The sequence below is a fragment of the Nipponia nippon genome, unplaced genomic scaffold (genome assembly GCF_047370975.1).
Source record: "Nipponia nippon isolate SJK-2023a ecotype South Korea unplaced genomic scaffold, ASM4737097v1 scaffold_9, whole genome shotgun sequence".
NCBI classification, from domain to species: Eukaryota; Metazoa; Chordata; class Aves; order Pelecaniformes; family Threskiornithidae; genus Nipponia; species Nipponia nippon.
In genome coordinates this window covers 641,789-1,766,628 of record NW_028262413.1, presented here as the reverse complement: position 1 = coordinate 1,766,628, position 1,124,840 = coordinate 641,789, and the positions used below count along the sequence as shown (strand labels likewise).

At 38.8% G+C, this 1,124,840-nt stretch overlaps 10 protein-coding genes across 37 annotated transcripts; 8 read left to right on the top strand and 2 right to left on the bottom strand.

The window, feature by feature from the left end:
- The first annotated feature begins 1,039 nt into the window (after window positions 1-1,039).
- Window positions 1,040-73,535, top strand: DNAH12 (dynein axonemal heavy chain 12). Its single transcript, XM_087744360.1, has 74 exons — window positions 1,040-1,171; window positions 3,124-3,287; window positions 4,966-5,056; window positions 5,344-5,370; window positions 6,312-6,501; window positions 7,826-7,901; window positions 8,753-8,911; window positions 9,614-9,809; window positions 11,001-11,189; window positions 12,265-12,415; window positions 12,519-12,610; window positions 12,876-13,054; window positions 13,849-13,984; window positions 14,857-14,982; window positions 16,689-16,823; window positions 17,832-18,025; window positions 18,945-19,185; window positions 19,769-19,954; window positions 20,322-20,522; window positions 21,619-21,813; window positions 22,024-22,145; window positions 22,287-22,569; window positions 23,199-23,318; window positions 23,718-23,874; window positions 24,111-24,283; window positions 25,702-25,854; window positions 26,265-26,504; window positions 27,655-27,900; window positions 28,207-28,326; window positions 29,651-29,760; window positions 30,635-30,818; window positions 31,954-32,094; window positions 33,031-33,114; window positions 33,198-33,386; window positions 34,061-34,180; window positions 34,976-35,164; window positions 35,855-36,006; window positions 36,751-36,889; window positions 36,977-37,143; window positions 38,214-38,469; window positions 40,610-40,909; window positions 42,082-42,260; window positions 43,869-44,061; window positions 44,152-44,313; window positions 46,246-46,440; window positions 47,247-47,380; window positions 47,722-47,884; window positions 48,340-48,420; window positions 49,642-49,818; window positions 50,622-50,753; window positions 51,188-51,277; window positions 52,848-52,988; window positions 53,124-53,365; window positions 53,680-53,827; window positions 54,685-54,830; window positions 55,998-56,212; window positions 57,112-57,304; window positions 58,171-58,363; window positions 59,347-59,519; window positions 60,027-60,167; window positions 61,655-61,813; window positions 62,840-62,984; window positions 63,839-63,989; window positions 64,320-64,573; window positions 65,128-65,268; window positions 66,072-66,209; window positions 67,128-67,361; window positions 67,789-67,974; window positions 68,508-68,611; window positions 69,743-69,947; window positions 70,873-71,010; window positions 71,475-71,566; window positions 71,822-71,889; window positions 73,021-73,535. The coding sequence occupies exons 2-74, from the start codon at window positions 3,124-3,126 to the stop codon at window positions 73,209-73,211; spliced, it is 11,877 nt and encodes a 3,958-aa protein (XP_087600486.1). The 5' UTR covers window positions 1,040-1,171; the 3' UTR covers window positions 73,212-73,535.
- Window positions 73,536-76,410: 2,875 nt separating this feature from the next.
- On the top strand, window positions 76,411-87,554 carry ASB14 (ankyrin repeat and SOCS box containing 14). The gene is made up of 9 exons (XM_009476437.2): window positions 76,411-76,538; window positions 77,068-77,118; window positions 78,501-78,637; window positions 78,734-78,892; window positions 80,883-81,128; window positions 82,756-82,927; window positions 83,888-84,431; window positions 84,971-85,124; window positions 85,852-87,554. The coding sequence occupies exons 1-9, from the start codon at window positions 76,411-76,413 to the stop codon at window positions 86,043-86,045; spliced, it is 1,785 nt and encodes a 594-aa protein (XP_009474712.1). The 3' UTR covers window positions 86,046-87,554.
- A 2,613-nt stretch (window positions 87,555-90,167) lies between these two features.
- On the bottom strand, window positions 90,168-117,918 carry APPL1 (adaptor protein, phosphotyrosine interacting with PH domain and leucine zipper 1). Of its 2 annotated transcripts, XM_009476411.2 has the most exons (22): window positions 117,771-117,918; window positions 113,104-113,202; window positions 111,950-112,009; window positions 109,964-110,035; window positions 108,951-109,038; window positions 107,322-107,363; window positions 106,387-106,445; window positions 105,756-105,902; window positions 104,284-104,366; window positions 104,021-104,179; window positions 102,533-102,721; window positions 101,997-102,039; window positions 100,967-101,023; window positions 99,106-99,197; window positions 98,345-98,527; window positions 96,012-96,061; window positions 95,466-95,640; window positions 95,326-95,362; window positions 93,629-93,775; window positions 93,325-93,375; window positions 92,887-92,976; window positions 90,168-92,323 (listed from the first exon to the last, which is right to left on the bottom strand). In XM_009476411.2, the coding sequence occupies exons 1-22, from the start codon at window positions 117,822-117,824 to the stop codon at window positions 92,174-92,176; spliced, it is 2,127 nt and encodes a 708-aa protein (XP_009474686.2). In that variant the 5' UTR covers window positions 117,825-117,918; the 3' UTR covers window positions 90,168-92,173. The 2 variants fall into 2 exon arrangements, with proteins under 2 accessions (XP_009474686.2, XP_087601114.1); XM_087744988.1 differs by lacking the exon at window positions 107,322-107,363.
- A 62-nt stretch (window positions 117,919-117,980) lies between these two features.
- HESX1 (HESX homeobox 1) lies at window positions 117,981-127,531 on the top strand. 2 transcript variants are annotated; one of them, XM_087744998.1, is made up of 6 exons: window positions 117,981-118,299; window positions 120,641-120,742; window positions 125,278-125,553; window positions 125,672-125,877; window positions 126,189-126,290; window positions 127,278-127,531. In XM_087744998.1, the coding sequence occupies exons 3-6, from the start codon at window positions 125,340-125,342 to the stop codon at window positions 127,374-127,376; spliced, it is 621 nt and encodes a 206-aa protein (XP_087601124.1). In that variant the 5' UTR covers window positions 117,981-118,299; window positions 120,641-120,742; window positions 125,278-125,339; the 3' UTR covers window positions 127,377-127,531. The 2 variants fall into 2 exon arrangements, with proteins under 2 accessions (XP_087601124.1, XP_087601126.1); XM_087745000.1 differs by having other exon boundaries at window positions 117,981-118,368.
- Window positions 120,681-191,440, top strand: IL17RD (interleukin 17 receptor D). Of its 2 annotated transcripts, none has more exons than XM_087744987.1 (13): window positions 120,681-120,742; window positions 169,740-169,797; window positions 173,155-173,280; window positions 177,913-178,031; window positions 178,485-178,605; window positions 179,637-179,681; window positions 179,780-179,931; window positions 180,733-180,798; window positions 181,346-181,400; window positions 182,338-182,448; window positions 184,131-184,315; window positions 187,539-188,478; window positions 190,774-191,440. In XM_087744987.1, the coding sequence occupies exons 4-13, from the start codon at window positions 177,984-177,986 to the stop codon at window positions 190,887-190,889; spliced, it is 1,839 nt and encodes a 612-aa protein (XP_087601113.1). In that variant the 5' UTR covers window positions 120,681-120,742; window positions 169,740-169,797; window positions 173,155-173,280; window positions 177,913-177,983; the 3' UTR covers window positions 190,890-191,440. The 2 variants fall into 2 exon arrangements, with proteins under 2 accessions (XP_087601113.1, XP_087601112.1); XM_087744986.1 differs by lacking the exon at window positions 120,681-120,742 and adding an exon at window positions 141,033-141,237.
- On the top strand, window positions 190,992-333,256 carry ARHGEF3 (Rho guanine nucleotide exchange factor 3). 8 transcript variants are annotated; one of them, XM_087744993.1, is made up of 14 exons: window positions 190,992-192,046; window positions 194,358-194,550; window positions 213,529-213,624; window positions 244,743-244,809; window positions 270,138-270,200; window positions 313,647-313,754; window positions 320,487-320,657; window positions 322,436-322,498; window positions 322,827-322,923; window positions 323,025-323,101; window positions 324,624-324,881; window positions 327,167-327,337; window positions 329,877-330,063; window positions 331,025-333,255. In XM_087744993.1, exons 3-14 carry the CDS (start codon window positions 213,536-213,538, stop codon window positions 331,369-331,371), a joined length of 1,698 nt encoding a protein of 565 aa, XP_087601119.1. In that variant the 5' UTR covers window positions 190,992-192,046; window positions 194,358-194,550; window positions 213,529-213,535; the 3' UTR covers window positions 331,372-333,255. The 8 variants fall into 8 exon arrangements, with proteins under 8 accessions (XP_087601119.1, XP_087601120.1, XP_087601116.1 ...); XM_087744990.1 differs by lacking the exons at window positions 190,992-192,046; window positions 194,358-194,550 and adding exons at window positions 200,314-200,521; window positions 212,016-212,048; XM_087744992.1 differs by lacking the exons at window positions 190,992-192,046; window positions 194,358-194,550 and adding exons at window positions 200,315-200,521; window positions 202,150-202,384.
- Window positions 333,257-341,727: 8,471 nt separating this feature from the next.
- TASOR (transcription activation suppressor) lies at window positions 341,728-375,928 on the top strand. Of its 7 annotated transcripts, XM_087745259.1 has the most exons (24): window positions 341,728-342,224; window positions 349,669-349,814; window positions 351,005-351,097; window positions 352,041-352,113; window positions 353,521-353,612; window positions 353,967-354,125; window positions 355,453-355,580; window positions 356,256-356,287; window positions 357,000-357,105; window positions 357,507-357,610; window positions 357,722-357,825; window positions 358,063-358,135; window positions 358,290-358,364; window positions 359,906-360,622; window positions 362,358-362,800; window positions 365,267-365,411; window positions 370,155-371,098; window positions 371,795-371,917; window positions 372,463-372,622; window positions 373,277-373,385; window positions 373,558-373,736; window positions 373,823-373,981; window positions 374,640-375,200; window positions 375,803-375,928. In XM_087745259.1, the coding sequence occupies exons 1-23, from the start codon at window positions 341,828-341,830 to the stop codon at window positions 375,194-375,196; spliced, it is 5,118 nt and encodes a 1,705-aa protein (XP_087601385.1). In that variant the 5' UTR covers window positions 341,728-341,827; the 3' UTR covers window positions 375,197-375,200; window positions 375,803-375,928. The 7 variants fall into 7 exon arrangements, with proteins under 7 accessions (XP_087601385.1, XP_087601386.1, XP_087601388.1 ...); XM_087745260.1 differs by lacking the exon at window positions 375,803-375,928 and having other exon boundaries at window positions 358,290-358,349; window positions 374,640-375,768; XM_087745262.1 differs by lacking the exon at window positions 375,803-375,928 and having other exon boundaries at window positions 362,622-362,800; window positions 374,640-375,768.
- Window positions 375,929-376,505: 577 nt separating this feature from the next.
- On the bottom strand, window positions 376,506-401,919 carry CCDC66 (coiled-coil domain containing 66). 5 transcript variants are annotated; one of them, XM_087745268.1, is made up of 21 exons: window positions 400,853-400,985; window positions 399,573-399,637; window positions 397,196-397,218; window positions 395,944-396,361; window positions 394,918-395,053; window positions 394,656-394,759; window positions 393,525-393,649; window positions 392,589-392,765; window positions 391,602-391,733; window positions 390,161-390,347; window positions 388,926-389,010; window positions 388,465-388,549; window positions 387,435-387,596; window positions 385,890-386,037; window positions 385,312-385,434; window positions 383,542-384,020; window positions 382,136-382,173; window positions 381,574-381,857; window positions 380,977-381,104; window positions 377,579-377,665; window positions 376,506-376,907 (listed from the first exon to the last, which is right to left on the bottom strand). In XM_087745268.1, exons 1-20 carry the CDS (start codon window positions 400,861-400,863, stop codon window positions 377,582-377,584), a joined length of 2,994 nt encoding a protein of 997 aa, XP_087601394.1. In that variant the 5' UTR covers window positions 400,864-400,985; the 3' UTR covers window positions 376,506-376,907; window positions 377,579-377,581. The 5 variants fall into 5 exon arrangements, with proteins under 5 accessions (XP_087601394.1, XP_087601395.1, XP_087601396.1 ...); XM_087745269.1 differs by lacking the exon at window positions 390,161-390,347 and having other exon boundaries at window positions 388,926-389,179; XM_087745270.1 differs by lacking the exon at window positions 397,196-397,218 and having other exon boundaries at window positions 400,853-400,928.
- A 26,551-nt stretch (window positions 401,920-428,470) lies between these two features.
- ERC2 (ELKS/RAB6-interacting/CAST family member 2) lies at window positions 428,471-959,610 on the top strand. Of its 4 annotated transcripts, none has more exons than XM_087745271.1 (20): window positions 428,471-428,826; window positions 449,834-450,636; window positions 505,680-505,703; window positions 506,330-506,746; window positions 549,408-549,482; window positions 562,018-562,173; window positions 568,758-568,925; window positions 612,723-612,890; window positions 640,378-640,515; window positions 649,504-649,644; window positions 650,198-650,338; window positions 653,762-653,797; window positions 659,694-659,723; window positions 660,602-660,795; window positions 681,166-681,301; window positions 725,036-725,196; window positions 801,066-801,213; window positions 818,892-819,026; window positions 896,080-896,270; window positions 956,660-956,789. In XM_087745271.1, the coding sequence occupies exons 2-19, from the start codon at window positions 449,980-449,982 to the stop codon at window positions 896,158-896,160; spliced, it is 3,006 nt and encodes a 1,001-aa protein (XP_087601397.1). In that variant the 5' UTR covers window positions 428,471-428,826; window positions 449,834-449,979; the 3' UTR covers window positions 896,161-896,270; window positions 956,660-956,789. The 4 variants fall into 4 exon arrangements, with proteins under 4 accessions (XP_087601397.1, XP_087601400.1, XP_087601399.1 ...); XM_087745274.1 differs by lacking the exon at window positions 896,080-896,270 and adding an exon at window positions 835,456-835,521 and having other exon boundaries at window positions 428,472-428,826; window positions 956,660-956,794; XM_087745273.1 differs by lacking the exon at window positions 956,660-956,789 and adding an exon at window positions 835,456-835,521 and having other exon boundaries at window positions 428,473-428,826; window positions 896,080-896,218.
- A 14,771-nt stretch (window positions 959,611-974,381) lies between these two features.
- On the top strand, window positions 974,382-988,900 carry WNT5A (Wnt family member 5A). 5 transcript variants are annotated; one of them, XM_087744441.1, is made up of 5 exons: window positions 974,382-974,653; window positions 977,774-977,907; window positions 979,058-979,323; window positions 984,166-984,458; window positions 986,046-988,900. In XM_087744441.1, exons 1-5 carry the CDS (start codon window positions 974,648-974,650, stop codon window positions 986,502-986,504), a joined length of 1,158 nt encoding a protein of 385 aa, XP_087600567.1. In that variant the 5' UTR covers window positions 974,382-974,647; the 3' UTR covers window positions 986,505-988,900. The 5 variants fall into 5 exon arrangements, with proteins under 5 accessions (XP_087600567.1, XP_087600571.1, XP_087600566.1 ...); XM_087744445.1 differs by lacking the exon at window positions 974,382-974,653 and adding an exon at window positions 976,626-976,716; XM_087744440.1 differs by lacking the exon at window positions 974,382-974,653 and adding an exon at window positions 976,902-977,047.
- The last annotated feature ends 135,940 nt before the right edge of the window (window positions 988,901-1,124,840 follow it).

Sequence of the window (1,124,840 nt, the reverse complement as noted above, 5' to 3'; positions counted from 1 at the left end):
TTCCCTCAGCAGCGAAATCCCGTCTCCTCAGGAAAACTTCCACATCCACCTGGCAAACGGCTGTCGGGAAAGGGGGTTGATCTCCCACGTAGATGGGTGCCAACTGCTTACGGATAAATATCTTGATATCAAGGGTCTGGGCTTGTTTTCTGTGAGAAAACACTTCATGTCTGGATTAAAACTTCAAACTGAATAGTCCTGGGCTGCTAAAATGTGTTAGGAAGGTGCCTGGGACTTTCAAAACCAGGTCTAAAATTCTCCCCAGCTGTTGTTCATGCAGTCTCTGCTCATGGGGCCCTGCCCACACAGGTGTAAAATTAGGACTTAAAAGTCTCTTTGTCAAATGTTGGCAAGTGGGTAGTAAATATCTGGAATTTCTTAAAATTTCCATTTATAGTATTACAGAATGTAGAAGCTTAGCAACAGCTCTCTGATGCGTGAGGGTATTGTAGTTTCTTAAGCGTTCTTGCTGTGTTCTGGAACAAGAAGGTTTTTGCCTGCTTTGTGCAGGCGGAACACCGCAGCAGAGACCCACTGACTCGCTTAGCCTACATTAAGCCCTGTGGCAGAATAGGAAATTTAAGGTAAGATTTTTCCAAGATTTTTCTTTTTTCTTTCACAGGAGCATATTAGTAGCCTGGTACCGTACCAAGTGCAACAAACCCCCTTTCTGTGAACAAACGGGCCTCGAATGAGCTTTTCATTGTGGACAGGTGAACCTTGTTAACGGTGGGGATCTAGGCAGGCACGACCCCCTTTCCAGCGCTGCGTGCTGCTTTATTTTCAAGGGAGAAGTCTCCTCGGAAAGCTGAGGGCAGGCGGTTGAAGGTCTGGCCGTGCAATTAGTGGTTTCATAGGGGAGCCCTGGGGGAGCTGCGCAGGGCGCCGGTTGGCCACGCGTGGGGCTGGGGCGGCCTGGCACCGCCCTGCGTCCCTGCCGCTTGAAATGGCGGCGGGGCGGTGGGTGGGCAGCGCCCTCCCGGGGGAGCCACCGAGCAGCCCCGCTCTCCCCCGGTCAGAGACCCGGGCGGCGCCGGGCCCCGCTGGCCGCGCCTCAGCCCTGCCGCCGGCAGCCGCCCGCCCTCGGCTCCGTGGCAACGGCGGTGTTGTCCCCAGTCGCCTCCGCGCCGCCGTCCTGCCCGGCGCCCCCGGGACCGAGGCGGCGGGAGAGGTGAGGGCGGCGGGGCGGCTCTCCGTGGGGCTGGGGCGGTCGCAGGGGCTGACGCTGCTCTCCCCTCCACACCGACAGGGCTCTGTCTCCGGGCCCCGCTGGGCTGAGAGGGGGCCAGGAAAACGTAATACCGGCTCGGCTCTCTTTAGCTCAGCTTTATTTCTTTTGATGCCTGCACCACCATCCGTTTTAATTCGTTTCTAGGACATAGCACTAATTTAGGAGGTAGCTTTGGCTGTCTGCTCCCCTGTGAGAACCTGTTGAAATGCAGTTATGGGTTTGTGCATCGTGTTTCCAGGGGAACCCTACCGTGAGTCTTTTGGGATAGCCATACTCAGCCACAAGCAAGACTTAAGCTGCTGTAGAAGGATAGTCTTTTAGTGAACCAGAGCCCCGTCACATGGCTGGGTTTGGTTTTGTTTTTTTTTTTTTCTTTCTTTTCCTTCTTTTTTTTCTATTTTTCTGTCTTTGTATGAAGTGATTATCAAACTTTGGTTGCCAAGTATCTTTAACCGTGGTTACCCAAGTATCTGTCTAGAGAACAAGTCATATGAGGAGCAGCTGAGGGAGCTGGGGATGCTCAGCCTGGAGAAGAGGAGGCTGAGGGGAGCCCTCATCGCTCTCTGCAACTGCCTGAAAGGAGGCTGGAGCCGGGGGGGTCGGTCTCTTCTCCCCAGGAACAAGCGATGGGACGAGAGGGAACGGCCTCAAGCTGCGCCAGGGCAGGTTTGGGTTGGATACTGGGAAAAACTTCTTCCCCGAAAGGGCTGTGAGGCCCTGGCCCAGGCTGCCCTGGGCAGGGGCTGAGTCCCCATCCCTGGAGGGATTTAAAAGCCGGGGAGATGTGGTGCTGAGGGACATGGTTTGGTGTTGGGCTTGGCAGTGCTGCGTTAACGGTTGGACTCGATGATCTTAAGGGTCCAATTTTGCACTGCTTTTTACAAGATGATCATGCAGTTTCTTAACCTTTCCATGTATGGAATAGAACCTTTAATGACTACTTTGCACGCAGAAAATGAGCTTAATTCTTTTTCTCCTTGAGAAATGTGAAAAGAAGAATAGGATGCTGTTTTTATAGAAATGCTTTCTTGATAACTTCCTGCACTTTTTCTGTCTCTCTTTAACTGTGGTATAGTGTCTAAAGAATAACTTTCTCATAACTTTGCTCCTATTTGTGTGACATTGTGGTGAAGCTATAAGTCTGTATTGATGTCGTTATGATTTTGTTTCTTTTCCTTTAAAGACTGCCTCTCACTTCAGTAGAATTCTAGGATCTCGTATCTGAAAATTTGCTGCAGCTTTATCTTTGCAGTAATACCAAATATCAAGGATGCCTCTGGGCATTTTTTTTCCTCAGAACTTTAGAGGCCACCCTTGTCTGAATTTGTTCCATGTTATTTAGCATGGGTGGACTTAATGAGGCAGTGATTTTTTTTTTTTTTAGTGGCCAGACAAGAAAGAAGTAGGTAGTCACCTGCTGAAGCCACAGCAACGAACAGCAATGCTGTCTCAGGCCCCATCGGTACAGGAACTGTACCTACATCAGGGCGGGTCTGGCGCAGCCTGCCAGGGCGGTTAATAGGCTGCTCTTCTGGTGTCTTCTGTGCTGTGTACAGCTGATAGATTAGCACTTCAAGAGATTTGTAATAGAACTTTACTTTTATGCAATATGCTAATCTTGAGTTAATAGAACCGTACCACTGTTTTTTACTATTGCAGACATTGCACGTATGCACTTTCCGTTGAACTTTGCCATTTTAGCATATGTGGTATTTTCCTGTTTTCTGAAAGCTAAGCTTTCATACCTAGATTGTGGAAATCCCTGAGGCTACCTCATTTTACATTTTATGTACATTCAACTTAATACATGCATCTGTTAAACTGCATCTGTTTAACTGCTTTCTGGACAGGATTAATGGTATTCTAGAATCTTGGTTTTCTTATGGTTTTAGATGCCACGCTCAGATGGAGCACCTTCCAATAAAAAGACTTTGAGAACTTCGTTTCTTCCCACTGTTTTACCTTCATCAGTCATATCTGATATGTCACCATTGCAGAATAAACTATTGACATACCGAAGATGCAACGAACAGCAAAAGATGCTTAACCAGTTACTGTGAGTTTCATGTCATTCAAGAAATGTTGAAATTCAAATGAAAGACACATTGCACATTTGACATCTGAGAAATAACAATGGTGTTAATTTTAGAGGCTTTTGATGTCACTATTGCAGTGCTGAACACTTTCCATCTAAAATCATTAATAATAGAAGACCATTTGATGGAATCTCTGATGTTTTTTCTTTTACAGCACCCAAAGTCTGCTTGAGGTATGTTTGTTGGGGTGAGTTGGGAGGAGAAAGTGACCTTCACATTTTGAAAGTTGTTTATGATAGACTGAAAAAAATCCTTTCTCTTTATGAAGAACTTTTTCAAAGAGAATGAAAGTCTGGATTACTTCCTTGCTTTTGTATGAATGATCCAAATGTGGGTCTACTTCAAACAGGCTTCTTTGTCACTATCTTAGCGCGTTTGCTGCTGAGCTTAGTGATCTGTGTCGCTGCCAGAGGAGCACAGCTGCCAAGATGATTGGTAAATTCACATAAAATTGCCTTTCAAGATTTTCATTTGCAGAGGAAGAAAGAGAATAGGAAAAGGCTCCTTTCCTATAATCGTTGTAGATCTAACAGAAAATTAAGTTATTTTTAAAAATTATTTTATTATTTTGATATAAATTTATTCCTGAAATACCTACATTATTTTCAGGAACTTACTGAAGAATCCCTAGATATGTTGATTATCTTGGTATAAACATTGAGAGGATTCTGTGGGCTAAGGTTGCGTTGTTTATAGTAGTATTATGAAATATATAGCAACTTGTGTTTTCGTGTAAAAGGTGAAAAAGGTAAGGAAATCTAAAGGTATTTGATAGGATTAAAAAGTGCAGAAAAAAATATTTTGGCCTTCAGAAGAAGAAATGGAAATGAAAGACCTACATACAGTCTTAATTTAACCCATTTTAAATATTGTCACTGATATAAATAATGTTATTTTTGTTGGTGTGGCTTTTTAGTGATTCCATTTGCTGTGACTAGATTTGGTGATGGTAACCAGTTCTATAACTGTTATTAATATATACATACATAGCAGCATTATATTCTGCTGCAACATCGATTCAGTTACATTTTTGAGCAAAGTGAACCGCCTTCCCATGAAGTAATGATTTGAGTGGCAGTCTAACTTCCACTTGGGAGTTTTTAGCTGAGTTATATTGAGATAAGGATGAAATACTCTTTGCAAGATATGTAAAGAGCGTATCCCAAAAGGATGCACTGAAATGTTTTAATGCGTAAGGTCAGCAGGACATGCCAACATTAACTATTTAAAGTTTTCTGATAGTTATTTAGCGATTTATAACCACGGGCAGTAAAAAAGAGCTGGTCTTAAACAGCTTTACGAGTTTTGTTCTGCACTTTTTTCTTTTTTTTTTTTTTTTTCCATAATACAGTTGGACAAGATCTGTTGTAGTTGTGTGAGGAGAAGTAAGATATAATCCTAACAGGAGCACTGGGCAATTGGATGAGGTGAATCAAGGCATGTATATATTGTGATTGTGGCCAAGATGAATGTGCTTCTTTATATAAGAGAGGACAGAGTATGCAAAGGCAGCCTTACCTTTTAGTGATCAAAGAGTGGGTAAACATGAAAATGAGGTTGCGTCAATTAAAAGGATAGCGTTATTTTTTAATATATTATTTGTAGTTTTTCCGCACTTCTGATTCTGTTTTACTTCAGAATTGATCGAGCTTTAAAAGTCTATCACGTATCCATGGAAGAAAAATATCACAGAGATCCTGTACCTCCTATCCCGGAACTGCCTTCCACTGTGAGAAAGTATTTCTTTAATATTTTAGCTGTTGCCTGTTTTGTTCTTTGTTATTGGGGCATTTATACCTCTTACTTATTATTATTTACTTAAAGATACTTATGTCAATCCTTAGTAATTCATAAATGTATTTATATGCTCAAGTAGTCCCACTGAAATTGATACCTGTATATCTGCAGAATAAAGTCTTTATTTAGGAATAGTATTTATTAAATTTTATGTTTCTGATGTGTTTGTTTGTTTATATGTTCTTAATACATTACAATTTTCTGTTCCTTTTTATACAGATGAACAGTAAGCAAAAACAACAAAGAGTGAGTTAAATTCTTTATTCTGCTTTTTTAGAGTAGAAGAGTGAATGGTCTCTATTCAGAGAGGTTGAGCATGTTATATGGAATTCATGGTGGTTAAACAGGAAAAGCTTTTTCAGTAGTCTTGTTGGGGAAAATGGAATAGGAAGCAAAACAGGAATCTTTTCTTGTGGTCCAATAGAAGGAAAGTGTTTTTCTATTACAGAAAGTATGTCCATCAGTAATTTAAGTTTTGATCTATACCTTAGTTACAGATCATTACTTGGAAAAAATTCTAACAGGCTTCAGGATTTTTTCAGTTGAGGTCATAGTTCATACTCCAGCCTGTACAAAAAGTAGTCTGACGTTTTTCACCTGATTTGAAGAACACGTCAAAATCCTGGAATTTGTGTATAGCTTTTAAAATAAGACTTTATCTCCGAGAGCCACTTGAAACTCAAATTAGCATTGAAATATTTATATTAAGTAGCTTAAGGGAACATCTATTTTTCCTAGCCAATGTTAGGTAAACTCATTCTGAAGACTATCAAGATTCAGATCCCTTTTTGTTTTATAACAAAGCCAGCACTTGAAAGCATAAATACCTATTTCTTTGTCCAAAAAACATCCCTATTTGTGCATACTTTTTGACAGATAAATGTTTGTCCAAGAAACAACAGGAGCCTTGAACTGTTCTATTGTCAGTCATAAACAGCAGAGAGCCAAGGAGAACGCCATACTCAAAAGTACCATAGTTTGTATTTAAGCATTGAGATAGGGAGACCGTTTTACCAACCATAGAGTAGCTTTTAGTGTACTGGTCAGTTGAATACAGAAAAGATTAGATTATGTCACCTGCCCTTAAGCGTAAGAAATGGTAAATAAAAAGAGACTTCATTGTCAAGCCTAACACAAAACTATTTACATAGCCACTTATTAGACCTCTGGCAATATTGTCCTTTCAGACAAACTATCTCTTTATGAAGAAGTGCGTGCAAAGTAATCCGGTGGTTCCCATTCAGCAGCAGTGGCTCATGTCCGTGCTCACATTGGTGCCACGGTCGCTTATGGAAGGCAACGATAGAAAACTGTTAGCTGAAAAGCTTTTAGGGGAGATAATAAGGGATTATGAAATGAGCATGAGAAGATTTGTGGGTAAGTACCAGAAACTACGCAGTACTAATATTAATATATTAATGTCTGTGTATGTATATATATATATATATTTTATGAGCTGTTCCATGTCCTCCCACTGAAAATAATTTTTGTGGATTGATCTTTGTAATTAACCACTGATTTCTCCTTTTCTGCCGCAACAAATGTGTATTGGCCATAATGTTTAAGGCAAGTCTTGCTGATTTTATTTGGACTAGTAAAAAGTTAACCAGCCGAAGGTATAGCTCAAGCAAAGACAAAGGCCACTGTAGACTTCATGAGAAAAAGGTTGATTGCTGATGACCTTATTTCATTAAGTCTTTAACCTGTTTAGTTAATTTGATGCAAGAATGTATCGCTGTTTTGTACGAAAGAAAGTAGAAACTTTTAATGTACTAGTTATTCTTTTTTTTTTCCCTCTTCAGGAACAGCAGCTTTTTTTAAGCTGGTGATCCACAAGCACATCCATAAGTTTTCTGATGCTGCTTTCTATGCATGAGGAAGCTCGCAATAAAAATCTGCAAAGATAATTACCTGTTTTCAGATATCACTCATGCAACTCACGTCGATTTTTAAAATTTTAAGAGAGAGTCATGAACTGGAATTTTTAAAGTGTATTCCCTTGAAATCATGTATTAATGTATTTTATATTTACATTTATAGTATCTGAAATCTGAAATTGAGCCAAATTTTGTCAATATTTTGGTGGATGGTTGATCTTTTTAAAAATGCAGATTAAAAAAATACACAATTTAGCATGGGACTAACTTCTTTGTAATGTCATCAGTGGAATAATTATAGTATTGCACTATAATTATATTAAACAAAATTGCCATAAATACTTAGAATCATAGAATATCTCAAGTTGAAAGGGAACCCATAAGGATCATCGAGTCCAAATCCCTGCTCCTCGCAGGCCTGCCTAAAACTAAGCCATGTGACTAAGAGCATTATCCAGACGCTCCTTGAACTCTCACGGTTTTGGTGCCGTGACCGCTTCCCTGGGGAGCCTGTTCCAGTGACTGCCCATCCTCTCAGTGCAGAAATCACTTAAAGTACTTCGTTATTTAAACACTAGTCTATCTGAAAACCTTCGTGAATAGGGGACAGAATTGGAATTAAGCCACCTGAATCTGTATAGGTATTTGACAGAAGCTGTGATTTGGCGTTACCTTTGGGCGAATGTGTTTTGAAGACTCTGATGATGCAGTTACCTTTCCATCCTACTGTGTGCTTGGTTCAATCTGGAGAAAGACTGAGGAAGTACAGTGCCTATTGAATATGGCTTCATTTTCTTCTAATGTTTATTTTTTTTTTTTCCTAGTGCGAAGTGTTCTTATTAAACCAGACGTAAAAGGACTTGAAGATGAAGAGGAGGCACCTTTGCCTTTATCACCTCTGTGAGCAGATTAAGTTAGCAAATAGCTCGCTGGCAAAACACACTCAGCTGCAAGCGTGAAATTCTCGTTGAGCTGCGTGAACAGAGTTATGGGACAATATTAATTCTGGGGTCTCTTAATGAGAAATTATTTTCTCTCTGTAGAGGATCTGACATTTGAACATCTTCTATCTGAATGCTTTACAAAGTTTTAGCACTGGCAGTGTTTTATTACTGTTGTTACAGTTACATGGAGTAGCACTAATGACTGCAAATGAGACTTCTGGCTCTGAGTGCCCAGACACTGAAGTCATATTGCAGCCGGCTCTGGAATGAAGTGTGTGCGTGCGGGGCAGTTCACTGGCAGACAGCAGCATTGTACAGTACTTTAACATGCTAAAACTGCATCTAATGCCAAGGTTTCCTGTGACTTTGGTGTTATGAGGTGAAACCTTGAGACCGAAGGAGAGGCTGTTATGCTCTGTCAAAATAGAGAATAGGAATTCAGGTAGACAGAACATAATTATCTGAATTGCATGATTTGCTGAAGCATCAGAATGTGTGCCATCTAAATATTGATGAGAAATACTGCCTGTTAGCAGTTGGTGAAGTTAGAAGTTTACATTGAAAGAGCTTCAGGAAGAGCAGGCGATCTGAAAATAGTCTGGAGTATAAAACATGGTTGATCAGACAGAGTATGATCAACTGGCTCCCACTGCATCATATTGAGGATATGTGTATGGCACTTAACCATTCATGTTAGGAAATAAGCTTTTTAATAGTAATTTGTATAGGTAAGAATGTTTTATCCAAGTATTGCTTGAGCTCTTTTGTATGTTTGTTTTGGTTGGTTTTGTTTGGTTTTTTTTCCAGAGGCCTGGATTTTTCTAGACCATGGCATAACAGGTTTATCCAAGCAAAAAATCAAATCCTTTCCAACTTGCACATTGTCCACCCCACAATGAAAACTCTGCTGGATTTTGGTTATGCAGCATTCTCTACACCTCTTACAGTGGACTTCTCAAGTTTCAGGTAAAGTCTATTTTGATTAATTATTAACCCGTATAGGTTTTTGAAGCTGGTAAAGAAGAGTTTGTTCAATTCTGTTATTCATCCTAGGGTTTTTTATATAACAAATTGAATTGTTTCAATGTGTCATTTAATGTTCTTTGAGTACGTTACTTTGTGTTATGACACATTTAACTTTTCTTCTCTCTGTTACATATAGATATTTTATTGGTGCTTAAATTGCTGGTAGTATCAGCCCTTTTGATTTATGTTTTGCCTTTAATTCTGTAAAGGTCTCCTCATTATTTACTTAATCTTAATGCTATGATCCCCATAGAAATCTGGTTGAAGTAGCATTTGAAAAATTGACTTCTAGTAGTATTACTATCTGTAGGGAATTCTACGCTAACCCTAAAGATCAGATTTTTTGCTGGTTTTCATCAGTTGAATTTTATTTTTAATCTCGGAACTTTTCATTTTCATAATTTTCAAAAAGATAATTTTCGATACCCTTTTCCTCATTATTTTTTCTGGTAGCTGTTCTTTATTTCCTGGGGTTTGGGGTATTTTTTTCTTCATTTAAGTCTACAGAAGTGATGCTTCGGGTTCCCACTGTGCTTTCTGCTAAAAAAGAATGGGTTTGTAATACAGTACAGATTACTGTTACTTCACTTCATGGGTTTTAAAATTTTTTTTTATAAAGTTGCCTGTAACTTTCTCTTCTAGATTGAAAGGGCCAATTGAATGTGAATCTTTAAAGACTGATGTCTCTCTAAGCTGCTCTAAAGCAGAAGAGAAGATATTGAATACGTGGTATCAAAGAGCTATCAGTCTCTTTACTCAGAAGGAGTCATTGAATGGTGTAAAGTTGGATCAGGTTGACTCTTTTTATAACTGTGTGGCTACGCTTATGTCTAATCAGGTAAAATCTTTACTCTCTGTGATAAACTTAAGGAGAAATTTAGATATTTTAAATGAGTCAGCACATTATATAATATGGGGCCTGTTTAATTAGTCATTGTTAGCCATCTGTTGCATATAATCCAGTAAATATTCCAAGTGTTTAAATATTTTTAAATTCCCTCATTTAAAAGAAATACGTGGCCTTGTCTGCTTCTTTTTATTCTAGTTTTTTAGATGCAGAAAATTTATTTATTCTACCAAGTAGAATGTAATTAGCTTAAAGAAGGAAATATCTCAGTGTTCTCAGGACCCTTCCTATCACTGATCTTGGCACTACAATTACACGTCGTATATTAGCAAAATGAACAAAACCTGGTCTCTCTCTCGAAAGCAAACATAGCTACACAAATAGACTGTAAATCCAGCTCTGCCAACGTGTACGCAAGTGACTGTAGTTCTGCAAAATTTCCAAACACGATTTTTTTCTGTGGAAAATGATACCACAATACTTTGCCAGTTAATTTTTTTTTTCCTCCCTGATTATATCAAGATGGAAGTTATAGGAAGTGTTTCTCGGTTAATTTTTTTTGTTTTAGCAATTTCAAATTGTTTTATTTCCTAATAATAATAAGGCAAGAACATTCAAATGAAATCGCTGATTTCAGACCGAGACAATTATTTTTCAAAGTTTTTAGTTTACTGAAAATTAAAAATACTTTAACTTCCAAATAATTTAAAGTATCTGTTGTTTACATTGTTCTATTTAAGAATACAATAATCAGTGGGAATATATTCAGCAGTTTGAGAAGGCAATCATTGTTAGGATTAAACCTTTATTTACTTTGTAGAAAAATAATGGAACGATAGTCTAATCAAATCATTGTCATGTTAAAAAAAAAAAAAAAAGTCAGAGGAAAACGCGTTCCAGATATTTCATTTATACTTAAAGCAGGTATTCGTAATAGAGTCAACTTTTGTAGCAAAAATAAGTGCATGGGCTGTACTGAAATGTTTATTTGTTCATTAGTTTACATCCTTTAAGGGTTGAGACTAATGCCCACTGAAGTCATTAGAAAAATTCACACTACTTCACTTATCCATGAATCAGGCCAAAAGTACTAAAATGCATGGAAATCCTGGCTTATTGAATGAAGGGGAAGTGGGATGGGGCTTTCTGTTCTTTCAGCTAACAGGTGGTATTATTGCCTAGCTGAAAGAATTCTTGAGAAGAACGGTTGAAGCTTTTGTGGAACTTTTTGATCCTGAAGACAGAAATTGTCTACCTTTATTTAAGATGGAATTGACTCTTGATGAACAGAAAATGGAGTTTTATCCAAGCTTCCAAGACCTAGAAGAAGCGATTCTGTTTATAGTAAATCGTATAGGACAGACTCTCCAGGTGTGCTTTTATTTAATTATGTAACTGCTAAGTTGCTCCATATGTGAAAATATTAGTAATTTAGGACTCTGACTACCGTGGTAATGGGAAGCAGAATGCAACTTGAGGTATTTCTTTTCCATGAGCATTCTGCAGGTCACGTCATGAATCTTGATGCCCAGCGGAACTCCAGGCTCTGAAACTCATTTTGTTATTCCTTGTTCATAAAAAAATTGGTACCCCTGCTACTGATTGTTTTAGTCTGCTATTTTAATCTGCAAATCTGTGTGTGCCTACAAATTAATTGTCTGCTTGTTCATTAAATAGAAGTCAGGCTGAAAACTTACTCAGGAAAGAAAACTAGCTAGAAGATAACCCTTTTGTTTTCTTCTTTGGTATGTTTAGAAAACCTGAAGAGTGCTTTAAGTATAGGTAACCACGTGTTCTAATTTATTTATATATTTATTTTTAACATTGAAAATCAAGTAGTTTTGCAGTGTATATGTTCTGTGAACTAACATTTTGCGTAGGAAAATAATTGGGACGTTAGTTATATGTGTGATGATTTACAATAAGCTTGCATGAATAATTAAGATCCCCAGAAAAAGAAAAGGAAAATTAGAGTTGATATTCCTTTTCTTTCTAAGAAAAAGAAAAACCTCAGATCCCTAAGTACTAATGTATACAGTATCTAAAGATTTATGGCTCAGGACCCAATCTGTAACTCCAGGGCCGACAGCCTTTCTGGGGGCTTTAGATGTATCCCTATGGACTTAGTATTGGCCTTTAATCATACGTGCTGGTACTTTCAGAGAAGTGTTTGGGGTTTAGTTTTGTGTGTTTGCACATAGGATAGAATTTAATTTTATGTGAGACTGGATAATTATTTTTTGTCCATTTTACATGTTTCCTGTTAAACTTTCTGAATCAGGAGGAGTCATTCTAGGTGTGTATGAAGCACCTGGCCTTGGTCATGGTCAGGGTCTCATACTTTTCTGATACAGTGTCTTCTGCAGATTGCAACTTACTTTTAAAATATATGTATCCCTGCACTGCTTTTTTAAATTTAAATAACCAGAATTTGCACTTCTATTAGAACATCCAGACAGTACGTTCTTGGCTAATGGGAGGCACTACAACTCTGGATGCTGAGCTCCCTAATCATGTCATAATATGGGCCACATCTACACTGAAAAAATGCATCAGAGACAACTTAGAAGGTCCAAAGGAATATTTTGAAAACTATGGTGAGTGATAGAGGAGTGTTTAAATAACTGTGTTACTACTTTGAAATAAATAACTTACTGGACAGTGTATGCGTTATAATAATATAATGTTATTGACTTGTAGTTGAAAGGTATGGCTGGCTTGTAGATGGAACTGCACAGGCCCGGATAGAAAGATTTGAAGCAGAAGAACACAGTTTTGATGAATATACTGCTGTAAGTTTTAATTCTACATTTTATATATAATTTTTACTATACATACAGCAATAATAAAAAGGAAACAGAGGATAACACGTGCTTAGCCTTTAGCTAAAAAGTATGTTGACTACCTACAAATCTACAACATAAGTGTGTTTTTCCCTAAAAGTCTGTGGTAAATAGAAAAAAAAAAAAAAGATTTTCTTCAATGTGTAATACTTACTCATGTAGCCAAGTATTTAAATAACAGTTCTGAAGTTTAAAATCTAATGTTTTTCTGAAGTTCATAGATGAATTCTTCACCCTCAAGAAGGAAATCTTGAGTTTACCAGAGGTGGCTCATTTCCCTATGATCCGTTTGAACTGTGAGGATTTAAAGCAAGGTTTGGCTAGGAACGCAAACGCCTTTGCAAAAATGCTAATGGACAGAATAGTTGCGAATTACAGAGAGGAAAATGAAAAGTAAGTAGAATTTTTCTGCTTGTGAATGCTATGTGTGCTAAATGCATAGTAGAAATGTGTAGAAGAAATGCAAATGTACCATACTCCTGCTCAATGAAGACTTGGCTAACTAATGATCTCAATGCAAGTTGCACCAGCTAATGTATTTTTCATATGCTTTAGACTCAAAAACTAGTAGGGAAACTTACTAACAGACTTAAATAACGGAGCTGAAAGATCAAAGGGCTTCTATTACCGTTCTGTCTTTTTAAGTGTGAAATACAGTACTGCACTGTCAAAGGAAAGGCTAGCTAGATTCTCTTATTACATGACAGATACCTCTAGGTTTTAGTAGATAATGACAGATAATAACACTGGCCAATTCTAAAGGTTAATTTGCAGGTATGGATTAAATCGTGAGTGCGGTCATATTAAATTGTTTGGTTAAAATGAACAACTATAGTCAAGTTTTATAGTTATTCCACATAACCAAAATGACAAAATATTTACTAGGAAAGTGTGTGCGTGCTAATGGTACTGTACATAAATTCATGTACTTACCAAAAGTAATTGAAGTGTTTATTGCAAAAGAATAACCCCAAATCTGAACAAGTCAATTATTGAAAATTAATGAACAGTATTTTTTCTAGGCTGACTTGGTCATATTCCCGATGTAGTTTTATAAAGTAATGGAGTTTGTGTAGGGGTAATACTTAAAGAAGTAATTTGAACTTTTAATTCCGTTAAAGCTGAGCTTGAAGCCAGTCAAACTAAAATCTTAAAATGTTGATATTTTATGTTAAATAAATTTATAGGATATGCAGGGAATTCGAAGCAATTAAGGAACGTGCATTAAAAGTTCCTGAGACAACAGAGGAAATGGTGGAAACAATAGCTCACATAAAGAAGGTCAAAACCAAAGGTATTCAGGACCTGTTGTTAAGGATCAAGGTAAATGACTATCCTTTCATTCTTAATCTTTTACCAAACATGCTGGCCTATACAAATACAGAATTCATTCTGGAGGGCAGAGACTTTCGTCTGACCGTGCTGCATGTACTCAGTGTTATTTCAGAGAGAAGTGGGAAGTCCAGCTCGTTCTTTGCCGTATGCCTTTCTTTCTTATTCCCCGTTCCCATGTGGTCTGCGTGTCAGTGAGGAAAAGCAGCTTGTAATACATCATAGCAGATTGTAAGACACTCAGTTTATTGTTTGTACCTAGAGACTTACTTCAGGGCTGCTTAAAAAGCTATTTGTGAAAATGTAACACACAAGTGTAAAGAGAATTTTATGTGTAAAAACAGTCATGGCTTTGAGCACGCAAGAAGCAATTTACTATTTGAGCAGAATATAGATGATGCTGCATTAACAGTGGTACTTCGTGTGTGCTCAGAGAACAAAACTGAAAAATTGTGTAAGGTGTGGGTCAGCCAAAAACGTTACTGGATAAGAAGTTCTTTGTTATATGTTATGATGATAGGTATCAGATTTTCTGTTAACGGTAATAGGTCTGTAAATATAACATGTTTATTCTACAGAATTTGTATTTTTCATATTTTTTTAATAATATTAGGATTTTTGCATGTAGATTTACAGGCCACAGGAGCCATATTTGTAGAAATAAGCTCACGAACGGGACAGGGATTTGAATAACTTTTTATATGTATTTTGAATATTAGTATTCAGTTGGCTGAAGTAGCTCTGAATTCTGAAAAGTCCATGAAATGTAGACTTCTGTTTTATCTTTGTAGGTAATGTTGTCCTACCCGATGTTTTTAAACAGACCTATGATAACTAAAGTTTTGTGAAATCTCTTTGTATAGGAGTGCTGTCGGCAAATGAATTACTACTTAGACGTTTTTACATTTGCTCCTGAAGACATTGCACTGAATGCAGCAGTTCTATTATGGCCAAAGAAGATTAACCCTATTTTCGATGAGCATGATGATGTAAGAGCATTTACTTAGTTTATGGTGTATTTTGGCTTGTTAGACTTTTCACTTTACTTGAGCTGTTTATTTCCTCAACAGGCTAAATGTATCTACACATTTAACGTGAACCATACTAATTTAGACATGCATAAATAACATATTTCCAGATTTTTATATCAACAGAGGGCTTTTTGTGGAGTAATTTAAAAATTGTCACTGTAACTTCAAACCTTCAGCAAGTCTTATTGTCTCAGTTTGTTTGGGGTCACTATTAGGTAATAATTCATACGAAGGTGAAAATTCACAACACTGCAGCTGACTAGTGCTGAAAACGTAACTGCCGGGCCCTAAATTAGTGCTCTGGAACGGACGTCATTTAGTTAAAGTGATCTTTTGTTCTGTCAATAAAAGAACAGTGGGAATTGTGTTTTTTAGGTAGCAATCATTAATAGAAAATATACAACATCTAATTTTCTCTGTGTGATTGTAGATTACTTTCTTTTCTTCCGCTTGTCTATACTCATCTCGCTAGCATTCATTCTCTCTGGCTGTAATACAGTAAGTCAAGCCTTTTGGTGTTCTCCTGCCTCTCTGTAGTAATTTAGCATAGATTTAATAATTTCTTCTAAAAATGTTTAAGAATTAACAATTAACATTTTCAAAATGAACTTATTAATATCTTTGAAGTATCACAATTGAGGATTTCTCTTTCTCTAAGTCTTATTTAGATACTAAGGAGTACGTCCAAGGGTAGTAAATATGCCTCTGACTTAAAACATACCCAGCTTGGGAGACTGCTGTGTCTGTAAAATATTTCTTTTGCATGGTTACCATTCTTTTAATCCCGAAAAATAAGTGAGTGAAAATAATTTTATACTTGTACACAGAGAGTCCATGATGCTTGTTCAGATTCTTTTTAATGAAAATGGCAGTACAGAGTGTATCTGACTTAATGAGAGTCCCTCAGGAGTATACCTCTCTGCAGCTGACTGTCTAGCCACTTGCATTGTGCTGGAGCTTGAGGACAAGAATAGTTTTACATCAGGTTTTAGAGTCTGCATGCTTGCATTTTATACTCTCATCTGAGAGTCCATTTTTATTCTAATGCAGTAGGAAAAGACTGGTTCTTCCTTTGGAGAAGCTCTGTTGGTCTGCTTCACAATTTTTGCATGGCAGTAGGTGTCCTTGTCACAGATCTCCTCTGCCTCGGTTGATTTCTTGTTTGGTACCTTAAAAATAACCCTTCTGTGCGCAGACCTTGTGCTGTAGAGCGATCTTATGTGGTAGAATTTCTGCCTTTTATAGCAGTAGATACATGTGGGATAGCATTAGCTTTCAACACCTGTAGATGTCTCCTCTTTTGGCAATAAAACATTGAATCCCAGAGATGAGAATCTCTCTGTTTCTTTCTGTAGTACGTTCCTATCTTTTGTCTGATTGCTGAAGGAGGCCTTTGAGGCAATTGTAACTGCTATGATGATCGAGGTAAGGGTTTCATGTTAAAATATAGAGGTTGCACACACTTAAATGGGACATACAAAAAGCAGCTCCTGAAGAAATTTCAATTATTGCAAGGATAATAACTTATCTGTATTGTTTATTTTCTGTCTGTTTGTGCTAAATGTTTAATTTAGATGGTACTATGTATGTTAATCATTGAAAGGACTTACAACCACTTCCCTGTTGCTTTTTTACCATTAAAAAAAAATAAATTTGTTTTGTAGCTGATTGAACAGTCTAAACGTAAAGGAGAGCAAGAACTAATGCATAAATGTGAGAAACTGGTGGTGGAATTGGAGAAGCTGACACGTTCTGTGACAGAGTTCGAAGAATACTCAGAACTGGATTGCATGCAACAGGTCTGATTGAACATTTGGTATAAAATGGGTAGAAATGTTTTGTATGTTTAATACGCAGGGGTCATGGAAAAAACTTAGAATTAAAAGTAATCAGTTATTTTAACAAATGTGAACTAAAACGTTTATTATTCTCTTGCTACAATGAACAAATGCATAAAATGGCCCCTGCCCCCTCCCCCCTTTTTGTATTGCATTGGCAATAACATTTGACTTAAAGGAAAGTTTACTATAAAGTTGTGCATAAATTAGCTGAAAGGTAATCCCAGCAAGGACTGAGATATTACAGATGTATAAAGTGAATGATTTTTTAACTCTGGTTTATATAAAGCATGGAATTCTGGCCCCAGTGACATTATCTGCAAATAATTTCAGTGGGAGCAGGATTTCCTTCCCTGTTTTTGATATGTTGAGGAACTGAAGGAAAAAATAGCAGGTTAGAAAGAGTGATTGGTAGCAATTTGATTTTTATTTTATTTTATTTTTTTTTCTGTGAACCTCAAAACTTCATTTTTCTGCTACTGAAGAGCAGACCACTGGCTCCAAAACTTCTCAAATTTCTAGAGGTATTTTATAATTGCCAGAGCACGTCTTGCGCTTTAATTGGAGGATATCACAATTGTGCTTAGTAATTTGTTTTTTTAAAAACAAAGCACTTCAAAGCACCAAACAGAAATCCTAAGCTAATAAATCCCAGTTGCCCTTATGATGTGTCAGGTACATAAAAACGTGTATGCCTGCCTCCTGGAACAGTGAATTTTAAAGCCCAAACATTTTGAAAATAGTTTTATACTCTTAAATTCAGCAATGATAAAAGCAACTTTATTTTTCTCAGTGTTAATCTGGGTTCTTCATAGTTTATTTACTCAAGGATAAGACGATGAGTTTTTAACTCATGTTTTCTAAAATTTTAATAAATACCAAGGCTTATTGTATTTTGATGTCTTATTTCGATAGCTGTTAAAAGCATATCTTAGTTATCTCTCAAGACATACAATTATTTGATTACAGTATGTGGCTGACCTGAGGGCGTTACAGAAACGCATACAGGAGGCTGATGAAACAATAGCTCTTATTAATAAAGAAGAGACTCTGCTCGAATGGACACCGAGTGACTTCCCACTCCTCAACAACTTAAAAGTTGAGATTGAACCATATCAGAAACTCTTTAATCTTATACTGAAATGGCAACGATCAGAAAAAAGGTAATTCAGCTCTTGAAGCTAAATGAGGGAGAGCGGGGAAAAATGCTCATGCTGTTTTTGTTCATGTCAGATGTAGAATATGGATTTGTTTTCTTATAAACACTTATTTTTTATCAGCAATCCAAGTGTAATAGTAACATAACTTACATATCAGGATTGTTATTTTGAATTCAGCTAGAAAAAATGTCGGGGGTTTTGTTTGGGTTTTTTTGTTGGGGTTTTTTTTTAATGTAATGCAAAGGAGTCTATCGCATACTGGATTCTATTTGTATTGGTCATGCTGGTGAAGCCTGTAATAAGGCAAAGTCTGTGAAAGAAGTGCATTAGGAAGAAAATATTTGGTTAGTTATGAGCCATTTTGTATACTAGAAAATTACAAAGTTAAATTAGAAAGCTCACAATCTGTATGTAATGAACCTACCGGCTGTCCAAAGTACCATGTAGATGTGCTCAAATGGCGACACTGCTATCTGGTGGCTAGATCCTGTCACAAAAACTGTAGTATGTGTGAGTCTAAATTAAGTGAGATTGTTTACCAGTTCCTGTGCTCTCGGGAAGTTATAACGTGATATGGCTAGAAAGTATGCATTTTTTTGAAGTACAAAGGCCTAGTATATTTTGATGTCCTATGTTGATCTCTCTCCAGAGCTTAACTTAAATTTCTCAATCCATGCAGTTACTTAGTTTCAGTATGTGACCGACTTGAGAGAATTACACAAATACACAGAGGAGTGTGATCAAGCCGCCTTTAGTTGTGCATTAGAATTTTGCATAGAATGACAATAATTGGAAATAAGAGCTTATCTTTAATTTAAATAACTATTAATCTACATCTCATTTCTGTTGCAACACAAAGTGTTAATTATTTGTGGACTATTTGTTTATTATTCTGTTTTCTAACTTTGGGTTTTTTTCTCAGATGGATGGATGGTACCTTTTTGGAACTAAATGGGGAAAGCATGGAGGCTGAGGTTGATGAGTTTTTGAGAGAGATAAACAAAGCATCAAGACTGTTCCAACAGAAGCACAAGAAAATTCAACAGGAGTGGAAAAAGACGTCACAATGCAGAACTGTAGAAGAGAAGACAGAAGAAGAAACAAAGGGAAATCCAACTCTTACAATGTGTTCTTCAGTTCTGGAGCAGATTAAAGACTTTAAGGTAAGAAAAGGTGAGGGATATTAGTATTTGATGCTGAGGGACAAATGCTAAATTCAGCACTCAGTATAGATAGATGATGCAGTGTCAGAGACTCCTATTGTTACAGAGGGAGAGAGCACACTCTGACTCGTTTCCAGATTGAGCTGTCCCATTGATTTTAATAAAATTGGATTTTGGACATCTTTGTAGTTTTAGGAGTGTGAATTGTTAAAGAGTGGACACATACAGGAGAAGAGTGATTTTTGGATGCAGAGAAACAATTACGGATGTAGTTGGGAATTTTGAAATGGGACTATGTTATGTTGATGAAAGCCCAATTTAACATAAAATAGCTGAAAAATTGTTCCTTTTCTCTTTTCTGCTAAGACTGTGCTTAATAGTTTTATATTTCTTCTTCAGTAATTTACTACAATTATTTGGAAAGGGAATGGATAACTGAATGGATCCATCTGCGCTTTTCAGAAAAGATTTTCATGTCATCAGCTACTGCAGCAGAATTTTAAGTGCAAATCAAAGATGTTTAAAAACTTAAGAAATAATGCACATCACAGTTTTTACCTTATAAATGTTTTTCCTCAATTAGGAGAATATTCCCACTGTGATTATCTTTTGTAACCCTGGCATGAGAACTCGTCATTGGCAGCAGATGTCAAATATAGTAGGATATGATTTAACACCAGACTCTGGAACTACCCTGAGAAAAGTTTTAAAGCAGAATCTAGCCCCTTATTTGGAAGAATTTGAAGCGATAAGCGTAGGTGCGAGCAAGGTAAGCATAGAGATTTGATAGTGACAAAGACAACATCAAGTGTCTCGGTGATGGCTTTCATGGCTTACTAGAATTTTTTGTCTTTGCCCTTATGCAACAAAAGAGATTTGGTGAGACTTTGGCCCATTAGATGATAGCAGTGAGTGTGCAGACACTTGTATCTCATGTTACATCGTTAGTATTTCCCAAGTGTACTGCTTTCTGTGCACTAGAAAATTATATACTAAGAAAAATAATAACAAGAAGTTAATTTATGCTGTTAGAGCAAAACAGCTTATTCAGCTAGATGAGTTTATATATGGAATTAGTGAGCTGGAAAAAAAATAATGCAGTGACTAAAAGAAACCGTTTTCTTGTCAAACTGTAGGAATTTTCCTTAGAGAAAGCAATGCATGGCATGATGGAAACCTGGGGTTCAATTTCCTTTGGTACGAGTGTGTATCATGAGAGCGGTGTTCATATTCTGTCTGCAGTGGATGAGATTCAAGCTGTTCTCGATGATCAGATTATGAAAACTCAGACAATGAGAGGATCACCTTTCATTAAACCGTTTGACAAAGAAATCAGGGTACGATGACTACTTTCAATTTTTTACCATTTTTATTTGCAGGATAACTAATGTAAGAGTATGCCAACTGTATTACAGCTTTATTGTTTGACTTGTTAATGAAATGCTTTCATTGACTTTTCAGCAAAATTCTTTTGAGTTCATATAAGTCCCACTTACATTATTTTTGTGTTGGAATTCTCTCTTCCATTCAGAGTCAAGTGCAACCAAGAGAATGTGATTATTTTTCTGCATATTTTGCAAAATCACTATTTCCATTAGTGTCTTTAACCTTGCTGCTTAATAACTGGAAATTATGGTTTTATTATCGTTAATGCAAACAGTTAGTGATTTAATCCTTGAGTTTTGGACTCAAATGTTGAACTAGAGTGTTTTCATCTGGGCAAGGAAACTTCTTGAGGGCGGGAGAAGATTTTTTTTAATCAAGCCTCAGAACAATGATGAGATTGCTCTACACCTGCTTTTGTATTTTCAGGGCTAGAGTAGTCTTTGGTGCTAACACCATGAGTATTGACGGGAGAGCAGCTGGTGAAATTGCTTTGCAGTTCCCCTCCTTAGTTCTTTGTTGGTTTATGTAGGAAATCTTCAGGTTCAAGAAGGCTCAGTGAACAGAGGCAGTATTTACCCTCTACAGGTAGCCTCTTGCAGAGGTATCTGCTGTTGTTCCCTTTAGGGACGGGATACTGGGCTGGCTGGATCTCTCCTGGGATCTAGCGTGGCCTTTTTGGTATTTTTGTGTCCCTGCTGTAATTCAGCTGCAAACCAAGAGCTCCTTGCTGTGGGGAGATGAAACAGAATTTGTCACTGGTAGCCTCCTGGGTATTACTTAACCATTAAGTTATTAAAAGATCGTAGCACTGAACTGATAACCACATTTTGGGAAATTCATTTGCATGTAAGTTAAACTTTCTGAACTCCTTTGGTATATGCGGAAGAACCTACATACTCCTAAATATTTTTATTTTGTTTACTGCTAGACGTTTTTATTTTCTCCTTGGGAACTAGAGTACCACAGTGTCTACCTTTCCTGTATTTATTCTCTCTAATGTTATTTGTTTGGAAATATTAAGGTAACATTCTTTAAATATTTATTAAGGAATGGGAAAGTCGCTTAATTCAAATTCAGGAGATTATTGATGAATGGCTGAAAGTGCAAGCACAGTGGCTTTATCTGGAACCCATTTTTTCTTCTGAGGATATTATGCAACAGATGCCAGAAGAGGGGCGTCTCTTTCAGACTGTGGATAGATACTGGAAGGATATTATGAAGTGTTGTGCCAAAGACCCAAAGGTAAGGAAAATCTACAGTACTGAAAGGAAACAGTAGCTTCTCTCTCTTTTTGTGTCAATGCTTTTGTTTTCAAGAATATGTACAATGAACTACTACATCAGTTGCCTGGGCTTTCTAGGAACAAAGCCATGTTGTATGTTATTTGAATACCTTCTGCTGTTTGAAGTGTCTTATTTATAACTTAGAGTTTGCATGTGTTTGTTGTTACAGGTTCTTGTTGCTACTTCCTTGGTAGGGTTATTAGAGAAGCTTCAGAATTGCAATGAGCTTCTTGACAAAATCATGAAAGGGCTTAATGCTTATCTTGAGAAAAAACGCCTCTTCTTTCCCCGGTATGATGAGTTTTGGCTATTTAAAAAACAAAGAGTCTGAATGTTTGTTTTGTTGTGAGTAAGGTCAGCCTTTAAAGTAGCCTGATAATACAGTTGGTTTTTTTCTTTTTTTTTTTTTCTTTTTTCTAAATGTTTTTTTAGCTTCTTTTTCTTGTCTAATGATGAAATGTTGGAGATCCTGTCGGAGACTAAGGATCCTCTCAGAGTTCAGCCTCACTTGAAGAAGTGTTTTGAAGGCATTGCTAAGCTACATTTCCTTCCCAATTTGGATATTAAAGCAATGTATAGTTCTGAAGGCGAGCGTGTAGAACTGATTTCAACCATTTCTACTTCTGAAGCTCGAGGTGCAGTGGAGAAGTGGTTAATTCAAGTAGAAGATATTATGCTGAAGAGTATACATGATGTTATTGCTAGATCAAGAATGGTATGGATTTTGTAATAATTTAATAACTGTGGCACAAATAGACCTTTCTTCACTTTGAGGCTGTCTCTTGGCTTGCTAAAAGTCTTCCCGAACACAAGAGTTGATGAAGTTATGGGGCCAGGACTGAGTTAACATGACTTGTATTTATAAGCCGGTGGGATAAGTAAGAGTTTAGTTTGAATAAGAATGAAGTCATTTTTCTGTAACACTGGATATAAATTCTTTTAAAAGCTTGGCAGCAATACTGTGTTCATAGGATATATCACCTGATGTAAATAAATTACTCAGTTTTTTTTATTTAATTACAAGTTAGAAATACAACACTTGTAATATGTTTGCTCCCTCCTAAAAGAAAATCATTAGCCAGAAAATGTTTCTTTGTCTGAAGTTAGCAAGCTGTGAATATTTACATAATATGGAAAGATAATTGCAAGAATCTTTAAAATTATTTGATAACAACTTGCAAATTTAAGGGGAAAAGAGCATTTAAAAGTTTGTTTGGACTTTGAAAATAGGAAAATATTTTTTTTAGCAAAGAATATTAATAGGATCACATTATATGCTTCTGTATTACATTATGATATACATGCACTGACACTGTATTTGTATACTGTATTTAACTCTTTCAGGCATATCTAGAGACTGAGAGAAAAAGATGGGTTCTGGAGTGGCCTGGGCAAGTAGTATTGTGTGTGTCTCAAATGTTCTGGACAAGTGAGGTACATGAGGTTCTTTGCAATGGACCAGAGGTACTTCGTAATGCATACTCTTTTTTTTTTTTTTTAGAAATCTTTATTAATTTTTCATTTCAGCTTATGTATTTTGCTTAATCAAATATTTTTCTACAATCAAAATGAAATTTGAAAAAGGATCAGCATATGAGTTTGATATACATGAATTTATGTACAGTGGCTTATACCTTTGATCCAGGGACTTGAATATTCTTGTTCAGAGCAAGCGCAGGTTAAAATGTAGCTTTGCAACATAAATGCGTAACTGTGAATGAGAGAGAAGCTGATGCAAAAACATGACTGTAAAAGAATGGCTTAATAAGCAATCTCCATTAAGATATTTAGTCAACATGAAAAAGTCTGGAACACCTGAAACTGTCATATAATCAGTTTCATAATTACCTTTTTTTCTCCTAGGGTTTAAAGGGTTATTATGATACACTTCAGCTTCAACTTAATGATATTGTAGAGCTGGTAAGAGGAAAACTGTCGAAGCAAACAAGGACTACGCTGAGTGCCTTGGTTACTATTGATGTTCATGCTAGAGACGTCCTCATGGAAATGATTGAAAGTGGTAATTACCTTTTAAAACATTTTTCTTCACATGTGTCTTAATACATAGTTAATGAAAAATAGTTAACCAATCTGATTTTGCTGCCTAAAACACAACAGTATCAAGATATGTATGCGAGTATTTGGATGTGAGCGTCAACATTAATAATTTCAAGGCTGTTTTAAACTTAAACCTGATAGAAAAATCCAGTTATCCAAAACATCTTTTATGATCGCTTTTAATTCTATGTTTATCAGGCGTGCAGAGTGAAACAGACTTTCAGTGGCTTGCACAACTACGATATTATTGGGAATTTGAGAATGTTCGTGTCTGCATCATTAATTGCAATGTAAAATATGCCTATGAATACCTTGGAAACTCGCCACGCCTTGTCATTACTCCTCTTACAGACCGATGTTACCGCACCTTGGTATGATCTTCCACCAGTGCTACTTAATACTGTATTTACTGTAGTATAGTATTTCTTACACTGTTGATTACACCATACTTTCAGGGCTTGCAGTTTTTGTCAGACTTTGGTATTTCTGTTAAAAGCAGTTTTCAAATATTGTAATTTCTATAGAACATGAAACTGACTTGAAACAAATCTGGACAGCCCACCAATGTGACTGAAACAGTAGTGGATTGTTCTGTTGTGGACGTGTTTTAAAAAACAAACAGAAAAAATGCCTAATATCTTTATTGCTGCCTAGATTATGAGAACACAAAATCCTTTTCTGATGTTCTGTAGTTGCTAAATAAAATGGAGAAGGATCCATTTGTGATCATATTGTTCCTAAGACTAGTTAAAACAGTTTGGCAACTTTTTGGTATCCCTGCTCTTGTTAGAGGTGTTTATCATTGTACTGGTCTATCCTCAACTAACCTGACAACTGAAAGTTACCCAGGTCATCTCAGATATGACTTTTCTGACGATCGTTTACTGCAGTTTGTTTGGCTGGAGTATGGTTTCAAGTTTTACTAGGCACCCATCCTCCTCCTGTTGTAAGATGGTAATTTTCATGCTGTGGAGACCTAATTGCGAACTCCGAAGGGTTTAAGAAAGAAAGGTTCTACCTGATGCTTGGTAGCTATCTGTCAAAACATCAAGGTACATTGGTGGTGGTGCAAGGCAATGCAGCTGGTAGGCTGTTTCTTTCTTAAGCTCACGGACCTTGAATCTTGGAGCAAAGCAGTTGGAATCCTGGTACCCTGGCAAATGGAAGTCTCGTCCTTTGCATGCAAAGGTCTTAATACAGTATTCCCAGTGGTTGTCAATATAGGTGTGGCCCGTTAACTGTGGATTGGGAGCCAAGTACGTCTGAGTTTTTGTTTAGAGTCTGCAACTTTTTTTCTGTCAGCTTTTCCTCCTACTTCAATGGAATATAGGAGAGAATATGGAACAGTCAATGGAATACACATGCAACAAAGGGGGACAGTGTGGGAAACAAAAAGGGAGGAGGAAAAAAGTATATTAAAGGAGAAACAGAGATAGGAAAAAGTAGCAGCCGAGTAATTGCATCAAATTTAATTTGACAGATGTATCTAAGCAAGAACTGAAAGACTGAGTCCCATAAAGTTTGAGTAACTGATCATGGTCATGATGATGATAACACTAAACTCTCTGTTAGGGTCAAAATTCAATTCTCTTGTATATAGTTCTGAGCTGTAAGTAAATTTCAGTTTGTTTTGTTGTTTGTTTTTTTTTATTAGTATAACCATACTTTTTATGTTAGTTTCATACAGTCATTGCATCTATCTAGTGCAATTTAATTTAACATTTTCATTCAGAATAATTTCATATGAATGAAGTAGTAAAAATTTCTGTAAACTACTTCTGTTTCTTAGATTGGAGCCTTTTATTTGAACCTTGGTGGTGCCCCAGAGGGTCCAGCAGGGACAGGTAAAACAGAGACCACCAAAGATTTGGCTAAAGCTCTTGCTGTTCAGTGTGTTGTCTTCAACTGCTCTGATGGCCTCGATTACCTGGCAATGGGAAAGGTAAACAGAGAATAAATGTTATTTTTTAGGATGAAAATCGTAGGGTGCCTACTTTGCAGAGACACTTAAATAAATGTGTCATCTGTGGTCTGCTACTCTTGGATGCTATATACTGGTCTCTACATATGTTTAATTTTCTGTGCTTTACAAAAATCCTATTAAGTCACTAATTAAAACATGTAAAGAAAAAAGAGATTGCAGGATCAGGATCTTCTGATTTAGCTTTCTTTAGAACCGAGAAAAGACTTCGTTCTTCAGTACATCACTGATCTTTGCTTTAAACAGGCTTAGATAGTATTATCATAATTGTGTCTTTCATGTAATTAAACTTCCAACATGATACTCCTAGTTTCTTTCGAATCTTCTAAGATTCTGTTAGCGATATTATTGCTATCTTTCTTCATTTGCAGTTTTTCAAGGGTTTGGCTTCATCAGGTGCATGGGCGTGTTTTGATGAATTCAATCGCATTGAACTGGAAGTGCTGTCTGTTGTGGCACAGCAGATCCTTTGCATCCAGAGAGCCATACAGATAAAGCTAGAAACATTTATTTTTGAAGGAACTGAACTGAAGCTTAACCCCAACTGTTTTGTAGCTATTACTATGAATCCAGGTTACGCAGGACGTTCTGAACTTCCAGATAATCTGAAGGTAAAATAATAAAATGCATGCTTCTGCTTAAGAATGAATTTTTCAAAAAAATAGAGGGATACGTGTATTGCTGGTGTTAATTCAGACTGTATCACCTGGAATATAAACATATACTTGTTATGCGATTTACACATACTAAGCCTCCCCGCCCCCCCCCCCCCCAAGTAATCTGTTCTTTTTGAAGGAATTTGAAATATTTTTTATTTCCTTGTGTTTGTTAGTGTTTCTCATGATTATTTTTCCAGGCCAAAGGCTGCAATGCTGTAGCAAGTAAACTGGCAAGTGTCAGGCTGTAGGTAGATTATAAGATTTGGATGCTAACTTTAAGATGGAGGGGTATGTTGGAAAAAATGCTTTAAGAAAGTATTTTTACATTGCGTTTATTGTTGTCTTATTTAAAAGAAGTGTTAGCAAAATACACTTCATACATGTAATGAATTTACTTAGATTACCTGATTAAATCTTTGAGATGATTGTTTTGGCTAGATTAGCTGTTTCATTGAGGAGGCTTGGCTTTTGCATAATTTGGAGCCTTTTGGAACAGCATCTGTTCCTTACGACTCAACGTGGCGCAGAGCTGCTGGGCCAGAGCAAGTTGCCTCGGTGGGAACTACACAGTGAACGCTAACTTAAAGCAGAGTTGATGCAGCATGAAGAGTATATCGACTGCAGATGACTTAAAGAAAGGAAGTGCATTCTCTCACCTGCCATGTACAACACCTTCCTTTGCTTGCTGCTGTGTTGGATGTGTCAGTGTAAGGGGCAAAGTGTGTTCTTGAGACAGTGATGAGGGAAAAGATCTGGGGGAGACAGTGCCTCTCCTGCACTGGACTGTATGTTGAGATGGATCTTGATGGCAGTTTACTTAACGTTAGCTTCCTAGTGAGTCATAAGCTGCAAACATTGCTAAGTCTTCTATTTCATTGGCTCCCAAACGTTCTGCTGGCCACTGCTTTCCAGTGTCACTGTTTCAAATGATCCACAGCTTACCTAATAATATTAAGCAGTACCTCATTTAAAGTGCCGTTACTATTTTCAGTTAGAAATGCTGTGATGGGATGAATACTGATCCCTCACCTGCAAAAGTTCTGAATTGCTTTCCATTCCCCAATTGATTATTTAAAGATATTTCTTTGGGTATGTATTTCAGGTTCTTTTCCGAACAGTAGCCATGATGGTTCCTAACTATGCTCTGATAGCAGAAATTTCACTCTATTCTTATGGATTTTTGAATGCTAAGTCACTGTCGGTGAAGATAGTAATGACCTACAGGCTTTGCTCAGAACAGCTTTCCTCTCAGTATCACTATGACTATGGCATGCGAGCCGTTAAAGCTGTGTTGGTGGCTGCTGGGAATCTGAAATTGAAATTTCCCACAGAAGATGAAGATATATTGGTGAGTTCCTGAGGGAATAACTCTTAAGGAATTTTAGATGCACGCAGTTCTGAGTTCTGAAGGCAGTTCCACCACGTCTTGGCACGTCGCTGATCCCCATTTCTTAGTTTCCCTATTTATGAAACAAAGTTAATGAAATGCTGTGCTTTCCAGTGCTAGGCTGATGATTGCACAGTTTTGCTTAACTGCTTCTCAAGGGCACCATTTAATTAATTAATATTTATTACATATTAGATTATTTTAATTAATGAACAGTTTATTCTGTGTTTTAATAAGAACAGTAAAATGTATATTTCTTTCCTCTAGCTTCTTAGATCAATTAAGGATGTGAACGAGCCCAAATTTTTGGCTCATGATATACCTCTGTTCACGGGTATAACTAGTGATTTATTTCCTGGAATCAAGCTTCCCAATGCAGACTACAATGTAAGTAGGCTTGTAACTTTTCCTTGGTCGTAATCCCTGTGGGTTGTTTTGTGGGTTTTTTTTTTTGGTTGGTTGGTTGTTTTTCCAAGTGTAATTAATACAGTAATTTCATAGAGTCATAGAATACCAGGTTGGAAGGGACCTCAGGGATCATCTGGTCCAACCTTTCTAGCACAGTCTAGACGAGATGGCCCAGCACCATGTCCAGCTGAGTCTTAAACACATTCAGCGTAGCGGAGTCAACCCCTTCCCTGGGGAGATTATTCCAATGCTTGACTGTTCTTATTGTGAAAAATTTCTCTCTTGTGTCCAATCGGAATCTCCCTGGGAGTAACTTGTGCCCGTTACCCCTTGTCCTCACCATGGGATTCCTTGTAAAAAGGGAGTCTCCGTCTTTGTAGCGCCCCTTTAAGTACTGGTACATGGTGATGACATCACCTCTAAGCCTCCTTTTCTCAAGGCTGACCAAGCCCAGCTCTCTCAGCCTGTCCTCATAGGGCAGGCTGCCCAGAGCCTGGATCATCTTGATGGCCCTTCTCTGGACCCCTCCAGCCTGACCACATCTTTTTTGTATAACGGGGACCAGGACTGTACACCGTATTCCAGGTGTGGCCTGACAAGCGCCGAGTAGAGAGGGATAATGACTTCTTTATCTCTGCTGGTGAATAACTTGTGAATTATTGCAAGATGAGGAAAATTACTGAATGTTTGCAATGAAACTTAGTACCAAAGAAAATTCCTGTATCTGTTCCGAGTATAATCCACATCTGAGTTCCCTTACATCCAGAAAAGTTGTGTAAGGCATCCGACAGATTGGAAATTGATCTGCAAATTTACCAAATTTTAGGGTCATTTGCTGTTTCTTCCCTAATTTTTGGACATAATTAAGTGAGATTAAACTTTGTGTTTCTTTTGCTTATAGCAAGAATTCAAGCATAGTTCGTTTGTAGGAGGATGGTTGGCAAGAAGATGAGCATAGCAGAAAAGACAGAAAGGATTAATTTTTAAAAAACTTCCAGTAAACACTAGAGTCTTGTTTAAAAGTGTATTGTTCCAAAGCACACTGTTGGTTTCCTGATGGTGATATGCCTTCTCCTCAAGATAAAATTGTAGTTAACTCCTATTATAGCATATGAAGTACAGAAGTGATTTTTTTTTTTTTTTTTTTTTTGTTCTTCCCCCAGGGATGTTTGCTATATTCTGATTAATAGTCTTTCAGTTATTACTTAATTTGAAACCCTTATTGGTGAGCATAAGCTGTTCTACTGTAGTCCAAGAGAGTAAAATGTAGCAATGATAAGATTATGACCTGTTCTGATTTTAGGATTTTCTGGAATGTGCCAGCGAATGTTGCATTCGACATAATGTCCAACCTGTAAAAGCTTTTATAGAGAAAATGATACAGACATATGAAATGATGATTGTTAGACATGGGTAAGATTCTCATTACTGTTTCACAAGCAGTATGTGTTGTAGTTTTGGCTTATACCGTAGTGGTTATTTATATCAAATATAAAAGGTCTTAAGGGTGCAAAATGATTCTATTTGTATTGGTCACCAATACTGCTTTTATGTCTGCGGAATTGTACTGCTCTTGATATCAGCAGTAGCCTCACCTGTGTAGGGAGTTTAGGTGCGGCTATCAGTATGGTGAAGGCTTAGGACTGTAGGAGTTTGTCTATATTGAAATGCTAGTTATCAGATCTCTGCCATTTTATTCCTAGCTTTTATTACTGAATGGCAATTGTGTGGAGAAAATATATACAATATGACATTAGTCATGTGATTGTTAATATTCAGCTCATTAATGCTTTCAATGTGACATTGTTACAGTTGCATCTCTCTGCTGGGTGACTAAAAAAGTTATTTTTAGTGGGTGAAGATAGTTTGATTTTTTTTATTTATTTATTTATTTTTTTTGTGTGTGTGTGTGTGTGTGTGTAGTACATGTTCCTACTGTTTGTGTTCTTCCAGAACTTTGTTATAAACTCTGTCTAGACTGAAGAGAAACTAGAAAGTAATCTTTGATTCAGCAAATAAATGAACTAGCGTGGTAAATCTGGTGAATCTGTGTTTTAGAGGACAACTTAAGTACAGTGGCTGTGCAACCAGATTTGCGTGTGCAAATAAACTGTTTTTGCCTAAATGGTGTTTCCTATATACAAACCAGATTTACTTGCTCTGCTTTTTGAAAATTAGGTGGAAATGAGCTTTAAGCATATGAATGATGCTGTTGGCCTTCATGTGGTCTGTAAAAGTCTAAATCGCAAGACAAATTTATTAATAGCATTTTTTTTCCATCTAACAGCTTTATGCTGGTAGGAGAATCTTTTTCTGGGAAGACCAAAGTTCTGCATGTGTTGGCAGATACGCTGTCTCTTATGAAAGAACGTGGGTATGGTGAAGAAGAAAAAATAATTTTTAGAACTGTGAATCCCAAATCAATCACTATGGGTCAGCTTTTTGGGCAGTTTGATACAGTATCCCATGAGGTAATGTATGTTTTAAAAATAGTGTATAGTAATTGCCCACCTTTATCTGTTTCTTCCTCTCGCCTGCTGTGGCTTTCATGGGGTTTGTATGAGTGCACTTGTGTAAGTCTGGGCTAATTTTAGGTTGACTCATGGTGTCATTCTGCACTTGTTTTCAGGGGCAGGAAGGGCCGTTTACAAGGCTCCTGCTTCTGGTTTTTAAGTCCCAGTTCCAGACAGCACTTCATCATCTGTTCCCTGGGCTCCAGACAGTGTTTATAGGGCTGTGCTATAAATTAAATTACTGGTTTGGTTTTAAGAAAAAAGAAGTAAACGTACCAGTATGGGTTCAAGACTAGGAGCTAACAGTCCTGTCTGTTTTTTCTGCTTTGTAGTATTTCTAGTGCCTTTTTTTTTTTTTTCCCTGTGTATGTCAGACCTCTGTTATTCTGGGTTGTAAACCATTGAATTCATAATTTTGTGATTTTAAACACAGATGAGAACACAATTGTAATTTTTATTCTAACTTTTATGGCTTGTTTTAAATCAGTGCATTAAAAAAAAATGCAGTACCAAGTGTGTATGCAGTTATGTAGGTTTAAATATGCAAAAAAAAAAAAAAAAAAGCAATACCATTCCGAGGGTCATTGTCCTAATATAGTTGCATCCATGCTAGGAAATCATACCAAACTTAACTGTATTCATTTCCCTGTCTGTTCCTAACCAATATAATCAAAGTAATGCAAAAATTATCTAGAAAACCTTATGAACTCATGGGTCTCCAAGTGTGAAACTTAGGTTTGGAGAAGAAACAATATGAAGAAGCAAATGTGAAATAGTGAAACTTAGGGTGACTCTGGGGAGAAACAGATGCAAGACAGAGCAGAAGCACTTCTAAGTTTCTATAAATTGAATTGCTGGTCTTCTGTTTGTTACAATATTTTTCAAAGTGAAAAAAACACTATTTTAAGATTTGCTGATGTTGCATGACCCTCAGTGAAACTGCAAAGTTATGTTCTGCTCTCTGCAGAGCAAGAGAACAATAATTAAAAGAGAAGAATAACAAAAAGGAAATGGAAGGTTTTTGGTACTTGCAGTTTAAATTGAACTATGTATACTGTGTCTTACTTTTCATTCCTACGTTCTCCTCCTCTAGTGGACAGATGGTATAATTGCTAATACTTTCAGAGAATTTGCATTATCTGAGACTCCTGAACGCAAATGGGTTATCTTTGATGGCCCAATTGATACCCTGTGGATAGAAAGCATGAACACAGTTCTGGATGACAACAAAAAGGTATCAGTCAGTGGAAATAAATGCCTAAATAAACTCATGTGACATTTTGAAAATACTCTTCTACATATAAAATCACAAATGCAAACAGCAGTGCCTGGCAGAGCAGGTGCCAGGTGGCTTTGGTTCTTTGTTTTTGTTGGGGTTTTTTTGTTTTATTTTGGGTTTGTGTTTTTTTTTTTTTTACTTTACTGTATTGGAGTCATAATCACAGAGCCTACTCAATGCTGTAAGACATTAAATGTATAGCACTTCCTTAATGTTATATTGTAAGTTTGTAACATAAATAATTGAAATTTAAATTAAAAAAAAATACATTTAATTATAGTTAATGTAAATCCCACAGTTTCAAAACTTGCACAAACTCAGGCACTTAGGATTGTCTTTAAACCTAAGACACAAAGGGTTATATTTTCAAAATGAATGACGTCTGAGGTCAAAGTTGTAACCATACAGCACTTTTGAAAATGGGCCTTAGGAATCTCAAAGTGAATATAAAAATTAGAGACGATATGTTAAGATTATGTTCTGGTGGTAGTGTGTCAAAACACTCAAACTGGACTTCTGTTTTGATAAGTAGGAATGGTGGGTCTCCAGCTGGAACGCTTCAGTGTTAGCAACAATAGCAGCAGATGCCCTTTCTCCTTTCTGCTTGCTGTCTTTTCCGTATCCTGTCCTACGCAAGATTGATAGTTACCTGTAATGAACCTACTGGTAGGAAAATGTAGAGTACTATGGTTTAAGTGAAGAATTTAGCTAAAGCTTGAAAAAAATAATTATTGCTCCAAGTGATTAAACATTTTGTGTGTTGACCTTGCCTTTGTTTATACTTGGTTTTGCTGATTTTCATATATAACTCTGCTGTGATAGGAAGTGTAATTTACAACTGAATTTTTTTTTTTCTAATCTTGCTTGTGGATTTTTTTTTAATTATTAAAGCTTTGTTTGATGAGTGGAGAAATCATCCAAATGTCCCTTCAGATGAATCTTATTTTTGAAACAATGGATCTTTCCCAGGCATCAGTAAGTTTTGTATTTAATGAAAATATAAAGCAAAGTTCAATATATTAAATGTATAATAAAATGAGTTTACAATTTTTCCTTAGCCTGCTACAGTCAGTCGTTGTGGCATGATTTATTTGGAACCTTCTCAGCTGGGCTGGAGGCCTCTTGTTACCTCTTGGTTGAGTAAACTGCCTGAACCTCTTAACTTAAAGGGACATCAAGATCTTCTGCAGGGACTTTTTGATTGGTTAATACCACCAGCATTAAGACTCCGTCAGAAACAGTGCAAGGTATTTTTTGCCTTTTTTTCCTGCAGTAGCTAGGTGGCCATTTTCCTTCTGTTACCCTTGGGAGGGACTAGTCTCTCAAGACAAGCACAATTAGGATGACTATGCAGCAGCCTCCTGTTGTTTTGAGAAGGGCAACTTTTGGGTCCAGTTTGGAAAGTTAAAATGAGAATGTTAGGTAAGGCTTGTATTGTAAGTTGATCACAGTTTTCACCTTGTTCTTTTCAAAAGTAAAGTAAGTATTTAAAGCACCGAACGGAAAGTCTTCCCAAGAGAATTTTGTGCATGTATTTTTTTCTTTAAAGCTGTCATGTTGAATAGGGAAGTACTTTAAGTGTTAGGGGAAACGTGCATGTAGTTCCTTGCAAACTCTGTGTGATATAGCGCTTAGGCTTTTGCTCACATGTTGCTGTAGCTACTTCCATGGAGGCTTTTGTTTTAAGGTCTATGATTGTAGTGGTCGCACGGTAGCTGTGAACATGGTTAACAAGCTGAATGCCTTGATGTTTCAAGGACAGAGGAGGGCAAATGATCTTTTGAATAAAAGTCAGTGTAAACCTTGCCTTCAAATATTTGTTCAGAATTAGCTAATTGTCTAATTATTTTAGTGTTTTAGCTCCAAAAAATAAACTAACTGAACACATAAAGTATAATACCCGTCCTTTCGTATCTCTTAGGAACTGGTACCTACAAGCAATACCAATGTTGTAGTAGCTCTTACATGGCTTTTTGAAATGTTGATTTGTGAAACTGTGCAAGAAGATCCCACCAACAGAAACATCCGTGCATGGATTATGGTTGGTTTTTTTAACCTGTAGAAAAATGTGTATCTGTTTCTGCATATGCCGGTCTTCAAAAATAATTGAACTAATCAGAACGACTTTAATTTGGGATAAGAGATGTGAAACAATTTCACTACCTCCTTGCTCCATCCCCCCAAACTTTGGAGATGCCCAGATGAGACACAAGTCTTAGAAGTAACAAATATGATTAAATATTTTACTATTTTTCCATCTAACTGGGATAAATAGTGTTTTTGTTAAATGTGCTTTTCAACTAACCAAGGAATTAGCTCAAGCAAAGTGTCTTGTTTACCTTAAAGGAAATAAGTGTTCATGTAATACTGATTGGCTTGTTTGAGCAAAATTTCCTTGGGAAGAGTCTTTTCTGAGAGTTACATTAGTTGGATGCTCTGTCTGACCTTATATGACTGTTCTTATGAGAAACTGAAGAAAACAGAATGTAAAAGTATTTACTTAAAATAGAATTAGAGAATTCCTAGATCCTGGTTTGCAATTAGAAAATCCCGAGGCCACATGATTGAACTCTTCTCAGGCTTTGTCATGTGACATAATGCTTTAGTCATTGGCCTTTATTTTTTTGTCATAAATATGTATTTATCTCCTTGAATAAGGTTTTTTGTTTGCTCTGTCTTTAATCAGATTTCAAAATCTCTTTAGACCAGGTCTATTCAAGGGTAACTTGTAACACCTATCTGTTTAACAGTATTTTTATGTTTGTTAATCGGACTGTACAAGGTTCATATAATATGTGAACTTTTTAGGCAGTTGCTCGTCTTTTTGCCCTTGCAGGGTTGCTTTGCTTTTGCCACAGTCTGGTCCATTGGTGGAACTTGTGATGGTGACAGCAGGATAATTTTTGATAATTTCTTGAGGGAAGCTTTGGCTGGGAAATCTGGAATAAATCCTGTACCAGCGAGTGTGGGAAAATGGGAGTGTCCCTTTGAAGAGAAAGGCTTGGTCTATGACTACATGTATGAGGTATGATTGATTGCTTCTGTGTTGACTGAAGGAGATTCTTACAGTCTGAATGGAAGGAAAATAGAGCTAGACAGATATTTTAACTTTGTGAAGCTTGTTGGATGTTGTAGAGTGTTGGTATTGGATTAAATCCCACCATGCATTTTTTTTTTCTTTTTTGAGTCCTAATGTGCTGACCGAATTTTTTTAGAAAATACCAAGATATACACATCAGTTATACTTAGTGTTGCCACATTATAGTTATTCTGTAGCTGAAGCTAAGCTGACGGACTCAAATCTGGTTTTGCATAGAAGGAAAGATGTGGACTGTCTAGAAGGAAAGCAGGATATTGAGCCCCCAGGCAGTTTGCTTGTATTAAAATTTTGTTTATACTGTCTATTAGAAATGTTAGATTATAATTATACTACTTAACTTTTGCATATGTTCTTCTATTGGGTTTTTGTACGTTTTTATGTTTGTTTTGGCTGAACAAAATCTTTAAGAAAAGAAAGGAGTCTAAGCTTAGGTATATACTTTAACACTTTATTAGTGAGATAAAGCAAACTAAATATATGGACTTCTGAAACATTTAATATTCATTAATTTATTAAAAATCATTATTTTCATTTTTCAAAAGTGAAGTAATGGAGAAAATTTTCCGTATGTATAGAAGTAACACCATTCTACTTTACATCTGTATTTCTTCCTAGCTGAAAGGCAGAGGATGTTGGGTTCATTGGAATGGATTTATTAAAAATATTAATTACAGTGATAAAAATGTGAAGATTCAAGATATTATAGTCCCAACTATGGATACAGTCCGATATACCTATTTGATAGAGCTATTCATTACCCATGGAAAGTAAGTTACTTCACTTCAGTGCAAATTTCTGAAATACTGGTCATAGGTAGAAATCTCTCTTATTCTTTCCATTGACTTCATTGTTTACATCAAGCCCTCAAAGTTTATTTGGCTTGTTAAAAATAAACATTTACTACAAACAATACAATTTGTTGCCTTAAAGTGTGTTTTTATGAAGCCTTATTATAATCCAGTTTTAGTGTGCCCATTCTGATGATGCTGTTATGAGAGCCCAAAGAGTTTTTGTTACCCTCTCTCTTCTTTGGTAGTGAAATATATGTTGGTGGTTTTTTTTTTTTTTTTTTTTTTTTTTTTTTCTTCTTTGATTAGTCATATCAAAATCAGTTATTTTAGCTATGGTCAGATCATATAAGAGAATGAAATATAAAACAGCCTCAGGTTAAACTTCAAGGCTGAAAAGTTTTATGAAGTTTAAACTACTGCAAGACCTATCGGAGGAAATTTAACTCCCATGTATGTTCATACATACTCCAAAGCCAGTAGAACAAGGCAACGAGAAACGTCTCTTTCTCTGTGTCCCCTTTGTCTTGTTGGTGGCAGCAAACTAAAATTATGAGAGGGTTATATGAATATGTTAAAACATTTTAGTTTCTTAAGGCATGTAATGTTTTGAGAGGTAGAACAAGCAGGGCAAGTTAGTAAAACCTTTGACTTCTAATTGCAATTAGTTTATATTTTGTTAGATTTCCGCAGCCTGTATGCTTTCTTTCTTTCTTTGTGAAGACCACTGCTTTTAGTGGGACCAACAGGTACTGGGAAATCTGTGTATGTCAAGGACAAGTTAATGAACAACTTGGAAAAGGAACGCTACTTTCCCTTCTTCATTAATTTCTCAGCTCGAACCAGTGCCAATCAGACCCAGGTTAGTGGAACAGATAACTTATGTTTCGAAAAGATAACATATATGAATATTTAATTTCTCTTTTGAATATTCCTGTCTGCATTATAGAACATTATTATGGCCAGGCTGGACAAGAGGCGCAAAGGAGTCTTTGGCCCTCCAATGGGAAAAAAGTGCGTTATTTTTGTAGATGATATGAATATGCCTGCTTTGGAGAAGTATGGTGCACAGCCTCCTATAGAACTTTTAAGACAGTTCTGTGACCATGGATTTTGGTAATTATTTGAAATACAATTGAAACTTTTTTGTTGCTGCATTTCCTGTTATAATTATTTATTCACTTGAATTTTATTTTCAAAACTTTTTTCAAGTGCTTTGTAAATGTTAAGATAGCTTTGGTTTATACAGAAATATATTATTTAAAGTTGAAACAACTCTTGTTTAAGTGACTTTTCAATTTAGGAAATTGATCATCAGATTCATTTTGGGTTTCTTGGAAAGTTTTATTGCTGAACTTCAGCAGTACTTGTATATATAAATAAAATCATTCCTTTACACCTGGATTTTTTTGTCTCTTTTTCATTGTTTTTATTTTTCCAGTGCAGTTCCTTGTTTCTTTCCTTTCTCTTCTTCCTCAGAGTAAATTGGCAGATATAGAGAGATATGAATAGAGATATAGATATATAAAATTATATATTTTACTCATTGCATTGTTTTTTACTGTCACCCAAGATAATTTTTTTTTTTTTAACAACATTTCAAAATAATTTTTTAAAATAACAATGAAATCAGATCTGGTAATAGCCATGAAGAAAAATAAGCTAAAGGTCTTCCCTGCTTTTGAGGTTTTTAGCTCTGCTTAGATAGGAAGAATGGAACAGGTGGTCTCCTGCGGTCCCTTCCAGCCTGAATTATTCTGTGATTCCAGGCACTTCTCAAATGCTGTTCCTTTTGTGATTCCAGGCTCAAATATCTGTTGCTTTTGAATAGAGACAATATATCTTACCACATTACAGTTTTAAATACTTGTCTCAAAATATCATGTTAGGTTTTATGTAACCCAGTTTAAACAAATAATCTTTCTTTCAGGCCAGCATGATGTGTTGAGATTAACTGGGTCATAGTTATAAGGCTAGTTGTTCTTGGGGTTTTTTTTGTGGTTTTTTTGTTTTGTTTGTTTTAAAAAATATAAAATATATATTAAAAATATAGTATGTAATATATAATATTTTAAGCACGGATGTTATGCATGCAGAGAGTACGCTGTAATATAAATGCATCTAAGCTGTAACAAATGTGTTGTATCTGTAACTATCTAAACGTTACATCACATTTTATTTTGAAGGTATGATTTAAAGGACACATCTAAAATTACACTTGTTGATGTACAGTTACTTGCTGCTATGGGGCCTCCAGGCGGTGGGAGGAATCCTGTTACTCCTCGATTTTTGCGACACTTCAGCATTTGCACTATTAATTCTTTTAGCGATGAAACAATGGTCCGCATCTTCTCTACCGTAGTAGCTTTCTACCTACGGACCAGTGAATTTTCTTCTGAGTTCTTCACAACTGGAAATCAAATTGTTACTGCCACTTTAGAGGTAAGAGGCAAATACCTTAATGGAAGTTTCCCTTAGTTTGTTCAGTAAAGCTCCACTGGCTCTATAACTTAGTTGGTGGGGTAGAGATTTTAGATATTTTGTTTCTTAGTATTTTTAACATACAGCCTCATCTGCTTTGACAAAACGTCCTAGTTTTATTGTTGCAGTAACCTTCTTATTCTAGGAAAATTGTCTTTGAATTTGTGTTAGTGTCGGCTCAGTGGTACCTGTCCACATAATGTCAAGTAGATGAGTGTGGAATCTCTTTGGGGTCAGACAGGAAGCTGTCACACGCAAAGACAAAATGAAAATATGAATTGCAACCCTTCCAGAATTCCTTCTTGGAGAGACTAAGAATGAAGAAATCACTTTCTCCACTTTCCTCCTTCCTATCCCAGTCTTTATGCTAATTATGGGCACATCACAGCAGACTAAGGAAGCCAATGTGAATATGCAGCTCTGTCGAATCTGACTCCAGTATGACAAAAGACATCACAGAAATGTTGTGAAACTGAAAGCCATTAGGCCCAGCCGTATGGAATTTCTAAACGTTTTGTGAAGTTCCACGTTACAAATTTTAGCAAGTGTCACATTTGCAATGTACCATACACATAAAAAAAGGAATGGTGATTTGTGACATTTTTGCAAAGAAGCATTGAATTACAGACATAATATCAAGGTGTAGCTTTGCTGGCTTATTATGTAGCAGAAATCATTAGCAGTGTGAATGAGTCTATTGCCTACCATAAGTGTTCAGTGGAAATGCATTAGGTAGCTAATATTTGACTAATGAAAAATTCTGACAGAAAATCTGATCAGCTTCAAAGGCAAAATCAAATGGCTGAAGTTTCACAGGGATGTGACTTCCTTCTGCTGCAGAACTGAGGCCTTTCTCAGACTTTTCCTGCTTATACCCAAAGACATATTCAAGACCGAATCCATCTCATCCCAAGGACTTGCAGAGCTGGTATTTCGGAACTTCTGTTGGGTAATACGTTCAGTGTATGAATCACAAGGCTGACTGACTACTGCCACTAGAAATCTTTTTGTAGGTTCAATTAATCCTTCCAAAACAAACAAACAAACAAAAAAGTAGTTTACAAGAAATTGGCAAGTTTTGCTTCTCTAAACAGAAAATAATAGTAGCAGCTACTAGTGATATGAATGCACTTGACTACATATTTAAAACGTTCAGTTTTGTCAGGCTACATCTTGGACCAATTTCAGACTGTTGTCTTTTAATACAGTCATGCAGGTATTTCTCATCAGACTGCATCAAATTTTGTTTATACTATTAGGCTCTTACACATTTGACTGCTAGAGAATTTGTTCTAACATGAATTTTCATCCTGGTAAGCAATACCCTCCAACTCCTAGGATTAAAGTGTAATGGAAGAACTGGGCTTTGGAATTGGCTTTAGACATAGGACAACAGACGAAATGTGTACTCAGTACCATGGATATAGTCAAGCCTGTAACACTTGCTTTTGCTGTACCCTTTTTTTTCTAGCAGGTTGATGTTTGATAATTGCCTTTGAGTATACAGAGACAGATTAAAAGTTTCCTCTGTCAGCATTCACTTCATGTTATTTATGCTCAGTGTAATGAGAAATGGCACTATTTCTGTCATAACAGCATGAGCTAACAACAGCTGATGCATTCCAGATTAGAGCAAAACACAGTCAAAAGACACTTTTCTTGATCTACCTGTTCCTTCAGCATTTTTTATTGACTTTTTGAGTAATTTGTAGATATGCAAATAAATAGATTTAAACAACTGAAATCTAGGAAATCACCATTACATATCATTCAGTCCTTCACTTGAAGGAGGATATTGTATAATTAAAGGAAGTCAAGAGATCTGAGTGGCATTCCTGGTCCTACAACAGGTTTCTTCACACTTGCTACAATTACTTTTCCCATCTGCAATTAGGTTAGTAGTACATGTATGTTCCAGGACTGCATGAGATGCATCTAATATATTCAGAGGACTTCGAGATCTTTAAACATTATCAGGATTTATTAAGTGTGAAATGTTTCTCTTGGAGAAATACAATTTTAGAAGACATTTAAGATTTATTATAATAATATAGTCGGTGTTACTGTTTTGTTGATTTTGTTCTGTTGTTGTTGTCTTAAGGTGTATAAGAAAGCCATCAAAAATCTTTTGCCCACACCAGCCAAATCTCATTACACATTCAACCTGCGTGACTTTTCACGTGTTATCCATGGCTGCTTGCTCATTAAGAGAAGATCAGTTGAAAGCAAACATGTAATGATTCGGCTGTTTGTACATGAGGTATTTCGTGTCTTCTATGACCGTCTAGTGGAAGACAGTGATAGAGCCTGGTTGTTCAATTTAATGAAAGATATTGTGAAAGAACATTTCAAAGAACCATTTGATTCAGTTTTTGCACACCTGAAGCAAGGAAACACACCTGTGAGTATCATGTTTAACCTGTAGTTAACAGTTTAACCTGCTTTCCTTATAAAGTTAGGACTAAAAAGTTTCTTAATCACAGGTGAAATTTTGGATCAAATGTACTTGAAAATTTGAATTGATTTTGGCAAAATGCCTTCTTTGGAAAAAAAATGTAAAAATGTTTGGAAGGATTTAACTGTTATACATAAACATCCTTTTCAAAAAGTATTTAATGTAAAATGTGAGTAAACTTATTACTTTGCCATAAAAGAATCTTGTGTATCTGATAGTGAAACAAAAACTTGTTTCTTATTCAATTTAAAAACCAGTGCAACATTTTTGCAGATTTACCCCAAACCCCCTGGATATTTACATCTTAGAAATTTAATTTATCAAGCCTAACATTTTATTAAGCTCCTAGATGTCTGCACATAGAAATAAAGCATCCATTTAATCAGTAGGTCAGCAGAGCAACTTTTCAAAAAAATTCTGTTATGTCTTTTCTTGGAGACGTAGCAGCATGTACTGAATCTTTGGGCAATGGGAGATAAGATAACAGAAACAACCAGAGTAATTTATAAATCACTGCCACAAAAGTAGCTGGGATCTGCAGATAGCACTGTGCCTGCAAGGAGAAATACAAGTATGAATACTCTTAAATGGAATTCCAGAGATCTGATTTACAGGATAAATTCCCTTTTAAATTTAGCCTGTGACTGAGATACTGTGTGGTAAACAGCATTCTGTAATTGTTATGAAATTTTAGTATTTAAAATGTTGTATAATCATGTTATACTGTATGTCTTGTTTTCCTTTTTTCTGTTTTTTTTTTTTTCTTCATTGATATGTAGAAGAAATAACTTCGTGGTCTTCGTTATCCATTTGATAATATATTGAAAATTGCTACAGGTACATCATTATAAATTTGGTGCAATCTGAAGGTCATGATTATGTGACTGTTAATGGCTATTTGAGCCAGTTGTGTTCCAAGAACAAATTAAGAATAAGTATATTGTTTAATATGGGAAATAGACAATTTTGAGGTGGATGTTGTCTGAGAGTCAAAATATTTGAGTGCTTGTTCTCACGTCTTGAGTATTTGTCTAAATTCTTCTTTGTTTTCTAAAATTCCAATGAGGAGTATATTCATTAAATATTAAACTTTATAATTTGTTGAATATTTACCATAGATAACGGAAGAAAACATGAGAAGCTTGTTTTTCGGTGACTACATGGTTCCAGAACTTGAGGGAGATGAAAGGCTTTATGTTGAAATTCCAAGCATTCAGCTGTTCGGTGATGTTGTGGAGCAGTGTCTGGATGAATATAACCAAACCCACAAAACAAGAATGAACCTTGTAGTTTTCAGGTGCATATGATCTGTATTATTAAGAGCTTTAAACAGTAGATAATTCAGTGTATCTAATTTTGTGGGCTGTGTTTTTTGTATGTCTTCTCCCCTTTATGCATCCACAAAAGTGTGGTGTGACACCTTTCTGGATGGAAGTGAACTGATTTTTCTCTTCTACCCCTGCTTTTTTCTACCCAAAAGTAAATAATGGGAAGTTTTTCTCCTAAGGTGCTTTGAATATATTCTTTGGTTGTTAAAGAAACACTGTGCCCCAAATCAGGTGGGTGCTCTACTTCTGCTAGGCCTCTGTTACTGGTGAAGATGGATGTCAGTTTTGCCTGCAGCCACTGGACTTTCGTTTCATCAAGGACCAAGATTGTAAGGTGGTGAGGTGCAGAGTGAGATACAGCACAATCATAGCCGTCTGCTCTGTTACTGTGCAGCACAGCCGTGCCCCACTTTGGGGCATGCACCCAGCCTGGTGCTGCAACTAATCCTGTGAAATTTTAGACTCTGCAGGCTGCTATTGTTACCTTAATGTGTGATCAGGCAGAGCTACAACTGAGACAGATTAGGAGGTCCCAACTCCTTCCTCCTCCCTATTGCTAGGGATTGCTCCCTCTCCATTTTTGCCAGTGTGACTTGACATGTAGATGCTTTGTGAAGGCGATTAGGGTTAGTTTAAACACTTCTAATAGTAGTTTGTTTCAGTCTGGGACATTTTGACAAGCTGGATTTGTGAGTACCTGTATATACAGCTATTCTGGGAGTTTGAAGAGCTGTCAGCCTCTGATCAGAGGCCACTTCTGAGTGCAAAAGCAATATGCCAGTTACCTCACTGAACAGCAGCCAGGAGAGCATGTCTCACTGTAGCCTTAGAGTCCAATCTCGTAGGTAACATCTGGATTTGACTGCTTTATTTTTCTAGTCAGTCAAAATAAACAAGAATTTATTTTCTTTGAAATGCTTTAACCTTTCTTTGAGACCACTTTTAACTGCTGCTCAGCTTACTTTAACTACCTCATGCCCTGTGCTTAAACAGGCCATCTCCTGTAGACCTTGCTGCATATTCCAAGATGAACTATGCTTATGCTTTCACAATAGATAGGACTCTCGGTAATGTGCAGATACTGTTTTCTGAAGATGTTGTGCCAATATCTGTTTCACATGTAAGTTATAAAACACTGTCAGAGGCAGAGGGAAGGAAGAGGTTTGTTGATATAACCCTTTTTCCCCCAGTTGTTCCTTTAAAAAGTATTTAAACTATATACTTCAAGAAAGTTAAAACTGATAATACTGTTATGATTTAGAAGTAGAGAATTTCTGTTGGTTTTCTTTCTTCGACACCTTTATTCATATAGTGCTCCTGTTCTCACCACCACCCATTCCCTTCAGTAATTTGTAGTCATTTGTAATTTAGCTAAATACTGGTATTTGTACAATAGAGGAGTTGTGAGTTTCATTTTATTTCGTGGTGTATACCCATTCCCTTTCTTCCTCTCCCCCCACCCTGCCTTCAGAATTTTGTTTTGGAGATGCTACTTCTATACTTGTTTCCCAGATTTATAGGTGCACAAATGTATACGTGTTTCTGCCATTCTGGTAATCGGCACATTTCAAATACAGGTATGTGTTGGAACATTTGTCTCGTATAAGCCGTATTCTGAAGCAGCCAGGGGGTAATGCTTTGTTGGTTGGAATGGGAGGAAGCGGACGTCAGTCTTTGACTCGTCTAGCAGCATTCATGGCAAAAGTGTGTATTTTTCAACCGGAGATTTCAAAGACCTATGGTACAAATGAGTGGAGAGAAGATCTGAAAGTGAGTATTAATAACCTGTCTGCATTTTGACTTAATTTTGGGGAAGGATGTTTTAGAATGTACAATATTTTAACTGTCTTGCATTTTTAGAGTCTTCTGAAGAATGCAGGTGTAAAAGGCTTGAAAACTGTATTTATAATCACAGATGCACAAATTAAAGAAGAAAGCTTTTTAGAAGATGTTGACAGTGTCCTCAACACTGGGGAAGTACCCAATCTTTTTGCAGCAGATGAAAAACAAGAAATTATAGAGGTACCTTGAGAAATTCTCTTTAATGTCACCTGCCTTTTAAGCTATTTTGTCAGTTCAGTGCGAAGTGTGGCTTTTGGATATATGCACTTAATTCGGTGACTTTTTTGGAGACCTTAGATAAATCAGCCAGTTATTAGTAAACTTATGGGGAGTCACTTATGCCTACTACTAGCTTTAATTCTGACCTGGCATTCTGTTCCACAAGCACATTAAGTTGTGCGCGTAGGGAACTTTGATTGCTCACAAATACCCCGTGGCCATAGTTATTTTTTGCAGTCTGTTGGCAGAAGAAGAATGTACATCATAACTTTTTCATTGATCAGTTAAGGACAAAGACTTTTTTTGAAGAAAACAGCCTGCCTTTGTCAATGGACTCTTGCTGTCTAGGGCATTAGACAGAATTTCAGTCTTGACATTTCTACTCAGAGAGAAGTTGGGGAAGGGTGCTCCATGAATTCAGGCTCAGAAGTCAAGATGCAATGTACTCAGGCAGTTTTTTAAAAAATTCTAACTAAAATCAGGCTTGGATTTTCAAAATAGCAGTCACCAGTTGGGAGGGAGGGTCATCAATCTTTGTGTACATCAGGTTGGAAACTTCATGTTAGCTAACAATATTTGGAACTGTATGCTGTGCTGTCTTCATAGCTCTGTGGTATATTTACTAATAAATTACCTAGGTGTGCTTCTAGTTGACATTCAAAGTGGTTCTTAGTACATATGCAGATGTCCTTTATTGAAATAGCTATATCACTTGATAAATGTTACTGTATTTTTTCTTCTTGCACTTATGTAGCATGTTGATACCTGGATTCCATGTATTTTGCACAGAAGTTAGATTATAATTCTAATCATCTTTCTCTATTACTGTTTCATTCTTTCCAGGTATATAACAACATTAAGATAATGGGGCTCTTTTACAATTTTGTTTTACGAACATATTCAATTGGTGCATGCTAGAACTTGGTAGCTATCCGTAATATGCCAACTGGAGCAAAGTTGGTTTCTACTCATTTAAATCTGCTCCATCAAAATATTTCCACTTTTGATCTATTGCTACTAAACTAATTTTTGTCATTTAATTTAATTGCAGGATTATGTAATGTATACATGCTTTTGTGGAAGAACAATTTGAGTTTTAGGGGTTTATAGTCAGTGATTCATGGATTGTTAATTAATTGAGGATAATACTTTCATAAGTAGTCTTTAGTTTCAAATCTAGAGACTTCTTATTTTGAAAGATTATTATTTCTGGTAAATGAACAAATGGAATATGTTTTGATGTTTGAAACTTAAATCTTCCTCTCCGATTAGGTAAATACAGCGTATTTATATTAAAGCTAAAACAGTTCTTAGTAAATTAATGTCTTGAAATGTTGCTTAGGGGACTTACATGGCACTGAAAGCGTAGATGATGAGAAAAATGTTTGCTTTTGTGTAATGACAGTAGTAATTTGCCTCATCTGTTTGTATCTCCTAAATCTTTGAGTGACTAAAGATTGATTGTAATTAAGCCTGATAGTGGTATTTATCATTAGAAGGCTTTGGTTCTTTATTTCTTGAGGGAGCTGATTATGAATTCTGATTTTTTTCAGAATGTGTCTTAACCCTCTGTCTCATCTTAATGTGTCTCATCCATCTGGAACTCATCTTGGGATGGATTTTTAGTTTCTGTTCTGATGTACTTGCAGTTGCTCAAAGCAGCAGATGGTAATTTCTGGAATGAGTTGTCAGGGTCACAGACAAATATCGTAGTCTTATTCTCAAACAGTATTTACTACTTGTTCTGTTTTTCTAGTTTATTCTACTTGTTTCATATATCGAGAAAAAATTTTATTTCATGGTGATGCTATCATTAGCAGGATTGCTATAGGACTTCGGAAGTGCTTAATGAGAAATTATATAACAGTTTTTACCTTATGTATTATTCCTCAGGGTGTTCGTGCGATAGTTCAGGCTGGCAATAAACATGAAGAACTCAGTCCCTTGGCCTTGTTTGCATTTTTTGTGAACAGCTGCAAAGAAAATCTCCATATTGTGGTAGCATTCAGCCCGATTGGAGATGCTTTCCGCAATCGTCTGAGGCAGTTTCCCTCACTCATCAACTGCTGTACTATTGATTGGTTCCAGGTATGCAAAAATACTTATATTGTTTCTTCAACAAACTACTTCAGTTTTCTAACAATCTATATTTTCACGTCCCATTAGGTTTTTCTCTTACCTTCTGTATAGTAGTACTCCACATTTTTCAAAATTTTACAATAGCATAGGCATTTTTTGTAATATTTTGGGAGCTCTTTGGTGCACAATCTCAGTATTTCTACACAAACTTAAATTTGTTGCTACAAATTTTACATTTCTGAAGTAGTGAATAGTCTCAGTTTGATGGTAATTTGTCATTTTATCACTTAATGTGTATCTTTTAGAGGGCTAGAGAAACCATTTCAATGTGATTGTAAAATGATCATAATTGATCATAATTGCTGCTGCCTGTTAAGCAGATCATGCATCATGGGAATGACCAGCAAATACAAGTCCTGTTGTTTATCAGTAGATCTTTTATAGCAGAATAAAACTTGGAAAATTACTGTAGTTAGCAGCGCTAAATATAAGCAGTGTTACTCTCAATACAGTCCAGTTAGCTCTATAGCTTGGCCTGGTGCTGACGTCAATTAATTTTTCTGCCAAAGGATGACATAGACACAGAAATGTTTGGATAGAATGGCAACATGTAGCTTTTAACTAGAAGATCAGCCAGAAGTTGCCAGAAAAGATTGCTGCCTGATCTGACCCTTATATCAGTTCGTTGTTCTTGAGACATAGTTGGGACTAGCGTGTCTCATTCTGGTGTTTTGAATGGTGAAAATTGTGTTTAAAGTATGAAGGCTACTAACAGCTGAATTGTACAAATGCATCTCTCCTCACTTCTGCCTCAGCCGTGGCCTGAAGATGCCCTTGAACGTGTGGCTGATAAGTTCTTAGAAACACTTCAGCTCACAGACAGTGAGCGTCAGGAAGTTGTGCCCATCTGTAAATACTTCCATACTTCAGTTTTGTCACTCTCTGTAAGGTCAGTCTGTTTCTTTTGAAAACAACTCGTTAATTTATAGAAATAGTAAGAAGGAAAAGATTATGCTGTTGAAAGTAGTAAATTGATCAACAGAGAACTCAAAAGTTAAATTTTTAGAAGTAAGAAACAACAAAATAGGTGATTGAGTTTCATTACTACTAATTTCTGTCTTAAAAGTTAAGGTATACTATCTGCCTACATAAAAAATATTATATAAAACTGTCGAAATTGTTTACTCCTATTATTTGTCAAACAGGTAAGTTTGCTAAGAATAGTTAAATAAGAAAAAGACTTAAATAAGAAAAAACAAAACTTAAAGGTACTTTTTTTTTTTTTAATAGGTTCTTGCAAAATCTGGGACGCCGTAATTATGTTACTGCTACTTCTTATCTTGAACTTATTGCTGCGTTTCGGAAACTTCTTACTCAGAAACGAGAAACTGTAATGAAAGCCAAGAAGAAATATGTGAATGGACTAGATAAGCTAGCTTTTGCTGAATCACAAGTGAGTGAGGATGAAAATGGAACTGAAAATACAAGATGTTTGGCAAAAGCAGGTCTTTTCCTGGAGAAGTCAGTCAAAAGCATTACTTCATATTTTGTTTAGCTTGATCTTCAACAGTAAAACTGTAAGAAATACATTTTGCCTTTTCTTTCCTACAGTCATAGCAGTTGTGCTAGAGGCCAGAGACCTCTAAGCATGTGTTGCTAAGCAGTATATGAACAGACCTTCCCTTTCCTAAATGATTAAGAGGCGACTATGAGTGAACGTAGCTCTTAAAATTAGAGATTGTACATATGAGATAAAAATAAGTCTCGGAAGTGTTCTGGTTTGAAACTGAATGTTATTTCCTTCTATCCATAAATTTAGTCATTAGGTAAAATCTAAGTCTTATAGAAATTGTTGGAAATTGTACTTGGCACTTCTTAATCCTACCTGATTCTTTTACATGTGTATAGGTTGGCGAGATGAAACAAGAACTAGTTCAGCTGCAGCCCAAACTGGAAGAGGCTAAATTGGATAATGCAAACATGATGAAGGTAGAGTTCTACACACACAACTTTGTGGGTTTTAATGTAAGCATGTGTATACCTGGGATCCGTAATTTCACTTTTATAATAATTAGCTTTGAATGAGGAATCTTAATCGTTCAATGTACTTCTACTTCAGTATCTCAGCTGATTCTAGCCAGGTTTGAAAGAATATGCCTGTATAAGGTTGCTGACCTGTGACTTTCAGAAAATAAGAGTTGAGTTCAGGTTTTCGAGCTCACTTGTTTACTGAGGTTTGCAGTATTGTGAAACTTCCCACTATGTATGCTTATATCCCTGGAACTGGAAGAAAATGGTGTTCTTTACGTAAGATACAGACTCTGGATATACAGTCCTTGCCTAAGCTCTGTGCTGAAGGATGTTAGAGGAACTTTTGTGCTAACAGCGTTTAGATTGGATTTCCCAAGATCATTCACAAACATTGCAAAAACCACAAATAGTTCTTCAGTGTATAAAATAAACAAGAACAGTTCTGCACAGTCTGCCTTTGCATGCACAGGGATTATACGCTTGATTTTTAAAAGGATCCTAAAAAGGATTAGCTTCATAGATATTTAGTGGGATGTAGGAACCAATCTCTTAGGTGTTTTTGAAAGTTGTGACTTGCAAAAATACGCTTATCTAATATGTTACCGTTGCATCACAAAAAAGCAGGATTTGGTTGACGTTTTTATGCACTTGCTTCTGATTTGTAAGTGTTTTTACAGATACAGTGATATCTCTTCTATCTACTCTTACCAATCTCTAAGAAAACCAGATGTCACTTATGTAGAACTGAAAAGGGAGTGCTTGGATGGAGGCTTGACTCCTCACTGGAGGAAAAAAAAAAAAAAAAAATTCAGTAGTCAATGTTATAGCCTATGAAGCTGTGAAAACTCACTATAAAAGCTAGTCATTTTTTAGGTACAGCCTGATGCACAAATATGAGGAGTTTCTTGTCTCCTGAACTTCAAACATACTTAAAATAACTTTTATTGACAGTAATCTGATTTCATGCAGTTTACCTACTGTTAAAGCTCCATGATGATGTTGCATTATGCTAAGAAACAAATTATTCCCTTAACATAAATTGAAAATATATGAAAATATTGAAATACTTCAATTTTCTCTTTATATTTTACAGTATTCCGAAAGTGCTATACTAGGTAATTTCAGTTTATTTGATCGTTTGCTGCTCAATAGGAAGCTCACCCATGTGTTTTTCTTTAGACTATAGAAATAGAATCTGCAGAAGTAGAACAAAAAAGAAAAACTGTAAAAGTAGATGAAGAAATTGCTACAGAAAAAGCTGAAGAAGCTCAGACGTTGAAAGATGAGTGTGAGAGTGACCTGGCAGAGGCGATTCCAGCCCTGGAGGCCGCACTTGATGCTCTGGACACCTTGAAGGCAAGCTGATCTAAACTTCAGCATTTGAAAGAGTTATTTAACATGATGAAACTCCATCCATTTATTTGGGAAAGAATGCACTAAGATGAAAAGAACTTGAACAGTGTTACATTTCCTCGGTTTTGGCAAAGGAAAGGCCCTGTACAGTCATCGTTCAGTATATTTCCTCTTCATGTATTCAGAATACAAAGGGGGCCAGTGCATTTAAAAAATTATTTATTTGCAAGAAAGCCCACTTGTGGGAAAAGTAACCAAAACCTGAAGTTACCAGCAGTGGTATCAGCTGAATTTCCTCTTTCGGCTAAGTTAATGTTGACCCCCAGTGTGTAACATGGCATTTGTTTATGGCTAAGAATTATCTGGATCTTTGGTTTAAAAGTTTTGTCCTTGTCATGACTTAACACGCGATCTGAAAGCAGTATTGTTGAGAAAGTCCTGCCGGAATTTAGTATAGTAGGAGGTAGTTTAGTAGGAGTTATGAAGTGTATGAGATGTCTTAGATGACGCTTATGGAAGTGTATCAAAAAATATTCTGACCTGGACTTTTTAAAACATAATTTTAATTATTAGTTTACAATTACTAGCATTTATTTCATTTTTATTTCCCCTGCATAGGATACATTGATGGATATTGTTAATTGTCTTGCTAACACTGTATGATCCCTTCTAAAAGTCCTCTGTAATTATGTTCATTGGTAATGGTGTTGTAATTCGCCTTTTTTTTTTCTGTTAGTTAATTTATCTTAGTGGTAAGAAAGGGATAACGTTTGTCATGATTTTTTTAAATGTGATTTTTATTTTAGCCTTCTGATATATCAATTGTCAAATCAATGAAAAATCCTCCGTCTGGTGTCAAACTTGTCATGGCTGCTGTCTGTGTCATGAAAGACATAAAACCTGAAAAAATTGCAGATCCTTCAGGGACCGGAGGCAAGGTAAAATGGCAGACAATTGTTTCACATAAAAGTGTAATTCATGTTCTTCTCAACACAGAGAACTTGTTCAATAAACAAGATCGCCCAAGGTCACTAAAGTAGGCAAATACTTACAGCCTCCGTCCGTTATTTTACTGAAAGCTTCCAGAACTCCAAATTTTTTAAGTTTCATAATGTGCAAAGAACACATTCAATTTGCTTGACTTGTATATAGATAATATGTAACTCTTCCCTGAGACACTGTTCAGGTTTTGGCTTTAGGTATGGTTTGGGGGAAATGTTTGATCTGATAGACTTTCTCCTTTATTGACGTCTCAGGGAGATGCAATGTCGTCGGTATTAAATATGCATGAGTTTTAATTAAGAGATTTGTCATGTATTGTTTATGTGTTTGTTTTAAAGCTTGAAAAGATATTTCCTATTGTGTTTTGTAGATTTTGGATTACTGGGCTCCAAGCAAGAAACTGCTTGGTGACATGAATTTCTTAAAGGATTTGAAAGAGTATGACAAGGACAATATTCCAGTAAGAATTCTGACTAATTTTTCAGTGATTTTTACCAAGTAGATACTTTCTGGCGGGGGGGACCAGAAAATACTATATTAGAGGCCCCATTTGTCCCAAGTTAGTCAACATCTGTTATGACCAAAGATCTTTATAATATGATAGGGTATCTCTATAGGATGAGTATGGTCATGGCAAGTAAGTCAAAATTCCTCAGGGTGAGCCTTCTAAGTGGCGTTTCAGAAGGCTTTAGAATTCCCTTTAGGAATTCCTAAGGCTTCTATACAGCCTGTCTTCTATTTGAATGAAATGTCCTTCTGTGCACAGTTGTTTCTAACTTTGCAGTAGTATCTCATCAAAAGGTAAGAATAACACACAAAAAACCATATCAGAGTCAACAGTCTGTCCTGTTCATTGTCCTGTGTCCAAAAATGGCCATAAGCAGGTAGGTGCCTTGGAAGGGGCAGGAACAGTATATATGATAATCTCTCCAAATATTCTCCCAGCCTCCGGCACTCTAAATAAAGGACTTCCAAAGCTAGATGTAGTTTTTGTGTGTTTAGTAGCTTTCAGTGGATCTCTCTTCTGTAATTTCTTGGGTCCCCTTAAGCCCATGTAAATTTTCTCTATCTACAAGATCTTTTTAGAAAGTGTTCCAGAAGTCTGCTTTAAGTGGTATGAAGAGCTAGCTCCTTCTGGTTCTTCTGAACCTGGGTCCTTTTAGCCTCATTTCACGTATTCTGTTTTATGTTTTGGTTGGGGTTTGGTGTGTTGTTTTTTTTTTTTTTTTTTTTTTTTTTGTGGAACCAGGGAACATTTGATCCCTGTCCAACTTTTCTATGCCTTTTTTTGTACTAGTTTTTCTAAATCAATTACTCGGGCATTATAAACTTCTTTCTATTTTTAAATAACCGTCCACATTGGTGCTGCTCTTAATGGCTGTTTCTAGTTGTATTATTTTGACTGAATGAATGCTAACAAAACAGGTAATATTTTGTTAAGTATACTAGAAAATATACAATAAATGCAGAAAGGTACTAGCTATATGACTTTATTTAAAATATTGCCATCTCCCCCAAAGATCTTACTATCCAAGCGTGTGATTCTTGCCATTTGCCGAATTCAGTGGAAATTAAATACGCTTTGCCCTTTATAAGACTGGTCCCCAAAAGCTGGCACAGCAGTGTAATTCATTTAGATTTTGCCGTATGTTGGTAGAAATACATTTTTATAATGATACCCAACAGCTGTGTCTTGTGAAAAGATAGCAAATAATGAAATTAGCATGTTTTGCACAAGGGACAGCATAAAGTAAGGCTTCTGTGTCACTGTAATGCTCTTAGCACTTAGGTAGCTGCCACATGGAAGACATATTATTATAAAGCATAAGGATAGGATTAGGATGAAAACAGGAAAAGACCACAAAGAGTGATAGGAAAATGAAAAGAAACAAATGAGCAGTGGTTTCTACTGTAATTAATACGAGGTAGTTCTTCCCTGTTTCATTGTGTAGAGAAATGGCAATCAGTCAGTGTAATTTTAAAGTGTCAGCCACAAGACTTTGATGAGATGTAATTCTTTTGCTATCCAGGCAGCTGTCATGCAGAAGATTCGGGCTGAATACTTGACTAATCCTGAGTTTGATCCCCAAAAGGTGGCTAAAGCTTCCTCGGCAGCAGAGGGTTTATGCAAATGGATTATGGCAATGGAGGTATATGACAGGGTTGCAAAGGTGCGTTTTTGATCCTAGTCCCTCAGTGCTATGAAATCTTTCCTTTCCTTGGTATATTCACCCTAAGCATTGTATTAAATAATAAAGTTATAAAAATGTGCTTTAAGCATTTGTGTATTGGTTGTATTTGAATAGGTGGTTGCACCCAAGAAAGAGCGTTTAAGAGAGGCACAGCAGTCCTTAGCAGAGACACTGACACTCTTGAATCAGAAGAGAGAAGAACTTGCAGCAGTTGAAAATCGTTTGGCTGCTTTGGAACGAACATTCACTGAGAAGACTGAAGAAAAGGCTCGATTAGAATTCCAGGTTGATCTGTGTGCTAAAAAACTAGAACGAGCAGAGAAGTTGATTGGAGGCCTTGGTGGAGAGAAATCAAGGTCAGGTTAAAGTTCAAATGTCGGATATAACAGCCAATGTAGAAATAGAGTTTGAACTTCAGTTCTCTGAGCTGTGTCTCTGTCTGAGGGCTGTACTGCTGAAGAGTGTAACAGTCTGGGCCCTTGAAATTCCTAATGGTTTGTAATGTAAAAATATGGGCAGCAACATTGGGAGAACTGTAGAGAAAGTCTTCACAGTGTCCTTATTCTCTACCTGAAGTTAAGATAAACAACAAAGGTGGATTTTTATTGTCAATATCATTAATGTGGAGATTTCAGCACCATTTTTTTCCTGTATTTTCTGCTTGTCATAGATGGAATAATGCTGCAAATGATCTTCAAGACACGTACGATAATTTGACAGGAGATGTTCTGATATCAGCTGGTGTGATAGCATATCTGGGAGCTTTTACTGCTGGATTTCGACAAGAATGTACCAAAGACTGGAGCAAACTGTGCAAGGTCAGAAGGTTATCTTAGATTTAAATAAGTGTTTGCTTTTTTCCGGACTACTGCAAAAGGCTTCAAAAATCCCATGTCATTTCTTTAATTTAGCCTAGTAAAACGCAATAAGATCAATGGGATAAATTTTGCTGATCCAATATTCTGTAAATTTGAATTTAATTAAATCAGTGAATTTACTCTAGACTTAAAGTAGCATAGCAGAAACGAGAGCACATCATTGACTTTTTAAGGCTTGATTATTACTTAAATAAAATCTCAGAATTTTCTCTATTTTGCCTTTAAATGAAATAATTAACTTTAAAATGCCATTGTGTAATGTAAAAAAAAAAATCTCTAATAACTTAGTCACGTATTTATATGTTAATTAAATGATTGATTATGCTGTTTGCAAAGGGACAGTTCCAACATACTTCTACTAATGCCATAATTCATAAATCAAGTGATTTGAAGTCACTGATTGTGACTGACATTAAACAGTAACAAATCAGCATTGGATTACTGTACTGAGTTAATGGAAGATATAGTCATTAGATGATTTCCAACTGTGTGAGTTTCTTAAGGTAATGCATTGTCATAACTTTAACAAAACGCCCCACATTTAGAATGTACAAAAAAATGGAAAAATCCTACAAAATTTGGAGAGAGAAAGAGTAAATATTCAGTGGGGAAGTACAGCTAGCTATTGAAGCTATGATTTTATTTTTCCCAGAATTTTTACTTATACTTGACCTATTTGAAACTCTTGAAAGGAAATGCACATTGTCACTTTGGATTGAAGTGGCATTTAATAAAAGATGTAAAGAAACACGGAATAAAGATAAATGGGGTTTTATTTTCTTTTTTTTTTTTCCCAGGAGAAAAATATCCCTTGTTCTGAACATTTCTCTTTGAGTAAGACTCTTGGTGACCCAATAAAAATAAGAGCCTGGAATATTGCTGGTTTGCCAACTGACATGTTTTCTGTAGACAATGGGGTCATTGTTGACAATTCAAGACGTTGGTAGGTGACAAAAAGGTTTGATTTTCAAATCCCAACAAGTTTTCACTTTTTTTTAAAAAAAGCAAACTAAATATCTAGAGGCAATGTAGCTTCTGTAGAGACAATGTAATTGAAAGCAGGAGTAGAATCTTTATATCCAGCTCAGGTTGTGTAAATTGCAGGGACCAGATACCACAGTCCCCTTCAGGTTCTTAGAGTTATAAGGCTATCAGATGACATTTTTATGTTTTATAGACATTTATTGTGTGTGAAATTCACATTTATAGGAAGGATTCTTTTAGGACCTTTAACTTTTTTTTTTTTTTTTATTCCAACTGAAATTTTATTTCAAGGATGATATCTATTACATTATATGAAAACTTGTGATAGCTGCAAGTCATCTCCACTCAGTAGAAATATAAGATTATAAAACTTTCTAGTGATGCTCTTGTGATCTGTGTTCTGTTAAGAATTAGTCTTCATGATAGATTCAGATTACATTCAGATTACAGTGTGTAATTCCATTTTTAGAATGTTGCTTAGTTCTCTGAGGGTGCAGTTAGAGGAGATGTTTGATATCATTCATGCCTGTCTTATTAAAATACACACGCATAGATGAAATCAGCAAGTGCAAAGGAGGACAAATCTGTTGAACAAAATTAAAATATTGTCACCTTTCCCTGCCCTGCTTACGTTTCCAGTCTTATACTAGCTGATATACCAACATCTCCGATTTAAATTGCAACTAATTGTTGATTTTTATTTTTTAAGTGAAACAATGATATATATAAATATATTTATATATTATTTATATATATTTATATGAGATTTAATATATTTAAATATATTTATTTATCTAATTTTACAAAATTTGTAAAAATAAATAAATTCTAAATATTGAGAATTCCAGGGGAGAAGGAGAACAAGATTTTACAAGAATTCTGCATTCTGGTGTATTTTATGAAAAATGTTATGAACACTTTTTTGCAACTCTTAAAATTGTTTTTGGTATTACTTTTCAAATTATCATAAAACACCTATGCATTCATTTTTCACTGATCTCTTAGAGTAACAGAATCAATATTGTATCACTTTTTCCTTGACAGCCTGGCACAGAAACATTTTAAAATAGTTTAAAATTTTCAAAAACTCCTGCAAGCACTGAGTAAACTTTCTTGTATATTCTAGGCCATTAATGATTGATCCTCAAGGTCAAGCAAATAAATGGATCAAGAATTTTGAGAAGGAAAACCACCTGAATGTTATCAAGGTCAGCGACACAGATTATATGAGAACTGTGGAGAACTGCATTCAGTTTGGAACTCCACTTCTGCTAGAAAATGTTGGAGAAGAACTAGACCCATCACTTGAACCTCTGCTACTTAAACAGACTTTTAAACAAGGTACAGCAAAATTAATTCTGAACCCTGAAGTAGTTTACATTAATGTTCATCTTACAATCTATGGTACTGTCTGATATTTTTCTTACTACCCTCTGATTTACTGCTGCCTGTGGTAAGAGGAGTGTAATCTCACAACAGCCTGAAGTTTTATTTTATTTTTTAATAAACAGCATTCATATATCACATGATAGTGGTCTTATGTGAAAACCTTCACCATGTCACTATAGGAGACTAAAAAGACACTGGACTCTGCAAGGGAAAACTAGTCAGTGAAATTATGTTTTGCTTGTTCATTTTCGTATGTTTCAGTCTAATACTAATATTTACTAAATTTTGCACAAATCAAGAAAAGCTATGAGGGCATTTTGCTCAAGGCACAATTTTCCTGTGTTTCTCTGAAACTTGCTAAGTAGCTATGAATTTGGTTATCAACTTTCCTGTCTTCTCCTCCTGGAAAAAGACAGAAAAATGCAGACATGCACAAGTATGTTTTACTTTCTTCTTATGTAGTTTATCTTTACTGGTTTTCACATTCATACTTACTTCCTAAATAGATTCCTATTTCAGACAGGTAACTCAAGGAAATAGTCTGTAAGAATATCATATTTGAGAATATTTCCACAGCTCTCTGTTACCATCTCCAGTATTGCATATGCACGTTGAAAGTAATTGGATTGATTCAATTTCATCTGCTAAGAGTAAAATGTGGCCTCGCTGAAGTCTGTGAGAGTTTTTCAGAGTATCAGATCTATTTATTTATTTATTTATACTTTTCAGGAAATTTGTCATTGACAAGAAATTTGCTTCTATTTAATCACACAAGTAACTTTTTTTTTTTTTTTCTGGTAAGGAATTGAAGTAGGTAACTGTTTTCTTAACATTTCTCATCTTAACTTTAGGAGGCATGGATTGTATCAGGCTTGGTGAGACCATTATTGAGTATTCCAGTGATTTCAAGTTTTTTATTACCACAAAACTGAGAAATCCACGTTATATGCCTGAACTTGCTACAAAAGTTTCTCTGCTCAATTTTATGATAACACCAGAGGGACTTGAAGATCAATTGCTAGGTATTGTCGTAGCAAAAGAGAGGTAAGTCTCTCGTTATGGCAAATAGCCATTAAAATTTTTTATGGCGTAATTCCAGGGAAATGAGATGAATTTATTGTAAAGCAAAATGAATGTTACATGGTGTAAATATTGATCAGTAGCAGCTTTAAAAAAAAAAAAAGTTGTTTTTCTAGTTTTCATATCTAAAAAGTTTGTTAGGGAAACAGATTGTCATGTTTACTATGAGGTAAGTGTCCACAAGTTAATTAAAATAGCAGATGTAAAATCATTGTTTTTTCATGGCAATTTTCTCCTAAAATATTCCTTGAATGTTAGAAAACTATGTAAATATTATTTGAAGTTTAAATCTGTATTGTGATTCTTGCAGTGTGACTGAGCTGCCAGACAAGGATGCAGAATTATGAGGATTTAATTTTAATTTTGCATGAAACAAATGCACAGTACCTCTAAAACTGAATATGGGTCTTACCTGAACCCTCACAGAGATACAGAGAAGTAGTATCTGGGATGTACGGAAATGTCTACGCAATTGGTCTAAACTCTGTTTGCTAAAAAAGTGTTTCCAGCAGTAAACTTATTCCGCATATCACATGGTGGTTTTTTAGGCAGCAGGGATATAGTATAGGAAAAGTAGGATGCGCTGACATTTGCAAAATGCGAAGATGTTAAAGCTTAGACCATTGTTTCCAAATACTGAACTGAAGTTATGCAAAGAAATCTATACTCAGAATTATAAATATATGCTGAACAGTGGCAACCTATTTAAAGCAAAGAGAATATTCACAAATATTTATTGTAGGAAGAGGGAGTCATCTTCATGGGCTTCCTTTACAGTCAATGGAAGGTGAGAATCAACTGGTTTTGTTTCATGTGTTTTCCTTCATTAGACCAGAATTAGAAGAGGAAAGAAATGCTCTCATCCTTCAATCTGCAGCCAATAAAAAGCATCTAAAAGAAATTGAGAAGAAAATTTTAGAAACCTTACATTCATCTGAAGGGAATATTCTGGAAGACGAGACTGCTATCAAGGTCTTGGATTCTGCTAAAATAATGGCTAATGAGATCACAAAAAAACAGCAGGTAAGGAACATGCGGGTGTGCTTTCCTTAACAATACAGAGAAATTAAAAGTTAAAATTTGCAGCTAGCAGAAGGGCTGTGAATTAGATGCAAAGCATAAGGAGGAAATTCTGTGCTTGTGAAATGTGAAGAGAAATAAAATTGGATCCATTCTAGAATCTTTACTGTTAGTTTTTTCAAATGTTTTAAAGGATGTGTATCTATCTATAAGGACTGAGTGAAAAGTAATAAATTCTGAAGTTAAGGTAACATGTTAAGATAAAGGAAGGAATGAATTTTTTTAAACAACAAAAATATTCAGGGAGACATTAATAATCTGGGTAACTAATATAAGTACGCAAGCGCAGAGTCTTTTGTTACACTTAATGCATAAAATATCAGCTGAAGTCAATGAGAGCTAAATAACATTGCTAAGAGAATAAATATTTTTTACATTCTTTTTAGTTACTATAGACTTCACAGAAATCAAATATTAGTGTTTTTTTTTAAGCTGATGTTGGCCTTACTGCTATTTGTTAATGCCTACCAAATGTAATCTCAGAATTTGTCTGATGGTCAAATTTTGAAAGACCTTTTAATAGTCAAGTATTGTTTTGCATAAAGCTGATTTACAGTAGAATAAGTAGAGCTTAAATACATAACCAGTCTGCAATTAGTCATATTTTTGAATATTGCAGAGATAGACAGATACTTTTGATGCTAAATGATGCAGCGAAACTGTTGTGCCTCCTTTGTCCTTTGTTTTGACTATTGCATCCTGTAGTATAGGTAAATAGATCGGGCAGTACCGTGTTAGGGGCAAGTACTTGTTTTACCTAGCGTAGTCATTACCTGCTGTGATTGTGCCTTCTGGAACATCAAAGTTGTCTTACTCTGGCGTTACAAAGAGCTGTATAGAACTATTCTAATAATGTTATTAAGTAGTAATATTTCTGTACAGAGAATATTGAAACCTTTTCTTTCTCCACTACTATTGATATTTAGATTGCAGAGAAAACAGAACTTAAAATAGCTGAATCTCGAGAAGGCTATCGACCTATTGCAAAGCATTCATCGGTGCTGTTCTTTAGTATTGCAGACCTGGCAAACATCGATCCCATGTACCAGTACTCCCTTAGTTGGTTTGTTAATCTCTTCATCAACTCTGTTCATGATAGGTAAATACAGTCCTTCTGATGTAAAATAAGGTGTTTTCATTCTCTTCTTATGAACAGTTCCCTCCATTTTGAAACCATTTACCTCTTATCCCTCCTTAAATGCAGGCTTTTGAAACAAAATATGATTTGTTAATGAAGTAAATGCTCTTTTTAGTTAATGTTTGAGCAAATCATGAGCTGTAAGCATGTGCTTTATTTAAGTATTTTTAAGAATGTGATTTAGAAAGGGTGAAGTCTTGTTCTGAACTAGGCTCCATTATGAACACTGAGTGCCACCACCTAACTGTGGCAAATTAGATTTCAGCTCATTATTTTGCTTGGGACTTCTAAAAGAGCAGTAAAACATTGAGTGTAATTGAAATTCTGGGGAAATGAGCATCTAAGTCCCTTATGGAGCATGTGCGTCTAATATAATTCTTCCACAACCTTAAATAGATTTAGATTTCTTAACTGATTGCCTAAGTTATTCAATTTGAAGTCTCAGTTTCTCACTTCTTTTCTTTTTAGTAACAAATCCAAAATTTTGGAGAAGCGACTTCGATATCTAAATGACCACTTCACATACAATTTGTATTGCAATGTGTGTCGTTCACTGTTTGAAAAGGACAAGCTGCTCTTCTCGTTTTTGCTATGTTGTAATCTTCTCATGTAAGCTCATTTTTGTGCAGTCTCTTAATAACAGAAACTAATGATTTTATTATCATGGAAAAAGGTATTGATGAGATAGCATGTTCTTATGCATATTGATAACAATGCCTTTGGAGTAAGCCATGAATATTTTGGGTTTTCTAATACTGGTAATATTTACAAGTGAAAGAGTATGTGAGCGCATGTATCACTACTACTGGACACGTTATGAAAAGAATGTTCCTATGCTCATTTAAATCAGTGGTTTTGTCAATGATACATCTCTGACTCCCTTTAAAGGACCTAGGTAGTGCTACATAGCATCCTTATGTCAAGAACAATTGCTATTATTTAAGAAAATGTTTGTCCTGGTTTTGGCTGGGATAGAGTTGATTTTCTTCCTAGTAGCTGGTATAGTGCTGTGGTTTGGATTTAGGACGAGAATAACGTTGGCAACACACTGATGGTTTAGTTGTTGCTACGCAGGGCTCATACTAAGTCAAGGGCCTTTCAGCTCCCCATGCTCCATCCGCTGCACAAGGAGCCGGGAGGGGGCACAGCCAGGGGGGCTGACCCCGACGGGCCCAAGGGCTGTCCCATACCCTATGGCGTCGTGCCCAGTGTAGAAACTGGGGGAGTTGGCCGGGGGGCAGCGATCGCTGCTCAGGGATGGGCTGGGCATCAGTCAGCAGGTGGTGAGCAATCGTATTGTGCATCACTTGTTTTGTATATTCTCTTATAATTTTTTTTTTCTTCCTCTGCTGTCCTATTAAATTGTTTTTATCTCAACCCATGGGTTTTGCCCCCCCCCCAATTCTCTCCCGCATCCCACTGGGGCAGGGGAGGGTGAGTGAGCAGCTGGGTGGTGCTTAGTTGCTGACTGGGATTAAACCACGACACATATTAGAAAAAAAAAAATCTAAGACAGAAACGTGCCATCGCAACAACTTCTAGGCTTTTATCTTTGTTTTTCATTTTCTCTCTTCTTTCTTTTTTTATCCTTTTGCATACATGAGATGTCAGTTGCAGTCTTCTCTCTTCCACTGGCTTTTTAGTTTCGTCTTCCTGGTTTTTTTGTAATTTTGTGTGAATGCGTTATGAAAGGAAAGATAAGTTCAAAATTGCACAATCATGACCGTAACGTGCATACTTACTTAATTGCAATGGGTACACATCTGTATATGGACCATTCTTCCTGGGCCAATTTGTAAGTCTACTGTATTCTCAGAACCAATTATTTTCTATAAAGCCTTTAAAAATCAGGAATAATTGCGCTTTTTAAAAACAAATAAGCATATATATCATTAACCTCTTGAAACCCTTGCTATAGCCTTAATCAGTCATTTTTACCATACAGCTTTTTAGCTATATAGAATACTGAGATCTGATCTCAGCTGTTACTGTAGTAGAAGTATTACTAAATAGCAGTGAAGTGTAATTAAAGAACTCTTTATATTATGTAAAACTGTGTCTTAATAACTGAATATTATCCATCTTTTTTAATATAGGGCTAAAAATGAAATAGAACATCAAGAGTTTATGTTCTTACTAACTGGGGGTGTGGGTCTCAAGAATAAGTACAAGAATCCAGATCCGTCCTGGCTGCCAGAGAAGAGCTGGGATGAATTATGTCGTGCAAGCGAAATCCCAGCTTTGAAAGGACTGAGGTATAGCAAAACATTGTTGTGAATTAGCCTTAATCGTTTTTGACCAAAGCACATATAGCACGCTAAAAGAAGTATTTCCTATACATTTTTCCAAACCAGTGCCAGAACGCCAACATGGTAAAACAGCCCCTTTTTTTGTCATTATGTTTGCTTCACTTACAGTCAGATCGCTAATTGCAATATTATTTAATGAAACTATTTTCCTAGATTATTTGAGGCATTCCCTAAAGAAACTTTTCTTTTGGAATGTCTCCATGGTAGAGAAACAAGTGTTTCAAAGGGGTCAGTGGAGGCCAAAGGAAGTATATGTAGCAAAATTCCACTGCAGAGCTGGGGGAGGAATTTTTCTGGTAAAATCTTATCTCCTGAAATCAGGAAAATTCCACCCTGGATTTAAATAGAATTTAACCCTAAATTCTGGAGCCAGCATGGCTGTACAAGTCTTGCATATAAATAGCTGACAGAGCCTGAATATTTGGAGGATTTGGATCTGACTGCAGAAACACTGCTCTGTTAGAATCAACTGTTCGGGGCTGTTTTGTGTTTCTCCCCCTTAGGAGTTTTAGTAGCAATGTGGATCATGATCCAGCCTTTAAATAGTCTGAGAGTTGTCCCATTGCAGAGGATGTACTCTGCATGTTGCGTGAAGGAAAATAATTTTTTTTTTTTTCCCTGGTTGAGTTTCCTGGTAATTTTCTTCAGTTAGAGTGGAGTTTTCCTGCAATATGAGAGGCGCAAAATTCACCTAGGCCTACGAAGGTCCAAGCAGTGCTGGTTGGAGGAATAGGCAGAACTTACTGTCAACTCGGAACGTTTCAGGTGGAGTCTTGTATGTCTGCAACAGCATGGTGCGAAAAGATTTTTCACTCTTCAGCATGGAGAATCTCTACTGTAGGATTATTTGCTTATGTAGATGTGGAGTGGCTTGTATGACAACACAATATTGGCTTCTGATGATAAACGTCAGAAAACAGACTCCAGGTATTTACAGCAATTGTAAGTGCCTTTTTTTTTTTTTTTCTCTAGGAGTCATGTCTCTGAAAATATATGCAAATGGCAAAAAATTTACGACAGCAAAGAGCCACAAAGCTTCCCGTTGCCAGAACAATTCAATAATACATTAAATGAATTACAAAAGATGATAATTCTTCGGTGCTTAAGACCTGACAAGGTAAAATGATCTGTTATCATGTGTTTGTAGGCTGTTTCATGTCTTGTAGCATAGTTTGCACTGGTTGTTAAAATAACTAATCTGCTCTTCATCATATTTTATTAAGAAAATAAATTATTGCTCAGTTGAAAAATAAGAATATACAAACACCACAAGCATCAGCTGAGATCTTTTGTCTGACGTGATTTAACGCCTCTTTTAGAGTATGCTCATTGTTCTAGTTTTCTTCAAGTGCTTGTCTGTGTTTAGTCTGTTGTATACTCAAGAGCAGTCTATATTAGCCTGAACAAATACACAGAGTATCCAGTACCATCTGCTTTCATACAAACAGTTCCAAGGCAAAGAGATCAAATGTGTTTATTTGAACAGACAAGGCAAACTTGTAACACATTCTGCCTTTGGTGCACTCAGCAAATTGTATTGTATGTACTTTAGGAACAATCAATGTTAGGATTTAAAGTACATATTGCAATTGCTCCTTAGAATTAATTAAAAATAATTACATTAATAGTTACTAAGGGGGAATGCAATGGTTCTCCACATCAGGTAAAGCCTGAATTAGAGTCTTAATGTCATTTAATATTGTTTATATGAGGTATGTTATTTTTTACTTTCTAAAAACATTATTATTCCTCTTGTAAGGGGAAAAAAAAAAAAAAAGAAAAGGGGGGGGTGTCAACAAGGTGACACCTTTGCTTCTGAAGCATTCTGCAAGACCCATCTCAAATCCATGCAAAGCAGAGAGGTGTCTGTAGGCTCAGGAATTTAACTAATACATGGTATGTAAAAGATGCTGTCAAATATGCAGTTATGTTTAATTTATGTTAATGATTTGTATTTACTTTTTTTACCAGATTGGTCCAGCTATAACAACATTTGTAACTGATAAACTGGGGAAGAAATTTGTAGAGCCACCACCATTTGATCTAACGAAAAGTTACTTAGATTCAAATTCTACTACCCCTTTAATATTTGTGCTATCTCCAGGAGCAGATCCCATGTCTAGTAAGTATACACAGAAAGAGGAAACAAAAGCATAGTACAGCTTTTCAGATGAGGGATCGGAATTTCCCCTTCAATACACAATGAGGATTATCTTGCACTTTGTCCAAGTAGATTTGAGTATATCATGTCACACTGGTAAAATTCTGTGCTCCCTAAAAACGGGAATGGTATTTTAAACTAAATAAATTTTACACTCTGCATCAAAGCTATACCATCTTATTGTGCGTACATTTTAACAAAACAGTAATAAACGTTTTGAAACGTTTTTGTTTTTCTGACGTAACTTCTTTTTAATGGAGAAATGCTAAAATCTTATGCTTTCTGTTCAAGGCCTCCTGAAATTTGCAAATGACAGAGAGATGGTTGGCGATAAGTTTCAGTCCATCTCATTAGGACAAGGACAAGGACCTATAGCTACAAAAATGATTCAAAAAGGAATGGAAGAAGGAACCTGGGTTTGTTTACAAAATTGTCATTTAGCTGTCTCCTGGATGCCGATGCTGGAGAAAATATGTGAAGAGTTTAAAAGCGAAAAATGTCACCCAGTCTTCAGACTTTGGCTTACTAGTTACCCTTCACCAAAGGTACGTGCATTGCCAAATATTCTGTATTTGGGGAAGGGAAAAATTGATGACATTTTTAGGAAATATTCGTATCCCTGAATGAGCTGATAATATGGAACTTCCCTGAAATACAGTGAGGCTGTTGAAGAGATAATTTAATTAAGAAAGGACATTTAAAAAAAAAAAATTATAAACATAGTAATGCCAAGCTTCCATTGTAATGTTTTTGATTGTGTACTAGTGAATGGAACTGCATTTTCCAGCATATATAATTAAGAAGTTTTTATGCTGTCACCGAGGTTTTGTTTCACATAAATTCAAAAATTTAATTTTGCATTTTATTTTTAAGGTGTTGAATACCAAGAAAACATTTTAAAATATAGGTTTGTTGTTTACAGTAAGGTCTTGCTTTCTTGATGCCTTTGAGAATTTTTTTTAAAAGCTGTTGATGTTTAAAATGTAATTTCTTACAGATAATTGTTTATCTAACAAACACAGAGTAATAATATATTGTTATAACAAGATAGCATCTATTCCACACTTTCTGAATGCAGTTTTGCTATTTTTATTTCTAGTTTCCAGTAACCATTCTGCAGAGCGGAGTGAAGGTGACAAATGAACCTCCTACTGGTCTCCGGTTAAACCTACTGCAGTCATTTCTTTCTGATCCCATTTCTGATCCTGCATTCTTCTCTGGATGCCCTGAAAAGGAGCTGGTAATGTGCCTGTCTCTTGACAGTTTTATTCTTTCTTTTTTTTCTATTACTGATTTCTGTCCATTGAATATTATAAGCTAAAATTTTTACTGTGGTTTAAGTTTAGGTTTTGCAATGATAAAGATGATGAGTTGAGAATTGCTCTGCCAGGTAATTTCACGTGGCAAAATTTAAAATGGTTTCTTAGACTTTATTAAATTACATACATATTACACGCACATTACACAATGTGTGTAAACTCTGAACGTTCATTAGTAGGGCATACCTATCATTATTGAGATGGTAAGCACTGAGAAGATCTTTTCGTGCTGCCAGGGACCAGTACTGCAGTGCCCATATGTCTTACTGGTGAGTGATGAACCACTTAGCTAATCATTACCTGTGAAGGAAGTGAAAAAATCGTGGGATTACTCAGACATGAGTATGGTAATCAGTATACATAGGTATAAGTGGGTGCATCTGAGGACTTATGTTAAACAATACATCTGTATTTTATGTTTGTCTAATGAGCCTTAAAAATAAATATCTGGTGCTATTTGAATTCTTACGAAGTCAGCTGCCCTTTACATGGAAGAAGAGAAAAATCTTGTGTACTTGAGGAACTAGCTAAATGTGCTTGCATATATGGCAACTCTGTGGGTGTTTGTTCCCAAGTCAAATAACCACAGCATACTTAATAGCTGCCTGTGTTTGAACCCTAGATGGAGAGTGGTAATCAAATGGTGTGTTCTCCGTATAAATTACAGACTAGCATGAGCATACAGGCTAGTTAATAGTAATTTTTTGGTTTGTTTTTCTCAAAGGCATGGGAGAAACTGCTCTTTGGAGTTTGTTTTTTCCATGCTCTTGTTCAGGAGAGAAGAAAATTTGGGCCTCTTGGTTGGAATATACCCTATGGATTTAATGAATCGGACTTGCGAATCAGTATCAGACAGCTGCAGGTAAAATCATGTATTGCTACCTTTAACTCTGATCTTGTGAAGCATAGAAATGAGCTGATAGTCAAAAAGGAGCAATACACTTAAGTTACGTCAAATGTTCATAGATTTTCATTACTTCAGTTCAGCTACAAAGGCAAGGGATATCAATCATATTCTAAATATTTTCAAAACTACAGATGAAATGAAATTAAAAATTGTTCGTCATGAGATTTAGATTCATACAAACATGTGGAATATAATGAGTATACATGAGTGTAATAAGAGTTAAAATTGTCATATATAAGAGCTCACTGTGCTTTAAGTAGCACCATGTCAGTGACAGTCACCTATTGTGGTAGTTTTTGTGGTTAGGAGGAGGAATTTTTTTTTTTTTTTTTTTTACAGTTAAACAGAGCCTCAAACTGTACTCCTACCCTAAAATGAAATGCTGAACACTACTTGACCTTGAGGCTTCTGCAGGTCCTGTGTAGAAAAGTCAGGAGAGCTAAGACTGTTAATTACAGAAGTTGAGGCTGAACAGTTGGAAAAGTTATCAAGAAGTTAATGAAAGAGATCAGAGGGTTCTGAAGATTGGAAGAAAAATTATGTGAAATGCACATTTCTTTATGACACAGAAAAGTGTCCATCTAGAAAGTTTAGGCTGGAAAAACTATCCACTTGTAAAGAATTCAAGAATGACTTGGGTGACTTACTAGTTTGGATATTCATAAGAGGCTTTTACTACTAACTCCTCTTTATTTTGAACAGTAATTTTACCTGAAAAAAGATTTCAGAATTTGAATTTCCAACACTTATGGAGAAAACTCCATAAACTGCAGTTTTGCATGCGCTATAGCTTCCAACCTTTTCGTGTGTAGGTCACACCGTTGTTCTGCAGATATTTCAAGTCTCTAGAATTACTCATGTCTTCTGTTTCAGTTATTCATAAATGAATATAGTCACGTTCCTTTTGAAGCTATATCTTACCTAACTGGTGAGTGCAACTATGGAGGTCGAGTGACAGATGACTGGGACAGACGCTTACTGCTGACAATGCTGGATGACTTCTATAATCCAGACATAATTGAAAATCCTCGTTACACTTTTTCTCCCAGTGGCAACTATTATGCTCCACCCAAAGGCACGTATGAGGACTACATTGAGTTTATTAAGGTAAAAAGTAGCAACAAGATTTTGAACTGTTATAATGATGATGCAGTAAAAAGCAATCCTTAAAGGCTTCTCTGTGTTAAAAAGAGAGTTTTCCAGCACATTAAACTGTGTGCTTGGCTTCTTGCCTAACATCCATGCATGATCCTTGCTATGATCTAGAATGTTTCTGAGAGGGAGAGGGAATCAGTAAGCAGACAGGAGGACCTAGCATAGATAATGAAGAATTCCTTGGAAATGGCTTTCTGTAAGTGAGGTGATGGCTCTATCACCAGTAATACTGTCTGCAAATACCTACCATTAAGGTTCTTATCCACCTTCAGTTGAAGTCAGTGGTAGTTTTTCACTCAGCTTCTTAAAGAAGACTTGGATCTAATTCCTAGCATGCTGCTTTATCTCATGCAGATGTTTATTGTTTATTTTGTCTTAGAGTCTTCCCTTTAGTCAGCAACCAGAAGTATTTGGTTTGCATGAAAATGTGGATATTTCAAAAGATCTTCAGCAAACTAAGATCCTCTTTGACTCTCTGCTTTTAACACAAGGAGGAGGCGCTCAGGGGGCTTCTGGAGGTGGTGACAGCACTCTCTATGAAATTGCAGATGATATTCTCAGCAAGGTATTGTATTATACCAATGACTCCAGTTTATCTTTTTACAAAGCAGAAATTCTTTAACTAGAATCTTCAGTGTCAACCTGATTTTGCGTTAGAGGAAGAACCTACTGGGAGGAATTTAGTGCATTATGAAAGTAAGAACGTGAGTGGCTGTAACAGACCACAGCTATATTTTGGTTGAAAGCAATTTTAAGTAGGTAGGAAATGGGAAACAGAGAGAGAAAACAGAGCAAACACAGCTTGGAAGAACAGTTGATTGATTCATGTGAACAAGTTTAAAATTAATAAAATTGAAACATATTCATAACTTTTCATGGTATGAAAAATTGTAGGGTTTTTTTAAAGGTAAACATCACTTTAAAAAAACCCCATAATTTTTATTTGGATAAAACTACTAAATACTGTCTTGATGAGGTACTCATCAGAAAGTTTAACAGTATCTATTACTCTGCAATTTTTCACACCTGCGTACTTTTAAAATAATACCGATGCATAATGATATATGGAATGATTTCCAAATATGTTGTCATTTACAGCTTCCCAATGATTTTGACATTGAAGGTTGCCTAAATAAGTATCCTGTGAGATATGAAGAAAGTATGAACACTGTGTTGGTGCAAGAAATGGAAAGATTTAACAAGTAAGAGTGTTATACTTTTATTAAATGTAACCCAAGTCATTCCATTTGCAGAAGTTTTCATGTGAATCATACACTGTAAACTCTATGTTCTGTGAAATATTTTATTTATTTTGTTCCCTTCTAACTGACTGCAGTGATATCTGCAGTCCAAGCACCATTACTCCTTGTGGAAAGTCAGAATGTAGGACAGATGTCAGGAAAAATGATCTAGTGGCAAAATGCAATGAAAGAGGAAAATACATGATAGAAGAAGGGAGTCTGAGAAGGCACTTCAAAAAGAGAATGTGAACAATGTCTTTATTTTCCCTTTTTTTTTTTTTCTTCTCCTTCTTTATCTCAGGTTGTATTTTATTTTCTTTGTATTTCTGACCCGTAGGGTAAAGGGGTTAGAAACTGTAATACATGCACAGTTATCGTTTACAAAACATTTTCCTAGATAGTTGGAAATATTTCTGCTTATTCCTTTATTGTCTCATATGCTTCTGTTCTATATTTTTCCTTTTTTTTTTTTTTTCCCCTTTCTTGATGTCCTTCTTCCTATACCTCACTTTCACATTTATTCTCCTAGGATTACAAATCTATAATAACTTTTATCTTTCTCTTTGGGTCCCCAGTCCTTCTTTTGGCTTTGCTTCCTAATTTTCTTTCTTATCTTCGCCTGCTCCTCCAGTCTTTCTTCCCTGTTTTTCTCTGTCCTTCTTCTTTTCTGTTTGTCTCCTCCCATCTCCCACTTCATTCTCTCCCAAACTTTCAATAATCATCTCTGGCCTTCAGTCTCCAAGTTGTCCTTTGTTGTAGATCCCACCTCTTCTTTTGTAATCTAAACCTTTTTCCTTCATCTAGTATATGGTGTATACGTTTGGAGTTCCAAATTTATCCTCTTACCAAACAATACAGAGTATATCAGAGATAACAAAATAATTTATTAAACTGTTCCTAGTCTTAAATAAATCAGCACAAATGCATAAATCCATGACTTTACAGATGTAGCTAATTATGCAGTTATGTAGCAGCTATATGAGTTCTATAGATGGTTCCATAATCCTGTTTTTTCTTTTTTTCCAGTGAGGATGTCATGTTTTACAAATTATGCAAAACATGTGAAAATTCTGTTTTATATTTTAATTCTAGTTTAATCCGAACTATTCGTATTACACTAATTAACCTGAAGAAAGCCATTAAAGGACTGGTTGTTATGGATGCTGAACTGGAGGCTGTGTGTGGCAGTCTGCTTATTGGAAAAGTTCCTGAGAATTGGGCTAAACATTCATACCCAAGTCTAAAACCACTAGGGAGCTATATTCTAGATTTTCTAGAAAGGCTGAAATTTTTACAGGTAATGTACAAGAGGCAGTACTACCAATTATTTAATCTACTTCTTTATGTAATTTGTCATAGAATCATTTAGGCTGGAAAAGACCTTTAAGGTCACGGAGTCCAACTGTTAACCCAGCACTGCCAAGCCCAACACCAAACCATGTCCTCAAGCACCACATCTCCCCGGCTTTTAAATACCCGCAGGGATGGGGACTCAGCCCCTGCCCTGGGCAGCCTGGGCCAGGGCCTCACAGCCCTTTCGGGGAAGAAGTTTTTCCCAATATCCAACCTAAACCTGCCCTGGCGCAGCTTGAGGCCGTTCCCTCTTGTCCCATCGCTTGTTCCTGGGGAGAAGAGACCGACCCCCCCCGGCTCCAGCCTCCTTTCAGGCAGTTGCAGAGAGCGATGAGGGCTCCCCTCAGCTTCCTCTTCTCCAGGCTGAGCCCCCCCAGCTCCCCCAGCCGCTCCTCCCCAGCCTTGGGCTCCAGCCCCTGCCCCAGCCTCGCTGCCCTGCTCTGGCCACGCTCCAGCCCCTCCATGGCCGCCTTGGGGTGCGGGGCCCAGCGCTGAGCACAGCATTCGAGGGGCGGCCTCCCCAGTGCCCAGCACAGGGGGACCATCCCTGCCCTGCTCCTGCTGGCCACACTATTCCTGATGCAAGCCAGGATATATTGGCCTTCTTGGCCACCTGGACACACTGCTGGCTCATATTCAGCCAGCTGTCGACCAGCACCCCCAGGTCCTTTTCCACCAGACAGGTTTCCATCCACTCTTCCCCAAGCCTATAGTGTTGCCTGGGGGTTCTTGTCCTTTACATTAAAGGAGTATTGGGAAAGGAGTGATAGGCTTCACTTAGATTTTCTGAGTACAGTTATGTAGGAAATGGTCAAACAATATGGGATTTGTCTTTCTGATTGTTAAATGTGTCATTTTCCTCTTTCCAGGATTGGTATGATTTAGGGAAGCCCACGGTATTTTGGCTGTCGGGATTCTATTTTACTCAAGCTTTCTTAACTGGAGCAATGCAAAACTATGCTAGGAAGCACAGGATCCCTATTGACCTTCTGGGATATGAATTTCAGGTAGAGATAAATTATAAATGCATATTTTATTAAACTGAGTTCTGATGTTGCAGTGAGATGTAGTAAGTAAATCCTGACTGGAAGGTTCGTTTTGCAACTAACTCACTGCAATTTGAAGACACACGTTTAATTCTTTGGTAAGCTAGGCATGTTAAATAACATACGTGAAAGAGAGATATTAAAAGCTGTTGTATCATTGGACCTGGACCTCCGCTCAAGAAAACAGCCTATAGAGTACATATTTGTCTGTGTGATCCTTATTTTATAACCTACAATAAAGGCAATTAACAAACCTATAGAAATCTGCTATCTTTATAGTTTTGTATAAAAGTAGTACTAAAAGGAAGGTATTGCTATATTATTCTCATTTTGGATTGGTCTTCTGAAAATTGGCTATTGGCCTAATACCTCAAAAAGCAAACAGCTATGAAAGTTTAATAACATAGAACACTTACTTCTTGTAGGTTATTCCTCAGGATACTGCTGATACTGCACCAGAAGATGGTGTTTATATCCATGGATTATTTTTAGACGGAGCTCGCTGGGACAGGACCAAGTCAGTAACAGTGTGTTTTACTATGGTTCTGGAAAGCTTTCTTAGGTGCTCAAACAAGATTTGTTTCAATATTTTAAGTGATACTTTTCATATTATTGAAATAACACATCAAATGAAATACTCTTTCATGCATGGAAAATGGCAAGAAAAAACCCTAAACTAAACAAACAAGCAACCACCAAAACTCACACATCAAAACCCGCTTTCGTTTAACACCAAGCGACAAACGATTACTTTGTTGCTTTCTCTCACCAGGGGAATGTTAGCTGAGCAGTATCCCAAATTGCTCTTCGATATGATGCCGATCATTTGGATAAAGCCAAGTGAGTATAATTTCACTAAAGTGTGAGCTATTCAACAAGAAATTGCAACAGTGGATTCCATTTTTACAGAAGATCAATGCTCCTGCCCTCGCAGAAGTACCCAAATGTGCACAGAATTAGTGTACATCTGACCTATGACTTTTACATTAAAAATTGGGCCTGCTAGCTTGACTCAGTCTCATCTCATCTGAGCAATAGGCCTGTCCCTCTCCCCACAGGTGTTTATAATTAGGGATTAGATGAAAGGACTAGTTAAATGAATTTTTATAAATACATTTAGGTGCTGCCCAATCTGTTTTTCAACCAAAAAGTACATTTGAGTAGGAAAGCACATGGTGCTTGAATTCCTGGCTCTACTCAAGTTGAGGAGAACTTTTAATGGACTTACAGAGGCTCAGTGTTTTACCTCACATGATTTAGCAAGGGTTGCTCAGGTTATTTTTAGCTGCTATGCTAGTAGTCTGTCATACTAGTAAGATATTTTTCCATAACTCTTGTTTTCTTTGATCAGGAGCAGTAAACCCCTGGTTTTATTTATTCACTTAAGCAGGACTTTCTACTGCAAGTGTTGCAACTTAGCTGTTATTAGCTAATTGGCGGTCTTACAAAGTTTCCACTTTTTCTGCCTGTGCTTTCTCTTGAGGTTGGATGAATCTGTTCAGACGTGCATGACTTTAGACTTTGCACAAGTTGCACGTAAGCAGTCTAGGCATACAAAGAGTTCCTGCAGAGTCGTGTTGTTGGATCTCAGGTGACTTGAATTGCGGTTAGGTTCTGTGGCTGCTGGACCAGAATTCTTGTGGAGCTGTTAAAAGGTCGTGTATAACCTATGCTTTAACTATGTACCTATTCAGATTTTTAATATGTCTTTGATTACAAAGTTGGTAGAATCACAGAAAGGCATCAAGTCCTGAAAGCGAATTAGTTAAATTAGTTGGGTTTAAAAACAAAACAAACCACACAAGGAAACACGAGGAAAAGCCAGATGATTTTATGATGTTACTCCCAAAACAATTTTGCATTTTTATTTAGCTTTAAGGATGTTACTGTAAATACATAATATTTGTATGTAGATTATGTTTCTATCAATATATCTGATTAATGTAATATTATTTGGGGATTTTTTTGAAGCTATGAAATTGGACATAAAGAAATCTAATGCATATGTTTGCCCACTCTACAAGACAAGCGAGCGCAAAGGAATCTTATCTACTACTGGACATTCTACTAACTTCGTCATAGCTTTGACGCTTAACACAGATAAACCAGTTCAACACTGGATCAAGCGAGGTGTTGCGTTGCTCTGCCAGCTGGATGACTAATTTTGGACAGTTCAGATACAGACGTCACAAGATCCCATTCTTTTTGTTGGCTTACAGAGGAAGAGGAACATCCTGTGTAAAAGAAACATCTGGACTTTTTTATATTAAAAGAGGGCATGCAAATATTTTCTGATCCTCGATATTTTTGTCTTAAATAAGTATGTTTTATTATTAGTGTCTTTACAATCTAAAAGATACGGCTAGGATTTTAGCCTTTGGTAATATTATTAATGTGTAAACGTCAATTTTATGCATTACTTGAATATCACAAAATATATCTTAATGGAAAATGAAAACAGTCTGCACTTTCTGAGAGAAACATTACAGTTAATGAACTTGAAGCATTAAGAGTGCTGAATCATGTGAATGGAAAGCTAGTAGGTAGTAAGTTGGGGATTTCAGTCTGGGTTTATGTATAGCCTATGTTCTGTCATAGCAACAGCGAAGATTACGGTATGAAAAATCATTTAACTATCTACAGCAGGTACTTCTGATGCCTTCCTTCCTCAGCAAATTCATCTTTTCAGGATTTAATTCACATATTCTGATTTTTGTAAGAGGTTTTTTCCAAATAGTTTCCATGAAGAGTAAATTATAAAATCTCCCTTATGGCCGCCTGCCATAAAATGTTATCTGTTTCCCTGTTGCTCCAGAGAGGCAGTCCAGTTCACTTCCTTCACTGATTCTGCACTTTGGTTTTCTTTAAAAAAAAAAAAAAAAAAAAAAAATTCCTCAAGTATTCTTCCTAGATCTCCTCTAGCAAAGAACTATTTCCTCCTTGCGTTCAGACACGGCCATCATCATTTCTTTGTAAGGATCCTTCCGTAAAATACAGTAGGAATACATTAAGCCTATGAAAGTCTCACTCCATCCTACCTTCACTATTGTAAGTAAGCATCTACGTTCTTCATTTCCCCACTTATTGTGTGTTACCCCAGCGTGAGTTTTCAGCATAGATCTTTCTGAAACTGTGCTTTTCCCTCTAAGGACTCTATATGTTTATCTTTTGTTGGCTTTTCTATTTATATCAATATGTGAATTGTGAGTAAGCAATCAGAAACACATAGTAATTTTAATAGAGTTCTTGCTTGATTTTATTTGCTTATTTGTGTTTACTTCTATTGTTGGTTTTAGTTTTTCTTTTTACACTGTCTTACCCTTTTAAAAGTAAGTTCATAACAGTATCTTCAGTTTACTCTTAGGAAAGCACTAAAGAATTTTCTTTCCATAATGTAATAGTTACTACTTAGAGTTTTCAAATTCTCATTCCAAAAACTTTTAACAAGAGTATTTTTACAAAGCAACTGGACTTTTAATTCCTTCTTTTGCTGACACCATTTGTCAGGTCAGATTATTAGACATAACTAACCTGTATGAAAGAAACATGGAGAAAGTCCCAGAGTATCTTATGATCGGGTATTTATAGTGAGCTATTAATGGACATAGGCTCTACTGAGATCATTTTCAATCCTGAAAATATCACTTTCAACTTAATAATCACTTCTTCAAAGTGCGAAGGTCTTCCCTCTTTCAGAAGGTGAGGAAAAACAGTCTATTTTCTCAATTCATAGGAAAATGAGTAGTCTTTTTAGAAAAAAGAAATAGTCTGGATTTAAAATGTTTATGTACTCATGGTACTATAGGTATAATCGAATACTAACAGTTACTTGTCTGTATATTTTGTTAATAGATTTCTCTTTTTTGCTACATGTGCAATTACAGAGCAAGGCCTTGCAATCACACATTAGGGGGATCAGGTAACAAATGATGCAGGTTTGCTATGAATTACTGCTGCTCAACTTAAGATGTTTCTAGAATTATTCCAAACTTTGTAAGTGGGATGTTGACAACTTCCTTCATTTTGCTGTCCTCATTCGTTTTGCTAATTTATTCATTTGCTTTCAGTTTTACTTATTCATTTTATCTTCCTTTACCCTGTATTTTTGGTTGTTTTTTTCAGGCCAACTTTCTTGAAAGACAAAAGTGGAAGCTTTGATAAGGTAAAACAGATGAGAGATTTGAGCCTAACAGAACATCTGTCATTTTTATCTATAATAGCATGTAGCTGAATATACACAAGAACAGTGTGACTGCTTATGCATATAACAGTGTACGTCTATACCATTTAATGATTGTTTTGATTTTTAGTAATTTTTTATGATTTCTTCTTAAATTTTAATATTTAGACTTAACAAATAGTATCAATGGGATTCATTTCTATGCTCCACAATCTTAAAAGGGTAAAAATGTTTTTAATTGAACCCTTTCCATTTGGCGAACTTTTTTTTTTTAAGCTAAAGCAATTCTTAAGCTTTTTTTTTTTTTTTTAAATTAACTCCATTGTGGTTACACCAGTGTCTTTTATTTCTGCCTGTATTTGGATATATATTTTTGCAGTATTTTATATATATCCCTTACGAGTATTAGAAAAAACCAGGCATGCATTGATGAAGACTGCAGAATTGTAAGTTCATCCATTCTAAGTGGCTGTAGCTTATGTACATAAGGTGGTAAAGTTGTTGGTCTTTTTTCAAGCATGGAGTTTGTTGTTTCAGTTGGAAGGCTGATGCACATAATGGCACAAATCTACAATACTTTCCTGAGTACAAGATACAGCCCTAACAATATCTTTGCTGAAACAGTTTGAACAAAAGCTATTATTAAAAAATGTCACGTCCTTCACTTGCCCTTCACTTCCAGGCCCTCTGTGAACAAACTGAAAAAACCTCCCAAGTCTTATTGCACATCTGTGTTTCTGCTAAGGAAACATCAGATCACAATTGTGATGATATTTGAGTGTCTAAAAGACTTAAGAGGGAATGACTATTTATCTGAAAACTTAAGTTTTACTTATTTTTGTTGCTTTCTGATAAGTAACGCCAGAACAAGTAGCTATTCTGTATGTTCAGTCTGAGGAACAGAGATAAAAGCTAGCACATGCTATTGGTATAGAAAACCTTTACTCTGTTCTAAATTGAATAACTCTTTGCAGCACAAGCTTAAGTACTTGGGAGAAGGCTGGAGCTTGAGATGGAGAAGTTCCGATTCATTTAATTTAAACTGTGTTTCATTTCTCTTGATACTTAAACAGCAATTGTTGTTTCTGTTACTCCAGATTTAACCTGAAGATTTACCATCTGCTTCCAATTAAAAAGCAGTGTTTCCCTACAGAAAGTGATCCAGGTTGTGGTGATTTGCCATGTATAATTCTATATCTAATTTTGATGATGATTCTGATGATGAACTCCCTACCCAACAAGCCATTCAGGAAAGCTTACAAGATAGGCATAAAATTGAAACAAGTGGCAGTGCAACAGAGGATGAAAGGTAATAAGGTATTGCTTCTATTCTGCGTGTTTTCTTGGCATTATTATAAGCATGTAGTAACCTTGTTTTCCTTTGTGACTCCATATGTTGTATTGCTCTGACCTTGTCTTGCGGATACTGGAAACCAAGGGTAGATCACTTGAAAAAGTGATCTCCCTGAAAAAGTATGCCCATTTCCTCAAAAATACAGAATGTGTGAAACTTTCAGGTGACGTTTTACATCAATATCTAAATGAGTACAAGGCTGTATGGAGAAGAGAAGTATGTGATGTAAAAATAGATTGGTATGGTAGCTTTCCCTCATTTTAGTATTTAATTGTTGGCCTTTGTGTGAAAAATCCAATATTTATAGTGGCAGGGGAAGACCAACAAAAAAAGTGTTTTAATGTGTTAAACCCTGACAAAACCTACGTAACTTACAGAAATCTAACGTGTAGTCTAGACTAAAGTATTTAAATTAAGGTATAATTATATCCTGAACTTCACATTAATTTTTATTTCTCACTTTATTTTTGTTCTGTTCATGCAGTTTCCAGTGTATTGCAAGTAAAGAACATGGAAAGATAATTGAAGCAATTCGGACAGTTAAGTACAAATACACCACACTAAGCCTACACGCCTAGGAATCGCTTGGGTATCGCATTGCTGAGCAATGCCTACATTTTAGGTGTTTGATCGCCTGATTTAAGTGCAGTTTTTCTTTATATAGTTTTGGGAGAAGTAAGGCAACTAAAAATGGGACACCCGAAAGCTAACTTCTGAGATAGGGACATGGTAATGGGATGGGTTCAAATGTCACTCCTCTCGGATTCCAGTGCTTCATCTCCTGGAATTAGGGGACAATGCCAGGCCTTTCTTGTAAAATAAACAACAGGATGGCAAGGCCCCCAGCCAATTAATGCTGCCTAAAGGCATTTCACTTTGTGAGATACCCAGATTAAAATCCCTTCTCTACCTGAAGAGTGTTACAGAATTGTTCTTTAACTGCCAAAATTTAGTGTATTCCTATATGAGATACTCTTAGTCTGCTTTTCTGAAACTTCTACTTTCTGTGCTGTGATCAATTTATATACTGAGTCACAGAGATAAGGAAACAATGAGCATAGGTAGTACAGTTGTTAGGACAGTTGTCTGGCAGTGGGAAACCTTCAGTGCAGTCTTTATACATGTCATAGTAAGCAGTTAGATCTTTAGTGGAGTAGGAATCAAGAAACCAAGTCTTTTCTGGAAAGGCAGAGGCTATATATGTTCCATACACTATGAAGGACGTGCCTAAACTCTAGTTACACTTGCTTTCTGGCCTGGTGAATATGTAATTCTTCCATATGCAGGAGAACTTCAGCAGCAGAGATTGAGAGTGGTCTGTCCCTTCACCCTAGAGTTGTAGGTAACAGGAGGGCAGACTGCCTTCTCCCAGGAATGGTGGGATAAAAAACATGAGCAGAAACCAGGCCTCTACTTAGACAGGCTCTGCAGCCAAGAAAGTTTTGCTGTTTCTTGGTGAGATATGAAATTGAAAACATAATCGTCTGTGTTGATTAAAGTTCCAGTAAGATTGTTAGTAAAAGCAGGAATAATGAGATAGGTCTCGTCCTGTTAAATCAGCTTCATTTTACTTTTGCCAGCCTAAGTATTTTTCCTACAGTTTCACTAGGACACCCGTTTTTGTTTTATACATTAAGCTTAGATGCACTATTGCTTATAAGAGAGGATTGTATTTGAAATATTTTAGTCATATTGAGTTATAAGTAAGTTTTTTCAATGTATAATTCAAAATACTTTGTGAGTCAATATCAACCATTGATTGTTCCATTCATGTAAACCACCCTGTGAGAAAACATTGCTTTGACAAAGCAAGTTGTTTATTCTAGATACACTGATGGGATAAATGGCACTCAGTATATTAGTTGCCTGAATTTTATTTTATGATGAGTAATGGGATATGTGTCTGTCTTAAAATATCACAGGCCAAGAAGAGGCCTTGATGAAGTTGGTGAAGCACAGTTCTGCTTTTGAAGAAGCAGATCAGCAAGGCTGGCTTCCTGTGCATGAAGCTGCAGCACAGCTAAATAAGAACATCCTTGAAATAACTTTGAAAGGTACAGAGTCCTTGTGGTTTTCCACCAAAGAGTTTTGCCAAGTCAGGTTTGATGAATGATCCAGCTTCAAATGTGTTCTGCTTTTCTGTATTTCAGCCTCCCGTGCTGTGACGTGGGAACAGACAACTCTAAAAGGGGAAACACCTCTCTTGGTGGCAGTAAGGAATTGCTTTGTAGACAATGTCCGCTTTCTCCTGCTCAATGGCTGCAATCCCAATGTTAAGAATGAAGAGGGAGATTCTCCTTTAGTTATAGGTGAATACCTTATTTAGGGGTGGAGAGGTGAGGGAATGAGGTGAGGTTACAGTTACACATTTTAGGTTTCAATTTGACATATTTGACTTCAAATCAATATCTAAAATATTTTGCCATAAGGAGCAAAAAATGTTAATCTCAGTATTGAATGTGTCTGTCCCTGTCTGTTTTTCTTAGATGATATCAAGGCTTTAAATGAGCTGACAATTCTGAGTTAGGGACTGTCACCACGAAGTTCTTAGTATTACTTGTTAATTAAAGTATTATTCTTACTGGTCTACTGAAATATGGGAAACAGAACTAGGAGAAGCTAAAAATCTTTCCCCAAAGTCTGTTCCAAAACAGGGAGCTCCAGATGCCTGCCATTTTCTATCTCTCAGTTGCAAAGAGTTCGAGGTTCAGGTTGAACATACATCTTTTTCCTGAAAGAACCAAATAGCTTTCTCCATGATGTGCCAGACTGTCTTCCTCTGCTGACCTTGGCACCGTTTATGCAGTAGTACCAGATAACCAGGTGGTCCTGCTTCTTCATGCTGTCACTGTTCTTCGTCTCTGCAGGCAGAAAACATCCGTAATCTCTGCTTACATGGTATCTTTTTCATTGCATTGGCTTCTCTTTCTCTGAAACCCATGGTAATTGGTTTGATTTTCAAAAATTATAGCAAACCAGCCTGATTTATCTGCATTACGTAAAGTATAAAACGGTGTTTGTCCCTATTCAGACGTTGTTGGAATTAATCCAAGTGTGACAAGTGAAGAAGCTAGCCAGGCCTAAATTCTCAGTTCGCTTCTCTTTGAATTTTTTTGATTGAAGAAGAAGGTCCCATACCTAGTATCACTCCTAGTGTGAATGCCATTTTAATTTGATCATGCACAAGAACTGTAATTCTTGATTTCTAAAGAACTAGTCCTAACATTTTTGCCAAGATGTATTGCACAATTGTTCTATGTTCATTTCGTTTGCTTCCCCCAATTTGGGCTATGAGGCTATTCTTCTTACGGAGTCCTAGCCAAAATAAAGGAAAGCGTGTTCTCGTTATCTGAGTTCTAAAGGAGCACCGTAAGTTTCTTGGATGAACCTGTAAGTTTTTCCATATTGGAAGGGTGTTTTTTTCAAAACGGTTGTTAAAGGAAGAGGACAAAGCCTACCTATCTGTAGGCTCCCCAGTCCATCCTTTTGAAATGACTAAAGCTGCTTTTTGGTCAGGGCCGCCTGCTTAGAAAAGATGCAGAGAATTCCTAGATACTTTTGAAGTGCACTACATTACAACGCACCATTCCCCAAGAAGGGGATGTGTGGGATTTATCTGAAGCAGCCGTGTAGGTTACAGATAATGGGACGTTACAGGCTACGGTATGCTGTCAATGGTATTTCAAGCAGCTGTGGCACATGAAGCTTCTCTGCCTAATCTGTCTGGGTGAAGGGCACGCGCTGTTCTGCCCCGCAGAGCCTGGAAGATCAAAGAGAGGAGGAGGGAAAGGTGTTGCCTATTCATTCCATTCACTGGAGCCCATGCAAATTACTCTCTTAAGATCCTTACTGACTTAACAGATCAGGCTTATTAAGCTAAGAAGGCCTATGACACAGTCATTTTAAACTTTGGTTCCTATTATGGTGACTGCTTATGAAGATGAAAGAGCAGGCCAGCTCCTGACTGCAGCAACTCCCTATCTATGATCTCCACCTAGTGGCAAGGAAAGTCACATTCTGTTGCATCAGCAAACGCAACAGAGAATTACAGAGAGAGAGAAAAAAAAAAAAAAGAGATTACCATAAAATTATTCATTTGTATAGTTAATGTTATCCTGGAAACAAAGAAGAGACTTGTTGACAAGTTAAACCTTTCAGTGCAGTGTGACATTTCTCAGTGTATAAATAGCGCTGCCAGGGACAGCTCAAGCTTTCCTGGGCTGACACATAACAGAAGCCATAGTGCCTAGAATAGTGTTGAGTAACATTCGGGCTGATACTTCACTTATTGTCTTGCAGCAATTAAACATGATTCGTATGAGGTTGCCTCCTTGTTGATAAGTTTTGGTGCAAAAGTGAATCTGCAGTGTGTCCACGAGAGGACTGCTTTACATGAGGCGGCCAGACTAGGCAGGAAGGATCTGGTGAAGCTTCTCCTTCGTTCTGGAGCAGATCCTGACCCTCGCAGTGGATATGGGCTCACACCTCTAGCACTGGCTGCACAGATCGGACATACAGAAATTATGGAGCTCTTATTGCAAAAAGGTGAGACTTTATTATATAGGATGTTACAGGAAGAGAAGGCTCAGGGTGGGGGTCTATCCTGCCAGTGTTATAAATACCTGATGGGATGGTGCAAAGACGACAGCCAGATGCTTCTCAGTGGTGCCCAGTAACGGGATGAGAGGCAATGGGCGCCAATTGAAACCTAGCAAATTCTGTCTGAACATAAGAAAACACTTGTTTCTGTGAGGGTGGTTGAACACTGGAACAGGTCACTCAGAGTTGTGGAGTCTCCCTCCTTGGAGAGACTAAAAACCGGACTGGACGCTGTCCTGGGCAAGCTGCTGTAGCGAGCCCTGCTGAAGCCCAGGGTTGGGCTGGATGATCTCCAGAGGTCCTTTCCAACCTCAGCTATTCTGTGCTTCTGTCTGACGACTTAGTAGATTGAGTTAGTGACATGTAGGTTCAGTGGCGGTGTTCACGTGAGTAGAACTGTAAGCCACGTGTGCTAGTACTGAAGTGTTTGAAACCCAAGTGGGACAAAGTGAATCCTCTTTCCAACAGAGAAAATTTATTCCTAAATGCAGAGGCAAAAAATTGTTGTTAGCTCAGTAGTCAATAAAACTTTGCATTACTGAAGTGAAAGGGAATGAAGTATTACCACGTTACTGAGTATACAGCCTGTAGGGTTAATAGAGCCAAACACACACAAATGTATTTTTAGAGATTACTTGTGGCAAACTGTAGTAGTCATCAGTGAGTGCTTTGCAAAACTGCAAGTAAGTCTGACACATTGCAGGAGATACTTTGTTTGCATTTTTGGATGGCATCTTAATTTATTTGAAGAATGTGACTCCCAAATCATGTGAGTTGTGGTCTGTCTAAAGAATTGCTAGTATCTAAATTTCATGTATGAGAGATATGTACGCGCACACACCCATATATATTCCCTCTAAAGCAGTTAGTCTATTTACACACGCTTTTATTAGTCTTCTGAAAGTTCTGTGATTGGATTAAAACTAGTTATTGTAAGATACGTCTTCAGAAATAGCAGCACAAGTAACTTTCCTTACCTAAAGAAAATGAAATGCTGTCTGCACCAAGAGGATTGTTGTGATGTAGTTAAGTAAAGGCCTAATAAGGACTACATTTTCATAATAGTCAAATAATGTATCAATATTTTGGTGAGTAGTTGTAATTGATTTTAAATGCAATATTGTTTTCTCATGTAGACAGGTCACCTTAGGGAAGGCCTGACGACACTTATGGTGGGGAATTTTATATGATAGCTCAGCAGTGCTGCAACTGGATTGGATGAACTGTTTTGATACTGGGTTCTCCCATATTTACAGTTATATCTGTCTGGTCTTTGTAAAGTAGAAGAACTGAAATACATTGTATGTAAGCCAAAACCCAGTTTGTATGAATAAGAACCAAACCCCTTGCTTGCCCAGTTCTAGCATCAAGTCTTACTGTGCGATTGTGTCCAAAGCAGTTTGGAGCGTCTTGTTCCCAGGATCAAGGATCCAACATGAAGGTTTATGCCCGTAGTGGTTTTATTTGGTGAGGAATAGTATCCACAGTACCGTGTCACTGGAGGGTTGGAGATACTAATTACTGCTGGATATTTACAGTGACTACTGTGAAAATCCTTGATGCTTTTTTCCAGGTGCGGATGTTCTTTCACAGGCAATGGATTGTGCTTCTGTATTGTTCGAAGCAGCAGGAGGAGGGAATCCAGATTCTCTGAGTCTTTTACTAGAATATGGGGCTGATGCCAATGTACCAAAGCACTCGGGTCATTTGCCAATCCACAGAGCTGCATATAGAGGACACTTCCTGTGAGTTAATATGCTTAAAAATCAAGTAATGGTGACACCAGAAATATTAATTTTGCTAATTCTACCTTATTCCAAGCAGGCAGCAAATCTGTCGTTTTGCAGAAGGAATTCTTTTTGACTGTGTAAATATGAGTTTTCTGTGTCTGAATGTAAGAGACCAGTCAGGATAAAATCTGCATCATTTTAGGGTGAACATACCAATTCCTACAGCATTTCCCCACTTGTCACAAATAGTAACACTGTCCAGTCTGATGTTGAGGTTCTTGGGACATCCTTACCCTCTTTGGGTATGCCTCATCTCCAGCCACCACAGGAGGGTAAACGTACTAAATAATCAAATAGGCTTAGGGGTTAAGGGTTATCCCTACTTTAAAGGCAGGAGGGTCACTGGAAGATATTTATGCTAAAATCACAACCAGTAAGTGAGAACCAGCTCTTCAATGCTAGGAATGCTGCATTGTGGTTAAGAATCTGAGAATTCTTAATTCCTATGTTACTATTTTTTTAAAAATATATGTATATAAAATTATATTTTAATGTATTGTATATATTAAATTGTATATTCTATGCATTCATATTTTAATATATTCTATTAATTCCCTAATTCCTATAGGTTAAGCAATAACACTGTGCTCTTGACATTCAGGAAAAGCTTCTGTTGAGAAGGAATCATTATTCCTCTAGCAAGGAATGGGGTTGTTCACGAATAATAGTATCATAGAATAATGTTTCATGTGTAGTAGGTGTAAAGTCAGTATCCCTTGCTGGCTAACAATTTAATTGTGAGCAGTTAAATCAATGCAGAGGTATAGCGTGCCATGGTGCTGATTTGGTAGATTAAGACAATTGTATACAGTCATGATGAGTTCTGAAGCCCAGCAACACAGAGAAAGTCAAAGATTGAGCAAGGTGAACCAATATGTTTAAGATTCTGAGATTCTTCTTTTTTTATTTCTTCAGAGCCCTAAAAAATTTAGTTCCCGTTACTGATTTTGATGCCATTAAAGAAAGTGGGATAAGTCCAGTTCACTCAGCAGCAGCAGGAGCGCATCCTCAGTGCCTTGAGTTTCTCCTCAAATCGGGGTTTGATGCCAATTTCATGCTGGCTCAAAGAGTTCGCAAAGGCTACGATGACCACCGGAAATCAGCACTGTACTTCGCTGTCTCCAACGGGGATATCTGTTCCACAGAGTTGCTGTTGAATGCAGGAGCCCTGCCAAACCAAGATCCTATCAACTGTCTCCAGATAGCCTTGAGAATGGGCAACTATGAGTTAATGAATCTCCTGCTCCGACATGGGGCTAACGTCAATTACTTCTGCCGAGTGAATACAACGCATTTTCCGTCAGCTCTACAGTACGCTCTGAAAGATGAAGTCATGTTACGAATGCTGATGAACTATGGGTATGATGTGCACCGCTGCTTTGATTGCCCTCGGGGAAACAGCTCGCATTCCCAGTACGTGACCGATGGGTGGACTTCTACTGTTATCAAAGATACAATGGTAAGTACATCAGATGGCTTCTTACGTTGTTCTGCTGCCAGTATCCTTCCTAAAACTAACTGACAACGTACTTAATGCAGTGCCAGAAAAGGAAGTTTTGAAACCATAAGACAGGAATAGACAAGGCTTTAAAAATAAATAGATGTTGCCATGAGGCCTGATTCATGACAGCAAATTATCATAAACGATATTTTTGAATTGTGAAAATATAGCTAATGGTATGCTAATGTCATTATATATGCTAATGATCAGTACAGAATTGGCTAAATTCCACTTAGGGAGTGGTAGCACTTAGTTACCAAATACACAGCTGCTTAAGTTCATTTTTGGATCTAGTACAAAATAACTGTCTCTCAGATTTTCAGATTCTACTAGCAAGGCTTAATGCAAGCTGTGACAACCTCTAAAGCTCCCCTGACTGACAGGGCACTCCTTCCTGGCCCTCAGCTGAAGTTATTTATTGCTTTTGTCCTGCAGAGGCGGAAGTCGGTGACAGGAGCAGTGAATATTAATCCTATTAAACATTTTGTTTCTGTCAGTTCTGTGAAGTAATAACCTTGTCATGGTTGAAGCATCTGTCGGGGAAAGTAGTGCGAGTAATGTTGGATTACGTCGATCACGTCAATATCTGCTGGAAGCTGGAGGCAGTTCTCAAAGAGCAGGAACTCTGGCCAGACATCAATTCGATTCTGAGTAAGTAGCTGATGGTTCCGTTTGAAGTGACAAACAAGCTGGTTTGGGACTGGGGCCTTTTCTGTTGGTGGTATTTTAGTTTTCATTTTCTTTACCTCAGACCGGTGCTTTTCTTGACCCTTGTTAGGCCAAAAGTTATGCTCTGACAGTAAGAGACCTCTCAAAAATCAGTCTATGTAGGATTTAAACGAAGTTTCTCCCAGAAGTCTGAAAGACAGTAACTGCACATGTTATGTAGAGCACTTGGGAACTTCAATTACAATGCAACACAATCCTCTTCAAGGGGAGAAAGGCTTTTCCCCCACCGCAAGTTGACAGAACAAATCTAATAAATTACTATTTTCAATCGAGTGATTTAATTCTAGTCTAGATCAATTCTATGTCCTTTTTGTTTGTACACAGATTAAGAAGTAGTGACTCATAATTCTACTTTTAGTAGCTTCTTCAGACTGACGGAAAACTGACACCAATTATTTGGGGTTAAAGTACATTCCCCAAACTTTACTACTTAAACTTGCATTAATCAACTTTTAGCCAACTTGACAGAAACAAAATCCGTTGGTTTAGCTGCCAGTGATTATGAATATAACCGAGAGATGTATGGGCTGAGGTAAAAAGGCGAGATTCTGACAGGTCCGGTTTTCCAGGTAGCAGAGTATTGAATAAATAAATTGAACAAAATTTAACAAATTACTTACTAATGTCAGTCTCGCCTTCTCATTTCTAGCAAATCCTCGTGCTCTGAAGCACCTTTGTCGTCTCAAGATACGGGAGTGCATGGGCCGGTTGCGTCTCCGTTGTCCTGTCTTCATGACCTTCCTTCCACTGCCAAACTGCCTGAAAGACTACGTACTATACAAGGAATACGATCTTTACGGACAGGAAAACTTCACAGGAACCTACGGCCTCAACTGTGCATAATTCTTAGTTCTGTGTTTAGAAGGGCATGTTGACGTGGGTACGACTGTCTTATGCAGCTGCTTTGTTCTTTTGGGCTTTTCTCTCCTATGTGTATTAAGGAATACCAGCATCCCCCCCTCGCTCCCCAGAGAAAGCAGGGAGAACCCCAGAATGTGAGTATCGGTGAGCCCCTTCTACATGTCTGCGGGAATATAAACTATCTGAAAGACACGGCAGCGGTATTTTAAATACTTAGTGTGAAAAGGAACTGTAAAATGCAGGGTTAAACCTTGTGTTGTTGCTAAGTTAAAGCCTGGCATAACAGATAACGCTGCCCCACTGCAGGGTTAAACTCGGGGTTTAGTTAAAGGGATTTAACTAACACCAGGAAGGGACATGGTTCTTTTTGTCTCCTGTACCTCCCCTTCTCCTGCCGAGAAGGGGAGATTTTGGTTCTGAAGTTCTGAAGAGCAGCCTAAGCAGACTTATTTTTTTTCACCCAATTCAGCAGTCCCACATTCTAAGCAGTGAAACGGGATTAACAGCTACAGAAGCCTCTGCTTCTCACAGCAGCTAGTGTGAAATACCGATGCTTCAACAAGGCGGCGCTATTTCTGGAAGGCGTGTTAGTTCTGCTTCTCATTCTCAGGTATTGATGTGTCTCATCCATTCTGTATTTTGATTGCTCTCTCTAGATCTGGGCTTTCCTTTCCCGGTGCTGTCTAAAGGCGTGCTTGCCGTTTTGGGGGTTTCTCTTCATAGAGTTGGAGCTTAAGCTTTTGGAGCACGATCTGTCAGCAGTCACAGTTGTCTTAGGAAGCCTTACCCGGTACGCGCAGGCCCGCAGCATGCCTGTTCTTTCCAAAAATACACAGTCCGTATCGTAGAAAAAAAAAAGTTCATCAACACATTTGGCATTAGTAGTATTTATTCCTTCATTATCAAGTAAGCATAGATTTTTTTTTTTCTAGTTATACATGCATCTTTCTCACGCAAGTTACATAATTCAAAAGTCCGCTTTTCCCCAGAAAAAATCTACAAACCTTATAAAATACAAATTTAACCATAATGTAGCTATGACCCATTGCTTTTTACACGGTGTTTATCATATAATAAACTAATGAAGCCCACGAAGACATGGATCAGTACCCAGGTTAACGGTTGTGCTGGTACGGCCTCTGCCCATGTGAATGCTGACCCTTAGCATAACCCCCGCTCTGCGCAGCGCCGCCCGTTGGCACGGGACCCCAGCGACGTGCACTGAACGGCCAGCTCCTTACCGAGGGGAAGGATTTTCTTCTTCTACCGGTCAGTCTTTGATTGTTGCAGAAATAAGTTACCAGCGTTCCCAAGCACAATGACTTCCTCTGAGGTGATCTGGCTAATATCATTAAAATTAAGAGAACTGAGAGAGACTTTGCTAACAGGGCTCTAACTGCACGTTAAAGCTTTGTTGAATGGAAGGGAACGCATCCTGTCACCGATAACGGTACTTCCTGGAAGTCAGTATTATGAAAAACGCGGGTTTTTGCATCAGTACAAATCCCACCCAGAAAGTTACGACAGTTAAGCTTTTATTTAATCCACAAAATGCTGGCTGAAGCCCCGGCATGATATGTTTACTATCCATGTTTCCAAGATTAAGACACAACAATCAAAGCTGATGGAAGGATGCCACTGGAGGTTTTTAATACAGCTATGCAGGGAAAATGTGCCAGTCGGTCTCAAACGTTGCAAAAATCACGTACGCTTCACTAGAACAGGACCAATCCAGAACATCATCATAGGAATTTGACCACTCCACTCTATTATAAAAACGACCTGAAAGATTGTACAAAGCCCTTGGCTTGCAATAGGGACTTTGTTAGGAACACAAGTGCACTCACAATGACGCTGACTTACGCTTGTCATCACAACTTCGATACCACTGTGGCAGGGGGGAAAAAAAACAACTTACTGCTTGGTTGAAAAGCAAAGCCTTGGAGACTAATTGCCTTGCAGGAAATTTTGTAAAATAGAGCAACAGAAAGAATACAGAAGATGAGCTCTTGCTGTTAGACTAGACAATCTCTCTACTAAATTCACTAAGCAGAGGCAGGTTTGCTTTCTCTGTGAGTCATTTCTGAAATAATAAGAGACTGTATCAGAACTTAATTTTCTCCACTGGCTTCTCCTAAATTCTGTGCAACTAATTAATCAGAATTAAACATGCGCAGTCAAATTTACTTCTTTATATCGAAGTACGTACATTGTATCTTCATAAACAGCTTCAGGATTTTCAGCCCTGGGTTTACATCCATATAAAGATGAACTCTGACAGCATTGTAGAGGGGGAACGTTCCTTAACTCTTAGCATTACTTTACTGTTAGACAGCAAAGCGTCTTGATGCCATTTCAAACCTCAGCAGGTTCAGGGAGTAACAGACTATCAAATACAAATCCCTTCACGCTTACCCGCTCATAACCAGTTCTCTATGGCGAAGTGGTTTTTGACTCTTAATTTGTCCTCTGATTTAGACTTGGAGAAATCTGTAATGGCCAGAGAGGAGTGCTGGGCGTTATCCAGAATGCAATAAAATGCATATGCATAAGCACACTTTATATATTTTGATATTCATGCCATTACATACATAAAGCATGGTGCAGCTTGAAGCAACGGACGCAAGGCTTGGTCTGCAAACTCTGTAAATCTACACAGCGTAGCAAACTTAATATCCCCTGCCGAGGGGAAAAATGTGAACGTAACTGGGAGGCTGCAATTAGCAAGGTAGAGAGTTAGTCCTCAGCAAGGCGGCTGAGTCGGTACCTATGCAAAGGCACTTTAAAATCATGTACTTGAACGAATATTTTCAGGAGTGTCTGAAGCAAACTACAGCTTCAGCTGGAAGTGCGTGAAAGATCAGTCTGTAAGGAAGAGGCAATAGGAAATACTAAATTACAGGGGAGGAAACCAACCTGTAATTTACTTAGAATAATAAAATGCTCAGGTGGTGAAATCCTACCGCAGTAGTTCCCAGGAGAACACGAGGTGTTTATATTAAAGTCATACTCTCAAGGAAAATACTGAGCACTCTAATTGTTTCATAATTAACAAAAATGTTTTCCAATGAAGTAGTTCTAAACCTCATAGGAAAAAGGGTACCAAAGAGTTGTTTATTCTGGGGAGGAGGGCATGGATAAAACCTCAGCCATTGTTTTTTTGCCTTGAGGTGGCTCTGACTACAGAGCCGGGTGCTCGTCCCTGTAAGCAGAAGGCGGCAATCCTGCCCCCGCTAACTCGCTGCACCGTTCCGGTCTGCCTGCCTCCTCTCCCCTGCCTGCCACTTGCTCGTGCAGCTTCCCTTGCTCTCCCAGCTGCTTCTACATCTTTCTTTGCTCATTTTACACCAGTGAAACTCCCCTAAACAGGCAAAAAACCCCCCCGTTTCATTCACGCGTGGCAATCTGTTTTCTTTAACCATTCTCTTCATTCATTTCCCCTTTTTTTAGTGGTTCCAACACAAAAGAAATGCACTTCACTCCCATGCTGTCCGTTTTAGAAAACTACATTTAATGGCATAGATGGCCTGAAAAGCACATGGAATAATTCCAATCAGCTGTTCTTAACTCTGAGAACTCCCATCTGACAGGAAAGTCATCTGCCAACTTTTTCTCCTGTTTTCTTCCTCATCTTTGCAGAGTTATGTCTAAAACAGTAATGGTAGGTTTCAAGGAAAAAAATAGGGTAGTTCAATTTTCTGCCCTTTTTTCAGTAAGGCTAATGCAGAACAGGTACTGTTCAGCACTGCTTTTTGCTGAGGTGGCTGATCCACTCACTGTTCCCTAGGGAGCCAGGGCCAGTGCAGCTGGCGTGGCTAACGTGGTCATCGGCCCCCCTCTGAGGGGCTGGGGGAGGAGATGCTAGGAACTGGAGACCACTGATTGCATCTTCTTCCTGTGCTGTTTCAAAATGACTTCATCTTCAGCACGTACTTGAGGAAGACACAGTAGCCTTAAGCTATGCTGTCATATTACTTGACAGAAAACAGAAGTATCAGTAAGTAAAAACAGAAAACCAAGAGAAAGAAACATGAACTGGAACGACTTGCAGAGACAAACTGGCTGCTGTGCAACTATCTGTGAGCCTAGATTTAGGCACAAAAAGGTAAAAAAAAAAAAAACGGATTTGCTGCCTCTCTGTACATTTTTGTTGGCAAGAATAAAACAGTCTCTTGTGGATGAGAGATGAGAATAGAAGCCTATCCATGAAATAAAAATGCCACCCTCTTTTAGAAAAAAGCCTTGGATTTGCGTGGTCCATGTGACAGCGTGCTAGCCAGATCTGGCCACAGGGCAATGCCATTTGGCCTGACTGGGCAACAGCAAAAGCAGGTATTTCTGCAAGTGTCTGGCTGCTCTGGGGATGAGTAGTGTCCTGGAAGAGGAGCTGCTACCTCAGGAAGGGCACGCGAGGGCTCTCTGCTGCTCAGCCTCCCCCTCACCTCCACTCCAACGGCAGGAGCTGCCGCCCCTCCCCAGGCCGGTGCCAGTACCACCAGCTCCCAGGGCTGCTCCAGCCCCTGTGGCAGCCGGCGCAGCGGGCGCTGTTGGTCCTGCCTGGGCGCTGGGGGGCTCGCGCTGCTCCCCCTTCTCTGCTGGGGCAGGAGCCAGGCGCCCCCGGCCTGAGGGGCAGGAGCAGCCAGCGCCGGGGAGCGCTACGCTGCTCCTCCTCCCAGCAGCCACCCGCGCCTCCGCACTGAGCAGCTCCAGCTATGGAGGGCTGGGCCATCACCAGCTGAGGGGGAGATGCTCTGAGAATTGCTTCCATTCCTGACCACCAGAAATGCCCTGCAGTGATATAAAACACTCCTACCTGTTACGCTATAACGCGGAGTACAAGCACGTTCTCCTCTTTCTACATTTCCTGTTATGTTCATGCCACTGTTAGAGAGATGATAGCTTCTGTTCCACTGGATTTTACTATTTATAGTAATTAGTGCAAAAATAAATATTTCTCTTCAAACAAGTTTTCTCTTCTCGATCAAAAGGTGAATGCGTATTTAGTACTATACAAAATAAATATTACACAGGGTACAGAACATGGAGTTCAGGTTACAAGCTGTAAACAGACACTGCTTTGAAAAACGCTTTACGGGACTGACTCTAGGATGTAGGATTAGCGTAGTCCCCTATTTCAGAGCTAGTAACTTCTGCTTGCAAAATTAACTTCTATAAAAAGACTTAAAGAGCCTCAACTCATTTTCAGTAAATGTAGCGTACTGGTGGCAAGCCATTTACGTATTCCAAAGATTTTTCCAGTGACGGAATTCAAGATGTTCCTGCAACTCTAAGCATGTTTTATAAAGAGTGAACTCTAGGGCTTACAGCTTTTTATTACACGTACTGGGGAAAAACCAAGAACGTGGCACTTGTGCTACCAGAATACATACGTCATTCTTATCACTCGATAAGGAATGCTTTATACATTCCTCATGCAGCAAAGCGCAACTGCGGCTCATCAGCTCTTACCTAGGTCCGACAGTATTTTTTTTCTCCTGTTGAAAGAAGTCTTTCAGCGTTACATTCACCAAAAAAATCGAGACAGTATCATACAGTGCAATATGAAACAAACCCGACCTTTCTGCCCAGAACTATTGCACATCTCACTGATGGTAATGAGGATTTTTCTTTCTAAATCTAAGAACAGCTGTGTGCAACAAATCCGGTAAAGCTTAGCACCGCCTTACTTGGACATCCACTTTTATTTCCAGCAAGGTGCTCTCCATACTGCAGTGTAGAACAGATTTCAGTGTACTGCTGAAGTCCAACGAGAGTTTTCAGTTTTGCTTCAAGAGCAGTCAATTGCACAGAGAAGTAGGGGAGGAAAAAAACCCCAGTTTTTTTCCATACTGCAGAGAAGCCTTGAGAAAACACGATTTTGTACTAAACATGGTAGCATCACCATGCTTCATCTGGCATACAGAAGAGAAACTATACTGACATGAAAATGGAAATCGCTTAATAAGAAAAATCAAGGCTTAATAGGGTCTACATATCGTGAAGCCTTTTATAGAATACAAGAGACCCTCCACCTCCATTTCACTTCTTGCAGAACTTGTGCCATTTCACCAGATACAGACATGATTCCAAGTTTAATAAAGTAGGCAACCTTAGGCTTCAGATTCTCTCTTCTTCTTCCCATCGTCTCCTAAATCACTGTCTTCCGACTGGCTGCTGCTCAGGACGACAAACTGTCCTTCTCCACTGCTCTGGTTCGATCTGCTGGAAGCAGCTATCAATCGGCTTTGCTCCTCTAAGTCCTAATTTGAGAAGGGGGAGTTGGGAAAGCAGAAAAAGGATGGTAACTTTAAAGCCGCCTACAATTGAAACAGAGCACTATTAGGATGATTTATAAACCATCTGTCTTCCAGTGCTATCCCCGGACAGCTTTCTGTACAGAGGGAAGCAAAAGACAGACTAGGAAACCCAAACGCTTCCATTTCAGTAGCTGGCGTTACCAGAACAGCCACCGCGTTCACACGCTTGTACCTGTAACCCACCGACGCGGCAGGGCAGAGCGCACGCCTGCAGCCCCCTCCCCGCAGCCACCTCCCCGCTGTGGCACTGGCCCCTCCGCAGCAAATGTGCTGCTCTTAACTACTCCTGCAAAGAGGCTGTGTGGTTTCGCACCTCCTGGGAAGAGCTCTTTTTAAAAACTACTATACAAAATTATACAAAATCTGCACAGGAAATACTTGTAATAATTAACTTAATTCCATTATGGTCTATGAACTGGTACTAAAGAATGCGATGGTGGAGCTTGGAGTACAGAAGTAAGTAGAAAGAAAAAAAAAGAACATTGAGGAATAATGATGAAATGTACCTTTTCGATTTGTTTTTGTTTATTCAGTTCTTTTTGTTGTTTCTCTTTGACTCTATCTATTTCTTTTTGCTTTTCTGATGCTTTTCGATCCTAAAGGGCAAAAATGTAAATAAGGTAAGTAACAACAGCCTGAGATGTTTGATACGCTACCCATTTATGTGAGTTTGCTCAAAACTGTTAGACCGCTGTTTTGATGATTCTTCTTTTAAAGGACTGGCCTGTTCGGTAAAGGTAGCAAGCCAAATCCTATCCTGAATACTGTTCCACAGTAGGCGTTGGTCAAAGTCTTTTTATCTCAGGTTTAAATTCTAGAAAACAAATCCCTTACGCGGTATTACTGCATCTATAGGCATTGTGCAGAATATCTTCTGTTACACATGTGGAAAATACTCTCTCCCTTCCGTTCACAAGTATCCCTTGCCCCAAAAAGATTCTTACCAGTTCTGCATGGAAAGCTATCTGTTTTGCCAGTCCCACAGAGTCACAAATCTAAACACAAAACAGATTGGAAATAATCAAGACGACTCTCATAAAAACGCCTTCTTAGTTAAGCCAGATTCCCAAATTAGATACGAGAGCGTATTAAAGCACTTGCAGGCACTTAAGACTGTCAGGTTTAACTGTTTTGCGATACACGAACAAAATACTCTCCCATAGAAACCCCTTAGGCAGCTTCAATGGATCTAATATCTCGGAATCCACGTCAGTTCAGAACTGGTACAAGTATAGCCATCACCGATACCTTTTCCCCTTCATTATTTGATTCAAATATATAGCAGACGGAAGTTTGGCGGCTCTCAACTCTCCCTCCGGAAGTTCTAAGCACAAATCCAAAGAGGCGCTTATTCTCCTGGTGCGTGGCGTACAAGACTACATTGGGCAAAGGAAACTGCCAAAAAGGATCAGATAGGGAGAGATTAAAACTGGTTCCAAGTAGTTGCTATATGCGGTTTCAATATACGGCACATTAATTACTTCACTGTCGTAAATGCACCACCACCCCAGAAGAAGTTACAACCTGGCCAAACATGTAATTACGAACCACAACCAGGAGGTTAGAAGGCAAGGGTTACATTATTCAAAAGATAGGAAAACCTCTAAAAACATGCTCCACGTAAGAAAAGGGGACCACGTTTGCAATGCGGTTCAGTCGTCTTTCTAAATGTGAATATGCTCCTTTTTTATTTTCTTTAAAGAGACATCACTCATACAATGACATTTGTGACTGACAGTTCAGTATTTGGTCCCAGGTAAAGGCACTACTTCTCCAAAATCTTTGCTGCAGTAAGTTCAGCTCTCCTGAATTACATAAGCAAGGAAAAAAGAAAAAAAAAAACCAAACAAAACCCAAACCAAACCGAACAAACCACACACCCTCATTATTTTGTTACAATAAAGCTATTTTGCATTCTCATTCCTAAAAGAGGGTGGACTTAGAAACCTCCAATGTACCTTTTTAAGACTCGCCAAAGGGTAAGTTTTTAAAGGCTGAAGGCCCGACTGCAACTGTTACAAACGGACAGGACGAGTTTTCCCTGCCCTCGCGTGCGCACGCTTGGCATACTGGCCAGGCGCGCAGCTGACAAGCGTCCCTGTAAAAGCTCACAGCCTTGGGGCCGTTTTCAACTTAATGCCACGAAGGTAAAGAAAGAAAAAAGCACTACTTGAAATATCAAGACATTTTTACAGGCTTAGGATTTCCTTGTATGGAAAAGAAAGCATTTGAGAGCCCCTGAAAAACAGAATGGTTTTAAAGGACGACCCACAGAAATTAAATGACAGACCATAAATTGTGCATAAAGAAAAGGGCGAGGGGGGACACAGTTTTGAAATATGAAAAACAAAGACTGCTATTACTGAAGAATTAAGCTGGCCTTATTGGATATCCAAAGAAGAATTCCACTTATTTCTTTCAAGTGCATTTTTTGTAAAGAATTTGAAAAAAAATAACCAACCAAAACAAACACCACCACCACCACCAAAACGAAACCAGGAACTGCACAACACTCTCAATGCGATTATGCATTAAAAACCAAAAACCCAAACAAAACAGAAAAACCCCAAACCCCAAGCAAACCCTTTGGGACTTCAGAACTAATTTGACTCCAACCTTAATGTTACCTCTCTGCTAACAATACAAATGCTCATAATCGAACATGTTAAAATGCAATATTCTGTTTTCCTGAGATTTTACCCTGTCGGCTTGGTGGTGGTGGGAGTTTCAAAAGCCTGTCCGACCTACTGAAATCACTCCCCTTACGCCTGCTTCCCTAGCGTTTGTCTGCCTGATTTTAAATGTATGCATTGGTCTCCTAATTCCAGTGGAAATTTGTCTGGAAATCTCATGCCATCAGTGATTTTTGCTGACATCTAATAATTATTTTTAAAGCAGAAGAATTACATTGCTGGGTAGTTAACTTAAGATGTAAAGTTACTTACTCGTAGTCTTGTAACTTGTGTCTGTGGATCAATTAACCTAAAAATTTGTTTTTAAAAACAAACCAGAAAGTAAATTTTACCAAAATGAAAGAAGATCATTCTGTAAATTACCATCAGTAGAAGTCAGGAAGCAAACTTACTTTAAACAGTCACAAGTGACCAATAAATGTGATTCTGTCATCCTGAAAATGTTATGGATGGCGCGAGCCGCTAGTATTTGACGCATCGTTTCATAAACGACATCTGGACTTTCATCAGACTTCACCTCCATAGAGCCAAGAAATCGTACAATAAATAACTGATGAAGAATCGAATCTAAGACAAAGAAAAGTATTGAAAAAAGTGAACTCCGTTTTGGGTTTTCGTTCAAAACCAAAGATGGACTGCAGTCAGGAAACCTCCAAACTTCTAGAAACTTGGAATGAGAAAGCTCGTCCTTATGAATTAGAGGTAAATTACTAACAGCAAGTCACACATCGTTTGCTTTCATGAATACAAAAGATGGAATGAATTATTTTTAAGACTTTCAGGCAGCAGCCCGATTGAACTCTTCTTACACATTGCTAATGTGACTAAGCATTCTAAAACCGGTGTTAAATTAGAAGAGAGAAGCTACAGATGAGAATAGGAAAATCATTTTCGAATTCTATTTTTTATTTTGCATTGAAATAAAATTTTTGCTTTACCTTCTGTTTCAGATTTTGAGCCTCCAGATTCACCAAAAGGATTTGTGCGTCTATTAAAAAATGAAAACATTAAACCAGGAGTCAGATTAGAAGAACCACTAATGAGTAATGTAGTAGTCTCATGCTGCATCAAATAAGAACACGTCATGATTTCACAGACCTGTAATCCGGAGGATCATAAGGACAAGCAATTTAATCAGGAGTTAGACATAAACTGCTATACTTGAGGACTCAAATGATGGGAAAAATACTATTGCTGCCCAAGAGTTTTGCTCACGCAGTATTTTTTTATATCTGAATTAAGCCCGAGACAAGACCTTGTTACTACTGGAAAAGGTGTAGTTGTAGGGGATGAACTTTCACAGACCAGCTTCAGGAAGTACGGCCAAAAGCTAGGCCTTTCAGTACTCCGCAGGAGCACCACACTTCTCATCGCTGTCTCAAGTCGTTGAATTACTTACTGAAGAGAAGTCACTGGTTTTGTTTCAAAGGCAGCTTTCTGAAAACATCACTGGGGTTTTACTCCTAGAGGGTCAAGAGAAATGTGGCTATTTCTGGCTCTCAAAGACAGAATTGCTATCGGTTACAATGAAAAGTGAAAATACTCTAGGCTTCCAAGTCTACGTTTTTCAAAAGCAGTAAAGCACTGCTGAAAAGAGTATGGGAAATGGGAAAATTTGATTTAAAACTTCTGAAGAGGAAAAAAACCCTTTCTCTTTGGCTAACTGGTAGCTGAGAAACTATTGTCAAGGGTTCAGTAAACTTCAAATTAGGGTTTATAGGGGAGTAATGAAGGTGGCACCTCTCAGTAGTGCTCTGAAAGCAAATTTCAGAACTAAGAGAAAAAAAAGTCAATCTCTTGTTCAGTTCGATGTGATACTGACTGCCTGTTTCCTTGTATCAGTGAAATCTTTTAACTAAGAGATGTCTAGTTTGAAGGGATAAAACTGTTCTAGAGTGAACTCGGAAGTCAAGGCTGCCTTGCTACCATGTTTGTATAACGTGGGCTCCATCCACAATCGTCCCATTACACGGTGACCTGCGTAAATACGCTAAAGGGAAGTTCTTTCCATTAGCATCCTTTATTGCTCCAACTTTTCTTGTCATTTAAGATTAGACGGGAACGGTAAATGCAAAATCTCACAGGATCTCTCAAAAAGCAAAAATTAAATATATGTCATCAGATTCAGAAACTAAGGAAAGTCTTTTTTTTAAGTAATTAATCCTTCTAAAGTAGCATGTTGCCTCTCTGCACAAACACTGCAGTTCTTTATTGACAGGGATGGTTTCCTGAAAATACTGAGCACAACTCTGTATCATTTCTGCTATGAAAAAAATGATTTTCTAGAATGGAATTATAACTGATGACATGAATTTAGCTGAAGTATTAACCCTTCCACTTCCTGGAATACAGTTCAAGTCTGTTTTAAATCAGTATGTTCTTAAGGATCTAGTTAGCCAACTGATTCTCCTGCTATACCAAACAACAACAAAACAACCTGTCCAAAATAGTTGAATATATATATATAATTTTAACTCTTACCTATCTGTGAGGTGCAACTGAAAGTTCAAATACTTTTCTACAGGGCAGGGGGATACAACACATTGTTGTGACTAGAGGCGCGTACATTAGTGTTCAGCTTTCGGGGGTTTTTTGTTGTTGTTAAGAGCAGCTGGATCTGCAAATACGTTCTCTTAATATCTGAATTCTGTACATGTAGTTCCAGAAATGCAGTGCAGATTTACAGGTTTTTATTATTCTTTTTGAATGGGAAGTTTACGAAAAAAACAGTAGGAGAAAATGTTTTTAGCTTTTGGGAAGAGCTCTTAGACAATTTGAACTTGTCTGTCTATGAGATCACTCTAGAAGCCTAGATCATTTTCACTCACCTTTCAGGTTAAGAAGAGTGTCATCGTATGCCATCATCACCTGGAGGCAGGGCTACCAAATTTCTCTTGAGTTTCCAAGAGGAAATAACCCAAGCTGCTGGGTGAGCAAGCAATAGGAAAGGAAAATACTTTGTGAAACCAAAGGATTAAAATAAATCAAGAAATAAAAGCATTAGCCGTTAAAGCAAGAAAAGCTCCTGCTAAATAGAAAACTACACCCTGAATCTAGTGCATGTAATTGAGCCATTTTTTCACAACTCTATTTAACAATTAAAAATATTGTTTTGCTTTGCTGGCCACTGCAAATTTTGTGACATGAGTCAGGGCAAAGGCAGTGTGTATTTGGAGCTGCAGCCTAAGCATGGTTTTCTCGTTTGGTTGGTTGGTTTTAAATTAATAACATTAACTTCAGGGATTTTTTTCCTTCTCTCTACATTTCCTACCTGCCTGACTGCCCGGAAGATTTTGCTTGACCAGGCAGATCTTCGCTAACTGGAGAGATTATGTCAAATTGTATAGGAGTGTCCGGGGCAACAAGTGAATCCAAGGAAAGTGCCGATAAAGCTGCTGATTCAGATCCCAGCGACCCTGTGCTGCTAGTACGAGCTGCAGGAGGACGAGATTGTCTAAAACAAAAAATAAAAATGAAGATACCTTAGGTTCAGGTTTGTTGATAATAAATGAACGTGGGAGACCAATACAATATTCCAAAACTTGGACATAAAACAAAACAAAAACTAACAACCTGAGGAAGATCAAGGTATAGTAAACAAAAATGGAGTCTACGTTCCCAGTCAAATTTAAATAAGTTAAAGTTACTACCTGCATTAATAATTGCATCAGATTGTATCGTATTTCACATGTGATTATATATTGATGTTAAAACAATCCGAGGTTTGCTTCCAGGAGCTGGACGCATTAAGAAAAATCTCATTTTGAATTCATACAACAAACCAGACATATGATGCAACCAACAAAGCTGTCTAGTCAGCTGAAACCTGGATTACTCGTAACAATGGAAGCTAAACAACGCTAAAAAGGTGAGTTCAAGAAATTTCCCTCCAGCCTATCAAAGATTTAGTTCTGAACATAGAAAGTTTTGTTGTTTGGGTTTTTTTTGTTGTTTGGTTTTTTTTCCTGGAACTTTATCCAGGATTCCCTCTATAGATGTGCTCTTCAAATGACCTACAGTTTATTAACTTACACAGCTGGCCGCATGCTCTCATGCCTCTGCTGAAAGGAAGGAGACGGAGTAACAGCCTCCAGAGCTGACTGATTTACACGTGCAGCAATTTCCTGCAACAGAGAGATGGGGAAAAAAAACTGAAAGCCTTTTCCTCAAAATAAGCTTTAAGATTTTAGTTTGATTTATATGCAATTGACAGAAGCTATAAACTCAACCCTTTGTGACAATCTTACATTACTAAGTTTTCACTAACATAGCTGCAGTATTGTCTTCTAACGTGTAGCACATTTCCTGCTGTTCACTTTCTTAATTCAAATGAATGCACTTGCTTTGTAATACTGCAAATGCTAATAAAAGCCAGCGATAGAGCAAAGTCCCAATGATAAGTCTGACAAAATAAGCAAATGTAGCCAGGAAGAAAAAGAAAAATCTCATTTGAGAAATGCAGTCCTCAACGACTAAAAACCAGGAAGATTCAAAAGTCTGCACCTGAGATTTGGGAACACTTAAATGTTTCTGAAAAACCAAGACGTGAACAACTACCATGTAAGGGCTGTGTAACAATGTTATTCCAGCAAATAACGGCCCAGTTGCAGTTGAAGAATTCCATTTTAATCTTTTGTTGAAATCACCGATTCTGACGTATCAGTATTTAATGCTGATGGCTTCACTTCATGGCGTAAAGCCAATAGTGAAAGTCCTTGAGGAAAGAGCATTTTTGGAGATGGAAGGTGCAGCAGACAAAACATTTTGTGTGAGCGTGTGACTCAGAAAACGCGAATGACTGTACAGCCATTGGGAAGTGAGGAGAAGGCCCTAAGCTCCAGGCATAAATGCACACCCCTTCACTGCTGTAAAGGAGCTGCACCTGTTTATGCCAGGATTGAACAGCAGCTCAGCTGTACCTCCATCAGAGCACGTGCTTTAGGTAACTCAGCTTGCACTAAACCCGCTTGGTTTCCCATCTGTACAGCTAACTTAGACAGTCAGCCAGGTACTTGTAGTCTCTCCAAAGTTATATTTAGTTCCTAAACCAAAAACTGCCATGACACACTTTCCATTTCACCTTGATCTTCCAGATCGTTTGTCAAGAGCCTTGTGTGACAAAGCTGAATGCTGGATTCCCGTGTTATTCAACGGGCCGCCTGTTGATGGCTGTATCTACAGTTCTCAGCTCTGGTGGTCACTGGAAAGTTTCCTTTCCAATAACCTGTTTCGGGCCTCAGCGGGGACATCAAGGAGTACAGTTTCACTTTCAACACACATTATATATAGATAAATGCTCTGTTATAAAACAACAGGTTTTGTTGGACCAATTCCCCTAATTTAGCAAGTAAAAATCACTATGCCAGTCTCTATCAATATGCATTTACTATATAAATATAAATGAAAACCATATAACTGACATTAATTTACTTACCCAAATTCTTTACGTGAAACAAACAATCAATTTCTAACTCTTCAAAGGGCAAGTAACTTCAATGAAGTGAAAATAGCTCTCTCCTACAAAATTGCTATGCTCATCTAATTCCTAAGATTGTCAGTTCCCTCTAGGAGAAATTAAATGCATCCATCCAAATATTTGTCCTATTAATTTGTAACAAAGTATCATGTACAAAGTACAAATACAGGGTCTTGAAGATGTCAAAGTTATGCCAAATACAGAAGTCACATATTTGGCATGCTTTCTCTATAAGCACTTAGACGAAGGAGACACTGGCCTGTATGCTTTCATAGCATGAAAAGCTTATCACTGGACATGCGGGCAGCACTCAGCTTAATTCTGTGCTATCCAAGTAGATCCAGTTCATCTCTTTTTCATTTTGTGCATATCTACATCTTAAGATATTACTGATACTATAAATTTTAGTAAAGTTACCTCAGGATTTTCACTTAGATATATCTGTTTAGATATGTTGTTTATGGTGCATATCCACTGAAAAAGAGAGAGAAAAAAAGGAAAAAGTTAATTTTTCATAGTTTTTTAACAAACTTGATTAAATACCCGAGTTGGCTGGCTTCAGCACTTTTTCCACTTCCTCTGTAACTTCAGGACGCCAAGCCAGTATTCTGCACACCCAGCTTGTCTTTAAATTCACTATTATCTGCATACTGCACCTTACAACATCAGGTTTTTACTTGAAAAAGTTATTTTAGTCACACTGAAGATGAAAAGTAAAGCAAGCTGACATCACGACTATAAGGAATTAAAAAAAAAAAAAATCAGGATTCTCTGTACTCCGTTATTCTGTGACTGCAGATGACATTGTTTCCTCAAGATCTTATAAAGATTCCATCTGCATTTTATGGAATTTGCCCATTTCTTGCATCTGTAAGCCAGAATCTATTTTCTCCCTCTGCGATGGAAAACCATCTGCTCCTGCTCCATGCTTTTTAACTTCTCTCTGAAGGCGAAAACTAACTGAATTATATGCAAACTATCGCTGCTGTCCTGCTGAACCCCAGCTTGTTGTTAGGGCTGTCACCTGAGCTGTCTAAGAGACAGCACAGCAGCTGCAGCCTGGAAAATCACAAATCTGAGCTGCTAAAGCTGACTATAAACTCCCTTCCTCCGGCGAGGCATCGGAGGGCAAATGTGTCAGAGTTAGCCTACTGGACAATCTCAACCGAGCAAATGACCCAGGGCCGACTGGACACAGCCCAGCTAAAAACCTTAGAAATAGCACAAAAGGTCTTTGTAAATCAATGTAACATTGAAGATTGCAGAGGAATTTGAATCCAGGCTGACAGTACCGTATTTTCTATATGTCCTTATCTTAGAATGAGTTAAAAGTTCACTGCTTACCACCTAGAGAACATAAAATGAGCATTCCAGCTATTGTTACCAATGAGTTCCTTCTGTGCAACAGAAAATCACTGGACTTCATGCAAACCTCCTATAAGCTTACCTCTTCATAATCTTTTTTACTCTCTGCCTGTAAGATTGAAGACCTGAAAGAGGAGAACGGAAAAGACAATTTTGTCTATTTAAAATGCCTCACAAGTACATTCAGACAGGAAACTCCATTTTCATGTTTGTACATTGCACAACGAATTAAGAAAGGCTGAAGAATCCGTGTACGTGCCAAGTGCAGCCAACATTTAATTGAGGGGAAAAAAACTATGTTTTCATTTCGACTGAAAATAGAAAAGGAACAAAATTCTAATTGTGCCCATGTAATACTTAAGCACTCACAAAATGTAATAATACACCACTGTAAGCTGATTATGGTAATTTTATTCTGAAATACCACTCAGCTACATTATAGAGCTGATAAACTAAAAAACCTCAGACATTACGACGTTAAAAAGACATCCCAGATTTTGCTTCTGAATACCCCCAAAATCTATCGAGCTATCATCTGGCCAAAGGCAGACCATCTTTCTTTTCTTAATTAGTGAGTCCAGTATTACTTACAGGTAACAGTAGTATAAGAATACTTACTTTTTACCATCAAAAGATGTGATCTGAAAACAGTACCGTCTGTCTTCGCAGTCCACAGCCATTACAGAACAATTGTCTATATCCATGACGAGTCCCCCAGCTACGTCGCCTCTTGCCTGGCTCATCAAATTTCCACCTTGAGTGAAGTAAAACTGTCGGTCCCAACTGGAAGATACCAGCCCTGTCTTACTAGAAGATAAAAAGAGGTTCTTAGCTAGTAGATTAGGAGTCTAGCTGTGCTGTATGAATTAGAAAAAAAAAACAAAACTACTTGGAACAAACCATCTGGGCGCTAAGAAAACTTTTTTCCCCATTTAATGTTTTCGGTTAGCTTTACAGCTAAATTAGTCTCTTTCCATCTGCTGGTCTTTTCATTCTAAACCCATTGTTGGGCAAAGAATACATAAAATAGTTGCCTTCTTAGATTATGTGAAACTTAATTTAGAATAAAAAGGCATAAGTACTTCAGTTTTGATGATCAGCTTTTACAGTATTGCTTTACACAATATGCATATTCCAATTATATGTATTAGCAATGTAACTGGTAAGACCTCTGAACTCTGCACTTACATTGTTTAAGACTAAGTTTTGAAGAACTTTGTGTTAAGCATTAGCTTAGGCACGTAAGATACCTCAATTTTCCAAGTATTTTGTACCAAAATTTTCCTTAGAGCATGTTGTTGGGGTTTTGTTGTTGTTCCCCGCCCCCAGAATAACAGAAGAGGAACAATCTGAGACCAAAAGGTCAGCAGCACTTGCAGTTCAGCCTCCCTTTTTGTTCCGATACTTTCTTCGGTATTAATTGCTGCAATTGTGTTCTACTACAGAAATTCATGCCTCATTCAGTATGTTACTCTAACTGTTGTTGTAATCTACATTTAAAAAAAAATTCCTTGGAGCTTATGATATAAATTACAGAAAAAAAATCTGAGTGTTTTAACTTATTTTTAGTAACTATAAAAATCAGCTGCTAGACTTCAATAACTACAGGAACAGCTCCCTCCAGCGGACAGAAGACTATGAAATTGAGAAGGCTGTTGAAAGTGCATTTTGGGTACAGAGAACATTTTGCCTTGTATCTCTCAAGCTTGCCATATTTTATTAGTAACTTGAACCCCAAAGCTTTAGTGGACACTCATATAACCATCCTGATAGCTGCAATCTTGTTGTTTTCCAGTTACGATCCAGTGAAATTACACTCTCCTAAACTTTAATTTTTCTTTTTGATGTGAAAATTCAGGCAAAAAGAGAATAAGATCAGGATAACTATGCTTTGCACCTGAATGACACTGTGTCAGTGTAACAATGAAATGAATACCAATTAAGTGACGGAGTCCAAAGAAAGAAAGAGAATAGCTCCTATGTGACTTACTCAACTAAGTACATAAAATCAGCACAGCTAACTTCAAAAAAACATTGCATACTTTTTTAGTTTTCCTTTCTCAAAATGAAATATGCTGGAATTTTTAAGTAACAAGTTAGTCTTACTTTCTTGCATTGAGATAGCCAGCCTTCCGTGTCAGATTTCTATGAACAGGAAATTTCATGGTATCAGGATCAGGCAAATACAGTGGATCACTAGCTACTTCCAGGTCCTCTATCGTTTGTTGCATGTTTTCTACTTCACACTCCATTTCCCTGCGAACACTAAGGTAAATAATGTGTTATGAACAAGGGTAATTTATTAATAAGTAGAAACAGAAAAAATAATTGCCTTGATAATAGTTCAAAATTCAATAAAAACAACTTACTTCTGTACACTTGTGCCAATATTGGTCAAAAAATCTTCCAATTGCTCAGTAAGATTTTCTGAACCCATTTTAAAAAAACTTATCTTTAAAAGAAAAAAGAGGAGGAAAAGGGAGAATTTAGTCATTAATAAAACGACAGTAACAATTAACAGAGTAAACCATAGGAGGTTAAAGTTTCTCAGAGAAATCTGGTTTTGTCCCTCATTCCCACCAAAGGAGCAGAATGCGTGGTTTTGTCTGCGAGTGAAGGTGATGCTGACACTGCAGTGGGGTTTCACTGCGACAAGAGGAAGCGCAGTCGCCTGGAGGAAACACAGAAACGCGCAGAAAAGAAACGAGGTTTCGCCTTGGTGATGCCAAGGCCTCCCTGTACTTTTTCAAGCCCACCACTTCGGTAACTGCTGTGTTACGGGCGGAGGCATTTGGGGGCACAGGAGAGGGGAAACCTGTGAGAACCTGTCTGGGGCCATCCCCTCACTGCGAACCCTGCCGAGGGGAACCGACAACGTGTATCTTAAAGACAGCGCACTCCATGTCGGTCCAGAAAAACTGTCACACCTAAACTGAGTTTAGCCATATGAAATCTCAGAACAGGAAGCCACGGGGCACGGCCCTGCCCTTCCCATTCTTAGATGCAACAAAAACCTGCACCCAAACAACAGGCTGCACTACCTACTTTCTTACAGACGATATTTAGAGCTTAGTTCTTAAATACAAGCTGCAAAGTTTCAAAAAGAAGCAAGATGCCAGATGCTGGAAAGTTTGGGTTTGTTTTTTTTTTTTTTTTAAAAACCATACTGACAACATACTTCTGAAAATACAAATTAAGTCTCTTCAAAGAACTTTTTTTATAGTTGCATTTCCTATTGCACCCATCCTCAAATAAACCAATCATGAACTCATTTATATTAAACAAACATAAGCCAGAATGATTTTTAGCATTCCAGTTCTTCCACACCCTTGATTGAAAACAGGAGTGATGTGAATTTGATGATAATCTCACCTCAGAATAGCTGCCACAGGAAAGAGTTTAACAGTCTCCAAGTTACCTTCTAAGAAGGTACACTTCCATGTGGACTCGCACGCGTGCAAGTTTTAATCAGCTATTCCCATCAGCGATGCAGTGGAAAAAAGTACGCGGCAATGAAAATTCAGGCAGCGCATTAAATTTAGCCATCTGGGCTTTGGGGTAGAATTAGACCTTTACATTTGTAACCCAGACTTTCCTAAAAGATTCCCCGATGGGAGTGAGAGCATGTCATGATGAGATTCATATACCGAGTGGGAAATGCCTAGTTGTAGCTACTGACAGTGCTGATGGCAGCAGCTACGACAGCTGAGGGGATGAGGATGGGTTACGTCTTTTCCTCCGTTTGCTTCCTCGGATTGCAGAAGAGGTCTTGCTACATCAACCTTCATGAAGTACTTTTACATCTTCTTTCAGACCTACAGCTTTCAGAATCTGAAATTACCTGAGCTTGCATGTATCCTAGCAAGGGTTCTAGCATAGCAATTTTCTTTTTGTACTGAAGAGTGTTTAGTGCACAGAAATAATGCATCATAGTCTGATGCTGTTTTTTCCTGGAAGTATATACATCTTCTGTAACTTCAGCCTTGATCTAAAGAGACACAGACAGGGGGAGGGGAAAAAGGAATGTTTGAGACTTGGTATTCATCACACGCCTTCTGGACAGCTTCACAGTCAGCATGGAAAAAAACCACAGTAATGTTCTACCCTCTATCATCAGCAATTGCGTATTTTACCCTACAATTCCGCTTCTCTAACTTATACATGAGACACATTAACAACAACTACAGCATTCTTTTCTCCCTGGAAAGCGTGGTTATTTCTTTACAAAAATAAATTGAATATAGCATCACAACCTTCATCTTAGAGCATTTTCAGTGTTACAAGACAGGCATGTGTTGGGGAAACGTGCTTTTCTGTTCTGAAGCAAACTGTCTAGACTGCTAAAACATAAACTATCAGCCTTCAGGTGGAACCTGCCATACATTGTCTTCCATCATAAATACATATATTAGATGAAAATTATTTCTTATCTCCTTTAAAAATCTTGATATTAAGTATTTTCGTTTACGAACCTTTTCATTTTCCCTTCTTTTTGACAACCGACTGTATCTGGTAATGGCAGCATCATGGTCTAAGCAATCAAGAGAGAATTTATGATCATTTTGATAAATTAGTGACTTATGAAACAGAGCAGAAAACTGTTATATCACTGTGTGTTGCGCAGCCAGCTGAATGCAGAGGTCTGCCCTATCAAAAACTTTAAGAATTGTTCTTGTCTGTTTATAATTACTTCACTGCCACAAATACTTGGGCTGAAGAAAAATTCTAACCAGACACAAACATGGCCAATTTGTTACAAATTTCCCTAAATATCTAATATTCTTCAAAGACAGAAACTTTCTATAAGTAGAGACAACTTTCCATTATCACAGAATCATGGAATCATTTAGGTTGGAAAAGATCTTCAAGATCACAGAGTCCAACTGTTATGAAAACCTCTATCTAATCTTTCTTGCTTCTAAAGTAATCAAACAATTTACATTAAGAGAAGCAGGATCCTTACTTAACCCTTACGTAAAGAATACGTTCTCTACAAGGATCTAGTAGAGCTAGCTAAAAAAGTAACTTCTGACAATAAGGAAGAGAACTATCAAACTAATTTTAGGGAGGTAAAATTTGTTTATTAATCCAGTCCTGACTTTAAGAAGTGAGCTTACCATTTTTAATAATTTTGGTAGCATAATCCTAAATTATTTAATAATTATATATATATTTAAAGTATCATAAAAAAAGACTAATACTGTCAATTTGCCTTAACGCTTCGGTACACAAAGCAGGGATTTACAAGTGAACCAAGGAAAGCTGGGTGCCTAAGTATCACTGAAAAACTTACACCTTAATTAGTCACTTTAAGCTGCGCAAATACCTTCACTAGTTTTCTGAGTAAATAATCTACAATAATACTATCGTCTTCTAATATCTATAACATTAAGTGTTTTACACTTACCATTGCTTGCAATTTGGAAAACTTCTTTTAGAGTTAATATCTCTACAAAACAACATATCACAATTTAAGCAAGTTGTTATTGACATAACATTTAGATATTAGGGTTTCTCATGCAACCTTTCACTACTGAACAGTTGTAGTTCACACCTTGCACCGTACTGAATTACCAGCACAGGCACTATGAGGCCCGGAAAATCTGCTTACGGCCTGAGTATCATTTATGTGGCTCTCCGGCTTCCCAAAAAAGATACTGTACTGTAATAAGGTAAGGAGGAACTTCTTTTCAAGACTTTGAAACAGATCGTCAATACAAATGCGTCACCTATGTTTCTGGTCAGAGTTCTGGTCTGAGTTGGGGAAGTGGAAGCACAGGAGACAGGGAACTGCCACCGGATCGAAGGAAAGCCCCAAACGCATTGTGATTCCTCCTACCTAAAATTAGTCGTGGTCTAGAAGGTTATTTAGTCTCACTGTGTCAGGGAACAGAAAACAGTACAACACTTAGCACTCGTTCTGATCTTGATTGTGGTTGTGTGTCATATTGCAACATAAACAGGCAGAGCGCTATGTTCAACTCTATGGTGAAGCAAAGACAAAAAACCATGGAAAAGCTTTGCAGAAAGTGCCTATGAAGTCCATAAAGAAGTACGGTGTCATTACATACTACATCAGCTGGTGGTTAAAAACTTCCAGTGGGAAAATGTAATCGCAAATTACTGCCTCAGGGATGCTTCTTCAGTAAATATTAACAGGAGATTTTTCCAGGTTCTGAGAAGTAATATAAGCCTTGAGATACTCATGTTCCCTTGCTTAAAAAGCATGATCTATTTAATCCATAATTTTGCAACAAACTAGTGCCAAAGAAGTATTTTCCAAGATTTGTAAAGAGCTAGAAGACTTATGGTAGAGTTGTGATTTTTATTTCAATTTAGACTTAAAATGTTCATGTTAGGTATACCCACTCTAGGATGTTCACATTAGGGATTTATTTTGGTTTTAACTCTTATCATTTCTATTTGAGGCCCATTTGCCACACCAGTCTATTCACTGTAGCATCTCGAGTAAAATCTGTCGTAATCAGACACATTACATATTATTTTAGACCAGACAGAATAAGATACAACTGTTACAAAAGTAAGAAGTTGGAAGCATCTTACACCTGCACCTAAGGAGCCACCTATGTTACCAGCAGGGGAGAAGAACCACCTTACTAAATCTCAATCACTACGACAACTTCGGCACTTTGCCTTTGGAGTTTAGTCCAGCCTTTATATTGATGTCATGGTATTACAATATATACAAATATTTCCTGAACATGCAAATTATCTGAAAATATTCTTTCCTAGTGTTTACAGTAACTGCAAAATTTTAATCTTGAATAGAAGATAAGTGCTTCCATAATATAAGTAATATTTTTGTTGAAACAGTAATAGCGTTAAGTTCTTCAACGGTAATACTCTCACGAAGAGAAATAACTTACATTTTTTTAAAAATTGGGAGGTGCATACTTTTGAGAGCTGAAAAACAAGTGGCGTATTCTATTTAGTGAAACAAGAGCTATGGAGATTAAATGCTACGTTTTTGTTATTGCTGCTGTTGATAAAAACAGTATTTGTTTGAGCACTCTACCTTTTAGATCCCTTTCTTTAAACTGGGTAATAGGAAACATCATTGCATCCGCGAGCTGAGTTGAAAGTACTGCATGGCAAGAGCTGAGCTGTAAAAGACAAGAGAAAGAATGAAATTTTAGGAAAACAGTGCCAAGACAAATAAAGTAAAGTAAAAGTAAAGTAAAAGTAAAGTAAAAGTAAAGTAAAAGTAAAGTAAAAGTAAAGTAAAAGTAAAGTAAAAGTAAAGTAAAAGTAAAGTAAAAGTAAAGATAGATTGACATCAATTTCACTCAAAGATGACACGTACAACTCAAACATAATTTTGCACATTCATTTTTTTGCAGCTGTTCTTTCCTAGGTTCCTGATCTCATCACTAGCTTTTTATAGAAGACCTTTAGAGTTTAGTGTTTGTCCCTGCTTTTCTAACTTATTCCAAGTCACTGAATCATGTCAGGAGATGGCCTCATACAATCTGAAGACAGGTCAATTTATTTCTCCAGTTCCCCTCCAGCTACATGACAGCCCATCTTTCCCAGGTTACAGAGGTAGAACAAATGCGTTCTTTCTCCCAAAAGACTGTTCAAGTAGTGTTAGAAGTGAGGAGCAGGATCACAGAAACAATCCTGGTGCAGACCTTAGTGGCGCTAAGCTGTCTTTCAGACGAGCCTCCGCCTCTCATGCAGACAGCAGGAGGCGCCTTTGTCAGTCAGGTACCCGAAACCAGGCAATACAAATACTCTCATGACAAAACAGTGTCTAGCGGCCATTCGGCAACGGTTTTGGGCTGTAGCTACAGGAAGTTAAACTACCTTCTTTCTCAACACCGTATCCTCATTCTGCTGAACTGATTCCTTATCTTCAGGTTATATAACTTTTAATACATGCTGCAACACACAACTAAGTGTTACCTTATTGACAAATGAAAGCCATTTCTGTACCTTCTATCTTAAAAAAGGCTGGAATAATTAAGCAAGTTCAAGTCTATACGTGACAACATCAGCAAAGCAAGTGAAACAAAGACAAGTACTTGCCTCATCTATCACTTTTGCGAATTGCTGTAAAGTGGAAGTCATGACTTCATCATCTCCCCCTAGTGGAAAACGCTAGAATAAAATAAAAGGAGGCACGTTGTTTGCAGTGTCTTCTGCCATTCAGAAAATTATATTAATCCTACCTATGACTGGGTATTCCATTGTTTTAAAACATTATACAGTTAAGATACACTGAAGCACTTCTTTATTGTCCTGTGAGGAAGGAATATTGGGGTGGGGGGGAGTAATAAACAATTCTCATTTAAAAAAAAACCAAACAAAAAAACCTATTTTTAAAATAGATTAATTGATCTAATTAATAGATTTTATAAGTTAATTCATAGATTTTACTGAAAAAAATCAGGAAAGATGCAGACTTGACATCTATGAAGAATTTTATCCAGCTTTGCAAATTATTTTAAAATTATCAAAAATTAAGCAATATTTAGTGTTCATCTTAAACTTCCGATGATGTGAAATTTTTAAACCATCCAAAAGAGTTTTCTTCTATAATGCCTTGATGGAGACAAAAGTATGACCAAAATGGTCACAAGCGAAAAAAGAAATAATCCAGTTAAAACATTATTTGTGTATTTTTAAGCTAATCTCCTGACTGGGGAAAAAAGCAGTCCAAAGGAGATAAATCAGAAAAATAAGTTAAAAGACCAATGCTAATTTAATTCTTCTTTTAATTCACAGCAGCTATACATAAAACACTCGGAAATATAAAAAACCCCAACTTTTTTGTTAAAAATTTTGAGCACCCCCTTCCATCTTGTTAGGTTCCCCCCTCCTTCTTCTCAATGAATGTAACAAACTAACTGAAATAAGGATATTTGGTGTATATTTTGATATCCATAACTGCTAACAAATAAGAATATCATGCCCTAATTGGTTCTTCTGATCTGAAGCTAGTTCTTTTCATTTTGATTTTGCAAAAAACATGGTTTTGCTAGAAAATGGCAGAAACAGTGCAATTCATTACATAGCTGTGTCACTAAAGTCAATTTGGTACTGCATCAGCAAAGTTTAAACAATTCAAATGACAGTACTGCAGCTACTTCTTAAAAAAAAAAAAGCAGAAATAACTTAATTCCTGCTACAATTCGGACTGTGCACAGACACCTTAAGCAGCATTTCCAGTCTGTCATTAGGAATTCAGACTGTTTTTTTCTAAAACGACACTCTAAATCTGTTTCTCCATCTCTTCCTAGTGGGACTACTGTAGGTACGAATACTCACTATTCTTCTGGATCAGCACCACTGTGGTTTTGATCCTATCTGCTTTACACCTATTTGTTAGTAACAATTACTGAAGGAACAATAACGTGTCATCTCACCCCTCCAGAAAGACTCACCAAACCAAAATAATTCATAAATAGTACTTTTTCCAGTTCACCTCATTAGGTGAAGAATGAGGACAGGGAGCGCCAGCCTCCTTGAAAGGAGTGACTTTTTGCTTTTAACGTGCATCTCAGAAAAGGGGTCGCAGCAGCATAGCTACAAGTAGGAAACCCTTCACGGTACAGGCTACAGTGGGGACAGTTACGGATTCCACAATCTGCGCTTTCAGAGATGGAATTATTCTCACAATAAGAGTAAATTATGGTTGTTAAATGGAGACTGCTATGCAATCTCTTCTCTTTGTGACTAGTAAAATTAAAGCACTTAACAGTAAGCAGGTTTATAAAACAAAAACAAAACCCCACCACCACCCTAAGCAAACCCCAAAACACTGATCCAAAAGTAAAATATTCCAGAACTTACTAATATTCATCATGGTAAGAGGAACTTCATTCTGTTTTAGTTGGAAGAACTAATAACGAAGACAGTAGATTGTTTTGGCAAAGATTCGAGCCACCCACTAGAGCAGTTCATTTTATCTGGGCCAAATGTAAATACATTCTACCTTGTGCCCTGGGAGATAAAAGACTACAAAAATACACAGTCCTGACCACACAAAGACAACACTGATTTACACAGTACCTGCTTCTCATATTCTTTCAGAAGCTTTGAAGTCAGATGAGTTGCTGCACTTAATTCATTCTGATTTAAAAAACAAACAAACAAAGAAATCCCAAGCTTGTTATTTTGATTTAAATTAATATTAAAAAAAAAAAATCACATATTTGAAGAGGAAACTATTACAGACATGGAACTTAAAATCTGACTACAGATTTCCAGAAAACCTAAGCATCCTGCCCTTCCATTTCTCTAACATTATTGAGAGTTACAGGTGATCAGTGCTTACAAATACCTAGTTCACAGCCTGTACTATGTATACCGATTTCTGTATTTTTCATGTTACGGAGTGCATGTTTGCATTTAATTATTTCAAATTAGCTGCCCTAGTTAGTGAGTATTAGGAATTTGTTATCTGTAAAGGAAAGAAAAGATTAAAATGGCTCCCAGTACTACCTGGTTACAAACTGCTTTGTACTTGCACACAGACAGGACCTAATTAGCAGCTTCATGGTATAGAAATTCATCTTTCATGAGGCAGTTGAAGGAGAAAGTACAGAAATTAAAAGCTAAATAGAGAGGCAGTAAAATAAAACTACAAGGCAGCAAACCTACAATAAATACACTAGTCATTGAAGTAAAAACCACAGCAAAATAAAAATATAAAAAGCAAGAGTAACAAATCAGTAAAAAAGCCAAACAGTTCAAGTGTATACAAATTAAAAATACAGCCATAAACTCAATTGTTCAGAAAAACACGCAAAATAGATTCTGCCTTTGGCATAAAAGTGCAGTTGCTTATAGATGATGACTGAAACATGAATATATTGTGGGCAAAAAATAATCTCCCACTTGGTATGTACTATTATACACACTAAGATCACGATGGGAAATATTTTAGAAACACTTGGGAAATACCATAAAACTACTAGAAGGCCAGAAAATCTTTTTACTTGTCATAAGAAATTCTGTTGCAAAAGAAATCACAAGAATTCAGTTTTTTCCACTCCCTAACATACACAAAAACAATCATTTAATTCTTCTTTTATTTCACTTCCACATTTAAAAAATGTGGAAGTTTAAAAAAAATACTGCTTATAATAATTTCAAAAAAAGCAAGAGACGTGAAATGTGGTTCAAAAGCTTTATAATGCATTCAAGAATTTCATTAACACTACCTGTGCATCATATATTCTGTGCATGGCTTGAAATAACTGATTGATGTAATTGGAAATTGCAGCAGCATCTTCTTCAAATACTCCCAGCAAAGAGCGGGTCTGCAAAAATGAAACAGCCAAAACACTAACATGTCAAGTTAGCAAAGTAGTATTTAGATGTAACAGATTTTCAAAGTTAAATAGCACTGCTTCAGGTTTCATTACCGAGAAGTTTATACACCCTCCAACACTGTTTACAGGAATGATACCCGATGCATGCCAGAGAATCTTAAAGATATCCAAGCTCAGCCTGATGCCTGCTCTCAGCCTCTCTCCAGGCTAATACAAGTACATTGTCAGAAAGGAAAGGACCAAGGGAGATGGATAAGTGTATAATAAAGTTGGAACTGTGGGCAACTACTGGACTCGCTATAGTACCTAGGAAAAGGGTAAAGATGACGGGTATTAAATAGCAAAATAGCATGCCAGGTGTACACATTTCTTCTGCAGTGAGATCAAAATAAAGGCTGTGGCATGCTGACACTATCCATCCCGCACAAAGACAGTTGCTGGCTGTGCTTGGACCTATAATTCAGCTGTGCAATCACAGTCAATTCTGTGATCAAAAGGCTGAGGAACTAAAAGCCAAACCAAATCAAAACAGCACAACCTACACCTTGTCACTCCTAAGACAGGTGTTTCTCCTCCTCACCACTCCACGGTGAAAGGGAGTGAGAAGATCTGTCCTTTTGTCCTTACCCCAGCTTGTCAGTCAGTCTGTTCCTTAGCTGGGGTCACCCACAAGCTCGCTGACTATGCATCCTATTGCACTGCACACATCACCGATGACGGTGCTTAACAGCATCCACCTCAAAATCAACCTCCTTATCACTGTCCACCTATTAGACTTCAAAACACCGATCACTACTCTTCAAGCACAGCTATCCAGCCAGTTTTTCCACCCAGGTTGCCGTCCATACCTCTCCATTTTGGCCAGAAGGATGTTACCAGAGACCGTGTCAGAATGCTTGCTTAAGCCAAGGTAAATGACATCCACTGCTATTCCCTGTGAGGAAATGACTGACGCTGGATGAGAAGGCAATCAGGTTGCTCAGGCATAATTTGCCCTTAAGCTTAAATGAGATGCTGACTCAGTGTTCTTGCATCCTTTTTGCACGGGGAAGCAACGTTACTCCTCACTACGAGGATACTGAATGGCTTCCTTCCACCAAGAGAAAAACCCAAAAGGGGGAAAAGCAGAAAATGTACCTAGAACTGTGCACAGGCTACATTTGCTTTTCCTAATCTAAAATATTGGTTGGGGTGCTTGGAAACAGGAGTCTCGCTTGCAAGACCCACAAAATAAACCCTTTAACTCTAGTAACGTTTTAGCAAGAAGACTATGCTTTGTTTTCAGGTTTACACTAACATTTACGTCCAGACAGAAAATGGAAAGAATTGTAAGTATATAACTGTTTTTTTCCCCCAAAATTATGGTTGTTAAACACCTGAAATTGGAAATTCTCTTTCTTTGTCCTCCCTAGGCTAAATAATTGTAGTTTTCTCAAAGAGGAACAGAAGGAACTTATGGGACCTGGAAACTTACTAAACCTGTATAAATTCTATTATTTGACCATTCTTTTGACATGAAGTTCTTTTATTTAACTTGAATTAGACGCCTGGTTGTCTCACAAATATGATCATACCATATAATGCCTACAAGATACTTAAATAAAAAAAAATATTATCAAACAGCATCATCAACACAATAAATCACTTTAATGGTGGTTCTAGTTTATAAAACAAGTGGAAAAGGGGGGTGGAGGAGGAAAGAGTTGGAGGGGAACTCAAAGGTTTGCCAAGTGTGGCAACATGTGTCATCCTAATAGCTGTGACTCTCCCATTAAAGGAGACATACCTGAAAGAATGCAAAAGAAAAAATTACATAGTACCATAACCACTGAATTATATATTCATGACCTTTAAATCTGAACATTAATAAACCTGAACATAAATAAGCCTGAACATAAATAAGCCTGAACATAAATAAGCCTGAACATGTAATTTTAAAGGAGTATCATGTAAGATTTCTGGACTGTGCTTACTCTTTAAAACTGAATGCTGTAGAATAAAAGCATTTCTAGGTTTTATTGTAAGAATATCAGTTATTGATGTCCAGACTTCAAACTGTCATTGTATGATATCGATGGAAAGAAAATAACCTGAAACTGTAAACAAGTTATGGCAGACCACTGCTTAGCAAAAAATTGGAGGAATTGTTTACTCATGTTTCTAGTAAAACTCTGCATCATTTTGCATGTTCTTTAAGATGCTTTCATCCCCTATAGATGAGCAGGTACACTAGAAACTACCAGTGATAAGGTGCACAATGAAACCACCTAGTTAGAAGTCGCTGAATTGTTAAGCATTTCATGTCATCACATGTACGGCAGCGTAAGTGACACGAGATAGAGCCTGTACTATCAAGTCTCTTGGCTTTTTTATTGTGCAACGCTTCAGGAATGCAAGTAAGTCTGAGCACAAACTGCCTCTAAACACACATATATAAACACTGAGTACGTGCGCAATACATGTCCTAAGTTAGTATTTAAATTGCACTGTTTTGCACAGCAAAAGACAACGTAAACTTGGCATTTGGTTTACATCTAAAAACACAGTGGTTAGATTTTTATCCTGCGACAAGAGGAAATGAATGGGTTTTGCCATTTTAGAAAAGCCTTTCCTTCGCTCACATGCAGAATAAGTTTGATATCATGTTTATACACCTACAGTTAGTGTCTGAAACACGTCTAAAGGTGCAAAACTCCAGTCCATAGTTCAGCACTAACCAACAACCTAGGCTGATGATCTTTTTCAATATTACAGCATGAACACATCAATCAGAAAGTCATGGCAACTCCTAAAGAAAGCAAGGTTTCTTCTTTCTTCAAGCGACATTTCCTGCCATTTTCATTGCACTGTTTTCAAAATAACAGAAATGAACTGATGTAATAGAAAACTACAGAGTCCTAGTTATGTTATTCTAAGAGGTGGTTAGCCAGATTTCACTGGAAATACTAGGTTGACTGAAAGACGTAAAATTTTGTACCTAAACCAGAAGAAGATATCGGCAAATCTAATAGTTCAAGCACATCAAGCTCATTGGGCTGAGTTAGGCTTTGCTAGTCTGTATCACAAATAATGTCAAATGAAAGACTCTAGAATTTATAAGTATTTTCCAATACGTAACTTTTTTGCATGTGCTTCCCAAATGACATTCCAGTCTTAAGTGCTTGGGGAAAAACCCCTACATCCCACGTTTTAGGGATCCTAAGTTTCTCTCACATTTGACATTTCCTATAAATATGAATAGTTATGACCTCCATATACTGAGAACAGACCTTCAAGAGATAATTTTGTTAAATTACTGTTATTATAACACTTCCAAAAATTTTTCCTCTTCATGAGAGTACATCAGGTTTAGCCTGTGGGCCAGAGACCATACTACAGGCTAGATCTCATCTAACATCTGGTATTTGAGCTATACGGGGCACTGTCCTTTGGCAAGCAATGACACACTTTCTGCATGGCCGCCTTCTGTTGCTTTTCCTAAGCTGTTCCTCCACTTCACGTAATTTGTTAAAATGGCTGTCATTTTAGGGGTTAAAATTCCCTATTAAGCAAGTGAAAGCTTATCTTCCTATGGTTGAAGAATCAAAACTACCAATACCTATGCTATCACAATATAGAAAGTCTTGCTCACCTACATAAACAATGCAGCAAAACAAGGATCTTAATTCAAAAGGCTGCAATAAAGGAAAATATATTGTAAACTTTTTTTCCATGTCTAGGAAGAGCAGTACAAAGTACTTGCTGTTGTTGCTGCCAGCAAAAGAAGCCAGTGCAACTGAATAAAGCATTTCCTGGTTAATAGCAGTATGAAAGAAACGCCAATGCGATATATGGCATCACTGACAAAGGTCAGGCAGCAGAAATGGAAGTGAAGACATCAGAGTCATTAAAGGCCTCTCAGCACCACGCGTTTCCCACCTACTCACCGCATTAACAACCGCCGCGATAACCGCATCCAATAACGGCTTTTCCTAACTATCTATTACACCTTAATGCCTTTTAGTAAAACACAAAGATAAGAAAAATCGTCTTGAGAAGCGAAGACGGGTTTTGTCAACACGAAGTCTCCAAAGTAAGTCACGAACGCAAAGGCGGGGGCGGGGAAGGAAGGGAGTCGATGCAAGCCACCACCCCGACGCCGAAGCACAGGACCTCTGGAAAACCGTCACCGAGCTCGCTGCTTCCCGAACGGCTCCCCAGCGCGCAGGACGCGGGGAGGCGGTGCCGCGGGCGGGAAGGCGCCGCCGAGAGCGGGGCGGCTCCTGGCAGCGCGCGCTGCCGAAGCGGACAGCGCGAGCGCCGCGACTCCTGGCCCCAAGCCCTTGCCACGCCACGCGGGCGAGGAGGCCGGGAAGGCCCCTGGCCACGCACGCAGCGTCCCTGCCCCGCTGCCGGGGAGGGTCTTCCCCTGCCTCCCGGCCGCCGCCGAGGCGCTCCACCGCCCCCCCGAGGGAACACGGCGGGAGGGAGCGAGAGGGGGTCAGCGCTAGGCCCGGCGCCCCGCGGCTGGGCCCGGCCTGCCCTCCACCCAGCGGGCTGCGTCTCGCCTCTCTCACCTGGGGGCTGTCTTCCAGCGTCTCCTCGATGGGGAGCTTGTCGATGCCGGGCATGGCGGCCGCCGGGGCTGACTCTGCGCCGCTGCAGCTCCCGCTCCCCGCAGCGCGCCCAGCTGACTGGGCCCCTCCCCCCCTCCAGTCACAACACGGCCGCCCCCGCCCCGCTTCGCGCCGGATGTCCCGCCCACGCTGCCCGCTTGGCCTTCCTATTGGTTCGCCCACCCCGGCTGGCCAGCTTGTTATTGGCGAGCGGGTCCATCTGTCTGCCTACAGGCGCGCGTGGGGCCGTTGGCGCCCTGAGGTGGCGTCGCGCCTCTGCGCCGCTGTTCCCGCCGCTCGCCCGGGCGGCTGCCCGCCGCGGGGCAGAGCGAAGGGCGACTCGCCGGGGCAGCGGCAGCCTCCTCCTCCTCCTCCTGCCCCGCCAGTGAGATGAGGAGCGGAGAGGGGCCTCTTGGCGGTCGGAGCGGGTCCCGCTTCTCGGGAGAGCGGCCCCTCGCCCGCTGCGTCGGGCCGCCCCCAGCCCGGGGAGGTGAGTGGGGGCGGAGGCAGCCAGGGGCGTTTCCACGCTGAGGTGGCTGTCCGGCGGTGCCGCCGGCAGGTGAGGGTTGCGGAGCGAAGTTACTGAGAAAAAGCAAGAAAACTTTTTTTCTTTTCTTTTCGCGTTTGCAGAAACATATGCTCCGTGTTACAGATCAGCGTGTCTTCCTAGCCCTGTTTGTTCTGGCTGTTGCTGACTTCTCAGAACAGACCGACAGTGCTCTTGGGGGCAAAACCACAGTGGGACTAACGCTGTCGTGACCCTGTTGTGATGGAAGCATCTCTTGTGCTCTCTTGATGTTACCTGGAGCATCCCTTTTGAGCAGTCTCCCTTTATCCCTGTCATGTCCGTCTCCACCATCCACTGGGGCTTTTATCAAGAAAGTATTTCTATCCCTAACTACCTAGTGTTTTTTGTTATCAAGTGATAGCTTCAGCTGAGGACCTGGTGTTCCTGCTTGTGGCTTAAAACCAAAAACTTTGCTGACCACAGTTTTTTCCCCTTCAGAAGCAAGAGTATGATCAGTCCTAATGGACCCCCTGCTTTCTTAGACTGGATAAGCTTGGTGCTATAGATTGGTGACCAATTTTAAATGCTTAAAACTACTGTGAGGGCTCGCTGGAATTGAACCAGATCATTGTGCACTGTTTAAAAAAGAGCATATTCTTGACTTGCCCTCTGTGTTTAGTATGTTTTGACCAAAGTTATCATACTTGGAACTATTCCTGCAGGTTAAGCAATTCATATTTTAAGAGTAGGCCTCTTAGGAGGCGTACAGTATGTACAAATGGGTAATCAAGAACGTCCATCTAAATTTCCATTCCTTTAAAAACAGATTAAAATGTACCATGTGTCAAACAAGAGGCTGCATAAAATTCTCACTCTTAAAACTAACAAAAGCAAAACCAAATTGTACAGTGTATTTGAATTTCCAAACTGGTTCAACTCTGAAATTACTTCATGATATTTCATTTCTGCATTTTAATAGATGATCGGTAACTTTTTAGGTACATTTATTGTTACAGCTAAAAAAAAAAAAAAAAAAAAAAAGTCTGTTCCCTTGCTGGTTTTGCCTTTTTGGGGCCAGGTGAACTTAGTATAAAACCAGATTAGAAAGTACACGAAGTCACCCAGCAGAGCAAATGATTAACTATTGTGCAGTCTTGCTATGGAGACCTTTCTTTACGTTGGATCAGATCATGTTTTACCTTTAAAAGGAGATAAAGGAAAAGGCTGGTGTTAAAGTACAAACAATGAAAGATTTTTGAGGTGTGTGGGGAGTTGTTTGGTTTGGGGTTTTTTGTAGGGAGCAGTGAGGAAATTTCAAAGTTGCAGCTCGGTTCAGTCAGTACGTCCAGCTCAGCTGGTGACTCACCTGTCACACCACTGCTCTCTTGCCCTGTCATATGATGGTAATAATATAGAGTTGTCTTACGAGGGATTTTAAAGACTAAGTCTTGCATCTGTAACTATTATTTGACAGAACACTAGCATTGGTTCATGACCTATATATATGTGCATAGTTTTCTGGTTTTGAAATCAGTTAACTTGTGACTTGAGTTTTACAGCAGTCTTCTGTATGAAATGCTCTCTGTTTTGTACTATAAGATGCATTTCCCTAGCAAAATTCAGGAAGGTAGTAACTTTAAACGGAATTGGTTTTAGCTTTGTATATTTACAGCTGTAAGTGGCAGAGGAAAAAAAACAGTTCTTGAGCTGTTATGAACAGAGAACAGCTCTTTGAGAATTACATGTTTTCTAGAAGAAAAACCAAAACACTAACAAATATATCTTTAATATGTAGAAATGTGCTTTGGGATTTCAGCTGGCCTGTACCATAAAAATGTGTCTTGTTTCTGTTGATCTTAGCAATTCAGTTTAATGATTCAGTTTGCTTTTGTAGCAAGAGGAGGGCCTTTCTAATAATTTTGTAGTATACCAGGGCTTCTTTGAATTAGTAGTCAGCTTTTAAAATAGATGCCTTATGTTGAAGCATTCTGTAAGATCTTGCTAGTCTTGTTCTTACCTTTTGTGTACATTTTTTACAAATGTTAGAAGGCATCCAAAAGTTTTGAGATACGAATTTGACAGCAACAGATGAGATTCAATAATAATGAACTGAAGAATCCCTCTGAACCCTTTAATAAGTGTGTTTTTAGTGTTACACTTTTTTCAGCATTGTAGGCTTTTTGTTAGTGTGTGATTTATTTCTTTGCTTGTTTGGGGTTTTGGATTTGTGTTTTTGTGTTTTTTCTTTTTTTTTCTTTCTGCAAAATTCTTACTAAGAGGCCTTAAAAATGTGGGGAACTAACACTTCGCACTATGTAAACAGGGAGAAGAGCAGCCAACAGGTCTTTAGAGGATTCCAGATGTGTCCCCTAATGGAGAGAACGTTTTGCCTCTGCTGGAGGGTGAAAGCGGCTGTCTGGATGAGGTAGGCTTTATTAGCATGTTACGCACTGTTTAACACACTGTTTCTCAGACTTTTCCTAGTGCCACCCTTGGATTTACCTTGAATTTATCTGTGTTCACTTAATCTCCCTGGGTCAAAATAGCTTTTACTTCAGCCAGGAAATAGCTAACTGCTTTTAGTCATGTTTTGAAAAAATTGGAGTTAACAGTTTTGAGGTATTCTTGCCTAAAAAAAAAACAAAAACCAAAACCTTCTGCGTTTTGAAGTTGACTTTGAATATAATCTTTGTTATTCGTGTTCAAAACATTTTTGAAAGGGAGCTACATGCAGCAGAATATCTGAGGTGGTGAAATACTGGTGCAGCTGGGTAAAGAAGCTGTGGTAAAGGTGAGATGAAAGGCAATTTTTGTGAGTGTGATAAGTAATCAAGAAAGATTACATATACCGTTTCTGCCATTTTGAAAAGCTGAAAATATTGCCTAGGCTATTGTGAAAGGTGACCTGGCAGTGGAGTAGCAATGGGTGACAATGGCAAAAGGTAGCAACCGTAAGCGTTGGGGTTTCACACCAAATCACCAAGAACTCTTGGTGTGGTCTCGTCAGCTGGTATAAACAGGGTCCTTAGAGGCTTCACATCTCTAAAGAACAAGAGCTTCATCTACTAAACAGATGAACTCTACTGGCCCTGGGCAAAAAACAGTGGTGCAAAATCTGAAAGGGAGATTAGTTTGCTGCCTCATCAAGTATGTGATGCTTTAAGAGGATTGGATTTGCATATCCAAGGAGCACTGATTTCTGCTATTATTGATTACTTAGGATTTTCAACTTAATGTTTGTTGTGTTGCTCTAATTACCCCTACAACAGTATTAAGCTGAAACTCTATAGGTAATTTCATATGGGTTGCAAGGGAAGTATGGATCATTTCTAAGGGCCAAAATAATCAAATATAGTTTTTGAGCGAAGGCTCAAGGTCTAATTACACTTTCAGTGGGAATTCCTGGAAACTTAATCTGGTTCTTTACTATCGGGTATTCTTGAATCTAAAACTTTGTGTTCTGCCTTGTGGAAAATACATTTTCGGCCTCATTTCTTACGGAAAGGTTTGTTGACTGTTTACCTTGATAAACAAATAGCTTTCTTCTACAACTAAGCAAGCTTCTGTTCAAAGAAATCTAGTAACATTTGAATGCTAGACCTTCAGCCAAACTTTCCAGAAGATTTATCTCTACGTATATGTTGTTTTAGAATCGTGGTTTGGGTTGGAAGGGCCCTTTAAAGATCATCTAGTTCCAATGCCCCTTTGGGACATCTTTCACTGGATGAGATTGCTCAAAGCCCATCCAACCTGACCTTGAATACATCCAGGGATAGAATGGAATTTTGGTATAATGCAGGCTTCTTATCTTTAGAATAAGTTCTCTTTTCTTGTGAAAATTTTATAAACAGTTATATGGAGCTGCATTAGCATTATAAAGGTCTCTTAGATATATGGTGTTTCAATTTCACTGAATTTCTCGGAAATTAGAGAGCATAGTGTGAGCATCTACCTTGTGAACTTCTGAATTGGTGCTTCCTGGTCCTATACGCAGTTGCAGCCATGAACTGTTTAAAAACAAGCATGTTGATATGTTTCAGTGACCGCATTGCAGTCTCCAGGTCCGAGTCAATTCAACATTGAGCAAATGAATGTAATATGATTATTTTAATAATAACACAGTTTCTTACTCGGATAACATTGTTGAACGAACTTAACAGCTGGGCAAGCCTCAACACCAGATGGCAGTATTTGATGAGCTTCTGACCTGTGCCTAGCAAATGTGTTGACTGGTTTTGGCCTATTTTATGAAAATTCTTTTTGAGAGCTACCAAAATCTCTCTTCCCTGAAAAGTCATTAAAAAACCCTGAAAGAATGAGTGTTTCCAACTGGGAGTTAAAAGCAGACTACCCTGAAAAAGTTTTTTTCCATCTTCCACAATCTCAGAGAGACCAGAAATAAGTTATTAATTACTTGGTTAACAGAATGGTTAGCTTTGGGAAAAGACATGCCTCTTATAAATGTCTCTCTTACCACCACATATGCCTGACTTTATTGATAGTTCTTGATAGCTTCCTGAAGAGAACACCTAGGAAGGTATTTACCCCTTTGGGACTTGAAGCATGTGGTAATCTGTCTCTCAGCTGTGTGCCTCAGGTTAATTGAATTCATATTCATCCAGGAGAAATAAGTATTTTCTGAAATGTGTTTTGTATCAGTGCTTGTGTTGGTATTTTTAAGTTCTTTAAAAAAAACATAGTGGGCTGTATTTGGACACTAGCACATTATAATCATTAAGAGTTTTTTTGTATTATTAAAGTCAGCATTAGTTTCTGGATTCAAGAGGCTGTCTCTCTATCAGTGCTTGTGCTTTTAACCTCTTTGGGATAGAGAAATCAGTAAGCAGCTCCAAGTTCAGTACTGAAGGAGATGTATTGTTTTCTTTTTGACTTAATGTGTTCTGTGGGAATTTTTATTTTTTTTTTTTAAACTGGTGTTCTGTGTAGAGACTGTAGAGGCAGAAAGCTGACCTACCGATCACTGCTATATAAGAGGCTTTGCATTATCTCTTTAGTAACCTCTGGACCTGGTGTGCAGTTTGAATATGCAAAATAACTGCCTGCAGTCAAGAAAAGGAGTCCTGTTGCTTTGATAAGGTCACAGGTTGCCTTGTTGGGAACAGCTGTACTGAAACAAAGGGCTGTAAGGCCCTTGCTTAACACTGCTTCCCACTGACCTCTAGTTCACCAAATATCCCAGCCAGCAGTGGTTTCATACATAGGTCCTTATGGCTTTTTTGTGTGTCTACACGTCGTGGTTGCTGAGGCTGTTAAATGGTGGTTGGAGCTTAGCTTGCAGGCGGTCATTGCAGTTATATTGATGCCACTTCAGGATCCATTGATACGTGCTGATAAGGTGTCCTTGGTAAGATCACGTCTTGAACTGTCACTCTTTTTGATAGTTTGGTTTGACAGCAATCTCATTGCACAACACAAAGCCAGTCCAGTAAGTCAACATTCTTCAGCTGAACGTCTTTCTGATATAAAGCCACATATGGATTGCCTTTTTCTCTGTAGAACCTCCCTCACACAGTATTGTCAATTCTAGGCTGTGCCATTTCCTTAGCAGTTTTCCTGCTTATGTCTATTCCAAAAGATTAGTCTTGGGTTGTTTACAAATGTAGAGAAAATCGAAGTGGAGGTACTGTTTATTTCCTTAGTATGAGTTGTTAGCCATGTGAATGGGATTGATTACACAGAATAAACTACTCTGAGAAAAAATGGTAAAACAAGAAAAAATAGAGGGCCGGATTTTTCCTCTAAAGGCACATAGTCCTACGTGCGCATGTGCTCCTACGTTATGTCTCCAAATCAAAGGTTTTATTTAAGAGGGGTAACTTTTGCATCCGGAAATTAAAATGCTGTTCTCATTTTTTGCATGTTCTAAAATAAAGCTTTGTCCAAAATAAGAAAAGGAGGGATCTCTGTAGAGAGGTTATCCTGAACCAAAGGCTGGTTTTGAACATGACATGTAAACTGCTATGTGGCTGACAGATGATCTTGAATATAACAATATTATAGTTGGTACTTTCTTTATAATGCATGAAATCAGAATTATCTTTTCAAACTTTGAACTTCATTACAAAACCTTTACCTCCTTTCTCCCCATTACTCTTGATAGTTGGTCATTTTAAGTGTTTGCTCCGTAGGATTTAAATAAATTTCTATTGGTTATAAACTACAAGAAGGGAGGAATATCTAGCAGTAAAAGGATGTTTTTAAACCAGTAAATTTGAGTGTACTGCATCTATTACTTTAAGTTTTGTTTTTATGTTGTCCAGAATGATGAGGGAATTTCACATATGGTATGTTTCAAAAAAGCTGCAACAAAGTTATTTTAATAAGAAAAATGAATGCATGAATTATTTAAAATAGTTGGTGCAACTGTTCCTGTTAACTAATCCAGGCACTTGGAAGGCAATTACACTGAGCTTTGACAACGTTGCCAACCCACTGCACAGCACCTTATGCCAAAAGCTATTGTTGTTTTATTGACCACGTTCACCATTACATATGCATATGAAAAAACAGAGGCATTTTCATCGGGATTACCCTAATAGCATTAAGAGATTATTTTTTAAATTTCCTTGGAAGGAAATTCACTTAAATGAGATTACTTATTACTTGACTGGTTTCCTATCATGCTGCTATGTTTAGGTAAGTGGAGTCCATTAGAGTATAAAGTTTTTAAAAAACCTGATTTTATACATTAATGATTTCAAATAAAAGAGAAGTACTATATTTGTGCACAGCTTCTTTTGAGAAAGTTAAGTCGATGTTCTGGTTAGGAGAGATAACACTTTTTGTCCCTCTTGGTGGCCCCCCTAGTGTCACCATTAGTTGCTAATTACTTGCAAACAAATAAACAATTAACTCCTCGTACCTCTTGGTGGGAGAGTTTTCATTGACATGCTAAAACTTTCTAATAAAAGATTTTAATTAATGACGTTGCAAATCCAGCCCCCTTGTCAACATAGCTATAAGGAGGACTTGTGGAGAAATGCAATTACAGTATAGATGCTATGCTGGCTGAAGGTGAAAGCATGGCAAGTACATCGCTATGTGCTGCTAATTCATCAGCGTCTCAGAATCTTCAGAAAATGTCTGGTTTTGTAGAAAATAAGACGACACAGTGCTCGTTTTCCATTGAAAGTATTTTGGGACTGGAGCAGAAAAAAGATGTCGTTCCAGCTGTGAAACCTCACAGACCGTGGACTGATGCATGCACCAACTTGGGTAAGTCAGCAGTCTGCTTTGTAACCTTTCAAGCTTTTACTCCTTTAAAAATGTATATATTTTCATGTTTCTATTGAAAACCAGTAAACTGAAGCTCTCGTTTGCTTGCTTTTTCTAGTTTTAGGTGATGACAGTAATACTCATCTGCAAATCCCTGTTGTTTGCTATGAAAATCAATTATTTCATGCTAACAGTAATCCAGTGCAAGAGGAAAGAGTTTTGAAATGTGAAAAATATTTTTCAGTCACTGAAAGGCTATCTTTCAAACGGGAATTGAGCTGGTACAGGGGTAGAAGACCAAGAACTGCATTCACTAGAAACCAGGTAGGGATTTTCTTAATATTCAATAAATTAATAACAACGTAGTTTAGTAAAATGTTGGTAGAAGCCTACAACAGCTGACTAATTCAGTATGATGTACCTCTGCAGAGAGAAATGTAATCAGGAACTAGTGTAAATTAATGGTAATGTTGCTAATTTCAGCAGACCTGTGTTTCTGCATGGAATCAGAATTGTGCAAACACTGCTGGGAAGTCTCCTGTTGAACAAACTAAACTGTTCTTTGTATTTATTTTCTTTCTTACTTCTTTGAAGGTAGTGATAACTATTCAACAACTGTGTTTTAATCTCCTCAGATTGATGTCTTGGAAAATGTTTTTAAAATGAACTCCTACCCTGGCATTGATATTAGAGAAGAGCTAGCTCGCAAATTAGATTTAGATGAAGACAGGATCCAGGTAATTAAAAATTTATTTGAACTTTTCTGTAATTCCATCTCTATGTACTCTGTGGTTATATAAATGAGTAGTTTCACAGCAGTAGCAGTAATTTTATTAATCTCAGTTTAAACCAATGTACATTTGTACATGTGGTATGCCTTCAGTGATTTGTGAAATAGAAGCCATTGAATTCCTTCTGAAATCTTAAACCTTCTTCCATAGTGTTGATGAGGTATTCATCACTATAATATTTCCATGATATCTGCTCTGTTAATCTCTAGTTAGCATGTGCAGAAATCGATCATTTGCTTCCACATTTTAAAATCATGTTTATAGGCTTGTCACCACATTTGAAACACAAATTTGAAACAAATATTGAAATAATTTGTATGAATGTCTAGGTATTTTGTGAGACTGTCAGTAGAGCATACGTGTGTGAAACCAGTGTTTGAGCCTATGTCTTCATCTGGCCAAAAGCAAAATCTACTTGGGGATTTTAGTTATTGATTTCCCAGTAGTCTAATGTGATAAGAAGCATACCATAAACATTCGAATTTGGGCCTCACCTTGATGTTTATTAAGCTTTTGATGCAAGTCTCATATTGGGGTTGATGGGAAGGTTGATGCTGAGATTAATTAAGCAGCTGAAGAAATAACACCTTAAGACTCATGTGGGAATTCCAGATGCTCAGCATCTTCCAGGATCTGATTCAGCATCACTGAAGTTCATATTAGTTTTTATATTCATTACAGTGAAGCTGGTCCTCGTTTTCCAGTTAAGCTGGGGGTATTATTTTCTTCGTCTGTGGTATTAAAATTATTGCAGGTAGCAATAATCTGCAATAAAAAATGCCATCACCTGCAGATCTTAAATTTGTATTGAACTTCCAAACTACTGTGAGTATACAAAATACCGTGAAGTTGTGTGAATATTTTTAAGTTTCAAAGCTTATTCTGCTTACAGTGCTATATTTCTGAAAAGCATGCCTTTTCTTTCAATTTTAGATCTGGTTCCAGAACCGTCGTGCAAAGCTGAAAAGATCACACCGAGAATCTCAGTTTCTAATGGTGAAAAATACTTTCACCTCCAGCCTGCTAGAGTAGAAAGAAGGATGGTTTACTGTTACGGTACTACAGTAGAACACGAATTACTGGAATTTTCATAACTTGTATTAAGTAATGATATATTAATTATGGTTTTATCCCCAGATTTGAAAGATTATGGTAATCTTCATTCAAATAAACTGTAAATACTTGAAGTATTATTATAATCTACTTTTTGTGGGAAAAGTGAACTTTTCATATATATTAACAAGTATTTTCAGAAAAGCTTACATATTTTTGCAGTTAAAAAAAATCCAGACCCTAGGTTGCACAAGATTTTCAGCTAGTACGAATTACTGCAGCTTAACTGAAGGCGACTTAACAAAGCTTCATGGTTTTAAAAAAAAGTCTGTTTAAAGTCTGGAATATGCAAAATAGATTTTGCTACCTGAAACAGGTTGTGCGTTACATTGGAATTTAAATTTATAAAGAGTAGGATAGTTTTCATAAAGAACATAATTTTTAGAAAAAGGTATCTCAAATGGAAGGGCTAGTACTCAACTGACTGTTCAGTTTGAACAATTGTTTGGTGAAAAGAAGCTGCAAACTATAATCTCTTTTTATATCGTATTTTAATTAATTTAGGATATTTGCCTATTTAATGCTTCACCTTGGATATCTCCTCTCTTGTCAGTATAAGTGTTCCAGTTATGGAAGTTACCCTCATTATCTTTTAATGACAGAATGCAGTATTTCACAGGATCAAATCAGTTGGGACCAGACCAGATCTCCAGATCATTGCCATTAATTTTAGGGTGTTGAATTCATTTTTATCAGACAGTACATGAAAGTTAATTATCTTCGTATTTGATACTCAGCCTGAAGTCAATATGCATAAGGAGAGCCTTATACAAAAAAAACAACTCTTCACAACCATGATGTAGGAAAACATTCTAAGTATGGGTTTACGCTGTTCCTTGTTCAGCAGAGCTTTAAGCACTTGCTTGAAGTGCTGGTGTCCTTCACTGAGACTTCAGGCTGTGTTACTTACTATATATATATATATCTGTATATCCTACATGGGCCCAGCTGCACATACAAAAGATCATTTTGTGTTGGGCTCATGCTTCAGCTGAAGCACTGACTTTAAATGATATTTCAATCTATAAATCTGAAAGAACCAGTAAATCCCAAAGAATTTAGACACAGAGCTTTGTTAATTGGTTTTTCCCGCTTGGGTGACTTGAAAAATAAGTTTTATTTTGAACCAAAACTATATTTACAGTGGTCAAAAAATTGAACTGAATCATTTTATCTGATGTAAAAAAAAAGAACATAGGGAAAAATTCTGAAAACTAGGGAGAAGAAATGATGTGAGTGCTTATGACATTCAAATTGATTTTATTTAATTCAGAGTCTAGATCTCAGACTAACTATCCCACACTGAAGGAATGCCTAGCCACTGAGCTATTACGTGTTATGATGTCGGTTTCCAGATTTCTTGTGGAAACAGTTTTGCTTTATACAATGTACTTTGATATTCACTGGAGGAAGAATTGGAGCCAAAGTCTTCAATCTACACACCTTAGCCACCAGGCCGAGTCATTCACAGTCTGACACTTGGCTTCTCTGAAGTCAGGACACTGAGGACACAGAAGTCAGCGTGTCGTTGTTAATATAGGCTAAATGTAAATTGCAAAAAAGGGGGAAAAATCCAGAGATCCTTGTAGTATTTATTAGTGCAGTTACAGTTAGATTGTTCTTCACTTGCGCTTTCTTGCTTAATAATAATAAAATGACAACGGATTTTTTTTTTCTGGCATGTTACTTTCAATGTAGTATAGTTTCTAGAAGAGGTAGGTGTTAAAATTGTAAAGCCCTCTCTGCTTCCAGACAGTTTTTGATTCCTATATCTTTTCTAACATGCTCTGCTTTTCCTTCAGTTTGTGTTCTTTCTTACGACATCTCTATACATTTCAGCTGTTATAATGGATGATTTACGGTAGCTTTGCTGAATGTTTGCAAGGTATCACGAAACGCCATTAGTTTAGGATTTTACGAGATAACATTGTACCTGTTATCATGAACAAACCAAGTATTGCTCTTCCTTTCTTGATGCTTGTATCCATGATATCTGCTGTCCTATAGAATGAAAGGTAAGCTTGAGAAAGGGGATGACAGAAAAAACTTAATTTTATGTAGTCTCATATTAGGAAAAGGTAAAGGGAAGGATGATCTGACTTCAGTCCTTAGCTGATATTTTGGATGATAGGTTGAGATATAAGAGTTTAAATAAAAACCATTTCTATATTTTTCTGAAAAACATTACTGAAAAGCTGCATTACTTTAGAACCAGACTACAGGTATTCGCCATTTTGTGTCTAACTTCATGGGCTCATTGCCATCATTTTTATAGAATCTCTAAAATCTTGAATTATTTCACTTTTCTCCTGGACATCCTATTTTAGTGTGAAAATAACAAACTTTTATCCAATACTGAAATGTTAATTATTCATGCTTTGTTGGATTTAGGAAATAATATTACTAACTGAACTTCTGTTGTGTCCTGCATTCAAAAATACTTAAGAGAACATTCACAAATAAAGCAATTTAAATGGAGCCAAATCCATTAGCAATAGTTTTTAGAGAAATTGGAATCTCAATTCAGATACCTACCTGATCTGGTAAAGGTAAAGACAAAATTGGGAATGCATGAGTTCTATTTTGTTTTTCTTCTCACCTCAAAACATATATTGCCCGTAGCTTAACCTTATTGCAGGTAATTTGAAACTATTGTCTACTTTACTGCTGGAAACAAGGTTTCCAGCAGCAACAGATTAGACTAATCTGTACAGATTGATGCCTAAGAACCTTGCTCTATTATCTGGCAAATACCTAAATACACCTAATGTCTCTTATAATGGAACTTGTCTCAAGTGACGGAAGTCTGACAAAGCAATTTGAGAGAAGGAGTAGAATAATAGCGGAATAATAATAGCATCAGCCCTGGTAGCCAGCTCTCAATTAGCGAATGTTACCAGAAGGATGATTGGGGTAACGTACCGAGTGTCCCACATAGTGCTGAGGGGCAAAAAGTTTAATAGCATAATTGCATTATTTGCTTCATCTTGGCTTAGCTTGTTCTTCCCAAAGTAAGTGCATCGACAAGTTAAAGGAGAACCTCTAACGTTACACTTACACCTACTTTGACCAGCATGGGTTTAAGTTGTGGCCATTGCTTTCTCAAATACAGCTGATTTTTTTTTTTCTATCTTTTAAAAAATATTATCCTGGACTTCACAGGATTTTCTAGTCTTGTACTTCCTGATAATATGCAGCTTTCTGGGCTGGTCTGGTAATCCATGCAATACACTGTGTTATCTGTCTAGGCACAGCCAGTCTAAATAATGATAGTGGATGAGACTGTCAGAAGAGGCCACCATGCATGCTGCAAAGCAAAACTGGAGCGGGACCAGATTTCATACTTTGCCTTGCGGTGTTTCTGTTTTTTATCAACCCTTCAGAACTATGACCAGAAAAGTCTCAATCTGCTTGCTTCCCATTCTGACTTAAGCTTTGTGAAGCTACAACCTCCTTTACTTCCAGCCATGTTGCCTTGCCTTGGCTCCAGTGATCATTTGACCCAGCGATAAGCTGATAAATTTGCTAGGATAGTGGAAAAACTGTTCTAGAAAAAAACTGGCTAGTTGTAAGAGTTCTCACTCTTAATATTGGCAAGCTGTTAGGTCAAGATCCATCAACAGCTACAATTTAGGCTAGGGCCAGGTTGATAATGGACTTCTGTCGTTGACTGTAATGGCACTTACACGCTCTAGTAGTGCTTTCCTGAAATAGGTCCAGTGCCTGTGACCCTAATCACGATGCTGGGCTGCATAATGATTCGTTTTAAATTGACATTCTGTACTTAATTAGGGTCTCTATCTTAAAAGTTTTTTTCTAACCACAAACTTCAGCAATGCCCAGTGCTGTCCAAAAGAGATGAACTATGCTCATGGTCTAAAAGCAGATTCAAATTAACTTATACCAAAGAACCAATGCTTCCAAAGTTCCACTGTAATACTATTACTTGCAGCATATATAAAAGCACAGTTTGAAACTTACTCTTTAAATTACCAATGTTAGCATTGAAAGCCCAGATTTAGAACACCATTCACTAAATTGTCATTTAAAACTTTGAATTTGCAATTATTTAGTTTATCGAGTCTATGCTTACAAATAGCAAGCTAGCACACCAGCAAACTGTATGTTATAATTTTCCTGCTGTGCGTGGGTACATCTACATTTTTCTAGTTGTTCAAAGTTTTGCATTGAAGATACTTCTAAAGCAACGAAGCCCAGGACTTTTATAGTTGTATGTAAGATGATTAACACTGTGTTCATAACATTATTAAAAGGAAATGTGGCTTGAAAAATCACCCAGCATTTATATGACTGGATTTAACAAAAGACTTGCACAAAAATAGCGAAAAATCATTTGCAAACACCTTCAGTTTGCCTAACATGAAATTAAACTAATTTTAAACAGTTGAGGTTAACTCTCAGGGTTAACTAGTAATCACAAAACCAAAGCTTTTTAGAAATTGGTTGTAAAATAACTTTTGTTTTGATTCCTTGGATTGACTTAGTTTCCCTATCAGTTGTTAGGCTGATGCTCTTTGTCCCTTAATTTTGAAGGATGGACATAATTGGATGGGAAATACAAGGTATTTTATTTTCAAAAATACTTTTGAACAATGGTGATTGACCTAAACTATTATTTCATGTCCTGCTATTCATGTCATGGATGCATCTTGACTCGAAATCGTATTCTGTTACTTTTATGAGAGCTATGTAGAGTATCTCATATACTTATTTGATAATGGAACAGTAAAAAGACAAAGTAGTGATGATCATTATGTGAGGGGGAGCTGGGGTTGTTCAGTATCTTGGGGGGGGGGGGGGAGGATCCCATCTGATTGCATCACAAAGGAAGTTCATGTGGTCATAAGGGGCAAGCGGGATTGTTAGTGGGGAGAGGAGTCTAGGGCTGTTGAAGAGCCATCAGTTCTAGAATCCTTTCTGGGGGAATAGTCCCTTGCATGACACGAGGGAAGGGCTAGACAGAAAATGTGGAAGAACAGTCTTTCTGTTTTGGGCACTCAAAGCCGATATTGGCATGGGCCAGCAGTATTTTCTTTGACCAAATCAGGAGAATCTCAGAAAATAGGAAGTGCTGTGTTAGCATGGCACAGTTTTGCTTTTTTAGATTGACTAGCAAAATAGAAAACTAGTCATATATTTGTTGAGTTTAGAAGAGGCAATAAACTGAATTGCTTCTAATCGCTGTTTTTGCAGGATGCTGAGGAGGCAAGAACATGATCAAAAATGCTTAGGGATATGCAGGGTTTGGTGTAGTTGTGGTGTAATTGCCGATGACTTTCATACCACCATGTATGTTTTATATTTGATCACATGAACGTGGTATGGTGCTAGTATTAGAGTGATAGAACAAGTGGTGCATTGCCTGTGCCTTAATTAAAAACAAAAGCAAAGTAGAACAAAAGAGCAGTGAAATGATAAATTTTTCAAGTGTGTTTTAATCCACGTTGTGAATCAGTTGGTGGAAAGTCTAGTGCCTTTAGCAAACAGAATATCCGTCTGTTGATGCGAACAGGGCACAAGTAATGCTTTTGATACAAATTTTCAAGCATGGTCATCTGGCTTGGGATGTTGTAAGGCTCTGTATGTGTGGCCTGTAAACATGATGCCGTACCTGGATTGGGAGAAAATACATATTCCTTCTTTTTGGATTTACAGTCCAATGTTTTCTTTTTCCTAGCTCCTAAACCAGGTTTCCCTCTGCCACTGTGATGGCTGGAGAACCCAACGAGTATAGCCTATCACTATTTTCCTTACTCCTGTGCAATTTGGAGCAAAATGGACAAAAGTCAGCTGGTGGTATAAGATAGTCCCCTTCATTAAAAGTTATCTATGTTATTAGTCTTGTTCTTAATCACTATAAAATTTGGGGAATTTGCCGTTTTAAATTGCATGTGTAAGCATATGTTTCAAACTCATTCTCTCATTGTGACCTTTTAAAAAAAATCATCTGTAACCTTGCACCAACTTAATTATTCTACTGTATTTTTCTCTAATCCTTTCTTGCACTTTTAACACCAAATTTTTATTTTACCAGTCCATCTCATTTTACTACTTCTAAGGGGGTAAGTGCCTGTCCACAATTTCTAGATTCTGGGGCAGTCTTTTATCTATGTATAACCAAATTATGCTCTATATATTAAATGAAAATTAATATATATCTTTTAATGATAGATTTTACACTCAATATTTAGAATTGTATTGCATCAATTGTAGTTATACTCCAAAATATCTTGGGATTCAGTTTCTATGAATGATGCCATCGTAAGGAAATTAAGAAGACAGCAGATCAAATATTCTGCATTAAAGATTGTTGGCTATATATTAGCTGCATCTTAAACACTTTGCTTTTTCATATTAAATCAGACTTTAAATTCATAAATCCTGTACAGTGCTAACAGTCTGTATTTGAAATGCCTATAAAAATGCTGGGCTGCTTTTGCCCTCTTGTGGCTTGATATTATAATTACAGTCCTACATGTTAAATTAACTTTGAGTAAAACCTGCAGTCATGAGTTAGGCTGTGGGTAGACTGAATGCCAGCAGGTGACGACCTGTTTTAATTGTGCAAAATTTGTGACCAAATTTATATTGTATGTGCATACAAATGCTTGACGTCGGGCCTGATTTTCAAAAGTTCTGAATGGTCAATATTGAACTGAACCTAGTGAAAATTGGTGGGTGCTTAATATTTTTGATAGTCTGAACATTTATTAATAATTAGCTATTACCTTAAGAATTCAGTTTTGGGTAGCCAGCCTTTTAAAATCTTGCCTCTAAATTTAGGCTGCTTTCATGAGTACGTGTTTATACGACTGCCCAACATGGTCAGTTTATAATAGCAGAATCTTTTTGCATTCCAGAAAGCAGTTGACAAAGTGGCCAGGAATTCTAAAAAAACCCATCCCTTAGAGTGTAAAACTCAGAATGACTTCTGGTACAATATCTACTAATAGAATTCTTCTGTGATAATAAATACAACGTTGGCAATGCAAAGGTTTGCCGTGCAGAAACACTTATTACCACCAGACTTTTCATTTATCATTGTTTTATCACATCGGGGGGATAAGAAGTGACTTTGTGCTGTTTAAATCACGTGCATTTCTTAACACTGTCTTGCATTTCAAAATGTTCAGTCAGGGTAAAATATTAAAAAATGTGATAGTATCCACCTTAATTTCTTTCTTGATTCAAATATTTGTAAGTTGCCAGATAGATACTTGGATACGAGGCATGCAGTGAAGTGCAATTCTCTCACTTCAGAGTCGGAACAGCATCTTATTCTATGCCACAGGATGTGGCTATCTGACAATATGATTGCAAATTGCTCTAATTCATGTTGACAGAGAAGGGAAGTCATAGGGAAGCATTCTAATGAGGTGTCGGCATTGCCCTTAGAATGCAGTTGGCTATGGCTAGGTATTTTTGTGAAACGTAAGTTATCTGGAAAACTCCTTTTCTTGTAGACGTTCTTGTTTAAATGAGAAAACCGATCCAGTGTTTCCTTTTTAAACCTATGGTCCTGGGCAATAAGTTTGATCAAAATTACAACTTAGTAGGAGTGGTGTTTTCAGTGATTGTTACTATTATAATAAAATTAGAAACAAATAATAATCATCTATTGTAACTTATATTAACATGCATTAACTTTCTGTGTAAGTAATAACAAATCTTGCTCGTTGTGTTTGATCAGTCTATTATTATCTGCATATTTATCTTACTCTTTCAAAAAATCAGCAGCTAACTCAATCCTGATACCCAACTGCTTCAAGTTTTTGTTTTAAAAGAATGTGCCACGCTGTAGATAAAAAGGACCTTGCGTTTGTTGGTTTGAGAGGCAGGGCTGCTGGCAGCAATTGTTGTTCCGAACAGGGCCCTTCCTCTCTTTATTTTTAGCCCAGTCTTGTAGAATCGCTGTGGATTCTTTTGTAAATTTGCTATAAAATGTTTTAAAATTCTTCTCTGAAATACTGTTATGTATCTATCGCATAAACAAGGATTGCGATTTCCATATGCTTCCAGCCTTGGTATTTTATTTGTATGTTCCCCTTAGTGGGAGTAGAATGAGGTGCTATTGACAAAGTGCTTTCCAGTCGTCTTCCATAATGGTTACACAATGGTAAGATGATTTTTTTTTTTTTAAGTCTTCCGGCCATGTTCTTATTGTTCTGAAACGGTATCTGTTACTAGTGTCTCTATGCATTTTAATTACAAAAATCTTCAAAACGTTTTCTTTAGCCTTAATTACCCTTAGCTTTTGGCCTCAAATAACAAATGATGTCATCCTGAAGTGCTTGAGCAAATAGCTCTCCCTCAGTTAAATGGGAAAGGGTTTAAGGCAGGTTATGCTCAGTGAGGGGTCCCTTAGTGTGCTAGGATTAATTTTGCAGACATTGCCACAGGATGCTGTTGAATTTCAGAATAGACTGTTAAATCAGGCTAGGGTTGTTCCCCCCCGTGTTTCCCTGCAGAAGGAAAATGACAAGCTGTCTGGATGGGAAGTATTGTGCTGTAACAAGAAAGGGTTGAGATTAGAAGTAAAACTGAGAAACTTTTGTAAAAATGTTACTTTATTAACACTTCTAGCATTTATTCAAACTGCATTGTGGGGATCTTGATTTGCATTTTTAATAGTTGATTGAGATGAAATGCCTATATGCAGAAAAATACTATTTTAAAATCAAACATTAATAATTATTGAATTACTGCTAAAGAATAAAACATACATAACTTTGGGGGTACAGTTGTTGGTTTGGAATATTTCTAGTTCAACAGAATTTTTATTGAAAAATGACTCTTCCGTGCAATTTATAATTTTCTTTGCATCACAAATCTACTTTTCTCTAAAAGTGCAGTTTCATATTACACCTAATCCAGTGTAACAGAAGACTGCTGCTGAAAGATGTGGTCCTGCCCTGCTCCCTCTTTTCTCAGAGGCGACATGTGGCCACAGAGTGAGTCAATTCAGCATGCTTTTGGAGCAGGGAGGAGGGTATTTGGTGGCACCTCAGTAAGTTGAATCATCTCCGAGAACTGAGCTGTGTGTTCCTTTATTATATTCATATGAATAAACAGATGAAAAACTGAACAGAAATACAGAGACTTGGCATTTGGCTGCAAACGTTCTCTGCCAGCGGAACAAGCCGGCCTCTGTACAATACAGAGAACTGTGAGGTCTGGGGAATGGTGATATTATACGAAGATTCGCATCCATGGATCATTGATAAATTGTTAATTTGATGCTAATCAGAGGTAATTTTCATATAATGACTGTTTGGTTTATTTCAGTCAGTTCCTTTTCACCAGAACTTAGTCTTGCATCTGATGCTGACTTGGGCCTTTAGGAATATGGGACTGAAACTTCCTTGGTCATTAAGTGCAATTTCCTGTAGAAGACATTAAGCCATCCAGAAAGGCCTCAAGACCATTCACTCCCTACTCTCTGAACTCTACAAGCCTCAAAACACCCCCAAATACCTTGAGATTTTTAAGAAAAAAAGCTCAAACATGACAGTGTGACATAAAAAGTGAGCAGGAAAGAAAGATCACTGCCTGTGCACTACAAGGGATTCGGTAAGGTCTAGCTTATTCAGCATTAAGGACTGGATGCTTCATTTCAAGGATTTGTTGCAAAGCATCTGGATACAGAAGTGGTGGCTGCCAGTGTCAAAGCAGAATTCATGCATCTAATTCCACTTTCAAGTCCCATCTGGACACAGCAGCAGCTAATCTAGGAGTGCCAATAAATGTTTGGACACGGCAGGAGGCAGCTGGCTGCCAGGACAGCACGCTGTGCTCTGTGCCACTCGCGAGACACAAGCAGCCAGTTGGATGGGATTGTTCGGAGGCTGGATCTGGGCTCCGTGGCCCGCACTATTTTAAGCACCCACTGGTAGTGTCTGGATGACCTTAGGAAGTAGAGTGTGTCTCTACAGAAAGAAGCAAATTAAAAACAAAAAACGCTACCCCCAGGACTCTCTTCCTGTCTTACTAGGGGGCAGAGTCTTTCCTGACTCCACATCTAATTACTGGTTTAGCCTTGAGCATGTGTGCAAGACATAAAAGCACGCGTCTTTATGACCCCATGCTTAAGTTTCCCCATCTATAAAACGGGAATAGCGATACAGATTTTCCTTTCAGAACTCAGTGTTTTGCATGAATTCTTCACACATTTCTCAAGGCCTAGTGATTTAAAAGTTGCCTTGAACAAGGTAAGTATTCGTAACAATTGATAGATTTGATTCAAATTTCAATTCAATTTTATGGCCTGGGGTCACAGTCTTATCAGTTGATAATCTTTCACTTGAGCTTAGCCAGATCTTTTGAAACTATGGCATGTAGTAATATGGAAGATTCAGTTTTTAGACACTGGTGGGAATGTTCATGCCCTTGCTGAGAGTGTCCACATTGATTTCACACTTTCTTTCTAATTTTGTTCTTAAGGTGTGATACTGGAAGATCTTCCTCCTTTTTGTGCTAGATGCTCATTCCATAGGTAAACCATTCCCGTGTAAGCGGGACACTTCAGTGTAAGTGGTTATTATCAAAAGATCTGGTTTTTTGCTTTCCAGTATCTGCCAAATGAAGTTCCAGAAGATCCTTGCATTCTGGATTTTCTGTTCCGGCATCATATTTGTGCTTTTATGGAGAGTGAGATGATACTTTGTGATTCCAGACCTGTAAGAGCTTTCCGAGATGCTGCTGATCTTTTAGTATACTGGCTGCTTGGTTCACCGTAGCTCCTCCTCATTTTTTAAGAGTGGGTGGTGTTTATCTATAACAGAAGTGTGATATTGCAATAGTCACGATTGTCTGACTCAGCTGAATACTTCTACAAGCATGATACACGCTTTCTGGCCCCAAAGTGAGCTGTTTTTATATCTCCTTTTGCAAGCAAGGTCAGTCTCTCTTGGGAGAGATTTCAGCGCTAGAAATACAAAGTACGGATGGAGCATACAACTTCCAAGTCTAAAGGAATTTTTGCTGAGCGATAGAAAAATTCGGTAGGGAACTTTTAACCATATTATCAGAACTTTTTACTACATGAGTTTTCATGTTTTTATAGGAACGTCTGAGTTCTCACTGTCCCCTCCATCTGGGAACAGCTGCTCAGAAAGGAGAAGGGAAAAAAAAATGTTTTTAGCTTGAAGCAAGAAGGTAGAGTGGCAACCAAAACCAGCTGTAGAATGCATGATATGGATACCCATGACTCTTGGATATTATGCGTTCTACACTATTTGGAAACAAGAGACTGCTGTAAAAAGGACAAAAGAGCCTACAGAACAGGAGAGTCCCCACAGCCACTTTTGCCCTTACATTAGCTAGCAGCGTTTAGAGAATCGAGCTAAAAATGTTAGCTGCTGTCACTTGATTCCCAACTCTCCCCTACCCTTTTCCACAGAAGATTTCAGGGGAAGTTACTCTAAGTGCATACAAAGCCATGAAGTACTTCTGTATTCAGTCAGTTCGTTCACGTTCGTAAGCTGGGCGTGGTGGCGGTATGGAGATAATTTTTTTCAGATGTGTCATTTTGTTATTAGCTTAAGCTGAGCTCTTGGGAAGGGGGCATCAACGCTGATTTTGTCAGATGGCATCTCTGCTTTGTGATAACAAGTTTGAGGTCTTAGTAAATCAGACCGATCATTTTGCTGCTTTCTGGGTACTGCCAGCGTAGTCAGTGGTAGCTGAGAGTTCTTCAGTTATTCTGCTGCCTAGGAAATGTCACTATTCGTTTGGTATCTTCGTTTATATTAAAATTATTGTAGGCTAATGCATCAATAGCACAGGTAGTGCTAATTTTCCTCTTAGTTTTCACTTAAAAATTTCAGCTTCTCCAGCAGTCTAGCAGCCTGTTAACAGAAAATGCCGAACAGATTTCCCCGTAGTTCGGAGGAGGTCTGTTTGCAGACCAGCGGAGATGTGTTCAGCAGGGAGCCATTGCTTGTCGTAGGTGGTTAGATGGGCAGCAGAGGCATTATCGTCCTGTAAATAAATTGTACGTATGTCATCTTCCTTTCTTCAGCCAGGATGCTGTGTTGCTTTATGTCCTCTGTAATGCATGAAAACATGAAAGGACTAGTTATTTACAGTTTTTATACAGCCTGACTTGATTTTTTTAAAAAAAAAAAAAAAAAAAAAAAAGCTTATATAGTTTTCAAGCCTGTTTGGTCACTTCTGAGTAACACAAGGAGAAAGTAAAGCGAGAATACCCAGATAGAAGTGTATGATGTGCAGTGAAAAAAACATGTGCTAAACTTTAGTTCTGGTCTGGGATATACTTGACCTTAGAAAACATCTCATCATAAAATCAGTGAAAATCCAGCTATAGAATGAGTAGTCTTAATATTCCCTTTTTCAGAATTCTGGCCTGCAGGGGAAATGGAGATCACAAGTAAGCATCGTTTGTTCCCGGAGCCCTCAAAGGACTCTGGCCTGATCTCCAGTCTGGGGTAGAAAATGTTTACTGGCAAGAATCTCATTTCTGTTCACCTCACAGCAAGGGGCTGTACCATCCTGAAGTCACAAACCTGCTGTCAAAGGTGACTGTGAGCGCAAGAACTGCAATGTTGCCAGTAGTCACGAAGGATGGAAAACCCAACGATAGGTGTAAGACCTGTGCTAGTTTAAAAATTACCAACTGGTCATGTTTCCTTTCAACTGATTGGCTTAGTGGTGGTTTTGCATACTATTTTAATCCAAACCATAATCTCCTTTATCATACTGATGGGTTTGTCTGTTCCATTAGGATTATATTTTTGTCCGATATTAATCATAGCGACAGAACGTACTAAAATCAAAATTTTCAAAAATAAATGGAGTTCTACGATGTGTAAATGTGAGGTATGACGAGGCCCTGAGCTACCTGGTCTAAAAATGAGGTTAGGCCTACCTTGAGCAGACAGTTAGACCTAACGACCCCGAGGTCCCTCCTAAGCTAAATCACACTGCGATGCTGTGCTTTGGAGGAGCCCTGGGCTTCTGTGTCTCGTACGGGATTTTGAGATTTTCAGGCAAGGGGTTTGTATTGATATAATTCACTGATAGGTCAGAGCAGCTTGCATTTGAAATTTATTAGAAATGTGATTACTTTTAGAGAGAACTGTTTTGGTGAAAGCATGCAATACCAAAATGAACTGTAGAGAGTCCGGTTGAAAAAGCTGAACTCTTATTGCTGCGTACAACTTCTATTGCATTTCTGCAGCTGAAATGCCCTGACAGTGCATTCCTCCAGCTCCTCGTAGTAGTTCACGCATTGCTCTCGTTGCTGAAGGGCTGTGATTGGGTTTTGACCGGTGGCCCTCATCTTGCAAAGCACCGCCGGGGCGGCGCGAGGCGGATCCCGCGCGCCGGGGAAGGGGGGGGCGGTGCGCGGGCGGAGAGCGGCCCCGGGCGGCGGCTGGGGCGGGGCGGGGCGGGGGAGCCCCCGCGCGGCGGAGGCGCGGGCCGGCGAGGAGGAGCCCCCCCCCCCCCCCCGCCCCGGGCCGCCGCGCATGCACACAGCCAGAGCCATCCGCGCGCACTCACACACACAGCCGCGCGCACATACAGCCAGCCGCGCACACGCGCACAGCCCGCCGCACAGCCATCCGGACGGCGGCGGGAGCAGCCCCAGCCCTGCGCCCCGGGCTTGCTGCAGACCATGGCACCTGGGCTCGGCTCCTTCCTCTTGGCCCTCGTCGCCTGTGTCGGTGCTCGCCAGCTCGCGGGGGCGGCCGGCGGGGGCGGCCGGCGGGGGCCGGCGGCCGATGCTTGCGGAGGGAGGGTGAGTACCGCGGGGCGCCGCCGCTCCGCTCGCCTCGCTGGCAGCGTCTGCCCGGCGCGGGGCTTCTCGCAAGCCGCGGTGTTGGGGGGCGGTGGGGGACTTTGCCCGCCTCGGGACGGGGGCCCTGCCAGCGGTGCAGGTGCGAGGGGCGCTTCCCCGGCGCTGCGAGGCGGGGAGCGGGCTGCCGTGGAGGGGAGCGGAGCGGCCTCTCCTGCAGCTCATAAAGCTGCCCCAGGGCTCCGCGTCTGGTAGTTAATTTGCGGCCGGGAGAGAGGGCGGCATTTCCCGGGGAGGGGTACTATTTATCGCTCTCTCGCCCGGGGCAGGGAGGCATCTTGTCAGCAGCGGGTGTGCAGAAGCGACTCTACAGGTCGCGCACCGCCAGCGCTCTCCCCTCCTGCGCCCGACCTGCGCGGCCAGGGGGGTGAAGGCGATCGCTTGGGCTTTGTTATTGTAATGGCCCGAGGCCGGCTCGGGGCTTGGCCCCCGGCCTGGCCATTGCACGGGGTGCGGGAGGCTCACGGGAGGGGGCAGGGGGAGGAAGGTGATAAGCACGGTGTTACTGCTCTTTGCCTTTTGTGCCTCTTCCGCTGTGTTTTGCTGTCAGACTTTTCTTCATTGCTGTTCCTTCTTTTTTTATATATATTTTTAAATAACTTCTGAGTTCTGTGGTTTTTTTGGGGTTGGTTTTTTTTCCCCTTTCTCCTGACGTCTGGTTACAAATGTCGTTGAAGCGTGGTGATCGGGGAACACCGGAGGGAACACAACTGACTTTCATTGCTTTTCCTTTTTGTTAGACTGTCGCTAAGGGTTGTCTTGGTTTCAGATCAGGTCCTTTGAGAACGTTACTGCAACGCACAGTTCAGAAGTTTGTAGGGCATGGTTTAGAAAGGCGAAAGCATTGGAAAATGTGTAAAAGAAGAGCGTGGAAAAACAAACTTCAAACCCTGATAAAGCTTAAGACCTAAATCTTTGTGCTGGATGGAACTGTTGAAGGTTTAGACTCCCCTATTAGGTCTTTTTAACTGAGCGTTAGGAATACAGTGTTTTGGCTCACTGTGTCTGTCGTATGTTCCACCAGACGTAGGCAGGGTACTCCGCATGCTCCTAACGACCCCTGCCTGTATTTCTGTCAAGTTGTGCATCAGCTATTAAGTAAATTATCACTACTGAAAGTCATAACACTTGATTAGTGTAGTGTGACATTTATAGAAAAATGCAGATGCGCTTTGGATTGGATTTGTTTGTCCTTACGTAATTAATGTCATTGTGGGTATTAAACCTGAATGTACCACAATATAATTCTTTCAATGTAATTATTTTGATTGGCTTTCAGATCAGTAAAAATTATACTCTTTCCAATTAGCATAAAACTCCCTTTGTCTTTATTGCTCACAACAAATGTAACATTTTAGCTTATTAAATATTTGAACTAATTTCTGGTTTTGTTATATTTCCAGCTTCAAGTGCAGACTTCCCTAGCCAATTTATTAGATATCTTGTCTGATTGTTTAGTTATAATTTCATAGTCTGATTTTGTAGTACCAGTCTTGCCTACGATTGCCTGCATAATCCAGGCAGGGCAGCATTTATTAGAGTAATGACTGCAGGATGGTACCCATTGTCTCAGTTATGTGGTATTTATCTTGGTCTGCATGTAAGTTTTGAGTAGACTTGACACACTATTAAATGAGCGATGGCCCCTCTAACACATTGTCCGCTCTGGAGCGGGGTTGCCTTTGAAGTAGTACCCTGTAGGAAGTAAAGAGACTATTTGCTCTATTAAAATTCCTTGGTATTTCCTCTGTTTAACCACAGGCCACTTCCCCTCTGCCACTCTGAACACTGCAGGGACACTGACTGATTGAAAAGACACAAGCCCTGAAGTAATTGTATCCTATTCAAATAGATATTCTTATTGCAGGTTATTTATAAGTAGTGTCTAATTAATGTATGCTAAGGGCACGAATAAATCTTAGCATTCTATATAGAGAAAGTAAAAATGCATTAAATGAAGCTGTTGAATTGAGGTAATTCTCAGTGGCATAAGTAAACAATCTAGAAAAATATCAGTTAACTTTTAATAGTTGTTTAAGGAGAAATAGAATGTAGATAGCTGGTTGGTTGTATGTACATTTAGATACATGGTGGATATTTTCCTCTGCTAAACTGTGAATGTGTGGTGCACTTCCCACCCCGATGAATCTTTTTTTATTGTTTGAGTGTTGTTTCTGAAAATCTGTGTTCTGTCTCATTACGTTTGTACAAGTAATGCTCATTTTCCTTTCACTCTACAAAATACAGTTTTAAGTTTCCTCAATATTTTGTGGCTGTAAAAGCGTGACTTGATGAGAGCATATTACTGGACTATGGTTAAAAGAATGTGATGAGGAAGTATTTGATGGTTGGGTTTTTTTGTTGTTTTTTTTTTTTTTTTACAACTTCCATTGCAAAAGATATGCCTGTATTAATCGCCTTATCTAGTAATACTTCAGCATTTGCCTTGCAAGCTCAACATGGGTGTGCAGCAGGAAAGCAGTTAACATCAGGATGAGTAACTTAACATTGCTGTTGCTAAGAATTATCAGTGATTTCAGTGGATCCAGGATTTTAGAATGTGGATTGACTTTGCTAAGTCTAGGATTTCTTTCATTGACATTTAACAGAAATTTTAATGTATTCCTACATTAATGTTATTTCAGATTAAGGTAGAATGTTTGCTTAAAGGAGAATAGTATTGTAAAGTAGCTTTCCATATGGATGGTCTTTCCATATGGATGGTCTTACTGCATCATAGGCGTGCCTTTATCCAGAAAAAATAAATCAGGGAAGGGCCTCTTTTAATCTAGAATAAGTATGTCCACATGGGGAGCTATTCTGGAAAAGTAGTCTGAATTTTTTTTCATCCTATAAACAAGCCATGAGGTGTACAGAGAAGACAGACTTGGGCTCTGATGGTGATTTGAATATATTTCAGATTCATTTATTCGGTGTTAAACACATGAGCAACTTTAGTCTCAAGTTGTTTTGTAGATTCTAATGGGACTACACACATGAGTAATTTTTTTCATATGTTTAAATCCTCTGAAGTTCCTGGCACAGAACCGTGTGGAGTATAAAGCTTGAATTTAAGGAGACCGTATGATGAGAAAGAATAAATAATACAGCGTTTCAGCAAACCTTCCCCCCGCTCCTTGTTAGCAGAGTTGTACCTTCCTTTGCTCTGCTACGCAAGGTTTGTCAGGCGTACTCGGGGTCTCTGTTCCCGTGCATTCTCCCCTGAAACTCTCCCTCTGTCATCTTCTATGCTCTTTATTTAAGGAGCTTTCTATTTCCTCTCCTCTTTCATAGCAGAGACTCTCAGGATCCCCGTTTCCTACTGTTCCGCTCTCAGGAACTCTGCCTGTCTCATTGTTCTCCGGCTCACGCTGCTGTGTCCCTACATTCATCTCCTCAAGCATCCCTCCCAACACGCGCTCATTCTTCTCTACAGCTAGGATTTTTCTAAGCAGAGAGCTAAGCCATACTGAAATAATTTTCCCATCTAAATATATGTTTCGGGAACTTTATTTGGGAGGAAGAATACCTTGTAAAATGGTAAGAAATAATTTACTGGAGTTTGAATTCCTCCCTTTATTTCTTATTTTTTTTCTAACAGTTAAAAAATCAGATTTTCTCTTGCAGGGTGTTTAAAAAATTTTAAGGGTATTGGGCAGATGGCAGACCCGAGATGAAGCATGCTGGGAGGTGTTAATGTTTGCCATCAGGGGGTTCTTTAATCTGTAGACAGTTCCAGAGCAGTTGAAAGCTGTGCAGATCAGATGCCAGCAGTTCTGTATCCTCCGTTTTTTCTGAATTTTTAGAATCGATAGATTTCTCTCCACTGGCATATAGAACAACGCTAGCATTTTAGAATTATTAGATGTGTCATTTAAAGCTTAGCGCGTTTCTCTGGTTAGATACAGTGCAACATGTTGAGTGCAAGGCTTTGCAAGCATGGTCAGTCATGCAGGCAGGCATCTGTATTACTTCTGTTGAGGTCAGAATTTGGCTGCAAGATCACTCCAGGGTTGGGTTTTTTTGAGTTTCATGTAGCAAGTAATGTGACCCCGTTTTTACTCTAGTGTCAAAAAGTGTTGGTGACAGTCTGCCTATTTAAGTTAATTTAAAAATGCACGCAGTAGCCTAAATATGTTAATGTTTAAACAGGCAGAGGGATGTTTCTTCAGGAACTATGAGGCTATACTGTTTAAATGCTGTGTTTTCAGAATGAGCATTCAAACACACAACCTAGAGAACAAAATTATGGAGACATAAGCCTGCTTAGGTAATGGAAGCTGACTCTATTAATAAACAACAAAAGTGTATATCTCCTTGTATGTTGGTGTGAAATTAGGAAATTTGAATACGATGCTAATTCATAAGCTGTTGACCTAACAAGATTTCTGCAGCTGAAGTCGCTTAGGACTGTTACAGATCTAATTAATTTCCTCTCCAACTCATGTCCCTTAGTTTACCTGTTGAACTCCACTCCCTGCCTTACTTCCCCCGAAAATCTGCTTTTGGATAAGCAGAAGTCTCGTAACTACTTTATCAGACTTGTTAATTTAAAATCTTGAGACACTTATTTAAGAACAAGTTCTGCTTTAATAGATTAATACTTTATAGTCCACTGGTGGAAAGATGTTAAGCAGTCATGATTAGACGATACTAGCTTTTCTTTAGTTAATTATTTGGTAATGTTAATATAACATGGATGTTACTTAATTAAAGCTGCAACATTTAAAGGGTGTTTAATAAGGACCAGCTGTCTTTTCCAACAGATCAGTCTAAAGATGGTGAAACAAAGCTTTGATGTGAACTTGCCTGCTTAATTCTGCTCAAAGGCTGAATTTTACCCATAGATTTAGCATGTTTTTTGGAAACAAACAAGATAAGAGGAGTGTGAAGTATTACTGGAGAACTGTTAAGCTTGTGTACCATTTTTAATTTTCAAAAGTAAAAATATTTTTTATTTTTCAAGTATATGGCTTTGGTTTTATGTATACTGCTACCAGTGTAATGAATGTGTTCGAAATACGTTTTTTTTTCCCTGAAACTTTAGGTTAATGCTGATGTTTCTACACCATGTGTTGTTTTTACGTTTAAAAATGAACATTATGCATAAGTACATCACACCTAGAAAAACACACCAAAGTTATATCAAATACATGGATGTTTATTTGTTATATCCTTCTCCCTATATTAATTTTGAAAAAATATTTTATGGAAGTGCAAGTTACAGTAACTTAAAATAAGGAACTATGGCTAGAATACAGTACATATTAAGTACTTAATTTTAGGTTATGGTAATGTAAGACTTTATTTAAGGATCAAAATTTAAGCGCAAACTTCAAGAAGGATTTTATCCTTTTATGCATATAGTATTTTACAGTGGTTACATTGTCCAGCTGTTTGTCTTTTCCAGCTCTCCTCAATGGGAGTCATCCATCTTCACACCCAGAGCTTCCACATGGTTTTCTCAGGGACTTGAACCAGATGGATACTTACTGAAGTAGTGAATACAGGCTTATGCCAGTAACGGATAGACTCATTTCTGTAGTTTTACTGTGATATTTATTTGCCAGAAACATACCTATTGTGACTTTGATTATCCAAAATTCTGCCAGCCAAGCCAGGGTATAAATGTGTATTTTAACATGCTTAAACCTGTTTTACTTAATAAATTGTACTTTCAAGATCATATCTAAGACATCATTTCTGGATTTATAAAAAAGCATTGGTGACCTCAGTGGATCAGGGAAGATGTCCCTTATCAAATGGGTGTGCTGGTATAAAACAAGTAGGTGTAAGTTTTGGAAGTGAGTCAAACTGCGTAGACAATAAATATTAAGGAACAGAGGAAAGTACAGTTAAGAAATGTTTCTTAATAAACTGCAGCGGATGTCCAGTTTTCTCTGGGTCTACATACATCAAGTGTTCTCTCTTACTAATTACTTTTGTTTCCCACCAAAACTCAAAACTATCAGTAAAGCTATTTCTTTTAAATACATAAATTCTTAATGTTGTATTTTCTAAATACATTATAATCGTCAATACTTTATAACTGCAGGTTCTTAACTGGTTTTGGTTTTAGCCTGTCAGCAATGTTTTTACACCTGGCTCAAAACCACTGTGAACACAGACTTTCTTGGTTGCCCCTGTGTGTAGACAACGGCCTGAGTTTTGTTTTTGAAAAGGGCTTGGAGTAACCTTCTTCACAGTGAAGGGGCATCTGATGACTCTGTATCGGTGTTTGAGGTTTTCCTAAGTCTTCTTAGTAACACCAGCTTTCAGCGGGTCTCTGCTCGCCAAGCTTTCTGTCTTACAAATTGCTTTGCTTGCCGCCAAGACTCAGAAGGCTAGCTGATACCTGGTGCGTTAGCCCCTCTGTTCATGGGGCCTGCGCCGCTTGGCTGTGTCAGTGAAATACCCCGAGGAGATACTGCCCAAATGCACTGTTTCTTGACTGAAGAATAGCAGTGGGCTTCTGGTTATTTTACGGTGTGACGGCAGTGAAGAACAGGATTCTGAGGAAACAAACTTAGGGCGATTTAACTGTACCTCAGAGGAATTGTTGGAAGTCAGTTAAGCTAGAGCCTGTGTAGTAGAAAGAGCCCTAAAAAGTGAAATACTTAGGACAAGGTGAGTTAGAGCAGCTGCCGGCCCGGCAGTAACCACCAGTCATACCTGACAGTTTGACTAAATGCTCATCCCTGCCCGAAGTACAGTCTTCAGACTTCCAAAGAGAGCAGAGTCGGGGGCAGAAGGGATGGAAGCAGCACCGGAGGAGCCTGTCGTTGTAAAAACAGAATAAGGTGAGGCAGCTGATGATTCTGGAATAAGTTCTAGAACAAGTCACCTGGACAGGTCAACTAGGGGATGTTCTAAGAACAAATTTCAGATATTTTAAAGAACAAAACAAACAAACAAACCCCAAACCAACAAATTTCAGGAACCCACTGAGGAAGCCTTACAGAAGCAGATTCGGATATGTTAATGACAACGTTTTAAAAGGTAGTATAAGCAACAGTACCTGAAGCCACATGTACAAGTCACATCGTTGCTCTAGTCCTCCTGTCACCTCACCTCTCACCGCTGTATGGATGGATTCCAAGAGCGTGAGGCAAATTAAATGTGCCGGTAGGGATTTGTTCTCTCAAAGTTTGAACTGATTATTAAAAATAATTAAAGCTTGGATTAGAGGTGTAGCAAGCATCAGCACAAGTTTCAGGATATATTGTGGTGTTTGGAATTCTGTCTCGCTTGAAGGCTGTTACAGTGTTGTATCACTATTGGCTTTGAAGAATTGTTCCAGACATCCTGTTTTATTATTCCTTGTGCTGATACTGGTGCAAAAGTCCCCTGGGTATGCCAGAACACTGCCTCTTGGTACTCTGTTCTTGGCGCATCATTCGGGGAGTAAGGGGGTAGCAAAAGGACGGTAATTCTGTGGCTAGGAAGTGTCTGCATCTTAATTTGGTATCCTGTTCAATGGTCACCCGCATTTTTCCTCATCTCTTGGCTGTTGATGAGGGTTTTTCCCACGTTTGAAACTCAAAATGCTCTGTTAGGTTCTAGTAAAGGACACGTGGTGAGTGGCTGTTTCTGTACTTTTTAAGCCCCCTCCATTCCTTGGTAGGCTCTTTGGGCAGTAGGTGATGAATATCTTCAAACAGGTGGATGAATTCCTGCTGTTGGCTTAGAAAAGTAGTTGTCTGCTCCTGCCAGAGATATCCGGTACATTCAACTCCTCTGTTCCTCCTTCAACCCAAGTTAAACAATCCATTACTGACCCTAGATGAGTTCCTTAGTCTGTAATGACCAGGTTAGAAGAATTAAGGACGAAATCCTTTTTGTAGTATGTTTTCAGTAATTAGGGCTGGAATCGTGGCTAGCAAAAACGTTTTGAATAGGCCTATGTAGAGATGAAATAAGGAGTACAACAATTAATTTTAGATGACCAAAGAATCCTTGTTCTTTCATTTCACTGGTAGGACACTGTACCGCTGAATAGCCATCCAGACTGTTTGGGAGAGGGCCGTGCACTTCTAGGGCAGGTAGGAAGAAGACGACTGATAGCTCACCTACTGCATGGAAAACACATTGGTGCTGGCTGTGAGACAAGCAAGCAACGTTTTCAATAAAGTGTCAATCTATCAGTAGTACATAAATGGATATTGAACATACGGAATATATGTCCTAGCAACCTGTTAAATGCACGTTATGGTCTTTCTTCATTTTGCCTCTTGAGTTTGAAGTTGTAGGTGCATGAGCACCCTTTATTCTTCTTACTCTTATGGATCTGGTCTTGGGGTGTTATTCAGCAAGACAGTAAATCTGGTTTGGGGGCACATCGCTCATGCTGCTTATTCTAATGTGCCCAAATAAGTGGGAGAGGTCCTAGCAGACTTCATGCTAGATCAGGCACCGTATCTCTTCTTGCAGTCCTGAAAGCATAAACTCCGAAATGTATGTTCTGGTTAATTCAGCAGAACGAGAGTTGTGTGTCCGTGACTGATCTGAATCAAATTTGCGCCACTTGGTGATCTGAGTACAGGGGTGACTGTGAAATGATCTCTGTGTTGACAGATGCACCTTCTTGGTGGCAGCATGGAGTCTGCAAGCCAGCAGTCTTTGAGCCTTTTCCTTTTCTTTTTCCTTTTCTGCACAGAGCATAACGTGTCACAGCGATGCAGAGGTCCTTGTAATGTCTTCAAGGGAAGCGCTGCTGAAACGTGTTCTTCTGTTTTCTGTAACCGTTGTATTCTGATGATCTAACATTGAAAGTACAGGCTCCTTCGGTGCTGGAACCCTGGGCTGGCAGAAATATGAGGGACAAATGAGGAGCATGCGGAGTTCAAAGGGCTCCAGCTAAGTGTGGGTATCAGGTCATGAGTTGCTATAAGTGGTCGGTTTTGCACTAACAACTAGGCAACATCAATCTTAAGTCTTGAGGCTGCTCTGTGGAGGAGGTGGTGGGCACGCAGTTCCGCTTGGGACTGCACGTTCGGTGCTTAGAGGTTTCCGAATAACTGATTTCTATTGATCTATCTATATGATTCCCTTACCTCACAAAATTGTATGTCATAACCACTTCTATGCCCACTGTAATATGGCAAGGCTGGATTTTCCTCGTGGTTGGTGGGCAGACTTGGATTTTAATTTCTGACCTTCCCTATGTTCTTCGCTCCTCTATCAGTGGGAGGGACTAGATATTTCTGATCTTACTTCTGACTACATTCAAATCCAACCAAGCAATCAGTGACTTCTCTGACTTTTTTTGTATACGGCTGTGGGAAAATTCCTGGTTGGCTGGCTATGAATTAATGAAAATCCTTAGAATGCTTCACTAATGATAGCTCCTGTGGCTTTAAAAATGCTATTCCCTTTTTTAATTTGAGGGAGGTCACAGAGGTTTACAGAAACTAAGAAAAGAAAACTTAACATCTGGTTGTGCTCTGTTGATGACTGCTTTTGTGTGAAGAAAAGTTATGGCGTCTCCTCAGCATCAAACACATTCAAGGTGATCCTTTCTAAGAACTCTTTGCAAGAATACTTTTCACTCAAACTGTGTTTTCTAATTAATTTTGCTTTGTATTTTCAAATGGAGGGTTTTAGTCCTCCATGGGAATCCCAAACTCATAATATTGTCACTTAAAATACACCCTGCCTTTATAAAATAAACTTATTTTCTCGAGTTTTGTATTTATAACATAAAAATATTTATGTATGTTTCTAATACTTTCCTTTAAAGTTGTAGAACTCCAAGATTAAAACACACTGTTGGGTTGGATTCTGGGATTCCTGAAAGGAAATTTTTTTTGTGTTTGCGTATCGCGTATCCATAGTGAAGTTCAGTTTCGTCTATTTGCAAAGAATAATCTGATTTGTATAAAAACTCCCCTTTTTATAATTTCAATTTTACAGGCTAAAAGAGAATAATTTTATTTTTTTTTAATAATGCAGGTTAAAATTATGTGTGAATTTAGTTTAGCTAGTAGGAAGGCATAACGTGAGAATGTTTAGGTCCAAACACTGAATCTTCTAAATCGTTAAAACTAAAGCTATCAGCTGCTCAGTTAAACATATGTATTCCAGGTGTGACTGGCCTGGAATCAGAAAGCATTAAAAATACAACTTTAGAGACTTTTAATAGTCACACTATCTTTTTATTTTATACAATGATTTAAACAAAATATATGCAGGCCTCTCTCTGTCATCTGCTTGTGGAAACAACACCCCAATCTGTTTTCCTTTTAAACATAGAATACTAAGGGTTTTGTTTCTGTTGCTTGTTGGGTTTTTTGTTTTGTTTAAACAGCTGACATCGTACCCGTTAAAATCAGTGGCAAAATGCTGACTTCCGTTTCGATGGGATTTTGTCTTCTCTACCCGAAGCGGGTTGATGCTTTGTGATCGCCCAGCCCTGGAGAGCTGCGACTGACTCCCGTGCGAAAGCCGGGTGCTTTGCACACCTGGAAAGCAAGCCGCTTACCTGGCTGCTGCTTTGCGCATACGGGAACGTTACTGCCCGCTGAACCAGGGTGCAAGTTCAGACCGCGTTCGCTCCGCAGCCGTGGGGCGTTCCTGGGCGCCTCGCCTCAGCGCGGGGCGGTGCACCGACAGCCGGAGCAGCTCGGAGCCAGGGACCCGCGCGGCAGGAGCAGGACAGCGGTGTTAGCAGGGCGTCCTGCTCGTGTTCGCGGCGGACCCAAAGCAGAGTGGCATGCTAGCATGGCAGTTTCTGATGCTTAGGCTTTCTTGATAACAGCTATCTTCAACCTCAGTGTTGCAGGAGTGTGTCCTGGCACCACCCACATAGCGTGTTGTCATAGCGTAGGTAGTGCACTGTAAAGTTACACCTTAGTTTATCACATAGGAATAACTTCCTTTACAAACAGGCCCTTAGGGATAGTTGGTTTTTTGTTTGTTTTTTGGTTTGTTTTTTTTTTAATGTGCCAGAGTGACTTTGGGTACAGCTGCCCAGGCAAGGAAGAATTCCATCTCTTTCCCCTGTCTGAGCTGCTCAGGTGCCAGTCTGTATCTCGTCTCAAAGCCCTCGTAAAGCCTGCGTGCGCTGCTTCCTCTTCCTCCAGTTTCTGTGGGGATCAGTGTTATCTCCCTGTCTGGGCTTGCCCCTAATTACAGGCAGTAGCAACAAAAAGAGGATGGAAGTTGGAACCGGTAAGTTGGGCAATTTACTCTGCGCATAAAGACTGCTCTGTCTGGATGAGCTTTAAATACAGCGTGGGAAGGGCGCGTTGCTGAATCACAAGCATTTTTAGCAAAGTTTTCAAGGTTGTGCTGGGCTTCCCCTTCAAGGCTTAGAGATATGGGGTATAAATGGGTGATTTAGGCTTCACCCTGTAAGTGTGAGCAGATCCTTAGAAGCTTGGAGTGGGATTCTGAAAAAGAATGGAGTGCCCTAACTCCTATTAACTTTCAATGGGATTTGTTCTCTTTTGTGGCCTGGGGTGTAGTTACATCTCCTATTGACTCAGCAGCGAGGCTGGTTAGTGGAATTTTCACTCCCATCTGCTTCCTCCCATGCTGGTGTTGCTGCTTGCCCTTCCCTCCCCACCTGTTTTAATGCACCTGTTTGTGAGCTGCATTGTAAATCACGTTATTAAAACAGTCTGAATTGAAAGTGTCCCTCGTTGGGTTTTTTTTGGTTTTGTGTGTTTGTTTTTTTTTTTTCTCCTTTCACAGCTGGGGTCATTTCAATGACATGCATAAAATGAGGTCCCCATGCAGTTATGTGAAGTATATGTTCAGAAGTGGTGAACTATGGGATGAAGGAAGAGCCAAGGACTGGACAGGGGAGTCCGGAAATCCCTAAGCTAATTTTGTGATTAAGTCAACGTTCCGTGTAACTATTCAGGTACTTTTAAAATTCTCACCCTTGAGGTGTGCTAATTTAGATACTTTTTTTTAAAGGTATCTCATCAAAAGAGTTTGAGGGTAGTATACTGAGCATATGTGAAACTTTAAGTTATACACAATCCTTCATGTGAATGTTTTCTAAGTGGTGAATTTTTCACAAGCAAGAAGATGATAACGTTTCAGAAATCACTTCAGCGTCTGTTGAAACGCAGCCAGCTCTGCGGAGGAATAGCGAGAGCAGGGTAAGGCTGTGCAGCCCTTCCTGCCAGGGAATGAGGAGTAGCGCTTTCATTTGTAACCCGAGGGGCGACTGCACTATCCAGCCTCTCGTTCGTGAGTGGAATTCGGGCAGATTACCACTAAAATTACAGAATGACCCACTAGGTCTCATATAAATCTCTCTATTCCTTATCTTGCTCTGAAGACGGCATCTCCTATTAGTACAGTATCTATGAGTACATTTGTGTCGTTACGGAGTGCAGTTAAGCATTACTCCCCATTATAAAGAGCTTTGATTTTATTTACTGCATCAGAATTTTGTCTGAGGCCTCCTGATACTGCTTTGCAAGGCATGTGTTAACAGCCCCAAAAGAAGACAGGGCCAGATGTATAGCCTGATAACTTTTGTTATAAAATAATATCTAATGTTTTGCTTTTTCTGTTGTATCATACAAAATATTTAGCTCAGATACTTTTCAAAGAATCAGGAACATGATCTATTCCAAAATAGTTACAGCTTTGCTTTGTTTACATTTTTTCAGCAAATTATGTTGGTGGTGTTTAATAATTATCTTTACCTTAGTTTACCTTCTGACAGGACTAATAGGTTAACCACAAAAAAGTTAAAATAAAAATCAAAAAGACAAAACAAACACCTAACTCAGCCTGACTCGTAACAGGTGAAAAGTTATTTTTCCATGCTTCTTCAGAACATCAGTGGAAACAAAATCTTTATCTTTTATTCATTAGGTAGGAATAATGCGAGCTGGGATAGCTTAGGTTTCTCCATATAGTTGCATTTGTAAGAATAATTCACTAATCATGCCATTCACTTTTGGGGTTCTCTTTCAATAAGGACCACTAGCCGTGAAATGTCATGCAGAGGTTTGAAAATGGGACATTCAGCTCCCTAAAGAATGAGCTGCAAGGACAGAAGTTTCTTTTTATTTCATTCTGGCAGTAAATGTAGGAATCAAAGCCACAAAATAAGTGATAGAATAGTGCCTGGTATCATCTAACAATGCTGATGGATATGGATGACTATTGTTCCGTGTAGCCACGTTACGTTTGGTATATACGTTTTAGTTATTGTTTATTATATTCCATTCAACCGCAGAAGTTAGCAATATGTAAACTCCAGTAGTCTGTTTGCGTGCTTGTATGTGGAAAGTTGATTTGTAGTTATAGGTGTGATTTCCCCCTCTCCCCCCAGTATGGTTAGGTTTTGTTGCAACAGAGAAAATAATTGTTTCCGTGTTTATATTTTACAGTCACATCCAAGTGGTATCCCTGTTGTAAGTTGTCATTTATATTGGAAGTGAAGCTTGCTGGTCTTTGGATCTACTTCTCAATTTACTACAATAATGTAATTTTATTTTAACAGAGGTGAAGGTTTAAACTGAAAGGGTTTTATATTCTGTATTGTATTTATCTTCCTGTTCAATGTTTTAGGATTAGCTGTTTATATACTCAGTTTAGCTTTGATAAAAGGAAATCAAGTAAAAGTTTGAGAGAAATAGAGGTTCAATTTAACTTTTTAATCTGTGTATTTAAATGCTTAAGCTCTTAAAACTTACGTTGCAGTTCTGGCTTCTTAAATAGGATGACTGCCAGAAGGAAATTTGTCCATGGAATTGACTTTCTGTATAGAGACTTTTTTGTTAGAAGTAATTGTTTCCTACAGAAAAAGATCAGTTAGTCTGCATGGCTTTTCAAAAATAAGAGGTTAAAAAATTATTGGAAATGCTTTTTCAAGTATTTTTCAATTCAAAAGAATTTTTTTCATAATTTGATCAAAGTCGCATAACCTGTGGCTCTGTTTTTGTTACACATGCTGATGGTCTGTGGATAACATTACATTTTTTTCAGCATGAAACTGAACACTTCAAATCCCTAAAGCAGTCTCAAATTTATGGTTAATAAAAGAATTTATTGTACTGGATGTCATCTGTTATATCACTCTGGGAACAGAAACTGGCAGTGAGTGGACAGGAAATATTTCCATTTCAAATCGCTTCAATCTTATGGTCTAGGGTGAAAGTGTCTGATTTCAGAAAAGTCACTGTGACTATCGAGGTAGTAGAAGTATTTTATTCAAGAAGAGCATAATCTTTTTCAAATATTTCTTTTTGCTTTGTAGTATTTTATGTAAAGATACTACTCATATTATTAATGTCTCATACTCTCTGTATTTCAGTATTGATCCCTTAGCCTTTTCAAGGCAGAAGGAATAGTAGTAACGTATTTTCAGGTAAATATCTATACATGCCAAGTCAACAGCAATTTCATGAGTTGCTGTGCAGTGGCCAGACGGCTTCAAGGTCTCAGACCTTTGTATTTGTAATTGGTTGGTTGTTTCAAGAGTGTGAACTCCTATGTGATGATTAGGTTCTTCCAGCTTTATGGATTTCTTCAAGTTGTCTCCTTTTCAAATGTGTTATAAAGTGTGAGATCCATGGATCGTAGCTTTATTAATGGGAACTTCAAGCAGTCAGAGTGACGTTTCTGTGTATTTTTCATGTGTTAAGTAGTATCTGAACAGCTCTACATTTTAAATTATTTAAAGCATTTCAAATTAGTATACATTTTAAATGGATATGCTTGTCAAGGGGACATTATAACCAGGGGGAAAAAAGTTTTACATTTTTATCTTCAGCATGTATTAACATCCTGAAATACTCAATTTTCCATTTTCACACTGTTGTGCATTAATATGTGGTTATAAAAGTTTGGAACCAAATGTGTATTTCCTTCTTTAAAAGGTATGTAGCAGAGGCAGAAGTGTTCATTTTTTGACAGATGCTGTATGAGACTGATTAAAATTCATTTATTGAAAGATGGGTGTCAGTTTAACTTTTTCACTGCAAACCAGCTTCTCTGGCGTTATTTTGAGAAAATTATGTGAGAAGAGCATATGAGAAGAAAACAGTACCATGTAGTGGCCATGTGAACACTAAATCCGATGGATAATTTTCATCTGAGTCCTTTCTCTTTCAACTAATTAATTATATTTTATTTTATGCTTTGCCTGAGTTAGAGGTGGAAGGACAAAGGAATTCATGGTAGTGTTCAAAAGGAAATAGTAAAAGTCTAGTATGATTGCTTTCCTTCTGGGAGTGTGTGTACCTTGATGTGACATGGGTGTTTTTGTAAATAAATAAATCAGTTCTGAAGCTTTTTATTCATTGTTTTACAGAACATGGGTAAGCAGTGAATTTGGTGTCTCTCATGCCTTGGAGGATCTGGGCTGGAATAATGAAGATCATCAGATTAGACAGCGATTAAATAGGGTTCAGATCATACTTGCTGTATTTGCTTGATTGGTTTTTGTCCAATCATGCTAAAACTGTTACACAAAGCTAACTCTTTACTTAAAAGTCAAGAGAAAAGTTAATATACCCTGTCACTAAAATCAGAGCGGATGATTATTTTACCTGACTTGACTCCCCCTTTCTGCTAGATCGTAATTCAGTGTCTTGAACATCACCTTGTGGAAAGCTCAGCATATTGCCGCTATAAATGTGACCTTTGTTCATCCTTAAATGTTTCATATATTAACTTTGTAAGTTGTTTTTTTTTTTTTCTTAAACCTCAGTAGATTATCATTTAGGTTTCAAATCGTTCGTGTCAAATTTGTATCAGCACTTATTACCAGTTACCCTGATTGTACTATTATAATAACTTAACCTCACACCTTATTACTAATCAAAACAACTCAAGCAAATAATCCACAAATTATAATGTGGAAAACTGTGCGTCTGTTTTCTTTTATAGTCAAGCCTTAGCTTCTGTATATCAGCTCTGCATCACGTAAATTATTTGGGTGTATGGGATTCTTTCTGTTTTGCATTCCTGCAGAGCTGAAAACCAAACCTTAATAGGGTCAAGATTTATTATTTTACTTGGGCAGTTCGGAAAAGTTTTATTATCTGAGGTGTAGACTAAAAAAATAATTAAGTCTGTAGGTAAAAACAAAGCACTCCCCTTTTAAAGAGAGGAGAAGTTTAAACTATGGATTTCTTGTAAAACTTACTGGTTACTATGAATATCACCAAAGGACATGAACTGAAATCTGCATCTCGTTATGCTGAGTGTGTGGTGTGTATACGTACACAGCATAAATGGAAGCCCTTGCTCCGAGTGCTTTGCTAGCTGAAATTATTTCACAGACAACTGGAGGAAAGGAAATTCTCTGTTCTCCCATTTTACAGGTGAGAGGCTGAGGCACAAAAGGTATTAAATGACTTCCTCAAAGCGTCAGTATAGGGTATGGATAAAGCAGGAAAAGAATCCGTGCTTCCCGAGTCTCTGAGCAGGGAGAAATGACAAGGTGATTCTTCTGTTCAAAATACAGTGCAAAAGGTGTTTGTGTATTTTCTGTTTGTTTTTTAATGGTCAGTGCTTCATGTCTAAGGCGTTTCAGAGAGAATGACGTGAGAAGGAAAGTGAGATTGAGAATCTTTTTTTCAGTCTTAAGGCCTTAGGATTGTTACCATCTTCCTTACGTGTTTGTGCAACACCGCAGGAACATGCTGGGCCGTGGCTGGACATTATAAAATATGCCATGGTCATAATCAGTTCCAGGCTCTTGCATGCTGGCACCTAGCCTAGCTTGACCTTTTAGGTGTTACCACCATAGAAATGCTGTGTAAGAAAATACATCTTGGCTGAATTTTTTTTTTTCACTTGAACAGCTTGTGTTCGATATAGTATTCTAAAATGATTTTTTATTTCTGGCAATTTTAGTGAGGTAGGTGACATTACAGTTTAGGATACCCTCTCTTCCAGTTCCTTTCGCTTGGAAGGGACTTAGTGTGGAATGAGTCTGGATCTTATTGGTGCTGCTTGTGTGGAAACCAGAGGAATTTCTTTAGAGCAGCACAGCAATGGTATTTTTCCTGGGGCTAAATGCACTTTGTACCATTCCTGCATCTTGTCAGAGTAGGCCGTGAGAGAGTAGACCCATATGCCAAGCCTGCATTTGTACATCAGGCGTTTGATTTTAGGGTTCCTGTTACTTTTCCCAAGGTGTGATTTCCTATTATTATTTATTAGTGAGCATGGAAGTTTATCATTTAAAAGAAAGCTGCTTTGACTGAAAAATTAAATGTTATCAAGATGTAGATTTTGTTCACCATAGTTTTTTTAATTGGGTAATCCAATTTTTGCCAATAATACAGGAACAAAAAGTGCTCCAAGGTTCTAGGAACTGGGTAAGAACAGTCCTTCACAAAAAAGATTTAGACTGAAAATACTGCAAGAGCTTAAAGAGTAGTTAAGCAAACGGCACCAATGAAATAGTTTGAAGCCGAAGCAGGTTGTGATGCAGGTTGTGTCAGTGTTTTAGCAGATATCACATTTCATGTCAAGTAGTGTATTAATTAGTATGAAAATGGCAGTTATGAACTAGCCATGTACTGCACGGATAGAGCGTGTAACCTTTGCTTTGGCCCGCTTTCAAAAGCACTTAACATGAAATACGTAGGAAAAATGCATCTCTCAAACTGCTTTACTTGTTCAAGTGTATTATAAAGTGTGATATCCATAGGGTGTGACTTTTATTAGTGGAAACTGAGTGCAGTCAGACTGGAGTTTCGATACTATTGCAAACATTAAATCTCTGTTTAAAAAATTGTATTTAGGTTCCCTTTTTTAGTAGTTAAAAACCTCATGGGACCTGATAGCACATAATGCCTAAAGAGTTTGCCAGTACAGATATACTTAAAACACACACATTTCCTCTTTTTTTTCCTACCAGTAAGATTTAGCAATATTTAACGCTTTTCAAATGCAAGTCCTGAAGAGAGGTGAGCACGCAGGAATATTTGAATGTGTTCTGTCTTCTCTTCATCCTTTTTTTACATTGTGAAAAGCCTCAACAATCTTGATGGCAGAAGCTGTTCTCTGTAAAGAGATGGCTGAATAGCACAATTAGGGACAAAATACATGGATTTGCAGAGTGTGAAAATCAAAACTCTAGAAGAGAGTCAGCCTTAATGATCAGGTGAATTCTGAGGTAAACTTTATTCAAGACTGGCGGTACTCAGAAACATTCTGAAGAATGTCTACTCAGAAAGCTGTATGTTGGATGGTTTTATTGTGTTGTGTTCAAATTCCTGGCGTTGATCATCATTCGGCAGAGCTTTTCCTCCTTAAATGGCTGTAAGTGGGGAAGCTCCAGTTTGCTTGCAGAGAGGGCCCAGTATAGTTGGAATATTTGACTGCTGTTTCTTCCAAGTATCCTTCAGGTGGACCAGAAGTGTTCGTGCAGCTTTGTGTATATTTCTGACACGTTCCAAATGGAGTTTTTTTGGCTGCAAATATGATGGCTGTGCTCCATAGAGGGTAACCAGGAGTGTATGAATTCCCTGGCAGCTGAAGCTTTAAATCTGCAGCCACCAAATGTATCTGCCTGTGTCTCTCAAGTTCAACCATGTGGATCATCAGTACATGGTAAGCACTGGACCTTCTAATCCTCACTGCTGATTGTATTACTGCTTAAGCTGTGGGAGTAATTTTCATCTTCTCTGTGGACTGGGACTAGACGGAGGCTCCAAGAAGAAATTTATTTGCTAAAAGCGCATAGTTCAGCAGTACGAATCTCTGTTTGCGTGTTGTCTCGGGGAGGTGGGAGTAGCAACGCGTAGCAGTGCAGGAACCAAAGCCCATACCTTTAAGAGGGTTAGAAGGGAGGGCAGCATAACTGAGGCTTGTTTCTGACTCTGCAGGAAGCCAGCTTATCCAGCTTGTCCATTCGCTTTGTGAAAGGAAGAAAGGGGGGGATACTTGATTGCTTCCTAGGGGCGGGTTTATAGGGAAAGGTATTAGCATAGTTGATGTACAAGAACTTCTAACCAAAAAGTGGTTTTAGTCATTGTGTTTGACATAATGGTCCCTCCGTTTTTGCTGTTTTCTTTTTTTCCCCATCCAGATTAGAACAGTCTGATGGAGTCATCGTGCCAGTCTGTTCTGAAACTATAGCAATCTGCCCCTCACTTTTGATGAGGGGATTGTATGACATGGCTGTATATGGAATAAATGTGGTGCTTCTTGGTATGTTGTTATCCTTCTTACGTCCCTCATGATATCGAACTTAATGCCAGGGGTACATTTGCATTGCTACCGAGTAGATGCCTATCACATTTAAAGTCCTAGCTTCTCAGTGCCTGAGCCTTTTTAAGTTATGTAGCTCACAAGGATGGTAGCTTTGGGAAGTGTTGCTTGTATCATTTTAAAGAAAGTTGGTTTTTTTTTTACTTTATCTCCTGCAAAAACAAGTTTCATGTGAGGTATTAAAAATACTGTTGGGGGAATGGTGAAAGATTCTTTAAAGCTGGAGCATGGGATTTTGGCAAGCAAATAATTGATTGTTCCTGGAATTGAACCATACTGCTTATGAATTCTCAGTTTTAAAATCTTATGGATGAGTACAGTTGTGTGCTTCTAAATCCCTAAGAATGGGTTTTTATGTCCAAAATAATTGAATTACTTCAAAGGGAGGGATTAAGATGGAACAATCCCAAATCCTATCTACTTTAAAAGTTCTATGAGTTCTGTGGCACTCTAATCAGTAAAGTGAAGTTATTGCTAAATTACCTTGCCTCCGCATCCTCCAGAACCAAAACTTTGGTCTATTTACGTGTTGGTCTTCCAAAACCAACGTGCATTAGTTTTCTTTACAGTCACGAGTTCCTGTGAATATGTAATACTTTCCTTAGTTGTGCCTGTGTGTTTCATTCGTGTAAGTAAGAATTAAAATTAAGTTTCTAAAAATAGGCATTTCCTATTTTCTGACTGCAAATTTCTTAAAGAATTTCAGTGACTTTCAGATGATACAGGAGAAGGATTAGGACTGGGGAAAGACATTGTGTGAACACACACAACACAAAATAGATGCGCTATGTCAAATTTTTCACATTCCAGCCTTTATGTGATGTTCTGCTTTGAAGATTTCCTTGCAAGCAGCTGTTCTTATCATTTTCAAATTTATCAGTCAGATAAACTCACCCTGTACTGCAAATGGAGTACGTCCCGTCTGCTCGCTCCAAGTTTGTTTGCAATGAAAATCTCCAACAATGCAGTAAATTTCAGATTAGGATTTTTTAGGTAGAACGGTTATGAATAAAGCAGTTAATCCACATTTGATGACAGTTTTCCTCAGAAACCCTCAGGGGTTTTGGTGTGCACTTTGGCATTAGATTGAGAAGCAAAGAGCAAAAAAAGCCACCCTGAAATAGTCATAATTGTGAATTTTGTTCTGGCTGAAGCTTAAAACTGTACCTACGAAGTCAATCCTAGTTACTTTCCCAGATTTTCTGTTTCTTGGGATGAAAGGTGGGATCAAACAAAGAGCTCGTGCTAGGAGTTCCAATTTGAAAGGTAGGAATCTGGCAGCAGAATATTATTAGTGAACCATTTATGATTTTCGAAATAAGTTCCTTTTAGTCGTTCTCCAGGTGCCATTGCATATGCTCAGCTTTAAAAGAAAAAACTTTCCTTTTGGATCTGGCTGGCTTGGAAGGACTTACTGCTTTAGGAGAAGCAGGAAACCTTTATGTGCTTAAAATCTTGAAAGACACAATTTGTAGCTCTGAAGTATTGTTCTTCTTTGCTTTTCTTTTTCCCTGATGGTCTCTCCTCTGAAAGCCACATCATTTCTTAATGTGGTAAGCAAAATGAATGAATGAAGATATCCATATATATTATATGCGTATTAATATAAATAATATATATCCGTTGTTCTCATGCTTCAGTCACCTCTTGAAACCTTTTCTTGATTGTCTTCTAACTCTTTGAACCTCTTTGAGAGAGAGAGACTGTCCCTCTCAGCTTATGGCTCTGCATGTTTGCATATTAAGTGGACAGTCAATTAAATGAATGAAAATATATTGTTTAATTGTTTCCTAGGTACGTTAGTTTAGAAGTGCTTGGGCATAAGGTAAAATTCAGCGCGTATGTAATTGTCTCTCTAAGTGTGAGGGACCCTGTAGGCTTATTGAAGTCGTGGATGACTTCCCATCGTAAGAAGAAATATATTCTTTAATTTGAGTGAAATAATTAGCCGGCTCGTTCAGTTTTTAGTATGCTGTGTTGTATGTTAAGCAGTAAGCGTGCATAACAGGCTTCGTTAATTCTTCCTCCTCCATTATTTCAGATATGAGTTATTCTGTTTATTTGTTGTTTATAGCACAAGTCCGTTTCTCAAACTAATTTGACTTGGGTCCCGCTAAAAACAACTTTGCCATTTGCACCCCCCTTCCTTCCCAGTCGCAGTCACCGTTCCCGCACCTGCCCTGGCATTGCTGCTTCTCCCCCTCCCTTCCCAAACACCTCTCTCCTCTCCCAGCTCTCCTGCCAGGGGTGGTGTCCCACAGTTCAGGGAACGCTGGTTTAACTACAGACCTCTGGCTTTTGTCCAAATATCCTTAGACCAGCACATTTCAGTAATGTTTGTGGGAAATGTGCATTGTTTGAAAATATTTATTCTGTTGATTTGGAGCGGGGTGTGTGTGTGTGTGTGTGTTTTTTTTAGAAGGCTTTTAATTTACCAAACATTATTCACACAAGAAAGTTGGAAAAAATTAAGTGTGACAGGGCAAACTATAGAAGACTTCTTAGGCAGACTTGCAAATTGCATGAGAGAAATAAGAGCTGGTACCCTTTTTCTGCCATGCTTTGCTGCATTGAATTCCTGGGCTTGACTCAGAGATTTAAGATTTTCACGGTAGGCGGCAAGCAGTATAGATTAAACTTGCTTCTATTGTTGTTAAATTGTGGCTTTAAGAATTGTCTGTTTCTTAAACTAAACCAGTTGGCATCCGTTCAGAGAACAGCTGCCTGGAGCCATGTTGCATACTGAAGAGTCATGCTGTAAATACTTTTTGTAGTATTTCTTCCTTACAATGATTTCTTACCTCTCGGGCAGACTGACTGATGTGCAAGGTAACCTTCCACATGGCCTTTGGAAAATAGAAGCTAAAATAGCCAGGAATCAGGCATAATGAAAAGGCATTTCTACTGTTTTTTTTGGTTTGGTTTTTTGTTCTTTTGTTTTTTGGTTTTGTTTGTTTTGTTAGGATACGCTGCAATTCATGATCTTCAATCAGCATGTTTCACCCCAAAAATCCTAAAAGACCCCCATGAAGCAAGCTGGCAAACGAGTATACATGCGTACGTGTAGGGACCACCTCATTCTCTGACAGGGCTTAAGTCAGCAGCTGTTAAATTCAATATCCTTTCGTGACGGGAGGAACTTGAGAAAACCGTATCTCGTTGAAATGGCAGAAGAATTTGTTCAGACAAAATGTAATTACCTATGTGGGAAGTCGGCCATAAAACCATGGATAATGTCATCATTTGGTGAAAAATGAGATATTTAATGATCACAAAAGGTCAGGACAATTCTTATACAAGTGGAATATGAGTTCCTTATGTTTGGTTTAGGAAAACAAGTATTACATGTTACTCTTAAGAAGGTTTCATCTCCCAGATTCTTAAGTAAAGTAGCTTTTTTATTGGTTATTCCTGGATTATAACTCATGCGGTCTGGGCCATCTGTACAGTCCTGGTTTTGAATTTTTTACTTCTTAGAGGATTTTGACTGTTGGGTAAGTTAGTTAGCACGTTTTTTAAAAAAGGCTAGTATGGATACTTCATAATGTTTTTCCCAGTCACAGGGCTTAAATTGGGGTAAAAAGCTGTATTCTGGGAGATGGAGAAGGAATGTGCTAAACGTGAACACGCCTGAGAGTTTTAAGCAAAGGAAAGTGTATTACGCCTGCCTCGGGTCACCAGGCATCTACTCCCTGGAAGGCTGAGCTGTGCTGAGAAAGCCCAAGCATTAAGTATGTTCACATGAAACAAGAGTTCTTCCAGTTCAGAGGAAGGGCCTAATTGATCTACCAGACAACCTAATACTCTGTCTGAAAGGGACAATTGTGTAAAAGTAATGTGCTAACACCTGGAGATCGACCACTGAATTTTCACAAGTAACATGGAAGGAAAACGGGGATCCTCGAGCATGACAGGCTGTCCCTGACAGGGATGTGTTAGGGAAGAACCAGCTAACCAGCGTGCATGGCAAGAGGGTAATCAGGGGTTGGATGGATGATGAAGTTCCTTCACGCTCAGAAATGATGGTTTACTCCCCCCCCAGTACATAGTTTATAACGAAGTAAAACCAGTCCTCTACCTTTCATATCTCGGGCCCCATTCAAGATGCCGTGCTGTGCAGACACGCTCAGCTCCTCTGTGGCCGGACTTGTGTGCAGCGGCTCTCAAGATGAAGCAGTGAAACAGTAAATAACTAACAACAAAGAACCAACCAAAATCTGGTAGTTTCTTGTAAATCATTATCTTGCATGTATAAGAAGAAACACAAAAGATGCCAACTTATCAAAAGAAGTTTAAATAAAAAAAATGTTTTGAAGAATCTAAGTCCCTGTTTCAAATAGGCACTGAGAAGCCTGTTGCTCTTTGAATTTGCTTTTATTAAAACTTACTTCTCCAGTGTCACTCAGATGGGTTTTTTTTAAATGTTATTCCCATAATTTGTGCATTCAACGCAGGAACATATATATATATATATATATAAATAAAAGGCAAATCTGAACAAGATTTACGGTTGGAATTGTCAGTTGCACCAAGGATATAGTAATCACAGCGCAGAGCCACCCACCCGGTGTTTAGAAGTCATTCTGCAGTCAATGGAGTACACACAAGTTACACAGCAAACATTAGCATGAATTATGTATCTTGTTGTATTCTGTTGGAAGCCATCCAAGATGCAGGCGTATAAATAGTACAGATAATTCATCTTTTTACTGATGACTGTAGAAATAGAAAATATTTTAACTTGGTTGAAAGCATCAAGAAAGCTCTAAAATGAAAAGAGCAGATGTCAAACACAAAGCTTTTAGTTTACTGAGCAATGAGTATGATAAACATTGATTATTCATCTTGATGTTAGAGTTCAAAAACAATTGTCCCCTTCAGTTTGCCTCATGGGAGCATGAAATTAGGACCATGTGTGCGTTGATTAACAACATATGAAGGATGAATCGTGATTACTGTTTTGGTCTGGTGCACAAGGCTATGCTTGAGGGGAAGTGATTTCCTACCTCCTTTACCAGATCTCTCTAATTAGTGCTAGCATCTATCTCTGTTTCCTAGGCTTGATGTTAAAGTGGCTGCCTGACAGTGCCTATTCACACGCATACATTGCCTTTATTGAATGAAAGAGTGTTTGCTCAACAAAAGTTGAATGTTGGAGTGTATTTCGATATTATTTGTAAAAATGGTTATTCATAGGACAATTCTGAAATCGCCAGTGCCATCTCTGGCAGGAATTGTCAAATATAAAAAATAGGTGTTACTTTCAAATATGAAACGCTATAAGTTCTAGATTAAAAGGAAGAGGGAAAAGTTCAACAATAAAAATTAAGCAGATTTTTTTTTTATTTCTTTCCGTTGTATTTAATTTATGCCTCTGATGGCAGACATTAGTTAAATTTAACTTTTCTTGGAGGCACGATTAGTTCCTGTGGTTAAAATTTCATTTAAGCTTTATTTCTGGAAATGTAATCCTAACTTTGTCCCTCTGTGCATAGTAATGGGTAGAGAGAGTTGTCGTAAGTGCATTTCATTAATAAGTTGTTACCATAAATGAAGGGTAGGTATTAGAAAAATATAAACAAACAAAAATACAGGTTAGCTTCATGTAATAGTCTTTGACTCTTTAATACTCGTGCTTTTTCATGTTGAAAGATAAATAAAATGGAATGCCTGCACATGCCTTGAACATCCAAATGAGTTATCCATTCCTCGGGGGATGATGTCTATTAGTGTTACTCAGAACTGTGCTGATTTAAGAGATCTTAGGATCTTAACCTTAACTGTCCGAGTTGTTCACGTGGGTCGAGGAACAGATCCAGTGTTGATCTCTGTGATTTGAGGTATGTGACATGGGATGGGAATTCTTTCTGGCTTGCTTGCCCAATACAGATGCAGGATTTGGACCTTAGTTTATCATGTTTTCTGTGGAGTTCCGTGCTTTGAGCTCACATAATGTGAGATTTAATCTTCTTGTGGATAACACCCCCGCCCCTGCTTTTTGACAAACAAGATTATCTGTAATTTAATCTGTGTGCATTTCAACTTTGATTATCTGTTTAAAGATCAGTGGTCTACAGTTTTTCATAAAAGATGCTTTGGCTGTTTTCCTTCCTATGTGTTCCTTCTGCCAGTGTGTATAAAAATAGGTGGACCAAAGAGATTTGATAGACAAAGCTCCAGGCAATGGAGACTTGCTTTCTAGTAAAGTTCAGAATAAATTAAAAGCTGCATGTAAATTCAACAAATGTTAGTGGTTAATTAACTAAGAATGTAGAGCCCTAAGGCCATAGCATTAGTATTTATAGTTTTAAAGTAAGATGTTCTAAACAAGTTGTCTTAGCTGTAAGCCATTTAAATAGCACAGTTGCTTTATGGCTTAAATACAAGGGAATGCTTCCTGGAAGAACAGATTCTTAGAGCAGTAAGTACTTGGAGGATTAATACCAAAGTTCATCACAATCAAATTGTCTGACTAGCTTACCTGTTTTCACTTACAGCTCATATGACAGTTACCTCGTTCGGCACTTTAAGGGGTGACCCTAATTCTCCCCCAAATTACTGCAGCCTTTTTGCACCTTCTGTGCACTTGGGAGCAAAGTCTTACAACCAGTGAAGTTCAGCAGAGTTTGGCTTATGTTATATTTACTTTTTGCATCTACTTTATTAATGATTGTGGTATACTGATTTATACTTCTACTGTTACATGTTTTCTGATGTCACCATAATTCCAGTAGAAATGCAATTAAAGGTGCAGTAAAAAACATTGCTATATTATATTTTTTAAAAAATATAGGATATCTGAAGAATGAAAATACTTGTGCTAATTTTCTGTGGGTGTTGGTGAAATTTATGTCTGAAAACTTGAGCTCTAGCACACAAAAGGAAGACGGGTAACAATTAATTTGATGGTTTATCTGCCTTTATTTACAAATGTAAAAAGTCAAGAGTTTCTTTTGGGTTTTTTTTTTCGTATTTTTTATCAAACACACAATGCCTTTGTTTTGCTGTAGTGGTAAGTTAAATGAGATTTTATATAGCTGAAGAGAAAATGAGTCAGAAAGGAACAGGTATTAATAGAAAAGTTAAGAGTGAAAAAAAAATTGGCGCCTTCCTGTTTCAGGAAACCTTTTTGTGTAACAGCTTGTTTAATGCCAAACTAAATCAAAGTTAAACAAATGAAAAGCCACCTAAGAAGAGAGTGAGATTACAAATTTAACTTCTAACAGTACTATCAAGATCTGCTTTGCTTTCATTCTTTAGGTAGTATTTTACAGGGGGGGTTTTAAAGGTAACTTAACTCATACTTGTCTTTCTTTCTAAACACCTGTCTGACTGTTAAGTGAGATGCCGTCAAAGTTTACACGTGATCCCGACAACATCTGATTACTGTTGGAGTCCTTTTATACTATTAACATCTGTCCTTTATATTGTAGCTGTAAACCCAGATATAATTCCATGTAAAAGGGGAGTATTTTTTTAAAGATAACGGTAACTGTGATGTTACTTGCCTTTCAGGGAATGATATTACTCCCTAAGAGTCAGTGTTACAGTTTTCAACTTTGTGTCTGGTAAGGGTGCGAGTGATGCTACGTTTTGTGTTCCAAAGCCAATTTCGGTGCTTTCTGAAGGGTAAGGTACTGCTGTCTCTGAAGTCCAAAGTTCTTTTGTATAGGTATAGAAGAGACACCAGACTGATAAGCTTGTGTATGTGTCTGGATTCCTCCCTGGGAGAGCGATGGAATGGTTCTCCAGTTAATCCTCAGTTTCTGTGACACTCAGCAAGGATGGCAGTATCTATTTTAATAGTATTTGAGAATAGAAGAGGGTGCCTGATGCAGCATAATGGATTTCTACAGTATCTACTTCTACTGGGAACGTTATGGGATATAATTATCTGAATTATTGCAGTTGGAAGTCCACTGTTTGATTTGTTCTCCTTTAACTATTTGCTGATTTTAGCCAATAATCAATGGCAAGATTGAAATTTAAATTCTCCATCTGTGTTTTTTTTGTCTAACTAAGCTCTTCTCAGCAAGAATTTCTTTAAAATATTTACAATACATGGTAAAATGAGTGAGGCCTCTCACTCAAATAAATAGAACAGAAAAGTAATCCAGTGCATAAACCACGTGAGACTCAAAGCACATGGAAATACAAATTCCGCAAGAATGATATCAGGCACAGAAACATAAAGTACATATAAATATATCTGTATAAAATAATTTAATGAAGGGTAGTTGTGGGCACATATCTGGACACCGGGCATTGATGCTCTCTCTGTAGTAAGAGTTTCTCCCATCTACAATTCAGGCGCACTGGTGAACCAAGCCATGGGGTTTTTGTCCTGGCTTATCGTACCTCAGCTTATGTTAAGCTTTGAGTTCTGTGTAGTTCTTGTGAGCATTGAATAATATTGGACTTATGAAAGAAAAGATGACTTGATTATAGATGAATTCTGAGTGTGCTGAAAATTTGGTTAGTTTGCCAAATAGATGAGAGAGTCTTTCAGGCACCTGTTCTGAGGTCGGTAGTGAGATGGGGACTGTCTGGGATGTGATGGGGGCTCTTTGATCAGTTCTTCTACTCTTTTGCTCCTACCTTTAATTTCTTTCCTGAAAATCACCGAGAAAATAGAGCTAAAGTGCTATGACTGTAGCGCTTGGCAGTGACATTCCTTCTCTCTGTTTGAACTGCTGATACTCTTGTTCGTGACTGTGGAATTGAGATCAGCTTCTTCAGGCTGGCACTCTCTCTTCTCTTCTCTTGCCTTGTGTTTGCCCTGGAGAATGTAATTTGATTTGTCATTAAACCTTGATTAAAGGTGTGGTTTTTGCATGGGCGGGATTAACCTAGATGGTGCAAGTTGAGAACATCATGTAACTTTCAAAAATAAGCTTCTGTGATTCACAGATGTGATTCTTCTGTGATTGTACTGGGCAAGTCATACTACTTAAGTCACAATTTCATGTTTTCGTGCAAATATTACATTCAGACTTTCATTTTTCTTTTTTTTCCCCACTTCTTTGAGTATTACATTTAGAAAGTTGATGACAGGTGAGCACATGCAGGCGTATGCAATCTGTTCTGTTATTGCCTGCGTTCAGGTTGATGGATGGTGTGCCCAAACAGAAGGAAAAAAATCATGAGTTCTATCATCCTCCAACAAACTATTTACAAAATAAAAATCTACGTAAGTTCAAAGTAGCTTGCTTTATTCAAATTATTTTCTTGACATTTCTCTACAGGGGCTGTCATCAGTCACCAAGAACAGTGGACTACTCAATATCACCTTTAAATATGACAGTAAGTTGAAATTTTGCACTGTATTCACAAAAATCAAGGACTCCATCACAGTTGTCAATATATAGCAAGATGTCTCTTAAAAATGGCTCTAAGAATAGCATGAGCTCTTTAGTATTGACATAATTTTAAAATCTAGATTTCTTTCTGCTGGGTCTGGTGGATCTTCTCTTTCCTGTGTTTCACTGATAATAAAACAATCTAATAATTTGTAGTAGTTTCGCTTCCAGATTGGCCTACATAATCTGCCCAGTATTTGGCTGGAAAATCGTAGAGAATGATTTTATTCTGAAAGGTTCACTACACAAAGTCATAGGAAAGGATTATTTCAAGCTTTATACATCTTTTCTCTGATGTGTGATTTTGGGGGAAAGTAGTGTAAAGTGTGTCTCAAAGTAGGAAACGTGTAGTTTGTATACAGGGAATATATTAAAAATCTGTCTTTGCAAGGATTAATATTGAATATGAATATTGAAGATGAATAGTGTCTCTTCATCTAGTGGAAGTAGTTGGAACTTTTCATTAGCTACAGTGTGAAAGGACCAGGTTAGTGGAAAACTGCTGTCTACATTTTCGGTGGAGACGGATGGTTTTAGTGCTGTAGCAGATGTGGTCTGTTTTGCAGCTAAACTAAGAAGAAAGTAATCTTTGGCATAACAACAGTAATAAGCAGGTTGCAGCAATAATACTTCAGACCTCTTCAAATGTCTGCTGAATGGCCGTATGTTATTGTTTTCATTTTTTTTAAAGGTTTTTGTTGTCTGTGTTTAGTCAGTAAAGTATGACTATGGACTACGTTGGGAATTTATCCTTATTTGGGCAGTTAGTGGCTATCATCGATATAAACTCAGTGTACAGTCAAGAGAAGGTCCTAATTTACAGCAGTAACGTTGGTAGTAATGCCAGTGCAAGTCACAGGTTGGTTTTCTTGCCTCCCCAAAGAAATTACCTCAGATGCTGATGGTGGGTAAAATTCCATCATTGAGAGCGTGTATCAGCAAACCTAACAATAGTGCTTTTATTTCATTCTCATCATCCTTTTGTTCCTCTATTTTTAGGGTAACTTCTGAATTTGCAGTCCTTCACTGTGAATTTTTTTAATCTAATTTGATGTTAATATTTAAAATGAGCAAAATTGAAGTATGTCAGGTTGTACAAGAGGTAAATGGTCGCTGCAAAAGAGTTACGATTTTTTTTATCTACATAAAGGAAAACAGGAACTAATATCAGTCAGAACAGAGATCCCCACGTTTAGCTGGCACAGTGGAGCCTGTTTAAGTCCCAGTATCTGTCATGGTTTTTGCATTAATTCTGACAGCAGGAACTGTGTTTAACCAATGACAAGTGTTAATTCAAAATTCTGCTGGCACTGCATGCCTCCTGGACAAAGGAGTTACTGGAGTTCTGCAGTACTAGCAAAAGAGTTCCCCGATATCAAGGCTAAAGAGTTCATGTAATATGGAGATACATACTTACTGTGAATAAGTGAGCACAAATGCGAATTTGCCTTGCTGGCTCTGATTTAAAGGCTTTTATTTTGCCACGCAGCAGCTCTAGCGAGCTGTATTTTATGTTGTTGAATTAGTTGGTTAGATTATTTATTCGGGTGAAAACCAAATGTTTGTATGTTTTAGTATTTCACTTGTATTCAACTAAAAGAAGTGGTTTCCTGAAAAGTGCTATTTTTCTCTGCTGTTTTCTTCCTAAAGCTGTTGTTCTTTAAAAATGTAAATCAGTGACTCACAGTCAAACTTAAGACATTTGTGCTATATTCCATTTTGGCAAATTGTCATTTGACCATAAAATTTTAGTAACCAGGATCCAAAATCTTGGGCTTGCTATTAATTAGATCCAGACCTAGCAAAAAACCGTTACTTCAAACTTTCCATTGAAAGAGATACTCTATTCTCCTAAGAGGAAGTTCATGCTGTCATGGAGTTCACTCGTAGCAACAGAATTCCGCAAACAGCAGAGTAAGTACCAACTGCCCAGCTTTTGTAAAAGGCAATGTTGTACAAACAGTTCTGTTCTTATTTGCCTGGCAGTTACATAAAAGACCCCTTACCATTGTTACTCGTATTAAAAAGCCATTTTCTAAAACCGCTTTTCAGTTAATCATTTTACATTCCTTGCCTTTAAGATCACACCTCTGAAATAAATTTGAATTTCCTGCATTGGCTTATCATAACACTTGATTTTTCATGTTTCATTTCTACAAACTCAGTATAGACAAATATGTAGCATATAGATTATCTTATTTTTTTAGACCTAATCATCGGTCAGTCATACATGGTCTACCGGTCAACTTTTTCTGGATTTTGTTAGCTGTACTAGTTCAAAAGCAGAATGTTTGTGCGTACACGCCTTCACGCATACCGTGCTCCACAACTATTGAATTCTCTGGCCGCTACTTCTCTTCCTGCCACAAAACACGAGCCTAAACATTGTGAGGCTTTAAAAGTAATAAAATTTGGGGTTATTTGTTTTCATGTTTTGAATGCATAAAGACAAGGTCAAGTTCAACAACAAAGTCAAGAATGTTTCTCGTACATTTTATTTTCTTAATGAAAGCTGAGGTTTTCTGTAATCACGTTTGCGGAGCTGTAACTTTAGGGAATACACTGTATTTTGTGAGGATAACAAGACAAAACCAATTCTGACTGAATCCAGTGGCAGGAAAATGGTCTACGGGGATGTGGCTACTGAACAGATGACAGAGATGGGATGGATTTAGGCAGTAGGTTCTTTGTGGTCGGGATCAAGCAGTATCGTGGTTAAAAAGCCCTTCTTGAGCACCAGTCCTAAAGCTTCACATTGTTCATTGTTCTCATCCGTGCCTGATCAGTGACCAACATCCTCTTGCTCTAAGCACTGTACATGCACAAAATTAATGTCAGTCCTCATATGCTTTTGAGTAATCGGTGAGGAAAAGTTGTTCTCTTTTGGGAGTCCCAACATGTGTCGTTTTTGCTCTGTGTGGTACAGGCTACACTGGTATTATAAACTGGTAATTTCCTTTGGGGTCTTGTGAACTAGGGTTTTGCAGCTGGTGAAAGTGGTTGTGCTCAATGTTTTTTTTCAGTGTCCTGAGACACAAGCTTCCTCTAGATTTACTATACGGTACATATTTTTTATAGAATAAATAGTGCACATGTACTTTTACTTTGCACAATCTTTATGAAATGTTAGGAAATTACCATAATTCTTTACGTGGAAAGATGCGGGTCACGTTGGAAACTGGTTGCTTGAATAGATCTTTAAGATGAGGTGCTGCTGGTAGATGATTTCCTTGCTCTGGTATGGCGCAAGAATGCCAGCTAGAATGTTTTTCTTAAAGCGTTTATTTCTCCATATTTTTAGACTGCACGCCTTATCTGAATTCAGTGGGAAGACACGTCATTGGAGATGTGCAGAATATAACTATCAGTCAGTATGCATGTTATGAACAGGTTGCAGTGACGATACTTTGGACAGCAAATGCCATCGGTAAGTAGTCGAGGGAAATGGACTAGTTCATCGTGTCTTCGGTAATAACTTCTTGCTGATTGGTATTAAGTAAAATAACTACATTATGCTTGGAATCTTTGAAGCAAACTGCCTAAGAAGAAAGAAAATCTTAACAGCTTGGCAAAGCTGCTATTTTTGCTAGCTCACTTGAAATACCCTTAAAACTAGGATGCTCTCTGCAGCCATATGCTGCTGTTTACTATTCCAGTTCGTTGCATTTTTCCTGCTCTTCAGAACTGCGTAATAGCCCTGATCTCATTGTCTGCCCCAAGGCATTGGTGCATTTCGGTGGCATTGATTGAGTTGAATTGCCAATACACTTAAATATTCTTTAGGATGCAGATCGTCTTACAGGTGGACAACATTATTTAATCATAGCTACAAACTTTAACATGTTTCCTTGTCAGGTCTGGTCACTAGGAATACTCCTCAATCACTTAAATGTCACTGGAAGTACCTCGTTGCCCACTGGAGCAGGAGTCCCTGAAGTGGGGGGTGCGCAAGATGACCCACTGGGGCACGCGAAGAAAATTTTAGAACTTCTATTTACATATGTTTTAAATCTTGAAAAGAAAAACTAAGCTTTACTAATATTTAGTATAGGGATTGACACTGGCACCCTTGCTCGGGCTGTATGTCAGGTGTTCGTGTTTCACATGTGGTACGTGAGGTATGCGGAAGGAAGAGTGGGTGTTGTCCAGCGTGGAGGGGTTCACAGCGGCACCCTCGCTTCCGTTTGCTTTCAGCGTATTGTGGCGTATTGCAGTGTGTGTGCGTGCCAGGTTAGGTGGATTTACTGATTATATTCTCTCATTTTAACTAAACTAACCATCATGATGAAATGGACAAGTGGCTTAAGGTAGTTGAAGGTAATACTAATAATGCGAGGACACGCGAACAACAAGAAAATAGTAGAGCTGACAGTTCCCCTGTTCCTAGTACAGGCTCTTCACCAGCCATGTTAGAAGGTAAAAACATTCACTATCTCATCAGTTCTGATAAAAAGTTGGCCAAAATTATCGAGAGTATTTGAAATACGGATTTACACCTGCCATTGTTAATGGTGAACCTTGCCCGAAGCGTATCGTGTGCCTTGAGATACTAGTTGATCCTGTGAAGCCATCATGATTAGCAAGACATTTGAAAACTAAGCATCTGGAACATGAAGTCAAACCTCTGCAATTTTTTCAGCAATGCTTGAAGCCATGCAATACTAAATAAAGTACAAAATTTCACTGAACCTAGTGATAAATCTTTAGAAGCCTCTTTTTGTGAAATCTCCTTCGAGATTTCTTACTCAATGGTGAAAGACAAAAAGCCACGTACTGCTGGGGAAACTAAATGTTTGTTCTTCCTGCCACAGTAAAACTGGCTGAAATAATACAGGGAAAAACTGGAATGAAAAAAAGGATTCTGGCATAAAGTTCCAGAGATAGCACCACCAGTGAAATTCAGTCATTGCACCGTTCATAGGGAAACTATTGCAGCAACGAAGTTGGAGCCAGAAGCGCACAGGATGTCATCAGTGTGGTTAGTTTTATAGAAACAAGACATCTAAATAGTAGAATCTTAACAATACTTTGTAATGAAATGGGGAATGACCATGAAAATCTTTTGTGCCAGAGAGAGGTTCACTGGTTATCTCGTGGCGAAGTGCTTAAGAGCTGTCAAACTCAAGTCTTTGAGTTAAGCGTTCTGCTTTCACCACCAGACAAGTGTTCCACATTTGCTGACCTTTTCTGGGATGGCAGGTGGCTCTCAGTAGTATGCGACCTAGCAGACATTTAACAAAACCAAACTAAACCACACTTCATGTGTCTCTTCAAGGTAAAGGTGACATTTTGGCTATGACTGAGAGAGTAACTGCTTTTCAAAAGAAACTCATGCTATGGAAAGAGGGTTTTGAAAATGGGTGTTTGGAAATGTTTGTTATTTGATTTTGTTGCTGAAAACAATGCCAGCTTCTCACCTATAAAAGCTCTCGTATTTTTTACACTTAAAAAATCAGGAAACAGAATTTCCTAGCCTGTTTAAAAATCTTCTGAATGCAGAGTTTCAGTGGGTTTTGAACCCATTTGTTAAAAATATAAAAATGCAACACATCCTGATTTGTTTGCAAGAACAACTGACATCAGGCAAGACAGAAGTTTACTAGCCAAATTTCAAGAAAAACCTTTGCATAATTAGAGGATGGAAGTGAAAAACGAGTGTCATGGTTTAGTAAATGCAGCCAGTGATGCAGGTGCTCCATTTGGATCCATGTAGCTTTGTGAGGTTGTTTTTTCAGCTATGACAGCCATTAAAACCAAGTAACGAAATAAACTGAGCTTAGAACCAGACCTTCGAATTGCCATATCACAAAGTATTAAACCAAGATTTAAAAAAACAATGAAGCCTATTCAATCACATAACTCTCACTCAAAAATATTATTAATATTTTAAAGTGGGAACAAAAAAGTTTTTTGTATCACTAATAGAATAAAAATTATTTTAAAAATAGTTTTTAATCTTCATCTCGTGCTTTTTTAAATTTGTTTTTTGTGTATATTTTATAATGTAAATATAAATACATATATATTAGCACAGTAGTACATATGTATATTTTATAAATATACTGGGGGTTGGTGCTCAAAATTTTTTTGTTGATAGGAGTGCATGATCAACAAAATCTGGAGACCAGTGCACTATAGTGCACTCTCTCTGTAGCAACACCTGCTCATAATTTCTCTTTCTTCACGCTAACTAAGGTCCTAAATAAAGTAACTTAATATAAATTCATTTTTTTTAGTCACTGGTGTTTAGCAAACGAAAGAGGGGGAGTTTCCTTCTTGAACATTTTTAACACTTCATTAAAGAATTTTAACTGCAAAGGTGCTTTTCCATATCAATGAAATAATTAGAGTTAAGCACAATACAGTTTTCAAAATTAAAACAGAAATTAGTATGTTTTTTTTTTTTCATGTTCTTTTACTCATACAGCAGAGTCTCAACTTGATATTTCATGGTTCATACTCCCTGAAAAAGCTTTTAAATCAGGTTTTTCTTATGAGTTAGTAAGAGCTGGAAGTTCCCACTTATGTGGTAGGATTGCATCCTAAATGATGAGATATGGCTAATAATGCAAATGTGTCTTTATTAAACTTGATATAAACTTTTTAGCCTAGACCTGCATTTATTAAATCAAACACTTTTAGATAAGAAAAACTGTCAAGTTTTTGTTGCCTCCCAATTTCATAATTTTTTTTTTTTTTTAATTGAAGAAATAATGCATTTCTGGGGTTTAAAAGACTATATGAAAATTACACTTACTTCTGCAAAACTGTGCAGTTGAAAGCGTTTGGTAATCTTCAGCTGCAGCCTGGATGAATCAAATCTCTACGGGAAACAAAGCTTGGTGTTCTGTCTTGCAATGATCAGAGGTTAATCCTTTGGAAAGCGTGAGGACAGAACTGCCGCCGAAGCATCTCGGGTAACGTGGAGGCTGGACACTTTCTCTTTCATGGTCTTCATGTAAGCACAAGTAGGGCTTTTGTTCCATGGAATATTAAGAACACATTGGGCAACTCATGGTCTTTATCTTCTACAGGATTATAAAACATTAAAAAAACCCCACAAAACCATGGAGACTAGTGAAACAGAGGAGGTCCATGGAAAATCATACATTTGGCTTTTTTTTTTTTTTTTTAATTTGACAAGCATAGCATAAACTCAAATTAATCCCTTTGGATTTATGTAGCATTTACCTTACAAAGGCTGTGCCTGTGTCTTTGATAAATACGTATTCTGCTGTATGTAATGCTGTTGAAAATCTGTAATTGGATGGAGTAGTGGTAGTTAGTCTTGAAGACCTGTGCAGTGACTTCGGTACCTGAGCCACAGAACGATCCCGGGGTAATGCTCTGCCCCTGTCCTGTGACATTCGCATCACCGGGACTCAGTTTAGTCGTGTAGCGAAGTAATTCCACGATGACAAAATTGCAAAGAAATGTAAGACACTGTGCTGAGAGTTAGTTGTGTTAGAGTAACCTGAAAAAAATGGGTGTAGTTCTGGCAGCAGTCAGAAATAACTGGAAGTGTTCACTCACTGGAACAAATTCCATTCCATTTAAGTCAAGTTTTCTGTTATCCCGTACTATACTAGAATTAAAGAAGTTGTAACAACCGCTATCACTTTAATCTGGTAGTCTCAGAAGTGCTAGGAAGATGTTATAAAGGGGTATTTCTATGATTTGCTAGCAGAATGTTGTATTTCATTGCTAATAATGGAAATGTGAAGTTACTATAAAGTATTCCTGAGGGTGATGAAGGTAATGATAACGTAGAGTGCAGTGATAATTTGGAAGCCCCAGCTGCGACGTGGGCCCCTCTGCTCCAAGCGTTACACAAGTATGTAGTAATTGCAGCTTTTGCCAAAGACTAAATTCTAAATAGGCAAGACAGAAAATGCGGGAAGAACTGACATGCAACAACAGGTATTGAAACACAAACATATTTCATATGAATGGTAAGTTTTATTTTTAAAGACAAATGAAATATATTCAAATTATATAAAATACCACATTATTCATTTTGAAGTATTAGTCTTCTATTTAAATGCCCTACTGTTTGCAGGGATTGAATACCTGAAAGGATTTCGAGTAATACTTGAGGAGTTAAAATCAGAGGGAAGACAATGCCAGCAGATGGGTTTAAAAGATCCAAAGCAGCTCAGCCCCAGTTTTAAACGAACAGTAAGTGCTTTGTTTCAAGAAAAGTTTCCTTGTTGCTTGATTGTATGAGTAGTCTTGAAAGTGTCTATATGCTGCATATAAATGAAATGTATCTCTGTCTAAATATATATACAGTGTGCTGTTTACTAGGATGCAGGTTGCTTCCTAAAAGTAGTATTCTTCAAACTAAGGGTCATCGTTGAGCTAGAGACAGATCTATTCGCCTTCTGCAGAAGCTTTCCTGAAGCTGGAAGCTCTCATTGGGTGACTCGGGAGTACGGGTGCACATCTGTAATAGCCCCCATCCAGCTCTGTACTGAGATTCCTCACGTCAGTGTGTCATGGAGGGGCAGATAAAGGATTCTTAATGTATTAATTTCTGCTTACGTGCACAAAACTGGGGGCCTGTTTTGAAAGATACTTTCAGTTATAGTAGTTGATCTTAAAATATGTTGCAATCTTGTCTTTTTGTAGGGAATGGAATCCCAGCCCTTTGTAAATTTGAAGTTTGAAACAGATTACTTTGTAAAGATTGTTCCTTTTCCTTCCATTAAAAACGAAAGTAATTATCACCCATTTTTCTTCCGAACTAGACGTAAGTATTGCATACAGTGTAGTACTGCATATCATCTCTTCACCAATGGGCGCCACCCCCCGGCTTTGTAGTTTTCCCAACAAAGGAATGTAGTAGATGATGATGTTAGATGAGTCTGGGTTAAGATAGTTACTGGCATAATCTTTGAAGGAAGTTCGGGATGTTAAGTGGAAAGAATTTGGACGCCACAGATAAATCTGTGGTGTATGATACTACGTGTTAGGCAACAACCAGAAGAAAAGTCTCAGGTAGGCCTGAGATTATCCCCGGTTTGCCTATAGCAGGATTACTGCCATGGTTCTCAGGAACATTTGACTCAGGAAGATGGTTTGCTCCTTCTCCTCTCTGGACATTGTGAAGAAGCTCAGGTTGGTTTTGTTTTTGAGATCACAGTTTCAAAAACAGATATCTAGAGAGAGAGATAGATGAGTGCATATAAAATTAGGTAGCAACAAATCGAGTTGAATTTCTCAAAACTACATAGCAGTTCTCATTGGAGTCACAGAGGAGAAACTTGAATAAGCTCCTCAGTGCTTAAATGGTATGATGAGAAACTGCAAGTACCCTTTGGGATGAAATGTTGATATTTGTCCTGCTTAGGTTTTTTTGCCCTATGAAACTTTTCTTAAAATATTTCCAAGTCTGTCTGTTGCTGCAAACTACAGTAACATTTGTCTTTGTAATAGTTCTCGGCATACTTATTTACTCTGAGTAAATGTCTTTAAGGCTAGTTTCAGCTTCCTCTCCTGCTGTGCTGTGCCTGATGCTATCCCTTTTGTCTCCCTAAGGAATGCTATTTTCAAATTAATGAACCTGTGTTTCTCATGTAGAGATGAGAAGGGACTTGAAATCATAACAAAGAAGCTAAGTTTGCAAAATATAGTTACTCCAGGCATATTAGAGACTGGGAAAGAAATGGGGGTATTGTCTTCAAAATGATGAGCTCCCTTCTTTTGCCCTTGTTCTTTTTCTATTTAAATAGCATAGCATTTTGATACTGTATCATTAATAATTTTTGTGTGTATTTGCAGCATGCGAATTGTTGCTACAGCCGGAAAACCTTGTCTGCAAACCCTGTAAGTAAAATGTAGTACTTTCTGCATATTCCTCTTACAAAAAGTTACTGTACTTGAAGAGTCACTTTTTTCCAATTCATGAATATCTCCTCTGACAGACTGGAAGCCAAGGAATCTGAACGTTACCCAGCAGGGTTTTAACATGCAAGTGTCCTTTGACCATGCACCTCACAACTTTGGGTTCAGATATTACTTTCTTCACTACAAACTTAAGCACGAAGGGCCATTTAAGCAAAAGACCTGCAAACAGGTACGTCGCTGAGTTTGCAACTCTTAAAAGCACAAAACCTATTAATATTAGATGTTCTAAGGCTTTATAGAAACTTTATAAACTTAATATAATATAGAATACTATCAATTTTAAAATTTTTAAACTATTTGGTACTCTTTATGTAAATGATAATTGTATTGTGATAGCACTCATCAGCCAAAACCAGGCACGAGGGCTCCATTGGAGCTGGATAGTATAAGCAAATGGGAAGAGACTGTTGTCTCTCTTGAAGACCCTACAACTAATGAGCACTTCAAACTGTAGTTTTATTATGTTTGTTATACATATTATTTCCTACTTTTTTTGTTTCACCTTTGCACCAAATTTGACCGCTTTATAGATGACCCATCTGAGATGGTACCACAAGGTAGCTCTCATTTTAGTACGTGCATGGAATTGGGTTGTCTGTGATTTTGTACAGCTGTGTGCCTAAGTCTTATTTATGGGAGCTGCCATTTGCTGTAGTATTGTCCTTAACTGTGGTTAGTATTCAGTAGCAAGTTTGTTCTCGCTGGGAGCTAGGGAGCTTCAGGGCACAATGCAGAGTTTATGTATTAGACCGAACTGTTAAGATTTTTTTGGATAATTAATCCTATTTTAATTCTGCAGGCAGAGGATTATAGTCCTTGCATATTTGAATGGAGAGACTTAGTTTTGCTGGTTTAAGGTGTCTTAATACAGGAGGGCACTGTATATTTCTAAATCAATGCAAATGTATTTTTTTATTAGGTTTTAAAAGTATGTGAATGGCTTGCAAAGTATTCTCTTTCTTTGATGTAGGAGCAAAACACAGATACTACAAGCTGTATTCTTCAGAATGTATCTCCAGGGGATTATATAATTGAGGTAATATTGATAAATAGTCATATGTACAACAGCTAAATGAGTATGTTAATGGAGGAATTAACTGTCATTAAAGTATTTCCAGTCACTTTTTGGTAAAATTGGACTTCAGGCATCCCTACTGAATTACCTTGGGCAAGAAAAATTTTTTAAACAGATTGTTCTTCACCTTTCCATAGCTTTGCTTCCCCGAGTGCATGGCATTTTCATCTGTGCCTTCAAGTAAAGTTGTGGGTCTGCATAATTCTTGGACTTTTTTTTGATTGGAATTCTGTAGTTTGGTCAATTTTTACTATACTTGAAAAGTGGGTATTTCTTTTGGTGATGACAGTATGTGAACTCTGAAAGTTAATGTTACAACATCAAACTATGTACTAACAAAGATGAATGATTCCACTAATTACGAGATTGTGGTGCTCTGTAATTTTAAATTTTGAACAGTAAGTTTCTTCACATTTGGTCATGAAAGCTGTTATAGTTGTTTACATATTGCAGAAAATAAGTAAAATTAAATTTCCACAAAATAAAATTCAACTTTTACTTTTCAAAGCTGGTTGATGACACTAATACAACAAGGAAAACAATGCACTATGCGCTAAAACCAGGTAAGAACTTTGCTTTTTAAACAGTATACAGTATTTACCTTATTAATTTTAATTAGGTTTTAATTCTGTTGGAAATAAATCTTGATTTGACCTGTGTCTGTTTGCCGTAATCAAGACTACTGAGGCAATTGTGCTGTGATCTTTTGACCTAATGAAAAAAGAGTAGACATGCACACTCGTACATACACATCTGCATCTCTGTACATTTATATTTAGTACAGTTTAGATCAATATATCATTGGAAATCTTTGTGGGAAAGTGACTTTTGTTGTATATATGGATATGAAGAATCATAGCCTGTGTCTTAATTGCGTGCAACTGATGCATGCAGTAGTGTGGAAACAACGTGATGAAACTGTGAGAGCTGCCTGTGTACTTCAGCCCTGAAATGAAATTAAGCAGTCTGGAAAACCTGTCAGGTGAATGCTTAGCACGTCTATGTTTCAGACCGGTCACTGAGAAGCTAAATAGGGATTGCAGAATGTAACTGCAAACACAAAACATAGCTGCAGATGAAGGCAACGGGTGAAACGGACTGAATCCTAATGCACGTTGCTAAAGGTAATCTGTGCGGGAAGACAGTTCTTTCTAAGTGGCTAGTTCAGCACCCTGGAATAAAAATCTGACAGGTCCAAATGACTACTGCATATCTTATCAAAACTACACTTTGTGTAGAGTTGTTCTCACAGGGGGAGGTATGAGTTGGCATACAGCACTTGGTACTTATGTTAGTTGCTCTAATGCTGTGGTGATGGGGGCAATCAGCATAAAACCTATTTAAAATGGAGCAGAACATGATGTTTGATTCTACTGTATATTTGAGAATTACCTGATAATAGTGTATTGCAGCAGTTTTACATTCCCAGCGTGAAGATTTGGTTAGATAATTATAGTATAGCTTATTTGCATATGACTAATTCTGCTTTATTTTTCAAAGTACATTCTCCGTGGGCTGGACCGATAAGAGCTATTGCCATTACAGTCCCTTTAGTTGTCATTTCAGCATTTGCAACGCTTTTCACAGTGATGTGCCGCAAGAAACAGCAAGGTAAGAGGGTTTATTCAATACAGAGTTCCATTTAAAGATGCACTTTTGCAACCAAAAAAGTCTTAACTGGTAGGTTTATTCCAGAAATACTTTTTATCTGAAGAGCTTTCTTTTCTTTTCTACCTCTCTCTCCTTCCTCCCCAGAGCTTTTTTGTGTGTTGAAACTTGTAGCAAATTCCTAATCAGTGCTTGATGGGAATTTGTTGCCATAGAAAGTATTGTATCACAAATCAAGACTTCACTGTAGAAAGGAGAGAACAAAAGACCTGTTGGGAAATATTTTTGGTTTTGAGTTTCTTTTTATTTGTGAAAGTACTGCGTGACCATGTAGAATACAAACGGATCTGTAAATGGATATATTTTAAACATTCCCTTCTTTCATTCAGAAATGTCTAAGTCATATTTATTTTAAACCAGAAGGAAAGTAAAGGCATGCGATTCCAATGCAATTCTCAGCGCTGTCTGGAATACTACCTGTATCTATTATTCCAGATTTGCTCACTTTCCTGGAAGTTGCCTTTATACTTCATCCGAAGCCATCTTCCTAAATTTACTCTTTCGAAGACGTACTTGCAGATGTTTCTCTAAATTAGATTCCATCCCTCTTTGCTGACTTCTCTCTCCTCTGTGTCCAGGAGCTGGCAAGACACACTTGTTACATTGAGATATTAAAAATCAATTGGCATTTTTTGTAGTATCTAGGGAATCGTGGTTTCATGAATATGGAAAAAGAGATTACCTCCCCAAACCTCACATATCTGTGTTATCCATCTGAATTTTGGCATTGAGGTACACTGCAAGTGCTATATGGTATCTGGGCTAAATCCTTTTACCTTCTGGACTTCTGTGGCTATCCCTTTGCTCACAGCTAGCACAGTTCCAACAAAAAACCCAGACAAATCACTAAGGATTTGTCTACAGAGAGAGTTGTTCCAGAATAGTTATTCCTGATGAATTGTTCTAAATTAAATCCCTAGATGGATATTTGTATTTTGAAATACTCATGCTTTATTCCAAATTAGCTTAATCAACTGTGGAACTAGATTGAATTAGTCTGGCGTAAGACCAGACTTTTATGTTCCAGCATAAAAGCATCTATGCAAGGAAAGAAACGCTAATAGCTATTTTGAAATAAATTAATCATATCTTAATTCAAATTAATGTCAAATTAATGTCCAAACGTGTGTGTGTGTATATATATATATATATACCAGAGAGATACTGTATGATATTCTGAAGGGATTTGTGTTCCTGAAGTTTAACATTCTTACCTGGCTTGTGTCGTGTTTTTTTAAAAACAAGAGGCACTGTTACACAGGAAACTCTTGATGATGATACATTTTTAAGGTTTACAATATTCGAACAGAGAGGTAAAGACTTTTGGAGCTGGATAGAGGTGAAACAACCTCATTCTATTTATAAAATAAACCTTTCTTGAGTTTACTGAGTTGTACAGTAATAACTGCACATTTCACTTTCAAAGTGTGTTCCACATATGTAGCAAGTCATAAGCTGGATAAATAGAGCACGTGCAACTTTCGTATTCAGGCTGGAAAGGAAAAAGTCTTTTGAAAAAAGTCATTACTGTATGCATTGGTAATGAGCCTGCAAAAGTTTAAAAAAAAAAATCCCAAAACAACCAAGCTTTGTAGTGTGAACTCTCTTTCTCTCTTCCAATTTAGAAAATATATATTCCCATCTTGATGAGGAGAGCTCAGAATCTTCAGCATATGCTGCAGGTCTCCATGTGGAAAGACTTCGTCCCCGGCCAAAAGTGTTCATCTGCTATTCCAGTAAAGATTGCCAGAAACACGTTAACGTCATCCAATGCTTTGCTTATTTTCTTCAGGACTTTTGTGGCTGTGAGGTAAACTCAACATTTCTTCTGTAAACACAGTTTCCCTAATTGAAACAGCACCCCCAAAACTCATAATAATATGTGCTCGAAAATGGAATATTTCGGGCTCTCCTTTCCAAAGAGATAACTTCTGTTATTTTTCTAAATATGGGCTATATAGATTTTCCTTCTTTAGGGAAAGGAACAGATCATAGCCCGTGTGAAAAAACAGCGTAGTGGAAAATGTGTACTGCATTGATTCAGGGGCTTTCGTTCAGCTGGTTTTAGCTTGTTTCATATTAACTGCTTTTTCTGTTTAGTAGGGCTTGCATCTTTATGGTTGGCAGCCATAAAGAGGTATTAGTGTCTACATGATATACGTCACTATTCCTAAAGTACATTTTATATTGTAACTTTAAAGTAGTTGAATTTATCAAAACTCCTACTCATAGAGCAAAGTCTGTGTAATTACGATTAATTGTTGACATTATGTATTAATTTTTATTGTTTTTTATTTCTTCTGTTCCATTAACACTGTAAAATGGGCATGTCTTTTCCTTGGTTTTGATTTAAAGTTATGAGAAAGCTTCGTTACTTTGAACGACTAGGCTTAGAATCTCAGGCTACTTTCTAAAATATAATCAATACGTGGCCAGTCTTTCATTTTTCAACTGTAAAAAGGCAAGATAATTGTTAGTCTATTTTTGCTGCATTTTAATATTGCTGCTGTGACTTTACATGTATGAACTGGAGCTGTTTTTTCAACTGTACAGCAAGTCTGGCCTCCAGTGGCCAAACACAGTAACACAACCGATGCCTCTCATATTTGGGGATGTTCACAACTTACTCATATGTTTACAATAGTTCAGGTAAGGTGTTTTATAAGAACTTAATTGATTCCCCTTTTCAGAGATGTACTTTAGCCCTGCTACACCATACGTCTTTGGCACAGCGTTACGGTGAGCTGCTACCGCTATAACTATGTACCATGTCTTGTGGTTTAATCCCAGACAGCAGCTGAGCACCAGACAGCCGCTCGCTCACCCTGCCTCCCCCGCGGTGGGATGGGGCGAGAAGCAGGGAAAAAAGTAAAATGCGCGGGTTGAGATAAAGACCTTTTAATAGGACAGCAGAGGAATTAATAATAATGATGACGATAAAAGAATATACAAAACAAGTGATGCACAATACAATTGCTCAGCACCCGTTGACTGATGCCCAGCCCATCCCCGAGCAGTGATCGCTGCCCCCCGGCCAGTTCCCCCAGTTCCTATACTGGGCACGACGCCATAGGGTATGGGACAGCCCTTGGGCCCGTCGGGGTCAGCCCCCCTGGCTGTGCCCCCTCCCGGCTCCTTGTGCACCGGACGGAGCATGGGAAGCTGAAAGGCCCTTGACTGGTGTAAGCCCTGCTTAGCAACAACTAAACCATCAGTGTGTTGCCAACATTATTCTCATCCTAAATCCAAACCACAGCGCTGTACCAGCGCTAGGAAGAAAATTAACCCTATCCCAGCTGAAGCCAGGACACCATGGAACATACGGTATCAGGCATCATTTAAGATTTATATAACAAAATATTGATAGCATCTACATACAGAAATAATATATGTTGTTGTGAAAAGTCTGGAGTTTAATATAAAAATAGATGCTCAGTGCATAATGGAACAGTCGCACAAGTATTTTTCATATGGAATTGGAATGTTTTCTCAGAAAGGACAAAACCGTTTTGGTTGAAATGGCATTTAATAACTTGACCATACTAAAAATCCTTTCTCACAGATAGGAGATCAGACGGTATTTTGAAGAACAGAAACAAAAACAGGCAGAAAAGAAAAACTACCTGCATCGTACCTTTATCAGAGTATCTCCCAAGCAGCTGTAAAATGACTTCTCTTCCCCATGCATAGAATAGACGAGTTCAGTTGGAAGGGACCCGCAGTGAGGATGGAGTCCAGCGGCCTGGCCGCTTCAGGCACGATCACGTTCTTCCTGTAGCTGGCCGGGTGGTAACAGTTTTCATGAGTCCTTGTGTCCTAGGCATCCCACCTACTCCCTGCCTTCTGACAGGGCCAAGTTTTTCACTCTGTTATGGTTGATACAGCACAGCAAAAATACTTTGCTCTCTGGAAAAATGCTTGAGAGAAGATTATAAATGGTTTTGATTTGTGTCTATTATGCAAGTTTTTTTGCATCTGTTTTTTTCTGTTATTCTAATGCTCATTCTTTCTTTCATGAGATAAAGCATCGTGTCCTTCATCTTGGTGTACACAGGCATTTCAGACCATGTAGAATGTTCAGAAAATTTGACAAAGTAGAAAATAAAACAACTTGTATGATAAAATTGTCAGAGCTTTCTTATCAGAGATAAGCTGCTGCTGTTTTGCGTCTTAACTGAAAGGACTCGATGTTATAGGCACTAACTATGTTCCTGTCTAGATATGAAAATTCTTGGCATTGGACTTCATTAATATGCAAAAGATGATAAATGGATTTCCATTACATTCAGCAGATTAAGGACCCAAATATACAACAGTTAAATTGTCTGAGGCAGGCACAATACATTTTTTATTGTGGATTGATGATATCTAGTTTGATCAGATAAGTAAATAGCAGTTTACTTGGTCCAGCCACATTTTCTATGTTCTTTTTATTCCCTGAGAAATATTGCTATGTACCAAATTCATAGTGGTTTTATTTTTTAAGGAACTACCCAGTTTACATTCAGCTACTTGGCTTTGCACTGTTACTTGTTGATTCCATAAATTTATACGTAACGCAGGTATAATTAGGTATGTTTTTCTTTAAGTAATAAAGAAGCAGCAAAATGGATTCATACAGTAACTAGCATTCTTGTTTTTTTAAAAAAAAAAAAAAAAAAAAAAAGCCTGGAAGGTTTTCCTCTTTACCGTAGCAACTCACCCACGTCCTCCGCCCAGTGAAATATTCAGCCCACGAGCAAAGTTTAGAAGGAACGTGAGGCCTTGCTTATTTTGGTGAATAGCTACTGACATAGTTTGTATTGCTGATTCCAGTTTGTCCGCTATCAAGGCTATGCTAATTATTACTTGTTTGTCTTTTAAAACAGCTTGTATTTGCATCAGGGACAAGGTATAGTTAAACTCATCATTAATTCTCAGTTGTTGGATAAATACAAGCCGACTCACTGAGTATAACTCGTTTAAATTTTATTAGCAAATATGTCTAATAATCTAATAATGAATATCAACCAGAATGTTCTGTTCTTTTCCAGGTGGCTCTAGATTTGTGGGAAGACCTAAGAATTTGTAAAGAAGGTCAGAAAGAGTGGCTTATTAAAAAAATAAACGAGTCCCAGTTTATCATCATTGTGTGTTCCAAGGGAATGAAATACTTCATTGAAAAAAAGAACTGGAAACACAGAGGGGTGACAAAAGATGCAGGAAAAGGAGAACTCTTTCTGTTTGCTGTGCTGACGGTTGCAGAGAAGCTTCGTCAAGCAAAGCAGAATTCAAATGACCTCTGCAAGTTCATTGCGGTCTACTTTGATTACTCCTGTGAAGGAGACATCCCTGGTATTCTGGATCTAAGTACAAAATACAAACTCATGGACAACCTCCCTCAGCTGTATTCACATTTACACTCCAGAGATCCCAGTGTACAGGATTCAGAGGTGCTTCCTGTTAACATTAGTAAAAGGAATTATTTCAGGAGCAAATCTGGGAGGTCCCTTTATGTTGCCATTTGCAATATGCATCAGTTTATTGATCAGGAACCAGACTGGTTTGAGAAACAATTTATTCCCTTCCCTCCACCTTCTTTACGTTACTCAGAGCCTGTCATGGAAAAATTTGATTCGGGCTTGGTTTTAAATGACTTAGTGAGCAAACAGGTGATGGATGGCGATTTTTACCTGAAAACAGATGTAAATATTACCTCAGCGGGGAATTCAGACTCTCACTGTATAATTCAGCACTTAAACCTTGGAGAAGATATAGAAACTCAGGACATTCAAGGCGGTGGCAGCTCTGTTCTTCAGCCATTGCTACATGTTGTTAAAGCTTCAAATCTTAAAGATATGCCTCGAGATTCTGGAATCTATGATTCATCTGTTCCTTCATCTGAATTATCTTTACCTTTAATGGAAGGACTATTGACAGACCAAATTGAAACATCTTCCATTACAGAAAGTGTTTCTTCATCATCAGGTTTAGGTAAGATACAGCAGTGTTTCAAAAATTATATTCAGGTATTGTGAGCCCATTTCTGCCATCTCAAAATATTTAAGATAATACGTGAGGAGTCATATAGAAGGCTGCAGAGAAAGATAAGCATTGTATAAAGATGGTAAAAAAGATAGGTTTCAGTAACTTTAGAAAAATGAATCTTTTCCTTAACTTATTGCAGGGGGGATTCTTAGCTAAGTAAGATTTCACTAAAATTCTATTAAGTCACATCTCATTAATTGACCTGTTATTGGAGAGACTGCTTCTTTCTTCCAGGGACTCCTTGGCAGCTGGGATACTCCGCGGACAGCTGTGTGGTTTAATCAAGAGGGTGATACGGTGAAGCATTCTTACAGAAGGGCCATAAATCTAAACCTGACCTCCTGTTTTGCTCCAGCACACACTAGAACCTTTAGGGATATAGCCTGTGCTGTGGTTAACTCAAGTTTCAGAATGACATTAGGCTTCTCATCGGATACGGGGCTGGGGGGAATGAACAAACGGGTTTCAGTGGAGGAATTTAAATGCTCGGAAGACACTCTCCAAAACAGATACCCAGCTTAGATGCCTACAGTTAGGAAGTGTAAATATTGCCTCAGGCTATATAAAAAGCTGATCTGACCTTACTAGTTACAGTACATTGAACTGGCATCACAACTACATCCGTGTGGAATGTTCCAGCAATTGTATTCGTAGGATAAAATTGCTGTTTGGGATTTTCCTTAAGCAGCTACAACAGGTGAATATTGCATTTTGATAGTGGTATGCTGTTCCGCTTTCTTGAATGAGTGTTGACAGTGAGCTAGTTTGTTAGACTTTTTTCTTGGCTACATGGATTTTTTTTTATTATTATTATTCAGATAATTCATAACTAAGGTTTGATGCCAGAATTATCTTGGGGGAGGGAGAATATAGATGTTGATTTGCAGACACACCACCGGTATCTATAGGCTAGATAGACTATAGGACAAAATAACTAAAACCTGAAAACTTTTCAGGTGGAAAAAATACAGATTTACTGATTTAATTACATAAGCCACAAATACTGTTATTGTTTCAGAATTAATATTATATTCTTTAATTTCCTGCCATCTTCTAACATAGCCTTGTCTCACATTTGTGGGAAGAATTACAGATGATGCCTGTAACGGTTCTAGCGCTGGATGAAAGTAGGATGCTAGTTTAAAATTCATGGCCTCTCTGTAAGAATGCTGTACCAGTATTCCCCTCCTGATTCAATCGCAGAACTGCCAGCTGGGTATCCCAGCTGCCGCGGAGGCGCCGGAAGAAAGAGGCAGTCTTTCCAGTAATTAATTTTCAAGTCACATACCTACTTGTTAACATGTGTCAGCTGTAGAGGTTAAACATTAGAGCCCTAGCTGCTAGGGTTGGATCTTAGCACCGGTGTCCCAACACCTTAAGAAGCCACAATAACTTCTGCCATTTTCCCGTTCGCTGTCCCTGCCCAAAGGCACCACCCTGACCGAGTCTCGCTCACACCTCCCCTGACCCAAGCCGCGGTCCTGCTGAGGTACGGGGTACAAAGGAGACGGTGCCTGGAACTGAGCATCACCTGCCTATTAGAGAGCAACCCATTACATCTTTTTGCTGTCCCAGACATACAGAATACTTATAGCCCTAATATTTATATGCCTAATAATGAGAGGAATAGATAGAATTTTTTAGCTTTTATTCTTGTTCTAAGAGTTGGACATGTCCAAATTATCACTCTGAATTCACAGTACCGTTTCTGTTCTGGCTACCTGTTTTTTTATCCATTAATTGGTCAGAACAGAAGTGAATAGTGCTGACACTTAACATCTCAAGGTAGATCTCTCCTTTCTTCTTTAAAGGACAGTTTGATTTAATCTTGTGAATTAAAATCATAAGTCACATAACTTGTAATACTTTCTATCTTTCAGTGCAGTTCATGTGCAGACTACTGATCTGCAAAGAAAAGATTCTCAAAGAGATCATATTGGGCATCATCAACTGAAGTTCAAACCAGTTTAATTTTAAGGAAGTACCAACAACCAAACCTTTACTAGGTCCATTCGCCAATATGTCTTCTCTAAGAAGCCCTGCCTGGGGAGAAAATTCACATTAATTCTTTAGATAAGGGGTTGCTGAGCATGGTAGTTCAGCCTCATTATGTATGGCATTATGAGGCAGAGGGTTTTTATAGGTTTTTATAGGTTTTCTTTGCATTGTTTCTAAAATGTTGACCAAATACAAAATCAATGTTTCAATTAATGAACCTCATTTTTTTTTTTCCTTTTATAGGGGAAGAAGAACCTCCTGTAATCACTGCCACGAAATTCTTAGTGCCTGGAATATGTAAAGCAGAACTTCATTGCCATATCCATACTGACGAACTGCAGGCAATTGCTCCTTTATAATACGTTACAACATTGTTATGCATTGCCACTTTATCAACAGCCTCTGTTTGTGCTTTAACTACCACGCGGTCTCAGCACTACATCTACTTGAAGGAACAAATACTCCCTGAAGAAAATCTGTTATTCCTAAGGGATTTTTTTATGGCCAGTAAAGTTGAATCTGTTGGTCTTCATATGAAGTCTTCCATGAGTTGAAAAAAATGCAGCATGGAAAAACAGATGAGAATACATTTCAGAATTGTTCCTATTGCTAATGTAAATGTCATGATATTACACTGTTTACAGATGCCATAATCAAAATTGACCTTTTTTTTGCTAGAAATAATCTTGCAACTGGACATAAAATAGCTTGGAACATTAAGTCTTAGTAAATTTCGTAGTCCAGCCTCTAGTTTTAAGTGCTGACATACTTGACGGCAGGAGCGTTCTAGTGAATGAGAGCAGGATTTTTTTCAGAAGCAAGATAAAATGCTGAAGGTGAGATCAAGAAATTCTCCATCAGAAGAAATAATTTTCTTTTAGACATGTTTGAGCTCCTTTCCTCACAGTCTTCTCTCTTTCCCGAATGTTAATGTGTCTCAGTATTTAATTTCAGATAAGCACGTCTCCCTCTTCTGTATGATTCTCCTATCTCTTCTGCACAACCTGGCTCTGATGACTCACAAATAGTACCATACTGAGTCTGAAGTATCATTTTTATAACAGACAAAAATACAGATCCTGGATACGCCGAGTGATACCATGGAAACAAAGTTTCCTCTTTTCTTCCTGGAAGGGCTAATATAAGGAATGCTGTAAAGAGCTATGGGGGAAGGAAGACCAAATTTTGTATTTAAGACATCATTCTGGATTTGTTCAGCCATGAGATGAGTATGCTTTATGGGGGATTTCATATTATCCTTCAAGGACATGCTGCTACAAAATCACCTGGGGTAGAACAGGTTAAGACAAGCGGTTAACAGGCATGAATATTTTGCTTTGTTTTGAGCCAACCAGTAAACAGAAGTTATTTTGCAGTTCACACTACTTGTCATTACTTAGTGATTAGGATAGTCTAATATTACTACTGTTATATTAACAAAAAATGCTACGACTACAACTGGACGCGTTTATCTGAAGACACAGAGCATGCATCTCCTTTCTTCTGCGGTGACCAGGTAGGTATACCATCATCCACAATATCCCTGCTGTTTCCAAAGAGCAACTTTCCATAAGTAAAACCCACCCATCTTTGTAACTGCAATTCTAGGCACTGTGTAATAAGGATGGTAACAGCAAACAGTAAAGGACAGCTTTATCAATGTGCCTTTGCTAATTTTGCTCATGGAGTCAGATTCTGTCTTGTTTAACCTGTCTTCGCATTCCACTAACAGGAGGTTACTTCAGGAGTACATCAAGGGAGAGCTCAAACACCTCAGTTATTCTCTCAATTTTGATAGATGAGAATTAGGCATTGCTAACTGTTACATTGTATTACCCATTTTAATAGCATGAGATAGAACTATTAAACAAGTGATGGTTTTGGCTGAGTAGCTTTAAAGCTCTTTTTTTTGTGTGTGTGTGTTGGTTTATATTTAATAATTTGAATGTCCAGATAAAAGACTCTTGAAATTGTTGTCACAGATGGAGTAAGAAAGTGCTGTAACAATTACTTGAACATAACCATTGATGGAGGAACTCCAGCGTGCTTTGCAGTTGTAATATGGAATTCTGTGATCAACTAGATGTATGTGTCAGATTTGGAGGGCCCTGTCCATTACTGTAATGTTCCTTACTCCTCCTGTTTTCTGAATTTGAAAGAACACTAACTGGAAAACCTCAAACTCACAATACCTAAGCAAGTGTAGGTAGTTTTATGTACACCGTGATTCATCTGCACCTTCAAGGATATATATATATTTTTTTTTTAATGCTGTGCCTTGGGCTGTACTGAAAGCAAAATTCTTTGTGTTTTCCTGTTCTTTGAAGTTGAAAAATACCTGGGTCAAACTAGGCAGAATAATGTCGAGGTGAATGCTCCTCCACTAAATCCAGCTATGAAGGATCTTGATTCAGTGCAATTCTTGCCATTTTGCTAGAGAAAGAGTTTGGCTTGATAAGACACAGGCAGAAAGGTTACGAAATTTGTGTGCTGAAGAGCTGCCGTGCATAGAAATGCCAAAGCTGCAAAACAGGAGGAGGAGGCAATTTCTTAGCAATTAGCTGGTGCAGGTAATGCTGCTTTCCCCCATGGACAGTGCCAGCTCTCATACTGTTACCTGCGCTAGACTAAAGATTGGGGAGATCTCCTGGTTCTGTTCAATTCACTAGCAGAATTGGTGCTACTTAATGGAGTTAGGTTTTCATTGTGAGCTCTAAGGCGGCTCAGTTTCGAAAACGGATGAAGGCAGTTGCACAAAGAATCACTTGTCATTAATGTTTTTATTTTTATTTCTTCAAAATTTGCTGTACAATCCTGCAATCTTATTTTATCAAGTATAAGGTCTATGCAGATGCCAGTTAAAGGGGGGGGGGGGGGGGGAGAAGAATTCCTTCTTAGCATAAGGTGGAAACAGCATATTATATGTCCTTAGAAGAAAGAGAATATAATTAATTGAAAATTTAGAGTAGGACAGACCACACTTAAAATACACAAAACTGAGAGAAGTAATACTTAATCTGAATTAGCATAGTTTTTTTACAAAGCCACAGTGCTTTAAAAAATTAGAAAAATACTGTGTATCTTGAGATGCTGGAAGGACATAGTACTGAATTCTGTATTTTCCCTCCAATGAGAATAAGAGCAAAAATCCTCGTAAAAAAAATTTTTTTAAAACAAATATGTTAACACACATATTAGAGGTTAGCTTACTACTACTATTTCAAGCATTAGTAAACTCTAAACAGAATGTTAATGGTGAAAGGATCCCTTGAATTTCTACTAGACTCACGTGTGTGGACATTGTTTGGATGTTTTAAAATGTGTTTTCTGGGAGGGTGGAAGAAACATTGGAAAGCTGAAGGTTCAAGATACGGAAGTGTGTTCAACATTTTGAATGATAAGTATAGTTGTTGCCATCATTTGTACCTGTACATAAACACATCAACTGTTGAAAATAGAACGCAGCTGACATTTGCAGAAAAAAAATTTTTATGATACTATAATTTAGAAGTTAAATACCAAAATAAACCATTTTTGTTCAGTTTCTTTCATGGGGCTTTTCTTAGTATAAGATGACTTGGCTTAAGAGTGCAGTTGTTTTATCCAGAACACTTCTAATGCAGTTAGGCACACACCACAAATAAGCAGACTCTCTAACTACATCTGGAAGGGAAACAGATATTTTGATGGGTGTTTAATATAGTCAAGCAACTGTAAGAAACTTCAATTCTCTAAAAATTCTGTATTGGACAGACTGGGTCTTTTTTTTTAATAAAACTGCTTTAATATGATTTTATGTAATTATTTTTCCTATATCCTCCTTGAAGGTCTCCTAGCAGTACATGGTTCTGCATGTCAAGTGAAACCTATCCACACCAACTACAAAACTATAATAACCTGGATTAATTCTGTCAAAGAAGATGTGATAATTACCTAAGATTTATATGCTTTTTGTTTTCATCCAAGTGGATTTCAAAGTCCTGTTCCAGTCAATGAACCCTGCAAACTCTAATTTCAGGGGTAAGCCTTGAAACCACTCGTATTCCTTATGTTGCTCAGGTAAATGAAGGTTTTTATAATGGACTTTCGGTCTGGCACAATCAAAGTTAGAATGCTGCAGAAAAATCTGTAACGAGTCTGTAAAACTTGTTATCATTGAAGACTTGAACTGCTTACTTAATACCAGGTAGTTTGCGTACACATTAGCTATGTTGAATTTACAGGATGATGTTTATAATGTTTATACCTGGTGTCTTCCTTGGGCCTGTCCCATAGTTCCTAATTCTGCTTCTATCACCAGGTAAATCAGAGACATTGAAGGGTCACTAAGCATGTGAACAGTTGCATTAGTAATTCGAAAGAGAATTTGATAAGGTACTCCTCTGTATCTGAACTGGACTTCTTTGAGATGTGTTATCCATATGTGTATCCTGCAGTCCTAATCTCTGTATCCTCTGCCTTGGAGCTCTGTACACAAGGGACTTTGTAGTTGAAAGAAAATGGAAAGGTGTTGCTTTAGTTTTTACACCTTCCGTTTAAAACGTGAGAACCCTCAGGATGCTTTCCTGACATTTGGGAACTGTTGGCCAAAGTTCTTACACCCTGAGGATGTGGAAAGATATGCCTCGATATGAGGATGTGCACATAGGTGATATATCTTGAAAAACTTCAGGAAGTAAGCTCGCATTTTTCTTTTTTTATCTTGCATTTAAATATTGTGGTGACTTGATACTGAAATCCCCCACAAGAAAAAAAACCCACACAACAACAAACACTCTTTGAGTTACAGTGAAAAACGTGTGCTGCACACAATACGTGCATTCAAACTATAACTGGTCAGACCCGTATTATTTCTGAAAGGTCAGAAATTAATGGCTGCGCTATGGATCAGCTGAAGGAATTTTTCTTTCTATCTGCTATAAATTATTTTCTTTTACTTGCTATCATCTGTTGCTGTTTCTCAGTCATAAAAAACAGAACAGTGGTCAATTTATATTTTATAACAGGATACAATTTCCTTCTTTATTCTGCTAGAACTGATTTAATAAAGTCTGATTTACCTATGATGTTCATTTTTATGGGCAGCTCCACTGTTGACAATGATTTCATATTTATAGCAGTCCATGGCAAAAGTAGAGATTGGTCATATTGTCCTGTCCACAAAAAGCAGAGGAAAAGGACATCTTCTTTCCTCGGTGTCAGATGTCCCCTGGATGACCAGAAACTGGAGTGCCTGCCCATACCTACCTCAATGCTAAAAGCTCAGTGCTTAGTGGATTTGGTATTGTACTCCAGTGCAGATACTTTGGGAAGGCTGGGAGTTTGAAAATAATGTGAAAGATGCTGGGGGGGGGGGGGGGCGGGGAATTTAGTTATATATAGTTAGATATAATAGTTTATAATAAATAGTCATAATAGTTATAATAGTAAACATCAGTGCAAGAAGAAATTAACATCTGGAGAATTTTCTTCATCAATTAATAAGCAGACTTCATTTTTAGTGGACAGGGAGCAGTAACATTTAAGGCTGATTTACCACAGAAATCACCCTACCTTTTTCCCGGACTCTGCTGGTAGGTTCACAGGCCTTGACACTAGATGGGAGGCTGAAGTGGCATGAGCGCGCGTATGGAATGCGTCCTGTTGGGCTGCTGAGGTAGCTGGAATTCTAACTATTCAGTTGCTACTGGTGTGCAAAAAGATCTACTTGGAGAGAGGCAGTCTTGTTGATTCTGCGAGTCAGGTAAATTTATTTCATAATAGTCTATAGAATTGGTATTTTTTCTCCACAGGGAAAGTATGCATCTCTGGTTTCATGTAATTGTAAATGCTATAACGCACGTATGCTCCCTGTGCAAATTCTCTGTTAACCCTTTGACTGTAAATAGACGTCACTTTGTTCACAGAACTTGCTCAGAATTTCTGTAATGGCCAGCCACGTTTATGATGAGATTTTACTCAGCCAAAAATACTTGGCTATTGATAATCATAATACAATTTCCTAGGGAATATAACATTTCTTATTAGTAAGACATGGAACCCGAGATCATACAAAGGGCCTGGGAGACTGACGCAGTATTTTTCCCATGTCAGAGTAAAGCAATCTTTGGAGGCTACGCTCTGCCTTCTGTTGGAATATTGACTATTGCCAACAACCGCAGACCAAGAGTTCTGTGTTACCTTTGACAGTACGCTAAAAAGACAGATCAAAACTAAAAATAGAAGTCACCTCTTCCATGGCTGAGAAAATTTTATTTCTAACCCACTTACAGAGGATTAAACCTGTCAAAAGACTGGATGCCTAGCATAGCAAAAGGAAAAATTAAAACACTTCGGGAACGGACATGTTTTATTTAGTTTTTGCATAGTTACCAAACTAAACTATGTTTCAAAGAAAAAAGTTCCCAGAAGGATTTTACATCGAGGAAATGAATGCCAAGAATATTTCAATGCAGCTAGCTCTACTGCCTGGTGAAAGTAATCTGCAGTGCAAGTTGCAGAACAATAATCACAAAAGAAGTCTTTTTCACTAACATTTTCTAAGCCTTTTATGAATGCTGTGGCCACACCCTTTTTAGTAATGCTTTAGTTCTCAGATGATTCAACCAATTTCAGCCGCTCTGGTTATGAAATCAGATGCTAACAATGTGAGTGGGACATACACCAGAGGAGTTGTTTGGTGTGTCGCGAGTCAGATTTTTTGTCCCCACGAGTGCACAGCTGGGGATACGAAGGCCGTAAGCCAGTGTTGCTGTCCTCATTTTACCTGGGAAACGGATAGGCACTAGATAGGGAATAGATCCCCTTCGGAACAGAGGTGAGGCTGGTGTCAGCTGAAGACAGAATGCAGGGGTTCATGTCTTAGCCTTGAGCCATAATGGTGGTGCTTTCAACAGTCTGTAACCAGTCAGCGTGTTTGGGTAGAGGTACTATTCTTGCAGCTTTTGCTGTTTTGCAATAGCCTGCGCAACAGAACAATCAACAGGCGCTGTTTGTGCTCCAGAGTTCTGTGGCACCACCGCAACAAGTCCTCTGCTGATGGAGCAAGGTGGGAAGCAGAGGGCGGCACTGCAGGAACCGCAGGAGAAGGAAGAGGCAGATTGGGGGCAGATGTTAAGCAATGTGTCTTACCTCCTCCGCGCCATCCCACGGAGGCCCCTGCAGCGCGAGGCGCTTTCGGCGGGCCCTGCAGCGGCCTGCTTCAGCCCCACAGCACTCCCTGGTACCGCTCGCTCGGCGGGCGTTGCTTGATGTGACCCTGGTTTGCAGGAGTGACTCCTCTATAATTTTGATGAAAATCAGGAGTGATTTCATTGCTGTCAGTTACACCATACTTATTTCAAAATAATTAAAAGCGAGAATAGAACTAGACCTGCTTGTCTTTAGCAGTGTCTAATACAGGGGATGTACCCGTAAGTCATTAGTCATCGTCGGAAAGGAAACTCTCTGCTCTTTATTGTAGCTTTTGCAAACGTGCCAAGGTGCGATTTAGGTGTTAGGAAGGAAACCACCATCTCTCTGCAGAATAGTTGGACAATGCTCGGCTGCTGAGGGTGGAGTGAGAATAATAGTTACAGTGAATCAGGAAAGCAGGGCAGGGTGCTTATTTCTACATTTTACCCCCTTTGCTTAGACTGCCTTTAGACCTGAGAAATACAGGTATATTTATTTGAATATTCCTGCTCTTACCTTTAAATTGGCTTGTTAAAAACAAACTTTTTTTTTAAGTATAACTGTCAAATATCACTATTTTAAGATAATGTTTGGAACTGAAGTAATAACACTTGCATTCTATATTTTGCATACTAAAGAAAATTTCATGCTTGTTAAGCTTTAAAAATGCTGAACAAAAAACAATTGCAAGTTGCGTTAATATAGTTTATCATCTTAAAAACCAGGAATTACAAACTAGTAATTACTAAAAAGTGTTAAATCTCCCTGGACAACATTTTTAGTTGATGTGGTTGAGCAGATTCCAGTAGGTTATAGAATTATAGAATTTACATCAGCTAATTCTTCATTCCCTGTGTACATAAGTAAGTGGAAATTTTGAGGACACATAAAATAGACTAAAAGCTAAAGGTCTCTAAACAGAGCATCTCTTCCCATTTCTGGATAATGAATACCAAGTTAAGCTCTAAAACAGGGGTCTAAAACTGTCACTTTTCCTTTACAGGCATGGGAAGTCCTGAATAAAACATGGCCAGGCACTTGCTGCCTGTTGCAGCCCTGCTGTTGTAATGGGCTCCGCTCCAGTGGCGCTGCCAAAGCAGGGGTGGGACCTCTCTTTCCTAGTTTTCGTGGCAGCAGCCATGATGAAGGCTCCGTGTTTCAGGAATCCGTCAGAAATAAGAAGACCTGAGCAGCCCCAGAGGTTTCTCTGTTCTGCTAATTACATGGACACTGCTGGCAGCCTAGGTTTTGCCCATAACATAGTGTTGATTACAACATATAAATCCCTGTGCAGCTAACTTTGCCATAGGGCTAGAAAAGCGCCAGGTCCCCATGTATCTGTCTAATTTATGTGAATTGCTGCTTTAGGAGCAGGAAAAAAGCAGTTGTAAAGCTATTACGGCATCTTGATGGCCATTTTCCAGTTGAATTGTCCTGAGTTTAAAAAGAATATTTCACCTTAAGGACCAGTTTCTTTAGATGTGACTTTAATTCCAGAGTGTTTTCATACTGTGTAAAGTGGAGTTCGGAGATTAATTTAGTATCCCAAGCTGAAGAAATTAAATGGGAATTTAAGACATTTACTTAAAAAGAAGCAAGGTCTGGTGTCTATACCACATTTCTAGCCTCAGCAATTTGAAACAACTGAAAGATTAGATCTCACTGCAAGATGTTAGGCTTGAAATGGGAAGCCTAACCATGGCTGAGAAACACAATTCATTATTCTATTTTAAAATAGTTCTGGTGTCTGTGGTACAAAACGTGGTGGGCTGCTTTTCCTCTTGTATTATCGTTTTTCCATTGGCTGCTTTATGTTGGCAATACTACTACTGAAACCAGACCTACCACCTGCATTTCATTTGAATTTGCATTTGCGTTAAGGGATGCGATTGTTAGTATTCATGATTATACCAAACTAGTGCCCATAGACTTTGGTCACACAAAAGCTTATCTTTACCAGGCACAGTACGAACGCATACCAGGATAGTCCCTCGCCTAAAGAGCTCATAATCCACTTGCTTCCATCTTCACAGCCCTGCTTTTTTTTCTGATCAATAGGGCTTCCTAGTCTACCTCCATACTACTTCTTCCAAACAGACACGCCTGTTGCCACCTGTAAGTTATTTGTGACTACTTTCCCCAGGTTGCTGACCTAATGGTCGCTTGCTGTTAACCTCGTGTGATTCCCAGCGCGGAACTGGTGCCATTTGCCCTTTTTTGGCCAGTTTTCCTCCCCAGCGGTTCCGGGCGCCGGGACGGGAGCTGCCGGGGCGGCACAGGCCGCGCAGGGCCCGGTCGGCGGGGACAGCGGCCTGCTGCTGCCGGTGCCCCTTCCCGCCTTTCACGGGGCCCGGCTTCCCCAGCCGGGGCGCGGAGGGCGCGGGGGGAGGCCGGGGAAGCGAAGCCCGGAGCGCTGGGAAGAGGCAGGGGCCGCTCGGGCCACGGCTGCGGCGGCACCCGGCCGAGGCGGGACTCAGACGGAGGCGCGGCAGCCGAGGAGCGGAGCCGGGGAAGGCGGAGAGCCGGGCGGGCGAGGCGGAGGGGAGGCCGGCGGGGCGGGGCGCGGAGCCGCGGGGCGGGCCTCGGCCGGGGAGAGGGGCGGGCGGCGGGGGCCGCACAGACACAGGCGGGCAGACGCGCACGAACGTCTCCTCCCTCCGCCGCCCCTGACAGCCGCCGGGCCGCCCCTGCAGCCCCCGCGTCCTCTCCGCTCCCGCCGCCCGCGGCTCTCCCCGCCCGGCGCCCCTTCTCGCCCTCGCCGGGGCGGCAGCTCTGCGAGCCGCATGCCGGGGGCCGAGGAGGAGCAGGAGGGGGCAAGGTAAGGCGCTGTCCCGCGCCTCGGGGCTCTGCTTGGGGCTGGGCGGGAGGCAGCTGCCTGTCAGAGCTGGAGGGGCTCGGCTCCTGCGGGGCGCCCGGAGGCGGCCGTGGCGGGGCTGACCGCAGAGGTTGCGTCGTGCCTCCCGGGGCACCCGCCGCCCCTTACGGGGCTCCGCACGGAGCGGCAGCGGGGGCTGCCCCGGCGGTGCGGGAAAGGACTCCCGCCCCGCTCCATCTCCTCACGCCGCCGCCGCCCTGCGCGCCCGGCTCTGGCGGCGCCCCGGGGAGGGGGAGGCACGGGGCGCACGGCCAGGGCCGGCCTGAGGCGAGCCGGAGGGCGGGAGCCGCCGCCCCGGGGACCCCCGGGCGCGCTCGCGGCCGGCGGCCCTGTGAGGGGCCCTGAGGGGGCGCGGGCCGGCGGCGCGGCGGGCGCTCGACCCGCTCCCTCTCGGGGCTCGGCTGCCGCTTCGTTTGTTTTATTTACTCTTTTAAAGAACTCTCTACAGTTATTTAGGGACCAATCTCACACGAGTGTCGGTTTAGGAGGAGAACCCCGCGCAGGAAGGGCCGAAGTCCCAGGTGCCTGTTGCCTCCTCTGAATATCGTAATTGTTATTACAAATAAGTTATTCCCCCAGCGGCTTGTTTGGCTCGGCGAGTGGGAGCGCGGCTCTGCCGGTCTCTGGTTTTCAGCCCTTCCCTCCACCTTGGCGGGAGGAGGCGGTGGAGGGTTGTAGGCGAAAGGAAAGTGGGAAAAAACAAACACCGGGCGTAATTACTTACACTTGTGAAGTCAGTCGCCGCCGACTCTGAATAGGCTGCAAAAGAGAGGCCACGTTAATCGTCGTGGCGCGGAGCGTTGCCGGAGTGGAAGCAGTGCGTGCTGGCGGGGCCCGTGTGGTGAGGGGCTGCGGGTTGTCCCTGGCTGGCTCGGGGCGGCGTGGCGGTGGCGGGGTTTCACCGGTTGTCTCGGTGCTCTGCTTGGCGGTGGCCAGAGTTCGTGATTTACGAAGGAACCGTTTACATTAGTGCCAGAAATCCAGCTTTGGTAGGCGATGTCTTTATTTTTATATGTAGTTCTTAAATCTTGCAAATATATAAATGTTCGTGTATGCCTTTTCCATATGTGCACACATACATTAATATAATTTATAGTTAAATGTTATCCTTTAGTACCTTGTGTGCTACATTTTCATAGTGAAAGGGCAGAGAAAATTCTTTCATCCTCCAGCACTTGTTATAGAATTAATTTGGTTACCTACTCTCTTGCGTGGCACGTACAGAGGTCTGCTAAGTGCAATGGGACGGGTGCTGTATCTATACAGAGTTTGAGTTCAAAATAGAAGAAGCCATGGGATTTGGAACCAAATGGAGTCAAAATATTTATTGCAGAAGAATAGGTCTTGCAGCATGTAGGCGGGGAGGGTGTGAAACGGAGCTGCCCCAGTGTGTGTGAAGTAAGGGAATGCACAGGAATATCTTTGGCTTGTCATTTGGTGGATTTAGCCCTTCCATTTAAAATTTTATACGTGTGACTTGCTACCTGTTCTCAGTAATTACTTATTATCCAGTTTTAGTAAACAAAATACCGTATTGTTTTGAACAGCAATGCCTTTTAATTTTCCATCAGAATCGTGCATATGGGTTAGCAATGTGACAAGGCCTCGTGACCCGTGAAGACGCTGTAACATTCGGTATCATTCCCCGCGCGTTTTCTCAGACCGCCGCTCTGTTTGGAATAGCGCGCTTCTTCTCAGGACCGCTTTTGTGCAGACAGTTGTTCTGGCGTGATGCCAGGTTGTGGGAGCCTTACGTGCGCACGATTTGGAGGTGTGTTATGCGGAGCCGCTTCCAGCAAGCAGCCGGTGAGACCACATGTCCTTAAACAAAAATCTGTTTTGTTTTGCTGTTCACAAATTGAAGTGGGTGATACCTGATTCTCCTCGGGAGTTTATATGTAATGTCTTAATATTGACTCGGGCTAGTTTTTCCCATGTCAAGTGTTTTGCTTTAGGTGCTAAAGAAAATTAACCTGACGCCTTAAATGCTGTTTATGCTAGAGTTTCATTTGTATGTTTTCAGTATTTTAGGTTTTTGAACAGTCTGTTTTGATGAAACATATTTTTTCTGAGTATTTTTTGTGAAAGCATCTGTCCACTGCTCTAAATGCTGTAATAAATGCATTTAGAATCCTTTTGGAGTGCTTTGTGTGTGTGTATTATATTGCAGACACCTAATACTCGGTTAAATGTGATGCGCGTTTTGAAAAGTAATTTGTTAAGAGTTGCCATTGTCTTCCTGTGTGATGTGTAGGGACACTGGCAAATGATACGCTCCATGGAAGACTAAAAGACTCGGGGTGCTATATATCATATTATTGATTTATTTTGTTTAACTTAATTAGTCTCTTTATGTTTAATTTAATCAGTCCCTTCGTGTTATTTATTTGTTTATTAAATCTTGGGGACATAAGCATTGCAAGGTCACGTAGGTTTTACAGATACGTTCCAGTACTTATAGATAAATGTAGTACTTTATAGATAAATTCTAATCTGTGACTTGGAAAAAGCCTGCGCAGAGCAGCACTGCATGGGAATAAAAGGTGGAAACAGATGAAAATACTAGAACTTGCTGGACAAAGAAAAGTCGAAATTTTCATGTTTGCATCTATGCTTACTGGCTGAAAAAAATGTTATCTCCACAAATCTAATGTTGTCTAGGTCCTATAAAAGTCCCTTTCATTTTTTTACCAAATTGTGCCCCTCAACTTGTGAGGGCATGTTGCGGATTTCAGTTGTCCGAGTCGTATGAAATCTGGAATAAACAAATGGCTATGGTCTTGCACAAGTCTCCAAGAGCGTGTAGAACTATGGTAGTGTAATAGGTAAATAATTGGAAAATAAAGGACTCGGTAAATGTGCTCCAGTAATCTCTGATTAAGAAACACCTTGTGCTTTGCTTTTGACTTATAATAGCTGCAAAGTAACTATTCTGAAATAAATAGTTATATAGCATGTGACTGTGGTGGCCTCCATCCCCAAATGTAACATAGAGGTTATAAACACAAACAAACAAAAAATATTTTCCCATCTAGCGTCAGCCAGGGTTGAACATGACGTGATATGCTGTCGATTACGGACATGTAGGCGATGATTAACTTGCAGGTGCTCCACGCTGTATAGAATCCAGCTGAAGTGGTTAGCATGCTAATGGTCAGGCTGTTAATATCTAAACACAAGGGCATGTGTACATGCATATTTATTTACTTCTTCCTAATCATGTGCTGATGAGTAGTCTAAGGATTTCAGATCTGAGTAAATGCTGCCGTAGGTATATGAGTTACTTCAAAGTAGTATCTGTCTTATACAGACCACTGCTGAGGGGTGGTACTTGAAGGCATGGCCAGTAGTGAAATCCAGCAATCCCTTCCCAAAGAATTGTTTAAACTGGACAAGAAGCAGAAGCTTTATGTTCTTTACAATAAAAGAGCGGGTTTTTTTGCTTTTCATGTATACAAATGGAAATGGTAACATTATGTGACTGCAAAAGTGCCCTCTACTGTTACTGATATCCCCCTGCCTCGTAGGACTAATTACCCTCACAGTCGTGCAGTTCCCCTCAGAAGTCTGCAGGTGTAATCAATGTGTGGTACAGATTGTGTTCACACAGGTTTACTGGCTTTTATACCAATGAAGCTTGCATAAACTTGGAAAGTTGGCAGGAGTTACCTGGATTTGTGTGGTTTCTGTAGAGGAAGAACAGCTGCTCTGCTGGTATCCTCTCTCAAACATTTTAGTTGTTAAACAGAAGTACAGCTTTCATTAGTTTATTTTCAACATTTCAGCATTTTTCCAGAATAAATTTTTGGGATTATAACTAGGAGAAGAGGTTGTCCATTACACTGTCTGTATCGGGAATCCTACTGATTTTTTTTTTTAAATATTACAGTGTGTCCAGTTAGTGTTCCCTCAGAAGGTTCTGTCTGGACCATCACCTTTGTCTTGAAGGCGGCAGCTAGCTTTTTGGAGAGTGCGTATTTTGGGGGTGGCGGACTGCTTTGGCTTGTATATGGCCTTAGCTGATGCATCCAGGTAGCAGATGGTTGGGAGAGGTTGGAGGCATGTGTGAATTGCAGTCCAGCACTTAAAGCTACCACATTTGTATTGACACAGGCTATGACGAGCGTTTCCCTCGGTAGATAGTGAGGTTCTTATGTGAGTATGAGCCGTAAAATACTTTGCCTGCAGAAACAGATGCTGTCAAAATTAGCATTTGCTGATGCTCCACAGATAAGTAATTAATATCCTAGAAAAAACTCTCTCGAGCGAGTCGATTGCTGTGTGGAGGGGTGATCTTGCAAACTTTCCCATGTCAGTTTGGGTTCTGGCTGTCCTTAGCAATTGCAGGTGAAAAGCTGTAAAGTCTGAAAAGAAGATAATTTTAGGACAATACACCTTGTTGTCTGCCATTCGAATTTATTAAATAACCAAGAAAAATAAATGCAAAACCAACTTGACAAACTTCAATGACTTATTAAACTGTGCAGCAATCCTGAATGAAATAATCATGACTATTAAGATAGTAGGCTGGAAGGATCATAATTTTAATGTTAAGGAGAAAATGTGACACCCTTCCAGGCAGATAAAATTGTAAACCTGCTACCGTTCCCTGGCAGTGATGATTCTGATAAAGGGGAAAATGGGTTGTGTTTGTCTCAACTGTGGTGGTATTTCTTTTGGTTTTCATTTATTCTTAATGTATTTTTGTTGAGAATAAACATCTTTAGCATGAGGGAGGCAGGAATATGTTGGAAGGAAGAGAAGAATATGAAAAAATGTAGCAGCGGTTGCATTAATTTTACAGTGGGTATGCATGCTGTGTCTCTTTTTTTCCTTTTTTCTGAGTCTGCCATTACCGTGAAAGACTTAATTTAAGTGCTACTTTCAGAAAACTCCTTTGTTTATTAAATTGTCCCTTAAGTTGGTTTAGCTTTGTATAGCCCTTCTAATATTCCTTACAGAAATAGCACATAGTTATTTCTGGAAATAGTTTTCCCCTAGATAAAATCTAGATTAAAAAAAAAATCATAGGTAAAATCTTCCTGTTTGTCATTGTTACAACTTTTGAATAACAACTTAGTACTTGCTTTCAAATGCAGAAGTTTGAGGAGGATAGAGTTAAATTAATCTCAGAAATTGCTAGCTGTATGAGTCACTAAATTGGGAACATAAATACTCGTAATCTTTGGAAAGAACCTCTCAACATTGTTTTGCTGCGTAGTGTCAACTGCAAAACACAATACAGTATGTTTAGCTTTAAAGTAGTTGTATTTGCATTTGAGATCATAGTTTATGAAAAAAATCAGATAACTTTTTGCCCCTTTTTGCTTGTCAAACTGACTAAAGGCTGGCACTAAGTCTGCAGTAGAAGCTAGATTATTATACTGTTGTGTTTTGCTTGCTTGCTTGAAAAGAACTAAGAACTTGAAGGGGGGAAAGACTAGAGAAATGGCCAGTGCTGGAGAATTCTGCTTGCACACTGATAGAATGGATGGGTTGTTTTGTTTACTGTCTGGTGCTGAAGCCAGATACTTGAAATAGGAACATCTGGATCTTTCAGTCCAGGGAGAAACAGACTTGTCTCAGAATGACATATATGTAATTATAACATCAGTGACAAAAAATTCCTTGATTTCTATTTACATGGAATAGAATATAGTTCTTAGTGTTCTGTACTGTGCTTAAACAGTATATTTAATTTTGTGTGTGCACCTTCTGCATTTTAAACCTTCTGTTTAAAATGTTCTGTTCAAGTCTTTGCTAGTGTTTCATAATATTAGATTTTTTTCCTAATCAGATAAGAGAGATTTAGTTGTGTGTTATTACTAAGATGCAGAGTACTGAAACATTAAGTTCCTTTTTTTTTTTTTTAATTGATATGGCAATCAACTACCATCCCTAAAAGTGACAACAAAGCTCACGAACTTTCCCTATTTCCCCTTACATTGCCAAAGTTTCTGAGTTGAAACCACTAAAAGACTCAAAGCTCCTGATAACTTTGCAGATTGGACGGTGCAGATGAGTCCTTGCTCTTCTATTCTTTATCGCAGTGAGGTACAGTATTGTATAATATGCCGATATGCAGGACAGACTAAACCAGCAGTCTGAATTCTTTCATACCTCTTATTTTTCACAGCAATAACCAGCTCAGGAAAATCCGTATTTGTATTTTGGGATAAAACATGTGCATGTACCTGCTTGTGGTTTCCCTGATGCTGGTGTCTTGCTATATAAACATATTTAAACGGTTCTGACAGATGTCCGAGTTGCAACCACATCCTCTCTTCGATGCTGGCAAACTTCTCCATGTGCTTTCATGAAGGTAATTGAGGTGAATTGTAATGTAATTGGTTGTCTTCCTGTTCTTTTGGTATTTTTTTAGGGAAAAGAGCTAAGTCTTGGTAAACTAAAGGACTAGTCCCATTGAGAACAGTGTCTCATAGTAGGCTGTATTTCTCCAGCATGGGACACTACTCCGTGTCAGTGCTCTGGCTTCAGCCTGGTACGAACTTGTATTTATTTGCTTAACTGTGGTCTTTTACCTTTTAATCTACTTTGTTCTGAGAATAAATATAACATTCATGCTATTTCAAAAATAAACATTGTCTTTTATATATGCCTGGATAGACTGAGTGTGCGTGTACGGGAGAGGGAGCCAAACTTGATACTCGCTGTGAGATGGAACCATTATATTATTTTAAAGCTTCTTCTCTGTCATCTTGGAGAGTTCTGATGGAATCACCAAATACGGAGGGAAAAGTTATGGGCAGTGCCTGTGGTTCTCTGAACTACTTCCTCAAAACATCTTTGTATATGCACTGGTGTAAAGTACCTATAGAAAACTTATCAGTGCTTCTCAAGTGGACAGAAGGTGACTATTTTTAATGAGATGCCTCAAGGACAGCAATAAAAACCCTTTCAAAAATATGTATTTGAAGAGGTCCTCCAAAACCTCATTCTTTAGTGCATCAGGTGCATTTTTAAAGACTTCAAGAAAGTAAGTAATAGTATGCCACATGTGTTCATTGAGGTCAAAACTTAATTGAAATAACCATAGTTTGTGTGAAACAAAGTTTAAGGTATGCTGGGCTTGGATTGAAGTGATTAGGCAATGTGAAATTTCTCAGCACTGCCTGCTACTTGGAGTTGTAGTCAGGAGAAATATTCTTCAGGAGGTTCTTGAATTTTCACTCTGATTTTACTGAACTATGCTTTAGTGGTATAAAGATGTTTGGCAACTGCAGTATCTGAAAACCTCAGAAAAACAATTTGGATAAAAGATTGGTTTTGGTATTTGTTGCTATGCAGTTAAATATTGAAGTTCTTTTTAAAGTTTAAATCTGCCCTTCAGCAAGCTATTTGCCTAAGGCGGTTGCTGGTTAGGAGCTGAGTGCTATCAAGATGTGAGATACTACATGCTTGCTAACTTTGTGTGTGGAAATGTAACTTTTCGGAAAACGATGCAAGAGTAAATGTGTTTGTTCACTAGAAATTAGACTTGTGCAGCTAGTAAGGAAATGGAGAATTGGCTCTTTAAAATTAAAGATGTTATGGTGCTTGTTTGCTAATTAGTAAGCTATTGTTCAGGTTTTGTGAGCATAAAGGCTTCTGCTTGAGACAATGACGATGTGTAACGCTCCTGATTTTTTTCCTTTGTAGTAGATGCACATGACTATAGTGATGCTACTGCCTTCTTTTTCATTAAAAGGAATAATAGTTTCTGCATTGAGGGGTCTTAGGGTTCAGTAAAGCTTTTCTCACAGGTCTCTTATCAACCAAGTATAACAAGATACTATGTCAACAATGCAAAGCATTTTGGTGAAGGTAAGGAGCTGTGGGAACATGTTTTATCAGAAGATATTGGTTATTTTTACTTTAACTGTAGTGAACAGCTGTTGAATGATACGTTTTTTTTTTTAACTGCCGCTACTGTGAATATCTTGCTTGTCTAGAGATACAAGTAGGGAGTGGAGGGAAAGGCAAAAAAGATTTTTAGCCTGAGGATCAAAGGGTATCTACACTTTGTAACACAAGCAAAAAGGAAAAAAAGAAGAAGAAAAAAAGAGAAAATGGGCCTTGTGTAGGGAATCATGATTTTAAAAAGATTGGCTAATGCTTTCCCCATTCTGCTAAATATAAATCACAGGCTGGTTTGAGCCCATGGGGTGTTGTGGCTTCAACACTTTTCTTGAACCTTCTCGTTGTTTCTGTTCAAATGATCCTATAATGCTGTTCTGTGCAGGTGTTTGGAGGCTTGAGTGCTGTGTTATACTAGATCCTTTTTTTCCCCCCTTTATTTTTGTCCATTTAAGGGTAATTGCAGAACTTCCAGAATTAAATCTAAATATAAATGAATAAAATACACTTAAATATAACACACTTTTTGGTTCTTGAGCCAGTGGCTTACCGCTACTAGGCTTTTCTCTGCCATTATGGGGTACAAGAATCTAAGGCAGATGGACTGATAATGCATCAGATAATCAAAGTTAATGATTTTAGTGGAAGCATAAAAATGAGTTTCTTTGCAGAGATAACTTAAGAGAATTTTGGGGTGCCTGCTTCCTTCTGGGTACTCTAGTATTAAAAATCTATACTTGGTCATAGAAGACTTAAGTATGCTAAATTTCTGATGTCTCTTCAAAACCCGTAAGGATGTTTCTTCAAGGCTGTTCCCTCAGTAAGATAGTGACAGTGCTGTTAAACATAGCTGCTATAAATAAAGGCTTTGACATTGTTTTCCTATGTTTTTGTTCTGGAATTGCTTTTTGCCTGCTTCCTCCTGTTACAGCGCAGCAGACCTCTAGGACAACACCTAATTAAAGTGCACGTTCCCTATCTGCAACAGTCATGGTTTAGTGTACAAACAGAGGATGAGGAACGGAATACATCTGAAGCAAAGTCTCTTGAATTAATATTCATTGACTTGCCTTGGCATCTGGCTTCAAGTTATTAAGAGGGAAGATGATAGATTTATTTCCCTCCTCCAAGTTTCATCATGTGTAATGACTATGCCATAAAGTTCAAGTCTAAACAAGAGTTGGATGGTGATATAGAAAGAGGCACCTGTGAATAACATTTTTTTCTGAACATTGTTCCTTTGCTTCTTGAATTGCATTTAATTTTCTAAGATGTTATTATTACTGGAGGCTGATTTCTGGGGATAGTGTTAGTATTCTACTAGAATAAATCCTAAACCAGTATATTCCAAACAAAATTTTACTTTGCCAGTGTTAGCTTTAATTTTTTGTGGTTCACTCTGAATATAAACAATATTTTTGGAGAGTGTAAGCCTTACAATAACTTTTCTTTCTACAACAGAACAATGCAGTTTTATTTTAGACCTACTGAAGCAGTTTGTGTTCACTAGAAATACTTCCACAAAATATTCTTAATGCTTGAAAAAAGATATCCCCTTCCACATCTTAAAATAAAAAAGTTTTTATTTTAAAAATAGTTATTTATTCTGATGAAAGCGTCTAAGAGCAGTCTGTGGCACAACAATGAGTCAGGGTAGAATCTGCAAGCTGAGAATTTTTCATTGCAATGACTTTCAAGTAAGAAAAGTAGTGATAATGTTTGGTATCCATGGCTTTGGAAAGTGTAGATGGATACCAATTTTCCATTTGTCATTTAGAAACTAAAAAACTTCTGGTATTTTGACAAGACCATAAAACTTCTCAGTAATGTGGGGATCAGCTGTTTAATTACCTGTTGCTCCTGGTAAAGAGTGAACTAGGACCTGTGTAGACCTGTTGTCAGGCACAGAATGACAAAAGAGTATCCCTGATGATTTTCCAGAAGCTTGTCTGACTCATTGCTGTCTAACCTCCAAAGTGTGAACGGACACTTGGTCTCAAAACTTTAACAATCTCCTCCATCTCAAAGGACAGTAAGGAAGGAGCAGTATGATTCGAAAGAAGCTGGCTGATACAGACGAAAGTCATTCGAGATGCTAGGAGTTTATGCTACAGCAGACAGGGATTATGTGGTGGGTATTGCAGGAGCGTTATTCTTTGGCACGGGTGGGAAGTTAGGGATGCTCTGCGCTACCTGCTCCCATCTGGAGGAAGCGCGGAGGGCAGGAGAGGGCCAGGCAGGCGGGGTGGTGTTTCCCGACCCCCTTTCGTCAGTGATAGCCGAGGAAGGATGCTTGTCCACCATTGTGTCACTGGCTGTTACGCCTCCCTCCTCCACATGTGTAAGTGAAGAGTGCCTTTGTTTCGTTAGTGGGTGACTTGGCAGATCTCTCGTATTACTGGAAACCCCGCGGTGGAGGCTGCAAGACCACGACTGTGTATCTTGAAAGAATATGACTCTTGGTATCCAAAAAGCCTGCTGTTTTATCCAGTGTACAGATATCTTTCTGAAGGTGTGCTGAATGAGGTCTTGCTATCAGAACGAATAAATGCTGGCCTCTTGATGCCCTCCTTTTACGTTACAGAATACACCAGAAGCAGATTTTTATAAGATCCTGAGCTTGAGGGGAAGGAGTACAACGTGTTACTGACATTTTCAGATACTAGACTGGGAATGTGGGGGAGTTGAGAAGTTTGACAAGATGTATTCCTCTCTGTCTCACTTCATGTGGTTTTCTTTGTGGAACATGTGAGAACATAAATTGGGTTTATGCCATATTTCATTTATTTTCTGTTAGATACACGTCAACCTTTATTATCAATTGTTCATAGAAAAGTTCCTAACACAGTAACTTATTGCTTGTTCTGTCCTTTGCTTTTACTCTAGTTTCAGTGTGGAAATCTCAATGCAGAGATATGTACGGAGTGTTTGCTTAGATGTTTCCAAGGGTGGGGAGGGGAGTGCCAAAAACTTTTTTTTTTTTTTTTTTTGTCATACATTGAACACTTGTACTGCTGTAGTACTAGTTCACAAGCGAACAGTAGAAGTTGGTTTTGTTTTTGTTTTTTTTTTTTTTTTCTTTTTCCTCTGGAATGGCAACCTTGTGGTTTTGTAATTTGAATCTTTCGGCTTCCAACTTTGAGAATTAATGGACTGCCTTTAACCTTCCCTTGAACCTTTGAGCTTACTAGTACGAGTGACTGTAAGAGGAGGTAAAACTTGTTGGCATGACTTGCATGATCATTGAAGCATCTGGGCTTTCCCAGTGTAGGGTAGAAATTCATGACCAAAAGAAAAGTTTTAATTTGGCCTGTCAGGAAATTGCTTCCTGAAAGAGGGGAACTTTGCAGAATATGTTTAAGTATGGATTCTTGCATTGTTGCTTCAAAATATGTTTAAGAACAACTCCCCTCTTCCTGCACTATTATAGACTAGAGAGGCAAGTAATAATTTAACTTTCAACACCTCTGCTAGCCACTTCTAGAATTACTAGTTTTTGGGGTGGGTTTGGCTTTTGGGGTTTTGTTGTTGTTGTTTTGGTTTGATTTTTTCTTTTACTTTTTTTTTCCCCCCCCCAAAGTGATCCAACTTCAGAACCAGGAGTAAATTTGAGGTGAGGTGCTGATCCAAAAAGAGGTCAGATGGCTAACAGTCTCTGTTCCTGCCCTCACAGAGATGAGGCTTTTGTTGTTCTCCCTTTCAGAATAGTTTCCTGGATCTTTAAAACAAGATTTCAAGAAACAAGTTTGCTCAGAAACAGACTGTGCAGAATTTTTATCCCTTTCTATTATGAGGGATGTAAAAAAAAAAAAATGGGAAATTCAGGACCTGTTCTTGTAAGTCCATTCTGTTTTCTCTGGAGTGGCGGTGCTGCACGCTCTGTTCACAGCAAAGGGCAGGCAAAAAGAAGACATCAGTTCCAGTCAGGACCAAATTTTGGTTGCTGATTTTGGGACTTCAGTCTGATAAACATGCTTGCTAGGGCTATTTATCTACTCCTGCATGGACGGAATTTTGAAACAAAGATCGGCATTCTCCTCAAAGTACTTGTTCTGTAAAGATTGGCCTAATGTGCCAATCTGATGGGACACGTGCATTGTGTGCAACTTTTCATGCTGTCCATGACTGTCAAGTCAGATTTTGACCCAGGTTTCACACAGGTTAAACCAGCTTTTTAATGGTTCTTTATACCTTCTTGCAAAAAGCAAGGAGTTATTATCTTGACAAGCACAGCCTCTTTTCTGGTTATGTTCTAGTAGATATTAATTAATATACAGTTCTCTGTTAATCAATTAGGTCTTTGTGCTGATCATAATAGAAACTAGCTGTTAAGTCAAGTAAGATGACTCTGATGGCTAAAAATCTTTTTTTCCTCTTTCAAAAAAGGGGGGAGGGAGGGAAAGCTGTAGGTGTAAGTAGTTCCATGTTAACGTTGTGGATCCTGTTACCAAAAAATAAGTGTTTCATGGTGAAATTAACTTGCCTTATCTAGAGACTTGCCATGCAAGTCATTTACTTGAAGCACCTTTGGCCATATAGACCTTTCAGAAGCGTTGTCACTTGGGAGTTGCTATTGCCAGCATTTGAATATGTCTGTGCTGTTTTTGAGAGTGACTTCAGCCATGAATGAATTGTTATTTTCTGCAAATCAGCAAAGTATGACCTTAAGTTATTAAAAGATGCTAAAAAGCTTCTGTAAATATTTACATATCAGAAACTGAAATTTTCTCCCCAGTGTTGTGTGGATCATTCCATGGCAACACTAGCTGTGACTGCTGCTCTGAATTAACATAACTGACACTACGCATAGCCCTGGATACAGGCTTCCTGACATCAACTCTTTTGGCATGTATTCAGAAAAGTAAACAAAAGACAATCAGTGTTGAGTTTGGCATAACTAGCAAGTCCACAAAACTGCCAAATCTTTCTCAATGTATTCATCTAATTAATCCCATTGATTTAGGACATTTACTTAAGTGAGTAAAGCATACTGTATTTGGTCTTAAAAGTTTTGGGTTTCTAGTGAATTAGTAAACATACTCTTCACTTACATTGCATTCTTAATGGTTTTTGGTGGTGTTGTTCCTTTGTAGAAAAAAAATGAATTCTGAAAGCTCAGCACTTACCATGAGTAGCCCTGCTGTAATAAACCAGTGTGCCAGAGGAGGAATGGAAGAAGAAAAAGTTTGGTAAGCTTTACTTCTAATTTTCTAAGAGGTTAGTAGACAGCAATATTGGGAGATGTAGTTTTAAAAGGAAGTAAAGGAATTATTTGTTATAAATGTTTGCATTAATTTTGTGTTATTTAACAACAGAGAAGGAAAAAGGGAAATAATTTTTTATTTTGGTTTTGAGTTTTTAGCAGGTGACCATGGGACAGGGTGTCATGGGGGATGGGGAATGGAAAAACTCCTGTTCGCTTCAACAGTGCGCCAGTTGTACTCATGGAAGAATCTTTCACATATGGCAAATGTCTTAATCTCCTGATGCTCTTGCCGTGCTTGTGCGATGCTATTAGTAGTGCCCTTCAGTACTGCGCAGGCTTGTGGCCTCCTGAAATTTGTGCCCTGGGAGACATTACAAAGTCAATCGTTTCTACTTTTTATAAAAAAAAAAAATACTCTGTACTAGAGGGGAAAAAAAAATATTATGCTGTTCAATGATAGATGTGGACAAATGCTTACCCTGTAGGATAATTTTTCTGTGAAAACTGCTACTGACCGTGCAATTTTCAGCACCTCCTTTGGTGTTTTCATGAAGGGAACAGGGTGCTGAGAAGGCATGGAGACTATTTCAGCTGTGTTAATGAGAGCCTTTTATTGAGAGCCTGCTGATTTTTACTTGCTGTTGTTCACTAGGGTTTTGTTACATTGTTTATTTACCATGTAGAAAACAACCAAATAAACTCATAGCATGAAGCATGGCACCCATATGGACAAAAAGCTAACCTACATTGTTTTTGTAGCCTGAGCCATAGCCTTGAAAAGCTAAAGAATTAAAGAAATATTAGCAAATGAATGTTATATTTTCTGCTGGATGCTTGCCAGGAAATCACGTAGAACCTTTTCTTGGTTTTGTTTTTATGTAGGATCAAATTAACAGCATCATAGTACCTGGAAAGGAGTTTCTTTTTAAATATCTCCCACTATTCTGCTACTATTCCTGGAACATCCTCAAAGCTAGAAACAAAATCTTTGGATGAAGGGGCGGGATGAGGAAGACTTGTGAGCTTCCCTCCTGACTCCCTAATCTAATGAGGGGTGGGGAATTTTCACATACTGTTCCTTTGTTTGATCTCTTTTATTGGTTTTTATCCTGCTTGTGATATTGAGCAATATAATTTCATTTTCTGCATGGCATTTCTTTGTAATGCTTCATGGCAATTCTTGGTAATGTTGACTAAAATAGTGGGAGAGTACAATTTATGTTATCAAGTATTAGGATATCGTGAATAAATGGTATGATTTGTTACAAATGTGTAATTGACCTTAGAGAAATTGGTGGAAAATAGCAGAATTTACTTGTCTACTTCTCTTTGATTTGCCTTTGGTCGTGTCTGTCCTGCTCCCTACCCCTTCCCCCAAATTCTTGTTTATATTGTTTGTGTACGCTAATCTACAATTTCTTTGACATACTTTCAGTCATACTTGCTAATATTTTTAATCATTGCCTTCCTGCAATTCTTCATTAAATTAGTCAGAGGTTAGAGCAGAGATTGTTCTCTTCTTCAGGAATTAAATACATCTTTTCTTTTAATATCCTAGGATGCTTAGGAGTTCTAATTAGGCGATAAAACAGATTCCTTTTTTCAGACATTGTAAAATTATGTTGGGATTTGAGGTTAAATATCCACAATTCCAAATGCTCATCTGCAGGAGCAGGTGTACTCTCAAAGGCCCTCCCTTTATCTTTGTCGGTGCTAGACCAAGTTATTCAGCGTGTCACTGAGATGTAGAGAATTGTTTCACATTGTAGGATTAGTTTAATGCAATTTACATGGCGCTTGGAAATAAAGATTTCTATAACCACTGGAGTATTCACACTGACTGGTTGTATAGTCACCACTGTATATGTGGATGTATGCTTGATAAATATTTTCAATCAGTAAGATAAATGTGAAATGAAAATTTTAAATTAGAACCTCACCTTGTGGACTTTGTTGGCTATGAGTAACTATGTGACAGCTTATGAGAGTGCTAATCGGGGGAGTAGAAACTTGGATGGCTTTTCTTGATGCTGAAGTGTTTATTACTGAAAGATAAATCGATGAACATTTCAGTGGTTAAGGATATATTGAGATTTAACTCTTCTGCGGGCAGAGAATAATATATGCTGCCATAGGTTTTGTGATATCCTTTTATATTTAAGTACCATGTATTAGGTTACAGAAATGGTATAAAGAGCCAGGTTATCTCTTAGTGTAAATTGTGGGGCCTGTGCTGAATTACAAGGAGAGAAAAATATTTAACCCAACTTTAGGTGTGCTTCGTATCTTCTTAAATGTGTTTCAACCTGTATCACCTTTACTTTTGCTAGCATCTTACTTTGTAAACCAAAATCTAGTTTGTTAAAACGGGCATCATGTTTGCCATCTGTGGAATTTTAGTCGGGTTTTGGATTTGAGAAGCTGAATAGCAGTTTGGTGCATGTCTGGTACAATGAATGCAAGATGTGGCTGACTTGAGTTCTTTACTATCTGTGACTCAGCTGTTACTTGGTGGGTGCAGTAAATACAATGGTGAAAAGGTCATTTAGATCTATCTGGAGTATATTTGAAGTTTTTCAAATTTTTTTTTCTTGGTATTGTGGGGGCTTGTGAGTACTAGAGCTGAATAAACATTATTTTTCTCAGCCTAATAAAGTACAATGTTGCACTGCATACTGCATCATGCATTTATTATTGCTTTTTTATTGATTCTTGAAACGTTTACATTCTGATGGGTTCTCGGTTGTTTTATTTTCATGAAAATGTGACTATTAGTAAGGACTGCTGTTAGTCATAGCAAGATTAGGAATGTATACTGTTAAAGTATGCAGTAACAGAGTAAATTATTCAATCAAGTCAAATGTCTTCACAGAGCAAAAGCCCTGAGCAAGACCTTATCTAGCATTTAAACATCACTTGTGATGCATGTAAAAGGCTTTGATGTTGCATAAGGCCTTATAAATAAATAATTTTGGCATGATGTATTTTTATATTGGCGATAGAGGATAAATCATCAAATGGAAATAAAAAATTGTTCACTAAATTATTCTCCCCTTTTATAGAAGATGATAGTGTAATTTATAGAAGATGATAGTGTACCAACAGTGCAGTACTAACTAGCTAGAATTTTGAAGTTCGTGGAAAGGAGTGCAAGAGGGAAGAACCCTTAATTTCAATCTCCCAAAAATGCTAATGGATATTGGAAATTCTATGGTTTAACTACTTTACTGACTATGAAGAGGACATCTGAAATCTTATCTGCTTTCTTTCTCTAGAGCTAATACCAGAAAAGAATATAACCTGATAAGATATGAAAAAGCTTCTGAAAAAAACCAACCAAAAATACAAGAAATTTAGTTACTACTGGAAGTTTGAATTTCAGGACTCTCTGCTCTGTTCCCAGTTACATTGTATAGCCGTTTACAAATACTGCCATTCCGTTCCATCAGTGTTTTGTATCTGTGTAGTTTGGTACCTCTGCAAGATAGAGTTAATTGAATTCTCCAACTTGTAAAGCTTCACTTGCTTCTATTGCTTTTTTTACCCCAACATACATAATCAAGATTACAGCAGCAAAAAAATGCTATAGTAGTACTAGCGTGACTGCTGTAAATGTCTGATAATAGTGGGCACCACAGCAGAGTTCATGTGTGAACCAAATTAAGCTCTTCTTGATAAGCAGGAATACTGAGAAATTTAGGTGATGCTAATCGATGTTACGAGCATTCACTATCTGAGCTAGTATGGAACAGCGCTTGCACAAATAAAGGCTTGAGAGCCTTGAAATTCTAGAAGCTACTGATTTGGCAGATTCTCAGTTTTTTAATGTTGAAAATGGCAAAAAAGGAACTAAAGATAAGGGAGCAAGTGGGAACCGTATCAATTCATCTATGCTTACTATGGAAGTAGCTGGCTGGCATGTTGTTTTTCAAAACAAATGTGCAGGGGAATTGGAAATTTTCCAGTTTTTGTTATTGTGTGTGGATTTATAATGTGCTTCCTCTAGGCTGGATGAAATTTTGCTAGTCGCTTCTTTATCTTTTTACATAGGATTAAGTCAAAGTATTTCAGCTTTTTAAAACTAATAATTGAAATTTGGGGTTCTGGATCTCTTCTGTGACCGAGTTTGTGGTGCCTTGGCTTTCCGTTTCTGTCTCCAAATACTCTCATGTTGCTTGCTGAGTATGCAATGCTCTTCTATCTCTGTGACAGTCACCATCGCTTCTAGAGCAAGTCTCTGCAAACTGCCTCTGTCATGAGGCTCTGAAGAAATAAATCTATATAAAACTAACCAAACAAGCATTGTTATATGTGGACTCCAGTGCATTCTGATTGTCTTTGTATTTATGACTTGACTTAAACTGAGTTTCGGAACAGAAATGTCTTTAAATCTTTTTTGTTTGTTCTTTGTCTTCCGCTCTAACAGCTAGGTTGTTTTTGTTTCAGCTTTCCTTTCCAATCTGAGATGGAAGTATTTTTGTAATCTGTAAAGGCATGTGGGTTCTGGCGCTAATCTTGGCTGAGAGCGCAGTGGCGTGCAAATAACAATGTTAAGTATCTTATGTGAAAACTTTAATTTGGAATCTCGGTCGTTTTTTAAGAGCTATGTGTTTCATTGGGGGCTGGAATTACAATCACGTTTCTGCACTGAACTTTAGTAGAAGAATAACTTGCTTTCTGATAAATTTACTGTAGAGAAAGTGACAATTTTTAACTGTTATTTTTGGTGACTTTTTGGGGAAGGAGAGCTATTGAAACTCCAGTCTGTATAGTGAAGAGGAAGACAAACTTAGATACTGAACTTAGGTATTACAAAAATTAATCACAAAACCAGCTCCATAATTGCATACATTGAAAGAAAAAAGCTTGCTGTCATATCTTAGTGTGAACGTATCTAGGGTGCAGAGAGATTGTTAGGATCTTGCTCCTGCCCGTGGCTGGTGGGATGCATGGCACTGCTGCTTGTCATGCAGCTGTGGCTGTGCAGCACTTCCGATGAGATTGGGAGAGCCGTCTGCCCTACGTGTGGCTGTGTCCTCATGCCTAAAGCACAATCTCGCCTCAATGTTTTCTCACAAAGTTGGAAGAGCCTGCTTTTCTTGCTCATTCTCGACCTAACAGTCCTTCCAGCTCAGCATTGACTATACAAGGGCTACATACCATTACAGCGTGTTGCACTGCTCCCGTTTAAAGGGATAGTCTAGAAAAGGGACACAGAGAAGTAAAAATGACCATCTTTCATGGGGCTGTCCTCGGGATTTGAGAAGCTTATCCTGTAAATTCAATGAGGTTGAGATTTTGAGACAGGAAAGAAGTACAATAAGGAAACCCAGAGATTCAGGGATATAGGGACTATCTACTTGCTCTTGCACATCTGGCTTCTGCAATTTTTAAAGCTGGACCAGCTCTAAATGGAGGAATGTTGAATGCAGCAGTGAATTTATGGTTTGTTCCCAAGCGTTATTATCTATATAATAAAATAGTCATTCCTTTAGTCAAGTATGTGCTGTTACTTCCGATAAGAAAACCATAAATATTTGCCAGAAACAAATATTAAGGAATAAAAAGTTGTGTACCATTCTGTGTTCCAGAAAGAGATGTACTTTGGGTGTTTTCTACTTCCTTTTTAAATGGTCCAAGTTGTTATTAACCTTTCCTGAGTTTTCTATTTAAAAAGGAAAAAAAACCCAACAACAGTCTTCTGTCTCTGATTTTTGAGTAGGTCACCCAAGACTACACCAAGCATTTACTTTTTCTCTTTTTTCTTCCAGTAGTTTTTTAAAGTGGTGTGGTTATCTGTATATGAAAACATGGCACTTGCTGTATTTGACCATTAGAATTTTTTGAGACTTTTTTCAGTCACCAAGGCCTGTCAGAAGATGCGAGAAAAACATCCATCAATAAGAAGCAAATTAGTAATTTTAACCAAAATTTTGATTCTCCACCTCGACAATCTAAACCTTCTTAAAATTACTTTCATGGATCCCAGTTCCTTATGCCTTTTTATTTTGAATTTTTGATCCAAGTAATTAGTAATGATTTGCTAACTTAGTGATAGTTACCCAGAAAAGCTTGCGTAAGTTAAAAGAAATGCAAGTTTTTGTCAGCAAAAGAAAACTTTTTTTCTTAATAGCGTAAGTGACTGATGAAGGCAGTAGGACTCTTCATGGTTTGGGGCTGTTTACAGAGGTCCTGGTTTAAAGTCCTCGCTGAAGCCTCACCCGTTGTTTGGTGCTGGGCTGCCCCTTCCTGAGGCGAGGGATGTGGTATACTGTGGGATATAATTAGCTTATATATAGCTAATGTTACTTTTACTGTTGTTGTCTTTTTTTTTTTTTTTTTAATATCAAGACCTTAGAGATGTGAAATAGAACATTGTAAATGGACACAGGAAATAATTAATTGAAACATACCAGAATTTTTTTTTTTTCTTTTTTAATCAGGAAAACATTTGGGAGTGATGCTTCACAATAATCTGGCTTTTGCAGTGAAGCTACTTTGAAACACTTTAGCCTCTCAGGTGCCTGTTCCTATTTTCACCATTATTTGCCACCACCTCTGTTGTGCCAATAAAGTATTGATCCATTCTGTGAATTAGATGAAAATAATTTTGGTTAAAAATAGCTTTCCCAAAGGGAGGATAATTTTTATTTCAGTAATTTTATGTGTAGCACAGCCCTACAAATAGTTGTTTGGTACAACTCGGAGGGTGAAAAACTGCAGTAAGTATGGGGTAGGACACAGTGACCGAGGAAGTGGGGAGTCACAGGGTTTGATTGCTTTACTAGGACTTCTTCGCCAAAACTAGTGGTTTTTATCCTGCGATGGTGAAGTATAGTTATGTATAAGGAAAAGTAATCTCAAACTGACCAAATTTTATACTTAGCTTCTTTAGATAATTAATCATTATTTTAAAACATTAGCTTTATGAATAACAATTTCTTTGTGATCTTTATTTTTGGTGCTGTTTCATAACCAGATGCAGTATCCGGTATGTCTGTTTTCTAGGATTTGTAAGGTCTTCATAAGTGAACATTATTTTACATGATTGGAAAAAGAGTTCTGGCTTCAAAAATGCACATGCAGTACGTAGCTGTCTGATCAAAGGAAGGAAGGAGGCTCATGTAGTGAGTCAGCTTGGCCTGACTGCGCAAGTGCGGGCTTCAGTGGGGCAATAGGGAGCTATAAGAATTTCTAGAGCCAGCCCAAGAACGCTATAGGCCTACTTTAAAGACATTTTTCTTCTTAGAATCAAATCCCTCTTGCCGGTTCTTAAGTACTGTATACAACATGTCACAAAAAAAAGGTAAAATTGGTACCCAGTTTGTTTAATAGTACAAACACCATGCAGTTCTATTGATTTTACTGGGACTAATTCACTGTAAAATTAACTTGTGAGTAAATTATTAAGATGACTGAAACTTAAAGGCTTTTCCACTGAAAAGATGACTAGAGTGCTGAAGGCACTAACTACTCTTGTTAGCCTGCTTCTAACAGCGCATTTTCTTTGGGAGGCTGGCCTTGGTTTAGGTCACAGATGATGGAAGAAAAAGAAACAGGAAAGCAAGGGGAAAAGAAGTAAAATACTGGGTGGCAAAAAAGTCAAGAAATGCAGGTTAGCATTTAAAACAAACAAGTGTGCAGGGTGGAAGGTGCGTGAAGGAAGGTAGATGGAGGAGGGAAAGCCTCAGGCTGCCCTAAATGTTTGCTAGCTGCACTCGCACTTTCCAGAAAACATACTACATGCCTGTACATAGTAATGTAGCATTTCTGTTGCAGTACAGTCTGTGTGACCCATAGCAGCTGGGCTTACTGTGGCTGAGCTCTGGTCTCAATTGTGAAGCCCTTTCTCACTTTTTTAATTCTAGGTTCTTAACAGCTGTTGCTGAGCTAAACCTATTTTTAGTCATTCGCTTATTCAGGACCCACCAGGTTTACAATTACACAGCTAGATTTTAATGTTATTTTATTTAGCAAGGAAAAATGGTTCTACAGTGAAGCTCTGCCCAGTGGCTAGGTATCAGATCACTCCCTGAACATACGGGTTATGTTAATGTCTGTTGATTATTGTTTTATCTGAGCTTTAAAATTTGGCAACTCTTTGGTATAGCAAAAGTAGTTATTCTGGGGTATTGTGCAAACTGTATTTTAAGTTTTTGGTGGGGGTGGGTTGTTTGTTTTGTTTTGTTTTTTTAATTCATCTGCTATTTAAAAAAAAAATAGAAATAGCAGGGTCAACTGAGATTAAAAAGATGCTTGAACTGATGTGCCCATGACTGCAATGTGAGTAAAAGTAAGATAGGAAAGCAGTGGTGAGCAGTTGAAAAATCTGCATTTTCATGGTGAGGTAGTATGTAGATACTTACCTTAATGCATGTGGTTTTAATCCCACAACCCTTCCTCCTTAACGAGGATCAGAACAGGGTAGCTAAATCGCTGCGTACTGCAGCTCACGGACAGAGGAGTGTTCAAGCTGACTCCTAGCTTGTGTGGGAAGTAAGGTTTCGTGACATAAATCATCATCATTCTGTTGCAGCTTTTGCCAGCTGCTAACTGATGACGGAAGAATTACGTGTCTGGAGTTCGAGTGAGAAGAGAAACAAGTTCAACAGCTTTCCCCGTTTCTCCTATATCCTTGTTCAATCAGTAGAAATGAGTCATCCTGAAGAACTGACTTAAAATGGCTCTAGTCAAGTGCAGTTTAACTGCAGATGTTGGTGATTACAAAAGGCGCATACATGATGGGAGAATACAAGGTTACAGTGTTTGAAGTCCCATAAATTGCAGATTAACACTTTAGATAGCTAGATAAAATTAATCTTATTTGCAAGAGGCCTTTAATTAGTTGTTTTCTAGTAACGTCTTATTGCAAAGACAGGAAATACTCTTCTTGGAAAGCTGAAGAATATCCAGGATAGTTAGCATAACCTAACAATTATGACAGATTGTTTTAATAAAGCAGGTAAATATTTACAAAATAGATTCAAAAAAAATCATGTCTATCTTACCTAACATTTAGAGTTTATTTAATGTACTTCTCTGCCCATAAAAGGAGCAGCAGAATTGAAAATTGTTATGAAGGAGTCATTTGCATTGGGACTTGCAGCCTGAGCAAGTCCCTTAAAGGGAGTGGATGAAGATCAGGAGAGCGAGGGAGAGCACGGAGAGGATGACTCATATCAGCTTCTGTAGCACACCCAGACACAGCGAGAGATGGGAAGGTGCCGACACGGTGGGAGTCAGAGCAGTCGCCAGCTGCTGACTTAAGTCTCATGCACACGTGAAATGGGCTTTGTAACTGAAGAAAATATGCCCCAGAGGCAAATACAAGTTTAAACATACGTTTAATCATCATATCTTACAAAACTTGGTATGGATTGCATTTCCTCACCCTGGATGGGATCAAAAGAATCTTGATTGCTGCCGTAAGAAAGCAAGAAAAGCGTTCGGCTTGCATGCTGGCCTGACTCTGAATCCCACAAGATGGCAGGCTTGATCCGAGACTGAGGAAGGCTGTGCTCAGCCCCGCAGAGGAACGAGCTGCTCTCCGTGTTGAACTCGCTGGTGTCCCTCTGGTTTCTGGTTGTTCTCCTTCCCACCCCGCCCTTCGCTTTATTCTGGGACTGCATAACGAAATATAAGCAGAGGCGAGAGTTACTGATTGCTTGTTTCAAAAGCCATCTTGCTGGGCTAAGGCTGCTGCTTGTGGGTAATATTTAATGTTTGGGTTTGTTTTTTTGCAAGGGCTTTATTGCTTCTTTTTTGGTAATGAAGATCACTCCCTAGATTCCTGGATAAAGCTGTCATCTGCATTTTGTACATGCGATTACATTGTCTCTAGGTCACACTTCAAATAATTTCTGTTGGTCTATTCTCTATCTCTTGAGACATTTGCTACATGCTTGGCTATGACTCTATTGTATTCTACCTGCTTTTTCACTGTTACATGTCTCTCTTTTATTACAGCAGTTAGCCTAGGGAGTTAAACACTTCTGAAATACCTAACTGGTTTCAATTCAACGTCAAGAAGTTTTTATTAAAGTAAAAGGTAACTCCATCTTCAGACTGCCCTCAGTGGTATTTTGTTTATGAATGTGTATTAGTGAACAGGCTAGTGACATCACATAGTTTTTAAAGAGCTGAAGAATGTTTAAAAACTGTATTTTCTAGTTACTTTGATGTAGGAAAGGAGTATAAAAATCTATCATTCCACATGTCATTGAAAGTCTCTTCTTCCTTTCTTCCTGATGGGGCATATTGGTGAAATCCAGAAAAGATATTTAATAAAATCAAATGTCACTTTGGACTTTCTGTGGCAGTCACTCTCTTGGCTGGAACAGGAATCACTGGAACCGAGAAGCCGAATCCGTATAGCTTTATCTAAAGAACCAGGCTTTCTCATTTTGGCATGTTAAGATTTTTTTTTTATTTTTATTATTATTATTATTTTTTCCTCCCCTCTGTGGATGAGAGAAATGCATGCTGACAGGGTGATAAATAACGCAGGCATGGTGATTAGCTTGGATTGCCAACGTAAATAACTGATACGCTGTGGAAGGAGGCCTCAGCATCCCTAACTCATGTTTCGGTCATTTGCAAATTGAAGTTATGATTATAGTGGATGAGAACTTCTTCAGTGCGGTCTTGCAAATGCAGAATAAATGAATTTGCATAGTTTAGAACAAGGATGAATTGTTATCCATCTCAGTTGTTTTTTTCATGCTGTAGAGCCTCATCTTCTCATTCAGATATACTGCGTCTTGCCGCATTTTCTTTTCCTTCTCTATTACTTCATGAAAAAATACAAAAATTGCCAACGTAGTAAAAATTTCTATGTGCAAAATATGAAGCATGTTAACAAGCAAAGTAAAGGAAAAGATTTCCTTCCCTCCTTCATAGTCTATTCCAATAATGGTAAAAATAATGTGGCAATAGCAAATTAATAGCAATAAGAGAGTTGTAATGTTTTTAGGTTGTCTTAATTCCCTTAATTTCCATTTCTCTACCAATAATGTTTAACTGTTTTAGGGAACTGGGGTTGTTTAGCCTGGAGAAGAGGAGGCTGAAGGGAGACCTTATTGCACGCTACAACTACCTGAAAGGAGGTTGTAGCAAGGTGGGGGTCGGTCTCTTCTCCCTAGTAAGGAGAGACAGAACGAGAGGAAACGGCCTCAAGCTGCGCCAGGGGAGGTTTAGGTTGGATATTAGGAAAAACTTCTTCAGCGAGAGGGTGGTCAAGCATTGGAACAGGCTGCCCAGGGAAGTGGTTGAGTCTCCATCCCTGGAGGTATTTAAAGAACGGATAGATACGGTGCTTGAAGATGTGGTATAGATGGACTTGGCAGTGATAGGTTGGCGGTTGGACTCGATGATCTTAAGGGTCTTTTCCAACCTTGACGATTCTATGATTAACTCTGGCTAAATTAAATATACAATGATGTGATACTTGAATCATAAACAATAAGCACTTAATATATACAGAAAATCTTACATGTTGTAGTAGAAGAGCTTTTAACCACCTGAGTCGGTGGGTTACTCATCAATATCCCCCCAAATCCTCCCCCAAACCTCACCATTAGAGCTGCTTTAGCACATCGCCGTATTTCATGCACATACTATGAGTTTTGTAGGAAAAGCGCTATTATTTAAAGATCTCCCTCAAATGGATTTGATCTTTAAATACTGTGTATACTGTTATGACATCTGAGCAAGTAAGTCTTTTGAGCAAGCTAACAGAGGAACAAGGCAAGGTTTTCCCATTTCTGCTTAGAGCAGTTGCAGGATATGAGAGGACACAGATGATACTGGTAGTACTTATGGAAGATTTCATCAAATACATGTGAAGTTGACTGTTCTTTCCAGAGTATGCCTCTGCTGCTCATCAGCCCCATCTCCATTAACTGCTATCAATACTTCAGGAACAATTAGCCCTCCAGGGACCCTTATTCATTGTGGGCAGCTGCTTACTGCAGTTAAGTCTGCCAGTGTGTTTCAAAACACACCATTTCGGTGATAATTAAAATTTTCCAGGCCTTTGTAGCAATTATGTACCCTACAGGCTTCATTATAGCTATATTAATGCTATCACCTGTTTGACCATGGAGATTTTCTGTTGCTTCTTCAACTGGGGTGGAAAAAGTTGTCGACAAAGGCAAAAGTTGATATTTGATTTAAATGTAGTTGCCACAATCTCTTCAGTCTCGCGGTGGGTTTTTGTCTTGGTTTTGTTTATTATTATCTGTACCTAGGAATCAGTTTAATACTTTTTGGTTTTGTTTTTAAGCAATACTTGGCTCACGAGCCAAAATCTTCTCTGCTCAGTCAACATGGGTTTACATTCCTCCCTTGGCCAGTACCTTTCACTGGGCAATAAAGGCACCCGTGTTCAGAGGAGCATACCAGGTTTTGTTGCATTCCATTGTAGGTGGAGTATGTTTTACTTGTAGGCTGATTTAGAAAAAGCAATAACTCTTAACTGAAACCCATTAAACAAAAAAAAGGCGTTCAAAGTAAATGGCAATAAAATACATAAGTAAAGACATATAAAATGTAGAATAGTGTGAATTTCTGCTAACCACTTTGAAACATCTTGATTCTCTGAGTGGATGTACGCGCACGTGCTTATATGAAGTGTGTCTGACATTTTTTTAATATGTAAAAAGAGAATCTCGGTGATCCACCATTGCCAACCATCTGTTTCCTGTATGCTTAGCCTGCTTCTCTTTTAGAGATTCTTGTCCTTGTTTCAGGATTCCCTTTCACTAAGACTCCAGTATCTGTTTTTACAAACAATCTGTTATTATTTTATACACTTGTTCAACATGTAGTACAGTTGAGCTTCTTAGTAATACCCTAATACTAATAATAAGACACTTAAACTTTCCCTGGCCCCACCCAAGTAAAAAATGGTTATATATTTTTAGCTAATTCTCTGACTGTAGAGGGAGCTGGTGATAAAGTTTTCAAGGAAAACAAACATGATGTTTTTATGGGAACATTTAAACATTCTAATATTTGGAAACAAAAGATCAGAAACAAAAGGCTGATTTCTAACTTGGTCTTTCCTTTGGGAGGAGGGGAGGGAAGGCTGGAGAATATGTGAATTGGTTAAAGTAACTTCATTTTCCTGTGGGCCCTGAAAATTTCTGTAAATAAGTGTTGTAAGAGAAGACGATGTGAGTATGTATCTTTCAAGCTGAATACATATGGTCACCTGCAAATCTCTTGGATACGAAAGACAGCTTTTCTGTAGTAAGGTGTCATTACGTTGCGTTAAAACTGCACAAGGAAATTCCCCTGCTAAATCCATAGATTTGTTTCTTCTGATGTGGAAAAGAAAACCTGGGCTAATACTAGTAGCTCATATTAAGGTCATTATTAACAGAAACTCAATAAGATTACATGACTAAAATAAGAGCACTGCAAAGTATTGAAAAATATCTGCAAATGTTTCAGAATATCCACTTATATTTGTTAGTATCATGAACGCATGTTTTTTCCCTGTGTCCCTGACTTTGAAGTTCAATATCATTGTAAGAAGCACAATAAAATTCAGAAAAAGTAACCTGATCTATAGGTACTCTGCTGCTGCACTGTCGTCTTCTCTGTCATGTTTTGCGCTCAGTGGTGAAGGCCAGAAGCTAACTGTATTTTACTAGCTGTCCAGTTAGTTATGTCTTCATTTAAAAAACGGATTCTAAAGCCGTATTTAAAAAAGTGAATTCAATTACTAGTATACTTCTGAGTGTGGAGAAGATTTTGTTTCAAAGACTCTCATTTATCGTAGCAAATTACACCAAAAAGGAGGAGCTCTCAATTTTTCTTTCTTGGTGTCTCCCCCACCCCACTCTGTACAGAGCAGTAAGATAAAGATGGCTCGATTTTGAAAGCTATATAATGTGTTTCTGTTCTACAGATTAAAATGCAAGTTGTGACCAGATAGATTTAAAAAAAAAAAAAAAAACAAAAAACCACAAAAAACTTGCACTCAAATTTTAAAAAATGAGGGTCTCTAATATACTATTATAGCAATTTGACTGCTGCAATTTCATTAGATACGTTCACATCTGAAACTTTACATTGTGTTATTTATTACTACAGCAGAACTCAAACGACCTGGCAAGTCGTAACTGGGCCTGCTTAGGCATGTTTCCCTCGCTCGCATATCTGTTATTTGTCTAACGCAAAGCAGTAAGTGAAGTCACAGTAAGTCAACTACAAATCAGTAAGTGATTTGTATGAAAGTGCAGACGGGGAAAGTGATGATACGCTTTTATTGTGCTTTTGTATATAGCCCTATTTCTGTCCCATCCATCAAATTCCGTAAGGTTTTTCTTCCCCCAGATGTCCTCCTTTTTCTGAACTGACAACGGACCTATGGAACTCTTTCGTCTTTCTCCCCTGTGCTGTGTTGACACGGGGGCAGTCCATAACGAAACAGAAAATAGTGGGAAATGTCCACCAATCTTCATACAAATGAAGAAGGAAGCAGGAAAAAAAATGAGAATTTAGGAGGCTAAATTAGTTTATCACTAAACATTGACATATATTTGCTAATCTGCTGGTTTATTATTCCTGAAATAACAAAATGATAATAAACCCCTCCAACTCTTGCCTTCCAATCTGTCAGAATATGATCTGGTGAAACTTGTACGACGATCCAGTTAATCAATGGTGATGCCTGTTTTATAGCATCTTCCTGATCAGTTCTTGTAGGAGATAAAGCTACCTAAAATTTCTTGGGCATCATATGGCTAATCCAGAGATTAAGTAATAGCTCCTTTTTAAGGTCTTTTGTATTCTATGATTAGAAATAATTTTCCCTCCTTAATGTTTCTTATTTAATCTGCAACTCATCTGGCACAAGCCAACGTTTGCCTGGTCACGTATTCTGTAACAGAGTACTTAACTGATTCTTTTGCATTTCATTTCAACAGAGGTTTGAAATGAATCATGAACTGTTCCTCGTTCTGATTTGTATTTAATTACATTTGGAGGATGTTTTAAGTATATATATGTATCTAATGTGTTTGTATTTACCATTTACAGCTTGATTAAAAAAAAAAAAAAAAAGATTAAACACAGGGAGAGGGGAATTTAAAGGGAAGGTTCCCATAGGTATTGCAATGGATAGGCTGCTTACCGCCTGTCCGTTCAGAATCTTTGCATTTTCTGTTCAGTGGAGTAGGAGAGTTGCGAGGAAATTGAATTTCTTCTGTTATTGCTTGCCACTAGGATTTTGTATGTAAATGAGAGAGCACACAATAATTTACAGAAAGATCATAAAGCACAGTGACAGAGAGGTAACTGCATTACAGGTTTTATATTTTGCGCAGCAGGGGGCTGTATTTACCAACAATATGTGAATAGATGTTTATTGTTTTGTTTTTCTGTGGGAACTATGAGTGACTACATAGGGTATTTAATTTAAAAAATGTATAATGTTTTAATTCCATTTAAGGCATAGGCAGACTTCTCTCACTTACTGGTGTTTGTCCTTGTTTTGGAGGACTATTTCTTCTTTTCCTCTTGGAAGGTTATTCCTGCGTGGTTTTGCTCGCAGTGTGTATGTATGCTGTGCTTTTAAGACTGGACTTTTTTGACCAGCAGTGTCCTTCAGGTTCGTATGTGAGCTTTGCATAGCTTTCTCCTGTCAGCCTGAGGAGGTCTTTTACAGCTCCTAAACAGCCTGTTTACAGCAAGACAACTGTGAAATGTCCCCTTACTCCGTACACTGCCGTTCACAAAAACTGTATACAGTAACTTCGTGGTCATAAACAGAATAGCGGTTTCTTATATTCCTCTATCAAGGTGGCAACTTCATGCGACTGAAGCAGCTGTCCCTCCTTCCCTGAGGAACACTGACTGTGAATGTTCCTTCTGTTTGTTTTTCTAATAAACAGTACAGATAGGACGTCATCGTGTTTTCCTCCTACCATGCTCCTGCCTTAAGCGTTTCAGCAACTGAGTTCTACCTACAGAAGCACATAATTGTCACAAAGGGCAGGTAGGAAGATTGACGAAGAGCTCTAGAACTGGCAAAAAAACTTGTTTTGGATTCTGAATCTCTGGTGTCCTTATTTAAAGGAAATGGTTTTGTGTTACCAAGTTCCATTGAAAATCTTGAGTATTATTTCCTTGCCCATTTCAGCTCAAGCTGTTTCAATCAGTGATCCAAATAATATTTTTTGCCCAGCAAGGAATCTGTGACTATCTCTTTTGCCAAGGTATTGGTAGTCCCGGGAACCGTCTCATCCATCGTCAGATCACAGCATCTGCTAGGTGAATGGATGAGGAGAGTTCGTAGTCTGGTGAAACAAAAAGCTGTGTTTGCCCTGAGGAAACTGCTAACCCTTTTTCTCAGCCTAATCTGGCAGTTGAGAAATTTCTCAGGTAAACAGAACTGCAGTGCTGCAGAGCAAAGTTTGGCACCAGTACGGATGCCTGTCGTCTTGCTTTGTTACAGACTTCGTGAAGTGGAAATTTTAACAAAGCACGTGAATTTCCTTGTTTGCCAGTGCTAACTTGTGTAGGAAAACAAGCTCAGTTATTCAACATACCTGTATTTATTTGAAAGTCAAATATCTAGAATTTCAGGTTCTTTGCACAGTGACTCATACACTTTGAGATTTCTGTAAGAATGGAAAGGTTTTTGTGTGAAGCTGTTGTAAAGGTGTCGTAACACCCACTTTTTATTATGTGTTATTGTCAATTAGATGTTGTAATCTGGTGTGCAAAGGTTTATACTCACGATATCAGAGCATGCTTACAATAAATGTCTTCTATGGTAATTTAATGCCTTAGCATTGCATTTTAGCAACCAGTGAAATCTCGAATGCATTATAGGGCAACTTTTTGTTTGCTGAGGCCTTTGCTCACAGTAGAACTCATTCCTTACAAGTGTGCTGCAACTCTGTCTGCATTCTGCTAGAACAAAGGTATAACTGTTTCGATCAGGTTTCCATTTCAAGACAACTTAAAAATACTGTTATGTTTCTTCTCTGTATTTTCTTTAACAGTCGAATTTAGAATGATCGTATCAAAGCTCTTTGTTTACATATCAGGCACAGTGTTAATATATATTTCTTTGTGGTTTAGTTTACCATTAAACATTTTTCACTTGTTAGTAATTTTAAATTTCTCTCTCTTAAGAACAGCCACCTGATTTTATGAACGTTGGGAAAAATCATTGCACATTTTTTTTTCCCCTGAGTAGGGTGGTTGATTCATTATGATAATTTAAAGATGACCAGACTTTTCCCCTTTCCATAGACTTACCTGAAGAAGAAAGTTATGACACATTTTGAGTTTAAAAAACCAACCAACCCAAACCCCACAACTTCTTATCTTCCTCAGTAGGACATAAGGGGGAGTGGGAGTTGGAAGTTACGAAACCGTTTACTTTGCCTCTCAAGGTACCTAGAAAAGTCAGATTTGCAGAAACTTGCATGTGGTTTAAAGAATGCCTGGTTTCCTCAGGAAATGGCATATGACTGTGCTGTCTGTCTCTTGCCACTAACTTTTCAACCCATTGCCCAGTTTCATTTTTAAGAAGATATAAAAAACACCAGAGCCAATAACCCAGTTAGTACCCCCACTGTGAGGACGGCTGCCGGAGCGTAGCCATTTTACAGTCTTTTGGCAGGAGCCTACCGGCAGATGTGTTGCTCTGAACTAAGCACAGCCTTTTTGTGGCAAGAGTGTTGCAGAGGTAATGAGAGACGGAGTGTGCTGAGGTGTGGGATGAAACACGGGGCCTGCTTCCACAGGAAACCACTCTTCACCAGCTCTGCCCCTTGCAGAGTCAGTCTGGGTGAGCGCCTGGGGCTAAGAGGTGGTGTCTGCCTGCAGCAAGATGATGCCTCTGCTGTTATCATGCACGCTCAGTGCTGTATCTCTGTTCTTCATTCTGATTGAGATCACCAGGTCCCATGTGGTGTATAGGATGTGGCTGCTGCTTCACTTCGTTCTGGTGCCGCCTTACTCTCTGAGGAATGAGAAAGCAGCTTCTTATCATTAATCTCTACCCTTAACAAAGAGCCCATGCTGGAGCATCAGACTTGCAAGGCTGAGCTCTGTATGTTCTTCACTGCTATGCCACTTGTCCCAAGCGATTGGCTCATCCTGTTGCTGCATACCTGTTCTTCTCAGTTTGAAGTTGTCAAGGTTGGGAGATCTGCCTGTAGGGCTATTAGACAAATAACACTGTCAATGAATCTTGCAGCATCGTTAAATCATTAACGTGTTTAATGCAAAAGACCCCACTTCAGTTGGAGGTGGGGAGAGTATTGGATGAAGTGAACTCTCGGTTTTTCATAGAATCATAGAACAGCATTTTTGATGCATTTGCCAATGAAAAGTGCTGTACTGAAAGCAAGATGCTGTTTTATTAATCAAGAGATATAGTATAAGTGATTGGAAAAAATCCAACAGCTTGGCTTCAGAAACATATTTCACATATTCAAAACAAGTAGGACCCTTTACCTTACGTTCCTGTCACCCTGATGGCTACCAACAATTGTTCTGGTATCAATGGCCATAAAGGAAACAGTAAATAATTTTGCGTCATCATTGATCAAATCAACATCTGTTTGATTTCTTCCCCTGTGGTTTATGACTCTCTTACTTCAGATGCTGTAGTAAGAAAGAATGTTGTCCTCGTGTTCTGGTGCTTTCTGTATTCAGACTGAAAAAGCCTGTTCTCTTGTTTTTGTAATTAGCAAGCTTTTCAGTTTTTGTAATGAAATACTGCGGTGTATGTCTGCTTCCTAAACCTAATTAATATACCTCTTTGAAACCCAAATACATTAGCTATCAGCTAGAGTAAGAGCAAAGATAAACATGCCCTAATTTAAAAGCATGGCATTAAAAAAAGTTTCAGAGGAAACATAATAGTGGTGAATGTCTTGAAAAAACCAAAAACCTGATGAAAATACAGAACGAAATGCTGTGCAATTGCGTAACCGCTAACATTCAGTAGGGTAGCAAAAACCAATAGCTAGTGAGTCTAAAACTAGTAGTTTCTGCATGTCAGAGTGAATTTTCTACCATGTATTATAAAGGTGTTACAAATCACAGAGTATTTTCTTGGAAAAAAAATGATTCTGTCCTAGCTTACGTGATGAGAATATGTCAATCTGTGCAAGGGCAAATAGCCCCAAAATGTTTATTTCTTTGAAAGCAAATAATCTCTGGCAAACTTACGTTAAGATTTTTCTGATATGAGTTACTGGAGCAAACTATATTATTCCTTATGGTTTCATAAATAACTATGGAAAAAACTTAGTTTCATGTAAAGCTGTGTTTATTTTGTAGGACCTTCTGACAATCTTTTCAGTAGGTAATGCCAGTTCTGTATTAGGTTTTGTTTTTTAAATATGCTTGGATAGGAAAGTTTTTGTATGTATGGCACAAACACATAGCAGAAGTAAATGGATTTTTTGCTCATGTTTTTTGGAAGAGCAAGGTACAGCAGTGTGATCTTAGCAGTATTGATGATATATTAAAATAATTAATTATTTCCTACAGCAAAAATAATCTTAAAAATAATGTAAAGAAGCATTAGCAGTAATTTTCCCTCGACGGTGTGTACAAGTGATGTTTCTTACAGGATCTTTCTGCTTGCAGCTTTCATACATGGCTACTTTGTGACATTTGAGCAGTTTCATTGCATTTATTTTGGGAGGCATCTTAAAACAGGTGATCTGGAGTCATAGGCCTGACGCTTTGGTTTGACTTTGTCCTCTGCCTGTAACAACATACACCGATACATTTGAAACAGATAATGCAAATGCAGGCTGTGAGGCAAACAAAATAACATTGTTGATTATTGCCCTTGCTGCTCTGCCATTGTACTTCAGGCAGAGATTACAGAAGGAAAGCAACTAAATACTTGTATGGGTTGAAGCAATTGATAACAAATCTCATAAATAAGGTAAAATAAGAAGGATATTGGCCTTCCTGCTTCCAGGCATGGACAGACAATCTTACCTTAAAGAGATGAGAAAATTTCCTCCCTTGGCAGCTGAACCCATCGCAGGTCTGCTTTACAGCAAACCCCCGTTTCCTGCCTGATCCACTGGTCTCACTTAACACGTTAATTCCTGGGTTTGCAGGAATTGTGTTAGTTTGGAAGGGGAAAAAAAGGGGAAGGGGTGTGTATTTATCCATATAAATACATTTCATTTTATATATGTGTGTGTGTACATATATATATATATGGTATAATGTTATTTTTTAATTATGGGATTCTGTACTTGTAACAAAGTTATTTATCGCAGCTTTCTGTATGCTCTTGTAAAATGGTCTTGGGCTGAAATTCCTGTAAGGTAGGTATTGTATTTATATTGAAGAGACTAGAAAACATAACTTGTTGCTGGCAGAAGTAGAGATAAGTGAACGTTTTCTGTCCTGAGTTGATATTTTGAATGGAGCTTTAATGGAACGATAGTCTCAACAGGTTTTACTCCATGGCATTCAGGGGTTTCTATAGTAATTACTATGGCAACATTGATGCACAAAATGTTCCCGCAGGAACCCCGCTGTGAATAATAACTAACAACTGAAAACATTTTGCTTTTGCATCTCAGGTTAAATATCCCTTCAGAAATGATGGAAATAGTCAAAGTGTGGGGTTTTTGCTTACTTAATAGGAAGTCATTCTACTACATAAAAATCCAGATATTATGAAAGGAATGTTTGGTTTCAGAGTATGTGCGCCCTTTGAATGTATTGCTGAAGTCTCATCCCTCAGACGAATGAAGAGTGTTACAAACATTCAGTGTAAAATTTGGCACCAGCTTCAAATGTTTCATGTTGTAAAGAAACTTCCAATTCCAAATATGTAGTATAAAATATTCCACTCAGAAATTATAACTTAGCTTTTATTAACAGTATTATTTGTTATGTAAACGGGTTTACATAATTCTTGAAGATAAAACTGTCGTCATAGCCTTCTGACCTCACTGTCCAATGCAGATCAAGGTCACAGAAGTCACATGGTAGAGGTCAGTATTTTTGACTTCAGTGTCTATTTATAAATTGCCTTCAAAAACTCTTCTGATTTTTGCAGAAATAAACTTGTCAGTGTTTGTATTAAACAGAATATTGTGATATCAGAGGATGCAATATTTATTGAAACTGTTTGTTTTTAAATTTGGCTCTCCTTGTATGTGTAAACTGGCCTTTGTGCATATAGTTGCCTCGTTTGTATTTATTTCACTTTCATTCAGAACAAAGGGGAAGCCAGTCCGGTGTTTATGATAGGAATAAACTTTTAAACTTGAAAGCATTTTAGGGCTTGATTTGGTAGCTTTACTGTCATGAAGTAAGACAAAATGCTTATGGAGCTCAGGGGATTTATGGCCACAATAAAAAGTCCTAATGAGTTACATCAAACAAGGGAAACTAACGTAATCAATATTAAAAGGACACTGCTGATTCTTTTCAAGTTCTAAAAAAAAAAAAAAAAGTGTTAAAGCTGAATAAGAAGATTGTGAGGATCGCTTTGTTAAATGAGGAGAAAGAAAATTTCTAAGCCCGGGAGCTGATAGTTGCTCTTACAGTTACTTATGCAACTGAAGAGGAATTACTGTGCAGATGGAAATGAAGATGAAACGGAGATGAAATCACTTTGTTTTATTTGGGTTCTTTCAGTGTACAATCTGCTAATAATGCAAGCGAAAGTTTTACAAGGGAAAATGTCTTTATAAATCTGAAAGTTGCATAGTTCAATCTTGATGACTTGTATGTATATATCACATATTGCTTTAAACTTCGATTCAGGGCCTCTTGTAGTTCATTTTGGTGCACATAACAATTTCAGTTCAAAAAAATTAGATACACTGGCAGCTTATTAAAGCAAACTGGCCGTATTGGGTACATAACTACTAAAAATGTTTGCCTGTCTACAGGTGCTTCAGCTGTGAGTATCCTAAATATTTTGTTAAGCATGGTAGTGTTTATTGTACCTATTGATCTTAGTAATCTAATGATCTGAAAGTGTTCTCTCCCAGGTTTCACATTCCCCTAAAAGAAAAGATGGTGTATCATTGAGTGCTTATTTTTAAAACAGCACCCAAAGGGGAAAGAAAAAAATCCCAACTCATGGTACTTCAAATTTCTCAATAAAAAGCTCTAGAAACAGGGAAAGGTTGTTTGAAAAAGTTGAAGCTTTTTCCTCAGACTTGATATAAATATTGAAACTTATTCCCATGAAAGGTTTTGTTGTCGATAGGTTGATGAAGTCCTGACTTTTTTCATTTCTTCATGCTCTGTTCTTTATTTAACTGACAATGCTTAAAGCGTGGGAGAAGTTCTGTTGCCCACGTTTTAGTTATGCCATAGCAAAATACTTGCTTGTGTCCCGAGCAGAGTCCCAGTATGCTGCGGAATGTAACCTTTGGTGAGATTTTTATGTCCAAGTTATTGAACTATATATGACAAAGTAGCTAAGTGGAATTGGCCACGACAGCCTGCAATCCCTGAGGCGTGGCAGAGGACAGAACTAGTGTAGATGTGAAATTACGTGGTATAATTTGACTTTTTTTGGGGGGGTGACTGCACACTGAAGTTAAGTCTTGGGCAGGATTGCATACACTTGGAGAAGTTTAGTTTATTAGCTCCAGCGGTGACAGGCCTGTTACAACCTCAAGAGATGTTCTGGTCTGTCTGCATAGAAATTACAGGAGTGGTTCTTGTCACTCAATGTAAAACACTTCATGCAAGAGTAATTTTTCTCCATGAAACAGTATTCTGAAAGTTACCGCCTTTAATGAAAGCAGGTTTCCTTCCTTGACTGGCTGGCCGAGTGCCATAACCTTGAGAGCGAGGTGTGAAGAGTGTGGTGCGGCCCTCTGTGAAAGGGGTGCAGGAGTTCTTCGCTTTGCAACAGAGAGGAGCCGCTAAATTGGCTATAGGCTTAATGATGTCCTGAGCCTCTCGACATTTTTGTTATGAACCTACTTTTTTGGCCTTTTCAGTTGAAATACAAGCTACAGTGCAGAAAAAGATAAAGTTGCAAATGAAGGGATAAGGAAATGGCAGTACAGGAGTTTTAAAATCTTGGACTGGATGGACTTGCCCCCAAGAGTTACTTGTTTTAAATAGCGTTGCCCTCTTTATTCAGTCCTTCTGATCTTTCTAAATGCTTGTTAGCGAGCCGCGGCTTCGCAGGAATTCGTGTTTACCTTCGGGAAGAGAGCCAGATGATATGAATCCAAACAAAAAGGATTTTCAGAAAACACCCATTTCCTTTATCAAGAACATGATGTGATGGCACTTGAATGATCATTTTGAGGGTGTTAGTAGCTTCTCTGTATGCTAACTGACAACGCTGTTTGGTTGGATTTCACAAACTGCAAAGAAATCCCTTGTCTGCTTTCTCTGGGTGAACAGTTTTGTTTCTATCTAACCAGTAAGTATCCAGTCTTACTAGCCTAAGTGGATTTCCCAGCCTTAGGTTCTCCATGAGAGCTTACTTCTGTTTTGAAAATAAAATGGAATAGACTTATTCTCTTTCCTTGAGCATGAATCTTGTAAGGTTTTTGCCTGGAGGCTTGCTTTTTCTGACTCTCATGATGGGGGCCACTTAGAGCATTACCATCAGATCTTGTTTTCACATGGGCCAGAGGATCTCATCTGGATGGCTGACTGTACGGTGGAGATGAGCAAACATTTCTTTTTAATGAGGTGTTGTTCTCTTTGTGAAGAATTCAGCATGTATCCGTGATAGAGCACTGGGATGAGGTGATGACTAAAAACTAGCGAACGTGTTATTGCTATTTCTTCTTCCTACTATTATTGAAATGCTATAGGAATAATTTTAGGCTGCGCATTCAAAGTGAGGCAGTGAATAATCTTTCTAATCTTAGCTTTTACAATATTCATGAAACTGGTATTTTGTTATAGACACATAATACAGGACTCTCTTCTCCTCCTCGCCAGCATTAATGCAGATATACCTTTGTCAAACAGCAGAAAAGCCTGCGTTACCCTGTTGGATAGTGGCCAGGGCTTTCTGTTTCAGCTGTAAACAGAGTTCATATATGTCAAGGGGGATGCTTTTATAGCGGTGTATATCGGACATAATTTATTGCATTAACCTGCAGTTGTTACAGATGAAGAAATAAATTACATTTAAATCTTTAAATCAAGCCCCTATTTCTTCAGAAGATGAAATGTTACATCCTGAAGAGTATCTGATTTTTAGATCAAAATGTAGAAATGAAAAAATGCATTTTGTAGCTGCTTTGGGTTTTATTAGTGATGGGACGTTTTACAGTGTCATGCATTGATTCATAGTATAAATAAACATGTTCTGAAGAAAGCGTGGGAGAAGAGTAGGTGTGGGACAGCTCACTGGTACGTGTACCTGCTTCAGTGATGCAGGCGTTCATCTGTGTATATCCAGATTCTCAAGGGCTGTTTTTCTTTCTTAATACGTTTATGACACATACTTCATGATAGTAGGACAATAAAAGATTATGTTAATATCCAGGAAGTCAGCCCAGCTAGTAAAAATCAGTCATTTGTTTTTTCCTTGGTGGATATTTTTGTTCCTCTCAAGGCAGTAAGTGTTCAGTCTTGCTAATCTAAGTGGCCTCGCCTCGCCCCCCCCAGTTATCTGTCAGTAGATGCTATGGGAGCTTGAAGAGCTCACGTCTGCAGGATTGGACCTTGGTAAATCAAACATACAGACAATCTTTGAGATGCTTTGCCTTTAGGAGGAAAAGTGTATCAAGTAAAGTCTCCATATGACCTTAAAACTTTTCTGAGCCAAATTCTACTGTATTAAATTTGTTCTTTTCTTTCTGGAAAATACATGAAATTTTCCACAGTCTCCTTTTAGTGCCAAAATGCCCAGACCTAGTATAGAGGAGAAACAGTATTTGAGATTTCGAGTGGAGGAGTCAGTGGTTTTTATTAAGTAGGTCAAACCATGGGCTTTTTTCTGCTCTTAAAATCAGTACCAAAGGTACATTAGTTTATTATTATCCATAACTTAAAACATCTAAGAGGATCAGTATTGCTCAAAACTATTGTTCAAAGCTAAAAGGCTCTTGCATATCTCGGGCTTCACCAGGTAAACCACTTTGAATTTTGTTTTTGTAATTTAGTATCACAAATATTCCAGTGTGTTAAAATAAATGTGCTTTTATGAACAGTGCACACTTTTGATAGGTTGAACAGATGACATTATGAAGAACAGTTCTGAACAGTAACTACTATTTATTATTTAACAGTAGCTTCGTAAAATATTCACAGCTGTAGTAACAACCTTTATTTTTGCAGATTGAAAAGAATTTTTACTTAGCACAGCTTGTCAAAGTGGTTTGAGCTTTCCTTTACTCTGAGTGACTATTCATGTAGATTTGTGCGTTGTGCTTTTATCTTCAAACAGATGTAGCAGCTGAGTATTTTAAACAAAACACACAGCTTGGATATTCATATCTAAAAAAAATACTGGTGTAGTCAGTGATTGTGTGTGCAGAAAGCTTACAGGATCAGATGAAGATGTAAAAGTTACGTGAGCTTATAAACTGCCATAAATTGTTCGTTTATCTCATCATCGTGCTTCAAGACAAGATAACACTTTTTTTAGTAAATATAATAGAATCTTTAAAACATTGAGTGCATGTTGTAGTCTTTAGATTCCTTTATATACTTTTACTTATCAATTGTCATTATATAACTAACCTACAGTACAGTAAAGGTTGCACAAAAATCTCCACTGATTTATTATGGGAGGCATGTTAATTTGGTTTCCAAAAATTGTGGTTAAATAAAGATTTCAATAAGGATATATTTGTCCAACAGTTATTTTTATTATATCTATTCATACTACATGTGTGAGGGAACCTAAACAGAAAACCCTGCACATCTTAAGGACAAAAGCATTATTTTACAACTTTTATTTTTTTTTCTTAGCATGGTCAACAAAATTCTGGGGAACATAGCTGGGCTCTCTCCTCAGTTTTATGCAGAAAGAATAGTTATAGGTCATATTCGGTCTTTGCAAATACTCTACAGTTTCACTGATCTGTAAATGTTATTGCTACTGGTAACAGGTGAGGGGAAAAAAAAACAACCAAGTTTTAATTTCAGTTCCAAGGCAGAATTGGAATATGCTAGGTATATACTTATTAAACTCAACAAATGTAAAACACAGGGATCACTTTTGCAAAACCATTTTAAGAAGGTTCAATGTTTTGTTTCCAGACAAGCCTTTGTGATGATGCTGGTTTAATATGAAATACTGGATTTTTTCTTTCTGAATGCAAGCAGCAGATAGGACAACACAAACATACTACAGGGCAAATAATACCTACTTCAGTCTTGACGGAGATGCATCGTTATTTTTAATTCAGTGTTCCACAATGAAAACCAACTGACGTTTATCCTTCATCCACTTTAATACTTTATTAGAGTTTATGGCAACATCTTGTCTTTATTGTATACAGACTTCTGTAGTACATACTTAGCTGTGAGAAAGAAAACAACATTCCTCTGTCTGTAATAGTTTTTTATTTCATGGTTTATCTTGTTCTTTCTCCCTTTTTTTTTTTCCCTCCTCCCCACCTCTACAAGTGGTTTTCTTTTGTAAAGCTTTGCTTTCTGTTGGGCAGTGTGTAATGCAGCCTTGTGTTACAAGAAGCATAGGGAGTTGATTTATTGTAATTAACCTAACGAACTATATAAATTAACTCATGAGTACTAGAAGTTCTAGAACTCTTATTCATGCTGACTTAGGACTTTAAGTGATTCTTATGGATCACAGAATCTGGGACCTTACAAATCTTAAGTTGATAATTGACTGTATGTTTAATTCAGCGACCATTTACTCTTCAGGCTACAAAACAGTGGTAGAAGCACCTTGGTTAAAGATAGAGCCACAGCTCAGAGGATATTACCAGTGCCAAAAGTTCCTGCAGTGATAAATGTTTTGTTCAGTAAAATTCCAAATTCTCCTTATTGAACAGCAGGATCACTAGGAAACCAGCAGGCAAGTAAGTCAGTATAGTTCAGTCATTCCCTGGTAAATGTGTCAAGGGATCTAAGATACATCTGAGCTACTAAGATGTGAAGATGCCATTTCCAGGGCTTATTTTGCCCAGGCTGGAGCTTAAAGATCAAATGGCAGATAAACAGTTGAAACTCTTACGAAAGAGGAGGAGGAGAAATTTGACGCTTGAACAGCTAGACATGGCTGAAGGTTGAGTGTCTTCATGGGCGGCCTTTCCAGGTGACAGGCCTCCGCTTGCGCTTTCCTCGGGCTGGATGGACTTGGCTTCAGGCTTTTATTTCCAAGGTAAACTTTCCATGGTGATCTCCAAACCAAGCTCAGCTGACAGGTTTGGTGACCCGCTCCCTCCCACGGTCTGAAGAGCCCCTCTGTAGTCCCACCTTCTAGTCTTTAATTTTTAAAACTGCAGTACTGGGGAGAAAATGTTTTGGTGAGTTCTAGCTAAATGAAAAAAAGATCCATCTGTAAGAAAGGTCAAGTATTATAAACTACAGCTTTGAGATTACTGTTGCAGGTAATTGTCGGGAGGAGCTCCTCTCTTTCCCTCGCACATTATGTACTTCTCAGCTGTGATCTAGTCTGTGATCATCTACTCGATGTGTTTCAAGAGTGTTAGTCACAGCGCATGCAGTTATAGGAACCATCCCTGTCGTCGTCTTGACATCTGAAAAAGCCTTACTATAGCACCTGCGTAATTTATTTTAGACTTACGTGCTTCTAAAGTCAGACCTGCTCATCACTGTTAATGCCTATTAATTTGTCTCCTCTTTCCATCTTTAAGCTCATGTTTTGTTTTGTTCTATCTGCTACCTACTTATGCCAGTGATGACTTTTATTATTGGTCTGGTCAGTAAATTATTTTATTTCCAAACCAAGTGGGTCTCGTACACCTATTGTTATAGTATCCTGCCTATCAAAGTGTAATATTTATTGGTTATTTCAAAAACAGAATTATTTGACAGTTTTGTAGCGTTATGTTTTTGTATTTAAAATATCACATAGCAATTTAGTATTTTAATAGTGTTATAATGCAGACAGGCTGTTGCTTAATTAGCTTATATACTGCTGCAATTCAGAAAAGATTTATCCAGTAAACAATATGTTCAGAACAGTAGTAGTGCCCTGTAGAAAAAGAGAAAGACATTAATTTAAAATGTATTTGAAAAAAATCTACAATACTAATTCTTTTTCAGTACAGGTCTCACCGATGTTGACAGTTGGGAATGCCAAGAGATCAAAATAACTTTAAGATAGTGAAGGACCAAACTGAAAACTGTAAATGAGGTCTCGTTTTTGGTAGAACTATGTTTTGTTACTTGAGGTGCAGTTGAGAACCAGAACTTGTATTTTACATCATTTAGGAGTGTGTTCAGCTGAAAAATGCTGGTTCAGCAGGGTGGTCGTAAACAATTTATGTTTAGCCTAGATTGTCTCTAGTGATGGGAACAGTGAGGTTTCTAAAACGGTCTTTCAGTAAGATAGTAGGACAGTACTTTTGCAATTTTAGTGTCTTGGTAAGTTTGAGATGGGCTGTATGAAATGGTTGCTTGTAGTGGAAAATTAGACTTGGTGTATTCACTGTGTTCCAGACTTAAACTTTGAGTACCCCGATAGAATAGAAATTAGGGAAGTAATAGCCAGGCCAGACGCATAAAAGTGACAGGTTTTGAAGAAATTATTTAGGTAGCCCATAGGGCGATAAAGGAGCGTAATGCTTCAGCCTGGCTTCTGCCCATTAGAAGAGTGCTGCACACAGTGGGTGAAGAAACAATTTGCAAGAGTTTTGTTACACCCTGTGTGTATCAGATCAGGCCAGTGAGTCCTGGAGGAACACACAGTGACTGCAGTGTGTTTCACTGCCTTTTTAATTAACTCCTTTTGGTAAAGCTGGCTTGTTTCATTAGGCTGCTGTATTTAGGGCTCTTTAATAACACTATAATAGTGTTAAAAAGAAAGGAGTTAGCATACCATTGTGAATAATAGAGAGGTTCAGTCTCGCCAAAATGAAGTAAGGTTCGTGACTGATAAGACAAGGAAGGAGGATACCTATTGTGAAAACTGGCAAAAGGTAGATTTAGTATTGTCTGCTCTCTCTAAAGACTGGCTGCTGTTGTGTAGTCTGGGATGCTTTCGGTGAATGGGAAGGTTACAGATTGATGATAACGGGGTAGTCAGCAGTCATCTTCTAGTGGACGGCCTTCAGTTTAGTGTAGATGAACGATACAACAAACTTATTGCTTATTACAGAGTTCTCAGTTCTCGTGACAGGATGATTGTAGGGAGAGATAATTTTTAATGAAGTTTTCATTTCCCTTGTAACTGTTGTCTAAACTATCATAAATCCTAATATATTGAAGTTGACATGTCTTTTGTTTCTCCTATATTCAGCTTAATTAAAATAAAACTAGTGCAATTCTTAAGCTGGGAAAATAAATGCGTGAACAGCATTAAAATATTGAAGAAAAGAATGCGGAAATGTAAGTTTAAACATGAGATTTTTTTTTTTTTTAAATGACTAAGGAGCAAAACTCCACGGAAATGTCTCAGTACTTTTTGGAAAATCTGACTCTGATTCTGGTGTGAGATCATTGGTGAACAAAAAGGGTGTAAAACACTGCTAGGACAATTGATAATCTGTGTAACTTGCTCTTGTTAATCACATTTTTCTCTTTTCATAATGCAGTTCCAGTTCTAGTGAGGCTTTTGGGTTAGAAATTGAGTTTCATAATATTTTAACTTGGAAAGCTGTAGTAGGAGGGTTTATTAGTGGGACAGTCTTTAACACTGAAGTCTGTCATGTATGCTGCCTTGTGCTTTTTTATTGACTTTATCAGTGTGCTTCAGATATTGATATTCTTTCTGGTTGGCTGGCTGGTAGAGTGAAAAACTGAGAAGATGTATGTCTCAACCTTTGATGTTACAAAAATGACTCTGTTGTCATGATTATAGTTTATTATTTGCATTATGTTGGTATCTAAAAATGTCTACTGTGATCACGGCTCTATGAAGTGTTTTAATGCACATAATAAGAAAAAAGTCCTTGCACCAGATATTTTACACCAAAATAGGGAAGGCAGGAAAAAGACGGAGAGAAGTGTTGCTATCCTGACTCTGCAGAAGAGAGACTGGGGCAGGGTGTGTTGGAGTCCCTCAGGAGCCACAAGCAGCAGGAATGACTCCCAGATCTGTCATGTGTTAGTCCAGGGCCGTAACTGCAAAACGTCTATCCTGTTGTTGTTGGATGGTGAGGTTTGGCAGGCAGCCATTTAATTTGCTATTTTTTAACTAAGTTTTTGTATTCCTGTTGTTATTTGTGATGGCTTCTGTAATCTGTGTAATTGCATGGTTGGAGTTGCAGTGTGCTCAGCACTTAGGTTGTGCCACCAAACTATTTGTTGGTTTGGTCAACAGGTCAGTCAAGCTGTGATCTGACGTCGTGTGTAAAATCTCAGCAATGTTTGCCTGCCTTTGTAAAGTAATTTAAGATCTCGCTGGTGAAAAGCACTCATTAAGAGTGAAGTGGAGAATGTTATGGTTACTTTTCAGAAATAATTGTACAGCGATAATTATAGGGTAGGAGAAAGGTTTTGTAATGAGTAAAAACTGAAGTCAGCTTCTCTAGTTTTTAGTGTCACAAAGGTATGGCTAGCTTGCTTTACATCGGTCCTTTGTGGAGCTTCAGTGCTAGGATTAAAGGCTCTTTAGTGTCCCCATCTAGTACAGCTGGCAGACTGCTCCATCTTGCATCACATGGCATAATTGCAGCTTCACAGACCCACACTGTTCGGGTCAGGGTTCTCTGCGTGCTGAAAATCAGTAGGAGTAATAAGTTGTTGTCAGACATCGAGTCAGTGCGTCTCTGAAGGCTTGTAAGGCTGCCATGTCCCTTAGCTCTCAATCTGAATTAAAACATTTAACTAAACTGAAGAGAGAAACCTGTCAGAAGTACAGCCAAGGAAATCTAAGGTGTCTGGTACCTGAAGCCTGTCTCTTTCTTTTCTCCCACCATTGTCACTCTGTTATTGATACAGAAAATATGACAGCTGAAAATGTGAACACTTTTCCTTGTCTCTTTGCAGGCCGAAACAACAGCAACAGAACAATTTTTCCTTGTTCGCTTCTACCAAGGGCTGGAATTTCAGAGGGGTAAGTTTGGTGGTGTTTGTTCATACTCTGTAACATTCCTTCCTGCTTCATTCTGTTGCAGTGTAACTTTGTCGTTAAAACATGATCTGCAAGTACTAAAATTACAGCAAAACAATTATAAAATAGAGCTTTTAATTTTATGACCTCCTAAAAGGCTGTCTAAAAAACCAGCTTTTGTTTATGTGATTGACTGACTTATTATGAGGGGTGGGGGAGATCATTTAATGTAAGCGGGTTAACGTACAGTGTGAATTAAAAAAAAAAAATTAGTGTGTTTTCATATCTGAAAATAAATCAGCAAAATTGAACTGATATGTACTGTTTTTTAAGTGCTCATTTAATATAGATATTTGTAAAGTTACATATTGAAAACTTGTGTATGTGAATTTTGCATAAGTACAGTTGGAGAATGGTAACAAAAATTACATGGATGTCTTACAAGGCAGAAGGGACAAGGTTTTATTTCTGTTTGGTTGGCTGAGAAAAGAAATATGGAAGCATGTGTGTTCCCACAGTAACTGAGTGAAAAGGTACATGAAAAAGGAAAGCAAGCGAAACTGAGAACTTTAATATTTGCTGGTGGCATCAGAAGCTTTTTATTCGTGTCTGCTTCAGGTTTCAGAAGTGTACTTCTTACACAGATGAATTCTTTGAGAGTTGTGTTGTCCCCTCTCTGTCCCCTGGGACCTGTGAAGCCTTCTGCACTATTTGTTGAAAAGCTTAATGTGATGGTGGTAGTGCTCAAGTGGCAGTGGTGTTTGCCACGCGTGTCGGTACTGTGGCTTGGGATACAGCCTAGGAGGAGGAGTTGTCAGTGCATGTTGTATGTAAGTCGTAGTGTTACTCCAGCCTTTAGGTCAAAGGAAGGTCTTTTCTGCCTTGCAAACTTCATTTGGTATAATGAACGGTAAATTATCGTTACCTGTAATGTGGACTGACTTGTACTGAATCTAAAGAGTTCAGTTTTGTATTTAGGAGAGCATATACATGTTTTCTCTAAGCTTCTTCCAACAAAAGATTTAAGTAGAAAGACATTACTTAAATGCTTTGCTGAAAGGGTGAATGGCATTGATAGGTTTACTGGTCTGTGGTCATAATATGGTAAACTTCATTACAATGAAAAATATTTTTCACAATATCTGATACTGACTTTTGCATTCTAATTTAATATTTTAAATAGAGCATCCACTGTTGTTTACTGTGAGCTTTTTATTTTCACCATCTTTCTTGCATTGCGCCACAAAACTACAGGGATGGAGTTCTCAGCGTTACTGAGAAAATAGTTCCTTCACAACAGCATTGTCAAGAACGCAGGGAAAATACCAGCAGCCTCTAATCTGTAGATTAGTTATAAATTTCAGAGCCAGTTTAAAAGTAAAATTGACTCTACTATTTCTCCCACTTCTCAGCTATGCTGGAAAAGTAATCGAGGAAGAAGGGAGGTATGAAAGTAGTAGGAGGAATGTTGTAGGTATGAGTTGTAGCTGGAGAAACAGTGATCCAAAGTTCAGAGAGCAAGAGCTCAGTGGGAGTAAGGGTCTGGAGCTGGTAAGTGTGGCAGCATGAAGTCAGTGATCCAGGCTGCATGGCAAAGGTGGGGTGGGCTAATACACGACAAACAGAGAACTGGGGAGTAAAAGACTTCAGAATCAAGAGGAGAAATCAAGAACCTGAAAGGAGACAGGAATAGGCAGTGTTTATGGTCTGATTAGAGAAAACAGGCAGTGAGTAAAGGATCGTCACACTGCTTCCTTCACGTGTTGAAATGAAGATCTGTGGGAGTTGTCTGCCACCTTATTTTTAAGGAAACTTATGGGACACTAACACAGATGTTCTATAGTTGTAATGTTTCACAGAAAGCATAGTAATTGGCAGTTGCAGCTAATTGTTTGAAATAAACTACTACATCAAGGGAAGAACCTGTATCAGTTGCTCACTCGATCTCTTTAGATGCTGAAACCAAGATAGTTGAGCACTGGACAAGAGAGCTAAGTCTCTGTTGATGTTCGCATTGTGTCAGCATCAACTTTATTTTGACGGATGGAAAAATTGTGTTATGAAAAGCCCAGTGAGCAGACTTGAAGTCACAAAGGTTTTCATACAGATGGTGAATGATAAAAGGTTAACTTTGATGTCTTTTCTCAAACAGAGGTAAAGCCTTATTGGGTAAAAGAACTAAGTTAATGTTGACAGTGGAGCAGTGCCACGCTTGAGTATAACAAACAAAACTCTGGAGCTGACTTATTCATAGCTATGGGGTTTTGAACATCTATTACAGCCTGTAATATGGGATCATTTCAACAGTCACAAAAAATGAAAGAGAAGAAAGTAGTTATGCGCCAAATGGCAACGTTGTGTTCATCTACCTATCCTCACTTCTCAGTCAGTTCACTGGTTTTTAAATGTCTCTATCATGCGGATAAAGCGGGCGTGTTAAAGCGTCCTTGAACATACACCAGTGGAAACCTCAAAGTAAGATAAGGCAGGCCCAGATGCTAAAGGTTTACCAAAGAAACTGCTCTGCACTTCTCTTTTCCTCTCCTTACTTAAATTTATTTTATCAGAAGAAGTTTTTTCCATGTTGAGCAGCTCTTTTGAGCCCAGTGGTTGGAGATCATATTTAATTCTCTCAATGGGGATTTCCATGTCAAGATGACATCATTTATGTGTTTCTAGCAATGCTGTCATTTTCAGATAATGGTAGCAGTTACTTCCAGAACTTTGGGCAGTGTTTAGGTATCAGTGGGGAGAAGATTTTATTTTTATTTTTTTATCCTGGTTTAGATTAAATTTAGGCTTAAAGTTGCTGAGCAGTGCAATGTCTCTGCTATATGCTCCTCATGCACGCACATGAGGCATCAGGTTCATTTGGTCTTTGAGGAGACTGTATAGTCAGGTGTCCAGCAAATAGACTATTTTAGAGGGAAGATATTTATAGTGAGAATTGTAATTTCAGAGGAAGAAACACAGAACGTGTGGAGACAAAAATGTTGCAAACTGGAAGGACAGTGTAATGGGAAAACCAGAACATAGGAGATTAGGTGGTGGATGTGGTACCTGGAGTAGAAAAGGAATAAAGCAAAGGAAGATACTGGTTATAGGATTGAAGAGGGAAAGAGGGAGAAACTGCAACTTGGGAAGAGGGATAGTCAGGATGGGGAAAGCAAAGAGCAGTGAAAGTTGTAGTGAGAGAGAGAGAGTGGAGAGGGATAAAGGATGGAAATGGAGGAAAGCTGGTGAGTGTGAGAGAGAGGTGGAAGTATGGGGTGGAGGCAGAAGTCTTCTATGAAACACAACAGGTTTGTCAGTTCAGCCTTGGCCAATACTGACTCTAGGAAGATAAAGACGCCATGTGGATGGGGAGCAATTTGTGGCCAGGGCTTGTTAAGGAGAAGAGATGTGAATGTCTGATGGGATGGGGCAGTTCAGAGGCAGGTCAATAATGTATATAAGGAAAAGAACAGCACAGGTCTTAGCACAGAGATTGGTATTAATCCTATTTTTGCTCTCTCTTCTGGTCATCATTAACTCTCACTCTTTTTCTTCTTCTCATCTCCATGCCACCCTTCCCTTAAAACCTTGATGCAGATACAAGGCTTTCCTCAGCACCACTGTTTGGTGCTTATACATAAAAGACAGCAGTTTAATATGCTGTTCCTAGTGTCTGTGGAAATAATGTGTTATGTTTGCCACAGAGGGTGGGAAACAGTTTTATTTAAGAAAGCATCCCATCAAATAAGGATTATGTTTGTACAGTCACGCACGTGCAGTTAGAAGACGTCAGGATTAAAGCTTCTCTGGTTGGTTGCTAGTAATGATACAGTCTTGGGTTACGCGCTTCTGTGCTATTTTTTTCCATAGTAAGAATAGTCAGGCTTATTTATAAGAAGTTCTGAATTCAAGAAGACTAAGAATCTCTCCTTAGGAGTTTCAGATTTCAGCTTCTTTATCTGTCTCCCCTCCTGCTCCTTTAAAAATCACCCACTTTCTGTTTTGACAGCAGGATAATTTTCTAGACTGCTTTAGTTACGTGAATGGTAGGCTTGTGTTACTGAAATTCTTTTCATGATTTTTTTTCTAATGATGTATTTACATACGTTTGCAAAAGCAGTGGTACATAGCAGTCCTGCTGTTCCTTTGATGACATTTCAGATGGCTATGAAGAAACTGCCGGACAATCAAAAGAAAAGCAGTTACCTGAGTAATGAAGAATATTGGGGTTGTAGGCATAACTGAAGAGGGTGCTGGTTCTGTCTTTGCTTATCGTTGGTATTTCTCTCTACTGTTCGACAAAGAGCCAGCATCATTTCCTGCATATTTTAAGCAAATATCTGAACCATTATGGTGATTTCTTTACTTTTTTCCCCTACGCACCAAATCTGGCTGAAGAACTTCAGTGCTAAAAATAAATAAATAGCGAAATCTAAACCAATGTTTTCTACTTGAAATATTTTGAGGCATGTGTTTGGTGTGCAGTTGCCTGAAGATTGAAGATAATTTACTGCAACTAGGCTTCTTCCTATTTCCTCCTTTTCTGTTTCTTTTTTAGTTTTGCAAAAGCTTTTAGCTAACGAAGCTGCAGATGTGGTCACCTGTGAGGAAGGCTGATCTAATTTATGAGAAGCGTCACGTAAAAATGTGCTAAATGTGCTGAAGGTCAATTTTAGATGTGTAAGTGGTTTCTTTGCTAGTTTTGCTGCAAGCGTGTTCCTGGGGAAGGAGGTGTCTTTCCTGCCAGATGGGAAGAATTCCACACTCTTCAGACAGTATTTACAAACCAGTATGTTTGTTTCGTGCAGGCTGGCAGGCTTCAGTTATCCCCTTCAGGGTGCGTGAATCTAAACAAGATAGAAGTTGCTAAGAGAGTTCTTTCCTAGATTTAACGTGATGATTAATTACATAATTACATACTACAAGAGAAAGCGCCTCTTCACCTTGCTGGATTCTGACTGGTTTTACTTAATGTCTATATCCACTGATAGTCGTTTGCTGAAGCAATGACGTTACCTGTAACAGACGCTTACTGGAAGGGGTGTCAGACAGGTCTTTACTCATACTTGTTGAAGCAAAATTGTGCACTAATGCCTCTGGAGCAAATGTGCTTAAACACCATTATCTCATAGTACGTGACCAATATGATTTTAAAACACAAGTTGTCATATACATTAAAAAGCGCATGTGGTTTTCTGTTACTGTAATGCACTTGCATTTCATATGCACAATTTAAATAGCTTTCTCTGTAGAGGGGGAAAAAAGTTTGCTTTGCATAATTGAAAGCATAGCTGTGAGTGGAGTCATTGTACCTATCGTGACCTAGCAGTCAGAGAGGAGTTCTGTAGTGTCACGGGAAGGCTCCTCCTGGGGGGGGCCCTGCCGGCCGCCCTGCTGGCCCTGCCGGCCGCCCTGCTGGCCCTGCCGGCCGCCCTGCTGGCCCTGCCGGCTCTGGCACGGCCTGCTCAGCCACTGCCCGCTGCAGAGGGTCCCGCTCTTCCTGCCGGCCCCTGCAGGAGGCGGGGGAGATGCTAGCTGGAGGCTTGGTCCCTGACCCGTCTCATCCCCCGTTCTCTTTAAAAAGAGAAAGTACAAATGCCGTGTTCCTTTTTCTCCTTTCTGACGGATGATAAGTTCCTGTGCTCCACTTGCTCCTTTTAGATCTCTTCCTCTTTCTTCTTCCCGTGGGTTGCAAGCTGTTCCGTTTCAGAGTTTAATTGCCCCAGCACTATTTCTCTTCTACTGTCTTTGTTCAGGCTTGCCTTTATTCTGCCTGTGTGGAGGTGCTGTTGTGCCTCTGTCCAGCATTGACCTTTCCTGGGACAGAATGTCTCTGATACCTGGTATTGGAAGTGGTCTTCCTGCTTTAATGTATTAGAAGATGGATGCTGTAAACATGGAGCTTGTATAACGAGCTTAGTAGAAGCTGAGTTTCTCTGTAGTCTTGCAGTTCTTTCTTTGGACCATCGCAGGGGCAGGGAAGCTTTACTTCAGACTGATAGCAGCAGTGTAGGGGGCAATAGGAGTGTTAAAAATTCCCTTCCATGATACACAGTTTGTAGTTCAGAATACTTGAGCTTATAACCTGTAACATGTAGACAGCCTGGGCACTGATTTTTATTTGTAAAAGGGCTGCTTTTGATGTCTCCCTGCTTAATCTATGGGCGGAGTTTTAAATGTTTTAGCTTATTATTGGTTTTGGTTTTGAACAAACCATTGGAACTGTTGTTGATTAGTCACAAGACTAATTTGTCTTGGAACAGCAAGGTTTATGTTGGCAAACAAATAGAGATGCTATCAGAAATTCATTGTGTGGCATTTGCGTAACTGGATAGCAGTCAGTTCCATCTGCAGTTCCAAAGCACACATCGGAATTGTTATATTCTTAATGTATACACGGAATTTAAAAAGCAATTCAGTGTGACCAGCTAGACAATTTTGAAGAATTCAGGAATGTATTATTCCAAACTGATGCGCTGACTCAGCATGGTTTACTTACCATGATAATTTCCATCCATAATGTGTGATGTTAGTGATGTCAGAATGTGTTATTTGAAAGTCCAGCAAAACGTGATTTGTTGATATAGTAGTTCTTAGGTCTGTGATAAATGGCTGTACCTTTTGGTAGGGTCAATGGGTAGTGTAAATACAAGGTTCTTCGCATGCAGTAGTACTTGAACATGCGTTGGAGGGACATACGTGAGATTTAGCCAGGAGAATGATGCAGGCTGGCCTTTAGACTTTGCCAGGTTTCTAGTAGTTTGGGACTCGGGTAGAAAAACTTGTGAACGTTTTATGAGCTGATATTGCTCGTGCTATCTAGAGAGCGCTGTAAGGCTTAGGAGTTTGCAACGTTTTCATTAACTCAATTCAGTAGCTGTTTTATTAAACTTTTGCAGTTTTTACATCTAAAATCATCTATGAGTTAAGTACATAGCCATTAAACCTGTCCAGTTACCTAGTTTACAGGGCTGCTTTCCAGTTAATTACATGCTAGTTATACGAAATACACTTTAGATTAGAGGTTTCTTGGGACAAGAATTTTGAGGCATGCTTATAGAGCACTTGGCTAATGCATTCTTGAAATGAAGAAACTGTCATAAGCTTTTACATCTGCAGACTTTTCTGTCATTATTTGTATTGTAAGCGGTAGGTATTCTGTTTATCAAAGCTCAGTTATTCAATTAATATTTTGAGTTTTTCTGATAATGAAAATACTGTGATATCCCCCATTTGGAAGGATTTCCATGTTATCTTTTCACAGAACAGATATTTTCTTGAAAAATACTTTATGCGGTCATTCTGTTAACATTGTAGGGCTTTATTTTATGGATCTTTGTAAGTGCTTTGTATCAAGTTTATTTTTGTTCCGGGTGTGGTTTGTTATTTATAGTAGAAATATTCTGTATATGCTATAAACGCATCACGCCAGCTATTTTGCACATGCAAACAATACTGAGCTCAAAGCAACATGTGATAAAGCAGATAGGTCCAGTTGTCATTCTCTTAGCCTAAGTTTGATGTTCTGTTATATAGCAGATTTCCTGTCTTTAATCATGGATTGGGCGTTACCTTGAACTCCTGCTGTCATTTACTGTTCTTTTCTTTGTTCAACAGCAGATGAACTTGACCCCTGTTCAATTTAACTCAAACCAAACTCTGCCCATTTCTTTGTATTTGTTTCCCCCCACCCTACCAGTGGCTGCTCTTTGCGAGCACATGATGTGAAATTATTATTTCCTATGAGTTTGTTTCAGAAACCTGTAGTGGTTAACAGGGTGATGCTGTTGTCCAGCTGAACTTCGTGCCGCTTGGTCTGAGAAACCAATGTTTTGGAAACAGTTTTGAACTACATATTGGTATTTTATTGATGCTACACTGTCTCAGATTAGCAATTTTATTTTAAAATGACTAGTGGACATGAATGGATGTATACATGGACTTTAATTGCTTTTTTGTTTGTTTTTACGAGTCATGATGCTTGCAGTAGGACTTGGCGTCTGTTGCCTAATCTCCTAGTGCTCATGCTGTAAAAACTCTCTGGTCAACCTAAGTTGATTTTAGAAGTTTCCAATTTGGCAGTGCTTAGATAGTGCTATTTAAAACAGTGGAGTAAGTTTTAAATAAAAGGGCTGCACATTTGGAAACGGTTGCAAAAGCATCATTTGCAGAAACAGTTGGGAAATCCTCTGTGCTGTACTGGAGTGTTTATTGAAACGTCTGCCCCGCCATCTCCAGTTCCACAGGTTCTGATTTAGGTTGTCAAGTTGTACTTGTGACAGGAGGCTAAACAAAATCTTTTAAGGTCCAAGAGAGAAGGAAAGCCTTCTGAAAACTTCTGAACGAGCTTATAAACAGTCTTCAAGAGCTGATGGAAAAAGAACAGGAAATTTGAATTCCCTCTGACACTTTCAATTAGAAGAAGCATTTTTAATGGGTTTGTTGGTACTCTGCTGTTCATCCCAAATGTAAAGTGCTTTCACAGCCGGCTTTGCTCTGAGACATCTCAGTCTTAGAATGAGTCCTAATTCTTTTTAAACTAAACATAAGAACAAGATTCTTCTTGAAAGCTGATGCTATTTTCTGTGGTTAGAAAAGCACACAGCAATTAAAAATTATGGCCATCTTTTAAAATCTGACACAAATGCATAATAAGAGCAATATGAAAGTGTCTTTTATTTATAGCAGCCTGGAAACAAATTTTGTTATTACAGTAGCAATGGGAAAACAAGGTCTCCATTTTGCTAGCCTTCATGTAAACATATTAATAAACTATTGTTTCTCTAAAGAACTTATAATCTAAACTTTTGTAAGAATGTGCTGTAACATTTCTTAAATAATCCTAAATTAATTTTTTAAAGAAAAAGCAGACCTGTTGAAGCTCTTACAATATCTGTCATCATGAGCGGAAATTAATTCCTGGGTTCTGCCACATGTTTTGAAATGGGATATTAAATCTAATTCAAGTTGCATGAAGCATTGCATATAATATGATCCTAACATGATTTGAGGTAACATTCTACAACTCTGTAAAATGCACATTTAAAAACGTTCATTATATTGTTTTTAAGTAAAAAAAAAAAAGTACACTGGTGCTGTCTCTCTCTAGATTGTGGTTAATTGTAAAGCTTTTCAGAGAGAGTTAAATTTATCATCCTTAAAACACTCAAAATGCACAATGATAAAACAGATTCAATCTGGATGCTGTTGATGTTGCTGTCAACAAAGCGCAGAGTACCTTGGAGCTGACTGAAGGGAAAAAACCACAAATACAGCATTGTATGTACTCAGAAGTTAGAGAGCAGTTTTTGCCATCCTGTTAATTTGTGTTGATGGATAGAGGTAGTGGGGGCAGACTGTTTTAAATGTTGTTTACTGGATTGACGAGAAGCAGTCTGGTTGGCCAGTCTCATGCCTGACAGTAGGCTGAAATCTGGGGTATCTGCCTTTAGGCTTCTTGAATTCCAGAGGCCACTGAGGCAGGAGGTTATAGGTGACCTAAGAAGTTGTAGAAGTGCAAATATAAAGAAGCGTAGCAAGTTAAAGTGTTTGCATGTTGTGGTCTCCAGGAAATGGAATATGGAAATCTGGATGTTACCAGGAAATCTGATTGAAAAATGCCTGCTACCGAACTTCATCTTTAGTGCAATTTAAGACCTATGAAAACCATAACACTTCAAAAACTTGCACCCCTGTGTTTGAGGCTGGGTGAGCGATTACCCAATTCTGATAGCAAAGGATTAGGGTTTCCTGTGATGGGGTGAAAGATTGTTTAAGAAGTAACTTAGATCTAGTGACAGCCTAATGACAAGTTAACAGAGAGAAAGGAAAGAATCCTTGAAAAAAATTCCAGGCTTATATATAGAATTTATATGGATTTCCTTTGAAAAATAAACTGTGTTCTGCTGGAAGGCAGCTAGATTTGGTTTTAGCTCATCTTTAGGCAGGGAAGACAGGCCAACAGCATTTACAGTACCCCAAAAGGGAAATACTTAAGTAATTTTTTTAAAGTCTTGGCCAAAAACGCCTGCTTCCTGAAGATTCTTTCAATTAGTATTTTCTGTCTGCAGGGAGATGTGATGGCTCTTGTCGAAACAATTGGTTGCTGACTGGTACCGGTTTCAACTTTTATCTTCTTCCACTAAGCTCAGCAGAAACTTCTTGTTCTAATTGAGTTTTGAGCTGATGAAAGATTGCACCAGCTCGCTAAGGACCTGTGTTCTTCAAAAATGAAGTTTGAGTTGCTGTTAGCTTGCTACCCAAATTCAAATTTGTCTTGACATTCTTGCTTACTGGAAGTATGCAGCCTTTTGCACAACAACTCAGCATCAGTAGATCTGAGGAAGTCACAAAAGATTGAGCAGGATAGGGACAGATCAAGAGCGAGGTGTAAGGATGTAGGCTGTGTGAAGGAGTTATCTCTCTGTGTGTGTATACAAAAATGTGCTCATCTTATGTTTGTTGTACTGGAAACTTCATTTTTTTGTGTGTGTGTGAAAATGAAACAGTTGACTGATATATTCAGCTGTTTCTCTTTTCCATTATGGATACTTGCCTGAACTTTTCTTTTCACACAATCATTACTTAAGTCTTAAACAAAGAAAAATGTCTCTTTGGAACAGTAGTAGGAACATATTCAGTCTTCTGATATGACTAACGAATAAGTCTTCTGAAACCAAGAATGCATTATCTTACAAATGTATAGAAAATACTTTAAAAGGTAAGCACTCAAGAAACTTTTCACTGTGTATTTGAAGAGTGTGTACAAAGGATCAGAAAAGTTCCAGGATTTTACTTTTCCCTGTATTTGCACTTACTCTTTACATCAGAGTCCACGTATGCTTTAAAAAAAGAACTTGTCGTGGTTTAACCCCAGCCGGCAGCTGAGCCCCACCCAGCCGCTCGCTCACTCCCCCCGGTGGGATGGGGGAGGGAATCGGAAGGGTAAAAGTGAGGAAACTCCTGGGTTGAGGTAAGGACAGTTTAACAAGTAAAGCAAAAGCTGCGCACACAAGCAAGGCAAACCAAGGAATTCATTCCCTGCTTCCCATGGGCAGGCAGGTGTTCAGCCATCCCCGGGAAAGCAGGGCTCCGTCACACGTAACGGTGACTTGGGAAGACAGACGCCATCCCTCCGAACGTCCCCCCTTCCTCCTCCTTCCCCCAGCTTTATATGCTGCGCGTGACGCCCTGTGGTGTGGGATATAATATCCCTGGGGGCAGCTGTCCCGGCCGTGTCCCCTCCCAGCTCCCTGTGCCCCCAGCCTGCTCGCTGCTGGGGTGGGGGGGAGGCAGAAAAGGCCTTGGCTCTGTGCAAGCGCTGCTCAGCAATAACTGAAACATCCCTGCGTTATCAACGCTGTTCCCAGCACAGATCCAAAACACAGCCCCACATTAGCTACGATGAAGAAAATTAACTCTACCCCAGCCAAAACCAGCACAGAACCAAATGTCATATATCTCTCAATAGTTCCTTTTTATTAGTTTCTGAGGACAAGTTTCACTTGCCCAAAATAGTTAATTCAATTTTGTGATGCAGGAAAGATGAAGGAAAGCCATTTGACATCACTCATTTTTACTTGCTGTATAAAGCACTGTGTTTCAATCGCTTCTGATTATTACGATTCCATTGTGCAGGGTCAATAGTCTGCATTTTTTTTCTAGCTATCTTTGGCTAAGGGAAGTTGACATCTATGTATGTCTAGATTTTGAAAAGGACTGCTCAAATGCAGGTTGAAACTGGTATATATGAATCATATGCAAATATAAATTTTCATATAACGTGTGGGAACTCCTGTGTTTTGATAACTTGCAGATAAGCACCTCATGAAACTTAGCTTTTCTTACCTTGAAGTAATGTAACTTAATATGATGGCCAAAAGAAGCAGTTAACTGAGTATATATTAAAGGTACGTCATATATGAAAAGTACATAGATATGTGCTAGAAGGTGCTGGTGACCTAGCTGGCAGTTTGAGAGAGACCACCGAAGACTCTCATTATTAGCAGGTTGGTCTCTCTCAGTTGTTCTTGTCCAAAGAATGATTTGGCATGCAAATGTAGGAGCTCTCAAGGAAGCATTATATTTTGCAGTTCGGATTACGAGTCTGGAACCTAATCCTGTAAACTTACCGCTTCAAGTGCTCGATGACATTGATGGCCATCCTGTGTGTGTCGAGGGAGTCCCTGCAGGAGGAGATCCGCAGTTGTGAAATTTCAAGTGGGCTGGGAAATTTTATGTCATTGAGGCAGCAACAGTCTTATGTGGTATTTTAAAGGCAGCAATAACTTTAAGTTGAATGCTTTCTCGGTACTGAAGGTAAACAGCTTTCCAAACTCCAGTGAAATGAAGATTCACTGGGTTTCATAGGATGCAGTTGCTAAAGGTTTGCTTATCTAGACTGGTGGAGAACCAGCAAAACTGGAGTTTCTTTCATCGGTTATATTGAGCTACCAGGGATAAAATCGAATTTTGCGCTTCCTTGACACGTCCTCACATGCAAAATTTGGGTGCCTTGCCAAGCTCATCTCTGGGCCTCGATTCGGGGCTGATTCTAAAATGTTCCGTGCTGAGTTCTTGCTGTTGTGCCTCTGTTGATTTAAGAGCTCCCACTTAGCAGATCCCTTAATTTCTGAAATACTGGAAGTTTTTGGTGAACTAAATGTTTAAAAGTTCCACCTGGTGTCTACCAGCTGTTTTGTTTTTTGAGGCATCTATGTTTGGAGATAGTTGTCTGCCCTCGAGTTTAAAGCCAGTTGCCACTGTTTAAGGCCGAGAACGGCCCAGGTAGAAGGACTGTGTTTTGGTTATGGGGTTTCAAAGCCCCCAAAGATCTACCTATTCCTTTAAAAGAATGTTAATGACGTCTTTACCTTTACCATACCGATGCCATTCACTTGTTAGCAATTTTTAAAACACTTTTGTCCATTTAAAGTATTATTCGAAGCAATCTTGAGGAAAAACCCCAACAGAGATAGGCAGGACAACAGCTATCGCTTGGCTTCTGACACTTGTAGCAGGCTGCATGGCAGGAAGCGAGAGCAAAGCGTGGCTGCGCGGGGAGGAGTTCCTGCCGAAAACCGAAGGAGAGGCAGAGGGACTCCTCTGTAGCAAAGGCTTCTCGCTGTCACGCTGAATATTAAGAAACCCCCTAAAATCCGGGTGCAATACAGAGTACCTCATGGTGTGGTGTTGCTGCTTTGTGCATCACCAGGTAAGTGGAAACTGGGGATCATGTTACTTTTTATTGTTTGCCCGTGTGGCATTGTAGTAAGTTGAACTTGCACAGACACTGCTTCCAAGCGTGCCAGGATTTAAAATTGGGTGTGCGTGAAACCAAAATGTTGCTCAGCAGGAATGTTTCCTTCTGTAAGGAAAGAAATTTGTTAAAAGTTTAGATAATGTACTCTGATGTTCCCAATGGGATGGATGACTGTTTATTTTTCTCTGTGTATTGGTAGTTTATTGCTGCAGGATGGTGGTGTTATGGTTTTGGTTTTGCTTTTTTACCATACATGTGTAAACATCTCTGCCTCTGTCTCCTAGTGTGAAAATGAGGATTTGGGCTGATGCTAGGGTTTAAATGGGAATGTTTATAGCTATATGCATAAGTATACCCACTGTCGAAGTGAACGCTGCAGCAGATCCTATTTACAGTGTATTTACAGTGCATAATGATTCTGCTCTGCAGCGTGTGTATGTGGTATCACCTGGAAAACTGGGTGCAGTTTTAGACATTGCACTTCGGAAAGGCATGGACAGAAAAGTAGCAAGATGGATAATAACTGTAGAAAACACAGTCTATGGAGAATGTTTAAAAGATTTAGTGCATGTTGTGTGTAGAAAAACAAGACCTGGTAAGAGGTATGAGTATACAATTGTCTCCAAGTGTGTGGGAACAATTATAAAGTTGGTCCTTGTTCTCTGTATTTGCCAAGGGTAACACAGGAATAAGTGGGCTTATTTCATAGTAAGGGAGGTTTAGGTTAAATATTTTGGGGGGAAACGCTTCCCAGTTGTAACGTTCATTCAGCAGTAGAACAGAGTATACAATTATAAAATCCGTCATTTCAAACTTGTCAGCATAATTTAGAAAGAGCTGCATTGCACAGTGATCTGTTTTATAAGTTGCAATGCTTAGCATTTAGTACTTGATTGTTCTTAATGATTTGTGTGGGATTTTGGTTTTGGGCTGTTAATAACCTGTGAATGAGAGTAGCACATCAGGGTCACAGGTGCACAAATCTGATCTCTAACTTTGCAGCTCTAGTCCCAGTTTGTAGCATCCTTCCACTTGTTGGAAAACTAGAGAGTTCCCTCTTATTTAAGAAGCAAAGTTATTTCAAAATATTTGTGTATATGTTGAATAAAACTGTACTGTGAAGTTCTTAGAAACACGTGATAAAGGTGGGGGCCTGTAGTGCGAGGCAGGCAGGTCAGGGATGTGCTCAAGGGCCTATATGCTCTTGGATTTCCTGTGTAGAATGTGGCTTAGGTATACTGAAGCTTAAGGCTGGATTGTTAATTAGGAGATATATATATATAATTTTTTTTTTTTTTTTTTTACATTTGCTGGGGCAATTTTCAATACTGAGAGAGATGGTCTGTGATAAATGTATTGCACAGAATGTTTTTAAGGTGTTATCTGGAATGCTTTATGCAGTTCTAACTTAAATCGTGTTTAAGAACGGTAAATCAAAATTACAGCAGGCTTGGAAAGTTTATTAAGACTGTCAGAGAACTGAAGAGCTATTCAACTAGTGAAAACTAGTTTAATAGATGTTATACGTTTGAATTCTCAGGTTTTTTAAATAACTTAAGAACGGGACTGGTGATTACTAACTGCCATACTGTTAAATTGGTGTAGTCTTTTTGGGTGTACTTAATATGTATATTTGCTGTGGGTATGTATTTTAGATATCATACACTTGAAAAATTATAGCAGAAGAAATCTAATAAAAGCCACAGTTTTCACAGAACACCAGGGAGATGCACGTTTGTGAAGTACAATCACAGATTGTTTAGCATCTACTGATATTGCTGAGCTCACTTTGAAATCTTAAGTTGGGTGCAGATTCTGCCTCCTGTTCTATATGCTTTGTCCAAAATGATTGAAGTCTTTATCTCTTTGTCAGTTTTGGTTGAAACTGGGCAAGAAGTTTTACAAAAATAAAATAATTCAGGGATCTGGAGTCACAGGGATATCGGCCAATGTGCCATAGGCCTTGTTTCCTCAGAAATGGAGCTAAAGGGTTTGTGTGTGTGTGTGTGTTTATATGTATTGAACCCCAAAACAGATATAGCCACATGTAATTTTAGTAAAAGTGGTATTGTTTTTATCCACAGAAAACTCTGGTTTGGGTGCAGCCATTTTCTCTGTTCTGTGGGATGCTGCAGAAGAGCACTTGAGGCGCGTGGATCAAAAGCCCCGTGCAGGAACCTGTCTGTGGCTTTCAAGGGACAGCGGCATAACGATGCTGAGCGGGGGAAGGCAGACTAGCAGTACAGTATTAGAACAATAAGGGATTACTGCAGTTTATGCAAACGTAAGCCAGTTGAATGCCACGTGGAGACCTAGTTTATGGAAATTGTTTCATTCTGCTGTGTGGTTCTGGTACTGTGCACAGCGTTAGCAATCCAAGCTCTCTTTCACATTGAGAAGCTCCATTGGATTCTTAAAAAAGAACAATAAAACCCCCAAACCTATATAAATAATATAATAAAAATAATAATAAAGTGTCATTTGAATGAATCTGCTTTTCAAGTGGGAAAATTTCATTGTGATTTTTGTTCCAAGAAAAAGAAGTCATACCTCTTCCATACACAGATGAAGCAGTTTTGGAACCAGCAGCGGTGGCTGACAGCTGTGACTAAACGGTCAACTGAGCAAGCCCAGGCCGTTGCTGTCCGGCCGGAGGAAGTCCCCGTGCCTTCCCGCGCACAAAACCTTTAAGGGTAGAGTTAGAGCATTAAAATAGCCTAACTTTGGTTATGCTTGCTTTTACAACTAGGCCTGTAATAAACTCCCTCAACACAAACGTAGAGGGCTAGGAACTGCGGCTTCATCACGTCAGCTTGCCGAGGGCAGAGGAGCCCAGGCGTTATTTGCGCGCTGACTGATTGCATTACTTGAGGCCGCAAAGAGCTGGATCTGATGGATCCCAGCTGAAAAGTGTTTGTGAGAAGAACAGCAGATGAATCTAAATAGTGTTTGGACTCTTTCAAATTGCATCTTAGTTTTTATTTATATGCTAGGTGAATTTAGATTCCTTAGATATTGATTGTAAGTGTTAATTAAAAGCATAACTTATGTAGCGGTCTTCAAGTTCTGACTGACAAAGGATCACGTAATAAAGACTGCTGTTCACTCATGTAACAAAACTCCTACAGAGAAAGAAATACAACTCTAACTTATTTATCTGAATTTGATTCAGACTTTACAGTAAACTGTGAAAAAGTTTCAGCGTGTTTAACTCTCTGCTAGATTCCAGTGGCTGATACTCTCCCCCGTCTTCCGAAAAGGGGAAGGAAGAAGGTTAAATAAAGATAGAATAAATACCAGTCCTCAAACAAAGCCGTGCTGATCCTTGTCCTTACAGCATCCCGTACATGCACACCCATTTCCTGTTGTTAGTGTTAAACACACTGAATATAGCTTTCATTTCATTGTTCGCTTCAGTGGTCATTTTATATTACATTGACTGGAAAATCCCAAGTCCATCACAATAAGCGCTGTAGAAATAAAGCTCGCTCTCTGTGCTCAGAGAAGAGTGAAAGGGAGCTGCCATTTTGTCTGGCGGAGATGCGCGTGGCTCCTCAGAAGTGCTGGGCTACCTAAGTTCCAGTGGCAAAGTCTTAAGTGTCATAGAGGACCTTGCCTCCATTTCAGAGCTGTCTGCTGCGTTGTAACAGAATTAGAGCAGAGTCTGTTTTTTCATTTGTTTTGCTTGGGTCATCGAGAGCAAGCAAGTGCTGTTGGGAGCACCAGTGCACAGGGAGCCTGCCAGCTCAGCGTGTGCAGAGCGGGAAGCAGAACCGGCAAGGCTTCGTACCAGACGCGGTGCAGACTGTGCAATCGGGTCATCTCTGGCTGCTGCTCCCTCCAACGGAATAAAGCTTTTGTTCAGATTTTTCTTGAGAAGACGAAACCTGTAATGTCTCTGGTATTCTGAACAGTAGAGGGCAGCAGAAATATACAGGGAAATCACTTTATTATCAAACTAAGGCATTTTAGGCTCTCTTTAGAGCTTAAGCAAGTTCTTTTTGCCAACGTAACGTAAAGACCCATGATATTGGAATGCAGGGTAACAAGCTCTGTTCTTTTTTTAAAATGTTGTATTAGAATTCAGTATTCTGAAATTATGGTCCCCAAAAGCATGTGGTGCATCGTTCAGCTAAAAAAAAAAAAAAAGACACTGCGCTCTGGGAAAACTTGGGTTAAGATGCTGGTGTCTTCCCATGCCTTGCAGCTCTTAGGAGTGTCAGTGGTACGGCCATGGAAGTGACAGATAAGCAGGGAGGAATAATGAAGGTGAGCGGTAGGCCATGGTAAAGTGAAAAGAGGGCTGGCCTTAAGAGATGACAGGAGATTCATCTCTCTCTGAGTGAGCTTAAACGAGGGAATGAATTATCACTTGTTTGTGAAGCTGTAATTGGTTAGCTCTGAACCAGGCTTGGAGGAACACCATATTCAACAGGAAATTCGGAGGTTTCTAGCTGGTTATTGCAGACAGACATGCTTATGGGATTCGTATGACGCGGTCTCCCTCTATGCAGCTTTCCTTCTGGAACTGTGCATTGTATCAGCCAGGCCAGAGTTCTTTATTTTTGGCATCTGTACCTTTATTTCGTCTTAGGCACTTGAATGTCAGTGCAACAGTAACGTGATAAGATGGAAAATGGGTAATCCTACGCGAGGCTTATTCTTGTTTCAGTGTCAGGAGTGTTCTGGTTGAAGCTGGGTAACGTGACGCGCGCCGCCGAAGCCTGCTCTGTCATGTTATACCCCACCACCTGCGGCAGGAAATGTTGAATTAGTGATTATTCAACTAACCCTAAGATGGAAGGTTATTAATCTCTGCCTGGTAATTTTATACCCAATTTAAGCTGGATCCGAGGCATATTTTGTTAACTGAGTGATAACAGCAGGTGAGAAAAATGTTGAAGCGTTTAGTCAGAATTTCCTCCTGTTGTACTAGGCAGACCAAAACGCTTACCTTCTAATCTGAAATACTTTAACTTTCTTGTTTTCTGGCTGTGTCATCCTTGAAACTTCTGGAAACATTTTAAATTAGTCTGGAGAATTCAAATACTTCCCTCCCGGTCCTGTTTGTCATTATTTCTTTCATCCTACCTCACTTCTTGCGTACCTTTTAACATCGGTTTCATACTATCTGTGCCTCAGCACTGGGCTCTGTGTCCCGACTCTGAATCCTCCGTACTCCGTGATATAACTAACTGGGAGCTTGATACCTGTGAGATCATTTGAACGTGATTTGAAATGGAAACAGTGCAAGCTTGAGACAGATCTTATACCAGAGAAGCAACAGCAGGTGGAGGTTTTGGAGTCATTAAAGGAATAATTTTGGCCTTGGCAAGTGGTATTTTTCAGGGCTTTTTAAGAGAGGGCTCAATGTGTTATGGAGGGGTGTGGAAGTACTGACAGCCTACAAAGGAAAAAAGATGAGAACTGTAGTGTCTGAATATTGTTTCGAATTTACCAGCTTCTGTACATGTTAGGTACTTAAGAATTAGAAGGGTGCTTACGGTCGCTAGTATATTTGAATATATACATGTGGATTTTGCTGATAAAAATTATTTACATATCAAGAATTTGTTATTTATAAGCTAACAGGATTTATAAGCTTAACTGGATTTTTTGAAGGAATGTTGTGTAAAAACAGTGCAAGTAGAAATTCACGTGAAAGTCTGGATTATCGCTGGGAGCTCATGTCTTTATAGAAGGAAAATGAGGGCATGTTCCTGCCTTATTCCCAGCTGCTTAAACACTGTGATTCCTAGTGCAGAAGGCCATCATCAGGCTTTCGATATGAAGGTTCCTTGCTCATTGAGACAGCTCTCAGCTGGCTAAGGAGATATTGATTGCTTTTTAAAATGGGGAAAAAAACACCAAAAACCCACACTGTAGAGCTGCTTTTCATGCAAACGTAGCCAGCCCTTTTGCGTGTGGCTTGAACCTTTTCTGGCCTATGATGTTGGACTTGTTTGGTCTGTTGTCTCCTCTCCTTTCGCATTAATCCCTTTTGGATTTTATTTTTGACTACACCTGATCTCTTCAAATTGTTCTTCTTTGGTTGGTTTTGGTTTTTAACTCAGTCTGATAGAGATACTGTCCTTTGGGTTGTCCTTGATAATAGTATACCATAAACTGGAGAGGAGCATAAAACCCAGAACAGTGAATCCCTTCCTGCCTTTTCCTCACCAGTAAAAATGATTAAAAAAATTTGTTGGCTAAATGGCTTTCCCTTTTCTGTATTATTGCAAATTTTATTTTTGTTTAGTTTAAGGGGGGGTTATTTTTTGATTGAATTTGTATTACATAGAACAGACTTAGCAAAAATGCGGTGTTTATACATTAATAAATCAATGCGTGCATTGGGTCATTATTCGTGACCCAATTTTCTTTCATAAAAGTAGGCAATCTATTAGGAAATCATTCACATATAAAATAGAGACATAAAATACGTGTACTTTCATGCCTTTTTAGATGTTTTCCTTTGAAAATGCAGTGCATGGTGCTGCTCTATTATGAGAATTGGGATTGGGAGTCCACAATTGTTCTCATTATTGAACTCTGCAAAAAATATGTTAACTTGCATTTTTTCACCTAGAAATCCTTTTAAAGAAACTTTGAATTGTTACTGGTATGGAAAACTATTTCTTTAACTTAGACTTAACAATGTTTACCCAAATAGTTTTTAGTTCGTTGTGTACTTCCCTCCCCCAAAATCTTAATAGGACATCCAAAGGAACCGTAGTAGAACATGTTGTGGTATGTTTGTCTTGTTTTTCTTAAAAAATTGCATGAGATACATGTATTTGTATATGCAAGTATATATTGTATTTTTATATAAGTGAGTGTATATATCCCTATGCACCTCTACCTACCTATCTTTATTTAAACCATCTATTAGAACTGCATTTTTTACAAAGGTGCTTTCTTCCACTTAGCAGTGTTGAAGTATGCCCACATGTATGTTCTGGAAAGACTAAGTTTTTTAGATATTTTCATATGAAAACAATTTGAAATACAGACTGATTAGATGGTTTTTAATTTTTCTTTATTTTGGACTTTTTGGTTGGGGGGGGGGGTTGGAGAAGGTCTGTTTTGGTAGAATGAATGGATCCTCACTTGTTAAATGGATTTATGTATGAAAAAAGGGCTTAAAAAGTAAGTTGTTCTGTGTTTTATTTTGAAACAAGTCTGTCTATGACTTAGAAGGTTGAAGGATATTATGTGCCTATGCAAATATATTGTCTTGAACTATTATTTATTTTGATGCCAGTCTGCGCAGACACATTTCGAAGCAATTAGAATGGATAGATGATTTAGCAAAAGTCAGCGATTCTTCTGAAAAGCATTTCCTTCCCCGTCACAGGATGAATTTTTTTATCAAGCTATTTTTGTACATGTTTGCATTTCATCTCCCAGGTGGTAAAATATAAATCTCTGGTATTGATAACTAAAACCCTGTGATGGAGAGAGGATGTTGATCCAGCCTTCCTATAACAATGTCATGTTGCTCTAATTCCTTTAATTAAATCACTGCTTTAATATATAATTGGATATCTTACTTTCTCCTCTCCTGTGAGCTATTGAGAAGAGCCCTTCCCTGCCGTGCTCAGCCCAGGCAGCCTTCTGTCTCTGTGGCTGTAACCACAGCCTTTTAGGCAGCAGTATCCCAAACCTGGGTCAAGAGTCGGACTTGTTACGCGCCCAGTCATCCTGGTCTGGGGACTTAGGGGTTTTGGGGTTGTTGGGGGGGATTTTTTGTTGTTGTTGGTTTTTGTTTGGGTTTTGTTGTTGGTTGTTTGGTTTTTTGTATTTCAAAAGACCAAAAAAAAAGTGTGATAGAAAACGTTTTTCAGTCTAGAGGTACACATTCAGATGCATGTAATGCATCCGTGTGGTCAGTCAGAAAACACAGGCACATCTCTTCAGAGTAGATATTTGTTACTGGTATACTTTTTTCACGCAGACATGTACACCTTTTTTTAAGGTCTACAAATGTTGTGCAGAAAAGGGGAGTTACCAAAACATTGCAAGCTGTCCTTTTTTTCCCAGCAAGGCAAACATCTTCATAACATTTTTCAGTTTACTTTGTTTCAAGTACCTACAAATTCTAATAAAGAAATACTGTGCAGTGAGATAGCAGGTGGCATTTGTCCGTTGCTCATAGCATGATATGGAGTAATCACAGTATTTTGTATTTAATACAATGCTGCAGTATGGCATTACTCATGTAATTAATATACGCTGGAGATAATAAGAGATCATGTCCAGTGTAAGGATAGCATACTACCTTTTAATTCTATTTTTTTCGTGTTATTACTCTGAATTTAAAATAGGGATGGGTTCTAACTGGATAGTTCACTTCAAAACTTCAGGAATATTCACATTAATAGCTTTAATGCGCTTCCTAAGTACCAAGACAGGGCACACTAATGGTCGTGTCTTACAACTTTATCCCTGTTTCATAGTATTCATAGTATTTTGGGGCCTCTTACTGGATTGTAATTAAAACAAAACCTGATACAGTCTCTAACTGGACATGGTTCTGATAAAACAACATGCGTACGCAGTATGTTAGAACGTGATTAAGTATTACGCGTGTAAGGAACAGAACGTGTGCATATAATTCAGGGATGCTCAGGTATCCATGAGGGCCTCAACTTTTCTATCCCTTGACATGTCTGTGGTTAAATCTTCTGCAACTTTCTGTGAGATCTCTGCACGGGTAAACCCGGGGCCTTAGTAGAGTATGTCACCTTAATGTAGCACGCGCGGAGTGGGCTTTCCTTCTCCCTGTTGCACGTGCTTCTGCAAGCCGTATACTCCTAAAAAAGCTATTAATTTGTATTAAAACTGGTGATTGCTACAGCCATAGGTAATTGTAAGAAATATTGACAAGAACTGGGGATACTTCGTGTGCAAGGTAATAAAATGGAACTGAGAAACCAGTCCTTTCTCCCTAGTGCTGTGCCTGGGCCAGTGCAGGTGTCATGTTGAATAAAGATTCACACATGTGTTTTGGCTTAACGTAGTCTTGCGTGACAATATAAGCTGGTATGAAAAATCTACCGTAAGATGATTTGATGCAGTTAGGAATTGTTTGATATGTTTATTTGTCATTCAAGCAATACATGCAATAGATATTTGAACCTCTCAAGAGCACTGCTTGCTTAAATTCTTTCAGGAAGTTCGACTTTTTCATTAATATGCTCCTTAAGTGATTGCAGTGTTTGGGCTATAAATTAATTTTATCAAAGATCCTTGGCTTTGCAGTGAAGCTCATTCCACTCTGAACCTGTGCGATACATACAATGCTTTATCACATAATTCTTCTGCATTCATCCCAAAGCTATTGCACTGTATTTCTAGGATCTTCTGTGAAAGGAATACACACCAAATTGTTGAGATCAAAATGGAGTCAAGTTTGGGTTACTTGATGTGCCGTGTGATTTAAAACATAAAGTGGAGAGCAACATTTAAGGGGTAATTTTCTGGAACACGAGAGATTCAGAGGTCAGCTGCATCGTGCTATGGCAACCGAGACAGGACTTGTAACTCCTTTGGGAAAAAGATGCTCACAAAGAGCAGGGATTAATTTAATGAGCACCTTAGCTCCCTGCGCAATATCTACTGCAATCTTTGCTTCTAATCCACGTATTATGGGCAAAGAAATTTATCTGGTAGCTCAATTATTGGAATTTTTTTTTTATGGTGTTCCCCCCTTCCCCTATTGATAATAACCCTTGAAAGTCTTAGAAAATTAAAACATTAATCTTAACTGCAGTGGTTGATGATATTTAACAATTTCTGTATTAAATGTCTTGCATAGCTGCTGGGACAAATGTACAAAGAACATAAATCGTATAATACTTGCAAACTTCCAGGTAACAAGAATCGGACGATGTACATGTAGTTAGGTAGATTACTTTCGTGTGTGTTACTTTTCAGTAAGTAGAAGTGCTAAAATAAAGTGAGGAGTGATCCTTTGATTAGCACAATAAGGTATAAGGGTAGAGCAAGCTTCACCTACTCTGTGGAGGCTGTCCCAGCCCCATTCAATATGTAATCGCTTTTTTTACAATCTACCTGCCTTTTCATCCCTTTTGGTGCGTACATCACCGTTGGTACGGATTTATTTCTCGTGAGTGTGTTGAGATTTAGTTATATAACCAAAGGGGTTGTCTCTCAATAAATTATGAGCATGTTAGTATTTACTGCTAATGCATTTTGTGCTGAACAGCCTTGCCTTGGACATTTGTCCTCACGAACACTGCTCTGTCCCTGACACCGCTGTGGTGTGGACCCATATACCCACGTTGAGCGCAGTTGTACAGCTGTCCCACAGTGCCCGGGTGTCCTCTCCTTCAAGTTCACTTGAATCCTGTAGCCTCACTGGCGTGCTTGTACTTCGTATTATGTAATTTATAGTCTCAATCCGCTTTCATCAGAGCTGGCCTGTGTTGGAAAGGCCACCTTCTGTCTTATTCTGTAGCCAAGTGACCACCAGTAAGAGTCTTTTGATCAGTTGTTAACAAAGGAGCTGCCTCTTTGGGGTGTGTGTGGTTATTTGTCACACTGGTAACAATGAAATTGCATCTATCCTACTATTCTATTATAGAAAATGTTTGTTATAGTTCCAAAATGCGTAGTATTTAGAGACAAGTTTGGTTTTTTTTGTTTGTGTGGGGGTTTTTTTTGTTTTGTTTTTTTTGTTGTTTTTTTTTTTTTTTTTTTAATTTGACCTACTGAGTATTGGGAGCACATACTCTAATCAAGCACCTAACTTTTTTTTCTTTTGGTGATGGAGTAATACTTTTTATTGTATTACTATATTGATTGTTTTGGAATTAATTTTAATATTTTGCAGACTGAGGCTTAGGTTTACACCTGCTGAAAACTAGTGAGTAAATATAAAAAGTTTCAAGAGCTACCGTTTCATTTTAAAACAGCATGAAATAAAAACTTCTGGATTTTATGATAAATGTTCCTTATCTTTATTCATCAAAGAAAGTTCTCAGAAACCATATGCTTGACCTAGTAGATGTAATGGTGGTTTTACTGGCTTCAGAAGAGCTAGTGATGTGGGTACTGGGGAGGGGGTATAGCTTGTTTTGGTTTGGTTGGGATTTTTTGTTTGTTTGTTTGTTTTAAATTATTAATTAAAAAAAATACCGGCAGAATGTGCAGCTCCTGCCTTTTAGCTGAACTTTGGTCATCTCGTAAGATAGGAGCTCCGAATGGCATCTGTGTGGAGTTTTTTGTTCTTTAAATTGCTCATCTTTGACTTCTGTAGACTGGAAACTAAATGCCAGCTCTTAGTATCTGTGAATGCTTATCTCCAGTTGACAGTGGAAGACAACACAGCTGGATAAATAAGGATCGTGTGTTCTGTGACTTCTCTTGTTTCCTACATCTTCCTGGCCTGGTAGAAAATGCAGAGCTCTGTTAAATGAAATTTCATACTCCTTGTTTGAAGGGCGGGAAGATTAATCTTGTGGTGAACCTGTGAAATGACATCAGGGAGGGCTTGCCATTTTCCAACATAGAGCAGAATGCGCTCACTGACATGGATATTGAAATCCAAATATATGTTAATTTAAGCCCTGCAGCACATTTCATCTGTTATCCTCACTATGTAATATTGACTGTCTGAGAATAGTACTTGATTGCTGAATGTGTGTTTTGAAAAATCTAAGTATAGGCTTTTGACACAAAAGGCAAGTTTCTCCTTCTGACAGTTTCATTAGCTACAAAAGTTAATACCAAGTGCCAAAGGACAATTTACAATATGCAGTCGTTACTTGTGCTTTTAGTTGTGCTTGACTGAAGTGAACCTAACTGTGAGCAGAAAAAGAAACGTTAATTTGCTAATGTGCTAATAAGTAGCTTTTGAACTTGTGAAAATAGAGCTTGTATTCACATTCATGGTGATTATAATGATGATGAGAGAAAATAATTAACTATATATACACTCACATATATATATGCGTGTGTACGGCTTTATGTATACCTGTTTCAGGACCAGACTAGCAGTAGTTGGTACTATTTGTCAAAACTGAGCTTTTCTTTTCATTTTGTGTTCTAGAAGAAACGAAAACAGAGTGCTCAAGATGAAGACACAATCAGTATCTGCAGCCTGGATACAAGTGTAAGTAATTTTGTTTTCCTTTTTGTCTTCCCTCCCCACCCCCTCGAATTAAAATATGGCTATTATGCGTGCTCTGAAACAAACCCGTTCATCTTTTCAGCTGTATTGTTTTCATACACAGCATGAATAACTTGTTCTGCTTATTACTAAAAATTTAAACCTATCACTGCTTTTCGTTTTTCTGTGGTAAAACTTTTAAAGACAAAAATAAAAAGTCAGAATGACAGTTTCTTGTAAAGCAGCGAATCTCTTATTAGTCAATAATCATCAGGATAAAAGGGCATTGTGAATGCAGGACTTAAAACAGACCTTTTTATCCCATCGCATGGCTGTATGAGAGATTTTGTCAGTTATGTCAGTGGTGGTTAATGCTGGTGTTGTGAAGCTGTGTAATGTGAGATTAATGCAGTTGTGAGACCTACACGTGTCACTGAGGTGACGCGCGCATCACGTACAGCTGTGCCGTTCTGCCACACACTGCAGATGGGAAGAAGCCGTCAGAAAACATTTTACATAAATTATGCAGTTTTTAACGTCTGTGCTTTTCCGTACGAATAGACTGTTTCTGACTTGTGAATTTTTTAATTGTTTCTGTAAGTAAAGGTGAAATATTGGCTTGTCTGAGTTGGTAAAACTGGTTTTGTTATTTTTAAAAAATGTGCTACGGTGACTGATGTCTGCTTACTTTAAAAATAAGCTATAAGGACCAAACTGTTTCTGTTGATTTTGGTGGGTGTTGAATCAAAGTATTAATGGGTGTAATTACGCAGTAAACCGCAATGCGTGTTGTTTTTCATGTCAAGTTGTGACATAAGGGTAGACTTGCATTTATCCTTGCCAATCCATGGGACTAAAATAGATGCGGGAAAACTTACCATTCCTGCTGTTCAATGTTTGTATCGTCATTTTCAGTGTTTTGTTTACAGTCAGCTGTTGAACCAGTTTTCCCTTTCTGTACAACATTTAAGGGTTCGTCTGCCTGGGTGGCTGCAGACAAATGCAAGCTCTTCTAGGCACGTCAAGTGGGCTGGGTAGAATCCAGCACTGTTTCGGAGATCATAACCCACGGTACCCCGACCTTGGCTGTTAGGTAATACTTTAATGTTAGTTAATCGCATTGGACCTTACATTGGGCCCAACTTGAAAGGAATTGTGATTCCTTTAAAGGAATTATTATTCTTTGGGGGAAATTTGAAATCGTTGACTATTTATTCTGGACAAATTGATAGCTTTTTAGATGTCTGACTCTGACCTGGGATGGAAAATGCTGGTTTTAACTATTTTCATCTTTCTGTAAAGAGTATGTGTTCTATTCTTGCATAATTAAGACAATTATGTAAAATTCTCTTGTGTAGAAGCTGATGTAAGGAAACGCTGTCAATCGTGTGCTGCAGTCACTGCTGCACAGGCTTCCCAGGCGTCACCTCAGGGATGCGCCTCTTCTTTGTACTTGCCAGCGGAAAGATGTGGCCCTCTTCTACTCTGTCTAAAGTTTCCCATTTGTGTAAAAGCATCTGTTCATCACCTTTGTCCAGGAGAGAGTGGGGGTGGCAAAGAAAGAGGATATTAACTATTTAAAAACTGAAGTTGCTTCATACCTTGGAAAGCAACATCCATATGGGTCTCCTGCCAATTTACATAATCTGCCTACAATCTTTTTATAAAAATAGATTTTAATTTTTTTGTGTGTGACTGACCATTGCCAGACACACCTGTCTTTTTGCAGGAGAGTCTGTCACAAAGACAGAATTGCCTTTCGCAGGCAATGCTGCTTGGAGCTTTGCTGACTCAGGACAAGGACTGGCAACCTAAGCGTGTTAAATGATCTTTGTAGTTGTTTAGTGATCTGGACTGGTATTGATGCTTCAGGAGTTGATAAACTGGCTTATTAAACTGACTGGTTGGTCTTGGCTCGTTTTATTGCCAGCTTAAAGAAGTGGATTTGTAAATCGCCTCAATGTCAAATAGTTTGTGATAACTTGTGGCAGATGTGGCCAGCAGACTGTGAGGCTGAGTGCATGAATATACGAGGCCACTGAGGTCTGTATTGAAATGAAAACGTACATATTATCCAACATGCTTTTGTTCCTGTCGGCCTCCACCAGAAGGCTTACCTTGTGTTCAGTCTATACAGTTAACTCAGCCTGTAGTGTGTTTCATGCTTGTTCTTTTAAAACGGTTGTACGTTCTAGAGTGATTTCAATATGCATATTGATTTACGGACATTATGTAATTAGCATGGCCTACACAAATTTTAGTTTTTATAAATGTCCTTTTATAGCTCAGAGAGTTGGGACAGAGAAACCAAGACAGCTTTAAAGATCCTAGAGGGCTAAGTACTTTCTAGTGTTGAGAACACCCCCTAGAGCTCTACAATTCTCTGTATTCCTCCTTGTGCAGACACTGTATCTCTCCTTACTTAAATTCCGAGTTGCTTCCAGATTTTTTCTGGAACCAGAAAGAACCCCTTGTTGCTGCTGCCACTTTTGTTCTTTTCTGATACCCAGACGTCGAAAGGTGGGTCTTCAGGCTGTGCAGCCGCCTTTGCGCCTGGTGGAGTGCTGGAGGAGGGCAAGGGTTTGTGCTCCTCGGTCCGGGTCACGGAGCCAGCTCTTCCACTGTGCTCCCTACCGTGCTTGGAAACAGGCTGTCCATTTAGCTTCTGCAGGCCAAGTGCTCTTTGGGAATTTTGGACTGTTAGGTACAGTTAGTATATCATATTAAGCAAAGTGGTGATGGACACTGTTATCTGGAGATTTTTACGTAGAGCCCTCAGCGAGGTAGTTAAAAGCCATGTATTTTTAACGGCTGTTGCAAAAGGGGTAACTGCAAAGTAGTTGGAATCTTGTCATGGTGATAGATGATACGATGTGCCTCATGAATCCCAACTCTATAAAATCGTAACTAACTCAGGAGGTAGCCAGAGCAAAAAGCTGGTAAAACCTAACACAAAACTGGCACTTTTCAGAACAAAATTATGCTTACTTAAGAAAAATCCTGTTCAGAAGAAGAAAGAATATAAAATTCCGTATGCAAAGCCTCAGAAGAGTTATTTATTTTGGTTATATAGGACAGTTGTTATTACTGAAAATAAAACTCTTCCAAATGGTCATTTATTAGTGCATTCTGAACTGGAGAAGTCTTACTGCTTATCTGTCTGCTTGCAAGTTAATAAAATACGCCCCAATATAAAATACAAACAAAAAGTTACCCGGACTTAAGCTACATTTGCATACACTACATCAGAGTTCATTAATTTTGATTGCTTTTAGTGCTGAGTGAACATTTGTTATGTCTTTGAGAGTCAATATAACTGAAACATTCTTTGACCTAATTAAACTTAATTATAAACTCAATAATATTTGATCGCTAAGGTATGGCGAGATAGCTTTGAAAAGCTTAGAGAGGATTACTTCTCCATCAGCTTATCAGAGTTGAGATAATTAAAATATATATTGTATCTGGGTCTTTTTATTTCTATAAGCTCTGGTCTCTTGCATGTTCATGTATAAAAGGCCTTCCGCTTGCCCAGTAAGATGTATACAATATGTTTGAATTATGCATGACATTTTAATATTGCTCTGTCACATAGACGGTCAGCGCTCCATCTGGATTCAGACTTTATTACAAAGTGACTGTTCTTAATCCATTATTAATCCATCGCATGATTGTTATAGACTAGACGCTGTCTGCTGTTGGGTATTATTTCGAGTACTGTAATGTCATTTATCTTAAGGCTATGTTTTGTTATTCTCTTGCTATTTCTCATTAAACAAGGCCTACAAGTGCTCTATTGGAAAAATGTATAAACTGCTGGTTACGCTGCATTCTTTTTTTTTTTTTCCGCATTCTGGAATGATCTCAGGCTTCCTGTGTGGTGGTGCAATACAATTGCTCTTATGTCAACAGCTTCTCAGAATTTGGCTAATTGTTCCAGTAAGTGTCACAGGTTATTCTGGTGAAGATAGCAAATGTGTGATCAAGTTGGACATCTGCGGTACAAATCTGTCTATACAAATATGCCAAATTCTGTGGAAACGTGGACCAAACTGTCTTGAAACATACTTATGCAACTGGGAACTGAGTAAGAAAATGGTCTCTTGTATGAATTCACCCAGTTTCTAGAAATTAAAGCTGATCTTTAGGTACTTTAAATGAAGTATGGTTGTTTAAGTTTCTTCAAGGTTTAACTAAAACGATAACAATATCTTACTGTGACTTGCCAGCATCTATTTGTCTGCTCCTACTTAAATTTCTTACAGTACAGGCCTCAGGGAAATTGTTCCCTTTTATTTTTTATTTTCAGAAACTGGACGTGGATGAAAAAATACTTTGACTAATGAACATATATGGCAAATTCCGTACAACTCTGCCCGTATGCAGGACTATTAAGCAATCCTGTGTGTATTAACACACAGATCTATCAGTGTCTGTACTTGGTCTTTTAATGGTTGGTGCTTTGGCGATAGATTCATCTTGCCTACCTTTTGGCAGCTATATAAGTTAGTTATCTAGATTTCCTTTATACTTTTGAGATTCGGATCTTGTTTGGACAAGGACATATAAGAGAGATCGGCTGAATCTTCCCTTGATACTGTCTGTGAAATGTGTTTTGCAGCAAAGGGAAGATACTACAGAAGAGACTGGAAGGACAATATAGTTACAGGCTGCAGGGAGGTTGTTGGGACATGTGTGCCTTGTGCAAGAATGCATAAACTGGTGTGCTGCTGAGCTCATGGTACAGCTGCAGGACTGTTTCTATCCTTTCCTAGCATTCCCTTTTCTAGTTCTTTTTCTCCTCTCCTTCAGCTTATTGGCATGGATGTCCTCTTGAATAGAATAGACTCTTTCAGTTGGAAGGGACCTACAAGGATCATCTAGTCTAACTGCCTGACCAATTCAGCGCGGTCCAAGTTAAAGCCCGTTATTATTGGCATCGTCCAAATGCCGCTTAAACACTGACAGGCACGGGGCATCGACCACCTCCCTAGGAAGCCTGTGGCGGCGTTTGACCGCCCTCTCGGTAAAGAAATGCTTCCTCATGTCCAGTCTGAACCTCCCCTGGCACAGCTTTGAGCCGTTCCCACGCGTCCTGTCCCCGGACCCCAGGGAGAGGAGCTCAGCACCTCCCTCTCCGCTTCCCCCTCAGGCAGCTGCGGAGAGCCAGGACATCGCCCCTCAGCCGCCTCCTCTGCAAAGGAGACAAGCCCAGAGCCCGTAGCTGCTCCTCACAGGACACGCCTGCCAGCCCCTTCACCAGCTTTGTTGCCCTCCTCTGGGCGCGTTCCAGTACCTTCCCGTCCTTCTTAAACTGGGGGGCCCAGAACGGCACACAGCACTGAAGGCGAGGCCGCACCAATGATTATCCGCACAGGGGGATAATCATCTCTCTTGGCCGGCTGGTTGTGCTGTGTCAGATGCACCCCAGGACGCCGGTGGCCCTCCTGGCTGCCAGGGCACGCTGCTGGCTCATACTGAGCCTGCTGTCGACCAGCACCCCAGATGCCTTTCTGCAGGGCCGCTCGCCAGCCGCTCCCCTCCAGTACCGCTGTATCTATGGTTTCAGTGCTGCTGTACTGGACACAGCTAATAATGGCGGAATCGATCCAGTGGAATACTTGTCTGGTCCTGCTCCACAGAAGATCAATAAGTAGTAGACAGAGTTACTGAAGTCATGTGCAAAATAAGGGAAGACCTTAAGGAGTTTCCTTCGTCCAAGTACGTAAGCCTGTAGTTTGGCTGACTTCTGAGTGTTTGAATAGTCTCATTGAACTAACTGCTGCAAGTCAGGGGAACAGACTTCGAATGCCTGAAGGTGGATAAGCCCGATCAAGTGTGCTTCACTGAACGGCAGTAGGATCTGTAGAATTTAAATTCCATGCATCTTGTATCTCTGAAGAGATACATCTGAACCAAAGGAAGCATGTCCACTTGCTACTTATGATCTTGACTAAAAAAGGCAGAGTTAGACTAAACAAGTTGTTGTACTGTTAAGACATGGAACAGTAGAGGAAAAAGCAGTAACACAGATTCCAGAGCTAAGGGTTATTGATATGTGCGTAAAGATAGAATAAACAGTAAAAATGAAATAGAAATGCCTGAGTGGAGAAAAAAAAAAAAAAAAGATAAATTCAGTTTATTTTGTATGCCTTTTCCTCTGCTTTGAGATTCTTTCTTCGTGCAGTTCTTGGCTTTCTGCAGTCTTTGAGGGGGAAATAAAGCAAGATTTTGTTGGGAACTTGTTGGTTCCTAGAAAGCAGTTCTTCTTCCAATGTTTTGTTTGTTTGTTTGTTTTTTATTGGGTTTGGGTTTTTTTTGTTTTTGTTTTCTCCCTGATGAGGCATGCTCAGGTGATGTTCCTAAACTGAAAATATGCATAACTGTGGAGCAAAACAGACATTGTGAAACCCCTTACAGGAATCCAGGGTTGCTTCTCAGATATTGCAAAGCTGTCGCTTATACTTTTGCCATCTGTTTCAATTGTTGATCAAATCTTAAATTGTGATAAAGTCTTGGGAGCTGTGGAGGACTTGTGGTACAAAACTGGAAAGAGATTATACCCATTCTTAGATTCAGTGTGTTTTGGCAAGATTAACCATGGTCATGCAAATTTTTTCTTCCCTTGACTGTAACGACGAAAGAAAAGAAAATGAACTAAGTTTTGCCTCCAAATCAGAAATGTTTCATTCAAAAGATCCATTCAGGCGGCATGTTTTGCTCCTAATGACAGCAAATTACCTGACTGAAAAATATATGGGACAAAAGAGAACTTTATCTTCAAGAAATACAAAGAACATTACATTTCTGTAATGCCAGCTATGCTTTGGCTATGCCTCTAGAAGTCATATTTTTGACATCTGCACATAACACTCTCTTATTTTTCTGTCTGATTCAGTCAAAAGTAGTATACGTAAGTCTGTGTTAGATTGAAAATAATTAGTTTGGACAGTAATAATACTACGTTAGGTTCAGTTCAGTCTGGCTGCCTGGTTATTAACTGAGGGTCCTAAATGAGCCTTGCAGCTTGTACTAAGCTCGGAAGCAGCATATTATGCTGCTTGTGGCAGCTGTTTGCAAGCTCTCTTGGCCACATCTACATAAACTGCAGTCCAGCACTTCTTAAGCTACAGCCATTATTTTGTGTATGGTATACTAACAGTGAGTTTTTGATTAATATCCTGTAGTATTTTTTCTATCCTATGTTGTCTTTAGAACGGTGACTTTATAGGCAGATGGTGGTTAGCAGTGCAGTATTTTCCACGCACTGTTCATATCTCATTGCAGTGTAGTAATTTGATAAATTGAATGTTGTTTTCTTGAATGACGCTGTTTTTCTTTGTGGTATTCCTTCCTAAGGGAAAACGGCAATTGAAGTTTGAATTCAGTTTGAATTACTTTGGGTTACAGAACCAGACTTGACATGTGCTTATATTCAACATGGCAAAATCGGGAGCATTTGTGAACAGCAATGAGCCAGCTGTTATTGACGGCTATGAAGTTGGATATCCATTAAGAAATGCGTGTGGTGATTGGCTCGATGAAGGTTTGCAGAGGAGCTGTAGTTACATTTCCATAATGGAAGTGAATCAAGAAACAAGAGTTACTGTCGTTTGGCTGATGTAGGCGGAGTTCAACATAAAAACCGATATTAGTTCTATAGTGATAAATATTACATCATCCAATCATTTTCTAAAATTAAATTTTATATATCATCACTGGTAACTGTATTTTATATTGAATTTAATATTTAATAATATGGACCATGCAGATAAACTTGTAAGAAAAATGAAGGCTCCGTGTAAAGTTTTGCTTAAAACAGTCTACCTATAGTTATTCCATTGAAGAGGGGAAGGGTGGCCCATTAGCCTTCAAAGAAGCACCGGGAGCGTTTGAAATTGTCACATAGTCCGGTGCTTACTGAAGTCTCGCGTAGAAGTCAGGTCAGGGTTTCACTGACTTAGCATGGCTGCCTATTTTAAAGCCCATAAATTTCTGTAATGCCAGCTACGCTTTGGCTATGCCTCTAGAAGTGACCAACCATAACCGGGAATTAAGTTTGTCCATCAATATGCTGGTGTGCCTCTGTAACATTGTAGGGTTAGGGCAGGCCTCGCTGAGGGCATTTGTCCCGTCCATCTCTCGGTGGTTGAATTAAATGATAATGAAGTTATTCATTACAGCTGTTTCTGCAAGTTTTTTTTAGAAGCCTCTGCTGCTTCTCAGGCAATCTAGTCTAGAGCTTCTGTGTCTGTCGTTAACAAGATTTTCCTGTCACAAACCCGTTTAAGACACTGCTGTACCATACGTGATAGTTCAGATCAACGTAAGACTGTCAAATCCACTGGTATGGACAGGGGATCCTACACTACGCTTTTCACTGTAGCCAGAACCTACTGATAAGCAAAGTTATTTCAGACGATGGCTTTTGCTTTACAAGAGTTAAAAATGATAGTTTTAATGAAGTGCAGCAATACTTGGTCGTCTGCTTAGGCAAATCAGAGGAGCTACTATTTGTTTCGGCAAAAGAGAAGTTAAAGTCATTTTAACAGTACATTGGCCTGATTTTCATTAAATACTAGATTATATCTGCCTGTATCTTCTGAAGAAACCTGTTGTACTAGGTTAGTTTTGTTTTGGTTTGGTTTTTTAAACTGGACACATTTTATCAGGAAAATAATTATCAAATAACTTATTGAGCAAGAACTTAGCAACAAGAAAAACAAAGGTGAGCCTCATAACTATAAATCTTATCAGTATTTTGTCAGTAGTAGTATTGCTGTACAAAAATTTTTATTGCGTACTTTCCAGTTTTGGCTGGTAAGAGTAGGCTGGGGAAAAAAAAATAGTTCCATACAGATATTTGAGGTTACATAGCTTAGCTTGTATTTATTCCAGCATGATCCTTAAGTTTTCTGTGTAACCTTCAGTGAACCATCCAACCTCTCTCTTGATCAGATTCTTATCTGCAAAATGCAAATAATGATGCTTGCTTGTTTTCCTAAGCTGCTTTGTGACCAAAGTGCAAACATTTCTAGAGGGTTGTTCGGCATGCCATTGCCCATGGCTACAACTGGAAGGGATGTATACCAGTGCAGGCTGTTAACCAAGGTCACTTCAGTGCAGAATAGTGTAGGAAGACATAAGCAGGTGAATCTTAAAGTTTATTGTGACAGAGAGGTGTAACATGATTTTTCATAAGAGTTTCCCTAGTTTTCTCTGGGGGCATCTTTCAGTGCCACGGTAATCTTAGAGTATTATCTCTGCATAGCAGCGATTTCCTAATTCATTTGGGAGCCCTTAGGTCCCCTTATCTCTTGGGGGAAAAAATTTTTTTATTACTTCTACCATTCCATTCTTACTGTAGCTATGCAATCTGGCCAGCTGGAGGGTATCTGCTGACAGCTGCTGACTCACTTCATAATGCAACTGCACCCCGTTTCCTACGCTGCGGTGTAAAGCAGCAAGGAGGGGGAAAAGCCCAACAAGTGTTTGGAAATGCTCTAAGGGTATTTTACAAAAAGTAATAGTTATTGTTTACAAGTGTGTGAATGTGTTTCTCAATAGAATATTAGTGTATCAGCTCTACGGATGAACAAAAATGCAGAAAAGAGAGAATTAAAACTCACAGAGCTATATGCTTGCTGGTTAAGCTACAACCACTACCATACAGGAGGCTGAGTAAGATAATTTAGTCACTTTTAAACCTACAGGCAGTGAGCCTATAATGCACGTGGCGTTACAGGACCCTACCAGTCTGCCTTACAAAAATTAGATTTTAAGATTAGACTGAGAATTTGCAAGTTTATTCTGAGCACTGGACTGTCATGAAATCATCCTGCCTGTATGAGGACAGAACAGCTCCAGTGGTGGCTTCTGAGATCTTTACAGTTATTTGAACTTGTTAATTTAGATAACTACAAAAACTAGTCAGTAGAAAATACAATAATTTTTCTGTGAACCTGCAAGGTTCATGCAAGTAGTCTTCATTCACTCAATTCTAAATTTGCAAATCCAAATCTGCTGCTGTACTGGAGGATTGTTTCCTTTCCTTCCTCTATATTCTCTCCTGTCCTATCTGCTAAATCAGTCATTAGTTCGATTAAAAGGTCTACTCTTTTAATTGATCTTTTAATTCTTAAGACAATGGTAATATAACAACCTAGCTGATATTTTTCACCACTCTTCTCAAGGAAACTAATACTGCAAGGATTTGACTGTGTCTTAGGAAATGCTGAGACTTTCAGCTGCGATTTTTGCGCATAGAAGATATTATTTGAACGGTATGTATTTGCATTGTACTGGTGATAGAGGTTGCCCTTTGAGTTTTGTTTGCCCCTCGGAGCTTAATCGCTTCGTGGAGAAGGGATTCGCTAGATTTCTCTCCGTGATCTGGCTGCTTTAGTGAACATCTGACAGTACTGGAAACTGAACTGCAGTCTTTTTAAAGCTCTCCTTCCCAGAGCACAAGCAGTTTAGCTGCCAAAGTTATTCCTTTGCACTGTTTAGAACTGTATGCCAGTTTTATTTTAAAGATGCTTAGGTAGCGGTGGGTACATATATCTGCATAGAATTGCCAAAGGTGCTTAAGCATTTAATTTCCAAACTTGACTGTAGGTAACTTAATACATTTAAATATCTGCTGCTGTGTGCTTAATGGTTCTGCTCAATTTTAACTCACTGTGAGAATGTAATTGACTTCTGATCTGATTTTCTAAAAATGTAATTCAGAAGATGGCAATATTCCACTAGTCTGTTTTTTCTTTAGCATGTTGATTAAAAACACTTTATGAATTTTTATGTATTTCCTCATAGAACTTATAATTTGAGATATTTTCCCTTCCAAATTACCTTACTGTACTTGATTAGGTTTGTAAAGAAATGTGAATTTGACATCCTTATATGTTTAGAACAAACTTGATTTTAATATATGTAGGGCACGAACCCGATGTTGTCACATATTACAGCATAAGTGACTTATCTACTTCATAAAGTAGAATAAAGCATTAAAGGGGTGTTTTGAATATTAAGTTTATTCTATAACAGCTGCATATTACTGAAAAGTTGAGGCAATTTGTAATGGTTTATTTTTACTATTAAGTGGATAAATAACTGATTATTAAAGCTTTTAAGAATTCATATTACATAAGGCAAGCATGTGTTCCTACTGGTGTAACTCTAAGCTGTGTAGATACCCTGGTAATTACAAAGCGTAGCCATAGCATTACTAGAATTACAGTTTACCTGTTCAATTTAATTACAGTTTACCTATTTAAGCACAAAGTTCTAATTCTATGATTTTGCTTTTCTTCTGTGTTTAAGTTAGTTCTTCAAAGAAATGTAAAAACTTGGCTATGTGTTATTTGGCCTGTTTTGAATACATCATCTTTCAAGAGATCTCATTCATTTATCTTAGTTTTGAATTATGGGACAGGCAAATGACAATGTATGACAGTTGAGGCTTAAATATATAACCTTGGTAAAGAGTTTTGGTGTTCTTTGTGTAGCTGTTACTCTTCTGTAAACATTAGTGAAGAGCTTTGAAAGTAAACGAAATTAATTGCACACTTCCAGAAGTGCAATAATTTAATGAAACAAACGCAAGCCCTTAGCTGAAGGGGGAGAAGCTGGCAGTAAATTTCCTTTGTGGATGTTGTCTACTTGGACTTCAGTAAGGCCTTTGACACTGTTTCCCACAACGTTCTCCTGGAGAAACTGGCTGCTCACGGCTTGGACTCTTCACTGGGTCAAAAACTGGCTGGGCCCAGAGTGGTGGTGAATGGAGTCAAATCCAGTTGGCGGCCGGTCACGAGTGCTGTTCCCCAGGGCTCAGCATCGGGGCCGGTCCTGTTTAAGATCTTTATCGATGATCTGGACAAGGGGATCGAGTGCACCCTCAGCAAGTCTGCAAACGACACCAGGTTGGGTGGGATTGTTGATCTGATGGAGGGTAGGAAGGCTCCACGGAGGGATCTGGACAGGCTGGATCGATGGGCCAAGGCCAATATATCCTGGCTTGTATCAGGAATAGTGTGGCCAGCAGGACCAGGGAGGTGATGGTCCCCCTGTGCTGGGCACTGGTGAGGCCGCCCCTCGAATGCTGTGCTCAGCGCTGGGCCCCTCACCCCAAGGCGGCCATGGAGGGGCTGGAGCGTGGCCAGAGCAGGGCAGCGAGGCTGGGGCAGGGGCTGGAGCCCAAGGCTGGGGAGGAGCAGCTGGGGGAGCTGGGGGTGCTCAGCCTGGAGAAGAGGAGGCTGAGGGGAGCTCTCATCGCTCTCTGCAACGGCCTGAAAGGAGGCTGGAGCCGGGGGGGGGTCGGTCTCTTCTCCCCAGGAACAAGCGATGGGACGAGAGGGAACGGCCTCAAGCTGCGCCAGGGCAGGTTTAGGTTGGATATTGGGAAAAACTTCTTCCCCGAAAGGGCTGTCAGGCCCTGGCCCAGGCTGCCCAGGGCAGGGGCTGAGTCCCCATCCCTGGGGGTATTTAAAAGCCGGGGAGATGTGGTGCTTAGGGACGTGGTTTGGTGGTGGGCTTGGCAGTGCTGGGTTAACGGTTGGACTCGCTGATCTCAAAGGTCTTTTCCAACCTAAACGATTCTGTGGTTCTTCCTGTGAAGTTAATGGAATTTCTTCCAGAACCTTTGATTTCAGCCAGAGTAGGGAACCTGATTGTGTGAAAATATTAACAGAGACAAGTTGAAAGTTTTAATGCCCTTATCTTTTTATCAGATATGTCAGCATCTAAATCGGATGTTTTTGCCTAGTGTGTATCTGTTGTTGGGTCTAAAAGGTGGTCAGTGATGTGTATGGGATGCAAACAGGATGGGACTTAGGAAGGGGCAAACTGTGCGACTAGATCTGTCATGAGAGCAGAAGCATTCTTTGAGCATCTGCCCTACTTTATTTTACCAATTAGCTATTTACTAATTAACCATTAAGTAAAGTTCTGAAAGTACTTATAGGTAGTACAAAGTAGTTTGATGAAGTTTTTCTTACCCCTTTTATGAAAGCTCCATAGTTGCTTCTTAATTAAGCCAAATGAATCAGTTCTGGGGCATAAAGCTGAGCATTGTCTGAGCATTGTTGTATTGGAATATTATGTTGTATACATTGTTATTTATTGTAAGATTGTGTTATTTCTGGGAGAGTCGTTTTCATGTTCTGTTGTTTCTTGCTTACATCCGAAGCACGTTAATTGTGCTCCTTTTTGTGACTTTTTTTCTTTTCTACCATCACTTCTTAGAATAGCCCAGGGACTTCCTGCGCGCGGTGTGAAACCTGCTCCGAACGCAAGCAGCTTGTGCATTTTCACGTTTGAAGACATTTTTGTTATTAGAGTAGAACTCTTGCCAGGATAAGCAGTTTTTAATGCCCTTTTCTGCTCACATGAAATTTTTAACAGTTTATGGGTAATGAATTTGCTGCCCATGTCTATGTGGACTTGGCCAAACAACTGATGTGGAGGCTGGGTTTGTGGCTGTCTGGAGTTACGAAACTATTTGTGGTTATGGCACACATTTCTCGTATGAACTTGATGTATCACCCGTTCTGTGGCTTGTTTTCACTGGTTATAAAATGCTGATGGGCTTATTTTTCCTTAGCGATACCAAGAAAATTCATTCATCAAATTTAAGGGACTATACAAAATGTTATTAAAATGGAAACTTGTTCTGTTATTCTTTTATTATGTGATTGAGATTGAGCTTGCTTTGCTTGCAGAATTTCAGGACCTGCTGTGGTTGAGATAGTCTTTTAATATAGGATGCACAGCTGTGAAAGAAGCAAATTAAAAGCAGTCCCAGGAAGTACTTCAGTACAAATTTCTTAAAATCAGTTTACTGCATGAAGTCAATGCAATGGTGTTCTGTTATATAGTAAGAAGGGGGATGGCAGGAAAAAAAAAAAAAAGGTAAGAGCCATTACGACATGGCTGAGGTAACAGGTAATACTGATCTCTGTCTGCCAGGACATTTTCTAGCCAGGACCTGCATCAAATTCTCACTTGATTTTTCTGCGTACAGGCTTTAAAAGGATGTGTTAAATGGGCACTTCATTTCACATTTACAGAAGTTCCAAAAGACACTAACTGGCCAAAGAGACAGCTGAGGATAATATGACCCCTTTGTGGCCATTGGTCATCCATCGTTCCTCTAACTTGTATTTTTAAATTGAGTGATTTTTTTTTTTTTTTTTTTAATGGGGCAGGGGGTGGGTGGGCGGGGAAAGACCAATAGAACAGGATACCATCTGCATCTAGGGTCATGAGTGGGGTCAGATGCATAACTGGCAGCTTTTGCGTATCTCCTCAAGAAGTTCAGATGGTGTGCCTCAGGAGAAATCATTTTCTCCATGGCTTCCCTTCCATTAAATGAGATGCCTTCTTTCTAAAATAATTTCCTTAGTGGCAATAGTATAGCTATACTGTGATTCTTACTGTTGTCATCTGACTTTTAGTGGTCTTTATTTACATTAGCAGAAAACATAAATAGTGTCAACATTAATAATTTTTCATCCATTAGTTAAGCAATGATGTATCTCTCGCGAGATATATTTGCTCACATTTGTCACCCTTAGTGCTCTTTAAAAGTAACTTCCTCTTTGTGGTGTTCACAGTAGGCTAAAAACCTTCTTCAAATGAGAGATGCGGATGAGGACATCTTAAAAAGCAGTTCTTAACATTAAACAAACCACAAAGTTTTAACTATACAAGTGCTGGATGGATTTACTGATAAACCTCTCATCCTCTAGTTTCCTCTTAGTGGCCTTAGTTCAAGAAGCAAAGAATTGGTGCATTCGGCAGCGTTTAGTTGTTTCCTTTTAATCTGATGTGTGAGGTCATTCCAAAATGCAAACCTACATGCAAGTGAGAAAGGAAGGATTGATAGAGCTTTGTAGAACAGTTCCTGTGGTACATGTAGGTACTGCTACACAGGTAATGAAGCTGTGCCATGTTTTATTACAGCTTGCATAACTTCCTGCTGCTTAAAAGTAACTCCAAAAAAGCGAGTTAAAATTGCCCATAGGAAATGAAGGTGGGAAGAAATCGTTAATGGCAACATTCATCTTTCTTCTGTTAAAGGATTGTCAGAAAAGCTAAAATGTTATAGCTCTTCCATGTGGAAGCTTCTATCTGTAACAAGTAGGTGTTATCCTTGGGGATTATAAAAGCGAATGAAGGCACCATGGATTGTTCCCAGGTTACTGTCATTTCCTACTACGGACAAGGTTTGAGCCAGCCAAGCTTGCACCTGTGATTTTTGGAGTGGCATCACCTGAAAAATACTTGAAAGGCTTCTTTCTCCTTTATAGAATTATTACTAATGACTACTTGAAGTGGCGTGTGTATATATAGTGAACTGAATCAATGGCAACTCTGTGAAGCTCTAAGTCAGTGCAAGTTCCACTGTAAGAAGCAATCACTGGCACTCTTAGGTTCTGGTAGCTATTTATGTGATGTGGCTATAAATTTACAGAAGTAATTTGTGCTGATTTTTTTTATGTACATCGTTTGTGAAGAAATTATCTGCTGCTTTGCAGATACTCTGTAAGAGCAGTTAAAGCAAAACCCAACCCTGTGTTTTTACTGAAGAAGCATCCTTTAGATATTTCTCACAAAGAATCTCTCTGAATCTTGACTGAATTGCTTAATAAAGTGCTGAAAGAATGGTTAAAAAAGACAAGATACTGAACGTCCTTTGCTCCTAAGCTTTTATTTAAGTGTGCAGCCTGTTTAGGAGTATACTTAAGGGCTCCCAGACAGAGAGAGACAGGGGGCCAGGCCAGGCCAGGAGAATAGGAGCCATTAGGATACTGTTCATGGTGGACATCTCATTAAGCTGCTGCTAAGGTAAGCCTTCTAGTGAGGTTTTTAGGAAGAAAAAACACTCAAACGTGTGGAACAGAAGATACAGAATCAGGAACTCCCAAATTCTAAAATTTATTCCAGATATGACTTCCACCCTGAACTCTCTCGCATCATTTTTCACCTGGTTTGACATTCTCCTTGCTGAAGCAGGAGGCATGCTTTACTGCTTTACAGGAGTAGTATAAGAAATTTGTAGGGTATTTTGAAGAGGCAAATTATTTTGGTAGCAGTGTTTGCTCAGAACTTTAGAAGGGAAGCTTCATTCAAGAGAAACAGTCCAAAACATTCAGCAGAGATTCTCTGACATTTATTGAGGTTAAAAAAAAAAAAGTGACTTGCATTGAGACTCTTTCAGGACACTAGAAATATTCTTACAAGATCTGCTGTTACTTAACAAAAAGAAATAGAAGGAAATGCTCCAAAAATAACTGGGTATTTTTTTAGTCCATTTGCTTCCAAAGGTGGTTTTTTAAAACACAGCAGTTAAATATCTGGCCTCGTCTCTGGGAAGGTGGCTTGTGCTGAGCACTAAGAGCTGATCAAGAAGCAAGGGTGCAGAAACGACATTCCTGTCATGAGTCGGTGAGAACATGGAGCTGACAGCATTCCTGACCCTGGCTTTCCGGCTGAATTAGTAGTTGAAATGTTGATCCTGTGTACTGAGAGGTTCCAGCTGAGACTGTTTGTAATAGCCACATGAATCATGTGGCTTTAGACAGATTATTTAAAATAATTCTAAACCCTAAAAGACTGAAAATGTCCAAGGCTGCTGTTTATTAGGTAGGATAACTGTTCTTACTGTACCTGTTTGTTCAGGTAAGAGCTTAGCAGCCGAGAGCCCCCCATGGTAGAAATGACTGCTAGAGGCACTGTCATCCATTGGTTAATTTGCATTTGGCTTTACTGTTTCACCTTTCCACATTGCAGCAATAAGAGCATTGAAGAAGGCAGTAATGTTTGGTTGTTTTCTGTACTGCTTGCCGCGTTTGATTTTGTGCTGCATTCAAGTATGTGCTGGTTCCACTTCATTAATTAATTCCAGGCTGCCAGGTCCGGGAGGCCGCTGAAATGCGGACCTGTTCTGGGGGTGACAGGTCCCCCCCCAGCCAGGTGTGATGTGCTAACGCTCGACGCGACTCCGTGGAACAGGAAGAAGTAACGCGTTTAGATTTAGATTTAAATTTAGATTTAGATTTAAAGACAAGGGGTCTTTAAGGTTTCATCCCCCATCCCCCTCATCCTCCAGTTATTTCCTGATACATTTCTGGGGCCAGCTTTAGCAAGTTTAGGAAGGAAGAGGTTTAAAAAACAGATGCGTGCTTCCTGAAAAGGACCATTAACAACTTCCACCCAGTTTCCCAAACAAGACATAATCCTCATCCTATAAGAACTGAATACGGTAGAAAAGAAACTGTCGTCTTAAATAGTGGAATTTATTCACATATGGAAAAACATTTAACAAAATGATCATATCGGAATCTTAAAAACTGTAAGCAAATATGTTATCTCTTAGGAGTGTTTCTTTAGTATTCTTGCTTTTTTTTTTCCCCACTGGTGAATACTGGAGTGGTGTTGAGTTTCATTTGAATTTTTGTTGTTGTTAGTATCATGTGAACTGTTCAATTATGTCTGCTAGTATTGGTCACCTCCCAAGCACAGCTGTTATTAATTACTAGAGGAAAAAGGTCTAAAACAGTTGACCTGAGATTGTGGATGGCAGACAGCACTGTCTTTGAGATCACCTTAATGTTTCTTGTGGCCATAGGAAGTTTAGAAAAAAATTCCTAATTACAGTCCTGAAGTTGTTGGTAAGCACACCACTCACTCAGTATTGTTGTCCACGATCCCTAAAGCTCGGGGATTACCAGTGTAAAATCTGGGTAGCTTTTATTTCCAAAGAATGTCCGACTCTTGAGCCCACGTGCTCGCAAAAGGTACTTGTGGAGATACCTGTGCAAGCCTGGGTATGTCAGAAGGCAAAACTGGATTTGTACTGTATGCTTCTGTACGGTTAGATAGAGGATGAGGAACATTGCAGTGTTTCTGACGTCATTTTTTAGCATGGTGTTTGGTGACATTTTCCTACTGAGTTGGACATGAAGTCCTAATGACAGCGGCTCATCTTCAAACACCAGAGATGGAATCAGGAAGGATTCATCCGGGCGAAGGATTTCCCTCTTTGTTTTCTCTTTTTAAAATAAATATGTCCCTTTGTAGTAATTTGTTACTTGGGTTTCTCTCTCTTACCATTATTTCGGAAAACTGGCGGTATCTCACTCGAAACTGCTTTCTCATAGTCTGAATATAAACGTAAAAATTGGCTAACATCGTTTCTTGATTGCATTGCACCTTGGAAAGGGTGCGGGGATATTGCAATTCTGACAGAAATGTTAGATCAGAAGCTGATTAATTTAGAGGATTTTGCAGCTCAAATGTTGCAGATGTTGAGAAGGAATGTGAGGGCAGGCAATGATTAAAAAAAAACTCCCAAAAAGCCAAATCCAAACACCACAAACCAACCAACCTCGCCTCCACCCTCAGAGCTCTTGTACCTTGGGGAAATAATACCTGAATCATAATTGTGTTGTAGATATACTGTAGATGTCTAAATGCATAACTTGGAGGGGGGAAAAGTGCCAGTAGGGTAGGTAGCAGTTGTGAAACAAGTGTACTGCTGTAAGGGGCAAGGCTGTGCTTTCCATAAGATCTATTGCCTGGTTATTGTATCTTTCCCATATGTGCGAGTAATATCAGACAGGTGATTTAGTTTCATAGAGATCAGGGAGGCTGCTCATGTTCAAAAAGGTCTTTGTAGCTTCTTGTTTCAGCTGTTTGGCTTATTCATGTGATGTGGTTACTATATCCTGCAACGACACGTTTTAATGCACATCTGCTGTTACATAGCACGTACTAAAATAAATGTGACTTCCTGAACTAACAAAATAGATAGATTCTTATTGTGGTAAAACGGCAATCGTTTTGGGAGGATAGATATCCTTTATTTTAATACAAATACCAGATTTAGAGGAAGCAATTGTGAACAGAAGCAGGTAGTCTCTAAATGTTTGTACAAAAACAAACCCACCAAATTCCAGAGAACAGTATGTAATAACATACCTGCTTTCCTATTCCAGATATGAAGCGCATTCCGATCTTTATTATACAGCTATGCTTTTATGAAGCTGTCCTTCCAGCCTTTCCATTTTGATTCATCAGTGCAATGGCTGGACATTTCATAGGACTTAAACACTTAGGTTTTTTTCCTTGTGGATTACCATTGCAACTCCCTTAGGTCGTCTTGAATATCTGTCTATGCTCTCTTCCCCTGTCCTGTCCTGATTTAGGGAGGAATGGAGTAGTGAGTTCAAGGAGAGCACACGGAGAACCCCTGTACCAGACAACGTGCTTGAAGTACAACATAAAGATTAACCTTTTTCCTTCTACTTTATTGCAGTATGTTCACGTGCCAGCACTCTGTTTGCTCTTGCTTTTTCTCTTAATGGTTTGGTACTTTGATTATACTTTTCTAGTCATTATTTAATTATCATATCTGGAATAAGGTAAGTATACAGGCACTGGAATGTATCATGCTTCTAATCGATAGTGATTACTGGAAATCAAGATGAAGGCCCTGTATCCTGCAGCCTGGAAAAACATGATTTTTACCCCTCTTACACCTTTTACTTCCCTTTTTCTCCTTCAACTTTTATATGTGACAGAATATTTTTGCTTCAGGCTACATTAGCAGTTCTGGATGGTTGCAACTTTGGTTTTGGTTTCTTTGTTTTTTAACTCCCCCCTCCCCTGTGCAGTGATTTTTATTTTTTTTTAATTCACTTTTTTTCTAAGAGGAATTTAGCTCATTGCTAGGTCAGTAAGATGGCTTCCATTGATACCTTCTTCTGGTATCAATATCTCTAAATTAGCCTAAGTTGCTGATACTCAAATTGCATTACGTTACGCCAGTGCAGTGTTTTTCTGATATGGGTGAACTGCAGCCTGCATGGAGTTCTGGCAAAACCTCCTTTGATTCCAGTGTGGCCAGGGTTTCTCTTTCGTGGTTTGCCCCTCTCTTTAGGTCGAAAAGATGTAACAAAACAAAAATAAAAGTTTTTTTTTTTCCTCTGGTTTGGGCATAGAAATACTTTGTTTAGACTGTCCTTCAAGGTAACAAAACTCAGAAAGCAGTTCTCTGTTAAAGTGCTTGCAAGCCATTATAACTGTAGCAGATTCAGTTACGGAGAAGTGTTCCGTGATCTTGTTCTCCTCTATTCTGTAGTAGCCTAGAACTCATACGTGAACTCACATTTTGAGAGTTGAAGAGTCAAATAAGATTTTGTGGGAGGAATTCTTTTATCACTTGCATCTCTACCTAAACTGCTGCTTTTGTGCAAGATTGAAGATTCAGCTGAGTAAAAGGAACGTCTCTGGGAGATTCACAGTGTGCAGTATTGCGTACAGGTCGCTAGTGGGACATTCATAGTACGTAGCCTTCAAAACAAAAATCGTTCTGCCCATCAATTACGGAACATGTATTACCACACATAAAATTCAGACAGAAGAATTCATTTAATGCGACGATGCCATCTCTTCTAAAATTCTTTTGCTATGTTCTTGAACGGTGTCGGACTCACCTGAGAAGCAGGTCCTTTTGTGTGCCCTGTGTCTGATTTTGCGTATTATTTCCATGTCATGATTAGTTTCTGGTCTTTTCAACTTACAAAGCTAAAATTGTCCCTCAGGATCTTACTATGTTGCATTTTTGATCATTGCAACAACCCTTTTTTCTGACTTGAACAAAAGCAGTTTTGCCTTCCACGTATATAACCATGTTATTACAAAAGCCATTTTCCTAGGTGACCACTGTGATCATGCTGTGCTGCTCTTTGCATTGCTCTGATGACTTCTATTTTGCATCAAACAGAAACTACAAAGGCTTTTGAAAGGATAGACAAATTATTTATCCCAATCCCACAAATCATTCTGCCACTGAAGTGGTTCACTCCTGTTCCTGTCTGGTCTGGAATACCAGCCTTCATCCTTCACTTGATTTTTTATTTTTAAATCTGTGTGCTTTTTTCCCCCCCATACAGCCCCGTGTTTTCAGAAGAACCCTCCCCAAAAGTTACATGATGGTCAGAACAAACTTGACAGCTGTTCATCATCTTGGGCTCTGAAACCAATGCCTGGTATTAAATGTATACAGCTTTTTTCTTCCTTTTTTTTTTTTTTTTGCTATATTTTCTGTTTAACATGCATCATAAGAACAAAATAATTCTATGGGTATGGGTTCATATTTAAGTCTCCTCACGTTGTTCTAAAGTCTCTTACGTTAACGCTTCACTGTTTACTAGGGTCTTGAGAAGACAGCATGTTCATGTTTTTGCAGGGATTTGAAGATACAATATTGGACATCCATGTAATTTCAGGCCAACCAAATTATATAATAAAATCAGAATGTTTGCTAAAACATACGAATATATCATCTTGCTTTTGTGTTCAGTCAATCACTATGTTTTCAAGATTAATAGATGCAGAAATTCTGTTCTGATGCAATTTTGAGTTGTTTCTTAGCTTTTAAAATAATAACCAATATTTTATCTGTGGCGGTTGGAATCACTTTCTAAGACTTTCTTTTCCGTTCTCAATTCTTGACTCTCTCTGCTATTTTGGGAACAAAGTTAACTGTGGTTGTTAGAGAGGGACCTCTCCAAAATTCATAGCTGTTGGGATCGTGGTTGCAGATTTTGTAATGGAGATCATGTAAAAGTAGGATGTACTTGATCTTTTTGCCAGATAGCAGTTTGTGGTTAACAACTTGACCAGAGAGGAGAGAGCCTTCAGAAATTATAGTTAGCGTTCTTGAAACAAGAAAGAAGTATTCAGGAAAACTTCCTTACGTTTATTTTTATGTTTCAGTTATAGTAACTTGTTACAGTAACCTCTGTACCATATGGGATTACCTCATTATATTTACACTTGGGAAGACAGTTATTTTGTAACTTTAAATAAAACCTTTTTGTAACCCGGAGTGAAACATTCCTGGGAATGGCTTCTCCCTTCCCTGATTCTTGATCAAGGGGTATGAACAAAGAAGTTCTGTCCTAGGGCGAGTTGTTGGTGTCTGGTTTTGAAGATGTTATGTCCCATTTCAACCCTCTCTTTAAGTGTAGTCACATTGTTGCTAATGCCACATCATCTTTAAGGTCATACATCTACAACGCAGTTGGTACTGGGAGCAGGTTAGTTCTATCAGTTGTTGATGCGTTATCAGTATTGGCAAGGACGCTTCTTTTTGAAGTTGTACCACGGTTTTCCTCCCCGCCGCACAGTGAGAGGATGTGGGTGTCGGAGAAAGATGATTTAATTTTGTTGTGTTCATCTTTGTCTGATTTTTTTGTATGGTATGTCATAGCACATGGGAATTGAACAGCATTTCTAAAAAGATTAATTCCGCAGTCGTGGAATATTGCAATTCGGATAACCACTGTGATAATCTGGATTGTAAGGCATTGTGTGATCTGCAAAAGTCTATTGAGGGCCAAATGTGGAGGTTTTCTGCGCTGGGTTGTCAGTGAGTATTGTAGTATGAAAGGAGGCATCTAAGGTTCAGCATTGCTCTGCTGTGGTTGAGATCTTAGACTGTTCTTGCTTTTGCGTAGCACTTAATAGTCTCACTGTTTTGCTTGACTACCATCACTCTTTCCCATGGACGTCTTGCAGTCTCTACCAAAGAATTGTAAGTTGCTTAACTTTGGGTCTAGAAACGCTGCTGGCATCTCCTTGCTATGGTCCAGAAAAGGGTACATAGTGCTCAGGAGAACATGAAGTCAGTCTCAAGGTTTGTGTTCTAAATATTTATTCAAGAAGCACAGATGTTCTCTTAGTTTTAAGATACTCACATTGGCAAAAATAACTGACTAGAAGATGAGTAACAGTGGACAGTTGTTATGGAAATTAATAGGTGGGTCTGATTTTTAAAATAAATAAAGCTTCTGATCCAAAACTTTCGTCAAAAAACCTGAAATCCTAACAGTATTCTTTGGGTATGACTTCATGAAACAACTTCAGCTGAGCTAACAGTTTATAGCTATTAGGAGGAGAAAAATTAGCCTTTTCCCTGGCCTGTCCTTATTCGTACCTGTGTGCTTTTCCACCATTTACCTTCAGTCAGTTCTGGTGCTTTTCTCATGGCACAATAACCTATTCAGCTGGCAAAACCAGCAGACAAGAAACCTGGCACAAGAAAGTATTTTTGTGGTCTTGGACTGTTGACTTACCTGTGTGATGGGTGCTAGCGCTGGGCTAAGGTGGCAGGGGAGGCCTACGCAGAGAGGGGGCACAGCGCCAGTGGCAGGGCGTGCACGGAGGGAGGAGGAGGAGGAGTCTGGACAGAGGAGCGGGAAATCAGGTTTATGCCTCTGCAAGTGGCAAATTGTTAATTCACCTCAGCGATACCGTAAAATCCTATTCTTTGCCAGCGCTTTGAGACACTATTTGCATCTTGAGTACAGCACTTCCCAAAGTAAAAACTCATTCTGGAATTAATAAAAATAATAGAATATTAATGAAGGGTAGAATGTGACTAACTCAGATAACTTCTCAGGACTGGGGAGATGATACTGACAGGTAAATGCAGTAAAACGTATCAAACTGAACAACATGAAATGTCTAACATGGTTTGAAATTTGTACAACTAGGTAAATAAATGAATAGGAAAAGAAAACTCAAAAGGCCCAAGTCTTTTTCTTTTTTTTTCTTTTCTTTTTTTTTTTTTTTCTCCCCTGCTTTTATTTCTGACCTGAAGAAGGACCTATGTACCTGAAAGCTCTTCTGTTGTTGGTTGGTTGGTTTCGGTTGGTTTGGTTTGGGGGGTGGGTGGGTTGGTTGGTTTTCCCCCTGGTTATATAATTTGGCCTAACAAGCCATATTACCCCCAAACTTTGCTTTACCTACTGCAGTGGGGGGGGGGGGGGGTCGGAAGAACAAGGCGAGTGGCATTTGGCCAGTATTACATGTGAGATCAGTTACAGAGCGGGGAAAATTCCTGTTACTTCCTAATAGAATAGAATGTGCTGCTCGCTCATATCTAGTTTTGCATACAGCAAAAGATTACAAAATACTGTCCTCTCCAAGGATAAATATTATAGAGTTACTCATGTAATATAAATGTTGTTATAATAAAATTTGACCAAAACAAAAAATAGACCACTACTGTGATGTCCCGGTAAATGCTTTGCATTAGAGGCAATGATTTCTTACAAAGCAATTTGTTATTTAATTCTCCAGTCGGCAGAAGTGTTCTGAAGAGAAATTCCTGCTCCCACGCTGCCTGTAACTTAAACAAAAGTATTTTAATTACATGTAATCTCATTTAAACATCATACAAGTGGTTCCAGTAATTTCCTCTCCCTAGAATGCCTCTTTCGACATAAAATTTCAGGAAAGGACGCTACACTTTGGCCCACCATTTCACCCTCTGCAGAACTTGACTGGCTGTTGAAAGTCCGCGTGGATCGGTCAGTGCAATCCTTCCCACCTCCTCTCTGCTCCCCCCGGGGAGGCAGGCAGGCAGGCAGACGCGCGCAGCCGACTGCGTAAGGCCTGAGGGGCCGCTTTGTCCCGCCTGGCCGCACTGCTGCCTTCCCTCGCCAGGGACCGCCCGTTAGTTTGCGCTGCTGGGTGTGGGAACGGGTGGAGAAGCATGAATCCTTCCTGATTTTTCTAGGCGAGCCATCGTTAATCTTGGGCTGCAGACCAGTCCCCCTAACAGTCTTCAGATATGAATGTGAGGCAGCTTTAAAAATGAGTTGTTATTGGCTTCCTGGGGGAAGCTCGTGAAGGGAGCGCTTCTGTCTCAGTGCAAATGCAACTGTTAGAGGGCATCCTTTAACTGCGCAGGACTTGCTGTAGTCATCGAAAGTTACGTGAATTTAGCAAAAGGAAAACAAACAAAACAACTCGGCAGGTTCTTTCCTCTGTTTGTCTCCCAGTGCAGAATTGTTCCACAGGCTACATTTATATGAAGAAACGCTGTATGCATGTCTTTCTTTGAAAGCCTGCGGACTGCTTTACAAGCAGTATGCGAGTCTGTACAATAAAACGTTCGTGATGATTTGTATGAGAATCATGTCTCTCCATCGGTTCAACGTGAACGGACTTTGGTATAAAGGCGGTATTTTGCAATAGCCATCGCTCACAGTGGAAGACAGTGGAGACTCCTGCTATTTATTAATTGTATTTGAAAAAAACTTAGGGGAATAGTTCAGGGCATCTCGACTGCAAATCCCGAAGCACAGCCCGTGATAACAGTGGGGAAACACACCTTCTTCCTCCTCCTGTTACACCGTGAGCGAGGTAATCTTCCAGTGGAGAATCTAGGCAGGCTAGAAATTTGGGGTTCAGTTTTGTAATGTCGGATGTTCCCCAGAGATGCGTTTCTTTGTTCTGCACTGATCTTTCCAGGATTAGGACTCTACCTGGAAAAATTACAGCTATGTCTTTTGAGAGAACATTTTTAATGGTAATCGTTTGTCCTGTAATCATATTTTCATTGGAATTTCTCAGCACCAAAGTATTTAATCAAGTGATATTTTTCTAATATTTATTACCTAGTAAATTGTACCTTTCATTACCATGTGTACAATCCATACTTGCAATGAGGAAGTTTCGGTTTCATGAAGAGCTGTGTAACTGCCTGATAAATACCCTTTACCTCGCAGTTCATACGCGCCCTAGCTGCTCACTCGCCTCTGTCAGTGTTTCTGCATTCCAGCTCCTGAGCAGATGCAAATTTCTAATGTTTGGTTGAAACGACTGCTTGGGTTGTTGGTGTGTGTTTCTGGTTTTGGTGGTTGGTTTTTGTTGAAAGGAAAGCTTCCTAATGATGACCCTGAAGAGAGATTGGGGTACGTTGAAGAGAGGCTTTGGGGATACTCAGCACGTGCAGAACCGTGTGTGTATGTGCAGCATTAGCTTCGCTAACTTCCACTGCTCGTTTCAGAACAGTAGGGATAGTAGCTTTTCTTTGAATAGTCTTAGCGAAAATGCGCCTTTCCTAGGCAGTGGCTTCTGGGTTGTTTCTTTTGTGAAACGACATACGTAAGATGGGTGCATATATGAGAGAATACACCATAAAATGTAAAGCACTGAGAATTTTTTTTATTGAAACACGTATGCAATATTTCTACTTAATTTCACGTTTTTATGGTGGGTAAAATTTCCAGAAACATCATATGCCAAGTATTTTTTGCACACTTAGCCAAAATTGTGTAGGAGATTCTGGTCCTCTGCAACACGCTTTACGTTAAGTCTTTTACTCCCTCCATAAACCGGGAGTAACTTAGCTAGGCAGCAGAGCTGCCGTACCCAGGATGACTCAGAGACTACTGGGTAACTCGATGTTCTTACAGCAATTCATCTGTTCTGAAAACAAAGCAATGGACTGTTTATTGTTCTTAATGTAATTTTCTTAAAAGCAGCTGGGAATATAGCATATCTGAAAATGACAGTGATAGCCTAGTTGGTTTTGTTGGTTTGTTCGGGGTTTTTTAAGCATTACACCTGTTCTTAAATTCTTGTCTTGTTACTGGAAACTTGTCACATAGGCATATATTTTACCAAGAAAGTATCTATCTGCATAAGTGTATGTTTCTAAGTCGCCAGAATGGACAGATCAAAAGGAAAAGCTCTGATTAATATGAATCACAGGAGAAATACAGTTAGTGGTTTTTTTTTAGCTTTGCTAGTTGTAATTAAGAAAATAAATAATTAGGCTGAATTGTTGCAGCTAAGGCTAGGCTGCTGCTTGGGCATCCCAGTCCAACGCAGACCAAAACCAAGCGAAGGGCTGTTTCACGTGGGGTGAGGGAAGAAAAGCAGAGACAGGCAGAGAGACATTCAGAGAGACATTCAGAGTCTTTTACTTCTTGGCATACCAGTGTTTTACCAAAAAATAATTGTATTTATCTGTTTTTTTTTTTTTTAACAGCTTGGCAAAACAGATTTTGACTTTTAATAGGGAAAGCAGTCACATTAGCATATCAGGAGGCAGAAGGTAATCGAGATCTGGGTGTAGACATCTCAAAATATTTCTGTTTAATCACAGATTCTGCATTTCTGCCCAAAGGCAGTTAAAATGTGTTGGCAAAGATCATGTTAAAACAAAACTTAAACAAAACAACAAAAACACCAACTCAAATCTTGAAACAATCTAGTTGTGGGTTTTCTTCCTTAGGCAGAGTTCAGCTTTAATTGATGCTTTTCAGTTCCACTGAACTCCTTAAAGCCCATGGCTTTGGTGGTTGAAGATTCTTCACTCTGTTGGGCTTTTCCTTATTTAAATGTTTAGATTAAATGTCTCAGTTCCCTTTGCTACTGCTTAGAATAATGGTTTCTTAACTGTTCTTTAAAAGGCAACAGGGTTTTTTTTTGTTTTTTATTCTTTTGACATCGTATTTTGGATCCTTTAAGAAATCTTTAATCAACTGCTTTTTAATTTTAAAATTACTCTGATCAAAGCTATGTGAATCTCAAAGATTAGCGTAAGGTGAAAAGGAATTCCGGCCACATATGAAGATATATTTAAGGTTCAAAGCCTAAATATTTTAAAGGACTTTGCCATGCAGACAGATGCTTTTGCAATAATCACTTCAGTATTAGGTTTTGAATGTGTGAGGAAACTAGCTAAAGGCATTGGTGTAAACAAGACAATCATGGAATCATAGAATGGTTTGGGTTGGAAGGGACCTTAGGGATCACCTCGTTCCGACCCCCCTGCCATGGGCAGGGACACCCGCCACCAGACCAGGTTGCTCAGAGCCCCATCCAGCCTGGCCTTGAGCACTGCCAGGGATGGGGCATCCACAGCTTCTCTGGGCAACCTGTGCCAGTGCCTCCCACCCTCGTAGTAAAGATCTTCTTCCTTATATCTAATCGAAATCTACCCTCTTTCGGTTTAAAGCCATTACCCCTTGTCCTATCACTATGCTCCCTTGTAAAAAGTCCCTCTCCAGCTTGATTGTAGGCCCCCTTCAGGGACTGGAAGGCTGCTATAAGGTCTCCCCAGAACCTCCTCTTCTCCAGGCTGAACCACCCGAACTCTCTCAGCCTGTCCTCATAGCAGAGGTGCTCCAGCCCTCTGATCATCTCTGTGGCCTCCTCTGGACTCGCTCCAACAGGTCCATGTCCATCTTATGTTGGGGGCCCCAGAGCTGGACGCAGTGCTCCAGGTGGGGTCTCCCCAGAGCGGAGTAGAGGGGGAGAATCCCCTCCCTTGACCCGCTGCTCATGCTTCTTGTGATGCAGCCCAGGAGGCGGCTGGCTCTCTAGGCTACAAGCGCACATTGCCGGCTCCTGTTGAGCTTCTCATCAACCAGCACCCTCAATCGCAGAACAACCTTGTCAGTGAACTTCAGTCCTGAACCAGGTCAACGGTGGTACGCGCCTTTCTTGAGCAGGGCTTTCCCGAGTTACCAAATCGTTTACTTACTTCTTCCTGACAGATAAGTATCTCTCAGAATAAACTGTGCCTTTGGCCTAAGTAAATTAAAAAACAAACAAACAACAACAACAAAACAAAAAAACCCCAAACCCACAAAAAATCTGTTTCAGAAATGGCAAAATTGGATGCACCGGCCTGCCGTGCAATCTAGGCACTAGCATTGTGTTTTCTTAAGTATTAGTTTCTTGTTTGAAAGTAGCTTACAATTCGTGTCTAATTTTTACAGTGTTACTGTAGATTTGTAGTTTCAGTATAATTTTTGGAATGAGTGAGCTCACTGGCTCCAGTCTTACGGGATTCCTTAGCGGTATCACCAAAACCGTTATTTCTCCGGCAGTCTCACTGGAGCTCGCTCGGGGGTCTTTCAGCCACGAGCTTACGAACTGGCGCTTGGCTCTGCTGGGGCCTGCACCCACAAGACAACACAGTACGGTGACTATTGACGGGCAGTCACTTTGCCGTCTAAATTAACGTACGAATGAAATGTAAATCAGCACTGACTAGTTTGCAAGATCTTTCAGAGTGGGCTCCAAGTGTTGTATTTGATACGCAGTACAGATGGGACCCAGTACTACGAATAAAGTGACATATTTTTGATTATGAATGCACATAGCGTTCTACGGACAAATTCAGTTCTCTGGAAAGAGAAGAATTGTTTGAAACTGTACCATGGTGTTATTCCATCAGATAATGTGAGACTTATAAAGTAGGTGCTATTCATCAGTTAACTTTGGGTCCAAATTTCAGTTCTGAAACTGTATTTACACTCTCTTGGTGAAGTAAACAAACATCCAGAGAGTCTGATGAATCCTGTTTTAGATGTTCATTGAAGTCTACCTTGTAGGTGCAAGATGCTCTGAAACTTACTGATACGAAGGTCCTGCCTATTTTTAAGAATCGTATTCCTCTTAAGACAGATTCTTCTCTAGTTTCTCAAGAACAAGCTTAGTCAAGCTGAAGTGCAGTGGCCTGATGAATGGAAAAATGACAGAGTCCCTCTCTTGGCATATGTTTTTTATGTGTGTAAACCAAAGTTCATTACTTCAATCTCCAAACCGGTACACCCTTGTCCGGTGTGAAGTGCTCTTTATGCTGTGAAGCATGTTACGGGATTAGAACGCTCTGAGGACAAGCCCTGAAGGCATTTTGTCTAACTGATTTGAGTGAAGCCGATTTCTAAAATGGTGATAGCGTACACATTCATAAACAAACATACACAGATGGTATTTGAAATCAAGGCTTCTTGAGCTTAAATGGCCACACAGCAGCTGCAGCGTTCTCAGGAGGTTTGTGGCCATTTTATACAAGCTGTGTGTATTGGTGTTCTGCTGTGCTTGAAATGCGAGGAGAAACCGCCCCGCGTTACCAGGTTGTGCTCGGGGTGTGTCCTCTCAACGTCGCGCTGAGAAGACTTGCAAAAATGAATGCACGTTCACGCGAATGAAAAACTTGTGGGTAGCTTCAGAAATCCTCAGGTAAGACAGGTAGTCTTCAAATAAGATGCTACGTTCCTTTCATTTTTTTTGCAATATGGAAAGGAACGGGGGCTGCAGCAAAGACTGATCTAAGCTAATGCCAAATCTCCAGTGGGGGTCAGCAGTAGATGCTTAGGGAAGAGTACAGAACAGAAAGAGCCTGTCGTGATGTTTCCTAAAGTACTATCCCAGTAGCCGAGAACTTGTGTCTGAGAAGCTTTCCTAGCAGCAGCATCTTGTGACAAATACTTCCACTGTAGATAGCACAGAAACTGTACATAATGTGAAGAATTAGCTGCTTTTCCTTTGCTCTGAATCTGACCCCATCTGCTTTAATCTGATGCACCGCTTTGTTCCCTCTAGTTGAATGCAGTGAAAAATCATTCCCTATTTGCTTTCTCTGTCACTCATGGTTTGTACATCTTTATCACACCGGCTCTGATTTTCTTTTTCTTCTCTGAAATGTCCTGTCTGCTTAACTGTTCTCTACATGAAAGCTGTTCAATGCCTCTTGTCAACACCTTTGCTTTCAGCGAACTTTATATGTTTGGGATATTGCTGAAGCCCAAGTAAAGTGTCCAAACGAGGCCTATGTCTGCCATTTGACTAAGCTTATTCTAAAGACGTCGTTATCTGATTAACAACCTTTAGGAAAACAAATGCTTGTAAAGCAACATCCATCATACAGTCTGCCTTTAAAACCAGTTAATTCTTTCAAACTCTGTGAAGTTATTCTTGGTTGTGCTGCTTCCCTTTGGCTGAAAATACCCTTCCCTCCTCCCCTGCCCGGCTTCCTCCTGGGTTTCCTCTTCCTTGCCTCCCTTCTGCTCTTTCTGTCGCACCCGCCCTGCGATGCAGACGGGGCCCCTAACGCTTCCGCTTTCTTTTCAGGAAATTTTCACTACCTTTGTCCTAAGGTGGACATCAAACAGAATTCGCCCGGCCGCACCGACACTGAAATGCCCTGTGAGATATGTTAGGCAAAGGTATTTTTCCACTTTCTCAGCTTCTTACAAAGAGGGGTGCGGGCAGGGGAGCTCTTTGACTAAACAATGGCAACAAAAGTGGAACTTTAAAAACACAAGAAACAAACTCCTGCTTCCCAGACAGGAAAAAGCAACAATCTGGGTGAACAAAAACAGAAAAAAAAAAGGGGGGGGGGGGGGAAATAAAAGCAGTGCTGTATGCTGTGGCAGCATAACATGATGCAGCATTGCTTCTCTGATCAGAGCAGCAGGAGCGCTGCCCGCAGAGTGCAGATGCCGCTGCCGTCCCAGGGACTGCAGCCCGTCTTGGGGAGCGCACCGCTGTGCCGCTGGGGACCGCTGACCGCCGCGGTGCTGGGCGGCCCGGGGCCCAGCAGGGCCCAGCCGCGGCGGCCCGGGAGGAGCGCACAGGGGCGCTGGGTTACAGCCTCGCCTTCTAGCAGGTGCCGTTAGCGCCGGCTGGTCGCTGAGGGCCGAGGCCGCAGCAGGGGGCAGGGCGGCGGCCGGTGCGGGGCGGCCCGGTGTGGGGCAGGGCGGCGGCCGGTGCGGGGCAGGGCGGCGGCCGGTGCGGTCCGGCCCGGTGCGGGGCAGGGCGGCCGCCTCCTGGGGCGCCCCACAGCCGCTCGCTCGCTCGCTCCCCCCGCGCCGCCGCTTCCCCGCCCCGGGGCGGGTCCGGGCCCGGCCGGGGCCGCGCTCCGCTGCGGGCGCTCGGCGCCGGGGCCGCTCCTGCCGCAGTCGAGCGCCGGAGCTGCTGCGGGGCGTCTCGGTGGCAGAGCTGCCGGGTGCCGGGAGGGGAGGCTCGGCTTCGTCCTCACGCTTTGTCCTCGGACGGAATCAGCTGTGACCCCCGAAACCGCTCCTCCTGCCGCCACCATGGTGGCCAAGGATTATCCTTTCTACCTCTCCGTCAAGAGGGCAAATTGTGCCTTGGACGCGCAGACAGTGACCAGCCCGGCTAAAGAGACGGAGGTACTTAATCTGCCGGTGATACGGTTGCAACTTCTTTTTTCTCTATAGCGTGGCCCGCATTGCCTTGGGGAAAAGGAATGCGCTTTGAAAATAAGCGTCTATGTACGGATGCCTGGTTTGTTTAGGCATCCTTTGCTGCCGTCTCTAGACGTTGAACTTTCCTTTGGAATAAGGCAAGGAACAAAGAATCTAGATTTTCATCAGCTGTCATTTTAAGGAATTAAAATTAATCTTTTAAGCAGCTAATTGAGAAATGCCTGGTTTAGATATGTAGTTTAAAGTCATTTATATGTATTTTATTCCAGTGCTAACTATTACTTACAAATTGTTTAGCTTACGGAGGAACTGGTTAAATGCTTTGTTGAGTGGAGGGAATCTGGAAAACGGTGTCTTAAAGCATTATCTGTCTTTTCCTTATTGGTAACAAACCAAGAAATTAATACGATAACAGTTAACTGAAAACGCTGCCCTGCCAGCAGGTTGACTACTCTGTTTCTTAAAAAGCCTGAAATCCTTTCAAGTGACATTAAAAATCTTACTTATTCACCCAAATTCAACATACTCATTTGCAAAATTCTCATAAATGGTAAAACTTTTCAGCAACAATGTTCATGAAAGACTTAAATATTCGGTACTTTAAGTCAATGTTGCTTTGTGTGCTTGTTTGGAAAGAAAACAGTGACCTTAAGGACTCTGTCTAGCTGTGCTGCGGGAGGGATAAAATTTCTCTCTGGAAGTTTTTATCACTTAAATATATAGCTTCTTCACTAGTCTTGTTTGCTGAGTAACTTAAAGACAACTTACTTAGTTGGGTGCATTTAATACAACTACATCAAAGATTAATTACCTTCAGCAGTTGAATACCTCTAAAGTAAAAGTGACACAAGCCAAGTCGCTATTTAATCATGATGCTTAAGCTGGGAACTAATAAGAAGATGCTGCGGTCTTCCTTTTCAGTGTACTTTTACATAAAGGAGTTTAATTATTGCAGTTAACAAAAGTGGAATTTTTTCAACTGCGTATTTTGGAAAATGAACACCCTGAGTGTGTGCGTGTACGTATGCACCTATGTAAAACACGAGTTGTTAAATACCAAATGGTTCTCTTAAGGATGCTCATTTTACTAACTATAATGTGAAAGAAATGTGGTTTTAGCCTTTACTGCATGAAGCGTTTTTTATGAATGAATTGTCAAATCTGAAGAGTCGGAGTGTTGCTCTCGTACAGTTAGGAAGGGCAGCTTAATTATAGTCAAATTTCAAAGAAAAAGTCTCAGTGAATGCTTAGAGCATGAGGAGGTATCTAATAACAGATGTGATCAATCAGAATTACAACGTGCAAACAGTTGGTTTGGATTTATAACCTTTCAGTTTCTGTTTTATACGGATAAGAAAATGTACCCTATGTTTTCAGGCGGTTTTCTGAGAGTCTGATGGACTTCCAGCATTCTGAAAAATAAACTTTTAGACATTCTCCTGTTTGTCTTAGGAGGGTATGAAAAGACCACCTGCCGCTCCAAAAATGTGGTTAAGGAAGCAGAAATAAAACCTGCTCTTTGGGAAGGGCACTGCAGGGATAGATGTGTGCAGCCTGGTTCTTTGAAGTCTGTCGGGGGGTGGGGTGGGGAAACCACGTTTCTTGTCAAGCTCTAATATTAAGCTGGTTTTCCACCCTTTGGTATATACAAGTCTAAATAAAGCTATTGGGCGCCTTCTACCACAATTTTGTGTTACTGCACCAGAAAGCTAGCTCGTGTGGGGGTTATGAATTTGTGGCTTTGAAAACCTGCGTTTCGTTTAAATTATTATCATGTGAAGTTGGTTGATTTATTTAGCAACCTAACTTGTGCTTAAATGGTGATATGTGTGGAACAGAACAGATTTTCTGCTATATAGGTGTTGGGTTTTGGTTTTAAATCAGAACTCATGATTATAAAATATTTCTCTTGACCTTATTAAGCAATAATCTTTTAGTGTTTGTTTTGAACAAATACAAAATATAGTCTGGAAGATCAAGTACATTCGTACTTACATGGGATGAAATTCAGCTAAAAACTTGAGCGTATACTGAACTGTTAAAATTTTCCCAAATTTCCAGCGGGGTCTCTGGGTAACAAGCTGAAGCTTAAGGGCAATAGATTATTAGTTCTTCCTTATTGTTGGGCTTCACTTGGAGCCTGCAGAGCAGCAGTGGAAAACTAGGAATGTTTTTGGTGAACAAGTCAGTGGCACAAAAGAGGACGGAGGTTTTCTCCTTAGAGTTCTTTTTTTAAGCCACACTGGCTTCCTTGGCATAAACTCCATAGATGTAGCATGGCCACAAAACTGTGACAAATAAAACATCTGAAACGCGTGTGAACAGTAAAAATCTGGATTCTGAGAAAAGTCTGGTGTACCTCTAGTGAAAGTACAACTATAATTCTTTCTAATGCAGTTTAAGGGCAGCACAACATTTCAATGTCTGAGGAATGAATTAATACAGGAAATACTATAAGACCTTTACGTACACCATCGCATACCCCACATACAATAACGTAGTACAGTTCTAGGAGTAAACAGTACAGAGGTGTTGGGCTCGTTCCAGCTTTTTCATAATACAAAAATAGAGACGGTAAAACTTGAAATTTCCTTGCTTTAAGGTATAAAAAGCCCCACATCTTTCCCAATGACATATAGATACACACACACCATTTAGGGTGTTTCACTGGTTAAAGCACCCTTACCACCCCCTCTAAAGGAAACACAGTGAAGCAGAGCCAGTGGATGGGCAGCAGACAAGAAAGGGCTCACACAATCACAGAATGAAGTTTAAAGGTCTGAAGTCACGGGAAGACGTGAATTCCTCAGAGTAAGGATGTTAGGTTCTGCTGTACAGGAGCTCATACGGTGCCTGGGTTTAGGCTCTAAAAACTACAACAGTGGCATAAATCCCGTTGTGTCTCCAGTATGTTGTCTGTCTGCCTACATCTCTTGCGCTGCAGAAGTCTTAGACCTAGGCATCAGGGCTGTTTGCAACCTGTCTCTTGTTGTCTCCTGATAGCCGCGCTATTTTGATGTGCAGGAAGTCTAGGCTGCCTCGTGCTCAGGATCGTGTTTAATTCGGCGTGGGGAGTGCAGGAAAGCTAACCTGAAGGGTAACCCACAGGCCTCCGGGCCATGGCACATCATGAACGTGAGAACCAGGCATGGAGCCAGAGGGAGAGGGGCCAAAAGATTGAGATAAACAGCAAGTCATGAATTTTCTTTGATCTTCATAAACGTATGTATTTCTTTTTTTAATGAAATATAAGCAGGCTGCAGTTTTGATATGTTTCAGGTAAGTTCATGTGCAGTGTAACTGCAGTGAGCTAAATGTGGAAACATGTGAAAACCCCACGCTTGGAATTGCTGATCTGTTCTGCTTAACGGCAATTGGAAACAAACAGCTTGCCTTTATTTTTCCATTCAGTAACTCGCCGTATGATGTCTGCTTGTTAATTGGCGGTCCAGCTTCATATCCAGTTTGTTCCAGAATGGAAAAGGTCTTGCTTAGGTAGTCTGTACAAGCAGCTTCTAATGAGAGGAAACGCAGAATTTAATCAGCTCTACAGTAGTTATCTGGGTTTTTCAGAGTTTCTGTTACTTGTGTTAATTCACCTCAGTGTGAGGTTTTTCTGTTAATTGGCCTTCGTCTCCTAACTGCTGGCAGACATATTGATTTCTGGATATTGCAGATGAGTGATCAGTCAAGACAGCTGGATGCAACTTGTCCTTGTGCTACCGACGCCTCAGTGGTTCTGTCTTGCATGCAGCAAATGAAATGGAGGTCCTAAGAGTGGTGACTAATGAGGGCAGCCTGCTTGCGGCAAGGAGCTGGTCTTTGACGAACACATGATGCGATAGCGTGTTGCAAACTTCAGCTGATTTTCTTCGACTTAAGAATACTTCACCGCTTCTCTATATAGCTTTTCGTTGTACCCCGACTATCGTTTCAGGTCCTCTTTATAATACTGTGATCAAAACAAAATGTCTCTGGATTTTGCTTTATTTGCTTGCTGGTTTTACGGCGACTGGCAGAGGAGGAGTAACAAACCTCCTCCCGCTCCCATCAGGGAGCACAGGCAGTGGATGGGGCCTTGTGGATTTGAAGGAAAGTTGTATCATTGATACAATTTATCGGCTGATCAAGTTGCCTTTGTGTATCACTTTACTTAATGGCTTAATAAAGGCGTCTTGCGATGCTGGCTGTTTTACTAATGGGATGCCTCCCCCAGGTTTTAGGATGGATTTGTGTGGATGATTACCGTTACCTTTGTGCAACACTGAACTGTACTTAGAGCTGCTTTTGAGTCACCTACTTCGTTTTTCTTGACCATCAGCCTCAGCTCGAGAAGAATGAATGTTCTAGAATTTCCCAATTGGAATATTTCTAAGATACTGTGAAGCAAAGGCAAATTCTCTGCTGTTTCAAGTATTAAAAAATAGAGTCTTTATTGGCGCCAGTAACAATTGAGAATGTTGTTCTAGGTTTTGATTTGCTTCTCTCTGAAGGTGCAAAAAGCCTGAGATGCCTGGCGGAATTTATTTTTGGGTTAAGTGTTCGCTGTATTAACAGACTGTGTTGTAACATAGGTTGTTTTTTCTATTTTAACCTTTTTTGTTTGTTTTGGTTTTTTTATCCTGCTGAAGGTTAAATACTGATAACATCCTGTGGAACAGAGCTTGAATGTGTTTTTTTCTTTATTGAACTCCAAGTTTTGGGGGCATTTATTAGAACTGTTTAATCTTAGGCCAATTTAACTAGTAGCAGACTAATAAAAATAATAATGTTGGGCTTCCTGCCATGACAAATGTTGACTTACCCTTATAAAGTTGACTAGGAACTAATAACTTCTAAAGTATAGGAGTATGGAAATTTAGCCAGTTACATGGAGCCTGAAACAGAGTGGTTCTGTTTTAGTTTGCTGGCATTGCTTGTGAATTATGTTTGAAACAAAGGTTACTGTACTGTTTCAATTTATAGTGTCTTCCATTTATCACACTGTTAACTCTTTTGAGACTAATTTAAGTGAAGCCATTTTGCAGTAATGAATGCTGCCACAGCACAGAATGAATGCTTTGGATATCTGTTTGTCTGGGTTCACAAAGAGAAAGTATATCGAAAGGGGAAAAAAAATAACCAGCAAATTTTTTATAAAATGTCAAGAAAGTTAGCAACCCCAAATCCAGAATTACTACAGCAAATAAATTATTTCAGAACTTGTTGAACTTCAGTAAGTTAGGATGTTTTTAACAAGCATTGCCAGTTTCGGTGGGTTTGTACGTGGACTGAGAGAGGGTTAGTTTGCCTTTGAAGGTAAACAGGGTAAATTCTAATATTCTAAAATGCTAATTTCCTGTACCAGTTTTCATGTAGCACTTATTTTCTGGGTTGCCTTAAAAACCTCTACGTTCCTTTTGTCGAGTTTGTTTTTAAATACAATCAGAAAAATCAACACAATGTGGTCACAGCAGTGCTGCACGTGGGCTGAAGACCCGCGTGTAACGGCCCCTCGGGGAAATGTTTTCCCTTGTTTGTCCAATTCAGCCCCAGTTCTCCGACATGGAGACTGTTGTTGAAGTTGCTGATAAGAGATGGGAGAGTCAGGTGGAAAAACAGTCATACCGGCAGTGAACATACGTTTGCTTTTTGCTGTTCGCGGGGAGGAAATCAGTGGCTAAGCCGGTCAGGAGCACAGAGTGAAAGAATTTGGAAGTGAGGTACTGAAGCAAACGAAGACCTCTTATAGGGCACCTTGACTACTGCTCTGTGCTCTTCAGCATGCGTTGTCCAGGTCGCTGGTTCTGCTGTTCTGCAGGCAATATAAAGGGACCCTGGCCTAGTTCTTTTTGTTTCCTATCCTTCTGTTCGTTAGAAAATCAAAACCAATCCTTTGCTGGAGTAATTTATCCATCCATGTGTGGTAATTAAGCTGTGGGTGGCCTTGTTGAATGACAATGTATAGAAAACTAATTGATATTATTAAATAGATTTAACTCACTCTGACACTCTGCTTTAAACTTTGGGAAAATTCCATTCTTTACATATACTAGTAGAAGCGTTGTTTTGTGGATGAAGAGCATGAGAAGTGTTAGCTTCTTCCTCTAAATAGCCTCCTCCTAGGAGCTTTTTCGTATCTGCGTAGTGTGTTGTTGTATATCATATATCCAATTATTAGGTGCCAGTTTCACTAATGAAGAAATAAAAATAACATCAACTTAGCTGTTAGTACATTGCAATTAATGTAAGTGCCTAATTCTTCAAAGGATCTTCTGCTTTAACATGCTTCTGTGGCTGTTGAGTGAAGCTTGCCCCAGGAGTGGGTGCTGTATGCTACGATGCAGCCTTTTAAACGGTAATCCATGTGTATTAGAGCCAAAAATAATGATACAAAAGCTATATTTTTGCCAAGATGTTGTCCTTTTGAAATGACCATATCACAGTTTTAAAAAGCAACACCTCATTCAGTTATGCAAGGCAGAAAGACTTAAATTTTACTCAAGAGGGAGCTGGCAGAAGTCGCTCAGAAGAGCGTGGCTTCCCGGTAGCACTACAGCTGAAGCTGCTTGCTGTCCGCATTGCCCAGCTGTCCAACAGCAGGAGACTCATTTTTTGAAAGTTATCCATTAAAAGCTAGAGCTTGCCTTTCTTACTCAGCAGTCTCAATCATTAGGTTAGAGTTTATTATGTAGAAGATACTGGAATTACAATTGTACATATATATAGGATCTACAGAATAAATTACAGCGAAGAAGCAATCTAGAGAACTGCGGCCTTCACACCTAGAAGGCCAATAACAGAACGGTGAGGCGTGCCATCTTGGAAACTTATCTGATAGTTTCCTGTCTTCAATCGGTGATAATCAGTGATTATGCCATTGTGATTAATCTTTCTTCCTACGAATTCCCCTGAAAAACATTTGAAAAAAATATACTCTCTCAGAGGACATAGGAGTTGTTTGAAATGTCCACTGTACAGTTTCCAGAACCATCCAGATTGTGGACGCAGATTTGCTTGTTTTATCAGTTTGTTCACAGTATCAAGAGTTCTTCTTGAGGCTGCATATATACACGGTATTTCCAGCTTTAATTTTTTGCTCTCTGAATTCAAATATTACCAAAGTCATGTTGAGTTCAAATATACAGCTCCCTCCAAAAGCCATCTGCTCTTTGTTCTAGCCTAGTCAGGTATTAATTTGACTTCACTTGACTGTTCAGCCTTTGAAGTTCCTGCACTCATGTTTCCCTTAGCTTTATTTAGCCTTATATCAAATTTAAAGCCCTGTCAGATTAATATTACTTGTTCACATATACCAGCTCCCCAATTTGGAAAGTCTGCCAAACTGTAGTCTGGATCTTTTGTTTTCTAACTTACTTCCCATCTTGTTTTGGCAAGCCTTCATGGCTCTGAAAATGCAGTCTAACATTTTGTTTTATTTCAAAACTCTGAAATTATTTTTTAATACCAATAACAGCAACTTTAAAAGGTCAGGCACAACCTGGTAACTCCTGAATTTTGTGTGTCATAACTTGGCCCAGTTCCCAGGCTGGACAGGTGGTGGTTGTTGCAAGTGGATCCAGCCGCTAAATCCCATCTCTCAATCCCGTCTGCTTCGGCGTTCCCTGAGTTGGGAGGGGGAGCAGGAGAAGCGAGGACTTTGGGTGGCTCTGAGTCTCCCGAGCACACTCGGAGGTACAGAGCTGGAATCTGATGTTCATTCTGCCTGGGCAATATGTCCTTCCTAGCACCTCTTTGTGCTGGGCAGACGCAGCATTCCCATGTGCTTAGATTCATACCCCAAAAGATTTTATGGTTGCGGGACCCCTGGTTAACTGGAAGACCAGAGATTTTGCAGAGACAGATTAGTAAAATAATGAGCACATGTACTAGGAATTCCTAACTGCAAGCAGTTTATTCTTTAAAAAAAAAAAAAAGAATTGAAGAGTCTTGGGAAGCAGCATTTGGAATGCAGCTCCCTGATCTTATTGGACTAACGTGCAAGTGCAGATTCTGATCGGTAAAGCAGGATAGCTCGCGTACTCTCCTCTCTCCATTTGATGTGTTGCTTGTGAAGAACAGAGCCCTTGGTGAGAAAAACAACCATCTGTTTAAAACTTACTTTTTTAGGCACTTCCCTGTGGAATTTTTCCCTGCCCGGATCATTGGCCTCAACAGTTTGTTCAGCTTCTCTGTGGTGCTGGTGTGGAGGGGGGACACAGCTTGCGAAGGAGGGCGTTGATGAAAGGGGAGGTGGAGGCAGAATGGACATAGACCATGCAACAGAAGTACTGCCATCGAATGTCTGAGTTTCAGTATTACTATCTTACAGTTTTAGAATTGCTCCGGTTGTGCTCTATGTTCATTGCACAGCCAAAGCCTTACCTGGACACGCTTTATTATTCCACAGTGGAGGGGGTGACCCAGTGCTGATTGCTCTTCTTGTGAGACGTCTCTGAGGGAGATGGCACCTGGAGCACCAAGGTTTGATGAGTTTTCACTTCCAGCTGGCTATCTGAACCTAACTGACTGTTTCTAACGCAGGCTGAAAACCGCATTAGAAGTATTCAGAAAGAAGCTTTCACCGTAATTAAGAACTTCTGATTAACAAGATTTACTTTCAGTCCTAATTGGTAAAGGTGTAAAGTCTTAGACTTCTGAAATTATTGATTGATATTGATATCTTAAATAATTCTATTGGAGAGAATCCTCTAATAAAGCTCATCTATTTTAATAAGATCAAATTCCTAATTTGAACCACATATTTTAGCTGTTTTGAGTTCTGATCAGATTTGTCAGTGCGAGATCAGAATACGATACACTCCATGAGGAAGGCACGGTGGGATGTTGAGGCCGAAGGAGCAGGACCCCTGCAGGCATACCTTCACGGCCCATTAGCTGACTTTCCTTTGACTACTGGGAGAAGTGCTGACCTCTCGTGGCTTAAACCAAGAAGCTCTAGAAGAGCTTAATGTTTTTGTGATGGTGGCTGAAACTGCTGTGTTCCCCTGGAGCTGTAGGCATCCTTGGCCAGGAGACAGCGCCGGTCCCAGAGAGCCTTTGGGCGCTCCGACATGAAGAAGGGGAGATCATATTTGTTTTCTTCACTTCCTCTCACTCTCCAAGAGAAAGAGGGCGATTTCCATTCTTTTTACTCAGGCTGATTTTCTCCAAGGTTATTTGATGCTGTGCATCAATTTTCACAGCTGCCTGAGGTTTATGTGCCCCACACGGCTGAGCAAATTAGGTCCTGGTCTGAGTGCTTAGCCTGCAGGCTTTGGGTAGGAATTAATAAACTTCAGCTGCAGTCACACACACAGTATTTGGAAGTATTCAAATAAGGATAGACTGACTTGCTGTTCCTTACTTGGTTTTAAACACCATTGAGGAAGTTTCATTCAAGTTTTTTGCAACGCACTCAAATGAAATGCTGCAGAGATGCAGTGAAATACAGATTTGCTTCTTTTGTGAGCTCATTTGCTGTCAGTAGACTCCTCAGGAAATTATCCAAGGGCTTCTGGGCTTAGTTTTGTTGTAAGTTAAGACTGAAAGACTGTGCAAAATTGTGGATAGGTCACAATGTGTGTGGAAAAGGTCTGTAAGGCTATGGGGAGCATTTAAGTTTCAAGCAAGATATGGCTGTGATGATCAAACTTGTGCTATTTTGCATGAGTTTTGTCTTTTGACAAAAGAACATATACATAGCAGCAAAGTTGTAAGGTAACAGGATACAGCAGTAAAGAAGGAGAAATCTTTTCTGTTAATCCTAATCCCCCTCGCCCTGTCTTCTGGAAGGTCCATACAGTCGTGATTTCCAGATTTTGCTTTCGGGGTGTGGTATTTATGCCTAAGCAGCCTTTGCTGCCAAGGCAGAGGTGCTAGCAAAAGCCGTGCTGCTGGCGTAGCCCTGCCCGACTGCCTGGGACTCCAGGCCCTTTCACTGCAGTGCAGCACGCTTCGTGACAAGCAGGCTCTGCCATGGGATACTATTTGTGCACCAGGACTGGCATTCTGAATAATCATTAAAAAACCCAGCTGATGGCTGAGCCACCAGTTAGAGAAGAATTGCAGTGGAATCTCAAAGGTTTTTCTTCGTTTTTGGGGGAGAGGGGTGGGGATGGGGATGCTGTAGATAAATATGCTAGTGGTGCTGCAATGACGTAAAAAAAAATACTCCTTCAAAAACCTGTGTCAAAGACATAGTTGCTGAAAAGGAAGGAAAACGAATAGCAGTGCAGTGGTGGAGATAAGGATGTAACTTGATTTAAGCTGCTAGAATTCTTTAATGCCAGGTTTCATGTGTGATGGAATACGTTATTTTTGCTAGAGGGTTAAACACTTTGTCCCTCATCTCAGCCGGCATTTATGGATTTCCAGGTCTGCCTGCTGAGAAGTAAATTAAATATGATGCTGCTTCTCACCTTTCCTCTGTTGCTGTACTAATGGAAGAGAATTTTTCTTGCCAGTAACACAGATGATGATCATCACTGCTGAGATTTATTATTTTTTGATATCAGGAAGGATGAGAAATCTGCATTATTTCCAGAAGGATTTGGATTTCTGAACAAAAGGATAATAGGCATGCTTCATTTTCTTAAAGCTATGTCTAGGAAACTGGAGGCATAGCAAGCCTACACAAACTTTATAAGCATGGCTGAAAAAGAAAGATGAACTGCTTTAGGATGTCCTTGAAATATGATGTTGGATGGGTTTTTTAACTTCACTTGGAAGGTTTGGCTCTTTTTCTGTCAAAAGTTGCCTTTTGCATGTGCTGTTCAAGATCCATTAAATGTCAGATGGAGGTTAGGAAGCCAAGGGTAACTGTTCTATTTTTATGTATTTATAATAACTTCTTTCTTGTGTAATGATTTCTGTTAACTTTTTTTTTAAAATCTGCAGGACAATTGGCATTTTATATTGAAGGGGTTATGTATTACTATAAGTGCTGTTAAAAGTATATATGAAAAGAAAAACATGTAATTGAATGCTTTATGGTAGATTTTTGGTTAATTTTCCTTTCTATTTTATGCAAAAATTAAATATATGTAAACATGTTATTAATGTGTTTGCCTGTATGTATAAGTATTTCCATAGGAACATGCACTCAAAGGACAAGTACAGTTAGAGATTTCTGTCTAAATTATATTTTCTGGAATAAAATACATTTAACTGAATAGAGTCACATGCTGACGGTGCCAGAGGCAGAGAAACAAATGGAATTGTTTTTATTTGAAAGCATTCCTTTAAATGACGAGATTATCATAACATGCATTAGCTGCAGAGCACTGCTAAAAATTTCTTTTAAAAATGAGTTAATATAATAAAATGATTTTGTCTTTCTTTACCTTTCTCCCTTCCTCTGCTCCCAGCCATGCCAACTTCTCCATCATTACATTTTTCAGCTGTTTCCAGGATCTGTATGTACCAGCCAAGAGCAATCCGTCATTGTCAGCATTTCGAACTGCTATTGTTCGAAATATCGAAATAATATGTATTGTTTATTTACTACCCTAATTACGTACCAGGTTTACAAACTTGCTGTTTACCAATGCTTTCTTAGGAAAATCAGCCAAACTGGTAGCAATGTTTATCTGATTATGCTCACACTCCCCCCGTTTTTTTCCTCCCCCTGCTCCAGGAGCCCAGTAACAAACGGGTCAAGCCGCTTTCCAGAGTTACCTCACTAGCGAGCCTCATCCCTCCTGTGCGTGCCACCCCGTTGAAGCGGTTCAGCCAGACGCTTCAGGTAATCCCAGCAAAGGCATTGCTGCATTACACTGCCTTGCTAAAAGGGGAATGCGTACACGTTCACAGTCTCTTCTGGGGTTAGCGTGGGGATGTGAACCGCACGTATGCGCACACACCGTTGTAATGGGCCAAACCGGGTTAGGCAACTCACGGCTACAGAGGCACCCCGCTTAAAAACTCAGAACTCTCGCTTCAAAAACACACTTCTCTGTCCCGTTAACCGATGTTTTTTAATTACCAGTAAGAAAACTATTGCACCTGTAGCGTATAAAAGTTGTTATACTAAAGGATTACGATTGCTTTTTAAATTTCATGAACAGAATTTTCCATGATACTTAATTTTGGTTGGTTATTTTTGGTATAGCTACGTCATGTAGGACTGCTAAATTTCCTTCTGTGTAGCGAACTTTGACCTTGCCCCAACAAAAGTGTTGGTGAACAATTGGAAAAAAGTCATTTTTCGAAGCTGATGATGAAAATTAATAAAGGGCAAGCAAATTTTAAATGCAGTTTAGAAATTACGTATTTTTGTAGTTGCAATTTCTATATTATGGATTGGGTGTGTAATATTTAACAGACTTAGAGACTAATGGGACTTTAATTTATAAAGTATTTGTGCCTTCAGACCTAGAAACTGCAAAACATTTGGGTGCTCAACTCCTACGGTTATGAGTGGCAAACAGTTGGGAGCTGCAGCATTGCTGTGGGTCTGGCCTAGCAGGCCAGACTGTTTCCTCTTTAAAACAGTTTATGTAAGAAGGCATGTATAAGATCTAAAGAAAATTATTTAACAAGCCTAATTTCTTTGATGAGAGGAAATATAAAAATATCTTGAATGTATTAAAAATGTTACTTAATCAAAATTAGCTTAATTGGAGCATTACTGAAGTTGTCTGTTAATCTCAAGGAGGAAAGAAATAAAACCTTAGAGCTAGGAGTTATGACAAATAAATAACACGTCATGGGAAAGAACCCCATTTTTCTGTAGTGGTAGTGATCTGGTAAACAGATATTACAGGGTTTCTTTAACATTGGTTTTCCTGTGCTGGGTTCCTATGATTTTGAAAGTGCAGACATCGGCATACAAAAGCCGCACGTGTGGGCTGGAGGCGAGGCAAAAGGGCTGCGCTCCCCTCCGTCTGGGCTTGATCCGGAAGGTGTGTTATAGCGTGACTAGAGCAGAGATGCCTGTATTCCCTGCGGTGTATAAATCTCCTCTGTAGTCTGCCTCCAGGAAAGAACTGGCCCGACTCTGAAAGAACTGCATTAGTTCCAGTTGTGAGGAGTGTGGAAAGTGAATTAATTTTTGGCTAAACTGCTTCTGAGCACGGCGCTTCCCTTTTCACAGCCCGAGACAGCTGTTGTCCTCATTTAGGTACCTACGCTATCGTTCTGTAGTGAAGGCCTCTGAGACTGGGTTGTCCAGTACAATATTGTACTTAATACAGTTTGATTTGGACTTTCCGTAACAAGCTATCCTTTCATGCATGTAGTAGCAGCTCCCCGAGATGAGAGCTACATAAATGTGTTTCGGGGCAAATTTTGACAAAAACAGGAGAGAAAACAGTGGCTTTGTTGCAAGTCCTACTGTTGCAAGCATTTCTGTCTTGCTCTGTTCATACTGATTATTAGAATATATTTTCATTAACTGTCTGCTTCTAAGCAGATTAAACAGCGATGTTATTCATACCATCTCCCCTAAGTAACTATGTCCTTGAATGAGCTGCGATGAGAAATCAACCTGTACGTTCTCCAAATCCTAGGTCTGAATCCATTTCCAAGTGATGAATGCTGGTGATGTCTCTCAAAACTGGCTTCGTGGCTGGCTGTAAATTGACTTCTCATCTGACTTTGTCAGCAACAATAGAACAGGGGAAAAAAAGACTGACCTTCTTGTGCTCGGGTGCCCCATTTGGAATTATTTAGAAACATTCTGGGAAGCATGTATAGCTTTTTTAGTTTATTATGTATTGACATAGCTGTCACTGTGCCTTGTGCAACAGTATAGAGCAGGATTTTTTTTTTCATGGTGTAATACCTGTAAAAAGAAAAAAAGTGGTGATTTTTCTTACTGGATGAACTTTTATGTATCTATTGTTAAGTTATTTCGGTCAAAACCCATGTTTCTCCTTGCATTGCTGCTAGATGTTCTGTATCTGTAAAATGAAGAAAACTACTATCATCACCACTCCAACAACAATGGCATTTCAAACAAACCTTCTTATATATTCTTTCTGAATGGAGGATACATGTAAGAGGGGAAAAAAAAAAGTTTATTGTGCATAATTTTCCTTATCTCTGTATATGTAGCTTCCCCTTTATATTAATAGACTTTCTGGGTGCCAGTTGAAGAGAAACACCTCTGTGTGAGATGTGCGTAGTGTCTTCTAAGATACGTTCTTAGCAACTTTTCATGTTTTGCATATTTTACTGATTATAGAGGTATTTGATTTTTTTGTCGTCTTAACTTCCTTACAGCTTTCCACATTCTTGTCAGTACTTTTCCACAAGGATTCCGAGTACCAAAACAGATAAGGTCTTACCAGCATTCTTTCTGGGGTTTTTTTTTTTTTGACTATTTGTAGTCACTCTGTTTCTGTCACATAGAGCACTGTACGCTAACTGATTAATATCATGCCGTTAGCTTCATCTCTGACAGAGTCTGTCTGTGTATCTGCAGGATACCAAATGCTAAGCAGGTACTCTTATTTGTTGATCCACCTGGAAAACCACTTTATTTCATAGCTGTATTTTCAGCCTGCATCAAGCTAGACTAATGATTATGATTATCTGCTTGTTTCTGCTTGGTCTTATTCACAGCTGTGCTGTTCGGCTTAAAAGCTGAAAACAGGATCAGAAAAAGAGCTCCAGCTGATGCTGAAGAGAGACATTAAAGTCTGGCTAGCTTCCTCTGCAGCTTCAGTTTTCATCAGTGTGTCTTGAATTTAAGTAGGGAGTCCAAATTATTTTTCTGTCCTAGGACACTGGAAATTTCTAAACATCCTTAAGAAGAAAACTGTAACATCGGTTCCGAATGCTAGGACTTTGCTCTGTAGTGCCTTTTCCCCAGTGTATAAAGCTGTTTGCATTACTGCAGCTGAAAGTAAGGTTTGCTAATTGCATGAATTAACATCAGTAACACATTGACCCCTCACAGTAACCATCTTGTAACAGCCAGTGAGAGCTATTGCAGTCAGATAAACACAGTAAACAAAATCAGGGGTTGTGGCTGGATTCTTCCCCAGCTCCTTTAGTTTTTGGAATTATATGAAAATTTTAATAATCCCAGATGGGCATAATTTTTAACAAGCATGCTGGACACGTTTTTTAAGGAATCCAGCAACCCAGACAATATTTTTAAGACTGGAGACCTAGAAATGCTGTTTTGACATTCCTATAATTCTTCCATGGGATTCTATCACATGACTGATTGCCCCCCCCCCCCCCTTATGGCCAGTAACAACTAAAGATACCATGAGAGTACCTTTAAACTTGTGTTTTAAAAATTCTGCTAGAACTTCAGTTTAGGGCTCTATTCCACTAAACTGAAATGGGTCTGTTTATTTGCAAAAAAAAAAAAAAAGGTGAAGTAGTAGAACTGGGATGGTTAAACTGATGTTGCACATTTATCTTAAACTATGAGAGAGGTTTGTTGAAATAATTTATTGTTTATTTGGGCATTTCTTTAATTAGGCTTATATATGAGGTTTATGTCTCATTTCTATTCTTGTCACAGCATTGATGATTCAAGTTTGCTTGACTCTCAAGCGACAAAGTATTAATTTTAGCATTAAATAGTATTTCCCTGGTGATGTGTTAGTTTGCTTCGTCATAGCTTTACAAGCCGATTTCTGCAAAGGAGAAGATAACATGTTAAAATAAGCTTGGATTCCACACTGAAGTATGTGATTCCCAGCCTAACTAGATTTCAGTGTACCGGGATGAAGTCAGTCAGTGTTTTTGCCTTTGCTGCTTTAGTGTATAATAAAGGAGGAAACATGTCAGACAAAGAAACCACTTGCTCTTGAAGTGAAATTTGGCCTCATTAAGTAACACCTCAAAACATTTCTTTCCCTTTCCACTAATAAATACCCTCAGTCCAATGTGCCTTCTTAATATTAAGCAAGGTACGCTTTGTATGGTTAATTGAAAGGCTGATGTATGAGAGAAATCAGTTAAAGGTACACTTACTGTGTCCAGGTAGCAAAGATGCTAAGCAAGCAAGCAGGATTTGGGGGAGTTTGGTTTCCATTTGAGTCTCTCAGCCTCTTTGTGCCCTTTCTGCCCAATGGAGGACAGTATAGGGCTGTAGAGAATAGTATCGAGCACTCACATGCAGCGTAGAGAAACATCACTATCAGTGGATGTGAAAGCTTACTTCTCTCAAAACACTGTATGTAATTTCGATTTGCTATTGCAGGTGCATGCCATGTCACAACATGATATAACTTCCTGTTAAAAGGTTTCAAGATCAAGGCATTTACTTTAAAAATTAGTCTGTCTGGTGCTGTTCATTATAAGTACTTTCTTCATTCAACATAAAGCATTCCTTTAAGAAGTCACCACCACAAAGAAAGGAGCTATACACTGGAGGATGCACATGGGAATGCATGGGAAGGGGCGTTCCACTCTGGGTCATGGAATGACAACTGTTCTGCTTGGCTGCCTTCTCATGGGTGGTGGTTTGTGGATGCAACACACTCTGCCTCTTTTCCCTAATCTTTCCATTTGCATGTGAAAATAACGGGTTCCATGAGTCATCATTATAACAAGTGTAAATTAAGCATGTAATTTCACGTGTGTTTCTTTATCTTCTTAACTCTTGAAGGAAGACTAGCACCTGACTTGCAAAGTTTTGGAAGGTTGGTATATGTGTGTGTGTGTTTATTTTTAGGGATTTTGTCAGTTCCAAGTAGGGCTCAAAATGGCTTCTGTTAAAAGGCACAGATTTTATTTATATAAAGTGTATTCTGATATTTTAAAAACATATTGTATTTATAGACAGTGTTTGCATTTCATGGGCTCTTATCTTCAGAGGAGAATTTCAAATATTGTACTTTGTATATGCTGCTTTCAACCTGGAAATGAAGATAATTTATTTTGTTTTAAATATTCTTATCCAAGGCAATTGAAAAATGATTGTGTTATGTAAGGCAGGTTTTAAATAACAACAACAATGTAGAGTATTTCAACAATGTGAAATACTTGAGGCATTTCAGAGGTAGGACCTCAAAAAGAAGCCTGTAATTTTAAGGAAGCAAGAAAGGAATCTTTTCAAAATAGGACAGTGAGAGCATAAAGTATCTATCTGTAGCCTGAACTCTTTCTAAGAGTCTACAGGCAAATGGAACTCTCAAGTCTCACTTAAAATTGGATTCGTTTTTATTGAAGTTTAAGACCACGCCACGTAATAGATACAGAGATGCTGGTACACATCATCACAGTTTAGAGGCTCCAGAAATATTAATAAAGACTCTACAATAGCAGAACACAATACTTGTATTTCACAATTTGCCATCTGCTACCACTGGTTGTTTCACGCATTTCTTCAAATGCGAAGAAATAAGTAGGAACAAGTGGTGTGAAAAGAATCTGGCTTGTTGCTTGTCATAAACATTAAAATCTGCATATTGACATACCTTTTCCTTAAAGATAATGTGATTGTTCTTCTCCTTTCATTCAGATCTCCATGTCACAGCTTTCTGTGTGAATTAGTTACTTGATCTCATTATACATCTGAAAGGGCAGGATGTTACCAGCTGAAAGGGTTTCTCCATGTGTCAAAGCCAGTTTGGCCAGTTAGAGCGTTATAGCGCTAATTATTTAATCCTGCTTATGGACATATCTGGAATGATTATACCAATCAAATCTTTCATGATTCTGACAGTTTACAAAAAAAAGAAGTATTACCATCAGGTAGCAAGACACTTACTAAGGTAAGAGGAAAGGTTTTGAAGGGCGGTCTCGCTTTATGAACCCTCTTTCTTCCCAACTGAGAAAACATTTTTTTTCTTAAACCATTTCTTCTGTTTGATGTAATGCACCTTTTCATCTGATATCCTCGAGGTAGGAGCTATTGTTTGTCAGTACAGACATCTTTGAACCCCAAAATCCCACCCCCCAAAAATAAGCAAACCCCAACAACTCTGTTGACTTTCAGCTGATGAACACGATAAGTTTATCTACCAGATTCTGCTGTCCTAGCTTTCCAGAGTTTCTGTATAACAATTGAATCTTTCTTTCAAAATGAACCAAAAAAGTATTCTTACTAGTTTTGTCTCTAAAATTTGCATTAATTCTAAATGTTTAGGTATTAGGGATCTAATGAGGCAGATATGTGTAATGCATGAATAATTCCTGTCTGTTTACTGAATTGAAACTTTGTATTTGACCAGTTATGTTAGTTCAGTGTGTTGGACCATTCTGCCATTATCCCTGTATTCGTTCTTGTTGCATGGTACGTGAGTGCATTGTACAGTTTTAAACGTGTTAAGAACAGGACGTGGACATAGTTCACTGCAGGAACAGAAGTACTGGCCTTCCATAAAGATGAATTGAGATAATTTTTCTTACAGTCCTAATACTAAACATTGCTATTAAGTCACAGTAAAAACTAATTAGATGACATTTGTTTGTTGTACTGAACTATGTATATAAATTCCTTAGGGAAAAAAAATGTGTAATGTGAAACTGTTCTAACAATAAAAACTATTCTTCTATATATTTCCAGCGTTCTATCAGTTTCCGTAGTGACAGTCGCCCAGATCTGTTCAGTCCACGACCATGGTCTCGAAATGTGCCCCCTGCTAACACAAAGCGGAGAGACAGCAAACTATGGAGTGAGACCTTTGATGTTTGTGTCAATCACGTGCTTACATCTAAAGAAATCAAACGTCAAGAGGTATAATTTTTTTAACCATAAATTTCATGTTCAAAAGTCATCTTTAAAGCATGGCGTTGAGGAATGCTAGTAGGCATTAGGGTAGCACTTGACGCTTTCCTGAAATCAAACAGAACCTCACCCCCTCCGCTAGAAGCAGAATTCTACCCCTAGTCTTTATAATTCAAGCTATATTAGATGAATATATTCTTTTTTAAAATCAGCTCATCGTATTTCCTTAGTAAGTGTGAAGTTACTAAGATGTCTTGTACTGTGAGTGGCTGCGTGTACACGTTCACTGTGGCAGTTTCTGTAGTGATGGTTGATACTCTCATGTTTCATTTTGTGGTTCTAGTAATGATAGATGAGCATGCTATTTCAGGAACAGGTATTCATCAAGTGATATGTACACGCAGAAATGCACAATCATTTCCCGTGTTGGAAAAGTGTCTTTGAGGAAGTTTTCAGTGCTAGAAAGATGAATATTGATCAAAAGATGTATCTTTCAAAGCAAAAAAAGAGTACGTCAGTGGTTTTAATGTGTTGTGCGTGACAAATTCTAAATAGTTGATGTTGCAGCCAATGACAGAGCTCCTGCGGAATCAAGAATTCTTTTTTTCTACAGAAATTTCTAGCAATATCAACAAAGTTTATAACAATATCTCTGAGAATACTTCAGGGACTGAGTCACAAATCAAACGAGTAACATCAAGTATTTCTTGTGCAGATTTTAACATTGTATCAGAATTCATAGGAAATAACTCTTAAAACTGAGAACTTCGAAGGCAGCATATTGAAAAATAAACTGTAGAAATTGTTTGCGTAGTGTAAGAGTCATTGCTGTCTTGGGACAGAAGCCAGGACCCTTCACAGAGCCCAAATAAGTGAGATGTATTCCGGGAAGTTTTGCACGGGGGATCTGCCTTATATTGGTTCTTACACTGCACGCCTCAACAGAGTATCTGAACCGCTCCCAGGCGTGCGCTGCCCGTTAACTCACACCACGGCAAGCCTTCCACGTGCACATATTATCAAGCTAGGAGAACCTGCACTAGCTGAAGATGTTCTTCCACGATTCATGCAGGCTGAAAGCCTTGACTGTAAAGTTAATAATTCTAAGCGACCAAAATGTTGTTAACTCTTACTGTACCCCAGTTTAGAATGACATCATGCAATAAGTAGATACATTGGGTTTTTGATAAGCCAGTGTATTAAGGTGATGGTTATTTTTAATCTGCCAGCTCTAAAGTCTCAAATCTGCTTCAAGACAAGTAACTAATATCAGCAGAGAGTGGAGTAAAGCTCTGCCTTCATAACAAAACAAATGAACGGGTACCAAAATAAAAGTGCTCGCTACCGAAGAAGTGTTTTAAAGAAGGTCTGTCTTTTACTTACTAGACCACCTAGAACGTTTACCACTGCACGTGTAAAAATGGAACGCAACAAACTCCTATGCAAATAGTTGTATAAACGGTTAAGATATAGTCGAGCCAAAATATCACACTTAAGATAGCTCCCCCACCCCGAAACACATCCATTTGAAAAAAAAAAAAAAATTCTGTGGGTATTTCAGATAAGAGAAGCATTTTATGAGCAATCTGATAGAGCTGTGTTTTTAAAAATACTGCACATAATTCTGTAGCTATGGAATAAAGGCTTGTTTTATTCCTGCTGTTAGATTTAGCAGAGAAATTCTGCTACATGGTATTAAGTCAACTGTTCAGAAGGTATCATCAACTCAACAAGTTGAGTACAGATTAAATAAAGATATTGTATAATGTTTGTTTCTCTTTTTACAGGCTATCTTTGAACTTGCCCAGGGAGAAGAAGACTTGATAGAAGATCTGAAGTTAGCAAAAAAGGTCTGTTTTCAAAAGAACAAAACACAACAAACAGCATTCATTGGTTCATACAACTTTTAAAATAACCCTTGCTTTTTATAATCACGAAGACAGTGAGAGGGGAAAAAAGCCAAACCATACTTCTATTTTCCCATTCTTTCTGAAACACTTCAGTGTGCTGCTTTAAATTTTTTAACATATGAAATGGATAGATGAGATGCACTTATGAAACCTTACAATATTGTCAGCAATTGGTCTCTTTTTACTTACAGGGAGCTTCAAATGCTATCACTAATTTTTCAGCTACCAATGATACATTAATTACAGAGCTCCCCTTTTTTCTTTTCAGGCTTATCATGACCCAATGCTTAAACTTTCCATAATGACAGAGCAAGAGTTGAACCAAATTTTTGGAACGTTGGATTCTCTAATTCCTCTACATGAAGGTAAAACTCAAATAGTCTTTGTGTTACTATTGCACATAGATTTATAGTCATCTGGTTCATTAAGTGAAGTTTCTCTCTCTTATTTTTTTAATCATGACCAGATCTTCTTAGGCGACTTCAAGAAGTCAGGAAACCTGATGGATCAACAGAACATGTTGGCCATATTCTTGTGGGTTGGGTAAGGCAGAGTTTTTAATCAATTTGGGGACTTTAGTTTGGAGCTGCAACATAGTTTTTACATTTATCAGACAATTTCCTTTCCATATCTAGCATAACATGTCAAAAAATATGTTCTCAAAGTACTTTTAGAAGGTAAGGCAACTATTTAGAGACATAATGGACTGTTTTCTCTCTTCAGGGATTTTCCATGAAAAGATGTAGACTAGGATTTAATTTTTAAAGCTCTTACTATTCAGGAGATGAGCAGTATTTAATATGCTTCAAATAAAAAATCAAGAGTCAGACTAGAGTTTGTCTGCTGTAGATCATTTAAGAATCTGCCCCCATTTGTATTCTGGTTTCCCAGGGAAATGAAGCTTGAACAGTCACATTGTGTAATGGCACCCTGCAGTTATTTTTCAATGTCAGTCTGTTCCAGCCAAGGTAACAGGTAGTTGTTAGTGCTGTCAAAGATAGTAATTTTCTAAAAGTTTGTTAAAATAAGGCAGACAGGGATACGTGAGAGATGCTATTGCTGCCACACAAAAGAAAAAGTGGGTAAGTTCAGTTTCAGTAGCATCCAACAACATAAACCCTGAAAATAGTTTTTGTTAGCTTTGTTGATAAAATTGCTCATTATATTAAAAAAAGAGCTATTTTTAAAAGGATTTAGATATGTAAAAAGGTTACTTGTAAGTATACATAAGTAATGAAATTGAGCAGGAAAAAAAGGGCTTGGGTTTAAGGGATTAAGTAGTAACATATTCAGCAGCTGTGTGTGAAATAGTGGCCTATTGTAAACATGAGAAACACTATCACCACTAATACATAATGCAAATACTTAGTGATAAGCTTCTAAGTGTCAAAGATTATCTCTCTTTTTCTTTGCATAAAGTGATTTTAAATATATTTACTTTCTGGTGTGTTTGAACACCAGTGAACTTCTCATGGTCCAAATATGTCCGAGTCTAACTTCCTTTGTTGAAGATTTTACATATAATTGTGTGTTAATATAGCAGGTTTTGTAAATGGATCTATTGTTCTAATCGACATACAAGCTAGTTTTTTTCAGATTTAAGGCATGGTTCTGTCATCTTAGTTTGGTCAGGGTTCTTGAGGGCAATATAGAAGTTTGACTATAGAATTTTGCTTGGCTAAAAAGGCCAGGTCTGGGAGCACTCATTCCTAGGCTTTTGTTTCCATTCACAATGAAAATCAGACTTCCGTGTTCAACTATTGTCTGCACAAAGTAGTGCTCAGTCTTAAGTCACAGATATCTGTAATGCTTTGGAATAATACTGGAGATCTCTAGGAACCGAGAGATGAGCTAGTGCTTCTAAAGGATTTAAATGATGAACAAGGTGGTCAGAGGACCCTTGTAAACCTTATCTTTGTTGGAAACATTATCATCAAGAAATTGTGGATAAATCTCCAGAAAAAAGATTCTCAGCATGAGTTCTAACATCCTGAATCACTTGAAACTTTCTATATAGCAAACTGTGCTTTGTTTCAGCTGGAGAATAACTTATTCCTTTCCTCAGCTTCCATGCCTGAACTCCTATGATAGCTACTGCAGCAATCAAGTAGCAGCCAAAGCTTTATTGGATCACAAGAAACAAGATCATAGAGTCCAAGACTTCCTACAGCGCTGCTTAGAGTCCCCCTTTAGTCGCAAACTGGACCTTTGGAATTTCCTTGACATCCCAAGAAGCCGTTTGGTTAAATACCCATTACTACTCAGAGAGATTTTGAGACACACACCAAATGATCATCCAGATCAGCAGCACCTTGAAGAAGCTGTGAGTTACTGTTGGGTTTGGGTTTTTTTAGGAGACTATAGCACTTTTAGCTTATTAATGGATTAAGGGACGCTATGTAAAATACGGAAATGCTAATACTTATACAAACAGCCGAAACTAATACATGAAATATCTAGCCCTGCTCCCCCAATTAAATCCTATTTCAGTAGCAAAGTGATACTAAAAAAAAAAAAAAGTAGGGGATGGGAGGTGTTTTCCACAGCTCTTGTCTGATCCCTGTCCATTTTGTATTTACCTTTCAATGTTGCATTGTTCTAATCCGAGTAATGTGGACGTTTCTTTTCAGGTTTTAGATCATTTAAATCCGTTTTATTCCCTGGCTTGAGAACTTTACATAACCTCTGAATCTAGATTAATTGTCGTCTGTGGGAACGTTGTTGAAATTTGCCTTCATTCTGTCTTTCATTTGGAATAGCGTTGCACTTTCTGAAGTAAAACCAGAGGGATAAAACCAAGGCTTTAAAAATTCCTTATTAATAGAAAGGGACCTGATTCAGATATTCTGAAAGGTTCTTTCCCATATATGTGTGTGTGTGTATATATATTAAAAAAATGCAGTAACATGTGCACGCATGCAAATGTGTAGCGGATTTGTTTGAAACACACTTGTAAATTCATGAATAAGTATAATCAGTGTCATACTGCTTTTTAATAGTATTTAAATATAAGTAAATGTCAGTAATATTTTGAGGGCAAAATTAACTATTTGCCTAGACTTTAATATTTTGTGTATTTTAGTATTTCTTTGCTGAAAAATGACAGCCCTTCTTTTTTTGGGAAGTGCATATTTCAGAACACGCGTACCTGACCGCTACTGCTCTGCTATTCCTTCCCCAAATCCCTTGCCCAGCTCAACTTCTCTGTTGTAAAATTGGACAGCTGTGGTTTAAATTCAAAGCTTGGGTACTCGCATTTAGATGTAATCTATAAGGTACATTTTCCCCTGGTGCGTATTCTTTCAAACTCAAACAAAACCCCATAAATATCTCAAAGAATTCTTCTGCTTATTTCTAAGGTTTGATTTTCTGCATAATGTCTGGTAATATCTTTAAAAAATATTTTAAATGCTTTCTTCTAGTACTTGTATTAGCTAATTGTTTAATAAAATATGATCAGGATTTTTTTCTTGATATTTCAATAGCCTTACATAGCTTTGTGGTATTCTGCTTCAGCAGAACACTGTTTATCTTATAGTGATGTATTTCAGAAATTGTATATTTGCCAAGTTAAATTAGGAAACAGAAATTACTCTATGTGGTTGGCTCTTAGCACTGTTTTAGCCTTATGAAGTGCATTTGTCTTCCTGTCTGGCAGTCTGCTGTAAGCACGTTGGGCCAAGCTGATGCCAGACGAATCTGGGATCAGCAGTGTCTCGAATTCTCTCTTTGGGCATGTATGTCAGCCCATTCCCCTGCTCCACCTCCAGTTATTTAACAGAGGAATTTGATCCGTCTAAGCAGCCTATGATCACTATTAGAGTTGACTAAAACCAACAGAACGTCACATCCACATGCCCAATTAAGGAGCCATATTTTAAGTTTCAGATAAATTGATCTCAAAGCCCTTAAAGGCTGCATAGTATAAGGAAGTTCAAGATAGGGAGTGTATTTTTATAGAAAAGGCAAAGCTTTCTTTTAAATGTTTTTTAAAGCAAAAAGGCAAAATAATTATTACTTTCAATTGTAAAATTGTAGGTATATGCAAGTAGTGGAATTGTACAATAAAATTAATTTACCGTATTTCCAGAGGGTAACTTTCATAATGAACAAAAGTTGAGAATTTAGTGTTTTGGGTATGTTCTGCAGGATAAGAATCTTCATAGTTCTTCCGTTTCTTGTTCTCTGATACAATGCAGCAGTTTTCAGAGAATTATAACCTATTTTAAATATTTTTAAGGCAGGTTATTTGTCCTGTGTCATTTATTGGCACATTTCAGCAGACAAAAATACATCTGATTTTATTTCCTACATCTGTTTATCTTAATTCTGCCTATTTAGGTTTGACATAAAGAGATAAATATCAGATTTTTAAGCCATTGTTAGAAACAATGATAAAGCCAAGCTAAAGTGTCTTTATACACTGTAGTCTGCTTAATTCTGTTGCTAATATTAATACTCTTACAGACTGGTCTTCAAAAAATTTATGAAAAATATACTGTAAATTAAAATGTATTTTCTTGCAGCTACAGTTCAAATTATTAGGAGATAGCTCTGAATATTGGACTGTCTAATTAAAGTTCATGTGTTTTCATTGTTTTTCTGTAGATAAATATAATTCAGGGCATAGTGGCTGAAATCAACATAAAGACTGGTGAATCTGAATGCCGGTATTACAAAGAGAGACTTATTTATCTTGAAGAAGGCCAAAGGGATTCATTGATTGATAATTCACGTGTTGTATGTTGTCACGGTGAACTGAAGAACAACAGGGGCGTGGTAAGGAATAAATATTTTGTCATAAATAGCTTTTAAAGATATCTTCATTTCGCATGGCAGGTAAAAGAGCTGTGAATATACGTGCAGAAACATCACCCTCTCATATATAGGAAGTTGATAAATATTAGCTAGTATATGTAACGCTCATCTTTTTTGTTAGCAGTCAGATATCTGTATATGGAGATAATAAGCTTATACATGTCTCTGTCTCTTAAGGGGACCTAACAACATCCTGGCTAAACTGTAAATCTGATAAATTTCAGTAAAACTTGCAGGGGAAAAAAAGCAAATAAGAAACGTATTTCTGGTCTCAGAGACACGATAGTAATGTCTATAATGACACACAAAATGTACTAACAAATTTTAAATCTGTTGAAGGCTGTGGTTATTAAGAATGTTTTACTTGATTATTTGTTGAAGTCAAAGTTAATTTATTGACCAGAAAAATTTGGTATTTGATACTGTGAATTCCAGTCTCCTGGAGTCTGCACTATTGATAAGTGTCATAAGCTGAGCTTTCCTTTTAAAAACAAAAACAAAAACCAAACAAAACCATGCAGATTAGTAGAGATATTAATAGAAGAGAAACCAGTCATTCCTAGAGGTTGTTTTTTTTTCCCCAAGGTTAAATAGAAACAACATGAAATTTTGAATGGACAAACAATGAAAAAAGATCTTTTTCTCATTAACTGAGCTTACGAAAGTTTTTTATTAAAAAAACAACCAACAAAGTAAGCAGGATTCTAAATGCATTTTTCAGCATTGAGAGTGCTTCTATGTAGCATGTTTATGCCTACAGTAGAAGGATCATGTTTTACCGTGCGGCTGAGTTGGAAAGATGAAATAGGTGCCGTTTTCTGGTTCACCCGAAAAAGTTCAGGCAAGCAGATAATGTATAGCAAGCTAGCAGGAAGACACTGGCAAATTTAATCTTTCTGGTGAACTTTATTTATTCCATCCACACTACCCCTGCCTTTCTTTGGTAGCATAACATTAAGTATATAATTAATTATTTTCAATTTATGAACAGTATTTAAAATTCCCCACCATTTTTGGGAGGTTTCCACACTGACGTATTCCTTGAACACAGTTGACAGTGTGGGATATTTTTGTTCGTGCATTTCTTTGATTTGAGGTGAAAAACAGGTTATTCATATCTTAATGTTACCAGTCTCCTTTTCACACCTGCTATTACGGAGTATTAGCTATTGCAGCAAGCAAGAGATCTCACCATTGAAAGGAGTTCCATAGGACTTCCACTAAAATCAGCCATAACAAAGCTTTACATTATAAACAATCTGCAACATTTTGTGGATGATAGTTTGAAAACTGAGTTTCAGAATAAACAAGGTATTTTTGCTACACATTCAGAATATTAAAAAAAAAACAAACCCCAGTCCTACTTAACAGGCAAACATCCATACCTGTATATACCTCAAATGTTTAATCTCAGGCATTGTTGCTTTCTTTCGTATGTCATTCATATGAGAAGGTAGCCATTTGTTGAACATATAAACTGAAACACATAAGGGATAGATTCTTTGCCAGACTCTGCATAGTGTCGCTGTTAATACAAAAGATGACAGCGCTGAGGAATAAGGAACAAACAAAAAGTTTAGGTGTGTGTCCTGCAAAGACGGAGAGAGGCACAAGTGGAAGAAAATTGGACTATTCGTGGATATAAAATGAGGCATCTCTTGTGGAAAAATAGAATGAAGATGGACTTTTTCTATATCAGAAGACTGCCAGGGCATACTGGGAAAGGTTTCTGCTATAATTACTTCTTTCGTTATAGTTTTTTGAAAACATGAGCTACTGGAAGATGGGACAGTGAGCTAAATGGATCTGAAGATCTGTCTTGTGTTAAAACTGCAAATAATGTGTCTGTTTAGAGTTAGAGTCAGGTCAACTTTAGAAGCAAAGAACAGTTACTTGTGACTGGGAAGAAAATTTTGGCAGTGAAAAAAATTAATTCCAATGTGTGATATCAAGTGAAATGAATTTAAAATTTCAGTTTGTTTATTACCGGAAGCCACTGGAGATGGCAAAACGTGAGGAAGAACATAATTTAACAGGTGCCTTGTGCCAGCTAGGAGCAAAAGTAATTTTCTGAGCTTCAAAGAGCTGTGATGAAGCTGATTGTGAGCAGCACGTGAATTGTAAAAAGACTGCTCATAATTGTTCATTGAAAGTATTTGGATGAAGAAGATTACCTGTTTCTTAGTAACGCAGGCAGGATGCGTATAAGCATGCTGCTGTAGAGAGAGCTTCCAAATGTCATGCACGTTTCAAGGCCTCAACACCAGAAGATTAATTAGGATCATGACACAAGAAACAGAGGAGAGGACAGGAAAAATAATTTTAGAAGTTTTTAAATTGTTGTATTTACATATTTACATGCTGTTGTGCCATAAGACTTCTAAATAGTGGGAAGAGAGGAATCCTTATTCTGACTGTTGAAAACATAAGTTTAAATAAATTTGGTTTAATGATGTTCTAAAGAAGCGATAATGCTTTATTATTTATTAATTTTTAACAGAAACTGCATGTCTTCCTCTTTGAAGAAGTGTTGGTAATTACTCGAGCTATCGCCCATAATGAACAGCTCTGCTACCAGCTGTATCGGCAGCCAATTCCGGTGAGGGAGCTTGTGCTAGAAGACTTGCAAGATGGAGAGGTGCGACTGGGTGGATCCATACGTGGTGCATTCAGCAACAACGAGAGAAGTATGACTATACCTTTTATTATTTGCTCATATAGGATCATTATAACCTTAAGACACCTACTAATGAGACATCAGAATGTTTTCTCTAACATTCACATTATCTAGATCCAACACCTTGATTTTTATTTCAAACTGGTTTATTACGTTGTAACTTGCTTCTTTTAGATTGTTTCTCAAAGTTCACTGTATTGATAATGGGATTTCTCCACACACCTGCTTCTGTACTGAATTGAGAAGGGGAGAATATGTAGAATGTAGTGGCAAAACCACAAAATTATAAGCAAGTGTATTTTGAAATCTTAAGCTTTAGCTGTTCTGACTTTCCTTGTATTATGGAGACATTGATTGCTATTCCATAACTAAGTCTTTCAGCTGACAGATCATTAATGTAGGGCTCAGTGTTAAGACTGCAGCTATTCATGTTAATGTCAAGAGGTAAGAGTTAATGTCCTTCTAATTAAGCATATTATAAAGATGCTTGTTTCTGTTACAAGGGTCCTTTGAATCTCACTCATCTTGTGAAAAATTTGAGGGTTTTTTTGTATGTATTCACTTTATTAGTGAAGTGAATGGAAGAGATGAGGCAATCTCCGGCTGACACAAGGCACAGTATTCAGTGAAGGTTCTGGAAATCTGCTTTGCAGAGAAGTAGGAGGAGAGGCATTGCAGTGTGGGAGAAGCCTTAATCCTGCTGATTCACTTAAAGCTTTATGGGTAGTTCATGCCTGGCGGAACCAAAATTGTTTAAACCAGCAATAAGATATTATTAGAAGTGCTTGTGGTGTTCTGTGTCCTTGCCCCACAAAACAAGGAGATACCCAGACTCCTCTCTCTGGTCTGACATGGTATTGGCAGGAAAACACCTTAAGTCAAAGATTTTGCAGATTCTGTTATATACTCTTTGATTATAAAATCCATTCAGCCAAAGCATTCAGTGTTTTGATATGTATTGTTTCTTTCAGTCAAAAACTTCTTTAGAGTCAGCTTCAAAAATGGATCTCAAAGCCAGACTCACTCACTCCAAGCCAATGACTCCTTCAACAAACAACAGTGGCTTAACTGTATCCGCCAGGCCAAAGAAAAAGTTACGTGTGCAGGCAAAGCTGGCGTGCTGAACTCGGAAGCGCATTTTCTTTTGTCACCAAATGGCAGCAGAGTACCCCAGGGAGAAACGGCGCTTGAGCGGATGGACCAATCGGACTGTGAGTCGGACTGTAGCATGGACACCAGCGAGGTCAGCGTCGACTGTGAACGTATGGAACAGGCAAACTCCTGTGAACATGAAAAGCAAATAGAAACCAATGTTTGACAAAAACTTACAGTTCGTGGAAGAAAATCTGTCTCTTACCTGTACAGTATTTGCATTCCATACACGGAACCATTTGGAGAAGCACTTTTAAAATATTTTTTGTGACAGTGTCAATGCAGCCCTTCTTGTATTTGTACCTATGAGTGTAGTACTGTAACTGCCGATCTGTATAAGCTGGAGTCTCTTGCAACTCATGTCCTGTGCTTATATTCCCTAAACATCTAAGGTGGATGAAAGAGGTACTTGACCAGTTATTCCCAATGTCCTGCTGTAAACAGAATCTCTAAACTACTGTTCATATGTGCGTTACATAAAGAATCTTTTCATAATTTTTAAAAGTACTTTATTTGCCCTTTAATGGGGCAGCTGAAGATGTGGACTTAATATGGAGTTTCAGGATGGGTATCAAGATCGTAAGTTTTCATAAAGGCATGGAAGGGAAAAATAGTTTCTCGGAAGAAAAGAAAACATCTTGCAATATCCTGTCTGAACTCTTGCGGTGTTAAATCAACAAGAACTATAAACAACGGGCCATGTAACCAGTGGCTCTTTAGGGATTAATTTTTCAAAATGAAGCACTCTCCTAAGATCCAGCAACCAAACTTATTAAAATCTGGTCAGTTAAGTGGTCAGCGTAGTGCCATGGTTTATTTATCAAAGCATGTAATGCTAAAAATAATCAACTGGAGAAAAAAAAACCCCAACCTCTACAGCCAGCACTGAGTTAAATGAAATGCTAAGAATACTGGGTATTTGTAAATAAGCTGATAGTTTGCTTTCAGTGCCATATATATATATACACACACATACATTATCCCAAACAGGATAAGAATGGAAAAAAAAATAATTTTGCTTGTGAATAGGCCCTCTTCAGCATTTTGCACTCCACTGACCTCCACTGTTGGTTTTAAACACCACTAAACTAATGTTAAAACATTTAATTTTCTGTAAATGTCTGTTTACAATTACATATAGTTGTTTTTTAAACTAAGTGACAATTTTATATAAATGGTGCTCTACAAATACCCTATGGGATTATGTAGAGAAAGTTTAAACAAAAAGGGAATTGCTTTTCCTTTAGGATGTATTACATCTTTATATTTTTCTCAAGTTTTGTTTTAAAGTTTTTGTTGCATTTAATCTCATGCTGGAATTGGGAATGTTACTGTGTTTTCTGGTGGCTGATTTAATCTACTCATTATGATGAGAAGCAGATGAGTCACTTAAATGCAGTCTAAAACACTCAGTTCAACATCCTGTTGCTTTTCAGGAATCCCTGGGTAAGATTTTATTTCTTAGTATAAGAAATAATGCCAGTGCTGTATGGCAAGCTATGAAAATGATATATTAATAAGTTTAAATGATCCTTGATAGCACACAAGATAACCTGTGCAAAGTACTCATACCAACAAAAGTAGAAAAACTGCTAAATTATTGCCAAAAACGTTTTTCTTGTGTTCTACAAGTTTACAGAAAATAGTAAATGTCAAGTATCTTACATATATATATGCTCATGCGCATTACAGAAATCAGTGTGACAAGATGATAAACAATATGAACCAAGGTATTTTTATTTTTTAGAAAATGTCATTTTTACCCTATAGAACATATTTCCGTATTTATAGTTTTTCAAAAAAGTCAATTTTCTGTTTCAGGCTTTGTAATTTATTTCAACTGCTTCATTTTTAGAGCTGAATGAGTATGCCAGTGAAGAGAGAAAGGAAAAATTTGCAGAAGAAAAGGCATAGGAAAGCATATTAGACGATGAACCATTTTCATACAACCTGTTCAGCAGAACGTTTAAAAAGAGCGAAAAAAGGTGTAAAGTGTTCAGATAGAGAAGAAAGAATGAATGTGTATATTTTTTTTCTCTCTCTTTTTTTTTTTTTTTTTTTTTTTTTTAAATAATAGCCTTAAACTTTTCTGGAAGCATTTCAAATAAATTACATTAAACCATTTTGAATTTTATTTGGTTTGGTTGTTTGTGCAAGAAGACTACAAAAAGATTTCGACGGTGCGTACAGTGAGTCTTAACATATGTGACCAGCGCTTTTATTTTGGTTCTCTTGGAAGCGTTGCATATTTGGATCTAATTTGCTAGATACAAAATAGTAATGAAGAAACAAGTCACTGCACTCAATTCAGCGCATTCCCCAACGTTTTGTGTTATGTAATCAATTTAGCAAGTAGGTGGAACAAAAAATTAGTGTCCTGCCATCAGTTTCTCTCTCCTGATTCCTTGTGGGTCGCATCTCTACTAAATATATATTATTCCAAAACATTGAGACGATGAATTCTGGGGCACGTAAAAAGCCACAAGCCAGCCGGTGAATCTCAGAAGAATAATTTCCATTTGTGTACTATCATTTAGCATCATGTTCGACATACTGCAGTGCAGGTGTTTCAGTTTTGCTTTGTAGCTGACATGCACTTAGCAACTGATTTGATCTAATAAAGCTTAATGATGGGTTTTTTTTCAAATCATCTTCAGGAATAAGACTTCCACTTTAAGAATCCTAATATCATCCTGGATTTGGTTAGCTTGTTTTGCGCTTAGCACTTTTAAAATGCTGCTGCTTTTGAAAGAATTGCTTTTGATTGGGGGAGGGAGGCACGGACAATAAAACGTACCAAAAAGGATGGGTAAAATGTAAAATGCTGAATGCAAAGTAAAGAGGAAACATAATGTAAGTAACTATGTCAAAGTGATCATCACGGTTAGTAATCCTGATGTCAGCAGGATGGAGTCTGAGAAGCTGCAGCAGTGAAGTGGCACGCGTACTGCGGCCATGCAGTATGTATAGGCCTCTGCATGGTTCTTACGCAGAAAATTGCTTCTGATTTCTCAGGTCGCCCACCATTGCACGTATAGTGCTTCCACTACGGAGAGAGCGCAAAGCTGTGTAATCTTCGTATTGGATCTCTGAGGGATCTTGGATCACTCGTGTCTCAGACGGAAGAGTAGTGCCATGGCAAGGAAGTGAACGAGAGCGGGTGGAGTGTGTAAAAAAGGCAAGAGGCAGTGAAGAGCTGGAGGCGTCAAGGGCTTCCGAGACCGCCATGAGGGGGTGGCAAAATAAGGAGAGGACTGCAGATGCTGGTGAGTTCCAGCTCCTTTAAATCTGAGGTGTGAGTACTCTGGATCTCATGGTCTGGGAGAAGAGTGAGTGGCGAGGCATCTTGCTCTCGAGAGCAGGAAGCCAGTAGTCTGATGTGAGAGCTTCGTACCTTTTTGACAAATCTTACCAACCTGTTGGCTCTTGTATTCCTGGTAGGAGCAGACAGTCAGGGTAGTCTTGGCTTGTGGAAAGATCTGATGAACCAGAAGTAATAACGGTAAAAGCATAGATTGTCTTGACTGAGAAAGAAAGGTAAGCAAAGAGAATGTCCTTGAAGTGTTTGAAATATATGGGTCCCCCGAGACTACGAAAGAAAATGTAACTGTGGTCTTTGGTTCCCTAGATTTGGTCTGCAGCACTGAAAAGAACAATGCAGGATGAAGACCTGTCTCCTGGAACAGAAAGGTCTGCTATGAGACAGCAGGAGCACCTAGTTTGAAGTCTGTGAAGCTCAGTACCAAGGAGTCAATTGCCAGAATCTGGGTAAAAGGCCCAAAGTTGAACTCCAAGGTAGACAAGGTATTTCTCAGGGGTGACTCCTATTCAGCATGACCCAGCTGACCCAGGGATACTGCCTTAGGAATGCCTCTGCAATAGTGAGAAGCAGGTTTCACAGAAATTTCTAGAGTTTGAAAGATATATCAGAACATGTAGATGTCAGTTTAATCAACTGCTGGTTTTGAAAAAGTTGATGTTTTAGGGTGACACTGTCTGGTGCTTAGATCCTGGGAATCCAGACTGTCTGCTAACAGAGCCAGAAACTGAGTTCCACATATATGGAAGAAGGTTTGTTTCCTTTGAATATGGGGTTCCAGGTCCAGAATGGACAGTTCTTCCATATTTCATGCTTACTCATGAATCCTGATTTTAAAATACTGTAATCTCTTCTACAGGTTGATGCTGCCATCTACTGGAAATACTTGCATATTTTTAGAGCTGATTTGATTACTTCAGATCTTAAATATTTTAAGATTTTAAATGTATTAATAACTATAAACCAAAATTCAGTATTTTAAAAAATACAAGTAGATCTTTCCAGACTTTCACCTGTAGGTCACAGATTTGTTAGAAAAAAGTACTAGGTGAATTTCTGCTATTAATCCCTGCCTTTACAGAGAGAAGTCGAGACTACTTCCCCAGTTTGTCTCACTTTTTACTATCATAGGCACATTTTCTCCATGGCTGGTGAATGATACTAAAGCTCCTTCCAAGTGTGTAAATTGGGTTTTTTCTCTGAATATTCTGAAGGTGCCTCTCTTTGCATGGTCTATGAAGAAAGTTTAATTATACAGTTCTCCTATCTTTGATCTCTTGGCACGTAAAATTTAGTCAGCATGAATACCCATGCTGAAAATTAGCACTTAAACATTTGAATAAATGAGGTATGTTTTGTATCACTAGAGTAATTTCTGGAAAGTAAAATAGTAATTTCTGGTTATTTAAATTAAACTGTAACAGTATGCTCAGATGAAATAATATTTTGCATTTCTAAAAAGAAGAAAATTAACTCTATCCCAGCCGAAACCAGGACTCTTTCATAGAAGAATACTGAGGTAATGTCTGGAGCAAGCACCCAAGTTTGTTCCTTGAGCATGGAGCCTTATGCAACCCTCCCTTATAAATGTCCTTTATTTGGGGGCTATAAATCTGGTCTACATCTGTATTACTAATGCATTACGTATCATCTGATTTCAGAATCAAAGGGGTCTGCAGCTGCTTTGTACTTGGGTGGGAAACCACTTGGTGCAAGCCAGGGAGCCGTGGTTGAATGCTTGGCAAATATCAGAAACCAGAAACTAGAAAGACAATAAGGTGACAGATTTTATAACCTTTATTTACTTCAGAGTATTCAGCTAATCTCTTCCTGTAGTGATTTTTCACTGAACCTTTGTTTTGTGAACTGGGATTATTGCTACCTATGTTATATCTATCAGGATTTAAGATTTATAGTGGTACAGCGATCCAGAATTGTTGCATCATTTATCAAGTAGTACTTAGTAATTTTTGTGATGATCTCTCCCAGTCTTACGTTAATTAATACATAAAATAATTTTGTACAACTGCAAAGATGTCCCTTTTTAAAGCAAGTGGTACGTTAGGAAAACATCTTTGGATGTTGTTTGGTAAATGAGCAAGACTTCTTCATGCATTGCTTGCATTTGTTATGATGTACGCCTATGATGTTTATATTTCTTGTTACTGAACACATCTAAATACATTGCAAACATGTGCTTTAGCATATTTTCCAGTATTTGTTGTGAGAGAAAGTGGTAGTAAGCGTACTTCTCACAGTTATAGGGTAACTTCAGTAGACAGTAGTTTCCCCACCTTGTTGCCTTTTTTTGGTCGTCGTTTCTTTAGCGCTTGTTGAATTTATTGGAATGGCTCTATAGTTGATCCATACAAAGTGGCTCCATTCCAGTTACTGGAATACAGTGAAGATAAGCAATTCAGACTCGATGTTTCTTCTGAAGTCTTTGAAATCTTACTGTCGTATGGTTACTCACTGTGGGTAGGTCTTCATCTACTGTGAACAGTATGTCAATAGAGCTATGATAATTCAAACAAGCAAGGAAATAAATGTCATGTATATATGTATACATGCTAAAATTATGTTTTCCTAAAGAAAAAAAACACGTATACTTACTATATCTATAGATATTAACTTAATGGCTCCTGGAAGACCTAATTTTCTTTTGAAAATTCTTTCACCCTGCCCAAAGCATAGATACATTTTTTCAGTAATTCTTTTGGAATGAGAATAGACAATATGGTTGGAAGGACCTACATTAAATAAATGTGAACCCATTTCTGGGGTTTAAGTTGATACAATTTAAACCTCATCCCAGTCACCAAGGACCTAGAGAATATCTCCTCCTCTGCAACAGCATTGTCCGTATTTGATAACTGCTATTATTTATTATTATTATTTTATTATTTATCCTCTCCCTTCTAGACAAAACACCACCATTTTTCCAGTCTTTCATACAACAGTTTAGATTCATGCAGCACAAAAGAATCGTTAGATATGTTCCCAGAAGTTACAGCAGAGTATGTGTAAAATGAGAGTGAGGACACCAACTTAGCTCTGTAGCATTACTGCTCATTTGTGAACGCAGGCAAGCCAGATACAATCAAATCCAAACACCAATCAGCTGAACTAGTTGTATATTGAAGATGTACAAAGCCTGGGAGCGATTTTAACAGCTTTGCCAATTCAGACTTAGTAAAAACAGGTTGACATGTTTGGAGATGCATAATGGATCAACACAGACTTTAATAACAGCAGATGGGTATTTCCATTTTTTTTTTCTTGTATGTGGAAATTCTATTTGAATGAGGTAAAGCACAGCAAAATTATTCTCATAATATATCAACTCATCTGTAATATTCTCTTTACCACCACTGAATCCTCGCAGAGGCAGGACATCAGATTCTCAGGGAGACAGTCTTAATTTATCCATAGGTTGAACGCTGCATTTGTGGGTTTTATTACCTCTGGATAATTGAACACTGTGTTTCTGCAATTAGATAAATGTTTGGTGTTAGGTTTCTGTAATTTATGTAAATTGTAGTTATAGATACTAATTACCCTATTTAAACTTGGCTGGCTCCCTGTCGTGGTTTAACCCCAGCCGGCAGCTGAGCCCCACCCAGCCGCTCGCTCACTCCCCCCGGTGGGATGGGGGAGGGAATCGGAAGGGTAAAAGTGAGGAAACTCCTGGGCTGAGATAAGAACAGTTTAATAGGGAAAGCAAGAGCTGTGCGTGCCAGCAAAGCAAAACAAACCAAAGAATTAATTCAGTGCTTCCCCTCGGCAGGCAGGTGTTCAGCCAGCTCCAGGAAAGCAGGGCTCCGTCACACGTAACGGTGACTTGGGAAGACAGACGCCATCCCTCCGAACGTCCCCCCTTCCTCCTCCTTCCCCCAGCTTTATATGCTGCGCGTGACGCCCTGTGGTGTGGGATATAATATCCCTGGGGGCAGCTGTCCCGGCCGTGTCCCCTCCCAGCTCCCTGTGCCCCCAGCCTGCTCGCTGCTGGGGTGGGGGGGAGGCAGAAAAGGCCTTGGCTCTGTGCAAGCGCTGCTCAGCAATAACTGAAACATCCCTGCGTTATCAACGCTGTTCCCAGCACAAATCCAAAACACAGCCCCACATTAGCTACGATGAAGAAAATTAACTCTACCCCAGCCAAAACCAGCACGCTCCCCAAAGACTTCTAAGAAGAAACTAATAATTATTAGCTTATCTTCTTTTAACACCCTAGAGGCTACTGTTAGCACCAGACCATTTGTGAGTTGGGAGGTTACTTACATTTTCTAACTTACAGGTAATCTAAAAAGAGATCAGTAAAATAAAAGGGCTAGGTTAAAATATTTGTTCCTTGCATAGGAAAAACTTTGCATTTAAGCTCAGTAGCTGCTTTTGAGATGGTAATAAGCTGCAGTTATCAGGATTTAAGATAATTTGTATAAGTAACTAATGAATATATGTATTTGTTCGACAACTACAGTACTAGTATACTTTTAACAAAGAAAACAAATTATGGGCTTTTAATGTTTTGCTAGTTACTTGTAAAACTAAACATCCAGTACTTGTATTTCTTAGGCACTGCAAGAGTGGGTTATTTTCAGCAGGCGCTTTTCAATTTAGTGCATTCCTTAGAGGTGCCAAAGAAAGATCTTTGCTATCCTTAGTAGAAGAGCTAAAATTTCACCATTATATTTCAAATGTAAAATATCAGCGTGGCTTTACTCTGAGTTATGCAGCTACTGCACTTGTGACTGCTGATAACTTAACGCAGCAAAGAGTTCAACCTCACGCGTTGGGTAGCTAACGTGGCAATGACTCTGAACTGACAACTACCAAGTAAGCACACGGGAGGTTCAGAAAACTCTGTAGGTGAGTATTCCTTAGACAACATTGTTTGCAATTTCTACAAGTGAAATTTTAGATATGTGATTTCAAACCCATGAATTACTTTGCCTCTTCAGGGAAGTATTGGACTGAGAGTGCACAGTAGATTTGATGCTGATGATGAGCAGAGAAGCTGTGATGTTTTGCTCTCTCCCGCCATAGCAAGAAGCTATCTGACCTGTTGAGCTCCCAAGTGATAGACACTATCGGTTTTTAAAATCAGGCAGTTAACCATTTTAATGCTCTGTGATGATCTTCATTCTGCTCCCTATCAATAATTCCCTCAAATCATTCAGCTGAGTTGGGTTCCACATATTCACACCCTTCTTTTACCAGAAGTCATAAGCCTTGCAGCAGGGGTGGCAGAGGTGAATCAATGTTCACCTTCCAATCCCATAGTGGCCTCCAGTACGGGTGTCGGACGGACAACGTGAGGTAGCGACGCCTTACAGTACTGCAGAGGAATCTAACAAAGCTCATCTGTGAATACCTAACAACGGTGTAGATGTGCTGGAATTTCATTACTTACTGTTTTGAAATACCAGTTAATGGGCATTATATTTAAAGCCTTGATTTTCCTTAAAAGCTGATTTACATCCATGATCACAAGGATTAAATGCACTCTCATTATTCTTTTAATTACAGAATACAGAACAGACTGAACGATGATCTTGTGACAGAGAAATAATTTAAGTTAGCACCTTTCCATGTTTTGCTATCTCCATAAATGCAGCATTATGTTGTCTTTGTAGGTAAACAAAACTTTTAACAGCTTCACGTTATTATTCAGCTCTGGCACTGAAAGAAAAAACGTGTTGCACATAACCATCCCAGCATACTACCTCATTAGTTTCCGTAGCAAATCTGCTGGAAAAACAGTCTCTGATTTAGCTTCAATAGCACCAAAACCATTTATAGCATTCGGTTTCACTCCATTTGAAAAAAATGGTACTCTTCGGTATATGAATAATGGATTATGTCACGTTCAGTTAATCTGTAATTCTTTATCCTACTGATGAGACATTATAGTTGTTTTATTTTTGAAAAGGGTCAAATAGTTCATTTACTTGCACATGTGGTTTTTTGTTGTTGAAGCTTGCTTGCAGTTTGTCGTTTCACAAGCCACGGAACACCAACAGCTGTTGTCACTGAAGTGCCCTTACTATAGAATCTGTCTTTTGTCACGATCCTAGAAGGGCATGGACATGCACTCGATTAAACATAAAAGAGGATTAAATTCAATGAAGTTACACAATTAAACACATAAGTCTTTGCAGTTTAAGATTCTGTCCCCAAAAAGCGTAACAAACCGTATTGTTCACCTTTTTAACCGATTCAGTAGGAACTGTATCTCTTATACCGTCTTTGTACAAAGCTGTTATTGCTGTTTTAATTGGAATTACTCCTTACACTAGACAGCGCACAGCCAGAAAAGGCTTGTCGGTGTTTGTACCCCCAACAAAGAGGGGAAGATGTTACCGGCGGGGGGAGGAAGGGTTATTGGCTGCTGCTCTAATTCATCATGAGACTATCCAAGAATTCTGTTAAAGTGTAGTGAGACTTTTGCCTGTCCTTCGTGATTAATAATTTATTTTTATTCTTCAAAGGGGAAATTTTGTCATTCTGGCGAACGTCTTGAGAACACCTTTAAACTCGAGAGGCAGAAGCGAGAGCTGGCGCCTCCAGTGCGCTGCTGCCGTCTCCTCGGGAGTCTGTCGAGGCGCCTCGGAGAGCAGCCGGGCTGCCTCGGCGAGATGCGGGGAGGCCGGGCCGCGGGGCGCCACCGGCGCGGCCTGGGCTTCGGGCCCGGCCAAGGGCGGCTCTGCTGGGACGATCCCAGCCCAGCCCGCCCCTCAGGGCACCGCGCAGCGCCGTGCCGCCCGCTCGCCGTAGAGCGAAGCATGTGCGCTGGGCCGGGAGGGAGTGCTGCCCGCCCCCGCCCGCCCAGCCCAGCGCTGCCCACGCCGGGACCTCGCTTCGGGCTCCCTCCGCGGCCGGAGGAAGGGGCCCGCCCGCGCTCCGCGCCCGCACCGCCCGTCCCGGCAGGCCGCGGGGCGCAGGGACCGACCTCGGGGCCTCGCCCGGCCGGCGGCGGGGGCCGCTACCCCGTGAAGCGCCGCGGCGGGGCCGCCGCCCCCCGGCAGAGGCGGCGCGGAGGCGGCGGGGCTCCCAGCCCCTCTCTTTATAGCTTGCGCCGCGAGCGGATTGGCTGAGCCGGGCTGCTCCGGCCCCGCCCCCGCTCTGTGCGCGGCCGCCATGTTAGAGCGCGGGGAGGGGGCGGCGGGGCTGCCATAAAGCGAGCGGACGGAGGGGGAGCAGTAGCGGCGGCGGGCGGTGCATGGCGCCGGGAAGGGGTAGTTTGGTGGGGGAGGAAGAAGAGGCGCGGGCTATCGCGCTCGCTTCTCGGCGATAGGAGCGAATGGCGGATGCCGGGATTCCCCGTGGTGGCGTGATGGAGCCGGAGCAGCATCAGCGGACGGAGAAGACCAGCGCGGGCCTCCTCGGGGTGGAGAGTAATAGAGCAGGAGCCGCTGAGGACACCACACAAAATGGCGGACGCTCTGAGAGCAGTAGCACTGGGGAGGCGCTGCTGGTGGCTGCTGTTGCTGCAGAGGACAAGGTCCCCCCAAACCTCAGCATCACTAGCAGCAGCCAGCGCAGGAGCAGCATCTCAACGGCAAATGAACAGCAGCAGCAGCAGCAGCAGCCGCCGCCCAGCGGTGTGCTGGGGGGGCCTCCCCCTCTCCCTAAGCCCCCAGAAGACCTGCCTGTTAGGAGGAACTTTCAGATCCCCAGGAAGAGCAGAGAAAAGAAAGGTTGTTCTTCCCTATCCCTCCCTTCTCTCCCTCACTCCCCTCTTCATCTTATTCATTAGGCAGGCTCTTTATGCACCTCACACAACTGCATGCAAAATCCTGCGGGTGTGGAGGAGGCTGTGGCATGGCTCGGACTAGCGAGGCTGCTGGGGATGAGATTTTTAGTGTCAGAGAAGCCTTTACATTCTTTCCTCTCCCTACCCCTCCCTCTTTTATCTTTCGTTTTTATTTTGTCACGAGGAGGAGAAAAAAAAACAAAACTCATGATGAATTTCAGACCGTTGCTTTAAGAGGATGGAAAAGCTGGATGTGATCAGGGTGGGCTTGAGTGTTGATCCTGGCTCTGCTTCTGGAGATGCGGTCGCATGCAAAGAAGATGGTTCTCTGGGACACGGACACGCAGAGAAGATGGTTCACTTTTCTCTTCCCCCTGACCTCCTCTCTGCAGGAGGGGGGTGTAGTCCTGTTTAGGGAGGACTAGCAAACGCTGAGCAGAGTTGTGCTTCGATGATATGCAGAAGACTGTTCTTATCTAGTCAGAGCTCCTTACTTTGCAGGGAGGAAGCAAGCATCCCACGTTCACGTGCGTCGCCTTGGAAGTGTTCCTCTTCCAAGCATCCAGGGTTTGTTTTTTGGTTTTCGAGTAACTCTTCCTCTAAAAGCCTGTGGTGTTTCTTGCTTTTCGTGAGACTCCATTGGCTTCTGCTTATCTTTGATTTTGTTAAGTGGCATTGAAGACATGTCTTATTCTCTCCCTGAAACTTATCTCAGTTCTTGACCTTTTGCAACATGGAGTCAGTAACTTAGTACGTATCACAAAAATACCTGTTCGCATAGGCCTCTAGTTCTTCAGAGAAGAGTCTAACATCTAACTTCTTGAAATGCTTTCTTCTGTAAGGAAGAGATGGAAGGTAGGTTTATTTCATTATCCAGTCTTTCCCTTTCCCTCCTTCCATTTTTGGCAGTAACGTCCCTTTTTTCCTTTTCTTCCCTTTCTTTCCCGTTGCCACCCTCTGAGGGGGGATACAACTCTGGCAGAGATTCATTGTAAAAAGGACTGTGTTGATTTGGAGGAAAAAAAAAAGTCTCTTACTCATCTGACAGAAAAATGTCTGGATAAAACATGGTGCCTCTTGCACTTCCATATGTCAGACCCAAGTGTGGTTACATTTGAATACCTTTAAATATATCTCAGAAATGTTTAGTACTTAACTACAGACATCTGAAGTTCCTTTCTACCGTTTGGTTCCGATGTGAATGAAAACCTGCAAAATACCTTTTTGGGTCATCTAATTCATCATATGCCTATGCAGAACCATCTCTTACAGTGTGTAAAAAGTTTTAGAGTATGTAGGTAAAACATCAGGCTTTTGTGGCTTCTAGGGTAGAAGGGGAAGCCATTCTTACCCTGCTTCCAAAATCCACTTGCTAGCGTCAAGGGTCATTTGAGCCTTTCTTAAGGGCTTGCTTTTTAGTGTACTTGTCTCTCTCTCTCTCTCTTTTTTTTTTTTTCTTTCCTTCTTCTCCAGCTTACAGGATGCTTCTAGGACACTTTAGTCATACTGGCAACTTACAGTTTCCAGAATTCCCAAAACAGACCTTTCTCCATTCTGTCCTTGGTCGTTGCAATCTTATAGTTGCTTATGGTTGCTGATGGTTGGTCTTGCACCATGTGATGCCATAACACAAAGCTTTGAGAGAGCATGTGGTAGGCAAGACTAGCAAAAGTGGGCTAGCATAAAAACTGCCAACATGATCGCTGAGGACAACCAAATTGCTGTTGGGATTGGTATTGGCATTTGAGAAATGATGCAATTAAATCAGTTCTGGAACTAAACTAGAAAATTAGCAGTGTGTTGATCGTCTGACATTGTAGTGGCATACGCTTACAACATGCTTAGTACCAGTGTTCAAATACATCTTGTTAAATTGCAAAATAAGCAGAATATCATGTGTTCCTCTCAAAAGAGCTCTCTTGGCTAGATTGTAAATTCCAGCATGAAACAATACATGCGGACACTTCCTCCATCCTTCCTTGTGTTGGAATTGTCCTTGGTTTGCTTTTTAAACCTCCATTTTATTGCTGGATGTACCATCGTGAGAGGTACCTGCTGTCTTGATTATGAAGACTGATCTGTCATGTACAAACTGTAAAATCTGTACAGGATGACTTTGTTATTTGGGCGGGTTTTTTTTTTTTTGGTGGCTTGTTCTTTTTTTAAGCACCAAAATGTGTTTTGGGAACAATTTTTGATTATGAAGCAATTAAAAATTGAATCTGCAAAACAAAAATGTAAGGGGAAAATCCTAGAAAACTTAGGATTTGGCTGCTTATTTAGCCTTTCTGAAATTTATTTCTACTTCTATTTGGAGACTAATGAGGGACTGAAAGTCAACAGAAAGAACCTTGTTACCGTGGAGAAATGCATCTGGAAGAAACATACTTCTTAAAACTACCTGTGGTTAGCTGTCACAGAGAATCTTTCTTCTGACTTCCTTTCTTTTTTTCCTAGCGGAAGAATTCAGGGAAACCAAACTGCAAGAAAGGTTGGCTGTGAGATTTTTTTTTTTTTTTTTTTTAAATGTGTGCGTGCATTTGTTTTCCTACTTAAAACTGTCTTGAAAGTTTCTGTTTTCTTGGAACATACAGTTTAGTAACAGTGTTCTGCTCTCTTGAGCAGCATATCTCCTTTTTCCATCTTAGTACTATAGCCAGTTGTCATGGTCTCTTGTAATTCGATTGTCACATCATCTCAGGTGTCCAAGTCTGTCTGAAACTTCAAAAATCCTTGTTTAATAGGGTGAGGAAAACAAATTTTCAAGATTGAGCGCTGGAAGGGCATTTTTTGACTTACTGAACTCTTGAGTGGTCCTCATACCAAAAGGCAATTCCAAAAAACCATGCTCAAGTAGCAACCAGTGACTTAAGGCGTTGCTCGTTGGTAAAGGATGGACGTTTGTTTCTGTAGACTACCAAGTTAACAAATGACTGCTGTTTCTCTGGTTGAGTCGGGGGGGGGGGGGGGGGGGAAGGTCTTGCTTTTGTCCATTAAAATCTTAGCAGTACTTGCTTGGAGGCCTAGGTTGTCCTTTTTCTACTTAGTAGTATTGGATGTTTCATTTTGCCTTGCCTTTTGTCTTCTAATTTTCCATATCTTTGGTAGAGATGTGTATCTGCTATTTACCACTTGCTGTTTCTGCATGGGGATTTCATTAAGCAATCCTTGAACTTGATAACTACTTGGACCTTTTGAGAGCAAAAGGCATTTTGGGCCGAAAAAATCACATAAGTAACAACATTATGGTTCATTAGCACCACAGATTTTTGGTGTTAGTCTTAAAATATGAAGTCTTAAAGAAAATGATGCTTCTCAATGGAGTTTTTGTAACAGGGATGCTTGTTTGTGAAGAGTGCTAGCATTCTGCTAACTCATCTGATAATAAAATAAGCAATTTACTTATCTTCACTTGACAGTTAGTTAGTTTAGGATTCCTTAAAGAGAATGTCTCTTGTCTTCCCCTTCTTCACAGTTTGACAAAAACAAAAGGAAACGAACAAACAAAACAACACAAACCCACTAACTTCAAATTCAGTTTTCTCAAGTTGAAGCATTGGACAGTTGCGAAAGAGAAACTTAAAGCCTCTAGGGAATGACATGCATCCGAACATCCAGTCTAATGTCTGTCCCTCCACTAGGTACTATGTTAGCTCATCTTCGTTTCCACCTGAAAATACTTACGTATGTTCCAATACACTGGGTAGAAACTAAACAAAACCAGTATTTACTTATCTTTTTACTTCTGCAGAACAAGCCAGCAAAACCCACAATAGTTGATTTGTATGTATTATAAGGATACTGCAAGTTAGTCCTTGCATAAATCACTGTTTAATTTACATGGGTCCAATAAAAGTGCAGCATACCCACATCAGGTTTGTATAGCGAGCCTGAAAAATACATATGCGCACACTACTGGTCTTTGAAGTGATGTAGGACTGGAGATAAGCTTAAGAATCTCATCCTTTACCTGTAAACATAGGATTTGGTGACTGCTATAGAAGCTCTAGTTTAGTACTTTGCAGTTTTTCTTCTGAACTCCTTTGTTAAGTGAGGTACAGGCCCTTCTGTAGTGACCTTAACCTTTCAGAAAATAGCTGCCCTTCAGCACCAATGCTTAGACGACACATTGAAAAGTGTTGCCTTGCAAGTTACCGCAGTAGGTAATGTTTTAGGCTTTAGTAGGAACCTGGAGCCTGCAGTGCCTCGAGTTCTGGAAGAACTGTGAAAGTGGATTTGAGCCTGTCATGAAGCATATGATAGTGTGTTTGAAGAGTCGTACTCGAACAAGGGAAAAAAAAAAAAAAAGCTTATGCCGTGCACTCTTAAACTTTTTGACTGTTGCATATGGTAATTTATCTGAAATTCAAAGCTAAGTGACTTATTTTTTTATTTTATAATTACAATGCTGTCCTGCAGTCAGTTTGCCAGATTTTCCTTGCTCCATCCATCATTGGGCCACTCAGGCTGCCCCTGAAGAAGAAGTGCTTAGTGGGTGCTGCCTAGTTCTCAAACCAAGTGTGGATTGTCTGCCACGACTACATATTAAAAAGTGTCAGGCAGACAAGATAAAATTTGGTGTTTATACGTTCTGAAGAGTACTTAAGTAGCGTGTTAGTTCTGCAAGGATTATACGTTCAACAGATTTCATTGATGTTCCTTTTTTCGCAGTCAATAGCTGATCATGAAGCCAATCACCCTTGCCTATGCATGAAGTAAACTAAGGCAAGATTACATGTGTAGTTGCCGTTCTTGTTCACTCTGTATTGAGTGGGCAGTGCACATCAAAGGAATAGAATTTCCTTTACCGTGAAGTTTTTGGATTATTAAGCATTTTCCTACTAAAAGGTGGATGTGAGGTCTTGTTCTTGGACTGATGTGATCTGTTAGGTGGAATCAGTCTTGTTTTAATGTTCTGTATGTTCTGAAATTGAAAAATTGGAATCTCAAAAGTTACTTTTGTGCCCAAGTACTTAAAAATATTTCAGTTTTGATCTGTCTTTACTACAAAGGTAGCAACAGCCCTTCTTCTAGCTTCAGTAGTATCTCTGGTGAACTTAGATGATGTTTGTTTGGGGTATAAATTTGGTGAAGTACCAGAGAGTGTATATATTATGTAACAATAGTAGTAAAACATACTTTTAAGAGATCAGAAGAAAAAACCCACAACAATCTTTAAAAAAAACCTAATTTGCTGTATTCCATAACTTAAGGCATTAGGTAGAGCTCTTCAATAAACCTGTTGAGAGCTAATTGTATAGTAGTTTATGTAGGTTCTCCCTAGCTGAAGAGCAGGGGCACTTGCTGTGCTTGGGCAGCTCTGTCTCCGCTCGCTTGTCAGAACTTTCCCCAGAGCAGGAAACGTTTAAACACGAATGGGAACGTGGTTGACAATATTCGAATGAATGACAGGATCTTAATTGACGTAACGATGTGCCTCTTCCTAGATTTGCATCTAGGAAGTAGGCAAGACATTGTGTATAGTTTGTGGTCACGCTTTCTAGCTAGTCCTGTAGAGTTTCCTACTTGCCTGGACTCAAGGTGGAAGAAATAGGCTGGGTTTGCCGTGTGTTTCTAGGGGGAAGGAAGGAGAAGGGGTGGGGTACAGTAATCACCGTTAAGGAAACGGGAAACTGGGCCAAGCAGCTGGCGTTGGTAACCTGCTGCCTTAATGGGTCCCTTTCGACAGAAGAAGAGCAGGCAATATGTGAAACTCATGGACTACAGCACTAGGGTCTAATAACTCCTTGTCAGAAAGGTCTGAGAGGTGTTTGGGGATGGGGTGGGACAGGAGGTGCTTTTCCAGTGTGCGTATATCTGCAGTAGGCTTGTTTTACATTTTACTAATAAGTGTTTCTCTCTTCAGTACAAGTGCGTTCAATCTCAGTAATACTAAGTTGAGAATTTAATTCACTTCCAATTATCTTCCCTCCCATATTACTGTCAGCCTTTCAAGAATGAATGCATTGTTACTAAAAAGGATGTTATATAAGAACAGTTTCTTAATCACTTTCATAACTTCCACTCCTAAAAAATGACTCATTCATTGTTGCTGGTGTTGGAATCGTTGCTTTACTTTAGTTTGCAGATGTGGTATTACGTTATAAAGGGTGTATGTAAATGCAGCTTTTACTGGATAACACAAAAGTTTTCATTTAGAACATTTGTTTTATATTGAGGCTAATGCAGTAAATATTTCCTGCAAGTGAGGAAAGGATGACTATTTAAATCTACTACCGTATTAGTTAATGAAGTTGGAGGTACGTGCTCAAGATGTAATTAAATTTAATTTGCTGTTAGAATAATGGTAGATTGTCTTTTATGTGAGACTAGTACTTTAGTAGTTCGTTCCTCACTGTTGTAACTTTTAGCGATTTTAGGTGGTGATGGTTTGGGGTTTTGTTTTGGTAGAGAAAAATAGGCCCTCCTACAAAAAGAGAAAAGCAGTCTCAGAAATATCTGTTGGGAATACTTTCTGCCTGAAGTTTGCAAATACCAGAAAAATACTGCACTACTTGTGAGTATTTTGGAAGTTACCCTGGGGAGAAAAACCCTTGCCATACTGAACTAGTTCAGTTCCCTCAGGAGTATTATTTTCCTAGATACTACTCTCAAAACCTGCGCTGAGATTCTCTGCTGGCCCACTCTCCGCTTGCCCTTCTGATCACTCTGTCATTTGCAGTACCCGAATACGAATAACGGAGCCCGGGGAGATGAACGCTTCACTGTGTGAACTTAGGCGAAGGTTTGGCCAGAACGTGAAGCTGTACAACAACAAATGAACGGCTTTCCTTTTAAAGCAGTTATCCTAAGGAATAAGATCATAAAGCATAATACAGGCAGTGTGGCTTTTTAATAATAGGAGCTTATTGGACTTCTTAAGACAGTATTTAATTTATTCATATTTAGCCTAATTAGCATAAGCAAACAAACAAAAAAACCCATAACGGTTCTAAAGAGAGGTTAAGCTATGAAACTGTTGTTGAGGTTTTTATTAGAACAATTTGTTCCTGGTTCTTAATTAAAAGAGCTAATTAGTTTAATTAAAGTTCTGAAAGTTTAATTACAGTGTGTTGCAATCCATATCAGATGTTTTCAAAGGGTAAATTCAGATTTGAGTTGCTTCCCTTATTAACCTCTGAGTAATATTAAAAAAAGCATAAAGAAACATGATTGATTTTTTTTTTAAAGACGCTATAATTCTAGACAACTTTGAGTTAAACTTTCTAGCCTAAATTCCATCTTTTTCAAATATTTTAGGTGTTTTGTATTCTAAATTGAATCATGAACCATTTGTCTTTATGCATAAACTGTCAATGAACTGGAAAATTTTGGAATTTTTTCAGATGTGTATTGGAGCTTATTATTTTATTTCTTCTCTTTTATAGCACTCTTTCAGCCAGTAGCTGTAGGCTCTCGAGAATTTGAGGATGTTGTGAAGATTCTGCATTCGTCGTACTTGGAACCAAGTTCAGTGTCCAATTTTAATTACAAGAGAGCCAGCTTAGTTCATAGTGAACTGTTGGAAAAGGAAGTGAGTATATTTGTGACTTCTCTTTATGAATAAGGTACAAGTCCAACAAAGTTTAATGTTTTTTCTGAGACTAGAGGCAAAGACTTGGAGATTATTTTCTACTTATGTGCTTGATGTTTAATTGCAAACTCACATCCCCAAAAATGTAAGCAGCTATTTTTCAGGCAAGTTTATTATTGCATAGACATAAAATCTTGCCTGCCAGATACTCAGAAAAGACTAAAAGAAAAAATTATATTTGGCACCACTTGTCTCTGAGCATTTTTAGTTTTCAAAAATTTTCTTGATTTTTATGTATTTTTAATAACCTGGAAAGATGTTATAGTGTCTTATTTGAAAGGCCTGATGCTTCCTGTGAAACTTAAGATTAAAATATTTTTCTGATACTAAGTTTCCATAGTCTCTGTAATTTTGTTGTTTTCCAAGAAGAAGTACCTAAAAAGGTTGATTACTTGACCTAGTAAGTGGAGCAGCTTGGTTGAAGCACTTCTGCTGTACCTTATCTGGTATCTCTCAAATCCAGCCTTGGCTTTCTTTCATAATTGTGAAATAAGTTTTCAGTCCCAGTGTCAAAAAGTTTCATGAATGGAGTAACAGAAGATACAATTGGTTTGCTATAATTATTATCTTGAAACTATAAGGTAAACTCTGAAAGTTTTCTTTGGGTGGTTTTTTGTTTGTTTGTTTGTTTTTTTGCTACTGTAACACGGTTCATAGTTACAGCTAAGGAGTATTGCAACTGATGAAAACCATCTCAGTAGCAGTGAGGTGCAACTGCAAAAGTACGTGCACAACGTAAGAGATAACGGTCTGTCTCCTAAAAAGGGAAAAAGGCTTATTTCTGGAATTTCAGAGATGATACAGAAAGCATTGAGCTGGATGCTTCTAGATAGTTACGCTACAAAGATAACACTAAAACATCACTGCAGAGGTTTGTTTGAAGAGTGTCTCGTCCTTAAAAAAAACAACCAAACAAAGAAATCTTTGGGCAGATTAAGCCAATGATATTTCCCATAGGTATAATGTTTTGGAAATTTAATTTTGGCATACTAGAGTCTCATTCAAATTATCTTTTGTTATTATTTTTGTACACTTGGATCTGCTGACATAGATGGGGCCTTAACACACTGACACTTGAATGTGACAGCAGTAGTCTGTCTACATGTGTTAAGAACTTTCTGTAATAATAGTTCACAGAAAAACGCAGAGAGCTGAAATTTGATGGTCGTCTAGAAAAAGAGCTTTCTGAAACCTATGCATTTCTGATGGTTGATCGACCTGAGGTAAGAAAACAAAACTGCATATAAAATGCTTTCTCTTCTTTTTCAATTAAGAGTTTTTGTTTTGTTTTGTTTTAAACGGAGTGTGTTTATTGACACACTTATTAATCTTTACGTTATTTTTGCAAAATTCAGCACTGGAAAGTGTAGGAGGATGGGAGAGAGATATATTATGTCACTGTTTAAATCCTTTATTCTCTCCTATTTAAGGTGCTCCACTTACATGTCTCTGTAAAGTATCTTCTCTGGTTTAGGCTCTGTGTTATAAATAAAAGGCTAGATTTTCTGGATGGCGTGTGAGTGTTTATTGGTTTTGTGTTTGGGGGTTTTTTTAATTGAAAAGGAATGTCGCGTGTTTTCATTGCAGTTGGCTTTTGGTGTGTGGTTGGTTTTTGGGGTTTTTTTGGTTTTTTTTTCTTTTTGAGTCAAGAAGAGGTTACCTTAAGGAGAAGGTAACCTGTAATATTAGAAAATGGACCTTATCTCCTGTGTCTCTTCTTTGAGCATATGTTTTTAATGAAAGTGATGGAAAGGGAATCTCTGTGCTTTTTCTGCTATTATAGAGCCAGGCTTTTGTAAGTATTCAGTCATTTGGCAGGTTTACTTCTGTTTCGTGTATTAAAAGCAAGTAATGTTCATAAACTGGGTTTAAGGTATAGGGAGGCTGTTTTTTTAAGATACGTGTGAGTCTGTGTAAGTGCTTCATACTGAGTGTTTGACTTGCACAGTTTAACAGTTGATAGAGCAATTCAGTCTAGTCTTACCTCTGGGTGGTTTTGTTTGTAAGGGTTTTTGGGGGGTTTATTTTTGTTTTTTTTGGTTTGTTTATTTATTTTTTTTTTTTTAGCTCAATCAAAATTCTGTAATTGTTGTTTCTCACTGTTTGTTCTGTTCATATTCTGGCTTTCCTGACAGACTTACTTAAAAAAATGTCTGTTCTCTTCAGATCCAAAGCATATGCGAAAAGGGACTGCAGGTGGGCCACTCCAAAATAACAATTCTCGGCAGCCCTTCCATGGGTAACTCTCTTTTGATTATATGTGCTGGTATTACTCAGTATGAGTTGGTAGATAATGTGATGCTGTTGTGTAAACTTTCAGTCCTTTTTCTATCACTTGCTGCAGGAACATCACAGCTAGGTATTTTTAGCAAAGTAGATTGACATCAGAACATTATTTCATGACTCTGTTTTTGACTAGTTCATTCAAATTCTTTTCCCAAAGGGAAGACCCAGTTCTCATTCTGGCTTACATCAAACCAATATATTATGTCTTCCCAGTAAAATTTAGAGGCAAAGAACTAATGCAGTCTATGGCTGTGTGCCTCTCTGTGTTTGTATATACATAAATGCATGAATATGCATTCTGAAATACATAATGGAAATAGTAGCTGAGCTTAGAGTTGATGTAGATAAAAGTAAAGTTCTTGAATCCACAAATCCAAGAAGAGCATAGATAAATTGGAGACTTGGAAGAGTCACAAGGTGTTAAAAGAGATTTGAAAGTGCAAGATGCAAAGTTCCTTTTGCAAAGCTTGTCAGATAGAAAATTAAGAAATAATTTTTTCATCCTCTGTAAGAGTAACATGATAGAGAGGTGCCAATGTGAATGTTGAAAGCAGAACAGATGCGAGGCAGGGAGAACAAAGGTATACGAGCATGTAATGTTTTACTGTTTTATCCAGTAAAGGTTCTGGAGCAGTTTCTCAAAGCAGTTATATACAGACTTGGAATGAGAGGAACCGAAGCAAAACGAATGCTTTTCTGAGTACCTGAGTTCAGTTACAGTTATTTGGTCTGAGGGAGTCAGCTAGACCAACAAATGAAAGTGTATGTTTGAGGCCTTCAAATCTATGAAATTACGGTTGAAGTGTTGAAAAGCAAGAAATTATTTTACCTTTCCGTTTGAGTGTCAATTCACGATTCCAAAACAGTGTATTTTTGTTAAGTGTAGAATGAAAGATTGCTGAGGATGCCAGTGTTTTCCTGCCTCATTTCCCAGTCATACCTTCACTGCTTATCTCGACATTGTGCAATGGGACATCGTACAGAAGGACCTCAGCTGTTTAAAAAAAAACACCTGAAAGCAGTATCTGTATAGCCTTTGGGCAGGGCTTGTCCTCTTGGTCACACCACTTTCAGTAATGTGGGTGTGCTCCTTTCAAACTGAGCTAGTGTCCATGTTCTGCTGTGGTGTTTCATACTGCGCTTGGTGCAAGTAAACATGTATTCTGCTATCTTGAAGTGGCAAATTGCGAACATGCCCTTACACCTTTCTCCGATCACATTCCAGAAAGCTTGTTGTATCTTTATTGTTTGGTATACATTGAGCTTTAATCCCATGTAATGCTTCTTAAACTTCTAATAACGTTTTAACATTCAGCATAATGTGTGGTGTGTGTTTGTTTTTTTTTTTTTTAATACTCAGGTGTATATATCTCCAGGTATGCTGATTTATTGCAGCCTAATCCTCTAGAAGCTGGAGCAACTGGAGATGTGATCGTTTTTAAAATCATAAAGGTAAATTTATCTTGCTTATTCTTGAAGGATTATATTGCTTACTGATAAAATAAAGGTGATTTTAACCTAACTTATTGAACTTCCATTTACGCAATTATCTGCTTATAGATAAACTAGAACTCTGCCAGGTTTAAAATACAATGTTGACACTGAGCTTAAATAAAACATAATAAATTTTTATACAAGGCAGAAATGTGTTGTTTTCCTTGAAAGTGTGAAAATAATGTACTTCTATAAATGGCTTTTTTAATGGCCTGTTTTCATTTCTCTGCTCTTAACTTCCTTTGGTACTTGAAGCAATTTGCCCGTTTTCAGGAAAATGCTTATGCTTACAATTCTTCTGCTTTATTGCAGGGAAAAATGAAAAGCATATATGACCACATCGGTATGAAAGCAATGGACTCAACAGTAAAGAGTGCGTTAGATCCAACACCAAAGCATGAGTGTCATGTTTCAAAGAATGCAAATAAAGTAACCTCCTTGTTGGCTTACCGAGCCTACGAACTTACTCAGGTAGAGGACAGTTGAGCATGCATTAACTTCTTATATAAGAATTTTTAAACAGAACTTTTGAAATTATGGAGATAAAATCACTGAAGATACAAAAAATACTGACCATGTGCTATAAAGCTGCAGTCTGGTGTATGCTTAGCAGTAGCCCACAGATGCCTGTATTAGAAATCACGGAACAAAATGTCAGCCTCTCCTGTTTCCCTTACAGATACCTGGACCTGATGGAGATGATCTCCTTTAGATTAGGATGTAGGTGGAATAGGAAATAGGATGTACGTGGGGACTGGAATGTAGACCAGGGAGGAGAGGAGATCATGTGTGGAGTTTGAAGTGTAGAAGTACAACTGGCTAGTGGGCATTAAGTGAGACTCCTAAAAGGGAAAACATTGGCTAGGAAAGAACAGCTCTTCTTCCCCCCCCCCTTCATTTGTTTCCCTTATCAAATTCTCGGGTTTGGAGATGGTGAGGGAGGAGAGAATGGAATCAGCTTCAGGCATCTCTGTTCCTCCAGCTGTTCCATCTCTGTTACTGCAGTAATCTGTTGCAGTCGGATTATTCCATCAAGTCCATAGATTTCAGGATACTTGAAAGCATTCTCTTCAGTGTTACAACTTCTTTTGACTTCTGTGAATCAGTGCTGGGCACTGAATCAGATGGCTAGAAAATGAATGTATGTTTTCATTTCTCATTACAAACTTGCCTTAATTAACATTTTTCTTTAACATTAGAATTTTGTGACTGAACTAAGGATGGACTCCAAATCTCATAGCAGTATTTATTTTCCTCAGTAAATTTTTTTTTTGTTAATTGTCCCTTACCTCACCAAGAATACACTTTCAAATAAATGTTGCAAAACAACAAATAAATAAATGTTGCAACATTATTTTTTTTCTTTTTTTTTCATTATTTTTTTCATTCTTGATTAGCTCCTGAACTAGTGTCCATCCTGTCAGTGTTTGATAAAGGAGGGAGGAGAAGGTGAAAAAATGACCTTAATTGATAGTGTTATAAAGTACATATAAGAAAGGCATTTAAAAGCTTCCTTATTTTAGGTATCAGCTTTCGAAGAAACAGGCTGTTGGTAAAAGGAACATAAATGTGATTTATTATAGTAACTTATAACTTGTTTTATATACACCAGTTAATGTTTGGCATAATGGGTTTCAAACAAACTCCCTTTGTTTTTTTAGATAATTAATCATGAGGTATATTTTGTAAGCTATTCCTGTGAAACAGAGTACACCTTTCCGTACTTGATTGTTAGTGTATTTGCAAAACACGGTTTACCAGACTTCTAATTTAACATTGTGTTCACTTCTTTTTCTAGTACTATTTTTATGAATATGGCTTTGATGAGATAAGACGAAGACCAAGACATGTTTGTCCTTATGCTGTGGTTTCATTTACTTACAAAGATGAAATGGTGCAAGTACCAAAATTCTTGCCCCCATCAAGGTAAGCTACGAAATGAGTTCTGGAAAGACTGCATGCAGCATGAAGAATTCATAGCTCTTGGCAGTAGCTTAGAATTGATTTAGATGAACAGTGCAGAAATGAATGGACATGTCACAGGGACTTAGCATAATAAATACTTCTAATATGAAGCAAGAGGTGACAAAATGGGTTTTATGCAGCAGGCTGACCCCTGTAGGAAGCAGTTCTGCTGCTCTTTTCACCTACTCGCCTTCTGCCAAGGTGGAATCCCTGTGTAAAGTGGTGGTGGATTTTTTTTTTTTTTTTTGCTTTACTAAGGAAATTCACAGACATAAAAATGTTGGTATTCTGAAAAGATGTTCTGTATACTTTGTCACTGAACTCTTCACTGGTGTTATCGCTTGTGGAGAGAATATCTAAATGTGTAGTTGATCACAGATACAATCTGATACCTGTGCTGATAGGAAGGTATCCAGATGTAGGGACTGTACTATGTAGTGCTAAAAATAGTTATCGAGATGTCTAAAATAGCACAAGATGCTGCAGCAGTGATAGGTTGAGGTTAGAGAGCCAATTATCAGTGTTGATGTTTTTTTGGACTGATAAAATATCCTTAATGTAAAATTTAGTAGCCAGAAGTTTCTGTCTCAGCCTAGTCATTCTGTCTTTTTTTTTTGTTTTTTTTTTTTTTGTTAGATCAAACAGCTTCAACACAGATAGAAGTACAGGTAAGAATGAATTGAAATTTATTGCTTTTATGATACAGACATGGAAGACTTTTGTACTTTTTTCCCCATGTAGTTTTATTTGTGTTTAACCAGAATGATTGCTTAGTTATGCAGACTGTATACCTGAGTTTTATCCTGTACCATACTGATTGCAGGCATCTCTTCCTGATACTGGATGATCAAACAGACACCTTAATGTGTATCTTCTTTTACCAGAACAAACCAGAACCGAACAAAATCAGAAGTCTTTTTTCCCCTCCTTTTCTGCTTATAGCATAGTAAGAACTTATCTTTTGTTCCGGAATCTGCTGTTCAGTCATGCTTCAAATAATATGATCCTCTGTCCTGCTTTTCTTTTGAACCTTATTGAAGCAAAATATTAATATGTATGAAAGCGGTTGACAATTAAGGTAAGGAAAGAGGATATCATTCCACAGATGTTGGCATCAAGGGCATGCTTATATAGACAGGTACAGGTAACATACCAACCTTCTTCACTCTGCTCAGAGCAGGTCAAAACAAGATAGGGTTGTAAACACCCTTTCTGTTACCTTTTAACTTATTATTTAACATATTATTGTCTGGTCTGGTATTAGTATGAAATTTTCACTAAACTGCTTCTCGAGATTCAGCAGCCTCTTTACTGCCATTTCCTTGCAGTCCCACCTAGCAAGTGATTTCACTTAGTCTTTCTTTCTCCATCTTACTTTAGATAAATCTAACTATACATTATGGAGAGGACAGCTTTGGAATAAAGGCAAACTTTTGTGCCACGTTTCCTTGAAATCAGCAGCATGTCCTTTCCTTCCGTGCAAGCTGTGAGTATTACCATTTAAAGAATAAGTTTAAAATATTGTTGCGTTAAAACTCTTTCCAATAGAGACTGGTGAATTTTGGATATATTCACATTGCCTAGATGCTTTCAGTGTGTCAGACTAGACTCGAGTCATGCATGTCCAGAGCTTCTTTAGTTCACGCGTACAACTCTGTCAGCATCTCTTTTTTTTGTTTGTTTCATTTTTTTTCCCTTTGAGGTGACACATACTCCTTTGCAGGAAAAAACGCTACTGGCTCACGCGATAGTCCAAGGAACTGATTTTTAAGAGCATGTATTTGATAGTTCTTATTTGGTCAATGAGGGTAGGACTATGGGGGGAAAAAAAGAGATCTTTTTTTTTTTTTTTTTTTTCCCCTCCCTCCCCCCACCCTTCATCTCCAGTCCTGAGAAGCTTGAGGTTGAAAAAGTTGTGAGCATTGATCAATTGAAGAAAAAAATTTCACCAGCGTTGTTCTATAAAGAAACTTACCTAGGAGCAAAAGAAGGTAAATAGTTCTAGCTTAATTTTTTTAAATTCAGAATTTTAAAAAGTTTTCTGAATTACAATTTTGTTTCTGTTTTTCTTACCTCCTCTCTCTACCCTTGTATCATGTCAGTGTTGAAGAATGGCATGTACTGTAGCCTTTATGAAGTTGTGGAGAAGTCCCGTTCTGGTAGTCACTTGGAGGGTTTACTTCAAAAACTAGAGAAAGAGAAACTTGTAAGTGCAACACATTTGACTATTCCCATTTTTAAAAATAATTTTACTAACTAGTAATTGAGGCGTACTACAAGATCCATGATCTTGCTGGAATTCCTTAGCTGGTATATTCTTACATATTGTATCAGGGCACTTCTGTACCCATGGTGGAATTTAGCTTACAGACAGTAAGAGAATTCATAGTGAGCAAATGTCTTTGATTGTTTGAAATGGTATACTTCTCTTGCTTGAAAACAGGTTCTTGTGAAACCACTTCTGGACAGAGGATTTCTTTTTCTTCTTTCTCCTTGGCAAATGACGTCCCCTTATGGTATGCATACTCTGGGGTTTTTGGTTTTGAATTGGTTTGGGGGGGTTTTTTTTGGTTGTTTGTTTTGGGTTTTTTTAGGGGATTGGGTTTTTGAATACATTTGAAGCATAGCGGTCTGCTCCTTCTCAACTGATGTTATTTTCTTGTGTTCTAGACCACCAAACTGGACGGCCCCGCATGCTACATGCATTGTTTCTGTTTCCAGAACCTAGAGGTATAATGAGCTCAAGTAAGTTTGTTCACTGTTGGGAGTGTTGTGTACGTCCTTATTTAAATGTAGTTTATATTCTGTTGAAGACTTTGTAGTGTTATAGCCTGTCAGCGTAAACTAGGAATAACAGTTTGTGTTGGTTATGGTCATGGTGATGGTGTTCAAAAAGTTTTTATTTCCTCACAGAAGTAATTATCACGCTACATATTTTAGGTTTGCTTGTTCATATTTTAGAAAGTAAAACTTTGTTCAAATTTCTTGATTCTAGTAGAACTGAGCATCAGTATTCCAAGAGATCTATGCTTTAGTAATAACATTCCACTTCAGAGGTTTGAGGGCTTTCTTTAACCATCAAAACATTAAGGACAAAACATCTGAAAGTCTTTAATGTACCTGTAATTATTTTTTTTTTTTTTGCATTGGGATGTGCACCAAAAACTGAGTAAATGAGCAAAGAAGATATTGATACAATCAGGTAATAAAAGATGACTGAAAGGACTTGGCTTTAGTAGAACTTTCATGCTTTGAGATGAGACTAAAGTTAATCTTTTACAGTTGAAATTTGCAATAAGTAGTACTAGCAGCAGAATGCAGTCCTTTTTGCAAAGTCTGCTGTGAGTTAGAAGCAATATTGTCAAAACATAGCTCTTTCCAGGCATTTCACTTTTACAAAGAAGTTCTTGTCCTAAGTCTTGGCAGCTTCCTAGATTCTTAGATTGGGTGAGAGGAGGTACAATATAAGATGACATTTAAATTGTGTGCGTTCCAGTTCCTTAAAAATACTCCCGTTCTTGCTGCTGTGACATTTCAAAGACTTGTGAGCTCCAAACGCAAGGTTAATCGCTGGTTTGAATCTTCAGAGGTGCTTAAATGGTTGAACGGAGAAAAGTTTCAGTCTGTGATTGGAAGGGGGGAAGAGTGTGAATAATAGAAGGAGGATACGAGCTTCCATGAGCTGCTCTTTCAAGGATGTGGTAAAAGGATCTAACAGCTTCCCAGGACAGGGAAATCCTGCTCTTGGCACATGCTCCTGTTGTATCTCTTTGATTTAGTGAGTTGTATTGCTTTGCACAGGAATGGAAAAAACTGTATGGTTTTCTGCTGGGTTACTAAGCTGAATCATTTTATAAGGGTCCAGTGAGCTTAGAAGCAGCACAATGAATGCATCGGGATTGCACAGGAAGGAGTAATGCTTCCCCTGTCTCTTGCAGGGAGCTGTTAGGCTGCTGCTTAGTAAATCTTACTAAGCCTTTGCTTCTAGAAGGGCCAGTAAAGTGGTTTAAATTGGAAATGTTACGTGTATCTAGGATACAGGTTACCACAAAATTGTGAAAATGAGCAGTTCATCATGACTATGAGTAGGTTAACTTTTAAGTAGGCTTTAAAGCTGGTTACTTCACAAAAAAATTCCTTTCCTGGCTTTTGGGTTTTTTTTCCATGGTCATTCCAAACTGTGTTTCACCAAATATGTATAATACAGAGTATTGCTAGCTAGTCATCATTTATTTATAACTTTATGATTTGATTTTAATTATGAATTCCCTTTTCTCCTATGGCAGCACAAAAAAGTGTTCCATTTGGAACACAGAAAAATTCAACTACCATGGTGTTGCACGAAAATCAGGAAATCATTCCAGAATTCACAAAGTTTATTCAGTCTCTACATTTTGCTTTAATCCAGTCTCGTAAAGACGCTACTGCAGATTTCAATGCTGTTGTGGAAAAGTATATAAATGAGTATTTGAAAAGATGCTGTAGTGGCTCTGGAAAATATAGAGAATTTGTATTATATCGGTATGAATCACGGTTGGATGACAAAAAATTTCTTTATTCTGCTCCAAAAAATAAATCTCATATTGACAGCTCCTTGCAAAACTATATTTTTGGTTGTGAGGCATATCAACTACCTGTTTCTAGAGCTAAGGAATTGATGGAGGGAAATCGGAAACTTCAACAGTTCAGTCCCATCTCAGATTATGAAGCCACAGAAGAAGACTCTGATTTTGCCAACGCAAAAAGCGGGAAAAGAATCCGTGCAAAATATGAAGCCACTGCTGCCAAGCGAAAACTGCCTCATTCTGGAGATTATGATCCTGATAGACTCAAAGAACTTATTAACTTAATCCAGTGTAGGAAAAAAAATGTAGGTGGAGATTCTGATTCTGAAGACCTTAGAAATAAAAGTGGTCTGAAAAGGAAGCTGGAAAAACAGTCTGAAAATCTGCGGAAATACTTAAAAATGAGCGAATCTTCAGAGAATAGTTGTCAGTATGAAGGTAAGAAAGTCTTTGTTTAGAGTTCCTCTTTAAACTTTGTAATTCAAAGCATACTTAACATTTAATCTTTACAGATTGAATATTTTTTTGCGTACTGTGGATATTTTAACGCATGGTAGTTCATTTAAACATTGGGCTGAGATCTATCAATAGAGATGTTTACCTTTACATAGGTTGCCTCTTTCTAGAAGACAAGTTAAAGCTGCTTTTGTTCTGCCTCTTCGGGAAGAAGGCAGACTTCCAAAGAGTTTTCTTAGCTGTGGAACTGTCCAAAGACTTCCTAATGTAGAGTACTAAGCAGACTTGCTATTGTAATGTCTTTTGCAGAGTTTGACTTTAGGCATTTCTGTATTTCTTTATGGCTCCAATACCCTGTATAATACGTAAAAAATTTAGATGGGAGGGGAGAATTAAACTTATAAGCATGAGCACAGTTAAGTTTTGAAATAGCCAGTAACATGTGTAGTGGGACAAAGGAAACAACCTAATAGTATTAAGATTGAATTATTCTGTACCTGAAATTATCTATATCCAAACCTCAGATACTTATCACAGATATCTGATACTTACTTCAGACCTGCCACCCCCCAGCCCCGTTTGATTTCTGTTTCCCTGACCCTTTTCCCAAGGCAATGATACAGGCCCCCTCAGAAGGGGGAAAATTGGAGAGAAGGGTGGCACAAAGAAGAGGGGGAATTAGATCAAGCACCAGTCATTCTCGTGTGTAGTACATGAATCACTTTGGAAGATGCAGTGGCTGATCTTGGGAATAAGTTTCCGTTTTGAGAGGGACAGAAGGTACTGGCATGTGTGGGTGGAGGAGACAGAGGGTAGGCTACATGCTAGGTCCTGGGCTTCCTGCTTGTGAACCTTCAGGGCCTTTTTACATTGATTGTTAATGTAAAATATGCGAATGCATTTCTACCTGGCTGTAATCAGAACAGTATCTGTTTAAATTTTGATACCCCTGAAGGAGTTAAGTCAAAACAGCAACATCTTATCTATGACTTGAATTCCATGTTTTTGTGTAATCCTAGAAGTAATTTGTCTTGCAAAAAATCGTACCTAAAATATTGTGAGCTTAAGTATCTAAACGTGATTAGATTTCTGTGTATGATAAGTAAGTTAGGGGTTCATCAGATGCTTAAAGTAGTTCCTTGGCCTGTCTCTTTCCAAGAAGAATAAATACTTACGGTATTTACTCATCCAAGGGGCCGAGTAGAAGAATAACAACCCTGTTCTCAAGTTACCTTTAGTATAAATAGGCATGGTAAAGTTCTAGAATTATCCTGAGTCTAAGATAACTTGTGAGGTTAAGCATTAAGATACTCAGCTTCTGGAGCAACAGTGATAGGATAGAGAGAAGTAAATATCTTGCTGAAACTAATCTTTTTCTCTCAACAAGTGATGGAGAATTTTACAAGGTTTCCATAAAATACATAGATCATAGTATGTGACTTCTATTAAAACATAAAATAGTGTGGTGTTGCGTGCCCTAAAAAACTGTAATTATTTATCTGGGGGAGACTACTAGCTTTAGAAACCCCCATTTTATCAACATCTACCTGTTTTAAAAAATTTTGTTAAGAAAATAAATGTATGTGTACTGTATGAATTGGTGCTAAAGAGTGAGACTGTGGGTATGTGGTAAGTGTTTGGGGGGGGTGTGTCTGGTTTTGCTTTTATTTTAAACCTTAGTAATGGATTACTTTTCCCCTCCTCCCCCTACTCTAAGGGGGCAGAACCTCGGATTCGCCACACTCTGTTTTCTCAATTAATACTGGTCTTGGTGGACATGATACTGACTTGAGGCAGCAAGATGTATCCGACCCTGCTGTTACTGACACACATGGCCTCATTAAACTGCTTTTAGAAACACTAGCTAGTGCAGGACGCTTGGATTCATCGTTGGCACGGTCTGTAAGTCAAGCTTTAGGATTAAGCACTGATGAAATTGAAGAGGATATGAGACAAAAATATGAATATGAATCCATTCCAGCACAGGACAAAGATGATCATGAGCTTCCTAATACTGCTCAGGCTGAAAATGTTAACTTTAAGGACCCACAGAGCCCAGTGATACTGGAAACTGATGCGGCATGCTTACACTACCCTGTTGATGTTGATCTACGGCTTTCAGCTAATGAAGTAGGCCTTGAACACATGCTACGTTTAAAAGTAAGTGAAACTGCCATGTAGGTGGATGCTGGTAATGAATGTGCTATTTTCATAAACATTATGAGACTGAATGAAAAAAACATTCTATTTTTTTACATAGGTAAACATAGATAAGCGCTAACTTTCCTGTGAAGAAGCATTTCTGTTTGGTAGGAGCGTATATGGAAATTTACTTAACTCTTAAGATATGTGTTCCTGGTTCTTCATGTCTACTCCTTCTGTAGTAAAATTATAATTAAGAATACCTGAAAGATGGAAAGCAACCATGGTCTGTTTTCCTCACTGGCTTTACAGTAAGTGTCATATGCAGCTGCTCCAGCAGTAGGCAGCAAAACTTCTGTTGTTCTGTTGCCGAGTGCTGTATATGAGGGTGTTTTTTCATGTTTGCTGAGACCAAAGCCTTGCAGTTGTCTTCTGTCCCTTGTAGAAAAAAGATAATCTATTCTGGCTCTCACCTTTCTTCCAGTGGTGGTTTTTTCAGCCATCTGTGAAGTTGTCGCATGGAAGAGGTAGAGTGTTACTGTAACAGCTTGCATACTGCCTTCCATCTTCCTCCTCCTTTCGGGGGTGATTCTTGGTCTGGCTAGGGTATTGAGATTTGAACCTGAAACACAGTAAGGAGAGATTTGAGAGTTCCTTGTCATAGTTACTGCCTAGCTGTTACTCTTCCCAAAAGTAGGTTATAAGGCAATAGTTGCTGTTCCATATGGACTCTCTCTCAGCAGTGGTTGGAGGGCAGGCCATTAATGCTCGGGTACTACATAGTCTTTAACCTTATAGACCTGATAGGTGGTTTGGGTATGGCAACTTGTCATGATTATGAAATTCCATCTCGGGCACAGAAACTGGCCTTTTTTTGACCAGGCTGCTCACAGATCTTAGTTGAGACAATCTCTTTCAAAGCTTCTGCCCCCAGAATTCTTCCCTCTTCTCCCCCCAAACGCAAACCAAAAATAAATGTATCAGTCATAGGCCGTATGATTTCAACACTTTTTTCGACCTGTTGCTTTCTTGTCATATGCAAGAAAGTGAAAAAGTCAAATTGCAATCTGTATTTGATATTTAGAGTTGGTTGGAGGTGTCTTAAACAAGAATGTTCATCCATAGGTGATCAATAGTTACTCTAGAGCAGCAGAATGGGAGCTGTTTCCTTTTAATGGAGCTGCCTCTCTCATTTTGACAGAATAGATTGGCAAAACTAAGTAATTGTCTTTAGAAACTAAATATGCTTTGTGGGTTCTGGATTGTTGTCTTAAAAAAACAAAAACCCCCAATGGCAACGGCTTACCTCAGCTGACTGTTTCTGTGTGTGTTAGTGACCTTTTCTAGTGACAATACCTCAAGGTTAATAAAGTGATTCTTACTGCTTTACAATCATCGAGCATCCTTTTGCTCTAATTGTAGTTATTGCACCAGTTTTGGGAATTGGTTTTGGTCCAGCCTCTTCAAAGTGTATTCTCTCTCCTCCTTAGTAGTAGCAGGCATTTTATAGGGCAGGAAAGCACCCCTCACTTGTGTGCCCAAGTGAGGATCCTGCAATCCTCATCTTTCCGTCCTGTACTGTGGAAAAGACGATGGGCTTGTTTCTGTCCCTCTAGCAGTGTCTGAGTGGGAGAGCGCTAAGAAATGTGCATAGTGGAAGGTCCTAAATGCTCTGTGGATAGTAAAGACAGTTGGGGAGTTGGCTTTATTTAGTTTTGATGGGAGCAGAGTTGAAAAATTGTGAGCACTTAAATGCATGCCTAGCTCTCTTTATGTGCCCTCTTGGTGCAGTGCTGTGTCTGTGGTCCATGCATACTCTTCATGACGGCACATAACTGGCAGAACACCCTTTGAAGAAGGCTCTTGTGCTCCGGGTTCAGGGTGCCCCAGCTGCTTGCTTGATCACGTTGCTCTAGAGAGTGGTGATTTTATCATCTCTGTTATTGACACTTCTACACAAAGCCCAGTTTGTCATGCAGCAGGACAGTTCGTCCTGCCTGTAATTACTGTGCTCTTTTGCTTCTAACCATCTGGAAGGCGAGATGAAGTTGGATTGTTAATAGGGCTTAATATTAATTGCAGGCACTTCATGGCTTTAGTCAGCTATCAAGACAACAGCCTGAAAAAGGCTAAGGAGTAGACAGTTTTCCTAATTTTTTTCCCCTCGTTGCCTCCTTTCCTCCCTGCTCCACCCAGCTTCTGTAGTCTAAGGCATGTGCTCAGGTCTGCCTTAATTACTTAATGATAGACCATCAGCAAAGACATCTGTCTCAGGAATTATCAAACAGGTAAGTCAAATACATAAGTAGCTCATGTAAACATTTCCAAGTTTGACTTGACTTGATTGACGGCAAAATTGCCAGTATGCTGGTGAACTCAGGTGTGTTCAGGATGTCAAATGCATTCAGCTGTTCAGAATGTAAAAGCTTAATAGCTACCAAAAAAAAAAAAAGTTTTGAGCTGAGAATTTTTATTGTTTTTTAGGAAGCAAGCACTGGAAGTGTAAGTAGTTTTGAAGACTACAGTCCCTGTCCTAGTACACCTATAGAACATGTTTATCGCAGGCAACATTCCAACTCAAACAATATAGGAGACGTTGGAATGCACTGGAAACTTATTCCAATTACAGGTAAGATGGGTTTAACTCTTACGTTGCTACAAATAGTGAATGACAACATGTTCTCAAGGTTTGTATCTTTCATAGATCCCATTCTCGGGTCACGTGTTGGTATGCAAGCATCTATATGGCCCGTACAGTTGTTTCTGATATTTGATTAATACAGAAATCTGCTGGATGAAAACAGATACCAGTGGAGAATATTGCTTTGGGTACCTACTGACATAATTTAGAAATGTGGATGCTTGAGTATTTATCTGGTGAGGTACATAACTGTTTTGAATTCAGTGTTTGAACTCGCTAGGTTCTGCTGAAAGATTGGATGGGCGGATAATTGCAACTAGTGATCTAGAAAAGTAATGATAAATGTGTTCTCCTTATGGAAGATAGTCTACTTCTTATTGCATCAAGCTCTTCTGCTGGAAGTCCTTCAAAGTCTTTGTCCTTATCTAAACATGTAAATCTTAAATAATCTTACAGAAGCAGCTTCTTGTCCTACTTCTTGATGAGTCAACAGTGTCAAGTCTTGGGAGAGCATAAAAGCATGGATTTGAAGGATGTGGAAACTGGGCTGTAGGAATAGTCATCAAGAGCTGTAAATTCAAGGCTACAAATCAAGTCGTCTTATGACTAAATCCAGATAGAATTTAACTGCATTCTCTGAGTAAAAACTTAGTGATTTCTGATCGTCTTCCAGGAATGCTGGAATCTGACTCTTGGACACTTCTGATATGCATCCAGTTGTGTAGTTCAGCAGCTCGTTTTTGTTTGTTTGGCTGAGAAGGGAGCAGGGCAGGGGAAACAGGTTTCCCTTCACAGTGTTCATAGGCCTTTCAACAAAACGACAGGGTAGTTCTGGATAACGTTTTCTGCACTTCCTTTAAGGGCCAAACATCAAAAATCTGTTCTGATATTTTGCTAAGTTACAGAGTACGGAGACGGTAAAGTTGTTTGGATAGGACATCATTTCTTTTTACTCCTGGAGGAAATGGCCACTGTGCGTATTGATGAGGATATGGTTGCTGAGATAGCTCTTTAAGTGGATGATTAAGGATGTATAAACTGTAGTACATCATAGACGCTGGATGTGGGAGTTCGTGCAAGGGTTGGTCAATTGACTGACACGTTGCACAGTCATCTGTGAGACTACAAATCTTACTAGAAAAAATGTCTCTGAAGTCTTCTGAGAGGGAGAAGTGCTGTCCTCTAGAGATGAAGGAGATTGTCTTGAGCATCACTGGATGTCTTGAGTTCCTACGAGGTCAGTTCTTCAAATTAGCTCTTGCTGCAGTAAGTATTAACTAGCTCTGCAATATCGTCACGTAAACGCTGCTATATAAATACCAAGAAACTGCAAATGCTAACTGCTGCTGTTCTTCAGGAGGGGCAGGAAGAGTTCCAGAGGATCAGCTAGCTGTAAAAACATGAAGATAAACAAACAGGTCAGAAGATTGTGGGACAGTTTCCGTATGTCATTATGGCCTGAAGTACTGAGCAGCTCGTATTCCCACCTGGTATGGAATTTTCATCAGAAAATTAGATCAGTAATAAGCTATCCAGCAAGTGGACTCATTTATTGAAGTACATCAAGAAGGCTGTAGGAGAGCCAAAAGAGCCTCTAATGTTTTGGGCTATTGGCACTCGATTTTTACTGGGCATGTCTTCCTGTATAGTGTCTTCTAGAGGGCTTTGAATTTTTAATTTAGGGAATTAAGATCAATTCAGTAATATAATGTAAAGGAAGCTTTGTTCTTTTCTGAAACTGATTGCTTTCTAAATCTGATGGCTGCTCCATGTCTCTCACTTTTGTAGCAAGGTAGCTATAGAGAGGAATTCAGGCATCAGTCTGTCTTGTTCATCCCTGCACAGTTGCAGGAAGGCAAATTAGCTCTCTCTTGGTTTTTCTTTTTAAACAAAAAAAGTTTTACTCTTGATACAAGGAGCATGTTCAGCTAAACTTACTTCAAGAACTTAACTCTTCCTAGTTTGTGACTTGAGGGGGGGGGTTGTCTTGCTTCTTCCCCAACGACATCAGAAAGTCTTGGAGGAGATAGTTGTTCATAGGTCCTCAACTCATCTGGACTACTTCTGTGTCGTGTTAGTGTTCATTTCTTCATGATCACATAATCTAAACTTCTGACACTGGTAAGCAAACCTGAGTCTTATTTTTGAAAGCTAACTTGGGCACCCTTCCTAACTCAGTTTTGGTTTGAATTTGAGACTCTTCTTTGGCCTTAGACATTAAGCGCAAAAATGGTGTTTGTTCTTGCTTATTCTTCCTTCTTTTGTAAGAGAAGATTAATGCATTAATAGACATTGTTAAAGGTGATGGCTTTTGATGACATTCATCTTGGATATGAAGAAACAGAATGTTCTGGGCTTTCTTTGTCAGGTGGTGTTTGAATTTCTGATTTCAAAATCTACCCAAGACTCCTCTTTCTGGTGTCACTGCAGAAGGACCTCTCTTAGGCCCTGAAGAATTTGACCCTTAATCTGCAAGGGGAACTGCGTCAGCAGCTCTTGAACAGCTGCTCTTTCTAAAATTGTTTTCAGGCGGTTCTCTTTTTGGTTTCTTTGACATACCCAGTTACAAGGTATTTCCAACAAAGAGTATGTTGGAAACCATAAATCATACTTAAATAGTTGTTGAAGTGTGTGTTCGGGGTTTGCTCCTTGCTCATGCATTTGTTTTTTTGTGAAGACTTGTGACCCAAAGGTGTAGATCTATGAATGATGCCACCTTCAGAGAATTCTATTTTAATAAGGGTAACTTTAGTTTAAATCATCTTTTTTTTTTTCTTAATTCTGTTTTTTACATGTTAGAAAATATTTTGGATTTCATATTCAGCAGTATATCTTTCTGTTTAAATTCTGCTTAATGTTTTTTTAATAAAAACCCTTAGTAAAAACAAAGGTGGTTTTTTTTGTTTTTTTTTTTTTTAAACAAAGTTTCTTTCTTTCTGGAAAACTTTAAATAATAACCTTTGAAGAGTAATCTAATCAGTTCTTAATCATATGTATCTTGAAAACTTTTTTCCTAATGTAATTGTTACAGAAATTTTCCATCAAATCAGGATGAGTAGGTTGTATGTTATTTTTTTCGATAACCTTAGGATTTGTAATTTTACCTTATTGGGGTGCAGACAGGAGAGCCACAGAACAAAATTTCATTGCTAAAAATTGGTATGCAACTGATTAGCTATATTAAAATGTAAGAAGCTATAAAAATAGCCCCAAATTTAAAGCCATAGTATAGCTTTTAATCTTCTGATTAAGACTTGCTTACAGTACAATATTTCTTGATTACTGTAGTGATGCAGCTTGTAAGTGGTGAGTAGCTCAAGAAGAATGAGATACAGAACGCATTCTGAAGTACCTTGCTTTCAAACGAGCTTAAACGAAGTTTAGTATGTTAACATTATAATTAGGTACTGGGTTCTTCAGAGTCTTTTAAAATTAATACACTTGTGTATGCAAAAGGTGTAGATCAAGATTGAAGGTATAAGGCAACAGAAAAAAGGTTCAAATAAAATAGAATGGAACTAATTGGAATAACCCGAGTTTTAGCTGTGTTTAGTGCTTTTAAAGAAAACGAGAAATTGGGGTTGACTCAAAGGCTGTGCTTTGAAGGATGGAGAAAGAACATGTAGTTTTGCTGATACGGAAAATAAAATGGAACCGCATTTCTGGTTTCTCTGTATAACTCTAGCGGCATAAAGTAACTCCGAGGTGATACTGTCCCCTTGGAAAAGGGATCCTGTTAGGGGCAGGCGTTTCCTTTTAGGTCTGGATGGACGTGATCAAATCAGGGACTGAAGAGAGCTTTTTTTAACTGGCTACAAAACCAACTGCATCCCAAAAGAATACTAACTTCTAGAAACTCTCTGTACTATCTTGGTTATTGCTTCTGTTCCAGAAATCGGCTTTTCTGCTCACAACTGTATTAGCTTTAAAACCAATACACCACTTTCAAAAACCAAAGAAACCTCAAACAAAACCAACAAAGAAAACCTCCTTTGAAGTGTTTGTGGAACAGGTGTATACCGAAATACCTGTAGGTAGCTGAAGTATCTGTGTAGATACATCATTGATTGCAACAACGTGTTACATCTGGTTTAAAAAGAAACAAAACCGTAGTTTTGAATGCGGCTGGTGAGGAAACGGAGGGCTGCCGAAGTGAGCTGAGGTTTGGATTATGAGAGGCGCTCAGCGCTCCTTGCAGCATAACTGGTTCTGCGTATCAGTAATTACCGTAAGGCTTCTGTCCTACCTTTTTAAGCAAAAAAACTTCTGTTCTCAATTGCAAGATCAGACGTGCAGCTTGCGCTTTGCAGTCTTAACTCCACAAGGCAGCGTGTGGCTAAAAGGAGCCTTTTGAAAGTTGGAGGATTATAAGCCAGTAGCAAATGAAAATATTTGAATAATTGGTCACCCTGCTTGATTTCTAATTAGATTTTTTTTTTGTAATTAAGGCAGTTCCTGTTATGCTTAATCAGATGTTATCTCTAGGAAAATTGCTTGTGTTCTGCTTTTCTGAGCAAACTTTGACTTTATTGTTGTACCATCTTAGGAGCTATTACATTTTCTGTGCTTCTGTACCTCAGCAGACAGTAACGCGCGAGTCTGGATTTAAGTTGATTGGAGGGGGGAGGCACAACAGTAATGCTGTTTTAAAAGTGTGTTTTGGAGGCTTTAGTTATCAGTTGTGTCTGACTTTCAAACATGAGATGATGATGATTAACTCTTCCTATATAGGTCTGAAATCACCAGAAGAACCACTGGTGTATTTACCGCCAAAGGATGCCTTTCCTAATGACCCCCGGGTAGTAAATAGACAGAGAAGTTCTGATTATCAGTTTCCATACTCTCCATTTTCAGACACACAAAAGGGGACAGCAGAAGATGGACTTTATACAAGACAAGTGGAGAAACCTGAAGATCAGTGTGGGCTAGCAGATCACCCTTTTACAACTAAGCATTCCATTAGTGCAATAATAGAGACTACACTGTTAGAAGAATATAATCTCTTTGCAAGAAAGATTCAGGAAATTTTGCAGCAAAAGAATATTGCTTATGTTAGTGGTATGTCCACACCAGTCTTCTCTGCCCGAGAGAGGATAATGAGACTTTCTGAATACATATGTTTACAGGCATCGGAGATTTCTGTCCAAGAGTATATAGAGACACTGAGTGAAAAGCTGAATAGTGTTATTTTGTCCTCTTCGTGCATCAGGCATACTCCACCCATTTATTCTAGTCCTGAGTCGGCAGAAGTGGTTTGTAACACTGCACTGAATCCTCCAGCCGACACGATACCCGTTTGCAAGGACGCTGACACGGCATTGTTGTCAGAGCCATTGTGTAATAACGTGGGGGAAGATCTGGATTCTAATGAGCAGCGGTCGTCAAGCTTACCCTTAGCGAAGGAGGACATAGATCACGTGAATGCTAAAACAGAGGAGATGTTGGCATCTGATCAGACCTCTTCCAGCGGTGACCTGATGGAGCCACCAGAAAAGACGCAGAAATCCCCAGAGAACTTAAACATTTCAACCCAACCAGCCCTTTCTGATTTTATAAGCCAGTTAAAACCTGAAGTATTTAACAGTTTGGTCAAAATTATTAAAGATGTACAGAAAAACACTGTGAAATTTTATATTCATGAAGAGGAGGAAAGCATTCTCTGCAAAGAAATCAAGGTAAATATGTTCCAGTTCAGCCCCTCTTTAGTGTTAAAATAGAGTAGAGTGCCTTTCAAATCAGAATGTATAAAACTGGACTTGCAAACATAAGGTAAAAAGGTTGAGTTGTGAAAGTGGGCTGTCCTGTCCCATTTCTCAGCTGAGGTTCTGAGGTAGCCTTGCTTAGATTTAGCTTTTACGTGAGTCTTTCTCTTAGTGGTTGGAACGCGGAACAGGCTGTAGTTTGGTTCTTACTGAAGATACGGCTGGGGGGGTGGCCTTACAGGAAAAAAGATAACAAGGGCAAAAATGTGATAGCTTACCATTTTAGAGAGAAGATGGGAAAAGTCTGTGTGTGGTTTGTTAGTAGTTAGTAGTACAGGTAACTTTTGGAGATGACTCTTATTCTGTACTTAAATGTAGAAGAAGAAAATTGAAAGCGAAACAATAAAAACTTCTGCCTTTACTTGCAAACTCCTGCAGTTTGATAGCCCGTCAGTTGGCCATGTATGCACGATTCTGTAGTATTTGCTGAAACAGCCTGTTTCTGTGTTGTGGCATCCTTCCGATGAACGTATCATCGGCAAGACGAGGAAACCAGTCCCTCTGAGATTCACTTGAGTGGAAAACTTAATGTGATCATTGTGTGGGGATTGTTTTGGCTGAATTGCCTCTTCACTTTTTCTTCATCATCTTCTCTTTCTGCGGTGTTAGGAATATCTTACAAAGCTAGGTAATACGGAGTGCCATCCAGAGCAGTTCCTGAAAAGAAGAGCTTCTTTAGATAAACTGTTGATAATTATTCAAAACGAAGACATCGCCAACCTCATCCATAAGGTATTTCACATAAGTAAACGTGTACTGTAGAAAGCTACTGTTAAAACATAGTGAGACGACCTCATTTTGAGCAAGGCTACTTTCTCCTAACAACATGGCATTTGAGCGATGTCCTGTGTTTAGCTGCCATTTGAAGAAACAAAAATGGTTGTGGTAAATACCTAGTCATGTTCCATCCTACACCCCCAGCTTCCAGCTCCCCGTACGTGCTAACGCGTAGCTGTAGAGTTGTGGAGAGGCCCGAGCGCTTCTGCTCCTGGCTCTGTGATGCTTTAAGGGCAGGGGAGGGCAGCTGTCGGACGGCCTGGGGCGTCCCTGACACTGGGGCTTATGAACCTACCAGTAAAATTATTCCACGTGCTCAACTCCCGTTGTCTCATTCCCGTCATGTTTTTGAGAGAGCACCTCCCAAGGCAAGAGAAAAAAATTCTTTGAAAAATGTGTTTTGAAGTTCAGTATTTGGTATTAGTAAGCAGGAAAGTTCTGTAGTTCCTTTTTTGTGTGCTTTGGTATATACATCTCTAATTTGTAACATTTTTAAACAGATACCTGGCTTAGTAACATTGAAGAGGCTCTCTTGTGTCAGCTTTGCGGGTGTCGATAGTTTGGATGATGTGAAAAATCACACTTACAATGAATTATTTGTGTCTGGTGGCTTTGTTGTGTCAGATGAATCTGTCCTTAATCCAGAGTCCATCACTACAGGTAAGTGCGCCGCTTTCGGAAGCTGTAGAACACAGACAAAAAAGCCTGATATTTTAGTATAGGAGATGCCATACTCATCGCCGTGGGGACTCCAGTCTTCTAATTTTCAAGTCTTCTAATTTTTGTGAGGTTTTTTGGAAAACTTCAGCTAATTCAGTCTCTTTCTTACCTGAATGGCCTTTCTGGGGAACATGTGAACTTGGAGATCTTGTCTTTCTACGTTTGCGTTAGACTGGGCAGTTATGCTTATGGAACCCTGTATTCCTTACTACTCAATCCACAAATGTGCTAGGAAAAAAAAATGGAAAAAACCTACGTTTTTCTTCACTTTTTCTTTATTTGAAACGGAATAGTTAACGAAGTTACCAGTTTTTTAAATAGATACTTTAGCAAGGCAGAGCACGTATAACTGAATTCAGCTTCTGCGTAAGCAGACACCACTGTCAGGCATCTGACCCAGAAAAAAGCAGCTCAGTTTTGGAATATTGTTGTTGGCCGATCTGCTAGGAAGAAACCCTGCAGTCCTAGGCTAATGTTCCTAGTTGTGTAACCATACTTTGATGAAAACGGAAAGCAGCTTTATGTATATACTGCAGCAGTATTTTCAGTTTGCTTACCACAACATTTAACTTCTATTCACTATCTCCAAAACAGATAAACTAAAACAGTTCTTAAAGTTTCTGGAGGATCTCAATACCCCAGATGGGAAATGGCAGTGGAAAGTCCACTGCAAAATACAAAAAAAACTTAAAGAGCTGGGAAGGTAAGTAGTGGTCTTCAAGTACCGGTTGTTAAAACGCTTCCGCTTTAATTATGCGCTCCAAAACCCAATTACGTAGAACTTACTCTTAGGTCTGTCTTTTGACTTAATTTTAATGTTTAGACTGACCTTAAATCAAGTCTCTTTCTAATAGCGCGCTTTTCCCCCATTACAGAATGAATGCTAACGCCCTGAGTCTGCTGACCCTTCTGAACACCTACCAAAAGCAGCACTTGGTTGAGATTCTGTCTTACCATAACTGTGACTCTCAAACTCGAAATGCTCCTGAGTTAGACTGTCTTATCCGGCTTCAGGCTCAAAACATCCAGCAGAGACATGTTGTCTTCTTAACAGGTAAAACCAAAATTGGTGAACGCTCCTCTCCCTCTTTTGATAACGGATGCTAAATATTAATACAAAATCTCCTTTTATGTATTTAGAAAAGAATCTCAAAACACTTTCACATTATGTTGATAATGGAATAGTGGTTGCTACTGTTGATGACTTTATGCAAAATTTTAAAAGTCTCGTTGGGTATCACAACTCAGTTACTGAAGAAAACAGCCTGCCTCCCTCTGATGCTCACGAAAGACAATCAGGTAATATTAAACGCGCTTACACTCTCTCTAGCTAATGAGCTGTGCGGGGTGGAGGTCCCTGAAATAGCGTGCCTTTCCTCTTGTCAGCGAGCACTACAGCTGGCAAGGAAAACCCAACTCTCAAGCTACTCTTTTTCTGTTGTAAATGATGGGGGAGAAGCAGCTGGGATGGAGGACCAGAGATCTTAAATAGAGAATTGCAGGCTAACGTGGTATTCCTAAAGTTAGGCATATGCCGAAGTGGTGTAACTGTGTCTGTTTTCAGGAAAAGGATAAATTTAATGATAGCTTTTTAGTAACGGTAACAAAAGGACTGAGATGTCAGTGATTGTACTGCTTCAATTGTCTGATCAAATACTCACCTACTGTATAACTTTAGATGCTGTTTTGACATTAACCCCTTTGGAGCTGGGAGTTGGGATTTCCCAACAATAAACATGAACACAATGCGCAGAAGCTTTTAGCATCGGAGTAACTGGACACTCACACAGAGGGTTAAGTGTGTATGTTGAGTAAGTGAACAAGAGTGGCAGAAGACCAAGACTTAAGGGATTTTGGACTTGCAGACCTGAAGCTAACACTGTGTGAGTAGTGTATAGCTTTTCTAACAAAAGTTTGTATTTCAATAGAATAGGACTTTCTCTTTTCTTTAATGTAGTTCTTGTAGAAAACGATGAAAAGGATGAGGAGGACATGTCTCTGGATTCAGGGGATGAAACATCACAAATAGAAATCTGCAATGATGCCTCTGATGCTCAGTTGGGAGCTTTGCAGACAGAGGCCAAGGGCTCACATGGCGTAGGTGCAAAAGAAAGCTGCTTATCAGTTACAGAGTTGTCTCCTGAAGCACAAATTGGCTTGCTGGAAAAGACTTCTAAAATTGACTTGGAAGAGAGACACCCAGTTACTCCAGTTCCTACAACATGCGCGGCTGAAGGAGAAAAACACAATGCAGTTGAACAAACTCCTTTCAGTAACTTCCAGGTTTACAGCAGACAACTAAACATGTCCCACCAGTTCAGTCACTTCAACGTACTCACTCATCAGACTTTTCTGGGAACAACATACCCGATTTCTTCGGCAAGTCAAAACCAAGAAGGGGGCAATTATTTTCTCTCTGCTTACAGTCAGAGCATGGATACAGAAAAGTCGTCGTCGCCTGGTGGTTGGGATATAAATTGCGATTCCTCCAGGCCATACTCAAAACAGAAATAAACTCGTAAGTCTCTTTTTATAAGTTGCTGTGGACTTTTCTGTTTCTAAAATGGTGGATTAACAATTTCTATTTTATTCTGGAACAAAATGTTTCTTGTCCTTTATCTCAAATGTTTTCTTGTCTTATTTAAATCCTGATGGCCTGTACCTGTTGGAAGCATCTGGGAATTGAAATAAATATATATATTTTTTAACATTTACTGTACTTGAATTATCTTGTTGGCTGGCACTTTTAAGTTTCTACATTTGTATTTGACCTGTACCCGGGCTTCAGTTTGAGGTCTGTTTTAATGTAAAACTGAATGTTTGCCTAAAATGTGTGAAACAGCGAGGTTTTTTTTTTTTTAACTGTAAGAGTATACAAATCACTTTACATAAATATCAAAACTTATGTATTTATTTGACATTTGACACAAATTTTGTACAAATGTTTTTACATAGCTCTAAGGTAGTGTAGTTATTTTAATGACTATATACTGGATTTTGGCTAAATACCTCAATTAGAGTAACCAATGGTGCAGTTCCATTACAAAAATAAAATAAACTCGTAATGCACAAGGGACTTGCTAACACAGTGCATCGTCTGTGGTTTTTCTGTTTTCACAGTACGTGAGAAACCCAAACCTCAGTTAATGAGCAGCAATTATCTTTGCGTCCGATTTTGATACTCCAGGCTTACTACAGCACCGTCAGCACCACCTTACAACTTCTATCTTGCCGTTGTAATTACTATGGTGAGAGAAGGACAAGCCTGGGTTTAATGACTGTGGTAGGGCCCTTTGCATGAGAAGAACCTCAGCCCTCTCCCACTCCAGCAGAATGATTACTGGTGCCTTTTCCCCCCCCCCCCCTTTTTTGTTTTTTAAACTAGCATTGTCGTAACTGCAGGATTTAATCTGTTTCTTAATCTTGTCCTTTTTAATTTCACATCTGCTGAGTTATAAACTTCTTTTTCCCCAGTGATTCTCTCTGAATTGGCTCATTTTGTACATCATCTTTTGACTCAGGCTTCTGGAAAACAGCAGCTGACCGTCGACAGCCTTGTTATTTCCTTGCTGGGGTTCTCTATACGAATACTCACCTCATCATTTACTGCTCGTCTTCAAGTTGTCCAAAGTCATGTTTGGGGTTTTTTTCCTGTTCGTTATTTAATTTTTAGTGCTTTTATGTAGAACGTGCAGTTTAGTACCAGATGACAGTGTCTGAAACTGTATGATTCTAAACTTACAAAATTAGTCCGGACAAATACTACTGGTTAAAAAAGGGTAGCTTTTAAAAACCAAACAAAAAAAACCCATAGACTTTTCCCTGAAGTTGAATGTCTTTCCTTCTAGCAATAGTTGATAGTTGTTTATTTATTTGTTTAAATGAAGAACAAACCAGCACTAGGCTAGCGTAGCAGTTGTTACCTTCCTCCCCCCACCAAACACGGCAAATAAATCATCTTTTTTCCCAAAAAAGAACTCCCTCGGATCAATAAACCTGAAAGAATTTTTGAAGAGCTGTTCTACCACCTAGACCATCGAGCGCCGATTCTCACCAACTGCCCGGCTCGGCGCAGGCGCGAGGGAAGAACGCGCCGCTGTTCCTTTCGCCACTGCTGGGAGATCCTGTCGGCGTCAGGTTATGCCTAGGACCAGTCGCTGCGGTGTTTATCACGTGGTACCACGACACAACTACCGCCTTCAGGCTGTGCATCTTCTGCAGAGGTCTAGAAGAGAAACAGTTTTACCCCAGTTTTACCTGCCTTTTGAAGATGAAAAGCAAATTAATCTAAAGTAAACACTGAATTCTGGCGGGAAGCACTGACCACTGATCTCTTCAGCCCTTGTTGGTAAGAAAACTTCCTTAACCTGAGCTGCGCTGCCTTGGGCCCAGCCCACGGTGGCGTTAGGTGCTGCTCTCCTCTTCTAAGGGAGAGTTTACAGCCAGCACTTTTATGGTCTTAAGATCTGGGATGACTTGAGTTAATACGCATTGCTGAAGCCTAAAAGCTGTCTGAATAGTTAAGTACAAGCAGTTTCGTATAGTTAAAAATACCAACAAAGTCTACCCAAGCCATTCAGAATACACCTTAATATTTTTATTTATCAAAATACATGCACCGAGTTCTACAAAAACCCAGGTAACGTTTTTATACAGTGTTTTGGTCGTTTATATTAAATGGACATATGTCTTCAGGTAGCACGAAGACTGTTCTAAACAGACACACTATCATTAGTTTAACGTATCTCCAATATGAAAAGCAACATAACCCTGTAATCTATTAAAATTCACATCATCTAGATCTTTCATAAAAAAGATAGAGATGGTTTGTAACTAATTACAGTAGCAAAGTGCTGTGCCTTTATGTTTTTAAGACTTCAGAACATTCACGCGTACCTCTCAAAACGGCGAAATAAAGGTCTCTTCTGGAGCTACAGCAGGAATCAGAGCAGTCTCCAGCTCCTTCTGCTTCTGCAGGAGGCCCTGCAATAAATGGAATATAAATGTGAATCTGCTGTCTTCCTTGTGCAGCCTGAAATAAAGTGTCACTGTTTCATATTTTAAAAGGCTCAATGCTTTTTAAGTACACAACTTTAAAAAAGCAGTACAACGCAATACACTCAGCAGAGCGGGAACTCGAGATGTCCTGCCTTCCGCAGAAGGCCTGGTGTGTGGCGGAGGCGGGAGCCAGCCCGGCTCCTGGGGACGACCCTGCACTGTGCTAAATTTAACGTGCTCGCTCCTCTGCCTTGTCACTGCCTTTGTGGTATTCTAGTGTATTCTTGTATGAAGCTGAACCCAAAACCGTGACCGGTACCAGCTTTTAGTCTTCACGTAAATTATACTTGAAGGCCAGCATTACCATTTGAACTAGAACCTTGTCGGATGCTTTAGAATACTCTTAATTACTCTCAAAAGGTAAAAAGGTTCCTGCTGTGTTAATGGCTCTCCTAAGTACTAGACAGTGGAGAAAACCTGTAATAAAAAATTCTTGGAAGTGTATCCCTGGCTCTGAGTAAGTCATACATGGTAGGGCTATGTGATCAGTCAGTCATGCGTGATAGAGCTGTCTAGTACATTCATAAATTTGAAATAAGCCTTTTTTACTGTAATTAATAGGCTCATATGCATCGATACACCTGGCCCCTTGGTCTCTAGCCGTTTTAGACCTGTCAGAAGATACCTGGTACCAAGGAAGTTTGTTTGCCAAAAAACAAGGAGGGTAAGCTACAATGGTACTTCGCCTCAGTTACAAGACCTTTCTCAAAGAGAAGGGTTACAGGCTGCTGGCACAGGTCAGGCTAGACCTAACGCGGGCCGGCAGCGACTACAGCAACTTGGATGCTGTGTTCCTGGTGGCACAGAAGGGGAGAGGGGTCCCGCAGAACCGGCTTCAGTTAGGAAAGAAGCTGGTTCGACTTTGCTTTGCACCCTTCCAAAAGCAGCAGCTTTCAGTCACTTGATGAATTGCTTTTTAACTCACCAGCAGTGTCTGCTGTTTCTATTAATGGGCCAGCGGACTTGTTCAGTCCCTTTGTCAAGAATTACTGTTATTACAGAGGGTTTTTTGCATTCAGTAGCGTGTTACAAAACAAAGTCATGCAATAAATTGCCTTAAATCAACACAGAGCTGAGGTGAGAAACAAAGGTGTATTTCAAAGGCTAAAGACTGGCCAAAGATGCTGTGAATTCCCCCAGGCAAAAGAAGGCTAAAGAATGGCCAAACACGCTGTGAATACGTATATATTCGGAAACCATCAATCCAATATATATATGCATGTATGTCTAGTTTTAAAAACCAAAACTAGGTTATGTTCTGAAAGAGAAAAGTAGACTCTGCTCTTTGTCTAAATGATATTTCATACCAAATATTGCATTACTTTCTCAGGGAAATAACTGATGCAAAACAGGTGTCACCTGTAGGAGCACACAGTACTTAGGCACACGAGATAGATACACCCAAGTTCAACACTTTTAATGCCCTAAATGCATCCGGCAGCTGGTAGGATATTTAAAGAAGAACGCTACATGTTTTAACTGTCTTCCAGAACCACGGTCCATTGAAAGACTAACCTTAACATTAGCTTTGGCCACTGTTGAGACCTCAATATATACCATACCATGCATCCAAAATGCCCCTACGCTGCTGTCTCCTCAGTTTGCCAACATGGATGTTACCACCTTAAACCTCTTTAAAGATCCGTGGCTTTTGGTCACCTCAGCAAGCACAAGGATCAAACTGGGCTTTGAAGCTGGCTTCATTCTTAACCACTGGCAAATGAAGCCTGAATACAAAATTCTTAACTTGTGGGTATTTAACAAAAACGTTAAGGAGCATTGGGGAAGACCAGGTCCAGTCAAACCTACTGGGAAGCCATTAGAAACTGGCAACCTTTCAGCGCTCCTGGGTCACAACTTTTCTTGATCGATACCGTGGGGAGAGCCGTGACCCTTCCTTCGCACAAGACATTTACCTACTACTGAAACACAATGTATGCGCAGAACCCGTCTTTCTAAAGCACAGCAGGTAATTAATAGTGGTAACTACCGGTAGTTTTGTTGTACTTAAGTCTGTCACATTTTCTTCCCTTTAATTTAATCATTTATGCAATTCTTCTCCCTTGAGGCAAGAAAAATAGTGCTGCTAGCAATAAAGTCCTTTTAGCACGGAGCCATTCAAAAACAAGGGAAGACACTAATACGTTTTTATCTTTAGTGTGCTTCAAGAACGAAATGCAAACCTAAAAGTAAATCGTTTTTTTTGTCTTGCAGTCCCCTGTCAGGCCATCTAGAAGCATAAAAGGAAAACTGTTCCTGCGACTGTCCAGACCTGCGGTTTGAATCCACGATGGGCCACACCCTGTTGCCAACAGGTGGAGTATCAAAGTCACTCCTGTTTTAGTAACTAGATGCCTGACACTATTTTTCCTGGTGTTCTTACTCCAGTCAGGAAAATATGGAACTTCGCAGTTATCAGCTATAATCTTTTGTGCTGCTTTAATTTACTGCAACATGGATCCTTAAAGACAGTCTCACCATTTTCAAAATCCTTCTGGCAATCCTGCAGATTTAATCATTACTGGTAACTTCCTACAAATAGAACAATGTATAGAAACAGAGACAGACTTCTGTCTCAGGAGCTCTTGTGTGTGTAGTATTAAACTAAATTTCATTTTATAGTCACTCACTAAATCTGGCTGATTGACAAATCCTGCATTTTACTTTGACACGTTAACAAAAGAAGAGCTACCTTGGAAGGATTTTCTAAGTGTTCACACTTCAAATTTGCAAATTACGGTACTTTTCCAGGCCTGACACATGACTACCACCCCACTAACTCTTCTACACCAACCACACTGCTCCGTCATGACTGGCTTACCCGTGAAATTTCATTAACAAGGGTTCTAGTGTTTGGTTAAAATCCTATTCTTTCTCCCCTTGAAATTGGAACATTCTTACTATAAGCAACCCTAACTATCAAAACCTGGAGACTAAATAAAGCCATAAATTCCTCTTGATTTCAAGTTTTCTCAGGTACTCCAGTGTTTCATAGCTAATCTAAGGACTAAGGGGCGCACAGTCTCTCCCTAAGGACAGCCCCAAGGTGGCAGCAATGCATGAAAAGCAAAATTAGTAAGAGGCAACAGAAGTAGAGGACAGGGCCCAAAACTTAACCATGTATGATGGAAAAATGAATTAAAGGCCAATGCTTATGACTACGTAATAGTTTGCAATGCTCATTTTGACTTTAGTACATATATACATACATGTTTATCCAGTAAATTTTTGCTTACCTGGCGTAATTCTGACAGTCCTTTGAGAATTGCTTGTTGTCTCTCTCTGATTTTAACTACATCAGGATTTAGAAGAGGATCTCTAACGTGATCAGAGCTAAAAATCTGTCGTGGCGTTTGGTAAGAATCTACAAGTAAATGTATATCAAATCAGGTAACAATACTCTCTATCAATTTTGTTTTCATTTTGAAGCAGGAGATGTTTCACAGCTTGTGAAAAATCAGGTTTTAGTTGCTATTAGATTACAATCACTACTTTTAAGTCAAACAGCACTTAGATTCCTAAACCCAAATCTATATACAATAATGCCAGAGAAGTGCAATCATACTTCGTTAAAGGTAAACAGACAAAAAAGATAAAGAATAAGAAATTTTGTTGCTTTTTTGATTTCTTTAAACTTTTTCTGTGGTTTTTTTTTTTTTAAATAGAGTATCATTTGGTTGCACAGGCTTTCTGTACAGTGCTGTGACACACATGGGTTACTGCAGAATTCAGTAAAAACAAATACCAAATTGAATAAATTGTAGCACTTTGAACTAAATCACTGTAACATTTCTTCTCTTCTACATGAATCAGTTCACAATACATTTCAGTACCATTAAACTGCCGATACTGTGGGTCATGTGTTGAAGGTCTGGTCACTGGTGCATCTGGATCAAGGCAATATACTTCATTTGTTCGAACATAGGGAATAAATTGTGCAGAGGGAGGTCTTCCAGCTTCTGTAATGGGAGGAGGGGAGCTCCTCGGCTGTGTATCTGTCTTGATATTTTTCTCTCTTCTACTGTTGTTATGCAGCAGGAAATTAGAAGCATGTATCTGTTTTTGTTGTACTTGGTGTAATCTGTTCTTAACTGCTGGGACAGGTGGTGATTCACATCTGCATGAAACAATTTCAGTTAAAAAAACCCCAAACACAACTTAAGTAATGTGATTAATTTTCTCAAATATTAGAGACAAAGAATCCTCAGAGGACTGGACTTCTGCTCACTTACTCTCCTTTTATACCTGCAGTTTGTCTGGTCTTGTGTATTTTTAATAGTAGACAATTAGAAGCATCTAAATTCTTTTTAAAAAATTAAAAATCAGGAAAGAAGAGCATTTATATTTCACTGTTAATGTTTTTATACATTTCATTAATGCAGAGTATTGACATACCTTTCTTCATTCAAATTATTCTTATGCAATTGTTCTTCCTAGGAGAAAACCAAGAAAGTCAAAAGTAAAATAAAAAGCTCCATGTTGTTTATATTAAAAGCTTTCATTTTTCAAGACAAGTTTGTTCTGAAATTCCAAAAGCTCTGTTTGACCTGGGTTCAGGAGAACGGTATTAAAGACTTGCATTAGAGAGACTTGTAGTGTCTGTGAACTAAATTAAACAAATTACAGGAGGATTTGCTCCAATCTTCTATGTCTTCAGCACTATCAAAAATACTGTATATATTTTCCAATGACCTTGGAAAGCTGCATTTATAAACCTGAAAAATTCAGCCCAAGATAACGATTATGAAAGGAAAGGTCGTGTTTCTAGAGACAGTCAGTAGAAGTTTTCTATTTAACTGAAAAATATTAACATATCCCATGCTTCTTATGGTATCAGACAATGCTTACGTACCTTAAAAATCTGCTTAAATTCATCGCCCCATTTCTCAGGTACAAAATTCTTGAACATTTATCTCAGTAACATAAGCACAAAACTTTGATTTACCATTAACCTCAAATAAACCAACAAACTCTGTTCAAGAAATGAATAAATCTTTAAAGATACTTATGTGAACAGCTACGTATTTTCACGTGCTTTTTTTTTAACACCCACAGCTTCTAAAATATGTGTATGTAGCCACAGTAAACAAATGGCTAAACAGAACTGAAGTGGCCACCTCTTCTACACCAGATTTTTTCTACTGGAAGGTGTGAGAAAGTGACGTGTTTGTGCATACATATGTATATACATACATACAGAGAGCGAGCGAGCAAGGGCGGGGAGGGGGAGAAGAGGCACGAATATATTTGATAGTATTTTCTTTAAATGAAAATTTCTTTTTCCCAGCCACAAGCTATACCAATGCATGCTTTCTGCAAATGGAGAAGAAATGACTCCACTAAGAAGGACGGATTCTTATGACAACAGAGTACATCCTCAGTAATCCGTATTCTCTGCCGAAATAAAAATTGTTCTCTTGAACGGGTACTCCTATACCTCGACCCTCACCACAGCATAATGCCTGGACAAAGAGGAGCAAGGCAGTGATGTCAGTCTATCCTGCACACTGCTTTCAATCAAGCTCCCTGTTTACATAATGAATCAATGATAACGAATAAATGAAAAAGAACACACACTTTGGAAGACTGAAGTAACAGTAAAAGCGAAGTCACTAAACGGGAACATATTCTTCTGATCGTGAAGAATGGAACAATGCTGTAATACCATTCTTTACACAAAGGGCAGTCACAGGAAAATTCTCAATGCTTGAGTTACGTAAGTAAATTCCCATCCAGGCAAAGCAGGGTGGAACGAGAGTCTTAAAAACACACATCATTGTTGTTAAAGACCAAATATTTACCTTTCTGACTTTATGTCCCTTATTCTTCATATTTATTTCCTCATGAGGTGAAGGAGACCTGTCTGAATAACCACCCTTTTTTGGGCAGAGATTCCCAGGGGTATTCCTTTCTACCAACTGAAGCAGCTCCATTTGTCGCCTTACTTTGTTTTCTTCCCTTTGTTTTTGTAGCTGTTTAGGGTATCTTTCTGACGCTGGAACGTATCTTTTCCCAGGCTTGTTTATGTTCCAGTCAGGTCTTTTGCTGTATTTTTCTGAAGGCTTGATTCGTCTTTCTTTTCTTGCATATTGTTCATATAGATCACTGTAAATGCCACCATTCTCTTTTCCTGAAATTTTGTTTTTATCTATACACTGCATTTCCTTCTGGTATTTTTTGCTGCTAGAGGTTTCTTTATATTCTATGGAAATATCGGGCGATCCGCAACACACAGTTCTTTCCTCAGCTGACTCGGTGTATGCTGAAGTATTAAAGTAATCTAAAAAAAAAAAGAATTATATTTTAACTCCAAGTCTAAGCCATTCAAATGCCTTGTTTGACTTTTGTATGTGTATCAATCTACCATTACTGATTTTATTCAAAAATCGGCTGTTACAGTTTTATAATGCTTTCTATTCTTTTTGATGTGGAAGATAGGACCAGTAGAAGCAAACTCGGGGTGGGGGGAAATATTGGAGAACAAAATCAAGCCCCTGTAAAGCAAAATATTTATGTAGAATGAAACTACATTATTTTAAAATGTAGAATTCTATTTCTGTCATGGTACCCAATCGTAAAGAGCAAAACACAGCTTCTGTTGAGTTTTTCAGCATGCCAGTGGTTTGGTCATATTCACAGTGCTACTAGGAATAATTTACGTTCCCAATCCTTGTCTTCCAATGGAAATATTTTGTTCAATTTTTAAATCACTAACAATCCAGCTTCTTTCTTTACTAAGAGGCATACACAAAACCATTATTTAATTTGTAAACTCTTCAAAAATCACAGTAAAATTTCTACCAGCACTGTCAAAACCAAAAATATTAATTGTTGCTTAAGCAAACAGAAATAAAGCTTCCACTTCACAAGTGATAAGAAGCTAATCAATGTCTAAATACAAGGCATAAAGTGACTGTAAGGTTCCACTGAATCTGCTCATTGACACCTCATCTACAATATTAATAGATGCAGACTAAGTTTGCTCTGTGTTTTTTAACGGTGTGATACAAAATCAAGACAAAGACTGGGCAGCATTCTATCTAGATGGCCCCCCAATCCTGTCTGGGTATTTACCAAGAATTGTAGAAAGCTTTTCTAAACATTTGAATGTAAGCTCTCATTTTCTAATGAGTCTTGTTTTCTAGTTCCCGAATTATTGACAATGTTTCTGCCAATATTTTCAAGGCTTCATTAGAAGCCCAGCCCTGCTCGATACCAAACTACGTTATGTAAACCTGTGAACATTCACACTGAAGATACTACAAATACCTGTTTAAACGCCTTAATAAATTTAGTCCTACGTGGCTTGTGACCATGACTCTAAGTCAACACTATATTTCAGACTGGGTGATTTGAATCTGTAACTGGTAAGTATCAAATATACAGACGTATACTTTATGTAGAAGAATACAGTAATATTCCAACATGCCTGTGTGTATCCAAGTATTTCTTTCTAGTTTTATTCCTTTCTGAATGACACTGATGTGGCCCTGTAGCTCAGTTTCACAAATATGCTGTTCTACTGTCTTTCTTAAGGTACATCAGAGTAACTAAATGTAGGGGCTGCATACCTGTCTGTACAGCAGTGTCTTTCCGAGGAGAAGTCTGCTGATCAATGTGGCTCTTAATGTCATCAGGAAAATGGTGACTTTGATGTGAAATGTCAGTATTACCATTTTCAAATTCTGTATCAACTAAAAAAGAAACAAGTAAAATTGTTCAGTTTAGTAACGTATGTTCCATTTAAACCGTGCTATCAAGTTATCAGACTACTGTGGTTTAGAACTCAAAGCCAGACTAAGAACTATGGTTCAGATCCTAATACGCTCCCTTTTTCACTGGAAATCTAATCGACGGCACACAGGTCTGAATATTCCCTATACATTCCTGGTAATATCTTTATATTTCTTCCTTTATGTAATATAGTATTTGAAGCTTAGTAAAATATAATATTCTCCATATTAGTTAACACTGATTTGTTTGGAAGGCTCTTTAAATAAGCTAAATGAAATTTGGTTTGTGAAGCAAAGGAGCAATTTCTGACCCAAATGCAGAAGGGGAAAAAAAAAACGAAACCAAACCCCACCAACAACTCGCATGCAAACACCAAAGGAATAAGCAAAGTGAATACGAAAAGACTTGTACTTGCCACCACCAAGATTCTTCTGAAGTTTTGAAATGTCATGTCCCTTCTGAGCCAAGTCTCGAATGCGCTGTTCTTGTTTTAACCTCTGTGCTAATTCTTGAGCTTTCTGCATTGTCTGATAAAGCTCATTTGTTTTGAGAGTCACGAGTTCCTTTAAAAAAAAAACAACATAGGTGATCATTTATTTTGAGAATAAAATTAATAGGATTATTTAATCTCCACATAATCCTCAAGGTTTACATATATTCCTATTTTGAGTAAAGCCTTTTCTTTTTAAAACAAAAAACAATATTTATTGGATATTTATCTGCTTTCTAATAAATTCATCTTTTCCTAAATGCCATCTGATTTCAGCCATCTATGACTTCCTGTATCATGTGGTTTAATGAAATAAAAGAAGCCTAAATAAAAATAATTAAACCCCCCATCTTCTTCCTCCTTCCACAGAGAGGAGACAATAGAAGCCTCCCTAACAAAGGCAGAACATCCCTACATATGAGGGTTACAGTGTCCAGACTCAGCAGGTTCAAGGTGCAGGGGACTGGGCCAAGGAAAATCTCCTTTCCAAACCGCTATTACCATCTCATCCCCGCTTCCTGCTGCATTTGCAGGTGGAAAGAACACCACCTGATAGCATAACGTGTTTCGAAGGAGCTGAGCTATGACAGAGAAAGGTAACTTTCCCAATTTTTTACCAGTTTGTTCTAGCATCTACAGGCAGATGCTATACCTTTCCGTCCAGAAAATGCAGAGGAATCGGGGATCCATATTTCTGCAGGTTTGAGAGGAGGGTGTTTTTGGAATCACACTGCCTTATGACATCATGGAGTTCTGCTACTGTTCCAAATATGAAGCAAACAGTAATAGCTGCTACTGTGCCAAAAGGAAGAATAAAACATCAGACAAGGCTTTTAACCTTCTACAGACTCTTCTGTAACAGGTGAGAATGTATACAAATGCAAAATTTGTACTTACCAAAGGTCAAAACGTTACTTTTGATTTAACTTTTATATGAAAGGAGTATGTGAAGCTCAGCAATAGTTACAGAGAAGAAAGGTCTAGAACATGAATGACTTTAAAAATGACTTTTCCAGAATGTATTCTGAAAAGTCTTTAATCCAGAGTGAAAGCACATCCAGTCAGATAAAGTTCATGGTACTGAAGCATCTTAAAAGCATCAAGTTACCAACAACAATAATGGGATCACATACTTTAAGGTTTCTTTTTTATTTAAAATTCGCATTTAGTAATGCATGTTTCTGCATTATTTAAAATTACAATTCCATTTTTGCCAGTTGTTATCCATTTCTCTTCCTGACAAGGCCCTTGTCCAAAAAAAGCAACCTGCGTTAAACTCGTATGGTGTTATGTGTTTAAGCTTATTAATTGAGGAAACAGATTTTGGTTTCAAAATGTCTAAATTTCAGATAGTTTTAATTTTCAAAATTATGAGGCAACACCATTTTGAAGGTGAAGAACAAGAACCATTTTCCTCAAACCCCTGTATTATTACAGACTACCTGCACTATGGAAAATGCAAAAACCCACCTCCTTTTGTTTTTGTTTCAGCATATCTTCTTCAAACTGTTTCTGCATTTGTTCTTTTTCTCGTGCTAGGCGCTGTTCTTCCTCTTGTTCTTCCCATTTTCTCTGCTCTTCCTCCAGTTCTTTCTTCTTCCGTTTTTCTTCTACCTGAGCCATTATTGCTTTCTAGTAATATCAGAAAAAAAGGAAAATTAAAAGATGTAACATTAAAGGTATTATGAGCTATATATTCATATACTTTCATATACGTGTATAATAACTGGATTTGGACAAATTAAAAAAATCAAACAATTTCTTTCAAACACTTTTGTTTCTTTTAATTTCTCACAAGAGAGGTAGCTGTCGTCTTTTTATTTATTTATTTATTTATTTATTTATTTAATCTTTTGGGGGGGTTGAACCACCAGCCTAATAAAGCAGTTTGAAATACTCAGAGACAAACAGAAGTAGCTTTTTATGTTTTCAAAAATGCTTTTATTTTTCTTGTAAAGAAATGGTGGTCTGATTTTTACCTTACATACTGAAAGCTAGTATTTCGATCTAGCAGAATAACAGTTTGACCAGAACAGGCTCATTACATTTATGCTAAGACTTCTTTACACTGTGCTACAGACATCATCATGCAGATATACATTCAGTTAGAGTGCCACAGAAGTAATGTAAATGACAGTAAAGTAGCTAAAAATTTAAAGATGCATGGAGTGGGTTCCTGTAAGTATCAGTCCTCCTGATGACGGTGGAGACTGAAGAGAAACGCACACAAACCTACTAGAGCTCTGAAGACTGCACTGTACGTTTTTTGAGGCAAGAATTCAGTTATGGAAATGCAATCATCTCTCTACAAATACTAAAAGAAAACGGTAGAGTCTAACTGAATGAAATGCTGTTAAACAACTGCAAACGTGTAATCTCAAGCACAGAGGCCAAGTACCTCACTGGAGTCTGGTATTAAATATCATGCTTTATTCATGTGACAACACTACCTTTCATCCTTTCTTCTCATTAAAATAGTGTTAGTAAAACAGAAGTCTACCTGATGTTCTAACTGTTTCTGCCGCCGCTTGTCTCTCTCTTCAATCTGTGCAGGGTCCAGGAGAGCTGTCATTGAACGGAGAAAACTATGAACAAAGAAACATGTAAATGTTTTTAATCATAAGAGAAGAATCCTAAGGCCTTTCTTAATTAGAATCAATTAGATTTCAAGTAATATTTTCATGTTGACGTTATTGCATTGTATTAATTTACATTTATGAAATTCATTTTACTAAGGAACAAAGTAAGGTTATTTGCAGTAAATTTTATTAATGAACAATGCAAGCACTTGTGTCTTTCCAAAGTGAAACAATGGGTATTTCTGAAAAAAGCAAAAGCCAAATTAATAAGATCCAAAGATCAGATTTGAAGAATCTTATTCAAATTTTTTTTTTTAATTTCTGAGGAGGTATCAGAAATGTACCACCTGGGAAGATGGTTATCCTTACAAAGCTCACTCACCTGGCTTTCTGACTGCATTCCAAAGCACTGTTTTTAGCAGCTTTTTCTGCATTTCCCACCTTTGAGGGCATGAGGTTGCTTAAAGCTGCAGGTGAAAAAGGGTGAATAAAAGCAGTCAGCTCCTTAGGGTCAGGTGACAGGCAAAGACTTTCAGGCTGCTTTTTGTACATTCCATTTAAGGGGTGTTGTGCATTAGCATTAAGGTGGTTCTTTAAAGAATCAAAATGCATTGCCCATCTGTCATGCTCTTCAGCCTGAATAAATATGAAGCAACAAAAAAAGGGAAATGCGCTCAATTACACTGTTTCTATGAAGTATGGTTAACAAAACAGACAACACACATTTTGTAAAACAGGAACATTTGAAAAGCTCTGTTATGGGGCTACAATACAGACAGCAGTTAATTCCCTAAATGGGAAAACAGAAGTCTGTTGCTTAAAATGCAAGTCAGGTCAGAAATTATACTGCTGATCCATACACTTGGTCAGCAAAAACATATTGCTACTATATTTTCAGGAAACAAAAAATTAGAAAGTGAAAAAACATTGAAAAATAAAGAAGTTAACTTGGATTCAGGCTTTTTGGTACTGCTCTTTCAATTTGTATTACTATTCCACTCCATAATTTTTCTAATAGTTCTGAGAATTGCTTGATTGAGAGGTCAGTACCCTGTCCACTCTGCCATACTCTTCTCCTGTTGCACACGTATTCTCTCTCTAGTAACATGAACAAGTGGCATCTTTTACACTGTCCTACATTTACCCCTTCCATTTTAATTCTGGATGGTAGCAGAATTAATGTGCATTGGGCAGAGATGTTATCTCTAACTTCCTATTTTGAGCTAGACAGGCCCATTATAAAATAAGCCTTCTTTCAAAGTATCTTCCACCCACAGCAGCCGCTACTGCTATCCTAGGAAAGTACCTAAAACATACTGGCTTTAAGTCTCTCTTCTGCACCACCCAGGCTTATCTTTTTGGGTCAGTGTTGGCAATTGGGACATTCCAATGTATCACTGATAGAAGATTTTTACCTAATGGGCCTTTGTTTTTGTTACAGGTACTGAAAAGGTTTTCTCTTCTGACTAAAACAAGAACTGTTTCTTTGGAGGGACTGGAGAATGGCTGCCTCAAAACTTGCATTCTGCAGGAAAAAACCTAACATAATCTAATCTCATCAGCTTTCTAGGAGTCCTTTCCTTAAACAAAAAATCCCGTGTCAGAAAAGTTTCACACCTATTTTAAAAGAAGCAAGAAAATCATAGTCCAAATAATAAGAATCTGAATTATTCTTCCTCCTGTTCCCTGAGTTTTGTTCCCTTGAATACTCTGTGATGTAGAAGCAGATCAGAGTAGTTGGAAAATCTGCTTTATTCTTATGCAAGTCTGTGGTGCAATATGCAGAAGGGTTGAGAGACAAGACCTGAAAAAAACAGATGTTGAAGAAAACGAGATTAAGTGCGTATTAACTTCCTCTCAAAAAGAGGCTGGAAGCGGGATTACTGCTAGATTACTCACTGGTGACTGCAACCATCTTCCCACAGCACAGCTATCAAATTAAAAACCAAGGCAGCTAATGAAGGAACCTTTCACAGCTGTTTTCCCTTCACAGTTACAAAGCTCAATTTGCAAAGGAAACCTGCTTCCTTCAACAACTCAGGAAATAAAAAGACTTGTGTTGTGTGTAGGTATGTAACCAAGCTTGGCAACAAGGGGTTCTTTGGGAAGGGTGGGTAGTAAAGCTCTCTTCTAGTACTACAAGCTGTGGAATTACAATGAAGAATTTGTGTCTTGGAATTGTGTAATTGCTGTAAATGCTTCAGATGAGAGTAGAAACTGTAGCCTTTTAATCCAGAAGGCCACAGACTACGAACATTCATATCAATCAAGTTTTGGCAACCAAGATTCTTTTCACTACAAATACAGAACATCTCATGATAGGAATGCATCTCATGCACGGTGAAAAATATAATCCTGGGGTTAAAGCTGTGTACAGTAATTTGGAAATCTGGATTCCAGCAATAGCACAATCTCACTGCACGTTTTATATTAGCCACAGTTTCCTTCTAGATCCAGCATAAGAGACCTACATTCAACAGCCTGGAAAAACCAAAGGGGTAAAAAAGGTAAGGCTATTTTCTTTAATAGTTTTTGCAGTAGAAGTGTTTAAAAAAGCTTCATAAGAGCGTATGTGCATGCGGACATATGCCTATCAAAATAATATTTCTAGAAACAGGATTTGAACACGCTGTAGTTGTCTATAACTTTCCTTCTTTTTTTTCTCATCTCCTTCCGTAGTCCACAGAAAATGTCTTTTTACAAAGTGTCTGACCAGTGTCTCTACAACACCTTCCAAACCCTAGTGCTTTCACACAATGGTGGGAAAGAAAAAAAAAGTATAGTAACATCACTGTTTTCATCTCTGCAGCAAGCACTCTAACACATCACACCAGACACATGGTAGTCTGTTCTCTGCCACCGAACTACTGGAACAGCTACTGGCTGAACGCTCAATTAGACTGTCCTATGGACTTATGGTGAAAACCTGCGTGTGCTGCAGGTAATTACATCTTTGTCGCTACTTCATTAGGTCTACGATTTCATCTTTTATTTCTTAGAACAAAAATGGAGAGAAAAACTTCTCTTATTCCAAAAAGTCCCCCTAAACCACAGATACCTTTGATAAATTAAGTTTTTCTTCTATTTTTCGTAGCTTAGCTTCTTCCTTCTGTTTGTCCAGCTCTTCAAGCCACTTCTTCTGTTGCTCATGCTTCAAAGCACTAGAAGGTCGTTCCTGTGGCACAGCTTCCTGAAATAAGATAAGCACTAGTCTCTTCCTTGTACAAAAAATTCAATACCTTGTCTAGCCACATAGTAAAGGCGGCAGAAAACTTTGCCTTCAGTTGCTAGGCGTAACCGGGCTGTTCTCTTGCACAAAAAAATCAATGTAAGTTTGTAACTGCAGCAAGTGTCTGACTGCTCCATAAAAACGCTTCAGTTGTTAGAAAGATGCTAAATAAGCCAGTCCTTGAATACTATTCTAACGTGAACCATCAGCCTCTCACTCCAAAAAAACTTACTTATATGTATCATGAATAAAAATCCCTTCCTTCTTCCATGGTTCACTGCTCAGTCCATGTTCCAGGTAGATTCAGCACTATGATCTAATTAGTAGTGATCTGTCTCAAGTAAATCCTACATACCATCTTCTGTTCCTGCTTCTTAATGGATGTATTTAACACGCTCCAGTGGCACTGAGAACTTCCAATGCTATCTGACAAAAACCACTCTTCAATCAGTGCCTACTAGCAGTAACTCAAAAACCACTTCTTGAACCTTCTGCCATGAATATATTTTTTTAAAGTCTTCTATTTCTGATAGGTTCCCACTTCTCTATTTCTTTAACGCATACTTAAAAGCTAAATAAGACTTCAGCTCACACCTCTAGTACTGTTCCTCACATCAGCCTTGAAAATACTCAGTCTTCCAAGCATCAGTATTTCGATAAACATTCATTCAGATACAATTCTCTAGATAGAGCAAAAAGGTCTACTGAATTCTTCTGGTTTAAAAGAACTACTGAAGATATACGTGTGTTGTCAATAAATAAGTAAAAAAAAAAAACCCAAAAAAAACCAAAACTGCATGCAATTTAAAATCTTACCCCTAAAACAAATGCTGTGCAATTGACAGCTGGTAAGTCAGAACAACTGAAATCAGAAGCCTGCCCAGCTGGAGCACTTGAAACATTCAGTGGAACTTTATTAGCTTCTGTGGCTAAAGCAGCTGTGCGGACGCAGTTTTCCTCAGTGGTAACAATTGAGTCAGCTGGAACCATTGTCTGCAAATAAAGTGACCTTTATTTACCTCACCTGTTTTGTTTGTATTAAATAGCCCTTATCATATAATAAACAAGTAAATTATACTTCTAGAAGCTGTTATTCATTAAAACTTCAGCCAAAACTTGTAACTAAGCATTTCATATCCAGTATTTCTTAATTATGTAGATTGAAACAAATTCTCATGTGGTAGAGTGGTAACTTTTCTACGAATGCTGAATATGCCACAAAAAAAGCAATTTACAACCCTCACTTCTGTTTAACAGCAATCAATTTCACTGGAGAAGCAGTCTTGTCTGAGTATAATATGTCTACCTGACACAGCATTTTCAGAGTGACAGCTGACTTTTTAAGAGGCAGGTTAGAGTAAAAGTCAACTTGCTATGCTCATTATCTAAGCAATCAAATATATGTGAGAGCTCATGAACAATGTAAATAATGATATGACCAGGAATAACATTTGAGACTATTCCTCAAAACAGAACTGGAAAAGACTTATATCTTTTAGTTAGGAATCAACATGGAAGGACACAAATGGGTTGGTCATGCTACAAAGATTTTAATTTGTGAAGCTACAAATTGGAGCAATAGCTAAGTGCGAAACAGGGTGTTGCAGCAATTCATGCCATGACCGCTGAGATTGCATTCTACTGGATTCGTATAGAAAAGAAAATCTTGTATGAATTAGAAGTTGAACAGTTCTGGAACAGTGCTGTGGAAACTGCGTGCACTTTTTTTTTTTTGTTTACTAATAGCCTTACCTTATCTGAGTCAGCTGTTTCCACTTTCTCTTTATGGGCTTTATTATTGCCAGGTTTTGCCCAGAAATAACCCACCTCTCCCTCCAAAGTTTCTTTCAGTTTCTTCTTCAGTGCTACCTGTTCATCTTCAAAAACAACAAACTAGTAAGAATTCCCAATACAGATGTGTAGCAGGTTTTTTTAAAAAAAAAAAAAAAAACAAACAAAAAGCCAAAAAAGCAGCAATGCATGTCTACCCTGTAATTTTGATTGTAAAATGGACTACAAGAGTAAGTCACCACTGTCTGACCAATCAGTCTAAACATGACCTTGCTCTTAAGAGGATCGTGGCTGAGTCTCTGCCCAGAGATGTAGAAGTAATTGGGGAATCTCTCCGAGAAGACTACAAAACACTGAAGGCTTAACAATGTCCCAGGGAAGAGGGAAAACTAACAGAAATAACCAAGTATATACGTTATCTCCATTATATTATACCAGTTTTGGACTACTGTAATACTATTAAAACTGATGGAGCTATACATGGAAGCTACTGACAATGCAGAATCAAACCCGGAAACCAGGTGGTCTACACCCAAGTTGAAAACAAAACACAACACTCCTGCATGTGAATCATAAAAAGTTTAATTTGTCAGAGAGAATTTACTACTGTGTTAAACAGTTCTATTTTTCTACAGAGATTCCCCTTGGTTGGTGATGGGGCAGGACTGCAAACTGTTTCAAGCTCAAATTGCAATTTGATATATTCAGTCATGCTTGTAGATTAGGGTGACGCTTTTCCGATTAAAAAACAAATTAATTTGTTAATGATAATGGCTATCAACTACTGGCAGAATGGGACAAAATCGGTGGCAAGTAACTCCTAAAATATGAAGCATAACTGAATATACTTATAAATATTATCACAAACTTGGTTAAGAAGCATTTTTGCAGGAAGTTATAGATAATCTTTGCATAAAATTTTGAAATTCAAGAATCTTAATCTGTCTTGGAGACTAATAAAACTATGTACTTTCCAATTTGTAGCAACTGCACTGATATAAGTAAATTTAAAAGAGCATAAGGAACACAAAGTTTCTTGGCATCCTGAGTGTAATAAACTGATTGAAAATATATTCTGTGTATCATAAGTACCTAATTCCTTCTTCCATTGCGTCTTTCTAAATTCTAATAAGGCTTTCTCCCCTTCTCTTTCACCCAAGGTACTAAACATGTCAGCAGGTTTCCACGAATCCTTTCTAGAGAAAAGGAAGGGGAAAAAAACCAATTTTACCTAAAAAGCAAATGTGTTAATTTTAAAGCTAATTTTTTAATTAGTGTTACTGTGATTAAGAATTACAATACAAATCTTTATTGGAGATACAATTTTTGTAGACAATAACACAGATCTACATACATAACCTTCTGTCCTGGCTGTGGATATGCTTCTTGTTTTCTGCTTGAATCAGAGTTAGCTCCTTCTGGAACAGATGAAACTTCACAAGCTTTTTGGAGCAACACTATAATGTTTTCCTCTGATGCCTCATTAGTAGCTGTGGTAGAATATAAATATATTACAAAAATATATAAATATATATGTATGACCACTAACTTCAGCATTGAATAAATACTTCACAAACAGCAGAAATTTGCAAATTCCCCACTACTTAACAAAACTGTTTTCAGCCCTGCTTGTATGGTTAAGGCACATAAGATACTACGTCACAGGGTATTTTAGAATGCTACACTTACAGTAAACACTATTCTTGGCTAAGAGCTCAGACTCTGGGACTCTAATTACTTAATTGCAGCGTGTCTTGTTCCTGTTGGCAAAGCACTGACCACCTCCATAGGTCCACAAACAGGAGTAAGGATGTAATACAAGACACGCAATAGTTCTCATGCTTCCGAGTAGAAGAATTGAAAAAAAATAAAATACTATTCAACAGTAATATTACAGTTAGGCAAGAAGATACATGGATGTCTTCGGGCCAGAGGAAAATGGCACTGCTGCTCTTGAGACACACAGCAAGACCCGAACTCTTCACAAAGCCAGAAAGGCCTATCTCTTTGAGGTATTGCTTTTTCTCAAACTCCTAATGGTAATGGTACAGTGCAGTTCTACTATGTTTCTTCCCCCCAATGTAAAATGGTTCCTTTTTTGCGTGAAATATTGACAGAATTGCTTGCCGTTTTGCTCTTTAAAGTACCAGAATACTATCAATCAGTCCTTAGTTTTTTCTGTTAAAATTATCAAATGCTTGGTTCCTAACAGTAACAGCCAATTTCACATCCTTAATAGCAAACAGTATTTTGTTTGAGACCATTAAGCATAACTGTAACACCTCTGCAACCTGCAAATGAACTGAAATGATGAACTCAAAGTTAAGCTTCCACATCTTGCTCTGTTTCCATGAAAACTATTCAACTATTGGTACCTTACCCATTTCCTCTTGGTTTTCATTATGAGTCTCAGAGATGCTTCTGGTTCCTTCTTTCACAGTCATCAAAATCTGTTGAAGCTGTTCTTGTGTTAAACATACTAAACTTGTTAGGTCTTCAGCTGATACACATGGGTTTTGAGGTTTCTGTTTACTTTTAACAACATTAGGATTCTCTGAATTGGGATATCTGTTTGTGCTATCTCTTTGGAAAATCAAGGAGTGATCTTTAGTTGTGCCTTCATGTGAGGAGTGTTTAGTAACTTGCAGTTTTTCACCTTTTGCCATTGATAAGCTTGATTCACTCCTTGGTTTTGTTAAGTTTTCCTGCTTGATACAAGCATTTTGTGTTGACCTCAGAACATGTCCAGTATGCTTTATTCTCAATGCCTGTTTAGGTGCTCTGCCTTTATTACCCATCTGTTAAAGCAATAAGATATCACCATATATTAAATAAGGAAATAAATTTGCATGGGTAACAAAAACAAGATTGAAGCAACAAGTAAAATAAGTGTCATTTTTCTTCTCTGCTACATCAATAGAAACTAACTCAGTATAAACTAATGAAGTATTTTCATGACTACTAGGAACACCTTGGAAGAGAATACAGCACCTAAATTTGAATATTTAAAAATGACAGTATGAAAAGTAACTTTATGTAGCATAACATTTAAAAGAAGTAATAAACATTAATTCTGCTTTTCTTTGGAGTTTCTGAAGCCTGGCTTCAAACAGGTGTATGCTTTCACCATACAGCCAGTATTATTTCAATCCTGAGTCTTCCATTCTGTACTAAAGTTTTATCCTTTTCAAGGTCCTTGATGTACACTTGTAATTATCTCCTACGCACTGAGACCTTTTTCTGCTTTCTTGCCTTCCCCAACCCACTACATTCCAGTTTACTCAGACAGAGACAACCTATACAACCAATTTGGAACTTAAACACACTTCAGATCCCTATTTTACCAGAATCCCTTTAAGGTCTCTCAAAGTTCTGATTTAGGCGATTCCCTGTGCAGCTGTAACTTCTTAGCAAAGTAAACTACAGCATTTTGCAAAGGTAAAAGTAGTCATAGAACTTCTAATTCATCCTTTTTAACAGCTATTATGAACCTGAGAAATACATATTTATCTTTCATAAACATCATTGATTACAAGTATTTAGTTCAAATGTGTTCTCAAATTTCTGCGTTAACAAACTAGTTAACTAGTTAATTTGTGTGCTCTAACCAAAAAAGTCATTTTTCCACTCACCTTCATTGCAGGCTTTGATTTATCTTTTGGGAAACAAATGCAAACATATAAGAGAAGTATTTAATAATAACTTCCTCCTGAAAAACAATCTTGAGAAATTAATAAACTGTTACATTCATCTGATTTTTGTAAGGCAGGGGGAAAGTACTTTCCCCATAACATCTGCCCCAATTATATTACTACTTTTTTTTTTTTTTTTAAATTTCAGTATACACACTTCAAAGGTATGCTGGAAAAAAAAAATTAGATAAGATATATGTCAGTAACTATTTCCAATTTTATGTAGATCTAATAAAATCATTGTGCGAGTCTGATCCTCCCCTGCTATTGACTCTGTTTCTCAGAGAGCCCTGTGGTAATCGCTTATTTTTAATTATTTGGTTTTTGTGATTTTTCAATTTGCGTTCTGTGTCACATCCTTCCAGGATAGTCCCTGTATCCAACCCCATCTCACTACATGATGTTATCTGTCTCCATTGCTGACAGCCTAAAGGAACAATACTTGCATAATCACACCATTCACTATCGTGCCGCTTACCTATGCCCTGAAATACTCTTCAGTCTTTTAACCCAAAGCCTAGAGGATGCACAGAGATGTAGTGGTCTCAAAAATAATATTAAGTACTGTGTTTAATATCATACTTATTAATAAAGAATATTATAATATTGGTTAGTAGAGGGAATGTGGTACTCAACACAAGAAATCCTGCACATATGGCTAATGGAAAAAGGGTAGAAAATATTAGGGATGATATTTTAGTGGAACACATCTGTTGGAAACAAGGCTGCTTCAGCTGCACTATGCAATTACTGCTCTGGCAGTGGTTGTTGCACATTTTGCACTAGTAGCACCTATACTTTTTTTTTTTTTTGCATTACCAATTAAAGACATTGGAGAACACTGTTCTTAAAGTCTGCAAAACTACACTATTAATAGTTTCCAACCTAGATGAACATTTTAAAACTTGGGAGTATGCCAAAATGTTGTCTTGTAGAGACAGGCATTAAATCCTGAATGATCTTGATAATGTTTCAGTAGTAAGGGTGTTCTGTGGCCGTCTTTATCACTGGGTTCTTAAGCATTCAACACTCATCTGAGTAGATAAAAGTCACTTTTGGGCTTCTTTCCGGCCATTCAGAAATTAAATAAGGTGGGATTCTATGTGCTATGCAAACCCAACTTCTCTGTGGAAAGGAGAAAGAAACATAAATAGGGTCTTTGCCATCGTAGTGGGGAGATACATAATCGGGAACTCCAAAAAGCTGCTTATGGGTTATTTTCTTTTTTTTTTTTCTGTGTAAAAGAGAAACAACTATCTCAAGCAGCAGCTTAAGCTACTACAGAATAATCCCACTTTAGCCCCTAAGACTGTGAGCAGTGTTACAGTGCAGAAAACTGAAATTCAGAAGTAATACTATTTGATGCAATTTGTGACACTATTCAATTCAAGGAAGTGGTGTTTATATCAGTTGTATAAACACGTTAATTCCTGAAGAAGACTGCTTGTTCAAGGCTAGTTCAAAGTCAGTGCTTTATCTTAGAGCGCTCTGGAATGTACACTGCCCTATCCAGCTGATGATGTTAACGATGGTTGGAAAAAGTGAAAGCTGTAGCACTGCTGTTCTAGAGGTGTTGCAAGGTTTTGTTTCCAGTAGACTGCTATTCCTGACTGACTCAAAATATCCCATAATGCCTCGTTAGACAGCTGTCTGGTAAATGCAGAAAATGAAGTATAATTTAGAGGACAGAAAATGAAATATCATTTAGAGGGCACTAAACGGAGAATTTCTGTATCCTGACAGGTACGTACAACAGTTACAGAAAGTGGACTTGTGCTTGTACAGAAACAGATGTCTGACGAATCACAAAAATAGGATTTATTAAAGCTTAATTATGAACATATACCGGAAAAGTCGACCTCAGACGGTAGTAATGAGATCTGGCCTAAATAAACTGCTGACTGAAAATTATAAACATCAACGGCCAAATACTAAAGCTGCTTTGAAGTCAGAAATGTGACTGTAATGATGTAATTCTGTGTAAATTAAGCAGGTCAGTGAGGTGCTGTAAAGTCGCAGAAATTATGTCAGTCAATATATAATAGTACTTAATTTTTTTTATGAGTGGAGAGACAAGCTGTGAAGAGTCAAGACTATTTGCCAGCTGTTCATCAGTAGACAGACTACTCAGAAGTTCAGTATCAACCTAGGCCAGTGACAAGCTGGTGGGTAAGAGGACGTGTAAATAACAATGCACAAATATTCTCCCTAACTTGAAAAATACTTCAATAAAGCTGTGCTTCATATTGCTTGGATCTTAAGTTTAACTTCAAGAAGCTTTAAAGATTATTCAAGATAAACGATTAGAAAAGAATACCAGAAGAAGCTAGAATTAGCCTAGGCTTTCCATCCAGCACTTCAGTTTCAAGCTTCAGTCCATCTCTGCAAAATGAGAGAGAGGGGGGGGGAATCTGAAGTATTAAATAATCTGGTAACGGTAAGATTTTTACATTAATAACAAGGACAATTGTACTTAATTATAACATTGTATTTACTGTTGGTCCAGATGGTCTTTCATACCCCAAGCTTTCTACATTTGTGAGGAGCTACTTAATAGAAAGAAATCAACAGATCTTAAAGAGGGTCTATTTTTAGCACTGATACTGGAGAATTTGGATTTGCATGTTACAGAGTAAATCTTCATGCTGAAGGTGCCACTCCATATTGTTATACCTAGCAATACGCCTACCTCAAGAACTTAATCATCCAGCAATACAAACTGTGTGCTACAAAAAATGTCAAACAAGTCTCCCTCAATGCCAGCGCTGATCACAAAGAGGGGCTCTATTCTGAAAACGGTTTTTAATTGTGCTTCCATGCAAAACAGTCCACATTTTAAAGTGGAGCAAATGTTGTTATAAGGGTTTAAAAAAAGGAGAAAAGTTGGCAGTGTTTAGGTGCACGAGTGTAAAGTACCCAAATGCTTTTCTTTCTTCTTAGTTTGAGAAATCTGATATAAAGATTGAAGCTCAAAATAACGCTTATCTTTAAAAAACAAAAGCCTAGCACACCTGACGCTCGCAAGCCCCTGTCTAATTACCAGGGCAGCAGAGAAGCGCTCGCAGCTGTGACTCCAGAGGCGCAGGCAGCACACGGCAGCTCAGCCGGGCCCAGCACCCGCGGCGGGCCGGCGGGGGCACCGGCCGCCCGGGGTCGGCCCCGGCGCGGTCCCGCAGGAGCGGGCCGAGGGCCTCCCCTCCCCTGCCCTGAGGGAACGCCACCGGCTGGCTGCGGGAGCTGCAGGCCTCGCTCGCCCCGGCGGACGGTACCGGCGGTCCCCTCACACCGCCGAAGCGGGGGGTTTCGGAGATCTCGCCGCCCAGGCCGTCTCCGGACCCTTTCCGAGGCCGGCCCGAGAGAAGGCCCTGCTCACCCCTCCGCTTCGTCAGGCAGAGCGCTCCCGCTGCCAGCGCCCCGGCCGCGAGGCACTAAGCGCCCCAGCGCTGGCGGGCCGCGGGGTTCCCCTCACAGCGCAGGTGAAGGCCGGGCGGGTTCCGGGGCCGTGAGGGGCCAGGGCCGTCCCTCCCCGGACAGGGCCGCGTCCCAGCCGGCGGCAGCGGCTCTCGCTGCCAGCCCAGCGAGCCCCTCCCTCCTTACCCCAGATTCATGGCTCTGCCCGGCGGCCAGCGCAGCGGCGGCGGCTGAGGAGACGCGCGGCGGCGCCCACTGCCCGGCCTCTGCGCGCCGCGGTTGCCAGCCCCGCACAAGGAGCCGGGAGGCGATAGGCTTCCCGCCGAGCCGCCGCTTTGCCAATGGGCTCCTCGCACGCTGCGGGGCCCGCCGCCGCGAGGCGTTGTGGGGGATGGAGTCCCACGGCCCCGAGGCAGCGCAAACCCCGCTGCGGCCGGCGGGCTCGCCGCGGGTGCGGAGCCGTCGCAGGGGGGTTATCCCCGGCGGCTGCGCAGGGCGGAGGGGAGAGGTCGAGCGGGGAGGGAGAGGAGATGGGTGCGCTACGGCGGGTGAGGGAGGCGCGGGGCCCGGGTCGGCGGCGTCCGCACCGGTGCTGCCTCCGGAGCGGCTGCCTGCGCCGCCCGGGGAGGGTGGCCACTTTCTCCCTCGCCTTTTTGGCCTTCTTTTTTTTTCTTCCTTTTTCTGTTTTTTCTGCTTTTTTCTTCTCTCCCCCCCCCCCTTTTTTTTTTTGTGGTGTGGTTCTGACAAAGCAAACAAGGTAGGGGAGAGGGGCGTGCGGCTGAAGGTGGGCAAGCAATGGCCGCCGGCGGCGGGCGGGCGGGCGGCCTGCCGGAGGCGGTGAGGGGCTCCGCCCGCCCGCCGGGTGTCCGGGCGCTCCTGGGCGCGGCGGCCTCGCCGTCCCCTCAGGCGAGGCGGGAGGGAGCCGGCCGCACGGCCTGCCCGGCGGCAGCGCTCCGCTCTCCGGGCCGGTGCGGCGGTGGGGAGCCCCCGGCCGCGAACCGCAGCGGGCGTGCCCTGCTCGGGGCGCCCGGCGAGGCCCGGCTCCTCGTAGGACGTTTTTCCTCCTGGGCTTCTGCTGCCTGCGGCGGGTGGTTCTGTCCCGCTGGCTCTTCGGGGCTCGCTGCGCTTCGGGCCGCTCGAGGGGCTTCTGCGGGGTTTCTGCCGCCGAGCTGTGCGGCCCGGCCCGGTGCCCCCTGCTCTGGGGGTGGCCGGCGTCCGTGGCCCACTCGTGATGGGCCCGAGAAGCGTTTCAGGAGCTGAATGTTAAGCACCGTCCAGTCTGTTGCTCTGTAGGTACCGCTGCTTGAATAACGACGCGTAAACGTGCAAGTTAAATGAATCTACTTTTTGCCTCATTTTTAGGAAAAACATCTTCGACTTAATGTAAGGAGGATTTGGCTGTGCTAAAGAGTATAGTCACGTCGAATAAAGCCCTTCAGAGCCCGTTTAGATCTTTTACTATTCAAGATGGCATTTAAGCTTACGCTTAAAGCCAAATGCTTACTTCAGTCCTTCATTTCAAAGGACGTTAAGACCTTAAGACTTACCTTGAATAGTGTTGCTTCTAGATGTAGTTAATTTTGTCTGGCCAAAGGCACCATATATATAGGGGCGGATCCTGTAGCGCTTACTCCAGCTGGCAGTAATAGAAGTTTTGCCCTTTTGAGACTACAAAGAAAACAAATAAGCAATAGCAGAGAACCAGACAATGAGGCCGAGTTTAATGTGTACACAAAATCTGCTCTCTGCCATGCTATCTGAACTGCTTTGTCTTCATATCAAATTAACATGTCAGTCATCAGACAAAATGATGTCTTTTTTTCAGATACTGCCTTGCAGCTTTTATATGGTGTTTATTGATTGATGCATCAGCTAACGAGTCTTTGAAGCTTTCATTTAAGGACTAGAACAAGGGAGGAAAAGAAAAAACCTGGAGCTTCTCTCAGTAACACACTACATGTGAAGTCCTGTGAAGCACAGAACATACAAGATCTGTTGTTGATAACCGCTGGCATGTTTGGCTGCCTTATATCACTGTTTCTGAACCTCTTACTCTCTGAACCTCCCTGGGATGTCATCAAGAATAACCTCTGAACAATAATCTGTCTAGCTGATATATTGTAGGATCATCATTAAGTCCAGGAATGAAAATTTGATAAAAGTGAGACAAAACAAAAGAACAAGTACTTATCAAAGTCTGTTGAACAATGCTTTCCCACAACATTGAAATTGGGTTCTTATATATCAGGGAGGGCATCATCTGTTTAACTTGGATGAAAACATTTCAAACAGGCACCATGTGTCTCCCTGTCTACCGTCCAAGAATAGCAATATTTGTAGTGTTCCATACAGCAACTTTTTATTTTCCTTTATTACTAACCTGGTCCCAAAAATATTGCTTTAAGCTATGCCCTTTTAATTAATGCAGTTTCTTTTTGTTGTTGTTGTTGTTGTTTAATGGAATACTAGTGTTTTGTTTTTTTTTCCCCAGATACTTGAGTGAGTTAGTATTCATAGTTCTGACCTTTCCGTGTACATCTTTTAATCTTCTTTTTTTTTTTTTTTTGGTGGGGTCTCTATTGGTATTCATAATCCCTTCTAATTAATTTAACAGTGTTTATATACCAATTAACTTATGTTCTGTTTAGTTCCCTCAAAACACTCAAAGTAAGGTGTTAAAAAAACCTTAACCTTACTCTGTTTCTTTCACCATCCTGCTTCTCCTAAAACTTAATTCATTGAAATGTAGCATTACCGTAGAGAGACTAAATCCGAGTTTCCTGTAGACAATCACCTTTTTGCCAGAGGCGATACAGAAGACTGAAGCATTTTCTTCTTCCTAGTCAGCTTGCAGTATCCACAGTCTCTCTCAAAACATTCCGTCTGTAATAAGCGGCTCTTCACTTCCATGAATCTCGTATCCCTGATTTCATCCCAGCTGTATGTATCTGGTCACCATGTGATAAGAGCTGCAAAAGAATGTGTAGCTAGTCATGCCCTGCTCATCGTAAAACAACAATCTTCACTGGTAATTTCCTTCTCATTTACTCATCTCACTTCTGGACCGATCATGGCCAAGCAAGAGAAAGGGAGAGTGGGCACTAAATCATTCTTCACGATTTTAAAATTTATATTTCATCCCCTGCTTCACAATGGATTTCCAAATTTATAGATTTCTATTATACTTCCAGAATTTTAAATAATATAGTCAACCAGACCTGTCTCCTGATTGTTGTTAGAGACAGCAGGTGGCAATGTAGTTTCAAGCATCTCTCCAAAAGTTTAACTTTGTTGTACAGAAAATCATCTTACAAGGACTCTAAACCCAGGTTTTTTTTCCTGAAACAGGTTTCACAGTCCATTTGGATTTTTTTATTTTAATATTTTATAAATAAAGTATCAGTGTTTTGCTAAACAAGTGTGAAAACGGGTTCTTTCAAAAAGCTGATAGTAGTTGATCAAATGCTGCTATCTGAAGCTGTAAATAAAGCTAATTTTTAAATTATGTACCTGCCAATCTACTCTATAGCCTGCTCTTTTATCAAGATGTCCACAGAAATGGTAAGGCTGGTTTTCTGTTCATAGTGAACCTTTAATTAAGATTAAATAGTCCTTTTAATGCAAATCACAGTGATTTCAGGACTTGGAAAAAAAAAAACAGTACAGGACATAATAGTACTGTATCAAATATTACACCTTATTTGCACAAAATATATGTCTAAGGGCAGCAGAGGCCTGAGGCTTGGTTAGTGTAAATGAAGAAATTTAGTCATTCATTTACTTGTTCCAAAAGAAAAATACTGTATATTTGATCCTGTTGTAGGGCAAAGGAATATATCAAACGACCCGTTGATTTCACCAGAATCGTATCCTCAAGAGACTTACATTTACATTCTGCCCTGGGGTACACATTTCATCCTGAAGTAAATGCACCACGAGACAAAAATTGGGCTGCTTCACTACACAGAACTTTAGCACGTACACTGTTCTGTAAGACTCAAATGGAAAAAAACAAAACATTTAAGTGAGTTTTGTCAGAGAGGAAGGAGTTAACCGGAATGTACCTTTGCTCTTAGTTTGACTAGTAGTTGTTGTAAATTCAATACATAAAGCATGTCAGTATCTATACTCCTTTTACTCTGTAACTTCAAACTATTCTTGTTGAATTGAACAGGCTGTTGCCCTTTGGTAAGTCCTTTTATATCTGAAGCAGAACTGGTTTGGTTTGCATATAACGTGTCAGATTAATTCTTTAACAGCTACACCACAGATGAAGTTGGCCACAATAATTTTACTTTGTGTACTGCTTTATCAAATGCCTGAAAGATTTGCCATTTTTGAAGGATCGTATTTTGTTAAGTGCAAGATTTCTATATAATTAAATGCAAATAAGCAGATTGTAACTTGTGTAATAGGACTTCCTACACTGTAAAAAAAATATTGCTTCCATTGGCTTTGTATTATCATGAAGGCCAGAAAAGACTTTTTTTTTTTCTTTCAAACTACCTTGGAAATTTCCTCCTGAAATATCATGTGTCGTTCCCACATTAAGAGGCAGAATTCTAAAAATATCCAGTGTCCCTTAACTGAACTGCAGTTTCACAAGGAGTCCCTCTGTAATGTTTATATATTGTGAGGAGGACTGTATCCAAGTATTTATTTGTCAAAGCTGGAAAGAAGAATTTCTCTGTCCCACAGCAGGACAGTTATCTGTCTCACACTGAGAGTACATTGTGCACTAATGCTGATAGTACAAATTTTAAGGCAGTCTAATTACGTGCAGCCTATAAATTGACATACTTTCTTAAATGAGCAAGGAAATCTAACTTTCCAGTGTACATGCTATAATTTAAAATGTTTTTTTGAAGAATCAATAAAGGAGTCTTTGAAGATAAATCCTGCTCTGATAGACATTTTTAAAAATACTTAAGTTTTTTCACCTTTCAATATTTGTTACTATTTTAAATCCTGGGAACCTTTCAACTTTAAGTCAATTATTCTATTTTATTTGAAGAGTTTTAACATAGGTTGCATCAGGTAGTAAAACTCCCGCCTTACCTTGTGGTGTTATTTTCCCGGTATCTTTTCACTAGATAGTAAATTAATTGCCTCCACTGACATGCATTTTTGAAATATGTGACTAGAATCTACATATTATCATTAGGCATTTTTGTGTTTTGGACTGGATGCTTTAGCCATGCATTCCAAAATCTATGTGGATAATATATCTATTCATGACATTATGTGTCATTGTATGTACTATAGTCTAACTTGCCACGCTTCCATATTATATTAACTTTTGTAGTTTTATTTACTGATTCTTACCTGCAGAATTTAATGTGAATATTAGAATCCAACATAATGGGCATGATAGGAGTTGAAATGAAATATCTGAAGAAATCTAAAGATTGAAGTGCTTTGTATAATGCTTCCTCTTACTGCTTGTCCAAAAATATTATTTAAAGTGCTTATGCTTTTAGAAAGGAGAATAGAGGAGATAATACTTGTTTCTATAATGCAAGGAGTGTTGGAGTGCTTGCAAGAAAAAAGTTACCAGGCTCTATTTCATTTCCTGATAAATTAATCGCCAGCATTCCTAAGTCCTTGACTTATCGTTCCAGAGAACTGAATAAAAATGCTTTCAGGCTACATGCATCTCTCCTAAGGATCATGAAACACTATACAAAGCACTTCAATCACTCATTAATTGAACTTTCTAATAGCCCATATAAGCAAGGTAAGAGGATGGGATTTCAGTGGGAGGTAGGTGTTACGGAAGTCCCATCAGGTGTCTGTCTTGATCTCCAGACACATAAATACCATTAATATCTGGTCTTGAGTGACTTAAGAGAACAAGTCCCATTGATTTTTCAATCACTTACATGCTCATGAAAACCCCACTCAGAATTGTTATGCTTGTTTTCTGGGTGGATAAATGGATTGGCACAATGATTAAATTCAACATCGTTAGTGATAGCTTCTGGAAGCTAGAAGAATGGGGGTTTGGCCTGGGGTTGGGTTTGTAAGTGCATCTGCAATACAAATGCAGCTGAGAGCGTCCCCCAAGAATACATTTCTTTGGGACTTGCATATGGAATGTAGCCAGATTTGTATTTGGCATTGTTGCTGCATGGGGGAGTATTTCTAAAATAGTTGAATGTACTGCAAGTGTGGTTTCAGCACATTAATCTCTGGGTTTTAACTTAATTTTGGGGCAAGGGATTCCCAGACCTCTTCAGAATAACAAAGCATTCATAGAAAGCGTATCCTTTTACCCTACAGTGAGAGACAGAAATCATCATCCTTCTTCTTAATACTTGTAGGTAGTTTCTCTGGGATATCGGGCCATTGCAGATGTAGTCATGTAAATCAGGAATGTCCTGAAGGTGTATTTAATTTTTCTTAATGACATTTAGTAGTTTGAACTACAGAGAGGCTGTGTGCACAGGTGAGCAAACAGCAAATCCCTGTCAAGTGCTCTACAGATGAGCATTGAAACAAAGATGACTGCTGAAGAACAGCAGCCCTCAAAGCATGACGATGTCTTGCATGCTACTGGACAGGTTCAAATTCATGCTCAGTTTTCAGGTCTTCAGAAGTTAAATGGGCAACCTAAACAGTTTTGGCCTTGCTTCCAATACATTTTAAGGAATGTAAATGAAAGTTTTTAGACTTGTTTTCTTGATTGCTTCCTGCAAAAGCAAAACAATGAAGAGCAACTATCAACTTTATGCAATCAAATGCCAGCATGAGATGGTGTTAATCTTCAGCTAGCATACTTGACGATTAATGAAAGGAATGTATGAACTGTCTGCCAAATAAACTGACTGTTGAAATCAAACAAAATTTTTCTTTCAAGAAAATCAGTTACTTTTTGGCACTCCAGTTGATACAGGACTGCATGTTCTGATTTTAAAATAGATTTCCAAACAGGAGCTTATGTGATGTGCATAAATTAGAGTTTATACCTGATAGCATAGATTACTACACAGTAAGAAGTTTTTAAACACTAGAATATTTCTAAAATATACTCCTGTGTAGCAGAGGATGCAGTTCCTGAAACCTCCTTTTGTGGCCAAGAACTGTGCAGACCATACATGCCATACTTCTGTTCTCAGTGTGGGGTATTACACATTTCCTCCCTTCACATTTGTGGATTTAAATGATAGTTACGCTTGAGACTGTGTTAATAGGCATTGTCTTTGTAGAACTTGTTACCTTGCAATGACTATTATGTGGAAGATGGGTACTTTTATGTTCTGAAATATACACAGTTCAGACCACCAAGAAGCACATAAAGAATGTAAAGAAAGTATGTTATTATTGCATATGCATTACTGAACAACAGTAAAGCGGGAAGACAAACTCAGGAGTAAACCACCCAAATTTATGGAAATTGAACCCTACAGTAGTCTTTTCCTTTTGTAACGTTCAACTCCATCTGTTTGATTGGGTTGCAGACAAATTAATGGGTGGCAAAAATGGCTGTTCCTCCAGTGGAGCTGTACGGTATCAGTGAATCTTACTTTCCTATTGAGATAAACTCTTTAATTAGCTTCTTGGGCTTTATAGCATTTGGCATAAGTATTTGTGAAGTATTTCCTATATTCAAGTATCTCATGCACACCTACGAATATTAACCTTTGTATGCACCACTGTTTGTAGGAATTGTTCAGAGATTACATACTTAACTGAATATTCCAGTAGCCTCTTTTGGAAGCAACATTTTTTGGAGTGAGCCTTGCTTCAAAAAGGCAAGTGTACTTACTGCGTATTTGTTGTCTGTACGCGGCACGTGGTACTTTGAAATTGCGCATATCACAGTAATTTCCTGACCTGTTTCTTCACATGGCAACCTTAAATGAAAAAAAAATTCAAATCCATCACAAAACTTATTTCAAAGTTTACGTGACTAAAAGAGGATTTATGTGTAGTGTTATGCTTACCATAGAATTGGTACAAAGTGTAGAAATAGAACATATTGCATAGTAAGGCAACAGGTTATCAAGCAAAGAATGGATTGTGATCTAAGTTAGGTACCTGAGTGGCTGCAGATTTTTACCGAGTTTTCTTTTTACATTCTTACAAACAAACAAAACGGCGTGGTACTATAATACACAGTGATTGTCAAAACACAAAAGAGTCGAGTCATATTTCTTACAAATATATTTCCCTGTCAAATGTTGGGGAAGAATAAAGCTTGCATCAAAATAACAGTATTTTCTGGTAATGAGATTAGAATACTAATTACATAATGCTAATATGTAGCATCAGGTTTGGATTTTTTTAAAAATGAAATTCTTAATGATCAGCCTATTAAATGAGGATGGACCAGTGTTTCTTCTGAAGGATGGATCATCTTTTTTTCCTAAAAGTATGTTTTGATATAGTTTATAATAAAACACTATAAAAGCAAAGAATACCACTTAACATTTAACTCTTGTCAGGAAAGCATATCCTGCAAAATACTTACAAATGAGCCTCTTACTTCTCAAGTCTTGACTGAAATGCATTATGCAGAAATCTGACAACAGTTCAGTACAATTTGCAAGATGCAGAGAATTCAAAATAGTCTTCGATGTCTAGGCAGAAATTCACTGTACAGCAGGGAGTTTAGGTAGGTTCTCTGCGTTTTACCAGCCCTTGTTGTGTTTAATTAAGACACGACAAGCATCTCAGAATTATCCTTTGACAGCGAAGAGTTTTTGCTCCAGGTTAATAAGCCTGATTTTTTTTCCTCTCTCTTCTATTTTTCCCCTTCATAAAAATGTAATAGGCTGTCAAATCTTTTACTACTTTTCTTGCAGGAGCCCTCTTTTGGATAGAGATATCATATTGGCACTGATGCATTCATCAACTTCATGCATAGTAATTGTCCCATGTGAACTGACTAGGTTCCACTACATAGCAGAAGCATTTAATGTAATAAAATTAATATCTCACAGCAGATGTAAAAGAAATATGTGATGTGAGGACTGCAGAAACTGTCCTCACAAGAAATCAATCAGCATTGATTTGAACAGACACTAATGAAAGCTAAACTAAACCAACCAAACAACCAAAACCTTAGCAAAAAATAGCAGAAAATAATAACCAAATAATTGAAACAGTAATGATGTTTATTTGTACTTGCTATCAAAGATGAATGATTATCATAAAACAAGGAAAAACTGTAGTAAATCAAACACTAATAAAGTAAACTATGTTATACTTTTAAAATGTCATCTTAAACTCAAAATAAAGAGGCCAAAAGAGTGGAGAAAAAGGGGAGAAAGTTGTCTTCTGCATACCAAAAATGGATCAAGCCACTGAATTTTTTCTGAGCAAGCACTCAAAGTTAAGATAAAGATACCTTTCTCCCATTCTTCATTCTTCTATATACATATACTTTTAAAGTGCAACTTATCTTCAGAAGAAAATGTCCATAAATTGTTAAAAACCCCTAAGATAAAACCAGCTCTATCAATTAAATAGGGAACGTTCATCAGAGCTTGGACAAATCATCATGCAGAGGATATACTAGGAGACAGCACTGAAACAATCAAAGTTAAACCAGCTGCGGAAATATAAAAGAAAATGATAGCTTTAGCAAATGAATGCTAGTAATTATATTTCCGTCACTTTGTATTATCTTGTTTGTCTTCCTGGGATAGGATTTAACTTATTCAGATTCTGAACCATTCTGATTTCTAGAACTTAGGCAAAGGGACTATTCAGAAGAACCCCTGAGGGAAAGAAAAAGCATCTGTTCATGTTGTAATGGAGCATATCTGAAAAGCGAAAGGTACGTTCTGAGCTGCTGGGCCTTCTTGTGTTCAATTTTTAAAACTTTCAGGGATTGTAAAGTAAACTTAATACTGAGTTGCATAGCTGTCTCAACTTGGGAAGTGTGGGAAGGTATGAAGGTGCTTATTTCTGTACAGGAAATAACTGGAGCTCTGTCCTATCAGAAAAACAAGAGACATTACAATAATAAACAAAGAGAAAAATAACAGACATAACAATAACAAACATCCTGAATAGCAGAGTTAGTTAGAAATTGTGTGGCTTTGAGAAATCAGCTATGAGTTGATTTTTGCCTTCAAATGAAACAAAGGAAGTATAAGCAGGAGAGGAGGTGATTGTCATTTATCTTGCTTTAACAGAAATATATTCATTTATATAAGTGGATATCCTGTGTATCCATTTATTGTAAACTGGGAAGTGTTACTAAAGGAGACCACGCCTTCTTTTATGACGTGACATTATCGCAGAATGACAGCATGTTAAAAAATCCTTTTTTCTTCAAAACTGTTAATGTTTTGTATACTTTTTCCAATTGTCTCTGATTGGGGGGGGCGGAACTACAGAAATGTTACATGTGTTAAAATAGTCAGTCAGGGCATAGTAAGTACAAATATTACACTTTATTGTACCATGACTTAGGAAAAATTAGTTAATATTCCATTGTGTTATTTAGGGAATATGTGATTATTTTGTGCATTTAGAAGTTTTGTTAAGATGATCAGTCTAGATCACAGCACTTTTCTGTGATAGGGAAAGAGAAGCACACCCATGGGCCAGAGGCAGATACAAACAAGCGGACATCTCTCAAACCATTTTCAAGATGCTTTTGTATTTTTGCTAATCTGATTAGGAAAAATCTGAGTAGAATATCAGCAGACTGAGTATAAAGGTATTTGTGCTGTGGGATAAATAGTAGGATTTTCTGCCAAATTCCCTCAGCTGCCCTTTCCTTTCTACACTGTAAACAATGCCTTTTTCATAGGCATTTCCATATCCTTCTCTTTATCAGTATCTGGTTTCTTCCCAAAATTTGATCACATTCTCTTTTCCTTCACCCTTGAGCTGTAGGTATGACTGGATTCACGGTTATGTTTGGGGGTAAGCAATAAATTGTTGCAAACTTCACCTTCTGTATTATCTAGAGGAAGAAGAATATGAAAGAAAAATGTACATGTCTAGTTAACACAATTTTCTATTTGGTCCCATGGGTTTTCGTTTGGTTGATCATTTATTTCTTTATGGTCATTGATGAGAGTATTTAACCCTAAATGTAAAAAAAGAAGATATGATTCTCCTTTTCCTTGCCATTTTTGATAGTCCCTGTAACTGTGTGAAGAATTCTGTTGGGCAAGTAGAATTTTATGTACATTTTCCAAAGATACTGTTAACATTACAGGTTATATGATGGTGAATCAGTCCCTCAATTAGTACCTCAATGTCATAAATGCTCCCGAACAGAAAGTTTTATTATAGTTTTGCCTTCCCTCCTTCAGAATTTCACAGTTGTAATTACGGTTGGCAATAGGTGAAACTTCACAGATTTCTGTAGATTTATAAACTCTGCCCTAACAGTTCCATTTCCAGAAATTCCTAGGATTTCTTTCATATTTTGTGCAGTCCTTCATAAATCTTTGACTGATTAAATGGTGCATAAAAAAGTTAACCAAAGCAGTAATAGCAGATTCAGCTCTGACTAAAATAAATAATTGCAGAAATTGATTTGGCTTGAAAACCATCAACTACACTGAATTCCCTCCGCCCGCCCCCCCCCCCCGCCCTCAAAATGTAACAATAAAAAGGCTTTTAGAATTGGAAATGGTTTGCTTTTATCCTTACATCTTGTTTTTAACATGTCCAACTCTTGGGTATAGCCGAAACAGAAAATGGAGATTTAACAAAAAAGAAAAGGATGACCTATGCTGATGGAATGCTTTCTCTCATCTTTTGTACAAGTCTCCCCTTTCGTCAAGTTTTCTGAGCAAAGCTCTTTAATCATAACTTGCTTCTTAAACCAAGCTGGGCTTGAACTGGGATATATTTCAAAATAATTTAAATAAATCTCAACAAATGCTACTTACTGAATATTGTCATTTTCATACGTGCTTTAGAATTTCTGAAGATGTAAATTCATTTAGATGTAATCCTTATCTGTCTTTGAAGAGAGTGTTCATTATATCTGGCGATAATTGTTTTGCAGAAAATTGGGAAAACAGCCTGGATCTCTTGAATGGTTTATGATTCAATCCCACTTCATGAGTAAGCTTTGCCAGCTGTTTTGTTTCTACCATGAAAGCTTTATATATGGGGGTGTGTGTATACACACACACACACACACACATATTAAATATATATATGGTGTTGTTCTTGTAAGTATACATACACAAACACGTATATAAGTATATACTGTATTTCTTTTTTGTTCATTCTGAAAGCTTCATAATGTTGAATTAGATAAGCTTGAATAGAATCATATTGGGACACTAGTAATTCAGGATATTCCTTTTGAACAGGCAAAGGAGCTTTATTAAAAAAAGGAGATAAAAATGTTGTGCCTTAGCTTTCAAAAATGTTCTGCGCTTCATAGAAAAATACACTTATCTAGCTACTACAAGACGAGGCTGAACTTGTGATGACAAGCGTGACAACAAATCATCATGTTGCTTACTGTAGCTCAAGTCAGTCTAGTCTTCCTTCTGCAGTGATTTTTCTATACTACTGCAATGCAAATGTACATCTGATAGTGTTACTGTATTATATTCTGCAACAAATGAAATCTGCCAGCAATTATTCCAGTATCTACAAGAAATTGCTTCATACTTGTGCAGATCTTCACAGGTTATAAAAAACTGTCAGTTTCTGAAAGGGTGTTCTATAATATTATGTCATACCTCATGATTTTAATTGAGTATGCTTTTACAACATGTGATAATTCAGAAGCATACATTATTGGGTCATAGTAGTACGAATGAGCTAAATTCTGTCACTTTTATGCATGCTAAATAGAAAATAACTTGGTTTTAATGGGAATATTGCCAGACCAATGGAGGGTTCTAAGGAGTATCACTAAATTGCAAAGGAAGAGGCTGCAACACCGACACAGTAATGACTGTTTCTGTTTCTAACAGCGTTTAAAAATGTTTTCCCTGAAATTTTGTGTGATTATTCTTAGCCGAGTGTCTGTGTGTGTGCGCTTTTTGACTTGTATTTAGGGAGTTAAAATGCAGAGCTGGATAGATGGTGTGCTACTACTAGACTGTCAGAAATGCCCAAATAGAATGTCCAAAGATAGTCTGTGAAACAGCCATATGGCCAGGAGCTGAAACACATTAATTGCTATTCCAGAATAATTGGGGTGTAACCTTTTCCCTCCCTACTTTGCTTTTCCATTTGCAAAATAGGGCAGTATTATTAAACCATTTGATAGGATTTTTCTTCAAATACATTAGATTATGCTCTAAGTGGCATCTCACTTTCATAGCATATACCTTGCTCTTGTTTCCAGTAACACAGAAAAATGCAGTTTCATCTCATCTCTATGGCTACATGGCGTTACGCAACATGACTTTTGGAAAATTGTAAGAGGTGGCCTTTTTTTTTTCTCCTCATTTTATCAAGGTAAATAAATCCTTTTGTTCAGTCTCAGGGGGAAGCAAAATACTGCAAATAATTGTATCAGAAAGGCTACATGGTTCTTTGTGTGTATGATATATAATATTTCATAAATGATTTAACTAACTGGCAACTTGAAGCACTGCAGCTTCGTGCAAAAGCTATTTGGAAAGGGATTCCTTACCCAGGCCTTGCTATACACCCATCGCCCCTGATAGCTACTGTATAGAAGGGGTTAACACCTGTTGTCCGTATGTGTTTTCTCACTTCCGTTTCTTTCCTAAAAAAAGGAGTTGTGTATTATGTTTCTTCTTTCACGCTAAGAAAATCAACAACTTAGAGCACTTAAGATCTTATTGAATGACCTTTGTATACTTGCAAAGTTGGAATAAGACAAATAACATCACCATGGAATTAAACTAAACTTTTAAGGCCACTTGAAAGGTGATGGAGATCATAAAATGCTTACACATTTGAATCTTCTTTGGTGAATGGAAAGAAGAGGATGTCTGTGACACTTAGAACTGATTGTCATGGGTGAAAAATAAAAACAAAAGGAGAAAAATAGGGACAGTGGGACTGTTGACTGCCTAAAGGGCAGAAGTTGCTGAGCAATTCATCAGCAGCTGATTTATGAGGGTTCCAAGCTCAAAAAATATGTCATGGGTGCTTCAGAAACGGACCTATTTTTTTCTTCCTAATAAGTACGATATGGACTGTGGCAATGAAGACTTTCTACTCCCTCCTTCCATCTGTGTTCTACATCCATCTGTCATACTTTATCCCTATTTAGATTGAAAATGTTCTGGATTTGTGACAGTGTTTGTATTTACAAACCAAACAACCAATAGGCTGAATGCGACAGAAGCTGTGAGACCTACTGTTGTGGTTTAACCCCAGTCAGCAACTAAGCACCACAGAGCCTCTTGCTCACTCCCCCCGGTGGGATGGGGGAGAGAACTGGGAAAAAAAAAGTAAAACCTGTGGGTTGAGATAGAGACAGTTTAATAGGACAGCAAAGGAAGAGAAAATAATAACAACAACAATAATAAAAGAATATACAAAACAAGTGATGCACAATGCAATTGCTCACCACCTGCTGACTGATGCCCAGCCCATCCCTGAGCAGCGATCGCTGCCCCCCGGCCAACTCCCCCAGTTTCTATACTGGGCACGACGCCATAGGGTATGGGACAGCCCTTGGGCCCGTCGGGGTCAGCCCCCCTGGCTGTGCCCCCTCCCGGCTCCTTGTGCACCGGACGGAGCATGGGGAGCTGAAAGGCCCTTGACTTAGTATGAGCCCTGCGTAGCAACAACTAAACCATCAGTGTGTTGCCAACGTTATTCTCGTCCTAAATCCAAACCACAGCGCTGTACCAGCTACTAGGAAGAAAATTAACCCTATCCCAGCCAAAACCAGGACACCGACTGGTATAATCGCTTGACAATAGGACCCCTGCTACAAGTAAGAGGCCATTTTTGTTATTGGAGTTGCTAAATTCTGGCATCTAATGTTATCACGTTACAGTTAAGAAAAAAACATGGTTGCGCTCTACTGTCCTTAGGACATACCACTTCTGAATAATAACAGATCATCCAAAGGATGGCTGGAAACAACTGGCATCTGAGTGAACAGAATGATAGTACATCCTAAAATACAAGACTCAGGCTAATCAATAAATAGATTTTTTTTTCCTTCAGATGACAAAGCCAAATGTCTAATTGTTACTGTACACACATGCTCTATAGTCTTTGCTGAGTCTTTAATTTGTTACCAACTGGATATGTACAGAAGGTAAAAAAAAAGGAAAATAGTTTATCAACTCCCAGTTCAATTTTTTTTATTCAGTACCATCTTGAATATTATCACAGAGGTCAGATAAGAACAATGGTTTTACTTCTCTGAGGGAGGCTCTTTTCCCTGCATACTTAAGGATTTTTTACTAAAATTTTTACTAAAATTACATTTATTTTAGATTTAAAAATGCTATTCCAGTGTACTGTTAATTTAGCCAGTTAACAGTGTGACAGCACTTTCTAGGTAAGAAACGTTCCTTTTTCCTAGAGAGGTATGTATTTAATACAAACAGTAATTTAGATACATATTTACTCAAATTATGACTCATGAACAGGTTGGAAAGATAAATAAATAAATTAGGAAATTTGAAAATAGCTCAGAAGTATACTTACTGTATTCGTAAAAAGAGTATATCAGTAGAGCAGCAGAAGGCAACATGGTTATTACATGAATCTGCACCTTTTTTAAGTTCTGGTTTCTCCTATCTGAACTTTCAACTAGAAAGACTGTAGCCTGATACTATTAGACATGAGAAGCTTTCTCATACAACTAAGCCAGCATTTTTCACCATGGTGAAAGAAAGCAGCTCCTTGGCTATGTTAAAAGATTCGATGGAGATCTTACCCCTTCATTCACTGCTATTCTTTTCTGTGTGCCAGTACAAGTGTTTCATGCTGTCACATGTGGAGCCGGACTGAGAACTGATCTGACTAAAAATTTTGTGTAGGGGAAAAAAAAAGGAGGAGAAATGGGGGGGTAATTTTCAGTGGATCACTTTTCGCTTTCTTGATTTTCACCGTATAACCATACAAATAGCTGTGCTGTCATAATGGAAAAAATTGTGGTGCAGCACCATACATGAATTGGTCGATCACTGGGCAGATGGGTAGCAAGGAATGCTAAACCTGGCATTGCTCCTAAAGTAATACTAAATACTAAACTGTGATAAGGTGAACTCTGGAAATGTCCCATAAAGCAAGAGTTAAAATATAGACCTGGCAGAGCAAAGCCCAGCTAATGCTAGTGCTGGGAGACCAAGAAGAGACTGCATCAAAACTCGATCTGCAGCACCACTGCACCTTATATGAAGAAGCAGTTCCTCAAAAGAAGTGGCTGCTTCTCTGCTGATCCTGTGGTCAGATGACAGAAGACTATGGTATAAACATTTAAAAAAAAATTCAACTGGAAAAGAGACTATAACTTCAGGAAAAAGCTACATACTTATAATCTATTTATTTAGGAATAAATGAAATTATTCCTGTTCACTGGCATGATGAAGCTTATTATTTTCTTAAAAGAGCTCCTCTTATAAAAAAATATGCAATTTTTGCATAGTAAATGAAGTCTCAATGTGTTTCTCACTTCATTTGAGCAGTCATAAACTGTCATATTAATTCCCGAGTATAATCTTTATTTATTTAAAATCTGTATTAATTTTATCATGACAAAATAAGCAATCTCCAGCCATGCTATTGATCTAATGCGAATGGCATATGAAGTTGATTTCTAGTGGGCTCTATGTGAAGCACATTTATTCCCCCCAACAATCTGCATTCAGCACAGCACTTCCACCACAAGTAACACCTTTTGATAAATTAATGCTTGATTCACTTAGTCCAATTTTTTATAACAAAAATGTACAACAGCATATAAAAATGGAAATAATGTTTCAGACAATTTAAAATTTTTGGGTAGCTTCCCTTCAAAATCAGAGCATAAAAAGAATGTGTCTTATGAAAAGAGGGGACGAAATGTTGAGAGATTCGGTATTTTAAATGAATGAATGTTCAGTTTATGTTTCTGTAATAACAAATAGCACTGATAGTGCTAGAATAGCTGGAAACAGTTAATGTAGTTTTTGAGCACAGGAAATGTGCAGTCTTGGGGATACTGGTCCACCTTGGGTTCTACTGTAAGTACTAAATAGCAATCTCAGGGGTAATACTGTACCCTAAATTCCATTAAAAACTGACTGCCAGAGGTGATTGGTTTGATCTGTACTTAAAGTGCTGACCATTGCTGGAATTGGACTAAGAAAAAGTACTTCATCAGTAACTCAGTAGCTTTCACTTGTTCTTCCAGTACCTATTTCATAACCACCACCATAATTCCATTACAATATGTTTTTTTTTCCTTCTTCTACAAATAAAAATTCTAATTATTGCAGTACTTTATTCTGGTCTTTCCCCCACCTCTCTCATTCATTTCTTCCTTAGTTTATATTGTTCTACTTGCATGCGTCTTAGTCATTTCTGTGCCTCTGAAAGTGTTCTACTTTCCAAGCTGATCTGCAAAAAAGCATCTCTAAGATGCATGCTAATTAATGTGGATGGGTTTGGTGCCCACAGCTTAAATTTCAAATAGCAACATGCAGATCTTAACTATTTTCTGTTCTATATAAGAGCTATGTGATTTTGGAACACCTCAGTTTGAGCTTCAGTGGCATACAGGATTTGTCTTTTAATAACTTAGTGTAGGAGAACTACAGTACCCTAACCGTCTGCTTTATGCTGAACTCTGAAGCAGCCAATTTTGTCTTCCAGAACGTGGCTGCTGCACATGCTGGGTGCTGATTGCAAGTATTATCTTAAGAGAATCACTTCTCAATATTTAAGAAAATTACTCTTCTTTTAAAGGCATTCTTTTGTGCTTTTATACTCCTAGTGGCTTCATCGCACCAGGAGGTAACTGACAAATAGCATCATTCAATTCCATGGCTGCCTTTGCTGCTGCATTGTGTTTATCAAACAAATTGGGAGGAAGAAGAGGACTATGAAAAATCAACAACCTGCAGCTTCTCAAAAAGCAAAGAATGTAGCTTGGCAACAAAAAGAAAACCTGTACTATAGTGCAACCAGAGTGGTTTGTCTGTGTAACAGGATGGGAGCAGTGTTTGAGAAGGACCTGAAACAACGATTCATAACCTTTGGTCACCCTAATGTCCTGCTTTACAGACAACTCATGAAAAATCGAACGTAGGTAGGAGCCCCGCAAGAACGACTGTAACCAGAATATCTGCTATTGGACATTTTTCCTTACCTTTTGTGTTAGTAGGCATATGATATGCAAGTTCAATAACGAGTGTGCGAAACAGCCAATATTAGAGGTCTTGAATATCTAGTAGTTTTATGTGCAAACAACCTGAACTCACATTCCTGAGTACCTGCTGCTATCCCAAACTAAATCCTTTCTAAGCCTGATCTTCTTTCTTCACTTCTATTCCTTATAATACACTGTGGATCACCATAATCTCTGCTTTGTAAGAAGAACACAGAAGTAAAGAGCTATTTCACTCAACTAATATAATCATAAACTATTATAAATGAAATAATTGTCAACTTCCAAAATACTTTGTTTTCTCTAGTTAGGCTCCTGTGTTCCTATCCTTTTTCTCATTAAAGATGACAAAGCAGTTTTGCTCAGTTTCCCTTTTATTTCTAAATTAACCCTTCTGCCTGTCAAGCACAGGCCATAGTGCTGTTTAGGATCCTAAAACTGCAACTGTACTTAAACATCAAAAACATGAATCCTACTAGCTGCATGAAAGAAGCAAGCAAAATATTTCCAGTGCGATAGGGTTTGTGCAGAGAGGTAATATGGTTTCTTAGACCAATTGCTGTAGCTGCAAAATTTCTACTCATTTTCAAATGCACTACTCTTCACAGCTCTCAGGTCAAGGTATTAAAAAAATGAATGCAGGAAATAAAAATATGTTTTGGAAAATCCAAAGTACATTTAAATAAGGAGCAGAGAAATATAAGTACATATAAATAAGAAGCAGAGGAATGTTCTTAAAAATACTGCTGTCGTAACTACTGCCTCCTGGTTTATCCCAGTATCTTTCTGGTTCCTCCATTCATATTAAAGATGGTCATATACAGTTCTCATACAACACTAGTAGCACAGTCTGCTCAGGGATCAAGAAATCATGATCCATATTGTAGTCCGATCTTTCACGGTTTATAAAAATCTTTTTAATTGAGCTATACTTCACTGATTAATGCATTTATCCTCCCCTTCACAGCGGCTGCTGCTGCTGTAACATATGGTTTGCCTGTCTGCCTTTTGCTATACATATTTGCTTTCCAATTGCCCAGAAGATTTCAGAATAAGTTCAGTACTGCATGGCAAAATACTCCTTTATCCCAACATGAAAAATCTTGTGATTTATAGTTTATAGTTCATTTCTATATAGGTGTTCTACATCCTGAAGGAGCAAGAAATGGTTTTAGTACAATGGAAATAAGCTATATTTGTGAGGTTTTCCATTGCTTTTCTCTTACCCTCTCTACAGCCGATAAATTTATAGAAATTTTGCATAGATATTTCTTCCTCTAGCTAGTAATTTCACTAAAGAATTTTGCAATACTTCTATCTATTTGTTTCTATCACCTGATTTTTATGGAAGTTCTGAATCTGCTCCTCAACATTTCTATATGGCTTCAGCATAGATGATGGTTTTCTTCTGCTTTTTTTCACATCTGCCAAAAGAATACTGTGCTACTCAATGCTAATGGATTGACAGGAGCGTACATGTTTCTTCATCCCTAAAGGTGAGGAAAGAATAGAACAACAGCTGTTTATAGGCTTCATTTTTCCTTCCTATGTTTTGAGGTTTCTATCATTTTTCAGCAGCTTCAAATAAGTTTTCTTCCTAAGATTACATCTAAATGATAAAGAAGAAAAAGTACGTGGAAATGAAAGTTACTATGGTATATTTAATCCATAATCAGGATTGGTTGGAAACAAAATTATTAGTTATTTCCACTAAGCTTTAAAGTTTGATGGTTTTCCTGTTTTTTTCCTTTTTTTCTTTTTTTATTTGACACCCCCAATAAAGTCAATTAAACAATAAGAAAGGCCCCAAAAATGGACAAAGGAGATTAGGCATAGTCACACACATGTATTTTTTCCCTCTAAACAATACTTTATCAAGTGATAACAGAAAAAAAAATTCCTTGAATTTGCAAGAACTATGTTATGAGAGCCACCTTCTCCCTCATTGCACAGTCACACCTCAGGCATGTTCATGCTCACAAACTGCATATGCTGAGATCTGCAGTCCACTAGAAATAGATGTGCCAGACTGACAAGGAGGAACTCCTGTACATTAGCAGCCATTTTGTACCTGTTTGTAGGGAAATGTTATATAACGTCAAGCTGACAATTAGAAAACATTTCTCCCTCTCTATTTTAACTTGTGAGCCCTCTCCTTTTTTCTTTTTCCTACGTATCTTAATAAAGAAATAAAAAGTCATCAGTTGAATTTAATGTAGACCTCCATTATTGCTATATACATAAATTCTTCTGTTACAATACGTGGTTGTGTTTCTATTACTGAAGTCACAAATTGCTCTTAGAAAGATAATCGACAAACTATACTAGTGGAATAGGATGTAAAAGTGAGATTGGAGCAATGAAGAAAGCAGAAACTCTTCAGCGAGGAATGCAAAAGAAGACAATATCCTGGATCTAAATGCCCCTAACTACGGAAGGCACTTCATCTGCCATCACCAATACTGAAGTAGGCTTTTTTTTAAGGCACATTTCAGTTTCTGAGAAGAACTTATTCGTTAGATGCTTCTGTAGACAGAGGAAAAGAATGTCTTCAGAATCAACCAGATGATAGAATTTCACCTACAGGTACATTTACGCTAGTAACTTAAACAGGTTCAGGAAGCACTTCTTGGCGCCGGAACTTAACTGTTAAATTCCTAGAACAGTACCTATTGTGTTTTGGACTAGACAAACTCCCTCTCTCCTAGTTCTCAGGCATGTTTTGGAAGATGGCATAAGTTTGAGTATGTTCCCAATAGGAAATCTACATGGAAATACCCTATTTTGGGAGCTGAGAGAGTCTAGAGACATGAATCCAGATAATGCTAAGCCATTTCCTCTTTATGCCAGAGAGTCGTTCAGGATAAATTTAATTAAATGTGCTAGAATACATTAGTTTACAGGGCTGGTTCTAAATGGTAAAAATGAGAAAAGATAAATGGGAGAAGTCCTGATATTTCATAAAGTCAGGGTAGTAGATGATTGTTATAAAAATACTGATAGATATTTAATTATAGCAACATGAAAGGATACTTTCAGGCCTATATTTAACCTTTCTTCAATTTTAAAGACCAGAACATAAATCAAGTATTCAGAATGGCATGTGCCACTAGTTATTCTGTGTTACAGCACTGACAAGAATCTCGATGACAAAAATTAAATCCAACGGTTATGAAATCTTTTTGCAAGTTATCACTACAATACCAAGAAAATGGGACAATGAAGTTAAGACTACTTCAATGAAGATTATGGAGTATATGACAACTGTCCAGTTACTGAAATGCAGGGTTCCTTAATATCTGGCCTTAGGTTCTACATGAAGCAAAAAAATATATTGGTACAGACAAAAATCTAACATTCTTGTGTTCTCTAGATGTTTTTTTTTTTACATAGTATAACTTTGTGTTTAACAAATACATTTAAAATTAATTTTAAAAGAATGTTGGGATAGCATAAAATATTCCCTAACTACAATCATGAACCACGAAAGCACGAAAAGTGATGTTTTACCTATAGAGTCAAGCATGGCTCGTAGTATTCAACTTTTTTTCTTAAAGTTTCTGGGACTTTGTAGTGAAGTTGAAGATTGAGAGAACCTGAGCCTTTGTATCATAGTTTTTCACTGGGGAACTTGTAGAGGGTTTTTTGCATTTTCATGCAAAAATACCAAGGAGGAGTACTAGTATATGTGTAAAAGCACCTATAAGAACACCTTGTATATTTTCTGAAGTAATGTATAAATAAATCAAACTTAATTCCCCATAAATTTATACTTTGTGTAATCCTATGGAGTATTATGAAGTAGATATAAAGTGTTACCCTCTCAAAATAGTAGTTCTATAAATCCTCTTCAGCATGTCTCTATAGAGTAACAGATGGATGACTATCAAGTCCTCTTGTTATAAACGTAACAGTTGTGTGAACCTCCTGCCTTCTATGTAATGTCAGTTATTAGCTGATACCTAGCATTAGTGTGAGCTGGACTGGCCATCCATGGCCAGGCATATCACACTTCTTGCTGTTCTGTTGGACACGCAGCTCCTCAACAGAATCCACAACTAGTACAGAAGTAGGGAAGCATCTGCAGGTTCAGTGTCAGTTTTGAAGCAGTCATACAAGGCTACTGTTTTTCACTATTTTCACTTTGTTCCCTAATTTATTTGATCTAGTGGGGAGCTATTCACTGTAGAAATTTGATTTCATTTTGGGACTACTCTTGTGGATCAAGTTTCTAGCTCCACCCAGCTTAGGTAGTTTGGTTCCTGCCCAAGTCCTTCCACCATGTGAATGTGATAAAGGCAGTAACAACTCAGGCTTCAGTACCCAGGTGTTTAAAATTGGGGGAGACTGTCTTGCCAATAAAAGGTTCCCTTACTGAACAACTGCCCTGTAGCTCTGCTGAGAAAAGACGATGTACTGGGAGGGTGGATAGAACTACAGTCCTGATTTGTTGGTATGTGCCAACTTTACTGTGGTGGTTGAGATCGTAAGTAGGGAAGGAGATCTCACTTCCCTGCAACTGGAGAACTGAGAGGGGAAACCTCAACTGTCTTCAGATGAAGTGCCTTGTGTTGATGCTTGTAAGTGAAAGTTTTAGTATCTAGATTTACTTTTCAGGAATGAGGTAGGCATTTAAAAGCTTAAGCCTTACTGGAAAATCAGTTGGACTTTAGCTCTGAAGTGTCTAAACTAATTTAAAAAAACCCTAACCATCATCTAAGAGCTTACTAGTCAGTGGTCACTTAGCAGCAGCTGTGGTATAGTCACTGAGTATAGTCCCATGTACTATAGTTGTAGCAGTAATACTGTGTTTCCAGAAAACAGACCCAACCAGGTTAATAAAGGACCATTGATAAAATTTTAGGTCTTAAAATACTAAACCTAATTCAAGATGTTTTAAGCTAGATTTACTAGACAATGTTAGGGGCCACTGGAGTTTGAATTTTTCTAAGAAATATTTTTAGGTCTCTGAAATATATTCTACAGTTGATGTAAAAGCCTATTAATAGCCCTGTTTTGAGATGTAGCAGCTGAAGAATTTCTGCGAGATGGATATTTTTACTAGAAAATAATTTTGCTATTTTTGCTCTACTTGCAACAATGAAATCAACAGCATGTGCCAGAGTAGCTTTAATTCTATCCTGAATAGATTAGCAGTGCAGTATGTCATAAATTGCTTAAATTATGCAATTAAAAAAGTATACTTTCCTTGTTTGGTTTTGCATAATAATACATTATAATGAATTCCACATAGCACTTTGTGCGTTCATGTATATCCAAGTAACATTTTTCCATCCTCTGTAAAGCATGTGTCACTGTTACATTAAAAATAAACAAATCATACTAATGATTTTGAAAACCAAGACAGCAGACTTTGATTGGCGATCTGTCACAAGGAAAGTAAAGAAGGAAACTAACATTTGGTGGAAACTATTTTATGATTCAATTTGACAGATATCTGTAGGTGGATATCTGAACTGATAAAGAGGAAAAAGAGCAGTCCTATAAATATTGAGTGGCAGGTGCAACACCTCCATGGACTAGATTAATAGGACCTCATTCTGAAATCAACAGAAAAACTTAATTTTGTTTCAATGATTTTGTTTGTTTGGATTTTTTTGTTTTTGATCAAGTGCTCACCCCAAGTCTGATCACCACATTCTGGTAAAGGCAACTCCCTCCGCCCTGTACCCTTCAGTGTAAATCATGCAGAATTCAGGGTTTCTTTTTTTTCTTTTCTTCTGGAGATATCAGTATACTCCATGTGAAAGTAGTTTTCTTGCACAGTTCCATTAATTTTCTTCTTCCTGGACCTTACCAGTTGGGAAGAATTTGCACTATGAAAGTAACGTTCTGATTTGATCCTTGCTGGGAATCGGGTATTAATATGAATAAAGAGCACCAAAATCCTGCATGACTGACTTTCTTTTCCAAAAAATAAATATATCCTATAAACCCTTTCTTTGAATATTATTCAAACAACATATCTTGGTAATATCTTGTAATAGTGAGTTCTACTGGACAATTATAACTAACTTTAAAAGTGCTTGTGAATGCAATAAACAGCTAAATTTTATCAAGGAGATTACTGTCACATTTATTTGCTTTGTACTGCAACATAAGGTAAACAGAATTACTGATTCCATTTCTTGATAGTAGTCTAATCTAGCATTATCTTATGTATTTCTGGTTCTTTACCATCAAAACACAGGGGCTGACCTGTATGATCACCTCTTATTTCTGCTTCAGAAGCTCCCATGCTTCTAATAATTTTCATGTCTTTGTGTTGTTTCTATTTGTGCTGTATTTTTGTGAGAAAGTAATTCAGTTTTTCATACATTAATATAATACCAGAATTATTTTTTACAATTAATTTTTAACTTTTACCTAGACTGTTATGTCATGTTCTTGACTTGGCTTTTGTAATAGAAAATGGAAGCTGAAAGCAACTCTGCCACTAGGGAAGCACAGATGAATACATCAGGGCCAGCTTCAATGGAATAAAGCTAAAATGCATTTTCCTCAGTTTTTAAAGCACACACCTGCAGTTGCTTTCTCTCAATTATGCAGCAGCAGTGACTGAGCTCCATTTCTGTTTGTATTTCTGTTTTTAAAAAATGAAGCACTAAACAGCGTACATCTTCACCAAAATATGAAAGGGAGCTAGCTGCTGCTGAAGTGTTATTACCACAGGCAAGAAGAGAAGAGAGAGCAGGAAAGGATAAAGGGAGGCATGGGAACTGAAGACAGTCAGTAACATTATATGTTTTCTAATGTCATTTTGAATTATTTATACTTAGAATAACTAAACAGAAAAATTATAATAATGTTTCATATTTTTCTGTTTCCAAAATCAGTATAGCATAGGCTGAGGAAAACAGCAGACTTTAAAATCTGTATTTCATATGTACTTCAATTGTTTAGGGCCTAACTTACTCTCATTTAAATAAAAAAGAATTTTGTCATTAATTTCGGTGGAGTTTGCACAGCTCCTGATGTATGATATAAGCAGGAAGAACTATCAATATGCTGCCTTTTTAAGTCAGAAAGCAAACGAACAAGAGTATGCTAGCCAAAAATGTATCTGAAGGTATAAACTGTTGAAAAGTCCAAACCTTAGATATAGCATCACATGACACTTATAAATACTGGTTTAAGTTTTACAACAGACTGCTTTCCTCCAACAGTTGGCCGAAAGATATGTCTAGTAGCTAATGCACTGGAATCTCTTACAGCAAAAACAAAAGGAAAAAAAAAAGTGCTAGCTTACTCACATGATCTGGCTTTCTTCTCTTTATGCTTAACGGCACCCACCTGCATCATGACACCAAAGACAACACAGATGTTCCTGTGATTAGACTGAAATGAGAACTTTCATCAGCTGCAAAGAAGTCAGTCTTAAGTACATACTATTGTTATTATCCTACCCTTTGGATTTGGATTCCAGCATTGTCTTGAATGTAAGGAATGAATATTACTGAAGGGTTTGGATTACATGACCCTGCAGTTGTTTTTGTGGATGTTGTTTCTACTAATACAATAAGTAGATTAGCTGTAAAATTCTGATTGTTTTTCCCCCTTTACTTGAACTGCACATTTTTCGAACAACTCCTTTTGAATACAGTCTGGCAAAATATTTTTTTTCCACAAAGCTCTACACCAAATGGTCTTGTCCATAGCGGGTATATTCTGTTCTTTGGCACTAGTAATACTGACAGTCCCCCTGCAGATGGTCTACTGCTCCAAGATGGTCTGTGATTAATTCTGCTACAAACTATTGAATGATAGCAAGCTTAATTCATTGCAATATTGTTGCAACCTTATGGTAACTCTGTGGTGTCTTCCCACAATGATTTTCCCTTGGAAAGAAGATTCTTGGGCTACTGGTCTTCTGTCAGACTGATCCTGGCTTTTGCAGGCTATCACAAGGCCCATAATCTTTTGTCAGTCACAAAAAAGATAAAGCAGAACCTGATGTTCCTGTCTTCATACAGACAGGGATGGTGTGATATGTTGTTTAAAAAACTGTCAGCAGCTGACACCGCCTAGAACAAGAGTTCTGTCATCATTAGCAGTAGTGAGACAGAATTGGTATTAGCAGTGCTGTGACAGGTCTGTAAGATATTCTTATTGAACACCGAATCCAAATTAAGCACTAAAGTTTTGAAAATGGACACTTCTTGTGCTTTGAAGCATTCGGTGAAGTGACCCACATTTTATAGTGGTTATCCACTTTCTCACAGATGCAGAGTTGCTAACTCTTCAAGAATACTTTGTTTGCTCTTTAGATCGAGTGAAATTATTTGTATACAAACCCACATCCCTTCTTGTCAGTTTCTCCAGGAATAGATTTTCTCTGTCCATAATTTCCACAGTTTCGTAACTATTTTAACAGAAATGTCTTCAAGGAAACGTGCAGGTTTGAAAAGCAACTGAAGCTTGCATTTTAATCATGGTTTATCCCATTACTTTGAACTTGGAAAAAATATTTGCCCCATATTGTAATTATAGCTGAGGTAGACAGATATTGCAAGAGTATGTCCCTTTCTTGGGGAAATAAAAAACTGCTATACTTTTACTGTGAATTGCATTGTTTTGAATATTTGCATCTGAATGACTGTTCACGACAGCAAACTATTTCAACTGGCTTTGGGTAATTCAAATAGAGCCATGAAGGGATTATGTTAGTTTTAAACATGATTGGTTGAACTCAAGTTAATTTTACATAGTTTTTAATAGTAATTCCATAAAAGCTGTACTTTATCAATAATGTTTAATAGTGGCATGTATTGGTGCATATGTGGGCAAGAGAGGAATAATATACAGATTACAGTAAAACAACTACATATCTGAAGTGCCTCTTAAAAACATTGTTACAGCAATGAGGTTAAGAAGAGGCAGATAAAATACGCTTGTGAAATTCTGTGTAAGGTATGAGGTTGCATTGAAGCTAAGGACTGAGGGGGATCAATTATAACTGTATCAAGAGCAATTAAACTCAATAAAATTTAAGAGGGAAAAATAGAAGAGGAAAAAAGCTCATTTCTTAGGATGAGAAGTCAGTGATGTTTATAGAAGTTTCTCTCACTCCCCTTAATACAAAAGTTAAATAAAATCTCAGGAGTAATTTTTAATGCAGTTTGCAGTTTTCTGAAAAAGGCTTTCAGGCTTCACATAGCAGCTTATCTCCTGCTTTTTTTCCTGTGTACTATTTTTTTTTAAAACACAAAGAGGGGTTTCTTCTTAATTACTTTTACACTTAAGCCAAAACACAGATTTAGATTTTTTTTTTTCCTCCTGTGTATGTACACACATATAGTAATGGATTTTAGATACTGTGTTCTTAAGCACCTGGCTTTGAACATCTTTGGCCTTCGGTGAACAGGGACAAGAAAGCAATTTTGCCTCTGCAGTTTTACGCAGGCATAGGTGTATTTTTAGGCTGTTTCACAATGAGTAACACACTTTCCTTTCAGGCGCTTGCAGGGTGGGGACTGGAGCCCATGGGTTTGCAATGAATGGACAGAGACAAACGCCCTGAGAAATCCATGGGCTTGCAGTACGTGTGCGGCTGCTGCCAGCGCTTGCTGCTGCCCCCGGCGGCAGGCCGCGCCGCGCTGGTGGAGCCCCGGCTCCCCGGGAATGCTGGGAATGTTGAGTCAGGGACGGGCAGCCCAGCCCGCCGGGCTCGCAGCGGACCGAGGGAGACTCGCTGAGGGACAGAAAGACGAGGGACAGGAGCACACAAGCCTCCCCCGACTGCAGCAGGTTCCCTCTCTTCCTCCCCTCGTAGGTGTTCGGTGGCTCGGCTCTCCCTGCTGCCTCCTTCCTCCGCGCAAGTGAGATGTCAGCTAAACGTGATGTTGTAAAATCCATGTGAGGACGAAAGACAGATGCAATGATTTGAAAGGTGAGAAGCTTAAACAAGAATATGGCTGTGATACATGGCTGTAAATTTGTTGTGATTAAGGAAATTGCTATATATTGCTTTCTACAACTGTCTGGTAGCTGAAACTGGAAATGAATTCTCAGGACAGGCTTTTTATATTGCTTTAGAAATATGCTGTAATAAATGGGACCAAGTGCACATCTTATTCTGGTAACAGAGTGCCTCTCCCTACAGAATCGTCAACCAGAAACCTCTCTTGCAATTTCTATTAAAAGCAGCCATAGGAGTCTCATTTTTTGTGCCTAGTGTTTAAAAAATATTATTGTTGTTAAAGTTTTCTAGAATAGAATTGATGAGCTTTGGAAATTCCTAGCTTTATACCTAAATACTAGATAATGTTTGGTGTTTTAAATATCGTGTCAGGAAAAAGGTGAGAGATTTCTGTTCCCTTCTAGCGGCTGGTGAATGGAAACCAGAAACTAACAGGATATTGTTTTGCAGTTATATAATTAATGAATACTTACTGGGGTCCCTCATTTATGATGCTCTGTGATTTTTTTTTTTTTTAAAGATCATTTTAGGTTGGACAAAAGTGATGCATATGATAAAATCATATATTCATCAAGGATACACATATATTTTACTGAGAGCACTAGAGTAGTAATGTGATGGAGAAGGAATATATGGTTTTTTATTAGTGTGTGATGGATTTCTAGGCGGCTACCTGCTAAGCCTCGTGATGGATGGATGGGAATCTACTCCCTTAGCAGCGAACTGATATTTCCCTTTTGATGGACACACCAACCGACCACTTGCATTGCCAGATACAAGCTCGCTGCACATAAGCACGGCCAGTAAGTGCAGTCAAGAGGAGGGCAAATCCTACTTGTCAGGGTTAGTTTTCTGGTTGGCTTTTTAAATCAGTGGTTTCACTTAACTATTTGTTTGTTTGGGATTTGTTTCCATTCCCTGTTCCCGTGCCCCCATCCCCCATGTGCCTGCCCAGGGCGGGCACCTCGCACGCAGCCCCTTCCCGGCAGCCCCGCCGACAGCAGGCCCTGCTCCGGCTCCCCCGCCTTCCAAGGGCGGGGAAGGGGGGAAGATCCCCCCTCCATTAGGTCGCTTCTCCGCTGGCACTTCATCCCCCTGCGGCGAGGCCGAGGGCGGACAAGATCCTCCGTCTCCCGCCGGCCCCCGCCAGCCTCCCGCCGCGCTGCTCTGAGGGAAGGCGCCGTGGCGATCCCGCGCCGCCCTCCTCCCACCTCGGGAGCCGCGAAACCCCACAGCCTCGCTTCAGGGGCTCCTTCCAGGGCGGGGGGCAGCCCTCCCGCCGTCGGTCGTCTTCCAGCCCCAGGGGAGGGGGGACGGGGGACGGTCCTCACGGCCTCCCTTCTCGTCAGCGAGGGGTGAGGAAGCCCGACCACCTTCCTGGCCCAGCTCCCCCCGCAGTGGCTGTGTCAGAGCAGCGCCTGCACCCCCCACCTGCGTCCCTACAGGGACCCCTAAAGCAATCCCTCTGCCGGGGGCATCTCCCTCAATTCTCCTAATAGAAAGGACCCCCCCCGCCCCACCGCTGCTGCCGCTGCGCGGGCGGAAGGCGCCCTCGATCTACCTCGGTGCGGGCCGGGCCCCGCGGCCGCAGCAGCCGCCGGGGAGGAGGAGGGAGGCGGCGGGCAGCGGGCGGACTCGCTCTGCCCCGGCGCTCGCCGCGGGCGGGAAGGCGCCGCCGCCGCGCGCCTCCCTCCTGGGCGGGCGGGGCGGGAACGCCCCAGCGGGCTTGGCTGCGGGGGGGCGGGGGCTGGCGCGTGCCGCTCGCGCAGCCCGGCGGGCGCTGCCCGCCTCCCCGCAGGGGCCCGCGCGGGCGCCCCGGGGATGGGTCCCGCCGCCTCCCTCGGGGTCCCGCCGCCTCCCTCAGGGCCCCGCGGGCCGGGCGGTTTGCCGTCTTGCTTCGCTGCCGGTGCTGCCTGGCGTTTTCTTTACCTGTTCTGTGGCAGAGAGGAGGCTCTTGTAGCCCCTATCCCTTCACGGTCTCATCTGCTTAAGCAGTGCGTTTCCCGATTTCTTCCTTTCCCTGGATACGAAGAGGAAAAGGTTCCTTTTTAGGGTCTGTTTTTGCACGCAGGGAGTGTGTCATGGTAAGTTTCTCCAGTTCCCTTAAAGAATATTTTTCTGTGGGAAGAGCTTTGTTACAGTTTCTTGATGTAAGATACTTACAGTCCCAAGTCTTGGCTTTGTGGGTGACTGTGTTAAGGGTTGTGTGTGAAAATAACTCCTTCCATATCTCTTCAATGCTGTAGAAGAAACCTTTCCATTACTGTTATTTTTGTTTGAAAGCTCTGTGTAGAACAGTTTTCAAAGGCATCAAGGTGAGTTAGCAATTTCGCTTTTCCTAGGGGAAACTGGTGTGGGGGAGGACTGACTGACTTTCTGTCCTGTGAGCGAAGAGGACATCATTTCTTCTTCCAGAGGATTAATGAGATAAGGGCAGTCCCTGAGATTTATGGCTTCACAACTCAGGTTGAAAGTAGGGGTTTAAACTGTGGAGAAACTCTGTGCTGTATCTCTCACAAGCGCGCCCAGGATGGGGCAGATCTTCCAGTTAAGAACCGAGGGATTTCTTATTTGTTCGTTTTAGTAGTGCTAGTTCATTTGTACGATGTCTTCAAATAGATGCTTTCTTTTATCACTGCTAAAACTTCAAATGCAAGGGGAAGGAGATAGTGTTTTGCTAGTGAAGGAAAAAGCGAGTATGTGGACTGTCCTCCTTGTCATTCTCTCAGAAATGCCATGTTTTTACTCGAGAGAGTAGATGGTAAAAATACTGGCTCCAGAAAACTGTTAGAGTAAATAATTTTGAAGGCGAGTGCTGAGGATAGAAAGGTTTCTGTGTTGGAGGAAGTGTGTTTAGACAGGTTTGGAGGAGACTTGGCTGCCGTTATCTTTAAATAGCTCCTCTTTTGATCCTGCTCAGTTGGTGGGGTACCTAGGCTGATATGTTGCCTTCCTGAATGTGGAAGATGATACTGTCTTATTTTCATTCCTCGCTCTAGCATTGAGACTTTCTAATTGTGTGGGCTTTTTTTCTTCCTATACCATGAAGATGGGTTTATGAATAGAGAGTGTCTTGAACTAAGATGCATCCCTTTTTCCAGTAGGTAGAGGATTCAGTTACTGAAATGGTTTCCCTCCTTCCCAAGCATGAAGGAGAAAGTTGGCATGCAGAGGCATCTTTTGTTCTTTCCCATCCTACTCTGCAAAATGGAGTTCCTTGCCGTAGAAACTCTCTGTCTCTGGTCTTCCTGAGCATTGACCTCCTTTTACCTTCTGTTAGTGTTTGAATGCCTTATTATACTCATTATACTTATGATACTCTCTTTTGTGGTTAAGCTGCATTTGGAGGAGACCCATCTCACCACCTCTTGTATTCTGTAGGTGGTTCTTCAACTCCCCTGACCTGCTGGTAGTCAAATTCTGATGAATGGGAGTGTGAGATACAGTGATCCATGCCAGTCACCCCTCCTATCTCTTGCCTGCTCTGAAGGCTGCAGAAAGGTGGCAAGAGAAGGGGTGTCCCATATTTGCAGCAGCCAAATATTAAGTGAGCACGTTCAGCCATTTTAGAATGCCAAATATACCTGGTATTTAGAGAATTAGCTATTCAGCATGCATGTTTTTGTAAAAGAACGCTCAAGGTGATTTTTCTTGCTTTAGAAAGATGATTCTTGCAGACCTTTGAAGGATGACTAACAGAAAAGAGTGGGTTGTTCACCCCTCAAAGAGGGTGAGGCAACCAGCCTGTGTATCGCTTCCAAAGACAACATATGTTCTTCCACCTGTATCTCTTATGGTGTTTATTATATTTTTATCCACTATGATGCATTTGTTATCTTCTCAGTTTAATTTAGTTTGTAAGATGCCTGGGATATATATGGAGATGGTTAGTCAGATCCACCTAGGAAATATTACTGCAATACTGATTTTTTTTTTTCTTCTGTAATGTGACTGCTCTTTTGTTTGTGAGATTATATTTGTTTTCTTCAGTTTTAGGATTGCTTTAAAATATTTTTGTGATGTAAGTTTTAGTTTTGGAGTGATCTTATATGTACTTAGCAATGACAAGGTTACCTCAACATATTTATTTTACAGCATTAATACTAGCTTATTTTCTACAAAGGCCTGGCAAAAGGGTAAGAGTTACTTTAAAGCAAAATGAGATTTTAATTTCTGTTTGAGGGTCATAGTTGATCAAGGGAAAGCTTAGAAATGAAATTCTCTAAATGAAAGGGATAGTGCTGCTTCTTCTGGGTGATACTTAGAAGAAAATGCAAAAGCAGATCAGCAGAAACATCAGTTAAATCTTTTTCTGGAGCACTTGATTTTTAATTTGTCACTTTTTTGTTACATAATGCATTTTATAAACAATCTTATAAATAATGAAACAGAGTGAGATGGATTTATGTTGGTTTGTTACTGCTTGTATGTCAGGTGTGACAAAAAAAATTATTTCCTTATTTCCTTGGAGAATGGTTGTGGACTCTTTGTGGGGTCCAAGAAAGTTTATAAGCATAGATATCCAATGTTTGTTTGGATAAGAAAAGGTAAATGTCTTTAACATTGGTAGCATAGTGTTTAAGTTGTGTTGTTGCTTTCTTGGCTGTTGATCTTGGGGAATTCTTACGATTCACTTAGTGATGGCAGCTTTTGAAATGCCCAGCTTTGGAATATCTTAAATAGCCAGATTTTGTTTTGGAGTAGTGTCGTGGTTTAACCCCAGCCAGCAACTGAGCCCCACCCAGCCGCTCGCTCACTCCCCCCAGTGGGATGGGGGAGGGAATCGGAAGGGTAAAAGGGAAGAAACCTGTGGGTTGAGATAAGGATGGTTTAATAGGGAAAGCAAGAGCTGTGCGTGCCAGCAAAGCAAACCAAGGAATTTGTTTGCTACTTCCCATGGGCAGGCAGGTGTTCAGCCATCTCCAGGAAAGCAGGGCTCCATCATGTGTAATGGTTACTTGGGAAGACAAACGCCATCCCTGCAAATGTCCCCCTTTCCTCCTCCTTCCCCCAGCTTTATATGCTGCGCGTGACGCCCTGTGGTGTGGGATATAATATCCCTGGGGGCAGCTGTCCCGGCCGTGTCCCCTCCCAGCTCCCTGTGCCCCCAGCCTGCTCGCTGCTGGGGTGGGGGGGAGGCAGAAAAGGCCTTGGCTCTGTGCAAGCGCTGCTCAGCAATAACTGAAACATCCCTGCGTTATCAACGCTGTTCCCAGCACAAATCCAAAACACAGCCCCACATTAGCTACGATGAAGAAAATTCACTCTACCCCAGCCAAAACCAGCAGAAGTAGTTACAACAATTAGGAACACCAACCTCATCTCCTTTCAGAGACAGTCTGTCAGGCGCTGAGCTCTGACAAAGGAAAGAATAGTAGCAAAGAGTTTTAGCACTTCTCTGGATAAGGCTCCGTTACTGTCACACCATTTTTGTTCACAGAAACCTGGCATTCCTTCTCGATATTAGAAGTGTAGACTTTGAAATGGGCAGTTTACATGTTTGGAAAGTTGTATATCACTGTGATCTCTTTAATTTGTAATGAGAATCGTGAAGGAGAACTGTAGCATCAGAATTTCTGTTCTTTTAGGATGGCAGATGGAATGCGTCTAAGAATTTGAGGTATACCTCAGAGTTTCAAGTTGTGATTGGATGTGCGGGAGCCTTTGACGTTTTGGAAGTTTAGCAAAGCCTAAGCTTTTCTGAGAAGTTTTAAGATTGTTTTTGAAAGGGGATATCAGCTTTCCAGACTATCTTTTCTAGCGTATCTTAGAAACTCACTCTTGCAGACTGGTGTTCACTGGAAATGCTTCAGACCGGTTAACATGTGGCTTCTTTAATGACCAATGTACTTTTTTTTATATTTAAAGTATCCCACTTTCAACAAGTACTGTCTTTTTTTAAGCTTCTCGCTGCTTGTAATGCTTATTATCCTATCCCTCTAACTGAAGTCACAGTTCAGATGTAGAATCTAGCAGCTAAATTCTACAGACGTGGAAAATTATGAGATTTATTTTGGAGTTAAATCGCTTAAAAAAAAAACAAAAACAAACTCAAATCCTGTGGGAAATGCCATAGAATGGTGAAAGGAGTAAAAAGACCAGTGAAAGACAAATGGTATAGGTACGTGTGAAAATGATGTGCTGTAGTTACTGGGATAACTGTGGAGTTGAGGTGGGAAGTCACTAAAGAAAGCAATGTCTATAATGATTGCCTATCTGGATACAATGTGCAATTTATTTCTAAGGAAGTGAAAAAAAAAAAGGTAACAAAAGTCTCTGCCATTGCTGAATTTAGTCCAACAGATCGCATGTTGCACAGAGCATTGGTAATATGTGGGACAGTTTCCCGCCGAGTAAATAGCTCAGATCACTTGGGATGAACGCTGACTCACTGGCCATGCTATTCTACTGACTTTGAGAGGCTAACAGAACACACTCTGGTGACTTCGTTCCAATTCCTAATGGAGGTTTACGGTGTCAGTACTCGTGGCTACACTATTTGGCATCCATTTGGATTGTCTCATTGCAAAAATAACAAATTGAATGGACTTGGAGACCACAGTACTTGAATTCTCAGGAACTGGTTTCTCTTTGGCAAATATGAGTTGAATCATGTTGGAGATTGTGCTGATGCTTCTTCAGTTTTCAGTACTGTTAACTAAGCTCTTTTCACGGTCAGTAAAATTAATTACAGGTAATCTGCTAAGATACGTATCTCATTATGTCTGTGGTGTGTGCAATGTCTGAATCATTTAGTAACGTTATAGAACAGTATAGGTCTGTGTTATTTCTGTGACGGTGTGGACTTTGACTTAAACAGTTTTCCGCAGTGCATTCTTTTCCTCAAAATATATTGTTGAAATACAGTTCTTGCCACTTGTGTTCTTTGAACAATTCAGATTAGTGGACAAATGTGACATGGTAAAGCACAGTTGTTCTTTTTGTTGACTGATGTCAAATAATAGTGCAAGAAATGAGTACTCTCAGGTGCTTCTCTGGGAGACAGTTTGCTGTGTAAAGCATGTTTATTTTTGATGGCCAACTATTGGCAGTCACGACGTGCCTTGGTTTTCATTTATATATCTTTTTCACAGACCTCATTTGAAATCTGCTCAGACAATTTGTTTTTCTTTAAGGAAAGCAGTTACAATAATGTCTGTCATGAATGTCAAATGTTCATGTCAGATGCCTGTAAGGACTTATAAATTGCAGTTGTGAATTGGCATGATTATGCTCAGCTAAGATGGGTTCAGTGTCAGCGCAAAGGTGGAAGACTGGGTTGTGCTATGAAGTTGGTAATAACCAACAGCCACGTGGCTGGGGAACTCTTTTCAACCTTTTCTGTGAATGAATAAATAAATAAAAAGATAATTCCAGAAGTGCAGTGCCTTCTAATGGTTCCAGGGTGCTGATTTTGTGCTGAATTGAGAGGTAATCTGTTAAACCGCTTGCATCACTTACAGAGCCTGTAAGTCCTTTGGAGAACTTTGATCTAACATGGCTGAGGCACAGCCAGCTTCTTTTTTTTTGGCATGATGCTAAAACATGTGCATGCCCTTATATCCTAGTGAAGAGAGCAGAGAGGAGAGATATTCAGCTTGTTTTTGAGTTCTGATGCCTTCAAAGCATGCTGAATGCACAAATGTATGCTTTTTGTTTTATAATTTAAGTATGTATATTACTAATTTTGAATCCAAGAAATGTAAAATGCATAGCAGATATTTAGGCTTGCTAAATTGTAAATATCCCAATGTTTGAGTATTCTAAAAAAAAATGCTGGAAGTTACACAGGTAGTCTTAATAGCTGATCCTATGACTATTCTGTTGCTTTCTTATGAGAATGAAAGCTGTGTAGCTAAAAAGAAAAATATAGCTTTATCCTGCAAATATATACGTTAGCCTGTGTTTAATAACATTCATGTGAGTAGCCTTAGTGAATTCAATTGAAAATACTCCATTGTGTAGATGTATTTCTGATTATTTCTATGATAGACTTACAAGTTTTAAATGCATCTTAAAACGGAAAGTATTACATTAATGTAAATGACAGAATACTCTTAAACATACTTAATGCAAAAATAGACAAATTTACAGGTCTAAGTATAAATTCAGTTAATTTCCTTTTACATTATTTTTAGTTCTTAGATTTTATTCCTGAAACAAATAATTGCATTCTTTATTGTGGGTTTAATATATGTATGTGTTATCAGGTAAACAGCCTTACGTTTCAAAGACTGTTGGTATGAATGTTGACAATATAGATGTTTGGTGTTGTATGAACATATGTAACAAGTTTTTTTGGTATTCTCCTTTTGTGGCCTTGTTTGAAAAACATCGTTTATTTTGGCATTATCAAAACATTCCTGATGCATCAGAAGTGTGACTTTTCCTATTGTAGACATAATTTGTAAGGAAATATTTTTTTAATATCATGATATTTTTCTTCTGTCATTTCTGAGCATTGAACTGACTCTATTCTTCGTCTTTTATTGTTACTCTCTTATAACCTTATTTGCTATTATGTATAGGAAGGGGAAAGAAAGACAATAGGTGTTGCACAGAGAGCGTTTACAAAAGCTTTCAGTTTGTAGCAATGTCTTCAGTATAAACACACATATAAAAACATTAAAAACATTTTTATAAATTATAATTTTTATGAACCTCTTATTTGTATTACTTTTGAAGATCAAATGTGGTCTTTTCAATACCTGAGTTTAAAGAGCTCTTTCTGCAAGGTCTAAAGAAAGCATCACAACAGTTCTGCATATTGGTTCCTCATTCCCAGATTTTTGGAGTGATCCTTAACCTATCTTCCCTTCTTGCATAAAGGTATAACAGTTAATGTAATAAACTTCTACAATAATATTTGTCTTTGTAAGTAAGTGTTGCTTACTCTCACAATGGGCTCTGTTAGTCCAGAGTATGTGAATGGAAAAATTAAATGCACACAATTATTCTGTAAGAAAAAAGAAAGTTTCTATCAGAATCACAACTCAGTGTTGTTATCATGCATACAATTTAAAGACTTAAATTTTTGTTTTAATGAGATCCTCACCTTCCTCACATTTGATTGAAGAATTTGAACCATAATTTGCTTTGTTAAACGTTCAGTTTTCCTTGCTCATAAACAAGGCAGAGGAAATGTTGACTGGGGGATAAATTAGCAATATGAAGTTGCAAATGTGAATCAACCTACTTGCTTCACTTTTTATTGTGTACAACTTGGATGCTCCATGAGCAAGGCAAATCAGATTGCAGCTAAGAAAAGGAAGCTTAGCTATTTAAATCATAATATAGATATATTATTTTTTACTTATATTTTTTATTAGTTTTTTTCCTTTACCCTACTATTTTATTTACCTTTTAAAAGTAATTATAAAAATGGAGATTCAGTTGGAATTATGTCCTCATATGACTCTACATGTGTTTATAATGAAATATATGTGTAGTATTGCTAGGAAAAAAATCTTTTATAATATGTCTGGAACTGTCTCTTGTGTCCCTCTTGAAGTTACAGATGCTCTGTAAAGAAGCTTTAAAAATTAGGCTTTTGTCATTATTAAGTATAAATAAGAACTAACATATTGCTTAAAAGGGGGATAAAGGTGACATTTGTTGCCATTTTAAATTTAGAAATAATAGAAAGAGCAAGACTGATCTTCCGGTTTTTGCTAGAAAACTTTCAGGTTGTCTTAGATCATGCTTATTTTTAAGCTCTCACTTCTCATTTGAAATAGAAAGGTAATTCAATCTATAACAAAGGCAGTGTTTTTGTAAACTGTTAAACAGTCATTCAAGTTAGGTAAATTTTGGCAAAAGAAGAGCAAAATTGTGCTACTCATTAGGCATAATTTTTTTAAGTTACTATGAAGAATGGTGTATACTTTTATATTTTAATATTTTTCCCTAAAGGAGACTTTTTTAGTAAAAAAATTTAAGACTTTTGTTGTTGTTGTTTAATAGTAATTAAACTAAAAATACCACTTGCCTGGCTAACCAGATGCCTTAGAATAATCCTCCACAAAAGACTGGAGTTTGTAAATGCAGGCTTGCATTGATAAGTGAGATTTCTTGTCGAGAAAAAAGTAAAAGGAAAGTGATTAACAATTGCAGGATGGAAGGCACAATGAATACAGACTAGGATACAGAATTGAGCACACAAAAGACACCTGCATACCTGCAAAGACTAACATGTTAGGAATTCTTTCTCTGTTTTGGAACGTATGTGTTTCTATCCTGTATTACTTGTGATTCTGCTTCTCCCCCTGCCCCCTGCCCCCCCCCCCCCCCCCCCCAACAAACCAACCCCCCAAAATAGGATCTTAACATTAAAAGTTGCAGAGAGAGGAGATGGCTAGCAAAACAATGGCATGATGAACTCAGGACAGTGAACTTTGGTCAATTAAAACTGGGGTATTTTACCCTGCATCTTTGAAACTTTACTTTTAACAACCCTGTTAATGCTGGTGCTTAATATTTTAAACAAAAGATGCTAAACATCCCTGCTTCTGTTGACTGACCATTAAATCAGAATAAAATTGGATAGTGATATATAGTCTACATTGGAAGATAATTTATTGTGCAGGCTGTACTTGGTTTTGCTTGCCCAGAATTGGCAGATACGCTGCCCTATAGCTTTTTGTAAAGATACAGTGTGTTCTCTGGCAAAACCAATGAAAATTAGACATGGTGATTCTGCCATTGCTTGGCTATAGAAGCCTTTTCTTGTTTGTTTGTTTTTGATGCTCTATCTTCAGGTCTTTAATATTTTAAAGAACATAAGAAAAATAAAATAATTTAAAAAATCTTAAATTGCTCACCTCCCTTAGACATCTTAGAAACCCCAGGAAGGCTTTCTTTTGTCACATGCAGGAGTGCAAGAAAACTCTTTTAGTGCAAGTGTTAGAGATAAAATGTTAAGAATTAGTGTTTCAACAACAAAGAGAGACCTAACTTAAAAGTTATAAAGTAATGGAGGTGTCAGTCGATGGAGTTTAAATATTACTTTGATTTAAAGCCCATTTCTAATTAATATTACGCTTTAAAAGTGTTTTAAAACAATTATAATGTCTTTAACATTGTAATAAAGAGAAAAAGTCAGTGCATTGAAAAAAATGTACCTCTACTGAACACTAGCCTTATTTTAAAACTGTGAGACTCATATAAAAGAGAATAAAAAGGTATTGTTGACTCTTCACTTAAATATACTTGAGAGTAACATAACTGACAATTGTGATAATTCAGTGAGATCTGCTTCTTTTTCAAGATTGTTAATACTGCATTTTGAGCAAATATTTCCATTGCTGTGAGTTTCTGATCTCATGATAAGTATTAATTGCTGTCACTGCACCTGACGACATTAGAATGCCTGACAATTTTATTTTCCATATATGTCACTAGATGCATATTCAGCAGCCATTCCTACTTTCTCCTTCATATACCAATACTTTTGTATGAAATAGAAATGAAAGGCAGGCAGGTGTGATGAACTATTCCTGTGAGGTGGTAAGTGCCAGTTCTTTCATTTAGCATTGATGGGAGATCAGGGACATCACCAACTCGCAAGATCAGAACAGGCTCTGAAACTAACTTTATACACAACTACATACCAGGGACCGGTATCTTGGGAAGAGTACAGGGACACTGCCTGGTTGTGTAAGGATGGGATCAGGAAGGCCAAGGCTCGGCTGGAGCTGAACCTGGCGAGGGATGCGAAGAATAATAAGAAGGGCTTCTATAGGTACATTCACCAGAAAAGGAAGGTTAAGGAAAACGTACCCCCTCTGATGAGCAGTAGTGGCGAGCTGATAACAGATGAGGAGAAGGCTGAGGAACTCAAAAACTTTTTTGCCTCGATCTTCAATGGCAACCTCTCTCCTTACACCTCCTGAGTCAATGGGCCACGTGATGGGGACCGGGAGGACAGAGGTCCTCGCACTGTAAGAGAAGATCAGGTTCACGACCACCTGAGGAACCTGAACGTACATAAGTCTATGGGTCCCGGTGAGATGCATCTGAGAGTCCTGAGGGAATTGGCTGATGTAGTTGCTAAGCCACTCACCATGATACTTGAAAAGTCATGGCAGTCAGGTGAAGTCCCTGGGGACTGGAAAAAGGGAAATATTGCAGCCATTTTTAAAAAGGAGGACCCTGGGAACTACCGACCGGTCAGCCTCACCTCTGTGCCTGGGAAGATCATGGAACAGATCCTCCTGGAATCTGTGCTAAGGCACGTGGAGGACAGGGAGGTGATTTGGGACAGTCAGCATGGCTTCACCAAGGGCAAGTCCTGCCTGACCAACCTAGTGGCCTTCTATGATGGAGTAACTACATCAGTGGATGAGGGAAGAGCTACGGATGTCATCTATCTGGACTTCTGTAAGGCCTTTGACACAGACCCCCACAATATCCTCCTCTCTAAATTGGAAGGATATGGATTTGATGGGTGGACTGTTCGGTGGATAAGGAATGGGTTGGATGGTTGCATCCAGAGGGTAATGGTCAATGGCTCGATGTCCAGATGGAGAACAGTGACGAGTGGTGTCCCTCAGGGGTCTGTTTTGGGGCCAGTGCTGTTCAATATCTTCATCAATGACACAGCGGGATTGTGTGCACCCTCAGCAAGTTTGCAGATGACACCAACTGCAGCAAGTGCAGTTGACACGCCTGAGGGATGGGATGCCATCCAGAGGGATCTGGACAGGCTGGAGAAATGGGCCTGTGTGAACCTCATGAGGTTCAACAAGGACAAGTTCAGGGTCCTGCACTTGGGTCGGGGTAATCCCCGATATCAATACAGGCTGGGGGATGAAGGGATTGTGTGCATCCCTGCCGAGAAGGACTTGGGGGTACTGATAGACGAAAAGCTGGACATGAGCCAGCAATGTGCTCTCACAGCCCAGAAGGCCAACTGCATCCTGGGCTACATCAAAAGAAGTGTGGCCAGCAGGTTGAGGGAGGTGATTCTGCCCCTCTGCTCTGCTCTGGTGAGACCCCACCTGCAGTACTGCGTCCTGCTCTGGGGTCCTCAGTACAAGAAGGACGTGGACCTGTTGGAGAGGGTCCAGAGAAGGGCCACAAAAATGATCAGAGGGATGGAGCACCTCTCTTATGAGGAAAGGCTGAGAGAGCTGGGGCTGTTCAGCCTGGAGAGGAGAAGGCTGCGGGGAGACCTTATTGCAGCCTTCCAGTACTTAAAGGGGGCTTATAAGAAAGATGGCGACAGACTTTTTAGCAGGTCCAGTAGCGATAAGACAAGGGGTAATGGTTTTAAACTAAAGGAGGGGAGATTCAGACTGGATATAAGGAAGGAATTTTTTTACAATAAGCATAGTGAAACACTGGCCCAGGTTGCCCAGAGAGGTGGGAGATGCCCCATCCTTGGAACCATTCAAGGCCAGGCTGGATGGGGCTCTGAGCAACCTGCTCTGATTGTAGATGCCCCTGCCCATTGCAGGGGGGAGGGACTGGAGGGTCTTTAAAGGGCCCTTCCATCCCAAAGCATTCTGTGATTCTATATGTACTATTTTTATAACTAACTACAAGAGAAAGTAGATAAAGTAACACTTATTGACAAGTAAAAATAACTCTATTGTGCAGACTATAGTAAAACTTACATTTACATTAGAAATGCAGATTCAGGACACTCTAAGGAACCTAAATGAAGATGATGTTGCTTTTAATGTTGTCATGTATATTTTGTTTTTCAAACTTCTAAGGAATTGTAGAGTAGTAGGAAGAAATGGGTGATTTTCTTATGATTAAAGAATGGGGGGATGGAAATAAGTAATTTGATCAGTCTGATGGCGGTAAGTAGGAAAAAACAATACTTTGTCCTTTTAATAAAAACAGTGCAGAACTTGTACTAACCCCATATGAACCAGCATTTTGTTCATCATCTTTTTGTTAATTAAAATAAGGCATGCCGTGCTTCTCAGATTAATGAAGAAAGGAAGCCTACTGTACAGTAGATTTTGGTTCTCTGTATCTACTTTGCATCAGCTTGTTTTTTTTTTTTTTTTTTTTTTAAATCAGCATAGAGAATAAAAAATGTGCAAAGAAAAGAGTATTCTCTTTTATGAGGACGTGTTGAGCCACTGTTAAAACAGTCAAAACCCAAGGTAAATCAAAAGAATGTGTCAGAAATATTTCTGGCTCTTGGTCACTACTTTAAATACACATGCATCCATGGGCTTCTGTGTACAGTGATGGTTTTTGTTATGATAAGAGAGTATTTAAATGATTCCTTTATTAAAAAAAATCCTTACTGTTTGCCAGGATGTGTGTTTAGGGAACAGAACTTTTTCTGTGAATCTCCTTCCTTTTGTGGTATCTCAAAACACAGGGAAGATGAGCCCTGGTGGAGAATACAGCAGCATTATCTTCTACATCATCTCTCATTTCTTCTATTTTGTTGCTCTTTGTTTACATCTGGGGAGCTGTATAGTACAATTTTAGACAGGTTGGAAGGCATTGAGTATTTTAAAAATCAGATTGATAATTTCTGCACTTAGCTGTCGCTATATGTTATTTGGGGAGGATAGCTGTAAGGGAGTTCCCTTAAAGCTTTTGGTAGTATTATAAATGTTTGAGCTCTTGGCAAGTTAATGTTGGCAAGTAGTTGTGCAAAGCTATTAAATATTTGGCTAATATCCAAACTTACTGCTGACTAGGTGATTCTGGCCAGAGGAGGAGACACAGAAACTCTAAACTGGCCCTGATCTTTCTAAGCATACTTGCCAGGATTTTTTCTCTTCCTTCTCCTGCCCCTGCCCCCCTGTATTTTGGCGGCTGTTCTGGCCCCACTATGTCTGCCTGTGAAGATGGCATAAGTGGTCAGCATGCGAGAGATATTGACAGAAAGTCAGAAAGTAGGTCCGTGTTCAAATACTGGTTATCAGTTGATGATAAGGAAACTGTAACGCTGACCCTTATGAAACTAATAGCATGCCCTAGTCTGAGAGAAAAAACAAACAAACCCAACACCCCCCACCCCCACCCCCCAAAAAAAACCAAAACCAAACAAAAACAAACCTGGAAAAACCAAACCCCCCAAAAACAGGAGAAGGAAGAAATCAAGTCTTTGTCCTTCACTAAAAATGTTTGGCTGCTGTTAGTAATATGAAGAATGATTTCTGTACAGTTAAGATGATAATTTAGATTTAGTAGTCAATGCACTTCTTGAGCATAGTCTGAATATTTGCTCATATTATGTGTTTTCTGTCATGTGAATACTTTACGAGGAAAGGTTTGCTACATTTTTTGTTGTCTCTGACCCTGTATCTAGTTACTGAAGTTTTTCTACATTTCTTGGTGTTTTCCAGCATAGTGTGATTGGTAATTTTTTTCAATAAAATTGCTAAATCTGCTGTGGAATTAGCCACATTGCGTGCTGTCTAGCACCTGCTTGTTAGTGAAACCTCTAATGTGAAACTGTTGAGAACTCTGTATGCGCTGTGGCTACCTGCAGAACTGGTAGCAAAGTTCAAACTGTATCCTTTTTTTTAATGGTTTAGGAATATCTGATCTGAGACTGATGGGCTGCTTAGGCCCAAACATTTTATAGGAGAGACATGGAATGTAACAACATATTGTGTTTTTTCTGAACTGAATGAAGGAAGAATTTAGTAATTTCATTAAAATTTATTCAGACACCACAGGCTTTTGTCTGGCAAGATCTAGTTTCCATTTTTTTCTGGACCATCAGGATTCATAGAGCTCAGGAAACAGGCAAAATAGCCCCCAGTCTGTTCTGAGGCTAAACTACAATGCCTCTACACAATTCTTTTGGACTTGTTATGAAAAGATTGACAGACACAATGCAGAAAATTCTCACTTGCTTTGAACTTGGTGACACTGATTTATTCAAATAGCTTAACAAAATTAATTGAGGTTTTTTTGGGGGGGTGGGTTAAGAGTGTGTAACCAGTGAAAACCAGAAATTATGGGGTTCTGTGAAGACAGTATTTCAAGGAAACTGTGTAATTATGTAAAATGTCAAAGTAATGCATTTGGAAAGTAAATTGAGTGAGACAGACCTTCCATTAGTATCATATTAGAATCCCATGTTTTTAGTCTCTATAAAAATAGATAGTTAAAAGGCAAATAAAATGCAATGTCAGAGACTTAAGTGATGTGGATAATGAGAACCCGTGTTGTTATTGTCTGCAGAGTGCAGGTAATGAGATGAGGCAGAAATGTGGAAATAAGCTAAGCCCAAATTAGAACAGCCACCAGGAAGTATTTTTTCATGAAATAGACTATTTGTTATTTGCTGGGATTTTCAAGGCTGAGGAGAGCATGGTGGGGGGAGGTGTCCCCTCCCCCCGCCCCCCCCCAAGAATGCATGCTTAATTTTCCGAATCTTTTTATATAGTTTTGTTTTCAATGCAAAAAATTGAAGTCACAACTATAATGGTTAGTTTTTATGTCATGCATTATGTACATTAAAAAGTATTTTTGAAGTAAGAAAATATTGAGACGAGTAAATAAGCATCTGTTTTTTCTTGTCCTATTTAAGCTGATCTGGATTTCAAAATTCAAAATAACCTTTTATGGGAAAATGCATGCAATGGGTCTGCAGTCTGTCTCAGACCAGACTGAATGGATCTGGGTGACTTTTTGTCTCAGAGAAGTTTTTAGAGGGTTATAACCTTCACGAGTTGTATTGGAGCTCCTTTGTGCTTGCTCCTGCAACATCTACAGCTTCTAGGCTTCTGTCAAGAGGGAGGGTTGGTCTCTTCAGTTGTAGATATACTGTTCGTGTCTATACAGCTCTCCCATCCTCCCCATAGTATATGAGAGTCTTATGTTTCCCCTTGATTCCATTTATCTTTCCACTCCTTGCGTTATGGTGCATAAGGGTTATGCTTTAGTTCAGCAAAACCATCCTTGAAAAATTGGGTGAAAAATGATTGCTTTAGAGTAATAATTTTTTCCTTCCCATAAATTAAAATAGCAATAGAAAATCAATTTAGTTTTCAAGATAGAATCATCTATGTCTCGCCTGCCTACTCTGAGTTCAACTAGAACAGTTCTGTGACAGCAGGTTCTATGGGAAGATGGGAGAAGGGATCTCCTCTCTCTTTTTCTCCAGGCAGTGGATGGTGATCTGTGTGGCAGTGGTTGAGGCCCTGAGGCTGATATTGCTTCTTCATGCCTCCGCTTCCTGATGCGTTGAGACACACAGTAAATCTTCCTGAAGCTAGGAAGGTTCCGTGTATAAGCAGTAAAGAGTGGAAAATGATGTAGGTGCCTTTCTCCCTTCTTCCATAAAGCAATGGCATAGGGCTTCTGCTGTGTCTGAGACTTTTCACAGCCATAAAGGAAGGCTCAGGGTTTATCCTTAAGATGTATATACTTCAAAAAAGCACACTTCTATGTGCTTGCCTTTTTCCAAGGTGTTTGCAAGAAAGCCAGTCTGAATAATTCAGGTTGTTGTAGGTAATGAATTGCAAACAAAAATAGAGATAAACTGTAAGAGTATCTTTAAATCAGGATTTTCAGCTTTTGGTCTGTGAGCTATCCTTAGTAGCCCATGAAAGTAAGAAAACCAAGCATATTGTCAATGTGCTTCCACTTTCTATGTCGAGGTCTCCATCTTGATTAGAGTATTTTTAGGAGGAAAAATAAAAATAATAATTGAAAATACTGTGGAGGTAATAACATTTCTTTTGGTTGGTGGTGTTTTACTTCTGTTGCTTTCAGAATTTTCACAGGCATGTGAGAGTTACAATGTTAAATCAGTATGCAAACATTATTATTAAAGTAAAGGAGATGCCCAGAGAGAAGTCAGTCTCCCTTTGGATGAGGGATGATGATTCCCTTTTTAAGTAGGGCTCAATAGTAAGCATTGGAGTGCTAAGCAAGATAAGTGTCCTCTGCTTTGAGATGAGAACTTCTCAAAACTTCACACAAGTAGAGAAAAGGAGACAGACCACAACTAATAAACTCTAAAAGGCAAAACAAGTACCAAAAAATAAATATCAGAGACATGAACAAAGGGCTAAGTAGGATATTAAGTGACTGAAAGGAAGAAGCATAAATTACTTATCAGACTGTGGCAATGGAAAGGAAAAATAGTATTGATATGATGTAAGGGTACCCTATACGTGTATGTTTGAGGATCAACAAGTCTGCACCAACCGCCACCACCTGGCCATGTATCAGGTCTGCTGTATCTAAAAATATTTGCTTGTATCCAGTTTAAATTGACGTTGACAGTTCATGTTAGCAATCTTAGTTTTTCACCAGGCCAGATTTTTTTTTGGGGGGGGGGGGGGGGGAGGGCAGGGGAAGAGAATTGTATCAGTCTAAGACAACAGTTTCTTTTGCTCAGGATGTGCCATGAGCCAGTGGAAGGAAAATGATCTTCAGCTCTGATCTCATGTGAGATCCTCTTTGAAGGAGCTACAGAACTTTTTCAGGAAACTAGAATTATACAAGGATGGATTTCTCAGAGTGCATTATGAGTGATGTTATTTGGCCAGAGGATGCAGCCACTTGAGAATTAGGATAAGCAATTGCATTGCCCCCAGTCACCATGAGGTGTTTTTTATTGATCAATGCATTGAAGTTGAGATGGCAGAAAAGCTGCACCAGGCTTTTTGTGGAACAAGCTGTGGGTCATCTCTTGAATGCTGGATGACACCTGAAAAGGGGGGCAGATTTGTATATTAATGATAAAATGTCAAAATTTGAAAATTCAAATCAGCAAGTTACATCTGGTTCCTTTAAATCTGTGTGCCTTGGGGCTGAATTCTGGAAGCTTTATGAGGTTTTTCATGGCTCAAGAAGTTGGATCAGTCTTTTGCATCTAGAATTAAAAATATTCATGTTACTTTGAGTTATGTGATCCTGAAGTAGAAGAGTTGCTAGAGTGTAATTTTGTATCTATGTCTTCCTAAATAGTTAAAAACTACATTTTCGCATTGAAGTAGGTACCCCTGCTTTGCTTTATGCATAGCCGAATTGTTTGTACATGGCAAAAAGTGCCAATGTATATAGCTGAGCTGTTTGTATGTGGCAAAAAGCGGTAATGTTTTATTATGGAATTCCTGGTCTTGTTAATGTAGTTTGTATGGAACAATGTTATGTTAGCTTGTTTGATCCATTTTGCCGAGGGCAATATTTGCATTGTAATGAATTACTTTTAATGGAGCAGTGTGGGTGCAGTACAGAGAGTTCAGTGTTTCCAAATTATCAATGTTGAATAAATGCTGCACTCTTATATTTTTGTCCAGCACCCATAGTGGCTTTGTCATCAACATTTCAGTGTAGTGTAGTGCCGTGCCTTCCACTTCTGAATCTTCTGACTCTTGACACAAGACTCTTGTGACCTCTTGGGAGAGAGGTGAAAATTCACAAGAATGGCCCCTGTTGTATAATAGTAGTTGAAAACAGTTGAACAAGTTGAAGCATCTCAGCTAATTCAGATGCATACTGGTAATTCAAATGAAACAAAACCACTTTAGACTATGCTAGCTGTTAAACTTGGTGAAAACATAGCATATACCGAGCAATTCTTAGAATTCATATAAGCCATGTGGTGTATGCTTATGTGGGATAATGAGGGGTCAGTGGAGAACTCGGCATGCTTCTTGTTTGATGACATAATTAGTATCCATAATGTTTTATGCTAATATTGTTGGTGAGGATTTAATATACTAGAGCTTATTAATAAATATAACATCAAATCATCCTTCTGCCTGCCCCTGCATCAACACTTTTTTCACAGCAAATGTGGAACAGATGTTTTAAATCACTGGGAAATAATGTATCTATAGATAATGAGGATGCCTTGAGGGTATGGTTAAAGACTACTGGATTTGACTGAATCCAACTTTTATTCTTCCTCTACTTACCTTTGAAATAAATGGTGCTAGATCTGGTTAATGATGACCAATTTAATTAATACCACGAATTCATTGAAATGGTCGGATTTGTTTAGGGAAAAAAAAAAAATTAGCGGGCCTACCTAATCCTAGAGTCCTGTTGTATTTTTATATTTATGCTATGTAAAGTTAATAAACTTACTCAAAATTTGGTAAATCTATAATGATGCTATTGAAGAATTTGAAAACAGAGCATTAGTCCACGTCTATCTGTTTGGTTAAATAAAGTACAAGGATAGTTCTATCAGGGTAATAATATGATATCCATAGGAAAAAAAAGAAAGAAAATTGTATTTCACAGGCACTCCTTTTCTAAGTGAAAACCTAGATTATTGTCATGCAGCCTTTTCCTGAGAAGCTTACTAACAACAAATATTAGCAAGCTAGCACTTCATTGAACAAATAATACTGTGTTGTAATACATTATAATTGTTTAGAAGGAAATATTCACTCAAATTAGCTTAGTTTTATTGTTAATTTTTCTTACTAAAATATATTTGTACTGGTTACAGCTGAACTATTAGGAACACCATTTTCTTCATCCTTTTTCCTATCCAAAAACCTTTTTGTTAATCCAAACAGAAATTAAAACCCTTGCCTATTTCCTTGTTTTGTCTTAATTAATCTAATATTACTAGAGAATATACAGAACTGCTGAATTGCTACTTTTATACTGTCTTTTGAAAATTTAATATCTTAGTTTGGGTAGTTCTTAATGTCAACAACAGCTATTCTTTTTTTCTTTATATTATTCCACATGGTCAATCATTTAAGTCTGTTAGCATATCAGCTAAGCTATGTGTTTGGGCCCATGGTGTTTATTGCAACATAAAGCTTGTTAAACTAAGTCAAAATGTCAAGATATTTTCTAGCAAGAAAGAAATAAGCAGTTTTTTCTTCTGAATGAAATTAGTTTGAAAATGCATCTTTAACTAGTCATCCTAAATACAAAATGTATAGTAAATTTTATTTTTAAAGTAATTACTCTAGGAAGTGGGTTACTTTATTTTCTGATATATGCTGATTACTTGTAAACTTATTTTCCAAGATGAAAATGTACTTAATTTTATAACATCTTTTTTCAGGTCTCTGACTTCGGAGGAACAACAGATTTTTGCCTACTGGAAGAATGCAGTGAAACTGCCAATATTTCTAGCTGGGATTATAAATTTAATATTCAACTTTAGTGTTACTAATTTCTTACTAAATAGTACCTCAAAGTAGAAGAAAAATGTATGGAAGTGCAAGAACAATCAGCAACTTAGAAGGAAGTCCCTCCAGGTCTCCTCGTTTGCCAAGGTCTCCTCGTCTGGGCCATAGGCGAACAAATAGTGGAGGAGGAGGAGGAACAGGTAAGACGTTATCAATGGAGAACATCCAGTCCCTTAATGCAGCCTATGCAACATCTGGACCAATGTATCTGAGTGACCACGAAGGTGTAGCTTCTACTACTTTCCCAAAGGGCACAATGACTCTTGGAAGGGCTACAAATCGAGCTGTGTATGGTGGTCGAGTCACAGCTATGGGGAGCAGTCCTAATATTGCTTCAGCTGGACTTTCGCACACAGATGTCCTCTCGTATACTGATCAGCATGGAGGCCTGACCACATCGTCACACCATCACCACCATCAGGTTCCTTCTATGCTGAGACAGGTTAGAGATAGTACCATGTTAGACCTGCAGGCTCAGCTTAAGGAACTACAGAGGGAGAATGATCTTCTCAGAAAAGAACTAGACATTAAGGACAGCAAGCTGGGATCCTCCATGAATAGCATCAAAACTTTCTGGAGTCCTGAGCTAAAGAAAGAGAGAGTATTGAGGAAAGAAGAAGCAGCCAGAATGTCAGTTCTTAAAGAACAAATGAGAGTTTCCCATGAAGAAAATCAGGTAAGTAATTCTGAAAGTTTCTTTCTGTTGATTTACAGCTAAGTACTTGATGTTTTGCTTGTGGTACTGTATCCTATGCTGGAACAAGTTTGACATTTACAGCAAGAATTGTATGTTTTGGTTTGTCTCCCTCTAGCTGCTAAACAGTAGGAAAGGACATTAATAAGAAGCTGAATGCAGGTTATGATTTCCTTCATGCAGCATTCTTTCACATTATAGCTGACGAGAATGGTTGTCACTACCTGTTTTCTTATTTTTGAGACTCTAGTGGTTTTTTGCAGCAACAGTGTAAATATACTCAGCAGCCTTTTCTGAACAGGTAAATGAGCCACTTCTGCAAAAGTATAAACATCCAGAGGCATATTTTGTATGAACTGTATAGGGATTTAGCTGGCCAGTTCTTTAAAGTTAAAAGAAGATATGATATCATATCCCCATATGCAACCTTCTATAGTTCTATGTTACAGAATGAAGTTGTGTTTTCAGCAACATTTCAGAGACCTGTCACTTAGGAAAAGTGCATCTTGTAAATATGTATTTCGGATACTTCTTTTCACAACATAACATTCTTTTCCCAAAGTTATAAAAAGATTACAGTATTTTAATCTGAATGAATAAAGCTATAAGGTCAAGCTTTGAGACTCTAAGCTATTTCACAAAGCCATACAAAACCGTGGCACAGAATAGATCAAAAAAAATTCTTGTATTGCTGTCTCCACACACTTTTTGGCTGTTGGTCTCATTTTAAAGCTGCTCCTTTTTAGACCATCTGTTAACTTTCCCTAGACAAAAACACAATCCTGTGTTTCTCTCACTTGCAGTTTCCAAATCTAAACTTCTTTGCTGGCAGGCAGCAACAACTGAAATTTTTAATTTACTCCCGAGTTTGTGATCATGAGTGCTTCTCACCAAACTTTCCACTTCTTAGGCTTGTCATGAACCTAAATACCTATGGAACTAACAAGTCTGATACCAGTTACTTCAGTGGGAAACTGGCTGGGTCTTGATCAGGAATTCAGTACAGTGAATTAATTTATTATTTTCTTGTATAACTTGTGTATCCAGACTGACAGTGATAGTTACTGAATATTTATTTATAGCAGGTGCCCTAGGATGCTGCTAGAACCAATATTATCAAAAGCATGTTTGGCGGAGGTTCTGCTATTCAAAAGCCTTATTGGTCAGACATTCTAATCTTGATAGTTGGTGTCACCTTAGCGGCAGGGGGAATATTCTAATACACTCTGTTTTGGTACCCTTTCCTATGGAAATGTCACATTAATATCTTGTATTGGCATTTGGAATCTGAATCTGGTATTCAGAGACTTTGTCACCTGCCAAAGTGGTTATGCGTTTGTTTGGTTTTTTTTATTCTAAAAGCTATTTCCTCATCTTGAGGGGAAAGTAAATTAGTAACTCTGCTATGAGTCCTCCTATTCATTCATTCATTTCATAGAAGATTATATCTTTTTATTTTTAACAAGCGCTCTTATTTTTTTGTAAGAGTGAACCTAACAAAAGATGAAAAGAATGTATTTTACCCTATCTAGATATTTAACATGAATCCTTACTCTATAATAATATGACATAAAGACTGGGTAGCCCAGTATTCCATTACTAACAATGTCCAAAAGTTCATAGAATAGAGCTAGTATCCAGTGATATCTCCACTGAGTACTCTTTATGATCCAGCTACAGTTTCTGTGTGCTTAATAACTCTCAGTGGACTTTTCTTTGAATTAAGCCAGCTGCTTTTGGACCTATGTGAAATAGGTCCACAACCTCTTACGACAGTGAATCCCACAGCTTAATGTGTCATGTGAAGAAGCACTGCTTTTCATTTGTTTTTACACTAGACTTTGGCTGCTTTTGCTAGGATTTCCAGTTCCTCATACTGGAAGAAACATTAAATAGTTGATGTCTGGTGCCAGTCTCAGTGCCGCCTATGATTTTACAGGACACTGTCATCACATCCCTCCCTCAGCAACTTTCCAGATAGGAGAATCTTAGCATGTGTGATAGTTCCTTTCATGAAACTCTGACGTTTCTTTGATTCTTCTCTGAATCTTTTTCAGACCTATTAATTTTTTTTTTTGAGGAGACCAAAATGGATTGTGTTTTTCATAATACAGGTGTAAAATGGGTTATGCATTGATGTTACAGTGTTTGCCCTTTTATTCTTTCTCAACACTCAATTTGTTTGTTCTTTCTATCTTTGGATGACCTTTTTTTTTTTACTGCTACTGAGTACTGAGCTAATATTTTAATGGAAATATTTATCATAGATGAAGAATCTCTCCAGTGATTATAATCATTTTACATCCCAGCTTGTTATGTATGAAGGTGGGATTATTTTCACTTGTGTATAACTTCACATTTATCTCCATGAATTTTATCTGCCAGCCCTTGCCTAGTTGCTTAGTCTTATAAAATCCTTCTTTGCATTTGGCTTTTGTCTTTACTGCCCTGAATAACCTAATATGATGAGGAGAATCAGTCATCCTTCTGTTCTCCCTGTTTTCTGGGTTGTTTAGGATGTGTGAGACAGCACAAAGCCCAGCCACAGGTTCCAGCAAAACTCCACAGGGGCCTTCTGTTGGTTTTATGACTTGACCAGGTGTTTCTGCTATTTCCTCTATAGTAATCAAATATTTATGTATGAAAGGACCATGCCTCTTATCTAATTGCTCCATAGTTTTCTTGTAAGCATTTGGAGAGGAGCCTCTCTGAAAGAATGGCTTTGGAATTCCAAGCTGGCTGTGTCAGCTAGTTTGTCAGTCTTACTTATCCGCATCGTTATTGATTCTTTCAAACAACTAATTTCAATTACAATTATCAAAAAGCTATAATTTTAAAGACAAAAAAGAGTGGTGCCATCTCTCACATCTATATCAAAAAGTAATAGATCTATCCTTGTGTGTGTGAGGGTTACTGGCTTATGAAACTTCCTTTCTTAAAAACCGAGATGTTTCTTACTGAAACACTAAAAACTGTTTTCAGGTTGGCTGTGCATGATGAAATTGACCCTGAGTGGGGCCCTTAGTCTCATAGCCAACTTTGGGAACTCCCAGGAGACTGGAGAAGGGCAAATCTAGCTGCCTGCCAAAAAAGGGGGGAAAAAAGAAAAAAAGGAAAAAATAGAAAAGAAAAAAAGCGAGAGAAATGAGTGAGTTGAAAGTCTGATATTTTTATTGCAGTTTCTGGAAAAATATTGTAAGAACAAACAAAAAATTATTTTTAACCTATTATTTGTATTTTTTAAAAAATATTAGCTATTTCTAAAATACAAGGAATACAGGGAAAATATATAAAAAAAGACTAACACTGAATATGGATTTGTCAAGCATAATGTCAAACAAGTCTGGTTTTCTTGGATTACAGGAAAACAGACTTTGTGCATAAGGGAAAAGCAGTAGTAATGTATTGACATTGCGAAAACTTCATTTTGTCTCAGAAGATTTTCATTAGCAAGCTGGTGGGAAGCATATGAGATTAAATCAGTATTATATGGATGCCTATCTGATTAGAAGACTGCATCAAAGTGTAATTATCAATTCATGGTGAAATTGGAAAGATCTCTAGCAGGATCTGGTAGGGATCTGTCATGTGAGCCTTTCATCAATGTTCTGAATAATGGATATGTATTACGCACTCAGATAATGTCAAGCTGGGAAGGGTTAAACCATGCTGCAAAATAGGATTATAAATGAAAATAAATTTGGCAAATTGAAGAAATAGTCTGAAAAAGTAGGATTTGTTTCAACAGAAGATTGATAAACCTTTTGGAAGCAAAAAGAGACCCATGAAGAAATTTATGGATGGTAACTTGGTAATTCCTGATTTTTCTTTTGAGGATTTTTTTGCTTTTGAAAATGTATGCTTCGGGCACCTGTTCTTTGATATTACAACCCAAAGTTAGTTGTCTTGTTTTTCTGTTCTTCTTTCTTCTTCTTTGTGACATATTTTCTCACAGCACAATTAGTAGTATTCTGTATATGGATTGATTATATACATAGGGGCAGGAAGTACTCTAGATGTTTTTAACTATTTAAAGTGGTTCTTCATCTTGGAATCATCCATTTCACAGAGATTTTTGCATTCCCCCCCCCCAGGTAGATAGATATTCTCTCTAATCTTGCTTGAATGTGTTATATAGAAGAGTTAATGTAGAAGGTTTCAATGGAGAGCAGAAGGCTATGAGGTGGAAAGAACTGGGAGGACACAAGAAATTATTCAGCAGTATTCATTCCCAGGATTGTTGCCTGTCTGTCAAAAAAAGAGGGAGAACTAGCTTATCCATTTGGATTAGCTGGCTCTAAGACAACATATGTTTATCAGTTGACATGCTGCTTTTATGACATTGCAATAACTGAATTAGATTTACTGTGACATTTCTTAAATAAACTGTAAACTCAGTTGGACAAAATAATGCCCCTTTTCCCTACTTACAGATGTCATTATTTAATACTACATAATTAATACAAAATGAACCACTGCATGCAATGAACAGTGGCTCTTTTTCATTCGTGATATGGTTATATGTTGTTGTTGGAAATAAATGGTGAGTTTGATCCTTTTTTTTTTTTCTTACAGAAAACCAGGTAATTTTAATTTGCTTAATGTGTTCTTTGAAAACATACTGTAAATTTTGATCTTCTTTTGAAGTTTAGTTCCTGTCCTGACACTGCAGGAGTTTGCTTCTGATTAATGAGATGAAGAGAAAGGATAAAAAACCATAGTGAACAGTTCCTCTGAGAGGCTCATATTTTTGAATACAAAATTGTTCCTTGAAATAATTTTTATGTATCTGTAGCAACATGAATAACTCATAGATGCTGCAATGAGCAGAATAGAGCTGATAGAAGTCAGTAGATAAGGTTATGTGTATTCATGAAGTCAGAAGTGTGAGTAATTGTTTCACATGCTCTTCATTTTTACTTTGATTCAGGATAAGTGTCTAAGTAGAACAGTAAAAGAAAATACACTAAGAAATATTCTGAAATGATGATTCCCTTCTTGGTATTAATTAAACTGTACTCCTAGTAAAACCTTGATCAGGCTAATGTATACAGCCTTAAAAAAAACCAAACAAACCACAAAACAAAAACCAAAACAAAAACGAACCCAAAAAACCAAACCAAACATACCATATGCTTATTTTGCTTTCTGATGCATTGCACATCATACAAAGTACACTCTTTTAGTCATCTTTCTGCCTTGTAAAAGAAAAGTCATGATGCAAGGGCTATAATTTAATTTGCTGTAACTTTGCTAGCTTATCTGGGAACTAGTCAGTAGAGTTAAAAAAAAATTAAAATTATATATATTATTTATATATACTTATAAAACTATATACAGTTGAAAAACTATGTATTAATATAGTAATATATTTATTATTATTAACGTTTAAAGAAGCTCACCACTTCTTAACTTTACGCAATGGTTTCCACGGCTGGTATCAACCCTGCCTGCTTCCAAACTGGACAGTGTATGGCTTAGACCCTGCTGGCATCCTCTAAATGCAAGTCAAAGGAAGTACAAGATCTATTATCTCCTCACTCTGTTCACTTCTGAGACTATACTTAATCTCTTTTTGAGATATTTTGTTTATGCTCATTAAAATTCTGGAGGTTTGATCCTAGTGGAATATGCAGGGAGTTGCCAGCAACTGGGTCTTCAGTTTGAGATCCCAGATAGATTATTTTCTTCCTTAATATGCATGAAAGTATATGCTTGATTACTGGTTGGAAAGGTGGCCCCCCATTGTTCCTAAATACCAGAGTTGGTCAGAGGAGATTTTTGGGGTATAAATACCTTTCAGCCTGTCTCATTGTCTCTGTGTGAATGTGTGCAACACCACAAATTTTGAAGCTTATTGTGAATATTTATGAAGTACAAGGTTACACACAAAAGGTAAAGCTAGTAACCTGAGAAACAGAAATGTTCTGTTCATGTTTTACGATGCTTCCCAAGGTATGTTATCACATTAATAAACTAATTTAATAAGAATTTAAAAAAAACTGATTTTTTTTTTCCTAAATATGTCTCTTTTAATGAAAAAGTTATCTATTTAAATATTTTCAACTTAAATTTGTAATGTAGTATTTATGACCAGTGAAAGTCTTTTAAGGTATTTTAAAGCCAGTAGGTTCAGCACATTCATTCACCTAATTTTGTTTTTCACTGTTGTGTCCTGCTTTTTTCAGCTTTTTTTTAATACTTCTGTCTTAAGAGCTGCATGCATACTTGTTGATTTTAACTTTATTTTGGATGTTTTCACTGTTTTCTTCATTTAAATTCATGTACATTGATGGCAATTTAGGTAAGTGCAAAATACTACTTTACTTTTTTTTTTAAATGAGATAAAGAGCTTAAGCATTTAAATGTGTGGAACAGATGAAACATTTATTATAAAGCAAAACTTCATTATCTGAAGATGATAGTATAATGAAACAAAAGTGCATCAGTAATTTTTTTTTTCTAATTTGAAAATAAAAATGTTTCTGTCAAATGGGAAGAGGCTAAAATAGCAGGACTCCTCTGCTGAGGAATGACGGCATATAGGTGGTGTGAAACAGTGAATAAGGCATGCCAGAAGGCTGTGTGTTGGCTTTTGTGCTGCTGTTACTGATGCTGAGGAAAGGCTACTAGCTCTGTGGTGGGCAGTGGAAGGAGATGAGGACGTGGTCATAATACTGCAGATATCCAAGGCAATTTTGAGCAAGCAATAACCCAAAGGTGTTTAAGGGTGAATAGGAAATGTAATTACTGTTAACTTTTTTTTTTATCATGGGATTTTTTTAAATCTGAAAAAGTTTGATAAGTACTGAGCTAGAAAAAGAATAAGGCAAATGTGTCCCTGTAAGTATGGAAGTGCTTGTTTGGTCTTGACTGAAGCTTTTTGGTGCTATTCTGGTTTAGATAATATACACATACATACATACATTATATAGTAGAAACTAATACTTTAAGCTGTATGAAAATTATATCGCATGTTAATGGTCGCTTGGAAAGGATAGTAATAATAATTATATCCTTTTGTGCATTTTTGAGATATGAAGAGATCTGATGAAAGTAAACATTGATTTTATATTCTGTTCCCCCCAGTATTTGAAAAAGATAAGGAGCATGAATTGTAGTGTCTAGGATGTGCTGTGTACAATTTTGTCAGCTGAAGGAGCACTATTATATTAATATATACTTTATTATTAACATATATATATATTAATTATTAATTATTATTAATAACATTATATTATTAAACAAAAGGTACTTTATTCGTCACGTTAGAAATAAAGTTGTTGAAAAAGTGATTTAAACTTAAAAGAATATGAGCAAAATAGCTACTTTAGTCAGTTGGGTCACTTTTTTTTTTAAATGCAGGATATAGGTCATTCTCAGTTATGCCAGTGCCGAAGTGCTAGCATTTAAAAAAAAAAAAAGTTATTTCAATTGCATCTTGAAGTCTTAGAATGAGTGTCAAATAATGCGTGTCAGTGAGTGTTCTTTATAAAGAAACATAAACAATGTTTTAAGGAAAGATGGATTGACTCTATAGCAGAAACAGCATTCCAATAAAAGGGGTTTGGAACTGTGTAATGCTATATGACTCAGAATTGTGATCTCATCAGCTTTGAACATATTCATATCCTTAGTTACCATTTGATGGCACATCCCTGAGATACTACAAAAAGTGCTGCTGCTTCTGTTGTGGGTTTTTTGTCCTGTAATGGTGATGATCATCTGCCGCATAAAACTTAGAGCCGAAGTATTGCATAAGCGAGTCTCCTGAAAGACTATAGGTTTATTAGTTGACACTCTAGCTGAATTTAGTAATATTGTCCAGTTTGTGAAATTTCACTTGCAACTTCAGATGGATACTGCATTCTATGTTCTCCATTCTGATGTGCTTTGAAGCACGGTTCTGCTGTTCAACGGTGGTGTTTGTGTTGCTCTGTGGGTAAAACCCTTTGTCCAGAAGCCAGGATTCTGACAGGGTCTGAGAGATGACCACTTCAAAAAATGTAGATCTAGCAGGAAATAGGTTGGGATAAAACTACCTTTAAGTTATCCTTGCTTTAGGCTTGTAGCACTGCTTGAAGGTATTCCTTCAGTACATACCACATCTCAAGCATGGCAGCTGCTGCTTTTTGCTGCCTCCTGCCTTAAATTAGGGATCAGTCCAGAGTAGCCATTCTAGTAGGGTACTTTATGCTGTCAGAATGAAATAAAGGAGTTGGGGAGAGAGGTAATTGTATTGTATATAAACCATTTTGAGTTTTGTTAGAATTGGGAGGCATTGGGTACATCACATAAATATTAAACTATTTGATAACACAGGAACTTATTTTGCAAGCAAGGCTTATAAAGTCTCCTGAAGAAGTTAACTAAACACTTAATCTCATGAATAATACAGTTTCTCACAGATATCATAGATAATACATCAAACGTTATCCTTAGTGAATTTCTTTTCTGCTGATTGTGGTGAAGCCTGCAGTTTATGGGGTGTTTTTTAAAAAAAAATATATATTTCTATTAGCTTCTGTAAACTGGTTTCCTTCCTGTCTTTAAACCTTGAGGCCTTTCAGTTAATCTGAAAAAAATGTTGGAAATGACTCTCAGAATTTTCCATCATCTGAAGTGGGAGAGAGAAAGGAGAGGAAGTACTGGAAAAAAAAAAAAGTCATTCCTTTCTCATTATACATTTTTAGTCTTTACATTTTCAGACATTTTTCCCTCATTTTGGTCCTTTCATCTTGACTTTTCTGAGAGTTGTCCCCAGTTTATCTACCAGGCAGTCGATATTGCCATGTTCCATTAGCTTGCAATAGGGAACTTCATCCTTTAGGCTATTTCTGAAAAAAACAACCCTTTTGGCTGTGCTGCAAAGTATTAATTGTATTTATTTTATATCTATTTATTTATTTATTTTTTATATATATATTATAATTTAAAGACAAACTCACATGACACTTCCTAACCTTTCTCTTTTCTGTTGTGTTTTCGCATTTGTAAGATGCATTTCAGGTTGTTGTGTCAGGGTGGGGGGAATGTTATGATGGTGACTTAACCTGTTGGTCACTGATTCAATTTTCTTCTGAATTTTTGCATGCCTGGGAGTTATGGTTTGTTAATGTCATGCCGGGTCAGATTCTGACTTTACCTGTTGTTCGCTCTGTTCAAGGTGTCTAGCATTCCTGACTATAGAACTGTGTATTTCCCTGGTGCCAGAGAGTCAGTTGCAAAAGCTGTCAGTTGCAAGATATGATTTGCTACTTGAATATATTGCTAGAATATCTGTCAGTTGAGTTAGCAAAGAAACCAGCATTCAGGAGCCTTTGGTATATTTTATAGAGGATACTTTTGGTTCAAATTGGATTGCCTGTAGCAGGAGCAAATAACTCTTTCGAATTTAGTAATTTTAGAATATTTGGCCTGTGGGATGGGGAAATTGTATTTACTTTTTAAATTTCCTTAAGCATCTGCCACAATATAGTTATTGCTCTTACTCTCGGTGTTTGAAGATGATATACAAAGCTAACAAAACATATGTGGAAAGAAGGCAGTAGACTTCATGTGAAGTGCTCTTTGAACCCTGAAGGGAAAGGAATAAATGAATGCTTTTTGCCAAAAGGAAAATCCTGGGGCAAATCAATGTAAATATTTCAGTGTTAGAGACTCAGAGATCACTGAGGTCTTGTAAGGTAATCTCTATTCCAGTTCCATCTATAATTGAATGAGAGTGTGAGGTCTCCACCACATCACATTTCTGTAGAAGAAAAGCAAAGGTCAGCAGAAACTGGAGAAAAAGCATAGCATGCGTTGGGATGCAGCTTCAGAGGAGCAGCAAGCTCTGAAACAAGGTCTGCTTTTTGCAGACTCAAGTTTTCCATGTAATTGGCTACAGAGTACAGAGTACAACTCTCACTGCAGAATCCAGGTTTGAATTGAAAGAAAAACAACACAGAAAGAGGCAGGGAGTTGTGCTTTGAAAATTAAATACTTCCTACGTATTTTGTTTTAAATCATGTGTAAGCTGATGTTGTGTAGACTTTCTACCTACAAATTGAAAGAACTGAAAGAATAGTCCTGTTAGTTTGAACTTTTCCCTTTGGGTGATATTAACTCCAGATAGCTAATGGTTACTGATAAAGCACAATGTGCTTAACTAATTCAGTGAAGAAATACCTAAATATCATGGTACAGTATTCCTGCTGAATACAGTGGAAGGTGGAGGTGAAATAGTGGCTTGCTATTTACATCTTGCTATACCAAAGCATTAATAAAATATTTCAATCCAAACTTGAAAACCGCTGTCTGAAATCAACAGGTCTGTGATAAAAGCCAACTGGTGTATTGGAGTATATGTGTAATTATACACATACATATACATGAATAATAATACATATGTTGGGATACTCAGAATGTTTGCCTTCAATGATTATATTAAATTCCTTCCTGGTGTCAAAAGTTTCTACTGATCTCTGAGCGACAAAAACTAAGCTGTCTCTCTTTGAATTTTGAGGGAAACCAAAATTCCCAATTGCCCTTTATTCTACAGGCAAAATTGTATTTCTTCCTATGCCACTCCAAAAACGTACCTACTTCTCAGCACAGCTCTCTGGAATACGGAGTAGATGTTACCTAGATAAAACCTGTTTAAAGTAAAGGTTTGTACAGAGTTTGACGTTAACATAAATACATCTGGGTACACTATATTATTATATTATTTTGTCTTATTTGTTTTGATATATATTGTAAGAAACAAAACGAGCCCACAACCCTTTTATATTTCTGGAGATGGTTAATACTGTCATGAAAATTACAATATATCACTGGAATGGTATTACAGTATTCTGGAAATCTGAAGTTCTTCCTACAAAACTTGTATTCAGAAAGACATTGTGTTGTATGCTAGTATAAATTTTACTAGGAAGTTTCTGATACTCGAGAGATTTGGCATAATTTTTAATCATTGATTACCAACAACTGCTTAGAAGGCCACCAGCCTCTCGTGGATGAAATTTCTTTATTTTCATTTTATATTATTATTATTTTAGTATGTTTATTGTTCATATATTCTTAGTTTGGTCAAAATGTGGAAATGAATTAGCTGCATAATTGCATAACTGTGTATGAATAATCTAGTACTTTCCTTACACTAGAGAAATTTTTGTCTTCAGATTCCCTGGTGGAGTTCAGGAACAGAGGAGGGAACTATAGAGTAGAAAGCACAGAAGTTGCTTGAGAAGGCAAAACCAGGCATTCTTCTTCCTGTTCAAGCAGTTCATCCCCTGAAGAGGGAGAGCTGTCAGAATGAGAATTTCAACAATTAGACAAGAATACTCATGATAGGCTTTTCCGCCTGAATACACTGCATTATCCTGACTTCAGGACTGCAAAATGAACAAGCAGTGCCAGAGAAGCGGTGCCATCAATGGCTAAGCATAGAATGGAACATCGGAAGGAAGATTTTGCAAATTTACAAGAAAACAAAATTATCTTCAGGAATATATTTTTTCCATACTTGTTTCAACTAGAAAGTCTTTTTTTTTTTTTTTTTTTTTTTTTTTTTTTATGTCGCAGTGGTCTCAGAAGAAAGTGGTAACTTAATCCAGTTGGAAACTGTATTTGAAAACCTATAGTTCCAAAATCTTTGTAGGTATTAGTTTCCCAGATGTGTCCAGTTGAGTCATTTTGTTTCCAAATATGTGAGGTAGAATCTACTCTTTATTTGATATCCTTGAATTAAGCTTTTGGAATAACTTAAGGGTAAAATATATAAAAAAAAAACTTGGTTCCATATTTATTAACTTAAGTATTTTATGGCAAAGTGTGTTACACGGTGTTGTGTTATTAGTATTTCATGTATTTTAACACATCTCAATTAAAAAAAGAAGAAAACAGTAGAGAAGTAGTTTGGAAATAAGAAGGCGTCTTTGCCTTGCACCAAATTGGTCCCAACTTCTATTATTATTGAGTGGGTGTGTTTCCCCCTCCCCTCCCCCCCCCCCCCCTTTTCTGCATTTGCTGCATGTATCTGCCACTTTTGGAGAATGGCATTCTTGTCTAGCTGGCATTGTTTATTTCAGTGTTACTTTTTCAGTCCTCCTGTGGGTGCTAGATAATTGAAAATTTCTGGAACTTGGCATTGTATATATGCCTTTTTGGAAGAAGTCCCACAGTGTGTAGAATTTCCATCTTTACATTCTCATGAAGGTTTACTCTTAATAGCTTTCAGGGCATTCTTTTACCTTTTGGACATCCATTAGGAATGGGTGATTCAGCTTGTAGTTTTGTTTAGAGAATGTCTCACTTAAGTTTCATTTATTTCAAATTCTACTCCTTGTGGGTTGTGACTGTATTTCCCCACTATTTTAATACCCAAACCTGAAAGTTTCAGTTCCCAGCTGAAACCAGGACACTTGCTTTGACAAATGTGTGTGGTTTAATGTCTTCTGACCTTTGTCATCTCATTCTTTTTCTGCAGGATTTTGGATCTTAGTGGGAGGGGTCACAGAGCACTTGCCAAGTCACTTTATTTTTGTGCCAACCAGCAATCTTGCACATTCTTCTCCTGCTGCTTTTCCCAATAGTTGTCATTAGAATTTGTATGTCTGCATAATGAGCTGCATTAGGGACAAAATAATTAGTTTTTTCTTTCCCTGGGTTAATTTTCAGCTGGATCACTTCCCTGACTGCTCACATCTAGTCATGTGCTGGGGTAAAGCAGGTAGAGGGCTGAGTGGTCAAGAGTAGGAGATGGGATCTCAAATTCTGGCAGCAGCTCAGATTCTGCTGCTGAGCCTCTGTGGTACTGAGGCCTGACTGCCTTAGGCACTGAAGACTTTTCTTGAAAGAAAGCTTGAATATCTGTACTATACTGCAGTCTTTGTTTCAGACATACCTCAAGGTACAGAGAATAATATTTAGACTACTGTAGATATTTTGTACTTGCATACTTGCATCATGAGAAAATGGTGAATAGTGATATTCTTGTGACTGTAGTGTACGACACAATTTGTCATTGAATTACATTCTCTTTGGCAGGTCAATAGTGAATTTTAGCTCTGATGTCGTCTTTGGTGTTTGCCCTGAATATTTTATTTTCAAATGTCCATAAGTATTTTTTTTATTCGATCTTGATATAATCTGAACAGTTGGGGTTTTTTCAGTTACTTGATTAAGATCAGTCTTTCCCTGCTACCATGGGAATATTTGGGTGGTTTTTCTTTTTTTCTTTTTAATCCTGGCTTATAGTGTCTACAACAAATTTAATTCTTTAAGCTTTGGAGGCTTATTTTCCTCATGCGTTTTTTTCTAGAATTAAGTAATCATCTGTTTTTAATAATTATCTTAACAGATGAGGAATTCTAAAATGTGCAGAAACAGTTTTTAATGCAAAAAAATGTAGTAAATATATTTTGTTATGAAGTATGTATCCTCTTCCTCATTTTCTTAATTAATTTTTACCAGATTGTAGAAAATTCTGGAAAACACAACAGGGTTTGCTGCTGTTCTTGTTTTTAATTCAGCTCGCAAAAGGCTACTGGGAGGATTATGTGTGATCAAGAAGTGTGAGTCAGTTTGTATAAACTCTTTATTTATACCATTTACATATCTTACACATTCAGTATTATCCTGCCCTTTTCTGTTGTGCTGTTCAGCTGTGACTATGCATTTTCTTTGACTCCTAAATTGAAAGTCTGCAGTGTCTTGAGGTAGTAATTCCGCGCTCTAGAGCGTGGCTACTCACCTGCTTTTCCCAGATTGACAAGCTCAAGCATTTAAGTACCAAAAGAACAACTGTGTTTCTTCTTCATGGATGGTTTGAATAGGGTGGTCATTAAAAACAATGTTTCCTTCTGTTTCACTGTGCAGCAGAAAAAACTGTACCAGGCATCAGTCACCTCTGAGAAGACAAAAAGCTTAGGTGTGAGAAGCCAGGAAAAAAAGGCGAGGTTTCCGGTTCCACAGGCATTTGTCCTTCCCTTTTCCTGTATAACTGTGCTCTATGAATAAGTACGTGGAGTGGACTGCTGTGCTGCAGGATCAGCTTAACTGAAACAAGCAATCATTTGGGAACATGGATGTAGATGTAATGGAGGACTTTGTAAATATTTCTAAGCCATTATAATGAGCATAACAATTAGTAAACTATTGTTCAAATTTAAATGCGGTACTTTTTTCCCATTGGCAAGCTCTTGTCTAACCAAAATGGGTTTACACTGCCGCCTTTACAATTCAGGAAAGAGGAACATCCCTTTCCTGATAATCTGGAGCAAGTCCTCCTTCTGAGTCAGAGTGAATTTACCCTTCTCTAATAAATGAGTATGAGAAAATAGATGATACCTGTTCAAGTTGTTTAACTTGCTGCTTATAGCATGAATTTTCAGATATACACAGATTATTTTAATACTGAAATCAGGCTTCACTTTTTTGGCAGGAAAAACTTAAAATCTGCAGGCTATAAGCTATAGATGGGGGAAAGAAGATTTTGATGCAAATTCTGGAAAAGCTAAACCAGTATTAATTAAAGCCAATAAAAAAAGCGACACCCTCCCTCCAGTCCAAAAGACAATAACTGGTATATAAAATAACCATGCTTTGAGATGTTCCTTTCTTTGTTTTGAATACTAAGAAGTGTAATTGTTTAACTGAGGCTCTAAACAGTATGCAGCAGATGAACAATTCTGTTATAAAATTATTCTGAAATTATGAAGCTTTTGACTTTAGATGTGAGGCAAGAAAACCCAAACAAAATCAGTAAAGAAGTAGTTTCCTTTTGAGATTAAGAAGTGGTCCTGTCTTTAGGCATGAATCTTGCATTTCCTATGGCTATTATAGGAGAATAGGGAAGGTGGATATTCTCGTGCCACCTGCAGAGGCAAGCAATGAACTTTAGAGCAATACATTTGCAACTGTTAGATACCTAAAAGCAGTGCAGACCATACCATTAGAGAACTTCATAGTTCAGGATGGTTAACTTAACTAACAGATTGTTTTATAAAGCCACTTTCTTTTGCTTTTCTTTTAAATTTTAGCCAGAAGTTGATTGATTTTAGACCAATATGTATCACAACTCTGCTACTCTGTAGGTAAAACACTGGGTAAATTAAAACCTCAGGTTGTTTCAGAAAAAAGAGGATTTCCTGCAATACCAAATTTGGATGAAGCTTTATTTCAAATAAGCTATTAATTTCTCTTGCATTTCAAGAAATTATACTGAAAAATTTACTTATGCTTCCATGAACGCATTTAAAACAAATGAAAGAAGAAAAAAGGTGGGAATTCAGGAGAACCCAGCAGTGGCTTTGGCAGATTACACAGTAATGCTCAACAATTCTAGTATCACTTATAATAGTGTGCAGAGGTAGGTAACTGTACACGCTTCTGCAGTTCACAATCCCATCTACCAAATTGCCAGGTAAGAAGCTTAAGGAAAGTAGAGCAGTTTGTGATAAATGCTCTAAAGAACAAGTACACACCTGCACATTTGCAGTACTTGGATTTTAAAATTCTGCCTATGCACAACTACTACATTGTTGAACTTTGCATTTCAAATTGATAATTCTTGCATATGAAGCAATTCTTCTGATCTGCCTACATGTTATTGAGATGATGTAGTTTTTTCTTTTAATATCTTTCCATTTTCTGCCATTTTTCTTTTGGTTTCTTTTGCTTCAGCAGTCTATTCTTTGAACTGAATAGTATCCAAGCAATGAGTTAAGTGATTCTGAACACAGTCTCACAGATTTCTGTAATGCTAGTCTATTTTAGTTTACATTTTCCTTTAAGCTGGGTGAAACCTGAATGATGCAGCAAACTAAAAGGCCTTAGTAATGTTTCCTGTTGAAGGTGGACTGTTTCAATTCTTTGTACAGAAACCTTTAAAATAATTTAGCTGTGCTGTACTAAGTATTTAAGAAACAAATGTTTTAGGTATCTGTATTTCTGAGAATTGTGGTGGCTTAATTCCAGACACAAAAAACTCTGTACAGCAGCTAAAGAAGTTCATGCTCTGTTGTGTATGGGCAGCTGGAAATACTCATTGAATAAACATGCTCTTTTTTGTTTTTAGCCTGTTGGATCTGGTGTAAATCTTGAAGTTCAGAAGCCCTATTGTCAAAAGTTTCATAGCTTCTAAGCATATGAATTTCATTCCTGCATTGCTTTTGAATATGGGTCTCTGCCATCAAATCACTTAATTTGCCTTCATCAATCACAGAAAAGTATTCTTTTACTTTAGTGACCGAGGCTTTGATCTTTCTAGTGTGAAATGCCACATCAGCTTTACATCAGCTCAGAGTATGATTCCCACTATTTTAGTTGCATGGATTCTTGCTGTGCTGTAAGGGATTTCATGATTAAATATCAGCCAAACTTAACCCAAATCTGACCTTTAAGACTACTATAGATTTTTACTAAATAAATATTCCCATTAATCTTTTGCTAATATTATCCTGTATTTAAAAGTTCAAAATTTAACTCTTTATAGTCATTGATTACCAAAATATAAACCAGGAAGTTTCATCTCAGTAGAACACAAGAACAGTGATTGTATCTAAACGAATACAAGAAATAGTTTTCTTGATGTATCTGATTCCTTACTGTTAATTTCATTTCCGTTTTTCGCAGTTGTAGCTGATGATGTGGAATAATTCTGTAGGGTAATTCAGTGCCTTCGAAGAGAAAGTGAAAAGATGCACTTTCAGGCCCCCCTTCTACACTATCTGTCAGTTCTAGTTCCTAACTCTGTGCACTTGGTAATGAACCCAATCCATTAATTTTTTTTTTTTTTTCAATTATCTTCAATGGCAATTCTGAGCCAGTAATAAAATTAAGGAAAGGTGGTGGCCACTGAGGCTATCTGACAGGGGAAGAACGGAGATTGAGACAAATAGTCCAACCACTTCTCTCACAGGGAGTGGGATGCACAGGGGGGAAAAGATTCTGTTACGGAATCACGGTAATCAGAATCACAGGATCAGTTTTGAATAGGTGAGGAAGTCTGGCTGTTATGTAAATATCTGTACTTCATAGATAATATGCCCTATTTGGCTTTGGAGCTATAGTCTAAATATTAATTTCAACCTAGATGTCATTTGACCTTCTTTTAGTTTTCTGGCCAGACTATGGACATATTGATGGATACTGTGCTTGATAAGCTATGTCTGCCACTTTTCCAAGTTGCTGTTTAAATCTAATTAACCAGGTTGACGGTTGTAGATTTGCTCCGACTTGTGGATTGTCCCTTTCCTTCTGTGCAAGGAGTACAGAATGGAAGAACAGGCTAATTTTGCTGCAACCTCAAAAGCTTATTTAGATTTTAGTTAAGTTTTAATTTTAATAAAAAAATCTTAATGTTGAATGGGTAGTGTTCTTCCTTCAGAACTTTGGGCCAATAATTTTCTCTTACCTGAGGATGAGAAATCAAGACCTGAAAGGGAAATTGCGGTAAAAAGATAAAGTAAGCTACCTTGCAAAAATTTAATGCAACAGAATGATATTTATTAAAATGTCTATTAACAGAAGCACTAAGAAAATTTGTGTTTAAGAGTGCATAATGCATAGCCGGTAAAGTAATTTACAGATGGAAAATGCAATATTCACCACTAATTTGATTTTTAATGACTTTGATCATTATCAGACCTGCCTTTTCACAAAATAGCTAAAGAAGCTATTAAAAAACTATTTAATGCTCTTAAAATACATATTACTCTTCAGGCTGCTGTTCAAACAAACAGTTCCATGCTGTCCCTACTGTTTATGTATACCAAAAGGCATGCATTTTGGGAAATCTTTCATTCTCTTTGATTTTAGGAGACCATTCATAGTCCACTATTTTAGTTTAGCATTGCCTGTGTTAAAAAACAGAATTTACCTATGCTTTTCATTCCTTAAGTCTCCATATGTTCAATAGCACAGATACAGTGATACAGTGCCGTCTAAATTCCTTGGCAACTATTAATATTTGACCTGTAGTTGCATCTTGGTACATGTTATAACTGGAGCCACATTGAAGTCATACCGGCTTTCTTCTGACTTACGCCTTGTACCTGATTTTTACATGGATCAAGAATAAAATATACTTAAAAATAATACTACCCTCCCACCCCGAACTCACTTCATATTTGTTTTTAGACAACTTAGAAGATATGGACAAGGTTCTCTGTCTTGTAAATGAAATATTATCTGCAAAATATAAATACAGGTTATCTGTAGGATATGTGATAGAAGCCAAAATTTACCAAAGGAATTTAGGTTAGCACAATAATTCATAGGTCTACTCTAATTTTTAGGCACCCAACACTTTACTATGTATTTTTTTCTTTATTCTTGTGTGTGCAATCCATAAGCAATAGCTGTTAAGGGACCAGGAATTCCCTTCCCATTGTCAGCAGAATACCTCTGCAATAGGTTAGTGATAGTTCCTTTTATTATGTTCTCTCTGGTCCTATGAAATTTGCATTCTTGGTTGCACAGTGTATTTCCTCTAATGACTTTTAGATATCTCTTATTTCCCTTTAATAGCTTTATTAATGAATAACCCAATAAAATAATTGGCATTTTTTCCTAATATCTTCATGGAATTGTGTCCTTACCAGCAACATAAAAAGTATACCTGTTCTCTGAATAATTAGTATGGAATATCCTAGTACACTGTGTAATCTCAGATACAGGTCAGATTTGCCTGGGTAGTAGGGGAATTTTTAACCATATGGCTATGATTATAAACCGTGGCAAAGAATGTCTTGCACTATTTTCCTCTTTCCATATATGCATGATAGGGCCCTTAGGACCACGATGCTCAAAGCTAACAAAAATTTGAAGGGAGAGAGGACTCCCTGCTCATTTCCCTTTTAGGGCAAAAGCTGCAGTGTACCTCTTACCACAAGTGTTTTCTTATGAGCTTTTGTAGCTCAGCAGTGCCCAGCTACAAAATATGCGCAATTCCTCTCTTTCCAATCGGGTTCAAGACCCAGCTATTGCAAACCTGTGTGTATCTAGTTTTCATGGCTGCAAAACCTGTGTGTATCTAGTTTTCATGGCTGCAGGAAGGCCCTGTTGTCTAGGATTCTGACCGGTGTATTTAGCAAGCACTGTCAACACATGAATGAATATAATTTAAAATATGTAGTTGAAATATCAACTTATTATGGCCACTTATTTCTAATGGAAATTCTTGAAGTAAGTAAAATGGGAACTTTTTCCCATAAATGAGCTACTGTTACCCTTTATGGCTCTCTCTTTAGACACTGAAACATAACAATTTAAAAATGGTGGCAAGAACGGACCATCTGTTGAAATTTTCAATGTGCTGATAGGAAAGGAGTGTTCTACTTCAATTTTTTTTCAATCTTAATCAGATAAAGGCTATTTTTGTTTGACCAATGTTTTAGTTATGCCTGAGCATAACTAGCTTTCTTCTTCATAATAGAATTCCATCAATATCAATAAATAAATACATAAAAGGTCTGGAATAGCTGCTGATTTAGCATATTGGATGCCTTTTCACATCCCTTACAGCCTATCTGTTCCTCTTCATGGTAAACCACTGTGTTTTGTAAGCTGAAACATGAATATGTTAATAAAGTATGAGCGACATCATTATTTGCAGTGAAATGGCTGAAAATAATAAGGTATGTCTTCTGACACTTCTCAGAATATCATAGAAGTATGGAAGCACTTTTCAGATGTCTGTCCATTGAAATCCAGTTTTATATTGGCTATTTTGACTCTTGGATATCTGTAATGCTCTTTGCTTCCATTAGATGGTTGGCAGCCTTTGGCAATTCCAGGATCCTTTGTGAGACTAAAAATATCTTGTCACACAAGTAGTTTGAAGACTGATTACTGCTCCCTTTATTGGGGAAACTAGCAATCTGCGTGGTTTGTTTTTTGTTTGGTCCTGCCCCTGTCTTGTGTAACAGACCTCTTTTATTCTCTAAACTGTTATGAGATGGAAGATCTTGTTTTGTTGAAACTTTAAAGATTTTCAAATTTTGTGTAAGAATGCTGAATAGTGATTTGTGCTTGGGTGGCTGCTGTATCAAACAGCTGCAGAAAGTGAAGATGGGAGTCTTACATTTTTGTTAGAAAATACAGATTTATTCTCTTTGGAACTGAGCGAGTATACCAAGCAGCATCCACATTACGAAATGTGCAGATCTAAAATCGTCTTCCTTAGGAGAGACCAGTGAACACTTTGGAACAGCAGTGACACTGAATATGTAGTCAGGCCCGTGACATCTTCTAAAGGAGCCTATAAAATGAACAGTTTCTCTGCAGTTAAACTTGTCATAACAGTAGCATCTGCGGAAGTTATGCATGGATCTAAATATGCAAACGTTTAAATCTACATTAAATTGGATGTAATAGAAAATATCGGAACTACATGTAATCTGAAGTAACTCCTAAAAAGCATATCTTGAGGTTAGGAAATAACTTCATGTGAAGGTACCCTGTTCTTTTTTCCAGGTTTACATTTAGAAGTAACTGGAATGTGTTAAAAATGACCCCATCTGTGGCTTAGGAAAAAAAAGAAGTTACAGAGAAGCACTCTTTATGAAGACAAATCAAATTTCTACTCACAACCCTGTAACTGTAGTTTTATTTTTTAACAGGAATTTAAAGGAGTTTACTCAAAATTTTCTCCATTTTAAAATTTGCATAATTTTTCTGAGAAAACTTTGAATTAATGAACTAAAACAAAATCTATAGACTTAAAAATTATAACACTCCGGTATTTTCTGGTTGTTAATTTAACAGAGAAAACAGAAAAGGATTTAAAACTATTTCTTTGTTAGTACAACTTTCTGCCTGAGCATACAGGTATAGAGTTTTATACACAGTAAGAATAAATTAAAATAGTAAATTTAAAACAACATGAGAAAAAGAAATTGTCTATGTTTATATATAGTACATTCATCAATAGCATAACTGGAAAAAAACTATTTCTGAACCCCACTTGAATTGTTGTTTATTAAAAAAAAAATCAAAACAAAACCACCAAAAACTTGTGGGGAGAGTAAATTTTATTCCCCAGTGTTTGAAATAGTGTAATTTCTTGGCCTACCTCATGGCAGAGGCTGAAATAGTAAAATATTCAAACAAGCCATATTTTTTAAAAAAATCTACTATTAGTGTTTTGTCAGTGGAGTAGTGGGATAATAAGGTATTTGAAGGGAGGAAAAATGTAGCTGGCATACAGAAAGAGCCAGAACTACCTTTTCAGGATTTGGTACAAACTCAAAGAGGTTTTCCTTAGCTCTTAGTTGTTTTCTTAACTGCCATAGGAATAGGCCACTTCTTTCTTGTATTATCAAATTTTACCGAATGTCTTTTGGCAAATCAGTTAAGTAGTCAGATTCCTGAAGAGATTAACTCAAATTGCTAAAATCATGTTGTTAATGACTTTTTAATGTTGTGGATTAGATGGGAAGCACTGCAGTTTGTTAGATAAAATGCTGGTTACAAGTAAATGTAGCACCACCTCTGACTTCAGTACTAGTGCAGGGAAAGCCGGCGAGGGCACACACTGATGAAAAGAAACTTGATCCTTAATGCCTAGTTTGTACGTTCAGGGAGATGCCAAGAAAGCATAGTTATATTGAGTAATGCCAGTCTCAGGTGTGCTCGAGACAGAAGCAAACTCTAAGCTCACCTGAGGGGAATATTAATTAGCACTAGCACACCTACTGTTCTGTCTTGAGTACTTAAATTGCTTTAGCCCAGATGAGAACAGTGATTCATAAAACAGAATTTAATGACTGTATTAGAAAAATGGTTGTGAAGATGAACATAAATTAATTCCTAGAGTAATTTCCTCTATAACATGAAATAGGGAATGTTTCTGCAGATTTAACTTTATATCTCACACACTAATTTAACTTACTTTTTAGAAGATATTAATGCAGTTTGATTTATTTTTTTTAAAATACATAATTGACTTCTTCCAACATATTAGAGTAATATTAGAATGTTCATGCAGACATTTCATTAGGTGGAGAAAGATGTGTGTATTTGATGGGTCAAATCCCATGGTCGTAACTAGTTTATTTGGATGAGGTCATGTCTACCACTAAGAAATTCTATCACCCAAACTTTTGTCACCTTTCAGCTGCCAACTTCGCTGTGCTGCTGAAGCACATGCATACTTGGCTGCTTTTGCTGGTGTCTCTCCTCACTGAGAGACATTGCGTTGGCAAAGGCGCCGTGCGTGGTGGGTAGAGCCCAGAGCTTACAGCTGCTGACGTTGCTGCATTACTGGAGTGCATCCAGGCTGGCATTTTGCCAGCAGCTGAATGTCAGCTGAGGGTTTGTGTCATTTGTGGAGGTGGTTTCAGTGGAAGGACTGGATTTTGGCTGCCTCGTTTTGAGATATTCTGGGTATTGTGGAGGCGTGGCAAAAAGGAGGCAATATCTTACCACAAAAGTTGGCAGTATGTGACCCATGTGAAATCCACAAAATATTCAGTGATCATTTTGAACAGTTACCTTACTTTGAAAATGTTCATAACATGATTATAGAAACATTTCTTTAAAAAATTAATTAAGCAATGAAATTGTTTCGTATAGGATTACTGTGCTATATTTTAGATGCATGCCTATAACTGAATTTACTATGCTCTGAGACTACTTATGTCATTCTTACTGTGTGCTGAAGTTGGTGACATAAATGCATATATGGTTGAGGATAAATGTCTGTCATTACTGAATCAATGTATGTTGAGAGATGAGGGCTGTGGCTTAAAAATATTAATGAAGCTATACATTCTAATGAAAATGGGAGTGAGTTGAAAAATTGTGAACATGAGTTTTTGGTAATTTCTAAATATCTTTTGTAACTGCTGCTTGTACCTTGGTAAAGGAAAAAAAAAATCTAATAGCAGACAGTAGGGTAACTTCTGAGTACATCTGGAACGTGAACTTCGTCTTGATATTAAATAGGGTAAGAAAGCAGGAGTGTATGAAGGCCCTGGCTTTTCATTCCTTGAACTGGAGTGAATAGAGAAGAATGTTCATCTTAAATTAGTTTGTGCAAGCTTGTACTCAATGCTTTGAAGAGAGATTGTGAAAAATGCCTCAGGAAATTGGGAGCAGATCTCACTAACTTTAGCTATTGAATTTGCGCTGTGAAATTCTGTTAAGGACTTGCAAAATTCTATCCTAAAGTAGAACATAACTTTTGAAAAAGTGATGCAATACATACTCTATAGCACTTAGCCTTTCACAGTCATGAAAACATACCAGTGTAGTAACCAGGAGGAGGAAAGTTTCTAATTGATTGCATGTTATATGTTAGTAGTGGCTTGTTCGCTTGCTGTTAAATAATACTGAGAAAGTATGACCCAACTCTTCTTTTATCAATAAAAATTAAAACTTTCTGGAAAATTCTCTATACGAGACCTGAATATTTATTGGAGCTTTTGTTTATAGATCTCTCTTTAAAAGTTCTTCTACTGGTATCCTTCCTATTGGTATTCTGAATCATCCTCTAGAAACAATTTTGTAGGACTTTGTATTTTCTGTTTAAAGATATATGTAGATAGATATAGATATATAAATGCATACTCTGTTTATTTATATATAAAGGACTTTCCATACAGCAAGGAAGCATATTGATATTTTAAAGTTTTAATACATGGGAAACTGCGTTAGTATTTCAGTTTAGTGTAGTGCCAATGGCATATCTGGAAAGCTTATTCTTTGTCAACTGTTCAATTCATAAAATAGTCTACTGAAAACCATATATTTTAGTCCTATCAAAATATGAAGTACGATATATGATATCACATCAGTGTTATATCAATTGAATCAATGAATGTCTAAAAAAACCTTTTCTTCCTGTAAATAATGCTGTATTCTCTCAACACGTGCCTAAAAACCCTTTCCTGATGAGAATTTTTTTCTTTTTTTTAATATACATGTGTGTTAACTTTTTACAAAAATGCAGTTGTTTTGGTTGCTGTGCAGCAGGAACAGGGAAGAAATGGTAAGAGTGCCTCAGAAGTTAGAAATGGAGTTGTTTGTTAATTTATGACGTTTACAGCATGCTGTAAAAGATGTTTAATAATATATTGGCCCAAGCAAAATTATTCAGACTCTATAATGGTGAAGCGGACAGAGAGTTAAATGCTCCTTTAGCTTCAACTTCATAGATTATGATCTAATTTATAGATTCATCTTTCTCTCTGACAAAATTGAAATGGAACGTTTTCAACTTCCAGTGCCGGTTTTCAATGTGCTAAATCTAACTACCTTCAGTCCTTCACTTTCCAGCAAAACTAGCATCTGCTTCACAAAGAAATGAAAAGGGTTGAAGTCTTGCAATGAAAACTGGCATTTCAACAATAGTGCTGTATTATTTTTATTGAATGTATATTTATTTAACAAAGTGGTAGTCAGATTTACCAATCAGTGCCCCATTGTGTAACGTGATATAAAGCCCATAGGAAAAGCCAGCTGCTAAGAAGTATTTAGATTTTCTTGGACAGATTGGAGAAAAAATATTTTTGGCAAATTCAGGGTTTTTTTGGTTACATTTATTGCCGCATTTTTGATGTGATGACAACATCATCAACTTCCAGTGTCAGATTCACAAAAGGTTGTTACTAGTTGGTTTCTCTCTATATCTTCTCTTTTGCCTAGGCTGTTCTGTATGTATGCAGGTATAAAAAATTGGGTGTCTCCATTATGCTTGTGCTCAAACTTGTTATCTTCTGTCTTGGCTATTTGTGGATTCACTGCTCTGTCTCAGCTCCCATCTTGCTTCCCCAGTTGTGTCTTTTTATGCCTCTTTCTAGGTCAAACTCTTTTCTACACCTGCCATGTTATTTCCCCCTAGGCTTATTATTTCTCAGTGAGCTCATTTTATATGCATTTCTGTATATCCTTCCAGTGTTGCTTGTATCTGTAAGTCCACCCTATAGGTAATATCTCTTCTTATTATCTATTTATTTTTCCCACCTCACATGCCTTTTGCCAGCTAACGACACTTTTCTGGTTTTGCTTCCTTACCATTCTTTTCTCAGTGCTTTCTTCCAGTTTTGTTGTCGTGCTTTTTGCCTCACAGAAGTTTTAGTATGGTTTTTGTGCCTGAGGTTGCCTATACAGTTGGAGAATATGTCTTTGTACAGATCTGAACAAGTATTAGGGTTTGCTTAAATGAGTTGTAACTATTGTTTCTGTTAATGTCATCTTCTTTCTATTGCTATCACTTTCCCTGTGAATTACAGCATAGGAGTGTTTGCAAAAACAAGCTTCTGGAAGTGAAGGGGTGTAAAGTATTTGATAATATGACTTAGTATTTTACTATATATGAGGAGGGAGAGAGGAATATCATGTTCTTGGAATGACGGTAGAGGTAGGCTGTGTTTCATATGCAGCTTAAAAATAATTGTTATGAGCCAACAGAAATGTGTTACTGAATGTTGAGAGAAATAGTATGACAGCAGAAAGGAAAAATATGAAACAGATGTACCGTATGTTACTGTGCATGTTTTCTATAATAAAACCATGGGGCATGCAAGAATAAATGTATTATTCATAAAAAAGAAAATTTTATTTCTTTTTGCAGGGGTTGGGGAGAGCCCCAAATTTATATTTCAGATTCATTCAGAGGAACTATCTTCATGCTCAAGCATAGCACTTACTGTATTATAATCACTGATGATCTTTCCCCTCCCGCCTCCCCACTTTTTTCCTGTCTGCTTTTTGGCAGTTGGGTAGGGCCTAAAATGGGCCTCAAATGCCCTGAAGAGCTGTAATAAATATTACTTGAACAAGAAGGGACATGCTTCTAGGTGCAGAATTTGTGGCCAAATGTACATGTATCCCAGACTGCATAGGTGTTGCTGGAGAAACAATGGGGTTTAGAAGGCCTGTATGGCTATTACACACTGGAAAGTGGATACATTTGCTAAGATTTCCCTGTCGTTTCTGGCAGTCTCCAATTATTTTGCCATAGCATAGGGTAGATAATGGGTATGAACGTTACCCTTCAGTTTTACTTGTGAGAATTACCTGAATTATAGGGTATATTTATTTTAAAAATATTTTCTTACTTCCTACCTGGAATTTCAAAATTGTTTTAGTACTTCATGCAAGCTGACCCGCTAGTGAGGAATAACGTATTTTTTTTCTTCGAAGGGAAAGATGATATTTTGTTGAACACTGGATTTAAGAGTGGTTATATAAGTTTCTGTTTTCTGTATCCAAATAATACAAAAGTTTCACTGATATTTGCAGTGTATACGTGAAGCTCAGCTGTATGATGCGTTTAATTAAAGCTTGCTTGGTTTTATTCTGTGTGGAGCCTTAGGGATTGAAAGTGTTAGGTTTGTAAAGAAAATAATAAATTTTATGTAAGGATCTGATCTCCTTCTCTCTTGTTTTTCTTTATGGTGTCATTCTGTAGGCTTCAATGAAGCTACTCCAGATTTGCAGAATGATGAGTAGGAGAAGAGTTAGGCTCCACTATCTTTTTTTTTTTTTTTTTTTTAACCTATGAATGTCCCCATTTCAGTTGGTTTTGATGGGATTGTAGTGGTAAATCAATCCTGTTTAATTATTTAGTTATCTGCTAGAACAAACTTTGAATTAACAAGGCAGACCACCCAAAACTTTCACGTTTAGACAGAAATAATTAACTTCTGTTTCACATCCCTTTTTATTTTAAAAAGGGGTTGATCAATAAATTATAAGATAGGAAACTTTCTTCTGTCTTGATTTTTAATTAAAGTTACTGCTTTAAACCTTTCATTAAATATCTCTTGATCATTGCAGCACACTTAAATTTCTATAACCACTTGGTTATAGAAACTGACACTTGGCAGAATAACTTAGATGTTTTTCAAGCACTGAGGCAAGTTTTAAAACTTTTAAAAACCATATTCAGACAAGTCAGTACAGATTGCTAGGAAATAAACCAGCATTTTCAGTTTTGCTGCAAGTCAAAACTCACAATTCTAAGTCCAAACTTTAAGTCATTTGGAGTTTCTCTTAAGTAGGATATTAAGGGCTACATATCCTTTTGGTTTTCCTCAGGGCAAATGACAAGAAAAAAACCCCAACATCTGGATTCTTGCAAACAGGAAGTGATTAATATTATTTATTTTTTTAAAGAGATGTGGTGATGGCTGATCACCCTCCCCATCTCTTGACTGCATGGAAATCCTTCATATTTCCATGGATTTTGGATTCCAGTATGTAAAAAATACTGCGATATCAGCAATAGGGTTGTGCTATATATTCATAGCATTTGAATATTCCAGATTGAGACTGAAGCTATTCTCAGTTATGCTGTTGGGGTATCTGGGCTAGACAGTCATAGGCAGTTAGGTCTGATTACTGTTCCCGTCACTGCTTTATGAGATCGCCTCTTGCAAAGGATGTTTGTGATAGCTCCTTTTTAGCTAATTTTCTAGTTGCTATAGAAATGTTGATTTGCATTAAAATGAAGGCTCTATGGATTTCTGTGGAAATTGCTAGGGTCTCTGAGTGTGTCTGAAAATGAAAATAAGTCTTCCATGAAATCTTCAGGACTCTTTGCACCTGGAAAAGAAAGGAAAGCTCCACAATTTTCTCTCTACAGCACTACAGCTCCTGGAAACCTCCACAGAAGAGAGACTTTAGTCTTGAATTATTTCTGTAGAGTTTAGCCTTCTGTGTTTTAGAAACTACATATGTATTGAAATAGGTTAGAAACATGTTAAGTAATGTCACCATAATAATATAATTTTTTGTTCTGTCTTAATTTTATGCTCTGTGTCACTTGCAGTAATTTGTTAAATACCCACATGACTCCTTTTATGCATGAGTAAAATAACTTGTTCAATATGTGTCTCCCAGTTTCACATATGCAAGATACTACATTTCTGTAATTTTTATTGAAATAACATTAAAAGAGCTTCATTTATTTAATGCTCATGTTGTAATTGCATGTGAATATCCCAATGCACAAAGTGATCTTGAAGTTCTTTTAATGTTTAGCTTGATAGCCAAGAGAACTTCCCTCTGAAATAAAATAAAAATAATCTTTGAAACATGTTACAAAGTACCTGTTAATAGAGGACAGTAGGATAGATACCATTATAACTCTTTAAGAATTTCCTATATAGATAGGTTAAGTTCAGTGGCTAGGTTATTTGATGATGTAAGTTTATTCTAGAAAATGTAATCAAGTTTTCACTGCTTGTAGTAGAAAATAAGGAGTAGCGGAATGCAGTCAAGATGATGAACAGCGGGAAGAGGAAATTAAATTTTTCACTAAGTATGAGCAAACCTTGCTTTGTTTGAGATTTTATGAACCTTGTGATTATTATTTTTTGGATGTTTTATTTTTGTGAATGATTTCAGATTGGCAGGACTGTTCATATAATGAGAACAAAGAGAGGGACTGATGTGTTATCTGTTGATGCTCCTCTGTAGCTACTTTATGTTGTACTGTAGAAGCAACAGAAACTACTTCCCAGGCTTTTTAACTGAATTCTGTGACCTCAAAAGAATTACCTTTCCCAACCTTTTTTTCTAGCTATATGGAATCTTATTTTTGAATAAGGGCATAAAACCTTATTCAGTTTGGCAAAACTTAATACCCATCAATGACATATTCTTTGTATTGGTATCACTATAATTTATTTGTGTAAAATTTCCAATTTCCTGACAAAAGCAATGAGATTAGAGTAAAATTCAACTTTGAATTTTTGAACCTAGGAAGTTTGAATGGTAGTCTTACTGTAGGTGTTCTGCAATACCTCAGGTCAGAGGTAGCTTTTACAAAAAGTGAGCAAAAGGGAGTCCATCTCTTCTGCTAAGAGCACTTACTGAAAGTGGAGTCAAAGCTTCTGTATTGAATAGACTAAAATGTCAGTCTTTGATACGTATGTTTTGATGAGTAAAAATGAGGCCATTATAGCAACCCCCTTGGGAGCTACAAGAGGTCCTTCATTTGTTATCTAAGTTATCTAAGGACATCTGAATTTTGATGTGCTTAAAAGATTTTCATTATGCGTACTTCTTTATACACACACATGTTATAGTGCCTCGCGGCTGTGTTGATTGGCACGGTAAAATAAATAGAAAAGAAAAAAACTGGTTTTATAATGTTCGGGGTTTTTTTTCTTTTGCATGATTTCATTTCCTATATTGCTTCTGGTCCGCTTTTTAAGATCAGCTGAGATTTCTGCTCTGAACCTTGCTTCTTCTTGGGTCCGTGTTCTTTTTGATCTGCATTGTGAGACCTGAAGACTGCTGTAGCTAAGCATAAAGCTTGTGATGGCTTCTCTTGCCTACTAGTTCCTGTTATTACCTAACAATGAGTTGAGAGCCTGTGGTTTTGCTGCTTTATCAAAGGTTACTGGTATTCCAGTTATTTCAGCTGTTACTTGCTAGGTAAGCAACTGAGACCTATCATCTAGGAAAGGAAAAAAAGAAAAAACCTGGTTTTTGTTTTGTTTGGCCTTTTTTTGGTAGTGTTTTTGTTTGGTTGGTTTTTGTTTTTCCTTCAGAAAACTGTTCACTGACATTGCTCTGGCATAATGTTTCGAGAGGATTGTTACACCATCTAGGAATCTAGTCTTTCTACTCAGTTGAGCAGAAGAATCTTATTTATAAAATTTATAAAATATTTAAAAATATTTTATTTTGAAGAATCCTGTTTTGGGGATTGTCTTTGGGGAGGTTCTTGAGACTTTACAGGCCTCCTGTCAATCTTCCTAGCTTGCTTATGAGAAAGTTAGATAATGCACTCCATTTACAGACAGAAAGGCTCCTCATATTTTTATTTGAGAACCATTTTTTCATATTTAGTAATGACAAGCTGAGATTTCATTTTCACTGGTGATGAAGTGGTCAGGAGCAGTATAAAGGAAAAATAGTTTCTGTATACACAAAATATGCCTGAAAGACCTACGGCATGTCCGTACTTTTTCAGTTAAAGTGATTATTTCCCTACTGTTCAACTATTTTCCCTCTGGTACTAGTATCTTATGAATAGCTGCTTTCTCCATGGACAGTGTGATTGAAAGCTTTGTGGTATCATCTGTTCTTTACACTCTTCTCCCAGTGTATTTGGTATGGGCCAGCCATAATCTAATGCAGGAGATAAGCGAATAGATGGAAAAAAATAAAATTGCATTCAGTCCTCCAGTTCTTATTCAGGGAAAATCGCTGTGAAAAAGGTGTAATGAATGGGCTCGCGTAAGAATTTGTCATTGTTGTTACCATATTGCTGTAGTCTTTAATAGGAAACGTGTGAAAAGACTTTAGTTGATATTTTGGAGAAGTAGGATTAAATTTCCAGGTGACTGCAAAGAGTTATTTTCCTAACTTATTAAAAAAAAAAAATTACTTTCATTTGTATTTCATTATTAAGATGTTACACGTTCCTATTGTTTACCACCTGTGGAAGTACGTGACTAGCATATATTGTTGATGTATTCTAGAATTAGCCTAGTAAATGTGCAATTATAAAGTACAAATAAATTCAGATGTAACTCGTGCAGTTTTAATATTGAATTAGGAGATCTGGATGCAGTATTAGCTTAAAAATGACACACAAATAACTTAATTCATTTAGAAACTTGATAATTATTCCAAAGTGTCAGTGTATTTCAACTGAGGTGTAATAGATGTAGTATATTTTGATAAATACAGAGGACAGGGACATATGACATTTAAACAATTGTAGTATGTCACATTTTCAGTAACAGGCTTGCAGTGTAGGCTGCAAGAAGAGAATTATTTATTTGCATTCCAATATTGCTGAGAGATTCCAATTAAAACTGAGGTTTGCTTATGAGAATAGTTGGGCAAAATAGTTTAGGCTCTCAGTTGAAAGAAAGGATAAAAACATACAAATAGTGAAAGATAACATAGAAAGATAGAGAAGGAACAATTAGTTTTGTATTCAAACTGGTCCAGCCTCCCATAGTTACAGGTAACCATCTATTAGAGATTTGGTATGGAGTGGTCCCAGGAGGGTATGCTATCATGTGCTGTTTCTTATATGTGGTTTTTTGTAATTTGGAGTGCTCTGTGGGTCAGACGTTATCGCCGCAGTCTTTTAATCATTTAAGGCTATAACTGAGTACCTCAGATCTGTGCAGGAGGCTGGCAAAGAGGACTGGATAGGAGCTCTACACATCCCCTTTATTGGAGAATTCTGCTCTGCAGGCTGTTGTCTGCGAAGTAACAATACAGCAATTTGAGAGATGCTAAGAGAAGCAAAAAGTAAGGCTGGCTGTATCGATTATAGATTCCCAGGTCTAGTTCTCACTTAGGTGACACACAGGAAAATGGGCTGATATTGTACTTGTTAACTCTAGCTGGCAGGAGGGTTGAGAAAAATATCTACATACCCTTGTAGGTAATTGTTCTTATTCTACTAGCAGGTAATTCGTTGGTTCTGTAGCAACCTGATCATAGCAAATTATTTTGTATAACCTGTGGTCTTTACTGTACAAAAGAAACTGTCTCATTTTAGCTGGAGACATAGAAAAGAATTATACCTTATGGCTAGTCAACATACTGTAAATTCCTGGCCTCTCGTGGTTCACTGGTATACTAATTGAAAACAGTGGGTTAGAGAAATTTAAAAGTTGTTGTTGTTGTTGTTGTTGTTATTATTATTATTATTATTATTATTATTATTATTATTATTATTATTATTTTTCATGTTACGACATAAGCAACGTTCCATGGCAAAAATTCCACAAAATATGGAAAACTCTAACTCCATAAGCCTACAATTATTTTTCTATCAGGTTGAATGTAGGAGTAACTATATTCCCCCAGTCATTTGAGTCCAAGCCTGTTAGAAACTACTTTGTTCATGCTGATTTGTATCATATTGCTCAATCCCCCTTGTGTTTGTGTATGCTGAGGAGTCACTGATTACCTAGATAATGATGACATAGTTGATATAGTCGTATAGGATTTTGAAAAGCTTTTTCAAAGCCACCTGTCAAAGGTTCTTAAAAGAACTAATCTGATGTGAAATGAAAGTTCCTTCACGTGCATTAATCACTTGTAGAAAACCTCTCATGGAATAATAACAGGTTGAGATGAATTGGGGAGATCACTTATGAAGTCCAAAAGGGATCTCTTCTGTTCACCATATTAATTAATTATATGAAAAAGGGGGCAGAGAGTATAGTGGCAGCTTTTGTTGATGTTATTAATAGGGATAATGACAGCAACTACTGACTAGGAGTTGCAGGAGTGTACTGAATGAATGTATGATGAAACTGTAATTCAGTACTGCTAAGTGAGAAGTGGTGCAGCTGAGGGAAAAACAATGCTAAATTTACGTAGACAATGGTGCTCACTGGGCCATTAGCACACAGAAAAGGGGTTTTGGGGTTATAATAGATTTTCTACCGAAATGTCAGCTTGCATGCTCAGTACAGTCAAAAAAGCTGATCGAAAATTGGGAAAAAGGAATGACATGCAAACAAGAGAACATTACAGTGACAGTTTATATTTTGTACCTCATCTATGTCCTGAATTCTCTGCACGTTCAGATCCCCTTCATCTCAAAAAGGATATGGTAGAAGGATATGGAAGGGTAAACAAAAATATGGAAGGTCTACTAAGGTTGGAAAAGAGATGACAGAAGTGGGATGTAATAGAAGTCTGCAAGAGTTTGAGCAGCATGAAAAGAAAAAGAGTGAGAAATAACTGATGTTTCTCATAAAATGAGAACTGGGAAATACCAGATGAAGGTAGTATGCCCAGAATTAGCAAAAAGACATTTAAACAAAAAATGTGGAGTTAAGCTGGTAGCTCATTGCTGCAGGACTTTGGCTTCCACATATTCAAAATGACATTAGATAGACTTATAAAAGTCTTTCAAGGACTGTTAAGCACACAGATCCCCAATCTGGACCTAGAACTCCTTGAGCTGAAGACTACTGGAAACTGCATCCCCCTCTGCTTATGCCTCTTACCCTGTTCCCTAGGCATCCAGTATGGGCTGGTTGTTGGATGCAGTACAAAAACATCCTATAGTGTCTGACTTAGGAGCCCCACTGTTTCTTGTCCTGGTTCAAAAGATGGTTCAAAGATTCTTTTTTTTTTTGTTTTTGGATATGTAAGAGGTTTTCTCACTAGATCACGCAATCACAATCTTTTATAGAAAAGCACAGAAAGAGAAAGCACTTAGGTTGTATTTGAACCACATTTAAACTGTGGTTACCCCTCCCTGTCTGTAAGTTTACAAGATGAATCACCTGTGTGGACTGTAGCCCAGACCTCTCACTGATCTTAATAGGAACAGAGTGATCATAGTCATAAATAACATAAGGTCATCAATGAATGGTGACATCTTCTGGGCCTATACATCAGTCTGTGTTCCAGACGTTCTTTCATCCTGGTTCTCTCAACCAGGGATTCTGTCTCCAAATCAAGAGAAAAAGTGCCAGAAGGGCATCTCTATCTGGAACCATGCTCACAGTGAAACTAAATTAATTGTCAGCAAACTTATAGCAGATATTCTTGTTCACAGACAGAATGTGTTAACTCACTTCATAAAAGCTGTTCAAACACTAAAAAATGTCAATCTCTAAACAAGAATTGCCACTATCAAATATATGCCTCATATCAAAACTGGCACGTAGATCAGTTACTGGATATTTTAGGAGACAATGCATTTGGGTTTAATAAAGGTTACATTTTATTAGCGAAAATAAAAATGTTGAGGTATACCATCTGGTCAGGATTATTCTGACCTTTATAGACAAAGCTTTCTTTAAGTGGGTACCAGTTATCTTAGAAAGCACTTAAAATCCAAGGAATCAGATATAAAGTACCAGAAATTATTCAGATTTAACATATGAGTGAATTAAGAAAGTAATATCCTGTTCAGAGGAAGGAAGACTGTCAAAATGGTTGTGAAGTTTAAAATCAAAAGACCAGAAATGCTTCCATTTTCTGTAACTTTTATATAAGCACATTTTGATGTTTCTTTCGTATGTCATGCAAATTTAGATTTTTCTGAGGAGTAAGAGCCAGCAAAAGCATCAATGTTCTGAACAGTCTAATTATCCTAAGCTATTGCAGATTTTCACATTATTTCTGCTGAAAAAAAAACAAAGGAATACTGGCTGGTGCAAGTGTGCTATATTTGGGTAATATTTATAACTAGCTACACTGCATTGATTTATTTATTGAATAGTTTTGTCAGATGCTTGCAATGAATCGGACTTCAGGACCAGAAAAAAATGTATCTGTGCATCAGTGATAACATAGCCTTCTGCTATTTGTCTCATATAATTGAATTTTAACACAATAGAAACTATAAGCAGACTTTCTTTTGTAGGTAGGTATGTAGTTATCAAACTTCTGTCATTGGGATAACTTTCAGCACAGTTTCATTTTGAACAAAGTTTTAAAAATAGATTTAGTATAGAAGAGTACACAGATGAAGTTGCCCAATAATGCTGAGTAGAGCTGCTTGATTATTCGGATTTATTCTTAAATTCTAGGTTAGACTTAACAAATTTAGCTGAACAGAGCTCTAACACCAGGTTCCCAAGATGTCTTGTCAGACTACCCAGGTGAGAAATAATCAACTTTTTGCCCTGAACTTACTGTTGTGTTTTCTTTATAGATATTATGAGGAAAAAGGTGATAAAGGATTCTATAGAACAAAATATTAATGTAAAGTCTATTTGGTTACAAAAGTAATTAAATGCATCATTTTTCTTTGTTTTCTGAAATGTCTGGAGCCATTTTCTCCTTGATTCTATTTAGTGATAGTTAAAAATAAATGATCCAGCTGGCTGAAGACTTTTCACTTGGCAGGTAAACAGTTGGTATTACTCTCCAAGGAGGTCAGGATATTTTGCATTTCATCGTTCCTGGAATTTGTCTTCTGCGGTCCAGCTTGATTAAACCTCCTGTAGCACTGGAGGAAAAAGAAGCAAAGGTCTTAAAGCAAGAAAAATGTTATTGACTAATTTGAGTTTAGGACTATGCAAATTTAACTTCTTTTTTTCCCCTCTCAAATACTTCCTGTGCTAAACAGAATACAGAGTAATCACAGAAGAATAGTTGCTTGGAAATATAAATTGATTATTTAATTATGTTATTGGACAATTTTACTTGCTAAAAAGAGGAGAAAGGTCTAAAGAATTAAAGAGCTTTAAGCTCATAGACAGCAAAGCATTGTGAACTTGATGTGGGTGTGAAAGCCACAAAAAATATTTTTCCTTAAGAGGGTTATTTTTCCATCTCTTTGCAACTGAAGGGAACCAGCAGAGTCCTACAGTGACGACAGCATCTCCTGTTGCCCTTTCCAGGGGCATTTTTTGACCTGTAGACTATGTGGGTATCCTTCTACTGTTTTGTCTCAGAAATAACTTTCAATTTCCCCCTATGCAAATACAAGTAATCTGGAATAGATTACACTGTAACATACAGACAGCCTCTAGGATTTGAATGAATGGTGAGATGAAAAGGAATAAGGCTAAACCAGAGACATGTTTGCATTTTACTGCAACTAACAAGATTTTTATATGTAAATATGCATACAAGGAAAATGCGTGGGTTTTTTTGGAACGGACAGATATTTGATTCATATTGAATATGGGTAGCACTTAGGATTTCTATAGGCTCTGTTTATCAAAGGAAAAAAATCCTCTCTAAAAAGTATAATATGTTTTACTAAGGTTTTTGGCAGTACAAATGGCGGAGTGCTATTTTAAGGTACACTTTTCTAGAAAGGCTTTTTTCATGTTCTCAAAGCTTCAGAGTAAAAGTAGCCTAGACTTTTTTCTCTTAGTGGACAAAATTCAATATCTAGGACTGAACTCGTGTTCCCAATACAACTGGGAATATTAAAGTGAGGGTCTGTGTGACAGATGAATCATGAAAGCTGCTCAAGGTGTTTCGGTAAGAACACAGTTTGGAGAGGAAAAAAAAAACCCCAAAGAGTACCTTTAACGTGGCTTGAATATTAAGAAAGATTGAATGTGGTGGGGTTTTTTGTTAGAAGTGATAGCAAGTGGTTCATTATTCCATTGAATTTCAAATTATGAGAAAAGTTATTAAAAAAATAGCATGAAATAGGCCTTTGAGCTGCAGCTCTTTGGTTCACTGCTGCAGACATCAAAGAGGTCAGTACCTCATGTTAGTGAGTAAAATTACAGTTTTAAAACTAATCTTTCTTGTTGTTTTGATTTTTTTTTTTTTTTTAAGATTAAGGTAAATTAATGATAATACAGAGGAATTGAAGCAGGAAGAGAAGGGAAAGCATTGTTGAATTACATCCTGTTTTGTCCGAGATAATGATTTCACACTTGACAAAAGGACAGTGTTGCATTGACCACCTCTGTTCTCTTCTGTGATCATTTAACATCTCTGTATCTGATACAGAAATTGATCATACAAAAAAAATAAAGCCTGCAATGCAGGTTTCACTGCCAGCATTCTGGGAAGTGTTCCTATTAGAGATAAAAGGTAGTGTAGCGCCTTTTAAGCTCCATTTTATTCTTACTTCTAGGGGTTCAAATCTCTGTTTCCTGAGCTCCATGATCATGCTTTTTGATGGCTAGTCCTTTTCTTGTCTTTGAACACGCTGTCTGGCTGTTCTGGTTTTTGCACCTCTACCTCATTGGCTGACAGTTCCGTACCACTAAGTGGCATCATTCCTGAAGAAAAGGTCTTAATTTTTTTCTTGTGTAGAATTAACTTCTAAAAAATGCGTGTAGGATGTCTTCTTCTTGTTACTAGCAACTTTATCCTCCCCCTATAGCATAAATTGGAAATAAGTAAATTATTAATCAGTAATTAGTAATCAACATGTCAGTTGATTGGAATAATACTGTTTAGTTAACCGGCTCTTCTTTGATCTCACACATTTTAAACGTAGGACTATATACAAGCTTGCCACCTTGGGCTAGTAGACTTCTGACTGTAAAGAGACTTAGACAATACTTAAAAAATTAAACCAGCTTTTTTCTGTTTTTCAGCTGAAAAAACAAATGCAATTTTCTTCAGAAGTATTAATTGTAATACATTAAATGGCTTAAGATGCAGACTTTTTTTTTTTATTTATAGTGACTGATAGAAGTTCTCACTTATGGTAGACTGTGTCCTCTAGAAGAACTTCCTTTGAATGTGGCTTTCTGACTAGCACAAAGGTTTAATCCAGAGAATTCTGGTGCAGATTTTACACCTCAAGGAGCATCTGTGTTACTGTACGCTTCCTAGAAGGTGGCATAAATGCATTTACTTCTTTACAGATTGAGTGAGAAGGCACACTGGAAATTCTGGGAGCCATAGCATGTGGCATAGTGGAGAGCAGTTCCCCTGTCATTAATCCTTTGCTCTTACTAGTGATCTTGTCTATACAGTATCAGAGCAGGACCTCTTCCAATTCTTGGTGTGGTTAGATGGCCCTAAATTAGAGAACTATAATTCAACATTTTATTGCTTCTGGCAGTAGTACAGTTGATTGAAACATTAGAAATACCAATTTTTCTGTGCAATCAGTGTATATAAAACTGTTAAAGAATAGTGGAATACGCTATTTCTGTTACCAGGAATGTGGTGTGAAAATACCACCTTGTAGAGTGGTGATTCTCTTGTTTATTAGAGAAGGAATTTCAACTGGAGAGCTTGGAATTGGCTTTTCTGGATTTGATGTGAGAACAGTAAGGACTACTGATAGCGATAGCTGGGCTAAGACACGTCTTTATAAAGACTAGTTTGGAATATGGGAAAAAGACTAGTGCATCATATTGCGTGTTACACTCTGCCTTCAGTGGTAGTGCTCTTTATTTATTGCCATATAGGCTATGGGGTGGGGAGGGGAGCACTCATGATTTCAGCTGATTTCCAACTGTTTTGCACTTAAGGATCAACAAACACCAGCCAGAGCAGGAACAGAATGATCCTTTAGCTCCTTTAGCCTTTATATAGAAGTGTATATCCCATAACCTTTATATAGAAATTCACTTACTCTTGATTATTTTAATTTATATTTTCAATAGTGTCTTCAGTTTATCAGATTATTGTGTAAGTAATTAATGCTTCAAACAGTATGTTTTTCCCTAGAATTCTCCTAAAATTCTAGTGTGGAGTCTGAATGATGTCTGACAGTACATTAATTTTATCTTACAGTACTTAAGTGATATAAGAACACGAATGAAGTGCAGTACTGAACCTAGGTAGTCTGGTTTCTGAGAGATTAACTGCAGCAACGTGCGAGTTATGAGTTTACTAGTTTATTTTCAGTCTTTTGTGAGAGTCAGGATAGAAATTACAGTCAGAGTTGTGAAACTGAACTCGGAAAACACTGTAATCCTTCAAAAGAAGAAAAATATTTCTGTTTTCCTTGAGAAACGTTTTATATGGGCACACTTGTCTCTCACTAAATAATGATTGCCAGTGCAGTCTTTGAACACATGTATATTAGAAATGTTAAAACTTGGAAAATCTTTGCAATACCACAAAGCAAAAATAATAAAGGATCATGAAGCTTTCTGTTTAAATCAAATGGTCTTCTAATGAAAGTTGATAGATCAGCTGCATTCAGTCATAAAGTTTAGCTTGCTTTTATATAGTTATTTTTATTTTAGAAGTGAACTTAAAAGCATGTGTAGCACAGCAAAGCAGATTGTGTTTCTCTGATGTTTATAATTGTTTACTTGATGTTTTGCTTACAACGTGATGATCGCAGTGGAGTTTCTCTCTCTAAAGGTGCTACTCTGAAAAAGGCGTGGTTTTAATTCCCCAAACAGGGATATTGTTACATGTGTACAGTGGTTCACTGCAAAGCAATGACAATGCATAACATCACTTTGGGCTTTTGTGAAGTGGATTTAGTGATACGTCTTTAAATACTGAATAATATGTTGCTTTGTCCATCAGACTGAGGAAGACCACCTAGGCACGCTGCAGTGCGTTATGCACTATGTTTTGCCTGTCATAGCTGACATTTATTTACATTTAAATTGCTTCAGATACGGCTATAAGGGGTTTTTAAATCATTCCATCATGTTGGAAAATAGTTTATTCTGCTAATTTTTGTTTTATTTTCTATTTATTTTTACTAGTCATCATGTCTGTGTGTATACTTGGGGAAGTAACAGCCCCCCTACCCACAATAACACAGATATTCTTGTTCAAGATTTTGCTACTGCATGAGTTGTACCGAAAATACAACATTATATGGGAAATGTTAGAGTTAAAGGAAAGCTGCAATTGGAAAATATGTGTTGAGCAAAATAAACCAGATATAAGAGTGAGAACTTGTTGCAAATGATTAGGAAAGTAGAGAAAATGTGGACTATGGAAGAGAAGGGAGGAATTGGAGGTAGATTCAAGCAAAGTAGAAAGCTGTAAAGCCAGTTCATAAGGTTAATATGCTCCATCTCTTGTGTGCTGCTCAAGAGTAAGATAAAATGATCCCATTATAAAGATACATCTGAGCATGAATTAAAAAGCAGAAAGATATAAGGTTACATAATTTCTTAAAAAGTTGAAAGAGCCCGTACATTTTATTAAATTATTGACAGAAGCTGACAGTAGCTGAGCAGGGTGCATGGAGTGTTTTGGTTGACAGCATGAGTATTGATTCTATACTCTCACCTCCTTTTATACAGTATAGGACAAATCCTTTCCCGTCATACAGTGCAAAAACTGGGGATTAGGGGAGGATGTGTTGAAGGCGATATTCATTCTGATCACAAATCTGTACTTAAACTGCAGCGAGTTTGTATTACATAGCCAACAGATGTGTAAGCATGTGATTTGGGAAAAAAAAATCTTAGCAATTAGAACTAAATAAGCCTTTTGCACTCCAAGGTGGCTTTAAAATGCCTTACCCATCCCACAGATCTTGTGGTTCTTATCGGCAATGTGGGGTGGTTGAAAGGAAATCAATAGTAGTGGTGTGCTTGTGGAGCTTGCATTGCTTTTTGTGAATATAAGGCTTGGAGCACAAGACCAGTTCCTGAAATCACTTTCCCATTTCTTGCCTTAATCATTATTTTGTTTTGTGTCCAGTTGAAAAGTGGTTGCAGAGCTTCAATAACTCCTTCCTTTCTTAATAGCTGTATAAATGGAATAGTCTTACAACACGTTTGCTTAAGAGCAGTTTGAGAAATAAGGATGAAGTATGATAAAGTAGACTGTTGGCAGAAAAGAAGATAGTGCTAACAATTTAAAATTCAGCACTATGGAATGCAGTTGGCCCCAAATGACCCTTAGTACCTGTTTATTTAATTGCAGTTGGCAATGAAAGGCTCCCTGGAGGCTTCTGGGCACTTCATGAGTTGGAACCACTACTAAATAGTAGACCAGCATAGGGTTGCGCTGCTATTTCAGCACTGTAGTAATTAAGATTATGCTGTGTACTTGGGGGAAAAAGAATCCACCAACATACAAGGAAAGAAAAGGGTGGGGGAAAAACATCATAGCTGTAAAGAATCTTCAGGTAGTTTAAAACTGAGTATTTACTTCAATCAGTTGCTCCCCTGTAGTGGTTTAATAGTGGATCTGTAGTCTTAGCTGAGAAATTTCTTGCTGTTTGTGAAGTAATTTCAAAATCATACCGTTAGTTTGATATATTTTTTCCTACAGAAATATACAACAGGTTTTATAGTCATGTTTAAAGAATGTAAGTCGGTAATACTTAAAACTTAAAATCCTAAATGCTTAACTGCCTAAGTAAGAGTCAGTTAAGTATTTTGTGCAGTACTGAGTGTTGAGTGGTGACTAGGAAGACATACAGATTTAACCATTCTTTGATGTATGTAGCTGTACTATAGTTGTAATTGCTTCTTAGGAATGAAGGCCATCCCGTATTTAAACATGCAAGTACAAAACGTTGCTCCTGACTGCTAGTGTTTGCAGTGCAAACAGTATGATTGTATTTGGCATTGACTGACTGGTGTTAGTGTAAGAAATTTCTAGCTTAGAAATATTGTGGTTCTGTATCAGAACTTGGAACAAAGAGCCAAGGTTAACTTGATTTGTTGTGAAGTGCTAACTGTAAGTCAGGGGTTAGTAAATTTTGAAAAACTTCCAAGAGGAAAGGAAAAAAAAAACACACTTTTTTTTTTTTTTTCTGTAGCCTTATACATAGTTTTGGGAAAAAATTGCAGCTATTTTTGATTAGTGATGATAAGTCAGCCTGTGAGTTAAGGTTTTAAAGTTAAGAATTAAAGCAAGGTTCCAGACTAGTAATGCTTTGATTTCAATTTGAACAGTATTGTAGTTTGGGGATCCCTTGGTCTTCATTTAAGTAATTCTGGAGAGGATACTTGGCTGTGCACTTGGGGTGCTCCAAGTTAGAGGGCGCTTTGCTACTGGATTTTAAGTTCAGTTGCCTCGTGTTAGCTTTTTAATGATTATCCTTTGCAAGGCAATCCAGTGTCAGACTCAGGGTCGGATTTTCAGTTTCTGCAGACACTTTTGTGTATTACACATTGAGGAGCAACTGCTTGGAATTTATTTACTTTTATATGCATGTACAGACACATATCTTTTAAGTATGTACAAGTATATATTGAGTGTGTTTATGTATATATCTGTGGTGTTGCCTGTGTCTGTCCGTTGTGTCATGTCCCCCTCCCCTCGTTGAATTACGAGAGAAAATTGTTATCTCTTTTAAGAAAAGACCGGGCTTAGGCTGTTAATTTTATTTTTCAATACTTACAACTTCTAATTCTTATATAAAAGTTAGTTTATTTATTTATTTTAGGAATGTGACCATAGTTTTTTTTCTTTGTGTTTTTGTGCTTGTTAATAATTTTCTGCAGGATATGGATTTAGTGCCATCTTGTGGGAAAACTTAATAACTGCAGACTTTTTTTATTACTGAATGTACTGGATTCATTTAGGCCATAACAAGAAGATACTCCTATTAAATCCGACAAGAATAAATATAGATTTAACAAAGTTTATTGTGAAACCAAAGTCTTATAACTTAAGAAAGCATATTATTGTGAACTGCGTAGACCTTTTGAGCCCAAAATGTTGTCTCCTTAATGATTTCTCCTTCCTGCTGATCTGCACTTCTTCAGTAACTCAGGATGAAATATCTTTCCAGATGGTTGTCTTGCTTTGTGATGCATAATTTTTCTCTGTTGGCTCTAACTGAACACTGTTTTGATTGGAGCTACTGAAATCTCTATATTGATTTTTTTTTTCCTTAACTGTAGCAGAACATATAGTTCTAAAGCTCCTTTTCAAATTGTTTCAATGGGAAATGATTATGTATTATGGTTAATCAACTCACAGTACTATTCCTAGTAGAGAAAAAAAATTAGAAGCTGAAGAGTGCTCTTTTATGTATTTCGCCTGATTAAAATATAGCAGGGAGACATTGGAATTGGAACTTGATTTATCACTTTTTTATTTCTGGCTTACTAAAAGCTGTGCTTAAAATTGGCATGTGAATAACATATTCATATGATTTTTCTAGTGGGCTGCATTAAAAGAATATAGTTAGAAAGTTTCAAACTCAAAAGGTGGAGAGGATAAGAAGGTCATACAAAATGTTAGTATGCCCCACTCCCACAGCTTTCAGTGATGCTATGGATTTGTCTCTTATGTCAATGAAGATTTCCCAAATAGAAACTTCAAGCATGTAAATTAAATGTGTATGTTTGCAATGCAGTGCTGAGGCTTTATCTAGTCTTCTATCTTCCCTATTGCGTGTCTTTCTATATGGTGTAAAATAAACACTAGAATCTCTTTTTGAGAAATGGACAAGCTATATCAGGCTGTTACATTTCTCCATATTGTTTCTTAGATATGATAGGCAAAATGTTAACTTTTACAGTATGTGGGATATTGAGGACACCTAAGAAACGAACACATGCTGTATGTTATGGAAATAATTGTTTTAATATTTCTAACATAATTCACATCATTCAGTGTTTTGTCCATCACTATTTACTGACAATGGCAGCCGTCTCTATTTCAGTCTGTTATGACCTTATTATTGGAAACACTATTTGGATACCTATATAGTTTTCCTTTCTGTGCGTTTTTGTTTGATAGCTCCAGCAGAACCTGTACTATGTCCACAGAGATTCCTGTCATCACATTCTATTTTCTTTTTTTTTTTTTTTTTTTTTTTAAAATGAAAGAAGTGGGATATTTCTTTGTTTGGAGGCAGACTGCAAAATAGGAAAAGGGAGCCCAGTTCACAGGATTTTTATCTAGGAAAAGGATTGGTTTTATTTTTATTTTTTTCAAGGTAATAGTGAGCTTTCTGGCAGAAGCCCCTAAACTTTATAGCAAAACATCAAGCAGATAAAAGGGAGGGACTGAAGATCAAATACCACAGGTTTTTCAGTGTTTGAAATGTGACCTTGTTTACTCTCAGTGCTCTCCTTTTGTAAGTAATTTCTTGACTCAGTGCCTCAAAAAGAATTCCTTTAATGTAGCTAGACCTCAGTTTTTGAGAAATAAGAAAATAATAGGCCTTTTTAGCATCCAAGATTTTTGCTACGCTATTATTTTGACTGAATCAGCAAGCTGGACAATATGTTCTACTGTCCAAAAAGAGAAAGAGAGTTACTTGCCAAATATTTTTTGGCTTATCACGCTTTTTTAAAGCTGGCAATCAGAAACAATGAATTCTTAACTTCCTGTTCTTCATTAACTGAAGTTTGCACAACGGTTCATACTGAACTGGTGTTACCAAATACAATCTCATGGATATACCAGGAAGAAGGCAAATATAATATCCCAGATGTTCAAACCCGTGCATTTCAGTTGTATATGACCACAGAAGCGGGAATAGAGCTCAGCTCCTTATGGCAAATGCATATCTTAACTCACATACAATCTTGCTTTTTAAATAAATGTTCCTAGTATATTCTTTTGGCTTTTATTTCTGGGCCCACTGTGATCATTGCTAAACCTAATTTCTTCTCAAGCCCCAAAACAGCACTGAAGAATGTTGATCCTATGGCATTCTACAACTGCTTAAAAAAGCAATTATGGAGTCCCTAGAGCTTTTCTGAGGGGGAAAAAAAAAAATTGCTCTTCAGTAGATCAGTAATCTATGCTGGAATCTGACAGGGCAGTGTTCAGTCTGCTGCTGGTCCATTGAGGACACAGTATGTGATTTCACTGTGAGGGGAGCTCTGAACCAACCCAAAACAACCCCACAAAACCAAAACACCCCCCTCCCTCTTCTAACATTTGATTAATCAATTTCTGTATTGATAACATAAATTTGTAACTGATTTTATGGAATAAAAAAAAAATTAAAACTTGTAGTTATGGTGAAACTGTGTCAAATAATATTTTAATCATTTTTTCTGACACTTTAGGTACATGTCAGCAGCTTTGAAGACTGGGGAATGGTCAGTAGCCTTTCTTATTGAAAGTTCAATTTGTACCTCTCCTTCATTGCTCGTTAGTTTGACAAGACTGACATCAGGGGAGAATCTCTTCATATCCCCTTCGTACACGGTATAATTTCCAGTGCCTGGAGGAGTCTATCTTTTTATTGCTAATCTTTTCTGAGTAAGAAGTAGTAAACTGATATAGTGCAGTTAATAGCATTTCGTGGCAGCTATATTACTATATATATATTACTATAATTTCAGTATGCACGATATTTAGTATAGGAAATGCTCATGGAAACTCCAGGAAGTATTGAGTTTTATGGCTTTTCTAAAATGTTAGTCAGTTTTTGCAGTAGCACTGTCATCCATAGGTAAAGGCTGGTGGTCTTCCTGCCCTTCATTGGAGGGTACAGTTGAAATGGTTCAGAATGTCCCTGTACCTCTGTTGCAGGGGCATTCAAAATCCCAGTATGTTCGGGACCTAATACTGCTCAGAACTTGAGCCCTAGCATCAGAGACAAGTGAAGAACTAGGAGTGCTACTCAAAGGAAGGAAATGAACCTTGGGTTTAAGGCTCTGAGGAATTAAAATTTTTAATGACAACCATGAAATATGTTAGATCATTCTATGTAAACATTTTTCTTTTTTTGCTTATAAAAAAGATAGCCAGAAATATTTGAATATCAATATCATTGAAAATTCTGTGAATGTTTGCTCACTTGGTCTCAGTTATTTGGCTGTTAGCATTTCGGAAGCCTTAAATAGGAATTCTGTCATAGAGCTGAATATGTTATTTCCGATTAACACGCTCAATTATATATGATCTTAATTCAGCAATATTCTGGATTTTCATTCATGTTCTAAATACTTCCTTTGACATTTTTGTGATGGAATAGCAATGTAGTATTGTCTTTTTCAATCTTTAATGTACAGTTTATATATTGCAAAAAAGTTATTTTCTAAGACTTGTGTAATTTTTCTCAAAAAATTTGTTGGAAGTTCCTCAACATTTTCCTTTAGGGAATGATTTGATGAAGTAGTTGTAATTGTTATCAGTCTAAAATATTTAGTATTATATTTGCATGGCTCAAAAACAAATGATTGACCTAAAAGAAATTTTCTATTTAAGTAACAACAGGTCAAGGCCTTTCTGAGAAAAGACTGCGTGCACTGGGCTTATTCAAAGGCATGCAGATGAGAGCTGATTAATGCCTAATACTGCAAAGTGGTAAAATACCACAAAAGTATACTGCTTGTTTTCTTAGGTGAAAGTGTTAGAATGGAAACACTAGAAATAACTTACCTTAAAGGATAATAAGAATAATTTTAGTAGTGACTTTGACGAATGAGACACATGAAATAGAGCAGACGTAATTAAAAGCATTAAGGCCATGCTTGTTTGATCTTGCTGGTAGAAAAAAAAAGAAATGGTTTCTTTTGACTCTTAAACAAGATGTAAAGCAGAGCGGCTGACCGCTTATAATCATTAATGCATCCATATGCACTTTTCATAATAAGAGGTGTATTAAAATTTAGTATGTTGGCTAAATTCCATGTGATTTACTAACCTGGGTATGGCACTTTTGATGTTCTGGGCATTAAATGAATAATAACCCACTAATTATAACCATAACAAAAGAGGAAGATAATACTATTTGATAAAAAACTTGACATTAAACATCACTATGCGGGAAAATAAAATCTGCTTTGCTCATGGAAACTTGAACTTCGTAGAAATCGGGGAGGAAATTATTTTTTTCTGAATTTCCTCAATTTTTTTGGTTAAAATAAAATGGAAATAAAATTTCAATCAGTTCTAAATACACAGTGCAACGCTTTATTAATGAACAACACTTTGCTCGTTGAGTTTTAAGGAAGTTTTTTTTCACAAAGTTTTAGGAGCTTTCTGTGTATCTGCCAGTATCTTCACCAAATAGTACATACAGAAAAGACTTGATAATTTACTGCAGATTTGTACCTTCTGAAAGCAAGTGATTATTCATTACTTCATTACATAAAGCGATTTATTACTTCAGAGGTATATTTGTGATGCTGAGTTAAATCTTCTTGGATAGGAAGGTTTTAACAACAGAGAAGGCAATCCCAAAACCAAGGGCTTCCAGAAGTACCAGACAGTGCATCAGCAAAATTGCAAACTTACTGTTCCCTTTAGATGAAAGGCTGAGGAGATAACTGGAAATCTACAGTTTTATGAGCAGAAGAGAGCTAGGAATGATGGATTTTGGATTTTTGTTTTTCTTTTCATCTTGTATCTCTTCATTAACAGTGGGGTTTGAGGGTGGGGTTGTTGGGATGTGCGTGGAATTTTTGTTGCTCTTTGGAGAAGGACTTGAGTGCTTTTGCACTTTCCTAGACTTCTGCTGTGATGCTGTGCAGCTCTGGGTATTCTGTTCTGTGACTGCAGTTACTCCTGGGATTAGCTGTAGGATTGAGATTCTGCTCATCTCTGGTAAACCATGGGCAGTCAAAATACAAATCGAAAGGATTGGTTATGTAGAGCCTAGGCCGTGTGAGAAATCTTGTGTGGGGAGAGTAAAGGTTTATGGTCCCAAATGGTCTAAAAGCTTCCTTAGAGAACCTTGAGTGCTTCAGTCCCCCAAAAGAGTGGCAGTGATTTATCCTGGCAAGAGAAGAGTTATCAGAGAAACTGCAGCGCATTAGAGGATGGAGGATCTCTCACTGTATAAGGTTATTTTATCTGATGGGAATAGTTTTTAAATATGAATGCCAGGACTTCTAAATCTTGCGTTGTTCTTACCTGGGTAGCTAATGGTACAGATAGAGGGTTTTTTTTGTTTGTTTTGTTTTTGTTTTGTTTAAAAAAAAAAAAAAAGAATCTTCTTTTCTTAAGCTAACATTGATTTCCAGGCCTTGTTAAAATGTATTTTGTTTTTTCCTCCCAGTAAGTTGTAGTAAGTAATCTTGAAATGGGTTCTTCCAGATGTGTTCGGATTGGTCAGAATCTGTGTTACAGGTGATTTTCAGTCAACTAAAATACTATTTAGTGATTCTGGCATTGCTCATCCCTAAAAACATTGTTACAGCATTTTTCCAAAGGGAAGAGGGGAAAAAAGGAGGCCACAGTCTTGTCGTAACAGCGTAATTGGACTGCTTAAAAGTTGTAATAGTACCAGTAACGATCACCTAAATACCAAACCTTGCATTTTGCTATCATACTGATGACTTACATGTTCTATTAAAGCTTTTTTTTCAGTAACTAAAGAACTTGATGTGGGCATTTTTGTGAACATGTATCTTGGCAGATTACTCCTCTCAGGGCTTTGTTTGACTCCGTACATTCCTAGAAGTCCCTTCCTCTTGGCCTTCTGGTTCTTATGATTACAGGCTACAAGCTTTGGCCCATGAGTATTAAAGGGATTTTTATCAATAGGAGAAAACATAGATTAATTCAAATTTTCTAGGTTAAAGGGATTGATGAAGAAGGTTGTACTGAACTTTTGCTTCTGAGATACTAGTTTGTATAAAGTACACAATAACTGAATTCCTATTAGTAAGTGTAGACTGAGGCAAAATGTACTGTGTCTCCACAGAGATAAGACTGTGCTCTGACTTTGGTTAAAGCTGGTTGATAAATATCAGAAATCCTTCACTGAATAAATAATTCAACAAATAGTATTCAGCTAGCTTTCTTCAGAAAAAAAAAAAAAGTAGTATTGCATTTTAGAGGCAAGGTGAATTTGAAAGATCTGAAATGAGATCACACCCCACAGAAAGCATTGGCAATGCTGGAGAAATGTAGCGGAAGAAGGAAGGAATGGATTATAGGGAAAGGTATTTCTGACATACGGTTAGGTTTTTTCTACCTAAAATACTCCAAATTAACAAATGAACTTCAGTGCTTTAGAGATGGATTTATGGTTCTGTAAATATCTATTATGAAGAAATGTTACTTGACAGAATGACAAACCATATCTGTGATAGCAGACCTACTTAGGGCAAATGGCAAAGCAAAAGAAATAAATGAAAAACGACATCTCTCCGCTCACAGCAAACCAGAGAATAGAGAAAGAAATATATTTACAGATTGTGTCTTAAGAATTACATGCAAAACTACTATGAAACTTGCAATACTAAAATGTTTTAGCCTACGGTTACTCCTCAGTTGTAAATGGAGATGCATGTTTGTACAACGACTTAAAGTTTTTAGGCAATATTTTGTCTTTCCAATCTTTGTTTTTCACCAAAATATTTGTGCGAGATGACCAGAGAAGCTGACTGAATAGTAACAAAGTCTGATAGGTCAGATTAAATATAATGTCTGTATTAAGAAATGCAGATTTAAATATACATGACATTATTTAACTTTCAAAGCATGGTATTAAGGGCAAGCTTTATGGAATTTGATGAGGCACCAAATTTAAAAACATAAGGAAAGAAAAATTAAGGAAAGCCAGTAGACAAGAATTGTCTTTCAAATACATGGTTCTACCAGTAAACGGTGTTATGCGGAAGTTCTCACATCTGTTGCATGTCCAGAATTTTTAATGCTGAAAATGCTTTGTGTGTGTGGTCTGAATCTCCTGTGATTCCTCACAAATTCCATCTGTTTTCTCCTTTCATCTCTTTCTGTCAGTCCTGTCTTATTCAAGCAAAATTCTTGTCAGCTGATCCTCAGTAGTGTTGTTTGGATGCCAGAATTTTAAATTACATTAGACAGATGAGAAAATGCATGGTAGAATCCGTTTCTTAATTTATGATGATGAAGAAAAATATCTCCAATTCCCTTTTTGATTTTTCTTTTACAGAAGAAAATAAAGATTTGCATGTTTGTCCTTAACAATATTTAGTTATAAATATTTGCATGTCTAATGCTCATACTTGTTTCAGTTGTATAACTAAAGTACAAATTGGTTTAGATGCAGTTCATAAGAAACCTTTAAGTAGTTTGTCACCTTTCAATGACAGAGCTTCACACAGTGAAGAATGAAAATGGAGCAGTGGCAGATTATAGAATAAATAAGGAAGTTTGATTTTAGAAAATGAGAGTATAGTTGATAGTATAATTTGCTGTTATACTTGTTCAGATGTATTCAGTTATAGTGGTAGCTTTCTACTGTGTATAGTTACACGGTAGGATTTTTTCCACAGTCTTGTGTATCAGCATGTATTTGCCACTCTCAAGAGACAAGACTATATCAACTGATCCAGCCCTGTAAATTCTATATTTATGTCCCAAGACACAGGGCATTTTAGTTAGTAGATTTTATTCCTTTCGTTGCATGCACCATAGAGATAATGTGATCGTGCAAGACTGCTTACTAAGATATCCCATACCATCAAGAAGTTAGCTGCAGAGACTGCTTAAAACAATCATCCGTAGTTTGAAGAATACATTCAGAAAAATACTGTGTTAGACCATGCCTTTTCAAAGGCTGTAACAGATCATAAATGGCTGACAAAATCCTTTGTCACTTTTATGTGCATTAATAAAAGGAAAAAAAAAAAGGAAAAAGAAAGTATATTGAAATCTTCAGTTTGGTTTGATTTCCAGCTCTTCTGGAAGTCTTTGTCATGAATCCATCCTGATGTGCTCCTATGTATTCCCATACTGCCAGCTGCCTGGTATAAGGTAAGGCAGTTTGGCCTCACCTCACATCCCACCCCGTGGTGTGTGGATGTCTGTTGCCTGGACCTGCTCTGTTTCCCGGATTCTGATTATTCCTTCTAAACTTGCAAGGTTTTGCTGTCAGTTGGTTTTCACTTTGTCAGGTTGTTTGATCATCACGCTATATGGAAGTTCTGGCATTGAGAGGACAGAGACTGTTACCACAGTAGTCGTTACTGTTCAATTGTTGTAAAGCCAGGTAAGAGAGTCCCAGAAGACAAAGCTAATACGTTTTATCTTTGTGTTTGGAGCAGGACAGAAACAGGAGAATCAGGATCTGAAAATGGAGCTGTGAGAGAGAAGAGCTAGAAGTCAATAAAAAGACAGTGGGGGATGAGAGGGAGGATTAAGGCGTTAGGTGGGGAAAAACACTCAAGTCCAATAAAGTAGCTATAGCTCTTTTTGGATAGAGCACCAAAATATCAAAACATGGATGGCTACAGAAATAGTTATTTAAAATCTACTGGATGATCTTGCCGTCACCCCCTTTAGGCATAGTGCTGTACTGAATTATTTAGAGCAGAAACTATCAAAGAACATACTCAGAATCCTTCAGCAGCTCTGGTGCCAAATTTGAGTGATTCCTGCCTGAGGAATTAGCTTGTTAGATTACCACTACATTGCCGAAAACTACTAGCAAGTTATATATGGATATTTCAAAATCCATCACTTGATGATAGCATAGGACCACTTCCTGCCACCAAATCCTTCGGGTTGGCTTTCCCAGTCAAGACAGCCCCAGCTATAATTTCTTTCTTTCTTGACCTTAAACAAGGTTTGTCACTTCCCTTCTGTGTTGGTAGCAGGCAATTTTTTACATGACAGTAGACTGGATTCTTCAACTTCTTTGCTTTTGGTGCCAGGCTGATGGGGCAAAGTACAAGAAGCTGTGTACTTCTGTAGGTGGACTAACAATTTTCAGTGAGTCTCCTTGTGATTTCCCTTTCCTCCACTGTTCACCGTATATCTAAGGCTTTGGGATGGTCTGAAAGTGCTTGTGAGCGCTGGCCCAAGGCATACTGTGGCAGGACAGTTCTCTGCAGGCAGTTCCTTTGGGAACAGCCAGTTGGCACAGATTAGAGGTAGAATGTGAATTGGAATCTGGGAAGGGGCATTAATTCATCTTCCTTTCATACTTTTGTTTCAATTTATGGGGGCAAATTTTGAAAACCTGCACTATGCTTAATTGAGAGAAAGATTAATGGAACCTCCTGTGCAGTTCGATGGATTGCCTCTTGGATTTGGGCTATAGAGAAGGAATGAAAAAGTTCTGAGAGAACTATTTATTACCAAGAAATTGGCATGGAAATATTTCTGGTCAACTGGTCTGTTTTTAATAGAAATTATGGAAAAAAAGATAGATCTTGCTTGTTATTTTTTTTAAATCCCATACAGTTCTATATCTGTGTAATGACAGCAGTGTGACAGATATTCACAGCACTCCTACATTCCTCCCCTACTGCAATTAATTATACAATTTCTTTCCACCCTCACAACATTTGTTCTTTCCTTCTCTTAGCTAGCTGCAGATACAAAAATCTGTGCCAGCACAAGTCTAAATCTGGTCCATCATGTTCAAAGAGGGTTCTAAGTCTTGAAGGTATACAAAAATGGATTCTCTGATGTCAAAGTAGCAGTAGTCTGCCACAGTTGAGGCTGTTAGTTTTAACATAATTACTGAGAAGCAGCCACAACTACTGTTGTGCTTAGTGACAAACACGGTTATGGGCAGAACCTGAGGACCACATACATGGGCTGCTGTGGGACAGAAGAGGAAGTTGTCTGGTTTATCTTAACCAGAATTGCTGTTTGAGTTCTGATTTCTAATTATTTGTGTGTTGGTCCACCAGTTTTGGCTTTTACAGGTTGCATTCAGAAGGGTTGTATGTTGGCAACGTGTATGTTAAGTTTGCTTTTATTTTTGTCTTAGAACATTTTAAATATTTTAGAAATGAGTTTCCCTTTGCTTAGCTAGAGTCTTATAGATATATAGGTGTTTGGTGTACAGAGACTGCTTGACTTTGGGAAAACATTTATTTTTAAATAGTTTTTATCATCAAGTAATAAATATTGTCTAATGTAACATTAGGAGGACGTATCTTAAATCATTATTCAGATTGGAGAAAACAATTCTTTTCTTTTGACTATTTCTAGACTACTGGTAGTTGCTGAATATTGCTGTTGCTTAGTAGTGAAATAATTTTGGAATGCAGAGGATTTAGTTTACTGTGCTTATGCACAGTAAATTTTATATGTGTGTTATTTCAGCCAGTCATTCTTTTGAAGAATGTATAGATATGAGGTTCATTCTTCAAATAAATGCCCTGGGACTGAAACTCTGGCTGATAGCTGATGTGGATACCAACTTGAAAATTAACTAATTAAAAGGGAGATTTCTTTGTATATTTATTTGTATAATGTTGAGTGAAATTTTGTTTGATCAAAATGAAGCACTTTAGAAAAATTCTAACTCCGTTAAAAAACAAAAGACAATTTAAAACAGCATTAAAAAGTTTAAAAGACTAAACTTCTAATTTAAAAAGAAAAAAAAGTAAAATATTTCTTGAATTCTTTTGAGCTTTTGAGAGGCGCTGTTTGCCAAGCTTGATGCAAATTTATGAATAGTTTAAATCGATACAAATCTATTTTTCCATAATTACTCATTGGAAAATTTTCTGTAAGATCTAACCAAGGCTTCCTTCCATAACAGGAAAAACAAGTAAAGATGCATCAGATAGGTCAGTTATATGATCCCAAGTCCAGAGTCATAAAAAATGAAGTTGTTTCCCTAAATTATAAGATTGAATGAAAAATTTTATATAAACTTTATTTTTTATTTGATTGTGGTCTTTTTAATTTTTGTCACATTTGCAACACTCACAGTTTCCATTGGAGGCTTTGAATAAAAATGTATTTTTGTAAGTGGAAGCTGAGAGTCTCATGCGTAATTGTGTTCTGTCAGAAGCTGGGATTCACGTGCCACCCCACCCACCCCGTCACCCCCAACCAGTCAAAACAACAAAACCTGAACAGAAAAAGAACCTGTTCCTTGAGCCTTCAAGACAGAAACATTATGAGTTCTTAAATACTTTAAAAAAAAAATAAAATCCCTTACCAGTCATGCCACTGAAACAAACTATTGAGTATAATTTTAAAGTAGCAACATCATCAGCTAAGCTAAAATGTGCTCGAAGATGAGAATGGAGATATTCCAATGTATTCTTTTGAGGTGCCTGTCATGTTTTTTCCTGAGAATTTACTTTTTTTAAAAGCCAAAATGTTACTTTTGCCTGCTGCTTTGCCTTTTCCATTTCAATAGTCATATATTGAAGAATGTAATGTAATGTCAAGGTGGTTTCTCGTTTTCTTTTTCCTTTTTAATACTTTTAAACCTGGATTTCATCCATGTTTCTGCTCTAATACTAGTGAAGAAAAATAGTATTTTCTTGTATAAAGGAAACTTGCAATCTCTTTAGTAAAAACTGAATTATTTTTAATTCAGTGATTTCAAATATCTACTCTCCTCCAACTTTCAGTGTGACAAAGCTACAAAGGATTAGAGAGTATCGTAAAGTCTGTTTTCTCTAATGCAAGATGTGATTTAGTTTGGAATCGTCACAAAAACTACTGTATTGGCTGGTTAAAGTGATCTACAAAAATTATGTCCCTATGACTTAACATAGTGAGAAAGCATTTAAAAAGAAATGGTTTTGATTGTTTGCTTTGCAGCATCTGTCCCTCTTTGTCATTGCCTTCCCATGTCTTTGTTAATTCACTCATTCATGGTAATCATTGAATATAATTTATGTACTATTTGAAAATTTGATTTGGATCTATGCACTGAATTTCTGTGCTAAAACTGTCAGTCTTGGGGTCATAAACACTCAGTATATTAGTAGATTTAAAGTGGGAAAATTGCTACATCTAGAGGAGTTTTAAGTTTATTGGGAGCTTTTAAGTTTATATAAATGATTAAAAAGATGATGAGATCAAGAAAAGATAAGAATTACCGTTAAATAAAAGCAGGGCTATAAATGAGTAGCCTACATTTGTATGCTCTTAACTGAGTGTGTGCCCAATAACATGCAAATATTAAGAGAATTAAGATCTGGACATTTATTAAAACAGTGCTATTTAATGATAGAACAGATTCAAAGTGTCTAACTGTCCAGAATTCTATCACTGGCAATACTTTTTTCCATTTGAAATAACTGATAAAAGACATGATTTCAAAAGGTTATTTTTCTTAAGGTTTTGCATTTTTCATTTAGTTTAAATTATTGTTACAAACTGACAGCTTTAGATGTCATTGTGCTAAACATGAAGGTAGTATCATATGAAATGAAGTTTTGTTTGTTTGGCCTTTTTTTTTTTTTTTTTTTTTTTTAAGAATGTGGAGTTGCAGAATATCCATTAATGCAAAAAAGTCTGGTGCCATGCATTTAAGTCCCCTAATTCCTGCAATTAAATGTCTAATGGTACAGACTGTGTGACTATTCAGGAATTCATATTTCTATAAATTCAGCATGATGTGTAGGCAGTGAATAGAGGGGAAAAAATAAGAAGAAAAACAAATTGTCAGATAAAAATATAATCTGAAATGAACATCATAAACCATAGTAATCGAGGATAATTATCTATGTTCCAACCTCAACATGGGCAAAATCCTTTTTGATTTTGATTTGTGTTCAATAAGGAGTGCAAAATTTAGCTCTTGAACAGAGAAAGATCCCTGTACTCAGATGCAGTAGAAATGTTTTGGGACAAGTTACTGCGTTTTGAAAAATCTTAAAGTGTACAGTAAGATAAAATAGGAATGTTATTCACTGTGGGACTGATTATTTCTAATACGTTTTTCTTCGTCACATCTATTGAGTAAAGTCTGTCTATAGTTTAGGTTTATATATTTGAGTACTGTAAAGTTGTTGGTGCCTTTCTGTATAACTCAATAAAATTTTTTTCTGTTGAAGGTACTTTTTGTTGAATTAAGTTCTTTCTGTTGAATCTCCTTTGCTTGCATCTGACCTTTATTTATGTTGATTTTGCTTCATTTTTTCATTTACCATGCTGTTCAGTTTTTGGATGCCAGGAGAACAAAGGTTTGTCCACTATTTGCAGTCAATTTATTTTTCAAAATTCAGTACTGCTTATTGTGTTTTTTTGTTTGCTTGTTAGAGATACAGTAATCCTGTTTACTAAACATGTTCATAGCTTTCATTGCCAAAAGAAAAAAAAACAAAACCAACCAGCCCCAACTCAGCCCCTCCCCAAAGCCCCCTTCAATTATAGTGAGTGCTTTGACTGACTTTATGAACAATAGTACTGTTGAGCACCATGAAGGCCAGAATGACCTTTAGTCTACGAAGTCATTTAGAAAACATGGAATACTGAGTCTTTCAGCTTTATAGGTACATATTGACTGTACTAATGGATGTGTCACTGCCTAGTGTTTGGGTTTGTTGGTTTGCCTTTCTTTGCTATTTATTTTGTCTGTAGCTGACACTATTTTGTGTGTGTGTGTGTTGTCTTTTTTTTTTTCTAGAAGCACTTGAAAGATATCATTACAAATAGTCACATGCATTTGCTATTTTATAAGGTCATTTGATATACTATTATCACGGATTCTAATGAATTTTTGTAACAACATACAGCAAAAGTTTAATCAAAGACTAATCCTACATTCAGATCCCAAATTGATTTTTTTTTTTTCTTTTTGTTATTGCAGCATCTGCAAATGACAATCCAGGCTCTTCAAGATGAGCTTAGAACGCAGAGAGACCTTAACCATCTTCTCCAGCAAGAAAGTGGAAACCGAGGGGCTGAGCATTTTACCATTGAGCTCACAGAGGAGAATTTCCGAAGACTTCAAGCAGAACATGATAGGCAAGCTAAAGAGCTCTTCCTGTTGAGAAAAACGCTAGAAGAAATGGAGCTTAGGATTGAAACGCAAAAGCAAACACTAAATGCCAGAGATGAATCAATAAAAAAGCTTCTGGAGATGTTGCAAAGTAAAGGTTTGCCATCTAAAGGAATGGAAGATGACAATGAGAGAACTCGAAGGATGGCAGAGGCTGAATCTCAGGTTAATCATTTAGAAGTGATTTTAGATCAGAAGGAGAAGGAAAACATGCATCTTAGAGAGGTAAGGAAAAACTCATTTATTTGTTTCAAAGATATTGTCAAAGTACTTGCTGCAGTTTTAGAAATATGCTTTAGAGTATCTAAGTGTTTTCTTCTTCTGCTCTCATTTTTTCATGAAAAAGATAACATGCATTTGTTTTACATCTGTAGTAAATACACAGCAGGACTATATGACATTTGAAAGCAAGTATAAGAAATTATGGAAGAAAAGTAATTGTATTTGGAGCTTAATCTCTGACATTGTTGCTTTGCATAGTTTTTTGTATTCTTTATATTTTGCCAAATCAGCATTTGGCAAATGAAGATTAGAACTACCGAAGAAGGAGATAACACCTGCTGCTGCTATAAATTAAATAGTCATGAGTGCATGCTACTTTTGTGTTTGATTTTATACCCCTTGTGTTTGAAATGAGTGTTTTAAAATGTTTTGTCTTCCATATAAACAAAGGCTTCTGCCTATGAGCATTTCTAATGTATTTTCATGTGTAGCGCCCCAGCTTTTTGGGTAAATATACCACATAATGTTGCCACATTAAAACACTGGGGTGATGGCTGCACTGCACTTTGAGGCGTCCTTAATTTGATCTCAAGCCTACCCGCACTCGCTGCCCACGTCACTTGTGAAATGCATTTTTGGGACTGGATTTGGGATGATTGAATTCATACAATTGAAAGACAATCTGGCCTGGTGCCAAGCCCATCTGCCCCTCTGCATCCCAGCAGCCCATCAGCATTATCATGTGGCTAGTGTCAGGCGAACAAGACAGTGGAGTCTTCCTCAGAAAGACCCTGTTGCTTCCTAAGAAGGGTGAAAATTGCAGGGAGATAGAGTACAAGCTCCCCACTGTAGGGGGAATCAGGACAAGCGGGTCTGTTTCCTTAGAAACTCAGCAACAGTGTAGTCTGATTGAACTTCCAGTCTAGTAAAAACACCAGTTTGCCTGACAGATCAAAGCATGAACAAAATAGTACAAGAGCACAGAAAACTATTATTGGCTCCTGTATATCGCTAACTGTATGAGTGCTAGAGATTAAGAACAGCTATTTACACCTACAGAATGCTGTCAAAATATTTTCTTTGCTATGCACAAATTCTTTTATATTTAGCTTATGGCTACTTCAATTTGCTTTTTTCTCCCCCCCCCCCCCCCCCCCCTTATTTTTTTTGTCTTCTCTAACCTAGAATATGTATTGAGGACTCAGTGGTATCTGGGGCCCATCTGAAGCCTGGAAACTGGAAAATTTGCAGGGCACAATGATACATTTCAGTGAAGTTTTCTTGTGAAGGTGTGGATTTTGAATCTTTTCACAGGCAGAATTTTAATTTAAAAAGTGATGCCACCCATTGATGAAGTCTGAAAGTCAATAGTTCCTGAACGGAGTTGTATAAGGAATGAATGATAACCGAGTTTGATGAGGGAGGATTGTGGGACAACTTCTATAACTAGCAGACAAGTTTCTGGATTTAGTTCTGCTGTTCTCAGAGTAGTACATACAGTCTGTTTCAAGGATGGATGATTCGCTATTTATTATTTGTTTTGTTATGTGATTGTATTTCCCCTGTTGCACCAGTATCACTTAAGTTTGTGAATCCTAATTTGGATATGTATTGGACATGAATAAGTTTACAGTGGAAATTTTAAGGTTTCTAATTAGCACAGTAGTCAAGAGTAGTGAGCAAAATAGAGCTAAAGAGAGCTTGAAAAGTAGATAAAATGTAAGCTTCCAAGTAAAGTCCTTGGGCATCCAATTTATTGATTAGTCCAAGGGATGCTGAAAGGTGATCATACTGCTACTTGTAGACTGTGTGTTTCTCCTATATTTATACTGCATTAGTTTTGTGTTTCGGAGTTCCCCTCGGTTACCCTCAGGGGCCAGGAAAAAAATTGTTTCTTCTTCAATTTATGTGAGGATATAGAGGTTGTCTTTCCTCTCGAGTACTGAAGTATAGAATGGGGTTTACTGGAGTTTCTGCTTATGACATGCTGATATGCCATGGTAACTGGTCAAGGTTTAAAAATGTACTAGGTTTGCAGAATCTGTCCATGTCAGATTGGCAGGAACTATCTATTGCTTTGGAGATTTTGGCTAACAATTTCCTTGCTACTATAAGAATTCAAAACTTCGGATGAAGTCTTCTGTCTCTCCAGCTCGCTTCCTGTTGCACATGGTATTTATGGGTTTTCATCCACCCCCCCACAAGTTTGTTATAGGGAGCCTGGAAGTATGATGTGTAGGGTGTATGGACTCCTTAGAAACTAAATATTTAGTAGATGCCTACTCGTTTTTCCAGGAATCTGGATTTGAGTGTTCAAGTGGACTCTTGGAAAATGTTCTGATGTTCAAATTTTGTCTTTTGCTGTCTTGCTATGGGAAGTTGTCTGCATGCTTTGGGGGATTATTAGATATTCTGTATAGTTGTATCTATTTGTTAAAAGTCCAAAGGGATCAACTTTTAATCTTCATGTGTAGCTTGGTAAGTCCTTGTTATTCTGCAGTGGTCGTTTGAAGTACTGTTACTGCATGTAGTCTTCATCCTGCACAATACAGTTATCCAACATGATAAAACAGAAATCACTGTGTTGAATCTTCTGCAGTAGTCTCCTCAGTGGACTGATGGTTTTATTTTTATTTTTTTAACTGGTGTTTGTAAGTTTTCATCCTGTGTAAATGGCCTTGCAGAGTTACTGTTTTTTTTTTCCCTGAGAATACTTTAAAAGTAAACTGGAACTTGGATACATTTTTAATTAATTCTATTCATGAATTATTTAATATTCACTCAAATTGTGTTAATCTTCCTGTATCTTTAACAAAATATTTGTCATTTTAAAACTTCATTTAAAATATTCTGCTTTCTCTGTTTTTACAGGTGGAGTATTGAGCTCATGTGTTGAGTATATTTCTGAGAAACTAGTATATTGTTATGTGTAACATACTGTTTGATCAAATCCTGAACACGTTTCTGTTTTTTAATTAGTTTTGCTATTTGACTTTCTGACACTGCACTTGAAACAAGTTAAGGAAGATAAACTTCTTCGTAGCAGCAAATTAAGTTATTCAAGGAACAGGGTTTTCTAGAGTGTCAATTTAGCCTTACAATGATAGATTCTGCTGTAGTCTCCAGCCGAAAGAGTGCTATCTATGAAAAAAAGCTGAATGTGGTGCAAATGAGGTTGAATGTGGAAAAAAATAACTGAAGACTACTGATTTTCTACAGTCTCAACGCTACATTAAAAAGCACATATAGATTGACTTCTCATAGGCTATGCTGTTGGTATTTAGTTTAAAAATACTTTCAACCTGAAGTTTTTCAGTTCTTGAAATCCAATTGTGTACCATCCTCTTACCTTTTAAATTGTGGCTGGAGAAAGGACAAGACTTCTATGTATTTTCCTGAGCTTTTGAACATGTTTTCCCTTAATGCAACCATATCATTCTCCCTTATGCTGTTCACTTCTTAGTTCACCAAAATAGTGCCAAAGCTGGAATCTGTCTTCTCTCTTGTTCATTCACAGTCTTTTAGATCTCTCAACATGGTGGAATAGAAAGCTAATGGATAAGAAGCAGAAGAAATTGGTTTTGTTATTAATAATCACTGGTGGGTGGAATTTTGACCAAACCAGAGAATTAAACTAGTATGCTGTGAGAGAAACTGAAGCAACTGGTCGTGAAACATTGGCAACTAAGGACACCCTCTTCTACACACTCACGTCTCCAATGTCTGTCAATTCTATCTCCTTGACCTGCACCCTCCTGAGCACTGCTCATACTGGGAATTGAATAGTAAGGGATATGTTCTTTGTTATGCCAGAGCTGCTTTTTTCTAGCTAGTAATTTTTTCAAAGTTCACTAAGTAGAGAGAAATAACTTTTCTTGTTGTCCTTCCGTCTCTACCACCTTGTCAATTGTGCAATGTTTCTCATTCATTTTCTGCCCTTTCACGTAAGCATGCACATTACCAGAAGCCAATATCCTACTGTTCTGATTCAAAATAATTTGCTGAATATCCAAAAATCATGTAAAAACTTATCTTTCTTAAGCTATTGATTGTTTCTTTTTTTCCTGTGAATAGCTGTAGCAGAATTTCATAATATAGCTGCCTTAAAAGATCTGGAATTTCTCCAGGCCTTAGATTATATTTCTTAGAGACGGTACAAGCAAGAGATGTACAAATATCTAGTGTACCATAGGAATAGGCATAGGAATAACTCTGGAAAATAAAGCAACCAATTTTTTTGTTTGTTTTCATATTCTTAGCAGATTTGGACTGACTTGGGCGTGTTAACTACCTGGCCCTGAATAGACTGTACCTTTTTGCAGTGTGCAGTCTAATGCATCTTTAAACTTTCTTTCAGAGAGACAAACTTGTGACGATAGGTTTACTCAAGTTTTGTGTTTGAAGGTCTTAGGAATGGCAAATTAGAAGCTTATTATACAGGAGGAAGAGGACACTTCAGCTAAAGTTGGAATCCTGCTCTTTTGCAGGAATACCAAAGAATGTCAGTGTCAGGTTAATTAAATGTTGGGAAATAAGCTATGCAAAAAATGGGATGAGATTTCTTTCCATGTATTAAGGAATTTGAAATACAAGCAATAAGCTTTCACAAGGATAGCTAGACTCCCAGCTTTGTGTTAGTTATAACAAAAGTTTCCTTAGTTGCTGATTCACAAAGCAAGAAAGAGCAAATAAAACTCTGATTGAATAGCAAAAAGCACGAGCATGTGTTTCTGCTTCAGTTTTGGAGATGCAGCCTGTTGAGGAGAGAATGTTGAGCTCTTTTCCATGGTTTCTGAGAACTCTTGCCCAGTTTGCACTCAGTTTTCCATCGCTGAGTTAGACTGAATCCTGTGTCTGTAACTAACTAACTAACCTCACCCAAATTTTTTTGTTAATGTTTTTCAAAGGTAGCTGAATTTTATTGATATTTTTTGAGACAAAATGATATAGCATTTGCTTTGATAAGGAAATAATGTATCCTGTATGGAACAAAGCATTTGCAAATACACACACGTAAGAAAAGGGACATTCTTGGGCTGGGCAGCTTCCCTGTAAATACGTTAATGGTTGAAAATCTGTCTTGAAGCCATAATGTCATACCATGGCATTCTTCATGTTCAGAATTAAATATCATGAAGATCACTAAGTATACATTCCTGTCAGAAAACACAAGATGCCTGCCTTAAAGTTCTTAAATTGGTTATCACGTCTCTTCTAGCATTTTAAATAAACATTTTTTTTGCTATAACTTTGTGAGAACTGTAGGTAATATGGGGATTTTATCACGTGGAAATCTAGCACAGATGTTTGGTATTACTTTTTTAAACATAGTGACCACACATTATTTACCCTAAGTACCATTAAGTATTTTTTTATTATTGCTATTAAAAACTTGCCTTAGGCAAAGTCCCACTAAATCTCTAGTAAAGTCAAATGTTAAAATTCCAGCAAGTATTTTATTATATATACATACACGTATATTACACATGCCCTCTCTATATAACATACAATTTCACTAAAACAGAATCTGAGATCATATAGGATTTTATATGCACATTTTAACTCTTATCTTGCATGTATTCTTAAAATACTGTTGTTGCATGTGGTTTAAAGCTGCAGCTTTTTTATATTTAGTAGAAAGAAGAAGAACACAGCTGCTTTATTATAATTTAAAGTACACTTTAAAACTTGCTCTATCTTTGAACTCAGCTTGGTCAAATAATGAAGGCTGCTGATAGGATTTGAACTGCCATCATGAATTAGTTATTGCATGTTTTTAAAGTTATTAATGGAGCAAAGTTCCTTCTTCCACTGTGAATAGAACAGATGCCTTGCAGACTTTTGGTGTTTACTGTAAATGTCTTACACTGGAGCCAGTAGTAATTTACTAAGGAAATGCTTTATCGACACCAAACATTTCTTCCCTGAAGTTAGTTATATAGATTAACAACCATTCTAGACTGAACCTCTTTATTAGGTTCATTAGTGCCTCTTTCCTTTTATTTCTTCTGGCTCAGCTCAAAATATTAATCTAATCAGTTGCTATAAAGACAATTACTTTCTATCAAAATATCAATAGTAATATGTGTTTTTAAGGTGACCTCTTAGGTATATACAGAAGGACTTTGCAATGTTGGCAGTCACTCCACACACGAGAAAGTAGACAGAACCTGATTATGCTCTAGAGAACAGTTACGACTTCTAACGTAGCCCATTCAGGTTTGTTATGCCCCATGATATTCTTGCCAGGGTGCTTAGTTGCAATATTTTTTATAAGTCCATGTGGAGGATTAAAAAGCTTTGTTCATTTAGAAATCAGTTTCTTTAAAGACAGGATTGCTCTCCATGACATCACCACCAGTAGTTTGGAATCTAGAATATGAGAAAACTGTCAGTTTCAAACTGACATGTCCCAGAGTAGCAACTAAAGAAATTATATTGGGAAGAGAGAGAAAAATCAGAGATTCATGAATGAGCTGGTTTTTCTATACCTTTCAATATGTGGAGGTGATAAGTGTTGATCCTGCCAGCATTCCTGGAAAGTGCATCCTTGAGAAGGTAATCTGGGGACCGTCTTGAATTGCTGTAAAACTGGTATTGTCCCCAGATGTGGAAATACTATCTTTGCAGGGCTGTTTGCTCAGTTCACACATTTACAACTTTCAGGCTGCATGTAAATGTTTTAAGAGACTAGCCAATAATGAAAGAGAGAAAAATGATCAATTTTGGTTTCTATCAGAGGTTTTTGTTTCCTTTCATCTTCCTTCTATTATCTTTTAAAGTCTCTGTTCTGTAAACATGCTGCTACTCATCTCTGTGGCAATAACTTCATTATTCTGTAATGTAATTCGTTTTCTCTAGCTTCATCTTCTTGTCCTTGTTCATATGAATGACAGCAGCTTATGTATGTGACTCACAGCTCTGACATGTTGATGTATTTTCACTGAATTTGCGGGGAAGAGGGGAGTTGGTTACCCTTGAATTCCTATGTATAATTTTCTGCTTTAGACTCTGTCTTAAGTGCAAGAAGATGTACCCAGAGAGTAGTTAAGCCATGGAAAAGGTTGCTCATAGTTCTTAAGGAACCTTATTGGGATGAAGAGATACAAGATACAGATTGTAAATCCCACAGAATTTATGCTCATAGCACAGTTAATTATGCTTAGAAGTGCATTTGAAAGTCATTTGGTCATATTATGTGCTATGTTCAACGTTTATTTTAGAATTATTTTCATTTAGTAATTCTGTTCCCATTAGATAATTCAGAGCTAAGACTTTTCTTAGAACAGTCATTAGAAAAAGAAAAAAACTGTCAGAAAGAATGTGGAAATTTGCTGTTCCTACTGAAATGGAACTGGACTGAGAGTGATTATGTGTCTCCTTAGTTGCTCTGTACCGTATAACACCTAGACAGTGCTATCTGATAGAAGCTGTGTTTCCTAATCACTTGATCCATTCAGGGAGAAGTCACATTTCTGCCTTCTTAGAAGCTCTTAAAAAAAAAAAAAAAAACAAAAAAAAAAACAAACAAAAAAACCCCAACCAAAAACAAAAGGTAAAATGAGTGGTGTGATGTTGTTTGTATAAAGTATAATGAAAACAAATAAAAGGAGAGAAAAGAAACATCACTGAAGACTAAAAAACAAATACAGAAACCAAAACAAAGCACCAAATTATTTATGATGTAGTTTTATTGCATACATAGCTCATCTTAAATAATGATTACCTCTTGCATCTCACTGGGAGCAGTCAACTCAAAATTAAGGAAATAGTTCACAAAAGAGCATGAATGTGTCTTCCAGAACTTCAGCACACTCAATATAACAAAAATATTGATCTGTCCACTGATCTGTGTTGCTGATAAACTGTGAGGCATGCAAACATTATTTTTAACAAATTATCTCTCAGTGTCTTTCTTAGTGTAATACTCTGCTCTTATAGATGAGGAAAATGAAGCAAAAGGTAAGCCAGCAAACTGCCTAGGTCTTCTCAGAAAATCAGTAAGGAAGCAGGGGGAAGGATCTGCATGAGTTCCATGTACGTTCCCTGGCCGCTGTTATTCATTTCAGTCCACTATGCAAACGGAACTGCAGTAGTTGAAAAAGGAGTGTTGTTATTCAAAAATTTGAATTTAAAATAGAATAATATATTTCAATGTGCTAACGTGTTAAACGGGTTTTGTTTAAAACATGAGCTACTAGAAACTGCTATAAGCAACTACAGTCGAGTCACCTTAAGGAGGAGACAGCTGGAAATGAAAAGGCTTAGAAAAAGGGTAGTACTGATAGTTGTGAAGAGTAGGCCCTGGGTAAGAGGGTTTTCAGTTGTTAATTTAAGATCAGCTTAGTGCTTGGGGTGGAAGAGTTGCCATTAGATGTGAGACTTCTAGTACAAGCACTGCTCCTTGCAAGCACACTGTTTCAAGCCAGCCAGGCCTGGGGAGCGTATCAGATAACCGGTTCTGCCTAGTGCAAAGCAGTCAGTGCTTTGTGTATATTGAAAATTCAGGGGGATCAGTTCAATTCCAGGTGTGGGCAAGAGTGTACATCCTTAATGTCTGATAGCTTGTGATGCAACTGAAAGTTATCTCTTGAGGGGAAGATCTAATATTCTGAAAGGCCATTGCTTTTTATTTTCCTTCTATTACTTACTGTCTTCCATAGTCTTGCAAGATCATGCTGGCCAATTTTCTAGTAAAAGAAGTGTAGGCTTGATTACATAGTATTAATGTGGGTTCTAGGCTATTCTTTATATATTAAAAAAAAAGTTTTTTCAGGATGAGGTTGAAAGAAATAAGGCTTCAGTCGAGTGGGTTCTTACTCATGTGCTGAATTATTGTTCATACTTCTCAAACCAATAAACTTAATTAAACCACATTCCTCTAATGTTCTGCTTACACTGGACACGTGCAGATAACATGTCCCACTTCTGCTGACTCCTAACTGCATTTCATATTAAGCTACAACTGACTGAATCTACTGGGTTTTTTCAGCTACCTTTGCGGCGTTAGCTGTTGGACAACGTTTAAGTCAGGATATAAGATATCATTAGTTAATGATCTGATCTCTTAGGGCAGATGCTGTCTTCCTACTTAAAATCATTACAAAGAATTTAAGACCATACTACTAAGCAAGCATTAGAGTAACAGTCATGTTGGGTGCATTTACTGCAATTTAAAATTACTGACCTTCAGCCAGTGGGCATAAGGAATTGGAAACGTGCTTTTATGAGGTGGACCTCAAACCTGAACCAGCTTTTTTATTCCAGATATGTTGTCTTATAACACCCCAGAAGGAAAATGAGTCTGAAAAATTATTCTATCATCCATTTTAAATGAAAGCTACTGTTGAATGTTTTTATAACAGTACTTTCCCACTGTTTGAATATTTCCAGAATATTGGAAGAAGAAACTGAGAATCTGAATAATTTCAGTTATTGTTAGAGTTGCTATAAATTGGCATCTCTTTTACTTACCGCCTCCCGCATCATCTCACAAGAAAACCTTAGAACTCTAGAGGAAAACGAAGATTTTGTAAAATAATAAGTTGAAGAACACTCACTCTTCTTGTAAATCCTTTATACCTATATAGCTCCAAGAGCAGAGTAAGATTAGCAAACCCCATTTTGTCATTTTCAGGGCTAGTCTTGTAAATTCTGAAACAAAACTGCTGTTTCCAGCACATCACATGTTTTATCTGAGTTGAGACTCGTTTGTCTTAGGAATCATGCAGCCTTTTACCTGGACTAAAAACCCAGGTATTGCAGTCATACAAGCTTGACTTCAGAAAACTGCAACAGGCTAGCTTCCTGCCAGAGACTGTGTACATGTGCATATGTGTGTGTATGTACACATTTTTTCCTTTGCGTGGATGTAAAGAACCACAGTTCAGGTTCAACAAGGCTCAGGGCCGGGTCCTGCACTTGGGGCACAACCACCCCATGCAACGCTGCAGGCGTGGGGAAGAGTGGCTGGGAGCTGCCTGGTGGAAAAGGACCTGGGGGTGTTGGCTGACAGCCACCTGAACATGAGCCAGCAGTGTGCCCAGGTGGCCAAGAGGGCCAATGGCATCCTGGCTTGTATCGGGAATAGTGTGGCCAGCAGGAGCAGGGAGGTAGTAAGCCCCCCTGTGCTGGGCACTGGGGAGGCCGCCCCTCGAATGCTGTGCTCCGCGCTGGGCCCCTCACCCCAAGAAGGCCATGGAGGGGCTGGAGCATGGCCAGAGCAGGGCAGCGAGGCTGGGGCAGGGGCTGGAGCCCAAGGCTGGGGAGGAGCGGCTGGGGGAGCTGGGGGGGCTCAGCCTGGAGAAGAGGAGGCTGAGGGGAGCCCTCATCGCTCTCTGCAACGGCCTGAAAGGAGGCTGGAGCCGGGGGGGGGGGGGGTCGGTCTCTTCTCCCCAGGAATAAGCGATGGGACGAGAGGGAACGGCCTCAAGCTGCGCCAGGGCAGGGTTAGGTTGGATATTGGGAAAAACTTCTTCCCCGAAAGGGCTGTCAGGCCCTGGCCCAGGCTGCCCAGGGCAGGGGCTGAGTCCCCATCCCTGCGGGTATTTAAGAGATGGGGAGATGTGGTGCTGAGGGACATGGTTTGGTGGTGGCCTTGGCAGTGCTGGGTTAACGGTTGGACTTGATGATCTCAAAGGTCTTTTTCAACTTAAATGATTCTGTGATTTTATATCCTAATTTTATAGATGTATTCTTTGGCTTGTGAGATAATCTTGATTATACGTCGATTCCCCCCCCCCCCCCCCCCCCCCCCCAACAGCTTGAGCCTGGTAGTCTGACACGATTATAGAGCTCTCTGTATTTATTTGCAAAGATAAAATTTGATAATGAGTATAAATATATCCTGTCTCACTGTAAAGATTTGGTTAAAATATTAATGAATAACCCCAATGTGCTCTGAAAGACATAATCCACCAAAATTTTGGATATATTTGGAAGTACTGAGGACCAAATCCTGTTTGTGTTTTTCCATGAGTCAAATGAGGTCAATGGGATTAATTGAGTGACTTAAGGTGAATCGGATTAGATTTGAAAGAATAAATGAATATCCAGGCTTGGTTACTGCTTGGTAACTGCTTGGTTACACTGATTGGAAGGAAGTAGTTCTCCGTAGCTTTTCTGTAGATGGAGCTGACTTCTTCACCTGCTTGGCTTATCTCCATTTGGCAACACGTGTCATCGCACTCATATGTAAAAGTATTTCTGTTGCTCTTCAGATTGTTTTCTTCTCCCTGGAACATAAAGCTTTAAAAAGCAAACAAACAAAACCACACAGACTTTTTAGAGCCGTTTATGTATAATGAATATATTTAGAATAGTTACTGCTTATGTGTGTTCTTGTGACTGTTGTTTCCAAGATTAAGGGCAGTATTAATATAGGCAGTTACCTGAACTCAGGAGGCCACTTACTGTTATGCATATCTATAGAGTCTGGGCCCTTGCGTGTTCCTTCCACTTTCACACAAAAGACTTCAGCAATATTCCTGCTGGTCTTTTAATAACATTTCATAGTTCTTGTTGAGGGAAATGAAGTGATAAATAGAAATGATACGTGATCCAGGGAAGTGTGAATCAGACGTGTTTCCCTAATTACTGTAAGAGGTGTGCATATGCAATACCCCATTATAGACTGTAATGAATTATCAATTTTTTGGGGTGTAAAAAGACAACACTGTAGCGTTTTATAGTCTGTAGACTCCGGAGGTGTAAGGGGAATATCTAGTATGTTCTAGTGCTCTGCTTTTTGCACAATTGACTTGAAGTTATTCTTTTTAAATATACAACTTGTATTCTCTCCTAGACACTTACGATACTGGAAGGTTTTGTACGTGGTCCAAGTTCCGCTGGTATAATTCAGAAGAAGAAAAATAATCCCATAATTGCCATAGAGAAAAATGCTTAGTCAACTTACTGCGATGCTTGGTAATTGCAAACAGGTTCTTCTTGGTGGTATATTACCGAGTTCTGGCTACTGTATTCCTCCATTACCAAAATTGTTATGCTGCCATTTCTCTGCTGTGCCAGCAATCTGATTCCTAATTCACTTCAAACAAGCATTCCTTGTGAAAGCGTTACAAATGGGGTTAGTAAAGGGACATCTTACTAAAGGGAATGTGCTTCACGCATTGTTCTCCTTATAATCTGCATTTGTAGAATGCATTATTTTTATCTGTTAATAGATAATTAACAGCTAGATATATATTTCTGTAGTCACACTGCTTTAAGTGACTTTGGCTCTTGACATCTTTTATTTCCCTGAATATAAATTTATTTACAAAAATATGTGGATCTTAGGTTATAGATTTATAACAATGAATTTAAGCTAAATGATGTGTGTTTTTTTTTCCTTTGGTGCATTATTTGACTCAAAAATAAATGTTGGAAAAAAGTATTCTCTTAACAGGATTTTTAGAAGGAGTACTTGAGTAATTTCTCAGTTCATTATATCTTTTCAGCAAGTTTCTGCAAATAGTTAATTAAATTTCTACTTTATCAGCTCGATTTTTACAAGGTTTATTAACTAAAGCAGTGGTCTTCAGATGCTGAACAAGAAATAGTATATTGTTTACTAGGTATCTGAAAGTATTAGGGGGAAAAAAGGTGTTATTCACTTGTGCCCTTATTTGCCACATAACTTTTTGTGACTATTGATACTATTCAGGTGATATTTTAAGATTAAACTTAAGTTCATGTTTCTCTTCAGGTGAAATTGCTTAATTGCAAGTCTATATAACCCATAAGAATTAGTCTGTTCTGCAGGATCGCTTTTTACAAGAAACAATTGTTTGGTAATGAAGTAATGCATTTTCTGTGGTAGTTATATGCAGAATAAGTCAAATTATTGTGCCAATGGTTTGGTTGTGGATGTCTTTAAAGTGTGGTACTTGATGCTTCTTCACAGTCGTTGACAACATATCTCTCTTACAGGGGAACTGAAGTGCCATACTTCAAAAAAGAAGTATGTTTGTGCCAAGAAAAAAGAAAAGATGCATTGTTTCTGCTATGCTTCCAAAGCATGATTCGGTTTAAGTTCATAGGTCTGGCTAATGTAGAAGAGGTTTTAGTCATTTTTATTGTGTTAAATAAATAAACAACCAGTGGCATGTTATATAAGCAGTACATATTAAAATTTCTATTAGAAATTACTATATAGCTATTATGATTATGCTATTCTTTTGCAGCATTATTCACATTAAAAGAAAGGTCGCATTAAACTTTTTATGGTTTTCTAGAGGAACTGTGAAAACTGGAGGCATGGAGAAACTTAGTGTACTCTATTTTCATATATCCTCTTGTCAAGGAGTGGACGTTTAAAAAAAAAAAGCCATGTGATAGTCTAAGAGTAGAGAATATTTTTGTCTTGTTTACTTGCTTTTTCAAAGTTCTTTCCTTTTTAAGTTAGCAATTGGTTTATAAGCTACTATCATATAACTTACTAACTAGATAGTACTTTATGGTTCACTTTTTGTGTTAGCTTCTGATTCTGCAATCATAACTTTCTTTCAAGATGCTTGTGTAAGCTATTGTCCAGAATCTAATTGTATAGTTTGTTTAAAAACAAAAATGTGACAAAGTATCTCCTGAATAGTTCTAATGTTAGCATTTTGAATTACAATGGGAACAAGGTAGGCCCTATCTCATTAAAACCTCAGGACAATTGTGCGCATGCTTGTATGAATAGTCCCAGTGAACGCTGTATAAAATTGCATAGCATAGGGAGCAGTATTGATCAAAGATCTAATCTCTCCTCTCCTTATATCACAAACCAATCCCCACACGTGGAGTTTTTGTAACGAGAGCTGAGAAAAGTTAGCCGTGTACTTTATTATGATAAATGCTGCAAAGCAGGGAGTTGGACTCAATCCTTATGGGTCCCTTCCAACTCAAGATATTCTATGATTCTCTCTTTCCTTAATACCCAGCACCATTCCCAAACACCACTTCCCCAACCTTGATTTGTTTCCTCTGGAAGAGTTTGACTTCTGCAGACGTGCATTTTCATGGATCTGCACAGTGAGACTTATCAAGATACAGACTTCCAGGTATATATAAAATTCATTCAGCACTGGAGTTCATAGACATTCAAATTATGCTTGTCACTTAAGAATGTCCTATGCGTTGCCGTGGCCTTCAAGTGAGGTACTGTCATCTGCAGCAAGTAGCCCGTTAGAGATGAGAAACTTTGTCATTCTACAGTTTCAAATGTAGTATCTCCTCTTAAAAACAAACAAACAAAACCCCCCAAAAGCCCACCAAGAACAAAAACCAAAACCAGGGGAGACGACGCCTAAATAGTTCCTAAAAATCAGCCGGTATGTAACCTGATCAGTTCACATCCTTCATGCGGAGGCTGTAGGGTTATTGTGGGCACTAGATGGCACTCTTGAATGAGGATTGGTTTTCACTCTGCTTTTCACAGATGATCACGCCCGATTTGTTATTTTTGTCGCTCATTTTACAATGATAGAATTAAGAGGAGGACGACCTTAATTTAAAGTCGATGGAAAGACAATGCCACCGAGATTTTAGAGTAGTCTGTAAACTGAATGCAGTTTAGAATAGCGGCATCTAAGAATCAAAGCAAGGAGACTAACAAGTACAGTGCAGCTCTCTGCAGAAAAAGTGAAATTAGGAATTCAGTCTGAAGGTATTAGTAGAATTCGGTCCCAATGTGTTAGTCAAGGTTTGTAATTTACTTTAATTTGCAAAAGCAAAAGAGCAAACTAAGATGTCGTCTTCCTCTTTTGAATGGATTGGAGTTTTACCATGATACGTGCTCTCATACGCCAACTGCCTTGACACACCTCTGCACCAATACTAGGTGATTGTGACCTGGAGGGTGGGTGGTAGAGAATATCTCAAGTCATGCTGACATGCCCTGCTTGTGATACTTAGCTTACTCGGAAGTTTTTCTTGCCTTTGTAATGCCATGGTAATGTATAACCATACTGAAGAAGGCAAAGGCAGCACGTATATAGCTGCCTTCGCATCACGTGGTTTGTGATGCATTTTGAATCCTCTGATATGAAAGCCCGTATATAGATACAGCCTTCAGGAATATGTGAAATATTTCCTATAATTACTTCATTATGTAAAATAAAGTACCTGATGTTAGATGATAAGGCTATCTAAATATAATAAAATTAAATAATGAGATGCAATAAGATTTTTAAAAAGCTAATTTCTTATTAACTCTGGTAGGAATTGTAAATCTGAATCTTCTATTGAAAATTTAGTCTCTCATCTGCGTGAGATATTCATTGTTCCTTTATTATCTTTGTGTAGTAGATAATACTTAAAGTATTGTGTTCCTTGAGAATAGCTGGGACTTATTCAATACAGCAGAAAAGATGCATTTTGTCTATTAAAAAAATGTAAAAAAATTTCAAATGAAGGATCCCTTATGGATCACACAACAGGTCTTCGTAATTTTTTTAGTTTTAAAATCTATAATCTACTCAAAATACACAAGACTTTTAAACAACATGAAATTAATAGCATAGAATATATGCAAGGCAGTAAAAGAATTTCAGAACCAGATCTTGTTACAAGAGAGACAGAACATGTTGAGGAACTAGTGACCATTTGGGGGGCAGGGAAAAAAAGCAGAAAAAGGACAGATGAATCAGAAAATCAGAGTTTTGTCTTATACCCTTGCACCATCAAGATTTTTTTGGCCTAACTGCTACATATCAAGAAAAATTTGATGTTTCTAAACACATCTCTTTAACATTTTCAGTGTATTTACTACACTTGTGCCTAATACTTTGTATTTAGTACAGGGAGCCTCTAATCTGTAATGTGGTTAAAACTAGACCTCATCTAAAAACCAGGAAAGTAAATAACATTAAAAACCTCCAAACAAACTGGTTTCAAATTATGTGACAAACTTGTGTGTGTGTGTATATACAGCCTTGTTTCTTATGTCAGTATACATTGAACACTGGAGCAGTAGGAATAGGGATTGCCTCAATTTTTTTTTCCTTTCTTCTTTTAAATCTGGTGAGCAAGGTAATAAAGCAACAGTTTACAGCAGTATTGAAAAGATGAAAAGGGTGTGCAATTGCATCTTTTTGAAAGAAAAGTTTACTATTAAATGTCTGATAATTATAATTTAATCATCTATTATAGTAAAATACAATTTAATTATTATGAGCTGGTCAAGTGTACAGGCAAACTATAACAGCATATTAGGGAGCCACTTACGGTTATTTCAATTGTTAGCAAGTTTTCAGCAAGACCTTGAGTTCAAGCAGCACCGAATAGCGCCACTGCACCTCACAGCTTAAGGCACCTAGGAGGCTCCAGCGTTCCTTGTTTCAGAATTACGGTGAAGAACCTACCATCCAAAAGAACAGTGTTTTCAGTGAGAAAATATATTATTCTTCTACATCTTCAGGCTCATAGGCTACGTCATTCCTGATGAATTTATCTGTTCTAAATATGAGTAATTCAACTTTTTACTATTTACATTTTTACAAGTGACTGTGGAAGTGTCAGATGAGAACACCCAGTATACTGCCTGCTCAGTTGTTGCCTTTGCTGTCATCTACTGAAGATCCATTTTGATGAATTACAGTATCCTACTGGTAATTCCCTAAGATGTAGCTTTCATGCTTCACTTTTGTTTGCCTCACATAGAAGATGCCTGTGGAGGTCTGTAGCTTGAAAAAATAACATAATGGAACAAAGTTGTGTTGGAGATTTTTTCTGATTTTGTAGTGCAGTTACACATACATGCCACAAACAACTTTTTCCTTTTGTAGAGCTCTCTCAGGAGAGCTTTCTCACAAAGGAAGTAGAACCTCTGTTCTGTTTAAGTGTACCATCCTAGCACAGGAGGAAGGATTTTTATTGCAGATGCATTGTTATTCCCAGCAAAAAAGTTGGTCTGTTTCAGAGCACTGATGGACTGAACACCTGCACGTTTCAGAGTCGGAACAATCTGTTTGTTCTCAATTATTCCTGACTCGCTCGAGAGAGTCATTTTCAGCTCTCAACTTGAAAAAGGCATATTTTCACATACGAGTACATCTGGCAGACAAAAGATTTTCTGCTGATAACAAATCTCTGAAACCATTATCAATATAATGTTACCCTTCAGCCTCTCAACAGGATTGTGAGTGTTTACAGAGGTCTTGGCAGTGCTTACATCCCATCTGCATCATTAAGGCACAGGATGATTGGCCAGAAAAAGGGAAATCTTACCAAGAGATTGGGAACAGATAAACATACTCCCTCTTATGTGTTTTTCTTCTCTCAAAAAAAAGTTCATTTTAACACCAACTCAGATGATAGAATTTATCAAAACAATAGTCGACTTCAGGATGGTACGACAGAGCCTCTGGAAGGATTCCAAATCAGGGCTACTTTGATCATTTGTTTCCACGGAGCCCTTCAGCAGGAGGGGTTTCTTGTCTCCGTCACACCTAGACGGAAGCCTGGTGCCACATGCAAACTTGTTCTTTAGTTTATTAGCCATTTTTTCTGAATGGTTTGCATTCCAGCAAAGTAAAAATACTGGTTTCAGTCTCCAGAAAACCTGGGTGTGTTTTGTGTCTGAAGAATACAGAGTTAGAAACTTGTATAAAAACTTTCTCTCCTTTTATTCCTTTGGAAACAAATTGTGAATACATTATTAGTAAGCTCGGTGTTCCCAGTGTATGGATTTATGGTGGTTGAGCTTCACAGGAATCTTTGATTTAATTTAACATTGTGGAGCTTTAACTAATGTAAAAAGTATTTGCGTATTTCCTACAGCCTCTTCCTGCTAGAATCATTGGGCAGCATGACAGTGATCAACTCCGTAAATAAGGGCAAGTGTAGGCTGTGTAATTACAAATGCTAGCAAGCTGGTTTGGAACTGGTATGTACATCATCATGTTGTGATATTAGCGAAATGCTTACCAGTTATTTAAAATGTGCTGACAGTCTTAGCAGAAACTCTTCAGGGAAGAGAAGCAAAAGAACTAACTTGATATCTTTAGTTTGCCAGTTGTGGGGGTTATCAATCTGTGGATTCACTGCAAACAAGAATATCAGAGTTCTTGGGTCTGTGGCTGGTCAGAGGGATGACCATCCTCTAAGGGATGGTTTTCTGAGTCAGTGGTCAGGTTAACTAATACCTGCATTCGTATGGTTGCAGTTATTGTGGCCAAAGCAGCAGTTCAGCTAGCATCTCCTGCATTGGCATGTCCTTTGGATTTCCACAGCTGCTTCAGCTGGCTGTAGAGGCCATGTTCAGCAATCCCTTAAATCAGATTTTTGTCTCTGCAGGAGAGACCCATTTGACGCCTGTCTTCTCTCCTCATGTTTAGTGGCATGCTTTTTGGATAGATATTTACTATAGAGAAGTCAAATTTAGACACTTATAAGAGCATGAAGGAATTTATAAAGCAAGCTTGTTATGTCAGATTGGAAAAAGTTTTGTACATCATTTGAATAATTACATTTGCCACTGCGACAGCTAAATTTATTTGACTGTATTCCCTCCAGGTACTTATTATTTATTGTAAACTTGACAGTCATTAGTGTTTCTAGTCCTTCTGCGCCTTTCTAGAGTGTTGCACGTGAAGGTTTCAGTGACTCCCAGATTTATGAAAGAGCTGCAAGAGTTCTTTTTCCACAAGAACGCTCTTCCCTCCTTTTGCCGATCTGAGTTTAATATTCCAGCTCTAATGTATTGAAGTCCTTTGTCTCCCGTCCCTTTTCCATTTCACTTCGAAAGCGGAATTACTTGAGCAGTAACAGTATCAGCCAGTATCAGGGTGAAATGATTGAGACTTTTCTGTAAGACTCTTTTTGTCCCACTTTGGTACTCTACTGTATTTCATCATGAGATGATCTTGATGAAGCCATACTCAAAACTTTTGCCCAAGACAGTTTCAGAATTCCACATTTAATCAGGTTATATGCTAACCTGTAGTCTTTCTGAGACACATTCAAGTCATGAAGAAATTATATGGCACTTTTAGATATCAGAAGAGCCTTGTCATTTGAAGGTTGAAGCCCTTCTTCCCTAAAATGTTAGTCCTGTTGAGAGAATAAAAAATTTGACTGTCTCTCTGAATAAAGCTTTGCTATGAATTATCTGGCTCTGAGCACATTCAGAACTTTTCTTTCCAAAAGTTACGTGCTGTTTGGGATTCACTTACAGGGAAACACTTGCAAGGACAAGCAACTGAGAAAAGGAACGTTTACCAGCTTGTCTGTCCTCTGGATTTCTTTGAGATGCTTTGACCCCTTATGTATTCTCCCTCCTGCTTCCCCCCGTCACTTCCACTCTCATGTATACTCAGAGCATAGAAAGAATGGCACTAGGTCATGCCTTGTTCTTGCCTCTTTTATACTGTGAGTGTAGCTAGGAGCCATGTGCAGCTGTTGTAACTCTGTTGCAGGTGTATAAAGCACATGAGTAACCTTGCGCGTCTGTCTGGCTGTCACACCTATCTGGCTACGCAGCTCGACTTCACAGCGTTATTTCCCAGCCTCCAATCCAAAAAACAATTACTTGCGAATGATGTCCACATGACTATTTATACCAATACAAACAGTGCCAACAAAATCAGTGTCAAGTACAGAACAGGGGCTTGAATCTCTTTTCCAAGTGAATTTCCTGGTGATAAGGCTATTAATAATTCCTTGTTCTTTTCTTTCTTTCCACGAGACCTGAAAAGTTCTACCTTAAGTTTCAGAAATGCACCCAGATATTTTTGGGGTTGACAATTCCCATCTTCCAGCAAAGAAAATTTGTTTCTGTATCAGTGTGCAGCTCATAAAAATATAAGCTTCCTTTTTCAACTGTCACTTAGTATTTCTGTACATTCATTTTTCTGTCACTGTAGTTCTAAATAAACGCCATCAAATTAAATGCAAAATCTGCTACATATTAACTTCGTGTATTTGTTGTGTATGATACTTTGCATAATGTTTGTTTTTCTGGACACCTCACAATTGCAAAGGTTTCTGTTACCCTTAGGCTGAAGCCGAGCAATAACTAATAGGATAAAGACTGGGACAGATATTAGGCTATGAGAAACATTTTCACTAACCATTTTAAATACTGACAGAGATAAGTCATTTCTCAAGTTTCTGTTAAATAAACCTTTTCTAATGTAAGACGACTGCTTTTTGTGCAGCCCTTGATGTTTTTGGCTTATTTCATAGACTTCATCCATAGAAGAATCTTGATTCAAGCTTCAGAAATGTCATTCTGAAGTGCAGTGGGAAGTCTGGTAATACACTTGTTGCAGTTATTGTATGCATCCCCTGCTATATGGAACATAGACATAGAGGTCTGGATATTTTCATTTTATGTTCATTTACATTTAGTTTCAGACCCACCAATAAGAACTTGTGCATAGGTATCTATATTAACTTGATCCTTGTCAGAAGTAGATTTGTGTGGGTCTGAAGTAGTGCGGTTTAAGGCAGCATTAGGGTTCCCGCACATTTCTCCTCTACAGTAGGATATGAGTAGATTTTTATCTGTGAAGTGCTATTCTGTTAGTATGTGTAACTGCTTAAATTTTATGACAATTAGTAATCAGATTTTCAAGTTGGTGTAATAGTTCTGAGGTGCTTTGCAATTTAGGTATTTTTAGAATAGTAGGAAAAAATATTATTGGTAGAATATCTGCACAGCAGCGTACAGAATGAACATGCTTGCCTTTCAGTTAACCAGTTGTTGTGGTTTAGCCAAACTGAAAAATAAAAGATCAGGTTTATTTTACATGGAACATCCACTATTGAAGTAAATGCAATTACGGCTAAAATATTGGTATTCTTTTTGTCAGAGGATTTTCTGATACAAAAATATTTTCTGGATAGTAAGATATTCTTCACACTTAGGGTTAAGTATGCAGTCCGGCACAGTAGCTTTGCAACTTGAATAGGAGTTGTTATCAGATACTAACTAATGTTTTTAAAAATTAAATGTAAATAATATACCATATGTAGCATTTTATATAATGTGATATTTGTGGTATTAGTGGATCTGTAAAAATGTTTTGGGTGATGATTTGTATTAGTTCTTTTGCACAATAGGAATACTATGTGAAATGCCATATGAAAAAGATGAAGACAGCCAAATGTTCTTTTAAATATATTTTAGACAAATACGTAGTTTTTTTTCTGCAATGTAAATTCAAACTCTGATTTACTCCATTTGTAAAGGTTCTTTCTAATAATTCTGAGAAAATAATAATACCCACGCTTCTGTCATGTGCTTTTCCATGTTTGTTTACAAGTGCAAGAGTAATTTTTCTTTAGTGACACAGTAAAATTTATATGAATGGCAGAAAGAAGGGGGTTTTTGTGTTTTTTTTTTTTTTAATGTAGGAATCTAGAGGTTTTCTTTCTCTATAGGTTACCTATTTTTTATTCAGAAATAGAATCAAAGATAGACTGTCTATATTTTGCACTAATTTTGCCTTTTGCGTGTCTTCAGAGCTCTAGATGTCTGAATTGTTGCTTCTACCCTTCAAGATTTGAAGCACTGCACATCTTGATTCTTGGTGTAAAATAAAAATAAATTCAAAAATTGACACTTGCCGTGAAGGATAGACAATACACATATATAGCATGTTGAAACTGTGCATATTCTCTTGTAGAATGCCCTGAAGCTGTGGACATATACATAAGAAAGTATTTTTTCTAACGCTTTCTTGAGTGAATAATCTATCAAAACCTTGCTGGGAAAAGGAAATATCTTCAAAAGTTTTCATTATGTTCTCAGCTGTATTAAATCAGTGGTATTAAAAGAATGGATTTATGCACTCTGGTACCCGAACAAAGTAATCTGTAATGGGATTGTTTCACTGTGATGACAGAATTGCAAATTATTATTAACAATGTAAAATATTAAGTATGAGACATTTTGTATTTCTCTTTGCTAGCAAGTTCCTGAAGGATATAAGATTCTTAGATCTTGTCCCACTCAGAGGCAGAATCTCACCTAACCTGGAAAACAGCAAGATAAAAAAGGAGGAAATAGACCTGGAAAGAACAAAGCTCTTTGGGATTTTCAGGGACTGGCCTGGAATCTCTTGAAAAGAAACTGAGTTAATGATTGACCTTGGGGAAGGAGTGAAAATAATGAGGAGTCATTGGTTTTTCATAATTGCCAACGCTATAGGTGATAACTGGAAGCAATATATTGTTTTGTCTTGAAAACACCCTTCAAAAGCTGTTTTAGATGACATTATACCATAACAGGCAAGCAAAAAATTAGTGTGTTTATACATGAATCTGTTAATCTTGTCTAATTTAATGCACTGAGAAATCAAGTCTAATTATTGTGGGGGTTTTTTTGGTGTTTGTTTTTTGGGTTTTTTTTTTAATGAGCATATAATTCTGTGACTTTTTAATGGAGGAAAGTCTGTCCAGCATGTTTTAAGTGTTATGATAAAATAGCACTGAAGTAGAGGATGGTTTTAAACTCTATTTTTGTAACACATGGGCTGTAACAGTGCAGGCTATGATATTTTTTTGGTGGACCATCTGTTCATGTCGTGTTGCTTAATAATGAGAAAAAGGAGAGAAATAGAGGTAAGGCAAAAATATCTGAAATTGACTGAGAAAAGTCTTGTACCGCAGCTTGGAGAGCGGCATGTGAAAAATACAAGCTCTTCACTGACTCTTGGACTGTGTTGACATTAGCATAATAGGGAAGCACAACAAGAATGTCTTTGGAGAGCGAAATAGTTGGTACTGAGGATATTTTGGGGAATTTATGCTGGATTGCATCCAGTCTGATTCTGTGTGCTGAATTCCTGGCAATAGGTGTAGAAGTAAGAGCTCAGGATGGGGACAATCAGAAGGTACTCTTTAAAAGCCAGTGGGATGCTTTTTTTTTTTTTTTTTTTTTTTTGGTCTCTGCTCTTTTCTTCCAAGAGAGAGAAAAGTTGCTTTTACTCAAATGTTTACAGTGTGCTAGATGCTGAAGGAAATACAATTTGACAAGAACTTGGAAGTGAAGGTACTCACTGTAAGTGAAACTTGTGCTAAAATACTTTCAAAGAATTTTCAGTTATATTTGTAATTTAATCAGACAAATTTTCAGAGAATCATAGAACATCTCAAGTTGGGAGGGACCCATAAGGTTCATTGAGTCCAACTCCCTGCTCCTCGCATCACTACCTGACACTAAGCCACTAAATATTTTGAGGAAATTTCTTCCATATTATTAAAGTAATACTATAAGAGAACAGCCAGGTACTCAGAAATTACAAAGCATAAAAACTGGTTTTCTGTAGAACCTCTAATGTCTTGGTCTTTACAGAATATATGCTGTGTTTCCACAAGACAAAACGCTTCATGTGAAAAATAGGCAGCGCTCAGTTGTTCTGTACCGGGGTGAGGTACTCAGTCAGTGGGTTTTTTGGCAGAACTTGTGTGTCATTTGCTCTACAAACTGGAAGATTGTGTATTGAATGAAGCGGGATAAGAAAAGAAATAGTGGTAAGATAGATTGAAGGGGTTATTTGTGACTTGAGATAAGATGTTTCTGGCTGTCTCTGCTACTGTGTTTCTCCTTATTGCTGGCCCGGTTGCTTCAGGCAGAGCTTTTGCAAATGTCCGTTTATGTGTTTCTGATTTTTCTGGGTTATCATCCTTCTGGTCCTAAGAATTCCGTAAATGCTAAGTGTTTGGAATTGCAGACTAAGTCACTGGAAGTCTCAGGTAATCTATTGGGGTAAAAAACCCCAGTCATCCAGTGACTGGGGCATCTCACGCTTTGTATGGTGAGACACATACCTAACGGCTCATAAGTAAGAATGCTGTTAAGTCAGGTCTGTGAAATCAAAACATGATTAGTTAGGAATCTGGGAAAGGTGTTCTTCTAAAACGGCCACATAAATAGGGAAGTATAAATATGTGACTTTTCAGAATAAAATCCAAAATGTAGTGGTAATTTACACTTTGATTAAATCACAATGTCACAAAACTTTTAAGGGCCTGTTTATTAACATAGGAGCTGTTTATTATTTTATTTTTGGGAGAGAAATATAAAGATCAAAACTATAAAAGTTAGTCTTTAGTGTGTTAAAGACACATATTGTGCTAGAGATAATGTGATGGTTTTGCAGAACTATTTCTGTAGTCCATTAGGCTGTAGTGTTGCTCTTTCATAATTCCTATTAGTGCAACAGAATGTTTAGTTCATGCACACCATGGTCAGTCAATAAACAAACATCCAGAGCATGTGGAAAGTTCATTTTCTAGAGGTTTTGGAAAAATCTAATTAGATGAGATAATGTAGTGTTACGGTAATGCAAAAGCTAAAGTATAGAATGCATTCACTTGTAATCTGAGCACTGCCCAGACTGCTTTCTGTTAAATGTTTTCTGTTGGAAATTACTTGCATTAAAAATGCAGCAGTGCTTTCCGAGGAAGGAAAACCCTTTGAATGATGCTGTTCTTGTTACAATTTTACTTAAAGTCTTGAAAAAATTTAATTTCATAATTTAGAATGTTCAAGACTCTTTGTTTTCATGTAACATTACCAGTGCAGTGGTCTGAGAAGTAGAAGAGGGATGTACTGGTTCCAGATCTTCCTTGGCTGCTTTGAATAGGCTGTGCTGGTATTTCAGGATATTTGGAACTGAATAGGATATGATCTTTAACTTCTTTATGGTTAGTCTTGCAGGACACTGAGTAAAATTTGAGAAATTAATTTTAGAAAATAAAGACACCACAAGGTATGTTCAGGGCCTGGACCTTTGGAGCCCAGTGAGCTTTATATGTATTCATGTGACGGTACAGCAGTTATGCTCAGATAACGTGCAAATCTCCTACCATCTGCAAAAACAGAAGGGAGAGTTGTCTTTGTGATAGCTCAGTATACCACTAGATTTTTAGTCCTCAAAGCTCTACTAAAATGGTAAATGCTTGTTACATAGCAGCTCAGGATTTTCCAGAATTACTGGAGTGAAAACTCACTAGCTTTCCAGCAGCTTGACAGAATGTCGTGTTTCCCAGAGGCATATTTGAAGGTTGAATTAGCAATAATCTAATAGGATTTTTTGTTGTGTGTGCACTAGTGTTTTCCTAATGATGAAATAAATTCAGACCCTAAGAAAATGAGAAAGAGTAATATTTATGTAGCAAGGCACTTTTTTCAGTGAAGTTTAAAATTAAAATGACTGCCTTTTATCCAGGCCTGGGTCATTGTCCAGTTCATAATTTTGATGGCTCTCTGGAAGGCAGGTACATGCAAGCTTCCAAGAGCGAACAGCATTTGCATTTTCTTCTAAAATACAGGAGAGGGTTATTGGCAGCGATGACGATCTATTAAACAGCCTCGGAGCAAGGGCTGAAATGGAGTCACCTTCCTAGCTGTAGAGACTTGCACATCTTCTGTGTGCTCCAGTGAATCTGGACTTTTTTCTGCTTAAAGAAGAGCTTTCAACAGAAGAGGTGCAGGATGCTATCCATCACTCTACGGTGCTTTCAGCAGAGAAACATGATTTTCAGTCTTAGTGGAGGTAAACAGTATGTGTCTTCAGTTGCTCAAGAATGGAAGGAGCAGGCAGCATATGCTCTCAATGTCCTTATTAAACTGAGTTCCAAGAGGAAGACAAAGAACATTCTTTAATGCAGATAGATCTTAATTTTGAGGAAGACACTTTGTATTTTAGTGCTGACGGTATTAGAGGCACTGCTGAACGTGTGCGGAAAGGAAGCAATAGGCACCTGCAGTACCTTCTGCTGTTGCCAGGAGGTTTTCATGTAAATGTTTTGGTTCCAAGTACCTATATTTACAAATTACAAGTAAGCCTCAGAAAGTCTTACTTTATAAATATCCCACTTTCCAGCCATGAGAATATTCAGATCATTTGGTTCAGATTTGAATTTCTGTGATTCTGAGGGGTCACAGGGCTTTGAATAGTAAGGGAAGCCTGTGAGGTTATTTGTATAAGTTGTGTTATCTGGAAAATAATTTGTCTACTCTTTCCATTTATTGCTGCCATGTATGAGTTGTTCTTCCTCTGTTGTTTAGTCCTTACACTAGAGCAGTGTCTCTTCTCACTCAAGCTTGAAAGTTCTGGTCTGCTGTCACCTAGACCTGTATTTGTTGACCTTATAGAGCTAATCTAATATTAGAAGTATAGAGCCTGATTTTTTTTCAGCTAGTATCTGTAGATAAACTTCTAAAATTTAGATGAGTAAAGGTAAATAACGATTCACAACCAAATATGGTTATAAACATCTATATTTAGATGTTGGTAACTGAGCATAACCATGCCGATGCTTGCTTAAACAGTGTGCCTAGAACGTTTTGTGTGCAAGTATTGGAAACATATATAACTAAGTATCAGGAAAACCTACATCACGAGTAAGGCTGGAGAGTGTTGAGTAATTTAAGATTAAAATCATTCAGATAAATTGTAATTTTTTTTTTTTTAAAGCACTTAAACTCCCAAGAAATTCAGAGGCAAAGTATTGTTTTTGTGACTAAATCATTACAAACTAATTGTTAACTATCAGAGAATTTGCAAGAACTGATTTTGAAAGCTATTCCGTTGTAAAAGAAATTTTGTAGCATTGATATCGCTCAAAAAATAAAAGAGATAAAGATATTGAGATTCAGGACTCCTTCCTTTAGATAGGAAAGGGAACCAACATGTTAAGTGAAATTTTGAACCACATTCAGTTCTGTTTTCTTAGCAAAAGTAACCTCGTTAACTTGATCATTTCTCATTTTGTGAAACAGTCACTGATAATTAAGAAGAACCCCATAAATTGGTACTTATTCTGTATGTAGGGATTGTTCTGTATGCATACATCTGCAGATGGGGAGAACATCGGGGTGTAGCAGAAGAACTAAAAGGGGGCCTTCAGGGTGGCCCACTTCTTCCGATGAACACAGGGTACTGGTCATGACTGCACCACAGAAGTCCTACAAGCCTTTCTGTGGTAAGTTTGCTATAGTGAATGAATTATTTCTCAGTCACACTCCTATTTATGTTTGTGATCGCAGAACTAACAATTTTTGCATGTATCTTGGAATAATTTTTTTCTAATTTTTCCATTAAATTTACTTTATCATTATATTTCAATTTCTCTGTTTATCTTTTTTTTTTTTTTTTAAGGGGTTGGATGATGATATGAGCTGCAAATCAATTTAGGGTTCTTTTTTCCTTTTCCTGTCTTGCAGATACTTATCATCTGGTAGGAAATGCATTGCATAAGAGAAGGGTCAGAAAAAGAAACTGATGATCCCAGCTTGAAAGACTAAATTGAGGCAGGTAATGATGCAGTTTCTTGGCTCGTAATTCTTCCCATTTGATACGAGGACTATATAGTAGCTGTGTCTTAGAATGCTGCATGATATATATTAATGAAGCAAAGTACAGAATCGCAATCGTTTTACCTAATTGCTTTGTAAAAATAATTAAAGCACCATTCTACCATTCTTTCTCTTAGATCACCCCTGTGATGAGATCATCCAGTGTACCACCGTTTTCCTCCTAGAAAACGTGGACAATAGGAGGATCAGAAGAAGTCTGCACAAAAAGGATCACGTTGCACTCTTTTCTTTTTCTTTAGCAATATTTCCCTATGTTGTAAACTGTTCTAAAGAAAATGCTATCATCCAAAATTGCAATAAGATGAAGAGCTTACAATAAAAGTATATAAAACATAGTTATTTTTAAGTATGTTTTTATTACAAATGCAAAGAAACTTTGGTGTTAAGTTTGTCATAAAAAGGTACACTTCCAAAGCCATGCTTACAGAGATATGGTATGAAGGAGTTGAATACTGAAAAAGACAAGTACACAGAGGAGATCTAACTTATAAAGATGTTTTATTGTTGGTATGTTTGCTACTAAATGAAAAGATTATATCCATTTCCTTTTTATTCCCTCCAAATATAGTGAAGCTAATGTTAAGATACCTCATAGTATCTTTTTCTGTTCTGCTATGCTTAACAGACTTGCACAGGATTTCATGTGCAATGACTTTGCTGCAGAGTGATATCATTGATTAGTATTACATTTGACTTACGCTGATGTAAATAAGGAAAGAGTCAAACCATTGGTTCATAGAGACCTACTGACCGCTGAAATTCAGCCTTGAAATTCAGTCTTCTGAATAATGACACACACCGATATCCAAATAGAAAATGAATAATGTATGTAAAGGGAGCTTTTAGCATGCTGAGGTACTGACTACGGACCTGTTACTGAAGAGATTTCTGTTAGGTAGGAGTTGATGCCAAGAGTTTTTGACGTTTGTGGGATAAGTCCATCAATTGGCAGGATATGTGAAGAAGTGATTTTGGAAATGGAGGTTATGTGGTAAGACATGGGGGCCTAGAAAATCTTCTAGACTCTACTGGGAGAGTCCATAGAGAGCTGTAAATAACTAGATAGTATTTAACCAAGAAGCAATGGAGTAAGTAAACTACGAAATAAATTGTTTCTGTAATATGTCAACAGAGTTATGTAGTTGGCAAGTTTCCACCAGGTAACTTTTTATACTGTCTAGGTTTCACTTCTTACTCTACACGGTTTCTCTCTTCTTTGTACAGTTAGCCTACATCTTACGGTTTTTAACCCTTGAACTATTTATAACTCTTTGTTTTGAATTATCTTGTGCCAAGCAGAGCTTGGGTAATAGTTGTTAAGAGTCTGCTGCTATATTTAAATAAGAAAAATCTATCAATTCGTAGAGTTGCTAGGTAAGTTACTAGATTTTTTTTTTTTTTTTTTTTTTTTGTCATTTAGTGACAGTATTGTACATTTTGTATTCACTGAGAGCTTCTAAGTGCATGGTAAGTAGCTAATTAAAAATGTAGAACATATACGAATGGCATTTATACCTAGACTGAAGATTTGGCATGGTAAATTAGTAGCATGCACTTAAACCAGTGATAGAAATATAAGATTCAGGCTCCCTAGTGATTTACAGAACGCGCAGACCAAATTCCCCATAGGGAGGTTTGGGAAGGCATAGAAAGCAAACTACCACGTTTGAAAGGATTGTTAGGACTGACTTTGTCGAAGCCCATAAAAACTTAAGTAATAGGTATGAAATAAATGTGAAATGCGACATCTCTGGCAGCATTAAGATGAAGAGTTGTAAGAAATGAACCTGAGAGAACTGACTAAATCAGGTTGCAATGTTTGCTCTGTAGCGTGAAGGTAGTATGAAAAATAAAAGAATAGTCACTGTGAGTTACAGAATCCCTGAGAAGTGTCAGCATTAACAGATGCTTAACACCTAAGAGAACCATCAGAAGAAAAATGGATGGATTGAAGGATGGATAAAGTGTAAATATATTCAAGCAAGAGGAGATATCCTATTGCAGCCTCAGAACATAGAAATTTTCTGTTAACATGATAATCAATGAAGTTATAATGTTAATGTTTATGTTCTAAAAACTGGGCTTAAGACTAAATGATGAAATAAAATTATTTCATCCCCTAAAATATAGTGTCTGTATAGTGGAGAATTGGCAACAAGTAATGTAAAGCAAATGTTGAGTGAAATTTTACTCCATCTGTGTTGTAGTTCTTACTTGTTTAGCACCTTTTGCTCAGCTATTTCAGAGAGCTCTACAAATACATTATTAATATGTCAGTGAGATGTATTATATTTTGAAACTAATTTGTAAATAAAAGGAAAGAAAAAGGGTGGTTCTCCTTCATTATCATACATATTATAGTCTGTGTGTCGGCACACAGACTAAGGCTTGCTCTGTTTTCTATTCTGAATTTTAGGTCATAGAATATTATAGAAGGAATTCACTTGGTATATGCTTATCTATAAAGTTTTATTATGCCAACTTTATCAACAATATAGACTCCAAAGTGTTAATGCATTTAGTATGTGGTAATTAGATAGAGATAAGGAATTTTTCAGATTTGCTGTTCTTGTTGTGGCTAGGGATTCTCAGCAACAGATTGTGTTTTCCAAAGTTAATTGCTCTTTTTAAGTCGAACTGTACAGTTGCAAATCTCCACAGTAACACTGTAGGTTCTTCTGCCAACCTGTGCTCTTGCAAATTTGTTTGTCAATCTGAAGGTAGTTTCACAGTCGTATAAATACAGTCTTTGACATGTAGTTAGAATGTAGAAATAAGATCAACAATTTTATTGGCCATTTTGCTTATAGTAGCATGTATTGTATATCCTTTCTCATTTACATCAAAGGTATTTTATGCGCTTGGCTCTTTTGTGGGGGGTAAAAAGTGTTCTGGAGGGGAATTTTAACCAGTAGTTTTCCTACACAGCATATGTTTAGTTTAAGACAAACGTGTTGGAGAAACAGCTTGTTGACTGAGACAACTTTAACGTGATTCTTTTAGTATGTTGAGAATTCTGTTTCTATTCTACAAATCTCTGTTCACTAATGAGATGATTAACATTTACCTATCATGGGAATTACTAGTAAAATGACCTGTGCTAATTGAATCAAAATGGCATAAAAATAGTTGCTCCAGCTCAGAAATATTTTCATAAGTAAATGAGGTAGAAATGTTCATCCAACTTGTGTAAGTAAATAACCTGAATCAGCTATCATGTAAAGGTATATATCACTATTAATACTGTGAGTCTGTGGTTAAGTTAGATTTGATACTGGACAGTAATCCTAAAATGACTTGCTTACTTTCTCAGTTCAGAATGAATCTCAGTTTTGTGATAAGGGAAAACCATCTAAGGCGTCCTTTTCAATGTCACAGAGACCTTTAGGGGGGTTCCTGCTGTTCTCTGTAGCCATGGGTGAGAGCAAGAAATGGAACAAACCAGATAGACGTGCAGGGTGATGAGTGTGGCACAGCTTAGCCTCCCAGGGCGCCAGACTTCCCTGACTCTGCTGGGAAGCAGCGCAGGGTATCCACTCTGCTGCTCAGACGCTATTAAGCTGAAGACAAGCACTGCGTGGGCTTTCCTGATCTCAGGAGGAGGCAGCACTTTGGATTGTAAAAACTGTGGGCCCTGATTATTGCTGGCATATAAGGAGTCCCTAATGGGCTATCTGTAAGTTGACTTTCACTGTCTGATAAAGAAACCGTTCCTGAGTGGGACTTAGAGGGCTGCGCAATAGTTAGACTGGGCAGATGATGTAGCTCCATCTGAAACACTGAATGTGTCTTCTGACCTACCTTCACACCATAAAAGGAGAAGTGGATCTAATAATGCATGATCAAATGCTGTTGGCATGGCTTAGTGACAAGATGTACCTGCTTATGTGTCTGTATTTTTACTGATGAAATAGATGTGCATTTGGTCGTATGATTGCTGATGGGCTGCAAGTTTTTCAGGAAAATGGTAGCAGTGTGGAGGCTGGCATAACTGTCCAGTAGGCAGAAAGGAAGAGGCTGTGGGCTGAATAAATTGTTCTCGTTTCCTACATACAGTGGGAAGATTACCACTTTCGATGACTAAAAATACTCATTTTGCAGAATAATAACTGGTATTCTGATACTGATGTCTATGCTTAAGATGGTGTGAAACTTACTCAGGTGTATAAAGGTCCATGTAGGTGTCTATTCAATAATGCTATTCAATAAAATCTTGCAAGGGGAAAGGTATGTACTATCGGTGCATAGTAAACAGTGCAGAAAAAAATTTCAGATTACTAAATCGTGTTGTAGCTGGATCTAGTCAATGTTACACGATGACTTGATATTCAGAAAGCATTTTTGTCTTGATTTATAGATAGATCTTATTGAACTGGACTGGAAGTCCGAAGTCAAAAAGTCTAAGTTGAGACTTTTAATGGCTATAACCCATCTGCTTTTTACATATTCTTCAGTTCGTCTGTGGGACAGAGATCTCATGAATATGCATATGCAGTCAACGGATGAGCAGAAACAAATCTGTAAGGAACAGACCATTTAATAAGATATAGGTAGTAATCTTTTAGCTTTCTGAAAGTTTGTTGTATTTGACAAGCCATCTTCATTTCTTCATGTCTTTTCAACTGTTTTTATAAATTGTAGTGGTTTGCTTTGGTTTTTTTAATTAGGTTATGAAGCTTTTAGTAGAAACAGTTGCTGGAGCATACCTTGGAAGGAAGTTAAACCTGACCTTTGGATGACCTGATAGAAAATGACTGTTATCCTGTTTGCAGCTACACATTTATAGCATGCTTTTTGTGATATGAAAATATCTTTGTGTATGCCATCCTTCTCCATACAGAGCCACAAAATGCCGGAAGTTGGTGTAGGGGGCTGAGTTACAATTGCTGCAGAAACGATGAGGACTTTTCTGGTGTGCATGTGTAATTGTTACTTTTTTCCACTAGTTTGCATTTACATTATAAGAAGGGTCGACAACTAAGTTTATCATACTCTTCTGATTTCCACAGACGCTATTTTGAAAAAGTTATTCAACAAAGCATTATGTCACTGTGCTCTAATAATCTTTTGGCTTGAAGTTCGTTGTACTTAAATGGTGGTGCTGTTCTTGCAGTCATTTTGACATCTTCATGATATGATCTTTCACAGCAGAATCATTTACATTTTACTCTATTTAAGGCTATACTGTGCTTGAAAAGTCTACTTTCAAACCAATCAATTTATTTCTGGTCTGAATCTGTTAAACCTAATTGCACATTAGTAAACTGCATTGTTGCAATTCTTTACTTTGTAGCCACATACTTTGCATATTAGGAAGCTGGATGTTTAGGCACAAAACATTGCAGTAGCAAGAGTAATAAAACATACTAGCTTTTGCAAATTGTGCTCCCAAATTTTTTTTTTTTAAGGTGGTTGTAAGAAGAGATATAGTTTTAATGGACAGAAGGGTTTAATTAAACCACAGAACTCCATTTAAAATTTCAGTTTATGTACTGCAGAAGATATCCAGGACTTTTTAGGAAGTGCCTGAACCAGAGCCCAGAAGGGTTGATGGCATCCTGTCTATACATACCATATTTGCCTTATACTGGGTCAGTTAAGTTCTAATTGCAATGTACAAGCGATAGTAGGTGGCTCAAACTGGGCTAGGGATGCAGTGTCTGCTGATGTGTGTTCCTGTACTAGAGTATGTGAAAGCAGATAAAGATTGTTAAAAATGAAAATGTTACTAAGGTATGAAGAGGAAAAAAGGTAATGGGTACATTTAGGTGTATCCGTGTTGGGACCCCACGGTGAATCATGAATTATTAAGCCTAACTGAACTCAGTCTATTCTCTCTAGCTTGTTCAAGTCATGGGCAGAGCGGGCAGTTGCCTTGCTGGTAATCTGCCTGCCCTTGTCTATGCTGTGAAACTGTGAATCATCTGCTCTAAACTAGAAAGCCTTCCAGTCTCCTCAGCGGTGTAGGGAAGGGCTGGGAATGTCGAGTGGCTCCCTTCCTGTGAAAAAGATTCCTGCCTCAGCCCCTCCTTGACACTCTAAAAGGAGTGTTTCCTTTGCTCGTTCAGCTCCATTTTGCTCCCCGAAGCATGAGAGGAACAGGAAGGTGAATGAGACTTCTCAAGAGAAAGGAGAAATGGTAAGGAAGAGAAAGCTGCTGCTTCGAGGGTGTGAACCGAGGTCCCTGCAGTACCTCCAGGCTGGACGTGGGCATCACATTGTCCTGTGCTCCACGTAAAAGAGAAAATGCGATCGTCTGAAGAAGGGTGGCCTGGGGAATAGCAGAAGGCAGCATTAAACCTCTGCTCTTGCCTGTTACTCTGTCTCAATTCCTTACTTCTACCTAAAGATCTCCTGAAACAAGTGTGTGTCTGAGAAGCCTTGAGCTGACTCTGCCATTACTTTGAAACAAAGATGACATAAAATGTTTAAAATAGCAGTAATTCCAAGATTTTGAGTTTGAAAATATAGATGTAGAAATCAGATAATATATAGCATGTAGACTTTTTTCCTCAGTATATTAAAGCCCTTTTATTTGTTGAAACTATACCTTGTTGTCTTCAGCCCTTCTGGGGCAAATCTGGCTCCAAAAGTTACAAAACCAAAACAAACCCCATATTTATACGAAGGTAAGTTTAGTGCCCAAAGATGTAAAACATGGAAAGCATTAGATAACTCTGGTTTGTCATTGCTACCACTTCTGTTTGTAAAGTGGTGGGATTTTTTTTTTTAATACATGTGGTAATGTGTTCTGTACAGAGTTTGGTATCCTACATCATCACATCGTTTTTCTCCATTTGTCTGTTTTCCAGTCTTACCCTGTTTACATCATCACATGAATTCCCAAAGTCCTGAAAATCCTCCTTTAGGGCCTGATTTTAATCACAACAGATAATACCAGTAATTTCAGTGGAAATTCTTTTGATTTACATCTTTAGAGAAAACTAAGCCTTTAGATATTTATGATACCTATGCATTCAGTATTTATTATAAGTACTGATGCACAGCAAAGTAGTTTGTAATCTGTGCCTTAGCCCTTGGGCTGTAGATATTCAGCATATAATTACACAGAAGATGCAGTCTCTAAACTGTGTAAGGAAGTGGTGTCTTGCTGCTCATATCGCCCTGAGGTAAGAAAAAGGAAGAAAACAAAGAATTTTTTTTGCCTTTAAAAAAAAAAAAAATCTGAGAAGGGAAATGGCATTGTTTTGAAGGGACAATATCAGATACTTTTAACTGTCATAATTTTAATGGAGATAAGGATCTGTAGCATCTTTTATGCAGTGAGAATTTTTTTTTTTTCTGATCGTATTTTCAGTTCAGGGCTGGTTTTCTGTGCTGATAAAAAGGGAAGGCTGAAAGAGGAAACTTGAACAGATGGATTCAAGTTACCAAGCAACACTTTGTTTCCCAGGCAATGGAAGAAGAATCAGAGCAGGCGCTAAGTGGATTTTCTTCCTTTTTTTTTCTTTTTTTTGTTTAAATTTTTTAATTCTTGTGAGCTGATGTGTGAACTTCAGTTTAACAGACTCTTGACAGACTTCATAGAATGATAAATATTCAGCTGGGTAATAACTACTTGTGCAGGTTGTTTACTGTGTGACTTGAATGGTTCTTTTCTGTAGTTATGGTAGCGCACAGTATAGGCAGCAAGCAGCACATCACAACTAGTTTTTGTAGATGACACTGGTGTTGAGTTTCCTTCACTCCAATATTCTCATATACAATCAACTCTATTTTACAATATTCTGATTTAAATGTATTCCTGTAATGATGCATTCAGGCTCTTCTGCAGAATATTTTTTGGAGTGATATGAGTGTTCTGCATTCTCAAATGTTTAGACATTACCCCCTGCCTCTCCCCTGCTGAGAAAGACTGACTTGGTTGGTGAGTCTCAACTGACAAGTAGATCTGCATTGAATTGGTGCGTTTGGTTTAGTTTCTGGCAGATCCAAAAATGGGATTTTTTTTTTTAAAGGTCAATGCAAAATAATTTCTCTCTCTTTTTTTTTTTTTTTTTGGGGGGGGGTGGTGTGGTGTGGTGAATTTCTTCAGCAAGCCTAAAATTTAGTTTTAGGTTAAAAAACATCATTCTTTCTTTAAAGAGTTGCATTCTAACTGTTTGTTTTGAGAAAGATCAAAGGCAATGGAAAAGAAAAGCTATTTCAAATATTTTTTCCCAAACATTTCATTTAACATTTTGAAAAATTTTGATTGCTTTAGACATCTAAAGGTTTTTAAAGATAGTTTAACAAAATGGAAATATTTGTTTCAGTGTTGCTTACAAGCTTTTTCTTAAAAACAAAACAAAACAAAACACGCACTCCCCAAAAAAAACCCCAGCACCCAAATTGTGTGAAAAATTGTCCATCTCTTTTCCAGAATTAGGTTAGTGCTCTCACGTTCCTCTCCGTCGTATATCTGCATAAGCTAACAGCTATATAGAATTTCTGTTAATCACTGATCCTTTTTACTACTGTGTCATCCATACAAAGTACACTTATTTATTTCAAAATAATATTGTATTGCACACTCAAATTGTATGTAGTGGAAAAAGCTAATAAAAGAATATTAATGCTTATGTGATACATTGTTAAAAAACTCAACTTCTATCGGTATAAAATATAGTGCTTAGGCAATCATTTTGTGCGTTAGTTTGATCCAGCAATCCGACACTTTTACCTGCACGTATATGAACTACTTGAGAATGTAGGGATGAAATTTGTCTGAATATCTAGGGGAGATAATTTTGTTAACTGAGAGCTTTGACATTACAGTTATCACATTGTCATGTAACAGAATCTTTATAATTATGTTATAAAATAATTATATCTAATTTTTCATCTACCAGTATCTTCAAGTCCTCCTCCGTAGGGCTGCTCTCAATCCATTTATCCATCACCTTGTCTGTAGCGATACTGGTGACTTCCCTGACCCATGTGCAGGACCTTGCACTTGGCCTTGTTGAACTTCATGAGGTTCCACTCCTCCAGCCTGTCCAGGTCCCTCTGGATGGCATCCCTTCCCTCCAGCGTAGCAACTGCACCACTCAGCTTGGTGTCGTCCGCAAGCTTGCTGAGGGTGCACTCGATCCCGCTGTCTGTCATTGGTCAAGATGTTAAATAGTGTTGGTCCCAATACAGACCCCTGAGGGACACCACAAATATGACCACAAAACTTTGTTAGTGTTTTAAAAAAAAAATTGCTATGCCAAAGAGAGAGTAATTTTGGTAAGAGGAAAAAAGATTAATGATATTGGGCAAAAAAAGAAATGATCCTCTGGATATTTTGTTCCTTCTACAATGAAAAGAAATAAATTTTCAAGAATTCTGGTGAAAGTAGGGTTTCAGTAGCTCCTTTCAGGAAACATTCTATGTGCTTTCAATTAGAAACTAAATTGTCCCACATGCATTTCAAGCTCCATACACAAATCGCCTTTTCACTTGAAACTTTTTATATGTGGTCTCTTGCCAGAGGACACTTCCAGCATGACAACATACATGGTTGCTTAAGGTGTTTTTGACATACACGTCAAAGAAAACCCGTTTCCTAATGCTCAGATTATTTTTCCTTAGAGTCTGTCTTTAGGCATATTGGTAAAACGTATCATAAGCCCTTCTTTTATGCATGAATTCAGGAATAAATGCAAGTATCATCATTGTAAAGAAATATTTTGGCTAGTGATTCAATATAGTGCTTTTATCCTGGTGTAAAAACTCCTCCTTCCTCCCTCCTACCCTTTTTCACACACCCAAGTTTTCTAATGTAGGCCAGGAGTGGTGTCAGAATCGTTGTTCAAGAGTAATACTGAGGCCAATGAGATTATTGCTAGACTTGTCTGCAGTGCTGGACTGGTGATCTTTGTTTTATAGTTTGTTGGTGGTGCCTATTTCGTGCAATTTATTCCTATATTCTTCCGTATTCATCAAACTCATATTTGCCTGCTTATTTGAAAATGCTAAATGGAGAGAGAATTAGGTGAGCATCTGAGTAGTTTGCTTAACTGTGAGAATTAAATTTAAATACACCTAATTTACAAAGAAACTCTTCCTCTAGTACAGAACTCGTATAGCTATCAAATCTTTATCGTTTCCCGTAATTTTTCATTTTATAGGCTTGTATCTACATTTTCGTTTCTTCAAACTATGAAATTTGTTAGGATTTCACAAAATTTCTTTAACAAGTTCTCACAGAGTTCAAACAAGTTCTCACAGAGTTCAAATACCTGTGGTAGTGGGTTTTTAAACGATGACCAACATGTGAGTTTTGGAATCCTTCCTAATAATAGGGTTGTGGTTTGTTTTTTTTTTTCCCAACACGCTGGAGCCAGACATGGAAATTTTCAGTGTTGTCAGTTTATCGTTTCCAGAAAGATAAAGAGTTTGATTAGGATTTCGTAAATATACCTTCCTCTAAATTACTATGATACCATTTTGGCTGTGGGTAAACGTGAAGGGTTAGAAAACAAGAAAGAGAAGATAAGCTTATATGTGAAGAATAAATTAATTCCGATATGTTACATTTTTGTAGTATTCTGGTTAAATAGAATTTAATCAGTCTTTCTAATGGTATTTTTGGCTGAAGAAACACTACTGTTTAGACGCTTTAGGTAAGTGGCTGTGCTTTTACTTAAATAATTGATTGAAATATTAATATACTGCTGATTTAAATTTTAAAGTTCAGACAAGTTGGTCACGTAGAAGCAATACCAAGGCTTTCTTTTCCAGGAGAATGGAAGCAGTCTGCTTTGAGGTGTTTGAGAGAACTAGCAGCTCCTATACTGTTGCCTGCTGTGATTTACAGATTTTTACATTTTACCTAGGAATTCAAGAAGCTAGATTTACTGACACAATGGTTTCTCATGCCTGTTTTTATGTTGCCTTAGGTATAGTTGCTGCCATCTTTAATCATCCATCTTCCTCCTTCTGATGGTTATTTGATTCTGATGTCTTTGTTCCTATTATGTCTTTATTTTTTACAAATGTTGAATTTTTTGTTAATTTTTAAAAATCTTCTGGTTTACAATTCCATTTTCCTTCTGTTCTTTAATCAGTAGAAGCTTATCAGTTAATGCAGGCACTCACTGACAGTTTCATGATACTATCTCTAAATTGCCTACTTTTCTGAAAAAGTCCTTTTCTTTCTAGCACTGTGTGTCATGCTATTTTAGGCAGTTTTATGCAAATAGAAGGTAAAACCTTGAACTGCATTAACAGCATTGGTTGTAGCCTTTTATTTAAGAGTTTCAGCTCAATCTCATCTAATCAGAACAACACGGAGTCACTGATGTCTTAGGAACCTTAGTAAAATACATCAGAAACAGAATAAAGGAGCATCAGTTTGCAGCACCCTGGCTTTCCTGCAGCCAAGTGCTGAAGTGGCTTATAATAAAGCTGGGATAAAAAAGCAGTTTTGTTTGGGTTTTAATTAGTATTAGGTTCAGGCTATGCTATGTAGTGCGGATTTTAAATACCGGTCAATGATGATAAACCCTTGCAAGGTCTTTTTATTGATTTCTGAACAAAAGAACAGGACTCATCTTCCACCATTATTTTAGGAAGTATACGATATAAACTGCCTCCTCTTGGGATTTTTTTGATGTTTAAATTAGTGGTAAAATTGTGTGCTGAAGTTACACAGGATACTGCCCATAATATCCCAGAAACATGTGGAAGGAGAAAGCAATGGCCAGCTTTGGTTTAAGACTCATTTCAGTCTAAAAGTAGAGAATATTACAGTAAATTTAACGTGAAGAAAAAGATCTGATTAGTTGTCAATTTTGTGTGAGTGTGTTAATCATTTTGACAACTAAGCATCATCATGAAATCCCAGGTGTGGGTATCTGATTATGCAGAATTATAATTAATTTGTATGTGCAAAGTGGTTACTCAGAACTACTAGCAATTGCAGTGATACAGATGTCATATAGGGAATATAATGAAAGTGTGATTTCATAAAAGTACATCTCTGAGCGATTATCAGTATAGACCTTGATGGCTGCAGAGGTGATGGCACAAGTACTTTATTATGCATATAAGTATCAAGAGTTCCATTCAATACAGTTCAGGTTAAAAGAAACTATCCCTGATTATTTTTTTTTTAAAGGCTTTTATTAGGCTCCCAGGGCTTTTTATTAAAAGAAATTAAAAAGAGAAAGCAACATCGTTCCAAAAATGATGTAATGGATAAAAATCTGGTTTCCTTAGGCTGTAAGGACTTCATGAAATGTTCAGAATATCTCTTGGTTAGCTGTTCAGGCAAATTTGAAACCCTCCAGATGACTTCAGATAGTAAAACATTCAGTGTAAGGTGTCATGCACATACAGTGGTAGTATCTTTGAATCAGTACCCCAAAAGTACAGCCCCGAATCAGGTACCCCAAAAGAAAAAATGTGTGCATAGAACAACAAAATTCAAGAACTGAGCCTTGTGGGAGTCTCCAAACGTTTGAGTCTGATTGGAAGAAAACCCACACAAAATAATAAAGTGGGAGTCATTTTCTGATCTTCTCCAGAATCCTAAAGTCTGCTTCATTTTACCATCAGGGATAGAGAAGAAAAGCTTTTAAGTCAGCCAGCATCAGATTGATTCATAAAGCAAACAGGAAAAGTATTATGAGGCAAGGCTTCATGCTATGATAGACATCTAGGAATACTCATCTTTGGCAGTCTATTCATCTTTGGCTAAGGGGGTGGAAACTCTGGTTTGTCTCCCTGGGTAATGTGTGGAATCCTGCTTATACTCCAACTCAGTTTATGTGGCCTTGGGGAGCAAAGTCTGGTCTTAGAATTAGCTGTAATTTTTGCTGATCAGATAGTGGTATGACTGGCCAACTATTTTTCCATGACTTTTGTAGGAGAACTATATGACAAATCTATGACATACCCTTATTTTTTTAAAACATTTGTGTAGTGAAGGTACTTGTTTTGTCTGAGACAAAACAGCTGGTGGTGATTGAGAGATTCCCTGTATAGGTGATCAGCAAAGATTTCTTTCTTTTTATAATGTGGAGAATTAGTTGTAAATAAAAAAACAACAAGGACAAAGGACCATTCAGATATACTTTTTCATAAATGCCCAGTGCAAAATTAGAAATTCACTGTTGTCGTATGTTAGAGGTAGTTTAAATATACATAGATATACCTGCAATATATTTAATGCAATAAAAAAGCATGCAGACCTACTTAACTTCAGGTATGCATTCAAACACGTGCACCTAATCTGACACTTGCAGGCAGTGCTGTGGTTTATCAAGATATCAGTAGACTATTTCAGGTCAGAATCTAATTTAACAGTTTATCTAACCATTATGTTTTTGTGCATCCCTTCTATGGAAGCAGCAGAGTGGGCAAAATAGAGTAGGCAAGACAGAGCATATCCAACCCTTTCTTCTTCTTTATATTGCCAGGGTTCCCAAGAGCTTCAGTCATTGACTAAGGTATCGTTGTTAGCTATGGCACGAACAGGGAATGAAAAACTGCCCGTGCCCCCAGACGTTTGTGGGCTAAGATCATGAACAGAGGAGTCTGAAAAATGAGATCAAACTTGTGTGATCTAAATGGTCTTAATTTACCAGCTATTTGACTGTAACTTGGCTACTTAACTGTAATCCTGCAGATCATAAGTATTGATCTATTTCTGTATACATAAAATGTTCTGTTACCTATGAACAGCTTCTTTTATTTTAACCAAAAATGCATGCCAAACCTGACAATTTTGGGATGGGTGTCTTGATATTATGTCCTGTCATACTACATTTCAAGTTAAGTAATCTATGTTCAGTTAAATGGAGCACACATGACTAACTTCTTTCATTTTTTAATATATTAGGCCACACAATTTTTTGCATGTCTTTTATAAAGATGTTTATTATCAGTAGATTTTAATTTAACATCATGCCCCAAATCACTCCTACTATAGTCTTTAGAGAGTGATTGTTCCTCAAAGTCATGGATAAGCAATATGCTTGTTGCTAAATGGAACAAGAAACTGATTGATAGTTTGTGATGCAAAAAAATTATGACTTTTAAGCTTGTGGGTTATTAGGTGGGTGAGACCCAGAAATGTGCTAGGATAGGCTGAGGTGGGGCAGGATAATAAATGTGCACAATCATAGTTGATTATATTTTTCATTGTTAGTCTATCAATTGATTGTCAAGTTGTGTATTGTTTGCTTCACTCAAGAAAAGTGTATTTGAGAGATAGGAATAAAGATAATTAGAACCCACAGTGCTATGTTTTTTTTGATGGTCATTCCCCCCCAGTTTATGAGGATGAGCTAGGAGAGGCATAATTTGGAAGACACAATAGCTCGGGTTCTGGAGTCAGCTAATGTCTTTGTGGTGAATGAACCTAGCTTCTCAGCCTACCAGGCATGAATGTATTTTTCATGGTTATAAAGTTAGTTAAAATGTGTATGTGGAGCGTGGGGGTAGAAAGAACAGGGAGAGAAAGACGTCTACCATGGCAGTCCTGTCCTTTAGAGGGGAAGGACTCTAAAGGACTAGAAACAGGACTGTATCTGTCCTGTTTTGGTGGTGTTTCCTATTAAACTGCTCAGATAGTTTGTGTGATGGGTATAAGCATAATCAAATTCTTAAATGATGATGTTTCATTACAGCTTTACATTGTTCTGTGTAGATAAGTGAGTTTTTTATTGAGAGATCCGATACTGAGATACAATTGTGTTTTACAAGAGACCGAGTGCTGCCATCTTTATCCTCTTTTTTTATAAAGACCAGTAGACATGAATTCTGTTAATTGTATGTCTTAACTAAATGCAATCTATTTTTCTTTTACCTGTGGATTAAGATGCATAAAAAATAGTAGGAAAATGTGAAAACTGAAATGTAATTGCTACTGTAGAGGGTGCTGCGTCAACCCACTATATAATTATTATCCTTAAAATGTCAAATTTAAATATAATGTCTTTAAATTGCTTATTTCAGACATTGGAGGAAAAACTAAGAAGAAACTACAGTAAAAGATTTTAAATTACTTAACAGTGTTTGAATTAGTAACACAACTGAATTAATTAAGTTTTGATGTTTAGGCAGAAACAGCAGCATTGTATTTGGACTGAGAAATTACTTGCTGGCTTTGTCACCGTTGACATTAATTATTGATAGGGGTTTCAGAAATAGCGCATGTGCCGTCAGAGTTGACTGTAATATAAGATAGGGACTGCAGTGATGCTAGAGGGATTATAGAGAGGGAAGCACCTGTAGCATTTGGAGTTACATCCTTCTAATCATCAGACTTTTATTTTGTTGTAATAAATTCACATGAGTGATTAGAATAATGGAAAGATGAGTCGTCAGGCTTATTTCTATCGTGTCCCTCCACAGGAATTACATAGAAGAACCCAACTTCAGCCTGAGCCAGCGAAGACGAAGGCTCTTCAAACAGTGATTGAAATGAAGGTATGGTCTTTGCATGTTTTCTCAGACATTATTTTTGTAGCATGAACTCACATACTGGATGTGGCTGGAATGGAGTTAATTTTCCTCATAGCAGCCTGTATGGTGCTATGTTTTGAATTTGGGACCAAAACTGTTGATAACACACTGATGTTTTAGCTGTTGCTGAAGAGTGCTTACACAGAGCCGAAGCGTTCTGTTCCTCCCTCTGCTCCCCCCGCCAGCAAGTAGGCTGGGGTGGACAAGAGGCTGGGAGGGAGCGCTGCCGGGACAGCTGACCTGAATTGACTAAAGGGATGTTCCCTACCATAGAATGTCATGCTCAGCAATAAAACGGAGGGGAGGACATTCAGAGTTATGGCATTTGTCTTCCCAAGTACCTGTTATGCATGGTGAAGTCCTGTTTTCCCTGAAATAGCTAAGCACCTGCCTGCCGATGGGAAGTAGCGAATGAATGCCATAATTTGCTTTGCTTGTGTGTGCAGCTTTGCTTTACCTCTTAAACTGCCTTTATCTTGACCCATGAGCTTTCTCACTTTTGCCCTTCCAGTTCTCTCCCCCAGCCCACCCAGGGGCAGTGAATGAGCAGCCGTGTGATGCTTAGCTCCCTACCAGGGTTCACCCACAACACCTTGATTTATAACTTTTACTATTAAATCATTAAATGCTTCCTTTTACTTCTCAACCTGTTTTCCTGTGAAACTAGGACTAATTAGTATTTCTTTCTCCCAGTCTGTTTTCTTAATAAGACTTGATTAAAAAATCAAGTGCAGCATTGCTGAATAATGAGAACTGAATATTACTTTTAAAAAGACTGGGGGAAGGGGGGGCGACGGGGGGGGGGGAGTTTCAGGTGAGCCAAAGTTGGATGGAATAAACTGACAAACAGAAGCAAACACAAACTGTTCAAGGCCGATGTTTTTCTTTTTGGTCTATAAAAACAATACTTCTGTTGGTGGTTATTTGGTCATCATTTCACATCTAACCTAAGGAAAATACTCATTGTATCAGCAGAGTGATACGACAAAATGTGATGAAACTCCTGTCTTAGTCCTGAATATAGTTTCTTCTTTTTGATAGTTTCCTCTTTTTGATATATATTATTACTAAAGTGTTGTGGCTTTTTTCCCTACAATAACAAAAGATAAAAATAATAATTTAAAAAGTAAAACCAGATATTTTTGCAAATTCTATGGTTTGGAATATACATCTTTAAGAAAAATACCATGAGACTTGAGATAATTTGTGAGTTGGCAATGCTGCCTGAAATACGTTAATGATGGTCTTTCATTTCAGTCTTAAAAGGAAGTGCAAATTAAAGGCCTCATTTTGCCAGTGACTTCTGTTATGAACAAATGAGTTCAGCATGTCTGAACATTGTGGTGAATACACAGTTACAACAACAGCAGGACTTCATAAATACAGCATCTGCCTTTTAATAGATAATAATTAGTTTGGCTTATAGGAGAAACAAATTAGGTACATCGATTTCAGTATTCCATCTTCTGATGTGTATTTGCCTTGGACCTTCCCTGTTTATTCTAGCTCAGAAGTCTATGTATAAAATCTAAAATGTGTGGTTTTGCAGTAACTTGTTACCCTAAGTATATGGGAAAGAGGATACTGGCTGAGAAACTTGTTTCTCTCTATTAATATTCAGAATTATAAAAGTTTTGGGATACGGAGATAGTGTGTTAGAATAATTTAAGGTCTTCCATGTGGGTTATTAACAACGTAAAGGTTATGTTGCAAAATAATTCGCAATTCCTCTTCCTGTACCAAAACTCTTTGAAAACGAACGGGGACTGGGGGGGAGGTGACGCACGAATGACACACACGTGACTGTAGTTGCAGCCACTCTGACAGCGTCTGTCTCTGAAGACAGTAAAGTCTTTCCTGTTTGTCTCCCAGGAGAGTTGGGGGTGGTGTGATCTTCCACTTTTTAAAAGTCTGATCTTTGTAATGAGGGCTTTCACTTGTCGTGGGTGAGGCTGTGATGGTGTTGCTGGAGCATTCTGATGCCGAGCTGCCGTTTGGCTCTGAGGCACGCAGTTCATTCTTCTCCTGTGAACGCACACTCCTTTGGGGTTGCCCTGTTTAAAATAGGCCTGATATTGAGAAGAAAAAGGGACAAACGTAAGACATTTGAAATCCACACGATTAAACAGCAGTTTGCATTACAAGTTCCAGCTTTGGAATGTTTTCAAGTAAATTTAAATTGTCTTAATCCAGATAGCGTTTGTTTTGAAAAAAATATGGAACATTTGTTTTGAATGATCAAGCATTGAAGCAATAATTTCCCTACAGTGTTGAGGGTAGAAGGAGGGAGAAGATTGCTCTCTGACATGGCAGTCTGAGGCCGTACACTCCCCCATGCAGAGGCTCCAAGCAGCATACATTTCTCTTTCCTGCACCCAGCCCCTTCCACCCCCTCGCCACATTAGCTTTTGTCTGAGTCCCCTCCCTGGCTCCCCCCGGCTCTGCCAGGAGGCAGCTTTCCCTCCTTTGTAATTCCCTCTGTTCTTTCCTGTGGTTTTCTTCTGTCTCTTGCCACTGCTGAATGCTTTCTGTCCCTTTTCCCAGTCAGCCCTCCCTTTCATCCAATGAAGTATACCCATTTCTCCTACCTATCATCTCTTACGTGATTTTTTTTTTTTTTTTGTCCTAAACAGCTTTTCTTCTGCTCTACCTTTCCTGTCCTGTCATGCTCTTCGTTTCTCTCTGAAAACTTTGCAAGTAGTTGCCTTTTCTTAACAGCAATTATATTTTCTGCATAACTGTTGCCTCCTTGACCAGTCTCTATCTTCTGTATACTTATAAAAAAAAAAAAGGGGCAAACAAAAAAGATAGAAAATTCACATCCTGTGTCTTGACTCCTGCTTCTATTACTTTATTCTTCTTCAGATATCTGTTGTCTTTTCAGATGCATTGCACAGGCCTTTCCTTCCGAACTTCCCAGTTTTGCTTCTTATACATGTTTGCTTCCAGATGCCCCATGTCTTTTGCTTATTCTTTCCCCTTACATTCTTTACTCTCTGTTCCCTTCTCTGCAGCAGACCTTCCTCTCCAGCAGCCCTTCTTTCTTCCGGAAAGCAGAGTCGCAGGACAGGAGGAGGGCAGGATGCTTCCTTTGCCCACATGCTCCTGTTATTCCTTCCAGCTCCTGTTTTTTTTAAAACTTGCTTAATCCCACGGTAGATGTTGCTTTCAAGAGATTGTTTTGGTTTGTTCCCCTAGCCCTCCACAATGGTTTTCTGAGATCCGTTCTCTAGAAAGTGGGGCATACTAGATATGCTGTCTGTATCCTGGATTTAGTAAAGGAGTAAAAGTTTTGAAGTGCACATCTACCGAAACACTGAGCTCATGGTGTTCAGAGAAGAGCCACCAGAATGCTTAAAAATATTACCAAACAGTGAATGACTTTAGGAGCTTAATCTTCTGTAGTTTAACAAATAGAAAATGATACAGCAAAGAGGTTATGGTCTGTAGACTATACCTCTACCTGACAGATCTTCATTTGAAAAAAAAGAATTAAGTCCTCTCTAGTAATGAAAATAAATATATTGCAAAATACAGTGCATGCAAGCTAGAGGTAGCAAATGCACACTAAAATATGGTGTGTATATTTAACAGCATTCATGTGATTTTATGACTTGTGTTATACAGGAAGCCATTCTAGTTTTGTTGCAATGGTTGCTTCTGACTTTGTGACCATGGATATATGTAATCGAACAGCATTTTTTTCTCATGCCTGAATCTTTGTCTGTTTAAGCAGAAAATAAAGCTGGTACATTGAAATCCTTTCCTTTAATTGCCATTGCACCCATGCATACGTCTTTGCATATTGTGTGCTGACAAATGCCAGATCACTGATATCTTTGAATATCAGTGATATCCAAAGTTGATTAACACTGATTAATATAATAAAAAATAGTAAAAGGAAACACACTTTTCATGATTTCATTACCTCAATAAGAAGTACTCCTGAGCACATGAATTGTGTCAAAACTTGCTCATCTCTTGTGAGGCCCCACCTGGAGTACTGCATTCTATTCTGGGGTCCCCAGTACAAGACAGACATGGACCTGTTGGAGCAGGTCCAGAGGAGGACCGTGAAAATGATCAAAGGGCTTGAACACCTTCCTGTGAAGAAAGGCTGAGAGAGTTGGGGTTGTCCAGCCTGGAGAAGAAAACGCTCTGGGGAGACCTTATTGTGACCTTTGTGTATATAAAGGGGGCTTATAAGAAAGATGGAGAAAGACTTTTTACCAGGACCTGTAGTGATAGGACAAGGGGCAATGGTTTTAAACTGAAAGAGGGTAGAGTTAGACTGGATATAAGAAAGAAATTTTTTTTTTTACGATGAGGGTGGTAAGGCACTGGCACAGGTTGCCCAGAGAAGTTGTGGATGGCCCAATGCTGAAAGTGCTGAAGGCCAGGCTGGATGGGGCTCTGAGCAACCTGGTCTGGTGGAAGGTGTCCCTGCCCATGGCAGGGGGGCTGGACGAGATGGTCTTTAAAGGTCACTTCCAACTCAAACCATTCTACGATTCTATGATCTTGTTCAGACAGTTCTGTTTTAAACCAGTGATATTACTTGAGAGAGAAAATCAGAAATGAGTTGCCTACAGATATGGCATAAAGCTCATTCTAAGTGTAGGGTATTGACCATCCTGAAATATATATAGTCTAGCAACAAGAATTAAAAAGTCTTTAAAAATGGTAAGCTGTAAAGTAAATGAAAATATTTGTCGTTTACCTTACTTGCAGAAAGAGCCATCTTTATGTATTGATCCAGCTTTGGTATTTCAGGTATGGGTTTGGTTCCAAAAAAGCGTGTATGTGTGTTTGCCGTGCAACATACTCTTATTGTTAAGATTGCATGAACTTTCACTTTCCCTCGTCTTCAAAAATAAACCTGAATATTCTCTGTGTTAAATTGACAAAGTACATAGTAAGAGTAGTCGTGTATGGTCTGTTGATAGCATGTGTGCATATGTGCATTTAAACGCAAGTTTTATTACATGTGAAGCTTCAAATATTTGCTTCTGATTGATTGTTGAATGCCCTACAAGCAAGGCTTTTCACAGACATAGTTTAAATTTATCAGGTATTTGAAATGATGACGAGTAGCATTTCATTACTTTTCGTTTCAGAGTAAGACAGACTGCAGTGCTGTATTATTTACAAATGTTTTGCCCTACTGTTTCTTCCTCCCCCGGCCAAGTGTTCAGGAAATGTGCTATAGCACTCTTGTAAGGACTGGCTATATAAGATTCATGAAACATTATTGTGGAAACTCATTTGTAGACAATCTCCTTTCCATTGTGGAATATTATTTTCTTTAGCATCAGGACACATACTAATTGTTTCATGTTCCAGAAGAGATGGATTTCTGCTAGGTCCAGCACAGAAATAGCCCTAAGCTCTCTCACAGAATATCTGCAACACTATTGTAATAAAGGAGATGAGGAAGAAGTATTGGTCACTGCTGGAAGGAGGGGCTAGATTAGGGTGAGTACCCTGATCTAGATCACAAATCCTGCTGTACCATCTTACGTCTTTTAAGAGATTTAGAGGGCCTGACTGGAAAAATCTGCACAAATGTTGCATTGTTGTAGAACTCAGAAGATGTTTATTAGTACCAGTTAATACTAAGCTGCTTCCTTAATATTACTGCAAAGGAATCTTCTTTGTGATTCAACACAGACCCATGTAGTTTGTTAGAACGCTGCGAATGTGGATAAGTCTTAGAGGTCTGAAGGAAATGCTGCATCTGTTCCTATTTCAGTTTCTGAAAGACTGCCAGACCCTGTGCCACAACAAGAGCTGGTCGAAAGTTTTCCAATTGAAGTTTTCTGTGGGAAAATGCTGATTCAGCTGAATCAGAAGATTTTATGGGAATGTGCCTATTCTGTCAAAACTTTTAGTGAAAGCAAAGCTATCTAACTTCCTATCCATCCTGTAAGTCAACCCAGCGCCCTTGTGGCAGTACCCACTGGGAGCTCCAGGCTGTCTGTGTCGTCTTCGACCTACAGGGTTCCTCGCTTTCTAGCAGTTGTCCAGACAGGAAAACTCAGGCTGCCTGGGCAGGGCAGCAGCCTGTCTGGTGTATTTGCAGGATTGCCAGTCCTGTATTGTTCCTACAAAAGGGAACAGTGCCTTTGACTCCTTGAACAGTCTGTGAATGAAGGTGATGTCTGGCTTCTCTTCTGTCTCGTCATCGCTGATGTTTTTGATAAATTATTCTGAAACAGATTTTAGTCTTCAAAATTTGTGACATTTCTGGCTTCTGTTCCAATGAAAAGTTAATACAAAACTGACAGTGACATTTTTTCTAGAGACAGGAAAACTAGTTTTTACACAGCTGTAATCACAGTATGCAGAGATTGATTAAAAATAAGCTTTTCCTTGGAGAGTTCAAGCTTGTTGTGATAAAGTAGAAGTACAGAAAATGCTTCCAAAAGTTATGTTAGTTATTTCTCATAAAGCTTAAGTTATTCTCTGATGTATAAACCTTCCAAAGGGTGTAACAGTCTGTGCTGTAAATTATTTCTGCCATGTTATATTTGCAAACATGTAAAACACAAATGCAGTACAAAAAGCCAGACTCTTAGAGACTTAGCTGGAGAGATTTGATGAGGACTACTCCCAGATGAGATGTCATAACAGGTCATGTAAGTATTAATATATTTCACTGCAAAATCATTCTAAAGTGCAGTGAAGCTTAGGTTTTGCTTTTATCTTCAATAATAGGAATAAAAAATTTCTAAAATGAAGTCTGATGGAGCAAGCTGATTTGATTGTAATATCTGTGAGAGCTACAATAATTTATTGTTGTGTATAAGCCTTGATAGCTTTTAAAATTCTTTTTTTCTCTTTTCTGTCAGTATTTTTTCTTTTCTTGCAATTTCTCCAAATGATAGGATTTAGTGAGAATTCTTCCCCTTTCTTTTTTTCATTCCGTCTCAACCTTTTATTTTACTTTCTTCTTTTTTTAAAAAAAAACTTTATGGAAAAATGTTTTGTGAACAGAACAGTTGACATCTTAAAATGTTTATTTTCTGTCATGTGAAGGGCTGGTCATTTAATAGAAAGATTACTTGTTTTTTATGATCATTCATACAGACTTTGCTCTATGATACGAGTAATACTGATTCCATGGATAAATAGTAATGAAATTTTTAGCCTCTGCTATTGGAAATCTGTTAATCATGTTAATAATGTTAGACTAACATACTAGGTAATGTAAGCTGCGTTTTACAGAAAAGAAACAGCTAGTGAGGTAAAAGATAAGAAACAGCAAGTTTCACATTCCAAGAATTTTGTTTTGTTTTGTTTTCTTTGGATTCTGACACTTTTTTCTCTTTTGGCTGGAGCTCCTTTTCTGAAAGGGGATGCAGTTGTTTTGGAAACTTGTAAGATGCACGAAGGAGTTTGGTATTCCCCTTCAAAGTGTGTTACTTTGCCTATATGGCTCTAAAGTATGTTTGCTGTCATGGAAGATAGCTCTCCTCAACTTCTATTTTAAATTCCTTTGTCTCGAGATTCCTTATTGAAAAGTTTTACATCCTGTTACATCGCTGAGCTCTTGTCTGGAGTAAAACACACTGAGAAACTCTTCAGAGAGGAACCACAGTGTATTTGCATAGTTGTACAACCCAGAAACCTATCTGCCAGTGAAAACTGGTACATCACAGTGTGATGCAAGCGAATGAATCTGCAGTCAGCAGCAGGCTAGATGTATTTTTCCCATTTTCACAATGTTAGCAGTAGACAAAATTCAACAAGTCGGGTTTTTTTTTTTTTTTTTTTCCTTTTTTCTTTCCCCTGTCTTCTTATGACTGTTTTTGTTTTGGTTTTTTTTGTTTGTTTTTTTTTTAAAGTGAAAATTTGTATTCTGGACTTTTGAAGTATCTGGAAGGGAGCTGACTGTGTGTTTACCAGGATTGTGATTCACACAAATTTCCTGGTCACTTTGTATGACTGTAAGCAAGTGCTTATCCTGCTGTTCATTTTAAAGCCATTCTCTCTGTATAGTTGAACTGGTATATATATACCTATATCAGTATAGTGGTGTTATTAATTTACTGTGGTTTTGATCGTGCGATTGAACAAAACTAATCAGGGGGTGGTCTTTCACAGAAGCAATGTGCTTTTAGTCTGTTGCTAATTTTCAACTAACTGTTTTGAATGAGATTATTTCCGTGTTCTACTGCTTGCTACAGTCATAGTATAGTGATTTTCTGATGTTTTCAGTGGAATGGGCTTTGATTGAAAATTTATTTACACATGAATAAAAGGAATTAGATCTTATAAAGACTTGTAAATTTAACTTTTTACATTACTTTGGTTATGAACAATGCAGCTGGCTATTGGCAGAAGAGAAAAGCCAGGACAGAAGCACTGAAGTCAGTCCTGCTTTTGCGAAACACATCCATCTGCTTCTACAATTAATGGTATTGCAAAGCCATTTGTGATTAATTATTAAGGCTGGTAGAATCTTAATGCAGTTTGCTAGTGAAATGCTGAACATATTCCAGTGGCATCAGACATTCAGGCTTAAGATCCCTGTGCTACAATTACTGTGGGTGTAACGACAGAGAAAGAACATTCTTTCTATGCCATTGGAATTCGTGAATATTAGCCTGCAGTATATCGTGTCGCATGATTGCAAGGCCCAAATGAGGAGATACAATCAGGGCTTTATCCTGTCAGATCTTTAAAAACCTCCAGAGATGGACAACACCATCTCTCTGGGCAACCATTTCCAATGCTTGCGCTCAAAATATAACAGTTGTAGGTACTGCAGGGCTACTTTTAGGTCCCCCTTGAAGCCTTCTGTTGTCTAGGCTGAACAAGCCCACTTCCCTCTGCCTCTTGGAGGGTGAGTACTCCAGCCCCCCAGCCCTCCTGGTGGCCTTCTGCTGAACTCATTCAAGTTCATCAAGTCTGTCTTGTACTGTGGGGCTTAAAAGTGGATGCAGTGTTCCAGATGAAGTCTAATGAATCTCATATAATAACCTCTTTCCCTGATCTACTTACTGGCTGTGTTCATGTCAATACAACCCAGGATGCTGTTTGCCGCCTTTGCTGCCAGGTCACGGTGCTAGCACCTGTTAGGCTTGCTGCCACCAAGATTCTCAAGTCTTTCTCGGCAGAGCTGCTCCCCAGGGAGTTAGTCCCTGCCCAGTACAGCTGCAAGGGGTTCTTCCTTCCCAGGCACAGGACTTTGCTTTTGTCTTTTGTCAGATTTCCTGAGGTGCTTGTCTGCCCATTCATCCAGTCTGTCTAGGTCCCTTTGGATAGCAGCCCTGCCCTTGAGCACATTGACTTGTCTCCCAGCTTGGTGTAATCTACAGGCTTTGTGAGCCAGCACTCTTGTCACCTCTTTCAGGTCACTGATAAAGATATTAAACAGGACAGGTCCCAGTACGGACCCCATGGTACTTTTGTTACTGGCTTCCAGGTAGAGCACAACCTCTTAACCACTACCCTCTAAGTCTGATCATAGAACTGTTTTTTTTACCTTGCTAGTTGTCTACCCATCCAGACCATAATGTCTTAACTTGGGTTCAAAAATATGGGAGACAGTGTCCAAAGCCTTGCCAAAGCTGAGGTAAATGACACCCGCTGTTCTTTCTTCATCCACAAACCTAATCATTTTATCACAGAAGACAATTGGATTGGTCAGGCATGATTTACTGTTGGTAAATCCCCACTGACTGTTCCCAATTACCTTCTCCTTCATGTGATCAAGAGTGTTGTCCAAGACGACTTCACCGTAATTTTCCCAGGGAACAAAGTGAGGCTGTCAACCCTGTAGTTCCCTGATTTGTTCTTTTGGTCTCTTCTTGACGATGAGTGCAACGTTCGCCTTCATCTAGTTGTCAGGGCTCTCCCCTTCGATGATTTTTTGAAGATGCTAGAGAGTGGGCTTGCAAGGACATCAGCCAGTTGTCTCAACAGCCTTGGATGCAGCCTGTTGAGTCCCGTGGATTTGTATAGGTTGAGTCCTCACAAGAAAGTCCTGACTGAGTCCTTGTTGTTGATCGTCCTCTTGCTTGAACCCTTTCATTAAGCACAAAGGCCTGAGAGACCTTGTCAGTGATGACTAAGGCAAATACTTGTTTCCTACATAGTTCAGATTAACCTGAGCTTAAGCTCAATTGCTCTGACTTTACGAAGACAGTGTGGATAGATTATTTCTATGCAGACCTTCTAATTGGGTCCAGCTGTGCTATGATTTATCAAATGAACTCTTATGTGACGGCTTACTTTTCTGGGCAAACGTCTCTGTATCCTGAGTACTTTCATTAATGGAGATATATGGGAAAGCTCTTTGTGGTTCATTGAGTGTCTTCATGTGATGTTATTTTGCAGAAAAGCTGTGAAGTTCTAATGCTAATTTTGGTGGGACTGTTTCACGCTGTACAGGTAGAATCCCCTCACAGAGGTTCTATAGTGTGAATTGTTGTTTTTGACTCACTAAAAATGGAAAAGATGTGGGCAAATAAGTTTTTCTTTACCTTACAAAAGAATAGTATTATTAAGTACAGTAAATACCGTTCTTTGAGATGTGTTGTCCCACACAGGAATAGGATTGGCTGGGAATAAGCATTCTTTATTTCCTAAGTTGAAGGCACAAAGGATATTCAGGATACTCTGCTCAGGTACTCTAGTCAAAGGTATCTGTGTGCACTCCAGCATGTTTGGTGAAAGAGCATCAGCTTCTGAGAGAAAAATCTTGAAGGACCACAGTTACTGTAAATTAAATCATGTTATCATTTTATTTTTAAATAGAATTCTCTGGGAGTGAAAATTGTAAGGAAAATGCAAACTTTAATTTCATATTATGAATATTTATCCTGTTAGATCTTGGAAAACCTCCAGGATTTCAGACTGTGAATATTTTCACTTGTTTGTGAACAGCTTTTATAATGCAAACTAAGTAGTTAAAATCTTTCCTATTCAAAACCCTCTATTAATTTAACTAATGTAAGAAATAAGAACATAATAAAAGAAAATTTCTCTCAGTCTGAACCTTATTATTAGCTATAAAGATAAAAGCTAAAATGTTAGAGGAATGATAGTGTGCTGTCTAAATGACATTGTTTACTCCTTACATAGCTTTGATTCCGTATGGTTTTGTAACAGTGGTTGCTAAATCTCAAACAGATTCTGAGTTTCATTTTTGCTTTATTACCAAAAGTTCAGATGCTTTTTGGAACTTTGTCTGAACTATCCTGTGTCTTCAATTGCTAAATTTGCCTAGCTGTATGATGAAAGAAGGTATTACAGGAGTTCTGGTGTTGCTTGGTTTTAGGCAGCCTAGAGAAAGCATTGGTATACCTTTAGAACTCAGGAAAAGAAAACTAATTTTGAAAAAAGAAACAGAAACAAAGTTGTAGTTAAGCAGAGTGATTCAAGCTTAGCTTGTCCTGGCTAAAGGATCAATGCAGTTTGTAATTTTTCCCAAATTAGCTTTCTAGGTTAATATCCTGATCTTACTGAATCAGTTGTGGTTCCCCCCCCGCCCCCCCTTGACCTCAGTGGAAGAAGAGCTTCACTCTGGTCTCTGATTTTTAATGGATGGTTGCTCCTTCACATTCTTGAACTGATTGTATGACCATTTCAATCACAATGTTTTCAATTTCTTAATAAATGTCTGCAAACAGGGCCTAAAGCAGATTTCCTAATGAGTCATTTTGCAATGCTCTTTTAAACAGAAAATTATGTGAGAAGTTTGTGTAATCACTTTTTAATCTTTCTGACTCTCACTGAAGAGATTTACTCAATTTCCAAATGACTGGCAACAACAAAAAAATCACTGGATGTTTTCAGTGCTGTGCTGGCACACATGGCAGCCGTTCTCCGTGATGCAGAAATTTTTTAGTGGTTGTGGTTTTGTGGTTTTGTTTATTTTGGGACTCATAATAAAAAGTGCTAAATCCCCTCTTAGTGATGTGGCTGAATTAGTGGAGGAAAAGTATGTGCGGAGACAACCTTTCTTCCTCCTGACAGCAGGCAGAACTCTATGGAAATGGGGAAACTCGGCCTCAGGCTGAGTCACATAATGAAGTGGCCTGTCGTCCTGCGGTGGTGGTGGACTGGCCTCCCTAGGCTAAACTTTGTGTTTAAGAGCTTGGAAGAACAGCCAGGCCTAGATGGTTAGCAAAGCAAACAAGGTATGTTATCATGTACACGTGGGAAACAGGGCATCTTCCATTCTCCCTTCATCCCTAATTGTAGGAACGAAGACGGAATTTTGACCAGAATGTATTCTCTACAGGCTATGCAACAGAACATAGCATTTCACTTTTTTTTCTGGGGATGGAAGATGTAAAAATTCTGCATTTCTTTAAGCCAAAATCAATAGAATTACTCTTGGTTTATGACAGTATGTACAGTCTGTATTTGTGCCATCTATTTTTGCTATCTTATTATTTGATGTTCATGCAAGTACAGATATACTTTTGTTACGCTTTAATAGACAAGTTTCACGTCATTTTCAATACTCTCTTTTTTCATAACTTAGGATACAAAAATAGCTTCACTTGAGCGCAATATAAGAGATCTTGAAGATGAAATACAGATGTTAAAGACAAACGGAGTTCTGAATACAGAGGACCGAGAAGAAGAAATCAAACAAATAGAAGTTTACAAGAGTCACTCAAAGTTCATGAAAAATAAGGTAAGGTCTATTCATAAAATAGCTTAATGCTGTTTAAATAACGGAAACAAAAGTTTTAACTTGACCCTTTTCAATACAAGCAGCTCTCTGCATGTCTTCTTTTGGTAAATCTCTGCTATGCAATACTCAGTAGCTATGGAGGAGTGAAGCATTTTGGATAAATAAAAATATGCTTATGTTTTGACTTAGGAAGAAGTAAGGAAGAGGCTGTTTCACTACGTCTGCAGAGGCGGCTACAATCCTGAGTCTATACCGTGTTCCCTTTTCCCTTTCTTGTGTATGGTGTTTTAATGTTGGCTTTTTGAATTAGTTCATAATTTTAACTTGCACCATTTTGGTACAACTTTGTGCATTTTCTTCTGGTTTTGACTGTCGTTTTACAGTAGGGACTGCTGTTCCATAGATGATGCCAAATTTCTAGTATTTTAAAGTATTTTTAGAAAGTTTTTAAAAACCTCCTAGTATTTTAAGGTATTTTAAAATGCTGGAAGGTTTTTAAATATCTTTTAAAAGACTTGCAATTTGATGTCTTTGTTCCCACAGAGTACCTTTCGTTTCAAACTATTGTACATAGATAATGATGAGTTGACCACAAGCAGATGGTAAATGTGTAGTGATGTAACACATTTCCTGGTATCAAGCTCACAAAACAGTATTGCTTGTTCATTTTTTTAATAAACATCAGAAGTAAAGCCTGATGTCTAAATTGTTGCCCCAGCTGGTCTTTTTACCTCTTTTCATCTTGATGTGCTCAGCTGATGTCTAGGTAAAGATGAGCACTCCAAACAGTCTTTCTTGTGAATTCCAATATTTCTTTTCTGATATTTTTATAATTGCCTTAAAAGTTTTGATTAATATATAATATGTTACAATTTGTGCTGGTTTATTCCCAGCTCTCTACCTTGAATGCGTTTTGTTTATGAAGTGATAAAATACTGAATTAAATTACTTGATAAAAAAAAATAAATAAATTTGAAACTATGGAGGCTGAAGCTGGTGCTCCCATCCTCATATGAATAAATCTAGGTTTTGGCAATAGAACTTTTTTTGGTATTATTTATAAGCTAAACTAAGATGGGGTGAAACAAGACACAGCAGCCTGAAGTGGAAATGCTGAAAGGGACAGCCAGCCATCTCATCTCTTGCAGTGATGTTAAAAATTTGACCGTAATGCCAGAATAAAATCTAGGCAAACAACTTTAGTAGTTATGATTATTATGAAATCTTTGATTTAAAAGTCTTTCCATCCTAGTTATTTGTTTGGGGTTTTATTCTGTTTAATATTTAGGGGGGGTTGTGTATGTGGACATTGCGTATGTGAAATTCTAGGGAACTGAGATGGATTGATTCACTTTTTCTGAAATGTGTACTTGAAGCTCTGAAAAAAGCGCTTGCGTTGGTGCTGGTACTGTTACCCCTCTAGAGGCCATATAAGCCCAAAAAGTAGGAGTTAATTGGCTTAAAGTGCAGTTCTCTGCCTACCATTGTCTGTTGATGCTAAAACTCCTTAGCAACGTTGCTGTTTAAGTACAGAGTTTGCAATATCGGGTAGATAAATACCATTACCACTCTTTCAGAGTTGGGCAAGCTAAGATTCAGAGAAAGCATGCAGCTTGTCTGTGGTCAGGGAATGAAACGGTGTCAGCACCTTCTGGAGAATCTGAGTGCTCCGATTTTCAGTTTTCTTGTGTAAATCAGACCTTCATTGTCTTCTTGACAAGATGCTTTTACTTCGTCTGAATTCCACAGTGAGTATAGGACTAAGAAAATTCACCACTGTGCAGTATTGGATACTGAAGATTTTCCATCTCAGAAGAGCTGTTACTGTCTCCCAGTTTGGAACTGTAGTATCTTGTAACTACATCACAGGAAATGCTGGTGTCTTGGGACACTGGGGCACATTTTTACCTTCTCCTAGGGGTTTATGCTACAGAAGAAATGGACGTGTTAGCGCCCATGTGGAATTAATCCAGATTTATTAAAAAAAATTTAAAAACCCCACAGAATATCTTTATTCTGTTGAAAAAAGTAGCTCTTAAGCTGCTGAAAAGTAGCTAAAGTTCCTAAGTAGCATTTTCATCAGGAAAATTATTTTGCCTATTTAAACATCATTAATTTCAAAGCAATTCAGTTTTAGTAATTTACAGCAAAACTCCTAATATATCTCAGCAAATCTGTTGATATAAAAATAATGTACAAAGCCTAGTATTTTGTTAACAATCTTCTGATGTTTTTGAGAGGAAAAGCTTCAGTATATTTCTGTGGCACAGAAAGCAGATGAACGAGAAGACTATTAAACATGCCTTGTTTTGTCACAATCTTCTGATCTTTGATAAATGCCACATTCTGATGAAACTTCGTCTGTTTTCTTTCACCAGTCCTTTTCTTCCACTTAACATTGAGATTTGCAGCAGAAGATATTATTTTTATCATTCATCTGAGAACTTTTCAAGGTGGAAAAGTATTTATGTAGCTGTCAGCAAACAGATCTTATTATACCTGATCTGTTGAACCTGAGATTGTCGATAAATTCTGATAAACAGAAGTCTTGATTGATGGCAAAGAGCAGAACAAAACTCTTCTCAGAGTTAACAGTCTTAGGTGCTATAAAGCTCTTAATACTTCACATTTATTCTTGAAATATAACTTGTTTTAAATCTGTTCTTCATTTAAATATATGGGAAGGTGTTAAATGGAGGCCGATACTGAATATTATTTATTGTATGTGAGTGGCAGAGAATGTTGGGAAATGTTCTTTTTCTCAACTAATTCTTAGTAATATTCACTCCTTCCAAATACATAGGCTTTAATTTTGACTTGCAGTTAAATAGAAGTTGTAGAAATGAGAAAGAAAACTTGCTTAGGTTTTTTTTTTTCTTCCTTGCCCACTTGATGAGGATTCTCCTTGCTCTGTTTTTGAAGGGACAAAAATTGCCATCAATTACATGATACAGAAATTGTCAAAACAAGTCTTAAAGTTTTCATGACTAAGGGATATGAAGCTTCAAATGTCTTCATTAAGGATATGAAGAAAACATATAGAATGACATGCATTTTAAAAAATAATTTCTGCTTTGCCAGACTTCCTTCGTCCTTTGGCTAACAGCCAGATATTTAAAGGAACGTTTCTTCAGGTGCAAGGTTGCACTCTGGAATTTAAGTAGTTGAGTATTAGAACTCTCATGCTATCGACAGGAGTGAGTATGAAAATCTAGTGATAGTTCAGTGCAAGTTCAGCAAATTACTGTTAAGATGAGCTTTAAGAATTTATTAGGCTGTAACAAAGCTCTCTGTAATTAATGTCTGTGTCTCAGGGCTTTTCACACTGTATGAAGGAAGCATGCAAGTTCTAGGCGATCCTGTCGAAGAAATATACAGGAAAAGAACTGCAGCAATTTTTGCGGATAGGCCTGGAAATGTGATAAACACTTTCAAAATAGACCTTGACCAATATAATCTGTAGAATCTACAGATAGACATGTAGTCTCCTCTTCTCCACTTCATTTGCATTGCTACTGTTTTTCCTTTACTTAAATCCTTCACTGTAAAAGCAGTTGTCATTTGTTACATAAGACCAGATCCTTACGATGCGTAAATCGGCACAGTTTAATTTAATAGAAGTATTTACTTAAAGATTTAGCCCATTAATTTTAATATGCAATATTCGGGGCAAAAGCTCTGATTTTTTGTTTCTTTGTCGTGTTTTCTTTTCTTTATTTCCCAGTTATTCTATGTAATGTTATGTAAGATTTTGGTGTGTAAAAATAATAATATAAGAAAAAGGATAATGGTTTTCTGGAAATGCTAGTATCTAAGGAACTGAAATTATGGGAGGTGAGAGAATCATAAATTGAGAAGGAAGACAAAGGAACTAGGTTTCAGGAAAGGAGGTGAAGCAGGATCATAGTGGGCAATGTTGAAAAAGCGGTGACAGGCAAATTACACGTTATGAAATATGTGAGATAGTGGGAACGTCAGGTCAGAGGACAGCCTGGGAGTCTTTTAGATGCTACAGCACTTACACCCAGACTTGTCGGTTACCTTCATTGTAGTCTTTATAAAGTACAAAAACGTTTTTGCCTTTTCTTTTTTTGTACTGAGATCAGGAGATCTCATTGAATCGTGACTGTTGGTCTTCCGCACCACTTAAGATATAGCAAAGTGAAAATGTTTGGACATCTGCTGGAGACAGAAATTTATTTCATGCCCATTTAATTTTTTTTTTATACATTAATAGATAATGCAGAACTTTTAAAAAAGCAAATATACCCAGGTCTAAAAACTTCTTATGAAAAGTTATGTGGTTTCTTGTTATGTCTTTGGTATTTTTTGATACTTAATTTTTTTAAATTGATGTTTTAGTACATTTTCACCATTACACTTTATTTTAATAAAACACCAGGCAAAAGTACAATTATTCAACACAGGGGTTTGGTGGGTTTTGTTGGTTTTTTTTTTTTGGTGTGTGTTGTTGTGGTTTTGGGTTTGTTTTTTTTTTTTGAGAGCTCTAACAGATTTTGAAACTCCTGGCAATTTGTAGTTCTTGTAGCCAGAACTTTCTACTAAACAGATTCTGTTTCTGAAACACAAAGACATACCTGCAACGAAAATGAAGCTTTTTTTTGGGGGGGGGGTTTGATTATTTCTCAGGGTGTGCGTTGTGTCATGGAAAAAAGCGGGAAGAGTTTCTAGGAGAGATTAAGCGTCTGTGATGTTCACATGGGTCTCATATAAAGCATGTGATGTAATTCAGATTGGCTGCAGATCTATGTTTTGTCTTTATATCTTGTAGACACATTTTCCAATTGTTCGTTTTGTATACGTTTTTGTCTCGGTTGCCATACTTGCTTACAAGTTCTGGCAAGGGATGGTGAAGGTGGTTTGCTTTCAAGAGAAAGTTTTTTCTAGCAGTTTCTTAACTGCACTCTTTCCATTTTCTTGTCATGTGTTTTTTGTACACTCCTTTTCTTATTTTGATATTTTCAGACTGTGAAGGTGATTGCTTTTAGTGCCAGTATAGATTCTTGATTTTACACAGTAGTTCAGGGGTGGCTAGCCAAGTACCTTAACCAGCTAGACAAACATATTGATATTTATAAAGAGAAATAAGGAATAAATATATTAAAACGTGCATATGGACTATAGTTGGAAGAATAATTTTTTTAAATTTAATTTTTAAGGATACACTTGCAATGTAAAACAAAATAGAAATATTTTGATCAGCAGTAAATGTTTCCAGGGACTGTACCATACAATATTGAATCTGTGAAATATTTTAGTATGTGGATTGTTAGGATGTGATTGAGTAGGATCAGCCTGTGGATACATTTTCTTTTTTCTGGGGATTTTTGAATCACCTTCCACCTAGCCCTTCTGGATTTCTTGCCTCCCAAGTGTCTGCTGGGATGCAACTGATGGGAGAGAATGGAAAGAGCTCTTCTAGCACTTCTGTTAGTTGCAGAATTAAAACTTGAATTTTCAAGAAAAATGTCTAGGCCTTACAGTCATGAAGCAAACTTGCCAAATATAAAGTGTGGTTTCTCTGAGTTATGCAGATGCACTGAGGCATTCTATTTCAAATAATCCTCGTGAGATGATGTATCTGAACTCATCTGGTGACCAGTGTTATTTCACAGGACTTTAAGATGAATAGTTGTATGTCACCTAATTCACCGTCCTTTAGCACCATTCTGTGTATTGTCCAGTGCTTTGTTCAGATTCATATAGTCTAAATCCACTGCACTTTGGTGTTCTGTGGCTACCCTTCCCATTTATCACTGTGGAAAGGGAAGAATAATCACAATTCCATGACATTTACTGATGAACCTTAAATTCAGAAGCTCCTTCTTAGTGACTGGGTTTCTGCTGTTTCCCCTAGGATACGCTTTTACAATCTCACAGACCTTTCACTCTGTGGAATTTTTTATAACGTTTTCCCCAGACTTCTCAAGTTAATCGCTTTGGCTTGGCTTTCCTAGTACCTGAGAATTCCATGTGAACTGCCAGAGAGGAAAAAAGGAGGCGGGGACGGTGGGCAGCAATACATTTGCAAGAAGAGTAAGGTTAAAATTCCACTCCTCTGTTTTCCTCTCCTTACTAAGATGCCTGTTTTTCCTTATCAGGCTCCTAAAAAACCTCGATTCGCTCTGGCCTATGATAAGTCACAAGAATCATGCTGTTGGAAGGAACAGGCTATTGGATTGAATTTCTACTTTTATGAACGCTTTTTTTCCTATGCATTTTTTCTGTCCTGCCAGACTTGCCTCACACAGGATAAATTCCTTTGAACTTAAGTGAGGTCCATGGTGAATTTATAGGCCAAATCATCATGTATAATCTTTAAGAGTTTCCTTTCAACTTCTGCAACAGCAGGACAGTAATTCTTAAAACAGGGTACGTTAAATTACAAGAAACTCAATCGAAGTTGTGAGTGTAAAAAGTCCGAATCTTAATTCTCTTCCAGAATTTACAGGTGTCTGAGTTGTATCATATCATGGTCATTCACATCTTTCAGATTTCAAGGGCAACTATGAATTGGAAATGAAATTAATGATCTAACCTTTCTTTTTTTTCCTCCATTACAGATTGACCAACTGAAACAAGAACTCTCAAAGAAAGAATCAGAACTTCTTGCCTTACAAACTAAACTTGAAACCCTTAGCAATCAGAATTCAGATTGCAAGCAACACATTGAAGTGCTTAAAGAGTCACTTACTGCCAAAGAACAGAGAGCTGCCATACTTCAGACAGAGGTATTGTATCTTCTAATCATGAAACGCAATAGACGTTTTTAGTTAATAGCATGTGTCAAGGTGATGATGTGTTTGTTGCAAGTCTGTGTAGAAGGCAATTTGTTAGAGAATAGTGAAATAATTTAAAACCCTTTAAATGCCAGTGTATTTGGTATATATTTCTTGGTAGTACACCAGCTCTCATTCTAGAATTTTTTCAGAAGTACTTACGATTGCATTCTAAGAAGTCTTTGTGCCTAATTCTCATTGGCTTCAATGGGGGGAACTGGGCCTTAATGACTTGGCTGTTGCGATTTCATTCCTTGTTTTGTCATCTGGTAGTCGACTGAGCTTTCCTTTTGGTTGCTATGGCTTGATGTTTCTTTCCTACTGTGTATTTCTGTTCTGAAGAGTGAAGCTACTGATGTATTTTGAAGGGATCTGTTGAAGGGTGCATGATATTAATCTGTGGTTATTGTTTCGAGTGCAATCAACATTTATTTTAAAATATTAATAATTTCAGTCTTTAAAACAGGCCAGTGCATTAGTTATGTATGTATCTACAAAGTCAGTATCTACAAAGTCAGATCATAAAAATATGGGTAATGGACTACAAGGTTGAGATGGTTGTCACGTTTGATGGATGTGTAAATCCAGTGTTAAAAATGTTGTCCATTAGTTCATTTCCTGGGATTTTCATAGACTTGGAGCACACAATACTGATTAGATTGATTCCTATTGTAACTTCTTCATTTTATTTTTAATGTGAGTACCCCTTTCAAGAAACAGAAATACCTGTGAAATTCAGTCATACAGTGCAAATAGTTTCTATTCAGAGAAGTGTATTATTTAAGGTACACAGGAATCTTACAGAATGTTTCAAATTTCTGGCTAACAAAGCTCTAGGAGAAAAAACAGCTTAAACTCATCATTCTCATGGAAGCAGGAAATAAATATTTCTAAGATTCTGATTATCCCTCTGTGCTGTATGTCTTATCCTCTGTATATTGAGAAGGCACAGATGAAATCTTGGAATTTCCAGCTTGTGTTTAATGGGCCAGCCAGCATATGTATATAATACAAAATAATCATAATAGAACAACGGTAAAAACTCGGGCAATTTTGGCAGATCTCAGTCCAGCTTTTGAGTAGTAAAGATTACATATTTTAAATCTTCGGCTGTGCAAATCTGTTTTGCAAGGTTTGTATTACCTGTCATGCTGCTGAGGAGGATAGTGATGAATTCCATTGGCTCTCCACTAATTTGATTTCCTAATTCTTTATCAGACCAGTCTGTATTCAAGGCATTACAGTCTTAGGGCTGGCAGATGGGCGGTGGTAAAAAGAACTGAATCTACAGTGCCCTTGATGAAGGGCTGCTGGGATTGTGCAGTCCTGGTGGAGAACCAGTTGGTTTCTGGCAGGTGTTCAATTCCTCTTCTTCCCAGTTTCTACATAAGGCAGCTGAGCTTGAACCTTTTACATGAAGCAATTTAAGTTAAAATTAGCTGTAATTGCCTGTTGGTGTGCAGGTGACAATCGGTTGTATTGTGTCTGCTTATTGTTAGTCTCTCAGGGAAACCAAATGAAAAATTAATGTTAAAATGATCAGAGAGGTAGCTTGTGAGAAGGAATGCTCTATAATAGCAGAGAATGAATCCCTTTTGTTTGGCCTAATATCATGTTATTTGTGATGTAAGTGATTGTGGTATTTCGTATAAATAATATTTCCAGCTTTCAATGAAAAAAAAAAATCTGTTTAAGTATAGGATTAGTGAAAGATATGTTCAGTATAATTTCTGTTCAGTGGAAGATACCAGTTACTGGTTTGGATTATTTATTTTAATTAACCCTTTACTTCTGTATAATCCAAAGCATTCTGATGACAAGCCTTGGTTTGTTTCTGAATGAAATAACACTGCAAGCTAGGTGGGTCGTTGCAGCTATGAGACTTAAAAACGAAGCAAAAAACCTCATAAATGTCCTCACAGTATATCTTGGTTCTGGACAGTTAAGGCTGTCCCTGCATGGACTTGCTAAATTAATTGAGCCTGAATTCATTTGTGACTGAATCTTCAGAAATTGTGTTTTTTATTTCATATGCATTATTGTCAGCCTTCAGCAATTACATTTCCTTATAAATTGATGAAGCTCTGAAACACTGCAAACTATTTTATATTCCCCATAGAAATCTAGGTGATTTCCATTTTCTGCTTTGAGTGGGATGCAGGTAATGATTTTATCAGACAACAGGTTTTTGAGTTTCTTTTATCTTTTTAAGATATCTTTGTAAAGGGAATTGGGGAAAGTTGGTGAATTATGTCCACCTCTTATGGGAAGTAATTTTAGTAAAAATTGGCTGTAAGTGTCTGTTCATGTACAGGAGGCTTTTGGCAGAAGGGTCACATTAATGTAACTTTTTTTTTTCTGGGAGATCATATGAAAGTAAAGGCCTCTGAGTACTGGGTTAATACCAGACTTCACTTTGGGGTACGATACATCTCGAGATGCATCAGAAGCAACAGAAAGGAAACAAGCTCCAATTCCAGTTATACACATGCATTGATGCAGTCACAATTTGAAATGGTTTACCAAATAATTTTTATCTAATAGCAGATTTCAAATAGGAAATAACTTCACTTGCCTCAAAATTTCTTCCATTTACTTTTGAAAATATAGCATTATAGGATGTGCTCTTAAATGCACCATTTACCTATGAGGCAGAGACTTCAAATAACCTGCGTTAAAACTTTAAATTATGTCAGCAATTTACCTGATCTCGAAATACTTTAATAACATGCATGCTTTGGGCAATATTGATTACATCTCATTTTTTAACCATTTAATATGCACTGAATGTTTTATTACTTTCCTGTACTTTTTGGTGGAGATGTAGCACATCTCAAATCTGCTGAAAAAGATCTTTACTTTTATGTTATGCAGGTAGAAATAAAGCACACTGTGTACCCGTTAATTTCTCAAGCCAGGACTTACCAGGAAAGAACAGTACTTTTGTGTGTTGTTTTAAAGCCCCAGGGTTGTTGTAGGCATGTCACAGGCTGTACAACTTTCTATCTAGAGGATTAGATATTCAGGGGTTAGAAACGAAGAGTGGTTTCTGGAGTTAAATAATATTGGAGCTCGCAAAAGATATGTGGTTAGTATGAACATACTTTTCATCTCTTTTGAATAGACTTTGCATCAAGAGCGCCTTAAAACTACTGAGCTATCCAGTCGTGTTTCCAGGAATAGAGTCTTATAGCAGCTTTCAGCTAGCCATAAGAAATAGGCTCATGTAACCAAACACAGGATTTGTCATAAATAGCTGTGTAAGTATGTGAGAATGTTACTTGCTTTCTCTAACAATCATAAAAACAAGACACAGATCTCTGTGTCCAAGCAATTTCACAGATTAGACAATAAGATTCTTCAAGGCTGATGTGCATGTTCTAATGAGGTTCTATTGCTACATATTTTTAAGACCCTCAGGGTTTCAGCGCATTCCTTACCACCCTGCTGTATGCTAGGGAGTTTTGCCGATTAAAAATGATTGCCAGAATGTCTCTTCTCCACAAACTATTATGTTACAACTTCCAGACTGGGTATGCAGTTCATTGGAGAGAGTCTGTTAAAACTGTGAGCGTGCTGGATAAATGTGCTGAAGCTCCGAGGAACGCAGAAGCTGGACAGCGGCTAATTTGTAGATTGCTACGTCTACTCCTTTGTAGGCCAAAGTCCTTGTTTCTTATCAATATTTAGACAAAACCAGAAAGAACGCATCCTTAACATAAGCAACAAGAAGATACCTCAATAAAAATTGGTTACTAAGGCTGTAGACCACCCATTGGATGCCATAAGTTTGAGGGTTTTTAGAGCTGATCTTGTTCCTAGTGTTAGTCTGTTACGAAATGGTTGAAAACAGGCTGTTTGTGCTGCTTGCACTTTTCCTTATTCAGGATGGAAATACCTCTTTTTTCTCTTATTTCTTTTGCCTGCTTATTTGCCTTTCATATATTTTGACTGACCAGTGGGCCAATATGTGGCAATAAGAATGAAGTATTTTTTGTTTGTTCTGTTGTATGCTTCATTGTACATTTTAAATAACAAATTCATGCCTTCAGGCTGCATTTTCCTGTTACGTCCTGTACAAACTAAATGTGATGCAGCAAGACAGGAAAGTTCAAAATGATGCCTTAGAGTAAAATTTTCCTGAACTCCCTTTGTACCGACTCTTGGTTTTATGGGGAGCCTCTTTGGTAATCACTTAGCAAATATCAGCTTCATATAACTCAACAATGTCTGTCTTCAGTACTCAGAAATATCCTGTCTTTCAAAAGGACCTTTTACGTTTCCACTTAATCTTTAGTTTGGAGAATTCTGGGGGAGTAGAGGGAATATTTATATCTCATATAAATCTTTGCTGAAAATGTTAAATTTGGTTATGTGAGAGAGACTAAATGGGGCTAATTCCCAGTATCAGTAGAGGCCATCGATGTTTTGTTTCTGGTATATACATATTAAGCTGTGTTAAGTTAAATAATGCAACAACAACATATCAAAAGCTCCTCTAATGAAGCTCGTACAGTTCCTGCAGGAAATACAACCCCCGCAACAAGAGAGCCATGGTAGGACAGAGGGGCTTTCTGTGCACTAAACCCAGGATCCTTCTTACCAAAGGCCTGAAAATGAGCAAGTGTCATTTACGTGGTGATCAAGCATGTGGCCTGCCAGCGTAGGTGAATGAGGAATAAAAATACTGCTTTGCCAGCTGGGCTCCCTCTGAGACCTGGGTTTTAAGCTGACTAAGCTAAGGCCTAGACTGTGCTGTGGTAGCAGTCCAGCAATGATTCTAGACATAGCAGGTTTCGTTCTCTGCAACCAGGAATTGGGAAAAGATTTTGTTTGCTTAGAGCAACTGAATCTTCTATCTCCAGGCCTCAGGTCTTATTTAAAGGTAGGGCAATGGCTTCCAGCAGCAGATGGGAAAACAGCTGCAGGAAGACGCAGGGCGAATGGCAGCCCTCCAGCAGGTGGAAATCATTATGGAAGGAATTTTGTACTGTGCAAGCTATTGTTGGTTGTTCCCAGATGAGTAAAGTTAATAACATTTTGGCCTGCATTAAGCCACACTCCTTTCTTCCTGCACGTCCACATTGTCTATTTGTAGAATAGATAGTTTTTGTTAATTATCACTGTAGAATTTTATGCTGTCCTAAAACATGCTCGTAACCTGCCTTGAAGGGCTTCTTTCTGGAGATGAAAGTAACCATCAAAGGCCAGTTCAAATCCTGAGCTGAGTAAGGTATTGGTAGTTGCAGCATCAACTTCCTGCCTAAATAGGATTACCTTGTAATCACCTTGTTGTAATTAAATCAGCTCAGTAAATCCTGTAATAAAAGCAATCCTCAACAGGATCTCAGTTACTTTGTAACAATCCTTTTATTATTGTTTAGCTTAAGAATGGTGCTCTGCACATTAAAGAATCGTAGAATCGTTAAGGGTGGAAAAGACCCTTAAGATCATCAAGTCCAACCGTTAACCTATCGCTGCCAAGCCCACCACTAATTATCTTCAGGTTTTGGAGACGGCAGCTGCATATGATGCAACAGGATGTGATACATAGAGTCACAGAATGGTTGAGGTTGGAAGGGAGCTCTAGAGGTCATCTGGTCCAACCCCCCTGCTCAAGCAGGGTCACCTAGAGTTGGTTGTCCAGGACCACGTCCAGATGATGTTTGAGTATCTCCAAGGATGGAGACTCCACAGCCTCTCTGGGCAACATGTGCCAGTGCTCAGTCATCCTCACAGTAATGTTTCCTGATGTTCAGAGGGACCCCCCTGTGTTTCAGTTTGTGCCCATTGCCTCTTGTCCTGTCACTGGGCACCACTGAAGACCCTGGCTCCATCTGCTTTACAGCCTCCCTTCAGGTATTTGTACACAGCTACAAGATCCCTCCTTCTCTTCTCTAGGCTAAACAGTCCCAGCTCTCTCAGGCTTTTGTCATATGAGAGGTGCTCCAATTCTTTAATAAAGCCCTTAATCCCTTAATTGCTTTGTGACCCTTCACCGGGCTCTTTCCAGTATGTCCATATTCCTCTTGTACTGAGGAGCCCAGAACTGGACACAATACCCCAGGTGTAGCCTGACCGGTGATGAATAGAGGGGAAGGATCACCTCCCTCAACCTGCTGGCAACACCCCTCCTAATGCAGCCCGGACTACTGTTTGCCTTTTTGCCACAAGGGCACGTTGCTGATGTTCAACGTGGTGTCCACCAGGACCACGAGGTCCTTTCCTGCAAAGCTGCTTCCCAGCTGGGTGGACCCCAGCATACACGGGTGCATGGAGTCGTTCCTCCGCAGGTGCAGGACTTTACATTTCCTTTTCCTGAACTGCGTGAGGTTCCTGCTAGCCCATTTCTCCAGCCTGTCGAGGTCCCTCTGAACGGCAGCATCACCCTCTGGTGTATCAGCTGCTCTTCCCAGTTTTGTACCATCAGCAAACTTGCTGAGGGTACACACTGCCCCATCATCCAGATCATTAATGATGATGTCGAACAGGACTGGACGCAGTATTGATGCCTGGGGTACAATACTAGTTCTACCTGAGTCCCCTGATTCTACCTGATACTCTTCCACCTCCCTCCATGGTTCTCGCAAGCCAGGTCTAATAGGGCACGAGGCTTAGAAGTAATCTGTTGGTATTACTTGAACTACAAGAAACTATAACTATCCCTGGAAGTTCCTTAGTTTCACTTTCTTTGTTGGTGAATTCTATCAGTGTTTGTTATTCAGCAGAATAGATGATTTTTTGTATCATTGCAGGTCTGGAATTTTCATGATGTCTTAGCAAAATTAGCTCAGAAAATATTACTACTTTAAAAGTATAGTTTAAGTTTGAGCTCGTTCTTACATAGTTTGTTTCAATGGTCAGAAATGAAGTGTAAGCAGAATTATAATGATTCTTAATCTCTGCAGAATGTTGACTACTATTGAGAGGCATGACTAGCATATCTATTCAGATAGTTGTTTTGCATGCTTTATAGCAGATCATCAGAAATACGAGGACATGTGGGTTTTTTTGATGAGTATGGTTAATTTCCTTCAAACAAGGGTAATTGGATCAGATTTCAGGTACAATGGCACTTTGTCACATGAAGTGAGAACATTTAAAACCAACAGTAAATAAGTCTAGATCTAAACACGATGTGCTTTTTTTGCACAGTGCCTCTGTTGTCTCACTGATGTTAGTGTTTGGGGGTTTTTTATTAGGTTTATTTGACTTAAAAAGCTATCATTTGAAGGTTTTATTGACAGCTGAAACAAAAAGATATAATCCTGTAAAGCAATAACTATCATGGTGGCCAGAGTTGGGAGGTCTGAAAATGGTTTATTGCCAGTAGGAAAAATGTTTGGAACCAGTCCTTAGAAGGTTCACCACCTCTGCTATGTGCATTTCATTTTGTTCCATTTTTAAGGGTATATATGATAATAGTGCCAAACTATGCAAACTTTTCCTACCCTAATGTATATAGCCTTTGTTTTGATTATCTCTTTATTAATGATGTGAAAACCCTGAGGTCAGATAAAAATGAGCCACGGTCAGGCTACTCCAGCTACAGAACACTGGAAATGTCACTGCGCTCCGTAGAGAATTGCTAAAAGGAAGACTACTAGGCTTGCTGAGATTTTCCTTGCTGTTGTAAAAAAGCTATAGAAGTTCATTTTTAAATGAAGTCTTGTGCTGTTACTGCAGCAGGAAAGGGGTTAAACAGCACAAATGATCCTTTCTGATGATTTAAAAAATGAGACACTACCATTTGTATACTTCAAAAGGTGGTAGACAGTACAGTTTGAGCCTATACGTGTGCGTATTTGCAATGGCTGGCAGTTAACTACTGCTCTTACCATCAGGAAAAAAACTTAGAGAAATCGATGCAAATACATTCATTTCAGCTGGGTAGCTCAGTGGAGAAAAGCATTCACTCTCGTAAGCAATTCTGACACAAACATACCTAGCACTTTATTAGTTAGTGTATCATTGCTTGCGCTGTAACACCTGCACGCTGGCAGGTGCGCTGTTTGGAGGTTAATGAACTGTGAAATAAGTAAATGTCTACAGAGAAATTTTGTAAATGGTGAGCCTGGTCCTGTCAATGGAGAAAATGGATTAGAAAAATAGGTGAAGTCTGTACTGTAACTGAATACTGATGTGTTCAGCGTACATGTATTAATATAGAAAACCTAATAAAAATGAAGAGGAAAGGTGATTATAGTAGGTATTTATTGCAATCTGTTTTTTCTTTTAAACAAATCTGTTTATAGAGAAGGGCTGTGAAATGACTGACTTCTTGGCAGTTCTTAGTTTGCATAAAGAGCAAATAAAAGCAGACGGCATAAAATACTTGGAACGGAACTGCAAACGCTTTGTTTTTCTTTCTATTATAATGTTCATATTTGATATTGCTTGAAATGTAAATCTGCTTTTAATTTTACAATAATAATGGTATAACTATGGTTATTTCACTCACATTTTTATTTTTCTGGTTATTTCACTCTCACATTTTTATTTTTCTAAGTTAGAGTTTTGCTTTGAAATTGTATTTTTGTATTGTTTTGTGGTTTTTCCTGTTTGAAGTCAGGGTGGGCCAGATATTTCAGTGTGGTCTCTCTGCTGTACCGCCAGCGTGTTGTTCTGGTAGATCTGCTGTGCTTGCAAGGGAAAGATCCCCTGCTGTATAAAGCACTGTTCTGGAGGCTTGCGTGCCACTTACTCTCTCCGTCGCCCTGCAGCTGTTCACAGCTTTCGTGACGGTGTGGTGCATATTCCCAACCAAGCTTTATCTCAGGTGGAATTTGCCAGCCATTTCGCTTTTTATACAGTTTTCCTGTGTTGTGGGCCCCTGTGACAGTTCAGAACAGGAGAGAGGAGCATAGTGGCTAGTGGCAAGGCAGTATATTCAAAGAGTAGAACTGAAAGAACACCTAGATTAGCAAAATGGTATATTTAAACAGAAGTAAACTGTGAAGCGAAGTGGGGTTTTTTTTGTTTATCTACCTATTGGAGGATTTCAAGACTCGACTGTTCAAAGGCACCTCAAACGGCATGGTCGGATTTCAGTGTTCTCTGTGCTTTGAGCAGGAGGTTGGACTAGTGACCTCCTGAGACCCATTCCAACCTTGGTTACTCTACGGCACTATAAATGAAGCTTTCTCAGATACAGGATGGGTAGTACCGTCCCAAAGATGTGTATTTTCTGCTTTGTGAGTTATATACTAGCAATGATTTATCCAGAGAAAGATTAAATGTTGATTTACTTATCCCCCCCGCCCCCCACCTTGAATCCATTCTTGATAATAGCTTTAAATGTTCTGTCTTTCTTTTGGGGACACCATTATTTTTATTTCATAAAAAGTTGAAATGGAATTGCCTGAGGGAAAGGTGATGGAAAGAGTGGAGAGTCCATTTGCGGGGCCTGTAGAAAGTAGTGCCCAGGGACAGGAAACCACAGATAAAAAGAAAATGGGAAAGATGAAAGTACAAAGATAAGGGCTGTATACTCAATGTGTAAAGACTTTATGCAAGTTGTTTGGGACAAATAGTTTAATGAATGTTAGATTTATCTTACTGTCAAAACACTTCTCATTTTCATCTATTTAATCGAAGTGATAAATAACTGTGGTGTTTTCCCCCCCTCCCCGTTCTTAGATTTACAGAACATTACCTTGTTGCCTTTTAAAACAATATTCAATTAGACAGCTGTAATGGGTTTTTATAACCAAGCAAAATTTACTGGGATAAAATAAATTAGGCTTCAATTAGGCTTGGTTCTAGTGGATGGAAATGGTTAGGAAAAATATTAGTAGTGTTATCTACTAATCTAAAACCTTTTCTCTAACTTGAGGTGTTTTGAGAGGAACTTTGATAGGATTGCTTCAGAAACGATTCTTTGTATACTTTAACTATTGCTTATATTGTGATTAAGTCTAAAGGGCCCACTTATGATCCTAGTATGTTGGCACTGTACACAAAGAAATGCAAAGAAAAACCCACCTTAAAACAGTACTGAAATTTCAGCAGGTAGACGCAAAAGCAAGGGGAGCACTAAGAATCTGTAGATGATGTAGTTAGCATAATAACTGCTAGACATAACCCCCCAGTCTGAAACTGTTAATGATGTTTTGCACATAACGCTATAATGATGAAGTGTGAGGAGAAGTTACTGAATTAGTTTTGCCTGTTTTTGGTTTTTATGCTTAAGAGGCAGCTGGGGAGAAAGGACTAGAGCCACTTAAAGGAAGAGATGAATTAAGTCTGTGACTGAAGGGAGACAGGGGGCCGTGGTTGGGTGAGTAAGCCATAAATGGCCCTAAGGCCAAAGGCAAGTGGCTCTCATGTTCATACAAGTCAAAGAGGGAAGGGGCAATGGTGGCTAGTGTTTTGTGTCTGCTGTCTTGGGGTAAAAATGAAAGACGACAGCAAATCATCAATGAGGCTGGTTGTTGTGTAGGGTACATACACCTAGGTTAAAGTTTGCTATATAGAGGTAAGGACAAGGTAGGCTTTTTTTACTTCTTATGTAGTACCAGTGTAAGGGTTGTGATTTGGTTTGGTTTTCTAATTTTTTTTTTTTAATATAGGTGTTAAGAATGCAATGCAGAGACATGTGGGACAGTTCAGCCTTGTGCTGGGACTAAGGCCAGAGACTGCAAACTGTGTCTTTTTTTAATCAGTGATTCAGTTTGGGAGCATCCTTCTTCAGTGAAGAGTTCTGCTCTTCCTAACATAGATAACAGAGTTTTTAGCTCACAATTGCTCTCAACCCCAACAGTCAAGCTTGCGGTAGGTGCAAAGATACATTCTCAGCCTGCCCTCTACCTCTGCAGGGGAAAAATCATGCTCACAGCAGGAGGAGAGTTTAATAAAATAGGAGGTATGGCCCATTTTGAAATAGAAAAGCTTCTGCAGCTGTGGTGATCCAGAACTCTTTGGAGATGCTCGTACTGACAGTAGACCTCAGATGGCTTTTTGATTCTTTTCTTGGTAGGATTCTGAATAATATTTTCCTATGCTATGTGGTGGTGTGGGTATTTTCTCCCCCCTGTTGAACTTTTAGAAGGAAAGAAATCTCTAGGTCTTCGTAGCACAGTGGAAAATGAAAGTAAGAATCTAAGCTTGTGAAAGATCAGCAGTTTCACAGGTGACCTGCTAATATTTAGGGAAGCCTCTAATTAAGATCAGCTAAGGCAAACAGAAGTTATACACTTCATGTCCTAAGTGATAACTTAATATAATTACATAATGCTTTACATTTCTCTAGTACTTTCCATACTTAAAATCATCAAGTAATGCAAGCTGAGAGAATTTTTGAAAGATTTGTCACTGTTGTAGATAAAAAGTATTTACAAATTATCTCCTGCAAAAGAAGCAGCAGCTGTATTTTCTCCTGAATAATTTGATTCTGTCATTATTTGGTGTATTTTCAACTAGGTAGTGTGGTAAAAGTAATGGAATTCCAGTTTTGTGGCTTCCATTTTTGCTTTCTGTTAAAGTGAAAGCTGCTTTTTCATTTTATAAATTGGACAAAATAGAAACCCAGACATAAATGTACTGTTTCATTTAGCCAAGCAAAGGATAATACATGTGTGGCAAAAGCTGTTTTTCTGAAGTAGATTTGGTACTTCACAGCTCTACCACGGTAAGTCGTGGCAGTTAAGTTGCGTAGCCTTAAGGCTTTAGTAACCGAAGATCCTTGTTGCCCATCGGCTGGCACAGCCGTGTGGGAGCAATCACCTTCGATTCCAGTTGTTGCAGGGAGGAACTGCAGTTGTGCACAGTGAGCCATGAAAACAGTGGTCTGACACTTAAGAAGAAGCTGGGCTAAACAACTACTGTGCATGATGGTACCTAGTTAAATGAGGATATTCGTGTCCTTAGAGCAAAATTTTTTAAAGATACGTAGTTAATGAGAAGGCTGTGAACTTAATGTAATTAAAATACAAAATGTTCTCCAAGGCAGGATGCTAATTAACATTTGCTGGATTTGACTAGGTAAAAAGTGCTTGTAACAAAGTTCTGAAATCATCTGTCTCCTTTGAAAAATGTGCTTTTTAGATCTTTGGTCATGTAACTGGTTAATGATGTTAGTAAGCTGTTGAGTTAGTTGACTGTGATGCAGTTCTCTGTTTGTTTGATTCTTTGATTCTTTTCCTGTGATTATTTTAATGTATGGCATTTTATTTTAATGTGTGGCATTATAACTTAAATCTTTGCTCTTCAAACAAACCCTTTGCATTTGTGTTTCCTGTACAGGGTCGTATACCTTCTCCCTGCTAGCATTAGTTACATTATTTCTATGCAATAAAATTTGTAATGCAGTAATACTTGTTAAAGAAGTAGCATTATGTGGCATTAAGTAACTTGAATCTGTATAATTGCCCTTGGTTATTATCTGTTCTGTGAAATATAAAGAAAGGGTTTGAATTGTTTCCTCTGTACTTCTGTGTTGAATGTGCACTCTTTCTCTTAACTTAAGAGTTACTTAAGTTTTTTTTCTTAACTTAAGAGATTAACTTACTCCTATCGTTCTCAATGTTAATTTCCGTATTTTTGAGAAGGAAGCGTGGGACGTAAAAAGTGATGAGAACGCCAAGGTTTGCTAATGTTGTTACGGACACCGTATGTTGTAGGTTTCTTGCTCTTATATGATCATACGTTTCCTACCTGTGTCCATTCCACCAACTGTAATTACTTAAAGACTCCACATGTATCCTGATGAATTTGCACTGTATGCTCCCTGCCACAGGTCTGTCTCTCTGTTTTTGAAAGATTCTTGCTTAACAGCGACTGTGGATATTTTCAGTGTGATAGCGTTTTGAGTTTTACAGAAGAAATTATGAAAGCAGTACCACGCTAGAAGATATAAAGATTTGGAAAAGTGGGAAAAAAGGGTTTTAAAAATGCAAACAAATATTTCTGGTGCATTTGAAGGAATAACAGTTACAAGAGAAGGAAAGAAGAGGAGATTTTTGTCAAGTATTAGTAATAATCTAAAGCTTCATGAAGGAAATCAGGTGTTCTACAGAATCAGAGGGAAATGAGTGAAAAAGGAGCATGGAACTGTGGAGAAGGTTTGCAGAAGATGCTACCACTTGAGAGCTCTGGGGTAGGAACATCAGCGCTGGTGTATAAAGCTGCGTAAATGTTGTCTGAGCCAGTGGAGTTCTGCTATGATTAGTGTTAGAATTGTATTTAAGTCTTGCGGAACTAAGCCCTAACAACAGAAAATGTAGGGAGTTAAAAGTCAAGTGTTTAGAGAGCTTTAAAAATGTTGGTGCTAGTGTAAAGTAGATCAGAAGACAGAATAAAATGGATAAGGCTGCTTTGGTTTCTGTTTCTGTAGGAATTCTTTGGCTGCCTATTTTAACATAAGGGGTCCAACTGGATTTGCAGAGGCAAACTTTAATTCTGACATTTTGTAATGTGTGGTATTGATTTTTTTTCCAAGTTCAGTAATAATTTTCCTTTAAAATAGGTTGGTTTTGTAGATATTCATATAGGGCTTGTGAATCATCATTGCCTTTGCTAGGCTCCCTTCTCCCTCTGTCTTTCAGTGGAAGCAAGTTTGATGCAAGCAAGGTGCATGTCAGATACTATTACCAGAGCTGGCTGGAAATAGGCTGAAACAATTCTGCAAATACTGCATTTATGAAGACTGTTTTCTTTCCCATGTCATTTTGCTTTTGTCTTTCAAATTCTTCCTCAGGTCAAACAAGCATAACAGCTGTTCCTTATCTTTAAAGACTGCTTTCTTCCAGCTGCCCTCCGTTGTGCGATCAGGCACAAGAAGGGTATAGGGTGGGAAAGACTGAGGAGCTTGTAAATAAAAACAGTTCTGGATCATGTTCACTGCATGCTTATTTTCCCCTTTAAACTGTTTAAACTGTTGAAGTTCCAAGAAAATACTTAAAATACTTTCCATTAGTTTAATTACTCTTACACTGTATCATTTACTCATTGTTCTGAACACTGTTAGAGCAACACTAAATTGGATTCTGGGACAGATTATAGTATTCATAAATGCTATAGCTGTGTTCCTATAATACCTAACTGAAATGAAAATCAGTATCTGTTATATCTGCCCATTTCTATATATTCATAATCTTTTGCATAAATAATATTTTGCTCCTTTCCAAGTATGTGTACTGCTTGTGGTTGAATTTAAAACATTTTGTAGCAAGAGCGGAGAAAGTTACTTCCTATTGTAAAACATTTAGTGTTTTTCAGTAGTAAATTTGGAGGAACATTGCACTTGAAATTTTCTTCACTGAGGACACTAATGTTGCCTTAAAGCTTAGGACAAATAATAAACTAATAATAAGAAAATTTTTGGTAGAAATTACTACCAGTAGTAACAGAAGTTACTAAGATTCTTTTTCTTTGCATTTCTGCAAAAAGTGTTGATGACGCCTGCTTGCCATATCCAGTCTAACAGAACGGGTTCTTTGGTCAGTGGCTTGCACGGAAGATGGATTACTACTGGAAAGCTTTGTACTGGAGGGTCATCTTTCACCTTAAAATTTAGATACATAGCAAAATCACGTAAAAATAAGCAGAGCCATTACAGGGCAAGGAAGGAAACTGTAGAGGAAAAAGTGCTCAGATATATTTGAGCTCCAGATGACGCTTCACTGATCCTTTACGTGTTTTGGAACTCTAAAACATAACATAGCGCACAGTTTCTAATGGGCTCTGTGCTACGCTGAATTTCAAACAGAACGTGTATTTTGCATCTTGGTATAATTCCACATTCTTTTCTGTCTTTGAATATTTATAGCTAAATTTCTCTGCTTTATGTCAGGAGCAGTAAAATTCCCGAGATTAGAAAGTATGAAAATAAAAGATTGTAAACTTAATTCTCTGCAGTACCTAGTCAGATCCACATTACTTGAGTTGCAATAAAGTAATCTTTTCCCCTACTATGAATTTATTTCAGTTTTGAGGCAAGCATAAATTTCATTTTACTCTTTTGGCTAGAAGAAATTCCATTTTCTTCATTAACAGCTACAGATAATTACTAAGATATTTCATTGTGGAGCTGTTCCATCTTTCTACATAGTTGATATAAGAGAAAATTGCTTTTCTCTTACTGAATATGTATTTTTTTTTTTAGGCCAGTTTTATCTTTCCTGTAAACAAGGTCCTGGCTGACCTTTCAATATAAGGATTGCTTTGCTTCCTTGTTTATTTTGAAATGTTGCCAGAAATTGGGGGGGTGGGGGGAAGAGTAGTTGCCTTTGTTTTATCTCATTTTAGGATTTTATGCATGATTTCATAAAGTTGTGGTAAATACAATAGTACATATTTAATACAGCTTGTAGGTTTATGTTTGCAACGGACTGGAAACAATTGAGAGTAGTTTTCCTGAGCATAACCATAAACATAATGAAGTTTATCCTGCCAAGTGTCAGGCCGCAAATAAAGACAGATACATGTGTGGTCAACCTGCCCTCCATTTCTGGGAAAAGTGCTGTTGGACCAAATAAACTAAGTTTAAATCAGGCAGGAAATCTTTGCCAGACTTGACCTAGACTCCTGTACAGTGGTGACTCCGGGTTGTTGCCCAGCCCTGCAGCTGTGTTGGTTTATGAGCCATGCAAAAGTTCAGGCCTGTCTGCATCGAAGTGCCAGTTGCCTCTGTTACCCTCTTCTCTTCCAGCATGACTTTGTGTACTAGCCGCCTGGCAGCAGGCTAGTTTACTTTGTGTCATTTTCTGTCATAAATTTTGAAGCAGTCTGTCACATACTTAGTGAGAGGGTAAGCTTAAATGATGTATGTTTTTCCTGGACAAAGAATACTTTCAGGAATTGTTAAAATATATGAGAATTTGGTACGATGCGTTTTTATAAATGATCACACTTGTATAACTGAAATCAGCTCCCATTCTTCCTCCTCTAATTATGAAGCTAAATGAAAAGGAATGATACAGGGGGTGGGAGCAGGCACAAGTGACCGGGGCGGAATAGGGAGACCCCATCCGAGCATGCAGGTATAGGGTTAAGAAAGCCAAAGCCCTTCTGGACTTGAATATAGCAAGAGATGTGAAGGGCAACAAGAAAGGTTTCTACAGGCACATCAACAACAGAAGACTAGGGAAAATATGGGCTCACTGACGAATGGGAGTGGAGACCTGATCCTGAAGGACATGGAGAAGGCCAAGGTACTGAATGCCTTCTTCACCGTGATCTTTACTGGTAAGACTAGCCTTCAGCAATCCCAGGTCTCCGAAAGCAGTGCAGAAGTCCAGGGCCAGGTAAACTTACCCTCAGTGGAGGAGGATCAGGTCAGGGAATATTTAAACAAACTGGACACACACAAGTCCCTTGGCCCTGCTGGAATGCACCAGCTGATAGCATTGTGTCAGTTATCTTTGAAGGGTCATGGTGGTTGGGGGAGATTTCTGAGGACTGGAAGAAAGCAAATGTCACAAGGAACTGCAGGCTGGTAAGCCCCACATTGGTCCCTGGGAAGGTCATAATAAGGAAAGAATAATCCTGGAAGCCATTTCCAAATATATGCAGACAAGAAGGTGATTGGGAGTAGCCAGCATGGATTTATGAAGGGGAAATAATGTCTGACCAACCTGATAGCCTCCCTCGGTGAGGCAGTGGCCACTACCAGGGTTGCACATAGGCATGTACTGTTGGTGCTGGTGAGGTCCTAAGTATTAGTGTTGCTACGCAAGATTGTGACTATGTGCTGTTTATCAAGCACTACCATTTCTTGGGCTTTTCTTGCTAAATACACCACCTAGTCCTAAAATCTTGTGTAAGTGTATATTCTAATTTATGCTAATGTACTAATAGTTTTCAGCCTCTCTTTCATTTTAGCTAGGTAATTCTATTTGCAGGCTAACTCATCTTTAAAATATGCTTTGCCTTATTATAATAATTATAATAAAGATGTGAAGGCAAGAGACTGGTCTTTATTTCTGTTCACAGAGGCATAGTGTTGTTTGTAGTTATTAAAAAACCCTGTCATTATTCTATCATTCTATTATTCTGTCAATTCTTTCATGAAAATATTAGAAATTGAGTTACAATATACTAACAAAAAGGAAAGTATTACAGCTAGCTAACAAAGCACATGAACAGTAATGGCTAAATACAACTTTGTAGCAGGATGCCATGATAAAGGACAGGATTAGCCTGATTTTCCCTGTGGACAGGTCTATGATTTATGAATTTCACTAGCTTTCAGATTGCATGCCTACTTCTCCAAATGCCTGATGCTTTAAGCATGTTTTCAGCACACTCTCAACATATGCTGTCACTGGCAGGTTTTTTTTTATTCTCTAGACTTTCTGGGGATATCAACTGGGTATATAGTAATTTTTCTTGTTGGTTTTACTATCACTGAACATAACACACAATTCTGTGAAAAGAAAAGTAGTATTCTGGATGCACCTATAAGTAAACTCTGCCTTGTATTTTATTCAGACTTTTGCAATTTTTCCGGGTGGATTGTCCCCAAGAAAAGCTGTCGTCTTGATGGGTTGCTGATAGTTCGATTTGAAACCCAATATTCTCCTTTGCTTATGTTGGGTTGGATAATTCTTAAACATTTTTGTTAGAGTATTTCTCTTTTGCAGTTACTGGCAAACTCTCTTTTTAAATACTTCATGTCTGTAGTGGTTCTAATGGTTTTTAGGCAAGTGGAAACCTTGAAAGATCATCTTTGTTCAACTTCATTGTGGAAAGGATGGTGGAAGCACAGTTACATAATAAATTCTCACCACTTACCTCATGAACAAAATCACAGGATAGCTGGAATTTTGGGACCTTCTAACTTTCTCTTATACAGTGCATTTGACAGCCCATGCAGCCCGGTGGCTGCATGCCCGTCTGACTTTGGGAGATGCTCAGGGAGGGTTGGTCCGCAGGTGCTTCCTCTTCCAGCGGGTGCTTCCCAGTGCGGTGCGTTGTGGTGCCAGGCTGAGCGCGAGCCCGTCTGTTGTCTGTGCTTCTAGTGCTGGAGCTATATGAGACTGACAGATTGAGGCTTAAGTTCAGATGAATCATAGAATCATGTACCTTAGGAATCATGTACCATCTGCTCAAATTAGGTCTTAATTAGGGCAGGTTGCTCAGGGCTGTATCCAGTCAAGTTTTGAATATCTCAGGGGTGGAGATTCCATAACCTCTCTAGGCACCTGTTCAGTAGTTGAGCAAGCTTGTGGTAAAAATGTGTTTTTTCTATGTCAAGGTGGAATTTCCATGTTCCAGTTGTATCTCATCCCGTCCCAGGGCACCCTTGTGAAGAGTTGGGCTCTATCTTCTCATACCCTCTCACTAAGTAATTGAAGACAGCAGTAAGATCTCCCTGTGGCTTTTTCTTCAGGGTGCACAAACCTGGGGCTCAGCCTCTCCTGGTATGTTTTGTGCCCGAGTCCGATGACCATCCAGGTGGGGCTTCAGCTGGACTCATGCCAGTATTTCAATACCTGTCTTGTAGTGGGCAAGTCCAAACTGGGCACAGAGCTCTGAGTACGATCTCACAATTTCCAGAGTGTCCTGGTTTTGGCTGGGATCGAGTTGATTTTCTTCCTAGTAGCTGGTATAGTGCTGTGGTTTGGATTTAGTATGAGAGTACTAAACACACTGATGGTTTAGTTGTTGCTACGCAGGGCTCATACTAAGTCAAGGGCCTTTCAGCTCCCCATGCTCCGTCCGGTGCACAAGGAGCCGGGAGGGGGCACAGCCAGGGGGGCTGACCAAGGGCTGTCCCATACCCTATGGCGTCGTGCCCAGTATAGGAACTGGGGGAACTGGCCAGGGGGCAGCGATCACTGCTCAGGGATGGGCTGGGCATCAGTCAGCGGGTGCTGAGCAATTGCATCATGCATCACTTGCTTCGTATATTATTATTACTATTATTATTATTACTACTACTTAATTTTATTTCAATTATTAAACTGTTCTTACCTCAACCCACGAGTTTTCTCACTTTTACTCTTCTGATTCTCTCCCTCATCCTACCGGGGCGGGGGGAGCGAGTGAGCGGCTGGGTGATGCTTAGTTGCTGGCTGGGGTTAAACCACGACACAGGCTCCACACCCCCAAGGGAGGTGCTGCCTCTTCCTCCAGTTAGTTGGCTTTGTTTTGTGCTGGTTTAGCTATTGTTGTGAAGAATTTTGTATTCTGATGCATAACCAAAAGAAGCATTTCTAGAACATGAGTTCAGAGTTGCAATGTGTTATTAATTCCAATAATTATTATTAGTCATATGTAAGTCCAAGAATTATTATCCACTTACAGTTCTAAGATAAAGTTTGATGAAAAGCTTATATTGTTATTTGATGTGTTATTTAACAGTTCAGTGTATTTAAAAAAATCCATAGTAGTCCATCAATAAAAAGAGAACCTTTCGTATCCAACAAAAAACTTTGTGTCCACTGCAGACCAAAAACTATTAGAAAATTTATTTCAGTGATTCTATCTTATTTTCCTCCACTAAGACAGATGCAGTTTTTATCATTCGAAGACCAGGGTATGTTTTTCAAACCTTGCCTTGGTCAGTTGCAGGATTACTGGTAGATGGATTTTCTTGATCTTTTTGTATTTTCCCTATTTGCTTCTGTGGGAACAGTGAGCAAATGGTTTTGATGAGCAGCTGCTCAAAGAGAACATGAAAAGAAGCCAGGACAGCAATTTAAGTGAATCTGCTAGCACCTGCTGTCACCTGGCTTCATCTCTTCACAGAGGAGAAAGAGATCCAGGGCATGGTTGTGTTGTTCTCTGCTTCCATCTCCAGTTACTGTACTGAACCCCATAACCATCTCATAGAGAACAGGAATAAAGGCATGGCGTACTTTGAAGTTCAGGGCCTCTCTTCATTTCATTATTTGGTCAACAGCTGGCTGAGTATCAGCCAGCAGTGTGCCCAGGTGGCCAAGAAGGCCAATGGCATCCTGGCTTGCATCAGGAATAGTGTGGCCAGCAGGACCAGGGAGGTGATAGCCCCCCTGTGCTGGGCACTGGGGAGGCCGCCCCTCGAATGCTGTGCTCAGCGCTGGGCCCCTCACCCCAAGGCGGCCATGGAGGGGCTGGAGCGTGGCCAGAGCAGGGCAGCGAGGCTGGGGCAGGGGCTGGAGCACAAGGCTGGGGAGGAGCGGCTGGGGGAGCTGGGGGGGCTCAGCCTGGAGAAGAGGAGGCTGAGGGGAGCCCTCATCGCTCTCTGCAACTGCCTGAAAGGAGGCTGGAGCCGGGGGGGGTCGGTCTCTTCTCCCCAGGAACAAGCGATGGGACAAGAGGGATCGGCCTCAAGCTGCGCCAGGGCAGGGTTAGGTTGGATATTGGGAAAAACTTCTTCCCCGAAAGGGCTGTGAGGCCCTGGCCCAGGCTGCCCAGGGCAGGGGCTGAGTCCCCATCCCTGGGGGTATTTAAGAGATGGGGAGATGTGGTGCTGAGGGACATGGTTTGGTGGTGGGCTTGGCAGCGCTGGGTTAACGGTTGGACTCGATGATCCTAAAGGTCTTTTCCAACCTAAATGATTCCGTGATTCTATTTTTGAGCTGGTTGAAAGTGTCAGCAGTCACATGCCCGTGAGGGTTGGCCATGTGGGTAAGAATCATAACAGAATTCAGATCCATTATGTTGGATTTTCCCCATCTAGGAAAGAGCTCTTGCATGGCTCTAATAGTTTTATAGGTCTAAAATGTAGTGGCAATAGTTAATGCTAGATTTTAAAATATAAACAGTCATCATTTGAAATGTCAAATGCAGCAGCTGAGAGGGAACTCAGGATGGCAGCTGTGATATGCCATATTGATAAATCAAAATCATAAATTCAAAACATATGTTACGATCTCAGTAATGTAATCCAGATTATGCATTAGAGGGTAGCAGTTGTGCATTTTGAGTGCTAGAAGTTTACTTTGCCTTTGACCTGATGCCTCGACGTACGCTAAAGGTAGTGTTGCTGTGCTGTGATAAATTGTATTTGTGCTCAAGTGGTACTATCAACCGAAGTTTTTATTCAAATGAGACATAAAGTTTGATTTATAGTGTAAAACTATAAAGATTCTTGTTCCGTAAGAATTATATTTCCTTTTCTTTGTTGCATAAGATGCAGATGGAACTTTAAGGTACCAAAATTCGGGGCGGGGGTGGGAGAGGGAGAAAGCTACTTGCTGTGATAAAGCCTTAAAGTGAGTGTGAGAGCATTTTTATACAAGTGATGAGAACCTTCTGGACGTGATTGACTTAAATTAGCTTGATTGCTTTTTATCAATTGCAGCTGCACTATTTAGCATAAAAATGCAAAACATCCAAAAATCATTTGCCTTGCAGTGTAGTAGAAAGATGGTTTTAGTTAGTCTTTAAGATGTTTCAAATGTTTATTCTACACAGATTCTCTGAGAATGGATCCAGAACATATCTAGTTACAGAGAATTAGTACAGATATTGTAAACTTTGAGAAAATTAATTAAGGAAAATATGCTGCTTTATGAATTACATATTTAGGATTTTTTTTTTCCTTTTAACTGTGTTAGTAAGTTAAACAGTTCAAAGATATTTGTTATAGTGGCATAATCAGGCATCTGCTGTTAAAAGCTAAAAGAGAAAGACTAGAACTTTTTGTGTGATGTACAATTGTCTCACTTGCTCTCTGAACCACTGACATGGTTGAAAGAGAAATCCTGAAGTTACATAAAAATAAATTTCTTTCTAAATAAGAGGAGAAAATTTTAGACCAGTGTTGAGGATTGCAACCCATGTTGAAAACTTGACCGGGGAAAAGGCTGCTACTGTTATTTCAAGGCTGTGTTCTGTATATTGAGTTTTGATATCTGATGTCCATTTGCCGTCTGAATTTCCTTTTTGTAGGACTGTACTGCTTGCAAACTCAAGATCCTGACTTTGTTTCAAAGGTTTCTATTTTTCAATGGCTTAATGATTTATATAGCATGTGACCTTGAGGCTAATTAGGTGCTGCTTTGTGTTCCTTGGATGCTTAATGTTACCTAATTCACAGGCAAAATGTTCACGTATGTAAAACTTGCATCGTTTACTGCCATCGATTATAACCAGCAATTGTGCTGAGGAAGAACCCTTACTGTTATGCCAAGCAATAGATTATATTAAAGGATGGGATTACCTGAAGTCAATCTTTTGTACACTTTTAAGTGTTTTTGATACAGGTTGCCTACATTGAGGTCAAAATCTTTTATTATTCCTTAGATTCATTTACTCTTACCCGTTCCTAGGACAATGATGCCGATTTAAGTCTTTGGACAGATTCTTGGAATTAAAATGTTCAAAATGGAAAAATAGCCAGTTAAGGGCCTGCTTGATGGTACAATTTCAGTGGCTGAATGCCTATTAAAGGCAAAAATGTAAATATTTACATATATACGTGTATATATAAAATATAAAAGTTTGTACATATATATAAAGAAATCACAAGAAAGTATGGGGACTATTTTGTTTTCTTACTACGAAAAGACACCTTGTGCTCCTCAGGTTCGCTCTTTGTTAACATTAAAGATCACATCTATATACATCATTCAGCAAATAAAGTTTTAATTTTCTTTATTCCTCTGTTAGGTCTTGCAATCCAGTACAGAGATGAATGAGGGTAGAGGGTTATATTTCTTCTTGCATAAATAATAGAAGGGTTTAGAAAGTTTCAGTTACAGAGGCACTTAATTGCATCTGCCCAAGTTTACAGGCAGACTGCAGAGGTATTACTGGGGGTATAATATATGCAGGAAGAACAAAGGCTGACTTTCATGTCCCAAATTTAATTTTCAGGAATGAAAGGCCTAAAAAACCTGCCGTTTTGTGTAAAGTGAGATGGAAATCAAAGAGGCTAATACACCTATGTATCCAGAGATACGCTTTTGTAACGCTATCTTAAGGTAGATCTATATTTAATAAATTAATTAAATTAAATTGTATGTGGTTAGTTTTATTCTCTAACTACTGCCTCTTTGCTTTTTTTTTTTTTTTTAAAACTGCCTTACTAAAGGAGTAAGTGGAAATTAAATTCTCTGAAGCATCATTTTAAGCTCCATAGTGCTTACGCATTTTGCTGCTTAGTTGAACCGTGTGAAATGCGTGTCCCTACATGGGATTGCATGGGGAAAGCCGCTGGGTATTAAGACAGCTTGACAGCCACAGAGAGAAATATTAGCAGTTCTGTAACATGTCCTTTTTAACTTACTGGGTTGGAAAGGGGGGGGTTCAGGGGGTTTTGGGGTTGGTTTTTTTGTTTGTTTGTTTGATTTGGTTTTTTTTGCTTCTCCTTGAGATGGTATTGTGATACTCATGTGTGCTGATAAATACAATTAAATTTGCATAATGCAGGATCCGATGTAGTTAATCTATGCTAAACTTCACGATCCCTTTTGTGTGCTGGCATTGTCCTGTTTCTTGAAATGTATCTTTATTTTCCCAGTCTTTTGAGGAGATTGGAAAAAGAACAGAATTTCACCCATGTGCAGCATAATCTATGTCTGGAAAAAAGATTACTTTCAGAATGCTTTCCAGGAAAAGAAAAACAGATGAGGAATGATACTTGTTTTATTTATTTATTTATTTATTTATAGAATTTTCTTAAAAGGCAGATTTATAGGGCTCCATGTTAATGTCAACTGTTAGAGATCGGGGAATGAATTTTCATGCTCAGGTTTCATTTCCATGGCTAGTAAATCTGCTTTCATGTAGCCTCTGCTTCTGTGTTAAATCACTTATACCCTGATTTTTTAGCAGTAATGTTTGTTTTTACGTGAATATGCATATACATCTACATATATGCATTAAATATATAGAGACTAAAAAGAATATACATAAATATATATACTATATACAGTAAAAAGAATATTAAGAATGATTAAACAGTAAACACTTTTTAAAAAAGTAAATGTTTCTTGCATGTTTTCTATGGCATATTAGCAAAATCCTTTCCACAGTCATTTATATCTTCATATTTAAGGATAACCTCAGTTGAAAGGGTTAAAATCCTAGAAGATTCAATCCTAGAAGTATTTCAAAGACTACTTTCAAGTATAGAAACTTTCAACAGAAGTCTTTTGAACATATTCTATTCAAAAACAGCAATACCGGTGATATTTTGTATGGAACAAAACAGTTACTCAAAGTTTGCAAATTCATTGCCTTGCATAAGATTTAGAATAGAATTTTACCACTTCCATTCCCAGACTAGATAGCAAGCTTGAAACAAATAGTAAAAATCCATTTGTATCTAAAGTAAAAACATACATGATTCTTAGTATCCCCCTTTGAATTTGCTATAAAAGATTATTTCTCTGGTATGAAAAAAACCTTTTCATTGAACCATTTCTAGAGAGCCACTGCGCATCCATTTTGGTTATGAAATCTGTTACATCAGACTAAGGCACTGTCTTTCTTTGATAAGAGCACTAATCTTGTAGACAAAATACATTATGTCTAATGTGGCTGAATCTTAGTCAGGCTTTTCATGCTGTATCATGTTCAAGTGATTAAAGCGGGAGAAAATTGAGGTCAGTCCAAGAATGGTAGAGTTGGTGAAATATTGGCTAATAGAGAAACAGTGTAGATAGTATGGAAGAGGTGAGCCCAGGTTGGGGGAAATTACTGTGGAAGCATCTCAAGCCCTGATATTACAATGAGGCTTATTTAATATTTTCATTGCACAGCTTGCCAGACCTTGGAAGCACACTTGTAAGATTTCATGGAGATGCACAGATGGGAGCCACTAGCGATGCTGAGGACATTTGGATGATCTTGAATTCTGGAATGAGAAAAATGGCTGAGATGTGGTGGTAGTACGAAGTGCAGGGTTAGGCCCCTGAGGACTAAAAACTAGAACTTCTATAACGTAAAGATTGAGGTAAAGGTAGTATTAGTGTGTTAGTCAGAAGATTGCTGTTGGTCACCAGTAAAATGCGGCTGTGGAAAATCTTATCCTAGAATGTATCAGGAGAGAGGTTTCTGTTACAGATGGGGAATGTTTTAATGTGCTCTGTGAGATCTCCTCGGAAATGCAGTTTATGGTTGTGGTCACCCAGGTTCAAGCAAGAATAATTCAGGACAGGAGAGGTGCAGAGGAAGGTTAGATAGAGGGATGATCTGGAAAATGGAAAAACTTCCTTATGATGCTAAAAAGGCTTGGCTCAAACGTTATCATCGTATTGTGGTTTCATTTGCAGGGGTCATTTCAGCCAACTCATTTTCCTTATCACTGCTGTGAACTGGTGACATTCCTCTTTTGGTTATGATGTATTTGCTAAGGAATAGTAAGTTCCAACTCAGCGATGAATGAGGTTTTAAACAACTTCAGATTGTTTACTTGTGGTAATCTGACCAGACTCTAAAATACTTTAAAAAAAAATTACTTTTTACAAGGTAGACTTGTCAGTCTGTGCTCAGAATCTTGTAGCTTCTATGTTATATGTTATTTGATCATTTAGTATTATTAACATGTCACAGTCTGGCGTTCCAACAATTTGGGTTTGTTGTGTGGAAAAAAATCTGTAGAATGTTTCTTTCTCCTTCCTCCTTTAAAAAATGGAATCTCTCTATCTTTACATTACTAAAAATGGTCATAAAATTTTTGTTCAAACTTTCCCAAATTTACTTTTTAGAGCAAACCAAGTCAAGAAAAGTTTCATTTTTTAAAGGCCCTGATAAAAGAATCATTTGAAACATTCATTTGTGCATTTTTTTGGCTCAGCCGAACTTTTGCTTCAAGCTTTAAAATATGGGAAACTTTTCAGAGGCTCCCTGAGTAGGGGTGCATTGCACTTTCCAGGGGTAATGATCAGATTTTTGCGTGACGTTTATAATAATAATACTAGCAGAAATTGGTCTGGAGGATATCTGCTCTTAAGATGCTGCACATCATGCTGCGTTTTTCCTTCCAGCCTGCTATTGTAAAGTATAATAGCAGTTCTTTAATGTCTCTGTCAGAAGTCTTGAAAATACTTCACAAGCTTCAATGGGAGACCTGTCATTATGGGACTCTGGATCTTTCCTTGGGAATTTTTGAAAGAGATCCTGCTCCTAAAGGAACCACGGTCTTTCCAGAAATGGCTCGAGCTGCTTGCCTGCTGTCCTGATTCAACGCTCCATTACCCCATCTGCTTATTCTTTTTTGCCTTTGCGGCATGACGCACCTCTGGTTTCTTGTGCAAGGCACTTTTCAAAGGTTTTAACAAGGTCTCGGAACTTCCCAGTATGCCTGTGAGGCAGGTATAGCGGTCACTGTGGTTACAGTATGGACCGGAAAACTGAGCTGGACAGAGTAGAACCATCTTGCTGATGATTGCCTGCTTGAGGTATTGTCTGAAGACACTAATTCCTTCTACAGAAAATGGGAGAAAATGGCGTTTGGACCCTGACATGATTATATAGTGTATTGTATTGACTACATTTTCCTCCCCCTGTATTTTCTTTTCCTGCTGGTGACAAAATTTTGCTATAAAAAAAAGGAAAAAGAGAAGAGAAATAAAACAAACGGAGCTTATATGTATAGTTATATCTCCAAATTAATTCAATGATGTTTCACTATCTGATGTGTAATGACCACAATTTAATACATTTGGATCATTTATCAAATGTAATTAGAGTTTTTGTTTTAGTTTTGACAGCAGTTCTCCTGTAACATTACTTTTGTATCTAGTCCTTTCCTGTAGCTGGGAGATTGTTAACATGCTTTTGGGAGGAAATCTGAGCAGAGAAATAATTCTTAAACTCTCTAAAAAGCATGTATTAATCATATTTTCATATTACCATTTTTATTTTAAATTATATTTTTGACCTTCTGATTAGTTATGTTGAATGTTATGACACCTTTCTCTTCTATAAATTCTGTTGAAATATCTCCAGCATACAGATTATACATTGACAAACATTACTCAAATTAATGGTAAGTCTTGTGCTAACGAGATTTAAAAAAAAATAAATAGTAGTTTATGGAAGGTCAGTGAATTAGCATTTTATTGCATCACACTTAAATTTTAGCTGAGTACAGCAAAATGAAAAACCTTTTCATTGTTTCAGTGGCTATTTTTTGATCCTGTTATAATTCTAGTAGTCTTCATTTGCTGGCTGAGAAGTTTGTAGATGTTGTTTTGTAGCTTTGTTCTGTGAACCGTTTTCAATGGCCATTTTAATATCCAGCAGAGTTATGAATTTTATTCCTAGGCATTTCATTTGAAGCTGTTTTGCAGGACTCCCTAGAGGAATGAGATGTCGGGAACAAATTGTTTGCTTTGTGCAAAATTGTTGTCTTCTGGCTAAATTGTTCCCCCACCGCCCCATTCGTTGTCTCTGTATCTTCATTATGATATGGAATAGTAGTTCTGTTTCACCAACAGATTTTTCCTTATAGCACACAGTACATTGAATCAAGTATATAAAAAAATCTGGGATGCCTCTGCAGGATTTAGAGGGCCCTGTTTTACAAGTCTGGGATTTGTTGCTCTGTGACACTCTGGCTGTGCTAGATCTGTATTAGCCACATTTTTTTTCTGATTATGAGCTTTATAGATTAGAGATACCTTGAAGAGAGCTGGAAAAGGGGGAAGGAGGAAAGATATCTTTCAAGCTATTCTAGTGTAGGTGATTGTGGTTTCATGATTTTTCCGTGCAGGTTCTGCAGCGCAGGATCGAACATGGATACGTAGGTCGTGAAGTTTCTCTTTTTGAAATGTAATAAAGTGTACACGATACCTAGTATTGTCTTGCACGTTTTGGCGCAGGAAAGAACATGATGGCATCCTGGAAGTCACAGTTGAGAGATCTGTGGGTTCTAGACTTCCTCGTGCTGCGAAGAATCGGAGCTGGCTTGTATTCTGGCTGAGTTGGTGTTCAGCTGAGGGCCTCTCTTTCTTTCTTTCTGTCTTTTAGTCCCCGTGTCTTGGCGGTCACTGCTGGTTCTTGTGGGTTGCAGGGCACTTTCTCTGAAAGTAGTTTTGGAGAGTCATTTCGCTGCTGATTCTTTTTCTGAAAGTATCCCTTACATATTTGACAGTGTAAGACCACTTCTGCGACACAATTTTTTTTTCTTCATATCTAACTTTACTTAGCTTGTTTAGTGTCAAGAGTGTTACGAAAGCAGCACATATCAGTTTTGCTTTATCTTTCTCATGCAGATGCTATTCTGTCCTGAGAAACTGAGTGTCTCCCAGATGGAATATAATTGTGGTAAACTAGTAAACCTATAGCTTCCAGCATAATAATAAATAAATGCAAGATCAGATCTTGACATATCTCTGACTTGCTGCTAGATGATCTGGCAGACTGGATTCAGAAAAATATTTGGCAAGCTAATCTCTGTTAGTGTGTTAGGAAGCCTGCAACTGAAACTTATGTCTGCTTTCATTCCTGTGCAACTTCTTCTTTGTAATGTACCATGTAACCTCTATGATAAGCACTGCGTTTATATAAAGAATAAAATTGTTGCTTTTATATCCCTAGTTCCAATCTCATGCATTACTTTGCAGCATTGTTGAGTCTCATTAATTATCTTAGACATTTCAAACACTTAAAATATGAGGTGAAGATCTACCATTTCCGTGCTGATTCAAGTTTTTTAGAGTAAAATGCCTTCTCCAGTTGTACCTAAAATGCCTGAAGAATGTTACTGCAAAGATGGCACTAAAAAAAAGGAGTTACCAATTCGGAATCTGAAACTGCTCTTTTAGTCTTTTCTTGACACACTGCATCTCAAGCAGCCTCTCATGGTCTAAGTAGCCTTTCCTTGTCTGGAATTCTTATCACAAGCCAGCACAATCTCTGGAAAGTAGTTTGGGAGTCTGTTTCCAGCATAAAAAGTAAGTATATTTGCAATGTCTAAGATAGGCAAAATGGCTGCACTGCTGTTTCAGTAGGAATACAGTCTGCTTTTTGGCTGAGGTGCTTGCTATGAACAAGATTGTTTAACTCTAGCAATGTTACCAAGCCTTGTCATTTTCAACTGATGGGCTGGCTGCTCTCGGATACCTCTGAATAATAACTTACAGAATTGAATTCATATATATGATACAGCATTTCACAGCGCAGTTTCTTAAAGGGCTCAGAATATCACTGAAAAGCTATTGGTTTCCATAATCCGAAAACTACTGAGCCCTCACATTTTAAACCTTGAGTCTGAAAATCATAACATTTTAAATGTGATCTAAATTCTATTTTTATATATCTTTCTGTTTTGAGATTTTTAGATCTTGTTTTTTCTACATTATCATAAAGATGAGTCTGGGTTTTTTTTTGGTTTTTTTTTTTTTGGTAAGAGTTTCAACACTTATTTCAGGTCTGAGATTTTAAGAAATAAGTAGTTATCACATGACTCGCAGTATGCTTTTAATCTTGTTCTCAAGTCACTTGCAAACTAGCCCAGTAAAGTCACTTGTCCTACGTACTAGTAAAGGCTTTGGCCGTACTAGTCAATGAAATGTTTTCAGACTGTTCTCTGGTCCCAAAACTAACTGCCATAGCATACGGACGGCTATTCAGGTATCATCTCCTAACGTCTATAATATAGACATAAGCTTCCAGAAAAGATATGACCGTTCTTGGCACTCTGGAAGGTTCCATGCATTAGATAACAAAGACATTGTTGCTATTAGTAGGTGCTTGTTGAACTTGTTTCTGGGTAAGGCCCTGATGGGAAAAGTTGAGAGCTGCATATATCTGTACTCTCACAAGACTAGACCCGCTGGCAAGTTCCTTTGTCAAACAGTTGATGATCCATCCAAAGGCACTGCTACAGCTGAGCTATTAGGGTCATTTTTCCGACTTTTTTCAAGTTGATTATTTGCAAAAATCAAGTAATTGTGTGGTACGTGGGTCAGCTACGTATATCTTTGAGTTTTGTATTGAAGTCCTTAATTTTGAGCAATCGTTTGCTATTACTGCCCTAGCTTTTTCCTCTTATAATGTCCGGTCATACAAGAATGTCGGTTCTTTTGTTATTCTTTTCGTTATTCTCGGCACAGAGCTGTTTTCCTAATAGCTCACTCTTAAGTGATACCCTGTTCCTTTTCTGGCTTGTCTTTGCTGAAGACTAGTCAGCACTACCATTCACATGAGAAGCAGCGATTTGTGCAGATATCATGTTCAGGCAATGCTGACAAACAGGTTTTAATTGTGTAATTCAAGAGTTCTTAAAACCTTGCCAGTTGTAGCTATAAATAGGTATTTATATTGTTAGCTTTTTTATCTCTTTCACCTATTATCAAAAAGTTTTCATTGCTAACCTTTGAGTCTGAAATCTTTTGCTTTCTGATCTTGGACTTAAATTTTCTTCTGAAGTTCATATACCAATTTTTACTTGCTCCCAAAGCAGAATCTCAACTCTTGCTCCTCCTTCAGTTAAAGAATTACATTTTATGGGAGTTGCGTGTATTTAGCATTTTCATTCCTCTGGAAAGATGTTTTAATCTTCAAGATGCCATAACTGGAAAACTAAGGTTATACCACATGGCTAAAAAGAATCATCGTCATCAGCTGAGTCTCAAATGCCTATTTAGATCATTTATAGCACCGAGATCACTGTGGACTTGCTACAGAAGCATTTCTTTTTGGGGTCTCATTAGAATTAATCAGCGGTTTTTCCCTTAGTTCAGAAGTAAACCTCATATTAAAAAAAATTATCCTTACAAACACTGGGATCAATACCATTTTTTACTCTTCATCTGAGACACGCATGTAGTTTTTAAGTTGTCCCCCAAATCAACCTACCACTTGCAGGAAGCAAAAGACTTCGCTGTAGAGAGAGCGCGTGGTGCCTTTGCTTGAGACAGACTTCCCATTAAAACAGTCTCCGAGAACGGTATGCAAACTTTGCTATTTAAAGAACAATTTATTGCTATTTATTATATCCTGGATGGCTTAGAATGTTCTTGCTGGGAGATCTCTATCATTTTTTTAAATCTTATTGATGTTTAGTAGATACAGAGATAAAATTTTACCAAGAATGTACCTTACTACGTGCCAGAGTAATCCTTTTAGGGGGTCCTTTTATGGAACTTTCAGTCCACATTTTTAAAAAAAAAAAAGCTTTTAATATTGCTCGCTAATTATTACTTGCATCAAACATTGCAGAAAGTATGGTTCAACTCTGAGTATGGAAATAAAGATCTCTCCCGAGCTAATATATTCTTACATAACTTGTAGTTTTATTTCTAGAAAGATGTAATTTAATTATCTAGTCTTTTAATTTTCTCTTATTTCTTGTTTTAGCAGAGCTGACTTCTGAATTCCATGAAATTTGTGTCCTTGGCCTGGTAGAACAAAGAATGTAAAATAGGATGTCGCTTTTAATTTCGTTTTTGAAGTTAGTTTGCAACTTGTCTGCTAGCACACGTACATTTTCAGATGTAATACTGATGACAGAATTGAGCCAGATAGGGTTTGTTTCACAGACTTTAGGTAGGGTTTCTCTACACAGATGCTTTATGCCATGTGGTTCAGACCCAGTACATTCAGTTTGGCTGTATCATCTATTGAATTCTTACATTAGCGTTATTATTTTTGAATCTACCCTTGAATATTCTAGTCCTCGAACTGGACATCGTAATCACGGAGGACTGGGGAGAGACATGGGAAGAGGCTGTAACAGTGAACTGGTGCAGCTAGTGGAAGAGAGCGTGTCTGACATATTGCATCTTAATCTCATAAAAAGATTTCCCCTAGAAACCTCAGCATTGTTGTTTGTTGAAGTTCAGGCTTGTCAGCTAAAGATTGAAATTATTTGTTATTTTGGAAATGTTTTGTCAAAGCCATTATAACCAATAATGTAGCATTTTGCCTCTAGATGCAAGGACGTTCTGGAATTCTGAACAAACAGCACTTCTGGCTGCTGTCGTTTTGTAAGTCTGTAGGATGCTGTTAAGACCAGCAACTCGCAGCGGAGCTGGAAGCCCTAAGCAGTACAGGCATCCTATGACCTTCCCCCTCTGTGAAAGGGGATTTTGTAAAAGTCTGTTTTGCCAGGTGTGTATGTGCATTGAGCCTATACGTAGCATTAGGCTTTTCCTGGGAAGACAAAAAAGCCCGGTATTGTGGGCATAGGTGTACCGCTTTATTATTGCATAAAGCCAGAGCAGACCAGAAGGTTGACTTCTGTTTCTCACCTGAGGTCTTACTGTCCCAGGGGCCCCTGATTTGAGGTCTACATGGTTCTGATATGCCTGCGTAGCCCAGCCTAATTTATTAAGACAAAGATGGAGAACTTTGTACACGGTGTGGTCAGTGCAGTCTGTTTTTACAGTTAGTAAATTGTATAGTCAACATATTGCCTTTCCTCCAGGCAAACACTTGGCGTTTATAATAATTCTTAATTTGTGTACTGTTACCAACTGGATTATTTCTATACATCGCCTAAACTCAGTTGCATGCTGTAAAAGGGATATTAATTTTAAAAACAGCATGTGGACGGGGTATTTTGATACAAGAAAATATACACCCCAGTCTGCATGGGTAAAAAAGACTGACTATGAAGGTAGGAAAAAAGACCCAGAAGAATAATATACTGACCAGGCCTTTCTGAAGAGGGTGGCTGATGTCTGTAATTGCACGGAGGACAGAGACCTCCTGAATAAGTGCATGTTTAAGTGCAGAATCTTCCTGCAAAGTACCTTTTTATCTTTTTATAAAAATACCTTTTTTATCCTTTTATCTTTTTTAAAAACTCGATTGTTGGAGGGTCTGGTAGCATACTAACAGCTCTAGTTGAAATGCATAAATACTGAGAATAAGCCAGCTGTTGGCAAACTGAACCTTCATTGAGTTTTTTTCCGTGAGAAGAACTTCCTTTATGGGCAAGTCTCAAAACAGCCAAAACGGACCTCCTAACGTACGTGACAACTTTTCTCTTTAGAACATTACTACTGGAATGCCAAATATTCCACATCACCTTTTCGTCCGTCTAGTGTAGTAGAACACTGCACTCTGTTCTGATACCGGGCAAGTATCTTCTTGCCTCATATGTGCAAGGGGAGTAAGCAGGGGGGTTGCCGTGTCTTACATGCCTCCAGAGCCAGAGCTACTGAGAAAGTTCCGAGTTCCAGAAGGGCCTAGGGAGCCAAAGGCTTGGACTGTGGGCAAGCGATGGAGCGAAGCAGACCTGTAACACTTGCTGGTATTCAAGGTCGCTGTCAAACCAGCTGATGTTTACTGTCGTCTAGGAGATTATGGAGCCTGGCTTGTCGGGAGAGAGAGAACTTCACTCTCAGCTTTTATATTTAGAAAATTTGGGAAATTTATATTTGGAAAATTTGTATTTGGAAAATTTTGGAAAATTGAGAGATTACAAGTAGTTAGAAGCTTATTCGCTCTTGAGAAAAATGCAGCAGTGTGCAGAGAAAAGGCTGTAACTTGGTCTCTGGAAGAACGTGGGCAGGAGAGATACAACAGCCAAAATGGCATATTTCATGAAGAAAATGCTGCGTTATATTTAATGTAAGCAATATATGTTTAGCTTATTGTTTTAACCTTCTTCTCCGTTTGCTGTGTTCTTATGAATAAATGAAAAATATTGCCCAAGCTGTTTTATGTCACTCCGTTTATGAGCTGGCCACAGATCCTGGAAGATAAGCTTGTAGCCAAGCTGATTCCAGCTGGACCTGCTGAGGTAGGAATGTCTGCTAAACAAGGGGTGACATAAGCGGGTGTTCCAGTCTCGGAACAGGGTGAACCAGAAGATTCTCCTCCTAGGGATGTATCTCACTCCAGACATCTGAAATTGAGAGCGAGATCAAGGGTGCAGCTCGCCTCTGCAAGCATAACACAGGCTCTCTCCCTCAGGCGGAGAGGGGCTCACCTGCAGGCGCCGCCTTTCTTCGAATGTGCTCAGGAGCTTGCAAACCTAAATGTGCTTTTTGGAAATCACACTTCCGCTGCTGTGTCAACGCTTTGTAATAACTGACTCCTACTACTAAAAAAAATTAAATGGAGAAAAACAGTTCCTGTAAAAATTCTATTTTTATCATGTATAAAGCTAACAGATATTTACTGATGATCCTTACACTGTTATGGAATTCTATGCATTTTTTTCATGAAGTAGTTAAATGCATTGGCATGACTTTAAAAAAGAACGTTGTGGCCTTTTAATTCACTTTCTATTAATCTGCTGCAGTATAATAAAATTTGAATGTTATTGGAGACAGAAATTTCAAGTTAAAAGCTTCCACGATTGATAGTTTTGTAAATTGGTTTTAAGTATTTTGAATTTATAACTATCATTATGTTGCTAAATAACATTGACTCTGGAATGACTGACTTCCTTTTGCAGTAATTCAAAAATATTATGACAGCTATAGTTTTATAGTGAGCATAAAAATCAGTGAGGTAAGTTCAATGAGGTAAGGTTAGTGTTGGAAGTTTTATTAACAAAAACTTTAAGTATTAACACACGAGTTACAATTCCCATGTGTTTTCCAAAATTTGCTGGAACTGAACTGAATATTAAATTCTGAACTTTGGACTAGTTGCTTTAAACTACCTAATTTTAGTGGTAGGAGTAGGCAAAGATATAAATTTGAATAAAACAGCTGTTCGGCAGTTGGCTGCATGGATAAGCTCCACATGATCAGAAGTCCTCGTGGCGCATAATGTTCCACAAGGATGAGTTTCAGACTGCCTGAGGGAGCCATTTATATCTTGGCTACAATCTCTGGTTCAGCTAAAACCTTCTCTAGTGTCGTTTGACCAGTCAGCATTACCAATTTTCTCTTTTAAAGAGCAGCATAATCTGGACTAGTGAAAAAAAAAGAACGAAAGAAAAATGAAGATTGCGTAGTAGAGATGGTGGCTGGCTCAGCTGTCGAGGAGGGAGGCTGGGAGCTTTAGGAAACCTGTAGCTGCCATCTTTCAAGGAGAGTAAGTGCGTTCGATGCCTTACACCATCAGGTGGTTCTCCGGTCCTTGTACAGACGGATTGAAAGAGCTTGTGACAGCGATTCTGTGAGGGAAACGGTATGCGATGGTATGGGTTTGTTTGCCTGATGTGAACAGCCAACACTCTTCTTTGCTTACAAACCATCTGAAGCTGCTCGCTGTCTGTTCCCCTTGACTACAATGTACTCAGCTGCTTTAAACCCCTCTCCTTTTGTCACTTCTTAAATACTGAAGTGGTAGAAAGAAGACAGCAAAATAGGTTATTCTTAAAAGAATGTAAAGCCTGTTAACTGTATCAGCTCTATAATAACATAATTTGCTGAATTAGAATGTAAACTAGAGCAACCATAACGCCCAGAGTAACAGGGGTGGGAACGTTGTTGAATAATGCTTGGAAGTGGAATTTTCCTCTACGAAGGGAAAAAGCTAGCTAACTCACTAAAGTTTCAATTTGGAACAAGAATGTAAAGCATATTAATTGTACAAAATCCAAGTGTCTGCAGCTTCAAAATGTGGCCGTGTTCTGCCTTTTCTGCCTTGAATTTTACATAGATCAGGTGTTTTTGAAAGAAATGAAGGTAGTATACTACGGATTACCAGGCAGAGCCATTGCTTTGAAAGAAATAATGTTTGTCATGTCAGACTGAAAAATGAGGGATAAATATGATGAGGGAATAGTTTTCATTTTATTGTTGTCTTTTAGAATAGTTTTGTTTTGTTTTGTTTTTTTTTTTACTAGCTCTGAAGCGGAGAGTACAGTTGGGACATTTTAAAGACACATGATACCCTTTCCTTACTGCAACTCAGTTCTCGTATTTGCAAAAAGGCCCACGTGAGGATATGCTCTCTGTACTCACAACTCAGTACTTCTGTATAGAAAATTGAAGTGACAGCTCTTTTTTTCCTGATTTAAACTGGTTTTTGTAATCAAAACTTATTACATTTCCCTATATAGATACGGATGTATAAATACAGGCACCAAGATCTTTAATAGAAGTTTGGTTTTTGATTCACTGAAGAGGTTCCTCAAAAAATGGCTGCATAATACACTAAGAGAGCAAATAGTAGCACAGAAAAGTGTCAACAGCCCCGTGGAGCCCGTCGTGGTCATCAGGAAGGGAGAGAACGGGAGTACGCAAGGGGAGCAGCCTGGCCCTGGGACACAGTGGCAAACGTTGACCGCAGCGTGTGCTGCAACAGAGGTGGGGTTAGGAGGGAGATGGACTGTGGCTTACAGCCTGCCTCCTCTGTCACCCCCAGGGCGGTACTACAGCACACACCTAGTGCTTGACTAGAAAACTCAGAATTAGTTTAAAAAAAAAAACCACAGGCAAACCTTTGCTTTAAATGTATTTATTTATGATGGTAAAATAAATAATTCTTAACAGTGAAACACAGTAGTGCTTCTTCATGTTTTACTTCCTCATGGAGCTCCATAACACTAAAAACAGTTTCATAAATGATATTTATAATATGGCATACAAGTTAAACAGTTAACAGTAAGGAACTTCAAGAAATAGACGTCACTACTGGAGCTGGTCATGGGTGGTGGGTGATGACATGAAGATTAATAAAGTTCGACTTTGAATTTGGCAATTTTTGCCACTTACATGAACTTTTCTTTCTAAAGCATAACCCAATTCTGAAGTTTTTCGCAGTGTGTTGTATATTTCCAGAGCAAGTGACAGGGTTTATTGTATTAAGAGTTGAAATAAGTAGTTGCTGAGGAAAAAGAAGTTAGGCAAAATTAAAAAGCAATTTACTTGGACAGAGGTCTTTGAAATGCTTTATGTGTTAGCTATCAGATCTGTTTTGGCTTTATTTTTGTGGAAAATGATGGCGTTCTTGAGATTGCCAAGTTTTACTAGTAAATGTACTGCCAAAGCTTGGGAAAAATAAGTCAAGGACTCTTAAAATTACATAGTGTTGAGTGAAAAGCCAAAGAGAGGGTTTTTGTGTACCAGAAATCCTTATCCTTTCAAATATAAAAATATATATCTGATGCTGTAAAGTGACCCATATTTAATTTCCTTTCAGATTATATTTAAAATGCCATAGATGTAAAAGGAGGAGTAACGAAATGGCAGACATTTCTTATAGTGTACTGGCACGGTCCGTTTAGAATACTTCATTGTTTCATTATTTTTGGGAGATGTGATTTCACAGTACCCTTTTCCAGGAAGAGATAATTTCTAATATTCACAAATTCATTCTGGCTATAAATGTAGTAGTATATTTTGCTTCTTGTCTTCCACAAGACGGGGAACTGATTTGACAGCTTTTCGGTTTTACACCATCTGGAGGTTCATATTTGACTTACGACATGATGTCATGCATGCTTAGCACCAAACAGATACCATATAGTAAAAGGTCGCATGCAGTTCAGGCTGAGGTGGTTTTACTTTGCATTATGAGAAATGTAAAAGTCTTGGTTCATGATTACTGGAGGCAGAAAGAAGAATTTGGGGAAGGAGAAAATGACTGACATAACCGATGTTCTTGTAAACCTCCCCATTGCATTCCTGTGAATAGAAAATAAACCTGTACACCTAAGACCACACACAGTATGAACTGCCTATTCACTCTCCCGTACTGGCACGGGCTCAGAGTTCTGCTACTCTGAAAACTCACGTAGAGCACTGATTCCAGAATGGCTCCTTGCTGGGTGTGCTGGTTTGGGGGCTGATATACCCAGTCTATGGTAATACCTGGGCTTTATTGTGTAGGTGAATTTTTGAATTAAAGTGCTCTTCTGTATCAGTCTCACGGTATCCGACTACTGGTTGAGGAGAAAATAGAGATATATTTGGCAGATATTTTTTTTTTCTTTTTTTCTTCCCAACATTGGTGTCAGGACACAATCTAATTTGAGCTACACAAAAAGTAGCTTCTGGGGAGCAGGACTAGAGATAATTCTGTTTCTTGTACTTGCAAGGAGACAAGGATGACACAGATGGAAAACCATGCTGTGTTACAAATACTATCCTTCTCGGGTCTTAAAGGTTTTAGTCTGAGCTCTCACATGGACTTGGCTTTAATTATAATAAATAATGGTTAAAATATTTCTGCACAAAGGGGGAAAAAAGAGGGAGCATTAAATAAAGTATTGTCATATAAAAGAATAGGAAAATGTATGGTTTGCAAAAGATTAGTTTGAGTCTCCATGATCCAGACTGAAACATGGGAAATGCTATGTCAGTAACCCAGGTCATTAGCTGCTTCTCATCATATGCGAGAAAGATTTCTGTTTCACCAGGAAGGTGAACGGCCTTTAAGAAGGAATTTCCTCGTAATTCTGTGGAACTCAGGTTCTAGCTAGAACAGTAGAGCATTTGCTGACCTGTGGTTCATTGGGAAAGGGCTGGGAAATAAGACAGTTTAACCTCCTAAGTATGACATTGGATTTGTTGTGGCTTGGAGGTTATGCCATGGACTGTTACGGGAGCGTCAGAGGCCCTGCCAGAGAACGGGTGGTGTAAGCCCGTCTGTTATCGCTCTGGGTTAGCCACGAGGGTGGCCCCTCGGGCTCTGGCGCATCCAGAACCACTCAGCGGCCAGCGAGGGAGGAGTGCGGGCAGGAGACACGGGGACTAGACCGGAGGATCTGCCACCTGAGGCTGTGGTTGGACATGCCGTACTCTTTCCTTCCCAACGCTTGCGCTGTCCTTGTGTGAAAAGTGGGGTTGCTGGGATTGAGATTCTTTGGCTGTTTCGAATCTTTTAGAACATTTTTCTCAGTGCAATTGAAGCTGCACTTCAGTCGTGCTTTAAAGCTTTTATTGAAGCTTCCAAGGCTAGAAATGAATTCTTAAATGAGAACCGAGATAGTCTTCTATTAAGAGCAGTCTCTTGTGGGAACTGGGGTTCTAGGCAGAAGTTACACCACTTACATCTAAATATATTCAGATCTTAAGTCCATGTGCAGCTTCTTACGGAAGAATGCAATTCACCTCAAACACATGAGCGTTCATTACTACGTGTTAAAAAGTTACCATGGAGCTGAAAGACTTGATCTAAGGTGTCAACTATTTATACGAAGGCGTGTGGAGTAATCTGTTTATGACTTTAACAAGAAAACAATCTGTTTCTGCATTTAGAGTCAGTCCAGACATCTCTGAAATACTGGGTGCCTGGTACTCTGTGGCACAGTCGAGGTCATAACCCTTGTGCTAACTTGAAGGTTTTTGTGTGGATGGCCTGAAAGCTAGCTGGTGAAAGGGAAGATGGAGATTGCGGCTCTGCTGCAGAGTTCCATGTCTGCTTCTTTTTGGAGTGAAAGAAAACCGCCACTGAGTTTCTCTCGTCCCTCCAGGTTGAATTTGTGTCTTTGTTTAGGGAATAGAAATAACGTATCAGTTGTGTCATGAGCTGGCTAGTGGTGAAAGGAAAGGCAGAAAGGTTCAGTCATGTGGTGCTCTTTAATTATTAAACGGCTGTCTGAGGGCAGGATTGGGGGCTGAGAAACTGGCGTGGACAGGGCTCTGCTCCCCGTTCCCACACAGGCTGTCACTCACAGACTTGGACTTCAGCGCCCTCCACTCATCCTCTCAACCCTCCTTCTTGCGCTCCCAAGTTTTAATGCCTAAAATCCCCATTCCCAAGTTGAACCTAGTGAGCTGTGAGGACAGGGTGCGTGGGAAGAAATCTGTGAAGAAGAGTGAGGATTGTCTGCTCGGCCCTTAGGGTGGGGACTGGACGGGTAGAGAAGAAAAGCCTATTGACTCGGAAACCGTCTGGTTCAGCCCCGCAGAAGAGAAGTGCCTCAGCACACGTGTAAGCTGCTGCGTTACCCCAGTGACTGGGGAACGGTATCTGTGCTTTGTTTATCAGTAGGTCTAGTCACCTCCAAACTCCCTTTGACTTCAAGCATTAAGCTTCTGCCTAGTGGCAGTTGGCAAAGGAGACTTGCAGTGCCTGACTGGAGAGAGAACCCCTTTTGGAGCTCCTGCTGCAATGTTATGACAAGCTTCTCAGCTGCAGCTTAAAGGCCCAACAGAGATTCTTGTGATTTGACTTAAGGGATTGCTTTCAGACATGAAGCAAATAAGTGATTAAGTATAAAGAAGATGTGGTAATGAGTTTCAGATGAGGTCTCCTATGTTTATTAAAAGAGGTCTGAAAGTTTGCTGCTACTACTATTTCTTGTTTTCTAACTTAAAAAGTCATCTTTGAATCTCATACTGCATGCTGCTTACAAACTGCAAGATCCTATTACAGTAATACTGTAAAAAAAGTCTTAAAAATAAAATAAATCCAGTAGAATATAAATCTTTTTTTTCCAGTGTAGAGAAAAGCAGTGAGCCATTTTAAGAGCAGGAAGAACATGCATTTCAAGATCCAATAGATCATTTAAATTGGTCCCAAACCAAGTTTTAAAATGGCATTGCAAAGACTTTTGCTTTGAATAAATTTAGCATTACAAACCTCAGAATATAAATAAAAATAAATTAGATTTGCTGATTGTTTTGTTCTGTACTAATATTCTGATTAATTAGGGAAAAAAAGGGCTTAATACGTATGACCCTTTCTGACTATTCCAACTGCAGAACTTAAAAATGTTAAACTAACATTTATGCCCTTTCAGTTACTTCCATCTAGCTTTTTATTATGAATAAACTTTATGAATTTCTAGGTAATGTAAACCTTAAACGCTTGTTCTGTATTTTCTGACATTTGTATGTTTGAAATTTGGATTCGTGAATCTAAAATTTCTCACTTGCCTGACTTTCTGCAGCTCTCTTGTAGATGGAGAATTATTCTAGATTGCCACATCATATATTTTCTATCCAAACCTTGTCTTCTCAATGGCGTACCTTGCAGCCAAAACAAGCCTGTGTGGGTCCGCTGAATGTGAACACCTCGTTTCAGAGCTGCAGAAGAAAACAGTATCAGAAAAATGGTCTCTATTCAAGGAAACCTGTCTTTGTAATAAATGATTGCACTCTCTTTATCTTAGTTCTCTACTTTGCGTGAAATGATAATGTCACTCTAATGGCTTGCAAACCTTGCGAAGGTCCCCGGCGCCCACGCTGCCACCTCCGTGTGCTTTCTGTGCTACGTAGGGTCTTGCTCCCTCTGGGTGGAGTGGAAGGGCAAATGCAGAAGTAGGTCTATAGCATTATTTTTAGTATCTCCTCTCCTGGATTCTAAGTTTCGATGTGTTAACCAGCCTTCTGGAAAACTGAAATCCTTCACTAAGAATAAACTCCTTGATTTCTGTACCCCAGGCTTGAATTTGGAAGTTTGAGACTGCACAAGGAATGCGGAATTGAATCTGTAAAGCTTAACACTAACAGTGGGTTGGTTTTGTTGATCTCTTATGTTTAAAAGTGCTGACAAAGTTTCATGGGTAAACTATATTTTCTTGTATTATTTTTATTTACAAATAAGCCTTCAATAATGAGGCTCACATTAAAAAAAAAAAAGTGTCTCGCTTAGTCTTTAAAAACTTGATATAGGATGAAATCTGGTTTCTACCCCCAAATATCCCCACCCAGTACTCTGTGTTGTGCTGCCTGTGAGCTGCTCAGTGATTCAGTTGTACCTGCGTTTCTGAACCAGAACGCGGAAACGGGTGGGCTTTGGTGGCAGCACCCGCTGAAGGGACCGCTGCATGTGAGGTGCAAGTCTTGCAGTGCTGATGGTTAAACCCAAACATATTCTGTTGCTTTAATGAATTGAGATGTCTACTATTTTATTACAAAAATACCTTTTATTACAAAGGTATTAAGACTAGAATTTATGTGATGGATAATTCTTTCTTTGGCATTAGTGAATTAAGTTCTGCCCCTCAGCCCCCCCCAGCATATTTTAGGTTAGACAGAGAAATTGATAAATATTTTAAACTAGAGATACACATTCCAATTCAGTTTAATTTCTGTTGGGGTTTTTTGGCTGGTTTTTTTTTTGTCGTCCCCCCCCAATTCTTCTTCATTTCTCTGTTCAACTTAGCCCACCCTTCCTTACATTTTTTTAAACGTTCTTGTAGGAATAATGTTACTTGCTCTTTCCATTTCAGTGAAACATGATTTTTCATTTTGCTAATTATCAAGGTCAGTAAAGATTACATGCATCATATTTTGAACCCTCTACATTCTACAGTCAGTATCTTTATATTCTTGAATTAATACAGTATTGATTCCTAACTGTCTTATCTTTTCTACTATATAAAAAGCTGCACCATTAAAGCTTGCAAAACTTCATTTTCCAGCTCTAGTTTTTGCTTGCAATTCCCCCTTATGGTTTCACCTCCACTTCACCATCACATCATTGTAAGACCACTGAAGTATTTGCTTTATTCCAGTCCATTGTTATATTTTAATTTAAGGAAGCTATGACAAGATCTCTTACTTTGAATACCTTTTTGAAAGCTCTGGAGAGCCAGTAGAAGTTCTCAGAGATGGTGTCAGTGAGCATCTCGTGAGACAGTGACTGCTTCCTCTCCTCTCCACAGTGTGGAGAGCAACACCTTTTCCGTTCGCAATCGTACCTTGCCCTGCGGTAGCTACTCTAGCAGCGCTTATGTAGAAAGGTATTAGTAAAAAATGTGCTAGGAATTTGAAGCTGTGAAGTGGGATTGTTAAATCTGCTTGAAAAAAGTTGCTTTCCTGTCTAGCTTTTTGTTTCTTCCCCTATTTTGACATTTTTTGAGTGTTTCCGCCTGGATCCATGTGTATGTGGCCACTGCTGTGGCCATGTCTGCCTTTCCACATTATGCATACTTTCCTGTTTCTTCATTATACTCCCCAAAGAGCCAGTTCCCTCCTTCTCCCTTTCCTTGAACAGGTACCCTGTCATTTAGATTTTCCCTTTTCTTGCCACTTTGTTCCTTGCTTCACCAAATGTTTTTCTCTTTTTTGATAATAATATTTATGCTGCTGTCCTGCTCCCCCCATCCCCCCATCTTGTAATGGAGGAGAGTCGCCTATTTTTCCTCCTTATTTCCAAATGCTTCTACGAGTAACCAAGCTTTTAATTGCAATTAGGAGTAGAGCTGCTTATGGAAACAACTGTATACGAGTAGTAACCAGTATCAAGTGATCTGGATTTTTTCCAGACCACCAGCAAGTATTTGCCTGACCATAATCCGAGAACTGTTTGAGTTGCGTTGAGAGAACAATAAAATTGCATGCTTGGGCATTTATACAGCAAGAAATGAGAAGATCAAGGCTACATACACCTTCTGGGCTGTTAGAATGCTTTTGGTTTGCGTTGGGGTTTGTTGTTGTTGTTGTTGGTATTTTTTTTAGGGCTTCTAAAGGAAAAAACCAGTTATGTAATGCGTAGCAATTTGGTGAGGTTCTTTATTAAGACATTTAAGCTGAGGAAAATCCTTTATTTTGGTTGACAGGGATTTGTGCTTACTACAGAAAAGTACAGAAAGGGCCATTTGTTAAGCGACTTGTGTGTGATATACACCGGGGAGAAGTGAAGGACCTTCTCACTTCCCTATTCGCTGTCCCTCTGTTAAATAATTCTGTTTCTGGACTTCTGATCTGTGCCCAAACCTGGGTAGTGGCTGTAGTAGCTGAGTGCCCACTTCATGGCTTTAAGGGGCAAATTAACTACAGGATACAGAACGCTATTTTCAATGAGTTATGTATTTAATAAGTCATGATGATTTTTTTTTTTCAGTACTTTATGCATATGTCAAGTTAGGACTGTTTTAATGCTATTTCAAGTTTTGACTATTATACTTTTTCTATTCATGCTTTGGTGCTAAAAGTGCTTTCATTTTTTATTGCATTTTAACAAGTAAAAGAATCTCAGTCCGAGATAAAGTTGGAAAATCTACATAGAAAAGAAATAAAACATTTCCTAAGTGACAAAAAAAAGGAATTATAAAAAATAAATAAAATATGCTAATGATTTTTGCTATAAACCTAAACATGTTTGATTTACTTACTGTAGGTTGATGCCTTGCGGTTACGATTGGAAGAAAAAGAAACCTTTCTCAATAAAAAAACAAAACAACTTCAAGACCTCACAGAAGAGAAAGGAACCCTGGCTGGAGAGATTCGAGATATGAAAGACATGTTGGAAGTAAAAGAAAGAAAAATCAATGTTCTTCAGAAAAAGGTAAGAACACTGATGAAAGGGTATGCGGTAAAACTTCTGAGGCACATTTAAAGGAAATATATTTATTTCTTAGAGCATATTACTTTTAATATATTAAAAAAAATGCAAGGTGTAAGTCTGTAATAGTCAAATAGTTCTCTAATATAAAATATGTGTCACTCTTTTCCGTGGGATCATTTCTATAGTGTTATATCTTAATTATATTATATCACAAAAATATTAGGTGCAGCAGTTTCCACAAAATTATTGGAGTTAAATGAAAGTCCTAAAAATTCTGACAAAACTTCTCATCCCTCAACATGAGGGATTCCATTATCCTTACTAACACTGATTACTACTCTTTCCAAATGATGTAAATGAAATGTGTGGGACTGCTAAAAGATTAGGATACTGCTTTTTTTTCTTTAAAGACTTCTTTTGCAGGGGGAGAAGGGGAGCAGGGAAGGAACCTAAATTAAGTCAATTATCTGCTTTTCCTGTGAGCTAAAGACATTAAGACAGGAGGCTCTCTCTGAACAGTCTTATTAGTCTTATTTCTAATTTTCCACAAATTTAGCTAACTGCATTTACTCTCCTTGGGAAGTTGGGTTTAATCATTGTAGTTTCCACTTGAGGGGGTGGGGAGGGAATTTCCTGGCAAAGCAGCTCTGCAAGGGTTCTGCATACAGTAGTAGGGTGTTTATTTCCCATATCCTTTTTCTGACACTCACAAAAATATTTGTGCTAGCAGGTAAGTTCTTTGTGTGTCGTGTGTATCACTCTATCGTACATAGATGCACTTGTGAGCATAGAGATAAATGGAGAAAAAGTGCCTGGCACCACATACGTTTTGCTATTGCTTCTCCCCTCCGTTCACAGCCACTCAAAGAATGTCTACTCCTTACTCTCTATTCTTGTGTAGGTAGTTCATGTTACTGTGCTTTTCCTCCAGGATTCATACAGGGTTCACGTGGTCTAGCTGTTGTGCTTCTGTCTGCAATTAGTTAAATACAGTCTTTAAAAAGCCAAGTCCTTGTTTTCCAGAAACTGGGAGGACTGCTTTTTCAGGCCCAGGAAATAAAGCCTATCAAAACTGGAATATAGGTATTCATCCACTTTGATCCGATTTCTGAATATTTGCCTTGTTAGCGATGCTGATGATGTAAAGATAGCAAACTTCAAGCCTTTTATCCTGTGCTGAATGCTAATTAGTTTCGGACATCACTTGAGAATTTTGAAGAAAAGAATGCATCTTTTCTTACGGTTTGTATTCTAAAAAACCCCAAGCAAACCAACAATTTACAGTTGGTCTTGCATTTAGATCTTGAGGAAATGGATCAGTAGGAGGAACGTGGATTCGGTGATCAAAACTGTGTGATGAATATAACTTCTCACAGAGCTGTCAGCACTATCTGCCATGGCTATGTGCTCAGAAATATGCAACATAGTGTGGTTTTTTGGTTTTAATACATCATGGCTATTTTCTTAGGGCTTGCAGATGGCTCTTGTGCACCTGCTTCTTAATGGAAATAATCACTGTCAAACTGCACTATCTCTCTTCACTAAATCATAGCGTAAGCACGTGTTATAGCCTTGTAAGCTCTGGTATACAATGTGATCAATAAATCCTGCTAACTACTAGGTGCAAAATCAGAGTTAGTACTAAATTGATTCTTTAAAACTGGAAGTAGCACCTGAATTTTTTTGAAGTTTTTATTGTGGTAAATATGCTTCATCAGGGGACTTCTGAAGTTCAGTTTTTCTGCTATGGGCTAAATACTGGGTTTACTTAGAGAAGAATGGATTATGATGATTACTTAAAAAAAAAAAAAAAAAGAGAAAAATAGTTCATTTACATCACATAAAAGTTATCTGTGGATTTGCTTCTCTGAAGTATTTTTAATAACGACGTTATCTTAATATGTAGATGTTAGCATGCCCAAAAATGCTAATATTGGATCATCATTACACCGTTATTTTGTTTATAGGAAAATAATCTCATATTTGGAAAAGACATTTTTAAAATGACCCTTAGGTCACATTTTCAGCTTTGGATCATTATTTTATTTGTGCCTCGCTTCCAATGTGTTTGGAGATAAATTCACTCACAGATAATTTGCCTAGAGAAAAATTTGATTGAAATATCGTCCTGCTCTACTCTCCCCTGTTACTTAAATAAATCTAGAGTATGATACTATAAAGGATGCTTTCAGTGTTTACTTTTCATGTGTCTGGTGTACAATTCTGAAGTAGAAAATTCTGTATGTCACCAATGGAAATCCAGGCTTTTAAATTCATCTGGAAAAATTAATAATCCACTTGTCTAGTCAACCCAAGTGTTCACCTTCATTTTGACGGTGCTTATGAGGTCATGCCTTCTCATGGTTAGCCTCCTGGAGCACCCCAGCGTCCTTGGCAGCAGGTGCAATCTCATCTCTGGACCACGATACCTGCATGTAGAAGGGAAGACCGTCAGTGTCTGTCTACTTTTTTCCAAGAAGCTTTCCTGGCATTAGTGCCTTTCTGTTCTAGACAATTTTATCCTCACTACATGAACTAACGTGTCCCAGGGCATTCATACCTCATACAGCCTTTATGTTCTGTCAAAGGCAAAGGGAGCACAGCTCCTTTTTGACCACAGGCAGATTGTTCATTCAGTCATGTGTTACTTCAGAAATATGTTGGACTATGTATAGTAGTAATTCCTAGTGCTGTAGTATTCTTATTGTAATATTTTTGAACAGTCACTTTTCAGGGATTTTCAGATAGTCTAGTAGTGGCTGCTGTGCTTTAAGAAAAAGATTGTCTGATGTACTTCTTTTCTTTCCAGTTTTGACAACATACCTTCCCAATAGCAACCCTATATAAGAATAAATTTTGATGGAAAAGTATTTAATATATATTGACTGCAGTAATTTTTTCCTTTACTTGAATCTAATTTTGCTTTTATCCTTTACTCCTTGCTGGATTGCACGTGCCTCTTGCATTCCTCCAGTTTTGCTCATCTTTTCCGACCTTTTGGCCACTTCTTCCACTCTCGTTTTCACTTCAAGTGATGGCAGCCAGACATTTGCGTGTTGAGCACTTAGAAACTAATTTGTGCTCACTGTGCACGTGTATGTGGAGCATTCAGTGGGTGGAAAGCAGCACGGGCCGGTTCATACGACACTTGGGGGGCGGAACAGTCGCCGGGCCCGCGAGTGGATTGTCCTGCCTTTGTAGGCCTTCTTTCAGGGCACTGCCCTGGTTGCCGTCCGACTCTCATGAAAACCCTTCTGAAAGTGAAGGAATTGCTTCTAGTTCTTCTTCCTAAGTTCTCTCTAGACATTAGATTCTTCTGACTGTAATATTATAATGCTTGTCTGTGCATTTTTATTTACTTTTGATATGAGGACTTGTGAATAACCAGTTATTTTAGTACCTTCATTTGTTGATACAAGATAGATGGCTACATCTCTCTCCACTCTGCCTGAAGTGCTTCACTCAGCCTAAAATAATATTTGTTTAATGATTGTATTCAAGTAATTGAAGAAGGACGAATTTGTATACAGTGCTTAAAAATATTTCGGTCAGTAATAACCTGAAACTGAGTAGGAAGGAATATGTAACCTGGAAAGATGCAATTTCTAATTCTCTGTTCTTTCTCTTGTGTAACATTACTGTTATCTGCCATGTTGAAAAATACAAAGGAAACCAAACCCAAAGCAGAAAAGCTCCTTTTCAAAGCTGGAGCTGTTTCTTCTCCTTTCTGGATAGCTGTTATACTTGGAGGACGGGAGAGCTGTTGAGGGCTCCCTACCAAATGTGTGGAAGAAACAAAAACACTGGCAACAAAACGGCTGGGGTGAGTCCCACGGGATGGCACAGGAACACACATAAGGCAATATGTTGCAGAAAAAAGTAATGGGCTAGATAATGAGCTAATGATGCATTGTCCTTCCAGGCAGTGGGTTTGGTGTAATTTTTGACCAAATTGACAAACCGCTACGCTATTCAGTATAATTTGCGGGCTTAAGGGAGGCCCAGCACTGGAACAGCACGCATTTAGAAGATTTGGATCAAGGTAGATTGGCATGGAGTAATAATAAACTTATGTCAATGTCAGAGGTGCAATATTACTTAATATTTCTTTCTTTTAGAATCTTTGGCACCACTGTTCCATTTTAGTGCCAGTAAAGTTGGGTATGCTGTTTTAATAGCCTTGTTTAACCTGGCAAAGCTAGTCTTACACCTCATATCTGTCAGTTTAGCATGCAGAGGGGCAGACCTCAGAAATCTTTATGTATTTCTTACCAGAACGTGCAAGCTCCATGAATATGGCCAAGTTGTAGGCTGAAGGGCAGAAGCGCTGAACTGGATGATGATTCTTTCGTGTTCCTTTTTGCTCCCAAATTTTCTCTTTTATACAGCGCTATACCTGGTGTATTTTGTCCTCTAGGAACCTGTAGATATTTTAAAAAACAATTATATACTCTGAAGTATGAGTCTCGGTGTTGAAAACAGTAGCTGTTGAGACAAGAACAGCGCGGAGGATGTAGACCTGGATCACATTAGGACAACAGCTTGTGGAAATTCTTTTCTGGGGACTATTATAAAAGAACACCATGTAAAGGGGGCTAATATAATATTCTACTTTGACTTGCAACATAACTTTTCATCTAAAATGTTACAGTTTCCATCTTTAATAGTTTAAGCTTTGTGATTGATGAAGTGCTAGATGACTGAGGGCCCTAACCTACCAGCTAATTAGCATTTGTAGGAAATGTCATAAAGTCTTAGCTCTCATGTAATAATTGGAATCTGTACGTGGAGTGGCTGGACTGTGCACACTAGGTGATATTGTCCAGTTCATGTTAAATTAAAATGTGTTGTACAATTAATTGTATGCATTACTGTTAGCTGTGTTCTGAAAAAGAGGATATTTACATACGGTCAGACGAAGAGTATGGTAGTGTAAACAAATGAGCCCTACTTCTTGTGCTTAGCAATTTGCATCAGTATTATTTCTTGATGCAGGAATCCTGGCTGAGAGCATCACTGAAATTGAAACTTCTGAACCCAGAATGGTCCAGGAAGACCTAAGAGACCAATTTCTTTCGTTTGACCTTAGCAAGTCGAAAGTGCAAGCACATTGCTGATATAAGATGCCTTTGATTTTTTTTTTTTTTATGGTTTAATCAGTTGGGAGCACATTTTCATAATCATGAAAGGGGTCATGATGGCATGATGAAGGACATTATTAACTTTGTCGAATTCTATCAGAACACTGTAAGTAGACTGTTATGTGAACTGGGGCTTTGCAATTGCCAAATCAGAGTTCTATTGTATTTCTGGAGTGAGGCAACAAATTCTGAACTAAGGAGTTGTTCTGTAAGGCAGACCAATGTTCTGACTGCGCATTACCAGTGTTAAAAAAAAAAAAAATAGGGAGTCATTCCGGTGTAACATGAAAGTTTTGGTGTTTCAAAGCTGCTATGGTGACTATTGACTTGTGTATTATGTTAAGAAATGTTTCTTCTAATAATATATGCCCACTGTAAAGGTACAGCATTCAGTGTACTGAGTATTAGAAAATTGTACTTTGTTGGCTGCTTATGCTTGCAGCTTTGCCAAATCATGTTAGGTTATTCAGATAAAGCAGTCTGAAAGTGAGATTGAACTGAATGTAGCCAATTGTTCATCCAGGGTGGCGGTGTTATTGATCCCAATTGTTGTCAAAAAAACGGATCCTCAGTGATTCTGCACAATAAAATGCAGCCTTGGGACCCTTAAACTTTGCATGAGGTACGCATCAAGGCTATCTGAAAAATATAGAAAAAACGTAAGCCTAACCAGTGCAGCTGTTTGGACGCTCTGGGCCTGTGCACTGGGACACTGAGAACAATGCTGTTAAGAGCAGAGGCAGTGGTCTTAACTCCACTTTCCTTTAGCCTCTTTAATTTCCCATTCTTTGTAACATACTATACTTCTAAGTTTTTACAGGTTATAAAAGGTCACTGGAAATATGTGACTTAATATATGTACACTTAGTGAAACCAGCCTGAATGATCATCCAGCCCAAAACCATAGCTATGAGTTTAGGTAAGTCCTTGCACCTTGAAATCCATGATCATTATAAAGTTTTCAGTCTGTGATTGAATCTACTGTCTTTTCCAATGAATTTGCTACCCACTGAAGCTAGAAGCCCAGCATTTTGTTGGTCCCCCTGGCTCCCGATAATTTGCTTGCTACTGCTGCTTTTGTTCAAGTCTACACTTCAAAAGGAGAATAGTTGGATTTACATGCTTCTGCTTACTGACCTATTTGAAAGTAAGCACTTACCTTTATAGGAGAAAATCACTGAATTCCTCAAATGAAGTTTCATGAGATTACAAAATCTAAAACCTGTTTTATCTAATGCCAATTCTGTAAACATGGTAATTTTTGAATATCAGGTATATTGTAAATTATGGACCCTCAAGTAAGTGCAGAAATATTGACTGCACCTGGTCTTGGTGTTAAAGTTGTTTGGAGATCTTCTCATAATAACCATGTCTAAGCAGGTCTCCTCTTTATTGATGACAGCTGACAAATTAATGAAGTGGCTGGAGATGTTTGGTACCAGGTGTTTGGAAGAATTCAGAAGTGTCACTAGGTTTCAGTATAAGCAGCTGAAATTGCAAGCCTGTCTTAGTTTACACTAATTATTCCCTCAATATGAGGGGGAAGCATCTATTCTTATGATGGCCTTCACTTGTCAGAAAATATTACAAGAAGCAACATGTATGCAGTTTTTCAAGAAAGAGGGTCCACCTGCAGTTGGTCAAACTAGTCTGGATGATGTACCAGTAATATACATCTCTGAACAGGTGATAAAGGAACCTGTTTGCTTGCATGTTTGAAAATCCTGATTGTATTTTAAAATCCTAAAAGTTAAAAATAATAATTTGGCTGCCTTTGCATGCCACCTATGGAAAACTGAGCATTTTGGATATATCATTTAATTCATTTGGGAGCTATCAGGAAAGAGATTGTTAGTGAAAGTGAAAAAAGTACTAGTTATTTGAAGAAATAGGCTGAAATAAGTGCATTGAAGAGATGCTGTCATATATCTATGTTTGTGTGGTTTTTAGCACTAGTATGATACTATTACTACATACATTATTAACTAATACATTAACTTTCTAAATGTAGTTATATATACAGAAAGGAGGTGATCAGTTATAAGATCTAAAATATGATGTGGTACAATATATAAATGAGAGATTAAAAAAAGATCACTTTTTGGGAAATAGTAAATGTGTGTGTGTAGATCCCATGCATTTAGAATTTGAAAGATAAATCCTTCAGTGTATATAATGTAAGTTGCTCCCGATCAAGTTATGCTCGCTAGTTTTGTGAGGGTTCGTCACACAGCTCAAATGAAGAGAACTGAACAGTTCAGGACTCGGGCTATATGTAGCATACACAAGTGCTCTTAAAACCAGTATGCCATTTGCAAAGTAGGACTGAGCTGAATGAGGTACTTACGTAAGGGTTTCATACTGCTGGAGTGACAGCAGTGCTCTTGGCGAGGAAGGAAGCTGCCATTCAGCTCCGAAATGTCAATACTAATTAACAACGTTATCTTTAAATAAGATCCTAAGTTTTATTCATGCCGAGAAAGCAGCCAACTCGCATGCTGGGAATTTTAAGCTGTGTGAAGAGTAATATTTTCTTTTCAATCGAGTTGCAGGAAATTTCTTTTGAAGTGTGAAAGAGCTAAATTCTGTATAGTGTGACTGGGCAAAAAGAAAGCAGAAGTTGTCATATTTGGGAGGTGCAGAAGAACACCATGGAATTATTTTGGGAAATGGATGACTACTTATATATCCGAAAAAGAAAGAGGGAGGATCAGAATTGCTTAAGAAAAGAAATACATTTTTCTGTGAAATAGTCTTCCAAGAAATGTAATAAAGTCTGCTAATTGGAATTTAAAAAGATAAGGGAGAGTGTTATAAATGTAATTGAGAATAATTTTACATTAGAGAACTATCCTGACTTTTTTTGAATTTTCAGCTGCTGACAGAGCGTGTACTCATGTGGTTCGCTGCTCTTGGAACGCGCCTTTGAGTGGCAGCCTGTTTCCTACCTGCCTCAACAGGACAGATGCGGCTGGTTCTATACCTGCCAGCCGTTTACCATTGAATCCTCGACAGCTCATTTAAATGACACAAAATCAGATCCTTCAAAAAGTAGCCCATGGAACCAAGTTCTGCACAAACCCCAAAGGCTCGTATGTCTTATTTTCATGCTAATCTTTTTTTCGAAAGCTCTTTGAAGCCCCATGCTCCAGGTGACTGATTTGTGGTAGGGACAAAGGACGTTGGGTGGCTTCTCACCTTTTCTGACTGACGCAGACATTGGAAAGGGGGATCACAGGAACGCGCTGCAGCTGCCTCTCTGCATCGGCAGCCATTTCTCCGTGTCTGTTGTAGCTGAGTATAGGAAGTACTCTCTGCCAGGCTCCAAAATTTAGACCCGCTGGATTAGATAACCATTTTAGACATACTCTGCAGTAGAATAAATACATGTATGTTAAAAGCATAGCTCTAGCTTCAGAATATATAAGGTGGCAAGCTGGGAATATGTTGCCAATTAGTATTTTAACTAAAACAACAGTTGTTTTATTCTGTATATCATATTTCGTTTACACGGCATAACTGTGATTGCACCAGTATGGGTAGAGATGTTTAACTCATCTCTTTATCCTTTGGGATACATAAGTTGTTACCTTCAACGTAATCCTTTGTGAAGCCGGGAACTGTGCACCCTGTCAGGCCAGTATATTGGGAGATGTTATGTATGCTTCTTACTGCTACGTGCGTAGCAGGAGCAGCTCTTGATGCTACTGGTTTGGGGAGACTTTTGTTAATGCTAGAAGTATTTCAAAGCTGTAATTGCTTCCTGCTCAGATGCAGTGAGGATGTTATTTACCAAATTGAGCACACAAAATACTTGGATATTATTTATTTGTTTTCATTTGAACTAATGCACCATTCATACTGGAATTTGGTGTATTAAAACTAAGCCTCAGGCACAGTTCAAAGTTTACTAACATTGCCTCTGTGCAAAGTATAATGATAAATATTGAATCTAAATCAATGGTCTGTGTGATTCTGTATCGTGGTTATAGGACACTGTTTCAAATGTGTTGCTACCAGGTTTTTATTAATGATCCTTATTCCTTTTTAGCATATTTTAGCTAAAAATTGCTAGAAAATGGCGAATCATAGTTTTATGAAATGCTTCCTAGGAAAATAAGTTAATCAGCTTGTTAATTATATGCAGTAAAATCCACAAGAGGACAATTTTAAATCTTGAGTGCTTCAGAAATGGTACATTTTATGTATGATTTTGAGCCTATTTTGACTGAGAGATTAATGGTTTTGTCATAGTCTGAAGCATGAAATATTTAGCAATATAGTGACTGAATAACTTGTTAATGTGATAAACCATCCTGACCTTATCCTGAAATAAGAAAGTAGATCCCACTGCCCTTGTTCATCTCCTCGCTAGGATAGGCAGTTACAGTTGGTCCGCAACTCAGCTTGACCTAATGTATATCCAAGTTTGTTATACCTGGAAATAAAAAGAAACATTTCCTAATAAATATAAAAAGCAGACTTATACATTAGCAGTTGGTTTTTACCAATTTTGTAGTATATTACATTTCTCCTCTTTTGTTGGCATAGAATCAAACCCCTTAATTTATGCATTGCTAGAGCTCCTTGATGTTGGCAGTCGTGCTTTCCTGGTGGTATTCCATTGCTGTCCGTCTGACTGAGCAGTCTGTGACTAGAGACTCTAATACCTTAGTAAATTGGATATTTTATCGCTTTTGGGAAAGCATCACCCCTCACCTTTGAGTGGAGCTCTTATTGGCTCTATGAAAGCATGAAGTTCAAAGGCTTAAGAGTACGCATACAGATAAGTTTAATGGTAACAATAAATGGGAATTGTTATCTTCATACTTCTCCCTTCATATTATTGTTACCAGCTGTAGCCAGAGCTAGTGGTGCCAATTTGGTCAGATTGCTTTGATAATTTTCTTGTTGCCAAGTAGTATGTGTTTCTTGGTGGTAGAATCGGCAGTGGTATGTTTGAATATGAGTAGAAGAAATCCAACTTTAGAATGGAATCTGAATCTAATTCACTTCCCTCTAGCACACCTGACTTTAATTTTTAACGCCTAGCCAGGCACAGTGCTAAGATCAAAGTGAAATGAAGAGAATGGAGTAAAGCAGTTCTTGGAAAGTAAAAAGAAAAATGGCATAACATTGTGTAATCTTTTATATGTGGAAGAAATATTGGGCCTATTTGCCATTCACTTAGGAATAAATCTGCAGTAAATTTACTAAAGGTAATTATGCCAGTGTAAACCCTTATTTATCTGGGAGAAAAATCAGGCCCACTATATTTATTGCTGAAGAGATGCATTGATTTGACAGCAGAAATCTCCATTCATGTCCCCAGACAGGCGCAGAGTCCTTTGTTGCTCTGTGTTTAACCCCGCGCCAAGGTGACTGTACGCCGTGGGGACTGCGGCACGTTGCTCTCCGCGGCGTCTACTGCCGATCTGGACTGAGGGTGAGAAGCTGCTAAAGGTCCACGTGAATTTGTAAACTATGTGTCTTAAAGCAGCTGCTTGTTGATAGAGACAGGATTGAGAGTACGTAAAAGCACATTTTAAATTTGAGTGAAATACCTGCTGTGACCTCTCCCAAAATCTTAATCTATGGTTAAGTCTGGATTTTTGTTGTGGCTGTCATGGGAGCCATAAATAGCTTGATTTGAATGTTTATTTAAAAAAAAACAATCCATGACTTTTGAGAGTTTCAGAGTTTTTGCATGTCAGGAGGTGGATGTGATAGTAAGCAGCTGAACAAATGCGAAGAACTTCAAAGTATAGACTCTAGACTCCATAGGAAGGTAATAGAAAACAGGAGTTCGCTAATTTAGTTGCAGAAGAGATCATCCCTGCGAACTATCCATGGGAGCTAGACTTGTAAGCTGTGTTAGATTTACAAAACATGATTTCTTGCATGACGTTTTACATGTTCGGCAGTTTTCACTGTTATCACTCTTTAATTGTTACTAATTTTTGTATACTGTCATTTTATGAAATGCAATATAACTCAGCCTCTGCCTCGAAGTGTATGAATTGCACCATCTTCCAGGAGTCCCTGTAAGCCGTTCCAGCTCTGGGGAGGGGGACGAAGAGCCGCCTCGCAGACAGCTAGCTGCAGGCGGGACGGCAAACTGCACCGGCTCGTCCCGTCGCCCGGGTGAGCTGCCTCCCTTTGGCAAGGCAGGAGCATGTCTCCTTCTTCGGGCAGATCCTAATGCTGATAGCCGTGTTTAATGCTGACAAACGTATCTTCTTCTTATTGAGACCTGTGCTACAATTCATGCTGCAGGACATATTTCTCAGTAAGGGCTAAATCTGGGGGGGTTTGAGAGGGGATCTGGGGGGGGGGGGGGGGGGGAGGATGGGCAGGGCTGCAGTCAGTGGTTATCGCTGTGCCTTGAGTGTTGTGCTGCAAAACCTGTTAAAAAAAACCCAAACCCCAAAAAGGCACAGGAACAGAACAGGAAGGTTTGCTCGTTTTTGCTTAAGTTTTCAGGTACTTTTTGCAGAATACCCGATTAACTTTTCGTACTAATGCTAAGATGAGAATTCTCTGAGTAGAGCAGAAAATAACCGCTCTATATGCTTAGTTCTGGAATAAGCTCTTCCCTCTGTCTGACAGTGTTTAGCATTGAGCTGGCCATCATTCAGTCATTTAAGACGTCCAGACCGTTAGTAGTGTCTGTCATCTTCTGAGTGAGAGACACTGAAAATGAAAGTGCTGTCAGACCATTGCAGTGTCAGTGTTAAGCAATGCTCAAATTTTTAAAAAGAATTTTACAGTTAAAGTTAAGCACATGTTCTTGAGGAGAAAGCCTGACAAAAACTGAGTTCTGTAATACTTCTAATGCTTGCAGAACTACACAGATAAATGAGTCAATCTGTGTAATGTATTTTGATATAGCCGTCATCTCTGAAGGACTTCCAAGTGTTCTTAACCGAAAACTCCTAACTGGCTGCTCTTCTGAAGGCTTTATCTAGTGTCTGTCAAAGCCCACCGTGGAGAGGGGCACATGTTTCAGGTAGTAACAGAAGTGAACGTGGAGCTACACGGGCTTAACGCTATGGGAGAGACAACGGCATCGGACAGTTGCCGAAACTTCGCACTGTCCTATGTAATTCTTTAAGACAAAATTTTAAATATCTGGCATAAAAAGCAAAGAAATAGACATCAGAGAAAAAAATATTACAAGCGTGTTGTCAGTTTTAGTATAGCATGAGGTCAGTGCCACTGACATTGCAGTAAGAGGTGACCTCCAAATGCATCTTCAGGACATTACAATGAATTTCCCTCTACTGGCCAAAGGGACAACGAGGGTTCTTCATGGACCCTTTCATCAAGGCTTTTCCAAGACATGAAAAAAATGAAGCAAGCCAAATGAATAAGGATGGCTACATTGATTAACAGATCCCAATTAGGCATCAGTGACCTAATGAAAAACTGGGCTGGGGAAAAAAGTATTTCTGTCTCATAGATCTACTGAATAATAATTTTTCTTTATTTTTTATGGTTGATGATATTAGAATGAGGCCAAGTTATACATACAAACCTGCTGATTTTTAGGAGGGGATTCATGATGAAGCAAATTCAGTGAAAGATTAAAAAAAAAAGAAAGGACATTTTTTCATACCAAAAGCAAACTGTCTTAAACATAGAACTACTTCAGATTATTTCTACTTCCCATTCCGACATTTGTATGAAAGCGTTGCGGTGTTACCTTTGCTGCTATAGAAAATCTAAACTGTGCAGCAGATGTTGATTAAAGACATCCAAGATGCTGCGTTTAACATTTCAGTTTAAGTTTAATGGTGCTTTGATAGTTTATACGTAGAAAGGCTGTGTCTGGCCTGCAGTAACTAATGGTGAAACTTAATATGTGCATTGTCTTTCATGCAGCTATAGTGCGAATATTAAATTACCTCTCATAGTAACAAGAATCTTAGTTCTCTGATGAACAACATTTTGAACACTTTAACTCTTTAATTGATATAAACCTATGTACATTGACCATATGTTAATTTAGAATGATTAAGAAAAGACATCTTTAAAAGAAGGGGGCAGGGAGATACGTTATCCTTCTGCAAAGCCTTTCTTTCATGTAAAGTCATTACGCTGTCCCTTATATATGAATATAGATGCCCTCTGTAACCAGGGAGCTAACAGGAAACTTTCCAATACAAAGGGTATTATTATTTCTAATTAATTCCTGCCTATCTGTTTAAGCTCCACTGTTACAGTTTCTTTCCTACTTTTTACCACTGGCACTTAAAGAAACTCCTACAAAATAGCGCCGTGTGAAACTGGATTCTCTGTGCCAAGCTCTTGAATGCAATTCCTAAGGGCAGGATGCTCTTCTAGTACAAATCAACATAGCTGTAGTGAATTCCTGTAGCCATCCTTTATTTATAGTAGCTAGGGGGCAGACCTGTTATTTTTACTTTCAATGTAAAAATTTTTGCTATTATAGATCCCCCCGCCATTTCAAATAATTTTCCATTTTTAGGGCTTCCCTCCTCCCTCTTCAACCTCTGAGAGTAAGGAAGGATAAAGTTTAATGTTTTCCCGCTGTTGATTTTGATGAAGTATTATATTATTATTTAGGATATTTCACAGGAAAACCGGGGAATACAAGAATATTGGAAATCTCTGAAATAATTTCTTAAGACTGTAGGAAGAGGTAGGTACTTAAGGATTAAAGATGACAGAGCAGTTTTCGAGAACTGTACTTACACTTTTTTCCCTTCAGGTGTGAAATGTCTGCGATTTATAAGTTTCATACAATCAATTTATCAGTTAGAATTAAGAGCAGTACGCTTATCTGAAAGTCTCTGAATTAAAGAAAGGATACTGAGAGTTCTCTATGTTCTGGAACAATCAAATGAAGTGTACATGCACCCTCAAGTGAATTCTGACTCTCAAGTGAAGTCTATACTTCTGAAGTCTTCGTACCAAGTATGTTTAATATCGTCATACAGTTCTATGTAAAAGGCATGTTATGAGACTATCAATATAAGAAGACATATAATTGCTGTGAAAATGTAATTTATGGCCAGAGTCTTCTAACAAAATCAGTTGTAGCGTGCTGCAGTAGATGTTAGACATTTGCTATGCTCACAATTGTTACACTGTCCTGTAGAGCAGCGTGATGTTTAAATGTGCGTTTATTTTGCTTTTGTCTAGACTCTTGTATCATTTATAGCTTTTCATTGGAGTAGAAACTATAGGAGTTGCTTAAATGAGAGATGTATTGAGTTTCAAATTCAAATCTTACAAAGCATGTTAAATATCCCCTTAAACTTTCCAGGAAAGGAAATAAAGGTATTCTTTTCTTTGACTCAAGCTGGTGGTTTAAATGGTAACCCTAAGCCATCAATAGAAATATACAGCGATGTTAGTAAAAGCAAAACAGATATTCTGAAAGTGTTACAATGCATATGTACATAAATTAAAAGTATATGAAAAAAGGCAAGAAAAACTAGGAGATTACAGATTATGCTAGAGTTCAAATTTGATGTTAATTCTTTAACTGGATTGTCCACGTAGATGTATATGATATCGCAATGGAGCAGTGTCTTTCTGGGCTAGAAATATTTTATGATGAACCATAGCTCTGGAGTCAATATGGAAAGAACGAACATAAGAGAGCAAGAGTAAAAGTTAAAAAAAATCCTTCAGGTAATAAAAAAAATTTCCAGCATTGATTGACAACTGAAGTTGTTTGAAGAAGTATGAAAAAGGATAAATGGGCAACTGCAGTTAAGATGAGGGGAACTTCCTTGGAGTGAGAAGCCAGATTTTTATCTCAGATATGGCCTTTTTCAATATTTTCGTTTAGAAAAAATTCCTCAGTATTTCAGTTAGGAAAAAAACCAGTTTAAATGCAGATAGGGAAAAAGAAATGGTGACAAGCCTGAAAAAGAGATTTGGAGCGTTAATGCCAGAAGGTTGAAGGGACCGATTATAATACCAGTTTAGAACAGTATTTGCAATGGGGTGTGGTAGTAAAAATTGCCAATATTTTTGTCTGCAGAAATACTGGGTAGCAGAACAAAAGATAACCTCTCTCTACGTGGCCTTTGTATCATCCCACCCGCAAAACCATGCTTGATTTCAGACATCTCCCTGTCAGAACAATGATGTGAATGTGAGTCAGACAATAGGAACAGTCGGAGGCCTGAGAGGGACAGGTATCTGGCTGAAACTAATAGAGCTTAGTTTTTTATTCTAACATTCTGAAGTTATAAATACCACAAAAGAGGAGAAATTATTTTGGAGAGTGTAGAACCTAGCAAATGAGTAGCTTGAAATCAGACTGACGAGGAGATCTGTTGAGTGACTGGATAGCCTTGAAATGGGAAGGGAAATTCAGTTACCCCAGGTTTTCAGCGCTAGGTGTAACACAGGCCACAGCCCTGCAGAGGATCGCAGGGTATCCTAGTGCCTTCCGCTGCCCACAAGCAGCATTTGGAGGAGATTCTCACAGTGACTGAAAACATTGCATTTTCTCTAGGGATGAAGCCAGGCTTCCAGCCTCCCTGCACCACAACCTGCTCAACCTTTTCACTTTGAAATGAAGCACCGTTTGTAAGGTTTCTGCCTCTTATTCCGAATTCTAGATGATGGCTCTTTTCTGTAATTAAAAAGAAATCTTTTTTCTGGATGTCTGTCTGTTTTCCTATCTTAATAGTTTTCCTAAGTATGTAACATCATAACTCAGGATAAATTATGGTAAATCATTCCTTCTGTTATTTTTCTAAACTCTTTTTAGTCTTTTACTGATGGAGATTGTTTCTGTTTTACTGCCTTGTTTTCATTTATGAATGCTTCTCATTAATTTATCAGGGCTATATTGCTCTTTAATAACTACATTGACTTTTATAACATAGTGTCAAGTGAAATAATCTTATTTAAACTGAGGTAATATGCTTTTTAGCTTCTTTCTTGTGATACTTTGGATACAAAAATGTAAATCTGTTTCAGAACAGATCGGTCATCTATTTTAAAGGTTATGTTATTCTTCTATTTTTTTTTTATATATATCCCTTTATATATTTGTGTATTTTAAAATAATGCACACAACATACACATCTGCGTTGGGGCTTTTTTGGTGGGTTTTGGTTTTTTTCCCTTTCTTTTTTTTCTTGTGCTCCTTCCCATTCCTGCTATCCAGCGTATTGATTTCTCTATGTTGATTGCTCTGGCAGACCTCCCGCACCACTGCCTAGCTGGCTCTCGTTCTGCAGCTCTTGAGGTGCCGATTCTTACCCGTATTTCCTCCGTACCTTCCCTTTGCAGTATTCCCTGTTGCCCAACACTTCTCTGTACAACTTGTCTGCTGCCTCTCTCTTCCCACCATCTGTTAACCTTTTTTGAGACCTACTGCAATTTTTTAATCTGGGCAGAGGCCCCCAAGTCTTCCCAATTGATACAGACATTATAGGAATGACAAGATACAAACTAAAAGGTCTGTCGCTGTCCATCTGAAATGATTTGTATTAAAAGTGTAAGTACACCAAAGCAGCTTTTCTCTACGTGTGAGTTTACATTAGAGTACATGTACTTCTCTGGCTTGCATGCTACATAGCGTAACAGTTCTTCATGCGATATCTTCTTGAAAAATCCTTGTGTAGGCTAACATATCCTATTTTATATGCACCTATACCAAATAATACAAAACTGGCCACGAGTAACAAATTGTCAGATGTCTTCAAATACCTGAAACGTAGGATCGAGCAGCAAGGTATGATTTTTCATGGTTAGCTTGGAGAAGTAATACAGGTCATACTTTCAGGTGCCCTCAATGTGCAATTGGGCTAGACTTCAAAAAAAAGTTCAGCCATCACTCACTACCCTGTCACATGTAAAACGTTGTGAGAGGTAGGAATTCATACCCAACCAACCCAGCTTGAAAATCTGGCCCTGAATATATACAGACCGTTGTTATAAGAAGCATTAGCTTGTTAAGAATGAATGTCCACCTCTTCCTGTGTCATAACTGGAATCATGTGCTAGTCCATTTTGTATTATTATATTTACTATCTGGAAAATACCTATTGCATTTTGAATTATATCACAATAAATACCTATAATGGAGCAAAAACTTTTCAGTGGATGTCTGACAAGACTGCGAGTCCTGCGTAGAAGATTCCAAGAGTCAAGCTGTTTTGTTCTGAGAATTTATTGGTCCCTGAAGAGAAGGAGACAGAGACTGAGTATTTCCAGATACACAAGTGGATATTATCAGCCCAGGCTTCTTTTGGCTAGCTTCCTGGTGAAGGTTAATTTTAGCATTAAGTTCCAGCTCTTTCTCAGCTGGAGTCTGGCAACAGAAGCCAAGCTTTCAGCCCAGGAGCTCCTTTCTGTGTGACAGCCTTCTCCCCTCTTGGCGCAGTTTGCCCACTGACCTGCTTTTATAGCCCTGTAACAGTATCAGCGGACTCGAGGGCAGATCCCTTCCCTGAGCAGCCCTAGGGGAGTTTTCTTCTCGCTGTATGAAAACTCGGCACGCGCGCCTTCTTTCCTAATGCGTGTTGATTCCTCTGAATCCTTCCTGCTGCCCATACATTTGAATCCCCCGTTATGGAAGGAACCTAGAATCTCACAGTAAGTAAAACCGGGTGAAATGCTTCCTGCAGTGATTGCACAATAAAACAAACAAACATGCTTGTTTTGGAAGAGGAAGAAGCAAAGATACTTATCACTTTTGATCCCCGGTTTTAGTTGCGTTTACTTCTATTTATTGATGCAATAGGATGCTCTCAGTTTCTACATGTACGTGTACATGCGCTAGTAGGCTGATGTTTCCAATTATAGAATAACAACATTTTTTTTTAGTCGCATGTAATAGCCCTTTATTGCAGCTACTGACCAGAGAATGTGGCTGCATATTCCCAGTCAATGATACACATTTTCTTAGTGATCAACAGTTAATAGGTTCTTTTCCTTCTTACTCCTTTTTTCTGTCCCAAATTAAGGGGCACATATATTTTCTTTTTTCTTTAGGTAAACTTCCAATCCTGCTGGATTTTTCTTAGATACCATAATGATACCTTATGCTTCTGTACTGTTTTCCTTAAGATTTTACTAATACGTAGTTGATAGGCCATACGTTTAACGAACAGAATCGTAAAGAACATATAATGACATGGGAAATACTTCCACATTGTGTGAGTAGATCTCTTGATTCTACCCCTGACTTATTTGCTTTCCTCAGCCTACTTTAGGAGGGTTTAATTACTCTGTAACATCTGTACAGAAGCTTGGTATCAGTGCAAGTTTCATGTCTTCATTACTCACATCCTTTTTGTTCTTTGCATCTCTCCAGCCGTGCTGTGGGGAATCTGTTGAGCGGACTGTCGCATGGATGGACAGACAGAGCGACCGTAGGGGACTAAACTGTTTAGTAGGAAGAATGTCTTCTAGACCTTAAAATACCCCTGTATTCCTAAATCACTTGCTCCTTAGGACAGAGATTTGGTGTAAGCCCACCTGACAAAACACTGGTAGTAAGTTACAGTACAAAAGCAATTATTAGTCCTGTTCAGATGTTTGTTGTGGCAGCTAAGAGGAGCTCAAGGGCTGAAATTTTCTTTGTAGAGCTTTGGTGGAAAGTGAGCTTCAGGTACGGCAAATCTGTGAAGACCTTAATTCTTTTCTGGTTACCGTACCTGTGAAGTATGACGGAATTTTGAGAACAGTTCATTTAGTTATCAACTAATGGGAAAAGGAAATGTAAGAAATGAGTTTCCCTATTATTTTATGGAGTTCTGATAAAGCATTTGCAATCAAGTTCAATATATTACTGCAGTCATACTATACTTCAGACATTGTAAAAATACAAAAATATAAACAAAAATATGAATTCTTCTATTTTCCCTTTCCAGAATACCAGTTAAATATTGGGGCCAATTATTAATATTTCATAGAATCGTAGAATCATTTAGGTTGGAAAAGACCCTTAAGATCATCGAGTCCAACTGTTAACCTAGGTACAAAAATTGTATATGTAATTTTCAGCCTTATTAATTTCTTTAAAATGAAGGAAAAAAGCAAATCAAAACTGAAAGCCACGTCAGAAAATAAGTATCTGAATTCTCATTAATGGCTTTGAAAATATCTCAACTTTGCAGTTTGAGAGGAAAAGATATGAAAGATATTTACGCAGAGCTTGCTACCATTCCTAATAACTCGACCAGCAAGTATGACATCCGCAAGCAGAGGAGTACCCTGTCCTGGTCATTCTGCTCCCTCCTGGAGGCCGTGCTGGGGCTAGTAGGGAATTCAGCGTGAAACAGAAGAATGGGTAGAGTTCTGGTGACAGGCTTGTGAGTTTATTGATGAGAGAGCCACTTCTGGTGATGCCATCTTCTTCTCGTTTTTAGCTTCACGGTTGTCAGAAATTTATGCATCCATTTGGTATTTTTTTCTGGGCAGTCTTTTGTTGAGTGTCTCTCGTGCAGAGACGATGATATCAATTTTTTGCAGTAAAGGCATTTGATGGCACAGTGGTGGAAGTGGCTGAAATATTTCACACTTCAGTTTTCAAAAACACATGCATGCTGACTTTGAAATTATTTTAGTTCTCTGTTTGGGTGGTAGGTTTTAGTTTTGTTCATACAAAGAAAGTTATGTATATCTTGAAGTAGAAGTAAATTTAATCCCAAGAAGGCTTGAATACACCATTTCTCTCTTTTTTCTTAGAAATATTTTTTGACCTGGTTGTAATTAGGTATATAATGTTGGTCCTTCTGATCAAATCAAAACTGCCCTTTACTTTTTCTTTTGTGTTTGATGCTGCTGCCAATGTTTAGTTGCTTCTTCATAGCTCTTATACCTCTCCCTTCCCATCTCCTGTCCTTTTTTTCTTCATTCCTTGAAAATTCTCATCTCCAGATGTCAGCGTCTGTATAAACTCTTGGTTTTGTTTGGTATTTTATTTACGTTTGGTTTCCACTACAGCTTTAGTGTTCAGTAATAAGAGCATTGTTTTTTCATCCAAAGTACTGGTCTTTGTTTGCATATTTGTTATAATTTCCAACTCTCTCTCTTAGAGGCGTGATGTCACCTATGTCTCTCATCTTGCATGTCCACTTTCTCTCTAGTGCTAGTATAGTCGGTATTTTCCTTCCTTATTCAGTCACGTAAGGAGTTAGCCATAGACACTGCACAGCTTATTGCTTTTGAAGAGCGCACGCAGTTGGTAATCCCTGTCTCGCGTCCTGTTGACACTACTGTAATTTTCCACATTCAGCTTCAGAAGTTGTTGCTTGTGAATAAACAAAAACAAGATGCCCTCTGTTTTCTGCGTTATTTCATACCAGGTGCAAACGTATCATATGCATCTCCATTATATCCATTTTTTTCTGTTAACTTTTTATGTGGGTTAATTTGCAGTATGCATTTTAATGCTTTATTTAGTACGTTAGCGACAGTTTTGGCAGGTTAACAAGAAATAGGAGATAAATACGTGAGTGACTAGCTTTCATAAAATCTTAGATAGTCCTGGAATACAGGTGGTAACAAACACGAAGCAAGCACTCTTCTCTCTAGCTCAGAATTTCAGCTGAATTCACAGTGCTTGTTTTTTAAAGAGAATTTGTTCTAGACACTGAGCAAGGCAGAGATCAAGTTCTCATGCAGTCTTTCACGGCTGTCTTTACACAGAGCCTTGCCTAAGGAAATTAGTCAAACTTAGTATGTCATCCCAAGATTTGACATTTGTTCGCTATGAACTGGTACACTTGGCTTACTTATCATGGCAGTGCATATTGCAAGGGGCAGCATAAATCCATGGGGTATAGTTTCCCCAAAGTTCTTGGTTGGCAGTGTTAATACTGGGTAGCGTTTTGTAAGTACAGAGAAAGGTATGTCTTAGGGAAGTTATTGGCTTGTGTTGTTTTATTGGAGCTATTTTATACAGAATTGTTTTAAAATGGCATCATGTACATTAATACAATAAATAACGCGATAACATTACCCAACAAATGTGATGAAAAATAGAGATGAATTGATTTCACTGAGAAAAAATGTTTCGCTTTCATTAGTGAAATGATGTATTGCTTTATATTGCAGTATTTCTGTGAAGACACCAATTAGAATTGGAAGCCTTATTTTGCTTCACCACTGTATAAAGTACCATTCTCCTGGCCCAAAGCGCTCGCTGCTTTCTTAGAGACAAGCTCGCATGTAAAGATTAGCCACTTCAAACAAGGCAACAGGGAAGATGATTCTGTTATATTGGATAAAAGGGCCATGACCAGGTGCTTCTCAATAATGTAAATGGAGTAGGTAAAAAAAAAAAAAAAAGTCTTTGATGGTATAAGAATAATGAACAACCATAAAAGTAAGTTTTCAAACCACAGTGTTAATCTGATCAACTGTGTAAGCTTAACGGGAAGAACTCAATGAGCTTGAAGAAGCAGAAAATGTGTTGTATAGAAATGCTGTAACTTCGGAGGGAAACAATGTAAGCATACTGCAGGAACAATACTCTGTTTACCTTTTTTTCTGGTTTCTTATGATGGTCTTATGTCTTTTTCTGGCGTTGGCGTGGTTTGTTTTTTTTTTTTTTACGCTTGTCAAGTAGAGTACAATTCTGCAGGATTATTTTCTTTCCTGCTTGGATTATGTGAGTGGGGAAGGCAGCAATGGGTAATTACTGGCCCATGCCACTTCTCTATTGCTCTTGTCATCGGGTGAATGTGAGGGCTGATGTCTGAAGCAGCACTTGCCTCATTAGCTCCTTTGGGACAGTCCCTGTGCAGCTGCACTGGCTGCTTCGAACTGCAGTCCTGAAGGAAGCGTGAGGTAAAGACCATTCAGACAGATCAGTCGGCTTGCAAAAACCTTACAGACCATTGACTTGGAGACTGCTTTCCCCTCGGGCAGACGCCGTATCCGTGGTTGGACATGTTGTTTTGCATAACCTAAAGGGTTATGCAAAATTTACGGACAGCTTTGCAAATACCTTTACTGTCTCTGATTTAGTAATCCACTATCATACTGCCAGGGTGGGACTGAGCTGGTCATATGCTTTGGGCCATCTAAAAGCTCTGATGTTTAAGGAAGTCTTGTGGGGCAAAATAATGAAAGAATCTAAAGCTAAAAGAGATTATTGAACCATGGGGTGTGTTGTAATCGGAAGTAAGTACAATGCTGCTGTATTACTCCAGTTTGGCAAATATAACTTTGGAAAGTAGTACCAGGAAGGCACTCTGGAAATACGTTACATTGAGAACATATTGTGCAATAGGCAACTATGGGTAAAAAGCTTTATTCTGTTGAGAAATAACCAAGCGTTTTCGTAGCTATTGGAACTGCTTATGAAATCCAAGAGTATTTTATCACATCACGAGAAGATTAGCGAGCTTTTTTCCAATTACCTTGGTAAAGCCAAAGATCAGTGCAAATCTTACACTTTAATAAATATATTTAGTTGCAAACAGCAAAACCCCGTTTTACAATATTTTAAAGAGTTTTATAGTTAATTTTTCAGTATAACATTCATTTTAATTTTTAGAATCTAAATGTATATGTATTTTGACTTTTGGAAAAAATATCCCTGATTAATGCTTGTCTGTCTACCTACCTGAAAGGAAGAAAAGCAAAATGAAAGGTAGCGGTACCGAATGGTGAAGCACTTTGGGGCTAGTCTCTTTCAAAACAAAAGGCAACTCTGCAATGTCAAACAGTTGAAGCAGAAGTTGCCCTTCGATGAACTCATTTCAGTAACCGAAATCCTGCTTAAACTGAAAAATGTATTTAGGTTGTATCATGAATGCTAGTGGAGAGCTACGGAGCCATAGCTTCCCCCTCTTGCCCCACAGGCTGAAATCTCAAATAGCTGCTGTCAAACCTGTTAATGTAGTTTTTGAAATACTTTGACTTGATATTTAATAACTGTACATCATTCATTAAAAATTTCTGGCTAAAAATCGGTAGTGCTTTCCAAAAACTATACCGCTGTATATTGAGCTTTCAGGTGGTAATATTTTTACAGTTATGGTAGGGAAAAATTATTCCAGTTTTTTCTTTCTAACTGGTCATTCAGACTAAGGATGGGTATTTCATTACAAATTATGCTTGCACACACACACACACATAAACGAAGGGAGCTGTTAGGACATCTGCAGATATAGCTGTTCTACTGAGTCACTACCAAAGCTGGTTTCATGTTTTGGGATCTACTGAGATGTGTCTGAAAAGGACCATATGAGACAGAATATTTATCATGAGTCTTACTAATAAAAATAAATAGTGTGTAAGTAGACATTTAGAGTATTTCATTTGAACTATCCCTAACTAATTTTTCTGTTTCGATTAATAGTTACAGTTTTTTGTCTTTTGTTATGTGTATCTATGAGGCGGCAGCTAAAGTCTGAGAATAAGCACTAAGGTTTAAAGTAGTCATAGTTAATGCTCATGTTGGATGAATACTGTTGTTTATTAAATGTCTTTTTCTCGAAATTCCATTAAGTGTTTAAAGTAGAATGTTACAGTACTTGGGAAATTGTTCAGTAGAATTGGTTTTCTTAAAGTATTAATTTTTTTTTTTTTTGAAAGAATGAAAATGATAAATACAAAAGTTGTTTCCTCACCTGTGTTTCAACTTTGAATTAAACTCATTTTATATTATTGATCCACTTCACTGGAACAAATACGACCTGTGTTTTAATATGAAACAAATCTCAGAGTTCTGCCTAGAGAAATTTAGAATAGAGCAAAATGAATTTTAGGATTAAAAAAGCCAGTGCTGCAAAATACTTGTTGTCTGAGTTATTCAAAACTCAAATACAGAGCAGAGAGGAAAATATACGGAGCTAAGTTTAGGTATATGGCTTTATGGTTTCACTAGCGAGGCCTAGGAAGTCTCTGATAAATTCTCTCTTCCACCATCTTAGACTCTCTTAATACTTTAATGCGTATCTCTAAAGGCAAATTGTTATAGCATGGAACATTTTCTTTGATTATCTAATTTTCTTGCAAATTCCAGAGTACAGTACCTTAATTTTGATAATGAAAGTAATTTTCTTTTGAGAACGTGGGTTACTGTAGGATTTTAAAGTCTGTCTGTGGGCGAGATTTAATGTAATCCCTTGAGTATTTAAGAAGCATTCCTGAGACCGTCGCCAAAAAGTGGCAAGATTAGCACTTGCAGTTTATTGACAGCATGCCTCATAGGAAAGACATTTATCTGTAAGGCTATTGTTTTCTAAAAAGGAATGAAGTCTGTCTTAAGCCCCGGGAACATACATGCTTTCTGAAATAGGGAAAGAACGGAACAGGTTGTTCTCATGCAGCTCGTGGCACAGGGACATAGCAGCTTACAGAGGTAAGAATGAAATGTTGACAAAACTACACCGTAAGTAATTTCCTACCAGATAAAAATATAAGTGCTTGAGGATTAAGAAAGTCTTAACAGTCCTTGTCATAAATGGAATTCGGGCATGCTCAAAAGTCAGTCATTATTCAGCAATAAAATTGTATCCTTATATATACGCCCGTACCCAAATGTATGTTGGGTAATGACAGAGGTTACCAGAGGGTTTGTTGTTCGCTGGGTTTAACAAACTGAGAAGGAACTAAATCATATCTTGTGTTCCGAGATTTTAGCCTGTGAGACTGCTCAATCTCTTTGCCTCCTGTAATATTTTTGGGAGAACTCTGTGACTGACTGCTCATAAAATCTTGTCTGCATTAGCAGATCTTTGCTAATCCCGTGCCCATCCCAACCAGCAAACACACACTCTGCAGTACTGATTCTCCTTTCACATACCCCAGTGTGGTCCTGTTCCCATCAAAGTATTTCCTTCAGATTTATATAGCACAAATAGAAGAATAATCAGATCCTTTCCTCTTATTTTATCTGTGGACTGCGCATTGAATGACTTATTTTAGAGTAGTTGTGATTCAATGGGGATGTTTTTAATTTGCTGCCTGTTCTTTTTACCTCTGAGAAAAGAATTTTGTAAATGCTGAATAATTTTAGAACATGTTTTCTTGGTTAAGGGTTGGATCATATTTTAAATTAGTTTTAAAAGGAAGGAAATCGTGTAAATGCTGTGGAATTCAGATAAGCACTGTGCATAGGAAATAAGTACTTTAATTTAGGGTGCCTAGAATCGGTAGGTCAAGCTGATGATAATAAAGGACCAGATCTTAACTTTGTTTCAAAGAACACGCAAGCGATGTTCTCTCTCCCGCTTTATTTCCTTTTTGCTTGAGACTTTATTTTGGTGGAGCTGAAACGTGCAATTGCGTACGTATTCCACAGGGTGTCATGAGGTAGTTGTTGGAATCGTTAGTACTTGGATGAAGTAAAGACAGAAACGTAGTGTGCAGTCCTCTGAATGCCCATTAATGTAATTTTAGATGTGACTAATACGCATGCCATAAAGTAAAAAGTTCTTAACTCATTAACACATGTATCTTATTTCTGTATCTGTATAAAATACACACACCAAGAAAAATATTACGCGAGGTCGTTTACAAGAGTGAGCTATTCTATGTCAGGTCTTCCCAAAAACCCTTCCTATAGTTACCTTAGTATTTTATACTTTACAGAGCAAGTGGAATCTTTGGCCCGTAGCAGGAGTCTGACGTACCAAACTACGTATATAGAAAAGAAGAAAGTTACAATACTTGTATTTGCCATACTGTTATAAAGAACTTCTAATTGGAATGTGCTCCTCCAAATTTACTTTCCAATTGTATTTTACTTTAATTTCCATTGAAGTTCTTTTAAAATTTAAATTTATTTGAACAAACTGTATACAGCGCGCACAGCTGGACTGTGGGTTTTATGATTTGTTAATTACAGATATATATGATGTCAAAACTTAACTTCAGGTTTTTTTTCCTGCACACGTATAATGGAGTAAGAGGAGAATTTTTACCAAAGTATGGCCCAAATCAAAGTGTGCAAGGTACATTTTTGCGTACGGAGACCAAATTTTTATTGACATAACTGTTGACTTCTGCGGAGCTGCACATGCATTGAATTCAGCTTCAGGTTTGTAAAAGAATCTTTAAATACAGTTTAACAGTAATTATGGAGGATCCTGCTTCTGTTAAAATCTGAATTGCTCTAAATGGAAGTGACATTGGCCATGAGAAAAATTACATTACTTTATGAAATGAAGAGCAAAACTTCATTCATTTTAGTAGCAACAGAATGTGATCCGAAGTGTAGAATCCCTGATGATGAGAATTTGAAGCTCTGTTGACAGTAATAATTTGTCTCATTTTCACAGCATATTTAAGACCAGTTTTGAACAAATGATACCTTATGGATTTAGGCATATTTCCTTGTATTACATAAAGTGGCATACTAAAATAATAAGACTAGTTAACTTTCTGGTTACTGTGTATTTGTGCTCAGTATTATGGAACAAATGCTGGTTTTATGCCAGTGGCATACCAGTGAGTGGCACTGAGAGCACAGGACGCAGGGAGGTCGATTCTTCTGGCAGGCAATCAGTAAGGTTTACAGGAATGACATACCATGCGTCCTCTCTGCGTTAGGCCCAGGAGGTCGCGGTGCCTTACAGCCACAGGAGGAGACCGCTGTGACAATCGGAAGCTGGGTGCTTTTATTCAGGTTTGCTTCCAAAATCCACGTGGTCCTGTGGCCAGTTGTTTGCGCAAAACCTTTCTGACTTAACCGCTATAAATCATGGCCTGTTTAACAAACCAGTGTGTTTATAGGTGCCTTAGCAGTATGTTTAAATGCTTGCTAGAGGAAGAAATAGACCTGTTTAAAGCAGCGTTCATGTCCAAAATAGCGTGACATACCCTAAATCTTCATGGAGATGAAGAAAGTGCACGGAAATGGTGGCCTTTGGGCTTTCGGGTTGTTTGGGTTTTTTTGTTTCTGGGTCTGGCTTTTTGAAATATAACCATCCTGATCTCTGTCCAGGTGAGTTTCCTTTACAGCAGGGCATCGTGGCAGGAGAGGTTTTTAGACAGGTAGGTTCTCATCTTTCTTATTCCTCGCTCGCTGAACTCGCTTTGCCTCTCCCTTTCTTTGTCCTTCTTATTGCAACTAGGATAATGTAAAGGGGTGATTCCGCGCATACTTTGAATTACTGAGATAATGCAGTACCTTAAACTGAAGTGATTAATATCAGAAAATATTTAAATAATAAAATACTTGACTGCGCTGAGATTTTCCCTATAACAAAATGGAAAGGACAGAAGTTAAACACTGTTGGTATTATACCGTGTAAAAACTTGGCAGTATACTGAGGCATGTGTATCATATGTGCGATATGTATACATTCAACTGATCCTAGCACCCAAGTCCCTGTTTGAGTGTTAAGACAAGGTTGACGAATATTATGATCTCTTTTTATTTTCAGATTGAAAATCTACAGGAACAACTTAGGGACAAGGACAAACAACTAACTAATCTAAAAGACAGAGTGAAGTCATTGCAGACGGATTCTAGTAACACAGACACAGCGCTAGCAACCTTAGAAGAAGCTCTATCAGAAAAGGTAATGTCTTCTCGTGGAACAGCACTATGTGCTGCTCCTGTGGGTGAAGCGTGTCCCAAAAGTGTCTTTTTAAGTTGGGCTGGCGCCTGTAACAAAGCCCGTGGGCCTTGTCAGGAAAGCAGGTGGCTCTGTTGTGGCAGGAGGAGCGAGGTGTGATTCCCAGCGGATGGCCTGAAACAGGACTCCGAGGTGAAGGAGGATGTCCTTTTAGATGGGGGTGGAGTAACTGGCCCAGTACATGGCAAGATTTTCCCTTAGTCAGTGGGATGAGTGGTTGTTCCCTGAAGGAACTGAAAGTCCTGGACACCTGACTTAAAGAAGGTAGAGTTTGGGGTATTTTTATGGCTTTGTGATCTTGATTATCCTGTTCTTTTATCTGTTAAGCAGAGCCTAACTGACGAGCCAACAGCAAGTGACTGTACCAACTGTTACCTTGGCTTGCTCTTAGCACTATTGGTTTCCTACGCTTAATTTATAAGAGAAACTGTATCTCATAAAAAAAATGGAGAATTGCTTTTTTTTTTCCTTTAAAAACTATATGCCTTTAATTTGAAAATACCTAGCAGAAGGGATAAATCTGGACTGTTTAAATTAGCGGCAACATTCCTACCAGTTTCAGTGAGGTCAGGGTTTTTCTTCCAGTTAACTTTGAATACGAGATAATCCAAGTGAATTTATACGCCAAAAAAAGGTTGGACCAGCTGATCCTCGAGGTCCCTTCCGACCTGGTATTCTGTGATTCCATGAAAAAAAATCAGTACAAGTCTCCACTTCTCACAGCTCACAGATCTTAAAGTGTATAATTTAAACGTGCACAGCTGAGTGCAACTACTTACACTCCTATGTGCCATTCTGCGGCGTGTAATCCAAGGAAGGTATTTGTGATTGTATAGGACTTGAAAATGCCACTGAGGTGTTGGCACTGACACCTAAAGCGCTAATGTTGGGGTTTTGATTTCTGTGTGTGTTTAATCACCTTACTAACATTTGCTTGGTCAACAACAGTGAAAAAAGTTGTCATTACTATTGCTCCTGTGGCTTCATATGGATAAGCTTACAGCGTTTATGCAGTACACGCATAGAAAGTACACACATTTTGTACACAAGTACACACAAGAAAGTACACGCATTTTGTTAATCTTTCAGCGCTGATCTGGACACAGTGCTCACCGACCTCACAGTTTATTATTAAAAAATGACACGAAGTACTTTTTAATCTGTTTTTCCTCCTTGTAAACTGTCTTTTCTGGGTTAGTCTACGTTGCCACTTTCCCAGAACGCCCACAGAGGCAGCCGAGAGTTTAGGGCAGTCCTGGAACCACGCGCTGCGGCTGTCAGTGTGGGAAGCAGCGCGAGTGCCCCGCTGCAAGCCTGCCAGTTCTCCTGTGCGGCTGCGCCCGACGCGCGCTGTCAGAAGCCAAAGGAATCCCGTGTCCCTTTTGCTGCCTCAGCGGTATTCGCAGCACTTCAGAGAAGGTGCGCTTACGCACTACTCCTTAGCTGGGCTCATTTTCTAACTTGCAGTATGTCTTCAATTGTGATGTATTTCTCTGTTGAAAATATTAATGACAGTTTACCAGGGTTCATAGGAGCAGCAGCAAGTGTGGAGGCATTGAATGGAACACATGGAGTCGTCTTCTCGCTACCAGAAATAGAAAAGGTTACGAAGTAACTGGGTTAAAACCTAATGAGTGGCAATTAATGAGTGGCAATTAGTTGTTTTCAAGTCATTTTGTACCCGTTCCATTCTAAAATCTGTTGAAATAAATGTAAACTAATAAATAAATGTAACAGTTTTTATAATTTTGAAGAAGTTTTGTATGTATACGAAATTAAAATATGCTATTAATCTCAGGCATACAAATTGTAAAATTTTACTGAACTCAGGATGCATTATTTTTGAGTATCGTAGCGAGGATTTGTCCCAGAGTTCGTTGAAAAATTGTGCCGTAGAATTTCTTCGTGTATGTGATAACTTGAAATTTGGCAACACTGGAGACCCTGAGGGTGTGGAAATTTTGTGTCAAGCTTGATTTGATTGCTGTAATACAGGTTCAAAGTCCAATAAATGATGCTAGGTTTAATGTTTTGGAAGAGTTAGATAAACCGATCCTTCTCTGAAATGTATTTTTGCAGTTCACGTCTCCTTCGTTTGGAACTGCATGAATATACACGAACAGACGTTTTTAAAAGAATCAGTGTGATTAGCGTTTTTTCCAAGTGGGATTGATTAGAACTCAGACGGGTCCCTAAGGCTGCGTTCAGTACACAGCAGCCACTTTGCTTACATACAGCCGGCTGAGAATGGCACCGCTCCTGCAGCGCTCGCGGGCTGCTCCGAGACAGATCCAGGGAGTGCCACGGGGCGTCTTCTCTGCCAGAGCGCTCCGTCCCTCGGCAGCGGCTGAAGGCAGCGGTCTCTCGGCAGGCGGTGCTTCTGGGGCCTGGCACGAAGCGGAGGCGTGCTGTGGCGCCCGGGGACCGTCTCCTCGCTTACGGGGAGATGGCCCCATAGTGAGGTGGCAGTATGGAAGGGGAAGAGCTCTTAAGTGATATGTTTATTGTTCTATATTGCTTCAGAAATACTATGTTAACCTAAGGAGAGGGTACACAGAACTATTAAATAGCCTTTTTCTACAAATGAGCTTTATAACTGAGAGTGTCAATTATTTTATGACATGCCCAAATCGTTATGCAAATTAGTGTCTGTGTTAGAATAGGAACATATGGCTTGAATTGTAACAAAAAATTATTTGTTCGAATTTGTGTTATTTTCCTATGACTATTTTTCTGTATTTTGAGACTAAATTATTAATTAAATCATTAATATTTGTCCCGTTTCTGAACAGATACATAACAGTATAGCTCCCACACAGTTACTGGATGATTTACAGTGGCTGGCAGTCTAGGTAGCAATGTTGATGATAAACTTCAAAATCTAGAAATAGAGAGTATCAGTTCCAAAAGACTTAAAGTATTGCCCTGCCCTTTAAGTTCATTGGCTAAATGTGCTTGTGAGAGAATCATGTTATAAAAATTCAACTTCGTGATGCCTCTGATGGAGATTTTTTTTTTTTTTTTTTTTTTTTTTAACGCATGATCAGCAACTGTGTGCTACTGAGAAATCTTTTACGGTTGGGGAATGATTAGTATATTAGATTAAAAAAAGGAGAAAAGCAACACTGCAGAGCAGAATTAACATGAGCTTTTGAGAAACAGGGTGCTTGGTCTTGAAGCATTAGACACAACGAGGAGGCAGTTTCCAAGGCAGAAGCATCTCTCTGTATGATTTTGAGGGTTTACTGTACAGAGCGATCATGCACAGCTTCCTTCCCACAGCAAGTTTCTTGAAGGCCATGCTTTCAAGGGCAGGTTTCTCAGTCTTACGTGTAGTCTCTGGGAGGTCCTTACACATTGAAGAAGCCAGTAGGCATCCAGAAGTTCCAAATGAACCTTTATGTCTAGCTTTCCTGTGTCTTCTGGCGGCTAAATGCCTTGATGGTTTGTTTACATGTCTTACTCCTATTTGCGTCCAGCTTTCCAGTTCATCCTAGCTGCTCTCCGTCAGTGACCTCCCTTATCCCTGTTCCTGCCTGCAGCAGCATTCTTAAGACCTACAGACTTTTTCAATAGTTACTAACTTTTTCCGCTGCGAACGCTGGTAGAAATATGGAATAGATTTTTGTCGAAATGGGACAAAACAAGAACCCTTAGTGATAGTTTCTTATTAACAAGTGCATCAATATAAATACTTTTATCAATTTCAACTTGTAGTGCTGTCAAGAAAGGATGCTGCTTTCATTCAAGCATACCTGATTTCCACGGAAATGTATGGGGTTTCTGTGGGGTTTTTTGTGTGTGTGTTTTGTTTGGTTTGTTTTGTTTTTCCTAGAAACTATATCAGGCCTAGTTTGCAGCTCTGTTGTCTGTTTTATACTCTGAGATTAGGCACAATTTTTGGCTTTACCTTAGTTCTTTGTCAGTTCGATTTTAAATAAAAAATAATGAAGGAAATACTTCAAGGGCATCACGGGAAGCCCTTTTAAAATAGAAATTAAGTTTATTTATACCAGTTTAGTTAACCACAGTTCACTAAAATTGAATGTAATTGCTTTTCTTAGTTTCTATGGGAAGGAAAAAAATATTAAAACATGATCATATGATGTGAATGAATTATGAAACTGTTTTTAAAGTCCAAAACTCAAACGTTTGAGCATTTATGTTTTTCCTGCATTGTTCTTGAAAACCCTCAGATGAGATTTTGGCTCTGAATTAGAAAATATGGCTCCTCATTCTTCACGAAAGTAGATTTTTCTAAGTATCTGTCTCTGATTTTTTTTCTTTCATATTTAGCGAGTAGGCAGCTTGGCAACACTAAATAAGAAATTACTGTAGGCATCATAAAAGAGCATCAAAATTTCCTGAAATGGACTCCTTTTAATCTTTGTATTTTCCCAGCAATATTGGTGATATAATTTGTTCTCGTCAGGCATCAGAAGTGCATCGGCACAACTTTAGTCACTTCTTGAGTGCATTTCAGAACTAAACTGAAAAAGGTATTAATTCAGTTCCTTACCCCTAAGTTTGGAGCTTCTCCTAAGCACTGAAAATTCTTAACAACCATAAAGGTTACATTGCAATAAACAAAAAATAACTTTACTCCTATTAAAAAAAAAAAAAAAAAAGCTTGAAAACCAGAATATGCAAAACTGCTATCAGCTTCCTTGATGTTTTAACAAGAAACTTTTCAGAGAGTATCTCAGCTCTTGGGCTGGTCCAAAGCAGCTCAAGAGGTTGCTTTCATGAAGCTGATATTTATAAAGTTGGTCCTACTGTAGCAGCATACAGCAGATAAGCCATTGAGTACAGCTGATAATAGAGCTATATGCTGTGGCAATTCAGTTCCTGCTGCTGTGATAAAGTGCAAATAGATTAGACCTGTGAGGTCCCAGATTAGTGCCTAAGGAAAGCTTGCCAATGCAAATAAGCCTGAAACAAGAACACATTGTTGGCATTTCTGCAAGTTAGCTGTTAATCAAGTAAAACATGGTGTATTAGGGCCTTTTAACACATTTTTGACATTTAGCCTTATGCAGCTGACAGATAAATTAGTCGTCTTTTGTGGCTGACTGAGAAAAAATTTATACTGTTCGTTAATAAGATGAAATAGTGTTATGTTTAATTTGTTACAGAAGAAAAAAAAATCATTTAGGTAAATAAATCTTCAAGAAGGCATTGGTATAAAACTAAGCCTGAGTGGTGGATTCTGAATGGTTATTAAACTATTCCATTTAGTGGAGGCTGGCATTTTAACATTAATGTTCAAGGAATTAAGAATTTGTATTAGTTGTGACTAGGAATAAACTTGAAATTAGTTAGTATCCCGTATCTCTTTCTTGCACGATCTATATTGCAAAAGCCAGCTAATGTACTAGGTTTTTTTAAAAAAATTTACTCTTTGCTGGTTTGTCGTTAGTGTTGCTGGTGAAGGACCCTCCTTCTGTATGAACACGTTCCTACCCGAAATCCTGGCAGGTGTGGGCGGTGTGTACATCCGCAGTGCCAGGGCTCTCACTGCCTGGACACCTGATACGGCCTTGGAAACGGACTGAATTCCACATAGCCCGCTACTTCTAGTTTTGGCCCTATCTTTTGTACTGTATGCTAAGTGGAACGTAGTATGTCATCGATGTGTATTTATTTCCGAAAAAGTAGGGATGTGAATTTTCTATGAGTAGTCAGCACTGCCGTGCAGACTCTCACAGCCCTGCTAATTTGGTACGATGCCCGTTCAGTTAGCTAGCTTGTGAAAGGAGTCCCTGAGGTCAGGAGAGGGCTAGGTGTGACGTGAAAGCAGCACCATGAACTTCCAGCCCTTTGAAAAGGTTTTCCTTAGGAACCGAGTAGCAAATAATAACTATACCGATGTTCTTATTACAAGATGATTCAGTATAATGCTGATTATTTTCCAATATCCAAAAGACTCAAAATACATGTATTTACAAACTTAAATAGAACTATTTATTTGGTAAAGATCTTTATCTAATTGTTTAAAACCTTTTAATAATATTTAACATTAATTTCACTAATACATCCAGTTACATTATAAAATACTCAGTGATGCATTTTTTAACATTTTGGCTATTGGTGAAACAAATTACTACACCTGGAAGCCAATATTGTATAACTGGAAGAAAAAAAATAATTTAGCAGAGGAACAGAAGTGTTTAAAAGGGCTCTGTAAGGAATGCATTTGAAACATAGCACGCGTTTTTCACTTAGGCCTAGGTTCACACCCAACAAGAGACTAGTCATATAGCAAGCATCTGTGAAGATCGATACCCCACATCTGCTTTTGATACTTCATCTTAACAGCTCATGTTACATAATAAAATATGTTGCATCATAGCTTAAGTTTGCTATATAAACATAATGCAAAAGGAAGTTAATTTTTAAATATTTAAAATCAAAATAAAGAAATATAAAAATTAAGATTTAAATTAAAATTCTAATATGCTTAATTGCACTTACACTGGGGTCTACAATTAGCTCTCCAATAAGTAACCACAAACATTAAGAGACATTGCAAATAAATAACGAGAAGCTGAATTTTTCTATTCCTTGAACTGGCATTTAAATATTTTCAGGGAACTGCATAACCCATTAAAGTCAAATTGATTTAAGCGTAGCCAAGTTTTGAATCAGTAATTTAAAATAATGAAATATTTATTCAGTTTGTACAGAAACTGATTATCAGTTTAAACTTCATACATGCAGATAATATGGCATTTAAATGATAGGACGGTGAATAAATGGGACATCTCAGCAGATGCTTAGTGAAAGGCAGGTATATAGAAGCTGAAAATACAAGGGGACACTTATGGAAAACTTCCTGGTCTTCTGAAAACCCTGTGTGTGTTCCATTTTGTAGAAACTAGCTCCTTTGCTATGCGGTGTGAAAGGAGGAACGCGAACAAGCGGAGGCGATGGACGGTTGTCAGCAGAGTTGCTGATGTGGTCAGTGTTACAAAGGGATCAGTTGTGAAAATGGGGGGAGAGAGACTGAGCAAAAGAGAAACAACTGGTGTTTGAGGTACAGAATCTAGAAAATGTCTCTGCCTGTTCCGCAGAACCAATGAGACCGGGAAAGACCTCTGGAGATTGTCTAGTCCAACCCAGCTGCTCAAAGCAGGGTCAGCTAGAGGAGTTTGCTCAGGATCTTGTCCAGCTGCGTTCTGAATATCTCCAGGGTTGGAGACTGCTGGGATGAAAATCACAGCTTTGAGGTTAGGCTCTTTTTTAGGCGCGTAAGTGTTGACAGTTGGCTTTTTGCAGAGTATGCCTTGAGCTTTAAAAAGCACAGAAGCAATCTTCAGAAGATCCTCTAGGGCTTGGAGGAACATCATACCTAGTGTACGGAGGAAATAAATGATAACCAGGGCTGTCCAAACAATGTACACTTTTTAAAAGTGCTGTTACTACTTAAGCTAACTTTGATAATGAATTAACTTTTTTCTTTCATTATAACGACTAAGTTCATTACAAATCAGAATGGGATGTACAGCTGCTGAAACGCTGCTTGCATTGTAATGTTTGTTGAGATATAATAACCATAGCTAAGAGCATATTGATATGGGCAAAGGTAAACTTTGGTGTGTGGGGGTGTGTATATACGTGCGTATGTGCGCGTGCATGTGTGTGCGTATACAGGTTTCTCTATATCTCCAGCGTGTGTGTTTGTATATATACATGGCAGTATAAGGGATCATGGACAGAGGGAATTAGCATGAGATTTTTCTCTCTTTCTAATAATATTAGGCTTCCATCAGTCCTGTCCAGTTCTATGAAATAGTATTTTAAGCATTGATCCCACTCGTAAACTACTTCTTGGAGATTTCGGGCGTAAGTACAAAAGGACTTGAATAGGATCCGCGAGTACGCTGATGGTTCCACCTCAGCCGCGCCGCTGGTAGTGTAGAACTTCATCAGGCAGGAGGTAGTTTTGTCCCATGTAGGTTTAACTTTCCTAAATGCTGTTGCTTCCACTGGCCCGACTGCCACTTCCAAAAATGATACTAGTAGTTCCCCAATACTCTGCTTAAATTGGCCTATTCCCAATTCAAATGCAATTCTAGTGGTTGTTTTATTTTACCCTAAGTATTTCTCTCTGATTAATATTTGCATCCTTCAATTATCGGTAAATGTGGTTTTTGAAGGATGTGACCAAAGCTTAACAAAACCATACTACTGCATCTGCTGTTCACATTTCACCCTTTGAAGTCATCACCCAGTCGTTGACCGGTGATTTTCAACAATCCTTCCAATAGTAACTGGCAGTCAGCAAGACATTTAAAAACGTGGTTGAGTTTAAATGTGTGTACGGGTTACTGTTAATTAGGTGGAGAAAAATCCTCCTTTGGATATCAGAAGTTGAAGCAGGGTACTTCTTCTGTGTCTTGGACAACTTTTTTTTTTTTGTCCTCTCAAAATATAATACGTGTAAACTGTAAGTTACTGAGAGTTAGCAAGCGAGTGATTTCTAATTCGATTCAGAACCTTGAAAACTTCTTGCAACCACTGCAGAGGCTGCTAGCATTCAAAAACCAAACAAATTCCAGCTGAGTAAACCAGTCATGGCCTCTCTGTTTTGAACTTTTATTCAAGACTTCAATCACTTATGAATACAGGAAATACATTACTGAGATGAATAACTTTCCATATCTATCACAAGACTAAACATATTCATATCAGTATAGATATTTAATGAAGTTTCTGTACTATATTACTCTTACCAAGTATTTAAAAACCTTGATCTGATGCTTTTGTAATCAGGGAAAATCTTGCACTGACTTTAATATCATTAACTCAATCATCCTCTGCTTCTGAAGGCTGATTTTTCTAAGTGCTACTTAATGTAAAGAAATTTTATTCTGTCTTTTCTTAAAATGATTCGCAACTTTTCCATTTTGCAATTCTTCCCCTTGTTAGGAAAGAATTATAGAGCGCTTGAAGGAGCAAAGAGAGCGAGATGACAGAGAAAGACTTGAAGAAATTGAATCTTATAAAAAAGAAAACAAAGACCTGAAGGAGAAAGTCAATGCTTTACAAGCTGAACTGACAGAAAAAGAGGTCAGTCTTTTCAGTAAGATCTGTGTTCTTCTATCTATGTCATTATGATGAAAGAAAGTGCATTAGGATTACTCTTGTACCATTTCAAGTACTGAAATTCTGCCATTTTGGTGGTCAGCTTCTGAACTGCTACTTTCTTAAGCATTCTTTATGGTCCTGACTTTTGTACATGAGATATTGCTTCAGTTTTTGAGTAGTTGTGTGTCATTATCTCTAGTTTTTCCCTTTACATAAGCCTCCAGTAGGCTCAAATATTCCATTGTTGCTCCTGTTTTCATTTGTCAGAGCAATAGACGTCAAAGTAGTTGTACCTGCAGAATACAATGTCAACTTGTCTGTACTGTGAATGTTTCAATGGTTCACTGCACGCCAGCTCCTGTGGTTCCAACTGGTTGTATTCTCAAAACGGTGTCTTTTGCTATCAATGCTGATCTTTGTGTCAACTCCTTTTGGGGAAGGGGAGGGGGAACAGGATCCGAGTGATTACTAAGTTGGCAATAAGTTAGTGTCCTGGTGACTCGGAATTAACTTTTTACTCTTGGTCATTTTCCAGTCTAGTTTAATCGATCTCAAAGAACATGCATCTTCATTGGCATCAGCAGGGCTGAAAAGAGACTCCAAACTTAAGTCTTTAGAAATAGCCATAGAACAAAAGAAAGAAGAGTGTAGTAAGTTGGAAGCACAGTTGAAAAAGGTAAGTTCCATCTTAAAACAAACAAACAGCAGTAATCAGAATAACAAAAATCAACATTCCACACCCTCATTTTGAAAAGATGAGCTTATTTACTCTTCTGGAGTAAATTTAAAATCTACCCATCTTATGCTGTTTGCTGATGCTTGCATCAAATACTGCTAACTTTTTCTTAAGAGGCTTGTACCAAAGCCACTAGTGAGCCTCAGAAATTACCTTCAACACCTGTATGAGGGAATTCTGAGAAGCCGCTACAAATAGATGAACTGGGGGCAGGACATTGGAGGGAAAGCAGAAGGGCAAAAAGAAATGATCAAACCAGCAATTTAAGAATTTATACCGCTATGAGAAGTAGACTGAAACGTTTGTAACATGGGGAAAAAAAAATTAAAGGCTTGTCCAAGAAATGCTGTACTTCCTAATCAAAAGAATTCTGCTTCCAGAATGGAAACACTAGCTAGGTTTTATTTTGGCATTTTTTTTGGCTTTGATGGTGAACACGTTTCCGATAATTAAGCAAAATAATGCATAGTTTATCTCAGCTACCAAGTCAGTATTTCTATTCAGCAAGTAGTGGAAGCAAGCATTTAAAGGAAAACATACAAATCCCGTATTTTATAACATGGTTTTATTTAAAATGATGCATTAAAAAGTTTTTGCTTAAATGATTTGCAAGTTTGTTGATGCTTTTTCTACCATACGTTGTTTCTTTGCCCTTTTTGTGTGTCATTTGGTAATGTCTGCTCTCATTGTTTGAACGCCAGTCTCATGACGTATTTGATGGGTTTAGGCATTATGTTTGCCTTCTGCAATTCATGACTAAGTGTATGTCAAACTATTTTTTTTGTATTGATATCTAATGTTTCATTTTCTAGAAAAGAATATTAATACGTTCTATGAATTTTACCACCGTTAGGATAATATTCTGACACGCTTTTTACAGTGATTCAATAGCCTCACCTGTGAAGAAGGTATTGCAAAGTATAAAGGATACCGGAGTGTAAACCTTATACTGCTACTATTTTTTAATTCAGAACAAATATTTGCAATTAGGGGCCTGTGTTACATGTTTAGTTGTGGAGCGGAAGGAAGGGAATCTTTCTCAATAAACATATACAAAAGCTTTTACTGGAAACACAACTACTCTTGATAGCTTACAAATGCTATTGATGTTAGAATGAAAATATCCAAGAAGCTGTTTCTCTGGAAGTCCTTTATTTTGGTTGGTTTTTTTTTTTCAGAAAATGTGCGTGTTTGCTTTGCACTGCACTACAAAATATACTTCATTACAATCTGAAGTACCTTATTTTCTTCATTTAAAAAACTAGTTAAAAAACCCCTAAAAGCACAGATCACTTAAAAAAATCAAAATCCTCTTGAAGGATCTGAAATCCTAGGTCAATCTTTTATGACTGTACATATAAACACATCATATGGTCATGGAAAAGTAAGCACTTATAAAAGTCAGGGAGTGTCTGGGACGTCTTTCATATAAAAAGGGAGTATGTTCCCTGTGTATAAATACAAAGGATTACTAAATGAAAGTTGAAAACATAATAGTTTTATTATATCATAAATACAGCATAAAGCCCCTATGGAAATTCACCCAACATTTGTAGGAGACCAGGTATTTCCACAGTAAAATGTAGTTACAACCTTCTTTGTGGGCATGTTTAGTTGAACAGAAACAGTGACTTAATGATAGTAGACTCCAAACAGTAATTTTCAATTCACGTTTTCCCTAATAAAATACTTTATGTTCAAACCTGTAAATATCCTGTGTTAAAAGTAATTGGTCCCCAGAAATCTACCTTCACCATGTTTTCACTCCCTAGGAAACTAACTGAAACAGAAATCTGGGTTATTCTTGCATGTATCCGAGTTGGAGCAGGAGGGAACATCAACATAGTTAGGATCAAATTAACCTGCATGTCCCCTAAGTGCGCTTATATACGAACATTAACCACTATGGAAGCTACAAGGAATGGGCACAGTTTTTATCTGTCTTTCAAAAGTGCCTCCAAAGGGCTGTGTGTTATTTTGAGAAATGTGAATGCAGCTTACACGTTGCTCCTCTCTAAAAATATCAGAGAAGGCACCTTTCATTATGGCTGTACAATCATCATTGTTTAATGTTGATTTGTATGTTTTAACAAATTATACTAATAAATATGAAGACAGTATTCTGTGCACATTTGCTAGCAGTTACTTTTCCCTGAGCACTAATGGTAATAAGTACTATCCCTGAAAGAAAACATGTACAAGGAGCAAGTCCAACCAAAATATGTAAACTTTTTTTAAAAAAAAAAAATTTTAAAGTTTGTCTTCCCTTGTTTCCTCTCCTTCCTGTTTTTGGAGAGAATAAGATTCATTTATTGATAATAAAGATGTTCTTGATTGGGTCTGATTAGATCCAAATATTTTTCAGTATTAGTTAACTGGATTGTTTGCACTTCAGCAGGAGAAAACATGCTGATTCTAAACCCACTGTTCTAATTTTATAGAGCAGCCACGTTTCAAAAAGTAATAAATAGGATATTTGTAAAGAGTAATTATTCATGTGACCGTGATATATTTTGGGACACAAAATGATGTTTAAAACTGTAGACATGCTTATTAAACTTTTTGTGACAAAGATTATGGATTGAAATTCATAAAATTAAAAGAAATCCTAAAACCCAGAAGAATGCTCAATGCTTTTTTTGCCAAAATTCCACAGACTTTTTGTTGACGTAATTTGTATTCCTACTAGTGAAAGAACAGCAGGATTTACCTAATAGGTAGCTGTTTTATATATATATATATACATGTGTGTGTGTCTATATATATATATATATAATCCTATTATCCACTCTAGAATTTCCTCCTTTTGTTGTTTTTCATTACCTTAAATTTACTTGCTTACTGACATATTTGCAGTTGCTAAAGTACTTTTTGCCAAGCTGTACTGTTCAAACGTCATTCTGCATAGAAAATTCAGTCTTGTGTTAAATGAAAGAAAAGTAATAAATTTAATGATAGAATTTAATTAATCTTTTATTATTACCATCTTTGAAGCTTTGGTGATAAATTGCAGCCTCAGCCAAAAGCACTTCTTGTGATTCATTGCTTGAGACCAGCACTTAATGTATCATCAAAAGTGGACACCTTTCTTTATTTCATGGGTTATTTAACTTGAGAAAGGGAAAGTAACACAAACCTTAAATTTTTTACTCCAGCTATTCCTTTTTAGGAGCCAAAGTCAACATTTATGTTTCCCCAGTGCCTCTCACTTTCACCAAGGAATGTTTAGAATCTTAAATTTCTACTTTCTTATGACAAGTTCTTCTGTGCAAATGCACTGGTTTTGTTGAGCTAACGCTGTTTTCCTGGATCTTTCCTTCTTTTCCTGTCTGTGCTTCACTCCCTTCCAACTTTGCAATGTAGCAAGCTGAACAGTTGTTCAATCAGATGTACAATCCAGTAAGTTCTTTTTTAAAATGCCCGCTGTAACATATGAAAGCATGAGGATCCATTACCTTACTGTGTTGTGCTCTTCCTCTGTGGAGCTTTGCAGAATACCTCTGATGCTCACTATGCTATATTCATTACATCCAAATAAATGAACTTTGTGGACTTCAAGGCCATTTAAGAATACGTACAGCATTTCTGAGAAAACAAACATCCTAGCCTTTAGGTCCTCAACTTCTCCATTAGAAAAAGCATGCAAATGTTTTTTTGGTTTTTTTTTTTGGCTTTGCTTTGCTTTTTAATTCCTCCTTCTGCAGTACTTTATTTGATCCTTCAAACTTAAATAACTTCTAATTTATTCAGTTTATCTTAAGAGACTGAGTTGATTATGTGAATAATAATATCTAAGAGGTGACCGGTACTGTTGACAAAAGTCCGTACGATTAAAATAGTTTGGATCAGTTTTACTCATAAAAGACTGTATACATTCAGCATATATATATATATATAAAGAATATGGAAACATTGTATTTAATTAAAGAAAATGCTGAAATATAAAATGATGAACGCAAAGGGCAGCGTTTGAAAGAGCCAAACAGTATTACCGGGGCTTGTTCAGCATTATTATTCTTGCCAACGTCTGTTTTAATTGGACAGTATCTACCCTTTTGACTTGACTGTGTTCCTTTTTCAATTTGAGGAAGAGCTGTAACAAGCATTTTCTCTGCAGAGAACAGTTTTCATTTTTTGGCTGAGACTGTTACATTTAATGTGCTGTGAGCATCACAGGACAGAAAAAATGATGTCACTGTAATAGCAATTTATAAGCTATAGTTCACATAGTAATCATAGTTGGAATTACCACGTAATTGCGATAGTATATATAGAAGAACCGGTTTTGTAGCTGAAGTAATGTGATACTATGCATTAGGAAAGGTATTGCCTTCGCTGAAGCCAATGGGAATTTTGCCATTAATGTCAGTAGACCAGGATTCCAGCTTTGGAGTCTATTATTGCAACGTTTTGTAGCTTCTAACCATGTAATGGATACGTCATGACTTATGTATGGGAAAAGAGATTCGCACAGAATGTGCTGTATTTACTTTCAAAGTTATTGGTTAAGTGGTTTTTAGAATCCAGTCATAAACTGATTGTAAGTAGCATAAGACCTGATGATATCACCTTTACCATCCAGCACACTGCTGGTCAAAGAGCTTTTCCCTTTGAACGATAAAACCCTTTTTTCTGTATCATCTTGGATCGCCTTTGTGGTAGTTCTGTTTCTAGTCATATCATTTGCACTCCTACTGTGCATGTCTTTTCAGACTGGAGTCTTTTTTGTGTTAGTTTTTCTCTTGACTTTCATAAATGTTTTCCAGTCATTATTTCAATTCTAGTTACTCTGCTGTATGGAATTCATTTGTTACTACCTAGTCTATTTGTGTGTGGTATTCCAAAGTCAGCCAGTCCTTTTTTAATTTTATTTTTCCTGCCTTTACGTGCTTGATTTTCAAAAGGACAGCCTGTTGGCAGTTCCAAAATAATGGATGCAAGAGCCTTTTCCTTTGGCACCAGCCAGCAACTGTAGTATATCCATGAGACAGGTTTTCTTAAATAAACTTTTCTTGCTTATTTTATTTCTTCTCCTACTTTTTTATATATATATGTATCAGTCTACTTTTAACAACGTAAGTAGTAATGGTCCTCTTCTCCCCCAAAATCACCTAAGGTCTTGAAATGAAATTGTGATTTGATTGAAGTCAATGGCAACATGTTCTTTGAATTCCATAAGGCCAAGATTTCACCCTTGTTCTTTGAGATGGCATAACGGAAGTTACCTGAATCATTTTTTTTGTACTGCAAATCATTAGGATCCTTTATTTAATAGAATGTTTCCTTACTTTTTTTGTTTTGAGAATAATAGCGTTATAAAAAACAAGATGGCAATCTAATCTTAAAGTACTGAAGTTTTAATGCTCTTTTGTTTATATGTGTCAGAGAAGTAACAGTCAATCTCTGAGCAGACCTCTTTGAGCCCATGCAGTAACACAGCATTTTTTTGTGGTAGAATGTGTTTTTTCTACTATGTCACACAGGTATCAATGCCAAGACTTTCGTTTATTGCTGAATCTAATGTTTTTAAAATACAGTAATGGATAGAAGCGTTTTATTCTTATACACATTTGGGTACTGAAGTGGAGATGGTACGGAAGGGGTGCAAGTCCTACATGCTTTATAGTAAATGACTGCACAATGTATTCACCTGTGTGAGTAAGATGTGAACAGAATTGGGCGCACACTTCTTTATGTTTGTTTTGAAAGGTGAACTTTTTGAAATACCCAATGAATTCTTGTGCAAAATTATTACAAGCAGGTTTTTTTTTTGTCCTGTGATGAAAATATAATGATGTACTTAGTTTGGAGTTCTGATGAACCTTTTTCTGAATACTAAAGACTTAATTTTCCAAATGCTCCATCAGAGCAATGTCAGAGTAAAATTCAAAGTACTTGCAGAATCCACTCTAAATTGCTTAGAGCAGTCCCTGAAGTGAAGTAAGAATACCCTGAATTTTAAGGAGACTACAAAAATATTAAGATGACAGCAACTTTTTTTTTAGTTTACTCTTGAAAGTAATAAAATTTGAAGGATCTTACGAAGTAATTTCTTGCATGTTCCATTAAATTCTGCTGTTCCATTTATTTTTTTATGAAATACTCATTTGATTTCTGTGTATGTTTGTGTCTGAAGCTTTAAAAATGAAATTATCTATCCATCCATTTCTGTTATGCAGAATAATGCATGCATGATTGTACCATAAAATTTTAATAGACTAAATAATTCACGTTGCATGTCTGTACCACACTATTATGGTGTTTCTGTAGGAAATTTGTGGTTTGCATGAGGAAATGTTACTTAACTTCTGAAGTATTTGTAGCACTTATTAAGCAAATGTCAGAACAATACATAATCACTGTAAGAATTAGTGAAATTCTAACAGTAGAGTGATATGCTATTGTTATTGAATTGTAAAAATAACGTAAAACACACAGTCGCAAGATTGACAGACAAAACATCATAAACCATGTGTGCTAGTTTGAAACTAGCCTAATCTGCACACAAGTACGGTACTATACACACAAATATTATCATTTACAGATACAGATTAAGAGAGCAATTACTTTGCTGCTGAAAGGTATGCATGAACCAGTCAATCTTAGCCATTAAAGCTCCATAAAACCAGAAAATGTATTCTTCCCAAGAAAACAGAGAACTTAGGGAGAAAAAGGGGGACAGAAATGAAAAGAAGAAGAGAGGACAGCAGTAATAGGTACAGACTTTATGATTCACATGATAACCGTGCAGCTTCTGGTTAGAATTGATCCAAGCCCATCTCTCACAGCCTGCAAAAAGCCAAAGAAATTAGCCCTGTCCTGGTGGGAGCAGGGTCAGTATCAGCTGACTTGCCTTTCATCTCCTTTGGGCCTACTGCTTGACCTCAAAAGTCAAGTTTCATCTGTCAACAAATCACCCCTGATCTGTATATAAGAATTAAAGAAAAAAAGCGCCTGGTTCAAATCCAAACACATCTTTCAAAGCCATAAAATATAACAGGGCACTTACAAGTAATTCTATGCCTTTGTTCTGGGAATGTCAGATGGATTGTGCTTTGCTCTCTTGTAGCATCGGCAGCTTTGTTTACAAAATGAGGATTCCCTTCAAGGGACTCATTGCAAGTTAGAGTACCACCTGCAGAGAGCTTTTTTAAAAATGTTTTATGTTCTTGCTCTCCCTTTTTAACTAAATTCCTTTCCTTCTTCTTTAAGGCAATGCTCTGGTAGAAATCTGATTCCTGCCAATAGTCCAAAAATATTCTGTAGGAAGTGCTTGTAAAAGCAGAGGCAACCAACTTGGTGGTTTTGCAATACTGGGATGTTTTTGTTTGGTTGTGTGTGTTTTTTTTTTTTTTTTTAAAGATTAGAATAATCTTACACTTGTCTTTGAACGGAATGCTTATATTGATTTATATGTGACATTATGGATAACTGTGCTGCACCTCAAAACCCTGTATAGGTTGGATACTTACTCATTGGATTTAATCATATCTTATAGGTTCCACTTCGTGTTGAGAATCATAGGGAAATACAATGACCAAGTTTGTGCTACGGAATTTTCCAAAAACACATCCCACAAATATGGAATGGCACGAGTACCACAGAAAGCACAAGAATTGACATACTTTTGCAACTTAACATTAATTTCCTTAGCATGCTATTGAGCAAGGATTATAGGGCTAAACTGAGGAGTATGATTTATACCTATTATTTCAGGTGATGTTTTAGTTGTAAGCTGTGCAGTAGGTAATTTGGTCAGTACATTTCTGAGCTGCTGTGTAACAGGAATATTCTACGATAGTTGGAACATTTAGCACCTTTGCATTGGTGACACTCATGTTCTTGCCCAATTATGTATTTTCATCATAGAAAGTCCAGTGTGGCAAAGAAAAGCAAAAAAAAGACAGGCTTCGTGTCCTGGGTTAAAACTAGGGTAGAGATGCACGGAGGAAAAAAAGTCTGGGCTGAAGCTCAGAGTTCTTTTATGCTAAAGTGAAGAAAAGACTGGTTAGAGGCAGGAAGGTGGGTGTTTTGCCTCTTCATGAAATGATAGAAGCAAGGCTGGTAAATAAGTGAATTATATACTAAAATAAACAGAAAGGAAAGAAAGGTGACAGGGAGGAATATTAAAGAGTGGTAGCCTGTAGAAGGGAACTGTGAAATTCTGGGTTTACCCTTAGGAGAAGAGGCGCAATCTGGAGAGCAATAGGGAACAACATGCTCTTTGCATAGGGTGCTTAGTATCTTAAGGGTGAGAGTTGGGTTGTATCATTTTCCTTTTTTCTAAAGTGAATTTACCTTTACCAACATATGGAATTATTTTTGTTCTTTGCAAAAGAACACTTAGCCTTCATTTTGGAAAGAGAAAACATTGTCTAATTTCTTAATAGAGTTAATGGAAAATTGAAGTAGTTTGCAGCTGGAAATTGGTACACAGTCTCTCATATAATTGGCCCTGAGTCTGAGTAATAATTTACTTCAAAAATTACAAAGCTCACTGAAAGTAAATTTCTTGACATAATTAGCACCTGGTATAAAATAAATCAAAGTTTATTATTAAAGCATGAAGATTTATGAGGATGAAAAGGAATCATTGTGTTGCTAGCATCTCGCCCAAACAGTAAAATCAAGATACTCTTTGGATGTTACCTTGAAACGAGCTCTGTGTTAGGGGAGTCCTGTATCTGCATAGAATTCAGGACTGGAACATGTATTACTATCCTAAATAGAGAATTTGAAGAGCAAGGCCCATAAGTTCAGTAGGCTTCTCGTGCCATTCCCTTGGCTTATTTTGGTAACCAAATATTCGGAATAAAAATCTCACAGTAGGATAAATAACACTTAAAATCTACTATCTTTTTTATTATTATCCTCATGCTTAAATGATATGTTACATGCAACCCCCCTAAGTTTCTTCCCTAGTAATTTCAATTTTTTAATTGTTGTATTTATACTAAACCCAGACTTGTTCTTTATTTATACAGAAAATTTTAACCATTGCAAAGAAGATAAACCTTCTAGTACCTGTAGTTTATATTAATTCTTTCCAAAACACGCATGTTTCATTTTGATCTGCATTTCCTTCATTGCTTGCTTGCATTGTCTATTCCCTGAAATGAAGAAGATAAATAAGTCCATGTCTTCTGTGTGTAATAAGATAGTTGGCGGACCTTCAGTTCTAAATATCCTGAATTTATGTAAAGTTCCCGTATGTTAAGAGGATGTTATCTGAATTTTCTATGTTTAATGTGCACTGCCTTAAACTACTTGTTTTTTCCTTGCCTGCTCTTTCAAGATGCCAATTAGGAATAATGGGAAGCAAGGGGTAGGCTAAGCATTGCAGTGCATTGTTGTTTCCATCTGTCTGTGATTATTCCAGCCAACAGTTTAAAGCACTTGATGCCAGATCATGCCCCCATTGAAGTTAATCGGGTTTTTGCCATTAGGTTTGATGGGAGTAAGATTGGGCTCTGCACTGTCGTTGTTTTATTCATTGCGTTCGTTCTTGTCTGTGAAACTGCCACCCATCCATGCATGTGTTTGCCAGGTTTGTGCCGTTTTCACCAATGGGCTTGTTCTTCTGATGTTTCAGGTTAAGTATTAATAAGAGAAAAAGGATTATTGGGTAAAACGTCTGCTGAAAGCCACTTTTTAGTTCATTAGTTTGTCTTTTAGAAATCAGCACTGCGTAACAACAATTTCTTCCTTGTAAATTCTTTGTATCAAACTGCATTTGAAACAACTGGTGATATAGGTTACAATTTGTGTATATGTATCTGTGTGCGTGTGTATATATATATACATGGACAAAGCGTGTGTGTGTATATATATGGGGAAAGAGAGAGAATATGATTTATTAAGAAATTGCCTATATATTTGAGACACTTTAAAAGCTTAATGTGAATTTAATTGCAAGGTGATTTTTTAATTTTAAAAACTCCCTTGAAATATGGTCACTTTAATATGTAAAAAACCTTAATAAATCCCCTCCCCCTTCAGGATGATAGCAGTTGACTATAATTTTAGACTATGAAGGTATTTTTATTCCTTTTTGCAATATTTCTGTAGGAAATATTGTCATCAGACAGAAATACCCATAATCCTTTTTAATGAAAATCTGAACTCCGAGACTGAAGAAGTAAAGCTCTTAAAGCTATATAAATTATTGTCATTCTTATTTTTTTTAAAATATTGATTCTAAAGGCTCATGAGGCTGAAGAGGAGGTACGGATGAATCCAGAATTTGCAGACAGAATGAAACAGCTTGACAAAGAGGCATCGTACTATAGAGAAGAATGTGGCAAAGCTCAGGCTGAGGTTGACAGACTTCTAGAAATACTCAAGGAAGTAGAGAATGAGAAGAATGACAAAGATAAGAAAATTGCTGAGTTAGAAAGGTAATTCTTGTATTATTTGTCTTACACTGAGTGGCATTTTTATTTACTTGATCTTCATTGCAGAGCAGAGAAGTTAAGAGTAGAATATGTTTTTTAACAGAATATTTGTTATGTCTTGTAAAATTGAATCAAAAATGAAAAAAAAAAAAGTGGCTACCTGAGGACTGCATCTCCTGTCTGCTGACTTTGGAACAATTTAAGGTTTCCACTTTTTCAGTAGTCTCCATATAAGGAATACATATAGGAAAAGCTGTATGCAATTTACAGTGACAACAACCCTCCCAGAAAACCTTGTTGGGGAACAATGTAACTGGTAAATCAAACTTGTCCCCATACATGCTTCAGAGGTCTTGAAAAGTATTGGTAAGTATTTCTAACCAGTCTCATGACTATTTAATAATAGTTGTGACTATTTCTCAGTGTTTCTGGAGTCTCTGTCTGCTTCAAATGAATATTTTCTGACATTGTTTTATTATTTCTGGGAAGTTTGTACAGTCTTTCCTTATTGGAGACAGGAGGTTTTGGGGATCCATTTGTCTCATGCCCTTTGTAATTAAATGATTCTTGGAACCTTCTCCCTTATGGTATGCTGCAATCTATTTGACTGATAAGCCATTTATGTGGATCTGATTTCTTTATTCCCTTCCTGTACTTAGCCACTCAGCTAAATGAAAGAAGGAAATTCATGTTTTCAAATATTTTATGTAATTGCTTTCTAGTGATCAAGTCAGAAGAAAAGTGCTTCACGGTTCCAAAAGAGAAGTTTAAGGGATCTCGTTATTGTGATTATTGCTATAGTTCCAGTCAAGACATAGCACTGCTCTGTCCCATTGGGAAGATCTGCCAGAAATGCTGGTTACCTTAGGGGGAGAAAAACAGCCAGCTTGGAACTGAAGATGTGCAGTGCATCTTCTACTGATGATAACTTATCAACCTTCACAGTTATCTGTTGCCAGAACTTACCTTTTTCTGCAGACATTTGGCAAAGGTTTAATAATTATACTAATGAATGGTATATAGTTATCAAAGTGTCATGAGAACTGAGACCTCAAATTTAAAGTGAAAAAAGATTTGTACTTGAAATAGAACTGAGCGTTTACATGAGGACAACCACATCAGGAGGAGTTTAGAATACTCTAGTGTTTGCACTGATTTTAATGTGTAAAGTAGATACCAGAGAAAGCTAGTAATGAAGAGTGGTCACTTTGTGCACCATGACTGTGATTTCTGCCTGAACTCTCCAAGATCCTAAAGCAGCATATTGGAAAAAGATAACGCAGTTAGTGAATTTGTGTGGTCAGGAAAGTACCGCCTATTCAACCCACTGGTGCATGTACTGTAGGGGCAATGACAGACCTAGGCGTGAAATACAGTGACTCCAGGTGTGACCAAGCTGGTGGAAACTGACTGTGTAGTTCTTAGAGAAACAGTAATGGATATCCTCATTGGGCTATGAAACCTACTGAATTATTGTGTGACGCTAGACGCAATAGTAGGCATGCTAAACTTTTGTTCAAGAAGATAATCTGAAGAGATTTATTATATAGCAATTACGTACGTGTTGAATGGTTGAATATTAAAATGACAATTAAGATTAAAAGATGAACACGACGAAGTAGTGAAGCTTGTGATCTAAAATTTTTAGTAAATGTTAATTTGGTTTAAATATTTTATATAAAAAAGAACTAAAGAATCAATATAGATCAGTAGATGTATTTGAATTGAATTGAGAATTATTGATTACAAGACAATGATTACAAAGCAACAAGGAACCAAGGGATGCAGAGATATTACTATGGCCTTGCCAGCATACAACCTCTTCTTATTGTCTGAGAACCCTGTAGTGGGTTATTTAATGGACAGAATTTTCTATTTCTGTATTAATTTTTTTTTTTAAATTTCACTTTTATCAGTGAAATTTTCGGACACCAATTTCCAGTCTGTGTTGTTGATCCTGAAATAACTTTTCAAAAAATAATTTGGTACCACTGAGTAAGCACAGACCTTTTGAACAGGATATACTGTACTTTGAACGTGATGAAGTAGTTAAGCTTTGCTATGAACCTTTAAGTGCTTCTGTAATGCTTACAATAACGTATCTGTGGCATGACCAGCTAAGAACAGTAGTATGTTGCAATTTTTGGAAATCATCATGCTCTAAGATTTGTTTGTGAACTCTATTAACTGCGATGCAGCTTCTCACTTGATTTAACTTATGTACAGCTTTCAAGATTAATTCCAAATTCCTATACACATCGTATATATAAGTTAATTACTGTAAACTAGGAAAAAAAAAAGGATTTATGTGAAAATTATCTGTAATTGATTTCATCAACAGAAGTTACTGCCTTCATTTGGTAATGGATTCTTAGGCACAGATTTGTTGATTAGTATGGTAAGGCTAGCAATCTGCCAGCCACATAAAGGTGTAATGGGGAAATATTTTTAGGGAGTGGGTATCTAACCCTTCTTACTCATCAGGCTCACCTTAGGCTTCTCTAAAATTTAATGTATTTTCTCTCCTTCTTCCTTATTTTTGAAAAACGTTGGCCTAAAGATCTAAATCTGTATATAACTGTGCCACCTGTTGGTGTCCCTAGAGAGGGAACTTTGATGTTGAAATTCCCCTTTCTAGGGGGTGAGGTAGAGTGTAAATTGCTGTAACATTTTATGAAGTGCTACTACTTTTTCAGCTTGTAATGACTACTTGATTGGCTCATTATTGAAGGCAAGAGGTGGAGCCAAAGCTCAGTTTACCCACTTTATGGGAATAAAGCATTGTGAAAATGACTGCAACTTTAACAGAAGCATATTTGAAAATGTTCTTTCCTTCTTGTCCTGCTGTTTTGTAATTCATAGAATGTGCTCTAGGTTGCTGTTTTCTCACCTTACTTTTTCTCCTTTTTTTTCTTGCTCAGAAACAACACATCTTCAACATTTCCCCTAACTTCAGATGCAAGGGCATCTCTGGGGTTTTGTAGGAAAATTAATGCTCTTTTGAAATGTGTTTTTTGGTTAATAGCTTGCTGGCATCCATGTTCACTGCTATGCCAACATCTTTACATTGCAAGATAATTGTAACAACATAAGTTCTCAAAATTTATAAACATAAATTTCGGACAGAGTTATAATCTACAGCATTGCAAGCTATGGTATCTTCACAATATTTATTACATTGACATATGAGTTCAGCAGCGTAATGAGGTGTACTTGTATAAATCAGTTTCAAAAGTAAAAACGTTTGTAATAAAATTATCCGTTACAAATTCAAACAAGAACTAAAACAAGATGATGAATACTAATGTTCTACTATTCTTCAGAAATTACTGACACAGAAAGTATCAAATACTCAAGGGTAGAAATATCTGCTTCAAGATATGGGCAATTAAATTTCTAAGTGTTTGCTATTTGGCAGATGAACATTATTAATAATCCTGAAAACGATTTCATATGAATGGTAATTCTTCTGGTTTTAATGTGATTTTCTTGCCTCAGAAACTATCACACTTCTGAGTTGCATCACTTAAGATTCATGATTCATGCTATTCCTCATACATAAAAACATGTTGGTCTGTTTCTTAAATTATTCCACATATATTAATTTTGTATTTTATAACTTATTACTACATAGCAGAACCAATTCCTCATCCTATACTAAAGCTGTTTGATAACTTCTATTACATCTTCCGTGATTTATCCGTTTATAATGAGAACAGGTTAAAATTAAATGCAATATATCCCAGCATAATGTACTTTTTGTAAACGTAGCTTGATGTTTTTCTTTGGTTTTCTTGGTGAAGGAAATTTGGTGTGTTTTTTTTGGTTTGGGTGGTTGGTTTTTGTTTTTTTTTCCAATACTGTAAGTGAAACTGGGTAAGATAGTGACCAGCTTAAATTTTAATGTGAAGGGCCTAGCCAAAGAGAGGTTAACTGCAGCTGAAATGGAACTGTCAGGATGGAAGGAGTATATTGTTTAATGCTTTTATTAATGGTGTTAGCATGAAAAGTGTATTTATGAAACATGCTAGGGAAATTAAGTGAAATACAATAGTACAAAATGCATGATTGTGAAGTTAGGACCAGTAAGACTGCCTGCTGTAAGCAAAGGATAATCCTTGATATAGTTTAGGAAGAGAAAGATCAGGTGAATTTACTTATGGCCGTGCCATTATAAGCCATCTAAATAATGAAGCAGACATCTAAATAATGAGGTGTGAATCCTGATATGTCAAATAAATGTCTGCAGTAAGGACAGGAAGGTGTTAATGTCATCAAATGCTAGCAAGACTCCATGTGGAACACTGCTATATACTTCTCATCAGTCATATTCAAGGAGGTTGAATTAAAACTGGAAAGAGGTGCAGAGAGGACTGGTAGGATAATTAAAGGAAGGGAGTTCTCATGCCACAGGAGGAGTCCAAACAACAGTGGGTTGTTTCTCTGGCAAAACAAAGGCTCGGTAGGGATGCTTGTTCTCTATAATATGTGAAGGGGTAAGCACTGTGGTGAAAGAAGAGTGATTTCAGTAGAAGAGTGTTGGCACATAATACAATGAATATGAATTATCCATTAATAAATTTAGACTGAAAAAACGTGATGAGAACGTAGTGTAGATTGCAGAATCTTGGATCTGCCTTTCTCCAGTGGTATGTCACATGGTTGGTCATTTGCTTGATTGAGCGCAGCTTCTCAGCAAAGCTTACAACCATATCAAAGTTCATTTAAAAATACTATACTAGCTATGATATAAACCCAGTTTGTTTTTAAACAGTAAGTTTGGGGTTTTTATTATCCACTTCTTATATGCAGTGATAAGTTTTGGGTAATAACACGATAGATGCATGTTTAAGCTCTTGGGGTGTTTAGACTACAATTAAGTCGTTCTGAATTGATTTGGATTTGAATTCTGATGAAAACAAGTCCACACAGCACTGACAAGTCATTGCATAAATGACAAAACATCAGCATATGGAATAATGGTGTTCAAAAAAAGTATTTTTGTGGCTTTAAAAAACTGCCCTTTCATAAGTGAATGAAAAACTGCACCAGTTACAGCTTTAAGGATTAGTCTAGCTGGGTGTCAGGCAGGGACTATTTTGTCTCAATTGAAAGGGCATGTTAGGTATTTTTAACAAATAAGTTAACAAGCATCAGAGTATTTTCAGTGATGAAGTATCAACCTTATTCTTCAGACTGAAGAAAAAAATTGCTGTCAGTGTTAGAAGGGGCTCTATTTCCTGGGGGCGGCCAATCTGTCTTTGATTATTAGGTACAGTGCTTTGTGAACTTCTAAATGATATCTTTGAACAAGCTGCCAAATTTTTTAGCTGTTTTGGCTTTCATGGGTAGACTTGATGAACATGGGTCACCAACCTATGTCGGTTCAAAAAAAGACTCTGTGGTATATGATGAGACATTTGTGTGGCAGTGAACACTACCAATATCCACCTAATCTATTTGTTCCATTTCCGTGTGTGTGTGCATTTCGGTGGTTATAAATATGGATGGCTTTCCACAGTCCACAAATGAGAAGATGACATTTTACTTTAAAATTTGTTTTATTCAGCGCACAGCAAGGATATACTGCTGCAGAAATTTTATTTTACTTCTCGCTTTCCCTTCCCTTTTCTTTTTTTTTTTGAATAAAATCTGCTGATATAACATCTGCTTGTTATATTTTTAAAGAACTAATGTGTTCCTCCCTTTATTCTCTTTTGTTGTCTTCCTCCCTATCTGTTTTTCTCCAAACTGCTGCTTTCATCCCTACTACAACCAGCTTGACTTCCAGGTCAGTATTTTCTGCTCTCCTACTTAATTGCTCCTTCTGCAATGAATGTTTTCATTGATGCTTCATTTAGTTGGCCATTTTGATTCCATATTAATTAATTAATTAATTAACTTATGTTTGTCTTTTTTTTGTTTTTGTTTTTATTCTGCTTGTCCCTATTGTGAAGTTTTTGGTTATTCCATTTCTAGATCAGAAACTTTACAGTAAATGAATGCTTTTGTCAGAAGTCTGTAAGAAAAAAATTTCTCTTAACAACATATTCAATTCATATGTTGTTTCGTGTTAAGATTTTTTTCTTCTTTCATTTTTACTTTTATTATCTTTGTTTAGGGAGTTCAACACCAGGATTGAACAATAGCAATAGTGTACAGAGAGGTTTACACCTAAGATCAGAGACTTGGTCTTAATACTTTACCATCACCCCTTTTACTGTTATTGCAAACGTAATAGGATGAGTTGGAGTGGTTCAGCTTCTGGTTCAGCAGCTTTTAGCTGTTTGTGCTGGCCAGATTCTGGACCAGCAGATACCTGCAAGGGAGGTGTATGTACGTGTATGTTTTATATCCTCTGTTTGCATATAGCACCATCTAGTCAGATTCATGTTTTTCTTTCTTCCAGATTTTAGATCAGTTTATCTAGCGTTTGTGCTTGTGCACTGTTTTTGAGTAATCCTATCATCTTATCAAGTATTATTACAGGTCTTGTGGTGCTTGTTGAAGGTAAAAATTGATCTAGCCAACATTTTTTTCTCTTAGTAGGCCTGGATGTTAATTCTTCTTTCTCATGCTTATGAATAGCTGTAAAATTTAAGTTAGCTAAGTCTTAAAACATGCACTTGGTATTTTAGAAACTAGTAACTTTATATGGTTTGGACTACAGGTTCATCTGCTTCTTCCCTTCCCCATTCATTTCAGAGTGCGGCTTTTTTTTTTTTTCCTTTTCCTGTGACAGGTATTTAAGACACTTCTGTAGTACTCTTAAGCTCATCCCTTATTTTTCAGGTTCTGAAATAGGTGATTGAAAACTTGCGCAAAGGTTTGTTTCCTGTACTGAAGGAGCTTTTTAGGCAGGAACAGACCTGGTTTTCAATCATTATTAAGGCAGAAAGTGTTTACTTCTTCACAGATCAATCGGACTGGAGTATAAAGGAGGGTGTACACTGCAAAGACTTTCCAGGTGGATTTCAGCTACCAAAGTTTTGCATTTGCAGATGTGGTTCCAGGTATCAGGTTGCCATGCAGCACATTTGACTAGAAACGTGGCAAATATCCAATCTGCCTTCATAATGTGTTCAAATCTGAAGTTTTCAGAATTTTTATGTCAATGTATACTTTCTGCACAGCATTGTTCTCTATGCATAGAGAAGCAGAGCTTGCCAGTTTGGGACAGTTTTGGTATCTTAGTCTCAAAACCAAGCACAGTTCACATTTCACGGTTCAGACGTGTCAGAGAAGTTTCTGACGTGGATGCCTTCGAACTGCATGGCAGAAGATGGCTCATTGTGAAAAGACTGACGAGTGTTCTTTTTCCTCATGTGCTTTAATGCACATCACAATTACAAGTTACTTTCCAGCTGGAAAACTTTGTTTCTGGAATTTGAGGCCGATTGCTTGCAGTAATGAATCAGATAAACACTTCATTGTCTATCTACTACAAGCACATTCTAATGTGCTTGAATGGATAGGTATTGCACCTGAATTATAAAAATACTTAAACCATTTATTTTCAGACTCTTTCTTCCAGAAATTAATTAATTTAATTAAACTCTGGAGATGGCTGTGATGAAATTATTGTCTGAATGTGACCACTCTGGCATTTCTATTAGAACGTACTCAACATTGATTGAAAATCTCTCTAGCCAGAGCGAGCTTAAAGAAAGGTATTCTGCTATGCGGTTGTCATTATGGTTGATTTCACTGGAATTCAGTGATTGGTATGCAGAAACATTTGTTCAGCAGTTGGAGGTGCAATTTCTGTTATGTTTTATTGACCTAAAAAACCAGCTGACCTTCCTGAAGCAAACTGTCCTCATAACCCTGCCAACTTCCATCCCTAGAGGCCTAGATAAGTTGTAGCATATGATTAGAGTTTATTGTGGGATTTCAGTGAAGCATTAAGTTTTCGCAGCTTGAATCATCATTAAGGTTAAAACTTAATTTAAGAAACAGATCTATTAATTTCTTTAATTTCGGCTAATCAATATGTCCTTAGCTGTCGCTTTTTCATCTGTATTTATATGGAGTTAGAATGATTAGAACCTGTTTTAGAACACGGCAGGCTATTGATACTGATGGCAAACAAGAAAATCAAATCCATTGGCATAACCCCCACCATGTGCACCTACCTATACAGTAAAAAATGTTCTGAGCACAAGAATCAGTACAGTAACTTTTTTTTTTCATTTAGGTTCCAGCAGGTTATATAGTCCCCAGACTTTTCTGCATGCAGATAAAAAGGAGATGGATATTTTTTGCATGTACAATATACTGACCAGTGCTAGAAATTTTCCCACCAGCCTCTGACGTTGGCCTTCCTAATTGTTTCCGTGGGAGGCTAGAGCTCAATGAGATGTGTAAGGCAAGGTTTAACAGAGTTTTAAATTTAACTTACGAGCCTTCCACAGTTTTGTCAAATGTCAGTTTGATGGTTCCAAGGGCAGAGTGATATGTTGTTCAAAGATAATTTCCCTGGAGAAATTGAGATAGTGTACTAATGAAAACTGAGAGAATCTGTGATATACATTACTCTTCTGAGAGATTGGTTATTCTGAGTGAGAAACATAGTCATCACATTGGATAACAAGCAGATTGTTGTCATGTCTTTCTGTTTTAGTCTGTTTGCTATATATACAGAATCAACATTTTAACACTGTGAACATTTTAACATTTAAACATTTTGAAAGAGATGAAGATTTCAGAAGAGATTATTTAGATTTCTCTGATTACATGTGTGGTGTTGAATTTGTGTACATTTAAATTTCATTTTATTTAAGAAATAGTAAAGTAGAAAGTTTATCTCCTTGGAATTCTGCTTTCTTTAGAAAAAAATAATATATTACAAAATAAGCAGAGATCATAAACATTGAAAAGATACAAACGAGTCCCTGGGACAGGTTAATGTGGTGTTGTTAATTTTTATCCCACTCACTCCTGAACCTGACTGCTCAGTTCTATACTTTGCCCTTTAAGTTTGCTTAAAGGCATGCAGAGATTAAAATAATGTTTCTGAGACAACTAGAAATGGATTATTTAAATAAAGCAGGATATTTTGTAGTTTCTTGCTGATGTGGGATTTTTTTGGTTTTGATTTGGAGTACAAATACTCTGTGGAAGTAAATGGATATGCAGCATAAACTGGCTATGAGGAGAAAAGAGCTCTGTATCTCTGAAGGAAAAATATCCACTTTGGACTGGGTTGGACTTGACACCACAATTCTGTGTTGGGGAACAGAGAAGATAAGGAACTGTTACCCTTTCCATTTCATGGTTACTAATTTCAAGAAAGAGCAGTATTTCTTATGCTTCTGTAGACCTGCTGCTTTCGCTAGTTTCCCCCAGGGGAAGATCCACAGAGCTTATTTCTTTACCTCTTGAATGTGTGAATAAAATAGCACTCCTCTGGGGAGCTTGGTGACTGTCTGGGTACAACTCTGTCAGGGTTCCCTGTGTACAGTGGAGGGGTGTGTGTGTGAAGAACCACTGTGAGATAGCACAGCTGACCCTGAAAAAGCTGTGACTGAAGAGAGACAGGGGAACTAAATTTAGGCATTGGGCTGTTGGTGGAACTACTTCTTCCACTTGCATTGTTTGCTTCCATAATGCAGGAGCAATATGCCTGGATGACGTAATTGTGGCTGGATTGAAATGCTCTGATCTGAATTTATAATAAGGGGAAGTTAGGATGTCAACACAAGAAATCATACAAAGTGTACCTGATTTATTTGGAGGTCTGAAGAGGTTACTGCAAAAGCATGGAAAGTTCAATTTACGTATTGAATGATAATGGCTGGATTGATCCTGAGAACTGCTAGGTTGAGCCAGGAGTTACAGCTGAAAGATTTGGTTCAGAAGGAAACTGCAGTGAAACATGAAGTGCAGCAGAGGAGGTTTGATCCTGAGTGCTGTCAGGCTGAGCTGGACATGCTGTGGGTGCAGAGAGTAACTGGACAGAGTCAGGAGTTGGTGGGTTTTTTTGTTGTTTGTTTGGGGTTTGGTTTGGTTTTGTTTTTAAAGGAAAAAAAAAAAAAAGAGAAAACCTTAGATGGACAACAGCTGGAAAGGACCTGATGAAGCAGAAGCAGGACTGCAACTCCTTGGTTGCAAATACCAGGCAACAAATTATTTCCAGTTACTGGTTACAGTTATTGCTAATGGCATTAATTAACAAAATAGCTCAGCAAGCAATTGCCATATTAAATCAGATCAAATATCCTTCTCATCTAGTGTCCTGTCATCAGCACGGTTTTTTTGGGCTTTTTTTGTTGTGTTTTTTTTTTTTTTTTCTTTTTTAAGAAGAACATCAGAAGAAAATGCAGAAGAATCCTTGGTGTACAAGAGAGATGTGTGACAGATGAGTCTTCTGGTATGGATTTCACACATGTTCATATAAAGTGTCATCCAGTAAGAATGTGCTAAGAAAGACAGTAGTGCAATGCATGGTATTGGAGTTTCAGTGGTTGCAGCGCAGATACGTGTTGAAACAAAGTGATATGAACCATAGTTTGGAACAGGATTTTAGTAGGTCTTTTTCATTCATACATTATCCTCACGTGGATATTTCTAGCATCTCTCTAGGGCTCTGGAGGGAACTGTGTCAGACTAAACACATCTTAAACAACGATTTTGGAAAACTTCCCAGATTGTGTGTTAGGTCAACCCTTCCTCCCACGTTTTTCTCTTTGAGGTGAGAAATGTTTCAGTGACTTCTGCAACACTTGCTTTATTTCTACCAGGCAGAGTTGTTGGTTCTCTCAAGGCAACAGTATCTTTTTTGTGGTGCATTTGGAGGGAAAATAGGTGTCAGACAGAAGTACTGCCATAATCTGAGTCTTAAGAAATCTTAAACGAGGCTTCAAACATTTGAAATAATGAGATTTAAAGGGCAGGGAGGGTGGTAGGGGGGAGAAGAAGAAGAAAAAAAGGATTATTTGAATGTGTGGCTTTTTTTTTTTTTTTTTTTAACCTAGTAATAGAATCTCCTTGTGTTTTTTGAGACCTCTAGATCTGTGTGGACTGCAAGCTTGCTCCTTTGAGTGAAACTGAAATAGCTATGTAATCCACTGGTAACAGGAGCTGGGAATGTAATGAAAACATTGAATATACTAAAATTCATTTCTCTTAGCTGGTAACTGGGCATTACAGCATTTTGCATTGAACTGGAAAATTAGGGATATGGGAATCAAATTCTTCGGAGATTTTTAAAATATGGTTTGGGTTGGATAATTTTTTTTGTCCATTGTTTGCACTGGTCATTTTGATTCTTTGTATCAACGCAGACAGAACACAAAGGGTGCTTCTCAGTTCTCCTGGTGAGTAGATGGAGTATAAACTGTGACATGGAGTCTGCTGTAGTTTTAGCTTCAGGTGAATGGCAGAAAGAAGACCAAGCATTCTTCTTCAGTAAGAGATGACAATAATAACTTCTTGTGATAACATTCTCTGAGGTGTATAGCACAATACCAGCCTTTATTACCAAAAGATACAGTCAGTTTGGCCAAAGTTAACCTAAGAGTATTACCTTCCTCCAAGTTCTCTTGTCCAAAAGGCAACAAAATTTTACTCAGGTGTCACAAGCTTATTTTATAAGGGAAGGTCTAGATGTCCCGTTAGCCTTCCTGGCAGCAGGGGCAGTCCAGCCCCAGGGTGACAATGTTTTCCTGTCTCTCCAGGAGGCAGCTGCTCAAACTTTCCTTCTCATCCCATGTTATTATAGACATGCTAAGGAAGCTAAGCTACTCCCATTTATGCCACTGTAGAATGGGTATTTTTCCAGTTACAAGATCAGATAGCATCACTGTGAAAATGAAATTGTGTCACAGGGTCAGCTGAAAGGTGGTAGGTTATGTTGTTACACAGTTTAGGAGTTTAAACTATTATAAAGGCAATTAGTTCAGGGAGTTGAAGACCTGCCCCTGCTCCTTTTCAATGGAAAGTAGAGAGGGGAAAATTTAGTTCTTCTACAGAGAAAAGAGTGGGAATAAGATCTGCTAGATTTTCTGCTTTGGAATAATAGGGGCAAGAAAGACAAAGGTGAGATGGGATTTTTTTCTATAGGACAGTAATAGATTAGTCAGACATGCAAAGAAAGGAATCCCTTGGGATTTGGGCATGAAGTATTCCTCCAAAATGTGGCCTTTATGATAACAGACATGGAAAAAATCCTGGTTTTTTTTTCTTTTGAGTCTGTCTAAACAAAAAACAAGGAACGATTCCCCCCTCACCTTAGGAAGTCTTCATTCAAAACACTTTATGCATATGTGCCTATGTAGTGATCTGTATTAATCTCTGAGCTTTTTATGTTGGTCTGTCAAATTTTCACATTAAAAGCAGAAAGACTCCCAAATTCAAAAGCAGCAGCAGAAATGATGGGTTTTTTTAAATGGTGTAATAGCTTTGAAATAGAGAATGGAGCTGATTTACACCAATGTTACTTTAGTTCCAAATGAATCAGTATGAGCCATGTCCTCTTTAAGGCAATTATCTGGCCACTGACATTCTCAGAATTCGGGTGCATTGTACAGTGTTATCAAATGGAATAAAGAGATGGTGCAGAGACAGTATTATAAGTTTTGACACCATTTTTAACCAAGTAACAGATATTCATAGCAGCTTAGTCCTCAGACTGTTAGAATAACCAAAGAGACAAACCCCAAATGAAATAACTACTCTGGAAGGGGGTAACATATTAGAAGTGGTAAACTGCTGAATTATAGCTTTGGGACTTTCTTAGGCTCCATTCTACATATGTTGCTTGTTTTGTGGGTGGAGTCTATTGTATTAGTGGTCAATATGCACTTGGTGTCAGCTATGGATCAGTTTTGGTAGGACATCACCAAAACAGTTCATACTGATGCATTTAGCCCTGCAACATATATACATTTTTCTGTGTTTTGAAGATTCCCTGTTGGAAGAACCAGACAGCTGCTTTGTACCTTTGTTTTTCCCCTTTTTGCTTTTTGGTACTGCAGTTGTAACGCACCTTAGTTCAGTGAGGAATATTGTTCTTTGCAGCTTTGGATATACTAATTCTTTCCTTACTCTTAACAAATACACTAGCAATGAATAGTAGCATTCTGTGCTGCTGTAACATGATGTGCTTGCTAGTCAGGGGATCTCACAGGAAAAAAAATCATTATGTACAATGGTGAGCTGGCTTTGCAGTTTTGCAATCATTAGATTTCATTTTACAAGCAAAAAGGCAAAATGCTTATGAAATAAAATGTTGTTATAATTTTATGTGTTCATAAATTTTAATCTGTTTTCTCCCTGTGGTTATGATCATTGCTCTCTGCCATTTTGTATCAGGGCATAAAGCTCGATGAATGATTTGGCCTAGAATGCACAAGCAGTCTAAGTTCTGAGCATCATCTACGTCGTCAAAAAAAGGATCAGTCCCAATATAATTTTTTGCCATCAAGGGAGAAACAATGAAAGTTATTTTGAAGCTCAGCTCTGTTGGACGTGCTGGCTGTGTCAAACTAATTAACTTCTTAGTGGTTGGGAGGATTGCTTTTGTTTTTGCATTTAAAGTATTCTTTAATTTTTTTATCATCATGACAATTGTATTAGTTAACAAAAAGAAAATAAGAAAGGTTAAGAACAAGGAAAATCCCCAAATTTTAAAAGACCTTTTGGATACTAATAATGCTTTAGGTTATAGAATCTGGATTAAAAAAAAACCAAAAAACCAAAACCAACAAACTGAAAGTTTTTGTAAATGCAAATGACAGCACAGAAAGACACTACTTAGTTTTTTATTAGCATATCATAAATCTTAAGGTGACTAGAGTCTAACTTATTAAATAAATTTAGCAGTCAAGCATGAGGGCTTTCTTTTAGAAAAATGATGGTTATTTGAGGTATGTTTTCTTTGTCATATCAAAATTTCAGCCTGTCATGGATATAGGTTTTCTTATCGTGAGAATACCTATTTCCCCTAGACAAATCCATCTATGGGTTTTAAGTGAATAAACAGTGTCCTTGCATATTTGTGTCAGGAATGTGTCTGTCAGTAACCCTCTTAACGTCTCATGATGTTTACAGTTTGCTAGAGTCTAACCCATCTTTGTTTTTCAGGTTTATAGATTGGTAGTAGCAACTACATTTGCATTCCAGGAAAACGCCAGCAACAATACTTAACTTTGCTCACATCTTAATAGAAATTTTATCTTGTGGAATTGGATCTGAATTTTAAAGAATTGCTGTTATGGTGTTGTTTTAGTCTTGACTCAATAAGTGAAATGGGAACCTATGCATACTGTCATTTTTAAGACAGTGAGAACTGAACTGTTGGAAACATTTCTACTGAGTCTTAGTGAAGTAGTGTAGTTCAGAATGGACATTCACATGGACAGGATTTACAGGATCAGGTCTTCTGCATGACTCGCTACCGAGTTCCAGAGTGCCTAGTAAAATGTTAAGATTTGTTTTATTGCTTACATATGTGAAGTGTTTGTAAAGGTGTGGACTATTTATAAAGGAGAAAGAGATGATCTGTTAAAAAAATTTTTCTTTCAAGTAATGATGTTGGTAATATTCTACCCAGTGCATGTCTAGAACAATAGGTGATGTTTGATTACATAGAATGTGTACTGGATTAAATTTTAAAATGTATTTTTGAGACTTTATGTTTATAGAAATTACTTGTTTTGAATAAATTGTTGTATTTCATAAGATGTTGTTATTTTCCTGAAAACATTCTTTGGTAATTTTGTTGCACTTTTTTTTATTTGTTGAGGAGTACAGGTTCCTAGCATACTGGAGAATTTTTTGATTGACAGCTGTTCCTATTGTAATGCTGTTTAATGGGATGAAAATTTATTAGAGAGACATATTCCTTTAGAAAATGTTACAGATTTTGCTTCTGGGAGTATTTTGCATGTCTGCGTTTTTTGGATGCTTTGAGGGGAAAAAAAAAATCTTTAGGAAATAGAGTAAAGGCTATACTAAGCATGTAACACTTATTTTTGGCTGACATTACCAACTTTTTGGCCAAGGTACCCAGGTGGTTCATTAAAGCTAGGAATTTAATGAAATAGAACAATTTTCTATAGCTATCAGAGATGAAAGCATTGGAGCTTAGACAACAGTTATACACTACTGTAAAATGAAATCTTAAAGATACACATATGCAGAAACTAAATGTTAATATTTGTCTTTAAACAGTTGCACTGAAGGAATTCGATGTACTGTAGTTAGAACTATGAGATCAGTTTGTATGCTATTCCAGAAAAAGAAGAGAAAACCACAAACAAAAATCATTAAATGTAGTCACTACAACTAGTGACATTCATACCAGCCAGAACTAAGTGTTTTGATATTTGCCTTTCTGCTGATCAAGGGTCTGGGTCTTCATGACACTGATGTCTATTTCTTGCAAAGACATTTCAAGGTAAAAACTAAGTAGAATGAAGGGCTAGCGTAATTGATGTAAGGGCATCTTCCTGTTTGCAGAGCAAGATTAAGGGGCTCTAGGTTCTTTGGTCTGGACTTCATAGGAGACAAAGCTATAGGGCTGTATAAGATTTTTTTTGCCTTTGCCCTTCACCTGTCTTGTTCAGATCTATGATATTCTAAGCATACCTAAATATTTATCAGTCATAGTTTTGATGGTTCTTCAGCACTATCAGAAATCTGGACTGCTACAGTCTATTGATTTCTGTGTTGGTGGTCTAAGGCTATTTTTCTGAGAAAGTTGTTGGATGCCGAGGAAAACAGATGTAGGCATCGCTGTGGTTTAGGTACCTGATTTTAAGTCTAGTGCCCAGCTGAGGTGGAAATTAATGGCTGTGGAGCCTTCTGTGTGTTGAGAAAGATTTTTTGTTTAAAATTATCCCAGATCAGGAAGATTTAGGAAGAGGAATGGGGAATTATGACTGGCTGATTTTTGCTGGAGTAGCACAACTGCCATCTACTATGTATTTACAGTTCACAGCAATGGCTTGATCTAGGTTTAAAAAATTCATAAACTCAAAGTTTAATGTACAGTAAGGTAGCTTCCAGAGAAGTATGTTACTTTATATTATCTTTTTCTCTTCATTAGGAATGAGTGAGTGTCTAGTATACTAGAAGAATCAAATTTTGTTTTGAATTTTTTCTTCTATCTAGTGTTCTTCATCTCTTCTTCATTAACTTCCAATATCATTGTCATCTAGTATGTATGTGGTGCAGGTGTTTGCTGGCTACTGCTTCTCTATATTGAACCATCAAATGAGTTGGAAGATGCCCATGAAATCCTTCAGTTTGTAGCTATGGAATAGAACAGAACTTGTTTCTTTCTTTTAAAAAAAAAACAAAAAAAACAAACTATTCAACATGTGCTTACATTCTAGTTCCATTTGAAGACAGCTTAGCTCCACTTTGAATTCTTTTGTTGTCCATAGATGAAGCTGCTGGATGTTTTATGACAATTGCTGACTGGCTAAAGCCATAGGAACACAAACAGAAATTTAAATTTGTTATCTGAAAAAGTGTCACTACTCAGACATTTTAATGTTTGGCCAAGATTAAGCATCTTTGTAAAGTGTTAGTCATCTACGCTGCTTTTTTCCTTCATAAATGCTATTAGCTCAGAACATAATTTCTTTAAGCCAAATGTGGTGTTGGCACCAATTTAGAACTGGTTTGAAGACTGGCTTTCCAGTTATGTAACATTTGTAAAACTACAATCAGCATAGTATTCTGTAATAACTAATTTGAGATGACTGTAATGCCTAGTTCAGCAGTTAAAGAATTTAGCTCACTGTAAGATAACAGATACCCATCTTCAAAATGAACTGTAACAATGTGGAAAATCGGAAAGCCGTGGATTTCATCTTACTGCTTTGGGGCAGTTACGCTATCAAAGAAAGAATACTTCTGCATATATTTTAGTACCAGAATGATTAACATCTGATGGTAAGATCAATTCTACTACCCAGCCCCCTGCAGCATACATTTCAAATTTTGAGTACATATATCTTGAACAGTAATGTTTTATTTATTTTATCCTGCCTAATGAATTTTGTAGTCTTATAGCTTTAAATTAAAACAGTGTAGCAGAACACATGAAACTAATTCCTCATGATAAAGAATCATGTAGACTCAACTATGCATATCAGCATAGCTGCTGGTAAACTATGTGGATATTTTATATCCTATATGGTAATGGCATATGATATTTTGTTCTGATTGTATACTGTTCCCAAATACTTTTCTATTTCTTGTGCATAAATTTTTACTAATCCTAATCTTCTATTTTATTCAAAAGCATTTTAGAATATATCAGAAAATATCAGAGCAAGCATACTCAAAAAAATATACTGGATCAAGGACTATATTTGATATATTTGCCATCTAAAAAAAAAGTGGTGGGGAACGTGTTCTTGTATTTATTTCTTCTGTTCAACTCCTCCTGTACCTTTAATGCAGGCCTAAAAGAAAACTACTCAGCTAGGCTTTAACGGTAGCATTTCCTTCACTTCCATAGGCATATTGTCAGATGTGGAAGAAAGAGAGGCTACGATACAGCATTCTTATTTCCTTCTCTTCAAGATTTTGCATATCACAGGCACCATGTTTTCCTTTGCAGATTTACCATGTTCTAATTTTCAGTGTGGCGTTAGACAAACTGAAATGGGAAGTTGTGAGAGGGAATGGTAATGAAAGAAGCAGTTAGCATTAGCATAAAATTGAACTTCTTACAGAGATTAAATACAAATTAATTCATCATTTATTCAGCATTAGCTTGGAAACCATTTTATATATTAACAGCAAAATATTATTACACCACCAAAATTTCTGCCAAATGCCACATTTATATATGAAATTCTGAAAGTAAATTTTTCTAATATTCATTTTTGTTTTATGCTGATTAGGTCTAATTCAATCATGCAGCATGGACCCATGAAAGAGAATGATTTTCACTTGGAGTTGCACAGAGCATCTAACATACATTTGAATACTTGATCTAGAAAGACAAAGGGCATTACTCCCGCATTCTTTAGGAACTTTAGTAAAAAAGAGAACTCAATAGCTAAACCCATTATATTCTTTAAGGCCTAGAAACAAGTTTAACTGGAACATGTAATTTCTGGTTGTTTTTTTATTAATCTGTCAGTGTAACTTTGACAGAAATATCCCTGCTGTTTTTAGCACTGTCATGTTGCTTGCTTATTATGGGTTAGCTGTGGCAGTGTGTTGTGTTTTTCAGAAAATTAACCTTTCTTAAAACTCTATGATAAGATACTGGTGACTTATGCTATACTGCCAGGCCTATTGAGATAGGTCTCATGTAGGCAGGTTTCTTCTGACCATTGTGTAGTGTGGTTTTCGTTGTTGTTGTTCTCAAGTGAACTTAATTTGGGGATTTAAACATGATGCCAGAAGTCTATGAAGGGACAGCTGTAGTGCTGTGCAGGTGGTTTCATTGAGCTGGGAAAAAGGTGCTGTTTCTTAGGAGTCTTGTCATTTTGTTAAAGGTATGTCTAAAGGGGAGAGCTTTTAAGTGTACCATTTTAGCACTATATCTGGGTACTACAAAAAATATTTGAGAACCTTTAAGGAAGATACAGGCTATAATCTCTAGCATTGCAAAATACTAACTCCTGACTAGAGCTGGTTCAAGCTGGAGAAGCTCAGCTCTTCACCTTCCAGTCTGTGTTTTGTGTAATATAAAGATGATTGTACTAAAAAGAAATAAATTTTAAAAGGATGGCTTTTGATTTTTTTCTCCCCTGAAACTGGTTTATTTTCTGGTAGCAACATCTTGTTGGGGGTTCTTTTAGCTTTACGGGTTGTACAGTCTTCACCAATTTTACTTCTGACATTGAAAACTGAGTACAAATGCTGTAGAAAGATGATCAGTTAGGCTAATCTATCTTTTTGTTCCTTAACAGCCTGATGCAAACACATGAACACAACTATAGGATAAATCTGTTTTTCAAATAGAGGAATTCATACTTGTCTTTTTAAAAAGACATCTGTGAGCTTGATGTAGATTCTTTTAAAAAGCAAAGATTTTTTTTATTTGAATTATTTGTACCCACTTAGTTTTCTAGGCAAGTTGAAGTTACTTTTTTTAGTAATAATAGATTACCTTTTCTATTATGTACTGTACCTACGAACTTGTATATGAAGTGTCTTCTAAGAATTTTTAATAGCATGGCAACATTTATTGATTATAGATTGTTAATTTTTCAGCAAAAGTACTGAAAAAAACAGCAGCAGGACAAAGAAACCAGTGATAGAAGTAAATATAAAATAACCTAGTTTCTTTAGCATAATAAAATCAGTGCAAGAAATGTATTCTTTAACTTTTTTTTTTCACTGAAAGTTCTAATGTGGAAGCAACAGACATTTTCACTGGTCCTTTTGGGCACTGAATAATATTCATTTGCCAAAACAGGATTAGTGAGTAGATCTCATTAGGAATTTGCACATGACTTTTTATATAGATAAAAGGGAGCAAATTCCTCAAAGTCAAAAAAAGTCGGGAAAATAATATCTAAGAATCCAAGCAGGTAGAAAGCATTACTGCAAGGATATTTTTTCAGTGCCTGCCAGGCAAAATTAGCTTGCCTTCTTTCTTAAAAGGATGTACGCTAAGTATCAGCATAGTTTCTGATAACTTAATGAGTAAGATCCACAACAGAAGATAACTAAGCATTGAAACAATTTAAAAATGTATTATTTTACTTGAGTACAATCTTAACAAAATAAAATATATAGTGGTGGTAAAGATTGTTTCGTTTTCATTAGAAGTCACTCAAATTTGTTGATAATCTTTTGTAGAAGAAAGTCTCATTATTAAAAAAAAGATAGGAATGTAATGTTTTTATGTACAAACCTATTTGTAAAGGCATCCTTTGTTCTTCATGGCATATTTATGACCTGACCTTCTACCCCATCACACTTTAATCCTCAGAAACACTATATTTATAGTCCAGGTTTTCAAAAATAGAAGTTCACAACATACATTAATCATCACCTTCACCTTCTGCTTCCTTTAAAATTAATATTATGTAAAGCACCCATTAAAATTGTTCCCAAACTCACTGAGTGGGTAAGGATTGTTGGATAATCTCCCTCTGTTACAACAGCAATTTTTCTGCATAGTGCTTAGAAGAGGTATATTTGTGAGCAGCTGATAAAAAAACTTGTAGGCCAAATAATTGCTTTACCATTGTATAATCTGATGGTATTAAAGCCATTTTGATATGCCAGCTTAAAAACAAGATGAAGTTTTATTGTTTACATCTGATGCTTGGAATACTTGTATCTGTTGGAGAATTGATATCCTGTGTCATAGTCACAAGTTAATTTTATGGAGGAAAAAGAAGGGACTGCAGTCATTAACACTATTGCATATATGTATACAATTCTTAGACATATGAAGGACCAAAACAAGAAGGTTGCCAATCTGAAGCACAATCAGCAAATGGAGAAAAAGAAGAATGCACAGTTGTTGGAAGAAGTTCGTAGACGAGAGGACAATATGACTGACAACTCTCAACATTTACAAGTGAGTTTATTTTTCAATTGTGTTTTAAAACTGTCAAAGAAAGTACACTTCTGTTTCACTGTGTGTCTTCCCACAAAGAGCTGATGCCTCTCCTTTCGTACCAGAGGATGCACTACTGACTTCAGCTGCACCCATGAAATATTTAATATTTAGGATGAGGAAAAAATAATTTTAAACTCTCTCAAGAACTGTATGTTACTTATTTAGAAACAAGCCATTATAGATTGTGTTGAGGAGTCAGAAAACAGAAGCATAATTATCCTTTCTCTATTCTACTTCTGTGCTATTCACAGCATTATATCCACAAGGCCTAGCGAGGTTACAGTGTGGTTATGAATGTTCAGCATGTTTGAACATCAAGTAATAGCCTGCTGTGATTTTTTTTTTAAACTGGGTAGACATTTACATATCCAGGCGATTAGCTCTGTAAAATACAATTTAGCTTTTCAAGAGCGTTCAATTGTGTAACAGAAATTCTGTGATATTTTCCAGTGTGGAGATTGAATGCAACAACATTTGAGACCCATGAGCCCCCTCCTGTTCTATGTTTCTAGATGTAGCTCTTCACATTAAATTCCACTGTCGGGGAGCACAATTCTGTATCAGCAGGGATATCATCTGGTTGCATACTCAGATCACTTAATGAGTGTGATTTGATCTTATTAACTCTGTACATGCATATGTAGCTGGTTAAAAGGGTGAGGATAGATTGTCTAATGGTGAATTTAGAATCCTCACCAAAGATCATTTTTATCTTATGTACTTAGATGTAACACAGAGGAGCACTGGAGACAGCTATAGCAGTCTGTTTTCACAGATCTCATTAATTATTACTGCAGAGTTACTATATCAACAACATTTTTATTACAGTTGGAAAAAAAGGTTCTACTGTATCTTTATTTAAGATAAGAGTTTTTATTCTAGGAGAATTTCTACAGTTTTTAAGTTACTGAGTTCAGGCATTGAGATCTGAAGGATAGTTAGCTGATCTGGTTAAATGATACATTACATACTAGGGAATTTGTATTAAAAGACCACAACACAAATTCAATGCTTGACTTAAAAATTATTCTCTGAGATCTGACCATGAAAAACTATCAAGAGAAGTACTGATTTCTGTCAACATCAATGTCTCCATACCCAGTCTCTATAGACAAGTCTAATTTACAGTGCAAAACATCAATTTTGCCTTGATCTGGTTAATATAATGGGTTTCTGGAAAATTTTTAATGGATGGAATTTGACCCTCACATGCTTCAGAGTACTGTATTTCTCATGTGTTCCTATATGCAAAAATGGAGAAACAAACACCACACCTCTCTTCAGGCTTCTGTTGGTGAAACTACATCAGAATCAAGTTCAGGAAATGATACATTATTTATGTATCTGTGTAGTGTTATGTATACTTTATAACCTTGGTCGTTATATACTGATTGCATCACCATACATCCTGCTGCACATGATAGAGCAAGAAAGCCTTGTAAAGTATTTGGTCTGACAATATGATATATCAGAATTAAATTTCAGTGTTGAGCAGCTACTTGTAATTAATGTGGTTCAGTAAAGAAAACATATTACAGCTTTATTTTTCAGTGTTATTTTGGAAATCTGTCAGAGTGGTGTGATCACTAGAGAAGTAATTCCTAGGGTCTTTGATGTGACTGTTATACTTGGAGCTTTCAAGTCGTCATGAGAAGGGGCCTACCGAATGTAAGCAGCATGGCTGAATAGCCTGAATTTAGAAAGCAAAAACCTTGTCTGGTGCATAGCTCTTCTGTGCCATTCACCTGCTATAAAGCATTTACACACTAAGAACAATTTATGAAAACCAGTTAACTAAGAACTGTTATTTCTCTGTTACTATGCCTTAAAACATTAATATTTTAATATTGTGTACTCAATGTTACTTTCAGTAATGTATGTGTGTATGTGTTGTGGCCCATCCTACACTTGCTGAGCTGCTGGGAAAGTGAAAACAAGAGGATCCCATCTGCTTCTGCCTTGTCAGTAGGTGCTTTGCATTCCCAACTCTTCCTCCAGCAGCTGCAAGAGTAACAGGAGGAAGTGAATATTGGTTGTCTGCACTGCTGGCATGCTGGAACAGCTAATCCCACCTTCTCTGGCATAAGCGAAACAGGCAATCTGCTGCTTTCAACCGTGTGCTACCATAACTAGTTAGTCTTTTCTGTGTCTAAAACATTTCCTCATTTCTTCATGTCAACCATTGTGTTCATGCAGGGCTAGATACATTCTCTCTTTGCAGTTTGCTTCTTTAGTGAATTAGACTGGCTGCCACTCCATAGATCACAAACAAGGCAAATCCACCTGAATGAAAATGGCTTGTTTGACCTTACAGTTGAGCCATAAAATACCTGAAGATATGCAGTTTCAAACAGAAGTTTGACTCTACAGCACTACAATATGTTCCAGTAAATCCCTAAGGAAACAAAGTGAATGGAGAGGGGTGGAGAAAAGCTGCTGATCTTGATGAACATGTGGCAACTTTTTCCTTCCCCAGCACATTAAGATACAGAGTTGCTTTGGTCTAGTAGGTACAGGAGAGTGATACCTTCAAGGGACCCTTTCCAAAATGGGCTTGATAACATGTGTCCTTGTATGGTTGCTTCTTTCATAAGATTAAGGAAAATGGGGTAGTAGTAGTATCTGGGGGTTTTTTTGGTTCTTCTTGTTAAGTAAAGGAATTGTTATTCTTTGTGGAAGTTCCTGACGGTTTGCTTTAGAAAGCAAAATCACAAAATTCATTGTTCCAGTAAGAAATCATGATACTACTTCTAAATCTAATGGAAACATGGCCCTGCCTCACATAGTGGGAGCTTGAGAGTTCCCTATCATTGCAAGATTCAGGGAGCTTTTAGTTGGTCTATGTAAATGCCCTAGTGAGCCTTGCAAGTAAGACAAATAATTTGGTATCGAGTAGTGGGGTAACGTGATTCTGATGTGCATTTATTCTGCTGATAGCAGAGTATTTTGATTTTAAGTTTTTCACTGGTATTGGTTATTTGTTTCATATGTGTAAGGTAGCTACAAAAATTAAATAAGAGCATCAAGTCATGTTCTTATATGAATCTGATAAATAGGTGGTTGACTGGTTAAAGCACCAAACAAACTCTAAAGCCAACTAGCCTTGTTATACAATAGAAGTTTTTTTTTAAAGTTGTTTAAAAAAAATCCTCCTCCTTCACAGTCTCAGAGAGGTACACTAAGACTAACCAAAACTAAGGGCAAACTCAAACAACTTTATTGCACAAAACCACCAAAACCGCACTATAGAAACCAACGAGAAACAGGGATAAATCAAAATCAATCAACACTCCAATAACATTTAACACATAACAGGTTCAAGGTGTCAGTCGGGCAGGGTATTGTTACTGCACAGCCATACACAGGGCAATGGTGATCCAAAGTGCACACAGTCACTCACGGGGGGGGGGGGGGAGGGGGGGGAGTACTCTCTCCCTCCTGTGGGTACCCAGAGAGGGCAGTCGCTCACCCGGGGTGGGGGGTTAGGGCTCGCTCAAGGACACCCAGAAGAAAATCACTCACCCGAAGGAGGTGAGGGCACTCCATCCCGGGAAGTTTCCTCAGGCGGTACGCCAACGCGAGGGGAGAGCTCCCCCCCACAGGCCCGCTGCCCTGAGGCGACTACTCCAAAGGGGAGCACGGAAGACGAGCGTTAGTCTCGCGGCGCCTTATTTATAGCCGGGCTCGGATCCACGCTGTGGCCATATTTGGTCATGATCTAGAAGCTTCTCCGAGCCCAGGCGCCTCATTGGCTGCGGGCCCCGCCTGGCTCCTCCCGCTCCCCCGCCGGCGGGTGCGCGTGCCGGCGGGCACGGCGGAGCACAAAAGGCGCGAGAATGAGGCGCGGGAAGCCGGTGGTCGCCATGTTAAAAGCGCTGAGGAGAGCCTGCCTGTCACAGGGGCATTGTTTAAACAGCAAGTATCTCTTAAAATTCAAGTTTTTCCTTTTAAAAAATGTGATTGAGAGCACTGGTGGATGCAGCTATGTTTTAATTGGCCTGTATAGCTTGTTGTTTAAGGATGATTTTGATTGGAGGCTTTTGTACCTGGTCACAGAAAACTATTTAATGTATTTAGTGGAAGGTAAACGGTTGCTCCTGTAATATTTAGCCCCAAATGTCTGTGTGCAGGGATGCAACACACCTGCTTCCCAGCGGTCTGGGTATGCAGCTACATTTGTGAGTGTTCTAGATTTGAACTTACTTATGTATGTATTCAAAAGAATGCATATAATGCAGAGTGTAACAGGTAAATTTATTTTTTTTTTCCTACCAAGCCAAGGATACAATACTTTCCCTAGGGAGCAAAATATAAACTAATGTTCTTCTTGTGATGTGAACATATACAGAATTCAAATTGGGATATGAGTGTTTACTAAAGGAATAATTTGCCAGAGCAGAATATTTGATCACTGTTGATATTACATTTAAGTTTATAAATAATATATAGAGTTAATAAAACGCTGTAGCAGTAGTGATTAAGGATTTAAGTGAGGCAGGATTTGTGGGGAGACGCATGATGAGAGGCATATGATATATTTGGAAAAGCAAGTTTCTGGGAGTGGTATGTATCTGCTAATTAAAAACAAAATTAATTAGTATTTCAATAAACATTGAATTAACATCTTAATAAACTATAGAGGTCTGACCATCTTTTCTTCTTAACATTTATAATACCTTCGACTATGTTTAGTAGAAACACTCTATAGGGACTTATAACACAGAGTGCTTGTGTCTGTAGTCTACTTGTTATATTGGTGAATGATGTTATTGAACTTTTAGGGTAAAGTGTATCCTAAAATTCTCTGGCCTGATGTAATGATTGCGTTTGTTGGCTAGCTGTGATAAGCTCAGCTGAGAACTGAAGAGCAATTAGACTATTCAGATTACATTTATTCCAGCTAGGTCTCAATCACTTTTGCAGAAGTACTGGAAAAGATGTAATAAAAAAAAGCTAGTATAATTGTCCATGGGTCATTCAGGGATTCATTCGGGGCAAGCTGAAGTAATCAGTTGAAGTACCATCCATTTTGTACAGCTCAAGCGGGGGCTGAAACTCTACCCATTCAGCTCTCTACTTGCTTTCTGGTAGGTTTGAAGAAGTTCAGAAGTCTGTAGTTTTTTTGAAGCTTCAGTAGTATGTAATAGTTCCTGAGGCTTGTAGCATCATGTATATGTGTGACACTTTTCACTATATTTTCAGATAAAAACCTCTCAAAGCTGGTTCCTATCCTAGCATCAGCGCTTGCAGTTCAAGTTTGAGTCTCTGATGGCCCCATCTCTCAGCACTCCAGGGCCACTGCTGTGATGGAGAGTGCCCTGGGATGCCTGGGGAGGGAATTCACTTTGGTCTCGTCAGCAATCAGCTGTAATCGTGAGTGATGCTTCAGGTGTGGTTTTGGGGGGTTATTTGGATCACTGTAAAATTGGAAACATCAGGGAGCTAGACTTCAGATTAATTCTTGGGAATGAAGAATAGTTGTGAGGTTTTCTGCCTTTTCCTTCCACAAATCAAGGGCAGACCTGTGCAAATCTTGCCAAACGTGATGGTCATATATTACATAAAGCATCACAGCAGGAGAGCTGGCTCTTGAACACTTCATCATGAAATTTTTTGAGAATGGTGTATCTAACATGCCTTTGTTTTTCTCTCTTTTTTGTCTGTCTTAAAAAGATAAGCCTCTTTGAGAAATGCCGAGCTAAGGAATATACAGGTATCCTGTCATGAAGTTGTGCATAATTCCTCAAATCTCTCTGCAAGATCTTGAAATGTTATAGGTGTGAGATGTGTTTATTTCTTGAGGTGTGTTTTTCTTGATTCTTGTATGGAACATGTTTGTTCCAGTAATACTGTTACCTCAGTAGAATTGGGAAGGAAAACATTTGCATAACATTGAGAACTTAAGTGGGTTTGGTTTGAATTCTGATGTTCAAACCTGCTGTAGTAATAGGAACAACAAAGTCCTTTCTTATCTCTAGAGTGAACAATAAGAATGTGCATGTAATAATAGTCCCATATGTCTCATCGCATAGCCTCAAAGGAAATTAAATGTATGCTGTTGTCCGATTATACTTTTCATAAATGTAGAGTAACAATTTAATAAGTGAATCCAACCTTATGGAATCATATCTGTACTATGTCCAGAAACACCGCTCTGTGGAAACTTTATGCAAACTGTCTGATGCGTACATGTCTTGAGAGGTGCAGGGATGAGCCTGAAAACAATGTTTAAAAGTTTAATACCCTGTTCTGGTCTGATCCACACAGCTTCTGGGTGTTTCCACCTTTTCTTCTGGTTTATCTGCTGGAAACGTTTTTGACTCTCCTAATGTTTTAAATGCTTGGCTTACTTGTCACAATTCTCTTTTAGGTGGCTTGGATTTTCTTTGAGCGGAAATCCACATGCTGAAAAGAGGTATTTCACTGAAAACATTGGTTTTGAGTGAGACAACGTGTAGTTCTCATTGATTGCAACTATCATACATAGGCAGCTTGATCAATGCTCTGAGCCTGAAGTACTGCGAAACAGGTTGTGTACACACATACATTTTCGAGGTGTAAATATCTAGCTTTTTAAAGAGTCCAGCATGTCAGCCTTGGTTTGTCACTGGACATACTGAGGCAATGTAAGAATTCTAGTTTTTCAGTAGTTTTGTACTGGCTGGAAATTTAGTCTTAGGTAATGAATAAAACATGATAAGGAGAAAGTTCTATCAAAAGAGGTAGAAAAACTGGGTAGTTAATATTACTGCTGTCTGATTCTTGCCATGGGAATATCTGGTATCTTACTAAAAATAGCTCCCAGGAGATTTCACAGCTAGTCAGCGTGAATCCTTAAACTTGGATGCATGTGTTTATTTTTCACTCTGTGCTTCAGCATATAATTTTCATCTCTATTGTAGTTTTAGCAATACAAAATATACTGAAGACGTAGGACGTTGCTGTATGTTACATCTGTGTCTTTTAAAATAGAAGCATGGCCTAAACAAGGGGTATACCTGACATTAATTTATTACGGTTTTTCTCTTAATGCAGTGTGTTTCCTACTGCATTGTCTCAAAGACTTTGGAACTATAATATTAATAAAAAGAGGAAGCTAGGGAATGAGATGAAGTCTTGCAAATAAAAATGAGCAGAGCAGTGTAATCAGTTCAGAGGCAGAGGAAACAGTTGTGACTGTTATGCAGACAGGCATTAGTGTACATAGCTGACATAAGGCAGGAGAGAATTCATTGCATAAACACACAGCTTTGTATTTATTAGTGCTGAAATACATATGTAGTGAGAAAACTCAACCTTTTACGAGGTTAAAATCATAAATTATTGTATTAAAAGTGAATTCTAGTTTAAGCATGCATCCAAAGGTGGACCTGTACCTCTCTGGAAGGCTTTAACAATTCTGAGTGTTTAGGAGATTCTGTATGTTTCTGTCTTCAGAAAGCTGGTCATTTATGGGGGAAGATGGAGGCAAGATTGCGATTTTGCCTTTTACACCCTTCCTCTCTGATCCCCACAATGTGCATGTGTGAAACGCACGTTGTGGTCTAGCTCTGATGAGTAGAATTGCTCCCTGCTTCTCATTCAGTTGTGGGCAGAGGATAAGGGGAAATAGGTGACGGCTCTTGATTTTCCTTTCTTAGTATTACGAGCAATTAGAACACACAGATGAAATATGATGGAGATAGACTTCTGGAAATATGTGCGGAGGCAAGAGAGAGGATAAGATAAGGCCTGCAATGCTTGTGAAGATGTTACCTCTTGTTAAGATTTCTGCTCTCAAATACAAATATTTTGAAACAAAAGCTGGGTTTTTTGCAAGTCTGTGTAAGAGTCAGCTGCAACAAGTCTTACAGTCTTTGTGTAAGTTAATAAAGAATCATAAGGTTTTGCAACCAGTCCAGTGACAAATTCAGAAGGTGGGGTAGGCTACAACTAGAATGAAGTTCTCCATTTAAAGCTCCCACGGACTTGTTTGTGGAAAATATATAATAGAAATTTATTTTTATTACGGTTGTAGTGAGTTAAAAACGTATTTTACCAGAACTTTTCTACAATTAAAGCAGAAGCTTAATGATGCTCCTGACATTGAAGACTGTGATGGTTTTGTGTTGTAGATGTCCTATTTAATATTGTAGCCCATGCAGAAATACTTTCAACAAGCTTGTTTCCAAAGTTTCACACTAAGTTGTAATTTTTTTGACTGGATACGTTTGCTCAAGCTGTTGCAAATACTTTTTAACAAGCGGGTTGATTCCAATTGGAAGTGAGCAAAGTTCTCCATATATAGTGTATTACGTTAATGAACTAACATACGAAGAAATGAAGTCAGTATTTTATACTAGTTTTCCGTAACACATCTACAGAGTTCTCTTTAATTTATTGCTTGAAAACTAAAATATTTTCTTGTATGCTTCCGTTTTCAAACTATAGGTTCCTTGGGGATTGTAAAGTTTCGTCTTTGGTTAAGCTGAAGTTTGGTCAATTTGTAAGAAAGTTAGTGTTCACATACATATCAAATAGCTTTACCCTTATAAAGCAAGAGTTATGTACTAGCAAATGGACATAACCTAGTACAGTAGATTACACAATTGTGTGCATTAGTGATATGTTCATGGGTACTTCTTTGGCATTTCTCTGCTTTTCTAATTATAGCTGGATTTTGCCAAGATAGAATGTAGCTAATAACTACAACCTCAAAAATGTCCAGCCTTCAGCAAAATGTATGGCTTATTATAAATTTCTCACAGTTCAGGGAACACTTTTTTCTGTTGTGAATATCTAGGAAAAAGGCAGGAATTGTATTTTCTTAAGGCAGTCATTTTCATGTAGCTGAACGTAAATTTTTAATAGACATTTTGAAAAAGCAGGATTTAACTATGTCTTCTGTGACACATTGATAACCAATCTATAAAAAAATCTTTGAGACTCAGGCAGTGGGTAGTAGAAAAAATAAATAGCCCTGCGATGATGTAGTGCAATATATTAAAAAAATGATTACCAGATTAGATGTGCATACTTACAAAAATCAGACTCATCAATTCAAACACATGAAGAAGTGTACACAGCTAGTGTACTTATCTTCAGATTACTAACATAATATAAATAAAAATTCAGATTGTAAACATGGATGGGAATTTAGGAATTTTCCTTCCTTGGCCTGTGGAAGTTCCATAAGTTGTGGATAAATTCCATATGTGTTGCTGAAACGTGTGTTGAAATTTAGCCAGTAGTTTAAGATTATGTTGAAGAAAATATTTCTAAAAGGTTTCAGATGAAGAAAAGTATTTGAGAGTCTACAGAGGGCAGGAAGGTTGATTGGTAGGTCTGAGGATCGATACCAGAAGTGATTTTTTTTCTTTGGGGATTTACTTTGACATTTGTTTTCATTGTGTGGTGTAATCCCCAGAAGCCAAAACTACTCTTGATATAAAATGTCCCTATAGACAGTCTGGGCAAATCTCACTTGAAGGTCAGTTTCTACTAGACTCACAGTCTCTTAAGTGTTTTCTTCTCTGTCATAATTGGTAGGCTGACAGAAGTGACTCAGTGTTCTGTGCCATGTTGTTCTAACCAGCTATAATATAAAAAAAAAAAAGTTTAGTGGGTAAAACATTATCTCTACAACTGTTGTATGTAGTTCTCATGTCTTTTGTTCTGTCTAGAGTATTATGTTAATTTGAGTATGTATAAAATAACATGAATCTTATTCTTAGAACTATCGCAATTTATTACTTTTGGATTTTTTAAGCAAGTACACAGTATTATAGAACATTATTAATAAAACCTTTGCACTATTACAAGGACTTCTAGAGCATCCCATATCAGAAAGTCTGAATACTGACTTTCTCATCTTTCTCAGTTTCTGCAGTTAAGTCAGAAACATGTTTTTCTGTGTTGTCTAAGTAATGTTAATTCACTGGCTTCAGTACCCAAAAATAAAACCTTGACATCCTGATTTGCCCAAAAGTTAAAATTGTGTATTCTAATGTAATTATTGACAAGGATTTTATGTTTAGGTTAAATAAGTTTTCTACTATGCACTTTAATATGTGCTTTGTTAGTTGAAAAGAGCATATATGGCAAGGCACTGGAAGAAAAAGATCCTGTTGGAAAAAACAAAACTGCAACAATAGGAAACAGGAAAAATTTAATGTGGTACACCTTTTTATCTCCCCCTCAATATTTATGTAATAACTCACACATGTGGGACTCCTGTGGGCTCCAGGGGGCAATCACATTCAACATGCATCAAAAGAAATAGTTCAGTTAAACCAAGTCTCCCTACCCAGCAGTAATTACCACAGGTTTACCCTGAGATATAGTTGCATAAGGTTAGTCAGTAGGGCATCTGCAAATCAAGTCATATGTCAACTCTACATCAATAACCTCATTATAATAGATGTTAGTATTTCAGCACATGACTGTCCAATATAGCATTCCACATATAGTTCATTTTTAACTTTTACACTGACTTATAGCTTGTCTAATATTTTACTAACTTATGTATTTAAACACTCTATTACATAAATTATAATCAATGACAAAAACAATGATTTAGATTGAAATTCTGCAAAGTGAAATTGCAATAAAATGTCTGACCCTATTTGTGTAGCTGTCTTCAGTATAAGATGAATATAGCAGGTTTAACCCTGTAATATGAAAGCAGTATAATGGAAATTTGTAGCAGCATAGATTTTCCAATTTAGGCATTGCTTAAAAATGTTACCTATACTTTATTTTATTTTCAGTTTTCACAAATGAAAGCTGTGTTCCTATGTATAAACTAGCAAAAAAAAAAAAATCATGTTTTCGAAATAAAACTGATTAGCTAAATTCTGTGGAAACTATATCACTCTATACTGTGCTATATGCATAGCTTATCCATGGGCTATAACATTTTTTGTTGAAAACTTGATAAGCTGGATGAAAATATAAAAAGGTTTTCAAAAACCTCCTTGTGGTCTGCATCAAGCTCAGATTTCTAGCTAGTTTTATAATTTGGTCTTGTTGTATTAACCTGTTTGTAACCAGTGCTAGCTGTTGCTGCTGTTTGTCACTCTCCATAGATCATTTTGAATAGCGTGCAAGTCTGTTACTAATACATCTGGTTGGTAACAAAAGTTCTGCTTGAGGTAAGCCTAAGTAGAATTATTTTGGTCGGTTGCTAATAAGCCAGATTTATACCACTTATCTCTCATTACAAGTGTTCTGTAATAGCCTACACTGACAGACTACCTCGTGTTACAGACTGAAAAGAGAAGGGAGGTGAAGGTGTTTCTTCACATAATCTTGCCTAGAACACTCCTATCTTGCAAAGTTTTCTTAAAATTATTTATTGTAAATGCATCTTTGCTTTGAGCAGCTTTCACATGATAAATTTCATTAGAAGATTTTGGGACCAAATTTCACTGTTATACTTTGCCAATCTCTTCTTTGAATTTGGTTTTAGTTGGGCAGAATTTAGCCAGCAAAATTCGTGATGGTAGAATAGATAAGCCAGGGAAAATGGAGATGATTTTCAAATCTCAAGCTGAACCATCAGATCTTGGAGTTAAAGACAAAACACTTCTAATTTAAACAAATATAATGTGATCAGATTAAACCTAATTCAAAACAAACAAGTATTGGCCACCTACTGAAATTTGTAGTCACTTAGAGCAAAGTCATATTCAGATATTGACTTCTTAACCATGGGAGTATGAGAGTAAATTGTTAATATTTCAGGTTCATAGCTGTTTTGCAATACATGCAAGTTAAAACAGTATGCACAGGCTGCCTGAAAATACTCATTCATGACTAAAGGTAAAGGTGAAACTTTTAGTCTTCAATTAAGAAACAGCACATTTGACACAGCATGCTTTAATAATAGTTCTTGTGCTACTTTACAGAATAGAGGTATAACAAATATATTGAAAGAAACTGAGGCAAGGTTATGTGCACTGTGTCCCAGGTGGCTGATGGCACCATTGAGGAGCACAGACTTAGCCTAGCCTTCGTCTATCTAGTATTCCATTTACTGGTCTGAACTGTTAACTGATAAGATTTTGAAGTGGTGTGTTACCCATGATACTAAAAATGTTTGCTAATGAATTGCTACTGAACGAGGTACTTAGTGCAGGTGACCTTGATATAGTTTTTGGTCCAGTGAGTGATCGGAAGATCAGTCTTTAGCATGTGAAAGATGAGGAAGACTACATACCAACTATTTTGCAGCCACTAGGCAGTTTTCCTAGGTCTATAATAGCTGGATATGAAGAAAAGAGTACTGCCATTTCAACTTTTTTTTTTTTTAACCTGGATTATCAAGATAATCAGATAATTCAACAACAAACAACACTAGAGTGCAGTACATCAAATTTTTCCGAAGGCTGATGTTTATCTGTTCTTTCAAGTTACAGCTAGGGTCCTTACTGCCTTAACAAGCATTTCTTTGATCCTCCACTTCTGCTTGTGTTTTTCCATTTCTCTTTTTACTTGGGAAACAGTCTGTTCAGGTTTCTGCATCTGAAAAAGACTCCTTCTCTAGAAATACCTTGGAGAAAGCCTAAACAGGTTATGGATATTGTTGAAGTCCCAATGTTTTCACTTAATAAATGTATTAATACAATTGGAGTTTTTTCCGTGACACCTTTCACAATTGTCAATAGGGATAAATGAACTTAATTTGAAATATTAGCTTGATGTAGATGAACTATAAAAGTGTTAACTTCGAATCCTAAACACCAAAACTATGCACAGAATACAGATTTTTTTTTTTTTTCATATTGTCTTCTAAAAAATACATTTTGAGTTATTCTCTATTTCTGTCGGTATTCTAGTGATGTGACTTAGAAATGCTTTTACAAATGCATTTGTTCTTTAGGGGGATGGAGTTTTATGAAGCAATATTATTCAGTATCAGCCAGTCATGTTTCTTTTCACAGTTGCCTATTGGCATAATGAAAGAAGCATTTTACACCTGCTCTTTAGCTGTCACATACTTTTGTCATATTGAGAACTATCATAATTTATCCATCTAGAAGCTATGACAAAGATAAAAGCCAGGTGTATGTGATTCCCCCTCCTCTTCTTTTTCTCTTTTAAACTTCAAAGGGACATTATCACAATGTGAACAGTGTGTCACATGAGTGCTATAGTCCCTTCATTTTGAAGAAAGAATTTGTGTTTTCCTGCATATGGGGTGAATTCCTGGCTCTAGTAAAGTTAATGGGAATTTTGCCACTGCCTTGTCAGACAAAGATTTCTCACATGAAGAGAAAAGTAATTAAAAAAAACCCTGTACAGACAAAAAATAAACTTAAAAGGTCATTGAGAAAGCACATCTCAAGTACAAATGGAACCAGTCCATTGTCATTCATCATTTACATCCTATGTTGATGGGAGTTGTAATTTGTGAGAAAGTCCTTCTGCAGTCAGCTGTAAGGCTTGTCAAATTTGGCTTTTCTGTCTGGGTGTTCTTTTATAAGAACATTCGGCTGCCAAGTCCTAAAAAATATAATTACTTCTCTTAATACAGACATTAGAAAAGACTGCTACAAGGCTGCTGTCTGGTTCTCGTGTTTTCAGCATAGGCATCAATCTTTTATGCGTGATGGCTTCGTTCACCTTTTTCTTATGAAACTGATAAACACTAAAATAATTAGTGCTATAAGCAGGATAACTGGTATAATCTTAAACTCCTCCTCTTCTGTATCTTTTCTCTCAATGTGAAATAAGCATATCTCAAGAATACTAGAAAGCTAGCATATAAAACATCACCTAATAGCTGCCTACCTAGAAAACTTGGCTGTGTACACATTCATGGGATACCTGGATGAAGGTATCCTAAATCCGTTGTGGAAGGATATGAATTATTCACTTAGCTGCCTGGCATAAGTTAACTTGTGTATTGTTGGTTCTCTAAGGTGCCCTATTCCAATTTTCAACTGCAAATTACATTCTTTCCTTACTTAATTGAAATAAAGTACCTATTAAATTAAAACACATATTGAATTATCTAGTAGACAGTCAGGTGAAAGAATTTATCTCAAATGCTGAAAATGTTTCTTAAAAGCCAGAAGAGAATGTTTCATGTAATTGTTGTCCTGGATAATCCCATGAATCATGATTTCCCCGTTCATTTTGCTGTGGTACTCAGAAAAGCCAGGATGTTATAAAATATGTGTGAAGACATTTGAAGAGTATTTATTTCTGCAGCTTCCCAGTGCAGAATTATCCTGCAGTAGCACTCTCCTGGTCATAATAAGGGAAGTAGGGACCATATGCAAATATTCTGATACTAATGCTGATCATTAGTCCGGGAGGCAGGACTGGGGATAGGTGTGGGCACAGGTGCTCCCACAGCATTGCTGGGCCCGGGATTGAGGGCCCAGGCCCAGGGCTGAGCTGAGATGGAGTTTCCAGGGCCTGTGGCAGGGGGTGGGGGAAGGCCCCAGGTGATCCCAGTAAGGGCCATTAAGGCCTGTTGGTGCCCTCAGGGCCTTGACAGCAGCCTCTGCCTGCCCCCACCCTTCCCTGTCCCCCTGCCTCATGGAGGTCTGGGCTCTGAAGTGACCTATTTGCCGTGGGGTGTTAGTGGGCTGTTTTCAGGGGACAGGGAGGTGGCATAGGGGACTTGGAGCTGGGTCAGTATCATGGCAGGGACACGGCTCAGGGGCCTGCAGCTGGTGGGGGGGAGTTAGTGTTTGAGGCTGCCACTGAGAAGCCCCCCACCATACACTGACAGAGGTGTCTCTGAGGAGCCTGGGGCTGGGCAGGGGGTCAGCTGCTGGGAGATCAGAGCCCAGGGCCCTCAGGAGGAGGGACACGGGCAGGCTCCATGGCACAGGACTGCAGCAGTCCAGGGCTCACTTGCTGTGCCCTTGCCAGCTGTGTAGTCCCACAGGATCTCAACGTAGCGGACAGAGCTGGATGCTGGCAACAGGGTCTATCCACAGTCCCAGCATGACTAGTGATGAACTGGGTCCAGGGGCCATCAGGGAACCCAGTCAGGATGAGCAGGAGATGGGGCCAGAGGCCTGACTGGGGACTGCCATGTACCTTCATGAAAGGTAAAGACTTTCTGGAGCCTCTGTACATCCTTTTCTCTGTCTCCGCTCTGAGTATTTTAGCCAGGTAGTGCCTACCAGAAATACCCTGTACCACTGAGGTATATCTCCATTGGAAACATCCCTCAAATACAAATCAAAAGCCTCAAGATCAAAAAGGGAACATTTTACATAAAAATAATGCTTTAATTTAAAATACTTTAATAGTAATCATTCAGTTAAACCATTTTAAGTAATTGAGGTATTGCTATATAGTGTATTTATTTTCCCTATCTTTTACAATGAAGAGCTATCATTAGTATTTCAACCTGAAATTTCTGAGGAAGAAATAAGTAGTTTAAATGGGTGGTCTTTAAATCTATGTTTGTGTTAGACTGCAACTACAGTAGGTTTAGTTAAAGGACACAGACATAAATGCCTTTTCATTTAAATCAACTTTCTTACAGTTCTGAATATACATCATCAAAGTTCATATATAGGTGCAGCTTTGCCCTCTCATGCCCAATGTTTGAGGTATGTAATGTTGATTTTAATTCAGAGTCTACTGGTGGGTAGACTCAATTGCATGTGATGAAAAATATGTACACAGCTACCTTGAAGCGTTATAGCACATTTGCCTGTGGTTTTGTTGCACTTTTTCCTTGTGAAAGGAATCTTATCAGAAATTAGAAAACTGCAGTTTCAAAAATTTCTAAATTTTTAAAGATGTGCTCCTCACTTTCCCTAATTTAATAATACATTTACATATTCACTTTACAGGTGTTTTTTCTTGCTCCTGTTCCAGGATTAATGCTGTAATTACACTGTTTGGTGCACATGTATTAAATTCTTCTTCACAGGTTATACCACATGTGCAGTGATCATCTGTCCTCTAACCCAGATATGGATATGGGAACTATAAACCTGTCTCTTCTAGCAAGGTTCTGAAGAGTCTGGTGTCTCTGATGGGGTCTGTGTGTTGTTGTCCCCCCCCCCCCCCTTTTTTTTTTCTTTTTTTTTTGAATTTTCTTTTTTCCCTTCAAACTTATCGTTCCTAAGACTAGTTCTTGAGTAAAAAACAGCTGGCCAGATGTTTCATATAGTCACTGAAAGTCAGTAAATCAGGTAGAATGTAATTAGAGTGTTTGTGGTTTAAAGGAAAGTGTAATCAGTAATAAATTCAGTATGCTAGTAACAAAGGACTTAAATGTTTTTTGGAATGTTAGGATGCTGCAAAATAGCTCAGTATTTTCATGAATATTTGAGATGTTTAGCATTGAAATGTATTCAGAAGGAAAAAAGAACTTTTCCACTACCTTTTAAATGTAATAATTGAAAAAAATCTGAGTCAAACTGAGTCCGTAATAGGAATATGTGAGCTTATACATGCTAGTATGAATCCTGAATGCCACAAATTTATTTATCTTTAATAAATTATGTGGACTACTTCCATAAATGTAGAAGTTACAAATTGTGGGGAAAAAAGTAGGGTTTTGTGTGTACGTGTGTTCTGGAAAGAATCTCTCTTTGATAGAATTAATATTTGAAATAAGAACAAATAGAAGTCTGCTTAAGAGAACATGAATTTTCTGAGGCTTTTTAGTCTCAGTCACATTCAGTATCCTTATTGCTGTTATTTTTTTCCTGCAAACTGAAAATTTTGTCCTATATTAAAAGTATACAAATCTAAAATTTGACCAGTTTTTATATTTATTCTGATTTGTGTTTTACGTATATAAAAGATGGTATTCATTCCTCTACACTTTCTCAGCCATGTAGTTTTTTTCAAAAACTTCATTAACATTTGCACAAAGCCTTGTCTTTCTTGTTCATCTTTTAAATGATCCAAATATCTTTATGTATGTTGGCAGTATCATGTCTTCATATTTATGTCTTGATTCCCAGTGTTGAATACCTAAGGAATTTTGTTTCGGTGCCTCCATAGGTATTAACAGTCAACACATTCTCATTCTTCATAAACCGCTGCAACATCCTTGACAGATGCCCTGTTCAGAGAACCTTTCAAGGTCTCTTTTTTTCTTGGTGTAAGTGAAGTTTCACAATTCATGAGGTAAAGCTGGAAAGCGAGCAAAATGTAGCTTATGTTGTCAAATACGGTACAGTTGTGGTGACTACTACTGATACTATACTCTCTGTAGTTGTTTAGTATTTTCAGTCAAATAAAGAAACTGAATATTAGCCTATGCTGATTAAGTAAAATAAAATCGAAACCTGGTTTAAAACCTAGGGACCAAGAGTGATGCTGTAGCAGTTGACATTTTACCTGGACTCACTATGCATGCTGGAACTACAAGAACCAAGAAATACATTGTATCTGTTTAAAAAAAAAATAAAAAATGGAAACTGCACAAAGAAAGGAAGTTGGTCAAAAAGAAATTAAAAAGGACAGGCAAAGGAGTAAAAGCTTTACAGGCATCATGAAGGCTATTTAAAGAAAATTATATTGGCTTGGAGGAAATGGATACCACCTATCAAAAACTACTTTGGGAAGACCAAATGGAAGCCAGCATAGTTAAACACCAGGATAGAGGAAGCTATCAAACACAACAAAACATCTTTTAAAAAGCTGAAATTTGTCCAGTTGAGAAAAATAGAATCATAAAACCTGGCAAGTAAAATGTAAAAAGCACAAATAGGCAGACCATGAAATGCATGAAGCACAATAAGGAGTAAGTCATGAAATGCATTCAAACTAGTAATTTTCCAATGTGTCAGAAGGCAGAAGCCTGCCAAAGAATCTATGGAGCCAAAGATAATCAAGACACATAAAGAGTGCTTTCAGAAAATAAGGTCATGAGGTCAAGAAAATGAAAGAAATTTTTCTCCTGTGCTCACAGAAGAGGAGCTTGGGTAGTTTCTGCTTCTGGAACTCCTTTTCATGGGCAAAGTAGTGGAAGATTTATCTCAGAGTGAGGCTACAGTAGAAGAGATTACACAACAGTTACCAAAATTAGTGATGCCATCATCATAGGATCAGTGGATCAGAGGATAATTCAGGTTGAAAGGGACCTCAAAGGGACCATCAAGTTCAACCTCTTGTTCAAAGCAAAGTGAGCTTGTGGTTAGGCCAAATCGCTGTCAGAACCAAGTAGTTTTCATTTTAAACTTCTTGGAAATTAGAGGTGAAATATGTGAATTTATAACTCTAGTGCATAACTTGTATAAATTTTCCTTTTTACCAGAGGACTGGAAGGTGGCTAATGTGACATCTGTTTCTAAAAAGGGTTCCAGGTAAGTTTTGGAAACCTACCTCTATATCTGACATCTGTATTGGACAAATCAAGAGAAGTTGTTTTAAAAAAAGTAGAATTAGCGTGCACATGGTTAAACGTAGTGCATTGGTGAAGAGGCAAAGTGTCTTTCCTAAAATTAAGTCATTCCTCATGAGTTCAAGTCATGATATTTTTTAGAAGTCCCATAAGAATCTGTGTTGTGACTGTACGGTGTGTTTTTAAAAGGCCTGGAAAAGAGAGTGAATAGTTTAATGAAATTCAGCATCATCTACTCCAAGACCAAGGATTGTTTCTTTGATTGTGCCTTCCTTTTCAAACTCACAGGAAACTGGATAGTACTTAAACACAGTATCCATGAGTCATTTAAAAAAAAAAAGACAAGTGTCATAGAATAGGAAAACCATTATTAAGACATGAAGCTATGTAACTGTGTTACTAAATGCGGTAGTGATGGCAAAAAGCTTAAATGTTACAGGGAAGAGTGTAGTGAAAAAGCTTATGCAGAACAGAAAAGAACATTTTGGCAAACGCAGGCTGATTTATGATGGTAGGAGGAACTCTGTGGGTTTGCATGGTTTTGACCCTAAACCTGCAAAAATATGTTGGATTTGGCAATGTTTCACTTGGAGTTTTTGGCTTCCTTTAAGCCCAGAAGTCAAAGCAACGTTTGGGATATGAACCAAAGCCAAAGAAAAGGTTTGGATGAACCGTACATACCATAACAGCCAAGTTTCACACAAGTCTAATTATCATAATGGTTTTCCCCTTTCTTTGATTCTTTACACTTTTTTCCAGACCTGCTTTTCTATTTCAGAATCTTAATGGATAGGAGTCTCTATATCCAGTAGAAGTCTCCTTACTGTATGTGCGTAAGGAGACGAAAAATGAGAGCTCAAAGGTTTTGTCTCTCATGTTTGTATTACAGCAGAATTTGAACAAAAAGGTTGTAGATACCATCTGAAATGATGAGGTGTCTTCATGTCCATTTTGGAAATACTTTTGTCTCTTTGGTGGAAGTGATAATGTTAGATACTTGGCCTTCCTTGTGTGTTTCAGAATATGAAATGACGTAATTAAGACATCCAAAGCACTGAACAGTTTTAGAAAGGGCTATAGTTCGGCTTCTTTCTACCACTTGTTAATAAGTATCTCTTAAATTCTGGTAATGTAAATACCACTTTCCATGGAGACAGCCATGCCTGTACAGTAATGGTGCATGTTCTGCATCTCGTTTGGATCTCATGAAACTGTGGGATACGATACGTTCAAGCTGCTGGTCTGAGAAAGCGTCTCAAATCCATAGTCTTTGTATGCACATCAGACACTATACATATGGTGAATGATAAACATACCATATGGGATTCGTGAAGCTAAGACTATCAAATTCCTCTCCCATTATTTTTTTCTGACAATTGTATGGTCAAATCAAAAACATATTATTCTTCACATTATTAAGGAGTTATGTTTGTGGCCCCATTTATAAGGTTACAAAACTGATCATGCTTTAAGCTTTCCTTTGGCCTAAAAATTTTCCTGGTTACACTCAGGTTGTCATTTGCAAAAAAAAACCAAAACAAATGGGGGGGGTGAAGTTTGCAGAAGTTTGGCCAATTTTTGAATTATAGAGTTCTGAAAACTTCACATGTAACTTTAGGCAAATATTACAGCTCAAAAGAGATGAGTTTAAGGTTCAGTTTGAAGACTTTGTTTTCCAGCATTTTATTGTATGTATCATGAAGATGTTATCTGGAAAGAATAGTTGCAGTCCTGACAGTATTGCAACTATATATGCAGTTTCATGATAGTTTTATTTTTTTATGTTGGCCTTGTAGACTTGAATAACTTAGTACCCTTTTCTTCACTTACTTTCACATGACAAAATTCTTCTAATCTTACCCCCGAAATCGAAATTAGTTAAAAAGAAAGTGGAAAAGCAGTGACCACGGTAAGCTATAGCAGTAGGAACCTGTGGGTACTAGGGGAGGAACTAGAAAACAAAGCTCCTTGGAAAGTTTAAGTCAGAAATTGAGGGGAGGGGGAAGAAACATAGATTTTGTTGCTCTGAATGCTGCATAACCAACCTCATTTCTCTTTTGCTACTTGTTTTGAAAGCAAGGACTGTATATCCTGAGTGCATTGGAATGCAGCTCTGTTATTGTGTCCCCTTCCCATGGTAAGTCAATAGCTGAAATAGATGTGGGAGAGACACTCTTTCATGCTACGTGCATCTCTGTGGTTGAACTCTCTCTGTAGGTTAGCGTACACTTGCTCCCCCTCTTTTTTTTTCTTTCAGGGGCGGGGGGCAGGTCCCAGTAGGTTTCTGCTACAATTAAGAATAAAAAAAGCTGGAAGTATGTTTCCTTTGATGTCTCTCTGTTAGATTTTCTAAGTGAAGATCAGTTTTTTTCAGCAAAAGATCTGTGTGGAATTTGTAAGCAGTAGGCATATGGCTGGGTAATGCTTGTTACATGTGGAATGTGTAACTATTTCTTTCCGTGAAGATGTCAAGGTTTTTCTTCTAGACATGTCACCCTGATGCTGAAGAATATGTGGAAAAAATTTATATTCTACCCTCATTTTATGTCCTTCTCAGCATCCTCTTCTCCAGGGACAGGCAGCAGAGAGAAGGTTCTACATGTGAAGTCTTTATGTAGATTCATAAACATGTGAAAGGCTTCTGCACTTACACTAACATTTCTGACAGTAAATAGACATTTTATCAGTGAGGGGACTCACTGAAAACTATATGGGAAAGAAGAGTCAGACACTTAATACTGTAGTCTTGGGGGAGCTGGGATAAAAGTTTCTGAAGAGATGTGGAATACTAGAAAAACACAGGGTTTATATGAAACATCAGGCTACCAACATACAGGCTTTTAAAATCAGTTATTTTTTAACTGGCAGAAATACCTACTGTAAACAATGAAAATGTCTATTTCTTTTTGTGAACGCAGTAGTTAGGGCACCAATACAAATCTGTAGCTTTTGATAGTGGGCTTAATTCTGTGCAGTGTACTTGGCTAAGAAAGTTAGCAGCTGAATAGAAGAATCAGGAATGACGTCCAGAATCAAGATTTACACTTCATACATTATGAACCGATCTCATCGGTTGAGATGGGAATGAAGAACGTTGGGTGTAAGCTGTCCTTTTTTTCATTGTACTTATTAGTTAAAGGTACAATATTATGTTAGAAAGGAGGTAAAGTTACACGTTTGTCTATAGGGTGGGTGAGACCGTATACCAGAGCTGACTGGATTCCTTAATCTTACAGCCTGTGGACCAAAAATTTTATGGATGGGAGCCACAGGATTTAAACCTTGGCAAATCAAAAGTAGGGAGGTGGAAGATGGGCTCTTGGGATTGTTTACCAAATAGGAAATGACTCTATCTCTGGGGGGGTCTGTGGGTGAATCTGCTTGAGCGACGGAGCTGGCATATAAATCAATCTCATAATTTTAGCTGGTTCTTTTCCTTCCCAGCCAGGGATTCTGATTACCCAGCTGTATCCCTACTGCAAAGCACTGTTATCAGTTGTGTAATGAAACCCTATCATGGGAACTTTGACCTATCTGCTAGACATGTGGCTCAAGAGTCGCAGTCTGGAAACTCGTTTTGCATACAGCCAAAATGTGGCTTAGGATAAAAAAGATAAGCAGGTGTAAGTCTTGACAAGTATTTATATAAAGACAGTAAAAAAACCCAACTCAAACAAGGAAACTTGTATAACTGAAGAACTAAGCATCTCCTTCTCTTAGCAACTTGAATTTAAACTTGAGCTAAGTCTGATTCCATTAAAATAATCCCATTAAAATGAAAGGACATCCCAGTGATTTCATTGGCCCTTCAATTACACAGAACAGAAATAATAATGAATTAATATTTTCTAATACCTAGAAAACATGTTTACAGGAAAAATCATCTGGTGACAAAACAAGCAGCAGTTAACTGACAACTCTAGAAGGAATGGTAGGCTTTAATACAACATTTGGGTGGAATCTGCACAGATGGAATTGTTGAGAATTTTTTTTGTAGTCTTTAAGAAAGGTGGAGTTAATGTTTTAATGACATTTAGGGGAACAGTGGTTCCCAGAATGACCCCCAAGACTGAAAAGATGAACCATTTCTTTTTGCGGCCATAAAACTGATACTGGTTGAAGGCAGTGAAATTATCAGGCAAAAGCTGAAAATGTGAAAAGGAACTGGAATACATAGCGAATGATGTTCTTGGGCTGCAAAAGTCAGATGGATGCACATGGTACTGCCATGGCTCAGAACTTTTGAGTCGTTCAATGCATGAATAATATTTAAGTAAGGAGGATGTACTTTAACTGCTGCACAGGTATATAGAGTCAATTGCTCAGTTACTTAGGACTTAGGTACTAGATGATTAATATAATAAGTTTGAGACCCCTGGTTTACATCCTTTTGCATACCACCAGTTAGTTCTGTACTTTCTAAAACACTATAGAAATATGTACGAGAATGTTTTAGAATATCTGGGACGGCAGGAAAAAGCTAAAAATATTATGCTTGGATCTTTCTAAGAGTCTGTGAAAGACATTTATTTTTTATAGAGGTTTTAATTTATTTTTTTTACTTCTAAATCTGAACAAAAGCCTTAAACTGTTGTACTTGGAGAATAATTTGTATGATTTTCTCTGTTTCCCTCCCACCCCCATGCTACAACAGCATATCCTGAACGTGAAAACAACTTCATGATGTAAGTCACTGATTGCTTGTAAAAGCCCAGAATAAATTCTGGACATCAAGGCCTATCATCCAGCCAGCTGGTGTCTTACTTTCCGAGGAAAGAATCCAAAATGGCAGCTCAAATGACTTTGTTTCATGAGCCATCTGAACTGTGGTGCAGTGTCTTTGGAGACAAATGGTTTCCTGTGATTTTTCGTGTGATTGTTACACTTCACTAAGTGATTATGAATGTAATTATATGGTGTATATATACATTTTAAATTCCAGTCTTGTTAAGGAAAAATGTGCATGCATTAGTGTAACACATGGTGATTTACAGTAGGGCACTTCTATCCACACTGTATACCAGAGGACCAAGAATATCTGTCAGTTCTTATCTATCTACACACAGCTGTATTTAAGCAACTAATACACATTTCTATAAACAATTTATAGACAAAGTTGGCCACTGAGAAGTAAAGTTTTCCTGAAGGGTAGGAGACGTCATTCTTTAGTTTAGTGGGGAGATCACAAATGTCCGGCTCCTGTTGTGCCTTTTGGTGTTCAGTACTAACCATTTTACTCTCCATACTTGTGTAGTCCTTTTCAATTTATAATATATTTTGTCCTTTTCTAAATATTTATTTCATTTTCATGAAACAGAGAAGTGGGTTTAGTACTTTTATTCTAGTTACTATTGTTAACTCTTTGATAGACTTTCTTGATGTTAAGTAGAAACATAGAGGAATTTCACTTACGTTTCTTTTTCTGTTTTGGAATCCTTAGCTGATTAAGAACCGTAGTGGTCTCACCAAGATTGATTTCTTCCCTCTATGCAAAAGAATGAATGAGAATTTTCTTCCAGATATGAATCTTTCTGCATTTCTGTAAGCATGTTTCACTTTGAGGTGTGGGGTTTTTTGTTGTGTGGCGTTTGTTTTTTTTTTTTTTTTTTTTTTTTTAAATCTGGTTCCATGTAAGGTTATACATTACATTACTAATGTTCCAAGGCTGAATTAGTGTAACCTATGTGACATACCTGACTGGTTTTTAGATATTTCCCCATAATGAATATTAGACTCTGAGCTATGTACAGCAGCAGCTTTAATTACATGTCTGCAGTTTTTGTGATTGGTCCCTGCAGGCTGGGAACTAGTTCTGTAATTCTGCGTCACAGCTACCCTCTGTGGGTGTTGTTATAATAATGATGCCTTCCTGGTGAATTGACAATGAGTTGGTGGCAGCAGCGTTTTCAAAGAAGGAAGCACCAGCCTTGACATTGTTCCTTTCCTTCTTTCATGCAACTCAAACGTGTTAATCTTTGCAGTATAAGAACTGACACACTGGATCAGATAAGAGATACATCTATATGACTTTTTTGTCCTGGTCAGCAGAAAAAAAAACTTGAAGTAGAATAATACAAGAATTAGGGCATGAAAAAATGAGAATAGGCAGAGTGTTTTTTAAGCTGGAAATAGCATATATATTGTCATGTTTAGACGCCGTATAACTTATAATCAATGAAGTGTTTAAAACTTTTTGGCACTCATTTTGGGGCTGAGAATTACCCCACATCCTCGAGCTGTGCAATTTAACAGGTCATATTAAGAGTTTTTCCTTTTTAGGTGTTTTTTAAGCCCATTGCCTAGTAATGTCCTTAGGTGCCCATATTCTTCAGCTGTGAGAAGCAGTGAACAATAGTTCCTAGTTCACCTTCTCTATAGCATTTATGGTCTCTCGCTTCTTTTTCAATGGTGCATTTTCCAAGCTGAAAAGTCCTGCTAGAGAAAGTCTGCCTTTTCTCACAGCAGATAGTTCTGTTTGTCTGTCTTAACTGGGAGAGAAGGTTCTTTTCAAATGATTTTTGGCAGGTCTGGAATGTTTTGTCTAGCAATTCTTTTGTATATTTTGTGCTAGAAAATAAGATAAACAGGTTTTACATGTATTTTAAATTAAAATATCATAAACAAACAGGGCTGGAAAGGATGTGACAGTATCTTCTAGTGCATCCATAGTACTAAGTGGCTATCAATTATAGCACTGTTATTTTTGAGAGAAGTTTGTCTAGCTTGTTCTTAGTGACCTTTGTAATAACCTTGTTCATAATTCATTGTCCACAGGTATTAAAACATTTCTCTAATATCTTAACTCAGTCTCTTTTTCTGTAATTTCAGGCAGTTATTTCTTGTCTTATCCACACTGAACATAGTGAACTGATTTTTTTTTTTTTTCCTCCTTCTTTGTGACGGCCTGTATCTGAAAATGCATATTATGTTCCTTAGTTTCTGTTCTTGAAGTTGATAGACCCTAATTCTTTCAATTTTACCATGGAGTTTGTTTTCTAGTCTTCTTATTGTCCTTGTTGCTTTTCTTTGTAGTCTCTCCAGTTTGTTCACATATTTGAGTGGATAAAATTGGATCCAGTTCTCCTGTTGAGATCTTGCCAGCGCCAAAGAAAACAGAAGGATTACTACTGTATATACAGCTTTCCATAGTGTGTTTTTTGCAACAACATGACACTGTTGACTTGTCACCTTAGTGTCTTGTTCCTTTTCTTTAGTAGAAAAAGACAACTTCTTAATCAGTTATTTCTCTTCCTGGATTTGTGGAGTTGATTAATTCTGCTGAAGTGTATGACCTTGCTTTTCTCCCTATCACATATCATAATTTTTTTTCCAGTTCAGTTCTCGGGTTTGGCAAGATGTCTTAAAGTTACGTTTTTGTTTTTCCATACTAATGCCTTCTGCAAATTTGTAGTCTTAGTATTTGGGGTTATTAATAAAAGAACTGAATATCATATGGCCCTGCAAAATCCAATTTTTTTAAACATCCTTCTAGTTTAACGGTGAATTGTTGGTGGCTCACTACAGTTTCCCAACTCGTTTGGCGTTACTTTCATTTGGATCATATTTTTCTTCAGCTTGCTTATGTGAATATCTTGAGATATGATACCAAATATGATTACTACTCTTGTCCTTGAAGAAAGCCAATTACTCTGTCATGTGAAAAAAATTTGATTCGTTTGATATAACTTCTTGGGAAGTCCATTGATTCTTCTAGGTGTTTACAAACAGTCTGAAGCAGATTACTTGTTCCAGTAAGTCTCAGAATCAAAACTGACTTACCTATAATTCTCCAATCTTCCTTTTTTCTGTTAAGATCAAAATTATATTTGTCATTCCCTAGTTTTTTGGTATCACAACCGTTTCCCAAGGGTTCTCAAAACCACTTTTGTTTTCAACAGCACTGACATTTTAACAGCCATTTTTATTCCTAGGGCAAAATTCACTATAACTAGCTAACAATAAAATATCCTAGTATTCTGTTACCTGTTGTTCCCCCCGCTGCTAACACCAAGATGTTTCCTTCCCCCCTTTAGTGCTAATTGTACTAGCTATTTCATCAGTGCTACCCTTAGGTAAAGAGTGATGTAGAAGAGCATCAGCCTTTTGGTGGTCTTGGCATAATCATTTAATAAATGTACAGATGTGTCAAAGAGAGTAAGCTTAATAGCGTTAAGCCTCTTTCAGTATAGCTTTAGTCATTTTGTTTGTACGTAAGTTTATTTATGACATTATTTTAAAAGTTTGTAAATGAAAGGGATAATGCTGTCTCATCTAGTACAAAATGCTTGGACATTAAAGTCAATAGTATAGTAGAGAAGGCATTTTGTAATTATTATTGTTAAAGATCCCAGTGGGGTTTGATATCTACCAGCATCCAGTAACTTTAGCACAGACAGGTGGTAAAGGATGAGGGAAATATAGTTGTAGCCTCAGGCAGATACTCGGCTCATGCAGCTGTTTCATGCATTCTGGCAACATGACTCAGTTAAAATCAAATAACATTCCTTATGCCAATATTTCTTACCTGCATATGAAACCAGTTGTCTTTCATTTTGCAAAAACATGATAATTCAAAGAGCATTAAAAAATGTACTGTTTCTCACACAGAATTTATATCTTGCAGCTGCACACTAATCTAAGTGAAATGGAGTAGAGTTTCACTTTATCAGCCAATCATAACTTTAAACTGTTTTTACAATTCATCGTACAGTTTTTAAAGCCAGATTTAAGTCTGTATATGAAAAATAGTCTACTTGATGTATGAAACCATAGATTAGTCAATATGTATTTAAAGAAGTGCTTCAGTAACAACAGAAAAATGACTTCAGAGAATTTACGGACTAAACTCTGAATGATACACATGGAATGCAAGTGTTATGCCATCAGTACAGTTAGGACTACATGTGAAAGGAGTAGCTGAAAAATATAGTTAAATTGCTCAAATAATCTCTGATCCTGGTACACTCTTACAGCTCTCATATTTAGTGTATTAGTCTGTCCCATATCCTAGCTGCTTGTTAGCCTTTTTATTTCTGAGAGCAAATATGCACCAGATGGAAGACAGAGTGGATCTGTTCTGTCTGGGTAAGGCTGAACCTGCTTCTTATTTCCTTAGATGGGATCATGGAAGAAGATGAACAATTAAATTCCTAATTGTGAGTAGGTGTGCTGTGTGAAGATGCTAGGAGGTTATCTTTGTCCTCCCAAGACACTGCTGAGAATTCAATTGTGTCTCTATTGGGAAAGCCACATCTTGGTTCCTAAGCCCTATTGAATCCCCTCTTAGGGATTATTAGAATTAAAGAATTAAAGAATTATTACTTCCTTATATTAGGAGGAAAGGAGGAAAATCATCATAATGTGCGTACTCAGCACTTTATGTCACATGCCAATGCTCAGGTGGTGGTTAGTATTCAGACTATGGCGTAGATTTGGGACTGAATTGTATAACCAGAGAAATGTTGCATACTTCATCTTCTCTATCTGAAAGTGTCAGGAGAATCATAAGATACTGATTTGGCGTTTTTGTCTAACTCGGATGAGAAATTTTTCTTGGGTCAAGATTGTGTTTTAACAGAAAGAAAAGGATTAGAAAAATTTCTGTTGCCAATAATTTAAAATTTTATCTTTCATACCCATATTATTTTTGACATATTTTTGGTTCTTCAGCAATCTTTTTATTCTGTGCAGGCTCAGATAAAATTGTTTTAGTATGTAAAAAGGGTTTTCTGTATTGTTAGAGGGTTTTGGTACTTCAGGAATTAGTCGTGGTTGTACAATAAAAGTTACAGAAGTGACTGCACGGGTGACTGTCATGATCTTCATTTACACAACACATTTAAATATACTCAAACTTAGGTATACTCTCATGTACTATTTTGCTAACAAACTCTTAAGTATGACTTAGAAAAGACAGCTCCTAGGAATAAAAAACTATTCCAGTTTTACGCCTACTCAGTCCTTTAAAATTCTGTGTACTATGCCAGATACATTTTTTTAATTGATGCCAGTTACGATATTTGTCTATTTTTGCTGTCATCAAGCTGTTAAACATATTACTATTCAGCATTTTTGTATGAATAACGCCTTTCCTATTTCACTCTTTTTTTAGAAGTGACTTCCTGCTATAACAATATTTTCTGGAAAAAAGTCAAGAATACTTTAATACCTTAAACAGGTTTTACAAGTTAACAATTCTGCTATAATTAGTCTTCAGGCTACCTCTGGCTCCATGGATTTAAAGCTATCAGAGTTTACTGTTTTGTGAAAAATATGTTTTACTTTGTTTGGACATGCTTGTCGTAAGTTTCTCAGTATATCATTATCCTATAAAACCTCCCACTGGCAGTGTCTGGAAGAAAAAAATATAGTGTAAACTACAGAAGACCTAATGGCAGCTTCCTGCCAACGTTCGTTCCTGAGTCAACAGCGTTTGTTTTTGTTTTTGCTTTTGTGAAAATATGTCACAATCTAGTCTTTCATATAAGTTTGCTAGTTTTATTTATCAGCCTAGTAGAGCATATATCCACATCTTCTACTTTCGCCTATTTTTTTCTCCTTTCCATTCCATGATATCGGTGTTTCTGGTCATACCACCAGTGAGTGTTTGCACACATAAATTATACACCTAAAAACACTCATCACTAGAAAATTTACTGCTTCTAATATCTTTCTCATGAACAGTTGTGTTTATTTCTGAGTTGACTTCTCTGGTAAAGACAGCAATGCTCTTAGCTTTGGTTCAGTTCTTTGTTTTTTCAACACTCTCATTTTAGATATTACAGTGTATTTGGGACCATGTGTGCTTTTAACCATAAGCCTCTGCTGGGAATATTAAAATGGTTTTAGTTTATAAATGCAACTCTGAGTAAAAATAATAGTAGATTGCTATCTGTATTAACTATACTGCTACCCTGCTGAAGCCAAGGGCAGTACATGGGAGCAGAATATATCCTCCTGAAAGAGGATATAATTGGCTTTTCTTTTTTCTCTTTGAAACCCTATTTGGAGAAGGTGGGGGACAGGGAGGAAGGTTGCTGTCCTTTAAGATAAGGAGCTTGAATCTTCTTTCCTGTGTCCAGGAAGCTTATGTTATTTGGTTTGGGAAATCTTTTATCTTCTGGGCCTCTTCTTGGCAGCTTAACTACTACCTCTGCTTAACTACTAACTCCACTTAACTAAGGTAAAGGAGAGACATACTACCGATACTGTTGAAAAGTAGATGCTCTTTTCTCTTTTTTTTTTTTTTTAAACAAACAAACAAAAACAAACCAAAGCTTCTTTCAACATTCTTTGCCAGTACTTTGGGGTTTTTTGAATATGAAATACGTGGTGCTTTTGTAGTATTACAACAGCATACTAAGTTAATAGTTGTTGTTATTTTTATTATCATATATTACTGTGCATTTATAGCAATGAGGGTTATTCTTTTGTAATGGCTAATTTTCTCTCCTCTTGAGGTGGAATGTTGTATAGCATTACATGAAGTACCATGAGATACACCTCAGATTAAACTATATTCATAATGCAATACAGTAGGATACCAGTTATTCAAACAACTTCTATGATGCTAAATTTGTCGGGGTGACTCTGAGTTTGTATCGTGAGGAGTCACTGTCAGACAGGAAGACATGTACAGCAGGGACGTTTGGATATCCAGGATCATACTGTGAGTATTTAGGTTTTTTGTTGACCAAATCCATTATATGTAGAAAGGCTATATTTCTTTTTTGTTCATTTATAGAAAGCCTCTTTAATATTATACTATCACATGAAGTTACTGAACAGATATTGTATTATAAGCCATTACTTTTGATCTTGTCATGAACAGTAGATTTTAGATAAGTGGCACCAGCACAAAAAGGACCCCACACTGAAAAAGCCAACTTACAAGAGAATTGTTGAGCTCTAATTTTTAATAATAATTTTATTTACTCATTGTAAACAGTGTTTCTTAAAAGGAAAAAAAGCAAACCCTTAACTTTTAAGTGCCCAGCTCTCTTCGTAGATAAGAAAATATTCAAAGCACATCTTGTATGTATTTGCTTACCACTGTTGTCTAATTTTTGTGTCTTTTGTCGTTGTTAGCCCAAGGAAAATGGACAGATATGATGATTTTGTATACCAATGATATGTTATTTCATTTCATTTTATTTTTTTACTACCCTTGAAACACTGTTCTTCTCAGTATCCCTTATACCAGTCAAGATCAAGAAAAATCCAACGTTCAATAAAAAGTGCCTGCAATTGTCTAAGCTGTGTTGCCTAAATGAAGGAGAATTATTGAAATCTCCTACAGTCTATGTGGAGATTTTGCTTTGTAGAGGTGTTTCCTGTGGAATTCATCTTAGGGGAAGAAATTTATATGTCACCTATGTGCATATGTGTGTGCTCACTGAAGTGACTTTCAAGGTCTTATGTATGCACCAAGAAACTGGAGAAATTAGATATTTGGGAATGGAAATTGGTGGTCTTCCAGGCAATATTGGATCTAAAAGTGCTAAATCCTTTAATAAATAAACCTTGATTCAGCCTGGAATGTCTTGGCTTGATCTTAAAGGTGATATTATGAAGGACTTCTAGCTGTTGACTAGCCTCAGAGATAATTATCTGCACATTCCAATCTCATTCTGCCATCAGCAGTGCCTGAGGTCTAAATGGAGCAAATGTTATTTCCCCTAGAAGTATATTATATTTAGACTATCTTCATTCCCAAACATTTCAAAAAATATTTGCATCTGACTGGAAACACGAAGAATAAAATAATTAAATAACTATATAACCTGCTTCTTAGAGTCCTGTGTGTTTAACACAGGAGTCATAATATCAGCCATTGTAGGCAGTTTTCTAACTATGTCATCGTATGATGTGAGCACACAGTTATATTGTTGGTGTTACTATTTTCGTTAGGCTGTGGATGAAAGAATAAGTTTTTCTTTGCTGAACATTTTGGAGGTAAGCTCTCTTAAGACACATCAGTACAATGTTGAGGATTTTTCTCATAATACAGATCAGATGCTCAATAAATTTCATTTACTGTATCATGTACTGGAGCTAATTTGAGAGACTGAATAGCCCACCTGAAACAGTATATATGTAACCTAAGCATTAGAGAGTCATGTTTCTGTATCAAGCACCTTGAAATGGTTGGAAATGCAGTTCTGCCTTAAAAAACTGCCTACTTAATTCATAGTACATAACTGCTTATTTAATACATTATAAAGCTAAGAATTTTTTTGTTTGTTTCATAAGTTTCACCTGCACAAATAAAATAGAAGTTTTATTCTTTAAAGGACTTAACTGCTGGATATAGCAGAGACTTCCATAGTAAAGTTTGTCTGGGGGACAAAGCCTGTACAAAGTTGAGGAAGAAAGCAAGCATTAATTTATAACATGCTGTGTAAATATGTACGTTTGTAAACGCACTCTAATGTAATTTTAATGTATCCTCACATGTGGGATTCTGTGTTCCTTGAACAGGGACTCTAGATCTTAAAAAATACTTCAGATGTACAACTTGATGTGGATATAGTCATCTCTGTCCTCTAAAACCAAACCTGTCTTTGGATGACAGGGACTTAAGAGTAGTAAAAGATATGTCCTGACGAGAACTGTTACACGGAATATGAACAGTGGCAAGGGTGTTAGTTTACATGAAAGGTCAAGCAGATCCAAAATACAGTTCTCATCAAGGCCAGTTTAAGCCTCCCAGCTGTAAGTTTTGCAAGTCCTGTCACTTAGCTTGTCTTCTTAATGCCCATATTTTTTGCCTCAAAATAAAGTGAATAATATCAACTTGTAGATCTGCATGTCTTCTGTTTATATTCTCCTGCATTTTGCTTCATGTGGGAAGAGGCTTGAGAGACTAAGAAGGAAAACAAACTTTTAGCTGAGGAATAAAAGGCAGCTTATGTTAATTAAAGATTCTGTTACTGCTTTTCCTTTTTTCATCTGGTGAGAAATATTATTGTTCTCATCAAACTTTGCCTAATGTATTTTGCCTAAAAAAGTATTTACAGCTGCATAAAACTTAGGCTTTTATATGAGTGTCCATTGCTTTAGTATCTAAATAATGTTCATACAAGAGCAGTTACAATAGCAAAATCGTCGGTAAATTCCACAGAGCAATTATTATGGTTGCCCAGTTCAGGCAAAGGCTTTGTAGTATGATTTCTCTTAGTTTTCTTATTATAACCTGATTATTACTTTATACAGAAACTTCCTTCATACTACCTGTAAATAGAATTCCTGCATCTACTGAGGCTGCCTTTCATGAGGATTCCTGTTGTAATGTAATGTGAAGTGCAATTTAGGATGCATGAAAGCTCTACCTAAATGTTGACAGCTGCTGTTCTTTGATATTTATTCTAGCAGATGGCAAAACCTGTTGTAATCACTAAATGAGAAAAGCTGCCTTACCCTAGTTGTTGAGCATATAACCCACAAAAAGGCTGAGCAGTAACTACTTGGTAATAGTTGGGAAATCAATTAACTTCTGTAGGGAAGATCTGTTAGAATATTGCAACTGTCACATCTTTGGGCTGAGAAGATAAAAAGGCAAAGACATTTAGTTTAGTGACTACTGAGCAGAATTTGGACCTGGAGTACTCCCAAGAACAACATTGAGAAATGTTCCAATATGACCTAGACCAGCAGGTTGGGAAGATGAAGTGGAAGAGGGAGAGTTGGTTTAGCAAATTCTGGGGGCTTGCTAAAGAGGCAGCTCTATGATATTTATTCCATCAGAGGCCAAAAGGGAGTAGCATGGACATAGAAAATTGAATTGCAGAGCACTGTAGCGGGGGAGCACTTGTGGACAGTTACGAGAGGGAAGAAGCAACTGAATTCACGGAACGCAGAGTGAAGCACCATTTTCTGCTGCCTTTTTCTATTATTTTCTTGTACCCGGTAGATGTTGGGATAGCATAAGTACTCTGGAATAGTATAGTGATAAGGCAAATAGGGGTGTAAGTATTATGATCTTCTCCACCTCCCCTTTTTCAGTCTAGCGAAACAAAATCTATCACTCGGTAGAAATGCATTGCCAGATGCATGAGGGGAGACAAACAAAAAGTCTAGGTGCTGGAACTTTGAGTTACAGTATTTGCATTTTTATACTTGGGCCAAACTCTCACAAACTGATGTGACAGAACTGAAGTCTTTGTTTTTGTTGTAGGTGATGCAATAGTTTAAGTGACAGCTCTTTTGCTTCATCTGGGCATCCTCACTAAACCTTGTTTCGGTTCAGTGTTAGTCAGACGATGTGGTTTTGTTGCTTGGAAAAGAGCAAGTTCTGTAATTCAGCATTTTTTTTCCCAATAATGTTTTTATTCATCGTTAACTGCTGCTGTATTTCACAAAGGGATGGAGATGATTTTTTCAGGAGCTAACCTGGAATAAAACCATTGTTATAAAGTCTCTTTACTTCCTCTTCCTTCCTTCGGATAGTGATTGAGGAAAATTTTTTTGCATTTTTTTCAGAAGGAAACTGCAAAATTCTTGGGCTGTCTTCCTGCCCCTGTCAGTGTTCTCTCCTCCACCTGGTTTTCTTCTCCTATCTCTGTAATCATACAAGCCATTCCTACAGAGTTTCTTTTCTGCATACCCTCTGTGTATAATTCTGCACATTCTGTATCTTTGCAACTTTGCTCTGCAGCATTGCCTGCTGTCTGTGCAATTATGTGTAAGGATCTGTTTAGTTGCTGCATAGTTTCTTCCTGAGCTAGTGTGCCTGCAGCAGTGCAGAGGCATCTGGGGGCTTCTGCGAAGTGCCGGCAGCCCTGCTCTCGGAGGCAACAGGCTGTGCAACCGCCCTCACATCTGGCTCCCTTTTTGCACAAGCAGTATTTCCTGAGACTGTTGTTCAGTTTGGCATCCTGCTCCTCCAGCACTGCTTCTTCCTTCCACAGGGAATTTCTCTCTAGCGTGTTGATTGAGGGGAGGCACTGTGATCTGTGACGGATTTATCCAGTAAGCTTATTACTGTGTAGTAGGTGTGGGGATAGTCTCATGAACAGGGAGCTACTATTTGAGCAAGGTTTCTATTTAGTGCTCTGAAAATTTGACATGCTGATTGTAAACTGCCTTCATGGAGGAATTCCTGCTGACAAATTCTGGGTCGATATTTTTACTCCATCATGTGATCATTCCTAGCTTATCATGTGTTAGTAATGGAGTCCAGTTGTCAGACATTTTGTTGTCCCCCGCAGGCCTCCCCTGACTGTCCTATGGGCTGTCCTTTCCTGGGCAGACTCATAAGCACTTCAGTTCTGTTCCTATTGACTGGTCTCCTCCTGAAGTGACCCTCCAAAGCAGTTTTTAATTATTATTTTTGTGAGAAAGATTTCCTTCTAAGGAACCCTTTTTCCCCAGAAAAGTACCAGAAATGACACAAAATATGACCGTTATTTTTAGGGCTTAAGTGCAGCTTATTTGACCTATGACAGAGCACATATTGGTAAACTTGTGTTGCTCATGTTCGTACCATGTCTGAAACAATTAACTTAGTCGACTGTCTGTAGTCCTGCTCCACATGTTCTCCTGTACTTCACCCCTGGCTCTGCATAAATTTGAGTAGGGATGTAACTACCGATTGCTATACCAAGTATTAAAGTTTTTCTTGGTAAGAGTGATCTGCCAAGGGGTGTGCCGGAGCCAAAACTTGGCTCTTAAATGTACGGACATGCCATGACTTTTCTTAAGGTTATTTATATAGTTGATATTGCATTATATACAATAGGAATTAATTTTAGTTTTTAAGCATGTAGCATGTCCGTGCCACTGTGACTTTTGTAGGTGTCCCAAGCCAATAAAATATTGCATAAATAATTTTATATTAAAAATGCCATAGAATTAAATAAACAGGGAAAGATTATCTGCATTAAAAGCACAGATACAGCTTCCTTGGGCATTCAGTACTCACATGAACACTATGTAAAAAAGTCAAAGTACTAAAGAGGGTATCAAATTTCTTTGCAGGTATAGTATATATAGTATATAGTATAACCTATACCTTGTTAACAGTTGCGTGAATCTATTTATCTTGCTGCATATTAATATTGGTTAGCTTGTGTCAAAACTAGATAGGAAACTATATTTTCTGAGATTTCTCATGTAAAACTATTCAAATATTTTCATGCAATAACGTTTTTCACTTTACTTGCTATTTCACAATACACAAGCACATTGTAGTGTGTGGAGAAACTCTTGTATACATAAACTACCTGTTTGCAGTAAGACTTTACACATACCATGTGAATCTCTTCTGCCTTTGGAAATATTCAAAGGAAGAACCATTTCTAACTTTAATAATATATTGCGATTATGGATTAAAAGCAGTGGGGAAGTAGCTTTGTGCAGTGTAACCGAACAAGTGTGCTAAGAATCAACTTTTGGCAAGAAAACTCCCAGTTTGCCCTCTCTCCCTGAAGTTGACCTGGTGGATGAAATAGTAGATGTGTGTATGATTCTAGGCATGCCTTCTCCAAAGATCAACATTTGTACACACTTTAGTCACCTTTTATACGCCGTGCTATTGACATTAACCAGAGAGGCCAGTCTGACAGCGCTGTACTTTAACACCAGCTAAAGAGTTGCTCTGCTTGACTTGCATGGTTTATCTAAAAAGACTCAACACTGAAATCAGACAGTGGAATTGTTTTCAGTCTATAAGCATTGTCTTCTAGATACAATATCCTGTAGGGCAATCGAGTGTCCTGCTGAAATCAGCATATGTTCAGTAACTAATTCAATTACATATTTTTTTATATATTTCTGAAAACATTAGGTTGAGCTCTGTAATTTATCAATATATTATATCTAAATCTGCTTTAATTTGCACGTCTATAAAACACTTTTAATGCTACTTTTGTAATTAGGTTTGCACAGTATCAGACAAGTGTAAGTTAGAGCAGAACTGAGGCCAGCAGCCGTTTAAAACAATCACAGACTTGCTCAAATGAAGCTCAGTGGAAAAGGAGAAAAAAAACTAATGTCAGTGAAATAATTCATTTTCAAACTAAATGGGAAAAAAAAAAAGAAAAAGATGCTACTTTTTTGGTAAAAAGTGGAATTGCACAATTGTTCAGGTGCTTGGTCTTGTTTCTGTTACAGTGCACGTCTGGATGACTTCCAGAGTTGAATGAGGCCGACAGTGAGTCAGGCCTTGTCAGTGTGAAGTTTACCTTGGACAAAGAACATTTGTTGACTGATTCTTGCAACACTGTGAATGCTCTATCTTTATTGACATGGTCTAAGGTGTTTGGGTTTTTTTTTTCCTAATTTATATAGCATTGCAAAATCAGAATGTGATATTAATTACTCCATCATATAACTGTATTTTGCTGCTAGTGAAGGAGCTTTTATTTGGGGTAAAACATTCCAGCTGCATCTGCAATGAGTGTTCTGCCATTTTGCCCATCCTTTTCAGTTTTGCGGGAGGTCACATCCATGTTTTGACACTGGGTTGTCATACAGTGTTTTCTAGTTGAAACTAATTGAGAATATTATAACTGGAGACCAGTTGTGTTTCACAAGATGAAGTGTTTAAATAGATGTCAGTATTCCTGGGACCGCAGTGGAAGCATCATTTGCGTTTGCACTTGAGAATAGTTTTTGTTTTCATCTGTCTAGAAACATGACCCTAGAGAGGGTTAACCACAGAGGTTAACATTCTTTATAGCATCATTTTTGTTTTATTTAATTGGGAAAAAAAAATATAAAAAAACATTTTTGTTGTTGTTTTGGTTTGGCTTTTAAAACTGATTATTATTCTATTTAACTGATTATTACCAATATTTTCCAAATTTATTTAATTACAGTTTTTGATTATAGGTGAAATGACTACATTAATTGGAAGACCAGATAATGAATCCACATTCTTAATCCTTCTGCTTAGGATATGTGTTTCTTTTAATCTATGGGAATCTGCTAAATTCTAGAATATTTTTATGTAGAGATGGACATATGTCTCTATCATAACACCATGCTAATATAATTTAACATGACTGGTAGCCACCATGGGACAGCCAGCAAGGAAATAGTAAGGAAACTAAAGTACCTTCTTTCCCGGACTGTGGTCCCTACAAGCGTAGATGGGAAATATGTGCTATATCCATACTCTCTTCTTTATCTGAATAAAACTAAACCTCATGTATTATTAACATAGTACTTAGCAAAAGAATTAAAAATATTTTAAATCCTACTTAATGTAATAAAGTAATCTCAGTAATGTTTCCGAATTCAAATTCTGCAGCATGGCATCCCATTTGATAATTGTGCTGTTGTGTTCCTATGGAGACGGCAAGCCATTTCATGAGGCTTGCTGTTTCAGTGCTTCTGGTAATTTGTGTTATACTACCACTGCATTGCTGGTTGATATCATTGGGCCCTACTTGCCTAGTCTATTATGATTTAAAAAAACAAAACAAAACAAAAAAAAACCACCAAAAAAACCCCCGAAAAACCAAAAAACCCCACCAACTTGAAAATGAACTATTACCCTGAATTTTATAAACGTTCTGCTTAATTTTCTGTCAAATCCTTCACTTATGATGTTTATTTTAAAGCTTATACACATTCTAGAGTATGGTTACTTTTTTCTTCTCTGTCAATATCCAAAATTGTGGAGACAACATGTATCTAATTTCTTCATTTGGAAAGGTTGAGGAACATCAGCCTTCATAACTATACTGGTTTTGTTAGACCTGTTTCCTGGGTTTAAAAGCTGTGATGGAAGAAGTCAGAGGTGAGGAATTTGGCTATGGATGACAAATGGGATGGGAAGAGAGTGGAGGGGAGGGTGACAAAGAGTTTATTTCTGTCTTGCAAAGCTCAGTATGACACTTTATGTCTGTTTGCTTTTGTGAAAAACACCTTTGTAATGAAACTGTTCAGGCAGTTGTACACTGGCGAAATTCCCATTAGAAAGAGAAAGAAACAAGGTATTTACAAACCATATTGCAGGGCAGTGTTGGCAATTTTAACAGCAGGAGGTCCACATGACTTGTGTTGGACCTCCTGTAGGTGTGTAATTGAATGAATCATGAGATAGAGTGGGTCTCTGCGTGGCCAGCAGCCGCTGGTACGGGATCCTGGGATGCCTGGCACTGATCCTTCACTATGCAAAGCATAGGCAATCCATTACTGTAAGAAGCTGAAGTCTCCAGCCTGTGAGTCAGAAGAGCTGGTAAGTGGATATATGTGTGTTCAAATGCAGGTTTTTATCTGTTTCCCTCATCTCTGTGTGTGTGTGTTATCTGTGTCCTTTTAGTCCAGTGACAGAACAAATTTGTAGGAAAGCCACAAAGAGAAACTTCAAGGAATATAGTCTTTTCTGTTTTGCAATCTTGTGTTTAATCATAGGGAAAGAGCCCAAAATATAGTTGTTATTAAATTAATCTTCACAGAACTGGACATAACAAACTTATATAGTGTGTAACTTGGCCAAAAAAAAAAAAAAGCGTCTCCTTGAAAACAGCTGGGTGGATTTTTACACCGACTGACTTATAAAACTGCAGCTCACATAAACCCCTACTGGATGAAAGTAATAGTTTGTTAAACCTTTTTTTAAATGGTTAGTATTCTTGTATTAAAGAAAAGTGAAGAATCTATAAGTAGTAGGATTTATTTATTTTATTTTGCTATATAAAATTCATAAATGATTTGTGTTTACTAACACAAGATGAGGTTTTAAATTGAAGTAGGTATGCAGTTTTTGTGTAGCTATTGATACTTGAAAAAGTCAGTTAGGGAAATCCAAACCTCTTGTATTTATCACCAATATTGTTGCTAAAATGAAGTGCCTTTAAAGATAGTAATATTAATGATATTAACCTTGATTGCTGGAAAGTTGCCAGCTCTTTGTCATCCTGCAGAAATATGTTATACTTGAACTGAGAAAACATGCAATTGTCCCTCCCCCTCCTCATTCCCACAAACTGGAACAGTATTATATCAGCACGAGTTGTGCTGAGCCGAATCCAATCTGGAATTAAGAATGCTTCAGGGCATTTTTAATAAACTGTCATTCATTTGAACTCTAACCTTCTTTAATTTGCAGAATCTGGTAACACAGATGTATACTTCAGCCTCACTGATTTCTTTTTCTTTTCTTATCTTGGTGTGAAACGCTACTGATTGGACTTGAAAATGTGAGGCTGCAGAAGTAGAAAGTGTTCATTTAAGATAGACTTAAAACTAAGAAAGAATTGTAGTAGTTTAGTTTGCTGGTGTTCTGCCATTTTGAAATATAAACTTAATTCTAATACTGATTTTAATAAAATCCTTGGAAGTGCTGAGGCTAGTTAGGCTTTCTGAAAGTGTGAAAAAAAAAATCATGGCTTTTATTAGAAAATGCAAAAGAAAAAATGAGGCTGTTGTCTTGCAAAGGGGAAGAAAACCCAGTTAATAACGTATTCGGGGCATAGAGTACTTACTAGCAAAGAACTTTGTATTCCATGAGGTTCTCACAGTAAACTCTTTCAGCACATGAATTCTTAATAATTCTTTAGCCAGTCTCTAATCTGGCAGAGTTGGTGGTGAGAAGTAGTTAGACTAAGGGGGGGGGGGGAGGGGGGAACTGAGCAGGTGTTGGGGCACTACCTGCCCTGCCCGGCTGGGTCCCTCGGCAGCCTGGGGGAGCTGGGAGCTGTAGGCCTCAGCCTTCCCGAAAGGTGCCGCTGCAAGGCAGGGATGCTGCCGGGGAGACATCGGCCCGGCTTGCACAGTGACAATGCCTGCCCTAGCTTCAGCACCTGAAGGCATTTAAAATGCTGCTTGGATTTTAGAATGTGTTACTGATCAACAGCAATTACTTTGAGAGAATCTTCTGTATTATCTTTCTGTGTAAATAAAGGTCTTAAGGGTGCATGTGTGATGATTAAGGTAGAAGAGATGTTTCTGTTTGGGAGGAAAATGGCTGGATGAGATATTACAGGTAACAAATGTGGTCACAAACAAACTTTGTCTTGATCCTTTGTACAATAATAAGAAAAGTATGTAAATGTGCTACTTGGTCTTTATTGAAATGATACTTCAATAGAGGACTCAGTTCAATATCTGGAGAGTGGAAAAACTAAAAAGAAACTGGAAGGCAGAACCATACCAGTGCTTTGGAGAGGAAGGGACTCCTGGACGCACGTTATTCTCTAGATGAAGTGCCCCTAAATCCCGCAAAAGAAGCATTTGGCATAGGTCAGAAAGCTAAAATTTTGCACTAGTGGTACTGGATTTGTTTCCATTTCTTATAGTAGGACTAAGAGGTAGTAAATCAATATTAACCCTTAACTTTTTTTCTGCTATCATTTTAATTCAAATATCAAAGAAGAGAACATGGTCTTACATTAAGAATTTGGTTTAGGTTTACAATGTTGTTTTTTTCCCCCTAGACTTTTGTATCTAGATAATACTGCTTTCAATGTTTAATTTTCCATTGTAATATATTTGCTACAGCTATAGAACATACATGCTAAGCTGATTGTGTGTACAACTTCAGCGTTCACACATCTACATTTGATAGTAGTTGATTAAAAAAAAAAAAATTTTTTTCTGCTGCACGTGCCTGCCAGTTGAATTCTGCTGTAGGTGTTGGTGAGACAGTTAACTAGGAAAACAGACAGCTCTGAACTTGGGTCATATTCAAAAAATGAAGGAAGAACTAGCTGGCAAATATTGTGTTGAAAGTGTAAATGAAGGTATAACTTTCAAGTCTACACGTGTTAACGATTTGTGGCTTGAAAAAGTTTTCTTATTTAAATTTTTAATGTTTTTTCCCCTCTCTTTTAAACTTTGATCTCTTTTGTCTGGTAACATAAGAGTATGTTATTAATATACATTAACAAATCCACAGCTTTGTTTTCCATGTCTTTAGTTCCCTTAAATGTTTTAAAATGTAACTGATGTGATATATCGGAACTTAGGTGAGCATTCGTCAGTCAACAGGTTGGGTACTAAATTCAGCTGAACCTGTAGGAAAAGGAGGGCAATGATACTAAAGATACAGAAGTGCCGCTATTCTGCCTTTTTATGTTCTCGTCTGCCAAACAAAGCTGCAAGTGTGGAGGGACTTGGTGGTTAAAGATACTGTCTCAAAGCAGGAATCTGTATGAATGAATGACTTTGCAGTCTTGAATCCTTACTACTGTTTCCATTAATGTATGTCGCCTGAAATTAACTATAACAGGCTGGAGGCTCAGCAGAAACTATACGCAATTTTTAAAAACCACAAGGATGAGCCCAAGAAATAACCCAAGAAAACAGGGAGAAATATCATATTATGTTTTAGGAGTTGAGGCTTGTCCTTGTTGGAGACAGCATGGGTTTGTGTTCTTGAACTAAAACAGAAAATGAAGTATCTGGTGTTATATTAGAAATTGAGTATATTTTTAAAGAAATATGATCAGTCTCTCTCCTTCTGTGTGGTGGTTTGTTGTTTTGGGTTTTTTTTTTCCTCCGTCGGGATTTAAACGCAAATCCAACTTTTTAATTTTTTTTTTATTTCCCTCAAGTGTATTTTCTCTTTGCTGCTTCTCCTGTGAAAGTTCACTAGATAGTAATTTTACAGAGGTATCTAAAGCCTTCATCGATCTCTATTGTTTGCTTTAGTGGAATCTTGCACCTGCACAGACTCTACCGCATAATTTGCACTCCTTGCTATTTCATTTCTATCAGTATTACACTGGTTTTCCTTTCTGAGTGCAAGGTTGAACATCAGTAGTTTCAATACTACTGGTAATTCTGACTCTGCATTCATGAAATATAACTTCTTACACACTGAAGGGTATCAGACGTGTTCTAGTATTGTATTGATCTTATTAGAGTTTTTATAAAGATGCAGATGCAGCTGGTGTAGAAGGAGTGAGTAATCAGTGTGAGTACTCTTCATAATTTGATGAAGACTGTATTATTCATTGTGCTTTATTGAACCTGTTTATAGGAGGCAATGTGTGTTCAAACTGAAACAAAAGTATGTGGCTTATGAACACTGATTGCATGCTAGTAGGATTTAGATAACAACAACAATTAAGCATGAACTTGGGAGAAAACATCTTGTTTTCTCTGTAGACACACTGGTTATATGAGCACGGTGGCATAGTGTCAGACTTTTCAATACACCAGCAAAAGTGAACACTTGTCAATGACTTGCATAATATGAACAACTGGAATATATCCTCTCTCCCATTTCATTTTATTTAGATGTTCTTCCCGAAGCATTGGCTAATTTATAAAATGTTAATATTTGGACAAAGGAGGTGAGAAAGAAAATACAGGAAATAGGACATTTCATTATTTAAATCATTATATCTCATAAAAACAAACTAAATCTGCTTTCTACTTGCAGCTCTTAATGTAAACTGTATCATTTGAATAGGGGGAAATCATACCGGTGTCGTGGTTACCAGAGCCTATTCGTGACCCTCTCGTTCTGTGAATATAATGATTCACCGCACAAGCAGATTTTCTGCTGCCAGACAGGTGTCATATGTAGCCTCCATTCTTTAGTGTGTTCTTTAAATAATGTCATAGACCATGTCATACACTTTTTTTACTTCTGAATTTTGTTTTCTGAAAAGGTGAAGGTATTCTGAATTCTTGCAATAAGCAATTTATCCTACATCCAGTTGACATTTACCAATGTTACAGAAAAGAGTGGGATCACCGCAACTTTCCTATATTTCATACTTCAGAGATTCTCACAGTTGTCATGAGGAAAATAACTTTGTTGTTATTAGAGCAGTAACAGGCATTTAAAGTTCAGAATCGTAAAATAATTTGGGTTAGAAGGGACACTAGAGGCAATGCAGTCTAAACCCGTGCTCAAAGCAGGGATAACTTGGAAGTCGGATCAGATTCTCCAGGCTTCATTCAGTCAAGATCTGAAAATACCCAAGGACTGGAGAGTCTGCAGCTTCCCTGGGCAACCTGTTCTGCATAGAAGGGTGTGCATTTTTTGCTGAAAAATACGTGGATTATCATGACCTGTTTTTATCTATATCTGCATCTAAAATTTCTGAAATTACTGTTATGATGAGTTACCATGACCCTGAATTTCAATAAGATAAATGATGCAGAAAATATTTATAAATTGTGTCTGTATGTGGCAGTGGCCCAGGTTAAGTAGATTTCTGGCAATCTGTGTTAGTTCTGTTTTGTATAAATGTTGCTTATTTCTTGATGGATTCATGGAAACATTAAGATTTTTCGGTATTTAAAGACTACTTTTGTTGTTAGTTTTTAAAACAGTTAAGACAGGAATGGATTTGAACAGCCATTTACTTGAAATAATTCCTTTAGCGTGGGGTGGTTTTTTGCTGGATTTATAGAGATTTGAGATTTACTTACTGTAAAGAATATAGAGCTTAAAAAGTTCTCTCTCTTAGGTAGAAGAGCTGATGAATGCACTGGAAAAGACTAGACAAGAATTAGATGCTACCAAAGCCCGTCTTGCCTCAACACAGCAGTCTTTGGCTGAAAAAGAAGCACATCTGGCTAACCTGAGAATAGAGCGAAGAAAACAGCTTGAAGAAATTCTAGAAATGAAGTAAGTACATTGATTTTTCTAATTTCTAGAAAAATTAAAATTAATGCTTTCTTGCCATAAGAGAAGGGGTTTTTAAGTCTGAATCTAAGGGCTTCTAATAGCTGTAAGACTGTTAAATTCCTTTTAAAATAGGGGAATGCAAAAGTCTTCATTTTAGAAGTACTCAACAATTGACATGAGAAGAATTTTTTTTAAATCTGTCCTTTGTTGCATGCAAATAAAACATCAGCACAGTGTAACTTCCATGAGAAAGTGAGGGTCTAAAGGCCCATCTTTTGGTGGGAATTCTACGTTGGAGTTTTTGTTACTGTCAAATTCAAGGAGAGGGGTTTATTAACTTTATATGGATGGTGCAAAGTTTATTGCATTGAATTGGTTAAAAAACCACGCAAACTCAAAACAACAAAAACCTATTTGCATACACATTATTGCTACGTATAAGCGTACAGAACTGAAATGGGAAGATAGAACTATAATTTAAATCTAACTTCCTACCCACAGTAAGGGTAAATATCTGTAATTTTGGGATGTTAAAGCTCTGACATGATCTTTAAAAAAAAAAAAAGTGAACCTGTTGTGACTTGGCTAGGCTGGTAAGGGTGTAGTTGACATTCAACAAAGAAAATTCACAGTTGTAATTTCGAAACTGTTTTATTGAGGAAGGAAAAAAACCCCACCAACCCAAAACACTCCAGCCATATATAACTTCAGCTAAGTTGTTGTAGATATCCTTACATTTTAAAGGAAAGTAAATAATCAGAAAAAATTATTTTAATACTGTTGTTGTAAATAAGACAAAGTGGAAATGGAGTTGTATGCTTACTGGAGCTTTATAAAAGCAGGTTTTAAGAGTGGCTGCCATGAAATACAGGTGCAGAAATACTATAATGTAAGCATGAAAGTTTCCAGTGAAATCCAAAGAACTTCTGCTTTTGACTTTAATGAGGTCTATATCTATACAGAAAAATGGGAGCACATATGAATTAGAGTAGTGTGTGATATTGTATTCTGTAATAGATACATTTTTTTAGTTTTCTGATTTTCTTTTATGTGTACATATTGATTCAGATGCTCAGTGCCAGTTTATTTCATGCAGTCATCTATTTTCTGTATAGTGCTTTGGTCTGTTTCTTTGAGTGCATGCTTATTTTTCATCCCCATGGTAAGTTTTTGTTTGTTTATTTTTTCTTTTATGATAATTTTCAAATATTGAGCAACATAGGGGAAAAAAAGGGCAGTATCTTTAATTCTGTTATTGTGACTTTTTTGGTTGGGTACACAGAACCTCACAGAACTGTGTAAGGCATGTATCTTCAGTCTGGGAAGCGAGGTTGGCAAAAAATGGTGAAGTTTGACTTTACTCTTGATAAAAGTTGTTTTATGAATAAAGGACTGAGTGCATGTTGCTAGTGGTGAAAGACCCAGTATCAAAGGTCCAAGTTAGGAATAGTTTGGAATTTAAAATGAGATATAAACATATAATGTGTTTTTACAGTATCAATTTTAAAAGTAAAATAGTAAAATTAGAAGAAAAGTTTACATTAGCATCTAAAAAATTAAATTAATAAAAATTTCTAGTTAAATGTGTGTGGGTTTTTTTTTTTCTTTGAGTAGTCATTGCTATGGTTTCTTCTGTAAAAGACTTCTTTCTTATACCCTTCTAACCAGTAATAATAAAATACAATTAATTATAATGCATACTTCTTCCTACTTAGGCCACAGAGGGTTACCAGCTTTCCCAGCTACCTAACCCTGTGTCGTTACTTGTAGGAGTCTGATGCTCTAACTCGTATACAAATAACTCCCCCTGAAATCTATGATTCAGCTAATAAGTTAGAGTTAGAACTCACTAGAAAGAAGTGAGTTCACTTTGTGAAGAAACACGTATTCTATTACTATTTTTAATTCTATCCTAACTTTAGTTTCTGTGAATGATGTTACAATGCTGAGTTCATATTGGAGATGGAACCAGACAGAACTTCTGTTGCTTGTGGTGGGATGAAAGAAGTGAATACAGCTTTCAGACATCAGGATGGTTTTGCTGGTCTAGGAGATAGGAAATAGAGTTAATGAATGAAACAAAAATATATCAAATCACAACACTATTACTAAACAGAGAGAGCAAATAGAATAATGACAGAAATTCACATGATCATATTTACTTATTTTTTTACTGCCTCTTTAACAACATTAGTAGTGAATCAAAGAAGCAAAAATGAACATACTTATTCATTTTTTTGAGTTCTGTGTATGGAAGGGCTACATCCCTGCTATTAAATATAAGTGACATGTAAATCTTAATTTCAGATTCTTTAATTTAATAAGATATACCAAGCAACATAAGTTAATAGATACACATGTATTAGTAAATGTCTTTTAAAAATAATTCAGATATTTCATTACAGTAGCTTAATTTTTGAAATTGCTCACTAAGTGTATGACAAACAAACTTTATAAAACTGCTGCATTGTAACAGAATATACTGAATGTGGCATTACATTTTTTTTTTTTATAAATAAGATATTCACAAAAACAGATTGTAGGAGTTAGCTAAGACCCAGACATCCACTGACAGAATAATGATAATTCTGTATTGTAGTAACACATAAAATAGTGTCTTCTCTCTGATTATTTTAAGATAATTTATTAATTGGCAGCACTGACCATACCTTCTATTTATAATTTTTTAAATTTTAATATTGAGCTATTACACCTTTTGGTTGCTGGCTTCTAGTTAAATAGGCATGACCTGTGTGTTTCAGAACATTCATGATGATTTCCTATGCTTATATTGTGTTCAAGTTCCAAACATAACTCTGCGTTCTAGGCCCATCTGGCTGACACTGCCAAGATCCATCTTAATTTACTGGCTACAACCAGTTGTCAGTTTTAGATAACTTCTTCAGTTGTCATTACATGTTCCTATATACATTTGGTTATTTAAGGAAGTTTAGAATAAAAATGGATAGCAGCTTAATCTTGTTCATTATCTGGTTGGTCTTTTTGAACTGGAAACTAGATAAGTACCCATTAAATGAAAGGTAGTTTGATGGAAGGGGATAAACATCAAGTTATTCTTAACTTGATGCCAACATGTGAAAAAATAAGATCTATTTTAAAGAATTCCAAAGTCTTAAGTTTGGAGAAGGATTTGCATTTACATGTTACTTTCTAAATATGTGATTCCCCCCCCCCCCAATGTCTATTAAAAATATTACTATATTAGTTCTGGAGGAAATGTTTTTGTTATGGTCATATTATTTTAGCAGTGCACACATAACTCATACTGACGTTAATGGAAGTTACGCATACATGTTAACAGTAAAATGCAGCATGTGTTCAAATCCATCATTTTGCTTAATTGTCTTAATGCTTTGTGCTCTTTCTATCTCTGAGCATAAAAAAAAGTCAATGCACTTATTTTTTTAATAAGTGATATTTAAAAAAAAATGTATTGCATAGTGTGACAAAAGGCATGTTCATGTTTTTTAAAAATGTATTTATCATCCATATAAATGTTTCAATTGGCCTGAACCTAAAAATTGGTAGTTAGAAATATATATCAAGACTACTTTTTCCAGACACTGTTTTTGTTTTCTGAGAGTCCGCAAGAATGAGCACAGCCTACTGAGAACTTCACAAGGTTTGCCTAGAAAAGCTTATTAATTTTGTAATATGAGGAGCTTGAGGGTAGGAGAAGTTTCTCTGCTGTGATGTGGTGGGGTTTTCAGATGTTTCAGAAATGCCATATTTGTGGAGCATACTTTCATGACCACAAGGTGTCCACAATGCTTTCATACAGATGTCCTTTCCTATATGGTGGTTCCGTCCCAAACTCATAAACCTGCTTGTAACAAAATTAAATAGCTGTATAGATAGATAAATGAGTATTTCTATAATACTAAAATCGCTTCATATATGTATGTGAAATAAATGCCTGTCCTTATGGAAAGTGGATTTTACTCTATGGGATAGATCATCTTTTTAGAAACGGTCAAAATTATTTTCCCTTTGAAAGATATGAAGTTTGATCTGGAGAGCCAACAGTCATAAAAGAAAGTCTAATGGCATGTGAGGGAAAAGATACAAAAATTATCATCACCTTTTTTGTTAGTTTAACTTTTAAGTTATATGCATGTAATCTTCAAGCTGCAACCACTGAAGTTAAAAGCAAAACACCCCCCCCCCCAACCCCCCAACCTTTGTTATCAAAACTTGGGGTTTTCTTGGTTAAAAGCCCTTAAATTAATTTTCTGTGGTGTTTACTCTACTTAAAAATATGTTTAAATACAAGTTTACAAAAAAGAAAATTATTTCCTTGTGGTTTTGCATTAATTTGATGATCTTTCAGTGACTTAGTTACATGCGACAAACACTGCACTTAGTAGTGAGTGACCCTGGGATTAATCCCCCAAAAGACTGAACTTCATGTTTTGACTTGAAGATCTGTGACTTCTTAATTTTTGAGATCCAACTGTTAATTACCGAGTGTCTCCTTTAGCAGTCAACTCAGTACACTCAGTGCTCTGAAGCTTTCAGAGTATCCTGAATGAAATTCTTGCCAAGAGTTTGAAAGGTAATTTCCTTGACTTTGATAGAGTTCATACCATCACCTGTGGGTATTGCTAAATCAGTTTTGTTGGAAGTGACTTTGCCCTGAAATTCACTACAAATTTCCAGAAGAATATGTATTTTCCCTTATGTGGAATAAATCAGATTACTTCAGTAATGAAGCATTAAAGATCTCCTCATAAAATAACCAGCTACTAGTCCTTTCATTCAATAAGAAAAATAGAATATTGCTGTGCTGTCCAAAAAAATTTTATTTTTAAATTAGATTTTACAGTAAATTTTCTTACAGTGACAGTATAAAATTAAACATCCCTTCCTTTGTTTAAGAATGCCCACCATTTTTTTCACTGAAAATAATAAATGAATATTGCTTATCTCTGTTTTTCAGTATGTTTACTTTATTCATTTAGCAGCACCTGTGTATAGTCAAGGATGAAACATTTGTGGAAAGCAGGGGATAAAATGGTTTTCCCACCAAGTATTCAGTCCCACCAGCTGCCATGCTTTGCGCAAGTGCTGAGCACGTACTGTGCTTCACCGGCTGGGTTCGTGGTGCAGCTGCTCTGCCAAGAAAGGAGAGGGCACTTGTGTTTGCCACTAGATGCCAGTCTCGGGTGCAAGACCATGGTCTGGATCTGCTAGGTTCAACAAACTGAGTATGAGCAGCTTCACAGAGCAAGCAGGAAGCTTGTCTTGTTGCAGGGAAGGGAAAGTGTCGTGTCCGTTTGTCTGTCACCTGGTCTGACGGGTCCCCTCCTTCCTTTTAGTGCAGGAAATTAAAGCATGGCTTCATAATGGACTTTTGAGGATACTGCAGGGATGAAGAGGGACTTGAATGGATTCTGGAAGTCAGGGATCACAGCCTAAGGGGAAGACTGTGTAAGATGTAAAACCAGAGAGTCACAGTCAGTAGGGAAGTCAAAATGCTTTATGAAGTACTTGTGGCAGAAGTATAAGGAAGTTTACCATTCATCTGGTTTTCTGCAGACATACCCCTTTTTTCCATCTATAAATTTTACTGCAGTAGAAGTTGGGGATTTCACATCTGTGTAGCAGCTCAGTAGGAGCTGCAGCTCTGACAAGGGCTGTTGGATGTCCAGAGAATCTAGACGTGTTTCCAGCCCCTGGACAAATCAGCTCATGTTCCTGCCTTACATTCTTCTGTTGCTATTTCCATTCATCACCATCTCAGACTGGCACTTGGGGAGGGAAAGGGAGAGGAACTGAACATGTTTTCCTTTATTTATGTCCAGTTACTCCACCCCAAAAGGTTGTCACCTACAGGATAGTGGTTTCTTCCTCGTCTCTGTGGGTACAGCTATGGTCAAAAGCACTTCTGAAATCTCTGTGTGAGTAGTAAATCCAGTGCATCTGGAACATTTCAGAGTAATTGTGTATGCAGTTCACCTGTTCAGTGCATACACAGGCCAGAAGCATGTCACTCACTGACAGGAAAATCCCTGATGAAATTGTAGGGACTCTACTTGCATGTAGTCATGAAGTTAATTTCCTTTTTTGGGGTCTTCCGTACAGCAGCAAGGATGAGGAAAGCAATATAGCAAGGTAGGAGAAGCTGGCAAGGTGATTTAACGTTGGAACTACTCTCTGCAATTGCTTGGAACTCACTCTTTAAGACCGCTTAAAACCATAGCTTCCCTGTAGACACTGTCTGCGTTCTGTGTCAGTTAGGCCGTGCTTTCTCCCCACCCCCTTCCTTTCAGAAAGGAAAGCAAGAAGGTAGATAACTGTTTTGCTTGCCTACAGTGGAAACTGAGGTGTTTAACTAAAAAGTTTGGGCAAAGATGCTTAGTTTATGCTCCTTTTTTAAATGCTAGTGTATCCTAAAAAGACCCAGCACCTGCCTTGGGGATAGTTCTAGGCTAAATAAGTAGCAGTGCATACGTGACATTAAAGGATACTCTTTGAACTGAAGTTTAAGCAAATACAAGAGGGTCAGATTTCTTAGACTATTAATAAAGTATTATTTTGAAAGTAGGGTCATTTTAAAATATTTTTTTCTACTTTGTTAGCTGTAATACAGCCTATATTTTGAGAAAGGCAGCTATGATAATTTCTCTAACATGAATTCTTTAACGTATCTTTACTTAATAGGTTAGATAAGACTAGTGTATAAATAGCTGTGGAGAAAAAAATAATTTTCAGAAAGTGGTTTACTATTTTTTGTAATTTTATTAGAGGGATTGTTTTGACTTGTTTCAACTCTGGTAATGTGTACTATAAACATGTTCAGTGAATGGGTAGCAAGTTGATTGTCTCAAAAATCATGCCATTTCGAATGTAGAACACTAGACTTTTTTAGTAACCTGTGGACTGCTTCCATTTAATTGTAGGATTCATGCTGAGAGTGTAGAGAGTCATATCCCAAGTTAAATACAAACAAAACAGCAGGATGTTGATACAACTGTGACTTCCATAGGAAGTAGTTAGAATGGTAATGTGGTCTCCTTCTAACTTGGGTGGAAAGTCTCTCGTGACTGCTTTTGCCCCACAGACCTGTAACACAGCATGCCTTGACTAACATTTTTGACACCAACTTGCAAACAACATAAAGATTAGAGAAACCCAAATGAAGGCTTTGTTCTCTGGAACAGAAGCTTTCTTGACTAAAATGAAGAGATGTTTTTCTTTTGTAAACAACGAAGGGGCACAAAGCAATAAAACGTTTCTCTCTGTGAGAGTAGAATGAGTGAACTGTTTACTTGGCAAAGCGCTTCTCTTATGTAAAGATGTGTGAGTGTCACCAAGTTCGTATTCACTTGAGAGTCTTATATGGTCAGACTAAATGATAGTATACTTTGATTTTATAAGATTCATGATGTTTGAAATTTCATCTGCATGGGAAGAAAGCGTGCCATTTCTTTTCTTCATTTTGTTCTTGTTAAGGTCATAATTTACTTTCAAAACAGATTGTCACCTGCTGTTGAAGGTTAGTCAGATCAATTGAGGATTTCTCTGAAACGTGATACGAGAGGCTGTATTTTGCCAGCTTTTATATGGGTATCCAAGCAAAGGAAGCTGGAGCCTCTCCCATGTTTCCTGTCTCCTTTAGACAGTGGGAGAGCGCGGTAACACCATTTTCAAAGTGTTTCCCTCCCAGGAAGGCAGTGTCTTCCTCCTTGTTAGGGAATGGCAGAAGTGCTCCTTATGTCACAGAAGCATTGCATGAAGGCAAACCAGAAAGAGTTCAAACATATTCCAGACAGCGCATATTGCAGTCATAATAAATAAACATACTTTCCTGATCTAGAAAATGGGTCTGGATTTTTACCAGCTTGTTTTCTTCATCTCATAAGTATTTTGGCTTAATTATCATGCATTTCCATGAGCAATGTTCTCGAGAAACTATAGAAAACTAAGCTTCTGGCGCTCTTGTAAAAATGATCTTCCAGGTTCCTGTGATCCATATGGTTTGAGGCATCTGCTAGGCAGAAAGGGACTTTGGTAGTTGCCTTCTGTATCATACTAGTGCATTTTTCTTTCCAATTTTGTTGCCATTATTCTCTGCTCATTTGAGTACCTTGCCTCAGTAGAAAAATAACAGTCAATGCTCCAGCAAATATTTTATGTTGGAAATTCCACAGTACTACTTAGGGGTTTTATTCCTTGAGTGCTTTCCCCAGAACCTGAATGGTAGAGAGATCAAGGGGATCCTGCAGCTGCTTTGAGGGAGAGGCTTAAAGACTCTTCCCTCTGGGGAGGGGAAGGCAGGGGGAGGCTGTGTTTGAAGTTTGCAGAATCTCAAAGGCAGGCATAAACCGAATGTAGAATTGTTGTTTGCCGGATCCCCCAGTGTGAGGAATATCAGGCACTTGCTGAAGTTAGTCAGTGATCAATTTGAAAGAGAGAGAAGTGCTGCTTTACGGAGTGATTGGTTGGTGACCCTCTGGAACTTACTTCCACAGAGGGCAGGGTGGCATCAGCTGGTTCAAAAAGGGATTAGACAACTTCATGGACAAGAGGTCCATAAATGGCAACTTCTGTATGCTCTTTGGCTCTTGTTCTTGAACTATGTTCCTAAAATTTACTTCCTCTCTGAAGTATTAGCTGTTTCCTCCCACATTGCTCCTGTACACTGAAACACAAGTAGTTAATGAGCAGATGATTTTTAAAACTTTTTTTTTTTCCTGAGAACCAGTTATATTAAGTCAACTAATACACTCTGGAAAGATTAAAGGCCACACTTTGAATAGCCTTTTGCATCTTCTGTTGCCTTAAAATATGTAAGTGGATTTACAAGATGATAGAATTGACAAAATGATTGTTTTAAAGGGCAGGTTATAAGAATGAGATATGACAGTTACATTAAATTCTCTGGTGATTGAACCACTTAAAAGACAGACAGCATTAACAGTGCTTCAGGTTTACATGTGTCGCAAGCCACTTGAAGGACTTTGAGATGCAGAGTATTCTAGTCTCTCGTAACACAAATGAAAATTTGAAGAAACAATTGCAATTGAAAATCATTACATTTGCTTCCTTTTTTTAAAAAATCAACCTCTTTAAACTAAAATGCTTTTCTGTTTTTTTGATTTATAAATGTGTTGGGGTTTAAAATACACCATTTATGATATCTTACTTGTAGCGTTCTAAATTCATGTGAGGTGGAATAGTATTCAGAAAAGGGACAGTGGTGAGAAGGATAGTGTATAGAAGTGAGAAGGGACTATGAGTTAGTATTGAGTGAAACATGGACAATGGTAGAAGGAAGAGGGCTCTATAAACATGAAGAATGGAAATCCAGCTCTGGACTCTTCCAAAGGAGAGGTACGAAGTATGTTTCTGTTTTCTAAGGAAGCTTACTATTTTTATCTAAAGTTAACTTACTGGGGAGTTTAGTAATCTTAAACTTTTTTAGATAAAGAAGAAAAAGTTTATATGCTATTTACTAAGTATTAAACACATTTGTCTGGTTTCTACCGCAGAACTTTTTTTTTTTTAATGTAAGAAAATATAAGCAACAATCATTTTCTTGGAAGAACAATACTATAGAAAAAAATGGTGCTCTGTAATTGCTGATCTTGACAAAGCTATATATGGTTTGTTTTAAAACTACCTTAAAAGTGCTTTTATTAGCTAAAAAATTAGTGATGATAAAAATGATGAAGTAGGATGGCATTTGTTTTGAAGTTCAGCTAGCATGGGAATGTGAAGGCCTCCACCTCTGATAATATACTCAAAAGAACAAGTGGCTCAAAAGACAGAAAGGAAGGAGTAGGAGGCTGAAAGTAAAAAAAGAAAGAAAAAGTTAGGCTTCTGTTTCATGGATATTTTTTTTTTAAAGCTGACTGAATTACGCCCTTGTCTACTGAAACCCTCTTAGTGTAATTCCCGTTGGCCTCTGTGACACCTAGGGCAGTGCTGATCAACTGCAGGCTCCCATATTCCTAACCTCAGCCAACTGAATATGATTCTAGCAGATGTTTCTGCATTTTAGACCTCAAAATATGATGGGTCAGGTTTTTTTCCTTTTTCCAGTGGCAGATCTCGCATACTCGAGACCCAGGACCTGCAGTTCAGTGGTAGGAATTATGAGCTGAGGGTCTCCCCAGTGGGATAATGCTGAACTTAATGTAAACTCAGGTCTTTGAAAATGGAGAACCAAAGAAATCTGAAGGTTTGGATCATTTAAACTAAATTACTGGATTATTGTTTAATACTGTATAAAATACGAATTGTGCTTAGAAATGTATATGATGCTGTTTTCTATTAAAAGGAAAAGATCTTATAAAGTCAGGAGAGAGCAGAGTCAGAAGCAATCAAACAGAAGAGCTTTCTTAGCGGCAGAAGGGAAAGGTTCGGTTAGCTTTCTCTGCCTTCCCATTACTCCTTAGGTGCTATGAAGTAAATCCACTGCTGCCTCCTTCCTGTGCTTCCTCACTCCTCCCCCTCCCCATGCCCCCAGCAAAACAAGTACTTCTCTGTGTGCTGTGGAAAAATGAATCCAAGTTCCTATTGCTTTGTTTCCTCTGATTGGGTTCTCTCATGTCTAATAAGATGCAAGATGCGCTTGGTTTTGCGCTCTCATGTCTGAGCGTTCATTAACGCTCTCTAGTGTGCATTCTCTCATGCTTTGTAAGGAGTGAGCTCACGGGGCAGCCTTTCTGCCTGTAAGGGCATAAGTAAGATTTACTCTTTTATCTAGCTGATATAATGACACCTGTAAGAATTTATTGTCAGAGGTCTGTACCTCTATCTTGAAATGAGTCAAAGAGCAGAAACTGTCTTGTGGGGAGGGAAGCACACTCATGCCATACTTTAAATCCAAGAGAACTTCACGCTACTTGTTCTGGTGGTGGTTATGCCCTCCCGCTGAACTGTGTATAGTTTACCTATTTAGAGTATAAGCCTGACAAGACTGATCAATACTCTTTATTAATACATTGCTAGGAATAATGAACTCCCATCCTTCATTGGCCATGAAGCGTTACTATAATAAATAAGATAATAATAAAAACGTGCATCATGTTATCCCTGTCAACACTATGTAAACAATGTGAGTGTAGAAATATTGTAGTAAAAAGAGAATTCTTCAAATATGCTTGGTAAAATACGGTATAGCACACAAAAATGTGCTGAAGCACTCAATTTCTAATGAACAACACCTCTCCTTTCAGTGCTGTGCTGCTGTTTAGCAGAGACTGACAGATCGTGACATGTGATGACAGTGGAAATTAGGATGAGCTCATCTCGATTTTCTCTGATTGTGAACAAACTTGGCTATGTTCACACTGTTGTGCAGTGTACCAGGGTATCTTAGCAAAGAAAAGCCCTATTTAAGAAGGTACATTGTATAAGTCTGTGCTACGTCTTATAGTCAAGCTGTTGTGTTCAGGATAAACATCACCTTAAAAGGACACCTGGGCTTGCTTCCTTAGGGTGAAATGGCTTCAGCTGAATAGATAAACTTTACAAGGCAAAAGAAAAGCTTGGTGACAGCACAAACTTATGCAGACTATTGTTAGTGGAAAGATTTTTTTTCAGTTGTTGGTAAATAGAAATGTTGCATTTGTAGAGGAGCTTGCATAATCCTAATAGGATTACTATGCTTGTTGTGTTGCATTTTAGTATTTAAAAGTATGTTGGGGTAGTATTTAAAAGTATGTTGGGGCATGCAAGTGAAAGACTTGGTATATATATTTTTTTTTCCTCATATTTAATAGCGAATTTCTCAAAACCCATCCAGTTTTAGTTTTGTAAATATGTAGATACTAAGGGGGGAACTGTGATTTACTGGCTTAGATTAGAAACGTAAAAATACTTTTTTTTTGTGGTTAAACTCTTCCCAGTTTCTAACCACTCCTTCCTGAAACGTAGTTTATCTTTGTTGCATTCAACTCTGACCAAAATTAGGCCAATAGGCCTCTGAGGATCACCATATTGCTAAAATCATTCTAGTCACTAGGGATTCTTCTTTTCTTGCTTCCCAACAAACTCATCTTGCATTCTTTGAAGACTAGCTTGCATGGTTCTCATCTTCTAGGTGGAGGGAAAATGTAGATTGGTTTAACAGAGACAGTCATTAAAGGTACTCCTTTGTTCTTTTGTTTTTCAACCCCCCTGAGCTTTCTTTACGGTTAGGAAACAGAGATGGGTACTGAGGAGAAGATGTGGAAGGTAGGTTTTATAGGTTAGGGTGGGTAAGTCACCACTGTGTCCAACACAGAATCAAAGCTAGCCTCAGTACTTTTGAATCCTTACGTCATGTGGATTGTGAATATAGGTTATTGAACAAAATTCTAATTCCACTTAAATCTACATCCATAAGAATGTAATTTTATATCCTGCCTTATTTCTTTAGGCTGGAAGAATTCTGGATAAAATGCAGTCAGGTGTGAGCATAGGACCTTATTGCATCACTCAGCATTAATGAGGGGACTTCACGGTAGTTGTGTTCAGCTGTCTGCATCTTACGGCAAGCTATGTCCCGAGGACTGGTTAGGAAGGAGGGATGCAGTTAATAGTTAAACCCCTCACTCTAAAAGCTCCAAAATACGGAATTTTCTCATCACTATTTAGGGGATTTACTGTGTTTGATAACTTAGGAGTATTTTTGTGAGCTGGACAACCTCATCCAGGTCTTGTATGACTATCTTGAGAAGTCTTTTTAGTTTCCTGTGTGGTCTGTAAACAAAAGGTAAGTAGTTCCTGTCTATGGGGTTTAGAGCAGGAGCTGGTGTTGGGACTAGCGTGAAATTCAGTAGCAAAAAAGTAGAGATTATCACATAACACCTAAAGAATAGAAGCCTAAGAAGTCTGGTAGATTGTCATCTGACAACCAGCAACTGATACCCTCTTCACAGAGCAGAAAATACGCTGACATTCATGAGCTTAAAGAAAAGACTTTTCGTATTGAAAAATTTTCATATTGACTTTTTCATATTGAAAAATGTTTAAACTTTCAGAATGCATGAAAGAAATTTGACTGCTTTCCAGTTTTGTTTTGGGTGCCCATTACCCCCTCATCCTCCTGGTTTATTTTGTCAACAACTGGAAGAAAACTGATGAAATGAAAACAGAGTCTTTTATAGTTTTTGTGGTTACGCATATGTGTGTACCACCAAGCTACCCACTACTGCCCCTCCCATCAGATCCCCTCTTAAAAAAAAAAAAAAAAAATACAAGGATCCAATCGGGATGAAAATTTACCTACAGTATTTTCACAGTTATATTAAGAAATATAATTTACATTTTTTTTCTCTCTTAAAAAGATCTCCCTTCAACACTTCAATACTATGATGTTTTGTTTAGTCTAATGTAGGTTTTTGTTAGTATCTAGCCTAAAAATGAATCTAATTAACAGATGAACTTAGGAAATCCCTACTGTAATTTGGCCACTAAATGAATGGGGGATATCAGTATATGACAAGCAACTTCCACTTAAGGCTAATGTAACTATTACCTCATGAGAAGTGCAACTTTACACTCTAAAATAAAACCTTTATTGAATTTAAAATATGTATCTGACAAAGGACTAGCTGAACTTACTTGAAATTGCCTTTGTGAAATTACGCTGCCTTTATTGATACTGACTAGCTTTATAAATGTTTGTCTTAATTATGTTTTATTGTGATTAAAAAAGATTGCAGATACTCTGCCATTTCTGTAAAGTGAGCTGTTGGAGCTTTTTTGTTAAAGTTGGGGGAAGGGTACAAAGAATAGTCCAGCTCTAGAGAGGAGGCCCCTCACAGGCCATATGAATCCACTTACATGTAAATTGCTTGTCTATATGAATTAAGGTGAAGGTTATGAAAGAACTGCATTTCTGTGTTTATTGTAGGATTTTTGACAGTCTCTTTCCTCTTTCAAGTAAATTTGGCTTAAGTCCACAGTCAGTACAGTTTTAAGTAAACTCCTCTTTTGTTACATTAACAAGGTTATAACATCACTGAGGCAGGTTTCCAGCTGCATGAATTGAGGCCTAAGCATGCAGACTGAGGGGATAATTAAAACCTTAGAGTGGGTGAGTTAAACTACCAACTAAAATTGGATAAAAGGCTAATTGTCCATAGCAACATAATACATGTTTCTAAATACCTGTGAAATAAAGATAAATATTCGTGGTCTTTTAATTCCTTTTTGAATGCTCAGATTCAGATTATATTTTAGGGCATAACAAAAATCAAGAGTAAGTAAACAGAAACTCAAAGAATTCTTTCCCAGATATTGTTGTATTTTAGTTATTAATTGAAAAACAGAATTATTTTGAAGACTGCAGTGATTTTCTGTCTGTCTTTACAAAACAGGAAGCATTTACGTGTACGAAGTATGAGCTTCGCTGTGTGATACAGTATATCAGAATGGACTGGTCGGCGCTTTGTCAAAATTTGTCATATCTCTTTTTCCTTCCTCCTTTTTCTCATTATTAAGAGTGGAGTTACATACCTTTAGTGACCTTCAAGAAGATGACATAGAGTCAGGCAAGATGATACATTACCACAAAGTTAAAAAAACAAAATGGGTTGTAATGGCAGCTTGTACTGAACTAAATGAATTGTGAAGGCCCATTTGTTATTCATTAGGAGAAGCAGAGCAGATTACTGTTCTGCCTTCATAGGGAGCCTTTAAACTTAAGGTCATTTTACACTAGTACCCTTGTGGCATGGACAGCATTTAATACATTTTTAACAGCTTTTACATTTCCATGGTTTGCAGCAGTGCTGGTTGAATCATTTCTGTAATGAAGGTGTTTTAGAGTAGCTTAGAGTTACTTTGGGGGAAAAAACAGGAAAAAAAAAAAAAAGAAATAATTGGGTTGATGAAGTGACTTAATATACTAAAGAGCTAAGCATGCAGAACGTACTGCTATAAAGTAATGCATGCTGATTCCCACTGCTACAGAAGTACATCCCTGGGGAACCGTGGGGTTTTGGGTTTTTTTTTTTTGTGGGGCTTTTTTAAACATAAATAGAACTAAAGTTGTTTTTTCACAGTGCTCGTTCCTTTGGGGAAGGAAGGTCTGAGGATAGACATTTAGGAATATTTTTTGAGCTATTTCTGAGTTGCTCAGGAGTCTGATGGGGAGCATTCAACATTTTGGCATGTTTTGGGGAAGTGTGCATACTAACTGTCTGTCGTAATCGTTGATGTGGGCATCTAAGGAACCCAACGTAAAATGAACGTGGAGTGGAGGGTAGAATTTTGCTGATCAGAATAAATGTTGATTATTTCAATACCTCTCAAATGGTTCAGTGGTGCTGTGGAAAGTCAAAGCAGAAAGGTAGGTACCAACGTGAAACAATCTGAGAATAATTTGTTCGAAAGTGCTGAACAAATCTAAAATTCTATTAGCTTAAAGAATGATTTATAATGCTAAAGAAAGGTATAACAACCCCACTTAAAGGAGGTAATAATTTCACAAGCTCACGTTTTATTGTAGACTATAGTCTTTCATTTGCTACCTTTTAATTCTGTTGTGGATTTAGCTGTCAAAATCCATATTGCAGTGACTTTATTCAGAAAATATTAGAGCACAAATGATGCACTGTGTTTCAAGATTTGTTTACAAATAAACTTAATTAAGAAAATGCTAGTTTAAATGTATGATGGTACTTCTCCCAGGAGCCAGTCCACCCCTAATTTCCTTCTTCTTGTTTAGCAGATTAACAGCATTCATTCTATACTTCATTGCAGATGGCTTTCACTAGAGATTTTTGTATTGATTTTACTGTTTTGTGAGGATAAATTTTGACAAAATACATGTGGATCACAACCAGCATATGAGGAAGAAAAAAATAACTCACTCTTTAACAGCAGAAGTGTGTTTTTTCTGAGATTTTCAACAATACATATTTTAAAGCTGAAAGGCTATGTAGCTTTAGAAAATAGCAAGCTTTAAATAACGTTATAAATGCAACAATGATTGCTGTTCTTTAATATCAGAGAGATAGTGGAATGTAAGAAACTGTGAACTCTCAAAATCTTGTTGATGTTTGGACTCTCTATTTTTTTTTCAATAAAATTAGATTCTTTTAATATGAGTTTTAAATGTTCAGTTGTACCAGTATTACTGACTTTTCCCCTAATAGAAAAATTTATTCTTTTACCTTTGCACTAGCTTCTGCACTAGTAATTTCTGGTTGGTGAACCAAAGCTGTTTTCATTAAAGCTACTTTAATCTCTCTAAGTTTTTAAAAGTTCTTCACACATGTGAAAACATAGACTGTCAATGTATGTCCATAAAATATAACAAGAGTGGTTTTGTTTGGTCAGAAAATGGACCCCATCACTTCTGTTGTTTTAGATTTCTGAATATGCAGTGGAGGGACTGTTGGCATCCCATGTCAAAGCAATACCCTAAGAAAGGCATAGTGCCACTACTTTAATTTATAAAACTCACTAATGAGAACAGAAGGAATTCTGTGAAGGCCATGCATACTTACCATAGGAATTATGAACTGGGGTATAGTATAAATTCCATTTCAATTTTATTTTTTCAAACTAAATACATGTATTTAATGATAGCCATATTTAATTGCCTGAAACTGATGTTTATTTTTCCTTTAGCTTACCTTACAACCTTATTTTCATGTTTTGTAACTTATTTGTCAGAAATGTAAAATAAAGAACATGCTAGCAAGAGGAGAGTTCCAATATTGGGGCTACCTTAATTATAAAATTATATTACGTAACTAAGACACTTTAATGTTCACTCTGGCCCTTTAACATAGGGCTGTCTCCTGAGTTGAGGATCAGACTCTCCCCAGTTCTGAAGCTACTTCTAGCACAGTACCGAGTCAGACACCTCTTGGGTTGCCACGACTTGGGCATCTTGTTAGCATTTTCAGACAGATTTTGTAGAAACTGTGATCAATAAAACAGGAGATAGCCAGAACCATCCCAGTGTGCCTCCAGAATGGTCTTTGCATTGTGCGACGTTAGGAGGGTCCCTGTGACAGTAGTATGCCAACTGATGCTTACTTAGAATAATTCCAGATGTTTATTCTGTTCCTGGGAAGTGATACATTTAGTCACATGTTTTGATTCAGGCAAGAGTTCCAGAGTTTGAGCAGGTTAAAAACAACAACAACAAAACCCTCAACTCAAACAACAACAACAATCTCTTGAACATGGGCGTGAAAGATTGGTATAAAAAATTCCTTTGAACACTTGTATTGTTTGAAGTGCTTAGACACTGTATGTCCCATTTACAAAATTGTTACCTTGCTGGAGCCACATAGCAGAAAGCTTGGTCCAGCATATATGTGATTTTTCTCCTTTTGATAGTACTTTTCCTGCAATCTCTGTGTAAGGCAGAAGATTCAGATGCCCCTTCAAAGGGAAGGATCCATGTTTGGTTTTTGGGCCTTTTTGTCAAGTAGTAATTGGGAGATTCTGAAAGACTTCCACACGAAATCAGGGATTTCTGGCATATAGAAAGGGATAGGTCTTAGTCAATGTTGTGCCTTAAGAATTAATTTGTGGTCTAATTTTACCCTTTTCTGGTTTCCAGAGGCAACCAGACTTGATGATTCAGTGTGTCTCTTTGAATCCGTGTTCTTGCTTCTGTCCATTTTTTCCCCAGTTATTAGTTTGTTTTTTTTTTTTAAAAAACAAAGACTGTAGCTACCTTCTGAGTCACTTTAAGAAATTTCTCTTCCTTTTGACTACTCGTTTCCTTAACAAAGAAATCTAACAATTTTGTTCTCTTTTTCCAAGAGCAAACCATGTCTCATATAATACATTAAATTGTTCTGAGAGAGACCTAGGCTTTGTAATTTTACCATAAAGATTATACTGATGTGTCAAAAGGAGTAGAACTTTAAGGCTGCTGTGTATTCATCTTTATCATTTCATATATGTCCAGGAATGCACAGGTGTTATAAGTGGGGCTGGTCCTTGTAGTAATTTGGTGTCTCAAAGTTAGTCTTTTGTGTATAAACGTTACAAGGTGGTTGCGGTTCTGAATCATATTTACTAGTATGCTTGGCAATAAATGTCAGAAGCTTGCTTGTTCTGGTCTGACTCCTGTTTCAGGGATTATTTTAAAGATTAATTTAAGATCTAACCTTTCGCTTTTAATGGCTTTTTTCTCTTCAAAATTACGGGAAGCTTGTGAATAAAAACTCTATTCTATGGGGTATCTGTATTAACTCTCAGTTCAGAGGCCCAACACAACATCATATTCCTCATAGAATACACAGAGGGAGTTCTTCTGAACAATGAAGTATCACGCAGCAACCTGTGTAGGAGATAGCAGAAAGACAGAGAAATAATGAAATAAGTTCCTTTGTTTTCTTCACCTTTGGGAAAACATTATCTCACAGTCCATAATAATGACTATTGAATCAAGTGGAGACACTAGGAGGAGAAAAATCTTTCAAGAAGGGATGTTCATATTAACATTTAACATCCTGTTATATGGAATCTGTTCAGACCTCAAAAAATAAACTAACATTCACTAAAATAAGACACTAAATTTGTCTCAGCTGATCTTCAGTTATTTTTGTGTTTGCCTTCTATAAATAGTGTAGGAAAAGAATTTGCATGTAGAAGTGTTCACACAACCACTAAATTTTTAGCTTGTTTTACATAATGGTGACTGTATGTGTGCATCCTTGACTGAAATTTAATTATAAAAGTTGTCTACCCCAGCCTATGGAAAGGCATGTAAAAATCCCAGACATAGGTGATACGGAAGCCTACTTTTATAAGAAACAGCTTCTTTCCTACCCTGCATTTTTTTAAAAGTACCTAGGTTTTGAGATAGTGTAAGTGTATCTATGGCGGTTTATTTTCTTTGAACCTATGCAAGTCAGCCCTATGATGGATGTAACGCATCCGGGCAGACTGACAGTTTTACCTATCGTTCATAATAAAGTGGCTCCGTTTGCTGTGGCACAAAAGAGACATGGCGTGATAGGATTTGTGAGAAACTGCTAATGGTTAGAGCCTTGCAGCGTGCCTGCTTCATCTAGGCTAGATGAATCTAAATGCTAAAATTTCTGTGTAAATAACCAAATTTGACTAAATACGTATTAAGTATTACTGAAAATAAATTGAAATATTATTGAAAGGATAGATAAATGGTTATCCACAGACAAAATCTTGCAGTGGTTGTGGGGTTTTGTGTTATTTTGGCATCGCAAGCAAGCAGGGCGTTTCTTTAAAGAGAGTGTAAGGAAAACAGCCTGATTTGGAGAACCCTGTATTGTAAATCTGGCAAAACTATGAGAGAAAGAAAGTAATCTTCAGTTATATTCCTCCAGGTGGTTAACCCTCAGACCGATAAGAACAGTGACGGAATAAATGAACATGAGATAAAAGATTCCGGTTGAGAGCAGACATCCTGCCTCACTAAGGGAAGAACCGGTTTCTGTACCAAGGGGTTCTTCTGACATTGACCGTGTGGTGGGAGCATGTTTCTTACATGGGAAAGACCATAAGTACTTCTAATGTAGAATTCATACGAAAGCAAATGTAAACGCAGACGTTACAGTTGATGTGATCTAACCCAACTCTGCTACACCACTTGTTTCTAAATCAGGTGAACCCCAAAGCAGTCATGTTGGGGTCTCATAAAGGGCAGGCATGGATAATGTATAGTGTATTAGCAGTCTTCTGTTTGTATAGGCAAGAGTTTGTAGCGGCTCAAGGTAAAGAACAGCAGGTTTCAGGCTCCTACTTGCCAGATCTGTGGAATGCTTGAGAAAACTCCTGTGGCTCCCGAAGTGAATGGAGCAGTAGTGGGACAGGAGCAGAGCTTAAATGAACTGCACAGTAGTGTGCTGTATATTCCTACTGAAATGATCGTGTACTACACTTTGTAGGCAGGCAGTAGTAACAATCCGAAGTCAATTACTGTAGTCAGATAGAGCCTAGAAAATGAAAGTGAAGGCATTAAGAAACAGATCATATGCCTTGTTCCTTGAGAATTAAGATGCAGAAGAGGGACAAGCTTTGGCAAAACAAAGGGAAATACTCTCCAGTTGCGAACACAGGATCTGTTGCCTGAAAGCTGGTACAAGCTAGTCTTTCTTCCATTGGACGATGGGGGAATTGTCTATGAAATTTTAAGGCAACGGAGGGTTCAAGCTGTATTCCATTCAGAGATTTTGACAGTATGACTGACTCCCTGAGAGTCACAGCTAGGACAGGCTGGGGTTAGCAAAACATGTTTTCTTAAGGGAAGTAATACAGGTACCAATTGTTGTCAGGAACCATCATGTCAGTAACATGGTGAATAACCATGTGGTCAGTAACTATTACATTAAAATTTCTAGTATCAGAGATCATTTTATTCCCACTAGTGGAAATGAAAGATCTGATTTTCAACTAGATCATAACTAGAGTTTAGATCTTGTAAGAGAACAAAACAAGCTGACAGATTTCAGTGGTGAAAAGCTGCTGGTTAAATGAAGTGAGCTGCAAGGAGCAATAGTCATGACACAGTTGGGCAGAGACAGATGTGCAGATGAATAACCAAAATTAATAGCAGGCACCCTTAAAGGGCTGGTTAATCTGCCAGTAGAGAGTCTGTCTCTTTTCTACCCACTAGTACATCAGCTCATAAAAAATACAAATGAGCCCAATAGCAGCAAGAGCCTTAAGATCTGCTTCCTCATTAGTGAAACTTCAGAGAAGCATTTCCTATGGCTCCGTATCTTTTTCTGCCTTTTAAGAAAAGTTGTTAGCAGGAATGTGTAGGCTGAGTTCTTGGGGGCGGGGGGGGGTGGGGGGTGGGAGGGGAGTAGTGGAATGAATCTATAAAAGGAAGAGTTTATCTTGATTACTTTGGCAAACAGAATATATAAGCATAGTCATGGTGACAAATATGTTAGTGTTTGGTGAATGTTTTTTATATGGTAGAGAAGAACTATCTTGTATAGTTTGTATTTTTGTTCATGTTGTAGCCCCACAAGAGCAGCAGTGCTAGTAGATCATACGTGATATTCTGTTCATTCTTAGCTATTAGGGGTTGGTAGCAAATTCTCCTGTTTTGCACAGCGGGGGCCAACCTAAGGAGAAGTGGTCCAAGGATGGGCTTTCCTGACAGTACAGGAAAAGTTTGTGCACTGTAAGTTGTTTGTGTAGTGTTGAAGCATAAACAAAGATGCAAATTTGGGATGCGAGAAAATGCCCTTTTCAAAAGCTGAAAATAGCAGGACAAGGTAGAGCAAGCTGGGGGAAAAGAAAAAGTTCAGCCTTAGAAAGATTCTGTTTCTTGTAATTGTGGACGATCCGGGAAACAAAAAAAAAAAAAAGCGAGATGGACAACTGGAGAGAAGAGGTCACTGGTCAAGAGGTACGCTAGGGGTTGTTCAATTGTAATGATAACTTGAACTGATAAAGTTAGTTAAGGGGCGTTCAGTCCTCTAAAGAGTTCAGCAATCTAGCACTGAAAAAACAGAGGATGTAAACAACGTTGTTCCCTCTGTCTTCCTTCTGAAATTGCCCAGTGAAAGCTAGGAGCTTGCTTCAAGCACTCTCTCACAATTTATCTTCTCTTTGACCTTCTGTTTGGATATACTGCCTAATATATAGCAATTACCTCAAAGCTATTTGGGATCTTCTGGGATCGTGTGGCTAGCTATGTGACCCGCTTTTTTTGAAAGTTGGAATAAAAATTGTTCCATTCAAAACAACCAAAAAGCAGAATCGTAAAACTGGTTGCACATGTGTTTAGTGTAATGAAATTTATGCCCGACTCTTTCCTTAATGCTACATAATAGATCATGATGATCTTACTCCTGTACAATGTAATCTTTCTCCAGTATTTCTGGATTATCCGACTGTTACACTATTGTTCAAACTGATTTGGGTGCTTCTCTCTCTCTCCTTTTCCTCCTCCTCCCTCATAAATAGTAATCACATAGAGTTACAGGTTCCTGTATTTCTTTTAATGACCTAGTTCATGCTTAGCAGCAGCTCTTACAAAGGCATTCATGTTTCTTTCCCAAGGTGATACTCTGCCCCTTCACAAGTTCTTTAACTAAGTATTTATCCACACTCACGTTTAGAAGAAAGGGCCTCCGTGCATGAAAGATCCAGATAACAATAGCAATAGAGAGCAATGACGCACATTTGAAGTTATTACAGTGAGGTACTGACTTGTAAACCTGTACGATTCACTTCAGAATTTTGTTCACTAAGTTTTGCAAGATCTTTGTCAATTTGTCTGGTCTATCTGCATCTGTAAAACACACAGATTTTGTAGTTGTTTGTCAGGGATGTGAAAGATCCTTTAACCTCCTTCTGCTGTCTAATAGGGAATTACTGCTTTTAAAAACAGTTATTGACCTGATGGAGTCAGGAAAATCACATACTTTTATGATCAAAGGTTTTCCAGGTCAGGAATATTATTCATTAGCAATATTATTCATTTATCTAAATTTATACTTAGACTATGTTTAAGTACTTCCTATAGGCCTGTAATTACCAGTTGACATGCCAATTCCACACAGATAGAGTGTCAAGAGATCCTGAAGCTTTCTTCCCTCTAGGGAACCTCAGAGACCAAGAAATGTATTAGCTATTTACAACAAAAGTAGTTGTATAATTTTGCAAACGTTAACAACCTTTGTAGAATAATTTAAATTGTTCCTATTTAAGGGATAAAAGTATTTGTGTTTCCTTACCTGCCTTCTCTCCACAACAAATTTGTTAGCTGCCAGTTTCGTACAGAGTTTATTTATGTTTGACACAGTGGGGATGGCCTGCACTTTCTCATTCATCTGCCGTATTTGCATAACCTTGCGGAGTTAATGGCTGCCATTCTGACAAATTAAGCTGGTTTCCTATGTCTTTAATGGATTAAGTCCTCTTGGACAAGTTATACTTTATTTTAATCCGTGAGTAGTGTTTGCTAAGTGTTGTAAATAATACATTCATTCATTTTATTCTATTGACATTTGACTTGTGTGCTAAAAAACGTGTATGGAACTAAACAAGTTTTTTGTCTATATAAAGGCACAATACAAAGATCATCAATGTTTAATAGAAGAAAAAACAAAATGTGTTATGCTCTGGTTACAGTCAAATATTTGAAAGCATTTTGGTTGTGAGGATAGTCATACTTCTAAAGTTTTTTATTACATTATAGTAGACTTTTACTCAGTTCCTGATTGCTATCATGATTTTTTTAGAATTATATAACTTACACAGTGTGCTCCAAGTGCAGAAGCATTAGGTACGATACATGTGATAAACCAGTTCTCTGACAGCTGCAATAATGTATTGGAATTGTGAATGTGTAAACAGGTTAGAAGCAAAATATCTGAATTGAAAACGTACGTTAATGTTAGAAATGCCTCAAAATGTCATGTTTTGCAACTAAGGTCATATTTAAAAATAATAATCTGTGGGAACAAAACAGCATTGAATCTGAGGCAACATCACCTACCTATTTATAGAGTAGTATGTTGATAATTCTTAAATGATTAATAACGGATGTATTATTGAAGCATTCTGGTGTGGTAGAGAGGTAGTGGTTCTGCAGTTTTTACAGATAAACGGAGGTATAAAGCTACTTCTTTTCATGTAAATGAAATTTTTTACTGAAGTTTCTTTCAACATGAGAATTAGGCAAAGCATTAATTTCAGACTACTTCAGGCTGCACATTTCCTACTTTGTTGCCTGTGCGTTTCCCCAGAAATGCATCTGAGGTTTGGGAATGCAAATACACATCTCTGTTCATCACATTGGCATTCATTGAGATAGATGAGATTTTTTTAACTCCATGAAGTACATACATAGTGTACGCGATGCTTGGGTTAGAACTGCTTTGTAATTGAAATGCTGTATTTAGCCACATAGTATAGCTAAGCAGGGAGGAATTGAATTGTTCCTGGCTAGCAGAGCTTATTCAATTCAGTAGACCACACATACACTGCACTATGATTTTTTTAATTTGGGGGAGGGGGGAAGGGGTAATGTGTCAGATCTCTGGCAGTGTTCCTAAATTCTGTATGTTTTGTGTGCACGGGCTTATAAGCTAACTCTTCTTCGTAAGCAGGTCTGAAAATCCTGTTTCTTCCAAGTAAGTCCTAGGCACGAGATCTCTCCATGGACTATAGAGTAAAACAATGCTATTTGTGAGATATGACATAACAACAAAATATTAAACAGGAGCTTAATTCTCCCCATCCTACTCTGGAGCATGACAGTGGGCCTCCTACTGGGAAATACAATGATCTATTATTAAAATGACAGCCCCACCTAGGGAGACAATAGCCCAATTCAAACAAGAGAGCCAAAAGTGGCTCCGCTACCGCCACCAGCAATTGAGATCAGCTGGTGCACTAACAATCCCTTGAGTTAAACATCTGGTGGCAGGACTTTCTCAGTGGAGGTCTGTTGACTGTGGAATTCCTTACACAGACACATACATGGTTTAACAAAGCCAAAGTTTCTTTATCCTCAGGGTACAGTGCAAGGCTGTTTCCTTTCCCAGGCAGAAGCCTTTCCTGGTGGCTCCACTGGCATCCAGTACCGCGTTACAAGAACTGCCCTTGCGGGGCATAGCCAGTGATGCCAGAGGCTGAGCCGCTCCGCAGTGCCAGCGAGCGTTCCTCGCCAGCTCTCCACAACTAGCAGAGCCCTTGAGGGAGTGCGGTGTTAGAAGCATCTCTTATTCTTCCATGGGAATTCATCGTTTTTGCGAATTATCTGTTTTGCGGAGAGGTGCACGCAGCTGGGAATTAGGAAGTCAGAATGTGTATGCTCTCCTGTTCTGCATCCTAGAGCCTGTGCTCAACTGCCTAGTTTCCCAGGGTGCTGCTTTAATTAATCTCCTGAAAATGCAAAAACTTCATTTTTGTTTTGCAGGTGTAATTTTGCAATGCTTTTTCCCAGCTTCATCACACCTATAAAATACGTTTATGTTGAAGAAAACATTTTAGAAATGCTTTAGCTTACTGTAAAAAAAAATAATCAAGCTACCACAAGCAGTGAAGTTGCAGTGGCAAAGAGAAGAGAGTGTACTGATGTATCTTGCAGCTGTGGCCTGGTGTCAGGCCTCATGGAGGCGGGGCGGGGGGGATTGCTGTTCTTCCAACTTACGGACAAGAATATTCTTTGTTCCTAAAGTTGAGTGATTCTTCTAGAATCGGGTGAAATCTGCAATTTTTATCATTTATTTGGTACTACTATACGTATTGCAAATTATGAGCTACTAAATTAAACGTAACATGACTTATTTCACAACACGGTTTATTTACAGCATGTTAGGAAATTAAGACCACATAGTGGAAATAATATTCATCACAGATATGCGAATCAAGAACAGAACAGGGAAGGAGGAATTAATAGGTATCCATCGAGTTATAATGTAGTGTGACACAGTACTAGTACTGTAATGTAGATACAAGGCAGTACAATTCCTCCTCCCTGCCCCCAAATCTGCTACTTTGCAAAGTAAACATAAGAAAGAAGTTTAGCTGAAGAAGATGAAAATTGCGTATTGAGTGCTTCTCAACCGTGTTTTAGCTGCTTATCTACATGATGAAAATGCATTGTGAAGCCTATGATAAGGAGATGCTGCTACTCTTACAATGTCTGTAAAACTTTAAGTGTAACTACAGTCTGGAATACTGCACTGCATTAGCTTTCACTATGAAAATGGAAAAGGAAAAGCTTAAGTGAGGAAAATTAGAAATGTTTTCTGTGCTATTTTCTGTTTGTTGTTAGAGGAAAGTATTTTTAGTAGCACAGTACTGTAAGCTGCATAGTGCCTTAAGGTTTTTTGTTTGGGTTTTTTTGGTGTTGTTTTTGTTTTGTTTGGGTTTTTTTCTCTCACCATGTGCCTGTTAAAGTAATAGAAAACTTGACAGTGTGTGTTAGAACCAGCTTTGGTCTAAAGACCCTGGTAGAAAGTACATGTAAGTAACTTTCCCGTATCTCTCACGGCTGCTTATGAATGGGAATGACAGAAGCCAGGACACCAGTGCATTTACATACAGCATTCTTGAAGTGATGATTAAATTGAGAATTCTGCTAATTTCAGCAAGCAAGTTAAAAAAAAAAAAAAAGTCATATTATCAACTGATCAGGTAGTTTTATGTTTAGGTTCTTTATTTTTTATGTACTTCATGAAGCTAATTTTACACACATGCTTCTCAGTGAAAGAAAAATGCTAGTTTATATAGAAATAAATAATATGCTTTCGTATGTTAGTATAGAGGGGAATATGCCATTGGCAATACTGCAGAATATGTGTTGTTGCTGTTTGTGGAAGATAAATATTTAAAAGGCACAGGAGAATTTCTCCCTAACACTCTTCAGTGTAGTCTTCATTTAGATTGTTTAAAATTTGTTTTACGTTTATTCTAGACTGAACTTTACTGCAATTACATTTAATTCTTTTTTGCCTTGTTCTTTCGAACTCAGTTCTGTGCTTTTGAACAAAAAGGATTAAAATTAAAGATGTTTGTGTATATAGTATGTAGAAGGACATTTGTTTCTTACTTTATGTGAGAGATTGTTGATTGTTTTGGGTGCTTGAGATAATACTATACTTATTTCTGGAATAAAAGAAGTCTAGGTTTAAAAAAAAGGGTAGAATTTTGTGTTATTAACTTCTACTGTTAGCCCTTATTGAATACATGCAAATAAAACAAAAATAAATGCAAATAGCAGAAGTCCAAAATATTCTTGAAGTCCTATTAGCAAACTTAACTCATATCAACTCTTACATAAAATAAACACCAACCTTCACTACCTTCTCTCAGGCATAGTTACGGAGTATTCGAATGTTGTTCCAAAATGGCACGTGTCTTTGCAGTTCTAATATCATCATTATCCAATAGATGCTGTCCCACAAGTGGGAAAACAAAAATGTATTCCAGAGACTTTTCTGCTCTCTACATGTGCGGTAAAAAATTTCCATGCACCACATGTTTCTTTACTATATCTGTATGGTGTCTGCCAAAATAAATATTTTATTCCATTTATTTTTAGTTGGTATTGCACAGGTCCTCCTCAGATTAAACAGTCAAAGGTCAAATAAGTTGAGATGAACTATAGTTTTAAAATAGTTGTGCTGCTCATAGTTACGTGTATAGGGGTTTTTAGATACATACACGTATACGTACATACATATATAGATACACATAAATACTTGATTAAAAGCCGAGGATGTTTGCTCAGCAGAGAAGCAAAGCCATCATTATCTGATTGTACATGGAATCCAGTGGCTGCTAATCAAACCCGGGGCTGCATCTGGTTAAGCATACTTGGCATAGACTTGTTACAATTAGAGGTTTTGCCATGTCAAGGGAATCTTTCACTCAAAGCAGCGACCCATATTGTACTGAACAAACACATGAGTTTTTAACTCAGAACAATAGCTTAACAAACCACTTCCCAGGACCACTGAAAGAAAAATATGTGCCTGTGGCAATTCTGGCACTGAACTGTGTTTATTTGAATCCATTTATTCCAAGCCAGGGTTCAATATACCAAGCAAATAAAAAAAATTTAAAGTCAACATGGAAAACAAAGTTAAAGTGAGAAAAATATAGTATGCTGAAATGTAATGCCAATCTGTAACTGAAATACTTGTGATCTGGCAGATCTGTGTGTATGTGCTTGTGCCCTATCTGCTCTTTTATAACTTTGAAACGTGAAGATCTACACTTAAATGATTTTCTTTCAGTGTATGAATTTTAGAATGTATATAGCAATGATGTAGTATCTATTTACATCATAAAGTGAGCATTGAATATAGCTTTCGTTATATTGAATTTTTCTACATCTGTATTTCACAAGACAACTCAATAGAAAATATTGTACATTTAGAAATAGCTGGAAACGGTAACAAGAGTGTAATAAACATTAACATTAAAGAACATTAAAGAACAAAATGGGGGGAAAGTTAGGGTGTTATATACAGTAGCCAGGGCTCAAAGTTTCTGACTAGTACATATGGCATTCTGAATTCAATGATATCTGAAGTCTGAGTATGTATCTGATGGTATAAGTTAGACCAAGCTAAAAGACTGAAAACGAACAGCAAAAACTCGACACAGTATTTATGATACTGGAATAAAGTTTAAGATATTTTAGTTCTGTTCTGTTTTTCTACAGCTTTCTCAAGATTTTGAAGTCACAGTTTAATAATAATTTTTCAATCTGAGATTTCTTGTAGAAAAATAATATCATCTGCTGATTACGTGTGGCTGTAGGTGAAGTTGGGTACTCAAAAAAGAAAGCATCTAGATTAGTAGGGACTTTTAAAGGTTCTAATCCTAATTCTTTTAGGTTTGTCATCTTGGCAGTTGGTCTTAAACCTTTAATTCTTGTCTAGACTCTCAACATGTTGGTTCGGTTTCTGACTCTTGACTGGAACGAACCGACTTTGTACCAGCTGGGGACATGAAGGTGCAAGGAAGAAGCAGAGGGGGGAGTGAAAGGGAAGGCTGGCTCGAGCTTGAAAAAGTGTCCGCTGTCACTGCGGACGTGGTTCAGTTTAAGTGTATGATACAGCCTGGGAAATGGTTAGTGGAGTGTTCGACGTGTATCATAAAAATGCTGTAGACAGTGCTACAAACAATGTGGAAAGTCTGCAAGTATGCCCAGTGAATCTGTAATAGTAAAGGAGCAGAATCTTAAAGGCGAGTTAAGTGTTATGGAAGCACAACGTAAAGTTTCTGAGGAAGGATGGATGTATAGAGACAGTGGAGTACCTGCAGTTGGGTGGACTACTGACTCTTAGAGATATCATGCTTAGGAAGTCTGCCAGTAAAGAACTGACTGCGAGAGATGTGCATAATCCCAAGACTTATCTTTCTGAGCAGAAATTTGAGGCCGTTTTACCTGGAAGCAGTGTGGCCCAATCTGTTGCAGTTCTTTATCAGACTTGGATTTTTGTTTCAGGAGGGCAGTACGTGCAGTTTTAGGGTAGTTATTAACAAATCAATAATATTACTAAGTATGAATGCTGTACAAACTCACCCTTACTGTTCACTTTTTTTTTTTTGGAAAGCATATTTCTTCTGGCAGACGCTGCTCCACATCAGATATTGTCTGACCATATGACTGTTGTGCCCTGGCAGCCAAGGTCCCAAACCGTATTCTGGGGTGCATCTGACACAGCACAACCAGCCGGCCAAGAGAGATGATTATCCCCCTGTGCGGATAATCATTGGTGCGGCCTCGCCTTCAGTGCTGTGTGCCGTTCTGGGCCCCCCAGTTTAAGAAGGACGGGAAGGTACTGGAACGCGCCCAGAGGAGGGCAACAAAGCTGGTGAAGGGGCTGGCAGGCGTGTCCTGTGAGGAGCAGCTACGGGCTCTGGGCTTGTCTCCTTTGCAGAGGAGGCGGCTGAGGGGCGATGTCCTGGCTCTCTGCAGCTGCCTGAGGGGGAAGCGGAGAGGGAGGTGCTGAGCTCCTCTCCCTGGGGTCCGGGGACAGGACGCGTGGGAACGGCTCAAAGCTGTGCCAGGGGAGGTTCAGACTGGACATGAGGAAGCATTTCTTTACCGAGAGGGCGGTCAAACGCCGCCACAGGCTTCCTAGGGAGGTGGTCGATGCCCCGTGCCTGTCAGTGTTTAAGCGGCATTTGGACGATGCCCATAATAACGGGCTTTAACTTGGACCGCGCTGAATTGGTCAGGCAGTTAGACTAGATGATCCTTGTAGGTCCCTTCCAACTGAAAGAGTCTAGTCTATTCCTACCGTGTTTTACAAGAAGCATTTCTGTCCTCCTGCAGGTAGCATAAAATTGGAATAAACACCATATTTCATAATTGGCTTACGTGATGGAAATGCAGTCATTCCCACTTCAGCATTTTTGCACCACTGGGCTCCAGCACTGCATGGATCTTAGTGCATTTAGAGCTATGGTGTTAGTTTTGTTAAAACAAGGCTAAAATATTTCCCTGCTCAAGGAAATGAATGTTACTTTCTTGTATCGTAATCAGTATGTATGTGTTTGTGGTTTTGTATCACAAATGTGGTTTCGCTCATTATTTTTAGTAGGATTATGTAACTTCTGTGTTACATGATAATTTTGATGCCGCTGCTGATGTTTACATTAGAATCTACTGCAAATAGTGTTGCTTAAACTTTGTGTTGGGTGATTGGCATCGAAAGGTACTTGAACTGGGGGGGGGTTGCCCTGCGGGCATGAGGCCTTGGTAGTATGGGACGAGTAACCTAGTAAGTAAATTACTTCACAGGGAGATTGAACTTCCAATATTCTTGTTTTAGTCTTTTATGTAATATTGCTAATAAGATAATCTTGAAGCAAGAATTCATTCAAGTAATATAAAGTTTGTTTTATCCTGTTGCTTGCATGCTATTGTAGTAAGTCACTGCAGCTTAGAATTTTCTTATTGATTTCCTGAAGACTTATTTCAGCACTGGAAATTTCCCCCTGGCTATAGCATAGTTTTTTATTACTATTTCTTTATACATTTGCCCCAGAATGAATTCCAACTTGTTGACAGCACAGCCTTGTACTAACAGAATAGTAAAACTGAAATACTATTATGATAAACTGACAAAATGGAGTCGAGGGATACACTGACTCTTTTTTTTTTTTTTTTTAGAAATGGCTTATCTTAACCATGTTGGTTTTTTCTTTATTTTGAATGGGGCATGTTTTTAAGTTAGTCTGAAAAGATAATAGTCAGTAAGTCTTATGTTAAACTTTTGTACTGTAATCTCAGTGCATGGAGTGAAGATGGCGGTACGTTTTCCATGAGTGATTTCCACGCGTGTCGTAGCCTCCATTCAGACACCCTGTTCTGCCTGCAGCTGAGGCTGCTTATGAAGTTCCCTCCTCTGGTTCAACACTGCATGTTTCTGCTCTGCTAGAGGAGACGGCTCTCCTTTAATCTCCTTGTACTTGTGTTTGCTTACTACCCTAGTTCTGTCAAAATGGTGAAAGTTATTTTAAATTCTTTAATAATGCTTAAGGATTTTTCTAAACTAGATTGTTTTGATAGAAACAGATTTACAATTACATTTGTAGGTTTACTATGAAATCTGAGGGGATGGGGATGTTCCCTCATGTGATACGTAAGGGAAGGTGTGCAGCTAAGGTTTAGAAAAATGGAAGTTGAGCAGCTCCGTTTTGCGGGATCTTCAGTGCTGTGGCAAGTGAGGCTAGTGGGAAAAGGGTTTCATCTGTAATATGTAGGCCTGCTTATGTTCATGTGTATGTTTGAAATGAAGTTTATGGTTAGAGTTGCAAAACTATGAGCTGAAAAATCAGTGTATTTGCTCAATACTAGATATTCTGCCAGTACAAAGTGAGGGCAAATGTCAGCAGTACAGATGGACTCATCTTTTCCTTCTGTGGACAGCAGAGAGTGTTAGAGAATGGTTGGGATATTGGAGAGATTGGCAGGAGGAAGGATACGCACACTGCAAAGAGGAGGAACTGGTCGTTCATTTTTAGGTCATTATTTGTCTGCAGGAATGCTTTGAGCCAAAGTGAATGTTAAAGTCTCTCTACTGAAAGCCATGTTTGCAGTGTACATTAGGTAGCTGTCAAGGTTAAAGTCAGAGAAATCAGGACCTGGAGAGTTACTCTACTGAATCTTGCGGTGTTTATAAACTAGGCTGAAGAGCATGTAGAGGATGGAGTCCAGTCTTATATAGCTAGTAATAAGAAGCAGTAGTTCCTTGGACACGCAGTGTTAGGGTTCAGAAAAGCAGCAGCTGGAGGGCAACTCCAGTCAATGAATCTTGCATAATTTCCTAAGCTACGATGGGGTAACAAGCCTATGGGGGTAAGAACTCCTCTTCACAAAGAAGCTTAACGTTTTTACACATGGTCACATACATACTCATTTCTAATTTGCAGCAAATTAGAAAAATGATGCTGTTATGGCATCACTTACTACCTTTTGCATGACTTGTTTTTGACATGGTTTGTGTTTGCAGGCACAACTTTATCTTACTTTGTTTATCATTGTTTATCTTACTTTTTGACTTTCAAAAGACATGAAAAGAAATGTCAGTGCTCTCCTATGTGTGATCAGTGTAAATGATTCTTAAGTTTTCTGCAGGCTTTCAGTTGGGATATAATGTTCCTAAAAATATACGTATGTACATATGTATAAAACATGCACAATGGTAACTGTTTTTATTCCCATAATCTTGGTGAACTAAGCAGCTGTAAGGTGTTTCATGGCTGTTATTTTGTGGTGGAAGATGAGTTGACTCTGTGAAAAGCCTCAAACAGTCCAGGAAGTAAAGGTAAAATAACAGTAAATTAAAAGCTATGGCTTTTAGGAAAGGTAACACTGCATTATTTGAAAACCCAGCCATTCAAAAAAATCCAGATAGAACAGCAGTAGTTACTGAGGGGTTTTGTGTACCCAAAGTTGAAACATATAATTACTGTTTTCTTGTTACTAACCTACAAAAGGTAGTGGACCAGCTGAAACACCAGACAAATTATAAAAAGCCAGGAGTTTAATGTTTTGGTTTTTTTTTCTCCTGAAGTGATGGATGTTTATTCTTGTGAATTTTGAAATGCTAAAGAAAGTTGAAGTGAAAATAAGCTGTACAGGCAAGCCTCCAAGTGTGGGGCTTGAAAAACTACGACTTTAATATTTCAGATATAGCAAATAAGTTGTGCAATAAGAATATTCATCTTGAAAGGTATTATTTTTAAATAGAAAGTTATTCCTTTTAAATATTTGATTTGGGTCCTGTGTCTAAGTACACCTTAATAAGATGTTAAAGTTTGATTCTCAGACTGTCAGTATCCTTTTGCAGAGATGAGCATAATCTGAGAAAATCACGTGCAAGTTTTAGCCTGTTTAAGGAGTTATTTTTGCTGGGGATACAGGCAATTATGAAATTGGTAGGTAGTAATCTCTAATTAATTTGTATAATAAAAAGAAGATGACACTAAGTTGGTAATTAATTTCCTATATTTTTGCAAAATATGTTGTCCTCTAACGTATGTTGTCCTTACCTTTACATTGGAAATCTCTAGTAATAAGCATTAGCTAGTTATCTCTTCATGTGATTTTTTGCTGGTAGTAGATTATTCATTCTTTATCCTAAATTCCTGTAGATACGAAAATCTAAATTTATTTATGTTAAATCCATGAAATATACATTTTCTGTCTTTCCAGTACGTTATGTCTGATAAGAAGAAAGTGTTTTCACTGTCTATTGTATTAGAGAAATTTGGAAATCCAGATTCATAAAGTGAATATAAGTGATGTCAAGTGTGGCATGAAACTCTGCTTTGGTACAAAATCTTTAACAATCCATTACCTTTGCCTCGTCTGTCACTCAAGCCTTTATAGCAGAATATATTTTGTTATTGGAGTAATGAACTCCAGAGAGCTAATTTCTTTTTCCACATTAACTCAGAGTAAACCAGTTCATAATGCTGGTGACAAGAGAATAAGTAGTCTTCCCAGATACGCAGGGTATGACTTCCCCGTTTACTGTAACCCACTGTCCTCCTTGTTTCTTTTGGCATCATCACAAAAACGGCTTTTTTTCAAATATCGCTGATGTGGCCCATCCACATTCTCTTAACTTACTGACATGCAATAAATAGGGGAGCACCTCCCTCTGGTTTCTTACTGGCAACTTTGTCAAGGCAAGTTAGTGCAAACCTAAGCGAGCCAGGGTACTTTACATTGATTCTTCATGCCTCGTGAATATCCCCTTCTGGAGCTGAGGTAAAATTATGTAGTTAATATATTCAATTGCAAGGACGATTTTCTTCTTTCAGCTGGTTACTGTTTCATCGGCCACTAAATGCTGTGTTTTTCTCATACTCACTCCTTTTAAAACAACAGCGTGAAAGTCAGACACCATGAAGTTGGTGGCAGTCTTGCCTTTGATTAAAGAAAACAGAATATCACTAGCAATTTTTGGCAGCATTATCATGTGAATTGTAATTAATTCGAATTTTAAGGAAGAATGGTTTCAAAGTATCAATAAAAAGAAATACCATCCTTGAGAACTGTAGATTGGAGATTATTTTTGCTTTTATTAGGCAGGACGGTACCTCCTAGCAAAATTACAGTGCATGTCAAGTTGATAATATATGGTGACGTGAGGAAAAATTTCATTGTAGTCATGTTACTTCAGTATGCACAGACGAGCTCTCCTTGGGCTGTTGAGAGAGGGTCATTCATCACATCTTCTAATGGAAGTCATATGTTGTGGAAATGTACTTTAGCTGTTCCTATCTAGGAGAAATAAATACACATTGAAAGGTACAGTTATCATTTGGAGATAACAGGATATAAAGGAGCTTTCAGTCATTCTGGAGAGAGTTGTAGGCCCTGCTCTAGTTCAGAGAATATATTTTGTAGAGTCCTTTGAGCTGCATTAATTAAAATTCGTCTGAGTTTGGCAAAGGAAAGCTGAAAAAGGAGCTGCTGTCCTGGTGATATGAATGCATTAGAATCACTGGTACGTTTTTTATGTAGTCATTTAGCTGTGCATCATAAAGGAGACTTCATAATAATAAAGCAAATGATTAAGCAACATAAGGCAGCTATTGTGGAGGAAGAGTATGTATCTGCATGCGTGTAATGCACATTAAAACACAACATTTTATTTAAAAAAAAGATATTTATATTCTCTTATGACTGATTCCAAAGTGTTCCTCGTGTTAAAAAACAACAAAAAAAAGAAAGCTGTTTTAGATACTATATAGGTGCTGTCATGTAAGCGTTACTAGAAGGTTTAATAGGGGCTTAAGGCATGTGACTTTGCATTAATGCTGTGTAAGGGTAATTATTTAATCTTGGTAAAAATCTTAAATATTGGTGGATATTTTAAAGTACTTTTTCTTGTCTTTTTGTGATCTATATTAGTTTTAAAATGAGATTTTTTTTTTTTAAGTTGAGAAAATATATATTTGTACCTCAGTTAGCAATATGTTGTATACTGTATGGTTAGATGACCTAGAATGTGAGACTTAATGGAACATAGCTGGAGGTTATGGTTAAACTCAGTTTTATTATAGCCATTTTATACACTGTTAGGACGATTTAATTAGCTAATAAGCAAAGGAAGTTATTTCAACCCTCATCTGTTAAGAGGTTGAAAGAATCAGATGGTCCATATGGCTGCATTTAAGCTTCCTGTTGTGTATTTTTTTTTCACAGTTCAGATATCTTCTTTGTATTAATCTGGGGGATCAAATAAGCCAGACATGCCTTAACTGGCACCAACAACAAAGACAAACGCCTTGTAGCTGTGAGACCTCATGAAAGCCAGACTTTGGTCTCTTTGACCTTTTTAATACCATTTACACGTCTATGCGGAGTCTATTAGTGACATTTTTCTTAAGGTGGAATTACTCACCTTTGAGCTTGGTATAAACTGAGAACCAAACATTAGATAATTCACATGACACAAAGTAGATGATGGTTATAACAGGTTTGATTGAATGCATGATGCTTAGACAATATTTAGGTAAATAAACTATTCTGGAATATGCATGGTTCTTATTTCTTTTGGAATTTTATTTCACTTAAGATAATCACTAAAAATAACTTACTATAATGGATAAATAGCTCTATAAAGCAATCTTCCATTCAGGAAATTACTCATTACATGTAATTTTCATGTTCAAGAAGAGATTGAGGTCTATCCTATAACAATACAAATAGTGGGTCTACCGCACAATCTGAATTCCAGCACATTTAGTAGTCTAAATAATCACTATTCAACTTATTACTAAGATACTAAAAAAAAAAGGAACTGATAGGCTTGTAGATTTGCTACATGAAGAGGAAGTTGGGTACCTTGACATCTGTTCCCTGGAAGAACAAATAGTCTTTCAGTTAGTTTATAGCTTGGCACACTACTAAAACTCACTTGTCTAACTTTTTGAATAAATATTTATGAAGGGTGCCCTGCATAGTTTCATTGTGAATTAAGAAATATTGGCAGTTGAACTGATGTAAATCTGCAGAGGACCAGAGACAAACATTTCTTTTGATCTTTGTCTTACTAAAGCCCTGTAAAAATGACCAGAACCTGATAGCATAGCCTCATCTGACAGAGGCTGATCTGCTGAACGTGCCCTGTAGGATGCTGAACATAATGCCTTTGCGGAAAGGCACAGTTACACGTCCTGAGCAGGTCGCAGAAACAGGTCTCTGCTTCACAGTTTTTCAAGAAGGTTTTTGAATTGCTTTGTGGAAATGTTTCTTCTAAGGTAGTTGGGAAAATTAGTTTATTCCCTGGAAAATTTTGATGAATCTTGAAATTTCAGCACAGCATGTTCTTTTACTGTGCCCTTATAATATTTTAGAAAAATAACGAAAGAAGCGCATTTTGCCTTTCATACGCATGTATCCATAAAACAGAAGCAGCAGGTCTTGCTGTAGCATGATCTGCAGCTTTTCTTTAAAATCTGTGAAAACTAGTAGAAAAGACTGTGTTTATCTGTGTTTGGTATCAACGTTTCTTTTCTGTTCCGGCATTCCCTGTCTGACTTGAGAAGCTTTAGTGTTTGCAGCATACCTTCTAGTTATATTGGGACCACAGATGATGGGTAGAAAAAAGCTGCCTGTATCCCACTCGAGTAGAAATAAAGTAATGCCTATGAGTTCTCTGTTAGAATTTTGTAAGTGAAAGGCATATCCCATTACATCTATTGAACATTGTGCAGACAAACTTTGTTATCCAATCCTTGCCTATTGTCTCATTAAGTTATATTTTTGTGAACAAAACCATGGGAATCCTTGCTTCCAATGTTGAAGTACGTTGACTGACATGCCTTAGTGATCTCAAGGGTAATCCTTAATCGTAGCATTGCAATAATACAGGATGGAGGTCAAATGGAGTGGTGACCTGCAATTTTTCAGCAGTAGAAGGCCAGTACGGGCTTGCTGTAATGCAAAATGAGTTGTAAAGTGCAAGCAAACTCAGCAACAGGCAGGAATCAAAATTATTTTAGTAAAAGCATCAGTGTGTGACCACATTTTATTAATCAAATAAGCTTCTACATTTATAGCTATGTAATTATTTTTCCGTTTGTCCAGTGGTGAGAGGAAGGGGTTTCTTTCTTCTCAAAACAAACAAGATTTTTTTTTTTTTTTTTATTCATTGTTTCACTCATTTCACTCATTGTAGCAGAAAGAAAAGTAGTGCTTTGGTTCTCACAGTATCAGAGAAGAAGGGGTATGGACTTCATTTTAATTGATCAGTTGTGGTTGAACCCCCATCCTTCACCTGCCAGGAAAATGTTGTAACCTGTTGGCTGGCAGTCAGTCTCTCCTAGAGCCATTGCAATAACGTTCTGGAAAGAATAAAAGAAATATCACTCGGTGTTTATGGGAGACCTGGGGAAAACTGGGTTCCAATCCTTGTGCCAGTGGATTAAAAGAAAAAATGAAAACATTTAACCCTAATCCTTCAGTTACTCTGAATGTTTTACTTTCCTGGAAAACATTTATTTTGTTTTATCCGGATTGAGTCTCAATCAGTTTTTGTCCAAGCTTCTGTTGGACGAAGGTATTGGGAAAACAGAGGAATACCGATGTATTTGTGGATTCTGTTTCTGATACAAGGTCTTGCCCACGATCAGCGCACAGATGGCATTTGAGTGCGTTGGTTCTATCATTTTGTAGTTTTGTCACTGAACTGCACCTCTGTATTGAGTTCTGTCTTTAGCTTAAACAGAGTATTTAGTCCCATTGCCAGAAACGTCTCTGTATTGGGAATCTGTGTATGCGTACAAACCTGCAGCCCCCAATCCATGGGAACAGATTGCATTTCCTGGGTTCTTTTCCAAACCTTTGATTGAGGAAAAAAACCATACTGTATGCAATGTAGTGATCTCCCTCACAGTTCAACACAAAGCCTCAACTGCAGTCTCAAGAACATCAACAGATATTCAGGGTTGACGTATGTATGGTTTAGGTCTGTGGTATGTTGTGTGTTTGTGGGGGGAAGCATGAGGTTGTAATTAAGGTTTTACATTGTACTCTGTGGAAAGATTAATGTGTTTGTCTGTAATGTGTTTCTTCATCACTGGGAGACAGGGGAAGTTCTTAATAATGATGACAAGCCTGTCACTGAAAATACACTATTTGGGCACTGGCATGGAATTAAGTATTGTCCCATAATTTGTCATATCCTGGGTTTGCCTTGTAAGTGGTGCATTTATTCAGCTTTTTTTTCTTCTAACATGGAATTTTTATTAAGAAATTTGACACTGAAGGAAAGGGAGACTTCTATTCTTCTTTCAGTTTCAATTCTTGTAACTGAAATTTATAATAGAATGTTAATTTTAAGATTGCATGAATAAGGGATGTCCTGCAAGATGTTTGATCAGAAACTGCTCCCTATTTCCTGAATCTCAGATGTTAAAAACTGAAAACAACGTTCAAAGATTTTTTTTTTTTTTTTTTTTTAAATCATAAATCCTGTAATTTAGGTCATAAAAGATAATTTTCAGTATGTATTTATCATCCTCAGCAACTGCTGTGTTCATGGGCAGCACTCTGGAAAGCAGGGGGGAAGAAATATGGTAATATGCAAGGCATATCATGACTAACTTGGAATACCACTGCTGTTCAATGTACATGGCTGGAATAAGCTGAAGTACTACTGTCACACAGTAATTAATTGAGGAGGCAATAATCATATAACAATGTTTACTGAAATGAAATGTAAGTATTATAACTAGAGATATTTAAAGTTTATTTGGGAAGTAGAGTAAATGTTGAGAAAAAGGTAGCTTAAAGGATTTTATAATGTTAGACAATGAGAGGAGAGGAGAAGAGAAACATTAGGATGAGGAAATTCTTGGTGAGTTGTATGGAAAATGGAAATACCAATTATAAAGCTGAAACCAGTGAGGTTCTGATGCAGTGGCATTTCATCAGTTAAGTGAGTATGTATTGGAGTAGTTTCACTCCAAAGTCTTAACATAGTTCTAGTCTCTTTGTCACCAATACAGAACCACACGTGATGTCACTGTTTCTCATGTGATCCTATTTTTATGATTTTTTAAAAAAAGTAATTTGGTTTCCTTTTTAATATGTGGCCTATGACTTTCCATGAAGACTGCCACGTTGTCACCCCCCGCGCCAAATCCTTCATCCCACAGAGAAAGCGTTTAGGGTGCAAGTTCCGGAACGGAACTGAACCATGAATATTGGCTGGACAACAGAAAGTTGAACTGTTCAGGAGTGGTAGGTCCTAGCTTAGATTCAGGAGATGGGTGTAAAGTAGAAATTACAAAGTCTCCTATCTCCACCCCAGCTGCCCTTCTCCCTTTTATTTGATTCCCACAAATCAAATTACTGTTCCTTCATGGGCTCCTAACATCTTAGTAGTCTCCTTACGCTCCGCATGATGGATTTATATTGTACCCTCTGGAGAGGAACGTGTCTGTTTTTATAAGGATGTTTCTTTCCAGCTGGGAGCAAAGGACACTCCTTATGTTTTGCCTTCAAACTGAGCTACTCTTCCTTCTCAGCATTGCAAAGTGACAGGTAGGAGAGCAGAGAATGGTTAGGTTTGGTGCACAGATTTGAGCATTGTGAATCAAAGGGTAGATATTGATACGAATTTTTATGATTATGTCTGTATTTCAATATATTGTAGTGGTGGAAATTGTCATGAATATGATTACATTTTTAATGGTGATGCTGATAAATGCTTCCATAAATCTGTTATGGTTTTAACTTCACATTATATTTTCAACTATTTTACAAAATATTTTAAACATTCTACACTATTGGCAAGCAGAATTTACATGGCAGTGTCCAGAAGGATGGATGCCTGGGAGAGCCAATGATAAGGAAGAAAAGTCTTTGCTAACAATCGTATTGGAATTACATAAAGCAGTATGTGTATGAATGTGGCAGTGAGAGCACCGAGTACAAATAATTTAGCAATAAATTTCTGCGTTTAATTACAGACAGATTCAAACCAGATTTTTTTTCTTCCCAGGCGTGCCTATCATGGGAGAGATATCGCTGTACTGGCTTTAAAAAACAACAAAAAAAAGTATAAGTAAGACAGAAGTTTCTCATGAGTTTTGCTGAATTAGTGACTGAACAATGCTTTAATATACCAGACCTCTCTCTGAGTAAGAAATATTGCAATAAGTTATAAACTTAGTTCAGCTCTGAATTATGCATTGTGTATTTAGGCTATACTAGACCTATAGTATGTTTATCTGTTGACTTCCACTAAGATTTAGAGTCTATTTTGACTTAATAACTTGCTTTATTTTGTTTGACATATATTTTATGTCTTCCATGTGCATGGATACATAAGATACACAATCGTGGGCGAGGGTCTTGAGAGAAAGTGCAGCACTAGAAGTACTAATAATAGTGGTTGTAGCATAAAAAAATAACATGTCCCTGGTTTTTTCTGGTGTCTTGTCACTCCTTAACTGTTCTGGAAGCCTTAATAAATGGTAAGAAGCACAAACTAAAGAAGTTATCTCATTACTCTTTTATTATATTTTACTTGGCAAGTCCAAAACATTAAAAAAACCCCGAACACTGTCACTGTATCCTGCTGACACACAGCTATTATGTTCAGTGCAAAAAATAATTTTACAAAGTGTACTGCTGATTGACATCCTATACTACACCTCAGTTTGTGTTTCTAGTATTAAAAATTATATTAGTGAACAAGTCTGTGCAGCATGTGAACCGCTCCTAAGTTTAGATACGGGTTTAAATTGCGCTTATTTGACATAGAGATTGTAAGAATATATATGATTTACAAAGCAAGAGGTTTTCAGCAGTTTGATCTTTGCTGTTAAATAGAGAAAGATTAAAGCTAAACTAATCTACTGTGCCTATAAATTCTTTTTGACTTCTACAAAGTCTTTTAGCTTTTCCACATTTGGCTTCCTTTTACTTTTTTTGGTTTATAAAGCAAGTCAGGGGCAAACTGATGTTGTTATGGACCCCTCCTGTTTAGTGCACTGCTGAAGCTAAGCGTTGCTTTCTTGGAGATGTATATAAGAAGATTAAATAAAAAAAAAATCTGGACTTTTAGTGGAGGAAGTGTAATCCTCTACGTTTATTAAAGTTTTAAGTGAGGTGACAGGGCAATCCTTGCAGTTTTGTCAAAGATGATAGAGGAATAAACAAAAAGAAAGAAAATACCAGAAACAAACCCAAACCAAGGAAGCAATCTGTCCAAAGACAACTTTCAATTCAGTGGAGTTCATGGAGAAAATTTGGAGTCTTGTGTTGTCTTGCTTTGGTCCTGCATTTCTGCTATGGTGTGCCGCTCCAGAAGCGCCAGCAAAAGCACAGGTGAGATTCTATGTGGGGAAGCTGTTTTTAAGATGTAGTGTAGGTATGCTTTGGCTGTTCAGTGTATTTGAAAATCTGGCTACTTTCATGCCCTACACCGCAGGTGAGCAGCCCTGAACGCAGGGCTCTTCGGGTGAGCATAGAACTGTGGGAGATCGGACTGGAGGTGTGCTTGTCCGTGTCGTTCCTTACTATAAAGTGCACAGGCATCAAAAGACAGAACCTGGAAACAGCGCAGCGCATTTACGGCCAGTCGACAGAAGGTCAAGTGAAAGCTATAAAGTGAATATCATGAAATACTTTATTCCATAGAAAAAATTTCGTTCTGTACAGAATGGGCCTTCTGCTATGGGGTAGAAACATCCATGTTAGCAACAAGAAAAGGGTATGAGTAATTGGTTCTGCAGGTTGGTTTTGTTTGTTTTGGGTTTTTTTTTCCTATTAAGGTGGATGGCATGATAATGAGTAATTCAGACCAGTCTCCCCCTGTGAAACTTTGTTACAGGCATACTGGTGTAGAAGACGGACGTGAGTGATTTTTACAGATGCTAGCTCAATGTTAACGGAAGGTCATCAGAAAGGCTAGCAGGAGTGCAGTGTCAGAAACACTCTTATAAACTGAGGAAGATCTTCCTGTTCTGTAGAGCAATGCAAATTTGAATTCTAGGAACAGTTTAACCGCAGCAATACATCACTATCTGAAACAATTAACCTTGCCAGGTCTTGTTAGCTGGGATGCCGCACTGTGCTGATGCAGCCGCAGTCATCCTGCTCTGGAGTTACTTCAGTTGTGTTAGGTCATGGCTGCATAGGAGCCCTTTGAGCTAGCAGACATGTGAAGCAAGATAGACTTCACTGCCATTCTTGACTTTGCCTAATTTTTCAACTGCATTACCTATGGATCTTGGTTTACAAAGTTAATTTCACCTTTGTATTACTATGTTTATCGCATTGTCTGACATTGTAGCTTTTGAAAGGCTAAGGAAAAAGCATATCTGGAGAACAAGCTATTAAAACACTGAACTATTTGTGGAGATTTTGCAATGGAAATATCATTTATCTTCCCATGCAGTGATTTCAGGACCAAGCTGAGGGTGATGGTCCAGGCAACGTAATGTGATTATTCCTTGCTTAGGAGCTAGGCAATATATCCTTTTTTTAATTATTATATATTGATGACTGAAAAGGAGAGCTTGACAAACTGCGGTGAAAATAACATTCTCCCTTGAGAAAAATGATGACCTCCTAGTACAAATTCAGTATTGCACTTTCTAAAAAAAAAAGTCGTATCCACTATCCGTATTTTTCAATCACTGGGAAAAAAATACCCTTGGTCAAAATAAATCTTAAAAATAATAATAAAATAAAAATAAAAAATAAAAATAAAAAATATAATAAAATCTTAAAAATAATAATAAAAAAAATAATAAAAATTCGAAAAGAGAAACTCTTCCTACCCTGAAACTAAAACCATGGCTTTTATGATTCCAGGATTTTGTCCAATATTGTGTCATAGTTTGCTTTTCATATACAAAATGAACTTTGAACTCCTGTTTCTCCAATGCACAATGTCAAGTTATAGTAAATGTCTTACTGTAGAAATTGATAAGATTTTTTATGAGTGCGCTTCGGAGTAAAGACCTGTTAATTTTTCTATTACATTTTGAATACTGCTTAGAAGTTATGAAGTGACTTTGGATACGCTAGAATTTCTCTTCTTGAATTCTGTTTGTGAAGTATTTCTTACTGTTTTCTTTGAAACCATATTTAAATAGAATTACTTGCATATATATAAATAAAGTTCTCGATTATATATTTGCATATATATTTCCATAAACCAAGATCGTATTTTGATTAACGATAAATAAGGATTGTTCAAAGGGGCCATGGGAAGTGTCCTTAGTGAGGATGAAGAACAGTCCCGTGCGTAAACAGTAGGTTAGCTTTTCAAAGGAAATATGTTGTCGAGCAAAGCCTGCAGAGCAGAGTGAACTGTTGCAGACATCCAATGGATTTGCCTCATCTGGAAGGCGCAGCACGGACATGTCTTTGATTTGGTCGATTCTCCCTTTGTGCTGCATTCCTTTGAAAAAGAAACGTCAGGGTTACATGGAGCTGTTTTCTAGGTGAGGGGAGATAGCTTTTCCCATGGGGAACAGCTGAGCGTGGCTGGAGGAGAAAGCTTGGAGGAGATCTCTGGTGAGGGCCAGAGACAGTGGGAAGCAGTGGTTTAGCAGCTGAAGCCGAGGGACCCTTGGGCAGAGCGGGAGGCAGCCCCCCAGGCCTCGGGAAGAAGGAGAGACCCTTCCAAGGGAGCACGGGGGCTGGCTGGCTTCTGCGCCAGCCGAGGAGTCCTGGGCCTGGAGGGATACAACGGGCAGGAAAGGGAAGATTTTCATCAGCAGACTTTGTTCCCAATAAAACGGTACACATGTTTATGAAGCCTGAAGATGTCAATTGCTGTACTATGAGTTAATTACCCTGTCATAGTTTCAGAAAAATAGGTTACGTACATGGCTGTTCGTGTGCTGTTGGCATAGATGCATTAACACAGTGCTTTGCCTGTTTAAACACATGTAACGATCGCTAGGAGTTCATTTGCTTGAGTTTACTGTATCACGTACTCCTTTGGAAGGGATTTTACTGTGTATGTATTGGTTTTCACGTTTGGGTTCCTGAATCCCAAATTGGTATTTTTATTGAAATAGGACTGAAAGATGAAATTTGGCTTTTTCTGCGTGGGACTATGAAACATGTCAGGAAAATTAAATATAGTACACTTATTTTGATAAAGTATGGAAAAATTATAGTTAATTTACATGGTCTTTGAATTACTTTATTGTGATAGTGCTGTCATGTTTGGGAGCTCAAAGATGGAAGATACGCAGTCATTTAAATATATTCTCTCATTTCTTTGTTATAATTTCTGTTGGTCTAAACAAACTCTTTTTTTCCCCATTATATTTTTATATTATTGCAAATTTTCTTCGGACTTAATGTTATACTTTGCTTAAGAAATATTTGTAGGTAAATACTATTTTTTTAGTTTTCAGTGGAACCAAACTATGGGCCACTCTTGCCAATGTTTAAATATTGCTTAATTTTTAAAATGCAAATACTTCTGCGTCAAGTACATATGTAACCACCGGCAGAGTCAAAGCTTACAGATGTTCCCAAATGAGAGATGTAAACATCATTATTAATACAGCAAATGATGCTTAATATGATTCTTAGAAGAAAACCAAAACTCAGTATTATTTTGTGATACTAGCAGAGGAAGCTTTGAATTTTCTGTTGAAGACGATGTTATAAAAGTTGAAAGTGCTAGAATACAGACTATATAGGTTTTTTAAGAAGAAAGGCCTTTTGCTAGGTGAACAGAGACATGGTTTGTTGACGATACACATCTGCACAGGAAGGGATAATAAATCCACATAGAAAAGCACCCAGAAAATAATTTTACTCTTACAGTTGGTGTCCTGGGCCAGATTAATCCCTGTTTTTTTTTCTGGTGGATCACTAGAATGGCACTGGGGATTAATTTATCCCTTAAAAAAATACTTGTTCCTCAACTGTAACTCCCAAACCCATCACCTTCTCTTGTATCAGAATATAGCCAAACATTGTGTATCTATGTATATATATACACTGATTTTACGTGCCTTTTGACAAAAGTTACCATAACATACCATTGCTCATTCTGTGTATGCCAGATGCTGTAAAAAGGAAAACGTTTAAGCAGGAACTCCAAACAATGAAGAACTTTCACATTGGATATTTTTGCATCCTTTGAAATCTGAATGCTTTCAATTGCAATCAGTCCTACTGTATAGGGGTTTGTGAAAGCCAGATTTCCTAAGTTCTTTAAGCAAGATTAATTTTTTGTAGTTGCATAATGTGTTATGTTAAGGTCTAGTGTTTCTGGTCTTGCAGTACTGACTGCAAGCACTGACTTCTAATGGAAGGATGGTGTCTACCAGGTAAAAGCTTCACGTCACTGAACCATAGTACCACATATAAGCATGAAAAAATTGTTATCCGTATTCTTAATTTTACTCAGTCTCCTTGTGGAAATTTTTACTCATGATATTTCGGACTTAGGAGGAGGAATAAAGGTGTATTTCTTTAGCTAAACAAAATTATATTATTTTAAGTTGCATATTATCTCTATTTTATATACATCTATCACCCAATTACTGCTACATCTAAGTATCATAACAACATCGATGTAGTTCACTCTTGCAACATGCCTAACGCGATTTTTATTTTGTGGATTACAAGTGATATAGAAAGAGACAAGCCGGATGTCAGCAATTGCATATGTATCTGCGCAATTAAGCAACAGATCAATAGAATTTTCAAAAATGGCTGGGTCAGTGATGGAAAACTTTTTCGTGATGTTCTAGAAATATTATCAGTACTAGCTTTTCCAGTTCAGACCCTGCGTCCCCTGTCATGAGCAAGTTCCTATATGAGGTCTGTCACGAGGTGTAACAGATTCATGAATCCAGGTAACCTTCTTTTCCTTCCTCTGAAGCGGAAGTGCCATCATTACTCGGACTCTCAGGAACATAGAAAAGCTGAGGACAAGGTGTATCACTGTGTTGAAAGCGTGTTGGTTTCCAGCCCCCTAGCTGGTGAACAGTTGAGATGCTATTAGCAGTATCTTCTGTTTGCCATGGAGGGGCTGTTACTTACCAGGGTATTTGCTTCAGAAAATCCATTGAGTTTCTGACTGTATCTTTAAACTCTTAAAGACTTTTCCTAATTTGCCTTTGAGTAACTTTTCTGAAGTAATTTGTAGAATCTAGGACAGAGGCAAGAGCCACATCATTGTGTCAAGCCTGGCGTTCTAACTGTACTAGACAGTTAGTACTGGACACGTTAGTACTAGACTAGTTAGTACTAGACATGAGAATGTGAAACTGTGTTCTGGAGGAGAAGGCTGAGAGCAGGTAAGGAGATCAAAGATGTATGACAATTTTCAGTCATTGTGTCCACAGGCACATAACAGCTCTTCTTTACTGCGCACGTTATGTTAACAGTTCAGCTTTCTCTGAAAGCCCTGCCCTGCTTGCAGTTAATAAAGATTCATGACCTCAGCTCTCGCATACCACGTCTGCACTGTAAGAGGGGGGGAGTTATCTTCCTGTTTTCATCGTCTGCCTTCAAATGCGCTTAATGCATTGCCTGTTGACAATAATTGTTTCCTTGATAGCCTAAATTTCTTTTACATATGTAGGCAAGGATATAAGAACATAGAAGAAATACAAAACTGTAACTTCTTACACAGTTTCAAATTTTCCAAATAGCATTAACTTATGCAGCAACATCACAGATGAGAGGTGTGATACATCCTCTGTGGAAGTATTTTTACCATTGCAACATGGAGAGAGAGAGAGAGAGAGAGATGTATATTCATTTTTTTTTTCAATCTTCAGTGGTATCAATACAAGATTTTCTTGTGGTATAGTAGGAGATCAATAATGAAACTGCTTTAAATGTTACTTTACGCAGGATCATTTCAAGATATATATATACGCGAGGTAGCTGAATGTTAGTGGAGAGTAGCCTATCTCATAGATAGCTTGAAGGAGTTTATTGACATTTTAAGTACTTAGCAGGCCAGTTAGTCAGATCTGTGTTCTAAAAACTGAACTGCAGATGAATATTTGATGTTACTTCTGTGAATTAAAATTATTTCTTAATTTTGTGCCACAATTCTTTACTACTTAACATAGTAATGAGTAATTTATAAACCAATAATAAGGAGACAATGAATTTTTGGAAAGTAAAGTTTTTCATGTGAGGAAAATACAGAAGGAATGACTATCGTGATTGTAGATCTTTTAAATTAAGGAACAGAAACCTCACTAATATTTAATTGGGAGAAAATTAAGATAGAAAACAATTTTTTTGGTTAGTTCACATACTTCTTTTTGTTCTCTGGCTGTGTTTTGCAAAGTTCAGCAGTCGAGCATGACTTAAGAAACAGTAAGGTTCCCTTAGGGACACTTCGGGGATTAGAGACATACTGTAGTAGAAAATGTAAACATGATAGAGCAAAGAGCAAGGTCAAGCAGAGCACTGTCTGTTAGCAGAAGATCTTAAAATTGATTCACTGCTTCTCTATAAATTTTCTCTGCAGAGAAACAATGATCTCCGACATATAGACTGGACAATCATTCTCGCAGGAAGGTTTTGCTTAAAGTACAGTTGCTTACGGAGAATAGAAAGATGACACTTTCAAATAATCAACTGTCTTACTCCAGTCCAGAATTAATGGTCAGTGTAAAGGCTTCTTAGACTTAAAAACTATGATGATAAAATGAATTACTGTAACCTAAAGAAGTTTCTAAATTTGCTAGCATTATAGATTTATGTTGTGCTTTAAAGAAGGCCATAAAGTGAAGCCCAGGTGAGGACTAGTGCAGTAGAATTGATCTAAGGTAGCAATAAATCCCAAACTCCTTGAACTCAACTTTTGGCCTCAACATCAAAAGTTAGCATTTATTTTTAACATAAAATTGGTTTGCTTTAAGTGTATTGATTTTTAGAGCAGTCAGGCATCATCAGTGTCAAATGTGTGTGTTTACCACCTCTTGCAAATTATTACTACCATGACTTTAGTTTGGAACAATACTTCAGTTAGTGTCTCCCCACATTTTTGAAACTGGTAGTGGGCCTTCTCCTGTAGGCAGCACAGACGAGCGGCTCTGGTGGATGCTTCTCATATGGGCGTGAATTAACATCCACCATGGAAAAGGCAGAAGTGCCATGTGTGCCTGCTAATGTTGAAGTTTGCCACTGGAAGTATGAAGGATTACAAGTGTTTTAATTTTCTAAAGTATCCTTTATTTAACATGCTACATCATTCCCTTTTTTCAGGTCTGTTCTGTTTGAAAGTCTGGTAAGTTTTTTTTGAAGACACCCTATCATAGGGACTATGTTTTCATGCTAAAAGCAATATGCAGAAAGACTATATGTCTGAGAGTGCCCTATAGATATTATATTATTCACTCTTGAATTTATGATATTTATCCTGATGTCCCATTTGTTACTCTTTCATATATGAAGTCTGTCTCACCTTCTTTTCTGACTGCTTTTGCTGTTCTTCCACTCATCTTTTCTGTCATTTTTTAAGTCTAGATAATTATAATTTTTTCTTTTTTTTAATGTTTGTAATTACTGCTTTTCTGGTGTGAAAAAATATTGCCTACAGCACCAGGTGGATTCAGACAGAAATCTGTCCTTTCCAATGGTCTGCCGACCTCTTTAAAACTTTGCAATATTTGTTTCGTATTAATGACGTAGAAGACAAACAGGTAATGTACTTTTTAGTCAAGGAACAGAATAGATATATCAGAATGCTAAAAAGATTGATAGTTGCTCTTATCTGCAGATTAAATAAGATTCTGGGGAACATGAAGAGTGTTACAGAATATCTGTGACCCTTTACCAACTCCTACAACCACAGGTAGATGGGGATTTAAGGGAGGATCTTACGTGTAAGAATCTCGCTGTTCCTGACCAGCAAAGCACTTAAGCACGTACTTAGCTGTAAGCAGGTGGCTAGTTCTACTGAATCCAAATCTGGCTGGCTTGTGAGAAAGCATGTGTTTAAATGCTTGAGTGAATAGGAGCAGACCACTCTGTGGCTTTCAGGACTCGACCCTATTAGTCAAGGAAAATAATCTTAAAGGGATTTTGTAGACTTGGAGTATAATCACTGATGGTGATGGCAGGTTTTTTGCTGGGTTTTTCTACACCCTTGACTCAAGGAACCATTACAGTCACTTGTTTCTCTCACGACTTGTACATATATGTATCACTTTTACGTATTTCTCACTTTTCTTTCCTTATAAGTTGTGTCTTCACTAATTTGAAAAAATTCAAATAACAGATATAAAATTTCTTTTGCTAGTTGTAACTAAGTGGCACTGTATGGAAAAACTAGGCAAAAGTAGGTTTGGTTTTTTTGGGGTGTTTGTTTTTAAAGAAAGAGCATGTCATTACAGGGGAGAACACCACATTTGGGGTGAACAGAGAACCATATTGAATCAGTGCATTTCAAATACATTCCATAATGAAACGATTCCCTTTCAGAATTTCTGGAATAGGGAAGTGATGGAGATTCTGGATAGTGAAAGAAATTCCAGATAGAGAAATTATTTTGGCAGCTTTGCTCCAAGTCACGACAGTGAAAAACAACTAACCAGACAGCACATTTCTCAAGTGCTGTATATGGCACCTGCGGTCAGGGATTCTGGTGCAGAGGTCTAGACTCTTAAAACAGGACCATTTAGAATAATGAATGAAATTAAAGTATTTGCAATTTTTCACTTGATCTTAATTATTTTCCCTAGTCTGCATAGACCGTCAAATGCTCGATTAGTGCATAGCGTAGCATGGTTATTATTACCACGTTTTTACTTTACTGATGCAACACTGTGAAGTCATTTTTATAATTCTCAGGTTTTAGTTAGATCTCTTCCTTCTAATATTTTGTGACTCCAGGACGCAGTATGCACGTTATTCTTGATAACGTGCAAACATTTTTTTCGTTTCTGGTATCTCCAGCATGCTTTATGTATATTGATATTAATCCTCAAGTATTGAAGTAGCTGTTTATAACTTTTTTTTTTAACTAGCTTTTATTGGATGCATCTGAAGTAAAGAAAAAATTACAGAAAGTGGTACTAATGATGGAGCTATTTGTATCAGTGAGTTTTGGGAGCTAAAATCCATCTCTCTTTAGCTGCAGTTCTTTTCTTCAGCAGTCCTTCCCCTACAGCGAACTTCAGCAGGATCTGTACCTAGGGACAGCTTGCAGTGGAATACCAAAACTTATTCCATTACACAACAATCCATATCCAATCTTAAAACAGTGGGGCTAGTGAATCAAGCTGTACTCTGGGAAACATAAAACTTGAATGTTGCTCCTGATTTGGTTTTTGCTATTTTTGAATGATTTTAGAAAAATCAGATTCATGCTTTATTCCTTTTTTTCCTCCTCTTTGTAAAATACTTTGAGATAAACTGAGGAAGAGCTGGGTCATAATTTAGAGAATATTTTCAGGACACTTTTCGCTTCCTCTTTTTCTGAACACTTGCACATAGAAGAAAACATCTTGGTTATTGTTCTGAACTTCCCACTTATTTAAAAAATGTCAGCATAAATAGAGTACTACTCTTGTATCTGATAGCAAGCAGTTTCTGAATCAATGGGATCACAAAATGACTGAAGAAATAATGGCAGTTCTGTGATGTTTGATTTCTTTGTGTTAGAATTACTGATTTAAAAATGCTCATTTGAAGTGGAACTGGCATTAGTCTAGCTTTTGTAATACAGATTGCATTTTATCTAATGTTTTGTTCCTTTATTACAGTCTGTTCTCTATTATTAAAATAGATTATGCAAGTACATACTTTATTGCTGCATTATACGTGTTTAACTCATATCACAGAATCAATAGATTTGGAAGAAAGTACTCTATATAATGCAAACCTGAAGATTTTGGTAAGCTTTGGAGCTAAACAGCTATTTTTAGCTCATTCAGCTAAATGTAGCCATTTTGCTTAATAATGGGTATGGGTAAACACAGCACTGCCATCTTACATGCATGAGATCACTAAGGTGGAACTTTTATTTTGGATGATTTTGCATTGCAGATTAATCAGCTGAACACATGCTGTGCAATTACGGTTTTACAATATAGCATGATCAGCTTTGAAAAATTAAGTTGGGTTCACACTGTTTTTGGGGAGAGAATTTGGAGAACAGCAGTATAACGGGATGAAGAAAATGCCTGAAGTTCTTTTTCATTTATTCTAGTCTTGCTTTTTCCCTGTTATCTATACCCTGTTTGTCTGAGTCGTGTGCCCAGTCCCATTGGCTCTAAGCAAAAAGAATTTAATTTTACTGCTTGCTTAACTAACAAGACTGGGTGTCTCCTGAACTCACTTTTGCTCTGTGCTTCAGGCTCCTTCCCTTGTAAGTCATTCCATGTGTTTATTGTACGTGTCAAATTGTTCAAACTGTTATTTCTAGATTGTTTTATTTAAGATTTATTTTTAAACTGGCAAATACAAATTCAGTAAGCCTGCCTCTGTGTGGACCAGTGTTGACACCCTGTGGCTAACTAGATTAAATCACAGATGAGTATTTAATGGGGATATCCTATGGGACATCTCCCAGACTTTATCTACTGCTTGAATACAGTAGTCTCATAGCTGAACTGTGTATTAACTGTGCAGCATGTTTCTGCTCTCATTTCCTCAAGGGTATATGTGAAAATAGTGCAATGATACATTGAATAACAACTGAATTTTATGGCTACTTTTCCTTATCCTGATTCAGTACCTTTTAACTACTTAGATGCTAAAGTAAGAGCTGGTTTGCCAAGTGTACAAAAGCATTATGTGATACGTGGTGAAAGTGTCTTTTAAACAGTCATAAAATCAATGTTCTATTCATTGACCATTCCAAACATTCAGTTACAAAATCTTTAAATCTTTTTTTATTGGTGTTGTGGACATGGCATTTCTCTGGAAATTGTTGCTATGTAATTTATTTTATATCTCAATGTCCGTCTTTACATTAAGTGCAGTGCTTCAACCTTAAAACAGAGTGATAAATTCAGAGTAGCGCCATTGAATGCAGAGAATTTAATTGACGGGGAGTAAGGTGTACTTTAAGCACTGATAAGAATATGGATTTTTAATAACATCCATTTGCCTTTTGCTGTAGATTTAGGACATCACATGAAAATATAAAGCCTTGTTATTATTTTATTTTCATTATTTAGCTGTGTAGTGATGGCTTAAAAAAAATCGTATACCCCTCCAAGTACTTTTTTATCATTCTTTAAGGAAACTCCGTAAGTGAAGCCAAGGAATAAAGAAAACCTCAGAATAACTTCACCATTCATTAAGTCAAAGACTGAATTTTTGCCAGTGCAGTTAGTGTGTTCATCAAATAGTCACGAATAGGAAATGATCCCCTCTTCAGGCACTCAAATAAAACGGTCCTTATAGCATAACCTCATGGACTGTTTCACATCAAGTAGTGCTGGTTTTTGCACAAGTAAGAGAACCCCTCTTAATGCTTTCTCTTCTTCGCTCATCCCTGTGCCTCTTTCTCCCGGCCTGCGCCCACGTGCTCGCACTTCCATAGGGAAGACTCTCTCGTGCTGGGGCTCTTACGCTGCCCAGCACAGAGGACGGGTAAGAGGGAATCTTCCAAGTAGTCAGGTGCCAAGCCATTTAAGACTTTGTAGATCAAAACTAACACTTTCAGTTTCACCCAGAAGTTGGCAGACAGCCAGCGCAGGTCATGAAGTACTGGTGTTAAGATCTCTGTCTAAAATATATGAGTTACTAAATGGACTGCTGCCCTTTGCATGAGCTCAGATTTCCCCTTGCATCAGCGCTAGTTGCCTCGTGTTGAGCACATTGCAGTAATTAGCCCAAGAGGACACTTTAGACTAAATTCTTACCTAATTTTACACCCTCTACAGTGCCAGTCATCCCAGTGTATATGGTATGTAAATCAGAACAGAGTTACGCTATTAGTTGCTGACACTTGGCACCATTTTGAGCTGCCTTTTCTCTATAACTGTACTAACTAGAAGCTTTCCTTTAATAAATTGTATGTCAGCTGTTTGTGGACATTTTACTCGCTGATGTTACGTGACTTATGTTATCCGTGAATAATAGTAACTAGATCTATTAAAACTTCCATGATTCCAGATTTTTTTATGATTTAAAGGAATACTAAAAAATAACAGTGTATTTTCTTGGGTTAACAGAGGGGTTTTGTGGCAGCATATTTTTGGGAAATAGCTAGTTGAGCCTTTTGTTCTCCTTATCTCTCCATGGGTAATTCACTGCACCAGTCCTTGAGGTAAAGTTAATCTAATATGGTCCATTTGATATTCCTCCTTTCACTGTAACCCATAAGGCTGGACAGAAAGCTGCTCCCACGTAGTGCTCCACAGGTCCCTGCCACCCCCCAGACTATCCTCCCACTTTAAATAACACCAAAGTCCAAAAGACTCTGTCACTTCAAATTTATGCAACCCGCGCTGCTTTCACTGGACTGAAGATTTTTCTTATGATTTTGAGGGAGAACAGGTCTTGCGTGCTAGCTTCCCACCCTATCTCCCTTTAACCTCTCAAATCTCTTTGCCTAGTTTCAAGTTTCATTACATATGCTTTGACCAGCTCTACTTGTTGCCAGTTTTAGACTTTTGCATTCCAGTTATTATATGCACTTGGGAATAAAAGGTTGATGTGCTATAAATTTACTTTTCTTTTACAAGAAACAGAATATAGTTCTTTGGAAGTTAATCTATTGTCCCCATTTGTCTGATAACCTTTGGGCTGTTTTTTTTTCTTTAAGAAAGTGAGTGAAAACATATTTCGATGTTCTTGTAACAAAGTATTTTAATATAAGAAACCAAAGTGTAGGGATTTACTGTATTTTAATATATTCCTACAGGCAAGGAACTCTGAGACATAGCTTTTAGAAATTTTTAGACAAAGGACAACTCATTTAACCAAAACACAATGTGAGTTCTCTTTTAAACTTCTTTTTTCTTTTACAATGGGAAAATTATTTTTTTTTCTCCAAGTGTGTTACTCTTCATAATCCTCCATAAAACTTGAAAGTGTCAGTCATTTAGATAATTGAAAACATATAATAAACTTAAGACTTATATAGTTGTTAAATTAACTACGGAGTACATTTAAAGACAAAAAATTTATAGCAAAAATGTTTTTTCCCAAGTCTTTTTTGCTTCTAATTATGCTATAAGGAAAAAAAAAAAAAAACACTTTTTACAGTTAGTGAGGTTAAAATATTCTCTTCTGTTTAGTCTTTCATCTTGAGTTTTGAGAAGATGAACTACCATGTTTATCATACTTATTTTGACCTTAACCTTTTTTTAATGAAAGAGCCTTAAAATGTCCCAGCTGGCATGTCTCCCACTGTTGTGAAAAAAAAGAAGAAAGAGAACTTTGAGTAGTTCTTCCTATGCAGTAGTCCTAGCAGGATGAGTAAAACCCATAATGCAGTAGGCAGGGAGTCAGTAATACTGTTGTTTGGAGATGGAATTTGAGCGATGTCTTGCCCCAGTTTGTTATCAAACCTACGAAGAAACAATGTAGAGGAAAAAAAAGGTCAGAAAATATATTAATATAAGTATACAAAAACATGAAAATATGCTTCTTTTTAAACTTTATTGTTTTGCATCGATAAATACAAGCCCAACAATCATAATAACATCTTTACAGCTTTTAATATAAGGTAGTTTGGCTCAGCACAAGGTTTATGTACCAGACCATTACGTTTGAACTAGGACAGTCCCTGGGACTTTAGTGGAATTTACAAAATGTGTACCAGCTGGAGATCTGATTTAAGGAGCCTTACGTAAACCTCTCTGCCTCACCTATAAAAGCACACTGAAATTACAGGTGAGAATCGGCTCCGTGAATATGTTCTCATACTAGTATCAAAAGGGCGTCACTTCACGTAAGTCAGCAGACTCTACCTGGGTGCAAAAGTATTGCAATACAGAGATCCTTTTTTTTATCAGTTTATGATTGTATTTTCACAAGTCTGTCTTGCATCAAATGTAAAGGAGATGAGGTAAATTTATCTTACAGTCTCTGTCAGGTGTCTATATTGAATATTGTCCAAGAGAGCGCCTCTGAATGGAGAACACCTTGCTCCAGATTGCTTCCAGACAGATGTGGGAACCAGTGTAAGGCTGCCCAGATAACAGTAGTATTTGATCAGGGTCAAAGATGAGAAGTAATTCAGTGCCTTGGGTCTTACTCTTGTGAAGAGCATTCTGTTCTGTTACTCAGAACTTGAATTATCCTTTTACTTTTTGGCAGTTGCTGCAATTACGGAAGTGTAAATAACACTTTTTGCTTTGGAACAAAGGAAGAAAGAAGCAGACATATGCTGTAGCCTATGAATAAGGTTTAGAAGAGTAAGTTTCTGGAACTCCTTATGGGAGTACTTCACCTAAAAGCTGTTAGGAGCTACACACACTAGCTGTGTATAAAACCTGCATATTATATGCTGAAATAGAATTTTATCTGGATAACAAGTTCTGTTCTCATCATAGTACTTGAAAGAGTGCTCTTCCCGAATCCATTAAAATTATCCATGCTTTATAGTGAGTATGACTGCTAATTAGCGCAGTAGGAAGTTGTGGGCCGCCATACTTCTATCTTAGCCAATATATGACCTTTTGCTTTGATGTAGCACGTTGCTGTAACACGGACTTAACTCGGTGTGCTCAGACTCCCTGGGTGGTTCCTTTGGATGTTTTGTGGTGTCAGTATTTCAGCTGTTCAGCTCTAGTATCTCAGCTTTTCTGACTTTTCATTCGAAGCCTAAATATAGGAAAAGGTTATAATGTTTTCTTTCGATAGGACTAAAGTCCTTTAATTTATATGGCATGCTTGAAGTTATGTTCGGTCGTGTCAATGACACGGAAGGAGACAGGACTTCTGTCGGTCTTGTGGCATTAGCCTGCTACGCCTATTTTAACCTGACAACACTACTGTAAGAGAGGGCCAAGTAGTTCTGGGTAGGAGAGAGAGTCAGGACTTGCACCTTAGCTAGTTTATTATTCTTAGTAAAAATCATAAAACGTTGATGGAACAAATTTGTTCTTTATGAATGATCTGAAGTAATTACAGGTTAATATTTCAGAAACTGTTATATTTTGTTAAAAAGGTATCAGGTAGCATTATTTTTTAACCCAGTGTCTTCCAAACAAGAAAAAATAAATAAATGAGATAATAATATCTAAAAAATATTTATATGAAAGCTGTCGATGTCCTGGTAACTTGAAAAAAAAATTCTCCGAGTATTATAGAAATACAGCATATTGAAGCATTAGATGTTCATTAGCATATAGGTAGATATCCTAATTTATTTTTCTCTTTGTGATGCTATTGCATAAGGGATAGATAATGGTAAGATGATGTTTAAAAGCTTGATTACGGTGGCATTATGTAACAGTCACTTTTCAACACGGTTATAGTGTTTCAATTTGCAAATTTTACATACTAAAAAAAAAAATCAGTCTAGCAAGCTGCAAACTTTTAAAGTCTTTAAATCTGCCAAATTATAGCCACTTATTTTTGCCTGACATATTTTCAGCTTAGACCCACATAGGGGCTGCCAAACTTGTTTCTTTTCATTACCTGTTCTATGTCTGGCTTGAAGTTTAGATTTTAGAAAATGGAAAAAAGCTGTTTGTGAAATCACAAGGCTCTTGAGCTCTTAGTTTCCTCTTAGTATCAACGTTTATTTATTTAGGTTTGGGCTGGGTTTCAAAAGATTGAAATTGGAAACAGAGAAGGTGACTCTGAATACCATTTATCTGTATGTAAGCGAACATTCAATGTACATTTAATTTAAAAAATTGCTGTTTCCTACAAGAGGGAGATATTTTTCACATTGTTAAAACATTTTTAGAGGTCACTAGGTGGTCATGTCACCAGCAGGGAGTTTTTGTTTGGCAGGCTGCATTAGCAGTTAGTAACAAATGCCTCCCATGATTCTGTGTTCAAAAGGAGTTGCTTTGCAAGTAACAAATACTTACAACCTGAGAACTGAAGTATAAAAAGTAGTGACAGGGGAAAATGTTTGGAAATGTAAACCAGCATCTTTAGTGGCCAAATTGGGAGTGTTTAGGGATTTGAACATTACATATCTACTTTATACTTGAGCTTGGAGTTTACAGAAGCAATAATATTTTCACTACTGCAGTTGTGAGTCTCATCATTTCTAGTTAGTAAAGAACTGTAAATTTGCAGCTCACGGAAGTCCTTGGGCCGGGATGTAATTAAGATTTTCGATATAATTGTCATCAGATCCTTCATACTGCTTTTAATTTTTGTTTCCTGATGTGGTATTTGCCTATTTTAAGAATGCTTGTAAATATTCTGACTTAATTTTCCACAGATTTTAAATATTTTAAAAAGTAGGAAGGAATAAAACTGAGTAACACCAAATGTGTACAAAAAGTTTGGCCAAATCTACACTGTGAGAGCATGGAAGCCGTGTTTGAGAGATTCTTTGTAGTCTCTTAACATGTTGTCTTTCTTGATTTAGATACGGTGTGTAAACATTTGCTAGTGAGAGTACAATCGAAATAGTAGTATTGGGAAAGTAAAAGTACCGTGAGTTGGACTGAAAGTATCAGTTTGTTATATATGTAATAAAATTCATTTATAAACAAACATTACTAGTAGCTGGAACAGTGATTTCTTCCTTTACCCATAAAGTTCACTTCTTCCTGATGAATGTAATACAGAAATTCTGGTTATTTCAGTGTATAATTTAGGCCCATATCATCCCACCATGCAAAAGAAAATGGGAAGGGGCTCTAGAAGAAGAGAATGCTCATGGTGATGCCAATCTGAAGCAACTGCTTGACTGACTTTCTTAGGACTGCATTGATTCACACCTAAGCTCTGACCCTGACACCCATCGTCTTCTATTGCCAAAATCTCCACAATCCCTAGGCTTTGTGCAGTCAGATGCCCTTGACAGGATGGCTACATTTTTCGTTTAAACTGACCATGTCCAGAGCGAGGCCTTCTTTGTAGGAGAGTGTCTGTTGTTGGACACATATCCTGCCCAGCTGTGTTTCTTAGGAGGTATACCTTCTCGGGAGAAGTCTGCAAGGGATGGACAAAGCCAGAACCGGGATGAGTTGGACACATGAGGTCTTTTCCTTTGGCATCTCAAAATATTTGTTTTCTTAAAACAGAGCTTTGCACTTCTCAAAGGGATACTCTTGTTGATGGACAGTGCTGAAAGTATGAGAACCAAGAATGGCTCTGAACTCTACGGCAGGATGAGATCTGTGTGTAATCCCATCAACTCGCCTTTATACTTAACTTCCACAGGAAGGAAACTCTAGAATATAAGATAGAAGAGAGCTGCTGTGCCCTCTGATCCTGTGACCTTGTAAAAACCAGGCCTCCAGTCTGGATGAGCTGAAGAATAATGTGCGCCAGCTGTGCAATCTAGATGTAGCATTGGGAACCAAGAGTCTTTGACAAAAAAAGGCGCTTGGAAAGGCACATTAGTCCAATTAATACCACATGGTGACCTTATGAGGACTAGAGTCCTTGGGGTCCCTTTTCGGAATTAGACCTGGACCAAATCTAGCAGCTGGATTTTGTTTACACTAGAGGCTTGCTGTGGTTTAGTTAGCTATACTATTGGTTGTCTGTATTGAATAGGAAAAGACCGGGCCTGGAATTTTCAATATCTCTATTTTATTATACTCAAAAGACACATTCTGATAATTTTTCTGCGGATTCCTGGCAGGAGCAATACGAAACTTAATCCTTACCTCAAGCTCTGCTGCACTAGATCAGCTCCTATGGTTAGGGCTAGAGAAGATACAGAAGAGTGTTATCTCAAGTCTACGGGCCAGTGGTGTACTAGGCTACGAGCAAAGGACTTCTGTTTCTGGTGTGTGAGCGTTACCTGGTTGCTCTGAAGCTTGCCAGCAAGCGCCCTCGTTTCCTGCGTTACTGGGGGCCTTCTGCTCGGTCCAGCGATGTCGACCTTGTCTGACTCCTGAGAGACACGGGCATGTTTGTCTTCGCTATTGTGGGCTATGATCATGCAATACCTGGAAGCTGTGAGTTTGTGCTGGGCAATGGCACAGTCTATGACCAATGAGGCTTACTTAGTGTTTTTTTGAGTAGGGTTTCCTAGAAGTGATCTTGGCTGATGGAAATGAGCAATATTCACCTGGTCCAAGAGCTCCACGGCCCTTTGTAGGGTTCTCACCGTTTTAGTTTCTGTGCAAAAGGGATCTGCGGGATATTTTGAGTGTTTTTCAAAAACTTCATTTTTTCTTCAATCATTAGGCTAAAGAAGTTGCAGCTTTTTTAAGAACATATTGTCACATGTACAGTATGAAATAATTTGTAATTTGGTTGGTTTGTATTTGTATGTTAAAGAACGGAGTTTGAGTAGTTCGCCTTGAAGAAGATAACTAAAAATTGATGTATGAGGTGGTAAATGTTGGTAAATGCTATTTGTTCTTTTGGTAGCTAACATGTATCTGCTTCTTTCCTCTCCTGTAGCGGCTGAGGTTTCACTGCTGGCATAAATGATTTTAAGGTGATCAGTATTAGATCCATCTTTAGAAAATGAAGGCCACAGCTTTTTAACTAGAAAATTTTATCATCACCTTTAACAAATCAGCAGTGAGGTGCAGTAGTCGTTGTCAGTCGTCATTTCTTTGCTGACTTGGAAAAGTCGTAGTTGCTGAGGCTCTATTCTGTCACTTGCAAAACGAAGGCCTCTCTCAACAATACAAACATATGCTTGGGTCCTGTGAGGAATGTAAGCTGTTTCCTGAAAAAGAGGTGGGGGCACAGTTGGGGTTCTGGCCATCTCTCAACTCAGAGAATTGGTCATTTTTAGGTACAGCGTTGAACTTGGGGAACTGTTTCAGCTGACATTGATTGTGGTCTGATTTATTCAGTTGACTGTACTATGACTACCTGATGTTTGGCTACCAGATAATGACATAAACCTAACAATGAGGCACTACACAGAATAAACTGCACAGATGAACTCTGCCAGGTAGGTGTTAGGTTTGTTCAGTTTGTCCATCAATTGTCTGTCTGTCAGCTGGCTGGAACTGGAGATGCTGGGGTGCACGGGGCAGAGATTTCAGGCTAGCCAGCTTGCTGGCTTAGGGGCAATCCTGGCACACCGCAGGATGCAGAAGAGCTGTTGGTACTGAGGTTAAGTGGAAGCGGCAGCAGTACCCGCTAAGAAAGCAGGCAGGTGGCAACAGCCCAGGGTTGGGGATGGGAAGAATGTCAAGGTGGATCACTGAATGGGCGTTACTCCTTAAGAGATTTTTCAGCTGCAAAAAGGTTGGCAACTAGTGATGTAGATTATATTCGGATGGAAAGACTTCAAAAATTACTATACATTCAGCATTCCAGACAAAATTTCACTGGCTAACACCGTAGGATTTGATTATAACCAGTAATAGTTATTCTACCTGTTGAAAAAAATGAGGAAATACATATTAGCAGTTCCTCCTTTTATTATAATGCCCATGTGTGTTAAACACTGTATTGATTGCAGAGTAGAACAAATAATTTTCTCTATTATATGAGTGGCTGAGACAGTGACTTCTTAAAAACCGTAAGAAATTATTTGTTTTGAAGGTATTGCCAACATATGTGAAATTATGTGCCCCTACACTACACTGATTTACTTTTCACTTAGGTAGTCAGGACTGATACGTTAGGTTCCTTGTTCTTCAGCTCTCTTGCTGCAAGCTAGTCTGCTTCCTGTAAATGTGAACTGAATGTGTCAGCCTTTATAAACATCATATGCACTCTGTTCCTCCCAAACAATTGTAGCTGTTAGTAATTGTTCATTACAAAGTAACTTCCACTAATGTTCAGAAGCATGGAAGTAATTTGGGGAGAAATATACTTTGTTCTTTTGTACTTAAATTATGACACTCTGCCTTAAGGATAAGCTTAAGTCAACCTTAACCGTGGAATCATGAGCAGCATTCCCATAGTATGGTTATAAAACAAGCAGAACAACCAAACCAATTATGTCTTTGCCAGGTTTTTAATATGTGAATGTAGTTTTTAATGTTTTAAATATTGTATTTATTAGATTTTTACATAGTGTTTCCTACATTTAAAAATACATCAATTCTTTATTAACCAAAGCATTGGCTTCTATTGTTAAATCAAAGGGGTTTGTAATGAATACAGTAATAGCCTGTATATGTTTCTCTTTTTGGAAGAATTAAGGCAGGCATAGATAAACTTTCTTAGCACCTGATACGGACCTGAATTTTTGAATTTGTTTAATCTTCTATTCCAGAAAGGCTAACACTGTGTTCTCTCTTTCAGCATCTTTTTGGCAAGTTTTTGTGTTATTTCTTATTTGGGGAAATACTGTTCTAGCCAACTACCGTGGGTTCTCATATGCTCTAAAATAATTTCTGGAATACTACAGATCTTTGTTGTATTTTGAGAGTGTGCTTTTTCTTTTGTTTTGGACAGTGCGTTCAACAGCATAGCTACCTGTGGAGTTGAGTTGTACTAATTAACTGGTTCCCTTTTGTGGAACAGGAAAAAAATCCTACGCCTACTTTTGTATCTAGGCTTTGATTTGGTTAGTTCTGGCTGCTTTGAGCTGCTGAGGTGCTATTATTTCCCACCACCTGTACAGAATCTCTGCTTACTGCAGAAGTTAACAACTGTCGTTTCATTTCTCACAGCAATGGCACTTACTCCTATTAGCATTCCTCCTTCTAATGGCAGCTCATCTTAAAATGGATTGTATTATTTGTATGAGTCAGAAGGCCACCCGGATAGCAATTTAAGAGAGCGTTTTCCATAGCAACTACTTCTTAGGCTCTTTCTGTCACGATTCTTTCCAGATGTGCTGTTGATTCAGGTAATGTTCAAAATCCTGCTTAGAAACACCTTCTTTTTCTGTTGTCTTGGATTCTAGAGCTCATCCAAGGTTATAGCAAGTGTAGTTTTGTACATAGTTTAAAAAAAAAAAAATCAAATGAACCATGGACATGCAGAGGCCACAGAAAGAGTCTTCCATTTGATTCTAAGCAAATTTCTTTTTGTTTGAATTGACTGGTTATTATTTTTCCAAAAGCACTATTGATTTTTGTTACACTTACAGTCTGTGCCTTGGGTTTTGGAAGTAATTTATAGTTTTTCACTGTACCATAGTCACTGTAGAAATTTAGCAATCTTTATTAATTTAAGTGATCCTGCAAACATACCTCTTGTAGGACTGTCCCTGGGGAAACCTGATTGTATTAATTTACTATCTGAACTGTCTGAGTACTTTCCAGTTTTCAGTGTTAAAACCTACATTGCTTTTGGTTTTGTTTTGTTTTTTTTTTTTTTTTTAACTCAAGTTTTAAATTTGGAGGGATAAAGTTCGGTCATCACTGCTGAATGTCAGATTTGTAAGAGAAAATTGAAAATTGAAATTATTTGCGTTCTGCATGATGCTTCTATTCTGTGCTTTTATTTTCCCACTGTAACGTTCTTTTAAACTATGAAATTTATGCCTGTGTTAAAATTCAAGTGTACTATAATATCTTCGCATCCTCTTTGCCAAAAAGTGTCATCCATCCTGATCTAAGAGTCAGAGTTTCCAATAATAATCCCTTTTGATTTTGATTCTTTCAATCCCTTCTGATTTTGTTTCTTTAATTGAATAATTTATCCTCTGCTTTTGTGTTGCTCTTGTAATGTCTAGTACAAGTTTAAGTAGCTTGGCTGCCAAATGCTAAAGCCTCCTGTAGTTTCTGTTGACTTCTTAAAGAGCTCTTAAATTTTAGTAAGACCATAAACATCACTTCACCCAGTGTTCTGCAACAGAGCTGTATATTTTTCGAAGATACAGCCACCAAAAGTTTGCAAAATAACATCTAGATAGTATTTCGAAGTGCTATTTTTGAAAGTATTTTGATTTTTTTATTATTATTATTGATGGCTTTTCAGATTACTTCTCTTATGTTTTCTAAAGCCCTACCTTAAAAAAACAGACTTTTTACACTGGACTCAACATACTTTGTTTCTAACGGAAAAGTCATTTGTGTCCTCCCAAATAATGAAATGCAACGAGGAGGGGAACTCTCAGGCCTTGCATAGCTTGCAGATACAATGAGGGGGGAGGGACGCATTGCGAATTCCTGTCATTTTCCATAACATAAAAGCAGAAAGAGTGAGGAGAAAAATGCTGCATTCTTCATTAGGAAGAAAAGATTTGAGAATGTATACAAGACCACTATACACAGTCCTGTTACTGCACTGTCACTTTGAAGATTACAGCGCTGCGTTCAGTGCAAACATGTATGCGTTTAACTGATGAGTAAACTCAGCTGTGTGCCATCTGGATCCATCTCAGATCATATGGTTGATGGAGACATGACTGAATGACTACACACACACGTGTCTGAAAGTCTGATGCCTTGTGACAGGGCCACAGCTTCGTCATAGTTTTGACATGGATCTTTTTTTTTTTGTTTTTCTCCTAAGCATTCCTCAAAGATAAGCAAAAGGCTAGGAATGTCTCGTCAGAAATTAAAAGATCTATATATAACTCCCCCCCTGCAGACATGCCCCTTTTCCAGCGAACTCGGTGACTTTCGAATGGCAGCAAACTCTGTCCAGTTCCCACTGGCCCCTCAGAAGGCCTGTCTGTCCCCTGCCACCCCGCTTGTCATCTGGGTGTCCACGCAAGCTGCTTGCCCCCAGCTCCTGCTGTGGCCTCTTTCTGTGCCCTGCCTTGCAGGCTCGGAGCTTCTTCAGAAAAGGTCTTAATATCCCCTCTCCCCAAGAAGATTCACCTCAGTCACTTATTTTTAACATATAACCTGAGAATACCCACCTAGAACAGATACCTTCTGACATACACCTAGCTGATAGCTACAGAAGGGAGTGATCTAACGGTGGAAAGAGCTGATAGTTAAAACATTGACAAGGATGGAGAAGCAGTTTGGTTGACCTACCCAACTAATAGTAAGTGCCATATAGTTTTTTTTCTTTCTAGTTCACCGATTTTAATAATTTAAAAAGTATCATCAAACAACTTTTCAGTAATCGGTGTGGATTAAGTAATTTTACTATCCATTTTTGTAGTAAAATTTGAACTAATTTGATCTTAGCTCAAAAGCAGACTCTTTCTTTGCCCTCAGTAAAAGTCCTTCACTTTTAGAAGTTTTCCTAAAGACTGTCAGAAATATTATTCAAATCAATAGAGAACTCCATGTGTTCATCCTGTTAGTCTAGTATGATACGTAAGAAGTTAATTGTTTATCAAGACCAAACATGCTACAATTTGTTGTGGAACTATCTTAAAATATCCAACTACTGTTACTTCTGCATGATGACTCCTTATTGCCATTCAGACATCCGTCTTGCTGGGCACTATGCCTTCTCCCTGATACCGTTCAGTGATATAGCTTACGCCTCTTTCGTCTGCTTTGAGAAAGTCCGTACAAACTGTCTTCACTGTGAGTCAACGTGTATTATCTTCGTCTGAAACAAAGTTTGAAACAGTTAAGCCACCAGAGAAGATCAATGGGCAAACTTCTTCATGCAAAGTTGAATCACATGATGGTCTTCATGTTCCTGGCAATGCTTGTGAATAGCTCCATTAGCAGGGAAGTCATATAATTAAATAACATCATGTGGTATCCTCTCTCTTTCATTCCCAATCTTTTAAGATACTAATTAGAGAAATATTTGTGTGCTGTTGTCTGATTCCCTCTTTCCTTCCTTCTGAAATATCTTGTGCCTGCTCTAGGCTTTGACTGTCTTTACTGATACTTTTTTATAGTTATTATTTTCATATGCTGTTTTGGGCATGCAGTATTTTACTAAAAATTACGGTGTTTTTTTCACTGAGGTGGAATGATGAAGGCAGGGTTTGAATAGATGCTCTCTGACAAAATGCCTTTAGGCACTTAGATCTTCAGACATGCTACACCTAAAGGAATGGTAGCCTGTTAGTTTGAGAATAAATATCTTAATTCTTCGTTACGCAGATGCTTAACTACTTTTTTTTATGTCAACACCAATAATTATTGGTGTTAATAGTTGGTTTTCTGTGGCTTGATCATAAATACGTATCCAATGGTTCCCAATATAATGAAATCCTCAGAAACGATATGTCTGGAGCAGTATGTTCAAGTTTATTCTGTACCTAGCAATACCTTATCAACTAGGCAAATTTAACAAAAACATTGTAGTTTTACAACTCAACATTTTTTAATAATTTGTAGAATTTCCTGTATCTATCAAATTAAGCTATGTAACAGTTTTAACGTACCTATAGTGTAGCAATAAGTAACAGATGTCGTCATGTTAATGATGGGAATGATGATTCTGACTTCACAGATCTAATTGAGAATAATTAAAATATTAAAACTGTCGACCAGTTTTGGTGTGTCAACAGTCACAACTGTCAACAACTGGTGTGTGTGTGTGTGCGTGCGTGCAAAATTCTGAGGAGTTTCTTAGTGTAAGGCTAATATACGGAATTGTACTCTGCCATATATTTGCGGCTAGTGGAAACGATATGACACGGGTTTACGTAATCTCTGTCTGACACCCTGTTTAGTAAACGAGCGTTTAAACTGCGCCCTCCGATCAGTTAGCAAATATGAATTATGCACTGCCAAGAGAGTGCATTTTGTTAATCGTATGTATTTGGGCAACTTTCTTTCTTGAAATTGCCTTCTGATATACTGCAAAGCTCAAGGCATAAATTCTAATACGTATTCATATTGATTTCTATATGTTATTTCAAAACAGAGCTAATTATTCCCTCTGTGATATACTTTAAAATTGAATGTGATCTACATTGGACTTTGAGTTTTGTTACTTACCTTATTCAAAGGGCAGCTGCTTGTAACTGTACGGAAATTAGAGGGAGGACCTTAAGTTACTTCTTTCAAAATCAGACCAATCTTTTTCTTGAATCTCCCATGGAAAGGAAGGAAATAGATTTTAGTGTATTTTTATTTGTGTTATCTGTTTGCCAAAACGATAACTTTGTTGATCAGCATTATTAAAAGTTGAAAGAAAGTCTCACTCTTCTTCAGCGTAACCATCTACTTTGTAACAAACGGCCATTTGGAATATGTTGTCAATTGAAATTAAGAATAGAATACAATTAACAAAAGTTTATGTTTTTTTAATATTCTGTCTCTGCATCTCAGTTTTATGTGTCTTTGAAATATTTGGAATTCTCTGCAAATTCATTAAAACAATAGTAACTCTTAACAGTAACTTTTTTCCGAGCTTCAACATTTATTTGGCAGTTCAAAAGCATTACCAAGAACTATATTCTAGAGATCAAGCCATTCATCCTGCAAAGTACTTTTATCTTTGTCTTCTCTAAACACAAAAAGCGGTGTTGAAGGATAAGGAGGCTGACAATGACAGATTACCTATAGTTTTGTTTTCCTGTTTAACTGAGGTGGACCTTGTGCAGTGCTACGTTCTGCTGTAACACAGTCCCACGGTTCAGATGCCGTTGTTCTTGTTCTCGGCAGTCCCGTCTCTGCGCCGTGCTGTGGTGCGGTATAAAACGGGCAGAGGTACTGTAACCAAGTGCTGGTTGCGTTCCTACGGAGAATCGTACAAAGCCGAATGAACAATAGGAGTCAATTCTAGTAAAAGGCTGCAAGCCCCAGAAATAATTGTAATCTTCGGACTTCAGCTGTCTTTTGCAGCACTGAATTCTTTTTTTTCTCTGCATTTCTCACACAGTCTGAAGCTTGCTATATCTACTCATGCGGGAGCAGTGCTGCCCATTTGAACGGGATGATAATGCAGTGGTTATTGAAGCATGATCTATGAAACTGATGTAATTGCTTTCACAGATGAATATGTCTTTTCTGAGGGGGTCTGTTTTACTTAGCTGTCATTTCCAAAACATAAATCACTGAGACATCAGAAGTGCAATGTTACAGGGCTTGAAAAAGTTCAGAGAATTCAAAGGGCAGTTGAGTGCCTACTTCTTACTGGAGAATAGCCCCAAAAGATGGGCGTGAAGTTCCTTCTTTGCCTTTTAAAATTTCTCTCTGAACTCGTACCTTTATACCAGATGATTTTTGTTTGCTTAACAAAAGACCTATACGCACATTCCAAATTGCTGTTAAGGAGGAAAAAAAAAAAAGGAATAATTTAAAATTGCCAGTCTAAAGACAATACAGTTACTGGGGGACGTATGGAGAGGTGTGATTATGGGGATAATGCAACACAGGGAAGGAGCACTGAACTGCGGCTCCGGGGAGGTAAACTGGAGGAAAAGGACAAATGGATGAGAAAGCTGCTTTTTCAAGAAACTCCTTCGTGATTATTCAGAATGAGGTCCTCTCTTTTCCTTCCTTCCGTTTACTCTGAAATTTCGCATTAGGGACAACTGCTTCTTCCTGTTTCTCCTCGAGTCTAGTCCAGTGAATATATACCTCTAATACAGGTGTGATACAGAGACTGTTTGTCGTCTGTTTCACACAGTGTAAGCTTTGACATCTCCTCCTCACACCTGCTTCCAGCAGAAGTTTCGATCAGGTGGTAAATTCAAGGTTTGATGCTCGGATAATCTGAGGAATAGTGCTTGGTGGGTTGGACTAGTGGACTGGGGGGTGTAAGAGCAGGGCCCCCCTCTTTCTGTCCACGGTTGATGGAGCAGTCGCCTCTGCTGCCTCGTGCGCTTGGGCCGTGGAGTGTCAGGAGTTCTCTGTGCTTGCTGTAAGGGCACCAGGCTGACCCGAAGTGCTATTGCATGCTGGTTTTTCTTCCGAAAGTATTTCGGAAGGGATTGTTCTTTGAAAACAGTGCAAAATAATTGTTCATGTAAAGGAAGTAAGCTGCAAGTATGCTTTTGTAAAGTGTATTTAGTCATGTAATTGGAGACACACATTTTCTGTCAGCCTCAGAAATACAATTTTAGGATAATCGTCTAAAATCAATAGTGACTGAATTTACATGTCTGTCACACAACTAGCTTAGAGTTACAACTCTGCTGTTGAATATGCATATTTTAAATTTCATGCTTGTGATCAGCATGTCTTGTTTTAAAGAAAAAGCTTTGAAATACCAATAATATTCTGAAGTTTATTTTCTAAGATGCATGCACATCCATAATGGATTAACAGAATGTTTTAACAAACCATTTATTTGCTCTAGGAGTGACATAGAGAAGCTGTTTCAAACAGGATCTCTCATCACTGTCTATCTCTAGTCACCTCCTACTGAACTTAAGGTTGAATACTGGGGGTCATGAGGGAAAGAAAACAATAATTAAAGGGAAAAAGTTGATTGAGCTGGTTTTTTTCCTTCTTCAGTACAATCAGCATGTGAGAAGCTGGCTGAGTACTCTACTGTATATCATTAGTTCAAACATTTCTGACTCGATTTAACTTTAATGGTGCCTTTTTAAATTGCATTTCTGTGTTTTGTGGAGAACAGCTTAAGTAATAAAGGCAGTAAAAGTTCTTGTTCGAAAATCTTGTTTCTATAAATCTTAATCTTGGAATTCTGTTAGATTACAATTGGACTGTTCCTAAGAACTCACCCCACCTCCCAGAAAGTTGTCGTGAGTTCTTTTATTAAAGCGCAGAAAATTATTCTTAGGCTAACAGAGGTGGGGAGTAAAGCAGGAGTGTTTACAGAGTTCACTTCTAAATTGACTGTGATAAGTGGCCATGCAATGTATTATGATTAGAGGTTTCTGGGAGACGCTTTAAGAAGGTTAACGGCAAGGCAGCTCTCAAAAGAAAGCATTTATCTTAGTGGTCATCCTTCAGTGTTTTATACTACTGAGATTTTTTTTGTGGGTGGTTAGAACCATTTTTTGTGTTTTATTAGCTGTATCTTGAATACCTCCTACAAGCTGAATGACAGTTTAGGGTTATTAAATCTGTTCTTAGTACATTTTTTTATCCATACTTAATCTTGACTAAATATATGCTAGTGAACAACCCTTTTTTTTCTCATTTGTTGTCCATATTTGTTAAAGAAATTTGACATTTGTTTAGGCTGCAGTTTGATAAAATACTGTATACAATACACTTTTTCAGTTTGGCATTCAACAGAGTCTTTCATGGATTTATTTCTTCTTGCATTATCTTATCTTCCCTTCTAGTATGCTAAGGCTTCCTTTTCATATTAAGTAATTTTTTTCACTCCAAGACAGACGCTTTCACAAACACATGCTCTGTCTGTATTGCCAGAGATCTGTAACATTGCGTTTTTCAGGTGTTAGGTTACATTTATAATTGAGTTGCTTTGGTATCATCTGCTGTCTCTAATCCTATGTGTATGGTATTTTTCTTTAATTCAAATTGTGCTTCAACACTACTTCCAGTGACTTTACTAAAAGATTTATATGATTTTATGCTTTTTGTTTGTTTAAAAGCCGTGTCTATGATCAGATTAATAGTTGATAGACCCTCCAAGGAAAGGCATCTCCGTACCTCACTATCCCTGAGGAATGGCCTATGCGGTATAAAGTCACTCTTATCTGTAATTGCTGTCATGGAAATTTTTACAGAAACTTGATCATTCTCAAGTTTTTTATTGTTCTTTGTTACTATAGATGTAGAAATTTACATGTAAAAGGGCTTTCCTCCAGTCATAGGAAGGCTAGCAAGCATACGATGAAAGCAGATAAAATGTGACATTAACTCCAAGGACTACTGTCTGAAATGAGACACAGAGTAAATCAGCTTTGAAACATCAAATCACTGAATAATAGGATTGCGGGTAAGGCCTTGACTTGGGGCAAGATCCAACCATACCCATGTCATTTCTAGCAGACGTTTGCCTAAACTGTTCAAAAAGCCTTCCACTGGCAGTGACCGTCTTTGCCCAGCAATTTCTTCCAGTACTCAATTGCTCTTCATACTTACCTGCCATTATCATTAGATGTTGGCTAGATATTAGGAGGTAAAAAACACACCTTGTTCTCCTGCAACTTATGCACATTACTTTTTGTTCTGTGTGCCGTGGATATGGAAAAAAAAGCGTTCTATTTCAATTTGACATAGAATTTTATGTTCTCATTGTCATGTTTCCAATCATAGACTATTTATTGTAGTTTTTTCCCGTGTTTTCTTGTCAGTCATCTCTCTGACTGCTCTCCCCTGAGCAGTCTCCACATTTTTCATAGAGAATCACATCCAAACTGGATTCAATATTTCAGCTAAGATCCTCCTGAAGTGATGCAGATAAAAGAATCACTTCTGCAATCTATTTCTGTTTATACTTCACAGTATGATGTTTGCCTTATTCACAGCCGATCATTTATATGGAGTTCTCCTTAGTTGTCTAGATGGCGTCTTTGGTTTGTCAAGACACTTTTATTCTTGTCTTCATGGCACTTGAAGATCCTCGCAGTCTTAAGTCTCATTGAAATGTAATAAGTAAATTTTCTAGTCCAGCATCCATGTAGTTAATGAAAACATTAAACAGAGTGGAATCCTGAATAGTTTTGGGTGGAATACCATTTGCGTAAATAAATTATTTCCTGGCCATTAGGAAGGGGCTGTTCCTTTCGTCTTCTCTTTTGTATTTTAGTATGAAGTGACATTAAGTATACCAAGGTATTTGTGCAAGTTTCTTGGTCCTTCTCCCTGGAGTCGTTAGTACCTTAAGCCCTGATCTCGCAGCTGCAAATGTGTCGTCAAGAGACTGTTCTGTTCACTGTCTTTATGGCAGGGAGACGAGCTTGAGGTAGTAGGTTGCTGTGGAGCAGAATGCAGTCAGGCTTTGCCAGGGGAGAAGTTTCATTTCATGAGTTTTGCTTTTCTAGGGAAAAGTTCTCCCTCTCCTCCTTGTAATCAGCAACCATATTATAGTGGAGGATATATAGATTGGGAATCCTAGGGGTTACCTTATGGATGTCAAAGGAAAATGTACAGAATAATTACCAATGTGGAGCAACTGCTGTTAGATTTAACATGTGTTTTATTAATCTGAGAGTTTACCTAATTTTACCGTGTACAGTTGGAGTGATTTTTCTTGGTGTTAAAAGTACTACCTTGTTGTTTGTGTAACAGAGCAGTTTGCCAAAAAAGAGAGGAAAAACTACTAATAGCAAAAAGGATTACTCTTTATAAATATTACGGTTAAAGAATGTAATTTAATTCAGTGCTCTAATAAATTATTTTAAAATGTATTTTATTACCATCATTTATTAAACAATAAGGAGACATTTTGGCTGCAAATAGTGATAACATCTCTATAGAACTGTATTTAGATAGTCTTTTTTTTTTTCCTGACACAGTAGATAATTAGGAATTATAAATTACACTCTTAAGCAAGTTAGCTGGAGAGTATATCAGACTGTATGTTGCTCTTGGTGCCAGTTCAGGTCTTGATTTTCAAAACTTCTTGCACAGAAACGCATGATAAGTCTCAGTTTCTAGCCGCAAAGCAGAAGTGTGTTATTCACCTGAGATTCAGACGGAGACCGTGCCACCCATTTACATTTTTGAATGAAGTTTACTTCATGTTTGTAAGTGAGAATGTCATTGTTGTCAGCTGTTTTGCTGGCATCTTAGCCTTGTTCATAGTGGTCAGAGAATCTAATTTCAAATGTTTCCTGAAAAAATGGTGATGTTAATTTTTTTAACAGGGTCACTGGGTAGCTAAAATAAATTGCTTCTGTTCATCAGATTTGGTTCTTCCGTAGGAAACCTGAAGTATTTTGACAGAGTAGCGCAGCAACTTTCACAGATGTGGGTAAACCTGTGTGTGATGTGTAATAAATGAGCTATGATAACGCAGAGCTCTGGCTCTGTCCCCACAGGCTGCTTCCTCAGCGCTTGGATCTCGTCACTTCCCATGCCTCACCAGCAAGGGCAAGGCGTTTTTCAGCCTCTGTCTCCCAGGGACTTAGTGGAGGAACTCTAACTCTGGTAGTATGGTGGGCCATGCAGAAGTAAAGGAGGCCGCTTTGGTTTCTTTAGATGCCCTGTCACAACCTGCATCTTTATTTTGTACTCTGTAAAATAGTAATAAAAACTGTTGGGTCTCTCTGGCTTCCCTCTGCATTGAAGTAGTTAATGACTAAGGATGTAAGCAACCAACATGTAGCATTTGGTAGAAGGTACGGTCCTGCTCTGCTGAACTCTTGTTAACCCGGATGCCTGGTGAAATGCCACTGGATTATAGATTTGAGGTTATTACTGTTCAGATTATCCATGATAATAGACACAGATAACGTGCCGACGTACTCCAGGAGTATGTCTGTGCAGACATACTCTGCTCTGCCCACACTCTGAGCAGGCTGTATGTGAGCCAGTTCCAGTCTGGGGGCCATCAGCATGTTGTGTGGCACTGTGCCCAAGCTAAAACACCTTGTCGCTTAGGTAAATGAGGCTGTACAGCTTCTGAACTGAAGCTGACTCACATTCAGGTGGCTTCAAGAGTACTGGCAGTGTGAGTTTGCATTCAGCTGCCTATCTGTGTAGATGTATTCATCATTCCACGTTGCTGTGGAAGGGCTTCAGTAGAAATCCCCATCCTTGTATTCTTGTGCAGTCGTCTCTCACCATTCGTAGGTTTAAGGCCTCCCAACTCTGCTTACATGTACTATAAAGATAAGAATTAAAAAAATATATTGACAGTAATTGGGGGGGGGGGCAATTCAAACTTGTTGTATGTGCTGTGGGTTTGATTCCAATCTTAGAGCGTCTCAGCGGAGCACTTACGGAGTCATATGACAGCAGCTAGTTCACGTGACTGTGAACCATTATTTCCTGGAATTGCTTGGTATGAATCATTATTTCCTGGAATTAAGTGTTTAGTTATGTATTTTCCCAAGATAGGAGAAGCAGCATACTGAATGGAATTATCCTGTGAGCCACAAGACAACAGAGAAAAAAGATTTCGTTAGCTTTCCCTTGCAAAAACATTCTCATAACTTCTGGTTGGCTTTCATAATCCCTCAACACCGTCAGCTGAGACAAAGCATGCTAGGGTCTGCAAAATCTTGGGGTTTCGGGGCTGCAGAATCCAGAGTGCAGATCTTTCAGAGCGTGTTGCCTGGCTCTCCTCTCCTCTGGAAGGTTTTACCTCATCTGCTGCTTTAAAGTGGGGCTAGAGAGTGTTGCACGGTTGAACGGTTACGACCACAAGAACGTGTGATCGTTTTGGCTGGCGATACAAAAAAGATGGATGTGAATGAATCCCGTTATCAGACCTTGAAATGACTCCAAATAATTCAGTAGTTCTAACTCTTCTTCCTCACCAGTAAGGTTTGTGTTTTCGCTGCCAATTTTGAGGCAGTGAAATAATCTAAACTTTGGAGGAGAAGTAAAATTTCAGTATAGCTTCATGTAGTTTTCAAATCAATTTAAAACTCTTACTCTGTTTGTGGCTTTTTACAGCTGTAATGTGTGTTACATGTAATTAAATAACATTCTGTATCATCAGAAACCTTGTAGATGGCAAGTATTTACCATGAAATTTGCTATTAGATGAGCAGACACATTGTGTTGGGTCTGGCTGGGATGGAGTTAACTTACATACCTTAAGAATTAATCTAAATATATTTTAAAAATTTGGAATTTCTGAGATGCAGATTTCTTTACCTGTTTTCATGCTGAGTGTGTTGGGTTTGTAATGGTTATGTCAATGTTTATCTTCAGATATTAAATAAGTATATCTTTAGACTGATAATTATGGTATGAACAGATTTATATTTTGCTGGTTACCAGAGGTACCTACTTTACAGCAATGATTACCATGAATTAAAGATTAGGATTTAATCCCACTGGTGTTAATTGCAGACAGGGCAAATCTTTGTCCTACATATCCTGAAAACCAGAAGGACATTGTGAAACCTTTTTTTAAATGACGTTCAAAATAGCAAAAAAATTGTTGCTTGATGCAAGTTAAAAATTGGAAGATGTTCCTTGATGCAAACCACTGGAACATTTTCAAAATTTCTGACTAACCTTTCTTTGTACTTCTAAGACAGTACGCTATCAGATAACTGTAGCGGAACTAATCTCATCTATGTAGTTTAGAAGAAGAGTATTTTACGTAATAATGCAGTACACTGTTTCTTTGCCTTTAAAGTCATGGAATACCTGTTGCTGACACTTTCTGTCAGAAAGCTTGTGTTAGCACCCCTGAAAAAAACCCACTTTCTAGGGTTAGGACACGTTTCTAAAACAGGAAAGTACAGACCTGTATGTCAAAGGTACTGCGGAGAAAAAGCTGAAATTCTGTTACATTTTTCTTTGAGCCTGGTGCTCAAAAGGGGGCATATTTAGATTTTATACAGTGCGTGAATTCTCTGCTCTCTGCGAGGTGAGAGGAATTGTTGAATACAGTAGCAAATTGGCTTTCTTCTATTTCAGTGTATTAAAAAGTTAAGATTTTTAATGAAAATGTTAAGGAAATGATAGTGTATTTGAGCGCAACACATGAAAATGCCAACAGTCTTTTACAAATTACCATGCAGCAAGTTTTATGCATTATTATGAAGTTTATAGAAAACAATATAGCTATAGCTCATTTCAGATTAGCATTATGGATATGTCACCCTTTGATATATTTTTTTCTTTAATACCTGTTATTTAAAGTAATTAATAGCTTTCATTTAAATTAAGACTGTTGGAGACTTATGGCATCCTCTTTTAAACATCATTTGACTGTGATTAGAATGAAGAAGACAGAATAATAAATGAGGCTATTTAAGTGTATGAATAAAATGCAACTGTTTATCTAAAATTGATCCGTGTCTCATAACTTTGAGAGTAAAATAAATGAGTTGTTTTTCTTTGACTCCATCAGAAATATTGTCCTTTAAATATTTACATTAATACATTAGGAACTTTGAAATAAAAGTGAAATAGCTTTCTTGACATTTTTGCTGGCAAGCTGAAGGACTGTGAGAATTCCAAACTTCTAGCTCACCTTGACTGTATGAAGTTCATGAGCCGTATTCTTACATTTATTAGCAGTTGGAGCCTAAGGTTAATTTATGGCTCATTTATCCATGTTTATTTTTTAATGATTGATCTTATATAGTTCTGGAGAAAGGCACAGGCCATAGCACATTCTGTTCTAAAAGCTATTAAGTATTATATGCTTTTTCTTGGCTGATAAGTCATAGTCTGTCACTGAATGCATTGCAGAAGATGAATATATTTCTTTTATTTAGGAAAAAATAAGGGACAGATTATGGCCTTGCCAACGTGAGCATTTTAGAGTATAAGAAATAATAAGATCTGTGTCTCCAACTGCATGTTGTAAAAATTACCTTTGTCATATGTCCTCACAAACTATTTACAATGTGACCCCACTGGCTTCTATGTAATTCTGTATGTTTCTGAGCGCTGTAAGTTTCTGTTTGCTCTATGGAGATGGAGGGGTCAAGATTCCAAAGGAAAAGATTCCTTATGAACAATTAGATCAAGGACCCTCTTTTCTAGATGTTACATTTTACTTCTGGAATTCTAGTTTTGCGGTGACACAATGAATAATAATAAATCCATAGGAAAACACTTGAGTAAATGTGAGGACGATGTACTGAGGTCTCTAGGGTACCAAATTAACAAGACAATATAAAAATGTGTTTTATCTGTATCACTTTGCTTTTCATTATTCAATGTGTATGATTTGAATAATTCACAACAGATTTATGTAAGCTGTTCTAGAATTCGGGAAAGTGAATTTAAAAAAATCAGTACCAAAGATCTTTTTAAAGCAAGACATTTCACAGAATTATCGATAGATATCATATCGTAGTAAAATAGACTGAGGTAAATGTTTTATGAAATAGTTAAATAAGGAACAATCTAGAAATAGAACTTTTTTGTCTAATTGGTTTATTTCATGATTTGATTAGACTTGACAATATTTGCTATTTAAAGAGTGTTCAGAAGGTAATTGATTGTTCTCCCAGTGGTTAAAAGAAACATCTTACGTAGTATGATATTGTAGTATATGTTCTATTTTAATGAGAATATAACATTTTTTTTTTATTTTATTTTATCAGACAGGAAGCTTTACTTGCTGCAATTAGTGAAAAAGATGCAAACATTGCCTTGCTTGAACTGTCTGCTTCAAAGAAAAAGAAGACTCAAGAGGAAGTAATGGCTCTTAAACGAGAGAAGGACAGATTAGTACATCAGTTAAAACAGCAGGTGGGGGACATTCATTTTCATGGCAACAGAAAATTAGCATTATTTTCATTTGTACCATTTTATTCTAACCTCATATTGAAAGTCTTCAAGCCAGGTCTGACACGTGACAGTAGTTACGAAAGGTAGGTGGTGTTCAGCGTAAGTGTTTCTGTATTGCTTCTCTACGGTTTCTAAGTATTTAGCTGCACGTTTGCTTGGCTCATATTACACGCAGCCACTACACTTTCTGCTTTCCCTCCTCATATAGCTTCCAACCTTCTTCATTATGTGTGACAGAGGAGAGCAGATGCTCCTTGCCATAAACCAAGATCTGTCTGTTCTGTTGACTCTTTCTGACCTCATTCTGGTCAGTTATTTGCTTGTCTGTTGTAAAATAATTGTGTTTTCAGAAGGTTTCAGGCTTTCTGAGAAGTTTTCTGGAAATCGTGATTATCCCTAAAATAAATTCTCAAATGAGTAAAAACCACTGTGTCTTCAACAGTAAGTCGTCTGAGGTTTTAATAAAAAAACCATGTAGTTACAAACTCTAGAAATAGATTTTATCACAAACAAATTTAATCTATGTTCTGCTATATTAATGAGGAAAATAACCATACTAGACACAGTGCACATGTACCAGAGACAGTACGTAGGTCTCTTCTCTGTCTAATAAATGCGTTTAAAACTCTGCATACCGTGCAGTGGTTACTCCCCCTGATTTTTAAAAGGTAATAGTCATAGCCAGAGGAGGAACTCTAGGCAAGAGGAGAAAGGATGTTCAGATAACCTAGGTACTAAAGACCTGTAGTGTGTGTCGTGTATGTTGTGAAACACCTTTCCTCTTTCAGAATAGGTGAAAAAGGAAAGAAAGATGTTTTCAGACCATGTCTGAAGGTGCTATATCTGATGTTTTCCTTTGTGTGACGTTACTGGATTCTGTGATTGTCGCTTGGCGAGGAGGAGAATACCATCACCAAAATCATTCTGGTCAAAGTAACTGCCCTGCTGGCAGGCAGCGTGCCACTTGACAAATGAGCATGCCATGTTAATAATGTTTAGGACATAGTCGATGTTAAAATTCTTTATTCTGAATCATGCATTACATACTGTAGAACTCCACGCACTCAATAACAGAAAGTTAAGGAAAACCCTTGCTGCTATGCTAAATTCCCAATAGCTCTCACCTCATGCATCTAATCATTACAGCTTTTTCCCACAGGCCTATAAAAATAGGAAACAGCCCCTGAGCATGAACTTCCCATCCACTCGTGATGCTGGCTTCGTTAGAGACGTTCCAGCCAAGTACCTGTGTTCCAGGCACGATGCACTCATGTCTCAGGTCAGCTAGCTGGCCAGGAGACGTTTCACCTGAATTTTATACGCTAAATAAGCAGACGTGCTTTATGCTTTTTGTACTTCATCCCACTGTGCTGCATCAGAGCTGATGATGTTACGTTCCAAATAAGTTTAGGGATTTTCGTTTTGGTTTGCTCTGGAAAAGAGAAGGCAGTTATTTTCTCTTTTACATATCTTCTTTTTTCACCTTTATCTTTCGTTACTGAAGAGTAAATGAATACACCATTTTGCCATGTTCCATGATACCTGTCATGGATATTTTTAAAATGTTCATCAGAAACTTGGGCAAACTGGGGTTTTTTCGGTGTTTTTTTTCTTTGTTTTTGTACCTTTAAGCTATTGTTGAAAAGTGTTCAATACATTCATAACTTTCTTCAGACAGAGTGAAGGAACGGGAGAAGAGGATTGCTAGAGAGGCATTGTTTTGGATAACTTCAGTTAGAATTGTAACCAAATACTTCAAATACCTCCATTATTTATAGTGATAAAGATCTTCAGTAAAGCTATTTAACTAGATTAAATTGATGCCAAAATAATCTCCCTGTTATCTCAGGCACCACAAAAAAGAGAGACACCAGGAACAGGAATGTGGTTTAACTAGGTCACCACTTTATTACGCTCTAAGAATTATCTGATAATAGAGGTTGTAGAGATCACTCATACTTCTTTAATCCCTTTGGGGAGAGCCACTGTCAACCTCCAAAGCTTTCACATGTGCATCCAACCCAAAGGCTTGTTAGTGCTGCTCTTCCTGAAGTGACAGATTCCACACTGTGGCATGTCCACCCCATTCCCCTGTGTCTTTGAGAGATGCTGTCTCCCAGTCTATTTCTGATTCACTGGAACTTCAGTGAATGATCAGCTGCAGCATCAGATTTTTTCTTATGGCCTCGTTTGTCCCATCCCCCATTTCCACAGCTGTTACACAGCTGAAAGAAAGAAGAAAAAGAGGCCCAATTTCACCAGCCTAATTGTGATCATGAAAGGAGAGATATTTATAAATATTAGATGACTCACTAGATAATGCTAAACGTTAGGCCCCCAAATCCACTCCTGTTCTATACTGCAAGTGGAATTTTTGCTTTGAGAGGCAAAATAACATGGTGGGCGATGATAAAAATCTGTATTCCCTTCATGTATATCCACAATAGCAAATCGGGTTTTGATGTGTCTACCTTACCCCATCAGGCAGGAGGCCTCCTGTTCATGGCTACAGGAGGCTGAGAACTTACCAAGGCAGCAGAGCAAAGGACGAGAAATGCAGACCTTAAAGAATCCAAGGAGTTTTCTTTTTACGTTGCTCCTTTTCATGTTGCCCCTCACAAAGGTTCTCTGTCTTTCAGTTAGTGATGGGAAAGCTAGGCTGCATATGAAGCGCTGTGGCTGAAAATCTTATTAGCAGAGCATCAGCAAGAGTAGGCTTTCCCTGTTCTACAGAGAGGCATCAGCTGATAAATGTGTTGCGGACAAACTCCTCCTTCCTTCTTCAGCATCTGGAGTTCAGACATTTATTCTGATACGTTTATATCCTAGAGGAAGTCCCATTCTTGATTTGCACATCAAATAATGCATCTCCTGAACATGAAAAAGGCTGTTATATCTGTTCTGTGTTGCTACAAAATTGCAACTATCACAGGTGCATGAATTTTAGGAGATTTCTTCATCAAATGTAAAAATATTTTCTACTGTGATTCAGAAGAAAGTTGGTTTACTCCACATATTTTTCTGTCTTCCTTTTACAATTCCTGTGCTACTTCTGATGTTCTCCAAATTTTCCTGAGAAGTGTTCTCTTCAGAACCAGACTTTCATTTCACCATTGTATTGGACCTGCAAAAGAGAAGGGCAGTTGTTGCAGTGTAAAGCAGCAGTTAATACAGATTATGTCTTAAATCATGTAGACAAGCTATTGGGAAATCATTTGTAATTATTTTAGAGTGCTAACTGAAGTTAGAAATTTGCTTGAACATAATTTCACCTTGCCTGGAAATCTACATGCACTGTTGTAGATGTCAGCAAAGCTCCTATAGAAGCGCAGTCCTAGAGTTTCTTTAGATAATCTTGTTATATTTTCCTCATTATATCATGCGGTGATGCTGCAATTGAGCTTCTAATTGCATCTGCTCTCCCTATGTCCTGCATACCTCCCAAGAGCATCTTGTTTTTCAAAGACTTGTCCTTTTAGTAAAGAAGCAATAATTTGAAATTAGCCTTCAATGAGGATGAGCTTTACCATTTGAAATAGAAAATATTATTTCAATCAAGTTTTATTTTGTGGTCTTTATAGACAGGTGAATCACTTTGGCCAAATAAGCTGTTGTGAAACTTCTAACCCTCGTGCTGCGTCATCATATATCTGACAGTTGGATTTGCTTTTCGCTTTTGTTTGCAGTTTGGGGAGTTTCTTCCTACCTCAGAAACTCTGAGTCTGTTTCTGCTGCTGTCTCAGTGGCATCCTAGACTTTGTCATGTAGTTGATAAACTCCAATTCCGTATTTCTAGCAGTTTCAAATCATGCTGTACTATGGATCATTGCAATGGATAATGCCTGTAAAAGCGCAACATTATACTCCAAGCCTAGGATGCCAGTTTGCTATTGCTATTGAAGTGGTGGCTTCAGTGTCTGAGGTAGGATCGTTGTAGGTTGGGAAGTCCTCTGCTGGTATGAAAAAGTAAGTAGAAAGGGCTTTTTTTGAGAGCGCTACAAAGGCTGTTTCTTGAGAGAGAGAGAGGTACGTATGTGAATTCATCAGAATCCAAGATTCCTGGTTGTATGCCTGAAATGCCCAGGAATATCCTCTTTGAGGTGTAAGAGGGAAGTCACTATCTTCCTCTGGAAAATCCTGTTGATGAAAGTAAATTTCCTAGAGTCAGAATTTTTTTTCATACAAAAAAATGTGAATACTCCTCCTTAATATTTCCATGGGCGGGAGAGGGCCGACTACTGCTCTTTCACCTAACGCTGATGAGGCCAATGAGGGTCGCAATTCAAGGGAAGAGGTTGTGGAGTTTTAATGGATATACTTCGTAACATTTATAGGTGCTTACCTAGTTGGCACATCAAAATGTTTGCAAATTCATCTACTGCTACTCAGAATGCTGTACAAGAGCGGCGGTGGCTCCCACCGTGTGAGGTCATTGTAGGCATCAAAAGCCTGTTTTGTATTTAAAGAGATAGGGCACAGTATGTAGTAGATGTCTTAAAGGTTCAAGAGGTCAATTCTATTAAACTCAGTGGAGTAACCCGAAGTATTGAGGTTACTCATAGAGTTTCATTGTTATTGGATTAAGGCCAGAAAAACAGATTCTATCGCCGCGCTGTAATGTATCACAGACTTGCACTGAGATTGAATTGCCTAACTGCAAATGTAGCTGCTTCTACCACAGACTCACACTGTGAAAAACTTTTTTAATCACTCTGGTAGACTCCTGAAGCATCCTGGTGTATTTTGTGTTTCAAATGGAAGCTTCTTGGCTCTCCATAAGCTTCCGTAGGGTTGCTTCAGAAGAACGTTAACGTTGTGCTACAGGCAATGAGAATGAAAAATCCCTGAGAGGAAGAAAAGTACCAAGAGCTTTTCAATACCTAGGAGTAGCAGGCTATTGTCTAAACAGGTACCATTCTGGCAAAGGTAAAACAAATGCAGTGTACTGCCTGCTTAGGCATGAATATTCACCTTAGTGTATCCCTATCATAAACTTGATGTTATGTCTTTTATTTTTAATGTGGTTTGTCTTACAATACAATAGTGAAGTCAGTTATTACCACTTTGGAGGCAAAGTATTTACTTTCCAAATGCCCCGTCCCCCCAACCTCAAAAAGACACCTGCATCCTTTTCTTTTTAATTAATTATATTTTAGTCATGAAATGTCAGTGTTTTTCACATTGACAAATGTACTGATTTTCATTGCTCAACAGTCAACAGACTGGCAAAGGACATCCGAATAGTAATCTAAACTAAGATGGAATTAAACCAGAAATAGAATGTGTTCAAAAAAGAAAGTTTAAAAAAGTCTCAATTGCAAGTTTCATGGTTTTTTCTCTTTTTAAATAGTTCATGACTTAAATAACGCTCCTAGCACCAAATATGCAGTTCAATGCCTTCCTCCAGTTTTTCTGTTCTAATTTTTCTGGCCTTTGGGAATGTCAAACAGATTGTAAAATCAATGTCTTGGTAGTTTGAAGTAATTTGTCACAATTCTTTACACTGAAAAAGAAGCATCTTAAAGAAATGTATTCCTTTGTAAGGGAATGAGAATGTGTGCCATTTATTTCAAATACGAAGCTACAGATGTACTTATATTAAAGACCAAAATATTATTTATGTGAATGAGTTGAGCAGTCTTTTTATGGATTGTGACTGTGTGAGTTTAAGAAAAGCTCCTGTTATTTCTAAGCTGGAAGAAAAAGCATTGGTTTCATCTTAAGTGCTGGCTCACTTTTACAGGTTTTTTCACATTATATTTTGATAACCTAGGAAAATTATTTGTATCACAGTGTATCTACCTGTAAAGTCAGTAGTAATAATGCCGACATCTGTATTGCAAATTCCTTCCCATAAGAAACGAGCATATTTAATTGTAATGATTTAAATAGAATTTAGCAGCTGCAATCCGTCAGTTAAATATTTGTTGTTTAGTGGTTTAAATAAATGGGAAGCATAGTGTTGCACTCCCAGCAAAACAGAACCACTGGAGTTGTTTTGACTCATACACTAAATGCTGTATTTTGAGAGCCATAGCACTTTGTAGTCGGCTTAAAGAACTTCTCAGAAATACAGTATTAAACAAGATCACCACGAGGGCTTGGCTGAGTGATTACATAATATTTATAATCACCCTGGCCAAGATTTCTTTTGAGAACTCCGAGACAGCTATTTTTAGAGAAATTTGTGTAGTGATGCAATCCTTCATGAAATAATTAGCTCAAAGTCTGTTTTTAGAACATCTCAAGAGATTTTGGTAAGAGCAGAAGACACTGCTATGTTACTGATTCATTCTGAACTTGGATACTGTGAGAAAATTTCCCAGTTGCCTCTTTTCACTTTTGGGACATAGAGCCAAAAATGTAAGTGGAGTTGGCCAAAATGCAAGGTCTTCTAACTCCTTGAGAGCATTTTATTTTTATTCTCAAAACATGAAATTAGAAACCTTTCCAGTGTTTTCAAGACTGCAGGTGTACAGAATACTCTGGCCAGAGGCAAAGCTGGTGTTTGGCAGTCTTCTCTAGTCTATTCGTTCACTACTCTACATTTCATCACATCAACATATTGCTAATGAAACAAAAAGGGTGAGAAGCGATCAAGGAATGTTAAAAATCTGTGTAACCACAGTTTCTCAGCAAATTAACCACTAGCAATATTTTCTGCTGCGTGCAATACATAGGAGTATTTCTTACTAATTAACATACAAATATTTCCAAGACCTCTTGCAGCAGCAAAGGAATAAAATGGAATTGAAGGCAGCATGTTGCATTACATATACTGTGCTAGTTAAGTACATCAGAAATAGTGCTAATGTGATACTACGGTGGTGACATCAAGCACTCAAGAATAAGAAAATACCCCAAGTTATATTTTCCCTGTTAGATTAATTCAGCTGTATTGCACTGTGTATTTTATGATATTGAAAGTGTTTACATTACTGTATAAGAAAAAGAATAGGATTAGAAGTTGTTGTGATTGTGATTATTCTGGCAGCCCAAAACATTCTTCTGCAACACTGTGCATTCATTAATCGCATTTAAGCCCTCTGAAGTTTAACAAGTGTGGGAACAAAAAAGTCTTGCGATGCTTTCTTACGGTGTCTGTAGACGTTACCATCTGTACACCTTGTGATCAGCAGCGCTGTCCTGGTATCGTGTTGGTTCCTAATCACTTTTGCTTCTGTTTCTGATATTGTCAGACTAAGTTAATGTTTCTGATTTCCTTGAATTTTACAGGTGGCAATACTATAGGAACACAGAATACTACATCATCATCATCATTATTTACACAGATATGCTTCAGAGAGAGATTTATTGTACTGTTGAGTCTAAATACACACAGTCAATAGAATCCATGTTCTGAAGCCATTCACATGGGCACTGCAGACGTATTTGACCACTGTGCTGTTTTTTTTTTCCTTTTCTGTTTATGCTGTTTACTATCACTCATAATATTTGTTTTGCTCAAGCTTTAAGCACCTAACTTTGAACAAAGGAGTAATCTGAGACCCTTAAGTTTTAGGAGTTTTATTTTTGTTGCAGTTATGCTACACAAGCTCTTTGTTTTATTTTGGGCAGGTAAGAATAGATGTTCTAATAACTTCATATATTGAACTCCCATATGAAGAAAATCAGTCTGGTTATTTTTTCCTTAAAAATTCTCAGGCAATGTAGCAAAATGACTATTAATCTCTGATTTTAAATGTGTCTGTTCAGATCCCATTGACATCACTACAAGCAGCCCATGCATTCAATGGCCTTAAATTCATTTACTATCTTAAACATCCATGTATTTTATACTTTTCTATTAATGAGTAATATCCTAAAGCAATATTTCTGCATTTCTTAATATCGGGCTTTATTGTCTTCATTTGTAATCTGAATTTTTAATCTGTATTTTTGAATCTGAATCTGTAATTCTCAATTTTACCAAGTGCAAGCAGCTTAGATACAAACCCAATGCAGAGAGATTAGTGTAGGGGTGAAACAACAGAGCACGACTTCTCCCTGTAGCTTAACACAGCAGGCTCCCTATGGCACAAGGTAAGAAAGAGAATGTGTGTGTGTAGCTAGAGCCTTTGCTTGATCAAATTAATTGATTCAGGAGAAATGTTCTGTGTTGGAAAAATACTGAAAATGTTGGCAGTGCTCACATAACACTTTTCACATATTCTCAGTAAGATTTGGCAATTTATATTATAAAAGTCAAAGGACTCAAATCATAGCTGGATATGGCATCGCTTTTTCCTCCTTATGCTCTCAGGAATCCAAATTCTTTCAGATGGTATATGTACACAAACATTTTCCAATGAGAGGGGCTTTTTTTGCCTTGTAGCCTGTAGCAGTCAGGCCCTGCAGGCATCACAGGCCTGGTACATCAGTCCTTTCCTCCTTTGTAGTTGGCGATCTGCTTTAAAATCTGTTTCTGTTTGTTCTCTGTTCAGAGTTTTTTCATTGTAGAAAAATTTATATCTTAAGCATGGCCATGTCTAACGGCACCCTTTTTCACTGGTGGTAATCTCATTGTGAACTTAGCCTAGAGCCTCTCAATAGCTATAGCTGTCAGAATGGACTTTGTTCGGACAAACGGTTTAACTCCACTGAGACTGGAAATCTTAAACGGAGAATGTAGGTAATGCAGATATAAAATAATGTATAGATGAACACTGGAACTTTTATAATTTTTGATCTGGCTGGCTTGATTAATGAAAATGGGTATTAAGTATCTCGGATAAGAATAGTGAGTATCTCCATTATATAAATGGGTGAACTCCCAAGCCAAAAAGTTCTTGTTGTCTTTTTTTTTTTCTCCACGAGACATTTTTGAAACAAGTCCTTAAGTTCTGCTACGAAGTACCCCGTGATAATAAAGCTAAATATAGTTTAACACGATCTGAAGTACAGTGCTAAGTAGCCAGTTATTAAAAAAATATTGGAAAACTTGGGTGTCAAATTTTCATGCACCTGTGATGGTGGATAAAACTTAACATTTCTACAATCTAGCATCAAACAACAATTAGTTATGGGTAAGGTGTCTCTATAAAGCATAGCAAGACAGTTTTGTGATGTTATCTCCAGTTCGGTCCATATTCCAGTATACCATCCATGTGTTGAAATGTATGTTTTTATTTATCAGTTTTTATTACATTCAGCGGAATAAATGTGGTAAGTTCAACTTAAGCTATATTTTGTGCATGATACCAGTGAGAGAGCTGGGCTTGGTAATGAAATTGGGAAAACTACAGCTGAAATGAACTATTCAGACATTAAAGATGCTGAAAGACAAGCAGTGCTGCTAACCAGAGAGTTGCAGTTTCAAAGGTCTTGTTAAGCTGCTGAAGTTTCTGATTCATGTCTGGTTTTAAATAATGATTATGGTGAAGTATCTTTTTAATGAGTTATTTCCTGTTGTAAAAAAAAAAAAACAACAAAAAAAACAAAACAAAAAAACCAACAACAAAAAAAAACCACCAACAAAACAGAGAACCTTACCTTCTTATGTTGCTTGCCTGCATTTAGCAGGACCGGGCCTGAGATGTGCTCAGGCAGCTACTGTTTCAGAGCTTTAATTATGCGTTTTAACCCACTTCTTTGTGTCTATGTTCTTACATACTTCTGTGTAATTACCAAGTTTAGTAGTAGGACTCAGACAAATACTTTTAGCATGACTTTAGCCTATACATTACTGAGTATGCTGTATTATTACAAGATATTTCCTGCGCTTCAAGCCATAATTTTAATTCGCAGAACTTAAAAAGACTTCAAAAACACAAACTCTAAATGCAGAGGCCGCAACTAAAAAGTCAGATGGACCATGTTCAAATCAACATAGCTTTGTTCAATCACAAGTGTCAGGAAAGTTGAAATTTGGCCTTATATAAGTGTCTGCTTGGCACTTGGAACTGCTGCCTGTCTCGGTCTGCCGAGTGTCTGATATCCCAGCTGGTGTTTGTGAGACCGTTATCCTTCGGCTCGGGAAGGGGGAGACTTACTGTGAGCTCCAACTTCTCTCAGGATAAGTCAGTCGCCTTTTGTCATCTTGCAAAGCAGCAGGTGTAATCGTTGTTAATATCAGTTAAATAGTACTCCAATTAAAAAAGAACTGAAATATATGTAAAACTTTTATGCGCGTATTCAACACTGAATTATCAGATCCGAGATCTACATTGGAAGGTGCTTTCCATTGCTGCACAGGAATATCTAATTGACCAGCAATTGCTTTTGTATTGCACCTGGGAGGAAGGCTGGATTTCATGAAAACTTGGAAAATAGTCAGTACTGTTTCTTAGACCCTATCCTCTGTCCTGTGAGACTGGGGAGGGCAGACAGGGCCTGAAGAGCAAGCGTTCTAGGTACATGTGTGTTACAAATGATAAGGATTGTAAGATTTTAATGTCAAACATGACATGAATTAAGTTTAATATATAACTAGGTATAGATGGGAAAAAGAAAAATGTATATGCTCTCTTAGCATAAAAACTTCACTGTGTTCTTTACTTCATATGCAACAGTTGTATCATTAATGATAAAAACATAAAAAGCGTTAAATGAGGAGTAGCCAAGCTTTTCTCCAGTAAGCTATCATGCGCACTTTCAGCCTGCACGCATCCTGTCTCTCACGCTTTCCAAGACAAGTCATCCACTGTAACAGGAAAAGAGAAACACGCTTATTAGCCCATTTGGAATTTTAACAGGGAAAAAATTAATTGTGCTCTTCAATGGAGGCAGGAAGCAAAGCAGCAAAACCCATGTTCAAATACAGTTAAGAGTAAGAATATAAGAATAGATTACATTACAGCGATGTTGTAAAAAGAAAATGCATAATTAAAGCACTCAGTAAAACATAACTCTACCCCGTACTGATGCATTCCAACAACCATACGGTTACGATTATGATAGTTATTTAGCATCTGGAGTTCCTGGTTAGTTACCGTACTGTAATGGTTTTTGTTATCTTTTGGTTACTGATGAGTGCTTGCAAACTTACAGTCTTCGTAACTTAAGGTTTTTTTCTACTGGATTTTTCTTGGTGTCTAAAAACTCACTGCATGAGCAACAAAAAAGCCTGAATTTAATATTATCATATATTACTAATGATTGAAGACAAGAGTATAATTTATTTTGGAAGTAATTAGCATTATGTTGCTAGTAGTATGCTGCTAGAAAGTGGCCTGAATAATTAGCATAAAGTAATAGAAGCTCTGGAATACTTCGAAGTACATTGAAGAATATCAAAGTCCACTTCTTCCATGCAGCTCTAGTATTGGCAAAAGATCCTCCAAAGCAATGGCCAGTTAACAGATACTTCGGCTTATGGAAAAATGACACAAGTCCTTCTGTCAAAACCATAGCTGATGGATATATTCTAACAGTTTGTCTCATTTAATCAGGCGTTGATTCAAGAAGTGTGCTACGATTAAAAAGAATTGAGAGCCGTCTCAAGATTAGGCTTTTTAACAATAGCAGCCTTGGAATTATTGTTTTTGCTTCAGCTAGATAATTAGTGAACCAGTGCTCAAAAATCTCTAGATATATCAAGAAGATTAAGCAAAAAAGGTTCAACTGAAACTTTGCAATGGAATCTCTCTTAAATCTCTTTTCTAGATGGCAAATTAAGCTCACTATTTGGCTTATTGTCAAATCACTTATGCGGGATGCATGTATCTCTAGTAAGCTTGAGATACTCAAAGAGGGTGGAACCGTATGGCAGTGACGTTGAACATGTTTTTTAGAGACTCCATGGTTGGAACTTGAACTTGTTATTTTTGCTCTCAGAAAAATATTTAACGATGATTAGACAACAGGAGTGACATAAATGGAAACTTGCTGAAGAGTTAAAAAAAAAAAAAAAAAGGCAGTGAACTTGATCAAGTTCTAGAAATACAGGCTTTACACAGCGTTTAATTTTTATTTCCAGTGTAGCCTGTGATGACTTCTTTGGTCTGAGAAGTCACCATAAGGGTTACTTAGAAAGACAGCAATCTGTGTTGCCTTCTGAAATGCCTTTTGTAGCTACTTTTCAAGACTCGTCTTCCTCAGTTACACAAGTATAACGGTCTACATTGTGGAATATTTTGTGGTTTTTAATGAACCAATATATGCTGGTTTTGTGAAGTCTTCATTTTGTGCAAACTGTTATAGTCCTTTAACAGATTGTGAGTCGTGAATGTAATTTGGTGAACTTTTAGGATGTTTGAGGCCAAGTACAGCATTTGTTGTCCAATATTTAATTAACTGTAGCTTATCAAATAACAAATCAGCTATAAATTGTGTTCTATGGCAGTTAGCATCTTTTGTGTTATCCAACAGTAAAAGTGACAAGAAATTCTTCACTTGTCTTCAGACGATAACAGTTTTCAAAGAATGTGTAAAAATATTGTTCTGACATGAAAACTGATTTTATTTGGAGAGAGTAAGCACAGAGCTGGCTTAATTAGCAAACATTTTGTTAACCCTCAGCTAATGGAATTCAGGCCTGAGGGACTGGATTCACACTGGAAAACCAATTGCAGTTGCACGTGCTTTCATTAAATCCGGGTTAATTCCACTAAGTTTATGCAACTTCCGGATAAACTTGGTGAACTACATAGTCTTAAGCAGATGATTTTTTAGATCCTTACCTTCCGGATTTCAAAGTTAAAAAAAGATTTTATTTGTGTTTCCTAAAATTATTGTCTTAGGGGAAAAAAGCTCAGATTAAATCATTCATTAGTAAAAATCAGGAAGGCTAGAACTGTCTGCCACGTGAAGATCTCAAAGTGCTTTGTGGAAATAGTAGCGTGTTTCTTTTCAAATAGTGAGATTGCAGGAAATAGAGGTTCTGTGTCATGGACGACAAGAAGAGGCCATTGCAGAATCAAGGCTAGAATGTGGGTCTCCAGATTTTAAATTCCATGCTTTAATAACTAGACTGCAGGGTATCTCCAGGATAGCTTGTAGGCCTTATATCTGCCTCCCTCCCATGTTATATAGGGAAAAATCCTACCCTGTTGAAAGTGAATACTCTAGAAATGTTTCGAATGCCATTTAGTGAAGAGAGATGGAGAAGAAAATCCAAAGGGAAGTAATAGCTATTGAAAGGTATTACACCTATATCCCAGAGCAACAAATCTTACTATTTTTCCTCATTTGAACCTCATTCGTGAGAGTTCTGTTGTTAACTTGATCCAGATGACAGATCAAAGCATAGTTCCCTATTGCCACCTTGCTAAAATATTTTTTAAAAGACAGTTTTAATATTACAGTTTTACAGTTACAGATTGCTGTTAAGCTATTTAGTCTGTTACCAGTCAATCAAAGACTTTCATTTCACTTCAGTAGATCCTTACTTAAACTCAACAGAATTTTAAGAGGACAAAAAATATCTGTCAGTTTGCTTACAGTGCTAGATCATAAATTCTTTGGTAAGTGGGTTAAAAATTCAGTTATGCATACCATTCATGACCTTGACAGCTTAGCAAACAGTGATATTGAATGATCAAAGACAACAGTTTCAAGCCCTAAGGGTTAATATACCTGTGCACCTAGATTTAAGCTGCTTTTAATTCCTCTATCATCCCTTTATTTCAAAATGGATGCAGTATTTATTGACTGTAGTCAATAAATTTAAAGCAAAAAAATCTGAGGAAACTGTTTAGGCTAAAACTAACAAGGCTATCCATGGTCTGTAGGAGATGCAGTTAATTAATTGTTGCATTTTACAAGTTAGCCTTATTTTTTCTTTCCTGGTATAAATCCAAATTAAAAACTGCTCCTTCTCAGGTGTGGGCCTGGTGTTCACCAGGCATTTTCAGAAAGAATTGGTGGTATGATAATTTTGTTGTCAGAGCTGTGGCTATGTAAATTTTGAGAAACCCCGTTTTCAGGAAAGCCGTATCAATAATACTAGTTTTGAGAGGAAAATGTGAATAAAATTTTGAACTATATAATATAGCTATTTCAGATATGGAGTAACTCATGCAGAGTAACATATGATGCAAATTAGATATAGCACGGTTTAAATGCGTGTACAGTCATCACTCTGATTTTCATGACTTGTACGTTCCAAGACCAAGTTTCCCGATTATCCGGAAAAGTCATATTGAATAATCTGTTGTGCTTTCAAAAGTAATATAGGAGAAGGTCTTGGATGTTCTTGAATAGGAAATTTTCAAGTATGCTGAAGGTGTTGCAGGAAATGCTGGCATTGCCAAGTCAGTAGGTGGTATTTTTCCCTCGCAGTCAGTGCTGAAGCAGTGTCCTAATGCGTGGATGTGGATTTACCGTCTGTCTGATAAACCAACGTCCTAAAATGCACACGCCTTTCTGTGTGTTCGCGTATGTGCTTGTATGTAAGTGTAGGGGGGTGAAGCCCTGGGGTCCTGAATGAATTCCAATGTGGTTAATTAATTTCTTCCTCAAATAAAAATATACCTGGCATTTCAAAGCCTACTAAAGATTAAAAGAGGTAGCAAGGGCAGCGGGCAGAAGTAATGTTACTGATTTTTGTTTAGAAGGACCTGAAAAGGATTGTATCGTTCCTCTGGATGGCTTTACTTCCGTTCCTCCTCCAGAAATCCTCCTCTTCATCCTCCTCAAAAGTCCCGCTTTTAAAAGCTTGAAATCATACCATGTTTTGTACTGCCTAAGTCAAAGCTAAGCATACCTGTAAAATACAGTTCGGTGTGGAAATACAGCACTCTGACAGTAACTAAAGCAAAGACAAACAGAACCTCAAAATCATACTAGTTATCGTTGTGAAGAGCTAACAAATAAAACCAAAAAGCTTTTAAAAATAATATTTTGCAAAATATTTAGCATCATTTTAAGAAATTAACGACTGTCACAAGTCATGTAAAAGTTTGGATGGTTTGATGGATCACTTGAGTGGAAAAGAAAGTCTCATTTCACATTTCTTATATATTTTGCTTCCAGAACAGGCACGCTAGAGGAAGCCTACTACAGCATTAACATTTCTTTGTGCACATTTTACTGCAATCTGGCATCCAAAAGGAAGAAACATTAGAAGTGGTTTATTTATATTTCAGCACCAAATTAGAAAGATGACATCATTCATTTACAGTTCTTATCCCATGACACGTCTAATCCCCAACACCTCATTACAGGGGACACTTTTAGGATTGCATATATCATCTTGTTTAACTTTTGCATTCTTTTATGTATTACAGTTGAAAGGTAGGAAATTTAAGGCTGTTCATTGATAAGAAAATAAACTAATAAAATGTTAGGAGCTTCCCCAAAGAGGCAGAATATTACAGTGTTTACAGTAAGTGGGTTATTATTTGTCTATTAGTTCTCCATCTTTTCCACTCGTTTGTTCAAAAGGCCTTCCTCTTTGAATCTAAAGACAAACAGACCAACTATGATGATTCAGATTGGGTTGATCTTTTGGCAAAATCGGTAGAAATTCATAGTGGAAATTCATTGTCACGGATGCACCACCGCACTCATACAGCTGTATGCTTCCATCTTCTTATCCAGGAGGGAGAAAATTAAATGGTTCCAACTGTGCAGAAAATAGTGTTAAAAAATGTGAAATGATACCATACAGTGCCAGTGCAATTCCTGTTCAAAGGAGCCACAACTTGACCTGTGGAGGGCATTTATTCTGTAACACTGAGAAGATGCTCTTTTAGTGCTATAGAGGTGCTCAGAAAAGAGGCTGACAGTGGCTAAAGCATATGCGCATCTGATCTGTCGTCGTTCCTCTCTCTTCTACTTGGGGATGCCTTAAGGCTTTGGGTGGGTTGGTTGGTTGGTTTCACTTCAACTGAGTACAGGTCCTCCCCTGTAAAATAGCTGTCTATGATCCTTCTAGTGGACATCATGTGAAGTGCTTGAGAAGCACTGTGACATTTAAAAAAAAATGAATTGCTAAAAAGACACGTCAGGATTTCCTGTGATCCTTGTGGTTCGTAGTTTTCCCCGCATTAGGTTTTGTTATGCTTCAAATATTGTGTAATATGAATATTTAGTTTGCTTTTTTCCCAAATCTCTTTTCCACTTTAGCAAAAAACATAAAATTTGGGGAATTTAATAGCAATCTCTGAGTTCTTAACATTTTCCATTAAAATATACTTACCAGTGAAATTTTCCTAACGGAGATGTTGATATGGGATTGTTCTCACAGGAAAATCAATTTACAATAGTCCTGGAAGTAAATTTACCACATACTAGCTATGGGACAGTAGCTATTCCATGGGCGCTTCGAATTGGAAGCCAGTTAGACCTCTTAATATAGGAACATAACCGAACAAATGAGTGGTGTTTTAAATTCATCTGTTCAAGTTGCTCTTATAGAACTCATTAGTTTGGGCAAAGTCCTGGGGTAATGTGTTCAGCCAGCGTCCTCGCTGAAGTCAGCATGAATCCTGCTACCTTGGAGCATGGGTAGAACTAAACTGTGGCTTTTTGCAATTGATTTCAGTCTCTTATCTTAACCGTTCGCCAAAAGTGTCTACGTGCAAAGTAGACTTGTTTGTGCTTAACCAGCTGAAATGATGTCCACATAGAGAACTGGCACAACATAGATAATCCTCCTTCAACAGCAACCTTTCTCCTATAGGGTTCAGGTGAGGTTTTTGAAGGTGACATTAAGTGTAAGACTATCTTTCCTTCAGTCATCTGCATGATATTAATCGTATATGTCTCTAATTGATTCTTCTAATTTTGGAAGAAGTCTTTGAGAGTTGACAGTATTTTCTTCTGGGTTTTGTTAGTGCAAAAATAAGTAAAACTTGATTACGGGTTAACAAGTTTGCCTCAGGTAGCCTTCAGTCCTACTAACAGGAAAAAATAAGTACTGTATCCACTGGTATTGGGCAATTGGTAGTAAGGTATTTTTGGTATTATGAGCAAGGTTTGAATTATTCCAGTCTATGTATTTCATGGTATGGAATAATTGTAATAGTGATAAAGAGCAGCAATGTATCTTGTTATCTCATGGTGACATAGATTTTATTATCTGTTCACGGCAGTAGCTGAAGTGTTGATCTTTTTTTCAAGATCTATATCTAAGACTTACTTCCATTCAGTAACATGTGTCACGTTCCATAATCACTCATTTCCCTAAGTGCCTCTGCCTGTATCAGTTAGTTTTCAGATTCTTCTAACTTACTGTTTAGCAGGGTGATCCTGGTGTACGATTAAAATCATTGAGCCAAAATAGAGCTTTTAGCATAACTATTCATGATTGTTGTTGACATGCCTCAGCAGCTAACTGTAAATATTTGAAGTACACTTAATATTCCTTTAAGTGAGATTTTTACAAGTTAATTGGCAAGACATAATAATAGACTGGAAAAAATAGGAAACTGTTCAAAAATAGTGCATTTAGAAAAGCTGAATGTCTTTGTTGACAGCCTTCAAACACAATATCCTTGATCATATCCTTTTCTGACTTCTTTGTGCAATTCTACTCATGTGAAAACTGAGACAGAAGATGTGTTCACATACTTTGTTATCTTTTTCTATTTGTTTCCTTTTCTTTGTGAGCCAGCAGTCCAAAAGTCTATTGTTAGATCCTTACAGCTACCAAAAAAAAAAAAAAAAAGGTGCTAAGAAGAGCTAAGATCTTCCTAAAACACTGTTAGAGTACTATATTCCAGCATGTAATAGAATTGTCTCACTTTACATCTTAGACACAAAACAGAATGAAACTGATGGCAGATAACTATGATGATGACCATCACCACTACCACCATCATCACCACCACCATCATCATCGATCTCCTGGGAGGCCACAACACTCCAACCACAGACCCTCTCCAGACCAGGTAGGTCACCTCTTTTTTTCATCTTCAGTTTTATAATTTTACTATTTTGATATTTTGAGATAAAATAAACATTGCAAAGAAATAATAAGCAAGTGACGTGTTCTTTGACCTGAAACGAATAGCTCTGGTATTTATTTCCATCCCTGAAACAATTTAAACATTTTGGCTTTTTGTCTGGCATCTTATTTTTCTTCGCTGTCTTTCTTTAGAAGTTTTGCAGCTATTTTCAGCACTTCATAAGTCAATTTTTTCAGTAGAAAATAGGTGAAATAGCTCCTACTTAGTGATTGCTAGTGATTACCGGTGATTTCAGATGTATGCACTTTTTGGAATAATTTTTTGTTTATTTAAAATAAATGGATTAATCATTAGTATTGAAAAACCTGTGCAGCAGTTCCCCTTGGCAACTTGTAAACCAATGGTTCTAAACTGGTTTTGAAAGTATCTTTCTGTCGAAGTTTTCAAATAGCAGATACAGCTTTAAATCAATAGTGATGCATTTTTAACTAGGCAAGATAAACCAAATTCCAGAGGTGTTTTCGTTTAAAAATGCTTAGTAATTCAGTATTATTCTTCTTAGAAGATTATTCTTCTTAGAGTCCTGTGTTTCAGAAAGGGCAAATAACTGTCCTAATAACATGGTCTTGTAGAGTATGTTAACTGAGCATGCTAGCATTGGACCATTTCTCCTCCACCCAGGGTGAAAAAACATCCATAAACCCAAGACGGTTTTGATTTTGTACATTTCAATATTTGTTTACAAATAAATACAATTTTTAAGCTAAAATAATTTTTAACGTGCTTTATTGATAATTTTTTAGAATACTAATGGTATGCAAGATAAGTGAAAACTGAATACAAAACGATTAAAACAAGTTTACTGTCACCTAGTTTTAAATTAGTATTTACACTGTATATGTTTGGAATTAGGAGGTCGTGATGTTCTGTGGTTTATTAGCATTCCAACATTTGTCTTTTGGAATACTTTAATGTGTTTTTTCAGGTAACGTTGCTGTCAATAGGCAGAAATTTGTTAGTGTCCAGTGTGCAAGCTCAGTACTTCTGGTTCACAGACAGCTGGGTGGAGCAGACACCTTGACCGAAAAGTTTATTGCTTTGGTGTGTTTGAAACAGATGTTTCCAAACAGAAAATGCTGCACCTTTTATTTCTGGAAAGCTTAAAGACCAGATCCACATAAAATAAAGTATCTGCTTCAATTTTACAGTTATAATATTGAAAATAATGCTACAGTATTACTATAGCTATTAGTAACAATGTTATAGGTATTAGTTATAGCTAGTTATCATAATGTTATAGTATTGAAAATAAGAAATTCTTTAATTTGTTATGTAACTATATAAAATACACATTATATTTGTATATACACACACCAAAATAGTATTCCAAATTCTAGTGACAACTTTATCTCATCCCTGAAATACCCTTCTGCCAGCGAACGTGTTTTTGTAATTGTTTTCTGAGGTGTCTGGGTCTGATACTGTTAAAAATTTGTTATGGTGAAAAATAGCGTGTGTGTATGTGTACCTGCATGCATGTATGTCTATATGTGTACGTGTGTGTGAAATGCTATACCACAAGAAATACAAATGAAAGAAGCTAGGCTGTAGTAGATGAAATTTCGAGAAACAAACTTCTATTTTGAAATCAAAATACCTACGTAAGCCCTGCTGCCAGCATGCCATGTGTTTCCAGCTGATACTGGGTGCCGCTATTCCGTTTCACATGAATATGCTTAATAAGTGGGGAGCTTCTCAGCTATGGATGGAGTCTGGCATGAAGATGACTTTCAACTATTAAGATAGAATTCTTTTCACTGTAGGACTTTTTAGCCTACTACAATAAGTGAGAGTTGGAAACAGTAGGAGTTTTAGGAGGAACACAGTCCCAGCAGGACAGTGGGAAAAGTTACCCACATGTGTATTTATCTGGAGAAGGAAAAACAGTCTATAGAAGCAAGTAACTTTCACGTAGAGAACCGTGGGGAAAAATAAAACGTTGCTTTTATATGAAGAGTCATTGTTTGATACTAAATTAGTTTGTAAGTTCATAATGTCTGTGTAGAAACAAAAGGGAAGAACGTTGGTGAAGTTATCACGGGGGTGTATGATAGACTACTTAATCGGGAATAGGAGACAAGGAGACAAATGATGCTTTTTTTAGAATGGCCAATAGAGTTGTACTAAAGAGAGGAAGCAGGAAGTATGAGAAAACTCAATTTCTTGGATACCAACTAAAAAAAAAACAAAAACAACAACAAAAACCCCACAGAAACAAAAAAAAAACCCCAAAGCCTGAACAACAGCACACAGATTCCTTCGAGTGCTTGGAACATGTTAAGAACAACTTTTTCTTTCAGAAAGTAGAGAAGGGTATTAAGGACTCCCTGTCTTCATTGTTGTTCTGTCTCTGATTAACAGAGATAAGTTGGCTGAGTTTATAGAAGAAGGCAAAATTGTCTGAAAATGACCATGAAATAAAGGTTTTGGCTTTGTGCAAGGAATAGAATGAGAAAAACAGAATGAAGGCAAGAGATGTAAAAAACCAGGTAACGACCACCTCTGTGTTACTGAAACCCAGACGCTGGTTTCAACTAATTCAAGAAACCTGAACCCGTAAAGAAAATTTGAGGGCCAAGGCGATGTAGGAGAGCTAACGTTTAGTGACAAAGATGCTTTTCGATGCATAACAACAGGTTATTCGGCGAAGAGAATGGATAAGAAGCATAGTGAAAGTCTGTATAAAAACATATTAAAGAACTTAAAAAAAATTAAGAAATCATGTGACTTATGGAAATGGGTACATGATTAAAGACCGAGCGCATAAAATACTAGCTATTTTACTAGCATTTACTAGCACTGGTATTCTCAGTTTTACTCTGAACTGTTTATGATTATATTCAACAACACTCATGTAGGATATAGGAGATCCTTGGAGGCTTGAGGAAGGCAAACACTGTTCTCATCTTTACAAATAAAATGTATGGGGATTTATGAATAACTTTATTTTAGACCCTGGAAAGTTATGGAATAAATTATTAATCAGTGAATCAATAGAAAGCCAGTAGTCTTTTTACTGTTCATTTTGAGTAGCTTGATGTCTGTATCGGACTGTGTGACAGTATCCGTCTGTCCATCTCAGTGTATATCAGATCGCTTTATACTTGCTTCGCCCTTATCCTCTTTTCCTAATCATCGACTGGTGGTTCCTATCCTAGACCAGATAAACTATTTTTACATTACATTCTTGAAGATATGAGATTGTTTGTTTACCACTACGTAGTCACTTTATTCTTGCACTCTTTCCTAGGTGACAGTTTTGGGCCACTCTCCAGAACAGAATGCAGGTCTAGATGGCTGTTACATAGCATACCCATCCTATATTTAGTCTGCCTGTATTTGTCAAGGACAAATTATGTCAAGCAAATCTAATTTCCTTTGATAGGGTAACTGGTTTTGAAGAAAGTGGTGACTGTGACATACTTTGAATTCATAAGGCCTTTAACACTGTCCCACCATATATTTGTAATACACAAATAAATACATTAATTTTAATGTAATTAACATGTAATGTAAAATGCATTACAATAATAAAAGCTGTAACTATAAATAATACTATTTTAATTTATTTAATTATGAAAACACCATGAGATGGGTGCGCAACTGACAGAAATAACATGCTCCAGACAAATTTTCCGTTACTCATTATCAAACAGGAGGGACATATACAGCAGTTTCAGAGATCTGTCCTTTATCTGCTTCTGTGGAAGATTTTTTTAGAAATTATTTTAGTGATGGAATAGAAAAAACCATGAATATTGTTGCTAATGAACCAAGCTGCAAGAAGCTGCAGGCATAGTAGGTAGCAGTCAGTCTGCTCAATAAGCTGCTCCAGTCTCAATAAACGGGAGAGAGAGTCTAGAATAAGTCATCTGAAATTCAGTAAAGACAAGTCCATTTACAGGAGCGAAGTCACGTGTACTGATGAGGCAATAGCATGGAAAAAGGATCTGGATTGCACATAATATACGGCAACAATGGAATACCATTGCAATGAAGTTGGATCTAATTCTGGGATGGACGTAATACTGGAAAAGAAGCAGGAAGCAATTATTCTGTGCTTTTGAGCACTGGTGAGACCTCATCTGAAAAAGCTGTATACAGTTTTGATCACCATGCTTTAAGATAGACAGACAAATTGGAAAGGGACAAAAGGAGAGCAACAAGAATGATAGGAGTTTTAGAGAACATGACCTATGAGGAAGGCTTAAAGAACTGGGTTTGTTTAGTCTAGAAAGTACTAAAGGGGAGACATAAGTCTTCTAATACATAAAATGTTGTTGTAAAGAAGACGATGATCAATTGTATTCCAGTGCCCACTGGAGAAAGAGTAGGAGTGGTAAATTTAATTTATACCAAGAATAACTAGGTTAGTTATTAAAAAAAGGAAACTTTTTCACTATGAGTCTAATGACTCTGTAAGTGGAAAGGAAATGTGGACATTCTTTCCTATAGATGTAATGGAAGCTCCTTTCTTGGAGATTTTTAAGAACAGGTTAGGTGAATATCTGTGGCACATGATAATAGCTTTATGTCATCTTGTGTTGGTGCACTGGGCTTGGAGTGGGTGTTCTCCTGAAGTAGTGCCATCCCTAAATTTCCACAGACTCTCTGAACAATGGATGAGCTCAGCAAATGTTTACTTATAAAGCAAGCAAATAGGAGGTCCATAGCAAAACCCTTGCTGAAGTAATCTTTGAGAACAGCACAGTCAGTGATAATCATGAGTGAACTTTAGTCATTGCTTTAGCTTACATTTTTCAATCATGGATTTTTTTTTTTTTTTAACTTTCTGTGTTGTGTTATTTACCATTCTATACAGCGTTCTCTTGTACAGTAATTTGATTGCCACATGCCATACGAACCTGTATTTCCCATTCAGTAGTCTATTACACAGAAATTCTAGATATGTGGGTTTCGATGACCATAATCCAACATACTGCTAGTGGTTTGAAACCACAAGATAAACTGAGAAAATAATAAACTTGCAAAACATCAGAGGGCATTTTTAATTTTGTAAGGAGGCAAGTAGTGCGTATTGCAATGTAAATGCCATTTAATTTAGTGACTGCTAGGGAGGGGTTTTGAAAGTTTTCTCACAAATTCTGGAGAGAAAGAGGTAGTTGCATGTACACTGTTAATCTTGAAACGTTTCTCATTTCTATGGATAATACTGGATTTTCTAATTCATATGCTACATTTATATAGAGAAATACATGTAAGTTGTTATATATGGCTGTAGAAGTATGTACATGTGCATTTGAGTACATATTTGTAAGGAAGAATAAGACATTTCCCACTTACTGATGCAAAACACTGTATATATGCTACTGTGAGTCTATAACCCTTTAAAGAGAATGGTGTGCCACCAGTCTCTTGGAGGAAAAATGCACACACGTCCTGCTTGAAATATGCACGCTTTTTACGTGGTGCTGTTCAGTTCAGGCATTGACGTTTTGTTTTAATGATCATGTTTTTGTTGTAACTGTTACTTGATACCATATCCTCCTATGGGCACCATGTGGCAGCATAGTTCTAGACGTAGTAAATGATAGGATCTCTGACTTCTCTTGAAGGCACTAGTTGGGCACCTTTTTTCAGATGTAATGGATGTGTTTAGGTCTTCTGGCTGCTGCTAGGGAGCAAAGCCAAGTTTCCAACCACTTCTTGCCTTTATCCTCTCTTTTTTTGCTCTTCTGTTTAGGGAGAGGTGTAGGTTGGCAACCTTTTTTGCCTTTGTCTGGACCGAAACTCTGGGGAAGACGTAAGAAAACTTCACAAGCAGTAGTAAGACTCTAATTCTCCTCTGCCCATACACATGGTCACGTTACAGAGAGTCATGGTGTGTTCCCTAGTTTTGCTGGTGCACCTGATAAATTTCTGGGGACTGAGTGCTGCCATGTCAATATCGTTGCAATATTAACCATTTTTACTAGTCTTTAAAAAAACTTGGGGAAAAAAGATAATTTTGCAGCTTTGCACTAAAAATTTAAATTTATTCTCTTGAGTTTTGGCTGGAGAGTTGGCAATCTTTCTTAAATTCCACCTGGAAACATTTTGGCAGTCAGTGTGTATCCTGGAGTGTGGGTGTAACGCTCCTAGCATGAAAATGAGCTTAATAAGCATTCGGTACTAGCTTCGGTTTCCAAGAAGTTGTAGTGCGTCGCCCCTTGTAGAGTGCATTACAGTAACCTAATCTGGATCGTTGCATCCAAGACCTATCTGGAACAAAAAAAAACCATGGCTAAATAAATGTGAACTTCCAGATCTAGAAGCTGTCCTGGCCCATAGCGTAGACTTCATCATGAAGCCTACTGTCCAGCTCCCCGTCTCTCTCATTTCTCACCTCTACGTACTTACTGGTTTTCCTTAAAAACTTCTTCTCTTGGCCTCAGTTGCCTACATCGTCTTTCAGTTTTCTTCCTTGTGTTGAACATGTTTGAAAGAAGTGCCTGTTTGTGTCACAGAAGTGACTGTGCTTTTGAAGCAAGTTGCTGTTGAAAGTTGATAGGAATCGGCACATTTGTATTCCCTGCCACAGCTGCCTTACTGTACTGCAGTCCTTTTGTCCTTTTTTTCTTTTCCTTTTAGTATCATAGCAGGCCTGTAAGTTACTAACCAACAGGGGATTCCGTCTCGCTAACCACAAGACTGGGCAAACTGAGACTTCTCATTCCCTTTGGTTTTCTAATCTCAGAAGCCTTGCTGCCCCTGTTTGTATCCTGTTCTGAGTTTCAGGCTCTAGTCACCCATATTCACTTACTATTAATTCCCGTGGGCACTTTACATTCCTTGCTGTCTCTGAAACAGTCCTCAACTTATTGGCACATATGACAGATCTCTAACTCCAGGATGGTCTCCATATAACAAATAGCATTCTCTTGCTGTCACCCAGACCTTGTTCAAGTTCATGAGATCTTTGTGATGTGGTCGAAAGGTCCTAGGTTCAAGTTGCTGCTTATAGGCTATATGGTAAAAAAACTGTACTTGATTGTTTAAATTAAAAGCAGCATCTGTACATAAAAAAGGGACTTAAAAGAAGTTGTGTCGGTAACCTATGACATGTATGTGTCTAGGATATACTTTTTTTTAAAGTTAGTTTGATGGCATTCTTAATAGGAAGTTATGCTATTTGAGAGGGCATATGGAAGAACTTGATTCTGCATCCACACGGTGGAAGGCTGAAGGTATAACATCCAAGGAATTTTCATACTTCAGGACTTCATTGCCAATCCTGATGATTATAAGAACTATCAAATCTTACTTCCCATAGTACTGGAGATTTTTAGACATAAAATGTAAGGTGTTTCTCATTGCATAAGTTTCCTGAATTCCCAAGCTGTAGTTGAATCAAAGTTGAATACGTTACTCCATGGTCACCAAGGCTACAAATATATTTTAATTTTGTTTTATGATGAGAGATGATATTCTCCTAAAAAAGAATCTGATTTTAAGAAAAATATGAATATCATAGGGCGTGCCGTAAGGCTGTAGGAGCTGGCTGCTTTCCAAAAAGTTGGCTCTATTCTTAGAAGCTGTAGCTGAGGATGGAATGCCACGTGGGGGTGTAAGCGTGTAGCATGTCCTTTTACATGTTTTAATCCAGTCTGCCTATGTAGAGATTTTGTTCCTATTAAAAACGTTTTTGACGGCCCTTCTACAAAGTGGTGGTATTTAGAAGTAATTTGTCACAAACTTACCATCGAGCTTTCCATTACTCTGAAATCTCAGCGAAGAGGCCTAAAAGGTGGTTCAAGGTTTCTGAACTATCCTCTTATCGAAAGGAGAAGTCCTCCTTATTAGGACAGTGATGGGGCAGTGTGTATCTATGAAGCTTCCCTTACTGCCACTCTCCAGTCAGAAAGCAGCTTCTAAAGAACTGTCTGATAGCTGTCTTAGTATTAAAGACATGTCGTTTTGAAAAGATTTTTAAAAGTATGCTGGTAAACTCATTCATTTGAGAAGAGAAATCACATGCAATGATGCACGAAACTTGACAGCAATCTGACTGTTGCGGAGTAGAAGCATGCCACTAACAACTAACTTTTTGAAGACGACCATGTGCTTTCAAAAAAAGTGTTTATTGATTTGTAAAGTGGTGACTGGTCTTGGCAACAGGTCTTTGTTCATCAGCTGGAACTGCTAAATATCCTTGGAGTTGCTGAAAGACGATATGTGAAAAACTCTGAACAGGTCAGTTGGGATTTTGTTTGAGGTGGATGACTTTGAAATCAGAGCCCCAGGACAGTCAAACAGCGATGATTATTTTAGTGTCTGGATCCTGATCTGCAAATCACTGTATTGATCCATATATAATTTTAGGGGAAAGGAGTGCCTGCTACTTTGTGTGTTTTGGCAGCCCTGGGTGTTAGCACAATGCCTTATATTCTGTGGCTATGTTGGAAAATTGCCAACCTCAAACTCCTGAACAGGCCTCAGGAATATTGACACTGGGATTTGTCTTTAAAAAAACCCCACAAAACCAAACAACACTAAACCAAACAAAACTTAAAAGGAGGACAAACATAAAACAAAACAGATTATTTGAGCTTATTTAAATAACCGTGGTTATTTGAAAATCGTAAAATTCTTCAAATTTCTGTGAGTAGAAAGTTCAATCTGAGCAGAAGTTTAGCATCTGGAAGACTGAAATACCGTGTTTGGGAGTTTTCTGCAACGTTAAAACTTTGTCTTTTGGTTGTTCAGGGAAAAAGAAACAAAACCAAGGGAAAAACCCAGAGCACCAGTGACATTTTAGTATGTATAAAAGAAATTATATGCTATAGCTGTTTACTGCAGTAAGTTGGAACTGTTGGCTCCCTCCCTGACCCAGATTTTGTTTAATATTCTGTGTGTTTCTTTATCCTGGATGTTTACACATTGTATTTGGGCAGGTGTGAGCTTGCTCTTGTCTGTTCCCTAAATGTGTGTGAACTTGTTCTGCTGGTGCCTCAAGCTGCAAGGGAGCAGGCAATTGCATTAGCGCAGTGCTGAGCCTGCACTAAGCTCATCGGAGTCACATGGATTTATTTAATTTAGGAATTTGGGCAGGGCAAGGTTTGCTTGTCGGTACATTCAGTATAAACAATCCCAGGCATATCCACTGTAAATAACCAGTATTGTGCCGGATTAATTAGTGTTTTGAGATCTCAGGAGTGCAGTGCAAATTAGTCATATAAATGCTTTCACATTTGTAAGTATTTCCTCTAATTTTTTGATCTTTGCTACACGTATTCTCCCTCCAGAAGAAAGAACTCGTGATTCATTTCACACGTTGTTCAGACTTGTTGAACTGAATGCAGTAAAATCCTATTTGTATCATGGTCACCATTAAAAAGTCAATTTTCCGATTAAATTGTATAGCTATATTGTTTACTATAAAACGCTACTGAATGGCAAATACTTCTCTTCTGATGAGGGTGTAATTTCTGTCTAAGCATTTCCCAAAAGTCCGTAAGTGCTATCGTATGCTTCTTTCAGTAGAGACAGTGAACGTTTCCTGCCTCTGACATCTAGCCAGGCATTTCTGTCTACTTTTACCCTAAAACTGAAATTGTCTTCCACAGAGGCTTGCCCAGAGTTTGAGGATAACATGATGGGTTTCAAACCTAAATTTCATTGTAGATTACATTGTACTTGTGAAGGAACAAAAGAAGGAGCCTTGAAATTTGGAAGAGTCTGCTCTGAGTTTATCTTTCGGGGTACTCTAGTTCTTGATTTTGGTATAGTGCTGTTTTACAAGCATCATGTTCTACTCAAGGTTTCTCATTTAAGTAAGAGCCGGTAGAAGTTGGTAATATTTGTTAATGCTTTTGTTATCCCTGCCTCTTAATTGTAATTATATTGTAGCCAGATAATTTTTCATATACCTTTTAATTATATGAAATTGGTAATTCGATTAAGAGACCAGCTAAACTGGAGCTGTGTTAAAAGTAAGAAGTAGAAAACAGGTTTTGCTGTCTATGATACATATCCGGGAGATGGATTTTGTATATTGAAAAGTTATACCTCTCCTTTGCTTACAGAAATGAATTTATTTTATGTTTTGAGGTTTAATGAATGTGATATAAATGTATACATACTGCTCAGTGTGTATATTTATATATATCTATATTTATATGTTAGCTTTGCAGTCTTTCCCACATATGGAAGAATTTTTTGAGATCATGTTTAGCTGTAGAAACCTCTCCCCCTCACTTCCCCTGAATGTGTGTGTTAGAATATAAAACACTTATATAGAGGTTTACATTTATCATATATTTCTTAGTAGAAAAATTAGCTGCCACCATCATAGTCTAAAATAGGTCTTTAGACCAGCTGAAAGAGCCAAAAGTGCATTTCTGGGAGACAGTAACGTGATAACAAAAGTTGCATATCTGGCGCTGGTTACTTAAGTGAGATAACATGTCACAGGCTTTCACTACAAAGGGGACCATAAATTTTTGCATTGCAAATCTGATTTCACGGACCACTTCTTGTAAGAAGCATTGGGTTTCCGCTTCATCTAGTGATAACGCTTTAGAATGTATGAGTATCTGGTGAAACATCTTATTCATGTGAATTCTAGTCTGGGTGTTGTAAAGTAAGTGGTCAGAAACAACCTTCCGCTTACCCCCATCACCAGCATTTGTTTGATTTTAATCCAACTGTATACAAATAGAACAAATGGTGAGATGAGTTTTATGGTTATTTTCATAATTGGATGATGCATGGTTACTTGTGACCCCTTCTGTTATGGATAGGTTTGAAAATAGATCTGTGATATAAATCCATATTGCTGAAGCAATTTTTAAGATTTATTCAACTTTTTGAATACACAAATGAAACAAAATAAAGACCGTCTACAGCTCCACACACCAAAGCCTTAAATGAATCCACTGTTAGTCTTTCCCCTTTCCAGTTACAGGCTCAGTTCTTGGACTCATTCATGCACAAAACTCTCCTGCAGCCAGTTGTTCTGTGTATGGAGCCGCCGTGAGGTCAGTCCTCAGCTGCGTTTGCGCCTAGAAACTGAGTAGCAGATGAAAGTCTCTCTAAGCTCTGAAAGATTCTGATTTTAGGCTAAGTTCTTGATTTGAAAGAAATGTCACTACTTAGCAGGTAGATTTCTGTGTCACAAGGGGAAATTAATATTTGTTAATGCAATTGTTCGCTGTAAGTAGGACAGTTTCACAGTCCAGAGCCAGTAGTTACATGTTTAATGACCCATTAGTAGCCATAGGTAATAAGGAGAGTAGTGTAAATCAGTCATCAGAAAGTTAGTTCAAGAGATGAGCAGGTTATCACTAGATTTATTTAACCCAAGTTAAGACATTAATTCTTAGCATGCCGGCACATGAAAGGGAAATGTGATGAGCCTTGTCAGGAAGGGTCTTCTATTGTGGGAAGAGAGCCAGAAAAGCTTAACTCCTCAAGTTTTTAATGTTGCCTGTGTTGTGAAAGCTTTTGTCTAAAAGGAGATCAGGGGTTTTTTATTTTTATTTAGAGAATGGATTTTATAGATAATTGCGTGCCACAAAAGTGAGGGTATGTGTCCTGTACTTCAGCTTTGTGGAAGTCTTTTCTGGCTGTTTTTTGAGGCAGTTTCACTATCTTCTTCACTTCAGGTAACCAGATTTTATATACCAGTGGGCCTCACAGTAATGCAGAGTTTTGCAGTCTTTGAGTGCATCTACATTAGGGTTTTAGTTCCGATCAAGAGTGCAGCTTTGACTCAAATCTCCTGATCATTCCCACTTACTGCACCATGGTTCATATCCAGAAGCGCTGTTGGAGTGGGCACGCTGAATTCCTGTTTGATTAAGTTTAACTGGAAGATGCATTCCAGGAGGTCCCCCAACACAGTGAAATTGCTAAAGGGAATTCAGTCTTGGAGGCAGAGCAAAATTAATCCAGAATACCCCCCCAAAATACATGTATTGTACAGATGTCGATTCTCAGTACCAGTTGTATTGGCTGTAGATCTGTTGCTGTTGCAACACACTGCTAAATATAACCTCTTGCAACTCTTTCACCTTCACCAGTAATCAAGAGTATGCTATATGCAGAACGGTTATGAATAGGCTTATAGTTTCTGGCATACGATTGTTAAAAATTTTTAGATGCACTTAATCATGTAGACCATGGTTAAAGTCATCCTTTGTTTCTAACCTGCTGTGTATGTAGCCCCTTTTATTTGAAGGCCACTGTCTCAAATTTGCTACTGAAACTGATGAACCTTAAAGAATTGATGGCTCAGAAACGTGCCTGCAAAACTTGTATTGAGATACGCTTCAATAATAACACAGAAGACATCTTTATACAAGCTTTCTACATCTGTGCGTAGTGTTTTCGAAGCACTATGCTTTAAGTTCCTCATCTTGCTACTTTGAAGCCAAGTTTTGAGGTTGTAACGTTAGGGTTTTGGGCAATTGGATCAGAACAGTAGATCATATTTAGTAACACCAGATATTTCTTTTTAAGATGTTAAGCAAATATGGTAAGTAGCAGCACAGAAAACAAAGAAAGGACTAGCAAAAGGATGACATAAAATCAATTAATTAATGATCTATAAATTGTCCATATGCAAAGGCTTTCGTAGTGCTTGAGATTATACCACTGTACTGTACCTAAATATATGTCCAAATTAGAGACTTGGATGTCAGTCCTAAAAATACAAGGCACTCAATATCTTAAATGTTTTGAATTTATAATAATTTTGTAATACTTAAGTGTTTATCAATTCAAATGGTATTTCTTGAGTTTTGTTTTGTTCCCTTTTTGCTTGTCTGTAATTGAGATTTTGCTTTGCGGTTTTTGTCCTTGAATTGCTATTCTTGACCCTATAAACCAATGAAGGATCCAAGTTTAAAAAGCAGTTAATGTACACAAACATTAATCAAAAATTGCTTGATTATAGTTTATTGTTTGAAAGAGTCATAGATTAATGATTCTGTAGGATACACACTGATACGAAAGACTAAGCACACTTCTGGAAGCCTCTGATCCAGTATTAATAAATGATAAGGCATAACTGCAGCTTTTATTCTGCTTCCCAGTGTGTCAAGAATGCAAAAATTGGTAATGAACTTCGTCTCAGAACATCAGTGAAGAGTTCTGTATTCTTTTGCGTTATCTGTTTGCACTGAGGTACCAAACCTTAGCTTCTTGCTAGAATAGTTTATTCGTAAAACCAATAAAAACTACAATCCTGATTCTTACGTGCTTTTTATCCAGTGCTTTTGGGTAGTTGTTCCTATCCATACAGAAAAATCTGTAAAGCCTGTACCACTAAGTTAGGATTTACACTATTAAATATCCACTCCTCAAAACGTAACGGGCAGCAGAATGAGAAGGATAGTTGAGCCTTGTCTCCTAGCTTCGATCCAATGCACTGGGAGGAGATGGTGCAGGCTTGGAAACAACCTGTCTGCAGAATGGGAATAGTAAGTGATCAATGAGTTCTTTTAGTATGCCTTTAAGATCTTGCATCTGTATGTTCTGGCTTCTGTTAAACGAAAAAGTGACAGCGCATCATCAAGAAATTACGGGGGTTTTTTTATTTAATCGTACTTTTTTAAATGAAAAAGAGGGTTGACATTCTCTGGTATCTGTAGGAATTTTACTTTTCTCCTCAACTGTCATCAAGCGCCAAGTATTTTTAGGTCACTGCATTACCTAGCATCAATGTGCGACGTAATTAACTAAGCAATAACATATTGGGTAATAAAGCACATAATTATGAAACATTGGGCGGTTTTTGATAGGGATGCTAAGTGGGTGAGCTCTGCTTCGGTTTGTGCACGTCTATTCAACTTCTATAACTAATTAATGCGTGGAATTGAAAATGAGATATGAACGGATTTTCTGGGGTACGTATAAATCAAGTCAAAATATAGATACAGGTTTTTAAAACAAGGCAGTATGTTGAGACTGGTTTTAAGGTTGCTTTTAGTATGAAAAATTCAAAATCCAGTGAGGGTTGGTTTTTTTCTATTCAGTTGTTGGTAGAAACAGATCACTGTTTAATGTTTTATGAACTTGTTAATCACTAAAATTGGAAAATACATAATAAACTCTTTGTGTACAGAGTAAAATCACGGCACAGACATTCTCACTAAAACAGATGTGAGGAAGAAAGGTGGAAGAGGATTTTTATTCATTGTAGATGTTGAAGGTGAAGTGGACCACGATAGTAATCTGGACCCAACCACTCAATAATTTCTTCATTAAATCTGTAATTTTTTTGAATTATTTTGAATATAGTTAGCCATATCTTTTAGCAAGCGTCTAAGTCTTGATATAGGCACTTACCTTATCAAAAAGAGTCTCTATGTAATTGAAAAAGATAGAAAGTTATTTTGACAGGACCAGTACTCAATAATAACGATGCTGATTGACATTAACTGAGCTCCAGCTCTTAATTTATTGCTTGTTGTGTATCAGGATCAGTGTCAAACTATATAGTCTGTAATTTCCCATAATACTCTTTAAAAATATTTGACAATATTTAATTTTTCAACTCTTCCAGAATTTTGCCAAAAAGAGATCACGGAAGTAATTGAAGTAAAAATGAAGGGCTGCCTGTTTGAAGAATTACAATACACTAAACAGCGAAACAGCTGTATGTAGTTAGGAGGAGTCATTTGGAAATGTACCGAGTTGCCCGTTTGTTGGTTTTTGCTGTTTTTAAAGATATCACCAAAGATTAACCTAATGTGTTCTGTTGGTGAAATAGGATCAAACTACTCAGTGGAAAAGAAATCCTTCAGTCTTTCTTCGACCTTTACTCTGGCAAAACTCTTGTCAACTTCAAAGTCAATTCAATTAGCCTTAGTAGGCCTGAATAAAAGTAGCGCTGGTAGAATTCAGGGGGAAGGACTGATGTTTTCAGTGAGGCGAACCCAGCTCATTGGACATTTTGCAGAATCTGTCCCTTTGTTTCAAAAATAAATAAGAATATTTGGGCCTTCCTGTGTCTTTGTTTTGTGGTGTAGTTGTGCAGACCTTATAACTAAGACATGTTCCAAGTTAACTGTAAAAAACTTACCCGCGTTTCTTCTGTGTTAAATGATAGCTAAGTTTATAGCGGACTGTCAGATTTCTTTACTTAATTCAGCAACATGCAAGAAATCTATCTTAACATCTGGTTTTTAATAACAGTTGACGTCTGGGAGCTCTTTTTTATTCCAAGAATGGACTAGGAACAGTAGTGATACTGGCAGTGTATATTTTCAGGCTAAAATTCCTGTCCATTTCAATCATAATTAATTACCGTTCATTTTATTTAGTTTTTTAGATTTAATTAGGTGCCAGCAATATGTTACACCAGCTAGCTTTCAAAATTTCAAAACTATAGAATGTAATTATTTTTGTTTCTAAAATATTAATGGGTGAATTTTAATGATACCTAAAGTGATAAGATTTTGTTTCATTTTGAAATGCTGACTTAAATGAAAAACATGGTGTTGTGCACCTCTATGTTCCAGAAGCTGAGTATCGCATCAGAATTTGGCACGGTAGAACTACATCTAGATATAGATATGCACGTACACATCTGCGTGTGCGTAGATAAAGAACCATTATAAAAATGTAATCTTCAGTAAACGTATCCAGGCAAGAACATTTCACTCTCCCGGTTTAGTTCGTGTTTTTCATTTTGTTCTTTTTAACTTCAAGTTTATAATAAATGTAAAGAAAGACCTTCTGCTTTTAGCATATCTATAGTAAAATAAGCCCTTTTAAAAACAAATTCATGAAATTGTTGCCATTAACGTTATCTATCATTAAAACTCTAAATAAATGAGTAATCCTAATGGTTCAAAAACGGAAAAAAGGAGAGAAACTGTCTAATAGTATTCAACAATGTGCAGTGTTTAAGGATTACTTAAAAGATAGATTTAATTGATAGCATGTTAGAAAAGGGTACTTTGCTAACGATAGATTTTTTTTTTTTTTGCTTCTTCAGCAGTTTTGTATCTTTTAACCTAACAGAATGTAAGACAATTTGATTATAGTAATTACTTTGCTTGCTTATAAGGTTTGATCTGTTTCTGCTGTCAATGTTGGTTTGAATTGCGTGCAATTAAAAATATTTAATCTTATAATCTACTTCCTACACACTGTTTTCACTGGGTGGGAAAAATGTTTACGTCACTGTTCCTGTTTTCTTTGGTTGCTATAGATGCAGATTCTTGTATATGTAACACAAACTTGTTCAGTTGTTTTCGCTGGCTTATGTTTTTAAAAAAAAAAATCATGTTTTTAACAGCCAAGAAAATTGTATTTTATACGCACCAAAGTAACTAACCTTTTCTTCTTTCATTCCAATGCTAACGTCTTCTCTGTGCATCTCCTCATGTCTGGCACGCAGGATGACGAGGAGGGTATATGGGCATAGCCGTTCCTATAAACCAAAGTTCCAGTTTTGTTTTGAGGGGTGAGAAGCTCTCTTTTCTATCTCTTTCAAGTTGCAGTCTATTTTTATTGTTTTATTTTAAACTGCATGGAGCTGTGTGTTTCTCGACAAGTGTGTTTGTGAACCCTGTAAAAATGTTTTCTCATATGCAATGAACAATGAGAAACTGTCTAATGGTTTAATTTTTTTCATAGCCTGTTGTGGCTAAAAGTGTACATAGGTACAAAACTTTAAAAGGGGTGTATTTTTATCTGGTTGTATCTGTCTAAACAATTTCCTTTTTTCAGTAGATAAGAATCTGCTATATCATCTTGAAAATCCCTGTAAGAAAACTGTAATATCGTTGCAGAATGAGTATGAAAGTTTGATACTTAAGAAAGTTTGCCACAGATTAAGCATACAGTTTTACTGGAATAGAGTTTATAATGTGCATGGGAAAATTGAGACTATCTATTATGTTAAAATGTTTTAGTGAAATTTTAAAATAAGCAGCAGATGCTTAATAAGGAAAGTACAATCTGTCTACGCAATACATGCTCTTTGCCTGAAATAACCTGATGGACTAACATCCGTACAATAACTTGGTCGTGGTATTAAAGAGTACAAAGTGCAGCTTATTTTGTTTAAGTCTCTTTCAATTATGAGTGAATACTATACTGTCACTGTGTGTCAGTTATTGATCATGCATATCCGCTTTTTTGGTGTTTGCCTTTGAAGCTGTAGGTAATTTGTAGCTCATGATCACGGTGGTCTCAACATTGCTAAGACCATCAGGCCTGGTGGTTCGCTCGTAGAAAATGTTACTCGTGTCACTACTTCTCACTGGAGCAATTCTACTTACTGCAATGGGACTGTTGAGAGGAGCAAAATCTACTAACATCAGTAAAGATCACTGTGTTATTAAAGCTGCCATACTTTATATTGCTTTGGCCCCGTCACCCCAAGTCGAAGACTGTATGATTTGGTTTTGTTCTTACAGACTTACTTTCTAGAATAGTTGTGACATACAAAAGTAGTGCTATCTGTAAAGAACAGTTTGTATTTTGTTTTTAAAAGAAGTTAAACCGTTGAAGCTTTCTATCACAGAGAAGTTTAAGATTCAACAATTGTAAAATAAAATAATGGGCACTGTGATACCGTTAACATTTAATGAAAGCAACCTTGGTTTATCAGAGTATAGTTATAAACCTTTTTTGGTTTTATGCTTTCTGATTCAATTTTAAATGTTATGCTTGTACAGGTTGTATGGGTAGATAACCTCTGTGTTCATGGACACGCATGTTGCATGTGGTAGCAGTAGGAAAGGATGTGACTCAGTCTGGGTGTTTTAAGTTACACTTTCTTCTTTCGTGAAAATAAGCAGCCTTAAAAAGAATCTGGAATTGTTCTTTTTCACATAAAAATGTAAAAAAGGTTTATGGGTTTTCTTAGGGTTGTGTTTTAAGTAATTAGCAAGTTCTGTTAACTGCAGCTGCATGATATTTTAATAGCAGTTTATGATGTTATTTAAAAGTAATGTAATTTTCAGCTGTTTGCCAGCATCATTCTTCTGTTTTGGTTGTGGAGAGCAGATCTTTGTTTATTTTCCAGGCCCATATATATTTCCAATTCAAAAACAAGACATTCCTCTCTGACTCTTTTGTTCAAATGCCAACATAATTTATCTGGTATCGTTATATAGCAGACCCTTGACAAATAACTTGTTTGCTGTTTCTTTTCAAGCCGGGGAGCACTGCAAAGGTAGTACAGCAAATAGCTGGAAGCAGGCATAGCCTGTCCTCCAGACTGAACTCATGAGTAGACCTGTCCTTGTAGGCAGAGTAGCCATGAGCCTAGTGGAATGGCTGTGATAAGGTGAAAATCCATGTCATAGTCCTCCTTCCCTAGGGGAAAAAATAATTTAGGTCCCAGACCTACAAACCTTTCTGAAAATACATGTGGTAATACTGGATTTCCTCATATTCACTGTTAAGAGCTGTAAGTATATCTTACAAAAGAGATGCTTACAAAAGATATACTTAGAAAAAATAATGCATAAATTTTTCTATTTTGCACAGACTTGAGAGCTAGCAGCTTGATTTGGCTGTGTGAGCACAGGACTTCGCAGTCTCTACTCATCTAGCTTAGCAGCGGGGGTTGCTCAGGTAGAACTGAGCTGCTTGGCTCTTGTATTAAACCAGAGGAAAACTGGATTTAGTTCTCAGAAGTATTCTTGAGGAGGAAAAGTTATGACATAAACTTCTTTCAGGGTCTTTATTCCTAATTTCTGATGGTTGAGCAGAGCAGCAGTTAAAAATCACTTGACTGTAAGGTAACTCTATGGTACTTTCTGCCACATAGACTAAAGCCCTGGATCTGTTAAGGAAAGGAAAATTTTGGATAATTGGATTATTTCCTGTTTCAATCTTGCAATCAATACTAACAATCAAAAGGCTGATACAGTTGAATCTTGCAGACACCGTCTTTGTAAAATACACGTTCTTCCACGCTTGTTTGCCTTGTAAAAAGTCTGGACGTGATAACTAGTTCTGTTGTTATAACTTGCCGTATGATATTCCTTTTAGAATCCACTTTATGATGCTGTAGTTATGGATTGAAAGAAATAGTGCCTGCGATTTAGTTTTGGAACATTTTAATAATTTCTATTGCTATTTAAATACGACACACAAGATTTGTCTTGGATGCATATGGCTCAAGGCTAGGTGAATTTAATAGCTCACGTGATTAGTACCCAAGGTGAAATGAACTGTCTTGAGTGTTGCATTACTATTTAAAAGTGGCATTGTTAACATGAGTAGAATATCCAAGTAAGTGATTACAATAAATCCTTTTCTGTGCAGTTTTAAAGCTGCAGGCGTAAACTCTTCACTACAGAGCGCTCTGTCCTGTCTTTTTGGCAGTGCACGTAAGAGGAGTCTGGATGCTCTTCTCGCCGAGGCAAGGCGATAAAACTCCCTGAACAATTGTTTGCCACCAGGAGTGATGGGTGCACGGTTCGCTCCTGTTATCTTCATTGCACTGCGGCTGCAGGATGGGGCAGGACGGGTCGACTCTTTTTGCATGATAGTAGTAGAGCGGATGAGTGGTCGCACTGGTGAACTCTCAGCAGCCTGTTGAAATAGATCTGGAGACTAGATAAGTGGAACAGGAACGAGATGGAGATTTCATCTCCATGTAGGAAGGAGGTGATGTCACTCTTCATAATGGAAGGACTCTTAAAACAGCCCTTAATTCGTGGGATTAGACATGTTTTTACCATTTTTCCTCTCTCACTTTCTCCTGATTTTCATAACAAGTAGTATGGCTGAGGGAAATCGAATCTCTCAGTCAGTTGAGTGTATCTTAAAACAGAGACTTAATATGATTAAATTGGGTGTATATCTTCTTAGAAAAGCTTTTCTGTATTTGTTTTTTGATGCAGAGTTCTATCAAAAGCTGATTGTGAACATGAGAAAACCAAGAGACCCAGCGAGAATGAACATGAGGGATATATTTCATGTTGGAGAGGAAAATGTAATTTTAGCAACAATTTAATTTTAAAAGTATTTTAACTGCAAGAATGTGGATTTCTAGAAAAAAATCCTTCACCTAACTTTTTTGTAGTTTGTATATTTGCCATAATTTTTAGTTATACGGTTTAAATTATATAAACTATGGATGCAGCAGTTACATTGCAAGACGCACTTTTGTTTATGAACCAAAGCATATTAATGTCCTTTTAGAGTCTCAAAGACACATTTGGTTTTAAAAAAACTTGCGTACAAAGTGTACAATGATTTTGACTAGGGGAATCTTAATTTAATTTTTGTTACAGTAGTGTAAAATAAAACGTTTTGCCTTTGAATCGGAGTTAATTTCTCTTTACGAGGATTTTTTTCTACTAAACAAAAAGCACCTGAGATACCAAAATGTTTAGCTTCTGAGCTTGTTTTGCTTCAAGTCTAATTTTATCCTGATTATATAGGCTTACTAACATTGCTTTAGGTACCATGCAGATAGTCTCCTGCAATCAAAAGTTTTCCTGAGACCATGAGGCAGTACTCTGCCTAAGTAAGGATAGTGCAGGCTGGTCCTCTAATTACGTTTAAAAAGTAGTAAGTTAAAAATCAGTGAAGTCCTTTTAAACTTTAACACTTCAGTGCTCAAATACTACAGGAGAGTAACATGAAGTGATGGTGGAAAGGTAGAGTGGCAGGACGAGAATGCGTTGTAAGGTTATAGAGAGCTCGTTACTCATGTAGGAACGGACGAGGTGTTCAGGGATATCTCACTGGCCAGCAAATTTGGTAGCACATCTAGCCGCACTGGTTGGGGCTTGTTAGAAACAGGATCTCTTCCACTCTCCTCACCCTTACAAAGGAAAAAAAAAAAAAAAAAAAAAAAAAAAAAAAAGAAAATCAGGAGGTGATGATAAGTTTTGAGACTTCGGCCGGTATAGCAGTCAGCCGTGGGTAACTGAAGCCGCGTGACTCGGGAAATACGATTCGTGGGACAGCTGAAGCGCGCAGGTGGAACACAAGTGCTTGGTTTTTCCTTCCCAGCTCCTGACACTGCAGTGCAGCAGACGCTGGAAAAACAGTTAGGACTTTGCCGCCAGTTGTCCATGTGTGTCTGTAGTAGGAACCAACACAAAACCTGTTGTACGGTATTTTGTTTATACAGTACTGTAGACTTTATTCTTTGTCAGATGTGAAGTAAATCGGATGTTTAAAAAGATGTGTAGGAGTGCTTGGACGAGGTTATTGTCTGTTATATCCTTAGAACGGGGTTACCTTCACACCGGAAACAAAGAGGGACCGAAGCTTGTGCCTGCCAGCAAATGGTGTCTAGTGTTTTTGAAACTAAAATCATAAAACTAGTCTGCTAAATTTGGATTTAGGAGCTGAACATAAAGTCTGTAATTTTAAAATTTTGCCTTAAGAGTCACTGTGGAGGCATTCTTCGGGAGGCATCAGTGCCATTCAGTAAAAAAACCTTTCAAAGCAGAAATTGTCTACGGAATGGGTGAAAGAGTAAGGCTTCTTAATTACTGCTCAGGCAAATATTCACTGTTCATGTCGAACTATTGGATGTGGTTTGTATGTGTTTTCAGGGAGGAGGAGAAGACTGTTCTAAAACAAATGGGGTGCCTAGCTTTCTCTTTGTTGAGATGTGGTGAACAGTTTTCATTCAAGATGTCCTTAGTAACAGCAGTATAAAGCATAACAAAAGTTGGTCGTGTTACTATATAAGGGTATGTTCAAAGACGTTAACTATTAGCTATTGTTCTGCTTTTTGTTTTCATTATTTCAAGTCAAGATTTTTGTAAATAATTTGTTTTTCTTTATGTTTGGATATTCTGTTTAGCCTGTTGTGGAAAAAACATGTTAACTTTGAAATGAGTCTCAGTAGCATGCAAAGCAATGGAAAAAATAAGGAGCACGACTGTTTGTAGTGTTCGTTCTAATTCTCTCATAGAGTGTATGAATACTAGCTCTATGCTCAATTAGCGAAATGGATGTTGTTGCATTGACTGGAGCCCAAGGGCTTTTTGGATTTGTGAATTTTTAGACATGATTGTTGTTTTACTGCGACTTGGTTTTTACTAAACAAAAGGAGGAACCTCCCTAGGAATGTTTGGCACACTATGGACAGATTTGTGACTAGTCTTCATTCCTGGTAAAATACTGCTATTCGTAACGGAAGATGTTTATCGTTTTTATTTTAGTTGGGAAATTTTATATTAGCTAAAAAGTTACCTTTCTTTTTTTCTTAAAGATGTCATTACTACTGCTAGCATTTTCGGGTATTAATTGCCCACTGTTGAAGACAGAGGATTTTCATTAAAAATATATAGGAATTTATTTAGCTGTATGTATTGGCTATTTTTTATTGATTATACGGTGGAAATACGTGAACCGCTTGACAAACATGAAGCTTTTTCTGTGTTTCCTATGGAATGGAAGATCAGCAAAGATCATCAGCGTTGCTCTTTTGAAAAAAAAATCTTAACTTTCTGTTACAACACTGCTATGGCGAAATAAATTAGAGTTAAGGTCAGAGGTTGAAACCCTGGGCCCATTGAAGTCAATGAGAATCTTGTTACTTATTTCAGAACCGTTAAGTTTTCACTCAGCAGTTTGTCTTTTGATTTGTTCGTAGTCTTAGTAGAAAAAAATCTGTGCATATACATATATGTATTTTCAGAGAGATTTGTACAAACTAGGTGTCTTCCACTTTACTCCGACAGGCATTTATCTTATCTTGTCCTTGGTATTTATGACACACCAAATCACCCTCATGTCTAGCTATGAACTTTATTATAGAAATTCAATAGTTTTTTTGTCTGTCACTTGTATTTTAGCTGTGTGAGTCAGGCCATTCCGCCTGAACTTTGGCCTCAGCTTCTTCACTGCAGGTGCAGAAGGTGTGCAGACAATCTGAAAATGTGGCTGATGAATTGAACTTCAAGGCTTTTTATGTAGTCAGCCTAAAGACAACAGTCACAGGGCCTGCTATCATCAGTCAGGCTCTTTTATAATCTTCCGTTGTAAAAATAAATAACATCATACCAGAGCAATTTTTAACACCGTAGAAAGTGAGAAAGGGCAGTATGTATTTTCACACCTACGCTTTGTTTCGAAATGCTCTATTTGCTGTAAACAGGAGTAGATAATCACTGACTTCACACCGAAAGAAGTAATCACATAATCTAGATTTAGTTTAAAATCTGAAGCTAAGCTGACATGTTGGAAAACAGTAGCAAAAATCTGCTTTAAAGAGATTAATTCAATGATGAATTGCATTTTGTTGGATTGCACTTCTACAAATATTCATGGAACATGTGAAATTGCTATTACTTGTCTTGAAAACAGTTTCAAGCAGTTGTCTGTGAATATTAGAGTATGTGAATATGGGACTGGCAGCACAGCCTTCCTCTTGGAAGGTCTTGGCTTGTTTGGAAGCAGAAGTACTACCTGACTTAAAGACCTAATCAAAGGTCATACGGCCTAAACTTTTGAATGTAAGATTTTACAATTGAATACTAAAATATGAAAAATCAGTCCATTTTGAACATATAAATTGCTCTGGGAAGTTCATGAAAAATACAAGAGAAAATGTTCAGTAGAGTACAGAAAATAATACCTAATAAAAATCATCTAGTATCTATTTTTAATATAAACAAACATATTTATTCTCTGTTAGTTACAATGCTATAATGCTGCTTTTTAAAAAAAAACAACCAAACAAAAAAAACAAGCCCCAAAAACCCCAAAGAAAACCTCCCTGTGCTGACCTACTTACTATCAATGAAATACCAGCTGTCATTGAATACGTTTCTTGATTTCCTCAAGGAAAAGCTGTGGTAGGTGATGACTGCTCTCCTAGATACCCAGTCCTACCAGCCACGCGGCCTGGAGGCAGTTTGAGACACATCCCTGTCTCCTGGGCTTCATCTTATTCTGGCAGTGGTTTCCAACGCAGATTTTCAGATCACAGACATGCAATAATTGAAGCACTTCATCTGGGTGTGGCGGCCGGAGTTCAGACCGAGCTGAGTGAGGTGTGGATGCAAAGAAACATATAAAAAAAGGTATTTGGCTGTTTCAGCACGTGTATACTACTTGCATAGCCATTCCCTTTTTCTGCCAAAGAAAAGGCATTGGGGAGGATGGGATTGTCTTGAGCTTGAATGTTGAATCACTGGCTGAAACATGATAATTTATAAGTAATTCTGTAACAGAGAGTACGATTGTATTGGGTTTGCGTGGCCAGGTTTTGGTAGTGGGGGGACTACAGGGGTGCCTTCTGTGAGAAGCTGCCAGAAGCTTCCCCTGTGTCCGACAGAGCCAATGCCAGCTGGCTCCAAGATGGACCCGTCGCTGGCCAAGGCTGAGCCCATCAGCGACAGTGGTAGGGCCTCTGGGAGAACGTAGTTAAGAAGGGGAAAAAAAAAACCTGTTCAATCACAGCCAGAGAGAGGAGTGAGAATGTGTGAGAGGAGCAGCCCTGCAGACACCAAGGTCGGTGCAGAAGGAGGGGAGGAGGTGCTCCAGGCGCCGGGGCAGAGATTCCCCTGCAGCCCCTGGGGAAGGCCATGGTGAGGCAGGCTGTGCCCTGCAGCCTGTGGAGGTCCACGGTGGAGCAGAGATCCACCTGCAGCCCATGGAGGACCCCACACCGGAGCAGGGGGATGCCCGAAGGAGGCTGTGACCCCGTGGGAAGCCCGTGCTGGAGCAGGCTCCTGGCAGGACCTGTGGCCCCGTGGAGAGAGGAGCCCAGGCTGGAGCAGGTTTGCTGGTAGGACTGGTGACCCCGTGGGGCACCCATGCTGGAGCAGTCTGTTCCTGAACGACTGCACCCCGTGGAAGGGACCCACGCTGGGGCAGTTCGTGAAGAACTGCAGCCCAGGGGAAGGACTCATGTTGGAGAAGTTCATGGAGGACTGTCTGCACTGGGAGGGACCCCAGGCCGGAGCAGGGGCAGAGTGTGAGGAGCCCTCCCCTGGGGAGGAAGGAGCGGCAGAGACAGCGTGTGATGAACTGACCGCAACCCCCATTCCCCGTCCCCCTGCGCGCCGGCGGGGAGGAGGTAGGGAAATCGGGAGTGAAGTTGGGCCCAGGAAGAAGGGAGGGGTGGGGGAAGGTGTTTTTAAGATTTGATTTTTATTTCTGATTACCCCACTCTGATTTGATTAGTAATAAGTTAAACTGATTTCCCCAAGTTGAGTCTGTTTAGCCTGCAGCGGTAACTGGTGAGTGATCTCTCCCTGTCCTTATCTCGACCCACGAGCCTTTCGTTACATTTTCCCTCCCCTGTCCAGCTGAGAAGGGGAGTGACAGAGCGGCTTTGGGGGGCACCTGGCGTCCAGCCGGGGCCAACCCACCACAACAGTACAGAAATCTAGGAAAAATATTTATTCATGTGATTTAATTAAGTTCAGTATCAAGCATCTTGGGAACGTTGCTTTGACAACATTAAGCTATTTATATACTTGTGCTCTAGTAGCAAATATTAATGTAATGGATTAGAAATAGTTAAGGAATGCCTGTTTATGTTCCTCATTTTGCTGTACTGTCCCACTCTATCGATGTCAAAATGGATGCTTAATTATTCTCATTTCTTCAAAAAAATCTATTATGCTAATTGCCCCTTTCAAGAGACCACTAGGCAAAGAGCAGCTTCAGTTGTTGTGATGGAATATCCCTGCGTATTGCAAATGGCAGAGCCTTGCTGTTTCATTTTGCTTCAGTTCTGATCTTTGCTTTACGGACAGCTCACCAGTGACAATGTTTACAGGTCTGCTTTCCAGAAGAGCAGTGATGATTTCACTGCTTCCCTGCTCTGGAGCCTTTCAGATCATCTGGCTGGCCAGATCAGGAGCTCTTCTTCAGCCTGGCTCCAAGTTCTACCCAGCTGAGCCAAGCTAGCTATCAGTTAATGTACTAGTTTTGTTTTAAACCAGATCTTTTTGACTAAAGTGAGCAAGCTACTCACTTGAACAGCTTTACTGGAAGATTTGAAGAAGTAATAGTCTTAGACGGGAAAGGGACGAGCAGCTGGAATCTCTTTCAACAGCATATCTGGATGTAGATGAGGGTATCTGTCCACAGCCTTAGGCCACGACGGGCAGAGCACTCTGCAAACAGCTGTGCCGGCTGATGATGTTATTACCACCCACCCTTACGTGCTTATTACTATTTTTCTCCTAGAGATTGTTACCCTCCCAGATCTCTCAACAGAAGAAATCACTCCCATCAATCCCGTATCAGCTTCAAGCAAACTGAGCCAGGTTAGCTTAAATAGCGATGAATATGCACTCGTCAGGCAAGCCTGTTTGTCGTTGCCTGCTGTGGGTTAGAGAGCACTGACATTGCTGACTTTCTGTTGGAAACTGTGCGGTAACATCCAGCTGGTGGTTAGTGCAGGGCAGCGAGTGGCGGTAACATCTTCAAGTGGAAAAGCTCAGTCTGGAAGGGAATTATGTCCATAAGTTAAAAACAGAAAGACCCTTACTGAAATCACTTGATCCTCAAAGGCTCTTGCACCAATTTAGGTAATCAGGTTATTAAAATAATTTAAATTAAACCAGTGCACTTTTCTTGTTTAACTGATCAGAATCAGAGCCTCTTTGTTCGTTTTTGCAGATAGACATATTTTTACCAGATGCAAGCATGGAGATCAGTAATAAATGATATTTTCCATTTTATATAGGAGCGATAATTTTAGATAGCAAATCTGTGTTAAATTCTAGGAAAGCAAGTTCTTAAAAACAAAACAAAACAAACCAAACAAAAAACAAAACAAAACAAACCAAACAAAAAACAAAACAAAACAAACAAACAAACAAAAAAAACAAACCAAAAAACCAAACAACAAAAAAACCGAACAAACAAAAAAAACCCAAGCAAAAACCAGTTTGGATAGATCTTGCAATAAGTCTCTGCTGGGCCAGTTATATTAATAATATGATTAATTTTGTCACATGTAGTTCTAAGACTTTTTGAAATGTATTAGGTGATAAATCTCAAACAAAGCTGAAAGCTTTGCTCTTTATAACGGGTCTTAAAGTCTATCTGTAAGTGTTTACGAATGACTACTGTTCCCTAATGTGGCTGAGGCCGAAATCTTTGTTGGAGCCATCAAAGCAGCACAGTACAGTCACATTCTTTGTGTAGTGTTCTACATCTGTTGACCTGGCTCCTGCATGTGAGCTTTTCATGAGGATTCGTTTTAGTTCTAAGAGTATGGATAGAGTCAAATGTAAACACTGAGGCAAGTTTTTAATGATCTAGGAATTCTGTTAGCTAGGATGATTTTGATTATGGCAGTCAGAGGCTTGAGGTCTGACTTAGATTGGTTCTCTACCCCTATAGGAATTTATACCTGTGTAAGTAACAACAGATCCTAATATTTTGATTGAGTTAAGTTGTGTTCAAGCCTTTTGGGTGGAAAGTGCTCTGAGATTCCCCTTATGTTTTTTAATGTAATTGAGTATTATATCCTACCTGCATTAATTGGGGGGGGGGGGGGGGGGGAAGGATAAAGGTAAAAAGCTTTACTCCTTTTGCAAATTGTTTTTATAATAGTCCCTGATCCAGTGTTGGACTTGCCTTCAATGTCACGCTACTGAAAGAATTTTTTACCAAGTCTCTAAATTTTCATCTCTGCCTAATTCTATGCTGTACTTACGATTTAAATCTGTGGTTAGATTTAATGAAAACATAACTCCTTATCCATCCTATTTAACTTGCCCTCACTCTGTCTGAGGCTAACAAAATTGTTGAGAAGTTTACATAGATCCTGCAGCGCTCATTTGTAAAATATTTACGAATGGTAGGTCATCCTTCCACAAACTTACAGAACTGCTTGAAATCTGTTTGTTGTTTTCTCCCAGATTTCTTTACCAAACCAGGTTCAGTTTTTATTTGATCTTTTATGCAATTGTGGTCATTCATCTTCTAGGATATCTTTTTCTTCATTTGTAAATTTGCTTATTTCCTAAGGTCAGCGGCAGAAACTTTAATAAGTCTTGTTGTTAACTATTTTATAATTCAAATGAACTATTTTACAATTGCAGTGTTGCAAATCAATTTACCTTGAGGCTTGTAATGTATTTCCAGTGTGTAATTAATAGATGGAAAAATATTCAGAAGTTGAATTGCCATTCATTTTAAGAAAAATGATAAATGCTACAAAAATCTCTGCTAGTAGTAATAGTTTTAGAATTGAACCTGACAACCAAAAAAAAGCCTGTAACTGATTGCAAGAGAGAGAAGGGCTAGTTCTTTTTTTCAGTTACATCTCTTTTACTTGTTTAATAAGTTCTCTAATTTTTAATTAGAAGTGGTGAAGACTACTTGTTCAAATATTGCAGTGTCTTAGAGTGCCTTGTCTTTTGGTTTTGTAGGAAAGAGAGGTCTTACTATGAAAACTACTAAAGTTGTATGTGAATCCTTCACAGATACAATCTTGCTTGAAGAAAGCTTGGGAAAGTTTTATCTGGAAATGGTCCTTCAGTATAAGCATCAGCAGAAAAATACCCTGTCTGTCCCTCTTGAAAGCAGTGTAGCTTCTAAGAATGTAGTTTAAGACAAGCTGAGTGAGAACCCTGCCTTAGTTACAGAAAAAAGATACCCTACAGAGAAAAAACACCAGCTCTCTAGCTGTATTTAACTGCTCTTAGCACCAAGACAAAACAAATAGTGTCAACTGTACTTCTACCCATGTACTCTGTTTTTCCTTGAGGATTGATAGGTTTAAATGTACTGATTCTCTCCTTGACTCTGTCTGGCAAACTTTGATCTGATGTTGAAGTGTTCAAAAGCTGCATGTGTTGCAGGATTTCAGCAAACCTGATCTCGCAGGTTTAACTTCAATATTGTTTCCATTTTAAAGAGTGTCATATGGGCGTACCACAAAGAGTGTTTGGTTTTAGCCCTGGTGTCTTGGGTGGTGGTATGCAGCAAGTAACAGAATACTGGGAATAAAGAAAAACCCTGAAATGAATCCCCCCAGCTATGGGCCAGTTGAGAGGTGGAGAGACAGGATGTAAAGTAAAACCAGTATGTCTCCCTTTGATCAAAGGGTAGATTCCCACCACCACCCAGCAGGTGATTAGCACGTAAGTACATTCTCCCCTAAATGGGCCGATTGGACAAAACTAACTATCTGCTTAGCACCCAGAAAGCAAGCTTCATGTAATAAAATGGTGTTAGAAATATTTCAAGTGCTGTGTTTGTGCATTCAGATTCATGAAGTTATGTGATCGGATGCACTTAAGTCGCTACTAAATTGTCTCAGAATATGAAATTCTCTAAAGGAAGAATTACTAAGCACCTTATGAAACTGCATGTTTATTTTCAGAAAACAAGTTCTTTCCACAAGGAAATTGTTACACATTTTTCCGTTGCGTATGCTTTCAGTATTTGGAGAAATTTGTTAATAGACAACTGCACTATCAACGTTGAGTATGGTGAAACAGTAGTGTAGGGTGTGCTTGGGCATGGTCTGATGCATAGAAGCCGTTCAGAAACAGACTTGACCAGCTGGAAGATCTGTAAGCCACAGACTGCTTTTACTTCAAAAGTAATGGCAGTGGGTGTTTCACTTTGTCTCTAGAAGGATAATACTGGGTTTAGAAATCTTTGTTTTCTTGTGGTTTCATCTGATTTTATTTATTACGTGCCACATACATTTTTGTTGAAGAGGAGGGACGTAGCACGTGAAGCCACCACTGTCCTGAATAATTTACACTGCAGTAACACACTAACGTCAGTAAACTCTGTCATCGTCCCATTGACTTCTCGGAGGACAATATTTCCCACAAAAACTTCTAAAATCGAGAGTACGTCAGCTATGCTGTTCTCATTTTCCTGGTTATGAATTGCTTTCCAGTACAAATCAGAATGTAATGACCAAAATCTAAATCACCTCTGCTATATTCCGCTATTAGTACGATAGACATCGGTGAATGTCTTTTTAATAAGTAGCCTCACTTGGGATGTCTGATAGAACATCATCTTAAGAAAAATTTTATTCAAAATTCATTGCAGCACAAATATTTTTATATGAAAGATAATCAAGCCATCTCTCTTACCAAGCAGGATCTGCCACATATCGTCATTCAGAACAATGTATTTCAGCAAACGGAAAGCAGTAAGCTAATTACTAAGCAGACTATTTTTTTCATAATTTCATTATGTGAGATCAAATGTAAATATACATGTGACACACATGGTTTTTGCTAGGATCCTGCTAACAGTAATTAACTAAAGTATTTATCCTGTTACCCAAGAACTCTACATTCTTCTTAATATCGTGATTGAATTTTTGGAACAGATGAAGACGCACTGCCAGATTCTAAACCAACATGAAATAAATAAATCTTAACCAAAAGAGATGGCAACATTCCAGAAATAAGTGGGGGTGGGGGTGGTATTCTAGAAAATAAAGCCCCCCGAATCTACAAAAGCTGTACTGGATATCGTCTTTGTAGCTGTCCGTTACAAGACTGCGCTGTGGTTGCTACAAATTGTGTGCTTTGGTGTTGGTATTATAAGGCAAGCTTCTGTGTAAGAAAAATATTGTTTATCAACCAGTCAGTTTTCCTTAGATCAAAAAGCAGTAATTGGAATATAAAACCTCCAAATCTGCAGGAGAGGTGTTTGACAAATGAATGTAATTTAATAAGATGGAATAACACTGTTCTAAAATGTTATTTACTTACTGTTTTTGTACATTCTTCCCACAAATGGTGGGTAGAGTACGCAGAGTTTGCAAGAACCTAATATTCTCTTGGCAAATGTTTCAGAGATCAATGATCAGGTCGTTCCAACGCTGGTGTTTTTAAATGACGACAGATGGATAAAGGCTTTGTGGCAACGAGAAAACAGGTGCTGAGATGCAGAACGATTTATTCTGTGTATTTTGAGGCTTGTTTAATAGTAGAAAAGCTGCTTTCTTCTTCAGTGACTGGTTTTGTGTTGGTTTATGATTTTAGCTAAAGACTCCGTCTTCGTGACGTACCGCTCAAAGTCCCGTCGTGATGCAGCTTAACAAGGCGTCACCAAGTGTCCTGGTGTGCAGTCCTGGCTGCCGCTCACTTGGTACCTGGGCAGATGGGCCCTCTCCTGCCCCCCTCGGGGTGAACTCTTGCGCGCAGCTCCTTGACCGAAGGCCTGCGGCGGTTGTTACACCTGCTGGCGCTCAGTGCCGCTGACCTCTCGCCTCGTGTGCAGTCAGGTGCTCTTTTGGAACAGGCGGCCTGGCATTCAGCCCGCTTAAATTAGGTTCATTTGTCATGTGCTCCTATCTGCCAGCAAGCCAACTGGGGAAAAAGAGGTCAAAGTAGGGGTTTTTCAAATGTAAATGTTTCCTGGAAGCTGCTGTTGACACTTAGGCATGTCATTCAAAGTGCATGTTACTGCCTGCCGCCTTTCTTAGCAAACTAATTGTCTTTTACAAGGACTTGCTTTTCCAAATGTCTTTGCAGCAGTTTTGCGTGAAGTTGTTGCATGCATAGTTTTATTGCCAAATATTGTTGCAAGCAATAAATAAACCACTGGGCTATATTGAAAGCATATTTTGCCCAGATGCTGCTTTGAAATACTGGATTAAAATGGAAAAAAATAGTTTTAAACCACTTACAGGAAGGGGGATCATGCAAAAGGCTGGTTTCATTCCCAAGTATCTTGTTGCAATCAGTGCTTTTTATATGGGATGTGCACAAATGTATATTACAATATGATATTAAATCTACATTTTACAATTATTTCGTTTTGTCCCCCTTTATGGTTTTGTTTTGGTTTTTTGTTTGTTTGGTTTTTGCTAATTTAATCATGTGGGCCAACATAGGAGTAACATGGTGAGATGCAGATTCTGGCAGGAGATGACGTTACTTGTTTTAAAACTTAGTGGTAATTAGCTTCCTGAAGAATTGTGTGGATTCTGTCAGATTACTGAATGTTTCAGTGCCTGTGACAACACTACAACTTTTATAAGGTAGTGGTCCTTGAATCAAGATTATCACAGCAAGATACAGCTATCCCCAGTAACAGAGGTGGAGAATGATGAGGTGGGGGAAAATATGCTTTCTTTCTTGTAGAATAATGATTTACTTTTAGTTTTGCCGTTCTCTTATATAGGAGCTGAAACTTCATCAAACAACTGTATCCAGTTGTGCTTGGATGTTGGCCAAATAATGTCATGTCTTTTGCTTCTGCTTTGTCATTTCCCCTGTCAGTAATAAGGGGGGAAGAAAGTTTTGGGTTGGTGAAGTCAAGTCCGTGAGAAGGAAGAGACTGGCTGTGAAATTGGGAATTGGCTTTCTGAGACTGCAGATTGACAAAAAGAGATTCCTTTAGGCCTGTGATTGTTGTACGTGCTTGAGAGAGAGAGAGACTTGCTGGCCAGCGTGAATGTTTGCAGGCAGGTGGACGTAGGAAGGAGCTGAAGAACCTGGCTACCTTTGGCACCGGGATGGGGTGTAGTGTGTTTTGGCAAGATGGAACATCTGAGACGATGGAGTGAAAAGGTGAATGACGAAACAGGTTATTTGGGTTATGTCCAATGAAAGTGGTAGGTAAATTGTACGCTAAGAGTTAGCTTTAGGGATAGAATTAGGACATGGGGGGAACAACAAAGGACTGAGAGATATAAAAATAGTCGTTATTTCTTTACTTTCCGAGTTATTCTTTGATGGATCTTCTCCACCACTTTTTTTGAGGTTTCTCTTGTTTCCATTTTCTCTTGTTTCCATTTTCTTATGTCTTTATACCTTAATCTTTGGATAATCTCACTTGCAAACACATTTTATTTACTATGGCTTTGCTGATAGTTCATAATCTGCACTCCTATCCCAGATCCAATTAATTTTGTCCGAATTAAAATCATGGCTATTGCAACCCTCAGATATCCAGTTATTAGCTTGAGGAAATATGTCTAAAATAGGTAACCTACTTTTTGTTTCTGTTTACTTGCTTTCATAACCATTATATCATAATCTGACTTTTCTAATATTATTTATTAATCAATTTGTTTAGATTCCCCAAATAGTCAGACTACCATGATCTGTAGTTTACTTCTGCAGGCAAATAAAATGAGCAACACACAGCCGAAACCTTAAAGCAGGAAAGTGGAGGGAGGTGAGGAAGACTGGGTTTTCTTTTTACTTTTGTTGTGCCTGCGTTGTGGCAGAGCAGCTTTTGTTTTGATGATGTTTACTTTAGGCTATGAATGTGAAAGCCCCTTTAGAAAATTGTCTTTCAGCTTCCAGAATAGAGTACAATTGGTTTATTCATTGCTGAAAGTAATAATTAACACATACAAACTACGTCTGATGAGTCAATACACAATAGTTTTAATAAAAAATAAACTGGCTGGGATTTAGTATGTAGATGTAGTTACACATCATCTTGCCAGGCCACAGGAGAATCTTCTGATGGGGTCTTTCCAGTGAGTTAGACAATGTGTATTGGCTCTGTATAACCAAAACTATTTCAGTAGAAAGAAATAGCGATAATTGGCACAGTGAGTTAAATTATCTTCAGTCATCTACAGACAAAAAGAGTGGTGTAGGTATAGCAGATGCCAAGTGGACAGATGAAAGAAATCCCTCTCCTAGTGTACAGGGATATTACCTAGGTATTCAAAAGATTAATTCAAAAGTTGGAGTCTTTAAATAACATCTCTCAAGACTTAAAATTCTTCTACCATGGACTTACAGCTCTGGCTGGTGAATTCTGTTAAGGAAGACATAATTCACGTCCTCGATAGCTGAAGAACATGTCAAATTTTCAGAAAAAAAAACCCAACAAATTATTAAAACAGCAGTATTGTAAGTGCTATTATTTGTTTCAGATGCTTTTATTTGCATTGTGAGCTAGCAATAGCATATGAGCAGTGAGAAAGCTTTTCTTCTTTCTTCATGGCTTTTTGTCAGTTCTCAAAAATCCCTACTCCCTCAGAAAAGCCTAAAAAATTGCTCTTTTGTTCTCCAAAGCTAACTGAAACTACACTGGAAAACACATTTCATCTGATTTTTCTTCTCGTCAGATATCTAGATTAAACGAGAGATAAGCAGGCCACATTTAGGTTTCCAATGTGTTTTTTCTAAGAATTGTCCAGTAGTGGATGGAGAGTTCTGACTTAACATAGTAGGGTTAGAAATATGTAAGTTTACTGTGCTAAGGTATAGAATATCAAATATAATAAAATACATAATGAGGTTAGAGATTCCTTAGAAACTGCTGTTCCAGGATGGTGAACAAGTAATGAGTTGGTATTACATACTATATTACATATTAAATCATATATATCATACTGCATTTCGATTTTGAATTGGGGAAATCATTACTTTTTTATTCTACAATTCATAGTATTTTTCAAATCTCTCTGATTAAAAAGACAATAAAAATAATAAAAGCAGGAAATTATGTCACGGTCAGTTACTTTTAAGGAAGTTTTAACTTTTATTAGATAATAAGTTTTTAGATTTTTTTTTTATAAAGTTTTCAAGGTTAATGATGTCCTGTCTTCCATTTTCCAGTTGGTGAAAGGCAGAATAGAGTCTTAAAGAGTTTGAAAAGTCTTCTCCAAATTTCACAAATTCTAAATAATTTCCAGGACCTAAGGAGGAATCGGGAAAGGTGTAGAAAGTTGTATGGAAGATTAATTCAATGACTTTTTCTCTCAGTGTGGATGGATCATCATCCACATTTATGGTTTTCATTTAACAGAGCCAGGGGCTTGTCTGCCAGTTGTCTTCTCTGCCGGTCGGTCCAGCCTAAAGAGGCGGTTGGGGGCTGGTAACTGACAGTGTCCCAGGTCCACTCCAAATACAGCTTATTCATAGGAATCCATCTCACTGCGCTCCCTCCAAACGAACAGATGCATCATAATTCCTCTTTGTCTGCTTTGCCGTAAGACACGAAGAAGAGATTTAAAAAAGAATCTGTTAATATAGAGTGCACAGTGTAAAGTTACTCATATGAAATCAGGAATGACTCGAGACTTCTGGTGTGTGGCAGGGTAAGAATTCTAGACCCTTATTGCCAATTTCCAAGGCAACTGCTGAAGCCAATCTTAAACGCTTGCTCTCGCTTCAGCAATTTCTGGCAGGGGCAATGTTGTATTGCATAGGACAGCTTGTATGATATCCAAAACAGGACAAAAATCGGGAAACAATGGGAGAATGTGGCATTTATTAATCCATAGGGTGTGCGCATAGTTTAAATAACTTTACGATGTGAACATCTATGTGCTTTAGAGTCAATAATCAAGAGCTTTGCAGATTTAGGAGAAAGAATTTCATTGTAAAACAAAATTAACATGTCATAAAAAAAACTTAACATAAAACTGGAATGCAGTATGGTATAGCACACCAAGGTTTACATTTCCAAATCCTTTTATGTACCCTGTTCTGAACACAAAGCCCAGTTTGTACATGCAGATCAAAAAAGTGAATCAAATGTAAGTCAAGCATCAACAAAATTTTGTGCATACATTTTTGCACCTGGGTTTGAAAATGTTCATTTCCCTAGATTATTGTGACTCAATGCATTTACATTTATTATCGTTTTGTTTTACAAAATGTCATTGACAACAGATCCATTAATCACATGCTTAGAGATACGAAGAAATAATAAACCCTTTTGATAGCTGTGCTTTTGTCATTTGAAATCTAGTAAATTTGCCTTTTCTTCTGATTTTCTTAGAATTGTACGCTGTTTGCATTACTGTGGTGTAAGGGGTGTATCATGGTAAAGAATATGACCGAAATGCCAGCACACCATCAAAGAGTTCCCAATGCTAAAAAAATGCGAGAGGGTTTGATTCACCAGATTTAAGCTTTCTTTATGTCAGGGCAGAAATCAGGCCTACCAGATTCCAGATCAGGTCTGTAGTGCCTTCCCAAGGGTTTGCCACTTAGTAGAAAGAAGGCCTGTTGTGCAGAAACCTTAAAAGTATAAACTCAGCTATTTTGGTTTTGTGGTTAGGACAGTGCTGTTTATTGAGTTTCCAGGTAGGAATCTGGTAGGTTATCTAGCACTCAATAAATTACTGTATGGCCATTGAGCTAAAAAAAAAAAAAAAAAAAAATCAAGATGCTTACAGTGTCATCATTAGAAATTAGTCAACTGGTCAATCTGCTTATTTAAAACAATATTATGGAAATGATGAGATGGCTTCTGGCATAATTTCCCTGTTCTAGAAGGGCGTATTTTGATTTGCTATTCCTATTTACAACAACTTCAGAGAAAACTCATTAATTGCCTTGGCATACATGCTACATTTTGTTGGTTTATTTTTTATGTTTGCAAGCACGCTGCAAGCCTGAAAAAGTAAATATATTGTGCTCTTTAAATTATTGAGTTCCAATTGTTTTAGCTTCTGAATGCTTGAAAACTTGACCTACATTGAAACATAAATATAGTAGAGTTTGGGGTTGAAAGAATAAATGAAATGGCTTTTTGTTTGTCGATATATTTTTTTTTTAATGTACTATTTTATCATCCTGACATGTTCAAGGAAGTCCAAATCTAAATTCCTTTGGCCAATTGGCTTGACTTTCCTGCCAGGGTCAGGGGATTGAGTAGTTGTGCCAAGGTTTTTTATTCATCCCTGTTTACACAGAGTGACTGGAAGCTTTCAGAGTCAGTCATTCCAGTCTCTCATACCTGAACTGAACCCACATGAATGTAAATCCATTTGGCATTTACCCATCCCATTTCATTTGCATATTTAGCTGTATGGTTTGTATCTTTTTTGTAGGCATAGTCAAATAGTGTTTATTTTTTTGTGAGACTAGCTTGACCAGTAGCATCCTCTACGAGTCAGTGAAGGAAGAAGGGGGTGTAAAGGACATGCTCGGCAATAGTGCCTCGGTTTGCTGTTCATCTACGGTTTCGGCAGAACACGCGCGCGCTGGCGTATGCGTTAGGGAATGTCTCTTCAACTAGCTGTGTGGTACGAGGGCCAGCGTGATGAGGTGGAGCATGCCAGTTTTCCTTCCCAAAGGATCTAGTTGTTCGTATTGGCAGGAAGTTTTACTTACCAAAGTGGTTAGCAGCTGGCAAAGTGAGCACATCCAGGTCTGAGGCATTCCTTACACACATTTCTTCATGGGAATTTCTTATGTTAACAAAGGTACAGTATGCAGCGTGCTTAATATTCTCTTTTATTTATCAAGGCAAAGAAACAACTGTATGAGTAAGGTCAATACACAGTAAAAGTTATTTTAGGTTGAAGGTCAGTATGTTGGTCCGTGTGGTTTGTTGCTTAAATCTTTCGAGATTTTACATATTAGCAGGTATTTCCTGGAAGCAATAGGAATGATGTGAAATCCTAGAAGGATTTTCACTTTTCATTTTCCCTGTCTTCGTTTTCGAGGAGAATGGTACTCATCCTCCTAAAATTAGCTCATTTCTTCGTTGTAATGTTTCTATAGCTTTTGAAGACTTTTAAGTTTTGCATCTATTAAAGAAAACATCTAAATACGTTTTTAAAAGTACACAGATCTCATTCCTATAAAAACTGAATAAAATTAGATCAGTTCAAGCGTTATGTTTACAAAACGTACTCTCTTCTCATCGGCACCAAACATAAAGCTACAGAAGGGCCTTGTTTAAGCCAGCGAGTCCAGGGAATTCTCTCCTTCCTCTCACGGACGTGATGCATCAGTGCACTGTCCTACAGTTGAGGTGATTGCTTTTCACTACTGTATTTGACATAGAACATTATTTTTATTGAAACTGCTATGCGTTAAATCTTTTGCCTAAAGGAACGTGTTTCTCCAAATAATTCATTGAATGATAAAATTAATTTCTACTCCTATTAAAAAAAAAAAACAAAAGAACCCCAAACACAAAGTTGTTGTAATCTTATCCAAAAAAACTCAACCAACCAACCAAAAAACCCACCTGTACCAAATAGCAGTCTAAATGTAGCAGAAATAGTAAGTTTATTTTAAAAAAATGTTTTTTTGTTACTACTGTTGTCAACATTAAGACACACTGCGCTTTGTCGTAGGGGTGTTTGGTGGGACAGTGTTGTACGTAGTAACTTGTGATCGCTCTGACAGCCTGGCTGCTGCGAGGCCGTCCGTCTCTGTGGTGACCTGGAGGAGATGGAGGTGCATCACCTGTGGAACAAGGCCTTGCTTTGGCTCACAGCTGCCCTTCTGGAAAGGCAGTGCAAGACTCTGAAAGAATGTTACTGCTAAATCCATCCTTTCACCTCAGTTACAAGCTTTCCTGTATGTGAAGTTTAACTGCAGATGGGTTATTTCCACAATAAGGCTCCTGTGTTAGCAGTTTTTGAGGCGTGCTACGTGTTCTGCTATCGCTGTTTTCTCAGTTGGATGACAGCAGCTGTTCTTTGATTGAGACATGAAGAAAGATGTGTTGAAGTCAGATAAGCATCACTGCTAAAGCAGCTTTACCTCCCAATTTGCTGGTCTTTGTAATATGGCTAGTAATAAGGAATGCTGAAATGGAGCTTTGTACTTTATTTAAATTATAATCTGACAAGATATGTCTAAATCTATCTAAAGGAATTTTTCTTCATGTATCTCTGCTTCTTGAGACAAAATGCACTCGTGTTGTAGTAGCACCCTTGGTAGTAGTTCAGTAGGGTTTTCTTTTTTCTTGTCATTCCTTATGATTATGATTTGCCTTTTTGATGACTTATCAGTCTTTTGTTTTGTGGGTTTTTGTTGTTGGGGGGTTTTTTGTTGGTTTTTTTTTATCTGAAGTGATTTCTTCAGATAAAGCAGTAGTTTCTTTTATCTTCATTTCCAAAGCTGCGCTTGTAAGACCACATTCAGCAGCAGATTAAGCCTCAAATACCTTGGTTCGGTTTTCACAGTTGCTGCCAAATAGGCCTTCTTTCACAGCCCGTTTTATACTTTGTGATACGTGCAATCAACAGTTGCTTATAGCAAGTCTGCCTCTGTGTTCTGCACAATGAAAAGTAAGCCTTACTGATACAAAATACTAATGATGATAAGCAACATGAAAATTTACATGAAACTCTCTCTCTCTTATTTTTTAAATGCTGCGAAGTATAGTGGGCAAATAATCTGCTGGTGAAATGATCCCAAGTGCTTTGGCAGGTACTGAAGATTTTCAGAATTTAAGTAGGGCTAACGAAATGCTCAGATCTGGTTTCGTCTGATCTCATTTGATTTTTGGTTATGTACAATGATGAATGGCATTCTTTTAAAAACAGAGTGAGTACCAGCTCTAGTGTCTGCTTAAATCCACTGGATGCCATTTAAATTGCATTAGGAATAAATGGGGCTGGTAGGGTATACACGATGAGAATACATGAGATGAGAAACTAGTCTCCCAGCTTTTTAGTGACTTTAAAAAAATATATGTCATTGCTAAATTTTCTTGCCAGGGGATTGAATCAGTGAACTTTTCAGTTCATCTCTAGGCTGGTTTTGACTGTGATTGAAAACGTGTTTCAGTTTTAGTTCAACAAACGTCAAAACATTTGCAAAATAACAAAACTTCATATTCAGTTGCAGTTGACATAAAAAAAAAAAACCAACAACGTATTTTCAATAGGGTTTAGCTTGTCTCCTTGATGATCTATTTCTAATCTTTCTATTGGATTTAAAATTACAAATATATTACTTTGGTATTTTAAATTTACAATACACTCAAATAAGCATTTTCTGACATTTGCAGAAGCTGGTTTTTGAATCTTCATGAACTACCTGATGTCTATATTGTTATAAAAATTAACTGTTGCCTATCGGTGTACATACAGATACCTCCGACCATTACCCCAAGTGTTCTTTTAGCCCTCGGAATCATTAACGCACACGTTGTCTGTAGTCTGGGATAAATTATTCTCAGGGCTAAAACTTTGAACAAGACATCTTCTTAAGATGATAACCACCCATATCAAACCATATCTTACATGAGGCTCCTCTTATAGAATAGTATTTGTACAAACTTTATACATTGCATAAAACTGCATGGAAAGTCTTCTTCATAAATGCATGCTCATTTTATGCATCAGGAATCATTTAAGCCACAGGAATTTAATAGGGACTTCTTCATGGGCTTTGATCCAAATGCATATTAAATAATGTATTTAGAAGATCTTTCAAAAATACAAATAGGAGTTAATTTAATTAAAGTCTATTCAGAGATAAGAGGATTGTGCTTGACCACTGGTAGTATTTTTATGAAAGAAATACTAACGACGAGAATTTTTAAAAAGTGTATGTGGGCCTATTTACGTGAAGGTACTGATTAACCACACAATAGGAAAAAAATGCTGCACAGAAAACTAACATGAAAAGTTCACATTCCAAAAAATATTAATGAATAGAAAATTCCTTTCCCTGTTTCCTGCGGTCTCCACCTGTGCCCTGTTGAGGAGAGCTGTCTCGGTGTTTTGCGCAGGGTGGATATGATGACTCATGGTAATAGTAGCAATCATTGTCATGTTGCTGCTACTAATAATAGTAACAGTAAGAAGCTTGTCTTCTCTACAGGTGCTCGTTTCTACTAACGTTTTACACTAAGAGGGTTTTGTGTTGGTGTGTAGAGCACTGTGTTTTGAGAATGTCCCCGTTGTGACACTTTAAAGGAACGTGCCTGTTTTAGCTGCTTGCAAGCTGCTGTGTGACTAGCTGCCACGGAGCAAATTACACATCTGAAGAAAGCATTCTAATCTAGGTCCTGCGTGCTGTTCCTTTCTGGGACTCCCTTTATCTGTTACCTTTAAAGAACTTTATAGTACGCAGAGGCTGCAGGAGGAGTGAAAAGGGAGTGAATTAGAGCCCCCTTAGTGGGAAAATCTTGAGAAGGCTTTGGTGAAATACTGCGAGATCATTCTAGGAAAGCAAAGAATTTACAGTAAATTTAGAGCCCATAAAGAAACTATGCTTTATTTAAAATCCTTCAAAAGTCTAATAAGGCTTGAGTTCATTTCTGAAAAGGTCCAGTGTCCGTCCCAACCCATTAGCCAAATGAAAAGCAATTGGAACATCCCTGTTTGCAAAGAGAATTTTCAGACGTTTTTTCCTTCGTTGTTTTTAAGCAGATAGATGTTAAAGTATTTTGGCATAGCTACACTCACTGGATCCATTATCGCTCTTTTTCTCTTACATATTAGTGAATGTAAACCAAGACGTTTTTAGCCTCGCTGGTTTTCATTCAGTTTTTCAAACAAAGTGGTAGTGACTAAAACAGCTCTATGAGCCTCTCAAGGAGGCCAATTTAAGCTTTGGCAACTTGCCATAAACATATAAATACTATTTAGTTATTTATTTACAGAGGAGGAGGCTAAGATGGGGCAAGTGCCCCTTTTTGGTTTCTTAAACAAAAAGAAAATTTCCCCTAGCTTGAATTTTCTTCAATAATAAATCATTCTTTTTCAAATTTGTAATTTAATTAAATATTAACAAGAATTAAGTGTGGAAAGGAGATTGCTAAGTTGAGTACCCTAAATCCATTGTAAGGTAGAAAACAGGTCTCATGGTGTTTAATTACATTGTATTTATATCCCAGTGGTTAAAAAAAACCCTGTGTGTTTTGTTTGCATAGTTTAGTCTAAAAAACAATTCACTTGATTATTAGCATTCAGGCCCCATTTTAAAAAAATGTATGTTTTGTTTGATATTTCCAAAGTTGAGCCAGTATTAGAGCTTAAAGTTGGAATTCCATTTTGAAATTTTGTTGTCCTGGTTTCAGCTAGGATAGAGTTCATTTTTTCTTCCTAGTAGCTGGTACAGCGCTGTGGTTTGGATTTAGGACGAGAATAACGTTGGCAACACACTGATGGTTTAGTTGTTGCTACGCAGGGCTCATACTAAGTCAAGGGCCTTTCAGCTCCCCATGCTCCGTCCGGTGCACAAGGAGCCGGGAGGGGGCACAGCCAGGGGGGCTGACCCCGACGGGCCCAAGGGCTGTCCCATACCCTATGGCGTCGTGCCCAGTGTAGAAACTGGGGGAGTTGGCCGGGGGGCAGCGATCGCTGCTCGGGGATGGGCTGGGCATCAGTCAGCAGGTGGTGAGCAATTGTGTCGTGTATCACTTGCTTTGTATATTATTATTGTATTATTGTTATTATTATTACTATTACTACTACTACTACTATTCTATTTCATTTTCCTTCAATTGTTAAACTGTTCTTGCCTTAACCCACGAGTTTTCTGACTTTCACCCTTCCAATTCTCTCCCCCGTCCCCCCGGCGCGGGGGGAGTGAGCGAGCGGCTGGGTGGTGCTTAGCTGCTGGCTGGGGTTAAGCCACGACATTTGTGTATGTAGCTTTGGTTCTACTACCCAGTTTAGGTCCGTGCCCCTGCTTTGTTCCTAGGTGTGATGCAAATCTTGAAAGGGTCTGTTTTCAAGTCCTGGTCGCATTTGTAGCTGGGTAGCATTTTCTGGCGGGACTTCAGTTCATGGGCATAAAGTAATCCATCTCAGTTTCTGAAAACAGTTTGCAAAATTCCCACCTGATTTCTGAATCCAGCCCATGAACTGCGTATTTGGATTGAAACCTGGTAGTCGTTTTGCCCTACTGTGAATTAAGAGTGACACCTCAGCTGGTCTCTGGTTTTTATTTTCCGTGCTGTAAATAATAATGGTGCTTTTTTAAAAAAAGATTCTCACTAGCATTGGTATCACAGTCATTTGCTTTCTCTCTGTTTGCTTTTTCCCTGGTCAAAAATATTTGTGTCTTAAACTATGAAAATAAAAGTCAACAGAACCAAAAAGGCATGTGTTCAAGTTAGTAGGATTGTCTAAGATGTTTATCTTTTAGCATAATTTTTAAGCAGTATGGTGCTTCCTTTGAAACACAAATCAGGGATTTTTGATGATTTAACAAAGTGCACAGTATGGAGGAGTGACTGATAAAAGACTTAGAAGCAGATGTGAGTCAGAATACAGGAAACCTTATGTATCATGGCTAAGTTATTCATAGAATCATAGAATAGATCACAGAATGCTTTGGGTTGGAAGGGACCTCTGCAGGCCATCTCGTCCAGCCCCCCGCCAGGAGCAGGGGCATCTTCAACCAGATCAGGTTGCTCAGGGCCCCGTCCAGCCTGGCCTTGAAGGTTTCCAGGGATGGGGCGTCCACCGCCTCTCCGGGCAACCCCTTCCAGTGTTTCACTACCATTATTGTAAAACATTTCTTCCCTATATCTAGTCTGAACCTACCCTCTTTTAGTTTAAAACCATTCTCCTTTGTCCTATTGCAGCAGGCCCTGCGAAAAAGTTTGTCCCCATCTTTCTTATAAGCCCCCTTTAAGTATTGAAAGGGGATCCTTTGAGGAAAGTGATACGCTGTTGATTTTAAAGGTTAGAAATAGCATCCTGCAGTATTTTCTACTTTTAGGAACTGATACAGCTGCGCAGACTGTGAACTGGTCCCTTTCTTATGGCATAAGTAACATGTCTTTAAGTATTACCCGGACCCCCATTTCCCAGGTGGCCTCTACCATGGGTGACTGCGCTGGTCCGGTAGGATCAATCTTAATGAAACAGAGCTGACATTTCAGTATGTTTTTTGGGGCAAGGAAAGATGCTTACTCCGTGTTTTTTCATATTTCCTAAAATAATGACCACAGAAAATTCACCCTAGGTGAAGTGAGTGATAACATTTCTTTCTTTCAGCATGTTATTAATTTCTAGCTTCTTATTGGAACAGCAATTTATGTCATTTTCAATGTTAATGCTCACAAATTGTGATTTTATAATGCAGATAAGTCTTGACTATTCATAGGCTTTCTCCTTAACCACTTATTCTGTCATGCTAATTTTTGTTCTAGATTTTAGTATGACATTGATTTAGATAATTTTCTTGCCAGATCTCAAAAAAAAAAAAAGCAAAAACAAACCCAAAACTTGGCAACTATTCAGAATTTAATGCAGGATTTCATACCTTATGGAGATGAAATTGTGTGACATTCTACAGAAACAAGTTGTCCTGAGGTGTTCATCGAGTTGCAAAGCTGTGCTGCTTCTGGTGGTGATGGTCAAACATTCAGGTACAGCTTAACACTGCTGCAGGGTATTGCGCTGTTACTTAGATATGCCTTTGGCCCAGGGCTGAAGCTAGGGTTAGCATTTTGAGCAGAGTTAGTTTCTGGGAGACTGGAGCTCCATGCTTACATACCTACAGCAGCCCACTCCGTGAGAGGAAATCCGTGTAATGTTTCCACATTGCTTGCAGGTTACAGCAGTGCGTTCTAGAGGACGCAGTGCCTGCCCTGTGGTGGCTATAGAAGAGCCATCGTAAGGAGAAAGCTTTGATGTTTCCTAGTCAGTCAAAAGTTGCTGCTTCTATAGGATAAGTGATGGTACAACACCACCGAGGTTGCAGGCTGCTCTAAAGAATGCATGAGTAAGCGTCTAACGTGCGTAAGCTGAGAGCCATATCCTGGTCACTGCTGTCCTGGACTTACCTGGGAAGAATTCAAGCCAGGTCCTTTTTATTCAAATGTATTGCTTTACCCATCGTGACATCATTGTAACAACACTGCTGCTGACAAAAACAGTTAGGTTGCTTGCTGTCGTATCAGTGGTATCACCGTTTTCAGCTTGTCCTCAAATTGCCACAACATTCTGCAGGAAGACAGAGCTCTTTAGTTTCATATCTAACTTAGGCAGTCATTTTCTTGATATTCTGCCTCACTTAAAAGTCTCCATTGTCTTTTTTGCTGGAGTCAGTATGTTTTAATTTTTTCCTAAACTATTCAGTCACATTGCTAGTTTTATTTAACTTTTGTTGATTTTACTCAAAATGAGGTGTGGCTTGAAGTGTCTTGGTTCAAATATACATCATTTAAAGGGTGCATAGATACTCTTTCTGGATGACAGATGTTACAAAGATAAACTACTGTCGTATGCCCTAATATTGTTTCTGAAGATGATTTATCAAGTGATTAGCAGAGCTGTCAGAATTAGCTTATATTTATTTCCTAGTCTAGAAAGCTTTTTTTAAGCCACTGACTTGTCTCTCTTTAATTCTAAAATAGTAATCTCTCCTGGTTCCTGTAGGGAGACAAGGCAGAGATCTCTGCTTCCCAGGAGGTAGTTTTTGAAGTATGAATGCTTTACCTTTAAAGAATAGTAATGAGAAAAACGTCAGTGGAAAGGATTTGCTAATGTAAAATGTAAAAAAAAAAAACAAACTATTACATAAGATGTCATGAAATAATATTTTTGATTGCTTTGTGCTGTAGATATATTTTTCTTGAAAATATTTGCTTTTTAGTAATTAAAGATCATAGAATCATTAAGGTTGGAAAAGACCCTTAAGATCATTGAGTCCAACCGTTAACCTATCACTGCCAAGGCCACCACCAAACCATGTCCCCAAGCACCACATCTCCCTGTCTTAAATACCTCCAGAGATGGGGACTCAGCCCCTGCCCTGGGCAGCCTGGGCCAGGGCCTGACAGCCCTTTCGGGGAAGAAGTTTTTCCCAATGTCCAACCCAAACCTGCCCTGGCGCAGCTTGAGGCCGTTCCCTCTCGTCCCATCGCTTGTTCCTGGGGAGAAGAGACCGACCCCCCCCGGCTCCAACCTCCTTTCAGGCAGTTGCAGAGAGCGATGAGGGCTCCCCTCAGCCTCCTCTTCTCCAGGCTGAGCACCCCCAGCTCCCCCAGCTGCTCCTCCCCAGCCTTGGGCTCCAGCCCCTGCCCCAGCCTCGCTGCCCTGCTCTGGCCACGCTCCAGCCCCTCCATGGCCGCCTTGGGGTGAGGGGCCCAGCGCTGAGCACAGCATTCGAGGGGCGGCCTCCCCAGTGCCCAGCACAGGGGCACCATCACCTCCCTGCTCCTGCTGGCCATGCTATTCCTGATACAAGCCAGGATGCCATTGGCCCTCTTGGCCACCTGGGCACACTGCTGGCTCATGTTCAGTGGCTGTCGACCACCACCCCCAGGCCCTTTCCCGCCGGGCAGCTCCCAGCCGCTCCTCCCCACGCCTGCAGCGGTGCCTGGGGTTGTTGTGCCCCCAGTGCAGGACCCGGCCCTGAGCCTTGCTGACCCTCACCCAGTGCCTGGGCCCATGGCTCCAGCCTGGCCAGGGCCCTCTGCAGAGCCTCCCTGCCCTCCAGCAGAACAACACTACCAGCCAACTTGGTGTCCTCTGCAAACTTACAGAGGGTGCACTCAACCCCCTCATCCAGATTTTTAGATTTTTAGAGGCAAAACTAAACAGGAATTTTTGAACAAAATTACATTTTTTACTTTTTTTAAATGCATTTTGTTGCTGGAGTTTCCATGCAAACATATGAAAATGTGAAAGAAAGGTTTTAACTGGGAGTCTAAGAGAAGTTTCAGAAACTGAATGAATCGCTCCTCCTTCTAAGGACACATGATGAAGATGGTTTGATCTTACAGTGTGAGTGAGTGTTCTCCTGACAGGTTCTCATGTGAACAGATTAGACATCCATCTGAGACGTTCTTATCATATTGATTTATTCCCTTGGAAGAATGCAGGCTCTTACTTATTTTAAAGATGGTTCCAAGTGGCTTGTCGAGATTACATCTTGCATGTGAATTTTAGCTGGGATTATGTTACATGGGAGTGACAATTTTTAATGGGCATGTTTCAGGTGGTACTGCAGAAAATGAGTGGCTCAGTTTAATGGAAAAAGCTAATGCATACACGTATGTAGCAAGCAGCTCTAGGGGAGATGTGTAGATAATGTACTTGAACAGTGCCATGTGTACATAAGAAGTAATATTTAAAAAAAATTACCGCTGGTTTATGTTCTTAGAGAATAGGCAGTTGTATATAAACCGTCCTCATGTCCGGGGCACTTCACAACCAAGTGGCAGCTCAGATAATTTTTAAAAGCATGTTAATTGATGGACAAAAGGGAATAAATACTTTCTGAGCCAAACTTGACTAATGCTCAGTATTGCTATAACGCTTGGTCACATCCTGACAGACTTCAGGCTTAAATCATAATTTTACATGAAGCTTAGAAATTCATATTTTGTTTAAATTTTCTACTATGCCTTATCATGAATAGATTTTTTTACTTAAGATGACATTCCTGCTTGAAGCAGCATGAACTTCAAAGTTAGATCAGGTTGCTCAGGCCCTCGTTTGGACAGAGATGATTTTTTTTTTTTACCAAGACCTCAGAGTATATGGTTAGTGAAATACGGAAACATGTAAACAGGTAGTACAGAAGTAAGAATAACTTATGTATTTGTCTACCTGCGTTTCATGCAAACAAAGATGAAGCAGGGATGTTGTGGAGATGATGATAAACTACCAGACGTAACTGAAAGGTCTTTGCTGGCATCGCAAGTTCTGTGTAGGTGATCCTTCTCATCAGGAGGACTTGGGGCTTGTATCAAGGAGACTTCGATTCCTCAGCAGTCAGTCAGGAACAGAGGACTTCAGAATGAAACTTACCTGCGTATCGGGAGATCATCACATGCCCTTTTTCTATAGGAGAGGGAACTGCCGTGGGACAGAGCACGTCCCTTCCTGTATGTGCCAAGACACTTCGGTACGTGAATTTATTAGAGCGGTCAGGAGAACCCTGCGAATGGACCTCTTCTCTATATTTGGAAACCCTGAATCTTGTCTTCCCTGCCTTGATTTCTCCCTTTAGATTACTGGTAGCACTGTATCAGCCAACTGTACAGTACTTTTAACTATCTATTAAGAACTCAGATGACATAACTAATTTAATGTTAGCCAGCTATAAGGCTATTTGATTATAGTAATTTTGCAATAATTATTAACTTGAATCTGTTACATAAAGGAGAAGAGCCTTAACTTCCTTTATCAATAGCCTGGCTTGTCCATTTTCCTAGCTTCACAAAATAGAAATCAAATGAACTTGCAAAACTGTTTAAATTTAAAGATATTTCACAGGAGAGCAAGGCATTCTAACTAATCTTAGTTTATTATTTTATAACCATGTGATACAAACAACTAAAAATTACATCTCAGAAGACAGCGATGATGCGTGAAAAAACAGAGACAGAACAGTATCTATGGAAAGTACAAAATATCCAAAAGATTTTTTTATTATCTGCGAAAGCCGATGGAAGTCTGTTGGTGCTGCTGTGAACGGTGCGTCTGCCCTTTCCTTGACTCCTGGCTGCGTGGTCGTCTTGCCGTTATCAGTACTCATGCTCGGCTTGCAGATCGGGCTGAACGCTAACCCCTACCAAACCCAAATAATAACGATTGCTTTGGTGAATCAGTGAGCTCGTCCGGCTCACCAGTTAGCCAAATGAAGAGCGCTGCCAGAAAAGGCCAGTGATGAGAACTGCGTGGCTGTGACGGGGAGGCGGGAGGAGCGGGGAGAGGGGGTACAGGAAGGCGGGGTGTCCCCTTTTAGCAGGAGAGTAGGTAAACCGAAGGCAGTTGTAAAATTATATCCATTGGCATCAATTGTAATATTCATAGTTGCTGCATATTTGTGCTGGTTTAGGAATATACTGCTAAAAACTAAAAAAAAAAAAAAAAAATCCAAGGAGTTTGGAAGACTAATGTGTTCAACCTTTTTTTGTTTGCTTTAAACAGTTCACTAACGTGAGGTTTTTGCATGTTACCTACATACCAATTCTTTAAAGGTCAAATACAAATTCACCCTGTAATATCTTTACTGATTCAGCGTAACGAAAATGGAGTTCTCCCATCATTGCAGGCTATAAATCATACAGACTATTCTTTCTTTGGATAGATTTCAGTTGTCATTTCTTATATATAGCACTTGAAAAATTATTTCTAACCAGAAGTTGAACTTCTGTAACAAAGTGCCTATTCATTATACATGATATTTCCTGGATATCGGAAGGGTATCTGCAATAGCTTTTATCAAAGAAAAGATAAGATTCCTCCTTTCCCTGTGACTGAGCCAACCCCAGCAAGGAGCAAATAGGAGTTTTGTATCCTGCTGCAGGTAGTTAAGTCAGTTGCTTTTCATTTAGCATTAATGAAACATTTTGTTCAGTTGCAGATTAATCCCTAGCAATAGATGTCTTTACCTAGAAATACATTAACTATTTTAATGTTTATTAAATATGCTTACACCTGAATTAGCATTGGATTTAAAGATGCATTATTCTAAACACATAGAAAGTGAAATTGCTGGTGTTTTCCGTTTTTCACAACTAGGCAATCATAAATACGTACAGCCTTTTCAGTGAAAACGGAGCAACAGAATGAGTGAAGTCAAAGTTGATGGAAGTATAATTAGTTGTACGTAATAGGCCCTACCAATTGTACAAAAAAGGATTTGAAACTTAAACAAACCAAAAATATATAAATAAGGGACAGCCCTTGGTCTGCTGTAATTTACATTCCAAAAGGTGACCTACACTTGAAAGCCTGGTTCGCCCAGTGCTCGATAAAACCAACAGAAGTCACAACAGACTCTCTGGCTTGCCGTGACAGTCCCCGACCACGGAAGAGAAAACGGCTTTTGAGGTGACGCAAACTGAGAAGCACTTGATTTTGACACTAAATTTATTCATTGATTCTTTTCTCCTAATATGACAAATAAAATTTAGTCAGATTTCAGAAGTTTAAGAATAGTCTTGAAAATTATGGTTAAATTGCTTTGCTTAGGTGTGTAAAAGAGTGAGCCCCACACTCAGCTCATGGTATTTGGCAAGTCTGTAGGCATGGATTTTGCATCAGGTTATCCCCTGTGTGTTCTTTCAGTAAAGGGCCAAATGGTTTTTTTAAAGTGGTTTGATTTAGGCATTTTTTGCTTATTAACGAATCTTTATCCAATGCTTATATTCAAATCGTGTGTATATTGCATGTATAAATAACTGTTTTTAACGGGGAGCGTCTGAGAGGAATGTAACAGAGGCCAAATTTGGGGGGGGGGGGGGGGAATCACAATAGGAAGGGTCAGCAGAAAGCAGTGGGCTTCGTCCATCATGCGCTGGTGCCCGGAGCACGCGAAGGCGGGTTCTGTGCGGCGGGCGGCGGCTGCCAGCCAGAAAAGCGGAGGGTCGCATGCATCTCTCGTTACCGGCTGCAGACTGTAGTGCCTGCGCGACCGTATCAAATGCACCTGCGGGGCACAAAGCAACTCCTGTGTCTTCTGTCACCCCGCGTATTTTTCAATTCTTTCTTTGCTATCTGTTTCACTACCCCCTTCAAGATATTTAAGGATTCTATAATATTTGCAAGATAAAAATCAATCTATACCTACCTTGCAAATACCTCTTTGTGGATGGGTTGTCGTCAAGTCTGGATAGAGTCTTTTCTGGGTTGACTTAAATCTCATTTCTTATCCTTAAGATGTCCCTATGCCAGTTTATACTTCTAGGCGCGTCTATATTCACCTCCACTCAGTGTAGTAACTGAATGTAGTAACAGTGCAAAGATGTCTTTAAGTAGCGTAAGTGGGTTTAATCATAATATTGAGGGATAGAAGAGGAAGCACTCTCAGGGACGTGTGTGTTAAAATGTGGATGAAGGTAGGGTGTTGTATTTAGTTGCAGGGTGCTGTCAGCACAAATTCTACTTCACTGTGGTTGGGTGGTCAAAAATTAAATGCCTCTTCCTTTTTTCCCCCCTATATTTTGCACTGTCTCTTCTAAAATCTGGTATTCAACCCTAGTGTAATTATGCTGAAGTTAATTGGTACGCTATTTCAATATTTGGATGTATGAGAAGAACTGCAAATTTGAGATAGTCTGCCATAGGTTCCTTATCATAGAATCACAGAACGGTTTGGGTTGGAAGGGACCTGCCAAGATCTTCTTGTCACTGTCCCCCTCCATGGGCAGGGACGTTACCTCCCCTCCACCAACATCCTTCTCTCCAGTGACAGTGTGCCCATTTTACAAGCCCCATTTTGCATACCTGAGTTTGTGTCTGTGTGTGTGCCTTCCACAGTACCACGTTTCATGTCAGTTCTTCCCTGAGACGTTCCTCTAAGCGTAACGTTGTTTTGATCTCAAATGTTTCCATTTGCAACCCCTACAACAGTTACGGTAAAAGATGATGGTAAAAATCTTTCCGTCCCGTTTCATAGTCGGTAACTGCCAGAACATCAACCCAATCTGCAAATACCATGGCACTCACGTTTCCTTAGAGCACTCTTCTTTAGGCCTAGGGATCCATACCAATCCATGCATCTGTGATGTGCTGACCCTCACGCAACTGGGCTGTCGCTAGCACCTGACTGAAGTGTCTGTGTCCTGGGAGTTGACCCTAGAGTCAAGGCTGTCCTGTCCCTTGGCAGAGCTGCCTTCTGCCGGGACGCGGTTCAGATAGGTTGTGGGTATCCATGCGGTACAGGCGTGTTTCTCTTCCATGTGTGTGGCAGGAGTGTTCTTCCTGGTGCCTCCATGGAAGGGGTTACACTTTCTGCTTTTCTAAATAACTTTTTGGAAAGGCACAAATTACTTGGACATTGCAGTAAACAAATAAGCTTGCACATTATTTCATATTATTATATTATTGTTAATTCTTATATATTATTTCATATGTCCTATGCATGAATTTGATTATTTTGGTATTAATATCACTTGCCTTTCATTAATTTAATTTTACCAGTGGCAAGCAGGTTAGAAAAATAAATAAATGGAAAAGAGGATCACTGCCAGGATAGGTCAAATTTTAGACCTTCCAGTCTTGATCTCTCCCTTTAAAAAAACCAAACCCAAACCACCAGCCTATAATTCTGTGAAGACATTACAGCCTATTAAGTTAACAGTGTAAATGTTTATTTAAAGAATAGCTTTTTTAAAAACCTGTCTCTGACCCAGTGTGATAAATAATCAAGGCTGGATTCATTTTAAAAAAACTGTATCCAGCCATGAAGCCATAGGTCATAAGAAGTTTATGTGAAGAATGCAAAGCCGTAGTCTCAGGCACTTGCACGATGGAGCTTACTAGCTGCAGGATCTAGCTCTTACAAGGTTTTGACTGGGTTTTGTCATATAGGCAACTGGGGAGTGCTTCAGAAGCATGAACATTAGCACTTTAGTTGGGATTAAGTGTTGCGTGTGCCAAACTGTCTTCCTGTTTTCAACATTTTTCCTAGCTTAATTTGGCAGTAGGAAGCCATACAGGGCACGTTGTATAGCTGTCGCTGCCCAGAACAGATGAAATTAGGAGGAAGGAGTGGTTGGCCTTACTTTCATGTTTGCATCGTAGCTGATCTGATTAAGTTAAGTGTAGAACTACTGATACTAAAACAAGGGCTTGCTCTGTAGAACAGGACGAGTCTGACTCGGTGCCTGCTGGGAACACAACCAGCAAAGCGCTGGAAGGCAGTGGAATGAAGTGCTCTCTTTCTCCTGGAAGGCTGCTGAAATGGACCCTGTCTTAGAGCAGTTAGACCAGGGCCATTCCCGAGCTTCAGGAAACCCAGCCGCATTTGTTCTTAAAAAGAAAGTGCACTGGTTTTGTGTATCTCGGTCCAAGTTTCACAAGCACAGAGGCTCTGCGGAGAAGTGCAGTATCCTGCCCTGCTGTAGATACCTGCACCCCTCAGAGTACTAGCTGTGGCCAGTTAGGCAGGTATGTGTATGTATAAAGGCACAGTTACATTCTACGGAGAAGCAGAAGGATGATGCGTGCTTTTCAATAGTTGAGGAATACAGACATACAGTAGCATTTCAGCTCCTTCTGAAGGGAATGGAAACTTTTTTGCTGTAACTATAATTGTCTACTAAGTCCTTACATACCATAGATTATTTTTTCTCATAGTCGTATTTGATGGGGAATTTGGAAGACTGGGTGCTAGGAATAGGAATTCTTCCAAATCTTCTCTTAAGAAGCAAGTTGAAGACGACTATCTACCCCTTTTCTCTCTACCCCCAAAGAGCGATTGATTTATGGGAAAACAAACATGTCAGTGTTCCACTGTGGACTGTATCACCACTTGATGTTTTATGTGCCTCAATTGTTGTGTTTTCAGATTGTAAGCCCCAAGGGGCAGGGACCATGTCTTCTTTTGTTTGTACAGCACTGAGTCTACTGTCAGCACTCTATAAATAAGAAGTAATTATAGTGTTACGCACCCATGTCTTTTGAAAGTTTGAGTCTGCTCCTGTTGAAATCCAAGGAAATTTTTCCCTCTTACTTCAGGGACAAAGGATAACGTACTGTATTAGCTGGCTGAATTTGTTTTACGTTGCGGGGGGGTGAGGAAAATAGACTAAAAACTATAATGCATCCTTTTCAACCAAGGTGCTTTATTATGTGAAGCTGTATTTTGATTATGTGAAATGAATATATAGGAGGTGGTGTGAATTAAAAATAGTTTCAAAAGATGATAACCACTTTTCCAAAGCTAACAACTTAGCTTATTAATGCGATAGTAAAATAAGAAATGAAACTGCTACCAACTATGGAAAATTGTAATTAGAATGGAAAATTCCATCATTCTACTCAGTAGACACAAAGGTTTTTCTGAGTGCAAGGAGCGCAGAGAATACTAGAACAAGAATGGGAAAGCTGTTTTGAGCTACCATGTAATCTGAAAGGCACACCATTTTTTCAATATATGTGAAGCATACTTTAATGCTGAGACCTTGTGTGTTAAGGTTCTGCCTGAAGTGAAGTTTTATGGCCAATTTATAAGGTCTTGCAAACAGGAGTTTACAGTGGAAACAGTGACTCTTACCTTAATTGTAGCAATGTCAATAGCATGGCTGTAATGAGCATCTGGCTACATTCCATCTGTTGACCACACCAACGGGTTTTGTGCATCATAAAAGAACTGTTTCCCCTCCATATTTGATTTTCCACATGTCAATCCCTCCTACGCACTCCAGCCCTTTCAGTTTATTGGAATCCCAACATGCGAGCTGTGTAAATGATGGAGATGGGTGTTCGCTCCCATGACAGAGAAAGCCCAGCCCGTGGAGGCCTTGCGGCATGCTTTTCCAGCTGCATGACTTGCCCTTGTCACTGCCCTGCTGCCGTCCGGGTCACGCTGGATACACGTGGTTGGTGAGCCTGTCAGTGCCACGTGCCATACTGGGTTATGGATTTGGAGAGAGGAGGTGGCACCGCGCTGTAAATGCATGAGTTCTTGCAGCGGGAGAGCATGAGATGAGGCCAAAAGAATGAAATTCGTGTTTAGCACATGAGACTTGGCAGATATAGTTACTGGCATGCGTTTGGGGGAAGCTTACATTTGCACTTGTACCAGGGAAAAGTTACGCATTTAAAAATATTACAAAAACCAAACTGCGTAATGTTAAATGAATGCTGGGCAATTTCGGTTCTAAGTCACTTTATTATTTTTTTAGACAAAGCAAGAATTGAATAAATGTACCTACTAAAGTAGGTAAAGAATTTGGAATAAAATATCTTTTGTATGAAATACAAATAAAACATCTTCTTGGATGAAGCAAATGTTGCCCAGATGTGCACGTGAGTTTTCATAGCAGTACATACAGCTGCTCTTATTCTTCGAAGGTAAGTCTATTACTAGAACTTTTAATGGATGATCTGATCTCTTCCACTATCAGTGGCTCTTCCATCTCCACCGAGGTGAGATGCTATGAATATCCAAGCTGTTCAACACAAAGACAAACCTACCACTTTCAACTTGTCAATCTTTGGAGCCCGGTGCACGTACTGCAGGAACAGAGACAACTGATAATGAAGCTGTCTTTGTTACAGACCTATATCCGTGTTCTAACATACGCAGCTTGGTTTTTCCTTAGCACGGAAGAAATAAAGTAGAAGTGCCGTATCGACTTGATGTCCTATCCTGGTTTTGGCGGCGTTCCATCCACACAGCTATCCAGGTCACAGTATCAGAGCTTCTCTAGCTGTGCTTTAATTTCTCCTCCGTGTCAGTCCTGTGCTGGTTTTGCTGCGCCTCTGTCATGCATGTGCACTCAAACATCAGTCACAGACACATCTCTCCTTTTTTTCCAATATACACGTTTGCATTTTTTGCGTATTTTGGAGATTGTCCCAAAGCTTTCATAGGTCCACTGTCTAAAACGTAAGACAATCTTCAGGATCCCCAGCTTTGGTGATACGTTGCCCAAGCACCTTCTGTTAACTTGTGTGGCAGGTTTTCATGGGAAGCTCTTGAACCCTTTAGAAAACTTAATGCCGACATGCTTGAAGAGATGTATTACAGCTGTGTTATATATGTAGTGGTTGCTATTTTTATCCTATAAACATATTCGTTTGGGCCCTGAGTCTCTGGTAAAGTTAGTACAAAATGTGTTATGAATATCTTTTATCAACTCTTTTAATCTCATCAGATTTCGAAATGGTGGTTTTTAGGTCTTTGGGAATTCATTGTGCATCAAAATACTGCTGTAGTTTTGTTCTCAAGGAACATTCCTTATTCTCTATCTTCATACCTGCTCTATCTTCATACCTGCATACCCATATCTGCATATGGATACATTTTTTAAAACATTTTTTTGTTTCCATCTTTACTTTTGGGTATTCCCATTTTGTCAGATAACTTATGTGATGCTCCGTGACAAGCTGAAAAAGAGAGTCTCAGGTTTGAGGATGAAAGCTGGTCGGTAAACGTTGTCTTTGAGGTCCTCCGAAAAGTATGCAATAAATGACTATATCTTAGGCCTGCTCATTTTGGATTTCACATCTTCAATCAGAAATGGGCTCTCTGCCGTTCAGACCCAGTACCCCAGGCCCCAGCGTCGTTCCCTCCTCGGCTGCCTCAGGAGGCCCTGCCTGTACTGCTGGTATGGGCTGCTTGCTCCTCCGCGAGCTGGGCGCTTCCGCTCGCCTTTCCTCTAGGCGAGGGGAAGCTATGTCCAAATCTATAAACTCACCACCATATTGCCCTTTAAATCACTAATAATTATCCTTAAAGGATATTAACTTCGTTCGGACAAAAGAGGGGCAAGTGACAAGCAAAGCTGATAAATACTAATTCAAATCAGGGCTGTATCTACCTCTTCATCTCACCTTTATTTGTTTCTTTATATTTTTATCGTAAGTTGTGAAAATTCTGGACAAAAGGTGTTTATACTGTGAATAGCATGATGGGACTTAAGTCTTTGAATGGATAAAGGTACAACTGTAATAGAAATCAATAATTCTGGATGTTATGAGCAGTGTGATTTTGAATTTTCACTTTCAATAAATCACAGGACGTGTCACAAATCAGGGGACGTGCACTTAGGGAAGCTTATTGAAAGCAATTCTATAAAATAGTAGTTCTTGGCCATTCTTGCGCAGAGCATTTTGGGGGGTTAGGATTGCGACAGGCTTCGGAGAGCTGGAAAGCTGTGTGCTCGCCCTTACAGCCATTGCGTTCTCTTGCTCTGAAGTGGGTGATTTCCCACCTTCCTTAGAAAGTTTCAATTACCATTAATTTTGACTGCATGGGGCAAATAGATACTTAATCTGAATCTCTCTTCTAGAAGCCATCGCTACCTGATACACCTGTGTGTAGGTGTAGAAATGGGATTATTTCTAAAAGTGTAAATTGCTAAAATTGCTACGTAGTTTTGCTGTTAAGGCGTTTTGTCTCTGAAAGATAGTTTCTTTGCTTTTCTTGTTCCCAGTAAGATGATCTGTAGCTTGTATGTTGTAGGCACACTAACTGTTTGCTCACAACAGAAGATAAGACAGTCTTTATCTAATAAACCTTAGCAGGAGTACTAATTTTTGAAATGTCAGAGGAATACTGTAGTCATAGCTGTCATTATTTATACAGATAGTGGTGAATCATTCCTCTCGGTGAGGGTGGCTGCTCAATGGAAAATGTGGGGACAGGAAAGGACTACTGAAAGAAGAGGCTGAACCCGGTCAGTTGAGGTCCACAACTTCACTTGCGTTCCTGGGCTTTGTGGCGTGCGCTACAACTACGTACTGTGTAGCTCTAGCAGAGCTATTGGTGTGTAGCTTACATTGCTGAGCATGTTGCTGAGTCCTGGATCATTTTGTGCCTCCGCTACTGATGTTTCCCACGCAGTATTTGATGTGGGAAAAGCTTCCAGAATTTAGGAGCGGAAAAGATTTTTGTGTTTCAATTTGGTGCTATGCCTGCCTCATAACGGAAGATAATGGCTCTGGGAATAGAGGGAGCTGACCAGGCATGGCAGGAGCGCCAGTGACTGAGGAGCTCCGTGCCTGAAAGTGTTCCGCAGGCCCTACCCGACTGTAAGGTCAATCACAATCTGTGATTGCTGCTTTTCCTTTCACCTTATACTTCCAAAGTTAAAAAAAAAAGTATTCCAAGACAATGATCAAAACCAAAATACGAAAAAAGGATGAAGACATACATCTAATGTGCATCATATTGATTTATGTTTCATGCGTTTAGAGAGAGTTAAAAACCGTGATATTGTTGTGTATAGTGGCTCTCATTTTCCTTGTTTCAGACATGTGGCATGGTACTGTATATATGATGTTTGGATCCTTACCGTAACATACCTCAGGCAAGTGTTTTTGTTTGCTCCTTAAAGGCCTTAGGCATAGCAGCTCAAAGTTGGGTTATTTATTTATCTGCTTATTTTCCTTGATGTACTCAGAGAAGATAAGTATCCAAAGAATCAAAGACTTAAAAGATGCTTATTCTCATAGCCAAAGGTTCTGGAGTCTTTGAGGACAGGGTTGATATATCTGTTGGAACAACAATAAACAAGTTTTATTTTAGTAGAGCCAAAATATTTTTCAAATGTTGGTAATTAAATTGAGTCCATAAAGAAGCTAGGATATTAATATCAAGGGTGGATATTTCAATATTAGGAGATGCCAGCTTGCAAGATTCATAATTAGGAATGTGATTCAAAACTATTGTAGCTATACCTTTAACCCACACACTGTCGAATTCAGATCATAAGCAATACATAACCAGGGCATGCCAGTGGCTTTTTTGTATTTTACTTTATAATAAGGATTTTCAGTATATGATGAGTATTGCTATAGTTGACTATTAATGTATTACTGGCAGGCAAAGTTTTAATGCATTTAATAATTTCTAGTATTTCATCACATCGTTTAGTCATCCATACTCTTATTTATTCTTCAAGTTGTTTCCTCATGTATTTAGCCTAGTCATTTGAAACACAGCAGACAGAAACTAGGGAGTAAGTTGGGATTTAGTTGTACTTGAATTAATTCTCAACGGTTCCATTTTGTCTAATTTTGTCTCATGAGAAAAAAAGAGATTGATTCTTGTGTTTCTTCAGTTTATTTTTTACCTCTTCTCAGGTAAGTGTATGGGTCAACCAGTGGATAAAAGAACCAATGGTTTTGGTAGTTCTGAACTAACGTATCCAATCTAGAAAATTCTGGTTTTTATCATTTTTATGATAAGTGACATGCTTTCTCAGTTTTTACCACTTTAACGTTCCAGTACCTCTTTTGGCCTACATCTGCATATGGATACATTTTTTAAAACATTTTTTGTTTCCATCTTTACTTTTGGGTATTCCCATTTTGTCAGATAACTTATGTGATGCTCCGTGACAAGCTGAAAAAGTTGTCAGGACCATTCGGAGCGAAGATAGTGACAATATGCTGGGAGGTGAACTTGAGAAATGGCAAATAAATGAGTCACGGCTAGTAGAGGTAATTTTAACAAAGTAAGCCTATTAAAAATGGAGAAAAAGAACAAATTTGTAACAGAGGAAGCCTCATGGATATGAGGCTTTTTCCAGTGATATTTTGCAAAGTTGAGAGCAGGAATATGGAAATGAGAAATACGGCTCTTGCATGATGCAGAAGTAAAAGGAGTTCGATGATTTAAAAGTATGAAGCAGACAAACTAACAGTCATAACTGTAGAGGAAAACAGGGGATGAAGTGCTTAGAAGCCACTGTCATGACATTCAGGGACTGCAAATTGCAAATAGCCACTTAGGGTGACTGGAAACTTGTGATGGAACTGATTATAGCATAGATTTCACACCAAAATAACTCACAGGACAGATGAAAGAGAAATTTGTAACAGGGGAGACAATTACACATCGAAAAATTGTGGTGGATTCTGTCATTCTGAAACCTTCGTTTAAGATGCACTGTTCCAGCTAAACAACAAATTCTGGATCTGTTGAAGGAATGGCTTGAAGATACATTGTGCACAACGTCACGGAGGGACTTCGGGTTTGTCGGTTGTTCTCTCATGGCTTTAACCATCAGGGAAGTTACACAGACTCTGTGTGTGATACAGGAGTGAGAAGAAAACATAGTTGCTTGGTTGCAGCTCTGTAGTGGGAGGTAAATAAAGCAGTGTCTGATGTACTGTCTTTCCAAAAGGCAAAGAAGGAGCAGTGAAAGCCCAGCAACCACATTTTGATCTGATCTCAGATACTTGGCACGTAGGAGAAGGTATCTGCGCAGGCATGACAGTGGAGAAAGGGATTGGAGTGCAGCCTTATTTTCTTCAGGTAGGCCTCTGTACAAATTTTGTGGCATAATTTCTATCCCAGAATTAAAAAATAGTTGAAGGCATTCCTAGTCAGTAGGAGATCAGTTTGTATAATGGAAGAGCTTTCATGCTGTAGTACTTCAGTTGGTCTCTGCTACTGCTAAAGAGGTAGTTATCACTCTTACTGTTTTCCAAGTTGACAACCAAGGGGGTCGAAAATGCTCTTTCTGTCTGATAAGGTGCTTAACTAGCTTTCAGTGAAGTTGCACATCATGGTTCATTGCGCCTTGAAGTTTTTTCAGGACCTGAGGCGGCTGGTTTAGTGACTAGCAGTAATGTATCAGTGCAGATCAGCAGCAGATAATTTAGTCTGATCTTGTTTGATTTTATGGGTCTCCTAAAAACTTTGTTTGCACATACCTAGCAGCTTAACGGACAGACATACGGCTTCAAGGTGCTAAACTTCGAGGACTGTTGTAGAAGGGGCAAGAATGCATGGTAGAGGGAAAAAGGGTGGAATTAATGCTGAGAAAGAATTTGACTCCAGCTTATACTCTGTTGCCTTTCACTTTTAGGCATGTCTACACTGAATATTATACATTTCTGCATCTGTTTGTGGTACAAAAAGCCAGAAATGAGATGACTAAATTTTAATAAATAAAATGTTTTCAGATGTATATAGTTCTTCGTGTTCCTCTAAGAGGAAAAGAGAACGTTCTTTATAATTCTAAACATAACGCAACGTCTACAGCTAAGGGATTCTTGAAGTTGTTATTATTTAAAAGTAATCTTTGTAGAAATAAAGATACACCTGTCAAATATTTAATTAATATAGAATTTCAGTGGAACAACGTATCCTGGACTTAGCTCAGGTTTCAGACTGTGTTGATCTTAAGGTGTAAATGAATGCGTTAAAATGTGGTTTGGTCTTTTTTACCTCTGAAATGAAAAAACCCAAGACTTTTGTCATTTCGCTCCATTCATAGCCTTAAAAAAGCGCATATCCTTAGGCTTATGCTCTTTACAAAAATGGAATTCTCATGCTGAAATTAATAGGCTAAAAGTTCAGGGAACCGCAATGTGCTAACAAAGTTATCCTCCATACACCATCGTTCTTGGAAACCAACAATTTTGAATTTTATATGAGGCATTAATTTAATGATGTTGAATTTGCATAGCATTCCCCTAGAATAAAATCTACAGTATCTTAGCAAAAGAATAATCATTCCCGAGAGCCAAAGGAAGATAAAATGTGTTTGTGTTCTTACGAATCATCCTTGCCCTAAAAAATAAGCCAATACACTTGCTGAATTCAACAGACACTGTAGACAACCATTTTTTGTCAGCAAATAAACCTGATTTTAAAGTATCTTATATTTTAATTTTATAATTATATGTTAAAAACAGACAAATACTTATCTTTCAAATGGCTGTGATTGCTGCCTTTTCTTCTTAGTTGTTTTTTCTCCTCTTACAGTAAGCATTCACATTCGATAAAGTAAATAATAGCAGCTAACAATTATTTTAATTTTAGACAGGATTAAGTTGAATCAAATTTAATGGTGGGATGTGTGTAGAAGGAGCCAAAATACTCAGCAGAGTTCTATCTGGTATTAACCAGGGATCGCAGGGTCTCACTTTTATGTGCCTAAGAGCTTGATGTATTTATGGAGTGTAGGATAGTGGATAGTTTCCTTTTAGTTTTTTTACAGTTAGACAAGGTATTACTGGTATGAGCAGGTATTTCCTATATGCAGAATAGGAAGTACTGCTAATACAGTTAATAACCCAGCTAACAGAAGAAAAAAAATTAAAAGGAAATGCTTTAAGGGCCCTCATGGTACGCTGTAGTATTAAACACATGGCAGCCCATAGACTCGAAATAAAACCTTACAATTTGAGTGTGATGTCACTGGTCAATTATTTGACCGTGGTGGCAGTACTGATAGTGATATCACACCTATGAAAACTGGAATTCGTCCAGCTGGGTTTGAAGGTGTGATCTACAATCCGTCAATGTCAGTTGGAAGTCAGCCATTACCGTTTACATCAAACTATAAAAGCAAGTTTTACCTTCGCTGCTGAAGCGTAAGGGTGTTGTTCAAGCAGCCCCTTCTTTTTAGGTATTACGTCTGCAGTTTATGCAATGTGTTCCTCTGAGAGGCCTTTAATTGCATCTTTAATGATAATATCTGGTGTTAATTACTACTGATAATATCTACTCTTTAATAAATACAAACTTATGACCAGTTCATAAATTATTTTGTATTTATCTGTTAGTATTGACCTGGTCTGTGACTAATTTTACCCCCAGTAATATTTTATAAAATTTTAAAAGCAAAAAATAATTCTCAGTTTATTTCTTGAGATAACTTCAAATATATTTAATCAGCTCTGAATAGCAACATTCTTTCTGGCAATACTGTAGCTTGAAAGTGTTCTTTGTCCTTTTTCCTTCTGTTGAATATTTATGTATACAACAATTTTTTATTCCTACCATGCTGGGTTGTTTTTGGTTTTTTTGTCCTTAGCAAGAAGGACCCCAAAATTATATTACTATATGAACATTCATATCAATGTGAAATATATAACAATATATCAATATGTAAAGATCATTATATAAATATACAAAAATTGTATCAATATAGGTTTTTTACAAAGAAATTTTCCAGTATTTGTTAACTTGTTCTGCTGGGGTTTTTTTAATAGTTTTTTCAGCTGTTTTAACAAATAATTATCAACCAAGATTTTCTACATCTTTTCATTTTACGATTACAGCACTTCAGAATTCCCTTTCTGGTTCTGACAACAAAAAGAAACAAACAGAATAGGTTATTACAATAAAGCAGTAGTATGGGTTTATTTATCTGCATTATATAGTCCCAGTTCACAAACCTGCCTAGTATCCTTTCTTCTTTTAAGGGTTGTCTGACCTTTCCCATAAAGAAACCCTTTCTTTTAGCTGATAATTTTATAAAATTACTTGGGACACTTGCCAAGCGAGGTATCTGTCTCAAGAGTTTATCCTCGGCACAAACGGTTCCATGTGCTTAGCTGGAAAGGCTCAGCTATTTCCAAGACAGAGGATATAGGTAAAAAAAACCAAACAAACCACCAAACCCAAACTAGTGAACAATACAAGTGGAAACGTCTCTGAAAAGGTTTACTGATCCCGTTGCTTCCAGGTGCTGTCCTGACTTTTAGCAGTTGGATAGTATTCATTTCATGGCTGTACTTTTTGTTGTCCAAGGCAACGTTTGTTCAAGTTGGTTAATTTATTGGCTTTTGGAAGAATCCCACTTTGCATGACATCATTAGGATTAACACTAGGATTCCATCTTCATGATCAGCTCTGGGGCTGAGGAGGAGTTTTCAGTTTGGGATGGCTTCTGTTGTGCCAGGTCCGGAGCTGAAGCTGAGAGATTGTCTCCCTCTGTCTTCTGTGTCATCTGCCAGCCCCACAGCTGGGATTTTTCTCAACAAGTTGATTTGAGAGGGGGAGAATGAGGTCCAAAGAGGACTGAGACTGATGAAAACCTTGAGGCGGCAGGAGGGAAAAGAGTTTGGGAATATATCTCAATAGAAAAGGAAGTGTAAACCAGCTGCAGGGGTGAGGTAGAGCCGAGGGAGCTGTGCAGACAGGTGAGAATAATGGTGGCGATTCAGGAGACAAGAAAATTTGGGACTGCTAAACTGGGAAGGAGGGGATTGTGAGATGGGGTGTGGAGGGCATGGTGGAGGTTGGGCTACGCAGATAGGAATGATTGAGTCTGGAAGTTGGAGGGGAAATTGGAACTGGCTGAGCAAAATCCCTAATGGTAACGAAAGAGTCCAGAGAGATGAGCGTAACTACAAGTTGACCGAGTAGTGGATGCTGATACTCAGGTAAATGAATGCAATAATGTCATAATAAAGAATGCTCTAGAAAAGCCTGAATGAAAGTAATAGTTTTGTTTTGACAGTAGTGTTTGAATAGCATTCAATTAACCAAGCTTGAAGATAAGATGTATCAAAGAGGTTGGCTAGTTGGTCGTGGGTGAGGGCCTGACATCCATTCTGTGTGCTGACTGAGGCAGGAGTCCTGGGGAAAAACGTAGTATGCAGAATTAAGGACTGTATCATAACTAGTATCTAATAAGGTACCAAATTCAAGTTGAACGAATAATCTTAATTCTGGAATATTTTACATTTTGCTTGCTTCAACCTGTAAGCTGATAATGTTGTTATACCGCAGAAGTTTTTTCTGCATGTGTAATACACACTGAGTAGATTGTATGCACGACAGTAGACAAACTTCTGGAAATTCATTGTGTAAATTAAGAAAAAAATTGTCGATATGTGTCTAGGCTTCAGTCACATTATACGGTTAACATTGAGCTAGGTGACAGAAAGAAGGTTCAGCTTCTCAATATCTTTTTAATCAGTAAAATATTTGCTCGTTCATCACTGCAAGAGGTTGAATATACAGCAAGAGATTTGCTTTCAGTGTGTTATCTTCAGTATGTATACCTGTATCTGTCATCTTGTAATTTTAAAGTAATTATTTTGAAATCAATTCCATTATTCTGATAAAACACAGTTTCCTCGAGTGAGCTGCATAGCCCAACAGCTTTTACTACAAGGCACCAACACTGACAGGTAGTTTTGTAATTTGTTTTTAATCTACAAGATAAAATCTTGAACTCAAAAAAGCAAAGTAAATACAATAAATAGACTTAGAGAGACAGCTGTGTGCTTTTATGAAGAGAGAGGGTAACAAAGGATACATCAAAAAGCCAAGGATGAAGTGTTTCAAATAAACCTTGGTACATATGACATCTCTCTGTTTAGGATTTCCTCATAAAGGTTCAAGGTAGAATAACTTAAAGGTGGAATAGAATACGGCCAGAATTTTTGACTTGTCCTGTTGGCAATTTTTTGAGGCAATGCAAGTATTTAATTGACCTAAATATGTAGAATTTCTCGTCCAAGAACACATGTTCCATGCGTCGGCAGTGTTTACAAAATAATAGTTGTCAGACTCCATGATGGGGTCTGTCTTTGACAGGATCTGGTCAGTAAGTTAGTTGTTTAGAGTAAACATGAAATCAAATAAAATGCAATAATACCCTGTTGTGAGCCTGGTGCAGAAGTCTGAAGTCCATAGTAACCAGGAACTACAGCTTGTGTTGCTAGAAAGTTAGAGGGTGCCTGGTTATTCTGAAAACTGATGCTGATATGCTTACCCTTGATTTGGGAAGTTTTCTGTGTGGTTTTTTTTTCATGTCATCTGTGCAGCGTTGTGTACTAAAAAAGTATATAACTGTAATACATCGAAAGCTATTTCGTATCAAATCTTGAAAGTATGTGCAGTCGCGTTCTCTAGGCAGAGCTTCCCCTTCAGCTAGTTTATTAATAAAAGTCCCCTTCCTACGACTGTCATACCAGCAATTACTCTTTTTTTCTGAATAAGGAGATTAGCATTCGGCCTAGTGTAAAAAACAAATATTTATCTTAATGGCCAGGTAACTCTGGAGTTATAATCAGCAAACGTGTCTCTCTTGATTTCAGCAGAGGTTGAGAAAATCTGAAACAGTGTTGTCCTCTTCAGATGACTATTGACACAGGCTGGGGAGCACCTCTTAGGAAGACAAGGCGATGTAAATCTGCATAAATCTTACATTGCTACAGACTGCAGTTGTTCTTGCCGTTATATTTCTTTGCAAAGCTCTAGGCACAGATTAGATGCTGTGTAAGCAATAACTGACAGTTCACGGTGTGCGCTACCACCTGGAAATACTGTTAAGGACAGTCAATGAGGGGGAAAATATCAGTGATGCTAAGTTTGGATTCTGTAGAAATAATTAAGTAATGATTTTTTTTACTGGATTTCTTAAAATCTGTGTTCTCCATATTTTTTTCATTTAATTTTTAAAGTTTTCTTAAGGTTTTAGACATAAAGATCTGTTTAAATAAAGTAGGCTTTTAGTGGAAGAATAAAAAAATAATCTAATACCACCTAAAAAAGCTTCAAAGTCAGTCTGTCACGTTCTTTCTGGCAATGAAGATCTCCCATTATCTTTTTAATGTTGAAATCAGTTCAAGTCAGTGAAATTTCTTTAATGAACTTTAGGGCATCTTCAAAGAAACCTGCAATTGAACCTGTGGAAAGGCCAATGCCTTTGAACTGTGGAAAAGAAGTTTATCCTCGATTAGCTTGATCTTTTAGTTTACTCTGCCTTTTAATCTAGTAACAAAGATCTAAGCTTTAAGAATACCACTGAACTGCAGTGACAACCTAAAAGTAGTGTATTGTTATGGATAAATTCATTACTTCCCTTAGGTATTGGCATTTTAAATTTGGAAGGATAGCAAAGTAGTTTATTTTGTGATGTGAACATGAATATTCTGGGTCTCCCCGAGCACTAAATTTTCTTTCGTTTCATTACTACCTTATAAATTGAAAATGTAACTTCATTTTTGTTTCTATTCTCTCTAACGTTTCACTGTACTTCCATCCAGTTCAGTCTTTCATCACCCAAACATGGAACAATGTGCCTTCAAATGTGAAAGAAATAACAAAATCTGGAACAAATTACGAAGTGATGGCGAAGGGAAATGCAGAACTGTATGGAAATAAGTGCATTAATGCATAGGCTCTGATGCACATAAGTCTGTTCTGAAGGACACTTCATTTTTAGTTTGAACTTCTGCTTTTAAATTTTACTGTAATATGATATAACATTTGCTTTTGTGAGTACTTGAGGAATTTTTGGTGTTAACAGTATTCTTTTCTATAGAAATTCAGTTGGATTTCAGATTTTGTACTCTTTCCAGGTTACAATAAGAAAAACATGGAAGAGATTTTTAACAGAAAAACAACACTCAGTGGTTTGTAGCTGGCAATCGCAATGCCTCTACTGCTGCTTTTATTGTATGACGTGGAACAGGTCAATTCAATAGCAGAGCTGATTGTGTTCCTTCTCTGCTCAAAGTGAAAATACAGGTCTAGCAAAAAGTTAAGTCACCGCTAGCTTCTTCCTTTCAGTCATTCCGTGCAATGTCTTTTAATACCCATCTCATTTTGTGGAATCAACTAGGGCAAGAATTGGTATCACTCAACTGGCAAAGGGAAATACACCTTTTGTCTATAAATATTGACTTCTATAACTGATATTATTTGATGCCTACTTCTAATTATGGGTTACTAAGAAATAACACTGTGCAAAAAGTGCAGAAAACCAGAGGTAGCTAGAAAATCTCATTCACAATGAAGTGAAAAAAAAACCTGTATTTCTAAAACTGGATTTTTGAAGAGGGAAGTACAGGAGAGAAGAATATAAAATGTGGTTGACGGAACAGAGAATAATTGAAAATTGAAATTGTATATTTATTCAGCATTAAAAATTAAACGGCGCTCTATTTTCCTATATTGCGTTTTGAGATTAAATCCTTGCCCTATTAAAGTCAACGGGAACTTCACCACTGACTTGATTGGCACTATTTCACCCTTCGTCTGTGAGAAGCGGTTTCTGCTTTTTATTGTTATTTCAAAACGGTATCCTTCCTTTTCTTCTCTCCCTCCAGTCTCCTAAGGATTTATAATCTTTTGCATCAAAAGGAAAACTTTTCTTGGTATATACTGTATGGCTGAAATCAAGTGCCACGCCAAAAGCTGGCTGACCTAATGGGCTGATTCCAGCAGCGCAGACGTTTTGAATCTGGACTTTCTTAGTTATTGAGGGCTTAGGATTTTGAATGCTTTTATCCTTTTATTGGTGAATGCACTAAAGTGCATGCAGACAGAGAATGTTAAAGTGGCAGTCAGATAAACTTGTTAAAGCAGTGGGAGTTTTTCCTTTCTTTCTACGTGACTTTATCATCACGGTGGAGTTAAAAGGCAATTAGCCCTTCAGCTCTTTTCTGGCCAGTTTATTGGCATTTTACACACAACTGTTGAATAGACAGTGCCGTATTAAAAATTCCAATGAAGCTGGCCTGGGGATAACAGACTCTAAATTTCAGGTTAATGTAGGTTTCCTTGGGAGGAACTATTGCCAAAAAGCTCAAGTAAAATTATCTAAATACAGTACCTATGCTGCATGTACTCATAGTTGATGGAAAATCGTAGTAGTCTTGCTACATGCTGTGTTACATTTCCAGGGAAATATTTTTATAAAGAGCGTTTGATGAAAAAGTTTATTCCTTTAGTAATAACAGGTTACCCACTGTGTTACTTAAGGCAATGAACATAGTGAGTAGAACTAGACGTTTTCATCGTAATAACAATTATACTTGCTTTGCATTTCTGTAATTTTCATCCGAGGTGATTAAAACACTTTACGAACATGGATTACTTATTTCTTTCAGTATATGGGAAGGTGGGGGAGAGATTATTATGTCAAAGTTTTGACCAAATTTAGTCCAAAATTTGTTTTGTTGGTTTTTGGGTTTTTGGTTTTTTTTTTTAAGAATTGTAAAGGAAATACGGTGGGGGTTTTTTCTCTCATTTCAGTGTCAATAGAAAATCAAGCATGTCTTTTGCAGTTCTTGCGCCCCAAAATGTTAAGAACCAAAAATTGATTATAAGAATTTTTCATCACTGAGGAGACTGAAATGCAGACACGAAACACAGAAGCTTACTACTGGAGAGAGAGAGAAATACTATTTTCATAGTATTTCAGTTTTAATCTGCTCTTGCCAAAGAGAATGGGAGGGTTTTGATAGACTTGACTGAGACTGTTATTGGGTCTTAATGATGCATTCGTTGCATCTATGAAGAAATTTATTTAATTAAATTTTGTAGCTGATTCTAATTTACTGATGTTGGAACAGATAATGAGAAATCCATTGAGGTCTGTGTGATTGAAAACCAGGTGGTAAAAACAAAGAGTAGATCCGCTGTTTTTAACCTGACCATATGCATTGCTCAGACTCCTCCAAGTTGTATGTCACCTAACTCTGGAATCAGCAAGAAGGCTCCTTAGAAGTCCAGCTGATTTTTGGATCAGATCATTTCAAAGTAGGGAGGAAAAGCTGGTAGCTGTAAAGAATCAAAAGCCCTATTTTCACTTTTTTTTAGTTTGCATGGCCACTCCAGAGAAGTCACTCAGGTTTTGTTCAGAGAATAAATGATGGATTTATGCTCCAATGTTGTTTAACAATAAACAAAGCAAACCCAAATGCTTTCATTTGCTCAGGTATGTAAGCTAGCAGCTTTTTCTTTCAGTGCACAGCACTATAATTGGAAGTGATCACCAGTAACCACAGGTTTATTTTAAATGGTGAATATCTGCACTTCAGCCGTCACTGTGGTGAAGAGCTCAAACCTTGCTTCTGATACTGAGTTGTCTGTAACTTTTGTCTTTTAATACAGCAAATTTATATTGCAAGTCAACAGAATAGCTTCATTAAATGGACATTACAGTGTAAATCAGAAGTCTGGAAGTTAGGAAGTGCCAGATTTCAAGTAGCTCATGTAATTTTTATTTTGGTGCCCTTTTGGGTACGTGTTACAGTGCTTTTCAGTTATACAGCCATTTACTACCTTTTCTGTAGCACCTCACTGCTGTTCCGTGCTTGCTGTCTGCTATACTAAATACTTCCTCGAGTGGCATGTTGAATGGGACGGCGGCCGAGAGAGAGAGAGACAAACAGTAATGTTACTGCTCGACTTAGCCCGACCCGTTCTCTTGCTACCGATTTCTTACGTGCTGACAAGTGGGAGACCAAAATATAGGTATTGTGTGAACTTCTCTTTATTTCAGTCATGACCTGGCTCCGATGCGTAGAGCGTTCGCAGTACCTGGGGGCGATGGAAACACCACCGTTAGGGCAGTAAAAGTACCTGGTCGTCAGGAGCAAAACCAGTGCTGAAGCACCAGGAGCGTGTCGCAGTTTTAGGCCATTTCTGAGAGTTCCCTGGGCTGCCTAGGCAAAAGTCACTTTTTAACGTCTACAAAATGAGGAAAATAAAATGTGCGATTTTATTTTATAGAGATGAGTCAAATATAACATGTTAAAGTCTATACAAGTGTTTCAAAAATGAAAAGGACTATAAAAACCAAAGACCTTTACACAAGTAAGCCTAATGCATTAGAGCAAATGACCAAGACATCTGCCACAAACAAAGCCTTTTGAAACTGTGCCCGGCGTCTGTGCGCCATCTTTTCCCACAGAGATAATAATGCTCTTTTCGCATCGCAGGGAAGACGCAGAAGGCAGTTTGTCAGTGTTCTAGAGGTAGCCAGATGTGGCGATGCAGCACAGAGACGCCCCGGAGGCAAACAGGAACATAGTTTCAGGGAGATGCTTAGCAAAGGCAGCACTTTCAAAACTTTGGTAGTATTGAAAGGCAGCTTCACTCTGGAAGAAACATTTAGCCTGTGAACAGAATGACACTGAGATCCTAGAGTGAAAAATAATGTGTGATCATTAGTTAGAAATAACCATAATTCATAGACACCAGGGGGCAGAATTAAGGTTGCGAGGACAGCTATAAACCTGGCATTTCCAGCCATCTAAAGGGCTATTTATGGTCGAACTCAAACACACTTTTAAATATTTGAATGGTATAGAATTTGTTGCAAATAATGTTCTAAGTTGGTGGAAACAAAAGCGTTTAAATGCACTTGGAAGAGAAATGTGATTGCTCATATATTAAAAATGTGAATTTAACCAAAAGATAATTTTAATTTGTGTCAGCTAATGTCCAACACATTATTGTTTGTGGATAAATTAGTCCAGCTATCTAAAGGAAAAACATCAAACAAATCCTTCCTTGAAAGTTAGCCCGTTTTTTCTTACTTTCTGAGCTGCAGAAAATACTGCAGATAACTGCAGCTTTTTATTTCCAACCTGACCTTCCACATTCTGAAACTAATTTGCCATACTGCTTCTCAAAGTCTGCTCAAGGACTTCCTTTAGCAGAATAATGTGGTTCTTATTAAGTACATCCTATAAGACCCAGGAGGATTGCATGCAAAGGAAGTAAGACGGAGACACAAATGAATTTCCATCCTCCAGTCAGATATATGATATTGATGACCAGAATGTATATGAAGGATATTGTAAAGAAGACAAAGAAAAAGAATTAAAACAAATGTCTGACAAATTGGCTGTCTTCATATGCAAGGATGACAAGTGGTCTATACAACTAAGTAGAAGAGATGTAGGCATCAAGCCAAATATTTATATAGTCAACAAGTCTCTCTGAATCACATGGCTATATGTAACCTCTCTTTTAAGTAAGGCCTCACTTTAAATTACCTCATCATGAAAGACTTAAAAGCCATGAAGTTTTACATGAAAACCGATAGTTTCTCTTAACTCCAAATGTTGTTTTTCACTGGTATGAATTTTGTATTTTTACCAGAATACCGAGATATTCTGTTAAAGTGGAATTTCTTCAGGAGATTCTTTCCCTACTTTTTAATTAAATGCACCAAATATAAATAATTGTGAAAATAGCAGCTTTCATTTCAAAGTCTGTTTCTTCCTTTCGTTAAAGTTTTTCTATAAGGTGACAAAGTATTTTCAGGTTAGGATAATTGGATGCAAAAACGCATTGACATAGCTTGAATGTACGATAGTCTCTATAATTCCTGATGTGCTGGTTCTAGCGTGTCTTGCCTAATGTGGCTAAATACAGATTTCAGAGGTTTTACAAGGCACTTGGTTGATGAGGAAGATTTACGCTCTGTGTGTGACTCAGTGCGAGTGTAAATAAGTGAATGAACACTGGAACTATCACTATTTTCCATTTTATTCTTCAACAACATGCAGAATTTGGGTAATCAGGATTCTAATATGATTTTCCTATTAATCTGTTTTAAACCATGAAATCTGATATTTTCACCATGACTAATCCATGAAATTTGTCAGCTTTGTCTGTGATTTACACAAACCCTATTTATAAAGAGAACTTGTTTGAGTCCTAAGGCATGGAATACTATTTCCCAGCATGCTTTTAGTGTCTTCTTACTAATAAGTATAAACAAAATGTGCTCATTGATTATATTATTATTTCAAGATCAGGAGGTAAAACATGAGGAATGTTCAAGAATATATTCCCCATAGCAGTGTATATGAGTCTTAAGCCATTAAGAAGAAAATAACCTATCATATCAGAGTTGGTAAGAATGGTTGTGATCATAAAGTTTACCTAAAATAATTGGATAACTTGCTTGTAGATTAAAAACATATGTGATACTTGTATGTCTTTATGCTGTAGGCTTTAGAATTAATTGCTGTCAGCATAAAACAGACCAAACAAAAATAGATTTGCATCAATTCTTTGTAATTGGGGGAAAAAAAATCTCGAATGACAGTGAGAATAACTCTGTTTTGTATTGGGGGGGGGGGGCATGGCTATACAACGTTCACATACTGGAGTGCCATTTACTATATATGGGAAAGAATAAAGATCCTTTATGTAAATGTAATAACATGCAAGTAATACCTTCAAAAGGAAAGAAAAAAAGTCTCTTGTGTACAGAAAGTTAGTCTGCTCCAGCTGTCCTCTCTCACTTTGTGGGGGGAAGACATTTGGGGAAAGGCCAAAACACAGATATTCACAAAGCATCCAATTTTTAGTTCAGCATAATGTCTTAATCAGCTTTTACAGAGCTGCTCTGCTCTGTACCAAGCATGCTATAAATGTGCAATACATCCATACATGTAAATAAGTCGCACTCCCTCTGGTGATGAGAACAAGATGACTACATATTTCAATAACTGCATGACGCTGCAGGTAGTAGAGAAGCAGCAGCATCTCGTCGTTTTTCAGCTGAGCTAGAACTGCTGAACACTGTGGATCTCTACATCATTTTCTCCAGAAGAAATGACCATAAATCTATTTCCACGTCCATCAAATTACCAAAATACAGACGTCATCTGCCATGTTCCCTCACTCAATCGTGCAGTTGTGCGATGTGAAGTGCCTGTTGTGTGATCAGATGATAGGTGAGCTTCTGGTTACGTGCTGAGAAAGGGCTGGGGGAATACAGTCTTGAAGTGTCTTCTGCAGATGTCGTGATGTTCTCGTGTGGTTGCCCAAGCCCTGGCAGGGGAACTCAGTGCCTTTGTGCTTCCGTTTGGCCTTTTCTCTGTCCTGCCTCCTTAATCACTGTAGCTCCTGTTCTCAAAGGCACAACTGCCTCTTAAACTGATTTCTGAATGAAAACAGTCAACTGGATAATTGATACGCGGAGAACTAAGAAGGTTTAACCAAATGCCTGTGAGTTTCCCAAAAGTGTAAAGCCATCCCTGATGAAGAAGTGAATTCAGAACAGCTACTTACTATCCTTCATATTACAATTAATCTAAGTATCAAATAAAATTAGCAGCTGGGGAGTTTAAAATAAAAAGAGGGGGAAGGATGGGGTGTATTTCTTTCCATAAACTGCAATTCATCTATGGAACTTCTTGCTACGTGATGCTGTGAGTGCTAGAGCTTTTACTGGTACAAAAAGAGATGTGATGAATTCGGGGGGGATCTGTCAGAGGCTGTTTGCAATGCATAAAATCTACGCTGCGAAGGTTGGTAAAGCTGGGAGACTGTACCCGGAGGCACCGCAGGAGCAGGGGTGCTGTGGTGGAGGGACCTGCGCTGTGCTCCAGTGGTCTTTGGCTCGCTACCAGGCCGCCTGTCACCACCCCACCACTCAACATTCTGGTCTCTCCGTGTCCCACGAGTCAAGGGGAAGCGTGGCCGCTGCTCCAGGCTGGAAGCTGTTCCTGACCTAAGAATTAAATTTATTTCAAACTTACTGAAATAATTAGTCCACAAGGATATTTTGTGGAGGACAGGGAAGAATTTGGGGAAGACAGATGAATGTTTTACACATAATGTTTTGTACTTCCCTAGCTAAAAAGCAAATGAATAAATTTTCTTTTGGTTGCTCATAGCATAAGATGGAAAGTAAGTGGAATCTCAGCCTTTTAAATGGTATTTTGAAAATATTGTGAGTGAAAAATAGACGTTTAGAATGAAAGTGTGGTTTTATAAAATCCTATCAGATTTAGAAATCAAAATGATCTGCTCATCTTTTTTTTTTATTACGTGCTTCTTATTTTGGGATCTCGATAGGTCTCTTTACAAATGCCACTGTTCCCTTCAGAACCTTAAAGCTTCTCTGATACTGCTGCTGTAATATGGAATTCGTGAATAATCAATAGGCTTACAGAAATTTTGTTACTTATTCATTCTAGATATCCTAGATGTTTGGGGGTAATATTATTACGTATATTTAACCTAATACACATAGAATTGCTCAGGACAGAATTGAAGCTGTGTCAAACTATGAAAGCTTTCGGCTTTATCCATTTACTGAATCATTAAGCAAACTCTTGTGTTTTCTGCATTTAGGTTCTTAAAAAACGAGTGTCTTTATGTTAGAAAAGATTCTGTTTTACATGATTAACATGACATGTTCGTGTAAAGCAGAATGCTGTCCAGTGTAAATTAGGTCTACAGAATTTACCTAGAAGTTTGTTGAGTACGAAAGTTCTACAGCGAGGCCTTTTCCCAATCCATGCATTTATCAGCGAAAATCTTGATTGTTTTGCCTGTATTATGTCACTCACGTCTGCAAAGAACAGCATCCTGCTGTTTGTGAAGCTGGTCTCCTGCTGCTGTGTAGCCACTTGCAGGATTCTGTCCCAATTCCTCTAATCCACTCTGTTTCAATAGCACCATATTAGGACTCCTTCGCCCATTCTTTTGCTGCTCTGCTTGGGATGCTCTATGAGCTGAATTAGAATTTTAATGTTCCGTTCAAAACAGAAGGAACCTTTTTGTTACCTCAGAGTCTAAGGGGTAATCTCTTTCGTTCCCTTGGATAGAATTTCTACACATGCACTACATTATTTTCCTTCAAACTATTGTCCAGAAGTTTGGGGCGCTATTTCGATATATTGGTTTACTTTATATAAATCGGATCCCGTTTGAGGTTTAATGTTGCGGTAAGGCCTGCTACCATCTAAATTGTTTCTTTCCTGTTGTAACTCCTCATTCAGAGTTCAGTGCTCCTTTTTTCCATTATGTCAAAGGTTTACTGATATCTTTTGGAGCTGCTTGTGCAAGTCAGGACTAATTAAAGCAGAGAGCTGAAAGGACTCCAAAAATGGTGTTAGAAATGACACCAAAACACAAAGTGCACTGTAGATATTTTTGCAGTACTTTCAAGAAGTTAGCAAAGATTTGTATTTATTTTGCCAGTAGCTATTTTCTGATCCCCACATAAAACAAGGTTTAGAGAAAGCAACTTAAAGCTTGATGGGTATACCTATATAGACATTGTCTGGCACTTTACGCCACCGCTAAGCCTATTAACTTCAGTGGAACTATTTGTGGCTAAGATAGCAATTGAAAAAACAGGACAGCAGAACGTGATCCTTTTTAATGGAGAGATCCTAGGTTTGTACTTGCTTTAAGAATTGTTTAGTGAATGGGATTTAGTTTACCGAAAAATAAAAACGTGGTTGAATTATGATGATAATTTTACTCTCTGAAAAAAAAGAAGTTCCTTGGACACGATGTAATATTGCATGAGTCTCTGTTGTACAGTTTTCAAATTTTCAGTGCAGTATATGTAGCTTACCTAAGTGTATGAAGAGAATAAAGATGTTATCCAGGTGAAATGTGTTTCAGTAATTTCATAAAGTGTCTCTCACTTGTACCACACTTCCTGCACTGGAAAATTCAGCATGTTTTTTAGAGCATGTACGACGTTTGTTTTAGCTATAGCTTTTTGCAGCCCAGAGTTCCCTCAGTGTGCTGGATTATCGTCGGCAGGAGCCAGGACCTGATGAGAAATGCCATCCCACGAACGGGGCCAGGGATGCAAGCGGAAACTGGAAAAGACAACGGCTACAGCAGTTTGATAATATAGAAATTGCTGTCAAGTTTTACAGCTAGCAATGGAACAGAGAAGATAACGAAGAAAAAAGGGGAAAGAAAAAGACTGCAGAAGGTGAAGGTGAAACAGGGAGAGAGGTAGAGAAATATAGAAGGAAGCGAAGGAAACCGTACTGAAGAAAAGAAGTGGGACAAAGAACAAACTAATATGTGGCCTCCTTTCTTGCTTGCGTTTGGCAAGTAATGTGTATACGATTTGTTCACAAATGTGTTAACATTTCTAATGATAGAAACATGTAAGAAAGATGTTTAGAAGTTTTTATCAAGGGATTTATTTTATGTAATACAAAATGAAGAGATTGGTAAGTGATTCATCGATGCAATATTAGCGTGAAGACTTGTGGTTCTGCTGCTCCTTCTCTGTTTGTACTTTAAAATTAATTGAAAGCCTCATTGTTTTGTTTAAACTGTGAAAGCTTCCAAGGTCAATGAGTGAGGTAATTGACCTGCCTCTTGTAGAACAAAAATATGTATGTTAAATTGCATAATTAGTTTTAATTACATAATTATGGTGTTTAATGTGTGGAGGTCAAAGGTTACTATTACATTTAGAAGTCATGGCAAGAAGCACAAAAATAAGCAACATAGTTTAATTCTGTATTTCTTTGGGTTTTAAAAAAGGGGTCCACTGTCATCTCTCCGTGACCTTGGATATTTGATGATTATAGCAAATAATATGTTGCTGTTATACTTTTTGGAATCATAGAGACACCTTTGTAAATGACTAAGTGACTTTACCAAAGACTTCATTTAGGTTTAGAGTACACGAAAGTTAATCAACAGTGGGAACTCAACTGACAGCAATTTAATCTGATTGGGTAAGGTAATTACATGATTACCAGGAGTGTTTATATATGGACAAGGATATTTTTATTGGGAAAAAACCTAATTGCTTTCTTACTGAGAAGAGAAAAAAACAAACAAATTTGTTGTCACAGGTTAAGAGGACATCCTTCGTTCCTTGAAATAGCTTCTTTTCATATTTTAGCGACAAAATGAACTCATAATTCTTTGCACGTTTGCACTGGGATTATGCTATGGGTTCCTCTGTTTCTAAACTAGAAATACTGCCGTCATTAACTTGTTTTGGTTAAGAAGCTCATTGCTTGCACATTAATTGTGTGAATGCCTAAAGATGTCATGCTGCATGTAATTCATGATCTCTTTTACTGTGTGTAAACACTGTTGCTTAAATACAGGTTGATTCACCAAACTTAAACCTAAGGGTCCATTATACTAATGGATGTTTCTGGGAAGGAGGGCATTATTTGTTTTCCTGTGATGGTAAAAAAAAAAAAATAGGCACTATGTACAAAATAGGTAGATAAAAGATGATGTTCCTAAATGCTAGAAGAAACAGTCTCACTTTAGGTGCTCTGAATGGTCCTTTAGAAAATGCTCTTTCAGTCTGTTGACAATGGAGGGAGTGTTGGGAGATGAATCTTCATTAACAAACATTAACCTCTGGGAATACCTCCCTGAAGTGCACTACAGAGTAGAATCCCATTTGGCTAATAAATAGTGGCTTGCTCCAAAGCCTGTTTAAATAAAGGGCCAGGCCTGGCCGTGGCACTTTGTATGGTTGAGTTAGACACCAAAAAAAGAAATTGAAACTTCTAAGAATAACTTCCTATCTCATCGATAACTATTGAACACATTCTGCCAATGGAAAGGGATACAATCCTCTGAAGGCTGACTTCTAAGGAACTAAAAAGTTAATGAACTAAACGTTAAATAAGAAATAAATGAATCTTTAAAATGATCTATATAATTATGGGAAGAAGTTCTGTGATACATTCCGTGTTATAAAAATCGTTTGTTCTCCCTTTTGCTAATTTTTCCCCAAATAAGTTCTTTAGAAAATATTACAATTTTGAATTGTTTTTCTAAACCAGATGATCCAGTCACTGTTGGAGGCACATAGCCACGGCAAAATCTCATGCTGTACATTGATCACCTGTCCAACCTTTGCCTAGAGTGTGATCCCCAGTTCCTTCAAGAGATCCATCTTTACCTGTCTATAAAGAAGAAGAGGAGGAGGGAGACATCTGGGATATTCAAGTATCAAAGTTTAACACCAGAGCAGGTTGAATCTCCATTTATATTATTCTCTATATATGTTGCTCGTATTGACTTGGATATTTGGCTGAAGATTTTTTTCAGTCATTCTATAGTACGCTCTGAAGTTTTACCAGTGTTAAACCTTCTTTGTTTAGACTCCTCACCAAAACTGCACCTGCATTTTTCATAGTTCCATGGTGTGAAACGGAATCCAAAGTCATTCCGCTGTTACGGAAGTTAGCTAATGCTCAGCATGCCTGGCAGTCTGTACCTGTCCCATGAACATACGCTTACCACAAAGACCAAAATGGCTTGTTTAAAACTGTTCAGTGCGCTGTAGTTGTACCATTCCGTATTTAGCACATGCAACTAAATCCAGGTCCCCGGTGAGTGTGCTCATTTTCATTCACTTGCTTCAGGCAAGTTAAACTTGCTTCTTACTCTTCCTCTTCCATTTCCAAGAGGACTTTGATATCCACAAAACAGACAAGGTTTCACTTACTGTCCTACGGACGGCCCCTTTAGGAGTCTGGCACAGCCCACACACAATCCTGGAATATGTCCAACTTGTTCTTTGCGCAGAATGTGAACCTCTGACCTTCTGGGCCTCCGGCAAGAGTACTGCCTACTGAGCCACCAATACCCAGGCCATCAATAAGTTTTAAATGCCAGTTGCAGACTTCACAGAGATAATGACTTCAGTGTGCAAAGGTTTTGTTGTGGAGGCTGCAGTCTCGCATATGGCGTGACAGAGTAAATATGCTAAAGCCATAGAGAGCTGTTGCATAACTTGCCTTGATACAACAGTTTTTGTAATATGTTTCGAGGCATGGAATATTATTTAAAGGGACCCTGTTAAGCAGGCTTAGGCCCAAAATGAAGCTATTATAAAAAGAATGTTTAGCAAAAACAGAAATATGTCCGTGAAATTGTTGGAGTGGGAATTCCAGAGTGAACTTGCTTGGATTTAAACAGTCGCCTGCATGACATTGCACTGTTGTGCTAGGGAATGAGAAACAGCAAATGAAAATACTATTAAGTGAGAATCAGAAACTGAAACTGAGCAGAATTAAGATATGAGAAGTCTATTACTGTTGTTATAACTTCTTAAAGTTCTTACCACATCCTGCGAAAGATGAGATGAAAAAATAACTTCCAACTTGGTAATTCAAAGCAGCATTACTGACACAGGTAAATAAACGTATTTGCATTTTAACATTATTTTTAACCTGCTGTCAAGTAAGTTCTTGTATTTTATACACATATAAAGCAAAATGAATATGACATAAGCTTTAGGGTTTTGACACATTTCAGTTTTATTGATGTTCTCTGTTTAAAATTTAGCATTAAAAGCATACAAAAGACGTTGATGTTTGCGAAATTCAAATTGATAAATGTGATTACACAAAATGTTATTTATAAACCTGGATCAAGAAGGAGAACGTAGCCAGATTCAAGCTAGGCCCTACATTATGGAAAGGCTGTTAGATAAATTGCGTGAACCTTCTGTGGAGCAAAGGCCAGGAACCCAGGACTCCTTTTCCCAGCAGAGCGCCCAAATCACTAGGCTACAGACTCTTGCTCCCTCTTGTGTTCTTTCTCTGGCCCAATGAATCCTGAATTATTTTCCGTACAATGCTACAGCTTCAACAGGAGAGCTCTAATATATCCCTGCCCTCGTCCCAGCATTTAATGCGGCCCGTAGCCTATTGATGAGAACATCCGGCTAAAGACATGGCTTTGCGTCCTAGACTGCAGGAGGAGTTGAACCCGGGGATTTTGCTTCTGGGATGGGTGGTCCTGCTGCTAGGCTAGGAATGGCTGCTGTTCATGTACCATTTTAGAAAGAAATGGCACCTGAAGAATTTTGTAGGGAACCCACCTAGTTGGTGTTTATTAGGCTGGCTCTGAGAACGCCTGTTGGATCAGACTCCTCGGACCGTCTCTGCAGGGGCGGGCTTCATGTCGAGATCCCGGTCAGGCTTAGACATCAGCTGTGCAGTGAGATGTTCGGTCCTGGCCGGGCAGGTGAACTCTGGCCACGCAGAGGTGCAGCGCCGGCGTCTGGCCTGCCTTGCGCCGAGAACCGCGTTGTCTTCAGAGAACAGACGTCTCCAGGGTGCGACAGGGACCCTGAGGGTCACCGTTTTGGCTGCAGGTGCCTGAATTCTGCTCGTGTCCCGTTTTGAATTCCCATATCTTCAGGCCTGTGATTAGTTTATTTTGATTTAACAGCTCCTTTGAATGTAGAACTGAGGGATTTTTATGAACCTGCTTTTCAAACATAAGTTAACTTTAAAAGAATGTGTTATAATTAAACAAGATGATAGGAAGAATTTGTGGTTCAAAAGTGCATTGACAGTTATGAACCACAGAAAAACACAGCGCGTTTTGAAGCTCTAAAAAGTGAAATTGCTTTAAATGTGTTCATGCTTTCCAGGCAGTTCCATAGAGCAGTGTGTATGAGAGCTGAACTCAGGAATAGTCAACTAATCTAACTGCATTGCAGTTATAAAACAAATGTTTGTCAAAATTTCTGACTGAATTCCTAGGCTATCTTTTTTTTTTTTTTTTTTCCAATAAGTATGTGTTTATTAAGTCCTGCAGTGCAGGTCCTTATTCATGCAAATGCATTTCTCTGTCTCAGTGGAATTATTCTGGTAAGTCAATGTCTAAGGTCAGCTAGGATGAGTCTGGTTTTCTTTTTTAATAGAAATGCTAATTTTGAAAATTACATCCGTGAACTATTTTTGGTCTGAAGAGCTATAGACAGTATAAAATTAGAACTGTGGACTTCCTTGGCAGTTCTTTTATTATTGTTTCTACCTGTTTAAAACACTGGAGAAATAATGTGATTCGTTACACATTTCTTTTCTGGCAGTAGATGTGTTGCCTAGTTTGGTATCCAAATGTGTTATATTGTGAACTATGCTGCTTTGTAATATGGTAAATTGGGGGGTGGTGGTGGGAATAGAAACTTATATTCATGACAGGCTGGTGGTTTTAAAGACAAGTCTCTTTCTGCCTCACTAGTGTCTGTTTTCATTTCAGTGGAGCTTTTCATCCAGTAGGATAGCACTCAGCACAAGCAGGAAGGGTGCAGTCCGAATCCTGGTTATTGACTGAGTAGATTTATGTGCAGTTCATTTGGCAGCGTTTATGTTTCCCCACACCGGACTTTCACTGTCTCATCATCTGGCTCTAGAAGGGCTACCATTTGCACAATTTAACGCTATCTCTCCTTTCACAGGGAACAGAAGTGAAATTGATAAAGCTTGTAAGTCAACATCATGTTAATGATTTTGTGTGCATGGGGACCTGCTGGGGTAGGGCACCGCTTAGCACAGCGTTGCCTCGATTGCTCTAGAGAAATGGGTGCTTGTTAGTATGTGAAAAGGGGAAATCAATGGGTGCTTAGATACCAGTGTTATGAATTTGGGATAAATCGCTAAAAAAACACTGTAATAACCCACATATGACAGAGAAGGATAGAGAGGAGTGAAAGAAAACTGGAATCGGAAAATTGAGTAGGAGAGCAGAGAAAACAGAAACATGACTGTGCTCTTGCCTAGAAAGGCTGGACCAGATGATCTTTGAGGTCCCTTCCAACCTGGTATTCTATGATTCTATGATTTTTACAGAAGGGAAAATTTTTAAAAGCCATGACTTGATAGAGTGGTAAACTTTGGAGGTGAGTAGAGGTCTTCAAGAACAAATGATTTTTGTATAATGACGGATAAACTATATTACATGATTCCATTTGATTTGAATCAGTGTGCTTTGGAAGCCCTGCATAAGGCAGTTATAATAACTAAAAGTTGTGATCAATAAGCATCTTAATAGAGTCAGGTAATAGTCAAATGTAAGACAAGCTATAGAAATTAAAAACAGACTTATGGTTAAAATCACATCAAAATTAGTATTTGATTTGGGAACAGCATATTTTCAAGATTACATGTAGGAAGGATAAAAAGAAGTCACAGTAAAGATGACTCCTATGTTAGTTAAAGCTCAGATTAAAGGCCTTATCCTCCCAGGTATAAAAATTGTCAACTGCATTGTCACTTAGCAAAAAAAAAAAAAAAGTAATATGAATGCTGTTGTGTTTTCCCTTGAGCAATTTTAAATGAAAACGGTTTTCATTTTGTAGCGTATTTTGTTATTTTTATTTTATATGAGAGGTTTGTTGATGGATGATTAGTAGCGATGATTCCCCAGCCTTAAATCACTTGATACCTTGAACAGGAAAAGATTTCATGGCCCGGTCTCACTGTCCCCTCTTTAGTGTTGCCACAAAGGAAAAAAAGACTGTTCACAAATGTCTGAAACTTATTTGCATTTGCTCTTGGAAATACCAAAGCTGCTAGGGAATTTTACAAGTTAACAGAGTTTTTGATAGGAATTGTTGTTTTATCGAACCTGAAACCTCTCTTGTATCAAGGGTAGTTTATAGAAACTTGCTTTAGGAAGCTTTAATTTCAAATAGCAAATAACAATCTATTGAAAATGGAACTGCTCAACAAGAAACCTTGAGAGAAATCTGCATTACAATACCCAGAGCCTAATCGTTAGGGCATTATCCTTTAAGACATGCAACTTTGGTTGAATTTCCTTTTCTGAATCCAGCTGAATAGAGACTTAAACCCAGCTGAATATCTAATGCATCCAAACTGTCATTGCCACTGGACTATTGTCCGTAATAGGTTGGGTATCTCTGCTTTTGTGGAAATTGTGAAAGGATTTGTCCTAATACTAACAAGACCTTTCTGAAATCTCCAGAATTCTTACAGGCTAGGAAAGAACCTTTGTGCCTAGCTTTATTCATAACCCCCAGGCTCTGAAGAAATGCCCGTAATAATCATTATTCATACCAGGCGACATTTATTAATCTGGACTCTAAACTAAATCTCAATCTCAGGCTCCATATAGAGCTGTCTTTCCATGCCTCTGGTTATTCCTGTCAGCTATCTCAGGTTTTTCTCTGTTTTTCCTATATCCACGCTTTTAACAGTTCAACCAAATCTGCCTCGCAGTAGTACTTGGGATATAACAGCAATGAATTTCATGGCATTTTTCAGTATAGTTTTCTGTCTCTGTTTTTGAACCTTACACTTTATTTATGACAAGGTGAACTCAGTGGTGGTCGCTGTTGAAGATGCGTCTAGTTGAAATACGCACCTACTGAAAAAAAAATTGACAAAACCTGTCCTAAGTAATTTGGTTGTGGTTGGGACATTGTTTTGGAATATGCGGTCGATGATGGATTCCATGAAGCTACGGGAATCAGGATTGGTTTGTGCCCTGTCAGTGGGTAGGTATTCTTCTGAGATTACCGAAAGGGATCAGTTACCTTGGTAATGCGTCCACCAATATTTATTGTGTCTGTTTCTTTACACAGGCTAACAAACATTCATCATGTGGGAATGTTGGTCGTGATCAACTTGAGCTGAATTTAAATTGATGACCTAAAGGTTAAAGTCTCTGTATCCCATTACCTCTCCTTTGAGCTGTCCAGTCCCCCTGCAACTGGGTTTCACACCAGTTTTAGTTTATCAGTGTCTTTGGAGGAAGAGCGGTCTTTGGAAGTGTTGATCTGACAAATACCATCGATGGCCTGTTTAAAAAAAAAAAAAACAACGATTTCAATATGACTTTTGCAGCTTGTCAATACTTGGTGAAGAAGGTTCTGAACAAGTATTCAGATGCTGGACTAATAACTTAACCAGCCTGCTAGATAGCTTTAATCCAGTCATATGGGAACAGAATGCAGTGGAGCAGCCCAGTGAAACATGAAACTATGAGAACAGCTGAATAAATTTAAACACATTTTTGAACATTCTAACCTTTGTCATAAAAATCTGATAATATAGAAGAAAAACCAATAACACTTCCTTTTGGTTTTGTTATTCTGTACAGTAGTTGAGAAGACTTAACATTTCTTGTGGTTGCTGACTTTAAAGAAGTAATGACAATTTCTAACACTACTTTTTGCCCCATATGAAGTCTATTCTTTCTCACTCATTAAGGAATGAATCTGGTTTCTGTTTAATTCAATATTGTATATACATCTCACCCATAAATATTTAAACTAAGTAAATATAGAATCTTAAACATGGAATATGCTTTCATTCTAAACTGGTGGCTGTGGGGGAAGGTAAAAATACTTTATTCACCAGTGGTCCCTTTGGAAGAGAAAAAAACGAAGTGTTTTGCCTAAAAATTGGATAGACTTGTGCTTGCTAGGGCAGCAAACTTTTTACCAGATTATACCTATATTCTTATATGTATAAAGTTCAGACTATAAAGGATCTATAGGGAAGGGTTTGCGGACACTCACTTCAAAAACACATGGCTAGTATTCAGCCCCTCTATCTGGGGCTAATTTAATTCTTCTTCTCCATGCAGAGTGCCTCACTCCTGCCTACAAATGCAGAACAGATTCCCTGCTAACTTTCTGTCTTGGAAGTACTGTCATTTTATTCCGAACTGGGAATAGCATGAAATGGAAATACATTCATGACTCTGCTTAAAAACAAACACCAAACAAAATAAAAGCAGGGATAATCTGAAAGATAGTTCCATAACAAACTGATGCAGAAAAAATGCAGAAATATGAAGCGCATTGAAAAGTACACAATTGGCATTTTCTCCAGGAACGCAAACAGGTTTTTGGAAGCGGTGCAATGTGGTATACCTAAAGTACTTAAGTAATTTTGGCTTTATTGCCAGTTGAAACTGGTAATGCAAATTCATGGTTTTAATTTGATCCATGCAATTAAAGTTCAATACATGTCTAGGTATGCAGCAGGTCTAGTTCCTGTTCTTAAGATACAATTAAGGGAGTTGTAAAAATAAAGTTTTATTAAACTGAATTCAGTGAATAGTGGGCATTTGTGCTTTACAGTGGTAGGACTGTGGCTCTCCTATGTATATTCCTCACTCTCCTTCCATATATATTGCACAGTCTGAAGTGCCGAAGGGATACTGAAGGTCAGTCCTGAGGCACAGTTCTGCTGAGGCTGTCTCGAAGAGAGACACGCTCTTGGTTATGTTTCGGAGTCTGTGGTTCAAACTGTAGCTTGTGTCGGTAGCTAATGGGTCAGACCAGCCCCTTCAGTAACCTCTGGATCCTTAATCTATTGTTGAAACATAAAATAAGATTTGATTATAAAAGGTGTCTTCTGTAAACAAAGACAGTTACAAGTATAGCACTTTGTGTTTACAAAGCAAGACCAAGCACAGACCAAACCTCAAAACAGAAACGGAAAGTAGGTAATATCCTATTATGCATTATAGAGACGTAATTAACTGATCAATATGAATCTCCTTCGTTGAATTTGGTGAGGTCGCAGAATTAATTTTAAACGGGAGACAAATATCCACCCTATATTTGATTTTTCTGTGCCTGAAGTGCCTGAACTGGACCAGTGGTAAAGACTGCTTTAGTTAAGTTTAGCATCGCTTCTCATTTTTCTTTTGTCTTTCTATCAAATAGAAGAAGAAGGTGTGAGAGAACATAAAATGGTTTAATCTCCATTCTTGTGGAGAACAGGAGGCTAGAGCAGTATTTTCAACAAGGTTCCGTGGTCATTGTTGACTTTTTAATGTTAAACCTGTGTTCATGGAAGTCAGTGGCAAAAGCTTTACTGATTTATAAAAGAAAGACTGGGATATGTTAGTTCTGCCCTCTGTAATTAGGCATAATAAAGAGTTTTTTGGTGTAGTGTTTTTAAACAGCGTGGTCCGCAGCTACCCTTTCAAGCTCTGCCGGTTGAAGTGTTACAGCAATGAATCCTGAATTCAAAGGTGATTTCTTAAGAGCGTGGCTTTGTTCTCCTGGGCGTACCGACAGATACAGGGAGAACAGAACCTTTCTTTGGTCTTAGATCAATTCTGTAATGAAAATGCAAATCCTTGTGTATGTTACCGCGGCTCCCATAGAAGCACCATTGACACATCGGGGTTTTTTCCCCACGTTGATTATCTGTACCAGCTCACAAATTCAGTCTGTGTTGGCACAGAGCCCTCGACATGGAAAATCAAGACAGCAGGGAAGTGTCCTGTCATTTCTCCCTGTGCTTTCAATTCCCGTCTCTTCGCACTGTCCTTCTTCAGAAATCTCCCGCTTGGGCTGCGGGGCGACTCAGTGCTTCCTTTGAGTAAATCCATTCAGTGACTCCAGACCTCTGAGCTCCCCGCACCGTTTTCATAGGAACATAAGCTCTTTTCCTCTTCCTGGGCATCTGAACTCTGCTGTGCAGAATGAAGTACAGTCCTTTTGTCTGTAGTTGTAATATACTTCATTAGTTTCCAGAAGACAATAACTTGCTTTATTCCCATTTTAGAAGGATTAATTATACTCAGAAAAAGCACTTAAATAGCAAACAGAAAAGGAAACCAGATGTTGCAGAGTTATTTAACCAGAGTTATTTGCGGACAAATATTCAAGCTATGTGATTTAATTTTTTTGTGGAACCTTTGGAAGCTGGCTACTGAGTGAATCAAACATCCAAATTCTATATGAAAATATATATTACCTGATAGTATCATTCTTTTACCTAACTATTGCAGGTAAATACTTAATCAGTTTCTGGCCAACAAATTTGCAAAAGTATTCGATTAGAACAGGAACAATCCCCAAGGCATATTGTGTATAGAGTCATAACTCATAAACAGGCTTTTGTTGCATAAGGCACAGTTGTGCATTTCCAACGGTGTCAGTTTTCTGTGTGCTAATGAAATGGTGTAGTGATAAACCTCTCCGCAAATTTGTTTCTCTTATAGATGCAGAACCTAAAATAATGATTGTTTAGAACAAGTAAATGAATTCATCATCTGAACACAAATACTTGTATGTGTTTCAATGAGAGCAAGCTTCGCTTCTGGAAATGGTGTTTCGTAAAAGAGATATGTGCAATTTCTCCTACAGCAATGGTTTGTGTAGGCAGTCAAAGGCATATTTAAAAGTTAGCATGTGTTCCTAAAACTGTTGCTATCTGTTTTAACTAATTTTCATGTCGTTTAGTACCTGTAAGATTTGTAAGACATAGTTCTAAAGTATAGAAGCTTCCTGTTGTAGGCATCGTAGGACAAACAGGAATATCAGTTTGTATTGTCCCTTTCATCATTTCTACGTTCTTGCCATCTCAGAAATGCTGAACGGTGGTATCGCCCCAAATGTGTCTTCCAGCTCTCTTCTTGAGCACCTAGAGCTTGTCTTCTGCCCACCACTCCTGCCAAAGACAATGTGCCTCATGTCGCTAACGGAAATCATCTAAGTGCAAAGGTTGCAGTAGTCCAGTTACTAATATCTCAGCGCTTGTATAGATGTGCCTCATATTCAGCTTTGGCTACCTAATTCAAGGAAGCACCTTATCCTTATTTTGCCAGATTTGCTCTTTTAACATTTTTCCTCCAGCATTTCAATGTCTCCTTTCTTAGCCTCCAGTGGCTCTTCATTCTCTTATGTGGTCTTTCTGCTGTGCTCTCCTTTCCCTCTACAGCCTTTTCCAGCTGCAATATTCCTCCCAGGCTTTCAGCTTCATTTGATTTATTTTCAAGCCTATCTCCAGCCTCTTTTCCCTTCTTTCCTCTTTTCCTCATTAGTAACCTGCAAGCTCTTCAAACTCTCTTCTTCCAAACGTAACCCCCCCGTTCCCCGGTCACGTCGTCTCTCTCCTGCCTCTTCAGCCCTTTCCTGCTCTTCTCCGGCGGCGCAGCAGCTCTGTAACAGTTGTGTTACAGTTCTTTTCGCTGCTCTGTTCTCACCTTACAATTTCCTGGTATTTGGTCCGTGCAAGTGCTCAACCTGATGGACTTTGCGCTGAGCATAGTCAGAGAAAAAGAAAGTACGTATTTTCTCTCAGCAGAGATGATGATAATCTGTGCCTCTGTTTATAACACCCTTTCCTGCTTATGGGAACCCATTATTGCTGACAGTTTATTGCAGAGAGGCATCATTCTTAAATGTACATTCATCTTGTTTGTGCCTTTTTTTTTTTTCTTTTTTTTTTTTACTATATGCAAGAATTGTTTGCTTTATGTAACTTTTTCACTTGTCTAAATGTAAATTGCGGAAAGCGATGATAAATGTTGAACGGCTCTTGTAAAACTGTTAAATTGTCACTTTCAAAACTTAGTAAAACATAGATGTTTTCATTAGATCCCAGCACTGAGGAATGTCCGGCTTTCATCGTAACGGAGTTGTTTAGTTCCATCTAAGTCTAAATACTCTGCCCTTGGGAGATATCTTACCATCACCTGCTCCTAAATTGAAAATTATTTGTTCAGCCAAAGGTGGGGTTTTTTTTTTCAGAAAGACATCTTTTTTTTTTTTCCTTTAGCAGACATCTTTGATGTGGGACAGAATCCCTTCAATGTAAAATAAATCAAAGCCTGAGATGCTGTTAAACAACCCCTTAGTTTAAATACATCCAGTTCTAGATAACCAAACACTGTTCCTTCCTGCCCTTGTTCTCTCTTTCTCTACTCAACAGACGTGTAGATTTTCAGACCAACAGTTCTGCTGGCTACATCATGAGCTTCTAATCACCAGTATTTTGTTGATGAATAAAAATGTAGTGCTAGGTAAACTTGTTTAAAACACATTCTCAGTATAAATATCTAAAAATGTTTCTCTTGCATAACAAAGGTGCAGCAATCAAAGACAGTAAATTAATGTCATTCAGCATAAAATAGAATCAAAAAGCTGGATGTTTCTCATCTCACCTAAACAATTAACAGCCTCGATTTAACTCGTCATGTCAGCAGACCCTTAAAACTGTAGAGCGCAAATCCAGCCTTGATCTAATTGTGTGTAAATAAGAACTGCTGTCACATTCGCCAAGCTTCATTTGGCTTATGCCTGAACAACAGCGCCTTTTTTTTTTTTTTTTTTAATAATGCCCTGTTTATCTTTAAGAGGCATACGGATGTAGGGCCAAATCAGATTTTGCTTGAAAGGAACGAAGGAATGCATAAATAAATGCATTAGTACCTAGTTGAAGCTTATTGTTTTGAATTCTGTAGGGCTTTTTTTAAATAATGCTTGAGAATATTAGCAAGTAAGTTCTTCCAGTAGATATGGTTCTTCAGGATGAAAAAGGAGCATGAGGCAAATATTAAAGGACTAGAAAAAAACTTCGAAAAGAACCAGATACAGAAAGGAGGAAACAGACGTGCTTTCCTCAATTTATTTCCCTAGTCCTTGTACGTCCAAGAGTCCCCAAAACAAAAACCCTGCAGAAATGGAAGCCTGAAGTGTATTGCATCTCCAAAAACCCTGCAGTATACATCTCAAGACAGAAAAAGAATGTGTGCAGGTATTTTTTAATATCTGGGAATATTCTGTCCGGGAACCTATGGAAGAACAAGAGTTTGTGTCTTGCCCAAATCATTCTCATCAGCTGCTGGCAAGGTGCTACGCAGCACCGGACATTCGTGTCCTCCATTGAAATAAAAAGCTTCCAGGCCCTGTCTACTACAGCTGGCCTCTTGAATACATTTCTGGTATGTCATACACAACGTTACATCTAGCTTTGAATCTCCTCGGTGTCTCATGTATTTATGCATTCTGTCTCCGGATCTGCTCCCTTGCGGCAGCCTAGTTAAGAATGCCACATGTACGATATGACTATTATAATCCTAGCCTCATAGTCTGCACAGAGGAATTTCTTAAATATATGCCCTTTACTTATAAAATACATGTCAAAATTGCAGATAGATAGAGAAAAATGCTTCTGTGCTGTTCCTTTCTTTGCTTTCATTGGCATGTTTCAGAGCAATTCGGTCTCTGAGTTTTTCCAATGGTACGGTCCTCTTTTTTTCTTTCTGTCTTCCTATTCTGATGGTAGTATGTCCACTTAGCTGGGGAACATTCCTCTTTTTAGAAACAGCCTGTAACACTTTTTCTACTTCTCTTCCCCCGAAGTTTTGTCACTTCTGACGCTGTAAGTTCTTCATTGCCGAGCCTTTGTTTTTAAAACAAGAAACAATTCTATTGACAACACACTCTGTCCTGCTGGAATAGGGCTGCGCCGTTATCAGAGGCCTTTTGATGCAGCTTCAGACACCTAAATATTGGGCGTCTCTTCCTATTAGAAAAAATATTAGAAAAATGCCAATTAAAGAGATGTTGATTAAGAAAGACCTAATTAACAGAGGTCTCAACACAGAGCTAAGATATATTACAGGTTTATCTTTCTGCCTTCCCTCCCGTTCAGATTGCAGACACAGATATAAAACTTAAATTGTCACAAGGTGCAAAGCGATCTACAGAGCAAGTTGTGCGTCTAGGCTAATATCTGTGGATTTGTCAGCTGCGGCACAACATAGTACTCTGTAATTCTGGGCAGAGATGAAGAGCATTCTTACTTGCCAAGGTAACAGAGCTGCTGTGAAACCACGTCTTCATGTCTTTCAACATGAAGCATGAGGAAAAATCCTGCTTAAAGGATTTTTACCATAGTCTTGATCAATTATTTGCTACAGTGCCACAGAGATGAGAAAGTAGCAGAAAAAGATGTCTGCTTTAGCCCAAGTTCAAAATACTGATCAGATAATTAACAAATAAGTATAACTTGTTTTTTTCTTTGTAGATAATGAATTTATAAAATGGAGAAGGGGACCAAAATAATTAGCAATACTAAAATGTGCATGACATCTATTTCTGTTAGCACTGTGGACTTTGCTTACGAAAATAGCAGATCTCAGATGAATATGCACTAGGTTGCTTTCTATAAAAAGCCCGCTTATGGACCAGGAGGTCATTGCATTATATGCTATGTGTGTGTGTATATATATATTTATGATCCTGATAGTGTAAAAGAATGGGTTTGAGTATGTAAATAAGGTCTACATGTTTGTGTGTGTACTAAGCAAGGATGATTTGGATTTGCGTGTGTGTGTATACACACATGTTCATTTTATGTATATGTACCTATTAAGCAAGTTTAGACAACACTGTGCAAAGAGCTGTCTAAAATCATTTCCAAGTTCCAATCCTGTTTACAGCCTCTGGGCATTATTTTGATATAAATGATAAATAGGGGAAAAAATATCTCCACTAGAACTACTTACTTAGCAGGGGTTTTCACACTGATTTAGTAACCTGGTGAATTTATTTCCCTAATGGACAGCGCTGGACAGGGAATGCTGTCATGCCTGCTGCCAGGGTGACAAGTGTTGGCTTATTGAATCATGGTTTCTAGAAGCCTAATCCAAAGCTTTCCCTGTATTGATTTGTGTGGGACATTCAGATTTCCTAGTGTTTTAATTTCTTCTTTTTCTAGCTGGTGTTGATGGTATTTATTTATTTATTTATCTAGCTCTCTTTTTCTGTTTGTGCTTTCTCTAATTTATGGAAGTCAGGACTTCAGCACCTCCCCTTATCCCTGTGTTGAGAGATTTACTATTCCTACAGAGAACTTAGAGTGCATTTTCTGCATATGCACCCCTATAGGAATTTCTCTGATCACTGAAGCCTTGCATCTTCTACACAAGATTTTACTCATCATGACCTGACTATAAAATCAAGGTTTAAATGGTAGCTACAATCTGAGTTTGTCTAATAACAGTGTCTAAGGAGTATGAAAAGCTGTGTCAGTGAACGATGCTGTGTACATGCATGCGAAGAGCAAAGCAACCTGCTGTTCTTCCCGACAATTATTACTCTGGGACACTCCGATTCTTTAAGGGCAGAGTCATGGAGGCATTTTCTATATACCACTGTTATACTTCTAGTAATTTCAGGTTTTGAAGATACTAGAAAAGGCTGACATATTGGTAGTAGAACTTATATACGCTAAATTTTTACCTGTGCATATTTACATGTGGTCTACCAGTTTGTAAGAACATAAAAATTCCTTCCTTTTCAGTAACTGTTTTATGTTGCGTAATTTTTAACAACATTTTCAGAAATCAGTATTTATTCAATACAGAATGCACAGAACTGTTTTGTCAATCAGATCTAAGCCTTAACTTGCATATCTTCAATATAAGTAGTTAATAAAAAAGGAATGCCGATGATATTCAAAAGAGGGTCTGTTTTGTATGGTGCTGTCCTCCATTGTATATAAGGTTTTACATGAGCCTGTAGCAATGATCCAGGGATTGCGTATCTTTTAAATAAAAAAAAAAAAAGGGAATTTTAAAGGGCTCTCTAAAGTAACTGTTTCATCAATCAATTAGACCCTGTCTGCAATGAAAACTTGATGTATAATTGCTACTGAATATTTATAAGTGTATTTGATACAGAATATCCGTGCTTTAAATGCATTTATTTGTGTCTAATGTTAAGTTTATATTTAGCCTCTGTGTATTTTAAGATTTGGGAGTAATACAGAGTATAGTAATTGTTTTTCTTTCAACCAGAAAAAAATATAAATTGGAAGTTGGCCGAGGCTGCCAAATGACTTTGTTATGCTTAGTTAATTATTAAATCCATTCACAACATGACTTAGAAATATACTGGTTAAAAACATCATGCATAATCAATCTTTAAAAAATAGTATTTGGCAGCTTTAAATTTGTACTAAACAAGGAATGAATTATTGAAGCACTGAAACAATGCCAATCGCAAAGCCATCTAAATCCTTCCCTGCTTTTGTGTCAGTCACAAGAAAAGCACTCGTTATCTGTTTTCAATTTATATTCTGTATTTCTGCTCTGTACCCTCAGTTTGGAAATAGAAGATCTGGAAATACCTAATGGCAAATCTTAAGTTTCTTGAAGCTAACAAAATAATTTGTGAGTTCATCATAAATCAATTAGTAATGATTAATATTATCTACATACTATGAAACGAAGCATTAAGAGAATATCTAGATTATAGAATACAGGAAATTAACTGGTACATGGGTTGCATTCTTTCGTTCTGGGTAAAAGTGCATAGCATAAATATCAAAGCTCAGTCATGTATGACTTGCAGTAAGCATGCTGTCAAATGCAGTACCAGCTCTGCCGTGCTGTGTAAATCCAAGCTGCCCAGCAGTTAGCAAACAGCGCAAGGACGTTCGTTTGAGAGCTTTTAACTTAGCACTACCACAGGATGCGTAGGTAGTAACAAAGCCAGCTACAGAGATACTCTTGATGCCATAATTAAACTGCTAAATCTGCAGTCACATGTATCTGTGATGAACAGACCTGCCATTAGTGGATTTTTTTTCTTTAGTGATCATATCTATATCTATAGCACCTTGTTGAAGAATGAAGCTCCATGCCAAAAAGCCGCTTGACATTTTTTATGGAAGTAAAAAAGAACTCTCTTTTTGTTTAGCAGTTTGTTAGAAAAGTATTTTCAAACAGAAAAATTGCTAATTTTCCCTACCTTTTTGGTAAACTGAACAGCAAAACCTGTGCCCAGTGTTACTTTTATCATCACCAATCCATGCGCTTGCAGCACGTACGCAAACATAGAAACTTCTTTCAGAAAAAAATTTACTGCTGTGTATGTGACCTGCTAGATCATTGTTGGAAAAAACACTGAATTCTTAGCATTATGGCTTGCATAGGAGTGGGATATCTTTTCTTTTCGCTCTACAATTCAACTTTCCTTTGAATGGATATAAAAATCGCTGAAGGAGAAACCAGGCCCAGCATGAAATATTCTTTGCATTCCAGGTCATTTTCAGATGCCAGCTCTATTTCCCAGTCGCTACACAACTGAGAATGAACGTGCAAACCACCTAAGGCATTGCCTTCGTACTGTTTTCCCCTCCTCTTTCGACTGTGTGTTAGCTTGTCTGGTTGTAGGTCTGGAAATGCTTGGGGTGGTTGTGGGGGCAGAGGGGGTTGTGTGCAGTATGTGCAAGTTTCAGTTCCTCCTGAACGCTCCAAAAGCGCTTTCCTTGAGAGGTATTGAACTGCTGCCTGCAGATCAGAGGGTCAGGTTCGTATCTTGTGTCCTGGAAGCTGTCCAGCTTCCTAGCAGAGACTCATAAATTCAAGCAGTCTGTTCTCATTTTGAGACCAGTTGGGAATTGCAGTAGCAAATGAGAGCTTGGACCAGTTCATGGGGAAATAAGGTATGCAAAGAACAAATACAAATTAATTTGAAATTAGCTTGGTTACTGCTTACCAAAAGCCAGTGGAAATGTTCCTTACTTATTTAGGATTGTCCACAGTGATGCTGAGTTTTCCACATAAGGATAACTGCTTTTGCTAATGGGTTCAACCAATGTTAATATGTGGCTATTTTTTTGTTAGGAGTTTCTCCTGTTGCGAAGATAATTAGAAATTAACTGTGATGTAGTAACGACTGTAGGAAATTACTATGGAAATGTTAACAAAACTTTATTTTAGCAGGACCATATTGATTTGTTCTTTTCCTAATCGGTATATAAATCAGATGGATGGACAGAGGTGGACTTGCATTTTAACATATCCCTGTTCTTTAATGTTAAATCAGCGTTGCTTTTGGGGAGCACTGCGTTTTGAGAGAGAATTGCTTTCAGTCCACATATTGTTCGTGTTCCCTATTGCCATGGATCAATGTGGTCCATATTTGACAAATCGTCATTGGTGGCCATTACAAACTATTTTCACTTTCTCCTTGTTATGATATGTAACGAATTAAGACAGTAAATGCCTTGGGCTAGATGGAAATCTGTAATAAGTCATGATACATGCATAAATGCTATGATCATGGCTCAGAAAGCCTGTGGAAATTTTGGCCTGAAGTATTTTGGAAAATGTTTCCAAAATCTGCTGAGCTCTTTTCTTCTGCCAGATTAGTGGTTTCTCTCAGAGTGCAGGTTAACTTTCTATTTTTTTTCCAGTTCTATGCAAAACTACTGATGTATTGCAAAATTCACTTTGCACGAAAGCAAAATTTTTATTAATTATTTCTTTAAAAAGATAACCTACAACTAAGATACGTGATTGCAAATACAACAGTTTCATTCTTATTTCCAAAAGCGTTCACCCATACAAAAGATGGCATCGTGCCAGTTCCAGGAACCCTAACGTGAGTGGCAAACGACGGCAACCTGGGGGCAGGAGGCAGGCAGCGCCCCTGGGCCTGGCCCGCAGGCGCTGGGGGCCAAGGCAGCGCTGCTCAGCGGCGTCGCGCCTCGGCCGCTGCCCTGCTGGCGACGGCGCAGCAGGAGCCGTCACTTCCCGGTGCGCTGGTTCAGCGGCGCCAGTGACGGCTCGCTCTCTCTCTGTATCATCAGCATAGGTTGCAAGCACAGGATTTTGTCAGGCCGTTGCTATCAGGAGAAGCAGGACAGTTGCTGCAACTGGCTTTTGCCCATGGAACAGAAGCAAGAAAATGCAAGTTCCGTCTCCCCTGCCGGGAGCCCCTGTGCGCGAGGCAGGTCTGTACGGCATGCTGCTCTGTTGGGATCGCACCCGCCCCGAGGTCAAGTATCCCACGTGAATGTCAGGAAAATAACACCGGTGGAATGATGGAAAGCAAATCATCTGGTTTGCCTGTACTTCTGAGAGATTGCTTTGTAAGCAGCGTGACATCTTGCTCTGGGTGTTAAAATACTTGTGACATTCTGTAAGTGAAGAGTTATGTATGGGTAACACCATGACTAAGATCTTGTATCTTAGCTCTGCCCCCCGACGGCATATACAAGTGCCTCTGTGTGTGTGGCTTTCCAGCTCTTGTGGAAAAGTGGCTGGGCACACAGATAAGAGAGAGGTCTGCTTCCTTTATTTAGGATCCCGTATATGTTACTAGTTTGAGCTTTAGTGTCTTAGAGTGTATAAAAATTATCTTTATATGGGGATAATTAGGAACGTTTTTGTTGAAAAATCTAAATTTCTTTCCAAAAAAATGTTTTGAAGGGTGCAGTGCTGTGTGCAAATTCAGGTCAGATTTGGTGAACAGATGTGCGCTTTCTTTTAAGAAATGTTTTTGAAAAGTTTTAGGCATTTGTTTGTTCTATATAGAAATCAAATGAGGATGAATTCATTCACAAGCACAGCAGGTTTTCTACCACAATGTTGAACCTTGTGTGCACAAAACAGCGTATACTTTTGCATTTTTTCCTTTATAATACGTCTAATTTTACTGCATGTTTGTATTAATTTACATACGCTTCATATACATATGGTCTGTCATTTAATTCTCCGCTGCGTCATTACACAAGAATGCCAAAGCTGATTCTAATTGTTCAGCAAACTAAAGGAATTTAGGGAGGTTGCCCAGAAATTCAATGTTACTTAAATAAAATACACATGTATTTTAAACCTTTTAACAGACACGTTCTGTGCCATATCCCCTTTACTAATATTAAAATAAGACTTATCAGCACAAGCTGCATAAGGTTGTGCTGCTGGAGCCAAATCCTGGGATCAGCATCCAGGCCACGAGCCTGCAATCGGTTACACTTACGGTGAACTTCGTGCACATTTGTCATTCTTTTGAAATCAGCAGGATTATTCACCTCCATAAGACAAGGAGGTGTGGAACTGATTCCACGAGCAGAACCTCCATTTTTATTGGCTTCGTTACGCGTCTGAGAACAGGAGGAGGCAAGTCTGCTCTTAGGGATCATCTTGGAGGCAGAATTTTGGTACTCGGGCTGCTGGCAGTCACGGGAGGAGAAAAGGATCGCGCAGGCGACACGCACGGTCAGCGGCGGAAGGCGTGTTCTGGGGGATAAAAGAGATGATGGAGAACAAGAGAGCGGAAGGTTATTCCGTTGGTTCCCTAGTTGAGCTGAACCTTTTCAGGTCCTGTGAAAAATCACGAGCACGTCATGAAATGGTAGGAATGGTAGACAAACAGTAGAGTAAGTGTAGAAGGAAAGATTAGAAGTTTTTTTGGTTTTTAAGTTCTTAACATCTGGATCTAGTAAATATTTTGATGCCAGAGTTTCCCAAGCTGTTTAGTTGAACCTGCAGAAGGATATTTTTTGGCTCGTCCTAAATGGTAACGTTAATATCATCTAGGAAACATTTTGTCTTCCCTAGGCGCTGCTTTTTCACATCACTCCTGGAAGTGCTGTATGTCGTTCGCAGCGTCACGTGCAGTAGTTGTTGAATTTTTCGCTATCAGTGCCAGTATTTAGTAACAGAATTTTAAATGGCCGTGCAAGTATGATATTAATGATCTTATTTCCTTTGGTTCTTGAGGAATTTTTGTTTGCAAATTTGGGATTGAATCTTTTAATAACAACATTCATGCCCTCCCTTCACTGCCCAAATAAAAGACTAATAACAGCTGTGAGGAGATTAAGACAGGCTAAAGGAAATCTTGTTGCATTAGATGACCGTAACTGCTGCAGGTAATTAACGCCTTTCATTTTGAAGAATGATTTCAGGCACTTGAGGGAATTTGGAACGATATTTTACCTTTTATTCCAACGAGTGATGTAGAAAGGAAATGAAATAAGACTGATTTTATTTTCCATTTTTGCCGTCTCTCTTCTTTCTCTGTTCTTTCTCTTGTTGAAAAACTATTGTCGTTTATGTCATTAAAACACAGACTTATTGCCCCCAGACTTTCAGTGAACCACAGCTGTTGACCTTTTTTGTCAAAAGCTTTGAATACAAAGCTAGGTCGGGAACACTTGTAGCCTGTGGACCATGACAGTACTGTAGGCTTCTCTCCTGTCCCGACAGAAGAGCGTGCCAGAGGGTGTGCTCACATAGTGACTGCATTATTTTCTGGCAACTGTGGTAAAGGTTGCCTTGCTTTTGGTTTTTCTGCCTCCTCTCAAGTGTACAGTCATCCTTCAAACCCATTATACCACCTTCTGAATACTGTGGCTTTGTCCCTTAGGCTACATAGTCTATTGTTTAAAATGTTTACCAGTGCTGTACAGATATTAAATTAAGCATTGCAGCTTAACGTGGAATGTGGGGATACTTGAAGCTGGCTTTAAAAGACATCTTGATTTCCTTGCTATGTAATAGTATATGACATTGAATGGGTAAGAAAGTTAAAAGTTAACCTCTTCTAGTATAGGAAGTGCTAATTTTCAGTGAAGACTTATGAATATTTAAATACTGAATACTAAGCATGTGAAAAACTCAAGATGTCTTTGCTTGAAATATGCCATAAACTCTTTTCTTTTTCTGGTGATTAAATTAAGCACTTCTCAGTAGTGCACACCAGCTGCTGCATCTGTAAGTAAACCAAGCACTTTCCCACAGTACATGCTGTATATTTCATTCTTATAGCATTTTATTTTGACAGGTAATCCTTATTCTTCTGCCTACGAAGTGAAAATTCAGAGGATAAGTAAAAATTAAAGGCAAAATAAGGTGTGTTTCACAATTTCTGTGAATTTAAATAGAGCCATATTTTTTATTGACAAATACCGGGACATGTAAAGCTCTATTTCTAAATACATAGTCTACACATAGCATGAAGTCTCAAGTTTGGATCTAATTTCTTTCTTCTCTGTACAAGTGACATTTCCTCAGTCTTTCTCTTGTGAATGTGTGGGGAAAGCAGGAAGGGTGGTAGTGGAAGGGAATTCTGCCTTTTTTCTTAGTCTCATTTTCTCTGTGAAACTTGATCTGTCTTCATTACATTTATGAGATTTTGCGAACAGAGAAGGAGCAATGTGATGTGAATGCAGAAATCATACATTTTCAATACAATTCATTAGATTACACTGCAACTTATATTGAAAAAAAAAAAAAACCAAACCCTTTCATAACTGACCTTTCTAAGCATTACCGTAATTGTAAGCATGCACTTATTCTAAATAGTCTTTTCCCTTAGAGAATAAACAGGTACATTTTTTTTGTATCCACAGTCAAGTCCACTTAGAGGTGCAAGGAACAGAAATTGTACTTGCAATTCAACTGGTGTTTTGAAATTATACTGGCAGAAGAGAGGCTGCCTTTCAGAAGAGCGATTTCTACGCACTTCCCCCGCCTGTCCCCCTTTCTGTAATAGGACAATGTGCCCCTTTCAGCCTGAACCACCAAGTTCTTGAATATCCTGAAAATCAAAATTGGGATTAATGCTTGAAATGTATGCACCTATCGCAAAAAACTCAACCTGTGAGCTAGGTGTGACCCACGGAGCTCCGGCTCCTGGTCACTCCAGACCCCAGGAATCAACGTGAGGCACGCGGGGGCCGCAGTCATTACACAGGAATGCTGTTTGGCTCCTCCGCTTTAGGTAGAACCACAGAACTGTAGTAATATCCAAAAGACTATATAGCAAAGAGGATGAAGAGTAGCAATAGGCATTGATGACAGGGTTTAAGACCGTTTCACCCAATAACCACTTCTTCTAAATTAGCAGCAATATTACTGGGAGACCTTAGTGTTGAAATGTCTACGGCTATTTATAATTAGAATATCTGTTTTCAAATTACACTGTTATATTTCATACAAGAGTGGTTAGTAGTATATGCAATGTATATTTTTTTCCTTTTTGGCATGCCCGTGTGCTTTGTAGTCTGCAATGAGTTATCCACGTTAGAAAAGGCATTCTGTGTTGTCGTTTTTTACTGCTGTCGTTACTGGTAGGCCTGTATCTCACCATAAAAGGCTGCCTGCTCGTTGCTGAATGCTCCACGTGCGCACCGGAATGCTCCGTAACTGCAGGCAGCAAGTTTAGACACCTTGCTGCACAAAGACTGCCGCCATTCCTATTTTTGGCACTCTGAAAATTTTCTTTGCTAGTACTGGTACCACATGGGATCCCTCAGCTGCCTGGGAGAAGCATCCCGAGAAGCCGTGTGGCAGTTAGGAGGGTAAATGGCGCCGGGCCCTTCAGGGGCGTGATGGGAAGCAGAGCCCTTCGGCGGAGGATGCGCTTCAAAGCACAGGAACGGGAGATGCTGCTTCTGTGCTGAAGTGGGGTGGAAAAAGGGAGTAGGAGAATTACGGTAATGGCTCCTTACGCTAATCCGAACTACGCATGTAAGTCGAGTGAGATTTATGGCAGTGTTTGAGTAGAACAGTCACATTGTTTCCACTCAAATCCATTTTGTTTTCCTAATTTAATACCCTGTTGTACAACAGAGAGGTACCAGATTTTTCCTTTCTTTCATCTATTTTATTTTCATTGTAATTGTGAGGAGAACAGCACAGAAGCCATTATATCAGAGGAATAAAATGCTGATTGTATATGTGGATTTATCTCTATAAATTCTTCATAATAGGCTAGGAAACAAAAGGAAGGTATATTCTGTTGTCATTATGGTGACCTTGTCCTTTTTTGTTTTAGCAAACCTCATGAAACTATAAAGCAATTATAGTAAAAAAGCGAAAATGAGGATTTGTTATTAGAGAGCACAGCGGTGGAAATAAGCAGAGACTTCGAAGAAGGTTAAAATAGTACGTAAGGTAATGCTAGAGGAACCACACAGATTGCCGAGAACTGTAATTCACAGCAGCGGGGATGGTGCGAGGGGAGGCCAGATCCAGCAAGGTGCTGGCGCAGCGGTTCTGATCAGTCAGTGACATATCTTTCGTATTGGTATTTTCTAAATATATTGGTTAGGCAGTTAATGCTAATCTCTAGAAAAACAAAACCTTAGATTAATAAGAAGGTCCTGTCTGCTCGCTTAGGTGTTTTGAAAACGAAAGGTTGAACACAATGGTGACTTAATTCTTACTATAAACTTTCTTTTTTTCTTTTTTTTTTACCAAAAAAGCCCTGAACAACCTACTTATTTAAGGCTGTTATTTCATTCAAAGTCTTGATAATCTAGAAGGGACAAATGTCCTCCTGAGCGAAACTGCAAGGGCACTGATAGGCAGGGATGCTTACAGCAGCACCTCCTGCCAGAGGCTGCTTTCCCCCAGCCCAGGCTGTCCCTTGCTTGGCATCCTTACACACAAGATGTTCTCCTCCAACTCTTCTGACAGGGATTTGTAAAACGTAATTCTGTCTGAAAACACAAAACGGCAAACTTTCCTCCTGTCTCAGATTCTTCCCCGCAACTCTCTGCTATGTCACAATTTTCTTCTCTTTTTCAAAAAACGGAATATTTTTCAACTAAATATCCGTCATCTCCTGCCTGCACACAACTGCCACTTGCTTCCTCACGTTCCTTTCTGTGACCCAACGGTGCTTGCAGGACCCCTCCGCGGCGGTTGGCGCCGCTGAGCACGGCAGTGTTTTGGGGACAAACGCAGAACTCCAAGAATACGGGTCAGAAAAAAGGCTGAATTAGAGTCCTGCAAAGGTGGGGGTTCCTATGCGGAACGGCGTATGGCAAACGGGAGCACTTGCAGAAATGGTATGTGGAGAATAGGACAAGGTGTGAGAAAAAGAGGAATCTAGAGTTTAAGGTTGCTATGAATGCACGAGAGAGGAGATTTCAGCCCCTGCTCTTGTTACTTAAGTGCGTTCAGACCCATCGTTACTTTGATGTGCGTTTCGTCTCCCAGATCTTTTCAAGGTGATCTTTATCACCTGACTAAGTACATTTTCTGAGAAAAGGGATCTCTGTCTCCAGAAAAAATAAAATGGCTTATTGCTATTATTAAAATTTGTGCGGGAAAAAAGATTACAGCATTGTGTTTGAAAGGCAGGGTTAAATTTTTGAGGGCATATGGGGGGAGCTGAACGTATGAAACCCACTGACAAACATCCCAACTCAGACGTGCCTCTCCATCTTGCACTCGCTGCTCAATAAATGTTCTCCTTCGTGTCCCAACATTTAGCTGTATCAGGGAATTACTGTGTTGTATTATTTTGTTACTGTGCTAATATCAGAAGCACAGCAAGGCAAAATAATTTTTTAGAATGAAATTAGAAGAGACTGTATAGTTCAAGACAGTGGTTAATCCTTAAGGGGAAAACGGTAATAATACAAGTAAGAAAATAAGTCTCCTTGGAAGAAATAAGAGAGAAGTAGGAACTTATTGGCAATTTTTCTCCCCATGTGATATTCTTGGAAAACAAAAAACAGTAACGAAAGCCAATAATTATTTGTCATGTCATAAACTAGATTAATAGGCTGAGATGTTTTTAAATTCTTGACATAATTGAAATCAGTATCTATATGAATTGCCAAAATAAAATGCAAGGATGATAGATACATAATATGAGCAAAAGAACATTTTTGAGCACATTAGATGCAAAAACATTGGAAACTATTCATCTGATTTAATTGTAGTCTTTTGCCAAAAACGTTAATGCAATACCTTTGAAGAGTAATTGGTATAAAGAATATCCTCAAAGAGGAGCATTTCCACATGCCTAGGCTTTATTTTGCCCTCATTAAACTTTATTCTGAGTTGAATATTTCCTCTCTATAGCATAAGGATTATTCTTGTTCTGCAAACATCTTAACCTTTTAGTTTTACCACATTATGCTCTCTGATGCCTTTTCCAGGTGCAGATCAGTTAATGACAATCAAAGAGGATTTTTAAGCCCTTTAAAGTTTTCGGGTCTGCCTTTCTCCTTTGTTCAGTCAGGCAGGTTTGGAAGCTCATTCTGGTCAGCCTGTTCATCAGGTGAAATGGGCAAATTTATTAAGCATTAATTGCTTTCAGGCTGCACAGGAATCAATATGTACAGTACAACCAGAGTCCAACACAACCACGAATTAAGGCTTGAAGAATGATAAGAACGGAAGGAGCCTTAGGCAGGATTGTCATCTACCTTACTTTTAGTCCACGCAGGACTGTCATCTGCCTTACTTTTAGTCCCAAGTGTAAAACTTTGACTGAAGGAAGCACATAAGATAACTCTTTATCATCACATTCATTTCTGTATGACCTCGTCTTACACTCTTCGTTTGCAACTTCGAATCGAATTAGCTATATGTGCATCACAGTGAATACCCGGTCATTAGCTAGTCTAATTGGATAAAATCAAGGATTGCTGTTTTTATTAGCTTGGATCATAATAAAACGAACTGATGCCATTGTCTATGAACTGGATTTACTTCCTCATGAGCTCAAGATCAACTAGATGCTTAAAAGTCAAGATGTTGTCACAAAATGGAAGATATATTCAAAATAAAGTCTAGACTTATTATCTCTTCCTCTCTTCCCACCCTCTCTCTCCCCCCTTTCCCCCAACATCCTCTTTTCCCCACCCCCATTATCTCATGAACTTTGCTTCTCACCATAAATTTGTCTGATACTGACATTTTCAAGATAGTAAGTCTAGACTTCTGGAAACTCTGGAGACTAATGAAAAAGTCATCGAGGTGGTTCTTAAATGTCTTGGGCAGCGTTCCCAGGGCACCTTTGACAATCGGCATTACTTTAACATTTCCGCTCCACGTTTAGAGGTCTTCTCCATTAACTTCTGCCTGAAGCTAACTCTATGGACAAGCAAATGTTTCTGATAGGGATTTTGTGGGTGTATGATCCAGTAGGATGTTTCATTAACTTCTCGTGGCCCCTCCGGTCACAACAAGTCTTAGGGATCTTTGCTTTTGCCATTTTTTGTGAGCTGAAGGTTCCTGCTCGTGGGGAGATAATACTGGCCACACAAAGCTCAGTGAAGGATATTGGCTGTTTGATTTTGCCTAGTATTAAGCAGTCACGAGCGGCAGATGCCATACGCTCTCCGCATGTGCGATATGACTTCTGCAGCGAAAGCAGCTCTACCAGTTGCCGTCTGGGGCACCTTAATGGGTTTGTTTGGAGACTCTTGTGCAGCCATAATGAAGACTTCAGCTGGTATTTAGCAGAATTCTCTTTGGTTTTTAGTTTACTTCCTTACTTACAGCTTGTAAAGTGATGACAAAAGCCAAAGGAAAAGAATCACACTTCAGAAGAGGTCTGGTTTGGTGAGACAGGAGCCCAAGGAGTAAAAGAAGGGGTCAGGCTGCTAGCGGACACCCACAGACCTCTCTGCAAGCTCATTAAAAATATCTCCTTTCTTAATGTCTTTTATCACTTACTGCTAATGAGTCTGGAAGAGGTAGAGCTTTGAGGGATGTCATATGTTTTCTAAAAGGAGAGTTTTGTCTGAGAGGTAGGGGTTTTGTAAGCTATGGCAGAGGTTCTGAAAGCCTTGACTAGGTTCCCCTTTTTCACAAATGCTATAATGATTAGTGGTGAAACAGTGTACAGAGATGAAGATCCCAAGAGGGCAGCGCTTCCAGATGCCAGGCATTTTTTGCAAACTAAGAAATGAATGTGCTTTTTGGGACTCGAAGAAATACTGTGCACCACGGGATTATTCTCAGTGTGGCAAATGTCGTATTTCTATTAGGGAACCTGAACTGATTGTATAAACAAGAATTAATATGATAAGGAATACTTACATCCATCCTGAAAACTTCTAATTCCCAATGACTACCTGTTCAGGAGTATGAAATCAGGTAACGTAAAGATGTCTTCTTTTCAAAACCTACCAGCTCAAATGATTAACAAAATTTTCAACACTGTAATGCGCTTGCTTGCCTGCTGCTATGACGTGAGTGTCCACCGAATATTGCCTATATTATACATGGTAGACTTAAGTGTATTTATAAAGATATTTTTGAGGCATATTTGAGTGTCGTTCTGTAATCCAGTCAGTGGTGCAGAGCGATTTTGTTTACAGAGGTTCAGAAGTGCCTGTGCACACCAGCCTGCTGGCACAAAGCCCTGTATCGGCACAGCACCCCTCAGCGCTCGCTGAGCGAGAGCTGTAAGCACCGTCCGTGCTGAGAAACCCCACTGGCATCAGTGGCTCTCGCTCAGGCACCACGTAAAAGTCGTTTTGTGTTTGGTGGATTCTGGCTGCGCTGTCCTGCCCCAAAGTTTGCTTGTTTGCTGCTTACGTTTGTGCCAGTGTGGAATGCTGCTGCACAGCAAGAGGGTGTATAATTGCACCCTGTTCATCTCTTCACGGCTTCTCTGTCCCTTCACTGTTACAAAACAGCCCTCCCACTACGAGAACAGATTTGCAGTTTCCACCTGTAATTAAACACACACAGCTAACTGCGCTGCTTGACCTTTTTAATGCACAAATTAAACAACTAGGTTATTCCATGAAAAAAAAAATTGGGTACCATCTCAAGTACGATCATAAACGTGGCCCTACGTATGTAGCACCAGAAAGCATCAAACATCTTGCATTTAATGTTGATGAGAAAGATTTTCATTTTTTTGCAAATTAATGGCCTGATCGTCACTTGGATTAAATTGCTATATTTCCACAAAAATCAGCATAGCTGTGCTCACTTACATTTTCCCTACTGTCAGACTTGTATTTACTTTTAGCCCAGTCAGCACTAAGAAACCTATGCAATAGCTTTGATGCATCTCTCTGCGTCTCAGTCTTTTCTGATACACCAGTTCCTCTTGTATATGGTAGACCCATGTGTTTCTTTGACCTTCCTTGGGAGGTTGATGAATGTGGTTTTAAGCATCCGTAAGTGAATTGTAATATATGCTAAAATTATATTTTTGCAATATTTCTGCCAAAATGAACTACAGTGGATGGCTTGTGTCCACATCATGTTGGAATGTGCATGCTCATAAAATTTTACACCGGACATTTGACCTTTTGCCAACATTCATTTGCTGTCACATCACCATCGTTTCCTACTTTAAACTTATTAGTACCAAGTGCATATACAAGCATAGTTGTGTGCCGGTTGGAATATTATATGTTTAGAGGAGAAGGAAAGATGAAGTCAGAAAGACTGTGTGAAGGTCTACTTAAACGGCATAGTAGTGCTTGAACTTTATTCCTCCTGCCTTAGACAACTGTATGAGATGGGTAAAAAAATCTATAAGCAAGCTTTCTGCTATTTCTGGTATCTACGTTCTAAGAGCTTATCTCTTACTAAGTTGACGAAAATTTTTGCCAATAACAAGTCGGAGCTATTATGTCTTCATTAATATGTACATAAGCTGTAGTCCAGGAAATTACAGGTCAGAGGGCCCTGTGTTGTCTGAAGAATACAATGAAAGGAGCTGTTTTCATGAAAATTTTTCTTTAAAACAGTATTTCTTCCTTTAAATAGAATTCTAATTAGAGAACGTAAAGGAGTATTGTCAGGGTAAGCTATATAGCTCCTACTTTGTTATGAATGTCGTGGTCTTCTGCAGCAGAAGAGAGTAGCAAAATTTGTATTGACTTTAAAATTTGGTTCAGTTGCACATTTTGGATGAGACTGGATGAATGATGAGACTGTTTACTCTCGCTTTTGGCAATAGTGCATTACCTACCCATGTCTTTTTGTTCATAATGCTGTTGTGTTTGGGATCACAGCACAGGTCAGGGGCTTGCAATACAAAATCATTTCAATTTTTATTTATGTTATTTTTAAAATGTCAAGGCATTTCTACTCCAGTTGACTTTCCAAAATATCTTTCACTTTTTTTTTTTTTTTTAAATGTATAAACCTATATTCTGAGCCTTATTAAGTGATGCTGTATTTAAAAGAAATTATTACTATTGGACCTGATCTCCATATGCTGTGTAGGAAATCTGAGGAACGGCTGGGGGAGCTGGGGGTGCTCAGCCTGGAGAAGAGGAGGCTGAGGGGAGCCCTCATCGCTCTCTGCAACTGCCTGAAAGGAGGCTGGAGCCGGGGGGGGTCGGTCTCTTCTCCCCAGGAACAAGCGATGGGACAAGAGGGAACGGCCTCAAGCTGCGCCAGGGCAGGTTTGGGTTGGGTATTGGGAAAAACTTCTTCCCCGAAAGGGCTGTCAGGCCCTGGCCCAGGCTGCCCAGGGCAGGGGCTGAGTCCCCATCCCTGCGGGTATTTAAAAGCCGGGGAGATGTGGTGCTGAGGGACATGGTTTGGTGGTGGGCTTGGCAGCGCTGGGTTAACGGTTGGACTCGATGATCTTGAAGGTCTTTTCCAGCCTAGACAATTCTATGATTCTATTCTATGATACACATTCATACCAGCAAAGCTCTGTACAAATACAGGGGCCTGTCCCTTCAGCTGGCAGGAGGATCAGATGGTCTTTTCTAGAAATGTACATCCTTGTTGGCAAGATGACCTTTGAAGATGGAAGCCTGTAATGTGAAGGTGTTCTGAATTGGCAGTGATACTCTGGAAAGGGAAGAATGGATTCTGAGAGGAAGGCATATGAAATTAAGAGGAGAGAGAGAAGTTTTTATTAGTTGGAAATAAAAAGTAAATACAGAGGAAGATAAAGACGAGAGGGAATATGAGAAATATAACAGGGAATAAAAGAGGAATGGATGATCCCAAAAGCTTCCGATTATTCTCAAGTTGTCCAAATTCTTGGACTTTACCTGAACCATCTAGATTTTTATACTGATTTTCTATATTGCATCTGTGTGAGCTCACACTATAAGAAACAGAAGTACTTGAAAGAAAATGAACAAGAAAATGAACAAACAAGTCTGGTCTTTATTAGCAAGAGAAAACAAAGGACCGAAGCAAAATTAATCCCCTTTGTAACCATATAAAGTTAAGAGGCACAGCGCTATGAGACAAACAGCAGAACAATTACATCTGAAGTCTGTAATAAGATTTACAGCATTATATTTTAAGGGGCTTAAAACCATATTTATGAATGTTCTGTATTTTACATGAATCTTGTGAAAAGATATTGTTTTCCAGGATTTCTCTACATTAGGACTAAAACCTATGTAAAATTATAACTTGCTGCACTGCAGACTGTTCAAGATCTCATTCTGATCCTGCTGTTGCTGGGCTTGGCTACTTAATTACATTTATTTGGTGCCATCTAGTCACTGTCTGCTTAACATATAAATGTCAGATGTTGTTTCATGAGAGAGTATGCATTTCATGCGGAATGTTCTGCTGTTGACGTGCTCTGTAAATGGAAACGGTTCTTATAATGAGCTTAGGTAGTTGGAATCTTTGGGTAACAGGTATGGGAGACAGAACTGGTTGAATGCATGAAAAAAGGGATTGTAAGGAAAAAGTATAGTGCTGCTGTTTCTTCTGAAACTCATGAGACTGAGGAGAAAATTCCTTGCAGACTCTTATTGAGGCAGAAGGTTCTCCCCGAGCCTTGCTGCCGGACGGTGCAGACCTCACCCCTCTCTATGGGTTCTTCCCATGGGAGATAGGTCACGGACAAGCTATCAAATGCCATTTATTACCACAGAGTTCTGTGTGTTCCTGTTTTCCCTCTTTATGATTTTCTTTAAAAAAAACAATAGAATTCTGTCCAGGATTGAGAATAACGTGACTAAAATTCAGGAGCTGGTAGGATACGGCATACTCCAACACGAGGGAGGGTGTAAAACTCCTACAGCCTAAAGCAAACCCTAGGTCTTGACCAGGAATTATGCAAGTGCAGTGGGTATCTTCTTTCTTCAGGGTCTTTTTGTAAATAAATAAAATCACTGTGAGCTGTTCTGAGAATGAGACAAATTCAAGTTAGAAATACCATCTGCATGGTGTGGTTTTAGTATATGGGTGGGTAACAGTAAATATTATGTAACTGTTAAGATTTGGACAAAAAACAGTGCCTTGCTATCCCCTTGGTAGGCCCTCATCCCCTGAGGTACTGAACACTCATTTTCCATAGTAATCACTCGGCCCATTATTTTCATCAAATGATTGCATCAGATAATACATTTTAGCTTGCGTAGCCTAAAACTAGTAATCCCAAAAGATCAATAAGATTATAAATGTAACTAGAATTAATCAAGTTTAATCAAGAGAAAGGATTAACATGGTGCTATTTTTATTCCTGTTGTCAGTCACTCAAAAGAATATGCAAGGCAGGACTTACCCCAGAGTGATGTGGCAACACTCCAGCGTTTCAAAGCTTCCCAGTTTCCAAAAGTTCTACACTGAAATTGTGACTATATAAAATAGAATGAAGAATCTGTGTCCAGTGCATTAATTCTATGCCCATTGCATTTTAAGCAAGCTGTAGTTAAAAATATAAGTAGTGTCATATATAATGCATGAAAATCCAGACATGTGGCATGAATAAATTGATTTGAACTGGTCATTTAACATGTAATTCATCTACAAAGGATTCCTGATGATGGAATTCCTGGACTTCCATTTTTTAAAAAAGCAATGTTGATTAGTAGAGATCCAAGACCACTTTTTCTAACTTTTCACTTGATACTGTTTTGTTTTGTCAGAATAAATTTCCATACCTATCTCTGAAGTAAAGCATTGACTCTCTGTCTTCCAGAGATCTTCTTTAATCTTGGTCTAAACAGAAGGTTCATTGTACTCTGTTTAATCTTGCTAGGAATGCAGCTTTCAAGGTCAATTGTTGTCCACTTGGAGCCACGGACAATAGATATTTTTAAAAAATACATATATTAGTTCACCTCTTCTCTCTTCCTACCAGTGAGAACTACTCCCTAAGCAGCATTTTCTGCTGTCACACTCCTGAAGCTATTAATGTTGGATAATAACGAGCCTTCAAAAACAGGTTGTCAGGGTATGCAAGACTGGAATTGAGGACAGAAAATAAGGAAGTTTGTCTTCCAGTTAGGCCTTAATTTTTAGCTGGAGTGTGTTCTGAGTGACTAACTTGTATTAGCTTAAGGATCTACATTTCTTTGGGGTGGAACCTCGTTGCAGAGAGAGCGAGCTATAGTCTAGTAGTTCTAGCGATGAGTGGGCCGTTCCTCTGCTGTAGGAGGTGGAACACACTGCTTCGCCTCTGACTTTGCTGCCGTTTTCAGTCTTTATTCGTCTTATCTGCTTAGAATGTTTTTCAGTATGCTCGCACAGCCATTGCGAAGGCTACTTATTATACAAATTTATGATAACTGTAGAGTTAGTTACAGATCTATCCTCCCTTTGGAATAAATGTTTCTCTCCATCTCATAGCCCCCTGAAGAGTGATCTGGAAAGGCCCACGTTAGCACTGCAATGTGTCGTGCTTTTGACTTTAAGATAAATAAAAAGCAAACAAACACGTCTTTGTCTGACAAGTTTTTTCTTGGGCACACCCACTTATCCCTCATCAGCCAAGATAAATTGCTTCAGAGGGAGGACTTCCATGTTCACAGAAGGAATGCAGAAATTCTTCCTATTTGGTACGTTCTTGGCGTCTTTCCTTTGTTATCAATTCCGTGTCCTCTTCGTGTTTTGAAGCTCTGCTTGGGAAATGAGGTTATAAATATTAAAGCTCTGCACAAGTTCTTAGGAATGATTCGGGATTTTTTTTTTGTTTTGTCTTAAATATTCGTTCCTTCTGCTATTTTTACCTCAAAGCTATCCTTCCTCATCCAAGCAGTGTATTTTTAGCTAGTCTGGATAGTTGAAAAGATAGTTATTAATTGGACAGAGATTACTTTTGGTTTTCTTCTTTTCCAGTTCTGTTGTAATATTGCCAGCACGGAGAAGCACACACTTAGAACAGATTTTGCAAATATTATATGGAAGATACAGAATTTATATTTTGCAAGTACTTTAATGAATCCCCTGTCATAAACAGCAAGAGTTTTAAGTACTCGGATGTGTGTCTTAAGTTGAAGAAACATCCAAAGACTTTGTTCGTAATTGCATAGGACTTTGTAATTAAAATTTTAATGTGATCAGACTGTGGTTGATACAGTTTCTGTATCATTGTAGACAATGCAAATATGTTTCTGGCATGGCTTGAATTAGATGAGAATTTTCATTTTCCCTCTCATAAACATTTACAGTAGTTATTGACACATACTTGAAAGGCCAGGATTTTGACTTTTAACTAGGGGCAAATATATATCATATTGAACCTCTAGCTGTAGACCCCATTTTTAAGCTCAGGTTCCCTTTCACACTGTTCTAGAAAAATAAAAATGGTGTGGAACTTTTCCACATAAACTTTTCCACAATTCCCTGTATTTTGTTTGCCTGGCTTGTAAATAGTCTAAGTAGACCCTTTTCCTTCGTGTGAGGGTAATGTGCAGATCCCTCTGTCACTTCCCACAGCCACCCCAAGCTCCGTAGGGGAACAGTGGGAAGGGATATGGAATAAGCAATAAAAGGAACAGTCCAAGTGCAATGCAGAAGAAAAAAGAATACTTTCCATAATTGGAAGGTCCATAAATTACTGTAGCCCTGGGGTCAAATATTTATGTGTGGAATTGCTGGACCATTTAAGCAGCTACTCATTAAAACCATGTAAATGCTTGAACAATCAAGCTATCATTTTACACTGATACTTGTACCTACTGCGAAGGAGGGAAGGCAAATGTGCATTGATAAGGATGCATATACTTTCAAAGAAGGGTAGATTCCCCCATACACAGCCCTTCTCCACACAAACATTTCCTTAAAGGCATACTGTCAGGGGAACTTTGCAGAATTTCAAGCCAGGCATCTTTATCTCTATGTTAGGACCTGCAAACTCTTATGGAAAAAAGCCTACAAGAAATACGGAAAAACCCCTTGTAGGTTGCTCCATTTTGGGGATGTTTTTGCCTGTAGTGCAGCAGGAGCAGTGTGGTTTTCCCTTGTGAAGCGAGCAGTGAGGTCTGCAGCGATCAGAGGGAATCCTCCAGAGCCACAAGGCCATCCTCAGGGGTGATGGGTGCTGCTGTGCTACCTCTGCACTTCAGTCTTCCCCCTTTCAGTTTCGCAGACACAGGGAGGAGGGAAGGGTTTGCTCAGCAGTGGTAGTTTGCTCATAGTTTAATTAATCCTCAACTGCGTTCACTTTTTGGCTGCCTTCCAGTGGCGTGCAGCAAGGATGGTGGCTATCCCTCATGCCTGTACCTGCCTTCTTCCTCTTCCAGAACTGGGGAAGTTTCTCTGCAGGTTCAGAAACAGCAGTGACATCCGTCAGTCCCCTCGGTGCGCTTCGGCACAGAGGGGCCCTCAGGTACAAAGTCTGCAGTCTGCCTTTCTTTAACACACCGGGTTAAACCCTGTTTTTCTTCCATTGCAGTCTTCTCTCTTTAATTGCCCGGGGTGTTTTATCTCTTCTATCTTGGCCTTTCTCCATGTCTGTATTTAAATTCAGTTTTTCAATTTTCCCTGTGCTTTTCCCTTCCAATTTCCAATTGCAACTGTTACGATCAGCCGCTGCCTTGTTCTTCTCTCTGATCCTTTCACCACCCCACTGAGAGGAGGTCCCTCGCGCCGCAGCCCCACGTGATGCGAGCGGGTGAGTAGTGAGCAGGTGACAGAATTAATTTGCAGGTGTCTCCCTTCTTTTGCTCTTGACATCCTGTCATTTACCATGGCCTTGTATCTAGGGGGTTATTTCTCAGAGTTGTGCAATCCTTTTCTAGGTTAGCATTGAGCAATCTTAATTATTTCAGAGACGGTCTGTATATAAGGAGATATTTTTTGAGGGAAAAGACTTTCAAATGGTTTTCCTTTAAAACCAGGTGAATACAGTAAAATGGAGAAGGCATGGAAGTAGTGGAATTTTAAAGCATGTCTGCAGCTACTCTAAGCCATGAGAATGGAGCAGTCTGCAATAGAACAAAAATGCTAAACTTAACTAAAAATGATAATAGTAAGATTCATTGCTGCATGTTCCTTTTTCATCTTAGGAGATGACATATATTGAAGGTTTGGTCTGCTCTGCACACAGTTGCCTCCTGGTGAGGTGAGGCAGGTCTGTCTGCAGGAGTGCAGTGCGGTTGACTTGTACGTGAACTTCTTATTTACACTCTTATTTGTTTACAAGACCTGGGATGATTCGCTACAAAGAGTTCAGAGTAGTCCTCCTGCACAGCCTTTGCATGTCTCGTTGTGCCTGATGAGCATCTCTCATCCATACCATTAATTAAATTTCCAGAGGGGGAACGGTAAAGGAAAGGTAATCTGCGTAATAACGGAGTCAGGTATGAGTGAAGAATTCTGCACATGTATTGTATGCATGCTTCAATCTAATAATATTTATGGTTTTTTTTTACCGTTTAATGTCTCTCTCAACATTCTGGTGTGCTCTTTATTATTCGGGGTTTTTTTTCTTCTGTTGGGTGACCCCAAAAAAATTCATTGTTCTTAATCATTGATACTCCGCCTCATTTTGGGAGAAGAATGCAAGTAAAAATGTCCAAACCTGTAGGTCTTGTGAACACTCCTTTGTCTTTGAGCACTACAGATATTATTTCCTTGGAATACTTCAGTTATGCCTAGCCTTAAGGGAAATCATCTTTCTCTTTAAGGAATTTCTTTTCATTATTTTAAACATTTCTGCGAATGACAAGTGAGATTAGCTGAACACAGTACACGTTTGGGGAAAGGAAGGAAGAATAAGAAATGTACATGATATGAGCACCAATATTCCTTTTTATGGGATTCATGCTGTATGTTGTTGTATGATTACAGAGGGCAAGTATTGCTAAGAAGTCATTAAAGGAGACGCCGTTTTCTTTAACTGTGGCCTTAAATGCACAAAAGTCTTAGTAAAATAAATGTGTGCACGTTTGTGATATAATAGCAAAAAGAAGTAAATGCTGGAAACAAATTTGTAATTCTTCAGTGCTCACTCTGAATGACAGTTGATTTTATGCTCAATATGACACTTCATAACTTGCAGTGAAATAAGAATCCAAACTAAGTCATGCAAAAACCAGAAACATTTGTCTTGATTATTTTTTTAAGCTTGCATGCTCTTTGCTGAAACTGTTGCTGTAAATTGTGAATAGCATCTAGAATTTAATGTTTGCATGCTACATTTCAAGACTAAATGGACTGATTATCATTTATTCCTAATAAATGACATAAACATTCAGATTCCTTTTGCTAGTTCTATGTTCCCACTGACTTCAGTGGGAATTATTGGTATTAAGATCTTCGAAAATTAGGCCAAAAGACAATGTTGTGCAACGCTGTTTGTGGAGTGATTTGCAGACAGATGTGCAAAATTCAGTTCTGACACAACCAGAAATCACCAGGACGCTCGGTCCTCTCCCAGCATCTTTGTGGGAAGACAGGTTTCTTTTCTGCAAACAAATCCATTTCCATACATCCCAAATAGTATAAATTGTATTTCAATTCATGTGAAGCTTTTAAAACAAAACTGGCATCCTTTCTGTGAAATTGAAAAAATTTTAACACATTTGTGTTGTTGTTTGGTTTGCTTTTTAAACTAAATCTCTGATGAATCACCCTTTTTATGTTGAACTAGAGATGGGCCAAACCAAGCTGAACAAGCTCAGTTATCTTTAAGATGGGACAGAGCATTTGACCAGCTGGGGAAGGTGACGGGGTGAGTGCTTAAGCCAACCTGTCTAACAGGGGAGTCTGTAACCATTCTCCCTGTCACAGAAGGCTTTTTTACATGCTCTATTTATAATGTCCTGTTGCCATTTTATTGTGCCTTTAACAGCTATGCAAGGGTGATTAAAAACAGTCCCCAAGTTTCCCGTGTCACTTTTCACTCATCATCACTGCTCTGTACGGTGACAGTTTAAACCTTCCCATGCCCGTTAGCTAATGTTTGTTGAGAACATAATATTGGCCTCTTTTTATTACAAACTAGATGAAGCTGCATTATTAATTTTTCATTGTCAGCCTTATGGGAAGGATCCAAATGTGGAAATTTAAATAACAATTCATCTTCCTTGTTTTCTGGTCTTTGAATTCCTCTGCACAAAACTCTACTTGAGACAGCATTACTCTAGAATTAGTTTCACTGCCTTTGCCTAGCAACACAAATATGTTTTACACTTTCCAGGCTTCTCCTGTTAACTTCTAAAGCTGATTGTTGTCACCGGTGTATCTTTGTTGGCTATTTATTTGTTACTAGGTGTCATGGCTCTGGACAGGCTCCCCTGGCTGGATGCTCCCCAAGCTCTGTCTTTGGGTCCCACCACGGCGGAGCTGTGCTCCCTCAATCTTCCTGACTTTGAGCAGAACCCGGGACCGCCTTTGGCTCGGGCTCCTACACGCTTTCTCAAGACGTGCTCTCCTAATTGCTCAGACCTGCTCTCTGTCGCTCAGGCCGGTGTTCATGCCGGATCTCCAGGAAGATCCTCATGCTTTCCCACAGCTCAAAGCTTTGCGCTGTTCTTCTTCAGACTGAGATGGAAATTTTCACTTTGAACTTTTGACACTACAAGAAATACACAGAATCCAAGAGACAGAAACATCTTTATGTCCTTGCATCATTTTCTTCCTGTTCTTAGGAACACAGCTTTTAGAGAGGGGCACAGTCCCTCTTTGGAAGCTTGCAGCCTGCTTCTTGCTGCCCGTCAACTCCCCTTCACCTTTGCCATTGCACAGCAAGGAAGGTTCATTCTTTGGCCCAAAGCCTGCGCCTTTGTTCATCTCTCTCCTACTTTTTGGCTCATCTGTCTTCTTGACCCACCCTATCTTCATGGCTTTTAAAAACAGTGTTTAATTCTGTGCTCCCTTCAGATTGCCCCAGGAGGGTGGTTCTGCCTTCTCAGGCAATCCTTAGCAAACTCGCTGCCCAGCTCAGCACATTCTTGAAGTGTTAGCAACATCTTTGCTTGTTCTGTAGTTTCTCTGAAACAGAAGGTGTCAGAGGACAGTGTCCTCATCAGATTTTCTTGGTGTGTGAAATGGAGGGGGAAGAGCAAGGACATGGTTCGCAGCCTGCTGGTAACAGGAGCTGATGCCTAATGCGGAGGTGAAGCACGGCTGCTCAGCAGCATCAGGCTTTTGGGCACAGCCCAGGTTTGCCACTGCCTGTCCTAGGCTCTGCGGGATCCGGCACCGTTGTCCTTCCTAGCGGCCTCTGTCCCGCGCGCCCCTTCCTGCGTGGCCAGCCCAGCACGGCCGCTGCTCCCTGCAGCGCTGCGGGAGGCCTCGCTCTGCTCCCTGGTGAGGACCTCGTGCGCGGCAAGGGGGCAGCTCTGGAGCTATCTGGCTGCGTAGGGCCCTTGGCACCTCAGAAGGCACTGGAGATCTCGGGGAGGGGCTGAGCTCCAGCATCTTGCTGGATGTGTGGTCCAGCTGCTCCTGGCGGCACTTAAAATGACCCAGAGAAGAAAAAAAGTGGCAGCAGGTAAGACTGTGCTGGAGTCAGTGCTGGTTGCTCAGTGCAGACTTGTGCACTTGCAGCCACGCCTCAGATTTGTCATTTAAGAGCTACCGCCGACACATTCTGCACCCGACTGGTGCCGGCGGTGGTGGGAGCCCCTGCGTTCCCATCCGCTTCGCCCGGCTGCGTCTCCTCCTCTCGCTGCCTGCTCAGCCGCCGCCCCGAGGTGGTCACCCCTCCCACCCACTCGCGCGCAGACGATTTTCGGACAGGGCCTGAGCGAAGGAAGCTGTGAGCAGAGCCGTGCTTGGCCGTCCGCAGGGGCTGGGGCTTGGTCCTCAGCACAGGCATCTCCTGGAGGGAGCTGGCTCCTTTCAGGAGCATAGATGAAGTGTCCCGGGGAGGGGGCTTTGCAGAAGATACAAGCGATTCCTAGTTTTGTTGATTTTTAACAACATGTTGTGTAAATTATGCGAACGCGAGGTTGTTACCTGTTTGTTCTTTCTGTGGACAAAAAGAAGGCATTTGACTGAGGATAGCTTTTTAGTGCGTGTGCCTCAGCTATGCACGCATTCGTGAATCAGTTACGGGCTGTATTGGGAAATATATTGTTAATATAATTGGCTTGGTGAAATGAAACATTTAAAATGAATAATAGAAAGATACTAAAGACTGTATATTTAAAAAAAAAATTATCAAAAGCAAGAAAGGACATGACCTTCTTATGTCAGTTATGTTTTTTGTTATTATAGGAATGAGAGGCTTAATTCCTGGAAGTGCTAGAGTGTTTTTGGTTGGCTAAATGTGTCCTTCATAGTAGTCTGTTTGTCATCTCAACCTTTTTCTGAAAATGGAATTCAGATTTCTAGCCAAAAGCATAATAATTTCTACTTTGCATCGAGGTTATACAACAGATGGTGAGCTAGAAGGCGCTCGGTGTTTCAAAATGGTTTGATGACTCATAAAACTGAATAAGACTTTTTCCTCAGATCATGTTTTGATTCTATCTGGGGATGAGTAAAACTGTTGAATTACAGAAAACTCCATCTAAAATATTAAGCAAGTATTTGAATTGTGAAAATCTGTTGGGACTTTTTTTTTTTTAATTCATGTACCTGCGGCTTGTCTGGTAGTAGGAAGTGCTCAAATCTCACAGGAGAACAATGTGCAATTCCTGAAATGTTTAAGGAATACCCTTATAAACATATATTCAGGAAATAGCTATAGATTGGTGAACATTGAAACAGCAAACAAAACCTTCAAGGTCCCTGAGAGTTCAACCATATAAGTGGAAGCAACTTAAAGTATCTCTCTCAAAAACTGCTGTTTTCTCACGTATTTGGAATCACTCAGTCAGGTTCCTTTGGAAATACTTTAGAGGCCCTATTGGGAAATTAGGCGTCTAGTTCATTGAACATCTGTCCCTAATACTTGTGTGATGGACAAACTTAAAAGGCATGGGTCCATTTTTGGAGGTTTCACACCATGGACGTATTTGGTTTCTGCTGGCACAATCCATCATTTTCTCGGACATCCTGCTAGGTGCCCTTAGCTGCTTCTGCACCTACGCTGGAAATAGGATAAAGTCATTGACTCTGTTAATTAGGTCTTGGTCCAAATACCCCTGGTCATAGCTCAGTCTGACCTTTTTTTAAGAAGCGAGGCTAGCCATGATACTCTGCTTGGAGCAGATGACATTTTCTTGAGTTAGGAGGGAAGAGGAGCAGTGTTTGGGGGGTTACCACACATGAAGGTGTTTGGGGAGGTTGTGGCGCTGGCTAGGTCTCGGCACCCAAAGGGCTGGCTGAGCCAAGGGGGCAGGCGGCTCTCTGGCTGCGCGCTCAGCCGATCTGACGAAGGCGGTGGCCACTAACCAGCTGTTGAGTTCAGGTTAAGGATATTTACCTCGGCCTAACAGAAAAGCTCCATTATCATACCTTACTACTCAGCTGTGGATATATTTTTAAGTTAACATACACATTACTATAGAAGAAAGCAGGAAACTCAGAACACTTGTATCTTACAAGTACACAAAAGTATATTATGTATACAAAGAATAGACAATTTCAAAAGGGCTCTTAGGCCTGCTTCTGATGTTTACATAGAGAGTTAGTATTGCCATTCTAGGTGTATCGGTGATATTTGCCTGAAAAAGAGATGCCGCCCCTTGGATTTTCTTCTTTTTTGTAAAGTTATATTTTCCCTCTGTATATCTAGTAGCACAAAGCATGTTTTTCTACAAGTTGCTCTATTTTCAAAGATAATAGGTAGATGATAGAATTCCAGCTTTTCTTCCTGATATTACATGTGTGGCTCTATTTGCATTCTCTCAGCTCATGTTTTCTCAGATGCAGAAAATTATGTAATTAGTTGTGGGGTCTCATACCATCATTTCAGAGATGTTTCCCATTTAAATTAAAGGCCTGTTCTTCTACCCAATCAGTAATTGTCTAGATCTTTTAAGATCTCCTTCAGCTTGATTTAATTGTTAAACATTAATTTAGTGGGAAAAAGGCTTCAAAGGGGAAAAAAAGAAGTGCTGGAGGGGCAAAATATTAATAGGTGCTTAAAAGCAAAACAGTAATTCTTCCCTTTCTAAGCTTGCAGCCCTTCAGGCCTAGCAGAAAAGAAACAATTGACTGTATTACAGGATTATATAGGTTTCATTGACTTAAAATGAACTGAAAGCAGCTGTAGGGAGATTTACCTCCAGTCTTTATTATTAGCCATATGAGGCAGAAAGAAAAACAATGTTTTGTTTAAATCAGAAAATACAATTTTCAATGGTGGTTTAGAAAAGGTTAGATAAAGAGCATTACCTTTCAACAGGGAAAAAGGTGAATAGAAAAATTCTGTTTTGCCAGCATTATATACCATATGAAAGATTTCAGCCAACAGAAAAAGGCTATCTTATACTTGTAGGGTCTTTGTTTTCTTTCATTTCTGATGGATAATCTTTGAGTTTAGTACACTTGATATCTCTTTTACTTACTAATGACAGTAATACTTCACTCCTTTGAATACTTCTACCATGCAAACGCACATAAAGATCAAAAACATGTTGCTTTTTTACAAAGAAAATCCTTCTAAAGTCTGCATCTCATTGAAAATACTTTGGTACAGGTTTCCCTCTAAGATTTCTGCCCGTGCTGTTAAAAATTCTAATTCAGAAGGAACCAAGGGATTTTTATTAAAAAAAAAAAAAAAGTTCAGGATGCAAAGTCAGAATCTATTTTAAAGATCCAGAATATTTCCTTACCATGAAATTTTTAAACTATTTAGGATTATTTTACCTACCATAGACTGTCCTGGAAACCATACATGTCATTAAAATGCAGTTACTAGTAGTTGTTTTAGAAACTGTCTGTGCTCACTGACTTTTGTAAATCAGGATGTTGCTTTAATTGCAGCGATGTGCTGAGAAGGGGAACTGCTCACTCTCCCGCTTAGATAAAAGCGCACTGTTGTGCTACGATGATGGGTGATAAGGCATCTGCAGGTATGCACATCAACATGAACAAAAACTGATGCCTGATAGCAGTAATAAGAGATTACTGTTCCAGAAAATACAAAGCTTTCTGTTGCATTAGGATTTCTGGTACAAGTTGCTTATTTCCTGTAACTTACCTTTGTCCAAGGTGATCGTCTGTAGCCACACGTATTTTGTTAGGCCGTGTTACTGGTAGATTCTGCAATACGTAATAGGCTTTTTCTCCCTCTGGGTTGTTCAAGTGAAGTGCTTTTATATAAATGTATCCACAACAGTGTTCATTATGCTGCAGGATGGAATTACGCAATTCTGAACGCTGTGTTGCTGTATATTACTTTGGCATTGCAGCAGCGACATTGCAGTAGAGCCGAACAGTGATTTAGAGGTATGAAAAAATAAATACAAAAAATTTCTATGGATGTAGAAGAAAAGCTGGAATGAAATTCTCACTGATACTCAAAAATGTTTTCGTAACCTATGAACCAGCCGCACCATAGTGCGTTTTTGACTGGAGCAAAAATGAAGCATTCTGGGATAAGGAAGGACAGCTCTGTCCGTGTAGCTACGAGTGGCAGCTAAACCTCTCACCCACTTACCCATAAAGTTCCTTCTTCAAAGGAGAGCCTACAAAGAGAGATGTGGCTGATGCTGTCTGCAGCAATGTGGCTTTGAAGTACATAGTGTTGCACTCTGATACTCTGTGTACGCAGAGGCGGAGTTTTCCCATGTTTAAGAGTTGTCTTGCAATCTCATATTCAATTCATATTTTTATGCAACATACAATTTCTCAAACTTTTTCCAGTGGGACAATGACTTTTTGAGATATTATAAATTGTATCTTTTGGAACCTGCAGCACTGTCATGTTAATTATCAATTTTGAGTTTGATCTATTTGCAGAAGAGACGTTCTCAACTCTCTGACATTCATGGGGTCAACATACCATTGAACTACCAATTTTTTCTCTTCAATTCTTTTCTTAAACCATTCACCAAAGGGTTATCTTTCTACAGCAGCATAGCAGCTATGGCAAAACACAGCTTCGAGTTGGTGGAACTAATTTTTGGATCCTAAGTTAGAGAAAGGCTGAATACTCTGTGAAAGTAAAACATTTTTATTTTTTTTCGAATTTGTCATCCAGAACCACTGTTCACTCTTTTAAAAAAAGGTAAGCCATGGTTCCTAATCAGCCTGAATTCAGATAACACTGCATATGTTTTTCAACCTAAAGAAATTGAAAATGGTGTAGTAGTACAGAAGAAAGCTTAGCACGTACATCTCACTTTGATCTGTAGGTTGTGTAAGGGACTTCTCCAGGTTTAGTAGCTGCTTTTTTGATTTTTACAGTTGAGAAAAATCTTGATACAGAGAGATTAAGCAACCTGCCCAAAGTCTTAAAAGGAGCCACTAACACAATCGGAGCTGATGGCGGAATTCCTGTCCCGGTGTTCACAACACCTAGATCACAGGCTGGGAAGGTAACAGTTGCTCTGGCATTCAGAGGAGTTTCTTACTGGAATCTCACCCCCAGTTTGCTTCTCCAGCAAGAAATCCCGATCTTCCTTATCTCCCATAATTTCCAGTAGGTTCCTCCTCCCCTGTGCTATCAGCAGACACTTATTATTAATGTTGCCTTCTAGTTAGAAGTCCAAGTGCCTGCCACTGTGTGTAGGAAGTGGATGCTTTCATTCAGGTTGATGTGTTTCATGCTCAGAAGTATTCACCTCTAATTGTAACTTCCAAAAGATAAGAGTTCAACAAGGGAATTTGATATATTTGCTGTAGACGTGTTGTCAGACTTGCTAAACGCCATCCCAGACACAGTGCGGGTGGGAAGTGGAGAGTGAACACAAGTGACCTGAAACACCTGAATTGTTTGCACAACTGCACATATAATTACTTGATATGTGCATGCATTTACACTGCCGTAATTGCATGTCTGATGTACTTTTAGTTATGTATCCATCTGTTAATCTGCTGAAGAGAACAGAAATATTAAACAAAATGAAGCATTTCTGAGAAATTTTATTTCATCCGCATATTCTCAAAAAGACAACTAACCTGTTCAACTAATTTGTTGTGAATTTAGGTTAGTGTTCTTGACAAAGTGACTGCTCCTTGTAGGGCAGGAGTAACCTCCCTTCTTGGAGGTGACTTGCAGGTTTTGTGTATAGGGTGTACAGGACGTTCTGCCTCCTTGGCAGCGTCCTCTGGTCAGGATTGTGAGGGACGTGTTCGTTGTGTTGTCAGTGATCAACAGGAGTCATGAATTATCGAAAGTTGTCACACCTTCCAGGCATTTCAGGGCAGTAACATATAACAAGAAGAGGCACATTTCCCTAAATGAATACATTTTCATTCAGTGGGTTATTCACTTAACCAGCATTAAATGTAATCCTCTTTGAATCTCCGTGGCCACCTCCTACTCTTTTCCTGTCAGTCTTCATCTCCTGCAAAAGCATGAATTCAGCCTTCAAAAGAAGAGTAGTTTGGCTAAATCACTGTGTAGCTTTCTGTAAGAAATACAAGAGGGATTCTATAGAGTTAGTGCAAAATAGCTCAAGGTCAGTAGCTCCTAATACTTTACATCATAATTAAAGTATTCACATTTTGTTTGGTCTCTACTAACTCCTTTTCTTTTCTTTTCTTTTCTTTTCTTTTCTTTTCTTTTCTTTTCTTTTCTTTTCTTTTCTTTTCTTTTCTTTTTTTCCTTTCTTTTCCTTTCTTTTCTTTTTTCTTTTCTTTTTTCTTTTTCCTTTTCCTTTTCCCTTTCCTTTTCCCTTTCCTTTCCTTTCCTTTCCTTTCCTTTCCTTTCCTTTCCTTTCCTTTCCTTTCCTTTCCTTTCCTTTCCTTTCCTTTCCTTTCCTTTCCTTTCCTTTCCTTTCCTTTCCTTTCCTTTCCTTTCCTTTCCTTTCCTTTCCTTTCCTTTCCTTTCCTTTCCTTTCCTTTCCTTTCCTTTCCTTTCCTTTCCTTTCCTTTCCTTTCCTTTCCTTTCCTTTCCTTTCCTTTCCTTTCTTTTGTCTTCTCTTTTCCTTTTTTCTCTTTTTTCTTTTTTTCTTCTCTCTCTTCTTTTTCTCTTCACTTCTCTTTTCTTTTTGCCTTGCCTTGCCTTTTTCATTTTCATTTGAACTTTCCCTCTTCCCTTTTCTCTCTTCTTCCTTTTTCCCCTCTTTCTTTTTTCTTTTTTCTTCTTTCTTTTTTCTTTTTCTGTTCTTTTTAAGATGGAAAGGTATTTGTCTTGGTAATATAGCATCATCACCTCTTTTTATGCTGATTTTATTTTCAGACAAGCCAGATCACACTGCTGGCCATTGTGATTTACTGCACACCAGCTTTGCAGAATATAATGGAGCGGGACAGTATTCTTTTTGATGTGGTTAATCTCTGTTATACTTGTGCCTCTCCTGAAAACTGCACTGTGTCAGAGAGTCTTTCGTAGCCAACGGTGACAGGAAGATCAACAGAGAGAGGTTGCTCCATTAACCTCTGAAGTAATGAAGTTGCATTTCAGGCAGTCAACACTCACGCTGCCAATTTATTATCATTTCAGAGGAAGTGAAACTACTTCAAGCCACTCTAGTGTCCACATTTTGATAAATACACAGATTGCTAATGTTCTAATGCTAACAGCCAGCCTTGAGGGGACCTCTAATGGCGTAGGATGCTGTGGCTGTGTGTCTTCTTGTTCTTGCAAAATGATCAGTCTTCAGCACCAAGAAAACAGGCTAAGCCTATTTATTTCCGTACTAAATATGCAGATATAGTTTCGCTGATAATGCCAGCTTTATCTGTCCATGTAGAAATCCTGAAAGTAGATAAATAATTTGATAACCAATTTGTGTAAACTTTCAAGGGAATTGAATTCAGGTCTCCAGATTTGCTTCTACTTAATTCTGGTTTCCCGGAGGATACACGTAAGGGGATTACTTTCCATCTTTGAAATGGGCATAATGAAAATCTTGGGAACACGTTTAAACCCTCAGTTGGTTAAAATCTTGCAGGATTGTCTGACCTTATAAGATTTTCATGACCAATAGTCAAATCCTGTGAGAACAGCTTTCTGAGGAAGCAATAACACTGGTCTCCCCCACCTCAGCAGTAAAACAGGCTTGTAAAAGAAAACACTGCAGAAGTGGCATGACCATACCCCCATTCTTCCCGAGTTCTGCTCCTAGGCATGGTCTTTGGCACATATTTTTGCCTGCTAAAGGTAGCGTAATTTACATGTCTGGCTTTCCATAAGTAGTGAAAACACTTTTTATATATAACGGTCCAGGTGGTTTCATAGCCATATCATACATTCCTGTTCTCCCAGGGTGACATAAATAGTTATTTATCCACAGTATTTCAGAGACACAGACTCAAGGTGGTCAGTTAAGTGCAGTGTGTTCCTGCCGGTGCCTGGCCGGAGCTGTGACGGATTTGTGTTGATGCTGTGGGCCAAGGTTTGCCTGCAGATGGGTCTGAGCGCTTGCTTCCGGGGACTGTTTTGACACAGGTCCACTGAAATAATTTAAAAGACTATGTCTTCCGTGGGCTTTGGATGGATCCTTTCAGTGTCTTTCATCTGTGAAGAGAAAGCACTCAGTAAAGCAAGGGGAATGTTACCTGCATTTTATAATCCGGTATTGTTTATGAACAGAATACTCAGCCGTGGCCTGGTGCCCATTGTGCGAGAGGGCTGTTTTCTAGCCTCTGTCAACGGCCTGAACTGTCTTTCTCTCCCTCTGAGCTGTAACCCCTCTTGCTGTTGAGCAGTCTCTAGCTTGCTCCCTCTGTCTTGCCTCCGCATGAGGAAGGTGGCTGCGCGTCCTTGCCTGGGCTTTTCTTTGGTGAGCGACGGTTGCTGGGCTATGCAGCCAGTGGCTGGTGGTGCCGAGCTCTGCCAAGGGTGGGAGTAACGGCTGTGGCCAGTACAGTTTCTCCCCGCCAGCTCTGTACCTGGTAGACAGCACCCTGAGGTCTGTATCAGCGCCCCAGGGTTTAGGGCGGTGTGTTACCCTGCTTGCCGTGCGTTTGCCATGGCTTGTTATAGACCTGGTGCCAGAATGAGGACCACAAGCATCTCCCACGTGTGCCCCAGAGCTGCATCGAGAAATGCAGCCTGCAAAGCTTCATGTATTTTCTCCCGCTCCCTCTCTCCCTACCCCCATGTTTTCCTCTGCACTAAGAAAACAGGTATCTCAAAACTCTCCCATTTGTTTTTAGGCAGACGGGTCTGGAAAGGGCCCCCTACCAGGTCAGCGCACAAGGCTGCTGTTCGAGTACCTGACGTGACACACAGTGGTTGGCTTTTTCAGCTGTGCTCAGCTGGGAGTGGATTAGAGCTCTGCTCCCAGCCGAGCACTGCTGACGGGCCGGGAAGGACGCGTACATGCCGCTGCCTGCGCTGCCGGGAAGCGCTGCTGGGCAGCAGCACGGCAAGGGTTATGGCACTGGATGGTGTTCCCAGGAAAATGTTCTGAATATTGGAGGAACGGGATAGGGAATCTCTGCCACCTGCACAGCCGGTGGTGGCTGCAGAGCACTCAAACTGCCTGTGTGTCCGGGATGCGGCCTTCGGAGTTTCTGCAAGGGCATGTCGCAGAGGAACTGGAAAAGCTGTCAAGAAATCGGTAGCAATGCTAAAACCAGAGAAACGGGGGCAACCCTCTGGCCCGTACTGTTTCAACACTTTGCCCTCTCAACCCCTTGCGTACTCGATAGTACTAGCATTCAGACAGCAAACGAAATGCACAGTGTGTGTGTGCAGAGGAAGAGAGCTGGGATGCGTGTTGGGTGGTATTGCAGAAAGATTTTGTTGGCAGCATCATCAGATTTTCAGGTAGTGAAGATGTTTTCATTCAGCACAAAATTAGTTTATATTTTGTATGCGTTTTCAAAAAGGTGAGATAAGATTAGGCAATACTGGATTATAATTTGTAAATCTACGATTTGTTACTGGTTCATGCCTGTAGTCTTTTTATGTGATATAAATATACAGTTCACTAATCTTAGCTTCTTCCCTTCTATGTTTAGCCAAAGAGAACTGTTAAAGAATGTGAAATATATTCTTTTATTGGCACTGACTCACAACTGAGTCAGTGAACTTTTTTGCACTTACAACTAAAATTGGATTCTAACTTTCAAAAATTTATGACGATTGCTCCTTCTTGTGGCTTGAATGTTGACATATAATTAATTTAGGATTTCTTCTTGAGATTTCCTGTCTAGGTTTGTACCTGTCACAAAAATATCCTTGGAAGTTTATCTAACAGCTGGAACACCGCGAGAGTCGATTGAAATTTAGCAAAGAGATTTACTGGGGCCAACAGGAGGTGCTCAGAGCAGGATGGCATAAATAGGCAAAAAAAGCCCTTTTATTTCAGCTGCTTTAAAGGGTCCCAGTACAGGCTGATAACGGCGTAATCCTGAAAAATGCTGACGCTGTGTCAGCCAGCAGCACCAGCGCAGGAAAGGATTCTGCAGGCATGGACTGGCACTTTGCTGAGTTATGCACAGAATGGAAATATGTCTGTTGTCTTCCCTCAGTCTCAGCTGCCCTGCAGGTTTCAGCTCACTCTTTTGAGAAACCAGATATATTTAATGGGAATTTCCCATGAAATGGTTTTGAAATCTATTTCGTTCCTCTGCAGGATTGAAGGAATTCTGAAAATTCAAAATGTAGCTTGCAGTGACTTGAGGGACTGGGCAGTAAAACGGCAGATGAAATTTGCTTTAGAGGAATGTAAAATGAAGCATATGGGAGAAAAGCAGCCCTAACTACATACCAAATGTCAGGATGTAACTTAGCCGTTACTCTTCAGGATGGAGATGTTGGAATTATTGTGCATAGTCCTCCAAAAACTTAGCTTTATTTGCAGCAGTAATCAAAAAGGCAAACAATATTATAAATACTTAGGAAAGAAATAGATACTTAAACACAAGCCATTCTTAACCCCTGTACCTGTTGAAGGTTTGCCCACATCTTTCCTATTCCACACATTTCTGATTAGCCACTGAGAAAGAATAGAGAGCACAGGAAAGGCTAGAAAAAAGGATGATGGGGATGACAGAGATTTCAGATGGTTTCTATGTAAAGAGAAGCTATTGCAATATAATCCTTCAGTTTGGAAAAGAAGAAGAAATAGGAGAAGTCTCAGTAGTCTGAAGGGTGTGAATATGAAATGATTGGTACCTTTTCCCACAATATGGACACTTAGCGAAATGAGCAGCCAGCGGAGCCTAGATACAATACAAGCAATACTTCCCCAAATATCATGTAACTGTTGCCCAGGCTTGCCATGCCAACTGTGGAGACCACAAGTATAAATGAAACTGGAACAGTGCTAAATGGTTTGTGGAGGGTGTTGGTCTGTTGGTGGTTATTAAATGCAGTGTTCGGATTTAGCAGGGAGCCCTGAGCTCTCGGGGGAGGATGCGTTCCCTGGAGGGGAAGGGCAGGCCCTCTTGCCTTCTGCATGGGGACAGCGGAAGGTGTGAGTTGGTCTTGATCCACGCTTTGAATTTTGGGAGAGCTAAATTCGAAATTATTACTGGAACAAGCTGCATTTTCTATGAGCCTACAAAACAATTTCTGTTCATTATTGTGGTAATGCCTAATGGTGGAAGGTACGTACCTTGGGGAATTAATAAGATTTCTTTTAACAAAATGAAAGTAAAGATCCCAAAACATTCTGTTGGAAAAAAATTCTGCAAAGGACACGGGTGATCCTCCTCCTCCTTTTTTATGTCCTGTGTTTGTGATCTTGTGACTTGCATGAGAAAATTACTGGGGTTTTTGTTTTGTTGGTTTTTACATGATTGTTAATCGTTGAGCTCTGTTAAAAAGCTATTCCTGGCTTAATCAATTGCTTTTGATGATAAAACAATTGATAAATTACAGTTAGGGTATGTGCTACAAAAGTTGGCTTGTTGAAAAGCACAAGTAGCTTAGACAAATTAATAAAAAGTTAGTTTGATTTGATCTGTGCAAACATTTGTAAAAACAAGGTTTTCTTATTAAAAAAATGCAGCGGAACCACGTTCTTCGACTTAATCCTCGCATTTTATATTCTAGCCCTCACAATACAGTACGCTAAATTCAAATATGAAATCAGGGTCCAGCTATGCTTTTTTGCTGAATTTCCCACATCTTTGTGTCTGACTCTAATGTTCTTTGTATAGCACAGGCCACTGTGTCTCCTATCCAAAGTGTAAAATATGAATGTGGAGGTGTACGTAGCAGTGGTGACCTATACTATATCTTTAAGCTCAGATAGAAAATGAGGCAAGACACGCAAGTGTGAGGAAAAAAATGAACCCAGAAGATTAGAATTAAATGGGCTGGATAATTTTATTTGTATTTAGAATACTTAATGAGAAATTAGGATGTGTTGTCAAATTTGGTTTTCCCGTCTTGAATTTGAAAATTCAAGAGAGTCCAGTAAGAACAAAGTTTCTGGAAAGTAGTCCTGAAACTATCTTGTGTTTCTTGTAATGTAGTTGTTTCAGTGGAAAAGATTTTTTTAAGTAACAGTTTTGTTGCTACTCCCTCTAAAATTAATGGAGGAACGAACAAAGTTTGTACTGCCATCCTTATTCTTATTTTCCAAGTTGTTTCTATGAGCTAAGTTCCACTCTGGGCTTTACTTTTCCCTCAGTGGGGCTGACACATTTGTGCATGCACATCAAGAGTATCTTCTGGTTTTGCTGTTTTTAATTAGCAAATTGTTGTCCTCAAAAATGCTTTTGTGAATTACTCTTCTCGTGTTTTATCTTGTTCCAACCAACAGAACTGCAATATGCAGGTAGAGTAGACCTATATTTGCAGCTATAGCCCAATACCACCGCTCAGCCGTGAGTTGGTCAGAGCTGGGCAACAGAGACCGACAGCGTGGTAAGAGTGCTACTGCAGAGAATGGAACAAAAAAGAGTGGGGAGAAATAAAGCTTCAGCAAGCAGAAAAATAGAGAGAGAAAAAATAGAGGAGCTCTGTGCGCAGCTGGAATGGGGGATTGAGAGGAGAAAGAAAATGGGCATAGGGAAATAGGTGTTCTCTAGAAAAAAATACTATTCAGTGTAAGTTGTGATTAATAATGGATTGGAGTGATTATTTTTGCTCATAAATTTACTAGTCTTGTATTGCTAAATGCAGTTTAATGGCAATGAATCATTTTTTTATAAATGCATCAAGTAGAAAATGTGGCCCTTGTAATTTTATATGATTTCATAATGAAGTTCATATTTTTACTTGTATATATTTACCTGTCATTTGACACTTGCACGGAAGGTCTGAGTATCTCCTTTGGAAATCTTGCAATCTAAGCCTCTGATCTCACTAACTCTTACACACTTGCATGCTTTTGAGTTCGTAAATGGTTAAAAAGATGGTGTTTGGAGATTGGGGGGGAGGCAAGATTTTGCTTAAACAAGTTGCTTATTGCTATTTTATTATTTCCCTGTATGCAATAGTCATTGGTATGCTAACTGTGGGTCTTCAATCTGCGTGGCATATTCTATGCATGCCCTTAGTAAAAGGATAGCCATTAAGGTCCATTTCAGGGTAGACGCTTAAGCATTCTCTTAATGTTACGTGCACATTTAAGTCTCACTCAGAGTAAAAATTAAAACACATGCTTATATGCTTACCAGAACTGGTCCCTAAGTCTTCCCTATCATGCACTGAGAAATGCGTGGGCAGACCCATTAATTGTGGAGAAGCTCATAATATTGGGGCCTAAAGTATAAAAATTATTGTATAATTAGACCACACAAGTTAGATTTCAAAATGCTGTGTGTTGTTTGGATGGGTATTTAAAAAATAAGTAGCTGTCGAGCATGTATGGTCATGTTCACACTGCCACACACAGTCATTGTAATGCTTTAGCAGTTTGAGGAGTTTTAAGTGGATCCAGCATTGGTCTTACTTCAAATAGACCAAACCTACTCACGCTTTCCTTAGTTGTATCTCTTTCTTCTTGACTTTAAAAGATGCAACTGTAAGTATCACACTTCACTTTTATAAGTAGGTTCCTATCATGAACCACGTGAAATAAAAAATATTTAGGATCATTTGGAGGGGAAGAAGATGAAAGTGTGTCTCGTGTACTGTAAAACAGGCTTTTGGTATATAACAAAACTCTGAGCTATCCTTTGGCACATTGATTTCTTTTTTATTAGTAGTAATACAATAAGCATACCTCACAATGCCCTCCACAGCACAATTAGTATTTAAATATAACTGAATGATGACTTTAAAGAGTACAGGGCTATTAACTAGCAGAACAAACTAATGAAATGACTTGTTAATGGTTTACCTAAATTACGAAGTATAGATAGGGACGTACAGCTGTTGGTACAAATCATAGAACCATAGCATCGTTAAGGTTGGAAAAGACCCTTAAGATCATCGAGTCCAGCCGTTAACCTGTCACTGCCAAGCCCACCACTAAACCATGTCCTCAAGCACCACATCTCCCCGGCTTTTAAATTATTCAGATCCACAGAGCAATACTCCGAAGCTCATTAGTTTATCCTCAGCTTTAGAAGATAAGCAATCTAAGGTGATTGGAAAAGCAGATGCAAGCCATTAGATGCATCTTTATTAATTTTATTATTATTATTTGGTTAAGAAAAAGATAATCCCAGCAAACTTCTGCCAATTTACTGGAGTCATCTGCCCTAAGGACACCATGCTATGCCCAGCGCTTCCAAGAAGACTTGTCCTCTCTAGCCAAGAATCCAGCCTTCTCCTAAGGGAAGGAATAGGCCCACACATGAAGCACCTCAAACCCGCACTCAGCCCTCACCACCCCTCTGCCTCCCGACTCCATCCAGCCTTTGGGTACTTCAGAAGAAGGAGTACAGCCCTTGTGTGCCTGCTCGCTGGCTGGAATGCTTTTGGATTCAACTTCCTCACCACAACCACCAAATTTATTAGTATTTACTCTGGTACAACATCTAGTAACCAATGTGCTTCTAACAACAGAGTGTGGTGACAGCCACAGTAACTGGAGCTATCCCAGCACAACAGCCAGCCAATTTTAGCTATTAAATATTGACTGACTCTGGTAAGATGCATGAGGTGAAAACCAAGTCATACTCCTTACAACCAGACAAATATGTATGAGATTTTAAGAATTTCCTTCTAGTCCCAAACTATCAGCAAATCTAAAAAGATGACAAAAAAAAGTCTTACAAATTCTAGAAATTTCCCTCATCCAGAGAGAAGCCACAGCTATGACCTTGCTTGGCTCAGGCAAACTCCTAAGAACAGACAAGAAACGCTGCTTCATCACTGGTGGCCAAAGAAAGAACGTGCTTTGCCTTTGACATCATTTTTGTCCCTGCAAAAGGAGTGGCCAGTCATTTCTGTGGACGGGCAAGTCAGAACTTACGGAGCCCTCGGCAGCGCTGCCAGCAGCCGGGAGCTGGGTGCACCCACAGGGAGACGACGCCTGAGCAAATCCCTCTACCTCACCCGCGAAGAAACGGGAGGGCACCAGGGAAGCGCCTGTGGGCCCAAGGAACAAACGATTGCCAGCCCCTTCCCTCCTTCGGCTGTGACCTGTCTGTATCGTCCTCCGCACGGGTAACCTCCGAAATGAGCCTCAGCTCCTTTGGGAACGGGGGCAGCGGCAGCCCCGGACAGGCTTGGGAGAGCCAGGTGTTTCAGATACACAAGGGTTCAGCCAGCTCATTGCTTGCTCCGTACCTACAGACTGCTAGCGCCTGGCAGCGATGGATCTGCAGGGGTTTACAAAACGTGGAACCCCACTGCAGTTTTGAAAGGCAGAGAACCTTCAGAGCTGAGGGACCGCGAGCACCCGCATCGACAGGCAACAGAAACCTTGCACCCTTCCCTGAAAAAGTGTGGTCCTTAGGGAGACAGGAAGGGGCATTCTTCTGATTTGTATCCCGTATTAGGGTTTATAATTCAAATCTGCCCCTCAGTTATATCAGTAATATCTCCTTTCATTAATTGAATTCATCTTTCTTGTCCATTTCACAACCCAGATTTTAAAATCTGAATTAAATATATGTTTTGTCTTAAAGAAATGAAAAAACTAAGAAGAGTGGGGAATGTTGATTTAAATAAGCGGATGCTCATAAGTGAAACTTAGCCCAGCTGAGATTTTAGTGGGTTTGTTTTTTCTGTTTTCATTTTGCAATGAATTTCTAGCAACAAAGATTTCTCTATCCAGTGAAAATTTTCTCTTTTAAGAGAAAACAGCATCTTGAGGTTTCCTTTTTTTTTTTTTTTAATTAAACAAAACATGCAGCAAGTTGCAATTAAATTCCAGTTAACAAAATGCAAAAATACACCCAACCTCCATCTGCCAAAAATAAATAGTTTGAAAAGTAATTTCACATTCCTGACAATGACGACTGTGTTTATGACATATTTCTGGTGCCATATTCCGCTCTCCTATCACTGCCAGCTTGCGTCCAGTATTCAGAAATAAAACAGAAACACATTGAACTTGCTGAACAAGATGTTGCCACACTGCAACTCTAATGGGCTTAGTGACCACAACCTACAGGGGCCAGAATGTGTCAACAGCAAAAGGGCCAACCTCAATCACTGTCTGTGCTTTTACAAAGTTGTTACATGTTTAATTCTTTGCAGCTTAGTTCTCCTGCTGTTTTGGCTGCTCAAACCCAAGGCTTATATATTGCAGCAGCCTTCTCTACCTCATATAATGCCACAAAGGTCCCAGCAGGAGACCTTTCAGTGGAGCAGACAAGCCACAGGCTAGGGCAAACAGGGCATCACAACTTCCTAATAAGATGACTTATTAGATTGGGGGCTTGACACAGCTTTTATTTAACCACTTCTTTTCCCAGCCACCAGAAAGACGAACTGTCTGTCTGCTTGGAGCGCAGCAAGCGGTGTGCGGATTTGCAGCAAGCGCTGCCACGTGCGTTCAGTCCAGTCTATAAGTAGCACGGTTTCTGTGCCATCTTCATCACTACACCAATACAATAATTTTGCCCTTCATGTCAGATTTCCAGCCACGCGATTTTTTTATTATATTAATTTAATGCTTTCCCACTGGATTGCTCACTGCCTCTTGGAGGAGTTTGGGCTTGTGGAGGGCCGGCAGTGAACGGGTTAAACGGCTGAAAAGGCAGGATCGGTTTCCTGCCTGCACTTGCAATGGCCTAAGGCAGTGCCTGCTGTTCGGGAGCTAGAGAGAGTGCCTTGCCTTGTCCCAGGTGGCAGACAGGCAAACCATGTTATTAAGAAGCAGAGATCGCAAAACCTTGATCTTCAAAAAAGGCCCCTAATTAGTCCCTAGCATGAGAATAAATGGCATTCCACGTCAGCAAGGATGAAAAAGGCTCCTTCAAATTTCATTAAGGAATCTCTGCTATTGACAGTTTTTAGGATCACGTTGGGAACTCTTGTTGTTTGAACCACTTTACCGGAGAACTCTTCTTTATTTGTCACTTCTGTTTGATTTAATTAAGAAAAAAAAAGTCTTAATGGTCTCACATGCTGCATCTGAGGGAAGTCATAAATGTCGTGACAAAGAGCTCCGTGCTCTGCGCTGCTGAGTCACTGCTGCCCCCGCCAGCGGCGCTGGGGTCCGCTGGAGGCGATGGCAGTTCGTCCGCCGTCTTCAGTACGCTCCAGCTCAGCCCATCCAAGAGCGTCAGTCTGAAGCCATCCTCGCCGTTTCCCATAACCCTCTTTTTAACTCAGTGTGAAAGTGACAGATTGAAGAATATGTGCTGAGTTTTCTCATATTTCTGAAGAGCTTTGATTTGGACTAGACTTGTTTTACGAAAAGAAAGTCTATTAAAAAAAATAGCTGTCTTTCAACTCATATACCACTTGTCTAATTTTGATTTATAAACATTCCCAGTAGAGAAGGCATCCTTGTCCAAATAGTCTGAAGGTTCATAAACTTCATCTAATTTTATCATATAATTGTACAGTAGTTTTCAAGGACTCTCACTCTCTAGAGGGCTTGAATCCATGTGATTTTATTCATCCCAATGGTATCTGCTTTTATCCCTAACTCAGATTAACAGTTCTGGCATTATAGCAATACGGAAAGTTCATCGCATTCACGCAGCGATTCTACCACCAGCTGCAGATCCTTCTGAAGTTTACTGTGTAATGAATTTAAAACATAAATAGCAACAAATGGGATAAATAATTTCTTTGCCAGAAGTGGAACAAAGTTAATTTTGTCTTTATAAATAACTTTTTATACTGATGTTTTTTGCGAACCTTTCAATATTTAATTAAATCACACAGTTTCTGGATCTTCCTTTTAAAATATATTTTACTCATGTATTTACCGTTTTTAAGCTTTCTTGTAAGTAACTATAAATCATTGAAAAAGTAGAAAGAAAAATGGTTCTATTGGTACAAAGTAGCTAAGAAGATAGTTTCTAGTCTCTAAGAAATACACCTCAGAATTGCTTATTCAAAATCGAGAGTTACGTTATCAGGGATATTTCACATTATTATAAAAGGGAGATTTGTTATTAGGATTTTGTAAACTAGGTTGGAGCTATTTACGTCCCGACAGGGTTAGTGCATTAGGAGTGCGGCGGGACGCCTTCGCCTAGGTGCACCTGGACGTTGCCAGCCAGTTGCAGATCTCCCAGGTAACATTTCCTCAAGTGGGGTTTTTAAGAATGACTAAAATTTGTTCTCCTCCACGCAGGGTGTTTACTTTCCGTGTTCTCCAGATAACGTGCAGTGCCGCACTTACCGTTCGAATCAAGAAACTTCCTTTAGCGTTACTTTAGCCTGTGGGCTTTATTGATTGGAAATGTAAGAAATTGTATGCCAAAACTTCGGTTATTTTAACTAGTTCTAAACAAGAAAGACTAACATCAGTTTTGACAACAAACAAAACCAGTTTTTGTTCTATCGGTTATGTTTAAAAGATTCCAATTTCAAACCAAACACAACTTGTGGTTATTCTGTCAGATATTTATATAGCCACTGGGGCGCCATAGTTATGCACCGCATACATCATTGTATTTTTAAAATGTACTTAATGAACATTTTTTCTTTTCTGGTAACTACTTCATTGCCTTAAATGAATGCATTCCAATAGAATTTGTAACAAATGAGCACTTTGTGTTTGCATTAATGCCAAACACGTTTAACAAATTTTTAACAAGGAACACTGGCAAAAAGCCAAACTCCTAGAGGGACACTGAAGGAATGCTATAAATTTAAACTAGATTTTACCTTTTCACTCGGCTCGACAAGTGTCTTAGGTGTCTTTGGCATCTCGGCACTGGAAGTTTTCTACGTAGTTTGGATACAACTTCATGTCTTAATTATTTCTCTTCTTGGCCCTTGCACCGGAGATTTTCGCATCGATACAGCAGGCTTTAACAGGTTCCTGTATTCTCTAGAAAGTGAGAGGTGGGTGTTCATTCTTTCCATGCGAGCTAGGCCAGGAGGAAGTAGCAAAAACAGTAGTTATTGCTGGGACTGTAACGACAGAACGGTTCAAATAGTACATATCAGGCCGTGTTCGTATCCTACGTTAAGGGACCTACGTCGTGGCGAGCACTCCAGCAGATCTGTGTTACCTAATATTGTTTCTTGTGCTGAGTTGCAAATATCTGGACTGTGATCATGTTTGCAACTGCACTTCGGGGACAGGGGGAAAGCAGCCCACAGTGCTCCCGCCGGTCCGGGCCCTGGGCTTGCACAGAAGCCACGAACAGATTTTTGGCTGAATCAAACATCTGGGGGGATTCTGCAGTTGTTAAATTATGCCCGCATGGTACATGTCATTACAGACCTTGGGAATCACCTACTCTGTAATACATGTTCGTATTAAAAGTGTTACAAGTAGCTCCACAAACCACATGCTCGCTCTTTACTTGTAACTTAATATATTAATTTAATTTTTACTATGTTATTTCAGTTTTAATCAAATGCAGGAACTGAAAAATAATAATACTTAGCACTCATCCAAGACTATTAAGGCACATTACAAACATTAAGCCTTGCAAATTCCTGTGAGGAGCCTGATGTTATCCCTGCAATAGCAAAGAGCAAGCTAGGCACAGAAAAACGATACGACTTTTTTCTTAGTCACACAGTAAGCGAGTGGCAGGGACAGAATTCAGAATAGCGCCGTGCCAGGGCTTTGTCTAGGTTAATTGTGCCATTCTTTTCATGGTTTTGCACAGACAAAAGTAAAAATTAAGAATGCATTTTTTTCTTCACGTCATTAAGATTTTGTTGTTGCGAGAGGCACGGTTCCGTTCCAGGAGGTCACTTGAGAAAGACTTCATGAGTTATAGCCTTATTTTTTAAATACTACTGTTCAGTCTAGTTACTTGTTTCCAGAAAAGGAAATAATTTCCCATCATTTGTTGGTGCTCTGGTCGCAGTAATGGTAAATGACTCTAGAGAAGGAAACTGAGGAATTCATCCTGACAGCTTTTTAAAAGATGTCACACTATAATGCAGATGCCTTGTCATAGATTAAGGAGCAGAAATAGCCCTACCGGGTTTTCATTAATGATATCCTTTTCTACTAACGTTTGGTCAGATACCAATTCCCTGCAATAAAGTGGCTATTCCCTCTCTTTCTGACTCACTAATTACCGTATCAGTTGTTGGCCTTTTATGTAGGTACCATGTGTAACAGGTTAGGAGAGGGCAATTTAAGCCTATGTGAATGGGTATCTGTTTTTGTATCTGGGTGCTTGTTGCAAACATTTGGAAAGCATATGGAGCATAATGGACATTAACCCAGATGTCAAAAATAGCCTGCGTTTTACTACTGTTATTAAACAGTTTCCCCTTTAACCCCTTTGTGTTTACCCACCCTCTCCAGCTTGTTTCTGCAAATCACTGCTGAGAGGAAAGGATTGGAGGCAAAAAGTAGTAATCAGACAGGTGTCTTTATCCAAAGGAAAAACAATCTGAACAAATATTTGTGGGCTACTACACTTTTATATCTTCACATCCTTCTGCTGTTTTCGTTGACTGGTATCTAATGGACTGGCAGAGGTGCCAAACTCCTAAGACATTAATTTCAGCGGGAGCACTGCTGAATCTCTGGCCCAACGTCTGTTCCCAAATTTTGTTTCTGTTTTAGAGGTTCAGTGACCTATACCAAGTACAGCATTGAAGAAACAAATAGAAATTTAATTTACTCAACCTCAGTTGGTATTTGACAGCAATATCCTTTTATATATTTATTTGACTTACTTGAGAAATACTTTGCATTTCCTATCTGTGGTGAACAAGATTTTGTTACGCTTCCAACACATATATGGTTTCCCAATGAATGGGTGGGTTGATTAAGCGGGTGGGGTTGATTCGGGGGTTTCATTCTATACTGAAACCCCGATGCAGATTTGGGGAGCAAGCCAGAGAGAGATGGTATTTTGTGATTTGTTGCTGTTCCTCAGATTGGACACTTTATTCTGAGCTCTTATTTTTAAGAGCATAAATGAGTGTTAATTGCAAAGGAACTTCAGCTTGTAAAATATCAAGTATATTGAAGATTTGCTATGATTATGTTTTAGTGAACCTGTTAAAAAATATAGACATTTTTGTGCTATGGTTTCTGGAATGTACTCTCCTCATTAATTTATATGGGTGCTTCCTATGCCTATATATCTCTTTGAATGATGATTAAGGAATACTCGGCACACAAAAGAATGGGAGCTATGCGCAGTTCAAGAAACGTAATGCATGCTCTGACTTACAGTTTTCATAAAAAGTTTGCAAAGATTTTATGTGCCAGAACTAGTAACATGATCTACTTTAGGAACTCCCTGGCTTTCCAGCTCTGCAGAAGTCATTTTTTTCTCCGTTCAAGGGCCAGATCCAAAACCCGTTAAAATCAGTGGGAACCTTTCCACATTTCAGTGGGCTTTGGATTAGTCCCTAAGTGTTTTAACCAGAAGAGTTGTACCAACCTCCCATTGGAAAAGTAAAGCTATTCATCTAAGTTTGTATTATATAAACTGTTACACGTACTTGCCACACAGACATGAACTTGAAAACAGGGGTTTAAAATCATTTGCAAGTTTATTCTGTAAAGAGTGCTTTACTTTACTCACAGCGTAATTACTCTGATAAATATTAGCTTCTAGCATTTAAAGGGGCATTTTAGTCAACTAGTTCTAGTTACAAAACATAACAATTTTTCAGCTGTATTCAAAAGTGTAAGCATTCTATGGCAATTTCTTTTTCATAAAATTGGATGTTTTGGAGACTTCTGAGGTTACATAAATGCAAGGTCAATCCTGGAGAATCCCATACAAAATGCACTTCCACTTTTCTCGAAACGACGTCAGTAGATAAATGAAGAACTGCCCTGTGAAGGAATAATTTAATTCCTCCCACTCATCTGATATACAGATAATGTGAATAAGACTAATTCACTGCTCTCCGTTCAAGAACGCCATGCCGTTTGCTTGCAACAGAACTAGTGTAACAATAAAAATCATTCAGGCCTCACTCCGTAGTCGCTCACAGTCGGACGCGGAGCCTCCTCCAAAGCCCGTGGAAAGCAGGAGGGCCCTCTCCACTGCCTGGCTGGGGCTTACGCCGCTGACCTCTCGTAGTCCCTGGGCTTCAGCGATGCCAGCCAAGCCGTGAAGAGCAACAGTCATTGACTAGTGACTGCGTGGCTGAAAAACTCATAACAGATTGTTGTGTGGTTTAACTTTTCTAAATCTGAGGTTCTTGTATCCATAAAACCTTTCTCCACTGTTCCATAAATTAAAGTGGACTTAAAGTGCTTAAAATATAACAATAAAATGTTGCTTTCAGTACCTGCAGTTCTGGACAGTTTCTAGAGGTATTACGTGTTCCCACCTGCCGCGGAACTGAGTGGAAATAAATGGATGATTCCTTTGGTTTCCAAATAAAAATATTTAGTTTTATTAATAGCATTTCCACTTCAAAACTACTGCGCTTATAGACATGAGCAGAAAACTCACCATTTACAGAATTACAAGCACAAAATAATTTCACATCTTTGGAATTTAAAGTCTTTCCCATTTAGGGGGAAACTTGTCATGCAAAGCAGCTGTAAAACTAATTGCCACTCTATGAACATAATAAGTGGGTTCAAATCAAATTTAAATCCTCACTTAATCCGTAGTCCCTAGAAAAGTAATATATCCACTGATGTCTATGAGAACCTTGATTAGATGAGAACTAGGATGTTTTGTATGCTTCAATCATGTTACTAATTGGAATATTCTGTTCCCTTGTTACAGTTGTCAGAGGAGCTAGTGAAAGAGGAAGAAAAAAACGTAGCACTGAAAGGTAATGATGATAATCTATTGCATTGGATCTCCAAACATGACCATGATATCCTGGAGAAGATCACAGACGCAGAAAATGAATGCTAAGGTTGATATCTAGTGAAATGCTGCATTAATTGGCATTTTCTCCATTATTTTTTGTAGTCTACTATGAAATTAGGTACTTTGGAAAATAATGAAGGAGACTCAGGCAGAAATTATAAGCTTCATTTCTATCTTTAATGGGTCTTGCAAGTTATTCTGTTTTCACAAAGAAACCATCTGTCCGGAATATTATTGTTTAATGAAGTTCAGTTAAACAGGTTATTTAACTAATTTTGGGTAAATTGATATTGATTTCAGTAAGTAATTCAGATTCTCTTAGGTGTGGTATCTGCATTTGCTGATTTTACCTAGTCTATTCTAAAGTATCACTTCTATTGCACTAGATTATCAAGGAGATATTAGTAAAATGCTATATAAGGGTGTTGGCATTAATCTTACCCCCAGTTAGATGTGGGCTTTTCCAAAAAATAAAACCCGAGCCTTTACCCTCCTCTGTTTTCTTACATCTACTGATAAAAGAATAATAATTTAAAAAACAAAACTAAACAAAAAACAGAAAACATTGATAGTATAACCGGTATTAAGCTCTGGGCCAGGTTGGAAATGAAATCAATTTTTGGTACTAATAACTGATGACAAAGATTATCTTTATGAAAATATGGTGTGTGTCTCTGACAATGCATAGGACATCTAATTTGAGCATAAATATAAGATTATATACAAGATGTATCTATTCCTGGATGGTAAAAGCTTGAGGCGTATATAAATACATATGTATGTATATATATGGACATATGCACAAGGATATATCAACCTTTTACCATCCAAATGCATACAGGTTTTCAACAATAAAAGCTGGGACTCTTTAAAAAAACAAAAATAAAGATAAGATTGCTGTGAATACAGTATATGCACTAGGTCTCCTGTAAATGAGGAACTGTTCGTTATTCTTTTCTGCATTGAAAAACAGTCTCCAACACAGATCCCAACCAACCTTAGATGTGAGAGAAGAAAATACCAATGACCAAATAGCACTTAAAGGCTGTTTGTATCAGCAAAACGTATCTAGTAAAATAAATTAAAGCACATGCAAGGAATATAAAAATAAAAATGTGAAGTCATTGCATTCAGTGAGAGAATATAACTGATAGTCCAATCTCTACCACTTCTCAAGGGGAGGATCCTTACGACTCCATGCACATTTTCAGTCAGTCTGGCAAACGTGCAAATGTTTGGCTGTTTGAGTGAGGCATCTTTTTGTCCGTGGAAGAAATGCTTCCATGCTGGTGGGAGTGGGAATAGAAAATCTGCATTTTTAAAGGACAAACAATAAATTTAAGCATGGGTGGCCTTAATCCTTAGTAGTTTTTCTTTGCTGCTGTAAAAAAGAGAAATCTAAATGGATGCTCCTGAAGTCTTGCACTGAATTTAGAAAAATTATTATTTTTTGAACCTGTGGTGCAATTAACCCTAAACATCCTACATGAGCCATACATAGTAACCCCTTTAAAATTATTGTCTAGAGATGATATTTTATTTATTTGTACCATAACTCTTGGTGCAATCAGAGCAATTTATTCAAGCAGGAGTCCTGCTGGATGCTACTGTCTTCAGTAAATAGAGTCAAATGTATAGAATTAGTATAGCATAGATAATCCAAATTTCATTCATGTTTAAAAAGTTTGTCCTTTAACTATCAATGGCATTTTAGACCTTTGTTTTTGAAACAGCAAAGCTTTGGGGAGTATATTTAGCACATATGACAAATGTTGCACTTGGAAACTCAGACAACAAAACTAGTTTCTCATGACACGTTTGTTGTCGCGGTAGGGGACAATCATCTGTGTCTCTTACAATCAGGTCTTTACCTTAACTCTGCAACTGAATACTTGAAGTAGGAAATAACCTAGGGGGGAAATAGGGTCACAGATACATAGCTGTATAGTTAGATATTTATATGTATGTGCCAATTTTGTCACAGGTATGATTTTAGGGGCGTTTTTGCTCCGCTCATGTTGGTAAGAGTATTGATCTAAACTTTTATCAGGGCCTACAAGTTAGCCCCTAGAGAGGAAAACTTTGTCCAACATTGCTTTTTTCTTTCTTTCTTTCTTTCTTTTTTTTTTCATTTCATGTGATACTCTATGATGTTTGGAGAAAATCTTTTCATATACTAAAATAGAATCTCGGGGTTTACAATAAACACTGTGATGTTGGGAAATATTTTATTTGAGCAATGTTTGGTAGGTTTTTTTCCCCCCTCTGAGTGTAAAGAAGCAAACCAACTTTTGGTTACCATTTAAGATAATGATTATTATTTTACGGTGAGATCAGTCTTGTACTGCACATTCTTTCTTTCATTTAAATGTACAGTATGAATTTTGTATTTAATGAATTTTGTGTATCCAGTATGCACGTACCTGCACATTGACTTTCATTTGAAAGTGGGTTTCAATTTACTTTTTAAACAGTGTTTATGGAAAGACCTCAGATGTGTTGACACAAACTATATCTGCAATGTTTTTTTGTGTGTGTAGGGTGACGTTTGAATGTGATGTTCTGCAGCAATGGGTCAGTATTCCCTAGTTACCTTAGATCCTCATTTGATAGTGCTTCTTGTAATAATTTTTTCAAGTGAGTGGCATGTTCTGGGTTGTGATATTGATATGTGGTTAAGGACATTGATACGAAACTAAGGAATTCCTAGAAATTACCAGTGGGCATGTATTAGACAGTCATTGTAATTTAATGTCTAGTAGAAGTGTAAAGTACCAAGGTATTTAGAGTTCATAACATCGTTATCATGTGTATGGGAAGTATTTAGTGTTGATCAGCTTGTTTATATTCATCAAATAAACTTTGTTTCTTTCTGAAATCAGTGTTGTGTCATTAAAAGTAATGACTGTAAGAAAATGTGTGAGAGATGTTTTCCACATGGTAAATCTATCACACTCCTTATTTCTCTAATTGCTACCATTCAAAGTAATTTATCTTCCTGTTGTTACTATCACATAAACTGTTTAAGGAAGCATAAAAAGGAGAATGTCTCCTAGGCCCCACTCCCAGAAATGCTTATGAGCAACTTTACTAAAGTGAGGAACCATTTTCCGGATTGGGCTCTTAGAGAGCAATATGCTTTTGAGTGGGTTTCTAAAACATAATATTCTTGTGTGACCCTGTGTAATTGCATAGAAAATTACATTTTGTTTATGTACTTTACTGACCAAAAGCCATAAGGTGTGAAATTCTCTGCACAGTCAGCTCCTTTTTCAGCTGCCTGCTAAGTGGTTCCCCGTTTCCATTATGTTCACTTTTTTTAGAAAAGGAACTTTTGTTGAACAGGAATTTCTTACCTCATAGAACTCCCTGGACCAGCTCAGAGCACACACAGCAGGAGAATAAAAGGTAAGTAAGTATGCGTTTTACTTAGGTTATTTAAAAACACACAGTCTCTTAGTTTTAAGCTGTTTCTTTACCTATAAATTAGTTTTCTTGGTTAGAGAGTACTATGTACTAACATAGGATATTGAGTTTCACTTTTAACTACAGCTAAAGATATAGTTATTGTGTATTCTACTTATGCCTACTTAGCTTTGAGTTGTGATACGGTAAATTGAGTAGCAATTGCTTCTATCTTCTTTCCAGACCCGCACAATTTTTCAGAATGGTCTTGTTCTGTATCCAGGCAGTGCCGGTGTTAGGGGGCTCTCCATCCCCCTCCATTGGAAACACGCGTTTTTTACTCCATTTTCAGCATTCATCGCTTCCTGCTTTAAGGGCAGCTCCCGCCTCCCCGCGTGGCGAAGGGGACAGTCCGTGCCAACGCCTCGTGCCGCGGACATCCGGGAGGACGGCCCTGGAATTGGGGAAGCTGCAAAAGGCTCTTGAGCCCCGTTTTCTTTATGATTGTTTTCAGCAAGGAGTCCTCTCTTTCCTCCGTGGAAAGGGGCTGTGAGGGCCCCGGGGGCAGGGGCAGGGGCAGGAGCAGCGTGTTTGTGTGGCTGGGTGCCTCAGGGGAGGGCAGCTCTGGCTGCAGGGGCGGCTCGCCTCACGGTAAGTGGGAGTTCATGCAGTCAAGAGCTCCTCCAGCCCTACAGGAGAGAGCCTGAACAAGAGTCAACCTCTCCTGAGCTTGAAGTTCCTTCCTAAGATACCCTATTTGTTCACTCCGGACTTAAGCCAAAGGAGCTCAAGGTTTGAGCAAGCAAGCGTATAAGCAGTGGGGGACATTCAGGGGAGAAGCCATGTGTTGGCTTGCATTTCAAGCAAACGTGTCAGTTCAGACACACTCTTGAGAGCCCCAGACAGCTCTGTGCCAGCATGAGTTGGATGAAGCCAATTGCAGAACACCTACTGCATCTCCTGGTTGTTCACACTGTGCGCCGGGTCCGGGATTTGGTCCTGAAAGAGGCGCGCTGATTGCTCACACCGCGTCCTGCCCTGGGCAAAAACCCGTCGGAAGGCACAAAACAGAGGGTCAGAGAACTGCGTGACTGTATTTCACCTGTTGATATTGCTTCTCCAAAACACGAAACTTTTAATAACTAATGTATTAAATCATTCTAAATAACGCCAAGTCAGCTCTAAATAAGTAATACATTTCCCATTAGGAAGTCAGCGGGAGCCCTGCACGTCGCCAGGGCATGATTTGACCCATATATGAAAAGGACAGCTGATGTGGGGCTGCTGTGCAGATTTTCCTCCTGTGAGGTTAGAGTGATGTTATTTCATGCTCCTGCCTTTTCAAACAAGACACCTCTTTTTCAAATGCACCTTTTCAAACAAGAGGCAACCTCTGCCTTCACCAGGAGTAGCTTACTACTGGTGACTACTTACTATGTGATGGGTTCATCACGACAGATTTCGTATGGCCTGGAGGCACCGATGCAGCAGTAGCCCCACTGAGAAGCCCACCCTTAATGGATGCAATTGCAGAATCAAGGATTGATTTTGCTTGGTTTTACATTCCTTCCGCTTCTTGCTCTTCAGAATGACTCTGCCTTCAGAATGAGACTATTCTAAAAACAGATCACCACAGACGCAGGGGAAGAGCAGGCAAAATGCCAGCACATCCTAAAGACAACGCATGTGTCCCTTTGAAACGTGCACTTGAATTTGCATTACAGATAGTTATACTACATATTCCCATGTAGCTACAAGTCTCAGGACAAATCCAAGAACTTTGAACTCATCCAGTTTCTGATGGAGGCAACTGTCCAACTTTAAAAAGGCTGTGCTTTTGGTACGCACCCCGGCGAGGCCAGGAGACAGCAGATGTTCTGGCAGCTGCAGGCTGCCTTGCGCTCGGGGAGCCGGGGCTGGAGGAGAGCAGCCAGCTCCCTCCAGATGGAGCAGCCAGCGGAGAGGCGAGTGGGAGGCTGCACGAGGATGTGAGAGCGCTCCAGATAGCGCAGGACTGATGATGTGTGGCGCCACATCACCTAACCAGCTTTCGAGAGGCTGCGCAAGAGAAATGAGCACCAATCCACTGTTAACCTGAGTTCAGTGAGAAGTCTTCTTGTCGTGGGAAAATCGATAGAAAGGAAATATCTGTGCAGAACGCATGATAATGTAGCATGGTAACTATTTTTTATTTGAGTGTAATTTGGACAGATGCATTACTCATAAGTGAGTTATCCGGCGCTTGCCAAAAATGCGGCTAAACAGTTATTATAGCAAATTACACCATCATCTAAACACCTCTGTTTTGGCTCTCGGTTGTCTTCTTTTGCAATAAGTTTTTTTCTTGATTATTGTTGTCTAATATTGCTGTATTTACTGCTTGGGTTACCATAGAAATAAATAATATCATGAACAACAACATGCATGCAGGCGAAGAGCATTTTCTGAGGAGAGCACTCTTGTTAATGAAGACCTATATGGTTGCGTAGTTCTTAACATAGTTCTCAAGTCTATTGATTTGTGTCCTCATATGCATTTTATTATGGGCTTTATATTTCATTTTAAACTTCTAAAAATAAAGAAAAACAGCTGAAGTAAATTTTTTTTAAATGGCCAGATTTTGGTTAGAGGTTAACACAGGCCAAAAGAGAACACAGATCTGCCCTGGAGCTCTTACAGTTTTATTTTGTTTTGTTTTGTTTTAATAAAAAGACCCTTATTACAATCCACTAAGGGTCACAGAAATGCGGTCGTTACAGACCAGCCATGTGTCTTGTGCGTAACCCTCCTGCCCTCCGTACCTTCTCCAGTCTTGGATCAATCAAACGTGTGAAGGCAGGATTGTTGTCAGTCGTGGTGAGGGTGTGCGTGAAGGGACTAATCCAGATTGTAGTGAAGTGAACTGAGAGACTATTGATTAAACGTAGGTTTCTGATTGTGCCCCGCTTGCTTCTTTCTGGAGCATATGCGTACATTTACAGGAGCGTGGGGCCAAACCATTTCCTCTATATATCAGAATTTGAGCTAAATGTAATTCAGATGAACAAACTGCCTGACTTTTTGAATGCTTTGTGATAAGAAAATACATCTTGGGTTTCATTACTGCAGTTCATTTACAATGTGTTTTGTTTATAGTTGTCCTGACTGTGTTTCTAGGTCAGCACTCTATTCCCAAGAACTCTTAAGACAGTCTGTCATTATAGCGTCTCTGCATTACGGGCACTTATCTCATGGTATTTGTTAGGATTGAATAAGTATCATTCAGTCCATACGTTAGCTTGCTGCTGCTATAGATAGACTTGCTGTTGCCTTTGCGAGTAAAATGCGTTATATCTAAGGAGTCTGTTTTCTAAAACAAAATAAATTCTGACCAATCTTTCAGTTGGGGTTACTACACGAAAAAGAAGAGGAGGAAAAAAACCCATAATAACTAACTCCCAGGGCTGCCCAGGTAGCCAGTTTCTAGAGGATTTGTTCCAATTCTGATGCCATTCGCCGCGTCAGAATTATTCTCCCTGAAGTTAAACAACCAGTCTCCGTATCTGAAAGCTGAAGGTTGTAAATCTCCCTTGTGAATGTTGCCCATGACAGGGAAGGAAAGACTTGCGTAATTACCACTTGTACTTCCTCGGGAGAACATGAGCTCAAGTCTAAAGTGAGGAGTTTGGTCAATAAAACATCAAGGTCTGAAAACTACAGGAAAAGACCTGTCCAGCTCATATGATAAGGAATTTTTTCTTGGTCACAAGAACGTGAATATTTCGGTGGAAGCCTGTTCTTCAGACCTGAGTATTGTGCAGGTATTCTTTGTTTTTCTTCAAGATTACCATCAGTAAATTGATGGAAATCTCTCACAATCTTCCTTCAATGTGAAGCATACTGCACTGGATAGAGTTATTCTGCTAAAATACAGAGAACTGTTTACTAACCTGACTATAAACATTATTATATTCATTAGCGTCTTTGAAACAGGTTAATAATTTAACATCAGAGAGCCGGAGTAGCACTCTGAGTAACGCTACTGAAGTCAGAAGGGATTACTCGCAGTCCTTCCCGAGCGAGGAAGGGATATCAGTGCTTGGCATTTTTGCCTATAATTGGCCAGATGGCTCACAGAAGAATACACCTACTCACGTGAGCAAATTTTTACAGGACTTGGGTCCTAAAATCAATTATAAATGCTTCTGGGGTAATGCGAATGCTCATGGTCATACTGATACCTTTTCATAGCAATCCTCGTCCACATCTGTCCTCTGCATACATCGCAGGGAACGATTTAGGTTAAAACATTTATGCTTTGCTGCTACTCTGTTTGCTCTTCTCCATTGCAGCCATAGGGGTGTACAGGACTGATTTTTCTACTTTCTGCAGTGCTTTGCACATTTTTTAGCTCTGAATTCCCTCATGCAGAAGTGCCATATGCAGTCCTTGAAAACTTCTTTTTGAAGGAGCCCTGTGATTCTTCGGCTGCTTTGCCATCTTCTCTGGGGGTGCACGGAGGACTCTGCACGAGGTAGGAGGCACCTCAGGTAAGGCTGTCTGAAATTAAACACGTGCTTCAGGCTTGGATTACCTGTGGGTCCTATTCTGTGCAATATGAAAATGCTCTCCTTCCCTTGCTTGCTGTGGGATTTCAATATAATCAGCATCTTGCATGATAGAGACTGAAATATAGAAAACTTTGTAACATTTTCCTAATATACATTAGGCTGCCATCATTAGCGTCCCAAAGAATCAGGCAAATTGGGAAATACTAAAATAGGTTGTTGAGGAATGCTGCTTTTTCAGAGTTCGCTTGCCTAATCGGTTTGGCTCGATGCTTATTTTTCCCTCTCACTTTTGAAATTCCCAATACAAATTGTGATGCTTGCACGTTTGTTAAGCTCCGAGTGATTAGTGAGAAATTGCACTAAAGGGGCGTTTTCTGCAACTGATTTGTTGGACCTTGACACCATAGCGAGTTCTGAGAAGAATTTAGATTCCTTAGCAACACAGACATCAAACTGCAGTCTGAAAATGAAGTAAATGAAATACGTGAATTGAGTAATTCATATGAAAGGAATGGTGCCTTGATGTGTGATAGCCTAGTACTTTCAGGAAGGTCAAACACCAGGGGAATGGGACAAATTTAAAAATGTTTTTATTTTGCTGAATTTCTTCCTAGTTGCGTATACAAAACATTTCAAAGCCACTGCCTTAAACCATGTTACAAACAAAATGGCAATCGAAGAGATAGTTTTGATGTTATGCACATCCTCCTTGCACCGCAGGAATGAAGATGAAAAGGACACTTCTTTTGAGTGCTGCATCTTAGTACAGCTTTGTAATTATGCTACACAGACAATATTAACGATTCTTATTAAATACAGGATATCATCTTAAAATGAATACCAGATTTTTAGGAAGGGCTTTTTAACAAATATTTTAAAAATCTGATTTCGCTTTGAATTAGCTTTCAAAATCCAGTCCAGATATATGTAAAGAATATAAAATGTAAATATATTTTCTAAAGTACTACAGTATGTGACATTTATAAATTGTTACATGCTTTGCTAATGCAGCTGAGTGAAGCTTAGTCTCAGATCAGATAGAATCTTTTAGATAAATCATTTATGACTAGATGACTTCTTATCCAAAAGTCAAATATGTGATCATTTACAGAGGTCACGGGCTGTATTCTGCTCTGTGCTCCATAATCAGCTGAAATAAACCCCAGGAGTCCCTCCTGCTTGTATACTCACAGGGTCACAGTATAATAAAATGCATCTCAAATTGTATTTCAGACAAGGAATGCTTTCCCCAAAACTATTCTAGTCTCGGGGACAGGACTGTCAATGTTCACTCCAGTGCAAATGGCAAGTATAAAGTCCAGCATTTTGAAGGGGAGCACCCTGCCTACTTAGTGGCAAAAAGCCCGGCTGTGACACAGATTTAACTATTTAAGTTGACCTTTACAATGTGTATTCCTTTTTTTACAGAGTCAAGCTGGGACTTACGACTAAGGCACCTTTTTAATAAAGAGGAGAGGTATAAAGAAAATACTGAAAAACTTGGGAATATCTTCCTAAGGAACACAAGCTGGTGCTGTGGGATAGTGAAGAAATACTATCAGCTTCTATGGAAACAGAGACTATCCTGATGATATCCTACTCATGATAACGCAGCCCTCACAATAACTTCATACCATATTGTCAGAAGAAAAAAGTCACAGGATGATGGAACTGCATGGAAGTGCACTCTTGCTTGGAAAGCAGATGGGGTGTTAGCCTCTGGCATTTCCATCATTCCACGGAAATACCTGTAGCTGATCCGGAAAACACAGTAAATGTTCTGCATAAAACCTTGCAGAAATGAATGAGATTTTATTTTCCTACGGAGTTCACTACAACCAGCAGTAGATCAGTACATCCTCCTCTGCACTGGGTACGTTACCCTGTGAGCCTCAGGTGTTCTGGGAGGAAGCGTTTTATGAAAGTATTAGCAAAACAGCTGATTAAATAAAGAAAAGTTGCTGAATTGGCAACCCGTAATAAAGACAATTAGACAAACAAGTGCAACAACGATTATCAAGCAATTAAGTGGCTACTTCTCTAGCTGTTCCTTTGCTTGGCTGCTTTGTTAAAAGTGGTATCGTGGAGTCACCGCTATGCTTTGAATTATAGGTTATTACTGACTGTTGGGATGGAAGAAACGCTGCGACCAGGACAGATGCCAGTGAGGCAGGGCTGGGCAATTGCCACAGCTGTTCAGAGCAGCATGCTGGGCAGCCATGAGTACCCGTCGTGCTCTCCCAGGAGCAAAAATACAGCCCCTTGACAAAAAAGCTTGCAGCCTTCCATACTGTTACAAAGAACAGAAGACCACCTCCCGTCTCCGTGGGACCGTCGGCTCCAATAGCACAATAGGCTGCTGGGATGGCTTTTCTCTGCCTTCGAACGAAGCAGCAGAGCAAGAGGAGTCACTCGTGCGCAGGCTGTTGATGCCAGGACTCGGGCAGGCTGGAGCACAGCAGGGGCCTTCCTGCAGAAGCCCCCATCCGCGTTGTTGCCAGGCCCTGCCTGGAAGCACAGTACGCTTTCAACCACAATGCTCCTTGTTGCTTCCAAGATTATACTCTAAGTGTTTTTTATCAGGTCACTCCTGAAAAAGTGACAGTCTGCAGGCTCTAAGCATCAGAAGACAACGAGAAGTGGTCCAGGATAAACGCGTTTCCAACTTTTCAAGGCTGAGTTAGTGATTTTAGCAGGAGAAGCACTTGCCGTAAGTGCCAGCTGTACCCATGTGGCCAATACACCTATTCTGCATGGAACCGTACTACGTACTGCTCAGCCTGGTCCCGTGGCTCTGCTGTCAGCATGCCTCTGTGTTACTCACTGTGGGCAAACGTTCACACTGTCGGTGCCATTTTCAAAAGTTTTCACAATTTTCATTTCAATTGAGGAAAATAATGTAGAGCTAAAATGGTACCTTGATCATTCCATGAAAAAACAGAGACAATCGTACCGCTGGGGCAACAAGTCACAAGGTTCGCCTAATCAAATAGTTAAAAAGAAGAGTTCAAAATTGATCTAAACCTTAAATATCTTTGTAAAATGAGTTGTCAAACAATGCCGCATTCTAAATAAACTGGTAAGAATCAAGGTCAATTCACAGACTATTATGGAGCTTGAAAGATAGGGTTGAATTTATCAGATGTGTTGCTCATGGTGCATAGATTGATAGCTATGTTGAGAATTATATTGGCTTTAAGCAGTCAGGGACAAATATGCATTGGCTTAGCTGTTGTAACATATCTTTAGTCCTAAGGAAATGATGAATTAGCTAAGTAGTCTTTAAGATAAGTGTCATATAAGGGCTAACCAAGCTCCCTCCTCTCACTCTGAAACACACCTCACTGATGCTATGTGTGTGTGCATATTTAAAGAAATGCTTAGTGATACTTCAGGTGAGAGCTTCAGACAGCATCCACCTACATTCCTCCTTGAGCTATACAGACTTTGAGGATCTAATATTGCTACAATTATAAACTCCAGCCTAATCTTCTAATCCTCTCAGAGGTGAGCAGCGCTGTTCAGAGGCGGACGCGGCCCCAGGCAACCACACGTGGTGTGACCGTGTCAGGAGTGGGTGTCGGACGGGTCCGTGCTCACGGGAAGTCTGTGGTGCCCTTTCCTCTCTTCCCCTTCCCACGGGTGAATTCCTGTCCATTCATGGTCCGCTGCTTTGCCGTCGGTAAAAATCTCCTGCAAGTCCTGATTACCTGTGGGTCATGAGTATGGCACAGAAATCACAGCCACACCATGAAAATACGCCAGGCAGAAAATGGGATTTAGAAGTTTCCTAAGGGAGGAGTACCATCTTAGACGGTCCAAGGAGGATGGTGAAACAAGCGTGGTGATCCAGCATCATACGCGCAGCCCCAAACCACGTCTCGGGCCGCCTGGGGCGTGTTAGAGTAAAGGGAGCGCAAGGGCAGTCTGCTCACAGAGGTGTCTGTTGAACGAGCAGAGATGGCCCTGGCGTGATCCCTCGGCTCTTCAGCCGGTGCCGGGCTGCTTCTGCCCCCTCTTTGCCGCTGCAGCTGGGAAGCTGAAGCACAGCCAGAAGGCAGAGACCTGCGTGTGAGAACGGGGCTGCTGAAGGGCTGCTGCAGGCGAGCGATGCAGGTGGGCCGTGGAGAAGGGCTTCGTCCTGTCCTTTCCCCCTTGCCCCTGTGTGGAGCCCTCTGCAGCCATGGCCTCCCGTGCCTCAGCTGCTCCGAGGGAGAACCAGGAGACTGCTGGTCCGTAGTCGGTGCGACAGAGCTCCCTGCCTGGTCATCTCTGGAAAATGAACTCTCTGTGCGCCTTTGTGCGTCTGTGTTGGGGAGAGTTATGTTCGGGCCACTCAGAAGAAACATGTAAGAGCCCTCCAGAGTTTATGGGAGGTGCCGTTGGCCTCGGTGAAAGAAGGAACTGGTAGCATTAGGAGAGGGAAAGTACTCTGTTGTTAAGGAGTGGTGGTGGGATTGTTTATTTTTCCTCCCATAAACGTTTTTTTTAAGGTCCTAATGGAAACAAAGCAAAGTATTATTCCTCTAAAAGCACTATTCTTTAAGTAAACCAGACTCACTACTTGAAACATTCCAATGACATATGGTGGCAGCAGGGGGATGGCCGAGATGTGGATGGGAGAGGTATCACCGAGAGAAAGACCCACAGCTTGCAGGCAAAGGCACAAGGTGCGAGGAGAGGGACGCCTGCCCAGAGAGAGGCAGGACGGAGCAGAAAACGGCAAACGCTTCTGGGGGCATAAAGTTGTCCCCTTGAGAATTACCTTCAGCAACCTTGCTATTCCAGAGATACAACTAAAAATGTCAGAAGCTCCCCTTTGCGGTCTCTGTTACTGCAGAAAACAGAGGCGTAGGCAGCTTTCCCGTGTCCCGTTGGCTGGGGGGAGTCACGTCCTCCTTGAACACCTCCTTCAGACACCCGCATTGGCGTCGGCACCTCCACCCGCAGCTCGCCGAGCGCGGTGTGCCGGGGCCGGGCACAGGCAGCTGCCCGGGGCACCGCTCCGCCAGGGACAGTGAAACCCTCTGCGCTGCGGAGCACCGAACGCAGCCTTCCCTGCTCTTCTGAGAGGGCGTTTTTTGACCATCTTCCACCCGGCTGCGCTCACGGTGGTCGAGCCCCGTGCTCCAATAGCCGTGGCACCAGGTTGGCATCCCGGTTCAACAGCTTTTAGAGTTACTTCTCATTTTTGTAAAGAATTTCCTCCTATCTTTATTTTCCCCCGTGGGCTAGCACACACGCCTGTTGTACCTGGGCTGTGACTTCGGCAGCGGCAGTGAGGTTTGGTAGACCTCAGCAGGAGGGAATGAAAAGAATCCAGCTGTGTTTTGCACATTAAAAATAAAAAATGAGTCCACAACTTACTTTCTCCAGCTGATAATGCAGACAAATGCTGAGTGTTTTGAGGGGGCTATTTGTTACCCAGTTCATTACTAGGCATAACAAACTGGTATCGTTCTCATCAATTCAAATATAAAATGGTACTTTTTTTCTACAGACTTTGCAGGTTTGTAGACCGGTGTATTTACCAGAATCTGTGCCATTTCATTACCCTATAAACTTTCCTTTGTTGCTTGCTGCTGCTTATTTGCATCTCACTGCATCTAAAATACGTCTTCACCCGGGAAAGACGAATGCTAATCTAGACTCTGGATTTCTGCCTCTCTAGTGGTTATTGCTGCTCCCAAATATCCTGGCTTCTTTCAACGTCATGGATTTGGGATTCGAGGGAGGGGGCGAGGGGCACACGGACACACACGTCCATGCTCTTTTCTTTGTATTCGAGTCTCTTACCTTGTCAAAGCTTCTTCAGCAGTTAGGCAAGCTAGAAATATAAAACGATTATTTAAAAAGGAGAATATCCCCATGCTATTTCTTGCCCCTAGTGGCTAAGGATATAGGAAAATAACAATTATTGCAAGAAGTCACATAAAATCATCACCTTTGGCGTTTCTTTTGTAGTTTAGCCATCTTTTGGATGACAGGGTGGTCTGTAGAAGAAAGCAACAGCATGTTTTAGGAAAGAACACAGCCTTAGGAAAGTGCATACATGATTTAAAGGCATCTTTAGGTCCCTCGGAGCTTAAAATAAACTCCTCCCTGGAGCAGATATGCTGGTGGGCAGCGTGCAGGTTACGCGTTCAAAATGACATGACATATTCGCTGTCAGATGATCGGTACTACGTATGGCCCTCGCCTAAAAAAGCAGATACGCAGACACGTTATACGTAGTACCACCGAAGCAGCTGCAGACGGGCTACGCCTTCACAAAGGTTCCATGCGATATTTGTAATAATTCCTGTATTATACATTCAAATGCCACGATGAACTAAAAAGACATATAGGAAAATAACCTTCTTCCCTCGAAAGCTGTGCTTCCCAAACGGGTTCTTCATGATGGGAAACTGTGCCTGTCGGCCTCAGATTGCGCGGCTGCCACCGGCCACGGCGTGGAGATACGCATCGTGCAGCTCTACGCGTCGAAGTGAGCACACGCGTGCAATACTCCGATGTGATTAGGCCTTTGTTAAAATGCATCACTGCAGAAAAACGGCAGAAACGCATCTAAAGGACCAGAAAGAATCTGTGTCTTACAGAGAATGGCAGAGCTATAGCAGAGCTTCATCTCTGAAGTCCTGCGGCGTTGCTGTTTGGGGTTCTGCCGTTCGGACATCCATCAATATCTTTGCACTTCCTATTACATTACTCCGAGCATTTTATGTTTTTTCTCCAGAACACACTTCAACATCGGCAGTAAAGCACGGCGGATCAACCACCCGCTTAACTTCACAGCTCCGTCGCCAGCAAACCTGGAATACAAAAGCTAGGGCAGCACGAATGCCTGTAGCGTCGTCAAAGCTTCTCCCTCCTGCCCCCTCTAGCTTCGCCCAGCTGTTTTAAATAGCGAGGAGAAATTAAAATTCTTAAAGCCTTGCAGGATGTTTGGATTTCTGCCCTTTATTTCCACTTCTATGCGCCATGGCTTGAAAATTTGCCCGTGATTTATAAATTCCCTGTTCAGTTTGCTTTTTAAAAGCAACGACTAGGAATCCCGGCAACGAAAATGATCTGGTGTTGGCTTCGGCTGTTGCCAAGCGGCTGCTGGCGGCCCGGCCTGCCTGCATCGCTGGTCCCGGGCTCGGCGCTCTCCTGCGCCCGATGACATTGTGCGATGGCACGATGATAAACATCGCGCGGGAATACAAATGCGAGAGGTAAACAGCTCGGGGCTCTTTTATTAGTTTATTTCAGGCGATCTTTCTTGTTTTACTGTGTGGCTCCTCCCCTTTTTACAGTTTTCTGCTATTCTTTACTAATTCTAGTGATTTGAGAAATGACCTTTAACCCACGCAGTTTGCAGACTCCTAAAGGGGATAATTGAAATGCCACAGTAAACCAAAGGCAATAAAATATTATTTACTAGGCATAAAACTAAGGTTGGTCTTCCTAGAAGGCACGAACAGCCCCCTTATCCCTCCCCCCCGCCCCGGAGCCGGTGCTACACCTCACTCGTACGTTCCTCCCCGCCGTCCCGGGGCACGGACGGGAGCCCGGGCTGCGCGGGCGCCTCGCGGGGAGGCTCCTCGGAGGCTGCTGGGGCTCGGCAGCTCGGCCAACGCGCCGGCACCGCTGCTGCGGGGCTGCGGGGCTGCGGCTGCGGCCCCGGCCCGGCCGGCGGGCGGGCGGGCGGGCGGGCGGGCAGGTGCCGGCGGGGCGCAGGTCCCGGGCTGCCGCCCGCCCCGGGGCGAGGGGGCTCCGCGCCGCCCCCTCGGGCAGCGCCCCCGGCCCGGTCCGCGCCGCCCCGGGCCCTGGGAGCCGGCTGCGCCCTGCGCGGCGGCCCCTGCGGCCCGGCTCCCTCGGCGGAGGCGGCGGCCCGGGCAGAGCGACGGGGGCGGCCCGGGGGCGCTGGGCAGAGCGGGGAGCGCGGCCCGCCCCGCCGGGGCGCGGAGCGGCCGCCGATGCCGGCCGAGGGCTGCGCTTGCCCGGCGGGCGAGCTGCTGGCCCGGCGGGCGGGCGCGGCCCCGGCCGGCCGGGATGCGCCTTTCGCCCCCGCCCCGTTGGGCTCCTGAGGGGACTTCATTTGCACCGAATGGCTTTGAGGGAGCGAATGCAGTCACTGATGGATGCGGCGCTGCTCCCGCAGCCTGCTGGGGTTTCCCAGGCGGCCTTGGTAACGTGCCCCCTCCCCGCACCCCCCGTGAGCCCGCAGCCGCCGGCGAACACAGGGGAGCGAACGCGCTGCCGGCCCCCGCGGCGGGGTGCGTGCGAGATGCGGGGGTGCCACAGAACACCTCTGGCAGGGGGCGGCGGAGCGGCGCAAGCACTGCGCCTGCAGTACGAAGGGTCCGCGAAGCCCCCCCCGCCCGTAGCGTTCATTGGGTCGTACATGATTTAACCCCAACAGTTTTGTCAACAACTTGCCAAATTTACAGCGGAGAAAAGAGGCCGAAGAAGGAGGAGCCCAAGCCGTCGAGCCCGCTCCGTCCCCAGCGCTCCGCTCCCGGCGCCCGCCGCGGCCGGGGCTTGCAGGGCCCCGCTCCCCGGGGAGCCGCGACCCGGCCCTGGGCGCCGCACGGGGGGCGAGGGCCCCCCCCCCCGGCCCACGCTGCGCGACCCCCGCCCCGGGGGAGCCGCCCGGGGGCACCGCTTCCGCGGGAAGGGTCCGTGTCCGTGTCCGCGGGGGGCTCAGCCCGGGCTCGGCCGCCGGAGGGGCCCGGCGATGCGGGGCGGCGATGCGGAGCCGCTCCCCGGGACCCCCGCCCGCCGCGGGGCTGCAGCGGGGTCCCGCTCGCTACCGTACAGCTTTAAAATCCAGCCCAGCCTGCAATAGGTCGGCTCCGGGCGCATGCGCTGCCGAGAAAGTTTTTCAGCCGCCGTTGGCTCTCCAAGTTTTTTTTTTCCTTTTTCTTTTTTTTTTTTAAACAGTTTTAAGCAGCGGGGTGAAGAGGAGCGAGGGAGAGGCGCGGGGGGAGCCGGGCCGGCTGCAGCGGGCGGGGGGCAGAGCCCCGAGGAGGACGGGTCGCTGCAGCGCGACGCCGCCGGCTCTGCCGCCTGCAGCCCGCTCCGGCGCCGCGGCCCCGATGGACTGGGGGGGCCGCAGCCCCTGAAGCCCCGGACTTCTCCCCCCCGCCCCTGCTCGCCGTGCGGGATCAGTCGCCCCGTAAGACAGACACACGCGTGCACAAGGCCCCCCTCCCCCTTCCCCGGTGGTGCAGAAACTTCTTCTTCTGTTGGGCTTTTTTTTTTTTTTTTTTTTTTTCTTGGCTTTTTCTTCTCTGTGTAAAATGGAGGGAGCCAGCCCCAGGACCGGCGCCGCACCGCCCAGCCTTTAAGCGAGCGAAGGGGGGCGGGCGGGGGGAGCCCTGCGCCCGCTCGGCTCCACTCGCCCCCCTTGCCCGCTCCGCGCCCAGCCGCGGAGGGGCCGCGCCGGCGGCCCGAGCGCGGCCGGGGCCGGGGCCGGGTGGGAGCCCCGCGGCGGCACCACCTGGGCTGGTGGGACGGATCGTCGCCCGCGGCGCTTTCGCTGCCGCTTGTGAAGATTTTTATTTGCTTCCGCACAATCACGCCCACGGGCGCTGTGTGCGTGTGTTGGGTTGGCTTTTTTTTTTTTGGCTTTTTTTTTTTTTTTTTTTGCCTCCTTCTTTTTCTGGTGGTGGAAAGCCCTAATTACCGCGATTGCTGATGGACCTTGGAAAGAAGGCTGCACTGGTGCCCCGCTCCTCAGTCGGACGCGCTCAGCCTGCGCCGGACAGAGCGGCCGCTCGCCCGCCGCCCCCCGCCAGCTCCGCGGGCCCCCGCGCTCCCCCGGCCGCCGCCGCCGCCCGCCGCCCCGGAGGGCACCGCCCGGCTCCTGCCCTCCAGGATTTTACGTCCGCCTCGCCCGTTCGCCTCCCGCTCTGCTTGGATTACTCGGCTGCTCTCGCTCGGTGATCCCGCGGCCATGGAGGTGAGTCCGCGGGGCGCGGGGGCTCCGCCGCGGGCGCGCAGGGGGGCGGAACCTCCGCGGGCGCGGGTGCGGGCCGCCCTCCCCGCCCGGGCTGCGCCCTGCGCTCCCGCCGCTCCGCGCTCCCCGCCGCCGGGCGCTGCTCCCCGCCTGGGAAACGCTCCTTTATTCCCTTTTTTCCTTCTCTTTTTAAATTTCCCCCCGAGGAGCGGCTGCCCGCGCAGGGCGCTGGCGGGGCTCGCTCTGCCCGCCGCGTCCCGGTGCATCTTGCTGGCAGCGGCTCCTAACGCCGGTTTAAAGACATCTTCCCCAACTTCCCAAACTTTCCCGAGGAGGATCGCTATGGAGGAGCTCAGCGTCGGCGCTAATGGTGGCCTGTACCTTTAAGGAGAGCTGGCTGGGGGCCAGCGGAGGACCCGGAGTCAGCCCCCCCCCCCCCCCCCTTTTTAATTTTATTCTCAGTTTCTGGAGATTATCACTCTGCATCTGCAGAGGGTCCCGCCTGGGGCAGCGCGGAGGAGCGCGGCTCCTCGGGGTCCCCTTGGCGCTGCGAGGACTCCATGTTGGATGGACTGCTGGCTTTTTGTTGTTTGTTTGTTTTTAATTGTCAATTGTATGCTAAATCGGTTGCGCTCGGAGGGTCACGGCGAGTTCAGCCGGGCCGGGCGCGGGGCTTCTCCCGGCGGCGCTGGCGCGGAGCGGGGCGGAGGGGCGCCGGCAGCCGCCGCGGCGGGGAGCGGGGCCGGGGACCCCGCCGCTGCCCGCCTTCCTCGGCGGACGTGAAGCCCGGCCTCGCCGGTCCCGAATGGACGTAAAGCCGCAGCGGGGAGCAGGGGGCGGCCGGGGGGCTCCCCCCGGAGCCGCTGCGCCGCCCGCCGAGGCCGCCGCGGTTTACAGCCCCCCGGAGCCGGGGCTCTGGATGCCGCCTTCCCGCAGGTAGTGCTCCCAGAAAACCAGATGCCTTCGCAGGCTTTCCAGACACCCCGTGTAAAACAGGATCACAGGCGATCCCGCGGCTGCAGGATCTGTAAAAGCCTCCCTTTTCATCTCGGCAAAGAGCGCGGGCTCCGCATGGGGTGCATTAAATACCAAAAACCAATCTCGGCGGCCCTGCAAAGTTGAAAATGGTGCCTCACGCTCCCGATAGCCAGTGCTGCCGGCGAGTCTCTCTCTTTTTTTTGGTTGGCTTTTTTGTCTTGCTTTGGTTTTGATGGCAGCGTGTCTGCTGCTGCCCGCGGCCGGGCCGGGCCGGGGGCGCTGGGCCCCCGGGCGCAGGTGCCTGCTGCCGCCCCGCCACGCAGCGCCGTGCCGTGCCGGGAGGACGAGGAGGGCGATGCCAGCGAGGAAGAGGAGCGGGAGGTGCCGTCGGCGGGGCAGCAGCCGCCCGTCCCCGTCCCGGTCCTCGCCGGGGCTGCGGCGGCCGCGGCCGCCCCCTGTTGGGAGCGGGGCGGCGGAGCCCCGGGGGCGGCGGAGCCCGGGGCCGCGCTGCCTGCGGCGACGGCCGGGCCGGGGGGCACCCGGGCCCATGGGACGGGGCAGAGGGGCTCCGGCCCCGCCGTCCGGGGCTTGCGCCGCCCCCTCCCCGCCGTGCCCCGGCCACCGGCTCCCTCCGCCTCCGGCGGGCACCGGCCGCCCGCCCCGCCGGGGCCGCTGGGCTGGCTGCGGGGCCGGGCGGCTGCACCTCTCGTGGGGTCCCGCTCGGGCGCCGGCCTCTCCGAGCTCCTCAGGGCTCGGGCAGTCCCATCGCACGTCTTTATTGTTATTCGCATTATTATTATTTTAAGAGATAACAGATGAAAGAAAAAAAACCCCGGCACGTCGGCTGTTGGGTGTCGCAGCGAGCTCCTCGCACACCTTGCTTCGCCTCGTCCCTTGCTTCGTGTGCCCTCGGCATCTTTCCCGGGACTGATCCCACCTAGGAGGGGGGAGCTCTCCCTGCTGCGGGAGCCCGGCCCCGTTCCCCCGCCCCGGCAGCGGGGACCGGGGGGCTCCCCCGGCAGGAGGCATTTCGCGGGCAGGAGGTCTTTATTTCACGGGCAGGAGGCACTTCACTTCACGGGCAGGAGGTATTTATTATTTCACCGGCAGGAGGCGGCCGGGGCGAGGGGAGGCTTCGCCCCCGGCGCTGCAGCCGCGGCGGGCTCGGCTCCCGGCCCCCGGCCGGGCTCGGCCTCAGCCCCGCTTCCCGCTCTGCTCCCGGCCCTTCGCAAACAGAAATCAATTAGAATTAAGAGCACCTTCAGTTCAGCATTAAGCGCTTTTTGAGAATGAATAGGGAGCCCCCAAGTGTCGACATGCCTTTTTTTTTTTTTTTTTCCCTTCCGAGGGGAGGGGAAATAAAACACCGTGAATGGCACTGGGTAGCAAGTTCAAGAGTCCCGCGTGAGGATGCAGACGGTGATGGCGGGACCTGTCGGGGGGAGCGTTTGACTTCCAGGAGGGCAGCCCGGTTGTTGCAGGGGCCGGGCCGGGCCGCGGAGCCGCTCCTTGTCGCTGCCGGTACCTCCCCGGGCCGGTACCGGCCCCGGCCCCGGCCCCGGCCCCGGGGGCTGCCGTCGGGGCTGTCTGCGCGGAGCTCGGGGCTGCCTCGGCGATCGCGGAGAGCGGGCGGCGGCTGCGGCGAGATGGTTTGGGGGCAGCGGGGAGGGGGAGGCGGGGGCCGGCCGCACCGCCCCGGCTGGGAGCCGCCGGGCCCCCCGCGGCACCGGCCCCCCAGTCCCGCTCGGGCTCGCTTTGCAAACCTGACGCCGCCTCCAGCCAGCCGGGAGCGTTTGGTGTCCACGACGCTGGCTGCGGAGCGGGGAGCGATGGGGTAATGCCCGGCAGCGGGGCCGGCCGGGCTGCGGGGCCGGGGTCCCCCGTCTCCGCCTCCGGAGCAGCGGCCCCGTCCCGTCGGCGGCGGGCGGGGTGCGGAGCGGCGGGGCCGGGGCCGCCCCGGGCGGGGGTGGGGGCGCGGGGGGGAAGCGGGGGCCGCGGCCTCCCTGCCCCTGCCCGGCCCCGGCCCCGGCCCCGGCGGGCGGCGTCGGGCGAACGGGGGCCCGGACGCTTGCGCTGTTGAAACGCAAATGCTGGAAAATGGTCTGAGAGGCAACAAACGATCTGATCCTTTCTCTCCCCCCCTAGAAATCCCCCGCAGCACTAATCCACGGAGGCGCTCTGGGGACCGCGGGCAGTGCCATGGCTTCCCAGTACCTCATCGTGGCTCTGGCCGTTTTCTCCTCTTTTACCCAGGGCGTAATAGAAGCCAGCTCGTGGTGGTAAGCATCTCGTATCGACGTGATTTTAAAAGGGGGTGTCGAGATTTGCTTGGTTAAATGTCTGCTTACTTCTTACGCACTTTGTTTCGGAGGGAGTGCTGCGTGAACGAGACAGCAGGGGAATGAGGTTGTAGTTGTAATATGTTGTGCGGTAAAATGAACAGGTCTCTTGAATGAGTGTAAATGTGCAACATCTCGCGTTGTAAAATTCAGTTTTTAGAGTGCTGTAAAGTGGATTCTGTATGAATTTGATCATCCTTAAATTCCTAGAATTGCCTCTCTGTTGAAAGAGTCGTTGCAACTCCCTTAGATTAGAAATTTTGCATATATGAGCGAATGCTGATTTACAAGTAAAAACTTTTATTAAAGTTTCAGTTTGAACTTTTCTGTAACTTAAATGTTTGTAAATGTATTTTGTTACAAAGAAGTACATTTCAATTTCTGCTTTGGCAAATTATCTGTTTCCATATAGCGTACAATGTTGGGAGTTCTTGAAATAGGTGTTCCTCTGCTGTTTCAAGTGATCCTTTTCGGATTAATGGCCACTTTTTAATTGAAATGTATCATGTGGAGAGCACTTTAAGAATTAAGAAAACAAAGCTGATTTTGTTTAGAGTGAATATACTTGCCTCTGTGGTTTTGTGTGTCGCTGGGAAGAAGCTAGAGGTAGTCTGTAGCAAGTTTCTAACTTCTGGCTTGTTAAAGGTTTCCCTATTTGTTTACGGTAGAACAGATTGAAAAATCCAGACTTAAATCTAAAATGTGTGTTAAAATAAATTGGGGTTTGGGGGGCTTTTTTCAGTTTTGCTTTATTTATTTTTCTGGCCTTGCAGTTGTTTGGAGCTTCTGTTATTTTTACTACGTCCATTTAGGTTGGTGAAGGGCTGCCTAGATGCAAGTCTTCCAAGTCTGCCTCTTGCTTCAGTCCCTAATGTATAGCGATAACCACATGGATGGGAACTAATGACTTCTGTTCTGTGCTGCCTTTAAAACAAAAGTTTTGTATTTAAGTGTTTTTTTTCTCACCTGTTAGCAAAACCAGGAGTTGCATACTCTTGTATAAGATACAGTTCTGTTTGGGATTTATAGACTCTTGGTTGGTTGGTTTTTTGAGTCTCCTCTTTATTAATCCGAATCTTTCTTTATGCAGGTCTTTAGGGATGAACCCTATGAACCCCATGAACCCTGTCCAGATGTCAGAGGTATATATCATAGGAGCCCAGCCACTATGTAGCCAGCTAGCGGGGCTTTCCCAAGGACAGAAGAAACTCTGCCAGTTGTATCAGGACCACATGCAGTTCATTGGAGAGGGTGCAAAGACGGGCATTAAGGAATGCCAGTATCAGTTCAGACATAGAAGATGGAATTGCAGCACTGTGGACAACAACTCTGTTTTTGGCAGAGTCATGCAGATAGGTAGGAAGCAACATCTTTATGATTAAACTCTTGTCTAAGGATGTGTATGGCACATACTGTTCTGCACTTGAAACTCTTGCCAGGTTCTTACCGAGTACTGTATACAATCAAGTGTTCTTTAAAGTTGGCAAAGGAGTTGAATTATTTTTAGCTGGAGGTGATTTCCCACCACTGTCCAGCCATGTGTCTTGGAAAACAAAGTAGGAATATGTATTTGCATATGGGAATAGAGGAGAAAGGAAAATGCGGCCCTGAAATTTCCTTTCAGAAAACCTGAGATAAAAAGAAGGCAACCTAAGAGAATTAAAACCAGCAGCGTCTTGTAAAATTAAAGGTGTCCATGTCTCATTCCAAAGTTAGCGGCTACATAATAAATTGCTCTTGGTCTGGAGGTTAACTGAAAATTGCTGCTCTGTCTGTTCGCGTTTATAGGCAATTCCTTCTTGCTTATTTCCAGATATGGTAACTTTTTTTCTCTTTTTGAGAACGTGAGATTTATGCTAAATATAATGTAGCAGGGTTGTTTTTATGAAATCAGCTCTATCAGAGCGATATGTGTGATTGTCCTCGTAACTTGCGTTTCATGTAACCACGTTGCGGGTAAGAGAGACAGATCCCTGTTTAACACCTCATCACAACTGGGTGGGCACCCAGCCCTTTCCCTATCAGATCCTCTTTGAAATGTGCCTCTCCAGTGCTCACGTGCTGCCTGCCTTTCCTGACGCTTAAGGACCTCATCGTGTTTTAAAGTCCTTGGCAAAATTTTAACCAGTGCTGATGAACTGGGTCGGTGGTGAAACCTCGCTCTGGCTCCCCCCAGCCAGGCTGCTGACTCTGTGGGAGCCACTGAAAATGCCTGCTCTCCTGGGTGACGGTGGCGGTCTTTGACGTAGTGATCAGTACACTGACAAACTCGGCAGTGCTTTTGAGTTGGATATGTGCAAGTAAAGCTTTTATGTCAGTGTTTTTCTCTCCTGCTTAAAAAAAAATAAAGTTTTAAAATCAGACTCAAGCTAGGTTTATCTGTAAGTGGGCTAACTCCAGTTAAGGTTGAAGGAATACATCAATTCACATTTGGTCTCAATTTTTGTTAAAAGAAGTTTTTATTTGGAGATTGTCAGACAAATAGAAAAAAAATCTATTGCATAAAAAGTACCTGATTGGAACAGCTGATTTTAGATAAACAGCCTTCCCTAGGCTTTTTGCAAGCACAGTATTAACCCCCCCATCGAGTCTGTTTTTTTGTCCTACCCGAGCAACAGTCTAAAAGCACGTGAAACACGAAAGAAAACTTTTTCTGTACACCTTTCTGTTCTAAAAATCTAACAAATGGCAGAAAAATAATCCGTTTAAAGTTTGGGCCTTCATCCTTCAGCCCTTATTTATTACCCAAGCAAGGGAAGATTAGCTGAAGAGGGCTATTGGCGTGAAGAAATGTACAGGATGGGGCCCGTGATTTGTGGTGTCTGTCTCCACAACAGACGTTTCTGCCCTCCCCAAGTATGACAGATCTATTTAAAGGTGGTTTCTTTCAAGTTAAATAACTTTGCCGCACCCTTCTCCTGAATATGACTGTATTAGCTGATGTCTACACAGCAATTCGTCATGTAATTAAGCCACTTATTCTAATTGCAGATGGAAGCAAGGTTAATAGCCATATTCAAGAGTTAAAGAGCCTAAAGAACACATTCACTGAGAACAAGAAAGGTGGTGTGGGTAACAGTTGTATTATTTCACGCTGACCTTTGGTAATGACCAGTTGCTGTTCCTCTGAGTGGAAGGAAAAATAGGCACTTTTAGAGCCCGGTTCAATTTTCCTTCAGCCTGCCGTGCCCTGGGTTGTCGGGGGCTGTCAGATGCCCCTTGCTCTCACCGACAGGAGAAGATGCTCGGCGGGATCTGAACGCACGTAGTTCGGGAGGGTTTTGCCATCTGCGCGGATGCCCGCGCTGTCGCTGGCTGTGCACCGGAGAGCGCCGAGGCAAAGCGCTGGCCGACAGCACAGTAATTACCCCAGCGTATAAATGGACAGTCTTTCTTCCAGGATTTATCCTGCAAAGTTAGCTAAAGCTGTACAAATAAACCTAGCATTGGGTTTGGAAACTTGCTCGGTGGCTTATTGAACTGCAAAATTTCAGGGCTTTTGTTCTCTGCTGCTCCCCTTCGCTGCTGGTTCCCAGGTCAGGCCATGGTCCTCGCTGCCTTCGCCGCCTTGCGCCATCTCCTGGCTTTGTGGCCGGCCCCGGGCTGGCTGTGCTTGGGGTCCGCAAGCAGCTAAATGCTAACATCAAATAAAATAACTGGATCCTCCCCCAGCCGCTCGGTGTAGTTGGGGTCCAGTCTATTCATGCCTGCCGCCTGATGCTGAATGCCTTTAAAATACAAGACAAAGAACATTTTGTATCTTATGTTCAGGTATAAAAAAAATTGTTCTGTTCTTGCAGACGTATTCATATCAAGTGTAAAGCTCAGCTCCTTGCTCTGTGGGTGGCTTCCACAGTGTATGTATATTGAACAGTTCCATTTCTATGTTTTATATATATGGGCGAGAGGGGACTTGAACGTGTTTGGAATGTGTGTTTCCTTGCCATGGCTACAATAGAGAGAAATGCTGGACTGTGGGAAAAGACAGATATGTTTGACAGTGAAGGAAAGCACAGTTGTGCCTGAAGACTTTAAAAAAAAAAAAAAAGGGCAAAAAAATTCAGAGTAACTCATCCATGTGGAACCATCACTCTTAATGTGCTCCTGGGGTCGGTGGCTTGAGACAGTGTTGGCTTGCAACCTGCGGGGGCCCGAAATCCGCTTCAGCAGCTGATGCTATTTTATAATTTGCCTAAATGTTCAAGGAGGGACCTTGGGGGGCAACGCTCCTCTCTGTAGCCCAGCCTTTCCTTCTCCTTCCCACTAAAAGTAAGTTCTTTAAAGTATGCTCCAGGATAGTCATGAAAACTAGTCAAAAAAAGTCAGCTTTATGAGCTTAAATCCTGCAGTAAATGGTGTAGTTAACCATGTGAAAGCATGAGCTAACTAAACATGAAAAAGAATAAAATGGAACGGAAGAGGCGAGTCCTGTGGTCCGGAGCAGACCACGTTTCTTTCCTCTAAATCTAGTGGAAATTTTGCTTAAGGAATTAATCCAAAAATGTGTGTTACAGAACAAACGGGAACATTAAAATCTCTATGAGGTTCCCCCTGCTATAGTTTGCAGTAAATGCAAGGCATAAGTCACTGCATAAAGCCAAATCTTTTTTTAACTGAAAAGGCTACTCCTGTAACCCTTTATACCCGTAACTCATGTAAGTACTTCCACGAGCAGGTGTCTGTGAGAATAGACCATTGTACGTAAGGGAGCAAAGTGCTTCTCATCTTCCTTAAATCTGATCTTCCCCAACATAAGACTTCTGATTTTTCCCATTTAAAACTAGCATCTATTACTAAATTTAATCCAGTGGATGACAGCTGTTGTATTAACAAAGCTGCTCTGAGCACAGTGTCATCTTGATGTTAAACGTGGACCAGACTGCAAATTATTTATGTTCCAGAATGCTCGAAAGCTCCTGTTAGGTTTGACCTGTTATGGTAGGTCTTGTACCAAGAGTTTCTGCCTCAAAATGTTGCTGCCTAGATACGTATGACGTGTCCAAAACGCAGCCTCTTAAAGCCCTGATTTTACAAAGGCCCATGCTGTTCCCTAAGAAAAATCTTGTAAAATCAAGATTAAAAACTAGCTTGATCTATTGATTGGACTAAAGATTAGGAATAAAACTTAAGTCCTATAAATCAAAAATAAAAAAGTATATATTTAGTCTATTCTCAGTCATTCTGGGAATCTTTCTTGGAAAAGACCCAGTGGGATGCTGTCTCTTAAGATGAAAAGCAAACTTCAAGTGGGCTCTCTGGTGCAAGTTTTGTGGGGGGTTCTTTGTGTGTGTTTGTTTTAAGGCTTTTCTAGTTGTAGTCAGAACTTGTGGCATCCTTGGAAAAGCGATAGGGGAAGTCAGGCTCTAAATAAAGGTGGAATTAGTACCGTCAAGAGGATGGTACGTGGCCATATCTTGCTTTGTGGGTATTCTAACTTTTTCTTTCGAAAGTTTGAAACTTGAGGTTTTCAATTTTCCATTTAAGGGCACCAGATGCAGGAGAAAAGCTTCAAGGCCACCTTGTGCCAAGGGTTTTTTCTTCCCTGTAATTTGTAAAGATGATTGTCCATGGGCTCACTTGCCATATTCACATGAGCTGGAGTGGTGGATGCTGCACAGCGCAGGGTGTCGCTAGTTTTACATAGCTTCCTACAGAAGTGCCTGGCTCACACGTAGGGTGAAAAGTTGTGTGTTATTCTGCTGCGCGTTTCTTTTGATACCAGGAGGCTTTGTAATATGCTATAACTTTAAATAAACTGGAACAAGTGGGTGAAGTGCATAAACCATATTTGAGAAGTAGTAATTTAAGAACCAGACTTTTAAAAGTTGTATTTAACATCTCTTTTTTCTGAAAGACAGGGAGCCTGTTTCCCTTTCCACCCCTCACAGGCACGCAGGGTTGCTTCGGCCCAGCCGGCGTTGTGCTCCGGCCCTGGTTCACCTCATCCAGGCTCTCACCAGCAGGAATGAGAAGTGACTCCTGCTCTTCACAAACACCTTGTGGGCTCTAATTGGATGGGTTTCACTTGGTTTTTTTGGGAGTGAAGACATTTTGTGGAACACAGTTTGGGTTACTCTACCTTTTAGTAGGTGAATGAGTTTTGGTGGCTCCTGGAGAGCCTTTGCCCTCGCGGCTCGTCAGCAGGCAGGCGGCGGCGGGCACGGGCTCTCCCCTAACACCGCTTATCTTTCCGCGCAGGCAGCCGGGAGACGGCGTTCACCTACGCGGTGAGCGCGGCTGGGGTGGTCAACGCCATGAGCCGTGCCTGCCGGGAGGGCGAGCTCTCCTCCTGCGGCTGCAGCCGAGCAGCGCGGCCCAAGGACTTGCCCCGGGACTGGCTTTGGGGTGGCTGCGGGGATAACATCGAATACGGATACCGCTTCGCCAAGGAGTTCGTTGACGCCCGGGAGCGCGAGAGAGTTTACCAGAGAGGCTCCTACGAGAGCGCCCGCATCATGATGAACCTGCACAACAACGAGGCTGGGAGAAGAGTAAGTGGCTGCGAAAGAGCACGTCCCTCTGCCTCCGGCCGCCTCCGTCCCCTTGGGGAAAGCTGTGCCTTGGCGGGGCGCAGGGAGGCGCCGGGCGTTGACCAGCCACCAAGGCTTGTCTCCGTTGCAATGCACAGAACAAGAAAATAGCAGGGTGTAGGTGGGCGGGGAGCGTATGGGCTTGTGTCGCTCCTGGTTGTCTGACAGCGCTATTGCCTTGCCCGTCGGGGAGGATTGGGACCGGTGTGTTGTGTTTCCCTCCACAGTGTTTCATTAGAAGTGCCCAGCTCACCTGGATTTTCTGTAGAACAGACTTTTATTAGTTTGTATTTCCAACCAGGACAGTGTGCGTTGGAGGGAAGAGGGATGCGCTGGGCTTCCCAGGCTGGAATCATGCCGCGGGATTGTTCTGACTCTTTTTTTGTTCTCTGCTTTAAGAGGATGTGAAAGGCTCCTCCATGTTATTAGAAAACATGGTCTTCTGTGGTTAAACATGTCTTTATGGCTTCTTTAATCTCGAAAATGCCTTAAATGAATGGGTGTAAACTTTTCTTTTTTTAATAGTCTGAATATGAAGAGCCAAAATCATTATTTTCCTAGAGCTTGAAGTGCCAGAAGTGGTCGGCTGGAGACTTTACACTTGTGTTCTAAGGTGAAGGAGGATGAAAGATAATTGAAAATTAATAGTGTTTAAATGTGAGAGGAGGGTGTCTGAAAGCATTGGACAGGCCAATTTACTATTAGCAAGAAGAAAAATTACACTTTCACAGTTGCTTATGGAGACTCAAGCACTTTTTTCCTTCCTCAGCCTCGTCTTTGCAGTGCCATTTGGCAGCGTTACGCCTCTCTGTAACTGCTGGGTGGAAGTTGTCTACAGTATCATCTAATGTGTCAGACCCCAGGATTTTTGGGGCAGTGTCAACACCGACTCTTATTTCTATTTGTACAGGGCAAATGACTGATATTTCCCTGCCAAAGCTTTGTAAAGAGGATATTGCTATGTAGCTCTGTCTCCCACCCATAGGTGTTTGGGGGTTTCTTCTTGGATGAAGTCTCCCTTGCAGAGCAATATTTGGGATAGGAGGAGGATGCCGAGCCAAGAGCAGACAATCAGCTGCAGCGGAGCCAGGAGCAAGAGGAATCTTAACTCTTTCCCTAATTGCAGCCTCAAGCAGAAATCAATAGAGAGAGTAACTCAGATGATAGAAAATAAAGGGATGTTTTACATTTCTTAATGAAACAGCAAAATCCTTTGCTGGCATGAGAGTGAATTCCTGAAATTTGAATGCAGCCTGACTGATGCTGCTGTCTGGGCTGTGTGTGCTGTTGTGGCTGCCTCTGCGGTGGGGAGAGGCTGGCGAGGGCGCTCCCCTCCTGCCGGCTAACGGGGCTGCTGGGGTGCACGCGGGTCCGCTCGCTTGCTCCTTCGGTCCCAGCGCATCGCGGGAGGGAAGGGGATGTTAAGGCCAATATTGCGGAGGGGCGAGTGGGAATGCAACAGAGGGCAGGAACTGAGGGGGATAAATGCTTTCACAGCCGCGCTAATCTTTCATCATCCTTTTTGCTTTCTCTTCCTGGCTCCTCCAGACTGTGTACAACCTGGCTGACGTGGCCTGTAAGTGCCACGGTGTCTCTGGTTCCTGTAGCCTGAAGACCTGTTGGCTGCAGCTTGCCGATTTCCGCAAGGTAGGCGATGCCCTGAAGGAGAAATACGATAGCGCTGCTGCCATGAAACTCAACAGCCGGGGCAAGCTGGTGCAAGTGAACAGCCGCTTCAACGCACCCACCATCCACGACCTGGTCTACATCGATCCCAGCCCTGACTACTGCGTGCGCAACGAGAGCACCGGGTCCCTGGGCACCCAGGGCCGCCTTTGCAATAAGACCTCGGAGGGCATGGACGGCTGCGAACTCATGTGCTGCGGCCGGGGGTACGACCAGTTCAAGACGGTGCAGCGAGAGCGCTGCCACTGCAAGTTCCACTGGTGCTGCTACGTGAAATGCAAGTTGTGCACAGAGATCGTGGACCAATTTGTGTGCAAATAGGGGACGGACGAGGTGGGAGGAACTGCAGCCACCTGCCAGCAAGGGGTGCAGGCCCCTCTCCCCTTCCACAGGACTATCTCCACTTTATTTATAGAGTCCAACGAGTTGTTGTCTTCTTTTTTAAAAAAAAAAAGAAAGGGCAGGGAAGGAAAAAGGAAAAAAAAAAGAAGAAAAAAGAAAAATATAAAGGTTGCAAAGAGAAGTGCCTGGAAACCCTCTCTGCGTCCATCCCAGAACTGTGTGCGGCTTATATTTTTGGCAATAATGGGGGAGAACCTGAGAATATTTATTTTACAAAGTAAAAAAAAAATTGACTTTTCTTAAAAACAATAGAGTAGTTTGAGGGGAAAATCCAACATATCCTAATTTAGTCCCATGGGACGTAATACATGTGCAGTAGGCAGAGCAACCATGTAATGTGCTTGGGATGTTAGAACAATCCTTATGGATGTGAGGAACACACAGACCTGTCCATGGCTTTTAGTTTCAGACGCTAGAAGTTCTCAGAATAGGGTATATAAAGCTGTTCGGTACATTTAGGGCCCTGTAAATAAGGGGTGGTATATTCATCACGCAGTGCAGTGTCAGTTGCAAATCTGAATGTGCCTGCTTCCGTACACAATGTCATCAGAGGGTAAAGAGCAAAGGATCATAAAGGCTTCAACTGCGCTATTCCTGAGTCACCGTGTCTGCTTCCAGAACCTAACAAGACCAAAAAAAAAGGAAAAAAATCTGCCTTGACGAATAGTAAAGCTGTTCTTCAAGGCAGGATTTGGCCTTATTAGCTAATGGTGACGTTCAAGTGTCTCGTCTTACAGAGCAGTACTTCCCTGCCACCGAGCACGGAGAGCCGCCGGGGTGCAGACCGCATGGAGCACTGTAGCCGGGCAGAGGGGAGCTGCGTGCTTGCAAACAGTTTTGGTCTCCCAGCCTGGAAAGCCCACAGAAAATAGAATTCCCCAGATTTGAAAATGCCTTAAAAATGGTGTAATAGCTGGCTGTCTTTTGAAACACAGCTTGACAAATAACTCCTCTAATTTTATGTGAGAAAATAAATCATTAGATATCCACTCTCGGAATGATTGATTTTTATTTTTTCGCAGATTTTGGGAACGCTTTCACTCAAGGAGACAATAGTTTCATATTTTAATAACGTTAACTGGCTATTACAGTTCAATGAGATGTTGCAGCAATACCAAATTTATCATCCTATGTCTTTAATACACATGCTTTAGATAATATATTGCAGATATACACTACGACTGCTCAGACTATACTTGAGCAGTTACATATATATGGGAGAACTGTGGTCTGCTGGTGTCTGATATTTCAAAGCTTTTTGTACATATATATTTTAATGATTTAAGAAATAATAAAACTTTTAAATTACAGGGGCAGTTCATCCCCCATTTTCTTTTTCAGATCTCTTCAGGTTTTTAGATTGATTCTAACCTTTTGGTGTGTTTTATTTTTGTTATTTTTTAAAAGCTTTTGTAATTGGAAAGTTTTAAGGATAATCACGAAGAAGTAAGCCTCTTCCCTGCTTCAGGACTTCCTTGGGTGGTTGTTAGAGGCAGCACCCTGCACTTGAATTGGTACCGGTCTGGAGATCGCTTCTATTCCACTCTCACGTTCAGGGCATTATTGATTATTGCTGAAAGGAGACACCTTCCAACTCTGAAATGTGCTGCATTTGGCCCTTGCTTTTCAGTCTCTGAAATGGAAATTGTTATTTGTTGAACAACACGCGTTCCCCCCAAAGCTGTGTAGTTACACAGGATTTCATCGTTGGTTCAGATGCCTGTTTCCAACTCAGTCCCGTCCAACAAGTTAAAGAAAATGGTTTTGCAAATACCAAGTCAGGAAAATCTTTCACTTTAGCCTAGTTGTACTAAAGCCTTAACGTTTCACGAGCCTGTAAGCTGTATCATTAAGTTCATCTTGATCATTTATCATCTTAAACGGCGCTTTATTGCTCTTAATTTATTGTACAAGGACATATTTACCCCTCATCTTCAGATGTTTGCAAAGAGTATCTTTAAAATAAGATAAATAAATAAAGCACTAATTCATTGAATATGTCACTTTGGTTTTATTGTACGAAAACCATGATCATTTTTTTTTCATTTGCTGAGTCACCTCTTGTTCCTTTTTAGCGACTTTTGTCTGAGCAGAACTCAGTCTCATGATCCTAGCTATTAAAACACTATTTAATGTAAAATATTTTACTTGTGATTCAGATATGTAAATCTTCTATGCCCTTTCCTCTGTTCTGTACATTTAATGTACATATTTCTGTCTTGCGTGATTTGTATATTTCACTGGTTTAAAAAAAACAAAAAGAAAGGATTATGCCATAATGGAAGATAGACTATAAAAATAAAACTTTGGTTGTATATTGGGAAGTGGTTTTAATTATCTTTCAGAGGAGGGTTTGTTAAAACAATGAGCAGAGTTGATTTTTAAATTTACTACGTGGTAAAACAGGGAACTGCTTGTTTGCCAAACGCACCGAGTACAGCTTGACGTTTTATTTCTATATGAAGAAGGCATACCGATGTAAGTACTCCTTAAATAGAAGGGAAAAAACCCCAGATCTCAAATCCCTGCAACTGCGAACTAGAAAGCGCTTCAGAGATGGGTAAGTACTGAATCGGCAATGGGTAGGGACCTGGGTTAATGTTATTTGCGTGCATGTGGCTTCCAGGGCTGCCTGTAGTGATTCTGGGACGGTGGGGCCTGCCCCTGCGAGCAGCTTCCTCCAGTAAGGCCAGTGCCGGCGGCAGGATCCCCGCGGGAGCAAAGGCTGCCAACGCGACGACGGGGTTTTGTGCGGTTGGGTTGCGTGTGCGGTGGCTGGAGCTGGGGTTCCCCCGCCCACCGGCCTGACTGCACGTGGGCCGCAAGGTGGAAGCTCACCAGTGTTTCCTTAAGGCTTCTTGCCCAGAAATCGAGCGTGTATGGAGGGAAGAATCCTTAAAAAAAAAAAAAAAAAGACAAAGTACAACGAAGTGTTAGTAGTATGGAAGTAAAGTAGAAAATGAAAATTAATGTAAAAACCAAGCCTTCTGTTTTGAGACTGGCTTTTCTTTGAACTGATTGCCTGAGTAAGTCACAATTTTTTTCTGCTATAGTGAGCTTGATGAATTAGCGGCCTTTCTCTACCTCTCTTCTGCTTCTTTGCTTCTTTTTCTTTTTTTTTTTTTTTTTTTTTTTTTGCCCAAGGATAACCTCCTAACATATCGAAACTCCTTCTGGCTGCCAAGAATGTATTATCCCACAAACCAGTAGACCAACATCGTGTGTTTAAAATAGCGATTCTGGGCAAATGCAACGTTCTGTGGTCCTATTACTGACATCTGGTTCAGTTTTCCTTCACTTGTATATTGACCAGTATTCTTTATTGCAAAAACACAGCCCCTATTTAGGAAAGTCAGCATTTTTTTGGACTGGATTGTATTCAAGCTCTTCCCAATAACAGAAAAGTTACCAAAAATTTTCTTTATTGGCAGCCATAAATATCTGTATTCAAAATAGTCATTATGGGCTCAGATACAAGAGAATTGTTTTTAATTTGCAGCAAAGTTAATCTGTTTAATTTTGTTAAAAATGCTTAAAAACGTTAAATGGTTCAGAATCTTGTATTTTTAGTAATCTCTTCAAATCCTTCCGTTCGGTTACGGCTTTGGCAATACCACTTTTCACCCTGTTTTTGCAAAATATCGAAGCCCCAGGTGTTAGCAGGCAGCGTACCAGGGCCAGGGAAGAAATGTGAAGAAGTGAATGCCAGCTTTGGGTCAGGCACCGCATGCAGAAAGCAAGCTAAAATCCTTCCTTGCTTAAAGGCATGTTTGACAGAACGATCTTGCAAAGATGAGACAAAACTTGTAGAAATTGGTATTGAAGCTGACCAAAAGATTGCGTCCCTTTGGGTGAGGATTCTGCAGAAGTAACATCTAAACCGTTAGGATATTCACTGTAAAAGGGTGGTTTTGCTGAATCCGGAAAGACATCTAGTTTTTTTCTTGCGGACTATATGCTAGAGAAAACTATGAAAACAAAGGGGAAAAATACAGTTCTCTCAAACATATAGATAAATATATTCATGTATAGCTTCTATATGTATGTGTTGACCGTGGTAGTCTTAAAATTGGTTATCTGTTGTTGAAGTCCGTTTGGAAGGCCGGCCAGGTCTGTTCTTCCGCTCTGCAAACTGTTTAAAAACTCAACGGGGCGGTGGCGAGGGGGGAGTTTCACCCCACTACAGACTCTGGTGAATCTGTTTGTGTTGCAGCGGGATAAAGGAACCACGTAGGAGCACCGTGAGGGGTTTGTACAAGATATTCTGTTTTTTTAAAAGGTGTGATTAAAAAAATCCAATCTGTTTCATTCTCTGCTCTTATATGAGGTTGCGTGTGTGCATTTGTATATGCACTGCTGGTATTTTCCAATTGTGTTGGCCAAATTCTGCTTTTAGTTATGGTTAGGCATCTCTCCTGACTTTGGTGGTGTCATATGAGCCTGACATTTTTCGACCAGACGTGAAGGCCCCCCTGCTCAAAGAGAATGCATATGAAATATATCAGCCTTTCTTCTGCTGCCTGGTTATTTAAACATGGGTAACTGAATTATTGTGAAACAAATTCTGGGACTGCAGCTGCAAAAGCAGTAATACAGTATATTCGTAGTGATGTTTCTACGCCATACCTCCTAATTTCCCAGTTGATTTCCAGTGCAGACAGAAAGTCTAGAATGCATGGGGTATGTTCCTCATCATATATTTTATAAATGTAAAATAATGATTTGCCAATTACTGTTTCTATTATAGAGATAAAATTAGATATTTGGGGCTTTCACGATTTCTTGAAGACCTCCTACCTTTGGCTGTATTGACAGTTGCTGGCGAGGAACGTCATTGAGCGGTGTGGCGTGAAGTTGCTTTTGGTAACGCCTCTGCAAGCCGGGCTGCGCAGTGTGAATATCGGTACCCTGTATGCTTTTATAGCCAATGTTGGTTTACGTTGTGTTGTCTTTCCCAGCAGTCCTGCTTTCTCAAATGGTAATTGAACAGCAGCAGTCAAAATACGCAGCTGACGGAGAACCCCTGGACACTCCATGGGCAGTTATTCAAACACTTTCTGAACCGGTTTGACCCACTGCTGATTTATTCCAGATCCATTGTGAGGAATTTAAAAAATGCAAACTGTAGTGCAGAGTTCGTAGCACGGCTCACTTTTTTGTTTTGTTTTTATAAAGCAGCCCATTCCAATATTCCATTTTTTTAAAGAATTTTTTTTTTGAAAGTCCTTCTCTGGGAGGCGAAGGAAATGGTCCCTGCAACCCGAGGTGATAATCTCTCTGCAGTGCCTCCGGTGGCTCCCGGGTCCCCAGAGCCAGGTTACGTTGGGTTACCACTTTCAGAAACACCGGCCGCCCGGGTGCCCTCCTGCTTCTCCCCGGCGGGCGGTTCGCAGCGTGCAGCAGCTGCCGCTTGCCAGTGGCTACACACCTGGCTGCTGCCTTCTGCCCCTTCTTTCTGTCAGGGAAGCAAGCCCATCTCCTGTAGGTTTTCCTTTTGGTTTTCCTCAAGAGAATGGCATCTTTACATAGCTTTTCTCAAGTATGGGCTGGGATTTACTTTCCGTGACTATTGATTTCAGAAGAGCTAATGCTTGGCATGCAAATAGCGTTAGGACTTCTGGAGTATCTCTTTGCTTTGCAAATCAGCAGCCTTGGAGGAGTAAAGAGTTAGTTATCCCTGAGCAAACTTGAACCGGCCATTACTTGATGCAGGGAGACTGAGGTCATTAATGCTGTAAAATACTATTTTTGTGCTCTCCTTTGGGCAATAGGATTCACAGCATGAAAAAGGAAGCTGTTACTCAGCAAGACATGAACTAGTAAGTATCTGAAGAATATGGGGAAAGACCAAGTTATGATGGGCATGTACATTGACTTTGTTAGCAGTCTTCAGTGGTGTTGACTGACATTCATATAAAATTGAAGATCTGTGTATTTCTGCATTTATGCTTTCTGGACGAAAGTATTCCCTTGATGATATTTTCATCTTACATAGTACATTTGTGGGTAAAGAGCCCGTAAGTAAATCAAGTTTGGGAACTTAATGAACTAGAAGTAAAACCATAAGCAAAGAAACAGCTCCAAAAAAACACTATAAACAGTGCAAAACTGATGTGCGAAACAAATACCTTTTTTAAGGGTTGGTGTTGCTATAGTTTTCAAGCAGGCAAACAGTTACTTCTGTCAAAGCATGTCCATTTTAAGTCACAGTGCCATTTGATTTATATACATTTGATTCATATAACTAGGCAAATGCCAACGATAGCAGTCTGGGAGCAATTCCTTGGTCATTATATGCATTGTATGGAATGTTTGTTAGTTATGACCTCTGGCAACCCTTAGTATGCATGATGACATGCTTGTACCTGAAAATAGCCAGTAAGACTTTTGTTAAACTTTATAAACGTATAATGATTTGCATTGTGTTATATATCTTATTTTTTTGCTACAGCCTTCTACTATATGTGCGAATCTGAATAGCTGATAAAAATCCTGGGGCGGGGTGCAACGCCTTGGCATACCCAGCAGCCGCACGCAGCCTAGGGAATGTGAGGTGGAAGGTTCTTCATCCTGATGTTGTCTCCTGTAACACAGCAGCGTGTATAGATCCTGCGTCACAGATGTTTGGAAAAGAATGACAGGAGGACTCCATGAACGGAGGACATCATTCATTCAATGTAAGTACAAGGGCTGATGTACTAGTGTTGCCTTTGCCATGTCATTTGCATGCAATACATATTTCTATAGGAACATGTCAAATTTGAAGATCTTTACTCAAATGTAAGGTCTTTATTACAGCAGATTAAAAGCAGAATAAGCTCTAATGAAGCCAGATGTAATAGGAACTGAATATGTCCCTTGTTCTTAGACTCTAGTGGATTTTGTTGTTACCTTGTTAAGATTCAAACCGTGTCTTCAGGATTTGGCTGACTGAAATGACAGATTAGTCATTGTGGAGGATTTTTATGGATAATACATCACATTCATTTCTTTTTTTTTTGGAAGGGATGATATATGCCTTTTCTGGAGGGCATTTTTATCATAGAATCTGCTTTAATTTGTAATGTAGTTTCTGATCCTCTCTGTGGTTAGAGAATATGTGGAAACATCTATGCCTTGTGTAGACTCTGTCATCTCTCATGTCTTACTGTCCTCCTTGGTGAAGTATATTTTGAATACTTTAAGTTACTATGGCTTTACTATTTTAAAGCCTGACTCTTGAAAGCAGAGATCTTGTAAGACCCCTGGCTTCTGGATCTTACTGTAGGAGATCTGTTGCCAAGTTTAGTGGAACTACTTAGCATAAATAAGAGTGGCAAAATTTAAACGTGTATTTGAGGAGCCAGCTTGACTCTACATTTAAAAAATCTAGGCGAGCAAGATTAGGAAAAGATGTGTTTTCTTTGCCTTATTCTCATGAAGAACTGAAGACATCTATCCTCCATGTCTAGGTGAACTTCTGGAGGGGATCAGTGTCAAATGGCAGCCAACTCTTTCCCTCTGTGTCATGATCCTAATGTACTTTTATTATACGTTGAGATCCTAAGGCTATGTTGATCTGCTACATGATTATATAATGCTCCAGGACACCTGTGTAAATAGCAAACAGAGAGGCTTTTTATAGATACTAGATCTTAGATAAGTGGCTCTAAGAAGTAACATAGGATCCCAGCTGTAAACCCCTGCTCTTCATACCATGTATTTTGGTTGTTTGTTTTTTATGAGAAGAACAGAAGCTGTTCCTCCTAACATAATTTTTGTAAGGCTTGCATCTGTAAATATTAAATTTGCAAATATTAAATGGAGAAGCATTAGAGAAACCACTGAATGAATAGCTTCACATTCCTCATTCCTGATTCTGAAGTCGATTTCCTTAAATGTTGCTCTGCTAACATTCAAATCCGTGTGCTGTTTAAGCCTCAGAGAGGAACTATGCAATCCCTCAGCCCTGGCCCTCTCTGGGTGTAGATCTCAACCAGCAATCTTTAATGGTAACAGATGTTTGCTGGAATCCTCCTCAGGGTGCTGATGTTTTGGGTCAGGCGCTTGTGGCGTTAATCGACGCGCCCTGTCCGTCAGTGCCCGCTCAGGATCTGGCCCTCTGCAGGGACTGTGTTTGTCAGCGAGGCGACTCTGGCGTAGGATCCCCGGGGATAAAATCAGTAGGCACTCTCCCTTCTCAGCTCCATCCCGCAGCAGGAAGGTCCTGGTACAATTAACTTGGCTTGCGTAATGAGAATAGACTAGAATCTGGAGCGGGTGTCTTTTTTTTTTTTTTTGTCTTTTTTTTTTTTTTTTCTTTTCTTTCCTTTTTTTTTTTTTTTAACAAATCACCTAGCTTGTGAGAAACAAACTTGTTCCAGTGGTCCTTGGTAGATACACGTCTGGGCTGCCGAAGCATTACAGTCCTCAGATTCCTGAAAAAAGTGCCTGAAATCTACAGGAAAGTGTATTGAGTAGTTCCCCCTCTGTTCTTCACTGGGATGGTAAAGAACCACAGTGGTGAGTGAACTGTTGTTTACCAGTATTTATAGAGGAAGGTTGTTTTACGTTATTGCTTTTTAAGTACTTAATAGGGCACCTATTAGGAATGAATCATGGTTTTTCTTCCGAAAATAGGGTGAGGAAAACTGAGGCGAGAATACAAAAATGTGGATGTGGCAATACTGGCACGGTACTGTTCCTGTTTGTACAGGGTTAGCAGATGATTCTGCGACCACGTAGCTGTAATTAATAGTCTGTGTGTGGCTTGCAGCCGCCTGACCCCTGACTTCCCGTGGAGTCAAGGTTTTCTTATCCAGCCATTTCTTGCAATACAGTGAAGAGTAAATGAGTCATGTGGGACACTTCAGTCGAGCACCTCAATTAGCAAGAAAGTGCAGGGTAAATTCAGCAGCATTGATGAAACTTCTGTTATAAAGAAGCTGTGTACAAAGAAGTAATTTAGATTCCAGATGCTTTGAATTTCTGTGTGCATTTCTTAAACTTAAATGATCCATAGGTAAGCTAGTTATTCATGATCTCATTATTACCCAAACTGAAATTTATTCAATGGTGGTCATATGCCTTTTATTTCGTAGGGGCAAATGGGCAATAATATCAAACGTGCTTAGTTAGGACACAAAAACGCATTACGCAGCACGGCTTATAGGCCTTGAAGTGCCAGACCCATCAACGTATTAGAATAAGTAACAATATGCCAGAATTAATTAATCCAAGAAGATTTTTTAGTGATTGTTAATTTTTTCCCCAGTACTCAGACCGATTTGTCATGTTGGTGTTTATTAATTTAACATTTGATCTGAAAAAAATTCCCCAAACTTCAAAGTTCAGCCTGTTCTTTAAGAGCAATCCAAAAATATGTTTCTTCAGGCCCCAGGCATTTCTGAAGTAGCTGAAGTCAAACAAAAACCATTTCTCTCAAACTCTGCAAATGTTCTGAAAGCTTTAAAGTGGCTCCTCACAGGGAGCCGGGGCAGAGAGGGAACCCCTGGGTTGTTTTTGTTGCTGTGCAGTGGCACACAGTTTCCTGGAGGAAAGCTCCAGAATTATCGCTTTTCTGTGTGTTTATGTATGTTTTTCCTTCCTCTTTTCACCTCTGTCACTGAGCTCCTCTCTGCCCCTGTGCCTGGATCCCCTGTTGAGAAAGTCTGGAGAAGGTAGGGGTTAGATCATCCTTCCAGCAAGGATAAACTGAATTCATGTCTGAATGAGAAGATGACTCGGGTCAGATGTGATTTTTTCCTAAGCTCTGTGTTGGGAGGGATGAAGAAGGACTTTCTGTTCTTGAGGAACTGCACCATCACTCTGGGGACTGAGCAAAGTGTTTCCTTGGTGTGTTTCGCTTTCATAAACTGTTTTTTTGCTCTGCAGTAGAACAGCATTGGTAAACTAGTCCGTATTTTGCTGGTTCCTTTTGCTGTTATAATGGCATCCCTGAGGTTACAAGCGCTGTTGAGAACTCTTTACTGGAGCAATTTTGGTGTGGTCTTAATTCGTTTTCCCAAGCAAAGGCTGGTATTCGCATAAGATGACAACATGGCTAATCTGCCTTAAGTGCAGGCTCTGAACATATAGAGGCATTTCTAAGGGAATTGCTTCATTACTCTGCGGAGGCCCAACCCAAACTAGTAATCCTGCATCGAGTTTGGTTAATATTTGTGTTTGTTTAAAGATTTTCCATTTACAGTTAACTTTCTGCCCCGTGCGTCCTGCCTTGTGAGGAGCCGTTTCAGCTCACAGGGCCGTTTTAAGTGGACTAGAGCACTTTTCAGGACTTGGTCATCACGCAATGTCTCTCGCAGTGGGGAGCTGAATTAACTTCTCCCAGACAATGGTACTGTATGTTAAAATATGTGCTGTTGCGCTTACATCATGCCATAGCTAGTTGTGCCACATCACAGACCAGAGTTCGACACATGTTGCAAAATAAAAGTTGCCAGTCATGGACACTTTTTTGGGTGTTTTCATCTCCAGCAGTACTGTCAGGATCTGTACCAGCAAATTGTCTCCTGCTGAGAGCACAACACAAATGCTGCCAACACCCTGCTTCCAGATGTGTTACGTGGCATCGAACCAGTGACAAATGATGCTATTTCAATCTTGCGTGATCATCGACAGCAAAGAGAGCACCTTGAAATCCCTAAATATCAACATGCTATTAAACTTCTTGTACGAGAGGCCAGTGGCATTCAGGGATGGGGTTTCTCTGTCACTAGGCACCTGCTTTTTGCCAGGTGTGGCTTTGCTGAAACCAGTCCTGGCTGGGACCCCTGCCATGACTCAAGTTCTCCCTCACCCACCTCCCAAAACCCTAAACAGCCCCCGAATTTTGCTCAGCAGCTTTGGTTTGCATAGGCACTTTTCCTGCAGAGCAGGAGGAGACCCACAGCCGCCCTCCAGCCATGCTGCCCTCCTGCGCGGCCGCAGCGACACCGTCCTTCCCCGGAGCCGGGCTGGGAGGGCGAAGGCAAAGCACCACCCGACCAGGGTGGGGTGCAGAGGGGGCATCATGCTGGTGTCATGCTAATAACATCGGCATGTTTTATACCACAAGCATTTAGCCTCCTGCTGCTGTCATGGTGCTGATATAACACCCGCTGCTATGCGGACCCACGGAGCTCCGACGGTCTTTACTGCTGCGTGCATAGTTCTGTCCAAATATGCTCTCTGGCACACAAACCCTCTCATTTACACCTGTCAGTGAAAGAGGCAAATACTAAAACTTAGATGTTTTGCACTTGAACGGTGAAACTCAGGTCATGTAGGATGTGAAGGGCCATGCATTAGCTGTAAATTGTCTTAAAAAGAGCCGTTCTGCCCAGGAAAATTAATTTTGGTCCTTGGAAAGTAGAGAACAAGGTGGCATACCCTGAATACTAGCGCACTCTTGAGCTATACACTCTCTTTCGGAGCTCGCTCTTGTAATGGTGAACAAGCTGGAGTTAGTGTGGCCACAGCCCTCTCCACAAGTCAAATGAGTTGTGCTCCCACTGACATGGAATTAAAAAAATTGGAGGCTATAGCAGGGACTGCAGGTTTGGGTATTCAGTCTCCTTGTTCATGTATTACTGTAGAACAACTCCGCTGTGGTGGTAATACCTTTGTGTTATACTCAGAAGAGAAGTAAATGAGCTTTATTTGGATTTTCTATGGAAGAAACAGCAGTGCTGTTTTACGTGTGGCGTTTGAATTAGCTTTTCAGAGCTTATTGGACTGCCTGCTGCTTTTGAGACAGGCAATAGAGCCAATCTGGTTTTGTATGTTGAATATTTACAGTAGTAAGAAATGTGTAATTAGAAGGGAAAATATTTAGAATAGCTGTATGTCTTAGTGTCAGTTCAGGTTGGCATTTGTGCATGCAGCCTCCCTTTTCTTTTTCTTAGTCATTAATCATTATTAGTGGAGATATGTCAGAATTTATACTTAGATTCAGCGCTTACTGTGTTTCTCATTTCTTGGTAAGTTTTGTGTTCTGGAGCGCCATGAAAAAAAAATCAATCTGCTTTGGGTTTTGTTTTTATGGTGTAACAAAGTGACTTGTGGCAGTAGATAATTGAATTTCCAATCTGTTTTCCTCTGGGAGGCTGAAATAATGCATTAGATAATGCATTAGTGATGATGCTTTACTTGCTGTAGCCACCAATGTGAAAAAACTGGACAAGGGTTTCACATCTGAAAATCTCTGATGCTGCATGAGATGATGCTATGAACCAGCCATCCATTTCTAACATGGATGTCCTTTGGGCTCAGCAGTTGAAACTGTATAACAAAACAAAACAAAACAAAACAAAACAAAACAAAACAAAACAAAACAAAACAAAACACCAAAACAGATGAAAATGGACCAAGAAGGTTACAAGTAGCTTAATTAGGAAATCACACTGTGCAGGCTTTTTTCCCTTTTCGTACTGTTGGTGCCAAAGGAGCAGAACACCCTATACTGGGGAGAGAAGTTCGCTATAGTTGGGCAAATACTTTTGAGACAGCTCAAGGAAAGCTACCTCTCAAACTTTCCTTTCTTGGTTATTTTAACTTGAAAAGACTGTAATACTTGTGTAAACCTTATGAAAGCTGGACTGCACCTGGGGAGGTTCGAATAGTTATCCGGGCACTCGCTCCCAGGTTGGCGTCCCCCTCAGCTGCAGATTGTATGCGCGGTGTCCTAAAGCCAACACGCTGTTCATCACACATGATGGTTCTGCCACCACGGACGGAGAGACAAGCGAATTCACAAGATTGTTAAGACATGGCTTCATAGCTAATACAAAGTCTTGCCAGTTGTCGGGAAAAAGTGTCACAGTGGGTAAGCTGTAAATGCAACTGTATTTTTACCTGCTTCTCTGATCTTTTAGAAATGTGATTTCAAAACCAAGTATTTAGTAGAACTCAAGCTGACTTCATGGCTACGTCTTCTTTTCTTCCTCTCTGCGTGATATTCCATCCATGGTTTACTAAGTGGTGCAATTTTGATTTTTCTCCTCATCACAAGTCTAATGGGTGAATGGTGATAAGTTTGTAGCTTTGGAGAGATTTTCTTGGCAGCTTCAGTCTATATTTCTGACGGGAAATAATTTTGTCCCTTGAATTATGATTGCTGGGTTACATGAGTGCAGTCTAACCACCGCTCAACTGCTGTTTGTCTGCTCTCTTTCTGGTCTTACGAGAAGGCCAAACTGCCCCCGATGTGAAACATAAAATTAGATGAATGCTGCAGGAAGGGAATAACAACATCATTTTCTGTGATCTCTTGCGATTTTATTTTACCACTTCTTATCTGAAAAGCATCTTCTATCCCATTTGGAGTCAAGAATTAAATTTGTTTAGAGACGGTTCTTCCCATATATGGAAAACAAATGGAACTGACTCCATTTGTGTGTTCTTTTTAATGGAAGATCAGCGTGTTCTGCTACAGATGTTTGCAAATGAGCAAACTAGCAGAATATGTGGACCTTGTCCTAGACCTACAGAAATTTGCCCCGTAATGTGGCCTGTATCATTTGGCTAAACCTTGCGTAGTCCACATCAAACGCGTAGCACTGACCTTTCAAGGGTATAAACCATACCTTCTATCAATTGCTGTGGGTCCTACTCTCCTCCTTGCTCCTGAAAATGGATAAACTTCATTCGTAGTAATGGAGGTAAATCAAGTGTTTGTACGTAAATGATTTAAAGCAAAATAGTGTTACTGTTGAAATATATAAAAGCAAGATAGATCATTTCCTTTAATAATGAATAGCCATGTAGACAGACGGACAGACAGCAAAACCCATCTGTTATTGCAGAGTTATGTCCACAGTTTTACTGTCAGCACCCTGGGCCCGTGGCTGAGGCTCTGGGCACTGCTGTTGGCAGTGTGCAGGCAGGAACGCAGGTGCATCCCCTCTCTAGATGTCGGAGTTTGCAAAGTTGGTGAGACAGACAACTGAAGAGGAGCAAATGAAGAAAATGATGAACTGAAAATAGTAGAAGTCTCCCCTAACCAGTGCCAAACACAAAGCAGGTCTACTATTTCTATCCTAACTTTTTTCCCCCAATACTGTTTAATGAAAATCTTCATGGTACTCGTGTGAGTAATGGCTGAGGAATGAGAGGGAAGAGGGGCTCAGCCCTGCTGCTGCCGAAGCCCGGAGAAGCTCTGTCACCGCCTTCTGCGGGCTCCTCGCCGCAGAAAGCTACAGCTGTCATCTTTGATGCTCTATTGAACTTGCTAACGTAATTGTAAAGATCATCTTGAAGTAATTTGATTTTTGTCTTCATGAAGTCACGCAAGTGTTGCTGATTTGTGTACTTGCTGTGTTTATTTTTGTTGCAAGTTCAGTTCTAGTCCATTTAATCAGTAGGCCAGGGGGTCATCTCCCCTCTCTCCGTGCCAAGCCATCAGTAATTCCCCCATGCAAAGCACAGGCGGCTGCAACAGCAGGGAGTGAGCTGTGCCCTTCTGCAGCGGGCGCTGGAGGTGATGGGTGGGGATCGGAGCCGCCCGCGCACCAGCGCCGTGGTCCCTGCCCAGCCCCGCTGGGCACTGGTGGCAGCAGCCAGAGCAGAGCATAAATCCCCATTGCGTGGTTCCCGCTGTCACCTGGGAGATGTAAGACCATGTTAATGCAAACAAATCTTGTTAATGCTCATGAAATGCATGCAGTTATAACCCTGTTAACAGCACAGTATTAATTAACTCAGTGGTGCTTGGATTAGGTACTTATTTAATTTCCCTAACACATGGTCATAACCCATAGCAACACAGAACATCTTGTGCTCCAGAAAAACTGCGAGAGAGAACTGAAGCAGGAGTCTTGTAGATTGTCTTAAGGAAAGAAAATCTTCACCCTGACTAGTCCAGTAGTGTCTAAGCCCTGTCCCTAACCGGTTTGAAGTCCTGCCCAGTGATGCAGCCTGTGTTTTCCCCAAGAACTGAAGAGGTCAGCAGGCTGCGGGAATTTAATACATGAAATCTGGAATACAGCTCTAGCTCTCCCAGCTAACAGGCTTCTGAAAGGCTACCAGTCTCAGGTTTCTGTGTGAACAGAGAGGATGGATGGTATAAAGCAGGGTATAAGGGAAAGACACACACGGAAGCCTGAGCCAACATAACAGTAAAGGTATACATTAATAAGCATCTTATAACTAATTGTTTCTGGCTCATATACAAGCAATACAGGCTCTAGTCCTGTTTGCTGTTCTTGAATTAGACTTGCCTTTACTTGGGAACATTTTACCTATCAAAGTAGATTGATTTTTATCAAATGAAAAAGGCTTTTGTAAAACACCATTTTGATGAAGAAATGATTACTGTAAATGCTCTCGTGACACTGGAATTTTTCTGTAATTATAAAAATTTTCATGACAATGGGATGCAGTATGTTAACATGGGTTTTACAAGCATTTGGAGTTTCCTAAAACCCATAGGAGAGCATCAGGTCACGCAGCCTGTGTTTCCTAGACTGTTAAGAGCAGTCTGCACATCACAACCCAGAGAACGAGTTAAGTGCTCAGAATAATACGGTTGTAGGGGTGAGGTGCTTCGCACAAGCTGATTAGGGGAAACTGGGAAATAAAACTGCAGGTAGAGAACAGGAAACCCCCAGCGCTGCCCTCCACAAGACTTTGGTAGCTGTGAGCCGCTGCAGTACGGTTTGCTCAGGTGGATGCAGTGGCAAAGTGCCTCATGGTGCACAAGAAGATGAAGCTCCCCCAGCCCTACTGACCTGGTTTGGGAAAAGGATTCCTGGTAGCCTAAGAGATGTACTGCCTCAAAATGCATCCCTGACCTCTCTGGTTTTTGGACTTCGGCTATTAGGCAGGGGTAGGGAGGCAAGAGAGGAGCGGCGTTATTTCTGACCTGTGCGGATGACTGGCTAAGTCTCTAACGCCCGACGTTAATCTAAGTGTGGGTCTGCAGGAGTTTGGAGCAGTCTGTGGGCAGTGTAGGCAATCCTGTTCTTATTATGTTATGTTCTTATTAGAAACAAGAGAGTAAAGGGGAGTGGTAAAGGCATGCCGGGGGTGCAGGGGGGAGGATGCGGCGGCTGTGGAGTGAGGACAGTGCCGCACCGTGGGGCCCTGCACCAAAAGGCTCTCCTGGGTCTTGAAAGCAAACCTGCAGTGCTGCCCCGGGCTGAGGTTGCTGAGTGGAAAAGCAAGAGAGATTGTGTCTGTCTGTCTGTCTGTCTACATTTAATTTCAGACTATGTATCTGCAAGGCTGGAAAGTTACCACCAGGAGATTATTTTTTTCCATGTGTTAGTACCTGAAGTCATCAATCGAGACACCTCTCAGCTGCTTCCTAACTCCCATGCCAACTAGTGAGCAATGGGCTTAGCTTGGTGAGTAGATGGTGAGATCAAATATGCAGAGTCCATCACATCGTCTTAAATGATGTCTCTGAGCAAGTGCCAGAGTTTGCAGTATAAATGCAAAGGCTTTGAGGAGTGCTGCTGAAATGTTTGCTCGTGGACAATGAATGACTTGGTAGAAAGCAAAGTATAGTAAAATATGAGCTTCTCAATTTAAGCAAAATTCTTTCTTAAGCTGTTGTCCTCAAGAAGTCCCAGTTTCTGAGTTGAATCAATACCACCTTATTTTGTGACAGTGACTACTCATTCTGTGTGGAAGTGAGTATACATTTAGTGGCATTCTGAGTGCATTGAATAGACTGTAAAACCAGTACCTTTAAATAAGTAATAAAAATCAGAGATAACAAACTGTTTCTGAACTGGGGTGGGTTCACCAAACACCTTGTTGGTGCATTTCTGATTTCTTGCCACTGGTGGACTTGCGTCCTTCAATACAAAGAACTACTACTACAATTTTATTTTTTATTTTTTATTTTTCTTTTAGAAAACAGCTGTGCGATTTGGGATTGGCTTCAGGATTTAGTAGGATGCCATTGCAAACTGTGTCGTTATGGTGGTCTTCATCCTGCGGTTGGCACATGCACTCGAGTTAGCAGTGTTACATGCAAAGAGAGAGAAATCTGGTCTTTCTCAAAAGATAGTTACCTACGAACGATGTGGATGTTGTTAAATATTTCTGTGCTGCTACAGATCAGGTTTAAAAGAAAACCGTTACAAACTTTTTTATCACTGAATTTGAACAAGATGCAATCTATGCACCAAGTAGTGTGAATAGTACCCTGCCTACTCGTGTATGCTTTTAAAAAGCACAAAGGCTCGTACCAATGCGGATAAGAATTATTTTATGCACAATGCCTTTTCAGTCTGACTTCTGTTATACAGAGGTATTTGAACTCGCAGGGTACTAAGAGAAAACACATGGTCAGCTGAAACATGAGAGAGCCTTTTGAGCAGCGTGTCTTTCAAGTCTGCAGCCATTCCCCATTGGTCTGGGAGCCGTCAGCTCGCAGGCGAGGAGGAGGAGGCCTCTGCAGTTGTCTGGAAAGCCACCAAGGCCCAGGCGCATCGGGGAGCGGGTGGGTTCCCGGGAGGCAGAGTCAGGGGTAAGTTAGTCCTTAAGGTAGTGGTGGACTTCCAAAGGTGCCACCTTTGTGAAGAGGTGGACTGGATCACTACAGGTTTCGATGGGTTTTTGTAAACGTGGTGTCCTGGCTGAATTCCAGCTTAATTAAGGTGGAATGAGAAGGGCTGATGTCTCTGTGTGTCTCCCACCTACTTTCTGCTTTCATTGGTAGAAACAGCCAGTGAAGGGAACATGTTTTCTTTCCCCGTGTAGAAGCCTCAGTTTAGGGTGGAGGTGCTTTTCTTTGACTTCACAGGAGACTTTGATGATGTGCCAAGCTTAAAAAAACGGAGACGCTATTTTCCTACTATATTGTATGTCTTAGATCTGATGAGAAAAAATGATTTTCTTAAATTGCATGGGATGTTTGTGGGATTTGATCCCTGGGTAATAGCATGTGGTTTTAGGGCTCTGCATGTCTCATTAGTTTTACATAACCTCTTGCTCTTTCCTGATACCGCATCCCCCAAACTTTTCATCTTTCTCCCACTTGCGTTCCTATGCCTTGTGCTGTCGCCACCCACCCCTCCGTTTGCGAGAACATCTTCCCGTTTTTGCAGTAAACAGACACCTACTCTTTCTTTCTTCAGAAACTGTCTTTATAGCAAATCCTTCCTTTAAGATTCTTGTTGGTAAATCACTTGGATCTGTACAAATTTGATGCCAGACTTTCAAGAACCTAGTGGTTATCTGTTATGTACTATGTTGTCAGCACATTTACAAACCTAAAAATATTTTATTAACGTAGGGCTATAACACAAGTCAGGAACAGTGTCTACACAACAAAGAGCAGAGCACGTTATAACAGATCTGGGACACAATGTCCCAGTCACAGTACATTTCGTGGTGTGGTCAATCTATACTTTCCTTGGGGAAGGAAATAAATGTGAACAATGTACTGTACAGAGCTGAGAATTTTGCTGGTACTGGATAAATTGCAAAACAATATAACTGCTTCTCCAGCACTAATGATCAGAGCCATCCCTAATTATGCTAGTGCCTTGGGCAAAGAATTTTTATAGTCTTGCTACTCCAGCTTGAAAGACCACACTATCTGCACCCCAACGCAGCCACCGCTATTGCCCGGCTAACTTCAAGACCCCGCTTCTTATGCGGTGTCGTGGTATCAGCACACCTCGTTCGAGGCTGCTGAAGTCGCTTATAGGTAAAGAGGTTTCTGTTGAGGGCAGAGAGATGTATTAGCCCTAATTTTGAAGTGATTACAACTGAGCATGAGAAATCTTTTTGTTTCCACTTCACTTAGCAAAATGCAATCAATTCCATATTTTCTGTGGAACAATACTCTAGATGACATCACAAAACCAGCCTAATGCCTGCAGTCCCGGGCAGATTTGGTTGGAGACAGATTTTCCATGTAGCCATTTTGTACAGCCTCAGGACACAACGAAAAATCCCAGCTCTTTTGAAGGCAGAGAATAAATAACTTTAAATTTCTCCCATTGAATTTCGACATGTTTCTTTTATTGCAAAACTTGGATTTTCATGCCCTTATTTGAATTGTACGTTAGAACTGTTACTTGCCAGCATCCCACCCACATATAGTACTACGTCTCATGGAAGTCATCACTTAGTTGGAAATGTGTGCACCATATGCATACACTCAACTCCAAAAGTAGCACCCAAGGGTTTTTTAAACTCAGCCCATAATCTACAGACACTGTAAGAAAAATATAAAAGATAAAAGAGAATATTTTAAGATGCTATAAAATGTTTTAGAAACTATTTTAAACCTCTCTCTGTTATAAGGAATCTGAGGAACATTTATTTTTCTCCTCAAACAGGAGAAAAGATAGGACACTGTCCAAAAACTTTTGCAAGCATTTTTATGGCATTGCAGGAATAGGAAATGGGAGGTTTGGAGGGAGCGGGACGGGGGGGTGCTGTTTGTTTTCCCAGCTAGAGATACCTAAAAGTTTGGAATCCTTATGAATAATATATACATTGACATATTTCTGGTGGGATGATATTAATAACAGTATGTGGAAGCTCCTAATTGCGTATCAATATTATAACTATGCCATTTAAAAGAACGCTGCATATAATGCTGCTGCTGCTACCTTTCACTGCAATTATTTTTGCTTAACAGAGAAGGGTTTCCTAGTTGTACATAACATTTCTGCAAATCAGTTACCTGCTTTGGGACCCACCGGAGCCTGCTGTTCTTTGACAGAGAGGAAGGGAAGGTGTCCTGGAAAAAATGCCTTTACCTTCCTGACACTGTGCGTTAGACGGGAGTTGAAAATTCTTTTGAAAATGACTTAAATATTACAAAGAGAACTAAATTTAAAAGGACATTTATAAAAGAACTTCAGAAACAAGAAGAGGCAACATGGGTATCAAATGTCAGTATTGTGGATAGTTCTGGTTGGGTAACATTTTATATCCTGTTGGCTCAGGGCTGTATGACTGCGCAAGGTAAAGGGCGAGGGAAAGTCAGGCAAGTAGCGTGAAACAATGTTCACTTTATTTTGATAGCTGGGCGTGCATCTTTTGTTTGAAGCAAGAGATCAAAAACTAATGCCATCACCATATCAACCTGTTCCACCCCTTTACTTTGTGTTGCTACTTAAAAAAAACAAAACAAACCCACAACACAAAAAAAGAGAAATGCGCTCCAGGAGATGGAAGGAGCTGGGGTCACTGCTAAAAAAATTCAACATATTTTGGTAACTAATCGCCTCAGTAGTAACTGGTGCCAGCCATACTGGTGGCATGGGCTTGGCTTACTGCTCACAGCTCATGCTCTGGAGAGGCTCTTGCTCTTTGCTGAAACTGTTTTTCTCTCCTCATTTTAGCGCTCTCAGTCACTTTGTATTTGGTTAAGGTGTTTTTGCTGTTCCAGGCAATAGCTCATTATTTAATCAGGAAACTTTTTTCTTTTTTTGTTTTGTTTATTTGTTTAAGGGCGCAGTCACAAGTGTCATTCATCAGCTTGAAACTGGGGGGGGGAAGTTTCTTCTTTTTTTCAAGTTTCATAAATAATTTTGGTGACCCTCTAGCAACCCAGCTGGCGACAGTCACCTGTGCACTCAATAAGTGTGTCAGTTTTCAAGTAACAATTTCCAGGTAGTTATTAATTAAATCCCCCAAATGACCGGGCCGTGTCTGAAACTTATTTATACAAAAAGCACGTCTCATAGACAGCTATTACAATTAAAATATTACATATATTAAAATATAGCCAAATGCACTTAAAAACTCTGAACAGATATAAGTACAGACGTTCAGATCCTAGACTAAGGGTTTGGAAGAATTTGTTCTTACAAGACGATTGCTCCATAGCTGCTTGCTACAGCTCTTACGTGTCCCCTGCTGCAGCACTGGTACCCATTACTGGCCGATGTGGTGCGGGGCAGAAATCACCTCTGGAGTGATTCTGGGTAGGGATCCCTGTGTTCCCCAAACTGGTATAATACATGCCTTGGTTTAAATTCCCGTGGCTCATGAAAGGTGGAGAGCTCGCGGAAGGATGTAAGCCTGATGCAGGGGAGGGAGGTGACCGGCTCAGCTGCTCCTGCTGCCTCCGCTGTGCCGCTCCACAGGGTCACGGCTCTTCAGCCCCTCTGCCCACCTCGGCAGCCAGCCCTGGCTGTGCTCAGGGGATGCACGGGGCACCAGGGAGCAGAGACATTCCCTTCCCTTTGCTATTTATCCTGCTGCAAAGATCAGTGGGACTTGAGTGATGCTTTGGTGTCTCCAGAGATCCCAAGGACCCCAAAGCATTGGATAAAGCTTCTCCACTGACTGCTTAAACTACCTCCTGGACAACTTTATGCCACAAAATACAATCCTAATACCTCTCAGGAGCTGATAAATTACTTCAAAGTCAAAAAAAATCCACAATGGATTTTTCTTATCAAATGGATGCTTTTTATGAACTCTTTGTTGGAGTGTTGATTTGGGGAATTCCTGCTATAGGAGTTACCGGTTGCTCCACTTATTGCTCTTGTGTTTAGTAACATCACAAGGGTTTTATGGGTAGCGGCCATTTTGTTCCTGAAACTGCAGCTGGCTTGTATCCGGAAAGGCAGACGGGAACCAACAGTTCCCTGGTCTAGCACTGGCTTTAGTGTATTATTGAAACAGTGGCTGTGATTTTCCAGCTTAAATTAAAATTACGTCAAATTCTGAGGCCTTCACATAAGGAAGAGAGCGCAGGGTGCGGCGGTGGCAGCTATGCCAGACCAAGAGCCGTCCCCTCTCCCTGCTACGGGTGAGGGCAGCCTGCCCTGCGGGGACCTCCTCCCGGAGAGCCCGGAGCCGCACGCAGCTCTGGCAGGAGGTAAAGGCAGCTGCGTTCTCTCACAAATACTGACGTCCAGGCCCCCGTTTCTGCTGATTAAAGAAACACTTAAGGTAGCAGGATGACAGATTATAGAGGCTCATTTAAATATATACTATTAACACTATACATTACAAAAATTAGGATGTGTCTGTCTTATGCAAACAAATTCTAAAACTGTATATTTTAGTCTCCCTTTAAGTTGTATTTCTTATTGAGAAGGTAAATTACTGAAATATGATTTGCACTCAGTTTACGTAGTTTGCTTAAGCATTTCCAAATTGAAATGTACTTGAGCTTCTAAGCAGTAGAAGAGGCTTCCTTGCCATGTTATTACCAGCCGTCTACATGTTATGGGCATTTTGCTCTGTCTCGCTAGTACAAATCCTGAGGGTGCTTTCGGCAGAATTTTGTGTACTGTCCCAAATGTTTTGATTTTCTTTTTTATGGTGAACTTTACATTAATTTGTATAATTGATGTGGTCTTGGACTACATAAACATTTGATATTGGCCAGAGAAATTTGTGGGGAAGTGGGGAGCATACTCATCTTTCTGCTAGCTGCCATGATGTGACCCATAAGAATCACCGCAGCTCTTGCAGGGCTACAGGCTCAGTTACAGCGAGCCGCGCTTGACTTGGAAGAACCAAGTCAATACAGGTGCACAGATGGTGTAGACATGGGTGGCTCTGCTCGTAACTGCGTTGGGGGTCTGGATTGGTTGTTTTAGCTGCTCTAAACTATGCCAAGTGGCCCTAGGGACTCCAGGGACTGTTTCAGCAGGTGGGAACCCCTTTAGAGAAGGAGATACCCTTTTTCTTGGAACAAAAGAAGTGCAGGGGCCCAACAGTGTTGTATCAGGACATCTGGTACCAACACAGCACACCACCCGGCATCTGGATGTACAGTCCTCTTAAGCCTTGATGCAGACGTGAAAGGTAAATTGTGGCTCTTTTGCGCAGTGCTGAACACATCCCACTTTCTGAGCAGCAGAGAACACAAATACGTTGCGCCAACCCCACGGGCACTGGGATTGTGCTTTGTCCAAGTCTGCACCATGGCTATCGCGCTGTGGGCTCCACTTAGGCCGCTGCCTTGTTCTTTTGTAGACGTGGGACATGAGGGAATTAATCGGAAGCAAGTTTGGTTCTTGGTTATTTCTGTGAGAAAGTAGCAGAGTCACAAATGAGTGAAAGATCTGATGTCTGTTAAAGCTCCTGTTGAGAAATAGCGTATTACAACTGACTTAATTCGAGTATAGGAATTTGGAGGAAATGTAGAAGGAAATACATATAATATATCAAATTATGTACGCCATCCATGGGGAAAATTTCTTAAGCATTGAAGCCTATATACTTACTGCATTGCTTTCTTTTAAGAAAAAAAGTTACGTTTTCCTTGTAACACACAGTGCTGCATTTGGATCGCTTGTGTTCTTTTTGGCATACCCCAATCTGCGCTCTTTTTTTCAGCAGAGAATTAGCCTGATTAAGAAGCAGGGTTCATACCCCTGTATGTTTCTCTTCCAATGGAACTGAATTATATTTTTAACACTTTATCTATTCCTACCTTATTTACATAATTGGTATTTTTCAGTAATATTTTTATTGCAGAAAGAAAGTGAGAAATGGAGTGTTTTGGCCAAATTAGCCTACTTCATGTTAGTTTGGCTAGCATGCTAATTTTCTCAGTCTGATCTGAAATAGCAATTACTTCATGATGAAAGTCAAGCATAGGTTTTGTCTATACATTGCTTGTGTTTATTAGTGAGTTTGGTGTGTGTGGGCTAAATATTATTTTCACTTGATTTATTATTATTATTTATGGCACAGCTCTTTTTGACTGTGTATGCATATATGTATATGCATATAAACACACACATATGTTACGTTATATAAAAGATGGCAGTGTGTGGTAGTAAATACATTTCTTGGCATGAACTTGGAATGTCAGCAATACTCATGAGTAGCAAATTTAATTCTTGCCAAGTTAACATAAGAAGATATGCAAATATTTAACGTTATATATAGTTGTTCTATGGGCTGCTATCTGCACACATGTTCTCTTTATACTGCTTTTGTTGGGGGAGAGATAACTCTTTCTTCAAATTAAAAATCTGAACTAAAATTCTGCGTACCCAAGGGAAGCTGCCATCCAATGACCGGTCTTTTTCCTGAAGAAATCCTTCCTGTTAGTGATGGGAATTACCTTGGCTGAGGACAAAGAAAAATAGGGACAGAGTTTCTCTGCTGCTTCCTCGGGTCATATCAAAGTCCAAGCCTGTAAACACTTATGTATGTATTTAACTTTGGTACTTTGAGTACTCTTAATGATTCAAATGAGATTCCTCATGGCAAAGCAGTTAATCATGGGAAAAAATGTTTGCAGGTTTGGGTCCCAAGGCTGTTTTTCCTCTTCAGCTGCACCATTTCAACTTTTTTGTATTCTCTTATGGCCCTCATGTGTGGGAGTAGAATGTAATGATCAGGTTGTACCATGTCTTACAAAGCAATGGCAAAATATTTTCGTATGTAGAAGAAGTGATTATTTTTCTTCTGGGTGTCTATTGTTGATCTAAATATTCCTTTTAATTCAACTGCTTTAAAGCATTGATTAAATATATGGGAGAATGGTAGAAATCCTAAAAGAAAATTGCACGATGGGGACACTCATTGGAGGAGAATGAAATACAACATGTTATCATGATGAAGTGGCTCGTTTAATTCTTTATTTTTAAACTCTCATTTAACTCTACTGCGCTGTCATATGTTCTTTAGGAAAAAATGTTAATGCTGATTTAATATGCATGTAGTAATCAGAATCTTGCAAGCCATTTGTGATGTTTGGGTTGATAGGACCCAGCTGTTCGATGGCATTTATAGGTATGCTTAATGCAAATATTTAATCCTGGTTCATCTAAAGATGGTCTATTAAAAAACAAAATGAAACATGGTGGATAAAATAGGAACATTTCCTCCCTTAAATGTATCAGATAATGTGCTCTGAATTTAGATACTTGTATTTCAAAATGTTGGGTTTTTTTTTTTCAAATTTAAGTAGTGCTCTCCTGCATGTTGTACTGCAAGTGGTTTTCTGTGTCGTTGTGGTAGGTAGCACAGTGCTAGAGCAAAGGGACTGCCATTGCAAATTAGCTTCTAAGTGCTTTTTAATATATCTTGGAAACGAAGGGAAAAATAGGGATTTTGTGATTTTCATCTTGATTAACAGGACTGTATTTGTGTAGAATTTATGAAATGCTTCAGTTTAATACTGGGTTTGTTTCATCAGCTATTTATTTGGAGAACTGCTGAGAAATGTTGCACATGCCTTCTGGGTTATTTTAAATGGACAGATTTGCTTTAAAAGAGGTTTTAATCTTTATCACATCTGTGGTGGATTTACTACACTTCCTGTAAAACGTTTTCTAAGGTAATGAATATAACATTAACAAAGCCTACTTTTTATGTGTCAGTCAACACTACTTGATTTTTTCCCCTCTTATTCCATTAGCATTTTTTTGCTTTTTCCTAAAATATTTATACTTGACTGCATTTTAAAAAGTAAACTAGATGAGAAATATTTTAAAGTGAACCATTAAAGGTGCTTGGATAGTAATATAAACTATAATATTTGTTAAATTTTCATTCAAGCATACATTTAAGTTTCTAGAGAAGCTTGTAAAATCAAAGAAAAGAAAAATGGGCACATGCATTATTACCTGCAGTTTGGAATAGCCTCACGCTTTGTATTCTGCCTATGTTTGTATCTTTTCCAAGAACATACTAGTCATTTCTGTATCTCTATTTTATAAATGTAAGTAAGAAGAATACTTTATATGCAAATAATATTACATGGCACATGCTTTCTTAAATATTCTTATCATCCATCTGGGTAGTTTTTCAGGGACAGCACAGAATGTATATTCTTTATATGGAGCTAGAGTGAAATATTGCTCTTTTGCACTTGTCCAGAGTTGTGGTGGCCTGAGCTTTCTGCCACTACTTTCCCATCTGGAAATTCAATATACCTTCCCAGGGGCTGCCTCTTCCCCCACTGAGCAGCTCTGAAAGGTGCTGGTGGGGAAAATTGGTCATTTTCCTGTTGCTGCAGAATGGCATGCTGTGATTTAAATAACCCATCCTTGAAACTTGGACCTTTCCTTTTTGGTAACAGATTATTCCTAAATGAACCTTAATGAGAGTGCCGGCAGGTAGTTAACAGCAGCAAAGGCAATCTTTCTGAGTATATGTCAGAGCCATAAAACTTAGGAAAGTAAAACATAATGAGGTTTTTCGTCTCATCTGCAAGGTGAAAATGATAGGAATAGAAATGAATGAATTTGAGGACCTCATGGACTACTGTTTATTTATTTGATAAATGTTACAGCTTGTGCCACATGCCAGTGGAGCAGTCATTTCTCCTGGACATTTAAGCAGCTCTTTCATCTGACCCATGAGCCTGAGCTCAGATTTAGCCGTTTCTGCTAAACCTCGTACCTCCCCCAGTTCCAGTGTTTAGCAAGTGCCACGAATCCAGTTCCAGGAACTGTTCACCGTTGAATGTTTGCTGACAAACTTCTCTTCTGCCTTTTTTTCCCCTTGTGTTGAGCGCAGCCATCACCTGCAGTTACCCCCATCAACACTGAAAAACATCATTGTGAGCAAGGATAACCCCCCTGCCTTCAGTAGGACTCGCCGTATCTGCCTGGGCTCAGGGTTAGACACTGAAACGGCTTTTCCATGTGCAGCAGGCGGAGGCGAGGCAGGGGCCTTCCCCAGGGCTGCCGGGGCTGGGGCAGGTGGCTCCCGCAGCACGGCGGGAGCAGAGCCGCGCCAGGGCCTCGCCACGGCCGTGCGGGGCAAGCACGGAGCCCTGGCCTGCGGCCGCGGGTTAATCTTCCTTGTCCCTTGCCGGAACAGCACCTCTGGGCCTCCCATACCCTTGGCTTGAATGGCCCAGGTTGTACCCTAACCCGGGCACCTGACAAACACCCTGAAACCTGCACTATCAAACCCAGGTTTAACTGCAGTGGCAGTAAAGTTAGCTTTCTGTAAGCATGGCGAGGCTCTGCATGGAGCTTGGCTCAGTTTTGTACTTGTTAAAGCTTTCTCAAAGGGTGTTTGAGGTTGAAGTCTTCTTGGGACTTGGACTAGTACTGGAGTGAAGACAAGATGCCTCAAAGAGGGCAGTGACAAATGCAAAAAGAAACAGTGAAAAATGAGGAGACAAGGATCTTAAGGAAAAATCATAATAAACATCACATATAGGCTACCCGCTTATGCCAGCTCAGCTTTCAGGGTGTTTTTCTAGCCTCTTTTAATATATAGACCAGGCTTCCCTTCAGTTATGAAAAACATTAAAAATATATTAATCATCCTTAAACAAAAACCCATGTGTTTGACTGACAGGGGAAAAGCATGCAACATTGAAGTAGATGTTTCTGAATTTTGAATACCCCCTCCGTACCTTTCCCCTGAAGTAATTCCTAAAATTTGCAAAACATCTCTGCAATCCCCAAGCCTGGGAGTGGTGCATGAGCCACTGCGCGCGGCGACGGGGCAGTCGGGCTCCAACCAGCCTGCAGGGTCAGGCTCCTGTGTGTATGGGTGTCTGCAAGATGATGCGCCCACTTCTTACCCGAGGCCTAAATAATGCAGCCTGAGCGAAGAGTTCTTGTGAAGAGGACTGTGTTTTCTCTCGCAGCAAATGAAATGGAGTAGCTGTGCCTTAGGAATGAAGAGGCTGTGTGACCTTTAGCTTGCCTTTCATGTGGGGAATTGTTTGTCATCCACTGCAGCAGCGCTCAGTGACGGAAGGGACGAGAATGCCGCAGAGTAATGGGAACAAACCTATTTGCATGCAACTTGTGGGTATCTAAACAAGCTGAATTGGAGATGTAAGTGTAGAGCAGTTGCTGTATGCACCAAAACTGTTCTTGTTCACCAGGCACGGAAAGGTCTCTGTCTATGCAACATTAGAACAAATCAGGATTAGAAACCCGGTGTTTTTCGCAGTGGAAAAAAGGTGAGTGGTCCCTATTCCAACAAGCTGACTAGCTAAGGCTTTGCACAGTGGCTTGCGTTAAGTGTAACACCCTGATTTAGGAAGACTTAAACATGCATTTAATCTGGCCTCTATTCAGAAACCACGCAGGCATTTTAAACAGCTGGTGTTCTTGAGCAGGAGATGCTGAAGATGCTTTCTGAACTAGGTCCCAATCATACTGGCAGGGGGAAGAGAGGGGAAGAAGCAGCAAACTGGAAGGAAAAAAAGGGATTGCAGGATAGAAATTTGTGCATATTTACTCTTACAGGCAAATCAAGAGAGTTCCCCTCATGTCAGAATAATTACCTCAAATTTGAAATTACGGTACTCAATAGATATTGCACTTGGGAAAAATGGGCAGGCTGATGTCAGAGGAACATGCTACTGAGTTGAGTGTAACAGAAAACAGATTTTGAGAATTTCTGCCTACTTTGGTTATTATCATCTGGTTGATATAATATTTCTCTGAGAGAGAACATTTTGAGAAAAGGACCTCTGAGCTAGTTTAAGGTGAATATTTGATGTGACTGAAACAGGAGATTCATGTGTGAAATGAACAACTAGGTGCTGTGTTTATCAGGAAGGACAGTCAGTTTAATAAGACACCAGAGCAAGTAAATGAGGCTATGGGGATCACTTGTCACTTTGTGGGTGCTTTCCACCCATGCATGAATCGCAGCAGCCCCTGGAGAGTCTCGTCCCATCCCCAAGGTAAGAGGCTGCACCATGGCAGCTTTGTGGCAATTTATGTGCAATTGTTAGAGAAGGCAAGGTAAAAAAAGCTGTATTTTAGCCTGGGAACAGAAGTGGTGAGCAGATGGGGGAGTTAATTCCCCAACCTTGAGCCACCTTTGAGCTATCTCAGTCTCTGGGAACTTCCCATTGGCACGGAAGGGCCCCTGTGCTGGATAACAGACTCCTTCAGAACATATTGCTTTTTCCGTGATGCTCCTCTGGCAGAGATCAAAGCAATCAGCACCCAGTCCTCCCCCGGTACTACAGATCCTCAGGCCACTGTGCAGAGAAAACATCCCCTTTCCCTGCTTCGGTTTTCTCAGACGTGCAGAACTATTCTTAGAATTCCCGTTTCTGACCTCATTATCTACTTTGTCTATCTTGTATTGTAGCACTTTATTTTCCTTGAGCAACATATTAAACATGCCAACATATCCAGCACAGCTGATCTGCAGACCAGCAAACTTGTTCTAAGCACCTTCTAATCTCTTAGAAAAAGGCTCCGCTTTATTTTCAATAGCAGAGACAGTCTGTGAGGAGTCTAGTCTTTCACGTATGAAATCCCGCTCTGCAGCACTACTTGTGTCACATCTAATGTACTGATCTCCCACACAGCACTCGCAAGAGTGGATACAATTCCCTGTACTGTAGGCTGCCGGACTGCTTGGGTGGTGTTGGAAGTTTGTTTTTAAACACGGTGAAAACAGAAGCCCTGCTTACCCCTTTCTCAAGCATCACCTCAGCAATCATAAGAAATTTCCAAAAGAGGCAGAGCCAAGCGGCCAGACAGCAGCGACTGCATGTTCTGGCTGTCTCTCCCTCCCCTTTGAGCTGATCGGGAGGAAGAAGTGAACCTTGGGCCTGTGTTTTTGGAAGTATAATAGGTGAAAAAATGAACTAGATACGTTAATGGAGGCTGAGTCTTTCAGGGGCTGTCGGAATCTATGGTCCAGGTGCAGCCCTCAGCTCTGGATGTCCCTATACCACTTTAGGATTGGAAGGCAGGAGGGCAGATGTCTGAGGGAGTACCGCTGCACGCTCATCTGGAAGTGTATCTTCAGATGATGCTTACTGTCCTCTCCTTGTCTGCTAGGGGCTGCTGTCAGATGCAGAATACAGAGCTGGATCTTTGATCCAATCCAGTACTGACAGTCTTATAGGAAAAGCTTGGGTTTTGTCTTCTTAAGGAAGCGAGCACGTTTCTGTGAAAAAAAGATTAGAGGCCACTCACGCTATTTGAAATACACATCCCTGTTTACCATCCTCCTGGTTATGTGTTGTAGAAGACCTTGGAGGCTGGAGAGCACTAGGAACTCAAAACCCATGCTGCAGGGCATAGTGCCTACCACTATGGGTCTAAAAATTCCCGTAATGCATCCAGGATTATCTGCCACTCCCGTCACCTTGTTCAGCCCCTGAAGATGACAAAGATAAATGCTCTTTTCTCTCTATGCTAATTGGAGATAGCTGGTAAAACTTACTGATAAGATTTAGACAGAGGTGTCAACAATTCCCAAGAAGATGTGGAACGTAAAATGCAAAGCTTTTCCCAGAAGAGCAATTTCTAACCACACTGCTAATTCTGCAAGACAAATGCAAGCGAAGCACTTACTGTTTACTCTCTAGAATAAACTTCAAACGTGGTGCAGACCTCCTTTACTCACTGGACGTGGGCAGGGATGTTGCTGGGATGTCGAATTTGTCCACCACTGCTGCAGCATGCTCTACTTTCTAATTTATGGGTTGTCATTTGTTATGCAGTTTCCCTGTTTCCAGCCTTCCGCGTAGCACATTACTAATGAGCTCATTTTCCCTGAAGATAGGTATTGACAAATGCTGGGCAGGCAGCAGGCTGCCCTTTATAGTGAAGCTTCCTCCCAATAAAAGCTGTAATGGCAAAACCTCTTTGAAGCAGATGTATTGTAGAATCAAATGGGATCAATATGTTCTGCTTAGGCTGAAGACAGTTAGACTTACACTGAGAGAAGCAGAGGTGAATTCCAAAAGAGATGTTCCAGGTCTCGTATAATGGGGGTTATGAGACCACTGAGCCATATAAGATATTTTAAAGCCTTTTCAGCAAGCTTGCTGGCAAGCCTGCTGCATAATCGGCTATCAAATGGCCAACAGTGTGGAGTCCATCCTGACAACTTCCTTGTTCGCTGTGGTGTGGAGTACAGGAGTACCCACAAGAGCTTTGGCGAGTGCTGCACTAGCAGGCCTCTGCCCACCCCCTCTACGTGTGAGTCGCCTTGCCCGTGGCCTTCCCGCCAAAATCGCAGCCTGCCACTAGAGGCTCATTTTCCGTGAGCGATGAGGCTTTGAAAGGAAGATATAAAAAGAGCTAATGGAAGCAGGGGGACGTTTCTGAGCCAGTTGCCAGGTAAATTTTGAGTGGGGCTTCCCAAACATAACTTCAATATTTGAGTTAAGTGAATTAACAAGGAGCTATTGAAGCAATGAGCAATGAGCACTGGATATTTGGCTGCCACACTGTGGTTTTGATCATAAGCATGTTGGAAGGACTGTACCAATTTCCTATCTATACTAAAAAAATCCTAAAATACACAATGTGTTTGTTTGTTGTTTGTTTTGTTTGTTTTTTTTTTAAACTTGTGAGATAAACTGTAACTGCCTTTCTTTTGCATTGATTTTACGCATCCTCTCAGTACTCCTCTCCTGTGACATGATCTAATTCTATCTGCTTTCCTGACGGTAAATGAAAACATTTTGGGAATGCAGCACGGGCACAGGCACAAACTTTAAAAGCAAGGAGTGATCAAAGACAGCATTGGCTAACCACTGAACAATTTCTAATTAGCTTTCAGCTATCTTTATAGAGAGCAAACTGAATGATAAAGAGTAATTATTCATACAGAGGCCACATAATTTAGACAAATAACTTGTAAAACACAGTAATCAGGCTGCATTGCACTCTCTTTTTTAATTAGAATTCATATTTGGGATCGGGGGGAGGATTCTTCTGACTTAAAAAGGGGGGAAGATGTCAGCTATAGGAATTAGAGAGGAAGAAGCATAATAATTCATCTAGTCATCTAGATAAATCCTAGCCAAATGTGGCATTCTTCCCTTGAAGCATTATTGTGAAGAGCTAGCATTGCCACAATGAAGCTTGAATATCTTTCCCTGTCTAAAAGGAGGCACACAAAATATTCTAGGTGGTTTGGCCCTGTGTAGCATTATGTGAAGGAAGTGTTGCACAGTTAATTTGCTTTCAGCATGTATTGCAAGAGCCACTAGGCTTCCAAGTTCAGTGCAGAATTTAACCGCCTCTTTCCCCAGGATACTAGCATATATTTGTCTGCGTGGTACTTCATTTGGTTTTTTGTCTCTGGGGTTTTAAACATCTCTAGGTCCTTTCTGATGTTTGTAGCACTTCCTAATGAATGTGCTGTGCATATTTAGTTAATGTGCTGTGTGGTCCCTCTTAGAGATTATTAATAAAGATGTTAAATAAAATTGGTTCTAGCATTTATCCAGCAGTCACTTGCTGTTTGCCTCCCTGCCCTTATAACGACATTTATGACAACACCCTGTATCCATTGCATTTTTTCTCTCTCCTAAAATTCTGCTGCTGTATCAGTCTTGGTGGATTCTAATGGATTCTTCCCCAAAGTACATTCAACAGTCTGATATTAAGACTATGGACTTTCGTATAGAATTGGATTTTTAAAAATCAAATTGAACTAATGTAATTTGGTTTTGCTAGCTTGTATAACGCAGTGTAACTATTTTCCCCACTTACTAATTTGGTTGCTGCTGATTATTGTGTGTCATCATGGCAAGGCTCTTTGTTTTCTGTTTTGGCTGTTTGTTTCATTGTTTCCTGAAGGTAGATTTATTGCACCATACTTGCATACATCTTTTCCCTCGCTTTAATGATTAGCAATACCTTTGCTTTCCCGTTGTCCCCCTACCCCTGCAACTTGATGCCAATTCCTGCTCTGAAATACTGAAATATTTTTTCTGTTATAGCAAATATTAATTCTCAATATCAATACACTATGCTTGGAAAAGGATACTACTGTATTAAAAAATTATTCATGTACTAATGTGAAATTAATCTCAGAAAGGAATAATTCATTCAGAATTTTAATAAGATCAGTTAATTTTGTTTCTGAAAATGATCAGGTCTGGCTTAGCATTCAGATATACACACAGAATGAATCTTCTATTTATGATGTTCCTGAGATCATGCACTGCAAGTAAATAGTTGTTTTGGTTTTTTTTTTTTTCATCAGTGCGATCTAACCTTTTAAAGACTCTTCATGAATGCAATATGATGAAAAATCATGGGAAAGCAGAGTGGTGTTTGAGGATGCAAGTATGGTTTAGATGAACAGTGAAAATACTTGTAGCGTAGGCTGGGTTTTCACCATGTTAAGGGAACCGGGGACTTTACATAAACTCCAACTAGCACAGAATGTGGCTGCCAGGTTTCTTATGAAAAGGAGACGACAGCAGCACATTTGATTTATTTTGAAAATGTATTGGCTGCCAGTCAAATACCATACTGGTTTTGAAATTGCTCTCCTTGTTTGTAAGGTGTTACATAGTCCCAGCCTATCTCTTTGACAGTCTTTGTCCTCACATTCCTTGTCAATCTCTGTGATATACTCCGTTCTAAGAGTCCTCTAAAGACCAAGGACTTTAATTTCTTACTGACAGTTTCCTATACAGAAAGCATTAAGATTTTCCCTGATTTCTGCCGCAGTCCTGACTCAGAGAATTTCACTGACCCAGCTGAGCAGCCACTTTGGTTTGCAGTTGGGCACACTGTTAAATACCTTGTTGAATTAATCTCTCAGTATCATAATGTCTTCGGTAGTTTTGCAATGCACAGAGCGAGAGAAGAATCAGGCTTTTGCTTGTTTGAAAGCTAAATGCAATGTGGTAACTTCTTTTTCCAGTTTAGCTTTTCTGATGCATTGATTATACATTTTAAAAAAAACCCCAAACCACCAGAAAAACCCTAAAACCGCTGAGGGTTAGTTTTCTGTGCCAGTCATTGTGCAATATTTTCATGACAGCTGGTAGAAACACATTTTTTTGTGTCACGTAAAAGACAATCTGATTTTTATATATTTTTTTTTTTCCTTTCAATTACCCTGCAGGAAATCTTTACAATTCATGACAGTTTTTTATTTTTTTAAAAATTAATGTCAGGTATGCTTGTGAATTTGTTTCCCCCCATAACTTTTTCTCCTTTTGTTTGTTGTTTTCTGTTGTTTTTTTCCTTTGCTCTCCTTTTTTTGCCTGCACTTTCTATAAAGTTCTCCAATCATGATTTTACATGTCAAAAATGCCTCTTTCTGCCTTCCCACTCACACATATTGAGAAACATTCCAAACTTTTGATAAATTAGAGTGGTAATGTTGTAATGCTCCGCATTTTACCACGTTTCTCCAGCTTTAGGAAAACATTTAAACTCTTTGGAGTGTGCAGCTCTTAGCATGACAGAGTGACGGGGCAGGGGGCGGGGAGGAGGAAAAAAAAAGGAAAGGAGGTGATGATACATCTTTCTCAAGGACCTGCATCTATACCTCAGCTTTTCCTTTTCTTTTTCTTGAAGAAACTTTTCTCTAAAAAGGCAAACTCACCTTACTGTCTCCACTAAAAGGGTGGTGGGTGGGACTGGAAACTGTTGATTTATTTTTACAACCAGTTTATGTTTATTTTCTCCAAGTCACTAAGGCACTTGACTTATTCTTTTTTTTTCCCACAAGGATATCATCTTTCCAACTGTTGTTTAATGTTTTACAGTTTAATTAAGTTCATTCCATAATTTGAAAACCACTAATAGGCGTTCTTTCAAACTCAAATAAGATGGTAGCTTAGGATCAAATAAGCCACCACTAGTGCCACCCACTGCCACCCACTACTGTGACCTAAAAGGGACTTGCAACCTGTACACCTGCAGTGCCCCAGCTGCTGAACGATGCCTCTGTTTTAGCTCTTGATTTCCAGATTTTTGAACTTGGGAGATGATTTTCCGAGCAGATGGATTTTTCAACACTACCAACTTAAAAACCCCCCAAACTTAAAACAGGGTCTGGTTACTGGCCAACCCTTTTACAGGCAGGTGCTATGAAGAAAGAGAATGAGTTATTTAAAGCTGTGCTACCGATTAAGTACATGGGAAAGTTAAAATAAGTGCCCTCTGCATATTCTTGCCTTTTGCATGTAGAATACAGTTCTACAGAAGTAATAATAATGAATCCCTTCTTTCCTTTTTGCCTGACCACCAAAAATGCTTTCTCTCCCCAGGGAGACAGACCAAGATGTTTAGCCAAGGGTGTGTTTTATTTCTCTCAGTACTTCTGCTGCTCTTTTTCCTTAAACCAATATGGTGTATACTCATAATTTTTTATAAAGTACAAAATACATATAAACATAGCTGTGCGTAGTTACAGCTTTGCGAAGCCAGGTTTCTTTCCAACAGCTTCTGTTCTCTTCTCTCCCGCTCTTATTTTTTATTTTTTAATTTTTGTTGGACAGATTGTCCTTGCTTTATTCTGCTTTCAACACTATGTAGTAAAGCTTCTGTCCAGTTTATCTTTTGTTTAAGATGGGTGCATGAGTTTCATACTTACACTAAAGAGGCAATTAATGGTGCTGACTTCTTTACACAACCATGTCAATACCTCTTATTTCATATTGGCAATATCCCTTCTGTGTTACGCTTATTCCTTCACTGAGCAGCTGTAATTTTGTTAATTTACATTGGTGATGTGCACAAATGAAGGGAAAGATGAGGCATTGCAGAGTATTTCTACTTGTGGCCAAACTGGAATATTCAGAGCTCTTCTGGGCAAAAGTGGAGTGCTTTGGGGGTAAAACAAACAAACAAACAAAACCAAACAGAATCTTCATTGTAGTTTTTGTTTTTCCAGGTCAAAATTAGGAGTGGTTTGTCTTTGAGTCTTGTTTCATTTTGAACTTGCAATAAGTGCGGTGGAGCCGAGAGAGTTAAATGAAATAAGCCTGACTTGGCCCATTTCTAGATGAAAACCAAGTGAATGAACTAATGTTCTGCATCAGCAAGTTTTCATATTCTCTTACTTTAGCTTTATCAAGTGCTTGCACTTCTTTCCTCAAATTTTCTCTTTGAATCCTGTATTGTCTTCAACCCACCTCAACAATTATATGCCTGGCAGTATCCCAAAGACAGCAGCAGCCTCTCCCATGATGGGATGCCAGGATGAGAGAACAATAAAGAAAATCCAAACAGGCAAAGAAAGTATTACTGTCTTAATGCATGCTTTTTGCAAGCAAGTAGCCAGTATTTACAAACAGGGAAAAAAGCCTTATAAAATACTATCTATATGCTAATGCTTTTGCTCGCTTTTTGGGTTGCTTAATACATAATAATGATCCTCTTCTGCACAAGCTCCCTTTGATATTCAGACTCCATTGCAATGAACTGCTCTTTTCTCAGAGAGAAAAGCTGTAGTACCAGATGGGAATGGATAAACACAAATACATACAACAAAGGCAGTCCTGAGCTTGATGTGACTTTATTAGCAACAAGTAGGAAGAACAGGACGTAACAATATACTATAAATCAGTATAACTATAGAAGCACCATTAGAGGGAGCTCTGTTACTTAGTCCAATAGTTTATATCTGACAGACTTGTAACCAAGTTGCAGATTTCTGATTTGAAATTGGAAAAAATATGGGTTTAAAAAAAAATACTCCACTTTGGCTCTAAGCAGAGACATTGAGAGAGCACTCTGAATGTGGGTATCTTGCTTGCTGAAAGAGCATGTTGGTTTCAGCCTATTTATTTCAGGCTGCTCCATATAATAGTATCTGTAAAAACTCTAAAATTGTGATTTGATCCTTTTCGTCTTCTCTGTTCTCCCCTCCCTCCATCTCCCTCAAAGTATTGAGATACTGGCTTTAAAGTAATGGTTTCCTTATTCTTTTAAACATGTGCTGTTTGTCCCCTTTTTTTGTGCACAATGCACCTGCATGTGTATATTAACTTTGACCATAGAAAAACATGGGGCCTGGGATTTGAAGATTTATTCTATAATGTTATCTCTACAGAATGCAGAGTTGAAAGGAAATAAAGACGTATCTCAGAATTAGCTAAAATTAACAAATACTGATGATATGTAGGAACAGTATAAAAGAAATGAGAGAATATCACTACTCTGCTACTTTATTTATATCCACTTTACAGTGTATGAGGTGTAATTCTGCAATTAATATGAGGATTTTTTTAATTGCGTGCTCCTCTTCCTTGTCTGAATCCTATAAATGCCTTAGTTTATTAACTGGCTAAATACTAATCATGTGGTCCTTGAAAAATGATTCCAGTTGTTTCCTACCTGCAATAGAATTGACTAGAGTTCCCAGCCTTTGCTCTCCACAGTACTGCTTGGTCTTTCTTGAAGGGGATTTCGGTTTTTGACTGTCAGTTTTCCTCCTTTCTCATCCAATGGTGCTTAAACCAAGCTTTGCAGAAGGGGCGAGTTCTAAAATAGCTTCCATTTTTATTTGTTTTATAAAAATAACCCAGCAGAGAAAAGGCACCTAACTTGTGTCCCTACCAAAGGCCAGGTTGTAGCAAATGTTAATCTCTTGTTGCAGATAAGGGCACATCCATGCAGCAGTTCGGTATCAGGCACAATTTCTTAGGAAAGCAGGCTTTACTGGCTTTGCTGTTAACAGACCAACTCTTATCTCTCAGGGAGTTTGCTTATGAAGATACCCCGAGATGGGATCATTATCAACATTTTAAATTCTTGATCCTAGAAAGCCAATAAATTTCCTCTGTCTAAAAGTAAGAAGACACAAGAATAAGAAATAAGTAAACACAGGAAAGGAAAACTGGGCTCTGCTTCCTATGTCCAAGTCCAAAGAGAGGACCTAACTTGTTCCTGTGCAGAGCCACACGCAGCAGTGCTGGGGCTCGACCAGCGAACACGGCTGTGCCTAGCACATATCATAACACAGCGCAGTATTTATGTAGCAGCCAACGATTGCTAAGTGCTGAGTGCTGGGGTGAGGGCGAGCGCTCGTTGCCGCCCTCGGTGACTCCGCACTTTGGTGTCATACATCCCAACCAGGACATTTATTGGCTTTGAGCACTTGATATGAATAAGTGAACCAATTTATAAAATGGAGTAGCCCCTGACTGGTTGCCACAATTGTAATATTCCTTGAGTTCCTAAATAAATACAGACTGAATGAAGAATATCAGCCATATTCAAGCAAACAGCCATTAGCACTGGTTTTCTTTTCCTCCTCTTGTGTGGCCTCTTTCCTTACACTGGTGGTAGCTTGTCAGCACTTTCTTTAAAGGTAACACAAAGCCCCCTGAATCTCCCAAACAATGAAAAATGAATTACCATAATGTGTAATAAATAAGAATCGCCTCTTAAATCAGTCAGTGGCTATGTTAAAGGGGTCCCAGAGCTTTCTGCGTTTCCAGAACTGATGTGTGAGTTAGGTCACACTATCCCCAGGAAAGGTGGCCTGGGCAGAGGGGAAGGGGGATTTCTTAATTTTTTTTAATTGGGAGGGGATCGAGCAGGAACATTCAGAGGAATGAGTCACAAGGACCGGCCCAGGAGCTGAGGAATAACAAACAAAGCTGTGAAATAAATTTTAATAATAAACGGCGGTGTTTCAAATTAATTAGTCTAGACAACCTGGTGGCAACACACTAACACCTTGGCTCACACCGAGGAGTGCCTAACCCAGGAATGTGTACTTCCACTGATCTGAAGCCCTTCTCCATTGCTTTTTTTTTGGTCCCCTCCCAGAAATCTGTGGGACTATCTCTGAAGCCAGATCCCATGCAGCGGTAAGATAGCCAAAGTCTGGCCCTTACGAGAAACTGAAATATTTCTTCCTGAAAGTCAAAGGAGACATGAAATCTGAGTGCTGGCAAATGTGGGTAGTAGGGGGGAAAATGTTGGACGAGAGTAAGAAATTAGTTAATAACGCTGTTATTTACTTTGCCTGAATTTCCTCACCCTCCCTGGCAAAACTTTTGTGAAAGCAGCCGGAAGAGAAGCTGGGTAATTTGAGACTTCAGTCACTAATGGCAAATACAGCAGAATATTAGTGGCAGCGCTTTTCTGCATCTGTTGTGGAGGAGCACTGATTGCAGACAATTGTATTGATCCATTCAGCCACTCAGTTCACTTTATTGGAAAATGAATTAATTCTGACAGGCTTTGGCAAGAACTCATTAGTCTGCAGCTTAATGCTTAATAAACTGCCATCTCTCCTTTAACAGTGTAGGACCAATTGCCAGCCAGCCTGGGGATGCAGGGAAAATCTGAAGACTTCATTTTTCTCAGAAATTAGATTAATAAAAGACAGGACGATGAACATGAAATAAGTAAGCTAAGAACCTACCTGCAAATAGGAAAGAAAAATTCTCAAAAAAATAGGGAGGGAGATTGGAATTTAAATCTATATCAGAAATTAATTATTTCACTGTGGCAAAAAGCATGAGTCACTCTTGGATGGCTTTGGGGCATCACCTCCGAAATTTTGTAAAGTGAGGTTATTTCGGGTGGTTTCGATGGTATCATTTCCTGTGCTCTAGACAAATAATGTTTAAATATTCTTAGCATGTTAATTATCAAGCATTTGTGAATGTGGGGAAAACCATTACTTTGAGCAATAAAAAGAATTTTCTCAGGCTGTGACAAATGCTTTGAATACAGCATGATCTTGTTAATAATTTTTGTTGTGTTTTCAGATGTGATTGTATTATATTACATATGTTCTCCCAGCAAAGCTCTTGACATTAACTTGAAGTGCCATCTAAGAAAAAGGAATGCACTTATTTTGTTTTCTGTGCTAGACTGATAATCCTGCTTCTGCAGCTATGGTATTTACTGTGCCAGATGTCCTGGCCTTTCTGTGTCTACTCTTAGTTTGTAAAGTGTGTAACTCTTTGAAGAACCATAGCCATCATTACTTTGACTCTGGGTAGAAGTATAGGAAAGGTGGCCACAGCTGGTACATGAAAAGATGCTGCACAAACACATGGGAAACCCTGTGCAATGATTACTGTTGCTATACCAGGTGATTTTTTTCCTACTGTGATAATATGCCCTTATTCTAACTCATTGTCAAGCTGTTGTCCAGTCTCTCACTTGCAAGTAAAATCCATTTCCTTCATGTTATGACAGAAGATAGCTTGATGAATTCAGCTGGGGTTATTAGTGACTACTCCAGCTAAGTGGAATGAAATGGTAGTCCTCTTTCTTTTCTAATGCAGCACAGCCAGGTCTTCTGTCTCTGTATGTGGCAGTGGCCATGTCTGTCCCACTGCAGCAAACGTATAGCGGTATGACCCAGCCTCCAAAGGCTTCTTTCCTTCCCACCTTCCCCAAAAGAGTTTGGGCCTCCTGAAATTGCTGACCTCAGACAGATTATGGAGAAAAGAAGTAGCATCTATCAGTGGTGTCAGCTCCTACATGCAGTATGGTGAGACTAGTGAGAGTTAATGTCTGAAGCAACATTTATCTGCGGCATAGCATGGATTCTCTATGCTAGAAAAGATTTGGCAGTTTGCTATTCTGGCAAACTTTCCTAGTGTAGCCACAGCTTATACTGGCAAGCTAGTGTTTTGTCTGTATATAGTTTATACCAGTTCCCTGAATGAAATGTGCTATACTGGCAGACTCCTACCCCCTCCCACCCACATACAGCAGCATCTACTTTGGCATTCAGTATACAGCAGAAGTTTTGACTATAGATCTATTAGTGTAAGAAAAATCATGCTCCTCGCTAAAAAGGCGGCTGAAAGGAGGTCGTGTAAGACTTGGGTAGAAAGCTGTCTTTGCACTGCAACTATATGGGAAAATTGTACGCTTCTGTGTTTGGTAAGGTGATTTACCAATGCCACTGGTGCCAGATTAATATGCCAAGAATTGTACCTGCACTGGTTTGCTACTGCCTTTTCCAGGTGGAGAGCCCGGAGGCGTTTCTTCTCCTGTGTTGCATAAGATTGGTGGGTGAGAAACTACTGCCATTAATCAGTTTACTCTTACAAATAACCCTCTTTTCCCTTACAAACCGCTCCCCCTCCTTTTCCTGAGGGGATGTGGAGTTTGAAATGCTGATGGCACAGAAGTCCCTGTCTCTGTCATCTCTTTTTATGGTTCTCTTTGAAGGGGAGAATTTCCCTGCCTGTGGCTGAGATAACAGAGAGATGCTAAGTGGTGGGATTTTTCACAGCACTTGACCATATGCAATAAAAGGTCAATTTGGACACACATCCCAGTGAACTTGGAAACATCAGAGTTTTGCTGGTTTAATGTGGAAATCAAAGTGTTTCAACAGCTCACCCAGTAGAGCTATTGCCTCCTAATTGCCTTTTTCTTCATTTGCCCCCTACCTCTTAAAAACACAGTGCCTTACTACTTACTTTTCTTTTAAGTTCAGAAAATTGTGAGTAGGTGGACTGGGATTGATTCTTGCCTGTCTCTAACAGGAGAACGAGGGCTCACAGGTGAGGGCTGTGGGGGCCAGGTCCAAACCCCCAAGTTCTCCATGAGATGAGCAGAAGAACCTCTGGACCAAGGACATTATGGGTGTTGGGCATTCACATGGGCTCCAGCCAAGACTGGAGAAGGACTCATGAGAGAGACCCTCTGTGGGTTACTGAGCAAACCAGACTGGGTCTGGGAATCAGCAGAGCTGCAAATAGTTGGAGACTGGAAGAATGCTCCCAGTACTGGGAGTATTCAACACCTTTGCCTTTTTTTTTTATTTCCCTGTGTGCCAGCCGAGAGAATGCTGCAGACTGGATACGCGTTAGATGCACCCCAGTACGGCTGTTCTTATGTTCTTGTGTATATGGGGTTAAATCAGCACAGAATACAAATTTATAGAGCCAGAATATCCCCATCTTGTAATGTTCCTACCATTAAGCAGTAGTTTATTCTTTGCAGAAACACTCAGAAATTAAGGGTCCTATCCAGGTACCTCCTTGATAAAGAATGCTTGGCACAGTTAAGATTTTCAGGTTTTGAGTAATATATTGTTAGGAGCTTAAGATAGCAGCACACAATAAATTTTTTTTTAGTTTTGGCTTGGCACCTAAAGCCAGCTGACTGAGGCTCAGTAAAAGGAAATTTGGCATTGCTGCTATTTAGGAGACTGGCTAATGCAAGGATTTGGAATATAAAAACCAAATCAGAAAAATATTTCGTCTTCATAAGGTGGTCCCTAGGCTCAGTCTTGCAGCCTTTGCTCATGCAAAACAAATTTCTCATACAGCTTATTCACATTAGGGGAAAAATATCATCACTGGGCCATTTGCTTGTCAGGTTTACGAACATTTCTCTAGCAGGAAGGGACCCCGGTGCCTCCTTCCTCGCTTGCCGCCTCACTCTGTACTGTCTGCACTGGTTGAAGTCATGACAAATTGGTCAGCACAGAGGTGCGGGAGGCAGGGCTGCTTGGGAACCACGGGGGAAGCACAGCCAGGGCTCTCCCAAAAGATGCCGGAGCCCATGACTGCATACAGGCCCTACTGCTCTAATCTGTGTCCCAGTGCCAGGCCGGCTGCCAGCAGCCAAGTTCTTTGTCAGATTCGCCCTCCGGTTTCTGTTGCTTCATTGTTTTATTTATATTTCTTTAAAACTTTGTCTCTCTTCTTTGTCCTGCCTTCTCCTCCTTCTGCCCCCCCGCACCATTTTGTCTGGTTTCGTGTTTTGCTCTGTCTCGGCCTGGGGACTGGGCTGTGCCAGCAAGGCCGCACAGGGCCAGGCATGGGGCTGGGCAGGAGGAAGAAGGGTCCCGGGGACTCCTGGCCCACACCGGCGAGGGCGGCTGCATTTTGGCTCTTGGCTTGCCACTTCATGGCCTCAGGGAAGGGAACGGGGCTGGGGCCTTCCCTGCTGCGAGGCTCTTTGTGGCCAAGGAGCGCACTGGGGACAGCACAGCCCTCTGTGGGCGCTGGTCGTGGCCTGCCCTCCGCGGGTGGGGAAGGGGCAGGACCTTTGAAAGCCCTTTCACCGGCGATCAGGACAGTTGGGGGCCGTGCTCACAAATGGCCGTGATATTCCTGAATGTTTGTGCTCAGTGGCCACGGTGATGCTGGGTGGCCAGGGAGCCAAGAGTGAGGGCTGCAGTGCAGGCCTGGCCCCAGCTGGGCGGCCATGTCGGGGCCTTGTGGCTAGGGAGCGGTGCAGCTGCAGGGGCTGTGGGGAAGCAAATCGAGCTTCCCTTTTGTCAGCACAAATCGTATCACTTCTTTCCGTGCCTCAAAAAATGCGGTTTGCCTTAGTTTGGAGGCTACCTTGCCCTCAGCAAGTAAATAAACGCCAACTAAAATAAAAAGGAAGCACAAAACAATACTGAGGCCTGCCACAGGCCAGCTTTAGCAGCCTCTTGAGGCTGGATGGGAAAGCAGAGCGTAAAGGGCTGAATCCTGCGCCCTGGCTGCTGGGCCGCTGTGGGGCCTCTCCACCCCGTGGCCGTGTTTGCCTGCTGGCAGGTGGCCCCTGGCCAGAGGGTCCGGCAGGGCACGGCCAGCGAGGGCCAGCTGACGCCTCCGCAAAGGGAGCTGAGGCCCCATGGCTGTCGTGTGTACATAGGCAGCGGTGGCAGACAAGCACTTGGAAGTAAAAGCTGCCACGCTGCGTCGCTGACACGCAGAGAGGGCAGAGGCAGGCTGAAGTTAGAATCAGTAAGATTCTAAAATTTTACTTACTTACTACAGTAAGTAAGTAAATTAAGTAAAAACGGCATATACAGTGGCAATCTCATTTAGATCCCCTCCAGTTTGCAGATCGCCTATGAATTTGCCTAATTGAAACACCTGAAAACTGAGTGATAGTTTTACTTCTTACCTACCATTTCTTGAAGAACGTTTAAGGATTTTTCTTTTTTTCCTGTTAATTTGTAAATGAATGGACATACCACACAAACAAATATACCTTACCATTGAAGGACAGAGGAATTTATTGGCAGAAATTTCTCACAATCATTTTTTTTCTAAATAATGTATTGCTGCTAAAATAAACTATAGAAAATAAGAGTTGCATATGTTTTTTTAAGTACACCGAACAGTTAAATACTTAAGTCCTGAGTAAATTGAAGGAGATTCCACTATAAATGGAAAGAGCCTGAAAACAACTTTAAAGGGACATTTATGTGTGAAGACGGAGATACACTTTGCATTAGCCACCCGAACTACGCACTTGTTAGGAGAAAAAAATTATGTAGCACATTACTTACCTCTGTTTGAAAAATTTACTACATATGCTTTCCCATCAAGATGGTAGTAGGTTAAATAATTTATTTTTGCTGTATACTCTTGTTCTCTCTGATGTTTCATGCCAAACTGCTGTGGTAAAAAGAAGTCAAATATATTAAAGACGTATATTTTAATTAAAAATATTAGAAGGAACATATTAGTGTTCCCTTTTTATTAATAGCAGACTGTTGGCCAACTAGGCAGCAAATTTATTTATTCGGAAGATGTATGTTATGCTGCAGAGTAATACTACAAGTAGGACATTGCATGTGATAAGTGGTTCTGTTGGCACACTGCTTCACTTCACTTCTGTGTTATGGGAGCACTGGGCAAATCCTCCCCGGTGCAAACTGGCATTGCCCTGCCAACCCTGACAGGATAGGGCTAGTTTATCCCAGGCGGGTGTCTGGCCCTGAAATCAAAGCTATCAATATGACCATGTTTGGTGTGAGCAGAAAGAAATCCCTTCTGTGATGAACTAATTTAGGGCTGTTATCTGCGAAGTGCTCAGAAGAAAATAAGGTAATGACACATTGCACGTGCCAGATTTTTTCTAGGGTTGAACTTAGAGCTTAACTCCATAAAAGCTATTTTTCTTTTAACTTTTTAATAGCTTAAGTGACTAAACCAGGCAAGAAAAGTAATGAGTTTGGTCACAATAGTATCAGAGAGAATTATAATAAAAGAGGTGTTACCGATACAATCTGGGCTATTTTTATCATTTTCTTCCCTTCTTCCTCATCTTTATCAGTGTGTTTTATGTAAACCTGACACATTTATATATGTGAAACAGATGCAAAATGAAGCAGTTTTGTCTTCAGTTATGACCATGTTTTTTCAATCATGGACATGATTTATGGAAATGTTCTTTGCTGTAAAAAATTTCTTTTAAAATCCAAACCACATTAATTATAAATCTAACATTCAATTTCTTTTAATACTTTGGGGAATGTGGGGAAGTAAATTTTTAATGCAAATAAACAGTTTCTTTAAAAAATCAGTATTCATTAAATGTTGAGATGAAACCAGCACAAGATCTCTCAGTGAAACTACTAGAGAATTCAATTAGATGTTGAGAAAATTAGCTCTCTTTTTAGAAAAATATTATATGTCTCAGATTTCTATCTGCTATGGTATATTTGGCACTCCTGGGGCCAACCAAACTGTGAAAAGCTATTGATGTTGGCTCCTTGGCTGATCACCCCATTCAGGGTTGAGCTCGGTTTACTGTGGAATAAACTCTAAACATTTCGGAGTTCAGAAGAGTTGTGCAGAGATGTAGGAACTGCCTGAGACTGAGCAGTGTCACCAGTAGAGACCAAGAGAATTTGTAAGCTCAGCAGCTGGAGAGAATATTTTTCTCCCAGACAAGGACAAGCTATATAATATCCACAGCACAGCCAACTATGACGACTTTATCACATCTCTTACAAGGCTTAGCGTTTTTCTTTCTTTTTCAAGTGATAGGACAAGAGGAAATGGCCTCAAGCTGAGCCAGGGGAGGTTTAGGTTGGATACTGGGAAAAACTTCTGCACCGAAAGGGTGGTCAGACACTGGACCAGGCTGCCCACGGAGGTGGTTGAGTCCCCATCCCTGGAGGTATTTAAAAGATGGGTAGATGTGGTGCTTAGGGACATGGTTTAGTGGTGGGCTTGGCAGTGCTGGGTTAACGGTTGTACTTGATGGTCTTAAAGGTCTCTTCCAACCTTAACAATTCTATGATTCTAGGATTCTTCACACCTCAGCCCTTGAACCATGTACAAATCTCCATTTCTATTTTTTAAATAGTGGACTTCTAGTCCTTGTGATTACAAACAGAAGCTTGGAAATGTTAACCCTAGAGACTGAACATCCAGAAAGCAAATAAAACAGTCATGTTTTTCTTAAATCTCACTTTAAAGCCAGTCTCATGATTTTGGGGTCTCATTCGTAATTTCTGAGTGTGTAGATCTGGCTATACTGAATAGCAGGAAGCTAATTCAGCTTTACAGAATTAATCCCTCCTGACAGAAGGTCTCTGTGGTCTGTGGTGCTCTGGTGGTCTGTGGTGAACTGCTACTTCTCTCCTCTCCCTATATCCCTCTTCCACCTGCTAGTTCTCATTAAAAGACAGCTAAAAATACTTGACGTGCTTTCACTGTATTCCTATTGCTTATAAACAATTACAGTGCATTAAGCACTATTCAACAACATTGTGGGAGTGGGGATTCACATGTTCATCTTCTCCCTACCCCTTCAGTTGTCTGTGGGATATTCTGTCAACTTGTGTTTCATACAATGAAGTATTGTTAAGGTATCTGTCACAAGATCGTTTCCCATGTCAGTAATGTGATGTTAAAATTGTTCATTAAAACGGGAAAAGAAGTGACTTTTGCCCAGTCTTTTAAGAGTAGGCAGTGGCACAGGTCTTTTTGACCTGAGCTGGGAGAATGGCTTGTGCTTGAATTAGCTTTTTATAGAAGTTATTTCCCTACCTAGCTGGGCTCTGACAGAGATTGGATCTCTGTTCTCACTCTGGCTTCTGTGTAGCTGAAAGCTCTGATAGCCACAGAAGTGGCAGGGAGAACAAGGGAGGCTGGTTTCTGTGGAAGGAAGGAAGGAAGCTGTGAGTCCTGGTATCTCTGTAAAACAAAAGCATCATCACGGAGTCTACAATTAATCCCCCAATAAACCAATTTTGAAAGCCCTGGCTTCCCCTATCCCCCTTCTCACTGTCTTCCTTTGATAGGAACAGGAGGTAGGAGCTTCCCAGGAGTGTGAAGATGTCTGGTCTGGGAAACATGAAAGAAGAAAGCTTGTGTGTTTATTTTGCATGCCATAGATTTTAGGGCCAGAAAACCTTTTCTTTTTTTCTAATTAGAAGATAATATCTTGTTAAAAATATATGTTCTGAAGCTTCAAAGAGGGAAAAACAAAACAAATCCTCCTCTTGACCTATAAATACCATCTGAAAAGCTACAACAATTCATTGAAGTTTACTGTGATAACTTGATTTTGACCTCAGTCTAGAAGATTTGGGTACTTTGGGAATTGTAGGGATCTTGAATCTCACTGGTAAACTGCAAGAAGTACGAAAGCAGGGTGCAATGCTGACAGGGCAGTATGCAGCATTCCTGCTCATTGGCGGTGTCAAAGTGTGGAGTTTATGACTGCTGTTTCTTTCTCCTCCATCAGTAAACACAATCTCTCCACTCCTTGAAGTTAAATCAAACCACTGTAAAGCAACTCGTGAGTAACCAGGGTAAAATTTCCACTGAATTAATCATATATCTGGTCCGAAATATTTAAGATATAAACAAAAGAGGATAGAATAAGACCAGCCAGACATGTAAACAATTCCAAAATAGTTGTTTTCCAAATAGTTTTTGAGCCACAACTGGCGAAAAACGGGATGGTTGCACAAAGCTAGCTTTGAAAGAAATGGATTGTCATCAGTTTACACCAGCTGAGGATATGATCCTGCATACTTTGTGACCGTCTGTTTAAAACATATCCAAATGTCCCTGGAAAATATTTTTCTGTTGGAAAAAAAAAAAATGGTAAAAACATATCTGTGAAAAAAGTTGGGCAAACTTTCCAGTATATGTATGAGAACAATAATTGTTATGACAGTTTTTATTTTCTTCCTTGAAAGTGCAGTAAAAATAATAAGGACAAGTACTAATAAATCAGATCAAAACCAGAGCTGCTGAAGAAGCTAAAGGCACAATGAGTTGGGAGAGACTAAAATTCCAGACATTTCGTGTGTGGTTCAAAATCTTTACGATACACAGTGGACATAGCGCAAAAGGTGGGGAGGCAGCAGTTCACACAGCAGAAGGTAAAGTGGATAACAAGATACAGCAGAGTACACAAGAATGGAATATTCTAAATCTAAATCTAAACTTGGGATGCATGAACAAGTTATGAAATGGTGAAAATTATCTCTTTGTATTGAAAGTCCAGTATGCAGATTTTCTTGGGGAAGTTTGAACTGTATTATTGCACAGCACCGTTTGCTAGTGCTGTGCGAAATGAACCCAGACTGAAGTCCCAGCGTCTTTCACGCTTCACACAGAGTCACCTGAGATCTCTTCAAATAATAAGCTTTAGATCAGAGGCTAGGAATGTCATTTATTGCTCTCCTACAGCACCTAGAGGAAGAAAGTGCATTTAATATGTTAGACTTTGAGGTTCTTCCTCGAGGCACTTGTTAAATACTGGTAGTATGCAAACTGCATTCATATTTATAGAGAGATTTGTGAGAGTGGCTAGAATCCATAGTTCCTATAAAGTCTTTGCCTGACACAAGGGCTTAGAGTATTTCTGATTGAAGTCAATCATGATCTGAACTCTGGGTGAAGGGAACATATTGAATGGTATAGAGTTATGTTTCATGTAAGTGACTTTGAAGTATTTGGAAGGTAACTTATTAGAACGCATTGTTTCCTGGTTGTATTTTCCTTACTAGCGCATAAGCCATTTTTTGTTTCATTACATGTGTTCTTCCCATGGTCCTGCGGGCCAGTTAGGGACTGATTCTTGTGAAGCACGATTTGTAGTCAAAGCAAAGAATCAGGAACAGCACCTTTTGGAATAAGTACATTTCTAAAGGGTCTAGACAGTTGCAAATGACAGTTTATCAATTGTTGCTGCAGCCTTGAACGTTCAGATGAGATGATAGGACTGAACAGATTGGAAAAGTATCTCGAAATCCATTCTCTGCCCCAGGTCGCCTCATCCCCAGGTTTTTTGAAGCAATGCATTTGAAAGGAGACTGATAAGCTCTGAAAAACTCCCAAACAAGTAATTTTTCACAGTGTTTCTCTAGCCTAGTAAAATACTTTGCTGATGGAGAAGACAAGTGCTCCTATGACCTCTGTAACCTGCTGGTACGGGTGCTGGATACCAAAACTGAGTCCTTGTTTGGCCTTGGTTCAGAGCCAGGACCTGCAAGGCAGTCTTCTGCATGTCTGGCAAGCATCCTTAGCTACCAGACTATTTGTTATTTCTGGATATGTCCCTGATTTTCATTTTGTAGCTGTCCTGCTTTGTATTAACTAACTCTTCATTAGGCAGGGAGGGAAGCAACAAGAGTTGGACACTCCAAGCCTTGGTTTTGTCACTCCCTTGGTACACTAGCTAGAGAAACTCCTAAACACTGGATTACGAAGTTCCAGATAGCAAAGCTGTAAAGCTCCAGCTGCCAAGATCAGGAATTTGTCTTCTCTCTGTTGAGTTCAAAACAGTCTCCTGCAGACACAGGACTGAACAGCTTTGTGTAGTTTGGCCCCCAGCTGTTTCCTCTTGGCAAGGTGATGGTATTGCTCAATTCCTGCTGGAGCTTGTCCATATTATATAAATATATATGTTGGGGAGCAAGTCCTTAAACACCACTATCAGAAATTAGTCCAGATTGATTGTTCCCTTCCATGTGGCTATGGGAGGGGGTGGCGACTGATCTTTAGGCCGGTCTTAGAAACTGGACTGGGACCTGACTCCAAGTAGTTAGGCAATTATCTGGAGCTGGTTTTGCCAGCTGTGTACTTCAAAAGGTAGCATTCTGAGTTTCATTAATTCTTGTTTCATAAGGTCATGCGTCGTTAGTGCATGCTCAATTAGTTCCTGCTCTGTAAGCTGATGCTTTGAACATTTAAAAGCTCATGCTTTTTTTTTTTTTTTGTATGACAACTAGCAAGTCTGTTTAATTGATATTGTACATTTTATCAGTTCCCGTGGCATAGCAGTTGGTGAAACCTGCGATTTTATTACAAATCCGTGAACTTTTAAAATGTTCCTTCTAGTTAGTTCTCTATTCATATCCTTTGGGCAAAACAAAACCCTTCAGTGTGGTAAATAGCGAGCATTTGAGTAAACGTAATGTGCTTGAGGGAGCTGATGCAGTTTTCTATGATGGTATTAAAGATGTCTGTGCCAAGCCACACTCAGCTCCATTGGACTAGTCAGTTGTCTCTGGAGGTAAGGATTGAACACAGGAGTGGCTGCCTCTCGGGTGGGACGCCCTTTCGCCACAAAGCGCTGAACGTGCCGGTTGGAGTCCTTCGGTACGTCTGCTCAGCCAGGAGGGCTGCCCGGGAATAGCATGTTGTATATAGCCCCTGTCCTCAGGCTGAGCAGAGCAGAAGGCACCACTCACAAATCACTCCACTCATATTTATTTTCACAAAAGACAGAGTCTAGCATGCTCATATAAGTACTGATAAAAAAGTTGAGGCTAGCAAGTTATGCTTTAAATGGCCGGTGCAGAGTAGTTATATATAGAATGATTAATTTTTTTTAGAGAAACCAAGGGCTGTCCTTAAGTTTACAAGAGACCTCAGCAGCAGGTGTGAGCAGACAGCAGGTGAAGATTCATATCTCCTTGCAGAGGCCGAGAGCTGTCAACAGAGCTTTCCGAACATTAGTGGTAAATGAGTATTCTATGCAAATAGTACTATTCCTTCCACCAAGGCTTAAGTCATGTATCTGGCACACTACCTGCAGATGACAATGACTTGTTTATGTTATTAGATCATGTGCTACTCTCCCAAACTCAAATAAATTATTCATTTCTAAAAAATGTCAACAGCTAATGAGGGCTTGAACAGTTCACAAAAGCTCAATGCTCTCTGGAAGGTTGGATCTGTTATTACTGCAAACAGGTACATTTAATTGTGTATATAACATATACAAATGAGGGCTATTTCTGCATCTTTCACTTTCGTAATGCTTTTCCTTTGAGCTGGCTATGGTAAAGTATATACCAGTTAGCACGGACGATGATAAACTTAGTTGTATACACTGCAAAATTGTTTAATATGTTTTTCAAGGAAGAGAAGTCATCACAGCCCAGACTTGGTCTGTAGTTTGGATGGCATGATTGCTTCAAGCTTCTGGCTAAAAATCTAGGGTACGATTGCTTTGTTCACTTCTAAAATTTGAGTAATGGATTAATTAGAACAAACCAGACAAAACCACTCAAGAAAGATTCTAGGTACTGTTTAGTTTTGTATTTTCTCTTAGTCTCCTATACACTAATTGGGACTGTGAGTGTTATTTCACCAGATTGCTTCTAATTATATTTGTTTGGATAACAAATTATCTTTCTGTAGAAAATATTTGCTTTTATGTTCTGAAACATGGCTCATTTGAACTGTGAAAGCTATGCATGTTTTGTTTTGTTTTGTTTTTCTCAGTAATAGGGTGAATTTGCCATGTCTGCAAAGTGATTAAAATTACCTAATAAGGAGATGAGAACAGAGATAGTATTTTTAAAGTTATGAAGCAGTTGTCAGAAAAGAGAAACCATCACAAGTTTTTCAGCAGCTCTTCTAGAAAAGCTATACAGAAGTTGAGGTTCTCCTTTCTTAAAGGCAGAGTAGTTATGTATTTCTATATTTATTTCCAGCCAATTCCCAAAAGTCCAAAGACAAGCATCTGTGCATCATTGTTCTTACCTGGGGAGGGGGAAAGCCTAAGTCAAAGCAGACTTGAAATTTGCCAGCAGCTTGCTGTAAAGCTACCAGAGCTAGAAGAGACCAGCAGGATTTATATTTCTCATCTATATTTCATATTATACGATAGAACCAAGCAGTATCAAGCTGTACACACCTGTGTCAGTAATGTATTCTCACAAAGAACTCAAGTGCCAACTGAAGTATGAAATGGGAGCCTTTCAAGAGAAGTTTTGTCCTTTTCTTTCTAAAGATGTTAGGTCTGTGCAGAGGCAATGGATTTATGTTGCCTGATTCCAACACCGCAACAGTCAAGAGACAGTCCAGTGACAACTTCACACAGAGAAGTGATTTATCATTGATTTTACATCACCATTACCAAAGCCACAGATGAAGGAATAATAAAATTATACACACATTTCTATATATTGTCCCTCTGCCAAGTTGTAGCCAAGGCCTGGGTCTGTGTAGTTCAACTTCACGGCACATAGAGTCCTCATGGTGCCCAGGTATAGTACGGCATGTTTGCTTACATTCACTGATCTGTGTATGAGCATAGTTTTTTACAAAAACAGTGGTGCCACGTTCCAGGAGTCAGCTTTAATTCAAGGCAAAAAAAGAGACCTCCACCCGCTTGAAACACAAACTCTTTGTAATCACTAATAACATGTATATAAGTGTGGAAAGTGTTTGTAAAGTAAGTAAACTTCTTTAATGTCCATCTTGAAGACAGAAATTACTAAGTGACACTTGCTACTCCATATGTGCCTTTAGCAGCCTTGTAGAGCTATTAGTTTGATCAATTCTTTTGATTAAAATTGCCAGAACAACAAAAAAGCTTTCCTATATTACACAGAATTTCTATTTTTCAAGCTCAGTCACTGTTATTCTTCATATGTTCTGCCATGTACAAAATGCTTGTATGAAGCCTTTGGAAAACAAGAACAAAAAAAAGTCCAAAAAAGGAAAGGAATGCTAAAAAATATGTTTCTCTAACAAAGCAATTTACTGCCAGCTTATTTTCTTGAATATTCAAGAACTACCTGCATTAAATACCATTTCAGTTGTATTTTCCTCTTTTGGTATAGAATCGTTTTTCCAGCATATATATAAAGGAAAGCAAATTTCGAAAGTGTGCCTTTTCTCCTTAACCAGGATCTCTCATAGATGAGATACGATTGTCACCAAAGGCTCACCAATAAGGGGGGTTTGGTAAGAAAACGGAGAAATGTTCCAAAACTGAGAAAAGTCACAAATGTCAATGTAGTCAAAGGCTGACGTTTTAATGACTTTTTATCTGCCGTTTGTTCCAGGCTGGGTTACGTAAGTGTTCCCTTAAACATCTTTCCCTGAAAAGCGCTTCTAAGACAAGTATGGGTAGACTGGATAGCCTCCTAGTCTTGTCAAGAGTGTATTTGGTAGTAGTTTCAGCAAGGGTTATGTATATTGTACGTCCCAACTAGCACATTTGGAAGACTCTGGTTTGTCATTTTTTTTCAAGACATGTTCTTGTTACAGAAATGGGTTTATCATAAACTGAAGAAGATGTGTAGCTGAAACACAAGCCCGATTCTTCCTTGTACCTACTGCACAGCCATGTTTCAGCCACCACAGCCTGGTCTTTAAGAAGAAATGCTTTCCAACGGCAGGGGCAGGTGGTGGTGGGAGCTCCACAGAGTGCTGTTCTGGGAGAGTTGCACTGGTTAATGCAGAAGGTGCTAAGAGCAGCTCTTTGGAGGAGGGAGCAAAGTGCCAAAGCGTGGCTAAGGGCGTGCTTAGCCAGCCAGGTCAGCAGTGTGGGAAGATCTCCAGACAACAGCACAGCAGCAATCAATATGCCCAACAACTGCTGTGTTTCCGTGAATGCACAACAAACGGAAGTCATGCAAAATTGAAAACCAAAAGATGACACAGATGTTTGATGTGTTGGGTGATGCTCCCACCACATGGGCTGACTGACAGCTACCTCAGACAGTCTCAAGGTAAGACAATTAGGCAAACAGAGAAGGCCATCTTTCCAGAGAAGCTGTATTAGTAAAAAGCAAAAAAAAATTGCTAAATTATTGACTGCAGTCCACTGCATGATGTTTTCTGTAGCTCCAGTCACTATGTCGGTGATCCAAGTTTTGTCCTGATCACTAGCCTTGTGGAAGGAGTAGGATAAATCAGTGAATCAATGCATAAGTTAATTCAGTCAATCTTTCTTGCACTTCAGCAGGTGGACATACAATTCTTATGAATTTAATACTGCACATGGGGGTAATGAAGAAGTATTAGGGATCACTCATCCCTTTTGGAACAGGAAAGTCTATCGAAGGTGGCCAGTGGTCTGCAGAGTTCTGTACTGAAAAAAATTCAGTTGTGTCTACTACACTGTTGCCTCTTCACCAGCAACAGAGGGAAACCTGGACATAGTGTTACTGATGGACAAAAGGTCAAACCGAAGATAGCCTTGTATCTCCTTTTGTCAGATGCAAAATTTATGTTGGTGAATTTTCTGTCTCAGAGCCTAAGTTCATGTGTCTATCTGCATTTCATAGGAACATGGAATCATAGAATGGTTTGGGTTGGAAGGGACCTTAGGGATCACCTCGTTCCGACCCCCCTGCCACAGGCAGACACCCACCACCAGACCAAGTTGCTCAAAGCCCCATCCAGCCTGGCCTTGAGCACAGGGAGGGGGCACCCACAATTATCCACATTTATGTGAGCACTGAAAATATTGCAGGAGCCCTGGTTTAGCTGAGCTCTGTCTTCCACGTACTGCTTGAGCACTGCATTACTGACATCAATAACAATTTTTGAGTGCTATTAGTGTTGAAGAAGGAGGAAGAGCTAAATGTTAAGTGGCTGCTTGAGACACTACTGTGGGTAAGAATTCATTTAGAAAGAACAGACAGCCCAAAAAGACAAATGTATCTCAAGTGAGGTGTTAAGAGGATTAAGGATTAAATAAGCACAAGATCAGAGGCTAGACTAGGGCCAAAATAAACAAATCTATTTAGTCAGGTATAAGAGGAAGAGATCAGAAGAAATGAGAGGAATTAGAGGACAGTGAAGATGAAGGTGACTCACAGAGGATATTCAAGATACAGAGGTCACAGACGAGAGTTTCTAAACCGCAAACTAGAATTGTTAAATCAAAAACAGATGACATGCCGAAAAACAGGCCATGATGGCCAGATGGCAAAATTCTGTGAAGAACGGTCTGAGAATAAAAAAACCCTGTTAAATAATATTGCTTCAACAGGTGACAGAGAACCATGACATAAAAAGCTGAAACAAAGTCCGCAGTCAAAAAGTCAAGAATAGGAAAGCTCTGGGTACTAGGCAAGGTACTAATAGATTTTCCCAGGCTGAATGTCAGTACTAGGGAGGATTTGTTCCAAGTGGGAACATGGAAGACTTTGTATTAATACTTATTCCATTACCAAACAAAAATAATGGAAGACTTGTATAAAAAACACAAAACTTTCTATTATTCCATGGGATCAAAATCAACACTGGCAGCTTTTAGAGAAGGTTTTCAGAAAAGTCAGCTCTCCCCAAAACGTGTATTTTTTTCCCCACAGAAAAATGAATATCTTGATACAGCCCGTGTGAACTGGCCTCAGAGAGTTTCTAACATTTCATACTAATTTATGATATTTGCCCATCTCTTCACAGCCAGTGGGTTGTCCACTATCAGCTACAAGATGCGAACTTATATTTACTGACTTCCATCATCATAAAAACAGCACGCAAAAGCTGCATCTGTCAAAAAGGAAATTCCGCTCCCATCCCTCCTTGTGTCATTTGCCAGAGTCTTTCAAATTCTGCGGCAGACATCCATGTTTCAGCAGACTGCCTTTGCATACGTGTTGCTTCCTTCCGCATTAGCACTAAAACAGTCACTAATTGGTGTGTAAAGGTCTCTAAAGGGACTTGAGCATTTTAAGTTGTAGGTCCTGAAAAATTCCCCTGCAGCTTGTACCTCATTTTGACTGAGTTCCTACATGAGTACTTTCTAACTGTAAAATCCCTAAGCACCTGCATATCTGCTTCTGAACGTGGCCAGACCTCGCAGGTCCTGACGGCCGATGGGCTACGCGCACGGCTGTTCAAACGGGCCTCCAAGAACACGCGGGTGCGTGGCCTGATCTCACAGCAAAGGGCCCCGCGCAGCGCGGGGCAGAATGGTGCTGATGGGCGCTCTGGGAAGGGAGGCGAGGAGATGAGGGAGGCCTTTTACCATTTGCCCAGAATTCAGATAACTGAGTTTAACTTCCTTTAAAGTGTCAGAGAACGCAAGTCTGCATCGCCCACATTGCAGATGAGCGCTGTGCTGGAGGTGGCGTGGGGTTTTGCCGTTCCCTCCTTGCTTAAAGATGCGAGACTGGGACAGCTGGTCCGTGAGGCGATGAGTCAGGCTGCAATGGGAGGAAGGTGGGGCTGGGGGCAGCTCCCCGAGAGGCGGGTGGTCCAGGCACCAAAGAGCAGGAATTGCTACAGACATCCTCAGATAACTATCTGACTTGTGAGTCAGAACCCAAAGATACCAGGATTAACAAACTTAAAAGCAAAAGACTTGGCCAGACGAAGATTGTATATAATCCAGTGTATATATAAACTCCTCTTACACTGCCCAGCCAGTGAGCCAAAGTGCTTGGAGGAGACTTCATAGTGGGAAGCCACTATTCCTGATGCTTCTGGGAGATGAGTAAGAAAGCACGGTGTCTAGTTTCTTGCTCGTGAAACTTCGCCAACCATTTTGAACACGTATTTTTAGCTTCAGTAGAACAGAATTTCAGTGAAACACAGAGTAAAGGCCTTGTTCCCCTCTGCTGTAATATATAATTATGAAATACGTAAGCAGTCAGCGTGTAATCCCAGGCCAAACTACGGTGTCCACTGACAGCAGTTAGTGCAAGATCACAGCTTCACACGAGCAACATCCAACCTTTAATAGCATGTTTTCAGGTAAGGGGGGTTTCTTCCTTCTTCCTTCTTAGCACACCTGCTCAGAAATAGCCAGGAGTTCAATTTCTACTTAATAATGCAGCATGTTAGATGATTTGGATGATTCTAATAGGTAGTTAAAAAAGACAGATGTTCTTCGTGAATTGTGCATTATTTTCTTCTTCACCAGCTGGAGAAAGAAAAACCCATCTCTTTATCAAAGTGAGAAATGAAACAGCAATGAAGGATGTACTTGATAGTGGGCTTTTTTTCCTCATAGAATTATTATTTGGATTCAACGCCTTTCCTAAGAGAAAGGATTATTTAGTTTTTCAAATGCCAACAAGCACTACTTTGTTAATTAGAGCCATTTCACGGGTACTTGTGTCCCTTCATTTCCCATGGAGACATGTCTGGGAGATCATGAGAATTTTCTGACAATTTGCTGTTTCATACATAATCTGCACTGCTGCCCTTTGCTAAGGAATACCGCCACAACTACTGACCCTATACCATTTTATTATCTACAGCAAGCCTATGTCTGTAAGAAGACATTGCATGTTATGAAAATCCTGGGAATCAGGATTTTTCTGGTGCTACATCATATGCTAATTAATTTTTTTCTAACTCTTGGCACAAACCAAGAAGAAAAATCCTAAAATCAGCATATCTGATTTGTAGCAACCCCAAGGTGTAACTAATATTAGCACAATATTATGGTTCAAGCAGGGTGGGGAGAAAATAAATTCATAACTGAACCTCTTTAGGGGGAAAAAATTCAAATGTAATATACCACCCACAAGGAAGCCAGAAGCCATGTTTGCTATTGTTAAAAACCAACAAACAAAAACCCCAATCCATACCACCCTTTTGGCACCGCGGATCAGAGCCAAGGGGTTACATCCTATTGTTACACTCCGAGTGAGCGAACTCATGTTAGCAAGCGCCTTTATCCGAGTGTTGGTGACACCTAACAGATATTCCCCAGGGCAGTGGCAGGTCACAGATTTGTTGACTTGGAGTAGTTGCTTTCCTGTAAAACTGTGATTCTTAATGCTCTCTAGAAAAATTAGTTTTGCTCATCTTTTTGCTGGTGTTAGGTCACACATGCGCCACCGTACCTGATTGATTGGCCATTCAGACACTGGGTGTCGTGGCTGCAGCTATAACTCATGAATGGTAATGTAGGAGTAAAGCCCTGCAAGCCTCAGGAGAAGCGCAGAGAGGGGCAGGAAGCAGGCCGGCCTGTCCCAGCAAACCAAACGGGCAAAATAAGGGTAGGAGAAGAACAGCCAGAGAAGGAGGAAGAGAAAAGAAAGCAAAAGAGAATTAGTGAAGCAAGTGTTGAACCTGTGATAGAGTCTGTGTTGTCTTCCTCTAATTTCTGTCCTTGGGAAGGGTAACGGCAGTTTTCAGATAAAGTCGTGATTACGTGGTGCATCCTGAAGCCCATCTGGGGTCCCAGGCCATTTCTAAGAAACTGCATAAAATCCCAAACGATCTCGCAGTAGTGCTTCTTGGCAAAGGAAAGGATCAGTGATGGTCTTTCTGTCAAGAAACAGGTACGGAGTCTTGGCCCTGCATTTGCCAGCTGTGCTGTGGCCGGCAGCTGTGCTCCTGCTCCCGCAGATGCCGACCGAGCAGGAACCGGGAGGGGAAGGAAAAGCTTGAGAAGCTGCTGCCTGGAAGGTAAATGCTTGGTGTAGGTATTTACGTAAAGAGCTATATTTAAACTTTCCTTCGCTACACTTTGATGCACTCTCACATCATGTGTGTAAGAGTCCTTGTTGCTGCTAAGACATAAGCTCTTGGGCATAACTTTTAAAATGGGTCTCTTTTGGAACTTAATGGAGCTGCTTCCATGCTTCAGACTAAGCCGGCAGGACTGGAGGCCTGCTGGCGTGACAAATAATCACAGACCCCAAAGGACGGGGGAGGCCGGGTTCCAGCTCTCATCAGAGGGCACCACATCGCGGCACAGAAACAGAGCAGGGTTTGCACTAATTCTGTAATTTCTCCAGCACAGCTCGTGTCTCCTGCCATCCCCCAAAATAAAACAAAAACAAGGAGAAAACAATAGCAAAGCATGTCTCTTACTGTGTGTGGGAAGTGCCAAGCAGCTTGCGGAGGCTGCTGCTGCAAAAAACTAGCAAATGAGGATGATGTGAAGTTAATGAGGATCAGGACACTTGGCGGTGGAGGCTTCTGGGCTGCAGGAGGGAGGGGGGCTCTCAGGAGGTCCCGATAAGCGTTAGCACTTTTGGATGCTCAGCCAAAACTTTTGTGGTTTGCCTGTTAGTACTGAATCTCTTTTTTGTTCAGCCATTACTTTACACTGTGCGGTCTGGCTAGCAGTTGTACAACAGCATTTAAAATATACAACATGCTGTGAGACAGAATGCAGCTACCTTGTCAAAGATGACAGCATTAAATTACAAAGAGGCTAGTATATGCCATACATAGGATACAGCCATTTTGCCTGTAAAAGTCCAGATAGCCAACTTCTGTTATCATTGAGTTTGGGATGCAGCAGCTGCCTTGAGTGCAGCAGGGAGGGTGAGGGAGGTAGAGGGAAAGGGGGTGGATGGTCCAATCTGTGTCCATAAGCAGTCTGGCCTGAGAGAATGAGAAAGAAGAGGCTGGTGATCTTTTTTTGGAATGAGTGAAATGGAAAGAAAAGTAGTTGTATCATGTCTCCACAGTGCTCCTCACATGAAAGTGCGAGGGTTGTTTGCAGGGCAAATATGGCAGAGGCAGCGATGATGGCTTTTGAAGTGAAACAGTGAAGAAGCTCTACCTTTCAGTGTGGGGTTTGACTTTCTGTCATTTTGGAATTTGATTAAATCGATTTCTTCTTGAACATTATTGGCTTTGAGAGAAAATATGTAGAGTAGGGCATTTGAACAACGTTGCTGTGACACATCTTCATCCTCTGTGCTCTGCAACGGGCCCTTCTTTTCTTAGTAGTTAACTCTGTATTAGTGAGAATAAGTTCCATATTCTTAAAGGAGGAGGTACTAAAGATGCAGCTACCCCAGAAGCTGTGCAAGAATTACAGAGGAAAGCTTAAAAAGATCTCATAAGAGAAAACAAAGACACTAGATTAGCTTTGAACCTGGGAGTTTCCCACACCACAAATCAAGTGCATTGTCAGGAAAAGCACAGGTGTACACCACATGTACAGGTTAAAATGCAGTCCTGAGCGCCGTGATGACAGGTCTGTGGTCATAATGTATATATCCCAAAGAGTCCTTATGCATCTGTTATAAATTCAGGTAGGATAGAGATAGGAGAATTTCTTTCTAAGTTACAATATTGTAAATACAGCTTTGCTCTATTGGTATCAATGAAATTATTCGTATGTGAATTTGTCCCAGAGGTTTTTCTTTTCCTTGTAATAATAGTTTTGTAGACACCAATATTTAAATACTTATGTATCTCCCCCACTTAAGACATGGAGAAAGATTATCTTGAGACTTTGCTGTGGTCTGATAAGAGCAGTGAGGAATTCTCTGCGGGAGCAGGTCTGATACGTACTGTGGTAAGGATAGAAAAGGGCTGAAAAACCCTTGGAGGTTTCACAGCTTTCTAAATGACACAATGCAGCATAAATGGAGGAGGTGGGTTAAAATAGACCAGGAGTTTGAAGAAGAAAACTGCCATAAAGCTGTTTATGTGACATTGCCAAAATAAAAATGGTTTTGCACCAGAAACCTGCAGAAACTTACTTTTCCCACCTGATACCACAGTGGGAGTTTCAGCAAATTTGTATGTAGCACAGAAGTTGAAAGTAGCACATGCTTTCGGTGATTATGAAAAACCAGTGAGTTTTGAGGTTGCAGTTTTGCACAAAAAAGCAGTTTGAGCTCTGTGGCCCAGCTTTAGCAGGGTCCACATAAAGCTTGGCACATGGTCAAACTTGAAGGGCTGAAGCCTTTTGGGGATGCGGGCCGTAGGGGATTGAACCCTTCCAAAAAACAGCCCTGGTGCCTGTGTTTGTGAGATCCACCACCTTGGATCCTGAAAAGAAAGGGGGGAAATTTAAAGAAGGAGAAGCTATGTTATGCCAACTCCATAAATGAATCACTTCTTGTTGTTTTTATTCATAGCGTGCACCTAGAAGCCCTGAGTCAGCTTCAGGCCAGTGTACTAGGCACTATATTCCACACATAAGAAATAAGGTGATTGCTGTCAGCAGGCTCGTGCTGGCCAAAGAACGGTTTGCCAAATTGTTCTGCCATACGAATGCGTTTGTTGGCCAGGCTGGAAATGAGAGAGAAATTGATCAAGAACTGAACACAGGTTTTGCATCAGCTCTGGTTAGTCCAGGCAACAATAACGCTTAAAAAAAAAAAAAAGAAAAAAGGGATAGTGACCATTGTGCTTTAAGCATCTTTGGGAGTTAATTACAATCCGTGAAAGGGTTACCAATGAGCTGTGTGAACTTTGCCGAAAACCTGATCGATATTTGCATAATTCATGCATCCCACCGAGGGCGAAGCTGGTAGTCAGAATAGCATCGCTTCTACATAATACCACTGCAACAGGAAAAGGAAAATATTTTCTACATCCTGAATCATTTACTTAAGCCCTCTCTAGCTCCTTGGGAGTACGACAGAATCGATCAGCCAAGCTGAACAACACTGGCATTGCAAACATTTATTCATACCATCTGGTATAGAGTCAAATCCAAGTAACAAAGGCTTTTATTTTCCCACAAAGGCTGAAGGTTACATAAATGTTACCCACATACTTGTGGCATCCCAACATGTTATTCTCACGTGCTGTAGAGAGACTGACAATTCCCAGACCAGAACAAGACAGCCAGCCACGAAGATTCCTGCAGCACAGTTGCTTACTAATACCACTAAATGTACACTTTAGACCCCTTGAAGAGCATTAGGTTCCCCTTGTTCCTTATTGCACAGATAATATACATGGTCCAACATGACAGGCAACATCTCCAGTGGTTAAATGCGAGGGTAATAGTGTTGGGTTTTTTTACTTATCTGGGATGACCACTTACTTGAACTCACTTACAGCTCTATTTCATTCAGCTGCTCATAAATTAGCTTGGCATCCTGAACTCATGAAAGTAAATACATATTTGATGCTTCACCAGTGTATAGTCACTCTCCCTCGCTGCTTTTTTTTCAAATATTCAGATGCCCGCCTGAAACTTGTTATCCTTCATCATAACTATAAATATCCTCTGAATAAGTTTTAAGACTTAAATGTTACGTAAGGGGTTGTGCAAAAAGAAAAGTTGAAGCAATACAAACAGTCCCTCAGAAGATTTAATGATGTGGGGTAACCTGTTAAAAAATGTATTTTTTCATAACTTCCGTTTCAGAATCTGGTGGACCTTATTTACAGCTTTACAGTTAAGACATTTATATGAAACAGCTTCAGGCTTCTAGGGCACAAAGATAAACTGAGATCTGAAAGATAGCGTGTTTGCTCACCTGCTGCTGGTCTCCCCTATTTATGAGACGACCTAATGGGCCAGCTCCTCCAGCAACTCCCTCTCCATGCAAGGGGCCGCGTCCTGCAGGCACAAAGCTGCCAAGGAACTGCTGTCAGGGGAGGTTTACATTGGATGTTAGGAAAAATTTCTTCCCTGAAAGGGCTGTCAGGCCCTGGCCCAGGCTGCCCAGGGAAGTGGTTGGGTCCCCATCCCTGGAGGTATTTAAGAGACGGGGAGATGTGGTGCTTAGGGACATGGTTTGGTGGTGGGCACTTGGCAGGGATAGGTTAACGGTTGGACTCGATGATCTTAAGGGTCTCTTCCAACCTAAACAATTCTATGATTCTATGATTCAGAAAAATAAACCTGGTCAGAATTGTGATTTTCCTGAAGGAAATGTTAAAGGAAAATAAAAATAAAAACAGGAGGGGGAGGGAATTCACTTATTTTGGGGGGGGAAAGAAAACACAGATAGAAAACTTTCTTTTTTTTTCAACAAGCAATTGATGTGTTTCACATGAAAAATGGAAGATTTGTTTCTCCAATGTGCAGTTCATGCTTCTATTTTCCTGATGTTTTATTCAGACTGTATTTTCCACGAAAACCCCAGCACATGCTCATTGCTTCCTGAGATATGTGAGACATCCTGAACCTCTCTGAATGAAGAGCATCAAATAAAATGTTATTAGGGAATATTGGCTGCTCTGCTTTGATGGGAACAGGATTTTAACCATAGGGCCAGTAGGATCACTATCATATGGGGCACTGTATTCCCTAGCTCTAAAGATAAATCAAGGATGTAACGTATACCACTGATTTTTTTTTGACGAATTAAAAAAAATATCCTAAATTCAATTCCTTATGAAGCTACTGAGATCATCTGGTGGTAGTAACAGAGAAAAGGGGAAAATCAGGATGAGATAGTAAAAACTTTCCAATAATCCTCTAAAGCTCTTCCTTTTAAGGCTGAGCCATGGCCTTACATGAGAGCCTTCTACGCAAACCTGTTTTTAAGAAGCTGCCATGGAAATTTCCATTCTTAAACATCAGGCCACGCTCAACTCTTAGAAGACAACTTAGGAAGTCCCAAAGCCTGATACTGTCAGAAGCTGCAAGGGCTTTTTGAGGAAGAAATCACTGTATACCTCCCCTGTTTTTTTATTTCTTTTCCTTAGCCAGGCAAAACATTATGTTAGGCACATGTCTCACCCACAACCAGGAGCATATTTAAGAGTTTGGATTTCAGAATGGCCCACAGCTGTCTAGGACAGGTAAAGCCTGGCTGGCACCGGGCACTTTGTCCCTGGGAAGGGCAAAAGAGACTTTAACTTTTCTCTTGTAACAACTTTATCTCAATATAAAACCTCCTACCGTCTCTTGAACATTTTATTATTTAGTCAGTTAAATAATGCAGCTGGCAAAAAACGACCTAATTTATCCGTGTCTGACTGATTCCCAGTCACCTAAGAAAAGGAGCTGTCAAATAGAAAGCCAAATCCTGTGGCACCTACACAACAGAGGCAAGCAATGGGAACTTACCCTGGGAGATCAAATGAGGACTCGACTGATTTCTATAGCAAGAATAGTGCACAATTTCCAGACATTTATGACTTTGAAGAAAAACTGGTTTAGAGATAAGGATCTCAGAAGAGCTCTACACTGAGTGCCGAGTGCTGTACATATGAGACATGCAATACTTCAACTTCTGATCCGTATAATCAGGGACAAGGCATTCATTTAAGGCACCAGACAAGACTGTCTGCTGGTCATGTAACTCAGAGGTGTCTTAATGCCATAGTTTCAGACTTCCACAAAGCTTAAAAAAAAAAAAAAAAAAAAAGCGCCCACAAAACCCCAGTCCTTTCTACTGCCATTACGAGACAGCTTGGTCAAAAAATTATGGTTCTTGACCATATTCCTAGCTTACCCTTCAGGACAGTGCCAGGGTCCTACAACACATATTTCATAAAATAGTATATTTGTTTCATAATCATGTACTGAATGGGCTGAAAAAATATTCTGCTAATTTCAGTTATTTTCTTAAGATGCTCTGAGTCGATAGATCAAGGTTCAGGTATAAGGGAAGACAGTATTGGAGAGAGTATCATTATTACTTTCAGTGTTCATATTGCCATAAAAAGAGAAGGATGAAGAGTTTTGCAGGATTGGGATAAGAATGGTAAAGAAAAATATGTTTCAAACCAAATCAACCTCTTTTGTGTAAACAGAAATCATTTTGTTAGAACGGTCACAAGCAGGAAATTAATAACTTTAGACTATTATAGCTGCTTTTTTTATTCTCACTTGCCATATAGATTAAAGGTAGGAATGTCATATTTCCTTGGTACCTGAGCTCTAAACCAGCGACGTCTCCCTCCCTAGGTGGAGAGTTCAGAGACAGCGCTGCAGAGCGAAACTGGAGGACCTGATTTTTCAGAATATTTGACTTTTATGTCTGGAGTTTGATAACATCAGTTAATTATGAAGGAATCTTTTATCATTTCTCTATCTAGTTGACCCTAAATCATGCAGTTAGGCAAGAAAAGAGCAGTTCTCATAGTCTGAAATTAGAAAGAAAACTAGTAAGCAGATAGCAATTACTATTGGAGAGAAACATTTGGATTTGAACTAGACTACTTCATGTACTTGTGTTTAAGTAAGTAAGTACCACGAAATGTAGCACATGCTTAAGTGTATCGATTATCAATCAGGGCCTTGAACTAGGCTTAAGTATATCAATTAATCAGGCCCTTGAAATAGGCCCTCAAAATAGACTTCAAGGGATATGTCCTTTCTTCTGCTGGCCATGTTAAGTGTATCATCACACTTGCGACAGTGAGACCGGCCTCGCTGAACGACGTGGAGGCCCCTGTCCTAGCTCACCAGGTTCGCAAGTGCCAGGGACTAAGAAGCTCGTACAGGACAGGACGTGGCTTGTTGAGTTTTTAATCTGATTTTAACACTTTCATTCACCAGACCGTACAGTTAATATTTTAAAATATTTTGCTCCTTCTCTCCCTGTAAATCTACAGTTTAAAACAGGCATGTCCTTATTCAAAGCTTCCATAAGAAAGAGACTCTTGTGCTAAACATTTATGTCTCACTGCTAGCTTTAAAAATTACTCATCTTTAATAAAGTTACCACAAACTGCACAATTTATTTTTGCACAACAGGAGTCTATCTTTTTTCTCTTTCCAGAAAATATACAGAAACAGGTGGCTAGATTTCCTGAGAAAAATCTATTTTAAATGTTTACATGTTTTAAGGTATACTTAGGAATTTTAAATGCTCTTAAGGAAAACTTTTTATTGTCAAGTTTCAGTAGCACTTTTTCTTTTCATCTGTAGTTTTAAGCATTCTCTAAATCTATATCTTATTTTATTTTATGTCTGTGTTGTTTATGTATTAGTTTCAGATTAGGAAAAAGAATTCTTCAAATAACAGTGGAGAAACACAGCATGCAGTAATACAGTAAATACAGTAATGTTTTTCAAGTAGTTTGTTCAGTGGTTACAGTTCATAAGGAATGCCTAAATACATGGTTATGTGGCTTATTTTAATTTCATAATTATTGTAAACAATCGATACTGTAAACACGGCACGACATCTGAAAGGACTCCAGTGGACATTGTAGAGAAATGCTGTCCAGCCTTTTTTAAAAGTGTGAAAAGGGAAAGCCTAATACATTTCCAAAGTATTTTCTTGTTTGTTTTTTTTTTTATTTGGTTGGTTTGGGTTTTTTTGGTTTTCATTTAAAGATTCTGGATGGTAACATCTGGATTAGACAAAGGGAGGTTTGGTTAATAAACCAATAAAATCTTTTGCATCCATATTCCTAGATGATATCATAGTTTTACAAAGAGGCCTTTTTCCCAGTGAAGTTCACAAATTAGGTTTTGTTACCGGTTATGTTGCCATTCCTGGCAAACTAGAGTTTTATGAGCTTTTTTGGCTGAGCTGCCCTGTAAATCTGAAATAGCTTTGCCCTCCCATTTTGCCTCCTTGCGTAGAACCACGAAGCGACACAAAATACTGGCGGAAGCGACCCCCCTTTCCACAGCAGCTCCGCAGCGGGCGGATGGCACCGTGGCCCCGGCGGCAGTGCCCAGGCAGCCTGGGATGGGACGGGATGCGGCGGGATGCTGAACAGCTGCTGCAACTGCCCAGAGCTCCCGGCTCTGCTGGTTCTGTTGGGAATTTGGGCATTTGACGCCTCGCGGGCCGGCCCGTCAGGCGCTGCGGGCTCAGATCAGCCGGCTCGTGGGGACTCCAGGCTCCTGCTCTCCACCGGCCTCTGTGCAGTGCTCCCACCCTCCCAGAAAGCCGCTTTTACCTCTCAAGCCGCCTTCTGATTTATGGATTCAGACAGGCTTGTTGTAGGCCTCAGAATGGAGGGGCGTTAATACGCGATGCAAGCGGAGCGCTTGGGTGTGCGCTGCCTTCCCGCTGCTGTGTCAGAACCCTGTTCTCTCTTGGTTCGTCCGCCGGTGTGTATGCGAGTGCGCCGCGCTGCACTGCTGCCAGGGCATTTTCCTTCGTCGTATTGCTATTGCAAATGATAAACTCCTGAACAGCTGGGAGTTTTTTGGCTCCTTTTGCTCTCATGAAGAAACAAACGATCGGATCTAAATCAGTAAATTCCAACACAGGTTAGCAGAACTGAAGAAGCTGTGGTGAGGGGAGAGAAGGGGAAGGTGAAAGGCACGTAAAAATGTATTTCATCTTCTTTTTCTGGGATGATGCCACGAATGGGGACTGCTTTTCTATGTAGCAAATTTGAAAGTGTTGTGTAACTCATGTTCAAAATAGTAATTGAAATGTATAGTGTTTATTGCATTCCCATATGTTTGTAATCGAGGTACAGCACTAGTGGATGGGAAGCAAAAAGCTATACTTTGCTGCTCAGCATCAGAGCTGTTGCACATTCATTTAAATAGCTTTATTTATCTTCTTCCCCATAAAGAACCTTCCATACTGTAAATTTATTGAATGGTTAATGGCCCAAAAGTATGGGGTTCATTACAAAATGAAGTATTTATTGCAGTGTTAATTAAATAAAAGCATTGTAATCTTTCCAAATTGAACAATTATGCTCATTTGAACATTTTAAACAGAAAATCTTCTATATACTAATTGAGTTGTGTAATGAAAAGCACGTGTAATGGAAATTTTAATCAAAACAAATACTGAAATAATTTGAACACTTTTTACAATATAAAATGTCTACCTCAGTTTTTATTAGAAATATTATAACAGCCAGATTAGTTTCAGAACTCATGACCTTTGAGTGCGGTATATTATTTCTGAGCTGATAGGCCACCCTCACATACCAGTTGGCTAACCCTTAAACATCAAAGTTACTGCTTGGCGACCAGCCTCAAACCATGACAGACTGGCTGCAAGCCCACAACTTGACAGCCTGGCGCTCGGCCTGTAGCCTGAGCTGACAGCCTTTTCTGCAAGGGGCTGATGAATGATTTCTGGCAACTCGTGCTGCGCTCTGACTGACTGGGAGAATAGCACCGATCAGAAAAATGCGCACAAAACCTCCGCAGGTCCGTACGAGATGGCGCTTTGCCGAACGCCCAGATCAACGGCGTGTTCACACCCCATTTTTTATTTATTTATTAAATTTCACTGAGCAACCCTAGAATATTTGCAACTGCAATTATATTTCAAATAGCTTAGCCACCTAACAGCTAAATTTTATTCGCAATTCAAGACTATTCTTCTGCTTCTCTCTGTCTCCTGTGCCGAACCCTTGTAGGCGTAGCCGGCTTTGTTTTTCACTTGCAGACAAAAGCTGAATAATGCGTCTTCATTTGTGAGTCTGAATAAAATTCCTACAAGAGGAAATTGCATGCCACAGACTTGCAGCTGAATTTGTGCTGTTCAGAGGAAGGCCTGTGGCCCAGTCTCTTTTACTGGGGGGTGTCTCGTTTGTGGACTGGCCTTTCCTAAATTCTATTCCCATTTAACAATTTTATACTATTAAATTGCGGAAAAAGGAAAGGAACCATTTCGATCCTTTTCTTTGCTTGATATAATTGCACTGTAAGGGGAGTGGTCCATTAGCTGACATCAAGATTTTGCTGGGATTATCAAGAGATTTAAGGATAAATCTCCAGAAAAAAAGCCCATGTAATTAAAAGGTATCAGCAGTAAGCTGACAGTATATTGATGAAAATGCTTTGGAAGCAAATTCCTACTCGCTTTATCCTTAAAGTGAACAATTATTTATAGGAATATGTAATAGTAATCCCTTACAATGTCTGAACATAGAGGTTTCTATAATAAAATGGGCCTGATTGATTGAATACAAGTGAAGAAATGTGGTGTTATTGGGCAAAGGAGCTGTATTTCACATCTGAACTGCAGCAAACACTGTGGCCACGAAGCCCACGGATAGCAAGGGGCTTTAAGGGAGCTGGAAGAACACCTGAAATGTAAAATCTGCGGCCGTGGTGAAAGCAGCTGTGACGGTAACTTTTTTTGTCTAGTGCACCCTGACGCAGGTACCAGTCTCTACAGGATAAAGCACGTTATTCCATCACTCGGGTTGGTAACATGAAAGTCTACGTTCATTCGCAATTTTTTCCCGTTACACAATATGTTTTTGTAGCTGTTTGAGTGACAGGTTGCACGTTAACGTGAACAGGCGTTTGTATGATGCTAGTAAAGGTGAGTGATTGCCAACACGTTATGGCACTGATATTTCTAGATCGCTGCTAATGGGATATGACAAACCCTCGTGAAGAGTCAGCTATAGCAGCCTTTTATATTTCAAAAGCCATTTTCATCCCTTCTCCCAGAAAGTCTGAATGAATTAGGAGAGGAGCCTCTTGCAGTGAAAACTTGTTCTTAATTTTCTGATATTAGTGTGGAATAGATGTCCTGCTGTTCAGAGCAGAGTCAGTGCAAGCAGGAGGGAATCTAGCTGTAGGCATCCTGAAATGTTCCCATCATGATCTTGCAAGCTAGATGGGAAAAAAAAAAAAAAAAGCTATAAATGTGAAACCAATATGCAGCATATAGAAACAGATCAGAAATTCTCCTACTTTTTCTGCGTAGGGATGATTAATGCAATGACCAAGGATCGCGTTGAAAATATTACTATGTTATTATTTATTATAGATAGCCTTTTCCACCTCAGACAGTGCAGAAAAGATTCTTCTTTCCTGGGTTGCAGAGGGAACATTTCCATCCCAAAGAGGTTTGACTGTTTAAAAATCCAGCTGAGCAAAACTAAAATGGCTTCATTGAATAGTTTAACATACTATCCAGAGCATACTTCCTACCTAAGGTATCTAAGTTCCACTGAAGAAACCAAAAAGGAGAGGGGGTTTTGTTGCCTTTTTTTTTTTTTTTTTTTTAAAGCAGGGAAACCATTTGCAGTCTTATTGTAACCATCTGTGAAAAACACCAAGAGAAATGAACTGGGGTTAGAAGGAGCAGCAGACACAGTCTCCCTGTGTGCACCCCCAAAAAGCAGGTTTGGCAGTGCAGCAGCTCCGGGTTCAAGCCAGGGCGTGGGGAGGCGGCAGTGGCTGGCGGCCTCTCGGCAGGGCTGGCTGCGGGCAGCCTCCAGGGGAGGGGAGAGGCAGGCGGGCACAACCATGGAGAACTGCAGGTTTTGCTGCCGAGGCATGAAGATGAGGACATGGCTCCTGGAGGAAGAAACTCTTCCTCCTCTGAGTAAAAGCCGCCACCCCGCAGGCCCTGACCTCCCGCAGGGCAGCACCTACGCGGCTTTCCAGGACGGGCAGGGTGCAGATGCCCTGCCCCCTCCAAGGACTCGGGCAGGAAAATAACAGACTGTTGCACCAGGTTGAAAATACCATCCAGAATAATATACTACCTATGAGCTTTCAGCAGTGCTTTTTCATGCAAAACAACAAAAAAAGAGTAATTTTTGCCTGTAAGAATGACAATATTAACTATTATACTGCTAATAACTGCTACAAGAAGGTGCTGGAGCTGCGTTCCATGAACGGTGCAGCAGCTCCCGCAGGTGAGACCTGCACAGGGTTTGCTGCCGGCTCCCCTTGCCCACTGCGACGGGCCCGAGCCTGCGGACCCACCAGCTCCCTCCTCTGCCTGACCGCCAGGGCTGGCGGCAGATTTGGACTTGCTGGAGCGTCCCCTCCTCTCCTTCTGCGGTTAGTCACAAGCAAACCAGCATTTTGCTGAGAACGAAGAGGCAGCCCAGGTATTCCTACTCCCTGCTCTTTCCTGGCTCTGTAGGAAGGCGATGGGATAAAGAGGGGAAGGAAGCAGGTACCGTATCTGCTAATGATATAAATAGTGATATAAATTCTGCCTAGGCCTGATGGAGACCTGAGGTGCTGCAGGGACTTCCACAGCGTTGATAACTCAGGGCTGTAAGCAGAACTATATTCAGTGAGAGAAACAGCTACAGAAATCTCTCCCCCAAAAGCCAAAGTCCAACAAGATCCAGGAAGGAGGAGTAAGGGTTACAACATGTATCTATCTCAAACATATTAGCAGGTGTTGAAGGAAACTGAAATTCGCCTTCTTCCAGGGGTTATTTCAGGATTATGAAAAAGTAACATAAAGAAGGGCTGTTTCTCCTGCAATTGCCTCAAATTAATCATTTTAATCTTATTCTTACATGATGTCTCATGTTACTTGGGATCAGAAGGTAAATCTCCCAATTGTTCCCAGTAGCCAGCGTGGTTTCAGAGTACAAACCCCTGGGGGCTGTGCTCCAAAACAGCTCTCAGGCTGCTGCCATCGGCAGGAGCCCAGGCCGCAGGACTGGCTGGGGGCTAATCCCCTTTCCCCGCCAGCAACGCACCCAGCGTTGGTTCTGGGCAGACGACATCAGATGCACCATGACTGCACTGCTTATTGCTGGCAGATAGAGTCAGGGACAGGCCGAGGCAGACGGGGTGGGAGCCGCGGCCCCGCAGTCCGCTCTGCCCTCGGCCGCTTCAGGTAAAGGGGCTTCGACGCGCGAGCACCCAGGGACGGGCCTGCAGCCTCAGCCCCTTAGCTCCCGGCTCAGGGGCCTTCACAGCAACTTCTGTACCCTTCACAGCACAAAGGTGCTAGTTTTTCATACCGTTTAGGGGCCTGACATAGAACTGGCGTTTAAAATTTACCCACCCACCTTCCCAAATACGAAAGCCCTTTTGCAAGCATTTCTATTTCAAACACGAAATTAAAAACAGAAATGGAAAGTGGTAGCTTTCCACTGGTGCCACTACAATTTCTAGGTTTTACCATTTATTTGAATTACATTAATTCAGTTCAGCAATTGCCAGTCCCAGTCAGGATTAAGATCTTCACTGCCCAGCTACGTACAGAGGGAAGGGCCGGGTCGTGTCTTAGAGATCCCTTTTTTAAAGTATGTGAAGAGAAAGGAAGATGGCAGCCTTAGCAGAAGTCAAGTGCAGGGACCCGAGTAGAGGTTTGGCGTATGGGTGGCAAAACAAATCTCCTGCTTTGTCGAAGCTGTCTAATGTGATTTTTTTCATCAGTCGCTTTGGTATGACTCATTAAAGACATTTAGGACTTAATTCTCATTAATTTTAGTGAGAGACAGGCACTCAGATACTCATGAAAATCCCACAAGGCACGCATCTACACTTTTAGTAATCAGATATAGCTAAAAAAAAGTATTAGTTCTCTGTTAGATGGAGGAAATATCTTCATCACAGAGAAATTTGAGGTTCAAAAGGCTAGACTATACTAAGATTTTTGGTTATTGCAATAATGTGAATCAGCTTTAAATACCTAGAACGGACCGGAGGGGCAGGGTCTGGACCGTTAATCACTGTGGTCAAAATGGGCCAAATTCTACACTCATTACTCAGGCAAAACTCCCATGAAAAATCAGTGTAAGGTTTGCCAGGGTAAAGATTTGGACTTACAGGGGGTGATTGCTGAGTCTTTTATCATTTGTTAGATCAGCAAACTCTTCTCAGCGTGCAGCATGCACACAGGATATAATTTAGACCACCTACAGAACAGCTTGTCTGATTCCTAACTGCAAGCCATTAAAAACTAGAATGTAAATATGATATTTGAGCCAATAGTGCCATCAACGGAGATGGATTTCTGCTTCAAAATCATGTCTTGCCTGACTGGATTTCACAACCTCCACTTGTCTGTGAATTGTCTTCTCGAGACGCTGAAGTTAAAAAGACCCCGAGCTGGCAACACGGTGCTGATTTAAGGACTATAACTAGATCAGAATATAGCCTGGCTTTGGTTTAGTCGCAAAAGCACAGACCCAACAAGATTTTTCTCACCTGGATGCTGCTGTAGATCAGGAGCAGCTTGGCTTACAGCAGCTCCTCGGTGCTGCAGAGGAGCGTGAAGCCCGGCCCACAGCGCCCTGCATGAAAGGCTATTTTTAATTAGCGCCAGAATAGGGCTTCAGGAGCTAAATGAAGCTTAAGACCCTGTTCTCTCAGGAGCCGTGCATGTGCAGGCTGGGCCTTCAGAGCTACATAACCAGAGCGACAGAGGTACAACAGCCGCCACCTCGGGAGCGGAGGGAACCCAATGGCCGGGAGCAACCGGCCTGGGGGGCGCGGGGGAAGGTGGCAACGCACCCGGGAGCAGATGCCCGGATGGCAATTAATGCCCCGTATCAGCTGGCCCGCGCTGCCAGTGCTGCCGTGGCCGTCCTCATCCTTCGGTGGGTATTGTGTACACTACTCGTACGGTACTCTTGGTAATTTTAAGCACTCCAGAGTCATAGCCATTTATAGCATATGGAATTTCAGTGGTGTTTATATTTCCATGTGAAAACCACTGATACGATGACTTAGTCATTTATGTAGCATTAGGGGAACGATGAAGATGGGGATCCTGGCCTCTTTCCATCCTAAAACATGTCTTATGCTTGTAACATTATACCACGTTTGCTGGGATGTATTTTTGCTGCATTGATGAATTTGTGATTAATGAGGTTTTATCATAGAAATTCTGTACACAACTATAAATTACATGCAATTATATGTGCAGAAACAAAGTAAAAAATATTTGGGTTGGAGCGCACAACTTTGATTTGGCCACATTTACTGGCTATACGCAAACGAATCTGGTAGTTTTTCTTACAAAAACAAAGTAATTAAATAACAGTAATGATACTTTTGCATGCAGACTGAGTGACATAATGTGGCTTATTAATGAGAACAACAAAGAACAGTGGGATTAAATGTATCCCTGGTGTAACACAGTTGCTAAAACCCAACCTTACCACTGGGACTGATTTGGTCTAAAATGGATTGTTTCCCAGAGGGCGTTGCTATGTGAAATCTTCTTATCTTTGAGAAAAAAGGAGCAATGACCTCACTTTACAGCTGCTTGCTTTTTGACTTGCCTGCATTTCCACTGCTCCCAGTGTGATCCTACAGGTGACAACGGGGGCAGGACTTGTTCCCACCTAAATAGAAAAAAAATTTAACATCCTGCTGGGGAGACAGAATGCTTTGAGTCTGCCACTTTTCAGAGAGTTTGCAAACAAGGTAGCTATAACATATTAGCCTCACTTAACTTCAGTATTTTCAGAGGCTGTGTTAAACCAGGGAGCCTTGGGGAGGAAACGCGGTGTTACCTGAAGGATAACCGATTCCTAGAAGCTTCAGTTGTACCCGGCCGGATGAAATGACTAGGCGCAGTTTTAAAAATAGCCCTTCTTCCAGATTTCAGAGACACAGGTGGGTCCAGATGGCCTGGTGTTACCCTGGTGGTGGTCAGGCACAGGGTAACTGAACAGTCAGAAATGCCCCTGCGCTTAGAGCATTACCTGATGCATGTCCTTAAATTAATTATGAAATACTCACTGAACAGGTTGTTCTTAATGATTATGAATGATAAACTTATTAAAGTCACCCTGTTTTGCAAGCAAAAGTGTTGCTGTAATGAAGACCTAATCCTGCAGTCACTGTCCCTCTGTAAATAATTTCATTCGGTTCTGGACAGAAGAGCGATTCCAGTGGCTCAGAATTCATGCAAGTGCTCTGTGTTGATAAACCTTTGTGCGTGTGCGGTACAGGAAAAATAAATTTAGAGAGGAAACCTATTTCAGCTTTACATGTCTAAGACATAATTATAGGCAACAGTGAATAAAATATATTTTAAATTACGAAGCATAGGTTGATGGTTTCCACTTAACAATTTTAAAAATAAATTTATGCATGGGAGGATTAATGTAGAACAGTAACACTGCACCATCCCGAAGGCTAGAAACTAAACAAGAATAATACATTAATGTTATACTGAGATATAATACTCTATACCCTAATTTTTGCACAGAATAACATGTTTTTCTTGGATAGAAGAATTTTGTGTCAGCTCTTAACCATGTTACAGTTTCTTCTGGCATGCAGACTTGGGGAGCTAACATTTATCTACTTGGACTATTAGCACCTTACAGCCCGATCTGAAACCTTCTCTAGTCCCTCTACTAAATAAACTTAACAAAGAGTCTGGGAATCATAGTTTTCTCTTTACAGATGCCCTTTAACCTTCATGACTGTTCCTAGCTAAATATTTATTTACATAAAACACAGTGCTTTGGTGAAACACTAGACTGCCTACCTCTACAGTCATTTCCTAGGGAGGGGGAAAAAAGGAAAGCTTGGATACACTTCAGTTTTCATTCGCCTCAGTGTAATCATCTTTCTGATTTAAAAGCTGGGAATATGTTGATCTTCATTGCACCACTGTTTTAAAGGAATGATAATGGGTACACAGCCAGCTTTTGGTGCCTGGATTGGAATAATGGTAATTTCAATCTAAAAGGAATTTAGTGCCCACTGAAGAGCTTGATTTACAACGTATCTTAGCTGTGGATGCTGATAACAGTTGGGATGGTGTTTGAGAGACGCTAAAACTGCAGCCAGCTTGGCTCACTACTGAGCTATGTTACAGTTTTCCTCAGTGTAAAATTTAGTTTGAAAGTGTTTTATATAGGATCTGGACACAGCAGGACTTTTAATGGACGCCACCCCAAATCCAGACAAGAGGACGTCTGTCAGGCTCCAGCATCCATTTCCAGCAGGCCTGTCATTAGGTGATCGTACTTTGAGATTACTTTGGTGGTAAAAAAGTGTTTGAAATACTAATGAGATTTAAAAAAAAAATCACATGCAGCTTGGCGTCCTTGTTGCCATGACTTCAGCTTTCTTGGTGCGCGTGTCCTCTCGCCCTGATGCCAGGTGTTGACTCGTTGCCATGCTTCGTGCCTGCAGCAAGCCTGGAGGCCGCCGCATCCGAGGGGCTGCGGGGAGCGGCGGTGACCACCCGTCCCTCCTCTGTGGTGACCACCCATCCCTCCTCTGCGGTGACCTCCCGTCCCTCCTCTGTGGTGACCACCCATCCCTCCTCTGCGGCGACCACCCGTCCCTCCTCTGTGGCGACCTCCCGTCCCGCCTCTGCGGTGACCACCGGTCCCTCCTCTGTGGTGACCACCCGTCCCTCCTCTGTGGCAGCCACCGGTGCGCAGGGAGGGGGTGTCCGTGGCAGAGGGGCAGCGGTCCCGGCCAGGGAAGGAAAGCGAGCAGCGCTGCCTTGGCGCTGGGGCGCGGCGAGTGCTCCCACACAGCGCGCGGCACCCAGGTGCCCGTCAGCGCCGTGGTCCTAGTCGAGAGGGTATGTTTTGAATTCCAGAATGCCTCTATTTTCGTTTTAAGGAAATACAATCCCATAGATAATTATTTCACTGCTGAAGGATGGCTTTCCAGGCATGGTATCTTCCCTTTTACAAAATCTACGTCTGTTTTATCTAACCCACCAGAAATCATAATAACTACCCTCCCCTCCCTTTTTTTTACACATAAATTTGCTATCATTCCTTCTCATACTTGAATGTTCTCCCACCTGTCCTCAATTTAATCCATGAATGTAAGCACATAAATCTTCATGACGTTTTGGCAGAAAGTACCTATTTTCAGATGACTCCTTTAGGAAACTCTGAATCCAGGTGTTTGTTTTTTGCATAAAGTGTTGCAAAAGGGGAATTTTAATGTGACCATACAACCAAAAACCTGGTTACCTTTGAAATTCTGTAAAAGGGTGGGCTAGCATGCGTGCAAACTTTGCGTGTCTCTTCCACACCCTGAGTTATATTCAGAGAGCTGAATTATAATTACCGCACCATCTGTAAAGGGAAGGAATATGGGGTTTTACTGCTACGAGCACGTGATTACGCAAGCTTTGTTATGTGTAACGAGCGTGCACTGGATGTTTAAAAGTCCTTTACCACAGTTGACAAAAAGGGAGAAAAGGTGGAATGCTGACCTCAAAACATATTTTTGGGATGGGGTGAAAAAAGAAAAAAAAAAAAAAAGAGAGATGAAACAGTTGGCTATTTTACTTAGGCCAGATGGTTTCTAAACAAAGATCAGAATCTATCTGAAAGTCTGATCATAAAGTCCGCACTAAATAGTTTTGACATAAGGACTGCATGATCTGAAATTTGAAAAGCCTTTTACCTTTAGTTACTGTGGGGCCTATAAGAACCCTAGCTTTATTTAAGGCTGTATGCTGAATTAAAACAGAGGTGCTCACTCTTTGCTCTCTACCAGAGTTTTAGACACTGTATAGGGAACAGATTTCTTAGTAAGTGCGTGCTATTCTACAACCATCGGGAAGAAAAATCTCACTCTCTTAAAATTAGTCTAATTTGTCACCAAACTGAAAATGCCTCCCAAATAATTGATCATTAAAAAAAATATCCTCTGTACCTAAGCACATCCGTATGGGTACCATATTAAAAAAATACAAAAAAGTCCTTTGTTTCTAAGGTGGCGAGGAGAGCGTTGTATTCTGCAGTCCACGGTCTTTTACTTTTCTCCCAAGGTGAGATTAGCTGGCGGGGGTGCTTTGTCTATCAATGGGACACATAACTGACTGGGAGAAACTCGAAAAGGGGAGGAAAAGAAAAGGCTACCAAAAAGAAAGAAAAAAAAAAAAAAAGAAAAAAAAAGAAGAAACTCTGTCAGGGAATTAGTTGGCTTTTCTTCCTCTGATATAAACTCTTAGCACAGCCCCCCCTTCCCAAAAAAATCCTATAGCAAGGCAGATCTACATCTCATCCACACCTTTTCCTCCCGAGAGCGGACGGAGGAACGGACCACACAGGACAGCAGTTACACTGTATCTCTTAGCTCACACTTCTGGCAGGCAGGCAGATGTGATGGAGATAAGGGCAGTACAAGGACTTAGGCAGAGGATAAGAGCGCGCATTGTTCCAATGCTGATATTCCCCACTATAGACAGACGATTTTTTTCTCTTTAAATCCCATAATCACTTATATTTTGCAGAACAACAAAAAAACCTTTCTCCTTTTTGCTTCTAACAGACTAATCCTGCAGAAAGGCTTTGCTCTGAATTCATACTTTTCTATAGGGCCACAATCTTTCTGCTAGTGAAAAGGTTAATTCAAAGGTCTTTCATCAGGCCGGGCGGCGGGAGCGCTCCCGAGGTGGCAGCACAATTGGCGGCGCAGGAGGGGAGTGGCAGCTGCGGCGCCCGCGTCTCAGCGCCCGCTCCCCTCTGCTCTTGTAGTCTCTGGAGCTGACGACGACTCTGGGAGCCAAGATAAGACACCGGCGTAAGGAAGATTGATGCGTTGATTGTGCTGCATGAGCCCATAGTGTTCAGCTGCCGCCGCTACCTCCTTCCAGAGCTTTTAACCCCAGCACCAACGCTCTCCGGGTTTGCTAATACAAAGGGGAGGGAGAGACTGCGGCCGCGGTTCTCAAATTAGGTGCCCAACGTACCTGGCACCACCTTCACGGTTCACTCTTGTATAGCAGCCATAAAGGTGAGCACAACCAGCCCCTCGCACGCTGTCTCCTCAGCGTACCTTTACTGAGAGAGAAAACAGCAATTTGGATGGGCCCGTGGAGCTGGCTGTAGCTACTGCTGCTTTTTGGCATCATCAGAACAATCCCTTTAAAATCCCAACTTCCCACGAACTTACCCATTCTGATCTGAATTTCGGGTGCAGGGATTCCCGCTGGCCACCCTAATCTCCCGCCCAGGCAAAGGATTCTTTTCATGCTGATGGCACAAAGGACTTTGTGGCGAGTTTTACACAGCATGCACAAATGAACCGATCTTCTGTTCACAAGCAGGAGGAGAGTTTTCTTTCTTTCTTTCTTTCTTTTTCAAGTATTCAGTTCATAGTGGTTTGTTCCTTTTACTCACTCAAGCTATCCCAGGGTAGAGAGCGAGTTTCTTGCCAAAAATAGAAGCATATTCTACTTCTGGGGGGGAAATAGCTTTACTGTTCAGAAATAGCACTTTACATTCGCTCTAGCAATCCAGAACAGTTTATAAAGAAACATTATGCTGCTGATAAAAACAATTTATAAGGTGAAGTTATGCCTCAGGTTCAATGGGACTTGTCCATGAACATCTGAGAGCAGAGATTGTCTCCTGAAGGCCCATGTTGTGCAGTTCTTTGCTGCTGAATACCAATACCAGCTATAGTAGATATTCCCAAATGGAAAAAGTGGTAGTTGTTGCTATCTAAGGCAAAGATAAATGGAAGAAGAGGCATTAAAATTAATCTCCAAAAAAGAATAAGAAGAAAAAAAATGGCTAAGAAAAGTATGTCCTTCTAATGGAATGGTAGCTATATCTGATGTCCCAATGGGACTGTGTCTCCTGGGGGAGCTGATCTGGTGTCTCCTTTAGCACCAGAGCAATGGCGTTTCCAGTCTGCCATCACATCGTCCCCTTCCCGTGCGGTGGAGCCAAGCCAGCCTCAAGAGCGGGGGAAGCAGATGTGCGGTGCAGAGCTCCAGCCGGCCAGCACGGCCCCCCCGGCGGGACCCCGCTCCTGGACCCTCTGTGCCGCCCCGCGGGCGCCGGGACAGGGACCCTCCCTGGACACAAGCCCCTTGGGCTGTCGCCGGCAGCCAGGGAGCCATCGCCTGGCTGTGCGCACCCGCCAGCTGCTGCTGGCCCTTGGGGAAGTATTCAAGCATGAATTTTTTCTTTCTGAATGATAATAGCAGGAGTTTCTACATCTATCAGGCAGCAAATCCAGCACAGACACTGTTCTCGCCTTTTGTTTTCCACTTTTATCTCTTGAAACTGAAGATGGAGGGGACTGTGGGTTTTCATTGTTAAAGTGCATATGATGAAAATCACGCAGGTCTCAGTGGCGAATTCCGCTTTTCATTTTCCCGACTGAGTAAAACTGTCAGTAATTTCCGGCGCTTGGGTCCAGTTTGAGCATTTTCTGCATGAATGTCCCACTGATTCCTTTTCCTTTCATTAGAAAGATTCCTTCATAATCAGTGCTAAAATGCTAACTGGGGGAGGAGAAAATTGCCAGATTTTTCACAAAATTATTTAATTTTGCACCAATTAAAAATTTCAGAAGTTCTTAATAGAAGAGAGGACGTATTTTGGACAAATGTATTTGCGTTTTCCCTAGTGCTTAGCAACTCCGGGTCTTCTTTCCCCTGAAAAGGATGAAAGTCAGTTTTTGCATTTTTAAGATCTCAGAACTGCGTAACACTCACAGGCTGTTTCAGAGTAGTACTTCACAACTGCAATGCAGTTTTCATTTTTTTAAGTACTTCAGTAACTTAAACAGTAGTAGTAGCAAGGTTGGATGTATAAAGCAAGTAATTACAGGAGTATAGTATTTCTCATACCAAGAGAAAATTAGCATGGTAATTAAAGCTGGCACGGTGTGGCAAGCACAACTGATATTTGTTTTATTATAAACAGTGCCTTTGCAGTCACGTTGGAGTGCAAAGCAAAAGGAATGACCACTGAGGTTAGCTGGTGATCCTTGGTGGGCTTTGGGTAGGGTTTGGTTTTCAGGAGAAAGGGAGAAGAGGCGCGATTTCTGACACCATGGCAGCATTACTACATGACTTTGGGCATCCTATTTAGTCTGTTCCCACTTCTTTCTTTCGTTAGTCTCACTTGAGTTCCTAAGTGGTGATGTGTTTGAGAGTAAATGCAGCTGAACAGTTTCCCCATTTCTAAGCTGGACAATATAGGGCTTAGGCACTTCTCCTGTTCACCGAGCTAGTGAGTTTATCTGGTTTTAAACCACTTTGCCCAGAGCCAGTACTGGGTACAAGCCGTCGGGTCTTCCAGTATGTTATTTAGCTGGGTGCCTGACCAAGTATGGCCATGGGCATCTGTGGACATTTCTGCTGGCTGCTCACTCCTCGCTCCTCGCTGACTCGGGTCCCGAGTGCAGGAGGAAACCCTGCCAGCCCCAGCCCTGGGGTCTGATACACGCTTGGTCTTGTGTACCCTCTGGGTACTTGGTGTACGTCAGCCAGCTCTTCATCTGAAGTCCACAGGAGTTTTCCAACGTTATTATAAAAACAGCACTGTTGAAAACAGCAGCAGAAAAAGCATACCTTGTTTTTGTGTATGTTGCAGTTGTCTCCCGTTTACTAAGCAGAATTGATTATTGTCTTCAGGAATAGCACTAACAGCTGCTCAGTGAGAGGCTTTATTGCAGGAGAACAAACCCTTTCTGCAGATCTCTTGATTTTGCATTATTTGTTACCACAGTGACCGAACAGGACAGTATATCATCTGGTGAAGAAGCAAGCATTGTGTATTTAGCATTTGCTGTACATACATTTCCGTAGTAGTTTTCTTAGGAAAACCATATTGGGCCAGATCTTCCTTTACTCAAGCTGATGATGCAGTCTCATACATTTACTAAATCAATACACCTCAGAGGAGATCGTGTTCTTAATTAAGCATACTAGTGAGAACGGAGTGTTTGTGAGGATCTTAAAAAATAAGCAAACAAATCCCAACCTCTGCATTTCAGTCCCAGATTCTCTCTGGATTAGAGCTGCTTAATCTAAACCACTGAAAGCAATGGAATAGTCCTAAAATAGAGATCTAAATCCTTCCTGTTTTCATTGACATACTTCATATAACTACTGCTATTTATCTGCTCCCCTCTTTAATTTGGCCATTTTTGATCTGACCCCAGTGCAACGGCGTAGTGTGTTATGACTGGAAAAGCAGGCGAACGGGCAGGCGGGGATGCCAGCCCTCCCAGCCGCTCTGCCAGTAGCTGTGCTCGCACATCTTCGGACTCGCACAGAGATGCTCTCGTGATTTCTGTCCCGAGCGTGGCGGGGTCCACTGTTCCTCGCGCACTGGTGGGTAGAAACGATAGGTGAACTTCCACTGCTCTGCAATGAGCAGTTCTGTGTAAAAGTGACCTCTATTTAGGCTTGAGCACATGCTTATTTAAAAGCTGATGATGTTTTACTGGCCGACAGCGGATGTGCTCAGGTTGCAGGTACAACGCAGTGCGTGGGGAGGGGAGGCATGTAGTCCCACCCCTGTGCCTGAAATGACCAGCACAGACAGGAAAAGCAGCTGATGAACATCACTGATAAGCAAAATTCCAGCATCAGATATGTCGGTGCAAACTGGAAATGACTCAGCTGAAAGCACTCAGCTCATTTCAGATTTGTATGTACCAGAGTGAAGTTTGATCTCTCAGTTATTGATAACTTTCCTACCATTTTAGAAAAATCTCATTTGTTTCTCTCTGCTTCTGCAACAGTCAGGCTTCACTGTAGGAGGGGAGAAGCTCCGAGTTTCTAAGTTGTAGTTTGGGAATTAAAACTCCAACAGCACGATACGCAGTGTTGTGCCCATTTGTGCTGTATAAATAAATATCCCAAAATGTTTTTTAGATTCTGCCTTGTCTGTTGCTGAAACCAAAGGTATTTGTGCCTCCAAAATGATCCTCGGAGAGTTGCTTTGCATTTACAGGGATTTTCAGATTGGCAGGGAGCCACTGGACAGCTTATGGAAAGTCACTGAAAGCTAGGAGCGATGTGAGGGTTAGACATGGAAGCACAATTTCACAGACATTACAGGGCCAATTCAGATTTCACTTACAGAGCAGAATAAGGATAACAATAAAACACACTTCATGAGAAAATAAACATATTGTTCCAAAAAGATCCCTATTACCACTTCTATACCTAATATAATTCTTCCAGATGAAAACAATCGTCAAAAGAAAAAAACCCAACAGTGCAGCTAGCTGTTGAGTAAAGCTAGCGTGAGGAAGATAGTCAGAGTGCAAACACCTAGCTATGTGAATTGTTTTTGCAGAGGTGAAGGCTGAAAGTATGTACTAAAATTAACAAGAAATTCTTTTTTTTGGTTCACATACTTTTTTTTAAATTATCCAGTCTATTTGTTCAAAATTGCTTGCCATTTCTTCAAAATATTGTTTTGCTTTTTGAAGAGCACCCAAGCGATTCACTGTAAGGGTTCACTATTCAAATGCCAGAAGCCTCGGCACGAATAGCTCCTGAAGCGATGCAGTATTGTTTCTGGGGGCTGATTGGGTGAATTATGTAATCCAATGAACTGCAAATTGCAAGCATAACAATGGAGAATTAGCGCTATCTTTGAAAGTCTGACTCCTCATCCCAGTACGCCTCAAGTTCTCCCTTTACAAGCGGTGATAATTGCCTGCAGCACACTGGAAGAATATCGGCTTTTCTGCTGAGATGCTGTGGGGACCACTGAACCAGAGGATGTCTTTGGCGAGAGCCATCAGGAAGAGCTCTGCTGAACTGCAGCACTTGCAGCTGCAGCTTTAAATTCAGACCAGTTTGCTTCTTTGTGGCAGCTGTGTTTTGTCACACAGCCTCCTGAATTTCTCTTAGAGCATCAAAGTAGCTTGGCACTTTTACAGGGTCTTAGCAGAAAAAGGTGCATGTTGGCTGTTTTAATTAAAGCAAAGGAACCAAACTAGGGGAATGCAATCAAGAGCCACATTAGGTCTGTGCCCACACCTTGTACCTGCAGAGGAGCTGGTGCTCTCCTTGGCTCCCGTCCTGAGGGCAGGGGCAGGCCGCACGTGGCCACAGCAGCCCTGCCGTACCGGGAGCAGCAGGTACAGGGCAGGCGCTGCTGGCCCTCTCCCTGCCACAGGCAGCTTCTGGCGCTGGGGAAACACATCGCTTGGTCCCAGTTTGTTCAGCCAGCTTAGAGGACCATGCGACCCCACACACCAGGATACTTATCCCAGACTGCCCTCGCTTCTCCTCCTGGCACCTCACTTCAGTTTCCATGTACCCTGAAGCATGAAGACTCATCAGTTCATCAGCAGAGGTGACATACCTGAGAGTCACCTAAATCCTCAAGGGGAAACCAACATTTAAATTCACTTGGTTAGCTCATAATCTCTGTGCCAAGCTGGAAAGCGGGCAAGAGGTGGCTTTGAGAGCAGCAGGTGCTCTAAACAGGGGGCAAATGCTTTTTAAGGACAAACCAGTCTGCATCTCTGACTCTCATCCATTATGTCACAGATCCCAGAGATGTGTTCACACCACCTGCCTAAAGGCTGCAGAGTGACAGACACGCCGAATGCACGGCAGCGTTCCTGGCAAGCATTTGCTTGTAATCCTCTGGTTTGGCTCTGTGATGGGAGCTGCTGTTCCTGTACTACAGTAAGCACACGAGACTTGCTTTGTCACCAGCATTTTGTGCAGGGAAGACTGTATGCTAAGCTGACTTTTGGGAGGGTGCGGGGGAGAAGAGCTGTACAGCCACGAATTAATTTTATAATTGCTTTAACCTAGACCAAAACTGAGACAAACCTTAGGCAGAAACACAGTGCCGCCAGTGCTGTGATCAGCTGTCTGTATAGCCAGGACATGCTAACAAATAGGTTCAGATACATCAAGAAAGAGCTCAGCAGACCTGAACCCCGTCATTAGAATAAGTGCAACAGGGCCTTTTAAAAGTACGATTTCCAAAATGCAGGTATGGTTAGTTTCCCTGCTGAAGTTAGCAAATGCTCCATACTGACTGAAGAAGCCATGAAAGGCAGAGATGCACATTCACAGCTCTGTCCCTCCTGGGAGAAGCTATTGCCCATCCTTTGCATCTGGAAGCGTAGTGCAGAACACTCATGTCTTCTTTCCATGGTTTCTGCCTAGATGCTCGCTTCATGCAGACTGCTTGGATGTTGCCAGACCCTCAGCTGAGGTTGAACTTCCTCTAGACAGAGACACACCAAGAAACGGATTTACTTTTTTCAGTATTTCTTCTTTTTTTAGATATTTCTGCCAAAGTTGCTTCCAAACAGACTGACATCAGCACGGTTTGTGCACGGTTTCTGATCCAGCTGCGTAAGTCCTTCTCATTGCTGTAAAAAGCGTGTCCCAGCAATGACACCCATAGCCTCTCGCACAGGCCCGAAGCTCAAGGCCTCTCATTTAGCCGAGCGGTATCGGTGGGGCCATACCTTCCCCTGTTTCAGACCTGCAGGATGCTCTTGTGCCGCAGCTCCCTGGGGACGCGGGCAGACTGCCCATGTGGGGCAGCTCTTGCCGACTGGCTCTGGGATAGAGGGGGGGCTTCAGGCACAGGCCACTGGCACAAGTGTCCTCTCACACCGCCTGCTCACAGTGGGATATTTTCAAAGCTTTGAGTGGGATTTTTAAACTCTGTTATCAGCACAGCGCAAAGAAAAGATATGGCAAAAGTTCCATGCAATGAGCTCAATATGCAGCTGATGGTGAGCTAAAGATCTTGAGCTGAACTATCCTGTCCAAATGCGTACTGTTGGCTTAGCTATGCCAGTTTTCTTATGAGATTCTTTAAATAACTGCATAAATAAAGTAGCTAACATATTTTCTCAATGCCTTTGGGTATCCACCTTGGATTTTAATTTTCTGCCTCATAGAAAATGATGTTTGTATATTACAGTGGTGAAACATCATCAAAATATCTTTACATGATACATAAAAAGGAAACCATATAGCAGAACAGAGCAAACTGTCAGTAACCGCAATACCAACTATACAGCCTTTCATTGCAGTGCTACTCGCCAGTAATGATGCCTTGCATGTATAATTGCTAGTTTCTAAATGTATTACTGGCTTTCAGAGGGAACTACTACAGAAATGATCCACAATGATTTTTCCATATTTCATTTGTAGAAGTTCCACAAGCTTTGCCCTTTCTTTTTGCTGTGAAATTGGAGGAAACTGCTGGTCTCCTGCTGAAAAAAATGAAGGCACTCATGATCTGAATGCTGATATTTGTAATGACACCTTCAACAGACTCATTAAAGTGCTGTTTCTGGACAAGTGCTTGGCATGAAAAAAAGATTTTATATATATAATATATTTAATATATATTATGTAAATATAAAAATTATCTACAAGTATTTATATGTACATATTTGCAGTCCCTCACTATTGCTCACTGGCAGCCAGGTGCACAAGGCTGCCATTTAAGTGGCTGCTGGCTACTATGGAAAGGGCAGAGGCGAAAGTGAATCTGTGATTGTATGAAGAGATGATGAAAAATTTCTGCCTACAATGAGAAGGTGGCATATTTGCTATGGCTGTCTGCCCTGTAAGACAGTCTGTCCTTGGCAAGAATCAAGAAAGCTTAGTAAACATCCGTTACCTTTTAATTTAAAGTCTATTTAGTGCACTTCAAATATGTAAGCTTATGAAACCAGGGGTTTGGTTTTGGCCTCTCTTGACCAGTTAAATGCATATTATTTATTTAAAGGAATCTGAAATACTGTAAACAAAGGGGCAGTTCCTTCTCCGACAGTATCAGTCTAAACTGGGAGGAAGTTTCCGTTTCATTGATGCTCTTCCCCCCTGTTCAATAGTATACATGAGCACAGATTCCATCTTTACATGCTATAATCTGTGTTAATTCATTATCTGGTGGACTAATGAACAACAGACATTTAGTCCTTGTTCACTGCTGCTTCATGCTTATACTATGTTTCCCAGAAGTAAAACACTTTATTCTAAACTAGAGTTCTGGAATTTATTATTTTTTATTCTTGTTTCTGATGACCGCAACTATTTTTCATAAGCAGCCCCATTTCTTTAGTTTGTGCCAGCTGCGGAGAAAGGATAAGGGGGGGGAAAGAAATCACAAATATGACAACGGTAATAGCTGGCATGAATGTCCTTTTCCAATGATGTACTGCATTTAGCTCTTGAATTTTTTGCAAAGTGCAGGTGCCATACTTCATTGGAACAGGTCACAGGAAAATTGACTACCTAGGGAAAGATGAGAGGCACCACCAAACAGACGTGTTAGCAGCACAGGGACCACTGCTGCTGCTGGAATCCAATGGTAGCAACCACTGGTACTATTGCCCATGCTCTGTAGCGCTAAATCAGCAACTGAAGCCCCTGTGCCCTGGGAACTGCACACCAAAAGTTTTGGTCCCTAACTTCTACTCCTTTCATATCCTTTCTATTTAAAGAGATATTTTACAAACAAAATACAATCATTTTATGCTCTGCATGGGCTAACCATGTGAGGGCAAACATCACCCCCGTTCGCTTTCACCACGTGTGGCATACTGACCCGTGGACAAGACGACTCATCTGCACTCAGCGCCCCGGGTGCCCACAGGACGGACAGGAGGGGGTGCCCGGGGGTGGACACGCACTTTCACCACCCGCAGCGATGGCTGCACTGCGAGGGCCAGGTACGGCTCCCCCGTGCTGCCCTGCTGTCACCACTGAAGGGGTTGAACATCATCAACCACCTTCTCCAGAACACCTCTTTTTTACCCAGTGAAGGCTATTAACAGAGTTAATAACATGGTCACTCACTGCAAGCAAACTTAAAATTCAGCGTTGGAAATTTCTTACCGCACCCAATTTTGTCTTTACATTTCTGGAAGATACAGTATGACTAACATTTTTGTAGTGCTGAGTTTTACCTGTTCTGTAGTGCTTCACACTTGTTTTTTATCCAGATGTATGATTTGGGCTGAATAAATATTTCTATTTCCCCTGCTTTTCCTATTAACTGCTTTTAGAGCAGCTCGTTTGAAATAAATTAGTAAAAATGAAATCTCATCAATGAACAGAGAGGACAGGACACACTTATATTGCAATTCATGTCTGCTTGCATCAAGAAGAAAAAAATCTAGTTATAGTTTTGCATCAACTCAAATCTGGAAAGATTGCAGCTTCAGTTTTGACTCACTGCAGTGATACTGGCACAGAAGGCAGAGCCCAAATCACGTCCTTGTGCCTCCCGTGGAACATCTCGGTTTCACCAGTTCAAAGGGAGGGAACAGAGTAAGAGTCTGATCCTGCGAGCTTTTCTCCAAGGAGATGCCCATCACACCTGTGAAAGAATTAAGCTAAACAAGTCAACTGCATGCTTAACATTTTTATTGATTTTTTGACTAAGGAAAGCAGTAGGCAGATGTCTATAAAACATGTCTAGGCTTAATCTAGTTGGCCACTGGATGTCACTGATGGCCTCAGAAATACAATGGTAGTATGTAAAAAAACCATGAACAGGTATTAAAAGAAAACCCTGTACATCATGTATACATTTGAAGGGGAGATTAACAGTGCCTCATTAGCTTTGAAAGATGTTACTACCAGAGTTTTTAAGTCCTCGGTGCAAACGTGTTCAAAACTTTCTCATTGTGGTAAAAGAAAAATGGTTTCTTCATATAGTAACAGAATAAACTACCTACTGTTTCCATAAGCTGATGCGAAACCTTGTTATGATCACAGATAGCCAAACTGGTGAGAGATGAATTGCATCTGAAACTCACCCAGGTCAAGGTCAGACATTCTGAAGAGTCTGAAATGCATAAAAGATGTTTTTTTTTTTAATTTAGGCCTTTTCTTCCCCCTTGTATAGTTCCCTTCTAACTCTGAATGGAAACTGCCAATCTGTCAAAAAAGAAAGATCACATCTGCGCAATTCCTGAGCCAGCCTGAAGCAGGAGGTACCAAAGGTCTGGTTTTGTTGGCTCAGGAGTTTGGGTAACTCAGAAAATCCTCTGGCATTTTGGGTGCTCAAGCATGCTGAAAGGAACTCCTGCATTTGGGGAGATTTGCCAGTTGTCATACCCTTTAGCTGATGTACCCTAAACTGACAGGAAAGAAAATTGCCTTTGTTTTGGTAGGTGAAACTATGTTAGTGTCTAATGCCTTAGTCCTCTGGTAAGGGAGAAGAAACTCCCCACTAAATCAAGTTCAGACTTGTGCTCTGTAGAGTGGTTTCACCATTGCTAAACATCTGCTGGGCCTGTTAGTAACTAAAACACAGTTTTGGAAAGAGCAAGTATGATTGTTATTTCCCTACATTTTCTTGGGATAAAAGTTGAATGAGGTTGCATGAGACTGAGAGCTGAGTTACCCCTATCGCAGTGCCTCCGCAAAAAGAAGTGACAACTGCTAATGGTGACTACGTGAAAAATATCTTAAAATTAAATATTTGAACACATCCAGTGTTGGCCAAATTAATTCTAGAAGACAAAGCAGCCACAGGCTGAGCTGAGTTCCCAGCAATACCAGGAAGACAAGGCTCCTGAATGCATGCTGAAGAGCTAGAAGGCTGCTGAAACCAAAAATTCAGGGGTTAATTTTCATACCAAGCTCACATTTAGAAAAACATGAAACAGATGTTCATATCAAAATCTGGTATTTTTCCGTAAGAGCCAAACATGAAAAAGAAGTGAAGTTAAAGCATGCATGCTAATAGCTCTTTTCAAATAGTTTAGTCTTTTTCAAATGCATAGATGTTCAGAAAATCTCAGTCTAAGCAATTTTGGGTAACATAAAAAAAGTCTCTGCTGGCTTAAGCTAACAAGAGTTGCTGCTTTATCTCAACAGGAAAGAACTTTTCTCTTGGGGTCTTCTGTCTCACCATTGAATTCTTGTGCTAAATTAACTTATTAATCGGCGTGTACATATGTCTGTATATATAAGGATAACATGTGGCAAACAGGCAACCTGCACAGGGAAATACTGACCACGCCGAGGCTGCTCACAGAAAGAACGATGCAAAGTGTAGTTAAAACGGTCCTTTGCCAGCTCCCTCTACGATCAAAGCTATAGTGATAGTCAGACATGACACCATGAATGAGAAATGTAGCACAAATAATACAGAATCAACGATGTATCGTACTCAGCATTTCTCCAGCAATTTGCTGTGTTAGTACTTGGGTCATCTGACACCCGGGGCAGCCCCTGGACCACTGTAGGCTCTGCAGCTGCTGTGTTTGCTGGACCTCACCAGACTTTGGATGCAGCTCCGGTGGCTGTATGTATGAATCCCTGTCTGTATGTCCAGCTGACTTCCAGAGAGATGCTGTAGAAGATTGGAGCTGCTGCTGCTGCTATTTTTGTAAATATAGAGAACACTTAAAAGTAGAAAAATGCATAATTATTTTTGGTAAAGTCAGCTTCACTGACACTAGCAGCTTTGTGAATGATACTGAAGATATTACTTGTGCAAGCTTGCTTTTGACAGTCTCCTCAGAACTACTCCAGTTTAATCTGACTGCACGTCACCACTTCCACTGGCTGCAATTCTTTATCCAGAACATTTTTTCCAGCTGTGGTGATTAGCTCTTTCAGAGATTGCGGACATTTTCTCTCTGGTTTCTTCTTCTTGGCCTGTTCTTTAGGTTTCCTTCCAGCTACTCAAGGCCATGTAGATCTAGCTCCATGAAGGATTTACACATTAAAAACCCCATCAGGCAATGGCCGACCAGAGGTCCATCAAGAGCTGCGTTCTGTCTCTGATGTCGCTGATAGCAAGGGGATTGTGCCCTACCCAGCCCATCCTTTGTGCCTGCCACTCTGCAGGACCGACCAGTTTTTGGTACCCTTTTCTGCACCTTTTCTGGTTCTACTATTTTTGAAATGTAGGACAGGATTGTACCTGGTATTCAAAATATAGGTAGAGGGTGGTTCTCAGTTTTGTTCTTCTTTCCTAATACTTCCTTATGGTCTAGCTTGACTGTGAAGTGATGTTCTCCTGAACACATCTATTATGGCTCCAGGTCTCATTCCTTGGGAGTGCTAGTAAGTACTTCAGTGCCCCCCTTTCAGTCTGCGCAGGGCTGTGTGTTCATTGCCATTTTAGCATCCAGCCACCCGGTGCCATACAATTCATCTGCAAGTGTTTTGGTCATCTTTCAGAACCTGGTATCAGTAGCAAATGTTGCCAACTCATTTGTTACTCCTCTTCCAATTTATGGTGGTTGCAAAGCCAATATTCTCTAGTTAGGGACTTTAACAATCTCTGGCATTTTGTTTAAGATTTGCAGGAGGTTTGCAGAATCTATTTTTTATGCTTTGGTAGTAAAGAGTCTGGCAGATTTAAGCTGGTCTCTCTGGCATGATCATTATACATGGCCCAGAGTAGGGTCAGTGAACCATCTAGGACACCTTGTGTGAGAAACAGGGATGCCGCATGGAAAACGCCCGTATCTATATCACAAAACACTACAACTGCACTGTATCACGGTGACTGACAGATGAAATGGGAGTGGGAAGGAGCACACCCTCCCATGGTTATGAAGCCATTGTGTTTTTAAGCAACTCAGGCTGAATAGCCTAACTCAAGATGCTCCAAGAGCTGTGCCAGGACATACTTTTGATATGTTACAAAGACACTAGTTCAAAATTCATGGCACTGGGCTCTGGCAGGAGCAGCCAAGGCAATGTGCAGCTCGGTTCAGGTTTGCTGCAGAGATGTTATCCAGGCTTAAAGGAGATAACAACTGCCCCGTGGGCATTTGCTAAGCCTAGGGAAAGAGGCCACGCATTGGCGCAGTAAGCAGTGAAATGACAGGACTTGTGCACACAGAGGTTGGGAAAATTACAACAGTTGGGCACGGGGGAAGAAGGGACCACGTACAGTCTTTGGAAGGACTAGGCTGACATTGAGAGCTGCTTAACCTGCATTTTATACCGTAAATTGATATTGCTAACGCAGGACTAAAGCACATCTCACTTACTTTGCTATGGAACCTGAGACTAAAGCAAGCAACTGAATAGGTATTTATAAAGTGGGTTTTTCCTACTGAAGAAAAAAGAAGAAGAAAAAAACAGCTGATGCTCTCTCACACCAGCTAATACTCTTTGAAGAGACCTATTAGTCTTATGGCAGAACACAATGCTGTCCAAAGACAGCCGAGCCTGCTCTGAAAGAATAAAGCTGAGTGCCAGGAACACCACAATTGTGTTGGAATAGCACTCGGTCTGGCCGGAGCACCTCTGCATGCCCCTGTGTTTTCTTCCATACGCACATCACTAGTCCTAATCTCCTGAATCAAGTATCAAGCCAGTGCCTTAATCTAAATAAGACTGCTAATAAGAATAATAATAAGCAGGTTATAGGTCCCAGTCCTGGATTTAGGCCAGGCTTCCACTACAAACTACAATATCAGTCAACGGGTATCAGCCCCTGTTGTGTCAGCAAAAGTCCCTGCTGTGGACTTAGTTATGACAAAACTGTGTATTCACCAGGGTAGCTTATTTCACCCATATTACGCAGCAAAAGTGCAGGTTTGCCAGAATAAACATGTCTATGCCAAGTGCTAGGACAGTTCTCTAGAAACAGCTACACCGGGAAAGCACTCTGCTATGGCCCAGGTTTAGGCACGGGGAGATTGGGAGATCCTGCCCTAGCACAGATAAGACTACAAGGCATAAGGTCAGACAGTGAGAGACTGGGAAATGTCCCAATTCCTAACGTTACTGTCTCCTTGCCTTAGTAGCAATGAGGTATTGGCAACTTGAGACAAGCTGCCTCATGCAGAGGAGCTACAGGCCAAGGGAAGCTAACTATTTCTGTCTTGCTTAATTTGACCACTTAAACAGTTAATCCCTTTGCAATGTCATTTTTTGGCATCGATACCACATCTGTCTATTTCTGAAAAGATCTTTTTAGTAATGCAGCTCTTTAATATATGAAACAGTTTGCATCAGATTACAGTGCCTTAGCAGTAACAGACCACTATCTGTAGGCATGCATACAGACAGACACACGGACACATGCATCCACACATGCACATTACCTCTAGACATCTCTACTCTGTCCCATCTTCTAGTTCTTCTCTGCGGTGCCCGGTTTTCCCTCTTTGCTCCCCATCAGAAACAAAGCAGAATATGCCCCGGGCAAGTTCTATTCCTGTGTGCTGCGGCTTTATGTACAAAATCTAGGGTGTAACAGGTTATCTTTGATATTTTTTATTTGCTCAGCTTTTTTATCTTCTGTTTCACTGACTCTGTTGCTGCCTTATTCAAGCATGTTTAGCCTAGGCTGTGCTTTGCTTTAAACCCACCCTTACTTGCAAATACTGGACATACTAGAGAGAGATCAGTGAAGGGCCATGAAGATGATGAAGGTACAGGAGCACCTCTCATATGAGGAAAGGCTGAGGGAGCTGGGACTGCTTAGTCTAGAGAAGAGAAGGCTCAGGAGAGATCTCATCAGTGTATATAAATACTTGAAGGGAGGGTGTAAAGAAGACGGAGCCAGGCTCTTTTCAGTGGTGCCCAGTGACAGGACAAGAGGCAATGGGCACAAACTGAAACACAGGAGGGTCCCTCTGAACATCAGGAAACGTTTTTTTACTGTGAGGGTGACCAAGCACTAGCACAGGTTGATCAGAGAGGTTGTAGATTCTCCATCCTTGGAGGACTTCAAAAGGCATCTGGACATGGTCCAGGGCAACTGGGTCTAGGTTGCCCTACCCGAGCAGGGGCATTAGACCAGATGACCTCCAGAGCTCCCTTCCAACCTCAACAATTCTGTGGTTCTGTGAAACAGGACAGTAGATTAGTACTTGTATTAGGTTCAGCAGGACATCGGTCCAGGAAATGAGTTTTTCTTCTCATTTTGTAAGAAGTTTGTGACAACTGCAGGGCACACTGAAATAATTTAAACTTCTGCAGTAACAGCCACTGGAGTAGAGGGTATATATGAAAATGACTTTCATAATTAATATCAACATGCACAATCCCGATGCTGAAGAAGCAGCGTCTGTAACTAGAAGAAGAGACAAGAGCAGCAGTGGATTTATCTTCCCTGATTCTTCTACTTATCCCTGCATGAAAGTGATGAAATGTCAGCTGTTTTTGCATGTGTAAAAAGATCTTGCACAGAGGACTCACATCTAAGAACGTGCACGCGGTGTTTTTACAGCAAAAATAATGTTGGTTTGCAATGCCTAGGTATGTAGTATTTTTACTAGAGCTGCGAGAGTTTAAACAAAACAGCTGAGAAGACATGCACATGTGTGTCTTTTTTCTCCCTTCTTTTCTAAAGAATTTAATTTAATTAAAGGTGTTTGGAGATAAAATTTGAATTAAGATATTGGGTTTTAGACAGTGAATGCAGAAACATGCTTTCAAGCATTAGAGAAGACAAAACAACAACAAATCTGCAAGGCAGAAAAAAGAAAACTGTTATTAAATTGTTATTAAGCTGTTATTATACCAGAAAACTGTTATTAAACTGACACTAGTCAATTTACTTTCTAAAAGAACGTATGTAAAGATTTCATTATATTTCATGTCCCCAACTCCAATGCTACGCTATTTAAGTATTTATATGTACCTTATAAACCAGGTACATTTGATATGTCATTCCCTAGTCTATGTTGATTCTTTGTTTGGGTTCTAGTAATTAAAAGAGAAATTCTTTACAGATTGACTTCAGTTATTCTATTCTGGTCTTGTTAATACGTTATCTGTGTATTCTGTTTCCAATGATGTAATGGTTTCTACTAAACACTGAATAAAACCCCTTTAGGGAAGCCAGCTAGAAATGCATGACTTATTCAGTGTGAGGTATCTGCAGATGATTGATTAAAAAAAACTGAGCAGTTTTGGGCTGAGGAAGAATTTTAAAATAGTTTCATCTCCAAACATACAGTGACAAAACCATTAGATTTTTTTAGATGTCAGTGAAAATGTTTGCACATGAAACTAACTTTGTCTTTATTACACATTTGTTTCATAAACTAGAAAAAAGATCTAAGGTAAATGTTCAGCTCATCTGGTTTGTAACAGAAACCATGACTATGGTGGATAGGGTACAAAGATGAGCTCATTCAAGAATTCTGAAACAGTAATTCATCATCTAGGTAATTTTAAAGGTTCCTTATGTCATTGCAAGGGTGGCAGAAGCAGGCTTTTTAGAAAATATTCTTTGTAGTACCCTGGTAAGCTGACGCCTAAAATGGTGAATTCACTAGTGACAGGCTTCCCGCCTTGTAAATATTGGGCAAAAATTTTCAGTATAAAAATCTGTACTGAAATGGATCATAGGAAATTGTCTCTTCTTCCACTAAACAAGGATGACTTCCAGTATCGTTAGCAATTGTTCCCGAGAAGATTCTGTTTTGGATTATATTATATATACAATGGGAATTTATTTGAGGTTTCCCAAGTTTACTAGTTCCATTCCCATGAGCTAACAGACAGTAGATCAAGTGCTTAACAGTCAAGTATTCCCATGGCAAATATCCACCAATGTCCCTTTCATCTGATGCAATGGCATACTGCCCATTCTTCTGCTTCATCATTCTCTTTCAGTGCGTACAGTGTTCCAGGAAAGGGCCATATCATGTATTAGACTACGCGGGAGACATTAAGCCTAATCTTTAAAACCTTATGGTTCTGTTTCGTTTTTTGCTGACCACTGGAAACAATTACAGCACAGACAACACATGAGAATGTCTGACAGCTTCTTCAGTCCCTTTGCACTCAATCGCTTGGTGAGTCTTTAGGTTTTTGTTTATTATATTCACAGTCCAAAGCCTATGTTTGCATCAATATCCTGAAAATGAGCAAGAACCAGGCAACGGGTGGTCAAGGTGACTGTCATTAGATAGCTATCAAATAGGTAAAATATACTTTTAAACAGACGTTTCCTTACTTCTGTCATTATGCCAGGCAATACGTTAACAGCCACTGATACCCATTTATCCGCAATTTTTTTGCTTGCCATTGCTGAAAGCTCATAGCCTTCGTGCTGATTACAGTTATCACATCTTTATAAGAATAACTAGTTAAGTTTACTTGCTACTGGGAAACTTTTTCATAATCTTGGCTTTCACCTAACAGTTCTCAAAACAAGATTTGGGCATCCATAGAAAGTAGGAAAATAGATGGAGTTGGTGACTTCATGTGCAGTACTTCCAACAGGCACCGCACCTTTCATTCTAGAATAAGTGGAGTCTGCATAGAAGGTGCCGTCACTGGAACGCAAGAGTTTGATTCAGGAATGTACAAATGCTATAAGGAAGGCTGATCTGTGCAGAGTATTCAGGAGCTTCTGAAGGACAGTTTGAAGATGGAAGTCTAGAGGCTGTGGAAGTGAAAGGGATGACAACTGTAAAGTATAAAAAGAGGATTAAAAAACCCCAGCTAGTCAGGAAACCAAAGCTGACAGAGAGACAACCAATTTGCAGGCAATTTCTTGTAGGAAAAGGGAAAAATAATAAATTAGGAGGACAGCATTTACTTTCCAGACTGGTTCCAAATCCTGACTAGAAACTAGATATTATTGGAGACTCTCCCAGCTACAAGCTACTGAAACTGTGACCAAGAAGTGTGCTGCTGTCGGCAGAGCTCAGGAATAAAGCTTGTGAGGGCTGGGTACTTTTAGATGTATGCCATCAGCTAGAGAAATTCTTGTCAATGGAAATGAGAAAGATCCCAAAACTTCACATCTTCAGAGACATGTTTCTTCACTTTTCTAAATTAAAAAAGGGTAAGAAACTATAGCAACATGTTGTTTGGTGACCAAAGCATCAAAACTGATGAAGAGGTAGGGATGGAGCTGACTAAATTTTTAAAGTTGAGCATACAGAGAGCAGATACTATAATTCTACCTAAAATAAGATATAGACAAGACGCCTGTCTAACTGCTTCCATAAGCCACAATCTGTATGTGCTCCTAAATTTTCCCATAATGTTTCTCATGTCCTGGATACTGGGGATGCTTTACATCTTGTGAGACCGGCAGGAAGGCATCAGGTGAGACCAGCCATGTGATAGCTAAATAAGATTAATGATGGACAGAAAAGAAGTCTCCAACTTTATTAACAGGGATAGTTGTAAATGTACTTACATTGCGCTTTTCAAAGGCTTCGTCTCTGTTTATTTTTTAATAAACAACCTAAAATGTTGCTACATGCTGAGACTTGTTTGCAAACATCTTTGTTCTAAAGTGGCATGAAATTCAAAGAAAACTCAGATGTGCTGCAGTTATTATTATTGATGGCTCTACTTTAGGCTTTGACCCCATATATATTTCATGCAATAGCTCTGTCCCACTCTAATTGATGTATAAAAAGGCAAAAGCAAAGAAACATTAAAACCCCTGAATTTCTTAAATTATAAGAAAATATTGGATTTCATTGGAACTTTTTGTTCAAAGGTAGTTTGGTTTTCATGTTCCCCAAATCAAAGAAAATTTCTTCAGATGCATTTTTAAAAAATTAGTTTAATCAGACTATATTCTGTGCCTTTGATCTGGTGTGCCTGTGTCTGCTTTCTTGAAATACCTCATATATAGAGGCCTTTTGATGCTTTGAGAATTTTACTTGAAATAACAAACATATACAGCTAAATTAATGTGAAATTCTGTTCTCTTTGAGCATGGACACTGAATGAGACAAAGAAAACGTCTGGTATATTCGTATTTCCAGAAGGATTCAGAAAACCAGTACCTTGCCATAGCTTGCCCAAGACTGTCCTTGTATTATTTCTTTATAAAAATAGCAGATTCTTGAAAAAATAAGCAGCAATGTTCACCTAGTCTCTTTTAGCACTCCTTTCTATGTAAGGTTCCAGGTAGTCCTATTACACTCAGCGGAGGAACTCATTTAATGCATAACTCTGCACAAAAGTGAAGTAAAGAGAATAAAATAAGAACGGGCAAACTCTAGAAGTAATTTAATGTTTCTTTTGCATATGTGAATGATGATCCATTCTTGGCTCAAGAATAATATAAATACACATTCCTCAGAGGAGAGAGGAAGGATTGACGTGGATTTTTCAGGGAATTTTTTTTAAGGAGGACATCTTGTTGAAAATGACTGAAATAAATTACAGTGGGTAGGTGTTTCTGTCATTCAAATGCCTGAATAGTGACTGCTGTTAGTAGGAAAAAAAGGGTGGCAGTTATTCAGGCACTGAATTCATATGCTGTTTATAATTACTTATACACTGTAGTTCTTTAAGAATAAATTATGACAGTAGAGATTACCATCATGCAAAAATAAAAGTATACTAAGCACCACATATATAGCAATCATTATTTTGCAAAAACTGATCTTACTACAGATTAAGAAGGACTCAAGTCTCTTATTGGTCTTCAACAAATCACAGATTGTTCATGCTTAACTACATACTGCCAGGAACAGTGCTGGCATACCACAGTGTTTGGGCTGTACGTTCATACTCCATTAGGAACCCTGGCACAAGTACAGGCACAGATAAATCGGCGTTTTTGTATATCCACCTCAATTTGCTGGCCTGCCAAAAGGATGCTTCCTGACAGATCATGTAGGCATTGTAACTTAAAAGGTGTAAACAAAGAAAACTGAGCTGTATAAGGATAGCAGATTAGAAGACTGATCCTGCCTCAAGTGTAATAATGCTTTGCTCTGTGGGAAGTCCCACTCATTTCATTGGGCTGGAATAAGGTACCAGTCACATTTGCTATGACAAAATTAAACCCATATGCTAAATTCATTAATTTTCTGCTCATTTTAAATCAGAGACACAGTTGTAGCAGACCTGTCCCGCATGGGTCGTGAACCAGCGGATAGACCTGCTGGCAGACCCCTTTTCTCTCAAGTTTACCCTGACCCAAGTGGGGTCCAGCACTGCCCCTTCCCCAAAGCCTGGCACACACCCAGGCTGCATCTCTCTGCTCTAGAAATGGGGTCTCTCAGTCCTACTGCTGATGGCTTTGGGGCCAGCGCTGTTCTTGCAGATTGCCCAATAGCTTTGGCATGGGTTTTTTCCATAGTCCAGGCTGTTCAGTCCAGTTATGCCACAATTATTTTATAATTTAGATAGTGCAAGAAATGCAATGAGCAATGCCAAATCAGAAGTCACTTGAATGTATTTTATTCCTGTGATTTCTTTAATTCTCTTGGAAGTTCCTTGGGCTTAGGAAGCCAAGATGCTCCTCTCTTCTGTTCCTTCCAAAGCTTCTCCTTCAGAGCCTGGCATCAGCCCTTAATTTGAGGCTTTGCCTCCTGCTTCACTTTTTGTCTCCTGTCATACTGCTCTCTGTGTCTCTTCCTTTTTCTTTTTTTTTTTTTTTTAAAGGTGGTGAGAGATTCTTTCATTTTGAACCGCCTCAGCCCCTCGGTGAAACGATCAAAGCTTCCCACTTTGTTCCATCTCCCTTTGCTCCTTTGCCTCCCCTCACTTTCTTTCCACCCTTCTGCTCTTTTGGAGTTCAGAGGTGAAAAAAATGGTTTTGTCCTAAGTAGAGCAATCTGTTTGCATAAGGAAATTCTCTTCAAATGGATGATTAGCAAAGTTGAATGGCCCTCAAGTATTAATCCTATGCCAAGCATCAGAATTTCTTCTGTCACCACCTTTAGGTTTTAAAGCAAAGTAAAAACAAATACAAATGAGACACTAATAAAGTCCTAGTCTCTGAGTGGAACATTTGATCTGACATAAATATAATATGAAACAGAATGCTTAAACTGTACATCGAAAGACACAGTGAATCATCAGGCATACGACATTTTTAAGCCCTGTGAATCTTTTCACCTGCATCTTTCCTGCCTGTTTGTACATCATTTACTGCTTTTTTTTTTTTTCCCCTTGAGTATGGAAGTGGGATAGCGTATTTTACGAAAGAGGGATCTTAACAGAAAACATAACTGCATTTACATGGGATTTCCAGTAAGTATTCAGACATTCCTTGGCTAATAAACTTATTTACCACAAGTGGTAATGTGCAGGTGTGCATTCTTAAACAAGCAAACATCAGTTTAAAATGGGTTACACAAAACCTGTGAATACAAGATGAATCTTGCATACTGTGAACTTTCATATTTCTTTCTTTTATTGTTTTGTGTATTTCCATGAGTGGAAAGAAATTTAGTTAAAATAATAAAGAAACATTGCAATAAAGGAAGCTCTCATACCAATGGCTCTCTTCCCACCTTATCGTGCCTGAGACAAAATGTTCTCCAAGAAGACGATCTGATACATATGCAGCCTTATTGGTTGTTGGTTGTCTACTGTAACCCAACTGTATTTTGCATTTGTACTTTCTTTGTTTGGCTTTTTAAAAAGAGGCGGGTGCCTTTTGATACCTCTTTTTGGATGCCATCTGACTGGAGACCAAAGCCAAGCCCTACATTTACCTGGCCCAAACATCAACCCAGTCATGACAGCTAATGTCAGAAGAGACCACACTGCAGCAAGGATGTTGTTGAGAGGGTAACTGGTTTCCACAGCTCTACCCTCCCCCTTTTGTTGGCTCAGCACTTCTGTCCTGGACATATCAGCTGCAGTGCCATATATCAGTAATGGTTTGCCCTGTCACTCCCTCCACAAGGCAACTCAGATTTATAAAACCTTAGCAGTTTCTCCACCAAATCAAACCAAACTTGGGATCTCTTGGGTGAGACTAGACTGACCCACATCACCCTGCACTCCTGTTACCCTCCTTGAATCTATGAAAAGCTGTGCCAGAAGACGTATGGTGGTTGCGTGCTCTCTTTTATAACTAACACATTTCTCCTATGTACAGCGCTTACCTCCACTCTAATGTTCCAATCTCAGCAAAACCTGCGTGAACACATGTGAGGTCAGGAGGAACCCAGCTACACTGCAGCAAGGTGGGGCTCCCCACAGGTCCCAGCGTGGAGCTGCTTTTGTGGTCCTCACTCCCAAGCTGATTCTCCGATGGGCAGCGCAGAGGCAGACCTTCCAGATGGCAGCATCTTCCACTTGTAATTCCATTTTCTGTTTGAGAACATGTAACACCCTGGGTTAATAGCGTGCATGAAAGTCAACAGGAAAGAAACTAATGGATAAACTTATTACAGAGGGTAGCGAACAATCACAGATGTAGGTCTGCTTTCAGCCCCCGTGCTATATCACAGCTTGGCATTCTTTGGTCACCAGTAGGAGATCTGACAAATGTTAAAGGAAAACAAGGCGTAGGTTTTAAATGCTTGTGAGAGATTTCAGTTTTCTGGAACCTGTTTATCTAAACCAAAGCAAACATTATCTTCAGTGACTTGTGCTTGTGACTTATTTCCCATACACACCATAGATAAGTAAAGCCTCTTTTTAGATTTGTTGACATTTAATAAAAGCTAAACACTCCAGGGGAAAATAAATAGTTTTTATTCTGTAGCCATAGCTGAATTTCCTTTTCGTTGGAATCTTAGCTGGGTGCTCCCAGCATTTATATTCAATTAGAATCAAACACAGCCAAGAAAATTAAAATCAAGAAGCAGGTTTGTATCTGTATATGGAGACCATCATTCTATCATATTCTCACGTGCATTAGGAGAAGAAAATATATTCCTATTAATTTTACTTGTATTAAAGTCTTAAGGAAACCTGGCAAAAATATAGATTTGCATGAGTAATCAGAACAGTCATTTGGAGGTTTAGAAACTGAATCATTGACTTAATCCATATGTTTTACCTTGGATCTCTAAAATGTACCATGCTTGTTCTGAGATGAAAATAGAGCAGTTTTAAGAAAGAGAACTGAAAAAAATATATCTATGTTAAACTTCAAACTATCCGATAATAAAATATGAAATGAAATATGTTATGTTTATTAGCAACACTTGAAAGACAAGGTATTTATTGTGAGGTTATGCTAATGCTATTCTCTTGGAATTTTATTTTGCACTTCATAAAATATAACATAACCCATTGGAGCTAATGGTACAAAATTATTGATGGTAGAGTATCTACATGCTGGCAATCACGACTCTACGTGCATTTGTATTCAGCGCTGTAAGGGTTTAAAAAAATAACACCTAAGCAAGCTGTAATACTCATTAGCAAGTCCTTCCACAGCTTTTAGGTCTGGCCAAACAGAAGTGTTAAAACACATTTTCACCTAAGAGCATTCGAGTTGATCACTTAAATGGCATCAGGAGGCATCAGACAGGGAATGAAAGTATTGTAAAGTATGACTTAAAAATGTAAGAGTTTTATGAGCATTTAATACAGGAATATATAAATAGATGCACAGGCATATGTAAACTTTTCATATTTAGTGTTAATTTTGGAAATACCAAGTAGAAAATGTCTTCCCCTTTAAGTAATTTATAAGGTTTATGTGCCAAATAATCTTTGAAGTATACATATTGAATTGAAAATACATTTTACAATGTACTTGAACTACGGAGTTCCTAGTGTTACTTCTTGCTTTACGAAAACTTGAGAACTTATCTCAGATTTGTGTTCTATTTTAATACTAAGTTTTTTCATTTCCGTTATCCTGTGATCTGCTGCAAACAACCGACTCCACTTACTGCTGCTAAAATAGGCTCGCTGTTACATGAAAGGACAGTGCTGGTAGTGAACTGGGTATGAAAGGTTTGTTCTAGTAATAAGAAAACCTTTTTCTCAGGCCCGCTTTTTCCTACTGTGTCATAGTGATGGAAAGATCAAACACTACTTCGGCAACAAAATGCCGCTTTGTAATCTGGAACCAAAAAGAAGAAAAGTCTATTGTTCAACAGTCTCTCTGAAAACGATTTGGCTTCTTCTCTCATCTCTGTGTATAATGAACTCCAAATCTGTGCCCTATTACTTTGTAACTCTGCACACGGAGCCTCCTCCACACGTCTTCCCACCATCAGACATTTAAGTCCTCAGCTAATAGCAGATCTCCAGTGCTAGTGCACGTTTCCCTGGGATTTGGAAAAAGCCTTTAAATAGATTTTTATTGGTTTTTAAGAACAAGGTTATTTTGTGTTAATAATGGGCATACATTAGGCTTTAGATAATTGCTTTATGTAACTTCAAGTTTTGCCTTTCAGCTAAATAAACACTGTATGTGTTCACAGGTGTATTGTCCTCAAGGGCATTCTGCTTTTCAGGGTGGCAGCTGCTGCCAAGGTGTTGCTGATACAGCTCTGTGTATAATTTATTGGAAACAGGTGCTGGTTTATGATGAAGATAGACAGGAAACTAAAGCAGACAACATGTTTAACCACCATTTAAAAAGTTCAGGTTCAGAAAGACAATGTGCCTGAGATGTTTGGTTGATGTTGCCAGCGTCTTAGTGGGAGTTTACAAGCTCCCAGAAATCACCATAAGGAACAGATTGTCCATGAACTGCAGGAATTGCATTCTAACGAGCATTGCATGCGACGGCGCCAGTGCTCATTGATTACACAAATCCTGTCATTTGTAACTAACCAAAGTTATAGAGTGTATTCCTGGGCTGATGTTAAAATGACTTTGAAATGAGGTTAATATCTAGAAGAACTCTCAGGCTGAGGGATGCTGTGTGGTACATAACGCTGTCACGTGCACGTGCACAGCGGGCCATTTGTACATACGCAGGATTCTACGATTTTCATCCCATATTTTACTGTGTGAGGACTACAACGAATAACTGGCAAGCACTGACAGGTCCAAGCAAAAGTGGAAATCTGATCCAAATTTACAGAGGAAGAAAAGACACCCCAGAGGAGAGCTCCTTTGCCACCAGTAACTTAGCCCAAACCTACGTAATGCATAAGGCAGACGAGTGGGCTACGGTGTTACACGGGCTGCTGCTGCAGCCCATCAGCATAGCACAGTAAGGGAGCAACAGAGCAGAGACCGGATCCCGTGCACATGTGATAGGTGGAAACCCTCCTTTTGACCTCAGTGGGCTTTGGATTAGATCCCAGGAGAAATAAAGGAACTTTATTTTCTGTGGCCGAGTTAAACCATTAGAGTTACTTAAAGGTTGCTTTTTCCTCCCCCCATCTTACTTCCCCTTGCTTTTATTGTAGTTTTAAACAACATTTTTTAAATAAGAAACTTTCAATAGGAGTTCATGAGGATGTTTATTCATGGACAGCAGTTTGCATATTTTAGCAAGTAATCTCCAGTTTAATCTCTAATCTCTATAAGATACATATGTAGTAAATATGCATACTAAATATTTTTAAAAGAAGTTGTTAAAGTGTGTGCACAGTTCTTAAACCTCAAACCTTAAATATCTCAATGATTTACATTTAAAAAAATACCCAAAGGCATTAGACCACATTATGGACTAATAGCCTGCCAAATTTCATTTTTTTGAAAATGTCTGAGTTACAATATATGAGTGTAAAAAGTCAACTGAAACAACAAAATTTGGTCAAGAAAATATTGACCCCAGGCTGAGACCTTGTATGCCAAAAATGTTGACTAAACTTTATACCAACCCTAGCAGGCATGTCATGTTTAATATTGGCAATATATGGAAAAAACTTTGGCAATTTAATGCTTGTATTAACTTGAAAAAGTTTTATGCAGTGGGTATAAGCTTTTACATTACCATTCCTAATTTATACCAGCCTTCCTTTTCTTTCTCAACGGATAAATGACCTACAGTAGTGGGGAGAGAGGGGCATGGAGAGAAATGCCCCAAACATATAAACCAATGAAACCATTTGCTGTACCCACCCAAACCCACATACCTGAGTTGGAGCGATCACCCCTTCCATCTGATGGATAATTCCATTTTCATGCCATTTGCACTTCTGGATGACTTTTTCACATAAATTTTTCGTAGGAAAGCAAATAGCTGAAATAAAAATAAATCTTTTTAAAGAAATATATGTAGAAAATCTTTATTTATATTGAAACCTCTTCAAATAAATATTCCGTTAACAAACTTGTGCAAAGAAAGATAATGTTTCATATCCTACCAAGTGATGAAATACAATGCCACAAAACAAGTGGAGAAATTTGATGATTGATTATTAGACTCCCTAAGCAAATAAATGTGCACTAGTTAATGATAGTTCTTTGTGATGGCAGTTTCACTGCGTCAATGCTCCGTAAGGAAATAAATGAACGGCAGGAATCAACCGACTCTCTACCCTAATGCTTTGCATTTTACAGGTCTACTCTCTACCAACATATTATTCTGAGAAACGTGGTGGTTCGAGCTCACATATTATTATATACCAGTGATTAAACTGGGGCGATCAAGCTGCGAGTGCAGCATGAAACAAGGGGTGAACATGACCTCCTAGGTTATGCTGCTGGCACGCCTTTAATACTCAGTAGGAAGGAATTGTGATGGAGCTGTGTGGCATGACCACATGTGAACAAGTTATGCCCTGATGATTAAAGAATGAGCAGAAAGGCCCCTGTGTGATTTCTAAACAAACAAAACCAAACAAGCCCCACAGAATCAACATCGTGGCAGCTGAGAAGGGGCAGGACAGCCCTTTTCCCAGTGTTGGCTTTGATCATTTCAAAACATGTATTCCCAGTTACACACCCAGGCTGCATTCTAGCCAGGTACTGGAAATAATAAAAAAAAGGATAATGCAGCCATTAAATATTTCATTAGGGCCAACGGCTGTTCTAGGATACATAAAACTCACCTGTATGGTCTGGGCACACCTGCTGACCTCGGTCCTGCTGGTCCCAAATCAAGGCTAATTCACGGGAGTATCTTCCAAGGTTATGGAAACCCAACGTGCAGTCCATCCTAACTCAAATCATGAAGGAAACTTGTTAACATTGTCTACCAGGACTGTTCATCCTTCGGCTAAAAAGGCTTGTGACCTGAAGCAGTGGGTGACCGCACTCAGCTAGAGGCATATGCTCAGCCTACACCGTGATAACCCACACATCTGCATGGGCTGCCTAGGCACTGCTGGGACCATACTCAGATGGTGTTAGTGGGGAGGGCTGAGTGTTTGTCAGCTGGACTACCTGCTTCTTGGTGTTATTATGATGGGTGACTCATTCAACATGGTTGAATAAGTGGTTATAAACAATCCTAAATGAGCAATTACAAATTAATAAATGACTGAAACTCACTTCTGAACAAACTCAGTAGGCATCTGTGAAGATTTTGATAACTCTGCTTTCAAAGCGGTTTCCCCAGCGGATGCCATTTTCCAGTACTGTTGGACTTAAAAGTTTTGAATGAGGTATTTTATTTTGCATCAGGTTAGATGCATCATATCAAAAATATAAAGTAATCAAAGTCAAAATAAAACACTTCAGTTTTGACAAAGTAAAATGATTCGGCCAACCCAGTGTGAATTATTTTTCTCTGACATTTTTCTTCATTGTACATTTGGAAATTTTGGATCTTTGTTCCAGTTTGGAACAAAGCCATATTTCAAGACCTTGCATGAGATGGATCTCCTATGTTTGACAGAGCTCTAATTTGCATCTTTTTCTACTATGAATGGAAAGAACCCAAAGGGTAAACAATTGTTCCCCTGCTTCACTCACTGAGCCTTGTCAAAAGTGAGCTCCACTCGAGCAGTAACTGCAGCAAACTTGTACTTTATACCCATCATTCATATTTTCATATTCCATACATGAAATCTGCATGCTCCCTGCACCCTTCTCATGCCACTGGTATGTAAAATTCAAAGCTTACCCATCTTCAGTCCCAGCAGAATAACTGAAGACAGTTATTTTTTCCTTCTTCCACCTCCTTTGTTGAACAGGAAGACAATACATGTAAAAAGATAAAAATAAAAAAGATCAGAAATAGTGAATCTATTAAGGTATCACTGAGGCTATATAAAGTCAGGTGCAAAAGGTAAAGTTTTCTGATTACTTTAGACAGGGACATCAGAGTGTGGCAGAAATAGGAGAAGGATGACTTGAGTTGTCTTGGTGAAAATGTGCAATATCTTCCTCCTCCTCCTTAGACCTTCTGGAATTCACGCCAACTGTCACAAAGCCTGGCTGTAACAAACATCTGAAGGCATTGCTGAAGAGTGAGAAAATAGTTATGCCTGGAAATGAATGGAAAAGTCAGTCACTCCCAGTCGTACATTGAAAATCTGACAGCAGACAAAGAGCAGGCTTTGGGCAATACAAAGCAAGAGGTATGGACTTCAGACTTCCTGGAATTCAAATAAGGTTACTGAATAATACATGTTTATCTTAGAGATCATTCTTAATTTGCCTGATTCAAACCGTTTTGTTCCATTCCCTGCCCTGAACTGCTACAGAAGCCAGGAGCATCTCTCAGAAGCACGGGTGGCTTTTCATGATGTGTCAAGCACATGGGGAGTACTGGAACGGCACTTTACTTCATGTATCAGCTAATGCTATGCAGAAGATAAATGGGAATGAACAAATGAGCAGTGGACAAAGAATAACAACCAGCATCTTGGCTCCCTTCACAGGCACTGAAGACGCAAATGTTTTTTTAATAAGCTTAAGGGTGCCCTAAATAAAAAATTTCAGTCACCTCACTGGTAAACACTGACATCGCCATTCTCCTTGAGGTGGTTCAGGTATCTTAGAGGTGACTGCTTCTTTTTTGTGGTTGCAATTTACAAATGAACTGCTTCAAAAACCTCCACTATATTTGTGACTGAACTCAGAAAAGGCTCTTGGATTCTGAAGAACGAAAGCAGAGGAGAAAATTAATTAAAAGATGCATTTCTAATTAAAATTTTAATCACTGTTAAAATTTACGTATTTTAACAATTAAGATTTGTGGAAAGGAAAATGTGTTGCCATTCTCCATCATGACAGAAACACTGAAATCCACATATTCACCCTCATGACTCTTCGTGGCCATGGAAATCATAAAATGCTGTCTCTATATTTCAATAGCAAAAAGTCATTTTGCACTTCGCAGTGAAGTATGAGCAATATTTACTTCTGGATTTGTATGTACACAGTAGGTAGCTACATGTTTGCAATAGTTCATTTGCCTTAACATGTCTGCAATGTGAAACTCGTGAATTATGCATATCACTGGTGCCAGCAGTCTTAAAAAGTGATTAAAATTCTGAAGTTTATGTCTCTGGAAACATGTCTGTCTCTAGAAGACCTGCAGAAGAGACTTAAATCTAAAGATGATTTCAGGAGATCAGATCTACTGGATTAAATGATTCTGCAGCAAATTCAGTGACAGCATAAACAATGCAAATCTTTTTTGAAGGCAATAGGCTTTATACCTGCTTATTCTACAGCTCAGTTTACTTCTTAGTGCTTAAGATGCCTGAAGAGGCATTCACATTTACACAAACAGTGATGTTCCTTGTAATTTTTATGTCTTACTTTCATGAATCCAAACACATAACAGACATCTTGATACCTAATTGGAGTAATTTACTCTTTGGAATTCGTATCTGTTCAGGACACAGTTAAAAATTTCTGTACTTTCCATTTCTGTACTTACACATTAGACACAATCCTCCTAACAATTTTCCTAGATCTCTCTTGTTGGCATTCTGGAATGTAAATATAAAAGTAGCTTGAATTTTTTGCTTTCTACCTAGAGCTATGAAAAGAAGAAGTGCTTATAATATTTAAAGAGTAAAAATAATTTAGTACATACCAGCTTAGTTTTGTGCTAAGAAGAATGATACCATTCCATAGGTCCCAGTCCATCTCGTCCATACGGAAGTTACAGTGTGTACTCCATGAATGCCTATTGATCTACAAGTCAAAAATATCAGACTTTTCAGAGGATCAATCCAGATAGATAAACACATATTTTAAGCACTTATGAGACTTGCTTTATAAAACAGAATAATGTGTTAGAAATGTGAGAGAATAAGTTGTCTAATTATGCAGCTACCACATATAGCACGGGAGGGGATGGAAATTGCTGTATCATCCTCGTTGAGTTCATACCAAATGAGTTCATCTTACGTTATCTTTTTATTATCTTATTTTCTTGATGGAGGTTGGGTCATCTTTACCAAAAAAGAGTGCAACAGAGAGTGGGAGAAGGCAACTAATTCATGATCCACCCACCTTTCAGGCAGATTTAACTCTGAGCCTTTCCATCACGATGGATGTGCGAATGATTTACTCTGCTTTTTTGTTCAGGTAGGAACAGCAAGACCAAGTCTATGTACATCTGTTTTGCAGCAAGTAAAGTATAACTCCATGCAATCAAGTCTTCGATGTTTTGAATCCAAGAATAGTGGAGCAGAAGGTGGTACAATGGCCTGGAGAGGTAGTGCTGACGGTTGGAGCTTCAGCATTTCTGACATACAGAAACATCGCCAGCACAGCAGGCACTTGCAATCTTCTCACATTGAGGACGTGCCCAGGGAAGTTCAGAGCTGTACCGACTGCCTTGTGCTCTCAGCTGCTTAATACAACCCCTAGCTCTATAAAGCTACGCACTTCTTGTCCTTATTAGTGGCTGAGATATTTCCTGGAAAAACTTACATTCAGTGTTCAGAACAGGTCTCTCCCATCTGGAAACCTACTTTTTGGGCAGAGTCCACAGAGGTGGCAAAAGCTACTTTAAAACACCCCTCTGATGTCTCATCTGGAGATGTGCTGGGTCTTTTCTGGTTGCTTCAGAAATAGCACAGAGAAAACCAACCTGAAATTACACCAGCAGGAATAAAATTCTCCACGGACTATTCTGCTGACAGATCTATTTCGAAATACTGCAAATTCTGGCTGTGTCCCATCACTCTCCAAAAGCTAAGAAGAGCAGATGTCCTAAAGTGGCTAAGCAGCATGATGACTCCTCTCTACCACAGGATCACCAGATGTCCTCTGCAGGCAGCTTAAAGATCGCTTCTCAGTGCCGGGCCAGAGGAAAGAGCCGAGGATCTGGCGTGGCTTTAGAAATTATTTTCCTCAAAGTGTATCCTGTGGTTTTTCTTTTCTCCAAAAACAGAGTCCTGTTTGAAAATAAAGCCTTTAAAATACACAGGCAGAGATGAGTGTGCAGCCTCCCCTTATTTCAACAACTTCCAGGGCTGGACCTTCTGCAAAGCTAACAAAGTTGGTCCCTAAACTGGAAGGATCCAGTTTTCTCTTGGCTGTCTGACCCAAATGTCATTAATTCTAGCTAAAAGTGCAAAGACCTTGGAGGAAGGAAGACAACAATACCTCTGAGCAACACAGTACTGGAAAAAGAAAAGAGGGTAGGGAACAGGCCTCAAAGGGATTACAAAACAAGGCGAAAAAGAGTTGAGACAAAGAGACCATCAGACGCTACCCTTGTGGGACAGTGAGAAATGGAGGAGAAACGTAGTTCATTCTCCACAGATGTCGCCCCAAAAAACCCAGGAAACTTTGCTGTCCCGGGACTCCTGGGCCTGCACCTTCCCGTCGGGTAGGCCGCTGCCGCCCAGCTGCTCTGCAGCCCGGGCTGGCACGGACCAGCACACACCCTCAGGAAACCAGCTCAGCAGTTTTCTTTCCAAACACTGTCCTCATGTCCATCTTCACCACATGTCCAACAGTATGTTTAAAGTATCGAACGAGAGCAACCCGTGAAAATAATGAAAGCCATGAAACTGTGACTGATAAGACAGAAATGCAGCATTAGCTCTGACCGTCCACAATTAAGCCTTCAAAGGCCTGACTGCTGGCTGAAAATATTACCCGCTCATCTTCTCCCAGTTTTGTTTGGAATGGATTTGACAATTAGGGGTGATATTCCTTTGTCAAAACAAGCCTTTTGTTAAGTATTTAACAGGCGCTCTAGGGATTCTGGCAAAGTGCTAACTTTTTGTACAGTTTATCTGGAGAAGAAACCTACATTTTATCAGATGACGCTATAAACTGAGCCGAGGAAAAAATCTACTCTTGATTTTTCTTTTGGTTTCCTGATTTGAGAAAATAATGAATCTGCACGTGGGATAAAGGGAATCTAAACAGAGAAAAATGCTTGAAAATTTAGATCAATGCTACAAAAAAGTTTTAAATATACATAGCTAAATACAAGTCTATATACACACACCAGTATTTTTTTTATTGTATACCAACCTGTCAATATTTACATACATCTCTACATGCACGATTCACATACGTGTCCTACAACAAGGGAGCAGGAAGCAGCTGGAGAAGGAAGAGGGGAATCTGCCTATGGTAGAGAGGAGCACAGCCAGCGCAATCCATGTCACCTCATCGGTGCCTTCTGGATCTTCAGCTGCGGGCTGTGCTTTGGCAGTACCGCGTGGCATTTCTTTCAAGCCAGTATTTTTTCACAATGACGTCCATTTCCTCAGAAACACTGAGAAATGGCTACTCCTCTGGAGCACAATCACCCCCAAAGTAAAAAGAAAAAAAAAGGTATTTCATACAAGCGGGAAATTCCAATTGGTTTGATCCAAGAGACTCAACGACACCAATGGGAGCTCCACCTCCGCCTTACGAGTGGTGCAGCAAATGCGTGGCTGGTTCTGTCAAAAGGGGAACATGAGTAGGCCTGGAATCTTTATAGTGGATCAGAGTAACCAAATTTTCAATAAATTAGTTTTAAAACCTGCAATTACAGACTCATTTTGCATTCAGTTAAAGCAAAACATACATGTAAATATAGTTCTGATACACAAGATCATCACAGGAACAGTATGACTGGTAATGATCTTTTTTTTTTAAAGACAGCAGACATGTTCTTGGTGTAATAACAGGGCAACATGTATAAATAACCCATAACTTAATTTCTGCAAAAGATATCAAGGAAGTCAAAGTAATATTTTTTCCTCTCTGTGAACGGAGTTTGGATAGGCACCTGAATGAAAGAAAAACTTCCCAGAAATCAAAGACACTCTTTTTTCTTTTACTTTACTTGATCCACCCAAAATGGAATATAGAAAAAAAAATTCTTAAAGGAGTTGTCACTTTGAAATTTTCCAGTGTTTTAATTAAGTTACAAAGTCTGGCAAAATTTGTCAAACTTTCCCTGTAAAAATAAAGGCGGGCTTAACCTTCAAGGCAGTTTCCCTAGGTTGTTAATACAGCTCTAACCCAAAGTTGTGTTAAGTAGCAAGGTAAGACTCGGTGTGCTTCACATCCTTTTGAAGTTGGTGGAAAGACTCTTATGGTCTTCAGTGGGCTTTGACTCAAACTCATAATTCTAAATTTAGGCTCATTTATAATTGTCCCTTTTCCTCCACTAACTGCTCCATAATTAGCGTTTTTTTGGATCAGAAGACACAGAGAGAAGTATTATACTCCTCTCATGTATATTCATGCTTAGTCCAGGAAAAACACCTTTTTGCCACCTTTTGGATAAGACTATGTATTTTCATTAGAAGAATGAGAAAAAGATCAGAGGCAAACAAAGCTTTAAATAAAGCTGCAGAGGGGACTCACTGGCTGATGCAAAAGGAGAGGACATAGACTGAGACAAAACAGATACGATGAAAGAGAACAGAAATGGTGCCATAAAAAAAAATAGGTCAAAATTCAAAATTTCATTTCCTTGGTTAGAACATTATTAAAGTCAACAGTCTTGCACTAGATTTAAATTAGCATAAACAAGGGCAGAATCTGACTAAGCTTGAGACTGGCACACTGAGCGGTTAGTCTAGCCTTAACCTGTGTCTTCTGAGGGGTTTTAAGAACTAATCCCTCTTGGTTTTGTCAGTCCTTATCCAGGAGTAAGAGCTGAGCCAAGAGCTCGGGAACTGGTGGACTCCGCAGAATCTAGTGGGAACATTTTTGTGGCTGTTATTCCCGGAGCTTTGCTTTCTTAACAAAGGTTCTCTTTTAAGAATAATACTTGAAAAGGACTGATGTCCTAAGAGAAATTGCCATTAGAAAGTTGATCTTGTGCTTTTCTTTGATGTAACTTTAAAGGTGAGATCTGCATTCCACAACGCGAGGACAATAGTCCAATCTGGGTTGGTAATGTGATTTGGCAATGCAAAGCTGCATATCAAGCCTTTAGTTCTTGGCTGCACATGCATTATTACACCCAGGGTTCTGTATGGGGAAACAACTGAAACGGGTTTGGCACATGAGAGGTAAGAAAGCCCAAGTGACTGGAGATTCCATAGATAAACCTATGTTGCCTACAAAGGGAAAACCTTTGGCATGCTAGATAATATTTGAGATTAATTAACAGTTTGTTTAATAAAGCTGCAGCCAGACATCTTTAATCCAAACACCTTTGTAGAGCACATTTATATGCAGAGCTGTGGGCAATTACCGAAAGTATTATTCCATAATAAGAAAACAAAACTCATTTATGAAATAGTATACATGTGTTAATACATGAAAACAAAGAATAATATACACTTACATATAACATAAAAATAACTGTACATGCCAGACACTTTTGACAAGATCTCCTGGACACTTAAAAAGCACAATAAACATCTGTTTTATATCTGAATGGCAAACCTTAAAAAAAGCAATCTCTTGTTAAAAGTCCAGCTCCTTATTTTAACTAAATTACCAGGTGTTTATAAAATATCATTCTCTTGCAAAGTTACAGTAAACAGGAGAGATACAAAACCCAGCAAATCGAGAATGCAGGCTTCGACTGTCAAGATGTCATTGGTAAGCTTCAACCTGCTATGCTGGTATGCATTGGTGCAGTGACATAAGTACACTGACCATTTGAAGAAAAGTGAATAAGTTTAGGACAATAAGTAGAATTTCCAAAAAACCTCATGTTTAAACAAAGGAAAAAAATGACAATGGAAAAGGAAACAAAGAGGAGCTTGAGTTGAGGGTGTCTTATGATCTTTACAGGAACGTAATAGAATAAACGCTCTGGGCTATAAAATAACACTGTTCAGCACAGAATGGATTAAATTCAATCAGAACATCTTTTCTGACCATTTTATTACATATGAGCAATGTTTGTGATTAGGTCTCTTTTTTTTTTTTTTTTTTTTCAGAAAACACCAAAACATAACCCGACATTGCTGCATAACATGGAAAACCTTCTCTCGCTTGTATATATGTACATAGAATCACAGAATCGTTTAGGTTGGAAAAGACCTTCAAGATCATCAAGTCCAACCATTAACCCAGCACTGCCAAGCCCACCACTAAACCATGTCCCCAAGCACCACGTCTACCCGGCTTTTAAATCCCTCCAGGGATGGAGACTCGACCACTTCCCTGGGCAGCCTGGGCCAATGCTTGCCAACCCTTTCTGTGAAGAAGTTTTTCCTAATATGCAACCTAAACCTCCCCTGGCGCAGCTTGAGGCCACTTCCTCTCATCCCATCACTTGTTACTTGGGAGAAGGGACCGACCCGCACCTCGCTACAACCTCCTTTCAGGTAGCTGTAGAGAGCGATGAGGGCTCCCCTCAGCCTCCTTTTCTCCAGGCTGAACAACGCCAGCTCCCTCAGCTGCTCCTCATAAGACTTGTGCTCTAGACCCTTCACCAGCTTCATTGTCCTGCTCTGGACATGCTCCAGCACCTGCATGGCCTTCTTGTCATGAGGGGCTCAAAACTGAACACAGGATTCGAGGTGCCGCCTCACCAGTGCCCAGTGCAGGGGGACGATTGCTGCCCTGGTCCTGCTGGCCATGCCATTCCTGATACAAGCCAGGATGCCATTGGCCCTCTTGGCCACCTGGGCAGGCTGCTGGCTGTCAACCAACACCCCCAGGTCCTTTTCCACCAGGCAGCTCTCCAGCCACTCCTTCCCACGCCTGCAGCGTTGCATGGGGTGGTTGTGCCCCAAGTGCAGGACCCGGCCCTGAGCCTTGTTGACCCTCACACAGTTGGCCCCAGCCCATCGACCCAGCCTGGCCAGGGCCCTCTGCAGAGCCTTCCTGCCCTCCAGCAGATCAACACTACCAGCCAACTTGGTGTCCTCTGCAAACTTAGAGAGGGTGCACTCGATCCCCTCGTCCAGATCATTGATGAAGATATTAAACAGAACCGGCTGCAGTACTGAACCCTGGGGAACACCACTCGTGACCGACCACCAACTGGATTTGACTCCATTCACCACCACTCTTTGGGCCCAGCCAGTTTTTGACCCAGCAAAGAGTACGCCCGCCAAGCCATGAGCAGCCAGTTCCTCCAGGAGAATGCTGTGGGAAACGGTGTCAAAGGCTTTACTAAAGTCTGGGTAGACAACATCCACAGCCTTCCCCTCATCCACTAAGCAGGTCACCTTGTCATAGAAGGAGATCAGGTCAGTCAAGCAGGACCTTCCCTTCATAAACGCATGCTGACTGGGCCTGAGCACCTGGTTGGCCTGTATGTACATATACATATATCAAATTAGACAGTGGTCTGCATAAATTGGCAATGAAAAAAATATAGAAATATGATAAAGAAAGCTAAGGAAATTTATGTTGCTGAGAACAATAAGAAGCTTTTTCAGGACTATACTGTCTCTGCTGCAATTCCTTAAAATGGAATGAACACATTACTGGATTGCTTAAATCAACTGTGCTTTAATATTATAGATAAGACAGAAATAATATATATTGCATATAGCCATATGCAGACAAACACACACTCTACTGTTTAGTATTTGAAGAGAAAAAAGATGATACATTCATATAACATAATGATAATAAACTCCCTTGCATCACATTGCCCAGGAAGTCACTGTTAAAATCCTTTTATTAGAGATGAATATTTTTATATCAAAGAGCCCATGCACTATAAATCCAAAGGTTGCTAGAGAACAGTAGAAATATGCAACGTTGCCAAAAGCCGTAGAGAGGAAGCCGAATGATCACAGTAATTACAGGTCAGTTACTCTGGCATCAGTCCCAAGCAAAGTAATGGAAAAGCTGATAAGGAATTCAATTAGTATAAAATTAAAGGATGACAGTATAATTGGTGCCAGTCAAGACAGCTTTATGGAAAAATAAATGAAGGTAACTACACAGATGTAAGGCTTGTATAAGACATTTGACTTAGTACCTCACTACAGCCTGATTAAAGCATTAGCACCGAGTAAAGTAGTTTATGGGAAGAGTGGAGAAGGAGGGCAATATCTGCACATGCCAGTGTCCTGCCTGATACTGCCCTTGCCAACTGTGTGGAGTCAGGCTAACCATTGCCAGGTGAAGCAAGCAGGAAAGGAGACCCGTCTATCGCCAGAGGACCACGGCAAGAAAACAGCAAGAAACAGGAATGAAATCCTGAAGGCAGTGGCAAAGCCCCACTAACTTCAATAGGATAGTTTTTCATATAAGGTTTGTAAAGAAACCAAAACCTAGGAGACTTCTGCAGAGTTTGTCTTCAAGTAGAACATGTATTATGATACATGTACTTAAAATCTGGATGGAGATCAGAGCGTCCTAAAATCTGAAGTTTATTCCAGAGTAATGGACAGGTTCAACTGCATTACAGATACAGTGTTTAGGGGATTTGTGGCAAAATATATAGACTGATTCCTTAAAGTTACAAGAGGAGATCTGAATCATAGTGCATTCCAAGTCCTACTGAACAACTAGGTCTAGTCCCAACAGATTTTGTGTACCTACATCACAACACAGATGCTTTCATGTCTCAGCTCTCTTGGGAACACTATACGTTTTATCTGCTTTGTTTCTTGATGATTTGCAAACTTTTAAAACTTCGCTGTGTTGCTACTTTGCTTGTGGGTTCAAAAAAAGACAAGAATCCATAAACATTTGATCCACATGCTACAAATGTACTAGGAAAAAAGAAAAGAAAACACAGTGCTGTCAACAGGAAGATATAATGGTTGGTTTGTATGAATGGGGGTAATTAGTTCCAAGAAACGTGATATGGGAATTGTTTTGGTTTTTTTCTTTCTGGAAAATATATTTCTTTGTAAGAACGATTTTTATGTAAAGTGTTTTAGAGAACATTTCATATCAGATTAAATCACAAAGACGCTTTTTCTGGTCTCGCCACAAAACTAAGAAAGGATGTTGAGTTTCATGGTTAGCTGCAGGAAAGAAAATTTTAAAAAAATGTCATTAATGTTTTTATTAGCCATAGGTTTAATAATCTAAAAGATTACTAGATCGCTTAACAACTACAGTTTTAAGTATTACATTTCAGAAAGTATGGGCTATGGTTTTTGTACATCTCACTATAAGGAACTCGGCCTGCCAACAAGAGAAACAGAAAAGTGGCATCACTCAGAGGCATCACTATTTTAATACATAAGTTTAGCCAGCAGAACATGCTCCTGTGCAACAGACAGCTGCTTAACTGGCTGATCCAGCTGAAGGGCAGTAAGCGATGACGTGAGGATGGCGATTTTCCTTCACCTCATCTAGATGGCTTTGAATTTAATCCTAAATAAAAGCTGGGCTTCTGGTCCAAACCCGTCTTGGCTCCCTCTATAGTCAAAGGAAAGAAATAGACACTTCTGGATAGCAACAGATCTCATTAATACCAGCCGTCTATCTTTGGTGGAGTGACACGTCTTGATCCCTGATGACTATAGAGGGAACCTCGACGAGCAGCTTAGACTGGATCTCAAATCTTCAACAGTCAACACCAGGTGAGATGAATTATAATGAGTGGTACAACCGATACACATATTTAAAGCCAAAGTACAACTGTGCCCATTAATTTAGTCACATGGGTCAGGTTTCAAAAATCCAGATAAGCACTTGAGATTTGACTCTAGCTTTATAAATATCCATTTCATATTTGAGTCAAATGTAGCTATAAACTGAAATGTGAGAACCTTACACATATATTACAGGAGTGTTATGAAAATTGCTAGCTGAGAGGGCAAAATGAGGGGGGTGCTTTATAGCTTTCCCTTGACTCAAGGGAGGCATGGAGTGAACTTTCCGTTTGCATTTTGCCTACAGCCCTCTCCAAGAACATGGGAGGATGGGTGTTCTCAGTTGTTCAGCTTTGGTGCAGATTCTGTGCAAACTATAATTTGAAAGTAATTGTGGTAATTGCTGTAACTACAAAAGTTAATATACACAAGCTTAATTTTGTTCACATAAAGCTGTGCCAGTAATGGCACCATTCATCATTTTCTGTTAGAACAGTAACAGGTGTTAATCTCCACCCAGCAATGGGTGCAATGCGAGTGAGCAATAAGCAAAGTGCCAAAAAAGAAAAACCACCGTCAAAGCTCTCTGTCACAGAAAAACAATTTCTAGTAATATCTCTGTAATTGGACTCAACCGAAGAGTGAAAAATTATTTGACTTTTCAGTGATGGGGATTGTTAATGAACCCAATTTTTCTCTTCCAGCTTGATTAGCTTTCTGTAGGAAGATCCGTTTTAGCTCTGTACAATGTAGTTCGGAGTAACAGACACCCAGCTGCTGTAATTTCGTCAGTCGTCCCCACTTACAGAAGAGTAATATTTTTTTTTCTTTTTTCTTTTTTGATAGACTGCTGAACTATTACCAGGTTTTCAAACATAATAGAAAACAGTGCAGAGTAGAATTTAAATAGGACTTTAACAGCAGTTTTCCTATTTTTCTAGTTTTAACAGCAGCCTTACAAGATTTTTAAGTGCTTTGCACACCCTGTCCTCCCAGGCACATATCCTGTCCTCCCAGGGTTCTGGATGTTACCTGTGAGATATCCTTGGCACTGTATTGTTGGGTCTTCGGCTCGCTGCCATACAATGCTACCTTCCAGCGCAAGAGGATAGCCACAATCTCCTGAGTGTTTTGATTGTGTAAACTGGTTCATTCAGTGGCACTCAATTTATCGACAGGGCTTATTTAAGCATGTAGCAAAGCATTTCCCATTAAGTGTATGCACAATCAGACTGGTATACTGCACAGTTAGTTCCTGCTACGTATCTGAGAGAGTTCAAAAGGTAATGCCAGGTGCCTCTGCGTGGTTTTGCCTAAGCAAATGAGTGCATTTGTGCTGCCCAATGCCCACACGTGGTACCAAAGGCATACTTCTAATTGCACACAGCCGAGAGCTATTTTGGTTTAGAACGCAGCCTGGGATCCTGACCTTGTCTGTCCTGTGGCACACACTGCAATGGCATTTGGGAAAGAACAAAGTCAGGTGCGTGCCCTGCCTCTTGCTCCAGCCGACGAGGGTACTTATGCCCTGTCTGGAGGAGGTGAGTCAGGTGAATGCAAGCACGACACATGCTCAGTCGGAAAGATGAGGTGAATTTGTGGCAAGAGTTTCGCAGGCAGGAAGAAGCCTCAAGGTACAGCGGGTGACTCAGTTTTGGGGTAGCTTCATGCTTCTCAGAGAGAATCTGGTCATAGAGGACTTGGTGAAAAAAAAGAAAAGCGTGACAAGGAAGACCAAAACAATTTTTCATAAAGAATTCGTCGTAAGTCAATCTCAAAGTACTTTACAATGGAAGACCTATCTTTCTCCCTTTTACAAGAGGGGAAAATGAGGCTCAGAGAAAGGATATGAATATATGTATATAATATTGACTAAGTTCTTCAAATTTGAAAATAATGTCCTCCTATATTTATGTTGTGCTTTCTAAAGATGATCAGAAATCAGAATTTCCAACTCAGTGGCTATTCTGGAATAACAAATAAATTATTGCAAGGCATAGAAATGAGCTGAAACATTAATACTGACATGAGATTGAAAGCTGCAAAAGATTGTAGCTTACAGCCACTGAAATATTCTATATTTTGAGTGTTCTTCATCATTGTGTTGTTACAATGTTAAATAGATATAATTAGTAATATGGTATAAAAATCAAATAAGATTAATTAAAATGATGAAACTTTTCTTATTGTAACATATTTCTTACTAAAAAGGAAGGAAACCAACAGTGTAGTTTTTTCTCCATTGCCATTTTTGTTTATATAAGCACATTTCTGCAAAATACTTCAGCTGTGAAACCCTGATTTTTTTCAGAGAAAAGGGTTCAGTTTAAACTTTGTCTTAAGTTTTTTGTGTGTTGATATTATATTGGGTGAGTTTTATGCTGTGGAATTACTGACATGTCCAGTGACATCAGCATAGACCATGTCATTAATTTAGGGGTTCACCGCTCAACCGCACGTTTAGCTTTCTGGGTTGAAGGGTTGGAGAAAATTATTCATGTTGCTAACATAGGATGAAGGGAGATTTAGGCTGTTGAAGCATAAGTGCTGTTTGGAAAAGATATGCTATTTATATTATACACAAAACTGTCTGCTAGACAGAGATATGAATGAATTACTATGTATACATTTGATATAAATACACCACATTTAAATATTGCGTGCTCTATATGACAAAATTTTGGGTAACAATCGTACACAAATGCTCTAACCAAGCAGCGTACTTTGAAGGACAGCTTTTGTCCTAAATGGCAAAAGGAAGATGGCTATTAACAGAGCAGCTATAATTTAACTGAAGCTGCTGAAGGACAAACTAAGCCACATATTTGCTGTCAACAACTTCAGTGTCCGAAGACGCACGCAGTGATAGGGAAGCAGAAGGGAGAAGCACAGCTGGCTCAAGCACAGCTGGCACCTCCCCGGGAACATGCCCCAACTCCCCCGACACACACAAAGCTCCCAGTGCTAGAGAGGACAGAGAATACAGGGCTAAAAGTTGGCAGCTACTTATCAGCAAATGAGTTAGGGATATAAGATATCTAAGCATATAATTACATTTTCTTAATTCCCAAAATACAGACTGCTGGTGCACATGGCTCTCCTGGAGGATCAGGAAGAAATTGTGTGGACTTTCCAACTGTGGGATAAAAAAGCTGATGTGGTCACAATAGTGACATTCGGAAAAAAATCACGAATACGGCATATAGTTTGGGGAAAGACTGATGGAAAATTTAAGAAAGAAAAAAGAAAGCTTTGAGGTGGAAACACAATTTTGGAGCATAGGTGAGTTAATAAATAAACCAGTTCTCTCGATTTGTATTAATGCATGACTTCTAGTCATACCTAGGGAGCGTCTTCAACACACCTTGGGATACCATTTGACATATTATTAGCAATGAACCTACTGACATACAAAATCTATGTCCCACGTTTCAAATACCGAGACTTCTGTGTATTGAGAAATTGAGCCAGTTTTAAAATATCAGTTAAAACCAACCTCTGTATTGCATTCCTTCTGGTGTGAAGTGATGTGGCTCCTTTGGTTTCAGTGAAGCCGTGCCTGTGTGGAGCAGCTGGCATGCCTGATCTTCACGCATGGTCTCCCCTTGATTTTGCTGGATTTGGGATCGGCTGCAGAGAGCACATGTATTTAGAGAATGGATCTGCGTCATTTGAAATTTCAGGCTTTGAGAAAGACCAGCAGCTAAGCCGTGCACCCGGAAACTTTAGCAGGAAATGAAACTTTTTGCAACGCAGAGAAAAAAAATGTGCATGGGTTATGTTTTTCATATGAATATAATTAGATATTGTAGATATTCCTTCACCTCCCTGGCTGATCCTTATAGATTAATCAATGAGTGAAGGCTTTCTCAAGTGATCCTGTTTGTTTTTTTTTTTTTAATTTATTTATTTATATTTAGAAAGAACTCTGAACTGTAAAATAAACCCACATCTCTCTTTAATCATAGATCTTATTTAAAACCTGTTATCAATACTGGAGATTTTTAAAGGAGAACTAAAAAAGACAGTTTCTTATTCTGTTTGAGAAAATCATTAAATGCAAAAAATGTAAATCACAGAGATGGCCTTACTGCTGACAAAAGGACAAAACCCAGGAAATTTAAATGTAAATTCCACATTCCTTGTCAAGAAAAGAAACCTCAAAAAAAAGATAAGAAGAAGGGTTCATTGCTCTTTTTTTTTTTTTTTATTAATAAATAAAAATGCCCACTTGTGAGGTAGGGAACGAGTGCATTTAGAGTGGTAGCATATTATGATATGCACTCAACTTTTAGCTTTGTAATTATTTTTAATAAAGGAGCTTTAAAATACCTATAATTTTAGCTGTTTATTTCACAATTTGCATATTTTTTCTTATGCCTTTCAACTGCCGAATTTATTCTGCAGATTATTTTTTTTTTTAATAATAGGCATGCACAGGTAGATTAAATAAAAGAAATTATGTGTGGCATGTGAACTCTCATTATACAAAATGCTTCTATCCCTCTGGCTTCAGAGATAACTTTCCAAACATAAATTGCTTCAGTAATTAGTTTTCCTGAATATATTACATATTATTGTACAAATTTGTGAGGAGCATTTATTGTTTGAAACACAGAAAACACATACAGAGAGTCCTAGGACAAACAGAACTGTTTAGTCCAACCTAAAAAAAAACCCAACGCTACAATATTTTTTTTGAGTTATGAACCTTTTTGACTTCAATATGTTTTAATGATGTCCTTGTTTTGTACGGCTTTTTAAGTCATCTTTAAATTTAAAAGAATTAAACATAAGTTGCGTATTTCTTTATGCTGTTGTGCCTTAGCTCCTCAAATGGGCTAGTTCTAATTCAACGACTACAGGAGTACTGACTGCCCTTTATGTCTTAGGACATAAATACATTCATTTCTCCTTTTACCATTTGCAGCTCTTCAGAAGACCTGAAATTCATAAAATTAACAATAAAATTCTCTGCATTATACTCTGATTAATTTTCAAATCATTAATTATCAAATGGATATGCCCCAGGCATGGAAGCCAATTTTTTCTTTTTACTTTGATCACTGCACCATGTTTTTGATGGATTGAGTTTTAAAACTTGAGCTAGAAGCAGCCATGTGGCTGGTTGCGGCAGCATGCAAGAGTGCGGCTGCCCATAGGGCAGTAATGAGCTGCGGAGCCCCACAGGGAAACTTTGCTCTATCTCAGTGGTGCAAAAAAGAAATCAATAAACTGAGATAGAATTACAGAGAATTTGGTGATACGAAGAAGGAGGAGGTCACTAGAGAAAGAAATTTGGGATGGGAAATGGAGTAATGTTGAGGACCTTTATTTAGCCTTTTTGAGTCAAATGATGACCCCATAGAAATCCATGCTAACTATTCCACAGCCTTGTGTGGGGCCTGGATTTCATCTTCTACGGCCATGAATACCCTACAGCAAATAATTTTGCCTGTGAGGAGAGAAAAGAAAAAAAACAATGCAAGTATTCCTAGCACACTTGGTGAATGGTATTAAATCCTTCAGAATATAATAAAATCCGGTATTTTTATTTTTAAAAATAGCGCAGTCATGCGTTGATATGTGCAGCTAAAGTATTTCTTACTTTTTTTTTTTAATATTGCACGATGATGTCACCTAATGATGCATCACTTCTCAGGGATTTTTTGCAGAATCTTAATGTTTACACTAACAACGTAATTTAAGAAAGTATCTTGTGTAAATCCTTGAATCTCCTAGGGTCTAGAAATGAAATGTAATGCTAATTTGATTTAGTAATTTGTTCTCTCTCCCCAGAAACACACAATTACTGCTTTTTCCATCACACTAGGACTCAATTGAAAGCTGAGTCGGCAGCAAAGCCCAGGCTGGGAACGCAGCAAACCTCTGCTACTCAGCCTGTTACCAGCCAGAACATACAGTGCTGGGAGATTTATTTCTGAAAACGGAATGTTCATTATCTCTTCTTTTTTTCTTAAAGAAAATGGAAACAAAATAAGTCTTCTTGAAATACTGTAATAATAATCTAAACGTGAAATGTGAGCTGAAAATAACGTGCCTCTCTGTGTGTCTAAAAGAGAGAGGGCTTGTGCGTGTCTGTTTGCAGGAGAGAAGGGGGGAGGTTGTGTATGTGTGTGCGTGTACAGTAGTGTACACAGTTCATCAAATGAGTGGTTTCCTGTCCTGATCTGTACATTTTCTTTCTTCCATGAAAGGAAATGGAAATAATTGATCTGACTTCCATCAGCACATAAAAGAGATTGTCGGCAATTTGTTTTCTGCAGGGGTACTTAAATATGTGGTGATGTAGCAAGCAGAAAAGATCGCCGACAAATTCTGCGGCAATCGCAAATAGATGGTAGGCACACCCAGGGGACTGATACGGTCTGTCCTCTGCGAAGTATGACTTTCTTTCTTTCTCTCTCTCTCCCTTTTTCTTCTCTTTTAAGGACACACGATGTCCCTCCAGGTTCTGCAGTCTGGGTTTGATTAAATAATTATAAACTTCAAGCAGCAGATCTATCATTTACATTCCTGAACATGCCAACATGTGCCTTTTGTGAGGATGCCAACCAATACCAAAGCTTCTCTCATTATTGTCATTGAAAATACAGTGGTTCAATGTTTGTGCTATTTCCTGGATTTTGGCGATATAATGTTGCCCAGCAATTTGCTGTCAGTGCCAACAACACTAAAGAACTTCATAATAAATCCCTTCTATATTTACTCAGTCCACCACTGTGTCACTGAAATTAGCATTTTACGATCTTATGCTCCAAAGCACCTATTTTCTCTCTTTTAACTCCATGCTATTATGGATCCTAACAGAAAATCCATCAAAGCACGGTTTGCTTCAGCTTTTCTGTATAACGATTGCTGTCAGTCATGTTTGTTTTCTGAAAGGATGTGGAGCTTGTAGCTTCATTGTAGGTGATAGTAAAGATAAACCGAACTAACAAACAAGACCGAATGTTTAATTTAGAGATGTTTCAAAGAGATTGGCTTAAAATGTCAGATGCCACCACTTCATGCAGGCTAAAGTACAGAAGACAAAATTTACAAACAGAGAAAGATACCACAAAGTAACAGGACCAGATCCTACTCCGAGGTCCAGATGGGCCAACTCTGCTCATCCGAGTGACAGGCAGAGGGAAGAGAGAGGGTTTGACTCCACTGAATGAAAATGTCGTGCTAATGGAAGAAAATAACCATCAGTGCAGGGGCTTTAGCAAAGGACCGTTCTCAGGGATACTCCAGCCAACTCATCATGGAAACTGTGGGACCACTGGGGCTCAAACACTGTTGTATCTGGGTAATCCAGCCCTTTGCTTAAAAGAGTGTGGAAGAGAATAAAACAGTGCCTTATGCATTGAACTCCTCAGAGGGGCACTCTGTGCACCCTGAGGTTGGGGTCCTGTCCAGGTGGTTGATATGGCGCCAAATTCCACTCATTTGTGGTCTTACCATCAGACGGTGACGCTGCGGGCTCTGCCCACCAGGAAAAGGAACAGGTATGGTCTGAGCAGGGGAGCAGCTGGTACTAAAAAGATTGAGGGGAAAATGAGAAGCCAAGATTTTCTAGGAAAAGGAAGAACAGGTTTGATAGAAAGGAGAGAGAGCAGAGGGAAATAGTTTTTGCTTTTGCAGTGCAGAAAGTGAAAGCAATGCTTTCTGGAAAGAGGGGGATGCCTGGAGAAGAGGAGGCTTGTGAAGAGACACACTGTGGGACCCACAGTAGTTTTATTTGTTGCTTGCTGAAATAAACGGAGGTTGGAATTTTTTGACTAATAGGAAAAGCATCTTTGCTATCCTCTCATAACCCCAAAAAAGCTCAAAAGATTTTGCTGAATATTCTGGCATAGAGCAAGTCCACCAAAAAAACCCTCATACCCCAGAACGGAGAATTTTGGAAACGTGCACATGTGCGCGTGTGGAGTCACGAGGCCGGGAAGGAAACTGCTCTGTAATCTTAGCCCTCGTGGCAAAAGCAGCTCCCACAGCACTGTGTGATGTGGGTGCACGCAAGCTGAGTTACAAGCTTTCACAGACACAACCTATTGTTATGAAAATCTCATGGCAGAAGTAATTTAACCCGTCTTGTCATGCCCCCTTACAGCGGTACGAATGCCACGGTTGCACCGGTGAGAGCGTCAGGGCCACTGCATAGACTCGTGAGGACAGGATGTTCTTTGTAGGATCCATTCGAGCATTTTCATTAATCATATGGCATTTGGAATAACAAGGATACTTGCAAGGAAAATAAGATACTGAGTGGCAAAAAAGACTATCTGATTTACAAAATAAAAATAAGGGTTATTTGGCTCAGCAGCTTACAGTGCCTACAGACCCCTCTTCTCTTGGTGGGAGACTCGCGGGATTTGCAGCAGGGTATCAGCCACCAGAGGACACTCTTATTTCTCCAGGAAAACTGCTCTGGGCAGCACAGAAACATGAACAAGCGACTAAGCCGAGAGTCTCATAACGCTGAAAACCAACCTGATATTCAGGTCAGACCAAAAGCAATTTTGTAAACAACCTCCAGAGCAAAATCTACATTTTGCTTTTCATGAGACAGGCTACAAAGCAGGATTTTCTTATATTGGGTTGTACACCCTCGGACTAAGCCACCTATTAAGCGGTTTGCTTAAGCGTGATAATGAGACAGGCACATTTGATTACACTGAGTAAATGTTTCAGCTGGTTGAATTGTTAGGGCAGTAACCTAGCCTTTTCTCTGTTTTGGAGTTTTGTTGTATTCATGCAGCAGTAGTGCTTTTCATAACTTTGTTTTAGGCTCCCACAGGTGATGGAAGGGTGTGGAAAACATTTGTAAACACAGAAAACAAAAATGTTGACGCAATACTGCTTGTGTAAGGAGCCTGCTGTGTAGCTGCATGTGTAGTTAGCTGTATGTTAAATGTCACACATGCATTAGGTGAAAACATGGGACCAGGTATACAAAAGTGCCCAGTTTATGCCTCTGCTAAGGCCTCTTCCCCTGGTAGAGGCATTCAAACTTCCAGAAACTCTGGGAACTCAGCATATAAAACAGTAAAATGAAATAAAAAAGAATCCAAACAACAAAAAACACCCCGCTTTTCTATTTCTGATTTTTCTACTCTAGATGTATTGTTCAAATTCTTTCCTGGTTTAAATCTGTTGAGTTCAGTGTGTCAGTGCTAGAATCTGCATGGAAAGGCATTTCTGTTACCATTATAAAACACATCAATCTCTGGAATAAAGAAATCTCTTCCAGTGCGACACGTTACCGTGGCTGTATTCTGCTTACAAAAGGATGCCTCAGCTCTTTCCTGTCGGCACTGAGGACACAGGTAGGGAAAGGCGGAATATGGGCTCGTACCTCTGGTTAGAAGTAACCTGGTTGAACGGGCTGGCATGGCTTCCAGCGCATCAGAGCAACTCCACCAAACTAAGCGATGAGCCTACACATTTTATGAGTTTAAACAGTAAGCAGAGACTGAGCCTAATTCTCTAGATTTGTGGTGTGACCAGAAACCACCTCCTTTTCTGCTTCTGATTTTCCTCAGTCGTAAGGAAAACTGAGCTACAAGAACAATATTTCACCAACAATTTCTTCTAAAAGTATTCTAATAAAAACATCCTGAAACTAGCGTTCAGCTACTTCCTTTTGTAAGTTCTTTTTTGTTCTGAGTTTTAAGATGGTGGTTTAAATCAGTGGTTTTAATCTTAAATTAAAGAGTACAAAACAGAGTAAAAATCATTACTGAAAATAAAAAAGAATTGCCATCTAACTTATGATTAAATTACTAACTCAATTAGTTACTGAAGTTATAGTAGTCCTTCCCTCAATTTGCCATTAAATGACAGGGAAAACATCTATCCTGAGCTTTTAAGAATCTGAATATAAGCAACTGGAAAAAAAAAAATGTGGGTGACTTTTCAGAGCCTCTGAGATACTGGGGAATACAGCAGATATCAACATTGTTTTAATTTATTTTGCCTGCTTCCATCTGTGCACACTGCACTGTTGGTTTGTTGCGATGCTTGATTTGTTATTTTATACCTCTATGTATGAAGGTCACTTACTCTACTTATGTTTTCACTTATGGGACCTCATTCGTTTCACAAACCACTACCGCTAGGATGATAGAAAAGTCTGTTGAAAGATATGAAATCCTTATGATACAAAGGTGGCAGTGATTATTCTCACACTGTGACCACTGGGAGGAAATTTCCCTGGGTTGATTTTGGACACTGCTCCTGGATTGACATCTTTGGTAGATTAGCAGCGATACCGATTGCGTTCTACCGAAAGACCTTTGTTAACAGTGGGCAAATACACTTTTCAGTTATGGGATTTCTCTTTCCGTCACCTTTGACGATACTCAAGCATTCTACGTACTTCTATGCCCAGCAAAGCACTTTAGGTGTGCTGAAAAAGGAAGCAATGGCACCAACAGACATTATCAAAAGCAAACATGAAAAGGAAGCAATGGCACCAATAAGCATTATCTTCAGTCCCTTCCAGGCTTTAGGGATTTGATCTCTCTCATGCCATTCTCCACCATGTTGTCACCATGCGCCCCTAGCTTCGTACGGTGCAATCCTGATATGGAGTCCACTCACATAGCTCCGTTATGCGATCCAAGGATGGCTGGGCAGAAGAGTGTTGCTTATTTCTTAGCTATAATCCCTTCATGTACCTATCTCCACTAATCTATCTATAGTGCCAGTTACTATATCCCTATTTTCCACTTCTACAGCCTCCTGAATCCCTGTGTTCATGCTGCCCCATTGAACGTGGTATGACTTTCTAGTCTGATTCTCCAAGCCTTTTCCTCCAAATTGCTCCTTTAGAAGCATAATCTCTAGACAGGTTCTAAGAAGTGAATTAGGCAACTGTTATTGTAAAAATTTAGTCATCCTCTTAGAACTGTCTGTATCTTACCTTGGATATTCATGGGCAGAAAATGACGCATGTTCTTTTCCACTTACATCCCTGTCCTTAACCATGTTAGTCAGCTCACATCTGAAAGTGGAGCAGAGATGCAATCGAGGCCCTGAACTTTGCCTTTTCAGTTGTTCTCTTGAGCACTTAGTGCTCCACTGATGTTTTTTAAAAAAACAGTTTGAAATAAACACAAGATTAAACAGGACTTTTTTTCCTAGTGTCAAGAGTCTGCCTGACACTAGGAATTACTTCTGCTGTGATCATCATTAAATAATATTGCTGCAAGCAAAAAATTACATCGTGCAAACCAAATAAAACCAAAACAAGCCCTTTCAATCCCTTAGAGTTCTTCCCACAATGTTTTCTCCAAATTGATATACTCATGCTTCAAGAAAGTGCTGTAAAAAACCTGGTTTGCTGGGTGGGTCTTCAGTGGCACTGTGCCATGCCATACATATGGGATTCTGCCGTGCTTGCTGTTTTTTTAATCAGGTAAAGAGAGGAAAAAGTATGTGGAAAGCGAGAGTCAAAGGCATCCTACAGAATAATCAAACTCCTTTCCATCATTAACCTTCCTAAGAAAGACAACTGGATGTAAGAACAAGGCAGCAGTAAGTGAAATAGAGCACCAAGTTATCAGGGATTGAAAACATCACATGCAAGAACATACGCAATCTCAGAGCTATGTGAGGACTCTGATGGATGCAGCACACGGTACTTGCGGAGGTAAGTGGAGAAAAAAATACAAGTTATGTTGCAATTCACTGATTTATGGGAAAACATCTGTTTTACCACTTTGTGCCATATTTCCATTGATTTACCTGAAATATTAGTTTTATACCTTTATCTTTCAAGTATGCCAGTGAGTGCACTTGGATAGGTTACAGCTGTGTAGCCTCAGCCCTCTTTAAGGCACACAGGGCTGCAATAAAGTGGTAGGTGTGGATTCCCTCACCATGTGGCTCTGGAAAATGTTTTCTTCTGGACCCACCTAATCCAATGGAAGAGTCTACTACCTTCAAGTACTTGTGGTCACTTGGCTCTTAGCGCTTGCTGCACACTTTACAAGGGCTTTCTAATCTGTCTCTGCCTGGTTGAGATGAATTTTCAAAGACCTACTACATAAACTATTTCAATGGACCTGGCTTATTTTAGGACTATAAGAACTATAAGGCTGAAACGTTACACTAGCTCTTAAAGTCCAGTCACCTGAGACTGCAGCAATATCTTGCACGGAAGAGCCTGGAGAGTATTTGTCCACACAGCCCATCCACTGTGGCCTGAAGTGGTTTCCCAGCACCCACTCAAAAACCCAAGAAGTAAGGTAAACGACCAAAATTACAATGAACTTCATTAAGATAGCAAGCGATCAATGCCATCACCAAAGACCTATCTCCCCACGATAGCAGAGAGTTTATTAAATGCATATCCAGGATCTTTTCAGAAACAGCTTGCATACCATGTCACAGAAGATTTATTTTTTAAACAAAGCACAGCTCCCAAACGCACAGCCTCGCCAGCCTGGTGCAGAGGGAAAAATTTCTCCCTAACTCCAAATGGGGCGGCCGGTTTATGCCCCAGCTGAAGGCACCAGTCAGGTACTGGGGACTCGCATGTGCCTGCCTCGCTTGCCAGCAGTGACCAATCTCCCCACTACTACTGGGTACAGCCAGCAAACCCCAAAACCTTTCTGGGAAGCCACATAACTCATGGAGACCCCTGCAGGTGACCAGCATAAGCACCGTTTGCCCATGACCTCGGAGGCAAGCAGAATGCAGAGGCACTGCTCTCTGGCAGGCACGCACATCGGTAGGCAGGGCTGAAACACAGCGTGTTCCAGTAATTTGGGATGACAGGGGAGACATTGCAGGTTATTACATCTAGCACACATTGGAGCTTTGTTTTGTCTAACTCATGTGATATTCTGGGGCTCAGTGCTCTCGCCCCAAACTCTGGGAGGAAGCATGGGGAGAGAAGAAAAGGTAGCAAGAAGGAACAAAACCGCTACTATACTCACACTGGCCCAACACAGAGACCAGGCCACATTTGGGACTGATTTAGAAAACTATTTGGCAGCATCTGTGGAAAAATGGAAGATCAAATGACACCTTTCTCTAATCTAAGTAATTTCTACAAGTTAAATGTGAAGCACCCCAATCAGCCAGTGATAATCCTTCTACTGTTGAACTCATATTGTCTCCATTTGATGTTTATGCATGTGGTTGCATACATCCATATCTAATATTTGTCAGTTGGTAGGGCTTCAAAAATTTCACAGTGGATATGAAAGTCCTGTTCAGAAAATGTGAGCCTATAGCAACAGGTGGGCCATTTTAGTTACTTCTGGAGGTCCATTAGTGCTAGTCCATGGCACCACTCTCTCCCTATAAGCACCTGAAAAATAATTGGGTTAGAAAAGGGATATCAGACTTGACACCTGAGTTAAAAGTAAAGCATCGCTAAGCTCTTTGGTAGGACTGAGTAGAAGAACATCAATGGAAGAAAGACAGTTCCTTGAGACCATTCCTTGAAGACCATTCCTTCACTCCTGTTGTGATGACTTTAAGTGAGTAAATATTCTCAGAGACAATTGTTCTGATATTGAAAGAACACAGGACAGAGAGGTATTACTGTCCCAATACAGGACAGTGCTTTAGCCTCTGTGTTTTTATTAGAGCTGAGAGAGCTTAAGAAAAGAGCCCTGTAACGTGCACGGCCCCCTGGTGAGTTTATGCATGCTCTCACAGCTCTAATAAAAACATACGATGAAGGTAAATTAGGGCAGATGACTGCTTCTGTCGACACTGAGCAAACAGCATCTTTAAGGTTTATGTGTGACTTAGAATTCAAGAATGCAGACTTTGTTTTTCATTGATGGGCTTGTTAAAGAAAATACTTTGATAGTTCCAGAGGAAAAAGAAATTATATAGAAATGTGAAGAGATTAAAGCAAAGAAAGAACCTTGACATCAGACGGGAGCTTGTTTGATTAGGTCACCCTATAGACTAGAAATAATTAAAAATAAAGAAGACAGATGGAGGATGTCAGGTGCTTAAAACAACATCTCAAGTCTACCAGTGCTTGTGTTCGCGTGAGCCAAGACTTCAGGCTTCACAGATGTTGAACGTGTCTTTTGGCTGAGGATCTCAGGAGGATGAGGAGAGGCACCAGAATTTAGTGTGAGCAAAATGGAGATTGTGCAAGTCTGACAGCAATGAAGAACATTTGCTGCTATTAACAAGCAGAGAAGGAGCTTTCCTGTCACTGTTCTGGGGCAGGCAGACAAGCTTGCCTCTAGCCTGGTTCCCTGTCTTTTGCTCCTCACCTGCTGCTGATTGCTCAGTCTGCCTTTGAATTAATGAAGTGGTTCTTCGCCTTAAGGAGCAACTTGTTCGAGTCCCAGGGGAACTGCTCCTGCCTGCCTGGTGGCTGCAGTGGCAATGCCAGCAGCCTGGCAGGTGGTGGCAGATCAAAAAGAAAAACTCCCACAGAGCTTCTGGGGATTTCCTCACTAATATGCTGATACATACATTAGCTGACTGACTGACACTGCCTAAATATTTGTCCTTTACTGCTATGTTTGGCCATGATTTTAGAGCAACTTTGGTGGTTTGTGACTTAGCCCACTTTATGCATGAGCTCCTTTGACTTTTGCTTGCTGCCCATCTGCTAATCACCACTGCAGGATTAGAAGGTTTGACGTCAGGCCATTTCACCCGAGTTTTCTTTCTCAGTGAGAAATGAATGAGTTTTCACGTCTCATCTAAGTGCTGCAGTCAATAATGGAACATTAATGGACTTTGACAGAAACTAAGGAAGTCTATGCTCGTATATTTACAGTGCACAACACTATGTATTAGTCCAGAAGCAGGAAGGAGTTCTCGGTGTCTGGACACCTCTCCAGAAGGTATTTGCATATTTGCAAAATTCCCACTGAAGGGGGAAGCCTGGAAATGGCACAGATAAGCTACTGTTTCCCAGCTGGCACCAGGTTCAGCTGCAGCCAGAGCTGAAGGTTGCTCCACAAAAGACTAAGAGAGACTGTTAGAGGGAAACAAACCAGAAATATCTGTCTTTTCACTGTAGCCACTTGGAAGCTTAATGCTTAACCAGGAGAGACAAACAGGTAGCATGACTGTTCAGGTGATCCTGGAAATACACATTATTTAAGTATCTTCCCCAATCTCACATTATTTAGAACAGATACCACTTGTCCTATTATATAAAATGAAGTAGGTAACTCCCTTTTTTTTTTTAAAGTCAACTCAATAGGATCATGCATGGTATTTAACTGCAGTGATAAATACATATGGTTTAGGAATTCAATTATATTTAAGTTCTTCTATAATAAAGCTAGAACAGCTGGCTGCCAGATCCTCGGAGTGCTTCAACTTTGTCAGGAGCATCCACCATATTTTAAAACCATCTCTTGACCCTACAGAGGAGGTCAGTGTTTCTTCTGGCAGCCCACTAGTTATTTTTTAAGTGTCTTGATTTTTTTCTGTGGCGTAATGCAATTTTACTCATTATCACTACAGATGTCAGACCAAGCCTAGCAAGATTACAGCAGTAGCTGGAGCATATGGTTGAGTCATATGAATAATAATCATAAATCCTTTTTGACATTGGCCCATTATTACATCCTGATCATGTCCCCTTGGAATCGCTTGTTTAGTGTAATGTTTAAGTCATTATAGGTATCTCTGGAGGTCTGGATTTATACAGATCTCTACTGGAGAAACACAGTATTAGCAGTATGTTTATACGAACATAAAACACATGAATATTATATACCAATATATCTACATGTAATGTTTATGGAGACATACAGGAGATACATACAGCAATTAATGATTGGCAGTCACTAAAAGAAATGTTTCTGATGACATCTTAAAAATCACAGTATAAGTCAGGATTACAGAGACGTTGCCTGAACTGATGTTGTTAAATAAAGAAAACAAAGTATATGCATATAAAGAAAAGTGAAAAGAGACTGTCTTTATAGTTTTAAATTGTAACATTTTTCTAGCTTTTACATTTTATTGTGGGAGAAAGAAGGGTGGAACAAGCTGTGAAGGTAGCAATAAGAGTAAGGTTCTTCACATCTCACTAAACAATGTTTGCTCTTTCCAAGAGGATTTTACAATTAGAGGCTACCAATTTCTTGGCCATCTGCAGCAGGCAACAGTGATGGCGTCACAAAATCCTTGGGTATGAGAAGTTCAAATTATGGGGAGGTTTTGATCCAGATTTGAATACTGATGCTCACTCACTGTATCTATAACAATCTGACACAATATGCTAAATTGAAAGCCTCAGGGTTTTAAAAAACACTCAATCTAAGCATGATAATTACCAAACTCAAGTCACAGTAATGTGACAAATCCTGAGCAGCTTTCCCAGGGATGAATTTTTGTGGCAGGAGTCCATGCCACAACTACAGTGAAAGAGGATCATTTAAGACTTATGTTAGAGCAGCCTCTAGCAAACTTCCCTCAGATGTAACAGGGATACCCTAAAACTGAGCCTTTTGGATTAAGAAAGAAAGGGTCTCCACTGAGATACCATGTAATGGGCAGTCCAAATATCTACAGGGTATTTACAGTATCAATACAACGTAACATTGTGTTATATTTACAACATAAGACAAATATGTTAACTGGGCATCATTCGCTAGCACTGTTGACTAAAATGTGTTGAAAATTACTTCATTTTTGACGAAGGACATTTCCACAGTCATAGCAGATTTCTTTTTACCAATGTCCCCCACCCAGCTGTCCCCTCTGTATTTGAAAACCCACGTTAGCTGCTGAGCCGGTCTCGCCCGATGTCTGGGACAATACACAGCCATACCAGCCAGCACCTGGAGGTGCACCCTGTTTGTTCTCTCTCCCACTGTCTCTCTTCCTCCCTTTCTGCCCCACTCTTCTGCTGCTGTTCTGTTTTTAAAGAAGGGGAATGTTTACAGGGAATTTGTATTGTTCAAAAACTTTTCAGCTTCATTCTGCAGTGACTCCCCTTTTTTTCACTTAAGCCACTCTGCTAAGTGTACCAGCAGGCAGCTGGAGCATTCATTTATTTTAGGCTGTGCCACAAGCGCCTGTTTCACCAAGTTTTCATGCAGACTTGCAGTTTTCTCTACAAGAGAGACCAGTGGCTAAAACCTCGGCTGCGTCCCAGCACGCGTGCTGCCTGCGCTCACCACCCGCCTGCGTCAGTCCCACACAGCCCGGGGGCAAGGACTGCGCAGACAGGTTTGAGCCGTCCTGCAGATGAAGCCTGGTGAGATGGTGGCCTCACCAGTGGGAGAGGTAGCCTGCATCTTGAACAAAACAGTTTTATTTGGAAAGGACTCCTTTTTTCTTCCAAGTACAAAAGCGATAAACAGAATAAAATGAATCTAAACACTAAAATATAATAAAAGTCAGTCTCCAGGCCTGACCAGCTGTCCGGACCTTAACTGGAAGATAAACCAACTTGGTACAGCTGTGATCATTAAACACGCAAAGGCAAAGACCTGAATGCTTGAAATGATACAACATATTTGTGTTGAAAAAAACAGCCCTGCTCTTGAATTAAGTACAAGAGTGTTGTGGGTTTTTTCCTTTTTTTTTTTTTTTTCCTTTAATGGAATACTTAATTTTTTAATGGAATACGTACTATTGGGAACTGATTCCCAAGAGGCAGCATGCTCCATTTTTGTTTCCTGCAAATAAGTGAAATATTTTGGTATTTGCCAGTTAACAGGGCTTTTGAAACTGCTTCCTATTTGAAGAAATGAAGCAGATTGCAATATACAGAAGTTATCCAAGAGGATACTTTAGACAGATGCACCAGAGATGACATCTCTCTTGTCATCAGTAAAAATGATACAGAGCATATTGCTAAGTTATTCAGCAATTTCCAAAGAATGCTCTTTAATGCACAATAAGAAACAGATCTTGGTTGTCTTTTCATGGATGTCAAACTTAAACAAAAACACAGAATGCACTTGCAACGATCGGTGTGAAAGGGTACTTTCAAGTACAGGCCTATTAACTGAAACATTCTGCTATAAGATATCAAAAGACTACCTATTTGCCACAAACTGCGCAAAGTTATACTCATTTTTCTTAGTGGCAGTAAGTGGTTTTAATGCAAGTAATGGAATTTAAAACCAGAAAGTCCTTATTACGATTCAGAGTGCCCTTTGTCCTTTGATAATGAACACCATATTAGTGTCTTGAAGAAAAACCAAACCCTTAAAACAGGATATGTTGTTTCAGCATTTTGAACTAAAGTGACCAAAACTTTACTACTGGAAGTTGATTGCATTTAATTGCATATAGACAAAAATCTAAAAACAAGTTCCAAACTCTCAATTGTGCCAGGAATAAGAATAAAATGAAGATGGACTAACATATTATAAATTAGAAAAATATGCCAGAAAGGCATAACCTTTGTAAAAAAAAAAGTCATGTGTGATATTTGGTATAAAGCAATCATATTTGCTGTGGTAGAAAAAGACAATAGGGAAAGGAGGGGAGGGAAAGGCAAGGCCAGGCACAGCAGGGGCATGCGTTGCATGAAATGCATCCCAAGAGGCTACTGGAACCAAATGTGTTGCAATTTTAGTTACTCTTACCACAAAACTCGGTTAAAAAAATGAAAGTAAAATCTTGAACTTAAAAAGATATTTCAGCTACAATTTCAGAACAGGGAAATTCCATTTTTGGCACGGGTAAAATTGATGATCTTACTGAAACAGGACAGTATTTATTTATATAGTGTGCATAGTGTTTCAAAAAAAAATAAACCATTTGCATCTAAAATGTAATGTGAAGGTTTAAAGCATATTCCCCAAGTAAACAAGCTCTGTGATACAGAAAAAAGAAGGGTAACAAATTGTTCTTCCCACCAAATCAATGAATAAGGAATACTCCTTAGATCAGAAATTTCAGTTAATACATCTCTATTTGCAATTCATTTAGACCAGATATGCCTGGTCCTTCTCCGTATATATATGGCTTATGAGATGTTAGTCAAATACTCCTTCACCATAAACTTGCTCGATAAAATCTCAGAAGGGGGTTTTTCAAGAAAAATATTCTGAAGTGAACAAATTCTCACTGAGGTTTTTTTTTTTAAACCTCAGAATATTTAGAAATCTCATTTATAATTTCAATTTTTCAGGCAGAAATTTGTATAATGCTCTTTTCTTAATTTTTAGTTTCTGGCCAGTCAGCAGAAGCACACAGTGTACAAACTATGGATGCCTAACATGACACAAAGCAATTGCAAAAGCTTGCTCCTCTTTAGCTCCTTAGCATGGACCGAAATACATTGCATGAGGATCAAGAGTAAAAAGAAAGACATGAACCTGAATTCCACTAGTCTCTTCAGAAGTCTTTGGACTACTTTTAAGGGGTCCACAAAAGACAATAAAGTGGAGCAAACCCATTACCTGTTGCTGCCTTTACCGCTCTTCAACTTTTCCAGCACAGTTCTGTTGAGTTTAGGACCCTCATTAACCTCTCGGCATCGCGCTGCTCTGGACCATACAGACACACCAGTCACTGTGGAGTTTCTTCTGGTAATGTAAAGTGCTGTTAGGGGTGGTTAAGGTATACCCACTGTGAAGGAAAAGAAGAGAGGACGTTTTTAATCAGATGAGCACTTCTCCTTAATTTAAAGTGAACAGACCATACTGATTACTATATTATCAGATTACTACTATTATTGACATATCACAAACTAGGAACAAAACTGGCTTATAACAACAAATATGTTGCAAAATTATAAATATGTCCAAAGATTGAGAACACATTTTGTAATTCTGGAATAAAAATGCTGGGGAAACATCTTTTTCCCAGAATTTTGATTTTGTATAAAATTTTAAAAATGCTGTGCTTTTATTTCAGGTCAGAATGAGTTAACATTTGTTAAGAATTGGGTATTTTGAATACTAAGCGTTTTTTAAAAAACTGGAAACTGTGAATACTGATTAGCTTAAGAAATGGAAAATGTGAATAGTGACCAACTCAAACTAGTTTCAGATGAAAAGTCTGAGGTGGGATTATTCTTGAAAGTATATTCGCCTTTATTTTGTCTACTTCACTTATAAATCAGTCAAGCAAAAGGCTATTCAGTCCATCTATTTCCAGATTATTGCAGTGTTGCATCATCTCACCAAATGGGAAAACCTCCCCTGACTTTATTTCTTACTGCTCTCCTGATTGAATTCACCCCCAAAACATCCATCTCCCAAAAAGCTGTCTACCAAAGGCTGCCAGAGGTGCACAGAGGGATTGGGATGAAGCTGAAATCCCATCACAGCACACAAAACCTCCTCACAGGGAGCACTGGCATGGTCTTTGTCACTGTTTTCTAAGGGACTAAAGTTGCTAAGGAGAAACAGAGTGATCTGGGGAACCAAATTCCATCTTGTTGTGATGAAGTCTCATTTGAATGCTCCCCGGATCATATTTAAGTTTCCCCAAAGCAATACCCTGCTATGGAGGATGACAGAGTTAGGGGGAATAAATGTCACAGTTTCCTCAGGTTATCTGTGTGACACTACCCTGCTCGACTGCCAGGAGTAAAATCACAGGAGGCTGCTGAGGCAGAAACCAAAGAAAAAAAGAGAAAAAAAGAAAACAAGCAACAACTTGGAGGGTCCAAGGAAACAGGGGTTGGGCTGTGACCTGGGAAGTGGAAGCCCACCTGGTATGCTGGGGGCCAGTCGGGTTTGCCCATCAAAAGGCATAAACTTTGCATCAGAGGTGGATGGAAACCTTACACATTTCTGTCTCCAAGGGAGGAGAGCGGTGGCAGAGGTGCAAGCAAGGTGAGGGGGATCCTAGGGGAGTGCAGGCAGGAGGTGCAGGCAGCAAGGGAGCTCTGCCCAGCCAAAGGCGATGGCTGGTGGGTGTCGAGGTCCGGACCAAAACAGGAGAAAGGGCTCCTTTTCCCCTAACGCTCCTGCCCCTGGCAGGCAGATACTGCTACAGTTTGAGGACACTCTAAGTCACTTTAACCACTTGCTACCATGGTTGTCAGAAGAAATAGTGCTTGGAGGTGAACCTTTTGCACAAACGTGAATAGTAAATTATGGGTGACAATCTGGAAAAAATGGACGTAAGAGTAAGGAGCAAGAAGCCAAGTTATTGCATCAGCTATAACCCCAGCAGTGAGAAGAGAATTGGATGCAGCTTGCCATGTAATGCCCAAAGCTGTTATGTATTTAACGAAAAGATATTTCCTGGAAGATAACATTCTTCTACCACCATCTGGATTACTGAAAATAATGCCTCTGAAGATTTATAATTAAGTGATAAAGCAATGTTTTCCTAGGAATTAAAGGGTGTCTTTGATTTTCCTAGCAATATGATGCCATCTTACCGTGACGAGATTTTTTAAGTGCTCGTATAATTTTCATTATTCTTCTTAATGGAGGATGCGTACAAGCTCTCTGGGAAGAGTATAGCAAGTGCAAGCAATGGACAATACTATTGCCTGTAGGAACTAATATTTCTTTAATAGCAGTTGAAATATTTATTGCTAATCAGCTATATATGGCTTTATACTAACTTGAAAGACAAGCCAACTTTGTACAGACACCACTAAAGGTACGAGACAGCTTTCTTGTCATCAGCAAAATGATATACAGCAAACTATTGAATAATTCAACTAGAAATGCTCAGAGATCACCTTTACAAAATATGAAACAGAACCCTGAGTCTTTCTTTTATGTTAAGATTTTACAGAGCAACAATAATGCTCTCTGGATGAAGAAGAACGTCGCTTTGATAAAATATATGATATTCAGTCCTACATACCTTTTTGGCCATGTAACACTGCATTCTCTTTACAAGACTATTTTTTTTTAGTACTATAGACGCTTCAGAAGAGTAAAAATGTGATGTGTAATAAAGTTGTGACACACAGAAGAGTAGTAAAAGACTAGTCTATATTTCCTGGCCCCAGCCAACTGACAGGGTTAAAAAGGTTAATACCCTGACACAGGACACCAGCGGCTACTGTTATATGGGGAAATCTTTTATTTTTTATGTTACTTGTCATAAGAAAAGGCAAAGAATATCTTAAAGCTCTTTAAATCAAGCCAAGCATCCTCAAACAAACAACTCAAAAAAGAACCAGATCTAATGGAATTATTATTTATTTTTCTGTGCAGTTTAGAGCTCAATGCTGGTTGAAAATAACCTTCTAAAATTACTATAAGATATTCTTGTACATTATACATGATGGTAACATGTTAGACTTCCGACTTTCTTTTTATGGAGTTTTAGATAGTGGATTTGTTTTCATGCACACACTCTTTGAGGAATACGATTGCTCGTATATTCACTTTTTTACTTTTTAATTAAAGAAAAAGTGAAGAAACTTTAAAAATTCTTAAGAGGCTCAGATTTAAGTTAATAATAAAAATAAACACTTATTTATATTTATGGTCCTAACTCCCATTTAATTCCA

Excerpts from the sequence above, each read along its gene's own strand:
- HESX1 (XM_087744998.1), top strand. The coding sequence starts at position 125,340 with ATGCTGGCTGAAGGTGAAAGCATGGCAAGTACATCGCTATGTGCTGCT. Across the intron at positions 125,554-125,671 it reads TGATGCATGCACCAACTTGG|TTTTAGGTGATGACAGTAAT; the intron begins GTAAGTCAGCAG and ends TGCTTTTTCTAG. Across the intron at positions 125,878-126,188 it reads CTGCATTCACTAGAAACCAG|ATTGATGTCTTGGAAAATGT; the intron begins GTAGGGATTTTC and ends TAATCTCCTCAG.
- ERC2 (XM_087745271.1), top strand. The coding sequence starts at position 449,980 with ATGTATGGAAGTGCAAGAACAATCAGCAACTTAGAAGGAAGTCCCTCC. Across the intron at positions 505,704-506,329 it reads TGGATGCCAGGAGAACAAAG|CATCTGCAAATGACAATCCA; the intron begins GTTTGTCCACTA and ends TTGTTATTGCAG. Across the intron at positions 725,197-801,065 it reads GAAGAAATTCTAGAAATGAA|ACAGGAAGCTTTACTTGCTG; the intron begins GTAAGTACATTG and ends TTATTTTATCAG.
- IL17RD (XM_087744986.1), top strand. The coding sequence starts at position 141,115 with ATGGCACCTGGGCTCGGCTCCTTCCTCTTGGCCCTCGTCGCCTGTGTC. Across the intron at positions 178,606-179,636 it reads ATTTTTCTTCCGAACTAGAC|CATGCGAATTGTTGCTACAG; the intron begins GTAAGTATTGCA and ends GTGTATTTGCAG. Across the intron at positions 182,449-184,130 it reads GTGCCGCAAGAAACAGCAAG|AAAATATATATTCCCATCTT; the intron begins GTAAGAGGGTTT and ends CTTCCAATTTAG.
- DNAH12 (XM_087744360.1), top strand. The coding sequence starts at position 3,124 with ATGCCACGCTCAGATGGAGCACCTTCCAATAAAAAGACTTTGAGAACT. Across the intron at positions 12,416-12,518 it reads GGAATATTTTGAAAACTATG|TTGAAAGGTATGGCTGGCTT; the intron begins GTGAGTGATAGA and ends ATTGACTTGTAG. Across the intron at positions 19,955-20,321 it reads TAAGCGTAGGTGCGAGCAAG|GAATTTTCCTTAGAGAAAGC; the intron begins GTAAGCATAGAG and ends GTCAAACTGTAG.
- TASOR (XM_087745259.1), top strand. The coding sequence starts at position 341,828 with ATGGCGGATGCCGGGATTCCCCGTGGTGGCGTGATGGAGCCGGAGCAG. Across the intron at positions 365,412-370,154 it reads GAAACTTATTCCAATTACAG|GTCTGAAATCACCAGAAGAA; the intron begins GTAAGATGGGTT and ends CTTCCTATATAG. Across the intron at positions 373,386-373,557 it reads AAACTTAAAGAGCTGGGAAG|AATGAATGCTAACGCCCTGA; the intron begins GTAAGTAGTGGT and ends CCCCCATTACAG.
- ASB14 (XM_009476437.2), top strand. The coding sequence starts at position 76,411 with ATGTATAATTCTATATCTAATTTTGATGATGATTCTGATGATGAACTC. Across the intron at positions 76,539-77,067 it reads AGTGCAACAGAGGATGAAAG|TTTCCAGTGTATTGCAAGTA; the intron begins GTAATAAGGTAT and ends CTGTTCATGCAG. Across the intron at positions 78,638-78,733 it reads CCTTGAAATAACTTTGAAAG|CCTCCCGTGCTGTGACGTGG; the intron begins GTACAGAGTCCT and ends TCTGTATTTCAG.
- CCDC66 (XM_087745268.1), bottom strand. Across the intron at positions 384,021-385,311 it reads AGACACTGCTGTACAGACAG|ATTACTTTAATACTTCAGCA; the intron begins GTATGCAGCCCC and ends TTTTTTTTTTAG. Across the intron at positions 381,858-382,135 it reads AATAATTTGAATGAAGAAAG|ATGTGAATCACCACCTGTCC; the intron begins GTATGTCAATAC and ends TGTTTCATGCAG.
- APPL1 (XM_009476411.2), bottom strand. The coding sequence starts at position 117,824 with ATGCCCGGCATCGACAAGCTCCCCATCGAGGAGACGCTGGAAGACAGC. Across the intron at positions 102,722-104,020 it reads GGCTATCTCAATGCAAGAAA|TAAGACAGGGCTGGTATCTT; the intron begins GTAAGACTAACT and ends TTTATCTTCTAG. Across the intron at positions 102,040-102,532 it reads ACATCTTTTGATGGTAAAAA|GTCTTCAATCTTACAGGCAG; the intron begins GTAAGTATTCTT and ends CTCCTCTTTCAG.
- ARHGEF3 (XM_087744990.1), top strand. The coding sequence starts at position 200,487 with ATGCCGGGGGCCGAGGAGGAGCAGGAGGGGGCAAG. Across the intron at positions 324,882-327,166 it reads AGCAGCACCTTGAAGAAGCT|ATAAATATAATTCAGGGCAT; the intron begins GTGAGTTACTGT and ends GTTTTTCTGTAG. Across the intron at positions 330,064-331,024 it reads ATTCAGCAACAACGAGAGAA|TCAAAAACTTCTTTAGAGTC; the intron begins GTATGACTATAC and ends TGTTTCTTTCAG.
- WNT5A (XM_087744440.1), top strand. Across the intron at positions 977,908-979,057 it reads ATAGAAGCCAGCTCGTGGTG|GTCTTTAGGGATGAACCCTA; the intron begins GTAAGCATCTCG and ends TTCTTTATGCAG. Across the intron at positions 979,324-984,165 it reads TGGCAGAGTCATGCAGATAG|GCAGCCGGGAGACGGCGTTC; the intron begins GTAGGAAGCAAC and ends CTTTCCGCGCAG.